Here is a 1,066,175-nt window from a genome sequence, read left to right on the forward strand (position 1 = left end):
CCTTTGCAATTATGTGATAGAGAATAATGTATGGTCAGCGTATATCACGTCAAATATATCATTCAAATATAAGAAGAAACTGGCCCAGTAACATGGGCCCTTTTCTGCTGGCACACGTCAGATTTTCTTAATGTCAAACGATTGTCTATTTATGTTGACGCATATAGTCTGTGGGTTAACTATGCGAGAGCAATATGCATGTTTTGTCGCGTAAAAAAAAAAAACAGGAATCTACATGCAGATATGCGTTTTAAGTAAATCGCTCTACTGATGATGCACACATACACATACGCACATACACATACGCAGCAAAAGGCTCGCGTACCAAACGGCCTCGTTGGTGGACAGAAATCGTTGTCCTATTGTCTACGCTGGCTGCAGTACTTAGTGCCTCGGGAAGGGATCGGAAAGGAAACCAGACGCCCTGCAGCCTTCAGCGCACATCGCGCGAAGTTCGAGGTGAGCTCCCTTTGCCAGTTCACCCAAGCAGCAGCTCAGTATCGATAATTTTTACGTAAATAAGAAAAAAAAACACATCTAAATAGCACAAATAGAACGACGGAGCCGGATCCTCCAAAGGCAATGTTGGCGACGGCTAGAAGTCCGGCTCTGTGTTCCTGCGCTTGTTCAGGTACCGGTACTCCCGTCCAATGTCGCCCTGCAGAAAAAAGAACGCAGATGAAAGCGTTATCTTCCTCTGGTGCAGCTGTAGTCTAGCTTCGTGGAATGAAATCGCGTCATCAATCTGCACATATTTAAAAGCGTGCGTTGATAAGTATAGTAAAGACGAAGAAAAGAAGAGTTTTATCAGAAAAAAGCAAGCCAGCCCTGCCACATGCCTATTGCTATGTCGTCGGCCATTCGCTCTCACTAACTCATTCACGCGAATCATGCCAAGTAGATCGATCACATTTGCTCTCTACAGGCTTTAATTATGTCGAGACGACGTGAAGGGGGGTCGCACGGATCGATTCTTTTGTAAAACTATGAGCAGTTCTAACGCCAGAGGTGAAGTAAGACTTGACAAGACAGCCGCTCGGTCCTGTTAAAGCTTTCTTCATCCCTGCCGTTAAAGCTGCTCATTCATTTACGATCTGTTACACCAACTGGCACAGCAGACTACTATAATGCGCGTCTTTCGCATTCGCATACCTTAGAACTTTTTTTATCAATTTCATCAAGTTCACGAGCTCTGTCTGCTGAAATAGCACAACAGAAGGTATTTATTTGGCAATCGAAGTCTTAGCTTCTGCTGGTGCACAGCCACTCAGTTTTATGTGTAAGCCAGTTGAAGTGTGGGCAGACTGCACGCAGCCAATGTGTACACTTTGCACAGGTACATCGTTCGAACTGGCGTCGTGCTGTCAGCATGTGCGTGCGCTCTTACCCGTCGACTGGCTTCCATCTCTGCGATACGCTCCTCTTCCGTGGGCACTCGGCGAAGCCAGTCGAACTCCAGTGGCAACTTGTACTGCTTATTCGAAATCACAATAATCACTGGTCGCGGCCGGGTCGCGAAGTCACCCTGGAATGTGAATAGGAGTTGTAGTTTTAATTACGTTTCTGGTTCACATCAGGAGCGTCGGCGTTAGCGAATGTGTGACGGAACAGTTCCTACGATTCGGCAGCGTTTGATTGCTATTCATTGTACTGCTTACTTGATTAAGTCGAGGTAAACCACACTGCCTTCCTCTTCACGTTACTCGACAACTCCAAGTCTCATCAGATATGTGTTTTATGCATACGTTGACTTGCGGAAATATTTGCTATTTGGCGCGCTTGCTTACTCGACGGGACATAGCGTTCTGTGGGGAGGCTGTGTAGTTATAGACAGCGCAGCACGTCACTGTGATTGTTCAGTGAAGTGCGCTGAACCGACATCGAAGGCAGCGAAGTTTTCTCTTGCTACACATTTGCTAGAAGACGAAAAAATAATGCCACTTCGTCGGTTTCAAAATCGGAAGCGCAAGCAACACAGTCGTCCCACCAGCAACTCACGCCGCTGAACTGCTCCTCAGGTTTAGGACATGCAAACGTGCAAGGTAACGCGCCCAAAAGAGGAAGACTTGTCAACTCACGGGGAAAATGAACCTCTTGACGGAGCGTGGAATGTAGGCCGGCGCCACGTAGAGGTCCCCGATGTTGACGTCTACGAGCGTGCCCTGTATCAGGAGAATGTCCTCGATGTCCGGACTCACGAGGAAGTCGTGCGCGCTTGCCAAGTCCGGGAGCAGGAACGAGCTCAACCGCATCTTGATCTTCTCCACGGGCCACGTCTGGCGAAATAGCCACCACTTCTCTCAGAAGCGCATAGAGACATTCACTGCGCACTCGCGTCATCGTAAGGATACCCCCCCTGCCAGTGTCGCTAACATATTTTTTTAGATGAAGTTGCCAGATATCAAGTCATTAGGCGATGAAGACGGTTATGATGATGACGATAATGATGATTACCTCCTCGGAACTCTTCGTTTTTTTTTTTTTTTGACGTTCATACGCGGAATTCAAGCGACAGTACAGCGGTAGCGCGCCACGATGACATAGACGTCTTCGTTCGTAGACGTCTTGCTTATTATTTAGAATATAACTACAAGAGGATTTAAATACCACCTGCTGTGGCAAGTCAACGGTTGAAATGCGAGAAGAGGAACACTATCACGTACAACTATTCCAATATGTTTCATTCCAATCTCCTGACGTAAAATTTGCGTAACCACCGACGCGAGCATCAGGTGGTGACCCGCAGAGTTGTCTAACAGACCAATGAAACGCTGTCCTCGTTTTTAGGTCACTTTTGTTTTCTTTAAAAACGAATAATATTGCCTACACTGAGCGGCTTGTCTTATCTAATTGGCTGACAAGAGGCGAGGAGCACGCTCAAGTGGAGAGGGATTCGATGGGGCCGAGCAGTGCACTGAAAATCGATAACCGGATGAAGAGGGTGGTGCCGGCGTAAGTAACTCCTTACGTAAGCTCTTTCATATATTTTAATTGTGCCTATACCTCCGCATTATTCTTAACTATAAGCTTGCGGTGATATCTGTGCTTGTGTTTCTATAACTCTAGTCGCAACAAATGTGAAGCATATGTTAGACAACTTTGCGACTACACTTCGACACTCCCACCCAAAAGGCATTAACATTTTGATGATGACTCATTCGCGGCATAAACGTTTCTCTTCGCCGCTAATTAGTACCGCTGAATTGAGGGTCTGTAACAAAAAAAGCCATATGAAGAGAAAACCACTGTCCTGTAGCCAGCGACGTTTTTCTGATATCTTGAGGGGGGATTCTGTAATTGAAGCCACAAGAACAAGCGGAATTCACGAAATTCACGAAGGCAACGGTTCCTTACTTTTTTTCGAGTACAGTGAGTGCGTGGCGGCTTTCTGGAGACGAGCTGTGGTACGGCAAAATGAGTACACTTTCTCACGTGGTCCGGCAGCTTATTTTTGTTACATAGAAGAATGGTGAGGCGAGCATTCAGCGTACTTATCTCTTACAGCTTACACCTTTATGCCCCTGACCAGCAGTAATCGCATCAACACATAAATTTAAGTTCGCTACACTTTCTTGCATGGTCTCCGACTCACCTGGTACTTGGCTTGAGTTTGTAAAATGAGCACGCCGAAAATGTTGGCGATATAGTACCATATCTGGTACAGGAAACTAGGAGACTTGGTGAATATCTGTATCGCCTCCACAACGCGGCTCCGGGGAATAATGTACGCCTGCAAAGAGAAAAAAAAAGAATACATAGATGTCAAGTGGAAAAAGGCACTGGGGAAACCTAAAAGATGAAGTTTATTCTATGGATGTTCTGACAGTGAAATTTACGAAAGAAGTAGATCACGAATATTTGAGGAGAGCGACTGCCATACTACGTTATACTGAATATTTTCTCATCCTGATTGCTTTCACTACTTAAAGTAGAAAGCTGGGTTAATTGCTCTGGGTATTTTGACATCATTACAGTGCTAAAGACGAATACACAACACGAAGACCAGACAGGCGCCGAATATTGAGTTATTTACTCAGACAGGCAGTAACGTTCTCCAACTGTGCTGGCAGCGCTAATAAAAAATGAAGACAAAATCCTCATTCATGCCACTTATGCCTTGCACAGTATATCCATTTTTGTTTTTCGAACTAGAGAGAGTGATAGACGGCATACTAACGAAGTTTCATTGTTTCTTTAGAACGGTAAGGGCTTCAAATATTAATTTTCTGTTTTCCGAAAGACACTTTCCGATTAAAGGCGCGCTCTCTAAAACTGATGCGCACTCTCCATCTCCTGCAATGATTTGCAAGATGACCCGAGCCCGCCAATGCCTGCACCTTAGAAAGCCATCAAAGACATGCGCGCTCAAATGCAGGCGAGCTTATATGAAGTCTCCGTAAAGCACCTGCACACGCTGCTCCCTCAAACGACTCCGAAGACATCGCCCAGTCTGACCAACGTAGCACTTCACCTACCGCACGACAGTGGCATACAACACACCATTCTTGTCTCTAAAAACGTGGCGAGGAAAAAATAAAAACGCGTGAAAGAAAGCATGTACTGCGATTCATCTCGTTACCACTCACATTGACGGGCGTCTCGGCGGATACTCGCGTCACGGTGGGCTCGTCACTGACCAGGCCGAGGGCTCCCAGCGTGACAGGGGCGCCCAGGTAGTCCTCGAAGTACTCGTCGCTAAAGAAGAACAGGGACGACGACGAGTTCGGAAGCGCACCGTCCTCACGGTACTCCACCTCGCCCTCGATCTGCGGCCACCGCGGCGACAGAAAACAGAATGGCAGATTATAGTATCGCGCCATAGTTTCGGGCCACGCCATAAAGTGGCAGACGTCCTGTGCATTATCATGACCTACGCAGTGAGAAAATTATGAAGCTTGGATTGCATTAATTTTGAGATGACGAAGTCGTCGAACGTCTTGGTGAGGGAAAACAACAATGGAAAGCGCTTCAACCTTGTGGTGTAGTCACTGTCGAGTATAGCGTTCGTCAAGTAATTAACTCTCAGCGAAAAGATGGCAACTCACTTTGACAATGCCCGAGTATGTAATGAGGACATGGCTCTCGCAGCCTTTGTCGACGATGACATCGCCAGCCCCGTAAGCCACTGGCCTGAGCTGCATCTGTAAAGAAAACGGAAAGTTTTGGTTACCTTCCCAGTGGGGCTTTGCGCGTCTTCGCGATTGGACTTCCAAGTAAAAGAAGGTTTGATAGCAGCCGAATATGTTTAGTTCTTGCTTTGCTTTTTGGCAAGAATATTTCGGACATATCTTTCATTCAACTTATTATGATGGCTATAGAAAAGCCGGACACTCCCCATTATCCTCGTTATCGTTGTGCTGCCTCTGCGGCTCCTGCGACCACTCCTGTCTCGCGTCTGGCTCATACATTATTCGCCTCTAAATTTTCCGATGTGACACGTCCTGTTACAGTCTTCTGTCTTCCCTAGTATTCTTCTGTCTCTTTTCGATACGTCTTTTAGTACGTTCTTCTACATGGTATGGCGTTCTGTATTTTTTCAAATTCCGGCATATTCTCGATTTAGCCATATTGTCAACTCTGATTTGACAACGGGGCTGTTTTGGCCTGTCTGATAGGGTCAAAACGCCGTCATTTCAGAACTAGGACAATGTAGCAGAACTTGACAGTGTGCAGAACATAGCACCCTTAATTAGAATTCTGCGAAGGCTATGTCTCGCACAAATCCACTCTTTTATCTACGCGCTAGAATATTCTCCCAGCGTGTCTTTGCTGTGAATCAAAGAGTTCTTTCCTAAGCCCCAAGTATTGCATCGACTACGTTGTTGTTCTGCCAGCTAACCAAAGTATACAAGTGCTTTATGAAGCACTGTTTCCCTGCCCCCGCAAGTTAGCAGCAACAGTTGTGCGCTGGCCTGTATGTTTTCAGAGTGTAATTTCATATTTAGATCAATTGAAGTCGTAGCGCTGGATTGAGAGGGACATGAAAGACGACAGGATAAGCTTTCTCATCTAGCGCACGTCCTGGCGTCTTTCATGTCCCTGTCAATCCAGTGCTATGACTTCAATTGATGCAACGAACCAACCAACACAAAAATCTGCATTCCTGGATTTCATAGTTACAGTCTTACAGTCAAGTTTCTTTTGGGCGGGCGTCGCAGTCAAGCCGTGATGAGCGGCGGACGCGATTCACTTACAGCGAGGAACTGCCGAACGCTGTCAGACCCGATCCAGGGAATGACGCGCAGCACGGCGATCGGCTTGTAGCTCGCCGGCAAGCTGTTGGGCGCGCAAATGATGCCCATCATCTTGTCCTTGAGCATCTGGTACAGCTCGCGGTGCTGCTCCTCGGTGAAGAAGCCGTCGCGCTGCATCTCGGCCACGTGCGCCGACACGTCGTTCAAGATGGTCTGGCCCGCCTGCCGACTCTTGAAGGCGACCGCGATGCCCGGGAACCGCGACTGGATCTCGACCAGGTTGCGCAGCACTATCAGCCGGTTGTTGGTGGCCCGGCTGCGTGTCTCGAGCGCCAGGTCGGACGACTGCACGTACTTCCACACGTTCTGCTGCACCTCTTCCTCGCCCGTGATGATGGCCAGCGAGGTCTCGTACGCCGCGTAGATTATCTTGTCCAAGTACCGGTGCAGCAAGTCCAGCAGCCAGTCCTGGACCACCTGGTTTCCCGGAAGACCAAATGATTTTTTTTTACCATGACGCCACAATTTATGATACTCCAGACACGGCAGCTAGCTAACTCGAATGTGTCGATAGAAGATCAAGGAGCGCAAGTATACTGCCATGGTGTTCTAGCAATATGTAAGAACAATTTAAATTTGCCAGCTTTTGATTCCGCCCAGCCTTACCTTTAATCGACATCTGATGTGCAAATTATTTCCATGTGCTCGCGTCCCAACGCTGTACCCCAGCCATTGAGTAACGTCGCTGTAGAGAGCTGTGGATCGACTTTAGCCATCTGGATTATTCAATACACTCTTAAATCAAATTATAAGGACGTTTTCCTATTCAATCTCAATTGGACAGCGGCCGTTGTGGCCAAAAATTGAAACAGTGACCATATGCTCAGCACAACAATGCCGTGGCCACTCGGCCATTGCAGCGTCTTTATGACTTCTCCAGTTCAACTCGAATGGGCGTGGCACCTCGATGTACTTGACGGCGTGGACCAGCCGCACAGACATCGCCAGGATGAAGATGGCCGTGGGGAGGGTCTGGTACTGGTACTGAGCGGCAACCAGGAAGTATATGGTGAACTGGATGACGAACACGAAGATGCACGTGGCCACCAGCACCAGGTCCAGTTTGTTGTAGTTGTCCAGCCGCACGAACCGGTGCCCGTAAGCCGTTATCTGCAAAGATCGCGTTTCCAAGCCTCAGCACAAATAAGATAAGCTTTCTCATCTGTCGCAAGTGTGAGAAGCAATGAAACAAAGATGTGAGACAGCCATGAACCCTGAGAACTTTGGCTTTATGCGGCTGTGTGAGCGCCTGAATAAATTATGAAAAGAAAAAAAATCTATGGGATAAATTCGGTGAAAAAAATTACATCGTGAAGCAAACAAAGCAACCATACTACTGCAGGAAAGATGTGGGAAAGGAGCCACGACCTAATAAACAATTCGAGGGTGCACTTAACACAATACTGCAATTTCTACGCTTCGTTAATTGAATGCAAACAGCTTAAAATGAAATAGTGGAATTTCACCGACCAAACGGTGCCAATATACTAGTATAAGCTGGAACCATTGCCACCTAGCCTTAATATAGGCATGTTTTGCAATTTGCAACCCTCTACCATGGCTCGAGAAAGAGTACCATTGGTGCTACGTGCAGCGACTGGACGCGGAAGCAATCGTGAAGCTTCAATAAACATCGAATAAATATAAAATATACAGCCGTATTACACTCTTGAGCCTACCGAGCCGGTCAACTCGGTTGCCCGAGATATATGGAGACGTACGTTTTATTTTTAGCGCTCATTATCTAATCTGATTTCCTTAGCGGGATCTTCGGGCAACCGTACACCCGCGGTCGACGAGGTACGAAATGGAGGACATACACACGTACCATGGTGGTGATCTCGGCGGCGAAGAGGATGATGTAGACGCCTTCGATAACCAGTATGGCGTCCGAGCGTGGCTTGGGCGGCAGCGGCGTGTTGAGCAGCATGCCCAGCAGGCACGTGAGGAAGGTGAGCGTGGTGCTGGTGATGACCAGTTCGTAGTACTTGTGCTCGAACATGTCGATGATGCGCTCCTGCAGGTTGCGCTCCAGTTGGCTCTGGAAGGACTCCGTGTCGTCCATGAGGTCCTCGCCGAAGCTGGACACCGACAGGCGCTCTTTCTGCGCGCGTGAAAACCGAAAAAGAAAATGTCAGCCACTTTCCCTGCGAACGAGAGCACTTAGCCCTTGCCATCGTCGTTTCTATTGCTACAGCCTGCACAAACGTTTTAAGAGGTATACTGACCGTCCATTTGATCCAATCGGGAATGTCGATGAGCGATTCGATGGTGTCCGCGCCCATGTAGCTGCAAGTTGTTTGCACCACAATATAGCTTACTGGCAGCAACAAGAGATGCACTGTCTTGCATAGTTTCAGCAGTCTGGATAGTTAGCCGAGTTAAGCGTGTACTTTGTTCCTATTTTTTGGCTCTTGTGATATAAATTGAAATTAATGTCAAAACAAACAATGGCTTAAAAGTAATATGAATGAATCGGCATGCTGCCCCTTGAGGAATGCAGGGGTGAACACTAGTGTAAAAAAAAAAAAACACTGTCTAGTTCAGTTGTAACTGGCTATAATTTGCATGCTACACAGGTCCGTGGTACTTGTGAATTTGCGCTTCACAGATGCCGCTGTGAAAGTTTCTCTTAGTCTTGCTGACGCAACTCCTTTCATAATATGGCTGCACAAGCTCAGCCCACTAATCACTCAGCTTTCGATTTTCGCTATTCTGAGCTTTCGCCAGGCGCCAGGTGACGTATGGTCTGCAGTCCTGGTGTCTGCATACTGTTTTGGCAATAAGGAGCTGTACATCGCAAAAGACAAAATATACACTGCGGGACAGTACCTATCTCGTTGCTTCTGCTTTCTTTCTGAGGAATATGCATTGGTTTTAGATAAAAGAAAAACCGCGCAAGGAAACGAGACAGAAAAAAAGCATAGCGCTTGCCTCTTTCTTGTCCCGTTTCTTGCGCTGTTCTTGTTGTAAAACGTTTTATTTATTTATTTATTTATTTATTTATTTATTTATTTATTTATTTATTTATTTATTTTATATATATTCAATAATTTATTCATTAATTAACTCATTCTGCACAGCGCCAATTGGCATGACAGTCAGGGGAAAATAACAATACAAATCCAGAAACACAATGCAGGTAGAGGAAAGCGACCTATGAAGTTGTACAATGTAAACACCTAGGATACCAATAAACATGATACGAACAAAATGTCATCACTCAAAATTAACATAAGTCACATACCTAACTGATATCTACAAGGATGTGGTAAGCACGTTGTTCGAGAACATATTTGGAACATCACCGGGCACCTCGTTCGATCCCGATATTGCACGTGGGAAGGTCATTCGAAACAACTTCGTTCTACAATTAACTTCTATAATTTTGTTCGCATGTTCTGTGCGGAAAAACACAATCTGGTTTTCACGAATTTTAGGTTGAAGCATGTTCTAGGGAAAATATGCTATGAAAACATTTGAGTCAATATTTTTCTGCATTCCTGTAAGGTCTCTCATTTTAAACTTACTTTAGTTTTTTATTGGCTGAATACGTCATATACCAACTAGCCCAACAGCAAACACCCCTGCCGTGTTGGTTTTTCTGTAGCTTTGTGGTGATAGCTTTCAGGAGACGCCAATTTTCTCATTTAAGTAACTTTCTTTACATATTGAGGGTCCTTAACGTAAACTTCTGTATGACCAACTACTGAGAGCTACATTCACTGCGTACTGTCTCTTCCAAGTGCACACTCACACTTTCTTGTCGAACGGGTACTGTAGGGCAGCCAGCAGCGTCATCATGGTGCTCTTCTGGATCATTCCTTCTCGGTACTGCCTCGAATAGCTCACCTGTGGAAAGACGCCAGCACGCGTAGCGCGCGGCTAAGCTCAAATTTCGTCGTCTACCTAAGATAGTAAACGATCCGCTCACCTGCTCGATTCTCAGCACATTTTCAACGGCGAAGTGCTCCGCCCTTGTCTGTGCTTCGCGTTGGCCATGCCTCCTTTTCCCGGCAATTTTGAACTGCGAATCAGTGACGAGGCGGTGTCCATCAGAGTCAGGAAAGCAAGATAACTGCACAATATACCAAGCCATGCACCAGCTCTCGTTCTTGGCAGACCAGCATTGCGCAATAGTTGTCTCTCATAGGAGTTTCGCTGAGTTTGATTAAGGTTCTATCGAACCGGGAGCTTTTTTTTTTCCCCTCTGTTAAGTAAAGATTCTATAAAATGAATACGAATGACGCAACTCGCAAGTTGAGGACCCATGTTCTGGTGTTTCATTTGCGCTTTGAGCATCTTATGCGTTGATCTCCACCAATACTAGTTTCTGGAGTGTAGAAGGACGGGACGGCGGCTGAAGAGCCGTGCTGTCGTCCGTACATTTACTCCAACAGAAGGGCGACAGAAGCGAGCCGAGCGGCAGCTGCGGCGACCAACGTGGCAGGCTTCCGGGACGACACGGCACGTGCCAAGCTTGCGCCTCGAGCACGCGCTGTGCATCTTTGTTCTTTTCTTCATTCGCAGCGCCCCTCTTGGCGGCGTCGGTGGGTTCTACAGGGCCCCCCGGCCAGATGCCACGGCAATAAAACAAGGCACAGGTGTCAAAAGGGTACGTGGGCAGTCCAAGTAGTGTGAGTCCGTTGACAGCGAAGGGGACTAGCAAACCCCTCTGGTGCACGAGGCTGCGAATGGCGCTGCGAACGAGTGTGAAGGCAGACGCCTCTGCATCAGTTCGCGCAGGCCGTGCGAAACAACTCGGGACTTGGCGCTGTCAGTGGTGGACACGAAAAGCCGCAAGCTCCATCGTCACGCCCTCCGAGATGCGTGAGCCATGATGGACGTACCTTGTTCGTGCGCTTGTCCGGTCTTGTCCGACCCCATGTTTTTTTCTGCCTTTGCAGTCGTCTAACGTGTGGTAATGGTCGATATTCTATTCGATATCGGATGGTCGTCTTACTCGCATACTCGCATTTGCGAATCAATTCGAAAATTTCACCAGACGAACGCCCTTATAGATTTCTATCATTTTGCCCATACTGAGTACGGATGACAAAGCGAAACACAGGGAACCGGCAGGACGCGTCGAGTCACCGTTCCGCCTGCTGCATTCTTTTGCGGCGACGCAGCCTATGACCATCTCTGTGAGTGTGACTGCTGTAGCTGTGCAACAATAAACTTCAGTAACACATATGTAAGAAATGTCGATTTATGGCTCTGATGTGCCTGAAAGAGCACTTCTTCCACCTCTTGGCAAAGCCTGCACTAGCGTCATGCGGACAAGTCGATAGCGCTCTGCAGCATTTCGGCATAAGGCAGGTTGTAGTTTTCTGTGCCGAACCGGTTCAGTGTTGCAAACAATTCAGACATTTTTTTATCCACACCGGAACTGAACCGTAATGAAATCGGAGTGCACTGAACCCAAACCCAAACCAAATACTCTTCTTTTTCAGTTCGGCATCCTGCTTTAAATGTTATTTATATCTTTCTATTCTGTTTGTTTCCTTTTAATGTTCGTTATTCATTCATTTCTTATCTTATTCGTATCGTATTTCACGCGAAATCATGTCGACTTTGGCTTCTCTAGCGTCTACACCTGACTGACCATTCCTTTTATTGACCAACAGGCCAGCTGGGCCAACCGAAAATATAGTTCTGCCTATGTCACGATTCATCTATACTATCTTTACTATATTGACGCTAATTACGTCCGTACCTTTAATTTTACCTACTCTGCCGCTAATACTCGCTTCTTGTGAGCACTTGTGAAGGCACCTTCCAGACACTACTTTCTTGCGCCAGCCCTGATTAGTCCATGCGAACTTGCTCCATTCTTCAAAAATGTGCCGTAAGGCGGCTTTGCCTAAGCGCTCTTTACGGGATAAAGTACATTTTGGTTATTTTTCGACTAGCTTGGCGCTAATTACGTCTCTGCCGTTCACCTTACCAGCTCTACGAATAATTCTAGCTTTTTGTCTCGCTTAGACCTACATTTTAGTAATTTGTCAGGTTCCTACGTTGTTCCAATCCGATCCCGTTTTGTTAACGATATTACATGCATAAATAGCCAGATTTCAGAAACGCCAAACCCGCATGAAGTCAGCGATTCAAGAAAAGCTAATGTGCATGTCATCATTACGTCATTCTTTGCTTCACCGTCCACTACCAGCCCGCTCACCCACGGTCTCTGTCCCGAGGCGAACGGATTCTCGATGATAGTGTGTCGTAGGACCCACTTCCAGTCGACCGGCCGGAAGTAAGAATCGGCCTCCTGAACTCGGCTGGACACCATCACGTGGTCCTTTAGGTACGTCACAGCGCTTGACATGGTGCGTTGCTCTATCTCGGACACTTCCAGCACTCCTGCGATTCGTACGCGTGATGCAGCCACGATGAGGAAAGAGAGGTCGCTACGTTGACAGTTGTAGCGGCACACGCTTGGCATCAACGGCGTCAGTTAGCAATAGCGTACCTACCATTTCCATACTACCGCGAAGCTGAAAAGCAGTTTGATAATGTTGCAGATACAGCTGCTTACAAGCGAACTTATTCGATGTTTACGACACGTGGCGCCTATCGTTCACACTGTACGTGGAACCAAGCGTAAGAAGGCACGGCTGACATATACTGCAATATACTCGTATATTTAAAAGCATCCGTGCTTGCCCTGGTTTGCCTCACATTTATTCTGCTTAATTATCTTGCGTAATCGGCAGCCGCAATTTAAGGACCAAATAATGAATTACTTTAAACTTTCTTCTTGCCCTTTAAACTAGCATCTCCGAACTCGAGTGTAAGCCTCAAATTGTACTGTGGAAATTTCCTACTAATATATACCAACAAAACATTTTGCAGATCCCACACACGTGTTGGATCCTGTGCGAAGCGGAGCTTTAGTGAAATGGTTAATTGAATGTCATTATTCTAGATGCGATGTGTATAGTTCTCTTTACTTTATTAGTACTTTACAATTAATATTGTTAAAGCGTCTGTCTTAAAAATTGTCTGTCCGTCTGTAAATGTCACACACACACACACACACACACGCACGCACACACGCACACACGCGCGCACGCACACACGCACACGCACACGCACACGCACACACACGCACGCACGCACGCACGCACACAAACACACACACACACACGCACACGCACACGCACGCACACGCACACGCACACGCACGCACACGCACACGCACACGCACACGCACGCACGCACGCACGCACACACGCACACACGTACATACATTTACATATAGTTCAGCTGACGGTGTTTTCAGTGCGGTGAACGCAGTTGTTTAAATCATACATCGGGGGCGTCAGACGTAATGCTCACGCATATTCTCGCATTTGCCGCCAAATCGCCATGGATGTTTTCATCATATGCAATACATTGCAAAATTTAAGTTTGCAGCACCCAGGTCCCACATTTATATCGCCTTAAATGTTTATGCTTATGCGCTGCATCTTTCACAAACAACGCCTAAATACAAACACGAAATCAGCAGCGTAAGACCTCGATGGAGCAAAGACGATCTACGATGTCCGTGGAAGAAAGAAGAATGGCGAGACGTGTGCGTAAAAGGTAAGTGATTTTCTAACCTTTGTACCACAGTGCCACATACCCCTTCTGGAGGATACGCTAAGCACGGGCACATAACCAAGTAGGAAAAAAAAAAGCCACAAACAATTTTTTAATCAAATAATCTGTTGAATATAATGCACAGTTTCATATGTAGTCAGTGTGCTTTAGAAATACCTGTGAGGCAACATTATACATACCGGCTTTACGTCGTGATGTATTGTTTTATTGTGTAGAACACACTGACCCGATCGGTCTTTTAGTGTGGCTCGTGTGCCTATTAGCCGCAGAAACCGAATACCCGCTTCACACCGCGGAGAAGTAGGCAAAAAAAGCTTCGCTTTAACATAGAGCTGGACACGGAGTCTGAGCTGTCGTCCACGGGCAGTATCGGTAACGATAAATTTAGAACGGTAACACTATGGACTACAGTGTTTTATAGATGGTAACAACGGTTCCGGTGGCAGCGCTTAGTGATGCTCCAGTGCTCTTGAGTCACACAAATTTTGTCGAAAAGGTATGAACTGCCGAAAAAACTTCTAAATTATGAATATGTCGCCGAGGCGGGCACATTTACACAAGCTTATGAGTAAAACAACCTCCCTGACTACAATCGGGTCTGGGCGCATCGGTAGAAAACAGCGCCTCAAGTTATCGCCACAGTGGTGCCCTTTCAGTCTAAATCACTGGCGCCACGGTATAATGGTAGCTGCAATACAACCACGTAGAGACGAAACTCTGATATCTAGAGAGCCAAAAAGCTCCATCCTAGTCTCGGCTCCTAGTTTGACTATACTAAACACGTCTCAATAACTAACATATCTTCGCAAATATTTCTTACCAAAAGTCCTAAATATGAACTCGAGGAAAGCGACGTTTATCAGCTGGCCCAGAAGTATGTCGCACACGATGTGGGGAAACGTCTGCAAAAAAAAAAGAAAGGAAGAAGAATAAGAAAAGAGACAGTACTACTTCTAAGGAAATTTCAGAAATGGGGTTTTACAGTTCAAAGCAACACATTGAGTCCTATGATGCTGTGGTTAAGGGGCATGATTGGTTTTGCCTATCCATAACGTTCAAAATTATTGCGGGCGCGATGAAAATTATTTCCAGCCTGAACTAAAATGTGTAGGGAAGCTGAAGCGCACGATCATTCTTGCTTTTCGTCTATTGCATTCCAGAATCCTGGGCACAACAGCAGGATGTCATAACCATTCCGCCCGACACGGCTTATCGAAATTACTGTTGTCTTTCTGGTCCTTTGTCGTCCGGCATCGCATTCTATTGTCCCCTGTCGCTTTCCCTCGGGACATAGCGAGATATAGCGAACTAGTGAGTTCATACATGTGCCTATGTATGTTGTATAACGGTCTCCGCTTGTGTAACATTGTTTTTTTTTCTTTGGGTGGACGTGTACAGTAACCCTGACTTGCCTCTTCCACTCATAGATGCAATAGGCCAACGCCGCATTCAAGTCGCTTGCCTTTCAATAGGCACGTACTGATGCCGCATCAGTTTGCGAGTCCAAAGCGCGTCGACCTTGTGCCTCTGCACGCGGGATGTAGATAATTGTCTGGACTGTACAACTTCACACTACCTCAGTACTGAACTCGCATACCACCCGAAATCAATCCGTTACTACCCTGATCAGCCTAAGTGATGATCGATGAAAAAGGATTAGCCGGAGATTACTTAGTCAAGCCGAACAAGAAACTTTCGCACATTGTTCATTTGAAATTGCAGAACACCCGCCTTCGTGTCCTTCAAATTAGCTTCTGCGCTCCTAAATGGCTGTGGCAGAATCCAAAAAACGCGCGACAGAAAATTCTACGGTTTAGGAACTTATCGTAAAAGCTCCAATAAAATTATCTAGCCACCTCTCAAATTTACTCAGAGCCATTGTGGTCTACGCTTTAGCATATGAACTTTAATGGTAGAAAGTAGATAAACCACGTCAGGCAGACATCTATGCATTCAAACATTTCTGCAGACCTTTGTGTCACATCGCTGTAGCTCAGATGACAGAACACAAAAAATTTTGCTGCAGGATTTAGTGCAAGCTCGTAAAGGCCGCTACAGGAAATGGACGAAAATAATCTAAAGGGGTCAATTTTTTTACAACAGGACACCTTTAGGCGCCCTCCAAAATAAAACTCGCAGCTAGCAAAATCGCGTCTGCGTAACGTACTCTCGAATGTACTGTACCCAGTTCTATCGAGTTCTTACCCCTCCGACGTATTCAACGTTGATGGTCGACTGATGGTGGTAAAGGAAGGTGACAACAGTGATGTTGAGCGGCCCCTTGAGCCCCATCCAGACCGTTACCGCAGCCTGGCGCCACGACACCGGGTAGCCGAACTGCTCGATGATCGGAAAGAGGGCTACCACTGAGAACAGCCGTGCCAGGATGCGCACAGCGTATGCCAGCGCCACCTGCGTAGTTGCAGTCGAGGTCAGATTCTCGCTGAGGAGTAAGTGCACAGTACCGATCCGTAGGTAATTATTACTGTGTGACACCGATTGCGATGGTTTGCTGCTAGTGAACCTGCTGCAGAAAATTCAGTGATCGTCTATGCTCCGTTCTCTGGTGGCCAGCGTCAACTTAAACCAAACAATAGGCGTAACAAGGACTGCGTCCACTGGTAGTGTAAGTGCAATGTGCAAAGATCGACCAAACGGAAAGCGACAAAGCTTGTGGGAGCAATCTCATATTTTATCAAAGGTGCTTTTTCTGTCCTCGCTATGGGACTTGAGGTGTAGCCGCATTCGGATTTTCGATAGACTTCTACAGATTTCAGTATAGACTTCTGGAAAAGTGTAAGTATACAGCCGACAAAATTTGCATCCGGAAGAGTATACTCTACCGCGGCGCATTGCAGGAGATACGTCATCGCCGTAAACGAAACGTCACAACTATAGGTGAGCACCGGGAGCACTAAAGCGACTTGCCTGCGAGAGGATGTTGCTGCGGGCGAAGATGAAGAGCAGCTCGCCGCCGTACAGCGAAGACATGAAGAGCGAGAGGAAGCCCGAGACGTCGTAGATGGCCGACCAGTACTTGTGCAGCAGGCCCTCGAGCTCGGTGCAGGCGACCAGGCGGTGCGAGGTGGTGATGAGCGTGAAGGCCACCACGCCGTCGACGCCCGAAGTACCCATGACCTCGAGCAGGCAGAAGGTCGCGTACGTCAGGCAGATGTGCAGGAATGTGTTGCTGCTCTGGCTCTGCGGCGCCAAGCGGAGCGACCAGATGGCCACGGCGCCCATAGCTACGCCGCCCAAGGCGCCCATCACGTGCGACACCAGCAGGTGGTTCAGCACGGTCGTCACGCCCTGGTTGTTCTGTATACGAAGACAACATGCCCCAGTCTTTCGTGGCGCAGTCTACGTCATATCAGGCACTGCGCGGGTATACTCGTATAGCTAGAACATGCGTGCGCACCACTGTCCGTTCTTACAAACTGGAAATACAATACAGAGGTGCTTGTGACTCGCCCAACTTCAGTGTCTCGGGCGTACATGGGAGGGCAACGTGGGCCACACATAAAAGCTTCGGGGGCCACATTTTTCGAGACCCCTAAGCTGGTTACGTGAGAAGAGCTGCCTGCCTGCTTCTGCTGCTATCGCAGTACAAAGAGAAACGCTTCTTTAAGATTTATTGCAGAATACAAAAAGCCTGAATACCCTAAAAACGTAAACTCTTGTAATTTATCATAACAAATATTTTTAGCAAGTCCTCGCAACCTCTAGCAACTTTTGCAAGGTAAGTGCACTATTTTGCTATCCCGTAAATCAAAAAAAGTCTACTATATAATAAGTGCTTTTTATACAACACATGGGCGTTTCAGTAAGGGAATTCTGAGAAACGCGCGGAATTAAGGCGGATTTGTAGGCCCAAAATTGTTCTGCCAGAGCGGTTCACATAAGAAAAAACGAAGTGGCAGAGGCTAGCAGGATATTCGCTCCTGTCGCGGTTCAGGAAGCGAGCGTGGTACTGATCCAACGTTACCGCGCCCAATACAGCGGCAGCGCTGTAAAATAATGCGAGAATGGACTCACGATGTCACCACCAAAAACGCAGTAGATAATTACCCCCCCCCCCCCCCCCCCCCGAGAACATCAGCGAAAGTCAGCGTGTGGGAGTATCGGTATTGCAACGAGAAGCTGAACAGATTGCTAACAGCATGTATAGCCCCCCCGCGCACTTGTCTAGTGCGCCGCAACGGTTCACTGCAGCCATATATGCTTCCACCATTCACTAGAGGTCGCTGGGTGGTACAACTTGGCGCCAGAGCACGCAGATTCTAGCTCCCTTGAACTGAACACATTATCGACTATAATCCTGAAAGCAGGAAGCTTCTCGAAACAATAATTGATGCGCAATTAACTAAAACGCCTTTTATAGAAACATCTTGCGCAGGTGACGTTAACGGCTCCTTTCGGTTTGCGACATCGTGTTGCGCCCCGCAGTGGGAGTTGCGAATTTCAGCGTTCCGTAGGCGCGCATTCATACGTGGGCCTCGACGGTGTCGAGGACAGACCAGACGAAGAGGTTGTTGACAATGGACTCAGCCTGCAACATGGTGGTCAGAATGGGGTAGCGGCCTTCCTCGAGCAGCTGGTCGGCAATGGGCAGCCGTTCGCAAGAGCAGAGCAGGATGCCAAACAGCAGGCAGTTGTTGATGCCCTTGGTGCCCAGGAAGGTGTACGCGTACAGCGCCGACACTACCGTGCTGATGCCCAGTGTTCCCACGGAGAACACGGTGATCTCCCGGTGACATCTGAACGCGGGTAGTGAACAGGTGGCGTATGCAGGGTGCCGACACTAAACAAAACCATGGCCGCGATAACGCAACGATTGTATTTGAATCCTTTTCCTTCTAAAGATTGCATAAATCTGTTGAAGGTCTTAAGCATACAGCTTTCTTTCGGAATGAACCGCGACTTTAGTACAACTGCCTGTCAGTTTTCAAGGGCCGTACACGAAAATAGCACTCTAACACAGGTAAAAGCCGCACGATGGTACCGATGGTACCGTGCGCTAACGTACGACAGTGCCACACGGTGGCGCGACAGTGAAAGCAGCGTTCTTGCGTTTCCCTCGTGACAGCTAGCGTTCTGAAATGCCTTCGTTGAGAGATTGCACCTCTGGTCGAAGACCGCGAGACGCTGTCGTTTCAGACGCTGTGCTTAGGCGGCCGAACAAGCAGCACAGAGTTCCGAGCTGCTCCTTAAAGAGGAGGCGCTTGAAGTACCGGTAGGCTCCCGCATAGAAGTAAGGCACGGTGGTAAGGGGAACGCCCTCCCCACAACACAATGCGGCATAGTGCCACAATTGCCCCCCTGCCAAAGCTTGCTAAACGGACTCCTGGATTGACCGGGCCGGTCTTTCATAAATTTTTTTGCGTAAGTAGAGCTCAGCGCTCTCTGTTTTTACTAGCACTCGTTTGATCCACCTAAAGCAAGCCCGCGACCTTCGTCTTATATATACAGCTGTAAGGTGCTTTGCACAGCCTCCATCGCGTAGCGTACCTGCGGAAGATGAAGTGGTTGATGCCCTGCGTGGCGTACACTGTTGCCGCAGGCACGAACACCATGAGCACGTGGAACTTAATGTTCCGCAGCCACATTGAGAGCGAGTCGAGGCTTCTCTCGTTCTCCGCGTCCTGGTACGAGAACCCGAAGCCCGCGATGAACATGAACACCGTGTACGGAAAGTGGATCCGGCGCTGCAGCTTCTTCAGAACCACTGCAGAAGAGCAGAAACGAAACGAAAAGCCTCGCAGGTACATACAAAAGGCAACCGTCCTCGCCTGCGCGAAGTAAACAAGAGGGTATGGCCGGTCTTCATTGCAGGCCCCATATTGTATGGCTGGTACGATGATAAGCTCCACGTCTTGTTGATTCTCAGTGGTTGCAGCTCAGCGGTCATGGTCACCGAGTAACGCGCAGCGTACTCACGAGCCTTAAAGATGGTAAACCTGCCTAATAACGACTTCTTTATTTTCTTGCGAGAAGCTATTAAGTACCAAGTGAGTTAAAGGCCTAAACATCTACAAATATATATGTCTACACCCGCGCAACTTTGTATCCTATATCCTATCTCTATCAAAAAAATAATAATAAAGGAAAGCCGGCGCCCTCGATAATACTGCATTTACCATCGCATCGTTGCTACATACCATGGTAATACATTTGAATCCCGCAGTTTCATTAAATCGAACAATCGTCGAAGTAACCATTCCTTCGCAGCTTCGATGCGAATGCTGGAAATGCAATCGGCAGAATTTACCATGCGTCGTGAAAGCAGACACTTGCGATGAATAAACTCGGGCAGCCATTCAACATATTTTGTTATCCGAAATAGTGAAGGATGTCTCGTCTTTGAAGCTTGAAATGCGACCAGCCAGATTTCCCAAGCCTTAATATAGTGGACAGTCTAGACTATCTTGATGCAAACGTGATTTTCGCTTAGAGATCGATGCCTGAAGCGCACCACCCACCTGCTGTGATGAGCACGGCGCAGATCACCAGATAATCGTAGGACTCGCCCCTTCTTTGCCTGCAAACAAAGGGCGAATGACATTTACAAGCCATCGCATATGCAACTTCTCCCAGAATTCCTAGCACCATCATATCAATCTAAGTCCCCTGCACAAGACTTCACTGCCCAGGGATGTATAGGCCTGTTACGCGTACCCTGCGTCAACCAGGCATATGCTTTGAAAATTTGCTGATGAATCTTTTCCTGGCCTCAACAGGCACGCCTTTTCTTTAGACAATCATTCAGTTGCTCTAGTGGGCCGCCAGTTATCTGTTTTATGCATTACAAGGCGTGTCCAGCTCTACGTGGTTCTGATTATCTCAACTAGAACACCAGCCACCCTTGTTTTCTCTGTCATGCATACTGCCGTCTATCTACAGTATAGTAACGTTGCGCGTATAATTTTTCCAATCCATTTCCTCACTGCGCCGTCTTCATCTTCATTTCAAGTTGCTGTATTATCCTGCCTACGGCAGGATAACAATCCACGTAGGCATGAACCTACCAGCTACGATGACTGATAGAACACAGAGGTTATAGTTATTACTGGTAGATTACTTGGATTATGTACTTATATGTTCAATGACGCATGTACGCCACAGTTTAGGAGCTTTGGCCCCAATCCAATTTTATCCTGCCATATTTGATTGTTACGATCATTCTTACGATCAAAAGGCCGACTACCAGAGTCATGAGGTCGTGTCCATAGTATGCCTAGAGTTAATGGACGATGCGCGAGCATGTCCATTTAAATGAGTGATTTGATACGCCGTGGACCCAGTGAGTGCATACATGGAAGTCTGTGAAAGAGTCTCCATAACATTCAAAAGATCACACATATCTGACAGCCTTTTTCGGAACGTCGATCTACTCATCCGCCTTATTTCAGTTCGCGCCAGGTTGTTGCATACCACTGAGCAAATCATCATCAAAGCACCCGCCACTCATTTCGGGAGCAATGTTTTCATTAACTTTGTTTACTCACGATACGCCACCGGCGACATCTACTTTGAACTTGACCTCTTCCTCACTGCTGTACTTTGTCGGGCGCGGCGTGGTGCTGGAAGGAGAGAAAGAAGAAAAAATAATTCGACATACTTAATTACATAAACGCCCAACAGCCAGGATTTCACGTTAAACGGTGCACTAGAGTTACGTGCCCACAGGGAGAAGCACACAGCGCCATAGCTACCGCTATGTCAGACATATTTCATCATGGCTCAGCGGCTCCAATCAATCAATCAATCAATCAATCAATCAATCAATCAATCAATCAATCAATCAATCAATCAATCAAAAAGTGAGCTTTATTTAAACAAGTCAAGGAATGTGTACAAAAATAGCTGGACCAATAGCCTATGTGGCTTGTAGCTGGTCCAGTACACAAAAGTATATATACAGGTCAACCAAATACAGATCTGCTCAATGAGTAAGAACATTATTTACATGAACAAGTACTTTTTTTTTAAGGAAGAGCTATTACGTTTGGTTAGACAAGAAGAAGCGTTTACATACAAGATCAAAATTTCCGGTTACTTTTATTTCCACAGGCACGGTGTTCCAACTTATAGCGCCAAAGAACTCTATTATACGTTCACCGTATATATTGCTGCAATAAGGAAGGTTTAAGTTAAAGTTAGTTGCTTGCCTGGTGTTTGCACGTGGGAAGTTATATATAGCCGCTTGAAGAGACACCAGGTAGATATATTGAGTAAAGTTAGATTAGCTGGGTCGGGCTTATAGGGGTCGGACAGGAGCCACGTAACCCACAAAAGACACTGATACTTAATGCGGTTCCCACAACAGCGTTAAGTTACGCACTCGTTTCTGCCTCTACTCAGGTGTGGTTGATTTATTGATAATGTAAGGTGGTTACGTTGCCTTTAAACCCGCAAAGGTTACCGGGAAAGCTTTCGGTGTTCTCGCCAGTTAAAACAACACATATATTAGGTAAACAGCGTGAAGTATTCGTAGGCTTAAGTGTGGCTCGAAATTTTAAAAATGAAAGTGATTCTAGTTTTCTTTCTCAATTAATCGACTTGCTTTTACGTTAATTAAATCTCAAAAGAATAGTTCGGTAGCATTAGCTGTCATGCTTAATGCCCAAACCAAAAAGCTGAGACAGGTCATCGAGACCCCACGTCACTTGCTCGGTGGTGCCAGTATCATTTGTGGTAGCGTTTGTGGTTGTTGTATGCAGCCTACGAAGGGATTCCCTCATCTCACAAACCCGTTCTCCCGTGACACAAGGCTTCGCCGCGTGGAAGGAACGGGCGCCTCGAGGTGCAAATGTACCTACATGTGTGAGTGCAGTGAGCTAGTTGTGGGCGATCGAATCACCCGCAAACTGCCACCCCGGATACCTTGCCGCAGCCATAATCAAGTTTCATGTGATACTGCTTTAACGCAACACCGTATTCTTGCATTCTCCACCTTAATTACAGCGCCAGCATCGCATCCAGCAACCTATTTTGGAAGCGGCAAAATAGCTCGCTCAAGATACGTCGGAAAACGTTTATCAGAAAGCCAATTCCAGTACCAAGCTGACACGCGCACTCAGGCGAGATGACTGGAGGCTTACCTGACAGTACTCATGGTGTCCGAAGGCCGATTCCGGCGGTGCGGTTGGCTTCGAATATTCCCGATAAGAACGCGCTGCGTGACCGTCCGAACCAACCGCGAGCCACGCGTACCACCCTCGTGGCTTCCTTCGCGTTTCTTCTTTATCTTCCAAAGTAATTAAGGGGCATACAAAGTGAGAAAAACAAGAAAGAGGGAGGGAGCCATATCCAGAAAAGTATGGTTTTTAGCTTTCTTATTAGGAACAAAATGAAAAAAAGAAGTGTAATTCTTCGTAACTAATAAAAGATTGCCAATTTACCGAACCAAATTGAATTAACTAGAACACTAGCTATTGCTCTAAGGCTGTCGCTTAAGCTACGACCAAGGACGGAAGCAAGAAATATAAATATTCTTATGTTCACACCTTAGTTGCTTTTGCGCCATAAAACCTTCAGTAACTTGTGTTCATGCACGGGTAATCGTCTTTGCCTTGTTGAAAAATGGTCTTCCGGCAGCGATGCCACATAACGCAAAAAAAACAGCGGCATTAAAGGGAGGGAATTGTTGTATTGATTCTGGATATGACAGAAGCTACGTGAAGGAAACTGCTAGAACCCTCGCGTTCCTGATTTTTCTCTCTCTACTTTGACTGAACCATGTGCCCATGACCCGCATGCAAACATTCGGAGGGTGCGTCCGAGTGTTTGCTAAGGCGGTCCTTCAAATTTTGAGAATAAATGGCACGGTGGCAACTCTTCGTGCAACAGTAATCATACGTGTTGTGTATACATATAGATACGTGAAACAACAAGATTAAAGGACCTCTGACACCAGAATCATCCACCGTGGTGACTTAGTGGCTATGGTGTTCCGCTGCTAAGGCCGCGGTCGCGGCGGCGGCATTTCGATGGGGGTCTGAGAGAGAGAGAAAATGACAAACGAGAGGCAAGGAGGTTAATCCTGACTGAGCCCGGTTGGCTACACTACATTGGGTGAAGGGAGAAGGGGAGGGAAAGATTGAGAGAAGAAGAGAAAGTCCTCTGTGGATATCGCCGAAGGTTGACAGTGCCATCCACGATTTTATTTCAGGGTCAGAAAGATTTCGACTTGACGTTTTGTTATGTTTCTACAAAATCCATCATATTAGCTGTATTTTTCTTTTCATTTTCTCCCACAATCTATTAAAATCTCAAGCAGAATCTATCTATTATTTCCCGTATACCTAATCACCTATTTTGTTTACAGTTATTTTGCAATGATTTTTTTATATTTTTTTATATAGAACTAGACGGTTCTAGACCAATCCCGCAGACTGTGTTTGGGCCACTGACGCCTAGGCTCTACATCTACATAGCCGACATAGTGGCGGTTCTCTCCATATCAGAGACGATCACTCAATCTGGTAGCTTTCAAAAATCGCAGCAGTGCTTTTCTGGCCTTTTGTAGCTATGATATGCGAGGCCATGGTCCCAATGTCTTATTAAAGGTGAGTGGTTTTCTATTCAACTGATCTAGAGCTGTGCAGAGGTCACGTCTTTCATATTAAAAAGATGGGAAGTAGCACAGTAGGTGCTCTATAGTCTCCTCGACAGCGTCTTCATTGCAATCGGTGTTATCAGCCATTCCAATAAAACATGTATATGCATTGGTTAATGCAGTGCCCAGTCCTAAGCGGCACAGCATTGTTTCCTCAATTCGCGGAAGCCCAGGTAACAGCCGCAGTCGCATAGATGGGTAGAGAGAATGCAATCAATGCTGTGAGAATCCAAGTGTATGTCCCTTCTCCAATGTCCCGAGTTGTTCACCGGACCCGCGACGAAGAGCTGACGAAACACACTATGGGCCTTCGGGTCGCAGAATATTACCCACCGATTATTTGGTTGGTGGTTAATATAATCAACGGCAACTCGGAGGTAAACTGGTCAGTGTTGTGACGTGTGAAATCTTGCCTCTGATGCTTATTGATCGTGATGGTGTAACCACTACGTCGGTGAACGTGGTCTGAGTGAAAGAACTATCCGTATAGTGTGCAAAGTAGAAAGTGTGCAAACAATCCAGAGTTACTTGTTTCAAGGCCAAATTAGGCAGGTCCACCTTATTTCTTATTCATGAAACAAAAACGCGCACTTCAGGTTGTTTTAAACACCACAAAGCTGACGGTGAACGTGCCGAGGGTGTGAATCCAGATAATAGGGGGGCACGAACAGTGCTGACTACGTTGGAGAATGACGCCTGTAGTCGTCATTCTGACAAGCAAGCAAGATAGCCTGACTGCATCCGTGCAATGTGGTGAATATGCGCTCTAAGCGTGTCGGTGGTAATGTAAGTCGTGATCGGATAGCCTAGAACCATTAGAACTGCTCCTGCTGTTGAGGCGCTCCACGGAAGGCCGAGGCAAACGTGCAGTGCCTGTGCTTGCACACTCTAAAGTGCTTGAAGATTTGACTTGCAAGTTTTAGAAAACACGGTAGAGCTGTAGCGTTGAATTCCTGTCCCGTATATTGGAAGCGCACGTTAAAGATACCCTGGCGGTCGAAATTACGCCCCAGTCCCCCACTACGGCGTTCCTCATAATTAAATGGTGATTTTGGCCCGTAAAACTTCAGAATTCAACACCTAAATATAAATCTTGATACGTTACTGTGGTTCAATTCTCCTGCATACATGGGTACATCTGATGGAGTATTAATGGCAAACGCTGCCTAGAAAATATTTTATTATGATTTTAATGTAAGCGGGAATGCGCATTTAACTCGGCAGCACCTCATGAATGACATCGTCATCATTATGACGTGTCTAATGACTGCTCGGGCTCTCTCTGACGTTTTGCAGGCTCCGCGAGTATTGTAGATGTCATATGCGTAGTCTGCCGCCTACAAAAGTACCATTGATGGCTACCTAGCAGGCGCCTTCGAAAGCATGCTCGTGAGCATGTCAGACAAGGCATTCGCAACAAGGATGGGCGAAATTCGCGGCTGCGACTTCCCCTTTGTTCGGGTGCCCGAGTGTTTATTTTGCTGGGACAGCTACAGGAAAGGCACGGGCTGACATGTGCACAATGTTACGGAGTTTGGGACAACCCAATCCACATATGTGCCAGGTGCCTCCCGCAGACAAGCGTAACGAAGCCCATTTGTGAAGTGGAGCTCGAGTTAAGAAACCGGGTCCAATAAAACTTGTTGTTGGGCGAGTTGGTTCATACTGCGAGTAAAAAAATGCACTGCGCTAAATTCTACACAAGGATGTAGTAAAGGACACGGACAAAAGCATTACCAGCGCCATAGCGCCTGTTCTTGTCCCTTACTACGCCCTTATGCTCTTTCACTCTCAGTCCCCCTCACCAGTGTAGGGTAGCAAACTGGACTCAGTCTGGTTAACCTGCCTTTCCTTCTTCCCTTCTCTCTCTCTCTCTCAATTTCGCGCAGTACATTTATTTTTTCGTTCTTAAGAAGCTGTTTCGTTTTATTGGCCGATACGGCATGGAGAAATAAATTCAACAAGAGGGGACACTCGTCAAAAACTGGCGACAGGAAACACGTGACGCCTAGTGTGAACTCCAGCCGTTAGTTGACGTGAGCATCGGAAAAAAATAATGTGAAATGAACTTACAGACAACGTTTTAATTTTTTTTTATGCTTTCCCGCTAAAACTAAAGAGTTTTGCGTATAAATGAAGTTATACTTCGCGACTTCTTTTCTTGCGTCACCTAGCAACAAGCTAGCGGCACGCCAGACGCACCATATGCATGCGTCATTCGCCAGACATGCCACCGAAGCGAGCGAGGCCGGCTGCGCATGTGAAGCTCGCCTGCTCGGCGACCCGTTTGTTATCGATGTAGCGCATTTTTGGGCTGCCGGCGTTCTCTTATGTTCCGTCTGCATTTCGACACGGCACCGCGGCACTAACGGACTACAGCAAGGTGAGGCATTTTGTTTGACAGTCTGCGACGCACTTCAGGCACATTCAGGCTTACTGAACAAAACTGAACCTATATAGTGATGCAGTTATAAAAAAAAACAGCTTCGCCGTCCAGGCCTAGCTAATTTGAGTTAATTGCTGGTACTGGGAGATGTTTGCTACGCTTTCTATGAGCCCAAGTATTATTATAACTTATTTCGGTAGTTTTTGGGCACGCTCGCCGCACCTGGCTTTGTGACGAAAAGCACCTCGGCCGTGTGACGCAGTTTTGCGTGTACTGAATCTTACCGGGACAAGTTTTGGCGCTTTCTCTGACCCCAGACATTATCGTAACTAATTTCGCTACTTCTTGGGGTACTTTTCAAGCGCAGTGGCCACGCTCGGTGCGGTGGCGCAGTTAGTGAAAAGCAGTTCGGCTGTGTGCCGCAGATAGTTTCGTGTGTACTGAATCTTACTGGGAGACGTTCGGGACGCATTCTCTGACCCCCAAAATTATTGTAGTTCATTTCGCAACTTTTGGGGATACTTTTGAGGCATGCTCGCCGCGCCTGGGGTTGTGAAGCTGTTAGCAAGAAAGCAAGCCGGCCATGGGGAGTTAGTTTTGCGTGTACTGAATTTTAGGGGGACGAGATTGTGATGATATTTATGGCCCTGCAACAACATATAGCTTATTTCGGTACTCACGCTTGTCGAAAACGCGACGAGCGATTGCCGAGAGTGATAACACGGGAGTGTGTTGCTTGCGCCGGCAGGATGCGTAAAAGATAACGCCGAGGAGCTCAAAACTTGACATTTCTGTCTTCTCAACGACTGAAAACAGGCTTTTCACCCACGAATCTGTCTTGAGTGCGACTAGAAGGCATTCTGCGAGCGTGTAACAGGGCCTGGCTGAGAGCCTGGGTTGTAGCCACCTCTGTGTACTTGGCGTACCATCGTGTCGACTGAGGCCAAGTTGTTTTGGAAACGCGCAGTCACCCGTGTATTTGTGCTCTTAAAGTGAAGGAAATAATGCCCGGGAAGGGATGGATGCTTGAAAATTGGATGCTTTCTTCAGATTTTATGGCATTGTTTGGGAGGAGTCTATTTGCTACGAAATATATGTAAAATTGAATTTTTCTGCAATGCCGCTCATTCACCACTTAACACGTTTCACCTCTACACGCAATATTCCTGTTAGGTCAATATACCAAAATGATACATGCTTGTAATTTACGCTTTTTCAGCTGATGGCATCCGGTGGAGCTTCGTACGGCAACGACTGCTGCTTACCTGGTGCCACAATTTTGAATGAATGCAGAAGCCCAGAACGAGCATTTATATAGAGCAAAATAAACATTCCATCATTTCAAAAGATGTCTTGCGTTTTCTTTATGAAATTGCACGTGACACAGATTCGGTGGAGGCTTGTAAGGATGTTCGCAATCATTCTTACTAAATAATAAAACGATTCCGCGTCAAGGCCGCACGTGGTTCAGCAGTACAAGCGAAAAAAAAAATGCCATGCAGATCAGCGGAGCCGGCGTGGCGTGTACCAACTGGCGTTTAAAATGCGCGCGCCCAAAACCGAAACCGGAACGTGTTGATGCCATCCGCTTGGTGTGCTACAGTCAGTTCGGCAGCTAGGCAATATGGGAGTGTCCTCTATTGCTGAAATTTATTTTTCTGTGGATACAGTGTCTCGATTATTCTTTCTTTTTAATTCTAGCCTTGCCGTATGACGTTTTCTGTAGCTCAATAATAGGCAAACTAGGTCTCATCATCATCAGCCTAGTTAAGCCCACTGCAGGGCAAAGGCCTCTCCCATACTTCTCCAACTACCCCGGTCATGTACTAATTGTGGCCATGTTGTCCCTGCAAACGTCTTAATGTCATCCGCCCACCTAACTTTATGCAGACATAAATATCAAACGACTCCGCACATCACGATGCTGGCACACGTTGTTGGGGTCTTGCTACCACTGAATACACGTGATATTGCCGAACGAACGCCGTGATAATCGCATCATGCAGAGCAATTGTGAAATTATTAATGGGAATGCGTACCATCGTCAACGACGTCGCCAAAAGAACAGGTGAATGCAAGCGCAAGCTAGCGCTGTGCCACCAATACAATTCTGCTGCGTAAGTTCACGAACTGCTCTTCTAGCTAGCGCGTTAAAGAACCGGCTGGTCCAAATTTCCGGAGTCCCCTGCTACGGCGTGCCTCATAATCAGATCGTGGTTCTGTCACGTAAAACCCCATAATTTAATTTTCTTTTGTTCAGGCTAGTGCTTTCTCAATTTGAATTTCTCTTAGTGACCTGTTTGCAAGCGTGCAAAGCAAGAGTATTACGAACTTTTCAGTATATTTTTCAATTTTACTGAAGAAAGAAGCCACACAATTTATTGAAAGGCGGAGCAGTGCCAGTCAAGGTAGCTGGGCGCTAGCGGTGATGCCGGGTTTTGTTCTTTCCGTCGTAAACACTGCGCTCCTACGCGGTGAAATATGTGAACAAAAAAAGTAAAATTATCATGAAATGATAGACGTGAAACACTGTGAAATGACAGATGTGAAATTATAGGTGTTTCACTTAGATGTGAAACAGACAAAGCACTCTGCGTGGCAAGTTTACTCAGGCAGTAGCAAGCTTTTATCCACCTCAGAAACATGACGCAAAATTGTCACCGAGAAACAACAGCAATACCGTTTGCAGCAGCAAGAAGCAATCATCGTCCTGAGCCACCTCCTTTCTAAAACACTTTTCAAGTAACCACAAAAATTGAAGATGTCCTCGCGCAAAAATAAATCAGCTGGTAAAGAAACACTTTCCTGTAATCATTACGATAAGCGTCAATTAACCCCTCTGCAAACGAGGGGAGACAAAACTCTCTTACCTTAATATCAGCAGTTCTGCGTGAAGCAAAAATCAACAGTTCAACATGGGCGAAGGCATACATAAAATATATCAACACACATGAACTGCTCGGCCGCCGGTTGGCTAATGGGCCGCGTAAAACCAGCAAAATCGGTGCTTGTAAGCCCCAGCACCTTTAACACGCCATGCGGCAAAGAAACGGCAAAAGGTGGAAGCGTCATATTGCATTCAGAAGCTAAGCGAAATGCCTTTACCCCATAAGCTGCACAGCGGACAAAAAGAAAGGTGGGTAAGTCTTATTTAACTTCGTCGCTTACAAGTGTAAACATCGTCAAATGCAACAAACAGCGAGATGTCAGAAAGTGTGCGAACAAGTAATGTCTCGCGGAACAGCGGTGACCTATTGCTGCCGTCATTGCCGCACATGAGGCCTCGCGGAGAATGAGAAGACCCATGTCGCCGGCAAGCTTTTGTAGGTACTCTCCAAAGTAAGTATTTGAAAACTTCAGCAACCAGCGGCCTCATAAACGGACAAAGAAGCCTAAAGTGGCACACAACATCTACAGCAATATGCACAATGCATCTTGAAGACATACCACAGGTAGAGTCCGTTAAATATCTCTCGATCACTTATCACGCGCCTCTCAACTGCGCTTGCGTACTGATTCTGGAGGCGGAATACATACACGTGTAGGTGTCATATGCATTTTGCGTTGGCTAAGCAATCGCCCTATTAGAAGTAACAGCCACTCAATCATATATCGCGTGTACTTTCATGCTATTTTGTAGTTTGGTCGCGTACTTTTCTCGGGTGCTCCATAATGTTTTTCTCTTGGAACGAACAGCTGTGCGTCTGTGCTTAGCCTAAGGCTTCCTTAAAGCTGTGGCAGATATTCTACAACTAGAATCGAGATTTCATTCTCTCTCACGCAGCAACCGCTTTTTGGCGCTACATACGTTTTTGAGTACGTACAAGTCACCTCTAAGACGTTCTGGAACTGTTTTCATTTCCCAACCAGCGTTATCGTTGACGCGCGTATTTGCGATAAGCTTGCGCAGGAGCCTGGTCGAGCTCAGAGTCTGGGGTTCTCGAGTTTTGGGACACTCTCACTACTTTCAGCGAAATCACTACGCACTGTCACCTGGGTAGGAGGACTTATCCTCCCCCTCAAAGCAAACTGGCTAGACCTCTGGCGTCCAGTTTACGCATGCTTCAGACTAAGTCCTGTTCAAACCTGGCCTTTTTTCATACGATCACTACAGAGGCTTTTAGCTCTACTTGCCCCGACTGTGGGGCTGTTAGCAATCTCGTGCACATGCTATGGCGATGCCCCTCGTTACAGGGACCCAATCGCATCACGGAAGAATGGAGCTCTGCCATCCAGAGCTCAGAACTTTCACGGCAAACTTGGGCTGTCCAGAGAGCCCACGATGTGGCGGTTAGGCTCGGCCTAAGGGTCCCCACGGAGGAGTGGCCCGCAGCTCTGCCCTAGGACAAAGCGTCTCAGGACCTTGTAAATAAAGTTCTTTGTCTGTCTGTCTGTCTCGTGATTACCGGCAGCCCTTATTCTATTTATAATCAATGCGATGTCATTTTTTCTGATGATGCAACATTGCTTCGACATCGATGTTTCGTCGTCATTGCCACATGTGCGCACTTGTACGCTACGTGAAGTAACAGCTGATAATTTTTAGTCAGTCTATCGGCAGAGCCTCCTCTTGATTTGATTTCTGGGTGTCTGACACACCGAGTGAAATGCTTTGCCTCGTATACGAATGTTTACGATCTTCAAAAAATAAAAATTCCCGTGAATTAACCCCGTGCGTACTTGTCTACCTTCGCTTTCCTCATTAATAGTGTAATTTATACATGCAAGGGATCCGTTCACTACCTAGTAAATAGTGCATTCGCACTTGCGTTGCCGTGTAAATGAGTATTATAGTAGTATAGCGCAAATACGTATCCAGCGTGACTGGCGAATGTTACCTTGGAGAGCACGGGAATAGAGCACGCTGCTATCTCGACGGAAGAATGAACTGTGAGAACGTAGGCTGCGATAACGGCCTCGCTGGCCAAGCTACTTGTCCAATATAAAACCCTATGCTACTTGTCGACGAAACAACGCCTGTTCCTGTGCCATTCCAGTAGCCGAGTCGGTAAAGTGCTCAGCTCGAACCCGTAAAGGCGGTGGTCCGAAGCATGGTGCCTGCATGTCTGAAAAAAAAAAAAAAGTCGAAGTTCCGAGGCTGCAACTGTCGTTGATTGAGGGCCGAGCTGGATGCGACGCGAAGACACATACCCGAGTACCGCGTCTGCCTCGCCAGTCGGCGGATTGCCCCGGGTGCCGATTACGATATTGGGACACAGGTCACTGAGTCCCGGTATGGTGGTAGGAACTCGGCCAGGAAAGTATCAATTTTACCCGGTAAAATAGGTTCTCCTGAAAGCGCTGGATCTTCGCATACACCCCTCCCCGCAAACGCACTGACGCCCACATACGCGATCAATAAACGAATAGCCAAAGAAAAATTTTCTCAGAAAATTGAAAAAACAGTAAGCCTTCGTGAGAAATTATTTTACAGAGAAAAAACGATATTTTCATGGGCTATAGGCTTACCATTTTTTCGAATTTCCGAGAAAATTATCTTTTGCCTCTTCGTATATTTATCGTGTTCATTGACGTCAGGGCGTGCGCGAGGAATAATATATGAGAAGATCCGGCGCTTTCGTTATAATTTCTTTTACAGGGCAAAATCGATATTTTCATAGGCTATAGGCTTACAGTTTTTTCGATTTTCCGAGAAAATTATTCTTTGCCTCTTCGTATATTTATTGTGTTCATCGACGTCAGGGCGTGCGCGGGGAATATTATATGCGAACATCCGGCGCTTTCGTGATATATTATTTTACAGGACAAAATCCATATTTTCATGGGCTATAGGCTTACCGTTTTTTCGATTTTCCGAGAAAATTATTCTTTGCCTCTTCGTATATTTATCGGGTGGATCGACGTCAGGGCGTGCGTGGAGAGTAATATATGTGAAGATCAGGCGCTTTCGTGAAATTTTATTTTACGGGGCAAAATCGATATTTTCATGGGCTATAGGCTTACCGTTTTTTCGATTTTCCGAGAAAATTATTCTTTGCCTCTTCGTATATTTATTGTGTTCATCGACGTCAGGGCGTGCGCGGGGAATATTATATGCGAACATCCGGCGCTTTCGTGATATTTTATTTTACAGGACAAAATCGATATTTTCATGGGCTATAGGCTTACCGTTTTTTCGATTTTCCGAGAAAAGTATCCTTTGCCTCTTCGTATATTTATCGCGTTTATCGACGTCAGGGCGTGCGCGGGGAGTAATATATGCGATGATCCGGCGCTTTCTTGAGAATTTATTTGAAGGGGCAAAATCGATATTTTCATGGGCTATAGGCTTACCGTTTTTTCGATTTTCCGAGAAAATTATTCTTTGCCTCTTCGTATATTTATCGGGTGGATCGACGTCAGGGCGTGCGTGGAGAGTAATATATGTGAAGCTCAGGTGCTTTCGTGAAATTTTATATTACGGGGCAAAATCGATATTTTCACGGGCTATACCGTTTTTTCGATTTTCCGAGAAAATTATTCTTTGCCTCTTCGTATATTTATCATGTTCATCGACATCAGGGCGTGCGCGGGGAATAATATATGTGAAGATCCGGCGCTTTCGTGATATTTGATTTTACCGGGCAAGATCGATATTTTCATGGGCTGTAGGCTTATCGTTTTTTCGATTTTCCGAGAAAATTATTCTTTGCCTCTTCATATATTTATGGCGTTGATCGACGTCAGGGTGTGCGTGGACAATACCATATGTGAAGATACGGCGCTTTCGTGAGATTTTATTTTACGGGGCAAAATCGATATTTTCATGGGCTATAGGCTTACCGTTTTTTCGATTTTCCGACAAAATTATTCTTTACCTCTTCGTATATTTATCGCGTTGATCGAGGTCAGGGTGTGCGTGGAGAATAATATATGCGACGATACGGCGCTTTCGTGAGATATTATTTTACGGGGCAAAATCGATATTTTTATGGGCTATATATAGGCTTACCGTTTTTTCGATTTTCCGAAAAAAATATTCTTTGCCTCTTCGTATATTTATTGTGTTCATCGACGTCAGGGCGCGCGCGGGGAATATTATATGCGAACATCCGGCGCTTTCGTGATATATAATTTTACAGGACAAAATCGATATTTTCAAGGGCTATAGGCTCACCGTTTTTTCGATTTTCCGAGAAAATTATTCTTTGCCTCTTCGTATATTTATTGTGTTCATCGACGTCAGGGCGTGCGCGGGGAATATTATATGCGAACATCCGGCGCTTTCGTGATATATTATTTTACAGGACAAAATCGATATTTTTATGGGCTATATATAGGCTTACCGTTTTTTCGATTTTCCAAGAAAATTATTCTTTGCCTCTTCGTATACTTATTGTGTTCATCGACGTCAGGGCGTGCGCGGGGAATATTATATGCGAACATCCGGCGCTTTCGTGATATATTATTTTACAGGACAAAATCCATATTTTCATGGGCTATAGGCTTACCGTTTTTTCGATTTTCCGAGAAAATTATTCTTTGCCTCTTCGTATATTTATCGGGTGGATCGACGTCAGGGCGTGCGTGGAGAGTAATATATGTGAAAATCAGGCGCTTTCGTGAAATTTTATTTTACGGGGCAAAATCGATATTTTCATGGGCTATAGGCTTACCGTTTTTTCGATTTTCCGAGAAAATTATTCTTTGCCTCTTCGTATATTTATTGTGTTCATCGACGTCAGGGCGTGCGCGGGGAATATTATATGCGAACATCCGGCGCTTTCATGATATTTTATTTTACAGGACAAAATCGATATTTTCATGGGCTATAGGCTTACCGTTTTTTCGATTTTCCGAGAAAAGTATCCTTTGCCTCTTCGTATATTTATCGCGTTTATCGACGTCAGGGCGTGCGCGGGGAGTAATATATGCGATGATCCGGCGCTTTCTTGAGAATTTATTTGAAGGGGCAAAATCGATATTTTCATGGGCTATAAGGCTTACCGTTTTTTCGATTTTCCGAGAAAATTATTCTTTGCCTCTTCGTATATTTATCGGGTGGATCGACGTCAGGGCGTGCGTGGAGAGTAATATATGTGAAGCTCAGGTGCTTTCGTGAAATTTTATTTTACGGGGCAAAATCGATATTTTCATGGGATATACCGTTTTTTCGATTTTCCGAGAAAATTATTCTTTGCCTCTTCGTATATTTATCATGTTCATCGACATCAGGGCGTGCGCGGGGAATAATATATGTGAAGATCCGGCGCTTTCGTGATATTTTATTTTACCGGGCAAGATCGATATTTTCATGGGCTGTAGGCTTATCGTTTTTTCGATTTTCCGAGAAAATTATTCTTTGCCTCTTCATATATTTATGGCGTTGATCGACGTCAGGGTGTGCGTGGACAATACCATATGTGAAGATACGGCGCTTTCGTGAGATTTTATTTCACGGGGCAAAATCGATATTTTCATGGGCTATAGGCTTACCGTTTTTTCGATTTTCCGACAAAATTATTCTTTACCTCTTCGTATATTTATCGCGTTGATCGAGGTCAGGGTGTGCGTGGAGAATAATATATGCGACGATACGGCGCTTTCGTGAGATTTTATTTTACGGGGCAAAATCGATATTTTTATGGGCTATATATAGGCTTACCGTTTTTTCGATTTTCCGAGAAAATTATTTTTTGCCTCTTCGTATATTTATTGTGTTCATCGACGTCAGGGCGCGCGCGGGGAATATTATATGCGAACATCCGGCGCTTTCGTGATATATAATTTTACAGGACAAAATCGATATTTTCAAGGGCTATAGGCTTACCGTTTTTTCGATTTTCCGAGAAAATTATTCTTTGCCTCTTCGTATATTTATTGTGTTCATCGACGTCAGGGCGTGCGCGGGGAATATTATATGCGAACATCCGGCGCTTTCGTGATATATTATTTTACAGGACAAAATCGATATTTTCATGGGCTATAGGCTTATCGTTTTTCGATTTTCCGAGAAAATTATTCTTTGCCTCTTCGTATATTTATCGCGTTTATCGACGTCAGGGCGTGCGCGGGGAGTAATATATGCGATGATTCGGCACTTTCGTGAGAATTTATTTGAAGGGGCAAAATCCATATTTTCATGGGCTATAGGCTTACCGTTTTTTCGATTTTCCGAGAAAATTATTCTTTGCCTCTTCGTATATTTATCGGGTGGATCGACGTCAGGGCGTGCGTGGAGAGTAATATATGTGAAGATCAGGCGCTTTCGTGAAATTTTATTTTACGGGGCAAAATCGATATTTTCATGGGCTATAGGCTTACCGTATTTTCGATGTTCCGAGAAAATTATTCTTTGCCTCTTCGTATATTTATCGGGTGGATCGACGTCAGGGCGTGCGTGGAGAATAATATATGCGACGATACGGCGCTTTCGTGAGATTTTATTTTACGGGGCAAAATCGATATTTTTATGGGCTATATATAGGCTTACCGTTTTTCGATTTTCCAAGAAAATTATTCTTTGCCTCTTCGTATACTTATTGTGTTCATCGACGTCAGGGCGTGCGCGGAGAATATTATATGCGAACATCCGGCGCTTTCGTGATATATTATTTTACAGGACAAAATCGATATTTTCATGGGCTATAGGCTTACCGTTTTTTCGATTTTCCGAGAAAATTATTCTTTGCCTCTTCGTATATTTATTGTGTTCATCGACGTCAGGGCGTGCGCGGGGAATATTATATGCGAACATCCGGCGCTTTCGTGATATATTATTTTACAGGACAAAATCCATATTTTCATGGGCTATAGGCTTACCGTTTTTTCGATTTTCCGGGAAAATTATTCTTTGCCTCTTCGTATATTTATCGGGTGGATCGACGTCAGGGCGTGCGTGGAGAGTAATATATGTGAAGATCAGGCGCTTTCGTGAAATTTTATTTTACGGGGCAAAATCGATATTTTCATGGGCTATAGGCTTACCGTTTTTTCGATTTTCCGAGAAAAGTATCCTTTGCCTCTTCGTATATTTATCGCGTTTATCGACGTCAGGGCGTGCGCGGGGAGTAATATATGCGATGATCCGGCGCTTTCTTGAGAATTTATTTGAAGGGGCAAAATCGATATTTTCATGGGCTATAGGCTTACCGTTTTTCGATTTTCCGAGAAAATTATTCTTTGCCTCTTCGTATATTTATCGCGTTTATCGACGTCAGGGCGTGCGCGGGCAGTAATATATGCGATGATCCGGCACTTTCGTGAGAATTTATTTGAAGGGGCAAAATCCATATTTTCATGGGCTACAGGCTTACCGTTTTTTCGATTTTCCGAGAAAATTATTCTTTGCCTCTTCGTATATTTATCGGGTGGATCGACGTCAGGGCGTGCGTGGAGAGTAATATATGTGAAGATCAGGCACTTTCGTGAAATTTTATTTTACGGGGCAAAATCGATATTTTCATGGGCTATAGGCTTACCGTATTTTAGATTTTCCGAGAAAATTATTCTTTGCCTCTTCGTATATTTATCGTGTTCATCGACGTCAGGGCGTGCGCGGGGAATAATATATGCGAACATCCGGCACTTTCGTGAGATTTTATTTTGCAGGACAAAATCGATATTTTCGTGGGCTATAGGCTTACCGTTTTTTCGATTTTCCGAGAAAATTATTCTTTGCCTCTTCGTATATTTATCGCGTTGATCGACGTCAGGGCGTGCGCGGGGAGTAATATATGCGATGATCCGGTGCTTTCGTGAGAATTTATTTGAAAGGGCAAAATCGATATTTTCATGGGCTATATATAGGCTTACCGTTTTTTCGATTTTCCGACAAAATTATTCTTTGCCTCCTCGTATATTTATCGGGTGGGTCGACGTCAGGGCGTGCGTGGAGAATAATATATGCGAAGATCCGGCGCTTACGTGAGAATTTATTTGAAAGGGCAAAATCGATATTTTCATGGGCTATATATAGGCTTACCGTTTTTTCGGTTTTCCGAGAAAATTATTCCTTGCCTCTTCGTATATTTATCGGGTTGATCGACGTCAGGGCGTGCGTGGAGAATAATATATGCGAAGATCCGGCGCTTTCGTGATATTTTATTTCACAGGGCAAAATCGATATTTTCATGGGCTATAGGCTTACCGTTTTTTCGATTTTCCTAGAAAATTATTCTTTGCCTCTTCGTATATTTATCGGTTTGATCGACGTCAGGGCGTGCGTGGAGAATAATATAAGCGAAGATCCGCCGCTTTCGTGAGATGTAATTTTACGGGGCAAAATCGACATTTCCATGGGCTATAGGCTTACCGTTTTTTCGGTTTTCCGAGAAAATTATTCCTTGCCTCTTCTTATATTTATCGGCTTGATCGACGTCAGGGCATGAGCGGGGAGTAATATAGGCGAAGATCCTGCGCTTTCGTTAGAATTTATTTTATTAGCATAGTCGATATTTTCATGGGCTATAAGCTTACCGTTTTTTCGATTTTCCGAGAAAATTATTCTTTGCCTCTTCGTATATTTATCGTGTTCATCGACGTCAGGGCGTGCGCGGGGAATAATATATGCGAAGATCCGGTGCTTTCATGAGATTTTATTTTACGGGGAAAAATCGATATTTTCATGGGCTATAGGCTTACCGTTTTTTCGATTTTCCGAGAAAATTATTCTTTGCCTCTTCGTATAATTATCGGGTGGATCGACGTCAGGGCGTGCGTGGAGAATAATATATGCGAAGATCCGGCGCTTTCGTGAGATTTTACTTTACGGGGAAAAATCGATATTTTCATGGGCTATAGATTTTCCGAAAAAAATATTCTTTGCCTCTTCGTATATTTATCGGGTTGATCGACGTCAGGGCGTGCGTGGAGAATAATATATGCGACGATACGGCGCTTTCGTGAGATTTTATTTTACGGGGCAAAATCGATATCTTTATGGGCTATATATAGGCTTACCGTTTTTTCGGTTTTCCGATAAAATTATTTTTTGCCTCTACGTATATTTATCGTGTTCATTGACATCAGGGCGTGCGCGGGGAATAATATATGCGAACATCCGGCGCTCTCGTGACATTTTATTTTACAGGACAAAATCGATATTTTCATGGGCTATAGGCTTACCGTTTTTTCGATTTTCCGAGAAAATTATTCTTTGCCTCTTCGTATATTTATCGCGTTTATCGACGTCAGGGCGTGCGCGGGCAGTAATATATGCGATGATCCGGCACTTTCGTGAGAATTTATTTGAAGGGGCAAAATCCATATTTTCATGGGCTACAGGCTTACCGTTTTTTCGATTTTCCGAGAAAATTATTCTTTGCCTCTTCGTATATTTATCGGGTGGATCGACGTCAGGGCGTGCGTGGAGAGTAATATATGTGAAGATCAGGCACTTTCGTGAAATTTTATTTTACGGGGCAAAATCGATATTTTCATGGGCTATAGGCTTACCGTATTTTCGATTTTCCGAGAAAATTATTCTTTGCCTCTTCGTATATTTATCGGGTGGATCGACGACAGGGCGTGCGTGGAGAATAATATATGCGATTACCCGCCGCTTTCGTGAGAATTTATTTTACGGGGCAAAATCGATATTTTCGTGGGCTATAGGCTTACTGTTTTTTCGATTTTCCGAGAAAATTATTTTTTGTCTCTTCGTATATTTATCGTGTTCATCGACGTCAGGGCGTGCGCGGGGAATAATATATGCGAACATCCGGCGCTTTCGTGAGATTTTATTTTGCAGGACAAAATCGATATTTTCATGGGCTATAGGCTTACCGTTTTTTTGATTTTCCGAGAAAATTATTCTTTGCTTCTTCGTATATTTATCGCGTTGATCGACGTCAGGGCGTGCGCGGGGAGTAATATATGCGATGATCCGGCGCTTTCGGGAGAATTTATTTGAAAGGGCAAAATCGATATTTTCATGGGCTACAGGCTTACCGTTTTTTCAATTTTCCTAGAAAATAATTCTTTGCCTCTTCGTATATTTATCGTGTTCATCGACGTCAGGGCGTGCGCGGGGAATGATATATGCGAACATCCGGCGCTTTCGTGAGAATTTATTTGAAGGGGCAAAATCGATATTTTCATGGGCTATAGGCTTACCGTTTTTTCGATTTTCCGAAAAAAATATTCTTTGCCTCCTCGTATATTTATCGGCTTGATCGACGTCAGGGCGTGCGCGGGGAATAATATATGCGAAGATCCGGCGCTTTAGTGAGAATTTATTTTACGGGGCAAAATCGATATTTCCATGGGCTATAGGCTTACCGTTTTTTCGATTTTCCGAGAAAATTATTTTTTGCCTCTTCGTATGTTTATCGTGTTCATCGACGTCAGGGCGTGCGCGGGGAATAATGTATGCGAACATCCGGCGCTTTCGTGAGATTTTATTTTGCAGGACAAATCGATATTTTCATGGGCTATAGGCTTACCGTATTTTCGATTTTCCGAGAAAATTATTCTTTGCCTCTTCGTATATTTATCGGGTGGGTCGACGTCAGGGCGTGCGTGGAGAATAATATATGCGAAGATCCGGCGCTTTCGTGATATTTTATTTCACCGGGCAAAATCGATATTTTCATGGGCTATAGGCTTACCGTTTTTTCGATTTTCCGAGAAAATTATTTTTTGCCTCTGGGTATATTTATCGTGTTCATCGACATCAGGGCGTGCGCGGGGAATAATATATGCGAACATCCGGCGCTTTAGTGAGATTTTATTTTACAGGACAAAATCGATATTTTCATGGGCTATAGGCTTACCGTTTTTTCGATTTTCTGAGAAAATTATTCTTTGCCCCTTCGTATATTTATCGGGTGGATCGACGTCAGGGCGTGCGTGGAGAATAATATATGCGAAGATCCGGCGCTTTCGTGAGATTTTATTTTACGGGGAAAATCGATATTTTCATGGGCTTACCCTTTTTTCAATTTTCCGAGAAAATTATTCTTTGCCTCTTCATATATTTATCGGGTGGATCGACGACAAGGCGTGCGTGGAGAATTATATATGCGAAGATCCGGCGCTTTCGTGAGATTTTATTTTACGGGGCAAAATCGATATTTCCATGGGCTATAGGCTTACCGTTTTTTCGATTTTCCGAGAAAATTATTCTTTGCCTCTTCGTATATTTATCGCGTTTATCGACGTCAGGGCGTGCGCGGGGAGTAATATATGCGATGATCCGGCACTTTCGTGAGAATTTATTTGAAGGGGCAAAATCCATATTTTTATGGGCTACAGGCTTACCGTTTTTTCGATTTTCCGAGAAAATTATTCTTTGCCTCTTCGTATATTTATCGGGTGGATCGACGTCAGGGCGTGCGTGGAGAGTAATATATGTGAAGATCAGGCACTTTCGTGAAATTTTATTTTACGGGGCAAAATCGATATTTTCATGGGCTATAGGCTTACCGTATTTTCGATTTTCCGAGAAAATTATTCTTTGCCTCTTCGTATATTTATCGGGTGGATCGACGACAGGGCGTGCGTGGAGAATAATATATGCGATTACCCGCCGCTTTCGTGAGAATTTATTTTACGGGGCAAAATCGATATTTTCGTGGGCTATAGGCTTACTGTTTTTTCGATTTTCCGAGAAAATAATTTTTTGTCTCTTCGTATATTTATCGTGTTCATCGACGTCAGGGCGTGCGCGGGGAATAATATATGCTGTACTGAAGGCACTGGGCAGTGGGCATGGTGCTGGTGTGCTGGTGCAAGAGAAGACGACGAGAAGTGCTTGCTTCCCCGTTACGATATAGCGCCGACCTGTTTACGCCTAGCGCCACAACCTATATCTAGTTACTCTTCTGCTAGGCGAACACCCCCATTGCATTTGGTGGAGCTGCTGGGTTTCTCTTCGACATCCTGGAACTCCGCAGCCGAACGCTACCACCAGCTGTTGCAATGGATGAACCGGGACCGTCCCAGGCTGCTGCTCCCGTGCCCCCCGCCATCGTCTGTTCTGGCGTCATCCGGCAGCGCGATCCGGCTATATTTAGCGGCACAGACGACCACGACGTGGAAGACTGGCTCGCCGAATATGACCGTGTAAGCGCCTATAATAAGTGGGACGACCGCGCCAAGCTCACAAATGTCATCTTTTACTTGACTGACGTGGCAAACCTATGGTTCCGCAATCATGAAGCCGATTTTACCACCTGGTCGGCTTTCACGGCAACTTTGGCAGAGGTCTTCGGCCGTCCCGCCGTTCGCCGGCTTCGCGCTGAGCAGCGCTTGCGTGGTCGAGTTCAACGCCAGGAGGAGACCTTCACTAGTTATATTGAAGACGTGCTCTCGCTATGCAAGCGCGTCAACTCATCTATGGACGAAGCTGATAAGATTAAGCACGTCATGAAAGGCATCGATGACCAAGCCTTCCAGATGCTCGTCGCGAAGAGTCCGCGGACGATTGCCGAGGTCGTACAGCTCTGTCAGCACTACGACGAGCTGCGCAAGCAGCGTGCATCAACGCGCGCTGCTCAGCAGGACACCACGGATCTATCTCCGTTGGATTTCGGCCGCGACGCTGCCGATATCTCTGCCTTAATGCCGGAGATAAAGCAGTTCATCCGTCAGGAAGTGGCACGCCAACTCTCTCTGGCGAACAGCACACCCGAGCCGTCGACAACCTTGGCTCCCTCGCTTCGCCACGTCATTCAGACCCAAGTTGCCGCGGCGCTGCCATCTGCCCCTCCTCCGCAGCCTGCAGCTGGACCGCTCACTTACGCTGACGTTGTTGCCCGGCCTTACGCTCCTCCGGCTCCTGATGCCTACCGGGCCACTGGCACCTTCCATGTGCCGCCGCCACCTTCACGCCCGATGGTCGTCCCTTACTCGGCCGCTGGAGCCCCTGTCGTCAACCCGTGGCGTACATCTGACAACCGGCCAATATGCTATTTCTGCCATTTTCCGGGCCACGTAGCACGATTCTGCCGCCGTCGCAGCCCCCGTTTACCTGCCAGTGGGGGCGCCTCAAGCTACAGGCCTGCTCGACTTCCGCGTCAGGACCCATCTAGCCTTCCTCCGGACTCATCTTACAGTCGCCTCCCTTTCGATGCACGCCGGTCACCTTCCCCACGTCGCCGATCCATTTCCCCGATGGTTCGCCGACCCAGCCCAGCCCGTGAGGAAAACTAACAGTCGCAGTTCCAGAGGCAAGAACTGCGTTTACGTCGAACATTTTAAGGCCTCATTCTAACCCGGTGAACGAAATTGAACTGTCCGTAGACGGCGTCACCGTACACGCACTTATCGACACCGGAGCCGCCGTTTCTATTATTAGTGAAAAGCTTTGCCGCAATTTGAACAAAGTGACCATTCCCCTTACCTCTCTTTCTCTGCGTACGGCAACCTCGCATCGCATTCAGCCTTCAGCGTCGTGCACAGCCCGGGTTGTCATCCAAAGCGTTATGTATGTTATAGAATTTGTCGTCCTACCTCGTTCCTCACACGACGTTATTCTTGGATGGAATTTCTTATCTGTCAATCAAGCTCTTATCGACTGCGCTCGTGCCGAACTTACGTTATCCGTGCCGTGCTGCGACCATGACGACCATTCTTCTCCTAAAGTTGTTGCCGCCTCTGACATCGATATCGCACCTTTCTCCGCCGCTCTGGTTCCTGTGTCATGTAACTCTGCTGCGAACTCATCTGTTCTGTTTACACCGTCGGGCACTTGTGCGCGCCGCCGGAACTTTCTACTTCCGTTTGCTGTCGTCACTTTTTGCGACGGTTCTGCTGCCCTTTACGTGTGCAATCCGTCCGCCTGCCCATCATCCCTACTCCGCGGCGAGTGCCTGGGTACCGCTGAAGCTTTCGATAGCGTTCTCCCGGCCACCATGTTTGGCGACACGGCATCACTTCCGATTTGTTCCGTCACTAATCCTGCCGCGACTGATGCCCCTGTAGACGTCTTCGCTCGCGCCGTCGACGCAGAACTCACACCTGCGCAGCAAACAGAAACCATCAAACTCCTCCAACGTTTTCGTTCCTCATTTGACATTGACCAACCATCCTTGGGTCGAGCGTCCGCAGTCGTTCACCGTATCGACACCGGTCAGCAAACACCATTGCGCCAGCGTCCCTATCGTGTGTCGGCTGCTGAACGCCGTATCATCGACCAGCACGTTGACGACATGCTGGAGCGTGGCATCATCCAGCCCTCTAACAGTCCCTGGGCATCTCCGGTTGTCCTCGTTAAAAAAAAAGATGGCTCCATTCGGTTCTGCGTCGACTATCGCCGCCTTAACCGAATAACGCGCAAAGATGTCTATCCTCTGCCGCGCATCGACGATGCCTTGGACTGTCTGCAGGGAGCGGAATTCTTTTCGTCGCTCGATTTGCGCTCCGGGTACTGGCAAGTGCCAATGGCAGAGGCCGATCGTCAAAAGACAGCCTTCGTAACGCCTGATGGGCTATATGAATTCACTGTCATGCCGTTCGGCCTCTGCAACGCGCCTGCCACTTTCGAGCGAATGATGGACACCATTCTTCGAGGGCTGAAGTGGAAAACGTGCCTCTGTTATTTAGATGATATTGTGGTTTTTTCCACCGACTTTGCGTCGCACCTCAACCGCCTCGAGCAGGTACTTGCGTGCCTCTCCACTGCAGGACTGCAACTAAATTTGAAGAAATGCCACTTCGGCGCTCGTACACTTACTATTCTCGGCCATGTAGTTTCAAAAGACGGTATCCTTCCGGACCCCACAAAACTTAGCGCCGTATCCGAGTTCCCTAAACCAACCACCATGAAAGAGCTTCGCAGCTTCATCGGCCTGTGCTCCTATTTCCGACGCTTCGTCCGTAACTTTGCCTCTATCATCGCCCCCTTGACGCAGCTTCTCACCGGCCGTTCTGACCTATCAGCCTGGTCCTCGGCGTGCGACGACGCATTCCAAGAACTACGACGCGTTCTCACCTCGCCTCCAGTACTGCGACACTTCGATCCCTCTGCTCCAACTGAGATCCATACGGACGCTAGTGGTGTCGGGCTCGGCGCTGTTCTTGCACAACGCAAGGATGGCTTCGAAGAGTACGTCGTCGCGTATGCCAGCCGCACCCTTACCAAAGCCGAGGCGAACTACTCAGTTACTGAGAAGGAATGTCTGGCCATCATTTGGGCTATCGGCAAATTTCGTCCTTATGTGTACGGGCGTCCATTTGACATCGTGACCGACCATCATGCACTATGCTGGTTATCTTCACTAAAAGATCCAACTGGTCGGCTTGCCCGTTGGGCATTGCGCCTACAAGAGTACGACATCCGCGTTGTTTATCGCTCAGGCCGAAAGCATTCAGACGCAGACGCTCTATCCCGGTCACCCCTGCCCTCTGGCCCTGTCCACTCGTCTATTTCTACCTGCGGTGCCTTCGCCCTCAACATTTCCGACATGCCATCAGAGCAGCGCAAAGACCCATGGATCTCTTCGCTTATTGACTTCCTGTCCAGCCAGTCGCCAGCACCGATCTCTCGGACGCTTCGTCGCCAAGCCACGCACTTCATCATTCGGGATAACCTGCTGTACCGCCGCAACTACAATTCCAGCGGCCGTAAGTGGTTGCTTGTTATACCCCGACACCTCCGCTCCGACATCTGCGCCACGTTCCACGACGACCCACAATGCGGCCACGCTGGTGTATTAAAGACATACTCTCGCCTGCAGCTTCGGTACTACTGGCGCGGTATGTACCGTTTCGTTCGCCAGTATGTCCGGTCATGCCACATATGCCAACGACGCAAGACGCCACCTCAACATGCCACCGGCCCCTTGCAACCTTTACCATGCCCCGCGCGAGCGTTCGACCGCGTCGGCATTGACCTATACGGTCCGCTTCCCAACACTCCAAGCGGCAACCGCTGGGTTATTGTTGCTATCGACCACCTCACGCGGTACGCTGAAACTTCAGCCCTAGTATCTGCCACAGCAAAAGACGTCGCCAGTTTTATCCTTCAAAATCTGATTTTACGCCATGGAGCACCTCGAGAATTACTGAGCGACCGCGGTCGCGTTTTCCTCTCTGACGTCCTTTCAGCATTGCTAAAGGAGTGTCGCATCATTCACCGCACTACCACAGCATATCATCCTCAAACTAATGGGATGACCGAACGTTTGAACCGCACCCTTGGTGACATGATGGCCATGTATGCTTCATCTGACCACTCGAATTGGGATCGCATTCTACCTTTCGTCACCTACGCTTACAATACCGCCACGCAAAGCACCACTGGGTTCTCCCCTTTCTTTCTCCTTTACGGACACGAACCTTCATGCACTATGGACACGATTCTACCTTACCGGCCAGATGCTTCGGAGTGTACGACTGTTTCTAGAGCGGCTGCTTACGCCGAAGAATGTCGCCAGCTCGCTCGTTCGTTCACATCCCAGGACCAGTGGCGCCAGAAGCTTCGCCACGATTCATCCACTACGGCTCCGTGCTTTGCGCCTGGCTCGCTGGTCTGGTTGTGGGTGCCCTCTACTCCTCCAGGCCTTTCCTCCAAGCTGCTCTCCAAGTACCACGGTCCTTATCGGGTACTGAAACAAACATCCGCAGTCAACTACCTCATCGAGCCACTCGAAACGCCTTCCGACCAGCGTCGTCGGGGCCAGGAAATTGTCCACGTCTCCCGGCTCAAGCAGTGCCATGACCCCCCTGTGTTCTCCTGTCCTTAAGTCGCCAGGATGGCTACTCTTTCGGTGGGGAGTGATTGTACTGAAGGCACTGGGCAGTGGGCATGGTGCTGGTGTGCTGGTGCAAGAGAAGACGACGAGAAGTGCTTGCTTCCCCGTTACGATATAGCGCCGACCTGTTTACGCCTAGCGCCACAACCTATATCTAGTTACTCTTCTGCTAGGCGAACACCCCCATTGCAATGCGAACATCCGGCGCTTTCGTGAGATTTTATTTTGCAGGACAAAATCGATATTTTCATGGGCTATAGGCTTACCGTTTTTTTGATTTTCCGAGAAAATTATTCTTTGCCTCTTCGTATATTTATCGCGTTGATCGACGTCAGGGCGTGCGCGGGGAGTAATATATGCGATGATCCGGCGCTTTCGTGAGAATTTATTTGAAAGGGCAAAATCGATATTTTCATGGGCTACAGGCTTACCGTTTTTTTCGATTTTCCTAGAAAATTATTCTTTGCCTCTTCGTATATTTATCGTGTTCATCGACGTCAGGGCGTGCGCGGGGAATGATATATGCGAACATCCGGCGCTTTCGTGAGAATTTATTTGAAGGGGCAAAATCGATATTTTCATGGGCTATAGGCTTACCGTTTTTTCGATTTTCCGAAAAAATTATTCTTTGCCTCCTCGTATATTTATCGGCTTGATCGACGTAAGGGCGTGCGCGGGGAATAATATATGCGAAGATCCGGCGCTTTAGTGAGAATTTATTTTACGGGGCAAAATCGATATTTCCATGGGCTAGCTTACCGTTTTTTCGATTTTCCGAGAAAATTATTTTTTGCCTCTTCGTATGTTTATCGTGTTCATCGACGTCAGGGCGTGCGCGAGGAATAATGTATGCGAACATCCGGCGCTTTCGTGAGATTTTATTTTGCAGGACAAATCGATATTTTCATGGGCTATAGGCTTACTGTATTTTCGATTTTCCGAGAAAATTATTCTTTGCCTCTTCGTATATTTATCGGGTGGGTCGACGTCAAGGCGTGCGCGGGGAGTAATATATGCGATGATCCGGCACTTTGGTGAGAATTTATTTGAAGGGGCAAAATCCATATTTTCATGGGCTACAGGCTTACCGTTTTTTCGATTTTCCGAGGAAATTATTCTTTCCCTCGTCGTATATTTATCGGGTGGATCGACGTCAGGGCGTGCGTGGAGAATAATATATGCGATTACCCGCCGCTTTCGTGAGAATTTATTTTACGGGGCAAAATCGATATTTTCGTGGGCTATAGGCTTACTGTTTTTTCGATTTTTAGAGAAAATTATTTTTTGTCTCTTCGTATATTTATCGTGTTCGTCGACGTCAGGGCGTGCGCGGGGAATAATATATGCGAACATCCGGCGCTTTCGTGAGATTTTATTTTGCAGGACAAAATCGATATTTTCATGGGCTATAGGCTTACCGTTTTTTTGATTTTCCGAGAAAATTATTCTTTGCCTCTTCGTATATTTATCGCGTTGATCGACGTCAGGGCGTGCGCGGGGAGTAATATATGCGATGATCCGGCGCTTTCGTGAGAATTTATTTGAAAGGGCAAAATCGATATTTTCATGGGCTACAGGCTTACCGTTTTTTCGATTTTCCTAGAAAATTATTCTTTGCCTCTTCGTATATTTATCGTGTTCATCGACGTCAGGGCGTGCGCGGGGAATGATATATGCGAACATCCGGCGCTTTCGTGAGAATTTATTTGAAGGGGCAAAATCGATATTTTCATGGGCTATAGGCTTACCGTTTTTTCGATTTTCTGAGAAAATTATTCTTTGCCCCTTCGTATATTTATCGGGTGGATCGACGTCAGGGCGTGCGTGGAGAATAATATATGCGAAGATCCGGCGCTTTCGTGAGATTTTATTTTACGGGGAAAATCGATATTTTCATGGGCTTACCGTTTTTTCAATTTTCCGAGAAAATTATTCTTTGCCTCTTCATATATTTATCGGGTGGATCGACGACAAGGCGTGCGTGGAGAATTATATATGCGAAGATCCGGCGCTTTCGTGAGATTTTATTTTACGGGGCAAAATCGATATTTCCATGGGCTATAGGCTTACCGTTTTTTCGATTTTCCGACATAATTATTCTTTGCCTCTTCGTATATTTATCGGGTGGATCGACGTCAGGGCGTGCGTGGAGAATAATATATGTGAAGATCCGGCGCTTTCGTGAAATTTTATTTTACGGGGAAAAATCGATATTTTCATGGGTTTACCGTTTTTTCAATTTTCCGAGAAAATTATTCTTTGCCTCTTCATATATTTATCGGGTGGATCGACGACAAGGCGTGCGTGCAGAATAATATATGCGAAGATCCGGCGCTTTCGTGAGATATTATTTTACGGGGCAAAATCGATATTTCCATGGGCTATAGGCTTACCGTTTTTTCGATTTTCCGACATAATTATTCTTTGCCTCTTCGTATATTTATCGGGTGGATCGACGTCAGGGCGTGCGTGGAGAATAATATATGTGAAGATCCGGCGCTTTCGTGAAATTTTATTTTACGGGGAAAAATCGATATTTTCATGGGCTATAGATTTTCCGAAAAAATTATTCTTTGCCTCTTCGTATATTTATCGGGTTGATCGACGTCAGGGCGTGCGTGGGGAATAATATATGCGATGACCCGCTGCTTTCGTGAGAATTTATTTTACGGGGCAAAATCGATATTTTCATGGGCTATTGGCTTACCGTTTTTTCGGTTTTCCGAGAAAATTATTTTTTGCCTCTATGTATATTTATCGTGTTCATTGACATCAGGGCGTGCGCGGGGAATAATATATGCGAACATCCGGCGCTCTCGTGACATTTTATTTTACAGGACAAAATCGATATTTTCATGGGCTATAGGCTTACCGTTTTTTCGATTTTCCGAGAAAATTATTCTTTGCCTCTTCGTATATTTATCGCGTTTATCGACGTCAGGGCGTGCGCGGGGAGTAATATATGCGATGATCCGGCACTTTCGTGAGAATTTATTTGAAGGGGCAAAATCCATATTTTTATGGGCTACAGGCTTACCGTTTTTTCGATTTTCCGAGAAAATTATTCTTTGCCTCTTCGTATATTTATCGGGTGGATCGACGTCAGGGCGTGCGTGGAGAGTAATATATGTGAAGATCAGGCACTTTCGTGAAATTTTATTTTACGGGGCAAAATCGATATTTTCATGGGCTATAGGCTTACCGTATTTTCGATTTTCCGAGAAAATTATTCTTTGCCTCTTCGTATATTTATCGGGTGGATCGACGACAGGGCGTGCGTGGAGAATAATATATGCGATTACCCGCCGCTTTCGTGAGAATTTATTTTACGGGGCAAAATCGATATTTTCGTGGGCTATAGGCTTACTGTTTTTTCGATTTTCCGAGAAAATTATTTTTTGTCTCTTCGTATATTTATCGTGTTCATCGACGTCAGGGCGTGCGCGGGGAATAATATATGCGAACATCCGGCGCTTTCGTGAGATTTTATTTTGCAGGACAAAATCGATATTTTCATGGGCTATAGGCTTACCGTTTTTTTGATTTTCCGAGAAAATTATTCTTTGCCTCTTCGTATATTTATCGCGTTGATCGACGTCAGGGCGTGCGCGGGGAGTAATATATGCGATGATCCGGCGCTTTCGTGAGAATTTATTTGAAAGGGCAAAATCGATATTTTCATGGGCTACAGGCTTACCGTTTTTTCGATTTTCCTAGAAAATTATTCTTTGCCTCTTCTTATATTTATCGTGTTCATCGACGTCAGGGCGTGCGCGGGGAATGATATATGCGAACATCCGGCGCTTTCGTGAGAATTTATTTGAAGGGGCAAAATCGATATTTTCATGGGCTATAGGCTTACCGTTTTTTCGATTTTCCGAAAAAATTATTCTTTGCCTCCTCGTATATTTATCGGCTTGATCGACGTCAGGGCGTGCGCGGGGAATAATATATGCGAAGATCCGGCGCTTTAGTGAGAATTTATTTTACGGGGCAAAATCGATATTTCCATGGGCTATAGGCTTACCGTTTTTTCGATTTTCCGAGAAAATTATTTTTTGCCTCTTCGTATGTTTCGTGTTCATCGACGTCAGGGCGTGCGCGGGGAATAATGTATGCGAACATCCGGCGCTTTCGTGAGATTTTATTTTGCAGGACAAATCGATATTTTCATGGGCTATAGGCTTACCGTATTTTCGATTTTCCGAGAAAATTATTCTTTGCCTCTTCGTATATTGATCGGGTGGGTCGACGTCAGGGCGTGCGTGGAGAATAATATATGCGAAGATCCGGCGCTTTCGTGATATTTTATTTCACCGGGCAAAATCGATATTTTCATGGGCTATAGGCTTACCGTTTTTTCGATTTTCCGAGAAAATTATTTTTTGCCTCTGCGTATATTTATCGTGTTCATCGACATCAGGGCATGCGCGGGGAATAATATATGCGAACATCCGGCGCTTTAGTGAGATTTTATTTTACAGGACAAAATCGATATTTTCATGGGCTATAGGCTTACCGTTTTTTCGATTTTTTGAGAAAATTATTCTTTGCCCCTTCGTATATTTATCGGGTGGATCGACGTCAGGGCGTGCGTGGAGAATAATATATGCGAAGATCCGGCGCTTTCGTGAGATTTTATTTTACGGGGAAAATCGATATTTTCATGGGCTTACCGTTTTTTCAATTTTCCGAGAAAATTATTCTTTGCCTCTTCATATATTTATCGGGTGGATCGACGACAAGGCGTGCGTGGAGAATTATATATGCGAAGATCCGGCGCTTTCGTGAGATTTTATTTTACGGGGCAAAATCGATATTTTCATGGGCTATTGGCTTACCGTTTTTTCGGTTTTCCGAGAAAATTATTTTTTGCCTCTATGTATATTTATCGTGTTCATTGACATCAGGGCGTGCGCGGGGAATAATATATGCGAACATCCGGCGCTCTCGTGACATTTTATTTTACAGGACAAAATCGATATTTTCATGGGCTATAGGCTTGCCGTTTTTTCGATTTTCCGAGAAAATTATTCTTTGCCTCTTCGTATATTTATCGCGTTTATCGACGTCAGGGCGTGCGCGGGGAGTAATATATGCGATGATCCGGCACTTTCGTGAGAATTTATTTGAAGGGGCAAAATCCATATTTTTATGGGCTACAGGCTTACCGTTTTTTCGATTTTCCGAGAAAATTATTCTTTGCCTCTTCGTATATTTATCGGGTGGATCGACGTCAGGGCGTGCGTGGAGAGTAATATATGTGAAGATCAGGCACTTTCGTGAAATTTTATTTTACGGGGCAAAATCGATATTTTCATGGGCTATAGGCTTACCGTATTTTCGATTTTCCGAGAAAATTATTCTTTGCCTCTTCGTATATTTATCGGGTGGATCGACGACAGGGCGTGCGTGGAGAATAATATATGCGATTACCCGCCGCTTTCGTGAGAATTTATTTTACGGGGCAAAATCGATATTTTCGTGGGATATATATAGGCTTACTGTTTTTTCGATTTTCCGAGAAAATTATTTTTTGTCTCTTCGTATATTTATCGTGTTCATCGACGTCAGGGCGTGCGCGGGGAATAATATATGCGAACATCCGGCGCTTTCGTGAGATTTTATTTTGCAGGACAAAATCGATATTTTCATGGGCTATAGGCTTACCGTTTTTTTGATTTTCCGAGAAAATTATTCTTTGCCTCTTCGTATATTTATCGCGTTGATCGACGTCAGGGCGTGCGCGGGGAGTAATATATGCGATGATCCGGCGCTTTCGTGAGAATTTATTTGAAAGGGCAAAATCGATATTTTCATGGGCTACAGGCTTACCGTTTTTTCGATTTTCCTAGAAAATTATTCTTTGCCTCTTCGTATATTTATCGTGTTCATCGACGTCAGGGCGTGCGCGGGGAATGATATATGCGAACATCCGGCGCTTTCGTGAGAATATATTTGAAGGGGCAAAATCGATATTTTCATGGGCTATAGGCTTACCGTTTTTTCGATTTTCCGAAAAAATTATTCTTTGCCTCCTCGTATATTTATCGGCTTGATCGACGTCAGGGCGTGCGCGGGGAATAATATATGCGAAGATCCGGCGCTTTAGTGAGAATTTATTTTACGGGGCAAAATCGATATTTCCATGGGCTATAGGCTTACCGTTTTTTCGATTTTCCGAGAAAATTATTTTTTGCCTCTTCGTATGTTTATCGTGTTCATCGGCGTCAGGGCGTGCGCGGGGAATAATGTATGCGAACATCCGGCGCTTTCGTGAGATTTTATTTTGCAGGACAAATCGATATTTTCATGGGCTATAGGCTTACTGTATTTTCGATTTTCCGAGAAAATTATTCTTTGCCTCTTCGTATATTTATCGGGTGGGTCGACGTCAGGGCGTGCGTGGAGAATAATATATGCGAAAATCCGGCGCTTTCGTGATATTTTATTTCACCGGGCAAAATCGATATTTTCATGGGCTATAGGCTTACCGTTTTTTCGATTTTCCGAGAAAATTATTTTTTGCCTCTGCGTATATTTATCGTGTTCATCGACATCAGGGCGTGCGCGGGGAATAATATATGCGAACATCCGGCGCTTTCGTGAGATTTTATTTTACAGGACAAAATCAATATTTTCATGGGCTATAGGCTTACCGTTTTTTCGATTTTCTGAGAAAATTATTTTTTGCCCCTTCGTATATTTATCGGGTGGATCGACGTCAGGGCGTGCGTGGAGAATAATATATGCGAAGATCCGGCGCTTTCGTGAGATTTTATTTTACGGGGAAAATCAATATTTTCATGGGCTTACCGTTTTTTCAATTTTCCGAGAAAATTATTCTTTGCCTCTTCATATATTTATCGGGTGGATCGACGACAAGGCGTGCGTGGAGAATTATATATGCGAAGATCCGGCGCTTTCGTGAGATTTTATTTTACGGGGCAAAATCGATATTTCCATGGGCTATAGGCTTACCGTTTTTTCGATTTTCCGACATAATTATTCTTTGCCTCTTCATATATTTATCGGGTGGATCGACGACAAGGCGTGCGTGGAGAATAATATATGCGAAGATCCGGCGCTTTCGTGAGATTTTATTTTACGGGGCAAAATCGATATTTCCATGGGCTATAGGCTTACCGTTTTTTCGATTTTCCGACATAATTATTCTTTGCCTCTTCGTATATTTATCGGGTGGATCGACGTCAGGGCGTGCGTGGAGAATAATATATGTGAAGATCCGGCGCTTTCGTGAAATCTTATTTTACGGGGAAAAATCGATATTTTCATGGGCTTACCGTTTTTTCAATTTTCCGAGAAAGTTATTCTTTGCCTCTTCATATATTTATCGGGTGGATCGACGACAAGGCGTGCGTGGAGAATAATATATCCAAAGATCCGGCGCTTTCGTGATATTTTATTTTACGGGGCAAAATCGATATTTTCATGGGCTATAGGCTTACCGTTTTTTCGATTTTCCGAGAAAATTATTCTTTGCCTCTTCGTATATTTATCGCGTTCATCGACGTCAGGGCGTGCGTGGAGAATAATATATGCGAAGACACGGCGCTTTCGTGAGATTTTATTTTACGGGGAAAATCGATATTTTCATGGACTATAGGCTTCCCGTTTTTTCGATTTTCCGACAAAATTATTCTTTGCCTCTTCGTATATTTATTGCGTTCATCGACGTCAGGGCATGCGTGGAGAATAATATATGCGAAGACACGGCGCTTTCGTGAGATTTTATTTTACGGGGAAAATCGATATTTTCATGGGCTATAGGCTTACCATTTTTTCGATTTTCCAAGAAAATTATTCTTTGCCTCTTCGTATATTTATCGCGTTGATCGACGTCAGGGCGTGCGCGGGGAGTAATATATGCGATGATCCGGCGCTTTCATGAGAATTTATTTGAAGGGGCAAAATCCATATTTTCATGGGCTATAGGCTTACCGTTTTTTCGATTTTCCGAGAAAATTATTCTTTGCCTCTTCGTATATTTATCGGGTGGATCGACGACAGGGCGTGCGTGGAGAATAATATATGCGAAGATCCGGCGCTTTCGTGATATTTTATTTTACAGGGCAAAATCGATGTTTTCATGGGCTATAGGCTATCCATTTTTTCGATTTTCCGAGAAAATTATTTTTTGCCTCTTCGTATATTTATCGTGTTCATCGACGTCAGGGCGTGCACGGCGAATAATATATGCGAAGATCCGGCGCTTTCGTTAGAATTTATTTTACGGGGCAAAATCCATATTTTCATGGGCTATAGGCTTACCGTTTTTTTCGATTTTCCGAGAAAATTATTCTTTGCCTCTTCGTATATTTATCGCGTTGATCGACGTGAGGGCGTGCGCGGGGAGTAATATATGCGAAGATCCGGCGCTTTCGTGAGAATTTACTTTACGGGGCAAAATCGATATTTTCATGGGCTATAGGCTTACCATTTTTTCGATTTTCCCTGAAAATTATTTTTTGCCTCTTCGTATATTTATCGTGTTCATCGACGTCAAGGCGTGCGCGGGGAATAAGATATGAGATGATCCGGCGCTTTCGTGAGAATTTATTTTAAGGGTCAAAATTGATTTTTTCATGGGCTATAAGCTTACCGTTTTTTCGATTTTCCGAGAAAATTAGTATTTGCCTCTTCGAATATTTATCGCGCTGGTCGACGTCAGGGAGTGCGCGGGGAGTAATATATCCGAAGATCATACAGTTTCGTGAGAATTTATTTTAAGGGTCAAAATCGATATTTTCATGGGCTACCGTTTTTTCATTTTCCAAGAAAATGATTCGTTGCCTCTTCGTGTGTTTATCGCGTTGATCGACGTCAAGGCATGCGCGAGGAGTAATATATGCGAAGATCCTACAGTTTCGTGAGAATTTATTTTAACAGCAAAATTGATATTTTCATGGGCTATAGGCTTACAGTGTTTCGGTATTCCGTGAAAATTATTCTTTACTTCCTCGTATATTTATCGCGTTAATCGACATCAGGGCGTGCGCGCGGAGTAATATATGTGATAATCCGGCGCATACATAAGAATTTATTTGATGGGGCAATATCAATATTTTCATGGGCTATATGCTTACCATTTCTTCCATTTTCCGCTAAAATTATTCTTTGCCTCTTCGTATATTTATCGCGTTGATCGACGTCAGGGCGTGATATGATTACTTTGATTACATTGTACAGCTGTCTACTAATGTGCTGTCGCGATCGGTGCTTCGCCTTTCGGGCAGAAGTGCAATTTTTGTGTGTCTGTTCTGGCTTATAAAGACTTCTCTCGGTAACTGCTGTCGTTTTGCTATTGCAGAGGCATAATTCACTAGGACAATGTTACCTAATGTTGTTCTTTTTGTGTATAGTCAAACACAAAATTTTACGGACCACGGTATCTCAAAAAATGTTTAGTTTCCGAGCAGCCTGTAACTGTAGTCAGTAGAATTGGACGTCAGAATGTTATTCAGATATGGTGGTAGAGGCTTTAAATGCGAAAACTAGGCTGCGTTGTCGGGCTGCGCAGATATTCAGCTTTTTCTCAGATTCCGTAAATTTTGTGGTCGAGTGTACCTTTGACATCACCCCCGAAAGTCCGCGTTGCACCAACGGAGCACCTATTTTTTTCTATTTTGCTTATTTTTAGTTATCTTTGTGCCGGAGCCTGAATAGAGCTGCAGAAAACCACGAAACTAGAGCCGTCTAAAAATCTAGCGTTCATTGTAAATGGATTTAGGATATGTGCGCCGTGATAAAATATAAGTAACTCTGGTAACCACAAGAGAAATGGTCACGATGAAAACCTTCCAAAAAATAACGCAATACAAAGGTTCTGAAGTTATCCGAAAGTATAATTTCTTCTGTTAGGGTAGCCTATAGGGCTGACTCACACGTCTCCTAACGTTATCCAATGTGGTACGCTACTGTGCTTCAATCCTCCAGCATGCTAATCACCATAAATACTTTCCAAGTCATCGTATATTCGTAATCGTTTTCACTTCTCTGGCCCTCAATTCCTCATTTTAACAGATAAAGAAGGCAGCGCAATGACATTACAGTCTCCTCTTACTGCCCAGCCCGGCAAGATCAGGCATACATCGCTTATCTCACATGATGTTGCCCAGGAATTCGGGCAAATAGATTGCTCTGCACTATTCGTACAGAGGCGCAAAGTCATAACGTAGAGGCCCTACGTCATACGGGCGAGGGAAAAGCTGTGCCCGCAATAGGCTTCGGCTTCACCCAGGCTGGAGAGCTTTGAAACGACCAGTTAATAATATGCTATTAGTTTCATGGTCGGCATGCACCATGGTTTCAGTGCCTATTTTGACACCTTGTTGCGTGCACCGAGATGATTGAATTGCGACAAAGAATCTGAGAAACAGTGAGTATACGTAGCAGTACACTACAATCAAACGCGTGCATAAAGTCGAACCACTACTGCGCCTCGCCACTTAAGGGGCGAAGGTTCCACTGTGATGCCGTGCTTTGTAGCCAAACGTAAGCTAACCTCTAGCGCTCGATACAATGGTCACGTGGTCATCACGCCAACGTCGCAAGAAGCAGACTAGTGTGCGCACGCCTATCCCCTTTAGTGGGTGCGAGCCATGACAGAGGTTTATCATCATCATCATAATCATCGTCGTCGTCGTCGTCGTCATCATCACCAAGAGGCTCGCGCTGGGGTCTTTGCCGTCTCGTTCAGATTCGTATAGGTTACGTGTCAGCTCTCCTCCGTTTGGTCCTGCTCAACTGCGCGTCTTAGGCTTGCCCCGTCGCTCTGGGACGGCCCCATATCTCACCCATCGGTATAAGTGCGTATAAATTCTTAGCACATGTTGTTCTCGTACGTTTTCACCTGAATCGCTGCCTTAATCGCTTTTCTTTTTCTTTTATTTTGCAATTTTGCTTTCCAGAACCAGCGACACCACGCCACTCGTTTCCGACACCACTAAGCAGCGATGAACATGAAAACAGAGGCCGATAACCGGACAGATGACAACCACAGAATATACCTGGCCCTCTTCGCCTTCCTCACCATCACGAGTAAGCCAGCGTACCGAAACCCTCCCGGAATAGACAGCAGCTGAAAGAAGCGCCTCAGTGAGCAATAAAAGAAAACTGACCCGATACTGCTCTAAAGTTTTGCAAAAAGCACATCTTAGCTGGTATCCCTTCACGCATTACCAGTGTGTCTTGACTCGTTGCCGTTGCCTCCATTCATAAGTGACACCAATAAAATCGCGATGACGACGGTTGGCTTGAGCGTAATTTCTGTAGCGCCTCTTGATGAAGTAATGGGATTTTATCTAGCGAGTGCTGTGCCGCTCGTCAGCTGAGGTAGCGGCTTCCAAGATCTTAGGGGGCCACACTAGGCTAATGTGCATCTCGAAAATTTTGACGTGCAGCCGACGTGAAGCCATTGTGACAGGTTTTAAAATTTTTTTTCAGAAAATTAGCGAATTGATGTGACATTGTTGTATTGTGCTCGTATCATTACAATAGCCCTGAAAATTATGTCCTAAAAAGGTACGATTCGATTGATTGTTTTAATTACATCCCAAGCGTTAGAAGTTTTGTGGGCGTCAGCTGACATGATTACGGTCATCCTCGAAATTCAAGCGCACGCCAGGACCTTTTGTCCTGTGTCTTTTGTCTGTCGTGTCTTAATTCAGACTTCTGTTCAGGCGAACCACTGTTTTCTGTCTTCAGTTGTAGGCCATTGACCAAGAGTTTCTTACCAGGAATTTAGTCGTCCTTCTCATATATTTCCCTGCAGACAACGGAAGAAAATTTTAGCTTTTCTTTTAAGATACGTGCTTTCTTTTCTCAAGTTTTTTGTGTAAGCCATTATTCACCTTTTTGGTGAGACAAACTGCAGAGGCGAATTCCATTCTCTATAATTGCGCAAAGAAGAGAAGCATTAGTGTCCTTTGAGCCAACATTATATCAACAATTTTCGCCTACCTTATCACTTGGCCCAAACTTGTACACGGAGGATCATACGAGAGGAAGCCACACCGCACATGTCTGTTCCTTGTTTCCTTCGTCTCTTTATGGAACTTCCAGTTCGGTGCTGTAACTCTCGTGCTACAAATACGTCACGTTGTGCGACGCCTCGTGCCAGCATGCGTGTACTTACGAATTGAAGTAAACGTGAGGCGCAGCTAATGTCTTAGGGAAAAAACTAGTCCGAGCGCGAGAAAGAATTTACAGCGCGCAAATTCCTTCGACGACCGTGTCGCGTTGCAGCGATGTTGAAGACCATCCAGCGACACATCCGCGTCCCGTACACGCTGGTGGTGTTCCTGGTGGTGACTGGCTTTACCACGCTGTTCGCGATGACCAGCAAGGTAGACTTCTTCTACGGGTCCATCGGCGTGCAAGCCATAACGGTCTTCATGCCGGCGTTCGTCGTGCGCACAACCCAGGGCATCAACAACTACATCTTTCGCCGCTGCCACATTGAGATCGTCATCTTCTCCCTAGGAACATTCGGTACGCCATCTGTCTCTATATCCATCGCTTCTCGGCTTTTTGGCTAAAGTCGAAGTGAATGCTCGGTGTCAGAAAAGTAAGGGGGACGTGCTCTTCAAGTTAGGCATGCACTCGGATGACTCTAGCGCCTTCGCACCTTCAGCATTGTCGACTAATATAATACAAAACGCCGGTGTGATTTGCTATTAAAGTTTAAGTGAGCACATTTTATATACGTGCCGTTCAGGAAAGGCAGCTGAGCTGAGTTCAGTTTGTTTCCAATAAGTCTCCCTTTTGTTCACGTGGCTCTGCCTAGACAGGACAGACTGAAAAAGACATTATGGGCTTTTACGTGCCAAAACCACTTTCTGATTATGAGGCACGCCGTAGTGGGGGACTTCGGGAATTTCGACCACCTGGGGTTCTTTAACGTGCACCTAAATCTAAGTACACGGGTGTTTTCACATTTCGCCCCCCATCGAAATGCGGCTGCCGTGGCCGCGATTCGATCCCACCACCTCGTGCTTAGCAGCCCAACACCACAGCCACTCAGCAACCACGGCGGGTATAGGACAGACTGGACAGTGCGCGAATGTAAGATTAAGGAGCACGAGTCAGGTGCACGGTGGCAATGGTCAGTCGCATATTGCCTTATGCTGTGGGGAATGCGGCTGCGCACCTGAGTTCAGCCAGGCTCATCTTGTCGCCAGGCTTTATAGTCAGACAACCCGGGAGATTATCGATTCATGGCACGTGCATAATGTAAAACTATCATGTATCAGTTTTTCTTTTATTGTGTTGCATCAGAAATAAATTTTTGTACATGAATAACGAACTTTCTTTTTAACCGCGAGTGAGTTATACTTGTCTAATGCGAATAAACTTGGAGTTGAGAATCGGCGATTGTGTTCGTAGGGTCATTCCGCGTTCGTGTTTTTTTCTGTGGCGCCGTTTCAAAGAAATTAACCCTTACCAACTCGCCCAGCTGCCAGTTTTACAACCAAACAAAAAGTTTTTTTTTTGTTTGTGCCGAACAAGTGAGCAGGACAGAATTGTAAAGGAACGAACTACAGAGGGACCAACCATGTTTGAGCCTAGGGCGAAGGCATGGGACGCGTAGAAGAGTCTGTTGCTGCGCCTGTTCGTACATACTTTTATAAACAATGAAACCCAGCCTTTAAAACGCAGACAGCAGGAGAGAAGTAGACATACACGTAGTAAATATCTGCAGTCTTCCTCATCATGTCAAAAACGGTAATATTTTGCTACATAACATGCATAAGTTCCTCACATCACGACCAAATACAAGCTCGTTGTAACATAAAGTTCTATCGGCACACCGGGAAACATAGTGTAAAATGGCCGTATAAGGATTTAGATCACTTGGCAAATAAATTATTTACAAAGTCTATATTTACTCCCCACGTGTCTAACTTGGCATAGTGATTTGCCTTAGCCTTGACAACATTTTTATAACTTTTATTTCGATGGCATTTGTACTTATACCAGGGCAGTTTGCTAAATTTTGCTCATGCAGAGAGCTCTGGAGGGCTTGAACTCGTAATATGTTGCCAGGTATATTTTGTCTTATGGGTTTGTCAGGCCTTAGTAGCCTTTTGCTCTTTCTCCCCTGGTTTCTGCAACAGAAACAAAAATAAACTTCGAGTGCGCAGTTGACCGAAACACTTTACGTACACATAACCCACAATGTGTCCTTTGTTTTAGCTCAATATATAAAGGTTGTACAAAAGAAGAAAGATGTATAAACAATGCATTCTATCGGTGCTTACATGTGGGGCAGAAATTTGGAGGCTGTCAAGGAAGCTCGAGGACAAGTTGAGGACTGCAAACAGCGATGGAATGTAAAATGTCGGGTGTAACGCTGAGACAGGAAGAGGGCGGTTTGGGATCAGAGAGCAAACGGGGATAGCCGATATCCTAATTGACATATAGAGAAAAAATGGAGCTGGGCAGGTCATGTAGCGCTTAGGATGGATAAGCGGCGAACCATTAGAGTTACAGAACGGGTGCCAAGAGGAGGGAAGCGCAGTCGAGGACGGCAGAAAACTAGGTGGGGTGATGAAATTATGTAATTTGCAGGCACAAGTTGGAATCCGCTGGCGCAGGACAAGGTTAATTGGAAATCGCAGGGAGAGGTCTTCGTCTTGCAGTAGACATAAAAGATGCTGATGACGATGATGATGATGATTAAATGTACCTTGTATTTAGTTCTCCGTCGACACGGGGAAACCGTCTACGAATCGCGTTCACAGTTTAAGGAGAAGGAAAAGACGATTGAAAATGAGCAGACGAAAGTTTTTTTGGTCATCCACAGGTCCTGGATGGCTTCCTCAGACCAGGATGCCATGGTCCCTGTCCAAAAATCTGTCCCCGTCCACCAGTCGGGCCTGGTCCTCAGGACTTGAGCTGATCAGCTGGTTCTCCCACTGTTGTACCGCATAAAACTAGAAAGAAAGAATGAGGGTTCAGTAATTATTTGCGATGTTTTAATTTGGCCAGAACACGAAATTTGCGCCACCTATTCCCGTCACTTCCGCTTAATTTGAGTTTGGTGTCTTGCACAGTTGTATTAGGACTCTGCGAAACATTGCGGATAGAAGCAGTATAACATTCTGGAATGCTTGAATAAATTATTTTACACAATGGTTATAATCAGCCTACGCAGATTAAATATTTATCTTTCGTCAATCACAAAATGCTTCCTACGTCAACGAAATATAAACAACGTTTCCCCGAGGAGGCAAGGAAAACCAACTGCACACCTCGTTTAATTCAGGGAAATTGGAAGAGAACGTGTGTGATATATACCTTTGAAACGTATAAATAAACCTACGCACTTAAAGCTTCCGTTACACTTCACGCAGAAAGTGGCCCCCATTTCTTTAAATACAGAATTTCCTCCGTTTGTGCTTGTTTCAGAGATAGAGTGTATAAGTGCGACTGTACGAGGACGTAGGAAGAAACAGATACACAGACACAGTGCTTCCCTTTCAACTATAGATTTTATTTTCGTACGCATCGATAAGTATATACCGTACGAGCGGAAACAAACGTAACAGCAAAAAAAGAACATTCAGTGGTGAATTTCGATTCACCACTGAATGTGACCAGTGGTGAGTGTGACCAGGTTCTTGATGAACGCCTGAAAAATGACACCGATGTCGTGAAAGTGTTCAGATTCGTTGACGATTTTCTAATCATATTGAATAACGAAACAGACAATTTTGACTCGCTGGTTTCAAAAACCGTAACCTCGTTCACTGAAGTATTGTCCCCTTTGTCGTTGACAGATGAAGTCCCCATAGGCAATTTCATAAGATTTTTAGACTTGGGATTGTACTTTTCTCCACAAATGACCTGCTGGAGCTATCAGGCGAGAGGCAATAAGCCAGTCCTACCATTTCATTCCACTCATTCAAAACTTGTAAAACGCGCAGTAGTAACATCGTGTTTCAATAATTCTCTGACGACGTCATGTGACCACAAAATGGAAGCCAGTTTCAGAGATCAGGCCAAGCGCCTGGCAGGTTCTGGTTACCCGATGCGTATGCTCACCTCTGTCGCAGAGGGCTTAAGCAGGAAGTGCAAAAGCGAGTCGAATAGAAACAGTGCCAATGCTATAGAGCAAAGAAAGTTGCGGTGGTACGATACACTCATTCCATTTCACATAATCTCAGAAGAATAGCGGCAAAATCGGGGTTGGACGTGGTTTTCTCTGCACCTGAGCGTCTACAGAAGCTATGCAAACAGGTTAACACAGAGAATAACAAAAGGAACGCATGTTCTACTCAACATCGCAAACAATTTGTAACCTCTACTCATAACGTTGTCTATGCCATTCCACTTTCATACAGAAGAACGTATGTTGGTCAAACCGGCAGATGCATCAATGAGAGATTAAAAGAGCATCGATATAACGTCACTAGAGTAATCTCGGGTCATTTGGGTATTCACTGCCGAGATTGTTCCTGCAAGCCCATATTTGAAAGTACTTCCATTATGTATAGGGCTCATAAAGGGTGACGAGGGAGATTGTGGAGGCCTACGAAATTGCAAAATTAGAGGAAAAGTGCTAAGCAAGTCTTTGGTATCGCTATCTAAAAAGGAAACACAATTCCTCGCTTTATCTTTGTGACCACTGCAGTACATGTTTTCCCCGTGCCTTGCACACGTGTACGGTTTATCGAAATTCACCACGTTTGCTTCCGCTCGTACGGTATATATTTATCGATGCGTGCGAAAATAAAATCTATAGTTGAAAGTGAAGCGCTGTGTCTGTGCATCTGTTTCTTCCTACATCCTCGTACAGTCGCGCTTATACACTCTACAATGGATTCTAACCAACTAGCCCGCCAACGTGTTTTAACGTTCCAGAGAAGCGAAGAAACTTTGCACGCGTTCCATATAATGCCTTTCAGCAGGCCGAAAACGAGTGTTCAGTTCTTTTCATTTACCCCTTGACTGACCTACACGCGTAAAAATTTTCTTTCACGTTACCTTCAACATTTCCCACGTTTCTGTAAAAAATAATTTTGGTGAGCAATTTCTTTTTATTCGCAATATTCTAAAAACAGATATGTAATGTTTTGAGGGATTAATCAAAATTAAATAAATTATGGGGTTTTACGTGCCAGAACCACGATCTGATTGTGAGGCACGGCGTAGCGGGGGCTACCGGGCTAGTTTTGACCACCTGGGTTTGTTTAACGGGCACTCAATGCACGGTACACGAGCGGTTTTGCATTTTTTTTCTCCATCAAAATGCGGCCACTGCGGCCGTGATTCGATCCCGCGATCTCTTGCTTAGCAGCGCAACGCCATAGCCGCTAAGCCGCCACGGCGGGATTTTTGTTGGCTTTTAGTCGCCCTAAAAATGTTCCATAAGGCAAAGCTCATAAGGAGGCAACTTGTAACGCGTTAACATAACAAGTTTGAATTCATAGATCAGAATCAATCTTAGTTTGCAAACAAACTCACTATTCTCTCTCGTATTGCTCACGACTACGCGCGAAAAATCGCGGCTGAAGTGCACCGCCCCTACCGTCTTGATAGGGCACCCTTTAAAAACAAGCATTTATTTTTTAATAAAGATGGCTCACATTAGTGCAGACAACTAAAGCTGCCCCTGCAGGACGCTAAATATAAGTTGTCGTGGCATCGTATTGAGTAGTGCAAGTAAGTTTATAAATGATAGGGCACGTTTTCTTTTGTCCTATTTCCTTTAATTTGCCTGCAATATAATTCTATGCCATGTGTGACGTAAGGGTCATTTTCGCTGTGTTTTCTGTCTTCTTAGGGTGTTAGTCTGACAACTGTCCAATTCCACCAGCTAGTCTGTTCTGATTGGCCCGCGGACCTGCTATGGCCGCTCTGATTGGCTCAAAACGCCGACACAGCGGAATTCAACACCGCTTCTGGAATATGTCAGTGTCCTCGATAATACCACCCTCGGTTGGTTCGACCCTGGAAAGTGCGGTATATAACACATCTCTCTACTTGTGGTCCGACTGTTGCAGAGCTACCCTGAGCACGTGAATATATTCTTTCATCCTCAGTAACGCTTATTTTTTTAATAATAATTGACAGCTGCCGTCCGAAGGCATCAATGTGCTCCAGTACGTAGTTAAAAGCAGCACTGCAAGCAATCTTTGACCCACACTCTTTAGTATACATTCCTCTCGCACGCATATTTAGGAACATACAAGCACACCCAAACAGCGCCGTAAACGGTTGTAATAGACTCTCAGTGGTCACAGTGTCATCAATAACATTGTTTCGTCCCACCCCACGTCATTTTCCAACGAAGTATCTTTCGTTGATATTTGTAAAAACTAAACTTTTGTCTGTCATAAGCTATTCGAATCGGGACATTCTGTGCAAAGACTTCGCGGAATAAAAAAATAATGCAAATCTGCAGCGAATGCCGCAATACACCACTTTGTGCAGGTATTACGCTGGCCTTGGCCACCATGTTTGTGATGCACAGGATCGCGGACAGCACGTGGTCATTCCACGAGTGCCTGCTCTTCGGCGTCTACATGTCCTGCATCGAGCGCCAGCCCATGAGTGACGCGCTCTTCGAAGAAGGTATCATGCATTTCCTCTGTCTGCAAGTGCTTCGAACTGATTGTTCACGCTTGCTTCTATAACCGGTTTAATGGCACAGATATGGCATATTGGTGATTTGGCTCCCTACGTTGTCTGTCACGTCACTGTCACGTTGGCATAAAAGAGACCTGATTTAATTAATGCTCTTGTGTCACCGGTCTTTCGACGAATAAAGTTGAGGTGGTACGTAACACAAACCAGTATCTATAATCGCTAAATAGGCAGGTTCAAAAGTCAAGATATGCCAAATGAGGCGAAACATCAGACTTTATGAGTATAATTCAATCGAGGTTTTCATTCATAAGGTTTTTATTCGAGCTCCCCCGACATAGACTAGCCATTATAGTCTGTCATTATCGTGCTTTTTTTTCTTGCTTTTTTTTATACGCATTGGATCAAACAGGGATAGCCGATATTCTAACTGACATGAAGAGAAAAAGATGGAACTGGGCAGGCCATGTAATGCCCAGGATTGATTGCCAGTAGACCATTAGACTTACAGAAGAGGTGCCCAGACAAAGGAATCGCAGTCGAGGGCTGCAAAGAACTAAATGGGATGATGAAATTAGGAAATTCGCAGGCACAAATTGGAATCAGTTGGCGCAGGACAGGGGTAATTGGAGTTCGCAGGGAGAGGCCTCTGTCCTACAGTGGACATAAAATGAGCTGCTGATGATGATGTCACTATTGCCTGTAATATTCGCAGGTCGGTACCCTGTAATCACCACAATGGTGCAGTCTGAGGCACTCTTTAACGCTGTCATGACATGGTGCATCTTCGGCTACTACCGCTTTCACGAAGGTGAGCTGCTTTCTTTTCAATATTGTCCATTTTACGCAACGTTGGCAGGTTATCCTAACTTCTTCGCGTATATTGCTATTAAAGCATACGGCGAGTTCCTTCCAGCCGCATCCGGGAGCGTTAGGGAACTTCAGGGATATGCATACTCATTTCAAGATGGTTGACAAAGCCATTTTTACTGCTTCTGAGGGGCTCGAATCGAATGACGAAGGGAGGAAGGCAATGACTACCTCAGTGTCTGCCATGACAAATGATGCAGTTAAGGTCGCTCCCTCAGCTTGCTGGAGTTCGACGAAGAAGGCCTCTCATACGAGATCCCCTTGCCCGCCGTTTACAGGGCAGGCTTTACCAAGACTATCAGCAAAGTTCCCTCTGCTTTGAACCATTATGCGTGGGGAGGTTCCTTCTCGCGAAACCCTCTGCGGGCAACGTTATGTTTGTGCGCCCCACAGAGTTCCCGGCAAAAATGTCATTGTTGTGCCACAGGTGGCGGCTTCGACCCGATGTTCCCGCTGCAAAACCAGGCCACGGCGATGTTATTGGGCTTCCTGATGGGCACGGCCACCGTCTGCCTGCTCGACGCCACGGCGGAGTTCAGCGGAGACTCGGCCATCATCGTGATCGTGTGCGGCACCTACTTCACCTACTTCTTCCTCGAGAACGTGCGCGGCTCCGGCGTCACCGGCGTCGTCGTTTACGCCATGGCCGTCAACTCGCACCGGTTCGTCGCCTGCACCGACCTGAGCCGCGCCCTCGAAGAGTGAGAAACCCGCGTTTTATTGAATAGCCATAGCCATTTCTTACGGATCACGAACGAGGCATTGCGCTATTCCGTCTGTACTAAAAAAAAAACTGCACGTGTCTGCTTCACATTAGTTTTAAACTCAAGACGTTTCGAGTGTAAGCCGAATGTCCTAACTACTGCAACCAGGGCGCTTCGACTGAAGTGGAGAAATAGTACGGGCATGTAATGCAGCTCGACGCATGCGCGGCGAGGCTATTAGAGGCGCCACTTTGAGCATGCTTCACCTAGAACTAATCCGGCGTTGCAGGCACTGGAACACTATGCACGAGAGTGAAAAGGCAGATTTCCTTGCCTGCAATCAGATTCCTTGTCTGATAAGTAATAAACTTGCAACACCATAGAAAGTGTCAATCATTTCGCGGTCTCCGTATATCGCGATATCATGCTAGCGCATTCTAACTGACATAAAAGCATTGCGCAACGCTTATGTGTACGTATTTTTCAGAGGAAATGTTCGTTTGCTCTAATTATCAATTACGTATCGTTCTCCTAGACAAAATTTTTTTAGTGCAGGTGTTCGAACTTTTGCGCTTACACGTTATCATTTTACCCAAGTGAGTTACAATGATAGCATATTACCGATGACTCTCTCTCTCTCTCTCTCTCTCTCTCTCTCTCTCTCTCTCTCTCTGTCGATTCCACTAACGCACCTCGACCAGACTCTCCTTTCTGACTTCACCGGGAAAAAAGTCTGCGCGCGTCCATAGAAAAACGGCCTCGTGACTCAGGTCGTGAAGCTTGTGCTTTTTACCTTCCTTGTGTTTGTTTTCTCTGCCCTTAATACCACGGTTACAAAGTCCTTAAAGTGGGCTACAGCGCCCCTGCCTCGTTCGAAGTATTCACTTCGGCTCAGATAGCGTTGTGTTACTGTTGCTTCGATGAGAATCAGCTTGCGGAGCCCCTTTCAAAGTCTGTGTCTCCGAGTTGTCGATGAGAGAGTTCAATTACGGAAATTCTTATGTATGGATCGTTTAGGGCCATTACTAAAGTGCAGTGTCGGCTACTGCCGAGGGGCGGCGCTGTCGACTATTTAGCTATAAAGCCCCTTGATCTTGGAAGGGGCTTTATTATAGCAGGAGTGAATAATGTCAGGTTGTTTCGACTTCTTTAGTGCGACGGTCGCTACTAACCTACTAACCGCTACGCGCTCCTGCAAGCGGCAGGCAGATCCGCTGACGACCACAGTGCATCGTGTTTTGGTGTCTGTTTCTAACTCAACCTACTTGCGTCGGGCTCCTGCTAACGAACTTTAAATCCGCTGTGGGAGAACCTAAAAAACAAAAAAAAATCAGTTTGAATAACTTGCTTCAGAGTATGAACAGTGCACCATTCTCACGCGTTGTTTTCTTCTTTCTTTTTTGGCACAATGCACACACACCTTGTGTAGGCCTAATACATTTCGTCTATATACTGCAGAAGATATACTCGAAGACATGGGCTCTTCTAATAATTATATGTCGGCAAATACCCCAACAAGCAGTACACCTGCCGCCCCCCACCCCGCCCCCGTAGATTTTCACTATGCGGTCGTTAGAGCTACAGTTACGGCCAACCTGTGATTATCGTTTTTGTCTCTTGGTTTGACAGGTATTGGCATATACTGTACGATGTGACGGGCACGCTGGCTTCTTGCGTGTCAGCTTCGTACACCGCTGTGCTCCTGATCCAGTACGCAGCCACGCTTGACTGGGAAGCGTTATGGACATGTTACGTTGTCAAGACAGCCATGAGGTAATCGCGCTTTCTTTTGTGTGTGGAGCATTGCAATTTAGTAGTCGCCAATCATTTACACCTAACGAAATTGCCCTCCGGCGTTATAATTTGCTTAAAAAGTTCAATGCCTAGCCACTGTTTCATGTCCTCGATTCAAATAAAGTCAGGCATATTAAGTTTCTCAGGAATTATTAAACGCATTGAAAACGTAAGCCTATGTGAGGGGTTCCTGGTTAACCAGTATTATAACTATAGGGCTAGTTAGTTTGACATGAGGAAAAGTTGAACAGCGAGAAATACAGACAGAAAAGACTATCTAAACACACACAGACACTGAATAGGGAATTTATTTTACCTACTTAATGTGCGGGATTCATGTACTCGCCTATACAATACCGCAAGCAAACTGAAAAAATAAAAATACAATACTGACAGAATGTTAATTAACTCACCTCCTTTATGCCGGAACCAAAAACTTAGATTATCTCGCTCACTTAAATAAACCGGCTATTAAGCTTTAGAGGGAGCAAGCTTATACAGCCATCTTTATAGTAGCTCTTAAGATGTTAATTGGTAAACTCAGACATACCCTTTCATAGCTCTTATTAGCCTGATCCAAACATCATTCCTGCTTATCACCCGACGTGGTACACTCAGAGGTATTGTGCCAAAAAAGAAAAAAGATTCCGGCAGCCGCAACCCCCCTTAAGCGCGTAGTGATGCGAAGCACTGTTGTATCGTTAGACGGAGCGTTCTCATGAATTCCGTTGGCTTTCTGAAGCAAAACTGCAACTTTTGCGTGTGTGCGAATTGGCGGTATGGGCAGCGGGAATGACACAGTGCTTGTTAGAGGTGAAGTGTTTTATTACATTCAAGTGTTAGAGATGATTATGCGCAGTATGTTCAATTATGGACAAATCTGCACTTTGAAAATAAGTTCAATGTCCGTTGGTTCACTGATTCCATTGATGTGTAGCGGTCACATTTGGCGATTCGTTTCCGTTCCAGTGCGCCAGCACGGCCCTCTGACGTCTGAGCCGCTTAGCGACGACGAGAGGCCTCGGTGCACTTGTGCTAACGTTCCACGAACTTGGCTGATGAGAAAAGCTACTTGCGGCGAGGCATTATGATGGGAAGCGCTCATGTAGAACAAAGCGGAGACTCTACGCAGCTTCCACAGCGTACTGTATAGAGATGGACGGAGCGAGCCCCTATTCATAAATTAAGAAGTACTGCCATCTCTTACGAGCGCGTAGGGCTAACGTCAATGTCACCAATTGCCACTTCTTGCAAAAAGCCCGGCCCACTTTCCTGAGAAGCCGAAAGCGAGTGCGTCATGCCATATGGGATTGCACACAGTTTCGCCGGCACTTCGGGCACTATCTTTGGGATCGACCCCCGTTCTTATACTGCACTAACTTTGATATCGGCTCACAAAAACGGTTAGACAGATGGCAGGAAAGGCCACGCTACACTCAACAAGAACGATTGGCAGTAAAAACGCCAACTCCTGTATATCCTCGGTTTTTCCGACAGGTGCCTGGCGGTGGTGCTGTTGTACCCCGTGATCGGGCACTTCGGCTACCAGGTGACCGTTCGCCAGGCCATGGTGCTCGCCTGGATGAGCGTCAAGGGAACGTTCCTGGGCTCCATCGCCACCGTGCAGCATCTGCGGCGCGAGAACGTCTACACGGAGAGCATCGCCAAGGTATACGTGTTGCGCAGAGAACGGTCATAGATGGCTCCATCCTTCACGTATTTCAAGCGGTATCGACTTTGTAGGGCTTTCTGTTCCTCCAACCTAGTCTACGTCGATAGACTGACATTGGTTCTCTTTATTCCTATTGCAGTCGTACCTGTACGCTATTGGTGACATGGCGCTCTCGCAGCTCATCAATGTCACCTTCCTCCCGGTGGTTCTCAGCGCATTGGGTGCGTATGCAAGAAGAAATACCTTCGGCACGGTGCACGTGTGGGTCTGTTAGCTGGTGACATATCAAGAAGTTGCGCGAACATGGGACGTCACCTAACGAACACAGAACGCAGCGTTGGAGCATTCAACAAAATGGTTGCAAAGGAAGCGAATCGCAGTGGCGGACTTCATGGAATAACAAGCGCTGTGAGAACATTTAGGAAACCTGCAAGCACAGGGGGGAGACAGCTGATGCAATCATCTAATGTACAGCGCAAGAACACACGGATGAAAACGAAGACGACCTAACCTAACCTAACCTCGCCTAACCTAACAGCGGCCGTCCTGACGTCTTCGTTTCCGTCCCTGTGTTCTTGAGCTGTACATGCGACAAAGCTTAACCGACTTGCCCAAATGTCAGTTCTCTGAATCTGATGCAATACAGGAAAATTTTAGTTCGCTGGGAGAGCGCTTCGTTCTGTTTAATTTGACCTAACCGTGAGGATGCTGTTGATGTTTGCGAAGATGATCCTTGGTGTCCGTTCCGAAGAACGCTCGTGGTGGTTTGTGTGTGCTCGCATGCAGGCGTGCTGGAGGTGTCGGACGTCGAGCTGCGCACCATGCGCGACGCGGTGGTGTATCTGAAGGAGGCGACCGACACAGCGCGCACGCTATACATGAAGGACGACTCGTTCCTGCTGGCCGACTGGCACTGGGTGACGCGCAGCACGCTCGTGCGGAACCCGCTCGAGGCCACGTTCCGCTTCCAGTCAGCCATGGTGAGCCACTGTCCTCTGTCTGCTCGTCGTCTTGCGGCAGCGAGAATGCGCAAAAACTGTTTGGTTAATTGGTTATACATATCCAAACCACAACAAGTTGCCTGTTACCCCCGATCGATAACCGGAGCTTCGCAGCTAAATTCGACCACTTGGATTTCTTAAGCCTGAAGCCAAGACCTTGTACAAAGTCGTATTTGCGATCCATCCACATCAGGATGCCATCGCAGCCGCCGAGAACCAAACCCAGGACTTCGTACTCAGAAGCAGGGCGCCAGTCACTATAGCGGCATCTTCGGGTGGTCGTTTCGGAGCTCTACAAAGAGACAATATTCTATTCGGTCCGGCCACATCCGCTTGGTCCTTTCAGGTTGCTTAAATCCGACTTGGAGCGCCCCGATATGCTCCCACCGTCGACGCCGGAGCAACTGCCAGATCCACCCGGTTTTCGGTCTCGTGAGCGCTATGCTGCTTCCGTCAGCGGGCTGTGTGCAAACTCGTCTCGGTCACTTACGTGGGTTTGTGGCTGTGCTCTAACTTCGCGCTGTCATGCTTAGTGCGCCTCACGTCGACAATGGCGAAGGAAGAACGTTTGCATTGGTTAGTGGCGCACTTTCAGTTATCTTTCGAGAGGCAAGCAGTGATAGCAGCTTCATCATAGTGCTGAGAACTTTCTGTACTGGCGTTGGACTGTCTTACACCACCATTTCTTTGCTTGGCTCGCACGCCGTGATGCTATGTGATGCGGCTGCGTCCAGTTGTGTGTCACCGGAAGCTATTCTCTAACCTCGTTTCCTTCCCTCTCATTGCTCCGGAAAGCGCGCCAGGCAATCCGGTTCGTATAGGACGGAGTCGACCACCCGAATTTACCATAGACACTGTGACAGGCATCCATAACCTCGCTTCTTTTCCTCTCATTGTTCCGGAAAGTGCACCAGGCAATCCGGTTCGTATAGCACCGGATCGACCACCCGAATTTACCATAGACACTGTGACAGACAGCAGCGAAAGATGCCGCCTTTGTACAGTACACCTATTGATTCTTCAAGCTGTGAAGTGCGCTCCTCGCTGGCTTCGCTTAGGCCCATCGCCCTTTCTTGAAATTAACGTTTATTTTAAGATTTTGTCATATAATGTAGCTGTTTGATTTTAGCCTGTGCATTTCAAGAAGTGCACCGTGATTTATTTACGTTCGAGAAACTTGACCGTTATCTTTACTGGCACCGGCGAAGCACCAAAACTACTGTTGCCACGCTCCATTTCTTGGGTTACGAAACGCAGCATTTGTACGGCTTCGTGGATACGTCGTAACATTGTTTCTTTTGTTTGCATGGCGTTGTGCCAGCGTACAGTAAAGCCGTGGTTAACGACATATTTATAATGCAGAGCACTGGCTGCGTCGTGCGCCTTCGAAAGGTTCCCAGGCACATCGACACCTTGGTTGTAGAAAACGTCCTGAGGATCGAGCAGGTGAGCGAGCGATTCCTCGCTATACAGGTGTCTAGATTACACCGGCGATTACCGTACCCAGTCGATCAGCGTGATCAAGCAGCTTCAGTGCGGTACATTTGTTTTTCCCAGCTCGCTGCAGAAAGACAAAACAATGTTATTTTCAAGTTAACAACCCCCCAACCCACTAGAATGTCACGTACTGATTGCGTAGGAGTTCATCTTGCTGAAGACTATTGCTCCACAAAATCCACACGACCTTTCAAAGGTATAGTCGAAAGCCTTCATAACGAAGTGCTTGGAGCCTCCGAATCGTTTGCTATACAGGTCACTTCGTTGTAAAGGTCGCGCACCGCACAGCTCACAATCGAACTGGGACAGAATTGTTCCTTCTTTATACATGCTATTTCGCTGTAGAGCACTCAAGTGGTAACCAGCGCTTGCGTTTGTTCTTCATTCCGCTAACCTCACGTTTGTCTTTCCGCCCTACAGTAGTCAGCGCTGCAATCACGCACCTGAACTTAAAACAAACTCACCCAAATATCCATTCTCATTCGCATTAGAAATGTAAGCTATTTACTTTGACACTTCGACACTTTATTTCCTGCAATTTCTGCGCACGCATTTCGACGCAATAATTGTTTGGCTAACAGCGCAAGTTCTTGTTGTCATCACTTCTTGACGCGAAAGCTCCTCATCTCTACGGCTGCTTGTATAGCTGCAGTCTATTACCCACCATGGTAATTGCGCACAATTCTGGGGTTAGTGAGAAATCCGTCCAGTTCGCGCTCTGAGCGTCAATGCCTAACTTCACTGCTTCATATCAATGACGCGTTGGGGCGACGGTAGATTGCACTCAACGTTACAATGCTTTCCTACTCTTTGCAGGTCAGCTACGCTCGACAGTACCGCCAGGGGATCATTCAGCGGAGGACCAAGCTGACCTTAATCGCTGCCCTTCAGTACCCATTCGACAAGAAAGTGTAAGTGTCGGATCGGCGAACATGGTTCTTTTGGACGTAGTGCATTTCACTGCCGTAAAGCAAAGCTCGGCTCCGTATGCTGTGCACCGTGGTCAAGGCTTCTCGTTAACGTCAATCCCATTTGTCGCTGCGAGGCGCATGTCTACTATGTTCTTAGGCAAAAGCGCCAGCCTTTTCGATTAATTGAATGAATTACTCATGACATACCTGACAGGCCAAAAGGAGCATTGCATAAGGGAGGAGATACAAATATTTAGTGACTACAAAACACAAAAATATACAAAGCTAGTGAGGAAGCAAGCAGACGAAGAAAGGAATTTTGTGATTAAAGCAGTATCACTGGGAAAAAAAGGCAAGCAAAACAAATCAAGGATAAACAGGTCTGTAACATATTCATGCAAGAATTGTGTCAGATGTTATAAAAACTAGAACCAGGTTAAAAAGCATCACATGTATCATCAGAAGTAGGAAATATTAAGCAGCTGTATTCTATATAGAAGGGACAGAAGCAACATTTGACGCTGTAAAATGAACGCGATATTACATGGTGTAAATTCTAGTCTTCTATACCATCCTGAAACTCTCTCACGTACGGTTTCAGGTACTTGGACATGGACATCATTGGGTCGATCCTGGCGATTCCAAGATGGGTCATCTGGCTGGTAATCTATCAATCCCTGTATTAGCTTTTCTCCGCGCCATGAAACGGGTAATTTAAGGAGACGGAACACTGCCAACGCATTGCGCAGAAAGAGAACGTGGGCATGGCACGCGAGAAGGGGCTCATCGAGGACACGTTCAGCGGCTCCGAGGTCATGCGACGGCCGCTGCGCGAGCGCGTGGTCGAGCTGTTCGAGCACGCGTACTACGAGGTGGTCGTCACCAGCTCGACGCTGGCGGTCGTCTTTGTGCTGTCTGGCCTCGTTCGCATCGTGACGCTGATGCCCCGGAGCAACGCCTTCATCGGCGCCATCACCATCGAGGCCCTGTACCTCGCTATGTTCACCGCCGAGGTCACCATCATGGTCAGTCGCGTCGGCCCGGCTAACCCGCAAATCGCATGTATAGTTTACTTATGTTGTTAAAGAAGCGGGGGATTAAACAAGGATGTCAGTGTGGCGTGGTGGCCGAAGTTGGCGGTAATAGGCAGCTCGATAGCCCGAGATGCAATAGAAACGTGAAAAGTGAAATGAAAAATTAAATGCATATGAAGTATTGCTCACTGGGATTTTGTTAGACGAGCATCCCGTAATGCGGAGACCTTTTCTTCATGTAAGTACGTTCTTTGTGCAGTAATATTCCACTTGGTAAACAGCGTGTATTGGCTTTAACTTTCGCATCTCTCTCTACCCTACGTCTCTCAGGTTTCACGTTCTCGCATTGCATTTTATCCGCAGGGATTAACATAGATTCAAAGGTAATACAAGCGACAATTAGGAGGAATGAGAACTCTGGTGGAAAATTCGGTTAAAGCTTCTTTCCAGCAACTGTGCGAAATGGGGGCAGGGGGAGGGGGGGCATAAACGCGTTGCGAGCCTAGGTCGCGTTCTTTGTTTTTTTTTTGTTTTTTTTTTATATAAGCGATAATCCTTCCTCGTTTTCGAGCAGAACCTAGATATGAACTTATCAAAAAACTGTCCGTGTCCAAAGGGGACAGCGTGAGAACTTTTACTTCCAATAAACACGTAAATACACCATTCTCAACAGCCATTTATTTTCGCGAGTACAACAATCTGCCACCAAACTAACAATTTCGAGCATTTAAGTCATAGTTTTACCTCAGAGGTGGGTTCCCTCTTGTATAGGCTTTTCTCGGACACTTCTCACGCCTGAAACACCGGATGGTAAAAGTCCGCTTGCCAGGACGAAATTCACCTATCGCAATCGTTTTAGCTCTAGCCACATGTGGTGATATAGTGTAGAGTCAGTCTCAGCCATCCGTAGTGCACAATGTCAGATCATCACATTAGCCAATCAACTCGCAACGTAAGCGTATAGAAGAATTCGGTGAATGGTTCCAGTCAGCTTCGAAAGCCACGGTCACGGTATTTGCGGGCTCCGTAAAATCGCGTCGAAGTGGGCTATCACTGTGATCTCGGCCCTCGGGCGACAAGAACTCGACCCGTTTTCGACGTCTTCATGTAACTGAAAGCATGTACCGCTGAGCACGGCCACCTTTCCATGAGTGCTGGCTCTTTTGGTGGCGCAAGTCACAAGCTGCGGAAAAGGTCACATATTTCTTTGGTTTCTGTGCGAGTAGAAATGACGGAGCCGTATCCGCAATGTTCTTTTAGTTAAGCTTGTAGTCCGCATACTTATTTTTGTTTACGATACTACCGCTCTCGGTTGAGAACGTAACAGGGGATTAGAAGCCGGCGTCGTGTGGTCACCGACGTCGCCGCGATCGTCACGCTATGAGGGCGATCACTAACATGGGTGGAGGGCATCCGAACAAAAGTCAATAAAAAAACATGTTACGGCGAAGTTGTTAGCCTCTAGTTGGTCGGAATCTTTCGTGTCCATCAGCAAAAAAAAAATTGAACCGAAAAAAAAGTACATATCTCCTTTGTAATAGGCATACAACACGCAACGCATGTATTCATTTCAATAAATAAAAGCACAAAACAAGCATTAAAACCGCATTGTGGATGATAAGGCACCTGTGAACAATGCTAGGGACGTTCCTTCTCCCCGCGTGTCTTTCCCGGTAAAGATTACAGTTGCATAAGCGACTCCGGTGAGAAAGGGGCAACAGCAGCATACGAATCAGGTGACGTCACCAAATTTTATATATAAAAGGGAAACCTACCTATCATTCCGTTCCTTGCAACACCGCTATGGGTAGACCACGCAAAGACTCCGAAGAGCAGCGTGAATACGATGAGCGTCGAAGAGTGCAAAATCTTAACGCTCAACAACGGTGTCTTGCTAAGACTGGGCAGAACAATAAAACGTTTCATATCCCGATCGACGACATTTGAGTGGTTTTCTAACAGCTTCACTGGCCAGCCACTTTCACAGGGTCGGAGTGACGAGTAAACTTTTTTTTCTTTCATAAATTTTGTGAACACTGGCTTAGTACTTCTGTTAAAATACTGAACTCTAAGCAGGGACAGTATAACGTAACGAATTTATTTCGATGCTATTCCTTTTCTCGATTCCATTATCCCGAGCGGCGCTCGGTCCACGTGCTATTGCCGGGATCGGCTGGCCATAAACGGTGGATAATAAAAATGAAAGTAAGCGAGGCAAAAAAAGCTTACATTAATAGCGGCCCTGATGCTACAAACGCAATGCCATTCACATATCCAACTTTAACTCTGACTTGACTTTCGTCAGACGTGTATAGTGTACAGTGCAACATGCGAACGAGATGCGGAAAGGAGGAGACAAGCAACGTGTCCCTCCTGACGAGGCTCACACCCCGGTCATGAACCGTACCAGTGGATTGGCAAGAACAACAGAAATATTGAATCTTCGTACCACGAATCAGCAGCGGTCGCTTAAGCATCGCTACGGGTGCGCCGGACGCGCAGATATCGGCGTACGGGCAGCGCATCATGAACATGGACAACTACAACCGGCTGGACTTGCTGCTCGTCGGCGTGTGCATGTTCATCTTCACGCTCCAGTGTGGCCTCTTCCTCGCGAACCAGAACGACCTGTCGAACAGCGGACTCATCATCTGCTTCACCATGGCCATCTCGCTGCGCTTCTTCCATGCCATCAAGTACGCGGAGGTGAGCACACGAAGCCGGCAGCATATCACAGCGCGCCATGCACGTCACGTGATCAGCAAAGTTGCACGCTTATAGGATGGAGTGGACGGACGCGAAACAGTCACAAATGTAGATCGCCGGGAGAGACTTTGGTCCTTCAGTGGACACGAGATAGGACGACCATGACGTATATGATGATGGCGCGTGGAGGTCAGCCTTGCTAATCTTGACACGTTGCGGCACTTCAGAGCTGCAATTCATTCATTCATTCATCCAGTCATTCATTCATCCATGCATCCACTCATCCATTTATTTATTTATTTATTTATTTATTTATTTATTTATTTATTTATTTATTTATTTATTTATTTATTTATCTTAACGTAGAAAAGCAACACGGAGGCATGGAGACATGCACCGTCCGCAGTGTTCGTAGGACGCGGCATTAATTTGCCCGGGATGATGTTGCTTAACATGTACCTAAATCTGCATGTGTACAAGTGTTTTACATTTTGCCGTTGTAACAGGGAAGCAAATCCACTGCCTCGTTTTCAACGACAGAACGGCTTAGACACTGTCCCACCGTGACGGGAAATTTAGAGCATGACTCGCGGGTCCCCAACTTGCCGAAGTGTCAACACTTGTTAGAGTGCTGTAAACACGAGTTTCTACTATAACGCTTTCCACTGCAAACCATATATGAGCCCGACTTTGTCATGAGTCTTTCCTGTCCGATTTTTTGGCCACAACTTGAACTTCGCAAAAATTGACACCTTCGGACGTCAAAAAGACGTAGACGCGTCACAATTCGCAAAGCTGTCCAAGCGCAAGCTTACCAAGCATCGTCACTCACGAACCTATAGCTACAACGCGTAAATGTCTGTTGAATGACTCTTCAGATGATTCTGTTAACCAAATTTGGTTCTATACGTCAGCTATAACACCGTCAAAACCATTTATTGGCACACGACAGACGCGCGCGTGTTAACGCATCCTTGCGCAACATTCTAGAATGGTACCATATTTGGTAGCATACTTGTGCGCCCATATCTGGTGTCTCGCTTCTCAGCATGAGCAATGCACAATGCATTTACTCATGTATGTACGCCGTTTTATTTGCTAAAACGCGTTTCTTCTCTCACGTTGGCCGAAGGTCTGTGCCACAACACACCCGCCTCTTACTGCTTGCATAACTTGTTGGCCGAGTTGCAGTTTCTTTCGCTCTCATTCCTTGCGCACAGCTTTTGTTGGAGCACATGGCCGAAATCGCGCACCGCTACCTGGACGCCAGGATCTACGATGCGTACGAGATCGGCCACGCCATCGTCACCGGCGAAGAAGAAGTGCAGCAGAGCGTCTGGAAGTTCGTCAACAACGAGAACATCACGACCGAGATCCGCGAACGCGCCACTCTGAACCGCCTGCTCGTACTGCGAAGGCTCGTCGAGATTCAGGTAAGATTCAAAGTCGTGACGCTAATGTCACGCCTTTGAGCATCGCGCTTAGCATTCCAATACAACGTGGACTTCAATAACGTAACGCGAATTTCTACTTCTCGCTAGAAGAGACAGGTTTGCAGGAGCAAAGAGAACTGTACAGTTGCTACTTTGAGGCAAGTCACGCTCCTTCAGAAAGAAAAAGATTTTGTCTGGTTTCTGAACCAAACTAGGAGAGCGCGGTAACTGATGTCTGTCAGTGCTGCAGGAACAATGGAAGTAACAGCAAAGCGGTGTGCAAGTGTGTCACGTGGTTGACGACAGTCCAATTCTGCGCTGCTACCGCGGTCGCGGCGTTTCCTGATTGCTTCGAAGGCACTCCGCCTGCAATTTGACAGGCGGTGTTATTTTGTTAACGCCTCTAACCACTCTAAACTCGTATAAGAGAGCGATTGCTTCGTTCGCCATTAGAGCCGCGTTAACAAAATCTGGTTGCCACATGGCGGAGAGAACAGCGTAAAAGTACAGTTAGACAGGCTACTTTCAGCGGCATTCTCGAGGTTTGTCATTTCGTCAGTTTGCGAAAAATTGAACCAAAAGTAAAAAAAATAAGCAGGACCATGAAATACCAGAAGGGCAAAGAAAAAAGAAATGAGCAGCAGTTAGCCCGTATGTGCACAAAGTTTCTCATGGGCTAAAAAGAAGGGCGTCGCGATATGTTGTCGAGGTAGCCCTATCAGCCCCTTGGAAGACTGGACGTATCTGCAGCAAGACGGACCAACGCCTTAGCGGGACATCAAATAAATACAGATGGTCATGCGCGGTAAAACATCAAAAGAAAAACAAACTTTTGAACTGCTGCGTTGGGGTCGTCTATCGAATAACCTTATCGTGTCGCCGCAGCTATATTGGGCAAACGGGGCTGACCACGAGAATGACGTGATGAATCACCACGAAAATCAAAGTGTGAATAAAAGCCTGCCGGCACGCGCCGTGCCGGCATGTCCGGCTATTTGCTTACATGCACAACTCTGTTAACGCTGAACAAACGATGTTACGAATATTGTCCACACAGAAGCCGAGTTGTACGTTCGCATTGTCACCCGTTGCCTATTTGCACAATCTCTGCAATGACCCTGTCTGTTTAACAAAAGTTCACAAAATATTATTAAACGGGACAGGGCGAGACACACAGGGCAAGCGCCGTGCTACGTAGGCCATAAAGGCACGTGCGTCGACGACCGTTCGAGGAAGTAACGTACTGCAGCTGCGCATCTAGCTGATCAATGCAAGTGGTGTCTGTGTTCCACAGCATTCATCGAGATTTCATACTTTGAATTGTTTTGTCCACATGCGCTAAAATAGCGTCCGCATTTTAATAGTCGAACACCTTCTATACCACAGCCATCGGTGACCGATACTAACTTTAGTGCCTGCTTGAATTATGCGATCCGTAACGATTCTTCTCGAATACTTGTGTCAATTGCTCACCTTGCGTTCCTGTGGTATGTGCTGTATTCCAGTCTCGCTTCCCTGGCATCATGGTGGCCTTTCGCAGTCGCCAGGCGAGCACCACCATCTTGGACGACGTCACCAGGAACGTAGAGGAGCACCAGGCTGAAGGGCTGCTGGACAGTGACTCTGCCTACGAGCTGCGCGCGGTTAGCCTATGCTACTATTCAAATGGGGCGCATACGACAACCATGATCAACTCATGACCGCAGCTTACCACTACACTTGAAACAAAAAAAACGCGTAGGCTCTATCAAGGACGCAGCCGCAGTGAGTGGTGTGAAACTTCTTGTGCGCGCTGCAGACGGTGCGTGAATACTAGGCTACAGAAATGGCGTTACGAAATGTACAACTTACATTTATTCGCATATTAGAAAGCTTCCATGTGTCCACCTTATGTTACAGCTCGTAGGCATCTTGCGGTCTAATTTTAGAATCGTGCTCGCTCCCTATTCGTAATGGGTCGGTTTGTTTTGCAGAGGGTGTTTGAGCACTACAGGGTAAAGCTATGAACCCCCTACTGGTGGTGACCGAGAGTGCCCTGCGCCTCTCGCACCTGCGGCAGTCGTAGATGGTTGGGACTCCTGCGCTTGCCTTTATCTTTTCTGCGATTGCACTTCCTGCGGAGACGGACACGCTACCCGGTGGCCCAACGGGGTTGGGTATCCCTCCGTATTGCTGCCCGAGCCTCTTCACGCCATTTCTGTGCCATACGTGTCGAAAGCAAGGGCTCGATAGCCGAGCAAGCGTGAAGTTTCTGCAACAAATCGGCACACTTGTGGGCAATGTAACTCCTGATGTGCAACGGTTTGAGTTTGATAGGTTATACTTACTATTGCAGAGCGATTCCTCTCAAATGCTACCACTCCTGCTACGATTAACAAAAGTACTGCCGAGCCATGTGCCTCTCAACGCTGCGTGCGAGACTAAATTTAGTCCCAGTTACGTCATGCATGGCGTGACAGCGGCGCCATCTGCGCATGTCACATGCATGATCCGAGTAATCGCTTCCTTTCCTCTACTCAACGATACCAAAGCAAGGCGCGTAAGTAGTATTGCTGCAATGATATGTGTGATATTAGGGTTACATGTTTTCGTTAGATGCGGTCCGAGCAAGCGGCGCTGCACTGACCGAAATGAAAGACGTTTCACGCCGAAAGACAGCGCGTACAATAATTCTCTCCTACCTGTACTAACATACGGCGCTGAAACTTGGGGAGGGGGGGGGGGGGTAACAAAGAAGCTTGGGAAGCTAAGCAGTGCGCAGCGACCGATTGAACGAATAAAGGCGGAACGTTCAAAAACTGCCCGGGCCGCCCACAGTAGAACGCCGCTCTCCCCGAAGCCTTGCACGCAACGGAAGGCGGCGCGCTTCCTCCCGCTTTCCTCCGTTGCCTGCGGGAGATTGAGCCGCGATCGCCAACTCACCCTCGCACGCTTTCATTCGCACATACAGCACGCGGCTCGCGGCGACGATTTTATCGCCCTTGGACTTTATACGGAACGTCATGATGAAGTCCACGCCGACGGCATAAATGCGCCTGGAGTGTCCATATAGTTGCTATCGTAATAAAAACGAAATCAGGAATTAAACATTTTTTGATAACTCAAAGGGAAGCTCTTTACTTTGCGAAGCCAATCAGGATTCCTTCGTGCGCGTGCTTATAACGCGAGGTACACCAAGGAAGAAGCATGTGCTTGCTGCGGTAAGGCATGTTAAGCGAAATGTGCACGGCTCTTATATGCGTCAGTTGCGTAATAGTTTAGCGCAGCTCCGCGGTGTAACACGAGTAGCAATCTCTGCACAATTCACTAGTTAGTAAATTTTCACATATTAGCATCTAAACGAGTCAGCTTAGGACACGTTTTGAAATTTACGAACTGCTGTCGGTGACTTCGCAAGGCACATCCACCTAGGGGTGGAGGCTGACACCAGTTTATAGAGTTGTTCCCGCAAACTGCGGGACGAAATACGTTGATGTTCCGGACAAAGTGGTTGTTCACTGTTGGCCAGCAAAACATTTTGCCGCAATTTTGACGGCGCTTATCTCAAAACTTTGTTAGTTTCGAACTTCACTGCAAGTGCACGTGCCTTGCGATATCTCCGGCTTCGATTCAACAATTGCTGGTTCTCCTAATGTGATTAGTTAAAAGGCTCATTATTAAAATTGGCAAGCCACCTAAATATTTACCCCGAGCATGCACTCTTGCGACTAACGTGCTCCTCTTCGAGTACAGTCTGCCCCGGACAGTTTAGGCAGTCTGCCACATCGTTGAATCCCCACTCTCACAGATGCTGAAGGCGCGTCGCATGCACATCATCGCCGGGCCCTGCAGCCTGCCGACAAGCTACAAGCCCATCGCCATGCTGCGCGTGATTCCCTGGATCGACTCGGACAGCGTGCGGCAGTTCCTCGCGGTGCGTGGTGTGGCGCTACGCACTGACTCTCGCTTGCTCTCGCTCGTTTCGGGCAGAGTTGGCCTTTGCAGCGAGTCTGAACTCTTCGGCTTCTGCCCGTATAGGAAACGTTTTCTTGCGGGTGGGAGGATGTCTGGTCACGTTGGATTTATGATTTGTGGTCGTAAATTCCGCGCTAACAGGTTGCCAATTAGCCCATCTTAAAACATGTGCGCCACCCTGACAACTCATTTGGTAAACTAAAAGTCACATTGCTTGAATCTGGATTTCGTTCAAATTACGATAGAGGAGCCCGAGAATCCTTTCTGATCTATTCGGTTGATACAGTCGCGTCTGGTCTGAATGAAAGTGTAAGAAAATTGAGTTGCCTGTCTTCATAGCAGGTCACGTCTTCCCCCGTTTCCCTTCTTTTTGTAGCACGTCACTGTTTTTCTTTTTTTTTTTTTCACTATCACGCCGGTATTTTTTCGTTATTGTTGTTATTATTTCAGATTTTTTGTTTTGCTTCCTAGCATAGCACTTATTTAGCCACGTGTTCTGTTAATACCTGACAATTAATTACCTTTCGAACTTCACTTTTTCTGCGTATCATCGCTTTGTATCTTCAAATGATGTTTGCAAACGCCATCGGTTTATACATGTATCAGCTATTCTTTACAACGATTGACACCCATTTTGTTCACCCATCTTCTTCGTTTTTCATGTAAACATATCTTCATCCTGTTGATATGCAGGTGTAGATGAACTGCACTTATGCCATACATTGTATTCTGATGGAGACCGGACCCCGGCCGAAACATCAATAAATCGCTTCATACACGCGTCTACGTCACTGTATATATTTGCCACTAACCAGAAACGCTTCTTTTCTGGCGTATATATATATATATATATATATATATATATATATATATATATATATATATATATATATATATCGTAGCGAAGGCTTCAAACGCTGGTCAATCACCGTAAACAGCGCTCGACACGGGGCTCGCCACTCGTGCTGGGACTCTGGCTGCTACTTGACCGCCGCGTTAGTCGCACGCAATCCGCAACCAATAAACCTCATCATATATATATATATATATATATATATATATATATATAGAAAAATTTGAATGAAGTATGCGTGTCAATTAAGGGTTAAATAAAAAGTTCTAAAATTCTGTTCTGGGAAGAATAAAAACGGCAGACCGCAGAGATTTCATATTTACAAGAGATATGGGCTACATTATAGGTGACGTGTACCGTTAGTTTGACATCTGTGCGTTAATTATGGGTTTCCAGAATAATTCCTCGATACTCGCCATCCAACTTTTATGCTTTATACGAGGAATGCGGTTCCTGTTCCTCTGTCTCCTCCATGAAATATGCGAGGCACGGTATTTATATTTCGTCAAATGGTAAGCATGTTTTAAGTGACCAACAATGAATGTTTCATCTGTATAGGCTAATTATAGCCTTTGTGGAAAGTCACTTTATTCAAGCACTCCGGAGTGTCAAACCACCCTTAACTGCAATGTCTCCTAGAAGAGTCATAAAACAACTGTACAAGACACCAACTTCAAACTCGGTGAAAATAAGGGAAATGTTAGTTTTATTGCACGGGTGATACTTTAACGTTTCTGACTTATTTAGAATTGTTGCGAATAATTACTGAACCCTAGATTTCTTTTTCTATTTGGTGCTTCCTGAGGCGTTTGTAGTTAGTTTCTCAGATGTCCGCAGTGAACTAAAATAAACACTTTGTGCATATTCGATGAAACTAAGGGCCGCGTTATGGCTGATGTGTAGGCAAAACTCAGACAGGGTGGGCGACTTGCGGGATTGGCTATAAATTATGTATACAAACACTTCGAAGCGCTGTGAATGTATTTTACGAGCGGTGCATAACCAAGCCCGTTGCCCTGACAGAACCACAATTGCCACGAAAACCAAATGTAATGATAGTGCCGGAAACGCTATAAAAAATCTGTGTACAAAGTTAAATGCGTCTGGAGGAAATACTGCCTTTGTAAAAAAAAATTCCTAATGAAGTGTTTGAAAGTGTCGTATGACCATCCTTAGATATATTTCCAAATGTCCCGAGAGAACTCCACGGTACACAGTTTATATTTGATGGAGATGAGGTTCATGCTAAATGTAATGTCAGCTGAAACCTTAAGGTTCTTGACCTGATAGAAAAAGTTCCAAATCATTACTGAACCCCGGTTTTCGCCTTTAGTTTCATGCGTTATACGAGGTTCGTAATACATTTCGCCGATGTCCTATGAGAACTGAAAAAAGCGCCTTGTTTTATTTGCTGCGAATGAGAGGCAGGTTACGGGTAATGTGCAGACGAAGTTCAAAGTGCGTGGAAAAATTATGGCTTAAATTAGGTGTGTTAAATACTAAATTAGGTATGCGAGCAGAGTAGAGTACAGTAGGTCACCAGCAGCCATGGAGGCATTGCACAATCAAAGAGTACAGAAAGCATGTGTCAATATCTTGGGAGATATTTGCGGTGATTGCGCAGCTACTTCTCCACAACAAAAATAGAAAATCGCCTGTCAAGAAAGGGGTTAGGCATGCAGACGAAATCTCTCCAATGCTATTCACTACATTCTTAGAAGTATTCAAGCCATTAGACAGGAGTGAGGATCAACAGCAAATATCTCAGCAACCTTCGGTTTGCAGATGACATTGTCCTGTTCAGCAACACTGGGAATAAACTGCAACAAACGACAGAGGACGTTAACAGAGAAAGTGTAAGAGTGGGGTTGCAGATTAATATCCTGGTAAAAGAACAAGAATTCATTATTCTGTGCAGGAGTACGTTTACTAAGGTGACCAAAGGAGACCCTGATCATGAGAAGGGAACCGAAAGAAGAATAAGAATGGGTTCAAGTGCGTACGGCAGGCATTACCGAATTCTGAATGGGAGCTTACCACTGTCTTTGAAAAGAAAAGTGTACAATCATTGCATTCTACCAGTGCTAACATATGGGGCAGAAATTTGTAAGTTGAGAAAGAAGCTCGAGAACAAATTAAGGGTCGCGCAAAGAGTGGGGGAACGAAGAATGTTAGGCGCAACGTTAGAGACAGGAAGACAGCGGTGTGGATTAGTGAGTAAACTGGGATAAGCGATATTCTATATGACATTAAGAGAAGAAAATTAGGTGGAGTGATGTAATTGGGGAATTTGCAGGCACAAGTTATAATCGGCGGCCGCAAGACAGGGGTCACTGGGAGGTCACTGGGAGGTCACTGGATTGGAGGTCACTGGGAGAAATTTTTGTCCTGCAGTGGACATAAAAACTAGGCTGCTGCTGATGACGTATGCGAGCAATAAGGAGCCTTATAGGTGTGTTTTACGATCAATGCAGGATTTACTCTCCTACCCTGGAGAAACTACCACAGCCGCCAAGATCGCATCCACTGAAAATTGGAGGAATATATTGGCCAATGTTCTGGGGAAGTAAAATATGTGTGGATAAATTACTGCCTTTGCGAAAATTTCTTAACAAGTGTTCGATAGCGTTATGTACGGGCAAGTTCTCAAACAGATCTGTCATATAGGGTCAACATTTTAATGTATCCAACTTTATTACAGGCGACTGAAGTTCTTATTGCAACTGCTTGATATAAACAACTTCGCTGGAAATAGGCTTGCAATTCTGCAAGGTGTCACAAGTCTAGCGTCTTTCTTTATATATGTATTAGCGGCGGTCAGTAAATGTTAACGTTGAAGGTCGTTTTCGCTATTAATACGGGTATTTTATTGAAATCGCCAATTTTTTATACGAGGCCCTGCCCTTCCTGCAGATTCAAATTCGCCCGGTCTCCTACCCGCCCGAAGCAGTCATCGTGGAGCGAGGGGACGAGAACCCGATCTTGCTGACTTACTCTGGAATCCTCAAGGTACGCTCGTCGTTGCCGTATACACTGAGGCCCCATTCGCGCCTCTATACCAACGAGGTTTAAAGAGACACTACAGGTAAACACAACTTCAGCGGCAATAGCATAACGCCTTTCTAAAATACCAAAACAGCCGCTCTTACGGTGGCAGGACGCCTTTAAGCCAGCACACAGACAATAACAAGACGGGTTGCGACGCTTCCCTGAAGCCGTACCACTCCACCATGACGTCATCAATTTGATGTCAGTTCGGACCCGGTTAATCTTTTTATCGGAAATGACCAGATCGTATATTGAAGGAGCCAAAAACTAAAATTAGAGTTCTTCGCCACAACAGCCCAAGAACGAGAAAATACATTGACATCCGTGAAGCGGTGCTGACCTAACGGCGGTGGAATTTCGGCGCGAAATTAGACAAAAATTCAATCCGTCCTTTATTTTCCCTTCCAGCAAGCGACTTCTCAGCGCCAAAGTAACAAAAATTTACCTCTTAAGGAATACTCTGTCCGTCTAGACTAATAAAGTATTTAGTGTCCCTCAGATGCAACGCGAAGGAGCGCTGCTCTTAGGTGCTTCACCCGTGCTCGCAGATCGAAGGCGAGTTCAGGAACCCCCGGGACGGCTCACTCCCGAACTCGGTGTCGCAGCTGTTCTTCTACAACGAGGGCTACTTCCTGGACTACGTGAGCGCGCCCGCCTGTCTCGGTGTGCTGGGACTGGTCACCGACGAACCCTCCATCACGCGTGTGGTCGCCGAAACGCAGATCAACGTGAGGAACAATACGAACGGCAATTTTTTTTAACTATGACTGCAAGAGTGCAGCATCACACTGTAGTTTCAATCAATCAATCAATCAATCAATCAATCAATCAATCAATCAATCAATCAATCTTCATTTTCATTCTGTCAATGATACAGAAAGAAGGACTGTGACAAGAAGCTGTTTTTCAGGACAGCTTGACTAGGGCACAGCCCCACGAAAAAATTTCGGAGCGGTTACAGCACTACAGTAAAATGAATGAAAAATTGAAACTTAACAGACAGACTAGTACTATAGGTCACACACTATGTAAAGCAAATGCTAAGGTAATACAGAAGTTAAGGCAGTTTTTACAGTCGTCAAAAAAATAAATACAGAACAGTTTCTTAGAAAAATGAATACCTGAAATGCTATCAAATTACAAATGTCTAGTATAAATACACTGGATGTACAGGAAAAAACAATATAGAATTCAATTTGTTACAAATAGTTACATACAACCAGATGAAACAATTCGATACGGTTATGGATTTGATAAACGAGACAAAGTTTGTAGTACAACCAGTGTTAAGTAGTAGAAATCTCAGAGCTGTACAACACTGTGTATAACTTGCGGATATCCTGATATGAACAATCAAACAAGTCAAAATTGTTAAGGTCATAGTGATTGAGAAGGGACGGCAGAGTGTATAATTGTATGTCTGGTGTATTTTAACTATTCCTGAATTGCAGAATAAAACATTAGTAGATGCCGCAAAAGGTGCATTGAAAATATGCCTAATACATTTTTTCTGAACCAAGTATATTTGATTTAGATTAGTGACCGTCGTTGTACCCCATACTAGTTGGCAATAATTTAAATGAGAGCTAAAGAGCGAGTGATAGAGTCGAAGCTTGATTCCTTTTGGAAGTAAGTATCGAAGCCGACCAATTACACCTGTCAGCTGAGCTAATTTTTGCAGAACATGTCTTACGTCGTAATCCCAACTCATATTCGCGGACAAAAATATGCCCAGACATTTAATATGGTCAACTATACCAATAGTGTGAGTACTCAGTACTATGTCTTCACGAGGTGGAATAATTTTATTTTTTGGTCGGAATATAACTTTTGTTTTATTTTCGTTAATACGCATAGCATTTGCTGCTGACCATCTCTCTAGCGTTTTCATTGTGTGATTACAAGTTCTGATAAGCTCATGAATATCATGCCCTGAAAAAAGTATGCTGGTATCATCAGCATATATTATGTATTTCGCCTCGCAATTAATATTTACAATGTCATTAAGATAGATAATAAATAATAGTGGGCCCAGAATACTGCCATGTGGCACTCCACAAAGCAAAGGTTTCACCCCAGAAATAGAGTCGCTTATCTGAACGACCTGCTGTCTGTTCGATAAGTAAGAGTCAATAAGCGTTAAGGCTTGTCCACGAATACCATAGCAATGCAATTTCTTAAACAATATTTTATGGTTTACTAAATCAAAGGCCCTTGAAAAATCAATAAAAATACCGAGAACGAGCGCCTTATTTTCAAATTGTTTAAGAATATGCTCTTTTTGCTCCAGGAGCGCCAGTTCAACTGATTTATTTTTTCGGAAACCAAATTGATTAGGTGTAAATAATATTTATCAATGAAACTTGAAAATCGAGTGTGCAGAATTTTTTCGAAGGCCTTTGAGAACACAGGCACCATAGACACGGGTCTATAATTGCCAAAGTTATTTCGGTCACCTTTTCTACAAAGCACGGTCACTTTTGCTATTTGCATATTTAAAGGAAAGACAGAGTTAGTTAAACAAACGTTAAAGATATCGGCTAAAATCGGCGCGATAACATAAGACACGTCTTTAACAGGACGTATTTGAATTCCGTGGATATCACAACTGGCGCTATTTTTTATACTTTTTATTGGTGATAAGGCTTCGTGGGCGGTGACAGGACGCAAGTACAATGATTGAGCGTTGTGAGCACTTACGTATTCGCACGCATCAGCCGGGGTACCGGTCGTTATCATACCAGTGAAAGAATTATTAAATGCGTCAGCCAAATCTGATCCATCCATATCAATACCGTCTACTTCTAGTTTTGAAACCAGGGCGGTACAGTGGCCGCGATGAAGGAGTGTGTTTAATCTAGACCACAGTACGTCAGAACGATTGCCAGGAACTTCAAGATATGTGAATTGATACTGAGTTCTCGCGGATCGCAAGCGTTTTGTAAGTTTGACTTGAAGGCCAGCCAGTCCTCCGGTAAATAAGTATGTAGGAACGTTTGGTAAAGTTTATCTCTTGTTTTGATTTCATGACGCATCTCAGGCGTTATCCATGGTTTTCGTGTTTTACATTTTAATCTGCGCTCTTTTAGCGGAAAATTCGAATGATATAATCGCTTGAAAATTGCAATAAACTTATCGTAAGCACTGTTTGCGTCAAGAGACTTTCTTATATCGCTCCAATCTGCCTGCAATAGACTGTTACGAAATGCACTGAGCGCCACAGGTGTAATTAACTGAAACTTAATTATTCGAGGCTTTGCTCTGCTTTGTGTCAATAGCTCCGCACATAAATATATTGGAAGATGGTCGCTGATACAACATGACAAAACACCTGACCTAATATTATTCTCAGACAAATTTGTAATAAAAAGATCTAGGACTGACTCGCATCCAAGTGCCACTCTCGTGGGTATGTTAATTGTGTTTATGAAACCATTAGACAGTATGATAGTATTAAAGTCACGGCTAATAGAGCTTGTAGAACTTACGTCAATATTAAAGTCTCCCCCAGCAATTAATGTATACTTATTTTCTGCCATACATGAAAGGAATTGATCATAAAAATCAAGAAACTTTGCAATATCGCCATTTGGTGGTCGATAACAAACTGAAAACACGTGATTGTTTGCACGTACACGAAGCCTTTCATAATCAGGGGTTGTCTGGGTAAAGTAATCCAATAGCTGACATTCAACGCTTTCGCAAACTAACAAAGCAGCACCCCCACCACGGCCGTGCATGCGATTTAAATAAAATGTCCTGTAATTGGACAGTCTAAAGACGTTGTATTCGTTAGTGCTCTAAGTTTCAGTCAGCATTATGGCAGAGTATTGGAATGAAAATTCAGTCAAAAACTCTTCTAGGCACGAGACTATTTCTAATCGACCTCACATTTAGGTGCACGCATCTGCATGAATTAGGAGGTAGCCGACATACAGTGTTGTTAAGGTCATTTGGCAGATAATAGTGGTGATTTTTCATTTAAGTTACTTTCACAAAGGAACATAACGGTGATTAGATTGTCTAGAGTCGGTTAAGGTCAGCATAGCTCCCAATGTGAACAGCACGTGCTCCTTTCGTCTTCCGCACTAGAACCTTACCGTGGCTGTACCAGACGTATTCGTAGCCTTTATCCTTAGCCATTTTCTTTGATTCTCGGAACAGTTCCCGGCAGTGCCGCGTCAGATTCTCTTGAATGAAAACCATCGGCTCGGACTGTTTCAGGTTACTTTTGTTCGTTAACCACGCATCCCTTGTTTGTTGCTGAACAAAGCGAACAATTATTCCTGGTATTGTCTCTGGTCTTGCTGGTAGCCTATGAACGGATACCACGTCAGATTCGACCACATGGGGAACATTAAGTTTGTCAGCGACTGTGTTTAGTGATGCAATCAGGTTTTCATGCGGCACTACACGAACCCCATGAATTTCCAAGTTCAGCCTTCTGCTTCTGTATTCTAGCTCATTTGTCTGTCGCTCAAGATCACTTTGTGCGGTTGCGCGAGTAGCATCTTTTGCCTCCAGTTCTGCTACCTTCTTTCTTAGCTCTTTAATTTCGTTGTCCTGGCAACTGATTGTTTTTTCAAGATCGTCAAATTTGTTTGACATGAACTGTAGACTGTGCTCCATCTTTTGAACCTTTTCTGTCAAAATCGGAAGACTTTCAAGCTTCTTATTAATGGAAGACAGAATTGCTTTCATATCTGAACCATCATGGTTGTTATTTTCTACGGAAGCTGATCCCGGACTAGGGCAGGGCGGACACCGCCAAGTTTCCTTCTGTGCAGCATTTTTACCTTTGAAAGATTTTTCTGTGATTCCTGCACACTTTCCTAAATGAAGTTTGTTCAGTTACCAAGGGCATGCGCTCCGGTATGTGTTTGTGCCGTCTACCGGGCTTGGAAGAAAGAGTTTGGTTTAGTTCGCGCGCAGGCGGAGAGCCGCTAGTCACTAATTTGGCAGAGAGTGTCAGCCGAATGCATTCGATTGATTGATTGATTGATTGATTGATTGATTGATTGATTGATTGATTGATTGATTGATTGATTGATTGATTGATTGATTGATTGATTGATTGATTGATTGATTGATTGATTGATTGATTGATTGATTGATTGATTGATTGATTGATTGAGTGAGTGAGTTCAATCACAGTATGCCTAAAGGGCAGAAGGGTTAGGGCAAAGATGGGAGAGAGGGAGAAGGGTAAGAACTAGAACTCATACAATAACATTCATGCGCTTGATAATAATGCTTGTCTGAGCTCGTGTCGTGCTCAATGTTTCCCCTTCCATTCTGTGCATCATTATTCTTTATGAAAACCTTTCCTTGCGACATTGATACATCCTTAGTACTCAGTACGAATACGTAAACAAAATGCAACACATGAGTAGCACAAAATAAGAGGCACTCTTTAATGTAACGTGCATTATAAAGTTTAAAAACGCTTACCATATAAACTACTTCATCTCATCATGGCATCATAGATACGCCGTTCACCTCTACCCATAGATTAAACTACAGAAACAAGTGGTTCGCATTATTAAATTCGCTCCACGGTTTTCACCTTCCTTTTCAACTTTTGTTGCTTTTAATATTTTGCCTTTGTCTAGCCTTTATTTCTATAATAAAGGCATTATAAAGTTTTTAACGATGACCTCACTTTAGACATTTTCCCCCAACATGCGCTCTCTAATCCCAATTCTACTCATCGTAACTTGATCTTGCCTAGTATCCGTACTAATTATGGTAGATCCACCTTGCTTTCTTCTTCAATAACATTTTGGAATAGTTTACACACTCGCATGAAATCTGTATCATGCTTGCATATGTTTAAGAAGAACCTGAAACAATTTCTGTTTTTGAAGTATAAATAATCTATCAACCAATGAGCGTTATTCATGCATTTATATATGTATTTTCCTTTTGTACCATATATGCTCTCTTTAGTTTGCTTTGCTTTCTTTTACTGTGTAGGTTTACTCGTTTTAGTTGCACAGGAGGTCCCGCCAATAGTTATTAAACCTTCCGACCTCCTTCTCTATATGCACAGCTATGCATCATTCCTAATGTACGTAATAAACTTGAATTGAATTGAACTGAATTGAACATGCTGTATATAAAGAATAGTAAAATCTGCAAGTGTCTCACAAGTTCAAAGAAAATGATCCCACTAAATAAAGGTGTATTGCGGCAACGAAACGAATATATATATATATATATATATATATATATATATATATATATATATATATATATATATATATATATATATATATATATATATATATATATATATATATCTTGTGTAGAGCTCGCTATTCTTTGTTACTAGAGACGATATACCTTAGGAAGATGCCAATAATTTCCTCTACTTGAACTGCGTGCTATTTTTACACATGAGCACGTATTGTTGGTAGATATGCAGTTCGTAGCACTACCATTGCGAAGCCGGCATATACACATTTAGGATATATATATATCCTAAATGTGTATATGCCGGCTTCGCAATGGTAGTGCTACGAACTGCATATCTACCAACAATACGTGCTCATGTGTAAAAATAGCACGCAGTTCAAGTAGAGGAAATTATTGGCATCTTCCTAAGGTATATCGTCTCTAGTAACAAAGAATAGCGAGCTCTACACAAGAGATATGGACGGTTAACGCTTACTTTATTAACCATCTAATTGAGTATTCCTGTATCAATGGCCAAGGTCGTGACTCCTACTCACGAACTATTGCGCACGAACTGCCAACTGCCATATGTGTAAATCCAAAGATATTCCTCGTATATACGTGGATGCAATGATATCTATAGCCTGATAATGGGTTTTCTATACCAGAATCTTCCAAATATGTTACTTTGAATCTTGAACAGTCATCACGGTGAAGTTCAGGCCTGCAGAAGAAGACACCGCGTGTGCATGTCTCAGAACGCAGCGTTCAGCAGCCGTAGATGTCGTTCTGTACCGGCATCACGAGGACTGCTTTGCGCTGTCGGAACAGGTGGATGTACTCTTCCTCGCCCTCATTATGCAGGCGTACGAGGTACCAAGGGAGCGCGTCATCGAGGCAATAGAGATCTTCACCAGGCCTCCAAGCTTCCTTTATCAGATTTGGTCTTACATCGCCAGGATCATTGCCTTCATGGTACTACAGAAGCAGCCGAAATACCAGGTCAGCAACAAAGTTCGGTTCACATTCGTTGACAAAAGCAGCATTTCTAGATGTCATCGAAAGGGCATAGTTAAACTCGCTTTAGTCGCATGATCTGCTGTCTAGCACAGCCGTAAAATATAAATAAGAAGTTGCAGAAGAAAGCGTACACATAGTGTCTCTGCGTGTGTGTATATATATATATATATATATATATATGCGCTCAGCGTTCCCCTGCGAGCAGCATATACAAGACGCTATTACAGGAAGCCTGCGCCATCACCGGGGCACTTTTGAAATCGTGCCCTTCACTGCGAAGTCATCAGTATGTCATCAGCAGCAACGAGTCTATAGCATATCCTCGGTATGCATATCCTCGGTACCGTTGCTGCAGATTGCGCAAGCAAGAACCGCGAGAGGATTTTTGTTTACAGCAGGTTCGGTGACAGTATAGTGGTACGTCTGTAGCGGTGTGCTCAAACATACAGGAACAAACGAAGTAACAAGCACGTCGCCCGCTCTAGTGATCACTGTTTCGCCTCGCGTCTCTCGCTTCTTCCCGACCCAGACGTGGCCCCTGGACAAAATCAGCCGGCGGCTGGAATCCTTCCTCCTGCCCGACCTGGAACGCTGCTCAAAATTCAACCTGACCGCCGAAATAGAGGATGCCATTCTGATACAGGGAACCGCCCTCGATCCCGAAACGCAAGATAGTTTCGTCGCCCCAATGTACCTGCCATCGCATTCTATGAAGATCACCTTCCCGGTAAACGTCGTTGCACCTACCACGTTGACATTTTTATTGAAAAACTACAATTAGCCGTAATGGTATCACCCAACGTGGAAAGCAGCGGAAGCTATTTCTAGTGCAGTATCAGGACTTCTGGGGCGCTGTGACGTAAATCTATTCTAAATGTTTCTATGCCATTTCTGCAATCAGCCCTCCACGATTCGTCAGAAACTATTTCGGGCCACCCCACTTCACTGGTCTTTCACGCGACGTCACGAAAACCGCGAGAATGCCCCGTCTGGCCGAACAAATGTAAAGTAGTTAGTTCCGATTCTACCCTATTTTCGCCATTCCTCCGCTATTGGTCGAAAGTTTTCGGGCTGAATCTACTTCATCTGTCTGTCACACGACGTCATAAAACCGCGAAAGCTCACCACTTACAAGTGGCGTGTACGCATTAAAGATGCGTTATTATGCCGAAAAAGAATTGTCTCCTTTTTTTTCTTTTTGGAATAGCCGAAGACTGCCCCGTTCCGAAAGGAATAGAGGATCGCCGCTCTTCAATAACTCGCACTGGCTGCTTGGAGTTGCCGGAGAGAAGGGATTTATTTGCGTATAATAATTTTTTCCATGACAGTGTAGCACTGCCGAGCCCTTTCGACACGTAGGCGACGTCTTTCTGCCAACATTGCTTCGCTGAGAACCCATTTCAGGCGGCAAATTTTATCCTTCCGTTGCATTCCGCCGCGATTTTCGACAAGTTACCGCAAGCTAAGTAAAAGGAAGATGGTCAGTCGCAGACGCCGGCACCAACCTCCTCGTACTGTTATCTACTTTCACTGCGGTATTTTGGTCCAACCAACATCCTCTCCCCTTCGGCGTGTTCTTCGCCTTTTGTCGTCCAATTAGGTAAGAAGAAGCTATCAAGAAAGGCAATGCTCTTCACTTTGAAAGCGAATAGTGGCTTCCTATGAACGAGCAGAGCGTTTGATAGGGCGGTTCAAACACCGCTGGGGGTCACTGCCTGATGCTTGTGTCGGTGGTTACGTAAACTTGACGTCAGGAGATTTGAATAAAAATGGTGGAATAGTTTTACGTTATAGCACCCGTGGTGGTTGTGCGATTGATTGATTGATTGATTGATTGATTGATTGATTGATTGATTGATTGATTGATTGATTGATTGATTGATTGATTGATTGATTGATTGATTGATTGATTGATTGATTGATTGATTGATTGATTGATTGATTGATTGATTGATCGATCGATCGATTTTGCCATCCTAAAGCAACACAGTGGCTCTGAAAAACGCCGTAAGTGGCGGCAGTCGGGTTCACTGTAACGACTTCGGGTTGTATAACATGCATTCAAAACTCGGTACACGAGCATTATTTTGTTCTTTTTCCGCATTGCGCCCTCTGGAAATTTCGCTTCAAATGGGTCAGCATATCAACAGCCACAACAATGGTTGAAGTTAGGAGCATGAAGTTTAGACGGATTCGTGTAACGTGCGTCATTCTCATGCCAGCCTAACCGCGGTCCTGCTGGCGGTACACACTCGGGAATCGTATTTCCATGCAGTAATCTATCTGGGGCAGCATACCGATGGCTGTGGCGTAAGGCAGAAAGCAAGCGTTATTACCCAGACAGGGTTGCCTTAACATAAATAATGATGCCCGATTATCGCTGTTGGACCTAACGTACTTTCGACATAAGATTCAGTGCTGCCTTACGAAATTATGGCGCCCTTGAAGCGCTCTGTAGCGGCCATTCAAAGGCACTAGTAGTATGAAGCAGCATAGGCTTTGCCCGTGATATCGACACGGTGCGGTCAATAACAGCGGAACGAAATCAAAGGAAAAGACTAGCATTGCGCCGGAAGTGGCTCCGGCCACGCTACTGCGCTATCTCAGCCACCGCGTTACAGTGCCGGAGTTACTATTATCGCACGATCTGAGAGCCACGAAATTTCGCGCGCCATGAACCACTTGCGAGCAAAATTAAAGGGCCCGTTCAACGACTCAATAAGCGGCGGCGGCGCCCTTGCTTTACGTAATGACGCGCCACCTGACCCCCGCAAGAACGGTTGGGCGGCCATTGCATCGCTCTCGTGGCGACCGCGTTGCCGGGGTTCAGGAAACGCTGCCGCGCGCACCCCCCAAGAAAAAAACGAAGCTTAACGGTCTTTTCCCTCAGAGCCACCAATAATACTCGACCCCAGCAGCAACCTGGGAGCCCATTTCCTGGGAGTGTGCGCCACTAGTGGATATCGGACACGCATGTGAGATGTGCCACCGCTTACGAGAGAAATCGATGCACTTGTTACCGCTCCCTGCGACCCGAACAGCATGCAGGAATGACACATAAAGACGGTGTCTCGATAATTTATTCCAGACAACCTTTCAAGGGTGCTTTGTCAGTGACAAACGTGCTTAGGCACCTCACACTCAGTATGTCTAACATGGATGGATTTGATATGAATGTTTCGATATGGTTCAATGTGCTTAATATAGATATAACGGTTAATTCTAACATGTTTTATATACGGTTCATAGTAATAGTGATACTATGGATATGCGGTTTAATATGGGTATTCAATATAGATAGTGGCCGAGGACACGGGAAGTTCAGAAAACTCCATTTGGTGGGACTAACTGCTTCTATTTTATTAAAGTCAATTCTACAGACTTTTTTTTTACTCTGGAATGTCCCTCCACTAGACACTCACCTCTGCTCAAGAAAATGCTTTAAGAAGACTTGTTGCGGAGAGGGAGGCAAGTTGGTTCGTGATCTGCTGTAAAATTAAAAGAGTGCACAAAAGACCGTACAAGTGGAACAGCACAAGCGCGCGTACTGTTCGGTAGTGTCATTTTTGCACTTCATATCAAAAAACTGGATGGCAGTGCCGCCCGTCGACTGAAGTGCTCACTGCGCGTTTGACCCTGACACCCCACGGCGACGCTTGGGCGAAAATGTTTTGTCCAGGCGCTCACGGGGCTTACACGAATGTACCCGACTGAGGACGCCTTTCTTCAGCAGCTCCTCCTCCTGAGAATTACCCGAGAAGTGCTCTTGAACGGCCTCGGAGATCCTAGGGGCAATAGCGCGCGATAACGGGGCCAATGGTTTTTGAAGCCCAGTGTATCCCTCTGCCGAGTGGCGGCAGTGCATCTCTCATTCCATATATGGGTATCTTAATATTTAAACGCACAAGAAAGTTATCAAGGACAAGCCTCTAATTCTGTCATTTACCGTCCGAAAACTGCACAGTGGGTTACGGGGGAGCCAGAGTGAAGGGCTCCTCGTTAATTTCGGCCATCTGGGATTCTATAACGGGCACCTACGTCAATGTACATGAGCATTTTTTACATTTCGCCCCCATAGAAATGCTGTCGCCGCAGCTGGAATTTGAACCCACGACCTCTCAGCAAAAAACTCTCATCAGCAAAACACCATGGCCACTGAGCCTCCACAGTGTGCAAAATGTTGTTCATAATTATAAAATTTTAATCATTTGGAAGGAAATCAAATCTAGATGAAGCTTCCTTGTGGCGAGTCGGGAGTGGTGACAGTTTGTGTGAGCCGTATAATTTATTGTTATAGCCGCGCTGACAACGGTGACAACGGTGCATCGACGTCCTAGAGGATGAATCGCCTTCCAACAGCTTAGTAGTTAACATCATCGTAATCGTCATTGACCTCACCACCATGTCGTCGTTATCGCAATCATCATCATCATTGCCATGTTATCCACATTATCATAATGATCATTATCATAATGATCGACGTCTAACCTTCTTGTTATTCCGTCTTTTTCTCCTCCTCCTCCTCCATCATCGACGTAGTCATTGTCAGCACGCCTCTCGCAATATTTATTGTTATCATTATTTATCATTATCATTATAATCAGTAATTATCATCAGTATTGTCACATTTCTAGACGGCGATACGTTTGGGACAGGCCCACAAAAGAGGCTAGAAACAGACATACAATACAGAAATACACCCAATACAGAAAAGTGGCAGTAACTCGCCAAGGCAGATAATGTCTTCGAAATATTCCTTCATTATTAAAATCTGCTGCGCGGTTATGGACGCGTTGCAAACTGCTGTGGCCACAGGACTTTACTAGTGTATGCGATGTGCGCTTGCATATTTGAGGAAAAGCGAACGATCCGTGAATTAACGCACACACCAGGGATTACATTATGGCATTTTTTTAAATATCTTACTAGCTATGATTCACCACTTGCGCTTCAGTTACTGGTGCTTCAGCCGCTTCAGTGGAGCCAGGCCCGCTCAACTGATTTCGCCAACTTCCGCAATAGGCTTCGCCAGTAAGACACGCCTATTTACGCACACGCACAAGACGCACGGGCGTTAGTTGGGCAACCTAACAAGGAATTCCATTTCATCCACCAGTTTTACCAAGATCGGCTGCGCCCGGTGATGTTGATAATCGCCAGCAAGGGCTACAAGCTTCCGCCGGAAGTCGACTGGCTCCAGACCAAAGCAGACGACGAGAGACAGAACGAATACGAGGAAAACTTGAAGGTGGCCGACGCTATAGTGGTAAGGCGGCGCACGCGCTCTTTCCGGTGGTTCCAACGTGACAGTGCCCCGTTTTCTCCAACTATCACCGTGTCTTTTCCTTTCCTGCTTTCAGGAACGAGCCGACGATCTAATGGAGAAGGTCACGTCGCACCGTCAAAGTATGGATTTATATTGACAGACGGCGCCAGAACCTGCGAAATGACGACGACTTTGATTAGCTGTAATGTAAAACGTCCTTAGTTGATGAGTGCCGAAGGGCGGCTTTTCGATATTTGGCAACGAGTTAGTGTATATGCGTGGCCGAAGGACAAAAAAGAGAATACTACGTCTGATAAACGCTGCTCTCGGCCTCTTTTTATATGAGCGCGCTAATACCACACAAATGCTGTAAATGTGTCCCCGGGAAGAAGCGTCGTGTGCCGTCGCCAGCAGCGACGTGAATCCAATTGGATGTCGCCCATTAGTCCCGCCGAACCAAGGTTCGAACGAATAATGGGAATATTTTCGAGTGTCTATAGGCTCGCTCCTTTATTAATGCAAACAAGCTCGGCGCGTAGATCGCGCGGTGGCAATCGTGTCTGCAAAGTACGAAACGGCCGCGTGGAGTGAAAACTCGAGCATAAGGCCGCGCGCCCTTCGTCTCCAGGTAGCCGCGCTTCTAGCGAGAGAGTCGAGGTCACAAATGCCGCTACGCAAAATGCACTGCCTGAAACAACAGCCGCTATGGCACGTGACTTTGGTTATTCGTCCAAGGTGGAACGCGCAACGCTGCCGCTGGAAATGCACCGCGCCGAAACGAAAAAAAATTTTGGAGGAGGCCTAAGCTTTGCCTTTAACGGTGGAACGCGATAGCATTCAAAGATCCCTGGCGAATTCGCACACTTCCCGGCAACCGCAGCTTTCTTGCGGGTGCGCGGAGGCGAGCGCCACCTGGATGGCTTTGTTACAAGAAACCGAGCGGGCCGCGCCGCTCTATGAATGGTAGAGACGCTGGAAAAGGGGTTTGTTTTCGAGTTTCCGCGTAACAGAGTTATGTTTTCTAGTATATTAAAATTACAGACCGACGCTATTATGTCTGTAAGTTGTGTTTAAGTCGTACTTTAACGATTTTTTCTGATGCATCTTACTTTGAGGAATTAAGTTATTTCAATAACGCCAATGCGCCACGCGGAGGGCCTGCGTGGTCGTGGTTCAGAATGATTTTGCGCGGAAGGACGTCTGACGCTGACGCCGCATATATTGCGACATGGTCCCCTTAACGTTGTCGCGTTCAAAGATGGGCTCGTTGCGTCGACAGCGTTACTCCGTCCAGGTAGGAAATAAACGCGGCTTACAGACGCTAGTCGACAAAAAAGGGGAGAGATTCCTGGCGGTAGGGTAACCGGATAGTTAAATTTCGTCTGTCTTCTCCAATAATGAGCCAATTTTAAATAATTTCGCTAATACGCTCCCTACGTACACGATAATAATTTTCAATGTTACAACTGGTGAGCAGTCGAAATAGGAGTGTTGCAGGAAAAAAAGGAGGTAAGTAATTATAGCAAGACAATCGTTACAGGCGTAGCTAATCGTATAATATAGTGATAGAGGTTTTAAAAACAAAAGTTAAAATCGAGATCAAATAAGCAAAAGGGCTGCATGGCGATAAATGCAAAACCTGAATAAATCAAACAGGCTAGGTGGACACTTGTTCGCGCTCTGTTTTATAGGCGATTCCAGTAGACATCATCCCCATGTAAAACTAAAATTTGCAATGGGCCCTCTTGAGGAGCCCTTCAAAGGATGCATTGAATTGTTTGTACATAAATGTTTAGTTAACTTGTGTGAAAAGCGTTCAACCGCGCTACATACGTAGTATTATTGTCCATGTGTACACACAAGAGCATAAAACGCACGTTTCTGAACATGCTTCGAAATACAGCGAAATAAAGATGCCGCGCAAACTTCTCAAACATCTAAGCGGGAGTCGTATCCAGGATATATTAATGTGAAAGCAGGCCGCGTGACCTAGCGATGGTACCAAAAATGGCTGACGGCGCAAAGAGTTTTTAAAAGCATGTCAAATGTGCTCAGGTTGACGCCAAATTTGTCAGGGAGGTTCCTGTAAACAAAGGTAAATAATGGCTTTGAAAAGAAAATTTGTTTTGTTTCAGTCTAGGTGGGAATCAAACCCGCGCCTCTGGGATGAGAGGCGAGCACGCTTCCCGGACGCCACGCCGGTTCCACGGTTCAGGCATTAAAAAATATAATAAGCACTAAGTTTTTGCGGTTAGGGAAAGAGAAGAACGCTTAATGAGACGAAAGGGAAAGAATTTGGCCACAAGAGACATAGAAAGAGAGGGAGAGAGACGCATTTATTTTCAAAGAAGAACTGAGAGACGGTCCTGATTCACAGTTCTGAAGCAGCATTGGGCAAGAAAAATGGGGTATTGAACGAGGAAAAAAAATTCATGATGGGGTAGGAAATGGAAGTAAATGAACGTGAATAGCGAGCACTAAAATTCTCAAATCCAGACCACTCCCGCGCAAGAATTTGACGATAGCCTTTAGTATGTCGTCCACAGGAGCCACTAGTCAGTAATGGCGACAGGAGCGTTGACCTGATCTACTCGTGGCAAATAAGACACAGGGAACAAGAATAGAAGATGAAGATTCTTTTTCTGCTTCCTCCACCTTATGTAGACACAACAGAACTTGTATCTACATCTCCCTTCGTCTTCGTTTCCAGCGCTCTGTTGTTCATTTGATATGAATCAATACCAACACGCCCACTTTTCCATCCTCTTCAGTATATCTCATCTACTACTCCATTTCCCGCGACAGAAATTATGTGGACCGAAATCGAACTCGCCGCAAGCGAGCAATGAATTAAATATAGAAAAGGGCTGGTGAAATTCAGATTGTTCTTGTAATTTGCTAACGTTAGTGGCGTCGTGGTCGCTGCCCGTGATGCACAACTGGTTGTGAGTGAGTGAAAGAACTTGATTTGGGTCAAAAGAAGACGCAGGGGAGACTCCACGTAGGGACCGAGCTTGACAGCCCGATCGCGGGCACTCTGGACGGCCAGGTTTTGGTCGTTTACACAGATCAATCCGGATTTTCTTGCTTTATTTCTTGTTTCCGCTGGGGCTCACATTAAAACCGATTTTTTTTTCTTGTGTGCACGAAAGACGATGAAGAAATTCGTCTCTTTGCTATGATATAAATGTTCCTTTCTATCACGGAAGTATAACAACCTGATTCTGTGCTAAAGAAGATGAGGACAAGTACGCACCGATTGTTTTAACCTTTCTATTTAATCTTAATCCTCCTCTATCATATTTCCACGGTTTATTTCTTCATCAATATATTATGATATTCAAATACCTTAAATACGAATAAAACAAACGAATTCAAGATCTGCAAGATACATTTCTATCACGGAAATATAACAACCTGATTCTGTGCTAAAGAAGATGAGGACAAGAACGCACCGATTGTTTTAACCTTTGTATTTAATCTTAATCCTTCTCTATCACATTTCCACGGTTTATTTCTTCATCAATGTATTACAAAATTCAAATACCTTAAATACGAATAAAACAAACGAATTCAAGATCTGCAAGATACATTTTACCTCAATCTCGTGTTGTGCTAAAGAAGATGAAGACAAGAACGCACTGATTATTTTAACGCTTCCACTTAATTTTAATCCTTCTCTATCATATTTCCACGATTTATTTATTTATGAATAAATTATAAAATTCAAATACCGTAAATACGAATAAAACAAACGAATTCAATATCTGCGAGGTACATTTTACCTCAATCCCCTGTTTTACCGTAGTTACTACTGTTAAGTTTTGTTTCATTCTTTCTACAAGGTTGGCTGTGCGCAGGGCGCATTATTTTATTTCACTTATGAACGGTCCCTTTCGTATTTTCAATAATATTTTGTCCTAATACCATTCCGCTTTTAGCCCATGCCCCACAGTGGTTTTGTGCCATATTATAAGGGATCATCATCAACAGCACCAGTATAGCAATCTCCCGATATCCAGGTTTGTAAACGTTTTGGTGTTCAAATAAACCAATTTTTATTAATCATATGTAAGAGACTATTGAGCTTTCCATCCTCTGATTTGCGACAGCTGCAGCTCCCATGGAATTCACGCCTTTCGCGACGATGCCACGTAAGTTCGTTAAGGTTTCGCTGCAGTGTCAGGGCACCACCAAGTATTTGCGTTTTTCAAGATGGCTTCACAGTAATCAACGTGATTTTTTTTTTTTTTTTTTTTTTTTGTAGCTGGCACATTTGGTAATTTGCTGTTTTCCTGTCACCACAGTTTTTCTCTATCTGTAGAATGGTCTTGGATCTTTCAATAAGGCATTATTTCCTTTTATCAAGTCAAATATACGAAAGTACTGTGCTTCGTAGCTACGTTTGCTTAGGCTATATTAGGTAAGATTAAAGCAGGTTATGTTGGACCAAGTTGACGCATCCGGAAGATTGCGATTCTAGGGGTACGGGGTACTGCCAGTTCCACATTTTTCCTCATCTTTACTTTAAATTATTATTTCAGGAGCATGAATCAAACTATCTTAAATTTGGTTGAAATTATTTCTTCTGTTAGGTTTCTAACTTATACTGTGCGGCGATTCTCCGTCGTGAACATGCGCCATGGGTGAACAGCGGTCAGCAGCACGCTGCGGGCCTTGTTTCTTCCCTATTACTTCATGAGCCTCTATCTAAACCTCAAAACGCGGTACCTCCCGGCTCAATGTTCTCAGTGCATGTACTAAGGAAAGTTAATCATAGCACTTTAAGGAATGACGAGAGCCCCCCCTCCCCCTTCTGGCGCCCTCCTTTCTTTTAAATATTTTTCGCACATCCTCATTCTCAAACGCAAATTTGCAGTCCACTGGGACAATGTTTAAAGCATAATTAATTCAATACGCGACAATAAACTAGGAGAAAGGATCCCGCGAAAGCACTACAGTAAAACGAAACTTAGTTCATTCTAACAAAAAGCTGCAATTCATTTGCCAGGGCACGTTTTAGATGAGCATCTAGAGGATACATACTTAGGAAAATGTCAAACATTAAACACGCGATCTGCCTATTCAACAGTGTAAATTAATGCAAACTTGACTGCTGCATACCGTTTTATGATGTGAGGTGCCCGCACATGGTATGCGCATGATATTGTACAATTATCGCTCCTACGAAGATCAGCTATCCACAAGGAAACTAGTAATGATCAAGCGGCTACATGTTCCACGGCAGACGTCAAGACACATTTATACTGATCAACCTTACAGAAGTTCTTCGGATTGGCTACACATATGTCTTTATGCTCCTCTCCGCCCCCCCCCCCCCCCTCCCTCATCAATACGACAACTGAATTCTTTAAACTCTATGTCAGAATAAAGTCGGGGCAGAAATGTGAAGAATCTATTATGCTGCACCGAGCTCCAATCACATGCGTACTGCAATTAGTTCTTTATGGAAGAGCACAAATCAAGGAAAAAGCAGCGCCCTAATATTTAACTAAGCACATTGATACACCTTCGAAGATAATGATCTGCGCAGAACCACAACAGTATTCTCACCATAACCGCATCGGTCGTGTTTCACCAGTCACGTTGCATTTTTGTTTCCCTTGTTATTTGGGGATTTTCAGTTACCTTCGCGAAGAATGATAGACGACAGAGACACCATGATAGTCTTAAAAACATGCAGTTCTTACAGAAACACCTCGGGAAAAACAACATCGAACGCACGCGATAAACGGCGGTGCCTCCTCGAAGAACACGAGAGGCATTCTTATTTCCGCAGCCCGCAACATCGCGCCGTGATTCGGGGTCGTACCGTCTCACGCACGGCGGTTGCGAACGCGAGCGACGCGAGAGCGTTTTACTGAGTAGCGTTCGCAGCGACCGCCATCGAGGACGTCGCGGGCGGTGTCTCTATACGGAGCGTCCAGACGCGCGGCGCATCGTCGGCGCCGCACGCAGTCCGAGCATGCACTTCCACCGCGTACGCGGTGGAAGGCGTCAGGTGCCGCAGCGTCAGCCGGGTGTCCGCAGTGATCTCCTCCCGGACGCTGTCGGCAGCGGCGGAAGAGCCCTGTTCGAGCACCGGTGCCCACGACACCAGGTAGCCTTCGCCGTCACCGCTGCCACTGACGTTGCCGGTGGGAGCAGAGTCAGGGATGCACGTGGGACCCGGGATCCACGACACCAGCGCCGAGCCATCGTCCAGGAACGTGAAGGTCACGTTAGGTGGCGCTGCGGACGGGACCGCCTCCTCTGCGGCTGGGACGGCCACAGCCGAGATGCATCGTATACGATCACGGAAGTCTCAGCTCTGAACGTATGACGCGGAGATGCGAGTTGTGAAATGTTCCTTGGCATGCAACTCATACTAATTGCGATAGTTATCACGAACACCTTCGAAGCACTCTGGTGTTCATGCTGGGTGCCGTCGCCCCGTCGTCGTTAATCGATAGGCTCGACTACGAAAGTAGGCGGCTGACATCACCGCAAGTGTTATATGGGCAGAGCTTTCTCCATCAGGGGTGTTGGAGCGTTGTGAATAGCCAAGAACAAGTGGTGCTCAGGTGATGTTGGGCGCGGAAACGTCACCAAAGTGTGTCAGTAAACGTGGCGGTAAATCACCTGGCGCCATCGTTAACACAGTGATTTAAAGACGGTCATTATTAAACATGCATGCGTATCAACGTGGACTCGTTACTATATTGTTAATACGTTTTTATGTTTAGAGAAATGAGCCACACTATACTGACTACATTATGTGTGGCAAGAGCTGATGTGACTCGGTGCTCACCAAGATAAGTGAGAAATTAGTTTTCTAACAAGTTTACGTTTTGTATCGTATTGCGACAGGCATGGTTCTTAAAGTGGTTTGACTGGTTGAAATGACCAGTGAAATCGTAACAAAAACTAACCGGTACTTTCTTGAGCGGGAATTGTCCAAGATTTGCGTAGAATTACGCGTATATAGCTGTCGGCGTGCTGCGACATGTGTTATGCATGGTAAGGATGTGTGGGGTGCTTTTCTGATGTAATATACATTATTAATGCAAAAGCATTAAATGGCTCATGACGCGGAAAATCTGGCGTTGGTAGTGTGACTAAACGATAGTCCAAAAAGGCTACGAACCCTTGACCTTTGGTGTTAATTAAGGCGAAATAGGGCAGTTAATTAAGATAAAGTTAATTATGAAAATCAAACCCACGATTGAGGCGGAGTTAATTAGGACACAGTTAATTAAGATAACGTTAGCTGAGTCACTTGAACCCACGACCGTTGGTGGGAGTCGTACGCACGACCTTTGGTGTTAAGGTGAAGTTAATTAGGGTACACCTAATTAATATAAGGTTCATTAGGGCACTCGAGCAGAGGACCTCTGGTGGGAGTCGAACGTGCGACCTATGGTGTTAATTAAGGCGAAGTTAATTAGGTACAGTGAATTAAGGTACACTTCATTAGCCCACTCGGACCCACGACTTTTGTTGGGAGGAGAGCCCTCGACCTTTGGTGGGATTCGAGCCCACGAGCATGCGGTGTGGCATAATGTCTAAGCATCACGCGGTCGTCGCAGTGCTTTCGCATTCATCCACGTAGAGACAACTAAGTGCACATTTACCTGTATTTTTTTATGCGTGAGGTTAACGAGCAGAGAGATGCAAATATTTAGATAGCCAAACATCTCCATTTCGCACCACACCGACCGACATATAATGGTACGCATAACTTCGACAGTTCCCGTGCAGGGACGTTCCGCTTAATTTATTACGCGATGCCTGGCGCGGCATACCAATGCGTTAATGCCATCAAAGGTAGCAACAGGGGGACGTCTGCGCATGCATGCGTAATTAATGTACGAACGGCGCATACTCTCATTTTGGCTCCCCTTTAGTCACCGTCCATCCTCACTGGTCGGGGTGCCTTGCCATGGCATCCCATATAGCTTGCTATCCCCCTTTTTGTATAGATTTAGGCATTTTTGTCCTAGGATTAACGCCTTCTTTCTGCGTATAACGTATGGGGAACGGCCGAAGTAGACGGGTTTGTATTGTGTTTTATGCCGGTGCGGCTGTTGTTATCGTGGGCTATGAGTCACTCGTCACTGTACTCAGGATGACAGCTATCAACCGCGCGCACAATGGGCTTAAACTGCGCATTCTCAGCCTGTATTGTGAAAGGCGTTTTGTGGCTTCACAAGACATTTTTCGGCCGAGTAACCCTATGATGCTACGCATCGAAATAAAGTAGACTTCGGCGACTTCTCTGGCGCTGAAATTGTTTACTGCGAAAGCAGCAAACTCTCACAGCTGATACCACCATCTTCTGGTGAACAACTTCCTTGCGATTAACGAAACTTCGCCCTTGCCTCCAACAATATTACTGGGTGTTGCCTCCAAAATACATGCACAAAAGCCACCAACCTCAAAGTATGTTTTAGTGATACATAAAATGCAGACTCAACATTATATGAGTTTTTCAAAAGTAAATTTTCGTGAGTGATATATAACCTATTTGTGACCCAAATGACTCACGAGGTTCATTCGCAGAGGTCATGTCTTGTTTATATCTGAAAGTTGCAGTTGTGATGCATTTCGCTGGAAACTGAAGCTCCGCATCTTACTTCTCCAATGGCCCAACAAGATATGTTGCGTATGAATGTTTAGTCTGGTATACTGCGCGAAGTGACTACGTCAATTTTCTCAATAACATATGTTGTCGAGATCTATTACCTCTTTCACGCGCTAATCAGTTCTGTCTTCTCAAGATTAAGTTTTACCACTATGCTTGCATATTTAGCGTTATCGCGAACCAGCATTAAAAAACAAACAGAATTTTTTTTAATTCTCGGTGGGTTTAATTTTGTTCACCAAATGTCGACTACACCCCTAATCTCCGAAACTATTGCAGCCACAGAAACAAGATCGACTATGTCACGTACTGTGCACTTAACAACCACCAGTCATTCAAGAAGTTCCGTGACACAAACCGTTATTTCTGAATAACAGCGAAACAAGAAATCCCGCTACATATTCACATACTGGCGCCACCGGCGGAAAACCAAACGTCTATTTTCGGGGCTTCTTTTTTTTTCTAACACATTTGGCCCATGAGAACCAGCTTTGCCAATCTGTTCTGTGTTAGTAAATTTGTCTTGCGGAAATTCACAATGCGGAGCAAGTCTCATAAGGTGAAATTGGCATTCACGCATGCAAAAGTAACACCAAGCTGCACAGAAAACCAACACAATCTTTAAATAGTTTTCCACTTGAATAAAATATCATCCCTATGTGAACCCAAAGCCCAGCGCTCTCTAGGGTGGCCGCCCTACTATTCGATCTAACCGGCAGGCTAGTAGGTTGAACAGCGGGGCCCAATCAATCGACACCTCGAAGCGCTAGGACACCGAATCTCGCAAATCAGTTCTGCTGATATCATTAAAGCGAAGGAAGTTTTATGAGAGAAAATGGGGTTTTGTATTGTTGTTTTGTGCTATCTACAGCTGGGTGACAATTTGCGTATCCTCCTGAGTGTTTATTTTCCTTACAAACGCTGGAAATGTTACAAATGTGTAGCTTCCAACTAGCTACTCTCTTAGCACTAGATACGGCACTTTTGAGTACGTCGGGCCCTTTCTTTCATTGCCCCCCCCCCCCCCCCAGCCCCATGCCAGCGTTATAATCCTGTCGTTCGTTCATTCTCTCCTCAATTGTTTCTTCTTTCCACTCAATATGAGTATGATGAATACATGGGCAATGGACGAATGGCATGAGTGATTTTGTGAACTACCTTTACTTTTGTGCTGTACTTATTTTGATGCACTCAAGTAGTTCATTGAACTCTCCTGAACTAGAGCAATGTGACACATCTAATAGTGTGCATTATACTGAGCACCTTTTTCACATTTAGTTTTTTTTATTCCCTGGGGACAATGAATCTTTCTTGTTATGTTGTATTGCACTGTTGACGCAATCTTTTTTTTTTTTTCTCCATGCTCATATAATCGTTTTTACAACATACTTCCTGTATTGGCCAGTACGAAAATTTCACAATATTCACAAATAAAATAAAATAAAATAGATGCATAATGTCTACTTTCCAACTAGCCCAGCGTTCAGCTTTAACTTTAGCGTGTACCACCGCATAGACTCGGTGTCGCAAAAGCCAGTCCTCACCGGTATTCCCGGTCCTGAAGCGTTTCCTGAGCACCAGCGCCATGCCCTCGTAGCGGAAGAATCGCAGGTCGTACGCCCGCCACGGTTCGAGTCCCTGCAGCCGGTGTTTGCGCGCACTGCTGTTGAGCAACACCTCGTGGGGGCACGTGTCCAGCTGCTCGGGCTCGCAGCAGGTGAGCAGCACCTCCTCGACCACGTCGTGACGCAGCGTCCACGTCAGCACGGCCCACGTCAGGCCACTGCTCACGTTGACGTTCATGCCTGCGTCACGGGCGATTCGCTCAACGCGATTCACACACATCGGCAGCCGCAATCTCTGCTGCGCAATAAGGATTCTTGTCTGGCAGAGAGGCCCCGAGAGCGTATTTCCTGCACTCTTGTGAATTTAAACTCCACGGGAACGATGACGAACAGGAGGTGAAACTAATAACTTTATTCAAATAACAATAGAGAATACGGGACGAAATTATAACTTTTGCTGGCCGAGATTCGTAGCTGTGGCGGATATCAGATATTGCGAGATATTCACGCATTACGACTTAATTGGGTAAAAGGTGCCAATTAATATTTTACTTAAATATCGCATGGAACACGTTAAAAATGCGGAATTGAAAAGTAGCACTAAGTTTCATTAGAACAAGATTTTAAGTGCCTGTCCGACAGCTTACATAGAAATCCACTGGCGTCACGCTTAGTTTCGAGACATCTACTGTACACCGATATGACTTGCGACCAATTTCGACAACTATCTAGAAAATGATGATAGTATCAGATTTACTGTCAAGCGTGCACGCTTTGAGCTTCTGACAGCCTTCGATTACCCAATTTCAGCTGTGCGCCAACTTTAATAATTGAGTAGTTAAATAAGGAAATTTGGGCAATTAACAAGCTTATAATACGGCGTCACAGGAGCCCATTCGATTGCATTCGAGCCCTTTTTTTTTTTTCGGTCGATCCAGATCCAGACTACTGCAATCCGTGCATTGTGATCAAGCTTCTCGATTGCGATTGTAGGCTTATATTTACACTACTATTTTTGCCGCACATTAGGCAAATTATCGTGTCTGGGCCCACTTAGCCACACCTTGAGCTCTAGAGCTGACCGAATTAGATCCAGACTGTCAGGCTGTCCAGCAGCGATCATTACCGATAGCGATGAAAAAACTTTGATCCTGATCAGGCTCGATCGCAATCTAAAGTGCTCGCGTGACACCGGTATTACGGCGAATTCCACAGTCGTCCATGAAACATTCAGTATATGCATACTTTAGTGGGTTACTGGAACATTGAATTATTACGACGTTATGGTTATTGGACTATTACGACAAGTCTGTTCTACTGTGAGCATGCCTTTCAGTCATGTTTTCTAAATTTTTAGACGGGATTATTACGTCTCGCTTTCTGCTAGTCGTCCGCATGACATCGTCCACCATTTCTTTGCAACATTTCCAACCTGCAACACTCCAAACAGGGCATGTTGATCTTATATGGCTTTCACAAATGAGTGTCAAGACGTGATATCTGAATTATCGTCGATCGTTTATCTTCATCTCCTACGCCATTTGTCCGCCATAAATGTTACGGAGCTTCCGAAAGCGCGCATCGCGTCGCAAGGGGCGCTTTCTTGCAGTAATGAAAAGCGCGAGGCGAAGCATGCTTTACAGAAATCTTTAGTAAAGAGCAGAAAGGCTCTACAACGGATCTTTTTCCAAACTGATGAGGCAGCTTTCTGACAAAACAGCCTGTGAACTTGCTGGTAGCTAGCACAGATAATTAACGAAGCCGTCGGATGCACGTTTAAATTTATTGCTGAGTTTTGCGAAATAGAGGGCGAAATAATTGCGGTATGGCCAAAAGGTTGTGAGGTGCTTTTTTTGCAATAATGCCTAGTTCGAGGTGAAGCACGCTTTACAAACCCGATTCGTAAAAAAGAGCATGGCAAATCCTGGGAACGGACCCTCTGGATATAAATGGAGGACTTCGCCGTTACAGGTGACTGCCTCAACTGTATTCTGCAGCCTGTAATCAGAAAAACTGGTCGCAACCGCATCCGCAACAGAATCCACCATAGCGGCGAAGGTGTGGTCGCCTTACTATGTCTCGTAAGATTTTAAAGGGTTCAATGAAGCGTCAAAAAAAAAAAAGAGGGGGGGGAAGTCGCGCACATTATTTATCTGACAAAAGGTTCCTCATCGTAGTCGAAAATAATGACGTGAAACCGCGACAAATATTTCATTGAGCTTTTTCTTAGTAAACGTGTGTGCGAATGTTCCTCCTGTCCGCGTGCTTTCTTACTCTATAAGTTCGCTAGCTGGCAAGCAGAAAAGAGTGCAAGGTTATTATATCCGCTAGAAAACAAAAAATTATTGCTTCAAACGAGCGCTGCCTAAATCTGCCCTCTCGTCCACCTAAGCCGGACCAGCGGATGTTCTTAATGCGTAGTATTCTTTGGCAAGGTACCCGGAGTCACTTTCTGCGCCGTTCCGTTTGTCCTTCCGTTTTGTGTCCAAGAAAACTTGTACCACCATCTATGCTTGAACAGGTGAATTTCTGTGAATACACAAACCTCTGTGCGCTTAACGCCAACTACTTGTCGGTGCACGATGCTCCCGATGCGATGTTTTATAAGCCGCCGTGAGAGTGATGGTTAATACATATAACTGCCTAAACTTAGTCAATCTGGCTTCAAACGGCTTGGTAACTTCGTAAACGTATCATTTCAAACAAAAGTACTGTTCTATAAATAATAAAGTAAAAACCATTAAAATCGTCCGAAAGCAGGATTCTAACACTAGATTTCTAGTACAGAAGCCATATATTGAAACCATCACTCCACGGACGCTTTTTTTTTTAATAATTACGCCACGGACGCATGAATCCCTCGCGCGCAAGTGAGTGCGTTGAGACCTTTGACGCGTTTCCATTTGGCCTTACTGAGTGCAGTTAGAACGCAGGCGAGAGCTTGCGCGGACAATGAACTAGTGGATAACGCGAGCAACCAGAGAAATGCATCTGCAACAACAGGGAGAAGCTTCTGAATAGGACGCATTGGAACGAAGGTGAGTGCGTCGGGAGGCAAACTATGGGAGAAGACTAACACTACAGCCACATTTCTTTCATTTGCCAAACACAAGATCAGTAGTAAAATTCAATTTGCTGGTCGTCAGAGCGTGGGCGGTGTTATTTGCAGTTGCTTATCTCTTAAATACGGCAGTCTTGGTTTCAAGGGTACAGTATATAGGCTTGACGAGTAATAATTACAAAGAATGCTACGCACTATAGTATGACAATTCCCGGGTAGAGAGTTTCTACCCTAATTTTTTTTCCCCGCTTTCTTCCGCACGCAGCCGTTGCGACAAAGTGCCACCGGTTTTTACTTCTGGCCACAAAAAAAAAACGAGATACAGCGAAATGCTAACAAACCTCTAACGGGTTTGTGCTTGCTTTTTCTTTCTTTTTATTCCCCCTGTCTTCCCGCATATTGAGCAGTTCCTTTACTTCTCTTCTTCACTGGTGACAGCTCGAAAGCCTCAAGGAACGCTTTGTCAAGGTGCTTCTTGGTATATTTTTCCAAGGACACTTACATGCCGCAATCCTTTTGTCCCTGACATATCCCCACACTTAAAAGCGTATGTGCATTAGTAAGCCGTGGTTCCCATAGCGACACAAATTTTCTGTGCCACCGTATGTCTCGTTTCTGAATGCACTTCAAGGTGTGAGCTTCCAAGACGTCTCATTGTGTCACATGTGTATCCCAAGCGCACCACTTCGGTTTTGCCTCCGTCACATTCTTTCCCTGACGCGACTTAGCATTCGGAGAGCTGTTTGTATTTTCACGCACATGTAGCCTTATCTTTCTTGTTGCGATGAACGTTATTTGATGATTTATCGATTTATCGCTCGGTGCAAAACCCACCGCTGTGTTAGAACGTTCGTTAATGTTGTCTCCTATTCTGTTGCGAAAGGGTCTTGCGAATCAGACTGCTCGCGCGACCCGAATAGTGCTGTACATTTTCGAATGTACGAGAGTTTCAGTGATTACTCTAGAATGTACCGCGCACACTTTGTTACGAACTTGACCCACGAGTTAGATTTCGGCGACCGACGACTGCGTTCGCCACAATCATTGCGCAATGAATGTTGCCTGTTTCGCAGGGCACACGTCCGCCCAACAAATAGTAAAATGGTTAACTCAAGCTTCTGGCCGAGTTTTATTGTTCACCGTCGCTGCAACACAACAGTATTCGAGAACAGTTTGCAATATCAGGAACAGGCCGAGTGTTGAGTCAACCAAACGACCGCAAGGAGGCGCCTTATATAATGGCGCATGTTTCTTACAAAATAAAAATTCTGGGAATGCAGTTTCTTGTTCTCCACCCTAACTGCACCTTGACCACTCGCTTCATTTGTTCAAGAAGCAGCACATATAGTATTTCTTTCTTCTTAAATAAAGCATCGCTCACATAATACGCGTCTCGAACCCTTTCGTTCTACGGCAGCACGTACCAAAATCCGCATTTGCAATTTGTAATAAGTCTCTGTTATCGCTGCACATCTCCTTTCACCAAAGACAGTGCTCGAAAATAAAAAAAAAGAATTTCCGATTCGCGAACATGCGCATATCGTCAGCACGCGACGGGAAAAAAATTATAATAAGCAGTGCAGAGGACGTAGCTGCTCACGGAATAGCCTGTTCGATGTTTATTTATATGCTATAAGAAATGAACTTGTCTTTCTATTATTGTCTTATACATGCCTAAACATGCGTACGTTAGCCCAGTTTCGTGAACGATGGCATTTCAGATCCTACGAATTTTCGATGCTACCAAAGTCAGTGTGGCATCATACTTCCTTAGAGTCATTGCGAATCGTCTTCCTTATTGTCATTTACAAAGCATTAGAGAAAAGTGTGTTCAAACAACATTTAAGAGGAAAGGAATCTGATGCTGTGCCAACTCACCGGAGGAGTAGGAGATTCCGTAGGCGACAGCCTCCTCTCCGGCCAGGAAACTGCCGGACCACAGGTTGTACGCGGCAACCTGTTATGTATCACGAGGCACTTAAACAAAACGCCGCGCGAAATTTACTATGAAGATTGAGCTGAGAAGATGTCAGATGTGACGTTTACGAATGCGCCACATCGCGCTCGTTGCGAAAGCAGCACAGCCAAAAGCGTGAAATACGGAATAAAAAACATATTCATACATTTAGCCGGGTTTCTTCCTTAAGAGCTCTTCAAAGATTTTACGCTGAGCCATGCTTTGTTCTTGATCATATTTCGTTGTTCAATAAAACACTATTAATTGCTTAGTTTTTCAAGAAACAGAAAGCGAGTTCGCGTTGTTCTATGCACCTCTTCGTATATATAAATTAAACCCTCCCCTCATCCCCCCCCCCCCCCAACATCACCCCATCGATCAATGAAAACGAATCCCCAAGATAATACTTAGCCGTGCTACGGAGGACGGAAGCGACCAGAAAGCGATATAGCCGCCATACTTCGAGCATCACTCTCTACGTGGAATGCAGGCGAAGGCAAATTCGCATTTTGTTTTTGTTTTCACAAACCAGGCAGGTAACTTTATCAGGTATTATATAAAAGATCTGGACCGTAGAATGTGATTTCTCTCCTAAACGTGACCAAGAACAAACCAGCTAGCGGTAACCGCAAAGTTTTGTTTGTTTCTTCTTTCCATTTTTTTTTTTCGTACGACCATATGTTTCTCAGACACATGTGCATACGTATAGAGCCACGTTTCCTTCGGTGTCGGTCCGTTAGTGTCACATGAAAGCGTTGAGACATTTATGCAGCTTTTATAAGTCCCTTTCTCCGACGTGAAGTATGTTCCCTTCAACCTCCGACAATTTATTGCTTTGACTCGAAGGTGGTTACAATAGTGACGCTTTGCTCGCGTGTATGCGTACCTGCACGGTGTACGTGTTCAGCTCCTCGACGTCGGCGATGACAAGCGAGCGCAGGTCCCTGGAGCCGAGGCGCAGCGACTCGCCGTCGCCGTAGAAGGTGTGCCACTTCACCAGGTACCCATCCACGGGACCCCGGCCCAGCTCGGGTGGGGACCAGCGCAGCTCCAGAGCCGACGAGTTCAGCGGAGACACCTGCACCTCCAGCGGAGCACTGGGACCTGTGGTGACCGCATCGGTTAGACACGGTTCCAAGCGAGCTACTGCACGTGACGTTATGAACAAACATCTTTCAACGCAAACAAGAGATACAAGGAGTCATTCACGCTACTCGATGTGCATCGTTTAGTTGCCTGTGCACTACGAATAATGGATTGGCAGAGAACTCCCCTCTTTCACTCTGTCTATCTTAAGAGGAAGCTCACGTCAAAATATTAGTAGGACGCTGACCAATAAAGCCTAGAGATTGCTTCAAGCCTAAATTTAATCCGTATACTGCCTAATATTGAAACATTGTGTCCACAACTCGGTAGAACTTTCTATCCTTTGGCGGCTAAATCCATCGCCATGTCCGAACGCGTTCTTGAGCTACGTCCTATTTTTGACTACAATGAAGTCGACATAATGCGCTAAATGAAACGCCAGGCGTCATTATACACCTCTTATTGCGTTACAGCTAGGATACTGTGTGCCTGCCGTACCAGTTGAAGAACGCACATGTGAACAGCTTATGAAGGCGGTAGTATAACATTCTATCGCAACATTTTCCACTCAACGCGATACATGCAAACTCACGTCCGGGCGGCGACCGGTAGACGGTGTAGAAAAGGAGCGCGTCGGACGGGTCGGTCACTTCGACGCTGGCCAGGGTCCATGGCTGGCCGTTGGCGATCTCCTTGCGACCGTCATGCACGAAGAACTTCTCGCAGCTGCCGGCCAGTACCCCATCGGTCTGGCAATGCTTGACCGTGCACACGCCGACCACGGTCCCATCCTGCTCGGTGCTGGTCCAAGACAGCAACACCGCAGTCCACATGGACACCACCAGCTGGAAGATGAGCCCTGCGATCGAGGAGGCCAGAGACGCGAACAAGAGATTGTGCAGAGCAGTGTGATCATATTCATCACTTAATTGTTTCTAAAAAGTCGTTGCGGAGTATTAATGCAGGGCGGAGCAAACCATCAATAAGGGTTGCCATCACATCAAAATAACGCAAAGTAGTAGTTAACTGTACAATGCATATAATGCGTAATATGACAGATTTATATAAGAGGTCCCACGGTGAGGAAGCACGTGTGATGGCATGGTGATTTCGGTTAAAGGTTAATGTATTAAATATCGGCTTCTCTTTTTCTGACTCACGTTCCTGAACCACTTGATCTGGCAACACACTTAGCAGTTCTAAAGCAGCAGTAAAAGAAAATTTCTTAAACTCAGCGCCATGTAATTGGTTAAAGCAAGGACCGCTTAAAAGGTGAAGGGAAAAAGTTTGGTGTAATAAAAATTGTATCGCAACGTGCAAGAAAAAGTGTCGAACAACTTATGAAGCAACATATGGGTTGACAGATTTTCTGACATAATGAAAGCTCCTGAGTCTGCGCAGTATTTTTCGTGTTTTCTAATATATCTTGTTATATATGTCAACTTTCTTTAGCCAAATACTGAAATTAGGCTTAAGGAGTCGTCAGTTTCGCATCATCGCTCTTTACCCTTGGGAGGCGTGAATACGGTGGCCTCCGCGTGCGGTCCTTCAAGCGGCGTGTCCTCGAGCACGTTCTTGGCGCGCACGCGGAACGTGTAGTTTGTCGAGGGCCGCACGTCATGCAGCAGCACGTGTCGCGTCTTTGCGGGCGTCTCGAGCGACTCGCACGACGAGGCTGTGCACCAGGACACGTCGTACGCCTGCAGCGGCCCTCGAGGCGCCTCGGGAGCCGTCCAGGAAAGGAGCGCTTTGCCTCCGCCCACTCGGTCCACGTGCAGGAGCATCGGCTCACTGGGCGCTGCGTCGTGAGGATCAGCTGTAAACCGTGGTTTAACCGCAGAGGAGGCGCCGAAACAATGCAGCGCTTTTGTTATTCGGCGCTAAAACGTTACATTATTAGCGGCACGTATCAGAGAACAGCAGAAAAGAAACTCGAAGGACGGTTACGATTGTGCAACGCGAATGTTTTAGCTTCAGCTGTGGTGCGGGCTAGACGTTTTTGCTTCCGATCTGAAGCTCGTCGAATGACTCGGGGGCCTGAAGCTAGGTCCTGCTTCCTCCGCGCCAGTTAAATGTAAAGTATGTTTTCTAGCGTTCTCGTTTAAACTACTTCGCTCTTCTCCGATGCACGAGTGCTTACCAGCTTTCTAAGCATAAACTGGCGCCGCCAGGCGCTCCAGCAGCGCCCCGAGCGCAGCACCCGAGACGGCACTCCTGTACACCATCGCTTTTACCCGAAGCGACGGCAAACGGCCGCACCGCCACGGACTCGCGAAACGAAAGGCGAGGCGTAACTTCAACGGGGCAAAACTTCCACGCTACTGCGGGCGCAATCGGTGTGTTCCGCCACTCGTGATGGGTAGAGTTACTGCGCGAAGTACGAGGGGCAACAACATCTGGCGGGGTAGCAGAGAACCAAGCTTTGCGTCACGTGACAGAACTGTGCACTCATTAACGGAAGCCTCCAATGGAATTTTTTTTTTATGGCGCCACTCTCACCTCCCAAACCTCTCTCGCTGCGGACGGCGCCAACGGCGCGAAGCGGAGCAACGAGCTCAAGAGAGCGAACGCTTAACAATAAACATCCTAACGTCTCCAGTGAGATTTGAACTCATCAGACCTGTACGTAAAGAAATACATATAATTCATTACTCGTATTCAGTTGCATATTTTGTAGTTTTGTAATTAATCGATTACTATCTTTAACTCAGCAACGCGAACTGCAATTCATTTATTTTTTCAGTAACTAATTACATGCAGGCCACTTTATTGACAAGATATTTCTAACAAGTGACAAAGCTTTGAGTCTTCGAATCTGGCGGGAGCTGCAATAGAATGCCCTCAGGAGTACCTTGCAGCAGCCTCGGCTGATGTGCACGTTCACACAGAAAAAGTATGGCGCTCAGTATTTCTTTTCTCATAGTGCTCCATCTAATGTTGGCCGACGAATTGAACCGGCGTTGCTATGGCTCGATAGCCATAGCCATGTCGAACGTTGTTGCCAAGAAATCGCCTACATACGCATTTTGCCTTTCTTTTTTCAGCTTTTCACCAAGAGTGCCTTCTCCAAGCATCACCAGCATCGAGGCGCTGCGCCGAGGTTGGCTACGCTTCGCAAAAGATCCATACGCCACCACAGTGGCATTGAATAATACATTGTTCGCAGGGTGTTAGTATTCATTACAACACCGTCCTTCCATCCAGCGTGCGCCTCGAGAGAGTTTTCAGTGTCGCTGATAATGTCTCCCCCCTCCCCCTCAAAAAAGGAAGGAAGATGACTGGCGAAAAATTTCCAAAGCAATTGTTGGTGAAGCTTAAAAACGTGTAAAGAGCTGCAGAAGATGCACTAAAAATGTCAGGCCAGCTAGTTATGGGTACTTTCTATATTTGTGTAATGTTAATACACGTCGGGAGAAAGGTAAAGTTGGAGAAAATAAATTAATTTATAGTATTTGCTCAATTAATTTTGTTTGCCAGTAAATGCTCACTATAATCAATTGCATTTTAATGAAGTAAAGGATTTCGACCACTTTTTTCGTAAGAGGTACAAGTATTAATATCGCGACTGCTGATTTACGAGACGAGTTCTTTACGACTTGGCTATGGCTTCCGACAAGAGTACAAGGCTAAAAGTTCCACCAATGCAGCACTTTCATTATTCGGGGCAAAAACGCTACAATATCATTTGCACGTGCCAGAGAACAGTAAAAAAATTCAGTGCCGCCAATCAGGTTTGAACTCACGACCCCTGGTTTACGAGACCAGTGCACTGCCGATTAGCTATAGCGGCCGACAGGAGCGGCGAGCCAAAAGTTGCACCAATGCAGCACTATCATTATTCGGGGCGAAAATTCAACATTATCCTCTGCAAGTTCAAGGCAACAGTACAATAAAATACAGTGCGGCCAGTGAGGTTTGAACGTACGTCTCCTGGGTTCACGAGACTAGCGCTCTACCACCGAGCTATAGCGACCTACTTGAGTGAGGCCGCAAGTTGCACCAATGCAGCACTTTCATTATTCGGGGTAAAAGCGCTACATTTTCCTCCGCACGTGCCAGAGAACAGTAAAAGAAATTCAGTGCCACTAGTGAGGTTCGAACTGACGACCCCTGGTTTACGAAACCTGTGCTCTAACACTGAAGCTATAGCGGCTTTTTTGGTATTGCCTTCTTGGTACATAACACAATGGAACACATACACAACACACACGTGACATTACAAGTAAAAGATGTGAGTGATGCACTGCCCAGCTCACACCAAACGACTAAAAGCGTTTCGGTTGAGCAAGGTCGTCGATTATTGGGAGCCACTCTGGCTGCTCGTTTTCGACATCTCTTATATAAGACATGCTTTCAACAATATACTCTCGTACAGAGAAAATAGTCTCATCTACATGCCTAACATGATCTTGGGTTGCAGCGCGAAGGGACACGGACACAGACTAGAAGTCCATGTCCCTTCGCGCTGCAACCCAAGATCATGTTACCATACCAACTCGCCCAACTTCCTATCCTTTTGCACTACATGCCTAAATTTCATTCGATTTTTCCGTATACCATGTAAGCTGATAAGCATAAACAGGTCCGTTTCCCCTATCTACCGATAGAAATCGTATGCCGTAAGGCGGTATCGAAAGCTGTTTTTTTTTTAGTTGGTTGCAAGACGTCCCAGTGAAATACAGCGTCTGTGCAATGAAGGAACATGTGGTCTATTGTCACCGGTTTTCGGCAGATTAGACAGTTTATGGACCACGGGACAAATATTCCTATCTCTTGAAACCATGACTTCACGGGCAGTGTGCCAGTGTGCAGCTGAACGAAGAATATTTTCATCGAGGGCCCCCACCGACATCTCTTTAACTCTCTTCAGGACATTCCTTCCCGATCCGACACAGTATATGGAACGGTACACTAGTACAGGCAACATAGTGTCAATGAGGTCTTTTTAAAGTTATTTCCTTCTAACAACAGCAAGATATTGCACATAAAAACGAATTTTCAAACATTGAAAAGCGCGCACAACCTCCCAAAGAAAGCCCCGCACCCATAAGTGTTTCACAGGGCTGGATCATACAACGTATTCAGGCAGTGCTTCTTTCAGCCAAATCTGCATTACCATACGCAGGAAAGCGTCTCTTTGTTCTCGGAGGAAAATAAATCTTGCCAAACGTTGCTTGAAAAACAAGTGAGCCAAACCAAGGCACCCCTTTCCTACAGACAGAAATAGATTTGTGTGACTTGTCCTCTCCCAACTCGACCCCCAAATGATTACTGCGAAAACTTGGTGCATTCCCTGGGCGCTGGTCCGTGACATGCACTGTGCCTGAAGCACATGCCATACCTTGGCCACAAGAAAAATATTACATAATGTGGCTCGAGAAAAAATTGAACGATCACGGCCAACCCGTTTGTGCGCACATTCACGTGCGTGCTCAGTTTCCGCCTCCCAATACTTTGCAGGTCCTCGATAGGGGCCTAGCGGTACTCCCAAGTATTTGATAGGTCACGTTGCCCACTGAACGTTCTTGAACATAACAGGCACATAATCCCAGTTGCCTTGCCAGAAGCCAAAACACTTTTCCCAGTTTATCACGCTTCCGGAGGCTTTGCAAAACCTAGCCGCGTCCTTCACCGCTTCAGTTACCTTATCTTCGCAAAAAATGACGATATCATCCGCATACCTTAAGTACCTTACCTTAAGTGGACAACATCGTGAAGCTGTGCACATTTTCGTTTGATATACTTTTCAGGCAGAAAGGCTCGAGATACAGTGCAAACAGTGGAGACAATGGGCACCCTTGCCTCACGGAAGAACGAACTGCGATACTTTCACTCAGTTGCTTATTAACAATAAGGTTTTCCGTACAACCAGCATATGCCATTTTGACACCTTCCAAGAGCACTCGGCCGACATTGACGTGTTCGAGGATACAAACCAGAATATGGTGGTTGACGCAGTCGAAGGCCTTTTCCATGTCAAGTTGCAACATGGCTACACGTTTATCAAATGCATCGCAGCATTCTAATATGCTCCGTGCTACGTGAACATTTGTCGTTATCGTACGTCCTTTAATCCCGCACGTTTGGTGCTGGCCTACGATAGCTTTCGTTACATTCTGCAATCTTCTGCCCAGAAACTCCATGAAAATCTTATAGTCCACATACGTGAGACTTATGGGCCGATACCCCCTGACTGACAATCTCTTAACTGGGTCATCACTCCTCGGAATCAGGACGATGCGAGTTCTTCGAAAGGACCGAGGCATCATCTGCTTTTCGTATGTTTCTTGAATTACGCTGGGTAGAAAATGCGCCACGTCCCACTTGAACGCTTTGTAAAACGCTGCGCCCAGCCCTTCCGGTCCAGGTGATTTGCCGGAGCTTAAGTTGTCGATTGAGCGCTCTACTTCCGCTGCACTAATCGATGCTTCGAGCGCAAGCTTGACTTCATCCTCTAAGATAGGCATCAGTGGCAAAAACTCCGCCGCGAGGCCTTCTTCTACACGTGACTCGTGACCCAGTAGTCCTTCTTAATAATCAACAAACACACGTTGAATAGTGTTAGAGTCACGAGCCATTTCGCCTTTGTGCTCTATCTTATCTCGTTCTTGACTGCATACCGCTTTTCGTCGCAGAGGGGCCGTTTCGTCGGCGTCTCGCCAGACCACAACCATTCTGCACGTGCGCGTATGACCGCACCTTTATATTTCTTTTTGTCCATTCGTTCTAATTTATATTTTTCTTTTATTTCTTTTGCATACTGGCCCGGCTGCGCAGTTTCCGAACTCAGCAACTAATTTAAGCGGCTTTGAAATTCTTTTTCGTCTGCCTTGCCGCTTTGACATAGCGCACGCGGTCTTTCTATAGCGTTCATTTTTATTTCTTCTTTAATATCTTCTCGGTTCCCAATGATGTCCCCCTGATCACCCGTTTGCAAACAGCCCACTTTTTCTTTCACTGTAAGCGCAAAACGTTCATCATCAAGAAGATTTACATTAAATTTCCCTAGTTCCCAGTTGAACTTTGACCTTTTGGTCTTCGTTCCTATTGTAAACATTACACGCAATGGTGACTGAACGCAACGTTTTTAACCAAGTAGTCACTGCACATTTGGACCACGCCTGCAGGCACATAAACTCCGTTAAGTGTTGCATGGCTCGCTTGTGTGTGTACTCGAAATGTGTAGCGAAATGCGTGTACTCCCGACGGGCTCCTGACGACAGAGCATTCCCGACGTCTTCCAAATTGTGTTTCAGGTCAATTGCATTCAAAAGCAACGAGCTTTAGCCTCCAATGGTCGTGTTAGTAACTCTGTCATCGGGCATGCGCACACAGCTGAAGTCACCCATAAAGATAATATGTCTAGGAGACTTCAAACACGGTTGCAGCATTTCGAAGAAAGCTTTGCGCACATTTTCCTTATTTGGAGCACACACGCACATTACGTGCCACCGTAAATCAAGACAGCCAAAATCACAAATGACAAAACGCCCGGTGTTGAAAACTGTAACAGATTCTTCAATACCACCGAAAGAATTCCGGATTAAAATGGTGTACCCTACCGATGTAACAACAGAATGACACACACTAACACACACTACCGGCTACTAAAGGGCTTAACCATACGGTTCGTCTGTGCTTCACTTGCCACCTTAGTCTCTTGCACTGCCACTACGTCCACATCGTTCTCGAGCAGGAGGCGACATAATTGATACTGACGCCACCTTACATTAAACGTGGTGAGTTTAAGTGCTGCTCCTGTGTTTACAGCCATGTGCGCGACAAATTAAAAAGACCGCACGGCTTCGCGCTTACCTTCAGCCGTAATACACTAAGAAGAGAAGTACAGCAATTGTTGCCTCAAGAGTTATCGAGTACATCCAAGAAGCGTCCGCTCTATCCGCAACACACTGACGCAGCCTCAGCGCGCTGCCCTTCGTAGTCCCATCGTGCACCTCTCGTCCTTTGCCAAGCCAGAAGGGAGTCATGGTTTCTACGTCGGCGTAGTCGCCGCTGGCTTTTTGTCCGGCGATATGTTGGGCTCGGAGCGAAACTACTTTGCTGGCGCACTACTCATCCTTGGTTTTACGACGTCCATTGCTTCTCCATTCTCTTTAGGTTTTCGATCTTCAGTAGTATTACCTTGACTTCATTTTTGTTCCGCTGCATCAACCTTCGGAGCTACAACAGCAGGTATCGACACAGTGGTCTGGTCTTCAGTCTGTGTCGTTGCCCCGCCCCCGCTAACGGCGTTAGGCGCTGGCTGCAGCATATTCTTTTCTACTGCTCTCGCTGCCTCCTCGGATTCATCCACATCCATGACAAGTTCGGAGTTGTCTTCTCTTCTCAAAGGGCATGTGATATTTACGTACATACATTTTGACGGACGGCAACTTGTCATGGCTGAAGCGACGACACTGACTGCAACCGGAAACTTTCCATTCACGTTGGACGTGTCCAGAATTATGGCACATTAGGCAAAGTGGGGATCTTCCAGGAACCACAACGAGGCCTTTTCTCCAGCAATAAGTAGCTATTGAGGAAGGTCATCCATTGTAACACCAGGCTTCAACTTCAAAGGCACAGAACGCGTTGACGAACCCCTGTTCATGACTCCCTGAGATCGCCAACCTTCCTTAGCGACTTCCTTCACTGTTCCGTACGGTGCAAGGGCTGTTCACACATCTTCATCCTGCACGTTGTACAATATCCAGTGGATCTTCAACCTCACGTGCTGGTCATCGGGATCAATACCAATGCACCGACGTTCTTTCACAGTCACTTTACGGGATGAAAGCATCTTCTTCATTCCTTCAGCACTCCAGAACGACATAGCTTAAATGTGGTCCATTTGGTATGCCCTCAAGGCGACAACATCGGGGAGCAATGCCGAACGAACCAGTGCGTCGCGAAATTCCTCGACCTCGTAGGACCTTGCTCTGATGTCAGCATGCCAAAACAGCGTATTTAAAGCGATTCGACCTGCTCGTAGCCGTGTAAAATTAACTTCATAATCCTGGTCACTCGAGCCAGCAAACTTGTTTCCACGGCCAAGCTGGGCCGCTGATAAAGCACCGTTGGAGCACATGATGTACACGTACGTCACGCTCGGTGGCCGGAAGTGGAATGACTGAGCTATAGCAGCCTACGTGAGCGGTGAGCCAAAAGTTGCGCCAATGCAACACTTTCATAATTCGGGGCCGAAATGCTACATTATCCTCTGCACGTGCCATGAAACAGTAAAAGAAATCCAGTGCCACCAGTGAAGTTTGAACTCACGATCCCTGGTTTACGAGACCAATTCTCTACCACTGAGCTATAGCGGCTTTTTTTTCTTTATTACCTTGTGATGAACATTGTACGAACGTAACAGCAAACAAAAATACATCGAATCCCTAGCCATTCGGCTTGTTGGTATGTTTTAAAATGGCTTAATTTTGCCTAATTCATCAAAAAAAGTAATCCACTCCGGAGGATCATTCAGTGCCTTATAAACATCTCTAATATATATGACAGCGTCAACGAAATAGTGTCTTGCCGATTGGGGATACAAATGCGCATGTCTGACGTCCATTCTTGTTCGCCAGATGCTGTGCATGCACATGACCATGAACCACTGGGTACTCCTTCTGGTTCAGCACAAGGTAAGTACCGAATTCCGAAAGGGCGCAAAGGCAGATCTTTCTTTAAAGTCATTTGAAGTACATCCCATAGGAACATCGCGTCATGGCAGTCAAGAAAAACATGTTCAATTGTTTCCGGTTTTCTACAAATTGGGCAGTTGTCAGACCATGGAACGAAAAGGCCTTTGCTGTGTAACCATGGCTTCACAGGTAGTGTGCCGGTATGCAGTTGGGAAAAGAAAGATTTCATTGAAGGTTTCACCGGCATTCGCTTAATACGCTTGAGGACGTCACGCTCAGGGCCCAGCTGGTACAACCCACGGTACACAGGAATCGGCAAAAAAACATCAAGCAGGTCTTTGTATAAACGCTTACGTGTCACACTCGTTAGGTACTCATAGGAGAATCTTGCCCTAAGAATCTGCACAGAAGATACAACTTCTCGTAGGTAGCCAGATAAGACAGCTGGCCTCAAACAATACGTTGATATTACGTAGTCTAGCAAGAAATCCTGTAACCGCACTTGGATTACAGTTCGAAGAAAAACGTCAGCCTGTTCACGCAAGAAAAAAAACCTCGTCACAGTCTACTTGAAAAATAAATGTGATAGTCCCGAGCCCTCGTTTCTAACTTTATGACAAAGGTTGCAACGGCTCATGCGCTCCCAAGTGAACCCCCAGATAAGAACTGCAAAGACCCCATGCAGTTTTTGTATATAAACTCTAGTAATTCCTATCACCTGCAGCACATAATACAACTTATCAATTAGAAACACATTACAAACAGCGGCTCTTGAAAACATTGAAAAATTATGTACCCCCCATTTTTCCCTTTGTAACTTAACTCTTCCTGCTTCATCTGCCCAATATTCCTTGCTATCCTTGTAGTGCTTCAGTGGAACTCCCAAATAGCTATCCGGAGTGGTGTTCCATTGTATGTTGCACAACGCGTCTGCAGCGTGTTCCCAGTTGCCATGCCAGAAGCCAAAACATTTTGACCAACTAATCACGATTCCTGTTGCTGTACAAAAATCCTTAGCCTCTCGTACAACTTCACGCACGCTTCTTTCATCTTCGCTAAAGGCTGCCATGTTGTCAGCGTAAGCAAGGACCTTACCTTCAGTATTGAAAGAAGTGTAGCCCCGAATAATCGGATTTGCAAGTACTTTTAAACAAAAGGGTTCGAGGTAAAAATCAAAAAGGAGAGATGATAAACAACAGCCTTGTTTACATCAGTTTGAACGCAAATACTTTCACTCAGTTTCTTATAAATCACAAGTTTCACTGTACATTTGTCATACACCATTTTCACGTCCTCTAGAACTAAAGATCCTATATTGACGTGGTTCAGCATAAGGAACAATATTTCGTGCACGACTCTGCCAAATGCCTTATTCAAATCTACTTGAAGCATAGCAACCCGATCCTGCATGGCATAGCAACATTCAAGAACAGTTCTTGCTACATGAATATTTGTAAGAATAGATCTTCCTTTAATTCCGCAGGTCTGATGCGGACCTACAAGAGACTTTGCAACACTTTGGAAACGGCGAGACAAAACTTTCATGAAGACCTTGTAATCAGTATTCGTTAAACTTATCGGTCGGTATGTTTCGACTGAAAGCAGTTTGACCGGGTCATTAGCTTTCGGAATGAGTATGACGTGGGATGTTCGAAAGGAAGGTGGTGTTAGTTTCTTTTCATAGCACTATTCAATAACACGGTGTAGAAATTCTGCCATTTCACTTTTGAAGAACTTGTATACAGCTGCCGCCTCGAGACCATCTGGGCCAGGTGATTTACCAGGACTGAGATCATCTATGGCCTGCTCAACTTCTGCGACTCTTATTAGCCTTTCAAGTGACTGTTTTGTCTCGTCATCAAGACTAGGCATGAGCGGCAGAAGAACACTTCGAAACCTTTCAGTATCGCATGCTTTATGACTAAAAAGATTTCTGTAATATTCAACAAAGACACGCTCTACATTTCACTCTCTCGAATAACGTTATCTTGAAAACTGATTTCACTAATTTCCTTCGATAATGCATGTCTCTTCTCATCGCTGAGCGCGCGCTTTGTGGGCGTCTCGCCCAACCATAGCCGCTCGCACCGCGCCCTTATCATTGCGCCGCGATACTTTTCTGTTTCTATGATCTCAAGCTTCGCCTTTACTTCTTTTATTTCTTTCGAGAACAACCCAGACTTATCATTCTCTGCGCTGACCATGTAATCTAACGCAATATGCTGCTCCTTTTCTTGCTGTTTTTCTTTCTGCCTTAAAATACTTGCTCTTTCCAAAGCGGCGATCTTGAAGTCGATCTTGAAATGTTCCCACACCAGTCTAAAATTACATGTTTGGTTCAGCTGCATACTGTTTATATATTCCTTTATCTTTGCAACAACAATTTCATCCTGTAGTAATTTGTTGAATTTCCACAACTGCCAGTTGAACTTTGACACTTTTTTTCTTTGCACCTAAAGTAATCATGACTAAGCAGTGATCACTAAAGCTCACATGCTGCGTATGGTACTGGGAACACAACGGTACAAATTCAGCAGGCACATAAATTCGATCCAATCTAGCATGAGACACATTCTGAAAGTAAGTGTATTTTGCTTGGTCTTCAACGTCAACACTAAGCCAATATCTTCGAGTTCATTCTCCTTAATCATTACGCGTAATACTTCTGCACTTTTATCTCTATGATTTTTGTTACTAGATCGATCTTCAGGTCGACATACGCAATTGAAGTCGCCAAGCAGTAATACACTCCTTTCGCTTTCTAGGCAAGGTCGCACAGTATTAAAAAAAATCTTGCCACTCATTGATTCTACTCGGTGCATAGACACAAACTGCACGCTAGGCAACTTCAACAAAAACAAAATCACAATATACTAGCCGGCCATTTTAACTACTAGACACAGATTCAATAACCCCATTGCTTTTTCAAATAAAGATAGCACAACCGCCGGACCTACCAACTGCATGACTCACGCATACGTACATTATATCTGCTACAGAAGACTTCAACCATTTTGTCAGTTCTTCACTCCCGATTTTGCTCTCTTGGACCACTAACAAGTCTATATCACTTTCTAAGAGAATGCGACTTAGTTGATATTGCCGTCTTCGTGCAGAAAAGCCTCTTGAATTAAATGTTGCGATACGCAAGGCATTTTTAAAGTTTACTGCCATATCAAGTTGGGATTATTTCCAATATTTTACTCACATTTTTACGTCAAACAGGGGCATGGGCTGACAAAGCTTCCATATATGTGGCCGTTCCAGGGCATTAACGCGAACTGGTACTCCGCTGACTGACCGGGGTTGTACAAGGAAAAAAAAAGAAAAAGCCGCCGCTAAGAAGGCGGCAGTTTTGAATTAGTCCGTCGGGCCGGCGCAAGGTTTGGCGTTGGCTTGAAAGGCTGCCGTCTGGACGTTGCAGCCTTTGTGGGAGATTCTCCGGTGCTTGTTCCATCACCTCTTGCAGAGGTGTCTCCAGTTTCCTCTCGGGTTCTCTTTGCAGGTCCGCTGCCTAACGCTGCCATATCGACATCTGCGGAAATTTCCTCTGTGGCTTTCGTGTTTTCAGGAAAAGAATTGCTGCTGTGGTGTTGGGTGTTGTTTGCGTCTTCTTTCGGTGTGTCCAGGCTCGCTACGGTAGCGATAGGCCCACGGTCTTCCTCGCTACTCGGCTCGTTGGCGTCTCCGCCTGGGGTGTGCAGAGGCACTGCTGCCTCAGTCTTTCCTTCCTCGCCATGTTCTCTGGTAGCTTCTTCAGCATCAACTGCGTCCATCATGTGCTCGGAAACCAAATACCTCCGGGCTCGGACTGCTACGCTGGCGAAAGAGCGCACGCACTCGGTCTCGTCGTGACCATAGCGACGACAGAGCCCGCAACGTGGAACACGACACTCCCGACGTATGTGGCCGATGCCGCGGCACCGGAGGCAGAGCAGAGCTCTGCCTAGAACGTGGACGAGTGCGACATTTTCAGAAACACGCAACTGATGGGGCAAATCTTGAATGGTGACGCCCACTTTCAGCTTTAGTGTTGCGGACCGCGTTGTTGATCCTTTATCAATGCAGCCTTTCACCTTCCATTTCTCTCTTGTGATTTCAGTCACCTTTACGAAGGCCGCCAGAGCCGTCAGCAAATCGTCGTCCGGCACACCATGGAGTATCCAGTAGAGCTTCAGGCGTACTCCTCTGTCGCAGGGGTCTATAACCATGCCGCGCTCATTATTAACATTAAAGGTGTCTGCATCCAGTGTCTTCTTCTTTCCTTCCTCGTCCTTGAACGTCACTATCCGCAGGTGATTCATTTGGTATGCCCCGAGGGCAACCACCTCCGGCAGCAATGAAAGACGGTCGAGTACGTCGCAGAAATGCTCGCAACGATACGGCCTTTCCCTTGGCAACCATGCAAAAAAACGGTATTATAAACAGAATCACCTGTGGGCAGATGCGGCAAAACAACCTGGTAATCTTCAGCCTGCTTGTCAGAAGACTTGGTTCCGCGGCCATTGGCCACTGTAACCGCTCAGAGGGAGCACATGCTTGCACGACCGTTCACTGTGGTGGCCGGAAGTGGAATGGCTGAGCTATAGCGGCCGACAATAGCAGCGGGCCAAAAGTTGCACCGATGCAACACTTCCATCATTCGGGGCAAACATTCTACATTATCCTCTGCACGTTCCAGGCAACAGTAAAAAAAATACACTGCCGCCAGTGAGGTTTGAACTCACGACCCCTGGTTTACAAGACCAGTGCTCTACCACTGAGCTATAGCGGCCGACGGGAGCGGCAGGCCAAAAGCTGCACCAATGCAGCACTTTCATTATTCGGGGCATAAGTAGTACATTATCCTCTGCACGTGCCTTGAGATGTAAAAGAAATTCAGTGCCGCCAGTGAGGCTTGAACTCACGACCCCTGGTTTACAAGACCAGTGCTCTACCACTGAGCTATAGCAGACGACGGGAGCGGCACGCCAAAAGCTGCACCAATGCAGCACTTTCATTATTCGGGGCATAAGAAGTACATTATCCTCTGCACGTGCCTTGAGATGTAAAAGAAATTCAGTGCCGCCAGTGAGGCTTGAACTCACGACCCCTGGTTTACAAGACCAGTGCTCTACCACTGAGCTATAGCGACCGACGGGAGCGGCAGGCCAAAAGCTGCACCAATGCAGCACTTTCATTATTCGGGGCATAAGTAGTACATTATCCTCTGCACGTGCCTTGAGATGTAAAAGAAATTCAGTGCCGCCAGTGAGGCTTGAACTCACGACCCCTGGTTTACAAGACCAGTGCTCTACCACAGAGCTATAGCGGCCGACGGGAGCGGCAGGCCAAAAGCTGCACCAATGCAGCACTTTCATTATTCGGGGCATAAGTAGTACATTATCCTCTGCACGTGCCTTGAGATGTAAAAGAAATTCAGTGCCGCCAGTGAGGCTTGAACTCACGACCCCTGGTTTACAGGACCAGTGCTCTACCGCTGAGCTATAGCTGCTTTTTTTTCTTTATTGCCAGTTCTCGACATTTTCACATACTCCTACATCTTATCAGCAACACAACCAAAAACAAACAAAATAAATAAAATATTCCACGCATCATGGAGAACAAGAAACATGCAGTAATACTGCGGCCAGCACGACTTGGCTGACCTTGTCTATAAAATTCCTTTAGGAATGTCAATGCTTCTATCCTGGTACTCAGGTACAACAACTTGCCCCTTTTGTACTTCAGTAAACCGGGACATGTGTTCACGGAAATGCAGGCGCACAGGCCGCGCGCCTGGGTCACAGTAGAAGCCTTCCATTCGGACTCGTCATAGACAGTAGAGGCCTGTGAGCATGATGAGGTCAAATGGGACCTTATTTAATGGCAGAAATCTGATGCCATGCGGATCTAACGGGAAATCTTTCTTTACGGTTCTTTGGAGGACTTCCCAAAAGAACAGCCCCTTCCAACAATGTAGGAAAACATGGTCAACTGTTTCTGGTTTTTTGCAAATCAGACAGTTGGAACACCACGGCATGTAAAACCCACGTTCTTCCAAAAACTTGAAGAAAAAGATTTAACTCCTGGCTGCACGTGCATTCTTTTTACGCGTTTTAAAATGTTACCTTGACTTCTACTGTATATGGCTCGGCACATCGGCACTCGAAAAATAACATCACACAGGTCACTGTACAATTTCTTTCTTTTTACACTGAACAGATAATCACTCGAAAACCGTACTGACAAAAAACGGACCCCAATACAGTACCAGGCATTATTTCACTGCTGATAACAAACTCTGGTAACGCATAACAACGTCTCACTTGACACACCGTTCTTAAGAACGGGTCTTTGACGTCACGAAAGAAAAAAAAATCTATTTACAAGCTGTAGCACGAAAAGGTGTGCCAAACCCAGGCCCCCCATCTTTCACTCCCCGAAACAGATTCGTCGGCTACAGCGTTCCCAGCTGGACGCCCAAATAAATACAGCAAGCACTCGATGCAACTTCTGCACATAGACTCGCGAACAATACAACACTTGCATAATATACCATAATTTACTAACCGAAAATAAATTCCAAACTGTCGCTCGGGTGAAAATTGAGAAGTGTGCACCTTTCCACCTCTCAGCCTTTGCCCATGTGTCTTTCACGTTTTTTAGCCATAAATCATCAGTTTTCTTATAATTTTCAAGGGGAACGCCGAGGTACTTTACTGGTGTTTCAACCCATTTCACGTTAGCAAATGTGCCGGACACGATGCCACAATAAGCTCAGGAAGAGCATTCTGCAGTCTCCATTTGAAGCACTGCTCGCAAAAAAGGGTCATGCTGGTCCCGCAAGAAAATAAACCTTGAGACAATCTGCCTCAGAAAAAGATGAGCTAAGCCAAGCCCTCCTGCTTTCAGTGAATGAAACAAGTTAAGGCGACATGTGCGCTCCCATGTTGAATTCCATACAGATGTTACAAGAATTCTGTGAAATTTCTGCGCACGAGTTCGTGACATAGCGAGCACCTGCAACACATACCGAATTCGCGCAACAAGGAACGTATTGCAAATCCTTGACCTGGTAAATAGGATAAATTTTGTTCACCCCATTTCGTAGTTTTCTGTCGCATTCTCTCAGCGTCTTCTCCAGTATTCTGAAGGCTCATCATACCAGTTTAAATGTGCTCCTAGATATTTTGTAGGAGAGACTGTCCACCGTAAATTTTCAAAGACATTGGGCTTCTCATCCCAGCTGCCATGCCAAAAACCAGTGCACTTCTCCCAGTTAACAGCGCTTCCAGACATTTTGCAATACGTTCACGCTTGTTTAACAGTTTCACGAACACTTTCTTTATCCCTACAAAAGACGGCGGAATCATCTGCATACGAGAGAATTTTTATTTCACTGGCCATTAAACGAAAACCCCGTATTTTCTCACAGCGTATAACTTTTAAGCAAAAAGGCTCCGAGTAAATTGAGAAAAGATGAGACGAAGCCGGACATCCTTGTTTTATGCTTCTACATTTATTAATGTTACCAGAGAGTTGTTTATTTACTAATAAGTTCGTGCTACACTCTTCGTTAGACAGTTTTAAACCTTCTAATATAATGTTTCCAACATTCACGTGCTCTAGAACAGAAAAGAGCACACTGTGCACAACACGGTCGAAGGCCTTCTCCATGTCTAGTTGCATCATAGCAATTTTTCCTTCCCAGGCATCGCAACACTCCAGAATACTTCTTGCCACATGTATGTTATTAAGTATCCACCGGCCTCTTATGCCACAAGTTTGGTGTGGGCCTACTATTGATGTCATCACTGATTGCAACCTTCTTGCTAACACCTTCACGAATATTTTATAACCTACATTGGATAAAGTTATGGGGCGATACGACCTTACTGAGAGAAGCTTTACAAGGTCATCGCATTTCGGGTTCAGCACGGTATGGGTTTTTTGGAAAGAAGGCGGCATGTATTTTACTTCGTGAACCTCGGCTAGAACACGGTGTAACATGGCTGCTAGTTCATGCTTAAATGCCTTGTAGAAAGCCGCGCCTAGGCCATCAGGCCAGGTTTCAGTTCATCAATTGCGGTTTCAATGTCATTCAACGTAATCGGTTCCTCGAGGACTGATTTGACGTCATCATCTAGTCTCGGCAATAAAGTATTCGCAATCAAAGCCAGCTTCCACCACTTCTTTGCAGCTTAACAACTCTCAGTAGTGTTCGAATAAGGCACGCTGTATTGTATCACTATCGCTACTAAGCACGTTGCCGTATTCGATTTCTTTTATTTCATTTTGGGATGCGTATCTTTTCTCTTCGCTCAAAGCGCGTCTTGTGGGCGTTTCCCCGAGCCACAAATGCTCTGAGTGCGCACGTATCACTGACCCCCTGTATCTCTTGACATCAATCATTTCAAACTCATTTTTTACGTTCTTTATCTCTGTTCACAACTCTCCTGGCTATGTGCATTTTATCGTCAACAATGTATTAAGCTTACTTCGCAACTCATTTTCTTTTTTCATTGTAGCGTAATACAGAGGCTCTTTCAATGGCTGTTATTTTGAATTCCTGGTTAAACTCTTCCCACATCGCTTTAAGCCCCCCAGATTCGCAAGCAAGCATTTCTCGTATACGTTCTTTTATAAACGCGGGAAAGGTTGCGTCGTCCAGAAGTTCAACGTTGAATTTCAATAGGTACCAATTGAAAGGCTGGTTTTCTTTTCTCTTACCGAGCGAGAACATTACCAGACTATGGTCACTGAAGGATACGTGCCTCACGTCATAGCTTCTGCACAACGCAACTAGTCTCGCTGATATATAAGCTCGATCTAACCTCGCGCGACTGCCCTGTTTGAAATGCGTAAACACAATCTGCTTTCCACTGCAAAACACCGCGCCAACATCTTCTAATTGCGCTCTCGGGTTGCTGCGAGCAAGAAAACTGCACTTTGATCGCGTGCACGCGAGCTGTTATTCCAGTCGTGAGAAAAACAAACACAATTGAAGTCTCCCAGCAAGATGATATGGCGCTCAGATTTTAAATATAAATCAAGTTTTCCAAAAAAGTCACGGCGTTCGCTTTCATTATTTGGGGCGTATATGCAAATAACCCGCCACTCAGAATCCCAGAGCGATAAGTCACACACGATCATTCGACCATCATCACAAACAAATACAGATTGCGGAACAATTTCTAAAGATTTCCGTAACAATACACGCCCACCGGAATGGCCGTCAGCATGGGAAACGCACGCACTGTACCGCGCTCTAAATGTTTCAACCATTCGGTCGGTCGGCTCGCTCTTCCCTTTCAATTTTTGTTTCTTATGAAGCGACTATGTCTAAATCATTTTCTTGCAATAACCGGCTGACCTGGTACTGCCGCCTTTTGGCCCCGAGGCCACATTTTGAAGCCGTTTTTTTTTTTCAAAGAAAGAAAAACCGGCACACCAGTTCATTAAACCCATAAATTGTGCTGCTTCTCAGAACGCGCTACATTCCTTTCCTAGGCAACAGCGGCCGAACTATACAAACGTACTCTGCAGCCCGTCCCTCACCTCGCATACAGGCATTGCTGGGCGACGCCCTCGTTATTACGGGGGCGCCTTCGATACCGTCGGACTGGAATCTGGCGGTATGTGAGGCTTGGGTTTTAAAGATGGGCGGCGGTATGAACTTTCTTTTCTGGGCGGCTCCTGTGCCTTCCGGCCGCCACCTTCGTCACCTTCGGAAACTTGCGCGTGTGGCCGTTTCGCAGGTCCATGTCTTCTTGGTCGCTACTGGGCGAGGGTTGACTGGTGTCAGAGACGTCTTTGACGGCGCACGTTGGCGTAGCGGTTTCCTGTCGTACAGATGCCACATCACTGTTGTCGCTTCCAACACTTTTCACAATTCCCTTCTCGGAGGTTTCAACAGCTGCCGACGTAGGTTTGCTGTCCTTGATTTCCGCAGCCTCCGCCGCGTCCGCCTCGTCCGCCTCGTCCATAATGTGCTCGGTGGGGTCCTCTCAGCTTTTTTGGCTTGCTACGCTTGCGTAAGTTTTAGCGCACTGGCTATCATCATGTCCGAATCGCCGACAGAGCTTACACCGTGAAACGCGGCAGTCTAGGCTAATGTGCCCTGTTCGCTGACACCGCAGGCAAAGCGGCGGTCTTCCCGGCACCACCACAAGGGCCCTAATGCCTGACACTCGTAGCTGGTGTGGCAGGTCGTCCAAAGTCGCGCCACCCTTCAGCTGCAGACCAACCGTCCGTGTCGAGGAACCCTTGTCGCCGAGTCCTGGTACACGCCACTGCTCTCTGTAAACGCCCGTCACTTTGCCGTACGGTGCAAGAGCAGAGCGCACGTCTTAATCTTGTATTTGGTAAAGCAGCCAATACAGGCTTAGGCGGACAGTATGGGTGGTGCTCGGATCTATCACGAGGCAGCGGTGATTCTTCACAGTCACGTCAGTTGCGGCGAGCAACTTCTTCATTCCTTCCGCACTCTTGAATGTAACCGTCCACACGTGGTTCATCTGAAACGCCCCCAAGGCAACTACCTCGGGGAGCAGTTCTAGACGATGCAATGCATCTCGGAAGTCGTCAGCACGAAATGGCCTGGCTTTAACGGTGCCGTGAAGAAAAACAGTATTTAAAACAGACGAACCTGATGGCAGTTGCGGCAAAATAACGTCATAGTCCGTAGAATCCCGTGCATCTGTCCAGTTACCGCAGCCCTGTTTGGCCGCATTCGCCGCTCCAAGGGAGCTCGACATTACACGACCGTACACTACGGTGGCCGGCAGTGGAATTTCTGAGCTATAGCGGCCGACGGGATCAGTGGGCCAAAAGTTGCACCAATGCAGCAATTTCATTATTCGGGGCAAAAATGATATATTATACTCTGCACGTGCTATGGCAAAATAAAATAAGTTCAGTGCCGCCAGTGAGGTTCGAACTCACGACTCCTGGTTTACAAGACCCGTGCTCTACCACTGAGCTGTAGCGGCAGACGGGAGCGCCGGGGCCAAAATTTGCACCAATGCAGCACTTTCATTATTCGGGGCACAAATGATATATTATACTCTGCACGTGCTATGGCACAATAAAATAAGTTCAGTGCCGCCAGTGAGGTTTGAACTCATGACCCCTGGTTTACAAAACCAGTGCTCTACGACAGACCTATAGCGGCCGACGGGATCGGCGGGCCAAAAGTTGCGCCAATGCAGCACTTTCATTATTCGGGGCAAAAATGATATATTATACTCTGCACGTGCTATGGCAAAATAAAATAAGTTCAGTGCTCCCAGCGAGGTTTGAACTTACGACCCCTGGTTTACGAGACCAATGCTCCACCACTGAGCTATAGCGGCCGACGGGATCGGCGGGCCAAAAGTTGAACCAATGCAGCACTTTCATTATTCGGGGCAAAAATGATATATTATACTCTGCACGTGCTATGGAAAAATAAAATAAGTTCAGTGCCGCCAGCGAGGTTTGAACTCAGGACCCCTGGTTTACAAGACCAGTCCTCTACCACTGAGCTATAGCGGCATTTTTTTTTTTCTTGATTGCCGTCTTGGGCGCATAATACATAGTAACATATGATAAAACACTTCTGCCACACTTGGGCTGACGCGAGTGGTGCTAAAATCTTTTCCATTGTACTATATCATCAAGTAGTGGTATCCACTTCGGTGGATCAGTCTGCGCCCTGAAACATTCTCGAAGATAACACTTTCGATGAAGTTTTCATGTGTGGAACTAGTATTTATGTCTGCATTTCGCACCTGCATTCGCGTTTTCTACAAACTGTGGAGGCCAAGAAGCATGATTAAATCGCAGGGCACTTCTTCACTTTGAACTGGTAAGTACCGGATGCCGTAAGGATTTAAAAAGAGTTCCTTTTTAATCGTCCTCTGAAGGACATCCCAATAAAAAATTGGATCCCAGCATTCTAGGAAAACATGTTCCACTGTCTCGGGCTTCCTGCATAACGGACAGTTTGTTGTCCATGGCACGAATAGCCCCTTATCATGCAGCCAGGTTTTAACAGGCAGCGTATCGGAATGCAGTTTAAAAAGAAGGTTTTGACCACAGGTGTAAAGGGCATGTTCTTAACTCTTTTAAAAATATCTTGCCCTGGGCCTCCAAAGTGTGGTGTCCGTTAAATGGGTACCGGCAACATCACGTCAACGAGCGCTTTGTACAGCTTTTTCTTATTAACATTGCATAGATATTCAGGGCTGAAACGTACTTCCAACATCTTGCACGAAAGAACAACCTCGCGCAAGTATCCTGTCACAGCACCACACATGTTATCACACGAGACTACCCATCCAGGGAGCAGTCTCTGTAGGCGAACTTGCATAACAGTTCTTAGAAAGGGATCACTTTGATCACGTAAAAACATAAATCGCGAGACCACTTGTCGCAAAAAAAGATGCGCCAGGCCAAGCCCTCCGCTTTCAACTAAAACAAACAAGTTAGTTCGGCTGGTTCTTTCCCAGGCGGACGCCCAAATAAAAAACAGCAAAAACAGGATGCATTTTTTGAATAGCTATTCGTGTCGCACACAGCACATTCATGACATACCAGAGCTTCGAAACCAAAAAGACATTGCAGATACAGGCGCGGGAAAACATTGATAGCCGTCGTCCTTGCCACGCCACCGCTTTCTCTTTCATTCTCAAAGTTTCTTCTTTCCAGTCCGAGCTGGGATCCCGATAACAATCCAGGGGCACTCCTAGATACCGCGTTGGCAAGGTGGACCATCGAAGCCGAGAAAAACAGCCCGGTGTTACGACCCATTTGCCATGCCAAAAACCGGAACTTTTTCCCCAATTGATCTGACTTCCAGTCTGAGCACAGAATTTTTCGACGACACTCGTGGCTTGACAGATGCTCTATCTGTCAGCGCAAAACACCGCTATATCATCAGCATACGCGAGTACTTTCACGTGTGATGACTGCAGTGTGTAACCTGAAATTTGGTCAGAGTTGATAATTTCCAGGCATAGTGGCTCTAAATACAATGGGAAAAGCAAGGGGGAAAGCGGGCATCCCGGTCTTACTGAAGAACGTACAGCAATTTTGTCAGTGATATCGCCATTAACTATAATGCGGGTCGTACAGTTCTTGTAGGCCATCTTTACGCCCTCTACAATAACGTCGCCTAGTTTGGAATGTTCCAGGATGGAAAAAAGAATTTCGTGGGAGACGCGGTCAAAGGCTTTCACCAAGTCGAGCTGCATCATTGCTATCTGACCGCCAACTGCATCAACACACTCGAATACGCTGCGTGCGACATGTATATTTGTGGCAATGCTACGGCCTTTAATTCTACACGTGTGGTGGGACCCTACCAATTTCGTGATCACAGACTGCAGTATTTTTGCTAGAACCTTCATAAATACTTTGTAGTCGACGTTGGTGAGACTAATCGGTCGATATGACCACACCAACAGTCGTTCTTCCGCATCATCAGTCTTCGGAATTAGAACGATCTGGGACGTATTGAAAGACAATGGAACCTGTTTGCGTTCGTAAGCCTCAGTTATCACATGGAGCAGGCACTGTGCAACAGAAAGATTAAAGGTTTTATAAAAGGCCGCACTTAGCCCATCTGGCCCAGGAGCTTTCCCAGATGGTAGGTCGTCTATTGCTTTTTCTATCTCCTGTAAAGTTATAGGCAGTTCAAGACATTCCTTAATTTCATTATCTACTGTTGGCACCAGCCTCAAAAAGTCTACATGAAAACCTTCTATGGTCTCGAGCTTATTGCTAAGAAGTTCTGTGAAATGTTCGGCTATAGCGCTCTGAATGTCTCTTGCATCTTCCGAAGTCCGGCCGTCATATCGGATGCTCCTAATTTCTTTCTGTCAAGCGTATCTTTTCTCGTCGGATAGCGCTCGTTTTGTCGGCGTTTCGCCAGCCCACAATTTTTCAGACCTTGCGCGTATGACGGCGGCTCTATAGCTGTCGTCAATTGTTTCGAGCTGGCATTTCACTTCCCGTATTTCTTTCGTGAAAGTTCCCGGCGCGCTACTTTGCATGCTCAGCATCCATTCAAGTTGCCCGTTCATTTCTTTTTCTTTCTCTTTATAACGACCCACGCTGCTCTTTCCTATTGCTTTCATTTTTACCCACTCTGAACCCCTCCCATTCAGTTGCAAAACTAGCTGGCTGCGCGTCTAGCAGTTTGTCTAGCTTGGTCTTGACTTGCATAATGAACCCTTCATCCTCCAAAAGCTCTGTGTTCAGTTTCCATAAGTGCCAGTTAAAGCGCGATTTCCTGCCCTTCATTCCTAAAGTCACACTCACGAGGCAATGATAACTGAAAGGCACAGGTTTAACGTCATAACTAGAGCATAGCGGCATAAGATCGACAGATACATACATCCTGTCAAGTCTCGCATGGCTCTCCGGCTGAAAGTGCGTGTATTCTGGGTGGGTCCCAGTGGAGAACACATTGCCAACATCCTCGAGACCATACTCATGGACAAAAGTGTTCAACACTTCAGAGCTCTTGTCTCTCAGCGGCCTACACTTCACTCTGTCAACTGCGGCGCACACACAGTTGAAGTCACCCAGTACAAGCAAAACCTTGCCGCCTTTCAACCATGGCTCAAGGGATTCAAAGAAAAATTTACGCTCACTATCTACATTGGGAGCATATACACAAACAATTCGCCACCATAAATTCGAAAAAATGAAATCAGCAATCAAAAGGCGACCACTTGGGCATGGAAATACAGACTTTACGTTCCCTCTTAACGTCTTACGGATGAATACAAGGCACCCACGTGACGTCCCAACAGAATGACAGACGCACACATGAAAGTTTGCTTGAAAGGAAGACACCATGCGGTCAGTGTGCTCTTGGCTCTCTATTTTCGGCTCTTGTACAGCAGCTATATCAATATCGTTATCCAAAAGAAGGCGATTAAGCTGGTATTGTGGCCTTCTTGTTCCCAGCCCTCTGACATTCAAGGTCGCAACTCGAAGTGGAGTAATAAGATTAAAAGCCATTTCTTAGAAGAAGAAACGCCTCTATCCGCATGGTGCCTACCTTCATGGTTGACGTAGCCTTCCTCACGACTGCCACAACCTCTTGACACCGGTCGACCAACACAACCGGCGCTGACACCGACCAAGACCCTGTGCTACTACGGAGGCAGTTTCCCCGCCTTCCGCGTGTCGGCCGGAAGGTTCGGCCGCGGTTTTAAAGTCGAGCGTCTCAATCGCCCTGCCTTCGGAGGGGGCTCATCGCCGCCACCGTCAGGCTGCAGCTTCACGTCGACGCTTTCTCCACGCGGACGTTTCCCAGCCATGGTGCTCGCCGCTTCCTGGTTCGTCTCCATGGTATCAATGCCGGGGGTCTCCACGCTGCTTTCTCTGGCGACCGCGGCTTTCGCCGCCTCATTCACCTTGTCAACGTCGTCCTGTTCAGGCTTATGCTGCGCCTGTACACTACCATCTCTTGCGCGGCAGGGCCCCGCCTTCTGCTTCACCAGAGTCGTGAACGATGGCTGAGTATCGCGCTGTGGTTGTCCACCTGCATGGGCTACTTCCTCAGCATTCGTCTCGTCCATCAGCATCTCAGACGAGTCCTCGCTGGTTCCCGGGCTTGCCAAGCTCGCTTAAGTGCGAGTACACTGGTCTTCTTCGTTCCCGTAGCGTCGGCAGATTCCGTAACGCGGGACTCGACATTCCTTGCGGATGTGGCCCGTACCATGACACCGAAGGCAAAGCGGGGGTCTGCCTGGTACCACGACAAGCGCCAACTCACCGCCAACGCTCAGCTGGGGTGGCGAGTCATCCAAATTGAGGGTGACAAGCCGGGTAGTTGAACCCTTCTCTGTCATACCTTGCACAAGCCAGCACTCTCGGCCTACTTCGGTAACTTTTCCATAGGGCGCAAAGGTGACACGCGCGTCCTCATAAGGCACATTGTGTAGAAGCCAGTGGAGCTTCAGTCGAACGTCCTGATTCGCCCGGTCAATCACCAGGCAGCGCCGGCTTTTCACACGCAGCTCCCCGATGCTCGAGATCTTCTTTACCACGTCCGCGTCCTTGAAAGTGATAGCCCAGACATGGCTCATGCGATACGCCCCCAGGGCGATAACATCCGGAAGAAGCGAATGCTGTGCCAATGCGTCACGGAAATCTTCAATCCGGTACGGTCGCGCCGTAATATCAGCGTGCAAAAAAACTGTATTTAAACCATAACGACCTGTTGGCAGACCTGGCAGAACAACCTGGTAGGTGTCCTCCTGTTCCATCGTCCTGTTTCCGCGGCCAGAAAAGGTCGCTGAAGCCGCTCCAACGGAGCCCGTCATCATACGTCCGTCACGCTCGGTGGCCGGAAGCAGAATCCCACTGAGCTATAGTTGCCCACGGAAGCGTCGAGCCAAAAGTTGCACCAATGCAGCACTTTCATTGTTTGGGGCAAAAATAGTACATTATCCACTGCACGTACCTTAACCAGTAAAAAAAAATTTAGTGCCGCCAGTGAGGTTTGAACTCACGACCCCTGGTTTACAAGACCAGTGCTCTACCACTGAGCTATAGCGGCCGACGAAAGCGCCGAGCCAAAAGTTGCACCAATGCAGCACTTTCATTGTTTGGCGCAAAAATTCAACATTATCCACTGCACGTGCCTTAAACAGTAAAAGAGATTCAGTGCCGCCAGTGAGGTTTGAACTCACGACCCCTGGTTTACGAGACCAGTGCTCTACCACTGAGCTATAGCGGCCAACGAAAGCGTCGAACCAAAAGTTTCACCAATGCAGCACTTTCATTGTTTGGGCGAAAATTGTACATTATCCATTGCACGTGCCTTAAACAGTAAAAGAAATTCAGTGCCGTCAGTGAGGTTTGAACTCACGACCCCTGGTTTACAAGACCAGTGCTCTACCACTGAGCTATAGCGGCCGACGAAAGCGTCGAACCAAAAGTTTTACCAATGCAGCACTTTCATTGTTTGGGGCGAAAAATGTACATTATCCATTGCACGTGCCTTAAACAGTAAAAGGAATTCAGTGCCGTCAGTGAGGTTTGAACTCACGACCCCTGGTTTACAAGACCAGTGCTCTACCACTGAGCTATAGCGGCCGACGAAAGCGTCGAGCCAAAAGTTTCACCAATGCAACACTTTCATTGTTTGGGGCGAAAATTGTACATTATCCATTGCACGTGCCTTAAACAGTAAAAGAAATTCAGTGCCGTCAGTGAGGTTTGAACTCACGACCCCTGGTTTACAAGACCAGTGCTCTACCACTGAGCTATAGCGGCCGACGAAAGCGTCGAACCAAAAGTTTCACCAATGCAGCACTTTCATTGTTTGGGGCGAAAATTGTACATTATCCATTGCACGTGCCTTAAACAGTAAAAGAAATTCAGTGCCGTCAGTGAGGTTTGAACTCACGACCCCTGGTTTACAAGACCAGTGCTCTACCACTGAGCTATAGCGGCCGACGAAAGCGTCGAACCAAAAGTTTCACCAATGCAGCACTTTCATTGTTTGGGCGAAAATTGTACATTATCCACTGCACGTGCCTTAAACAGTAACAGAAATTCAGTGCCGCCAGTGAGGTTTGAACTCACGACCCCTGGTTTACAAGACCAATGCTCTACCGCTGAGCTATAGCGGCTTTTTTTTTTTCTTTATTACCCGTTTGTCACTTCCAAACACAGAACTCATAAATACAATTTTACAAGTACAATAAAAGACGCGTGAGCCTTTTCATGGCTGGAGTGTGAAGCTAAAATGGCTTCACAGAAGCCAGCTTATCAAGCACAGCTATCCAATCCGGTGGTTTCCTCTGGATTTTGAGACCATCTCGTATGTACACACAGTTTTCAGTGAAATTTTGCCTGGCCGATCTTGCGTTGACATCCGCATTTCTGACCGCCATCCTCCTTTTCCACACACTATGCAAACACAATGACATGAACATGTCGCATGGCATTTCATCTGGGTCTTCACATGGCAAGAATCGGATACCAAAGGGTGTAACTGGCAAATCTTTCTGAAGCGTCCGTTTAAGGATGTCCCACAGGAAAACAGCATCGTGACAGTCCAAAAAGATGTGTTCTATCGTTTCCTCCTTTCGACATATCAGGCAGTGTAATCCCCATGGGACAAAGATACCTTTGCTTTGAAGCCACGGTTTTACTGCGAGCGTACCCATATGCAGTTGGAAAAAGAATGATTTAAATGACGCTCTTACTGGCATTTTTCGAATTCGTTTTGATACGTTTCGTTCTGGTCCTAGTTGATAGGTGGAGCGGTACAACTGTATTGGTAAAAAAACATCGATTAGATCTTTTTACAATCGTTTACGCGCCACTGCGCTCAAGTATTCTAATGAAAACCGTGGCTTCAGTACTGATATGCAGACACTATTTCGCGCCAAAAACTGGTCAGTGTTCCACGCGTATCTGCAATTTGATGACACAATATTATCCGGGATATGATTACACAGCCTCATGTGTATAACAGTACGCAAGAAAACATCGCTTTGGTCGCTTAGAAAGAAAAACCTTGGAACTATTTGTTTCAAAAATAAATGACACAGACCAAGCCCTCCGTGTCGCACCGAAACGAACAAGTTTGACCGACTGGTGCGTTCCCCGGTAGAATTCCATATATAGGTGGCAAACACTCTGTGTAATTTTTGGACGCAAGTTCTGCTGATACTGAACACTTGAAGTACATAAAACATTTTTGCAACAAAAAACACATTACAGACTGTGGCGCGGGAAAACAGAAAAGTTATGCCCTCCCCATTTTTCAGACTGATCCTTGAGCCTTTCTGTCTCTCCTGTCCAGTATTCTGCAGTATTTCCATAATGCTGAAGAAGAACCCCCAAGTATCTAGCAGGAATACTTGTCCATCTCATGTTTACATACGCCTCCGGCGCTTGCCCCCAATTTCCAGGCCAAATGCCCAGAGATTTATCCTAGCTAATGGCACTTCCGGTAGCACTACAGAATGATGTAGCTTCCTTAATAGCTTCTTTAATACTGTCCTTGTCTTTGCAGAAGATGGCTATGTCATCGGCATATGCCAGTATCTTTACTTCAGTAACATAATAGGAGTAACCATGCACCATTCTATTTATGCGAATTTTTAAACATAAGGGTTCCAAATAAAGTGCAAAAAGAAGAGACGAACACGCACACCCTTGTTTTATACCCGACAGTACTGGAATGTTTTCACTTAAGGTGCTGTTAATTATAACGTTTACTGCACACTCTTCTACACCATCTTGATGCCGTCAGTGATAACGCTACCTACATTACAATGTTCCAGTAATAACTGTAGTATGTCATGATTAACTCTATCAAATACTTTCTGAAGATCTAGTTGTATCACAGCTATGTTGTCTTGAGTAATGTCACAGCATTCTAGGATAGTTCTAGCGGTGTGTATATTTGTGTAGATTGTCCTTCCTTTGATGCCACATGTCTGGTTTTTTTCCCTTTCCTTTTTTTTTTTGTTGTCAGCAGGCGTGTCAGACGCCCTTGACACGCCGGCTAGCCCGCGTGTGTTGACAGACCGGGGTTGGGGGGGGGGGGGGGGGGGAGGGGTGGTGTACCCTGGCCTTGACCTTGTACACAGTGTTCCTTTACTCTCAATTCGACACGCTAACACATTTTCCCTCGTTTCCGCGTCCTCACGCCTCCCACCCTCTCCCCTTTAGAAAAACCCCACCTACATATACTGTGGCGAGGAGAGCATATGTCGCCTTGAAGAAGACAAGTCCACTTGTCGAAACGTTGGCTCCTGCTTTCACCTTGTTCACGTTTTCCTCATCGTCTTGAATTTCCATCTCCCGCATTCCCCGTCTTTTCTCTGGATGTCTGGTGAGGTAATACGAGGTGTGTGATAACGCTCTGCAATCTCTTGGCTAGCACCTTTGTAAATATTTTATAGTCTACATTCGTAAGACTTAGAGGTCAATAGGCCTCAACGGCCAACAGTTTCCTGGGATCATCCGATTTTGGAATGAGTACTACATGACATTTTCTAAAAGATAAACGTGCTCTTTCTTGCTCATAGCACTCATTTATCACGCGATGTAACGCTTGTGCCAGTTCTTCCTTGAAGCATTTGTAAATGGCAGCCCCTAGTCCGTCAGGCCCAGGTGCTTTGCCAGTGCTTAGTTCATCAATGGCCTGTTTTACTTCATTCAGACTAATTGGCCGTTCAAGCGTTTGTCTTACTTCATCGCCTAGCCTTGGCATGAGCGACAAAAATTCGTTTCCAAAAGCTTCTGTATCTTATTTTTGGGCTTAGCAGTTTTCGATAGCATTCAACAAACGCTTTCTCTGTCAGTTCCTTGTCACGCGTCACATCGTCTTTATATCTTATTTTTTTTATCTCTTTTTTTACTGCTTGCCTTTTTTCTTCCCCGAGTTCCCGCTTAGTAGGCGTTTCCCCTAGCCATAGACTTTCAGCCCCTGCTCTGACGATCGCTCCACGATATTTCTTTTCATCAATCACTTCAAGCTTACTTTTAAGGTCACGTAATTCCTTGCTAAAGTGTCCAGGGGTAGCACTCTCAACCGCAATCATATAATCTAACGTGCTCCTCAGTTCTTTCTCTTGCTGTTTTTCGATGCTGCGCAGCACCCAAGCTCGTTCAATTGCCGTAATCTTTACTTCATTTTTAAATTGCTCCCAAAGCGCTGTGAAATTAGTAGTTTCAACCGAACATATTTCCTCCATCTTTTCCTTTACTTTTTTAACAAAACTCATCATCCAACAGTGTATCGTTTAATTTCCACAAATTCCAACTAAACTTGGACACTTTTGTCTTGGTTCCTAGTGTCGCTATCACCAAGCAGTGATCGCTAAATGTGACGTGCTTTACTTTGTATGTAGTAATGTGCGGTATGACAACTGCAGGAACATATATGTGATCTAGCCTAGCGTGACTTACACCTTGGTAGTGTGTATACTGTACGTGCTCGTCGCCGTCAAAAATGCAACCAACGTCGTTTGGCTCAAGCTCGTTTACAAGCGCGTTTAACAGTGTCGCACTTCTATCGCGGTAAGTCGACCTGTTGGCTCTGTCTTGCGGCCTGCACACACAATTAAAGTCTACAAATAAAATTAAGTTTCTTTCGTACGTCATACAGGTTCTCTGGTTTTATATATATTCTACGCGTTCATTAATGTTATTCGGTGCATACACACAAATTGCACGCCAATTGAGGCCACATACGCTAAAGTCGATAACGAGTAGCCTGCCATCATCACGGGACTTTACAGATTGCGCTACAATATCGGTGCATTTTCGAACAAGTATCATGCAACCCGCTGAAGTGCCTCTGGCATGAGACACACATACATTATATCTATCCTTGAAAAGCTCGACCATTCTGTCCGTTTGCTCTTCGCTTTCTACTTTGGTTTCCTGCACTGCCATTATGTCAATGTCATTTTCCAACAAGAGACGGCTTAACTGGTACTGCCTCCTGCGGTATGCCAAACCCCTCACATTCAACGTAGCTACACAAAGGGAACTGTCAGATTAACAGCCATTTTTGGATTAGCAAACTGACGGAACGGTACTCACATCTGCACAGGTAGTGATAGCAAAAATCAGCACAGGTCACATTCTACTTGTCCGCTAGGTAACGTCTTATACTGAGGACAGGCTGGCTTAACACACTTCGCGCCCCGCTAAGTCGGCGACGATGTTGAAGTCGTCCGCCTATCAGGCGGTATCTTCGGCTTCGGTTTGAGGCCCAGTCGCCTCGTTATAGCGGTCTTCGACGACGGCTCGCCGCTGCTCGATGGTTCGGGTGATCCTTGAGATCCGTCAGTGGCCTCGCAAGGCCTCTTTGCAGCTGCTTTAGTGGCTGCTGTTTTTTCAATATCCTCAATGCCTTCCGTTTCGTCTTTCGCGGTCGTCTCTGATGCGCTTACTAAAAGCGCGTCCTTTCTCTCATTGACGTTTTGGTCATTGGTCGGCTTCCCAACCAGCACGCTCTTTACCTCGCCAGATTGGCTGCCGCCGGGCCCAGTGGAGTTTTCCGGAAGTGGAGACGCCTCAGATGGCGTGTTGTCTGCCGCCGGTTCTTCGGTCGTTGATCGAGATGCTGCATCGGCGTCAGCATGATCCATTATGTCTTCAGCCATCTCGTCGCCTTTAACTGGGCATGTTACCACTGCATAGGATCGCACGCAGTCTTGTTCGTCATGGCTGCGTGGTATGCGACACTCGCGCCTGATATGTCCAGTTACATTGCACCGGAGGCATAACGGGGGTCTTCCTGGTACATGTACGAGCGCTAAGTTTTCCGCGACGCGCACCTGATGAGGCAAGTCTTCAACTGTAATTCCAGGCTTTGGCAAGAGTGTCACCAAACGGGCGGTGGACCCTTTATCATTACATCTCTGTACTCGCCACTTTTCGCGGGTGATATCTGTAACCTTTCCGTAAGGGGCTAACGCTGCTCGAACTGCGCCGTCGTGAACGAAATGCAACAGCCAATAAAGCTTCAATCTGATGCCTTGGTTGCAGGGATCATAAACGACGCAGGGCTGGTCTTTCACGTTGAAAGCTTCTGCCGCAAGCATCTTTTTCTTCGAAGCTTCATCACGGAAGGTCACCGCCCATACATAATTCATTTGGAAGGCGCCAAGGGCCACCACTTCCGGCAGCAGTGCAAGACGCGCGAGCGAGTCTCTAAAGTGCTCTACCCGATACGGCCTGGTTTTAACGTCCGCATGCAAAAATACTGTGTACAAAACTGATGTACCTGAAGGCAGATGAGGCAGAATAACTTAATAATCCGGGTAAGGCTTATCCGTACACTTGGTGCCACGGCCGAGGGCCGCTGTAACCGCCCCTACGGAGCAAGGCATTCCGCGTCCGTTCTCCGCGGTGGCCGGAAGTGGAATCACTGAGCTATAGCGGCCGACGAAAGCGTCGAGCCAAAAGTTTCACCAATGCAGCACTTTCATTGTTTGGGGCGAAAATTGTACATTATCCACTGCACGTGCCTTAAACAGTAAAAGAAATTCAGTGCCGCCAGTGAGGTTTGAACTCACGACCCCTGGTTTACAAGACCAGTGCTCTACCACTGAGCTATAGCGGCCCACGGAAGCGTGGAGCCAAAAGTTCCACCAATGCAGCACTTTCATTGCTTGGCGCAAAAATTCTACATTATCCACTGCACGTGCCTTAAACAGTAAAAGAAATTTAGTGCCGCCAGTGAGGTTTGAACTCACGACCCCTGGTTTACAAGACCAGTGCTCTACCACTGAGCTATAGCGGCCCACGGAAGCGTGGAGCCAAAAGTTTCACCAATGCAGCACTTTCATTGCTTGGCGCAAAAATTCTACATTATCCACTGCACGTGCCTTAAACAGTAAAAGAAATTCAGTGCCGCCAGTGAGGTTTGAACTCACGCCCCCTGGTTTACAAGACCAGTGCTCTACTACTGAGCTATAGCGGCCCACGGAAGCGTGGAGCCAAAAGTTTCACCAATGCAGCACTTTCATTGTTTGGGGCGAAAATTGTACATTATCCACTGCACGTGCCTTAAACAGTAAAAGAAATTCAGCGCCGCCAGTGAGGTTTGAACTCACGACCCCTGGTTTACAAGACCAGTGCTCTACCACTGAGCTATAGCGGCTTTTTTTTTTTCCTTTATTGCCTGTTTTATAACAAATACACGATTCACAGCTATTCTCCGCTGCGATTACAAAACAAAAAAGACAGTTGAATGTGCGGGTGTACCTTGTCGTTTAATTTTGGTTTAAAAAGGCTGAATGTTTGCAAGCTGTTCAAATGCTGTTAACCACTCAGGTGGTTCGCTGAGCGCTTTAAACGCTTCACGAATGTACAATACATTTTCAGCAAAATATTCTTTGGCCGGTTTTGCGTCAACATCCTCATTACGCACCGCCATTCGTGTTTTCCACACGCTGTGCATGCAGAGTAACATCACCATATCACATGGCACGCCTTCTGTCTCTTCAAACGGTAAAAAACGGATTCCAAAAGGTGTTAAAGGAAATTCTTTTTTTAGTGTCCTTTGTAGAATGTCCCAAAGGAAGACTGAGTCCCTGCATTCCAGAAAAATATGCTCCATTGTCTCCGGTTTCTGACATATCTGGCAATTCACACTCCAGGGTACAAAGATCCCCTTCTCCTGCAGCCATGGCTTGACAGGAAGCGTGCCAGTGTGTAGCATGAAAAAAAAAGTTTTTGTTGTTGCTCTTACAGGCATTTTCTTAACTCTTTTTAAGACATTCTGCTCACGCCCCAGTGCATATACTGCACGGTATATTGGTACTGGACACATGATATTAACTAAATCTCGGTATAATCGCTTTCTTGCGACTGTGTTCAGGTATTCCAAAGAAAAGTGTACTTTTAGAAAACGGAAAGAGCTTATCACTTCAAACAAAAAACCTCGGACAACCACTTGACGTATGCCATACGACGTCACAACATATTCTGGCAGTGCGTCACCTAATCGCGTCTGGATAACGCACCGCAAAAAACAATCGCTTTCGTCGCGCAAGAACATGAAACGCGACACTACTTGTTTCAAAAATAAGTGCGACAAACCCAACCCTCCCTTCTGCACAGCGTGAAACAGATTCAGACGACTCGTGCGCTCCCATCCTGATCCCCACACGAACATAGCAAAAACCCTGTGCAACTTTTGTACACACACTCGGGATATACATAAAACTTGCAACATATAAAACACTTTAGCGACAAGAAATAAATTGCAGACAGTGGCTCTCGTGAATATTGACAGATTCTTGCCTCCCCACTTCGTTGTTTGTGCTTTAGCCCGCTCAGTTTGTTCAGTCCATTGCGTCGTGGTATCGCGATAGTATTCCAAAGGAACACCAAGATAACTGGTTGGCGTATCTGTGAACGGTACTGTTTCTAACACTGCAGGCCGGCTGTCCCATTCACCGTGCCAGAAGCCTAAGCTTTTTGGCCAGCTTATGGCACTCCCCGTTAGACTGCAAAACTTTCTTGCATCCTTGACTGCCTCCCGAATGCTCTCTTGGTCAATGCAAAAAAGTGCGATGTCATCTGCGTAAGCTAGTATTTTTACTTCCTGACTTAAAAGACGGTAGCCGCGAATGTTTTCGTTTTCTCGTACCTTCAAACAGAAAGGTTCAAGAAAAATCGCAAAAAGTAAGGGCGACAAAGGGCACCCCTGGCGCACACTGGATAATACTAGTATATTTTCGCTGAGTCTTTTATTGATTATAAGGTGAGCGGAACAGTTCTCATAAGCCATGGCTACTCCGTCCTGAATCACTTCGCCTACATTAATGTGTTTTAGCAGGGCAAAAAGTATGCTGTGAGCAACCCTGTCAAAAGCTTTTTCTAGGTCTAACTGAACCATTGCTACACATTCGAGGTTCGCATCACAGCATTCCAATATACTCCTAGCGATGTGAATATTCGACAATATTGTTCTATTCCTAATACCGCATGTTTGGTGTGGGCCTACTATGGATTTAATAACTGACTGCATCCTTTTTCCGAGCACCTTCATGTAGATTTTATAATCCGAATTCGTAAGACTTATGGGCCTGTATCCAGCGACAGATTTCAGCTTTACCGTATCGGTGGTTTTCGGTATAAGCACAACATGACTTTTTCTGAATGATGGCGGCAAGTGCTTAGTTTCATGAGCTTCTGATATTACACAGTGCAGTATCTCGCTTATTTCGGCCTTGAAAGTTTTATAGAAAGCTGCTCCTAGGCCGTCTGGTCCAGGCGCCTTTCCTTTACCCAAGTCTTCTATGGCTTCTGTAATTTCTTTCGCAGAAATCGGTCTCTCGAGTCCCTTTTTTATTTCGTCTTGTAATTTTGGCAGAAGTGTTAGAAAGGTGTTCACAAACTCTTCTGTTACGGGCACCTGCCTACCGAGCAACGCTCGGTAGTGTTCAACAAAAGCTTTTTCAATTACTTCTGGGTCTTTTGACATTGTGTTGTTAAAACAAATTTCTTTTATTATGTTTTTGGATGCGTAACCCTTTTCGTCACTGAGCGCGCGCTTAGTTGGCGCCTCTCCCAGCCACAGCCTCTCGGATCGTGCTCTTATCGCGGCTCCTTGGTAAATTTGAGCGTCCACCCTTTCAAGTTCGCGTTTAATTTCTCTAATCTGTTTCGAAAACAATCCCGGTATTGTGCACTCCGCGTTTAGAAAATAATCGAGCATGCTTTGCAGTTCTTTCTCTCTTTGTTTAGCTTTATGACGCATCACACAAGCCCTCTCGATCGCACTCATTTTCACTTCAATTTTAAACTGCTCCCGCAGCTCAGCCCAATTTGTTGTAGCATCTATTTGCATTACGTCCATTTTTCCTTTTACCGTTTTGACAAACCATTCATCACTTAAGATCGTTTCGTTCATTTTCCACAGTTCCCAGTTAAAGTGAGACCCTCTATGTTTCGTGCCCAATGTACACGTTACTAGGCTGTGATCACTGAAGCTCACGTGCTTTACTGCGTAGCTATTGACCGTTCGCGCAAGGTTTGCTGCTACGTACAAACGATCTAGTCGAGCATGACTCTGCCCTTGGAAATGAGTAAAAACAACACTGTTACCGCTTAATATGCTTCCAACGTCTACTAAATCATAGTCTGCCACGATTGCGCAGAGTTGATGCGCACTTGTATCCCGTATTATTTTACTGGGCACCCTATCTTCGGACATGCAAACACAATTGAAGTCACCAAGAAGAACAACATTTCTTTCACACGTCAGGTGTGACTCAACAAAGTTAAAAAAAAATTTCCTATCACTAATTTTGTTTGGAGCGTACACACAGACAACTCGCCAATCAATATTATTGAAAGAGAAATCACATAGGACCAATCGCCCATCTTGGGCCGACATTACACTCTGCGCAACAATATCTATTGAATTACGCAAAAATGAAAGACAGCCACCGGCCTTACCTACTCCATGACAAACACAAGTGTTGTAACGGGATTTAAAAACCTGAACCATTTTGTCCGTTTGCTCTTCGCTTTCAATTTTAGTTTCTTGAACAGCAAGAATATCTATGTCGTTTTCCAGCATCAGGCGACTTAATTGTGCTTGTCGCCGTCTAGCCGTTAGCCCTCGTACGTTAAGCGTGCCAATACGTATTGCTATTCCATGATTATTTGCCATTGAAAGAGAAGAGCAAGCACAAAATACAATACATTTCGGAGATCAAAGACCGCCAAACTTACAAAAAACAAAACCCTACACCATCATAGGCTCCGTCTCATACGGCGAAGGCATGACGTTACCAAATGCGCTACTCATCATTCACTTAACGGTTCCGCAGCACCTAGTCCTTACTGAGCCTTCTGCCGAACAGCACCCCGCTACCGCGGGGGAACTGTCGGCGTTGTCCGCTTATCTGGTGGGACAGTCGGCGTCTGTCGCCCGTCTGGTGGGACGGTCGGCGTCTGCCGACCACCTGGCGCATTGGTCGGCGTCTGGCGCCCCTCAGGTGGATGTTCTCGCGTCGGCCTCCTCTCGAGCGGAACGTTCGGCTTGGGCTTGAGTGTAGACCGCCGGAAAGAGGAAGCCTTCGTGGGTGGCCCTTCGCTGCTGTCACCGTCGTCTTGCTCAAGCCTGACATCTTGATCGGGTATTTCGCGAGGTCTCTTTGAGACGGCGCTGGCCTGGTCCATTTTCTCGCCGGATTCTTCGATGAAGGCAGCGCCAGAGTTGCCCTGTCGCAGAACGCCCTCGGCAGCCTCCGCGTCCCCCTCACTTTCACGCACCGTAGAATTTTCTGCAGACGGTTCACTTTGCACTTCATTCTTGGCCACTGCCTCGCTACTGCCCTTTCTGGGTTGGCACTTGACGCTTGCCATGACCACTGGCTTCTCTTCCGTGCCTCGTGGGTCTCCGCCCGCTCCAGCAGTCTCTTCCGCGTCCGCTTGATCCATCAAGTGCTCGTCTAACGCGTCGCTCCGACCAGACCCGGTCACGTTAGCGTAGCTTTTCACGCACTGGGTCTCGTCGTGGCCGAAACGACGACAGAGTCCACAGCGTGGCACACGGCACTCGCGCCGTATATGGCCGGTGCCGCGGCATCGGAGGCAGAGCGGAGCTCTGCCTGGAACAATCACGAGCGCATGGTCCTCTGATACTCGTAGCTGATGCGGGATGTCTTCCATGGTCATACCAGCCTTCAGCCGTAACGATACCAGACGCGTGTGAGAACCTTTGTCGCCGCACCCTGGTACTCACCACCGCTCCCTGGAAATTTCGGTCACCGTTCCGAACGGCGCCAAGGCTGCTCTGACGTCCTCGTCGGGAGTCGTGTGAAGCTGCCAGAACAGCTTCATTCTAATATCCTGGTTGCAAGGGTCAATGGCGACGCAGCGGTGTTCTTTGACACTGAAGGCCTTCGCTGACAGCAGCTTCTTTTTTCCGACTTCGTCCTTGAATGTTATAGCCCAGACATGGTTCATCTGGTAGGCCCCGAGGGCCACCACCTCCGGCAACAGCTTATGACGGTCAAGCGCATCGCGAAAATGTTCGACTCGATAGGGCCTGGCCTTCAAATCACCGTGCAAAAACACGGTATTACACACGGTCATACCTGATGGCAGATGCGGCAAAACAAGCTGGTAATCCTGTGAAGACGTTTCCGTAAGCCTGATACCGCGGCCCGGCTGGGCCGCATGAACCGCCCCTACGGAGCACAACATTCCGTGACCGTCCGCTGTGGTGGCCGGAAGTGGAATCCACTGAGCTATAGCGGCCCACGGAAGCGTGGAGCCAAAAGTTTCACCAATGCAGCACTTTCATTGCTTGGCGCAAAAATTCTACATTATCCACTGCACGTGCCTTAAACAGTAAAAGAAATTCAGTGCCGCCAGTGAGGTTTGAACTCACGACCCCTGGTTTACAAGACCAGTGCTCTACCACTGAGCTATAGCGGCCCACGGAAGCGTGGAGCCAAACGTTTCACCAATGCAGCACTTTCATTGCTTGGCGCAAAAATTTTACATTATCCACTGCACGTGCCTTAAACAGTAGAAGAAATTCAGTGCCGCCAGTGAGGTTTGAACTCACGACCCCTGGTTTACAAGACCAGTGCTCTACCACTGAGCTATAGCGGCCCACGGAATCGTGGAGCCAAAAGTTTCACCAATGCAGCACTTCCATTGCTTGGCGCAAAAATTCTACATTTTCCACTGCACGTGCCTTAAACAGTAAAAGAAATTCACTGCCGCCAGTGAGGTTTGAACTCACGACCCCTGGTTTACAAGACCAGTGCTCTACCACTGAGCTATAGCGGCCCACGGAAGCGTGGAGCCAAAAGTTTCACCAATGCAGCAATTTCATTGCTTGGCGCAAAAATTCTACATTATCCACTGCACGTGCCTTAGACAGTAATTGAAATTCACTGCCGCCAGTGAGGTTTGAACTCACGACCCCTGGTTTACAAGACCAGTGCTCTACCACTGAGCTATAGCGGCCGACGAAAGCGTCCAGCCAAAAGTTGCACCAATGCAGCACTTTCATTGTTTGGCGCAAAAAATTCTACATTATCCACTGCACGTGCCTTAAACAGTAAAAGAAATTCAGTGCCGCCAGTGAGGTTTGAACTCACGGCCCCTGGTTTTATTGAGAAAAGGCATGTACATACATAAAACCCACCTTGGTTTGCTTGACCAGTGTGGTTAGTCAAAAATGTTTAATTCGTGCCAACTCATCAAGTACCAAATCCAATCTGGTGGCTCGGTTAAAGTACGATATACCTCGCGCATGTAGGTTATGCTCTGTATAAAGTTTTGTCTGGCTGACTTTGCTTTGGGGTCTGCGTGCCTGACTCCCATTCTTGTGATCCAAAGGCTATGTGGCCCCAGTATCATGATCATGTCATAGGGGAAGCTGTTTTCATTCTGTACTGAGATATACCGAATTCCGTGTGGTGTTATCGGTAACTCTTTCTTCAGGGTTCGTTGCAAAACATCCCAAAAAAAAGACTGGATCCAAACGATCAATGAAAGTGTGTTCGATTGTTTCCGGTTTCTTGCACAAGAGGCAGTTTGTTGTCCACGGTAGAAATATTCTCTTTTCATCGAGCCATGTTTTTAATTTGAAAAAGAATGTTTTAACAGCTCCTCTAACAGTCATTTTTTTAACTCTTTTTAATACATCTTGCCCTGGGCCTGCAATGTTTGGCGATCTGTATAATGGTACTGGCATCATTACATCGATTAAATCTTTATATAGTTTCTTTCTCGTTACGAGGCTCAGGTACTCGAATGAGAAGCTTGTTTTAAGTATCCTAAATGACGTGACTTATTCCCTGAAGTAACATTTTACACCACAGTCGGTTGAAGCCGCACTAGACACAACAAATTCGGGCAATACATTCTTAAAGCGCATTTGCATCATCGCTCTCAAAAACGGGTCTCTCTGGTCCCGCAGGAACATAAAACGAGACACAATTTGTCCGATGAACAGATGAGAAAGGCCGAGGCCTCCGTCTTTCACTGGGCGAAACAGATTAGTGCGGCTGACTCTCTCCCAATTGGAGCCCCAAATAAAAACCGCAAATATTCGGTGCAGTTTCTGCAGGTGGACGCGTGACATTGACAAAAACTGCAACACATACCACACTTTGGCAATCAAAAAAAACATTGCACGCACTGGCCCTAGCAAACATCGATAATTCGCGGCCTAGCCACCCTCCAACTTTTTCCTTCACCCTTGGCGTCAGGTCATCCCAGTAATCTGCAGTTTGTTTATATTGCTCGAGAGGCACGCCTAAATACGTAGAAGGACTTCTTACCCACGTGATGGTCGCAAATTGTTCTGGTTTAAAGTCCCATATTCCGTGCCAGAAACCGACACTTTTTTCCCAATTTATCGCGGAACCTGTCTGTTTGCAGAAACCTTTGGTGACGCTTATGGCTTCATCTATGCTATTGCGGTCAGTGCAAAAGATTCCTACATCATCAGCGTAGGCAAGGATTTTCACATGATGCGTCTGAAGCATGAAGCCATGTACTTTTTCATTAATAGTAGGACTGAGGCAGAAGGGTTCAAGATAAAGAGCGAAAAGCAGCGATGACAACGCACATCCTTGTTTTATAGATGACCGGACGTCAATACTCTGGGTGAGGTTCTTGTTAACTATGATGTGCACAGTACAATCATTGTAAGCCATGTTTAAACCTTCTAATAACACTTTGCCAATATTGACATGTTCAAGCACAGAGAAAAGAACATCGTGTGCGACACGGTCAAAAGCCTTGGCGAGATCGAGTTGTAACATAGCAACTCGTTCCAAGATGGCATCCCAACATTCTAGAACGCTGCGGGCTACATGCACATTTGTACATATCGAACGACTTTTATTCCACATGTCTGGTGCGGTCCAACGAGAAGCATAATAGCGCTTTGCTAACGTTTAGATAAAATTTTGGTATAGATCTTATAGTCCACATTTGTAAGAGTTATTGGGCGATAGGCCCCTACTGATAACAGTTTAGTTGGATCATCTGTCTTCGGTATCAAAACAATAAGGGCAGCGCGGAAGGAAGGCGGTAACCGTTTTTCCTGATAGGCTTTGCTAATAACCTTATGCAGAATCGGGCTGATTTCTTCAATGAATATATTGTAAAAGGCTGCTCCTATTCCGTCGGGCCCAGGTTTTTTTCCTGGAGTTAATTATTTTATGGCACTTTTCACTTCCTCTATACATATTGGCTGTTCTAATCGCGTCTTACATTCTTCATCGAGCTTAGGCATTAGAATAATAACCTCGGTTCTCAGCCCAGTTTTATCGCCTCTTTTATTCGCAAATAATTCGCTGTAATGTTCGACAAATGCCTACTCAATTTTACTCCTGTCTGATGTCTGTTCGTTACGGTAGTTGATCTGTCGTATTTCGTTTTGAGCTGCGTATTTTCTTTCGTCACAAATCGCTCGCTTGTTGGGCGTCTCACCCAACCATATCTTTTCGGCTCGCGCCCTTATCACTACTGCTCTGTACTTTTCGGTTGCAATTACTTCTAGTTTGCTTTTCACTTCGCGAATCTTTTATATACATGCCGGGATTGCCGCTTTCCATACATATAAGAAAATCGAGTTGGCACTGGAGTTCTTTTTCATTACACTTTTGCTTTTGACTAATAATGGTTCCCCTTTCAATCGCAATAACCTTGACGTCGTTCTTAATGTTTTCCCACTCAGCTGCCCACTCATGTGGCTCTTTGGACGTCATTTGTTTAATTTTTTTTTTTGTTACACACTCCATAAATTTTTGATCTTGCAAAAGTTTCACGTTGAACTTCCACAAAGCCCAATTAAAACGGCTTTTTCTGAGGTTGCTTCCTAGTGTAGTCATGACAAGGCTATGGTCGCTGAAAGACATGTTTCACTTCATAGTGGCCACAATCTCTTGCAAGGTCAACTGTGACATAGATTCTATCCAGCCTAGCACAGCTTCCGCGCTGGTAATGGGTATAGATAGGGCTACTTCCTCTTAACAATAAATAACCGAGATCTTCTAAATAATATTCCTGGAGCAGTGAAACAAGCACTCGCGAACTTTTATCTCGTACAGGGGTGTTCTTGGCTCGATCTTCAGCCAAACATACACAATTGAAATCACCAAGCATAATTAAGTATTTATCACTCTTTAAAAATTGTTCTAAGTCTTCAAACAAAACAACACGCTCATGATCGATGTTTGGTGCATATATACAGATAACACGTCATTCCCTTGCGCAGTACGAAAAGTCAACAACAAGCAACCGTCCTGCCTCTGACGCAACTACTTTTTCACCTTCAATGCCCACATTGTTCCTTATATAAATTGCACAACCACCGGAGGTACCTATCGCATGGCTAACACAAACATTGAAGTGCCTTCGAAAAGTTCCCACCATTCGATCCGTTTGCTCCTCACTTTCTGTCTTTGTTTCTTGCACAGCTACTATGAATAAGTGTATAAGTTTTTCGTCCTTAATTTGTGAAGAGCACTCGGATCGGGCAGTGTTTACCCCAGAAGGCAAGGATGCAGTGGAGTCTTCACTCAGTTGTGGCAGTAGTGGGTCAGGATGAACTCGCTGCCCGTCGCCTGCTTCTTCAACCGAAGTTCGGTAGCTGGACAGGACAGCATCTTCTAGGCGGCGTCGCTTTTTCGGTCCCATCTTGCTCACTCACCAAGGGGAAGCGCGTCCCCGCCTTTATTCCGCTGGTTTATCCACCGGGCGTCTATCAGGAGGAATGTTCGGTTTCGGCTTTAACGACGTTCGTCTCGTGAACGCCGTTTTCACAGGCGGCCCCCCGCCACCTGCACCACCCAGATGGTCCGGTTCGCCGACACTGTCGCTATGCATGCGCTTTGCCGACGCCTCTACAACGCCTTCCATTGTTTGACACTGCACTGTCGGTGTTTCATTTGGCGACGTCACCATAGCTTCACTAGAAGATTTCCCTTGATGCCATTTTCCATTCATGTTGTTGTGCACGTCGTCACTATTTGCACCGGCCGGATTTTTTTCACACGTTTTTGCTTCACTAGCTGGCTCACGCTGTTGTACCGCTGCCGGAAGAGTTTCCACAGGTTTTTGTTCCTTTGTCACCGTGGCAGCTGCTTCTTCAGCTTCAGCCTCGTCCATGATATTATGCATTATGTCAGCGTCCTTTCTGCGGCCCGTTATATTTGCGTACGTGGGCATGCACTCGCTTTCGCCATGGCCGAAGCGTCGGCTCCGTGAGCATCGCGGGATCCGGCAGTCGCGGCGGATATGCCCTTTCCCTGGCAGCGCAAGCAAAGTGGCGCCTTGCCTGGAATAGCTACGAGAGCAGGCTCACCAGAGACACGTACTTGGTATGGAATATCTTCAGTCGTGACCCCGGCCTTCAGCTTGAGGTTCAGCACGCGCCTTGTCGTACCTTTTTCATAAATGCCAAGGACACGCCAGCGCTCCTTTGTCGTTTCCATAACCTCGCCGTATGGCTCAAAGGCCACACGTATGTCGTCGTTTGCCTCGTTATGGAGGACCCAGTGGATTTTCACTCGGACATCTTGGTTGTTCGGGTCTACTACAAGACATTTTCTGCCTTTATATTCCCCGTATACATATATATAGTCAACAACTTCTTCATGCATTCATGGCTCTTGAACGCAACAGCTCACACATGATTCATCTGAAATGCCCCTAAGGCGTCAACCTCAGGCAGCAGTTCCAAACGTCCAAGGGCATCCCGGTAGCCTTCAACTCTGTACGGCCTTGCTCGTAGGTCACCGTGCAAAAAAAAAGTGTATTCAAAACAATACGACCTTTTGGCAAATGAAGCAGGAGCACTTGGTAGTCCTGGCTGTCTTCCATGTCGTCCCTGTTTCCGCGGCTAAACTGGGCCGCTAACACCGCCCCGTTGGAGCACGTGAAAAACACGTCCGTAGGCTTTCGCGGCCGGAAGTGTAATCTACTGAGCTATAGCGGCCGACGGGAGCGGGCGGGGCCAAAAGTTGCACCAATGCAGCACTTTCATTGTTTGGGGCAAAAATGGTACTTTATTCACTGCACGTGCCTTAAGCAGTAAAAGAAATGAAGTGCCGCCAGTGAGGTTTGAACTCACGACCCCTGGTTTACGAGACCAGTGCTCTACCACTGAGCTATAGCGCCCGACGGGAGCGGGCGGGGCCAAAAGTTGCACCAATGCAGCACTTTCATTGTTTGGGGCAAAAATGACACTTTATTCACTGCACGTGCCTTAAGCAGTAAAAGAAATGAAGTGCCGCCAGTGAGGTTTGAACTCACGACCCCTGGTTTACGAGACCAGTGCTCTACCACTGAGCTATAGCGGCCGACGGGAGCGGGCGGGGCCAAAATTTACACCAATGCAGCACTTTCATTGTTTGGGGCAAAAATGGTACTTTATTCACTGCACATGCCTTAAGCAGTAAAAGAAATGAAGTGCCGCCAGTGAGGTTTGAACTCACGACCCCTGGTTTACGAGACCAGTGCTCTACCACTGAGCTATAGCGGCCGACGGGAGCGGACGGGGCCAAAAGTTGCACCAATGCAGCACTTTCATTGTTTGGGGCAAAAATGGCACTTTATTCACTGCACGTGCCTTAAGCAGTAAAAGAAATGAAGTGCCGCCAGTGAGGTTTGAACTCACGACCCCTGGTTTACGAGACCAGTGCTCTACCACTGAGCTATAGCGGCTTTTTTTTTTTTCTTTATTGCCAGTCCTCGACATATCACAACACAAATTTCTGTGGGTATTTCATCGCGCATGCGTTTATTTGCCGACGATTGTGTTTTATATCGGCAGATTAGGGACGCAAGTGATGGCGTTTCTTTGCAGGACGATTTGGATCGTATTACAAGGTGGTGCCAGAAGTGGCAAATGTCGTTGAACCCGAAAAAGTGTGTGCACATGCGTGTTTCCAAAAAAAAGAAACCAATTGAGACATCTTACAGCCTGAATATGTATGTCATTGCTACTGAACCGACATGCAAATATCTTGGTGTTGTTTTATCGCATGATTGCTCATGGAATGCTAATATTGATTATGTTGTTGGTAAAGCAGCAAGGGCTCTTAACTTTATCCAACGGAACCTAAGATGGGCACCCCAGAATTTAAAAAACACAGCCTACCTCACCTGTATTAGGCCGATTTTAGAGTACGCATGCCCTGTATGGGACCCGATGCAGGCCAGGTCTATAGATAAACTTGAAAAAATTCAGTATAGAGCTGCGCGGTTTGCTTTAGGGCGGTACAAGCGGACAGATAGCTGTACCGCTATGAAAACGGAATTGGGTTGGGAATCGCTTTCTTTACGCAGAAAAAAACTGCGGTTGAAGTTTTTCTTTTGTATTTTTCATGGTAACACTGGAATTGCTTATAATAACTACTTGTATCAACCCAATTACATATCCAGTAGAAATGATCACCGACACAAAGTGAAAGAGTACCGTGCAAGAACAACTATGTATTACAATTCCTTCTTTGTGATGACCATCAGAGATTGGAACCGGCTGCAAGAGACGCAAGTGTGCTGTATAGATGAAGAAGTGTTCTATTTAAGTCTGTAACCCCCCCTGCTGTAACGCCTTACTGGCAAAGCGGGGCACTCACTGAATAAAGAATAAAGAATAAATGATATAAACAAAGACCAAAGGAGCAAAAAGGGATGAATACACAGACGGAACAAAGAACAGTAATATTTACATTCGCTGCCGTCCGCTACTGTGGCACGACGTTGTCGGATTAAAATTCCTTTAGTGCTGTAAGGGGTTCAACCCTCGACAGCCACTCAGGAACAGGCTGTTGCAACTTGATCACTTCCACATACCGTTGCATGGATTCACAAAAGTACAGACGCGCCGGTCGGGCATCCGGGTCACAATGGTAACCCGCCATTCTTGCGTGCCATAAACAGTGGAGGCCCGTAAGCATGATCAGGTCGTACGGGAAACCTTCGTCGTCATATACTGGCAGAAACCTGATTCCGTGGGGATCTATAGGTAGCTCCTTTTTTAGAGTCCTTTGTAACACGTCCCAGAAAAAGACCCCTTCCCAACAGTGGATGAAAACGTGATCTATGCTTTCTGTTTTTTTACATATAAGGCAGTGGGTTCCCCATGACATGTAGAACCCACGTTGTTCAAGGAAGATTTTAACAGGTAGAGTACCGGTGTGTAATTTAAAAAAGAACGATTTAGTGGCTGGTTGAACTGGCATCTTCTTCACCCTTTTCAATACATCTAGGCCTGGGCCTCCACTGTACGGGGCTCTGTACATAGGTACCAGCAAAACACTGTCACATAAATCACGATATAACTTTTTCCGTTTTACACTCCACAAACATGCACTTGAAAAACGAACACGCAAAAAAGAAACACTCTGAACTATCTCCCGAAAGAAACCACGGACTGGTCCTGGCATTATTTCCGTACCTACAACGAATTCGGGAAGTGATCTTGACAGCCTCATTTGGATCACCGTGCGCAGAAATGGGTCGTTTGTATCTCGAAAGAAGGAGAATCTATTCACCAGTTGACGCAAGAAAAGGTGCGCCAACCCCAGACCACCATCCTTCACACGTCGGAAGAGATTATCTCGGCTGCATCACTCCCAGCTCGATGCCCACACGAATACAGCGAACACGCGGTGCAGTTTCTGCACATTAATACGAGAGCACTGTAGGACCTGCATTACGTACCAGATCTTTGACACGAGAAACATGTTGCACGCTGTAGCTCTCGCGAACATTGACAAGTGACAGGCGTTCCATCGGTCGGCTTTTTCTTTTAGTTCTTTTGTACGCTCCTTCCAGTACTCGCTACTGTCCTTGTAGGCATCAAGGGGTGCTCCAAGGTACTTAACTGGCGTCGTGACCCAGTTTACGTTCGAAAAGTGGTCTGGTGTAGACGCCCATCTTCCATGCCAAAACCCCAAACATTTCTGCCAGTTAACGTAGCTGTTAGTGACGTTACCAAACTTTTTGACGATATTAACAGTATTCAATACACTTTGTTTGTCTTTACAGCACACAGCCACATCGTCAGCGTATGCCAGTAGCTTCACTTCTGCTGATTGAAGACTAAACCCCTTAATACATTCATTTTCGATGATGGCCAGACATAGCGTTTCTATGTAGACACAAAACAGGAGTGGACTGAGTGGACAACCCTGGCGAACGGAGCGCTTCACGTTAATGGGGGCCCCCAACATCTGATTAATTATAAGTCTGGTATAGCAGCTCCGGTACGCCATGGTCACCCCTTCAGCGATTATGTGGCCAAAATTAACGTGTTCAAGGATGGTAAGCAATATGTTGTGAGAAACACAATCAAACGCCTTCTCCAAGTCTAGCTGGAGGATGGCTACTGCATCGCACATGGCGTCACAACACTCCAGCACACACTTCATTTTATGGATGTTAGTGAAAATGGTTCTTCCACGAATACCACACGTCTGTTGTGGGCCGACTACTTCCTGAATAACTGACTGGACCCGTCGTGCCAACACCTTCATCAATATTTTGTAGTCGCAGTTAGTAAGCGCTATGGGTCTGTAGGAGGAAAGTTGCTTGAGCTTTTCGGTCTCTTCTGTTTTCGGTATTAGTACTGTATGGGACTGGCCAAAGGATGGTGGAAGTATTTTCAGTTCATATGCTTCATTGAAAACTGCTGTTAAGATAGGAGCTAGGTGGCTTTTGAACGATTTGTACCAAGCGGCACAAAGACCGTCTGGACCTGGCGACTTCCCAGGATTCAGGTCTTCGATGGCTTTCATCACTTCATGTTCTGTTAATGGTCGTTCTAAGGTTTCTTTAACCTCACTCGACAGCTGTGGGATTCGTTGCAAAAATAATTTCTTGAAATCGTGCATGTTGACAGGCCTGAATGCAAAACGTTCTTTGTAATGCTCAAAGAAAGCACGCCCTATATCATTGTTATCCGTTAATACCACCCCTTCATATTCGATAGCCTCAATCTGCTTACGTCTCGAGTGCTTTTTTTCTAGCCCCAGTGCTCTTTTCGTTGGCGTTTCCCCGCATGATAGCCTTTCTGCTCTGGCTCGCACTAGCGCACCTCGGAAGCGATCTTCGTCGAATACCTCGAGCTTCTTCTTAACGGCGCGCATATCTTGTTGATAGGCGCCAGGTTGCATGCATTCAAGCTTCGCTAATTTTTCTAGCAATGTTGTTAAATCCTTTTCTCTGGCCTTTTGTTCATATCGCAGTACGCTACTTCTTTCGATTGCCTTCAATTTAATGCTTTGCTTCAGCAACTCCCATTCCTCACCAAATTTCGTAGAACTGTCTGCTCCAAAAGAATTCAGAGCAGCCACTACATTTTCGTTAAAAGTTTCATCATGTAACAGCTCTGCATTCAATTTCCACAGTTCCCAGGCGAACTTGTTTCGTTCTTTCTTCCTGCCCACCGTGCATTTTACCAGGCAGTGGTCAGAATATGATATGGCCGTAACTGTGTAGCACTGGCTTTTTCAACTAAATCATATGAAAAGATAGATACGGTCTAAGCGTGCGTGACTTATGCCCTGAAAGTGAGTGTAGCTTACGTGTCCGTGACCGCGAAAACATTCTACGATATCTTCTAATTCGAATTCGTGTGTAATCTGCGCCAGGATATCACTACTTTTGTCACAAACCACGCGACGCGTAGACCTATCCTCAGCTTTCAATACGCAGTTGAAGTCGCCTACACAGGCTATCATTTTTTGCACATGTAAATGATGCTTTAAACTCAAAGAAATTTGCCCTTTCTTGCACAGTATTAGGCGCATAAATGCAAAACACGCGCCATTGGACATTACAATAGCTGAAGTCACAAAAGACAAGTCGACCAGAAGTACAGGAAAAGTAACCATCTATAACAAGACCAGGGAGCTTCCTCACGAACAGCACACACCCTGCCGAAGTCCCTAAAGCGTGGCTCACTACCGTATAGTAGTTATACGTGAACCTTTGCACCATGCTCCCGGTCTCCTCCTCGCCGTCTACCTTGGTTTCTTGCACGGCTAAAACGTCGAGGTCGTGGTCCACTAGTAGTCTGTAAACCTGACTGTTTCCTTTTGGCGGCCAGACCTCGAACGTTTAGCGTGCCGAGGCTAAGCGACGGGTTGGTAGCCATTATTGGTGAAAACCTGAGGGGAGAAGGCCCGGAGCATGGTGCTCACCTTAACGTCTAGCTGACCGCTAGACGCCTCCGTGGCCATCCGGTGGCCGTCGCCCGGGTTCCTCTTTGGTCGGCTTCGGGGTAAGCCTACGGTCAGTCTCCAGGTTCGGCTTAGGCTTGAGGGTGGAGCGCCTTCCAGGTAGCGTCTTAGCGGGTGGTGCCTCGGAGTCACCGCCGGCCTTTCCGTCGACTTTCTCCTCGTGCTGCAGGGATCTCTTGACCGGTGCCGAGACGGATTCGACGCGGGCGCTAGCAGGGGTCGCGTTGTCGTCCGCCTCTGCCTGCGTTGCATCCGTAACTGGCTTGTGGCTCTCATTTTCTTGCGGGGCCGTCTTCACGCTCTCGACTGTAGCTGCTGGTTCTTTGGGGAGAGGGATATTCCTTCCTCCTTCGGCTTGCTTGGTCGTCGCGCCGGTTTCTGCCGCCACTTTGCAGTTTCCAGCTCCCGTGGCCGCTTCCTCCGCCTCGGTCACGTCCATTACATGGTCTAACGTCGACGGCTCGCTCTCCGCCGAACCCGCGGCTACTGCGTATGAACGCACACAGTCCGCGTCGTTGTGTCCAAAAAGCCTGCACCGCGAGCAACGGGGAACCTTGCATTCACGACGAACGTGGCCAGAGCCCCGGCAGCGCAGGCACTGCATGGGACGTCCTGGGGCTACCACCAGCGCAAGCTCGCCGGCGACGCGGATCTGGTGGGGCAGGTCGTCGACTTTCATTCCTGCCTTCAGCTGCAGCAGCACTGCTCGGGTCGTCGAGCCCTTGTCGGAAACGCCATCCACTCGCCAGCGCTCCCGGGTCACTTCCGTCACTTTGCCGAAGGAGGCCAGCGCGGTCTTGACGTCTTCGTCGTCCACCCCATGCAGAAGCCAGTGGATACGAAGCTTCACCTGTTGTTCCTTGGGGTCGATGACCAGGCAGCGACGCCCCTTCACCTGCAGCTCCTTCAGGGCCGCCAGCTTTTCGGCAGCCTCGGCTGTCTTCATCGTCACCGCCCATACATGGTTGATTTGGTATGCTCCAAGGGCGACGACGCCAGAGAGCATACCAACAGCTTGAAGCGCGTCTCGAAAATCTTCTACACGAAACGGGCGAACACGAGCGTCGCCGTGCAAAAAAACTGTGTTTAAAACAATACGTCCTGTAGGTAGCCGAGGCAAAATTATCTGGTAATCCTTATCTTCTTCCGTCGAAAGCCTGTTGCCGCGGCTAACAGCCGCATATGCCGCTCCATTGGAGCCCATGATCCCGCGATCCGTTCAGCTCGGGAGCCGGAAGCAGAATGGTGAGCTATAGCGGCCGACGGGAGCGGGCGGGGCCAAAAGTTGCACCAATGCAGCCCTTTCATTGTTTGGCGCAAAAATGGTACTTTATTCACTGCACGTGCCTTAAGCAGTAAAAGAAATGAAGTGCCGCCAGTGAGGTTTGAACTCACGACCCCTGGTTTACGAGACCAGTGCTCTACCACTGAGCTATAGCGGCTTTTTTTTTCTTTATTTCCGAAGTTCACATGAGGAACAATAAGTCACAAACAATAAAACACTTCAGCCACACTTTAGCTGAGGCGAGCAAAGTTAAAATTTCCTCAAACTCGCAAGGTCATCAAGAAGTATTACCCACTGAGGTGGGCCTTGCTGTGCCCGGATACATTCCCGAAGGTAAGCAGCGCTTTCAATAAAGTTTTCACGTGCACTGCGCGTATTAACATCTGCATGCCTTACTTGCATTCGTGTTTTCCACAAGTTGTGGAGGCCAAGAAGCATGAACAAATCATACGGCACATCTTCGTGATCAACCGGTAAAAACCTGATACCATAAGGGTCTAGTGGTAACTCTTTCTTTATAGTTCTCTGTAGGCCGTCCCAGTGGAATATCGCGTCCCAGCAGTCCAGAAAAACATGTTCGACTGTCTCTGGCCTCTTACATAACAGACAGTTCGTTGTCCAAGGAACAAAGATTCCCTTTTCTTGAAGCCACGTTTTGACAGGTAATGTATTAGAGTGTAGCTTGAACAAGAATGTTTTCGCGCCTGGCCTAACTGGCATCTTCTTCACTCGCTATAACATATTCTGCCCTGGGCCTCCACGGTAAGGCGCACGGTACAATGGCACCGGCAGCAAGATATCCACAAGATCTTTGTACAGCTTTTTCTTGGGAACACTGTACAAATAGTCTGGGGAAAAACGCACTTCTAACAACTTACAAGAAAGCACGACCTCGCGCAAAAATCCGGTTACAGCACCGCACATGTTTTCACCAGAGGACAATATATATTCTTGGGAGTAGCCTCTGCAATCGGACTTGTATAACCGTTCTTAAGAAGGTGTCATTTTGATCACGAAAGAAAAAAAGCGTGATACCACTTGACGCAAAAACAAATGAACCAGTCCAAGGCCTCCACTCTGCACTGAAAGAAACAGGTTCGTCCTCCTCGTTTTTTTCCCAGGTCGAAGTCCAAAGGAAGACGGCAAATATACGATGCAATTTTTGAATAGAGGTCCGCGAAGCACACAGCACATTCATGAGGTACCATATTTTTGAAATGAGAAAAACATTGCAGACAAAGGCACGTGAGAAGATTGACAGATTCCTTCCTTGCCACGCTCCCCCTTTCTCTCTCGCCCTTGACGTCTCTTCGTTCCAAAGTGGGCTGGGATCGCGATAACATTCTAGGGGCACACCAAGGTATCGCGTTCGCATGGGAGACCATTGCAGCCGTGAGAAAAATTGCGGTGTAATATCCCATTCCCCGTGCCAAAATCCAGAGCTTTTTTCCCAGTTTACTTGACATCCAGTCTGGTTACAAAACCTTTCCAGAATGTTTGTAACTTCACAAACACTTTCTCTGTTCGTGCAAAATACCGCTATGTCGTCCGCATACGCAAGAAGTTTCACCTGACCATATTGCAGCTTGAAACCTGTGACGTATTCACTGTTGAGAATGGCCAGACATAAAGGCTCTAGATACGCTGCAAAAAGCAGGGGAGAGAGCGGACAACCTTGCCTCACGGAAGAACGCACTGTGAGGCGCTCAGTAAGGTCACCATTAACTATAATGCGTGTCATACAATTTGCGTACGCCATTTTTACTCGTACTATTACACTACTCAGGTTAGCATGCTCCAGAATGGAGAAAAGAATGTCATGTGAAACGCGGTCGAACGCTTTAGCCAAGTCCAGCTGTATCATAGCTACCTGACTTCCAAGCGCGTCAACACATTCCAATACGGTTCTGGCCACATGTATATTTGTTGCAATGCTGCGACCTCTGATGCCACAGGTTTGGTGCGGCCCTACTAATTTGTCGATTACACTCTGAAGTCGTCTGGCTAGTACCTTCATGTACACCTTGTAGTCGACATTAGTGAGGCTGATAGGTCTGTAGGAACCCACTAACATTCGTTTCTCCGGATCATCAGACTTGGGAATAAGTACAATGTGTGACGTACCAAAGGACAATACAGTCGAACCCGACTATATCGAACCCGTTTACATCGAATTATTCTATATATCGAACAATTTCTGGTCACGGTATAGTTACAATGACTATATGTAGCAAAAATTACGCTTACATCGAACAAATATTGCAGTGACTCCCGATATATCGAACGTCAAGCGGCGGAAGAGTGCCCCCAGAAGTTGGCTTTCCCTCGCGGTAGCGGGGAAACCCGGCGGCGCGGCTCCATCCAACCGCTCTCCCTACAGTGACCGCGCTGCCTGGGGCTGTTCGGGCGAGCCGTCGACACTCCCCCTGCCGCGCATAGTGAAGTCTATTATCCTCCCTCTTTCTCTATCATCTTTCACTTCCCACTCCCTCTCCCCTGACGACGCTTCGCCGTGCTCCCTCACGGGTTGCAGAATCAAGCGTCCTTCCTTTCTTTAGATCACTATCTATCGACACTCCCCAGCAAAAAATGATCCTGGCCCGCCTACAGCGCTTGCTCAGACAGCCAATCAGAGGCTCTTGTGCGCTCTTCGTGCAAGATGGCGGAAGTGCGAGTTGTCTGGCTGCCTCGCTGGTTAATAGTGTTTGCCCCTTGTGGGCCTTCTCCCGCAGTGTTGCCGTGATGAAGCGGCAGAATTCGCCTTTCGTCGTGAAGATCGAAATCATAAATCGCGTCGAACGCGATATCCCCGCAGCGTGCAAGATTCCGAGGAGCACTCTCAGCACGATTAGGGCTAAAGTGGCCAGACTCGCAACCCGGTGCCCATGGCGCCCGACGCGTACGCACGGCCGTGTACGAGGCGTTCTTCATACGTGCCGGTTTCCGCGTGCTCGGTGATGACTGTAAATTCTGATGAATGCGTCGAAGCCGTTGCCGGTGTTGCCGAAGTTTGGAGCGAGCTGTCAAAATTTCCGGGACATTCGAATCAACAGTGGACGAGTTTGTGAGTGCAGATGATGGTGTCGCGACGACGGTAGATCCCGAAACGAAGACTACATCGCCGACATCGTACCGAGCACAAATGAAAGTAGGCACGTTGAGGAAAGCAACTACGATTCTTTGCCCACATCCTCCGAAGTGATTGGTGCACTCGCATTAGTCCGGTGCTTCTGCGCGAATGCGGAAGTTTGCGGCCTCAGCTGCTCGGACTCCTTAGACAACGTGGGGAAGTGCGTACGTCGCAGGCAGCGAAATTGCCCAAGCAGAAGAAAATGCAGGACTAATTTATGCGAAACTAAGCTAGTTTCGTCAATAAAGTGATTTTATAAATGGGATGTGCTTTTATGACATCCAATTATTTAGCAGGCTTATATCGAATTATGCTCTATATCGAACTGATAGACGTTTTTTTGCGAGTTCGATATAGCCGGGTTTGACTGTAGTACTTTTTTACGTTCATAGGCTTCCATTATCACTTGTAACAAGAACTGAATAATGTTTAAAGGTTTTATAAAAGGCAGCGTTCAGCCCATCTGGCCCCGGAGCTTTTCCAGACGGAAGATCATCTATTTCTTTCTCAATCTGTTCCGAAGTAATAGGCAATTGAAGACGCTCTCTTAAATCATTGTCGAGTGTTGGCATTAGTCGTAGGAAATCCCCTTCAAACCCTTGCGCATGCTCGCGCCTATTGCTAAAAAGTTCAGCAAAGTGTTCCGTAATAGCGCGCTGAATCTCACTAGGGTCGCTTGTAATGTGCCCCTCGTATCTTACTTGCCTGATTTCCTTCTGGCAAGCGTACCGCTTTTCATCTGATAGCGCCCGCTTTGTAGGCGCTTCGCCTGCCCACAAGTTATCGCTCCTTGAGCGTATTATTGCTGCTCCGTACCTGTCAGTGTCAATTGTTTCGATCTGACACTTCACGTCTTTTATTTCCTTACTAAAATTTCCTGGCCGATTGGTTTCCATGCTAACCAAGCACTCGAGTTGTTCGCGAAGTTCCTTTTCTTTTTCTTTCTGTTTATACCGAATTGCGCTACTTTTTTCTATAGCTTTAAGCTTCACTCGTTTTTTGAAACTTTCCCATTCAACGGCAAAGCAGACCGCTTGCTCAGCTAGTACACCATCGAAACCGCTTTTAATTTCCTTGACAAATCCTTCACCGTCTAAAATTTTCTCATTTAGTTTCCAAAGGTACCAATTAAAGCGTGATTTCCTTCCCTTCGTTCCAAAAGTCGCGCTCACAAGGCAATGATCGCTAAACGATACAGGTTTTACACCATAGGCTGTGCATAGTGGCACGAGATCAGCAGAAACATACAGCCTATCTAATCTTGCGTGACTGTCGCGTTGAAAGTGTGTGTAATCAAGCCGCGTTCCAGCCGAAAACACACTTCCAGCGTCCTCCAATAAATAATCGCGCATAAGTTCAATCAACCGTTCCGCGCTCTTGTGCCTCACTGGTCTACACTTCACTCGGTCAGTAGCAGCACAGACGCAGTTAAAGCCTTCCAATAGAAGCAGCACCTTGTCACAATTCAAGAACGGCTCAATGGAATAAAAAAAAACTTTACGTTCACTTTCAACATTGGGGGCATAAACAATACAACGCGCCAGTGTAAGCTTGAAAAAGAAAAATCAACAACCAAGAGGCGGCCACTTTCACATGCAAATACAGGCTCCACACTTATACCTAGTGTGTTGCGAATGAAGAGAAGGCATCCACCCGATGTCCCAACGGAGTGACACACACACACTTCAAAGTTGGCGCGGAAAGTGGGCACCATGCGGTCAGCATGTTCTTGCGACTCTATCTTTGATTCTTGCACAGCTATTAGGTCAAGGTCATTATCAATAAGCAGGCGATTAAGTTGACATTGCCGCCTTCGTGCTCCCAGCCCTCTAACATTCAAAGTTGCTACACGCAATGGCGCTCTTAGCTCAACTACCATACGTTTACGTAATAAAAAGGGGCGCGATCCGCATGGTGCCTACCGCTGTCGACCATGTGATTCTCCCGACTGATGTTCCGCAATGACGTTCGGGGGGTCTGTCTGGCCACCCAAAGGGTTGTCTGGTGTTTGTCTCGAAGCGGTCTGAGGCACTTCCTCGTCGCATCCTCAACTTTGCATGCGCGCAAACTCGAAATGTCAGGCAAAAACACTGTGTCGGTCGACACACAACCGACGCTGACATTCCACAGAACACAAAAAAAAATTACGGAGGCAGTTTACCCGCCTTCCGTGACTCGGCCAAAAGGTTTGGCCGCGGCTTCAACGACGAACGTCGACTTCCTGTCGTTTTCGGAGGCGGCTTCCCACTGCTACTACCACCAGGCTGCAGGTTCTCACCGGCGCTCTCTTCGTGGGACCGTTTTCCAACGGTTAGGGCAGCCGCTTCATCGTCGGCGTCCATGGCGTCGGCAATGCTAGGCTCCACGCAGTCCGGGGTTTTCAGCGAAACTTTCGTAGCGGCCACCGCACTGTGACCGCTGTCGCTTTCGGGGCCACGCTGCGCTAGCTGAGATGCCACCACTGCAGGAGGCGTCAACGTTGTCGTTCTCTTCTGCTTAACCAGAGGCGTAAACGAAGGCCCATCTTTCGTCCCCGTTCTCCCAGTTGTCCTCGCTGCCTCTTCTGCGTCCGCCTCATCCATCAAATGCTCCGAGACATCTTCACTGGTTCCAGGGCCGGCGATGCTCGCATAAGTACGAGGGCACTCACCGTCTTCGTGACCGAAACGTCGACAAGTTCCGCATCGCGGGACCTTACACTCCCGACGAATGTGTCCCGTACCTCGGCAGCGAAGACATAACGGAGGCCTTCCAGGCACAACGACGAGTGCCAACTCACCGCCAACGTTAAGCTGGTGCGGCAAGTCGTCCAGTTTAACGCCAGCTTTCAATTTCAGCGTGACCATCCTGCTCGTTGAGCCTTTCTCTGACACGCCGTGCACACGCCAGCGCTCCCGGGCCACCTCGGAGACCTTTCCGTACGGTGCAAGCGCGACACGCACGTCCTCGTCCGGCACGGTGTGAAGCAGCCAATGGAGCTTGAGACGTACGTCCTGGTTCGCCGGGTCAATAACCGAGCAGCGGCGTTCTTTGACGCGCAGCTCACCGACGCCTGCAATCTTCTTAACGGCATCCGCATCCTTCAGCGTGATGGCCCAGACATGGCTCATCCGATACGCCCCCAGGGCGATAACATCCGAGAGCAGCAATTGCCTAGCCAACGCGTCTCGAAAATCTTCCACCCGGTACGGGCGGGCCCTGATATCCGCGTGCAAAAAAACAGTATTTAAAACTAAACGCCCGGTTGGGAGACTTGGCAGAACAACCTGGTAGTCGGTTTCCTGTTCAATAGCCCTGTTACCGCGGCCAGAACTGGCCGCTGAAGCCGCTCCAACGGAGCCCGTCATCATACGTCCGTCACGCTTGGTGGCCGGAAGCAGAATCCACTGAGCTATAGCGGCCGACGGAAGCGTCGAGCCAAAAGTTGCACCAATGCAGCCCTTTCATTGTATGGGGCAAAAATTGTACATTATCCACTGCACGTGCCTTAAACAGTAGCAGAAATTCACTGCCGCCAGTGAGGTTTGAACTCACGACCCCTGGTTTACAAGACCAGTGCTCTACCACTGAGCTATAGCGGCCGATGGAAGCGTCGAGCCAAAAGTTGCACCAATGCAGCCCTTTCATTGTATGGGGCGAAAATTGTACATTATCCACAGCACGTGCCTTAAACAGTAGCAGATATTCACTGCCGCCAGTGAGGTTTGAGCTCACGACCCCTGGTTTACGAGACCAGTGCTCTACCACTGAGCTATAGCGCCCGACGGGAGCGTCGAGCCAAAAGTTGCACCAATGCAGCACTTGCATTGTTTGGGACAAAAATCTTACATTATCCACTGCACGTGCCTTAAACAGTAAAAGAAATTTACTGCCGCCTGTGAGGTTTGAACTCACGACCCCTGGTTTACAAGACCAGTGCTCTACCACTGAGCTATAGTGCCCGGCGGGAGCGTCGAGCCAAAAGTTGCACCAATGCAGCACTTGCATTGTTTGGGGCGAAAATTCTACATTATCCACTGCACGTGCCTTAAACAGTAAAAGAAATTTACTGCCGCCTGTGAGGTTTGAACTCACGACTTCTGGTTTAGAAGACCAGTGCTCTAGCACTGAGCTATAGCGGCTTTTTTTTTATTCGCTGATTGGTACATCACGTGCAAAGAACAACAGAACAAAACGCATTTACAGAAAAAATGACACTGAAAAATGTTTTGTTTGACGTGGGGATGATAATAATGACATGAGGTCATTCAGAACGGGTAGCCATTCCGGCTGTTCTTCGCCTGCGCAATATACATCCCTGGTGTGAGCTATACTTTCTATAAAGTATTCTCTGGCTGGGCGTGCGTTTACATCCGCATGCCTCACCGCCATACGCGTCTTCCAAATTGCATGCATACTCAACAACATAAACATATCATACGGCATGCCACTTTCACACTGAACCGGCAGAAAACGAATACCGTATGGTGTTATAGTGAGGTCTTTCTTTAAAGTTCGCTGAAGGATGTCCCAATGAAATACGGCATCCCAACACTCCAAAAAGATGTGATCAATACTTTCCGGCTTACGGCACCAGAGGCAATTAGTACTCCACGGAACAAATAGGCCCTTTTCCTCTAGCCATGGTTTCACGGGCAACGTACCAGTATGTAGCTGAAAAAAAAAAAAGGTCTTGGCTGATGGCCGTACTACCATTCTTTTGGTTCTTTTAAAGACATCTTTTCCGGGCCCGATTGCATACATGGTGCGATACAAGGGTTCTGGCATCATTACGTCGATAAGATCTTTATACAGCCGTTTTTTCTTAACTTCGCACAAGTACTGCAGAGAAAAACGAACCTTTAATATACTGAACGCCGATACTACTTCGCGCAGATAACCACGTATACCCATTCGCCCTGCACAAGAAGTCGATACAATGAATTCAGGTAAATAACAGCATAGACTAACTTGTAACATGGTGCGCAGGAACGGATGACTCTGATCTCGTAGAAAAGTAAACCTCGACACAATCTGTCTTAAAAACAAATGGGCCAATCCCAGCCCACCAGCTCTCACTGATCGAAAAAGATTTGTACGACTCGTGCGTTCCCATTGGGATCCCCAAACAAAAGTGGCAAAGATTCTGTGTATCTTCTGAATGTTTAGCCTATTCATGCACAGCACCTGAAGCACGTACCAAACTTTCGCTGCTAAAAAGATATTGCAGACTGTTGACCGGGCGAATATCGAGAAGTTTTTCCCTCCCCACTTATTTACTTTCTCTCTCAGCATTTCTGTTTCGTCCTTCCAATATTCATCTGGATCTTTATATCCCTCTAGTGGCACCCCGAGATACTTTGTGGGTACGTCCCTCCATTTCACATTTTCGAAAAAATCTGGCATTGCCTCCCAGGTGCCATGCCACAGACCTACACATTTATCCCAGTTTATTGCACTACCGGACCACTTGCAGTACTTGTCGACTACTCTCACAGCTTCGCTAATACTTTCTGTTTTCACAGAAAACAGCAATGTCATCAGCATAAGACAATAATTTGACCTCCGCCATCATAAGCTTAAAACCATGTACTTTGTTATTGTGAATTATGCTCAAACAAAAGGGCTCTAAGTAAATAGCAAACAATAAAGGAGAAATTGGACACCCCTGGCGAACGCTCCTGGCAATATGAATATTTTCAGTGACTTCTTTGTTAATGACAATATTAGCCTCACAATTTTTGTATGACATTTTCACACCTTCTAAGATAACATTCCCGACATTTACATGTTCCAGTACTGTAAAAAGTACGTCATGCACTACACGATCGAAAGCCTTTTCTAGGTCTAATTGTAACATCGCGATTTTCCTGTCCCATGCATCACAGCATTCTAGGATGCTCCTCGCTGTGTGAATGTTCGTTCCTATTGTTCTGCCCTTTATGCCGCACGTTTGGTGAGGTCCTACGATTAGTTGTATTACAGTCTGCAGTCTTTTGGCTAGCACCTTCATGAAGACCTTATAATCTACATTGGTGAGGCTTATAGGACGATAAGCACTCACCGATAAAACCTTCACTGGATCATCACTTTTGGGTATCAGTACAATATGCGACCTTCTAAAGGATGGTGGTGCATCTTTTATTTCGTACGCCTCAGCGAAGAGCCGCAAAAGAGCCTTCGAGAGGTCATGCTTAAACGCCTTATAAAAAGCAGCACCAAGTCCGTCTGGACCCGGCGTTTTCCCTTCACTTAGATCGTCTATTGCTCTTTCTATTTCGGTTAAGCCAATTGGCATTTCAAGGCGTACTTTGGTTTCGTTACCTAATGTAGGCATTGGTGTCAAAAATTCACCGTGTAAAGAGGCCTCACTTTTACCGCTGCATCCCAGCAATCCTTTGTAATATTCGACAAACGCTTGTTGGATCATCAATTTGTCCCTTGTAATCTCTTCACCGTACGTTATCTGCGTTATTTCCTTACGTGAAGCGTACCGCTTCTCCTCGCTCAAGGATCGTTTCGTCGGTGTTTCGCCGAGCCAGAGGTGTTCTGCGCGTGCGCGTATAACTGCGCCTCTGTATTTTTCTATATCCATTATTTCAAGCTGATTCCTTATTTTTCTTATTTCTTCATTGAAAGTGCCTGGCTGCGCGCTCTCGACTGTCAACAAGAATTCCAGCTGACACTGTAGTTCCCTTTCTTTTCTTTTTTCATTCTGGTATAAAATGGAAGATCTCTCGATAGCGCTAATTTTTACTTCTTCCTTAAACCGCTCCCATGCGTCAACAAATCTCCCCGACTCAAACAAGTGCAATTTTTCTATAAGTACTTTCACATTGTCTACAAAGACTTTATCGTTAAGTAATTTGTTATTGAGTTTCCACAACTTCCACGAAAAACTTGACCTACTTTTTTTTACGCCTATTGAAAACATCACGACACTGTGGTCAGTAAATGCTACCGGCTTAACCTCATAACTGTTGCAAAGTGGTACAAGCACGTCTGCCACGTACGCTCTGTCTAAACGGGAGTGGCAATCACGTTGGAAATGTGTATAGACAGTACCACTTCATTTTTGCAGTACATTTCCAACATCATCTAGTCCACACTCCTGCATAATCGTAGATAAAAACAAAGCACTTTGATCCCGAACTGGCAATCCCTTGCTCCTATCTTCCTTCAAGCATACACAGTTAAAATCACCGAGAAGAATCACTTTTCTTTCACATTTTAAATATGGTTCAACAGTTGCAAAATACCTGAGACGATCTTTAACGCTATTTGGTGCATATACGCAAATGACGCGCCATTTCTGAAACAAGAACAGAAAATCACAAAATACAATTCGGCCGTCTTCACTAGAATAAACATTTTCTTCCACAAGACCTAAAGAACTACGCAAAAGAATGGCACAGCCTCCAGAAGTGCCAAGGGAGTGACATACGCAAACGTTATACAAATACCTAAAAGGTTCGACCATGCGATTCGTTTGCTCCTGACTTTCAACCTTGGTCTCCTGAACAGCTATCAAGTCAAGGTCATACTCGCGGAAGAGACGACTGACCTGATATTACCTTCGTCTAGACCGTAGTCCACGAACGTTCAATGTGGCATCCCGTAACGCGGTTCTAGATTGCGAAGTCCGCACGCCAGTAGGAACAGATCGCATGGCTCCTACCTCACACATAGGCCTGGCGTCGCCGGTGCAAAACCTTGAAGGACTTGCGGGTATACACGCACACGGCGTGCACCCGCCACACACGTCACATGATGCTGAAGCCATTCTAGCCGTGTCCTTTTCCGTCTATGGTTTTAAGGCCCTTGGTTGAAGCACAACCCTCGTTGCTATGAGGGTGGCTTCCGCGGCGGTCGGGTGCCCGCTCCGATGTTGGGTGTGGGCTTAGTGCTGATTCGCCTGCCTGTGGCCACCTTCGTCGCCGGCTCACTCCCTGCCCCCTTGCCTAGTCGGCCGCCGTCAGGAGCGACCTCTTCAATCGGTCGCTTTGGAGTTGCGCCACTTACGTCTGCACTCACGACGTCCATGTCTTCTGGCTGGCTGTTTGACGCGGTGGTATTCTTTCCTTCGTCTCTGTTGTTTTCGTCCACTGGAGCATCGTTGACCGCTTTGGTTGGCTCGATAGAATGCCCGACCTCTTCCGCGCGTTCCACATTCTTTTCTTTCTCCGTAGACAATTTAGAAAGGGGCGTGTACACGGGCTCCCGCATTCTGCTGCTGGCTGCTTCCTCTGCGTCAACTTGGTCCATGATGTGCTCCGAGACACGGTCGGCTGTAACCGTACCTGCCACCTTAGCATATGCCTGAGTGCATTCGTTGTCTTCATGACCATAGCGCCTGCACTGACCGCACCGCGGTATTCGACAGTCACGTCTAATATGCCCCGTTCGGCGACACCGTAGGCACAGTGGCGCTCGGCCTGGCACAACCAGAAGTGTTGTCATGCCACCCACTCGAAGCTGATGTGGTAGGTCCTCGATAGTAACTCCGGTTTTCAGTTCCAGTGCCACGGTACGAGTCGAAGTTCCTTTGTCCGTGATACCATGGACGCGCCATCGCTCCTACGATACTTGTGTCACCTTCCCGTAGGCCGCAAACGCGGTGCGTACATCTTCATCCGGTACATAATGCAAAAGCCAATGTAGCTTTAGCCGAACATCTTGCTTATTTGGGTCGATAACGAGGCATCGCCTCTCCTTTATCTTGACGTCACCAACCGCGAGCATCTTCTTCATTCCTTCTGCTGTGCTGAAGGTCACCGCCCATACGTGGTTCATCTGGAAAGCCCCCAAAGCAAGCACCTCGGGCAGCATTCCCAGACGAACCATCGTGTCACGGACATCCTCCCCACGATAAGGTCTTGCCCTGATATCTCCGTGTAGAAAAACAGTATTCGTAATACACGCACCTTTAGGTAACTGTGGCAGAACGACTTCATATCCTTGGTTTTCTTCGGCAAAAAACCTGTTTCCACGACCCATATGGGCCGCTGCATCCGCTCCATCGGAGCTCATGGTGACACAACCTTTCGCTAGCGCGTCCGGAAGTGGAATCCTGAGCTATAGCGGCCGATGGAAGCGTCGAGCCAAAAGTTGCATCAATGCAGCACTTTCATTGTTTGGGGCAAAAATTGTACATTATCCACTGCACGTGCCTTAAACAGTAAAACAAGTTCACTGCCGCCAGTGAGGTTTGAACTCACGACCCCTGGTTTACAAGACCAGTGCTCTACCACTGAGCTATAGCGGCCGACGCAAGCGTCGAGCCAAAAGTTGCACCAATGCAGCACTTTCATTGTTTGGGGCAAAAATCGTACATTACCCACTGCACGTGCCTTTAACAATAAAAGAAATTCAGTGCAGCCAGTGAGGTTTGAACTCACGACCCCTGGTTTACGAGACCAGTGCTCTACCACTGAGCTATAGCGGCCGACGGAAGCGTCGAGCCAAAAGTTGCACCAATGCAGCACTTCCATTGTTTGGGGGGGAAATTGTACATTATCACTGCACGTGCCTTAAACAGTAAAAGAAATTCAGTGCCGCCAGTGAGGTTTGAACTCACGACCCCTGGTTTACGAGACCAGTGCTCTACCACTGAGCTATAGCGGCTTTTTTTTTTTTTCTTTATTTCCTCGTAACTGAAATGCCATGCGCAATACATTGTTAAAAAGAGAGTCAGCATAGCTTATGCCGACTCGCTGACATTAAAATCGCTTGAATTTAGCCAAGTCATCAAACAGCGGCATCCACTCGGGCGGTTCTTTCTGCACTTTGTACACTTCACGCATGTAAACGACACTTTCAATAAAGTGTTCTCGGACAGAACGGACATTGACATCAGCATGACATACCGACATTCTTGTGGACCATATACTATGGAGGCTCAGCAGCATAAGGTCATATGGAACATCGTTATGGCCTGTATCTAAGTATCTGATACCCCGTGGGGTTATTGGTAATGCTTTCTTTAATGTTCGTTGTAAGATGTCCCAATGAAAAAAGGGATCCCAACAATCAATGAATACGTGATCAACAGTCTCTGGTTTTTTACACATTATACAATTGGTGGTCCACGGCACAAATATTCCCTTGTCGGCTAGCCAAGTCTTTACGGGCAGGGTATTTGTGTGGAGTTTAAAGAAGAATGATTTTACCGATGGTTTCACGGGCATTCTTTTGACCCTTTTGAGGACATCATCGCCTGAACCTCCATAGTATGCCATCCTATACATTGGAACTGGCATTAATGAGTCTATCATATCATGATACAATTTCTTTCTTTTGACGGAACTTAAATATTCTAAAGAGAAACGAACACTAAGCATACGGAAAGATGACACGACTTCCGGAAGGAAACCTTTAACTGGACGAGATTCAACATTCGTACATGAAACAAGGAAGTCAGGTAAAAGATTACTTAATCGCACTTGTAACAAAATGGGTCAAAAATGGGTCACTCTGGTTCCGCAAGAACATAAACCGCGATACAATCTGGCGTACAAATAGGTGTGACAGGCCAAGACCACCGCTGCGGACTGATCTGAACAGATTAGAGCGGCTGCAGCGTTCCCAAGTTGAGTTCCATATGAACACAGCGAACACTCGATGCAGCTTCTGTACATTCACTCTCGACATGAATAGCGCTTGTAGTATATACCATATTTTAGCAACCAGAAAAATGTTGCACACAGTGGAGCGCGCGAACATGGACAGATTGCGCCTTTGCCATGCCAGCGCTTTTTCCTTCGCCGTCTGTGTTTGCTGTTCCCAGAACTGAGTACTGTCTTTGTAATGCTCAAGCGGCACGCCAAGATATTTCACAGGCATGGTTACCCACTGTATGTTTGCGAAAGAGCGCGGTGTGCTTTGCCACGCGCCATGCCAAAACCCGATGCTCTTGTCCCAGTTTATGGCACTACCTGTTTTTTCACAATAGCTTTTCGCCACAGTGACCACTTCGCTGACACTGTCATAGTCATCACAAAACAATGCAAGATCGTCTGCGTAGGAAAGCACTTTCACCTCACTCTGCTGTAATTTGAATCCTCTTATTTTTTCGTTCTCCCTAATGGCTAGGCAAAAGAGCTCCAGGTATAATGTGAAAAGCAATGACGAAATTGGGCACCCTTGTTTCAGAGATGAGCAAACATTGACGCTTCTCGTGAGACTCTTGTTGATAATCAACCGTGTGCTGCAGTCTGTGTAGACCATTTTCAAACCATCTATAATCACTGTTCCTATGTTGGTGTATTCTAAAATCTCGAAGAGAATATCATGAGACACACGGTCAAATGCCTTTTCCAGGTCCAGCTGCAACATTGCAACTTTACCCTCGAAAGCATCGACGCATTCTAGAACGCTCCTGGCGACGTGTACGTTGGTGGTTATTGTGCGCCCTTTAATCTCACACGTTTGGTGGGCTCCAACTAAAAGTTTAATTACGCTCTGTAGCCTTTTTGCCAGTATTTTCATAAGAATTTTATAATCAGTGTTTGCAAGGCTAATGGGACGGTACGATGCAACAGACAAGCGCTTTACTGGATCGTCAGATTTCGGTATCGGGACCATCTGAGCTGTTCGGAAAGACGCGGGTATTCGGTTGTTTTTGTAGGACTGCACTAAAAATTTCCTCATAATTATTGCTATTTCTGCTTTAAAAGTTTTGTAGAAAGCTGCGCTTAAACCATCCGGCCCAGGTGCCTTTCCTGAGCCTAGTTCTTCTATAGCAGCTTCAACTTCACGCACAGTTATAGACGCTTCGAGGCCTTTTTTTTAATGTTATCTTCCAATCTTGGCATTAAGTGTAGGAAGTGGCTTATGAAACCACCCAGATCAGTTTTCCTCTTGCTTAACAGGTCTGCATAGTGTTCAACAAAGGCGTGATCAATGATTCTGCGGTCAATTGTCACTTCGTCATTGTAGCTTATCTGCTTTATATCACTGCGGCGAGCGTAAACTTTCTCGTCACTAAGCGCGCGTTTATTCGGTGTTTCCCCTTGCCACAATCTTTCTGCACGGGATCTTATCATGGCTCCGCGATACTTCTCTGTGTCGATGATTTCTAACTGGCTTTTAACTTTTCCGATTTCCTCCATGACTTGGCCAGGTTCTGTGCTTTCTACATTAAGTAGAAAGTCGAGTTTACTCCTCGGGGCTTTTTCTTTCCGTTTTTCTTCATGTCTCAGTTTAGTTGCACTTTCTATAGCACTCATCTTCAATTCATTTTTAAAATCTTCCCACATGGTGACTACATATTTCTCTTCAGCTACAATCAATCGTCCGAGTTTTTCTTTAATGTCATTTACAAAACAGTCATCGTTGAGTAGCTTATCGTTAAATTTCCACAATTCCCACGAGAAATTTGTTTTTCGCTGCTCTTTTGTTCCTATTGTGAAGGCAACCAAACTGTGGTCACTAAAAGAGACTTGCTTGTTCTTGTACGTTTTACACAATGGTACCAGTTCCAGTGATGCATAAGCCCTATCCAGCCTAGCATGGCTAAGTCCTTGAAAATGAGTAAATCGCGGAACACTTTGATCGTACAACACATAGCCGACGTCTTCCAGGTTGTATTCACTGACAAGATTGTTCAATAGCAGTGCGCTACGATCATTCATAGGCAATTTTTTCACGCGATGCTCCGAAAAACAAACACAATTGAAATCGCCAAGTAAAACCAAAAGCTTATCGGTCTTTAAATAATCCTCAACTCGTTCGAAAACGGACTGTCTCTCGCTCTCTCTATTGGGGGCGTAAATACAAATAACTCGCCAGAAAATTTCACTCAAGGTAAAATCGACAACAACCAGGCGTCCCGTTTCACACACTGTAACTGCTTCCACACCTGCATTTAGGCTATTGCGCAAAAAAATAGCGCAGCCCCCCGATGTACCGGCCGCATGACAGACGCATACAATGTAACGCGGAACGAATGGTTGCACCATGCGATCCGTTTGCTCTTGACTCGCTATCTTGGTTTCCTGAACGGCAATTATGTCAAGATCGTTTTCCAGAAAGATACGACTCAATTGATATTGCCGCCGCCTCGTGCTTAGTCCTCGGACGTTTAGCGTGGCAATACGAATCGCGGTGTTAATTGCGGCCTCCATTATCAGCAAGAACAATCGGATCGCAAAGCGCTTACCTTGAGAGACCCCTTTACTATGCATAAAGTGGTGTCCTTTATTTAGTGCTTGGCTCCGCCAGTCGAACTGGCGGTATCACACGTAGTAGCCATAGCTAGGTTGCACTACCCAAAACGAAGCCGCTACGGGGGCGGCCCCATCTCGGGTCTCCACTCGACTTGGACGTTGGGCCTCGGCTTGAAAGGCGTACGTCGCAGCTGAGCCGCCTTTGTAGGTGGTTCGCTGCATGTCGTTGCTCCAGAGGTTCCGATTATGCCGATCGTTTCCTCGTGTGCCCGCTTCGCAGGCATGTTAGTGGTTGCTGACATGTCGACGTCAGTCGTAGCAGACGCCTCGGCGCACGTAGTGGCAGGCGGCGGCTTCGAGGAGGCGTCCCTCTGTTCTGTCGCGGAACTCTGGTTATCAGGCGCACCGTTTTCAGTCTTTTTCCGAATGTCAGCCTCGTCGTTGGTTTTCTTGTCTGAACACAAGTTTTTAGGGTGAAGAGACTGCTTCTGTGTGACCGCGTTGCCAACATTGTCGCTCTTAACCGGGGAAATATCTTCAACTTCAGCCTCATCCATGAGGTGTTCAGATAATTCTCTTCTCGCTGGTCCTGCGACGACGGCGTATGTCTTGACGCACTGAGAACATTCATGGCCGAAGCGTCTGCAGACCTCGCAGCGCGGAACTCGACAGTCCCGGCGAATATGACCGGTTGTATGGCACCGCAGGCAAAGAGGGGCGCGGCCCGGAATGACGGCAAAGACGAGCTCCCCTGCTATACGCAGCTGGTGCGGAATATCGTCGACTGTAGTACCCGCCTTAAGCTGCAGTGTCACCGACCGCGTCGTTGAGCCCTTGTCCAAAGTCGCTTGAACACGCCACCGTTCTTTCGCTGCGTCCGTAAGCGTTCCGTATGGGGCAAGCGCTTGTCCGATGTCTTCATCTGACACGTTTGGCAGCATCCAGTGTAACTTCATGCGCACGCCTTGGTTGGTGGGGTCAACGACAATACAGCGCCGTTCTTTAACAATCAGGCTTCGGATAGCAAGCAGTTTCCTAGTGGCTTCAGTCGTCTTCATCATGACCGCCCACACGTGATTCATCTGATACGCCCCCAAAGCAACTACTTCGGGGAGCAGTTCCAGACGAACCAGAGCGTCACGGAAATCCTCAACTTTGTACGGTCTTCCACGGACGTCCGCGTGTAAAAAAACAGTATTAAGGACGATTCGTCCGGTAGGCAAGTGCGGCAAAATCACCTGATAATCCTCGTCTTCAAAAACAGCATTCATGTTACCGCGACCGTTCGCGACTTTAACACCACTCTGTCGGAGCACATGATAACACGTCCGTTCACTGCGGTGCCCGAAAGTGGAATGAGTTATAGCGGCCCACGGAAGCGTCAAGCCAAAAGTTTCACCAATGCAGCACTTTCATTGTTTGGGGCGAAAATTGTACATTATCCACTGCCCGTGCCTTAAACAGTAAAAGCAATTCAGTGCCGCCAGTGAGGTTTGAACTCGCAACCCCTGGTTTACAAGACCAGTGCTCTACCACTGAGCTATAGCGGCCGACGGAAGCGTCGAGCCAAAAGCTGCACCAATGCAGCACTTTCATTGTTTGGGGGGAAAATTGTACATTATCCACTGCACGTGCCTTAAACAGTAAAACAAATTCAGTGCCGCCAGTGAGGTTTGAACTCACGACCCCTGGTTTACGAGACCAGTGCTCTACCACTGAGCTATAGCGGCCGACGGAAGCGTCGAGCCAAAAGTTGCACCAATGCAGCACTTTCATTGTTTGGGGCGAAAATTGTACATTATCCACTGCCCGTGCCTTAAACAGTAAAAGCAATTCAGTGCCGCCAGTGAGGTTTGAACTCGCGACCCCTGGTTTACAAGACCAGTGCTCTACCACTGAGCTATAGCGGCCGACGGAAGCGTCGAGCCAAAAGTTGCACCAATGCAGCACTTTCATTGTTTGGGGGGAAAATTGTACATTATCCGCTGCACGTGCCTTAAACAGTAAAACAAATTCAGTGCCGCCAGTGAGGTTTGAACTCACGACCCCTGGTTTACGAGACCAGTGCTCTACCACTGAGCTATAGCGGCCGACGGAAGCGTCGAGCCAATAGTTGCACCAATGCAGCACTTTCATTGTTTGGGGGGAAAATTGTACATTATCCGCTGCACGTGCCTTAAACAGTAAAACAAATTCAGTGCCGCCAGTGAGGTTTGAACTCACGACCCCTGGTTTACGAGACCAGTGCTCTACCACTGAGCTATAGCGGCCGACGGAAGCGTCGAGCCAATAGTTGCACCAATGCAGCACTTTCATTGTTTGGGGCAAAAATTGTACATTATCCACTGCACGTACCTTAAACAGTAAAAGAAATTCAGTGCCGCCAGTGAGGTTTGAACTCCCGACCCCTGGTTTACGAGACCAGTGCTCTACCACTGAGCTATAGCGGCCGACGGAAGCGTCGAGCCAAAAGTTGCACCAATGCAGCACTTTCATTGTTTGGGGGGAAAATTGTACATTAACCACTGCACGTGCCTTAAACAGTAAAACAAATTCAGTGCCGCCAGTGAGGTTTGAACTCACGACCCCTGTTTTACGAGACCAGTGCTCTACCACTGAGCTATAGCGGCCGACGGAAGCGTCGAGCCAATACTTGCACCAATGCAGCACTTTCATTGTTTGGGGCAAAAATTGTACATTATCCACTGCACGTGCCTTAAACAGTAAAACAAATTCAGTGCCGCCAGTGAGGTTTGAACTCACGACCCCTGGTTTACGAGACCAGTGCTCTACCACTGAGCTATAGCGGCCGACGGAAGCGTCGAGCCAAAAGTTGCACCAATGCAGCACTTTCATTGTTTGGGGCAAAAATTGTACATTATCCACTGCACGTACCTTAAACAGTAAAAGAAATTCAGTGCGGCCAGTGACGTTTGAAATCACGACCCCTGATTTACGAGACCAGTGCTCTACCACTGAGCTATAGCGACATTTTTTTTTTCTTTATTACCGGATTAGCACAGATACAGTGCATTCACCATACTAAGGTAAGAACAAAACAAAGTGTTACATAGTCATTACATATACTTCTCCAAATGCACGTGTTTTTTTTTTTTTTTTTTTTCAAAGAAGCTTTAAGGCCACCAGTGTATCCAGTACAGGTAACCAGTCTGGTAGTTCAGCCTGAGATTTATACACTTCTCTTATTTGAGAAACACTTTCAATAAAATATTGTCTGGCTGGTTTGGCGTCCACATCAGCATTTCGTACGGCCATTCGTGTTTTCCATATGCTGTGTAGGCTCAGCGTCATGATCATGTCATAGGGTACGTCGATTTCTTTTTCAACTGGGAGAAAGCGGATACCGTAGGGTGATATAGGGAGCTCTTTTTTCAGCGTTCTCTGCCAGACATCCCCGTGGAATATTGCATCCCTGCAGTCTAAGAAAATGTGTTCGATTGTCTCAGGCTTTGAACAAATGAGACAATTAACTGACCACGGTACGAACAGTCGTCTCTGCAACCATGGTTTAACTGGCAAGGTATTGGTATGGAGCTGAAAGAAGAACGTCTTAACTGAGGAGCGGACTGTCATTCTTTTAACACGTTTCAACCCGTCTCCTTCCGAGCCTACACAATACATGGCACGATATATGGGCACTGGCAACATAATATCAATCAGATCCTTGTATAAACGCTTTTTAGGTACATTACTTAGGTACTCCACTGAGAATCTCACTTTTAGCATTCGAAGAGACATAACGACCTCACGAAGAAAGCCGCGAACACTCCCTTTTTTGTGACATTTGATACAACATATTCAGGAATTACATCACTCATTCGTAATTGTAAAATTGTTCGCAGAAATCAGTTATTTTGGTCGCGCAAAAAAAATAAATCTTGACACAACTTGTTTGAGAAATAAATGACATAAACTTAGTCCGCTGCTACGGACTGATCGAAATAAATTAGTTCTGCTGCATCTTTCCCATGTTGAACGCCACACGAACACTGCAAAGACTGTGCAACTTCTGCACGTTGGTACGAGACATACAAAGCACTTGAAGAACATACCAGACTTTCGCGACTAAAAACACGTTGCAAACTGTAGCACGCGCGAAAACGGAGAAGTCCCGCCCACCCCATTTATCTGGTTGTTGTCTAACACGTTTGGTTTCCTCGTTCCAGTATTGCGTGGTATCGCGATAATGTTCTGAGGGCACTCCGAGATATTTGACAGGTGCCACAGTCCATTTCATGTTAGCGCAATAATCTGAGGTGTTTTCCCACGGCCCGTGCCAGAAGCCTAAACATTTGTTCCAATTTATCGTACTGCCCGTCAGCGAGCAAAAAAAGCTCTGCTTCTTTAACGGTCTCCTTAACGCTTTCCTTATCGCCACAGAAGACTGCTATGTCGTCAGCTTAGCACAGTATTTTAACTTCACTTGCGAGTAATTTGAAACCGCGTATTGTGTCATTATTAAGAATCTTTAAGCAGAAAGGTTCGAGAAAAATTTCAAACAATAATGATGATAATGGACACCCTTGCCTACACTGAGCTTTGAAACTTTCGCTGACACTTTTGTTTACAATTATACTAGCTGAACTGTGAGTGTATCACATTTTTACACCAGTCGCAATCACAAACCCAACATTAATATACTCCAAAAGACTAAAAAGAATTTGATGTGATACACGATCGAAAGCTTTTTCTAGATGATGCTGTAACACTGCTACCCGTTCTGAAAAGTCATCGCAGTATTCCAGTACACTTCTGGTAACATGAATGTTAGTAAATATCGAGCGTCCCCTGATCCCACATGTCTGGTGGGGTCCTACCAAAGCTGTGATCACGGTTTGTAATCTTTTTGCCAGTACTTTCATATATATTTTGTAATCTACATTGCTTAAGCTTATCGGTCGATAGAACGAGACCGATAGAAGTTTAACTGGGTCATCTGTCTTGGGTATTAATACAACGTGAGAACAGTTGAAAGATAGGGGCACTGCATTTTCATTATATGCTTCGGTTATTGCATGATGCAGGGCTTTTGCCAGATCCACTTTAAAAGCTTTGTAAAAACAACTGCTTAAACCATCCGGGCCTGGAGATTTGCCTACGCATAACTCAGCAATTGCATCTTCAAATTCTCGTACGGTAATATCTGCTTCAAGGCGGGTCTTCACGTCATCGTCTAACCTTGGCATTAAGTGAAGGTACTCATTTTCAAAGCCGGTTGCAATATGAATTTTATGACCTAACAGATTTTTGAAGTACTCTACAAAAGCAAGTTCAATTATCCGTTTCTCTTTTGTAATAACGCCCTCGTACTGTATTTCTTTTATTTCATTTTTGACGGCATAACTTTTCTCATCCGCTAGTGAGCGCTTGGTAGGCTTTTCTCCCAACCACAGTCTTTCGCCACGAGCGCGAACAATGGCTCCCTTATATCTTTCGATATCTACTGCTTCCAGTTTGTTTTTGACATCTTTAATTTCATTATTTAATGCCCCTGGTTGCGTGCTTTCTGCGTTCAGCAAATAGTCTAGCTGACTACGGAGCACATTTTCTTCGTTTCTTTCGCTGCGGCGTAGTGCGCATGCCCTCTCGATTGCAATGATCTTAATCTCTTGTTTGAACAGCTCCCATTAAGCGATGAAACCATTCGTTTTAGACAGTAGTCTTTGTATGCGTTCTTTTGCTTTGCTCACAAAGTTATCATTGTCCAGAAGCTTATCATTAAACTTCAAAAGTGTCCAACTGAATTACGACCCTTTGTGCTTTGCTCCTAAGGAAATCATAACCAAACTGTGATCACTGAATGAAACATGTTTTACGTTGTAATCTTGGCACAGCGGCACTATATTTGCAGATACGTATAATCTGTCCAAGCGTGCATGGCTTGTGCGTTGGAAGTGAGTGAACTGTGGCCGTTTTCCGCCAGCTGCAATATGACCAGTATCTTCTAGGCAGTGATCCTGAACTATCACGCTTAATTTCATGCTACTGTTATCGCGTACCGGTTCGTTCTTTATTCTATCGGCAGAAACACACACACAGTTAATATCGCCAAGCATTAGAATCATTATTTCAGAATTTAAAAAGGATCCAAGGCTTTCAAAAAAAGCTGAGCGCTTGGTTTCTCTGTTAGGCGCGTACAAACATATTGCCCGCCACTTAAAAGCAGAGAAAAGAAAATCACACACAACTAACCACCCAGTTTTACACACAGTCACGGTCTCTACTACATTTCCTAGGGAGCTGCGTAGTAACAAGGCACACTCTCCGGACGAGCCTACTGCGTGACACACACATACATAGCAGCGTCGAGTAAAAGGTTCTACCATGCGATCTGTTTGACCTTGGCTTTCGACTTTGGTTTCTTGAATTGCTACGATGTCGAGGTCATTTTCCAGTAAAAGACTGCTTACTTGGTACTGTCGACGCCTTGCAGAAAGGCCCCGCACGTTTAACGTGCATATGCTAAGCAGCGCGTCAAGTTTTACTGCCATTTATGAGAATGATCAAACAGGTCGCATGGCGCTCACCTTGTTCTGTGAGAGGCAGAAAATTTTGACTGGAAGCTTTTCTATCTTCAGTTGCCACAGGCAAACACACCATGAGTGCCTGAGAAAGAAGGAACTGGGGTTCCAGCGCCCTTAGCTTGTCCTCGCCCACTTTTAGCATGTGTAGCGTCGGAAACCGGAGGCTGACCCGGGCTTCACTGAACCGGGGGGCTACGTGCCCCGCGGAATATGACGGTCAAGTGGAACGTTGGGCTTTGGCTTGAAGCTTGTGCGGCGCCCTTGGGCCGCTTTAGCGGGTGACTCGCCGGCAGTGGGCTCGTTTGAGGCCGCTTTCGCTGCTGCTGTTTCCTCGCGTGTTCTCTTCCCTGCACCGGTCTTCGAATCCTTCATGTCGACATCTTCGGATTTCTCCAGACGCGTTGACTGGCTCTTGATGGGTTTTTTCCCTGAACTGTTGGACGCACTGGTTTTCGTCGCAGGAGGCTGCGCAGGTTGTGCAACTTGCTCACCGTTATCCTCTTTCTCTTTGTTTACGTTGGGCGAACGCGACGAAGGGGGCGTTTCCTCTTGTTTGGTTTCTCTGGTCTTGCTGGCGGCAACATCCTCAGCTTCCGATTCATCCATTTGTAGCTCTGCGTTGTCGTCCCATGCAGATCGGCTTGTAACCTTCGCATAAGTTTTCACGCACTCTTCCTCAGCGTGGCCAAAACGTCTGCACAGCGCGCACCGAGGAATACGACATTCGCGTCGTATGTGGCCAGTCCCTTTACACCGTAGGCAGAGTGGAGCTCTTCCAGCCACTACGACTAACGTCAGGTCACCTGCTACTCGTAGTTGATGTGGGATGTCTTCCTTCGTGTAGCCTGCGTTGAGCTGAAGACTGATAATACGCGTAGTAGAGCCTTTCTCCGATAACCCTTCCGTTCGCCATCGCTCTCTTGCGACTTCGGTGACTTTTCCGTGGGGTAAAAACGCGGTCCGTATGTCTTCGTCGTCCACATAATGAAGGACGCAATGCAGCCTTAGTCGAATATCTTGGTTGTTTGGATCTACGACGAGACAACGGCGCTCCTTCACGGTCACTTCAGTTGCAGAAAGCAACCTATTCTTAGCCTCCGTAGTCTTCAGCGTTACCGCCCACGCATGGTTCATTTGGTATGGCCCTAACGCTTCAACGTCAGGGAGCATTGCCAAAGCACCTAGTGCATCACGAATATCTTCGACACGGTAGGGTCTTCCACGAACATCCGCATGAAAAATACAGTGTTTAAAACAATACGACCATTTGGTAGAGCAGGTAAAATAATTTCATAATCCTGGTTGGCACTGGCTGCATTCCGGTTTCCACGGCTAGACATAGCCGCTGACACCGCCCCAGGGGAGCGAAACATTCCTCGACCGTTCACGGCGGTGGCCGGAAGTGGAATCCTGAGCTATAGCGGCCGACGGAAGCGTCGAGCCAAAAGTTGCACCAATGCAGCCCTTTCATTGTTTGGGGCAAAAATAATACATTATCCACTGCACGCGCCTTAAACAGTAAGATAAATTCACTGCCGCCAGTGAGGTTTGAACTCACGACCCCTGGTTTACAAGACCAGTGCTCTACCACTGAGCTATAGCGGCCGACGGAAGCGTCGAGCCAAAAGTTGCACCAATGCAGCACTTTCATTGTTTGGGGCAAAAATAGTACATTATCCACTGCACGCGCCTTAAACAGTAAGATAAATTCACTGCCGCCAGTGATGTTTGAACTCACGACCCCTGGTTTACGAGACCAGTGCTCTACCACTGAGCTATAGCGGCCGACGGAAGCGTCGAGCCAAAAGTTGCACCAATGCAGCACTTGCATTGTTTGGGGCAAAAATTGTACATTATCCACTACACGTGCCTTAAACAGTAAAACAAATTCACTGCCGCCAGTGAGGTTTGAACTCACGACCCCTGGTTTACAAGACCAGTACTCTACCACTGAGCTATAGCGGCCGACGGAAGCGTCGAGCCAAAAGTTGCACCAATGCAGCACTTGCATTGTTTGGGGCAAAAATTGTACATTATCCACTACACGTGCCTTAAACAGTAAAACAAATTCACTGCCGCCAGTGAGGTTTGAACTCACGACCCCTGGTTTACAAGACCAGTACTCTACCACTGAGCTATAGCGGCCGACGCAAGCGTCGAGCCAAAAGTTGCACCAATGCAGCACTTTCATTGTTTGGGGCAAAAATTGTACATTATCCACTGCACGTGCCTTAAACAGTAGCAGAAATTCACTGCCGCCATTGAGGTTTTAACTCACGACCCTTGGTTTACGACACCAGTGCTCTACCACTGAGCTATAGCGGCCGACGGAAGCGTCGAGCCAAAAGTTGCACCAATGCAGCACTTTCATTGTTTGGGGCAAAAATAGCACATTACTCACTGCACGCGCCTTAAACAGTAAGATAAATTCACTGCCGCCAGTGAGGTTTGAACTCACGACCCCTGGTTTACAAGACCAGTGCTCTACCACTGAGCTATAGCGGCCGACGGAAGCGTCGAGCCAAAAGTTGCACCAATGCAGCACTTTCATTGTTTGGGGCAAAAATAGTACATTACCCACTGCACGCGCCTTAAACAGTAAGATAAATTCACTGCCGCCAGTGAGGTTTGAACTCACGACCCCTGGTTTACAAGACCAGTGCTCTACCACTGAGCTATAGCGGCCGACGGAAGCGTCGAGCCAAAAGTTGCACCAATGCAGCACTTTCATTGTTTGGGGCAAAAATAGTACATTATCCACTGCACGCGCCTTAAACAGTAAGATAAATTCACTGCCGCCAGTGAGGTTTGAACTCACGACCCCTGGTTTACAAGACCAGTTAGTTAGTTAAATGGGGTTTAATGGCGCAAAAGCGCCTGAGGCTATGCTGCGCCAAACACGAGGTGTTTTAAAATCCAGTTTTTAAAGGAAAATACTTTGTTAATCTATATTTTATGTAAAAAGCCAGTGTCATCTAGAAATTTACGGATGTCACATACTGGTACTAGTGGATTATCATCTAAGATTAGAGCAGGGTGTAAAGGAATGTGTAGTTGATATAGCTTGTGCAAAAGTGCTCGTCTGTGTGTTTCAATATGCGTACATGTCAGTAATATGTGCATAACTGTTAGTGGTTCTTGACATTTCTCGCATGTTGGTGTGTCTTCTTTTGTAAATAAGTAATTGTGTGTGAGGTGTGTGTGCCCAATGCGTAGTCGGCATAAAACTACTTCGATGAACCGCTCCTGATGACAGCATGACTTCCACTCGCCAAGTATGGGTTTAGTGAAATGTAGCTTGTTGTCGGCACAACGGTCCCATTCGCGTTGCCATTTTGCCGTTAAGGCTTTTCTAATCGCACGGATGCTATCTTTGTATGGAAGTATTGTGTTTGTTATCTCTTTGTACGCTGCCATCGATGCACATCTGCCAGCTGCTTCGTTACCCGGTATACCAACATGACTTGGAATCCAGCAGAAAAGAATTGACCTCCCGTATTTGTAAAGCGCTAACATATTTAAAATGTCTCCTATCAGGGGTTCACACTCAGATTTGGGATGCAGAGCCTTTAGTGTGTTTAAAGAATCTGTGTATATGACTGCATTTTTGTGTTTATCAGTGACAATCTTTTTAACAACAACCCAGATAGCGTAAACTTCAGCCGTGAAAACAGAAGCGTGTTGTGGCAATCGAATACTTGTTTCCCAATTTTCCGCTACGGCTCGCACACCCACGTGATCTTTTGTTTTAGAGCCATCAGTGTAATATTGCATGTTATTTTGATATTTGTCCTGAAGTGCACGGAATTCTTCTTTAATGTGTTCGTGTGGGATGTCTTTTTTCTTTAAATGTGTTAACGTCCAATCACATAAGTGTGTGAAATCGTACCACGGGGCCAACCGTTGTGGTTTCTTGGCAACCTCGAGGACTTCGTGGGGAATGCCATAATCCCGACAGTATTGCTCATACCGCAGGACAAGTGGCCTAATCGTGTTCGGTTTATTTGTGTAGTGTAAGCGTGTGTTGCATTGTGTGAGGATGTTGTAGCATATGTGTTGGGGTGATGACTGAATTCTGAGTACGTAGGAAAAAGTGAGGAATGCTCTGCGCTGCTGTAAGGAAGGTTCATTACACTCGACGTATAAACTTGGAATAGGTGAAGTTCGGTAGGCACAACTTGCCAGTCGCAGTCCAAGGTTATGTACCGGATCAAGTCGTTGGATGTAGGACTGTCTGGCTGAGCCGTAAACCACGGAGCCGTAGTCTAAAAGGCTACGCACAAGAGACCGGTAAACACGTAAAAGGCACGTTCGGTCTGAACCCCACTGCTTATGAGACAAACTTTTAAGGATATTTAGAGCTTTATTTGCTTTAACCTTTAGCGCTTTTATGTGAGTTAGGAAATTAAGTCTGGTGTCAAAGGTTACTCCTAAAAACTTATGGTCTTGTTTCACCGGCAGTATGGTGTCGTTCAATTTTAGGACTGGATCGCTGTGTAGCCCTCGTTTCTGAGAGAACAAAACAGTAACTGTTTTCTGTGTGGAGAAACGGAAACCATTTTTGTTAGCCCATTGTGTTAGTTTATTTATTGTCATTTGAAGCTGCCTTTCACAGGCTGGCAAATTTGAAGCGCGGCAAGCCACTTGGAGATCGTCTACGTAAACGGAGTGCATAAGAGACGACGGTATAATCTTATTAACTGAATGCATTTTTACTATAAAGAGTGTCGTGCTGAGAACACAGCCTTGTGGAACACCATTTTCCTGTTTGAATGTATGTGATAGTACGGAGCCCAGACGTACCTGAAATGTTCTATTAGACATGAAATCAGCTAGGCAGTTCAGCATTTTACCCCGTATGCCGAGGTCAGCGAGGTCTCTTAAAATTCCATATCTCCATGTGGTATCATAGGCTTTTTCTAGATCGAAGAAAATTGCAAGACAGTGGTGTTTGTGTAGAAATGCACATCGAATTTCATGTTCTAGACGGACAAGATGGTCAGTGGTTGAACAACCCTTTTTATATCCACACTGATGGGGGTCAATAAGGTTTCTTGATTCTAAAATAAATGACAGCCTTATATTGATGATGCTTTCATATGATTTTGCGAAACAGCTTGTGAGGGCAATAGGTCTGTAGTTACTTGCGGATGTGGGGGATTTATCGGCTTTTAGAAATGGAACTACTATTGCCTTTTTCCATTCTTCCGGCATTATGCCAGATTCCCAGATTAAGTTAAAAAATTTAAGGAGAGCGTTTACAGATGCTTCAGATAAATGAGCCAGCATGGCGTAGTGAATATGGTCGTGACCTGGCGCTGTCTTTTTCCCTGCTGAAAGAACTCTGTTTATTTCTTGTTGTGTGAGGGGGGAATTGTACGGTTCATTTGATGCGCCAGTAGTGGGCAGCTTCTGTTTTTCAGCAGACTGTTTGTATTGTAAAAACTCCTTTGTATAATGCCCTGAACTGGATACATCGCGGAAATGTTCTCCAAGTATATCTGCCTGTTCTTGTATTGTTGTTTGTGTGCCTGGACTTGTAAGTAACGGTATTGTGTAAGATGAATACTGTCCCCTAAATTTCCTCACCTGGTCCCACATTCGTTTCGATGTTACCGTACTATTAATTGAAGAGGTGTATTTTTGCCAAGAAGATTTTTCAGCATTTCTTCGAATGAATCATGCTTTGGCTTTGGCTCGCTTGAAGTTTAACAGGTTGCTATAGGTGGGGTATCTCCGTAGGATTCCCCAGGCCTTATTTTGTTCTTTTTTAGCGTCGGTACACTCCTTCGTCCACCAGGGGTTTAGCTTTTTGTGCACTATACCCGATGACAGGGGTATCGCCTTTTCTGCCGCTGTGATTATGACTTCAGTGATTTTTTTATTAAGTTCATCAATACTAAGCTCTGGCGAAAAGACATTTTCCAGTTTCGCGTTCTCCATAAAAACCTGCCAGTCAGCGAGCTGTAATTTCCATCGGCGTGGTCTAGTTACTAAAGTTTGTGGTGATGGTAGGAGTTTGATGAGTGCGGGTAAGTGGTCGCTACCATATGACGTGTCGAGGGCTTCCCATTTAAAATCAGTAAAAAGAGAGGGTGAACAAAAAGCTAAATCTAAACAACTAAATGTGCGGGAAGTCGGTGAGAAATAAGTTGGCGCACCTGAGTTTAAAAGACAGATATCATTTGATAAAATAAAATCTTCAACGAGTTGTCCTCTTTGGTCAGTCTTGACGCTGCCCCAAAGAGTATCATGAGCATTAAAATCTCCTACCAGGACAAATGGCTCCGGCAACTGATCTTTAAAGTCTTTAATAGTAAAATGTGTGTGGGGTGGAATATATAGTGAGCAAATGGTGATGGTTTTGTAGGATAGAATGGTGACAGCTACGGCCTCTAAAGATGTATTTAATTGGACATTTCGGGTGGGAGTGCCGCCCTGCACGACTATAGCCACTCCTCCCGACAAACGGCTGGAACATTCGCGGTCCCTTCGGACAACGGTGAAGCCTCTAAGGAATTGATAGTGTTTAGGGCCTAAGTTTGTTTCTTGTAGGCAAAATGCGACTGGCGAAAACTTACTCGTTATGTCTTTAATGTCACCCAAATTGTGAGTAAGTCCTCTACAATTCCAATGTATGATAAAAGCCATAGTGGCACAAGTGAGAATGTTAATTTGTATATGTGTACTAAGCAACTGTACGTGACATTTATTATCGGAAATGTACTATTGGAATAACGGCCACCGTTCAGGTTACCGGTCCCTTTGTTCGCGTAGTTATTGTGATCTTGTCTTTCTTAGTGCGCTGCAAAGAGCGCTGATCAAAGAGCACAGGACCAGTGCTCTACCACTGAGCTATAGCGGCCGACGGAAGCGTCGAGCCAAAAGTTGCACCAATGCAGCACTTTCATTGTTTGGGGCAAAATAGTACATTACCCACTGCACGCGCCTTAAACAGTAAGATAAATTCACTGCCGCTAGTGAGGTTCGAACTCACGACCCCTGGTTTACAAGACCAGTGCTCTACCATTGAGCTATAGCGGCCGACGGAAGCGTCGAGCCAAAAGTTGCACCAATGCAGCACTTTCATTGTTTGGGGCAAAAATAGTACATTATCCACTGCACGTGCCTTAAACAGCAAAAGAAATTCACTGCCGCCAGTGAGGTTTGAACTCACGACCCCTGGTTTACGAGACCAGTGCTCTACCACTGAGCTATAGCGGCCGACGGAAGCGTCGAGCCAAAAGTTACAGCAATGCAGCACTTTCATTGTTTGGGGGGAAAATTGTACATTATCACTGCACGTGCCTTAAACAGTAAAAGAAATTCAGTGCCGCCAGTGAGGTTTGAACTCACGACCCCTGGTTTACGAGACCAGTGCTCTACCACTGAGCTATAGCGACCGACGGAAGCGTCAAGCCAAAAGTTGCACCAATGCAGCACTTTCATTGTTTGGGGCAAAAATAGTACATTATCCACTGCACGTGCCTTAAACAGTAAAAGAAATTCACTCCCGCCAGTGAGGTTTGAACTCACGACCCCTGGTTTACGAGACCAGTGCTCTACCACTGAGCTATAGCGGCCGACGGAAGCGTCGAGCCAATAGTTGCACCAATGCAGCACTTTCATTGTTTGGGGCGAAAAATGATATACTGTACACGTGCCTCGCAACAGTAAACTAAGCGCAGTGCCGCCAGTGAGGTTTGAACTCGCGACGCCTGGTTTACGAGACGAGTGCCCTACCAGTGAGGTATAATGGCTCTTCTTTTTTTCTTTATGGCCACAATAAACAGCACAAACACCGAATAAAAACATTCGGGAAGCCTGTCTCTAAGAATCGGCCTTATTCTGCGAACCCGTTAATATTCGCGCATGTTTAACAATGCTTCAACGCTAAGGAGCCATTCAGGCTCTGGGATTTGAAAGTGGTACACAGCTATAATTATGTTGATGCTTTCCTTGAAATACAGCCGTATTGGCTTCGTGTCTATCTCAGCGTTCCGAACTGCCATCCTAGATCACCAAATGCTATGCAGGCTCAAAAGCATAATGAGGTCGAATGGAATACCATCCTCATTTTCAAATGACAATGATCTTATGCGGAAAGCGTCCATAAGTAGTGCTTTCTTGATGGTACGTTGTAATATATCCCAGAAGAAAAAAGTTTCACAACAATCCAGAAATACATGATTGAAAGTTGCTGGCTTCCGACAAATCAAACAGTGAGTCCCTCAAGGCACAAAAATTCCCTTTTCATCCAGATAAGTCTTCACATCTAACGTGTGTGTGTGCAATTTGAAGAAAAAGGTTTAAGCCCACCTTGGTACATTTATACTTTTAGCTCGTTTAAGAACATTTATCCACGTTCCGGCACAAAAGTGTGATCTATACAGAGGAACGGGCGAGACCATATCACATAGATCCTTATCGTACGGTAGCCGGAGCTAGAATATCTGAGTTATGGCGGCCGACGTGAGCGGTGGGCCAAAGTTGCACCAATGCACCACTATCATTCTTGGGGGGGGGGGGGGAGGGGGGGAGGTGATGCTACATTATCCTCTGTGCGTGTTAGAGAACATCATGAAAAAAAAACTGAGTGCCGCCAGTGAGGTTTGACATCACTACTCCTGGTGTACGAGACCAGCGCTCTACCACAAAGCGTTGGCGAACAGTACCCCCTTTGCCCCTTGTTAGGTAACAAACTAAAGCTTCGTCATACTTCATCAATCACAATTTTACCGCTGCATTGTGCCTTGTAAACATATAAGCGGTCACGGCATGTGCTTAAGTTAACTGCTTAACTGCTTAACCTTGCTTACAACGCTGCACTCGATAAAGCGCAAGGTTGAAAACACTTCGAAGCCGCATTTTGAACCGCGAATATCCGATCATAACATGCAAATTGATTTGGCCGGCGCTCACTGTCCGGCCTGGTCCTGAAGCGAGCCTTGAAGAGCAGCGCCGAGCGCGTCCCGACGGCTACGTCGTAGGTGAGCCAAGCGCCCAGGTGCGTGATGACGACGCCGTCGGTGCCCGAGCTCTTGTTCTGACAGGCGCTCAGGCCGCCCACCCAGCAGCACCATGTGACCTCGTAGTGCTGCGGTTCATCTTCGCCGCGATCCTGAAGCGTCCACAGCACCAGCGCCCTCCTAGGCTCCATAAGGTCCACCGTGAACTTCCATCCTGCCAACAGGCACAGGAAATCGCGGTTACACCAAAACAAAGCGGATTCGCAATTTCTTTTTCTTTTTTCTTTTTTTTAGACTCTAATAGCTGTACAGCCTGATTCTCTTATTAAGACCCTTTTCTATCAAAATAATTGATGCAATACGTACTTTTGATCTGGCAATCTCGTCAAACCAAGGTCGTTACAAAGTTTCTTGTTACCTTTCTACGAGAACAAGCTCTGTGATGTAGCGTTTCTCTATGCTCATGTCCAGGAATTAGGGACACCGACTACGAGTGGCATCTGTCAGTGTCGGATTCTGTGCAATCACGTCAGTCAATGGGAAACGAGTCTCAGATGTGACTACAGAGCAAGGCTTCGTTATACACCCACGTCTGTTCACTTAAATAATATCTACGTCATGCTCTCACTGAGTGTAAATTTTGGCTTTAGTGCAGTAAGGTTTCTGACTTCAATTGAGACCATTTTACAGCGAAGCTGTATACCTCTACTGTCCAAGGAAGTTTTCATGTCGTTGGCGTGGTAAGCGAAAAACACCCCATACGTGGGCCGATCCCGGAGATAGTGAAATGCCGGGCCGACCCACGGTGGAGGTGAAGCAGGCGTTAAGCACTCCCCATACGTGGGCCGATCCTGAAGATTGTGCAATGCCAGCTACATAGTGCAACAGCCGTCTACGTCTTGGTGCTCTCACGGTCGTTTCGTTAACTCGGTATGTACCAAAAATGGCATAGTATGACAACAGTATATGACGAACATAAATGACCAGTCATGACATGAATATCATGACATGTGTGACATGTAGGTGATGAAACAGCCGCTTATGTCTTGGTGTTTTCATGGTGGTTTCGTTAACTTGGTATGCGCCAAAATTGGCATAGTATGAGAAACATAAATGATAGGTCATGACATGCGTATCATGTAGGTCATGAAACGGTCGCCTACGTAGGTCTTGGTATGTGCCAAAATTGGCATAGTATGACAAGAGTGTAGACGAAAATAAATGATAAATCATGACATGCGTGTCATGTAGGTCATGAAACAGCCGCCTACATCTTGGTGGTCTCATGGTCGCGTCGTTAAATTGGTAGGTTGCACACTGATTGCTCACATGCACACTGAAATGCACACTGATTTGCATAACATCGATTCCCAGAGCTCCCAGGTAGCACACAAAGTCTTGAAAACGTCGTATTAAGGGATTCAACGTCTGAAACGGATTTTTGACCAAAATCGACGCATCAAAGACGTTCCAAACAACATAGCTTAAGAACGAGGGATGAATACGTTTTGATAACGTTGGAAGCCAGACAGCTTAAAAACGAGGGGTGAATACGTTTTGCAAACGACTCAAAACGCCACCGCCACGCCACGGCGCGTCAGCCTCTTTAGCGGCTTCTACAATATTCAACAACCCATCAACGCGATCCAACCTTGCGCAAGGTGGCGATACCGTCGTCAAATCATGTGACCAAGGTGGCCACGTGATTCGTGATGCCGGGCAGCCCGGCGAGCCGGGCATAGTCGCGTCGTCATGGCGTCGTCGCGTCACCGCACTCGCATTGCGCTGTGGTGTGTTTGCGGCTGTTCTGAACGTGCTGCCGCTGCCCTTTGCTATGTAAGTGTTGCAGTGTTTTGCTGTCAAGAAAACGATATTATGTGATCAATTTGGGCTGTGCGATATGTTTGTGTGGTTTTAATTTGGAAATCACTAGTGTTTTCAACTGTTATGTGACCAAGGCGGCCACGTTATTCGTGAAGCCGGGCATAGTTGCGTTATCGCACTCGCATGGCACTATGGTCTGTTTGCGACTGTTCTGAATGTGCTGCCGCTGCCCTTTGTCATGTAAGTGTTGCAGTGCTTTGCTGTCAAGAAAACGACATTCTGTGATTAGTTTTGGTTGTGCGATCTGTTTGAGCCGGGCATAATAGCGTTATCGCACTTGCATTGCGCTGTGGTATGATAGTGGCTGTTCTGAATGTGCTGCCGCTGCCCTTTGTCATGTAAGTGTTGCAAGGTTTTGCCGTCAAGAAAACGACGTTCTGTGATTAGTTTGGGTTGTGCGATCTGTTTGTGTAGTTTAATTTGTTTTCAATTGGAGGGCGCGGAGTGGAGGGCACTAATCAGCTCTTCAAGTTCATTGTCATGTTATGTGAGGCGCCTTTTCACTGACGTTGTAATTAAGGCGTTAAGGGCAGTATAAGGACGAAAGTTAGAGGGACGAAATCGTGCCTGTGTGTCCCTAGCGTCGGGGTCGGCCGCTATGCGTGATCCTAACAAGAAGGCATTTTGCAGAATGCGAAGAAAGGCGGCAAAATTTCTGCCTGTGCGCACCTTGCCGATCTCCGCAATAGAGCCGTCATCGTGGTATTTTAGTCTCCCGTTTAGCAAGAGTGTTGCAGACAAGGGAACTGGTTCAAACAGGCTTTTTTTTATGATTCAGTACTAGTGCGGTATCCCAAAAGGTGAGGTCAAGTGCTCGCCCTATTTTCTTCCCTCGCGCTACAGCGCACTGACAGAATTTCGCGTGCACCATACCGTGCTTTTATCGTTTGCGCTTCAGGTTCTCGATTGTGTTTTCGCCCCCTTTACCCACGTGATGGTTATTTCATGGTATTACCGGGTACCACATGTGTCCATATATTGTGTCCAATATATGAAACGGCCAAATTCGATTTTATTTGACGCCTCAAATGGTAGTAATGTATTGAGTCCCTTGTAGCTTTGTGCTTGTTATCAATTTTGCTATTTGGCGAATGGATACAGCATGTACGCTGCATAACTCGCTTGTGGATACTGCATACGTGAGTCGAGTATGCCCTTGGTATAAAATAACTTGTATGCTTTAGGTAGTACGATTGTTTGCAGTTTGGGACATCTGTCGGAATGTACGCTGTGCGCCCTTCGCGCTTTACGGCGGCCTGCCGAGTTCGTGCGGGTGCCATGTGTGCGCATGGAGTTCGCGAAGCGCTCTCGCAGTTTTATATATATATATATATATATATATATATATATATATATATATATATATATATATATATATACACACACATGTGTTCTGTTCGCGCGCTTCGCACAACAGGGCATGTCGGAGTTCTTTGTCCTTGTGCAACACATTTTCCTAGCGTACGTCTGTGCATTATTTGATACCGGTTTCACACGGGGCTCTTTTAGCCGCTATCCAGTCCGTTACAAATCGAATTTCTCGGTCGTGATTGGCTCCTCTGCGCAAGCTACGAGAGTGAGCCAGTCGCATCGATAATTTCGATCCGGATCGGGCTTGATCGCGATCGAGAGTGGTCGTGTGACACCGGTTTTACACATGGCTCCCACATAGGGAACACTTTAAGTTCAATGCTACTGAGTGAAGAGCAAGTGCATATATATGCCAGTGGTGGTATGTGGGCAAGTCTTTCTGGTGAAGCCAATACTTGTGCATTCAAAACATTTCAATTACCAGCGTAGTGCATCAACGTGTCTACTTCGACAAAATGGAGCACCAGTGCAGATATCTGAGCATACCTGTCTAGGGCAGCAAGTGTGTCTACATTGAAACCACTACCAGCATGTGCGGCAGTTCTATTTCCAGCAGCGGGACTGCACAATAATCAGTAGGGTGCTCTCAAGCTGTTTATCTATGAAGCTCTGCCTGGACTGTGTGCCAAATATTTTTGGACGTGAAAGTGGGGGTGAATTGGTAAACATCAGTGGAACTGTGCCTGGACTTTGTGGCAAATGTTTTTGGATGTGAAAGTGTGAGTGAACTGGCAAAGAATTTGCTCGGGGCTACATGTGTTAAACCTTTTTCTCATTCAGAGTGCTTTTTTTTACTTTAGGAGACTGGAGATGTGCGCAAAGTGTGACATGTCAGTGTGCTAATTAATGTATTTGCTGGTTTGCAAATTATTCGTTGCAACTTTGTTTTTGCCAGAGAGGTACAACTTTGCCTCTTGTAAAGGGCTTTTTAGATAAAACACTTACTATTTATTATGACCATTGCTTCCTTTGTTACACAAATGCAGCTTCCAGTGCATTCCAGTTTATTTCCATGTTTATGTAAGTTTCTAATATGAGGCTTGCATATTCATTTCTCACGTTCTGGAGTGGCAAGATGCAGCATTACTGTCTCATCGTTCGCTGTACTACAGTAGTGTTCACTTGTTACACTGAATCCCCTCAAGTATTCTGTACTAATATCACTTTATTGCTTTTTTGTTGTATGGCTATTTTTTCTCGCCATTACCTTCTTTGATATATCCTAAAGGCAATATTTCCAATTTTGCATTGTTCCCATTTTTTTTATTTCTTTCACAGGATTGTTTTATGATGGTATACGGTGGTATTTCTTTTTGTGCTCTTTTCAAGCTTCTAGCTGATTGGTAACATTGCTTGGAGGCAGTTACCATCCAATTCATACTCTTGCATTTTTCAGTCTACTTCTTCCAGTCGCACCGATGTCACTTCTGCATAACTCTAGTCCATCTAATAGCACGTGCACTTTACTATGATAAATTAGACACTTTAGTACACTCCAGGTTTTTCTGTTCATTTTTGTTTGTGTACTTGGAATTTTATTTATGTGCTAGTGAATGTTCACTTTCGAGTTCATTACGGATCCTTTCTGCGACTTTTGTCATTGTTGATGTACTTTTACTTCTATTTGCATTTCTCACACAGTTTGTTCGAACCTTGCATAAGCATTACATTTTAATAAAGTGTTTTTGCTTTGTCACAATGTTCTCATTTCATGCACTCTTGGCATGAAGGGCTTGGTCTGGCCACCTGCCAAGACGTGGCCATTTGTTCTTTGCAGGATGTCATTCCCATTGTGGTTGTAAGCATTGTAGCTTACTAAAGGCAGTATTAAGGATTTATTATTCCTAACAGGCTCATTTTCGTGCGACTTGGTAGATGATGCGCCGGCCATGTGGGGAACAGTGCTTGGCACTGCGCCATGGCTCTTACAGTCAACACCGACGCTTCTACTCATCTGGGGCACGATTGGAGATCGTTGTTCGAAACGCCCGATCAGTTTCACCTCGCGCGATTGGCCTAGGCCGTGCCAACGGGTGCGGCTGACGACGTCTGCGCGGCATAGGCCAGTCGCGTGAGGCGAAACTAAATGCGTGTTTTGAACAACGATGTCTGATCGCGCCCGTCACCCGCGCAAATTAGCTTCAGATGATCGTAAACCTTTCAAGACCGCTTCTAGACCAGCTTTTTCATAACGTCCTAAAAACGTTTAGAAATTGGTTACGAATAGTTTTGGCAAAGGGATTACTTGTGTCTTTCCCAATCCTATTTCTAGACCAGCTTTTCGAATACGTCTTGCAGACCTGTTCTAGATCGTCTCAAGAAAGTAATTAAGCCGGACATTAGCAGAGATATACGACGTTTTCCCGCCGAAGTTCTCTCATTCGTGTCTTCTTTAACCCGTTTTTATCGTCTTGGATAAACGCTACGAAAACGTTACGTATCTCTTTTGTGCTACCTGGGAGAGCGTGGGATCTGCCGATATATATATATATATATATATATATATATAGAGAGAGAGAGAGAGAGAGAGAGAGATCCGAGAGGGGGACATTACTTGCGCGAGAAATCGAAATGTATAATCGACTAACCAAGAAAATTTCACTAATTTAGTTTTAAATTATTTTTACAGCATATCTTGCAATTAACGGTTTGTAACTGATGAGTTTGCAAGGAGTATTTACTTGGAACGAGTTCTGAGGATAACACCAGTTTCGAGATATTCTTTCCCGAAGTGCTCGACGAAATGAAATGGCGTTCCAGTTGTTTTAACGCGGTGGCGTTAAAGGCCCCGCTTCGCAGAAAATCCGCCGCCGGCGTCCCCGTGAGCGAAAATTCCCTTATATATTTAGGTATATGTATATGTCACGCCTTGCTATATGATATGCAGCATATGCGGGTTATATTTCGTACCCATTCTATCGCTGAAGTTGCTCATACCTTGTCTTAGATTCTTGACAGAGTTTTGATGGAATTGGGAATGACAGCCCACAAACAACTGTCGTGAAACAAAACAGCGACAGCGCATGCCTTTTGTGTTAAATCTTCTCAGATTAGAATATTAAAAGTGTGAAATGAATAACAGAAACCTGGAAATGGTGTAATATATATATATTTTTTGGCGCTGCTGAGCCGGATCGGCCATATAAGAGGCCGCGTTTCTACCAGAAAGCTCGCCTTCGTGCACAGCGTTCGCCGCCAACGTTTCCCGGTAAACATTGCGGTTACATAAGCTGCAGTTGCCGGGAAGCGTGAGAAGCAGACAGGGATCTTTGGATGCTATCTCGTTCGACACGTAAATGCGAAGCTTAAGCGTCCTCCAATTTTCTTGGCTTCGGTGCACGAAAATGCCCTTTGTTTAAAAAGGTAAGCGGGAAATGCGCATTTCCACCGCAAGTTTGACGGTGCATATAAACGGGTATCATCGTCAGAATTTATTCTAACTGGACATATGCATTTCCTACTCACCGGCTATGATTCATATATACTGCAATACGGGCCGTAAGGAAGTTAAAATTTCAATTTATAAAATCTTGGTAATACACAATTCTGCATTTTGATTTATTGCGCAAGTAATGTCCGCATTTTCGATCAATCCAGTTCGGGGATTAGAAGTGTGCTCTCTGCTAGAGGAATGCATTTACTTTTAATTCCTGCAGTATTATTAAAAGACAAGCATCTGGTATATATAATTCCCGAGGCCATTGAACAGGTTAATGTAGCTGCATTGCGGAATCAGTAAGCTTATCAAGAAAGGAACACGTGCACCAATCAAGAGACGGGAGATTACCTTTGCAATTTCTAGTAAAGAACACGCGCACCAATCGAAAAAGCGGTGAATACCTCCGAGACAGTTACGAGAGGAAGGCGGCGAAGTTGCCCGCGATTATCGTCTTTTCCTTCCGTCACCTTATATCGACGGGTCCTTGCATACATCGGTGTGCTAGCCCTCAACAAAACTCTCAATTGATAGCCAGCGACTCTGCGCTGTCTCGTTATTTCCTGCGTTTTGAGAGCGCTAGAAACACTGCTGCCACGGAGGGGGCATCGCGCTGGACATTTCGACCCCGAAAGTGATCGACCGAAAGTGATACACTTCGGCAACAGCCATGACCCTGTTGCTTGAATGAAGTATAACCTGAGACTTCATTTGCTGTTGCTAATAGGCTTGCACGGGACTTAAGGACTCGCCGTTTGGTTATTCTCCCTTTTAAACGAATCTTGTGTTTAGTGGCCGTGCCGCTCGCTTTCCGGCGAAATTATCGCGCCGAATTGTGATCAATGTTCTTGCGAGCCATGTTTCGGTGTTTGGGAGGCTGATAATGGAGGTTGTGTGCACGATGTTCTGGGCAGTTGTTCTGGACATTTCGTCCCCGAAAGTGGTCGACCGAAAGTGATACACGCGGTCGGACGCTGCGCTCACTGTCGAGCTCGCACGCGCATACCTTCTCGCTGCGCCGACAGGACCCTGGCGCACTCGGCGTCCCTGCTGTAGCCGCCGCCCGCGCAGCGTCGGCGCGCGCAGAACACGTACTCGGCGGCCGGCTCGAGCTCGGCGGCGCTGATGGCGGCGGGCGAGGCGCCGCTCTCGCGGCACCTCCAGCGCGCGCCGCCGTCGCAACCCTCGAAGTCGGCCGTGAAGCCGGCGCGCGACACGCTGCCGCTGCAGAGGCAGTAGACGGACGCCCGGTGCGCCTTCTTCCACAGCAGCTCGATCTGCGAGTGGCTCACGTTGATCAGGTACGGGCTGATGGTGTTGCCGCACGGCTCCTCCTCGTCGTCGTCGCCGAGCGCGCCGGCGGCGGTCTGCGAATTTCCCGAGTCGCGAAAACGCAGGCGAGGGGGCCTCACGACAAAGATTCGGCGCCGGTCCCCCCGAAGACAATCGGGGATAGTGTGTAGGGCCGATAGTTCCGCAGCCAACTAGCCGTGGAAGCCCAGTGAGATATGGCGTTCTGCTGTTTAGCCTACGGTCGCGGGTTCGATGCCCGGCGGCGGTGGCTGCATTTCGATGGCGGCGAAATGCAAAAAGAGAGAGGAAGAGAGAAAGAGACGCTCGTGTATTTTGATTTATGCGCAGGTTAAAGCGCCCTACGTGGTCAAAAAAAAATTAATTCGGAGCCCTCCACTGCGGCGACACTCAAAGCTGCTTCGTCGCTTTGGGAGATCAAGCCGCACGAACAAATCAATTCCATAGCCAACCATCGGGACCTCGTGATCAGCAGGGCGTCCTAGATATTGCGCCACCATGTTCGGGGGCGGGGTGAGAGGAGAGAAGGTAGAAGTTAACGACACCATGAACAGGTTTGAAAAGCAAGATTAGGCCATCGTCTTGCGTGCATGCGTACTGATATATGGTCTTCTGGCTGGTCAGTGCCAGCTTGTTTGGAGCACGTCGCTCGACAATATCATTAATGCCCACCACGCTGTCTCTAGAAGTCGATTTCTTAACATCTTGAAATTACCAGCGCTAAGCAAGAACGAATAACAATTAATCAATCAATTACTCAATCAAATGTCTATTATAGTGCCCAGGGACAGCTACGGAGTCTTCGAACTAGTGCACTTAAACAGCAATACTCAATCAATCAATGATTTATTTACAATGCCCAGCAAAATCATAAGGTCCGAGTGCTGGCGCATGCATACACTAAAAAAAAGAAGAAAAGAATGACAACAATTCCACTCTGCGAAGATGGAATGGCAGCGAAAGCTGACGACAGTCAAAGCTCTCAAACGAAAAGCAAAGTGCTTTCGCTGCCATTCCATCTTCACAGAGTGGAATGGTTGTCATTTGTTCGTTCAGCATCGCGGGAACGTTCTTCGTCGGTGGTCGTTTCGCACCGGCGCCATTTACATTCTCGTTGCTGTTCCCTCCGGCGCTCCTCGTACGCATGTTGTTCTTCGGGTGTACGAACTATGAGTGTCCGCCCCATCGATAACGCAGCTTTCTTTAGTGCCGATACCTCTCCTGCTTATGTACTGCGATAATCTTGACGTCACGCTATTTTTCACGGCGATCGTTCTCATCTGTTCCGTATTTTGACATCTGCGCCCCCGCACTGCAGCCGTATGTTATCACACACAAATAATAATAATAATAAATAATAATTTTTTATTTCTGCCTCAAAGATACATGGACAGAGGAGCTGCAGAAAAAGCTGTAAAAATACAGCTTGACAAAGCCGCAGCCCCCATCAAACAATGAACCTCATTGTGTACGAGTTTGTTAGAAATCGCTAAGTACGTTTCTGTTGCCGGACGCCGAGAAAATTACGGAAGGTTAGTCATATACAGCTTTCGCTGTAAAAAAAACAAGAACAATAAAAACAAACAAGAAATTCGGGGAAGATAAGTAAAATGATAAATAGAAAGAACAATTTTGAAGAGAAGAGTGCATAAAAGGCGCAATGTGAATATAAAAGAAAGAGAAGGAGAAAGTCAGTTGAGCAATGTGTGAAACTATGAAACAACAAAGCAAAGCTCGAAAAAGAATAGTGACAGCGAGTTATATATCGAGATCAAGAAAATAAGCGCTATAAAGACTCAGTATTCTTTAGACGGTTGAGTGTTGAGTGTTGGTGATGAGAGGCACGAACGTGGAAAGTTCTAAATGTGTCCTCTGGCGATCTTGCGCGGAATACAAAACATGATACAACTGAGGAGTTCGGGGCAGTTGAGGATATCGTGAAGGAGCTTGAAAAGAAATAATAGTAATAATAATAATAATAATAATAATAATAATAATAATAATAATAATAATAATAATAATAGGCAGATGTTTAATTTTGCCACTAAAAACCAAGTACGATTCCCACGCGTCGTTTCCTGTGTCTGTTAATGAGGACTGCTATCAGCGTCTAAGGGATCCTTCACTGTGGCCCTTCAGAGGTGAACTTCAGAGGTGAACTTTACGATACTATGATACTGAAGAATGTTCCGCGAGATGAAAAGAAGCGTCAGTGATGTGAGAGTTTTCTATCAGAATCTTCGTGGATTGCGCACAAAGGTGAACAAATTTTTCTCCAACGTCATTTCATCTTGTTTCTCCATCATTGCCTTAACAGAGACCTGGTTGTGCCCTGAAGTACCATCCAGTTCATACTTGCCGCCCACTTACCAAGTTTTCCGACGAGACCGCGAGCCTTCTTCACCGAAAGCAAAGGGCTGTGGGGTCCTGATTGCGATAAATCAATCATTCAGATCCGTTCGGCGCCCTGATTTAGAATGTGCAACGGAATGTGCCTGGGCGGTGATTTTGGTGCTGGTAGTAATAGGCTATTAGTGGGGAATTTCTATGTTGCGCCTGATATGAATATCAGGATGTACATGACTATTCTAGGCACTATTGAATTTGTTATATAGCCCATGATAATCATAAAATACTCATAATTGGTGATTTTAATACGCCTGGCATTTCCTGGCAAACTGGTGGAACTTCAACTAATTCTTTTTTACTTATCTGTCAAGTCATCAAACAATACGAAACAAGATATTTATCTGCTTAGTGGCGATCTTTTACACCTCTGCGCCAATTTAACAATATTCTGAACTCTTGTGGCAATATACCTGACCTATGCCTTAGTAACGCAGAAGCTGTGAATGTGTCCTGTGGTGACTTTCACCTGTTGTTAAGCCAGATAAATATCATTCCCCGCTTTGTATTTCATTACAATTCGCAATACCTAGTAGCAGGAGATTAAAGAATACAGCAACACCTCGGTATTTTAATTTTTCACGTGGAGATTACGTGGGTCTTTAGCACTATCTTAATAATGCGGACTGGTCTTCAGTAGTAGAACTAAGAAATGTTAATGACCAAGTCACGGCATTCACGAATATTATTCAGGATGGAATGAATAACTTTATACCACTAAAAGCTGCTAAACGCTCTAAACTTCCCCACTGGTTTTATGTTGAACTGAAAACAACTTTGAAGCGAAAAGACCGTGCTCACAGAAAGGCACAGCGTACAAATCAGGAACACTGGCATATAGATCTTAAAATGTACAGGGCCCTTTCTAAACGACTTTACAAGCGTGGTCATTCCATCTATATAGCACATGTGGAAGCTAGTACATCTAAAAATTCGAAGTCTTTTTGAAGACACGTTCGTGAAAAGTCATCAAAAAATACGAAACAAGATATCTTTCTGCTTAGTGGTGACGGCCAACCTGTCGCAGATCGCGGGTGCCTTCGTCCTACACTTCGGGTCTGTGTACGGTGAAGGGTACAGTGACGGGGTTAGCGAGTTTTCCAATCACCCTTCCCTGGATTCAAGTCTATCGGTCTCAGAGGAACTTGTCTTTAAGAGCATCAAACATTTAAAACCGTCTTTTTCGTGTGGTCCTGATGACATTCCACTTGCTTTGATTAAGACGTATGGGTCCTTGCTTGTTCCAGTGCTTACTTGTATTTTTAATCCTGCTTTAAAGACGAACACATTCCCAAATGCTTGGAAAACAGCGCGGGTCATTCCCGTCTTTAAGTCAGGGGTAAAAACTGTTGCGAGTAACTACAGGCCTATTTATCTCCTATATACAGCACTTAATTTTTCGAGCCAACTCTGCACTCAATAATTTCACCCTCTGTTAAAATACTAGTATTTCTCAGCAGCATGGATTCATATTGGGGCGCTCCACAACAAGCAACCTCGTTAGCTTAATGATGCATGCCTCTCAAGCATTGTATAAGAAAGGACAGCTGGATGTCATTTATTTTGACCTCACTAAGGCGTTTGATGTCGTATACCCCAAAATACTCCTTCAAAAGTTGAAACAACTTGATCTGCACCACTCTGTCAGAGCGCTGATAAGAAGCTACCTACGCGACCGGTAGTTGCTACTTTAGCGTAAATGGTCAGTCGTCAGAACTTTATGCGGTTACAAATGGAGTTCCTCAAGGGTCTGCCCTGGGCCCGCTTCTTTTCTCGCTGTTTATTGACGATGTTACGATTGTCATTCGAAACTCTTCAATTTTGTTATATGCTGATGATACGAAACAGAGGCAAAAATGTTAATGATTGCGCCACTCAATTCAGAAGAAAATTTCAAATATTGCGCCATGGTGCACTGAAAACAAGCTTGTCATAAATGCATCAAAAACTAAAGTTGTAAGCTTTACGCGGAAGACTAGCAGGACTTTATTTCCCTAAAGCTTTAAAGATGTTCTCCGCCAAAATCTTAGAGAACGAAGGACCTAGGAGCGTACTTCGATAGCTATCCGAGTTTCTCGCCCCACGCTCAACAGACGAGGCATCGTGCACTTCGCTCGACACGGTGTGTCGGGTGACGAGAGACTTCAAACAACCTGGGCCATTTGTAACTTTATATAAGAGCGTATGCCTTCCAATTCTTGAGTACATTTCCGTGGTTTGGGGTGGCATTTGTAGGTCAAACTGTGAACCTCTCAAAAACGTGCAAAAAGTTGACATTTATATTTAAACATCGATTCTGTCAAAAGCCTTTCATCTCCATAGAGCTAACACAGACACTCACGTTACCTACTCTCACCTGTAGAAGCAATAAATGGGATGTTTTTTCTTCACGAATTAATAAACGTAAAAACCTGCTGCTTGCACTTGCTTTCTAATGTGCGCTTTTACATTACGAAGAAAGGCACAAGGTAACAGCGCGCCTTTCAACCTTCAGATTTCTGTGACCCTCTATGTAGAGTGCAGACGACATATAACGCCCATTCAGAGTGCCTGGATATCTTCATGCCTAATTTTAATATTTTCCTGAAAGGAGTTGCAGAGGTATTTCAATACCCGAACAAAAATTCTCTTGTCTGTTGTGTGTTCCGTCATTCTGTAATCCTTTCTTCTGTTTCTCCACTTTTGCTTTATATTCTCTTCGTGTGCACATTTTATGCTGTTAAAATCTGCATTCGCGAAATGATTATTCCTTTTTTATGTGTGCGCGCGTGTGTAAGTGCGTGTGTGAGCTTGCATTTTTTTTCCTGTGCATTGTTTTGCCGAGTGCACCAGCGCCAAGACCCTCGAGGTTGTCCCTGGGTACTTTAATAAACACCATTGATTGATTGATTGATTGATTGATTGATTGATTGATTGATTGATTGATTGATTGATTGATTGATTGATTGATTGATTGATTGATTGATTGATTGATTGATTGATTGATTGATTGATTGATTGATCTTTCGGTGGAACAGCAGTCCTTTGCATTCGCGTGTCAGAATGCACACTTTTTTGGCTGTTGCAAGCAGGTGTGGAATGCCAGTGTCGTAGCTTTGATATAGCGCTCTCGAGCAGGTGTTCACGTGCGAATGCATAACTCCGATGCGTGTTATGGCGCCGCCCAGATGTTCCTAGCCAGGTGAAAAGACGCACTGGCACAATACAGTTTATAGAAAGGGGTGTATACGAAAGGTGTTTTAATTACCCCTCCTTCATCGAGCGGTTGCCGATTACATGCTCGTTCAAGTAGAGAATCGATTGCGTTGGTACGTCTATACCTTCTCAGATCGAAACCTCGTCGCAAGTCTTGGCTACGTCGCTTGACAAAATGAGGCAAGCTTACGCTCACACGCACTGCTGTGTGTATCTACTGTAGGTGCATTACGTGTACAGACGAAGGAGCTCCTGCGACTTTTTGCGGAACACTGGTCTTTACGACATCATTGGCTAGTCGAAAGACGTACGTCTCTTCTTTGTCGACTTATTCCCCCTTTTTCGGATATGTGGCGGCGATTGCGGATAGAAGTAAGTTTTGCAGTCACTCACCCAGAACACGTTACATGCTGACAACGAGATGATCACTGTTGCTATAAACATTTTGTTAGTCTTCTGAGCCTTAGCAACTTTGCTGTGTCTCGACAGTCTAAAGAAACATCTTCTTCTTCATCATCCATAAGACAGACTGCTACTGTGGTGCTCGAGATACATTTTATTGCGTTTCGTGGCTCATACCTGCACTCTGAGGTCAACAGTCAAGTGCATGAACAATAAATTTCACTTGCAAATTTGCGAGAAAGGATTAATCACGCATAGCATAGATTGAAAGGTGCGGAATAATAATAATAATAATAATAATAATAATAATAATAATATGTTCACTCAATCAATCAATCAATTATTTTCCGCGCCCAGGAATAACCCTAAGGCGCGAATGCTGGCGCACGCATACGTCAGAAACCAAAAACCAAAACCAAAAAAAAAAACACTCCAGGGTAATATAAATTTTAAGAAACAAAATGAATAAAAAGGAGAAACTGGGAAAAGAAGAGTGCACATACAACAATGCGCGAGGTAAATATAAAAGAAAAAGGAGGAGAAAGGCAGTTGAACAATGCCTGTAACTATCAAACAAGGCCCACTTATACTTATTTCATTTCACCCTAATTTATTTTTTTTAAATGCTAACAGTTCCTTCAACGCCCGATTCATGGCCGATCCCCCAGAGTGGGTTACGCCATTTCACTAGGAAACAAGAACAACAAGGCAAAGCTCGGAAAATAACGATGACAGCGAGTTATGAAAAATATCAAGATCACGAAAATAAGCGTTATAATGATTCAGTATTCTGTGGACGGTTGAGTGTTGGTGATGACAGGCAGGAACATAGAAAGGTCTCACCTTTCACCTTGTTCATCACCATCACCTTGTTCACAAAACGCACGCTTGCGAGCAGCACGATATTACTGCGTAACCGCTCCGTCACATGTTTTTTTTTTTTTCATATTTCGCGGGATTTCGTTGCAACCCGGAAAAAAGGACTACGTGAGGCGTATCGTAAAGGAAACAGCTCGATCGGTGGTTTCTGAAGGCGCGCTACAAATCTGCGTATCATACTTGGGGTCATCAGGCAATAATGACAAAATTGGTGAATTAAACTTAATTAATTAGTTAGTTATGGGGAAACCAAAAAATTGTCTGAGTCACTATACGCAATTGCGAATAGTATGCGTTCGGTTCAATTCGCTTACGACGCGCCTTTCATTTTTAAATTCTTGGCTCAAGTTATGTGGGACACCCTGTATATGCGGCCTTCCTCTTGTTGCCATTTGCAGATCTCAAGGCAAGGATCACGTTTATCTTCTCCTCATTAGAGAAACACATGGCTGGACTGGGACGAAACCAAACGCACCTTTAAAACTTTGCACTGACGTTGTCAATTCGCTTTTGTGGTGATAGGTTTTGTGGCAAAAAAAAAAAAAAAAAACAATAACCCGTGCACTTTATCCACGCTCAGACAACAGCTATCACAGCTTGTTTCCAACAAACACCAAACGCGGCTTGTTACTTAGGTCGGTGCGCGGCAGATAAGGCACCAGCTCGATCACGATGTTTCTCTTTATTTCCTTTATTTCGTTCTGGATAACTCAGAGGGAGCCCGGCTGTTTGAGGGCGCTGCTCTATGATCCGGGTGGGAGCGCAGTCACGTAGTATTCTCCATATTTCGCTAGGTTTATTTATCAGTAAAAAAAAAATTAGTACACAATTAGTACGTCTCTGCAAATACCACTGTTAGATGTCCCTTCGCTGTGCCTTCACATGCCTCATTGACACTTTGATAATTAGGATGGTACGTCTCGAGTTAGATAATTAATTACAATTACCTAATTAAGTTTCAGTAACGAAAAAATTACTGGCGGTTACTCCACTGTACTGGAAACTATATGCACTAGGTTTTCTTAGAGTAACGCATTGCTCCGTTTTTAAATCTTGGTGCATGATAGTTAATTGGTGCACCCTGTATTGGGACACCCTGTATGACCTTTGCATGCAACTATGTTTCCATCCCTAATAAATGTAAATTATTGGAAATGATCTTTTTTTTTTCATGAGCCGTTAGCATTGCTTACTGTAAAGAGAAGCAATACTGAGACACAATATTCACGTGCATTTCACACGCCATTGATAAAAGACTCTGCCGAAGGGGTCACTGAAGTCTATAGGTTTTTTCGTGGTCAAAAAAGCACGCAAAACAATTTGAAGCGCGGTGAACATACAACAACATATTCATTCTCTAGGCATAGGCTATTCATACCTTTAGCAATAATTTTTCATTGGCTACCTCCATCTCTTTCAAAAATATAATAAACTTTGCCCTGTGTGTACATTTAAATATATTGTGTATGTGCATGGTGTTTACAATGGAAATATAAAACAACGTTTAGGTGAGAAAATACGGATGAAGCGGTAGCCGCTAGTGTTTCTAATGCGCGTGCCCCCCCCCCCCTATTGTCAGGATTTGTAGAAATAAAGCGAAAGTAGTAATTAAAAGCCGTGCATGTCCGCGCTAGCAATGATGCAGTAAGCTATCAGCCCCAGTAAAATTTTAAGTGAAAAGGTGGGGGAAGTCAAAAGAAACATCAAATGATGTGGGTGACAAAACTCTGGTAATGGCACTCTAGGTGTGCTCGTGTGCGTATACGGGGTGGGGGGGACTCAGCTCCCCCCCCCCCCGGACAACTCCGGAGGGGGCTCGGGCCCCGAAGCACCCCCGTAGTCGGTGCCTATAAGCGCGATTACGTCGGCAGCGAAGTAATGGTAATGACAATAATCCAACAGTGCTAAAACAAAGTCCAGTGTCCGTGTTAGCAAAACGGTGATGATTTATGCTTAGAAAATTCGCTCGGTCGGACCCGATCTACAGGGTGTCCCAGCTAACTGTAGACAGAGTTTAAAAATATGCGAATGCCACGCAGCAGGACAGAACTAAGGTAATGTTATTCGCCGTCGCTTGTGAATACTCAAATTATTTTTTCATTCCGCCTAATTAGATAATTAGTCTTAATTAATCAAGTTGTGAGATGTTATAATTCGAAGAAAAGTGCCAATGAGGAAATTGTAGAGCGACATGGAAAGCTCTCGATGCCCCTTTCTGTTGCTCAATACGTACTACAAACAAATTTTTCCAGGCGTGAAAGAAGCCCGCAAATGCACGCAAAATTGCCGCGCGACTGGCCGCTCGAGACGCTTTGAGTGAGCAACCCACCCGAAGAACTGCCGCTTTGGAAGCAATAGAATTATTTGTCACCTAAAAATTATGTAATTCATGCTCAAAGTCTCGGAGCCGACTGTCAATATACATTATCACGCGTTCAACACTATATCAGAATCTTTAGCAGTGTTCGAGAGTGACCAACGCGGCATCTTTGACCGTGTACGAGCTGCATCCAACTTTCAAGCTCATATGAGCCTGCCATTTTGATCAGCCTGATCTGAAATCAGTCTGTTTAGAGCTCAGGATCGTTCACACATTAGGAAAAATTACAGCGCGAATATGTTAAACTATCATATTTTTCCAAAGTTTATGTTAAAGCAAATATGGCCTGATATTGTCTAACGCATAACTGACCTCGGCTAATTGGCGGGGGCCCCTGTCTCCTTCTGACGCGTACCCCAGCACAGCCAATCACAACTTCAGCAGCAGACGAAATGGTCATGTCCACTAGCTGGATACTTACAGAATACTCCTCTTGATCTCACGATGACTGTCGATGGTAATGCGTTTAGCATTGAACCAATATAGCAATATATATGCCGCTCTGCCACCGTCAAAACGCGTTATATAAGAGGCGTGTGCTGCAGCGGGACTCGCCTTTCACGCTTCCTGAAGAACAGGGGGCGCCATCGAACGGTGCCGCCGCGAAGCCTGCGCATGGTCTCCGAAATGCACGGCACGCCGGTGCGTGCAAACGCTGAGAAACGCGGCATGCGGCAGCCGGGCTCCCCTCTCGCGCTTCTTTCTGGACCCGTTGCGCCATCTAGAGACACTGCCGAGAAATCTGCGCGTGGAATCGGAGACGAGAAGCGTAGCGCGCCGGTGCGTGCGGAAGCTGAGAATTGTTCCCTCGCTTGCCCTAACACTCAGTGGCGAGCATACATAGTGAACCAAGTTGGCGAAAGGTTCACTGAAGGGCAGCACGTGCCCAGTGCGTTCATGGTGCAGCTCGTTGAAGCGTTGGCGTAAAAGACCTGTGACATGGGCTCGATTCCACCGAGCATCGGCGAAATTTAAAGGATATCTTTTCGATTGTTTTTGTCATTGTAGAGCGGCACGCACCTACCGACACATACCGAGTGACCCAACTTGGCTTCAGAGAGGCTCATTGAGGATCAGCACAGGCCGATTGTCACGTACCCAGAGCTCCAAGTCGGCGTCAAAGATGAGCCACGTCGGCGGGAAAGAAGTTCGCTGAAGAGCGGCATATATGTACACATTGTCACATACTCGTTGACTCAAGCTGGTTCAACGGTTGGTTTGGAACCCTGTTCTCTCAGCACAGCAGCCCGATGCTTAAACCGTTCGACCATGTGACACAGTGACCCAGGTTGGCTGGAAAACGGTAGCACACATAGATAGTTAGCCCCCGGAAAGTTCGTGACATCCGGATACGAATACGAAGAAATTTATTTAAAAAATCGTGAGACATATTCTAAGAATATTAACGCATTAAAAAGTGAAAACCAGCTGAGTGTGGAGAAAGAAATGATGGGAACAAAATGGAACCACAGAATGAACCATGGAGCTCTCTCTCTCTCTCTCTCTCTTCTAGCCGCCGTACGTGAATTAAGCGAGGAGTGTTAGGCTATCAGTGAAGAACTCGGCAACAGAAGACGACTGTGAAGTTGAGTGAACAAAGTGGAACTATAAAGCATGCATTGAGAGAGAAGCGTTGAGCGGCATGTAAGTGAAAAAGGAGACGCGAAGACTAGCATGCGTGCTTGGAATCGCCATAGCAAGTAGGATATTTCACATATGCACTAAGTTACATACATTTTGTTTAATGATTTATGAAGTTTAGTCATGATTAGCGCGTAGCGAAATATTGCGGTGAACTGTGGCAACTGTGGCGTGTGGCACCCAATCCAAGCCAAGCCGTTAGCTGGTCGGCAATATATCAGCCAGACAAGTTTGCGGTTGTATTAATCAGTTTAATGGTGTAACAAGCGAAAATTATGAAAAAGCAAAAGACGAATAACCTCAGCAAAAAATTTTACAAGGGAGCAGTTACTGGTCTGATCGGATTTACCGCGCTGACTGGCGCATATTTCGTTTATTTAACGTTCAGTTTCCTGAAGAACACTAGACTCCAAAGGAGACAGCGGGAGCTGGCCGTGCAAGACCAGCTTCTCGTGGACGGAGCGAAGGAATTGAGCAACTGAAAAGTACTTCTTCAGGTAAGTCTGCCTACAGCGGGCACTAAGTGTCGCCCGTATAATGACGCACTTCTGAAACAAACGAGTTTCTTTCGCAGTACAATGCAGTCGCTGCTTCGCGCGTTTGTCCAAGCTGCGGGCAGGCCCATCGTGCGGTCGCTACAAACGTCGTCGATTACTTGCCAGAAATGGAAAATCCTCAGACTAAACCACGTTGCTGTTGCAACACTCCAACTGGAGAAGCTCGCCAGTTTCTATCGGGACACCCTAGGGCTCAAGGTATGTATGTTACTTGTTACCCCGTGTTCACGTCGCTGATATTAAACCGCATACTCGCGATTGGTGAACTTTCGCTTAATTTCCTGCCATGACATTTTGCGAATCTGTGTGCGAGCGTGAGACTAGCGCATATTACATGGTCTTCGTGATGAATGACTCTTCTTTTCTTTTTTTTCCGAATGATTTCTTAAAGGTGGTTGAAACCTCGTAAAGCTGCAGATTGCAGCTTTTATTTCTCCATATCTTTCATGGAGAAAGGAAAGTTTATTTGATTGATTGAATTGCCAACTTAACCACTGCCGCAGGTCAGCGAACCGGTTCCCCAGAACGAGCACGGCGTCACTACGGTGTTCGTCGACGTCGGCAACACGAAGTTCGAACTCCTACTGCCCTTGGGTGACAAGAGCCCCATCGGCAACTTTCTGGAGAAGAACAAGGGGGGTGGCGCCCACCACGTTTGCTTGGAAGTCGACGACATCGAGGCAGCCGTGGCCGACCTGAAGCAGAAGGGCATCCGCACACTGGCCGAAAAGACGCGCATCGGAGCACACGGGAAGCCGGTCATGTTCTTGCACCCAAAGGATTGCGGGGGCGTCCTAGTAGAGCTGGAGCAGGCGTAGATGCCCTCCTTAGCTGGTTTGCACTTATTAAAGCTTTTCGTCCGAAAGTAGCCTTGCAGATACGATTTGTGATTATAGTATTTTAATAAGTGCCACTCTCACATGTGCTGTTCTTGAGGTAACTAAATGCCAATTATGGCTTCAAAGTGTTGAAAATGCCTTAACTGTGGCCGACTAGGCGCGTTTGGTGCCGCAGCTACCGTTCACGTATGCAAGACGAGTCATATACAACTGTACTATCTATCTTAGTGCTAAGATAGCGCATGCCGTATGTTTTGCATTTTAGCACAAGGATTTGCTGCTGTTGCACAAGCTCGCCCACTGGATATGGCTAAACAAATAACATGTTCTGAAACTAAAACCTTCATAGAAGGTTTTCATTCACCCATATGTATTCCAGCAATGTTTACTCACTTACAATGCATAACCAAGCGAAGAAAAGCAGTAACAGATGACAAATTGTTCCAAAGCAAGCGCAATTCTTGTAATCTGTCCTCAAGCTTTAGCGGCCCGCTGATGCTTTATACGTTTCATAAAATTGTACATGCAATAGCAAGTTCTCATAATTAAACATGCTTTTGTGTAACAATAATGCTACAACAGCTTTTTATGTGCTGTTTTAATAGAAAATGAATCATTGTGACACACTGAATGCTGCTTGCCAGGCGTGTCTTCAAGGTGTCCTGGCGAGAATGATGCCAATCCAAAGTCACAATATACCGGCATTCCCATGCATACCACAGTGTAGCAGCGCCAGATTTCCCTCTAGGTAATATAGTGAGAAACTATGCTTAATACATTTGAGCTGGCAGCTGTAGTAGAAGCAATGTCATTTTCTACTGCTCATCTGTTCCAGCAGTACGATACACTGTCGAGAGCTGTGATCATAGGGTGCCATAAGCAATGATAAAAGTCCTGTGGGTATCCACTGGAAAGGAATCTGTGGGGCATTTGTTATCATGGGTGAATAGCAGCAGGTTCTACCAAGCTCATTCACGTTTCTCTGCTGCATTTTATGTAACGGCTGCAACGAGAATGATGCATTCCCTTTATCACACCCGCAGTTACTTTCAGCCATCTCTTCTCAAGCCTTGATAGAACATCTTTTCGCCTTACCTTCCAATGAAAGATACCCATTCACCCTCCAGTAGAGGCTTTGTAAATAGTATCATAGGATGTTATGTGAATAGCCAATGAAAAAATACTGTAGTTGTGAACAGTGTAGAGACAAAGACAGGGAGAATATCATCAGACTTCATTTACGCAGTGCTTCGACTGGCGAATTGTATGTGGTATTTGTTTGTGACAGCTAAGTAGCCTTTCTAAAAATGCACCTCGTATTGCAGTAGCATAACTGTACACATTCCTGCGTGTTTCATCTGTTAATAGGACTGCAAACCGGGCTTGGTTGTATATGGCTCATGGTAGTAAGCTTAACTCTGCACTAACACAAGAGCGCTCTTGTCATCCCTTTCATCTCTTGCATTAGTGCCAACATTTTTTTCATCATCATCAGCCTAGCTACGCTCACTGCAGGGCAAAGGCCTCTCCCATACTTCTCCAACTACCCCGGTCATATACTAATTGCGGCCATGTTGTCCCTGCAAACTTCTTAAATCTGATCCGCCCACCAAATTTTCTGCTGTTCCCTGCTACGCTTCCCTTCCCTTGGAATCCAGTTCGTAACCCTTAATGACCATCGGTTATCTTCCCTTCTCATTACATGTCCTGGCCATGCCCACTTCTTTTTCTTGATTTCAACTAAGATGTCATTAACTCGCGTTTGTTCCCTCACCCAATCTGCTCTTATCCGTTAACGTCCCACCTATCATTCTTCTTTCCATAGCTCGTTGCATCGTCCTCAATTTAAGTAGAAACCTTTTCGCAAGCCTCCAGGTTTCTGCCCCGTACGAGAGTACTGGTAAGACACAGCTGTTATACACTTTTCTCTTGAGGGATAATGGCAACCTGCTGTTCATGATCTGAGAATGCCTGCCAAACGCACCCCAGCCCATTCTTATTCTTCTGATTATTTAAGAAATTTTTTTAGTCATGTTATTTTTGTCAGGTGTATGAAAATGACCAGCTAACAGCACTTTAACAGAGGTCAGCAGCATGCCACTCTTTCTGGTACTTGCCTGTTTGCTCTGTCTCTCTTCTGGTGACGCACAATAATCTTGCTCGGGATTAAGCAGTTGCTCAAAAAATTTTGTGATTACAATTAATTCTGTGCGTGGAATAAGATATTCTTTCAAGCTAAGTTAATGATAGAAAGAAATATGCAACTGTCCAGTATCATTGCTCATCCTTTTTGGAGAACACCATTTGCATTCATAAATACCAAAAGATCTATAGCAATGGTACATACAATCAGCAACGTGATATGCACAAGAAGTTTACAGAAATGAGCACAAGGCAACGAGGGTACAACATAAGTTGCAGGAGTATTTATTCCGCAGTTGATGGCTTATGGATACAAATCCAAATTTAGACTCTGACGCTGCTACCAGCCCACTTGGATTCACCTTACCCCAATGAAGTGAAAGGTTGTTTCAGAAGAATGCTTAAAACTGCTGGCAAGGTGCTCAGAATAACTGCTGGAAGCCAACTCAATTAAAATGTGCTTACCAATGAGCAGAAAAGGAAAAATGAATGCATCAGGTGAGGACATTCAGTCTGCCCGTATGAACGCATTGCACAGGACTGCCAAAAGAAAGAAAAACAATGTATACCCGTTCAAGAACACAATGCGTTTAGGGAGGCACCTTAAAGCAGTGAATTAAAGCAAGTTAGCATACTATTAAGAGCCATTCAATATTCCTTTCCCGGATTGCTTTTTTTTTTTTAACCCGCTTGCACATTGATATGAAGTAACAGTCACACTCAGGGTTACGAGAGTTTGTCTAAACCATTTCGAAACTGTATAGTGGTCAACTAACCCCGAAACCAGCTACTTAAAAGCTACCCCTGAAATGAAGACAGCATGCCCCCTTTCCAGGACTCTGCAACTCGCACGAAACCATAACACCCAGTGGCACAGCCTGCTGTAAAGGCAACAGGGCTCGTGCTTCCCGGCTGTCCACATGCATTCACCACCTCTTCTGTCCTTGGCCAGAGCTTCTAACTCCTGTGTGTGCCGTCATTTAATTCCATTAAGCGCCGGAGCAAATTAACCAATAGCAGTGCCAGGCTAGGCAGTGTGGACGTGCCCGACCTAAATGCATATTACGAGCAGTTCCGTTCCCTCATGTTGCTTACAGGCTTCAATAGTGCCACGCGTTTCAATGTAATCTTTTTTTTTTTATCTTTTATGAAATATATATAAATAACGGAGGTACCACAATGATGTAACGAATATGATAAAAAGAGTGACAGGCAGTGCGTGGCCTTTTACACTCCAGGATGACCTAAACTGATGATACGCCATGTTTCATTCCTAGCAATGTCATGAATCAACAACACATGCCAGAGGCACACTAAAAAACAAAAGCTGTACAAGAACAGTGTTTGTGTTTGTTCGTACCCAGGAACCGAGGAGGGTAAAGAATGGTAATCATTTCTTTCCTGCCACAAGGAAAATGCTTCACACTAACACTACAAAACTCCTGCCAGTATATGAAAGGAAAAAAAAAAATACTCTAAATTTTTGTTGTGTAGCAGACAACACCGATAACGCCATTTCTGAAACAGCAAAGTTATCTTATCCCTAAGAATAATCATTACTCATATACACATGTATACATATTTATACATATATATATATAACATACTGGCAACCTTTATGTCCACAAGCCATATGGTCCACATCACAAGGTGAAACAAATTTAAAAAAAAGTGTTCAACAATGATCAATTTGCCTGCGCAACAAAAGTCACTGCAGAAAGCAACAAAAAGCTTGCACTTCTGCATTTTAAACATCATTAAATACCTGTACACAGGATGATGCATGCCGAACAAACACCGTGAGGACTGATACCAAAAAATATGTTATCACCACAGCAAGTGTGAAACAATGAGAAAGCAGCATCAGCAGCGGGTACCTATGATACACAAGAGTTATAATACAACCACGCTACCTAACACTTGGAGAGGACAATGAGAAAGAGAGAGACTCCGTTACAAACAAAAAGCTGTACATGGCCAAGAAGGAATAAACACAAGAAAACAAATGCAGAAGCATGCTCAATCAGAGAAATGCTTCTGTTCGCTCACTAGCAATTTCTTCTCAAAAAGTCTTAGCGAAGTGTCACATCACGAAACAATCTTTTAAAAAAAGAAAAAGTAGAGACCACACATGCACGAGAAATTGAGCACAACAGCACACGGAGGGAGAGGCTGGCAGTAGCCACAGCTGCCAGCCTCTGGACGGGACTCCCAGACGACAGCGACATTGCCCCGCTAGGGAGAGCCGCCACGAGAACACGACAAGCACCCCCCACCCCACCCTTTGGAACAGGTACATGTGCGAGACCGCTCGAGGAGAACGCTTCTGCCCCAAACCAACCAGCGACGGCCTCGGCCCTGATCACATCTCGGAGAACCACCACTGTAGGCGGTGGCTCCCAGTATCCTATGCAGCAGTGACGGCGTCTCTCGACTGCCACCGGATGCAAGTAAAAGAGGGAAAACCCAACTGGCAGGGGCTTTTGTACTGCAGCTTCCACTGGCGCCATAGGGGGATGGCCAGAGAAGGTGGGAAAGAAGAAAACGTGTGTCCAATCCAGGCTGCTGCACTTGTTGGACCACCGTGGAGGAAAGAACACTTCAAGCAAACCCTCAGGCCCAGGCAAGCGACGGAGAGTCCCAGTTCACCGCTAGGACACAGACTCCTGCGCTAGCACCGAACGTTTGGGCAACACTGCTGCAGCTGCAGACCCCTGGGTGGGCACTTCGGGGGTGGTGGCAGGCGAAGAGGTGGCAAAGTCTGACGATGTCCCCAGGAGCCAGCCACCAGATGACGCTGAAATGGCCGCAGCATCTGCAGTCACAGCAGCGGCAGCCTGTTGCTGGGGCGTGAATGTAGGCTGTTCGAGCAGCGTAAAACCCTGCTCAGCAGAGGAAAGTAGTGCCACAGTTCTCAGTGCTTCGCCACCCATGAGTGCCTGAGTGAGCGAGTTGATGTCGCTTGTGCTCAGTGGCAAATCTGGGAAGGCATCCACCAAATCGGGCAAGTCAGGAACCTCTCCCTGTGCACCACCTGCTGCCGAAAGCTTGGCCAGGGATTCCCGTGCCATGTGCACATCCTTGGAGACAGCTGCCAGGGCCCTCTCCAACTCCTCCGTTTCCTCCTTGCTCGGCACATACTCGCCATTTTTCGCTTCTGCAATAAGAACACACTCATCTGAGGACTGCGCACAGTGTTTGACAGCAGTACTAGTACACAGTTGAACCAAAAAAAAGTTGTGCAGATCCAACTCACACTTTGGAATTTATGTGAAGCAGTTAATGAAATGTTACAAAGTTGCCCATTTAATTCCTGTGTCTTTGGCGTGAAAGGATGTGGTACACGCAATCCCTGATAACGTAACGATAACTTGGGACACTTGCTGCCAGGTGAGGAGCCACCTTGCCCGACGCATTACTAAGGTACACTTTTGTGGAGGATGTGCTGCGCCGGTAACATGCTGACATTGAAAATGTGTGGACTGTAGCAGGTCTACGCAATCGCACATTGAAAACACCATTCTTGACTACGCCTAGGAAGATTTTATGGCCCAGACAAACACTACTGCCTACAAGGCATAGCCTTGTTTTAAATAGATGGTTTTCCTTACTTGCTTCTTTTCTCCACTGGAGGTAAAAAATCTACATAATAATGAAATCATCACAAAATTTTCAGTTTGTTACATGCAAGTTTTGGGTACATTGAATAAACCTGATACACCAAGCTATTTGTAGTGTGCAAGCCTATTCATTATAACCGAGTTTGACTGTACAGCAAATGGTAAACTTGCAAATGAGTGTCCTGGTTCAACTTGCGACACGTGACAACTAAGGAAGCTGTTGGCGGAGATGATGGGCCACCAGTCTGCACAAGTAAAGAGTTCAAACGTTTCTACACCTTTAGCTACAAGTACTATAGGACAGGCCTTACGTGCAACTTTTAGGTTCACATTGTGTCTCATGCTCACTCTCTGGTTTCTTGGAATGCACAAGCCCAGCTCAGCACCTAACATTCACTTACAGCCGGCACAGTTTCTTGCAACAGTTTGAACCATGAGCAAGCTGGCTAGCTTACGGAACTGTTCATAAAACACTGGCAGTATTCTCTTCCACTTGTACAACCTATTGTGGTTACTCAACTACATACATAAACTACATAGCCCATTAGTTATTAAAGAAAATTGTAAGTGTACCGTTGTGAATGATGCCAAGAAACAAAGTCCATGCCTGTTACAACAGATCTGCATACAACATGCTTTCGGATATAACAGACTATTTTTCTCACTTAGTTTCATCTTCCTACATTATCAATGTAACCAATTCTGCCTTTTATAGAGCTGGCTATAACGAACAGACCTGGGTAGAACGCACATTGGCTGCAACAAACAAATGTTTGGGCGAATTTTGCTTATATAGTGTAACTACAACATACTGTGCATAAATACTGCAACGCACCTTGCTGCGGCAACGAATGTGTGCTACAGTGCGCTGCATGCAACTATTTCTGGCCGTTTGAGGCCTTGCAACAGCTTCCCTTCCCGCAGGCAACATACCGCGCGATGCCCTGCCAACTGAGTTTTTGTGTAGACCACGCAAGCGGACTGCTGTCGGCTGAGTGCTAATGAAGCGCGAAGGGTGCCGCTAGGCCTAACCGACTTCGAAGTGAAGCCGTAGCCTACGACACTTTAAAAATCAACCCCTGACAATTGTAAAATGCCTAGAGAATGCTTAATTTTTCATCACATCAGATCACACACAAAAAAATATGCTGCTATGGCGCGTTTGAGGTGTCTCGTACGCAGTGCAGCAATGGCCAGACATGGGCTCCAGAGTTGAGCTGGCCTCCTACCACGGCTCTCATTCGTGCTAGATTACTTGCCAGTGGGTGTCGCTTGTAGCGAAAGATAAAATTAAAACCTGTTTGTACAACTGGCCACTGTTTTGTGTGAGGAGCAAACCATAGCCGTTGCTTGTGTTATTGGTGGCAGCGATGCACTAAGGCTGGACAGCTGGCACGACAGCGAGGGCCAGCCTGCTCCTTGCCGTTGTGCTGGCTGTTAATCTTGCCACCGTGCAGGTGTACATACGCTCTAGTACGGGGAAGCTGCCATTTGTCAGCAACAGGCATTCGGAAACCAGCGGACAGGAAGACTCCACGCCATATTGTTGTACAATTGCTGCATGAACCCATTTATCTATACGTTATTTCAATTTCAACGATTTTATCGTTTTTCGTTAGCTTACAAGTTAGACTACGGTATGTGCAAAGTTTCACCATTTAACCCATTAATGACAAGACATATAAATTGCCCCCAAAAAATGTTGTTTTCAATCTAAATATGCAAAACACATCAGGAATAAGCATAATCAACAAAAAGAAATAATATTTCGCAGAAATTTTTTCAGCAATAGGGGGAAAACCCCAGACAGAAAACTGGAAAGGGCTTCACCCCAAGTCACCAGCTTCGTTTTGAATATAATATGACAGCTCTCATTATATGTTCTGGGGCAGTAACGAGCAATGTGGCCCAGCTCACTCACTCGAAACAGCGGACTCCGCCGCGCGCATTCCTGCAATTGAAAGCACTCTGCCCCGGTCGTCCTGCTCCGCCAGCCGCGCTGCCCTCAGGCCGTTCGGGACATGCGTCTTCCGCTGGGCGCGCGCTGCTGCGGATTGCTTGGCGTAATTGAGGGGGCGGATTGGGCCTTTGCCCCGCACTGGCCGCGCGCCGTGCGTACGCATGAGGATCCCAGGCGCGTTCGCTGATTCCCCAAGCTTGCCGGTTTTCAAAGCCCACCGCAAAAGTGGACTGCGCGGGCGATTGCTGTTGGCGTGAATGAAAAAGAGTTTCCGTCCACGCACAGCGCGGCTCTAGTGCCTCGCTTGCAGGCGGTGGAGGGCGGTAGGCACGCATGGCCAGCAGGTCGCCTTGTATACGTTTGGCCTCGGCGGCCATGTCCTCCAGATCACGGAACCGACTTCCACGCAGGTAGGCCGCAAAAGTTGGGTGAGCCTGCCTTATCACCCTCTCGACTCTCTCGTCGCTGGAGGCCATCGGCTCCGCCATCTGAAACAGCTCCTCCATCGCTCGCACATACTCGAGGAGCGATTCGTCCGGGGCCTGCATCCGCAACTCGAGCTCGCGCCGCATTCTACGATGGTAGTCAACAGGCAAAAATTCCTGGCGGAGAGCCGCCTTGAAATCTTCGAGCGTCGTTGCGCGGTTGCCGGAAAGCCTGTACCACTGTGCTGCTCACTCTGTAAGAGCAACGGGCACAACACGAGCCAGCATTTCGCGGTCATCAAGCCCCACAGTTGGGGGCCAAAATGTGGGCTCACTGTACGTCTCCGCGCACGGCGTGGCCAAGTGGCCCCCGAGAAGTGGAGCCTCACGACGCAGCACGACGGCGTACGGCGATAGACCCACCGCAGGTTCGAGCACCGAGCCGAAAGGCCTGGCCGGCTCTGGCCGTACGCATGGGCGCTCTCCCAGGAACACAAGGCGTTCAGGACAGCTAAGGCGTTTATTAATCGCAAATGGCCAACACGTACCAGTCTGCACCGAAACACACGGAGTACACTCGGCGCCCGCGGTTCCCGATGGCGAGGAAGGCGGGTTACGCGCCGCATCGAACAATGGTTTGCGCGCGCGGGCCGAAATGCGTTCGCAAACGCTACCTAGCGCTTCCCGTCACCGACAATGGTCCGCGACGGTTCGGACACGCAAAATGTGACGCACTGAGCACCTGCGACTACCGCAAGGGCGGAACGCAGAGCCACTCAGCAAGCCACACTTACGCAAGCTGACAAAGCATGTGAACGTCCCCAGGCCGGGGCGTTGGGTACACAAATAGCTGGTCGCTCACGTACCTTGCAGCTTGCCTCTCGTGACCGGCGCTCGTCCCTGTCGCAGCACTACTCCCCCGCGCACGGCGATCGTCCCCAGTCGGGGCTTCTTCCCTACGTCACGCCCCCACGACCCAATCGCAGGGCCGCGTAGCATGACGTCGCGGGACGCGGTCGCGGCGCCCGGGGAAAACGGCGCCCGGGGAAAACGGCGCCCGGGGAAAACGGCGCGCGGTCGAGGGGAGGCATTTGGGAGGGGTTTTCCTCGCAATGGCGAGTAAGTCCGGAGCCTTAGGCACAGCAACGACTGCGCCCCGGTAGACCGAAGGAACTCCCACAATGTGAACCATAAGTGTACATTTCATTTGCTTTACATCAGATGTACGATACCCCTGCAGCTGGATATCATGCATTGGTCGGTCTCCTCTGACCATGCTTTCACAAGACAGCGAGTCTCGTACAAAACTTCTTCCTCGTTCAGTGTTCCTGCTCTAAACCAACAAATGATGCTTGCTGCCTGTCATTCAGTGTTGGCCAAAGAAATTTAGCCAGAAACTTCGTACTTAGTACTGAAACTCGGCAAGAAAAGAATTCTTTTTTCGGTATGTTGCCTGTAGGCAACACTCGTCAAGGAAGCGTTAACAACATACCGCGACCCAAGTTTTGAACAGAACAGACTTCGGACATAACGGGCCTTTTTCACTAGATCATCGCAGTGCATTGTAATGAATGGCCACTGTATATGGTCAAGGCAACGTAACATCAATCAAGCTATGCAGTCGTGTAACACAAGAGCACTTCTTTGAATTCTATATAAACTTACTGTCACAAGATGTATCGCCTACACTTCCAGCATTGCAGCAGTACACAGTAACTCTCAAATGCGTCTGGCTAAACTGGCTGATTACACATCTGCATGAGCAACTCTGACTGGCTACTCGCAATAAGTGACTCTATTTGCTTCAAAATGAAACTATACCAAAATCAAGAGTTATGTAAGCGTTTAATAGCACAGTAAAACAACCATGTTACTCTTACGATCCCCACTACCCACAGCTTGGATGTCCCAGCCAAGCCATGCTGACTGGCTAGGTGCATGTGCAAGGAATGCAAAGTTTACTCGCTTGTGCAAAACTGGCAGGAATGGTAGTGGCAACACAAATACTGTTTCTTAAACAGTGTATAAGGGCACATGATTTACGATTAAAGACTATAAATCAGAGGTAAGGTGTTAGACAGCATACAAAGCATACCTGCAAAGAAGTCGCTGAAAGCATCATCAGAGATTTTGTTCAACACCTCCGTGAAGTCATGCTCCTCAAGAAGCTTCGTTGCCTGGTTGGCCAGTTCCGCTGCATCAAGTGGCAGCTCCAAAGATTTTTCTATTGTGTCTGCAATGGAGTTTCAAACTGTCACACACAGTATAAAGGCAAACACAAAACTTATGCAGTGCAAATTTGTAAATGGCAATGAGAAAGCTGACAATAAACCCCCACAAAAACTGGTAACGAAGCAATTTGTCAGTAACAATGCAGCCAGACACTGTGTTATGCGAAAAATGATGACAGTTAAAGTAAATTACCGGTAACTGCATCACCTCCATTGAGCACCAACGCTGTTGAAACATCTAGCACAATGAAAGCAGCAATACAAGGCAAGTTCAACATCGAGGCAGTGCCCGGCCACCATCAGTACACTGCGAAGTGGCTCGCTCATACCTGCTCTTCAAAGTCAAGAAAACGAATGTCAGCCTACCTTAGTGATGTCACATGAAGCAGTGACAGAACTATGCACATGACAATTACTAGCAATTATTTTTGCAGCCTATGTGTCGCAGTGCAGTACGCTATTGCAGAAAGCTTACCAGCAGCAATGTGACATCCACTGTCACTTGAATTTCTAATGCATTTCGATGCATGACACTCGTGCCTAAGAGCGCAACACCAATCAAGCTTTGGAGTCGTGTATAACACAAAGAGTGGTTCATGCAGGAGAATCGGCAAAACCTTCTGCCGAGTGTCTATGTCTCTATAACAGTGTATGTATCCTATCAACTACATAGCTCCGTTTTGTACAGGCCAACACAACTGGAAGCAGCAGCAAAGCCATACATTGTAAGCATATTATGGTGTGACACCTAATGTTTTCCCCACATGGCATTTGGCTTTCCCACATAGCACACACGGAGCAGAGCAAACCATAGTAATCCAGTAGCACAAGAGATGGCGCGAGTGTACCGATGCTATAACCACCTGATGGCGTGGATACTTGGGTGCAAGAGAAAGTAGCTTCCTTCTCATCAGCTTGGGGGACAGCGTCGCGCGCACACTTATGGCATACTCATTGGTGCACTCTACGCAGTTCTGCAATCTCCGAAGCCAGTTATTGCCAAACTCGGTTAAAAAAATTCCATAGATTTTCCTAGATGTTTGTAAAGTTCCCTTTACCAATATAGTTTCTGTAAGGATAAATTTTTGTTGTGCAAATAAACAGCAACTTTTGTAGGTTAAGTTTATCTCTAAGCTTATTTCAAAACATCTAAATAATGAAGTCACTGTACTCTGTGGGGTTCTCCTCCCGTACTCTTGGGACAAAGGAACGACAACACACTAGTCCAAACAATCACAAGGGCATTTATTGCACCTTTCATAGATCAATGCCTGCTAGCCGAGTTGCTATCCACAAAACATGCCGATGGGCGCGCGACAAATCTATAAGTCCGACTCACCGCGACCGGACAGCGAGCGAATATGTTCGCCCCATGCTGGATCCCAACGCCTGGTCGTTATCGCGTACGGTCATGCGAACGGTGGCGCGTTCGAAGGCAGCCACGCGAGACGGTCTCGCCGAAGCATGGCAATCACCAACCGCGGTACAGCATTTACAGCGGAACTTATGCAGGACGTTCTCCAGCTGACGCATTGCTCTCACCGCAAGAGCACTGCGTATCAACCTCAAACCAATGGATTAACTGAACATCTGAACAGAACGCTGGCTGATATGCTCTCATGTATGTCAACGTAGAGCATAAGACGTGGGACGAGCTTTTACCCTATGTGACCCTATGTGACTTTCGCCTATAACACTGCTGTACAGGAGACTACACAGTTTACGCCGTTCGAACTTGTATACGGGCGCCACGTCACGTCAACACTTGACGCCATGCTGCCTCTGGCTGATAATAGCCCGACCAGCGAACATGCGGAAGAGTTTGTACAAAGAGCCGAAGAGGCACGCCAGCTGGCTCGGCATCGTATCCGGAGCCAACAGCATACAGACACCTTTCGATACAACCAGGGTCGACGGGACGTCCATTACCATACCGGCGCCTGCGTGTGGGTCTGGACGCCCGTCCGTCGCTGTGGACTCTCGGAAAAGTTGATCTGCCGGTATTTTGGGCCCTACAAGGTTACGAGCCGCCTCAGTGACGTGACCTACTAAGTCGTCCCCTGCAGTTCTGACCCCAGTTTGCTCCGTCGTCATCCTCGCGCTGAAGTTGTTCATGTAGTGCGCATGAAATCATACTATGCGCGTACATGAACGCCGAGATGCACCTGAGGAGCTCCACTTCTTATGTCGCTGAAAGAACTTTGTGACGCGACCGAGACGGTCGCTTTTCACATGGGGAAATTGACACAAAGATGTGGGGCTCCCGCACCACAGAACGGGGCGCGCAAAAGTCGGCACCATGAAAGACGAAGTGCGTAAGCTGCACGTTCTTCTTCTGGCCCGCCATTAAAGAGAAACGTCTCTTTTGTAACACTCCGTCTCCAACCTACGTTACAACACGCACAGTGCTAATATCTACTTGACATTGCAATATCTCGAAGCAGTAAGTTGCAAAAGTACATGGTTACATTTCAGAGAATTGAGAAAAAATTAGTTGCAATGTTCCAATTTTGTTCCATAGTTTCAGTAATTGTACACACTGTTTGGCTAGATATCAGCCCTTTGCGATCTACAGAGAGCTAAACAAGCTACAGCATGATGCTTTTCGTGAAAATTTATTACATAAAGAAGTGCCCATAAAGATTACTATATTTTGGCATTGTGCATCACATAACTCTAAAACTATAACAGCTACACAAAAAGTAGTGCCATATTTGAAATCTGCACAGAAAACTCTATACATGACTGAATTTTGAAACCTCTAATACAAGTAATAAAAAAAAAAAGTTGCTTTGAGGAGCGTCTCCTCTTAAAATCAGTAATACTATAAGTGGGTTCGACTGTACTTCTTTCAGTCTAATTAAACCGTTTGATTGTTCCGCTCTGCATTTTTCCTGCAACCTGCTTATAACAATTATCGGTTATAACAATGATGTTTTCTTGACACTTCAATGCTGTTACAAGTGAGTTCAACTGTACTGAAAGCGTGCATAAACGTATGTTATATTTGAGCTCAAGATACAGTAAAACCTCGTTAAACTGTACCCTCTTAAACAGTAGTTTCATTTTAAAAGTAGTAAAGTCAAATCCCCAACTCAACGGCCGTTGAACATCATGCATTTTGTATTCGCATAAATTGTACAAGGTTAATGCGTATGTATCGGCTAACCCGCAGTGTTTGAACTTTTCGTAGTGCAATCACGGCGGTAGGTTGGCCAGGCAGAAGAATGAGCCTCAGAGATCAAAACGACCTCTAAGCGCAAACGCAGAGGGCGTTTGGAAGAGTAGAAGCCACATTGACATCAACATCATTTCGGCGCCGAGCCAGACAGTGTTGTGGCTGGAGAGTGGTGGCGTGTGTTGTGGCGTCATGCAAGCTGGGACATGCATCATACCGAAGCTCGGACAAACACCTGGGGCTCAGCATAAAAGAAAAATTGCACATTGTTCGTGCTATCAAACGTGGCACGAAGTCGAAGCTGGCACATGAGAGAGATCTACTGTTGACTACGGTGTGTGCCATTTGGAACGCAAAAGATGCTCGGTAGTGCTGCTGGGATCGCGAAAAGACGTCGGCTACAAGGTTCAACTTTCTAGGTTCAAGTTTTCGCCATCGTTGCCTCTGTTATTGCCGAAGTGTCACCTAACGACAGTGATGAGGATGACACGTAAAGCAACAGCATGGCCAATTCACGCCTGACAGTGGCAGAAGCTGCGTGTTACGTCAGCCTCACACAGGTACTACACTGTACTACACATCTAGAACAAATTCAGCGAGTGTCAACACAGTGTGCAACTTTGATGCTGGGAAAAGGTGCAGCAATAAAAACTGTTCATATTACTGAGGGTCAAAGTACATGACACAACTGTAATTGCACACAGATGCCATAGCGCGACTCACCTCTATAATTTGATTGCATTAAAACAAATTGTAGAACATTCAGTAAAGCAATGACCGAGGCTAGTTGGTGGACATGCATGGCACAAACGTATGTCCACATTTCGTCCTTTTATGTTTGTTCTATGCCCTTCCATCAGCGCAATACTAGGCGAAACGCAATCATGAAATTATAGAAAATTCAGCAATAGACACCTGTCCAAGTAAAAGGAAATGCAAAGAAATTATGATTAAAATACTGGCAAATGTCCAAATACTGGCATAAATGACCAAAATTAACAGTGCCCATAAAAAGAACTCTGCTAAGCAAGACAGCTCAAAACGCACCTGGTGAGAACTGGTTCTCGAGATCTGTTGCCAGGTCGGGCTCTATTCTCTCCACAAGTTCCTTTGCCACAGTCTCAGTGTTCATGCTGCTGGCAGCCACCACAGGCACATAGCCATAGCTTTCAACCATTGAGGTGGCAGCACCCAAAGCTCCCACAACTGCAGCAGCTAGAATGAGCAACAAAAGACACAAGCGATTGCCACTTGCTAAAGGCTCAATATATGTCCACTTCAGCCATATCTTACATAGAATGCACCTCAATTAATCAGAAGTGCTTAAGAAAAAATAACAACAATAATAATAAAAGTCAACTGTCATTGGAACCTAAGGTGTCTGAATGGGCAGAAACTAATGCATACCACAGATTTGCCATTCCTGATGTTCATATTATTCAATAGAAAACATGGTGCAGATTAGTTTCAACTTTGTGATCTTATTCCTACTCGCAAGAATTTTAAAAGTTGTTTCTGAAACAGGCGACTCATTTTCCTAGAGCCCCCCCACCATAGAAGGAGAAAGCACATTCAGGGTGTCTACCAAGTTGACATTTCCAAATTCCCTGAGTTTTCCAGGTTTTCCCTGAGTGCCATTGCAAATTTCCCGGAGTGATGCATAACTATGTTTTATGTCAAGACGGACTGAAACCATATCGCCTGATGCTGTCACTCTCTAGTAAGCACATGAAAAAAATAAAAACGTGACTTAATACAATTTGAATACTAAGGAGCAGTGTTTATGTTATTCAAAAAGAGAATAGAAGGCATGGGTTAGTAAAATGCACAGCAAATAAAGTGTCTTCGAAATAAATTGCAAATGGGGTCGGACATTATCAAATACGAATAAAAAGGAGATGCATATAGAAGCAAATATTTTCGAATATGAGCTATTTCTATCAACTGATAGCAACCTTAGTGGGATGAGGCCCGAACTCTGTCACAATTGAGATTCTCTCACAACAGCTCGTAAGTCAACCTCAACTGTCCTGACATACTTTCAGCCCGCGCACGACGCCCGAGTGTTGTGTTTCACTGCTTTAAAGAGTTTATTTTGGTTTAGAAGAGGGACACCTGCATCTCGGCATCAGCCAAAACTTTATTTTTTGAGCTCAAGCTCCTTCAAAACGGCAGCAGCAAGCTTCCATTCCCGTTTATTCCTCAATGCGTAGGTAATTTCTGTTCTTGTCTGCCTTCCGCCACTCGTTCGCCCCAAGGACCATTTGAAGCATCTTGGTCAGTTGCCCAGCCCACGACCGATTTTTCGAATTCCCTAGGGGCCGCGAAAACGTCCGAAAAATCGGCCAGTTGGAAAAAAATAAATCCGTGTCACTTACTGCCCTTAGGGGCTCAAACCGCCACAGGCACGTTCGAAAACGCTCTGAAGGCCTGTCGGTACACATATTAGGCATATCGGTGCTCGTACTGTGACAGGAAATACCGGGTGCCTGCGTGTATAATTAAGGAATACATACTGTGTTCCGTGGCCCCTTCCCACGCTTGTTATGCTTCACTGCAATACTTTTGCGTAAGCTTCACCAAGTAACATTTCTGTACAGACGCGAAGCTGACTTTCAGAAACCAGCATTATGCAACGCACCGTGTTTTCCAAGTTTCTAAGCCAATCGCGAGGACCACAAAGGCGGAGTCCGTGCCATTGCTGACAGCAGCTAATTCTTTCAATAAAAAACTCGGCACCCAACGGCAAGAAGCTTCATAGCGAACGTCGAAGCAGCTAGGCCTATAGCTTTGCCGCAGTGGTGGCAACGGCTGCCAGCGAATCTGCGTGCGAGAGTGCCGGTTCGAGGTGGCGAAGTAATCAAAACGGCAGTGGTGGTGTCTTTGATTATTGCCGCTTCGGACCTGCGGTCACGGCAAAACATCCGGAAATTCGAACGGCGAAGAGTTCCTGCGTCGGAAATTTCACACGTTGTTATACGTTGACTCTATGTGGCACGTGGCGGGGCCGCGAAGCCGTCCAAATTATCGGGAATCCGGAAAGTCGCTCGCTGACTGTACACTGACAACTCCCCCTGCCGACGACAGGCCATCAAAGACGATTCCTGTCTGTTACTCGATCCAGTATTACCGCGACTTTCGACCCTTTCAATAATATTGCCTCTAATTTTCCCTGATAGAGGCCCAAATTTCCTGAGTTTTCCCTGACTTTTTCCAGACTACTCAAAATCCCCGAGAATTCTCGGTTTTCCCGGTTGGTAGACACCCTGACATTCCTGCTCTTAAGCGGATCAATGTACCAAGGCAGCCAGCCCAAGAAATGCTACTTGGAGCCTTATTTTATGTAAAAAATTCCACTAATCTGAAGAGAGTTCACCTTAGAATGCTTTCAACATGTGGTCATGCAGAAAATGGAGTACATGTAGGATCGAAATTTGAGGCACAATCAGTGTTGTACCTTGAGAGTTGTGGTCTAGAAGTTTCACGAGAGCAAGCAGGTGATTTGTCATCGTGCCAAGCTGTCAAATCGGCGACCAGATGTGGTACGTGGGCAGACATAGATTTGGGACCTTACAGGCACAGTGTTCACCACTGACACAAACTTACCGAAAGGGCATACATGCAAGCACTAAAATGTATAACTAAAATCGGCTACTTGCCAACAAACTACAACTTACATATTCACTTAACTGACAGTATGATTTTTCTTCATGGCTGCCGCATATAAAGAGTGCCAGTTCAAATTATCTTTAGCTGCTTCACATAGTATGTGAATGCATAAGAATTATAAACATGCATATATGTTTATAATTTTCCTACTGCCAAGTTTCAAGAGAGAGAGAGAGAGAGAGACAGATTGCGCCACAGCTAACCACGCCCGCCCACACTCCAGATGCCACACCTGAAACTGTCTTGGTTTTGAGTCCAGGAGTGCTTTCCTGGATGTCGAATTGCGCCATGATGTGAACTTCTCTAATAGCAGTACACTTCGAGCCAATCTGAGGCCTTAGACACTCTCTGGGCCTACCAGAACTGCAATATGGCAGTATTCAATGATATCCAGAATAGTACAAACACAAGGCTATGGCTGTGTGGTTGCAAAGGAATGCGCACACTTAATTACTTCATTCAAGATTCGCATTTTGGAGCACGCTGGCACAGCTCGAAGGTTTGGCGCAGCACTTCCATCCCTGCACTGTCAGTCTGGTACTAAATTTGTACTGCACATATAGTGAGAAAAATGTAAGCTGCACTTACCAGGTGCCTCCAATGCCATGGTTGAGGAATGCGGTACAGTCACAGTGGTTTGCGCCACCATGTGTGAGTGATTCACCATGGCTGGTCGTACAACTGTTGGTGCACTGGTTACCAGGTGTGCTGTAGACGACGGGTGTGTCACAGCGGGCAGCATACTTGCTGCCGAAGCAGTCACCAGATGGCTTGCCGTGGTGGGGGTGGTGGCAGCCACTGTCAGTGGCGGATGGTGGACAGCCATCGCTCGGGTTGTCGCCAAGATGTGAGGGGCCGCCGCTGCTGCCATAGAAAGGTGGGCTGCCGTCACTGTTGACCTTGGCATGGGGTGGCTCGTCAAGATGGGCATTGTGTGGGTGGTAGAACCGGAAGAGGAGGAGGGTAGCGAGTGGTGCAGCATGACTGGAGACTTGGGCTCCGTCTTGATGCGCACAGTGGAGCACCCGGCTGCCACCATCTGCAGTAGGGGTTGCTGGGCACCCACACCACTGGGCGGTGTTGTTAGCGCAGATGCTTGAGCAGACGGTCCCGTTGGGGTCACCAAACTGCCTAGCAGGGCTGGTGAGGAGTCACTGCCACCGAGGAATGGGGGTGATCGCGAAGAGCATGGAGAGGAGGAAGACGAGGAGGATACGGGTGACTGGATGAGCACTTCGAGTGGCACACATGATGAAAATGATGATGATGATGGAGAGTGTGCCATCGGAGGTGGTGTTGTCATGCCTGGAGCTGCAGCTTTCTTCTTCTTGCCCCTCTTGGGTGGTCGTGTCAGCGCAGGAGGTTTAGATTTCTTGCGGGGCTTTTTGGGTTTGGGCTCAGCCGCCATTTTATTGTAGTTGTCCTGAAAAACACGGAAAGAGCAGGGGAACCCCAGCATTGTGAGAAAGCTTAAATGGCAAAATTACTGGTGTCTTAACATAGAATGAGCACAGAACTATTGGAATACACACAAGGCAACATCAGAGAATGCCACGCAAAGAGCCCAGAAAGAGCGATGTCTAGGGCTATGCAAAGTTCGAAGGTGAGAAAGCGCTTTGGCTGCCGGGACTGAAATGCAGGCGCTCTAAAATTAGCTCATAGGTGGCAAACATTTATATTATTTCAGACCTGCTTTCTGTGAAAGGGAAAAATCTAAAATTACTGTGGTCATTATGACAATTGTAAAGAAGCTTTAAAAATCGGGCATTTTAGAATAAAACTGTCAAAGTTAGCAGCCATTTGGTTACCATCATACAATGGCTCTATAGGAAATGAGGCAGCACTGTTGAAAAAGTATTAAAAAAATCCATCGGCAAGTATACTTACAAACTGCACCACAAATGAAAGAAAAAGAAGAAAGAATGGTGAATATGATGCCAGAAAAGAAGGTGCTTTTAGTATCCATCAGCTATGAGCAACACAGTGAACAACGTCCCCTGCTGGAGCACAATGACACCGAGTAAAATGGCAGCGTCCATGAAAGGATGAGGTGTACAACTCACTCTCTTTTTGGCATGTTCCGGACAGAGGGGCAGCTCGTGGCACATGTCAAACACTGGAACACAGCACTGCGTGTTGTCCGCAAATTTCGCAGTGCAGTGCTCAAACAGGAGCTGGTCCACATTGTACATTATGTCTAATGTAATGATGGTTAAGGAGGGTTTTTTTTTTTCTTTTTTTCACTTCGCTGGCATGTGTCCTACATTACCTTACATGCCTTACATACATTACGATAGTGTCTAGAACACTATAGCTTAATGAACTTGAGTAACGGGCACGAAGCTACCAGAGGATTAGATTCCAGAAACTTTCAATTCCAGTGATGATAGCGTGCCACTATTGTAGGTTGTTTCACAGCAATTTTTTCTGGCAAGAAATGCATCATTAGAATCTAGTAAATATGGTACGTTCTGGTGTCAGCACACCCATGCAGAAGGTGGCTGCCAGAGACCTCCTGGTGCTTCAGGCACACTCACATGCGGTTGCAAAAGTACAGCAATGATTATGTCACTGCCCATAGAGCTCCTGTTTGTGCAACATTGTGGCAAACATTCACAGGTTCACATAAAACAAGAAACAAGACCCACATCTGTCTGCCCCACTGTTTTCTGGGACACACTAGAAAGCAGCGACAGCAACATGTTGGCATTACTTCTGCATCAAGGATACGCTTTGTACAGTGCCTTGTGTAAGGAAGAGCGGGCATGGCGCAGACCACATTTTCATGCTTATAGCAGCAGGTACGCTTTTCAAGGGGCCCAGGCTTGGGCCTGAAAAGAGGCAGAAAAGAAAGACAAATCAAACAAATGCAAGCATGATCTTTTGGACATCCTTCATTAACAGCCTATTTTAGGTAAACAGCAGGATGACAGCCCCTCCCAGCAACCTTGATGGGTGAGATTGCTTTATCAGCTGACTCCATCTTACACCTGTGATTTCCCCGATTCCATAACACCACTTAGTTCAACATATTTAACTGTGCTTCCCTTCCCCCTTAGCACCCATTCTACAACTAACATATCACCTGTTATCTGCTTCAAACCTCACATTACTCAAATTATTTTGCCCAAATTTATTTCTTCCTGTTAATTTCATCTAGGCTATTGGCTATTCCTTTCCGCTAATCCAAACTGCTATCTTCCTGTCTCTCAAATGGCAACACGAGTCTTAGGAGGAAAAAATAATGAAAATAAAACCAAACTTTGTAAGATTGTCATTTTCAAAACCTGTAACTCATTTTACACGAATCTTAAAATTTCCTCGCTTCATGGATCAATATTTTCACCGAAAACTCAATTTACAATAACATCTCGTTAAATCGGATTTGACGGGACTGAAAGAAATGTCCAAATTAACTGAATGCATATTATCAAGGTTATCAAGAAAACAAACAAATGCTTCCTACGTGCACACTTTTACTTACTGAATGAATGAGCAAATACAGCTTCCATTGTGCTCAAAAGCAGTGTGGGCGCTGTAATTCTAGTCATCTCGTGACGTGATAATTTTGCGCCTTACTTTAGTACTTGTAGAATGGAACCACTGTACAGATATCCTCAACTGACATCCTAAAAATATCTCAAGAGAGAGAGTTTTAATGCCAACGTTGTGCCCTCGCAGTACTGTATTCCTGCCTGCACTAGGAATTGGGTACAGGGCCAGCGCACTCGCCTTGTTATGCTGTTGGTGGCACCATCACTCATGAGGAGCCGGGCAGCCGCATCAGGGCAGAGTTCTGCCGCGCGTGCCATGTGCCGTACGAGGGCATCCTGCTTCTCCAGAGCAGGCCGTGCTGCCGCTTGCCGCTTGCACAGAACCTCATAGCGCTTGCGCAGCTCTGCTCGCAGCCGGCTGATGCGAAGTGAGCGCACGCTCCGCACCGTGGAAGCATCGCTGCACATGTGAACACCCACTGTCAATCCTGCCACAACTAAAGGCGACGAAGAGGACACTGCATAGCACTGTCACCTTTTGCATGAAACCAAACACGCATACCTTTCTTGCTATTCTACGCCATGCTCTACACACTTTGTTAGCTTAAACCTTTAAACTCCAAATTAATTCTGGAAAAACATAGTATATTTCCCAAACTTTCTTTTTATGTAGTCGTAACTTTTTATGTCATTCTGATTCTGAAAATATGTTTACATGATTGGTTTCTGGTTAGAATGAACCAAAAAAAGAAAATTAGAAGCTGCTCTTGAGGGCAGCTTTCCCCATGCTGGCCATAATTCGTCTCGGGCAAAGAGAGCCGCACGTCGGGCTTAACAAGTGTGACTCTTCATTGGTGATACTGGTAAAATCACCCACGACAAGTACAGCTCGGGATGAGGAGTTAGAAGGTTAAGCAAAGACTTTACCCCTCGTAAGCTACGCTGACTTTCTCCAGCACATATTGTATGCTAAGCAAAATATCAGGTTTGAAATGCTGAGGTTTGAGGACGCCCTTAAAACAGGCCACCAAGAAATGAAAAAAAATGATAGAAACGTTGAACCTGAAAATTTCCCCTTTAGACGTGCCTTGAAACACTTCTTTAACATAGTAAGAAAACACCGCCGATCTGTCATAGAGGTTGCTGTGAACATGTGAGCCAAATATTACTGCACTGCATGCAGCAGGGTATTTACAATTTCGTGTCAAACACGGCAAACAATTGCCTGCTCTCACTTCTGCAATGTCATCGTGCAGCATCATCCACAAGCAGCTGGACCCACCAACACTATTGGCTGATTATATCATCTCGAGGACATTCTCAGTAATAAATAACTGCTAAATTTAAGTAAATTAAACATACATATGTCTGCGATCTCAAAAAGACAGAAAAATAACTTCATCTTTGCACACCCAATTGGGTGTAGCTGTGCCTGCTGTGCATGGCCTTCTAGATGACAGCAGTGTGCTGCATATCATAGTCTACTGTGGCCGCCACGAGGTGGCCGCAATGAGCCCTTTTGCCGCCGAGACACTCAAATGTGAAACGGGGCTTCGCCCCCTGTGTAGCTTCCATGGGCTAGTGGAGCCAAAAAGAAAAGGAAAGATGCCTATTGGTGCCAAACTCCATTAATACTTGGCGGATGGGAGACAACATCCTTTAATAGCAAGAGAATGATTTGTTAAAAAAGTGTTTCAAAGCTCCTTTAAGGAGTTGCATACTTCATCTGAATAAATCCTTGTCTACATTTCTGGCTATCAAGTTCATTTTTCCGTGTGACCCTTTCAGCGTTCTCTCCTTGCTGTGTGTACACCAAGAATGTGGCATGCGTACTTATCTGTTGCTCTAAAGGACTACCACATTTATACGATTGTAAGTCAACCTATCTTTTTTAATTTGAAAATCTGAAGTGGGGGGGGGGGGGGTCGAATTACAATCGAAACCAAAACATGGCACCGCCAAAAAAGCAAGACCAACGAGATATCAGGGGAGCTACAACGTAGCTACAATTTTATTTTTGCTCTATGGCCCTACCCATAGCTTTTCACTACCCTGGGCATTTGCTTGCTTTTCAGAGGGCTTTTCAACATTTTTGAGATTTTCACAGTGCACACAACACTCATGGGGGGGGGGGTCGATAGTTGATGGAAGTGCCGCTGTTCCATTCGCGACAGCACCCTCAGAACAGCGGCACTTGCAGGGAGTATCGATAGTTCATGGAAAAGCAGACACCGCTCGCCGGTGTCTCTTTCCCTGTAGCTCTTAGTTTGATGCATTCGACTTGAATGCCAGCTACGTGCTACTTCCATGCTTCCTCAGTTGTCATGAGTGCTCCAGGCCCACTAAACATTTGCCACTCGTCCACAGCAGCGTTCAAGAGGGCTGCCATCCTTTACGCCGAAGAAACAAATCACTGTGCAACGGGCCGCAAGTTCAATGTTTCTGAATGGGTGGTGCGATAGTGGCAACTGCAGCGAAGCAAAACTTTCACCTGTGGCGCCAAGTGAAGAATTTCCCACGGGCCGAAGTCTGAACGCTTTCCGGAGCTGTAGGCTAAGCTTGCAGCGTATGTCACTGAAATGCGTGATCGATCCCTGCCAGTGAAGTGCGACATGGTTATGAAACAAGCCCGGATCTTCACCTTTTAAGGATCTGCTCCGCCTTCAGTACGAGTGGCTGGCGGTAGAAGACCGCAAACTTACGCCAACCGCCATCAAAAGAGCCTCCCCGATGGCTGCGTGTGGTCGGGTGCATTCGGCGTGGGCTGCTGTTCCACAAGATGGCGTGGTGTGACCGTTTGCCATATGTGGAATTTCACTGGACGACAACTCGCTGTGGGACCGTAGCAGCGATGACGATGACAGCACTAGTGAGGACGATGGCACAAGTGAAGACGAGTAGTCCAGTGACCATGACAGCTACCAATAAATTTTCGTTATCGAATGCACCCTCGGGTATGCTTTTTCTTTTTTTTCCTGTCACGGATATGGGAGGGCGATATGGGAGGGTCGACTTACAATCGTGTAAGTATGGTAAATACATTTGTACAACGCTGCGTTTCTGCTGTATTGTGTGCATTCTGTACTTGCAACGTGTTGAAACTGCCAACGTGGGGTTTCACATGCTTGGCAAGCTGTTGAGCTGCTAGACACCAGCATCACGTACACTCTACAATGAGGCGAATGAATTATGATTAAATGTAGGGTCTAAGTTCGTAACGCCTAAGGGCAGTCAAATTAACCAGCAGGACTGAATGAACAATGAGTCCAACATCGTCATCATGTCTTATTCAGGTCCAATTCAGGATGAAAGCCTCTCGAAGAGATCTCAATTTACCAATAGTACAGTAAAAGCTCATTAATTAAAATTTTATGGGGACGCTCGCTGAATTTGAATTAAACGAAATTCAAAGTAACGGAGAGAGAGACCCAAAGTAACGGAAGTGATAAACAGAAGGCTCTATTCGACGATGGAAAAAGTGGGAGCACCTCTGGAAGCATCACCTTTTATTTATGAAAGAAATCTGTGGTCGTTTTCTGCTTTTTCTTTTATTTTTCTGGAAGTGACCACTGTAAGCTTATTTTCAAGAGCTCAACTTTGTCAGGAAGCAACTTCCTCATCCTCTTCAAAATTAAAGAGCAGCCGTGTGCAATTCACAATCCTTCCATCACTTGTGATAAAGGCCACAACGGTGCTTCCTGTTCGTCATTTGCATCACCTTCCTGCGCGGTCATTGCTGACTACTGTGATGACACCGCAGACCATAGCGCAGATGTAGACACTTGCACAGTCTGTGAAGTCCACGTCGTCCAACACTTGATGTGCAGATGTTAGATCTGTTAACAACAACACGCGAGCACGTGGCTGGAGATCCCATTCGTGCCTTCCACTGGCGTTCCGTGCATGCTTCTGATCAGGATGTGTAAGTGTGCTGGTAAATGCACAAATGGTATCTCCAGCCATGTGCTCGTGCTTTGTTATCAGGAGTCTGCACCAGAACAGGAATGTGATCGTCCACCTCAGGTCCACTAGTCCCTGGTATTTGCCACACAATGAAGACACAGCGGCATGCACACAGTGTTGGTCTGGTCGCCACGACAGAAGCATCCCCAACACACACAACAGGGCACTGACACGAGGACGATAAAAAATGGCACAGCTCGTCTCGCCTGCTCGACCTTTGCGAGTTGTTAGTTCCCCCGACCAGTCAGACAAGCCTCATCGGCCACATGCTCCATGGTTGATGTTGATGCAACTAATCATTTGCAAAAATAAACGTCAGGCCATGGCGGCTCCTTTAATATTTTTGGGGGGCATCAGTCCGAAGGAGATCCAGGGGAGCTGTCACAGGGACATGGATCAATGACGATGGTGAAAAGCATGTGATGCCACCTGTCACTTAGCTGGGAAGGTGACCACCAGTGGCAGCCAGTAGCCGGCCACAACAGCACGCAGCTTGAATTATCCGTGGCAGACCCGATTTACGTGCGAATTAATTAGCTTTATGAGAAGTTCTACGGAGCTTAGCCAGTGTGTTTCAGTTAGTTTGAATTATGCAAAGTTCTGAATTAATGGGCTTTCACTGTATTTCAGCCAACAGCATTGTATCCCTGCAAATTTCCCAACCTCATCACCTAATCCACTGGTTCCATTAAGAAAGAAGCTGAAGCACTTTTCAAAAAAAGTGTGCTGGTAACCACAGAGGCTCAGTGCTGGCAGAATGCACCGGTTGCATACTTTTCCTTTCGAGATATTGGCATGCTGTCAATCATGACTTGAGAATATCCAGAACGTGCATTTCAGCCAATTCTCATGATATGCCAATACTCCAGCCAAGACTCACCATACGAGTCTTCTGTGAGCACGTGGCCTAGATAAACTTAATCATGCACTATTTCAAGAGCTAATCATGATCTTTTGTTCTTCTACTAGGCTGTTGTTCATTTCATTTAATTTTCACAACTCTAAATTAACAACAACTGTATTAAGCATTTGTGTCTTTCCAAAGATGTATAAAAGTCACACTACCAGTAGTATTGAAGGAGGCCTGCATCCTTTTTTGAACATAGGAAATATACCGTATTTACTCGATTGTAAGTCGACCACTTTCGTAAAATTTGAAATCTGAAGTTGGGGGGTCGACTTACAATCGAAACCGAAACCTGGCACCGCCAAAAAAGCGAGACCAACGGGAGCTACAACATAGTCACAATATTATGTTCACTCTGTGACCCTACCCGTAGCTTTTCGCTATCCCGTGTGTTTGTTCGCTTTTCAGAAGGGTTTTTCGACAATTTTTAGTTTTACAGTGCACGCATGAGTGCACGCAACACTTATTGGGGGTGTCGATAGTTGATGGAATCGCCGCTGTTCCCATTCGCGGCGGCACCCTCAGAACGACGGCGCTTGCGGAAAGTATCAGTACAGTATTCTAGCCACTGTAGTATCGGTAGTTCAAGGAAGAGTAGACACCGCTCGCGAGTTTCTCTTTCCCTGTTGCACTTAGCTTTCTCTATAGTTTGACAAAAGGGCATTGGTTTGACGCGTTCCACTCGACTGCCGGCTACGTGCTACTTCTATGCTTCCTCAGTCGTCATGAGTGCTCCAGGCCCACTAATCATTCGGCACTCGTTCACAGCAGCGTTCAAGAGGACTGCCATCCTTTACGCCGAAGAAACATCACTGCGCAGCGGGACGCAAGTTCGATGCTGCTGAACGGGTGGTGCGAGAGTGGCGACTCCAGCGAAGCGAAATTTTCACCTGTGACGGCAAGTGAGGAATTTCCCACGTGCCGAAGTCTGGACGCTTTCCGGAGCTGTAGGCTAAGCTTGCAGTGTACGTCGCTGAAATGCGTGATCGGTCCCTGCCAGTGAAGTGCGACATGGTCATGAAACAAGCCCGGACCTTCGACTTTTAAGGACCTGCTCCACCGTGAGTATGAGTGGCTCGCGGCAGAAGACCGCGAAATAATGCCAACCGAACCTGTCAAAAGAGCCTCCCAGGCAGCTGCATGTGGTTTGGTGCATTCAGCGTGGGCTGCTGTTCCACAATATGTGGTGCTGTCGTTTGCCAAATGTGAAATTTTGCTGGACGACGACGCACTGTGGGACCGTAGCAACGATGACAATGGCAGCACTAGTGAAGACGAGTAGTCCAGTGACCATGTCAGCTACTAATAAATTTTTGTTATCGAATGCACCCTCGGGTACGCTCTCTCTCTCTCTCTCTATTTTTTTTTTTTTTTTCCAGTCACGCAATATAAGGGGGTTGACTTACATTCGAGTCGACTTACAATCGTGTAAATACGGTACACCTGCCGAGACATTAGACAGTGCTCTCTTGAACAGCTGAGCTGAACATTGTTCTCACATGAAACAATGTGAAGCATACTATTTAACTCATACTGCCTGTCCTTTCCTACAGCTAAGCGCAGAAAAATTGCAATTTAGTGTACAAATGAAAAATGAGGTTACGCCCTAGTGATATGTTTAGCAGCTTGGACAAGAAAATGCATAACAATTCTTGTTTAAATGAAAAATTATTGTTCTTTTTCGACTTTTATCAAAGTATTATGTCTGTAAACACAAACATGCAAGCTAGTTTTATGGAATTATATGACAATGCTTACTTGTCATTCTGTTTGGAAACAAAGAACTGAAAATGTACTCTGAAAAGCAGCACATACAACCAATAAAAGCAGGGTAGTGGCACGTAATGCTACATTTGATAACAATAAGATGCTTCATACATGGTGATGCTGCGATACATGGTGACACACTAAGAGTTCCCTTCAAAGCTCGGGCTAGCAGGAACACATGCTTGAAAACTTGTACCTGGACACTACCTCACCCACTCCTTGTCTACTTTTCAAAATTTGGTGGAAGCAGTCACTCTAGCACTCTCACAAATCATGTTGATGCAACCCTCTAGACTCTTTCACAATGTGGTACTTGAGCGGCAGCTAAAGCTGGCAACAACAGTACTGCGAGAAGTATCAATCATGTATCCCCACTGCACAGTGTGTCGTTCTACACTTGCCCAAACTTTTAGCCTGGTGATGAGTATATTACCTTGAGCCGCTACGTGTACAATGGTGTAAGCCAAAACAGCATAACTGCAAACTGCATAATTCGTAGAAACAAGGCCCAACCTTGGAAAAAATTGTGCTGCGAGGTATAACTTCCCAGAAATGCAGAAAAAGCCATGAGGGACACCATAGTGGACAAAGGGCTCCAGATTAAATGTGACCACATGGGTTTCTTCAACACTCATACAAACAACAGTACACAGGCGTTTTTGCATTACATGGGTTTCTTCAACATGCACCCAAACAACAGTACATAGGCGTTTGTGCATTCCATTCCTATTGAAACGTGGCTGCCAGAGCCAGGAACCAAACCTGCAACTTCATGCTAGCCACAGGGATGTCATAGCCACTGAGTCACCACCGTGATGAGTGACTTCAAAGTGAAACGTAGATTGCACCCTACTAGGAATACAGTAACCCCTCATTATAACGAAATTGCTTACTCTAAATACCGCTTTATTTGAAATTTCTTCCGGTCTTAACCCAAATGCATGCATTTTTAAGCTGCATCATTCGAAGCACACGAAGAGCTTGACCCACTTAGAACGAAGTGGCGAGTGGAGGCATCGGCGGCAGCGACCCTTTTGCGCATGCAGTGTCAAATTAATACTGCCGACGAATTATTCTCATGAAGGCACAGAACAGGCCACAAAAGTATCAAACGCATGACCGATGACCGCCTGGTAACGGGTACCAAGCAGGTGCAGAGTGCTCCCAGCTGTTTACTGCGGAGCAAACGGAATCCGTCCAATTCCATAAAGCAGGGCACCCGAACAATTAAAGGGGTTGAGACACCAAAATTTTGAGGCTATAAAAAGCCTGTTGTAGGCTGCTTCTGTATGCGAGGACACCCACAACAAGGTATTGGACACAGCAAACATTTGAAAATAATTTTAATTCAGCTCCGAAAAGTCATTAAAAGCTCCTTCTCGTGGTCGAGACTTACCGCTAGCGCGGCTGTTATGACATGACAGCGGAGGAATGAAAATATTGACGCCATAGCACACTAGCACAAAAACGTGACGTATGATGAGTAGCTATGGAATGCCAATTACAGAGCCTGCTGAACCGAGCGACCAAGCGTAGCCTCCACTATGACCAATCTACAGGCATATAGAAATCATTTCTTAATGCAAAGAAGGGGTAAGGCGTGCAGACACGGACACAAGGGGAGAGAAGTGGACAACACGAACACCGCATGGCGGCCCGTGAGTAGCAAACGGCGTTCAGCGAGTTGCCGTGCCGGTAACGTGGACAGGCCCTTACACATAGAGTGTAACACTAGCCGGCTGGCTCCGAAAGGGACCAAGATACGTGGCGTTCGTGTTGTCCACTTCTCTCCTCTTGTGTCCATTTCTGCACGTCTCACCCCTTCTTTGCATTATGTATCCTTACCAACTAGCTTTGCTTTCTGTCGTTCTAAAAATCCTTTCTCTATGCTACAGGCTTCTAGAACACTGTAACGGAGCTAGCCCTGGCCCCTGGCTAACCAAGACATGCACAGTACTGTAGCAGAGAGCAGTTGAGAGAGCACCTGCGAGTCGCATAGTTCGGCAGCTCGGAGCAGTCTCTCGTTCGCTTGGCGTTTCTCAATGTGTAAAGGCCCGTCGACGTTACCGGCACGGAAACTCGCCGCATGCAGTTTGCCATTCGCGGGCCGCTGTGCGACGGCGGCTTTGCTCATGAAAGGCGATATTTGCTTGGCGTAGAGAGGATGGGATTGGGACCCATTTGTGTGGCAGCCGTACGGCGATGCAGCCAATCAGCGATCAAGGAGTGGTCACTCCGGCACCGACGGTAGCATCCCCACCGCTGATCATTCAGCAGCACCGGTATCGTCGCTAGGCCTTTTCCGGTTCACTTCAAAGCTAAAGCTGATGACACTTCGAAATGAATGACTGTATCTCACAAGCCGCAATATTTTCTTACCGTTGTTGTCGCTCTTCGAAATAATTATAATAATCGCGACATGCACTTCGAGTTGCCAGTTGTTTACTTCTGCTGGCAGAGCACGCGTATGCGCGAGCAGACGACGCAGCATAGTTCTACGTCACTATTGCTTGTGTCCCACGTGACCTAGCCGTGTTGCGTTTCCTCTCCTACGACATCATAGCATAACCCGGAGCCAAGAAACCGAAACCAAAATCGCTCGGTATAATAATGCTACTATTAGATCATTTATCAGGTATATATGAATTCCACGGTGTGTACCGTGCTTCCTGAAGCAGTACGAACACTTGAATCAAAGAACGGATGAACGAAACTTCCATGTCTCCACCCCTTTAATCTCGGTCGCAATCATATCACTGGTGTCCCTGTGATAGAAGCCACACGAAAATAAACCTTTTCACTATGCTTTGCGATGCCAAAAAACCACGGCCTCTTAAATGCTGAAAAGTGGCCGAAAGACCACGGGCAGACTTACGCCGTAGCATTCCATGGTGTGCGCTCAATGAGCAAATTTTTACTGCTCTAAAGAGCACTTCTGGTGCTGAAACATGCCAAAATACACAAGTATGCCTCCAATTATAAGTACCATATTTGACGAGAGGAGCTACGTTAACAAATCGGGAAGGAGACATTGGCGAAGCCGGTCTAGAAATTTGCTCGCCACAATCGGCCTGCATCACAATAAAACAGCGCTCCTAGCTTCGTTGCACATTTTGACGGTGCAAATCGACCAATAACTTGTCGAAAACGCAAGAAAATCCTAGCATCGCCAGCGGCAAGTCAGGCTGTCAACATGGCCGGTCAACACAAGCTGGTGTTTTCCCGGCGATTTTCTTGAGCCGGTGATGCTCAATTCACGCCACCCGACTTTAGACAAACGGTCTAAATGCATGCAGGGTCATTGAATTTTGTTCCCAGACATTTGTCAATGGCGCAGACGTGACAGTGCGCGAACACTGACACTCGAACCGTAGAATCAGCACAGTGCCATCGACAACGGTGCACCGAAAACTCGTTTCGCAAACTTCATGGCTGCACATCTCTGGGAAAAATTCAGCATAGCGCTGTCTGGTTTATCAACTGTAGTGAAAAACAAGGAAGCTGTGCCAGATGGCTTTGAAGAGAGCTTCTCAACGAAGAGAAAGAGGAATCAGGATTCGAAATACGCCAAAGTGGAAGGTGCACTTCTACAGTGCCCGACGAACGCCAGGAATGCAAATCTCCACGTACATGGACCTGCACATACTGCAAAATACAAAGCTCTCGCACTCCAAATGGGTCATAAAGATTTCAAGTGCAGGAATGGCTGGCTTGAGCGGTTAAGAAGCGATGTTGCGTTGACCTTTCCATGGAAAGAATTTGGACTTTCAAAGGTCGTGAACTGCTTTGCGCACGCTGGCTTTTCCCGCGCCGTCGTCAGTGACCCTGACAATAACCAGCCTGACGATGACCGGACTTGCATCAATCTGTACGAGGCTGTTAAAAAAAAATTTAATTATGGGGTTTTACGTGCCAAAACCAATTTCCGATTATGAGGCACGCCGTAGTGGAGGACTCCGGAAATTTCGACCACCTGGGGTTCTTTAACATGCACCTAAATCTAAGTACACAGGTGTTTTCGCATTTCGCCCCCATCGAAATGCGGCCGCCGTGGCCGGGATTCGATCCCGCGACCTCGTGCTCAGCAGCCCAACACTGTACGAGGCTGTTCATAAGATTACTGGCCAAGAGGTAGAAGGCGAGACATTCGCATTGGTTGACGCTGCTGCTTCCGTGGTCGTTGCAGCAATGGATGCGGAGGTACTAATTGACACTGTTGGTGGCCCCGACGAGGATGAAGAGCCAGCGGACGAAGAGCCACATGAAGTGTCAACTATGGTGCAGACGCAGGAGTACATGTACCTATGCCTGCTGCGAAATAAGGTTGAATGCATGGACAGCAGCCACAGCCTCATGCAATGCTTGGTCAAATTAGAGCAGGGGTTGCTCACACCCGATAAGAACTTGAAACAACCAAAGCTCACTGCCTTTTTTGCACCTGAATAAAGTTTTGCTTCACTGAATACATTGTATTTTGACTTCCTCGCAATTGTGGCACCATTAAAGCTCGACTGCTTTAGCTTTTCTTGAGCGGTCACTTACATCTAAACCCGCTTACAACAAATTTTTTCGCCGTCCCGCTGACTTCGTTATAACGAGGGATTACTGTATTTATCAGGTGCTTTCAGAAAAAAGCAGCCCGCCATGTTGGGACGAAAGATTAAAATTGTATAGAAAGGATACTTTTTACAGATTTTCAATGCAGGAACATCATAAAAACGAACCTCCTGTTTCCGTGGTGCTGCTCACCACAGCTTCTGGCAACTTCTTGGTGCAGCTCGTACATTTCTTACATACTGTTTGTAGATTATTTTCAAATAAAATATTCACGTATGACATTTATGTCAGTCGCTACCATTAATTAGAATACCATATTGTCAGATTTAATGGTACCTTACAATGTGCCAAAGCTAAAGTTACCCTTCCCATCTCTGTATGAGGCAGCGTACTTTACCCTCTCTGTGGTCAATGGGAGAGGGCCAAGGCTACTTACTTCAATGTGTGCTTTACTGAAAAGGGGAAAAACAATAGGAAAGAAGCCAACCAGTGCACTCATGGGTCACACCCAAACACTCATAACGGGCAAGTTTCTTAGCTCAAAAAGTTATAAGAAAAGTCTGTACACAAGCTCTCTCGCTGCTTACCTGCAATCAAGATCCCAGTTCCATAAAGAAGGTGCTCGTTCACCAGCACCGTCTTCATCCTCACTCGAATCACTATCCGAGCTGCCCAGATCTGCAAAGCAGCAGGCATGCATTTCTGCAGTCACTGCCTCACTTGCCATTCCAATGCATCCCCAGGAGTTCAACCGGGCCAAGTCCACACGCAATGCCAAATCTCTCTCCAGAAATCTTTCTCGCAAAATTAAAAAGCTCATGCACACCGTTTTTCAACGTTAGATAGGTTACTGCACACAATAGCAGGGCTGTTGCCCTGGTTAGGTGCAGCTATACCGCTTCTTTCAGAGTGTCATAGCCCTGGAAGGTGAGAATAAGGGCGTACATTGTTATTTGAAAAAAAAAAAATTAAATTATGGGATTTTACGTGCCAAAACCACTTTTTGATTATGAGGCACGCCGTATTGGAGGACTCCTGAAATTTCGACCACCTGGGGTTCTTTAACGTGCATTGTTATTTGAAAAGCAAGTCATTACACATCCTCTAAAGGTCACATAATTTATTCTACCTAGCCAATTCTGATGCAGCTTACCTTTACAAGCAAAATTAGTTGTAATATCCTCTCACCTGCAGTCACTTTCTCTACTGCTATTTCGTATTGTTCTCAAGCGCCAGTACAGGTTAACTCTTAATATTGAAGGAAAAAGTTCATAGTGTTACTAAAGATCTTAATTTGTGAGTACATAAAGCACACTTTTCTAAAGGCACACTGTTTACTTATTTAAGCAAAGCCATAACAATAAATTGGCAGTTATGAGAGTTACATACAGTAAAAGCTCGTTAATTCACAACTCAATAATTCGAAATTTTGGATAATTCGAAGCAGCCACCGCGGTTCGTTCAACAATGTATTGAAAGCAATATGTAATGCATCCCGCTAATTCACACAGAAATCCGCACCGCCACCGGTAGTTTGAATTCCGCACCATCGTGGATGGGAAGAGTGCTAGTGCGCGAGAGCACATTGGCGACGCTGGCATCGCCACGCGGGCCGTCGCTTTGCTCTTTGCGGGCACAGCTTTGCACTTTCTATCTGCGGCCCTTTGTTTAGGCCCGACTGGAGAGAGATGCGTTTGCGCCAGGCCAGGCATGGCCAATGCCTCTGTTGCAGGTCGGTTCTCTCCCTCTTTCAAGACTAAGATAAAAACGCAAACGCCACACTGCGTTTTTCTTTTTTCGGTCTTGGAGGCTATGCTCTTTCTCTACGATGTGTACCACTAAAAAACGGAACCAGGTAATGTCTAAAAAATGGCGGCCACAACGTGTATCGGCGTCCGCAGTGCCAAAAAAGCATAACCTTTCAAATTCATGGCTATTATTCAAAGGAAATCGTCGCTTCAATATGTGTTTGGACGCCACCTTTACGTATAGTGGGACTCAGCAGCGTGCAGCCGGTGCAGCTACGAAAGTACAACCGAGACCAACGTTGCAGCAGGTTGTGCTGCATTTTGCAAGTGCAATTTAAAGCACAGCTCTTGTTCCTGCGGTGAGCGTCAGCGCCGCAAAGCCGCATTTATAGTCGTTTCCGGTGCCGGTCGCTGGTGGCCAGTCACGCTACGCCGCTTGCGCAGGGCAGCGCTAGCCAAAATGCCATCCCTTCTGGACGCGCGTGCCGTACCTGAGCACTACTCTTCGAAGCATGCACATAACGATACCCAACCCGCGCGCCACTTTGAACAGCTGCCTGCGATCATCGACGAAGCGGCGTGGGCACCTTTTTTCTCTGAGCCATGTATGGTGGGTCAGCGCGATGAACGCGCGGCCATATGGAGCAAGAGTTATCTCGACGTCGGGCGCGTCAGACCGCATTGGCCACGTCCGGTTATGTTGGCTGCAGCAGTGCTTCAAACTATAGACGTTATTGTTCTCACCATGACGTAGCGTGTGTGCATGCCCAAGCTACGCCAGACTATATATGCGCTTTAACCGAGCGATTCTTTTTCTGACTTTCGTTATTTTGAATTTTGTATAATTCAAATTTTCGTAGCATCACTACGGAATTCAAATTAACAAGCTTTTACTGTAACAACAAATTGGCTGTCAAACATGAATTTGAGGAAGAAACCCACCTGCACATATATACATTGCAACATTTTGAACTAGGCACAATGAAGTTCCCAAGGTACATACAAATTAAGAGCAACATTCTTAGGAAGAATCCAAGTGACTTGATCACAAGAGAAATGCGATAGCAGTTTTGTTACACCCCTCAGGCCCATACAGCACTTTTGCTTTGAGTCAACTAGTACTTGAAGCCTAGAAATGCACATAGTAAACTGCCACCTCTATTTTGTTGGCGTTTGTCAAGCATCGTAGTGTTGTATTTTTTACTTTTTTTATTGCAGCTCCAGGTGTCTTGTTGAAGGAAAGCAGGGCTTTTGTCACTTCAGTCACCCACCCTTACTTACATTGCCTTATAACTAAATTGTAAAGATGCCCTACGTGGCCTGGCGCCCGGTACAGCAGTCGCGAACAGTGTTGTCTCTATATCATTCATAAGGAGGCCACTCATGACCAAGATTTCAGGTAATATAGGTTTTCCTGACCCTATACAGCAAGATACAATCAGGTACTACATGAACTGTTTGCCAACTCTTCTACGGGCAGAAAATTTGTCACAGGCACACACAAACACACATGCACATGCAAAAAGAAAAAAAAAATTCACTTATGATCTAAGAGGAAAAAAGTGAAATACCGTATTTACATGATTGTAAGTCGACCACTTTTTTTTAATTTGAAAATCTGAAGTGGGGGGTCAATTTACAATCGAAACCAAAACATGGCGCTGCCAAAAAGGCGAGACCAACGGGAGCTACAACGTAGTGACAATCTTATGTTTGCTCTATGGCCCTACCCATAGGTTTTCGCTATCCCGCGTGTTTGTTCGCTTTTTGGAACGGTTTTTCTACATTTTTGACAGTTTTACAGTGCACACAACACTCATGAGGGGTATCGATAGTTGATGGAAGCGCTGTTGTTCCATTCGTGGCGGCACCATCAAAACAGCGGCGCTTGCGGGGAGTATCAGTAGTTCATGGAAGAGCAGACACCGCTCGCCGGTTTCTCTTTCCCTGTTGCGCTTAGCCTGGCTTAGCTTTCTCTATAGTTTGACGAAAGGCATTGGTTTGACACTTTCCACTCGACTGCCGGCTACGTGCTACTTCTATGCTTCCTCAGTCGTCACGAGTGCTCCAGGCCCACTAATCATTCGGCACTCGTTCACAGCGGCATTCAAGACGGCTGCCATACTTTACGCTGAAGAAACAAATCACTGCGCAGCGGTTCGCAAGTGCAATGTTTCTGAACTGGTGATGCGAGAGTGGCGACTGCAGCGAAGCGAAATTTTCACCTGTGACGGCAAGTGAGGAATTTCCCATGTGCTGAAGTCTGGACAAAATCCGGAGCTGTAGGCTAAGCTTGCATCGTTCGTCGCTGAAATGCGTGATCGGTCTCTGCCACTGAAGTGCAACATGGTCATGAAACAAGCCTGGATCTTCGCCTTTTAAGGACCTGCTCCGCCGTGAGTACAACAAGTGGCTGGCGGCAGAAGACCGTGAAATTACGCCAACCAGACCTGTAAAGAGCCTCCCTGACGGCTGCGTGTGGTTGGGTGCATTCGGCGTGGGCTGCTGTTCCACAAGATGTCGTGGTGCGGTCGTTTGCCAAATGTGAAATTTCGCTGGACGACGACGCGCTGTGGGTCCGTAGCAGCAATGACGATGGCAGCACTAGTGAAGACGAGTAGTCCAGTGACCATGTGAGCTACTAATAAATGTTCGTTATCGAATGCACCCTCGGGTATGTTCGTTTTTCTTTTCCCTGTCACGCGATATGGGGGGGGGGGGGTCGACTTACATTCGAGTCAACTTACAATCGTGTAAATACGGTACTTGCTCAAAATAATGACTATCAAAACTCAACCAAACCTCAACATCTCTTTAGCAAGGCATGAAATTATCCAACAGTAACAATATTTAGAGGTGAAGTTCCACATCAATCTTCGTAGGCTAAGGAAGCTAGACACAAGATACTACACAAAACTTTTTACGCTGCACACTTTTATGCATAAAATGCATAATAAAACATTATGAAACACTGTTACCTAATGACATCGTTAATTTTGCACCGATGAGTGATGACCTAATATTAAAATGTTAGAAGGTTTTATGCTAGCTCCTTTCAAACATGTGCTCATGTACAGTTTCAGTATTCACCATGTTCAACCTCCATTCGTTCCAACTTCAACACCGTAGCTTTTGTTTCCCTTACTTTATGGTGCCTATTGCGAGGTACTTAAAAGCACTCAAGCACAGTAGTGCTCCACAGTCATTTTCAGTGAGTTAAAAGACAATGAGATGCTCATACATAAAAAGGAAGCTGTATATATCTACCTAGTCAACGACATACCAAGTCTGCGAAGTATTTGAGGACAATAATAACTTCAGCAACAGCATCAATATTTCAGACAAGGTCCAGTACAGTTGTTCCAAATAATTTTGCATTTTTTTCGCTGCTGTTTTTTAGAAGACAAATAAAACCATCTTCAGCCTCACTTGTTGATTGAATTCGGCTTCGATAATGCCTACACACTCGGATAGCGCGTGCTGGGCAGGAGGCTTTAGCAAGCATAACGGGAGGCTTTAGCAAGTTTTTATCATTGTGTCAGTTTTTCTCCCATTGACGCAAGCCATACATACCAGTGTACAGGTATAGATATTTGGAACTAGGACACCGTATTGAGGGTGACGTGGTCGCTGAAGTTCGCAACCAGACGTTCCTGGGTGGCACAGGCAATGTGTGCGCAAGCAAATCCATATCTTTGGAGTGACACCTAATTAAATCATGCACAGAAAGCCTAATTTTTTAATTCTGCCACCTGATTTGACAAACTCTTGTCTCACTCAGAAAAATCATTTCACGACATTCAAGAAGGTGGTGATCTCAAAGTCGCTGTGGTCAGCATGCAAGGCGATTAGGAGAATGTACTGCTTCATCTCCAGGGTAAGACTGAAAGCCGATACTCTGAAATAAATGCACTAGGTAGGTGACAGAAGGATTGGCGAGGACAAAGCGCCTAGACACACAGAAGAAGAATGTTAATGTCCATGGCGATTCAAAGCCATGTCCTCAAATACCTCACCTGCCCGGTATACTGGGAAGAACAGAGGCACACTTCTCACCTGTGCCTCCTTGGGAGCCCACACCAGGGAGCTGGTGGATGCCACAGCCACTGACACCACCACCACCACCACTTCCACCACTTCCACCAGCAGCAGCAGCTGCAGCTTGTGCCTCCTCAGTCCCAGAATTTCTCTCCGCATTCCAGAAGCGTCGCAGATTGTGCAAAGCCGCAGCCGGAGTGGTGGCCAACGAAGTGGTCGCAGCTGTAGGGGCCACAGCCACAGGCACCACCTTGATGCGCCTGTCCCGCCCGGGCCTCTCTCGTGGCCGCACCAACACACCCGACTTGGCAATTTCGTGCCTGTCATGCCCAAAGGCTGCTCCGGAGAGCAGTGATGATGATGCTGACGATGCAGAGGACACCATTACCCGGTGATTGTGATTGTGACTAGAAGGGCTTGACACATGGCCGCCAGTGTCTTGCTGTGCTCGCTTGAGCTTGTCCAGCACTCGATTTTGCGCTATTTTGGCCTGCAGCCTGTTCATAGTCTTCGAAAGCTTGGCCGTGCCTCCAGAAGGGACACTGGTCCCAGTGCCACCGCTGCACACAGCTGCCGTGCCACCACTGCTGGCAGCAACGACCTTTGGCTTGACTTCCGCCAAGCCAAACACGGTGGTTCCCTTGGCAAAGGAGACAGATGACAATGGCTGGGAGACAACGGGCACCCGCTGGAGCTGCTGCGTTTGGTGGACGGGGACCTCCTTGGGCAGGAGCTTTGCCTGGGGCTGGATGCTCCTGTGGTTGTGCGACAGCTCATTTCCTTGCCGTCCAAGGCTGCCATTTTCAACTGTCCGCTGCGCTTCGGACACGGTGGGCAGGGGCGTGCCAGTGACAAGTGGGGCAGAGATGGGAATTTTCTGCGGCAATGTGGCAGCCGCTGCCGCCACACACGCAGAGGATGGGGCCTCAGAGAAGTCATACGGGTCGTGGGGAGCAGCCCCGGGTTGGGGCGACTGGTGATTCTCGCGCTTGAGCAGGGCCCGCAGCCGGTCGGCAAAGCGCAGCTTTCCTTCAGAAGGAAGCGACAGGGCGGCCCGACGTTGCCGCCGTTGCTCCTTGCGGCCTCCGACGTGTGACCCGTCCACCAGAGTTGCCGGGCTAGTGTACAGGCGGGCTGGCACAGGGGCTCCTAGTTTTCCATTCCTACAAAGATAATTCACAATTAGGGCTACAAGATGGCACATTTGGCTTTGTGGGACACACGTGTGCAGCAGCACAGCAAGCGCAATAAAACCTAATGTAACCTCAAAAATCAAAGCCCATAATGCGTCTCAGTTCATACACCCAATAACGCTCTACACTACACCAGTACCAAATCTTGAATATAGAGAGACAGAGAAGGAATACTAATAGCAAATCTCAATATGAAACTTGCCTGATGACACTACTTTGATACAACCAACTTAGCGCTACATGATGCACGACACTAGGCCACCATATTACTTTTCATCATAGCTCTCCAGTTACATCACAATTCAGTAACTGAAGCACACACATTTAGCACTGTACCGTTAGTAGAATGCAGTGCTCCATAACATTAACACATGAAAATGCACTTCACATGCCAGTGAACTGGAGACATAAAAATTGTTCTCCCTGCAGATTTCCTGGTCCACTGCAAGAAGACAATTATGGCATGCAGAGAGTGAAAGTGGCTTGAAACAACACAGCCTCACAGCCAGTATACCATAAAAGGCCACCACTAATGAAAAATTAATGCATCTGTAACGAAGCAGATGCACCTCTAGCTGTGTTGTCCGAGGCACGTTGAGGAAGAAGGCCTGTGCCATGATTGCATGAGAGGTCATGTTCCTGGCTTACACTACTGGGCATTCTAGCACGCGTCATTTTTGAGAATACACCTCTATTATACATTCATTCATTAATATTTGAATATGGCACAATTTTAAGCTATTTCACACATACACACCGTGGTATAAAATTAGTGAAACTTAACAACAAAATAAAAGGTGCGACGCTGACACCGTTGACTGTAGCATGGCCACAACATGACCTATTACGTCCAATGGCATTCTTGGAATGCCAGCTTGTACTTGCACTCAGGAAATGTGGTTGCTCACTTTCTGGTGCCAAATGAAACATGTCTTGAGGATTTCTTATTTCCTGGTATATAATTTTTCATTCCAGCCATCATAAGTCGCTTATCATAGAGACCAGACAAAATACACTGCTTGCTGCTTCAGATTATGCACCAGTTAACAAGTAGAAAACGTACAAGCACACAAATATTTTTCTATTTTCGCACTTGTTAAATGTAACTAAAGACAATGTTCAAGGCTTATGTAAATAGAATGAAAGAACGAAGGTTTTATTCAGTTGAATAAAATATACAGTGGAGCTGAATATTTCATCCGACATGGCAGATCCCTTAGCATACTTTACTGCAACACAGTGGTGAATCTGTGGGCTTTTGTCCAAGATCATTCACTGCACCAGCATCATTTTTAAAGCAAACAAATCATACTGACAAGAACATCTGCCAAATTTGCTTTGTATGAAAGAGTAAAGCAGCCTGCCACTTGCACAGTGGCCCGCTTAAACAAAAGTCATTATTCCACTTAAATGTCACAAGTAATTTTAGCCTACAGAGATTGCCCTCTGAGTAGTGCAACATTTCATTAACTTGTTGCGAACTTCACAGAAGCAGGTAAAAGTGTCTGTGACAAAGAGCAAAGCGGCCACTGACAAGCAGCTTTCATAACACCACAAGTGCAACTTACAATACCTAAATGACCAAGGTTAAAGGAAAAATTTAAACTTTTCTAGCATGTGGGATATGATGGCATCAGCACAAAAAAAATAATAATGAATACAACAGTTTCAAAATTTTATGCAGTGCAGGGCAATCTTATTGTACTGCAGTGGTCACACCCATGTTAATAATATGCATGCTCATTTAATGACATCTCTCTTCTTTTCTCCAGATACTGTGGAGAGCCCAGACACAGCTGCTACTGCGAAAATGAAAGCTGCAGTCTCTTTATTTTAAAGACATTTTAAAGGCTGGCATTTTGTTATGACAACAGGAATCCCACAAAGGATAATTCAACCTAGAGCACAAGAACACAAGACTGACCAGAGCAGACACACGCAGCACTTAACATAGATCATAGGATGACAGGTGAAAAACCGACTATGGCTTGACACGGCTAAGCTGGGTTTGTTGTCCTTTTCTTTCCCCACGCAAAAAATATGTTTTTCCAATTCAATAAAAAGTGCGCATTGCATACCTGTAAAACCTAGAAATGTGCATGTGGAATGTGGTGTACAAAGCTAAGCTGCAGTTCTTTGAGAATATCTACATGTTAAGCTTCTGACATGTTCACTCCTTTAACATCACTGCAGCCCTGTTCCTGTCGTGCTAACAAAATATAATTATCGGCTGCAAATTTCCGTCCATACCACCTCATTAAATATGCATAACAGGGCTGCTAAGAATTTTACACCATACGTCAAAGAAGTAAAGGCCAGCCTGCTGGTCTTAATGTCGCAATAATGCTATACAAAGTGGAAAACTTGAGGACCAAGAACCACACACGAACAACAGAAGCACGCCTTTTCTGTGTGACATCCTACACATCAAAATAAAGAGGATCGCAGGAAGACTGAGTCTTGAAGTGATAAGTGTTCAAACAATGGGATGTTGCTGAAGGCAACATTTTGACAAGTGAACTTGCCTTCGCCTGGAACACGGCAAGAGAGTTAGTTTTTCCGTAAACTGCCTACTGCTTATAGATTACTGGAGCCGTAGATGCCAGTAGCAATGCTGGTAGTGACATCTTGTGGCATTTTGACCAACTACAATGTGCAAATTTTTGTTTGTCGTGTCAGTGTTACCGAGGCAAAAATAGAAGTACTGCATGTTAACAATAATGTCACTACCAACGCTTTACACCAGCAGCGAAGTAGAATATTTAAGTTGCTGCAGTATTAGTTTTGTGTGCTCTCTGGTTAGACACTGCATTACCAGATATGACCAAACTCAAGCAGGCTAGGTGACTATTTTTCACAGCCCCATTTCAAAGGGGACACCAATAAATCATCATTACGGAATTACAGGGGAACCCTGTAATGATTACACCATTACAGGGTTCCCGTACATTACCCTGTACGGGAACCCTGTAAAACAACATTACATTTACAGACACGCTAAACCTCTCTGAAAACAATTTTACTTGTCGAAATGCTGGATCCAGAGACATCCCTTGTTTGACCACTCTTCATCACCCTAATACAGTGGGCTCATAACTACACCTTACCAGCTACCATAATTTCTTGCTGTAGCAAAGTTGGCTTTTACTTTTCTTTTTTGTATGGTGGATGCATATAATCAATTGGCATTTCGCCTGCTGACTTGAAATACAAATTGAAAAGTTTTATCTTATATGTTACAGAGAGAAACAAAATACTAATAATAAGAGCATCAAACTGTTTGCCTACACATGTAAGCAAAACATTTTGCCTAGCAGCATCAAAACATTTAACACAAAGGGACAGTAAAATTCCAAGACGAATTCCAGAAGTTGGCCTTCTCTGCAGTGTTCTGCTGTAGACACTCTTCGCCCTCTCGATGTTTTGACTGAGATGGTTTCCCGAGGGGAAAGCCCACTGGCTTTTTTAGAGGATGTTTTGCTTCGTACTGGGTACTACCTTTTACAAGTGCAAAAACTGGGTGTTTTAGTCGCTGTGACCCTCCGCATACATCCCCTGAAACAAGAGGCTCCCCATAACAATTAAATTAAAAATTAAATTATGGGGTTTTACGTGCTAAAATCTCAATCTGATTATGAGGCACGCCTGAGTGGGAACTCCAGAATAATTTGGACCACCTGGGGTTCTTTAATGTGTACCTAAATCTAAATAAACGAGCATTTTTGCCTTTCGTCCCCATCGGAATGCAGCCACCATGGCCTGGATTCAATGCCGCAACCTCTTGTTTGGCAACCCAACACCATAGCCACTAAGCAACCATGGCGGGTTCCCCACAACAATTAAGCTGTTTCCAATATTGTTTAATGGGTGTTCCAACTTTAGGGAATTGATAATTGTGAGCAGCACACAGAAGCCATGTGACAACTCACTTTAACTGCATATACAAAGGCAACTGTAGGCCTGTGAACAAGAGTGCCTGGTTAGAGTTGAACCTTACAGGGCAGCACCTTACAAAATTTTGTCAACCATTAATTGCATAACTGTCAATGTTACACTTTGTTAATTAATGCCGAGAATTTTTCATGAGAACTTCAGCTCTGTGTCCTGACCATTTGTGCCAAATTACGCAGAGTTTTGTTTCTCCACGAATAAACTTTAGTTACCCACCATGTCTCTGCACTGGGGGTCCCTGCATTAAAACAAATTTCGTGATGGTGTTTTACAAGTCAAAACCACGATTATGAGGCATGCAGTTGTGAACTCTGGATTAATTTTGACCCTTTGGTTTCTCTAATCCTTTGGTTTCCCTTATCGAAACGCGGCCACTGCAGCCGCAATCAAACCCGCAACCTCGAGCTCTCCGTGGCGCAATGCCACAGCGATTGAGCTACCATGGCGGGTGTGGGCCTCTGCATCACGAATGCCTCACAATACTTGCAGACACCTGGAGCTCCAAAAAGTTCAGGCAATTCACAAAGGACCGTACACACTTGCAAATGCTAATACAGGCATGAAAGATCTGCCAGCAATGTTTGCTACACCACCATTATATACCCTAAAATGGCAGCCCTCAGAGTGATTTCAGTTCGCTATATTATGTTATTTAACACTTCGTTTCAGTGACTTGTGCAATGAAAGGAAACAAGACAGCTGTTGCCTGACTATGTTCTAAACAGACTTCAGCATTGCCCTTTCACATGTGCAAAAAAAAGAAGCCCATTGATAATACAAACTAGAAATGTGCAGCATATCAACAACAACATGTGCAAAAAAAGAAGCCCATTGATAATATAAACTAGAAATGTGCAGCATATCAACAACAAATGAAGGCACCCAAAACACAAACCGAAACCTGTTACCCCTACAAAAGAGAGAAACTTATCACTGTGCAGCCTTTTCGTAATCGACGATGTGCAAAACAAGGTTATCTGCTGCAGGAAGGGACGGAGATTGCAGCCCAAGTCTTCCTGGTCAACGAGCATATCTTAAAATCTTATCAAAGTGGGCAGCATAGACACTGCATATCTTTCAGATATTATGTAACTGAAAAAAAAAAAAGGAAAGAAAAAGGTGGACAGCGAAATATTATAGGAAAATTAAATGAAAATTTGTGATTCACGCAAAACAAAAAGAACACCGCCTTTAGTGTGATACTACGACAGAACAACTCACCTTGATAAACACATGTTTCTGCAGCGCACACATTTCTTTGGGCACACACCCAAATAAAAGTTAACAGTTGCAAGAACATGATGACAGACGTAACGCAGAGTAAGGAAACAATCCAGTTGCATGCATTACCTGTTCTCAAACAAGAGTTGGGACTTGGCGCAAGATAAATCACTAAGTACAAAGCACACGCAGAACGATCACGACCAACACACGACATTGCTCATGTTATTTTAACAGTGTCAGCCGCACCAACACTGATGCAAACAAACAAACGTGACCAACAACGTCGTTTTCAAGCTTCTATTTGTTGATTTAACGACGCACTGCGGTGTAGTACCGATACCAAAAACAGACGAAACGTTGGTTTCGAATACTCTACTCTTTTTTTTTATTATTATTATTATTAACGGGAAAGCATCTGTACAGTACAAGTGTCGAAACACCACTCTCTAATGGGATATCTCGGTCCGCTCAAAGGCGGTGCTTCCGTGCGTCACCTCCGTCAATGAAGCCTACTACGCTCGCGGAAATTACAGCAACCGCCACGCAAAGGGAAAAAAAAAAACACCTCACGGTGACGAAAATGTCAGTCACGCTACAACACAGCCGCATCAAAGAGCGCACAGCAACAACTGTGCACAGCGTTCCCAATCGCGCGACTTTCCCCGACACCTGTCAAACGGGCGCAGCACACGGGCGCGCGTCACACCAGCACAGCAAAACGATCGAAAACATGATTTAATCGACTTACTGCTCTTCTGTGGCGAAGCCGTGACACTTGTTGTTGAGCTTCGTGGCGTTACCGCTACCGTGGGAGAATCCAAGTGTGTTTTCCTCGAAGATTTGCCGAATGCAGTACGTGTATCCATTCAACTGTCCCTGTTTGTATAATTTCGTACTGCGAACGAAAACGAAGCAACAATCACTGAATCACGCCAGACAGACCACAGCCGCGCATCACGAAGGCTAAATAACCTGAGCGAAAGATGCGGAATAGCGCATTAATCACTCGTGATTACACAGAATTGACACCAGTGTTTACATAGACCGACGAAGTGAGTGTTGGACTGCGGGCAGAACACGGGATTGTTTATAATGGTTCTCGCACCAAACACCAGCTATAACGAAAGCGAAAGCCCAGCACACACGCCTTCCCAACAAAACATGGCAAAACACTAGCGCTGATAACAATACGCTACAAAACCAGCCCGATTTACTGAACAGCAGTCGGCCAAATAGGACTAGGCCTAATCATTGCACATTCGCGTCCCTTCGGGAGCAGAATTAGGCTTATGCAAAAAAGTGTTTTATCTCGGTTAAGCGGTACAAGTTCACGCTACCGCTAGAAACAAAAATTTTCTCCAACTTGAGGGCTCAAGGATTCCGAATTTTTTCGTCGTCTCTTTTAAACGTAAGTGCAAATGATCACTAAAAAGAGTCACATTTGAAGGTCACTTTCTTAGGGCTAGCTTCACAAAGCATAAACATTGTCAAATGTATATTGGTTCGGGGAGCCGTAAAAATGCTGGAAGAAGTATTTACCCATTTTTGTTCATTATCAAGCTTCTCGCTATGACGTACGCTTCCTAATCGGAGCCAATTCTGAGAATATATCCAACATCCGTGTGTAAAATCATGGTATGAAGGGAAACCACAACAAATAATATGGCTGCCGTTGCGCTGACACAAGTTGATTCATCAGCTTCTCTGTCACCACCAAATTAGTAGTCAATCTGATTGTACAAACACCTCGAGCTATGTTTGCACTAAACTCTCGGCTTTACTTAAAATAATATTTTATACATACAATATCTTTTATTAGATTTAGCTCGTCATAAAAACGTTTTTTATGGCTTCCTGTGGATTTGTTCGACTAGTGCCTGTACTTATGCCGCTGTGTATCCATCCCATGTGCAACTGTGTGCGCTTTTACTGTTTGGTGCTTGTATATTCCGCATTTCATTAATACATTTATTAATAACACGGTAAAGTTGAGGTAAGAAGCAACGCATTGATACTTGGAGCTACTGTTTGTTGATGCGATTGAGTAAATACTGTTGTTTAGACGCGCGGAGGGGTGACATGGACTAGGAACGTCTGCTACGGCGTTGCACTTGAGCGTTCACCTTCACGATATTCTTTCAGATAAAATGTCGGGAGACAACGTTATGCCCAAGATTGACGTTCAAAAGGAGCTGAGTGGGTCCGCGCAGCTCAACTATATGAAGATTATAGAAAAGGAGAACATGGAACGGGTGCGGAGGTTGAAACGTATTCGCCACAGGAACCTGCTGACGGGATTTCTCCTCGCCGGCGGAGTATGCGGAATATGTATCCTTTGCTTGTGTGTTTATTCAATACGCTCATTGCTTTCAGTTTCAATTGTGCCCATTCCCAACATAAGCGTCAATACTGCCCCGCAATAAGTCCCTAACTACATCGGCCTATGCTGCGTCAGTTCCGCAGCAAAAAACTAAATTGCTACAAGTTGCATCACTGCCGTTAAGGTTACGCTTTCTTCTGACAGTGGGCAAAAGAGAACGAACACCAACATGGTCGACGTTATGTTTATAGGCGTTGATAGGGAATTAGTGCATTAGTGAAACTATGCATGCACGCAGAAACGCTTGTGTTCGACTCATCCCACGTGCGCACCCTTTTATTTTAGCGCTAATTTCCCCTGAACTGTTATGCAAGACCAACCAGGCCAACAGTAAGTCCTTCTTGCGTTTGTAGGCTTTCAAATTTTTGAGCAACGTTGGTGTTATGCAAGGCTAACCAAGTCAACACTTAGTCCTTACGTTTGTAGGCGTTCAAATTTTCGAGCAACATCCGTGTTTGGCTAGTTTGGTGTCTTTTGCGTGTTTGTGTGTGTGTGTGTGTGTGTGTGTGTGTGTGTGCGTGTGCGTGTGCGTGCGCGTGTGCGTGTGCGTGTGCGAACTTCAGTCAGGCTGTACGTGACGCACCTTGACATATCGTGCAGTTGCATATTCGGTGCTCGCTGTCAAGCAGGAAAGCTTTCTAGACAACTTTGAAGAACCCGCTCCGAAGTAGACAAGATGGTGCCAAGTGTTTATCCATGTACAAAGTTTGCTTGTTTCTTCATGCTTGGGATGTGTGGACCCTGTTAATTAGATGCTGTAATAAAGTACATTTAGTTCACACAACTGTAGGCTCAGGCTCGTTGGGCGAAATAGAAGACTACCAAGCACATCAGGGCTCATACCTGCTAAAGTTCTCTTCTGCTAGTGGATTTTGTAGTTGTGACTGCAGTCATCATTTCATTAGCTCATTGACCATTATTGCAAGTGAAGAGTACCGGTCACTTGGGAAAGACTGGGAATGCCCAGCATTCATTCCCAAGGACAGTTATAAGCACCGACAGCAATCAAAGAAAAATATGGTGCAGGCACAAGGCTTTAGCCACAGGGATGTGTTTGACACTATGAGTTCATTCAAGTATAACCCCCATGCAAGCAATCTTGCATGCGACAAGCGACACGATATAGATGGCTGTCGCGTTCGCTCATCGCCTTCAGCCATACCCCATGCGAGCGACAACATTGAGCGACGTCTCTCCGATGTAGCCGTTATGAGGGCAGCAAATTACCACCGAAAGTGTCGTGACGCATGTTTTATTAATTTAAGTTGATGTGTTTTACTGTAAGGAACAGCATAAAATATTTCTGAAAGTCTTGCAGTAGGTTCTTATCCTTGCATATATATCAAAATAGTCATTTGCTTGTTCTGTGCGACAACTGGTAGTACTTGACTGATCTATTATTGGGGACAGAACTGCCCAGGACGTGGCTCCAACGGCCAGAGCAGGGGAAAACTGCATTGCTGCGCTGTCTAATGATCATTCACCTGATTCACGATCAAGAATGAGCGCATACATGTCCTAGCTTGCCAGCAAGCATGTACTGGCTGGTACCTTCACACGAGTTGCTCTTTGCCCACGAACCTTGCGCGAGATGCCGCTATGATGGCATCGGTTCAAAGCGTCTGCTGCACGTGCTGCAGCACTGGTAACAAGGCACTTTTCGTGGAAAGCAAGTCATGCTCCTAGCCGATGCCTACATAGCGGCATCTCACGGAAGGTTTTTTGGCAAATAGCAACTCGCCTGAAGGAGCCAGCAAGTACACGCACACAAGCTAGGGTGCAAGCTTCATCTCGAACCAGACGAACCATTACTAGACGGTGCAGGAGATGCAGTTTTCTCCTGCTCCGGCCGTTGGAGCCGCGTCCTGTGCAGTGCTGTCCCCAATAGTACATCCAGTTCTAGCTTCGTGCCATTGGCTAGCCGCTCATAGCACTTCCTAGTGACGAGCAGTGAATTCTATATTTCCAGAACCAAGCGATCAAGCGACAAGAATGAGCGTTCTGTTTGCGCAACGGCCCGCTTAGTCGCTCAAAGCCGTTGCACACAAAATCGGTCTCATGGTCTTTGGGCTTCGAGGAACAAGACGTATATAATCCCAATTCTTAGCTTTTTTACTATTCCTGTTTTAATTTTTCTGCATTCCTTATACAGTTGTGCACCTCTAGAACGAACGCCTCTACAACGAAATGACCTGTACATATTTATTTATTTATTTAAAATACCTTACAGGCCCATTTAAGGGCATTGGGTAAGGGGGGGCACAAAGTAAGTGTTTCAACAGGAGTAAACAATATAAATATCAATAGAGGCAGTCACAAAATAAGTAAAGCAAAGTTCAAAAAGAATGTTTGTCTAGGCTAAGCTTTAGATAGCGTAAACACAGTAATATACTCATACGCACAAAAAATACAAAAATACAAGTGTGAAAAACAGAAAAGGAAAGCAGGTCAATAACATCCTTATACAATGCTTCTACAGGAAGCTTTGCAGTTTTTCGCGAAAGGCGTCATGATTTGTTAAGCACGCAATGTTATCAGGAAGACTGTTCCATACGGTTATCGCACGTGGCAGAGCTGATGCGTTAAATGACGGTGTATTGCCGAATATGCGCTTGAAACTATGGCTATTGTTAAGGCGCATGACGTACGCGCTGGTACTTCAAGCGGCAACACGTGAGGTCGATTACCATGAATGTATCTGGAAAAGGCAAAGAAGCCTTATCGTGCGACGAGTTTCAAGTGGCTGGAGCGAAATATCTGCTTTATTCTTAGTTACGCTGCAACTTCTGTCGTAGTTGCTTGTGATGAAGTGCGATGCTCTGTTTTGAATTGATTTTAGCATATCAACTAAATAATGTTGATGTGGTGACCATACTGATGACGCAAATTCTAACTGTGGGCGAACAAAAGTCTGATATGCTAATTTACGAACTGTAGCAGGGGATTTACGCAAGTTCCGTCGAAGATAACCCAGAGTTTTTGAAGCTTTTGCACAGATAGCTGTTGTGTGTGTACTCCAGGAAAGACGAGCTGTAAGTTCAATGCCAAGGTACTTGTAGCACGATGTCGGAGGTACGGCGGTGTTATTTAGGACGTAAGAAAAGCGAGAGTTTGAATGTTTTCGCAAGAAGGACATAACTTTACATTGGAATGATTATAATGGAATGATTCTGTCCCGGTGCTATTGTGAGCTGTGTGGTGCGCGACATTTACAACAAAGTGACCTGTATAACAAATGATTTCGGAGCCCTCAAGCACTTCGTTATAAAGGTGTTCAACTGCGAATTGTTCAATGATCCTTTTATATATGTATAATATGGCATTCATGTGGTCAGAATTCTCCGTTACACACTGGTCGTTGTTTCGCAGTTCTGCATTCATTCTTTCAATTACTATGTTCCATGTTGTGGAGGCTCATCATCAACATGCACTGTTACTGTTCCATAAAGATGAGTACCAACCAGCCCAATTTGCTGTGTTGCCAAGGCCAAGAAGCAGCAGAAGAGTATTGATGCCCTACATAATAATATCCTGCAAAGTGAAGGAAGCAACACAAACTAAAGTTCATACATTTATTTTCACACAGCCCACGCGAACTATATACACATAAAAGCTGTGTTGTGTTCTGGTACGTAGAAAAGAGACAGCGCTGACGCTTCACATTCTAAACACTCCAAAGTGGGTGGCTGGAATCACTGCATTCAGAGAAGCACTTAGCGAGAGTCCCAGCACTTTTCTTGTGTCCACAGGGTCTATAACACCATCGTCCCAGATCCTGCATCATGTGAGAAAAAGCTGTTACACACAGGGCACTGAAGCAAAACTGCCACAAAGAAAAACATTATTTTTGAGCAAACCAGAATGCTACGATTTGTTCTTTTGTATTTTCACTCGAATGAAACCAGAAAGAAAAGTTTGTGGTTCAGATTGGCCACCTTCTCTGGAGCTTTTAACCCTTTGAGTGTCAGGCGTTTTCAGAGCTGACACACCCCCAGCGTCTGACTTTTTTTTTCCCCTTGGATATTATAAAATGATACAAACAATTTATTTTTGGTTGCGCAAAAATGAAAAAAATGACACGGATGATAGCAAATGCTTTCTTGGTGTGGTCTTTACATTCCTATATGTCAAAAGGATCTTGACAGGACAGAAACATACCGGTACGTCAATGGAGCTGAAAGGGTTAATCTGTGCACTGCCTGTACTTGTGGCTCCACCACACTGCTTCATTTATAAATTCGGTACGGCTCGCTGTTATTTTAGGAGTGGCAGTACGCTTGGTGCAGTTTGCAACAGGCACGCTAATAATACACATGTGAGCGTATGAAATGGGCGACTATCAGATAGCTCTTTGGTAGCAGGAGAGACCCATATAAAATTGCTGATATGAGGAAATGCTTCCTAGCTGAGCAGTTGCTTTTGATTTCACTGGTGGGTAAACTGAAGCAGGTGTGATAAAGATGACGTACAGCTTCTGAGGAGTACTTTCATATTGTGATTTTTTTTTCAAGTACTTGCGACCTGAAAAGCTTATGCAGCTTTGGAGCACCGTCACGTTCTTGTAAAAATAAATGTATGCTGCTTCCCTGTAATTATTACTGTTTTATGTAAAGAAACACAAACCAGTTTGAAATTTTATTTTTATCACTCTGGAGCTGAACCGGAATGAAAAAAAAACTTCGCTCTGACGCTCTGGTTATGCAGCAGTTGACAAGCAGCAATGTTAAAGTGAACATCTCTCCCTCAGGCACAGCAGAAATAAGTATTCAGAGCTGCAATGTTAAGCAATCAGTTTTAATGACTCTACAGGCCATGTTAGCACCATTGTCTCACTCAATAAGGCATGGAAATTTGCTAAACTACAAGCACAGCTTCGAGAAGAAAGAAGGTTAAACCAAGGGGCCCGATTTTTTATTAATCATATCATGAGAAGCCAACAAACAGAGACACCAAGCAAAACATAGGGGACATTACTTGCACTTATTAATTGAATTAAAGAAATGATAAATTAATGACAATAAAAGTGGATGAAAAAACAACTTGCTGCAGGTGGGGAACGATCCCATGTCTTCTTTTCATCCACTTTCATTGCCATTAATTTTTCATTTCTTTAATTCAATTAGTAAGTGCAAGTAATGTCTCCTATGTTTTCCTTGGTGTCTTTGTTTGTTGGCTTCTCACAATATGATTAATAAAAAATCGGGCCCCTCAGCTTAACCCCCTTTCTTCTCGTTCTTACAGAACAAGGGTCTCGAATCTGGCAACATTGATGCCTTCAAGTAGCATGTGCGGGTTTATTGACCAGTTGCCTTCACGCAGAAAGATCACGTACTCGTGACGCCTGCAGCAGAAAGGATGTTCCACATCCACAGCCAAGGTCTGTGAGTGGTGGCACTGGCTAACACTCCCAAGGTTAGTTCTAGTAGCAACACATAAATACCCAAGAAAGTGGTTGGGGAAACCACACTGCAGTAGCTCAGTTGGTTAGAGAATTGCACACATAATGCAAAGACATAGAATTGTGCCCCACCTGCGGCAAGTTGTTTTTTCATCGACTTTCATTGCGATTATCATTTCTTTAATTCAACTAGTAAGTGCAAGTAATGTCCCCTATGTTTTCCTCGGTATCGTTGTTTGTTGGCTTCTCATGATACGAAGCACAGCTTGTACATTTCGTTTATGACAGCACTGCTATTGTCTCCAACACAACGCAGCTGCCATTGTAGCAAATATATGTAGGGACGCAGGAGATAGCTGACAAGTAAGCTATTACTCTAAAGATGAACCATGGTTTCAAACACATACTGTCAGGTTGGATATCGTTAATGCAAATTGCGGGTGTGTGCAGAAAACTAGAACAAAGGTGTGCACAGGAAAAAAGCGCACATTACTTTCTACAGCCATATATTGTTTGCACCAACAAAACATATGCACTACAGTAGACCATGCACTGCACAATAAATAGGCAATTTTTCGTTTGAAGTCTTCTTTATATTTGCTGCTTGACGTTATCTGTAGTGTGTTTACTCACATTACCCCGTTATGCCCAGGAATCAGAACTTTATATAGTCAATGTCCGATTTTTCTGACTCCTAAGGGACCGCAAAAACGTACGAAAAATCGGATGTTGACTTTATATTTATTTTATGCAATTTTCACCTTTGGGATTATTAAACAGTTTCATCGAAGCTACTACATTGCATGCATGAAAGCACAGCACAATTGAGTCATCAATGATGTGCCAAGCCTACCTGGCACTTGCGTAGTATGGGTTCCCTTCAGTTTCATACTTCTGAATTATGGGATCCTTGATGGCTTTCTCCTCTTCTTCTGTCCACTGAAAAGTGATGACAGTGCTATTAGCCTCATTAACTGTAGAAATAGGATATAGAGAACAATTTCACAAAGGTCATATACATACATACAATGAATAAATCACTGTAAATTTATGTCTCTTGGATTTAATATTTAAAAATGCTCCAAGATCAGTTCATTGATGAGAGCAAAGTCTTGCATGCCCCAATAGCATGACCATGCAATATGTTTCATTAAAGTCAACAAATCCTGCATCTTAAAAAGCATAAACTCTTTTTGACTAGAGTTAAGGGCTAACTGCAACTAAATTTTGGACAGTGTAAAGAGGCTAGTTTCAGATAGTGTAAATATAGAGCAGCCTCCATGAAAAATGTTACACATGAAAAGCTAGTGAATGCATCGTGAAAAGCTTGGAAAAAATACTTATTTTTGACGCAGAAAATTTATAAAATGGCACCATTTCCACTCGCCAGAAATAACGCCAAACCCGAAATAATGGCAACCAGCACAGCTTTTCAGCCTAACCTCAAAGGTTATATGAGATTAGGCAGTGCCCGTGGCGCACCCAAAGTCCCAGGGGCAAAGTGCTGCAATTTGCATCACATCCGCAAAACACCAGGTGCATGCTTTGTCTGCTTAGGAGATATTTAGAGGCTGCTAATAAGATGATTAGACAATTATGTTTAACAAATAAATGAATATTCATTAATTAATCATATGACATACTACAATTTACAAAACAATTACATTGGTGTTCAAAAAGAATGAGTCCAATTTCTATTTGCTTTTTATTCCTGGTGTTACTCTTAGTGGCAGCTATAGGTGTGCAGTTGCAATATCATGCCAGAAGGATTCGTTCAAGGTAAACTCAAGCATCGTCTCCCTCAGCTAAGCCAAGTTGCCATGTCTTTGAGAAACATTGCTCATTAACTAATTTATTCATTCATAAAAGATGTACACACTACCTGCCGAATTTTGTTTTTGTTTTTTTAATGAAAAATACTGTGCTTCAATGCTTACGCATATTGTACATAACATGGATGCTTGTTCCCGTTAATTTACAAGCCATGTTATGGAGGAGAACCAGGATCAGGAATACATATGATTATATTCTAATTACTTTGGCATTTCATGAGCGGTTTGAGCAGCGCCCCTGCCTATGTTTCTGCCAGGACCAACTTTTTTAAACATTGTTACGATGCTCTGCACAACTCTGAAGAAGATTACAGCTTAGGACTGAAGATGACGACGCTGCAGTGACTGGCTCGCTGTGTACTTGTCTGTGAATTGTGTACATCCTGTAAATAGATTTCCCGTTTTGCTTCTTCCTTCTGCAATATTTCTGATGGAGATGCTGGATACTGCTTGCACATGACAGAGCTCCAAAGTGGACGTAGCCTGGCTATCAGACGCATGCTGACCAACAGAGCCAATGCAGGGACAGACATCATGCCAACAGAAGCAACCACTATCACAACACCGACAGTCATCTTGTCCCAGCCCCACGACCCAGGGATGCTTTCCGGGACCAACAATCTTAACATCAATGACTGGCTCCAAATGTACAAGCGTGTCAGCACACGTAACAGGCGAGCCAGACCTGTATGCTGGAAAACATAATTTTCTACCTGAAAGGCACAGCATAGGTCCGGTTTTAGAACTGCGAGAAAGAATTAACATGCTGAGAGCAATGCAAGCAAAAGCATGTTGGCCATCAGTGGGCCAGAAAAAATTAATGTGGATCCCGCCTCCAGACGTCGACTAAATTGTGTGATGTACAGTCAACAGCAAAAGTTTACGGGATGCGGTTTCCTCTTCAAATGTGGATTCCTGCGCTGTTAAGGCATGACACTTCGTATTTAATGAATCACTGTGTCGGTGGCGAAGGCTACTACATGCCGGAACATTTCATTTGCGGCTGTGTGACCACACTTCGCAAGAATTCAGCTTCTTGGCAGATCCTGCGTCCCGTAAACTTTTGCGGTTGACTGTACATCCAGTACGTTCTCACCTTCTGCCACAGGGTCAACAAACAGACAAGGTGAACCACGTACTGAAGGGCAAAGCGAATGATCCGTTTAACCTTCTAGTGTACAAGAACTTTTCCATCCTTGCCAACATCATTAATGAATGCTTACACTTCAAAGAAGCAAAAGAACCATTGTATCGAGCGCCAGTTCAAACATCTTCTAAACACAGCTACTTCGTCATGCGAGGAATTTCACTGTGTGCATTGGCCGTTGACGTCCAGTAGCCTCGTGCGCATCATCCACTGAGAGATCGAAGCCACGTTGTCGGTAGGTTCCTAGACCTATTGTAACGATAGCCTGTCTGATTGATTCTGTCTTTCACGAAGAGTTGGCAAACCTTGGAATTCAGCCCGTCTGTTCCATCAACCGATCCTACACCTGCCTACTTTGCTATGCCAGTAGGTCATTTCGGCCTTCTCGTAACCCAGCGATATGACAAGCATCCAATGATCGGCCAACTTGTTTAAACTGCCAACACATTGGCTACATTTCCTGTCATTTACTGCAGTACCTGGACGTTGTCCCAATATCAATCCGTGTTTCAACCTTACCGTCGCTACTGTCGTTCACCAGGCAGTCACTCAACATCGGAAGATTCCACGGAGCCATACAACTTTACTGAAAAGTCACCTTTTCAGCCCTCAAGCTCATACTCTTCAGCCTCAATGTTCTTCAGAGTATTGCAACATAACGGTATGCAAATGCTTTAGTACTATATGGTACTAGGCATGTCCTTACAGGCTTCTTCTCTCTGGCTCTCTGATCCTTGGCAATGGTTGTCAACACACCGGCTGCCTGCTCACCACCCATCACAGAGATACGGGCATTTGGCCACATGTACAGGAATCGCGGCCTGGAACACAAGACACAAAGTTGTATGTACATATATGGCTAGAAACCATACTTGATATCATACTTTTCCAAAAGCACTAGAGAAAGAAAGATAAATAAATAGTACTTAAAAATGCACCTTTGAAACAGTACCTGAAGAATTTCCCAACTGCATTATAACCAAGTTAATAGAGATACAGCTGTAAAATTCACCTGCCAATAAAAATACATACAGTGGACTTCCATTAATTTGACTCTGGTTAATTCGTTTATTCAATGCTAAGCTAAAGTTCCCGCCAGTGCCCATGCTTTTCTATGGGCCCAAACTTTCGTTACTTCAATCCTAAAATTGGCCTTCATTGAATAATTCGGACTTGACCAGTGAGCATGCAAATGCGTGACCCCTATGGTGACTCCAATATTGCCTCCTTTAGTGGCAGTACGTCTCAGCGGACAGTGCATTCGTTAACACACGTGATATATTGTTGAAAATGCCTATCTTCAGCCTGACCTAGGAAGATTTTCAAGCAATAACATTAGCTCACAATGTCTGATCACGGTATTTACCCGATTCTCACATGTGCCTTTTTTTATTCCAAGGAAATTTGGTCGAATATTGCCTGAGTGGTCCCCATTCGAATATAAAACCAAAAGAGCATTCACGATGTTCGTGTGCTTTCCCGCATACAGCACCGAGGCTGACTTTAGGAAACCAGTCGACACTGTGCAACACGTATTAGATCGGCACCCACTTTTCTTGCTAAAAAGATAAGGTGCACGTTAGATTTATACTTTGTTTAGGAGCCTTAATGTCATTTGTATGTTAGTTTTCTCTACTACGGGCACATAGAAGAGGGCGCACTTGATTCAGGGATGTGTTAAAATCGGGCGAATAGTGCCAAATGAATCAGCGGTGTGTTTTGGTGTTTTTTGGCATCTTGTTTAATTCGACCCACCGGATAATCCGATCAATCTCATTGGTCTCGTCAGAGCCGAACTACCTAATGGAAATCGACTGACTGTACTCAGTGTTAAGACCTAAGATCTCAGGACTTGAGAAATTTCAGGTACAGTATCCCATGAAATGGGATACTGTATCTGTCCGTCCGTCCGTCCGTCCGTCCGCCTGCCCGTCGATCGATCAATAGTACTCTGTACTATCTATCTATCTAGCTAAACTATCAGCCAGCTTCACAGTGCTCGGCAAGTTTTTCTATCCACTTGGTAGTTAGGCAAAAATGAGAATTGCTTTTTTCACTGTCTGTGGCAAACTGGACTCACGAATAGGAGCGGCCACACATTCCGTAGTTTCCAGCACCGTAGGAACCGCCAATGAGCACTGTGAATTTAGGCACCGTTGCACAGGCTACCGCGGTGACCATTTTAGCACCATGCTTGGCGATGCCTCCAGCTTCAGCTTCCCGTCCAACCATGAAACCTGCAACATGGTAGGTACAACAGCGTCCGCAGTACTGAGTCCTAACGTTGCACATAGCAAGGTTATCAGACATCCCAACTCTGAGACAGCCAGATACAAATTGCTTATAACAACACTTGGCATGATCTATTAAAGCATCACAGGCACTGTAAAATGAAGATTTATGACCTGAAACATGGCAGCAATAGCAGGATACTGGCTCATCAACTTTGACATGTGTTGGCAAATCATGGCAGGTGCCAGAATACAGCGAAATTCACTTTTACAGCATCAGTAATTGTCTCATAAATACAACTGCAAAGCATAGTGTGTCAATGCGTAGGCACCGCGAAATTCTGCAATCCATTATTTTCGATCGTTTTTGACAACCTTCAGCTATGGGAATGAGAAAGTCGGCATCCGTCTGAAAGTACCACGATGCTATAACTGAGTTTCCTCACAGAAAACTAATTGGAGAAAAATTTGCCCTGTTCCAGAGATGTTCGCACTCTCATTTGACCAAAGAACCAGTATGATGTCTCACTGGAACAAGACACATTCACTGACACCGCATTGCTTTTTCAGCTTATCCTGTCAGTGAACTTTTAGAATTATTTTCTTCCTTTTCACACTCTTTACTCCAGGGTGTGCTTAGTCCCCTGGAAGTTCTACAAGGTACCATTGGGTACTAGTCAACAGCACATATCACAAGAACCACTAGTATCAATAGCAGAACAAGTTACTAACCAGTGTAAAAAAAATATAATGACATTTTGGGATCTGTACAGATATCTTGTTCAAAGTGAGCCAGTCATCAAAAATTCGCTTTTATCACATCTGGTTTGTTATATCAGCCTCACAAGAACCAGCTTCGGGAGACTTCATAGCTACACGCTCTTCATAAGACAAAGCGCAGTACAACTCAGACTCTATTTGTTTAATTACGGGTTACTCTACTTAGGAAACCTATGCACAGGAAAAACAATGCTGACAGGAAACGGACACAACTACAAGTTTGTTTTGTCATGTCGGTTTGCAATAGTCTAATCGGTGCATACTGAAAGTGACGTGCTTAAAAATGGTTGTCAAATAACACAGCCCCTAGTCATCATCGGCAAAAGAAATTATTTTTAGTCACCACTTTAACAAAGAAAAGTTTAAAATGTGGTTGCAGCATTTTCTGTCCAAATTCTAAGATGTGTGGCAGAAACAGACAGAAATGGCCTAATAATGCAAGGTTTCTTGTGTGCAAAAGCTAACAATAAAGCTCTCCTTTTCTACTGAGCAACACCGAACAAAAAAAAAAAAAAAGCCTTTGCTTACCTGTGATGTTCTGCAAGAAAATCAGGGGGATGTTTCGTTGGCAGCAAAGCTCTATAAAATGGGCAGCCTACAAAGTGAAAATTTTACATAAGCACAGTAAACATATTTCCTTCAGCACTCACTTTGTATACCATCAACATTATACAAATAAGTCTTTTTTTTAATTCTTTAATTATGGTCTTTACCATGCGATCACACAAAATGTGATTACCTTTCATGTTTATTATATGAAAGCAAGCTGGCTACTTGCCCAGAATTTCGGTTGTGAACCAGATTACACTTATTCAATGTCAATGAATTAAAGAATACAAGAGCCCACTGCAAATTTTCTGACAGCTGAACAACTTTTCATCAGCGATAAACAAACTCATACATTGAATCTATGAATAATAGCTAGCCAAATTTACTATTGTACCTCGTGTGTAATGCTACAGAAATATTTTAACATTAGTCTCTACATGGTGCATCTAATTCAATAGAAACTCTCTCTCTATTTATATATATATATATATATATATATATATATATATATATATATATTTTTTTTTTTTTTAATCAGGAAAAAGTTAACAGTACCAATGAAAATGGATCGTGTGGTGCATGGTAGTGTGAAGAGAACAGATTAGCTGGCAACAATTCCTGTTTTAGAATCTCAGTTACATATATTGGACCTACAATTCAAGCTTATACCTGAAACAGTTTTATTAGCCATCAAGCATATACATGCAAAAACTGTTTAACTAAATGTGGCCAGCTCATTCAGCTGACTTTTCTTCTTTATCACAAAAATTGTTTTAGAAATGGCTTTTTTTCTTGTTCATGTTCTTTTTTGTTGTTGTTTTCTTCAGTATATGTAATGCAGCTGAACAATAAATGGTTTAGTGTGTAGCCAACAATATGTCAATGTGTACTTTCTTGCTTTCCATATTTTACACCAGTTTTCTAACATAAAGCCATACCAACAAGCTCAAATTCAGATGTATTGCATTTCAGAAGCTCCATTTTCAGAAGAAAGCTCACTTGCTACGGATACTCGCACAATATTTTTATCTCTGCTTTCAACGATAATGTGGTGCTTCAGAGTTTCGGCAAATCACTTATGATGGACCCAAAATTGCAAGACAGCTTTAATAACTGGAGTCAAAATGAGTTTAATGTAGTCTTCAAACACCTTGCACAGGTTGGAACAATCTGAAAATATTATATCTTGTTTTAAAATAAAGTGTTACTATGTATAAACAATTCCTGTCGGCAAGCATTTCTGTAAATTTTAGGTCCCCTTCAAGCATGATTGAAAACTATTTCAATTACCATTACAGCTTATTAGGAAGAACCAACAAGAATATTAGCTACAATGGCTCAAGCTTTTGTGACTTACTTTTTGGGCTGACTCTGAAAACAGAACCCCGTTGTTTGCAATGATACCAACGGGGAATCCATATAGCCTTCCAAAGCCTACGAAATGAGACCATAAGTTTAGCAAGCAGAAAGGTGAACTCTACAGCAAAAAACTTGCAAAAGAAGAAAATCAGGTTCTACTTAGTCACCTGTAACAAGTGTCTCTCCATACAAAGCTTTGAATTCATCGAATTTGCTTCCGTCAACTATTCTTGCAATAACCTGTGAAATAATGGGTACAAGACAAAGTTGTTGCAAATAAAAAAAAAAAAACAAGGAGGGAGCACAAGAGACCTTTGAAAGCCAGGCAAGAGAAAATGTCCACGCTACTCTTCTTCTAAGCCTAAAGTTGATGGTTCACCAAAAAACAACATGCAGGCAACTAAGATATGCACACCTACTCTGTAAACATGTGCAGCAATTTTTTCTTGAGGGAAAGGAAGACTCCAAGTGAAACCTCCAGCATGACGGCTCATGAACCTGATGTGATAGTAATGCTATCACATAAAGTAAGCAGTTTACGGGTGGTACTCAAATGAAAACCTCAAGCAACATTTATCATGAAGCTAATGTACACAAAAGACATAAAGTTGCCTTGTTATTTTGCACCGTCACTCACATTGAACACAAATGCTCCGGTGCTTTGTTAATGCTTGAGCTTTTTTTTTTCTTTGTCTCCTTCTTTCCTTTTTTTTTCCTCTCCTCTTCAAGCGAGTTGTCATGGTGTCTGTTTTACAAAACAATTGCTAGCGCGCTTCTCTTTCTATCTCTGTTTTTATATGTTTACATGATTAATGAGAATACTACTGATCAACGTACACAGTTTATATAGTAATTGAAAAGTGCGCACAAATGGAGACATGACTGCGGGCAAGATGAAACACTCAAAATGCCAATAAAAGACCAATGCAGGTCACTGATTGATTCAGTCATAAGGTTTAACTCTTTCCCTACAATGGGGAAAATAGGTGTTTTTCGTAGGGTTCCCGAGAGTTTTTCTTTTCTTTTTTCTGAAGGAACTACTGCACTCAATATTTTACTTAATACTTAAACGAAAAGAAAAATAAATGCACTTTTCGAAAATAAAAGTTTTATTAACGAGACATATGTCATAAAAAAGTTATAAATTGCCAGAGTCAAGATTGTAGGATAAAAGTAAACGAAGTTTGTAAAGACGCGCTTGTACCTACTAAGAAAGAAATCTAATAAAAATTATAAGATATACAAAATGTATTCCCATCTAATAGGATCTATCTCTGAAAGAAATCAAAATTTTTCATTGAACTACAAAAATTTAAGTGCAAGCACTACAGCTTGGTGTGCCGGGCTGTGGCACTCGATGTTCCGGGCTGGCTTGTGTCGCCATCACTCTCAGAGTCAAAGTACGACAAAAAGGCAGCACCCTCAGACTCGTTACTGCTCGATCCATCAACAAAATCAGCCACAGATGCAGCGGCATTGTGACATCTTTGATCTTTCGAAGCGCATGTGCTGCTCCCAGAGGCGACCATTTCTGTCTTCTACTTTGACAATCGCGAAACTTCGAAGTGTGTTAAAAAATATAAGCCTGGCGGAGAAAAAGCGAACTGCTTAGAAAACAGAACTATAGTTCTCCTCCTTCATGTCCCATAGCACAGTGTGTCATGAGTGGCGTGGAAGGGCTCAAAAGCAGCATTTCAAACAATTATCAGTGGGCTAACGATGCCCAATGGGCACAACACGGAAAGTGTTAATGTACCAAAGCAACACTAGAGCTATGTAAAATGCCGTAGTGGGGTGCTGCAAATAAATTTTGACCACCTGTGGTCACCACCTGCACCAGTACCTGGCTGCCATGGCAGGGAATTGAATCTGCAACTTCATTGCCAGCGAAATACAGTCAAAGGTGGAAGAGCAATATACAAGAAGATGACACTAGAAAATTTGCGTGCACAGGATGGCTTTCATTGACTTAGGACAGGTGTATCTTTGTCTTGCAGTGGACATAATTAAGCTGATGTTTATTATGATTAACCACTGCTCAGACTCAAACACAGGGCCAATAACACTAACCAATGTACCCGTGTCAGCCAAACGGTAAAAAAGCTGAGCTTTTTTGAAAGAAAGAACCATAAATGCTTTTTTCTTTTTTTTTTTCCATTACTTTCATCGGAGACAAACGACAACAACTTCCAACCACTTTTACATAAACGTGGGGTCATCGCAGCATAGCACAGGCAACATGTGTAGAAATAGTACCTCTCGCACGTCATATGGTTTTTTGAGATTGTCGCCCACAATGCCATATATGTCATCCAGGTCTAAAGCTGGCTCCTCAACCTCTGCAGTCACCATCTGCAAACAAAGGACAAAGGAAAAAACAATAATTTACAACGACTGTGCCATGTTTGAACATTCTTTCAGCTAGTGATCAGCTACTATTAATTGGCAAAAAGGTTATCAGTCAATCTAGCTTAGCTCTTTGTAGTCATTTCGCCACATGGAGGAAAATGTACATCTCTGGTTTATAGAGCAGCGTACAGAGTCAACCAATACGTGGAATTCAATTCATGAACGTCATTGTAATGCAACACTTAAGCAAGGTTCAGTATTGATACACACAGTATTTACTTCAGAAAAACGATTCCTTTGTGCCGAAGGAGCAACACGGGACGACAGAAGGTGCTTAACATTCACAAGTTTTCCCAAGGGCCCCACTGTACCTTAATTCTAAGTTAGTTTTTTTTCGTAGAATGGTCACCTGAACTGGCTTTCTCCTGTTCAAGTTGCTGACAATCCGCCGTGTTATATGCAGGGCATGAAGCTCATCGTTGGCGTAGTGGTCTGCTACACCTGACAGCCTGAAAGCACATGGTGAAAATTAACATAAGTAGTACATTGGGAGGAATTAGGGTTCATTTTTTTCGGAGCCTCAAACATTAAAAAAAAAGAAGACAAGGTTTACAAAACAATAGCATATATTTTTTAAATTGTCTTGTAACTTCCCACATAACTTGGAAGCCAGGGGCCATATTATGTAATGATTCTTTTTGCCTTTCTTCATTGGCTAGCATGACACTAAGCCCTCACTATTTACAGTATTGGTGACTCAATGTAAAGAGTGGCATGGCATCATTAGAATCAAAGGAAACAAAATCCTTACATAAACGCCTCAGCAATCTTTCACATTATTTCAATATTAGATTACATAAAGGAACACATGACTGAAGCCACACACAGGCATCAACAACACAAGAAAGTGAGAACATTCAAATAATTTTAATTGAGAAATGTTAAGAAAAAAGACACAACAACATAACAGGCAATAGTATAGCCACATAACTCTAAACTATGCTTTGTTAGAAGAAAAACTGCTTGTTAGAAGGAAAAATCTTTGAGCAAACAGACTACAAACTTCTTAACGTGTAATTACTAGAATGAGAAAGCACTTGACATTGCTCCAAAAAGATGAGATCACCAATTTCACGCTTGAATATTAGGACAGCTCACCCGCCAAGTGACCAAGGCTCACAGGAAAGCCAACCTTTCTGCGTCCCAAAACGTGTGTGAATGGGCATTAGTGGTAAGACGTGCCGGTTAGCATGGAAGCAAGCAAGCAATGAAGAAAAATAGGGCAGAGAGTGCAGAGCTGCATCTAACTCAAGATCCTCTTTCCAAGAAGGTTTATCTAGTGATTTTATGTCCTGTGGCCCCAGCACTACCTCAATGCAAGTATGCATTTCCATATTTATGCAAGCAAAGCTGCCATGGCGGTCTCGTTCAAAGGTTGCTACTTGGGCCTGTTGGTGTGGCATTAGAATGTGTAATGTTGCACGTTAAAGACACCAACAGAAATGCTGTGTGTGTATCTTCATTCCTTGCTTCTGTCTGTCTTTTATGCGCAATGTTACATGCTATTGCTTGAACATATTATTGGTTATTGTATACTGTACCTTAAGTTCATGTAATCAGTACAGTGGTTCCTAAATAAGTGTATTTATTTACTCTGAATCAACAAAGATAGAAAAATCACAGTTGGTTCCAAGCACAAGCTTCCTCTTAATGCTAGTAAATATGCATTCTGAGTGCTATGTCATCAGCTTGTGTACATAGCAGCTGCTAGATGTACCTATGAGGGAGCTTTGGATTTTGCACATGCAAAGTAAGAGGACACAATCTGTTGGGCTTACAAAAGAATGCGATGAGGTACACAAAAGAACTCCAAAGTTGTACAAAATAATGCAAGCCAGACATGACGCTTTGTATATGTAAAGGTCTCCATGGGTACCCAAACTTTTTTGCATATGTACCCAAACCCATTTGCAATGTAAAATTTAAAACTACATATTATCTTGACTGTTTTTCAACTTTAGTAGCACAGACATGAATGCATCTCCTCTCCTTGTAATTAATTTTTCAACTAAGGTTGACATTCAATAATTCAGCACTGCTTTATTTGACCTGCCTTCTAATTTGACTGCATTCAAAAGTGTGGGAATGGGCTAGTTGGCATTCAGAAGTCCCATAAAGTACTTATGCACTTAAAGTACTATTTTTATTCAAACACTGCACTATTTGAACTAGCGTTGCTTGTCCCATTGGGCTGAACTGAAGTTAGCTTATTGTTTTTGTTTGGCGCCTCGGCTGCTCACACAGGAGAGGCCCACACACCAGCTTTGTCTTAGCATCTTTACCTCTAGGTCCGCTTGAAATAGTGACTACAGACAAGATACGGAACCCGGTAGTGGCTTCATGGATGAGATTTCTGAATGTTTATCATCAGAATGTTGAACTTGCTTTCACCATTGTGCATCGCTCTTTCTATGTCATCATCATCCCTCATCACACCTTTAATTCCCCGTCCCCCTGAGCAGAGTACAGGCAAGAGCGCGATAGCTCAGGCTGCCCTCTCTGTCTTCTTTCAAATATAAATTCTCTTTCTCCTAGTTTATTGCATGATTTTTTTGAATCAATGTTAGCTACGAATTGGTGAACTATTTTTCAATGGTCATACCCAAAAGTGAGCACTTGAATTTGTGTACAGAAAGCCCATGTTTGTAAAGTACTTTCAGCATCCAAAATTATGAGAACATCTGTAGTCACCGGCAATGGACATCAGCGCCACCCAGGTCTTCTGCACTAATCTCTTCCCCAGTTGCGGCTTTCACCTGAAACAAACAAGGTGGCCCTGTAAGATGCTGAAACCAAGCTCAACTGCTGGCACTGCCTAAATGGTGAAAATGTTTTTCTAAAGAGAAAAAATGCACATAAACGACTTAGCCCAGTATTCAGAAATTCATCTTAACTTGAAACCCATGCTTGTCTTGATCTAGATAACACCTGTATTGAACGTGCCCAAGACATTCATTGCATTTCCTTCGGCATGTTCACGACAGGTGTCGTTTAGATCAAGTCAAGCATCGGCTTCAAGTTAAGATGCATTTCTAAATATGGGGGTTAAAATTGTAGTGTCAGGAACAGGACAAGTAATGAAGCTTCTTAGAAAATAATATCCTTCTTTCAGCACAAAATCAGTCGGCAAAGTCATAAACATAAAAGTAGTGGTTGCGTGACAGTTTGCCTCTAAATCTATACAGTCAGCTGCAGCTACAGCTCCAACACAGCTCTAGAGGCTGATGAAATATTCTGTAAGGAACTTCTACAGTCCCATGCTCCACACTGGCACCAATGTGCTACAGGAGACAGAAAATGCAGCTGACGGCACTTTCCCGCCTAAAACTGGAAGCATTCAGCAGCCAACAAGAATATGCATAGCGATGGCCGTGTACGTCCTTTTTACGAACTGCTTTTGTGCACATGATAAACTACCATTGTTTAAAGGTTGTGGGAGTTCCTTCAGTCCACTGGGCGCAGTCGTTGCTGTGCCTCCAATTTAAGTCTCATTCACCAATGCAAGGCAACCCCTGAATGCGTGGGCGTTCATTTCTTGGTGTCTATCAACGCTCTGGCCTTCAGACATTCACGTGCTTTGACAGCTTGCATCAGTGCGGCTTGCTGAGTTGCTCTGCATTTCGCCCTTGCAGTGGTCGCAGGCGCTGACCATCGTTGACCAGAATCGGTGGCAGAAAGCACTAGGTAGTGTCTGTGAACACATCTCAGCCTGCGCGTACGAACCATTGTTCAACGCTGAGCATGCTCGGCGAGTTTAAGTGCAGCGCTGTATTTTATGGCATAGTGTTCTAGGCAATAAATAATTAACTGTCCTGGACATCTCGTGTTCGTGGAAGAGAGAGAGCACCATACACATGGAAAAAGCCGACTAGGCCTTGCAGCTTGATGCTTAAACCTGCAATTAGTCTATTCCTGCACTCTGCCGTGTTGCATAGTGAAGCCCCCTTTTGGGGCGATTTACCAATACCACATAGAGAGCTGTAGAATGAGCCCACAAGGGACACTAAATAGGAAGATTAAGTTAAGCGACACTTGTGAACTACATTTCTGAAAATCAAAATTATCCCAGACTAACCATCATCATAGTTGAACCAGAAAATATGCAAAAGTGAAGAACACACTTGAGGTTATTGCGCTAACTTTTCATGGTGTCGCACCATCTGGACAGGCTCTGCTCAGGGCTAGTTGATAATTTATTGATAAAGAAGTATTCCACCCCCGCCCCCCCCATTCTAAGAAAAACTTAATACTAAATCTGGCGAGTTTTGGGCACTTTTTCTGAACAAGAACAGACCGAAAATTAGATATACTTAAAGTCTGCGAGATTATACTAGCACACCACCACTGAAATTCAGGGGAAAAAATTTTAAGAAGGAAAACCTTGCCGTTCACTTTCTCTGCTATTAACCAACATTTCTTGCCAAATTAATGCAAATCAAGTGTTGAAGAAATGCTTTACCAGACTAAACTAACTTCATACTGTTATTTAGTGTCCCTTTAACACTTTGCATCTTTAGCTGTTGTGAGTTGCTGATGCAAGACGACGTCAAGCTACCAGATGCCTCTGTGCGGGCCCTCAATGACCAGGTGAATAGTGGAACCATCACCCAGGAAGCCATCACAGACGTAGTAACTTGCAGCAGAGGTGACAAAGAATTTTCAACCAAAGCAGAACCCCCAAGTACAGATTTGTTTCTAAGCCATAGATTCCAGTTCCCACAAATACATAAATACAGAATACAGTAAAAGCTTGACATAACGTATCTGAAGAGAGTGCCAAAAATACAGACGAATCTCACCGTAACGAAACTACGTCGAACAGGAAAATACCTTTGTTAGATCTGATATTTATCTAAGCAATACATGCTTATATCTCAAAGAAGCATCTTAATGTTACTTAATTATCACCAATAATTTGTTACATCTGTGTTCACTATATCGAGGTTCGATTGTATTTTGTTATAGCCATTACTTTGTCATAAATATTATCCGCCCCTACAGCCAACATTGCCCAGTGGCGATTTGACAAGGGCAAGACAGTTATCACCAGGTAAGCCAACACTGATGCTATAGCCTGCCATGGACGACGAAAGAAAAATAACTGATTGGTAAATGTTCATTCTGAACTAAGCATGGTTTGTTACATCAATTTTTAGGAAATTTTGGGTTTGTTAAAACAATATTTTAAATGCATGTTTATAAAGGAATTTCAAGGAGGGTTATGACTACTTAATCATATCCATTAGTTTGTTATAACCCAGTTCCTTATAACAAGATTCAACTGTAATCACATCACAAAGACCACACTGATTATAAGCGGCATGCACGTCAAAAGCTTCACTTGTACTTTGCCCATTACCACCTGCCTACTCTGTGACAGATGTTGTGTACGAATCCATGAGAAATATCACTGTAAAACATGAGGCATACCAATGGAGGCCCTGCTAGGAAGATGGTCCCTTGCTTTCGCACAATCACTGCTTCATCCGACATGGCAGGCACGTATGCCCCTCCAGCAGTGCAGCTTCCCATCACAACAGCAATCTATGTGGTAGAAGAAAATATATACGTACGCGTATATATATATATATATATATATATATATATAGCAAGCATTCAATACACTCGGCAACCAATGCTGTGAACCAACACACATTTTCTCCATTAAAAAGTGATTAAAGAAGAGAAAAATTCAATGTTCAAAAACAGACAGTGATGTTCCAAAGAAGACAGCACAGATCAGGGGCTCTGGAAGTGTATTTTGAGTGTGGGCAGAGGATTCCAGGCTGCAGTGTGTCCCTTCTGCAATGAAACCTGTAATGGTGCTCTCGTCCCCAGTGCCCCTCCTGTTTTGGAGCCTCTGGAGCACATGAACCCAGGTTCAGTAAAGGCGGAAGCAAAAAAAAAAAGAAGGCATCACAGCCAAAGGTTCTTGTGCCAGGTGTCGCAGAAGATTGCAACATGGTATTTGTTTAATTCTGCCTAGTGGACGGATATATTATCTCCAGATAATAGCAGCAACAAACTTTAATTTGGCAGGTCCTCACTTAAACTCTAGCTGGTGTGGGCATTTCTTAGGCACTTCTTTATCGTCTGCACACAATCGTCATCACATTGGGTTCTTTGTCTTCATCGCTTGTGGGGACTCATCTTGAGATTGATCTGTGCCTTGATTATGATCGGTCAGCCACGTTTTCGGGGCATATTAAACGTCGTGTTAACTAGTTAGCTAGTTACATGGTTACTAGTTAACTAGTTAGCTGCTCCGTCACATTGGACTTAAATCTTAAATAGGTAGTAAAACTGGGACCATTTGATGAAGTGTCATAATAAAGTCAAACTCAGATTGAAAGGGCGTCAATACATGCAGAAGCAAAAGCTACAGATGCATTTACAGTAGAACCTCATTCATAGGTGGTGAAAAAAAACGTGAGAAAAGACATACTAACCAGGAAAATGTACGATCCGAAGTAACAAAGAATCAACAGATTCAACTATTGTTGACATCTACGTAATGCAAAGTGTCGTGCGGATTGTTGCGGCACGAGACGAGACGCCGACATGTGTCGAGCTGGTGGTGCTCCAGCAGCCCGAGACGTGTTTTGTTGTTTTTCTATTGCATGGTGTTTTAAGAGAGCGACGAGAAACAGAAGCGAAATCGAGCTGGTGGGCGATGCCTGATGCCACTGAAGTGAAACGTGATGCCCACATCACACCGCCTGCAGCACGGAATGGCAGTGCAGTTGGATGATCGCCTGCCAAACGTGTACAGTACACTACCAACGGCACTACGCACCACGCGCTGTAAAACGGATGGGTGAAGATGCTTATCGCAATAGGTTTGGCGGCGATAGCTGTGAATGCAGCATGTAACGACCCGGGCGGAGATTTGCTGGTCCAGAAGTAAGAAATTGCACGCGCCGTCATTTTCACGTTAGAAGGTTTTCACGTGAAACGGGCAGCTATATACTGTTCTCAATCACGCGCCTCGTGCCTTTTCTTGTCCACATGAGATCTCGCGGCCGGGAAACATATTCAGCAGAGAACAGCAGCGCGTTTTGGTTATTGCCTATTAAAATCGTGCACCACGCTTCCAACCGCACCACGTGCTGTGAAACAGATAAGCGAAGATGCTTATCACAAGATGATTCGTGGTGATAGCCATGAATGTCGCATGCGACAACCTCGGAGAGGATTTGTTGGTAACGAAATGAGAAACTGAGTGCGCGCCGGCGTTTTTACGTGAGACTGGCAGGCAAGTATTGTGGTGAAGCAGCCGCGGCCGGCCGCTAAATACTATTCTCGATCGCACGTGCATCGCGCATTTTCTTATTTACATGGGATCTAGCAACAGGAAAACGTATCATACAATTACAGTTTGGCAACATACTGAACGTTGGCGCCGAAAATAGTGTTTTCCGTGAACGTATGAACCAGTAAACGATGAGCGTAACTCTATTGCATCATTTTTTGTTCTAGATTGTGAATGTCGGCACCAGTAAAACGCACGTAACGGGAATGTATCAATGAGGTTCTACTGTATATGTTAAGCCTCATAATGTGTGTTGTGCTTTTGCCATCACATCATGACATCACATAGCTATTATAATATCAAAAATAATGAATGCACAGAGGACTGAATCTAGGATCACATATTCCAAAGCGAAAGGTCAATGTTTGCATTTCATGGCTCGTTAGAAGTGGGCTCACATACCTTTAATATGACGGTTGCATTTCACGTAATAGTTCTGCGGAAACCCGCAAGGTGGAGAGAAGTAATTAAGTTAAAATGAGACATCCACCCAATCGTAGCAATTGCTACAATTGAGTGGATGTCTCATTTTACCTTAATTATTGATGGTTGCATTTGCATTCATGAACTAGCAAGTGCCAGGAGGCACACTACTCAGTATCGGCACAGCCACCAAATTGAGATGCATTAAGGTAATTTCTCTATCATGGCTATATAGGCCCTACCCTTGCTCAATATGATGCTCATGTAATAAGGCAATCGCCATAATCGGAACAGGCCATCCAGGTAAATGCTAACTCACTAAGAATGTAATATTGTAAAATGTAAAGAAGACATTGAATGTAACCAAAATTGGCCACTCATTATTATGCACAGGTGCAGTGCTGTCGCTAGGTTCAGGCAAGCTAGACACAACATAATCATAAAGTCATCACATGTTTACCACAAGATGCATAATGTATGACATGCTGCCACAGCTATCATGGAGCTCTACTGCAGATTGACACAAAACTGCAGAAGTTTTATGCTGTATTCTCAGTGCTATACCTCTGATATGTCTAACTTTCTCTATGCCTATAACAAAGGAATGTGCAGTACTAATGCTGTTTGTACAGATGACAAAGGAGGCAAGTAATCATTTCATTTGCTCTTCCACCATGCCAGTCTTTTCACGCCGTAGATTTTCTTGGCAACGTGGGAACAATCGCTGTGGCACCTAAGGGTGTGGGACCACCTCAAGCACAGTGTTTGACTAAGGTATTTCCCACATGAAGTAGTCTATGGGACAAACAAGATGTGTAAACAAAATCATATTTGCTGTCACTTTCAAGGCTATTGCTAACAGCAAAAAGAGCCGGCAAGCCAGTCAGTCAGGAACTTACAAATCCCAATACATTTTGCAGTGTCTAGTTTCATAATTTAGATGTGTGAGCACAGATTTTAAATAATGGCTATAGTATTAAGATGTAAAGTGCAGGTCACACAATCTTGAGAGCTGAAAAGACACGCTATTTAAGTTATAATGCTAATAACATACTGGCATTCTGCAAGATCACCACCACTTTCTCCTACAAACTATGTGGCACAACATCATGGGGGCCATACAGGTCATACTTGCCATAATCGCTTATTTTACAAAGCAACAGGCAAGTATTTATTTCGGTAATTTACAGATAAAAGTTACATGCAATAATTTAACCCCTACTTTGCTTTTGTGTCCTATTGAGAAAAAGTGTGATCAGCTGAGTTTCTGGCAATATGAAAGCACTACCATATTAAATTATGGCTTTGGCAGAATACATCACAGTGGCATAATTCTGCCACATTCACACGAACAATCTTTTCACAGGACTATAAATTTCTCATCACTTCACTTTTCATCAATAGTAAGCACTGAGAGCAATTGTGCATGACATAACTTACCAAATTTGATATCTATAAAACTGAAAAGTAGCAAGTTGAGCAGCCTGGCAAAATTGCATGTCGACAAACAGTGAACAGAACAAAGACAGAATAGGATGAAAGGAACAAAATGAACAAGCCGAACATTTATTGTCAACAAAACAAAGGGCCACGAAAGACTCCAAAAGCTTCACTTGAGATTTGGCTTCAAAGCATAGATATCCACAAGCCCTAACCTTGTGGATATCGATGCTTCGCTACTGCACATGCTTGTGTGCTATGTCACACTCATGACATAAAAACTAACAATGAATGTATTTCATCACTAAATTATTATTAACAATGTTTTAGTCAGTGTAAGTGTTCCAGGGGGCTGTAGATGCTAGTATATTGGACTTCTGATGCAAGGAAACATAGCGTTCATGAAATCAAAGTTTTAGGCTAAGAGTACAACTTTGTTATGTAAATATTCTAACTGTGTTGCAGCAAAAGCTTTCCGAGCGTACCTGAGGGATACCTTTGGCAGACATGTTGGCCTGGTTGTAGAAGGAGCGACCAAAGTGCATTATGTCTGGGAACACTTCAGCCTGTTTTGGTAGAAAGGCTCCACCAGAGTCGACTGCCCAGAAGCAGGAGAGAAGAATGGCACATCAGCTAGTTTGCGACAGAAGCAAGCCTAAAGCTCATGCTTTTTGCTTGAATCCCCTAAGGTAAAAAATACACAGTTAAACTTTGATATAATGAAGTGCTAAAATCTGCAATTTACTTTGTTATAAAGAAATTTTGTTTTGCTCTGTCTGTCTCTCGCTTCAATGCATCTCCAAAATTCGAGATTACGCAACCTCCAGCACTAAACGCACAATGCCACGCCATCTCAACTCACCTAGTTTTTGCAGACATGGCAGATTACCTCTAAAACAGGGCTCATGGGCTGCTTACGTATTCAGCTGTGCTGAGAGCCAAGTGCAGCCACAATCGCATTAGAAAAAGAGACATGTGGTAACCTGCCTCCCCCCATCCTCACTTGACCGTGTTAACGCGAGCTCGCTCCTCTCCCCACCTTTACCCTTGCTTGTGCAGGAAGACGACGTCCATCAATCCATCATACTTGTCAGCTCACGCAATTTGAGAGGTGCATTCACACACAGCCGTGTGTAATTCAATAATTTTACCATCTGCATCCTCGTAAGCTTTAATTTATTGTCTCGGTACTCCTTCATGGCAATAGTGAAATTTGTTTATACGGAAATCGTGTGTGAACACACTTTGTTATATTGAACTTCAAAATACATGGTGTTCTATGGACGAGAAGTTATAAAAAGTTAAATACTTTGTTATACAGAGAATTTCGTTATGTTGTAGTTCATTATGTTGACATCTAACTGCAATATGGTTGAGACAGACTGTTAGGTTGGCTAACTGTTGTGCTGGTTGGCTTTGCACAAGTTTAACGGTAAATTAGTGCCACAATATCACATACACAAGGAAGCAGATGAACACATGCAGAACATGTACTTACAAGAAAAGAGCCTAGAAAAAGTAACACAATTAATGCTCATTTTAGCTAAATAAATGAAAAATACACACGTGTGCGATCTCAAAAATACAGAAAGGCAATTGCATCTTTGCAATGCCAGTCTAAGCAGGTCAGTCGTGCTTGGTGCCTCTGATACGTGTGGCCTCCGAGATAAAAAGCGTACGTAGCCTGTGGTGGCCACCTAGTGTGGCCACCACAGGCCATTTCGTGTTCAACCTTTGGGCAAGACCAGTGGGGCATTGCACCCTTATGCTCCCTTGCACTCTCCTTGCATTCCAGCAGGCTAGTAGATATGAACGAAGACAGAAAGCCACTAACTGGTCCGGTAATTACATATAACTTTGCCCGTGCTTAAAGGATTCGAAAAACTTTTGCGGCAGAAGATTCGTGAGGCGACGTAATTTAATAGTAGTGTCATTTTTCAAATAGTTAGACAAATGTTTCAGGGCCTCTTTAGGAAAAATCGTCCTACTTCACTTTCATGTGATCTACACATAAGTTTAAATCATAAGAGCAAACCAGATATTGTGTACATTTAAAATACATCCTGCATCAGGTTTAATTTTTAATACCATTGACTATATCAATAGTTTATTTTAAACACACCACATTACTAAGCAGAACGATGTTCCTCATTCCCTGCTGTTCAGTCTAACTGTAATCACAGGGGTCAAGTTCACGCTTCCATCTTGCATCACAAAAAAAGTAAATAGTGAGCTTTAATACACACAATGCCAACAAAGCTCTAGCACTAAAATTCAGCCATAATGGCATTTAACAGCATAAGCTTTCTTGCTTGTATTATTCTCATATCAGCCATTATCAGATGCTAGCTTACCAAGGTATATACAAGGGAGGTTGTTTTGCTGAGCAATTTCCTGTGCCCGGAGCTGTTTCTTGACTGTCAGTGGGTAGTAGGTACCACCTTTCACAGTAGCATCGTTGCCAAGAATCATGCACTCTGTGCTGTTTTGCAAAAAGAAAGAACATTTTCATCACTGAGGTGCTAGCTGGTCACTTGTACAGTGGTGCAAATAGCTTGCAATGATTGGATTCAAAATGCTTCATGTACAGCACTGTATCAGGTTTGCCTCACCTAACTACCCCACTTGAATGAATATATTAGTTTAATCAAGACTGATGGGTGAAACTTCTAGAATTGTAAACACACTGGTCTTAATATGAGCAGAGGCTTAAATGGCAAGTCAGATAGGATGCAAGAATGAAAGATGCCTTCAAATTACTGCATTAGCTTCCTTTGATGTTATAACTTCAGGAAACACCTGCTCGGTATTACTTAACTGTTTACCAATAGCAAGTTATTACACACTGGATTCAAAAGCACACAAAGGCACAGCCTAACAACTTTTGGGAAGTTTCACTGCATAAAGATGGCTTAAATTCAGGAAAGTCGTAAATCTACTACATCAGCTTGATGTTATCATCAATTCCATAATATGGGAATGAAGCTTGAAAAGGAAAAGCTTGGTCCAAATTTTCTCTATTATAACCAACCCTTTTTTGCCAAAGAAATTTAGAGTTTTTAACCATTAAGTGACCAGCAAACTAAGCTGATTCAGCCAGGGGCCAGTCCAAAATAGCATCTAGCTGGGGAAGGGCTTTATAAAGCATAAGGAAAATGGAGGAAGGGGAGCAGGGGCCCTGACACTATCCCTCAGGATCAGTCAGTAGACTTGGCATTTGTATTTAGTTCGATTCTTAGCCATTTTCATGATTCAGCATTTGTCTGTAGTGTAGCCCCTATTAAGAGGCCCTGCAACATATTTTTAACACTAGGGTCACCAGATTACATTTTCATGAACATCTCAACGAAATGTTACTCCTTCACATGAGCACACAAATTGACTCAACTGAATGTCTGCCCTTTTCCTCCGCATTTCGATGCTTCAACAACTTTGTTTTTATTACTCTTACACAGCTGTAAACATGACATCCACGGGGTACCTTACTTTAAACATGATTAAGCAATGCCTCTGGAAGAAACAAATGCAGAGAAATCTAATTATTAGGAGGTCTTCCTGACAGTTTTCCTGTGGGACCGCCTCCCATACCACTTATACATTAAACAGTTCTCTGTCTTTATGCTATATTAGTAAACTTCAGCTAATATGGCAGTGCTGCCTTCTAGTGGTGGGAAATGACTCCAAAACACTAACACTAAGACCTACGAGATCAGGCAGCATGCAACAGAGGAAAGTGTGACATGATTGTGACATTAGCTGATGTCAAAGCTTTGCATCATGATGGGCAGAGCATTGTGGGTATTGTTTCCGTTGACAAGGCAGTAGCAGTTTTAAACAGTTTAAATGGCGAAACGGAGGGGAACACCACGAAGGCATGGCAGTAGCAGCATTTGATTGCCAATAACTACACTCATACAAGGCTCACTAAAAAGTTATATTGTTGGACAAGATTAGTTAGGAGATGCTCGTTAATGCCACACATACTGCACACCCTCCAAGAAAGGTCCCGAGCCCCTTTAGACGTCACTCCATTTCGAACAAACCAACTTTGTTGCCTGTAGAGCTTTCAAAGCTGTTCAATGTGAGCAAGTTTACAAAGTGGATTGGGATAACCCCTTCCATCTTGACGTACACATTTTTGTACTCAGGTGACCTTATTCTTGTTGAAGAAGTACTTTTTGCATTGACCTGAACTTCATTTCTGTTTATTGCTTACAGTATGCCAATCATGACATGCTATAAATAATAATGCACACTCTTGGGGGAAATATGACATTATTCCATAAGGAAAATAGCACATCCGGTTAATGGCCTTGCGAAAATACTCTCCCTCTCACTGTATTCTTTCATGCTAGAGTCATACAGCTGGTCAGCACTGAAAACGAATATTTTTAATGTCAAAAGTGGAATATTTAACAACTACACCCCTGCATGCGTAGTGCACATAGTACATGAGCAATATAAAAGGAGATACTTTTTTTTTTTTCTTAAAGCAACCATTACTTGTGAACTTGATATGTGAAGATATTATAAGCAACTTTCCTGCATAAGATTTAGCCTTGCAGAACACTTTTATTATGTCTGGCGCAGTTATTGAGCAGCTGCAACTTTTTTAATGCAAATTTCGGTGTCCCATAACTTATAACTCAAGCAGGCAATTACAGTCTTGTGTTAAAGTAACAAACGAATACCACATCTGATATCCTGAAACGTCGCCCCATTAACTTCAATAGGACTGTCTTCACTTGGTTAAAAAAAAATGTGATTCCAGTTTTGTACAACACATGGAGAAAGCAAATAACTCGATCTCTAGCAATGTGTATGTTAATTTATTTGTATTGAATAAGTGAATGGCTAGTTTAACACATTGCACATAAATTTTGTCTCTTCCTGAATAAAGTATATAAATATATCTTAGCATATGTGTAACTTACATACTTATTTCTGTATTATGAGCAAATAACATGCCAGCTTAAGCAAAGTTGGGTTGAGTACATTGTTTAATGATAATGATACATTTCGCTGGGCATGCAAGAAAATGCACTATCATAGAGCAGAAAGCCGGTACTTACCCACAGACCCTGCCAATGCCTGTGACAATGCCTGCAGCAGGAACATTGTCCTTCCCATAAACGTTGAAAGCTGCAAGCTGAGAAAGCTCCAAAAATGGGCTCCTGTATTGAACGATGAGACAAGAGAGGCCATACTTTAAAGGTTGGTAGCCAGTTTTTGTTCGAACTCATATCTAAGTGGCTTCAACTGAGAGCTACTCACCCAGGGTCAAGTAATGTATCTATTCGGTCTCGAACCATAAGTTTTCCTTTTGACGTGTGCCGCTGAACAGATTTTTCATCACCACCTTAAAAAAAGGGGGGATGAAAGGGGGGAAGAAAGGGCAGCAACAATAAGCACAGAAGATTTATTTTTTCTCTAAGGAAACTCTGAACAGCACTATACTTAAGACGAAATTTTTAACAAAATTTGCTGACTTTCTTTACATTTTTGTCGCACGCCGATATATACCGTTGGTCATAATTGCTCTCAATCCGCGAGTGAGACGTTGCTGACATTTCATATTAAACAAGGGTAAGAAATAGGAAGAAGCGGATGAAGAATAATAGAAAGAAATACAGGGAACGTTGTGGGTAAATGCGATAACATATTGAGGAGCGTTTTTTTTTTTTTTTTTTTTTTTTTTTTTTTTTTTTTTTACGCATACGCCGTCACTTGTCATAGTTCAACTTAGAGATGAGTTGAACATCTTAGTTAAGTATCTGCACGTTCACAAAGCAGACCAGGAAAAAAAAGGACCCATACCTTTCGTAATCTCCTCCACGGTGCCCTTTAATTTGTCAACCAGTGCTTTCATACGTCCATAATTTTCCTTTTAGAAAAAAGTAAGTTTACATCTTCATTACCAAGCGACTACACACAACAGCGGAAAGAAAAAAGTCCGTAATAAGAAATACGAGCGACAGTGGCAAGAGTGGTGTGAGATCCGGCGTGACCATACGTCAACACGCGATGTTGGCATGCTCGCTTACTTGAAACTCGGCCGAATTTTTATCTTGAGCGGTCCCGATCGTGCTGACAGCATCGAGGTGGTAGATTCTTCGTTCCTTTGGAATACGCTTTACGTGCGTTAAGACGCACCGGGCGCAGCGGTTTAAATACATATTGATACCGGTAACTTGAACGGATTACTTGAGATCCCCCTGAGCCCCGCAGCTAAGCGAAAGCAGCCGAGAAAAATTGATGTCGATGCCGGTGCGCCGACACGACGACAAGCGCAACTGTTTTTTTTTTTATGCATTTTTGCGTGATCAGTTTCTGCAATTGTCTGTTTACTTTAAAATATAAGTGGCATGTCACTAGAAGTCACGTATAAATCTACTTAGTTCGATAACGTATTGAGTATATCAAGTTTCCGTTTGCGGCTTTTTTTGTTACTGTGGTTTGCTCAGTTTGCTTTTCGTTAACTGGTGCAGCGTGGGCTTTGGTCTGTTGCGGGTTTGGTGTAGTGTGTGCTTTGCGTGTCGTGTACGAAGGATAAAAATGACGAAAGGCGAAGAAAATGTTCCTCTCGGGTACGTAATTTTCAACGTCCATCTATTTTGCGGTGAAATGTTAGTAATCTTTCGTGTGATTGCTTAGAGCTTGCGCGTGAACTTACACGCGTGTGCTGTGCTCGCCGGTCTTTGCTCTGTGTTGTAATCAAAGCGACGATTTTAATTAATTTAACTGAGAATGCGCTAGTTGAGTCACTGTTTTATTATCTCCCGTCCTGCCGTACTTTGTGGTAAGTAACACGACGTGTTCTTGACGTCCACTAAACCGGGTTATCGGTGCTGACGAACCATTCTCGTCAACTTTCAGTCCTGATGGCCAGCCGCTCTCGAAGAAGGCGCTGAAAAAGCAAGCCAAAGAGCAGGAAAAAGCTGCAAAGAAGTCGGCGAAGCAATCGTCAGAAAACGTGAGTGTGTTGCATCAGACGTATTGCGCGTGATCATCCCAAGAAGTGAAACAACTCATCATTCAAGTATTGTTCTTATTGACTTGCTCTTGTTATGAGGCCTCTAAAGCATCTGTCTCTAGGTATGAAAGTTCGATATTATCATTTTGTACTTTTGGTGCATAATTAAATCCTTCCTATACCCCAGGCAAATAAGCAGTCCGGTGACGCGGAAGATGACTACTCGGAGGGTTGTTACGGCAAGCTGCCAATGCTGCAGTCCGCGGAGAAGACATCACGTCAGTTGTCACGAGTTAAAGACCTTGCGCCTCCTTTGTCTGGCCAGTACGTGTGGGTACGGGGACGGCTTCATACGAGCAGATCTAAAGGTGAGACTGCAGAAACGCCGTGTACACACAAACACATGGGAAAACACTGACTTTGAGCGCATGCGCATTGTAAAAGTGAAATCTGCAGTTGTGAAACAAATGTTAATTAACACTTGGTAACTTTGCATGTTCATAATGGATGTTGTATGCAGACGCTAGAGCTCTTATTCATAGCGTCTAATACATTACAGCTTTCTTTTTCATTGGGATGATGTCAAGGCCACCCGTCTATCAACACCACATGAATTTTGGTAAAGAATTCGAAAGTGTTGCATTAGCAGCATAGTAGTTGGTACAAGAAGCCTCAAGAGATGGCGTCACCATCCTGCATGTGCTGGCCACGCGCCCCTTCTGAAACCTCCGCTCCCACCGTCCCATCACGGCAGCCCTCCTCCTCTATGAACTCTGAGCAGACGACATATCCTATCAAGTTGTGTCTGGCTCTCCTGCTGGTCGGTGCCGCCCCGTCTCAAAACACTCTACTCACTCTACCTCCATGTAACCACACCCATTCCTGTGTACTCCATGCTTAATAAACCCAGTTAACCTCCGTTAACAGAAGTCCAGTGTTCTATCGTCCACCATACGAGACATAACGAAACAGTAGTAGCACAGCATGTGCTGCGAACCCGTGTTTTGCACATCCTGGTGTAACAAATTTTCATGAGTACAGGACAAAGTGAACCTGGTGAACAACAAAAAGTAAGCATGTCCTTACCAAATTTTTCAATGGCTCCCAAGGTTACTTAAATGGGTAATGAAGTTGTAGCTGAAAACAAACAGCCTAACGCACATAAACATGGCTGGTGTACACGAAATTACAACTTTGTATGTGAAGGAAAATGTGTATACTTAAAGCTCCTTACAGATCCGTGAGGAGAAAGTTAGCCCTTTGCTGCTCAAACATTTCATAAAGAACCAGCTGGCACTGTGGTAAATTTGGTGGATTTTTATTGAGCAATATCTTATAGTCAGTATATAAGGATAGAGAAATACTGCTTCTCTAGACAGCATTTTAGAATTTTGTTCTACTATTTTTATTTAGTCAATTCTATTTATTAAGGGAACAGGGTATTTTTGTTGATGTATACATTACAACAATAAATGCTTTCATCTCTTACCAGACTTGTTATACTTCATTAGTAAAAAACAATAAAAGGTTACTCCAGGGAAGCATTCTTTCCCAAACTGAGCGAGCCAGGAGGCTAGCAAGTAGTAGGGTAAGCTTATTTCATACAGCAAGTGCCCCAGAAGCACAACATTGCCATGTTTAATCCACGAACCAGGATAGACTTCTTTTTTCAGCAGGAAAGCTTTGTCTTTTAAAAAAATCCATATGGCTTCTGTAATAAACTTTCAGCAGGATCACGGAACATGTGGCAAAATGGAAAGATGACACACCACTATCAATTGACTATCACAGACCCACTGGCTCAGATTTAGATGCTGTTTGTTTTTGTTGTTGTTGTTGTGTGTGCGTGTGTGTGTGTGTGTGTGTGTGTGTGTGTGTGTGTGTGTGTGTGTGTGTGTGTGTGTGTGTGTGTGTGTGTGTGTGTGTGTGTGTGTGTGTGTGTGTGTGTGTGTGTGTGTGTGTGTGTGTGTGTGTGTGTGTGTTTTCCTTGTAGCCCTGTTGGATGCAGACTCTCTCTTTCGTGAGCTTCCTTCATCTTGTGGGTTTTCACGGCAGTCACTTGATTATTTAATGATATTTCTCCCTGCTTTGAACGCCGTGTCACAACATGTCAGCACCAATGATGGTGTTTCCAATAGTATGTCTTCGTTATCACAGCAGTGTGGTAACTGTATTACATATATGTCATACTGGCCGGCTCAGATATTTGCAGTTATGACCATGTAGAACTTTCCATATGGTGCTTTGGTGACCATGTCAAACTATTTCTGTGCTTTTTGCTGTCTTTGACAGGGAAGCAGTGCTTTTTCGTGCTGCGGCAGCAACAGTACACTGTCCAATGCCTTGTGGCTGTGTCAGAAAAAGTGAGCAAAGCCATGGTCAAGTTCTGTGCTGTGTAAGTGAAGACTAATTGCATTAATCAGTGTAAATTCCTGCATGTAATATGATGGCTTGTTCTGAATATTGGCACAACAGAGTTGTTTCTCATGGTATGTATAGGTGCTAAATTTGTCGTGGGCTTTGTACATTGTTCTCTTCTTTTTTTTGACATATATGGCCAAACTCAAACACTCTTGTAGTTGTGTTGTATTCATGGCAATTGCCCCCTTTTTTTCCGTTTTAACGTACCATAGTTGTTTATCTTATTATATTTAGGTACACATTTGTTTTTGTTTGTATAGATATCATTGCACAGTTTTGTTGCTACTTAGGCCATACAGGGTGTTCCAACTATCGTACATTGAGTTTTAACCCCCTCTCATGCCGCAACTAATTCTGTTCATTGAAAATTTAGTATCACCACATTTCTTGCATCTTCAGAATCATGAAAAGTGTACTGCTTTGGAATAAATCAAGAATTTCCAATACTTCACTGAGTTTTGTCAAGTTTGCAGAATGTGGACTCCATGCGAGAATTGTCTCCAGGAACGTCAGATATTATATCTTACTTAATGCTTAGCGTACTTTAAGAGCACCAATGCAACCATAGCAACCAATGAAACATATGCTGGATGTAAAACATTATGAAAAACAATTAAAAAGGTGAACAAACTACATGAAGGCACACTGGTACCGAGAGCAAACACTCAATAGCTTGCATTCTCGCTGACACTGTTTGATGGCACTGCTATTCCGTGCATGCAGGTACGTAGTTGCATGGTATGTTTAATCTTTCCCGGGCTTTCTCTATTTGCCGGCAAAAGTAAACACGTGACGTGCACCTTACTGGAAACACCTCAATTTCACTTGTCTTATGATTTTCTACAACCGCCAAATTGACAGAACAGCGTTGAAACGTTAAGTAAGTTTTTTATTTAAGTAATTGGATGTCAAGGGACTATAAAATTACTGGAGCTTGCTTAAGAAGACGCTATACAACATGCCCTTAATCTGATTCATATAGAATGATGCATTTCTTTAAAAACTCGCTGCATGGTAGTTGGGACACGCTGTATATGGTAATAAGTTAATAACTGTTCTGAATGCGTATTTACCATGTGTTTTTGAATATTGTATCCACTACGTGTCGGTAATATATGTGCCCACCTGCTTTAATCCTATTCAATATTGGCAGCATCATGTGTAAATAAACTAATTATGTATGTGCAGGATTTTCACTACTGTCAACTATGCAGTGCTTCTGCTTCTATCATGTGCCACAGTTCTAGCACTAAAGGCATTGGTTGCACGCAGCCTAAGGATTCTATAAATAACTTGGACAGAAAAAGAATCAAAATCTAAATGTTCTTTGCAGGATACTAACTTTGTTGTGGTTAACTGAGCAGGTCACTGTTGAAATCATACAAAAGGAGGATAACAGCAGGATGGTTTACCCTTTATCCATGTGGTAAAGGGTTTCTCACTTAAATCGTCAATGCGACTACCATATGCATTACTTAATGCAGCTGTCTGTTCTGTACAGTCCTAAGTTTGCTATATTTCACAGTCATGCTTGCTTTTCCCTCATAGAGTCAACAAAGAGTCAATAGTGGATGTACATGGGCGTGTGCAAACATCTCCACAGAAAGTTGAAGGCTGCACACAACAGGACGTTGAGCTCCATGTTGAAGAGGTGAGGCTAGGAATTTCAAGTAGTGAGCGATCTTGAACAGTGTGAAAAGCAAACATTTACACTGTATGACGCACATCAGGCAAATGTTAGATTAATGTGGAAACATTACCTTTTATGTACGAATAACTACAGTGTATGTTACTAGAAGAAAATGCGGTGGTCAGGTTTGTTAATGTTACATTCAAGTATTTGAAAATACTAAATATAGTCTCCTTTCGAATACAGATAGTTCATGTGTAATATTGGATTTGTATTGAAAACTTCGAATATTTGCTCATCCCTAATATTTCTACAAATTGTGAGTGTATGCGCATCTTACATACAAAAAGCGCTGGAACAAATTCATGGAACAAGGACATGATGTGATGTGGTCGCCCACAATGTTATCTGTTTTCTTCATGCCGATTATATACCATGGCATCTAAGATCAACCCGCTCTACAAAAAGCTTTGTCAGTATTTAAAGGGTGTAGGAGTTGGAGCGGTCGTAGTCGTTTGGAGGACCTTGGGACGACAGGGCTAGGCGAGCAGGGTTTATTTTCATATTAACATTTTGAACAAGACATACATCGACAGTCTAGCGTGACTCCCATATGGAGCCCGCAAGACTAACATACAGCAAACAGCTTACGAGCACACAGCTCACGGGTACATTTCGAGCATGACAACGAGCACTCCAACTCCTACAACTGGTGGCAGCGGTGGGATTGGAACACGTGCAGCGGGCTGAAATAGCTGCAGGCCGATCCTAACAAGGGACACTAAAGGCAGATACTAAGTCGACTTGAACTGTTTAAATACCATCCAGAAACCTCACAACGCTGCTTTCGTGGCAAGAAAAGATTTTATTTACAAGAAAATTGCATCTGAAGGGTCCGAATACCATTTTTGAAATTTAAATCTCCCACCACCCAACCGAGTGAGTGGTGACGTTGCATACACTGTTTGATGCTGTCGGTGAGTAAAACAGCGCCCGACAGACGGCGGTACTGAGCCAAGACAGAGCAACAGAGCGGTGGATTCGCCACTGCAGCTGCTTTTTGGTCAAGTGGCGTAGACCGTTCAGGCAACCTGCAACATCACATGGAAGTTGAATTCTCTGCTACTTGCAGTTTGTACGAGTTTTGCGAGCCAGCAAAACCAGTGCAGCACTACACGACAATGAAACTACTGAAATGCAAAAGCGTGGGCAGTGCAGAGTCGAGCAAAAACGAAACCTTTCAACCACCCACGTCATTGTCAAGGGTAATTTCAACGAGTTCATTTTCTAAAAGCGAAATAGAACTGGACAAGTAGCATTTTATTTCATATTATAATACAATACAAAGATGTTTTTTACAACAAGTGATCGAGTAATAGTGACAAAATTTAACTGAGGAGTGCTTTTGTTATCGGGCAAGTGCTTGAAAGCCCCGGAGGAGTCTCTAATCATGTCCTGCATTTCACCGATTTCTCAAGCATTAAGACTCTGTTCACGATATTATTGGTGCCTTACAGATTCTCGAACACTAATCTATCACTTTAGCTTGACCTAATATTTGTCTTCATCATCATCATCAGCAGCCTGGTTACGCCCACTGCAGGGCAAAGGCCTCTCCCATACTTCTCCAACTACCCCAGTCATGTACTAATAATGGCCATGTCGTCCCTGCAAACTTCTTAATCTCATCTGCCCACCTAACCTTCTGCCATCCCCTGCTATGCCTCCCGTCCCTTGGAATCCAGTCCGTAACCCTTAATGACCATCGGTTATCTTCCCTCCTCATTACATGTCCTGCCCATGCCCATTTCTTTTTCTTGATTTCAGCTAAGATGTCATTAACTCGAGTTTGTTCCCTCACCCAATCTGCTCTTTTCTTATCCCTTAACGTTACGCCCATCATTCTTCTTTCCATAGCTCGTTGAGTCGTCCTCAACTTAAGTAGAACCCTTTTCGTAAGCCTCCAGGTTTCTGCCCCGTACGCGAGTACTGGTAAGACACAGCTGTTATACACTTTTCTTTTGAGGGATAACGGAAACCTGCTATTCATGATCTGAGAATGCCTGCCAAACGCACCCCAGCCCATTTTTATTCTTCTGATTATTTCAGTCTCATGATCCGGATCCGCGGTCACTACCTGCCCTACCTGCCCTAATATTTGTCTTAAGTGTCCCATTAACCTATTTCTCTCTTCTGTTCAAATCTTTGAGAAGTGAATATGTTGTATTGCTGCCATGCATTAAATGATGTCCTGTACATTCTTTTTCATGTTTCAGTTTTTTGTTGTCAGTTCTGCTGAGCCACGCCTCCCCCTTCAAGTAGAGGATGCTGCAAGGCCTGATGCTGAGGAGGCAAGCTAAAAACATTTTTGTTTTCAGTTTCTCAATGGAGTGCAGTTCACGTGTAGTAACAATACCACTCACAGCAATGAACATTTACAACAATATTCTGTTACATCATATTTTATGATGTACAAAATGAGCCCAGATACAATACATATATTGCTATGGAGTAGTACAATTCAGTAAAAAGAGGGCTAGTCCTGTCTGCAAAGTTGATGACAATATGAGCTCTCACAAGTTTGGTAAAAGCCTGCGAATATGTAGCCTTATATCAGCATTTCTTCGTACAAGATATGGCTATGAAAATAATTTTTTCAGGTTTTGTGACTATCATTGCAGAAATTGCATGGTAAAGTTCATTTCTAAACCCTTTCCTGTATATCCAGCAAGCCCTTGTTCCAGAGTGCTGTAATTTTTTGTGGTCTGTGTCCTTTTAATTTTGACAGAATAAGGAATAAAGGATGGTATTCCCTACTCCATAGGATAGTCCTTATTGTTATTTCTTAGAATAGTTCTTCAGTAGTTCCACTATTATGCGTGCAGTTGAACAAGACTTTCTACATACTGCTTTATTGTATTAGATTGTGCTGCAGCATAAATGTAGTTGTATTAGACATTTAGCAATGCAATATATTTTTCTGTGGGAAAGCACAAAAAATCTGCGTACAGACCATTGTGTGCTGAAGTTTGAAAGCAAGGGCTCTTTTGAACTGCTAAACTTAAAAATTTACTTTTTATGTTTTGCTATTATTATTATTATTATTATTATTATTATTATTATTATTATTATTATTATTATTATTATTAAGGTTTTGCACTCCATAGGTTACATGCACCAGTACACTGTACTGAGCTCTGTCTCACTTTCCAGGACCCAGAAGGCCTAAACATCAGAGTGAATCAGGACACTCGGCTGGACAATCGCGTCCTTGACCTGAGAACCCCAGCAAACCAGGCGATATACAGGCTGCAGGCTGGTGTCTGTGCCCTCTTCAGAGAGTCCCTGACCAGCCGTGGCTTTGTGGAGATACACACGCCTAAGATTATTTCAGGTAGGCTGGATGGTTTTGCTGTCCATCGTGCGGTCCATTGGAGAATGTCGACAAAAAGCTAGCAATACAGATACTTAAGCGATAAGTGTGCAAAAAGTGGTCTGCCCTTGCATCCACAGCGGATACTTGCCTACTGCTGTAACTGTGTCCGAGGACAAAGGCCACCAGAGAAAGATAGTGTTTAAAGTTGCCAAATTATGGGCAATAAGTGCCACAGCCCACTTATGCATCTTCTTCACGAAAAAGGACTGCATGCATTTATATTTAACAATAGCATGCCATATGACAAACCATTCAGTAAAAAAAAAGTGTAGTTAAATAACATTAACCCTGTTATTGGAAGGTGTACATATCTGGCAGGAAAGTGCTGGAGCTGAAGGTGGCGGAAAGGTCTAGCATCTCTGTGATTGCATCTCTGTGACTGTGCAAATCCATTCCATCTCCAAACTCAAGCTCTAGTCATATATCAGACTGCCCAAAGCATCATATTTACAGAGAATGGGGCTTTCATGAGCAAGATGAAGTGAACATAACTGGATTTGCGCTGCCAGCACTGCAGAAATATGAAGCCACTCCCAGTTTGTCATATGCCTCATTTAGGACGGGTGAACAGTAGTCAATCTAACAATAAAAGATAATGTATAGAACATAGCACATCAGTAAGGGAGAAAATGCAGTTTGGCCAATTTTATTTAATTTTTCTGCAAGGCTTGGCGATTTCCCTTGGCCTTCAAATTTTTCTGTGGGCACTGTTATGGGACTGCGGCACACTACCTGCTATATGTAGGAAATATATTAGTACCCAGTAGGACACGGCTTCCGAGATCCTGGCACAGCGCTACAGTCCTGCACCATGGCAGGATCTCGGAGATTATGTTGTTTGCTACATGATTGCTTTGTGGGTGCGGAAATCCTCTGCGTGTGTAATCTAGGCAAGTCAAAATATTCGGTATAAAAAAAATTGTTGGAAAATGGTGGCAAGCCACGTTTGCCACGTTAATGTGTAATTGGCATATCTGACCAGCAACCATTTTGCCTGCACAGTAGTGCCACACCTCTTGGCAAAACATTTGCCGAGGCTAAAGATGCTGCTTTCTGTATGGACTAAATGGTGAACACCACACATGCCATACCCCCCTTTTTTTTTGTGTAACACGCAAGTACAAGTTAGGCTCCTTCTCTGTCGCTGGTAAAAGTTTGAGAGAGCTGCAGTTTTTTTTTTTCTTTTTAATAAAATAAGGGTTGTAGTTCTCTGATAAACATCTCATTGGCTCAACTGTTTGTTGCAGCTGCAAGCGAAGGAGGTGCCAACGTCTTTGAGGTCTCCTACTTCAAGGGGAGTGCTTACTTGGCACAGTCGCCACAGCTGTACAAGCAAATGGCAATTGCAGCCGATTTTGATAAAGTCTACACTGTTGGAGCAGGTGAGTTGAAACTGTCATGAATGAACAATGTCAGTACTAATTGACTAGGGCACCTGCACAAGCTTAGGCTTACAAGCACAGCATAACCAACTTTTTCACTGTACATTTTTTTTTTTCAGCGGGCAAATGCTGATTTTTTTTCAAGCAGTCTAGATTTTTCGAACTGCTGCTTACTTGGAAGATGTGAAATCCTTTGTGTGTTGTTTTCTTTCATTATTTGCTGTTTACGTTATATGGCACAAGTCGGGAGCTGTGACAGTGTTGTAAAATAATACCACAGTCAGGCGGGCAAATTTAGCGACACTTCGAGCAAGTGCACTTTACCTCGCTGAGCGTCACTTTGGCAGCAGGATGCTAGATGACAAAACTAAGTTTCATTTGGGGTTGATGACAATTACAAGCTTGTGCAGCCATAGGACTTGATATGATTCTCAGCGTTTTGTGCTTTAGAAGCAGTTCCTGTTTTATTACGAAAACGAAAAAAGCTTTGCATAAAAAATAGAAACAACAACGCTATCACTTTTATTTGTTTTGAGCCAATACAAGCAAGGAACATATCCAGAATCCAGTCAGTCAAAATGACCAACTCCAAGGCCGATTTGACAGGTAACGAAGGTGAACATTTCAAGCTTGTTTTAGCTTCACTGATGTCGCAAGGATGCTCATAACATTTTAAATCACAAAAAAAGTGGTCTTACAATTATTGCTGACTCCACAATGAACTTTTTTTTTTCATTTATCCTACAAGCACTACTATCAAGGCTAGACTGCACGTTTCACCACAGTGAAATGAGTCCATCGAACACACACGCTGGCAAGTGCTGTCCGCAGCAAGTGTCGCTCAACCCTTCCATCTGACGGGTATAAGCCATAGTGCACTCCAGTAAAGTTATTTTATGTGCTATCCTAAGAAATGCAAGTTGTACAGGTCAGCCTAAAATGAAAGAAAGTGCGTAATTGTTATTCAGGTAAAGATTACCGTAGAAGTGTCCTGTTAGACTTTAACAGACTTGGATGGGCTAGTTGGTTGCTGGCTTGACGGAACATGGTTATAACGGCGCGTTTTGAGGACAGGACACAGAAAGAATGCACACAGGACAGTGTCCTGTCCTCAAAACGCGCCATTATGACCATGTTCCATTAAGTCCTGTTAGACCTCACATGATGTAGTTCTCCTGCTGTAAAAATTTGGCCCGCTTCATTTTCTCATTTACAATGCTGAAGCAAGGGCATGTAATAATTCAAGCCACGTGTTCCTTTTATGCTGGACCTGCTTGTAAATAATCACTTTAGCTACATCCTAATGTGAGACATTATACTGTCCCACCGAGGTCAAGTGGAAGCCTAGCGTTCTTTTATAATTCCCAACATAGCTGGTAAGAATAATTAGGAGTAGCGCAGAAGCCCCATCACAGAGCCCAGAAACACCTTTGGTTCTGTACACAATTGATCTCTGTAAGCTTTGACAAAGTCTGTACACTTAGGACATCAAGGTTGTCTTACCGACTTTACTATTATTGTTCTGTCTCTTCTCCTATGCTTGATTTCAGTGTTTAGGGCAGAAGACTCAAACACTCACCGCCACCTCTGTGAATTCGTGGGTTTGGATTTGGAAATGGCCTTCAACTATCACTACCATGAAGTGCTGGACGTCATAGGGCAAATGTTTGTCGACATCTTTAAGGGCCTTCGCGATAGGTGTGTGCTCTCATCCCCTATTGCTGTCACATAATCTTAAGTCCCAAAGCAGCCCTGTAGACTAGTAAGAATCAGCCATGGATTGGACTGCAAACAATCTTGCACTGTGTGCTGTTGCACGAGATGGAATGTACAGTACTGTCCATTAATGAAGAAAACGCCTAACTACTATCAATAAAGTCAATATAACAGGAACATTTCTTTTCCTTTTTAATCAGTAAAAAGTGGCTGATGTGATCCATCAAATGCACATTCATGCATAAAAAAGTTTGTCTGTGGGCCTTTATGCCATTTCTCAGCGATAACCAATGGCAGAATGAAAACTGTGTGTTCCCTTTAACAGTGAAGCCTACTGTACACTGGAGCTACAGGTACCTTTCAGATGTAGTATCAATTTCAAAATGCACACACTGCAGCTTGTACTCGAACATCCGTAACACTGAAATCTGTGCCCTACAACCTACATACATTCATTTTAATGCATTGTTATCTTGCATTTATGTTATGTTATCAAAGTTCACTGCGTGTCACTCACCATAAAAGTGGGGTGCAGCTTGAACGGACACCTAAAGAGCATCACTAGATCAGTTTTGACTGGTAAAGTATGCTTTCAAAATATTTCTCTTTTTTTTTGGCAGGAAAACAATTATTCATAAAGAAAGTGAAGGCCAAATAACCCTTCTGTGAATTCAGCTAATGGTTGTATAGCTGAAATCCTGGTTGCGATTAAGAGAGGAGTTGGGCAGGTCATGTGACACATAGACCTGGTAACCATTGATGAATAAGTTGACAGAATCGGTGCCAAACGGAAGGTAAACACAGCCAAGAATTTCAAGAGAGCCAAGTGGTGTGTTGATATTGAGAAACTTGCAAGTGTAGGATAGAGCTTGGTGAAAGACAAGGGGTATTTGGAAACCACTGGGAGAGGTCTGCATCCTGTGGTGGACATAAAATAGACTGTTGAAAACGAAACTGTTATTCTAGGCACTGATCAGTGACATGAGTGGCACTGGTTTTGCAGGCTGCACCCTGTCCTCATATTGGAGCTGACTTACCAGTTTCATATGAACTATATTTAAAGAAAAAACAATTGCCTCCAATTTAAATAAATATAATAATGCGTCCTTTAATTATTTGACTCCTTGCTTGACATGTCTAATGCAAGATGTGCTGCTGGTGAGAGTGCCAAAACAGTAGATTGTACATAGTACCTTCAACTTAGTCATACCAAGACTCAAGCAGAAAGATGACACCATGCAAAACTTAAAAGTCAAGTTCTAGCTTTGTAGATGGCATAACAGCAGTAGACTGCTGTTATGCCATATTGAATGCCAATAAGTGCGTGCTCACCAAGAAAATTACATGCTTTCTAATACCAGGTTTGCCGACGAAATCGCTGCAGTCAACCGGCAGTTTCCAGCTCCTCCATTCAAGTTTCTGGAGCCTAGGCAAGTCTTTTTACTTTGCTTCGATTTGTAAAAAGAACGCTCAAGATGCAAATTGCAGTGTTCATGCTATTTAAAATGTTGCTGTGAATAGTTACCACAGTACCATGAATACATCACTTTTCTTAAATATAAATACGAGCCTTATAAACAGGTTGCATTATCTTTCTTCTCCAATTTTGCATCTCAAAATTTACCAGACTTTCATTGTCCTCATGTCAGTACAGATCTGCATGCAGTTTAAAAAAAAAAAACAGATGTGGGTTTCTGAGGAAGCGAGAGTGTAAAGAAGAGCAAACAAGACAGCAGTGCAAAATTTGGAGGATGATTAAGCATCGCCTTTAGGAGTGGAATGCAATAGCATTAAAAGATCCCCGACTGCTTCTCACGCTTCCCGGCAACTGGAGCGTATGTAACCGTAATGCTTACTGGGAACCGGTGGCCACAAACGCTATGCACGAAGACGGGCTTTGTGGTAGAAATGCGGCCTCTTGCCACATTTACACTCGCCTCCGATGTGACGGAGGTGAGCGCTAGCTGGAGGTATTGCAAAGAACCGGGCGCGCCGTCCTGTGGCCCCAAGACACTCGCACGCCGGCGCGCGCAAATGGCAGACGCCACGGCTGCTCTGTGAATGGTAGAAATGCTGGAAAAGGGGTTTCTTTGAGTTTTCCCATAACAGAATTATGTTTACTCGTATTGTCAAAATACAATCCGAGAGCCATCATGTCTGTAGGTTGTATGTAAGTCATAGTTTAGTTTACAATTTTTCCATGCATTTTAGCTTGAGAAATTCAATTAGTTCAGTAAATTTCCTGCGTCACATGGAGGGCCTGGGTATGCGTGGTTCAAAAATGTTTTTGCCGAAACAACGCGGGACGCCGACGTGGGATGCAGACGCCAATTTTTCTGCGACACGGGCTCCTTAATGCTATCGCATTAAAATTTTGAACTGTTCAACCTGGTACATACCACAGTGCTTGCGTGCGTGACCTCATCACCTGCATAAGTGCAGCTGCCCCTGCATGCATGCATTTGGGCCCTTGGCGTGAGCCTGTTATGTTTATGTTGTTGTTGTGTTGTTGTTGTTATGTCCTGTTATATTTTAGCACCGCATGATGGGTGATGTCTCTAATGCCTGTTCACAAGAATGTGTGTTCACAAGAATGTCTTCCACCAAGCACAGCTCGTCCTTAGTGTTTTACTGGAAGCCCACTGCTACAGTTGCATTATGCATTGTTGGATCACATTACGGTCTTTTCTTTTTTTCCCCCAAGTCATCAAAATTTTCTCCTTTCGTTGCATTCCTGGTCACACGTATTCGTCCAGATATGGTGGTTCTTGCTGCTCTTCGTGGTAATGATACATTGATTTTCATAAGTGCCTCACATAACCACTGGTAAATCCAGAGGTGGTGGCAACCATCCCCTCCCCACAACCCTTGACATGCTCATACTTCTCTTGACAAACAATTTGGTCTTTCTATATACGAGTATGGTGCACTGACAAAATTGAGTATGAACTGAGGTGTACCCTCGTGAATGAGCACAGCTGCCCACCTTAAACCACGTTTATCCCTTCCGCGTCTGTTAGCTTCGATAGCCTCAATCAAATGACACATGTACCCCATATTTTTAATCTATAGATGATTACTCCCCTCTGTTTTGATGTAAGTGGCTGCAAATAAAAGTAAATGCTTCTTGCAATTGAGTGAAACATGTGGCATGACAACCAAAATAAATGTGACACCTGTCACAACAGCTTTGAGTGCAGTATGAGTGCTGTGAAATTAGTACCTTAGTGTGTCGTGTTTGTCATTCTGCTTGTTGCAACCTTGGTACTTAACAGAGTCGATTCTTTAGATTAAAAAAAAAAGAGAGAGAGACAACTCATTTCATCACACTCATTGGCATTGGGCTTCCTCCTACCACCCTCTTTTGGTGCTAAGAATCAATTGTGTAACCCAACTTCTTTATTCTAAGTGCATTTTCATTCATTCCCCTATCCCTGAAGCCTGCGGCTGGAATTTCCTGAGGCTGTTGCGATGCTTCGTGAAGCTGGAGTTGAAATGGATGATGAAGATGATTTGAGCACTCCAAATGAGAAGCTTCTGGGACGGCTGGTCAAGGCAAAGGTAGGTTCTGCTTAGTGTTTCATACGCATGCATTTCATTATAACTCATCCCTTAAAATAAGCCGTAGTAATTTCGTTTCTGCTGCTATGCTTGAAGCTGTGGTTTCATTTACTCTCTAAGGGGAGCAAACGTCAGAAAACAGGACAGGCCATACGCCAATTCCTGTCTGCCAATTCCTGTCCTAGTCATTTTTTTCTGCTTATCCCCCTTCGAGATGAATGACCAACTAGCTCAAAACAAGATTTTGCTTGTTGAATTATTGGCTACAGTGGTTGCATTTCAGTGTAAGTGGAATGCACAAACATTCATGTACTTGCATTTAGGCACATTATTTAAAAACTTGGCTGGCTGAGATTAATCCAGAACCACCCCTACTACAATATCTCTTATAAGCCCATATGCTTCTTCGGCACATTAAACCCCACAATTTGATTAGTTAGTTTCTCAGAAGACTGCTTGTGTGTCAATGCTTGTGTGTCAAGAGCCTCATTTACAGAGGATGAGTCAGCATTTAATCCAGTAGAGCCGCAAAGATGTTGGTATACTAAAGCACTGGGATAATGACACGGCACCGAGTACTATAGTGCTGTGCTGCAATGTGTGTGTAAGTGTTACTGGCAGTTGTTTTGATTGAGCAGCCACTGTTGCTGAAGAAGTTCCCCCATAAATAAAGGCATGCTAAAAATTAGCTCATCTCAGCACGGCACAGCATGGCAAGTGGAGTAGACTGATGAACATTGAGGAACTAAGCTGCTTGGTGCACGCAGTACTGTCACAAATGCACCGGAAAACATCGTCATTTGCATTCCTCCCAAACACCGTGGCTCAATATACTTCCATTCTTGCCTGGGATTTTGCTGAAATTTATGTCGACTCAAGGAGAGAATACAAATATGTTTTCATATGTTTACACAACCCATACCCAAGCCTGTGCGAATCGAGGTTTTCTCAGGTTCGTAGTGGCATGAGCGACCGTGCTTTGAAACCCACTGTCATTCTTTTGCACAGTGAACTATGCTGGCTCAACAGAGTGCATCATCATAATGACTTTCACTTATGCACATTAGAGATTTACTGGAAGTAAATGACCAAGAATTTTGAAATTTGCTTTTGCTGCTTCATTTTTAGCAGTGAAGTATGACATATTTCCAAACTGTCTGATGTATTTGCAGTATGACACTGATTTCTACATCCTGGACAAATACCCGCTCAAAGTGAGGCCATTCTACACCATGCCTGACCCTCATGAGCCGGTATGTTCTGTTGCTGCCACACCTGTTGCTTGTACAGCTATTTAAAAATTTTTGTAGACAAGATTTGCTACATGCAGTGTAGTGAATGTAGTGTACATACATGTTTTGGTGGAATTCCAAGCTGAATTTGTATTTTGCATGATTGGTAGCAGCAGTGGGGAGTGGGCCCTGTTGTAGTTTATTTATTTGTTTACTTAAAGATACCTTACAGGCCCCTAGAGGCATTTTGTAAGGGGGGGAGAGTACACTCAAAGATTATACAATAATTAGAATACATATGTGAATACATATACAAAAGATGCAGTGTAAGAAATGCGCTAACATGCAGTAATGTGGTGTTAAAAATTGTAAACGAGACAAACCGAGTGCTTTTGAACGCGAGAGGAAATTTCAAGAAGAAATTTTCACAAAGTAAAATATAACCAATAGAATTACAGAGCGAGCGGGACAATATTTGGCAATAATATAACAGTATTTAGGGGGTAGTAGCACAGTAATAACGGGAAACTCAAGAAAAAATAACACGTTAGGTTATGTAAAGCTTGAAAATTTCATTGTTAGAAGATGCCGGAATTTTTCCTGGTCACTCCCATAAGCCATGGTGTTAGGAAGATTGTTCCAAAGGCGAAGGGCTCTTGGAAGAGCGGAGTAGTTAAATGAATTAGTCTTTACATAGATGCGCATGAAATTGAACTGATTGTACAGCCGGTGTGACCTGTAATGAGGAGCTTCAAGAGGCAGGACTGATGGTGCTGTATTATTGACATATTTATGAAATAATGATAGCAGGGCTATATCACGACAATCATGCAAGGGCTGTAGTGAGAGGTCAAGTTTAATTTGTGTTATGCTTTTGTTATAGTCATAACAACGTGAAATAGAGCGCACAGCCCTATTCTGAATAGATATCTAGAATATATTAACATACTACTCCACACAATGTGCTACCCAATAACTTATGCCTGTTATTATTAAAATGTGGGCACAGTGGACTTTTTGATCTTTTATTTACTATATATTATTAAGGAATCTCTAAGCTGATGCTGTCCTGATCACACCACAAGTTTTCACACGTGGAAGCACTCTCACCTGTTGACTCTTATTATTTAAAATAGTTAGACTTGGTTAGAGTCGTTGCTGGCATGCTTATCCTGACAAGTCTCACTCTGATTCCAGAAAGTGTCAAACTCCTATGACATGTTCATGCGTGGGGAAGAGATTCTGTCTGGAGCCCAGCGAATTCACGATCCAGATTTCCTAACGGAAAGAGCCAAAGAACATGGAGTCGGTCAGTAGCCTCTTTCGCATGTTCTCTCGTTTTGCATATGTTTGAGTATGTGAGGACTTGCTGTGCAGTAGTCGCAAAGCAACATTTAATAGTAGCTGTCAGCCTTGCTGGTTTATCCTCTTCATATGCCGTGTGCACAGTTGTGCACGACAGTAGGCTGCATCAAAGCCAATAGCACTGATGAGAATAATGATGTGTTACAAACGTCCTGATGAAACTTCCGATTGGACATGCGCACTAAGCTGTTTTAGTAAATCAGGTTGGAAGGCGCTCAGCAGCAGTTCAGCTTCATTGTTTTTCGCTACGGTTTATGACCAGCATATATTTTAAATGGCTGGATAGGTGCTTTCTCAAGTATGCTGGATGTGAAATAGTTGTTCCCCGTAGAAGGTTCTTGCATGGAGTTCACATTCTGTAAACTTGAGAAATCTACCAGAAGAATTAAATATTCTTAATCTCGTCTGCAGGAGTGCACTTTTTATGATTTAGAAGGTGCAAGAAATGTGGTTAAACTAAACTTTCAATGGACATAATTTGAGCGTGAAGGGGTTATGGTAGGCTATTTAAATAGTCGGTGATGTTGTAGTTGCCAAATTCTCGCATGTGTGTTTTACACTGCATGCTGCTTGCTCACACTTCTCTGCTTCAAGAGGCCCTCATCTCTGTAGTACTCTGCAGTGAATCGGTCATTCTAAGAACGAAATGACAACTTTTACAATATCCTACTGTTGCAGATATTAGCAAAATCAAGGCCTACATAGACTCCTTCCGGTATGGCGCACCCCCACATGCAGGGGGTGGAATAGGTGAGCAACTGTTTGTTCATTCAGCAAATCATTTTTGCTATTATTGAAGATTAAACTCAATAGTGGTTAGCAAATTATTTATATCCCTTTAAAAGTTGCGTGAAAATAATTTTAAATTTGCATTTCATTGTTCTTGGTTGCGTCAGCTGCAGTGTTGGAAGTTATAGTTTACATTTTTGGTAACAGTGCAAGTGCATATCATTAACCTTTAATTGGAGCTGCACCTTCCATCTGCATCACACACTCGAGTATAAGATCCACTGTCATGCTTTGCAGGCCTGGAACGAGTTACAATGCTGTACTTGGGTCTGGACAACATCAGGAAAACATCAATGTTTCCACGCGACCCTAAGAGGCTGACCCCATGAAAGTGGAAGCGTTGCTCAAAAGGGCTTTGATTAAAGCCCACCTCACAGTTTCATGTCACTTTGTGTGTGTCATGTTTACAGAAGTAACAATCAGAGTTATGTTTCACTACAAAAGCAGATTAAAACCACAGTCACATGCACTCCATCTTTTCTTTATTGGGCTGTCTATAGGTTACAGTTTTCTGAGTACAGGAAATGGTCAACAACTCGCCTATAGTTTGATCAGGCCCTCACTGGCTTTTTAAGTACTGAGCTAACAACACTTTAAAAATAACTGAAACGCAGCAATCAACAGTGCATTATTGTACTGTAAGCAGAGCTCTCGCTGTTCATGCCGCCGAGCTCAAATGGGGCATGTGGAAGCCCCAACACTCGGGCATTTCGCAAAGAGGAATGCGTTGGCTCCTTTGACTTGTTAACCCGCAGTATGGGCAACCAATGTGCAAGCGGTTTAGCATACAAGAGCCACGAAGATTATCACACAACAGCTTCTCGTTTCAAGCCAATTTCAGGCAGTTACAAACTGGTAACTATGCGGGCTGCAGTTATTGACACACAGCACACTAAATTTCACAGACAGGCTTCTGCACATAGTTGAAACGTGGCCAGTATTGTGCTGTCATGCATGCTCAAAGCAGTTACAAGAGGGTTTGCATACATGCTACTCGTAGCAAGCTAGTAGCAAGCCTCGACTGGCACAAGCTGCGGCAAAGTACTCATGGCTTCCCAGTCATGTGGGGAAACCTACTAGCAGCAGAATTTTGAGTCTAGCTCAATGAGCAATTCCATTCGCTTAATTGAACAAACATTCTTCCTGGATGCCTGGCCACAAGTTTCCAACATTATCGCACAGTGCTGCCTAAAGGTATTCTGAACACATTGATCATCACATAAACACCAATACTCTTGGATTCTGGTCAATGATAGTACATGCCCTAATGGGTGCTGTTCCAACATGTAAGTGCACATACAAAATATATGTCTGTCTTGACTATTATCATAACTACAGCAAACACAACAGAGTGTAGTGGGCTATGAAGATTGAAACAGGCTATATATGTGCACAATACTTGAGGGCCTATGTTCACCGCCGTACCCAGCGCAATGGGCTTCAATGCTTATTACATTGCAGCACAATGAAGCCAGGGACATTGACAACACATTGCGCTGGCATGGCTACAATGGTTAAGAGCAAACAAACATGCACATGGAGGCATGTTGGCAAGTCGGTGCTTTCAAATACTGGGTGCAAACGGCTCTAGGTGTAACAGTCAACTACTCTATAGACTCTGCAACTAGAAACAAGCTCTTGTAACAGCAACATTGATTTTCCAAATACAACACCAACGCCAAGACCTTTCAGTTATGATGTACAACAGCCACCGCTCATACAGTAGAAATATAGCTACTATGCAAGTCGACTGACATCACTAATGCTCGCTCCTACCGTCTACGCCACTCTGGCTGATCAGAAGCTTAGTTGGCTAGCTACAAAAGCCACAACAAATTGTCGAAATCTCATAAGGTGCTCTCTGAATGACGAATGTATTTGGTGCTACACTTCTACAAAATGGATGTACAGGAAACCATGATATGTTTAGGAAGCGTAGCAGAGCAACACTGCTCAAAATCTGTCTGTACCCCTCACATACCCCATCATTTTTTTGACACCCCATTCATCACAAGATTGCGCATGTGACCTTCTCTCATAAAAGTTAGTAACTGCACAATTTCGTGCACTTAAAATAAAGAAAGATAAGATCCGATGTCAATGAAGCATTCTTGCAAGCCGGCACATATTTGAAGGTGCAGCTTTCTGCGGAAGTTACGAAAGAAAGGCACGTAAAACAACATCCAAGAAAGACAATTCTTTCCACACACAGAATATAAATACAAGCATTCCCAGGTCTTGACATCGCCTGCTCACAACCTACTCTCTCTTCACCTAAGATACCATTCTTGGCTCTTTCTTGAACTATATATATGAGCCAATAAACACATTAGCTGTACAAATATGTCAACTGAATGCGAATGCCAAGGGTCTCTACTCTCTGTACACTGCTGAGATGCTAAAAGTCGCAACAACACTCATAAACGACAACAGTTTTGATGAAGCACCTGCATCATCAGTCCAGGTGCTGCGAGTAACAGAGCCGCTAGGAAGCATCATCCGTGACCTGCCTTGGTCCTGGAAGAACCTTTCTGCTTCCCAGTTTTTTTTTCTTCTCCTTGATCATGTTCTCAAACTCCAACCTGAAACATGTGGGGTCACATTCACTATTAAGCAAAAACAAAATGTAATTTTTTGCCATCTTCACGTGCAGAAGTTGAGTCATAAAGGAGAACTTTCAAAGTTTCAGAAACTGTACATGTTTAGCACATGTTAAATGATGAGACTTGGCAAACACTGATGAGATATTTCATTTGACAGGACAGTTAGACTTGAAATGCTGGACCTGGCATCATCACGATGTCATGACACAGAAAAATTTGCTGGCATTGTATAGCAACAATGTCACGCATGACTAACGGTGGTCATAAAATAAAGATAGTCACGAGTGCTTCACATGTGCTCTCTGGCTGCCCTTGCAGCAATGACAGTCACAGAGCAAACCAATGCATCATGATGTCACATCACTTCCACCTCCTATGCATTGAAACTGAAAGTGGGTCGTAGAAATAAGCATTCTATTAAAATGGGTAGAGTGCTCTGGCACCTGCCAGTATTTTTCTAGGATTTGGAAGGTTTTACATTTTCATTTAATGTAAAAGAAATGTCAAGTTGTATGTAAATGTCATGTTGATACCCCTTTAAAAAAAAAGGTCAATCACCAACACACACAGCAGTCATTCCTAGGCACTTTATCCACTCTATAGTGGCCTATGTAAACCCGACAAGTCAAATTTCAGTGTAATTTCTTTATTTGCATTTTTTTTTTAAGTCCATGGCATCTTTAAGAATGCACTGTCTAATTGAAGCTATATATCTCTACCTCAGAAATATCTAAATGTAATTTCTACAGTTCCCGAAAACGGCACTTTTTTTTTACTGTGTTTTTTTTTACAAATGGGGCTGATCCTGTTTGCTTGTTCGTCACATTTTGGCCCAGGCAACCACATAATAATGTCCACGGAGGCATATCTCGGATCAAGCCATTTACACTGCGCCTTTCAAGCGGAGCAAGCATATAACATACTTGCACCAGGTGTTGTCAAATGCCGACAGTTTTCTGAAATGCTCATTTTTATTTGCCGTACTACAGCTCTGTTCATGATGTGATGCCTGCAATGTTTCTTGATCCATGTTGCCAGCACAAACTAAAGTAGGACACAAGAAGAAGATACAGATACAACGTACGTTTGTGCCAAGTAAAACGGGGCACAAATAGGGGTGACAGCACCGCATATGCTACCATCCCAGTGTATGTGGTGCGCATGTCTTGTCTTTGTGTCCCATTTTATTTTGCACTGGTAAAACAAATCAGGAATCCAGCAACCACCTATCCTGTCCAACAGCATTGTACTTCCAATTGCCCGCAATGTTAGTGCAGATCACTGCAGCACATCATTCCTTCGGTCCACTGGCATTTGCTTTGCAATGCAGGTGTTGCCCGCAAGCTTCACGAATACATGAAGCAAATTTGCAAAATTGCACGCAAGGGTTAAAGGCCACCTCACAGAGGGTACCGTCACCGGGTGTGTTCTTGCATGTCCTCCTTAAGCGGAAGCTTTATCTCGGGGCCCACTCTGATGTTTCCTAATCAAACATATAAAACATAGAAATGCTTTTGTGAGACAACCCTTAGACAGATTTGCATTAAATTTATTGTACTTGAGAGGGGAAGTTAGGTTTTAATGATTGTAGGAAGCAGAATTTTAATTTAAAGTCTGGAATCTTTTACTAAGCACGTAGTTTACAAATGTGTAACTGTGTACCAAAAACTAAATTAACCCTTTCGCTGTCACTGACGTACCGGTACGTCATCGCGCTTCCCCCCCACGGTGTCACTGACGTACCGGTACGTTCTCTATCGTGCGTTCAAAATTTCGCGCCTGAGCGCAAAAACAGGCGCTCCTGGATTGGATTGGCCACGCCATCTGTTGACTCTTTCTACAAGTTCGTATATTCGTTCCGACCTGTGTTAACCCATGTATTGAAGAGTACGGTGCGACTGCCACTCCCCACTTTCTGTTTGCTGAGTGGCGCGGTGGCTCCGCGTTCGCTGGATCATGCGTCGCGCGCGTGTGGTTATGGGTTCAAGGGTTGTTCTGTAATCTCCGCTGGTTTGAAGGTTTTTATTTTTCTTCTGTTGGTGTGCCTGCTACGGCGCGTCAAGTTCAGGCGCACGTGCCGTTGCCTCTCCAAAAGGGGTGACTCGATTGCTGCTTTCGCTCTCTCGCCGCACCCTCGCTTCCGACTTGCAGCAGTAAACGTAAAGCCCTTCGAACTTTTTTTAGCCTTTTTTCATCTCCGTCTGTCTTCTTGATCACGCAACGTCCCATTTCTCTCCGTTGCGCGGGCGACTGAAAGCGCATCCTCCCTGCGCGCGGTTACTTTCGGATGGCTCGGCGCGCGGGACCTTCGTCTGCTCATGGGAGCGGTGGCTGAATTCCGATTCAGAATACGAGCAGAGTTCGGATTCGGACTCGGACAAAGTCGCTTGAGACGAAGAGGGTTCCGCATCGTCAGATTCGGATGTTGAACAGATTTTATAGTCAGGCTGATGATGATGATGATGTTTACTAACAACAGCTGCAGAACACTGAAATGTGCATATTGCATTGACTATGTTATTTGTATACCAATCATAATCAAAAATTAATTGCTATGTTCATTCCCTGTTATGCTCGTTCCCTGAAACCAAGCCGACACTGGGGGTGCGTCACGGCCAGAAACGTCCGACAGCGAAAGGGTTAAATTATGGGGTTTTACGTGCCAAAACCACTTTCTGATTATGAGGCACGCCGTAGTGGAGGACTCCGGAAATTTCAACCACCTGGGGTTCTTTAACGTGCACCTAAATCTAAGTACACGGGTGTTTTCGCATTTCGCCCCCATCGAAATGCGGCCGCCGTGGCCGGGATTCGATCCCGCGACCTTGTGCTCAGCAGCCTAACACCATAGCCACTGAGCAACCACGGCGTGTCTGTGTACCAAAAAAAGACGCCAGATTTCCGTAAACTGCATCCATTAGAGCATTTAAAGTGGACACATTCGTTACATGAATTTCCAACTTACATAAATTTGTGACAATGTTCAAGAGGGTTTTGCAGACGTCCTACTCGCATATTAGTAGTATATTTTAGAGCGGTGCATAATACATCAATATTGTCCGCTTTAGATGTTTAGTTTACACAATTGTAATATCGTTTTTTATTGACAAGTTAAGAGTTCTAAAATTGATAGTTTGTATTTTGACATTTCTCACATTTCAACGGGTTTTTTTTCTTCGTTTTTTTTTTAAATCGACGGCCTGAATAAAAAAAATCTGCTTCCTATGTTCACTAGATTTGAACTCTTTATTTGAAATGTAACAAACCTCATTAACCTCAGTGCAGTGGTCACAGAGAAAAAAAAAAATTGCACTCCCATGTATTTAGATAGGAGCTCCTGAGCTAAAGCTTCCTCCTTACTATCTATGACGCTGCAGACTCAGCATGCATCATGTCAATTTTTTTATTCAAGCTGTATGCTTCAGAGTTCAGTGGAGCCTATTAGCATAATCCAGGATTTTCCAGTTTCCAGGTGGCACTGAAATTCTTAATAAGTTTTCCAGAAGTATCAGGGGGTTTCTCTCAAGACCACGAGCCAGTCTCTCGAACGTATTGAGACATTGGGGGCTTATGATTACACCGAGTCCAGGAAATCATATTCACAAGTAAGTTGTGTTTTTTTTTTACTCCAGAGTAAGAGAGATTTGATTTCCGCAGATCGAAAGAGATTTACATTTTTCACTTATTGATTTGGATAAACTTAGTCTACAACCAATCCCTCTCGCCTGCTGCTCCATTACTGAAGCACAAATTCAAGCAGTAAGCAGATCCAGACAACAGTAGAACTTTGTTCACATGTTTTGCACAAAAAATAAAAGATATTTTAATCGGGAAAACGTACAATCAAAAGTAACTAAAACATTTGGCATACTCGACTGTAGTTGGCACTTATGTAATGTGAATCGTAATGTGAACTGTTGGTTTTGCAACTTTGGCAAGCTTTCATTTGCACTTCTCGAATTCGGCCTGGGTCAACAGCTTCTTCTGGTGGGGCTCTTTGGCAAGAAGTTTTCACATGCTCACTTGGCGCGAATCGTTACGGCATGAGATACTGACTCACATAAAGCTGGTGAGGCCCTAGCAGCCTGTAACCTGCGTAACTGTTGTTCTATTGCGTAGTAGTGTTTTAAATCTCTGACGGGAAACCAAAACAAAATCGAGCTTGTTGACAGCACCAGAATATGATGATGCCAGAGCGAAACATGACACTCGCTTTGCGCCGCCTGCTGTGCAGAATGGCAGTGGGTTTGCATTATCGCCTATTAAACGCCTGCAATACGCTTCCAATGGCAATACGCCACATGCTCTGTGACAGAGATAGGGTGAAGATGCTTATCACAATACGGTTCACGGCGACAGGTGTGAATGCGGCCCATGACGGCCCATGAGGAGATTTCCTGGTACCGGAATGCCGGTGCAAGTGTGCACCGCCATTTTCACGTGACATGCGTGGGTAAGTACAGCAGGAAAGCTGCTGCTGCAGTGCGGGGCTCGTGCCTGCGAGCTGCCCACAGTTTGCGTGGGATCTACATGGATACGTGGTTTACATGGAATCTAGTGGCCAGAAAACATATACGATCGCAGTTTGGCGATGTACTGAATGTAAGTGCTGAAAGATTTTGTTTTCAGGGAACATATCAACCGGTAAAAGAAAGAAGCACAACTGTATTGGGGCACCTTTTTGTGTTCTCGATTGCGAATGCTGGCGCCGAGAAACTGCAAGAATGGGATCATATTGACAAGGTTCTACTTTATGTGCTGGCTGTACACGACAGCCACCACTTGGGTGCGGCACACAGCATTATGTCATTCTCTGGGAGATCTAAATTTGCAACATCCCAGCACAACCTGAGCGCCCGTTTGACGATTCAGGTAGCTCCTCCAGAATGACTAGTGAAGTTCACCATGAAAGAGTGCTAAAGCTAGACTGATTATGCTTGCTGATCCTGGTTTTCCAACTAAAGCTGGCGGCAAAGTTCACCTCCCTTTAGTAGGGTGTTACATTCAGTAGCCATTTTTTGAACAACCACTATGTTATGCAAGTGAATCAAACTGAAAAGAAAAGCTGGCGACACAAGAGCGACACTGACATAGACCAACGAGATACGTCAAATCATGCACAATGAACACAAAAGCATGTTAGGTTAGGCTAGTAGAAGCAAAAGCATTACCTCCATGAAGAGGAGTGAAGCTCTCCTATCCTTCAAGGACGCGCTCAGCGTCGAATCTTTTGAGTGTTAGGGACAAAAACAATGCAGTTAGTTTCAGCAATAAACAGGAAGCACTGGTCAAGCAAGATGTATTACTTCGCAAAGGGGAGCACCATATTTTGTCACCTTTATACAAGACCCCTTTGCAATGTGGTTGCTTCGCCTAATGCAAAGCTTGGCTATTGATTGCTGAATGCAAGGGTTAGGCCTCAAGATGAACACAGGCAGCACTACACGAGTCAATAAATGTGCTTTACTGTGCGCAGGCAATGACACACACTGCTAATGACTACAAAGAGTTAGCACAAACAAGTTTTAGCACAATCATAACAAGCACAGAACATCGTTAATTCCGTGCCCACAACATGAACAGAACATTTCAAAGACAAGACTGGAACATTTGTGATGACAAGACATTAACTAGCACTCTGATACAGGGTTGCCACCAGATTGGTTTCCAACTAGCATTGTTGGATTTTTGTGGGTAGTGTTGGTCGCAAATTTAACTTCCTGAACCCCTCAGCTGGCTTTCCGGTTTTCAAAAAGGAAGAGATTTAGCACTTATGTCAAAAATACATGTCATATAAAAACACTATCAAATAATATACATCTGTTATATAGAAACAGAATTAGGTAACGTAAATTGACCTAATTAAACTTCTGAGATTTTGAGAATAATTTTGTTAAACGCCTAGCAGTGACTCCATAATTTGTAGTGCCAGTTAATTGCCATGGACACGGCACATTTCAGATGTCCTTTTATGTATTTGTTGGTTCCAAGTTTACTGTGCTGTTAAATAAAATTATTTTCATAAAAGTCTGGGTTCCGTTGATACAGCTTACCCCAACTTAATCTTTCCTTTTCTTTTATCCAAATCTTTAGTATCTTCTGATAACGGCTGGTTCAGCATATTGATAGCTGCTTACAACACCTATCTGACACCCTGCCAAGTCTTCTTTCTTTGGGACAAAGGTAGCAACCCTATCTCCATTAGAACAGGCTGAGCTCTGTGTTGCAGAAGCTTTCTACACTAAATGAGCACTATCTATGCATGGGCAAGTTGAAAGACTGGCAAGTTGCAATCAAGAGCGAAGTCTCAATGTGACTACGGTATATGAGGTTGTCATGCAGTTAATACAAATATGGCATGCATGGGCCAGCCAAGTGATGCAACCTCACTTACTGCTTCACTTTGTCTGGTATGCACACGTGGTCAAGTGGCACCACCCAAGACAACTCTTCGAGGCTATATACAAAACGTAGCTTCCTGCTAAACTTTGAGCTGAAAGAAAGTATTAAAAAAATGAGGTGCCACAGTACTCTAGGCAAGCCAGTGTTAGCACTCTAAAACACACTCTTTCTCTCTAATGGTACTCAAGTCGCACTAATTAATCTCCTATCTGTGCCTTTCTTACTCATTTTGTTATTCCGCTGAATCATGACATGCACTCCTAAGCCCTTCCCTGAAAGAATCTTACTAGCGATTATCTTGCAGTCAACCCAAAGCACACCTAAAAAAATGAACACTGAAGACGGATAGTTTGACTATCACGAATTCACTGCCCGATATCATTGCATCTTGCAATGACTACAAATTTTGCAACGTGCTCACAAGCCATCTTACTAATGCAGAAAAGACTTGTGTGGAAAAGACCTGGTCACCTCATAACTGATTTTTCTTTTCCTTTCTTTTTAATGCTTTTATGTATTTCTCTATCTATTAATTGTTGCTCAATTCCAATCTGTGATACGTTCAGCTATTATGTTCTCTTAGCAATGTTAGAGCAATTTTTTTATGTATCTTAACGTATCTGCCTATTTAGCACCTTAAGTCGATCAGCCACTAGTACTGCTTTTGTGTGTGTGCATGCACGCATGCATCATGTGTCTTTCTTTTTTTCTTTCTTTCTTTTAGCAGATAACCAATATTATTCCTTGAACTGGATTGCTCAAAGAGGCAGACATCATTTGCATGAGAAATCAAAATGCAGGTTTCGCAAATTAAGTTTTTCAAGTATTGCTTTACGGCACATACTACTGATATTTACAATTGAAGCCGGCGAGATTTCAAGGCATGTCCTTTTGGAACAAATTCTGAGGATGACACCAGTTTTGAGATATAGCTGCATTAAACTCAGGGTAAAAATGCACTGATGTTCCACTTACTTTTTTAACACGCTACTTTATGCTTTTATACATAGAAGCCCAAGAAATACAGCTCGGACCACCTAAAATGTAACTGCTTATAGCGCAGGACAGGACCTGATCAGGTCTTCCCCGTCTCCAATCCTACCCTTCCACAGAACTCAATGTATATATGCGTACTGCTTATAGTGTAGCCGCACGAGACAAAATACTGGTTCTAATGCGGCTGCCGGAAAACCTTGTAGAGAAGTGAGTGACACAGCGGGGTAGGCTTCTCAACGGGGCGCACTAGCAGGGGAGGGGTGTGTGATGAGGGCAATGCAGAGGAGGAAGACGCACGGTGTGAATGAACAAGCAGCAGAAGAAAAAAATGTGCACCTGCCTCCACAGCAGTGTGCTGCAAAAGCATAATGCAAGCTGCGCACACACGGAGGTTGCCTAGGTGACAGAGCACCCTGCCGCTGCTACTAATGGCCTCTAAGGTCGAACCACCCATGCCACCTCATCTCAGAGGCATGCTCTGCTCCGACCGCTTGTCAGCGGCATGTGTTCCACCCTAAACTCCGTGCCAAACATGTCGTCACTCTTCTGACTTTTCAGTCTGTGCGAGTTTGTGTGCGGAGAGTGCATACTTTCCTCTTTCGCATATTTTGATGTGTTATTTTGTCTGCTTCGTGTGAAGACTGAGGCCAGTACTCAGACGTGTAAAATTTCAACATTCGCAAATTTAAAAGGCTGCAAACAACCCAATCACAATGTTTCAATTGTCAGGTATGCAGGGCTGCTTGGTCTACATGTCATGCACATGTGCAGGCTTTGTAAAATTGTTGCTTTCTTGGTAGTGTGCTACCGCTTATAGTGTGGATACTATTTGCCACTTTGGCAACTTATAAGCGATCTACACTGTAACTGGAATGCCGCATATTTCATTACGCACTTCCTTTGGGAATGAATGACTGGAAACTGGTATCATCCTAAGAATTCATTCCAAGTGGATATGCCTTGTGAATTCACCAGCTACAGTTTGCAAATTGCAATATGTGCCTTAGAATAATAAGAACTTAATTACCAAGAAATGTCAATTAGTCAATTACCCAATTCAATTTTCAATGTCCACCTCTTCAAATAATCCAGCTCACATCCAGCCTAAATAAATACCCAGTATTTATAACATGCTTGCAAACAGTATGACACGTGAGCCAGGTCAGTGGACACAAGTAAGAAGGAATGAGTGCCTGGACTGACCTGATGAAAGGCCTGGTCATAATGACAATAGTCTTGAGCCAGAACGTGGGGTGCACTAGATAAAGCCCTTTCAGATTTTTCCGCAACCTGCAAGAAATGGATAGTCACAGTTCATTGTCAACACAGCGCTGCAAAGAGTTTTTGACAAGCATGGAATAAAAGACTTTTTTTATTATTTAAATGCACTAACCTTGATAGAACATCAATGTTGCAGGGTTAAGAACTCGCAGAGCAAGCCCCTGGCAGAAAGCAAGTGCTAGCACTGCATTACAATATGCTGCAGTTTGTCTCAACTACATAATATACCCTACCTCTAGAAACGGACAAAATGCAAACAACAGAGCATCGTAGCACAGATACTGAGATACAGATTTAAGAAACTAAAATGAAAATTAGACACTAATAAAAAAATTATGTATTTCACGATATAAGGTAATGCGCAAAATGAGAACAAGGTAAAAGCGGGAGCCAATGTTTCGGCAAGTGGACTTGTCTTTTTCAAGGCGATATGTGCTTTCTTCAGCACAGTATATATAGGTAGGGTTCTTCTACTTGAAACCCTACCTATATATACTGTGCCTAGGAAAGCATATGTCACTTTGAAAAAGACAAGTCCACTTGTCAAAACATCGGCTCCTGCTTTTACCTTGTTCTCGTTTCGCACGTCATCTTGAATTTCTATCTCCCGCCTTTCCCGTGTTTTCCCCATGACATAAAGTAAGCATTTCCACCACAGACTGGCATAGCATAACATGAATTATGTTGTCTCGTAAAAGGGTCCTCAACCACTGAAAGCACAAGAATTTATCTTGCAGCAGCAGCAGCCTACAAGGCAATCTCTTAGCAAACATTCTCCAGCAAAAATCATGTACTTCGGATATGTTTCGTAAGTTTAAGTGTGAGCACTGTGTCTCTTATGTTAAGGCTTGTGTTGACTTTGGTATTACCTCAGTGCTATAGTATACGCTACAGAGGACTGGAGTTTGTATTTCATGATTATGTAATTACTAGTCAGTTACAAAGATAATTCATACAGGACTATAAGGAAGCAAGTAGTTTAGATGCCATTCACAATGGTCAGCACAAGAGTTGAGGAGTGGCAACTCCAGAATTGCAATGTTTCTGGAATCATTCCACATTTTAAAGCACCGGGAATGCCGATTCCAGAACGGAGTCGGAATGGAATGAGCACATAGTCACGGAGCGTTAAATGTTGATTTTGTGTGCGACCACAAAATCGGTAAAACAAGACTTGCCCAACTTATTACATTTCTAGAATTTTACTCAATACAGCTTTTTCAGTATCAACCTATTGGCAACTACCTCTGCTGCTGTAATTATAAACAACACGGTATACTATACATTCTACATTTCTGACGATTCAGAAGCTTTCCTACATTACAATGATGAAGTGCACTTAAAGACAACAACTTTTAGTTAGAGTTAACTCCTTAGTTTTAGGGAACATTTAGTTAAGGAGTTGTCAAGAATTATTCGATTTAGCAAGAGCATGCTTCAACTATGACAAAGGAATGCAAGGCTAAAAATGTCCATGTCCACAGTGATTTGGAAAGCATGCTGCATTTTTTCGCATACTGTCGAGTAACTAGAAAGAGTCATTCCAGGCGGTCAGATAGGTGCGCTAGAAAATTGTGTCTGTTCAATGCCAGTAAATGTGAAACAAAAAAAGGCAGCAGACATCAACGTTTCTTTTGACTGTGAACTCATTTAGTGCAAAAGCACCTTTCTCCATAAATACCACCATCTTAGTTTTGCTTGCCTGCTTTTTCCTGAAATAAATAGCACACGCCCACCACAGGGGATATGGTGCAGGATTATTTTCTACTTTGTTTTACTCAAATGAGCATAATTAGAGAGATTACAGGCTACATTGCCCTAAAGAGATAAGAGGCCATAAAGCGTGTTTGTTCTTATGTGAAAAAATAATATGTAACATCATTTGTTACATTAAGAGTCCACAAAAAATTAGTTTGTCGCTAGGCGCTCAAGCGCAGTAAACTTCCATTAATTGAACTCCAGTTAATTCGATTTTTTAGTTAATTCAATCCCGACTGAACATCTCAACTGGCACCCATGCATTTCTATGGGCACAACCTTGTGTTATTTCGATTGTAAAATTGGCCTTCGCCGGATAATTTGAACTTGACCAGTGAGCACGCACTCGCCTGACACCTATGGTGAAAACAGCAACCCTTTTAATGACAGCGTCTGTCTTGGTGGAGCTTAGGGAAAGTGAATGTGTTGAACATATGTTCTATCGAAAACGCCTATTTTCGGCCAGAATTTTCAAGCAACAACTGTAGTCCACAATGTCTGATTACAATATTTATCCAATTCTAACCTGAGCCATCCCCCCCCCCTTTTCTTTTTTTGCAGGGAAGTTGGGCAAGAAATTGGCTGTGCAGTGCAATGAACGAAACCAAAACTGCCTTTGCAGCACCATATTGTATATATGTAAATAGTTCGCCTTTACTCAATCCTCTTTCCCTATCCTTTTGCTCCCCTCACCCCCTGTCTACTCCTCCACTGCTGACCGCGGTTCAGGTGTCAGCAGACTGCACTAGACAGTTACTGCGGTCAGTAGCAATTTTCCTTCCCTTCCTTTTCCTTCATTTATCTATCTATCTATATATTTATCGTGTTTGATTTGGGGCATGTTCGAATGGGCAAATACTGCCAAATGAATCAGTGGTGTGTTTGGCGTTTTTTCAACATTTTGTTTAATTTGACCTGCCGGATAATTAAACCAATTTTGTAATTTCTGCGAGGGTTGAATTAACAGAAGTCGACTGTAGTAAACAATTGCATCTAAAGCATTCCATTTACTGGAGTTGTAGAAATGGAATGAACCAGCTCAGGCACTCCAGGAGTGGGAATGGTCGAACAATCACCATTCTGAGGAGTTCAAACGAGTGGAATTACGAGGATCTTCACTCTCTTCAATGGAGTGGGAATGAAAGGGAGGGCTCCACTCTGCAACTCTGGTCAGCAAATTCCTTTGACTTTACAGTCAGATCAGTGTAATTAAAGCCATCTCTGCACTCATTCACTTTCTATGTTCCATCTATGTCCACAGTGTTCGAGTAAATTACAAATTTAAGCTGAAAGCAGCAAACAAAGGAAATAAAGCAGGTGCTTGCCTTCTGTCAATCATCTGGTAGCAGCGCTTAAGCCACCCAAAGCTGGGCATCTTGCTGCGCTCAGTGGCCCCATGAAGGTAAATCAAGACGTAGCTCTCAACCACCAGTTGGTCTAACGTTGACAAAACGTATCTAGAACAGAGTGGTCACAACCAGTAATCTAACAATGCCATTCAGGACCAGTGACACACAGGAACACTGACACAAGGAAAAATTTACAGGTTTGGCTAAAGACAGGGCAGCTCAGTTTTACCCTAGAAAATACTGCATCACCTCAACCACAACAGCTTGCATACTATAGCACTGTCTGTCTTCTTCTTGGTATTTTCAATAGGGCTAGGTAATTTCAAGGATAAAGCTGCAACACGAGTATTGTATGCAAATTTAGTAGCAACTAACAAAGGCAGCCCAAAATATAATGTGTCATTCCAACCACTCCTAGTGTTTTTTTTTAGTTATATTCAACAAAAGCACTTCGAATAACTAAATTCTATAGCTGCAACAGCTTATGTTTATAACATATCAGCATGCATAACTTGAATGCACAGTCTTCATGCTCATGTTTCACATCCGTTAGTTGAAAGGGAAAGCTTGCCATCCAACTGAACTGTAACACAAAGTCACAATTGAATCCCATAGGAGTTTCTCAGAAAGAAAGCATTGCAGTTCAAAGAATTCGCACTGCTCCAGGGTTTGAACCAGGGATGAACACCTTTCCAGGGCAGTCACTCTTATCATCTGAGCTAACCAGGAGGCTAGCAGATCGCAGAGTGAGGCCGGATTAATCAACTTGAAGCAGAGGAACACTTAATGTGGCAAATAAGTTCTGCCGGAAGCTTGAAAGGTGAAGGAATGTTCGTGAACAGCAAAGACAATTTTTCGTAGCTTCGTGCTAGCTTCAATCTTTACTTTTCATAACATTGCCTCCACCTTGCATATTTCCACACAACCGATTTGTCATATCCAATGGTTTTATTTCAGAAGCGGAGTGCTAAGAAGAAATATTGGGCAAGCAACTAATTCTCATATTACAATTGCATTTGCACTCAAGAGAAATAAAGAAAACAACATCGAATTAGCAGTCCTTATGTCAGTGGATGTTCCAGATCTGTTAGAAACCATGACAGCATGCAGCAATAGTGAAAAGTTGTCCATGACTGATCAAGAAAGCCTTGATAAGCACTTACAAAAACAGATTATCCATGACATAGTCATAGTCTCTTCGGCACCGATCAGGCAGGTGGCATGCGCTGAACACAATGATGGCTTGACGATCCTCTGCAAAGTAGCCTGACAAAAACAATGAAACACAATGCCTGTACTATAAGTGGGCAGTGGATGAGACACAACTGCGTAACATACATCAGCAGGCCCAACGGGCACTGCCATGTTGAAGACTGGACTATGGCGGGCACCTGCCATGGCAGGCAAAACAAGCTTAATGCAATAGCTGCATGAGATTTCAACACACAGCTGGCATAGCGCAAAAGGTGAATGTATATGGTGCAACAATTATGTAAGGGTGTATAGAGTTACAAGCCTACCTTTATTTTTGCACTTTTGTCTAACGCTCACTACAGGCCTCCAATTAAGCAAACGGTGCAGTTGTCTTTATTGAAAAAGTAGGTGAAATCTGTCAACCATAAGAAAAAGTTCACATGACAATTACGATACTCCCTAATGCGACATTTGAGCGCAGCTCTATACGTGTTTCCATTTCACAATACATTGGCTGGCACGGACAATCTGTCTCATGCAGCACATTGCAAAAGGAGCGAAGTGCGGTGCAACTGCATCACTAATTGGGAGATAGCGAGAGACAGCACGTGGGTGACGCGTGGGCGCAATTCACAGCATCCACTGCAAACAGACCTCCACTAATACAGTGCTTTGTTTTCATATACAGTATCGTTCAACATGCTCGCCACATGCCATTGGTGAATAAACAATGCATGATACTCTGATACCATCTCATAGCCATTGTCACCACAGAGCTGCACTCAGATTTTCTTCTCACGCTTTCGCCATACCCTGCTCCTTCACTTTCCACCTCATGCTTTTACCGCAGCCTCCTCCTCCACTTTCCTCCTCGCGCTCTCCTCACTTTTCATTCCCCACTGCGCTCCACGTTCACTCTTTCATCGTTCGCTCTGCTCGTTTGCTCAGTTATGCCGATGCCGAGGCACTCCAACGCTCAACGCAGGAACGGGCGCTGAAGAGCTTCGCGCTAGAAAGTACTTTCCCTACAACCAATGCATGCACAGAAAGCCACAAGCAAAGCCGGTACACCTGGTACATGACCACCACTGTGAAGCCTCTAATTCAAAGCTGAGCAAGCGAACTATGGGGAAATCTTACTTTTTCAGGGCTTCTACATTATGAAAAGCCCTGCAGTCAGGTGTACAGCCCTTGTGACATGAGTCTGCAATTCACAAAAGGTGCTCTTCAGGGTAAAAAGATGATTATCAACAAAACGCCTTGCCATCTTAGCATCTGCTGCTATGCAGAAAGTGGTTTGCTCACTACCTCCCAGCAAGACTACCTCACACCCAGCAGACAGCAGGAAGAAATTGTTTCTGTGCTCCAGAAGCACACAGCTGGCTCTAACATTAATTGTGGCAGCGACGCACACCACATCTAAGGCATTGGCGCCGCAGTGCTTCACACAAGATGCATCCATACCTCCATGCGACAGCACCTTCTTGTAGGGCTCGATCACCCTCATGTCAATCTTGCGCTCAACACCCCCCACGTTGCAAGTCTTCCAGCTTCTCTCTTCTGCGTACTCTTCTCGAGCAGACATCTCAGGAATTGAGTCACTCAGGGTTGAGTCATCTCCTATTCAGGGCAGAAACCGTCAGTGTATGAAACACTGGATGCATCAAAGGAAGCTCAACAAAACAAAGCAATACTACGAGAATAGACAGAAGCCAACCTATGGAAATAGTAGAAGTTTTCAATATAGAACAATGTAAGAAGGATTGTCATCAACCCTTTGGTACATCTCTCAAAAACAAATAGGATATTTTCGGATCGGATAGCACTGTAATGGATGACAATAAAACTTGTCATTTCGTTACAAAAACAAAAAGCCCATTCTCAAATAAAGCATTTAGTTGCCAGTTAAAGCCCCATGTACACGCATGTCCCCTCTTCTGTTTCCATGCACTGCAAGTTCATAATTGAAAGCAAAAAAAAAGACTGCTACAGAAACCCTGGGAATTGTTTTCTAAGATGTAAGCATTTTTTGGCTCGGTCGTTACGTCACTTTTGCTTACTTGCCTTTCCTAACTTATGCACGTCCACCAATCACTTTTCCAGTGCCAAAGAAATGAAATTCGCGTACTGAGCATGGTGGAGATCAGTTGCCAGGAAGCTGCATGGTCTCTTCAAAGCGACTGTATCAACTGCGGTGAAACCACAACTGGTTTCACCGCAGCTGTGTTGCCCTTTTTTGAATTTTATTTTATATTTTCCATTTTTTGTTACGACCATGATGCGGTGACAGCGACATCACCAGTCTTTTCTTGTTTCTTTAATGCCACCAATCAGTTATTATTATTTTTATACTCAGCAGCCCCACAGCAGGCTTCTTTGCACACTCATCCGTAATGTGGGTAAGTAAGCTTTCAAGGTGGCCTGACGAGAACAGTTCTTTATCTGATCAGTTTTTATTTTTGCTTGGTTTCAATTGTTCCTTATCGCTTATAAAGCTACCAATAATCTACATTTACACTACTGTAATGACTAAATGTCAACTTCGCAAATTACGCGTTCTTGTGCAGACACCAAGGTATTACACTTTTCACATGACCGACAGATTTTGTTGAGGTACTCTCCAAAGAATGCTGCGAACGCAATAACATCTTCACTCCGTGGAACAACTTTTGACCATAAGCAAAAGGAAATGTATTTTTTTGTTTTTTTCTTATCAGTGCTTCTACACACATTTTGAACTGCACACACACACACACACAAACTGATTTGCACGCTGATCTGACTGATCTACATGCATACTGATCTCTAAACTCTGACTGCAGTACTTACAGCCTCCTTTAATAAATTTACCTTCACTCTGACCGATTTGCAGGGTCCAACATTCTAGGGCAACACTGGGAGTGCGAGAGACGTCAAGGGGGGGGGGCAGCGAGTGGAGGCAGCGAATTTGTTCAGACTACCTAAGATCTTGTCATCTGCACCTGAATCTAAGCACAAGGGCAACGGCGGATTCCCCATTGAATGCGGCGGTCATGGTAGGGAGCCGAACCTGTGACCTCGTGCTAAGCTAGTGTACACTTCCAAACAGTCCTTAACCGATTACCACTAAGGCCTAACCCGTACACAGTCTGCAAGACGTTTGTTTGTTTGTTTTTTCTCACTTTTCTCTAACACACACTAGCAGCACTCACTTCCAAGTACAGAGTCACCCAGTTCATCAGGAGTCTCGATATCTGGCGTTGCCAGGTCGTCCGCAGGTGAGAAGACATCTCCATCGCTCTTGTTGCTCATTGATGAGAGGCTTTTCTGGTCATCGTCAAGACCAATCTGGGCACGAAGAATGTCTGGGTTCACTTTAATCTTGCGCCTGCTCCTGTTAGCACCACTCAGGCTTGAGGGTCTCTCTGAAAGAAGGAACAGTGTACCCCTTGGTGAAGTGTTGCACCAGTGCAGTGTAGGTGGACTGTCAGATACAGTAAGACAGGAAAGACAAAGGCCGAAAACGCAGGCAAAGCAGTGACAGCTAGCAGGTCCGTACAATAACTGATTTTTTTTTTCTAAAATTTTTAAACTTATGTCCTGTGCTTAGATGATTTTTTTGTTGTTCTGTTTCTTTCTCTTTTAATTTCACAGCAAGATCATATTTTCTTGGTTTACATCATTCAATGAAAGGCTCAGCATCTCAGCTTGCCTGATTTCTCCAGACAAGAAATGAACAACTACCATTGTAAGCATACACTCACCAACGGAGGAGTGAGCTGCTGCAGATATATGGACTAGTTTCACCAGCTTTCAGAACTTAAGCGTCAGAACCAACCGAGTAAATAACAAAGCCAAGCATTTTATTGAATGGTGCGAACAAACAAATGCGATCGTGCTGAAAGAAAAAAATCTGAGCGGGAACAAAGCATGGTCAATGCAAAATCTTATTTCAAGTCATCAAAATAAAATGCAGGTCACTGTAGAGCAAATATCGGAAACACTATTTCACTGATCACCCACTGTTGCAGCTTGAATTGTCTTTATGAGAAGACATCCATGATTGATTTATTATCTACACTAAAAGACATAATTATAGACGGTAACAGAAAGGAAGTGGCCTTTATACCTGCGACTGCCTTGCAGTAATGTGGGCACCTGAACTACCTCGCAGTCAAGAGGAAAATCAAAGGGAGTGTTATAAAAAGAGTGTTATAAAAAGGACATGAATTCAAAGAGAAACTTGCAGGGTGTCTACCAAGTTCACATTTTCAAATTCCCCGAGTTTTTCAGGTTTTCCCTGAGTGGCTTTGCAAGATTTCCTGAGTGACACAGAACTTTGTTTTATGTCAAGGTGGGTTGACACCATGTTGCTCTATGGTGCCACTCTCTAGTAAGCATGCTAAAAAATAAAAAATTACTTAATCCAGTTTGAGTAGTAAGGAGCAGAGTTTATTTTATTAAAAAAGAAAACAGAAGGGAAGGGTTCGTAAAATACACAGCAAAATAAAATACATTCGAAAAAGGTAAAACCGATTGTCAAGAATTTCCAAATAAGAATAAAAAGGAGATACATCATCATTATCATCATCAGCCTGTTTTATGTCCACTGCAGAACGAAGGCCTCTCCCTGCGATGTCCAATTACTCCTGTCCTGCACCAACCAATTCCAACTAGCACCCGCGAATTTCCTAATTTCATCGCTCCACCGAGTCCTCCGTCGTCCTTGATTGCATTTCCCTTCTCTTGGTACCCATTCTGTAATCCTAATGGTCCAACTGTTATCTAAACAGCGCATTACATGACCTGCCCAGCTCAGTTTCTTTCTCTTGATGTCAATTAGAATATAGTCTATACCCGTTTACTCTCTGATCCAAACTGCTCTCTTTCTGTCTCTTAACGTTATGCCTACCAATCTTCGTTCCATTGCTCTTTGCGCGGTCCTTAACTTGTTCTCAAGCTTCTTTGTCAGTCTCCAAGTCTCTGCCCCATATGATTCTGCCTCATATATACATATAGAAGCAAATATTTTCGAACATGAGCTATTTCTATCATCTGATAGCAAGCTCATTGGTGTGAGACCCGAACTTTGTCACGAGTGAGATTCTCTCTAACAGCTGGTAACCACAACTGTCCTGACATACTCCCAGCCCGCGCACAACACCTCAGTGTTGCATTTCACTGCTTTAAAGAGTTTATTTTGCTTTGTATTAGGGACACCTGCATCTCGGCATCAGCCAACACTTTGTTTTTTGGACTCAAGCTCCTTCAAAGAAACGGCAGCACACTTCCTTTCCCGTTCATTCGTCAATGTGTAGGTCCTTTCTGTTCTCGTCCTCTTTCCACCGCGCATTCGCCCCGCGTACCATTTGAAGCATACTCATCAGTTGCACAGTCAACGTCCGATTTTTCGGCCTCCCTGCGAAAAAGTCCGAAAAATCAGGCTGTCAGAAAAAATTAATGCGTGTCTTTTATTGCCTTAAAGGGCTAAACTCGCCGCAGGCACATCAGAAAATGCTCTGAAGGCCTGCCAGTACACATATTAGGCATATCGGTGCTCGTACTGTGGTAGGAGATGGCAGGTGCACGCGTGTAATAGTGAAGGAATACATACTGTTTACCGCGACAATTGCCTCTTCCCACGCTTGTTATGCTTCACCGCAATACTTTCGCGTATGCTTCACCGCGTAACATTACTGTATTGAGGCGAAGCTGAGTCTCGGGAACCGGCATTATGCAACGCGCCGGGCTTTCCGAGCTTCGAAGCCAATCAAGAGGACCATAAAGGTGAATTCGGTGCCATTGCTGACAGCGGCAAATTCTTTCAATGAAAAACACGCCACAGAACGGTAAGAAGCTTAACAGCGAACGTCTAAGCAGCAAGGCCAAGCGTTGCTGCGGTGGTGGCTACGGCTGCCAGCGGATTTGCATGCGAGAGCGCCGGTTCCAGGCGGTAAGGTAATCAAAATGACAGCGGTGGTGGCTTTGATTAATTCCGTTTAGGACCTGCGGTTACGGCAAAGAAGTCCGGAAAATCGGACGGCAAAGGATTCTTGCACAAAATTTCAGACGTTCCTATATATATGCTCTATGGGGTATGTGCTGGTGCCGCGAAGCCGTCCGAATTATCGGGCGTCCGACAAGTCGGTCGTTGACTGTACACTGGCAACTCCTCAAGCCGATGACACGGCGTCAAAGACGATTCGTTACGATTCCTCTCTGTTACTTAAGCGAGCAACGACTTTTGTTCCCTTTCAATAATATTACAGCTAATTTTCTCTGATAGAAGCACAAATTCAGAGTTTTCCCTGAGTATTTCCAGACTATTAAACATTCCTGAGAATTCCTGGTTTTCCCGGCTGGTAGACACCCTGGCAAGGACCTGCCTCCACGACCAGAGGCATGTATGTATGCAGAAGCTGGTTCCTAACCTGTAGACTGATTGCAACACTGTCATTTATAATTTCATCATTTTCGCACTTACCACAGCTCTCACTTCGTGCAAACGACCTTTTCACACATATGAGAAGAGTAATGTGCCAGTATAAGCCAGGCTTGTTGTTTGCCTTTACTGTGTGCAAAAGGGCATTCTTTGCGTGACGTCAACTAGTGCAAAGGTTGCTTTTTAACACGTTACACAAGAGCATAGCATTTAGTTACCCAGATACTGCAAACTAAATCCAACACACATAGAGCGAGAAATTAACTCAAGGGTATGCGAAAGCAAAAGCCTTGACAAAGGTTTATCCATAGGAACCATGCACAACACCACAAGGCTGCAGATAAGCGGTAGTCGAACACCAGCCCTAGTTACAAGACGACCAGAAACTGCAAACTGGACTGTTGCACACAAACTAGTGCAGGCAGAGAAAAAGTAAAAGTGTTAGTAGCTGCGCAGCAAAGATAGCGTGTTAGTGATGGCCGATGTAAAGCGGTGTCCCACAAACCTGCAGGGGTACTGGAGTCATTTTCCTGTAGCCTTTCTTCTGAAACAAGCTCGGGTGGAGCATCAGCAGCAGTAGCAGTGGAAACACTGCTGTTCAAGGGTCGTTCTGCATGGGCCATTACAGGCAGTTCTGGATCTGAACGGGCAGTGTTCATCTTAACCTCTTGCTCCTGCTGGGAGAGGTCGGCTGGCAGCGATGACAAACTACGAGATGAGTCAGCCATAAATCTGCTTGCAATTCCAGTACCAGGAAGCATATGCAGTTTCTTTAGGACTGACTCCTCGACATCTATTCTTTTCAAAGAGTGAAAGGTCTCAGTCTCCAGAACGCCATGGCCATCACCATCGCCGCAGTGAGCTGTACCCTTCTTTTCAAGGCTTGCCGTCTTGTTCCCATTGCTGCAAAGGCTAGAGCTAATGTCGTCCTCCTCATAAGCAACCACTACGATGTCACTTGAGTCATCTGTGAATGGCTCTAAGTTAGGTACAATCACTTTCTTCTCCCGACTTTGATGACTGTTGCCATTCTTCAGGCTCTGGCTCCCTCCTGCCAATTCTACGACAGCCTCTAGGATGTTGTCGTCAATAAAGCTGGCGTACGAGACATAGTTGTTGACAATTTCATCCACTTCCTTCGGGGTCAACAGGTCCTGAAGCCGCCCAGTCAGAACGTAGCCATCCTTAATTTTCGTCTCGTCAAAGCACCTTCTGATCTTCACAACGAGTTCTTCGTCTGGTAGTTCTCCAGAGGCCTTCTCTTCAAAAAGAAAAGAGTTGCCGTTGTCCAAGGTAGGAGGCAAGTTGTGCAGATTAATGCGAGCCACGTCATCAGAATACAGTTCGATTGCAGGGTCTAACGAAGTCTTGCTCGCATTGGGTGTCGAGTGTTTGACTTGGGCATAGGAGTCATCATTCTGTGAGGAAAAACCAAAGCTGGGCAGTGATGTCGGTTCAGCCTCTTCATTCTCAGACTCAAACTCAGGGCTGGAGGATGAAATTGTGAGGGGCACTGACAAAGATGATTTTTCCAAATTGGGAACAGCCAGTCTGCCGCTTAGGAGACTGTCCTCGTAGTATTCTTCCAGCTCCGAAGCCAGGCTCAAAGGCTGGCTCAACTGAAGGTTGCTGACTTGAGCCAGTAATGGGGAAGACGAAGCTGTATCATCACAAAACAATGAACAGCATTACTCTCAGTGCTGGTACAAAAATAAATGCTTTGTGTCGTCATAACCTTCACTGCTCAAAACACAAGTGCTGCCAATCATTATTAACATAAAATTTCATATCTCGTGGGAATACAAGCGAAGACACGTGTCATAGGTAAAAAAATAATGCTCGAACATGTTAAACACAGATGCTCCAATTAAATACTGACACTCTGCATACTTCTTTTTTTTTTTACTTTTTCTTTTTAACATTTAACTTTCTAAAGATAAGCTGTTGAAATGACCCAAATTGTGAGTTGTGAAAGCAAATGTGATTTCCACAAAACATGTTTGGAAATTCTAGACCCAATGGATAGAGGTACGTGTGACAGAAGCTACGACAACTTGGTATGAGCGTCAACGGCAAAATATGAAATGAGGAAATGGGCCAGTACCTCTTCGAGTTTCAGAAACTGACATGTGGTCTCCCCGAGACAAAACTTCATCATCTGTTTCATCTTCACCGCAGGTTGAACCCTGCAATGCAAAAAAGACATTTCGTTACGAACAGCACAGCAAAATAATAGATGATGCCAGGTTTTTGCTATGAAAACGTATATCTTGCAAAGCAAATGTAAAAAGTTCGTAGCTGAAAAATTCATAATGGCAACACGATTTTGTGACTATCTAGTTGATCAGAATTATACGTAATTATTATTGCAAGATATGAAAGATTGAAGATTTTTATTGCTTCAATATTTTCAGCTGCCAAGTATGTACCATGGAAGAATTTATCTATTTCTTTTACCCTCGGGGGCTTTCGGCACTAGAGAGCGGAGTGAATTACAAAAGAAAGTGTGAGATTATTTGCTAATTATACAAGGTTGGCTGAGGGTCTGCATGGTTATCTTTAGCTCCATTATGACGTTATGCCACGTGGCAAACCAAGCGAAAAAAAAGAAGAGAGAGAAAATAAGTAGCATAAAAACAACTAACATTACTTCGCGCTAATGCTTTCTATTATACAATATTAGCTGATGCTTGGATAAAATTTTCATTATTATTAATAGATACCATATATAGGGAAGTTATAATTATATCAATAATTACTGATTAGCAGGATGAACATCCTAATTAACGCTGTGGTCTATGGAGGACACCACAGCAGAGGGCTACGGTTTAATTTTGATCAGTCTGGAGATTAATGCGTACTTAAATTCAAGTACGCAAGCATCTTGGTATACCACCCTCAACCAGAGGTTGGTCATTATGACTTCAGTGCTCCATATCAAAAGCTTTACATGTCACTCCCACTCTACAACCAATGAAGCATGCAATGCTACATGTCAGATGCAAGGATGATTATTTAAATGAGGACATTTTAAATTGCGACCGCAACAACTGCTCACCAACATCCTCGTCTCCTGCTTTCAATTATGCCTAGGTCAACGTGGAGAGCACAACTTCAAAACAAATTGTCGGAACTGCATTAGCAAACACCTTTTTGCCCACTTTACAGACAAAAGTTGTCAAATTCATATCACAACAACGGTTTTCACAAACTGCCCTGTTCACACACCAGGAGGCCCAGGTATCCTGCTGCAGACCATACTTTGAGACTCATGTGGAATTTTACAGTGGAGCTGTTAGACGCTTGCTGGCTTTCTCTTGACGTTCACAGCTAGCTGGGGGAGGGAGAGCTGAGGGAGAGCTGAGAGAGAGTGAAAGCAGAGTATAAAATAGTATCGCGCAGCGTAGCGATGCAGCGAGGGTGGGTGGAGCCTAGCGGGGGAGAAGGAGCGCTGCCTACATGGGCGAGGATCGTGGCCTGATGTGTGCCCTCTCCTGTGGCACACAAAGTGGGGGATCAGGCAAGGGAGGAGGGGCGTTCCGTTCTTCTCCAGCAGCTGCTAGGGTGCCTCGATGTCCTCTTCACCCGCTGCTCCGTACAGAGTGGAGACAACCGCGGCGTCTACTATGGCATTGGCCACGCAAATCGCGGACGCTGTAGTAGACGCCTTTGGCAGACGCCGTAGCGACACATTGCCGGTGCTCGTGTCTATTGTGTGCGGTATGGCACTACTTTACTGGCCTTCCCCCAGCTCCACTGGTCTCTAGTGTTTGCGATAGCACAGCCACACATAAAGTTTTGACTAAATGCGTCACAAAATTTTTATTACACATGTTAAACCAGATAAGTCTTGAGGCTAAACTTCCAAAACGAACTGAATTCTTTCTGAAATGTCACCAATTCATTCCCACTATGTACAAGATCGAGACAAAGTTCTGCATATTCTAAGGTACCACAGAGGTCAGACTTCGACCCTATTCTTTATGTAATCTATATTAGTCATGTGTCATATTTTGCACAAATGATTTAACTATTGCTCACTCTGACCTTAACACATTTATCTTTAGCATTGCAAGGCATACCTATAGACATAAAACAATGCAAAATTATATGTTTCCACCATCTAACACTTCAGCTTATCAGCTGTTTAACACAGCTCCTAAATGATCTGTAATTGGTGAATGTCTTCACAATGTATGCTGCCATCAACATTGCATTAAATTGGAATGCCCTTACAGCATGCAAGCTTAACACTAACCTCATGCATGGAAATATCTGTTGTAACTCGTGGAGATTGTTCCAGTCCCTGAAGTTAGTCATATTCTGTCTGACGCAATTATCCAAATTAACCTTCAGTACAGAGTGGCGTTAGTGTAAAACCCAGGCCATGCAAACCTGTCTCACTTATTTCAAATTGTTCAAAGCAGATCTGCCAGCTTCTTTGTTAGCTTGGATGGTAGACAACAGCGAAAAGGCAGTGGTCCCAAGTTCGATCGACAAATCAGGATGAATTTTCTCCAACTGCGACATTTCTTTTTCAAAGATACCAAAATCAGCACTTCTGTAGGTGTCACTATATCTTATGCTATAAAATAGGTACCACTAGGCATAAATAGGCACCACACAAGTATACTATGATAAAATAAATCCCACCAGATCCAAGTGTACAGCGATTTTGTCTTCAAGGAAATGCCTTCTGTCTAGCAGAATTTTTTTTGGCAACGTATTTGAATAGCCTCCTTTGCAAGCCCCTCCCCCCCCCCCCCCAAAAAAAGGAATTGTGAGCGTTTGGCTTCCATCATTTTATTAACGCAGAAAAATAGCCCATATCACCTTATTTTATAAGATTTATTACCATAACCTTTGTCTTAAGCAAGAGTTACTTTTCAATCCTTCATTCATATCTCGTTAATCTTTGTTATAAAGTGTTTGTTCCTCACTGTCATAGTAACCACCACTTTCATTCTTCATTCCTCAAACTTGTAATGATTGGAACCACTTGCCCACCTCCATTGTATCTATGGGGACAAGTGACCATGTAGACCAGTAAAGGCTCAGGCTCTCATGGGAGAGGAAAAACCGACACTCGATCTCTTGGCGTAGCATTTTTTTAATCCCTTTCGCAACGCTAGCTCGTGCCGGAGTGTGCCAGCCGCTCATGCCTCGTGTGGATGTGAGCGTCTATGCAATTCGCATGTGACGCCAATGCTGCTGCCGCTACAGAGGGCTCCCCCCCTAGAGAGGAGGAAAATTCAATGAAATTCAACAATGGAAAGTCCACGTGACACGGTGTGTCTTGGCATTAGTCTTGGGTACCACGTACAGAGGTGGCGTCGAAGGATGCAGCAGGGTTGCGTTGCACATTGGTGGGGCCGATGGCGCGGGTGCTTCAATGTAGGTGGGTTTGAGACGTTCCAGGGCAATTGTGTCTGAGCAGCCGTTGACATTTACGACAAAAATCGTCGGACGATGCTCGAGAACACAATATGGCCCAGAGTAGTGTGGCTGCAAAGCCTTCCGCACGGCACAGTCAAGCACGAAAACCTGGGTAGCAGAGGTGAGTGCGGGAGAAACGTACGGAGATCTTGTTTCTCGCGAACGTGTAGGCATGGGGCGTATCTGGCTGAAGAAAGCTTGCAGTTCGGCAACGTAGTCGGCAGGTGATGGCACAGGTGATTTGGTGGTGGCGACAAAAAAAAATCGCACGGAAGGCGTAGGTGAGTGCCGTAGCCTAGCTCAGCACAGCAGAAACCTAGGTCGCTCTTGAGGACAGCTCTGATGCCAAGTAAGACGAGAGGCAAATGTAGAACCCACTTCTCCAGCGATTCATGCACCATAAAGGAGGCTTTGAGATGCCGGTGAAAACGTTCAACTAGTCCATTGGATTGCGGGTGGTAAACAGTCATGCAAATACGTGTCGTTCCGAGTAGTTTGAGTAGTTCGTTGAAGAGTGCTGAGTCAAACTGCCGACTGCAATCGGTGACTAGTATTGTGGATGGGCAGCCGAACCGTACCATACATGTAGACACGAAAGCTGCTGCAACAGTGGGCGCTGAGATGTCAGATATAGGTGTAGCTTCTGGCCACCGTGTATAGCGGTCCATGCATGTCAGTATGTAGCAGTAACCTTTCAAAGGTGCGAGAGGGCTGACGAGGTCCAGGTGTATGGTGTCAAAACAAGCATCCCTTGGAAGAAAAGACTTGGCAGGCGAAATGGCGTGATGTTAGATCTTAGAGCGTTGACATGACAAACAGCAGCGAACCCAATCGCGAACTTGCGCGTTTAGCCGAGATCAAACGAAACGACTGGAAAGAAGCTGCTGTGGCGCGCGAATGTCAGGATGCGACAGGTCGGGCACAATTTCGAATAGACGTCTGCGAAGGGATGCCGGAATGTATGGTGTGTCGGTAGAAGTGTCGCAGACGACGGAAGTACCATCTGGGGTCACAACGACGTCTTCCAATTTCAGGGACGTTGACGAATTCTGGAGTGTACAAAGTTCGATGTCGTCACGCTGTTGACTGGCGAGTAAATCGACATCAATGATGAAAGGTTCCGACGTCAACGTGGAAATGGCATTGACCCGACTCAGAACGTTGGCTGGGATGTTGTCGGTGCCCTTGACGTGGCGGAACGTTGTGATAAACTTGGACATGTTGGAAAGGTGTCGACTCTCACAGGGCGAGTAACAGGACGCCGAACGGTTCATAGCATGCACAAGAGGCTTATGGTCAGTCAAGACAGTAAATGCACGGCCTTCTAGGAAATGGCGAAAATGTCTGATAGCCAGGTAAACGGCCAAGTAATTCACGGCCGGATACGCTGTAGCGGGACTGCGCGGGCTTCAGTTTCTTGGAAAAAAAAGACGAGTGGATGCCACGCATTGTCAGTGAATTGCTGCAGAACGGCACCAACGGCACTGTTTGAAGCGTCGGTCATGATGGCAGTGGGCGCATCTGGCTTTTGGTGTCTAAGCAGCATATCGTCGGCAAGGGCAGACTTGACTCTTGCGAAAGCATTGGTGGCCTCTTCAGTCCACTGAACCACTTGTTTACGTTTGTTTACCAGCAGAGCATCTAGCGGAGCCATATGTCGTGCGCGATAGGGAATGAATCGACGGCAGAAATTGATGAATCTGAGAAATTGGCGAAGCTTGGTGAGTGTGGTCGGTCGGGGAAGGTTTTCGATAACACGAATCTTGGACGGCAGTCATCGAATGCCGGTAGCGACGATGATATGACAGAGGAAATCGAGTTCAGGTTGACCGAGTTCGCTCTTGGCGGCGTTGATGACAATTCCTTTACTGGCAAGGCGTGAAAACCCGCAACCGCAAGTGGTGAAGATGTTCTTCTGCGGAAGAGCTTGCGATGAGAAGTTCGTCAATGTATGCAAAAACGAAAAGCAAGCCTCGGATGACAGAATCGATGAAACGCTGAAAGGATTGGCCCGCGTTCCGTAAGCCGAAAGGCATGTGGAGAAATTCAAAAAGACCGAAGGCTGTGGTGATGGCGGTCTTGGGAATGTCTTCTTCAGCAACTGGCAGTTGATGATAGGCGCAAACGAGATCAATCTTAGAGAAGATCGTCACACCGTTAAGTCCTGAATGTTCGGTAGAGGGTAGCAATTAGGAACTGTAACATTGTTTAGTGCCCGGTAATCGCTGCATGGGCGCGTCTCCCATCTTCTTAAGCACCATGTGAAGTGGTGATGCCCAATTACTGGAGGAAAGGTGGATGATGCCAAGTTGAAGCATATGTTCGAACTCCGCGCGAGCGAACTTGAGTTTTTCCTGGGACAAACACCGGGGTCGGAATTAGACTGGTGGGCCGGAGGTGACAATGCGATGGCACACATCATGTTGCACAGGTTGCGTCGAGTCTGGCTGGCCCGTCAAACTGGGAAACTCGCGTAGGAGCGCGGCGAAAGGTTCGTCCAACGTGACAGAAATAGGTGCAATCGGCGATGTGCCTGCTGATGGGACGCTGGGAATGAATAGCTGGGTCACGGAGCCGATGAAACGGCATCATTGGTTGCCAACAAGGAGTTCGTAGTTGTGCAAGAAGTCTGCTCCAATGACTGCACAACGGATGTCTGCAACCACGAAAATCCAGCGGAACGCTTGTTGAAGGCCAAGGTTTAGCATGATGGAGCGTGATGAGAAAACTGTTATCCTGGTGCCGTTGACGGCTTGCAAAAACGACACAGGCATCGCTTTTCGGTCGGAGTGGCGGGCGGGGAGAATGCTGATGCTAGCTCCTATGTCGACTAAGACTCATTGTCCCGTAACTCTGTCCGCCACATAGAAAAGATGACTTGCGAGTTGGGCCGGACCACTTGTCGCCGTTAGAGGTCGGCCGGCCTGTTTCCCTGCCAAGCGCAGAGACGCCGACAGTGACGAGTGTCGTTTCCAAAACGGCGGTGGTAGTAGCAACTGCCAGACATTGTAGTTGATGTTTCATTGCGGGTGTCCGTGCATCTTGATTTGCTGGAACTACAACTGCGCAGGCGACGAGATGACGTGTGGCGATGTTCCGCTCCACAGATGATACATTCTAGGCACTCACACAAGGAGTAGAGCGGAGATTGCACTGCTAAAAAGTAGGGAAGGGTTTGCAGGGCGGTTGTATTGTCACCCAGAGATGATGCCGTGGCTGCGATGGTTGGGGTGGCTACTTCCATGACTTTGTCGGCCAAAGCAGCAAGTCTGGTAAGGTCCATGGTAGATGCTGTCGCCAGGACCATCTGCACATTAGCCGGGAGTCTTTGCAAAAACAGTTCACGCAACAGCACGTCATCGATGGATCTTGCGTTGTTTCCGAACAGTTGCCTCATTCGGCAAAGAAGTTGACTAGGGCGTCAGTCACAGATTTCTTCAGTGGACAGAAGCTGCTGGATGCGAGAACGCCGTGAAGCTGCTGTGCGCTGTAGCAGGGCTGCCTTGAGATCGTCATAGGCGGCAGTAGACAATGGAGAGTTCAACATATCTGCTACTTCGTCAATGGCGGCTAGAATGGCATAATGAAAATTTGAGGCTTGAGAGCGGATACCAGCGATTTGAAATTGCAATTCGGCCTGAAGAAACCACGCCAGGGGATGCTGGTCCCAGTACTGTGGGAGGCAGACAGCGATGGCCAAACAGGAGGGCTCACCGCATTCCTCGAAAGGGTTCTGGCCTTGAGCTCTCATAGCATTGGTCTGGTCCATGGTAGGGAAGGGTTTGCTCGCAGGAGCTAGCATGTGGTCCACAGGAACCTATGGCACTATCACACCTGGGTCACCTAACTGTGGTGACGAGTGACCACTTAGACCAGTAAGGTCTCTGGCTCTTGCGGGAGAAGAAGAACCGACACTCGATCTCTTAGCGTAGCATTTTTCGAACCCTTTTCGGAACGCCAGCCCAGGCCGGAGCGTGCCAGCCGCTCGTGCCTCGTGTGGACGTGAGTGTCTACGTAATTCTCATGCGACACTGATGCTGCTGCTGCTACATATCTATTACGGATCCCAGTAATCTTAAAAATGCACTTGAACATGTTACCTGATATTTGTAATTGTTTATTTTTTAATTTTCCCACTCTCTTCTGTAACGCCCTATGGGCCTTGAAGGTATTCAAATAAATAAAAATATAAATAAATAAATAAATAAATAAATAAATAAATAAATAAATAAACAAAGTGGGGAGTGTGCTCACAGTTTTCCTCTGTGCAGACCTCAGGTGTGGGCTGTCAGGAAAGTCCACCGTCTGGGCTCGGTAGAGGAAGGCAGCTTGACTCGGTGCATCAGCATCGACTGCTGCATCGAAGCTTTCGTCATTCACCTTTTCTGTGCCTCTGCAAGAAACCCTGCTGTTTGTCAGCTACTAAACGAAGACTACTAAACCATGCAGGTAACAGTGTATTGCAACATGTAGGAAATTCAAGTGGGAAACCAACATTCTTAGTCCTTAACCCAGTTTGACTATCACCTTTTCCATAACATTTATTTTCAGCCCAACTCGGCACCGACCCAATTCAAGCATGTTCTACACTTACAGAGGCACCAAATCAAAACACCAGATCCTGTTAAAACTAGTACATAAGCTTTTGCAACATCATCTTCTAAAGGTTGTTCAAAATTAAGCTTTATGGTTTTCCTAAAGTTAGGCAATGGGAGGCACGCGAAGACCACCTTTGCAAATAAGTTATGTGGCCAGGGGGTCACAAAGTGAGATGATAAATATTGCTGTAAGCAGCCCACTAGACTAAAATTGAATAACTAACCCTTTGTTGACCGCAGTAAGTGGGTATGTTTGTATTGAAAAGTTAGAGGCAGTCGTGTTTGTAGACAGTATCAGTTGGAAGAATTCTTCTAGCGTGTCTACGCTCCGAGATATCCTGCTCCAAATTTTAATTGTCATTCGCATGATTAAACTTGCAAGAGAGTTAGGAATGGCGCAAAGCTCCTCCCTGATGTAACACGGCTGTTACATGCAGCATTTAGTCTGGCAACAGGGTGGGGCATCGGCAAAGATGATAACTGTCCCCCTTCCCCTCTCGGCCGGCGAAATATTATATTCAAGAACCTGGAACCACTGTTGTAACAGGCGACCGCGCAGCCTGTAACGATTGCGGCAGCTGCCATGCCAAGATAATGGTGTGAGCGAAGAAGCCAGAGTATAATGCTGACTAAAGACCATGCATAATGGCATGGTCCTTGCTTGGGCTACGCAAATAAAGTGACTGCTGATTTCCAAGTACTGCAAATTTTATTGAAATCAAGAGCAATAACTGCACGGCACACCGCACTGTCATATCTTGATTTTGCCAGCCGAGAGGGAAAGGGTCAGTTATCATCTTTGCCTATGCCTCCGCCCCGTTGTCAGACTAAACGCTGCATGCAACAGCAGCGTCACATCAGGGAGGAGCTTTGCACCAATCCTCACTCTCTTGCATGCATAACCATGCAAACAACAATTAAAATTTGGAGTCTGATATCTCGGAGCACAGAACACGCTAGAAGAATTCTTCCACGTGAAACTGTGTAGAAACACGACAGCCTCTAACTTTTCCACACCAACGTACACACTTACTGCAGTCAATAAAAATTAATGATTCAATTTTAGTTCATTGGGCTGCTGACAGCGATAATTATCACCTCACTTCGTGTCCCTGTGGCCACATAACTTATTTGCACGGGTGGTCCTCATGTGCCTCCCAATGCCTAATTTTAAGAAAACCATAAAACTTAATTTTGAACACCCAGTATACTATAGTTCAATGAAAAGCTTGCTATTTTAAATATTACATACCAAACTTCTTTCCTTAAGAGAATTTTGCACTGTAACTGGCATCCTGACTACTGCCCAGATGACAATTTTGATGTAAAATATTGCATGACATTTTTGCATAATTATGTATTATTACTGTTGTAATTGTTTCCAGATTAGGAATTTATGCATTAAATTAACTAACCTCAAACATGTGCTTCCGTAATCTGTAAAACATCAGGGTGAGCAGGTACATACAATAATTATGAAGAGATGTCGTCATAGCCTAAATATAGGACTTTCCAGAGTGTTACTTCAAGCTCCCATAAGCCAAGTTTGTGAATAGCAATTTCATATAGAACTGAATGTCGCATCAAAGGACTGCACCTTCAGCAAACAGCAAGCAATCTTTGCAAGCAGTCACCGATGAGTGAAAGTAATATGGTCTAACATTAGGCTCAATGTAGTAGTAGCGAGGATTCCAATTACTGAGCAAAACAACTATCACTACAGTGCATTGAACAAGCAGTAGTACTTTCCACTTTAGTTGTAGTGATGATGGCCAAAATACAAAGAGATAGCATGTAAGGAAACAGTGTCAAAGCAAACTGACAAGAGATAACATACAGGAATGACATTATTACCCATCTTTTGCAGTTTCAGACATGCTATTTGAAGAATCCGAAGGTGAGAAAGGGGGGTCCCGCAAGGCCGTGTCCTCAGGACTGCTTGCACTGAAATAATATTAAGGAACACCAAATGAACAAGTTCACTACATTTGACTGGTGCCCCGTACAAATGAGTAAGCACTAGGGCCAGTGCACTTATTTACTCTCTGAAACACGAATGGCGACTCCAAGATATAACCACCATACCGGAACTTTTTCTCTTAGATCCACAATAGTTTTTTCCTCCTCGTCATCAATTGGCACTACAGTAAAATGTCAATCGTACAAATTTCTGAGGATCTTGGAAAATATGTAAAATTTGTATGACCCATAAACAAACCCCCAATTAGAGCACCAAAGTGAAGCTAAGGGATTAATGATTGTGGTGCTGACTTTCAGTTGAAGAAGTCAGATGTTCTTAGACCCATTTGGAATGCATAAAACTTGGCACTCCTTTCTTCACCTATGTTTTCGCTATCTTTTGTCCACTCTCACATTACTTATGGCATAATGTGTTGGGGAAACACATATAATACTCATATTGCATCTCTCCAGACAGTTCAGAACCGAGCCATAAGAATAATTACTTACAGTCCACGCTTTTCTAATGTCACTTCCCTACTACACGAGAATAACATCCTCACCATTTCTGGACTTACTAAATACAACCTAGGTATTTTTTTCTACAGATCTGTAAATAATGAGCTACCATCGATCCCATTTTCACCGCCTAACCTGATGGTTCATAGTACCACCAGATTTGCGTTGAATAACAATTTTCTTCTACCAAGAATCCGCACTAACTATGGTAAACAGACTGTAGAATTCACTTCCATATCTATATGGAACACTCTTCCTCTCATAATGAAAAACGCAAGATCTTTATCACAATTTAAAAGAGAACTAAAAATGCATTTTTTGCCAGATTAACAACAAGGATTACTGTAGTCGGTCCTTGTTCACGTCTTTTTCTTCTTTTTTTTCTTTTGTTGTTGTAAATAAACTGTTGATATTTTATTCCCGCACAATTTTTCCTGCTACCATGAGATATGCTAAACCATGTTATTATTTGTAATCAATTCTGTATTTTGTTCTGTAACCATTCTTTTCTTATTGCTTGTATATTTCCTTATTATATGCTACTGTTGCTTTGAGATGTTAACTATAATAACTGTTTTTGTACAGGAGGTCCCGATACAGTCTTTGACTATGGGACCTCCTTCTGTATACTAAATACTTGTAATGTGACCAAACTTCTAATAATAATTAATAATAAAATTCTGATTCTGATTCACTGCATGTCGCAGGATGTTGAAGGCTTTTATCATCTTGGCTGCTGATGGTTTCTTGTCTTCGTGCACATCTGTACTTTCACTGTCACAGGGATGGAAGCGGCCAAGGTAGTTTTGGAGCAGCTCTAGGGGCAGCAAATTTAGCACACTTTGCAGAACACTATTAGGTCATGGAGAATCAGTTTTGCAGAAAGCCGCAAGGTGGAGGAATTAATAAAGGGACAATGGCCCAATCATAGAAATTGCTGCAAAGGAAACCCATACAAAGAAAAGCCTTGCAGTTGAAGGAAAATTTTGTCCTTGTCTGGGACTCGAGCCCAGGACCAATGCCTTTCCTGGGCAGCCGCTCTACCATCTGGACTAATCAGGTGGCTAGCATATGGCAGGGCGAAGTCAAATTTATCGACAACTTGAAGCAAAGGCAAGAGTTTGACATAATTTTTCTGTGGAAGCCCGCAAGGTGTAGGGAAGCAATTAATAAAGGGAAAATAAGGCATCCACCCAATCGTAGCAATTGCTTCAAAGGAAACCCATTTGAGGAACCTGTTTGGGCTTCCTTTGTAGCAGGTGTTGGTCCCGGTTTCGAGTCCCAGACCAGGACGAATTTTTCTTCAACTGCGAGGCTTTTCTTTCAAGGAACCCATATGGGTTTCCTTTGTAGCAATTGCAACGATTGGGTGGATGTCTAATTTTCCCTTCATTAATTACTTCCCTCCACCTTGCGGGTTTCCACAGAACTATTAAGTCAAGGTGGAGGAAAGTTCATTAAAGAAAAAAAAATTTCGTACACCCGACAAAGGAAACCCATTTGCATCCCTCTGAAATCACTATTAAGTTACATACCGGGCGTGCAAACTAAACGTGGCCAAGAAAAGAAAAACCAAGGGATTTACATAGACAGTACCCATTGTATTTTGTTGTTAATGCTAGTCAAGAGATTTCTTTTTTTTTTTTTTCACTGTGCACAAGCAACTAATATTTCAGTTTAATTAGCTAGCGTTAATTACCTCGCTTATTGGATAAGGGTATTGAATATAGCAAATTCTAGGTTACTTTAAATTCCGTTACCGCTCATGTTTCAACATCCTCCACAATTTTTTCATTGACATCTCGTTGGTAAGGTAAGTTTATAAAGTTAGCTAATTAGGTGCATTCATGCACAATGAACAAAAAATACTGACTGAGACAACCATGACCAACACCCATCAAGATACAGTTACCGCCTTTCGAGTAATGCCCTCAGTTATTTTTGTAATTCTTGGTGGCATTCAGTTGGCTAGCAGAGTACCACAGAATAAATGCAAAGTTACATTCTTGGTCATAGCATGCTTGCCAGTATTCCACATAACTTGGCAAGAAGAAAGAAAAAAGAAACAACTGACATTTATGAAAAAAATAAAGGGAAAAAAGTGTTGAGTGGCTTCGCGATTAGCGTCACTGACCAATATTTTGCACAAGCTCAATTATTAGGGCTGCCCTATAAAGTCAATGTAAAATGGCAACCAATATTTTGAATGCCAAACAATGGTTTCCTAGAATTTTCGGACTCAACCTGCACAAGTCGCGTCATGAGCACCTTTGTTGCAAACGCAATTTCTGTCATTTGCATATTCTCTGACCCCTTTACAACAGCCATTCGGCTGCCATGGCAGACTAAAACCAAAACTTTACATACTCGGCCTGCGTTTTGCGGCCGCAAAAGTCTGATTTTGTATGGTGTGGTTGCCAGAATATAGAGTACCCAGAGAGCAAATATCAGTGATGATTATGGCTGCCATTGCAGATTTACCAATAGAGCATACAAGCAAGCGTTAAAATGTATGACAACAGACCATACAACTTATTCATTCAGCTGAGAATGCGGCTTTCGTTCCCAATTGTGCCATAAAAAGAGTGCCAGTTCAAATCATCTTTAGTTCGCATAGTATGCAAACGCATCAGACTTATATAAAACATTTGTAACGCATTGTATAGCAAAACTGTTTTCGTTTTCCTTCGCCTAAGTTACAATGTGCCACCAAACACAGCCTCACTCCAAAGACGTTGACGCTGAAACAGATTACTATAGATTGGCCTCTAGGACTAAACACTAACCAACACATGGCTGTGCGATTGCCACTGAACATGGACATCCAGCAAAATTTAGCGACTTCATTTGAAGTTAGTGTTTTGGCACAAGTTGCCGCGGTGGTTTCGCGCACAATGACGCAATTGGTGCAGCATTTCCATCCCTGCTGTCATTATCAGGTTCCCACCCCAAAAATTCTTATCAGCAGTAACAGGGGGAGTATTTGAATCATACCAAAATGGATTGCATTGTATGTAACATGTTCTGGTCAAAACTTCTTTCAAAATTCATATCGCTTCAAAATTCTGAACAAATGTGATCTTGTCAAGATCCAAATGTATTCCTGGGCCTCACTGCACTCTTTAGTCTAGACAGAAGTAATTCTAAACTTCTTCCCTGACAGCTGCACTGTGAACATTATTTGACATTTCGACAACAGCCATGAAACCTTCAAGCATTTTAATATCAACATGATGTGGAAAATGCTGAAAAAAAAATAATGATCATCAAAAGAATTGTGGGTACGAAAAAGTTACGCAAAAGCTTCCTTCTCCGAGAAGAGTAAATTAAATTAATCTGATTATTTATTCAATAGCATTTCTTTAGTTCCCCCTTTCTTTTCTGTAACGTTCAGCCTCCTCAATGAAAGAGTTAAGTGAATTCCTGCCACCCCTCGTGCTGTAAACAGTCCTAGATGGTTCTTAGAGATCAACTGTTTGTGACGTGCTGACAGCTCGTGCTGTGTCAACATCAAGCACAACACAGCACAAAGTTCCAGCATATGTTTCACAATGCATTTATTCGATTACTTGTCACGCACATAAGTCATGTGGCACTGGGCCATGCTTACTTCTTTGTGGAATGCACACCTGCACTGGAATAAAAATGAAATTCACTCTACTTCTACATTTGACCAGCCTCGCTGAAGCATATGTTCCACACACAATTTATCGATAACTATCAATATGCACCAACAAGATCATCATCGAGCTGCTACTGCCTGCTGTCAGCAACAAGTAAAACAAAATGGGAGCTACAAGACCAACTGACAATAAAAGCTAGTCACAAACACTAGCAGCTATGTGCACTGCTTGAGGCCAACAGACGTATTCCAACACCAGCTGTGCTGCAATGCACTTGTAGCAGTATCCACTCACTGGCCTCCCTTCCTTTGACTACTATATGGAAGGCGGTGCTGCCCGATATTGAAATAATCGCTGCACATCAATAAAGGTCCTGGGTGATCCACGAGTTGCAATTTTGCAGCATCTATAGAAAGTCGCATTAGCGAAGGGGTTCATCGCAGACAACTATAGAAGATATTTCAGGGGTTGCCAAGAAGCAACATTGAAGCTAAAAGACTACTTCAATCAATCAGGCAGCAGTGTCCACACACCCTACTCGATGCAGAAGAAATGTTCCGAGCAGACTCGTGGTGAATCTGTACGTTTGTGAACGATAGAGTCAACCCTAAACACTATAGCTAGGCACTAATGCAACCATGACACAGCGTATGCTTCCATTACCAATATGATTGGAAACACCCCAAATTTGTGTTGAAGTGGCCACGGGGCTTGGCAACTAGGCTCAATGTAAAGCTACTTTGTACATATTGACACGTCTGCTTCAAATACATGTCACAAGTAGTAAATGCACTGCTTGAAAACAAATTCAGTGTTATTTCTGACTCTTCACAGGTACATATTTACATTCACTAGTGCCAACACGTCGTGCAACTCCTAGTAATACCTGAATGCGAAACCACGCATTGCCACGTAATACCAACTCAAAACCACGCAATGTACAGTGCTCACAGAACGAAACGCGACAGGGAGCATTTAGTAGAACCCTGCATATGTGCAAAGTACACAAGAGCGCCATGTCATCTTGGGTACTAGGCACAAACACACACAAGACACAAGGAAGGAGACGGGACAGAGCGCCATGTCATGTCGCTAGGATGCTGGTCACTAAAGGTGACATGGACTCCGATCTAAGTGTACGCACCAAAATTATGCCGATGTGACACGAACTGCAGTCGGTGAAAACAAAAGTATGAGCATTAGTTAGCTCTAAATTGAAGAGTTTATTTCCGTGAGCACTGTACATCGTTGATGTAGCCAACACATTGTGAAGCAGCAGTTGTATCACTTCACTTACGTTGTTGGTGCACAAGGTTGATTGTTTACGCTGAGAGATCCATTTGTCTGGGGGCAATGCTCATTCATCTTGGGCATGATGTTATCATCTGTGTAAAGGCAATGAGATAACAAGGATGTAATGTAATAGCCAATTTTAAAAAATTGCTTGCCGATTTTAGAACAGAGCAGATTTGCACTATGCGCTCCATATTGATGCATTGTCCCTGCTATAATGTTGCTGAAAGCATGGTCCTGTGATTGTAATGGTAACCCAGGTAATTGTTCTTGTAGTTGCCATGTTTTCTTGTGCCCACATGAAAAAAACATGCTAAATGTGTTCTGCTGCCCAATGGGAACATAAAGGGACAAAAACGAAAGAAAACAAAATGAGTCACAATGTAAAACTACACTGCCATATTTATTTGCACAGCATCGAATTTTAAAATTAGCCGTACTTGCTAAATAAAAAGCAGCTTCAATATTAAATCAGTATGAACAACAGGACACTAGGTAATACAGTGAATGCAAGATGGTTATAGGCTTGAAAAGTGAAAATCAGCAGCGGAAAAAGGTAAAACAGAAATAAGCGAAATTAGTATTTTTACAGCTTAGCCTTTGCTTGATGTGATCTTCTCAAAGTCAAAAGTGAAGTCTATGGCTACAATACGTTAAACCATCATTACTTCCTTAGTTAGGCCCTCACATTACAATAGCCAGTAATTATGCCGAAATTGAAAGAGATTCCAACCAGTTATATTGCTCTGAAAGGAAACTAAAGATAAACACTAAATGTTTAGACTCACAAAGCCTGTTTTAAAGCTCTGTTTTCATTAATTTCTTGGTAACAGGTTGATTACTAGAAGAAAAAAATCACAGTTCCATTTCTTGAATTCCGTACTGAAACTCCAGTAGTGGTATGTCAATGCGATGTCATAGATTTCAAGGTATCTTCTATTTGGGTGAATGTGGTAGTTCTCAAATTTTGGCCAGTTTAGTATTTATCACCTGTAGAACGTGATGTAGTCCACCTTGGCCAATAGAAAATTGAATACGCCTAAGCATGTGCCATCAAGATTCACGACGTCATGGTGGGCTGGTCCACGGGAACATCAAGAAGGCATCACCACCAATCTTTCATTTTTGCATCTTTTCTGGCTACCCATTCCACCTATGATGGTAAATGTGGTGTTCCTAGTATTGTACAGGTATTAATTACTAATACACCTCAACCATGTTTACTGTTACGTGTCCCTTTTGAGGTTAACTTGCTGACAAATACATTTACATCAGGTTGCAGCATGCTTTGGGATGAGAACATACTTTTTTATTATTTGTATAATTGAAAAAAAAAAGTTTTTTTTTGAAAAGTTGAAAGGTGTTGCCGATGGAAATGACACAACCAGTAAGTAAGAAAGCCAGGAGAGCATATATGTTGACAGGGCAAAAGAGAAGCAGAAAGCATTGCATCCCTACCACACAGTGCTATCGGCATCTTGGAAATCAACATTCCCTGCGGGACGAATTGTCACTAGCTGGACTGGATGGAAGTAAAGTTATTCACAGCCCCGATTGTGCTTCAACAGTGCTCCAAAATCAATAAGCTGAAAGCTGTACGGTCAGGCAGAGAAACGAGTACCTTACTCCTGAAGACAGTTCTCTGTTAGACAGGCAAGCATTTTCTTGAAACCTATACTCTTGACCATTACATCAACATTGAGGAGGTGGTGATGACAGCATTAGCATAACACTGATGCCCAACATTTGATAGAATGCTCTAATCTCAAGCTTGCAATGTCTTTAGACACTTTGATTTGCAGTGGCCTGTATCCTGATTTAATTTTTTTTAATGCATGCAAAAAAAAAATCAGCTGAAATGGTTACATAAATTGGCATTAGATGTGCAACACATGCATTAAAATCAATTGTGGCAACAGTTCAAATGATAAGACAAATCGTTAACAATTGTTAATTTGTTGTTGGCAACTACAGGTGCTTCGAACTCTCAAGTGCTTTAGGATAAGAAACCGAGTGAATTGGTATGCATTCACGATGTAGTTTGTGCAGCGCTCATACAAGTGGACAAAGGACGAAGAAGGTGCACACAGGACATGCGCTGACTCTCAACTGACTTTTTATTTTAGAAAACATGAAGAAAGAAAGCAATCTGTATATATCATGTGAAGAACCCTCCAGTGCGTTGCTGTCTTTTGGGCACGTTATCAAATTTGAAGTGCGTAAGCGACACCTATCTTACATTGCTGCATGTGCTGATCAAATATTGCATTAATGAGAGGCTGAGCGAGCACGAACGGTCGCTGGCCGAAACCAAGCCATCTCACCTAGCAGTTCATTGGCGAGAATATGGTTGTAGACCACATTTCAGCGACACCGTGGTCTTATCAAGGCACCCAGCATAGTCTGCACGTGAGGTAATTGAAGCCTTTCGCATTAGAAGAAAAAAGGGAAGGCTATGTCAGTTGATCATGAATTCGGCTATTGGACAAAGAATTTGAATATTTGATCAGCACGTGCGGCAGCATAAGATAGGTGCCGCTGACATGCTTCACCTTTGATAATGTGCCCGGAAGACAGCAACACACCGGAATGGGGGGGGGGGGGGAGTCTTCACATGTTATAAGATATACGGATTGCTTTCCTTCTTCATGTTTTCCAAAATAAAAAGTCAGTTCAGAATCGGCACATGTCCTGCGTGCGCCTTCCTCTCCCTTCGTCCAATTTTGAGCGCTGCACGAACTACCTCATGATCTTAAGTGCTGCAAGACAAGAAATTTTGCCTTTGGTAGCCACCAATGATAGTGTCAAGAAAATGGAGATGAAAAATATTACGCAGTTCTTCACATGGCCTGTGAAAGAAGGTACTGGTGCCACTGTTTGGTCCTAGGCCTATTTATTCAAACACTACACTTCTGCTTGGTTATGTATGTCAACACCTTGACAACCATTTGAAACATGCAAGGACCTGACATTGCCCATTGCCGACAGTTAGGTGCACACACTACGCTCCAAGTCTTTTTTATGCATCTAATTCATTGCGAGGCACTAATTGTTGCCACTTTGCTTTGACCAACATGTTCTTTGCAAACTCTACCATGACGGATCTCCACGGACTCTGAGCAGCTACACATTCTGGGTTTGTTGCGCTGCACGTCCCACTGCCCATACCGTGACATGACATTACAGCTTGCTACTGCATGCCTGCATTTTCCTTTCCATCCCTTCCTGCTCCAGATTTGGCACTCATCGGACCACCCCTATGGGTATGCTAAAAGAGTTACTCTGGAAAGTAGGGCCAGAGGGTAGGCCAGATGTCAAAACCAGTACACTGATTTGTACTGCAGACAAGAAGCTTTTCCACTTGTGCTGATGTCTCTGCAGTCACATTTTATAATATCTGTCACATGTACCCATTAGTTATCAGAATGCAATCACACAAGCTGAATGTCATGTTGTACATACTAACAGATAAATAAAGTCTATGGAAAAGTTGAGTAGTCATTGTCGAAACCAACACTCTTGTTTACAATTGACGAAAACATTTTTTACCGTCAGAGCGTGGGCAATATTTTAACTCACCCTCAGGTATACATGCAGCACAGTAATTATCATAATTACTTGATCCTATAAAACTTGTTGCTGCACTAGCTGGCTGATAAGCTTAGGAAAAAGATACTTCGCAAAATAGATGAGCACGAGAAGATAGTGACATGGACTCTCAAGCTTCTTGTGCTCGCCTGTTTTGTGGAGTATCTTGTTCCAAAGTTTTACGCTATTCTAACATCCACTTTTTTTTTTCGGAAAAAATTTACTCAGAAATAATGCACGGTCTAGATTCGAGTATGAAGCCAAAACTGCAATAGTGACAGGCTATTGCCATTGGCAATAAAATTTCTATAATTTACATATTACGGCTGCTGTAGGAGCTGTGGTAGCTTTGTGACCGCTCCTTAAGTTCATTAGGCTCAGCAATGTGTTCAAGAAATGCAATATCTCAAATGCCAAAGACAGATCTGAAGATTGGATGCTATGGACTGTTGACAGTGATAATCAGGCCTCCGACAGCAACAATGACTGAGGTTTTTTAGCGCACGAAAAGGGACGAGAGACAGACGCAGGACATGGACACATAGTAATGTGTCCGCGTCTTTCCTCTGTCTCTCGTCCCTTTTCGTGCGCTAAAAAACCTCAGTTATGGATTACCAACACGCCCTAACCTACACTCTTTCAAGCAACAATGAGGCATGCCCGGTCCATTGTAGCTTGGATGCAATAAATGTTCTTTTTTTTACTAAGTAAGAACAAATCACCATCGCACCTTTGCATATGCCAGTTATCAGTTTCCATAATTCACACAGCATTAACATCAAAGGACACATTACAACAGAGTAACTATAGAGGTGGGCAAATATTCCAAGTTTCAACTACAAATCAAATATTACACAAAGACTATTCATATTCATATTTGGAAATTAACTATTTGGCATTTTTGAATAATGCTATCTGCTGAACAAACTATTGCACATTATTAGAAGTGAAACAACAGAAGTTTTTGAAGCAACGCAGAAACAAAATGGTTAACGCCAACTTTGGTTTAGGTGTTGTAGCAAAAGTCCGTGCGATAACCTGCAATATTCACTTGTAGTCATTTAGTATCTTTGTGAGCTTAATCATGTAGCAGTTTTATCTTTTATGCTACAACCTTTTTTTTTTTGTGTGAGGGGCTCTTTAACATGTACACGGCACACAAGCCCTTGACCTGCTTTTTCTTTTCTTTTTTCACAACTTCCGATCTTTCTTGTGGCAATTATCTATTTAGCATTTCTGAAAACTAGTCGACAGCAGCCATTCAGTCTTGGAAAACTTGTTTGCAAAGAAACTATAAAGCTGTTGAGAGGCTATTCATGTTGTGTTTTTAACAATTAGTGATCTTGTGCTTCAGACTGGTCTGAATTGTCCCTGATAGTTACCTGTCTTTTCTTCACTAGTCAGTACAAGTGTGGTACTTAACTAAACAAAAAAAAATGTATTCCTGCTGTAAATATATTTGTCTGCATACGAACAACAATATTCAAGTGCCAAGAAAATTCTAGTTATAACCAATAATTGTTATAACAAGATTGCATGCAAAAAGCAGAGGGCAGAAACGCCTAAATATTTTAACTAAACAAAAAGAAGTACAGCTGAGCCCACTTATAGCATTATTGGTTTTAACAATACTCAGATGTAGCAATGTGCAGTTGATGCACTGTGAACTTTTGTTGTGTGTTCTACGGTAAAATAAATCGCTTAGTACAATGTTCCCATGCCGCATTATTGGCTATAACAATTCAGTCTGACTACTGGCTGCCTGTGCCAAAGATAAAATGAATTTGTGATGCAGGCAAAGCAGAAAAAAATTCAGTGGCGATTTAGTCGTAAATTCAAGAGAAATGCCATTAGCATTACGTCGAATCTTGTTTAGTTCCTGGATCCACGATTGAAACAGTGTTCACCAAATTACAAAGTATTTTATGGGGCTCACTTCAACACACGTCTTGCCTCTCCAAGGAGCGAAACACAACTGCATGTGTGTGTGTATATGTATATATGCGTGCGTACACATGTACACACACGCACACACATACCCATAACACGTGACCGGCTTCCCAACTTCACACACTGTGGGGTTGCGCGACCCTCGCGCCTCCCCTGATGTTTTTCCCGCATAGCGCGTCTCCTGTAGTGCGGCTTCGCCGCACACGCGGCGCCCGCGGCGTGGTACAAGCGCGGTGCGAGAGATGGCGCGACTGTCGCGGCGGGGTTACTCGGGCGCCGAAAGGGAAGGCGCTTGGGCTCTTTGGGTTCGGGAAGCGAGCGCGACGGACGTGCCGTGCCGCGGGTGGAGCGACCCGCTCTTTCCCGGCGGGTCGGCGCGCGGCGGAGGACGTCTCCCGCGAGCGCGCGGCGACCGATGCATCTGCGAGACCGCCTCGCGTGGCCGCCTTGGAACGCGCCACGATTCGCGTGACTATACACGCGAACGACCAGGCGTTGGGATCCAGCATGGAGCGAACATATTCGCTCGCGAGGACGCGGTGAGTCTGACTTCTAGATTTGTCGCGCGCCTATCGGCATGTTTTGGGGATATGAACTCGGCTAGCAGGCATTGATCCATGAAAGGTGCAATAAATGCCCTTGTGACTGTTTGTACTACTGTGTTGTCGTTCCTTTGTCCCAAGAGTACGGAGGAGAACCACCCGTATCTCCCACATCTGGCTGCCCAACGTGGACCTCTTGGGACATCGGACGATAGAGTTAAACAGTTTTGCTTCGTTCGAGAGCTTTGTTTGAACCGAAGCGTAGGCCTAGCGTGGATTTTGATCGCTAGCGTCGGCGGCGTGCTTTCTTGAGAGAGGCGACGGTGGCGGTAGTGTGTTTGGACTTGTCAACATGCTAAGCCTTTTCGCAAGTGTTTTTTTTTAATGACATTCGTCAGTACGAGAGCCACGTGGTCTGCATCCTGGGAGAGCGAGGCTGAGTGCCCGCGGAGCAGTGGCAAGCCTGAAGCGAGTGAGTACGGAAGCCTCGTGGGTGGTCCGAATTTCTTATGTAAATAGCTTCTTCTATCTCTTTGACTCGGATGAAGTCGCGGCTCTGGGAGCCGGGTGGCCGCGGGCCACGGGTGCCACGACGGGCTGACTGGTATTGCGGCCTGGCACCGGGCGCTCCGACACCGTCTGGGACGGTGGGCGCCGTCAACTCGGATGCTGTGTGCACCGAGCGGAGTAGGACCACCTCACAGAGCTAACGTCTCCTCGCGGCTGCCTGTTTTGCGCTCATTTTGAGTGTTGTTTTTGGATGCCGGTTGTTGTCAGGGTAGCGACGCTTTAGGCCTAAGGCTTTACGAAGCTGCCTGTCGCACGTGGAGGGACACAACCTGGTGGACCGTGGCGTTGAGGTGTTGCAAGTTGCTTCCCTCATTCTAGTTAGCCTCGCACGAATTGAAATTACTCGTTCGACTCAAGAAAGCGAGCTTCGTTCACGTGAACTTAGCATCTGAGTAGCTGCCCGATCTTTTGCTAGCCGAGTTGAACATCGTACCACGTGGGCGATGCGCATGCAGAATTCCTCTCCCTTGCACTACTTTAGTGTTTGCCGAGTGTTTTGAGTGTACGCAGCGTGATTGGAGTCACCCCTGGCTGGCTGTCACCTGCACATCGTCTGCGCGGCTGCCCCGGACTACGATCGAGTCACCCCGGGCGATGGTGATGCTGTGGCCAGTTCGGCGCAGCGACTTCGGCGGCCTCCTGCATCCAGCTCACAACCCTCGGCGGCGGACAAAGGAGCCAGCGGTCACCAACAGCTACGGCGGCTCTTGCCAGCAGGGCGCGTCGGCGCGAGCGACGCTTGCTCGTACCGACTACTGCGTCGTCGTCTCCGGAGTCCTGGCCTGGAATGATGCCGTCGAGTCTGCAAAGCTGCTGCTGTGACCGGCGGACGCCAGCGGTGTACCCCAAGGACAGTCGGCTCGCATGTTATGGACAGCGTGCGGACATTTCCTCAGCGCGGCCACTGTTGCATGTACTATCTTGTTCGCGAAGCACGGGTTAATGTTAGACCGTGTGACATGTTTCGCCGGAATAAGAAGTGATTTAAGGTTGGGGGGATGTGGGGTTGCGCGACCCTCGCGCCTCCCCTGATGTTTTTCCCGCATAGCGCGTCTCCTGTAGTGCGGCTTCGCCGCACACGCGGCGCCCGCGGCGTGGTACAAGCGCGGTGCGAGAGATGGCGCGACTGTCGCGGCGGGGTTACTCGGGCGCCGAAAGGGAAGGCGCTTGGGCTCTTTGGGTTCGGGAAGCGAGCGCGACGGACGTGCCGTGCCGCGGGTGGAGCGACCCGCTCTTTCCCGGCGGGTCGGCGCGCGGCGGAGGACGTCTCCCGCGAGCGCGCGGCGACCGATGCATCTGCGAGACCGCCTCGCGTGGCCGCCTTGGAACGCGCCACGATTCGCGTGACTATACACGCGAACGACCAGGCGTTGGGATCCAGCATGGAGCGAACATATTCGCTCGCGAGGACGCGGTGAGTCTGACTTCTAGATTTGTCGCGCGCCTATCGGCATGTTTTGGGGATATGAACTCGGCTAGCAGGCATTGATCCATGAAAGGTGCAATAAATGCCCTTGTGACTGTTTGTACTACTGTGTTGTCGTTCCTTTGTCCCAAGAGTACGGAGGAGAACCACCCGTATCTCCCACAACACATACACTTTTTTCCACTTTGACACTACTAATGCTAACGCATTAGAGAAATTCACGCCACCGCACTCACTTGCACACCGCACACCTCTTAACACCCGCCTTTGTACTGCACAAAATGCATGGTATGCCTTCGTTGCAACTCCTTGTGCATTTCCAGCCTCGGCGAGCCCCTGTTACATCTTCCTTTCACCCCTCTGATACACGAGTCAACTGCGCCGATGTCAGAGGGGTGAAAGGAACATGGGAGAGAAGCCAAATCAGCAACCAAATGTGATGCTTTCCTCTTATTCCATTTTATATTCCAGTTCACATTACTTACTTCACGTGTTAATGAAAAGTAGCACTTTAACTTATACTATTAGTACACACTGAAGCAAGCAAATGAGGCTGTGCAAAGCAAATAAAAACATGACGTGCAAGAGGTTCACTTCTGCTTTATTTTGCATGAAATGTGTACTTTCAGTGCTTCGGTATGGTTTTCTGAAACATAAGGAACACAGTGCTCATTCCAGTAGTGTTGTTTCTGCGTTTTATCAATGCCTCACAAAGCTAGCATTACTATACTAAAGTGCTATCTATGGCTGCAATAGAATTCTTAGTAATTTTGTTTTTGAAACTGCACCAAGCTTTCATTTCATTATCCCATTCATGCTGTGGAAACTACAGCATGATGCTTACACCTTAGCTCTACCACAGATAATTAGAACTGCCTCTGTGCCTGTTATCAGTCTTGCAGTGAACAGAAGTGTGGAAAAAGGTACACATTTCGTAGATGATAAAACATGATATGGTTATGCTCAATGGAGTAAACTTTCCTCTAAACCTAAAACTAGTCCCTGCATAGTGTAATGTTTGTGAATAGCATCGCAGCAGCATAGGGTGGCTGATAACTACTGCAGGGAAAACGTTCTTCAAGGTTGTTTGTCTGCCTCGTCGAACAATACACAATGAACTGAATGGACGACGTGATGGGAGCCAAATGGTGAAGAGCCTTGATAGTAATGGTCTCGGTGATAGTGGAGACGGCACTGTGGAACAGAGCAAGAAATTTGTTTTCCTTTGTTTTACACTGGAAAACACAGGGGGCTGACTGTCATATGCTTGAGAACAGCAAGTGGTGCATTTGTTATAACAAGAAAAAAGAAAGAAAATCAACTGGCGATGCAATGAAGTACACCTCACACATTCAGTGCCGCTGGTTTCTTATCAGCATGTTGCATTTATTGACTCAAGGCACTGTCATGAGCCATGGATGACACACAGGTAGGCAGGAGAAACACTACAGACATCAGAAACAGGAACTCTCGATTGGGCAGATTTGTGCCCATTAAGCAAGGAGATAACACAACTGTGTGTGATACTGAAACTTTAGCTGGCTTAGCTAGGTGGAATGATGCAGCTTAAGGCCTGCCCCTTTCTATAGGACATCATTGCACATTGTAAACCGACTGGCAATGGTTACGATGATTTAAGAACAGACTACATGCTTCATGCGCATTCTAATGAGAAAATGTGTTTCTATGCTGGAATAATCATGCAAAAGAAACTGATACTGTGAATGTTCCTCATGCAGCAGGTAGAAACATGACAGCTTGCCAAATGCAAAAAACGAAGTGAAGCACATCATAAACAATGAATGCGTGTGAAATATACATCTACCACACAGCCACAGCTTCCTGTGTTGTAGTTGTAGAGCATTTCCCTGTTCATAACACTATGAAGCAAGCTATGTGCTCTATTTAGCTTATGGGAATCATATGGATCTACAGCAGACTTCTTTAACTAAGAGATGTTGCAGTGTATCCAAGCAAATGAGCTTGTTGCAGTTGCTATCACCGAAAAAATAAAGCTACCCCCAGTTTCACCTTATTGACTGGTGGAATTAATTGCATACCTGCACAAATGCAAATGTGCACTTAACTACACAACCTAACCACACCTTTTGAAAGAGGTTGGGATGCTACACCATAAAGCATCAGAGCAAAGCCCCTACACCACCGCATAGAACAAATTCTTTGTCACTCGATAGTTGTCAATACTACTGGCAACTTATGCTGCTGACATGAAAGCCTGCTTGATGATAAGATAAGCTGGACACGACCATCCCGTCCGAGGATCCGATCACTTCATGGTGGGCAATGGTGGCCACCTGCGCCACAACACACCCAAGTTCATGCAAGTGCACATAACAGCAGCCTAATGCGCTTCCACAGTTCTATGTGTTTTTTTTTTTTTTTTCAGGCCATAAAACAAAATACTAGAAAGAAAAAAATTAGTGGCGATGTTGTGGTAACTTGGAAAGAAATTAGTTAACATTGCGTCACACCTCTTTGAGGTCCCAGATCCATGATTTAAACAACATTCACCATGTTGCAAAGTGTTGTTCAGGAGCTCATTTGACTCGCATTTTGCCTCTTCGAGAAGCGACGTGCAACTGACACTGGTCTGGAGCAGGCCACCTTCAGTGATTGCATTATATATATACATATATAGGGAGTCCCAAGCTGTTCAACAAAAAAGAAGAAGAAAACACAGCACAAAATAAAATTTTGAGACCTAGCCATTGGTCATTAGACCTATGACGACTAAACACTAGGGCTTACAATTGTATGTGGCATCATGTTCCTTCTTTTATCTACTTTTTCATTGAACAGCTTGGCTAAGGTTAGCTGGGACACACAACATATCTTTATACACACACACATACATGCCCGCATGCACACTCATCTAAGCTCTCCCATCCCTTCTCTACCTCTACGATATGACCGGCTTCCCACACTTCACACACATACGCTATATTCCACTTTGACACTCCTAACGCTAACACATTAAAACAAACACTTTCACTTTAAGTGTAGATTACGATTATGACACTAGTGCCTGCAGAATTCACACAATAAGCTCTTTAACATCCAGTCTCTCTTGACATCCCATCTACAAAACACATTCTCTCTCTAAATGTTATCTGTCTGCACTACATTTTCTTTTCTTAGCAACACATCATGGATAGAGACCTGAAGCATTTTTTATGCAGTTTCAAAGTGTCTCGAGCTTGAGAGTTTGCCACTGCCATCATCATTCTTCCTCAAGATTATTTCTAACGCATTTTGCTCAACTGAGGTGCAATGCGCACTGATATTCACCGATGTGCATGCATGGCATCGGGGCACCAAACGCAATTGCTTCTGCAATGGAAATTTTTTTTTTTCAAGTTGGGGGTGCCGCCCTTACATGGTGCGGCGATTACACGAGTGGATATGGTAGATGCACCAGATAATTAATTACATTCACTCATTTGTGAGATAGGCATCCTTCGGGAACTGTTTTTCAAAATGCTGAGACAGAAGGCACAGGTGTAGTGGGATTTGGCGAGCTAAGGTTGTGCTGAATTCTTAGGTTGTCACCGAATGCAGCACATCTGGTTGGGTGTTTGCAAATTTGTTAACATGCCATTTAGTAAAACAGCACACAGCAATGGGGCAGAAGGTGCAAATGCCTGACAGCACCAGCTAACACACCAGTGTGCACGGTATGAAAGGTGTTTCACACAGCATCACTTGTATAAGACAGTGGAAGTGACATCCAAACTATCTGTCCATTTAACACTCCTTCTGAAGTCAGTCTTTTATACGTTTGGTCAACCATGGCCTTTGGCTCTTCCACTTTGTATCCCGTAATGCAACTCCTTAACCTTCAGCTTTTTGGCACATGTGTTCCATTCAAACCTTCTGACTTCTCTTGTTTATCCTCATCGTTAACGCACAACTGCCTCATTCACTATACAGCAGTATGCACCACAATGGGTGCCATGAAAGCCACTGCAGTTCTCAACGCTTACATTTTGTCAATTTCGTGGCAGCGCAGTTGGTCGGAGCATCAGATCTTCAGGGAACGGTATCAGGTTCACAACTGACTGCGGTGCTTCCTTTTCTTAAAGCTTTTGCAGACATGCGAGTGGCAGTCAAATAGTTCCCAGAAAGGTGGTTCAGTGTGCTAATGTTACGACCTATGGGGACGCTTACCTAATCACGTTCGAAGTAGCACCTTTGCACGCAAACACACTTACTCCATTGTTCCTTCCATTGTTGAAAGCAGCAGTAGAAGGAATCTGTCGGAGCTTAGCGGTCGCATTCGCTCTGATGTCCTCCATGGTTGCACAACGTATCTCCTCGAGGCTAATTTTCAGAGTAGGGAACAACCAAAAGTCACTTGGAGTGAGATCAGGAGAGTACGATGGTTGAGAGATGACCAGAATGTTACTTTCGGCAAGGAATTGCTGCACAAGTGATGCATGGCTTGGCACATTATCGTGATGCAGACACCACTTGCCTTGGCACTTGTCCCGTCGTGTCCTTCAAACCGCATCGAGCACCCTCTGCAAAACTTGCTCGTAGAAATGGCCAGTAGCAGACTGTCCAGGCAGTATGAACTCATGGTGCACTAAACCGTCAATGTCAAAGAATGAAATGAGCACCACTTTGACTTTGAATCTGGTGATGCACGATTTTTTTGGGTGTGGGAGATGCCGGTGTGTGCCACTCCGATGACTGCTGTTTCGTCACTGGGTCGTAGGCTAACACCCAAGACTCATCATTAATGACGATCTGTTGGAGAAAAGTCGGGTCCTGCATCCTTGCCTCAAACAGCTCGCCAGTAATTGTCATGTGACATTCCATCTAATACATGTTCAGCTGCCCCGGAAAAAACTTCGCACCGACGCGTCTCATCTTCAAATCATTGCGTAAAATGGCATGAATTGATCCGCACGAGGTACCCACTTCTTGCTTTAACTCCTCAATTATCATTCTTCAATCACGGCAAACCAATTGTTCCACTTTGGCAATCATCATTAAGTCGTTTCGGGACATCAACGGTCTCCCGCTGTGCTCGTCATCCTCTAACGTCTCCTGCCCTTTCTTAAACCGTGCAAACCAGTCGTAAACTTCATTTTCTTTTTTAGTGCATTATCAGCGTACACTTGGTGCAGGGCCAATAGCGTCTCTAAAATTGATTTCCCCAATTTGCGTATGAACTTTATGTTCGCACGCTGTTCAAACTGCAACATTGCACCGACCGGCCATCCCTCACGTCCACGTCACACAGCGCAGTAACATGGCTGCGCACTAAACCTGTCCAGACCTGCTTCACCCAAGCACAAACATACCCAGCCCCCTACCCAAGCATGTGCAAGCTATCTCATCGCTCGTTCAGTGTCGGTGAAGCAATTCCGGGAACTTTTTGATTGCTCCTCGTATTTTATTGTAGCCACTGCAACATAATGCAACGATGGCCATAATTTTGTAGCAATACCTTTTTTGATGGTACTCTTCTTTGAACTTCTGGCCAGAGCAATGCTCCATCCCCATTATCGATGAGATCAGCTGACTATGGCAAGAGTGGCATAGAATCAGACGGAAGGCATCGCTACAGAATTGTGGCCCAGGGAGCTACCATGGTGATGGCAACATCATGCAGTGGTGCCACAAATGCAGGTGAAGTGCCCAACAGCAGCTATCACTGCAAAACCTTTGTCTCAGGAAAAGAACACGTAAAATTAAGACAGAATAAGTCAGAAACAGCCAAACTTCATCCCAGTTTCTGTAGACGTTATCGAAACAAAAGGCGCGTACATCAACTCAGCCACTCTACATGCTACACATGCAACTTAGGAGCCTTCCATTATGAATTAAAGTTTCCCACACATTCTGGAACAAGAAGTGCTGAGCTGCGACTCACCGAGAGTGCTTAGGAACTTTCTGACAACTGGAAGGATGACTTTTCTTGAGGCTTGAGTGTTGCCTTGGACAAATGTGATGAGGTGGTCTGTAGACATGTGTGAAACCTGGAGATCCAGTGAAGGGTCTCCCACTGCCAAAAGTGTTGACGTCAGCTGTGGCATGCAAGAAATAAGTATGAAATTAACTTGAGCAAGCATCCTTCACACAAAATGCAGCTGAGGTCAATGGAACAAGGAACAATGAAGTATGGAATCAGCTATGAGCATTAGAATAAATGGGGCACACCACAAAACATAGCTTATTTTCATTAATATAACCACACATTCACTCTAAACACCCATCGTCTACCCACGCTCCCTTACAGAAAGGTTGACATAGCATCAAGAAGAAAAAGTATGCAATTTTATAAACACTCCTCCTGTTATAAACCCTCCTCTTGTAGGGTTTTGCCACTTTACCAAAGTTGTGGCCAAATCTCAAATATTGCAGTGTCATAAACCAGCTCAATTGAGCAAAATAACCATCTGTTATGGCATAGCGGCAGTGGCAGTAGCAGCAGCTCAAAAAACTGCTTGGAGGACTATATACATCGAGCAAGAGCACAAGTGAGCAACAAATTAAAGGAATGTGATGATAGCAGCAACTTTCTTTATCTCGATCATAAATAATGACATTGCACTATGTAATATGCAGGTTTTCTATAAGCAAGCTTTAATTGTTGCTCTAATTCCTATCTTTCATATGCATTGTGAATGCCTCTACAGCAAAGGCCATTAAAACAAATTTGCCTGTGCGAGGAAGGAATTCAAAAGTCCATGATGGCTACTTGTTGCTTTACAAAAAAAATGCATGCAATGTAACAGCACCCCTACTGAGCCGCAGTGCTCATGGGAGCAACAGTCATGGCCACATTAAGGACCAAACATATTCACAAGCAGTAATAACAACCTCATAGCAAAAAAAAAAGCCGAAAAAAAGAAAGGGGGGGGGGAGAGGGGCTGATCTAAATCCACTTTTAGTACCGCCGAATTTTCAGCATTTGCCATCCACTTTATGTTTAAAAAGAGATTGTGAGTATACTCCATTAGTTGCTTCAAGTCTCAAAGCATCATTCAGCTCTCATGAAAGCCACAGTCATAATAGCAGCTACCTATTTTACATGATGAGACATAATGAGGAGTCCATTATGGCATTTCTTTAAAGTGCTGTGGACATATGAGTAACATACTGGCACTTATGATGCAAGGTAAATGAACTGTAATATAAAAAAAGGCTGTGAAATGACCCTTTAGCAACTGAATAATAGAACAATTAAATAAGCTTTCACCAAATATAGAAAACAATTCAGTCAATTCTCACCTTCTTTTTATGTATTCATGACCAAGCAAACAACTAACAGTACAGTGTGACAAGCTTGCACATAAGTTTCGTGCAAAGCATTAACAGCTGTAGATGCGAGTCCTTGATAATTAAAAGACAGACAAATGGCAAATGAACACTGCACATGCAGTGCATGTCTTGTAAGGAGACCAACAGTCAAAATGCATGCTTGTATGCACGGACCTTCAGTAAAGAACAATGTCTGCTACAAAATGTTACTTGGGTGACCAAGACGAGGCAGGTTACCTGCTGCTTGAGCATAATGTCTGAAGAGAAGACTGCCAGCTGCCTCTGAACCGAATTGCTTTTCTCTTCTACAGCTACGGTGAGGATGATGAGGGCACTGTAGCCGTGCGTCTTGCAGAACTTGCCCAGCTCAGCCTCCATTGTGTTCTCCTGACAGATGCTCTGGAGGGAGAGAGATGAAAGGAAAGGATAAACAAGAAGGTTAACCGGAGGATATCTACAGTTGGCTATGCTGTACTAAAGAAGGGGAGAAAGGGTGAAAAGATCAAAGCAAAAAAAATGGGGGGGGGGTCAAGAAGGAACTATCTAAAGCTAGAGAGAGAGAATAAACATTTAATTGGCAAAACAGCCCTCAGTCCAGGGCTCCATTGCCATGCGCGACTTAGCGAGCCCGCTGGATCAGTCGTTGCTGTTCCTGCCGGCTTGCGCTGAGACTCCCAAGAGGAAAGGTTAGTGCATGTGTGCATGCACAAAGTCTACCAAATCACCACACTATCACGCACAGTGTCAGTGTCACATACAGAGACATACAAGATCACATGCTGTAGGAACAAGGGAATCAGATGATACAAAATTAAGATATGTGCACCTGCTGCTCATAAATGGAAAAATGTGTGTGAGAGAGAGAGAGAGAGATGGTACCATAGAAGGTATGTTATTTTATAAATAAAGGTGTTTGGGCCATGCCAAGGCAAGTATGTTCAAAACCGAAAAATATATGCTCACAGGCTAGTGTAGGGGGTATGCACAAAGTACATTTGACACTGCAACACGCTGGCACCTTGACAAAATAGATTTCTTGATAGTGAAAAACAAGCACTACAAACCAGCACAGTTCAACGTAATACATAGTCTCACCTGTCTCCCTCGCAGAAATTTACAACACACCTAATAGAGATGTACACATAAAAAACCATAAAGAACACAAAAAGCTCATCAAATCAAAACAAATCAAACAAATCAAATCAAATCAAACAAGTGGACAGCACACATTGTCTGTCTGTTGCCACATCAGCATTGCAGTAACATCTCTGAACTTACCCAGACTAGGGATCAGATTGTCTGTGAACTCCATCAATCAATCCATCAATCGTTTACATCAATAGTTTTCATTAGGCTTAATGCCCTACACTTAAGCTGTTAGCTCATAGCAACAAGTCCTCATACATCAATTTATTGGTTACAGTGAAGTGAACGCAAAGCTCAGACTTGTCTTCTTTTTTTAAATGGGTGAGCTACAGCTACTATGAAACAACAAGGAATGCAAGATCAGATTTGTGAGTCAGAGCAAACAATTTTTGGTTTGCTTGATATTCAGATGCAATGTTCTGAACATTTGAACTGCTGAGCATGAAAGAGTACAGCATTGTGTGTTCTTGCACCATATCCCCTTCAGTCACGAATTATGTTCGAGTGTCAACAAATGTGTAAAATTTACATAATTTTATGCCAAGGTGCTGGAGGCTCCATAGAAAGCAAGTCAAGGTGGGACGAGAATGACTGTGCATTTTACAGAAAGCCACCATACTTACATGGTAATCATATATTCATTTATTGTACAGTCAGTAATGCTACGTTTCTTCATTAAAAATATTGAATCACCCGCTCGAATTACATGCACAAATTAATTATTTGGCACAAGCATTGCAACAAGGGAAAAATATCTTTCGAAATTATACCAAAACGCCCCACGTCAAACATCCCGTCAAAGATGGCAGTGCCTGCACCAAAGCAGTCATTTAAAGCGATAAATTTCTCTAAAAAATGAAGTGGGTGTACTTTAGGAAAGCAGAACATTCAATTTACTCAATGCTTAATGTTCGCTGTCTATTCCTTGCAACCACTGCACATTAATGGCAAAAATAAGCCCAGTCGATAAACGCGTATGCCGTGACTTAAGGGGATATCTAACTAATCTGACCTATGCAAGGTCTCTAATATCAATGCCCTGCGCAGTGATCCAAGGGGCTGTGACCATCTGCTTGGCTTGGGGTGGTTTCGTTCACATGGCATCACTGATAATGATGGCTCACTGTACCAGGCTGCACAAAGAAATCTAAAAAAAGACAACCTCTACACACATACAAGGCTATGCTTCCATGATATTGTTATAGTACGGTTGAGCTGTTAAGAGAATGGTTCCAGCATTAGCCGTCACGGCAAAGATAACATGGCACACATTCACTGGCAGCTAAGCACAGGAGCTACTGCGGCTTAGGTAGACAGCAAATAAGTGAATTTGCTACAAGCTGTAAATTGAAACTATGACTTCCCCACATGGGTTATAACAAGGCTTCACTACTTTCACAATATGCACATCACATACCTTTAATTCTCCAGGTACCGACGATATCGCTATGCGTTTTGCCGATGAGCAGACAGCCTTGAGGTCCTTGCGAAGGAGCTCATCCAAACACAAGCCTGCAAACATTTTAAGTCACACACTTTGTAACACCGAGGCTTTCACAGAGTAGCTAAGCACAGTGGCAAATGCCCTAAGTGACTATGCAAGATTAATTTAGGACATTACTTGGCATATCGCGAAACATGCTTCACTTTATTTTTCAGTTCCAACAGTTTCAGGTGCAACGAAATTTTTCTGTGTTGTTTATTTCACTGAAGAACCAAAAAATCTGTGTATATTATTACCACACATTGAAATGCACCATTCTAGAAAGCTGGAATGCTTTTCTTTCAAGCTGGCATTGGCGTCAATGACTGTCTTGTGCTGTCATACTGTCTTGTATTGTGCTTGAAATGGATGTCAAATTAATGTGAAAAAGAACATGTCCCCAGACATTGACCACCTGAAGGCTCCATTCGATATGCTAGCATCTGCTGTCAATTCTCTCACTCACAGTTGTGCACCACTGCCAGGCAACGATATAACCTAGCAACATGAACTCCTTATGAAATGCACACCCTTGTCACTTAATGCTCTCTAGCAGCTTCTCTCAATTGTGCCTCCCTAGAAGCCACAAAGGTCACATGACAACACTCCAGCACTTTCCCTCACTATTCTCTCTCTCACCCATGGCTTTGCACCAATATTTTTTTTTTTACCGCACTTTCTTAAGCCACGACCAGGCCATCAGTATATCACTAAGTGGTTTTCAACAGTAGCAACTGTAGCGAGATAGCATCTATAGAGGGGCATGGAGGTGAAGCAGAGGTAGCTCTAGCTGGTTCACAAGATGCCCATACAATCCAGAATTTGCACACATGCGAGGACTTATGCAGTCAAACCTCAATATAATGAAGTCATACTTGCAGTGAAAAACATTTACTTACAAGTTTGGTTAGGTTGAGGTTTGAAAATTTCAGCATTAGAAGTTATTTCAAAGGTTCCCAGAGCACTTCCAGTGGATAGTATCCTGTCAGTAAGCGCTATAACAAATTATCAAAAGAAGGTTTGGCCATAATTGTGCGATTATGAGTGCCGGTGCATGTGTTACAGATTGCTCCGAGAGCAATGCATCGGCATGACTCGCAACATCTAAGATTTGAATGCGACTCTTCGTGTGGTGCCGGAAATCTTGGGATGTCATGGTTGACCGCGCTTAGTGCCCACAGCCATCATCAGGTGGTGCATACAAATTATTTAAAAAAGTGTAAAAAGCATATGGAGATTCGTGCTCCCCAAGAAAAATAAGGTTGCAGTTTCGCCGGAAAGGCAAAGCATTGATAGCGATAGTGAAAAGCAGTGAAGAGACTGCACGAAGTACGGCTTGTAGTTTTACTGGCCATGTAAACGGCACTAAACATTCGCTTACTATAATTAAATTTACAAGCATTGTTTCATGTGCACACAGGCAAACATGAACACATCTCACTCGATGACATGAAGCTGTCGCAATGCTGTCGTGACAAACAGCGTCAGCAACAGGAAGCAAGCGCTTAGTGCTGCCTGTTGCTTCACCGCATCTCATAAACTTGAGATTGCATGGCCTGTAATACTAGGTGCACAGGAACACAGTGTGCATCAAAGCACCAGCCATCTCAGCTTGCCCACGATCTTTGCACCGGCCGCAAATTGTCTCCAAGGTCCGGTGCGTGGCCTACATAAGCACTCAGCCATGCGCGGCCATGGCCAGGGTAGAGGTGGAGCCACGCACTCACCTGCCCCCTCCCACTTAAGATGCCCTAGCGCACACTTCACTCCAAGCTGCCCCATGGCATCTGCAAATTCTTTAATAACACAACACTCCTATGTGTGCATCCTATGCACTCCTCTGCACTCCTATGCACTCCTATGTGCACTCCTATGTGTGCATGCTTTGAAGAGCCCAATTGTACCGTCTGCATGACAGCGTTTTTGCCACTCAGGCTTTTCACATGAAAGGATGCGTGCAAATAAATACTTGTGCCTTGGCTCACAATTTCAGTGTTTTACTACAGTGACTAACTATAGAGGCGCCAAGTACTACATGCTTGAAATGGCTGATAACTTCGTTGAATTGAAACAGTGTCATAAAATTACTTTGTTGAATGTTAAATCGCAAAAAACAGGAACATGCTTTTCAATAGAACTAAGATCGGTAAATGAAAACAGTTGATTACATAGCAGATTTTGTTACATCAAAGTTTGACTATCATATGGTCTATCAGTCCATCATAGCACATAAAAAGAGAGCTTTCGATAAGGGGGACGCAAGAATTGGAGCCCCCTAGCGCTTGGGGCCCCAACACCTGCATCTTCCTAATCTAGAACTCTAACGTCTATCATACAGGCCTTGTAGACCTCTGAAGCAACACAGGTGTAGCCTTCTGCACCAACTACCTATGAGAGCACTGACCCAGAAAATTTTTTTCATACTGCATTTTAATCTGTCAAACATCTAGTGCAGCCCTTGCCTCTCCATAAAATAACCTTGTGCAAAACTTCACGACACGTGCCAATTCCATAAAAGAAGATAGTCAAGCTTGTTCTCAAACTACCGTCAACATGTAGAGGTGAGTGCATTAGTGAGAATGGAAATGTGGCACCCGACTGCACCACCGCACTCCATTTCCACTCGTAGTAGAAGGCCTTCCTTTGTTTAAACACCTCAAGACTAAGATAAGCTTGAAGGACACAGCAGCACAAAAGCTAAAACAGGATAGTTCATTTAATTCATTGTTTCAAACTGACACAAGTTAAGAACGCAAACTACTACACAAATTTTGTCTGCAGGTAGGACTTCATGGAAATTCAAAGCACACTGCAGAGAAGCTACACAGAAAAGCAAGCTTTGCATTGTAGGGAAGCCACTACTAAACACCAAGAATTCAAGATTTCTTCAGCATCAAGCAATGTTCAGAACTCATTTTTGTACCTTGCACTACTGTTGCATAACCGCTGCAAGTGGTAATCTAACCTGCAACCAAACGTTCAGCAGGGCAACGTCCCCACCTCTAAGCAACCGTGGCAAGTTGACGTACAAGTCCGGCCGTCTGGATAGTGTGCAGAGATACCCACTGGCAGAAGAGAATAAGGGCCACATATACCCAGCAACTCACCGTCAACATTGGACTTTGCCCTGCAAAGCGGCTTGAAGACTTCCTCTTTGCTCAGCTCGGGAAGCAACACCTGCAATTTGGACACCATTTCCAAGTCCTTGGCTGTTGTTTTCCGTGCAGACTCTGAGAGGCACACCGTGTCCAGAAGGATTGTGCCTAAAACACAACCCAAGCCCACTTAATGCAATGCCACATAAACAACCTTCGGTACTAGGCAAATCATGCAACCACTGAGCAAATGACATAGTTTTCGTATTATTTAGGCATTCCCGCTCAGGTGAAAATATCTCACAAGTTAAATGTTTTAACATGCAATTCGCGACTTAAACAGTAAGGTATTTGTGTTTTTTCTCATTTCTGGTTGTCTGAAATGGTAATTTATATTATTCTGCAGAAAGAAGCACTGGCATGTACTATCAAGCTCAATATGAGTTGCAACAATATATAAACCCGCCACCTTTTCTTTCACTAAGAAAAACGACAAGTGGCATTTTTCTTGTAAATGGGGTGCTACCAGCAATTAAAATGGCATTTAGTTCCACAATTTCCTTTATCGAAACTGACATACTGTCCCGGAGCTTCTTAACTGCAACTCACATCGAGAGTGATAGTATATCTTAAAGCAAAAACGTACAAAAGGCAGCACTGCTGCTAAAGTGGCCAAGTACAGTGTAATGCTTACCATAAAGCAAGAGAGCAACTTGAGGGCTGAGGAGCTCTGGCTTAGAGTGCAAAACTTTCTCAGCTACCAGAGTGCAGCATGATCCAACCATTTCAACAGTCTTGTCGCACCTATGAGTCAACGTGGATGAATATAAAAATTTGCAAATTTAACAAACAGAAACAGAGATACATGGCACACACCCTTCTGTAGTGCTAAACAAGTAAGCATGGTCACATTCACTGGAGCAGTATACACTTTTCCAAAAAGGTTTGAAGGGTTTCTCTGACATTTTTCAGTCTTTCAATGGTCCTTTTAGGTTAGCATCTGTTTTCTTTTACACATGCTAGACAATCTTGTTTTCCAATAGCTGCAGAAAAGGTGGTGCTTCTCAGATCAACCGATTAAGCATCAGCATGAATTCCAATACGGCACAAACACCTAGAATTTTGAACATTAAATGCAGAATAAAATGGATAAGAAACCAGCGGAAACACACGAGAGACCGGATAAAGAAGACAACGGAACTAGTTGGGCAATCCCATACCCCGGCTGTGTCCGCACATTGCTGTTCGCACGGCTGAGTGCATACGTTGTTTGCGCAAGCGAAATGTGGCCTGCTGGCAGGTATATTTCGTTATTCAAGATTCCAGCTAGTCACATCATCTTCATCAGATCTCTTGAGTGTTTCTACTGGACAGAATCTTTAAAACCCCTTGTGGCAGACATCACAATTCTAGTCCTCAAGCTAGATTACTCAAAGAGGTGGACATTATTTGCATGATAAATTGAAATGCATAACCAACTAAATAACAAAATTTCACTAATTCGGTTTGAACTAATTACTTTTTAGCACATATTGCAATTTACACATTGTAGCCACCAAGTTCGCAAGGCATATCCACGTGGAATGAATTCTCAGGATGGCACCAGTCTTCAATATACCTATTCATTCATAAAGTGCGTGACGAAGTAAATTTGCATTCCAGTTATTTTTGCACTTCAATGTGTAAAACAGCATTTTGTAGAAAAAGTAAGTGGGACAGCGCAATCTTCCTGCAAGTTTGACAGTGAATATCTCGAAAGCAGTGCCATCCTCAGAATTCATTCCAAATAGATAAGCCTTGCAATGTTACTGGCTACAACTCAAATTGCTATATGTGCCATAAAGGAGTGAGATAATATTTAATTAGTAACATTTGTTAATTAGTCAATTATGTATTACAATTTATGCTGCAAGTAATGTCTGCATCTTCAAGCAATCCAGTTTAATTATTAGAATTTTGCTATATGCCACAGGAAATTTCAAGCACAATTAAGCACAAATTACTAATGCCAACAAAGTCTGTATCTCAGCTACAGATAAAAAATACTTTTTATCATGCTAAGCAGTCTTACGTAGCAAAAGCTTTCAGGTGTGTTCACACCGACATCCTTCCAAAGCACCATTTTAATTCATTTGCCAGGAAAGGTCAATTATTAATCAAGAATATGAAAGCTAAGTTTCCCTATCTTTAATTGCACCCATAAACCTCAGTGCTCATATGCTGATGTACCACGGATTTTGAAGTATTTTCTCGCAATTGGGCCACTCTGGCACATGAGAAGTTGCTGAAACGTTTTAGTTGAGCGTTTGGTTCTTTTAAATTCCAAATGCGATCCTTATTTATTGACAGGCCCACACAGAGACTGTAAAAATCAATGACATCAAGGGGTGCTGATGTGGGAACACCAGGAAGACATCATTACCTGTCTTTCGCTCCAGCATCTTTTCTGGCTTAAGAATCCTTCTCTGAGGCAAAGAGTGGCCATTTTTCCACTGCTGAAGCGTAATTTAGTAATAAAGTTTTTCATATATCGCCTTAGTGACTGACCCTTCAAGGAAATGAGTAAAATGACAGATACAAACCTGTGAGATGTTTCCAATCTGTGGTGGTCAATGATCTCCTGGACTGCTGCCTGCAAGTCAGCATCTTCTTTGGGCAAAAGATTGTGATCCACTAGAGTCAGTGACAACTTTGACTGAGAGTGAAGTTTCTGTGAACAAAAAAGAAAGAAAAGGGGGATAGAATAAGACTATATTAAATAATCTTCTTTCCCCAGCAAGTCTTCATTCAACAGATTTTTCACAAACGGTTTACTTAAACACTTCACAAGTGTAGCTTTTCAGAAATTATTAAGACACAGTGCAAAGGACCACCTCCTCTTTTGCTAGGCTGTAAAAGTATAAGATGGAATTCCAAGCAAAACAGATACTTCAAGGTATTCATGCTGAAGATCGAGTGCAGGGCATTTATGTAGCGCTGTCACTGTTTTAATTGTCAGCTGGAGCAGATGTTTAGAAGTGCACATATGAGTAAAAAAGAAGTTTATTGCTCCTCGGAATAAAAATCTTTACTTCATACTGAAATTTCTTCGTATCAAAAGTAAACTATATAATCTATAAGGAGTGCTAAAAATTATTTAAAAAAAAAGAAAATTGTAAAAAACAGGCTGCACAATTGAAAACTGATTATATGCTCGTTGCATATCCATCACAAGGAATGCAAGATCGTGGACCTATATATATAATCTAAAAAATTATCCTCCTTTCACCGTTATTCTTTCCCAATTTTTCTTTTCTTTTGGGGGGGGGGGGTATTTTCGTCTGCTTCTTTATTACCATTTCTACCCCTAAACTATGTTCCTGTCTGGAACTCAACTTATACTAACCAACACATTTAAAGCCACTATCACTTTCACTTGAGTTCGCTTTCTCGATTCAACGCGTGGGACCCGTATACCTGCTGAACTACACTGAACTTGCTAGGAGCCGCAAAGCACCACTGAAAAGATTTAGCTCAGTTGTTTGCGACACCTGGCAGAAAGCCAGCCACGCGGAATGCGCGCAGATATCATTTTATGGCGTGAATATGGCACAACGGGAACAGGCGAACACGAACGACGTCCGCCTCGCAGTGGGCGTGACGACCGGCATTACCTTCAAGTCGATTTCGTCCCGGCAGACCAGGGTGTCGAGAGAAATGTCCACTTGTTCGAAGAAATACGTGATCTCCGTCCGTAGCGTGACGTCCTTCCTCGCAATGTTAAGTACGGGCACGACGAGTAACGTCGCGACCGGCTGAAGCTGAAAGTAAAAACAGGTTTCGTTATGCAGTACACGATATGCGCTACGCTAAACACACCGGAAGAACCACGCGCAGCACACGGCGGACCGTGTTCTAATCGAGTTATTTGCAGAGTATTTAAAAGCAAACACTTCTTACTTCATGTAGCAGGTACGCAGTGACGATAGCAGACACGGCGGAATCCAAATCGCAGGCTTCGTTTCCGAGGACGACATGCACTTTAGTGAAAGTGTCGAGCTTTTCCTGGAGAGATTACGAAAGTGAATGTTAGTTCGTGACCCATGAAACACGCATAGACGTTTCGCCGCTAAAGCTCGGCGCAATACTAAAATTTAGCCTGACTAGCGACAGCAGGTTTTTAGTGCAAAAACAGCGAAGAGGCCGTGGGTAGCTCATGCCTGCCGATCAAACTGGGGCATCGCAAGAGAAGCGGACAGCCGGAGAACCAACTGCGCACATTGAATCGACAAAATATTGGCCCAGTCCGCGCTCAGCTATATACGTCAAACAAAATATTTGGGCCAACGCGCCTAGAGAGCGGGACAATTAATACGCGGACGGCATGAAGTTAAATGTGCAAATCAGCCGCGAAACGTAAATACAGCTGATCAAGGAAACGCCACCTGCTATCAAGCTAACTTACCAAGTTACGCTTGCTCTCCAAGAGGAACCGATCCATACTGTGGGTCGTAAATGTCAAACTGTATCTAACCAAAGGGGGTAAAAAGCAAAAGAGAACCTTAACATGAGCCTAACATCCGCATCATCATTGCGAAAAGGTGAAGAGTCAACTCGCGGCCATTTCCGAATGGAGCAATGCAGCGCGCAACATCGGCCGCGCTAAATACAACCGCTAGTTGTAACGCTGCGCCGCAGCCCGTTGGTAACATAACCACAAACTGATATTCATAATTTAAGCCAAACAGGCATAAAATGTTAGCCAGTTTTCTAAATGGTGATGTACTTTGCGCTCAATAAGTACTGAAGTTCTCTAAAAGTGCAGAAGGTTGGGAACTATTTCTTTACGCCACAGCACAGGGTATCGGTAGTCGCTTTGAATAGAAGCGCGGCAACCAGCTGCACCGTTGAAAGCGCGCGCTGGGCCGCTGCCAATACTCCAGAAGAGCTCAAATTTGACGCAAAAGTCCGCTGTTTCTAAGACGTACCTTTCAATTCTCAGGAATAAAACAATCGCAGTCATGATCCGTAGAAATCGTGGTCAGCCGGGCAGCGTTTTCTAGTAACACGGTTCTAATCTACTATACGTTGCACGCATTATATGCTAGTGCACTCGTACAACGGCTCCTTTTTTAAAACCATTTTAGCAATTACCTTTGAAAGATAGCTTAGCAATTAACAAAGGAATCGCATGCCATGTTCCAAGTGCGACGTTTGTTATGTCCACGTTTTTACAGACCATACACTAGCACTTATGCCTTCGCACTACTGCTTTAACGTTTAACTGCTTCAGGCCACCTTATTATAGGCTGTGTACAGACCGAATCGAAAGGAAGGTCACACAAATGTCAGTTTTACGGCACGTTTATTGACAAGGTAATGCAACAATGTGAATGACAAGAATACAATGGGAATGCATGGCTGCAAGATGTCCCAGGTCCATGGTGTCAGCCTATTCTGTCTTGACTTTCAAGGAGGACGATGCTGTTTCCCCTAACAACCTGCAAAAATTGCACAATGCAGGCCACTTGTTAGAATCAAAGCCAAAACTCTGCGCAAGTGGAATACTTACCACCATACCAATGTTGTGCTTCTCTCCTCCCTTTGTTTCCTCAACAGTCTCATCGAGGACGAGGTTCATGAACGGATCAAAACCACGCAGGATTCCGGTGACGACACGGCTGCCATTGAGCCTCACTACATGTGAAAAATGAACAATGTCCTTGACACCAAATTCATTTACTTGATAAAAATACTATGCTAGTTCACGAATTTATTATAGACAGTTTCTGAAGAACATAATGTCTGTCTGTTCTTTATAACACAACAAACAGCGGCAGAATGCGACTAAGACGGGACAAACAGACGACAGGGGCACTGACTTCGTAAATGAGTAACCCCACCACTCACACATGGCCAAGATCCCCCCCTTATGAATGTAAGCATTTCTTCACATGGGTGCTTTTTACTTCTTCAGAGGTTTTTTGCCTATATCTTTCACCAACACACCATAAACTTTAGGTGGAGGTCAGCACCTACATCGTCCGCTTGCCTTGCTCTCATTCTTGGACAGTTTACCATATCGTGTCGTCATATCAACAAGTCTGGTTAACAACCATTCTGAAAACATTAGTTTAGCAAGGTAAAAGGGCAGAAGGACTTCCACACCTAGTGGTAGGCTGCAATGGCACAAAGCAAAATAAAGGAAAAATAATTTAATCAAGGGGCTCGAAGTCCTAAACGATCAATCTGGTTATAAGAGCCAGCCGAATAAATTTTACCGCCCTTGGAGTTCTCCCACGTGCACACACAAAATTGAACACAAGTATTTTTGCATTCTGCCAGACTCGAATGTGGCCGCTGCAGCTTACATCAGCAAAGAGTTGCGACCTAATTGTATTAAACACTGACACAGCACAGCTCTTAAAGGTATCAAGACTACAATAAATACAAAGATAAAAATTCTGGTAGAACCTATTTCAACATGAATGTAGACGTTAATATGATTAGCATTGAAGAAATGGAGTGACACACCGTATTGCCAACGCCGAAACATGTCATGCACGAGGCATATATGCCACCGGGCTCCTCTCGCACACTTTCCACTAGACATGCTACGCTATCAAGCGGCAGCGCCGCAAGGTCGGCATGTGGCGTGTGTGAATGCAGACAAGATTGTCTGAATATATACTACACAGGTTCAATTCCATGCAGCACTGGATAAATTTCAAAGGACTTTTTTGTCACTGAACAGCAGCACATGCCCAGTCATCCACATTGGTTCAAATCCATTCCCTCAGCCCAACGCTCTATCCACTAGACCATGGACCACCCAGTGACAAAAGTTAGCAGGAAACCGATTAGAGACACCGATACAGATAGCTACCAGAACATGCATGAAGCATCCTAAGAACGCTAATCGCATTAACAGAAAACAACTGAAGTTTGGAACCTGTGCTTCCACTGTAGGTGAGAAATAGAGGTCTTGAGGTCAATTTGAACAGTGGCTTACACATCCCAAATGCATGTTTTACTTATAGTTACCACATGGCTCATGTACAAATCATAAGTTTTCGCTTGTCCACACACATACTACCCTTTACGGAATAGTGTGTTACGGGAGCAAAATGTGAGCAGCCAGGTTGGCGACGTAGACTTTAACCAGAGAAGACACAGAGCTATTATTGCAGTAACCAACTATTTGGCTAAAGCATCGGCAGCCATGTGATCTCGACGTTCAATTCCTATCCTCCACTGATGAGAACACCCATGCATACAAGAAAATTTCTAATGCATTATAGCTTGTTGGACAAAGCGTCACAAGCTGTCGCTACCAGTGTTGTTACTGCTAAAGCACCTCCAACCACATGCAATTTGGTCGGCAGAAATTTGTATGGAGGGGGCTTACTGCCATCCACACTTCCGGTAACCCACTACCCTATAAAGGATAATACACATGTGGACAAATGAAAGCTCTCTAAACTGTCTTGAATATTTGCCAATCACGTAAGGATAATAGCAAGAGGGCACTTACAAAAGTAAGAGCCATAATTGACATGGAGTTCACTAGTCAACTGGTTTGGTGGTCAAAGATAATTTGGGAGTTGCAGAACAATTTGAAGACAATTGCCAAAGAGAAAAGGCGAAATAATATACAGGCCAAGAAGCCAGAAGAATCAGCTACTTCAATTCCTGGCAGTTTACTGGACTGGAAAAAGTAGGCAGCCAAGTTGCACGAAATGCCTATAAAGCAAGACACATCATTACAATGAGTATCCGGTTTATGCTTGATTTGTACATCAATTATCCTGTTTGGAGTCCTGATTAGCCAATTTCTCATACAAAAACATTTATGTGGTTTAGTTGGCAATGTTTCCAATTTCTCTTTCTTTGTTTTCACGTCCATGGCATTGTATTATCAGAGACTATCTTTTGTAGAGGGCAATAGGCGCACTCTCAGAGCCAATAATGGTGGGCTCAGTTGCTGGTCGGCGAAAACATATGCGCAGAGGGGCCGTCATGCATGCATCTCTGTCAAGGTAATCGACCATGCAGCCTTTCTGTGATGTCGTCCAGGCATCCACTCACACAGACGCCCCAAGCGGCAGTGAACAAGTACTGTTGGCATCACCTGGTGGCATGCCTATTTATACAGGTGTCACCATGATTAAACAGGGTTTGTACAAGGGGTTCTTCGACTGTTCACTTCTCTTTCCTTCCATGTTGTCGGCCGACGGCCTGCGGCGCGATCCCCCTTGTTCTACAGCGGCACCTCCTCCGCCGCCCGGGCTGCTGTCGACGACATAACAATTGGCAACGAGGTGAAAGGGTCTTCTACTGCTGCGGGCACTACTTCCAAATCTTACCACTGCTTGACACTGCTGCTTCGAATTATACTCCTGCGATGGACACCAGGGACTTTGCTGCTACTGAGACACATACCTGCACTACCTTTACTACTGCTGCTGCAACGCGTCCAAGTTGCTGCCCGTGCTGTTTATGAAGAACATCCTGCTATATACTACTGTGAAGACTTACACTACGGGCTTCAGACACTACTACGGAAACGTGTCCATACTTACTGAGAACACTTCTTCGGACTTAGAACGGCTCACACACTACGCGGACACTAACCCTACTTTGAACGTGTCTGCTGAGACACTACTGCTGATACCCGGGCTTGTCCTTTCTGCTACTGCTTCGGACCATGGGTGCTGAACGCTGCAGGGCATTTCATCAATGCTGACGTGAACTTCAACACTGCCAAGGCAGACCGCTCCAACTACCGAGACCTAGGACATTGCAATCTTACCTGCACTCCAGAGTATTCCTACTCAAATGACGACCCTGTTCGACCTAGAAGCATGCTTTGTGGGATTCCACCGCCACCTCTTCTGCAGACGCCGGGTCCGCCCCCCATAACATGGGCAAAATGGTGTCGCATTTTCCAAGTCTATGTGGAACTGGCCGGAGACACTACTCCCGATTTCAAAAAGAGGATTCTTCCGACCGCCCTGGGGGTTGAAGGCCTGCACACATATTTCGAGCTTGAGAAGGCCCAGATGCAGGCGCGGAAGACTAAAAACTAATCGATAGAGTGGAGTCCGCGGACGTGTACAAGGAGATGCTAAAGATGCTGGAGCAACGCTTCGTAATAATATTCAGTGAATCATCAGCAAGGAAGGAGGAGCAGAGTGGTCAGAACTTGGGGCAATTTACAACCACGCAGGTGAATTCAATTGGATACCGCTGCCGAGTAGAACCAAGATAACGGTCGATGGCACGAGCGGCATCCCTGGCTGGAACCCGGTAGGAGCCAATATAGCGAGCGCCTGGCCCAACCATCAATCACCTGCTACAGCTGCGGGTTTAGGTATCACCTCGAAAATTCCCCGACCTGCCCAGCTCAAGACGCAGTTTGTTTCAACTGTGGAAAATGGTGGCACAGAATCCGTGTGCCGCTCCACTGCACTGGCATCAAGAAACAACATCATCAGAACGCAAGACACCAACGCTCGAGAGACGCCTACAGTCCTCAGCGTCTCGTGTACAGGGGCCCCACAAGTGCCGAGCATCCTGAGGAGACGCATTCGGGTGCCCACTCGACCACGCCTAGTCCTCCGACACCGTCTCTTCTGAGCCTAGCTCCTATGAGGCCTACCCCAATGCCTACGTCCATGAAACATACTTTTTCAATGCCTACTTCTCCGAAGAATACTTCTATGTATACACCTCCGTTACTTGCTTCGAGGCACATTCCCCAACCATGTTCTCTCGAGAGGGGAGAAGAGGCGACGCAGTTCACTTCGCTGCCGGACTTGTCAGGCAACAGATCAACCGTGCCAGATGTGGCGCCTGTGGACTTGTACTGTGCCAGACGTCTATGGATGCCATGCGGTCGCGTACGACACAGCCTTCCGAGACAACGGGCTCATGCGCTCACATCCCATGCTACTGCCGATGGACGCCGGTCCACAGTGTCCACATTATTACGTGAATCACAGGACGCTGCTACTACTTGTTCACCGCTTCGAGCGTCAGCTAGAACTCGATGAACAAGTGGGGCCTGGGGTTTTCGACTTGCGAATGCATGAACACTTGCGGTTTGTGCAGAGGACTTGGATGGATGGGCAAAAAGATGCCGGAAGGCTTCGAATCTGTTTGGGCACCACATTACTTGATCATACTGTGTACTTTTTATTTGTGTGCTGTGTACTTTCTCTGTAGTGTATACATGGTTGCCGTGTTGTGTGCTGCTACCATTTACACTTATGTTCTTTTCAAGAGAGGGATGATGTGATGTCGTCCATGCATTCACCGACAGGGACGCCCCAAGCAGCAGTGAACAAGCACTGTTGGCGTCACCTGGTGGCATGCCTATTTATACAGGTGCCACCGTGATTAAACGGTAGATGGTACGAGGGGTTCTTCAACTGTTCACTTGTCTTTCCTTCCACGCTGTCGGCCGACAGCCTTCGGCGCGATCCCCCAGTTTTTCTACGGCGGCACCTCCGCCGCCGCCCGGGCCGCCGTCGAGGACATAACGCTTTCTACAACTTAAAGCTGCGCAGTAAGAATTACTCAACCCAAACACATCATCATCATTTTAAGAAAACGTGGAAAATTAGTAATCAAAAACCCCATTTGATTTTGATCTCAATAATGCAATTTGTTCGCACCGACTGGAATCTTGTGCCAAACAACGTTAATTTATGCATTAATGTAAGGCAACAAATGAGGTTACGGTGTGGCAAACCATTCGCACAGTGGGATGTCACAAGACGCATGCCTGTGTAGTGAAAGAACGCACGCTTTACAAGACACGACAAAGTTAACTTACATGACAGCTTCTTGTCCATGTACCTGAAATGAAAAAGAAAGTTAGCATAGAAAATTACATCAAAACTCACGCATAAACTAGACAATATATGAATAGCCTAGGTCAAATTAGCAGAACAGTAAGCGCGTATCGTTGAACGCTATCTGTTGCTGCCGGCGTTCCACGGACACATTTAGCCGTCGGTGCAGTTATATATGACAGTTGTAACTTACTTCTTCAGCTCTGGAGGATGCGCCTTGCTCATTTTGGTTTACTGTGTCAGGAATGACTACACGAAAACGTTTGCAGCCGGCGAATTTAACAACCACGCAGCTTTTTAATCACGTTGACAACGCAAGGCGAGCGTTGACCCACGGTGACTAGCATAAAACCTCGGTGTCGCCGTGTTTATCCGACCATAATTTATCTAATTCATCTCGATTAATTTTTATCCACCATTTACGAAGGCTTTCTAATTTTGAAGTATACTTCACTTATGTCATGCAATTTTTATCTCAACTTTTTTCTGTGACTTGACTTTGATATCTACATGTAAGCCTTATTCAGCCAATCCGAATCTACATGCGTGATGCGTCGCATTGTTTTGGGTTTTGGTTTGTCGGTTGTTTGGCGGCAGGTACGGTTTTCTCTGCGGTTGCGGATGATGTCCATACCTGGCGACGTCGATCGTTAAGGTTATCTAAACACATTGTTTTCAGACAAAACTGACGCAATGGACACTCAAGAAATCACAAAAGATGTTTGGTCAATCGTTGAGCAGCACATAATGTTTCATGAGGTATGTTTGGCATTACCTAGCGAATTAGCGTCCTTGTCGCTCGTACTCCGTACTAATTAAAATGAAATTATTACAGGCCGGTGAATCCATAAACCGAGAGAAGTTTGATGCTATTGTCAACTTGCTGCAACAAAAACAACTAGCTTCTGTCCTGACACCTTGGTTCTTATACGAGTACGAGAAGCAACTACGACGAGACGTCATCCCGAGGTTCTGGTCCAGCTTCAAATCCGCGGCCAAATCGAACCTAAAGGACACCAGAGTCAGTGTACACTCTACATTGTATGCAGCACTCAAGTTTCGCTGGTAATTCTATCTCTGTTCTGACATGGATACGACTGCCCATTCTTCTAGGTCGCTTTTAGAAGAGCCGTCACCGAATTGCATACAACGATAGAAAAGTGCCAGTCAAGTGCCCGGTTCATCGCCTCCACGCAAGTGAGTCAGGGTGGCAGTGACACGACAGAAGCCAACATAGTTCCTCGAAACTCTATCTTAGACTTGGTGTACGACAGTCTGCAAGCAGCGTTGAAGATGTCTGTGCCATCCGAATTCAACCAAGTCTTGCTGAAGTTTTACTCCGCTGCATTCCGAGCATTTCATCGTGTAGCAGGTAATGGTTGTACAAACGTAGCATTGTTCTGTCTTGTGTTAATTTTCGTTGGGCTTGTAAAGGTGAAGTTCCTGTACAATGGTGCAGTTCCCTCAATAGCGATTTTGTTAGAACACCAAGTGATCCAAATACCCTAAAGGTTTCATGCCACGAAGAGATTGATGGTCCAGTATTGTTTATATGCTCATCTATGTATTTCAATCAGTACCTTATTTTGAATAGGCAAACGATCAAAGGAAGGCAGTGAGTAGCCAGTGGGTGCAAGAAGCCCTGTGCCCAGTGGCGTAGCAACAGGGGGGGGGGGGGGGCGTGGGCCCCGGGTGCAAGGGTCCAGGGGGGGGGGGGGGGGTTATATATGTCTGAAGACACCCCTCTTTCCGCCGGCTACACCCGGGAAGGGGGGTGACAGAAGACCTATGGGCCCCAGGTGCCATACGACATAGCTACGCCACTGCCATGGACTCTTACCATGCCTTTACTATCCAGAATGATCGAAACGTGTTTGTCGAAACTGGCTTAGTGTGCATCTTCTTTGAACATTGCCCATGTAAAGTTAGTAGAGATGTGTGAATATATACTCGAAATTTTAAATATAAATCAAATAGTCTTTCCTACTTTATAAGAGAATTCATTGTTCGGAATTGCCAAATATTAATTTCTGTTTGAATATGAAAGCTAACAACACTTATCAAAGTCTTTGCACAGAAGTACCGATCCAATGGAGACAGTTTCGAATGAGTGTGCTGCAGGAGAGCCGTAGTTGTTGAGTAGAGGCTCCACTTTCTGGGAGTGAACGCACAGTATAGATAACTACAGCTCAATAACTTTAAGTCATTCAATGAAAATGCCTCTCTTTTAGATGGCCAATTGATCGCTTATTTTGACTTAAACAAAGCAATTTATTATTTAGCCAGTCTCGGCATGCCTGCGTTCCATAACATGGTTAAAATAATGTGCAGCAATATAGTCACACTTATCTTCATCAACGAACACAACACTTTGCGGGGATCTAGTGATGTGCTACTATGTCAGTGCTGTCATTGCCGTGTTGCACCAGATAACTTAAAGTCGTTTGTCATTTACATGTCCAGTTGTGAACATTGTTACACGCTCATAATAAATAATGTAAATAAAACTTTTTTACCTAGCTGACCCCACATGAGCTTGTATTTCACTTTTTTTCGAAATTAGAAAATGCTCAATTTAGTTAGAAAATTTAACTATTTGAACACTGCTAGAAGCAATATTGCACTTGGTAATGGTTGTGACTGCCAGATGTCAGTTAACTGCACAAAGTAATAACGTAAAGGTTTGCACATTTAGATGTGCCAGCATAAAGCTTCTGTTCATAGCTGGTTCATGGTTCAAAGCACAATTCACCGCAGATGCCTGTCTAGACCACTTTTTGACAGGGCATGTACAACATTTGCAGATATTAAAGCAAAACTCTGACCAACTCCAACTCACTTTTGTGTTTACAGATAAGATCTAAAAACATTTGGGATTACTTGTTAACCCCTTAACGGGTAACTCTAGCATTTTTTTAACCATATTAGGATATTGTCATTTTAAAATGGCATTGGCAATCCTGTCACGAGTAGGGTGGTTCAATTTGCTAAGAAATTCAGCAATAATCTTAAATAACCAATAAGCGAGATACCAAAACTGAAACTGGTAGCTGCTTTGTGTGGTGTCACAATGAGTTGATGATGTCAGATCCTACGCTACCATAATGTAAACACATAGAATGCATGCTAAACACGCAATACACATGGCGCTAACATCAAGGCAGCGAAGCTGAGGATGTCTCCTGATGACACAGGGACCTTTTACAGATGTTTCCAACTAGACAGCAGCAATTTCAACGACGATTTCAGCGACAGTGGCAGTGTAGTATCTGACATCACAAACACGGGGTGGCCAGTAAAAAGTCAAGTCGGGAACACGTGACCAATCTTTAAAATTAATTTTCAGGAAAACTAAATTACTTTCAGCCATATTATTTGGCACAGGTAATCAGAGTGTAAAAGAGAATGTATATTCAAAATTTTATTAAGATGAGTGGACATCGAAACAATGCCGGAGTTGCCCTTAAGGCCTTTTTATTTTTTAGTTTATCGTAATGGCTTTTCTTTTCTCACGTGATATACTAATATACAGAAACATGTCTTACAATAGTGTGGAAAATAAATTCAATAAAGTGATGATGATAGAATGTTCACCGACATCTACATTATGAAGTGGGCTTGTTGCAAGCCAAGAAGTGGCAATTGCTCATGAAGAGCTAAGGTCATCAAGATTCCACAAGGGGCTAAAATAAAATTTGATCATAGCTGCCACACTTTTACAAATAAAACATTTGAATACCACTTTTCTTCACAGGGGAAGATGATGGAAATGATCAATTTGAATGCACTGGATGCGAGCTGGACACTGAAAACTGTGAATGCTCACTGCTTCTTGATGACTTTGAGAACATTAACAGGAAATTGTGAGTAAATTCATAAATGCAGGCTCCTAAAACCGCACACATTGGTGCTTAGCATCGGGCTATGCTATTACCTTAAGCTCCTGCCTGCATATCTCTTGTTTTCGTTCCTAGGCACGATCTTCGCTTGCTAGATGCTGTCGTTCGAGATGCTGTTTCAACAGTTGCATACAAGTACATTGAAAAGCACATACAAAGCACCTGCAGGGGCAACTTCGAGAGCCGATTCTTGGATAACCTGGAGAAGGTACTGAAGGCATTCACAAATAGAGTGCGTTTTCACATTCCATTGAAACGATTCAGGCATGTGGTGTTATTGTGGTATTGCTTTCCTGCTTCTACAGACATTTTCATAAGTCAAACGTGCTTTCATGATGATCAGCATGCATGAAAACTAATAAAAGATCATAAAAACATAAGACAGCTGCTGTCTAACAGCTGAGCATTTATTGGAAAGGCGGGGACGACAAGAGACGGACACACATCTGTATTTGCATTAAACAGTAAAGCAATGGTAGCAGTAAAGAAGGGAGAGCGAGAGTCATAATTGAAAGCACCAAAATCCTAAAAAGCCGTGATCTGCAAGATCAGCTGTTATTCAAAAGTGTTATTCTTTCGCCCGTGCAACCAATGGCTGACTCGCACATGTCTTCATATTTTGCATTGTGATATGCTTGTGCCAGTTCCTGGGTGCACTGTTGTTTTTTGTTCTCCAAAAACTGCTCAGTTGCTTAGCTGTATCAATGAAAATTCTGCAATAGGCAGTTTTCCTGTTGTATGTATTTGAGCTTCAGCTTTTTTTTTTTTTAGGATGCAGATTTTTTTTTACCATTGCAATGTATAATTTTTTGCTATAGTGGCTCACCACAACTGTCATGGAGTGGTTCCGATTGCTTTACAAATACGAAACTGGGCCAGAGACAGATGCAGCACTTAGGTCTTTAGAGGTATGCTCCACTTTTTCTTTCATGCTTTGTGCAGCGACATATTTTGCTACATGAGTCATGCAGTCTAACCAGCCTTTTTCGTACAGGACCACTTGCGGTATTTCCTGTATGACACTTATGTCATGGCACGTGTAGACCAGCTCTTCAATATTATCATAGAGTTTCCTGAATCACAAGCTGCCCTGGAAGACCTCAAGGACTGCCTTGAAAGAACGAACCTAAAGTCGAAGGTCATTCACTCTTTAAAGAGCTCCATGGAAAAGCGGCTCTTGCATCCAGGTATGTCTTTGTGCAAAGCAGCTCTTGTGGCTGCTTTCAAATCTTAAGTGCTGTAAGTGCATATATAAAACAGTAAATCGAGCTGTGAATCTCTGCAGTGGCTTTCCACAAGGACATCACAGCCGTAGTTAGGCAAGAGTACTGATTGTTAATTCTGGAAGGAGTTTATATACCATTTACATTCATATGTTCATTCATAAACCTCCTACGAAAGTTCAAATTGCCTTCGATTCTAAACATCTAGAAACATAATTTATTCATGTTATAATACCATGGAATTTTTTCATTTAATTGAACACAACTGCCTTGCTGTGCACGATGTACTTGATGCATAATGTCCAACACATTCATTTTGACAGTCTCAAAACCTGTTTTCAGGAGTGGAAACAACTCAAATATTGACTGCATATATATCAGCAATCAAGGCATTGCGAGTTCTTGACCCAACAGGATACATATTGCAACTTGTCTGTGAGCCCGTGTGCAAATACTTGAGGTGAGGTGCCCTGCCTAGACTTCTTTTCTTAATTGCGGTTTGCATCTTCCCACAATAAGAACTGAGCTTATTGGCCTGGATACCTTTTATAAAGTGGCAGAACTAGTACTGTTAGTTCTGGGTACACCCTGCATTACAAAAATGAATTATAGCCTTGTGGTTAAATGTATGAAAGGTGTTGCAAGTAGTACACATTTTCTTAGAAAAAGATTGTACTATTCTTGCAAAGAGCATTTCTTTCGAAAAAAAAAATGTTTTTATTAAGTCACCTTTGTGGGTGCCTTGTTCACAATGTGAAATATTGCAACATGACTAATTCAGGGCTAAAAGAAAGAAAGACTGGCTGTCTTTTCTCTTCAGTGGATTACACCTAAACAACAGTCTCTGTAACCTCTAATGTTTGTCCCTCTTATTTATCAGTTATGCCAAACTGTACTTAAAAAGACTTCTGATGTGACACTCACTAAGAAGTAGGCAACCTTTCTCTTATTGGTTCCCTTCCTCTTTCTTTTTCTTTCTTGTGCTTGTTGTAGTGCACAAGAGATTCAAGACCTCTCATTTTCTGATTATTTAGGATTATGGTGTCTAAAGGAATGCTGACATAAAAATTGCCCCTTGTCTTTTTTGGGGGGGGCAGGGGGAGGAGGGGGAATAAGTAAGACTCCCTTTAAACCAAAGAAAAAAACTGGTAAGTGTCAGAACATTCTAAATTAATTATTATAATAGCACTTGTTTTGACAAACCAGTCTTGGTAACCGCGAAGTGGATGCATCAGATGCATCATGAGTGACATTGCAATACAGTGGCCCACTTTGTTCTTGCAATTGCTGCAGCTGCCTTGCACAAGTGCAGCTAAATAAAATGCCCGCCGTGGGAGTCTCTCTCTCTCTCTCTCTCTCTCTCTCTCTCTCTCTCTCTCTCTCTCTCTCTCTCTCTCTCTCTCTCTCTCTCTCTCTCTCTCTCTCTCTCTCTCTCTCTCTCTCTCTCTCTCTCTCTCTCTCTCTCTCTCTCTCTCTCTCTCTCTCTCTCTCTCTCTCTCTCTCTCTCTCTCTCTATCTATCTATCTCTCTCTCTCTCTCTATCTATCTATCTCTCTCTCTCTCTATCTATCTCTCTCTCTCTATCTATCTATCTATCTATCTATCTATCTATCTATCTATCTCCTCATCCTTCTTCTTTTTTTGCTTTTCTCTCTTTTTTTAAGCACCGACGAGCATACCTAACCTTACCTAACACAAGAGAGAAAATTGTCTGTCTCATGACATCACAATGTAATCTGAACGATGCCAAGTCAACTGTTTCGAGGCCTACCTTTGTATCGAATTAAAATATCTTACTGGCACTTCCCAACCATTGTACTTGCTAGGTGCAACCTTTTAACATGCAAACATGCAAGGACTGTGTGGTAGAGTCTACTACTACTTCAAAAATGTGTGTCACTACTTCTTTAAGTTATATGATTCAAAATGTAACAGTGTGACTTCTTGAATGAGGACAACACCAAGGAATGCAGACAAGGTCGAGCACTGATTTACAGCACCTGTCCTTGTCTGTGATTTTTTGGTTTTGTCCTTGTTCAAGAAGTTGCACTGTTACACTTTGAGTCATGCGTCCTATGGTCTTGCTTATAAGATTACCACTTTTCCTTCTGGGCAGGACACGTGAAGACACGGTAAGGTCTATAGTCTCGAACTTGACAGATGACAGCTGTGCAGAACTTGAAGGGGAGCTTGTCAAGTTCACACCGATTGCTGTTGAAGACAGCTTCATGAGCGATGATGATGACGAAGACTGGCAGAACTGGCGGCCCGCTCCACTTGGCAATGAGCAGGGTATGGATTATTTTGATGTGTACGGCTTAAAAAAGAACATAGATTACACACAGAACATCTAAGCACATATTAAAATGAAGTGGCTGCTCTATATATGTGGAGAGTATACAGCATACACATAGGTTAGTAGTGCACAACAAAATTAAATGTAGTAGGGTTAGTTTGACGGGGTGGAAAGGAACCTTGTTAAAGGGACACTAAAGCGAAACAATAAATCAGTTTAGACTAATGAAGCATTGTTTGAGAACCCTGCAGGCAGTCATTTCAAAAGAATAGTTTATTAGATGAGAAAATGAAGGTCCAAGTATCAGTATTTGAATTTCGTGCCGAAACCCCAACACCGATACGTCAGCGTTACGTCAGGGATTCCAAAGTATGTTATTGCATTTGGGCCGCGTTGGCTGAATAAAGGTTCCCGAAACTTGCCATGTTTAATATTTGGTTGCTTTAGAACACAATGTAGTCAATCTGTACCGCTATATATAATTAGTAGGCCCTAGAAGATGCCATCAAAATCCAAGACGTCACAGCCTCCAGGTGCGGGAACTTAAGTAGGCGTCACCACCCGTATTTCATTCTTGCCCTTTTTCTGGCTTACCAAACATCTTATCGTTGTAAGAGTGGTGTTTTCGGTGTTGTAGAACGATAATTTACTGATGCAGAAGAAATCATCTTTCACTTTAGTGTCCCTTTAAGTTCAAGTATGTGAGTGATTTCTACTTTAGGTCGCTGTTCAATATAATCACCATAGTAATGCTGGCGCTTAATGCAGGCTAACATTGTGCACACATGTACTGCTTCCCAGATTTTTAATAATATCTTGCAAGCATCAACCGTACTGCATGTCAGGGCCTTATAACGGAGTGAATTGGCAAGATTGGTGATAGTATGCACGTGCACACAAAACATACTCCAGTGCAAACGTCTTTAGCTATGCTGTTCACTTCAAGAGGACACTCGCCCTGCCATGGTTATCTGTGCAGCCTTGTTTACAAAAAAATCAGTGTGAAATGGGAAATGTATGCAAGATGCATGTTCCACAATGCGTTTTTCATTTTTCTTTTGTATTAGTGGAATCGTGTGTGTGCCATCACATTAATATAGAAAAAAAAATAGCAAAGGGATTTTATCAGCACACATGCAATATTGTTTGGTGAACGATGGAGTCTTACGGATAACAAAAGCAGGGTGTATGTGCTCCCGAAGTGAACAGCACCACAGACGATGCTCACACTGGTGTGTGCGTTGTGACTTGCACATACTATTGTCACTCTTGCCACTTCTCACCATTATAAGGTGCTCACATTCTGTGAGGTCTCTAGTGAATTGTAAACACTCTCATGGTGCTCTCACTGCTTATGCGCTTGCATGCTTCTCACCATTATATAAGGTGCTGACATTCTGTGTGGTCAATGCTCGTGCGAAAAAGCCAGAAGCTGTACAGAGCTTTATATACACATGTCCCAACATGCATACCTATGCGCCAAATTGCTGGATATAATATAGCCACTTGTTTTCTGAAAGCAGATATTACTGAACATTGTCATCTGAACAAGCTGAGATAAAATGTTAATGCAAAGCCTTTTAGTCCTCGTAAGTAGTGAGGGCGCTACAAGAGTTTTTACAATTCACTAGAGAAATTGAGAGGCACTGGGACATAAGTCTATGCACTTGAGATTTCAAGATTCACTTCCTAGCATTACTGTGTGTGATGATCTCAGTAAACTCTTAAGAAATGTCCTCTGGAACAGGGCTGTACAGTTTATTCCCTTCACTGCATGATGTGTGTTAAATATCACTGTTGTTCTTGCTAAGAAGAGTGGCTCTTGGAAGGTTAATCTCATCCATCAAATGTATTTAGTATTCTTTCATATCAGTCAGATGTTACCAGTAAAACTTCTTCTTGGGTGAGTTGTTTTATGTGCATTGTTATGCGTATCGGTGTTAGGTATAAATGTTACCAGTGTGAGATATGCAACTCCAAGCATTTGTGTTGCTATATTTACTCTCTCTCTCTCTGTGCGTGTGTGCATGTGTGTTTCTGCAGCAGAAGCTTGAATTAAGCAATATCATTCTTCATGGCGGGATTTGCAATGCAAAGTACCAAAGTGCGGAAAGAAAACAACTAAGGGAAATTGAAAGAAGGACAAACACAGGCACTGCAATCATGCCATGAACTCAGGCCAACTGACCCAAATCGCTATTCTTACCCAATATCTTTGTGCAAACAATGTTGTAGCCGTGTTGTATGAAAGTGTGCATAAAATTTTTTAATGTACCGTGTCATAGTGTCAGCCTACCTTGCACGTATACAGGTAGTGCTGAAACATAGCCTTACATCTTCATTTAATTATATCCTACTGTTCCTGAATGTCAAGCTGCGTTCTGTCCTTGTGCGCATAAAAGGAACAGAGACACATTGCTCATGTGATCGGTTACAGAATCTATATTGTTCAAGTGCACATATTGTTCATGGCATGAACTCATGAAGAGGTGCTTTAACTAATGCCACAAGCCTGTGGCAAATTAGGTGGAGGTTGAACAATCTTTTGAGTGCTTTCTCCAGCTGCTTTATTATTTGCACTTTCTCACTCTAGCTACCAAACTCGGAAACTTTTTTTTCTATCTCCTTTTGTTGCTACCTGAAAGACTCATAAGAATTGCCCTTTGTACTCTTCTGCTGTTTTCACAGCAGTGCAGGTGTCAAAAGGTGCACGCACCTCCGATATAGTCAGTATGTTGGTGAACATCTACGGAAGCAAGAAGCTGTTTGCATCGGAATATCAGGTCAGTTTGCTGAATTTGTACACCACAAAGAAACAATATTATGTAACAAGTGGCGTGCTTAGAGATTAAATGCACAGGTATTTGTCAGACTTTCTCATCCTTAACTTTTTTTGACTTTTAAGTGTCAGATACACTGCCTAATTTCCCCTTAACTACTCTTTGATTGTTAGAAATACTGACATTCTGTTCTCCCCTTTTCTAGTTTCAGATGTTTTCAGAGTAAATTTGACATTCACTTGAGACACAGGCAAGAAACAAACAAGCTGGTTTCTTCATTAGTTAATGAAAAATAAATCCACACAGTAATTCTTACCTTGCCATCTGAATTAATCAAGATGGCATGTTGTAAAAACTGCATAGCATTGCAAATCGAAATCTCAACATTTTCAGGTTTTACTCCATATATAGTTTTCTTTGTTCCATTTTCTCTTGTCGTCTTGTTTTGTTCTACAGGTGCTGCTAGCCAACCGCCTGCTGTCCGGCACCTGCGCCGACACGGAGCGTGAGGTGCGTTACCTGGAGTGCCTCAAGCTACGCTTTGGCGAGGCCCAGCTGCATGCTTGTGAAGTGATGCTGAGGGACTTGGCCGACTCTCGCCGCCTCAACGCCCACCTAGCTTCTGGTGATATCCCCGACTATACCGAAGGGGTGGGTACTTGGTCTGCCTTGATACGTGGCTGCCGGCAGCCACGGTGGCTTGTGCTTAGTGGCTCTGTACTCTTAGCATTGTTTCATTTCGGGTGCTTGCCTTTTATGGTGTTCATGGATTTGGCTACACAGATCAAACATCTGACAGGATGTTTGATCCTTTTAAGTACTTGCATATAATGGAGGTAAACGTCTGAGTGCACATCAAGTTGTCAAACACGCTGTGCACTAGGCTAGTCTTGATCTGGAATTGGCTAACTTTCTTGTTGCTTCTCTTTTAACACTGCCTGGGAAATGTGCCCCAGAATACCTTGCGCAGTGTGATAGCAGACAAACCGAAATACGAAGAAAACGAAGAAAATAAGTGGGCATGCTCAAGAGAATGCTACTGTCGCAGGCTATTGATAGGGTTTCTTTAGTCTCTTTGACAGGCACCCAAGTCCAAATGCACATTTGCATTTGAGGAGTGCCGTTGATGCAAGTTTCAGTGACTGTCTTTCATTGTCTGTAGTAACCAGGAATTGGTTATAAATGCGATTGTCATAAATCATCATGACTTTGCTTTGAGATTTTTGCTATCACCTAGGTCATGTCAGTGCAGCAACATTTCGCCATACTTTACGCACATTTCGTTATTTGACAACTGTGCAGATCTAATGCATCTTCTCTGTCCCTCCTACAGGAGGTCGACGTGTCAGCCATCGTGGTCTCAGCCCAATTCTGGCCAACTTTCAAGGATGAGAAGCTGGTGTTGCCGCCACCTGTGCAGGCATCACTTGACCGCTACACTCGTGCCTTTGAGACAATCAAGGGCAACCGTACCTTGCAGTGGCGCCCAAACCTGGGTCAGGTCGTCCTCGAAATCGACACTGGCACCCGCACCCTGCAGCTCACTGTGTCGCCCATGCATGCCACACTCATCTACCACTTCCAGGAGAAGCGTGAGAATTGCTTTCAAATCTTTAGCCCCTCAAGCACCTTTGCATGGTCCAAACACGCAACAATAATGAAAAATAGTACCTGGGATTTCTTGGGTGTGCTGCAGGCCTTGCAATCTCAGAAATCTCATCATTGTGCTACATAAAATGCATTGCAGACACTTGCACATGATTGTCCTATGTGCATCAGTCAGCGCCTTGGAACAATCACCAGTGACATTTCAGGCCACTGATTCAGAACTTCACAAATTTATTTCCAGCAATTTGCTGGGAGTCCCTCAGACATTTCACCTGATGGCTTGAAACAGTATGAGAGCAAACTGCTTGAAAGTGCCTGAAGCCACTTTCATGACAGCAAAGCAGTCAGTGGGTAGGAATGGAAATAGAGATTGACACCTGTACCATATCTTTTATGTAGTTTGCATTTGAAGTCTTGCAAAGTGGGACACCCTGTATAGCCAGGGTGACCCGATATAAAAAGCATGTTGTGCAAGGACAGATGGTGGCACATCAGAAGCACATTGCTGACAATGTATGTGTAGACCCACCACTGATATTGAATCCTCTGGCAAGAACATAAAGAAGCCTTTTGGCAAATAATTGTCACCAGTGCTGTCCTCCTCCTCTTCTCAGTGTTTGGGGTACAGATGGAGCATGATCAATTCACGTGCAATTGGTTTTGCTGCTCATAGGTTTTCTGCAGTACAGCTATGTTTGTACTGAGGTTTCTTTCCTTCTTTTCCTTTTCTTAATAACAAAAAATATGAACATTGAACTAATTGGTAGTAGCAATGCTTGTACTGATGCATCTGTGATGTTTCACTCCCTCCTATCTCAGAATGTTTGACTACTTCTCACTGCCCCTCAAAGAGCAAGCAGCTATAGGCACTGCTGCCTATATACTGTTTGCTTCCAAGTAAGCATGTACCATCTTTTTGTGCACGTAACCCACACTAAATATGTTTTAAATTTAACAGAAATGTTGGGGCGTGGGTTATGCACGCAAATTTCACCTTGAGGTGTAGCTTCACGGCAGTGCGCACCATGCTACCGTGAAGCCACACCTCAAGGCAAGGCTTTTTGCCATTCAAGGTCATTATCTCCTAGGGAACCCCACCGTCTCCCCATCCCTGTGTGTTGCAGCTCCCTTCTCCCCTGTTTTGATCGGCCTCTCAAGTGTGGGAAACATTCAAGCGTGCTTTTCCATGTCGAGATTATTTCCCTCATCCCCAAAAAGTCTGTTATGCTTGGCCTGGACTTCGACCTCTCAAGAGTAGGAAACATTCAGGGTATGCTTTCCTATGTTGAGATAATTGCTCTCTTCTCCGAAAAGGTGTCACCCCTCTACGCCCTGAGCAGACACAAAGGGGAGGACCCAAAGGAGAAGACACAAATGGGAAGAGGTCGTTGACTTCACAACCTGACAAGGGCAACTTGTGGAAGTGTCAGTGCCTAAGTTTCCCAAAGGGACACCGACTACCACAAGACCACGAGGGATTATTTAAGGCCGCTCCCCCCTGTTTGGCAGAACTGCTCGAGACTCAGATAAAGTCGCAACCATGTACCAATGAAGTAAATACATTCTTTTCTACTTTTTTTCATTGTCATGATGCCCGCCTTCATCGCCGTCTCTTCATTCTTGCAGTGAAGACCCACCTCACCCGGTCTACCTTGTATGACCCCTCCTTCACAGTTGCCCATTCACCTCCTCTTTACCAGTTGTCATATTGTGTTTAGTAGCTAGCGAATAGTATACGGCGGCACCAGCAAACTGGAACTTGGATCACAACGAGGTGCGCTCAGCAGCCATTCTTTAAGCTGGGCCCACACAACGGACATGATCGTGGACGAATCAGTCACGTGACGTGTGATGTGAATCGGACCACTTCGCACCTCGCGTTCACAAGACGAAAGATGAAAGCGTGGACAGACCAGCCTTTGAATGGGTGATGGCAATGGAGCAAACGTGATGGAGCTGACAATTTTAATGGTGGCTGGCTCCTCACTGTATCACAAAGCACTTTGCATGGACCAAGGGAATGCCTTGGGAACAGGTGACGTATGGTCACGTGATACGCAATTTGCAAGCTGAAATAACAATTTGCTCACCCGTGTGAATACAGCTTTACAGCGCAGCAGAAGCTGAAGATTATCAGCATCACCGTAGAGTGAGGAAACAGCCATTGGTCAAAAGATACCACATGGATGAGTCATGCATATGCTAATGTTGACTGTTCTTGCAAGGATTTGCGCAGTGTTGTGTATGGTTATTTCTGTGTGTTCTACACACATATTTTTTTCTTTCTTTCTGTGATGTTGTAATTGGGGGTTTGGGCTATATGTGGAGAAATACGGTAATACTGCATTCTGTTGCCAAATGCAAGTGTCTTCTTTGAAGATTTGTCATGTATGACATGTTTATTTGAAACAAATTGATCACTTTTCTGGTCTCTTCTTCTTTTTGCACTCTCTTTTGGTATGCTTGACTCGTCAGTTTCGAGTGCTGTAAAGTTCCCTCGTGACATGCTTTATATTCTGTTGGTCAGTACTGGGCGCTCAGAACACATTCATTTGGTTCACTTAGAGCACTGGTTTAACTCGGAGTGCTCAGAAGTGCTTTTACCTTCGTCCTGGGAGTGTGACCAACATCAGCTGGAGTTTGATGTAATAGTTCTGCCAAAACCCGCAAGGTGGAGAGAACTAATTAATCAATTGGGTGGATGTCTCATTTTCCCTTTGTTAATCAGCTGGAGTCCCGGTCACATGTCTGCTGCAGCTTTCATCATTGGCACAGCGCCTGCTGCAGACCACAGCGAGCACTGTAGGGCCATGCACGCGCCATGGTTGTCTACCATGTTTGTTTAGAACAGAAGGAGCACTGACATGTTCCCAGTTACGGCCTCTTAGTGGCTGAATGTTTAGCTTGAGCACCCTTTCTTTTGTGCAGGCTCTGTATTGTTGGAGTCAGAGTCGGGGTGCGGCAGGAATTGTTAAACACACAATTAGATAGCGTTACTTTACTGCGGCAACTCCATCCTTGCGAAATGCATTGCTTGGCTTGCAGCACGGTGGACGTTGGACGAGCTGAGCGCTGTGACTCAGGCGTCATCAACACTCGTGCGCCGCAAACTGGCCCTGTGGCAGGGGCAGGGAATCCTGTGGGAGGAGTCGCCCGGCGTGTTCACTCTGGGAAGCCATGGAGGCTCGACTGGGAGTGGCAGCATCCCACCTCAGCCCTTGGAGTTGGATGAGGATGAAGAGGAGACTCCTTCAGCCATGGCATCCACTCAAGACCAGAAGGAGAGCGACCTCCAGGTATGGTCACTCCTTCACTGCATGATAATACTAGTAGTATGGGAAAAGCAATGCAGACATGGTGTGGTAATGTGTCGTAGTTTCCCCTGCCTAAAAAAAAAAAAGCTGCAAACAAAACTTGTTTTTCCTCTTCTTCTTTCTCCCCCCCCCCTTTTTTTTTAATACGCGCTTGGCGAGAGACATGAGCCCATGCTTTCAAAAGTTGTTCATAAATACTGTCCATGATTGGCTGTCGCCACAGTGGTCATTTTGTTATCATACCTGTCATGTTTATGAGTGGCAGGTGCCTGGACGCTGGCCAATGGAGAAATTCTGTTTCATAAGAGACATCTTGTGAGCAGGTGCTCCTGAACACAGTAAAACCCCTCTAATATGATTTCCATGAGACCACAAGAAAAAAAGCTTAATACACAGGAAATGTATTATGCAAACATGCTGTTAAAATCATGGGAATGCGCTGCTAAATAAACAAAGACGCTATGCACGGCTCACCTCTAAAACATTTTGAGTCATTTACTGGTAACATGGACTCTATGGGGACCACCTAGGAGCCCGAAATATCGAGTTCAGTAGAGTATGAGTAACATATTTCAAAAACGGCCGAAAGAGTTGTACCGTATTTTCAGATTGTCACTTTCAAGGATTGTCCTTTCGCAAGATTTTGCATGACTAGCGTTAGATGCATAGATGTCTATGAGTGACGGCATTCTTGGCTCATTGCCAAACACGCAGTCTTATCACAGTGCCACGGTCGCTGCCACCCGTCAACGTGTCTGGTGCTACGAAACCAAAATCTTCTAAAGTGATCTTCCAAGAATACAGCTCAAGTTTGTCAATACGTTGCTGCGCACAGATACGTTTGCCTGCATGGTCAGTCCATATTGCTACGGATAGACAAAAGTACCGTAAACGCATGCACTGAATCTTCTACCCCTGGCAAAATAACAAAATTCTGCCAACCTGCGATGGTCAAATGACCACAGGTTTCTTTGCAACAGTCACTATCCAGTTCCTCACTTAATCACTGTCCTCGTCAGTGTAGACAAAGAGTCGAGTTGGCACCATTTGACACTGCTTGAAGAAGTTGCCAGGGACCATGCCACTCTTTAACACATAAACGAGTAAACACTCGGTGTGCATGAACTCGCACGAAAAATGCAGCCAATGCAGCCTTTCAACACTTAGCGGCTTGGCTTATCTTGTAGTTTGGGCGCAGTCGGCGAGTGCTGGATTGACTAGGTTTTGCTAGTTCGTTTTTGAGGAGGCACTGATAATATGGCCGATGACTATGCCAGCAACGCATTAAAAACAAAATATAGCTATTTTTGCTCGACTTTGTGGCCGAATTAGCGAGCGGTTGTAAAGAGGGAGTCCGAATATGGAACAGTGCAACGTAAGCTGTTCGACATTTCAAAATTTTCAGCCAAGGCCATGGCACGTTCAAAAGTACACATGATGGTCAAATGTGCGCTGCTATTGTGTCTAGCGTGGTTTACATTTGCCTTTCAGATGTTTTTAGGTTAAGGTGGTGCACCTGATGTTTCCTTGTAATTACATGCCCAAGTGGCAACTTATCATGCAGTAGCGTCCTGGGAACAACAGCGTATCAAAGAAGTCTATTACACATAGGTGTCTATGAGTCCTTTGCTGGGACCGAGCTGTAGCGGCGTTATACCTGCGAAAAAGTATGAACAAGGAACACATCAGCGGGGTTATGCTGTATTAGAACTTTGGATAAGATTTGGCCGAAGCATGCCACTGTTTTGCGCAGTAAAAACAAGAAATGAGGAATCCAAATTACACCAAACTCTGAGCATGTACTATCACCATTATGAAAAGTTGTTTAATTTCATTTCTTTCAATCACTTTAGTAGCATCTTCAAGTTCCTAGTGAGATGGCAAGCCTTCTGGGTCTCAACCAATTATGTGCTTACACTGATCCTCCCTCCCTTTATTAAGGCATAATTCACAGAACCATAACTTTGCAAGTTTGCAGGCCCACATTGCTGCGGGCTCTGAAAAAACCATTCATGTTTTAAAGGAATTGCAGAAATTTGATTTTATTCTGTGGTAGGCTACGTGTGCAAAGCATCTTTGATTTTTTTATTTTCACATGAAATAATTTTTCGTATAATTTTTGTAAACTGGCTCTTACTGATATTCACAGTAGAGTATGATACAAAAATCAGTTCAGTTCAGACCAGTTAGACGCTTTGTGGTGGCTGGCTTGGCAAGCTTTTATGGATTTATTTTTTTCATTTGTGTGCATTTAAAAAAAGTTTGCTTGCTGTTGATAACATTTTTTTTTTTTCAACCTGTCAAAAATAATGTTGGATTAGTCCTTAAAAGGCCCCTTACCAGGTTGGGCCATTTTTAACAGACAAGCGCACTGTATACAATGCAGGCTCATGATCATGTCTGCAAAGTATTACACGGCTGAGCACTGTGAAAACAGCTGAAATTTCAAACCAAACACCTTGGGCCCTTCTTGAGGGAGCCCCGCACCCAGCCGGAGAGTCGAGGTCAGACGCACAATTGTGCCTATGCAGTTCGCTTTGCTGAAACATCACTCACCTTTACACGTGACTTCGAAAATCATTCAAGGCTACAGCGGTTAGTTGTTTGATCTGTTACTTCACTAGACGACTAATGTTTAGAGAAATAATAAATCCTACAAACTGAATGTCTGCGAGTCTTTGTCCTACTCTGCAAAGAAGCAAAGACATACTTCTGTTTTCTCTGCTTGTTCCCACGTCATGCAGTTGCACATGCATAGAATGAAATTATCTTCAAATGCGCGCTCACTGAGGGATCCTTTTTTGTGTAGTGTTGACGCAGCCAGACATCAACACAGGTGTTCTCATTCACAGTGCACACAATCGTGCACAGGGCGAAACAAGCGAAATGCAACTGCTTGTGTGCAAGACCATCACAGAAGTGTGCCGCGCGGCAAGAACACAGTAGCAAAAAAAGAAGAAAAGAAGAAGACGGCAAGGCCCATGACATATACATGACTTGATCCTCCGGCTCCGATGTGGGCGAATACCGGGAAGGAATTTCGCTTGCAGAGGCGAGACGGGGCAAGTGGAGAGAGTGTATATCTTGCAGTGAAGCTCGCCTCCTGAAATGAAGGGTTTGCAACACACTAAATATTTGTACGTCTGCTTTTCATGCACCAGTTAGAAAAATTGTTGCGGTATAACTGCTGAGGGGCCCTTTAAAAATGCTTTGGCAAGGCCTTGAAAGTTTTTACCTCATTAACTGTTGAAAACCTTGCTTCTTGTGCTCAACTGGGAGTTCAACGGAATATAATCTGATTAGGTAAAATCATTGTTACTAATGAAGAAGGTCACTGACCATAGCAAAAAGAAATTGTCTTGAGATTCGTATGGATCCTATGTTACAATCCGTACTGTTGTGTTCTGCGTCACGAGAGACCATTAATTCACTATTTATGTTTCTACAGATCTACTGGTCCTACATAGTAGGCATGCTGACAAACCTGGAAGCACTGACGTTGGAACGCATTCACACAATGCTCAAGATGTTTGCCATGCAGACCCCCTCAACAGCGGAGCTGACTGCACAAGAGCTGCGACATTTTCTTGATGGTCAAGTCTCCAAACAGAAGCTGCTCTATTCCGGTGGACACTATAGGCTGCCAAAATCGGATAGTCAATAAAAAATAAAGTAAGAAATAAAGTGTCTAGTTCTGTTATTCGTTATGTCAATAGGGCATATTGTTGTGTTCCCATCTTGTCTTTTAGAGATAAGGCTTTTCACACGGGCATCCTCAGTTATTATTGAAGGCTGGCTGCCTTGAATTTATTGGTTGCGATCAAAGCACGAAACATGAGCAAGTATAGGCACTGTGCAAGTTCAAGCTGGCACAGTGAACAGTGCCACCAGAGATGCAAATTTGGTCTGTCGCATGTGAAGCACGTGACACTACGACAATGAGATGCTGGATGCATAGTTCATGAGCACCATCTGCCATGGTCGTAAAACTTTATAGATTCGAAGTGTAGTCCAGGATGCAAAGTAAACAAAATTGACAAACATGTCTCAGAACTGTGGCTTCCTTTTCTAGCACCTCCGGTGATGGCAACATGCGACTGTCTTGTTGCTTTCAGCAGGTCTTGCAGGCTTGTCACCATTTTTGTCATTTAATTACTATTTGGGCTGTGATTCTTGACGTATGATGCTTTGCACTATCTTTTAATGATTTTTAATTTATGATTGTATTGCACTCAGTGTTACATTGACGAACATAAGGAACAAAACACGGACGAATGTGGACGTACGTCCACATTTTGTTCCTTATGTTCATCCATTAAATCTGTCAGTGTAACATGTGGGCTTCTCACCTGTGCTCTTGGGACAAAGGCCTGCTAATGCCTGCTAGCCGAGTTGCTACCCACAAAACATGTCGATGGGCGTGCGACAAATCGCGGAAGTCCGACTCACCGTGACCGGATAACGAGCGAATATGTTCGCCCCATGCTGGACACCAACGCCTGGTCGTTCGCGCGTACGGTCACGCGAACGGTGGCGCGTTCGAGCGATCGTGTTCGTCCATTCCGGGGAAGGCCTCGCGAAACGGTCTGGAAGAAGCATGGATCGGCGCACGCGCAGAACGTCCGCGCCGCTTGCCGATTCCGAGCCAAAGAGGAAGAGTCTTCTCCTTTCCGCGCCCAAGTAACCCCGCTGTTAGGTGGCGTTAGCAGAGCCACACTCGCGCCATCTCTCGCAATGCGCTTCAACCACACCGACTGCCGCGGGCAGTATAGTAACTCTATGGCCGCTGGCACCAAGTAACGCGGCGAAGCCGGATTACAGGAGACGGGAGCTATGCGGGAAAACAACATATCAGGGGGCGCGTAAGAGTCGCGCATCCCCACAAGCACTAAGCGCAATACAATCATGAACGTCCACCAACTAGCCCCATTCATCGCTTTACTAAATTTTATGTTGTTATCAGCCATTGCACCGAGTGGCCAACTTCTGTTATAATGGTGGCACTGCTTGATGGCAATGCCAATCATGAAAACTTACATGAATGGAAAGTCAAATCACTGATTCGAAAAAGGTTCCTGAGGCACATTTATCATTTCATGGAATGCATGGGCGCCTATGCAAACTAGATGGGGAGGCAACATGCACTGTCCAGAATTCCATTCGGTGTCACCAACTCCCATCATGGAAGTTGTGAACTCGAACACCGAAACTCTAGCTTGGATAATTGTTTCTATCTGGCAAAGATGCATCACTACATTTTGTGGGGTCTCAAATGCTATTGGTAACAAAGGACAAAACACCATATTGCAAACACAAAAAAGGCATTTCTTCCTTCTATAGGAGAATACATGGAGGAAGGAAAAAGTTAGGAGAGCTCGAGAATTACGTCACGCAGCCAGCCTTGGCAAGCAAACGCTCCTTGAAGCCAGACCCATTGCTCAGTGGTGGCCCAACACGTGACTTCTTGCGTTCAGATCACGGAGCAAGAATCGAGATTTGCCGAGGTGTTTGGTTCCCACTAGCTATGGCAGTAGTTTTATTCGGTGCACCCTTGTTCAGCTGCGTAAACCGTGGCTCTGCCTGCACAGTGGGAACACTAAAACCAACAGCGCACTTTGATGTGCGATCACGGGTTGGGCCGACAGGTTTGACTTCAATCGCATTGTGCAATGCTCCTTCCTCCGTGTAAGAATGCCAGCTGGCTGATTTATGTACAAGAAAGTAGTTCTTTGATGAGACACTAAAGAATCAAGGAAGTTCAACACGCCAGGCGAGGATAGCGAGCGAATGTTAGCCCATAGCTGGTGCCGTGCTCCAAAGCCAAAAAGGAAGCGTTTCCGTAAAGCGTCCCGCAAAGATAATCGACGAGAGCACCGGTGTCCCACAGCCAAAGAGGCGAAAACAAGTTCCTTGTTGCACCCGTGCTTCCATGCCAGCAGGTGGCGCTTGCATTAGAACGCTGGCGCCATCTCTCGCGATAGCTGTGTAACCATAGAATATATAAGGAACCAACTTGCGTAACTACGACACCTACAGTACGTCTCGGGTCATAGCGTGTGCCAATCGGGGAAGACGAGCATGAGTCGAGCGTGCCGTCAATTTTTACAGCTGTATCTTAGTTATGTCCTCTGAATAATGGGTGCGAGCTCCACCACTGGAAAAGCTAGCGCCACCGTCGGCGTGACGTGGCATGAGTGATCACGTGGACACAGCGGCCGCGTCGGCTGCTTCGGAAGCGCCGAAACAAGCTGAAAACGAAAGTTTAAATGTCCCACATGCGCCGCGGTTCTGATTAAGTGGTGAGGCTTTACCGCCTTGGGTGTCTGCTTGACAGCATATGAAAGTACTATAATAGGTAATGGCTGCCTTTGGAGGCATGCAGCATGGTAGGCTACTGCTAGGCGGCGCAGTGCCGGACGTACGCAACGGAGCCCGATGTCAGCCTTATTCACACGTAACCGCAGGGCAAGGATCTGCCTGAAGCTTGGCTGGCGAAACTTAGAACCGGCAGACTGCCATCGGCTAAACTCGGGTATGCAGCAAGCACAGACGCAAGGAAGCTTTCTGCTACGGCGCCGGGACTGTGCGATGTTCGGTGAGTAGCAGAAAATGCGCACTGAGACGCTCGCCTGCGTCCGCTGCCCAGCTAATGTCATGACGGTTTGGTCTATGAAGTTGTTGATGCTAGATACTGGCAAGTTCACTGGAACGGAAAGGGAGCGGTAAGACGCCCATTAAAAAAGAACGCACGACATATGGTCATGTTTGTGTTATGAATTAGTGCACTGGATCAGTGGCGTAGCTAGGTCGTCTGGCACCCGGGGCAAATAGAGCTTCTGTCACCCCCCCCCCCAAGTGTAGACGAGGAAGGCGAGGACATCAACAATTTCCGGGTGTCATTAGACGTATATGACACCCCCCCCCCCTCCCCACTGACCCCTTGCACCCCCCCACCCCCCCGTTGCTACGCGACTGCACTGGATTACGAAAAACAAGCAGAGGGAAATCGCACGCTGAGAAGACCGACAAACATACAGTGTGACGCAACTTGAGAAATAACATTGAAATGTCCAAGAATTTAGAAGACAAAAAAAGATTGAATCGTCGCGACGGCACATCACAGTCGCCGTAGCTAGGCGTCGAAGTCTCTACAACATAATTATTTTTGTATAGTTCTGATATGGTCCACGCAACAATGATTGCTAGTGTACTGTCAAATGCTCATATGCTGCGGCCTAAAGCTCATGGCACGGTGCGAAAGCGCGCTCACAGCGAAAGCAAAACATTGTGCGCGGACATGCAAGCAGACGCGCAGTCGGTCGCTGCGAACCCGTGCGGTCGCTGGATTGACTCTCCATTCTGTTATGCCCCATTTGGTTGTACAGACTGCCCACTATAAGAACATATTTCACATAGTTTACTCTCAGCGTTTGGCTACCTTTCACGCAAGAAGTGGGTTCGGGAGACTCCATCGCGGCGGCCGCGCGCAGTGGCGTTCACTGTACGTATTCGGTAAAGAGATAGCGCCTGTAAACGATTCTGTGCTTTCAATATGCCCAAGATTATTATATCGACAGTCAAAAACTTCCTTCGTTTTGAGAGTACCTACATAAATGTCCAGGAGGGCTGCCGCGTGGTGTTTTTATTGAGCGCCGTAAGCGAAACTAGTGAGGAGCGCGCCGCGTGATCCCTCATACTACGCAAGAGAGGCGCTTCCGACAGATGGCGACTCCGTAAGTCCTCCCCACCAATATTGCTACGGACCAGTATTTACGATAACGGAGAAGCCAGTGGTGTGAAGACGACAACAACGATTGAAGGCTAGTGGGGACTGTTAACAATTGCCTTTTGGCCGATTGTGCAGCGTATTCATTTTTCAAATGTACTTCTATATAGCTCCTAGTCTGCGTCATCGCGCGTAGCATATTTGGTGGAGGTGCGGAACACATCCACAGCGTCTTTATACATCAGACGTTCTCGTCCACTGAGCTACAATGGCAGTGGCCATGGCGTTATAGTTTCGATTTCGCCGCACGCTTCTTGTAATGTTCCCTGTAAGCTCACCCAGTATAGCCAATTGCGTGGGTTATTTTCGTAGGATTTGCCTTCTTCTCTTTGGCATTAACTTGAAGTAATGTTATTGCATCATGGCCTGCATGTCTATTCTTCACGCCGGCCTCTAATTTTGTCTTGATGGAGAAATAGAAAACTTATCTCACTATAAACCTGGTAGAGCATGCATGCGCCGCAGAAAGCAAACAGCCACACATGATCGAAAGCATTACCATAATCTGCAGTCATAGAGCAGTGATCGTAAATGGCGCTATAGGTGCGCATACACAGGTAAAAGTTGCCATCTTTTTTTCGCTCTTGGATAGGCGTATTATTCACACGGGTCATACAAGTGTTTACGATTTAAGAAAGTTCTCGATTTAGCAAAATAACGACTCCGTTAAATCAAAGTTTACCCTGATATCTCCGTGCTAACGCTGAACTTACGATAGCGGAACTCTCGGCATTTGTTCGGTGGCAAAGAGTGTTCCTCGCATATGATTATTGGTAACAGCAACCTACCTGCTATTTTATAACGTCAATCCGATATGTTAGCTTAATATTCTAGTTTAGGTCCCTCACAAGCAGCGTGCTCTTTCAACGTGATTTTCGTTATGGATTTCACTCAGAACAAGTACAGCCACATGGCTCATATGTGAATGTTATACATATGACGCTGAACCAATTATCACCTGATCGCGTTATGAAACTAACAAATGCGATCAGCTGCCATTCAGCTTCAGTAGTATGTAGTACGGATAAATTCGAAAATCACCTAAAGCATGCGCGAAAATGGAGCTAAGAATCTCGATGTGCAGTGCAGATCAACGCGAACTGCGAAATCGAAACAGGAACTGGCATACCGAAACCGAAAGCAATGTTTAGTTTTGAATAAGGACACTAGCGGCGCGACATGCGCGGCCTCTTTTTCCTATTGGTCCGAAAGAGCGAAGGCGTCCCCAACTCGGTTGCCATAACAGCGCTGTAAAAATTCAACATGGACCCACCATATTCGGCCGGAGAGAGTGCTCGGGAGAGTTGTTTGGGTCTGTGGTGTACGGCTTGTCAAACGCACGCCTCGCCTAGCGACGATGTGATGCCGCCGAAGAGGATCGCCGTCGTCTGACAGTGCGCGGCAGCAAGGTTCGCTTCGCAGACTCTGTGGCTTCGAGGAGAGCTGGGCATCTCCTATGAGTGTTTTCTCGGATCTGATCCTGTGCGGGGCATAACGCGATGGCTGGGCAGCATCGGAAGCAACGTGGTTTACGATGGTTCGCGCTCGCCGTGTCCTACGTGCTCATCAGCGTCTTCAGCACCGTCAAAGGTCAGTTCATGGACGTTGCAAAAAATGCCCCCCTCCACTGTCGTCTGCTTTTTAAACGAGCACGTGAAAAAACTGTCGTGGACAGTGTAAACAAACGGGTGCGGGACTTCGCTTCGATAGGCGAGCGTCACTCTACTGCTCGTCCGTGCTCTTAAAATAGGCTTAGTTACCATCATCTGTCGGCTGATTTCAGTGCGGTTAGCATCTCTACGCCCATAATTCTCGATCCATCAGCATACGTACAGTTGTTTACGTTAAAGAGACCACTTTGTGTACCGCCGTTAGAGGGATAGCGGTATCTGTACCGCTTCTCCTCGACTGACTCATCCGGAGGAGCATCCTTTCAGTCCGGAGGAGAGAATGAGGAAACGTGCGTTGATACGCGCCGGTGGTCGCGCACGTTGCTTTGTGCACCTCAGCGTCGCGTTAGCGCTTTAATTACGCAATAAAATGATACGTTACTCGATGATTTTGGTCAGAGTGCGCTGTGTCTTGTTTCATTGTTTGAATGGGAGCGGCTCCCACTGCCGCTAGATCGATCCCGCTGCAGTACGTGCTTGCCGAATGCTTGACAGGTGAAGCTATAAAGTGTACCATGTTTCTGTAGCGTTAGCTACACCACACTGCAAGACAATTATGCGCACCTCATGCGCAACCTAAGACACTCTATTTGAAAATAGTTTCTTATTTTCACCTTACATGTACGCATTTACATTTACGTTCACATAAATACACGGTGCGCGTGCTTATTCGTTGTGTTTGCGGAGAACACCGTTCATAGTTCATGTGTCAGGCTTGTCATGTCAATCGCTGGAACGCGCTGTGCCGAACAGAATTATAGATGTCGCTAAACAGTACATTTTAGGCGCGGACACCGGTGCGGTGAACGGGTAAACAGGTAATTCATGCTTATCACATTTCGCGCTCATTCTCATATAATAGTTGGTTGGAAAATCGAACGACTGACTCCATCACTCATCTGACTGCGTTGTCTTCGCAATATGTGCCTAAACCACTACGCATTAATGTTCGAACGCGCAGAAACATAAAAAAATAAGAAAACAGTGACTGAAGTCAAGTTTACTCCTTACGGATCAAAGTAGAAAAGAAATAGATGACCAAAAAATTAGTGAACCTGCATGCCGTGTAGTTTCGGTTTTTTTCTTTCTTTGCCAAAGTGTCAGTTCATTGTGCGAGTACGTCATTTGAACAAAAATATAAGAGGCAATAATGATTGATCGGTTAGGGTCTTGCGTCCCAAAAACAACACTGGGGCTCCGAGGCACACCGTAGTGGAATATTATTTTGCCCACCTGAGGTTCTTCACGGCGTGCCTAAATGTCGGCACACGAGCTTTTTTGCATTCCGCCCCCGTCGAAATCCCGCCTCCGCGCCTGGGAGTCGAACCAACGACCTCAGCACTGAAACGTCCAAGCCACTGAGCGAACGCTGCCGCCGTGGAGAAATAACAACATGCATCAGCATGTTGTTATTTCATGCATTAAAAAAATCCACTGTCATTAAATTTCCATTGTTATTTCTTTTATTTCTTCTCTCATTGAGCTCAATTGACATAGAATGTTTTTCTTTGTTGATTCTCGGAAGTGTTACAGCTCTCGCTTGTCTGCGCGTCCACATAGGTCCAGGCCATGGTCCAGGCAGCCTTTTCGCGGAAGCAGGAAAAAAAAAAAAAGAGACGAAACGGAAAAAAAAGGAAGGGATATCTCTCCTTGCTTCCGAAGGACTTCACAGGTCCCCCTATCTATTACTGCCAGCGCGACTTCCGAGGGGCGTACATGTGCCCTTCATCTCGACGTCTCTGTTTACCCGCATTTCTTTTTCCTTTTCTTCTTCTTACTCCCGTACCGGGTTTCTTTCTTTTACTTTCCCCTTCGTCGCTCGCGGTGCATTTACCTCGTGATCGATCATCCCGAGGCGGCGGTTCGCGACAGCGCTCGGACGCCGACGCTAGGAATGGCAGGGGGGAACCCGGGGCCCGCGCGTGTGTACAGCGCTGAAGCCAGCGCCTGCTATACTACGTACATGGCTGTCGCGCAGTTCGGGAGTCAGCCGGCGGAACCAGAGGCTTGCGATAAGCGTCCGGGAGCACAATAGAAGCCCACTGCGCGCCACACGTGCCCGTTGCCTCCTCGTCGTTATTTTCTCCCTGCCCGATGTTGTTTTGCTGCGCAGGGACGCGCGCGCGCGATCGCCAGTATATCCAGCGTCGTTAATTAGCCTCCTCTCAATCTCTCGGTCGCGTATCTATAGCAGCAGCGCCCGCTTAGGTCAGCGCGGACTCGCCTCGTGTCTGACCTTGTTTCTGGATCAGTTTATCGAGAGAAAGAGAGAGGATTTGCTTGAAGGAAGTCGGAGAGGTTGGCCTGAACTGCTAATTCTGCACAGGATGGAGGGGTAGCGGGACCGTATAGGTGTGACGAGGGCTATGATATGGCATAAAATGGAGAGCATAGCGGCAGCGATGGGGGCAAAAATGCTCATTTTCCAATGAATTCAGAAATGTCATTCAGAAAAGTCATCCAAGGAGCGACGCGGTTCCAGTTCTTGGCTGGGGTCACTGATTCAAATGAAACTTCATACAAGGGCGTCAAGGAGAGACTGGAGTGTGAGCTTCTGGTTATCAAATGAAGGAAAACACGAAGCTATAGAGGGACACTAAAGATACATGTAGAGTTAAACTTTATTAGTACATTACGGGCCTCGCCAGTAGGCCTGTCTTAACGCGATGGGAGGTTTGGTAGGCCAGAAAAGACGCAATAACGTAAGACCGGTGGCGACATATTGCTTCGAAGTTCCCGCGTCGGCTCGTCGTGACGTCATTGATTTCGTCAGTGGCTACTCGGGTATAGTTGATAGTCTAACGGCAAATAAAGAGCACGTTCAGTTCTAAAGGACTCGGTATTCTTTGAAATCCATGACAATGACGTACGGCGCCGATGTTTCGGCGAGAATTTTCAAGAACGAACGAACTTTTTTGCCTTTGTTTTCTCCACTAATAATCAACCGTTTGCCACTAATTTGGCTATATAGAAATAACTTTGAATAAGTATTTCACCAGTCTAAAGTGGGATATCGGATGAATTAAATTCATCCTAATGAATGAATTAAATTCATCCGCTGGCATCGTATGCCAGCGGCCAACGTAAAAGCGAGGACTGGCTCGCGACGATATACTTACAATATCTGACACTATTATAACTCCCCGCGACTTCAGCGGCAGCGTCTGGTAGAGATCGTGTGCACTGATTATTCAAGAGCTACATTTCATTCGAAAATGAACGAAAACTGATGCTAGCAACTTTCGTAGACTTTCCATGCACTAGAAGGACCGAATACCTCGAAAATATCAGGGAGTTTGGCGGCATCAAGCTGGCGACGCCGGTGTCACGGCTTTTTTCGCTCCGATGCCGACAGCAGCCTGCTGGCATAAGCGATGACGCAGTTCGCTCCATGCTGACGGTGGACCATACGACAGCGCCTAACCCGTAACCATTCGCGTCAGTGCGGACTTCGGTGCGAGCTGATGGGTCGAAGTGGGCCAAAATGGGAAGTGTCGTGAGGAGTGTGTTTAACCCGAAGAAAACCGTGGCTTGTGCAGGACCCCAGGTAATAGGGGCGTCTTGTTTAGGAAGATCTGGGAGCGGTTTCGCAAATTCTTCACGAGCCGGCGAAAATATATGAGCAGAGCCCCGCAAAGCTGCGAACATCTTTGGCAGACTTGGGCACAGGGAAGTCTTTCACGGCAAGAATTTTTTCTGGGTCAGGTTGTACGCCGGCAGCGTCCACAATATGGCCAAGGATGGTATAATGCGGCGACTGCCAAAATGACACTTCGATGAATTAAACTGAAGTCCGGCACGGCGGAACACGCCAAGCGCCGCTGAGAGGCCTTTGTCATAGCCTATTGTGCCAGTAAACCGCTTTCTTTTTTCCTTGAGCCAAAAGAGGGTGAGTGGAGGACATTGCAAACGTTTTTATTGAAAGCAAAATAAATAAATAAACATAGCGTCCGGGTTAGGCCCTCAGGGGCAGCATGTGGCGCGTAGAGTCCACGGTATACAGCAGTTCTGGATTGAGTGGGCTCCTCTTCGGGTGTGATAGTGTCAGATGTGGGCTTCGAGTCCTGCTATTTTAACATATTTCAGCACAGATTTTGAACACTTTCTTTTTTCCTATACTCCGCCAGCCCCTCCAAGTCGACCACTGGTCCAGCGAGGTTGACGTCAGGCAACGTAAAACCTCGTTGCGTTCTGTAGCAGTTTCAGGGCAGTCCCTGAGCACCGAATGCGGATAAAGCTCCGCAAGTGGCATGTCCACAAGTCTGGCCAAGTTTTGGCATTTAAATTCATTGCCCGCTTTGCCCGGAGCAGCTTGTTCCACAGGCGATGCCTGTGCACCCGCTTTCGCCAAAGACCGCACATTTTCGAGGTTTCTGTCACTTCGCTCGTTGATTACCGGCACGTGGGCTTCATAGCCACGCCACGTTGCTATGTATACCTTGGCACAGGGATCATGCGTCGTTACAGACAAAAATTTCCCAGTTGACGCGAATGCATATACAAATCACAGCATTGCGAGAAGTATAGGGTGTGCCGCTCAAGCTAGTATAGGGGAACTAATAAGTGTTGTACAACGAGTAGGACATGTATACATATGTGGCACCAGTGGCGTAGCTAGGTCGTCTGGCACCCGGGGCCCATAGGTCTTCTGTCACCCCCCCCCCCCGGGTGTAGCCGGCGGAAAGAGGGGTGTCTTGAGACGTATATGACACCCCCCCTCCATAGGCCCCTTGCACCCGGGGCCCACGGCCCCCCGGCCCCCCCTATTGCTACGCCACTGTGTGGCACAGGGGCTTCTTATTTTGTTCCTCCTTTTGTCCGTGTTGTTTTGCTTATACCGTCAGGTCACAATGCGGCCTGCCCGTAATCAAGGAGAGTGGCGTGCAGTACGACCTGCGGCGTTCAGCTTGTAGCTCTTAGAAGCCCCCGAGCCCGAGGGGGGGGGGGGGGGTAGGGAATTGGGTCCGGCGCGTATATATAGGCGTTGTACATTGATCGGTCGGTGATGTCGAGGAGTAAAACAGCGGCGATCGTGACATTCGTGTTACGAGTTTACTATAGCTTACGGGTTTACTGTAGCTTCTGACCCTTCTTTACTGGAATCCTGGCGAGCTTCTATAGACGTTATTGGATCTTGCTGTTGAGTGCGGGAATTGGCCGACGGATTAGAAACAGATAAAATAACAGTGAAAGTTCATCGATGGCCGGCAGCAAATCGAACGCTGCAGCCCGTGGCAAAAAGAGCGTCTCTCCCTTTCCGGTAGTTCTCTGGCTGGAAATGAGGTGACCCCGACGGACTGAAGGGGTTATAAGCAGATGATGATTATGATGAGGAAAACGTTTTATTGACAGGAAAAGGGGAGGGGAGTTAGGAGAAGGGTGGTCGGAATTCCGGAATAAAGCAGGAGACACACGGTACGATTCCGCGTCCGATCCGACGTGCGGCGCCGCATGCTCCGGCGTGCGGCATACGACGATTCGGGGCACACGGTGCGTGCATCCGAAAGATTGAGCGGCGTGTAAGCTCCGCCCAGATCCAGCCCCCCAGCTTGACTTCATAGCCACGTCGAGAAACGCAATATAAACAACTCTGCACAGCACTGCTTCGCTTTAAGCGAACACTGTCAATAAAATTATGACCCTGCGAGTGACAAAACACTTCACGACGGCGCGTTGTCCACTGACGACTCCGCTAACAGCCAGCGATAGGGCCGGTAGGCCTAGCTAGGCCGACGCCGCGGCCGACGGCGCTTACGTTCCAACCCGAGCTCGTCGAAGAGCGCTTATGTTTGCCAAAACAATTAACACAGTACACTTAGGTCGCCCGTGATTAAATACAATTGGTTTACTCGACGCAGTCGTTGCGAAGGGCAAACGTGCAAGTGAAGCGAGCAGCCTCGCTCAGACGGTCGGTGTGTGATGTCTGCCCGCGAAATGCCCTCGCCTCGCGGCTCCCGATCGCGCCAGTAGCTTAGTGCTAGCGTACTAGGCGCTGCTTTGCATAACAGGCACACATTCGAGATAAGTTTACTGAACTGGTAACTATTTCGTGTCGGAAACAAACTGCAGCAGGCAAGGAAAAAAAAAAAAAACACTGCGAGAAACCGGCCAGCCAGCGCCGCCTCCGTGCAGGGAACGTCAGAGAACGTCACATGCCAGCCGCGCTGTCATTGGCTGCGGCCAGACGACGTTGCGGCTGTCGGACGCGTCGGACGATGAAAATCTGCCCGGTTTGTCGTACGCCGGACGTCCGATCCGGCGCTTCGGCACGGCAAAACACCTCGATTCCGGCTGCCGTTCCGGCGCATCGGACGCCGGATCGGACACCGAATCGGACCGTGTGTCTCCCGCTTAAGCATCCGACCATGCTTCTCCTACGTTTTCAACATCATCATCATCTGCTTATAACCCCTTTAGTCAGTCATGGTCGCGTCATTTCCAGCCAATCGTAGGGCCCGTGCACGAGGCGTCACGTTCGGCCAACGGGGACACTCCTTGGGCTCTATTCTCCGATCATCCGTCCGGTGTTGCCTCCTCGCCTGGTCGGCCTTGAACGACCTTCCAGTGCTGCAAAGCAGCTTTCCTCGGGACTAAGGTCAACTATCTCGAACTGTACCGGCCTCCGTGTACACTTTCGGAAGGCGTCACACAGGTGGGGTGACAAAAGCTCCACGCGCGACACACGAGGGCGGGGATAGCCAGCCTGTCTGGCGTGTCCGGTAGCATGGTGGTCGCGTACTGGAATGCGACGGCGAGTGGTTGCGCTCGGCGAACTTGACCGATGCTAATTAATGGTCCGTATCTAAGAAGGTACATGCGCTGAAAAGAATGGCAGTTTTAAACTCGACTCGGGCTTTGGTGAGCCACGAGTGCTGTATATAGGAGTCGCGCCTACAGCTACATTGCCGGCCGTGCACGATTTACGCCCTTTAGCCACTGCGCACGGAAGCAGTACGCCCAGGAAGACTTACCAGACCTTGCACGCCTACTGCGCCCCAATCGCGTTTGTATTAGCATTCCCGTGCGGCTTCGTATACTGCAACGGAACCTGGCATCCGTCACTCTCGGGATGCCCGACTTGTCGCCGCTGTATAAATAAGCAGGCTCTTTCTCGGCGCATGTATGTATATTCAGAGGCTCCCAGAAAGAAATAGGAGAAGGAGGGAGGGGGCGTACACGCATTCACCAAGCACGAGCAGGCCATACTGATACTATATGTAAGTTCACGCTCGTGCACGCATGCGGTGCCCCGTACTTGTACGTAACGATGTGTAGGCGGAGGGCCGGATACGACCTGCTCGGCGCGTCCCCTCGACCCGCGACCGTCTCTGCTCACGGCCCGAGTGCATTACGCTCCGCGACGTGTTCCAGCCGTTCCGATGAAAGCGGAGAGCGTCATTAAACGCGCGGAAATGAAGGAGCGCGAGACCGTGGGAATGAATGTCTGGCCTGCGTCACCCGCGGTCCTGGCGTTTCCTGTGCGCCCGGGATCGAGGCCGACGTCCTGAAAAACCACCCTGCGGTCCTGACTGCAGTGCCGAAGGAAGTGTTCCTCTGCCAGCTACAGCTACTTTTGGAGGTTCAAGGTTAGGTCGATGACGCGGTTAAAAAGCAAAAAAAAGTAATAATAATAATAATAATAATAATAATAATACAAGTGAAAATCGGAAGCAGAAGACCAGTGCGAGCGAAACTGCTGCGCGACAAACGTGTACGCCTCAACTGCCTGATGTAAGAGCTTTCGTACGTATCTCCCAAGTGAGAAGCACGGGCGGCAGTGAAGCGGGGTCTTTTCGAAGAGCAATATCCGGGTGCCTGCGTGAGGACATTTTGAAAAAAAAAAAAAATGTACTGGCGTGGGTGTTCTTAAAGTAGCAAAGTCCATCGGATTACTATACGAGAAAACTTTAGCTCCGGGGCCAACTCCGATTTTTGTCGTTGCACCCGTGATTGGAGCAGGTCAGCGCACCTGTGCAGAGTCGTATATCGCGAGATTGATCATAATGGGTATACTCATGATGTAATGCATTTAGAGTTACGGGATGCCTGTATCAATGGAATGAAAACACCGTCGACGGCGATGAATAGATTACGAAACCTTCATGCGTTTAAACACTTTAAGAAATAAGAACGTGTCGTGTTATACACAATTGCGTTTCAACAAAAAGTCTAACTGAAAGCAACAGGTAGCCATAAGAAACGCAATATATTGTCATGCTACAACTTGTAAATAGCAAATACATTTTCATTTATCTTTATCTCTACCCGTAACAATATACTATATAACGTCTTGGATAAGGCGGGCTTTGTAGGTGCGCGCAGGGCAGCGCTATGATTTGAGATCGCTCGACAGATTTTTGTCCTTTAACGTACGGAGGGATTCGGTTCGTGATATAGCAATGACGGCGACGACTGCCCCCGCGGATAGGGAAGCTCAGTGGCGGGGGCAAGTGGCCGCTCCCCTCTGGACTCTGCCTCCACGGCGCCGCCACGCTCTTTTGACGCCTCTGGGCGCAACGCACTTTCGCTCGCTTTTCAACTCCTCGGGCCCCGGAACCGCTCGCAGGATTCCCGCGGACGCCGCGCGTGTCCTTATCCCTCACTCTACGTCTCTCACAGCAGGAACTCTCGGAAGTGTAGCCTATCCTCGCCTTCGCCCAGCACGTAGCATACTGCGCCCGCGCGCATGATTTATGTCGAACGGCTGCCGCGGCGAGCCCCGAGCACATCAGTCTGGCGGGCCGCGAATCAGCATGCAAAGCCGAAGCACCGCAGGCCGTCGGCGGCTCCACCCGCGCGCAAGCAAGCTCGCGACGTCCGATCGCTGCCCCCGAGAGCTGCGGCGCGCTACAAACAGCACGCGCTGCGCTCCGGATTCCGGTTTTCTTTCAACGCGGCCGCGCGCGCGCACGCATACCGCACGCGGCGCTTCGTTTTCGACATTGTTGCGCGGCCGCCGTGACCCGCTCGGCGCGATTAGTATGCGGTACGCACGGGTCGAGACTTCGCCGTGCGTTAGTGCAGATAAAAGCAGGGGGGCAAGGGCGGGACAGCCCGTGTAGCGCGCCTAATAGCCGTCTCTCGTGTGTAGCAGCGGCGGCGGCGGTGGCGGCAAGTAAACACGATCCATTTCGGGCCCGTTTTGCAGGCTCGTATGGCTTTCTAAAGTGGCCACGAGGACGAGGTACCGAGATTGAAGAAAAGAAAAAGAAGCGACGCTGCTGTGTGTATGCTCTGGAGATCAACGATGCGGTGAACCCTAATTCCTGCGTGTCGCCGAAGAGGATAGCAAGCCTGTTTCTTTTCGCAACTCTATACCCCTGCGATACCGCACGCAGTTCCTAGTGTATAGGTTTGTTCCCGTAGGTTCGCGTAAGTGGGTAGAAGAGGCGCCCGGCGCGCGGCCGAATTTTGGTTGATAGCCGGTCCCTATCGCAGCTGACTCTCAGGCTCTCTTTTAGTTGTGCCTCTGGAGGGAGAAATAGGCGAGTTGGACGGTGGAGAAACGCGGACGGTTTACAAGCGCAATAAAATTTGGAGTCGTTTTCTTTCCCGAAGTTCTATATCTTTCAAGGATACGAAAAGATATGTACACTCGAATACCTACACACGTTTTCCTTTTCTTTAACCAAGTGAACATATGTCGCGGCAGGCGGATACCAGTGAGAGAATTTGTGCCGGCTGACTGTTACTGAACTGTTTAAGGTCTATAGGTGCTTTGGTTCACTCAGTAATCACGACACTTGGCGCGATTAAGTAAGTGCTGTCGGGTCCATGTTTTCTGTCGTTGGTACACTGTCGTACAGCAGTTCAGTTACCTCATGATGTCGTGGGTCTGAATCGAAACGGTGCTTGCGCAAGTAACATTGGATCACCTTCGAAATAAGGTTCATCACAAACTTAAAAGAGGGGGCACCAGCGAAACACAAAAGGACGCGTGCACAAGGAAAAGGCGTCAGACACGGACGGGCGCTGGTACCCCATTTTCTGTGTGCCAACCTTCCAGTATACCGCACACACGTGACCAGAAAGTCGTGGCAGAACGCGCTTCCAAGCCACGCTGCGTTCCAGCGGCGGTCTTCTGCAGTCCGGAAGCCTCAGCTGTTTGCTTTTCGGCCGTTTACACGAACACGACGCGATCGCGGTTCGAGTCAGAAGTCAAGGTGACTCATCCGACCCGACCGTGTTTTTCATGAATCTTGCCAAGCAGGTTGGACGACTCAAAACCACCAGTTGCAGGCGCGTGGACCGAAAAATCGTTTCGACGCTCACTCGGAGCCACCTGCTAGCCTTTTTACCTGAACCCGACGACCGGCTTTCGGCCCGACGAGCCGACTCGACTCGACTTCATCGCGTTCGTGTAAACGTATAGGCATACTGTGTGCGCAGACCCCGCATATACACTCGTGCCGTCTCGTTTCCGGGTCCCTTCCCCTGAGCCGCGAAGTACTCGTCCTGCATTGGCGCTGTCCCGCCAACGAGGGAAGCGCTGTATCATGGCTGTATGGTGCCGAAAGCGAAGTCATCCTTTGATCTCCTTTCGATTATTTCTTTCCTGCGATAATGAAAAGCAGAGTGGCTGCCACGCTGTCTGAAGAACCTCACTTGAAGAGGCTGCGCACGGCGACAGGTTAGAAAGTAGTAGACGAAGAAGAAATGGTGAAGAATGCGGTTCGCTCGCGCTCTCTGTCTTGCTCATGTTTCGCGGCGGGACATCCTTCTCGCTAACGAGAGAGAGAGAGAGATACAGAGAGAGAGAGAGAGAGAGAGAGAGAGAATAAACATTGCATTTCGCGTGTTCGGGCCTGAGCACGAAAGGGCCGCCTGCATTCGTGCGAGTTGCTCGCTGTCGTCTTGGCACGATGGCGCGTACCAACTGCGGCCAAAATGAAGAGACGTGTCAGCAGACTGACGTGAAAAGGAACATAATTAATAATAATAAAAAAAGGAACTAAGCTTTGTAAAGGAATGAGGTCTGGAGAAGCTTACTCCACAGGCCTGGCTCTTGCTCGAGGCAACGCGTAACGAAACAAGAGTTTGTATTTCTTCGAGTCCGCTCGTTACAGCGTTCCGGCGCAGATTCGGTGGAGAGCGCAGTGGTCGTGTTTGCTGGAGGGGGCAAACTACGAGCAATTCTAATTGAGCAAATTACCCACGGCAGACACTCCAGTGCTGAAATACTGCGAGTGCTACTGTCTAAGCTCGCCACTCCAGCCGTGGCTTTAGGCGACGGGGCGCTTTCCAAGAAGGCATGAAGAAGCGAGCCATCGCAACTATTGTACGAACCATTCATGGGAAGGCTGTCGTCGACTCACACGTTTGATCTTTCACGTAAATGGTCTTATAGAGATATGTTCCTGGAGCTCTTGCCTGATCGAAGCTATATGAGCTAGCTGAAGATGAGCCGTATGATTTGTGAAGTTTACTTACGTCGCAATGGTGGAGGCAAGCGCGGGCTACAGGCACATTAAACAAATGTACCGCTTGATTTGCGTGCAATTGCCGATCGCATGTCGTGATGCGCGAGCGCCGCGGGCTCTGAGAATCAAAACTGCGCCTTCTGAAGAACTATGAAGAACATGACGTCAGTGGCACCTGGTGGCACTCCATGCAGGCTCACGGATTCTGACGTAACGGGTGCGCGGGTGAGCAAAAATACTGCTTGCTCGCACCGCTCTGATCGTTGGGAAAGATAGCGCATCATTCGCACTGTAAGGCCGGAAAACGGTGTAAGACAGGCACGATCTGTCAAATGAAACGATCTATCGAACGAAAGCTTAGTCCGCGGCGCGGTTGATTCGTGAGAAGACGACGACACCGATGGTGCGGCCTAAGCCGCCCGGCCGACGTTTGACGATGAGTCCCGGAGGCACGGCCAAGACGCCCGGTAAGCGGTCGTGCTCAATGCACCCGCGTGTGCGTTTCAAGCGGCTCCCCTTCTACGAAGTCCTGGCCAAACTTATGCTACCAACGCGCCTCGCGACCAGCGGAAGCACAGACTGGCAGAAAGTGAGTCTTCATTTTCAGTTCAGATCGGAGGACTTGACGGACATTCGCTCGTCGGTGACATATAAAACGGCATCGATTCCGGAGTTCAAAGTGCAAGTGCACCTTCGGTTCTGTTTGCTGAACACGAGACACGAGCAGGACGACAGCTACCCTTCCGATCTGGCCTTAAAGGTCAACGGTCGGCTCGTTTCAGTGCCAGCGCCGATTCCCTCCAAGGTCTCCGACGGGGCGACCGAATGGATACGTCTGCCCATCGACATCGTCACCTCCTGTTTTCTGTCTTCTTCTGTGAGAAACCAGGTTTCTGTGACCTGGCGGCCCGTACGCGACCGTGAGTACGTCGCTGGTGTGTTCCTGGTCAGGAAGCTGTCGGTAGCGACGATTCTTAGCGGGCTGCAGCAGCAAAGCACGCAGAGGGCATCCCTCACGAGAGCGATGATCAAGAAAAAGATGCAGCGCCGGGCGAATTGCGACGATGTCGCGGTGACGAGCTTTCGCGTTCCGCTCACGTGCCCGCTGAGCCGGGCGCGAATGAGCGTCCCGTGCCGCGGTCGTGCGTGCAAGCACCTGGAGTGCTTCGACGCCTCCAACTACCTGCAGATCAACGAGAGGAGGCCCGCGTGGACGTGCCCCCTGTGTGGTCAGCAGGCAGCATTCTCGTCGCTGCTCGTCGACCAGCTGTTCGTTCGTATCGTTGCGGAGGCGCCCGGCGACTGCGACAGCGTCGTTTTCCGCGAGGACGGGTCCTGGGCTCCGTCGGCGTCCCGGAAGGAGGTTTGTGACGTCGACGATGACGCCGCCACTACCGCGACACCGTCCCCGTCGAGTGCTCGGAGTTCAACACCACCTTCGCGGTCCTCGCCTACCGAGCATTGCAAGCGGCCCAAGATGGAGGTTGTTGACTTGACCGAGCTCAGCAGCAGTGACGGGGAGGAGGAGGAGGTGAGCAGTGCTCCGTGGCGTCAACTCTAGCGGCGCGCCTGTATATATATATATATATATGGCACCAGAACACTTGCCCTGGACCTATATAGCGATACGTTCCCGGTACCGCTGCATTCCGCCTCCTCCCTTGCATCACCTGTGGCGAGGTGACGTCACCGCAGGGATTTATTTATCAAGTTTAAGGAGCGGCGATGGCCACGGCGGGATATAGGCGCTTCCCAGTGCCACATTCCAAGTGCGTGAAGCCGTAACACGAATGGAAGCATCAGTACCCCTCAGTTTCCCAGTATCCCTGATCATGTGGATGCAGCGCGTTGATTCGCTTTTATGGCACCGTTTAAACGACTTGCACAGACCTTGGCGCGCCTTGCTAACGTGCGCGATTGAGTGCAGCCGCGTTTTCAGTGCTGCGTTGAAAGTGTCCATCGGTATAATGATCCGTTGTCGTGGCGGGCATTTATATAAATGGGGCGTTCCGGATTTTATTGCTCTCGTACGTGTTGTAACGGTAAGAGCAGACAGGTAGAATAAATCGAGCTGTTCGCTTGTGAATGGATTCTAGTGTTTTGTTATGGTTTACTTGAAAAGGGCCAGTATAGCGGTGGGCACAGGCGTACTTAAAGGGAAGCTGAAACACTTTTCGAAAAAAATGAGTTCTCTGCGGCATTCTACAGTTTTGAGTCCCCTGAACACGAATATCTGGTTCAAAAATGGCGGAAACAAACGCAAGCGGCTGTTTTTCCAAGAAAACGCGCACCAGCGCCTCAGGGCATCGCGCGAACGCCGCTGTTGGCCGTGATTGGTCGGGGCCGCTGTGACGTCGTTGGCGGTAGTCGCCGGTCGGCGCCGCCGCATGTCTCCGTTTCAGAGCGTAGCACCATTCCTTTCTCTCTGGTAGCACGCGGTTCTGCTGTTCTGGCTTCATAGCTGAGTTGCAAGATGGAACGTTCTCGCTGTCTCCGACAGCTTGTATTGTCCCCATACGTGTTTGAACCCACAGCCGATACGGAAAAGGATGGCGGCAACAGAGTCAACGACGATATTGAGTGTGCCAACAGCGAGAGCGATGTGTGCACCTTCTCGCGCGCTCGAAATCTTAGCTGGTACGCATGTTTTTTTTTTTTTTTCATGTAGCTGCACGTTGCAATGACGGGAGAAAAAATGCGCTAAAGTGTCACTGGGAACATGCTGCTGGAAGAATGCCGAAGCACTAACTTCTCATTAGATTTACACGGGTGCAATTCCGCGATGTCAAGCACCTTGCCGCTGCTTGTCTAAAGTCCCGTGGTTTTTTCAGCGTTGATACACGATCGCGAACATAAGTGCCGCGTTTCAAAGCGCGCACATGCAGTGCTGTGAGGTACAGTCATGGAAGTTGCTTATCATACACATCCAGAGATGACCAGAGGTATTATATGTGCAATATTCATACTATGGTTCGACGACTTTGCGAGTGTGGCTCGATCAAGAATCGGTATGCGTGCTCCATGCTAGTGTTGACATAAAGATATTAGGCAGTTTTAGCACCGCCGTGTGGTAAACACGATAACTGAACCGTACGTCGAATGTCACTAGGCAAGCCTACACTCCATTTGATACCTCAGGTGCATCGCTGTGGAAGCTACGCTCGAAGTCCTGTCACCAAAATTTATTACTGCGCGCGTTTCCGTCTATGCTTCGCAGCGTGCCAGCGGCGTTTGCTCGCGCGAGCATGCACGTGAAGCTGCCGCGACGGGCTGCAATTAAAAAATACCGAAAAGAATTTTTTTTTAAAAGGACGTGTTAGCAGCCGTATAAGTACACGGATGGTTTCTATGGGTAAATTCTTTTTTTTTTTTCATTCCGAACTGAGCTTATATATGGAAAGCTTTCTGAAAAATCGGGTCAAGAAACACCGAACTTTTTCTAAGTGCGAACGCAGTCACTGCAAGAAGTATCTCAAGCCTCCATAGCGTTGCACCTGATGTATGAAACGGAGTATAGCAACGCTAGCAACAACGCGTTTTCGCATTTGTCGTAAGGCTATCCGGCTACGCTAAAACTGTGTTACCAGACGTTAATAGCTGCAAATATTCGTATTTCTCCAGTGCATCAATGTGGGCCTAATCACGCTTTCATTAAACTAGGTGCAGCTGCATGTGCGTATGTGCGTATTGATGGAAGATGAAGAGAACTGCTTGTGCTGCCAGGAGGTGCAAGAGATTAGGAAAAAACAGAAGCGCACGCAGTGCGTAACAAGTTCAAGACAATTCAGGACTGTGTGCCTCACTCAGCAGGGCAGTACTGGAAGTGGCACTTGCCCAGAAAGGAGTCGAACCGGCTGGACAAGGCAAGAAGTTTACACACAGGTGTGAAAATGATATGGCCAATGGAAAAAGAGTGATGCAAAAGCAAGTTTTTTTTTTTTTTACAGGCAGTTGAGGTATGCAGCATACCGCCAGTTTGTCTGGCTAGTATGGAAAAAGTTGGGAAAGAAGAACCGTCGAATTCTGCCAAGCTGTGTACTTGAAGCTGTTCGGGCTTCAGTCGCGCCGATTTAATTGGAATACCGATTGCCCGCATCGTTGTCAAGCTCCGATGATAGTCACTGTCGCGGAAATGGTCCGAGCACAGCAAAGTTGATTTCGTCGGCACGAACTTATCTCTCCTCACCGCACGTACCCACTGCGCTGCAAGCTTCTTTTCCTTTGGGAATTTGTGAAACACCACATCGTCTCGCCCGCCTGTGTTCGCGCAGCCGAATGCTGCACAGAACGAGGGCATGTTGGTCGCCCTTGGCTGTAGGCACTCACGCAGCACAGAAGGAAAGAACAGTTTACGAAAATCGCAAAACAAACGTGAGCGGCGGCGGCAGATCTCTCGTAGCGTCGTTCAGTAAAGCGCAGGACGGAAAGACGCATGCCAGCACATGGCAGCACGCCGGTCCGCAGCTCGGTTGGCTCGGTCTCCGCCCATGACGTCACTCTCGCCGGTTCTCTCCTCTGCCAACGTCCTCACCCGGCGCTCCGGGAAGCGATGGGGGCGTGTCCGCGCGGGTGATTTAGAAAGCGATTTCCGCCCGTTATATTAACAAAACGAAAAAAAAAAAATTCAGAACCGTAAATTATTAGGTCTGTTCTTCCCAATCCCAGCAATTCATAGAAATTGAAAACCGTTTCAGCTTCCCTTTAAGTTTGGGACGTAGAATGGTTTTATGGACAATTTCACAGAAAGGGTGGACGAAAGGTTACGACGTAGCCAAGTGCACGGCTAGCAGAATTTGTGCGCTTGGTACGAAGCGACCAATTAAGATCATGATAGATGTCTACACAAAGCATATAAGAATCTGCATGAGTTATACTGGTGTTAATGCTGTGTGTTGGGGGAAGATACGATGGTGGTGGAAAATAATTATATTTTACTTACGTTCGGCATCACAAACCTGGTTTCGCACCATTCCATCTTAAGAGAGTAGAAGCGTCGGCATCGGATACTTCCAGAGTGTTGTTAATAATGTAATATAACAACTTTTCTACAGCCGCTTCCTGTTTGTCTCGTCACGACACAGAATGTGGGAGCAGTACTCTGCGTCGTTTTGACACTCATTCTGGCTCACTCGATCAGTTGCCTCGTTTACTGCTACGCATTGTGAGAGCCGATGTAGCAGCATAACGGACGGCCGAGCGAGCCGGAGCGATTGTCAAAACGCCCCTATGTCCAGCTCCAACATGACGACATAGCGTGTCGATCGTGACGTCACGAACGTATCCTCCTGGAAAACTAAACCGAAACTGGCTGTAGAAAAGCCATTCAATTATTCACGGCGTCCTGAGGCTTGTGGCTATCTTTGCCAGGGTTTAGACCAGTTCAGACTAAAGCTTTAGGACTTGCATTTAACGCAAAAAAAAAGAAAAAACAAGTGCAACACCAGTTGAATAGGCGAAAATTTCATTTAGGGCCCTGTGCGTTTCGTTCCGTTGTAGAAGGGGTTCTGAAACGGCCGATCCTTTTTTCTTTTTTTTTTGTGGCAGCTTACATGCTGCGTGGCAATACTTATCGGCGTTTAAAGCCCGCGAAGTATGAAGTAAAACCGCGTGACTGCGCTCGCGCGCTATCGTATTGCAGCGCCTCTCAACCTTGCTTCGAGCCTATCGCTTATCAGGGAGGACGGCGTTTCTCTTCCGTGTGCCACCGCCAAAAAAGATGCTGACGCACTGTGAAGCCGATGCCACGGTCCCCGCGCACGGTTCTTTCCCACGAAGCGAGGTTGAGAGCTCTGCAATACGATAGCGCATGAGCTGTCACGTGCTTTTATTTCATATTTCGCGGGCTTTCTTTAAACGCCGAAAAAAAAGAAAAGGAAAGATCACCAAGCAGCATGTACGTCAGCACAAGAAAATTGGATCGGTCGTTTCTGAATCCCCTCTACAACGCAACGAAACTCACATAGCCCTAAAGTGAATATTAAAAATATTGCATAATTCATCTTAATCGACTAATTAAGCGGAATGTAAAAATACAGTTTCATTCAGCTGCGACTAACCACTTTTCCCTTTTTTTTTAAATTCTTGGTTCAAGTTACGTGAAACGCCTTGTATATATGTATGGGCGTAGTAGCGAAACTCCCACGGAAGCCCACAATCCTGCAATTTCGGCTTGTTGAGGCACGGCAGCGCCATCTCTATCTTGTGGGACAAACTTCTCGGAGGGCAAAAATCAACGCCTTCCGTTCGAGTATACCCTTCTAGAACACCATAGTTCGAGGCTTGTGATGCGAAGTCGCCTGTACTGCGCTAGCTCACATCACATTGCATTACACATCTTACACAGAGCGCACAACAGCACAAATGAAGCGTAATTGAGCACATTCGCCGCAACATTGCGTCACAATGCAACACGAATGCGTTTACTGACCCATCTGCATTTGTATATAGCCCTCATTCTATAATGACTAGCATTACACCGGTGATAATTGAGAGTTTCGCATGGATCATCTCTCAGCGCACCTAGCGGAATCGGCGAAACGCACCAGCCTCCAAGATGGTCGCGCACGCTGCCGAATCTCGGAGGCTCCCAATTTCAGTTTCGCTTCTTGTTTTTTTTTTGTTTTTTTTGTGACCCATACCTTTGCTTAAATCGCGTGATTTCATGCAGGCGCTTGTGCCGCAGTTTATATGTTATGACGACGAGCGCGCAAATGTGTTTCACTCATGTTAGTTTCATTTAAATTCATATTTGCTGTTTCAAGCTGCAACTTAGCGCCACAATCATGCCAACTATTGAGGAAGTAGAACTTTATTGCTTATGATATTGTACGTCTAGTAACTCACGCCAAAAGGTGTATTGTAAATAAATGTGCCGTGTTCCTTAAATATAAATGAACTTGCTGCACAGTCAAGAACACGAAAATAGCAGACAACAATTTATTGTAAGAGGCAGATACATGAAAACGGGAAGAAACAACGAAATGCAAGTAATACGGGTGTCACATGGCGCACTTTTAAACGCGATCAAGCCCAATCCGATTTGAATTTCTCACTCACGATTGGTTCTTTTGCGCAAGCTGCGCGATGGCGCCAATATCCGTCGCGAATTTCAATCCGGATCGGACTTGTTCGCGATCGCAAGTGGTCGTGTGACACCGGTATAATGGAGAATAGTTGAAAATGAATGGCGTGATGGCAATAACTTTGCACAAGCAAAACACATAGAAGACGTGTTGCAACTATCCAGATAATGAAAAAGAAAACTGCAAATACACGACAGCAATTAATTTACTTAAAATCGGATTGTTTTCGAAGGAAAAAAAAATATGACGTGTTTCTTGTACTTCTACGAAGGAACGTGAATTAGGGCAGCAAATTTATGTGAATGGTAGCGTTCCGAAATAAAATGGCTGCAAAAATAATTGAGCACGCACCAACATCTTCATCCCGAATGTGTAAGCCAGTGTGTCCGTCATTAAAGAGCTGCAATTAAGCACTTTGTGTTGGGGGTCTTCACCTGCTGTCTTCGAAGCCTTGCAATCGTCTTCTGATACTTGGAATTTTGCCCTTGAGTATGCGTGATGTCCTTTGGCTGTGCAGTGTATATTGAGGAAATGGTGGAGATTCCTGCAATACGTAGAATGACAGACAGAAGGTAAGCAATACTGGAGGCTTCAAAGCTATTGAATGTAGACGCTACGTTCCTTCGTATTAGCAATATTGGAGCCTGCAAAGCTTTAAAATGGAGATGCTGCGTTCGCTCATGCAATGCGCATTTTATTTTATTTTTTGTTAAGGAAGCACTGTTACAAAGGCTAAGGAACAAGTAACTTTCTACGGAAACGACTCCATACACAATTAAAACATGAGAACACGTATTTTCAGCCCAATGCAGAATAGCTAACAACGCTCGAGCGCATGTAGCTTGCTACAGAGGTTGGGAGAGAGCGCATTATTGCCATACTGCAAATATTGGACGTGTTCCGCTTAGAAATAACTACATTTCTTTTGCAGAAGTAGAGCACCATACTTTTTCAGCAGTCGCCGCGCGTATCGTAAAGCTCTCTGCCCCGAACGGCATGTGTTCATAGGCCACATTTCTTAACGGACCATTTTCTTTTATTTTATAACTTCGACATTGTAACGAACGTGCATCGCAGCTCGGACGCTGCCGCATCATTGTTTTCGCTAGCATCACCGCTCATTGCTGCGCATAAAAAAAGAGCACGAAATGAAAGTCAGCGTAGCAAATGGGCAGCAGCTATTCATGGCTGCAAGGCCGCCGTCACTCGTTCATGCGGCGGCTAACAGTGACATAACGAAATGCGAAGAGAATAAGTCGTTAACAACGCGCGAAAGAATTTGCTGTGACCTTACCATGAAACGGCGACGAAGCAGTCGCTGGCAGAAGAACCCAACAACGATACTCAGGTGCATTTTACAGAAAGAGCCCGGCGGAGCGCTCTACCAAGGCTTCGCACATGTTGGGTCGTGCCCAGTGGTCGTGCCGCCTGTCAAGCTGCTAGCCGTAGCCGCAGCCACATTTTTCTTGATAGGCTCTGCCACCTAGCGGAATCGGCGAAGCTGCATAGCTCGGCCTATGGCTCGGCAGCGAAACGGCTCGAGTGTCCGCTCTTGTCGTGTACTATGTTACTCTATGGTAAACTCTTTTCGCGACGACGTCACGGGCGCGATATTCAGCGAACGAAAGACCACGCGTGCGCGCCACTCTGATCGGCTACAGAAAGCGCGTCATTCACAGCGAAGCAGGGAAACCGGCGAACTGCGCTAGAGCCACGCGACGAGAACAAACCGATTATTGTCTGGCCACCAGGGCGCCGCGTTCGCGCAATCCAACTGCGAGCGCGGCCGCGATCCGGCGCAAAAGACGACGACGTTGCGGCCGTGTAGCCGCCGCGTGTCACCTACTCCGAGAATCTCCAACTGCGACCGGTCACGATGAGTCCCAGACGCTCGGAGAAGAGGCGCATCAGGCGGGCGTACTCGCGCGGACATGCGGTGTACTCGGGCGAGCAGTTCAAGAGGCTGCCGTTCTACGAAATCCTGGCCATACTCCTTCAGCCAACGCGCCTCAAGACCAACGGTAGAGGCAGCACGCACAACACGAGTCTGCCGTTCCAGTTCCTGCCTCATCACGTGAATGACATTTTAAAGTCGCTGACGCGGAACACGGCATCAATGTGGACAGAATTCGGGGCAGAAGTGCACCTTCGGTTCTGTTTGTTCGATAGGTACGAACAGCAGGACGACAGCTACCCTTACGATCTGAGACTGGAGGTCAACAATCAGCCGCTTGCCCTTCCAGAGTCGATTCCCGTCCATTCCTCCGGAGGGCTGAGCGGACGAATACGCCTGCCGATCAACATCCTCCCTGCCTGTTATCTGGATGCTTCGGTGAAAAACAAGGTTTCGGTGTCCTGGCGGCCCGAACTAGACCGTGAGTACGTCGCCGGTTTGTTCCTCGTTCGGAAGAAGTCGGTAGCGACGATTCTGCACGAGCTGCGGCAGAGAAGGATGCAGAGTGCAACCCTGACGAAAGCGTTGGTCAAGAAGAAGGTGCAGCGCCAGGCAAGCTGCGACGATATCGCGGTAACCAGTCTTCACATTTCACTCACGTGCCCCCTGAGCAAGAAGCGAATGAGCGTTCCATGTCGCGCAGAGGAATGCAAGCACCTTCAGTGCTTCGACGCGCCCAGCTACCTGCAGGTCAACGAGACACGGCCCACCTGGACGTGTCCCGTGTGTGGCAAGCGGGCCCCCTTCTCGTCGCTGGTCGTTGACCAGCTGTTCGTTCGCATCGTTGCGGAGGCGCCCGGCAACTGCGACAGCGTCGTTTTCCGCGAGGACGGGTCCTGGGCTCCGTCGGCGTCGCAGGAGGAGCTTTCTGACCGCGGAAATAGCGCCGCCGCAACGCCGTCCTCGTCGACTGCTTCGCGTTCAAAACGACATTCGGCGTCCCTGTCTAGTGACCAGGTTGGGCGGGCCAGCAAGCGGCGTAAGGAGAAGGTTGTTGACCTTACCGTGGATGTTATTGACCTCACTGAGCACAGCAACAGTGAGGAGGCGGACGGTGGCTGTGCTGGCGTGTGCCTTCGCCCAGAACATGCAAGCGCTGGGCATGGCCCTGGTGAGACGCTCAGTACTAGTCCACCCACTCTGCTTCCACCCCCTCCGCCCCCACCTCGTATCATCTCTGATGATGTTTATTCAGCGCCGGACTTTGGGGAAGCCACAAACGGTGCCGGCATCAAATTTGATCTGCGCAGAATCATATTGTGAAGGGCGTAGCATATGTGTTCATCGTCGGCCTTCTGCTCTGGTGATGTGGGCGCTACGCGTTACTCAGACTCGTTCCTTTGGCGTTGTTTCCAGGTGCCGCACCAGCATTGGCGCGCCTCTTGAGATGCATTGGCTCGTATAATTGTCTCTGTACTTAAAGTGCCCATGGATGTTGACCCGTTTTCGTGTGCGGTATATTTTTTTTAATTAATGTGAACGGTGCATCCCGTGTGCCCTATATAGTAGTTGCAAGCGTGGTTCCATTCTTTGTATCATTTTTTTCCCCCCATAGTTTCGTCGGCTGTGGATAGTCGTCTTTCGCGTCGATAAAATCGAATTCTGATAGCAAAATGAATCCGGATTATTTATCAGTTCGTTCTAGCATCGAGCACATCGAGAAGAGTGTGCTCAGTGCTACATCTCCATCACCCTCTCCCCTCGAGTTTGGTTTGAAATGGGGCAACTGACCGTTTATTTAACAGATTGGCTGCGTGTGCCGGCGTACATGCTTTTGTAATCGTCCGTTGCCGAAAGATAAATCATCATTTTGCTGCCTCTTCTGCGTCATCGGTGTCGAACTGCCTTCTGGAAATACTAACAAGCCAGATTCCGACTGCCAGTCGCGGCTTATTTCAAAGCTGATTGGCAGGCAGCACTGGCGTGTTAACGTGGTCACGCTTGATCTTTAGTCACGAGTGTGCACTGACGTCTACAGTGTCCGCACATTACGCGAAGAGCTCTCGGTCACGTATTTAATCCTAGTAATGCTTAAACATTCTTTGGCGAGCTCCCATGCAGCCCTGTCACGCGAAAAGTGTAATGCCTTGCGTCCACACACATACACACACTCACACACACAAAAAGCGTAATCTGCAAAATTAAGACATTTAATCGTTGTGATGGTGTAAATGTATATGATTGGTAGCTTTTAAGCGGTAAGGAACAATTTAAAGAAAAAATCGGAAAGAATACTCAGAGATACACAGGACTTCTTAGAAAATGCATAGGGAAGCTTATAGTAGGGGTGGGCAAACTGAAATGTGGGAGTGGGTCAACTTGTAATTTGCGGGTGGGCCAACCCAAAATTTGACTGGGGGTCAACTCGAAATTTGGACGTGGACAAAAATTGGGGGTGGGCCAACTTGAAGTTTGGGTTTGGGCCAACTTGAGATTTCGAGGTGGCCCAATGTCCCATTGAACGCTGCTGAGCGTCCTTTAGAGTTCCGAAGACTTCGCGGGCAAGCGGGCGCGTTGAGAGCTGGGCGCATTTTCATTGGGCCTCTCTGCCGCGCAGTCAGAGCACAGGCGAGAGCTTTGCGTGGACAAGGAAGGCGCGCATAACACAGGCTTGCGACAGCGAGGGTGGCATGGCGTCGCAGCGATCCACTCGCCGCACGGCCTGCTGCGGCATATGGTGTCAATCAAGCTTCCTTCCTTTCTTTAGATCACTATCATCATCTTTCGACCGCTCTGCTCCGTTGAGGCGCGTTCGTGCCTGGCGTTGCGGCTGAATTGATGTACGACTGCACTGAAGGGCCGGATGCGGCCAGAAAATCTGCCGATTCTCTACTAGATCCGGCTTCTATTTGGACCCAATATATTAAACTTATTTTTAATTGCTAGGTAGGGGAGTGCTTGAGGCCTGCTTCACCTCCGCCGCTGGTCAGCCCGGTATTACAATATATCTCCGGGATAAGCCCACGATTTTTGCACAGGCACAACAAGAATGCACGGAAGCCTAGCCATAAACAGCGTCGCTGCAGTAAAACGGAAGTCACAGCCGAGTCAAACAACGCTTTCGCATTAGTACACGATTCTTGGAATTTCTGAAGCTTTTTCAAATGTTTCCATCAATGACGTACGTATAACGGATGCGTAATTTTCATCGACTGGTGTTCTGCAGCGCGAGAATATAACCGCGCTTCAATCGTATGCCCGTAATTGGTGTCGCTGCCCATTCGTTTGCAACCGCATTTCAGCCTCGCAAGAGGCGCCATAAACTGGCACCACATGCGACCTCACGGATGCTGACGTCACAGGCACGCTATTCAGCGAAGAAAGACTACGCGTGCGCGCCACACTGATCAGCTATAAACCATTTTTTCATGGGCGCCACCATGATGATGATGATGATCGTAGTGGCCCTCCCCGTTGGAATGGGTGGTCACACTCACTGTGGCTTGGCCGAAAAGTTTAAAGATAGAAATAGATAGGGATTGCTACACAGTGACGCCATCTATGGGCAGTCGGCATGCTGGCTTGGGCGAGCGCTCCGTTTTGCATGGGAGGCATACGATCGGCGGTAGTTTCTGGCGTTTGTTATCGCGCTCGTGTGGTCTATTTAGTATAACGTGGCGCCTTCTACGTGGTAAACGGTTCTGTGACACGTACTCAAGTGGTTAAAGTCGGTATGGCCGGACTGTCTGCTGGCGTACGTTGAGGCGAACGGACCACGCAGCGCGATGTGTGCGCTCATGTTTGAGCGTATACAATCAGCCTCGGAGATCACTTGTGCATTTCTGAATGTTCCATTCACTAATGTGACCGTATTGCAGTATTCTCCTCTAGTTCTAATCTGTGGTTTGGGAGCAATGAAACATACGCGACGATGGTAACAGCGTGGGTACCGTTCTGCTACGATAGGAGCTGTGCTGTTACACTTTGACAAGCGTTCAAACGGTTAGTTGCAGATTATATTGTGTGACTACTTGGTTCGGTGGATGAGGTTGCCACCCATCAATAAGATAGTTTCGGTTAGTAATAACAGCACACCTTACAGTGTGAATTAAGCTTGTCCATCAAAGCGACCGTTTACGAACTGCGCGAGCGTCCTAAGCAGTGGTAGGTGCGGGATTACAGATATATATCTTCTACAGATATCTTCTATATAGGGCATGGTCCAACCAGACGGCATAAACGTTTACAGATCTATAAACATTGTGCGGCGTGACTATGCGAGGTCGTATTACGGCGTTAGCCCGTTTTCTTCTTTTTTGAGAAAAAGGATGATAATCGATCTTTTTATTCGGTTGCGTTCGTTCCGTTCTCTATGAGGCACTCACACGTATTGCGGAAATTTTGTCCTCAAAAATAGCCATCGTATACTTTTTACGCGATCCCTCTCATATATTATGGCTTTACAGAGCAAAAAGTTAATACCGAAGGACATAGCTATATATGTATCATGCTGGTTCACCAACCGCAATGATCGCTGTGTTGAGCAGCGCCATCGGCCTCGCGCTGGAGGTTAGCGTAGAGATATAATTTCAAGCCTACTAGACTTAAAATGCGTGATAACGATGCCGGTGTATCACAAATATTTGATAGTGCCTGCCGCTCAGATGTTTCGGGGTTGCCTTAGGTTGGCCGTGCACGAGTATGCGTTCTTATGTTTTATTCCCTGCGCCAAGCGATCAGATAGTGAGCAGATTTACCATTTCATGCTGGTAATGCTGAGACACCGGTTCTCTTCGTTTAATTAAAACTTATATACGCAAAATAGTTCACAACACATACAGACACCGCGGCTGATGATTCGCGTCACATGTTTGCGCCCCCAAAGAGATATTTCCGCTTGCTGTAGTTACCGATGCACCGAAAGGCTTCCCTGACGCCCTTATATGAACGGAAATTGCGTAAATTTCACAAAGTACCGTCTAAAACGTGTCGAAATCGTTCTGCAGCACGCGACAGCAATACTTTCAAGCAACGCCACGCCTGATCGCACAAGCCAGAGAGGAGGAAAGGCTCGCCGCGGGTTGTTTCCTCCTCGCCCAATGAAAAGGTAAAGCGCGTCATTGACAGCGAGGCAGGGAAACCGGCGAACTGCGCTAGAGCCGCGCGACGAGAAGAAACCGACTGTCTGGCCACCAGAGCAACCAGAGCGCCGCGTTAGCCCAATCCAACTGCGAGCGCGGCCGCGGTAGGGTGGCCCTAGCCGCGGTCCGGCGCAAGAGACGGCGACATTGCGGCTTTGTAGCCGCCCAGGTGTCAACGACTCCAAGGATCAACGGCGACCACTCACGATGAATCCCAAGGGCTCGGCCAAGAAGACGGGCCGCAAGCGGCCGCTGGATCCGTATTTGTACTTCAAGAGGCAGCCGTTCTACGAAGTCCTGGGCGCACTCTTCCCGCCAAGGTGCCTCAAGAACGGTTGGCGCGCCAAAACGCAGAGGTATCTGCACTTCCGATTCCTGCCGCAGCATGTGTCTGCTATTTTGAGGTCCTTGACGTGTAAACCGGCATCAAGGGCAGAATTCGGGGTACAAGTGCACCTTCGGTTCCGTTTGTTCCATAAGCACGAACAGGACGACAACTACCCTTACGATTTGAGCGTGGCGGTCAACGACCAGCCGTTTCCAGTGCCAGCGTCAATTCCCGTCTTTTCCTCCGGCTGGCTGACCGGACGAATATGCCTGCCGATCAACATCCTTCCTGCCTGTTCTCTGGATCCTTCGGTAGAAAACAAGGTTTCGGTGTCCTGGTGGTCCGAACACGGCCCTCAGTACGTCGCCGGTGTGTTCCTCGTCCGGAAGAAGCCGGTAGCGACGATTCTTGACGAGCTGCGCCAGAGAAGCATGCAGAAAGCGACTCTGACGAGAGCGTTGGTCGAGAAGATGGTGCAGCGCGAGACAAACTGCGACGACGTCACGGTAACGAGCGTGGACGTTTCACTCACGTGCCCCCTCAGTCAGAAGCGAATGGAAATTCCGTGTCGCGCAATAGAATGCACGCACCTGCAGTGCTTCGACGCGACCAGCTACCTGGAGGCAAATGAGACACGACCCACGTGGACGTGTCCCGTGTGTGGCAAGTGGGCCGACCTCTCGTCGTTGGTCGTCGACGAGCTGTTTGTCACCATCGTTGCGGAGGCGCCCGCTGACTGCGACACCGTTGTTTTCCACCATGACGGGTCCTGGACTCCGTGGGCGGCGCAGGAGGAGCTTTCTGACCGCGGCGATAGCGCCAGCACTTCCGCCAACGGGCAGCATACGGTTATTGACCTTACCGTGGAGTTTATTGACCTCACCGAGGACAGCGACGGTGACCAGGCGGAGGGTGGCTATGCTGGCGTGTGCCTTCTTCCAGAACATGCAAGCACTGGGTATGGCCCTGGTGAGACGCTCAGTACTAGTCCACCCCCTCTGCCCCCACCCCCTTTGCCCCCTCTGCCCCCACCTCCTCTGCCCCCATTTCGTATCATCGGTGATGACGTTTATTCAGCGCCGGACTTTGGGGAAGCCGCGAACGGTGCCGGCATCAAATTTGATCTGCGCAGAATCATATTGTGAAGGGCGTAGCATATGTGTTCCTCGGTGGCCTTCTGCTCTGGTGATGTGGGCGCTACGCGTTACTCTGACTCGTTCCTTTGGCGATGTTTCCAGGTGCTGCACCAATATTGGCGCGCCTCTTGAGATGCATTGGCTCGTATAATTGGCTCTGTATTTAAAGTGCCCATGGATCTTGACCCGTTTTCATGTGCGGAATCTTTTTTAATTAATATTAATTTCAATGGGGCATCCCGTGTGCCGTACATAATATTTCCGAGTGCTGTACCGTTCTTTGCATCATTTTCCCCCTCATAGTTTCGACGGCTGTGGATAGTCGTCTTTCGCGTCGATAAAATCGAATTCTGATAGCAAATTAAATCCGGATTATTTATCAGCTCGTTCTAGTATCGCGCGTAGCGAGAAATGTGCAAAGTGCTGCATCTCTACCCCCCTCTCCCCTAGACTTTGGCTTGAAATGGGGCAACTGACTTTCTTATTTAACAGAATGGCTATACGTGTGCCGGCGTTCGTGCTTTTGTGTCGTCCGTTGCCGAAAGATAAATCATCGTTTTGCTGCCTCTTCTGCCTCACTGGTGTCGAACTTCCTTCTGGAAATACTAGCGAGCCATGCACCTTTCACTTGCCACTGACGCACAGGCGGATTCACGGTTGACCAATGTTGACCATTGGTCGCGGATGCGCATTGGAGACCATGGTGTCCGCACATGACACGAAGAGCTCTCGGTCACGTATTCGATTCTATTTGTGTAGCACGTAAGAGTGTACCGTGTGTTTGCCGATTGTTCGCGCTATCTATAGATACTGGCGAATCAGTTCTGCGGAATCCTTCAAGGTGGAGGGAGTATATCGTGAAAGGGAAAATTCCTATTCACATGGAATGCGGCGCACATGGTAGAGCGACCGCCTCGGAAAGGTGTTGCTGCCGGGTTCGAACCCCGGACCGGGACGAATTTTTCCTCAACTGCGAAGCTTTCTTTCTGAAAGAGAGGCGCAGGGGTTGTTGCCTTTGTAGCTCCGTGCCTCATTCGGTTGGATGACAATTTTAGAGCGCAGCTCTGAGGCGCTCGTTCCTGGGTATAGAGCGCTGGCGTAACCGCAAACACGCTCGTGCCACACTGCTCGAACGTTCGTCGTCGTCGTCTGCTACCACAATTGGCTCCGATGCCGCTCCATCATGCCAACGTTCCCATACTGCCCCTCCAATTCTGCGAAGGCGCTGACGGTACTGGTTACTGCCAGCCGGTGCGGCGATTTCGGTCTCAAATTGTTTGCCCCAACATATCGCGAAATGAAAACACGTATCGAGCTGCGCTCAAATTTCGCATTACCTAGTATCGTAATCGTCGGACACTTCTTTTTCCCCCTTTCCTATGAGGTTGCGTGTCGTGAGCCGGTATCGGTCTGGTTAGCGATCCATTAACGAGAATGGATTAGTCGAAATTTTTGAAACGTGCCAGTTTTTGCTACTCGAGTTTACGCGTTACAAATTTCGCACTTTTTCGCTGTAGAAGCAGTGTGTTATCGTATGATGTAATAACCATATGGCGGCGTTCATTTTGCTGGGTTGCGGGAGGAATGCGAAAAACGCTCGTGGGCCGCGCATCGTGTGCACGTTAAAGAACCCCAGGCGTTCAAAATTAATTCAAAATTTACCGCGGCAGTGCGGCCCCATGTAGTCTTATCAATGCGCTGTCGTCGGCGTCACGCGGCGCATCGCATCGTGCGATGTCGAAACACCGCATTGCCAAAATTGATCGTATCATCCGATATACGGCGCCTCTATCTCTGCTATGTTATATAGAGCCCCTTGATCGGCGGCCCTCCTGGCTGGTCGGCGCAAAACGTCATATACGTCGCATATACCGAGAATTCCTGTGGCAGTTACCGCCGGTAACCGTATATAATGGCCACGCGAACCGTGGCAACATGGCAGCGCCCCCACAGCGCCTACCACCCACTTCGATCCGAATCCGCCCTTGTTGCTGGCTCTCCGCCCTGTCAGCAAGAAACAAACGGCAGAATCTGTATGGCAAAGCAGCTGCTGTGTGGCCCTTAATTGCGGCGTTACATATGGGTGCCCGTCTCGAAGGCGAATTGTCTCCCTCTTTCACAAAGAGCACATAGCACTATACCGTTTTGTGCGCATCAAAATTAGCGCAGCACATGTAGCGATTCCTTATACGCTAGATGGTATTCCGTTTTGTCAGTCACCCTTCACGACCTTAGGATCTTGCAGTGATAACGTGTCGGCCAAGCGCCACGCGGCCCACTGACGAAAAGCGAAAAAAAGGAAAGAATTGCGATCGTTTAATATTAACCCAGCCTAGATAGCGTGCTTGTCCGGCAGAGCTTGAAGTTCTAGCTGAGTGTCGCGATGATTTAACGCGACAAACTGGCACCGGACTGAAGAGACATCGCGGACGTTGAACACGTGATGTCGCGGCTGACTTTACTTGCTGTCGTCTGGCGGCTTTTGTAGACCCTTGTTACTCGGGCGGTCTCAACCATGGTTAAACTGGTTAAACAGCCCGGTTACTCACTGAGACGGTCATTCCTGTTCACGGATGACGGCTGCGATGAGTATAGGGCCCGTAGAGCTTGTTTTGAGTTCCTCTTCAATTCCAACACAGCGCTAAAAATGTCGCCCCCGCGTCCAAAATTAATGCTTATACTTTGTGACACGCAATGAGAACTGCATGCCTACACAAGTCGTCAGGCGTTTTACAGTAAGCGGCTTGCGTCTCTGAGCAGAATGAAGTAGCACGCGCATAATTTTCTGACCGGCGCAGGTTTCCTTTGTAGAGTCGCGCACACAGTTCGTCGGGCACGCAGGCTAGCGCCTCGCTTATAATTGCCCACGTTGTCCAACGTTATCCGAACTCGTGTCTTTCTTTTTTTTGTGTGGTTTCTTGCCGTCATATCGGCGTATATAGCATTCGGAATACTCGAGCGTCGAGCGACCAAATGATCTTCTCAAATGATTATCATGGCCTCCGTATCCGCATTGCGTCTCTTTACAGATGCTTTTGGGAGACCAGCAAGGAGCTTCCTACACTGCAATTTGTTGCCGTACCGTCCGTTTCTTATTTGCGAAACGACTGTTACTCCGAACCGACGTTGCCAAGCTCGGTTTTGCCGTCAGCCGTGGTCAGCAGCCTATAACCGCCGTTTCGATCGCCTGCTGTGTAATTGCGCCAACCGCGTTTAGCGACAACCGCGGTTAGGGCCACCCGCATTAACACGAGGAGCTAGAAGGAACCACGTACGTCTCTCCGTGAAACAGGAAGTGCGTCGTCCACTGCCCGCCGCCAATCCACCCCTAATTCTCTTCATAAATTGGTCGCGTGCCAACTAGCTGCCGAGCGCGCGCGTATACTTTTGGCTCTCGCTCCATAATACCCCAGTCAGAACAACAAATTTAGTGCCACTTCGGGAGGGTCGTGCTATAGACTTCGAAACGAATTACCATCGGAGATTGATGATATATAGTGTCTATCTATGAAGCCATAGGGTGAAGTGCACTCTCTTGAAGTGTCACTAAATTTGCCCATACGTTTTTGGTGATCGCGATCCGTATCCACTGCGCCGCACTGCACAGCGCTGCCGACGTGGGAGGGTGCAGCGGGGGAGTCAGCGCCCGGGCTCCGCCGGGACAGCCTGGCGACCGGCACTGTCACCGCTGCCGTGTGTGTGCGACCTTTCACGCGCAGCCGTGGTGATGTAGGAGTGGGTGGCGGCCGCCGCATGCCGGGCCGCTGGGCGGAGGGCCCGGAATCGAGCGACCAGCCGGCTGCCAGAGATTGATGAAAATAGACAAGATCGCGAAGATGCGAGACAGCCCGAGTCACGGGGAAAATCAAGAAGGTGAAAGAAAAAAAATAAAAGGAACTCCTTTCGCCGCCGCCGCTGCTGCTTCGCCGAGGTTCGGGACCAGACGGAAAGAGGGGAGGCCGGCGGCTCTCTGGATACACGAGTCCGGCTGGTTGAAAAGTGGCGCTCAGCGCCGTCTCCTGTTACCCAGGGGGCGGGAGGCGGTGGGTAGGCGGCTGCGGGTTGCTGGAAAGATGGCGGCCTAGGGACGAACGCGCAGTCTCTACCGCCGAGTGGTGGTGTTGCATTTCGCCGTGCGGATGGCTGGCAGCGTCTATCACCTGGTCTCTCTCTCTCTCTCTCTCTCTCTCTCTCTCTGCGCGTTCCCCCGACGCGTTCGTTATCTTCTCGACCCTCTCCTGTACATGACCGGCTTGTCTTCCCCGTGCAACAACACTGTCGACTCCAAACGAGCTGTGGAGTTCCTTCGGAGCTTCGCCGCAGACGACTCGAGCCCCGAGGAAAAGGAGCTGCACTGCTGTTGAAGCACTGGACGTGGCCTGCCCCGCGTTCCTTCGAAGAACCACTCCGCAGCGGCAGACTTCTCAAAGAGAAGCTGCGCCCGGAGGCGCTTTTCTTGCTTTGCGGGTGGGAGGAGGAGGAGGCGGCGGTGCTTTTCTTTCTGCTTGGCCGGTGCACTGCGCTTGCTGGAGTTTACTGCCCTCAGGGGGACGTGGGCTACTGGTCGCGACGGGCACGGCTGAACAGACCGAGGAAGCCAGGGCTCGGGTTCATTTGTTCTGTACAAAGCTCCCTTTACTGCTCGGTCCGTTCTTTTTTTTTTCTTTTTTTTTCCAGTCGCGTGCGAATGTTCTCGCGCTATTTATGACGTGCTTTTCAGGATGGTTAGCTGCTGCCAATCGCGGAGAATTCGTAATTATATCGTCGTGCGGGCGAAATTGGCCGAAGCTATATATTCTCAGGCGTTACCGAAAAACCGTTATCGCTAGCCAGAATTGCCCAGAGAGTTCTCAATTACGGAGAGTGTCATCGCGGCCGAGACCTATTTCAGCAACCCCGTGGAAACCGAGCTCGCTTTGGTCCTCATTCCGCACGAGACAAAACACAGGAGCGGCTACAGCTTGTTCCGCCTGTACAGTGCAGCGCCCAGAAACGATGACTTCAGCGGGCCACTGGAACCTGGGAGAAGGGATGGCCTCTTTTTCGTTTTGGATGGCTAATCTGTCTTCGAGGCGTGTTCTTTCTTTCTTTTTTCTTTTCTAATCTTTGTTTACTGTCCGTTCTGCGTTTTCGGTTTGTCATGGTATGTCGTTTTTCTTCTCGGTTTGGTTCGCCGTTGGTACGTCTCGGGCGCGTTTTCTCCGGCGTGTCTGTATACAAGAACAGGAGAGGACCCCGCCTCCATGGGAGGAAGGGAGGCAGGCAGGGGGGGTGGAGGAGTCCTTAGCTTCTTGTGGTCGGCCGCGAGGCCCGATCCATTCGTCAACGTCGCGTTCAGCGTCGCCTAGGTTCCACTCCGAGACGAGCTCGCTCCCCGCGGGTTTGCCTCGGTCGCGTGCGTTTTTCCCGAGCTGCCCGCTAGCTGAAGCGCCGGGCAAGCAGAACCGCAGGATTGACTCCGAAGCGCCAACTCAGCCTGCGAGCTCTCGTCCCGAGGGTCGCCCTCCATGTGCGCGCGCCTTCTGCCGCCTCGGGCCGCGCCGGAGTTCTTGTGCGGAATTGTTTCGCGCAATTTGTTCAGTAGTCCAGAACCTTTCTCCACTGCGCACGATTCGCGGCTTACTTCGGCACTGAAAGTCGCGTTAGTGCGCGTAATCCTTCCTTAGGTTAATGCGTCTTCGCTATAGGACCATGCGCTGGTCGCTGTCGTATACCGGCGACGTAGTTCCTGGCTTGGGAAAATTAGGTCGCTGAGCTATATTTGTGTAAAAAGAAAACACGTGGTTACCCTCTCTATCTATCTATCTATCTATCTATCTATCTATCTATCTATCTATCTATCTATCTATCTATCTATCTATCTATCTATCTATCTATCTATCTATCTATCTATCTATCTATCTATCTATCTATCTATCTATCTATCTATCTATCTATCTATCTATCTATCTATCTATCTATCTATCTATCTATCTATCTATCTATCTATCTATCTATCTATCTATCTATCTATCTATCTATCTATCTATCTATCTATCTATCTATCTATCTATCTATCTATCTATCTATCTATCTATCTATCTATCTATCTATCTATCTATCTATCTATCTATCTATCTATCTATCTATCTATCTATCTATCTATCTATCTATCTATCTATCTATCTATCTATCTATCTATCTATCTATCTATCTATCTATCTATCTATCTATCTATCTATCTATCTATCTATCTATCTATCTATCTATCTATCTATCTATCTATCTATCTATCTATCTATCTATCTATCTATCTATCTATCTATCTATCTATCTATCTATCTATCTATCTATCTATCTATCTATCTATCTATCTATCTATCTATCTATCTATCTATCTATCTATCTATCTCTCTCTCTCTCTCTCTCTCTATCTCTCTCTCTCTCTCTCTCTCTCTCTCTCTCTCTCTCTTGCCACGCTAGTTTAACGCTAGCAGAGATCAATGCGAAAGGGCAGGCAGTACCTACCGTAAGATGCAAAGCACATCTTTGTATTAGATAGCGTTCGTCTAGCTTCGCACTTTTGGTCCGTCGTCGAGGTGCCCTTGCTCCTGTCTATTTGGCATTTCTGCTGCCGTCGCGGCAGTCCATCCTCTCCGTTTTATTTCTTGCTTTTAGTCATACCAGTTCTCTTGAGATTTTCGTCTATACCGAGACCCTATAATGTCAGTGTGCCTTTGTCTCCTATGCGCCTGCCCTCTCGGCTTCCTCCACCTCTGGTTTCTAGTCTCTGTATACGGGAAGCTTAATTTAGTCGCCGCATTTGTTACGCCTTGTCAACGCGTATTTGATCATAGTCGACGACGCGTATACAGACACTTCTAGCTATACTCAACTTTCGTCGTCGCCTGAGTATAGGCAGCGCGTTCTCCTGGACGCTTGACAGCAGCAGCAGCAGTGGTGGTGGTGGTGGTGGTTCGGTCATTGTCGTGTTCAATGTGCAGGTGGCTGTAGCGGGGTAGAAGCATATATGTCGGCGTTTGCCTCTCCTAGATATCATTGAAGGCACCTGCCATGCTATAGCAACAAAGGATTCTTTCAATACAATGCTGTCTTGACAGAAAGGAAGAGTCTATTGCATTGCTCGGACCTCTTTTTAATTATTTTTGCCCCCTCTTGGTTATTTGGATGCGTACTAAAGAAAAGGGTGACAGAAAAGAAAGGGCGCAGCACTGTCGTCGTGTTTCGTCACTCCTTGTAGGGAACACTCGAGCTTCAAGAAATCCCGCAACGCGCAGTCTGCTTCGCGCTTCTGCATGTGGCTACTTCTTCTATCCCGTCTTCGGGCGCGTATATCGTCATCATTTGAGCAGGTCAGCTCTGAACAGCTCGTGGCAGCCATGGCGTCAATCTCGCTTATTTACGCAGACCTGCGCAAATATTCGCTCGTAGGCGGCATGGCCGAGAGAAGGGCTTGAACACAGTCCCGAACATCTCATCGGTCCGATCCTGCCCGCTCTGATTCCCCCTCGGAAACGTTTCAATGCGGGCGGACTGTCCCGACGTCCGTACCCCGCTTCTCCATTGTGCCCGCGTCAAAGCCTCGAGCCCATTTCTATGTTACGCAAAATAGCTCGGCTGCGGACTGCAGGGAGACCCTTTCAGGATGGCGCGGCGGTGACGCCTTTATCGCGACAGCGGCTGGCGCTCCCCCATCGCCGCCGCTGTTGGGGCTGCTCCACTTATCGGCGCTCCGCAGCGGCCAGCGGCGTCCAGCAATCAGAGGCGCTCCAACAAACGTGGATGCGCGTTGCGCCTTCTGTAGGGTTCCAAAATTGCGGGGTGGGGAAGGAGAAGTCAAAGCCTCGGCGAAGAGGAGGGAGCCCGGCATCGCTGCACTGCGAACCAGAACTAAGTAAAGGACAGAGCCGAGGCGCACGCGTATAGCGTATAGCAACGTGAGGCAGGGCCCCGCGTCTCTCCCCCGTTCTGCAAAGGCCTCTGAAGCCATTTTCGCTCAATCGTAGAACCGCCCCCCAGTTTCGCCCGCCCGCCCGGCTGCTCGCCCCGTTCTCTGTCGTGCCCGGCGCGATCTTTTCTCCTGTGACCGCGGAAAGGAAGCTGCCAACGACGGCTGACGCGTGTGGTGGTGGCGGGACTACTAGGGTTTGGGGCGACCATTGTGTTGTGCGCACCGCCACCCCCCTGCCCTCCCCGCTCTTTTATGTTATCCTCTCCTGAGTAATAATTCTGTGCAGCTGAGTTGGTGTTCACTTGAGCGCAGGTTTTCACTTCACACTCCGCAACTTCCCGTGCGAACGCTCGAGCATATATTTACCAGAGTTATACGCACCCCACTGAGGTATGTTACAGCACGTCGAGAGGAAGCGTCACTACTGCATCGATAGGCTCTGTTTACACACCAGCGTGGCTGTTTAAGAGGGGTCCTGCCGATTCTCCGCTCTGTCCTATACTTTCAACGAGACAGGAGTCATCGCACACTTCCTGTGATCATCCACAAGCTGCCGTGATGAAAGGGACGCTCTACTTGAAAACCTACAGAAGAAATGCCTTCCACGTGCGTGCCAGGAGCACCTTATGTTTACAGGAGTATTCGTTATAGGATTATAGACCGCAAGGAAGCTTCACGTCTTCTTGCATTCCTAAGATACACTGGTTTGTGGAACGTTTTGATCACCCTGCCATATATTTTTCATAGTACATGTGTGTAGTTTGCCGCTGAGACCGGTTTCTCTCTCGGGACATGAGGATATAGAAAGCCACAATGTTATTACTAACACTTGCGAGGTATGTGCATGGTCCAGTTAGAGCTGGTACGGCAGCCGCATTCCCGCTTGCGTGCTTGTCGACACACTGTACTCGAGGTCCCAGGAACGGAAGCATATCTCGTGCACGTACGCTATTCAGAAGTGTCAAAGCCCAGCACGAACAAAAACGGCAACATCTTTACACTACACAACGCCAGACAGAGAAACCATCATCGTCCCACTCTTGAGAGGAGGAGGATAGTGACGTTCTGCCTCTGTGTGAAATTTACGATCGATTTCAGAGCAGAAAGGGAAGAAAAAAGAAAAGTGGGGCGTCCAGTACGTACTACGCATAAATCAGCGCACGCACCGCCACCAGATGACTTTCAGTTGTCTGGCCGTGACACGGCCGGAGCAGCGGGCGCATGCACTGCTTCGCGCACGTTTTCGTATAGTTTGCTCAAAGTGACCTCTTGGCCCGACTGCCATACCAGTCCGTTCCTGCGCACTGCCCAGAACTGTTGCGACGCTTAGTGCGGGACGGCGTGCACTAGTTTCGAGATGATTGCCGAGTGCTTGCGAGGGGATGGTGGTCGGCTGTCGAGCGACGTCGGGCGAGCATCCCGCCCGCTTTTTTACTCTACACACAGCCCACCTCCCTTGAACGATGATGGACGTGCCCACGAAGTTTTGGTCGCGCCTTTAACGTAACCGCCCCCCCCCCCCCCCTTCCTTCACCACCTCTCCCGAGGCACACCCCTCGTTTACTTTCTCGTCATTTTCCTGGCCTGCCCGTTGACCGCTGAAGTGTGGTTAAGTGTTCGGTAACTACTTGTGCGTGACGTCTGTGAGCAGCAAATTGGTAGACGTGCGCGGCCGAACAGTGAAACAGGCTGAAAGGAAAATTAGTTGCCCTTTGCTTGGTCGTTTTCCCGTGTGCAGTTCAGATTGGTTGTTCGCGAGGAAGAGGTCGGGACGCGGGGAAGAGTGAGCGAAGGGCGAGGATGAGTTTGATTCACGCAGGAAGGCTCCCTGCACTTAACTGAAGGGAGGAAGGAGAACGTGCGGTCAGATATGTGCAACCTCTGTCAAAAACATGCGGCCCACTCAGCACGCGTGAGAGCCAACTCCGAATCGTGTAGTGCGTGCCAGAGGCCACGAAGGCGATAGACTTGCTGCCACCGAGGCGCAGATATCCATCAAAGGCGGTACTAGCTTGGCATACCAATCAGACAATAATGTCCCAAAAGCGACGCGCGCTTTATACAAAAGAAGAAAAGAAAGAAATGATAAACAAATTCCACTGGAGTTGTCTAAGTATATGCGTAAGCATTGTGCCACTTTCTCCTCTCGACGCAGCCCGGTGTGATTATCAATGTTACCGAACTTGATCTGACCAGTATAAACCCTTGTAAACTCTTATCGGTTGTTATCAACCTATTCGCATTCTATCCGACCGACCCTTATCAACCCTCATAGGTCGTTATCAACCTTATCACAATCGATCCTATCATTATCAACCCTTATCTGTCCTTATCAACCTTAACAGAATTGCTCCCACCATTATAAACCCTTATCGGTCTTTAACCACCTTATCCATCCGCGTCGAACCATTATCAACCGTGTTAAAGGGACCCTGAAACGCTTTTGACGATTTTCTACAAACGTACTGAGTCGTTAGAGTAGGTCCTTCTGATCATTAATTGACACATCTAAGTGCTCTGCGTAAAGCGTGTAATTTATTATAAGGTTTTAAAAATGCACATCGCTGCCGATCGCAGCGCACTGCTCGGCGGAATTTTAAGCCGCCCCTACCCATATGACCGAAATAACCCATATGACGTCAGTGGGGCGAGCTATCCGATTGGCTGACCAGGGCGCGTGATCGATAATTTTTCCAACTTTATGGTAAACAAATGATCTTCGTAATAGTTGGAATGTTAGTTAATTTGTTTTTATAAAGAGAAAGTAGCAGAAAGAGAATGCACAAGAACAATTTTTCAGTACACTTAAGCGCTTCCGGCACACAGCAAGTGTCGTCTGCTTGTGTTACAACGTACTCCATTTTGACGAGAGCTCCGCGGTCAGAGTTGGTCTCAGTCTTTTCGCGAGCACTATGATTCGACTTTGTTGCCTTGTGGACTGCAAACGTAGCGACTGGCAATATGTCAAGCTGCGACATCGTGTCCCTCTGCAGGGCAGCGTACGAGCGAACTGGCTGCTGCGCATCGGACGCATCGGACTGCCGCTATCCGATCGGCGCCAGGATTTGCGCGTTTGTGGCCGTCACTTTACACAGGAAGATTACTAACGCACTAGCGTTTCGCGAGTCCCGTATTAGGCAAACGTAAGCGCAAGGGGACAGGGTCTGGCCGCTTGACTGTGCCGTAACGGGATGAGCCGAGATGAGCAGAAGGGCAAATGTGAATGGATGGATGGATGGATGTTATGAGCGTCACCTTTGGAACGGGGCGGTGGCTTGCGCCACCAAGCTCTTACTACTATGCTGCCTAATATCCTACCTATGTTCACCAATGAAAAAAAAAAAAAAAAAAAAACCCCACTATGAACTACCACGTCCAAATTTTCTGATACCCTATTGCGAACTGTGCTTTTGAACGTCTCCGTCTTTTGTCGTTTCCCTACTTTTCTTCCACCAATCCTCCAATCGCCTCTTACTGATGTCTATTGCGGACCTGTTTGCTTTACCACTGCTCCCGCTGAACCCAAGGGCTTCAAGGAGGCCAGTGGTGCCTAAATCGACCGCTGGGTAGACGTCCTCACATTCTAATAAAATATGTTCCGTCGTTTCCCTAGCTTTACCGCAGCAAGCACATGTTTCTTCTTCATTCTTATATCTCGCTTTATAGGTGCGTGTTCTAAGGCATCCCGATCTCGCTTCGAAAAGTAATGAGCTTCCCTTTGAGTTATCATAAATGGTTTCTTTCCTAATTTCGTTTTTTTCCCCTTAAGTAGTTACTCATGGCAGGTTTCTTTTCCATTGCTGCCACCCATGAGATTAATTCAGCCTCTCTGACTTTCCGCTTGACCTTCTTTGTTGCTGTGTTGCCCACCCCACAGGCCGCATACTTGCTGGTAAGCTTCCTAGTTCTTTTCCTCCACTGTGAATCAATGTTTTGCCTGTACAGATACCTGAACACTCTCCCAGCCCATACTTTCCTCCATATTCCTCAGCCGTTCTTCGTACTCAATTTTACTGCGGGCTTCCCTCACTTCAAAACTAGTCCAGCCCATATCCCCTTGCACAGCTTCATTTGTAGTCTTCCCGTGAGCGCCCAATGCGAGGCGACCCACTGACCTTTGGTTCCCGTCGAGTCCTGACTGTACCCCTGATTTAAAGCAAACAACCGCATTTCCAAAAGTAAGTCCTGGAACCATTACCCCTTTCCACATACCTCGGAGGACCTCGTACCTATTGTATCCCCATAGCGCTCTTTGCTTCATTATGGCTGCATTTCTCTTCCCCTTGACTGTTATGGTTTTTTCCTGTGTTTCCATATATCCGTTGCCTTCGTTTATCCATATACCAAGGTATTTATATTCTGTTACCCGAGGTATTTCTTGGCCCTGTATCTCCACTGTCTGTTCACTGTTTTCATTGAATACAATAACACCTGATTTTCTAACACTAAATTTCAAACCTAACTTGTTGCCTTCCTGTCCACAGATATTAGCCAGACGTTGCAAATCACTTTGCTTGTTTGCGAGCAACACAATGTCGTCCGCATAAAATGGTCTGCACGGTGCAGCCACCTGGTGGCATAGAGCTCAACCATACACAGTAGCAGCAACGAAGCGTATTCTTTTTTGCTGCTGGTGCGTATTTTTCGCAGGAATGTAATCATCAACACATTGTTTTTATAAATGTTTCAAATGTTTTACACTTGGTTAGAGCAATATTAGCGCTGTGTTTGGCTGGTTAAGTGCTGCGCCAACAAGTGTCTGGACCGTGCAGACCGATCAGGCCGCTCACGTACGTCTGCGCCAAAGTTCCTTCATCAGCTTGAGTTTATGCCTCCAGTCATTTGCCGATATGATCAGCTTGCCTGTGGCTAACGGAATACCAGACACGTTCGGCGCTACGACAGAATGCTCGCAACGCACGCTGCTTCGATAGCTCTCGCTTGGGGTCGACAGCCAAGCGGCTAGCGGAGAGGTTTCGCGCGGGCGGGGGCGGGCTTCAAAACAACCGGAAGTGGACGATTTGACGTCGCATCGTGACGCAGGACCAGTGAAGGCGGAGCTTAGCCCCGCTCGCTCGGCGAACGAGTTGAGGAGGAAAAGCATGACTGGGGAGGAGGGTAACTTCTAATCGCTTGTAGCTCCATTAATACGTAACGCTTCACTTAAATTGTGGTGCGAATGTTCTACTTAAGCTGTACCCTACGCGTCTACAAAATTTGTCCGAACCGTTTCAGGGGCCCTTTAAGAGACATATAACACCTCATCACACCTTATGATCTTTATGAACTAATCGACTGCTTATCTGTCTTATGTCATGCGCGCTTATCTGCGCATGAGCCCTCAGAGATCAGTGGCATTTTCGGTCGGTGAAGGAACGCCCCAACGGAAGGCGCATCCCACGGCCACCGAAACGCATCGGGGATGTGGCGCGTTTAGCATTAAATTTTGGCCAAACCGGAATTTTCCTGATGTTTACAAGGCTCTAAGTCGCTTTGCATGTGATAGTAAAGATGGATTTTATTCCATCATCATGAAATCTTTCAACAAAGCCTTCATAGAAATTATTCTCCTTTGACATTTGTTTTGTACCGCCGGTACGACATATTCAGACATATTCACCTCCTGCAAGCGGGTGTTTAGCCCGGTGGCAATAAAGAAAAATAAATGGTCTCCAATCCCCGCTGTGAGTGTTGTTGGACAGCGAAGCTGTAAACGACAACTAGAACGATTACCCATTGCGACGTAGGTTGAAATCATTCATGCGGTGACATTCACATGCACTTTACCTAATTATTAGCTTAAGACGTTTCGACGGCCTGCGACTTGGCTTGCGCCGCTACTTCGTGCGCCTACAAACAGTGGACCAGAGAGAAGAGAAATTGGCCTCGCCTCGTATGCAGACTACACTTGAGGAGTCCTCACTATACGTGGCCTTCCCATAGTTCTGCCACAACACAAATTATTTGCTAGGCGGGTTCATCTTTTACATACGAAAGTGTAGTTACGTCACTCCCTGCTTCGTATGCTACAGTCAAGCTGTCGTCGCCGCGGCAGCTTGTGCTACAGTAATATATAACGGGAAACGTATGGTACCAGGGAGTCCAACAATAACCTTTACCGGGGAGCCCTACGTGCTTCGCATTGCATATACATGCAGGAGCGCCTTATCATCAATTATGTGGCTCGGATGCTTGTTTTGAGCTCGTTCTTTATTGAAACGTATGCCGTTCTGTATGTTGTACGCGTGATTCCAAAGAAAGTATGCACTGTTCGCTTCACTTTGCCGAGTACTTGTAGCCTTTGCCTTGCGGGGGTATGATCCACAGATGATTATAGTTTTCTGTCGACGTTACGCCAGGGAGAAATCTCACCATCCCAGCCACAGGCAGCTTCGGTGTAAAATAAACGTGTTTAGCCCAGTGGGTGAGACACTCGGCTTCTATATATATATATATATATATATATATATATATATATATATATATATATATATATATATATATATATATATATATATATATATGTATATCAACAGCGCGGCAGTCACTTAGGATGAGTAATCGAGTTCTGATCTTGTGCGTACCTGAGCAAAGCGTCCAATCGCCGCCAGTTCCACAGTTTGATTCTGCGGCATGCCGCACATGCGAAAAAGTAATAATAATAATAAACCTGCGATATTTCAGCCGTATAGGTCGAAAGAACGCCACCGATTTGAATCTCGGCAGATGAGACGAGCGTTCCGAGTGAGTTTGCAGAGGCGACGTCCCCGCCGCGGCGGGCTGATTCCGGCGCGTTCCTCTCACTGCGTACAAGCCGCGCGCGCGCGTGCGCTTAGCTTGCGCCCCTTTTTTCCTAATTAAGCGGCGGCGTCTCCTTTGGCTCCTCTCCAGACTCGCGTGTGCGGTGCCGCTTGTCGCGCGCAGAGCGGGGCACCACCGGATGTGCGAGCGACGGAGGCGCGTCTTCCGCGGGGCACCGGAGGCGTCCAAGCGCGCGGACCTCTTCCACTCCCGCCCGCTCGACGCGGAGTCGTCGTATCCGTGGTCGCATCTCGCTCTCCTCGTTGGAAGTTGCCGCCGCGTGCTTGGTTCAGCGCAGGCGGCAGTGTTCTACGGGCGCGTACCAAGACAGTGCGAGCGCCCTTTGCGTTTAGAGTATACACCACAGTGTTGCCGACGCTGCGCAGTTATTTAGACGGCTTTGACGTATTACGCGCATATTACAACGTCTATGTCCTTAACCTGATAGAAGTGAAGCAAGCGGGATTGTAATAGCAGTTCTAGCCTTTTTTACAACCCACTCGACTACACACGTGAGTTTTGGAGTTGCCGCAACGTTGGAGCTGTGTGTATATGCAGTTCCTTCTCTTCGTCATCACTACTTATCTCTGCTTTTCGTTTGCAGTGTAGAGTAGCTGGTCAGAGCAAGCTGTAACTTAGACCGACCGACGTTTCTGTCTTTCTCGAAATAAATTTCTCTCTCTCTCTCTCTCTCTGGATATTTGCGTTCATAGTGAAAGCGCAGTATACAGTGTCAGCAGGTTGTGAAGCCGTGTTTTTGCCTTGTATGACAGCTTCTGCGTACGCAGTACCTGCTGCGCCGGTTACCGCCAAAGCAATATCTACGAACGCCAGCTGCGCGTAAACTTCCTTTGTTCCTATCTAGGCACACAGTCTACCTTTGACGCAAGAACTTTTCACAACTAAATGTCGAAACGTTCTTTTGCGGGCGGGGGAAAGTATCGGCAGGGTGGACGACACTTTCAAGAGACACGTCGCGAACGCCCTCCGAATGTGCCTGTGAGAACGGTTAAACATGCTACGAGTAGGCGAAAAGCACCGTCCGACATAATTAGATCAGACCACACGGTCTATTTACCGTATTTGCCGGCGGGCGCGCGCATTAGCGTTAGGTCGCTCATGAATATCGATGAAATGACATTAGCTCCTGTGTCGAACCATTGTGCAACAGACTGTAGATGCATGCACTCATGCATGTCGTGTCATCTAAACCTCCCGGCGTACACAATATGCGCTGCACATATTTAATGAGAGGCGCTGTAAAGTAGACTGGATCGAAGGCATGTAGTTTCTTTCTTCTTTTTTTTTTTCAGCACTGAGTTACCGCCCTGATAAACAACGTGGCCTGGCTATGTTCACTTCAAACAAGCCTTTCATCATAGCTTAGGTGTTTTAAGGTGACGCTTCGCGCGGAGGTATGCATTTTTGATGGTGGCCTCTCGCAACTACGAAACCCGCGCGCCGTATTCCTACTCTCTTAACAACCAGCGATCCTGGATGCGCCCATATTTGAAGGCAGGAGCCAACTGTATGGCGGCTATAGAACGGCAAATGCCCACTGCTTCATCGGGAAGACCTTTGGGCAGCGCCACGTTTTCTCTTGATTTCGGAAATTTAATGACATATGCGCTTTTTGCGTAGTTTCGGATTAGCTTTTCTGGAGTGTTATTATCATTCCCTAAATAATCTTTCGCCAGTCATCAGCGCGGAGTTTTCTTCCTTTCTTCTCAGCCTGTACGTATGTTTTATTTTAAATGTTTTAACGAAATGACGTAAAATTCCGCAAGTGCGCTTCTCTGCACGTGTTGTATGAGACAGTCAATCAAGGTGGCGAACCTCGCGCCTCAGGCCAGAGAAAAAAAATCACAGCTGATCGCATAGACAGGTTCGCACCGTTTTAGACGCACTCCCTTCGTCGATTCTGACACTGGGTACGCAGCGCTACCGAAGGATAGAGCGTGAAGTCCACCAACTCCACTGGGCCGATCGAGGTGTATGGGGAAGCCTGCTTGCAGAACTTCGCTTGCGGTGTTGGTGCTTTCTAGCATTTAGTCTTCTTTTGTTAGAGCTATCTTTCCGTTTCTGCAAACGACTTTCTCAAGGAACTAAGCCAACGCACTACCCATTGTAAGCGTTCTCGGGCGACAACTTTCTTGAGCTCTTGATCGACACGTGTTGCCCAATGACGGTATAGTGGTTCTCTCCTGATTTGTCAGTGTAGCGGTTGCTGGTGCGTGGAAGTGCCTGTTCTCTGAAACCACCCCAGCACCGAGAGCAACAACAGTGCCGCATACGGCAATATGGCAGAGCTATAGCCGCGAGGGTTTCAGCCCGATAAATTTAGCGACAGGCATTCTATGCACGTAACGACGAGCCGCAAGTGCTCGCGATACAGTCAATTGTTCACCGACCGCACGTTCTGTGTATCAAGCCTGACTGCACATTTTGGAAAACTGTAGGGCGTGCGACTAGTTTGGTGCATCCTTAAATTCACAAGACCAGCCCACCGCAGTCGTCGCTTTGTCGCTACGAGCAGGCAACTTTTAGAAACTGCACTGTTGGCTGGGAGAAGATGGAAAGGGGGGGGGGCTCTGTCACACGATGCCACGCGCTTACCGCGCGCCGGTCGCGCGGCCGTAAAAATGTCACCGCCGCTGTTCTCCCTATAGGCTCGTGACCTGCGTGTCGTGTACATGCGCGGTTTATAGTGTACGTAATCACGCAAACGCTAGCGTTCCTAGACGCGACGTCAGTTCGTGCGGCCGAGCACAAGGGGCGAGCGCTGTGTCTCCGATCATGCGTTGCGCCGCACGCAGGTTGCGAGCGTGGCTGTCTGCCACGACCTGCCTTCCACCCCCCACCCCCCTCAATTTTTTTTTAAAGGCCCCCGCAGTTGCACGCTCAGCTCGCATTTTGTGTGCGCGAGCGAGCGCTCGCTCGCACAACAACGGCTCTGTGCGCAAACTGAAACTTACACACAGTCGCACAAAGTGCGACTCCTGTGCCCGCGGTCGTGCGGCGAAGCCGACTTCCGCTTCCTCGGGTTCGCTCTCGGCGGCGGTGCCATCGAACCTGGTCCGTGAAGTAAGGAAAGGGACTGGTGCGTTGTTTGTGTGGCGCTGCGCGCGATCGCGGAAGGCCCGGATGAGGAGCGAGCCGTTGTCGTCGCGGTTTTTTTTTTTTTTTTCGTCGCCGTCGTCGTTCACAGTCAGTCGCACGCGCCACGTGCGCGCGTGTGTTTGTGCGCGCGCATGATCAGGGAGATTTCGCTCGCGTTACGTGTGTGCTGACGCGCCGCTGGCATCTCGGTGCGTGCGGTGAGGCGGAAAATACACGAGCTCCGTTGAACGGAGACGCGCGTGAGTGTGTGTGTGTGTGTGGTGTGTGTGTGTGTGTGTGTGTGTGGTGTGTGTGTGTGTGTGTGTGTGTGTGTGTGTGTGTGTGTGTGTGTGTGTGTGTGTGTGTGTGTGTGTGTGTGTGTGTGTGTGTGTGTGTGTGTGTGCCAGCATCGTCTGAGGCGTTCTACCTTATTTTTTTTTTCCGCACCCACCTTGTTTGCTCGCGGTGGCTCCTTTCGGGCGCCGCCGGAAGTCATCTGTCTTTTCTTGGCTTTTTTTTTTTTGGTCCGTTTCTCGTAACTTTGCCTTTGGATCTGTGTGTGTGTGTGTTTGCTCGTCTTCGTGGCGGTGTGTGTGCGCGTGTACACCCCTTTCGGGCAGCGCCATATTTGGACGCGAAGCAGGCAGTCAATCGAGGGTGAAGGAGGCGCGAGTGCTCGGCGTCGTCGCCTCTTCGACTGGCCGCCTTATTTAGAGGCTAGCCTCAGCGTGCGACAGCGCCAGGAATCGCTTGTAAGCGGAGCAACGTCGGTGCCGACGGTCCTGCCCCCCCTTTGCGACCCGAGTTATGCGACACCCGCCAGTGTTGACGCTTTCTGTAGGGACTGCCTCGTGTTGGGTTTAGAGCAACACTCTTAGACCCCCTTTCTCTTATTCTTTTTTTATTATTATCTGCTAATTTGCTTTTACGTTCTTTTTGTTTTCCTTTGGAGAAAATATGCAAGGAAAGCTTTCCAGCAGGGAAACAACATTTGTATTAGAAAAACACTGCAGATAGAGAGAGAGAGAGATCAGAAGATTGAACAAGGTACGCCTTGTTGTCCTTTTCCATATTCCGTTTCGTTGTTCTTTTTATGGGGTTTTACGTGCCAAAACCACTTTCTGAATATGAGGCACGCCGTAGTGGAGGACTCCGGAAATTTCGACCACCTGGGGTTCTTTAACGTGCACCTAAATCTAAGTACACGGGTGTTTTCGCATTTTGCCCCCATCGAAATGCGGCCGCCGTGGCCGGGATTCGATCCCGCGACCCAACAGCTCAGCAACCCAACACCATAACCACTGAGCAACCACGGCGGGTCATGTTCCGTTAATTGCGCTGTTTTATCCATCGTGAATCCTAGTAGTCCTAGCTCAAATTTTACGCGCGTGGCGGCTTTGTGGATATGGTGTTGCGCTGCTAAGCACAAGGTCGCGGGTTCGCTATCCGACCGCGATGGAGGTGAAATCCAAGAACGCTCGTGTACCGTCCATTGGGTGCACGATAAAGTAATCCAGGTGGTCAAAAATTAATGCGGAGACCCCCTCCCCCACTACGGCGTGATATACATAATCAGATCGTGGCTCTGGCGCATAAAGACCCCAGAATTTATTCATTTAAGTTATCTTTTATTGCTAAACAAGCTTGCACTGGCAAATGAAGTTTGAAATATACCGGGTGTATTCAGCGAACACTTCCAAAACTTTTTTTAAAGAGTTGTCTGTGGCTGGTAGCACAATTATAGTCCATGAGCTGGCTTACTCGAAGAAGCGGACATTACTTGCGCAAAAGATTGAAATGAATAAACGAATAATTAGTAAGAACACTAATTAAGTTTTTAACTAATTGCCTTACAGCACGTATCGGTATTTACAAATTCTAGCCAGGGCGTTCGCAAGGTGATAGATCCACTCGGAAAGAATACTCAGGATGACACCGGTTTAGAGATGTTTGATTCCCGACCTTCGCGGATAATTGAACTGTCGTTCCAGTTACTTTAGTGCTTCAATACGTAAGCGACGTTTTGTTAAGAACGTAAGTGGAACCATAGTGCATTTTTACCGCAAGTTTGACGGCGCATAGTTCGTAAACGGTGTCACCCACACAATTCTTTTCAAATGGATATGCCTTGCAGTCTCACTCGCTAGAATTTGTAAATTGAAATATCTGCCATAAGGTAATTAGTTAGGACTTAATTATGGAATGTTTGTTAATTAGTCAATTCTGCATTTCAATTATTTATGCGAGTAATGTCTTCCTTTTCGAGTAGACTAGCTCATGGACTAAAATCGTGCTACCTGTCACAGGCAATTTAAAAAAAAAAGGAAAGTGCTCGCCGAAATACCCTGTATATACGCTTTAAAAACTGGTTACACCGTTTTGGGGCCTTATTTTCGTCCCAGATCAGTAAAATTCATCTCGCTTGCGTTTCCTTTTTCTTGAAAGCTCTTCGCCCGCTATATCTTTCCTGTCAAGAATGCTGTGTCATACCGGCTGCCTAGCGTTAAAAGAAAGGAAGTGCACCCAACATAGTTGCACGGTTATTGTTGTCTGACGGTCCAGATACACCCCAAAGGGTGTGTATTTGTTCTTAGAGTGTACGCTTTGCCAAGGGTTATCACTTCCGTGCTCTAAGAACCCCAAGGTGTACAGCGAGTAATGGGGTGAGGGCATTATATTAATAATGGTGCGGCATATCACTGTACAGCTTCTTGATGTAAATATTATCCACGAGTAAAGTGGGACATTCGCACGTAGTAAGAATGCCGTCTGGTTCTTCTGTGGCCGGTCGCGTGTTAGCGATTTCGCTCCACATCGATGTATGCTACTTACTAGTGAGCATTCACAACGTGTAATTATATATTGCTGCAAATATGAATTTGAAGCAGCACACACACGAGACGCACCGGGCTCGAAACGAGCCTTTAATGTCAGTCGCTGGGAAGCTAAAGCGAAAAAAAAAATAATACGCAGATGAACAATAACATTAACCGGCATTGCAATTGCTACTACTCTTCGTCATTGTAATAGTCATTAGGCGAAGTTAAAAAAAAAGAACAAAAATTCCGCTCGCCCGAGCAGGGGCTCGAACCCTGGACCGTTAGGTTAAAAGCCTAACGCTCTACCGACTGAGCTACCCGGGCAGCCGATTGTGCTGTTCCTTGAAGAACGACTGATGCAAGTGGCCCCACCGCGATGGCATCTGCGCTCTGCCGTTCGTTCCGTCACACCGCGAGCGCCCGCCCGCAGCTGTCGTTCAGGGTCGACGCGCATGCCTCCCCATTTTGTATCTTCATCGCACTTCACGCGTTTTGTGCCTGCTATCTCGACTGTGATTTTGTATGCTGCTGTTCGTGCTTGCTCCTATAGCTTCGTTCCTTCGCGTTGAACGGTGATTCCCGCGAGCCTTATCAGTATTCGCCAGCGGCCTCTTGATATGTAGGTACGTCCACCCCCTCGTTCGACGAGTTTTCTGCGAGCAAGACATTCGTGTCGTCTCGCAGGGTGGTGGCGAAGTCTCTGCCGACGTCGCGTCGTCCTTTAAAACGTTGATTTGCTCGTTTAGCGGCCTTGGCTATGGTGTTGGGCTGCTGAGCACGAGGTCGCGGGATCGAATCCCGGCCACGGCGGCCGCATTTCGATGGGGGCGAAATGCGAAAACACCCGTGTACTTAGATTTAGGTGCACGTTAAAGAACCCCAGGCGGTCGAAATTTCCGGAGTCCTCCACTACGGCGTGCCTCATAATCAGAAAGTGGTTTTGGCACGTAAAACCCCATAATGTATGTCGTTTAGCGGCCAACCTTGACTGTCTGCCCATAGTAGATCGCTACGAACGAGTGGCGAGCGGCGCTGACATTGAAGATCAGCAGACTCACTTTCTGTCCCATGAAGCGCAAGGTAAATATACCTGGTAGCGAAGCTTCCATATATAGGAGCCCATACGTTCAAAACATGGTGGTTCATCGGCGGTTCATGTGGCTTAGCGCCATCTGTATGTGGAGGGAACACTTCCGGAGGGGGAAAAAAATAATGTGACGCCGTATCCGTTAAAAACAGAAGTGACGTCATTTTATTTTCGAAGGCGCGAAATTTGTTTTGTTGGCCTGCCTTTAAAGTTATATATTCAAATGCCCCATACCATTCGACTTGATGGGCGTTTTGAGCTTTCAGCGAGGAAAGCGATGCAGGGAAAAGCCAGCCGTACGGTTGTCGAAATCGCACCCCTGCACAGAAGATACTTTCTTTGGAGGACGACGACAGTTTTGGGTGTAGAGTGCTGATCCTATCGTCGGATGCCAATCCCGTTGTTGCGTACTCCAGGGTAGCGTATCGTACTGCTGCCGAGTTGTAGCGACGCCTCCCTACCGAAGCGCGACCGACGTTACTATTGGGTAGCGTGGCGTTGTCAGCGGGCTGCAGGCATCCGGTAGACCATGGCGACCAAGCAAGGACGAGACGAATTCTAGTGCGAAACTTGGTTTATTCAACAATTGGTGAAAGATGAAGAGAAGAGAATGAAGTGTCAAAAAGGTACATTTCGGAGCCCCTTAAATAGGCTCTCTACAATCTTGGGATGAATCGTTCTTCCGTCGACGTCACATGACAGGCACAGAGTCTGATTCGCGGAAAGAGGGCCCCGCCTCCGTTTATACCAAGCCTCCGGTTATACCAAGCCTCCGGGAATTGTAGACGCTTGTCCTTCTCTTTTGCGCGTTGCTAGTTCGTGGAAATTCTCCTGTAGAGTATGACAGTTCGAGGAAAGGGTCCCTCTAAAGTCGCACACAAAAGAGGCCTGTAAACACTGCGGGGCTTCCGCCAGACCGGAAGACACTGGAGATGACCATGGCGAATTAGGAAGTCGCACTTCGTTTCGACGAGGCATGGTGGGCGAAAATCCTTTTTGCACGGTGTGCTAGATGCCCTAGATTCCAACCGTAACACCGTCGGCCAGCGCAGTCGCATGAAAACAGCTACACAAATATCTGGCGGTCGTAACTCACTACTTTTGACTGAACAGGTTAAGAAGCGATGAAGCTACCCGCGTCAACAAATTCAGACAAACTTCGACAAGCAAAAAAGCACAACTTGTGAGAGGGGCGTATTTCGACAGGTGAACTTTACGAGCGCGCCTTTCTGCACATTTCAAGTAGTGGCGTCAACGCCCCCTGTAACGATGGGCGCTGAAAAAAAAAAATGTATTTATGAATAATAATAAAATTATATAAACTTGTATTTTCTTAAATCGTCACGAATATATAAAACTGACGAGGAATTTTATTTTAGTTTAATGAATCTGTGTGTCGCTTGAATTAAAAAACGCTTTTTTCTTTCCCAGTGCTTGTTCAAACATTGTCCTCCAAACATCGTCGCGCTTCAATCGCTGCTCCCATAACCACCCTTGCTGATGTCGATAACAGTTTGTACTGAACCGCTTTTCGCCCGAAGCTTCGCGACCTCTTTGGATTGACCTTGCGAAGCGTGTTTCGGATACTTGGGGTCTCGCTGCGAAAAGGCGCGATCGCGAGGAAACGGATTACTTTATAGGGAAAAGAAATGAGCGCTACAAAGACGCGGACTAAGATAAGAACATGGACGACGGACAGGCGCTATTCTTTCCTTCAAGTATATATATGTTAAACCAACTCGCCCACATCAAGTTTCTGCTGCACTTTATATGGCCACGCTCACCGGTATGTACGTGTGCGCGACACTGCTGACAATCGCTTTGTTTTGTTGACGAAGGGGGCCCTTACAGCGTACCGTTGCGTCTAAGTTCGCTCATTGAAACTTCCAGTTAAGTAACCAGGTGTAAGAGAAGTTCAGCTTCGCTTCTTCCCGTTCGCACTTCACTTGGCGGAAAGCTCGGTCGTGGACGCTGTAAATGGTGCTTTGTTTGTGCCGCGTGTTGAGTTCTGAAGTTTTCTAGTATTACAAACGTCGCTCGGTACAGCGCGCCAGGGTTCATATATACTGTACGACTCGGATTCGTGTGCGAGCTTCTTTTAATGAGACGACTGTGAGCCACCGCGGCGATCGGGACCCGGATGAGCGCATGGTATGAAAAGACAGTCTCTCTCGAGCGTGATACACATCGGGCTTATAAGCCGAGCGCGCTCGTCCCCGTTGAAGTATGTATACACGTAGTTATGCCTTCACGGTGGGGGCTGTACGCGCGCGCTCCTCGCGACTTCTTCCGTGGTGCTCTATCGCAGTTGTGCAGGGCACACGGGCGCACTATACAAGGCGCTCGCGAGACGGAAGGTGTATACGTGCACGTATATACGCGCGCCTGTAATTACAGCGCTTGCATACGCGGTGAACCAGTTCTCGGCCTATTGCATGCGCGCGCTCGAGACAACGGCGAGCTCCGCCTCCGATACGATCACCACCGCTGACTGACTGCATGTGAGCCTCTTGTGTGTGCGGCGCGCTCTGTTCCCGTCATATACACATGTATACACTATAGGACGAAGGACGCGGCGCATCGGGGGCTTCGTCGGCTGTGTGCATGTGCCTTATATACATGGGCAGCTAGCGGCGGTCTCGGTTGCGAAGCGTGGCGTTTTAGATGCGCGTCTCGCGTCGTATAGATGCGCCGCTGTTCCCAGCGGTAAAAGAGGAGGAGGGGGACACGCCCACCAAGAAAGACCATTGTGCGAGGCAGTGGCGCGAGCCCCGACGAAGGAGCGCGAGCAACGTGTACCAGTCGTATTCATGACTGCCCGCCCTCCGTTGATAACGGCGCGCGTCGATGACTGTGTGATAGAGCGGCGTATATACGCGATGAATCGCTCTCGTATACAGAGGTTGCAGCCGCTCCGTCTTGTGAAGCCGTGCCCCCCGCGCTGGGTTGCGCATTCCAGCGTGTGTTTCGATATCAAGAATTGTGCGAGCGTATACGTCCGTTTGCTTATGTGGACCACGCAGCGAGCGAAGGAGCGAAAGAAAAGTGATCGTCGTAATGCTAAGAGACAGGTAGATAGTGGTGTTGATTATAGATTTATTAAAACGGGGGTAGCCGATAATCTGTGGTTGATACCAAGAGGAAGCAATGAAGCTGGGCATGCCATGTAATGCGTGGTGCAGATAAGACGTGGTCCGTTTGAGTTCCCGAATGGGTGCCAGCACGAGGGAATCGCAGTCGTGGGTGGCAGAGAACGAAGTCGTGTGGCGGAATGGTAGAAATTTGCAGCCGTAGGCCATATGGAGTCGGGTGACTCAGTACAAGGGTGAATTTGGTATTGCTGTAAGTTGTCTTCGTCCTGCATGCAGTGGGCGTAAAAAAATCAGCTAATGATTATGATGATGATGATGATATGATGATGATGATGCCCTTTTGATTTCGGCAGAATAAACTCCTTGAATTGAATGAATCGCTTTGCGCGACTATAAAGCACCTTTAATAAACACAGAGTGAATGCCCTTCGAGTGCTTCAGTCATACGAAATGATAGACAATGAAGCCACATGAAAGATACGAAAAGTTAGTTGTTATGTTTACAAGAAAGTATAAATGATGAGATTAAGGTAAATAAAAACGGTCGCTAACATAACTTGCCGCAGGTGAGGACCGAACCATCTCCGCACGCGGAGATGGATGGGGCAGAGGGCTTTTTTTGCGTTGCTCTGCATTGTACTGCTATTTTTCTGAATGCTTTGTTTTGCCAATTCATGGCTGAAGATTGTGGCTAAATAAATAAATAAATAAATAAATAAATAAATACTAGTGTATACTTGAGGTGCTACTTGATCGTCTCTCTGAAACGAACGTTTTTCTTTTCTTTGCAGGTAAGCGGCGTCCGCCTATGCTTCTGGAACTGCGTTATGTACTACGCGCGTCGCCGCTTTCCGCGGCAGAGGCGAGCGGCCTGCCGAATGCAAAGAAGCGCCTCGATACACGGCTGCCGTCGACTCTTCGGTATGTGCGCAACCTTCATGCGGAAAAAAAAAAGAAATAGTTTCAGCGCGTATGAGCGAATTCTCTGTTATACTGCTCGTAAAGGACTTACAGATTCAGCGAGAAAATACGTAAGGCCTGTGGAAATTCGGAAAGTGGAAGGTTCCTCACCTTGTCGAGGAAACTCGTATGCCGATATGGATATGCCGATGTTCAATAATACCATATGGGGATCCTCTATAACAACCCGCATGTTTTCATATAGGATGTGTGACACCCTATTGTAAAAAAAAAAGGGAAAAATAAAAAGAAAAGCATATGCACCGTAATTCACATATACAATATACGAACCATATGAAAATCTCATTTAAAAAAAAACAACTTTGTATCTCCATGCGGGCTTTGTTCACGTATACGGGCTTGACATGCGCCTCATGTAATATACGGGAACATACAGATTTTTGTATGGATCTCCTATGTGTTTGTAGGCGCTTATTGGATGTGGGAAATAGCGGTTTTCTTTTTCGATGGGGCAGTCATGAGCATTCCTCCTTCAGAGGAGTCCGTATAGATTTAATTTGTAGCACCATGGTATGCTTTCGGGTGGATGACTGTTTTCCATTTCATCAGACCGACGACTCGCGTTTGACCTGAACACGTTACGAGCTGTAAGTAGGGCAGGGCAGTGGGCAGGCATTTTTTGCCTTCGACATGCATGATTGCAAAATGCCGTTCATTTGCCATCCTCTGTGTAACTCCGTTTCTCGCGTCAAGCAGTTCTTTGTGGTGGGGATGAAATGCGGCAAAGTTTTGAAATGACGTTATTCGTTGATTCATAATCCATTACTTCATTTAAGAAACTTTTTAAAAACATACAACAAATTGTCTCGGGTGGCATGGTAAAAGAAAGGGTAGTGGCTCACAGTACCACGCCACCCTCAGAAGGACGCAGCATCAGAGGGACGCAGTAGCAGACACAGTTAAAACAACCATTATTATGCGAGAGGTATTGGCAAACAGTGAGCAGTGACAAGATATAAGTGCCATCTCAAAGAAACACTAGAAAAGCAACAAAAACAGAACGTGCGGATAAGCGATTCAAGTTACTCTGCTACAGTATGGTTTCTTAGGCTTCACATAGTACACTGCAAGAAAAAGTGCTGATATATAATACCCCCTAAATATAAGGATCAAATCAAAAAGGACAAAAAAAGAAATCTGAGGTGAAACAATAGCAAATTTTAGCTAAAGTTAACTGAGAACGTAAATATAACTCTTTCGTAACTTTATTTTTATATTGCTTTATTCATGTATTGAATTTCGATTCTCTGAAAAAGAATAACGTTGATTTGTTTAACGATATAGGAATCTGAGAAATACGTAACTATCTCAATTCCGTAATTGTTTTCTCTAGCGCAACGTGGTAATTAAACTTCTCCTCAACGATTATCTAGTACTCTCGACTACGTGACATCACAAGAACTTGTACCGTAAGCGCTGGAAAGCCTTATTCCCTCTCTCTTATGCGTTGCCTCACGGGTGGACTCGGGCGAGGGTGGCCCTTATACGTCTGGGCACTTTGGTCAGAGCAAATGCTCCGGTGGTGGGAAGACACATCACCAGATGCATTTGCTTAATTCACCCCATAGCGTTGCAGTTCTGGAGATAGCCTGATACTTCAGGCGGGAAGCCTCTGCCGATTCGCGCGGAGAGTGGAGCTTTCAACGTTTAGCCAAGGCTCTGTAAATCGTCTGTCTCTGCTCACTTGCGATTCTCCGTTTCTTGTGGCAACGGATAAGGTCGAGAACGTACGCACCAACGTCCTCATAAAGGATGAGACTCTATTCTTAGCAATGAGTCTCGCGAGAGAGAGAGAGAGAGAGAGAGAGAGAGAGAGAGAGAGAGAGAGAGAGAGAGAGAGACCAAAACGAAGAAGAGCTAGAGTGATTTTAAAAACATAATCAAGAAAGGGAGAGAATAAACTTTTATGTAAAACAAAATCACGAACATTGCAGGTACCGTTGATGGTGAAACACACCTTAATGGATCGTCTAGTTGCGTAAAGGGCACCGATTTCCTCAGGAAGCTGGTTTAGACATTCCCTTCCTTACGTTTCGTTCCGTTCCTTGCGAAAGCGTGTTGGGTGTAAACCAACCGACTCGCCCGACCCGCCACTTTGAACGTCACGGAGGAGACGTATTAGCCTCCTAGGCCCAACCCCAAGGCTGCTACACACTGTCACTCCCTGTTGCACCGCTCATTCCTTTTCCTGCAGCATCAGCGTCTGCCGGCCTTTCTCGCGCATGCATGACGCAACAGCGTCTCGAGAAAGGCACCAGAACCGGCGAAAAAGAACCCCCGAGTACAAGCTGCTCCTCCTCGTTCTCTTTCTTCTCGTCCAGAGACTTGTTAAGAGTCCCCGCTGGGTGGCTCAGACCCATCGCGAAATCGTCGTTGTCGTCGTCCTTGTACATATAGTATCCTTCCAGCCACCGCAGAGTCCGAGTTCTTTTTTCTTTTTTCTTTCTCGCTCGAGGGACTCGTCTTCTCTCTGCTACTTATGTAAACAGCCCTTGAGCATTCGAGATTCGCTGCCATGACTCCGGCTCAAAGGAGTCAAGATAGGAAGCGCCCGAGGGGGCTGGTCTTCTTCTGCGCATTTATCCCTTTTACCACCCGTCTTTTTTCTTTCTTTCTTTTTTCTTTTTCTCAAATCTCTTCTGTTTCTGCTGGTCCGGCCCTCTGCTTTTGGCGGGTCCATATGTTGTTCGTATGAGGCGCAGTATAGTGCTCTCTCTCTCTCTCTCTCTTTTCTTTTTCTTCGTCTTATACTATCACTTTTACTGCCTCACCCTTTTACTGGTTTATATGAAAGTTTCTATTGGTTCGGTTGTTTTCTATAGAAATAGTATGTATGTGGCACACGTTTAAAAGGAAGATTTTGTATGTTTCTTATTGCTGAAAGAAAGAAAATAAAGTTAGAGAAACTTGCGGATACAATTGTGTGCACCCTATATATTATATCGCACCCGGCGGAACCCTTCTCTTCGTGTCGTCCAGTTGACGGCACCCTTATCGCTCCCACGCAACGACGCGTCCTGCGTGCTGCTTGAATCCCCAGCCTTTCTTGGTTTGTTTAAGTTAACTCGGGTCCTTGCAAAACGGACCCAGTTCTTCCGTTGACGTCCGTCGCCTTCGGCCTCCTGTGTTTCCATCCCCTTAGCTATCTCCGTTGAATGCCTTTTTTTTTTTTTCGTCGCTGTATGGTGCACTTAAGACAGTCTCCATTCTAGCCGGACAGATAAGAGGTGGTTTGACGCTCAAGCTGACTTCGTTGTCGTTTCTTTTTTTTCCCTACTTCTCCCGCCGTCTTGCATCATAACTTTCTTACACCAATGGTAGAGGAAAACTGCAGCAAGCCTCAAAGGGGAGCCTGAATAAATCTTTGTCGAGCTTGCAACACCCAAGAGAGCCTGCTTGCACTGCTCTTGTCTCTCGCTGCCGCGGTGAGATGGAAGTCTTAACTGAAGTCTAGAAGGCAAAAAAAAAAAAAAAAAGAAGGAAAGAAAAGCCTGAGATGGTACAGGGATGGCGACAGAGAGCGGTGCGCAGTGCGGGATAGAAACATGGCGGTTCTCTGCGTTCCCGGTTCAGTCGTCCGTTCGGCGGCCTCTCATTTCGGCGCTCGACTGGCGCGTGAATATGGCGCCGGGTGGAAGCGCCAGTGCTGCCCCCTTTACTGCTTTCTGCTCGTGTCTTAACAATACCGTGCAACACTGTGAAGGCTACCGATGAACATGCGACTGTTCGCGATGCTGTGGGGCGTTGTGTCGAGCCCTAAATTGGCCAGGTGACGCGGCGCCCGCCTGCAATCGTCTGGTGCCTGACGGAGTAGGACACGATGCACGACAGAAAAAGACTGGCTGCGCGAGTGTCGCGCTCTGCTGACGCAGGCTGCTCAGACTGCTTGGAGTTGGAAAGCTGCTTCTCCCCCCACCTCAAGAAAGAATGGGGGGAGGTAGGGAAGGTAGGGATGGTTAATAATTGTACCGAGAACCAGGTACACATGCAGAGCAGCAAGGATAAGAGCATATATGCAGTAAAGTATCTTAAGTTCTCTTTTATTGTAATCCCTTGTGTCTTATTGCCCTGCGAATGTTTTCACGTGCCTCAACTTGGCCATGGCTTCTTGTGTGGCGGTGAATGAACCAGTGCAAAGTAAGCCACCCCTTCACGTTTCTTTGTCGCATTTATCCTGCCTTTTACGGTGTGCACCGACTAGCCAGGTGCTCCATGCATTTTATTTCTTTCATGATATACGCTGAAGTTGGCTTTCTTGATGTGGTTATTGATGACACAGATCGATCCCTCTATCCGCTTTGAGATAGTTCAGCAGTGACCGAATCCACGTTTGCCCGTGAAGCCATTTCATTGCAGTGGTCTGTAGTGACTATCACGAGGTACTTCTATGAGCTCGGGTTCGTAAATTTACTCCTCTATTAGCTGACGCTAAATGTACATTACGCAACGCTGCACGCTTTTAACTGAGATAGAACGTGTAAATGTAAGGCCGGAAGGGCTTCTCCATTAGGTTCTCTGGAACAGAGCTGCGCCCACATACTATATATGGGCTGCAGCTTCTCGGAGAAAGCACAAGAGAAGCAAGAAGCGAGGTTCTTCTTTCACCCTAGAAAACGTCTTGCAACTTGTGCCCCTTCGGCTCGTGGACAGTTAGCGCTGGTAGCCCGTCCCTTATTTCGCCTTTTCTTTCTTTCTTTATTTTTTTCGCTATGCGCGAGCGCATGCAGTGAACAAGGCGGGAGGAGCACGTGGTGACTCTCGCATTCTCGACAGCGCGGTCCACGCCGAGTGCGCGCTAAGGGGAGCGTACAGAAAAATGTGCTCGCGACTTGTGCTGCGCGGATTCTGCCGAGCGTGTGATTCGGGAGCCGAAGGGATCGCGCTCCCTAGAAGGATGGGACGGAAGGAGGAAGGGGAAAGCCGAGGAGGAATCGCGTAAGGGATGTGCCGCAACGTTACCTCTTGCGGATCGACGGCGGGTTTCACCAAAGTCGCGAGCCTGCAGTATAGCGTGTTTCTCTGTCTGACGTGCGTTTCGAGGGTATACCGCCGCGCGTATATACGCGGTGTGAATAGTATTACGAACGGGTCGCGGGCGGCGGGAAATGGCTCGGGAGAAAAAAGCCGCGAAGCCGCGGTTGCAAGACGGGAATACAAAAGCGAGAGGTAGGGAATAAAAGCGAGAAAGGGACGAATATGGTGGGGAGAATGTGGGAGGTTGCGGCAGTGAAGGGATAGCGGGCCCGTGGTGCCGAATCTAGCGTATAGCATCGTGTGCTTGAAAGTTTTGTTCACGTTTTTACTTGTTTGTTTCTTGCCCTTTACACCCGTTCGCCTCTTCGCGGCTCTACACAACTGCGGAGAGAATTGCGCGAGCGATGCCTTCGGAAGTGTGGGAAACCTGGAAATTTCTTTCAGGTGGCGACCGTGGCGCGTGCCGGCTCGTTCGCGAGCGAAGCTTCGCGCTGATTTGAAAACGTCGTTATATTACGCGTTTCTGAAGCGCTCCCGCGCGCGCTTTGCATGCCCTTCGAGAGTTCTGCAACACTTTCGTATGGGCGCATTTCAGCGTATAGCCAAAGTGGGTTGCTATATAACGCGTCGAGGGGGTCCTGGCGCCGCTTTTTGTTCGAAGCGGACGGAATTTATTGCGTCATCCGCCGTTCGGGAAACTTCAGTAACGACGCTCACACTACGTGCGCAGCTTGCCGCTGCGTACGTTTAGGGAGTCGTAAATGAGGGAAGTGATTTCGTTATGACAGTGGAAACCGGCCTATACATAGGCTAAAGGCATACGCCCATGGTCTGCGCGTGAGGATACGTTAAGAAATATAATTGTCTGTTTATTTCACTTTTTCTTACGTGTGAGATGTGAGAAATTGCGTGCTGATGTCATCGTTATAACTCGCGCATTTGGTCCATGGTACATTCATGTTCCATCCGTTGTACAGGCTCAATCAGCGCGTCTTGAGCACTAAAAGGGCGCCCTCTGGGGTCCGCCGTGGCGCCGTTTAATAAAGTGACTTCTATACCGTGCTTTTTTACAAGGATGGAGAGAGCGTTCCAGCTTAGGACGAGCGACACTCTGCGCGCGGGGCTGCGCACTCTCAGTAAGAGGCATTTTACGAGAGGGCATGCAGCAGTCCGTGTAAACGCCGGAGCTGCTCTTTCCGCAGCGAGCTCTTCTCGTGCTCCATGGAAAGCTCACAACTTTCAAGCTCGTGACCTGAAATGTTTTGCCCAAGGTTTACCGTGCAGCTGACATTAATTTCCATTAACTGTATGTGCGAGCTGTGCGATCCGGTGTAGTACTATAGTAATGGCACATTCGACTGGCCGCTGCAGATTTATCTGACAGTGCTATGGAAGCCGTGAACGGCAGCTAGCTTTAGACCTGTATACAAGCAACGGTCTAGTAGCAACGATCCTGCCCTATTATCGCCATTGGAGCATGATTATGCCTGAAGAGTAGAGTCTAGTTTATTTCAATTTCAATTTCAATTATATTTTCCCATCTTACAATACAGACGGGGGGGGGGTGCAGAAGAAAGCTACACCAGGGCAACTTGACGAGTCTACAAACCTAATGTTCAGCCTTACGCAACCTTTGCAATGCTACCAAAGTGCTCTCAAATGACCGCTCGAATATGACATAAACATTCGGGATGCCTGCACTGGCCCGTCGGTACAGTACGCCGGCCGAAGAAAGTCTTTTGGAGTTGGAAGAGTGGCGTAAGGAGGGAGCGCGCGCTGCGTTGGCGTGACTGGTGGTCGTTGGTAAAGGACGGCCCGTGAGACGAACGAGATCGACGAGACGCGCGGCAGACCCCTTCCCCCGAGGAGCGTCGGCCAACCGAAAATCATGGTCGAGGCATAGTCGAGGCGAGATGCGCTGCGAGTTTGTTGTTTCGGGCGCACAGGGACAGGGCGTGCGAGCGCCACTCCCGCAGCCCCCGCGAAAGCGGCAGCATGCGGCTCAAGAAGCACCGGCTTCGGCGGCGGTCGTATACAGCGGCGCGCGCGCCGAAGCAATTGAATTTGGCCGTCGGGGAGGTGGGGTGGGGAAGAACGCCAGCTAGAAATCAGCGAAGACCGTCTCTAAATTAAATTTCCCCTCTCTCTCTTTCTCTCTCTTCGCGAAAGAAGGAAAAAAAGCGGTGCTCCGCAGACCGCCGGCACGCACGCGTCCGCATTCTTTCTTTTTCGCTCCTATATTATGCTATCTCCCGCGCTTGTGCGCGGGGTCTGCGCGGAAGCGTGAAAAAGGAAGACCGTATTTTGTTTTTTGTCGGACTTTTTTAAGAATTTTGTTTTTCCTTTTTTCCTTGCTTCTCTCTGAATCTCGACGAGAGGCGCGGCGGGATTTTTCTTAGAGCGTTACTTACATCGCGGGCCCTTTCTCCCACGTGTCTCTCTGATACAGCCCCGACGCACTGTTCCTTTCTCGAGCGTTCCTGCGCAGCGGCGGCAACACTGCCGTCGCTGAAAGCCCTCTTCTCTCTTCGTAACTTCGTCTTCGCCGCACGGCTCACGCTGTAGCGCGCGCGCTGGGACAAATCGAGGGGGGGGGCAGGAGTGAGTACCCCCACGTATGGTTGCGCCGCTTTTTCTTGCGAGATACCCTTTTGCGCTGCGCGCCCGTCAACTGCAAACGCACTTTGCCGGCCTGAGAGGAGACGTACGTAGGAGGTCTCTGGCTGGCAACTTTCGCTGTAGAGCACGGGGTTATTTTTTCTGGAGTTGTTGCGACCTGCAGCTGGAGCCGAGCGGGCCAGGTTGTATTGATGACGCCTCCCAGTGTCACACATCGACGCACATGAAGACGGAACTGATAAGAACCAGGGCCCGTATTAATAGAGTTATTCTATATTTTTTTTTTGTTCCCATAAGAGCGGATATGTCAGCCAATCTTGATGTTGGACGTATCACCGTAGCGAAGGCAGCCGGCCAATAATGACAAACTGCACTTATGAAGGGAACTTTTTCTGAGTGGTCGGTCACCTGCGATAATGTTACGTTCACTGGACGGTCTTTGTTCACAAATTGAACTAGCGTAAGTGCTTTTTTGTTATCATGGGACCTGGAGCTGAATTGGCAAAGCTCTTCGTTCGTAAGTGTTGTCTGCCATCGGCCACCCGCCTTACGGGGGTGACGGTGGACATTAGTGCAGATATTTAATTGCAGTTTGCGAGATGATATCTATAGTTAATTGTTCAGATCCGGCGATAGACAGAACGTTGTTCTGTTCGCTGAAGTTCGGGCTTTGCAGAGAAGTGTGTCCTGAGGGGAAAAGGAAAGGTCGACGCTAACTTCCGCAGCCCTTGCGGGAGCACGGCTCAACGAAAACGTATAGAGGAAAGATGGCAATAGAATGTGGAGGAAGGGAACGCTGGCATCGTGGAAGAGCTTCTGCGCGCATCGCGGATTGAGCCGTTTTATCCGCGCTGCATTAGGCGCAGTCCGAGCGACGGCGAAATCCGGAAGTGGTGTGTTAATTAAATTCCCTCGTCTGGAGAGCCGCCACCCTCATTCTGCGCGCAAATGAATTGCACCGGCAAGAAGGATCACTGCCCCGACAGGCGAGTGTGCCCCTGCCGCCCCCCTCCCCCTTCGGCCCCTTCTGGTTTGGTCCCCATATCGGCTTTTCCCTTTCAGAGCTCGCAGTCATCGCTGCCGCTTTGAAGATGGCTCCGAGGGGAATTATATGGAGAGCCGAAACGAGAAGAGTATTCCCTGCTGTGTGCTGGCGTTCACCGTCAAACTGGCCGTGCGCGAGCGGGCGTGCCGTGAAGCGATAGGACAGTGCGAGCGCATGGGCTGAGGTCCTCCTTCTTTGTTTCTTATTGCTGCGTTGTCATTGAGTCAGTCCGTCCACTGCGGTGACGATGGGAATCGGAACAGACACACCGTTGCCTCCTATACGCGTATATTGTACACGCAGTACGGGAGGCGCGCCTTAGGCGCTGTTCGAACCCCCGTCAACAGGCACCGGCGAGCCCGGTTCAGCGCACTGCCGCCTCGGTGGCTTGGCGGCTGTGCGCACGTTCTGCTGCTGCCTCTGCTCGAGGTCGAGAGTTCGGCTTCCCGGCCACGCGGTGGTTGTGTCGAAACGCCGTGACGCCTGCGTGACGACGTGTCGCGGACGCTGCGGTAACGCGGATGCTCGAATGTATGATCCGGAGCTCTCTGCTACAGAGTATCTCATTAGGATCGGAATAGTCTTAATATAGCAATGACAATTAATCAATCAATTACTAATCAATTATTTGACTGACTAATTGATTAATCACTCGCTCAGTCAATCAATAAGGCGGTGTTCGAGTCAGGCCGAAGGGCGAAACTTTTGCTGCAGGACTTGGCCCGCCATGACGTTTCGCTGTTTTAATTAAAAAATTTTTTTTGTGAGGGAAAAGAAGCACCGCATGTTGTCACCTCGCTCATACATCGTGGAACAGCAGTGTCCTGTACATCTCGCCGCATATTTGCGACCGTAAATCCCCTCCCCCCCCCCCCCCCCCATCCCCTACCAAAAAAAGTCTTACGATATATAACTATCCGTAAGAGCAGATGCCACATAATGTGCGTATGATTACGAAGGCGCCGCAGGCGAATGGCATGCAGCAATTACGAGCGGTACGGTTTCCGAATTCGGCCCGCGATGTGGCACCATGCATGCAATGCGCCAACGAGCTACGAGCTTTGGGCCATTTGAAACTCGCCGCAGGGCGCTCAGTTCTCGCCGGACGTGTTTTAACGACGATCTTTTCAAACGACCGCTTGACTGACCGTGTTTACGGCCGACCGATGTCGCCAAGCGCTCGCTCGCCTTTGGGCTTGCGAGGCGAGCGCGCATTTTGGATTGGAGACCCGGGCGCATCCTCTGTCCGTGTCGCTTCTCGAGTGCTGACCATTATTGGACGTGTCGCTCTGTAAAAGAGGCTCGCCGCTGGCTGGTGGCGGCAGAAAGCGCAGAACGGTCCTCGAAGGCCATTCCGGCAAAGAAACCACTCCACGATCCTTGTTTTCGATACGTTTTCGACTGAAAAGGCGTGCATAGCGAAAAATAAGAAAATAGCAAATGCGACCGGACGCTTTTCCTCTCCGGCGTTTCCGGAAGGCGAATCTTTCTCGAACCATAACCGAACGGACGGCACCGCTTAGGCGAAAAAGCTCGCCATATACATGCCGGCGAAGAAACGAAATCCCGCGCTAGCGCAGCGCGCGTAACGGGTCAGCGGCGACGCGTCTAACAGTGCGTCGCGGGGGGATAAAAGCTAAAACGGGAACGTTTTTACGCCAAACGACGTCGTTTTTACAGCCGACGGCCATGGAGGGACTGCGACGTCAGCCCCCCCCCCCCCCCCCCCCGCTCCTTCCGGCCCTCTCGCTTCCCCTCCCACTCTCTTCCTTGTGCAGTTTCACAACCAACGCAGGGTGGCTATTGGTCGCTGCTGTGGACACACACACACGTACGCACAAGCGCTCGATCGGCTTGCCGCGCTCTTTGCGCTCCGACCAGCGGCATCTGCGCGCATATATAGACGACCCGCCGAAGAGCGCAGGGCGTTGCGTTTGCACTGCGCGGGGTTGCACGCCGCCCGAATAACGTATATGTACAAGTAACATCGGCGACGGCCTGCCGCTGCTGCTGCGGCGGCACTCTGCCGTTTTTATCGCCCGTATATACGACGCCGCCGAACAGCGTGCGCGACTCTCGCGGTGCTTTGCCACGCCCGCTGTGCGCGCCGTGTTCGAAGGCCGTAATGTGAAAACGAGAGGCGAAGGATGAGAACAAAGGGAAATAAAAACGACAGCGGTGAAACAGTTGTAACAAGAGAGATGCTTCCGCGGAGTGGCCGGCGTAGTCTGTGCGTGTGCGTGTGTGTGTGTTCTGCGTACGCAACGGCAGTGACACCCGCTGTGTGCGACCCAGCGAAGGGAGAGCTTTCTTTCACATCACGCGTGGAGCCGAGAGTTCCGTTTCCGTTTAATGTTTTATGTGGTTTTTGGCACCGTCGTTCTAAAGTGTCCCTTCCTTGGCCCTATAACGTCGCGTACCCTTCCCATATATACTGCACGCTTTCTCTTTTCCAGTATTCTGTCCCACTTGATTTATAAATGAGCCACTCGTATATATATATAACGGCCGACGGAATGCTTCCTTCCAAAAAGTGCGCGCGCCTTGGGCTGCTCGGAGATTGCACGAGCCGGCCTCTCCGATCTCTCAAAATGTGTCTCGACTGGATCGAGGCCCGGTTTATAGAGAAGGAAATGCGTTTTTACGGTCGTTTCACATGTGTACGGAGCGCCGTAAAAGACGCGCCAGTGCCCGTTTGAGATGGAAGAGATGGGACGCTTCACGGGGCAAGTTCGGGGCGGGGGGGGGGGGGGGGGGGAGGGGTCCGAGAGTATGTATATGGTGCAACATGCACTGCACGAACTGCTGGAAAAGTGCGCGAAATATACTGGTTGTCCCAGTGTGGAGAAACTGTGCCGGCACTAAACGAGTTTCCCCCTTGTCAAGTGTACGCCGAAAAGCTTTATAACACGTTACGCTCGGAAGTGCCATCAACGAAAATGGTGCTTCCTAAAGTATATAAAGCGGTTCAGATAGGTGCAAAATGTAACACCTCTGTCACTCTATCTTTGTTGAAGTACATAAGATGGAAGATTTCTGCCACTCTTCCTTGCTGAAAGTTACGTTGTACATGTTTAGCAAAGGATGGGGCTTCCCAAGTGGTCTGTGCTTGCAAGCATCCGGTTTTCTTTGCGCCTATGACGAAAGTTGCGCAGCTGCGGAAACGACTGAGCACGAACTGGACTTCTCGCATCTATCGTGACGTCACTATGAATACGCGCTTTGTGCTCTGCTCCTTTGGTCTCCCAACGGCAGTTATAGCGCTGGTTCCTGGTTCCCTGTGTAACACGACTTTCGCTAGCGAACTCCTCCTTTGTAGAACGACTCTCGTCGTACTTCTTGTTCCTAGAGTTTGGCAATTAGTACATCTCTTTGGCGTTGCGTTATCATTTTTCCGAGTGTTTCCGGCTTCAAGTTGCGCACAGACACCGCCACCTTCCGTTCCATTCGGCTGGAACCTAAGACCTGCGCGTACAATCTTTTAGTTTCTTCTTCCGTACGATATGAGTAAGCGCGTTGTTGCGGTCTCTGTCCCACGTGCGTGTTTGTGTCCCCTTGTCGAGCGAGCGTGCGCTCGGATGTGTCTTCTCCGTGGGCCGCGCACAGCTGTCGGGAGACAGTCCCGCTGCAGTCTGTCGGGGAGATCGACGGCGCGTGACCGCGGTGTGGGGAGGGAGCGCACCAACAGGCGCACGAAAGTTTAGCACCGTGGTGTCTAGAAGAGAAAGAGCCTGTGTGTGTGTGTGTGTGTGTGTGTGTGTGTGTGTGTGTGTGTGTGTGTGTGTGTGTGTGATGGAGCCCGAATCGGGGCCTACCTTCGAGAGATGGAGGATGCCAAGTTCAAGAGCGCGCGAACACTGTGCCCCACCTCTCTTCCTTCTAGGCCCGCACCCTTTCCCTTCTCTCGCGCTTTACGCGTGCACTAAAGGATGTCTAATTTTAAGAGGAGTGCAGGCCATGGATGCAGCAGCGGCGTCGCATTCGGCGTCTTCCTGCCTTCCGCGACGCCCTCGCTCCTAATGCGAAAGGAATGGCACCGCTCTGTACGTCCCACGCGCACACACCCGTCGTGGTGCGTGCGTGCGTGTGTGTGTGTGTTGGCGGCGTTCTTGCGGCAACGCTTTTGAAGCGGCCGCGCTGCGCGCATCGCGAGCTCATTTCTGCCGCGCTGGGCGATCTTCCCGCCGATGCCGCTGCTTTCTAGGGAAGGCGATGTGCCCGTAACGGTCGTCGACGTTCTGTGGCGCGCGCGATTGCGATCGAAGTTTCGGGGCGGCCGTATAAACATTCGGCGTGTCTTGCCCTTCACCTTCGCGCGTTAGGTGCGTGTGTGTGTGTGTGTGTGTGTGTGTGTGTGTGTGTCTTCTTGGAACGCGACGATGAGACGCCTGTCTCTCCTTATCTTCTGTCACATTGTCCGCCTTCCCTCCCACCCTTACCGCATGTTCCCGTCTCAGGCTTCTTTTCCCTCTGCTGGCCCCCCTCCGGGAGATTGACCTGACGGGAGAGGCAGATGGTTTCTCCAAAAGTTGCAGCAGGCCTCCCTTGTCTTCTCAGATTGGGTTTTTCGCAGCGGCGGCAGGCGAGATAGGAGAGACTTGCCCGGGGGGGAGCATTGTTGCGCCCCCCTGTTCAAGCGATCCCATGTTATTTCTCCGTCTGGCCCGTTCGTCTGTTTTTCTCCCTTGTCTCAGGGTGTCTGACAGAGCGTCGTCTGTCGTTGGATCTTTTTTTTTTTTGCGAGACCTTTGTTTAGTTGGAGATACAGGCGATAGGCCGTTCGTTTATTGTTTTTGGCTGAGGGGAACAATTAAAGATTTCGAGGTCGTCGTCCCACATATGGGCTTTTATTGCCTCCTTCCATAAACAATTTTTTCGCTTGGAGACTCTTTCGGCGATTCTCTTTGTCTGTGCCAATTAATTAAGGCTGAAACGTTGCCATAAAGTTTGTAAACCTTTGACGTATGTCACGCGCACTTTGCCTTCAAGCTGCGCAGCTGCGCATATGAAATAGCGCTTTGTTTAGAGCGACGCCTTCTGTTCACTGCTTTCCTGTTCATTGCTCAGAGCGACGCTTTCGTTACTATGACAACAGAAAGAAATGGCTCAGCTCAGACGCTGGGTCCCTTTGTGCCTTCTGTTTCAGTTGGAGCGACAACTTCATTCAACACGCATCAACGACGTTCGTCGTAGGCTGGGTCTGAATGAAATTGACGCGCACGTCCCTGTCCCGTCTCGACACATCCACGTTGGAGCTATACTTTTCAAAAGGAAATGAATTACGGTTAGCAGCCGCGCGTCCTCTGTGGCTCCGATATTGAGTTCGACTGGAACTGCATGCGCAAGCGAAAAACAACTTCGACGAAGTTACGTGTATAGTCCCGAAAAGAAAACATACACACACACGTACACACACGCGCGCACTTTAGCATCTCAAGGTGAAGGCCAACATGACGGACGCCTCCTTGTCAAATAGCACTGATTGTTTAGGTGTCATCCGCATTACAGGGCGGGCAGATCACGCAAGCCTCTGTAGCTTCCACTAGGGAATAATTCATGCTCATTATGTCAGTTGTTTGTTTGCGCCTGTCTGTGCGCGTGTCGCGCACTGCGTTATAATCAATAGATAGCGGGCACGTGTATTGTACGACCCATTTTCTCCTTTTGTTTTCCCGTATTTCCTCATTTGTGTATCATATTCTCCACATCGCAATCTCATATGCCTCTCGAGCTCTTCTATAGCGGTTATTGTCCTTTATATTTATACCATGATCTATAGCTCGCACTACACCGGTGCCTCGTTTACTGCTCTTGGCTTTCTCATATGCAATCTCATTGGCAATCTCATATGCCTCTCGAGCTCTTCTATAGCAGTTATTGTCCTTTATATTTATACCATGATCTATAGCTAGCACTACACCGGTGCCTCGTTTACTGCTCTTGGCTTTCTTTGTGCTCGATTTACTGTGCTTCAGGCGTTTACTATTATATTATTTCACTTAGTTACTGCAGTATTGAAATGATGCCGTCACGACATCAATACGATCAATTTCGTTCGTTTACTGTAATTTCAACAGAAGGCGCAATGTCTCCCGAAATGCGAAGCACCGACTGCGATAGCAAATTAGTAGATAGCTATACGAAGTAATTGTAGTAGTTTTATTGGCCGTATAAAATTGTAAACATTCGCTTACTAACTAAATTAACAACGAAATAATGTGTAAGCACAACTGAACGAGGACGTACAAAGAAACAGACACGCAGAGACAGCGCTGTCTCAGTGTGTGTGTTCCTACGTCCTCGTTCATTCTCGCTTACACATTCTATCATGGATTCAAACCAACTGGCCCGCCAACGTGTTTTAACTAAATTAGCAAGCGCGGTGCCACGCGCGCGCAGGTAAACATGAACACATCTCGCTCAATGAGCGCGGAAACTCGCTGTCAGAACGCTGGAGTGAGGAATCGCGGCAGCAGCAGCGGCCGAAGTGACCTTCGTGTGTCTCTCGCTTCAACGCGAACGAGACGTCGAAAGCGCATCGTATACAAAGCTACTGGCACTACGCGCACTCTGCAAACATCGCAAATCGCTTTGAAGATTAGGCCCGCGCGGGCGCGCACTTTGGCCACGTCGCAGATCGCTTTCAAGATACGGCGCCCGCACGGTCGCGCCGTAAGCAGCAGCCGCCGCCGCAGAACGTCCCCCTCCCTCGCCTCACCCCCGTGCCTCGCGCGCGGCAGGGGAGGGCGCGCTTCCGGCGCGCCTTCCTCGCTCGCACACGCGAGATTGAGCCGCGTTCGCCGGCTCACTCTCGCACACTTTCACTCGCACATACAGCATGTATATACGGCGCGCGGCTTTATCGCTCTTGGGCTTTATACGGAACCTCACGGCGACGGCAGAAATGCGCCTGGAGTGTCCATATAATCGCTATCGCAATAAAAATAAAACAATAAACAAATCTGGGATTCTTTGAGAATGGTGTTTCTTAATTTCGCTCACGCACACGAAAGAGCGTCACTCAATTATCTCACTTTTATTCACTATGGTGAAGTAATGCGATCACTTATCAGCGTTCCCGCAGCGCTACTGTTACTGCTGTGGTCAGTCGACCCCGCGCTTCGCTTGCGTTCTTTCTCAGTGGCTCTCTTATGCACAGCTGGTCGCCTTCGATGTGAGCGCCGAGTAATACGCAGGCACTCCCCGCGTGCCGACCGTGCGTTCCTCGAGCGTTCTTCGGGCAAAAAGCGCATCGCGAGGGGCCGTCCGCGTGGAAGACAAAGGTGCTCCACTGTTCACTGCGAAGGGGACTGAGCATCCCGCGGCCTAATGCTAATTTACGCTCACGCGCGCGGCGTGGCTGCACGCTTCACCGTCGGCCGGGGACTTTCGCTGTTGTATAGAAGGCCCGTTTAGGAAAGAACGCGCGCTGCACCCTGTGCACGACGAAGCGCTCCAATCTCGTGTTCTCCGGAAATGGCGGAGCCAGTTTTGGGCGTCGACAATCTGCGTGCGGGCGAACGCATTCCAATGTTCGTAACCTTGAACTGTCTGGTGAAGCTGCATTGCGGCTGTATTAATCCGAAAGCTACGCAGCATAAGGCGGGACCTGTACGCTCGTTGCTGAGTTTTGGGCATGCGCCGCGCGTGCGCCGTATGGAAGATGCACTCTGTGTACTTCTTGCGTTATATGCAAGCAATGGCGCCTCTCGCGAGTCTTTTTCGTTGATGTCATGTATGTAGTTTGTCGCATTAAAGAATAGTCAGTATAGAGTCGTAGCACTATAGTGTATGCGCGAACCGATGTGAGCGAAATCGATGTGAGCAGAACCGACGTGAGCAAACTACAGCAAAATCTCTAGCCATAGTTGAGGGTTTCTTCGCGAGCCGTGACGAGGTGGTGGTGATGATGATTATGATGATGATGATGATGATGATGACGATGATCCCTTGTTGAATGGGGTAGTTCCGTCGCATGAGCATACGTCGTTCTCTTTCGGTGGCTCTGGACGTGCCATTTTGCTTCTGTTCCTAAGACAGCACCCCCAAAGGAATGCGCGGCAGCCTTATATAACGAAGAGCATATTTTTATTACGCGCGCGGGACTCTGTTCGTGGCGGAATATGACGTTCGGTTGGCGCTCGCAGCCAGTGAGAAAGATAGCGAGAAAATGCCGGGGGTTATAGAAGACGCCCGTGCCTTGTTTGTCTTGGCGCGCGGCTCTCGCCTTTCCTCCGGAGGCGCTTCCCCGGCGTCTCGGCGTCGCCCGCGCGGTTCTGGCACGCGCACCAGTGAGGGTCCGCCCATTAGTCACGCTTTTAATCTCGCGTAATCTGGCGTTGTGCCCCTTCGGCGGCGGAAAGCGAGTTCCGATGCCCGAGAGGGGAAAAAAAAAAGGAATGATGACTCCGCCGCCGCCGCGGTTTGTCTCGTACTGTGATGTGCAGCCCTGTATCCTGCACAACAACTTGATATCTCTGCTTGGATTTGGCCGTTTTTCGTGCATAGCAAAGATTCCGAAGATATAGAGGTTCATGAGGCGCTACGCGTATAGCAATTCAGCAAAACATGCAGACTTGCTGCACTGACACACGAAACAGGGGATCCACGAAGAGGAGTGCATCTCTCATATTTGCCAACGTGCACGTGTAATGGCCTCGTGTTCGGCGGCACAAAGAACTGTGCACGTGGTCTGCATGGCAGGCGCATTATGTGGATTATGTAACGGCGTTTGCATTCGACGAACAGGCTGGCTGGTCTATTTCATCATATATCGCTTCTGCGACTGACGTTATAGAAGGAACGTGAACATGGGAGCCATCTTTCTGCTTACTTATATTGCGGAATCATACTTCGAAGGTCGAATCCTATATCTTCGGAATTCTTGTTGGTTATAGAGATGTGGTGAATGGCACAAGACCCATTGTAAACATTTCCCGCCAACGTGAATGTTTCTTGAACTTCCTCGCCCTCCATCGTTGCACACGCGATTCACGTTATGGTTATACACACAGTGCAGTTCTTTACCGGCAGCAGTGTAGCGTCGTATTAACTTTTCTTTTTTCTCCAGCTTCCTGTAAACATGTTTTCTACGGGAAATACGTCAGCACACCAGACGCAATTACGTTCAAGAAATATTGCAAGGCACTCAAGCGCAGCGATAGGCCTCACAGGTGATTCGATGCAGGACCCAACTGAATTTATAGCGTTTCGTTTTACAAGGCAACGACGCCGTGGGCTTGCAAGAGAGAGCGACAAGTCTTCGAGAGGGTGTGGCTAACGCACGTGTTCTACCGCGACTGCGGGATGTGCTGGATCCACTACATGGCCGTTTTCAGACATCCGCTCGGGGGCGTGTGCGACCTGGTAAACCGGCTCACTACTACACTCACATGTGCACATAACACAGCCCCGTGCACTGCGTTTCACCGCTGAGAGGCGCTGCTGCCGAGAGCAGCCGATGCGGAGGCGTGCGAAACGTCGGCGGCCACTGTCCCGCCGCGTGTGTGCGTGGCTCAGCCATCGATCACCCAGCTGCAGCGCTGGGCGTTTTCGGGTGAGCCACGCAAGCCGCCGATAGACGCGCATACGCCCAGTTTTTATCGGGCCCGCTGTGGCTCTCAGCGGGGCGACGGGCAGTGCAATCTTTTCTCCGCAAGTGTGTGCGGAGAAGCCGCAGTCTCGGCGAGCGTAGCCTTTCTTTCCTTTGCCAAGCGGATTTCCCCCAGTGCGGACGCCAACGTTGAGGTTGAGGCGAAGGAGAGACACGTACTTATGAACGCTTAATTGTGTGTGCGTGCGTGTCCGTGCAAATCGTTAACTTCTCTCCTACTCATCTTTCAGTTACCTTTCCGCCCTTCCCATGCAGTGTGCAGGGTAGCCAACCGCGCTTTGCCTGGTTAACCGACCAGCTTTTCCATTATCCTTTCTGTCTCCCTCTCCGAACCTTCCTTTTCGGTGTCGTTGTAGAGAGTCGGCTTTCTCGAGGAGCGTATGACGTCGGAATCACACGTATGCTACAAGCCCCTGATCTGCTGTCTTATCCGCTGTGCACGAAAGCCCTGCAGAGAGGAGGTGGAAACAACTTTATTTTAGCCCTGCAGATCTAGACCGTTGAACTTCTCTTGTGCTGAATTTGCAGAGATCCCTAGAGGCAAGACATTTGTGGGTGCGACCTGACGCTGCCACGACTTAAACACTCTTACACCAAGGGGCTTCGTTTCTTTCAAGATGGTGCGCTTCGTATACGTGATCCGTACGATGGCATCCGTACGGCTTCTTTATCATTATTAGCGCGCAGGTGATGCTTTTGCCTAAGTGTGATTTCTCGCTACTTATAGGCTGAGCAAGGCCTTGCAGATAAGCATGGAAATCCGCGATAATTACGTGTACGCAATTACTAGTTGATTTGCAAGTTCAGCGTTTACCTTCCTTGTCGCGCTATCTGTCTTATTCTAGAGACGAATCTTATCTTCCCGGCGCTCCTTTCTTTCTTTCTTTTGTTGGGCTTCTTTCGCGCACCGGTCTTATATCTAAGCCTAGCTCTCACTGCGAATACTCTTCAGTTGCTGTTAGCGTGTTTAGCTGAAAGAATCGGAAACTTAGTTTGTCACTACAGTTGCCGGCTCTTATAGCTTCTTTCTCTTGAGTGCGGCAGCAGCCGCCTTTATCTTTCTTCCTTTTATCCTCGTCAGCTGTTTCTTTTTTCCGCATTGTGGCCAGAGCGTTGATGGAACACGACAAAGTAAGCAGTTTGTCAAGAGCTTACTATACACCGTCGTTGGTATGTCAGAAAATTAGGAGGCAGGGGGAGCTGCGCGCGCGTGTGTGTTGCTATTCTATCGGCTCTTTCTGGCTGCAGCGCTTAATTAGTATTCCTTATGGCCGAGTTCCAGTCAACAAACGTCGAGCTGGGTTACACTGTATATAGCGAAACAACAGCCAAACGGAGAAGGGTATATAGCGCGAGAGATTAAAACGAAAAGCGGTATATGGTCCATACAAACCGCGCGCTCTCTCAGACGGCGACATTCCTGCGCCTTCGCGCGCCATCATGCGTAAATCTCTCGAGAGAAGCGTTGCTGACGCCTTTCGTTGAGCTCCGTCTCCTAGCACGCTCTGTGTATACGATGTGTGCGACGCAACCTGACGACTTGAGGCCAGGAGGAGCTGTTATAAGCTGTCCGTATATGACCGAAAAAGTTAACGACTGCAGCTGTAGGCAGGTCTGTGAACCTCTCGCACTCGCAAATACGAATGCAAGCGAAAAATTAGAAAAGCTACGCAACGAAGCTGGATTGCCAGGTGGTGCCTGTCGTCCAGAGCGATATGTTATTTATCTTTAGCCCATACACTGTTCGTCGAGGTGGCCATAAATTAGCGTATGTCGTTGTTGCGGTGGGCCAGGTTGTGCGCTGGCCGCCGCTAGACGTCGACGGGCCATCCAGCGGCAATATGACGTCCCCAGTGAGGCCACGCGTAGTGTGTGTGCTTCAAGGTCCCGTGCACTCGCCCCACCCCGCAGACGCGCACCAGTCATCCCTTAGCCCGCTAAATAAAGCGGCCGTAAACGAAGTTACGACGGAGACTATCTGGCCTCCAACCGGAGTGATCCCGCCGGTATGTGGCTGTTATACGGCTTCCCCGCCCTCTCGAAAAGGGCGCCGGCGGCTCTGCGACTGTCGTCTCGCTCCCGTGCGCCCCCCCCCGAGTTTCATGATGACAAATAGAGGCACCGAGGGACGTGGAGAAAGCTGTTGTCACCGCGGCTGCCCGGTGGCTCGGCCGCACCATGCTTTCCTCGAGCTCGCGTCGACGCTTCCAACATGTCACGACGACGGACGTATAGCAGCGTTGGTGGAACGTTATGTGGCCGCTGCCAGAGTCCTGGCTGACTGAGCTTCCGTTCGCGGAGACCCGTTCCAGTAAAATACCCGACTAATGATTCGCCCGTGCATTGTGACAAAGTGTGTAACGACGAACAAATTGTTTATTCGGCCGTATTCTTCCAGTATACGGTTAAAGAACTTCTGGACCGTTAGCTGGATATGCTATATAGCAAGAGCCAGCTGGCATAGTTACAAGCGCAGAACATTGTGGAAACATGGAATATGTGTGCGTGAGTCGTAATGCATGCCTATATTTGGTAGCTAGGCCCTTCTTGTTTAATTTCATTTCGCCTGGCTAGTCTATACTTCTCCGCAGAAACGTCTCCGTTCGCAGAATATCTCCTTAGTGGCGGTACATGAAAACCTCATCGTGTTGACCGTGCAATCATCCGCGGCGTACATTTCGGTAACCGTACCTTCAGCATCATGCTGGGGACCAAGGGTGCTTTATCCCCATTGAGCTGTACGTGTACGCTTTCGAGGTCCCTTTGAGGCGACAAATTTGGTCGAGTGGGTTACAGTCGGTCTTTGTCTCGCCATATTCCGTGCCTGCCCACGGCAAGAAGGCGGGGCGCCGTTTGATCACGTTTCATGCGGCTTCCATTGCAACGGCGTATCCACTGCCAGTCCCGCGACGCGCAGAGCTTCGCATCGATTCCGTGGGAACGGCTGCGTGCGGCGGCCGCGACGAGTTTGTGTATACGCGTGGGCGTATATACACGCGGCGTAACGGTACACGGCACGCTGATGCATCCGCGAGGAGGAGGTGAACGTAAACGTTTATCTTAAAGCGTGCCTGTCATTCGCCGTCTCTGATCTGCAGCCCGCTGGGAGCCGTGTGGGGGGCCCCGTTTTGTTTGAGGTGCGCCACATCCACGATAACGATATACTGGAGCTCGAAAAGGCCTCTGTCGCCAGAAAGGCGCGCGACGTGCTTTGCTTCCTTCTTGCCTCTTTCTCTCCTCTCTCTTTTTGTTTCATTGAGTGAGGAAGGGCTTGAAGAATCGGGAAAGATGACAAGCTTACACGGTAACTTTCATCATGAGGAATATGCTTGTCTGGTACATGTTATAATTGGAGAATTCTCGGTGGGTCCCCCCTTCAAAATGGGTGCTTAGGGCTCGGCAGGCGTTGGTTAGCGATATTTATGCTTTGCATCCCGTGCATCAAAAGCTTTAAAGTCCATTGCCGCGCGCGAAAGCTGCCACTTCAGAACTGCATGTATAATCATTAATTAGTGTGTACCACAGCTGGCACTTTTGAAAGTATACATGCAAATAGATGCAATATACCGCATACATCAGACCGTGGACTTGAACGACGGCAGTTCTTACATTTGTAGCCTCTTAGGCGCAGTTAGTATCGCAGAAAGCTTGCTGCAATCTTCTGTAGTCTCTTAATTGGCTGCCCTCGCGATGCGACTAAGCCTTTGACGTACAGACGGTACATTCTTATTCCACAATGTCAGAGCGTACCATTTTGTGGCTGTTATACGCGTGTAAGAGTCAGCGATATTGCTGTGATGCTACCATTGCCACTTGGTGCTGATGACCGATGCTTTGGTGGCAGTTTTGCATACGTGTTTCAACAATGAAGCAAGAAGGTTGCCCGCGTTCACGCCGGAGAGCAGCTGTTCACTTCTCTGTTTGAGAACTCGTATTATTATTATTATTATTATTTGTTTTGAAAACGTACATACTCTAGATTGGAAATGGAAAGCGAGGAGCAGGCTGGCAACTGCCAATGGACGGCGCACACCGTCAGTCTGCTCCTCAGAAAGGAGGAGAAAAAAAACATAGAAGTGGAAGATAGGAAGTAGGGGAGGAAAGAGGAAAGAAAGAGCAAGATGACAAATCTAAAAAAAAATAAAGCAGGACACACACAGTGCAGGTCAAACACAGTAGGGCCGTTGACTGCAGGTCACGTTACTAAAGAACATTAAAATAAAATAAAAAGTGTCTGAGGTCTTGTCATTTGAAAGCAGAGATAAGCTTGCCGAAAAAGACGAAAAAGCGTTCTTGCCTCCCCAACTAAATTTTCCACGCAGAGTAACACGTAGGCTTTACGTTACGCCAGGAAGCGTCTCTGCCGTTCTTTAAAGAGTCTTCTCTGATCTTTCTCCGTTATGCGTTAAGCTGTCTGCAACAACGCTCAACCTTCCACCGTGCGTTTTGACTACCTGATCTGCTCTCTGTATTCTATCTTTTTTTTCCCACAGAATATGGTCGCCGATGTTATTTTCCTTTCCTCTCCGTCGGCGTCCGCGGTGTGTCTAGCATTCCTTTAGTGGAAGGAATTAATCATCGCCGTTCTTCGGTCCTCTCAAGTTCTCGTGCGAGTGCGTCCAAACAGCATGTTTCACCCGAGCTCAAATGCTCCCACAAGAGGACCAGCGAAATCGACTTCGCTCCCCAACCGTACGCAGCTCGCGGCCCCTCTGCGTCTTGCGTGTGCTTTGCCTCCGGGCACGCGGGTCGTGCAGGCGTGCACACTCCGCTTCCGCCGACCGAGCGCGCGCGTGACGCCTGCTGCCGCACGCTTCGGCACGCACGAACGCAAGCGCGCGCACGACAGGACAAAACGGGTGGCGTTTGTCTCTGACGCTGAACAGGCAGGCAGGCAGGCAACGTCGCCGATGCCTCCCGCCACTTTCTTTGAACCCAGCGGGCGCGACAGAGCCGTATAGATTCGGCGTCGCACGCCCCGCCGGTTCCTTTCTTCTTGTTCGCAGCTCCGTCGACTTTCTTTTTTTTCGACTCGCTGCGCGAGCGCGCCGGCGGCGAGCACAGCGGACTTCGTTGTCGTCGATGTCCCTGTCGCCGTGCCGTTCCTGTCGGGGCGCCGCTGGCGGGGCGAAGAGAAACACCGACGATCCGGTCCGGCGCCCCGATTCTGGTCGTGACAAGCTGCGCTCCCTTCCGCGCCGCTGTCGCTTCGCGTGCTGTGCGCTCGGCGTCTCCGGCTGACAGGAGATCGCGCTTCGCGCCCGTGTTGACGGAGCATAATAAAGACCAAAGCGAACGGCAATGAAGGAGCGCGAACCCACTCGAAGGTGTCGCGTGCGCGATTTCCTGGAAAGAAAACACCGTGGGGTGAATGACGCGCGCTGTTTCCGAAGGCGCGAAGGAGATTTGCGAGTGCGGCGCCGCCGCCGACGCCGCGCTCTTGTGGCTTTCGGTGTTCTTTGTCGCCGTCTTGGCACGTGTCCGCGGGGAGTGAGGAATGCGGAGCGCACGCCGTGCTTGCGCGCTCCCTATCCTATACATGTGTTCGATCGTGTTTCGAGCACAGTGTGGGCTTGCGCACCATGTGAGACGGTGTTCCCAGCTATGCACGCTTAATGTAACGCGAGGTGGCCTCTACGCATACCTTGAGTGCTGTTTTCACTGACGCTTATCTATTGATATAGCCTACAGAATAGGCGTTATCTTCGCTAACCTCGCTCGCGCGCAAGTTTTGCGCTTCGGAACGCATTGGGAATGCTGCGTGACTTGCACTATACCGATGATTCAGTGCGCTCTATTGTGGGAGACGACGCCAGGTACGCGTAGAAAGCTCATAACCGTGAATGTACAGATCTTCAGTCCACTGCGGATACTGAGCCGTGCTTCAGGTGCAGGGAACGTAGTCAAGTACAGCACTCTCAGTGGTAGATACGTTATACCGTATTCCCGCGGGTTAGTGAAAAAAGCGAAATACCCCGTTCGAAAAAGAAGATACGTTCAGTGCAATGCATAGATTTGTAAGAGCCGGCAGAAAGACATTCAGCGACGTTCGCGAGCCGGCGCGGCCATAGGAAAAAACGAGACTGGCACTAATGAAGAAAGTTCCGCACGAGCGCTTTCACCAGAAAGAAACGCGAAGGGTGCCTGCTTTAGAAAACCTTTCGAACGAAATTCGCCTGGAGGGGCCACGTGTGAGCGCTCAAAAAAGCAGCTCCTGTCACTCGTTTGAATGATGATGGACGACGTGGCGATCAAGGAGCGTGATAAAGCGGGCGCCCGAGGAAGAACGCGACGGCGCGCTGCCGCAAAAAAAGATTACGCGGTACAGATTAGCGAGGTTCACGGCGGGCGAAGCGATGTAAAAAGAGTTGTGCACTGTAAGAGCGTGTACAGCCGCTAGACTGGAAACACGAAGAAGCGGTTATGTCTGCCAGGTCTTTTTGATTCCTGTCGGCAAAAGAAAACAAGATATGAATACGTACGCTTCGACGAAACCGACCGAAGCCTACCATTTCGCTTTAACGTTCACATGACCATTGATTAAGCGAATATCAAGCGATAGGGCGTGGCTTTCAAAACTTGCCTCAGACAGGTCAGCCATTCGCATATCTATTGCCGTTGCCAAGTCTAACAGAATACCCAAAGCAGCAAGAAGGCTTTTGTCGATGGAGAAGTCGATCCCTGAGTTATGCTGTAAGTTCGGTGGACTTTTTTTGGTGAGGACGGTGGTCCGCTGAAGGTGAAGGGATTGGTGCCGAGCGAAAGGAAGACAGTAAGAAGAGGCGAAAGCTTCACGAGCAGCTAACGCAAAGGCATCGTCGAAGGTAGAGGGTTAACATAGAGAATTAAAAGGAAAAGGAATAATAATGTCCGAAAGGCATTGACAGTGATAGCAAGGTTCAGCGCTGCTGCAAACCTGCTCGGACGGTGTCCTAACTACACGCGGGTGCGACGTGTTGACACGATGCAGCATGCAAGGTATACCTCATGCTGGGTAGAAGGAACAGCGACGACTCGGCAGCTACCAGGCGTCTCACAAGGCTGGCGTGATGAAGAGCACACAGCCAGTGGGGTTGGAGGCGTCGTGCCTCCATGGTTGCGCCAGATGTGACCGACGGGAAGTTGACGGCGACTTAGCGAGCGCCCAGCGAAATATTCGATGACGTTAGCGTGGCTTTAGCTTGACGTTTGCTAGCTGTCCGTTGCATTCAGACCATTACATACGCACAGCAGCTCACCAGCGATGCTGTGGGCTTATGGTGTGCCGGCGCACGACGCCCATGCCAACACGCTCCTCACATGCCCCACCTTCCCTCATCCCCCCATCACCTGCCGTGGCGGTGTCTTACTGGGAGACTCTTCTGACCTGCACTTTCGCTCAAGACCAGTGCCGGATCATTCATTTCATTTATTTTCATTTCATTTATTCACCTTAAAGACCCCACTAGGGGGTATTACATAAGGGGTGGGTGTACATAAAAAATATAACACTCAAATTTGTGACAACAGGTACTCAGTCACATTGGTAGAAAAAGATGATGGACAGGTTAGAACGACGATATTGCGAGGAAGGCCGTTCCAGTCTTTGGCTGCACGAGGAACTGCAATAAGAAGGATTGCGCTTCAAGGGCTCTCCATCGCTTTGTAAGGGTGCCCCCTCATAGTAAGGGAGCACCCAAGTGTCATGTAGGGGCAGAACGCTGCCCTATAGCTGGCTCCGCCACAGAGCCGCTGCTCGTCGTTTTTGCAGCCAAATGAACTGCTCGTCTCAGGAAACCCTCTAATCTACAACTTGCCTCCTCCTCCCCCCCCAAAAAAAATAAACAAGAAGAAAGAAAGAAAACGAAACTACTACATAGGCAGGCGGAATGCTAGAATTCTGTGCTATCAAATCAAAAAGAGTCCGTAAATTGTGCGAGCTATAGGTACAGCAGCACGCATGTGAACATATTGAAGTGCGCAAGCAGAGCCTCTTGTTTTTAAGCGACATGACTCGTTAGTCGAAAAGCACGCACCGTTCGCTGAGTGAATTGGGTTGCGTTAACGTACGCGTAATACCCAGGTATGTCTCGGCTAGCGCCTCCCTATACAAGAAGACTTGACCGATCGAGGGAAGAAGAGGGACATCAACTGCTGAAATCCATCATTAGCAGTGGAAAAGAGGGACATCTACTTTGCCGACTGGCACAGTATCTATAGCTATAGGTAAGTATAGGGTTAAATGGCCAAAACTGGAGAGGTTAGAAGCAGTATGCCCCCCGGATGCTAAATTGCACTTTTATAGCGTGCAAAGAAAGCCTGGATCAGGATGAAAACCGCCGTTCTTTCACCCACGCCGTCCGTAATGATGCGGGCGAGGTCGGTTGATTACAGATATTTTACTGACAAAAAGCTTTGCGTGTTTGCCTCTGCTATTTTCCTGTCTATATCTTTGTTCATGTCCAGATGCATGGATATGCGTGAGGGTGTGTGTTTATTTCGCACGTCTGCGATGGGCTCGACCATGTCCGAGAGGAGCCGCATTCGACTCCTTGCTCGAAAGAACGAACGTCGGTCTGTCCAAAACAGCTTCTCTTCTTGCCTTCCGAAATCCATCGGGCGCTGAGGGGTGCGCACCCGTTTGGTGCTGAGCCGTTCCGTCTCGTGCCTTTCAGCCGCGGCCTGGCAGTGGAGCCCAGCCGGCCCTCGCCGCGTCCTCCTCGCTCGCTCACTCACAGCGCGGCGGCCCATCTCGGCACGCACGCAATATATGACGGGGCGTTAGGGCATTGCGCCCGGAGGCTGCCGCAACGGCGGCGTCGTGTTTGTCTTTGGCGCAGGGACAGACAGGGACGGGCCGTTTGCTTAGCTGCTGACCCCCCCTTTCCTCTCTCCCGTGTTCAGCGCCCCCTTAGGCGCTGGTGCGCGAATCCCGGCCCCTCCGGGGTCTCTGTCCGTGCAGAGCGGCAGCTGTGCGCCCTCCAAAATATCCTCTTCCGTTGGACGGCCGCGGAGAACTGCTCCGGCGCCTCTGCAACCCCCCCCCCCCCTCCCCCCGTTTCCCATACGCGCGCGCATACACCACACGTCGCCGTCGTAGGTCGGCGCGCTCGCGTTGCGCTCACCGCCGCTCTCTCCGTGGTGTACGGTAACCGCGCTGCGCGCGTCTCGGCTGGGTGCTCGCGGTGCCTCTTGCCGTTCGTGTTCCCTCTCGTTCCTTTACCCCCTTGACGGGCCGGGTTCGTTGCCCATAGTTGACGTCGCGAGTTAGGGCAGTGTACATGAAATTAACCGAACGCTGTTGCTGGGCTAGCTAGCTTCGGCGAGTTCGAGAGGAGGAGCGGGGTTATCGGAAGAGGAAAACCGCGGTAACCTTTCTCACACGGTGCTGGACACTCCGACCGTGTTATCGGGTGAGTGGTGTAGGAAAAAAAAATAAAGGAGACTAGAGCGACACGGGCATGATGACCGCGTGGCGAAAAAGTTTCACCAACTTTGTAGAGATTTCTCGCGTTCTTTTGATAGTTTCCTAGTGGAAGCGCTTGTGTTCTCTCGTACTTCCCCAATCTCTACGCTTAGAAGTTGTTGAGCCTAGCCGGTCATATCCGTGAACGACTTCAGCGAATTAAGCCGAAAGGACGGAGGCCACCAAGTTGGAGCAGGACATTACGGCAGCGAGGTACTAGTTAACTCCTCGGTTTTACCGCGAGCCTTTCGCCCATGGAACGACGTTATTGGGATGACAGCCGTTGATGTTGGCTATGAACAAATTTCGCGTATATTAATGATGCACTTTCTTGAATAATAATATACTGCGTTTTGCTGTCTGTGTATAATAACTTCCTTTGTAGCGGTTGTTGGTTTCCAAGACACGGAGCCATGGCCCTGCTTTCAGTGTTATTTTGTCGTTCAATAATAATGGTTCATATTATTTGAATTCTGGCGTTTTAGGTGGGCGGATGAGATTATGAAATTTGCAGGGACGACATGGCCACAATTAGTACATGACCGGGGTAGTTGGAGAAGTATGGGAGAGGCCTTTGCCCTGCAGTGGGCGTAACCAGGCTGATCATGATGATGATATTTTACGTGCCAGAACCGCTATTTGATTATTAGACACGCCCTAGTGGGGGACTCCGGATTGATTTTGACCACCAGGGGATCTTTAACGTGCTCCCAATGCACGGGACACGGGAATTGTTAATTCTTTTTTTTTATCTTAGCTTGTGAAGGTATGCGGTACACTTACATGTTTTCGTATTTCCTTTTCTGTTATGGTCCCTCATACAGTTGTTTCTTGCACAAAATGCAATGCTTGCTCTGTTATAGCGTTGCTTTGCAACGTTCGGTTATTCAAATTGCTAGCCTCTGAGTGTTATATAGTGTACATAACGTTTGTACGGGTTTGCATTATTGTTAGTGTCAGCGTTCAATAACAACATTCGTGGACCTTAAAAGGCATGTGTTCTTAAAATACTGTAGAACCCCTCCCCACTTTCTCTTTAATTTCTTTTTTTTTTTCCTCGCGCAGTGGCTCTCGGGGCACGTAAGATATGTAGATTTTTAAAGAAAAATAAGAAATGACTACTGGCTGATGTTTGCACAGGTTACCTGTATACGTAGCATTTTCCTTTCCCTGTTCGAACACTTATTGTTTGCGTGTTTATAAAAAAAATATTCTCGTTATTTTCGGTGGGCGAATACATGCGCGTACACTCGTGACCGAATAACGCATGGGAGCGAGCTGCGTTGTTTTGACAGCGCAAACAAGGAGAAACGTGATCGACGCGTCGGCATCATTAGCGCCACCGTGGCGTTTGCGTGAACTTCGTCGTGTCCTCGGCTGAAAATGAGCGCCCTTCGTCGCCGCATATGCCGCGTCAGTGTCCTGGGACTCCGCGATAATGATTGATGATAGCGGTGACTCCACCCGCCTCCGGCAAATTTTAACGCTTCCCGAAGGCGTCGCCGGCTCGTTTCGGCGACAGCGAACATCTCGTATATGTGAGTCGTCGCAGACAGGCCTTTATGCGACCGAGTATATGAGGTGCCTAACCCTCGCTTTGCAACGCTCGTGGAGGCCATGTTTTACACATTTACGTACACTGTTTTGGTGGGTAGTTTTTGGGCGCTTAGTGCACGAAGCGGGCGACGAAAAGGAGCCACTGATGCAATGTTTCACGAGGGCTTACGCAACCAACAAGATTTCCGTTTGTGGAAGTTGCTTTGGATTTGTTCGGTTTATATTAGGAAAGGAAGCTTTCTTGCGGCGCTATAGCCGTATGCATTCGGGGGGCACAGGGGCCCCGGCCTTCCTATGATGCGTGTTTAGAAATTGCTCCTGGACTCTTGATGTTCACTTCGGGTTGACGTGTGGGCCGCCTGAACATTGTCTGCCGATCATCACACAAATACTTCAAATGGAAATAAAAATAAATGGATTTAGTCGCCTCTTACGGGGACGGCTACTCCTTTGCACGTAATAGCAAAAAATAAGAGAGAGAGAGAGAGAGAGAGAGAGAGAGAGAGAGAGAGAGAGAGAGAGAGAGAGAGAGAGAGAGAGAGAGAGAGAGCACCTTATTTGCACCCGTCAGGGAGTACGGGTGATCGGGGTGAAACGCAGCTCCCCCTCTCCCCGTCTGCCTCCCCCCTAGACGTCGGCCGGAATTAGTTGGCTTCCGGTGGCGGCCTGGGCTTGTTCACCGATGACTTGTTTTGGGGCTTGTTCTTCCTGGTTACGGAGGGAGGATTCCCATGACTCTTTGTTTCCATGTAGACCGTTTAGAGCTGGGCAAGCCCAGAGCATGTGATTAAGGGTCGCTATGCCTTCACAGTTTTTGCATTTGGAACAGTGCACCTCAGGATGCCATTTGTGTGGGATATACGGGTTTGGGAAGGTACCCGTCTGCATTTTTCGCCAGATTACTTCTTCCTTCTTTGTGAGAGACCTATGGGGGCGTAGGGGGGGGGGGAGGGGGGGTTCTCCTGCCTAGTCTATAGTGTTCTAGAATTTCTCTGTATGTGGTTAGGTCTCACTTTTTGAACAGGGAGTAGTCTGCCTGCGCTGGGACCCGGTGTGTGAGTCCTCGGGCGACCTCGTTGGCGATCTCGCTCCCTGTGAGTCCACTATGGGCATGCGCCCATCCTCCAAAATTAAGGGGTAGTGTACACCGATGCGGCAGAGTACCCAGAAGGGCACTACGCTGCAGCAGTAGTGAGCGACAAAGGCGAGCTAATCTCGAGCTGTAGCGTGATACACTCTTCACCAGAGGAGGCAGAGATGGCGGCGATTGCCCTGGCAATCACAAACCCATCAACCAGAACAATTATCACCGATTCTAAAACTGCAATCAAAGCCTATGACACCGGCAAGGTGTCCAAAGAGGCCGGCAAAATTCTGCAGGTAGGCAAGGAGAACGTACCCAACGACCTCATTAGAAAAAATAAGAAAAATAGCTGTTTTAGAGCACAGTGTAAACGTCACTGGTTCGGAAAATCTATAGCGCAGCTATATAAGAGAGTAAATGAAGTCTACATGTCCTGTACTCACTGAAACATGCGTAGACAAAAGGTGACGACAAGTTAGTACGCACACCGTAAGTAATCCCTGCATATACGCGTGTACTGAGTGTCGAACGCGTGCACGTATTCTCTTTGGACCTGCTCCGTATATCGGTCGTCGTATTGCGACATCGGCCATCGTATACGACATCATACATCATTGGTTGACTTATGGGCACACACTTTCTCCGCATCACACTTGGATGTATTTGACTGCTCTGAAGTTGCCTTGTGCCGAGCGGTTGAAAGCACCAGAGAGAGAGAGAGAGAGAGAGAGCAAGGAATAAACTTTATAACTATGTATATATTCAGGGACGCAAGCGCAGAGCGGAATGATGAAAGAAATATGCAGTTACTTTGTGAGTTCACAGATTTGAAGCCGCGGCACGTTGAAAAAGATGACGAATACCCATGCAATGATTGCGTGAGAGCCCGCGTTGCTGGCTGACACTGCAGTGCGCTTGAGTTGTTGCTGAGAATACATCTCTCTATATTTGGTGGAGGTGCAGGCTTTAGATCCCAACACCTGTTGCACTTCCGTGCGCTTTCCATGAATAGTCCTGAGACAGTGCTGCTCTGCTTTGGGACAAACGAAACAGGCCAATGGGTGAAACTTTGCGGCAGCTCTTCAGGGATTAGGCAGTGGCTAACGTTAGTGGCGTTATTCCTTTGGGCCGACCAAACCCCTCTCAAAGTTTCTGTATACTTTCCAGAATCATCCCTTCTTCATGTTGCCACGGCGTCGCGAACAAAGGCCAGAATTCAGAAAATACTCCTTGCGCTAGAATTGTTCGTAAGAGAAAATTTCAGCCAATCCCCAATGCTGAACGTATTATGAGAGAAGGGGACCCGCCAATGGCAAAAAATACTTACGAACGGAAAGCTTTGTGAATTCGGCCCGGTTCTATAGCCTAGCCCATTGCCCTGCCTAAAGCTTAGCGTAACAACAGTAACTTGTCTTACTTTTCAGTGTATTTGCACTTTTTTTTTCATTCGTCAGTGCTTCTGAGTTTGTTTTTTGAGATACTATCTCAAGGGTTACGAAAACGTACACCGCGTCCTCGTGCATTAGAATTGAGCACTTTCGTTCGAGCCTTGAACTGCACTTAAGGTGCGCGATAATTAATAGCGGGGGTTGTGAAGCGTTATTGTTCAGGGCGTTGCGCCACTGCCTATGTGGGTCACGAGAGCTGCGCGAGCGTTTATTAATTGGCGCTTGTGTATTATCTTCTGATGAACAGTGAGTGGCCTCTCTCGTCTAGGACGACATAGAGCATGCGCAAATATCGACAGCGTTTATCTCTCACTTCTTAACATATTGCTAGAAGGACTCCTGGAAAATTAGGTTTCGTTTTGGCTATTATCCTTGTTTTCTTTTATGTGTGCACACGTGTGTCTTTCGGTACTGTTCTCTCTGAACGCGTGGAATGAGGACTCGGCAAAAAAAAAAAAAAAAACGGCACTGCCACCTCATAATTGCTCTGTGTCGGCGACACTTTAGTACTGCTCGTCTGTATTATAAGCTTGAAACACTATAAGATAAATTAATAAGGGCGTAAATCAGTCTATAATGCACACCCTCGCACTAAGGAAAGAGAAAATCAGAAGGCAGGGAGGTTAACCAGAATAACGTCCGGTTGGCTAACCTGCACCGGGGGAATGGGAAAGGGGAGAACAAAGACGACATGGAGAGAGAGGAGGGAAGGAAAGAAGGAAATTAGCGGTGAGTTCGCTGACGCGTGTGGGCTAATAGTAGTTGCGCTAATAGTCACAGACGTTCACACAAGCCCGCCGTCCTCAAGAAGCACAAAAGCGCCTTCACCGCTTTATGGGCCGACGAGCGATGGGGGCTGTGTTCCAGCAGCACCTGCACAGAAAGCTGGCAAAAAAAAAAAAAAGGTGTAAGGGTGTGAGTTATAGATTTATTTACACCCTTATTCACTTTTAACGGCGTAAATTATGTTACGGTGTACACGCGAACACGTCCGGTTCGAGAGCCCGCGCTCTGTTCACTTCGCTCGCGCAGCCCTTTCGCCGCACGAGAGACAAGAGCGCGCAGCGTGTACATACGTGGGCGTTTCGAGTCGCGAGCCGCGCTTTCGCCATATGCAACCCGGTTGTGACGAGGCATTGCCGCAGTTCGCCCTCCTGGCAGCTCTCGGTCAGCAGCTTACGCGGTCGTGCTCGCGTTAAGTGCCGTCAAGCCGCGTGTCAGCGCCAACTCGCGTCAATGGCGTACATACACACGAGATCTGCTCGCCGCATACAAGGGCCCACCACTTGCCAATATACGTCCTCTTCGCGGGGTTGTTTGCCCCGTTGCCTATTATGGGAGTCGCGTGATATTCGCGAGACGATGACCCCAAAAAAACGCCTCGTTTTTTTTTTATATACGTCTGCTATCTCGAATGCGCGACGCCTACCTGTACTTCAAGGGTGCGTAAGGTATACAGATGTCACGAGGTCCTTCGCGCTGCCGGATGACGTTTTGTTGCTGCGGCAAGTGAGGTGCAAAGGGCGGTGCACCGTGAAGTAGCGAATGAGTGACCGATGGCCGACGAGAGTAAATATGTGAATGCCGAGAGAAACCCTGGCATGGGCTAGAAGCCGAGCCTTCGCGTGAGACGAGGTGGGCTTGCGCTTTTGAGGATGTGCCTCGTGACCTCGATGTCGCAGGATGCGATCCTTTCGTCCGCGTTGGCTTCCAGCTCATCTATCTGCTTTTCGTTGTTTTTTTTCATTTAAGGGCATCCAACTGTTACTGCTGGCAAATGGTTACGTTACGACACTCTAAGTGTTAGGCCTCTGAAGATATGGGATAACGGTTATTGGTAGAGGCTTTTAACAGAAACGATACAGACAGGAAGTATACGAATGAGTGGATTCGTGGGCAAGAATGACAAGGGCATAACATAGGTGAAAAGAAAAAAAAATAACGCTTATATTGGCGCCAGAAAAGAAAATGAAATGCAAAAGTGCGAGACAAAAATGCTTGAAAGCACTTGACGGCAGCATACATGTATGATACAGTATGGTAATCCCACAGAAATGCTTCGGAATGGTTATCTGGGGTCCGAAGATTTGGTGACTTGAAGAGACCGTAAAGGGAGCAAAAATATTATTTCTGTGTACTAGTAAATTATCGTTCTATATGTGTAATAAAAATAAAGCCGTTCCTACCGGCACAAGGTGTTTGTTAGCTAAAAAAAAAAAAAAAAAACGCGGCAACGGAAGGCGTACGTGTGGCGACGCCGCGTTGAAGTTTCCGAGCCCGACCTCCGTGGCGTCATGGATTTTGCCAACGTCTGCTATTGCCTATAGTTAATCTTTATCGGTAAAGCCGAAATACATTATGCACAAAAGAGCCAAAGACTGAGCTTTGCAAGTTTTGAGAAAGAACGTTCACTGGGCCAGAACGAACCAAACACGAGAAAAAACACTCTGAAATCCGTGACGTCACACTGATTTACCTTCGCTGGGGTTCCCGCACGAAATTCGAAGTGAAGTTTGACCTGTATTATCTTTTCTAATAGTCAGTCCATTACCGCGAAATAAGCGAAAAAGACATCGTTTTAAAAACTACCTTATCAATCTAAACTGTTTTAGCGTTTACTTTAATGTCCCATTAACATTTTACAATTAATTAAAGTCGCTGCGTTAGGGGTTACGAAGTTTGATTTCGTAATGACGCTCAAATAAACCTGAACCAGAGGCCGTTCGCGTAATGTGTATGTGGCGTCGCCTTGCACCTTAATACTGTACTGCTACATTATTAAGCAGGGCTGAACTGGTCGTTGGTTAAGCGTCGTGGAGTTACTAACCCAACCCTGTCAGCGCTGAGTGCGCGCGTGATTCTCCCGTGGCAGAGGTGAAGGGGGGGGGGGGGGGGGGTGCTTGACCTCGTGACGAGGAACGAGCGTCTCCAGACGGCGCGCGCGCACGCTAGACTGACGCTTCGTGGCAGAGTCGTGCGGCGTGTCCATTCGAGACGGGAATATGAAAAGCAGCCGTCAAAAGAGCGCGTTATGTTCATTTCTTTTTTCTTTCCATACTATCTTTCTTCTTCTTTTTTTAAGTTCCTCTTGCGTTTCCTGCTTATCTCCATTGCTGCAGCCGGGGCGCCTAAGCGGAGAGACAGTTACCCCAACTCTCTCCTCGCCGTTCGCGATGCGTGCTGCCGCTGCTGCTCTGAGTGTGTTGTATCTTCGGGTTCTCGAAATGCAGCCGTTTTGCATGTCACTTCGTTAAGCTGATGTCGGCTGTCGTTAAGGGGACCGCGAACTGCCGTACTGGAACGAAATATCCCGGTTTTATCGCCTGACCGCCAGCTTTAGCGAGCGCGTTACATGGTGGAAGGGCAAGCTCGCTCCTCCTCCTTTCTTTCTTTCTTTCTTTCTTTCTTTCTTGTGGCAGAGCAGGTTTGGAACGGCAAGATTTCTTGCTCCGTGAAGAATTGTGCATAAGAGAACGTACAAGAGACGCGCAAGACGCGTATTATTTTCTTGTGTGGACCGTGCATATCAGTCTAAGAAACACGCGAATTGCTGGCAGGCCGTTCCGCGGTAGTGTAACGTGTTAGCGTAGTATTCGCTTGTGATGTTCTTCTTACGATAGTTTTGCGATGTTCTTTTTCGTTAAACGTGGATGTTATGAGTGCGCAATATGCTAACAACGGGGTGCCCAACTGATAGATGTAGAACTCAGAACAAATTTAGAATTTGTTCTTAGCGTACACCTGCAGGCTATTACGTACACGCAACAGAGTCGTCACGCAACGTAAATGACAGCGCTTTGCCGCCACCTCGACATTTTTTTTTTCGTTTTTACTACGCGTGGTATCTTCTTTGTTGTTCTTGGATTAATCACGTTATAGGAAATGAAGATTACTGTACATGACCGTCCACTGTCATTGCAAACACCTCTTCGGTATTCAAAAGTGCTCGTAGCAGGTTAAATTTGAGACGGAAGGCTGCGGAATAATGTTCTAATAATCTTAGATCTATCTGGGGTAACCGTATAATGTCAGCCGCCTTTATGTCACGAGTTTGCCATATGCAGCCACATTCGTTTGCAAAATAGTCGGTGACAACCTAATATTTATTTATTTGGTCTGCGATACATCACTGCCATCATGCCGGAGACGAAAGGCGACGCCTGACTACGCCGCTAGCTCAGTGATATACGTATGATTCATTTTGCTCGATTCCCTTTCTTTTCTGTCGCGCATCGTTCGCGAGCGGCCGATCCCTGTGATGGCGTGGGAGGAGCACCGCTCGTACCAGCCATAGAGTTTTATACAATGATTCTAGGGAACTCTATGGTAGCAACGACAAATCGCGAAAAGGAATAGCATCGGAATAGAATTGTTGCACCATCCCGGCCGAGAGTGCAATGACAAATTCATTACGGCCCAACTCAATCGGAATTTGTACACGTGCGCCAGCCGAATTCCAATTTACGTTCGATCGCTTCTGTGACGTCGCAGCAGACACTAACCTCTTTTCAACACGGCCGTCCGTCGGGAACTATATCTTTTGGAGTGCGAATTCGCAGAGGGCAGATGCAATGCGGTTTGGTGGGCGGAGCATGTAGTGAGCTTTTATTATTATTATTATTATTATTATTATTATTATTATTTGTTTCGAACATGTATAGACACTTAACAGGAAAGGGAAAGCGAGGAGCAGGCTGGCAACTGCCACCGGAAGGGGCACAACGCCTGCCTACTCTTCAGAAAGGAGGTGACAGCAACACAGAAACGAAAGATAGGAAGGAGGAAAGAGGAAAGCAAGCGCAACAGGACAAATCTAAAGTACTTACCCAGTATCATGCACGAAACGTTTCACGTACGAGTGGGTGGCCGCGTACGCGCGTATATTCATTACGAGCGCTGTAGGCTGCTCCAGACGCGAGTTGGCAACGGGTAGCTCGGCGACTGCAACCAGTAGCGTCTCAGCGCGCCCGCTGAGCTCTGCCACCTTCCCGTCGCTTGAAAGGCGCGGGCGTTGCGATGAAAAATGCTCGCGTAGAATACGCGCAGCTGCGCGCGTGTGCGCCGTGGAACTAAACGCGAGATTAATAACCGCGTATTCGCTCGTAATCGCCGCGTCCTATCATGGCGACGAGCCGTGGGAACAAGAAAACGAATGTTTAGGAGTGGATTGATTAGACTCGGCGTATCCGCGAAACGTTGACAGACGCCTGTGACGTCGGTATACTTCTCCTTCTTTCCTTTTTTTTTGTTTCCGCTCCTAGCTAATTTATTGTGTCATATATCTTCCGTCATAGCCTTTGTTCTTGTTTCGCTTCTAGCTAATTTATACTGTCATCCATCTCGCGCGCCGACTTTTCGTTCCGCTGGGTAGCTCATTAATCGCCGTCAGATCTGTCTGCTCGTACACTGCACTACGGCGTCTTTGCACGTGCTCATAAAGTGGAGACAAGATCGCACTTGCGGCCGGAGAGAAGTGAGCATCAGTTTGTAGAGCATTTACATGCAGCAGAGCTTGCGTTCAAGATAAACGTGAGCGGGCACGTGGCGATGATCGCCGCAATCTGCAAAAGCGGACGACGCTGAAGCTTAAGCCCCGTAATACTGCTTACACTAACGGCTTATACTATGCCGTCTGAAACGATATACGGAGGTTTTCGCCACACATGGCTGCTCACCCATGCGTAGCTCCGCCGGCTCAGACTTGAAAGCTCGCCTCTATGCTACATCTCAGGAGAGAGAGAGACAAAGAAAGGGGGAGGGTGTAGCAGGATCGCGCTCTGGCGACAATAAATGCGCAGTAATAATGTTGTTCCATCTGCATATAGTCTACTCAGCAGATGATGTATATAAAGCACTTTGCAACCGCCATAGCATGCAGCGGGCCCCCACCGCGTGTTGCTTTCGGCATACTCCTGCGTTTGTGAGCGAATGGAAAAAAAAAGAAATGCTTCCTAGCAGATGGGACTGAGCTGGAGAATACTCGCCCTTAGACAGCGTCGTTTCTTTCTTTGTTTGTTTGTTTGTTTGTTTGTTTGTTTGTTTAACGTACCATTCGGGTCCGAATACGCTACAGAAAGGAGCGGGATATAATATACACGAAATGGGCAGTAAACAGCGAAAAAATGTCACAAGGCATCTTCCAAGACGATCTTGAATTTTTCGTTTCAGTGATGGTAGTATAATAAAGATGGGACGTTCTATTTCACGCTGGTTCTTGGCAGTAAAGTGCATGTCAGGATAAGTGCGACAAGTTTGCAGACATACTTTGTGGCGGTGCGTGGTGACTTCGAGATTATCTGTGGTAGATGGAAAAAGATTGTCATTTAAAGCAGGACTGTAAGGACAAATCTTAAGAAATAGAGTGAGACGGGAAGATTTGCGGCGTAGTAAGAGTTCAGCTATAGATGTAAGATTCTTTTCTTAGGCGGGACACTAGATTGATAATAGTTTGATAGGACGAAAAGAGCGGCTCGATTCTGAACGCTTTCGAGGTCTCGGAAGAAGATGGTCTGACAAGGGTCCCGAATTTCGCATACGTACTCTAGCTTAGAATGAACGAGAGTTTTGTACGGAGTTGTCACAAGCAAAGATGCTGAAAAGTTTCGATGTAGGTAGCCGAGCATGCGGTTGGCGTTGTTATAAGCACGTATTCAATGTGCAAATCCCGCGCGAACACCGTAAAGGTCTTCCGCTAAGTCGGGCGTCCATGCACCTGGACTACCTCACGGCAGGAGATGGCCGTCGACACGCCTTGTTATATCGGGTGGCCTTTCTCGTAAGGGTGGCCCAGCAGTGTAAGGACGCTTAGTTTTGGCGATATGGGGAGAACCGGCATATTCAGCTTGACAGAAAAGGCCCGTGTTAAGTAGCACTAGCTGAATCGATGCGTCTCCCGAGCTCGTTGCTCGCGGTGTGTCTGCCACGGGCGCTTCTGCAGCTTCCGCGTTCGACCAAGGTTTGCGCGTGTATACATATTCACGCATCTCGTACATGAGCGTCCGCAAAGTATAACAGTGCAAGTGCGCGTTCGCTCCGGTCTGATTAGATGACGAAGGCCGTACAGGTACTACGTCACTGTGTACTGCGCGGGCCGGCTTCCCCGAGACGGAGTGCGGAGCGAGCGAGTACATCTTTCTACGCGCGCGGAGACGAGGAGGAGACCCGCCTGCGGTGTGTGTGTGCATTTCTCTATAAAGAGCGCGGAGAAAACACGTACGGCCCGGGTTGAGGGACGAGCTCATCTTCGTCGCCTCGCGCATCCCCGTGAGGCGCGGATGGCGGAGCCGCGCTTTGCCCCCGCTCGGCGGCGATTCATCACCCGGTGCGGGACGATTCTTCAACGTCGGCCCCCGTTAAGGTTGCCCCCCCCCCCTTTTTTTTTTTCTTTCCGCGCCGCGACTTGGACCGTGTGTCGCGTGGACCCCGCGTCGATGATGAAGCCACCGTGCGACGCGCGCACATGTGGTGCACCGTGTGTGTGTGTGTGTGTGTGTGTGTGTGTGTGTGTGTGTGTGTGTGTGTGATGTCGCCCGCGTCAGCGCATGCGCAGCTGGCCTTTTCACTTGCGGGCACGCGCACTGCTGCTGTCCTCCCGTTTTTCTCTTGCCCGTTCGCTGGGTCGAGGCTCTCCGTATACTTCCGAGTCGACAGGCGTTCGCACCGAGGGTGTGTCGCGACCTTCGAAAACGTTGGCGCCTGTTCTGCGTGGGAGCCCTGTCAGCTATCTCCAGCGCGGTAAATTGAAATTTGCTGTCCTTTCTTCAAGCTTCACCTATCAGGGCAACCTACCCAATAATAATAAATAGAAAAAAAAAATAAAGAGTAAGAACAGTTTCTGCGTCTGCTCCATGTACGAGACAGTATATACACAGTTATACAGTGGAGTGACTGACGGCCGCCGGACGGCTGATGCCTTCTCTTGGTTGGCGGTGAGTGCTTTTAACCAGAAAGGAAACAAGCAAAGAGTGTTGCCTAGCCACATGTCTTCCCACGCCTTATGGAACACGTTCTTGTTGACGCAACCAGTGTCCCGTTGCCTGCATTCGTACGATGGATCACGGTCTCGCATCATTTCATAAACAAGGAGAAGAGGCCCTCTGCGTTTAGCGGAGTGTTTTCAAACTGCAAATTTTACTTCCCGTATAGCACTGCCGTCATGCAATAATGTTGTATCGTGTGTCGTCAACACTGAAAAAAATGCCCCCTTTCTTGCTGAATGCCCTTGAGACCACTGCATACGTAAGTCGCATCACTGGACGATATGCGCATGCGTACGGGCGACGTAGCGGTGCTGTGACGTACGTTTGACATCAGGCACAATTTGCCAAGCGTAAACAGCCTTTGCGAGCTAATGTAATGTGCTTATCGTTAACTTATTGACGCTGCCATCTCTTCCACCAATCATCTCCAAATTCTTGGTCTTTCTTTCTGTCACGTCAGTCACGAATTTATTCCTATGGGCAGCAGTGACATACATACTTTCTTCTCAGTTTTTTTCCCCCCTGTCACTATAGCATTTAACTGCGCTTGCTCGCACAAGCTCGTGTGGAAAACGCTGTGCACGATTGGTTTTATTCGTCGCATATGGAGTGACGCGCACAGCCACCCTTCTTGACCCCTTGCCCATACCGTGCATCCTGTGGAAGAGGCTGGCAGGAGCACACTGTATTATTAAGCAGCTGTTCGTTCCCAGCACTATATAGAGCGGGGCTCACCAGACAACCGAGATCGACGTCGCTTCTTCCCGGCTGACGTCTCAGCGAAACTGACTCATCCCACCCGGATCTGATCTGAGGTCATCCGCAGTGATCGAACTGGCGGGCAGGGAACGACCTCGCGATGCGCCAGCGCGCTCGTCGGCGTGCGTTCCTTGCCAGTCCACGCGGTAGCTTGGCTGCGCACGCGATGGAAGGCGTGCTTCGCGCGCTCAGCCGGGGCTCCGATGCGGCCCCCTCGCTCCTGCCCAGGATTCCCTGGCCGGCTGCCACTCTGCTCCGGCGATGCGCGTCCCACTGGGGCGTGCTAATAGCCTGCCGCCGCGCGCGATGTCGGATGCAGCGCCCGTCCGACAGCGGCGATCAGGGTGTGTGGGCGGCTGGCGTTCGGGGTGTAAAGCCCTGTGCGTGCGCGTGGAGATGGGTATAGCAGTGCTGCCGCCCGAGGTGCGATGTGGCGCAGCAGCAGCAGCTTGTCGGCTGCCTGCATCCGCCTCCTCCGTCGGCAGCAACGCCTCTGACTTGGACAGAGACAAATGCGCCGAGGGCCTGTGGCGGGCGCGGGCATGCTTTCCGTGGATGCGCCATGGTGCTGGGCCGCTGCCTCCGCTGCTAATGCCTTCGATCGACTGCCGACGCCCGTCTCGTGTTGGGCTCGATGTTGGCCGTTGTTGTTTCGCCGGGAAGACGCCGATGAGGAAGCCCCAGCCCGCCTTCACCCCTTTGTTTTGTCCTCGTTACTTTCTTCTCTCGGCCACCGTGCGCCAACCCTTGTTTGGCGGTAGCGTTGCAGGGAGGGTCGCCCCGGAAAGAAAAAATGACGACGCCCCGTTGCTTGCTACATCCTTGCGCGAGGTTTTATCGGCGTGTATGCTGTGTGCTTGCTCTTCTTCATCGCATAGTCTGCGCGTTGCAAGGAAGGGCGCCGATGCCCGTGCGCACGCTTTCAAGTATGCGCGATAGAGTCGTATAAACGTCGACACGGGGTCAGCATCGGTCGCTTCCAGAAGCGCGTGGGGATGCGAAATACGTTGCGCGCGAGTGGAAGTGGCGTAGTGTTTGGAAGTGCTTTTGCGACCGCGATTCGGCGGTGAAACATCCCGTGAAAGAGCTTCGACTTCTGGGCATGACATGTTAGTGTTACGGCCATGCATGCAGCTGTGTCATACGTTGAGACTCGAGGCCCCGTCGGACGGACGGCGTGCTGTTGCTCTGTTGTCCCTGGACGTGCAACCGCTGTCCGTAACTGCCTCAGTTCAGCTGATCGCGCTTGACAGCCAATCGTTATAAGGCGAGAATCAATCGCTACAAAAGTGTCCCGTCGAACATGTGGCTTACAAAATGAGCAAATCTTGAGCTGAGAGGTTCTGCCGTACGTACATGCGCGGAGACGTTAAATAGTAGGCAAAATGTGATAGATATTGGATAAAAATGGCGGAGAGCTTGAACTTTATCCCCTTGACCGTGGTATAAAGGTTATAAACAGTGATCAGGTGCCTCAGAAAGGCTGGCCAACGTTTCGAAAGGAGGACCTGTCTTCGTCAAAGGCCTGTATATCTTTGCTGTCGCATCTCCCGGGGGCAGCTAATGCCTTTGACTCTACCACCTGAGCTAACCAGTAGAATTTCTATTCATGTTAATAACAGATATACATTGACGCTTCCGTACGTGGGTGTTCCGAAACATGTTTGCTCGCTGTTTAAGATCGGCCATTCCCACCGCTCCATGTCTCGCTTAAGCCCCGCTTCCAACCCTTCTCTTTCTTAACGAAGTGATTCATGAGGATGTTGACTTTACGCATCTGTTATGGTACTCGCGGACACGGCGGTCGATAGAGCGTCGCGTTCGCTTTGTGCCATCGCTGATACATGCGCGGAATAAGACCTCCGCGGCTGCATCTCTGTCAGCCCATAGCGACCCCGCGTATATGGCATTCCAGCCTCGCCGCACACGGCCCTGCAGTGCACCGCGACGGTGCTCTATACACGTTACTGCCTCGCATTTTTCAGGCGCGGAGTGACATGTCAGCCAGAGAGCACACACGGGGAGTCGCCGCGTCCTGTGTACACACACGCGCGCAGGGGGGTCGCGAGCGGCCTCGAGTGCCGAAGTAAGGGCGCCCAACAGGTGCATACCTCCCCTCTGTAGCGAGCGAGCTCGTACGTCTTGATGCGGCACACCGCGCGTCGGCAGAATATATATATCGCGCACCCGATATGCGCCGGTACAAGGGCGGGGGCCGTCGCATCGACGCCGCCGCCATAGATCACCTCGCGGTGGCGAACGAAGGTGCCTCTCTTTCTTGCGGGAGTTCCCAGGCCACTGGCACCACGCATGGCGCGCTTCCCGCGTGCCCGCTCAATGCGTTGCCCCATCCTCGTTGTTCGGAAGCGATGACCCTCGTTGCATCATCCGTGACGTGTTATATTATATGTTTCTGTTTGGAAAAGGGACGTTAGCAGACCGCGTTGAAACATGCCAGGTACTGGAGCCCATATGTGCTACAGCGGCACGTCATTATAGGTTCGACACGTCCGCGTAACTGGCTGTCACTTCAGCAGCGCATATTTTGGCGAACATCGATACGTCGCAGCATGATCTGCGAGCGAGATTTTGCTGACGCCATGTTGTATGTCTGTTATACGTATACGAGTAACCAAACTGCTCAGGCAACGATGCGTGTCTCTCGCCATAAATCGGGAGCTGTTGGTTGAGTTAATTGGTTGGCCATTGTTGTTATATAGAGACAGCGCACTTGTTGGGACATGCACGAACATCTATATCGCACGTACAGGTGCGCTGAACTGCGACTCCCGCCGTAGTGTTGTTATTTACGCGTGCCTCCTGTTGTGTGCGATATGATCGATATCAATCAATCGTCCGCGGAGCGTTTACTGTTCACGCACACCCTGTGAGTACTTGAAAGCCGCGAAGGTTCAGAAGTTGGAAACCCGACAGACCGCAATGCATGCTCGAGTCTTGCTATAGCGCAAGCGTTGTGCGCTCGTATGTATACTGCAGCGAGAGAGCTTGCTTTCGCGAGTTCCCATTCGTCACCACGTATGGGGCTGCCACTTCGAGAAATTTGGACAGCCCGTGTAGTGAACGCACAGCCGATTCCGGCGTGAATAATTTGCCTTGATACGGAAAGGTTGACTGGATGCTTCGTGAATGCGGTCTCGATTTGTCACTTTCAGTAAGTGCGTCTACTTTACACTGTTACCGCAGCCGTCCTATATGTTTTAGTTGAATTCACAAGCATTTCTTTTTCTTCCGTGTGCTGCATGTGACGGGTCCACAGCCAAGGTGTATCGTAATGCAACACAGCCGCGGGACCAGTTGGACTGTGGAGTACTGTAGTACTCCACAGTCTAGAAACACAAGAACAGAATATATTCTTTTTTTTTTTTGCGACTAAACACATATTTACGATGACCATCGGCGCCCCGGCTCATTCTTATGTCCAACAGCGCATGTCATCCCTACTTCTTTCGTATCTCTTCATTTGTCTCCGTTACGTCGTGCTGCAGGTGTAACTTCGAATCAGCCCCGGATTATCGATGCAACTGCGCACTAAGGACGCGTAAGAGCACCTTCCCACCCCTCCTTTCTTTTTTTTTATGTCTCTCTTTTGTCGAGCAACGTTAACATCCGCAGCTGTCTGTCAGCATGCTTTATCACTTGTAATCACCGTACCTAAACGAATGTTGAAAGCTACGTGTCAGCATTCGGTTATATGCCGTACGGAATGCAGCCTCTTTGGCACGCGCGAAATGAACGCCTGCGCGGTCTCTAGTCACTACTTCACCGGAGTCGGAACCATTGCTTTAACGAGTGAGGACAGAAGGAGACCGCGATGACTCCGAAGTGCAACTGTATCCACCGGTCGGCGCATCCCGTCTCCTTCCGGCGCGCACCAGGCGGCCACTCACTCTTCTACGAACGGCGACGTCGCTTCGCCGCCCGCGCAGTTCGCGCATGAAGAGATCGGTCGCCCAGATCGGGGCCTCCGATAAGGGCGCCCCATCTGCCAACCTGTTCCTCGGGGTCGCGAGGAGGCGGCGGCGGCAGGGGGGCGGAGACGCGCGGCCCAGGACGCTAATTTCGCCAGGCCGCCCGCGGACCGACCAGGGGGCGACGCGCTGCCTAAACAAACGGTTCGGCGTTCCCCTTTCTTCACCGCGCTGGTCGCGAGTTCGGTGCAACGAACGCGAATGCAGTCGCGTTGCTGTGTGCCGTCTCGCTAACTCCGTGCAGTACACCTAAGCCTACGGGTCTTTGTGTCAGCCAATCAGCAACGAGAGCATGCTGCGTATTAAAGAAGGAAGGACTCGCCCATTGTGTTCTACTAATCCCTTAGATAGCGCCGCGTAGAGGGCGATCAAAGGGAGACAATGTGGGAGCTGCTCTTGTGGCTCTATTTCTCTGGTTGGCTCACGCCACCGGTGGCATTCCGCGGCACTGCATGAAATTGGTGACATAGAAAAACCAGGGAAAGGTATGCTTGGAAGCCGGCCGCGTGTTTGCTTCGCGCCGTTAACGTCCGCCATCTTTCATATGTTCGTGGTTATAGGACGACGGCACCATGAAAGAAGCGAACACCGCGTGCTTTGCATGGTTCTCGTTTCACTCCGCTTTTTTCTGCGGTTCCTCGGTGAATATACTTTAACTGGCATACTTTCCAACCTAACTTTTCTTTCCCCCTAAAGGAGCAAGGCTAACGGAGTTTGATGGCCACCAAGAGAAAGCTTGCTCTTACGGGAACGATTATATTGGCTAAATCGTTGTTTAGTATACCAAGAATATGTCTAGAGACTTCGGCAGCGCTGTCTGCTATTCCTTGCTTTTCGTCCTTTCTGTCTCTCTGTCTCCCTTTTTTTGTGTGGCTTGCGGGGCTTCTTCAGCAGGCGTAAGGCATGTTGGCTCGTTCCCAAGCATGTTGGCTTCCGGAAAGCCGAAAGCGTTTGGCAGCATCCGGGGCTAAGCTCTGCTAGCTCGTTTGCTTCGCTTTCGAGGAATTTCCTGCCGACGGCGCCGGTCTGTCAGCGGGTCCCTTAAAGGAGTCGCGGAAAAGAACGGTTCCTTTCAGGCAACCACAGTGGGGGCTGCCTTTGCGCGCCCGCTCACGCGTCCAAAAACGGTGCATCGGTGAGAGTTCGAGTTCCGCCGTGATTAAAGTTTGTGTAAGCATTTCTGTGTGGTTGGTGTAATCCGAGCTATATAGAGCAGCGGGCATTTTTACGGCGGCGACGTTTCCGTCGGGATGAGACCACAGTAAAGATAGACGACAACGTTTGGCCGCTGAAGTTTGGATGAAAGCCATCTCTAAAATGCGCGAAAGCCGTAATCAGGCGACGCAGAAGAGAAAAAAAAAAAGCTATGGAAACGCGTCTATGCGTCTGTAATTGTAGAAACATGCGACAGCGTGAAGGAGTTGAGAATCCCGTATAATAGTTATCGTAGTGTACGTTACTTGAAGAGTTCGTGTTTCGCAGTGGATGCAGGACCTTGAATACTGCCGTCATGTAGTGCCAGTCACTGTTTACATGTGCAGTTACGTTCGCGATGGATAGTAGTGTTACTACTCTGATCGTACGTAGGGGACACATGCATGGGAAGTGCTGGGCAATGGCGATACGGCGGATGTGTGCGGGCGTCCGCCGCTGCCCTCGAACCACTCTTCGAAGCTATACTTTGCGTGTCCCGCACCGGAACGGAGCTATTACGACGGAACGAAATGAAAAGCTTGCTTGCGCAGCGCGTTACACGGACTCCGTTTCCAATCTGTGTCTCTCATCTGAAACGTTTGGCGAAGAACCGTAGCTAGTTGGACGAATCGGGGGAGTTGTGTTTGTGTCGTATTGTCTGTTTCGTTCGCGTTTTAAGTAAAGCCGTAAAACATGTCGGCCAGGACGTGTGTATATATATATATATATATATATATATATATATTGTGACGCGGAATAAATTGTGACGGAATTGTGACGCGGAATTGTGACGCCTGTCAGATAAAAGGCGACGTGACGTAGCTTGGACGCATCGTCCCGACGGTTAGCCGAACTCACTCGGTCATAGTCGTCCAGCCAATCCTCGACGTCTTCACCGCGAAGTCCAGCAAACAGATGGGGATCACGCTGGTGCCCACTGACAACCCAATACGGAGAGGCTGGGGTAGTCGAGGCCGAGATGGTGGAAGTAGAAGTGCCTGTTGGCTCGTCCTGCGACATGTTGGCGGACAGCTGGCACAATCGTCGACCCGATCGAAGCTCCAGGAGGTTGAGCGGGGAGTCAGAGGACGGGGGACCGAAGAGCGCACTCCACCACTTGTGACGCAGCAGTAATCACGGCTTTTATTCCGCGTCACAATATATATATATATGTGTGTTTCTGGCTCCAGCAAACGTTCCGGGCTCCTGCAGCTGGTAAAGAAAGAAAGAAAGAAAAAGAAGCCTTCGGGATCGGCTTCTGTTACACTGTAGAGGGTATTGCCCCTGGGGCGCGGATTCGGACACCATCTGTTAACGTGTAGCCGTCACTCGCACTCTGGGGCTTCATTGGGAATCAAAGGAAGCGCCCACTGCTGCGGATCAGTGCTGATACGGAATTCTGCTGCTGCGAATGAACTCGATTCCTCGATTCCCGGCAGCTGGCCGTGGCCTCGCTTTAGCAGAGCCGGAATGGTGAACGCCTGTGTGAATTGTACGTCTATACATGCATGGGTCAAAGATTTACAGGTGGCTGCGGAACGAAACCGGAACTGCCCACAATGGGAAACGGCGCTTTGCTGACCCGGTTGCTGCGTCATGTTGCTAGATATGAGGAATCAGTGTCAGAAAGCCGAGTACAGTGACGAAGGCGACGGGACAATCAACGGTGGCCATGTCGTTTTGTCCTGTCGCGTTCATTTCTGACTTCGTCTTTCTTTTGTTAATTTATTCTTCACCTCCACTGCGGCTTCGCTACAGAAACCTCACCGTAGCATTGAGGATGTGAAATAATAATAATAATAATAATAATAATAATAATAATAATAATAATAATAATAATAATAGCAGTAGTATTGATGTAGTTGTGCGCAGTGAATCCTCCGCCTGCTCTTCTTCATGTGTTCTCTTCTCCTCCTTTTACAGGTAAGGACACCAGCGGTTGCCAAAGGGGTTCTCTTCACTCTCCGCTGCTACTAGACGACCGTGGTGCAACTTTCACTGGTATTGTCCAGTTGCGAGGTCTTTAGTCGTGCTCTCGTCTTCCGTAAAAGAAAAAAAAAAAGAATTTTCTTTCTTTGGCCTGTAATTGGGGAGCGACAAATTCCCTGATTAAGAGGGTTGCCTTCGAGCGACAGCCGTCATACGATATTCACCGAAAACTGAGACTAGTGGAGGTATAATCTAAAATGCTTCCCCAAGTGTCTCTGTCTTGATTTATTTGCGACCGTTTAGTGATATAACAATAATGAAAGAAAGCAACGTTATCTTATAACTGCGGCCTCTCAGTGGCTGCACTGACCGTTACGTAGCGCTAGATGTCCAAGTTTAAACTACAGGGGCGTGAGGCAGGAAAGTTCGCCCTTTACGTAGCGATCGGTGTTTTCCAATGGTTAGCTCTCTACACTGCATCAAATGTAGAAGAAACTGTGATGTCCTCGGGTGTCGTCGCACATGGACGTACGTATACGCTTAACTAGCGGCAGTCTGAAAGGCGTCGACAACTGAGAACAGTTAAAAGCTTTTTTTGTGTGTGTGTCGAGTACCGTCGGAAGGCGGAAGCCAAACTGAGCGCCGAGGGAAGAACCCGTGTTGTTCTTGTGCCCCGCAGGAAAGAGGGTCACCCGCTCTGGAGCTCGTTCCCCGAAACCGGTCTGCAGCTCTGTCGCGTCGGTGTTGTGACGGGTCAGACGGTCGCGTCGGGGATGAGAAGGGTCCGAGCGGAACAGGACACAAGATAAACCAATATTGTATCTATTCACTTAAATATACTGTCGATTCCATCGGTGATTATAACAGGAAGGCCATGTAGTGCGTAGGTAAGCTTAACGCATAACGTGTCGATGTTTACGAATGAGATTATACAAGACAGATGGACAATAAGCATAGGTAAACATTATGGTAAGCAGAAATAACAGAAGATAATACATGGTATTAAAACTAAGATCAAACAAAATGGTAATAGACCTTAGGGCTAAAATTAGGTTCACTAGTGCAAGTTAGGGTTATGTATACAATGGCTTGCAGAGGAAAAATAATAACGCAGGTAGGTCATAATTGTGAGGCATGTAATTCTTTCTCGACTTATAATAAGAATATAGGTATTGTTTGGCTGTGGATAATGGAAGAATCTAGCTTCTTCCCTTCACCTGTCATTAAGGTAAAAAAGGAATACTTATGAGTTTCAGTATGTGCGAGTTCCTTTATTGTTAAAGAATGTTTATGGCGGGTAGGTCGTGTCTGTGTTGTAGATACATATTTGGGACTGTCTATCCTTAATTTGTTGTATACTAGTTGGTACACGATCTTCAGTCGCGCAAGCTTGGTTCGATTTTGTGAAGTGAGAAAGCCGGCTTGTTTCAGCGATTCTGTGGGTGAGTCTCTTATTCTAGATTTGTTGTAAATTTATCTTAGTGTATTTCCTTGAACAGCTTCTAGTTTATTAATGAGTTGTTTGGTGAAGGGAAAACCAAACAACATTGGCATATTCAAAGACAGATCTGACAAGTGTGTTATATGCTAGTAGCTTAGAGGCGTGGGGTGGGAGCCTACTCTGAAACGTCCGCTTAAAAGGAGCAAATTGTTCCGTGCGGTTGAGGCAACGTAGTTAACATGTGGAGCCACGGGGTCTTGGGAGTTGATATCGCTTAATGTTAATATCACGGAATCGGCAGTGTAGTTACGCTGCACTGTCCAGAAATCCCAAGCAAAAAACTCTCGGTGGAACATGGTTATAAGGGCGCGTCTGAAGACGGGACAAAAGAATGCACGGAGGACAATCGTTGACATTCGTTCTGTGTCCGGTCCTCACACGCGTTGTTTTTCGTGGTGCATGATATCGTGCTGCCAACGTTGTAAGCGTCAACAAGCAGCGACTGTGACAAAAAAAAAAAAGGACTTATCACTGTTTCGCCATAAGGACTAAGCACTGAATGCGATAACAACATGTTAGATTATTACACGAAGTATGAGACTTGTAGCTGTAGTGGCAGTATGAAGTAAACGTAAGCTTGTTAATTAAAAACACGAGCTATTGTGCCGGGGGTCCTCTGTTTGAATCAGTCATGGGTGAATTTCACTTATGTTTACTATTTAAAACCAACGTCTTCCTTAGCGACTTTACCACCACTTTTCCGTATCGGATGGGCTTCAAACCTCTTTCCTGGACCGTTCCCAGAGATAGTGCACAACCGCGCCAATAAAATTGCATCATATTTAGGCGAGCTGTGTTATCGTTTCGCACTTTTATTATTTGTCTGAGAAGAGTTAAAATAAAAGGCATGCGCTGTGAGTGTTTTGTCTTATGATATTTTTTTTGTGGGCTGCCAGTCTCAAACTTCTGAGGAACAATTTTGTCAAGAAAGTAAAACCTGGTATGATCAACTTTAGTGATAGAATGGTGTGGCAATATAACCCGCATATACCACATGTCATACAGCATGGTATGTCATATAGCATATATATAACTTAAATATACAGGGAACCTCACGGCGACGCCTACAGAGACGACGACGGTAGACATTTGTTCGGAATGACCATATTAATGATATCGCAATGCAAAAAAATAATAATAAAGAAGGTACGTGTTACAACAGCCCAGTCGTCATTAGGCGCGCAATTGCTGTTGTAAAAGAGAGGTAGTGAATTTCACTTGAGGAAGGCTTTGCCGCAAGAGGCGGAGAGATCTCGCCAGGGCAGTTTTCAAGCAGCAGAATGCGTCCCCTCGTTCGCCCAGTGCCCAGTGTCTGCCGTCTGGAATTCACAATTACTCGCTCTCGACGAAGTGTGGTGCACGGGCCCGCTGATAGGTGTCCTTGGAGGCTGTCAGCTGCGCGTATATAAAACGAGATCACGCGTGATGTGGCTTCTGTGCTCGCCAGTGACGAGGCCGGGTGGGCCAGGCCATACGAGTTTCATAAAAGCTCCACGGGCCAGACCGACGATCTGAGAAGCCATAGCCCCTGCACCGCTTGTGGCCGCCGCCGCATCTCTTCTCGGGTGTCCTCGCGGGCGACTCGCGGGCATGAAAAATGCGATGCCCCTGCTGCCCGAAGAGGGGAAGGAGAGAAAGGGAGCGACGAGGCTCAGCTCGCGCTCACTTTTATCGGCTGTCCGGCGCTTGACGAAAGACAGCCTCCGCCGCAACCACGGCTCGAAGGGGGGGGGGGGATGCCAGACGCAACCGAGCCGGAAGAATTTCGACCCCTCCCCTCCCTTGCTCGCCCAGTCCTCTTGCTTAGCCGACTGGAAGGTGACGGCACATATAACAGGGGCCGGTTCTCACGCGCCCAGCGAGAAAAGATCTATGGCCGCTTGCTGAAAGAGGAGGAGGGAAGCCCCAGCCCTCCTTTCCCCCCTTCGCCGACTGGCGCTGCAGACAGGCGAAGCGAGCTGGCGCTCCGTGCGCCTGCCTGCCGTGCCGGCTGCACGTGCCACAGCGCGTCACGCACGCACGGCCGACCGCTGCGGTCGGCGACCAGCGGGAGTGTATGTGCATGCCGGCAGTTCATGAAAGCCCGCCGTCTATTTAAGTGTCTACAGTTAACCGCCGCGATCAGGGGGCGTCGGGGCTGATGAGCTTCATTACGTTCGACGAGGCTTTTCGAAAGTTTGGCCCGCTTCGATTTTCGCTCAGTGTGCGCGAAAATTAGACCCGTGGCTGCTGGACATTTTGTTTTGCGCGAACCGAGCTTTCGCATCGTGCGCATTGTGTGTTACCATGGTGCACATGTCGCTGATGCGTGCGACTGGATTTGATGCTAGCGGCATCTTGGCAAGGACAGGTTCCCCCAAATTAGGTTAAAGTTTGGTTACGAAAGTTTTCCGTTTGTACTCAATCGCGTTCTTATGTACCTATTCTGCTGCATTTATTGGTTACCGAGTCCCATGTATTGATTAATGTCGCAAAACTCGCAAGTATATCCTTCAGATTAATAGTATAACTGGCATTGTGACTGGGATAATAACAATGACTGGCAATGTTCTACTGCATCGCGTCGTGTTACATTCGAACAGCTGGAGCCAACGATGAATCTTTCCCATGGATGTCATGCACTAGGCTAGTAAATGCTATTTTGCGGCACAGCATCCGTCCCGGCTACGTTGGCGCCAGTGAATATGTCATTTATTTCTTCAAGGGGCATTTCGTTGCGTATATATATATATATATATATATAGTGCTTATTTGAACCAGTGTTTTTTTTTTCGATCGCTTCTGTTGACAACATGACTAAACTGTTAAAAGAAAAGAAAGAAAAAAAAAACCCGAGACGATGCTAACTGTGCAGTTCTTTCGCTTGAACTGTAGCGACAGGTAGAAAAAAAATTGATAAATGACACAAAGAACTTGACAAAGTAGCCGCCGTTCTTTTTCGTGAGGCGATCGCATTATTGTTTGAGAGATGGACTTGACTCGAAAAAAAAAAGATGTGCTAGAAGAACGATTCAGCAGAATAGAAAAACTGATAGCCCCTGTGATAAAAAAAGGAAAATTGAGAAAGCGAACAGCGGGTGTCTTCGCAAACTTAAGAGGTCACCGTAAGTATGAAACCTTGATGTGGCCTCTGCGATGTCAGGCACGACTGAACGAACGTCAGTTCAAAAGCTTCGCCGACCGCGCTCTTCCGAGTGTCATCGTTCTGTTTGTTTGCCGAGTGGGACAGCCGTCCATTTGAGGGAATGAAAAACAAACAAAGGGAAAATAAAAGAAACTACGCGACGTGTGCAAATGCCAAAGCAGACCGACACCGCCTGCAGCGAAGGTCACTGAGTCCACTGAAACTCTCGCTGAACGATGAGGGGTTGCCGGCGCCCGAGGTATCGTCTCACGAAGGTGGAAGGGCGCCTCCTGGACAGCTGGGGGCTCCCGAGGGTTGTGCGCATCTGAAAAGCACACGTACGCTCTAGCAGGGTATCTGTGCTACGTTTGTGGCCGTTTGCACTCATATTGTCGGATATAGTGCGTTGACGAACCGAGGGAAACAACGCACTATAAGGAAAACGTACACTGTCGCAGTTCTAGCTGCGTAGCTGGTCGTGCGAATAGTTAGAAAAAAAAACAGCAGAATAATTGTCCTTTCCATAAACCAGCCAATAGAAAGGAGCACATATTTGTGTGCGCGTGACGTCACAGTAATTCTGCCGCGCTTACGTAAATGTACGACGTAAATTTGCGTGAGACCAATCCTATTAACGTCGTATTCTCCAGTCATGTGATCATACCGAGACATTTCTCTTGTGACAGGTATGTCGACAGAGTAACTTGATTTTACAAAGAGCCACGTATGCTTGTGCCGAAAATTTTGGTCGTTCACGTACTTATCGTGCCGTCGGTAACGATCCCTAAATTCACGATGTTGTACGTGGGTTTATCTTTCACATATTATTGGATTTCACTGTGCTGTACAAATGCCTGACGATCACTTGTACATGTCTGACAACCTTCAGGCTTCCCTGACATTTCACCGCCCCTCCGGCCATGTTTTCGACGCACCTCGTTCGTCACACCATCGCGCTTTGCTTCTGGACGCTGCGTCACCATAATCAGCAGTTGGCAGGCATCGCCATAGGCCTGTATGGCGGCGTACACACTGTCGCTAGGCTGTAGACTCCTTTAGTGCATGGATCATATCATGAGAAGCCAACAAACAAAGACACCAAAGAAAACAGGGGAAATTACTTGTACTTACTAAGTGAATTAAAGAAATGATAAATTAATGGCAATGAAAGTGTATGAAAAAACAACTTGCCGCAGGTGGGGAACGATCCCACGTCTTCGCATTACGCGTGCGATACTCTAAGCAATTGAGCTGCCGCGGCGCGGTTTCCCCATGCACTTTCTTGCGAAGAAAGTGCAATCTTAACGACTTATTGCGAAGACCTGGGTTCGTTCCCTACCTGCGGCAAGTTGTTTTTTCATCCACTTTCATTGCCATTAATTTATCAGTTCTTTAGTTCAATTAGTGTAAGTACAAGTAATTTCCCCTATGTTTTCCTTGGTGTCTTTGTTCCTTGGCTTCTCATGATATGATTAATACAAATCGGGCCCTTCGGTTAACCCCCTTCCTTCTCGTTCCTTAGTGCATGGAGGCATTCGCAGCCCTAAGCTCGTGTTCTCGGTCGAACGCTCTTCGGAGACATCACTTTGAACGCTTTAGATTAGCTAACTAAGCCAGAGCAAGCGTACTTCGCGAAAGGCATGACACACTTACCAACGTTACTTTCACGTCTAATGCTACTTGATGGATGCTGTCGCTGAGGTGGCTTGCCCGTTGCTCTTTTAGGGTGCCTCGCTGGATGTTATACGTCGCGCGAAAGTGACGACACCGAAAATGGTCGCCTCGAGAATATGGCTACTTATGGTGCAATCAGTTCCCTTTACCCCCTTCCCCAGCACAGGGTAGCCAGCCGGTATTTACACTCGCTAACCTCCCTGTCTTTCCTTCCCTTTTGTCTCTCTCTTGAGTGCAAATCTCAAAATGTGGGATGCCCAGTTTTTGCATGCAGTTGGGAAATGATTAATTATTATGTATCTATTATTTAACGGCGCCTTTCTCTCAACTAGACAACGCTCGGTTACAGGCACACGCAAATAGTTTAACAGGGCTTGCTGCTGGGCTAGTTGGTTCATCGTATAAAGTAAAATCAAGAGAGAGCGAAAATGGAAACAGACGAGATGGAACACTCCAAGCGCTTGTGGTGTTCTGTCTTGTCCGTGTCCTTTTTCACGTTCATTTAGTTTTAATTTTACAAAGAAATAGTATTTCTCACATGCTATCCTTTGAGTGCACTTTGTGGAAGTGGGCTTCTCCCCGTAAACACTATGATTGTGGAAAAGCCAGAGTTAAAGGCGCCTGTAATTTACGTACAGACTCGTCCAAAACCGCCTCGACGTTCGTCTTGTCGCCGGAGGTCGCAGCTTGGAGCATTTGGCATCAGCGCACTTCCTGAAAACTCACCATCCTTAAGAGCGTCTCTTTTCAAACCTGTGCTCGCTGGATGCGACCAGCAAAATAAACTTGGACAGCCGCTTCACTGGTGCGCTCGCATGTGGTTTGAAACGTTGTCAATCTTTATTAATGCGAAAGCATTATATGTCCCACGAGGCAGAAAATCCGGCGTGATTAAGCGATAGTACCAAAAATAATCATCATCAGTGACGTCGTCAGCGTCTTGTATGACGTCAGTAATAATACAGAAGATAGTAAATGGTATAACAACGTTAATTATTAGGAATTATGGGGAAAACATGTGAACTAAAATGAATTAAAGTGAGAACAAGTTAGAATAAGGTGACTTAAGGTGGAGTAAAGGGACTTAAGGTGATGTAAAGTGAATGAAGGTGAACTAAATTGGACTAAGGGGGATTAATGTTGGTACAAGTTAAAACAAGGTGGATTAAGGTTGATACAAATTAGAGCAAGGTGGACTAAAATGGACTAAGGTGCAATTAAGTGGGTTAAGGTGGATTAACGTTTGCACAAATTAGAGCAACGTGGATTAAGACACACAAACAATTAATTGTTGAATGAATACTGCGTGATAACATTAGGTGCAATATGAGAATATGCCAGCAAATAAATAAATCAGCTTTTTCAAACGCGCAGAGCAGTCAGTTGAATCAATAAATAAAAAGAAAGTTCATAGGAACAAAATGGCACGTTTCGCAGTTTCTGCGATTAGGCTTAATGCTCCTGTTGCAGTATATGCAAGACGTTACCAATTTAGTGCATTCGAATGTTTTGGTGCGCAGATAACATTTCTGATTCGGGCTGTGAAGTTTCTCTGCCCGCAGCGCGCTCTTGTGTGCAATCTCTGTAGGGAGCTCACGTGTTTTATTTCTGCCTAAGAATTTAAGAGTTACATTAACAAGAATTAAGTGCGCGCGGGTCAGAACAATGTGTCTTATTTTATTTCGTTTTCGTAGAACAACGTTTCCAATTGGCAAATGGGGCTCTCGCTTTGCTGGTATAGACTCCTTCCCGCAGTACTTCGCCGTTCGCGGTTGTCGGTTCTCGTTTTTGTTGTGTCCTCTTACAGTGCCTCCTTTTGTATAGCGAGTGGCACATAGCTGTTGCATGAACGGCGTTCTTCACGCTTCCGCTTTCCCTCTTGTAAATCGCTCGTCCCTCGCTGAATACTCTGTTCAGCTATCCTACACCTCGGGGTCGTCCGCCCTCCGATTTCGTCTGCCTGGTTTCTTCTTATGGCGCCGGTAAATTTGTACTTACTCCAGTGCGTACCGCAGTGGCACTGTTCTAATTCCTATATATATATATATATATATATTGTGACGCAGCAGTTATCACGGCGTTTATTCCGCGTCAAAAGATTAGGCGAACCGACCACGCCCACAGCACGGAGCACACACGAGAGCCAGCCCCACAAGCGATGATGAAGAAGAACCCCATATGAACCCCATATGATGATGATCATGTACAGATGACAAAGAATAGCTTATAAATTCCCACAATATATATATATACATATATATATATATATATATATATATATATATATATATATATATATATATATATATATATATATATATATATATTGTGACGAAGAAGATCGGCAGGCTGAAAAGCCCCATTGCCATCGCGTGGCTCGTACCCTGTTCGCTCGCTGGCTGCGCCCTACCTGCTGTTGCCGCGTTGGTCGCTGCTTCTCTACGACCTATATATATATAGGTCTCTCTCTCTCTCTCTCTCTCTCTCTCTCTATATATATATATATATATCCCTTGTGTCGATGGCGTTCAAACACTCCTGTGTGGCACTTACTGGACACGCACCGCCCCGAGTCTCATAATTCTGTCATTATTCTAATCACTACCGTAATAGTCGTCAAGCTTTTCGGTGTCTGCTGCAGAAGACCAGCCTCTCTTGGCGACCTCCGCTTTTGTCTGTCTTGCGTCATTTAATCCCACCCCCCGCCTGCATTTTCAAATTTGCAAGTTTCCTAACTTCATCACATTGCCTGTGTAATCCTGTGCCGTATGCTGCAGTAGTTTTGCTCCCACCGGACACATCTCGTTACTTTATTACACCGCAGGTGATCCGCTCTATACGTATTACGCGATCTGTCCCATGCACCCTGCTTCGTTTTTAACTCTGCTGGAATTTAATCTGCCCGCGTCAGGTCAATAATCCATGCTGTCGTCGTTTCGTTTACCGTTCCGTCGATTCGTTTCACGGTCCTAGGATTATTCTAAAGTTTATTTTTTATCCTAGGCGTTTCGGCCCATAGGTTTTAAGTGTAGAAAAAACCCAAGGCAGTGCATATTTTTCTCCTTAGATTATTGGTAAGCTCTGTTGTTTCAATTAGTTATAAATTCAATTGGGAGCACAACGAAACGCAAACGTGGGTGCAAAACGTCTTCCTAGCCTTTCCCGCTTCACCTTGGAGCATTTATGACTCCAAGAGCCTACTAATTTGAAACGGTGATCTCACCTCTGCAAAGCAAAACTAGCCCTGCATTGTGTATAAGAAGTGCAAACCTCAGCTCCATTGGCGTAGCCAGCAATATTTTTTGGGGGAGAGGACACCCACTTACCGTGTATGGGAGGGGGAAGGTAGAACTGCGCAGGCGGCATCCTGATAGGCAGAAATTTCGCGGGGGGGTGGGGAAGTATGTGGGGGAGCACGTGCCCAGCTTGCACCCCCTCCCCCTCCGGCCACGTCCTGGTCAGCTCGGCGGGCCGCAGACGGAACTCCATGAAGGGCGTGGTGCTGAGACCCAGTAGTCACATATAGCCACGTCCGCGCCTGACTTAATTCGACTGGTAGTCATTCGGGATTTCGGTCACGGTGACTGGAGTGAAGCGAATTGATCGGATCGGCACGGGGTTGTGAGATAGCGGGCCCGATAAAGAAAGCTGCGCTGAGCGGACTGCCTGCGTTCACACGCTTCGCGGCGCGGCTTCTCGCTCTCGCTGCTGACCAGCCGCGAGGATAAATCGCCCGCCAGCTGCCTCGCGGGGTGCGAGGCAGACGACGAGAGTGCTGGCACGATGGACGACGGGGTCCCCGCGGCAAGAGAAACTGCCGTCGCCGCGCGCCCAAAGTATCGAGATCCCGACGTATATGGGAGACGTAAATTGAAGCGCGCGCGCTACGCGTCCACACGAAGCCACCAGCGGATAGGATTCGGCAAGCGCTGGGCGAAACGAAAGCGCGCAGCTACTAGCACACGCGTATACCATTTGGCCCCTTCGTCGTCCGTATAGTACGCGAGCGTGCCCGTATCTTCTCGACAGGGCATCCCAAGTCCGAAACACATAAACCGCACTGTCGCCCCCTTCCAGCAGCGCTTTATAAACTCGGGGAACGTCGATGGTATGGAAGAGAACGAGGGAGCAGAGGGGCGAACGAGGGGGGGGGGGGGATACGAAATTTGAGAGCTAGCGGTGGGCGCTTTTAAGATAAGTCGGGCCCGTTTTTATCTGCCGAAGTGTCGTCGTCGTCTCCGCGCTATTGCCGGGGGGCGTCGAGCTCAGGGAGGCCGCGCTGCTGCGGTGGCATAAAAGAGAGGGCATCGAAAGCGTGTACCCAAGCGCGAGAGTGTACGCATATATGGCCAGCGCAAGAAAAGAAGAGGAAGGAAGCGGCAAACAACAACAGACAGCGGCTGCATATGACCGCATATACTATACAGTATACGCGCACCACTGGGCACATTGGAATGGCGGGATGGACCGGCCCGGGAATAAATAAATAAGGGAAGGCGCGGGCGTCGCGAGTTGCCTTGCGCCTGCGCGCTCCCGAGTACGAGTGCCATTCAGCGTGCCGCCATCCTCGGGCACCGCTGGCGATCGCGGCGTCCGATAAGACAAAACGAAGGAGCCCGGTGCGTTCGGTGGAGTGAGCGGAGAGCCCTATATTGCGTGTGTGTGTGAGAGCGGGGGACGACGATGACGTTCGAGAGGAGTACTGGAGGGGGATGTCGAGCGGAGAAGCTAGCCTGCTTTCGCAGAGAAGGCGCGAGATGCTCTGCTGCTGCCATGGCCTCTTCTCGACTCTGCGCGCAGATAAGAGGGGAAAGCCGACGGCCGCGGTGCTGTCGGCGGCATGCATCCGAACTTCTCTATATAAGTGGCCACTCGCTCGACCCCCTTCCCGCAGATGCGGCCCTGCCGTGCCCTTTTCTCTTCTTGTGGCGAGGACGGTCGGGCGCCGGCGCTTTTGCTTGTCGAGTGGCTCGGCGCTCGGCGAACGCACAATTTACATGCATGCATGCGTTTTCGGACTAGTTTGAACGTCAGATTGCAAACGCATTCGCATACGGGCGCGATACCGTGGTGCAGTCTGCATGGTCAGTGCACTGGCGACGAGAGTGCATATCGTACTTGGTTCCGGGCGTTCATATGCCGGTTTATGTTTCGCCAATGCTAATTTTGAAACATATTCGTTCTCAGCTGCGGGCACAAGTGCGCTTTCTGAATATGTCAGCGAACAGATTCAGAATGAGAGAGAGAGAGAGAAAACATTTATTCGAACCATCGAGGTGGTTGCTCTTGATGTCGAGAATGAAAAGCACCTTGGTCATTCAACGCACCAACTTGATGACAGCGCAGTTCTGCTCCAGGTTGGTCTATATTATTTCGAGACGTCGACTCTTGGTCTGGACACGTCTGCGCGCGTTTATTTTTAGTGGTGAGCGGGCCGATACCGGATACAGTGCAGTCGATCGAAGTGCGAGCGGGCTGGTGCACTGTACAGAGTTTCAGTTCACCTGTGACGGTTTTGCCATTGGCTGTTGTATAAGTGTAACTGGCTTTCGCGTGTACGAAAGAAGCAACGAAAGCTGTGCGCCTGACAACGAGCGCAAGAAGATTGCGCGCGTGTACACATTGCTGCGTAGCGTGCGGGAGCGTTTGCAGAGACCCGAGTGCCCCAAGATGCCGAGCGCAGTGGAGGCATCATGCGGGACTCATTTTGTCACGGCGCGCAGGCGTGCGAGCCTATATTCCGACAGACCTCACTCGCCCCACCGACAAGGGCACCGTGCTCAATCATCCTCTCGCAGACAAATCGTTTTTCCATGGAGCACCGCCGATTGCTTTCCCCTTCGTTCCAAATTAACCGCGAGGTATATATCGCCGGAATCGTTCCCGACGTGGCGCGGTTGTTTGCGCCGATGCCGTTTCTCGTTGATTGTAGAAATACAAAAAAGAAATAAAGAAAAGAAAAGGAAATGAGATGAAGGAAGGAAGGAAGGGATGGAAATGACCCGGCATGAGGGAACGCGCATTTGGAAACGCCGCAGGGTGCGTCAGTTGTCATCGGTGCGATGTCTTCGGATCTCCTTTCCTTTCGCCCTACGCAAACACGCACATCTACTCAACAATTTGCCGAGTACTTGGGTCTGACGTGTTTCGGAAGCGCCACTGCTTGTTTAAGGAGATGTTGCAAACGGTTACGACGAGGCTCCAATTAGGACCGATATTTCTTCGACAGATGAATTATTTCAGGAGCTTCCTTCGCTGCAATCACATATGACGTCCTCTCGTCCGACTTCTTTTTTTGATCAGCTTCACGAGCTTCCGATCAAAGCATTGATGTGAGGCACGCAAAAAAAAAGAGGAAGAAAGAAAGAAGAACAGGACACGTCACTGCGGAGCGCCAACAAGGAAGTTTGTAATGACGTGTGAAACAATGAAGACGACCACGAAGAAAACAAAACAAGAACAAAGGCTCGTGGTGACGGAGGGCCTCGTGTTGCGAACCGACCCTTCCGATTCCTGGCCCATCCCCCGCAGTGGGTACGTGCCACTTGTCTCGTGAGCCGCCGTGTATATATATATATATGCATATACATGGCGGCAGTTCCCGGCAGCCTGGGGATATTCTGATTGCGAAATTCTGGCGTCCCAGCTCGTACATATGCGTGTACATAGCCTTCAGCCGAGAAATGAGCCATCAACGAGTTCGCTCGCACCCGTCAGCGGCATCATGCGCTCGCCTAAAGAGAACCAGAAACCCTTTCTTCCGCGAGCCGTGCAGGCCGCGGGCCAGATTACGCAGTCCGAAAGCGGAGCCGTGCTTTCTTTAGAAGCGCCTGTTCCCTCACCTCCTTTCCTTTCTTTCTCGATTCTCTCTTTGCGGCGGTCTTCCCTTGGTGCTGCTGTTTATGTTGTGGCGCGCACCAGTAAATGCCCCTTTTGTGCAGAGCGCGGCCCGGGGAGGACGGGGGCGCCTGCTTCGTTACACGCACGGCGCCTCTGACTGACGCCGAAAGGACTGGCCGTCAGCGGGGAGGCGTCACTTGTCGAGATGCATCCGAGATATGGTCCAGAAATGGCGTGAAGGAGCCGGCCGTGTAAGAGACTGGGCACGCGCACGGCCACATAACGCGCAGCCTTTTGAAAGTCGTTGATTTCTTACGTGATGTGTAGTAATAATAATAATAACGACAACACTCGGCGTCGACCTTACGACAACCCTCGGCGTCGACCTTACGCTCCAAAGCTGCAGTGTACGGCACCTTTCAAAATATTTAGATTACTTGGGAAGCTTCGGCTCGCCAAGACTGCTTCTTTTTGGCTTGGCGCGGCCATGTTTTATAGGGTTAGAATCTTGCTCGGGTTGCGATAAATTTAGGCAGGCAGCGTCAGTGTAATCAGAGTACAAAAAGCTTTAGTTTTAGATCTGGATTACAAGCGTTCGTCTGTAGCTTACTCCGGATTCCTCTTTACGGCCTTGTGCGTCAGTCTTCCTATTTGGCCTAGCCGGCAGCGTTGCCAGACTTATTGAACGGGTACCCTCACCGCCGCTTTAGGCGGCGGAGGCGCGCGATAACACCACCATGAGTCGTTATCACCACAGATGTCGTTTTCTAACGGCTCCCTCTCAACCCCTTGACTCATACAGCAGACCTATTGTATAGCAGTGGGAATTCCGTGCTTATCGTTAGGACGCGTCTTGCACCAACCCACCGCCTGTTTCCATGGCCGTTTATCGGGTTTTCGCGAAGCTCAGGCGCGCCCGCGATGCTGCGGGTCGCAGTAAAACTAGCGCAAATTAGCCCGAAATTGCGCAATCACTGAGAACAACTTTTGTTTAAAGGGATTCTGATCCTGTGCAGACACGCGCTGCAGCAAGAGAACAATGGTCACAATAAACCTATAAAGTCAGATAGAGTCAACTTTCGCAACTATGGTAATTTAAATTCCAGTTCCTCGTCGCGAATGGGTCAGGCTTCACCAGTGCGAGACATTCATGTTGGGGCTGATTAAAAATGGCTTGATCCGAGGAGCCAGACGATGTGCCCCCTTCCTTCTTTGGTATAGCAACATTCATTTGGCGAATCAAAAGAACTGCATGCGTGGAGTAGAAGGATCTTTCTTACTAATGCGAGCATTCATTTTCTCTATAGTGTGCACGGTATCAGTGAGGCTCGGTGTGTCTCAACGCCGCAACGGAGCGAAACCGCGCATCGAAAGTGTAGGTTGAAGCTGGCCCGGAAAAAGAGAGATAAAAAAAGGGGGAGGGGAGAGTATACGAGGGGAAAGGGGCACGTGCTTCAGTTTGCGCAACTGCACGGCGGCTGTATTGTATGTCTGCGCGTGCGTGGTTGTAGAGGGAAGAAGGGCGTGGGGCAGGTGAGTATATACTTTCAGCGAGTGATTTATCACGCGGCTAATTGTGTTTCCACTCATCTTCACCAGGCACTATACGATCGTCGTTGCTTGCGGGTCTTCTATAGAGCGGAGCAAAGCGATGGGGATTGATGGGGAAACGGAGCGGCTGTCGGGGGTAGAGAAGGGGGGAGGGGGGCAGCAAGTTTTTGAGAACTCTTTTTTTTTCCCCCGTCGTCAGCTCGCCGGTGGGTTCCTGCTGCGGCCGTCCGGTCCGCCCCTTCGCGGTCCGTCCTCGTGCACCGTCCGGCGGCCGCGGCGATCATCTTGCGGTCACCCGCTGGCGTCCTTCGCTGAGCGCACATTATAATTTATAATGAAGAGCGCGCGGACAATGCACCGGAGCGCGCATATCTTGGCTCGTCCAGCGCCGCCGCCGCCTCTCCGGTCGGGAAGAGAAGTTCCCGCGGCGTAGACACACCCGGCGGTGGTATTAGTTGCGTGCAGCGAGCGCGATGCAGCTTCGATCCGCGCGCTGCTGCGCCTGCGGCAGGGATGGAGTGCGCCGGTGTGTCCCAACGCCTGACGTCGTCGAGGCGACTCGCGAGATAGGGAAGAGCGTTTGGACGCCGCCTGGGCTCTCGGGCGCGATATGTAATCGCGTGTTTAGTGGGAGCTGCTCTTCCTTCGTTGATTCGGTGGGACAGCTCGTCAACTGGTGTACAGCTATCTGGTTCTGGGACGATTCAATTACAGGGCGTACCGTCAAGCTCGGCTGAACAGCCGTTCATATGACAGGTCGGTTGCCGAGCTGCTTTACTGTCTGAATTTTTATTGCCTGGATTACAATCCTGACAGCTTTCGTAGTCAATGAATGCCATCGAGATTAAAAAGAAAGGGAGTGAAATCACATCTTATGTAGTTCCGAAACACGTCAAGTAGTGCTAATAATAATAATAATAATAATAATAATAATAATAATAATAATAATAATAATAATAATAATAATAATAATAATGTTTTTCCGGCGAGACTCAACATGCCGCCTCCCATGCAAGCTATAACTCCGACCTACGACTCACGGAGCTTCTACTGTCCCACAACGGAAGGTTCTCACTAGTCCAAGGTTTCCGTCTACTCGCTTCCTCTCTCGTCTTGCGAGGTGACGTTTGCTTCGAAAGCTTCCTGACAATAGGGACAACATGATCTCACGAAGCAGCCCGCGCGCACCTTGGCACACTTCCTCATTCATTCAGTGCTGCACGGAAGATGCTTTCGTACGGACACAGTATAATGACGCTGCACGCGTCCCGTGGCGGCGGCGTCCAGGCACATACCGCGACGTACGCTAAGGCCTGCCGTCCGTCCGTCCGTTGAGCTGGGTGCAAACACCCCGCGTGCACTCATACTTGGGAGTGCGCGGTGGGTGTGGGCAGGAGTGCGCGTGTGTGTGTCCGCGCGCGCGGAGCATTTAGGGGCCATAAAGGTTGGGCATCACGGCCAGCTGACGCCTCGGGCGAGCTTAATGGAGCGTCCCCCTCCGCGCCGGCAGCGCGGTCCGCTCGCGCACGCGCTGGACGCGGCCGCGTGCAGTCGGCATTGGAGGCGTCGCTGCGTTATTTATCGCCCGGGCCAGGAAGAGGCGCTTATCGCGCGCGTTACTCGCGCGCGCGCGCGCGCTTTGGTCGAAAGCGAGAGCCAAGGGTCGACTGATCGCTGTAACCTTTGCGAAAGAGTTTTCGCGCCGAGAAAAGCCGCCATTCGAGCCTGCGATACTGAAGGGGACGACGCGGGCTTTCCGAACAGGAAAGTTTTTTCTCGCCCCCCCCCCCCCCCCCCCGCACTCGTTTTGTTAGAAGAAACAAGGAAATGTTTTGAAACTTTTGTTTGTGAGTTTATTTCTTGCCTGCGCGTATGGCCCGGCCATGGCGCTGCGAATGCATTGCGCAATGTGGTACACTGTGTGAGGGCTCAAAACGCAGGGGAAAAAAATGTTTCTTTGAACAGCGTGGAAGCACGATCGTCGTAATTGGGCTGCGCGCGCCGCCCGATTTTGGAGGCAATGGTGGATGCGCCGGACTTTGTATACAGCAGATCTTGCACATGATGGCACTGGCAGCTTTGTTTACCCATGTGCACTGTATTTCCATTGTAGTTTCAGCCGGCACTTAAAGCGGCTGTGCCAGCAAATTGTCAGCGCCACATTGACGAGTTCCAAGTATGACACGACAGCCCCACATTGGCGCATTACCGTTGCATATTTACTGACCTTCGTACAAATTCAGTCAATGTACGTATAGCTGTGCGTAAACGGGAAAAGGAAGAGGGGCGGGCAGTATACATCAAGATTTCCGAGCCTTTAAGTTGGTCCCCTAGGCAACAATGCACATGGTTGTCTGAAAAAAATGGAAAGTATGCATTGCGCGCCCCCGCAAGAGTAGAAGAGCAACGAAGCACAAAGGAATAAACCACGAAAGACGGCTGGGCTGCCCTCAGGACCGCATAATCACCTACCCTCAGGACCGCATAATCACCTATACAGACGTATGCTGTATACGTTCGTATACAGCATGTATAGAACGGCGTAATCGTTGTGTCTGTCTCCTCTGTCGTCCTGCGCGCCCTTTTGCCCTTCACCTCAATTTGTAATCGTTTAGGCGGCACAATCGTAACAGTAACATGTATTTGATATTGATGATGCATCGTTTTTTTTTTTCGTGTGGTCTTGCAGAACTCTTTATTTTATGCTTAATGTGACTGTCTGCGGAATGCCTGTGAACACTAGAATACTTTTCTTTTCTGCAGTCTATAAAGGGTATGAAGAACACGATCTACATTAATTTATCGCGGTTTACTTATTATTATTATTATTATTTATTTTGAATGGCAAGTGGCTGGTCCCAGGCTTGGCTGTGAATGTGCTTCGTTCGTTTAGCTAACAATTTAATGCTGAGGAGAAGCCGGCGACACATTCTGTTTCTTGCAACATTTGCAATCAATCAATCAATCAATCAATCAATCAATCAATCAATCAATCAATCAATCAATCAATCAATCAATCAATCAATCAATCAATCAATGTTAACCTGTCTTGTTGAATCACCGGGTCACTTCGGCTCGGTCGGTGTCTGCGCAATAGCACCGATCCTCGTAATCTTATCACGCACCTTGCTGTATATATCGAGTTACACGTTCGCACCAAGGCGGCTCCAATTGGCTCAATCTCTTGTTTCCAGTTCGTACAAGCGACTGGCACAACCCGTCACTACCCGCAGCCCTTAGCTTTCGCCAATCTGCGTTTCTACCTTCAAGCGAAAGGAGAGAAACTGCTCGCAGTTACGACGAAGAGGATGGAAGATTGGGCGAGTTGGCATGTATCCATGGAAAATAAGCAACAGCGCACAGAAAACTAAGAAAAAAGAAAGAAGACGTGGACACACAGCCCATGCGGTGACTTTCAACTAGAAAATTTGTTGTCTGCCGAAGACTTCCCCCGCTGCTTCCAGCTGTTATGCAGTGCCACACTTGTTAGGCTTGCGCGGCGAAGCGGACTACCGCGGGATTGTTGAGATCTCGCGTGTATAAGAGTGCCATATCGTGGCGAGCATTCAATTTTTTTTTTCATTTATTCATTCCCGATCCCAGAGCTGCGAATTGTTCGGCGTCATCGGTTTAGCGTTTTTGTGTGCCGCCACTTTGGGTTACCGCTGTGGTTAGCCAGTTCCCCTTTGAGAGGGCGGTAACGAACCTTGCCCTCCTGCGCTGCGTCGTTCGGGTTATATCGCAACACTATATACTGTATACGTCGCAGTATTTGCGCTGCAGTCAGCCGTGTGCGCTCTCAAGACTCACTCCGTCCTGAGATATATCTAATATAGCACTTTCGCCAATACATAGCGCGGATGCGTTATCCTTCCCCCTCACTACAAAAGGCGAGCGTTTTCTTCTTTTCCTTGGCTCTGCGGATGGAAACAGCGCATCGCGAATTCTCTACCGTGCCGGCGGTAAACGAGAAAATCAGTTTTCTTTATGCCCGCCGTCTCTCTCTCTCTCTCGTTTCTTTCTCTTCTTTTCTCTTTTTCTTTTCTTTTTACTTCAAGTCAGTGCCATCAAGGGAGCAAGCAAGCTGGAGTGCGATTTCTCGCGCGCTTTCAATTTCCGCGGCCGCTCTTCGGGACCGCGCGTATAGTACGCACGGGCGCCCGCAAAATCGATAGCGCTCGCTGGGACAAAAAGCAGCACGTGCCGCCCCCTCTGCACCGGGAGTCGCGTTGTGCAGTTGCATCGATCACACTCGCAGCACTTGATGCTGACCTGGAGGGCACCGGGGGGCATTGTGTAGCTGTACCTTTATACTGACGTCACGGCTTTCTACAACGAATTCATGAGGAAAGGTGGAGGGAGCGGACGAGCTTTTAAAGGGGGGATCAGTAAGGACTAATGATAAGTTTAGCTGTATTATAGAAATTACGATGCTGAAACAGCAAAACGACCGTTATTACCCCGAGAAGAGGCTTGACAAACCGTAAAGGACTCGCAAGCGATAGACGGGTGGCGACACCACCGTGCAGTTTCCACAATCACTTTCCGTGCCGTCATGGATCTTGTTGACGTATGCTGGGCCCTACCTAATCGTTTCACAGTGAAAAAGAAAAAGAACTTTGTTGCATTCTAATGGAATCTAGGACTGAACCTGGCAGTTTTCGAGAACTTCTGCACCAGGACAGCCCCCAAGTACTAGAAAGTACGCTTCGTAATCCGTTACCACACACACTCAACGAAGAACCGCTATCATCTATATCGCTCTAAAACAGCCAGAAAACGAAACGAAGACGAAAAACAGCGCCGCATGGTGTGTTGTGTTCTTTTATTCGCGCATGATGACGCTATGTTGGTGACGCAGAGAACAAACCGACACTAGCAAAGATCTCGACGAGTTCGCGACTCGCTAACCCCTCCCGCTCTCCTCTCCTTCCGAGTTCAGATCCCATCCCGGCGAACTCGCTTGCGCCCTGCCCTTCGCGCTCACCGCGGCAAGCTGTCTTTGCTGCAGCGTCCCAGTGCTGAGAGGAAAAGTCCGCCGCGCGGCGCTTCGTGCCCTCCGGTTAGAAACGTGACTCGTCAAAGCGGATTTCACTCGCCGGTGACGCACCGGCGCTGTTCTCCGCGTCTGGCTGCGAGCCTTGCCGGCTTATTTCTCGCTCGCCTATGGGTGTGCGCAAAATACGCTGAGAGGCTTTTGTCCCCCAGAGGCTTTTTGTTCCGGCGGATGCTTTTGCGTCCCCTGGGCTTGGCGATCTTGTGTCGGCCTCAGGCTGCGGATTTCGAAGCGTGTGGAGAATATGTGACCAAGGCGCTCAAGGCATTTCTCTCTCCCCCTTGTGTTGTTCCCGAATTCGCTTGCGTGCATAATGTGTGTGCGAATCCTATCTATCTATCTATCTATCTATCTATCTATCTATCTATCTATCTATCTATCTATCTATCTATCTATCTATCTATCTATCTATCTATCTATCTATCTATCTATCTATCTATCTATCTATCTATCTATCTATCTATCTATCTATCTATCTATCTATCTATCTATCTATCTATCTATCTATCTATCTATCTATCTATCTATCTATCTATCTATCTATCTATCTATCTATCTATCTATCTATCTATCTATCTATCTATCTATCTATCTATCTATCTATCTATCTATCTATCTATCTATCTATCTATCTATCTATCTATCTATCTATCTATCTATCTATCTATCTATCTATCTATCTATCTATCTATCTATCTATCTATCTATCTATCTATCTATCTATCTATCTATCTATCTATCTATCTATCTATCTATCTATCTATCTATCTATCTATCTATCTATCTATCTATCTATCTATCTATCTATCTATCTATCTATCTATCTATCTATCTATCTATCTATCTATCTATCTATCTATCTATCTATCTATCTATCTATCTATCTATCTATCTATCTATCTATCTATCTATCTATCTATCTATCTATCTATCTATCTATCTATCTATCTATCTATCTATCTATCTATCTATCTATCTATCTATCTATCTATCTATCTATCTATCTATCTATCTATCTATCTATCTATCTATCTATCTATCTATCTATCTATCTATCTATCTATCTATCTATCTATCTATCTATCTATCTATCTATCTATCTATCTATCTATCTATCTATCTATCTATCTATCTATCTATCTATCTATCTATCTATCTATCTATCTATCTATCTATCTATCTATCTATCTATCTATCTATCTATGCGCGCATGCGTGCGTGCGTGCGTGCGTGTGTGTGTTCGGAGGGCCTCACTGCGGCGTGCTTCATAATGATACAGTGGCGTTCGCACGTGAAACCCCAGAATTTAACTTGAATGTTTAATGCGAAAGCAATATATGTCCCATGAGGCAGAAAAGCCGGTGCTGTCCGCAACGAGTGGCAGGAAAAATCATCATCAGCGTGGATTAAGGTGGAATAATGTTTATACAAATTAGAGCAAGGTGAATTAAGGTGGATTAAAGTGGATTAAGGTAGAATTTTAACTTAAGGTGATAACTTAAGAGAAACCATAATGCTTTCGCTTTCAAATCACGTAAGGCTACTTAAGTGACGGATTTTTATTCTCTCTCACGCATACTTGACTTGCCAGGTTAGTGTTCATGAAAAATCGACTGTTGGTGCACCGTGCGAAATTTAGTATTTACCGTGATCAACGCGTCAAGCATAGAGTTTAAACGCCGTGAGTGAGAACAGCACAGAGATATTGCGCTAGAAAACTATACTTTATCTTGCACCGCTATCCTGTTTGAAAGCGACAGGCTGAGCGGAAGATACATGCGCCTGAAAGAAGAAAAAGAGAAATGAGAAGAGAATTTTCCGTGAATAATGTATTCCCCGGAGGAGGGTGGAAGCCCAGTAAATGCACTTCGACCAGAGCCACACGTCAAGTACCGCGTGTGCACCCGGGGGGTCGCAGAATTTTTTTTGATTCTGCGGTATGTACACACACTAATGGACTGGCCGTGTTCTCATTGCGTCACGTGAAGCGTCTTCAAGTAATACTTATTCTCTTTGTCGTTTCTGTGCTGTGAAGCCGCAGTGGGGCGACATTAGTTTGCATTCGCGCCTTGTGCAATGCGCCGGCATGTTACCAGAGTCATTTTCGAGAGGAGTGTCGTCATCCTGGGCAGAGCAGTGATTCCATCTATTTCTAGTCAACGCTGTTCACTGCATCGCATTGGGGGAACCCATTCATCTGACTGTCTCAGAATTGTGTTGGTCTCCCCCTTTCACTTGGCCGGCATTCAAATTTGGCGGCAGATTCTTCTCTTTAGTTTTGACACCTCGTAAGAATTTGAGATGTCACGTTGTGTCGGGCAGCGACTTTCCCGGCAAGAGGGTGAATGCGACTGTGCAATAAATACGATACGTTCCTTCATAGCCGTCTTTTGGCTGTTCAGCTGCCTTTTTTTTTGGGGGGGGGGGAATAAATTGGGTGAATATCACGCTATATTCTCATGTTTTCCGTCATCTTGAAGGGTCCATGATTAATGTCTGAGTCATCACTAACTATTGCGGCCACGCAATTGGAGTTCGAAACCAGATAACGAAGTATCAACGTCTCCTAAGCATGTAGTGCCGAATTATCATTTAATTGATTTATGGACTGCATATTTGACTGATATGTTTTTGTCCTCACCCAGTGCGAAAAATCTCTGCAGAAGCTGAAGGAGGGAATTGCGCTTGCGCATTGTATCATACTATACCGTACATATGCATGCTGTATTAGTATGTATAGCTATCGAACGGTATAGTTGTTTGTCGTGTGAAAGCCCGTGCACGTTAAAGGGCAACTCCGGCGATTTTTCGACGTCCACTGTCCTCAATAAAATTTTCAATATTCGTCCTCTTTCGCACTCCGATTATCTGTGCCATACGATATGGCTGCAGGTCATTTAGTTTTCCTGAAAATGAATTTTAAAGATTGGTTGTGCGTTCCCGATTTATGCCCACGAACGTATGACTTTTTACTGACCACCCTGTGTTTGTGACGTCATAGACTACACCGCCTCTTCGCTCAGAAATGACGAAGCTAGCTCCTTTTCCTACGAGATGACGGCCGACAATCACCGTTTCGACAGACGTGATAACCGGTAACTGATAACTGATAGCCGCAGCACAATGCGTTGAGCTTGGGCACGTCAGCTACCTTGCGCGGCGGCGGCCGATCAACAGCAAATGGCGATACTTCAGCACTCATATCGTAGCGGAAATCGCTGCTTTCAAGACCGAAAGAGCTGGAAAGATTGTCATAGCAAATCAGTGGATATCTGCACGAAGTAAGGATAGTAGTTTAATGGCCGTATAAGCTTGTAAACATTCGCTTACTAGCTAAATTAACAGTGATAGAATGTATAAGTGTGACTGCACGAGGACGTAGGTAGAGTCACACAGAGACAACGCTGTCTTTGTGTGTGTGCTTCTTTCTACGTCCTTGTTCAGTCGCGCTTACACGTTCTATCATGGGTTCAAACCAACTAGCCCGTTAACGTGTTTTAACTAAATTAACTAGCACGGTGTCACACGCGCACAGGTAAACATGAACACATCTCGCTCGATGACAGCAGAAGCTGTCTGTCAAAACGCTGGAGTGAGGAATCGCAGCAGTAGCAGCGATCGAAGTGACCTTCGTGCATATCTCGCTTCAACACGAACGAAACGTCGAAAGCACATCATATACAAAGCTACCGCCATTACGCGTACTCTGCAAACATCGAAAATCGCTTTGAAGATTAGGCCTGCGCGGGCGCGCACGTTGGCCACGTCGCAGATCGCTTTCAAGACACATGAGCGCCGGCAACGCGTCCCTACGGTGTCCGCCAGAGGCCTCTGCTACGGCGTCCGCGATTTGCGCGGCCAACGCCGTAGTAGACGCCGCGGTTATCTCCGCTCTGTACGGAGCGGCGGGCAAAGAGGACATCGAGGAACGCCCCTCCTCCCTCGCCTGACCTAGCCTGACCGCCTGACCCCCCTGCCTCGCGCGCGGAAGGCAGCACGCATTCAGGCCGCGTTCCTCGCTCGCGCACGCGTAATTGAACCGCGTTCGCTGGCTCACCCTCACACGCTTTCACTCGCACATACAGCATACGGCGCGCGGCGATGGTTTTATCGCCTTTGAGCTTTATACGGAACCCCACGGCGACGGCGACGGCAGAAATGCACCTGGAGTGTCCATATAATTGCTACCACAATAACAACGTCGCAGTTGCATTTTAAGTAGTAATCGGGACCTGTTCCCGTTTGGCAAGATGACCGCATACAAGTTTCTCTCTAGGCATATGAAATACAGTGTTGACCAGTGCGTGTTTAGGAGTGACCGAACAGGAAATGTCGCATGAGGCAGCGTTTCGTCAGGGGACACATTTTGCTTCAGTCTCTGGCGAACACAAGTCGCCTTGCCGAAACGTTGGCTTTAGCGACATTTTCCTTGTCCGACCAGTGTTATTCACTTCACACCTCCATCTTCCTGTGAACTTGTCTCTTGTTTAGTGTTCAGCAGGGGACGTTTAGCAAGCTCCACAAATGATATATGTGTTTTAACGACCACCGAGCGTGCACCCGTGACATCGATGTGGGTCTGGCAGTGCTGTGAAGGCTCTTCTTGGTGCTCTATAGAGAAGCCTCTGTAAGAACGATCGAGAATACGCTGGTCTTACACAGCTTTCCAAGCATTCGCTCAACTTTCTCGGTCATGCCTCACTCTTATCTATAGACTTCCTCTTCTTTTTCATTAATTCCGGCGTTTTTTCCTCTTCTCCTCTTGGAAAGTGTTTTTAACGCGAGCAAACTTGTACAAGTGGAAGATGTGTAGACACCACAGTGCGCTGACTTCAACTGTTTGTCTCTCTCTCTTTAAATCGCGACGTGGTGCGTACACTTTCACCTCCTTCCTGTCTCTTTATGCCAGAACGCTTTCCGAGCATACATTTACCAACTTGCGCAACAAGCAGCTGTACTATATACGGTTCTTTTGCATTTGTCCCTGCAGCTTTCAGAGTATAGAGTTGCCGACTTCGTCGTACAGCGAGAGGCCACCGCAGCGCGCAGTGAGCCCCTCGTTCGTGAAGGCAGGGTGCAGCTTCTCTCGATCGATGCTGGCGCGAGTTCTCGAAAAGCGCGCGCTGGTTCACATCGGGCTCATGGCGTGGGGCGTTGGACCCGCGGCGCCACGCCAGGAGTGCGACGCCTTGCCGCCCGCGGCGACGTCGAGTCCTCCCCTCTCGTCGTGCTTTTCGGCTCCGGACGTTGCGTTCTTAACGAAACGTCGCTGGGCGCACCAAAAAGAAAGGAGTAACATGGCTTTACATGGGCTCCTGTGTTCCTGGTAGGTACCTCGAGAGTAACACTGACCAAAATAGCGTAACTAGGCGAAAACTCTCGTTGCTTATCAAGCAACTTATGAACGTGGCAAACTTACCAATATATTGTAGTTTAATTTCCGAAGTAATACCGCCAGTGTGGTTTGTTGTGTGTGCCATTATATACGTCGTTGCCTATATCAGGAGTAGTAGCAGTCATCGGCTGTTTATTTTACATAAAATGAAGGAAAGTAGGCAAATAGTTGCTATTTGCACTGTAGATGCCTAGCTACATCTGCTGGTACCCGAATGGCGGTCAGCAGTGGAGCTGGGAATTGAAAGGACAGGGGGGGGGGGGGGGTGGAGGCAGAAAGGAGATATAGAAGGAAGAATGTGGGTTTCCGAACAAAGCTTTCCAGGTCCCAGAGTAACCTATCTATCTCCGTATCGATGCCGTAAACACTAGACGTCCAACCCGGAGTTATTTTCTAAGCATGAACAACGTTAGAGGAGGCTACGGGCATGAGAATAATAAAAGAAAAAGCTCATTGAGCATCACAGACGACCCGGAACACCGCTCAGGCGGGTAGTGTTATGCTTGTGCCTTGGGATTTGCCTGACGGTAGGCCAGTGCTGTGGTGTGTCGACCGTGGAGGCAGCATTCGTCCCCGCATGGTGCCCGCTTCGGGCACACGACGACTACGTGCACGACGGAAGCGGCCGCCGGCTCACGGACTGCTATTCGGCCCCTCCTCGTGCCGGCCGCAATGCAGCCCCCCCCCCCCCCCCCTCCCTTCTTCGTGCGGCGGCGCCCAGGGGCAACCCTTTTACCGACCACCCAAGGAGGACTATGTTTCGACCCCGTGCCTTGCAATTGGTTCCCTTTGTCAAATGCCGGGCCATTGAACTTGTCCGGCGCACCATTCCGACCGACCGCCAGATTGGCCTGACGACGCAGCGCGGTGCCCGGAGGCGCCGGCCACTGAAAGCGGCGTTGGGACCACGGAGGCGTCCCGGACCCTCTCTCTCGACCTTGTTCGTCCTTAGGGATTGTCTGGGGAATCTGGGGACCGAGGGGTGTTATTTAAGCAGCTTGCAGCTGCTATGTTGGTCTCTCCTGATAACCACGCCTACTTGTGAACATTGTATAAATGATTCTTCGCCGAGAAAGCTCTCCTCGTCTCTGACTCTGCGTGAACTGGGGTCAAGACCTCCTGCCAGCCACGCATACATCGGCACATACAACAGTAGTGATGAGTTCAGAAGCACTCGGTTGTGTTCAAATAGGTAAGTTGCATATTCTCCAACTGACATAGAGGCCGCCATTAGGAGCTTCAAGACTCGGGCGCAGAGAGACACTCTGTCCGCACACCCATCGCACGTGGATGCAAGCTTTTGAACGAAATGCGTCGTCGCTTTGCCGGATTGGGTCACAATTTTTGGGAATCCCTATACGCTCCTTCACAGTGGCATCAGTCGTGTGCTGCAGTGTCACGTGTGGGTGCAGCCGTAACGTTTGTGCCTGAAGTTGACGGGACCGGGAAGGAGAGGGGGCTGTTGGAATCGTACCGCTGGCACGAGTTGTTGGGGTCTCGGTGCTGACGCCCGTTATTGCCAATGGGTCGCAAGCCCCAAGGGTAGCGTTGGCCTGGCGGCCTGGGGCACTGGAAGCATCCGAAGGTCCCGGCAAAGCAAGAGAAGACTGGTAACAGAACAACTTGTTTATTCTAACATAGCAAAAGAGCGGCCGGTCAGTTCGACCGAAGTGGAGAGACGGGAGAGCACGTAACTCAACAGTACAAATCGGAGCCTCTCTCCTGGCGTCCGGGGCCAGCTGCTCTTATACCCTCGGCGTCGCGGTCCAAAAGAGAAGGTCACGGGATGAAGGTCACGGGATGAAGGTCACGGGACGGCGGAGCATGACCCCACGACGGCGCGAACTGTCGAGCCGAGAGACCTGCTGAACCGAGTGTAGTGACGCATCGCCAACCCTCACCCACACGACGGCGCGAACAGTTGAGCCGAGAGACGTCCAGGCTCCTCATTCGGGGAACTCCGCTCCCCGGCTGCCGCGCTTTGACAAGCGAGGGCACACACACACACACGCACACACGAAGACACGTGGCACTGAAACACGCCTGGACACGCTTGGCGGGTAGGCGTTGCGGCGGCGTCGGACGGGCCAAAATGTCCGCCGCTTTGAACAAAGCCCCGGCGTCCGTTGCATCCGCGCCGGCATTACCGCGCGTTGTAGGCGAAACGTAACAGACCGCCCCGCCGGGGGAAGGAGATCCCGAAGGTCAGGGGACTGCATCCGCTGTCCGGAGGGATGTCGCTCGATGATGCTCATAACCGAAGTTGGGCGTCCTTGGGCGTTTCTTGAGCGCAGCGCACAGAGAAGGCCTCGTTCTCACGTTCAGGTGCACACAGGACACTGCAAAGTGACTTCGGGAGAGTTGACATTTTTGTTCTCGTTTCCGGCAAGCGTTAGAACCACGCCAAAAGTCAACCGCTCAGTCAGCAAGCACGGCACAACCCTCACTAAGCCCTGCCAGGCTCTTTCCCCTTTTATACTGCTGCCTAGTTCCTTACAGTAGTTTAGCAGCACTCAGAACGCGTCCACAAATCGGAAAAATTGCACTAGAAAGCACATCATCACTTTGAAACACTACACAAAAGCAATAAGTTAAAAATCCTGCCTCAGGAAGAAAAACATCAGTAACAAGCAATTTTGAGGCTGATTCCCACGTTAGGGGCTTCGACTTAAGCCATCGGCGTTACCGTTGAGACTCCCCTTTTTGTAACGCACCTCAAAGGAATATTGTTGCAAAGCGAGGCTCCAGCGCAGGAGGCGGCCATTTTTGGGAGAGATGGTCTGCAGCCATTGGAGAGGGCAGTGATCCGTTTCAATGATAAACCTCGAGCCGGCTAGGTAACATGACAATTTCTGAACGGCCCACACGATACACGCACACTCTTTCTCGGTGGCGCTATACGCCTGCTCACGACTGGTCAGCTTACGACTAGCATACAGGACGGGGTGTTCTACTTCTCCATTTTCCCGTTGGCACAGTACAACGCCCATGCCTCGCTCACTAGCATCACACTGAACAACGAACCCTTTTGTGTAGTCGGGCGATCGTAGCACAGGCTGGCTTGTTAGGGCGCTCTTTAGGGCGCTAAAAGCTCTTTCCTTCGTCTCATCCCAGACGACTGTTTGCGGCTCTGTCTTTCTTAGAGCATCCGTCAAGGGAGCCGCGATATCAGAGTACCTGGGGATGTACCTCTGATAGTAGCCGGCGACACCTAAGAACGACCGAATATCGGTCTTCGTGCGCGGTTGCGGGAAGTCTCGCACAGCGGCCACCTTTATTTCAGAGGGGCGGCGACGACCCCGACCAATCACGTGTCCGAGGTAGACAACCTCGGCCTGTGCTAACTGGCACTTGGGAGCCTTGACTGTCAAGCCCGCATCGCGCAGGCGGGTTAGCACTGCCCGCAAGTGGGCCATATGCTCAGGCCAGGATGCGGAGAATATCGCTACGTCGTCTAGATACGGTAAAGCGAATTCTTGCTGTCCCCGCAACACTTTATCCATGAGGCTTGAAAAGCAGTATGGCGCGTTCTTCAAACCAAAACTCAAAACTTTAGGACGGAATGTCCCCATTGGTGAAATGAACGCCGCATACCTACTAGCCTCTTCTGTAAGTGGAATCTGCCAATAACCCCTGACAAGATCTAGGGTGGAAATAAACTGAGCGCTACTCACTCTCTCAAGGCGCTCCTCGATGTTAGGGATCGGATAAATTTGATCCTTAGTGATGGAATTAAGCTTGCGGTAGTCGACGCAAGGACGAGGTTCCTTGCCCGGTACCTCAACTAAAATCAAAGGGGAGGTATAATCACTCTCACCCGCTTCAATAACACCGAGCTGTAGCATTTTCTTTACCTCAGCCTCCATAATATCGCTCTGGCGGGGTGACACCCGGTACGCCTTGGATCGTACTGGCTCTGGGGAGGTAAGTTCTATGTCATGAGTAAGGACAGAAGTCCTACCAGGCCTCTCAGAGAACAGACCTTGAAACTCTTGTAAGAGCTGGTGTAGTTCTGTTTTCTGCTCAGGCGACAGCGATGCTTTACTTATTAAGTCACTAATGACTTGATCGGTGTCTTTCCTGTTCGTCACTGAGCCTAGTCCCGGAAGCTCGACCGGAAGCTCTTCTAACTTTCCCGCATCGGGAATTTCCTCTCCAGTATCTGGTGCCTTTAACGCTACAGGCTCAATTTTATCCCGTTCGGGCGTGCTCTGAATACCAGCTTGCTGCGCCTCTGACCCTTTTTCATCGTTCAACAACGTCGGCCCCGCAACTACCGCCTTTGCAGCGAGCTCCCGAACCTTCGATCTGGTTAAGGCCTGAACGCTAGCCTCACCAAACAAAAGCCCCTTCTCGCGCAGGAGGTGATCGGACCTGTTCGAAAATAGGTACGGGTACTGGGGGGGCAGCATAGATGACACTGCGGCCTCCGTCTCAAGTGCTCCGAAAGGTCCTTCAATAAGCACTTTTGCTACCGGCAGACACACGCTATGAGCTTCCACTGCTTGCTTGATCCATGCGCACTCGCCCGTGAACATATCGGGTTCTACGTAAGAGGGATGAACTACATCCATCGTAGCTGCGGTATCGCGAAGCACTCGGCACTCTTTCCTGTTCACGAGGAGGTCTCGCATGTAAGGCTCGAGAAGCTTGATGTTCTCGTCAGTGCTGCCTAATGAAAAAAACACGACTTTTGGTTTTGTTTCTGGGCACTGCGCCGAAAAGTGTCCCGGCTTCTGGCACGTATAACACACGCGCACTTGCCTCATCTCGAACCGCTTTCTGCGTTCGGCTTCGGCTGCCGCCGTCTCCTTACGTTCGGTCGGACACTGCGCCGAAAAGTGACCCGGCTTCTGGCACGTATAACAAACGCGCGCTTGCCTCATCTCGAACCGCTTTCTGCGTTCGGCTTCGGTTGCCGCCGTCTCCGTACGTTCGGTCGGACTGCTTTCACTCGCATCCGCACTACGTGTGTCCCCCTTTGCTCTCATGGGCGTGAACTTTGGCCTCTCAAACTTGGAGCCAAATTCACCCTTTTGACCGTCCTTAGCTCCACGAGCCCGACGCGTCACAAACTCCTCGGCTAACTCAGCGGCTCTAGCCACCGTACTAACGTCTGGCCTATCCAAGACCCAGTACCGCACGTTCTCAGGTAACCGACTATAAAACTGTTCTAGCCCGAAACACTGCAGAACTTTCTCGTGGTCACCAAACGCTTTCTCTTCTTTGAGCCACTCCTGCATGTTTGACATAAGCCTGTACGCAAACTCTGTATATGACTCACTTCTGCCTTTCTCATTTTCCCGAAACTTCCGACGGAACGCCTCCGCTGACAGCCGGTACTTTTTTAGCAGACTCGATTTCACTTTGTCGAAATCCTCTGCCTCCTCTCTCTCCAAGCGAGCGACTACGTCGGCCGCCTCGCCGGGTAGCAAAGTGAGCAAGCGCTGTGGCCACGTTTCCCGAGAGAACCCCTGCTTCTCGCACGTTCGCTCAAAGTTAACCAGGAACAAACCAATGTCCTCTCCAAGCTTAAACGGCCGCATCAGGTCAGTCATTTTGAACAATACTCGTTCTCCTGCACCGTGTGCCTGACTTCCATTACGAGCGCGTTCCATCTCTAACTCGAGACGCTTCATTTCCAAAGCGTGTTGACGGTCGCGCTCTCTTTCTTTCTCTTGTTGCTCTCGTTCTATCTGTTCTTTACGTTCCTGCTCCTGTCTTTTTGCCGTCTCCCTCTCCTCAATGGTCTCAAGGCATTCCGACAGCTCGTCATCCTCAGCTTCTAACTCAAGAATAGCCCTTAGCAGTTCTGGTTTTCTGAGTTTGTCTGAGACATCCAGACCCAACTCTCTTGCAAGCTCCAGCAATTTCGGTTTGCGCAACGACTTCAAATCCATGGCTGCTCTGAATGCTGCTTTCTCTACTGCCTACTATTGTCTTGCCGCAAACTAACCCGGCAGCAACGACAACCACAATTACCAGCTCTGTTTCTAACACTAACAAAAGCCTGGCAAAACTCAGAAGAAGAAAGTCCCGCACTCACCAAACCTCGCAGCCAAGACTTCAGCGCAGTCGTTCCGCTGCAGGCAACCAGTCATCACACAGGGCTCGTTGCACTGCTCCCGGATGGTCGTTGTGCTGCTCAGCATACAGTCAACCGCATCTCTTCGCTGCTGGCCTCCGTTGTCGCGATCTCACCGCTGGCAACCAGATGTTGGAATCGTACCGCTGGCACGAGTTGTTGGGGTCTCGGTGCTGACGCCCGTTATTGCCAATGGGTCGCAAGCCCCAAGGGTAGCGTTGGCCTGGCGGCCTGGGGCACTGGAAGCATCCGAAGGTCCCGGCAAAGCAAGAAAAGACTGGTAACAGAACAACTTGTTTGTTCTAACATAGCAAAAGAGCGGCCGGTCAGTTCGACCGAAGTGGAGAGACGGGAGAGCACGTAACTCAACAGTACAAATCGGAGCCTCTCTCCTGGCGTCCGGGGCCAGCTGCTCTTATACCCTCGGCGTCGCGGTCCAAAAGAGAAGGTCACGGGATGAAGGTCACGGGATGAAGGTCACGGGACGGCGGAGCATGACCCCACGACGGCGCGAACTGTCGAGCCGAGAGACCTGCTGAACCGAGTGTAGTGACGCATCGCCAACCCTCACCCACACGACGGCGCGAACAGTTGAGCCGAGAGACGTCCAGGCTCCTCATTCGGGGAACTCCGCTCCCCGGCTGCCGCGCTTTGACAAGCGAGGGCACACACACACACACGCACACACGAAGACACGTGGCACTGAAACACGCCTGGACACGCTTGGCGGGTAGGCGTTGCGGCGGCGTCGGACGGGCCAAAATGTCCGCCGCTTTGAACAAAGCCCCGGCGTCCGTTGCATCCGCGCCGGCATTACCGCGCGTTGTAGGCGAAACGTAACAGGGCCCGTTCGTTTCACGTCGCAGTGGCACAACTCGTATATCGCGCGTTGCACGGAACTATAACCGTGACCATGCCGATGCCGCGCGCGGAATCTCTCGCGCGTCGCGTTCTTTCCGGGTCCCGCCCGACATGGCACGGGCACGTTTTCTGAAGTTGAACCGCACTGATTCCTCCCCCGTATCCTACCACGTTTCGTTATTTATTTTGCTTCCTAAAAAAAAAAAAAAAAATCGGGTACGTCGTCAAGATGCGGGTGCTTCTTCGTGCCACTCAACTCCGCGTTGCAAGCATGCCCGTGATGCTTGGCGGCGGTGGCGCTCTTCAGGCGACGGGTTTCGCGGGGAAGCCTTCTAATCAGGGGAGCGCGCCGGTGATGGCCCGTTTTCCCTTCGCCCTCGCAGTTATCTTGAGTGCGTCTTAATGGTCCCGAGCGTCGCGCGCGACGAGGCCTCGTCGCTGCCGGCGCCTTTCTGCCCGCGGCATTTCGGGCGAACATCAGTGCGCGCGCGTGCACAAACAAGCACGTGCCACGTTCTCTCTTTCTTTCTTTTTCTTTTTTTTTTTTTCACTAAGGATTCAAAATTCTCGCTCTGATTATCCAGCCGCCCGTGTAGGCACTGCTCGCGGCTTTGTATACTTGGCGTCACTGCGCGGTCTCGTTTGCTCGGGAAAACATCGCGGAACTTGTTACATCTATGACCGCACATGTTCAACGGCGAGTGGAGTCGTTTTTTATAGCGCTAGCAGGCGCGTGAACCTGAGCGCCAAAGCTGCACGACGAAAGGTGACTCAGCAGGTGAATTTTAGGCATCACTAATGGGTGAGCTCAACTAGCGAAAGTTGGAACTGAACTGTGGGGGATTTATTGTCCCGAAAGTGCACAGCGGGTTATTAGAGACGTCGTATTTAAGCGCCGCGGGGGTTAAATTCGACCACCTGGGGTTATTTATACCGTGCGCGTAAAGCTAAGTGCACCACCTTTTTTTTCTTTTTCATTTCGCCACCGCCGAAATGCGATCGCCGTGGCAATGAATCGAACCCGCGACCTAGTGCTAGCTCAGCAAGGAGGACGCCACTGCGCCACCGCGGCCCGGGTGTCTGGGAAAACATTCTGTAACTTGTTACATCTGCGACTGCACGTGTTCAATAACGCACAAAAACTTCAAAAGAAAAAAACAGAGAAAGGCTACCACTAGAGAGATCTCTGGCGCTGCGATCGCAGCACTACCATGGGGAATTGGCGGTTATATTTCATGGATTCGTCTAATCTTCGTGCTTGTGGCTGGCAAACTTTCTTGCGACGTTATATTTCCGAATTTCCGAGCGCTCGTATTTTTCTTTTCTAAACACTGCTATAGGCAATTGGTCTATGCTCACTGGCTTAATCGCTTCGAATATTTGCGCTTATAACGCAATATTTTGTCGAAAATAATGAATTTCGCAATGTCACAAAGCCGTCACACGAAGCCAGAAGGACGAAGTTTAAGCACAATCACGAGTATATGCGTGCCCGTCATTTCCCATGCCGGCTGAACTGCCGTTCTTGCAGTTTGCGGTTACCGGTTACCGGTTACCGGTTTGCGGCTCTGTTCTCTACCGAATAACGAAAACGCTACCTAAATGTCCTCCCTGCAGTGAATATAACGCCTTCAAGGGTATCATTCATTTATTAAAACGAATAGTTTTCTAGAAGCGTTCGGCTATTCGCTTACATGGACAATAATTGTCGGTGTTACCTACACAATCTTCTTTCTTTCTTATTTCGTCTTTGTTTCTTTTCTTCTCTTTCATTGTGGAGGGTGGGGGGTAGAGGGGACTGTGGTTCAACGATCAGACTTCATTAGCGCAAGCTGCCACGTGCTCTGAACGCCAAAGCACGACTAAATGTGAGTTAGTGGGTAAATTTAGGCTCGCCATAGAGGGACGCCAACCAGTGAGAGTAACTTTGACGAGACCGTGAACCGCGGTGCGCAACTCCGAAGTTACAGAATAGTCAAAATTCATGCCGATTCATCGGTTTTGTTGAGCGCAGTTGAGTTCTTGCTTTAATTTCTGGAGTTCGTTAAATGTGAGCAGATATATAATTAAACCCTGACATAGCGAGGTCGGCGGACGCTGATATAGCTACTTCATTAACTCAACCCCCCCCCCCCCCCCCGATTTAACGAGACAGACTTAAAGGCAGAAATGCGAAAAAAATTATTATGAAGCAAATATATTTTCTGTTCTCTTTCTCTCTCTTCCTTTCTTTTTCTTTTTTTTCCCTCGGCGCATTTCAGGAGCAGTTAGCGTGTGCTTATGCTATATACCGAAATTTCCCAATATGCCTTTAGCTGGCATTAACCAGCGCCTCGTGTAGTCTGCTTTCCTTCTCATACGTTCTCATTTTCCTATAGCTTTATTCAGTCGTTTTTGGCATACGCGCATCGGTAGGCGTAGCGCAACTGTCGTCATTCGTAAATTGACCGATCGACAACTCTCGCCCTTCTGAAGTCGCGTATGGCCCTGACGGCGGGTCCACGAGTCGGCAAAAATTTGGAAAGGCGCCACAAAGAAAGCGCGGGAGAGTTTACTTCTTTTTGTCCTTCTCCCCTTCAACTATATCTGTTTCTCTCCTTTTCTTATTTCCTTCTTTTTATTTATTTATTTATAATGTGAATTTGAAATGTGTTTAATATGACAATGGGGCTCTAAGGGGCAAAGTGTTCATACTTGTGGACATCTTACTTGTGTACTTTTTACTATTTTCTTGGTTTCACGATGCATTCGTACGGTTTCTGTAATCACTCTTGCGTTTTCAGTGTTCTTCGTCGCGATATTCGCGTGTTATCGGTCTCTGTGCTCGCTGCGCCTCAAAGCTCATACATTGAACGTCGATGTTCAGAGTCTCGCCTTTGTGCTAGTGTACGGTATTATTATGTAGTGGGCTGCCCGAAGGGGTTGGGGGGTGGCAGGGGGTGTGGGAGGGGGGGAGGTTGCACTTCTGTCTTCGTCGCCAAAGGCTCGATGGGTGCAACGAGTGTACTCGTGCGAGCATGGCCCCACCGTGGGTGTTATTAGATTTAAGCGATCGATGCTCTGGCATCCATGTCTGCGATGCCGTTTGCCGGCCTCGGCTGTGAGTGATGAGTGACAGCTTACCAGAACGAAAAAGAGAGACAGTGAGGTAGAGGGGAAAAAGGAAGAAAGGAAGGAACACGGGCTCGCAGCGCCTTATTTGTGCGGTCATCTGCGGGACGCGATGACTGGTGCACGCATCAATCAGTTTGATTCGGTTGTGCTTTGAAAGAGGATACGCTCCAGTGGATGAGCGGATGGACCTCTCAGTTTTGGAAGAGGACGTCTGTATTCGAGCAGCTTGGACTCAGCGGTGCGTGACATCTCTCGGTTTTTGCAGTTCGAGTAACGGAGACGTATATATATATATATATATATATATATATATATATATATATATATATATATATATATATATATATATATATATATATATATATATATATATATTTGCTGCTGTAGGGCGCACATTATTGTTGTCCTTCGAAACAAAGTTGAAGAGCGTGCGTCGCAAAGAAACGTTTTGACTGGGTGATAGCGGGTCGAATTCGCAAAGATTTCCTATCGTAAGTGGATTTTGCCACTGGTCGGTTGCGTTCGCTAACAATGATCAAGATCGGTTGGAATTTTCTCTTACGAAGAGTTCTTGCGTAAGAGCTTCTTTTGTGAGTGCGGGGCCTTGTACGGCGAGAATCTTCCACACGTAGTATTTCGTACTGTCAGTGGGTAGATATATCGGACGATGTTCTCGATTTTCGGCTTGTCACAATTTGATGTCATTGGACGCATGCCATAGATAACGAATTACATGCTTGTCCGGGATTATATATAGCTATTGAAGTATAAGGTATGAGGCCGGACAAGTAGGTGTTACATCTTGTTAAACAGCACGAAACGAGGCGAAGAACGTTGTAGGTATGGTACAGGTAAAGTTGGAAGGACTTACTGCTGGGCTATGTTTGCCTTGCATAATTATTCAGGTGCACTAAAGTTAAAAAAAAATATGAATACGAAATAATAACGGCCTTTTGGTAAAGCATGGCTATTACATAAGTTCGTGGCTGTCAGAAATTTCGGGTTGGAGTTCGCGAACGTTTTCGTTGAGTTGTTCGTAAAATTATGTTTGTAATTTGTCGGCGTCCTTTATTAATCTGTGTTCCGCACCGGAAATTTTGTATTTCTTCGCTGTACGATGGCAACATGCATGCACGAGCAATACTGCGTCATGCTGTCGTAAATAGCCGACGCCTGCTCTTTGAAAGCGTTTTGAGTGTAGGAATCGCTTGCGAATGCGTCATATGAGAAGCCAACAAACACTGACACCAAGGACAACGTAGGGGAAGTTACTTGTGCATAATAAATGAAATGCAGAAACGATAAATTAATGGAAGTGAAAGTGGATGAAAAAAACAACTTGCCGCAAGTGGGGAACGATCCCACAACCTTCGCATGCGAAGGTAGTGGGATTTTTTCTGTCAGTGTTTGTTTTTCATGATATGACTAATAAAAATCGGGCCCCTCGGTTAAACCCCTTTCTGCTCGTTTATTGCGAATGCGTAAGTCACCCCAAGGCATGCACGGCCGAAGAGCTGGTGGGCTTGGCGAAATACCTTGTCGAATGACACTGACGATTTCACGTTCTTGCATTTGTGAGCGCATTTTATGCAAGCACGTCATGTACGTCATTGTTTACTAAAAGCATTGTTCTCATTTATTAACAGAATACGGTGCAGCTAAAAGTCCCCGTTGCCCTAATTTTCTGACGTATGCAAGCGTTCCTCATTCTCCGTCGTTCGAATGCCCGTCACTGATGACGGCGATAAGCTTGGTGATGAGACCACCGTGATGGCCTCTCGTGGACGGCACTGACATGAAATAGGTCTTGTGTATGTATACGGGTCCAGATGTTTTTACCGTGAACAGTTTTGTGAGAGGTTTACGTCTCGGTTATGGTGAAGCCCGATTTATACCTTGCGCAACTAAAGATCTGCGCAATGGAGTGGCAGACAGGGGACGAAGACGGACAACCGCGAATGCATCAGGCAAGGCACAGCATAGAAAGAAAGAAAGAAAGAAAGAAAGAAAGAAAGAAAGAAAACTGACGTAAGTAAGTGAAGTATGTAAAGTACACTGTAAAGGCCAGCAGTCACATTAATGGTCATGTTTTTATCACCTTTCTTAAGCCATCGGTGTCATTCCGACAAGCCGGTAACGAGGGAAGAGACCCACGAATATCGCATAAAAAAAAAAATGAAGAGAAAACTTGCTCGTACTAATAACGCTATTCGATTGGCTACCAAATACCAAGTACGTCGGGATGTACTATAGGACTTACAGAATGACGTCATTTTGACGGTCAAATCAAAGGAGCTGTCTAGATATTTCCCGTCATTTGCTCTAATTTCTTTTTTTTTTTTTTACAGTGTAAATAAGTATAGCCGTTCGCAAGCACAGCTAGGTCACAAAGCGCATTATATTTTTCGCATCTTGCTTTACAGCGAACAAAACACAACTGCTCACAAAGCGACCTGCAGGAGCACATCAACACTTGCGTCGCCGCACTGGGTCTCGGAGACAACAGCGATAACACGACGTATATAGCGGCGAAGGCAGCGCAAACCAAGAGGAGAAACGGAATAAAGGAACAAAGGGGAGGGGGGGGGGGCGGCGAACGTGTGAGAGATATAACGTCGGAATGATTAATTCACCCGCGGTTCGCGCGCTGCCGGCGATATATGTGCGCGACCGGCTGCAGAGAGCAGTCTCGGGAGTGCACGCAAACACAACACACACCCCCGGGCGATGTCGGAGCCCTTTTGTGGCCGGCGGCCACGGTCTCGGGGACCGCGGTGGGCCGTGCTGTGTACCACCGCCAGCCCTCTCTCTCCCTCCCCCTCTCTCTCTGTAGGGTTTTCTTCCCCGTTCCCAGCATTTTGTGAATAATGAGCGGCCTGGGCAGCGTGCCTTCATAGCAGCGGCGAGCCGAGAGAGTTAACTGTGCCTCTCTCCAGCTTCGCCTCATCTTCGCGCATCATCGCGAGAACCCCGGAGAGATGGGGACGCCGAGACGGTGCGCGACGCGACCACTCTCAGTCCCGCCGTACCATTGAATCGCGTGGTGATGGAATCGCTTGGGCAGTTTTATTTGTGAATTCGCAGTTCTTCTTCTTCTTTCTCTTCTTCTTCTTCTTCTTCTTCTTCTTCTTCTTATTATTATTATTATTATTATTATATCCGCGCGTGGTAGTTGACCTGCGCTAAGTGACAGGCACGAATGATTATTCTTCCTCTTGAAGGTGTGCGCGGAAGTTTCTTTCGAATTCGCCACTCCGACGCTGAACGAAACGGGGCTGTTACCGATAGCGATGGCTGTTCGAAATGTCTGCGGTGGAGCTCGCCGGAGGCTGGAGATTGTCTTCGAATAACGTGCTATGTACCGCCCCACTGTTGGCCGCATGCGGGTCGCATGTTATGACGTCGACGGCAGCGGAAGTTGCGGCTCTTCAAGGTGCCGTTGATTATGCGATTTAGCAGCCGCCAAATCGATGGGCAATATTTTGTCGTTCCAAGGCCGCGCTACAAACGCTACAGTTTGCCTAGCGTCATGGCACTCACGAGCAGATTGTATATGAAATTAGACTTTCGAGAAATCTTTCGAGAATCGGCCATGATAATATACTTAAGTGGCTGACGAGCCACTGCGGAATTGCCGGCAAGGAGGGCAGAATAAACTGCAGGCTCGGCTCCATCTTTTTTACTTTATATAGTGCATACCAATACCGTTGTGGAGAACCGACGCAGCGCAGCAATTTTACTCTAGGGTGCTGTTTTTGGAGCGAGTTGGAATTCCATATACTGGTATGGGTTGGGCTTTGTAAACAAGGACACAGGAAGGCACGCGGATACACAAACGGAAACACTCCCGTTTGTGTATCCGTGTACCTTACTTTGTCCGCGTTTATAAATTGCAGCCCATACCAATTTTGCTCACTTGTGCGTAGCATTACACTTCCGCATTGGAATTCGCCCGCATTTACCAACTCCATAGATTATATTCAGTCGACCTTGGCATGCTACTTCAACTGCCACCCGAATCGTCTTGTCGTGAATCAACTTTAGGGTCCCGCCTATGGTTGGGCGTTGCATTAACGAACGCTTATTCATTCCTCACCAGAATGGCCATAGCAGCTACTAGGCGCGTTTGTATTTAGCTATAGTCTTGCGACGCGGGCTTGCTGGTATGGCATCTTGGAGTACTATTGTAGCGCGTACAAGTGAGGACGCAAGAAGGCACACGAAATACACATACGCGGAGCTTGTATTTTGGGTCGTCCGACTGCTGCAGAATGTAATGGCTCGAGTATTTTTTCCCCCCCTAGTGTGCTGTTTGTGGACTAGCACCTCGGGGCTGACACGTGAGACAAGCGGTTTCCTGCAAACTGACGTCTTGTTTCGGCAAGATTTTCAACTAGAAGGCTTCAAGAGATGAGCTACGCCAAATGACTCGAACCCGCCATTCTCTTTGACGGTCTCAGCGCGAGAACAGTGTGTCTGTGCAGTGCGCGCAAGAGAGTCCCGCGAAAAAAAAAAAATTCACCACATCGCCTCGACACGGCTCGGCGGAAGGAACACGATTACTTCGTCGCCGAACTTCGCGAGGAGTGATGAGAGGGCGGCCGGTCGCGCGCCCCAAAGAACGCGTGGTGGCTCGCAGATGGAATCGACCTGTATACACACTGCATTCTCCGCAATATATACTCTCCTTTCTGTGCTACAACAGCGAGACGCACGGCAGTGGTCTCTGGGAAGATTTACGCTCCGGGCCAGTCAGAGCCAGTCTTGCTGGCGGGTGATTTCCGTGACCATTTGTCGGGCATAGCATGCTGCCGCCCGCTGCTCCCGAGGAGCGGAGGAGGAGGAGGTCGCGGTGCTGTCACGGTCGGTCGACGCTCCCCCGATGCCGCCGTCATCATCGCCTTTTCGCGGCGGATGCTGCTGCACCGCTTTCTGCTTGCCACCCCTGCGGCGAAGGTCGTTAAACGCGCAGCGATGGCGGGAGGCGGCGAGGAAGTGTTACGAACTGTTCCTATAAACGCGGCCGCCGACGCATCGACTCTTTCAGCGCCTTGGGCGCCCTTCCCATTGTGTTGCCCCGTTGTTTTCGTCTTCTTTTCCGGTCGACGCTCGCCGGACACTCGCTGTGCAGAGGCCCAGCACCCTCCCATCCTCTGTATCTTTCTATTTTCCTGTTTCCCCTTCTATCTCTAGCCTGGTTTGCGACGAGGCGATAATGACAGAACGGCGACCGGGCGTCCGTTTTCTTCATTTTTCTCCAATCTCTTTCTGTTGCCATTCTTTCAAAACACTTTCACTTTCGATCGCTCCTTATCTGTCAATCTCGTTCGAGCTTCCCGGCGCTTTTAATTCGATTTAGTACTTTCATTTTGGTCGGCACGCGTCTTCCTTCCTTTTGTGTCCTCGGGCACCCCCGTTCGGTCGCGGTTCCGTTAGCGTCATTCGAGCGGCGCGGTATTAATGTGACCCCCCCCCCTTTCCCTTTTCGGTCTTTCTTCCCCCGGTATGCCGCCCTTGCCCACTTTCTCTCGTTTCCCGCGCGTCGGTGTGCCTTTCGAACCTCCGGATTCATAAATTCATAAGCCCATTTCTCTCGATCTGTAATCCCCCTTACCCTTTCGTCTATGCCTTTCGTCCTCCTTTCTCCGGCAATGCGTCCGCGCAATACTTCGGCACTTCCATTTGAACTCTTCCGCCCCGCCTCCCTTTGAAGGCGCCGGCGCAGAATGGCAGCACATAAAAGGGGCTGCCCGGGATTAATCGTCCGCGCGACGCGCCGCTTTCGCCGCCACCAAGGAGGCTTGGGCCATTTCCTCCTTCTTTCGTTAGCATTCCTTCTCCCCAACTCCTTTCTTTCTCGCTTTTGTTAACCCACCCCATTCCTTCCCTTTTCTGCCCTCTTTGTTCCTTCTGCGGGCGCGGTGTCCGCCTTTGTGCTGCAGCGCTCTCTATTTCTGCTCTTCACACTCTTACTTATCTAATGCACCCCCCCCCCCTCTTTTTTTTTACGCGTTTTTTTCATTTCAGGCTTCGTTGATGTTGCGGTCGCTGTGTCTCGACCGCCGTGCGTGCTTTCTTGGAGGCCAGCGGTGTTTTGCCGTCAACACCTCTGATCGCCCGTGGCCTTTCCGTTATTTACGGTCATCCGAGGAAACGATCTTGCCCCGGCAGCGTCCTAATCTGGCGCATCGTCTTTCCGGTTTTTCGAGAAAGCCTGTTTGTTCTTTCCCTCTCTCTCTGTCTCCTTGTCTGTTCTTCTTTTTTTTTCCGCATTGTCTTCAGCGCCCGCGATACTCTTCCCTTCATAAAATACCAATAATAATAGTAATAATCGAGGAGCCACTGCTCCGTCCTTTCACTTATCTTTCTGCAACCGTTTGGAGCGTGCCAACAAGAATGTAGGCACGGGAGCGCTGCAGCCTTCCGGTGGCGTTATAGTGACGCTGTGTATAAACCCCATGGCACTGTGCATTACCTCCGCGTGCCTTTACACATCCTGTGACGCAGACTTGGCACGACTGGAGCGTCATCGTACAGTGGGAGCAAGCAAAAATAATAAAAAAAGGAGAAACTATATTGGAGTTATGTTGCAGCGCCTCACTCGCTCTTTCCTATAGGCCGATATTTCAACCACGCCTTCGCAAGTCCGCCGTGTGGGCCCGGGCGTGTTAAGCGCTACAAACGCGAGCATAACCAACCATGAAGGCCCTCGAAGTTCTGGCGGGAGATAAGTTAATTCGACCGGTCTCAGAGACTAAAATTGATCAATGTAGTCTCGCAACGATGTGCGCGCGCTACGCGTAATACGCGGGACTAAATCGATTAATCACCATGGTAGCGCTGTAAGCATGTACGCCCAGAAAGTGCGTCGACTAGCCTTTTTTATTTATTTTTTTTGCGTGAACCCTGCAGTTCTACAACATTTGGCTCGACCGGCGTATATGCTGCAAAGTGCTCACGCGCTGATGATGAAACTCTCAAGAGACATCCCTCGAGCTCGTTTCACGTGCCTTGAAAGAAGAGCAACAGCTTGTGAATGGTTAACGTGAATCGACTTGAATGATCAAGCGCTGGCTATAATAAGTACACTCGTCAGAATGGTCGAGGCGTAATTCTCCGACTACTCGCGAAATACACTCGCGTTCATCGTCTCGCGAGCGAATCTTTCATTCTCACCGCTACGTATACCCCCCTGATATGAACAGCGCCGCGCATTTTAAAGATGATCGCAGAAGCGCCGCTGTACCCGCATATTCGGTTGTCATCGTTTCGTTCAGAAGACAAATCGATATTGGTATGCTTAGCTGCGTTGCGTCGATATACCTTCAAGTTTCACAAGTAAGCATCCTACGCACCGTGGATTTGCCCGGACTGTCGATAACGTTACCGCACTCTCGAGATTGATGTAGCAGCTGCCACGCGTCCCACATTTCCCTTTGTTCCACGAAAGGCTTTGTAAACACGGAAGCGCGCTCCGCAAACGTCGCTCCTCTGCAAGCGAAATGCGCGAACAAGTACGGCACATCATTCTGCGGGCGCCCGCTAGTGTAAGCGCGGCCGCCTCGAGGCAGCGCCGCAGAGCGGAGAAGAAGGGAAGCCGATCAACGACTGGCACTGCGTGCTGCTGGTCGCTACAAGCGAGTCGACGCACGGCTGCGCGAAGGTAAAACAAACGGTGTGCGGAGAGCGTGTGCGCAGCTGCGTTTCCGACGTCCGGGGATAAAAGCGACAGGATGCCGGCTGCCCCGAGAAGAGAGACGCGTTCTTCCTCAAATGGCCCGGCTTTGGGAATAGCCGCGGGCGCCTCCGTACGGGATGAGAGGAGAGGAGAGAGAGAGAATATGTGCTGGCTGCCCGCAACTCTCTCTCTCTCTCTCTCTCTCTCTCTCTCTCTCTCCATAACTGATTTCGGCTTTTCGAGCCGTCAGTTCCGGGCACACTGTGTAGGACCCGGTGCACGGAAGAGAAAATCTCATCGTAGCGCCAGTAGCAACAGCGCGCAAGGGTGTGTGTTCGATGGAGAAAGAGAAGAAAAAAACGGGGAGGGGGGGGGGGAGGGGGATTCGGTTTGCTGTCACTTCGCTGCATACACACACACTGGCCGTGCCCAGAGCTATACTGCCGTCGTGCGCGAAGTCGGAAGCTGGCTTTCTTCGTTGGAGCGTTTCACCCTTTCCGCACATTTCGTTCTTTTTCTTGACATGTGATTTCTTCTTCATTCCGGGGAGAAATCGCTTCGAGCTAAGAAGCGAAGACTCGGATTTCTTCTCGACGACTGCGATTAAATCACGAAGCGGAGGACGTGCCGGGGAAGAGAAAAACGCGCGCCTACCGATTCGTCATCTTTTTTCTCCGCCTTGTTTTCGTTCTCTTTCTTTTTTATTTTGTTTTTGTGCCGAATTCCTTCGATTCGATCCGGTATCTGGCGCGAAAAACACGGACCTTGCTGAGCCGTTCGCAGACTTCTTTCTCTTTTATTTTTCCTGAAGAAGAGCTTGAATCAGAATTTAGCGGACCCTTATGCTCGTTTGGGATGCGTCGGCGGACTGAAAGAAAGGGCTTGTATACTGTGATAAGTGTGCCGTTTATTACGACCTTGTTAAGTTCTTTTCTTCTTTTTTTACACAACGCGATGGTCATTTCCATTGCAGCATATATCAGCCTTTATCGACAGCTCATTTCGTGGAAAGGCGCACTGCTGAGGGTACATGCCGAAAGATACATTGTATATACTGGCTAACATCTGGTAGAAAATGGTGCTGCCAGTTGGATCTCTTCTTTTTCTACCTTCATTCCTCTGGCTTCCTTTCTACATAGACGCGTTTTGCCTAATGCCTGAAGAATGACTTGGCTGCGTTGGTATGGTCGAGCGTCTCTTCCTCTTTATTCCTCTCTCTCTAATCGCCACTGTACTTCGTCTTGATGGCATGGTGCGGCTTTCGGAAGGTTGTACCCAACGTCAGCGAATCAAAGGCCACGTTCTCGGTAATTGAGTCATTTTGCCTTCTGTTATTAGCTTCAGTGGGCGTCACGGCGTCCTTTCTGACTCGCTCAGACAAGCACATGTTACGTAATTTGGCAACAATTCCGCAGCGTCGAAAGCAACGCCCCTTTTCGAATCCTATATAGATAGATGTTATCTAGTTGCTTTGTTGTATATACCTCTGTCCTCTCTGCTAGGCTCTCCACCCAAATCAATCAATCAATCAATCAATCAATCAATCAATCAATCAATCAATCAATCAATCAATCAATCAATCAATCAATCAATCAATCAATAAAGTACGCGATCAATCAATCAAGCGCGCGATTGCCTTCGGAAGCTCCTGATGCCGCAACGTACGTTGTAGACGAGTATTCACCTATTGAGGAGGTTAGCTTAAATAATTTTGGAGTGTCTTGGGCCTTGTGAAAGTGCACCTCAAATATTATCTTTTTGATAATGTGAGCGAATTGACCTTTGTTACCACTGACTCCTCTCAGATACGAGGGCTGCGTGCGACCCGCGGAAATTCGCCCGCCATTTGTAGCGCGCCTTGAATGCTCCTTGGGCAGCATTCGCAAATATTTTCATTCTTAAGTGCGGTTTGCCATTGGCTGGCTGGATTCCCTAATAATGTGTCCGGCACAAGGGTTGGCTTGAATTCGCTCTCGCGAACAATTCTAGGGTAAGAGCTTTTTGTGAACGCGGGACACTTATATTTTCGTATGCCTTTACACAATGCCTATGAGGCTTTGATAACATTTGCATTCCTTGCGAACAGGCCACAACGGCAACTGCCAATGCTTTTAAAATGAGTTCGGCCGGCGGGGAGCTGTGCAGCGCGATGACTGAGGCGAGTTTGTGACGCTTGGCTTAAATCACAGGATCCGAATTCGCAAAGCTTTTCGCTCGTAAGTGATCTTTGCTTCTTGTGAATACGGGCCCAGAATTTTACAAGACAGAAATTCCTGACTTCCTAAAAAATGAATAGGCATTCCGACTTTCCACAGGGACTTTTACGTACGAATCGCTAAGGGTTTCGAAGACCTTACTATATACGCGTATAGCTGCCTGCTTGTGACAAAGGTTCGCGTCGCCCCACAACCCGTAGCTCGGTGAGCTACGCCTCTCCCATTGTATACCGCGCTGTTGTGTCTGCGTGTGGGCGAGCGCTCGAAATAGAAAGCGAGTGGCGACCTCTACCTCCTGTCTGTAACCCTGACCCAGGGCGCACGCTGCACATCTGATTGCCCTTCACAGAGGCATTGTTTGGAACAATTTGTTGTACACAAGCGGTTCCTTGTCTTCCGCAACTATCCCTGCCGAACGAATTTCGAAGGGCGTACCGCAAATACCTGTGCTCACATTGGGCCACGGGTTGGGGGACCCCAGCTATGTGACTAATGAGTTAATGGGACTTTCCACCGGGCGAACAGGATCGCTCAGAACTGCTCTAAATGGGCTCCCGCGAAGGGCCCGTGCCTGTGCCTGTGGCATTGCAGAGCCCGCCCGGCAACGCGAGCTCTCCTAAGCGAGAATACCTTGAGGCGAGTTCATAGTTGGCTAACTACAAGTAGAATCGCGTTTTTCTTTCTTTTTTTTTTGTATATTTATCGGCGACGAATGCCGGTCAGCCTGGGTCCGCGTTTAGCGTGCGCTGACTAATCCATAGAAAGTGAAGCAAACTGCACCACTGAACGCGTCGCTAATACAACCCCGAAACGCTCGATTACAAGCACCGCAATTTGCAAGTGCGTCGGCTCCAATGTCGCTCAGATGAGGAGTTCATGCTTTTCGGAGGACGATGTACGCTACCTTATCGTTGAATTTGGTACCGTATAAATAAATAAAGAGAAAGAAGGCAAATGAGAGTAATAACGATGACGAAAACAGGGGACGAAGCGAGCCGCCTATACGCTTGTGCATTGAAAGGTCTATGAACCTGCACACAATCAGCAGTATAGTACTGACGACTTCTTTTGCAAAACGCGACTGTTTCTCTCGTATGTGATTCCGCATTCACAGTTCTTTTACCCCACGGCGGAAAGCGTTCACTCTGCTTGAGTCCGTGCACAGTGAACGTACTGCTGTATTATTTAGTACGCGAGTAGCTTTAGAGAATGGAGCTATATCTCGAGCAAGCAGTTACTCTTTAAAGGGCAGCTACGGCGTTTTTTTAAACGATGTTAAGGTATTCTCATATTCAAATGTCATTGACAGTTCTGTCACTGGTAGGGTGGTTCAGTTTGCCTAGAAACTCATCAGCAATTTTACATGACCTATAAACGAGCTATCGAAATGGGTCGTTTCTTCGTGCGACGTCACGATGAGTCAATGACGTCAGATTTTACACCACCGTGACGTAAACGCGCAGTTCACGTGTTGCTAACGCCAAAAAAGCGCATTTGACGGTCTCTTGTGACGACTCGGGGAGCTTTTCCGCTTCTTTCGAATTTGGAAGCACGACTTCAGCGACGGTATATGAGCGCTGAAGGATCGCCGTTTTCTTTTGACCCGCCGCCGCCGCGCGAGGCGGCTGACGGGCCCAGCTCAACGCATTGTGCTGTGGCAAGAGGAAGAGAAGCACCGGTTATGACGTCTGTCAAGACGATGATTGTCAGCCGTCACCTCGCGGAAAAAGGAGCCAGCTTCGTCGCTCCTGGGCGAAGTGGTGGTGTAGCCTCTGACGTCACGAAAAATAGGGTAGTCAGTAAAAAAAGTCATACGTTCGTGGGCACGAGTCGGGTACGTGCAACCAATCTTTAAGATTGATATTCCAGAGAAAAAAAAAATTACTTGCGGCCATATCCTTTGGCACAGATAATCAGAGTGCGAAAGAGAATTATGTTTAAAATTTTATGACGGTCAGTGGACATCGATAAACCGCTGGAGTTACCCTTCAAGTGGGTTTCCGCGGACGCTTTGTTCCACTTGGGGAGGAGTCGTTTCCCTTAACACTTAGGTCCTGCTTGGACATGTGGGTTGGCATTCACAAAAAGCTATCATGCTATAATTGTTCGTAAGAGCTAATTCAAGCAATCGTAATACTAAACATATTATTAACGAATGTGGCCGACCAATGATAAAGAGTACCACGAACGAGAAGTTTAGTGAATTCGGCCCCTAGTTGCCGGCCAATAGGCGCGAATAGTTATCAGGACTGAATTAGGCGCGCTCATGAAAAAAAAAAAAAATGCTGCTCATTTTTTGTCACCATGCAGTAGCCTAGTGGATACAGATAGGCAGATGATGGTGTTGAAAGAAATTAGCAGCATTTTTTGTTTACAGTTACTTCCAGCTAAGGGGTGCGCGGTATTCATTCATTCATTCATTCATTCATTCATTCATTATAGCCCATGTAAATGAATGGTTACACGGATGGGATAAACGCTCTATACAGAAGTGCCTCGACAACCAGTCTCGTGCGGGTTGAATGATTTTTCGATGATTTTCATTTCGTTTAAAGACAAAGAGAATAGAAAGTCAGCAACGGTCCTTCTCGCGAAAGTCATCTTTTTTTTTTCGGTAGCACCCAAGTTAAACGGGAGCATGTTTACGCTGAGGCTACGTATTTCGCGACCGCCAACTGCCAGAAACGAATCTGTTCCTCGAAGTAGCCGGATACCGCTACACGGTCGTTTCCCCGCGCTCAGCACCGTGCCGTATAGAGAAAAGCACAGCCTGTGTATCGGACATTTTCTTTTCCCGCTCCGTGCGATATCGATTCGGGGCCTTTGTCTTTGAACAAAAACAACGTCGGCAACAAAGAAAAACGCTCTCGGTGAAGTAAGTACAGAGAGAAAGGAAGGCGAACCGTAGGAGGGGGAAGTTTCGTATCTGCCTAGCCGTTCCAGGAGGTGCCCGTTCCATACGGACTGACGTATATACGATTGGAGCTGGACGTATTTCGGTGGCCCCGTTCGCTGCTTCTTCTGTCTCTTTCTCTGCGCCATTCCGACAGTTTCCGATTTCTCGGTGGAGTCAGACGAAACGAGGCTTCTTTCCTTCGGAGGCCATTTTTTTTCTTCTTCTCATTTTCTCGCTGTCGGTGTTACGTGCTGGTTTGTGTGTGTTACACTTCCGCCGAACTCGTTTCTCGAACGCAATGACAGCCAACATGAAGGCCTGCAGTGATTGAATTCGATGGATCCGATAAGCAGCCTGTGCCAACGACTTGCGCGACGGGTTTCTGCTGTGTGTTGCTGAAGCTCTATACATTCTTCGGCGCGTGCCCGATCTCCTTTCTCGCAGTGTGCTATATATAGGGAGTTGGAGCGCACGTATCCCCTTGGCGCCTACGTTCCGTGATCCCGTGTTTCCCTTTCGTTCGGCCTAATCTCTCCGCCTGCGCCTCGTGACTTGGCTGCACAATTCGCGAGAACTGATTTGTCCCGGTGTTATAGGTATCTGGAAGGATCGAGCGCGTAGGAGGCACAAGAAAAAGTACGCTGCTCTATAATGCCGACACATTGAGGAAACGCTCTATCGCTGTAACACGCAGCACAAGTGCCGGGAATATACGTACGACATACCGACTCGTTTCTGCCACTATATGTAAGCCGTGCACAAGTATTATTCAAGTTTACTTTTGCGAGGGACGTCTTGGTCGAAGTAATCCTACAGCAAGGCAGCCATGTGTTCAAGGGGAACGTTGCAGGCTATATAGCCCTTGGCCTAGGGGCAAGGCAAGACTGCTTTGAAAATTCCTATTGCATATATCCGCTATTTTAGATTTCATTATTTATTTCTACTTTGCTACAGTTTCTGTTTAATGTTATCTTTACCGAAAACTAAAAGCAGACTAACGATCTTACTAAAATTGGAAAATGCTCACAATCGGATTAATACGTGGTAGTCAGTGCCGTTAATTTGCGCGCTCTGTATTCAGCTCAAAGAAGTCATGAACTAACTGTATGATGACATCGCAGGCGAAATCGCACCGGTCTTTCGCTACTCCGAAAAATCCTGTTCTGTCCACTAGCGAAACGGAGAACACTCGGGACGGTGGTCGCGACCGTGATCGTCACGGAATACTTGTTAGCTCCTCTGCTTTTACGGAGCGTGTGGCGAAGTCGCGGCAGCAAAGCCCTGGCCAGCAGGCTCCAGCCGCAGTTGGACTGTTCCTCTTTTTCTATTCGCGGTGCTGCTGCGGCTGCCTTACTTAGTGCGGCTACTCGCGCACTACACTTAGTGCGCGTAGTTCTCGAGGTGCACCGGCTGTGACCACTTACATACGGCCTATACGCATCCTCCTGCATGCGTTCAAGGTTTTCTCTCTCCCTCTTTGCGTTCCCATTCCCTTTAGCCCCGGTGTAGGGCAGCAAACCGGACACCCGTTTCGTTGACCTCCCTGCCTTTCCTATTCTTGATCTCTCTCTCTCTCTCTCTCTCTCTCGACAGCAGCACCCGCAAGCTTCAGCACTGTGCGCATCACATTGCGAGCGCTGTTTTATTCGCGTCATCTTTCGTACCGTTCTTCTTTATCTTTTCGTTTTTCCCCACATCTGTTCATCCCTTTATCTCATTCTGTACCATTACAGGAATGCGAAACTTATCTCGTTTTGTTTTTCTTCTTTATCCTCGAACTGACCGTGTGTGTGATGCTGCGCATTACACTGCCAGTCGTCTTCTCCGCCGTCGCCAGCGTACTGCAATCTCCTCAGCACCGCGTCGGGGGCGTTCCTCGCGTCTCGCGTCGTGCCAGATTAAGCGGCCTGTTAATCATGCTCGCCCTATCGATTCCCATTTCGCGTTCCTCGTCGTGCTTCCGCGCGCGCCTCTCGCCCCCCGGGGCGACGGCTTGGAGGCGCACGCGTGGTCCTCGTCGGATGCGGCAGCGGCGGCGGTCGCTCCTTTGCTTATCGCCGTCCTCTACTTTACGGCTCGTCAGCCTCATGGGATGGGCGGAGTCCTACGGAGAAGCCAGGCAGGCAGGCAGGCGAGCGGGACACTCCGGCGGGCGTCTGGCCTCGCCGCTTGCGACACTGCGCGCATTCCGCCGCCCTTTATCACGTTCCTCCGGGGGCACGCGCCCGGTCGACGCTCATTATCGACAGACGATGCCCTCCTCTCCTCCCCTCATCTCCTCCTTTCCACTCCATCCCTTTATCCTCCCCACTCACTTGCCGATCAAAGGGTCTCGTCAGTTCTGCGCAGCACGTTCTGCGCAGGCCGTCGTCCTCTGCGCGCTTTTAAAACTTTCAGCGTCACTGACGTACCGGTATGTTTCCGCGTTTATGTCCCGCCACGTTCCTTTTGACATTCTTTTTTGTCAGACAGGAATGGGTGAGGACCGCACCAAGACAGCATTTGCTATTGGCCGTATCATGTTGTTTTCCAGTTCTGTGCAACCAAAAAATAAACCGTTGTGTTCGTTTCATAATATCCTAGGGAAAAAAAAAACACAAATCCGACACTGGGGGTTCGTCATCTCCGAAAAAACCCGACTTTGAGAGGGTTAATAGCAAAGTACAGTGTTGGCCTAATTGGTGCATACGTGTATGTAGCGCAAGAGGTAAGCGGAAGTAAGAAAAAAAAAAACGAAAAGAAGACAAACTTTTTGTTCGTCTCTTCTTTTCTTTTTTCGGCTTACCTTGTGCTTCAGAAACACTGACGGCACTGTTACTGTATACAGTTTCTCAAAATGTAACAACTGGCAAAGTTCTCGATTATTCTGCCTAATTGAGCACAGGCAGTTTGCGGTGAGGACGGCGTTCATGCTATGCTTCAACTGTTCAACAATGGTTGCGCAGTTGTTGCTTCGATCCTCGCCATTTTTCCGTGCTTTAGTCCTTCGGGAAAAAGCAGTGCAGTAAACTCGTAACGTTGCCGTATCATCTTCCCCCCTGAAAGCTTTGTTGTTTGTCTGCAGCGCTCACAATAGCAGCTATACAGTGATGATTAACTGCCTTGTTATGTCCTCTAGGCAGTGTCCTGGTCAATTTATGATATTTTAAAGACATATTACGTAAAAACAAAGCAACAAAAGAATATTTTCCGACTTCCGTTTTCACATTGAAAAAGTCTAAATCAGTGCTATGACGGCGCACCATGTAAAATGAAATTTTTTGTCTGTTTCGTTACGAATGACAAAAACGGCCACTTGATCGTCCGTACAAAAAATATCCGTAGAAAACAAACATTTTGATTCTGACGACAGCGAGCTATAGCTTTACATAAATTGCGCAGTTCAAGCGAGGAAACTTCGTTTTCGGAGTTCAAAAGGAATTTCGCGGGGCAGGGAACGAGCAAATCTGTCAGTTTGTCTTCATTACCTTGTACGCATTCGTAGTGCGCGTGGTAAGACGAGTTTTACTTTCCTCATTTCACGCGGTAATCTAAAAAAAAAAGGAAGGATCCTGGTGCCTATCATGTGTCTTCATCTTACCTTCGTTTTTTTTATGTGTATCGTGCGACGGAGAGCACCTCGTTGCGTGAACTATACGTAAGCAGGGAAACTTATTAATTGCCCTCAGTTTACTTCGCTTTGGGTTGACCGCTTTGTCTTCGTTACTGCGCGTCATTAATATGCGTTTCAGCTCGCGTGCGCCGCGCAGGCAGAGGCATACTCGTCTCTTTCAGCGGTATGGTGACAGTACTTGTACATATATTAACTTGCGGATTAGTGCGATGACGACCACAAACCGAATTAGATTCTTTGCCAGCTAAGGTGGTGACGTATGCGCGCTATGTTCATGGATGCACATGTAGTTGTGAACTAAACAGGGGGAAAATATTTAAGTTCTGCCAACAGACCAAAAGAAGCTTCCAGCCCATGCATTGCTCTCTGTTCGTTCAATGTGGTCGCTAAGTCTCTGCAGTAATTCCTAAAGGCATGCAATTCACGAACAATTAAGCCACGAAGTTGCAGCCTGTCTGTGTATGTGTGTGTATTTAAGTGTATGCGCGTCTGAGCCGTCAGTTCCACTTACTGAAGACGTGTCACCCGCATCTCGGCCGAAATGGATCCATTTGCAGAGCAGTATATGTGCAGTTCGCGCATTCCTACATTAGCCCAGGACTCGCGGATGTGAATGGCTCATCTGACAGCTGCACCTGTCCAGTCGTCTACTCCTCTTTGCCGTCCTGTGTCGTGCCATTTGTGCCAAGCTGAGCCTGTTCCAACTATAGGCCAACAACAACTCCTGTACTCGTCTGACAGACTATTCATTCACGCTCTCAGTTCACGTCTCCAGTATACTCGCCATTCTATTCATTACCCCTTCATCTTACCCCGGCGCACAATGGTATAGCACGCTAGAGAAATCAACCTCAGCCTGCCAGGCCGGCTTCTCTGACATATCAAAATCAAGCATATATATATATCTCTCTCTGGAGTCAATTGCCAGCCCCAGTAAGTTTTATTCTTATTTATTTATTTAGAACGTGAAAGGGTAGCAACATTTGCGTCGCTTTGGTGCAGGACGGTGACGCGTCGAGATACTATAACGCTTTGCGGGCCTGGAACCGAATGGGTTGCGTGATATGGTCGGCTAGTTTACTGTAACTACTCTCTGTGATATATATATATATATATATATATATATATATATATATATATATATATATATATATATATATATATAAATTAAATTATGGGGTTTTACGTCCCAAAACCACTTTCTGATTATGAGGCACGCCGTAGTGGAGGACTCCGGAAATTTCGACCACCTGGGGTTCTTTGACGTGCACCTAAATCTAAGTACACGGATGTTATCGCATTTCGCCCCCATCGAAATGCGGCCGCCGTGGCTGGGATTCGATCCCGCGACCTCGTGCGCAGCAGCCTAGCACCATAGCCACTGAGCATATATATATATATATATATTATAGCTTGAGAGGGCTGCGTGCGCCAGCAGTGGCAGTACCGCGGTGTTTGACCGGTTGTTGGGATGAGGAGAGGGAATCCTTTGTTTGGAAGCATTAATTTATAGCATGTATCCAACGGAGTGTTGGAAAGTTTGAATACAGGCGGTATTTTGTTGCAACAAAGGCGGAAGCACACGGGCAGAAAAAGATATACACACGTGCAGCGAAGAAAAAAAAAACGCGTCTGTGAATTTCATGTTTGATCGTAAAACGACACCGTCGACCAAGCTTTCAGACAGTGCGTTTTGTAGTGTGCTACAAAGCGTATCTGGTTAGTTAACGCCACAAGTGGTGTCCTCTTGCCGTCCCGTGACAATCGCCGGAATAGCCCCCCCCCCCCTCCCCTAGAAAAAGAAAAGAAGCAGCGGACCTTTTTTTGTCTCTAGAAAACGAAACCGGAGCCCCACCGATAGACCGCGGTCGCGCGCGCTCTGCTGGTACAACGCTGTCGTCGCAGCGCGACAGAACGCGCTTTCGCGCGGCAAGAAGAGCACATGCCTCATTAAACGTGTCTCCCGTAACGAGAGCCCGCGATGCCCAGGCGCATGCTGAATCCGCACAGTTTGACGGGATCGAGCGTGTGAACGCGCTGGAAGCGAACTCTTGTTTCGACGCGCGGTCGGAATTCGACGTGTCAGATATATAAAGCGCCATAGTTTGTCGGTGGTGCGGTGCCCTCCGTAATCCCCAAATCGCACACGTGGCACAGAACGCACACGCCGCAGTCTCCGCGTGCACTAGCTCGAAACGACCCGTTCGTTCATCCGCGTTTTTCTTCCTCTCTCCGTAGCTTCGATCCGAAGCACACAGCGCGACTGGCCGCTTATTTGCGGATTACGCGACGGCGTGCCTCGCGTCTTTTCCTTCTCGCTTGTTATACTTATTGCTTTCGTGGGGCACGAGGCCGTTTTCGAAAACCGCTTGGCTCACCTCAAACGAGGTGAGCGCGAGCGCCGTTCATTAGTAGGTATAATACGTGCGCGCGCAGGGGCCATGCAATGTATGCGTGACGACTGTACCGCCGACGGCACGCTATAATCCCGTATCCGGTGCTCCCAAGGGTCGGCTTGCAGACTCGACTCTGCGGCACTATAGAGCCCACCTACGCGTATATAGTACACATAGAAATACACGTTCCCGAAGCGTTATGTACCTGAAGGCACTGGATCGCCGCACGGGGCCGACGCCCGACATTGTGCAACGGCCGTCCCTCGATCCCGCGGCGATGTCGCGACGTGCCCGCGGAACCGAGCTGGAAGTTAATTATTGACCCGGCGTCTAATTATTTCCCCGCGGCCCGCGATCGCGCGAGCCAATCAACGAGTGATCCCGCGCTGCTCGCTGCAGGTGCGACGAGGCACTTGCGCGCCCTGTACAGCTGATGGCTTCGAAGACTACAGGGGTTAACGCTCGCGCGAGCTTGGCAGCGTTTTTATGTAGCGCTCTATATAGCTGCTTACGTGGCCGACAGCCGCAGTGGAGCAGTGATCGAAGCGTAGTATCCTATCATATACGCGGCCAACGTCGCATCTCGTATGGGACCCGCCGCGTGGTGGCGTATTAGCTTCGGCGTTGCGCTGCTATACGACCGTGGTTGCGGGATCGAATCCCAACCGCGGCAGCCACATTTCGATGGGGCTGAAATGGAAAAAAAAAAAAAAAGAACGCCAGTGTACCGTGCATTGGGTGCACGGTAAAGAACCCCAGTTGGTCAAAAATTAACCCGGATTATGCGGATCTATAGTGCCTCATAATCATATATCGGGGTTTTGGTGGCCCAGTATCCTAATGCCCCAGGATTTAATTAATTTAATCTCGTGTAGCGTTTCAGTTCCTCTCTGTTCCCGACAGCCGCTCCTGAAGTGCGCGGGGGCCCCGAGCGCACAATAATGCGATAGGGGGCATAGGTTTATGCGAGTGTGGTTCTGAAAATGTGGCTATTTTTGTAGGTTCAGCTAAAGAAAATATGATTTGTTTGTTCTGTGTATTCTGTATGGACGATAGAATACTATCCGAAATTTTTTATAATTTTCGATACAGCCTCCTAAGAAAGACAAGCGACTTATACTATAACAGGCCGGAAACAGCCTCACAAAAAAGGAGAATTAAGGGAGAAAAAAAAAACGCAAAATTAAGTGAGCTTGCGGAGCGCAGGTGCTTATGTGGCTCCCGGTATAACTTCGCTAAATTATATTCCGGTGGCGTTGCTGTTCGGAACGCGCGCTGTTTTGGTTTAGGGCTCGTTACTTATATGCTCTACTGATTAGTAGCCGTTATCCCGAGCTGTCCTGGGAAGTAAGGCAGCTGGCAAAACAGCGTCCCAGTACATGCACTCGGACCAGACGTCGACAGGCATTCGTATATCGCCGATGTCCTTCGGGTGGGTTTGTCGGGACAGCGCGGACGTCTGCTCGCTGGTCGATAAGGGGGCATGACGAGCGTGACGAAGGCAGTTACGGATAAAGACCAACAAAAAGAAAAGAAAGAAAGAAAGGAAGAAAGAAAGAAAGAAAGAAAGAAAGAAAGAAAGAAAGAAAGAAAGAAAGGACAGGAACGACGTGAGGAAGCGAGATAGAAGTGCCGGGATAGCAACGAGAGACGCGAGCCGGTGTTCTTGACGTGGAGAGACAGAGAGCGTCGCGTGCCCCGAGACACGATCGAATTGCAGCGGCCCCGGCAGCATGCGTCAACAGCAGCAGCTGAGAAGAGGTTATGCGCGTGCATAGGGGCATGCTCGTTTCCCTGCGATTGCGAGATGTTGGGTCCGGTGTGGCCTGGCCGTGCTTCTTGCTATATGCGGCTGCCACTGGACTCCGGACGAGCCTCTTCCTCGTCTCGTGATAACGAGCTCGCGTGGACCTTCGCGACAAGTGACGGACGCGCGCTGGCTCGGTGCGGGCGCAGATGTTTCGTCTCCGAACGGGATGGAGAAAAACAAAAAAAAAAAAAGAAAGAAAATCGAGGCCGGCGACTGATGGCGGTGCCTGTTAGGCGCTGTCCCGTGTTTCCATATGCAGCTGCTAATCGCAATTTCGCTCGTGCGGTCGTGGTCTGGTGGACCTCACCGTTGTTCTCGCTGTTGACGCGCGGGCGTCGCGTGATATGCGGGGCAATTAAAACGTAGCGAGTGACAAATGGACCGTCGAGCTTTCTCGCTGACGTCCCGCCGCAATATTCCCGCCCGTATAGAAACTTTTCATGTCCTTGAATGCTTGCCCTTATTATGTATATAGCCTGAGGCACAAATTACGTGCTCTTGTTTGGTTTCCTTTTTTTTTTCACTCCCGCAAGCATGCACACGCACACACTTACGTACGCATGCGTACTCTTATCAAAGCAGTATGGCAGGGAACACACAAATTGCCATATCCAGAGAGCGTCGTGGCTGTACACACACGTCCCGCGGCGCATAAAGCATTCAATGAGAATAAATTTTCGGCTGGAAAGCTACTTGCTATATTGTTCAATTTTTGAACGCTTGCCCTCATTTTGCACAGCGCGAGAAGCAATTATCAGGCGTTATCTTGTTGTTTTCTTTTCACTTTCCTTTCTTTCTTCCTTTAACCCCCTTCGCTTTGCGTAGAGTAGCAAACCGGACGAGCGTCCAGTTGACCTCCCCTACTGCAGCTCACGAGTGTACATACATACATACATACATACATACATACATACATACATACATACATACATACATACATACATACATACATACATACATACATACATACATACACATACATACATACATACATACATACATACATACATACATACATACATACATACATACATACATACATACATACATACATAATGCGTATGTTACGTACAGGCGCCGACAAAAGTGGTATACTCCACTCAGACCACGCAGCGGGAGCCGGAGCAGCGGCACACTGCATCGCGACGCCATCTACAGGCGGCATCTGGGATCGAGACAGCCAATGGGTGCCCTTTATTATCGGCAGACATGATCCCAGATGCTGCCTGTAGATGGCGTTGCGATGCAGTTTGCCGTAGGGTCCCTCGAGCGCGCGCATCGAGGCACCCTCGTTTGCCGTTGCTCCGGCTCCCGCTGCGTGGACTGCGTGGAGTATACCACTTTTGTCGGCGCCTGTACATATGCGTGCGGGGCGGAGAGGACGGTATTTCAAGGCCCCTCTCAGGCGAGCCTCTAAAACTTTATGCTGGACTACGTGCGCTGTTGTGTGGCGCTAAAACCTGTCAGTTTATTTTTCTTTCTTCTTTACTTTTTCATTTGAGTAAATTCATAAAGGCTTCTCTTCTATCTCGTCAACCTGCCCATGCGGTCGCGTACCCTACCGGGTGGCGTTCCTTAAAAGCCGAGCCTCCTTCTTGAAGTGCTCAGGTGTATACGGATAGCGTGAGCCGATCCCATCGTGATCGAGGCCCTTTCGCCACCGCCAGCTGCGCCAGTGGCCGTGGATCGATAGCAGTTCCGGCTGCTGCCAATTTGGGTCACCGAACACCCGCTGCCGAGAGCCTTCGAAGCTTGCGTTCGCGTAAACGTAAAAGAAGAAAAAGGAAAATAAAGTGCCGACGCGCGCGCTTCCTGCCCTCTCGGATATATACGACAGGTCGCACACGTACGCAGACAAAGGCGACGCAGGTATTCGCGACGAGGAGATCTGCTGACGACCCACTCTGTTGTTTCCGCTCTCCAACTGCACGATGATTTAACTGTGACCTCGCTCACGGAAAAAACTGCTTTGATGGTCTGCAGTAAGTCTGTAGATGGTCGACCATGAAGCACGTGGATGGTCCATGTATAGGCAGCCTGATCGATATTGTTGTAGAAGCTATAATGCATACAGATTTCCAGCAGCCAGAATGTTTAGAATTTTGGGATGATAAGAAGCTAACGGAAATGGATTCATTCACGGCTGAGATCTGTTTGTAGAGAAATTGTACACTTTCAGTTGACTAACAGATAAGCATTTAAGAGGGCACAACGGCCTGCTCTCAACACATGTACGATTTACAAACTGTTTATATCACCTTTTGTAAGGACTGTGTGTTATGAGCTGTGCACTGAATGGTACGTTCCAATGCAAGTCGTAATTCAAACGTATAAGACTGATGTGCCGTATTCACTGTTTCGTATCGGGTATTCACTGGTTAGCCGAAGACTGAACAGTGTGAAAGTAAGCGATCGCGTACCTGCTCTCAACACATGTACGATTTACAAACTGTTTATATCACCTTTTGTAAGGACTGTGTGTTATGCGCTGTGCACTGAATGGTACGTTCCAATGCAAGTCGTAATTCAAACGCTAAGACTGATGTGCCGTATTCACTGTTTCGTATCGGGTATTCACTGGTTAGCCGAAGACTGAACAGTGTGAAAGTAAGCGATCGCGTACCTGCTCTCAACACATGTACGATTTACAAACTGTTTATATCACCTTTTGTAAGGACTGTGTGTTATGCGCTGTGCACTGAATGGTACGTTCCAATGCAAGTCGTAATTCAAACGCTAAGACTGATGTGCCGTATTCACTGTTTCGTATCGGGTATTCACTGGTTAGCCGAAGACTGAACAGTGTGAAAGTAAGCGATCGCGTACCTGCTCTCAACACATGTACGATTTACAAACTGTTTATATCACCTTTTGTAAGGACTGTGTGTTATGCGCTGTGCACTGAATGGTACGTTCCAATGCAAGTCGTAATTCAAACGCTAAGACTGATGTGCCGTATTCACTGTTTCGTATCGGGTATTCACTGGTTAGCCGAAGACTGAACAGTGTGAAAGTAAGCGATCGCGTACCTGCTCTCAACACATGTACGATTTACAAACTGTTTATATCACCTTTTGTAAGGACTGTGTGTTATGCGCTGTGCACTGAATGGTACGTTCCAATGCAAGTCGTAATTCAAACGTATAAGACTGATGTGCCGTATTCACTGTTTCGTATCGGGTATTCACTGGTTAGCCGAAGACTGAACAGTGTGAAAGTAAGCGATCGCGTACCTGCTCTCAACACATGTACGATTTACAAACTGTTTATATCACCTTTTGTAAGGACTGTGTGTTATGCGCTGTGCACTGAATGGTACGTTCCAATGCAAGTCGTAATTCAAACGCTAAGACTGATGTGCCGTATTCACTGTTTCGTATCGGGTATTCACTGGTTAGCCGAAGACTGAACAGTGTGAAAGTAAGCGATCGCGTACCACATGTAGAAATCAGAAAGAGAGAAAAGGAGTCACAGTTTCTTTTTCTTTGTTCCTGGACCACCAGAAGCGAGTGCTCGCGCGTTTTTCCTATGCTACGATAAATAACGTATATGGTTGCGGCAGCTGTGCTGCAGGCTATAGGTGTTTCTTAGCGGCAGAAACCGCCGCGTATATATATATATATATATATATATATATATATATACTTCCTCTGAAGAATGCTCGCTGATACACGTTATTGTATCGCGGTCCGCGCGTGCCTCCTAGTAGCCAGCGTAATAAGCCAGAATTCAGTTGCGGCCTGTTTGCTTCCCAAGCCGAAAAGCGCGCCGTAGATAAATGACGAATGGCAGGCGGCGGTTAGGCGGTGGTTAGGCGGTGGTTAGGCTTAGCTTGGGGAATGCGCGCTAGCGTTCCCCAAGCTAAGATAACCACAAATTTACCCCCAACAATGGTTCGACGCCATTGGTGTTCGTTGAACTCCCCGCGCGGCCCCTTATTAAGCCTCCGGTCGTATATGCGTCTGAGAGATCACATATACCGTGTGTATATATATATATAATATACTTCGATAGTTCAACGTTGGGGGTGAGTGACCTGGTGACGTTGACAGCTTTATTCAGAAAGTAAACTTCGAGTTTCCTTCTTTTGTTTCCTCTCGTTTGTCTTTATAAAGATGATGTGAGACGCGATTTGAAAGGATCAGAATTTATGGACCAGTGTATGCCTTTCTTTTTTTGCCCCCTCTTCCAACTTCGGGCACTGGGTCTTCAAAAGGGAAACAAAGATGGCGCCTCACTCGCCATCAGCGATGCGTGTTTGTCGTCCATAAAACAGCATCGCGGTTTCCTCGCTTTGCGACGACAAACGAGATTGATTTACCGGTAGTAAAAACCTTCCTGGGAAAGATTTACGCTAGCCGCAACCGACGCCAACCCTTTTACTTTTACACACGCTGTGTGACGGTATGGGAACTTCAGCAGATTTGGCGTTGGATAATAAATTCCGCTGCCAGAAAAGAAAAGAAAGGGTCTTTTTCACTTAAGACTGGCGGGAAATGCCAGCTTTAACGAAAACTGGATGTCTAAGTATATGCTGTGATGAATAGAAGCATAGAGTGGCATTCAATGCGTTAACAACCGGCTTAACAACTCCTATGCTATAATTTGTTTCACATGTGAGTGGAAGATGAATAGTGAAATTGGGCTGTTCTTTCTTTAGGCGGGACCATTAAGATCATATAAGCCGGGAAAGCGTATTAGCCGGTAATGTCTATGAACGGGAAAACGAGTGCACCAGCTCCCTGGTCTTTATATCTAGGTTAACGTCCTTTTACCGAGATAGTTAAGAGATGTGGGAGGGAATTCTGTCGAGTACGCGTAAGGGGGCGATAATGCAACAGAGCTGGCATTACCGGGACAATGCAGCCGCTCGTAATAGCTCGGAAATTGCGAGACCAAGGAACCTGTTAGCCGTGTTCTGTACTAATAGAGCACTCAGAGGCCGTCTTTATACTTAGTTACAGCACCAGCGAGTCTGTGTTACGACGGCACTGTTTCGCGAAATTGCTGACGAGGCGCAGATTTCGCACTTTGTGACCTGCGCAAGAGAGCGTGTTAATTAGCTTCGGACTACCGATTCAAGGTCACGCGATCTCTTCAAATAAGAGCTCTTATTCACGGCTACGTGAACCTTATTGCAGTCGAAAGCAAATAATATAGAGAAACGAAAGAAAGAAGAGGAACGCATCAGGTCTGTTCACACTCCTGTATACACGTCTGAGAGGTGGTCAGAATCACCAACCCGGATCACTTTGCACCACGGTATTGCGGCGTCTCACTCCATCACCACCGCGGCGTAACATGGTGAGACTTATGAACCAAATCGTCCGGCACTGCCTCCGGAAGTATTGCCTGCTCAAAATCGAGTTTACTGCGCTGAGGGCATGTTTTATCTTTTATGGAGGTAACCTCCGTAATGTCGCTATATATACAGCGTGCAGCAAATTAAGATATCTAAAGATATCGTGTCTACAGTGGTTGCAGAATTTTTGCGACGCCGTTATATTGGCGGCCATTCCTCATAAGCAGGGGTCGTTATCGACTCGCCAAACGTCACAACTATCTTGCATCGTCCCCCTACCCCCCTCATCCTAGGTTTGGTTACGACTTTGGATGATACAACGCATCCACACAGCAACTCATTTAATACTTAATTTGAAAATCGTGTGCTTTCTGTTGTGCGAGTCATTACTTTTCCTTCTTTTTGTTCCCCTTTATTTCGGGGCGAACGATGCATATCTGAAATCTCAGCTTAAATCTAGCCTTGATTACCGCAACAATGAATCCCGTGATGTAATTCCACGAGCGAAACCTCCTTCCTCGGTTCTTAATGCGCAGGCAGGCTTTGTCCCTGACGCGCCTTTTTTGTGCGTCGTTCTGTTGCATCGCACGTTCTCCAGAAATCTTTCGGCAGCACACGGGTCCGCGATTCAGCAGCTGCAATGCTAATATTTAAATTCTTACTCGACCGTGTACGGGAAAGTGCTTAATTACTCGAAAGCCGCGCGCATGGTTCATGTTAGCGCGGCTTAGATGGTGCGGCCTTTTTTAAAAATTCTTCTTTTGCCTCCCTGATTTGAATATTTAAACGAACTAACTGCTTTAAAAGAATTACGGATGCAAATCCTCCCGCGCGTCTGGCGAGCTTATATATGTTTCTCGGGTGAGATTATGCTGAGGCATTCGCAAGATACACGATGAGATATATGGCGTAACAGTTTTGTGTGGGGGGGGGAGGAGGGGGGGGGTGTCGATGGGTGCATGCGTGCGTGCGTGCTTGCGTTCACTTGAACGATCTTGTGAAGTGTTGGGTTTTACGGCAAAGATGATGTGCCTGGACGAATGATTTGCTTTTGCCACTTTGGTCTTGCAGCACATTTAGACAAGTCTACATTCTCTACTTATACAAGGTGTCCCAGCTAACTTTAGCCAGAGTTAAAAAATATTCGAATGCCACGTAGCTGGACAGAACCAAGGTAATGTTGTTTTCCGTCGCTTCGAGATATATATACTCAGATTATCTTATTCTCATTCCGTCTAATTAGATAATTAGCCTTAGTTGAATAATCAGCTTCTCGAATATTATAATCAGATGAAAAGCGTCAATGAGAAAACTGTAGAGCGACACAAAAAACTATCGATACAACTTGCTCAATACGTGCTACATAAGAGTGTTTTTCCGAGCGTCAAATAAGCCGCGAATAAACGCAAAATGCCTCGAGCGGCCAGTCGCGCGGCAATTTTCTCGCTGTCACTTTTCATCTGATTATAATATTTGATAAGTTGTTTAATTAATTAAGACTAATTATCTAATTAGGTGGTGTGAAAATAAAGTAATCTTGAGTATATCCAAGCGGCGGCAAACACCATTACCTTGGTTCCGTCCATGCTACGCGGCTATTCGCATGTTTTTAAACTCTGGATAAAGTTAGCTGGGACACAGTATTCGGCGCTGAGCCGCGTTCTGCGTGACGGTGCGGGAATCCCAAAGTAACAACTCGATCGCGAAAGTGTTGTTGTGCAGGTGTGATTTGGCGCACGTTTTGAGTTCTTAAGTATCGCTCTCCGGCGAGCGGGCGCATGCATACGGCGGTTGACGATTCCTATTTGTTGTTCCACGCGTCGCGTTCTTCGACTGCGCCTCTCTTTCAAGCCACACGGATATCTCGCGAGGGGAGTCAGTCCCCCTTGACGAACGACCCTTTCGAGCGAGTTTTTTTTCTTCTTTTTTTTTCTCCCACTGCAGCAGGCAGTTTTATACACTTGGCCTCGTTGTCGCGCGGCGAAGCTCCTCTACAGCCAGGCCGCTCTGCCCTTTGGTGACAGCGATGAGAACGGAGTGACTGCGCTCGCCGGCGCAGATACCCCGTGGCGCGATGCTCTCGCGTGCGCTGCCGTCGCGGTGTGTCCTCTTATTCAACCACTCCGCTGCCGCGCGCGTTCGTGCTAGCGCTAACGATGACGGATGGCGCGAATTTGCGGCTGCGCAGTCGACCCCCCCCCCCCCCCCCCCCCCCCACCTCTGTTTTAACCGGGCAACGCGAGGCGAGAGCGCTGCGATGTGATGTAGCGCGCAATCGTTTGTCAGCCGCAACGACCACAACTGCGAGTAATGCGGCATCGGGGTATGGGTGGTGGCGACCTTTTCCTCTCCATCCATGGCCGCGCACGGGCCTGTTCTCTGTCTTGCTTGCTTTCTTTATTTATTTTTTTTACTTTGTTCCGTTGTAGATTAGGTAGGGGAGAACGTCAGCACAGCTATGCTAACGGCCGGGAAGAAATTGACCCATCAAGAGTGCAGATTCGTTGATATCGTCGCGGATGGAGACTGATTTTCGTTTTGTGCGCATTGGCGCGGCCTCCCGTCGCGACAACTTGCACCGGATGCAGATAGACGCCGTCTGCGTGTGAGTTAGGGCTATAGTTTGCAATGCATAGTTATTAGCATACGTAAAGTGTGGAGAATGACATAAACAGCGCGAACGCACAAGCGTGATCCCGTATAGCCTTGTGGTTATATATAGCGCTCAGGCTTGGCTTTGCGCGCGGTCCTTGTCTTTTCTGTGCTGAAAGGGGTAATCGCCGTCGATCGGCGTTTGCGGATTGCTTGATGGCTTAAGTCTGCTTAATGTCTTCCATGGCGACGCAGCTTTCACGTGTATATGCGCGCGCGCAAGTCTTTCCAACGCACGGCTTTTCGTCCTGTTCATTCTACATCATTTGCAGCACTTGGACTGTCGGCGAACTAATTTCACGTCCGCAATTGCCGTGAGTTACGATATTATTCTAGGTAGATTGCAAGATGATCATCTTGAACGGCCGGGCCTTGTTCACATTACGGAAGAGAAATGTATATATACATATAGTACAGCGATTTCGGTGCACTCCACTTTTTCTTTTTTCAATTCCACTCAGTTGTGCGTTCCTGTTTGCGAAAAAGTGTTCCTTTCTTAAATTATTTTGATGCCGCGGCTAATCGCTTTCGATGCACCATCAAGCGCACCAGCGCATAGGCACAAGCCTCAATACCGAGAGGCTTCATCGCAATTTGGGAGCGCGCGAGCTTATTTCACGCCCGGATCAACGCGGCTCTGCAACACCGCGCCGATCACGCGAGAAGCTCACGCCACGGCTCGGCTGTGAAATAACGCCGCTGCATGAATCGTGCATCGTTCGTAAAAGAAGACGCAAGAAGTTATAGAACGCTAGCTGCCCTCTAATCGCTATATACTCGTGAGTTGCGACTCTCTACCTTTTTCCCTCCTATCTCCTTCACTCCCACATCCTTCCCACTGCTGGCGCTGAGCCGTGCTCCCGCAAGGGTTGCAGAAGATAGTGCCCTCCTTTCCTCCTTTCCCTACAAGAACCACTTCTCAAAGGGCTGATGAGGTATTGGGAAGCGATTTGTATATTTATCCGTTGAAGGGCGAAAAGCAGTCGTTTACGCGGTCTGTCGCTCCCGTCTCATTAATCACGACATCATCGGCGCGTTCTCGTCGCAGCAGAGCTGCGGGCGGTTAAGGGGGAAATAGAATTTCTTGGCGGCCGTCGTAACGTGGCGTGCATTGCGTGAGCGCCGCCTTCTTCGTGCCTTTCGTAAGCGGTTCTCTTCGGCTTACGTCTTTAGTAATCGCGTCGTCTCGCGGTCATAAACGCCTCTCGCTGTTTACGAGGCTGGGTTGCAGTCCTCGCCCTGGGTGCGCGGTGGACATTCAAATGAATTGAGAAAATACGAGAGGAGGACGCCTAGGGTTGCAAGGCCAGCTTCCAGGGTAGTGGCGGTCCGGACCGTATTTATAGTAGATTCCCAGTTTACGGTTTCACTCGTAAATTCCTCGGCGCCTCGGCGTCCGAGCCGCGAACGCGTAGCTCGTGTCGGCCTCGCTTTGTATATTCCACGCGTAAAGTGAACATCCCCAGGGGATCTCCAAAGGCGATTCTCCTCCTCCTCCTCCTCCTCCTCCTGCTCGAGATGAAGGCGGCGTCGTGGACGCTGTCGTACATAACTCAGTGCCGACAGGCGTGCCGTATTGCCTCTCGCACATCGACCATCCAGACGCACCGCATTCCATCTACTGCGCCCCACCATCTTTGCGTCTCCGAGATCCCTGTCCTTCGCTGCACTGATATCGCGCCTGTCTGCTTTGTTTCCCGCCACGCCTTCTCTTCTACTTCCTTACGGAGACATGATTTGGGGCATTCCCAGCTGCTGTGGTGACGTGACGATCGCCATATTGCCGCTGTCGTTTCTCGAGTTTTGTTACGTCTTTGCTAGTCCAGCGGCCTATGTGATCGCTTGTGACTGCGGGTGACGAAATGAAGAGCTTCTGCTCGTTCGCATATTACCTCTCTTTTCTCGCCTTTTACTCGGGTTTTCGTTCCCTTTTTCTCCTTCCACAGTGTAGGGTAGTCAACCGTGCTCTGTCGTGGTTTACGCCCCTTACTTCCCCTGGTTGCCCCTGGTTCTTCTAGTCGTCTCTCTCTCATCAACAGAAACAGCTTTCGTTGACAGGTTGTTAGCGCTTGTCACTGCGCTTATTTAATTTGTGTAATGAATGAATGAGAGAGAGAGAGAGAGATCAAGGAAAGGAAAGGTATTAACTAGGTGGACGTCCGGTTGGCTACCATGCACAGGGGGAAAGGGGATGGTGGATTGGAAGAAAGAAGACGGCAAAAGGAAAGAGAGTTCACGCGCACAATATACTATAGACTCAGGGTGTCCATAAGCGTTTTCTCGGGTCTGTCGATTACAGGAAAGTCATCAGAGCGAGCGTAGCTTTCTCGGTTGTTTATGCATGTGAAACCGTGTACCCGGGACTTTTGCCTCTGTAATGGGTCGACCGTGCAATTGAATAAATGTCGGTATGCGCTGACGCAGATGACGTGACCGCTTGCAAAGTGGCCGTGTCGACGTGTACGCGGTCATATGCTTCCCCAATTTGCTTAGCTGCAGAATAATTACAAGAGAAAGACATAATCTATAGGACGGCAGGGAGGTTACCAGTTCTGGTTGGCTACTCCACTGGGGGGAGAAGGTAAGCATAGCATTCTCACGTTCTGTCACCTAATCCCGCGGACCTCCGGAAGTGGAGCTGGGCAGATAAAACGTTCTGCGCGGAATTCCTTCGGGAGCCTTCGCTGGCAGAAGGTGAACAAGGCGCGTATGGACTTGGAAGGCGCACGTTAGCGAAGCATACGCGCTTCATTAATCTACATATTTACTAATCTTTCCAGTGCATTTTTCCCTCCGAATCTGAGGTAACGGACATATTATTACAAACATATCAACGTCGTAACCAACTACACGACCAATTAAAGCTTCTTTGACATAGTAGAATATCTTGGGGACACACGCATGGATAACGCGTACAAACATGCAAGTGTAAGGTGTACTTTGTCAGTGAACGCAAGAACTATAAAGCGTAAAGTTTATTAACAAAGAGTGTATATACCTATAGGAGGGAGGGTGGGGGCGGAGAGGCGCATAAACTGACGGACCTTTGCCGCGATGCTCAAAAGTACCGTGCTGAAGAACTCGAGTTGTGCAGACGTGACTGCGGATGTGAACTCTGGCCTATAGCAGTCGTTCTATACGATCTCGCAGCCTCGCTCCTTCGAGAGGAGCGCGTCCTCGAGAACGGAAGACTGCAGCCTTTGCCCGGCCGCAGTGATTGCCGCCTCCGAAGACTGCGCCCAAATTTTCCTTTACTCTCTCGGGGAAGAGGCGCTTCGATAAAGTCGGGTCATTCATCACTTCATTGCCTTCTGTATATAGCGCTCAGAAAACTTATAATCGAGGGGCTTAACCGTTCTTTTATTCGTTCTGCTTGAATATACTAAGCACTGCCATCAGAGCATATATTTAATACGTTCTCCCGTGCTCTTACCGCTCTTGCGTCCATCTTTTTTTTTTTTCCTTCTTTAGTATTAACCATACAGAGGGGAAATTACGGCGGGCAACGTAAAGCACAGCTGCCTGTACAGGCACTAAATCCCCCGCTGTATGAAGCCCTCATCCCGGAAGGACTTCTCTCGATAGCCCCTCAAGCTCCACGCTTAGCTAAACGCGCTTCTCGGAACGGGCCGGCCGGGCTTAACGTTTTCTTCTTCAAGCGCGATTTTTGCTTTCCTGGCCGGCGTTCTGAGCTCGGGGGCTTATCAGTTTCTCCTTGATGGACACGTCCTTCTCTTGGAGTGTAATACGGCGCTTATTATTATTGCTATCAGCGTATACGTTGCCGCTGAGTCCTGCTGCTTAAATGCATGCAGAAGCAACGCGCGCTGGTCTTGTTTCAGCTCGTTCCCACGCTCGAAGGCCCGTCGGCTTGGGCGGGATTAAGCGTGCTCCGCGCGATTACAGCAGCGTGGCACCGCTGCTGCCTCTGTACATAAAAAAAAAAAAAAAAAAAAAATGGGGGGGGGGGGGTAGAAAAAGAAATAAAACGATATCCGCTCCAGCTGCGCTTTCTTTTTTTTTTATGCGCGCTTTTCTTCTGCCCGGTATTCGGCCATCAAGCGCGCACACATTCCTATACGAAATCGAAACAGCGTGCATTTATGATGTGTCGTACGCGAAAGCGAATGAGTGCCGTTTTGCCGAAAGGAAAATAAAAAGTCTATTTCTGAGGCACTGCAATCGTGCAATGCCTCCTTTTGACACCACTCGCGTATTTCGCCGCGTCCGAGCGCAATCAGCACGTCGCACTGCGTGCCAATCGTGCAATGGTATTACCCGGACCGCCGGCACTGCACTATATCGATATGTCGTCTGTCTCGCCTCCCTCCTGTTTCTAGCCATCAGTTACGCTGTATACACTGGGTTGGATCATTCTCGCCGATACTGAGCACGACTAACGCTACATGATGGACTAGGTCTATAGAAGTGCCTGGAAAAATTCACAGGCGGAGGGCTACCTTCCATACTGAATGCCCCCTAACCACTTGGCCCCTTTGGTAATTAATAACGTTTTAATTCATTCATTCATTCATTCATTCATTCATTCATTTTTGTCTGTGCATCCATGCTGATGTTGTCACATCACCTTCGCTGTTGCCGCGTGGGAAATTGACGAGCAGGTCAAAGGCCGGCGGATGTCGCATGCCTTGCGCTCGTTGGTGCCATGTTGGTGGCGTCGCCTCGCGATCTGGGCTGGTACTCTTCTTCCGGTATGGTGAGCCCTTGGGTAGGCCTCTTGCCCACATTAAGCGGTGTTGGATCAGTCAGCCACTTCTCAACTATGTGGAATCTCCTAGCTTGTGTCTTCAGGTTGGAGCGATAGATTGATGTGCATGTTTATACCTGGGCAATCCCAGGTGTGTTCGTTACTGCATTGAGGTACCTCCACCCCCCCCCCCCCCCCGCCCTCCCGCGTCGTGTGTGCGTTTGGGAAAGCCATCTTTTCCGGTTGTGTATAGTGGAGGACGTTTTGTGTGGGCAAACAGTATGTCTATAGGCTTGGCGCTAAAACACGTTATAGCATCGAGGGTTATGTCACCGAAGGACAATATATCAGACGAGCTCGTAAAGGTGCCGTAAAGAAAGGGAGCGCCCGCATTTCATATCGAAGAGATGGCGTAATGCTCGGGCTCATCACTTAACGGGTTTCGTCACTGCCTCGACGCGCAATACGAGGCGTGAGACGGCGCGCAAGCGCGCGTCAGCGCTCCAAGTGCGCGCGATAGCGCCGCACTTCTCGGCGTTCGAGGCGAGCCCGTACGTCGGCGCGCGCACACGAAGTGGTCGCCTCTCCATCTCCCATTACCTCGGGCCCGAATTGATTGCTTATTAAAACGCCGCGCTGTAAGGGCGCGGTTCCGACCGCCTCGGCCCTGACGGCGCAGCGTCGGCAGACCGGTAATTAAATAGAATGGCGCGGCCTCCCCGAAAAACAAAAAAAATGTCATAAAAGACAAGCCAGCGTCAGCTCCACGCTGACGCTTTTATTGCTTCAGCGTCATAGACGCGTGTGCGCCCGCGAGGACCTCTCACGGCGCCTAATTGTCGCCGCGGCCCAGAGTACGCTCAGTGTATGTGGGAGAGAGAAACCTTCTCGCACGCACTGCGCGATTTACACCCACGAGAAGCTAGCTATACGCGTCTCTGCTCGTGTATCGACGAGGTATGTGCGGAGGGGGTTGGGTTGTCGCACCGCTGTTCAAGCTTTTGACGCACCGATATTTTAGCTTTTGCCGCGCGTCAGCGCACGTCTTCTCTGTCGAGCGGACCGATACAACGAGAGAAGCCGACGAGATTTACGAGCATTATTAACGGTGCCAGTGCAGCGTATAACCGGTCTCACCGCATATCACTTTGCCTGCTCGCGTTTCTCCCGTGTTTTTTTTTCCTCCGGCGCCATCGTTTCACCTCGATGTCGTCGGCGCGTCATCTGGGGCTTGGAAGGTGGAAGGGCCACCTGACAATGAACCCAGTGCCAGGGTTCATTATTCGGTGCTTGTTCCTTTCACTGCGCGTCTCTGCACGCGCTGATATGCAAGACTTGCGGGCTCTTATGCTTTGTTTGATTGTTTGTTGCAGACTTACCTTTTTTTTTTTTTGCGACAGCAGTTGCAGGATTGAAACTGGGTTTGCTTTGTCCGCCCCCCTATACGTTCAGATGTGCTGGGGCGTTCCTTGTTGTGCCGTCGTTGTCATCCTTTCGGCGTCGTCGTTCTGCTGTCGTAGTCATTATCGACACTGCACGCAGTTCGGAGAGTTTTCACAGGGTTATAGGTGTGACCTACAAAGCGCTTATTCGGGCTAGTCGGTAATCTGTAACTTGTAAAATTTTGAAACACGCAACAGGCACGACCGCTAAGTTCGAACTAAAGTTTAATGCCAGACACTTTGAATAAATAAACCTACAGATGAACACAGACAAAAAAAAAAAAAGCAGCTAATCACATTGTAGAGCTATATAGGACGTGTGCATTAGCAACAAATATTGAGCTTTTACCAGCTGCCATAGTGGTAGGCTAGCGCTTGTTTCTGTCGTTTTGTTTGTTTCAGTGTTGTCCTAGAATACTGCGCTAAAGCTACATACATAGCTGCTTTTGTAGAGTAAATTAGTTCGTAGCCGCATGAATCGTTATTCCAGCTAATTTCTTTCTTTTATTTATTATAGGCTCCTCTCTACTAACCCTCTTCTGAGCCAGCTCATTGGTCTTCTTTTGCATACGTACAAATGCCCAGCGCGCGATATACGTGAATCTACTCGCTGTGTCTGTTATGTGCACATGCGAGCTTTATTACCTCGTACGATGCATAAGTTTGCGCATCAGTAAGAGAAGCTCAGCGATCCTCGATGTGTATTTTACATCCTTCATGCTACGGCCGGGTGTATCACTGACGTCAGGTTGCCCAATCTAACGCGTCGGCTTTTCTTCCGCGTGCCCGTCACGGTGGTTAAGTGGACGATATATAAAGGGACTCACTGAGGTCGCATGCTTGAGTCCTGGTCTTGGCGGCCGCATTCAGCGGGGCGCGCAATGCGGAAATGCTCGTTTGCTCGGATTTTCTCTGGCACGTGAAGGATTTCACAGGGTGTTTAACACAGACCCCGAAGCCTCCACTTCACGGCGCCCCTTATACAGCTCTGTAGCTTTCTCACTCTTGCGTAAAACCACATCAATTAATGTTACCCTGATAGAGAGAGAGAGAGAGAGAGGAAAGGCGGGGAGGTTAACCACTCTCGCGTCCGGTTTGCTACCCTGCACTGGGGGAAGGGATATAGGGATGGAGAGAGAGAGAGAGAGACCACAGTTTCTCGCGAGGGTCAAGGAAAAGGACTTGTGTAAGCTGGTACAGGCGTTTGTGCTCAGTAGAATAGTGTATATGCGACACCTTATATGAAGATGGACGCGACGGAGAAAGGCAAGGTGGAGGCTATGATTAGGCAGGCGTATAAAGCGGCCCTTAGGTTGCCTAACAATACGTCTGCCGAAAGGCTGCTGGGATTAGGGATGCACAACACCCTGGAAGAACTGTGAGAGACACACTTGGTGATGCAACTCAGTAGGCTTTCCAAAACGAGAGTAGGGAGGGATATATTGGAGAGTATCGGCATTGGAGTTGATCCTCCAGCCGGGGCATGAAAATTCACGTGAAGCGAGAAATACACAAGGGCTTGTACATAAAACCCTTGCCAGAGCTTTACATGCTAAGTACGGGAAGTACAACGGGGCAGTCTACGTAGACGTCGCCGATTATGAGAACAAGGACGCATTTGCAGTTGCGGTGGTGGACGGGCGGAGACGCTTAGTCACCTCTGGATCAGTCAAAACCCGCTCCTCAGAAACTGGAGAGGAGGCGGCGATAGCGCTAGCTATAGGTAATACTAAAGCTGACCTGATTTTCAGCGACTCTAAAACAGCCACGCGAAATTTGGCGAGGGGCAGAATCTCTGTCACAGCGGCAGGAGTGCTAAATCGGGCCACGGGGCGAGGGACTAAGGAGGTGGAAATTGTCTGGGTACCAGCACACTCTGGGAACCCTGGGAACGAGGCGGCTCACATGAATGCTCGAGGTTTCGTCCCAGAGCTGGACCCAGGTGAGCTGGACGTTCCGGGGAGGTCCACGAGAGATGGGCTGGTGTCCTTTCACGACATTACTAATCATTACAAAATTGAGCGGAGAATTTACCCGCCCCCGGACAAGATATTGGTGAAGGCGCAGGAAAGCGTCTGGCGAAGATTCCAGACGAGATCTTTCTATAACCCATACGTGTTAAATAAAATCTACCCGGACGTTCCGCCGGAATGAAAATGGTGCCAGGAACTGGCCACCTATGACCACATATTATGGAGCTGTAGCATAGCGCCGCCACCGGCGGATATTATGCGTGATCCTTCTCTCGAGCAGTGGGAAGCCGTGTTGGCCAGCTCAGACCCGGTCGTCTAGGCCAGGGCCGTGGAGTGGGCCACCCAGGTCGCCGTCAGCCATGAGCTGATGGCCATCTAGCACGGAATCGTCCGCACATGCGTTCTGACAAAAATAAAGTTTTTCCATCCATCCATCGCACTTTCAAAGGTTCGCACCAAGTCTACGCACGGTCGCCAAGACCTGTCGACTTGAGGTAGTGCAACAAAGCTTTCGTGGCTTTCTGTGCCATCAACGCGTACGGCCATGGTCCAAGGATTGCGCATACGTAGAACCCCCTCGCCATTCCACATCTATACAAAATGCTATATACTATAAGCGGTGTCCATTGCCGAGAGTATACACTTACGCGGGTAATATTTGCCCATTTCTCGCCCCATTTCTATAGTATACCGTTCAGCTTTGCTCAGCCTGACGGGGCCAATAAATTGCAGAATCGGTCCGAAATGCCTGAGGGTATATTTTCCAGCGGAGCAGAAGTCCCACGAGGGGTACGGCGGGGCTCTGCAGATATGGGGATCGAGTCTCTTTGCTTAGAGGGTTGCATGAGTAGGGGATAGAAACGCGAGAGAGAGAGAGAGAGACTAAAATTGTGTTTGAGAACGAACTCGTAGTCAGTTATATATATGAGCTACGGCTACTTTATGTCTGTGAGCGCGTATAGCGAGCCCTTGAAGCGTTTACGCCGTGGGCACACCGGTGAGTCGGGAGAGTGCGCGGATGGCCCCGCGGCGAGGCTTGCGGGCTGCACGAATGCGCTCGGATCGAAGCTCGCCCGTTGTTGCACGGCCCCTTGCCGGCTCGAGCGGCGAGTAAATTGCTTCCTCGGGTCGGCCGACGCCGGTGCGCGGTTCATCGGCGATTCATTGCCGTATATATGGCAGCCCGCAGGATGCATCGTGCGAGTGCGCGAATGATCGCCGATGCGTGTTTGTGGAGAGCAAACAACCCGAGTCCGGTTGAGGGAGCCATTGCATGGGAATTTGTAGAGGACAGCTCATTTATAAGGAGAGGATGCTGATACCCTCCTCGCTTTTGTGTTAGCGTTCCTAGCCGCGCATTGCATTGCGAAGTGACTAATTAGTGTAAGCATTAATAATCGAAAGATGAAGTTGAGAGTATGACGGAAGCCCGTCTGGTCGGGATGATGCATACTTAAAAGGAAGAGGTCTGGACACCGACCAAAAATGGTTTAAAATAGTTATTTACGTTTCGGCTCCCCCACGGGAGCCTTGTTCACCATGAAAGAAGCGGCAGAGCTGGCGCCCCTTTTTATGTGCGTCTCAAAACATGATTAAAACATGATGTTTGATCATTAAAACATGATGACATGGCATACATGCCGCCCATGTATGCTAGGTCCCTTAATCATGTTTTGAGACGCACATAAAAAGGGGCGCCAGCTCTGCCGCTTCTGTCATTGTGAACAAGGCTGCCGTGGGGTAGTCGAAACGTAAATAACTATTTTAAACCATTTTTGGTCGGTGTCCAGACCTCTTCCTTTTAAGTATAATCGAAAGAACATTTATGTGCGAATGTACATCACGGGAGGCATTCGGATGACGAAGCCTGTGCGTGCGCAGTAGATACTTCTATGGACAGTACCTTTCGAAAAAGTAACGCAGATGTTAATGTTATGGGGGATGACGGTTGGATTGTGCCTGCAGCCCTAAGGATATATGGGGCCGCTATTCATAGCGAATACACGCGATGTCAAGTATAGTTAAACCTCGTGGATAAGTCGAAGCATATATACTTTAAAATGCTTCTTCATTCATTTCATTCCATGTGATCGTTTCCTTTCTTTCTTTTTTTTGCGGATATCTACATGGCAGATTTTATTTTTCGTTCTTTCCTTCTTTCTTTTTGTCAAAGCTTCCTGTATTGCCTGAAAAAATATCTTCACGAATTTATATATTTTACTCGTTTCCATGTCGCGTTGATCATTAAACGCTGAATTGTCATCCTTGTGTTTGGTAAGACGCAGTATCCACTTCCTCAACACGTATTATGTGAGCACACGATATATGGCTCATTTCAAGGCGCATATAGAACGGCGATTGAGGTCGCAGTTCGCGCGCGAAGAAACAGCAGCGACCACCACAATTAGGCACTAATTAGCGTAAGTATCGCTTACTACGAAGAGAAGCCTGGAAACACCGTGAACAAGAAATAGGGGGCAAGGCGACGCATACATACATACATACATACATACATACATACATACATACATACATACATACATACATACATACATACATACATACACACACACACATACATACATACATACATACATACACACACATACATACATACATACATATGTATGTATGTATGTATGTATGTATGTATGTATGTATGTATGTATGTATGTGAAAGCCATGAACCCTATCGCCGCTCCCGCATCGCAGTATGCATATGTATCCGGTCTAGGCTGTATAACCGCCAGTTATTCTCGGTCTCGAATGGGCGGCGCCAATGCACCTGCTTGCGCTGCGGATTCGTCGAGCCTTTTCATCTTTCACTGCCCCGTATTCATATATAGAAGTCCCACGGTGGGAATTGAGGCGTTCCGCGCGCCGTTCCTTTCTCTCAGCGTTATACAGCTTGCGTCCTGGACGCAAAGTTACAGAGCTTCTTCAAGGCTATACACGCACGCACCCGCGCGCACGTCCCACGCAGCGCTTTGCCTCAGCGCCGAGTGAAAGTAGCCATCGACGTTGATTCCCCGAGAGGATCGGCGGGGCTGCCGCGCGCGAGCCCTATATATATTTTTTCGAATGCGTACACTTACACAGAGCCTTGCCTCTGTTTACCTGGCCCGGCGGCACCTCTCTTGCCCCCGAGGATTTCGCAGCTATAGGCGTTCGAAGTTATTGTCGCCACGCGTGTGCGTGTGTGTGTGTTTGTGTTTGTATTTGTAGCCTTCTTTGCCTGTTCGACCCGAGGCCTGAGCCGACCGGATAAAACGTTCGGCGAAGTTCGTTTAAGCGCTGTTCGCGCGCGCCGCTTCTTTTAACTTTCGTCCGCGAGGACTGGAGCGCGAACGAAACTGGGTTCGCTCTGAAATAGGCGGTTCGCTCGTCGCTTGTAGAGTCTGCCGCCGTACGTTGCGCGCGGGCCGTAGTGGTTATTTGGGCCGACGTGTGTTTTCGAAGCGCGGGTCGTCGTTGCGGTCGTTGGTTATGTAGGCCGCTGGCCCTGCTGTGTCGGTGAGGTCCCCCGCAGTCTGAATGCGCAGCTTCTTCGATGTTTGTTTTTCAGCAGCATAGCACATTGCGCTGCTTGTACAACTAAGTTACACTGAATCGATCACGCTGTAAGGAGATCGAAAGGGAAAGGCGAGTTTGGCACGTTCTCCTGCGGCTTCGTTCTCAGAACGTACGCTCCTGTACACACACACAGAGAGAAAGAGAGAGAGAGATCTTTAAAGAATCCTGGAGAGGTAAGCGTGGCGCCACGCCTAGTTTGCTATTCCAGATGGAAATGATTAGAAATAACACGCGCGGCGCACGTCACATTAGGCGCGCAACGTACTCGAAACACACCACAACATCCAAAGTACAAACCAATTAAAGTATCTCCTTGAAACCGGCATCTCTCAGGCTATAAATGCCTTCAACGCTCTAATCCATGAGCCATGTATGCACGTGTCTTAGCTCAAATCATTACAGTAATTGACGTTGCTTTAGCAGGGACATTAGAGCTGTCTCTTCTCATATGAATAGGCTGCAAGAGCAGATGAAGCGGGCTATATGGTACGTGTTCCCGTACGTTGCACTCAAGAGGAGAAAGTATTTTTGTATCGGCGACAGTTGGACGAATAAAGTACGTGGACACGACCGATCGCACCTGTCAAGGCTACACAGCATGCGGAAACATAGTTTTCTCTTGTTGCTTTTCCTTTTACGCGGCTGTTTTCTTATAGCAGCCTTCAGCGCGGGCCCTGTGTCAGCGCGTTATGTGATATTAAAGGAACTGGCGGAGAGTATCGCCGGATTAAGGCGCTATCACCGTCGCTTTCTTTGCAGGATCATGCAGCTTCGTACCGCATCCAACTTTATATACTGATGATTGATCGGTTCTAACATTCCGAAACAACATTGGGGCTACGATAGACACCGAAGTGTAGAGCGCTAACTTTGACCACGTGCCGTGTTTTTACGTGCGTCCAAAGCACGGTACAATTTAGAGAGTTCTTGCGTTCCGCGCCCATTCGAATGTGGCCATCGCGTCCATGACTCGAGTGCGCGATCTCGTGTTCAACAGCAGGACACCAAAGCCACCGAGCAACCGTGGCGGGCATAATTAACCTCCGACTATGTTTACTTCTTTCTCGCATATTTGTCTTTTATTTTATTCGCTTGGGTTTCCCGCGCGGCATAACGTCAAGAACGTAATTAAATATAAGCGCAGTATTCTCGTTTCGTGCAGATAGTGCAGGTCCGTGAGCCATCGTTCGTAGCCTTCGTGTTGGTCACTTTTCAACTTGACATCCCAACCTAGAGCACGTCCAAAGTAGGTGGCTGGTATCGGCTGCAGACGCAGGAGTGTAGCAGTTCGGACACTTGACATCTGGTCTTCACGTTGTTGACTCGTGGCCGAAAAGCTCTGAAAGTGAACGCAGAGGAAGCGTGCGAAAGTGCGGGACACTTGGCTCGCCGACGCGAACATTCCGCACAGCGCCTGCGCTGCAGGTGCACGAGGGCGACGATTTACTTTCGCGCCGAGGAGAGGAGGCCCACCGGGCGGGCCGAGCTCGAGGGCGAAAATTAGGCCGGCTCCCCGCGGTGTCCGAGACATAGAATCGGAGCCGCGCTCCACCCGCCGCCCGGCCGGCTTGGTCGTCCCCACCGGCCGCGGCGGCCTCTTCTCGCCCACGCTTCGTCGTCCGTTTGGATCAGCGGCAGGTAGCGCGGACAGCCCCCAGTGCGATGTGCAACCCCCCCTCCCTCCCCCTCCCCACCACCACCAGACAGGACACGCTGAGGGGCACGCAACGGTGATGCGCGACCCGCACTCCCGCTGCGCGCGCCGCTGCCGCGTCGGCACATTCAGGGCGCGCCTGCTGCCCGCCGCGGGACTTGGACGTCCCACCTCCCACGGCGACGGGACGCGGTCGGCTCGTCCGTAAGGTGTTTATGTATGAGATTAAAACGTGCGCTTGGCGTGCGACTTTATACGTGCGTGAACGTTCATATGCGGCTGTTACGCGCGCCAAGTTGACCCTCCTCCGCATTCCTCCTTGTCTTTTCTTCCGTTTCGCGACGTCCTGCATGGAATGCATGTGGTAACTGCGCACATCTAGAGGTCAACTGTAGCAGTATGCATGCTCGAGGAGTAGGTGTAGATAGGCCTGGAAGCGTAGAGGCAATCCAAATGCTATGTAAAGCATTGCCAGCAAACGATCGGCACAGTGAAGATTACTACAGGCAGCACACTAAACATTACTGCGGAAGAACAGAGAGGAAATTAAATTAAAAAAAGAAATAAACATGTTTACTACAGAAAGCTCATGTTTGACAGAAATTACACAATCGTTTATTTAGAATAATGCACTCTTTCTTTCTTTTTCTGCTTGCGTTAAAAGGCGCAGTTTTTCTTGATGTTAACGAAATCGGCCATGAATTTTGTAATAAATACTGCGAGCGAAATTATTTTTGTTTGTTTCATTGCTATCCTCAATTTAAAAGTTGTGTGACGCTTCACACCCGCGCAACTATAGACAGACAGATCTCACATGAGCAAGCCAATTTTCTTACTTTTCTGAAAAAGTAGTACAACTGCTTACCGGGCCAATCAGTGCCACTCTGATCATGTCCACTCAGTGCCAATCAGTGCCACTCTGAACACACACACACACACACACACACACACACACACACACACACACACACACACACACACACACACACACACACACACACACACACACACACACACACACACACACACACACACACACACACACGCACGCACACACGCACACGCACACGCACACGCACACACGCACGCACGCACGCACGCACATATATATATTGTAAGAATTTATGCGGACTTCATCTTCATCTGTACAAAGTCATCATCAATCATCGGCTTGTGTTCGTTTTTGTATCGGCGCCATTTTTCCTTGTTGGAATAAAGCGTCGTCTCGACCGTGGTATTTCAAGTGGTGGAGGCGCTTTAAGATCCCTTCGACCTCAATCCCCTTCAATATCTCTCCTGGAGCTACGTTCGGGACGCCGCTTACGCCAAGAGGCCGCCATGTCGCAAGACCAGACCGCAGCGTCCACCATCTCGGTTCAAGTGCCAGCCACCCCCAATCCCAGCCCTGCCAACAACCGGTATCGCGATCCAGAAATCTTCTCTGGCTTGCCTGGTGAGGACGTTGAAGATTGGCTCGACAACTACGATCGTGTCAGCGAATACAACAATTGGAACGAGACATCGAGGTTAAACAACGTGCCATTTTACGTCTCTCAAGTAGCCAAGACATGGTTCCTGAATCATGAGAGAGACTTCCGTGATTGGTCGTCTTTCAGGGAGCAGCTACGGCGGATTTTCGGCACACCCACGGTTCGTTCGGAAGTTGCGAAAAAGAGGCTGTCTGAGCGCGTCCAGCATTATGGTGAGTCGTATACCTCGTACATTGAGGACATCCTCGCGCTTTGCCGCCGTGTCGACAGTGCCATGCCAGAACCTGATCGCGTGCGACACCTTCTTAAGGGTATAGGATCTACTGCTTTCAACGCACTCGCCGCTCAAAACCCTTCGACGGTGTCGGACGTCGTCTCCGTCTGTCAGCGCCTCGACGCCCTGCAATCAATCCGCTTGCAACCGGACTTTTCCGACAACCCCCTGGCAAACAGTATTGAGCTCCGGTCTATCATTCGAGCCATTATTCGTGAAGAATTGCAAGCGCATGGCTCACCCCCTTGCAGCAGCGCTCACGTCCAACCTGCTTCTACTGACCTGCGCGGTATTATTAAGGAGGTATTGGCCTCCCTTCAGAACGCCCAGCATACCAACGCTTCTCCTTGCCCACAACCGGCTTCTTACGCCCAGGTTGCTGCACTGCCAGCCGCGCCGTCTCCAATCACACCACCTGCGCCTGTTCACGATCACCTGGCACCTTTAGTCACCCGACCTCCGAACCCACCTTACTACTCTGCCTGTCGTCTCGACCGTGGTATTTCAATATATATATATATTGTTATCATCATTGCTAGCTTTGGCAACCGCGGCCACATTGATTGGAGAACCACGTGCGGCGAAGCGGCACCTGCGCACCACTTGTCTTGGCCGCTCGATATGCAGTAGGATTCCTTCCTAACCCTCGCCATCACACGCGCCTCGGGCAGGCACGTACCCGCATTCACTGAGCAGTACTTGGTACACACATCTGTATCGCCAGTGTTCTATAACTGCAGTAATTTAAACGTGAAGTTACGAACAATCGAAAGGCCATGGAGCCCGTGAGCTGGTTATGCAGTCTTGTTGAGCTGCTTCCCACGGCTGTCGCGTAAGATTTCTTCCGTGAAAAGCGGGCCGAAGAAAGTTGGTCCAACGTAAGGGGCATACATACGACCAGCAGTCGCCCTCCGCCGTCTCTCGCTAAGTCGTGTAGTAAATTTGTTTGCATTCTGTTAGAGAGGCCCCGCAGACGTCAGTTCCGTATCGCAGGAACCGCGCGCAGGCTGACTACATACGGCTCAAGGTCGCTTTCGCAGAAGCCTCGAAGGCGGACACCGCGTTGCGCGCAGAGGAAGGGCGTGATGGCGTGATTTGCGAGCGGCGCTTCCCTTTCTAACTCTGGCCGACAAACGATGCACGCGGGGATAGGCGCATGTTTCCCGCGGCCCACATCGGGACGATTTGTGTGCACTCACGGCGGGTCTTGGCGCAGAGACACTTATCCACTCACAGAGTCTGGCGCCTCTTTTCGCAGTGGCGAAGCGCGCGTCGCTCGGACGCCGCATGCAGAGACGGGTACTACAGTGTGGCAGTGGGAAACGATTCGTGCTAGCCCGCAGTGAATCGGCGTCGTGATCCCCCCCCCCCTTCTCCTCTCTATGTGCCTAATGGCCTTCCGGCCTCTGAAGCTCCAAACGCTTCGTTGCGTCTCTGCACCGTGCGCGCCGGACGAGGGTCATTCGTTACACCGGTCCGCCTCGCTGGACAACCGCTGATTACGGGAGCGCCTCGGAGGTGCAAAGTGGGGCCGCCACGCCGTGCTTCGGCTCCCGGGCCAGCCCGGCGGCGCGAGCCCACCGTGTCTTTTATTACTATTTCTTTCTTTGATACGATAGGCCGCAGTCGCATTTTTCTTATTTTTTTCGCCGCCCCTCCACACCGACTTTCATTTGTCGTCCGGCGGCATGCGGGTGGTTTCGTGCCATTTGCACTGAACCGCTTGGCCTGTGCCCTCTTGCTCCTGAACGCCGTACATATTATCCCAGCAGGCAACTACTGTGTGCTTTCTGCGCACTTGGGGAGACTTGAAAGGATGTGCTTGGTTCGCTGTTCGTTAGTTATATATGTATATATTTTTTTCTGCTTCTGACTTGAGGAACGCACCAAACCTACATTCATCGTGGATGACAGCTGCTGTTTGGTTCAAGTTCTCGTTTTAATTCGCGTGCCGAAACAGGTCTGTCGACAGTTCGTTTGTTTCATTCTTGCGTTATAAATTGTCGGGCCGCTTCCCGCCAATATAGGTGGGACGGACAAAGTTCTCAGGTGTACTGCTGGATACACTGCGTCCTCGTAGTAATATTAGGCCTCGCGCATTCGGTGAGAAACCTGCTCGCAGTGTTGAAAACATACGTCAAAAGCCGACAGCCTATACAATGTTTCATTCCGAGCTGTAAAAAGAGAAAAGGAAATGCATTGTTATTGAGGTGCGAACCTCATTACAACGAAACCATATATATAATAAGACAATCGATATAACGAAGTAAGGGAAGTTCCGCTTGAAATTTCTATAGAGATTGGCATTGTAGTACATGCAATAATGGATATAATGAAGTAATGGATATAACTAAGTAATCCTGCCTCCCCCTTCAACTTTGTTGTAACGAGGTTTTACTGTATTGCTGTATTCAGTAAGTTTTCTGTTGAGATGCAATTCAATGTTGAGCATGATTTTTTTGCGAGGTACACTGCATGAGACCAAGCAACGAACGCAAAAAAAGAAAAGCCACACGGAGCGCTTTGTGTGCCTCAGCTATATACATGTATTCGTCTCACGAGCTGTGACTCTCATGCACAGCGCACTTTAGTCACATGTGGCACTTGCACCGCAAAACGCCCCATCGTCATCATGGCTCATCTGTCATTCTCTCGTTAAAAGAGATAACTGCATAAAGCCTGTCTAGCGTAAGAGTCGAACGTCTTGAAAATAATTACTGCCTTCTCGCAACGGCCACTACGTCCTGCAATATCGTGCAATATCCACTTTCTATCATACATACTTTCAGCTATACCGACACCCACCGCGGCATATGCTCGTTCGCACCTCTCTTGTGAGGGTGAATCCTTTCTCTTTTTTATCTTTTTTTTTAAAGCCAATATTTCGTCTCTTCGCTGAATGAACGCGAATATTGCTGGGTTCGTGTTGATCTTCGGTGAAATTCTTTTGAGTTTCATTGTTTTTGAAACGGACTTTGTAGGCTTGTGAACTACTTGTCCCGTAGTGCCCATAGTGAGACGACATAAACATTCCACGCTTTAGATCGCCGCATGCAGCTATAGCGCTTTGTTACCGCGTGACTGCGTTTTCATTGACGTCGTATCTCACAAGGGGTATCCGCACGGCATGACAGTGGCATATATTCTCTGCCTGTTCGCTTTAATGCGTAATCTGTACTCGCGTCGGCGCGTGAACAAGGACAGTCCGCGAGCTCGTTAGCCAGGAGAGTTTGGCCGCCGTGGACGTGTGTAAAATATTGCAGCCGCGATTTCCGCGTAGTCGCACCCGTACGCTCGCACCTTACGCTGCGAAAGGTCGTGCATACCTACCTGCCTAACAAGGCACCGAAGGCTGGTTAGGGTATAACGATTCTTCCGAGCCATTGTACCTTTATTTTTTTTCCGTCGTGGCGCAGTCCTGATTGCCTCGCGTCTCGCTCTTTATCGCGGGCAGCGGCCAATATAGACGCGGGACGGAATTACGGGAATAAATTATTAGTTACGCAAAGAGAGAGAGAGAACGCTCGCATTACCTCGTCCCAAGTGCTGCGCGCAACGCATGTCGGTCACCGTAATGGCGAAAATGTCCCTATGCAAGTACACACGTGCCCGCCGGCCGGACTTTCGGCCGGCCTAACCTAGCGCGCTGTGAGGTCCGCGGCCGCCGGACCTGATTAGGCGGCATTGAACGGGGCCGTTCGAACTATTAGGCCGCGGAATGCGCTTCGCGTTCGACTCCGCGGCGATCTTCAAGCCGCGGTATAAAGCAAGGAGCGTGCGATGGGCGCAGCCCTGGGTGCCCATTGCAGCTCCTAATGGAACTGGGCTTCTCGCGTATATGCCCGTCGGGCGCATTCCCTACATCACGCGCGCGCGTGCTCCCATTACTGCGCCGGGCCATATCGCCGGTGCCGATCGCAGCCTTTCGGCGAGGACCGAGCTGTATACTGCACGCGGGCACGGCTTCTCCCTGCACGCCGCGTGTATATTGCGTTCGGGCCGCCGTCGCCGCGTGCCTATAATATACCGCCCGCATCGCGAGCGTGTCGATAAGTGCACGTGTAATGGCCGCGTGGGGGCAGCGCGCGCAACCGATGATTTCGCCATCCGTCTTCCGTGCACATCTTCGCGCCGCCGGGGTGTCGTCACCTGAACGTGACCAATCGGTGAGAGCTGCCCAGGCTCCGCGCTTGCGCGCACGGCATTATATACGCTTTTGCGGCGTGTGAATCGTAGGGGTCTGTCTCTGCTTTCCCGACGCCGGCGCTCCGTGTTGCCGCTTCCGCGCGTTCTGTCTGCCAAGTGTATGCGTGCTTACATTTGCGCGCTTCGATCGGCCCGTTTTTACAGCGAAGATGTATACTTCTACCGTCCAAGGAAATTTTCATGTCGTTGTAAGCAAACAACTCCCCATACGTGGGCCGATCCCGGAGACAGGGCAATGCCGGGCCGACCCGCGGCGGAGGTGCAGTTCGCCATTATGGGCCCACATACACAGCTTTGCTGGTCATCCTTCTTCGAAAAGTGGAAGGGCGCTGGTATATTTTGTATGCCTATACAGTAAACCAACCTAGCATGCGCACTTTACACAATTAAATGTAGAAATTATCCTTTCTGCGAGGCAGTTCTCCTAGCTAACGGCGGCGTAGTGACTCAGCCTGTACAGCTATAGCACTTCGCCTTCATGTGAACCGTGACCACTGGCGCCATCAGTTGGCCAAATCCGCAATGCAGAGAAGCGTACCTGCGAATTAAGAGAAATATTCATTAGAAAAGCTTAGCAACTTGCCTTTTTTACCAGCCTGTATGCCTCTAGTACTATCGCCGTCAAATGAAACGCGAACAGCGGAGCGCGTGGCCGAAGCATAACTGAAGGTGTCACCAGGTATCAGTCATCACCATTGACAAGCGCGCAGTTTGACCACACTGTGCGATACTGCTCCCCTTATACACTGCGATATTTTCGCCTCTGTTCTGGTTCTCCTTAATTTGAAAGCGAGAAAAGCGGAAAGAAAAATCGGAGAACAACAGCTAAAATATCGTTATATGGGGCGAGTATTATCGCACAGTGCGGCGAAACCGGATGTGGTATATCGGCGTCAAATGAAACACGCCCAGAGCGCTGCTCGTGGTACAGTTAGCGCCGTCTAACAGTCGATTATTAAAGATAGATTCACTCATCCAGTTTGCCTGCGAGGTGCGACGATGCTCGCCCTATACAGCGATATTTTCTCTTCTGTTTACTTCGATCTTTTCTTTCTCGCTGCCACATTAAAGTGAACCAAAATAGAAAGAAAAAACGTCGCTGTATAGCATTATCATCGCCCAGTGCGGTTAAATCGGATGTAAGCGGCTGTCAGTGGCAAAGACTGGCCGACGGCGCGCACTATACCTTCAGTTATACTTCGGCCACGCCCTCTGCTTTCGCGTTTCATTTGGCAACGACAGTCTGAAAGATCTAAACTAAAAGCAAATCCAGATTAAAAGCAAACACTGTGAACTAACACAAACATGGAGTGCAACAGCAGGCCAGTTCGGCGTTACGATCGCCTTGTCTTTCTTAGTGCACGCACTACCTTCCTTGTGTGGCTCTTGCTCTTCTGTTCATAACTGCAGGGTGGTTTCGTCTTGCTCACGTGCAGCGTCAAAAAAAAAAAAAAAAAAAGCGCTGCTGGCATTGGGGTGCAAGAACAACACTGTTGGGCTCCACGCACATGTTCCAATTATGCTTCGACATTTATGTTCTTTTAATAATAGCGGTCGGTCTTTCATGCTGATTGTCTGCCCTGAAAGAAATAGATGAAAGAAAAGTAAACGTATGCATTGAAGAACGCGCGGGTGTCGGCACCCGCTGATTGGTCTTTGGTTAACCTACCTCCCCAGCAGACGCGTATAAAAGCTTTCCGGTGTGTTTTGTGCATGAGCGCGTAGGCGCTGTTGAGGCGTCACCGTTAGCTTCAGGCGACGTATAGTGTGCTCGGGCTCATTTATTGTGGTTCACGGTCTTTTATGTATTTATTTCAAAAATACTCCTAAATGCCCTCAAAGAGGGCATTGCATAGCGGTGTTGGGCTAATAGAATACTTGAGTATTACAACAATTACAAAACATATTATAGTGAAATCGTAACACAAGTGTAAACAGTGTGGATTAATTGATCATAATAAAATATAACTTTACGAAGAAGAGCATATGCTACAAACCCGCCGCGGTGGTTTAGCGGCTATGGTGTTGCGCGGCTAATCACGAGGTCGCGTGATCAAATCCCGGCCGCGGCGGCCGCACTTCGATGGGGGCGAAATGCAAGAACGCCCATGTTTCGTGTGTTGGGAGCACGTTAAAGACCCCCTGGTGGTCAAAATTAATCCGTAGTCTCCCCCACTACGGCGTGCCTCATAATCAAATCGCGGTTTTGGCAGGTAAAACCCCAGAGTTCAAAATCATACTGCAAGCGTAACACAAGATACGTTAAAAGAAATTATGCAATACATGTGCACTGAATTCAAGTTACGATACGTTGAAAATTAGTACAGAGCATACATGTTATTAAGGATTACAAAACGTAATAACCAGAAGAATATCCTTTTCTTCTTTTAGCCACATCGCAGTGCCCCAGCAGGGAGTGGGATACGCTGCCAGAACACCGGCCGTGATTTTGATAATCACCATCAGAGCACGATGCTAAGAAAAAAGAAAAGATATGGGAGAGGTGGTGTTGAATTCGATGAACGTGTTTTTTTTTTTTTTTTTTTTCTTGAGAAGTATGGCCGTTCGCCCTTCACCTATATATTCCCTGCCACGATTCTCTACCTATTCTGTATTTGCTCTGTCGAACCTCTCTAGCGCGCGAAATGCTTTGTGAATTCGAACCCAGGGCCGGTGTAATGTAAGGATTCCTTTCGGTCGATTTTATTGCTTTACTATCGTCCACCGTTCACGGCTGCCGAATCCCGGTGACTACGTAAGCGGGGCACCGCTCGAATCGCTGTTCAAACGCGAAAACGAATAGTATTGGAATAGAATCGTTTCCCCACTTTCAAGCAGGCTGAAAACACCATCGTAACCTAACCACCATAAAAAGTTATGGCCGTGGCGCGGTCATGTCGTGCACAATTTTTTTTTGTGCACAATTTGCTGTTGCAGTATCGCACATGAAGCCTTTTAAATAAACGAAGATAAAATAAAACTAATGTTACCTTTCGCTCCGTCGACTTCATTTCACCCTGTCCGGCACACGACGTAATTTAATTCTCTCGATCGGTCAAGTGGGTGACGCAGAATAAATGCCGGCGGTTTACGTGACGTGAACCCGCAGGGCGGCAACCCTCAATCGCGACGTGCTTGCGTCTGTGGTCAGCTGTGACCCGGCAAACGCTGTGTCGCAAACACGGGCCGGTGCGCTTGCCGTCTCGATCCTCGCCACTGCCAAAGAAGGGGGTGGGGAGACGCGTGGGCGCAGTGGCACGTGGAGTGTGCACTCGATGGATCGCCTTTGCGGATCGTTGGCGTTGCGGAACCTCGCCCGAGCGGGTCGCACACTTGCCGGGCCTTTCGTCAGCTTCATTGCCAGTGCGGTGGCGTCTGTCGGCGGGGTTGACTGTATATTCCCCTCACATTGCCGCACCTATATCCGACGCCTGTTGTGTGGTATGCTCTTGCTCTATCGTGGCTGCTTTTTGCGCTTGTGTACTGGTTTCCACTCGTCGGACAATCTTCTGTCGTGGTAACAGAGGCGGCAGCATGGTTTGTTGTGTACACTGCGTACAAGGTGATCCGTTCACAGTTGGCAGCTTGGACGGCGGCGTGAGTGATGGGTTATGGCCGGCCCGACGCCTCGCCTATTTAATTGCAGGCAGCATCGCGCAGCGCAGGGAGCAAAAGAAAACCGTAAATAATTTCGTAAAAAAAAGCGGGATAACGCAGGATAAATCGCTTATTGTGTACGACAATGTGCTATTAGCAATTGGTTTGCCTTTACTGACGAACATGTGATATATTGGTGCAGTTTTACTGTTCTGGATGGCAAAGCTCATCGATGGATGAAGTGTTCGCATATGAGTGTCCTCAGCTGGATACAGAGCTGCGTGGACGTAAATATTTCTTTTCTATGTTTCTGGACGATCACGGTGGGGCTTCACATTGGTCAGCACCTAGCGGCGAGTGCGCCCGATACTCGATGGATATTTCCTCCTTACTTCCACCTTACTCTATCCTGCTTACTTCACAGATTACCAAAGTGTTTGTGCCGTACGACCTAACGGCGAAAATACGACGAAAATTTCACGACATATTCGTTGTGGAGTTCCCTACGGACTTCTGCGTCTCACTGAGACAATATTAAAACATGCTTTCGCTGTTCCAAAATTCACACGGTAGTATATCGTGCATCCTAATTTGCCCTCCGAGAAGCCTCTTCGCCAAAGCGTGCTTCCCCACAATAATAGGCTTCTGACGGAGAAGCTTGCTTTACAAGTACAAGCGATGGTTTGTGTGCATACTCGTGATGTGTGTGTGTGTTTGGGTTGTGGTAAATGAAGGTCGTAAGAATGGCATGTGGCACTTGTAGAACATAGTTTACAGCTTAGCATAATGTTGGATGTTGATACTCATTCCCCTTGGTGGTTAAATCTAGATGGTAATTTGCTTACACGGAAAGAAGAAAACACTATTCGCCGCCCAATTATTATTTGCTGCGTAGTATTCGGACGCTTTATTGAATCTCTCTCTACATTTCCTACTGTGTGGATACAATGAAGTCTCGCCTTAACGCACGACAAGGCATTAAGCTTCACTCCAAGCCACTTAGACCTGCACGAATTGAACAAGACCGAAGGACCCCCGTTACCCTAAAGCGACTCGTCACCCGTTTATATCGTTCCTGCAGTGTGTCATCCCATTATTAGATTTGTACCCTTTATTTGTTCGTGCATCCTTCCGCCGCTTTCTTTGCCACGTTTTGCTGTGTAGATAGAAAGGCGTCGAAAAGTAGGCCGCGTAATTCGGGGGAAAAAACCGTTTCCTTTCCCGTGGCTGTAACCTTCTCTTGCGTAGCGTCGATGGCGCCTAGGGGACCTCAAGATTGGTTTCGATTGAGAATCGACGTAGGCCCTTCCTCGCTTTCCCCTCTTTCTTACCACTGCCATGCGAGCTTGCTCTCGTAGAGAACGTTTTCTTAGATCTCCAGGCTAATTTCTGTCCAATTTCTACAATCAGTCCGGACGGCAAGCGGTCATTGTCACGGACTTCCCTCAGTGTCTTTTCTGTGAAGCATTGTTCTTTTCTCTCCAGCCATCTGGCCCGGGGCCACGGCGTTGACTTCATTGTCACGCCCGGTGATCAATCTGGGCGAAGCCTCTGGCGGCCAGTCCCAAATAGGGTGCGATGTTCGTCAAGAGTAACGAAGACTCTCTTTTTCCGTCACTCTTTCATCCTCCTTCCGTAGTCTTCAACATTTGGGCAAGTTCTCATTCTCTCCGTGTGCGCGCGCAAGCCCCCCCTCTCTCTCTCTCTCTCTCTCTCTCTCTCTCTCTGTATGTGTGTGTTCGTGTTTCGGAGTGCACGTCACCGCGTTGCTGCCTCTCTTTGTCTTGAAAGTGTGTGCCTCTTTTGCTTCTTCTGTCAGCACCTGCCTCCTCTTTCCACTTCGAAGTTCGCTTTTCCGGCACCTTTCCCGGCGCGAGCCGTCCCCAAGGCCCTTAATAAGTACCGGCCGGTGCCTCCCCTTGCTTTATTTAATGTCATACTTATATTTATTTCAGTACATACCATTGTAGGGGCGACGCCTTCCTGAAGAGCCGAGATTCTTTCTTTACGTGGCGCTGCCGGTATATACTTTCTCCGGTGTGAAAAGAACAAGGGGAACTTTTCTCTCTCGGGCCTCGAGGCGCATCGCTTCGTCCCCGGCATCGGCGCCGGTTTCCCTCCCCGAGGGGCTGGCCTAATTGGCTCTCAGTGTCTCCCGGTCTTCCTTTGTTCCTCCTCGCAGAACAACTGTGAAGTGATGTGTGCGCACGTGCGTCTGTACATGCGGGCGCACGCTCTCCCTCTTCGCTGGGCTCCCGCGCCTCTGAGCCGAAAGCTAGGGAATTTCCTCCTCAGCGCAGCCGCCTCTTTCTTTTCATTAAGCGCGGCGCACAGGCGACAGAAAGACGGATTCAGCTAGGTGCAGCAGCGGTCGCTGAGAATTTCCGAGAGAAACGCGGAGGGAGCCGCGGGCACATTTTGCTCTCCTGCCTTATAGGGTCGTGATGGTTCCTAATTCAAGCAGCAGAATGAGCACTTCTCTCAGGAGCTACCGAGCAAAATTGAAAAAAAGAAAGAAAGGCAAAGAGCGATGGGTCTGAAGAGATTTCTCGAAACAGAAATCCCTCTTCTTCGTGCGTCTCCTGCGCTCTGGCACCTTTCTGACGCTTTGGCGTGATCTCGCGCGTCGAGCTCGTCGTTCCAGTCGGGTACGAGAGAGCCTCCGCTTCGGCGCCTGCGTTCTCTCTCGGAGGTGATGCTTGCAGGAGGTGTGGAAGGGGGACGCGGTGTTTAGCGCCGCGGAGCGCCGCATTTATATATACCGTCCCGTTTCCTGTCCGGGACTGACAGGAGTCTAAACCCCGCTCGTAGTCGCCCTCTCTTGAGTGTTGTTTACTCCTGGATTCCTCTCTCTCTCTCTCTCTCTCTTGCTGCTTCCTCTTTCCCAGCTGAACCATATACCTATAGAGAGTCTGTGGTCGCCTCTTGTATATGGAGCATTTGCTCCGGGGCTGCCGGTTCGTTGATCCCCGCCGCGGCTTGGCGTGCTGCCGCAGGGCGACGCGCTTGATAAGCCTCAACTGATGCAGCGGGCGAGTTCGCTCCCTGAGAGATGGGAAGAAATCGCAAACGAGCGCCACCTCCACACGTCTGACAGCGGCGGCGGCGGCGGAAGTGCAAGGCGTCTGTGTGGCGTCGTGTGTTCGCAAAACAGTGCGGGCCTCTTTCGAGAGAGCAGACGAGGCTTTGGACGCGGGGAGGTTGTTGAGGGAAATCGGTTTGTTTTGGCAGGAAAAACCTTATTTTTGGACTCGCGCGTCTAGTCTGCGGAACGCGAAAGTGTACCCTGCAGGGTTCCGGCCCCCGACTCGGTGTCTGTCTGTTGTTGGTCCTGGTTTTTCCCGCGTGCGGATGGGTCCGGACAGCTGCAGAAGGACGCGAGCGCCGATGTGCGCATGCTGTTTGCGTAGGACTGGGTGTTATCACGAGTACTTTGTTCATTTTATTTTTATTTTTTTTTAAGGAAGGCACGGAAGTGAAGATAACGAGACGTTCGCGAAGCGTGTGGGTCTATATTGTATATATAAGTGTCTCGTCAGTGAAAGAAAAGCAAACACATCACGCGCCGTCTGCGCGGAAACGACGACGTCTGTTTCTTTGGTGACTGATACGGGCACCTGTCGCGGACAATCATTAAATCGTGTTAGAAATGGGGAGCACAGGATCATTGCCTTCGCTAAACGAAGCTTATAGCTTTCCCAAGAAATACAGTAGACGACACGTATTGTGGCGCATTCAGCGGACGGTTATACGCAGATCCTCATAGCGTCTTCTAACCTTGGGCCTCCTGTTTTGAGAACTCGTTACTAGGGGGTTATATATATGGGGACGGAAGCTGCTTGCGTATGCAACCGCTTGCATCTCCTAATTTAAAACTCTCTAATGAAGGTCACTTCCTTGTGTTTGCTGACGTGTTCAACGGCTGGGCGCATGTATTTTCACTGCAAGCAAATGTAGCACTTTCCTATGCACAGACAGCACGGTATACAACACTTTATTCACACTTCATAGCCAACGTGCCGATTGCCATTAGAGTAAAAGCCGCCTCTCGTCTCATGCACCTTCTGCTTTAAACCGTGAAGCTTGTTTCTTGTTTCCATGTCGTTGTACACAAGCATGGTGAATGAGTTGGTTCTTCACGCCCTTTGAATATGTTTTCTCTTGTTTTTGTTGTCTTGCAGGTAAGCACTGGCTACCGTAGGAACTTCACTCATGCTTCACTGCCACTACGCGTCCACGTGATGGGAAATAGACTGGTACTGTATCATTACAGCGAATTTCATGTGGGTCCTCTTCACCAGTTGAAAAGCGAGTGCTTTGTTTGTAAATAGTGAATGTCTACATAACATTCTGAAAGTAGACGTTGGTCTCAAGGGTGCCGCTATCTTATAATTTGTTTTCTTTGGCTAGGACTAGCGGCTTCTTTCTCGATATTTGCTCGGAAATATTCATATGCAGTAGTCATTATTTATGCATACTATCGGTCCGACTCGGGACCCAGTTAGCAGTGGTAGGATTCATGCGAAACATACAAACGACTCACAATTGATATGGCAACACTAGTGATAGTACGCTGTAATAATACGCCGTGTCCCCACCGCATTCGCCGAATTTTCATTCTTGACGCACAACAGGCATATCATTCATTTAAGAAAACGGGTATAAATACACTGGCAGCGCAGCTATAGTGAAGTTGAAATCTTTTCCAGCATGGGAAAGTCTTTCAGCGAAAGTCGCTTCGATACATGCGACCCCAGCGGACAATTTCACTCCGCCTCGCAGCTTCTGAACCAGCCTTTAGGGATATATTGTTGCGCCAGTGGAGCTATGAACACGCAGAAGACTATTTACAAGGTGTATTTACTAAACTAGTTGCAACGCTTACCACTCAAGCTGATAGCTGATAGCAAGAGTCCGTTGATGATCCTCTTTGTCGGCGCGACTGTGTTCTGGCCTTTTCAATTGACGCACATATAAATATCGCTGCTTCGGGGGCTATCAAAGCCATGATACAGCGCCTACCGGGATTATCGCCTTCTTACCTGCCGACGTTGCAGCTCGCTATACATAGTGACGTCACCGCGTGTTTGCTAGCAAGAAGGGGTGCGCAGGATTTCTTTACGGATTACGTGAGTGGTGCTAGCTATGTACGTTGACCTCAGCGAGCTCCAGCTCCGTCCTTTAAGCAGCCGCAATGGATAGCGTGCGCGAGGTGTTCGTCGGGTGTCCACCGGCGTTCTCGGCTGTTTGCCGACAGACCGGAAACGGGCGGACAGCAAAGCTTCCGCGTCAACAGCACGACGAGCTCGTAATGAAGCCCGCCAAGCACGCGAGCACCGTCGCGTGTGCCTGTACACAGATAGCCCCGGATCGCTTTGTGGTGTGACCCTCTTGCGGCCGCCGCCGCCGCTAATGTGGCGAAGGCACGTTCGTGTACAATTTACGCGGGTCGATCCCGCGCTTATCGCCGTCTCTGGCTGTCGCCGCGCGAGATGCGTCGTGCTCGCGTGAGCGACCCTGCGCGTGTCGGGGAGGAAGTCGTGTGCCGTCGCGCGGTGCCGTTATCGTGCTCCGCGGCGTTGTCCGCGTGCGTGCACGTTCCGTGCGCGTGATTATGTCCAACGCGTGCCGAGGGAACTGTTCCTGCATGTCTTTTTTTCTTTTTGGCATCGTCGCGCACGAGCTTGGAAACGAGTGTCCGCGATGTGTACGCGTATTATACCTGTTGACGCGTTGTTGGCGTCATTTTCTTTTTTTTCTTAACTTATAGTCGGCTCGTTGTATCGCTACACCCAAAAGCTACCGCGTTTACGCGTCTGTAAGCCGATCTCGTTTTGCGACGTTACGCATTGAAAAGAGCTGTTAATTTTGTAGAAGTTGCTCTATAGCAGGACTTTCTTTAGTTCTGTACTTGGTTCGCGGTAGTCTGTGGGAATGTAAGGTGGGCTCTGATACGGGCCGATACGTGATGCCTACCTGCCCTGATACGTGCCCCCTCCCGATCCTGTGCGCAATTTACATTTGCCATACGTCTCCTTTCCACAATATGTGTATCATTTACGTCTCCTTATGGCAGGATAGTCTGGTAGACTACTCTTTGGTTAATCTCCCTGCTTTTATCTCTATGCCAAAGTTACGAATGTAACTGACAATTAATCACGTTGGCAGCGAAATTACTTTCATCCGGGCTACGTTGACACTTCACGAGTGCTTTCGTAAAACTTTTAAAGCAGCATCATCGGCACATTTGTTTTCGTATTGCTTAAGACGTGCATCTGGCGTGACAAGTTTCGCTTGTCAGAGGCGTCGCGACAATGACAGTCTACGTACCTTCACTTCGGCCGTACCGAGCTTGCGCCAAAAAAATGACAAGAGAGAGAACTAGAGAAAATACATCAGGAGGCGCGCGATGTCTGCGGGAGGAGCGCAATTCTGAACACAGGCGAAGTCGATAGGGAATCGAATAACCTTTACCGCAAAGGACATTCGCTCCGAAACGGGTGCCGCCGCGGTTTCGGCAAAGAAGGACACAAACAGCGCAGATCTATAGACTGCCAAAGAGGAAAGATGTTTCGTGCGGTTTTTTAGAACTGGTGCGCAAATGCGTTTTTCACGTCCCCGCGCGCCCGGCGGCGGTGGCGGGGGTGTTCAGACCGAGCGCAGTGTAAGCTCTGCAGCTGGTCCCTTTTTCGGCCCGACATCCGACCCGCATCGATTGGCGGCCAGGCTGACGCTGGGGGGCACCGATTCATAATGAAGTGTGCGCCGCGCCGAGAGACCGATTCGTTTCGTTCGCCGCGCCTCTCTTTCTGTCGCTTTGTCCGCGGGAGCAGGCTGTGGTCCACGCTGTGTGTGCATGTATGTGTGTGTGTGTAAGAGCCAGCTCGCGTGTCTTCGTTGTGTGTGTGTGTGCGTGTGTGTTACTCGTTGTCGCGTGGGCCGCGGCGCGTCGTGTCGAACTGGGCCACGCCGCCGGCACTTCTCCATGTCCGGCGCGTGGTTACATCGATTCATCGACTCGCGCGGCGGGGCAGTCGCGATCGGTTCCCGCGCCGCTGTTACGCAAATAGCACGCGAAGAAAGACGGATGTCGAAGTACATGGAAGTTATTATGGGGGTGCGGCGCATGCGTAAGCGGCTGCCGTATACGTCGCTCTAATGTCTGCTGGTGCGCAGATTAGTGTAGAAAACTCGGGGCACACTGTGTACCGTACGTCTTTAACTCCTGAAGTGTATTGGTTGGTTGGTGGCCACGTTTAGCTCATGTTTGTCAAGAAGAGCGCCAGACGCAAGCATCACCATGCACGCGGTATACGGCTGGTATAATGTGAACGTTCCTTTCGTCCGATTTTATTCCTTTGTCATCATCCACGGTTCAGGACCGGTCGACCTCAGTGATAACGTGGGCGGTGAGATACTCTCACCACTGACAAAGCGTGAGAAAGAATGGCATTGCAATAGAATGGTCACAATTATTCCGGCCCTGGCGAAGCGCATCTCGTGGGTGACCGACTCTCGATCGATAGTCTCTTTAACCAGAGTATACTTCTGCTGCTTACCCGCAGCATGAGCTCTCTTGTGAAATGAACGGCGCTTATTTGTTTATTTTGTTTTGTTTCGTCTTGAATCGAACACGCGACGTTTTCAATTATTAATGTAGATAGCCAGCTACTGGGTCACTTGTGTGCGCTGACGCGCGATGGGCTAACTCGTACACGCGCTTTCGTTAGTGCTAATCCTCGTGACGTTTGCAATGTGGGTCGTGTGGAGAATAATGTATAGTTTCAGCAGGTATTAGTAATAATTCGAACGCATGGCTCACTTAGCACATCGCGCGATAGGCACGAATTCTCGTGCTCTTTGCGTTCTTTGTTTTGTTGAAATCGAACTATGCTGGAAGGTAATGAGCTAAAATAGTCCCACCTTATTAAGTCTGGCTAATGCTTGTCCCATAAGCGCAAGGCCATTTCGCTCTCCTAATTGCACCCAATCGCGCTCTCCTATGGTTTTAGAATTAGCGGCCGCAAGCGATTTGCGTTTGCTACGAAACTTAGCACACCCTAAAAATAGCCTTGGTGTCATCCAAAACTTTCTCGGCGTCCCGTCAGCTAACTTTGTGCGCTCGATTTCTAAACTCCGCGCCATTTCAACTTCCGGATCGCTCAGTTTCCGTGGCCATTTCTGTTAAATAGTGTACGGCTGTATAACCAAACGAGTATATATAGCTACAATATTTTCGACCTCGGGAACGGAACTGGCCGCGCCTCTCGTTTATTGCGTTAACGTGACGCTCAGTGTAGAATGTATCAGTGCCTGGCCTCCGCACCTATATATACATACCGATCGTAACGTGCGCCCGCCAGCTGCCCTGCAATTATGGCACATCCGAACGCCGTTCATCATGGTAACGAAATCCAGTGTCAAGAGGTATAGCGAAGGCGCGTGAACGGGGCAGGCTCGCGCGGTCTCGGTACTCCGGTCACGTTGGCTCCATTAGTGCGCCTCGGAGCCGCGCCGCTCTGGCAGTGCGCGGGCGATAGCGCAAATCTCTACGGCAGCCCTGTATGTATGCTTGGGGCCTTGCTCAGGGCTTATCCACCTATAGTGAGCAGACAGCGTTCCGTGTCGATCTGCCGAGTTTCCCACAGTGCCCGAGATGATGCGCGCTCGTGAGGGTCGTGACAGGCATCTATGCCGCGGAAGTGTATCGGCGGTGTTATATGTGCGGCAGCTGGCTGCAGGCAGGAAGGATGACTGCCGTGGCTTGCCTGCTGTATATAGGAATGTGCGACCTGCTTTTGTGATCGTGCGAAAGGCGCCATCAAATTGGACGAGAAGCGGCGCGCCACGCTAGCTGTTCGTGGGATCGTCCGCGTGGGAACGAATCGCATGCTGCCCGCGGCCAGCGTTTCGCGGTTGACGTTCCCGTGATTGAAAGATGTCTAATTCCTAAAGCGCCTATTAGGTATCTATAAAATCTTTCTTCTTATTATTATTTCATCGCGTGCAAGATTAGTGCATGGTTAACGGTATAGTTCTTCCTCACAGTTAATGCTCGGTCCTATAACCATTCAGGCACTAACCCGACTGTTAAGCGCGGCCGCTAACTAAGCTTTCATTTTTGTTTCGGGAGACCGGTTCGATCGGCCGACCTGGCTCCGTTCCGAGTGGAACGACATCCGCCTGCCCGGTGGCGAATGCGCACCTGGTTCGTGCTGCTTTTTCCTGCGCACGTAACGGTGTGTCTGTGTGCAACTTATTCCGAGGGTCCATTTTACGAGGCGGCGCTGGCTGTGGTGGTCGATTGCGACCGGACGGGCGCGCGCGCGCACGTTTATTGCGACGCCGGCGCGTTATTATGCGCCTGGCGTGCGCTCTCGCAACTTTCGCGTATACCGCGTGTACCCGCTGTCGAATGTATAAATACCGGCTCGAAACCAAGCGCGCACGTCCCAGAATGACTTCGGCTCTTTACGGTCATCGGACTCGCACAGCCCGGCATGCTTCCGCGCGGGGGCCTCCTCTGGCTAAGCCGTATTCGCTTTGGGATAAGCTTGGACCTCGCATTCGGAACCAGCTCGTTTCTCATCGCAGGGGGCAAGCGCGGTTCATTGCCGACCGGTTGCCGATTCCGCATCACCGTGCGCGTGTCATTTTGTTCGTATTCTTTTGCCTTCCCGTATGCAGGGGCTTCTCTGGCCAGAGGGCGAAGGGAAGGCTTGGTGGCGGTCGTTGAACGACCCCCGTATGATTCAGGAGCCTGCGTGGCGCCAGCCGCATCACTGCGCGCGTCGTGACTGCCCCCCGGCTAAACACGTTCGTGTACGGCGGGGTCGGGTAATAGGCGGTACGGGGGGGGTCTCGGCATATGGCGGGCCGCCGCACGTGGTCGCGCATGCATGCGTGAGCACGGCCTCGGCACGCGCACTCCCGTATATACCCGCAGGCACGATGCAAATGCGTCGTCTGGCCGTCTGGGCCGACTTCCCTGCATGGTGTGCGCTACAGGGTCGCATAATTACGTGGAAATTGGATAAAAGAAACCGTCGCATATATGCTTACGAGATCTCGTTCAAGATCATCTGACAAAGGTGTTCAGTTTCTTTTCTAAAGTAGATTTTTTTTTTTCCTTGCCGACGCAAGTTGTGTGCATCGCCGTATGTTGTGTAGCATTTATTTACCCGCTTCACCAGAGCTTCGGATAACGTAGGTCCCAGCGTGCGCGTTGTATCGGCATAATGTTTAGTACGATATTTCTCGGGCCCACGTTGATAGCCAGAGTACAATATCACTGCTGCTCTGTTGACGTATCACGCAGGACCTGCGCAGTTCTTCCACCAGAAGTGCGCTCAATCTGTGAATTGTTCTGGAGGTCTCTGCAGTGAGCCGTTTCGTCGCGTTTCCATCCGTGTACATATTATTATGTGCAACTACAGTCGAGACGCGTTATGTAGCGCGCATGCTTGTGGTCATATGTAGCGCATTTCAGTTAAAGGGAAGCTGAAAGGTTTTCCAGAAAAAATGAGTGAACATCTGTACATAATGGTTTTCAACCCTCCGAATTCGAATATCGTATCGAAATTGAGCGAAAGAAAGCCCAAATATATTTTATTTCGACGAAAAGTGCAGCAGCGGACACGCCCAGCTCGCGCGTCTCGTTTCCGTCTGTGATTGGTCGGGCGCCTCGTGACGTCAACACTAGTAACCGACCGCTGCCGCTACACATGAAGCGCGGTGCCAGGTAGTTTGGTGCTGTTTTTCTGAGACGGTAATGGAAAATTTAGAGAGACTGCGTTTTTCTGAGGAGTTCGGCGTTACTCCCTACATGTACGAGCCGATTGCGAAGAGCCGGCCTCTCGAAGAAGCAAACGATGCTGGTGCGAGCAGTGCTTTCGACGCGAACGAAAGCAAAGTCTTAGGATCTCCTCGTGTTGGAAATGCTCTTTGGTGAGTATGTTTTTTGCAAAGCGATCTAGTGATCTCGCCGATCTTTCGCCGATCTAGTGAGCTCGTTTCCGGTCAAACAACTGTAGTGTTGTGTTCCTGCATGCCTCCTCGTGGAACGTAAGCGGGGATGCGATCGTCGGCATTCGTGCGCTGTCTAAAGCTGTCGTCAATCTACAAAGACGGTTTAAACGCGTGAAAAGCTTCCCGGTTCATGCAGTACGTGTAGTGACCTTCATCTGTTGACTACCACGTTGACTACCACTCACGGTGATTACCACTCACGTTGACTACCACGCACGTTGACTACCACTCTACATACACGCAGACGCACCAACAAAGGAATGCAGGGTCGATCGAAGCAGATTACGATGGCACGCACGCAGAAACAAGCGCGGTCAGGCACGGTCGCGGACGTTGCGAAGGAACGAAACACTAGAGTTGACGTCACAACGCCGCGGTTTCCGGTCTCCGCTCGCATCGTCAGCGTCAGCAGCAGCGCGCGGCATTCGACGGGGGGCGGAGCTACAGCGCAATTTCAACCGACGATTACGTCGCTCCTAATTGAAAAAAAAGACCCCAAATTTTACCTACATGGTTTATAAGGTTCCCGCATCCGTATATGAGCGTCTTATTGAATTCGACAGACTCTTCAGCTTCCCTTTAATTGAGTTCCGAGACGCTGCTAAAGAAACTGCGTTGCTCGACGACAGTCACACGAGAACAGGAGGTGCACTAGAACTGAAGCATGCACACGCAGTGGCCTGCACAATGTTGCTTCGTGCATGTATTTCACGGAATAGCGTGGCACTGTTTCAGCATGCGTCCTTTTCCACTCTGCTCACGCGCTCACTTTTGTAATATATGTCTTCGGTCTGCACCGTCGGCGTATGGGCTGTCTGCGTGAGTAATCAAAACTAGACAGATTAACGTGAAGACGGACCCCCGAAATGGTCAACAGTCGCGTGACCGAACAAGGTACGTCTCTTGAGGCAACGCTTCGACAACCGGGGGACCGACTCGCCTTCGTCAAGGGCGCGGGCGCATGTTACACACAAAATGCGCTAACGAGGCCTTTTGTATCTAAGACGCGCATGCGCGTCTGGCGAAGACAAGCTTCCCGTGTCGAAACGTTGGCTCCAGAGACATATCTTGTTCGGCTACTGTTGATCGTCAACGTCGATTAGCGTATCGTGCCTTTCTTTCATATACGCGTAGAGTACATGAATGGAGAACAAAGCGAGCTCTTCTTTTTCTTATCTTTTTTTTCTTGCTGAGAACGTGTATACAACACAACGCACTCGACACCAGCGGCCGTTAGCAACGGACTCTGCAAAACGGCCACATGAACGTCGTTATAACCGTGTACTCTCTCCAAGAGGATGGCCGGCAAGCTGCAAAATACAAATAAATTGGGGAGAAAAAAAATTTCGTAAAAAAAATATTTACCTCTACATTCTTTCTGATATACCTGTATGCTCAGTTAATTGGCGCCGAGTACCTTCCCAGGGCCCCCTAATTCGAATTGCCCGGTCACGGGATGGTTCATTTCTCTTTCCTGGATTATACGCCGTTGCGCGGGGCGACGTCACTTACCGACGATCTCGCAATGCGGGTTCCCAACGTTCGGCCCGGTCCGTTTCTGTCTGGATCGGCCCCAACGCGTTCTCGCTCAGGTCTGCGCCCCGCCGCGTCGCGTTCATCCCGTTCCCGACAGCTGGTCGGCAAGGCCTTGTGTGTGTGTGGAGCCGCACACGTGAGCGAGCCCCACCTCAATCGTTCCTCCCTCTGTACTGCGCCTCTCGTTTATTGCCGTCTCACGTGAGTTGAATTTCGCGTGTAACCTACCGCGCGCGCATTTAACGCGAGTATATTGGCCCGGAGCCCTTTCCGACCTGTCCGTCTCGCCGTTTCCCGAATTTGTTTCGTTGTATACACGTCTTCGTTCACTGCATCACGTGCTTCGGATGCGTCGTGCCCTCACATCTCTTCTGCCGGCGTCGCATTTTGTTTATGCAGTCCCTCGTGCCGTTCGTTTGCCCGCGTGCAATGCACACCATGCACGTGCTCGTTTGCATTAGTGCTTTTTTTCATCTTGCGCGCGGGATATGAGCGAGCACGTACACAGGCCACGTACGCGTACTCAAGCACAACAGGGAAATAAAAATTAAAAAAAAAAACGGGATCGACTCAGTCGCCCATCCCCCTCCATCCCGCGATGTCGGGCGCTGCTATACACGTCAGCGAGCGTCGTGTTCGTCTCGCGTGCGCTGCGGCAGATGATGATTCAGAGTGGGAGCGCCCGCCGTGCCTCTGCCGCGGCCTGTCAGTAAATGAGCGGGGCGGTGCGAGTCCATCGCCGGAGCCGGGATTGGGGAGAAAGCGATCGCCGGCGGCGCGCGCGGGTGGTTAGCTATAAGCTATATAACTGCCTGCGCTGGAGACGTCATTACGCGCGCGCGCCCGACGACAGCCGCTGTACACGGGGGCACTGCTTCGGGGGAGTTTCATGCAGCAAGTCTCCGTGGAAACAAGCGTGTGTACATTTGGGAACAGGACTGCATACGCCGACGTATGAAAATTACCCTCTATTACGCCACGATCCAGCTATACTTCATATCCAAGATGAGTGCTCGGAGTTATCAAAAAAGCTTCGCACATATTAGTATATGCGGTGTATACTCGCTGCCCAGGCGTCGCGGCACTCCGGTACGAGTCTGTCGACCGTTGGCAGTTCCGTCTCGCGGTGTCTACCGGCGTTGTCGGCGCATGCGCTACAAGAGTAGGGCTTCGCATGTTGTCCGAGTTTGCTTTCATATTACCTATACCGTTAGTAACTTACTATAACCACTGTTTGTAGAACGCGAACGGCGCGCTCCCAAGGAATAGAACACTTGCGATGTATCTGTAGAGTGAATTTAATGCATCAGCGCTATCAGACCAGAGTTCATCCGGTATATCACAGCTGTTTCTGCCGACATGTGTCAGCTCAAGTAAGCGCTCGCTCGAATAGCGCTACAAACGGAGCTAGCTGTGTATGTCGGTTTGCACCGCGCAGTACACAACACATATAGGTTAACAAGTATACATCTGTTTTTTATATTGGTGTTCTGGAGCGTTGGGGCTGCTGAAGGAAATGCCACAAATTGGTGCGCGCTTGCCAGGAGGTTGTGCCGCGATGCATGCAAGTTTGCCTTGTGCTCAGTGCTTATTCTTACATCGCCGAGTTGCGAAATGTTATTACTCCTATTTTTAGAGGCAAAGTGTTTAAGACCTGCTATGCACGTCGGTTACCGTACTTTGGTTTCAGTCGCGTCATGCCGTTTTGTGGTTGACACTGTATGATAGAGACCGGTAAGCTCTCGTGACGTGTACCTCGTCGCGTATATTGTGTCGGCCTGTGTCAGTTCATCCGATTGTTGCAGTAGACCGGTCGGCGTGACAGCTTTACAGCCGCAGTACAATTAGGTCGCGGATGGCACAATAACAAAAATCTACGAGGCGGTATATGAATGTGCCCTAACGGCTGCGCGACGTTCGTCGAGATGAAAATATTGTAAAATATTTGTTGGTGACGGTTGGCGCCTTAGAGCGAGCCAACAAGCACAGGCGCTACTCATTCTCATCACTGACGTGTACAAAAATTTGCTTCAAAGCTCGATTCAAATCAGAGATGGATAAGCACCCTCTTTTCAAAAGTTAGCGCTGCTACTTAGTTCATACTGATCTTACTGCAACTAGCTTAGGGCTCCACTGTGACTCGGCTCTTCCCTAACATTCCCTCCGTGTTAGCTCCCAAAGTTTCGTCATCAAGAAAGGCGGCCAGTGTCGAGACCCCCCGGCAATAAATTATCCCCGCTTAGCTTTCTGCATTCCAGTGCACAGAACTGCGGGACGAACCCAACTCTGCGGCCGCAGGCTGTCATTGCGAGAGAGAGAGGAGAGAGCGAGATTGGGTGGAGAGGAGGAAATGAAACGGGGCATCGTTTTCTCCTCGTTCTGCAGTACCGGCGTGCGTGTTTGTGCTGCTTATTAAAAAGTTATTTGGTCTGCCGTCATGGTGAGTGGTTCATCGCCCAGATTAGCGCTGGGGGCGACCTACCCCCTCCCCCCCTCCCCCCAGCCCCGTATAGTGAGGGCGCTGGTATCGAGACCAGCGTTCGTGTTTGATTGAGCGTTCCGCCTCGCGTCTCCGCGAAATTGAGAGAGGAAGGGATTCGCGCCGGCTCTTCTGTTCACAGCGCGGCATCTTCGTGGTCCCGAGCCTATCTCTCTCTGTGTACATACTTACACGCACGTGTCCTCACCCGCCGCGGTATATACCCCGGGGCAGATTACTCATCGCGTCTCGGTAATTGATGCCCCGAGAACGATTTTTTCCGGCGTCGTTTCTTTCGAAATGAAGCCTCTGGACTTTCTTTTATGTCGAGTCTCGCCGATGGAGCGCGCCGTGTCTTTTCCGTAAGATCTATATTTCGTGCTTCCGTTTCTGTGGTGCTCTAGCAATAGCTTGGAAGTACTATAAAAAGACAGAAGCAAAAAACAAAAGCGAAAAATGCACCGGGCCGCGTGTGTGTTCCTGCGGGAAGATAGGGAGGAGGTATATTGTCGATTGAATTGTTTTGCGATGAGCGCACAAATGCGAAGCGGGGCAAGTGAATAATTCTTGAAAGAAGGTTATCTCTAATTTTATCAATGACTAGGGCTTTTGATCTATTCTGATATCTTCGTTTTTTTTTTCCCCTCGAGAACGTGAGGGGGAGGCTTGTCTGTAAATACCGCGCTGTATCTCCGCTGTGCACTTCGCGCGTCAGCTGTAGCAGACATGCAGATAACGTCGATGTCTTTGCTTCGCACACGACGAAAAAAAAAATGCACTGCCGTAACAAAACGCGTTTCTTGATGAAAACCTTCTCCTGCAATTGGGGACTTCCTTCTCGCTTGTCAATCTCTCTACTGGCCAACGCAATTTTCGGCGTTAGCCAGGTTGTCCTGCAGCCAACGGGCGCCTGCATAAACTGAAATAACGCCCGTGCATTAGAGAAGTTTTTCGGTTTTCAATACGACACCTGATCGTAACCGAAGAGTCTGCTTCCGAAGGTTACAGACACGTTTAAGACACGCAGAAGTGTGTGTATACGGTCGGCGACATCTCCAAATGTGGTTCGGGTTAGTTTTGGACAGACTGGCAGCGGTGGGCATTTTGCCAGGACGACCAACTTGAAGACAACCACAAGGATCTTCGCCCCTTAAAACGGTGGAAGTCTTTCGCTCGATGAGATCGCAAACGTAGTTCTTAGAAGTCGGATACATGTTTGCAGTTGACAAATCGCGGTCATGCAGGATGTATTCTTTCCTTTCTGCGCCTTGCTCGTCTTGTCCGCCGCTTAATTTCATTCGCTCTCAGAGCCAAAGCGGGCGTTATGCGGGATGACCATTTTTAAGTTTCACGGAATTCTTTAAAAATCGTCTGCGGCAGATAGCATAATTATTGTCCTTGAGCTGATTTATCCGGAGAGGCGGACGTTACTAGCACGAGGAATCAAAACAAATTTACAACTAATTACAACAAATAATCACTTATCAATTTCTTAATTACTTTATATATTGGCCCATATTGCATCTTAAGAATTGTTGCGCCTGTGAGTTTGCAAGACGTATCCACTTGAGATGAATTTCCAGGAGGACACTAGTTTCACGATATTATTTTGCAAAGTGTGAGACGAAGTACATGGGTGTTCCAGTTACTTTTGCGCTTCAATGCATAAAAAAGCATTTCGTTAAAAACATAAGGGGGCCAACAGAGCATCCTTGTGGAGAGTTTGATGACGCATATCACGAAACTGATGTCATTGTGGAAATTCATTCCAAGTGGATGCGTTTTGCGAACTCCCCTGCGCAACAATTCGTAAAATGCAGTATGTGCGTTAAAGTAATTCGTCATGAAGTTAATTATTGAATTCTTATTGATTAGTTTAATATGTGTTTAGATTTCTGTGCTTGAGCTGGATTAATCCAGCTCAAGGGCTATAATTATGTCATCTGTCACTGGCACGTTGTTATTAAAATTGCGTGACACTCAAAAATGATGACCCCGTATGACGCAGGGGCACCGCAGAAGTCGACATTCTCTCCTGCGTACATATATTATTTCGGGACGCGGCAGGGTAGCGTGGCGGCTGCTAAATCCTCGCCGCGGCCTCGGCGACAAAGAGCTTGTCGACGGGAGAACGTGACCGGCCGTTCGCCACATTTTTGGTTCCGTCGCAGGCGTGGTCAGCCGACGGCTGCAACGTATACACTAACGAAGAAAAAGAAAATGCCAATAATAATAACAATAAATAATAAGAAAAATGGAGAAGGTGGCGTACGCCATGGCGTACATAGGTATGCCGTGTAAGCGCGCGCCGAAACGTGGCAAAGCGGAAGACGTGTACACAGTGACAAAAAACGTCGAAGCGGGGATGGCGACCGGCGTACATACACGGAGAGCGTGCGAGGAGGATTCGAGAGAGGCCTCGCAGTTTTCTAAATTGCCGCGCCGACAAGAAACGATCGCCCAACAGAGACGCGCGCGTGTGTTTTGCGCGTTCTGCATAGCGCGTCGGGTTAACCGAGGGCCGCCGCCCCCCTGCCAGGCGAGCCCCCCGTCCTCGTCCAGCGTCGTCGTTAGCTGCGGGCGGTGCTGCTTCGTGCCGCTAACGGGGCTGCTGCGTGCGTGTGCTCCTATGTGTGTGTATGTGTGTGCGTGTGTGTGTGTATACATTCCTACGATTTTCTTTTCGTTTTTTTTTTGTTTTGTGCTTAACCGCGTTTAATGCAGCGGTGAAGGCGGGACCCCCACCGCTCGCGACCGCCGCTGCAACTGATAGCGTCGTCGGGCGGCGTGTATTTGAGGGGCGCGACACGACAGGAATCGCGGCCGTGCCAGCCCGAGTTGACGGAGAAAGCGAAAGCTGAAATGGTTGTACGAGGAGTAAGGCTATACGGGGTGGGGAGCGGGAGGTATGGGGAGAGAGGGGGACTTGATTGGGGAGGACGCGAGGAGACTCCGTCGCCCGGCGTCACGTCGCTGCGTTAATGATGCCAGCGGGCAACCGGCCCGCCTGCGACGTCGTCGGGCGTGGAGCCCTTTCGCCTCGATTTCTTTTGTCGGCGGAGGCGGGAGCGAGGGGAGGAAGGAATTCCTCGCGGCGAGGAGAAGCTTTGGCACGTCTCTCTTGCGGAAGAACGTTGACGAGCGCAAGCCCGTGATCTGAACTGCTTTGGTTGCTACACTGTGAACGCTGCTTGTATGCGTTAGCCCGTGTGTACTCTTATTCCATGCAACGAGCACTGGAATAAGTCGATAGCGGGACGTTGGAAGGTAAGGAGAGAGGCTTTGGGACATACTTGTCAGGACCGCAGGGCGCATAACAAGCGCATCACGCGCAACTGCCGTGACGAGAAAAATCCAACTTACGGCTTTCTTTTCTCTGAAACGGCTGGCGTCGTGGTACGAAAGCCTCCGTATGAAGAAGCCGTTGGACTCGCGTAATCTACGGTAAATTGGAACGGTGATTTCGGCAAACGGCGGAGAGTCCACGGGCTCAATCGCATCCATACGTTCTGTCGCGGAAGCTTCAGAAACAACGCCGCAGATCCGACGATAACGGCCTCGAGCTCGAAGACGGTTGCCGTATCAAGGAACTAAGTGTACCGCTTTTGTTTTCATCTTGCATCCGCGAGGTTGGGCACCGTTTCTCCCTTCCCTACGTATTTCCTTTCTTTTTTTTTTGTGTGTGTGTGTGTTCGCGTTTTTTTTTTTTTTAAGCCGGGTAGCTCGAAGTGCCAAGTCCACTGCATGCTTCTGCCGATCGATAGTCTTGGAACAGTCGCGCCTAAACCGGCAGTCTGGTTGAAATAAAGTGAAGAAAACCATTTAGCCCGAGGCGCCTTTCTTCGAGCCCTCCCACCATTGTCTTCTACGCGGAGGTGGATAGGGAAGCATTGGCACGGTAAATCGGATTACGCTGTTTCTCTTTTATACGGCGCTGCCATAGATACAGCGCTGCAGCTTCGCGCTCGGTGCTTCGGCGATATGTACTATAATAGCCGGGTGGCTCGAACAGAAATAAAGAAGCAACGTACTACACTTTTCTAGTATCCTTCGCGTAGTCCGAAAATGGCTGACTTTGTCCTATAGGTTACGTGCCGCCTGCGTGCATGTATGTATAGGACCTCCGGATGCGCGCCGACAGCTTTCAAGCCAAACACGTTTTACTCTTCACTCTCTTGATTCAACGAACTCGATGCGGCCCGCGTGCGTCGAGTGGCCTCGGGGAACACGCACGTGCACTGCATGCCTGCGCTAAGAGCAGCGTTTGCGCGCTGTCTTCGCTGACCGCACGAGTGCGGGATAAAGCATCTCGGATCGCGCGCTGTACAGCGTCTTGGCCGATGCCCTCCAGACGCACAGCGTGCGGCGAGTGCCCTCCTGGAACGCGTGTGTTCTTGTTTCTCCGGGTTGTTCTTGCTGGTCTTTGCTTGCTTGCCCGCTGATTTTCGCTGGTGTTGCAGTTTCTCCCGACAAGTACGTTGAACTTTGTACACAGAGTGACCGACCTGTTATATCTCGAGGGGATTGCGTCTGCAGGAAGAAAGAACCAGAGGAATCGCTGCGAACGCGCGTAACGACCTCGTTTTGTATGCTTTCCCGCGCGTCCGTCTGCAGGTATCGAGAAGGGCGTTTCCTTGCGTAACCTTGCAGTTAACTTGCGTTGGTATGCCTCCTAGTCGCCTTTACGTAAGCGAAGGGTTAAAAGGGACCCTGAAGAGAGGATATAAGCCGAGCCGTACTAGGTAGTTTAACTTTCTACAATACCACAGAAGGTCGCTCTTACAATGAGAGGAGGCCTAATGGTGCAAAAAAAAAAAATAATAATGAGACTCACTATAACGACATATGCAGTTGGCGACACGAATCGGCTTTATGTGACTTCGTGCATTTCGACGGCGCCTGCTGGAGCAAAGGTAATTTTTTTTCTAGCAGTTTATTAGAGATATATAAACGATTACAGCTACCAGTCTAGTGTCTAGTTACAGCTACCAGTCTAGTGATTACATCATAAACGATTACAGCTACCAGTCTAGTGTAACACAAATAAAACTTAAGCTTTCATTAGAATCGTTGAACACTCGTCGAGACATTGCCCTTTTATCACTGTTCCACAAATTCCTTCACTCTCGATCACCCGCATGCTTGAAACGACCCTACTCCACGTCACATAGGCTTCATAATCATTTCAGCTATGCCTGCCTTTACGGTTCTACAAAAGCATTCAATTACTCTGCCCTTCCTCGTGCTATCAGAATATGGAATTCGCTCCTGGACAGCATTGCATGCCAGTCCAACCACGACTCATTCCGTGATGCCTTGACTGAATGTATGACTAAAGAAATGTGAAGTTTTACGTTTGTCGCACAATGCTTTCTATACTTGCACTATCTTTTAAAGCTTATTGTCGCATTATTACCGTTATGTCGCTATGTTTACCGTTCCGTTGGAATGTCGCGTCCGTAACTTTCCTGTCATTTCTTTTCATTATTACTGCTTAACACTTTCATGTTAATTACACGACTTCACTGAAAACAATCTGTGTGATTTATTCCATGTTATTATATGATGTTTCCTTCTTTTCCCTAGTGAATCGTGCACTAAATAATCCTTTTTTCATCTTGGTTACACTTGCGGTTATAGGTTATAAACAGATACGGTTTATAGATGTCTTGTATTCTATGTATTTTCTTTGTACTGCCCCCCTTACTCAATGCCTCACTTTGAGGCCTGTAAGGTATTATTAAATAAAATAAAATAAAATATATTTCTAGAAAAGACTAGAGACTGCACTCGGCGAGTTCCGCGCATCTTTACTGTGCCCGAACGGCCCGAATTCGAGAAAATACTTTGAAATCCGTGACGTCACACCGACATATCGACGCTGTGGCTTCGGTGCGAGATTGAAGGAATGGAAGATTGACCTTCGTTTATTCATCTAGAAATTAACATATCACTTGGAAATTATCGAAAACAGGGCTCTGATAGAATAATGTATTACTGTAAGTTAATTTAGTGTTTCTCTTCAGCCTCCCTGTAATTACATTACGCTTAATTGTTTAGCGTCAAACTCGCCAAAAGATTCGTCAAACTCGACAAAAGATATATCAAACGTGAAATGTGGTCACCATCACATGAGTAAATAACGATCCGCATTGCGTATGAAGTTTAGCCTGCTCGTTGCAGTTCAGCAGATGCGAAGCTCAAGAGGCGTTTTTGGCAATTGTTCCTTGCTTGTCGTCGCCGAATCGCCAGTATGTATTTGTTCCATAAGTCTTTTTTCAGCTCACTTCGTATTCCGCCATACGCCGGCCCTCCGACACGCATTTCACTCCGCACTGGTCATCCCCTGAAAGTTGCCCGTCCACGTGCTCATACTACAATGTTTGTTGCATCATTATTTCCTCGCTGAGCCATAGACTGGAATGGCTTTCCACACGACGTCACTGCAATCACTTGACTATCTACATTTTCTGATTGTATAACTGCCTGATTTAACCAATAATTTTTTTGTATATGCGATAACTCATACCTGTACGCACCCCTTATGTAATACCCCCATATTGGGGGTCTTATTATGACGTGAGATCATTATGTGATGTAAAAAACACGGCTTGGCGACACATCCCAGTTCAGATTGTTGGCCGCTACTCCGGCGCAGTCGTGCGACTGTGTCGTGCACATGTTGAGGTACAGGCAATTGCAATGACGGATATACTTAATCATCGCAAAATAAACAACGTTAGCCTACGCTATGTATTGCTCGCAGAAAGCGCTGAATCTATAAAAAAAAAAAAACTCCAACGCCGGCCCGCAGTGGTGGAGAACAGAGATCAACCGACCACATACAACGAAATTGCGCAGCACTTCTATCTCGGCAGGAGAGACTTTCCCCTTCCACACAAGAAGTTAAACAGAGCGCAGGCATTGACCCTCAGATTATTGCGAACAGGCTCATATCCCAACCCGGCTTTATTCCACAAAATTTATCCCGACACCTATGCTACTAGTTCTTGCAGGCACTGCAATGACATCGCTAGCCTAGACCATATGCTCTGGCGTTGCCCCTCGTTACGAGGCACAGAACAAATCAATGAAGACAAGTGGCTCTCCGTTATCAAGAGCCCCGATGCCGGGGCGCAACTATGGGCTGTCCAGAGGGCCCACGATGCGGCGGTCGGGCAAGGCCTGACTGTCCCAACGTGGGAGCGGCCCGCAGCGCGCTGAGTCGCGTACCTCAGGACCTTATTAAAGTTTTGCATCCATCCAACTGCGATTTTTTTTCGAGGAGCATCGGTCTGTTCGACGAAGTTGCCGAAGATTGGCGGTGTCCGCCGTCTACTAAGCGCGCCTTTTTCCCCCCACAGGTTTTGTACTTGGAATCAGAGATGGGTGCGAAAGGACGATCTTTTTTTTTTTTTGTATGTGTGTGTGATCTTATCGATGTTGATTGAACTATTCATCAGTTTTAAATTTCAGGTCAGGGCTCTGTGAGAGAGGGGTGCTGTGAAAGCAGAAAGCTTGGAATTAATTTTGGCCACATGGGACACTTCAATGGCCTTCCGTATCCAAGTACAGGAACGTCTCCGCATGTCTCTCCTACATGCGAATGCCGCGGCCAGGAGTCGAACCTATGACATCGTCCTCAGCACGTGCTGCAGCAACAGCATGGAAAGCCGCACCGACCGCGGTTAGTACACTTGTCGTCGTGTGCTCCCGTGCCGGCTGTACGTTAACTTGCGACAGTTTCGCTGCAAATATTAACAGCGCACTCACTAGCTCATTTAATTGCTTTGGAACGGTAACAATTAGGTAATAAAGAAATAATTAAATGACACCGTCACCATAGGACAGCTTCCATAGTTTTCACTATACCCTCGGTCATCGGTAAATTGTATTTCGAGCAAAGAGACAATTTGAGATAAAGAACGTACTCCTTTGTTGCATGTGCGTGTAACTGCCTCTACGCATGCACACAGAGAGAGGGGATCGCGTGTCATAAATCATAAGAAGAGCCGCTCCGAGAGAAGACAGCCTCGCAGGCGGAAACGGAACGCCGGGGACGATTCACCGGGGACCCTGTGTACGATAGCGGCGGCGCTTTTTCACTTTGCGCACGCGCGCGTTTTTCGCTGACGCATAATTATTTCGCGAAATATTTATGCGCTCGAGCCGGCCCGTCATTTTTCACGCCCGACTTAAGAATTCATGTGACCCCTCCGTGTGTCGCGCGCGGCTGTACGGGGAAGCGAGAGCGAGGCATGCGTTCCGCCGGGGGTATCGCGAGCTGCGTTGGCTTCGCAACGTTCCTGCAGCTCGGAGGGAACAACGGAAACGGTATAGGCGAGAACGTTCGGGTGCGACGTACACGACGAACGCGGCGTTGTGTGATGGGAGAGTTGGTATGTTGCAGCCACGGAAAGCGAGAGAGAAAGATTACAGAAGAGCTGGGGCGCTACTATACGTGAAGCTATTCTGATCTGTTTCTATTACATTTCTTCCACTATAGTCCTCAACGACTGGCAGAAAATTTTCGGGCCACCGCCACTTCGCGTGTCTGTCACGCGAGGTCACAAAAGCTGAGAGCACCCCCCCCTCCCCCCGTATGATGTGACGTGGCACACATGTTATGCATGATTAGGCCGTACAACAACAACACGAAAAAATGCATCATATTTCCTACGCCTCTTTCCTTATGAGCCCTGCACTATTGGTCAAAATATTCCGCCTGCGCCCACTTCCCTAATCTGCCACGCGTTGCAAAAAATAAAAAATAAATAAATAAAAGATGAGAAATGGCGAGAACTCGTCACGACAAAGTTACGTGTACGCGCTAAGGATGCATTGAAATGCTGAAAGAAACTGATTTGTTTATTTATTTTTTCGGTATAGCCGGAGACTGCCCCGTTCGCAAAGAAACAAAAGACGGCTGCCTACCCATCGCTCTGGCACTGGCTTCTCGGAGCTGCCTGTGAGAATTATTTGTTTTGAACACATATACACATATACACAGGTATCAGGAAAGGGAAAGCGAGGAGCAGGCTGGCAACTGCCACCGGAAGGGGCACAACGCCTGCCTACTCCTCTGAAGGGAGGTGACAGCAACACAGAAATGGAAGATAGGAAGGAGGGGAGGAAAGAGATGAGAATGGATTTGTCTGCTTATCCCAACAATTTTGGGGTGGCAGTATAACGTAGCCGAGCTTTATCTGTACGAACACGACATTGCTCTGCCAACTTTCCCTCGCGGGAAATCCGTTTTAGGCGGTATTTTTAACCTTCCGTTTCACGCAGCCGCCATTTTCGATCAGCCTCCGCAAGCTAAGCAAGGAGAAGCGGACCAATCGCGGACGCCGGCGCCGCGCTCCTCATCCGGTTGTCTACTTTCGCTGCGCTAGTTCGAACCCATCAAAACCCTCTCCACTTGCGCCTGCTCCTCACCTCTTGTCAGGCAATCAGATAAGAGAAATAAAACCTGTCAAGTAGGCAATGCTATTTCCTTTAAAAGCAAACGAAAGGGACCTCCTATAAACTAGGATATCGTTTGATTGTGCGATTCAAAGAACGCTGCGGGTAACCGCCCGATGTTTGCATCGGCGGTTACGTAAATTTTACTTCAGGAATCTTGGATAAAGTAAGGACGGAATAGTTTTAAGTTATGCGGCCCCTGGGTGGGCCAATCATACACACGTTCGGTTTATTGCGTACGGTTTGCACTAGTGAAATGAGATAAAGGGATGGAAAGACGAGAAACCAAATTCAAGAAACGAAGTCAACTAATTCGTTGACGAATTCCGCTCGCGCCTGGTGACGGATGGGATCGGCTGTTTCCTGTCGATTACATAGGAAGCTATATATATGCACCCGCGGCCTTGCTTTCGCGTTATGTAACGTCAATTAAGAGTAAACAAAGCTCATACTAAAAATGACAAGACAGGTAAGCTCTATTAGCCTTAAAGATCCAAGTCCGGGTCGGCAGGTAGGGGGAGAAGGAAGCGTAGCGGTCTATTTCTTATCCATATACCCACGAAGTGAATGTGAGCCCGAAAGGGCCCGCATGGGGTAGGGTTAGGAGTCCGCCAAGCAGCTCTCAAGGGTCGCGGATCTGTGAAGGTGCACGAGTTACGAAACTCGATCATTGACATGTGTTCTTCGCTACCACTAAATCGATGTCAGTGGAAGGCAACGTACCAGAGGGTTATTTTGCCACTGCGGCTACAATATATAATCCACGTGACCTTCGGGACTCAGCTAGTTGGTCTGTGGATAGCGTGGGGAACAGTGCACGGTGTGGACTCCATTAGTCATGGGATGTCCACTAGGTGCATTCTTACAGAATACCTCCCCTGATGTATTCTTCATCCATTCGGCTAGCAATTCGTGGGCTTTTTCTTTCTTTCTTTCTTTCTTTCTTTCTTTCTTTCTTTCTTTCTTTCTTTCTTTCTTTCTCTGAGAACGTTCAAATGTAGCAATTATTGCGCTTCATAGTGCTTGCTTGAGTGCGGCGAAACCGCGTTCCTCTAGACGGCGCTATTGTAAACATGCGAGTCTTCGCATACAGGGTCGCGCTGCTTCAAGGTGGTCCCGGAGATCCGCTCTGGCCTGCTATTAAGCCGAATTTCACTTCGCATGCCTTTCTTTCTTCGTTTATTACTTTCTTTTTTCTGATGAAGAAGAAGATGGCGCTCTGCGACTAGCTGACCTCAGAGCTCTCAACCTTTCGTTTCGAGGTCCCTGAACTTGGCTTGGCCGCTTGCGTACGCCTTGTCAAGAAGATCGTTTGATTATCTGCCTATAATTTTTTTTATATCGCTTCGCAGAGTACGCGTTGGCATGCGCGCGTTCCTGCGGCCGCCGACGATCGGAACCGCTCGTGTCAGTTTCGCCGTGTAAACAAGCAGGCGACAAAGTAAAGAGTAGGGCGAGCTCGAAGGGGCCCTCGGGCTCCAGCGCAAGGGCTAATAAAACATCGAGGAGAGAGTGAAGACGGTGCCCCTAGCTCCATTACATCCTCTAGCTCTCTCAACTGGAGGGCCCAATACATCCCGTTCCTTCCTTATACGTTTTCTTTTTTTTTCCCTGCTGTCCCTTCGAGCAGTGAGCGCGGACAGCGGAAAGAGGCGTCTTGGGGCACCGTTGGCGCTATCTATATATAACCTTGCAGTGCACTTGTTGTTATCGCCCGCAGTGCCAGCGCCGCAGGCGTTTTCGCGCACTTAGGTAGCGTGGCACTGGCGCAATAGATAGCCCCCCACCTTCTCTCGGTGGTGCTGGGGATACAAGGGTGGAGCTGCACTGCAAACAACGGGGCCATGTGTCACGTCACCTCGGCAGTTCCCCTTTTGCGCCGTCTGCCGGCGGGGATATTGCGAACGATGCTGTCAGCCCGGTTTCTATTGCGCCAGCGTAGTTCTAGGAGGTTCGCGCCTCTGATGGGAGCACATTCTTCACGGTGGCAGCGGACGCGGGTGGCTCGGCGCCTCTGTACGCGGTCCTTGCAACATGACCCCCTACGCGCCACGCACGTAGACAGTTTCATTTCAGCAGCCTTATTCTTTGGCCACTTCTTCTCTCACCTATATACTTACACTGTATAGGTGCGCAGTAGCTGCTCGAAGTCTTCGCAGCTACTGCGCACCGGGGATTGCCGCGCCAGCAAAGCCCGTGTGACCGTGAATGTCTCTCAACCCTCCGAATACGACCCGGCGCTGCGATTCTTGACGTAACTGCAGCTTGCTTTGCCGTGCAGAAATAGCCAGAGATCGCGCGCCACGCACCCGCCACGGTGGCTTACCGTCTATGACGTTCTGTTGCTGAGCGCAGGGTCGCGGCCGGTCGATACCCGGCATTGGCGGCCACATTGCATAACGCTTATATATTTTGATCTAGGTGCGCGTTAAGGAATTCCCGGGTCCGTATTCACAAAAATTGTGACAGAACCTATCTCTCGATGAGTGTCGACGGTAGTGCGATTAGCAACGAAGTAGCGACTCGTGGTGTTGCCGCGACTGAGACGCATACCACGCATGAGGCGTGTATGCAACCGGGCGCCGCCGCGAAGCCCGCGCCTGGATATTGTGAGAATATGCATTGAGATAAGTTTGTCTGAATACATATGACGCGGGTACGATTCCGCCCAAGCACCGGAAAAATTTTAAATTATGTTGTTTTTGCCATTGAATAGCGGCACATAGTAAGTGGCAAATATAGTTACCCAAATGGGTGTCAGAGAGGTTCTTCGAAGAGTGACAGATATCCAATGGCACATACCAAGTTGGCATCAGATGTGGGGTCATTGAATATAGGCGCTTATCAAGAGAGGGAGAACACTTTATTAAATGTCCTTGCTGGGGTCCACGGGGCGGGGGGGGGGGGGGGGAGGACTGGCGTGGGCTGGGAGACTAGCCCCACCGGAGTTCCTCTGCCTCAGGCGGCGGCCAGACCTCGAGACTTGGCGACGTCGTCGGGCAACCGGACTGCCCATAGTCGGTTTTCCGGGCATGCGCATACCTGGTGGCACATACACCGTGACATTACTTGGCGACAAAGAGGTTCATTCAAGAGCGGCGCATACCCAGTGGCACGTACCCAGTAGCTCAAGTTGGCGTGAAACTGGCCAACTGATGAGTGGCACATATCCAACGTCACATAGCCAGTGACCCAAAATGGTCTGGCGGTTGGTTTCGAACCTCGTTCCTTGAGCACGACAGACCGATGCTTACAGGTATACCCATTCAAACACACTTTCCAGTGACCTAAGTTGTCGATAAAACGGTTAGTTAGTTAGTTAGTTAGTTAGTTAGTTAGTTAGTTAGTTAGTTAGTTAGTTAGTTAGTTAGTTAGTTAGTTAGTTAGTTAGTTAGTTAGTTAGTTTGATAGATAGATAGATAGATAGATAGATAGATAGATAGATAGATAGATAGATAGATAGATAGATAGATAGATAGATAGATAGATAGATAGATAGATAGATAGATAGCCCCTGAAAATTGGGTGAAGTACCCTAAGAATGCTAATTGCAACAAACACTTTTTACGCTAGAACAGTTCGTAAGAACAAATTCCATCGAATCCTGATGCTGGACATACTGTTAACAAGGAATAGTTATAGTTACAAGGAGCACTTGCGAACAAAAAGCTTTGTGAATGCTGCCCCAAGTCGGTGGACTAAAATCAATGCGGAGCACTCCACTATACGGCGCCGTCTCTCATAGCAATACTTTGGCTATGAGAGACGCGCGTCTCTCATAGCCAAAGTATTGCTCGTTAAGACGAAGGATAATCATTAGTCATCGCACGCCTCACAAATATCTGTGTCTTCTTGACGCTTCCGTCTGTTATTCCTGTGGCGGCAAAATTATATTCTATAGGATTGTCTCCTTTAGAGAGCTAGTCATTCTTTCGTACTCTGATTGGCGGAAAGCACCTATCTCAGAGGGCACATACTTATACGGATAGACAACGTTGCGACGCGCAACGCCCACTCCAGTTACCCCTGTGACTGCATCGGACTGACTTTCAGGGGGCCGCGATTTATCTAGGCATCATCTGTACGATTGCGCTTACTCCCGTTAACCACATCGACGCTGCTTCAGGCAGCCGTGTGTGCGCGCATCCTCGCTGCGGGCCCCGCAGCAATCACATTACTTCGCCAGACGCGAACGGGAGCTCCATTAAGGACGCCGAGCCGAATACAGCCCCCACGCCCACCTTTTCCGGCGATCCTTCTGCGGATGCTGTACCCACGGGTATGTATACGCAACGTTGGCAATAGTACCTGCACTTACCCAGAGAGAAACGTTCGAAGCCCGTCCAAGACGGTTGTGTAAAGTAAGTACTGCGGCCAGAGGATGAACGAACCGGTTTCATCGAGCGTGGAAGTCTGTTTTCTATCCGATTGCGATGGCGTGTGCGAAGACGATCGGACCGCTCTCGGGCGCCCGTCGGCCGTGTTACAGCGCTGTGAATCATCCGTTCGCACACTGTTCGGTATATATTTGCACGACTACTTCATTTCCGCTATCTCTAAGCTGGGCATCAACACATGACGTTCTGTGATGTAAAATGGGTGGGGGGGGGGTAATTTAGCCATTTCTGGGAGAAACCCTTGTCCTGTAGTGCATTAAACGCGAGTTCGCTACAACCATTGTGTTGTGCTGATAGTGGAATGCAAAACCACGAAGTCGATGCCTGAGAAGTTTTAAAGTTGCGGGAGCGCGTACTAATTAAAGTTTATGGCGGACAAAGAAGGTTTAATGAGATGAAAAATTCACCGACGATTGCAATACTCCCCAATGATAAATTTGAGCGCAGCTCTATACGTGTTTTCATTTCGCGATGTATTAGCTGGCGCGGACAAACTGTCCTGTGCGGCACACTGAAAACGAATGAAAGTGTGGCGAGACTGCCTCGCTAATCGGGAGATCGCGAGTTGCAGCGCGTGGGTGAAGCTTGGGCGCGATTTGGAGCAGCCGCCGCAGACAGACCTCCGCTCATGCTCTGCTTTGTTTCCATATATGGTATCGGTGGACGCGCTCGCCGCATGCGATCTCGTAGCGACCGTCGCCGCAGAGCCCTTCTTGCGTGGCACTACGCTTTTCTTGTCACGTTTTCGCCATACCCTCCTCCTCCGCTTTCCTCCTCGCGCTGTCTTCGCTATCGCCGTCTTTCATAACCCGCTGCGCTCCGCGTTCGCTCTTTCATCTTTCGCTGTGTTAGTTCGCTCGGTTACGCCTATGTCGACGCGAAACGCAGGAACGGGCGCGTAAGAGCTGCACTCTAAAACGATGAGGTTGTCAGGTGGAGCGTACCTCTGACCTGCTATGCTTCATAGCAATCAATGACAAACATGGAAGCATCAAATCCCAGCCGATTACCCAGACGGGCTTCGCTGCAGGAAGAGCTGCGGCGGGTGTACACGTCGCTCCTCGCGCCTTCTCGCGCACCAGCCTTCGCTTGCGCTCGGTCGCAGTCTCTGCACACGCCTCCTTCCGTGGACGAGAAGCTGTGGCCGCCGGAGTGCCCGCACAATGCAGGATAATGATGGTGCCCATACATAGGCGCGCTCGCAAGGGCCTCCCTCCATTCGTCGGCTGCGGACCTCGTTCGGAACGGCGCCGCTTCGAGCCGAAAAAAACAGAAGAAAACGAGAGATAAGGGCGAGGAAAGGCATGAATGGGGCGCGCGGGATGATGGAGGCCCAGACAGCCCCGCGGAAACGCGCGTCGTCTCGTGAGTGTGCTCGCCTGCGCTGCCTGTGCGGTCAGATGCAATCTCTTAAGGGATCGATTGGTCCGCACGCCTTCCATCGGGGCGCGTGGCGTACGAACGATGCTCGCGGGAGGGAAATTCGATCGTTTGTCTCGCAAATTGCGTTTCCGGCGCGCCTTGTACGCTGCATAAGCACCGCGGTGAAACCGGCCCCGCGGGAGTTGATTTTATGCAGGAGCCGGGCGGGGCGGCTGGGCCTTACATATAAGGAATGCCGAGCGCCGAACAAGTTAGCCGTTTCGCGTACAAGTTTCGCGTACAGCTCGGAGCCGGGCCGCCAGCTAACAACACCCATGTCAGCCAGTCCGAGGAAGGAGACGGGAACTCTGTTCATTGTTCTCAATCTTTTTCTTGCCTCTGCTTCTCGCTCGCACTCATTTGCGGGCCCTGGCTGGGGCTGCGAGGTGCCAGTGGGACGTGTTACGCGAGCGCGCGCGCTCGCATGTACAAGAGGGTTGTCTCGCGGGAGATGCGACTTCGGAGCGCAAGAGGGCAATACCTTGAGTGCTCCTCTGCATCGACCGTCCCCATTTCCTTAATACTTGTTCCAGTGCGCTTCGTTTGCCCGTTGGTGCATTGGGTACATTCGTGTTTCTTGATTTCCCTGCGAAAACGGACATAACGTGCGCGAACCATTCACATTTGTGCCGTATGCTGTATCTGTGCCGTATAGGGATGATGCATGCAGAATGATGAACCGACGTTCATTTTGAGATTGCAAGCGGGCCGGTTGGTGTATTAGATGGTGTATTCGTTCCCTTATTCAAGCTCACCTTCATTTTTTCTTTTTTTTTTTTTCATTTGTGACACTCTAAGAACGCGGCGTGGGCATTTCTTTGCTGATTTTCCTTTCAATGTGCGTAATGTCCATTTTTGTCTTATTGGTCTGTGAAGACGCTCTGGACGTTATTCTGCTATGAAACATCCTGATGGGATGGGGTGTGCTTCAGCGTGTCATAAGATGGACTAAGTGAAATTACTGTCTCTACATTTACGCAAGAAAGCCAGGTCATATGGCTAACCCTTTACGTTTTCGTTCGACCAGTCTATACGTGGACGATGCTGGCAGGAAAGAAACGGGCCATTTTTTATAAAACAGGTATTGCCTAATGTTGTTTCAACCAGCGCGGGACAATAATAGGTTGGTCGCTTTGTCAAGCACTGTTTCGTTAAGCACCTGTCCCGCCTTTCCCTTCCTCTTATGCATAAAGTTCCTAGACAAACATGTTCTTGCTTATGCTGCCTCTTCCGCGCCCTCTACCCGCATGAACGCAATACGTGCTGCAGGCACCTAACACCTCTTGAACACAACAACCGCCACCCGCAGCAGCAGCTGTCAGACGCCGCTTCAAGATGTATGGACCAATCCCCGAAGTGAATGTGAAACCTGGTCGATCCGCTGTGATTTTCATGTCCTAATTAAGACGCTTAGTACCGTATTATGGTGCTGTTAATGTGAAATGTTTAGTAACGCTTTGGAATGCGTTGCGATAGTGTATACCTTTTCTTTTTGTCTGGATATATATATATATATATATATATATATATATATATATATATATATATATATATATATATTGTACTAACAGAACTTCTCACTGCGTACTGCATCTGTTTCCCATTACCTGTATAGCTCCACACCCCGATCATCCCGTGAACGTCGACATTGGCCTCTGCCGAAAAATCGTCGGCGATTTCCTGTCGCTCGGCTCACATCCTCGTCGTCTGCGCACCGTTCGGCGCGCATATATCGCCGTCGCCATTATCGCCGCAGCCACCGTCATTCGTTCGTGCATGCAGCGAGCACCCCGCGCAGAGAAGACTAGGAGACCTAAGTTCGAGTAGAAAGCATGAGCAGCTGGGCGTAAGAACATCGGGGCACGAGAAAAGAAAAAAAAAAAAATCCGACAGGCTTCCTCGCAGCACACTGCATATGAACGTAAACGCACGCACAGACACGATTTTCGTGTCCTGCCCGTCTGCATCGCAGCTGGCCGGGTCGCGAAAGGGTTGGGATGCGGTGAGAGACGGTGGCGCAGGAGGTTGGAGCAGAGGAGGAGGAGGGGTGTTTGCGGATGCTCCGCACGCGTGCGGAGCGTGTGTGCGTGTGCGTGTAGTGTAATACATGGTCGCGTCTATAAACATGCAGCGCCGCTGGTGGTGCGGCCAACAGCGGCATCGTTACGGGCATGTGCGTGCCGTGGCGACCTTGCCGCCCCCGAGGGGTCCTGTGCGTGATGTTCAGCGCTCGTGTGTGCTCAAGGAGAATGGGGGAAGGGAAAGAGCGTGTAGTAGTAGTGCTTTCGTTGGTTGTCCGCGGCGAGGTGAGCACGGCCGCCGCGACTAATGGATTACGCGCTAATGACGGCGCGGTTTCTTTCCCGCACTGCGCCCTCGGGTCCAAAGATTGAGGGCGGCTTGGGTACGCCGCGACGGTGACTTTCGCGCCTTCCCGGCAAAGTTTGTGCGTCTGGGTGCGGGTGTACACGCCTCGCTGACCCCAGTTCGGCGTCGTTTGCTCGGCCGCGCGCGACTCGCAGATGGTTGGCGTTTCTTGCGCTTCGAGTCTTTTTGCTCCTCATTTCGTTGTCCTTGCTGTAGAAATATTTTTAGACGTTCTTCTTCTTTTTTTTTTTTTTTTTTTGAACCTAGCCTTGACACTGTTAGTGACGACTTGCACAAGCGGATTAACTTTTTGTGACCTATGAGGAGTATCGGAATGAAACTGAAACATATATAGAAGAGTCTCGGTGACGATATCTTCATTAGAAATGGGTATATATATATATATATATATATATATATATATATATATATATATATATATATATATATATATATTGTCACACACAACGCCACAAAAGACTTCGGTCGACGCTATAGACCTTTTATAAATCACTGTCCTGGCACCTTCGTCGTTGTCTTCTGCGAGCCACACAACATATATATATATATATATATATATATATATATATATATATCTACACACGCGCGCGCGCGCATCGAAAGAGCTATCGCTGATCCCACTTAAGTTTGTGTCAGCATGCAAGATGCGAACTTTTTTGCAGCCCTTTGCTGACACGGATGTTTTTATATGCGCCTCTGTTATCAGTCGATGATTGCTGCTACGCTATTTTAAGCTGATTCTTGCATCTCTCCGGGGCTTCGCTTGACTTCATTCAGTGATAAAATCAAAGCGCGGGTTTGTTCGCATTCTGAAGCCACCGATTCAGAAACACCTGAAAGTTGCAGCTGTCCGCGCAAGGTGGAACGGAACGCGTTTCAGCTTTCAGCTGATCATGAACCGCGAACAGTTTTCATCTGTCTCGATGGCATTTTCTTCTTTTCCTTTTTCGCCCGCTGCTTGGTTTGTGCGCGGTACTGCAGCGGCGAACCGGGACGCGTTCTGTGCATGATGCGTATAAAGCTCGCGCATACATTTGCGCGTGAAAGAAGGACTTACTGCGCGACGCCAATCTGTCCAAGTAAAGGTCGCGCATAGATCGTCGCTTGTGCAGAAAAAGGTGCTGTATATAGTACAATCAATACTTCCCGCTGTCACTTTGAGTGGTGCTGCTCTTGCAGGAATCTTTCTCCGCGGGGCGTCCGCGAAATTTCGAAGCAACAAAGCAAATAGAAGCCGCGACAAACAAAACAGAGTAAACGCCAAAACGAAAAGGGTTGAAAGCTTCGTTACACCTGAGCAAATAACGAACCGCATGCATGCGCGCCACGTCCTTATTCTTTATTTACCCTACATATGTTTTCGTCGCGCTTTTGCGAACCGTGGTTAGTTTGCTCTTGCATTCTGCATGTGCTTGTTTCGCGTTGCCTTTACGACAGTTGTGCCTTCATTTTCCGTTTTTTCATCCCAGCCATTGTCATAAAGTGTCCACAAAATGTCGTCATGTCAACCTTGTGTATTTTGTATGCTGACTTATGGTGTGGTAGCGCACGTGGGCGCATTTCTCCACTGAAGTCGTTGTTATCATCATCATCGTCGTCGTCGTCGTCACCTGCCATGCGAACGTTCGCTAATAGTGATTGCCACTTGCCTCTCAGCCGCTTCTGTAGCCATGAGGAGACACTTGTGTTCACTACAAAACCGAGGGCGATATCATTTTAGTCTGCACATCGTTCCAGCCGAAAACATCTTGGCTGATGGAGTGATGCTTCTTTCCTCTCCTTACTACATGCCATTCTCCGCAAATGTCCATACTTCATTCGTTTGTGTTCTTATTGTTGAAGCCGCCGTTTTGTTTTCCCGCGAGACCACTGCTTTCAGATAAACAGCGCGTGTATACCGCGTGGTACAATGTGCGGCCCTTGTTCCCTCAGTGCTATCTCACTTCACCGTCCTTCCATTGTGCGTCTACGAGCGCTTCCTGTCGCAGGACAAAGGCGCGTCATAAATGTGCAGCAGTGACAGCGCGGACTGGCCCTCGCACGGTGCCGCTTATCTCCCCCAACGATCGCAGGAAGTCGTGTCTCGCGGCGATCCCGCAAGACGTGGGGCGGTGCGCTGCGTTGGCCCCGAAAGCGAAATGGTTTTTTAAAAATTTTGGATTGGCGGTCGGTGAGGACGGTGGGGAAGGGGCAAGTTGTGGTGGCGGGTGATGGAGCGGGGGAGGGGGGTACGATGTCGTGGGGGGCGTGGGAACTGGGTGTTCCCTTCAGCTGATTCAGCTGGGCCGTTCTCCCGGCGGCGCGAGCTTCGACCGGTCCGTGGCGCGACCCTGGGTTCCGCGTCCGACTTTTACAAATATGCGGCGAGCACGGGGCGCGAGCCGGAAGCGGCTATCTGCGATCTGGAGGTGCGATAAGGAACTCTGCGGCGCGTCGGGTCAGACGGAAGCAACGTCACCGCGGTTAGAATGAATGGCGCTGATTGTAAAGGCCACCGTGTTTCCTCCCAGCAGTTTCCTTCACGCATGCACTGCGTTTTTTTTTTCTTTTGTTGGTCGATGGGTAACGCCGATAAGCGAGAATTTGTGGAGCGGCGAATGGGATCTATACTGCTGCGCCATCACGTGCGCTGCACGCGCCATCGCGGATGTGGGAATGTCACGTACAGCAGAGCGCGCAGTTGCTTATTGTTCAAGTAGCGTTGTAATTTCTTAGAAAAAAAAATTGGTGCAGACAAATCGCAGTGTTTGTTGCAGATACGGAGGCAGACTTCCGCAGACTCTCTTCGGCAGAGGTGACCTAAATACGGATTGTGATCACTTTACAGTGACCCCCGAATGCGACGTCGAGACTTCCAGAGTTTAAGGCTTGCCGTGCTTGGCCATATAGTCGAGAACTCTTTAGCTTGGCATACCCTCTTCAGTCGCCAACCTTCTTTGCAAAATTAGCTGTATGTGCTAAACTATATAATCTATCGGGCGTTGTTCTCACTTGTTCTTTTTTGTTCATTTCCGGAAAAGAAAAACGCTTTGTTTCTTTCGGATCGTTGCCTTCGTTGTGTTCAAGGTTTAATAAACGATTCTGTACATGTTTGAGAAAAACAAGAAAGCTACAGTGAGGCCTTATTGTATAGTATCCCTTTGGCTGTATTTGGCTAATTTTTGGATGACGCCCTGTGGCCGTGGCAAACCGTTCCGACTTGCGCAGCACCTGATAAGACGAGCATGGAGCTATAACATTAAACTCATCCTCTCCAATAAGCTGAAGGCGAACACTCCCGGTAATTCTATGCAGTGCCAAGAAGCATGAAGTGTTGAACAAGAACTTCGGGATTCCTTATATGCGTATCGCAACCAGCTGTGTGGAAAGAGCCTGAGCGGAGTTCGTAGATTTTTCGGATAAGTGCAAATAATACTAAATTTCACACGCGGATGTTTTTCGAATATTATCACGTTTATCCCAGCCGCTCATCCATATAACTATGGGAACCTACAGCGCTTTTAATGCCGCTATCTCCACTCTCTCGTCCCATTTTTGTCTTGCTTCTGTGCCGACCATGTCAGCAGTGCAGAGTGAACCGCCTACGAATTCCTGAGCCTTCGTCGACCGAAACAACAGTTTCATCGCAACACTACATTGCCCCCATTTGGGACGAGCTTTTCTCGAGCTACCAAATCGTCGCCGTTTCGGAAAGGAAGTCCCAACGTATCGCCGCAATAAGATGGCGCCGAATGTGTCTTTTGCGATCGACACTCCATTAAAGACCGGAGGGAAAGCTCTATTGCGAACTGGCTCTCTACCGCTCAGCTTCGCCAACATTACGAAGGTCCGCGGAGTCGTCGCTTTGTTGCCCAATTCCTCTCCGCGGACGCGATACTAACGGGCCGTCCGGTGCGAGCGTTCGGAACGGCGCCGCCATCACATCGAGCGGATCAGGGCGCGGGCGTGCGTGGCGCTCTGGATGGCGGGCGATAAATTATACGAGCAGACTGCAGACGCGGGTGAAAATACAGGGCATAAGAGCGAGCGTCCTTGACCCTCATCTCCCCCACAGTGTGCACCACCTGCACTCCCCCTCCCTCCCTAACGCCCCACCTCCTTCCTCTCTAACCTCTCCTCTGACACCGATCCGGGGATTGCGTGTCGTGCCTCCTCTTAGACTGCTGCAGGTGGCCCGTCGCCTCCCTCCCCAGAATATTTATTTCGTCTGCCGCTCCGGTGTGGATACGGCAGCAGTGGCGGCGGTTTGGCCGCACGAAGGCGCTGCGGTTCCGAGTCATGCCTTCTGCTCTGCTCCACGCACCACCCCCCCCCCCCCCCCCCCCTCTGTCTCATTTTGTCTGAAAGAAGCCGGCGGAGAAGCTGAGTTCGCGCAATCAAAATGCTTGTCTTTGTACCTTTTCAATATCTTTCCTGTTTTTCTTTCTCACTCCCCCCAACCCCAGCACACACGCTTTTTATCCCATTTTCTTCCTGAGATTCGCGCCTGAGAGATTCGGTGAAGAACGAAAAGGTAAAGGGGTGAAAATAGCGACGGCAACAAAAAAAAATGTGCCCTAGCTGCCTTTGACTCCTGCTCTCGGTGCTGTCATTAGCAGAGCTGTAGCATTTCTTACGTTCGCTTCCCTTTTTGCTGCAGAGACCTTCGCGCTGCCAATACGTCGCCCTCAACTCACTTTCTCCCTCTCTTTTTTTTTCCCCGGCTTCTTTGATTGTTCTCCTAAAACTGTCGGGACCGTCACCGCCGCGAAGCGTTCGCGACTCGTTATTTTTTTTCGAGTGTAAGTGTGTGCTTGCTGCTTCCAGCGGTATTTGCGCAGTGCTCAGCGGTAATTTCCCACTCGAGCTGGCACCCGTTGAGCGGAAGAAAATTACAGGTTCTGCCACCGGCACACAACCCTTGTCGCCGCACTGCTCGCCCGCTTGCTCGGACCTGTCGGTGTGCGGGCGCGGTGGAGGCATTATTTCTCCTTATTCGTTGCTTGAGATATTGTGCGTCTGCCGTCGGCCTCACTACCTCCTTGAGTGCACTGTACGTTCGGTGCCCCGGCAGTCTTCAATAGACGCTTATAGTTTCTCCCGAAAAACTGTCGTGGGGCGAGTTTGAAGGGTGAACACAAAAAAAAAAAAAGATCAAGTTCAGCGAACAGTGAAATCGTGGTTGAAATTTCTCGACAGTGCTCGCGAGAGAAAGAGAATTGCCGCTCCTTTTGATGTGCAACTTTTCTTTCTTTTTTTTCATATCGGTGACTGCAAAGCGGAAAGGAAGATTAATAAATCTATGTTCTCTTTCGGCCTTACAGCGAGTGACAGGCGGTGAAAGTTGGGAGTTTCGAAAAGGCCACGTCGGGCTTGTCCTTTCGCCCTATCGCAAACATCGTAGATTGGATTTCGAGAAGTCATTTCCGTCGGGCGCCTTTTATTCGGTCGTAATGACTTCCAGACATTCTTATTCCGCACGTTAGATTCTATCGGTCGCACAAGAGCACGTCCCGTGCTTCACTTTCGTAGCACGCTTTTCAAAGTGCTACGGGCAACGTTGTTCGTTGTCGGCGCCGTTTTCCGGGTGCATGAATAATGGCTGTCCGTTTTAAAGTTGTCTAAGTAATACAAGGGGGGAAAGAAAGATCCGTGTTGGAAAATGTTAGGCGTGCAGACGCGGATGCAAGAGGAGGAAGAACGGAACAACACGAAGGAAAGGTTCTGCCGACCGCACACTGTAACTGTAGCTCTGCGCTGACGCCTGTGCTACGCTCGGTTGAAGGGGTATAAAGGTTAGAGAGGCTAATGGATTTTGGGGGAAAAAAACGTGCATGGTCGTAAAGTTAAAAGAATAGAATGCAGTAGACAATAGTTTCGGTATTTTACAAGCACTGGGCGCGCGGGGGGGGGGGGGGGGAGGGGGGGGGGGAGTACGAGTCTACAGGACTGCGCGTTGCCGTGTTCCGTGATTAGTCACCCGTTATTATTTCCGCGTCTTCTCTTTGGCTCTCTTTATTTGCGAAAATGCGTTCATTCGTATATCGGCAATTGCTAGTACCCGGGCGCGACTCGCAGCGTTCGAGCCACTCCGTCAGGGTCTCTAGAGACACCTGCTTTCTGGGACCTACAACGCTGTAGAAGTTGAGGCTTCGATGATTGCGAGACAAATGCGAACATGTATATAGGTTCTCGCGACGAAAGAGCCGTCCATGATTTAATGATAGATACAATATGGAGGCGCCCTGCATTAAGCAGCCCGTAGCATCTCGTCCGGTAGTGTGATGCGTTGTCCTTACGTGTGGAGGGGAGCTGGCACTGGTGTTAGACAATATATTTTTTTATGTTGGTAATCAGGCCTCATCTCTAATGAAAAGAGAAAAAAAATGAACAAGTGGTAAGCGGAATGCAGTTTCTTTCCCCTGTATCTCTGTTATAACGTGAAAAATCCTGAATAATCGAACGGCGGCGCCGCTTACAATGTGTCTGTACGTGAATTCAGTCTCCTTGAAAGCTGGCTTCACACAAACGCCCACACGCACACACACGTGTGACGAAGCGCACTTGCTGTGAAAGCGACATTCGATTTCGCGCCTCTTCAAGCTTAGCGCCAGTCACGCGTCCAGCGTTATGCATCATCCCACGGGCAGATGGGCCTGCTTTGCCTCCTGTCCGCATGGGCGTCGCCGGAGGCGGCGATTTGTCGTGGGCGGCGGGGGACGGTTGGGTGCGAGATGAGCGATCGCTCGGACATTGCGAGGCAGAACCACGCCCGGTGCGCGAGCAGCTATAGCGTCACGCACGCGGTCCGAGCGGGACGGATTCGCCGCGTTCCTTTTTCTTTCTATTTCCCCTGTCTGTTCCCGCTGAAAGGACGACGTGCAAAGTACATAAGGAAATGAACGCAATATACTGGCCGGGTTATTGCTGCGATATAATTACCCACAGCTCGACACCCGTATGTAGTAGCGCTGACTTGCACGCGTTCGTCCACTTCCTTTTATTTCACTCTTTTTTCGCTGCCAAGGGAACAAAAGTGAAGTAATGAATCCACGAATTAGCTAAATATTATCTTGCTGTGAGTTCAGGCGCAACTTACGCAGAGTATGTCTAGGATCAAACGCTTTCCGCTCGGACGTCCGACTGTCTTGCGATGTATTTCGTTCGGTTCGGGCTCAGTTCGCTAAGCATTAGATAATTAATTAGAAGTTCAGCCCTGATGAATCACTCTTTATGCAGTTCCTTGCTCGAAAAATATTTTCCTACTGCCTTAAACGGAAAGCCAGCACTGCTGTTTTCCTCCAGAACTCGTGAGCAGGCAAGTCGTATTAACTCAAGTTGAAACGCAGAAATATGCCCTGTGTTTCAGCGAAGACTTTTGAACAATTATAAAATGCTAAGTGCAAGATGGTTAGCAGTTGGGTCAGCTTTTATCAGCAGTAAGGCTATAGCTTCAATTCTGCATTTACAATTGTCCAGTCAAGTTGCTAATTTATATAGTATAGCGTACCTAAGTAGCTTGAAATATTAGTCGGAAATTGCTTCAGGAAGGCAGATATCATCCGCCATATTATTCTACCCCTAAACCGGTCTTTCCTCTTTTTTTTTTTCTAGCCCGCTTGTTTTCCAAGTTTTGCTTCCAAATCGCAACCCGCTTTAAAGAGTTGATTATGGATCTACAATAAATTAGCTAACAAATTGGCGCTTAACATACCTATTCTTAAGCCCGCCACTCCGAATGACGTGTTTATAAAGAAAAAGATAATTCGTGCAATCTCAGTCACTCAACGATTTATAATCACTTAATGTCTTCGCTGAAACGCGGTGTACGCGCGTAATTTGTTAACAGAAGAATGATCTTGCCCGCGCTTTCAGTTTAGTGGCGTAGGAAGCATAACTCTGAATTTATAGTGCTTCGCACTCGTTCAGTTTCGGTGCTGCCGAGTCTCTCAGGAACGCTTCTTTTCCGATGTGTAAGTGAGTTTCGCGTATTTCGTAAATGCGCGCTTCTCTCCGATGTAACGTGTGTGCCCATTTCCGCTGCCTTGTTTTATTGCGCAGCGCTCTGAGCGGCTATATGCGCGCGGAGAACCAGGCAGTTGAATGGGCCAGGAATTAATCGTCCCGGCTGCGTATACTGGCTCGGCGTTCCAGCGTAGGGTATTAACGTGTTCCTTTTTTGCTTTTTTTTTTTTGCTCTACGGTTTCAGAGTTTGTATTATGCGATCACATGTATGCGCCCACAATTTATTCGCGGACTCACGCGCTGGAACGACTTCCTCATTAGCGTCTGTTTGCCAGAACCAACAAACACCAACAACAAATCTCCGTGGTGTTCGCAACGGTTCCAGACAGGCGACTGGCAATTCCGGAGGTTGTTCCGTACGGCTGCTTTTCTCATTCGCAACGCGCTGCCTTTGGCAAATGTGCGGCCAGTAACAACAGCTGTCAAAGCAAGCAAGCAAGAAAGAAAGAAAGAAAGAGAAAAAGAAAGAAAGCCTGCTCCTTCTTTTTTTACTTCCTCGTTTTCTTAGCTTTCTTTCCGTTTTCTTACGTTTTCTACGCACATCCAGTCGTACACGTGCTTTTCGAACACTCTCAGGGCCCTTTTCGTTCGTAGCCAACAGGAGAAACACGGAGGCTCCTGCACGGCGAGCTCTTCCGCTGCCTGTCTTCCGAGTGAAGTTGGGAGGAGAGGGAGAAAACGCATTCCTGAGCCACGACGGCCTCTCTGGCGCGTAGCCCCTGCGCTAACTTCCGGCGTGTAGGCGCCTCGTGAAGTTGTTTCGCTCGGTTCCTCCCCCATCCTTTGCACTCCTGCCGTCACGGGTGCACCCCCGCTAAGCGCCAGTGCGTTGCGGGCAGCGCACTTTTCTCTTTCGCTGCCGTTACGCCCATTCCGCCGCTTTATAACTTGGAGTTTCGTTTATTCTTTAAACGTTGCAGCGTGTAAAAAGGCACGCGCAGGGAAAAAAAAGAACTTGCGTGTCTTGTGTTATACTTGAAGTGGGTAGCGAGGTAGCGTAGCTTATTGGTGAACTTGCAGTGTGCGTACCGAGAAAGAGAGAAAGAAATGAGAGGGGAAAGCAGCGCGGTCCATGAAATTAGCCTGTCGTACTCTACAAGTTTGGCGATTAATATTCGCTTCCCAACTACACGCTCACTTTCACATTTTCTTTCTTTCTTTCTTTCTTTCTTTCTTTCTTTCTTTCTTTCTTTCTTTCTTTCTTTCTTTCTCGTGTCTCATTCTCTCGCTGCAGGAACGCCTCGCCGGTTCTTGCAGACGGCACACTATACTAGAGCGGCGTTTTTCATTTGCAGGTGTGATCAAGTTACTTGTGTCGGTCTTTCTTTGTGCTAAGGTGTACTTGAAGCAGTCAAGTGAGCGCAACGTCTTCCTTCGCGGGGGATGCCTTCAAATTCTGCTGCTTCCGAGAAATTTTGTAAAGCAAATTGGTTCTTATGAATATTATTGATGTGGAAGTAATTCGCGAGAAGAACCGAGAGAAATGGGGAGGCTCGGCTTAGTGAAATAACGACCGAAGAAGTCAACGCTCGCTGAAGCCGTGGAAGGCACGGCTGTTCTTGAAGCTTTTTGTTTTTGAAAGAGCTTTGACTTTGGTGTTTCTTTTAAAAGAAGAAGAAGAAATTTCCAGCTTTTGTTCTCGTCATTATCATCCAGATATTTCCCAGACATTATCCAGGTTTAATAGAGGTGTAATGTGTGCTACTGTTTATACCTAACTGTGGAGTCGAAGACTAGAGGCGCGTCACTCAGACCGGTCTCTCCAGCTTTATTTTTCTCCCCCATCCCCCCCCCCCCAATTAAATTTACTCTCACATACTGTTGCGTTTTATAACCATCTCGACTGGGGGTCTATGGGTGTCTGCGCGAATCGCAACAAATGCACGATTGAAACGTACTGCTTGACGCGCGACATAGCATGTACTGTAGGAATAATAGATTGGCTGGCAATGTTTTCACCTGTAGTTAACTGGCGGCGCTGCGTTGCCCGCCCGCCGCCACCTCGTCCATTTTACGCCGTGGGACGACTACGCTGTCACAACGGCCCAAAAGCTGCTTCGGAGTATCGTTCACTTGAATCGATTAACCTTATGGAACACATCTTGGGCATAGATTGTAGCGGGGCCATTGCACAGCGAGAAATGAACGCGCCGACGCTGTGTGGCGCCGCGCCGGAAAATACGCGAGAAAAGACGGTACGTGGTTGCCGCTTTATTGTTGTTTCAAACGTTGACTAAGCAAAAAAAGAAGAAAAAGAGGGGGGGGGGGGGAACCAGAGGCCCCTTGCCAAATGCACCAGGCCTCTTTGCCGCTTTGTTTTCGCGTACTAACAAAACTAAATGCCCTTCGCTGCAGGATGTCCTCGCGCTTGGCTTATGCGTCACCTCCTTGTCTCATAATCAAATCGTGGTTTTGGCATGTAATACCCCAGAATTCAATTCAATGAAACACTTCACCTGAAAGCGAAAGTATCGACAAAATGTAAGAGTAGGATGAGGATGAGTATTCTGGCTGTAGATGAATCGGCGTGACTTGCAAGACGTGCCAGCGACTGCTCACCGGAACACCGCCTTTCAGGAAAGATTGAAGAAATTCAAAAGATGTAGTTACGTCGTTCGTTCATCTCGTCGTCAGTCAGAGGACCAGTGTAAATTGGGTGAACAAGACGAAACGCACTGCGAGGCGGGACAAGACACAAGCCTGCAACCTGTGAGCCATCCCGCGCGCACGATGCCGTAATACTTTCAGAATACTGCCCTCGGCTCATTCCTGTGCGGCTTCTAGCTCATTAATTTTTGCTCACCCTTTCTGTTGCCCATTAAGAGAGCGCATACATCCCTCCGTTGTATAGCACACTGCACTATATAGCCAGCGGGTCATATCGACGAAATTGAGAGGCGCGCGCGCTAAACAAGAACGTTTTGCGAACTGTTCTGCGTGAGCCGCATTGAGTGGATGCGCCCGGCAGTGCCCTATATATGTGTACTCATACGAGAAGCTTACGATATTCGCTACACGGAAAGTTATCACGCATGCGTCCTTGTCCCGAGTCATTTAACGACTTCTCGCGACCCGAGTACATAGTTGCTGACCGCGAGGCTCCCTATCCCGCGCACGATACGCGGTCGCTTTGCGAAAGCGGCCAGTGCAATGCAGGGCATGCCGAAGTTCTCCTCCACACGTTGCCACCGCTTGTTGCCATTTGAATCACGTGCACAGGTACGCTGTGGCCGTAATGGACGCCGGTAATGGTTTCCCTGCGTCAGTGCTACGTTAATATACCGCACGGCGGCACACGATGATTTACAGTCCGCGCGGATATTGAGATTTTCGTCCGAGGGACCCGACCGCATGCCGGTGCACAAAAGACTTCCGAGCAACGCAGCAGCGCGCGCTCTAGTTCCACGGCCTCGCCGCGCATGCGGTAGCGTGCACTTCACCACTGCCTGGTGCCTTTCTGCGCCACTTGGAGCGAACGCGGCGGAGGTGCGTTGGTTTGTTGTTTCATTCCGCGGCGTTGAACACGGTGTTCACATGGCGCGCGCATATGCTAATGGCTCGCTTCCCGCCGGCCGGAACGATAAGGCGCGCCATTGTGTGGCGTGAAATATTGAGCCCGCCACGAGCCAGGCACCGCCGCTCGCGCCGTTATTATTATTCATAGGTTTCATCCTTGTTTTTTTGTTTCCTGCTTGGTGACCGCGTCCGGTCCCTTGGTGCCACTTTTGTGAGCGCCACGTACGCGCGTTGTTATGCGCTGGAAGTGTAAGAAGAAAACGCTATGTCTCGCGGCCGGTCGACGCTCTTCGCGTGGTTTCCTCTGCAGCATGTTGTATATATAATGTCGAAACAAGTGTCCGCAGCGATGGTTCGCCGCCGTGCCTGCATCATTGTACGGCCTGGCTGTGTTACCGCTTGCATATCTAAGCGCTGTCTCGAGTGCCGCTGGCAGCGGAAGCCTCACTTTAATGGGGTACGAAGTGCGAAGTTATCCGACTATGTAAACAATTAAGTTTCACGCAAGCATATATTTTAACACTGCGCCGTCTGAAGACTTTATCCACTCGTATACTACGGTGTTATAACTTTGGATTCACACGCCCATGACATCGCAGTTACATGTGAGCTCGCAACGCATGCATGGGCTGCTTAATTTCGCAAAGGGACGCCCCTCTGAGTGTGGCCGCTATGGCGCCGCCCCTCAATCTATACCTTGTTTTTTTTTTCTTGTCTTTTTCGTTTTGTTTGTGCAGGAAGAACAAGTGGTGGAAGAATGTCCTTGGTCTTTGTGTGTGACGTTTCCAATAGGCGATATCATTTCCGTCGCATCGAAATTGCTTCGGAATTGGGCATTGCCTGCAGAGCCCCAGCATCTGCTAGGTTTCTTCGGAAAAGCTGCTCCATTTCAAATGCTTTCGTTTATAACACTTGCGAATGCTCATATTCCTTTCTTTCTTTCTTTCTTTCTTTCTTTCTTTCTTTCTTTCTTTCTTTCTTTCTTTTAACTTTGGTCGCCGCTTCCAACCTGACTGTTATCAAGTCGATTTCGCCTTGTACGTTGCTTACTCGACGAGTTCGAGATTCCAAGCCCGCCGGTATACGCGCAGGCGTTCCTATAGAGCACTCTGACGTCTTTGCCGCCAGTCTCAGTCTTCCCACGTGGAGGCCGGGTCCTCGTCTAAAACTAAGGTTGTTGCTTGTTGCTCGGGCTAGCTGGTACGTTATAACTGTCTTAAACGGCGCGACACACGACAGCGCTCTCCCATGTTTGCTTCTCGCCCTGTCCCTTGTGCGCTGTTTTCAGACTGGTATTCTCGTCTAGCTTACTCCAGCGCGCTGTGTCACACGCATCGACACTCCACAGCCTCCATACTACACGCACGCTACTACGCCCAGGACCCTCTATGTATAGGCGCGTGTTTCTCTCCGTTTCAGCCAGCTCTTCCGCGTGCATGCGGGGTTCTACCACGGTATGCTGAATAAACTTTCCCCGACCCGCCCTCCACCTTCCTTGCGCTTTCGTTGACCTTCCGTATTCATCCACCGTATCGGCCGCGTGGCTAACACGGGCCATCTCCTTGTCGGTACCTGGTGCAGTTTGTCAATGCTGTGTTGAATACCTGTACCAGCGAGGCCCTGGAGTGAGAATCACCACCGATTACATCCTTGATTTTAAATCTCTCTCTCTCTCCAGTCGTTTTTATTATCACAATCATTGTCGTCATCATTGTTACTGTTTCGTGCTATTGCGCTGTCATAATCAGCTGTGGGGGGTGGTGAGGGGGGAGGGGCGTAAAGGGTCGTTTTACTCGCTGCTGCTGCTGCTGCAGCGCCCCCCTACGAAGGCTGCCCGCGGCATCCCGGCAGGCTGCCGATCGGTCTTCATGAAGAACAGCGTGCACTGCGGAAATGGATGGGCCATCGCCGAGGCCCCGGCGAGATTAAAAAGACGCGTACACTCGCGCCGCGGCTTCCCCTTCTTCGGTGCTGACGGGCGAGCGAGCGAGGCCGGCTGTGCATGGATCGGCTCGAAAAGCGGAGGCGTTGACCGACGGCTCTGGCGCGCGCAACGACCCGTCGGCGCGGAAGGCCGCCTCCTTTTGAAGCTGGGGAATCGGACCAGCGTGGTTGACACGGCTTCGTCGTCGGCCGCCAGGGTATCTCTGTACCTTTGTGCGTCGAACTTTGTAGGCACGTTTCGAAGGGACGCTAAAGAGAAAAATAAGTTGAGCTGCGCAAGTAAATTGCCATTCTACAATGCCGTAAAAACTACTCTTACCGAGAGGAGAGACTTGGTCAGCCAGAAGCGGCGGAGGCTGGTGGCGACGCCGCGTTGCAGTTTTCGTACTAAAAGCTCCTCGTGACGTCACGGATTTGGACTTGCGTCTGCTCGTGCGTGGTTACATTCTGCTCGGTGAAGGCGCGCTACATTGCATTCTAAAGGAGCCAAAGGTTGAACTTGACAGTTTTAGAAAACTTTTGCTGATCTGCGACGACTCCGAATACAAAACACACACACTCCAAAAAATAAAAAATACTTTGGTATCCATGACGTCACACTGACGTCCTCAGCTATGCTTTTGGCGATAAATTGAGAAAAAAGAAAGATTAGCATTGAATGTCATTTTCTCTTTGAGTAACCAATCTGTTATCGCAGAATTAACAAACATAACAATGGAGTGTTTATTTCATCACGAATCGAGTCGATATCATGCCGCCCGATTTCATGCTGCCCGTCTTTTGTTACTCTAGAAGCTTTAAAAGAACGTTCTGCGCTTACCACTTTCATCTTGTTAGACGCAAGATTGAATTATTTGGTCCGCCATCGTTCAGCAAAGAACATGACTAGCCTTTATGCTTGCGAGGTTCATTCCAACAACAACAACAACAACAACAACAACAACTGGAACACCTCCGTTCTATGCATGCCTCCTGACGAATAAGCCAGGTGCTGCAGAGACGTGGGCTGGTGTTGCTGCCTTTCGGCAAATAAATTGCTGCTCCACCAAAAAATAAAGGAAGAAAGAGGAAACCTCGCAAGCAATATTGAGTGCATTATTGAACGATGCGAACCAAAATATGCAATCATGTTGGGAAGTTTGAGTGAAAACAAAGAATCAGTAGACTTTTTTCTTTATCGTAAGTAAAAAGACACAAGCTCTCTTTGGTACCTGGAACGAGGAAGCTTGTAAAATGAATGGTTGCTGTCGCTTGCGGATGGGGCAAAGATTGGCCACCGAATGGCCGACTCGTCGGCTGTCACAAAATAAAGCTAACTTGCTGATATTAAAAATGGTACGAAACTCGGCTTCTTCTGTGCTGGCTATAACCTAACCGCGCAGCGCACTAGCTTCACTGTTTGTGAAATAGGATTTTTTCCATCTACCTTCTCTGGCACGTCGACTTAAAATTTCTCGGCCGAGCTATTTCCGTAGATTTCTGTCTTGTGTCCTTACCTACGCGATCAACGGATTCTTCTCTATGTTGTGCTGTTTGTACCACGTTCATAAGTGTTTCTATTTTTATTTTTTTAGACGTGGCTCTGAAAACATGTCGGAAGCTCTTTCTCAGATCCAGGGAACAAGTTCAAAGGGATGATGGAGAGCCTTTGTGAAACAAAAAAGCAGTAGAAAACAGTATGAGCACGTGTTTGTTGCGTAGCAATGTGGTTTGGCCATTTTTCACGGGAGCTGTGAACACTGTTCGAAACTTAGCTGGAATGAATGGAACAGTGTCTTGGTCTATCTTCAGACCTTGCTTTCAGCATTGGGACGGCTCATCTATACTTTCCTATTCTTGCGATTTCGTTTTAATCCCGTGTGCGCATAATCTTTTTTTCTCTATTCTTTTCATCTGATGGAATTTTGATGTACCACTAAATTTTTTTCGTGCGTGGTTATTTTCTCGAAACTGACGCAATCAGGTTGACCAAACATTCATGATTCATGAGTAAACTTCACCACAAACGTTAGGGGCCCATCTTTGTGGCCCACCTTAGGCACACGTTTGAGCATATAAAGTAACCCCTCGCCATAACGAAATCGTTTTATTCGAACTATCGCTTTATTCGAAGTTCTACATGATCCTGGTCGCAGGATCATGATTATTCGACATGCAGTGGCGTCAGACTCCACTTAGTACCCGCTGTGGTTGCTTAGTGGCTATTGTGTTGGGCTGCTAAGCATGAGGTTGTGGGAACAAATCCCGGCCAAGGCGGCCGTATTTCGATGGGGGCGAAATGCGAAAACACCCCTGTACTTAGATTTAGGTGCACGTTAAAGAACCCAACGTGGTCCAAATTATTCCGCAGTGACCCATAACGGCTTGCCTCATAATCAGATCGTGGTTCTGGCACGCAAAACCCCATAATTTAATTTAACTCCACTTAGTACGAATCGCGAAGCTAGAAATTCGCATGGGATCGCTCGGTATGTAGCATACACTGTAACTTTTTGCCCATTTCTTAATGCAAACATGGAGAAACAAATAGTGCTGTGAAGGCCACTTTGCCACTTGGTGGCCAGTCCTTGAAACTTACGATATCAGGTAATGAAAAGTTGGAGGACGCTTAAGCTTCGCCCTTTAGAGTGGAACGCGATAGCATTCAAAGATCCCTGACTGCTTCTCACGCTTCCCGGCAACTGAAGCTTGTGTAACCGTAATGTTTTTCTGAAAACGCTGACGGCAAACGCTATGCACGAAGGCGAGCTTTCTCGTTCTTTTTTTGTTCCTCCTCCCCCACGGCGAGCGCCGCCGCTGCAGCGGATGCGCGGAGGCGAGCGCCATCTGGATGGTGTCGCAATGAACCGAGTGGAGTGCGTCGCTCCTACTAAGACAGACCTGAAACGGCAGCTGGAAAAGGGATTTGTGAGTTTTTGCCTAACAGAATTATGGTTTCTTGTACATTCAAATTACAATCCGATGCTATCATGTCTGTAGGTTGTGCGCAACTCGTACTTTGCGAGTATTTTACTTTGAGAAATTCAGTTAGTTCAGTAGCGCCCATGCGCCACGCGGAAGGCCAGCGTGGATCAGGATGCATGGTTCGGCATAATCTTCTCATACGGACATCGCCGCCGGCGCCGATGCCGGATTTTTCTGCGACACGGAGCCCTTAACGATATCGCGTTAATACTGACAGATGAGGCAGGGGCTGACGAGCGTCAGAATGATTTATGGTATTGTTCGTGTCGCAGATATTGAGTGCGACTTTGTTTCAGTGCACGATTTGAAAGCATCCACGCTGTCGTTGTGCTTGTACCGCACCACTGTGACTACTTGAGAGCCTCTCCGCTTCTATCGAAATACCGTTTATAACGATTTTCCGTATTTCCCGGTGAATTCAGTATAACGTGAATTTACCGTACTAGGCGAGTCTGCAGGACATTGTCTCGTGCCAGTCAGTGTATTCACTTTGCATGGGTGTCTGCTAGCATTGCCAAAGAGGACGAGTCCAATGACATGGAATATTTAATTTCCGAGAACTCGTTTATTCTCCTTTTCTGTGGGGTGCCTCTCGGACCAGCGGTTCTATTTTCTCTCAGGTGCGGAGCGGAACAGCTAGGCCGCACCCCTATGGCGGTTTCGTTTGAGTCGAGCTAGCATAAATAACAGATACAGGGTGACCGGCTGCCCTTATTTATTTAGGCTAATGCCCCGTATACGCGTACCTTCCGCCGCTCCTGCCGGCTGGCGCTCGCTCCGCTCTTTTCTTGGCCCGCGTCGTCTTATAGCTCGTAAGCGGAACGAAGATTTAATGTCCCGCCCCGGGTCGCTGTAGATGGCAGGCGGCGAGTGAGCAACGCGAGGAGGAACGCACGACCCCGGGGCACGGAGAAAACGCGAAGTAGCGCCGAGTTTGTATAATACATGTTCTTATTAAGGAGCGGCGGCTGAGATTGGGACGCCGTTGTTCACGAATACTGTATCTACGTAGTGCGCTCGACGCGCTACTTTTACATTGTCTGCAACGCGCGCCTGCGTCTTGTCAGCTCGCCTGTCGTCCTATATGAGCTCCACTGGAAGTTAGAGGAAGTGTTTCTTCAGAGCCCGTATTCGCGTGTTTGCGTGTTTGCAGTGAGCATACCTGCCAACTGTCACGAATTTTCTGTAAATATTGCGAATAATTTTGGTTCGTTTTGCGATTTTACGAAAGTTGCGTCAGGTTTCACTAAAGATAATGTATCTTTACGTATTGTTTTGCTCGTTGGTCTCAAACTGCCGTTGATAGGCTTCCGATAGTGAAAGAACGCCGGTTGAGTATTCGCTTTGAGCAAGCTTATACAGACAAGTTCGTGAAGCATGCTGGCGAAATCGGCAACAACAAAGTCAGCGAAAAAGTCATCGCGATCTGAAAACAGTCTCTTGCTCGTCAGACTTTGCTGTTCCAAGTTTTCTTCTACTTGTTTAATGCGTCTAAAGACAAACCATGGTTGATAAAGTGCGGGTATGTATCCCACAAAAGCTATGTGTCGAGGGCAAAGCTGAACTGCCGGAACTTACCTACGTTCAACGCCAGGAATTGATGCGCTGCAGACCGGACGGGAGATTCGGAACACCCCACTGACTTCATCAACCACACCTTTTTATCGCCGGCTGTCCCATATCCGCAAGGTTACTCTTGCTTTAGAGCGTTTCCTCATCAGCCGTTGTTCGGGTGCCTGCCACTCATGATCGCGATAGGAGAGATAGCGACATGACCGTCAACACGATGGCCAGTCGAGGAGGGCACTTATACGCAACAGAAGTTTTGTGTACACAGGCCCGCATCCTCAGCTATACCTTAATGATACTGCGCGCAACAGTTGTGACTGCCGCATGCTGTTTGACCTGCTATATGCAGCGATCGCATTCGGTGGCATCTCAAAAGCATAACGGCATATATGGCTACTACGGGGACACACGTAGCGGGAAAGTGTAAACAACAGTGATGGCTAACAACGCTGGCATTCTTAAAGAGAAACGAGGGGAGTGGGGAGGGGCTCCTAAACGCCCCCACTTTTGCGTAAGATCTTGGGTATCTTTAACGAATGCACGTCTGCTATCTGGTGTCTTCATCCTTGTTCACCGGTTCCCGCTCTAGCGTCTGAATCCAGATGAAGGGAGCGAACGAGAGGGCGGGCGGTAATCGCGTAAGCACGGCAGCTCTCGCGCTTCCGCCCCTGTCGCTGTGAACGGTGCGCGGAAACGTGCGCAAGCACTGCTCCCCGAGCAGCCCGGTGCCGCCGCCTGCTCCGTCGGGGCAGGCCAGATCGCTTTCACGGCGCGCTCCGGGAATTCATTTACATGCTGAGTAGACGACGTCGCGCGTGGGTCTCGTGGCGGCGGCCTCAAAGGGAGCCGGCGCACCGTCACTCTCCCTCTTACGCTCTTCCCCTCCCCCTCTTCCTGCCTATAAAGGAAGCCGCCGACTTGCGCGCAGGCCCATTTCCCTTTCTCGCAAGAGTTGCGTGCAGGTCTCGCACGCGCGTACCGTCGGCGATGAGTAGCGACAGGCGTGCGTCTCTGTCAGAGTGCTTGAGAGGGAGGTGCTGTTTTTCTGGCCACTAATGAGTAGTCTGCGTGAAGAATCAGTGCAACCCGGGGGCTCGATGTTAACTACACAGAGAACCCTACAGTCACAGGCAAGCATACGGGCTTTGGGATTCTCGCCAGCGTCGGGTTGCCCTTTACTCCAGTTTAATCCGTCTTCATTAATTTGGTTTAACACAAGTAGGAGTAAAACTACATCATCACCAGTTTGTTGCACCTTAAAGTAACGTACACACTTGAGGTGGGCTGTCTGGTTGCTTTAATGTATAGAAACCTCAGCTAAGTTTGGAAGTGTGTTTAATGGCGTCACCGTACCGTGCTGCGCAGTGGTGCGGAAGAACACGTGCCTTGACTCGTAATGAGGGCCTTATAATGAAGCCGTGAGATCTCGTGTGAGATAACGGCGCACGTCTGTGCGGAATGGGCGCGCCTGCATCGTAGACGATGCGCGGGCTTGACGTATCTCGCGGTGGAAAGATTGCGCAAGAACGTTCCTTCACGCTCTTACATGCACAGTGTATACTACGGCCTACAGACGTGATCCGGCGAGGGCCGAGCTATTCGGCGGTGCACAGAACTTTGGCGTGTGGACGGATATTTATAGGAGTGTTTGTACGGTGCCGCGTTCTCGCTCTCATCCTGAAGTACGTTTCCTCTCTCTCTCTGCTTATACAAGCGAGCACGGAACCCTTACGAGGTATTAATGCCAGTTAAGGGGGGCATGCGCGGGTCGTTGGAGCAGCGCATTTCACTGAATATAGTCGAGTGCGCGGCAGGTCGGAGCCGCCTGCAAAATAGATCAACGTGCCCGTGCCCTTCCTGTTCCAATACGTTTGCTCGATCCGGATTCTGGCTTAAGCACACGTCATTTCAGCCAGCGACGCTAGTCCCTGGCGAGCCCCTCGCTTCTGTTCTTACGTGTGCGCCGTTGGCGCGTTCATACTGCGAGTTTTCTCACGGTCCCATCGCATATTCACCGGCGCGCTTTCTGCTCGTCGTTTCTGTGCACTTTGTTTTGCGGTCTCCTTGTATCGGTTTCGATCCCGTGCGCGTTTATTTGGTTTGGATTGTTTTTTGCATGCCCTGTTTCGGTCGGTATTACGGGCACCTGGTGTTTTGAAAACGCTGAGCATGCGCTTATATATAGCGTGCTGAAGGTAGACATGTCGAACTTGCCGGCAGCTGTGACCGAGCATCAGTAATTATGCACAGACTTTTCTCAGAACACTGTACCACCGTTCTCCGGCAGCTGGCTTACCTGCGCTGCGGAGTTTGTCGGCGAGTCCAAGCCACGCCCTTCCCTGCGCACGCTGCTAAGCGGATTTAACGCCATTCATTTTTTTTTCTTTCTTAAACGCCGATATTGTAATATACCTGTAACCAGTTCGTACGTGTACGCGTCGGTGCAGACGCGCATCCACTGATCGTAGCGTGGAAACCGCGCTGCTACACCGGCACGAAGCGCGTCACTGGAACGAGAACATTTCCTTTTCTTTTATGTGCGTCGTACTCGTCCACGAAAAAAAAAAAAAAAAAAGGATCGAAGTTCTAAGATATCTCTCTCGGCTCGTTGGGTAAATTCTTCATGAAACGGGACAGACGCCAGCCAATTATGGTCGAGGAATGTATTCATACCTTGACGTTAACGCGGCTACCATGTGGAGACCGGAACGTCAAGTTCTTGATAACTTTTAAAACGTTGGGTCGGCGTCTCGCCCGTTTTCATCATATGTACTCGCCTGCAAAACGTACTTGCAAACACGCACGTGCGCACGCCGTCGTTCCACTTATTTTTTAACAGAGTGCTGTTTTATGCGTTGAAGCACGATAATTACATGGACGCCGATGTATTTCGTCCCACAATTTGAGAATGAATCTATCGAAACTAGTGTCATCCTTGGAATTCGTTCTAAGTCGATATGACTTGCGGACTAACCGGCTGCACAGCTCCCAAGTTGCACTATGTGCCGGAAGTCTAAGGTAATTGAATGGAATGGAATGGAAAACTTTATTGACTCTTTTAAGGTTTTAGCGGGTCGAGGCCGAAGTCTTCATTCTTGAAGCTTGGGTCCTCTTCAGCCATGGATGGGCCCCTAGTCCAGGGCTCCACTGATCCGGGCCGCCTCGCACGCGTGCGCTGTTAGAGCTCTTTGAGCCTCTAGCTCGCGGCTGGTGAGCCAGCTCTCCCATTGCTCCGCACTTGGTGTTTTGTGTTTGTGGAATGCCTGGTTTCTTGTACACTCCCATGTAATGTGGTATAATGTTGGTTTAGCTCCACACCACGGACAGGTTGCGCTATACTGCGTGGGGAACATCCTACTTAGTATGTGTAAGTTTGGGAAGGAGCCCGTTTGCAGTCTACGCCATCCTGTTTTCCAGTTATTCTCGTGCAAGCACAATTAGTTGAAATGCAAATTAAACAATTATCGGGATTTGGCTAATTAGGTGTTTACCTTAGACAAAGCATTAACAAAGTCTAAGGTAAACACTTAATTAGCCAAATCCCGATAATTGTTTAATTTGCATTTCAATTAATTGTGCTAGCACGAGAATAACTGGAAAACCAATTGCAGTTTAGGATTTGTAGCCGAACTCTGACGAAGGCCGTGCCTCAGCCGAAACGTTAGCAACATGCATTTTTCGTATGTGTGCTCCTTCTTTCTAAAATACGTGCATACGGGGCCTACAGAACATTCCATTTGAAATTATAATGTGTGTGTGTGTGTGTGTGTGTGTGTGTGTGTGTGTGTGTGTGTGTGTGTGTGTGTGCGCGTGTGTGTGTGTGTGTGTGTGTGTGTGTGTGTGTGTGTGTGTGTGTGTGTGTGTGTGTGTGTGTGTGTGTGTGTGTGTGCGTGCGTGCGTGCGTGCGTGCGTGCGTGCGTTCCCTCTGTTATTAATTCGAGCCACTTAACGATTACGGACGACGTGATGTTACTCGAGGCCATGTTCTCTTGACGCTGCCTGCCGCTCTGTCGGCACGTCGTTCTCGAACGAGCCTTCACTTTTAAACTCACGCGAAGGCGGCCACCTTCGGGGAAAAGGTCGTTGCGGGCGTCTACATATGCAGGTTAATGGCTCCGGCGTCGCTGCGGCTGGCGCAGTTTCTCCGCCGCTCGCCTTGCCGGGTCGCCGCTCGCCGGTTCGACCCCGATTGCGACGTAGACGGCACGCATAACGGCTGCACGATGTGGAGCCTGCTGCTATAGCTGTACCGAGAATAGCCCCGCGCATGTGTTTGCTCCCCAAACGCGCGGGCGGCGTCCGATCCACGGCCTTTCGTTGCGACCCTCCATTGCCAGTATGCACCCCCCCCCCTTCTTTTCCCGCTATCCATATCGGCGCAATTTAGTCCCGAAATGGCAACGAAAAGAGTGCCGCTTTTAGGTTTGGGAGGAGCAATTGAGCGCATTCCACATTCGGGGTGTTCCGGGTCAACTTCATTAAGGCGCTCAATAAGCGCGCCTGGATCGTCGCAGAGGCAGGCTGATCTTCTTCTTCTTCTTCTTATTATTATTATTATTATATTATTATTATTATTATTATTATTATTATTATTATTATTATTATTATTATTATTATTATTATTATTATTCAATTTAGAAAGCTTGCGATCTTTCTAGACGGCAGGCGGTTTCAACATGAGCCTTCTTTTCAAGCGCGTCCTTTTGTCTGCGTTTGTCCAACCATCTGCAGAGCAGCTGTAAATTTCGTTAATTGGAACACTAAAGTTGGACTCTAAACCAGCCTAAACTGGCATAATTGTTTTTACAATACTATTTTCTTTCAATTTGTGAGAAAAGGTCATTCCTGACGAAAATTCAAACGGAACCTCACGGCAATGTCGGTGACGACAGCGCAAATTTGCCTTGAGTGTCCATATGATTTCTATCGCAAAACAATAATAATAAATAAAAGAAACCTTCGCATACTTATGCCACCCTGAGCGACTCATACTTCAAAGACAGCGACGCTGCTTAATCGAGTTTGTAAATCCTTCAGAAGTACTATAGGGGTCTGTTTTGCCACTACCCAAGGTTTCTACCCAAGGCTTCGGAACTACCTAAGGCTTTCTAAACGCTTCGCTGTATCCGCCGTTATTCCGTCGCTGTACCCGATCCTTTTAAGATGCTTCACTATATCAGAGTTTAGTGCTTCTGTATGTATACAGTCTACCTTATATCCGACGCATGTCCCTCCATGCTGCGCTGGCTCTATACCGACGCCGGCGTCTGGTTGCGTTTTCCAACGGCCTTGTAGGGCTGCGTTGCTGGCTAGGGATACGATGCTCTAGGGCTACGTTGCTGGCTGACGGTGGTGATTCGTCACCTGCACGCCTTCCGCTTCACGGGGCTCCCTCGCAGGATGAGTTGCTGTTTAGAATTAATTTATTCAGACAAGTGGCGATGCGTACATTGCGATTCGCTGTGACGGCACAATACTACTGCTTCGTTCTCCCTTTAATTTTTTTCCCGCTCCCACTTCTCCCCAGTGTAGGGTAGCGAACCGGGTGCAGCCTTATTAACCTTCTCGCTTTTCCTTTTCATCATTCTCTCTCTCTCTCTGACTGCATCAGAGGGGAAGTTTATTGCATCTCGTATCGTGTTTACAACCTATATACATATTCTCGATTATTTCGGGCGTTTCATGAATGTTATACAAACATTCTTCGATTGATATGCGAGGCCGACAACGCCGTCAGCTTTCATCGCCGCAGCTGTACGAAGTCCTACCTGGCCTATCCAACGTGGAGACGGCAAAACGCGACGTGAGAAACAAAAATTGCGAATTATTGGCTAAAATTGAACCGCGCGTAGAAGTTGTCTGCTCGAACGATATATGTACGTAGGGTAGCTTTGTAGCTTTTATTTTATAACGGTTGGTAATTACGACGCTTTTCAAAGCAAATTCGGGGCTGCGACGCAGGTTGCGTCTATGACTGTTCTTTGATTGACACCGATCCACGCCACCCTCAGCGACGGCTTTCACCACCGCACGAGAACCGTTGAGGAGCTGCCCTTAACAGCTTCGTTGTAAGCCGTGTAAGTACCCATTTTTAAGGGACTCTGAATTGGCCCTAATACGAAACCAGTCGTGTGAGGCACCCCATAGCGTCATAGTTCAACATTCTGCGGCAACTCCTTGGTGCTGAAGGCAGGGGCCGAGAGGCCGTGCTTGGTATAAGGAGTGCTCACACACACGCTCTCGGCTCTTAAGCGCGCGCGTGTGTGTGTGTGTGAAGGCTCCCTATAGGGCATAGTATTCGGAGCTTAAGACGTGCACTTTCTCGAAATATATATGTGCTCGCACTTGCGGTGCGTTGAGTGCATTCTGCGAAAGCCCGAGTAAGACTTTGAACCCGCTGACCGCGAATAGCGGGCGAGGAGGCGTCGAAGAACTGCCGGAAACGCAGGTGTTGGCGACAGTGCTGTTGTGCAAGAGCGTGAGAAACGCCCGCCGCTGCCGCTTTTCGTCACCTTCATAAATCATATGGAAGGGGGGGGGGGGGAGGGCAAGGGAGGAGAAATGAGAAATAACTTCGATATACGCGAGGCTGGTTCTGCTCCTGGCGGGCCTTCTATCGCCTCCCCTTGTTTTCTCACTCATTTCCCTTTTTTTATTTCTTCGTTATTTATTTCGGTAGCATTTTGTCCGCGCGAGGAAGAGCTCCACGCCACGGTGGCTATCTGTACGCTCGTTCGGAAATAAATGGCGCGCGGCTCGATGGAGGCGTGCGGCACAAGGCAGAGCGTATACGGGAGAAAGAACGAAAAATTAAGACGTCTCGAAGAAAGGAGGTAGTAAACGTCGAAAGTTGGGAAAGAGGAGAGTGAGGTGGCGAAAGAGAGGAGCTGAGAAGAGAAGCAGCACGCACGCGGTATCCGCGAGAGATGCCGGGAAGCCTCCCTCTCAGGTCGACGGACGGGAGAAGAGAGCTGCGTCAGGGGGGATTGTGGCGCTTCCCGCGTTGCGCCGCCTCGGCTTTTCCCAGTCGTTATGTGACAAGACGGGAGACTTGCGGCCGCCAGCTTTTGAACGCCGCGAATGTGGATACCCCGCCGTAGAAACCCGCGGTTGTCGTATACAACGCGTCTGCGAGTATCCCGAGTCTTGGCCGAACACTCACGTGACAAATGGAGACACGTCAGTTCCAGCTGGTCGCAAACTGCACGCGTGACAGCCGAGTGGCAGTAGTCGTTGCCAGGACTGGAATCGACGCAACTTAGTTAAGAAAAACAGTGGAGGAACAAAAAAGAGCACTTGTGTTTTTTGATAGCTTCGGTTGAAATAAAAAAAAATCAGGCTAATACTAAATGTTCGGGAATGACGGCCACTATAACTTTTTTGAATACCATAAATCGTATATGAATAGGTAACGTCTGTATATTTATAGCGCCCATCTGATTTTTCACGCGTTGTTTCTGTTTTTTTTTTTTTTTTTTTTTTTTTTTTTTTTACGTAGAGAGTGTAGCTTCGTCAGCCGCCTCATCTGCAAGAATGTCAACTTATGCACGTATTTTCGAACTTTCTTGTGTTTACGGAACTGTGTGTCTCTTGGTGTTCTTTTACTTTTTACAGTGAAGCTGCTAACTTCTAGATGGTCGGGGTATATTGTGGCGAGCTCACCCTCCCCCCCCCCCCCCCCCAAAAGAAAGAAAGAAACAAATAGCAGCTGGAAGGCTTTGTGTTTGAGTTTCCGCGTAACAGAATTATGTTTTCTTGTATATTCGAATTACAATCCGATGCTATCATGTGTGCAGATTGTGTGTAAGTCGTGCCTTACGAACTTTCCGACGCATTTTACTTTGAGGAATCCAACTTCTTCAATAACGCACTTGCGCTAGGCGGAGGGCTTAAATAATGAAGATATATATGCTGTGCTAACAGACCGCCACGTAGCGGTCGCTACCACTCAGACAGACCTCAAACGGCAGCTGGAGAAGGGCTTTGTCTTTCAGTTTTAGCGGGAGAGATTAGTGTTTTCTCGTATATTCGAATAACATTCCCAAGCTATCATTGTTAGATACGGGACCTTTTCCTGAGCCTCCTTCGAGTTCACCAGACCACATCGAATCGCGCCACACCTAAGTAAGGAGCGCAGAAGCACATCTACCACGTTCCCGAGGCGCCTCACGTCCACACAAGTTGGCGTCCCCCACTTCGTGCGCCGCAGGTGGAGCTATTCACTGCTTGACACTTCCCAAAAGTGTAGCGGGAGCCTGGCACGGTTCCAGGTAACGTGGGTCCCAAGGCAAGACGGCTGTAATGCACCGTGAAGCCCTTGCAGCAATCCCCCCATCCGCCTTTGTGAACGCAGTTGCAAGCCAGGAAGGCAATACCGCAGAGAGAAGTAAGCCCTCGGACGATTGGGGCCCAAGGACGATTGGGGCGCCGGGTGTGACACAATCGCACGAGCGCCTACCATTGGCCGAAAATGACGCCATCTGAGCGGGCTCGCCGATTGGCCGAACGTGACGTGACTTCGAGACACCAAAAGGGTTAAAAGCCAGAGACCGGGAGCAGCAAGAGAGCATTCCTTCATTCATCTCTTTCGAGCTTCTTGCCACGGGCCGCAGCGTCCGAGTTGCTGCCGGCCCGTAATGACTTTATGACTGTTAATTTCTTTGTACTCTCACTGTAAATAATGTAAATAAACCTCCAGTTTTCAACTCAAAGTCCTCCTCAACTTCGGCCAGCTCCCGCACTCAACGGCGAGGTCCAAAAATCTGGGGGACAGCAATTGGGATTGTCCTCCAGATCCAACATCATGTCTGCAGCTTGTGTGTAAGCCGTACTTACGCATTTTCTTGCGCAATTTACTTTTACACATTGATATACTTCAATAGGGCACTTGCGCTTGACGGACGGCCTAAAAGAATGAGGATGCACGCTGCACTTTTGCACACAGGCGTGCGTGACGTACGTCGCTTGAGGTGGTGGTGGTGCTCACGTAACGTCGTTTAACGTCCGCACCAGCTTCGCTATATACATCCACTTTCACAGTGTGGAATGGAGGCGGATCTTTTTTTCTGTGGCTGTCTTTACTTTTGTGCAGAACTTCGCAGATATTTGTCACACTTGACTGTCTCGATGTTTTCGTGCTTTTAGCTTTTCTTGGCTTGCGAACAGGAGTAGCCGGCGCCGTTGAAGGCGCCAACCTCACCTTCAATTACATATCAATAAAAAGATATAAAGAGAAGGAACTACAGGAAAAGCCTCATAGCCACTGTGCTCCACAAGGTTTCATGCACGAGCCTCCTTCTTTGACCGCCCGCCCTGCTGTTTACGTCTTCAAAAACATTGTTGGAGCTCTGTTGTGAAAACAGATGTTGCAGTAGCGGCTAATGAAGATATAGAGCAGCGTACACCCTTACAGTTATCGTGACTGCTTGATGGCGCGTATGCAATGCCGATTATCTGTGCGTGCAGATAGTACCGGTCGGCGAGGGTAACGTTAGCCGGGATTAAACTGTGCTCAAACTTTCTTATAGATGAAAACAAGGGCAACATTTGGGCCACGCGGTGACAGCTGGCTATGCCGACGGCAGCATTATTTTGTATAGTGACGGGGCTGAAACTGGTTCGAGGCCAACTGGAAATCGGAAATGAAGCTGTTCTTTCAACTACGCTCTGTTTCTTTACTATGCATTCGCGAATTGGCTACAGCAAGTGGGTCTAATGAATGAGTCAGCGCGCCAGTGAACTGTAAAATACGCTTATCTCGACGCACTCGGAGCGACATTATGTTCCCATCGCGTCTCTTTCGGGCAGCCGTCAGTTAAAGCAAAGTGCGCGGGAACTGGAAAAAAAATGCATTACGTGTCCGTCATTGGGGACCCATCGGCTTGTGCGTAATCCAATTCTCGCGGCTCGTGGGAGTTCGCCTCCTCCTCGCATCCCGCCGATCCTTTCGATGTAGATTCGTTTCCCGGCTGGGTGCTGCTGCTCTGCAGTTATATACGACAATGCGTGTGCACGCGCGGACATATTGGAAGCGAGCGGGGAAAAATAAACTGCTACGAGATATGACCAGTTTCCGCGCTTGAACACGGGGACCTGCGCGTACAAACAAGCGCGACAACAGTCCTTTCCATCCACTTCCAAGGATGCATGCACACAGAAGCACGTGAATCATCCCTTTCTCCGCTTCCTTTCTATCTTATAGTTGTTCCCATCTTTTCTATATGCTTTTAAAGCGCGTTTAGTTAGGCACAATAGTTACGCCGCTCCGGCACTGCTATTCCCCTGCACGTCGCCGCTGGGAGTTAAAAAAAAAGTTCTCGCTGCAGTGGTTCGTGCTTCGTTCCCCTCTTCCGCCCTGTCTGGCGCGTTGGGCTCTCCTTTGTTATCGCTCCCTTCCTTTTATCCCGTTTATCTCTGAAATCGCGATGCCGGGCTTCCGCCCTAAATCAAAAGCGTTGAAAGGAGAGAACGGGAGGGAGAGCGCTAACTCTCTGTTGTGTAATAAAGCGAGCGGTAAACGTAAAAATGAGCTATCGGTAAGAGGGAAACGAAATACAAATTGCCATTGAAAGGCGGGACGCTAATATTTACCATCTCTCTATACGCGAGAAAAAGAAATGAACGTGCACTAATGCTACGCCACTTCCTCTATGTCATTTTTTTTTTCTTGCTCGGGAGTACGAAAGTCAGCAGCCTGCGTATCGGCAACGAATGCAGGCATGATTAGCCACTATCATAAAAATTTCGTAAGTGTACTCTTCCTCCCATTTTAATGACGCATAATGGGAAGAAAAAAGTGCAGGTAATAGAGCGTGATGACACGTGACACCCGTTGCTCACGAAAACCGGTGACATATGTCACGTCAGTTCACGGAACAGTATATTAGAGGCCCTACACCGTGGATCCCAGGAAACCCGACATGTTGCTTTCTATCAGTGTTGCGTGTGGGCGTTTATTCCGTGAATCAGCATGCCTTGAATCAACATATACCCGCCGTGGTTTCTTAGTGACTATGGCGCTGGGCTGCTAAGCACGAGGTCGCGGGATCGAATCCCGGCCACGGCGGCCGCATTTCGATGGGACCGAAATGCGAAAACAACGGTGTACTTATATTTAGGTGCACGTTAAAGAACCCCAGGTGGTCCAAATTTCCGGCGTCCCCCACTACGGCGTGCCTCATAATCAGAAAGTGGGTTTGGCACGTGAAACCGTGTAATTTAATTTTAATTAACATATATAACTTGCCTACATTCTTTCAACTAAGATTTCGTTTGTTTTCGTGACCAAAACACACACACACACACACACACACACACACACGCACGCACGCACACACGCACGCACGCACACACGCACGCACGCACGCACGCACGCACGCACGCACGCACACACACACACACACACACACACACACACACACACACACACACACACACGTCTCGGTGGCGCGGTATAACACGGTGACGGCGCCACGTAGCCGCCAGTCTCCGGCTTCCCGCGGTGACGGCAACGAAGTGTCTGGAGAAGCTGGATTGAGATAACTGTGGCCGATGTGCAGGGATTCTGCGTGAGTTATTCCTCTGCGTGTCGTACAGAACGCGCTCGACGGCGCGGGCGATATGTGGGCTGCCGTCATATCACGACTAAATCAGAGGTGATGAATATGAAGTCTATTCCAAGACGGGTGGTAGCGTTAAGGGTGGGGTGGATGTGGGGAGGGGACTTGGCGATGTCTGTCAAGCCTTATTTGTTGTTTGTTCTTTTTTTTTTCGGGGGGGGGGGGAGGCTTTTCGGCGTGCGTCGCCCGAAGTAGAAAAACCGAAATGACTCGCTTATAGAGGCAACCGGCGTAGAAATGTGCTGTAACATTTTATTTGCTGTACACAGGCTGAGCAAAAAAAAGAAAGAAAGAAAGAAATAATGAAGCACGTCTGCGAAATGCGTGAATCGACTTCAGCCTCGCTGTTGAAGATAAGGAGTGTTGCATATTATTGTGCTTTCTTCTTTTTTGCCGACGAAAATAGGGGGGGGGGGGGGGGGGGGGAGTAGAAAAAGAAACGAAAGTGAAAGATGAGTTCGTCCTGATACGGCGAAGAAGGGGATGGAACACGGCGAATGCATTGTGAATGAGCACAAAACTAGAGCACTAAGCGCTGAACGAAAAAAAAGTAAACAAAAAATAGGAGAAAGGGGAGCCTGTAGCGATTGAATAGATTTTGAACAATAGGGAATAAGGCATCGAGATTGGGAATGCGCCCTCGGAATTGCTGGCAGGCGAAGCGAATGCACGGGTGGACTGTCAGCTTCCCGGTGAATGCAACGGGGGGGGGGGGGGGGGGAGGGGGGGGTACAACAGAGGAAACAGTAGACTGACGGTACAGAAAAAAAAAAGAAAACTGGTTTCGCAAAATGTGCCATCTTCAATGCTGCCATTATACGTCGGTAGAGCGAGAAGAAATTGTTGAATTTTCAGCATCGCAGTTCGCGGAACGTAAACAGTGTCTCTCTGCTTACCAGGTTGTCACGTGGAAAATGTGAAACGATGTCAGTTAATTACGTGTTTTTTTTTTTTTTGTCATTGTTAGTAGACTCTGGCGAGAAAAACGCACTTTCGTGCATTCTAGTAGCGCGATAGACTGGACAAGGTAGACACACCACTTTCCTACGCTGTTTGTAGTCCTGTCAGCCCCGTTGGCCGAAGTTAAATTGTATCTCGAACTAGCTGAGAAAGGAGGAATTTGTGTTTGCGTTCTTTGCGAAGCATGGAACTGTTGTCGACCCGAGTGAATCCATGGGCTGTTAAACAATTTCTCCGTATGCGAGTATTCGTGCTCGGGAAGGAAAAAAAAAAGAAAAGAACGCGCAGTGTGACTTCAAGCGGGCGTCAAATTTTTCAGCAGCGACCGCGTGAGCCAACCGGAAATGTACTTCCACAAATAATGTGAAGAACTCCCTTCAAAGTTAGAGCCCGCTCTTTGGAGAGCGGCTGCACCGCGAGACTTTCCTGATGTACGGCGAAGCCAACTTGCACGAAGACGCGGGTGCGCGTTTTTGAACACGCGTGTAGCACCGTGACTCGTTGTCTGGTGTTTGCAGCGCCGCATCATTACAAATGCAGAGGGCCCGCTCTCGTGGCTCGCTTCGCAGCCTGCCCGCCGGTGGCTTCCTTCGGTTAGTCAGCTCTGTGGCCTTCCGTCGTTCGTTTAGTTTTCGCCCCCGTCTTGGTTTCGCCGGCTCGGAGCGACGCGCCATTGCGCTAACGAGCGCCAAGCCCTCGAGTCTCTCGCTTCTCTCCATCCTCGCGCCGTGTTTCTTTGCAGCGAGCATCCGCCACTTGCCGTGCGTGCGCGTTGCGCTGGCGCGTTCTCCTGGCGCTCTCATTCGTCAGCGTAACTGTATACATCTGCACGCGAAGACTTTGGAGCAGCTAGCCCGGCAGCTCAGTGACCCGCCTTCTTGCGTACACACCCGAAACGGTCGTTCCGCGCTCCTCTCTGGCTTTTACTGCGCGTTCCGGGAAGAAAAAAAACAAGAGAACAAGCCGATACCAATTACTCGCTCGGTAATTAGTTCGGCCACGCTAACGAGGACTTAGTTTTTCCCCAAATTTACGAGCCCCGTTGAAGAGAAACTAAGGCGCGCAGAATGCATTTGGAAATGATACACCGAGATTGCCACACACTGCTGACGGCTCAGCGTTTTTTCGAAGGACGGAGAAATAAAAGGTATACGAAAGTGGAAACAATTTTGCCGTGCGCTTTTCCCCCACGACCAGCAGTTTCTGCGTTTATCGCCGTATACGTTATTTTAATGCATGCCTAGGCTACTTCTAAACGAAGTTCGGGGGCTGCAGAGTACCTTCACTGCTGATTCCGCCGCTGCCACGCGCGCAACGCGAGGATTACGCAGTGTTTTCCAAGCCGGACGACTGAGCTTTTTTTCCGGGACTCCTGGGAGATTGGCCACACCATCATCGCCGTGGAAAGATACGCGAGCTATGTCTCGCCTAGTGCACGTAGATTATGTGAACCCTTGCTTCTTCACTACCATCATTGTCACAATTACCATCATCATCATCCATCTCGTTTGTAGCCTAACCGACATCTTTGGTCCACTTGCTGCGTCTTATATGCTGGGTGCACAGGTGAAAGGCGTGAATTAGAGCCCCTGAAAGACGAGCCCGCTTACTTCAGTCGCGTTCGTTCTTTCTTTCGCTTCTTCACTCAGACTCTCTCTTTTTCCTGGTTTTAATTGTTATCGTGATACAGTAGTAGCCTATTCTTCTTCTCTCGTGTGGTAAGCTCGCCTGATTGCTTCCAAAGCACGTATAGCTTGTGTTCGCGTTTATTTAGCGGGCCAAGAAATGAGCAGTGCCTAGACGTGGCCGTATGGAGATCAATTAAACATTTCGCTTTTAGCGCGACTCGGCGTTTTTTTTAATTCCACGCAATACAATGAGAATAGCATTATAGCCCTTCATTTTGGCCTCCTGTAAGGGCTGTTCCAACCCTTCCTTTTTCTGTATCTTTTTTTCGGGTCTGTTGTGCTTATAAGGTAGTCCAGGTCGAGGCATTCCTTATTTGTTTCTCTTTCTATCTCTTTCTCTATTTTAATCCTCAACACTCTCTCTCTCTCTTTTCGCCTGCCCGTTCTGTCAGACGTATCTCCAGCTGTGTACATGCATTAAGGCCCTGCGTTTTGTTTATGCATGCGTTGCCGCGTAAATTGAGAGCGACAAAGTATCTCCCGCGAAGAAACAAGGTCAGATTTCATCAGAGTTCGTTGTTGCCGCATGTATAAGCCCTCTTAAAAATTCAGAGTACGCAGTGCAAGACGGTATAAAGATCCGCGGCGGCTGTTTAAATTCGTTAAGGCGGTAATCAAGATTGATGCTGCCCTCGTTGTCCCGGAGTTGGGGGGAATCAATTAGCCAGCATTGCTTCACCGTTTGTAATGAGCCACTGCTGCTTAACGAAGCGATGAAACTCTCGTTTACTGCCCTTCTTTATGTTCTTCCTTTCCGCAAAGACACTTTAAATTAGTTTAGCCCCGTTCGCGTAATGCGTTGCCATGTGTTGCGCTTTGTGGGCTTGTTGTCTCTGGGTTCCGAGCTATAGAAATGAACTTTGCCGGCGCTCTGATGCGCTCGCCGAGACCACCGATAAAACACTTGTGAGCCCTAAATGCATGAATATATTTTATTCAAAACGGAATGGCTCTGTGGCCTATGCTGGGGTGCAGGAAGATGGATGGTGTATAGAGAAGAGCGGCGGGGGTGATGCCATCGCCGCCGCCGAAGACGGGATCGACGCTCCGATCGCGTCAACGCCCCCAGCAGCAATAAATTGTTTGCAAAGCAACTAACGCCATCGGATCGTGACGTAAATTTGCGAAGATATTGTTACTTATTTTTTTCCCCAGGCTTTTAAGCATGCACTGTACTGCATATTCCCAAGATCGCTGAGCTTTATTTCGATGCTAAATTGCCAGAATTTTCATTCGCACTTCCTACGGCCTCTAATAAGTTCCCTCTAATAAACTCCTAGCAAACGCTTTTGAAGGCTGCTAAACACCGTCCCCGCAACAATTGGTGGCAGCCTTAACAGCTGCAAGTCAAACGAAATAAGGGCACTGGAAGTGTTTGCGTTAAATTATGGGGTTTTACGTGCCAAAACCACTTTCTGATTATGAGGCACGCCGTAGTGGAGGACTCCGGAAATTTCGACCGCCTGGGGTTCTTTAACGTCCACCTAAATCTAAGTACACGGGTGTTTTGGCATTTCGCCCCCATCGAAATGCGGCCGCCGTGGCCGGGATTCGATCCGGCGACCTCGTGCTCAGCAGCCCAACACCATAGCCACTGAGCAACCACGGCGGGTGGAAGTGTTTGCGTTATTGACGGTGAAATTGTTCCGCGAGGGGAAACTTGCTTTGCACCATTCGCAAGGGGATCCGATTTTTTTTCTTTTTTATTTAACCAAAGCTTTCTTTGCTTCTTCTCCCGACTTTCCCGGCGCTGCGGTGATGGCCTTGCCGCGCGTGCAGCTGGGTTTCTTGCAACACCACGAGATGGCGCTCGCCTCCGCGCATCCCGGCCGGCGCTTCTGCTACGATGAGATGTGCCGTGTGAGGCAGTGATAATGCTCAACCCTCTCAGAGATTATGAACAATGACGCACAACAACGCCTTAAGCAAACACGACTTTCTGTTTTGTGTACTACGCAAACAAACAGCAGTGGTGCACGCAAGGTAACGTTTAACATCAACTCACCACTCTCGTATTGGACTAAACGCAGAATCAATCACACATTCTCCGCCAACATCAACGCTAATTATCGTCAATCAAAGCAAACACCATACGAAGCTTCGCCTACATCAATTCCTACAGTGCGCGGGACCCGCATACATTTTTCTGTACTGCTTCATGGGTGTCTGATTTGCGCTCTTTTTTTTTTTCTTTAATAGGAAATAACTATGTGGCATCCTATCGTGAAAGATGTTATGTTGGAATAAAGAAAACATAAATTTGTGTTCCAAACTGTGTATTGACCCTAGACGCCGTGCAGTAAACCAGTATAACAAGTTAAACAAATCGCCTCCGTTGCAAATCCATTCTCAAGTCACTAACTTTCTCTGTGTATGGCTACTTGAGGAGAAGGAGGAAGGGAATATTGGAAGAGGATCACCGCGTTTGTTTTCTCAAGCGATGGTGGACACATCAGCCACGGTGTGCGGGAAAGGAGGCAGGAAAAAGGGAGAGTAGAGACAAGAGAGAATTGGAGGAAGAGTAAAGTTCCAACTCATGGCCAGCACTCCGCCCGAGTATATGTCTACAGAGTCCCCAGACACACGATATCTCTGCCAGAGGAGAGAGTAGCTAGAAAGAAGACTCTATTTGCGAGCATTTAAATAAAAAGAAATAAAAAATAGATGCCGCGTGGGCTGGGAGCATGTTGGGCAAACACGGCAAGACACATGGCTTTATCCACTCAGTTGCGGCGCGCCGTTTCCTGACCTCAGTCAGGTTCACAACTCCATATGGGCGCTTGTCTTTGAAGATGTGTGCGTGTGCGTTTGTGTGTATACCCACCGCTCTCTGCAATTCTCGCGGACATCTCGCTGCCTCTCCCGTTCTCGGAGGCAAGAAAAAAAGAAAAACAAAACAAGAAAACCTCACTGCGGTGACGAGCCGAGTCGTGCGCTTTCCCCCTTATGACTGTTTTCCCACGTGACCACGCGGCCAAGTGGCGACGTGGCGTTGGCCTGGCCCGCGGGACTTTCGCGTGTGTCGTACTGCGCAGGAAATGAGCAATTCCCTGCTGCCGCGCGAGATTAACGCCGTATATACGGGGAGGCCGCAGCCTGCACTCTCGGCCTCTTCCGTGAACTTTCTTCTGCGTGCCGTTGCAGTCACGCGCCCAGCGGCTATGGGATTCGGTGCAGCGGTGACTGAACGCATGCCAGGAGAAAAAAAGGTGTAGCGCGTATCCGATCATAGCGTTTGCCTGTCGCCCAAGCGAGTACACGCTGCTTTTTGTCGTCGCTGCCAGCTTGGGAGACCCTATATACGTATATAGCTTCGTTTACACGAAGTCGATACGAACGGGTCAAGTCGCAAGTCGACCCCCCGACTCGACAGCTTTTAGACGCATCTTGCCAAACGTGTTGAGCGAGTCAACCCACGCCCTTGAAGGCGGGTCCACTGAACTCGACTCAGCGCTCGCGCTTGTCCCGACTCGCAGGCGGTTAGGTGAACCCGGTGACCTGAGCCTTCGTTACATGAACTTTCGTCGTGTTCACGTTAGCGTAGCTCCTGAAGGCGCGAGTGATACCTTGCTGGAGGACTCTGGAGAGAGAGAAAGAGAGAGAGAGAGAACATTTATTTGTAATGAGATGGGGTGACTTCCTCGTAGGGTGGAGCCCTTAGTTCAGGGCCCCATTGGCTCTGATGAAATATTGCTTGCATAATCGTTTGCTCTGACTGGTTGCGCCAGCAATTTGGACTGTACTGCACCGATCTATGTGAGCAGAGTGTGTGCGCTGAGGCACAAGGTAGCGACATAAAGGTAATGATAATATCAAGCGAAGACGGAAGAGCAGTGCCGTAAGCTAGGAGTGTGGGCGGAATGGCACGCGACATCACGGGAGACACAATGTAACACTCGTTTGTCTCTCGGTCGTGCCTTTTTCTTTTCTCAGGGAGTCTGTTTGATCCCGTCCGCGCACAGATTGGAGCTGCGCGGCGGAAGGAAACATTATCGCCATCCGCCCTTACGAGACACTGGCCGGCTTCTTTCCGCTTCCGATTACCGCGCGGCCGATGGGCCGGAGCCTTGTTGTCATGGTGCGTGTGCGTATAGAGGAGAACGGAATAAGGAAAGAAAATGCTCACGCAATCACCGTTCCCTTTTCTTCGTAGTCGCTTTCTTTCTTTATATATATACATGTGAGCATTTGGTGAAATAAATGCATCTAGAGAATCGAAGCTGCGACAAACACCAGACATATAATGTCAGCCGCTTTTCTTTCTTTTTTTTTCTTGTTCCTTTGTTTCCATATGCCATACCGTTAGCTTCTAGGAGCGGTCCACGAAGGCTCCGAAAATCTTGTGGCCACAGCTGAAATATGCTCCTTGGATGTCTCGTCTCTTATATCACCGTGTATGACGCGCGCTGTGGCGCGGCATCCGTGGTTCGCGCTCTGTCGGCCGCCTCCGTTCAACAGTCGTCAACTTTGTTGAGCTAGACTACGCACGCGGTGACGTGGAAACCGCGCTCGCGCAACGAGGACGTCATCCATCATTCCTATAACAACCGAGTGCACACGTCGACATCCCGCGACGTCATCTCCTTCCGACCCAGCTGTAGATGACGGCCGTAACGATGGCCGGGGTCGCGCCCTCGTCCGAACGGCGAGGACGTTTCTGCGTAAGCGCAGATGACCCCGCATCGTTCGTCGTGTTGGAGCTTCACTCTCGAATGTACCGAGTCCTATTCACACTCGACCCGTGTGCGGCGCGTTCGCACTCCGTTTGTATTGATAAGACGCACACTCGATTCGGGAGGGGAAAAAATATATGAGTATTGAAAAATAACAATAATAAAAAAGAGGGCCGACCTGTGGGGGGCCGTCGAGCACCGCATGTGCTGATGCGGTTCCTGAACGGCTTCGTGGGGAGCGCTGTCCGTCTCCGCAAACACTTCTTCCCTCCAACCCCTCCACTGTGTTTGGTCTCATTAACGCGCCCCGCTTCCATCGCTGCGAAGAATGCTGAGTCTTTCCCGTCGCTACAAATGCGTGCAGCGTCGGCAAGCTTGAGACGAGACACGCACGACAAACGTCTCGTATGTCTCGGCGCTCTTCTAATCCAGCACGTGGAGGTTTGCCCAACGCGAGGCGCCACAGCGATCTCGGTTGCGCCCCCGCTATACGCGAAGACTCGTAAATTGAAAAAAAAAAAAAAAAAATACACAGTGAGGTGGGCCAACTGTGGTTGAACTACCTATGAATTTAATCAGCGACTCAAGACTGTATGCAGCGAACTCGCATTTCCCTTTATCGGAAAACTATTGCGGTATTCGGTCGCCGCCCGTTCGGGTTGGCGAAGACAGATTTGTATTCTGCCGCGTGATACGACTAAGCTCGGAAAAGTGCGTTTCAGGAGGTGTTGTATAATGGCACTTGAGAGACGCGCCTTTAAGAAAGAAATGAAACGAAGTGCATTGCACTGTTGAGTGGATACTTAGAAATTCTACTTTGTGGGGTACCTTCTACGAAAGTCGTTCATTTATGCGCAAAATTTGATTTCCATGTATGGTACCGCCCATATACGTATAATCCAGTCTTTGTCCCGCGACTTTGAATTCGAAATTATGTCTCGAAAAGCGGCACCGCCGCATGCGTGCACATGTGTGCGGCTTGGCCACGGCGCACGGACTAGACGCCTACAATCTATTTTTCATGCGCGGCAATTTCAGTTCTTGGCTTGTGTGATTACAGTTATTCCCTAAGCAGGTACACTTCGGGCAGCGCTTACTTCCAGCTCACCGCCAATGTAGGTGCCGTTTGCTCGTGTACAGAATTCATTCCCTTGCCAACGCTCTATGGTGACTGACATTCAAACCATTTTCCTTCAGCACTGTGTCTGCTGCCAATCTACTTATCTCTTGAGGTTACCCCATACTTTCGCATCTTCTGTCTCGTGAAGATATAACAACGCAATTAGCATATCCTCGAGTGCTTGAGTAAGTTGTGGCTCCATGCGAATGAAGCTGGTTGTTAATTAATAAGTATCATTCTCACGAGCGGGGTGCACATTGCAGGTATATATAGCCCGCGGTTACCTGTAATTGTGACTTTTTTTCACCCTCTCTTCCCTGCATCTATCCATCATAATTAGAATAGGGGCAGATGGCATCCACTGTCACGGAAATTGGTGTGCGCTGTGCAACTCTTCAGAATTGCATCCGACAAGCGCTCATATTGAGCGAGATGTCATTCAACGGCCGGGCTGTTCTCGCGCAAACATTGCGCCCCCCGGAGCAAAATCCTTAATCCCATTCTGCCGGTAAGATTCATGCTTTCCTCCCCCTACCTTCTCCTTCTTCTTCTTCTTTTTTTTTAACGTAAATAACAGCGAGGGCGAGCTATAAGACTGCGGCTTGAATCGATGTTTGCTGGCGCTTCGCTTTCGTTTGCCTTGCGATGAAAAGGAGGCCGGGGCTCGTGTATCTGCTCAGCGTTGCCCTGCACGAAACTCTAGGCCGCGTCGCCTACCTGCTCACCGCGTGTTTGCGCTCAGACCCGCGTTGGAATGGCGGGACCCTCCGCGTCGAAGCGTGCGTGGCCCATCCTCTCTGTCTTTGGAGAAGACTCGGAAGAGCTGTGGCGCGTCAGAGAGCGTCGTTGAGGATCGTCGAACAGGCATGTGGACAGTTGCGTGCAGTGCATAATGGACCTGAAGCCCTGACGAGGTCTGACATTTGACCTTATTGTTTCTGTGACGTTTGTATAACTAATAGAGAGTTTACAATTGGATGCCCAAGTGTCGGGGGAGGCAAACCGCCGGGCGTGCAAAATAGCGCAAAGGGTCTGCTTTAATTTGTCCACCCCAGTGCTTGGGTACCGTAATATTAAACCCCCTATTATGAGGAACACACGGGACACTGTCTGACTGAAAGATTAAGGAAGGGAACACTACAGTAGTGTCAAGAAACGCCGTGATGGTTGGCTGGAGCGCTAGATTAATCGTAGCACGTGTAGATGCGAACCGTTCTTTTGAAAGGTCGTTTGTTGCATCGAGACACAAGGACGAATTTACAACGTTATTAATTCAGTGAGCAATGATTTCAAGGTTTGATTCTGAGGGCGTAAGCGCTCCGTCCTTCCCCCGGTCAGCAAAGGAATCGCCATTTATATATGCGTCCTTGTGCGCCTAGCGTGTATGTTTTCTGGAGTGAACGCATGTTTCAGTCCGGAGCTATCTCCCCGTATGATAGTTATGGTGGGAACTGTGCGCCGTTCAATATATTGTTATGAGTCACCTTCCCTGCTTACGAAATTGTTTTATAGCAGACGAGAAAGAGGACGAGCTGTGCCCCCTCGGACCATAATCTTTGTTGTTGTGGCGCAATAAATATTGTCTATAAAGCCTTCTTGACATCTCCCCGTAACATCTTCGATGAAGGTGCCGGGTACGGCTCGTCCTCTTTCTCGTCTGCTATACAACGATTTCTTATTCATCCACAGCAACCTTTTCTTCAATAAACCAATTATTTGAAGTTAACTATCGTTCTGCTTCCTGCCCGTTCGACCTATTCGTTTTTTTTTTTCGCCGTAAACCTATGACGATCTCAAACCTGGCTTTTTTTTAATCAGCCGCGAGTCTCTATAGTTATCCGAGTATCTGCATTCAAGACACGCGTATTTCGCTTCGTACATATCCGCTGATAACTTGAGGTTGTTTGCTCAAATTTAGCGACATAATAATCAGTTAGTCGGTTTTTGCAACGTCACGCCCCGCAGTGATCTCATGCTGGTATATTGCGTGCGTGATACTACGTGTTACAACTTTATTTCCTTCGTGTGACTTCGGTTATTAGAAAAAAAAAAAAAATCCCGAAGCTTTCTTTTATTTCAACTATCGTGGAACTCCATGATTAAGTGATCCTTTTCGTTCTCCTCTACTACTATCACTAAAGCGCTTTCATTTCGCAAGTGTCATTTTGTAATTTGAACTTAAAAGAAATAACACGGACAAGGAGGACAAGACAGGCTCTAAATTTGACGCATTTCCTGTCGTTCTTGCTCGTGTTGTTTTGTGCGCCAGTCTTAAGCTCGAATCATGTAGCGACTAGCCCAGCAGCACGTTTTAGTTATTTTATATCCCCAGACTTTCTTCTTTCCCTCCCCCTTTCATTTTTGCATTCATTTATCCAAACAAACTTCCTGTTTGATTATATACATTTTTTTCTTTTTTGGCTTTTCACTACCTCCTTGTTATGTTTGTGTTGTACCAGGCGGGATTTGCTCACCCCAGAATAGAAGCCGTCTACGCTAGAGCTTGCCACACATGTTGGGGCGGGCACGTGACAGTGTAACGGTGCCTGCCCGCCTCCATATGTTACGAGCGGGCGCAAGCTAGTGCACACACCCCTTTCCCTTCTTCCCGAACACACTTTCATTTTTTTTTTCTCTTTAAACCCTCGCGCAACTATAGTTTCCACGCCAGCATGCGTCGAAACACGCAAGGCACCTCGGTGACTGGGTCGGAATCGAATTCGCTCACGGATAGAGGAGTTCCCGCTGAGTGTCTGTCGCTGCATACAACTACGAGCTACAGGAGAGCACCGCAGTGCTGCAGGGCCAATCCGGGGCGGCAGCTGGAAAGCCGCTGCTCGTGGCCCCCGCTCCCCTCTGCTCGCAGAGTCCGCCGAGAAAGCCAAACGTTGTGCGGCGCATCCGAAATGCTCAGCTTAGGGGGTCCCATCTTTCCTTGCTGTTCCACGCCCCGCCTGCATTCTCAACGCCAGAGCTAGTTTGCCGTCGGGGAGTTTCTTTGTTCTCCCTCTTCTTGCGAAGCAGGTGCGTCCTTGTTCAGCGACGGCCGCGCGGCCGCGGCAGTGTTTGTCTTCTTCGAGCCCCACGACTCGCGTGCATCGAGAAAGCCGCGCTCTGGCCCCGGGAGAAATTAAAAGAGGAGGGAAAACCGCGGGAGGAGGACCACCGTGGACTGCATGATTCTGTGCACCATACGGTGTAGGATCAGGCTGTCCGGCCACACCGCGTAACATCGTCGTGTACATCCTCTCATCCCTGCCAAGGAGAAATATAACGCTCCTTTCCAGCCTTCCCCCCTCTCCCTCATCTATCTATCTATCTATCTCTCTCTGCTTGGGACTCTTCTTTCCTGGAAACACTCGCTCGGCAGATCACTGCTATACGGGGAACGGGAAGAGCTCGTAAAGAGGAAGCGGCTTCGGTTTCACTCTGTGGACGTCCGCGTCTTCGCTGTTGTCTCTTCCTGCCTCTCGTGCGCTTCGGCGCTGTCTCGCTGCTCAGAAGCAGTCGCCGCCTCATTGTTGTTTGTGTACGCTTGTTTACTCGCGGCGTCTTGCGGCCGCGCCGCCGCCGACTCGCCGCAACCGAATGCTGGGACTTCCTTGCGTGCGTGGCACCAGTCGTAAGGGGGCGGGAACTCCACTGTCGCCCGCGCGCTGCCGGAGAAATATAAGCGCCGAGAGAAAAGGGCTGCTGCCGTTGTTGTTACTACTGCTACCAGTACCACCGCGCTTCCCTTTATTAGGAGCCCCTATATCACACTCGGAGGATACTCCGCCGCCGCGGCTGGCTGTGCGCGCACTTCCCCTTGCTCGCAAGAAAGGGGCGACCCGGCTTCGAATGCCTCCCCGCCGTGTCCGGGATCGAGCTCTCATTGCATCCCGCCGTTCTTGGTCCTTCCGTCCCCCTCGACGAGCGCTGGGTCCCCGGTTCCTCCAAGTGTGATTGAAGGTTAGCCATCCGCGGGGATTAGGCGGGCGATGCCGCGTCCTTTTGTTCGCCGCCGCTGTCGGTCACTGATGTGTGTGTCCGTGTTATTGCTCTCTCGTCCCCTAAACAGTCATCGAGCGGTGGTGGACAGTGGCGTTGACGAGTTGTCCCGCTGAGACGACAAAGAAGACAACGCGTGTAAACGGATAACTCCCCGATCCGTCACCGAAGGTCGCGGCCTATTATCTTCGCGGTCTTTATACGTACCGGGAGGCCCCGTGCCATAGAGTGAAGCGTGCCGCCGCCGGGTTCGTCTGTAAGGCGCCTTCTCCCGCAATGGCCGTGAAACGATTCATTCGCCGTGCATTGTAGTGTGCTCTTCCGGGGGCCGTCCTCTTTTGTGGTGCAGTTATCGACTTCTTGGGTGGCCATGCCAGTGGTTGCGCACTTGTTGTTCTTTGCTGCGGACTGGGTCCATTGTGAAGGCCCGTCGAGTCGTGCTCGAAATTTTATTGGCGCCGGCGGGCGGCTTTTGACGAAGCCAACCGGTGCCCCCCGGGCTCACAGCGTGCGCTAGAGTGCGGCTGTTATCCTGTTTCGACTCGCCTGTTGTGTGCGGGGCTGGAGACCGATTCAGCCGCTGGTCCCTGCGTGTACGTGATCTCTTTCGACAATTGAAACCAATCGCAGGAAGCATTTTATTCGTCTCAGAGTAGAGTTAAGCTATATTAGCCGCATTCTTTGTGACCCCGTATACATAGACGTGTTCGAGTTAACCGTCGGGTTTGGACGTGTGAAAGCTGAACTCTGAATTATGACGGGCTCCGTTGTGGAGGACTTCGGATTAAATCCGACCACCTGGGGTTCCTTGATGCGTATGATTACGCGATGACCTTTATTTTCTATTTTTATATTCCTATCATTTTCGAAATTTTCGGTGCCGTTGGAATACGGGCGCGCAGAGGCCAGGATTCAAGCCCGTGATCTCACGCATGCGCCCCTGTCAGCAAAAGGCCCCTCCAAGTGTGTCGAACGCGATAGATGCAGGCATAAAATTTTCATTGGCGTTCTCAGTTCGCCTTGTATTTTCGGTACTGCCTCATCCTTTCCCAATAAACCTGTATCCGGTCAGTGCCATATACCGCCTCGGTACTGGATATGTCAGGTTGCCAGGTTCAGTTAGGCATCTGTCATATAAGGACTCGCAAACAAATGTGTGTCCAGAAGTCATAAGTAACAATTTATTCGAATGGCTGTTAGAATTTGTTTACTCCTACCACGCGCAACATACCCAGTGCTAAATGACAGATGTTAGAAATTGTCACGGAAACTGACAGAAATTGTTATCACGGAAACGGCACAGGTCGAACTCGTTGTTCGTTCGTAAGAATTGTCGTTCAGTCACGTTTAAACGCGCTGGATCGTGCGAATTGTTCCTGTGGATTACGAACGAATTCGGGACTATTGGCTCACGATTACACTTCTTTGTTAACTAGGCGGGTCTCCTGCTCATCTGTAGATGGGAAGAAAGCCGGAAAAAAGACATGGCCCGTTGAGAACCGTTTTGCCGGGAAATCAAATCTTAGCCGGTATTCAAAACTGTGTAGAACTGGAGGACCATATTCCCATTGCATGTTACTCCATGCGTACTACATGAGTACACGGGACACTCGAACACGACATACACAGGCGCGCACATGTGGCAATTAGCTAGAGTGGTCCAGTCGAATAACTCAGAAAGAGACTAAAGGATGTCCACATATAACCGTGCTTAGGTCATCACACTCGTAAACCAAATATAACACAACTAGCCCGCCAATCGTGCTTCCAGTAAGCAGAGGAGGTGGACAGGCAATAAGTTGCAATAGGTTGTTATCACCTATACCGCGCTACAGTGGCGCATACATCATGTCACTATGTCCCACGATCAAAAGAAAACCGCTTGATGTGATCGTCCTGTGACAGCGGAATAAACTGAGTTCTCTACTAGGAACGACGAAGAGGTATTTTTTCTACAAAATGGTTCTTTAGACTTGGAACATATTGCTGGTTCCTGCAAGGTTACTGAACTATGTGGGGCACGATGAAGGCTTGTATCGTTACGTACGGTGTAGTTAAAAGACATGAAGAAACTGCGACTTGGATCGTTGTGCGGGATGTCATGAGTGAGGTCTTCCATTTAACGCCACACGTACGGAGCAAGAATGGCTATACACAGAATGACGAATGAGTTACGTGGCATACAGAAAACTGTAATGTGTGAACCGCAGCGACCAGGCTCGCAAGACATGTGGAATTTAAAGCTCAACACTCTAGCACGTAGAACACAGTTTAGAGATTCATACATCTGCCTATTTCCCCGTTGTATATTTTACCATTCTTCAATGAGAAGTTTAACGCGCTTGTGTCCTTAAGTGTTTCGCGTGCTGCGCAAGGCCTGTATGATCACACGATGGCATGGAAAAAAATGAAGGGAGGGAAGAGCTATGGAAGATCACTCGCGACAAAAGTATACAGGAACGAGCGCATAGGTTGCGAAATAGCGTGCCTTAATTTCCCAGAGTTGCTCTGAAATAGCAGCCCCCCTGTAAGCCGATCTCTCCGCTTCCGCATGGCGTCGCGTGTGTACATGTCAGGACCTGTCACCCTGTTTCCACTCGAGGGAGGCGAAGTTCGCACTGCGTAAACTAAGCGACCAATGCGCATGCACAGTCGCTTGGTTGTTGACATGCTGGCCTGTGTTGGCCGGTGCATACAAATGTGATTTTCCTCAACATAAATCTTCAGTTGTGATCAGCGCCAGTGTCGTGTTCTTCTTTTCCTTCGTCCTCGTCTGTTTTGCGCTGTTAATTTCTGAAACACGTACATGGTGTATGCATCGTAACTGCTGTGGCGTGCCACAGTTGTGACGTATACAGTCACGACCAAAAGTTTGAAATCCGTGGGTGTTGCGAAAAAAGAAAATATCTCAGGCCCACGGCGTCCTGAACCAAGGACGCCGCCCACCTCGGGCGACTCCACCGTCAGCTCATTTTTACAAATAAAGTTTATTCCTGCTCCTCAGCCCATGCAGCCGGAAATCAAGTCGTGTAACACACCGTGTTCGACCAGTACAATGTACGTTTCAATTCCACGCTGCATGGCCGCTACAATATGTTTAGACATTCCTGCTGATACTGTAGTCTCCGAAATTTCGCTCTCTACGATAGGCTGAGAATCCAACAGCCCTTTACTAAGCGCACGTAGCAGCTTTACAGTAAGACAGCAGTACGCGCGCTCGTACTAGTGTAGTTTGTCCGGTGATGAACTTTTATTTGGGCAAGGCGTGGCGTATAAGCGCGTGATCTTCCGTATCGGCGCATCCTGCAAGAAATGGTAGCGAGATGAGCGTTGTCTCACGTTGCCCTAGTGTTCCGAGAAACGACAACAGGCCTCGGGAGTTGGTGACAACGACAACAGGATTGATTTGTTGACCCCACCGCGCGCGCGCGCGAGTCGCATTTCGCGTCCTTCGCTGGTCGATGAACTCCGCGCGCGCATCCTTCGTGGTCTCGTACCGCCGCCGCGGAAAAAGGTCTCGATGGGGAAGGCCTTGGCGATGCCCGGCCGTACGTCTTCGTATCCCGTAGCGTTTTCTTTTCGGCATCGGGTCGAGAGCGGGCCCGTCTCCGTCGTCCTTAAAGAAGACGCATGGCTCTGACCCGAATCCGCGCTTGCCGGCACGCTTGCCTGCCACGTACGCCACGGCGGAGCCATTGCGCTTGTCGATGGCGCTGTTTCAAACGCTCGATCGAACGAGTACACTGCGTATTGATCCCGCAGGAGGTGTGCTGTGTCCGTAGCCGGGCCAAGCGTTTCTCGTGTGAAGAAACGCTGCTCCGGATAGCACGAAACAACGCTTGCTGTTGATACCCGCGCCGTGCTGCCTGTTCTGTGGCGTTGAGTAAGCTGTCATTTAATGCGAATTGCGTGCTTACTGAATGTTGCGGCACAAATTTTCATTACACCAGGTCAATATCTCTTTCTTTCAACGTGACGCGGTTTCAAAGCAAAAAACACGTGTGCAAGCTTCGTCGAAGCTGGCTTCGCCACAATAACAGTAAACGTGTGGAGAAGCCCTCTTTAAGTTTTCGTCGTCGTGTTGCAGATTAGTAACTGCGTAGGTTCTCTATCTATCTATCTATCTATCTATCTATCTATCTATCTATCTATCTATCTATCTATCTATCTATCTATCTCTATTTCTCTCTCTCTCTCATATGTATGTATGTATATATATATATATATATATATATATATATATATATATATATATATATATATATATGTGTGTGTGTGTGTGTGTGTGTGTGTGTGTGTGTGTGTGTGTGTGTGTTATTTCTAGTTGCGGTGCGCTCATTGTCAATAGCGAGGCTTCATCATATTGGTACCGAATAGATTACTTGAGGTGATGAGGTGCGACAGATACGGAATAAACAATTTTGTTGTTGTCGTCGTTGAGAATTTTAATGAGAGAGGGGAAGGGAAGAACAGGGTTGCACGGAGATTGAGTCGCAGGCTTTCCAGTGGCCAAGCACATGGTATAATGTATCGCTGTGTTCACAGAGCGTAGGTTGCCTTCACGACTCGCGAGGACACCGTGAACACTTTTCATTGCCCTTTCACGTGCCGGTGGGATTTAATCACCACCCGCCCGGCCGTTGCGCGCATCACAGCGCTCGCCACGAACGACGCCGTCGAGGCCAGCGCGTGCGTGCGGCGCGCATTTCATCCGCACGACGCGCGCGCCTTTACGGGGCCACGCCCACCTCATCAAGGCGCGCCGCCGCCTTGCCCGCACTCCGCGTGCAGTGCACCCAGGTGCATCTACCGCCTCACCTGGTTCGGCTCCACGCCGGCCAAGCTTCACGCCAATCTCCCGATCTCACTCTCGCGAGCTGCCTAGATTGAAAGTTAAACGTCATCGCAGACGTTATGGCGCGTACGTGGCCTACGGCAGCGTGCCGAGAGACGGCCAGGAGGAGGACTCGCGCACCGAAGGCAGGATATTCGCTCACGGCGGTCTTGACGCTTCGTGCTGCGCGGCGCAACGCAGCCGGATGTACGCGTCACGTGGCGTATACGATGTAGCATCTGCGCTAAGCGCTGGTCACGTGAGAGTGTGCACTGCGGCGTGAAAGGCCTCAAAGTCCGCGTGTGGGGCGCTAGCCAGGGTTTTGACAGCCTTTGCACCGAGGTGGCTTTGTCTGTGACTAGCCGGAAACTTGGAACCGTGCACAGCAGCTTCGCGCCTTTCTCGGGTGAACACGTGATGGAGCATAGCGCTGTCATACGTAGCCCATCGCGGGCACACGCGCGCCTCTTGACGCGAATGACGCGCCGGGGTCACGCGCCGCTTGTGTTGGACACACCTGCTCCCTGCCGCCGATTGGTGCGTGGATGCCGTCTGCGCAGCGCGTGTTTTTCGAAGCAGTGCACGCGCTTTGCCCTACTTGCACGCGGGGCGCGCTTGTACCGTGCACCATCCGTTAGTCACGGCCTTGTCCGATTTTCTCGCCTCGCTGGCAAGCGGGCGTGCAGTGCAATCGTCGCTGCGCCCATTACACCACTGGCGCGTCAGTGCGTGTGGGGCTCTCCGCAGCGTATCGCGCACATTCATGAAGCACACGCGCTCACACTGTCGCTTCGCAGGGCGTCAATTTAATACGCAGAGGGCCCCACGTGGCCGGACCTGACGGGCCGCCTCTTTTGTGTCTGCACTCGCGAAGGTGGTTATAATAACCACTACTTCAGCTCTTCCATTGAATATTTGCTATGCAGTGTAAAAAAAGAAAAAGAAAGGAGGTGATAGCGTGAACAATAAAAATGTGATATACATGAACTTGTTGTCTGCTACAATGATTGTTCATTACTACTACTACTACTACTACTACTACTACTACTACTACTACTACTACTACTACTACTACTACTACTACTCTGGGGTTCTGTCAATTAAAATTAATGCTATGACTGTGTATGTCACACACATGCTATATTTTCCTGGCTGTATTCTGTGCACTATACGAGTATGAAATTTCAATTCCATGGGGTGTTTAAATTTAACTTTGAATTTCCTTATCATGTGGGAGCAGTGGTGTGAAGTAGTAGCCTGTGGTACAACGAAATTGTGTTGTTGCTTACAGGTGTGGGAGTAAGCTTTGCTGAATTTCGATTCCTGGAGGAGCCCTCGGACACCGTCGTCTCCAAGGATGGCCCTGCACTGCTCAACTGTTCCGCGGCAGGTGACCCAAAGCCCTCAGTTTCCTGGAAACGTGAGGGCACGCTGCTACACCTCATCAACGACCCTAGAAGGTGTGTTCTCGTAAAAATGCTTGTGTTCTCTCTGAAAAGCAGTGTTGACTTTCTCTGCCATTGAAAAAAAGTATAATGCACGAGCACAAATGCCTGCATGAAGCTAGTTCACAGAAAATAAGTGTAGAGAATGAGAAAATATTTTAAAGGTAATATTAAAGGGGCTGGACTGTAAGTAGAGTAGGTACAAGACTGCAAATTTTCACTTCCTTCAGATTACCGAGTTATCACATGTCGCCAACCTTTGTTTCATTTGCCACTCTCAGCGATGTGTACACAAGAATGAGCTAATCTTGTTGTCTTAAAAGTAAATTTTATTATGTTACAAATTGAATCACTGAAGTGTTACAACCAAACGAACTTCACCAATGGTCGCTATTCTATGTGACATACATGGTAGAAAAAAGTAAATAAATAAAGAGAATACCAGAAAAGGGGGGGGAGCAAATCCAGACGAGATAAAAAGAATGGAAAGTGCAGAAAGCAACTCATTTAATTGACAAGAAATGCACATATCAAAACACTTTAGTAAGCTGTCCTGAACTCCATGTTCTCCCACACACTCACATAGCCTTGCAACCTTCTTCCCTCTTGTTGCTGCAGGTCCATTCTGTCCAATGGCTCCCTGCACTTTAGGAGTGTTCACCACACGAGAGCTGAACGTCCTGACGAAGGAGTCTACCAGTGTGTCGCTACCATAGCTGATGTTGGCACCATGCTCAGCAGGTCAGCCAAGCTCCAAGTGGCTGGTAAGACTACTCATCTTTGAGCATTCAGTTTTCGAACTCCTATGCAGCAGAAACAAACATCCTTGGCATGTGAATTTTCTCGGGATCAGTTCTTATGACTTAAGTAATGTATATGTGTGCACTGGCACAGGAGTTAGAAACCTGCCTTGCAATTCTATCCCTTGTCATATATGTACTGATGCAGTGTGATTGGCACCTGTAACCATTTATAGTTTTATTTAAAAGAAATTTTGAACATGCAGCATATGTTGTCTCTCAACATTTTCCCTCAACATGAGAAGAAATGCCCAAGACTTGGCGTTTTTTTAAATTTATACTTTAGCAGTGACAGCTCACCAGAGTGAAGTCAGACATTGTAGCATTGCTCAGAGCCTCATGGTAACTTCCAGTCTTGAAATTCTGCATGTTACATGGCCTTTGCATCAATTCTGAAAATAACTCTCCATTTATGTACCACCACTATTGAAACTACTGAAGCAATGACGCTTACAAAAAATTAGGTACAAGGCAACAGGATTATTGGTATTTGCTACTCCCTAGTCGTGCTGTTATTGCATTAGCCCCAGCTTGCTTCCTCTGTCAGCTCTGAGCTCCACTGTCTTGCAGATGTTGCTGCAGTGCTGTGGAGAATCATGTTGAAAGCAGCAGGAAGCACCTGCTTTCTGCTAGTTGCCTCAAGCATTAAGTAGTGGCAGGCGGGATAAGATAGGATCCACATGACCAACGGATTCTCATTTAAATATATTGAGCTGGCTATAGGATAGGATCCACGTGACCAATGGGTTCTCATTTAAAAATATTGAGCCGCAATTCTTTGCTTGGTTGAAAAGTGTGTGCCTGGCTATCATCTGCTAGTAAGTGAACAGACTTATTGCCTCTGTTGTGGTAAAAATTGGTCATCCATTTTCCACTTCATGAAACTTCCTCTACCTTTGTTGCACTCTGTTGGCAACAAAGCCACATCCTGAGAGATGCCCACTATCAGTCTTACTTCAGCTATGCCTGTCCTTGTTGTAGGACACAGTTAAAAAACAGAAGCTTAGGCAAGTATGTATTTGTTCATTGTGAAAAAATAGCATGCTGTCAACAAGCTTTTCCTCTGTCTCAGTGCAGCATGGTGCATTTTAATGTGACAGCTTTCTTAGGTACTTCTTCAGGTTTTCGTGGTTGGTGTGTCGCGATCTAAGGTGGCAGAGGGTAATGAGAGCGAAGAGAAGGAGAGTAAAGAGTGAAGAAGGAAGCACATGCAGAGAGGAGGATGGCAAAGGGAGGCATGTGATTCATTGGCACAGGCAATGATGTCACACACATATGAAGAGGAGAGAGGTTAAGAGGGTGAGCACTAGGCTGCGGCCTGTCCACATGGGTAATATAGCATGAAAAATGCAGCAGGGTAACGGGAACGTTATTGCTGACTGTGATGGTCATCTTTAGTGGCTTCTGCCAGAATATATATATATATTTCAATTTCATTTGCTTCGTCACCTAAAAACTCTTCTGTGTGCCATGTGACATGAATTTCTTGTCAAAGTTCCCAAGCCATTTTGCATGTGAGAGGAAATGGCAGCAGGACACGAGGTGAGTTAGAGTTGTATTTGCAGTGCTTGCATGCTTTAGAGAGAATGCATTAATCCTGACAATTCACAGCTTTAGAGTGCCAGGGTTGTCACAAGAACTTCACCAAACGGCTCTGCAGCAGCTTTGACCTTACATGCCGTGGCCTGAGAAATTGTCACAAAGAGTGTATATGTAGCGTATTCAAAACATCTTTCACATTCACTCACTCTGCACATCTGTTGCAGCTTTGCCGCGGTTTGATGAGCAGCCACGAGACCTCCGGCTGTTCCCAGGCCAGACAGCATACTTTCCATGTTCAGCATTCGCCCTGCCCCCAGCAGATGTGATCTGGTTGAAGGACCAGCAGGCACTACAGCTGGACCCTGCACGCATGCTGGTGCTGCCCAGCGGTGCCCTGGAGCTTGACGCTGTGCAGACAACCGATGAAGGAGCGTACCAGTGCAGTGCCCACAACGCTGACCGCAACCGTGTCTCCTCTGCTGGAAACCTCTTTGTCAGCCTCTCCTATGGTATAACTACAGATACTGTTTATCCTAACCCTTATTCTAAAGCTGTCTTTTCTGCAAGACAGCTTGCCAGGCTAGTGGTAGCGCCATCGGTTATTCAATCAGTGTACATGAATACCGTTTCTGTGTTTTATGAGATGGAAGATGATGCAATCCCTTTGATGAAACCACATGCCTAAGCCAAGTGCTAGCTTGCCCAGTTTGCATTTGATTCAGTTGAATGAAAATTGGTTTTGCCAGTAGCTGGGAATGTGAAATGAGGCAAAGTTCCACTCACACATTTGGAGACGGGTATATATTGTAAGTTGGCTGCGTAGCAAAGCTCATCTCCAACTAGAAGGTGTTCTCATCAGATGCCACTCTCACATTTATATTGAACAAGGATAGGTGAAATTTATCATGGCACATACATAAACCTATAGACCGATGACCCCTGCATTAATGTGTACGCTCCCTGTCACTGCTGGTTCTGTTGATGGCTGATATCTAGGGCATCTCATCAGACAGTTGAAAGAGTTTTTATTTTGCAGCCTAGCTTCTCTAAAAAAAAGAATATTCACAGCAGTGATGCTATGGCCGTGCCTTCTTTCTGCATACATAGAAAATAGCAAACAAAGCTACCACTGATCTTTCGCTAGAACTTTCTTCTTGCACAAAAAGGGCAGCAAAGCAATTCTTTTCGAGACCTTTTGGTCTCAATCTAGCTTTGCTGAGCAGTTGACTTACAAAACTTTGCGAAATATTTTGTTAATTATGGGGTGTGACATACAGTGTTCAAGACCAGTTTCTTTCAGTGGCCACAGTTCTTCCTAAATATGTGTAAAATAGAGATTGTAGAGAAATAAGAAGGCATCGATCTGTGCAACACAATCTTTTTCTCATGCTGGAAAATTTGCTTGTTCTTTTTGCCACTGCCTGCTGGGCTTGCACAGCACAAACCAAATGTATGGCCTCTGTCAATAACATACAATGTGCTTGTGTGGATGACTGTCAACTCGAAGCTGTGTAGTCTCCTCTTAAGCCTTCAGTGTTGCAACACTCATGGGTGTGAAAAGCCTTGTCCTTAGTCTCAAGGGCTTTTGGGTGTGTTAGGAGATCAATGGATGGCTTAATGGGGGCTCTGAACATATGCAGAGCAGAGTGGGAAGTACATTTTACAAAGGCTCTATGGGTATATTCAACCGTAACATGTAACCCCTGGCTTAAGCTGTCACACAAACTTCTTAATCAAATACAATCAAGCAAACTATCAAACAGAGATAGCACTGTAAGGCTGCGCTACTCTTGGCACTGTGCTGTAGGTTTTAGCTTGCTTATACCAGTGCAACAGTTGAAGTTGACTTGGCATTTGCTCTTTGTTCATGCACAGACGATGCAAACAAGATATCAGCACCGACCTTTGTGGCGGCACCAAAGAGTACTGTTGCTGTGAAGGGGTCAAACGTCACCCTTGACTGTGCAGCTAATGGAAACCCACGACCAAATCTGACCTGGTTGAAAGATGGTGTCACCATTGACATGTCGTAAGGACTTCTTTGTCTCTCTCTGCCCCTGCTTTCTTATATTTCAGGCCAATTTACTTTGAAACACAGCCAGCAGTATGTACAATATGGCAGCACTTATGTCAATATTATGTACCATATGTTGTGCGATCCAAAAACTTGAATAGGGTGAGGCAAAGCTCTTTAACTTCAAAATGGTGGCAAAGCTTCTTTTTTTTTTTTTCCTAAGCTGTTACTTTAGCTGTCATATTTGTGCTTATCATACAGTTTTCTACTGGAGTTGTTGATGTTAAGTGCATAACTTTCTATGGATTGGAGTGGCTATCTTGATTTTGACATTGTTGGTTCTCTTGAATTGCAGACTTCTGGACAGTAGGTTCAGAAAAGTAGGCGTGGGAAGCTTACAGATTGAGAGCATCCAGGAAGCCGATGAAGGCACATACATGTGCCGGGCTGAGAACCACGAGGATTCAGTTGACGCTAGTGCCGCCGTGGAAGTTCAAGGTACAGTGCATTTCCTTTCAATATTTTTTTCCTGCACTACTGTTACAAATTGCACTGCTAATGCTTAAAGAAACCCTCCTGTGCCTTGTTTAATGTGGGTATTATTATACTTGATAGCAGTTCTTAAGCTAACAGTTACATGTACAAGTTTCAAAAGGGCTTCTTCCAGCTTGGTTTTAAAGGCACTGTCCCTTCTTATGTAGTCAGTACAAAAATAAAACGCATCCCACCATGATCACTGCAAAGGTGTGCGTGAAGCTTTGTGAGAATCTGCCTGGTCACCAGTGTTGGCCTTTTCTAATACTTTTCATACTCTAGCGACTGTGAGGGCATCCATATTTTGCAAACAGGCCAGCATTGGCAACTGCAGCAGCACCATACTTTACGGCTAGTGCCTCCATGGTGACATGGCTGCTACACTTTTTTGGAACAGAGAGCGTAGACAGTGTAGTCATCATCTGTCCCTACTTGAGTGTCTCCACCGTGTTGTCTCAGTGGCTATGGTAGCCTGCTGCTAAGCGTGAGGTCATGGGTTCGATACTTGGCAACTGCAACCACATTTCGGTAGTGGCAGGATTCAAAGACCCCCATGCACCATATGTTTTGGGTGCATGTTAAACCGTTCCAGGTGGTCAAAAATGAATCCACAGAACTTCACGTGTGGATCCCTTATAGCCCACTGTGCAGCTTCGAAATATTTTATGCCCCAATGCAATTTTTTTATATCGGAATTGTCAGCAGTATTAATGAATACCATTTGGTTTATCCTGTCTTTTTCTCTTGACCTGCAGCAGTACATTTTCAATACTATATAGTTGCAGCATAGTCTGTTAAAATACTGCAAAAAGATGAGCCCAGGCAATGATTATATATAGTGAGGCCCATATTATTAGACAGGCATGTCAACAGTACACTTTGTTGGATACCTTTAGGTGCTGCTAGCTCTACCATTGGCGAGTTTCCTCTGTGAGACGGTCCCATGTTTTTATAAACAATTACTGAGGGGGCAGTTTTGGGCTTGACCCTATGGGTGCCGGGCAGTTTGGGCGTTTGTATGGCTGTTACGTAAAAACCACACGAATTTGTGTCATATGCAATCTTTCAGTTCCTCCGAGGTTCACCAAAAAGCCGAAGAATAAAGTCGCCTATGGAAAAGAGGACATAGAGTTCGAATGTGAGGTGTACGGAAAGCCAGATCCAGTAGTGCAATGGTACCACAATGGCGAGGCAATCATTCAGAGCGAGTACTTCCAAATTGTCAATGGCAACAGCCTCAGGATATTGGGATTGGTTGATGCTGACAAAGGCATCTACCAGTGCTTTGGCTCCAACCCTGCTGGCAACATACAGACTGCTGTCCAACTAATTGTTTTGGACCCTGGTGAGTTCTCAAGCACATTTTATGCACGAAATACTTGGTATTCACCATCGCCAGATATAGTGATGTGAAATGTCACTGAATGTATAATCTGGGCACCAGAGATCTGGCTATAGATCTCGTAAAAATGCTGAAGACAACATTTGAGGGCCTTGTCTCTGTCTGTTGGAATATGGAAAAAAAAAAGACTGTAATGATGGCTTTGCTGAAAATTCCACAAAATAATTCTACACAAAATTTTTGTTACGTATATTCTGATGCCTGCAGTGATGCAGAACCTTTGTAAAGCAGTGTATACCTCAAAGGCCATGTATATATTAATGTAAAGGACATGAATGTGCTCATAAAAGTGGCATGAAAATGAGCTTCCTTTTCTGAATCAAATCCAGAATTCCTGATTTAATCATCAATCCTCTGCCCAATTTTATTGTTATAGAACATTTTCTCATAGACCCCGTTTACCTTAACAGTAAGTAAGTATACATAACTGAGCAAGCATAAAAAGAAATAATTTCTGCACTCAAATATACTAGAACATTATATTGACAGAACACACTGGCTTACTTTGTTGGCATATATAGAATAGAAGCTTTCTATCTTCTTGTCAAGCTGAATTTTGACAAAAATGCATGAAATGCTATTGTGCTTTCTTCAAAAAGAAAAGCTGTCTCGCTGGTAGCTGCCATTGTGTCTTTAGAAATGAGCTCACAATGTTTGTTTTGTTTTTGCCCCCACCTTTGCTACATTCTGTGCTGAACCATTTCTCTGCTGACTAAAACCTTTCACTTTCTTGTTACCTCAAATCTGTCTGCTCTCTTATGCTTGCTCTATTGCTGCTCTCTTATGCTTACTTCAAAAAAAAAAAAAATTTTCTTTCTATATTTCGCTTTCTATTTTCTGCTCTTTATCTATGATATGGAATTTGACATCAATCAAAACTCAATACTTTAAATCTTCAAATTCCCAATCTGTCATCACTCACATCGTGTTTGTTGCTTCAACTCCATTATTGCATATGCATGAAAAAAAAAAATGCATCAACATTTCTTCTTGGCCTTCTGCTTACGCTTGCTAACTCAGAATCTTCTCGCCCTGCTACACATGCCACTTTCACTACCCCCTTGCTGGAAACCTCAGGCAATCTGCAAAGGAGTAAAGACGTCCCATCTGCACCACGGGAAGTGACTGCACGCCTTGTGTCGACACGCTTTGCGACACTCTCGTGGAGCGTCCCTGAAAGAGTGGAAGGGCACATCCTGGCATACTCGGTTTACTACAGAGAGGAAGGCTCCACACGGTTAGTGTCAACTGTGACTGACAGCTAGAGCCGTAAATTTGTGCAGTTTGCGACAGACTAGCTAAGGTCATTGTCACCACCACAGTGTACCAGCTCCAATATGCAGGAGTTGTGATCAGTGAGTTTTGTCCATGGCAACATTAAAGCTTGGCCTCACAGTTGGCAAGTGCTTCCAAACACCAAGTTGGTTCTCCCATTGCTGGAGAATGCCATTAAGGGGAGCAATGGCTTTTGCACTTGTGTGAAATACTGCATTTTCTTCAACATATAATCTCTCAACAATACGTGGCAACCTCAGTGGCACTCACTTTGAACACCCATGTTTAGGCTTGGGTGTCTTATGAACTTGTTCTTACACTTCTAGACAGCATCTTGGAATAAGACAAGCTTCCCAGTCACTCAGACCCAAGCTAAGCTCTGTACACAACTTTTTTCCACAGCTTGTCCATCATTGATGCAAATTACTCAGAAATGCTCTTTGTAGTGTGCAGTTACTAGTCAGTCATTTAAGTCTTGTCTTTAAGTAAAAGTTAATAATTGAAGTATGTACTGTTGCTGTACACTGGAGTTTTATTTCAATTGTTTTGTTTAGCAGACAGTGCCACACCATGAGCACTATATATTGGCACTGTGATTTTTGTGAAGCCAAACTTTGCATTGAACCACAAATGATTCATGGGCTTAATACATCTAGAGCACCTACTCATTTGTGCCATTTTTCAGAGAACGTGTCCTCAACACCACAAGGCAGAGTCTAGAGGAGATCATCATTCAGGGATTGCAACCATCCACCAAGTATTATTTCCGCGTGGTTGCCTACAATGAACACGGACCAGGCGAGAGCTCGCCAGAGCTAGAGGTGGAAACAAACCCTGAAGGTAAGCTACTGGCAAACTAGATTCTGTTAAGGCAACCGTGGCTTTCGTTGAAGGGATCAAGCATTCTTAATGTTTGTGCTGTATGTGATGTTTTCGGGGCCTGTCAAGACACCAGTGCCCACTGAGTCTTGAAAGCCTGTGGTGTTGGATGACTTATCAGTTAGGTATCCCCACAAATAGTAAAAAGAGCCTTTTTTTGTTTTTGTTGTCATTGTGTTTTTTATTTGTGTACAGGAAATGTAACTTGTCATCTTTATTTTAGTGCACAAAAAAGGAGCAAAACATGTCAGACTCTTTGTAACAGCTCGCTAAAATATGGGTAACATTGAGTGGGTCACCCTGGCAACCATTGTTGCCCCAGGAAAGGTTTGTTTGGAGCACTGAAATGGTGTGTTCTTGCACCCAGAAACAATAATTTCTAAATGATTTTGTTTCTGAAACATTACACTCGCTTAGAAGTGAAAAGATGTTCTGCATGCTCAAAACATCACACTGCAGTGCAGAAAATTCATGCTTTTAAACCACTGCCACAGCTTCTATTTAAGAAGAAAACCATTTCATGAACTGAAAATTAAGCACAGCCATTAAGGTTGTGGCAAAGACAACTTACAGATTATGTTTTCCCGTTTATATTTTGTAAATGGAATAGACAGATCAAAACAGAAGGCCGCCTGCCATGGTGGCTTCTTGACTAGGGTGTTCTGCTGCTGAGGATAAGGTTGTGAGTTCAATTCCTGTCCACCACGGTATGGTTACTTTCTGACAGGGGCAGATGATTGAAATCAATCTAGAGCTCCCCACCAAATCTCTTATAGCCCACATGTGGCTTCAAGATGTTAAATTTCATTAATGAATCAGTTAAAACAGGTCAGCAAGCTAATGAATGAGCACAAAAAATTAAATTCTATTTTGGATTAGTGATCAGTCATCTGAAGTCCACTGCTTGAGAAGATAGTACTCACAAATTGTACCATAAGACTGTGCAACATTTAAATTCCGGTCAATATGCATAAAGCATGAGAGACATGTTTAAAAGCAGTTTATGCTTCTGTTTTCCTGTTGCGTTTCAGTGAGCATTCCTGGGCCACCGCGCAGCTTGAAAGCCGTTCCAGTCTCGCCCACGGCTATACGTGTCTACTGGGAGGCACCAGAGAGCCGTAAGGAAGTTGTTCAACACTACCAGCTCTCTTATCAGGAGACTGGTACCACGGAGGACGAGGAGAAGCGGGTCACCACCACGGACACATGGTACCACCTGAGGAACCTGAAGAAGTACACAGAGTACAACATTTGGATCACAGCAGTTAACCAGAATGGCTCGGGCATCAGCTCCGAGGAGACACTAGCACGAACCTTCTCAGATGGTGAGTTTAGGCGACGGTGGTGAAACTAATGAGGCTGAACCTAGACTTACTACTACATGCCTTTTTTTTTCTTGGCAATCTTGCACAGGTGCGTACCTGTGTATCTACAAACTAAGCGAGTGGCATTCATTTAGGTCAAATGTTTATGGCTTGAGTTACTTTTTATGATTGAAGTTACGTATACATATAGGGAAGTTATTTTGTTTCAAGATCTAAAAAGAAAGTCATCTATGGCATATAGCTGGATATTTCCCTTTGTAGCTGGGTTTTGTGGACCCACAGGCAAGACGTTTCAAACTGGCTGTAATTAATTTTGAACAAATCGGCAATTATTTACTAAATTGTCCCATCTTAAAAGCGAGGTGGTGAAAATTTAAATATAAATGGCCAACTCTCCAAAGTTTGCATACTGCTAGGCATAATTTTTAGTTCATGATGCTCTTCTTGCATATACAGCACTTCGTGTATCCCATTTGCTTGTCAGTGACCCTATTTAATCACATATTTCAAGTTTAATACTGTAATGCTGGCATGTAGTGCTGTATCCTAGAACACCAGAGCTGATAGTGACTTATTAGCCAGATCAGCTAAAAGGAAGTAAGAACAACCATAGTTAGCAGATGTGTCAATTGGATGAAGGTAGCTGGCTTTGTGCTTTGGACATGTGCTTTTGATGGCAGCTTTAGGGACAGCTGCTTTGGAGCACTAGTAATTATCAGCATCTTTCAGACTGTTTGTCTAGAAGGAGAATTAACTTTGACTCTGCCATAGAAAACATATATGTATTGAATTCAGCAGTTAAAACCTAATTAGTGAAATTTCTATGTGTTCATCCTGTTGTTGAAGTTGGCCTTTTATTTTGTTTACTTGCCTGTGTAACCTATTGTGTGTACTTGTATGTAAAGTCTAGTTGCAAATGCCTAATCAAGCTGAATGTCATAGGATTATTTTTTTTACAAATCTGCTCAGTGAAAAAAATATCATGTGTTGGTTATGTAACAAACAGTTGCTTATCAACAATTGCTGCAATAAATGTGCATTAATGAAAGCCGCACCTGTGTCTGATTTACTAACCATAACTATAAGAAAAAGTTTATATGAATTAAGTGAAGTTTTTGCTCTGTTCACAGTGAAGTATGGTCGGTGTTCTTTTTCCTGCGAAAAAAGAAAAAAAAGGAATTGTTATTCATATTGAAGTCAACAGTGCTGAAAAGCCAACTTTAATGGACACAGTGAGGTTGAAATATCAAAATATTTCCTTATGTCCAAGAAGTTAGTTTTTGTAGAAAATATATCTGCTTGGCAATCATGCTAAGCCTTTTGCAACACACTTGTGTTTTTCAGCACCATCTGACATACCACAAAATGTAACACTTGAAGCGGCCAGCTCCACCGTGAGTAGCTTTTAATCTCATTGAAGCTTTTGTCTGTTCTGTGGTATACAGCTTTCAGCTACCTTCGACGGAAAATGCAGTGTGAGCTTGATGGAACCAGCACTACAGGCCCTCATTGACACCTGCACCATACAGAACAGATTATATAACCATGCTATGCATTGTTGCTTAGAGTCACGGCAGTGTTTAAACTAAAAGCATTTAAAAACTTCTGTGACAGCCTTTTTGTTGCAAAGATCATCATTAGAGCTCAGTTTATGCCACAATTTTTTGTATGTGCTGGGCCCATAGCCTTCTGTGGCTCCAGTGTAAACTGGCTATAATGACAAAGACTACCAACTGTAAAAAGTAATCTGCAAGCTATAGCAATGCAACATACAACTAAAGCAAGTTTAACAGTGTGATGCATTTATGCGCTGCATGCTTTGTTCAAAGGGTAAAGCTTAAGGGTAGAGAGCCCCTCCCCCTCATTGGAAAAGTCATCCAAGAGCTTAAGTTCTTTGAGAAATTCTTGGATCTTGAAGAAAGAGCTTAGCTTTAATATAGAAAAAGAAAAAGAGGTTGACTCATAACAGGTTGCTAAGCGTGCTTTCTTAACTGCGTACATTGTAAGTGCCTGTATTTTCATTCTGTCTTCTCGTCACAGAGCATTATAATTAGGTGGGAACCTCCACCAAAGGAGTCCCAGAATGGCATTATAACAGGCTACAAGATAAGATACAAGCTGAAAGGCAGCCGAAGGGGAGATACCATTACCACTGATGGAAACAGGAGGCTGTACGCCCTGTCTGGTGAGTATGCACATCTTTCTGTACGACTGGTTTTCCCATATGTTGTCCATGGGTCCCCAATGGCCCTCTAGAAAGTACAAAGAAAGTGCGCGGAGATCTCTGCAATGTTGCACATTGTTATAGTTCATGTTCCAGTTAAAACTTCCAGTGCTCCACACTGCTGAAAAATGTTAAGTGGAACATGATTGCATTTCACCACAGATTCTGAGGACATATTTCTTGAAACTGGTGCTAAGCAAAGAATCTCTGCTGAACGGACATTAGTACTTCATTACTGCTGAACTTCAATCCCACAATTGAGACATCTTCCAAAGAGATTAATTACAAAGTGAATTAATGAAAATTTTCTCTTAGTTTCTGTTCAAGAAATCCAGTTAATGTGACAGCATTGCGATATCTACCACAGGAGATAGTTAATAAGTTTGTTTTCATGATTTATTTATCTTGTGCTGTAAAATAAGGAGCAGTGGGGCTGTGGCTATGGGAGAGGGAACGACGACGAGAGAGAAAAACCTTGTTTCGGTGCTCGATCGGCTGTACTACCTCTCACTGCTCTATCGTTCCAGTCCCGAATGCTTACTGCCCAGAGTGCTTTCCAACAATTTGTTTAAATATACTTTACAGGCCTCTAGAGGCATCGTGTAAAGGGGGAGAGTACATTCAAGGATTATAATAATTAGAATATATATGTGAATACAATACAAAAAATACAGCTTAAGAAATGCGCTAAAATACAGTAATGTGGTGTTACAATATGTACAATGAGCAAACCGAATGCTTTAGAATGTGACGGGTCATTCAACAATAAAATTACATGCAGTAAAAGATAATCAATAGAATTACAGAGCAAGCGGGGCATAATTAGGCTATAGCAAAACAGTCTTTAACGGATAGTTGTGCATTAATAATGGGAAAGGTCTGAGGGACAAAAATAATATGTTAGGTTATGTAGAGTTTGAAAAATGCGTTGTTAGAAGAAGCCAGAAATTTTCTTGGTCGCTCTGATAAGCTATGGCATTGCGACAGTCATTCCAAAGGCAAATGGCTCTTGGAATAGCGGAGTAGTTAAATGAATTAGTCTTTCCATAGATGCGCATGAAATTGTACCGACTGTACAACCTCTGTGATTTGTAATGAGGAGTTTCAAGAGGCAGAACTGATGGCGCTGTAATTATGGATGTATTTATGAAATAATGATAGCAGGGCTAGATCATGACAATCATGCAAGGGTTGTAGTGAGAGCGTAAACTTTTATTTCAAATCAACAAGATTTGAGTCCGGCGTCTTTTTAGTGGGTCTGGGCACCCGCCGCGGACGCGGTTCCGAGACCTTGTCTCGAAGCGGCTTCCTCGGCTCGCTGGACGGCCCAGAGTTGTGCTGTCAGGTCAGAGCTGAGCAGTGCGGTCATCCAGCGTGACCGGAGGCTGGCGGTGGAAGAGACGGAGGGGTCGGCACTGCCCGACTTGTTTGTTAGGTCCCGACACTCCCATAACATGTGATTTAGTGTGGCAACCTCGCCACACGATGTGCATCTGTTTGTAGTGTACATGTCTGGATACATGGCGTGCATGAGTCTGGGGTTTCTGTAAGAGTCTGTTTGTAATTGTCTGAAGTGTACTGCTTGCGTCCTGTCTAACGTAGCGTGATGGAATGGGTATATGCGTCTTTGTAATTGGTAGTGTGCCGTGATGTCGTGAAAACTGGTCATACGATCCTCCGATGCCCAGACGTTTGCAGTACCCCGCGGGTTCTCTTCCTCCGATGCTGCTCGGTGAGTCAGGCCTCGAGCAACGCCGTGAGCCGCTTCGTTGGGGGTGCTCATTCCAGTGTGTGCCGGGATCCATAGCAAATGCCTTCGGTGATCAGCGTCGGCCTCTCCCTGGTGTATGGGATGTCGCTGGAGTATCTGATACGCCTCTTGCGAGATGCGCCCATTTGCAAAATTGCGAATTGCCGTTTGCGAGTCGCAGATCACGTATGTAGCTTTGGTTTGTGTGAGGGCCAGTGCTATGGCCGCTTCCTCTGCCGCTTCGGCATGTGCCGTGTTCACGGTGACGCTCATGAGGTGGTTGCCTCGGTGGCTAGTAACTGCCGCCATGAAACTCTTCCTGTCTCGATAGCGGGCTGCGTCGGTGAAGACCGCCTCCTTGTCGTTAGAGTAACTTTTGTTCATGTGTTTTGCCCTGGCTTTACGCCTCCCCGTGTGGTGTTGGAGGTGCATGTTGCGAGGCAATGGGGGTACGTATAGTTGCTCGCGTATGGGTCTTGGAATGTCTACTTTGACGCCGTGTTGCGAGTGGTATGTGATGCCGAGATTTTCAAGGACGTGTCTGCCCGGGCGCGTCTTGGATAGGCGTTCAAGTTGGGACACTTGTTGCGCCTCCACGAGTTCTTCGAGCGTATTGTGTAGGCCTAGTTCTAAAAGCTTGGTGGTGCTAACTCCAGGCGCAAGTCCCAACGCACATTTGTACGCCTTGCGTATGAGCGCGTTGAGCTTGTTTTTTTCCGCAACCGTCCAGTTGTGAAACGCTGCCGTGTACCTTATCTGAGAAATGACGAAGGCTTGTATGAGTCGGATGACGCTGCCTTCGCGCATGCCCGCGTGTTTGTTGGTGATGCGTCGAATGAGCTGCATCGTGCTGGTGGCCTTTGCCGTTATCTTGCGAAGTGCTTCGCCATTGCCACCCTTATGCTCTATCATCATTCCTAGTACCCGGATTTTCTCTACTATCGGGATGGGTAGGCCGTTTGATGCCGTTAATTGGATCTTTTGCTTTTCCAGGGGGGTGTAACATTTAGGTGGGCGCCCCTTTCTGACTGGTCTATATAGCAGCAGTTCGGATTTTTCGGCCGAGCAGGCGAGTCCCGTGCCCACGAGGTAGTTTTCTACGCATTGGATGGCCTGTTGTAAACGTTGCTCGATCGCTCCGTCGCTGCCCGTTGTCGTCCAGATCGTAATATCATCCGCGTATAGAGTGTGATGCAGTCCTTCGATTTGAAACAATCGGTCGGGCAACCCCAGCAGGACGAGGTTGAAGAGCATTGGCGGTGTAGTGAGAGGTTGAGTTTAATTTGTGTTATGCTTTTGTTATAGTCATAACAACCTGAAATAAAACACGCAGCCCTATTCTGGATAGATTCTAGTTTTTCAATCGGATATTTCTGGTGGGGAGGCCAGACGGATGCGGTGTATTCAGGCTGTGGTCGAACAAACGTTAGGTAAGCTAGTTTACGAATGCCTTCAGTAGAGTTATGTAACTTGCATCGTACGTACTAAAATGGTTTCGAAGATTTGGCGCATATGTATGCAGTGTGCGTTGACCATGAAAGAGTCGAAGTTAGGTTAACACCAAGATATTTATATTGAGTATCAAGCAAAATAGTCATGTTATTTATGTGATAAAAAGACGTAGAATTAGTATGTTTACCATTAAAAGAGATAATTTTGCACTTAGAAACGTTAAAAATGTCGAAAAGATTGATTAAGCAGCATATATCGATGTTGTTTCTGTCAAGCGGTCTAGGATATCCAGGTTTTACAACGTCTGTTTTTGCTGAGCAGTTACAGTTATAAACTTAGTTCAATAAAAATTCTGCTCCCAGCAGTCACTAGAAACTGACTTTTATTCTTAAATGCAGCAGATTTTACGCATATCAACTCAGCATAGGCCAAGTGAGATCATTTCTGTAGTTCCCATGAATATTGGTAGGGTGGGTGAGCCAAAGCATTTTAATTAAAAATGGTGTCGGCACCCTTACTAGGTGGCATTCTACCCAAGCTTTGCAATTCCTCATAGACTGCGACTGATGTACAAAATATGTTTATTTGTATTTTCAGCAGTTTAGTTAATGCAATATTGATACTGCGTGCAAGGACAACAGAGTAGCAGTGTCGCTACTAACAGCAGAAGCAAGCAACAACCACCTAACACAATCTTGTAACTTTTGCCTACTTTAGCATTATTTTAGCAGGAAACAGAAAACTTCCTGGTTGTAACTTTTGGAAATTGTTTCTTGTGTAACTATATAATTCATTCATTTTCTTTTGTACTGCCAGCTGTTAGATGTTTATTAGCCATCATTGGTGTGGTATCCTGGGTGTTAGCTTCTGGTTTCGGTTTTGGGTCAGTAACGTCAGGGCGCCACTCAGCGCCAAACGCTGTAAGTTGCCTCCTGCTTCCCCTCGGAGAAATAAAAGAGCATTCTTTGTCTGGTCCCCCACTGGAGCAGTCCGGCTCTTTCTTGCGGCGCTGCGCGCCCCGGCCGTTACACCTCATGCCGTAAACCCTCCGTCCGGCCGCCCCGTCGAAGCTACAACAATTGGCCCTGCGGTTTCTTGCGACATTGCAGTTGTTTCAACCATATGAAGCCAACAGATAATGAAGCCAAGGAAATCAAAGGGGAAGTTATTTGTGGTTCTTAATTGGAATGTAGTAACGACAAGCTAAAGGATATTAGTAGTGCAATGCATGCATAACATGGATGTTGTGATTTCGGCTCCCATCGGCAGCAAGCTGCTTTTTCTGCCACTTTCATTTCCCTTTAGCTTATCATGACTACACTTCAATTAAGAACCACAAATAAATTCCTCTATGCTTTCCATTGCTATATTTTCTGTTGTTTTCATGTGGTTATAACTAACAAAAATTGGGTGCCTTGGTTCCCCCTTTTTCATTTGTTAGATTCACGCACATGAGGTGGAACAGTTCATTTTTATGTTTGACCCAGGCCCTCAGTAGAAAGTTTAACTGCTAAATTCTGACTTTTCTTGTTTCTTTCATTTTATTTCCCTGGCTTTTCTTTCCTCCTTCTCAGGACTGGAGAAAGGCGCCCAGTACAGTGTGAAAATTGCGGCCCTATCTGTGAATGGTACAGGGCCAGCTACGGATTGGATGACAGCGGAGACATATCAAAATGATCTTGATGGTAAGTCTTGCAAGCAGTAAGAGGCCACTTAACGCTGTGGCCTAAATGCACTCTAAAATCTGATTCCAGTGGCCTTATTGCCATGCTATGCCACCTCAAGCTAAAAGAATGTCTAGTGGTCAAAGGATTAAGATGGACACTCTCAATTTAAGACAAGCTTTACAAAGCTCTGTTGGTACCATTGAGAGCTAGGACCAGGTTTAATATTTCACTGAATTGAATGTACAATACAATACCTGAAATTTGTTCAAATAAGGTGGAGTTGTACTGGATTGATTGGAAGGCTGATGGAATGCTTCATCTCTTGGATCATTAATAATCTCTTTTGAGGAATGTAAAGGGAAATTGAAGTGCATAGCTATGTTGTATACATAACTGCATTGCTTGCAGAAACATGGAAACACCTCTATCAAAATAAGGGCTCTGTTCTTGCAGCAGGGTATTGTCTGTTACAATCGACGATAATGATTAGCACATCAAGTAGACTTTCTATGCCTTCCCTTGTATGGACTATGATATACTATCAAGGTTTGTCTAGTTCATGCATGATCCCAGCTCCTCATAAGCCCAGTTACCTATGCAGCCGATAGTTTTTTTCAGCTACGCCAGCACAGTGCCCAGCATGAAACTGTAGTTTAGGCATATGAGTTCATGCTTTCTCTTTTATTTATTTCTTACTAGTATTTTGTATTTTCTTTTAGTGGAGAACACATTAATCTCAATCTACTATAAATTATTTATTATAACCATTTTGTGCCAGTGAACAATCTTGATTGATCTGGGCTATCGGTGACTAAACCCAGGTTGTCTGATGTAAAGAATTGCAAATTGCAGTTGAGCCAGGGAAGCAAATAGTTACGCTGCTGCAGTTCTGTGAAACTCGGAAATTAGACGCAGGCAGTCATTTCAGTTAGCCTGAAGGCTATCTATGATGCCCTCTTCTAATTAATAAAGCAAGCCATAAAATGAAGTTTTCTTGCTTGTGCAAGTTAACATGCCAAACATAGTGACAAGATGGAAGTTTGTAAGCACACTGACCCAGCCTGCTGCTGCTTAATATCTTTCTTGCAGAGTCCCGAGTACCCGATCAGCCAAGTGGACTGCGAGCGAAGCCAACATCGACAAGCATCTTTGTTAGTTGGGCACCTCCTCGAAATCAGGATATCATGATCCGTGGCTACACCATTGGCTGGGGCATAGGCCTGCCCGATGTCTATACCAAGGTGCTCAATGGGAAGCAACGCTACTACACCATCGAAAACTTGCGTGAGTTCCTTTTTTTTTTCATGAGCTCATTGAGAAGACGTTGCATTTCAGCCTGCAACATTTGCACCATCAAGCTAGAGCAGCACAATGTGGTTGCTTTGCATTTGTTGTTTTTTGGTGCATTTGTGTACTTAACTCCACCATTGTTAATTAAGATCAGGCAAGTGGTTTTGATGTGCAATGCTATCTCACAATAAGAAATACTCTCGGAATTTGAATAAATGCGCCTAACTCTTATTCTTCCATGTTTTCAGAACCTTCCAATGAATATGTCATCAGCGTAAGAGCATTCAACCAGATTGGTGATGGCCAGCCTATATATGAAACTGTCAAGACACTCATTGAATCAAGTAAGTAGCATAGTAGTATAGCATGAAATTTTGGTATTCTTTTTTTGTCTACACATATCTTGTTATTTTATTATCTTTTGCCTTGTATGTTAGTCTAAATAGCTGAGTGCTTTGCTGTTCTCATGCATTAGTTGATGCCAGCTCAGCATGAACACTGAAGTGCCTACACCTTTCATTAAAAGTATGTGGCACACTCTGCATCTTGACTCCGTAGCAGATTGGTGGGCCTCATATTGCACCCTAAGCACACTGAAGCTTTCAGCGGCGAAGATGAGGGTCATTCTTACTTTCCTGAGATTTGGGTGCATTTGGATTCAATTGGTGGCTCACTGTGTCGGTTTTTGATGAAGATGTGCCGTTTACGTTCAAACCTTATGGCCCTGCAGGATCTGCAGGATTTGATACACAGCCTGGTATCCAGATTTTATGCCAACGATGCACTATTATGTAGTTTTACTGTCAGCAGTCACAAACTGCTAGGAAATTCAATGTTTTTTCAGATCCTGCGAGAAGCTTTTGGTGCCAACTGTACATGTATAATGTGTTCATTTCTGGCTCTTATCTCAATTGTGTGAATACAATTTTAACCTTACTCCGAAAGAAAATGTTGCTGGCTTCATTGTTAATGAGGCAGGAAAACAGTGGCAAAGATAGAAGTGCAGCACTCACTTACTCACTTACAATGTTTTTTTTTTTTCGTATTGTGAGTATTCTTTCTAAAGTTTTGTTCTTTCGATCGATCAATGTAGCAACTACCTTAGTATTTATTCCATTTCGTTACTGCCCTGGCACAAGGCATGAGTTCTTTTGCTTGCTTTGTGTTATCTCATCTCTTGATGCCATCTTTCTGTGTTCCCTTCCAGCCCCAGAGCCTCTGGTTCCAATGTTGCCACCTGTAGGCCTAAAGGCTATTGTGCTTTCGCCTAACACGGTTGTGCTGTTCTGGAGTGACAGCACACTTGCCAGCAGCCAGGTGATCACGGACAACCGATTTTACACTGTGCGCTACAAGGGCCATGGACAGCCCAAGTACCGCTACTTCAACTCCACTAACCTCAACTGCATGATTGACGACCTGCGGCCGAACACACTTTACGAATTCGCTGTAAAGGTCGTCAAGGGTCGCCGGGAAAGTGCCTATAGTATGGACGTCCTCAATACTACGCAGGAAGCAGGTAAGCCTAAATAATCCTCTAATACTGTAAAAAGCCGCATATACTACGAACCCGCATATAGTACGAGGTGAAATTTCTGGGACGCGAGATGGAAAAGAAAGGTTTTATCTGCATATAATACAAGTTAGGAAAACTCGAGCAAAACATTTGTTTAGATTGCACTTTGCACTTCAACGACTGTCTCCCTCAGCTGCACTCTCTTCGAATAGTTCTTTGTCGAACATATCTTCCCAGAGGTACTCATCCTCCATGCCATCAAGTGTGTTCGAGATGCCGCACTTCTTGAATGTGTTACGCACAAGGTACTCTGGTATGCTGGTCCATGCGTCCACAATCCACTTGCATAGCGCGGCTGGCGAAGCCCGCTTCAGCCGCCCGGTTGGCATCACTGCAGGCTCACCTGAGCGCATCCAATCTGCGTAACACCGCTTGACCACGTCCTTGAATGGCTTGTTCACGTAAACATCTAAAGGCTGCAGCTGACACGTCATCCCACCCGGGATAACGATGAGTTCAGTGCCGGATTCATGCAACAGCCTCTTCAGTGAGTCGGCCAAATGGCAACGAAATGCGTCCAGCACGAGGATGCATGGGAACGACAACAGTGCGCTGGGCCGCCTACACCAGATGGACTTTATCCAGTTGAGCACAAGATTCTCGTTCATCCAGCCTTTCTCATGGCATCTCATGACCACATTTTTTGGCAGCTCCTCACCTTTAGGCACTGTCTTGCACTTGGAAGACGACATAGGGCGGAAGCTTGCATCCGTCTGCCGCGCACAACAACATGACGGTAACTCGCATTTTCATTTTGCCAATGGACTGGATATAAACTTGTTCAGAGCCCTTTTCCTGCACGGTGAGGGGCAATGGCATGTCCAGATAAACGGGCATTTGGTCAGCATTGTCGATTTGCCCTAGCTGGGAGTTCTTGGGCTTGCACAGCAAAATAATGTGGGGCTGGAAAGCCACAATCAGCTCTTCGAACGATTTGGGCAGCTTTTGCGAAATCGAAGTTCAGTGGCTTAAAAGAAAAACTAGCATGGCACATGTAGCGATAAATCCAGTCCTTGCTCGCTTTGAAGACGGAGCTCGGTAGCCCTTTTTCTCTTTCAAGCTCCTTAGCTTGTGCCTGCATAAGCTCCATGCTCACAGCTAGATGCGTGGCTCGCTGTTGGCATACGAACTCCATCAGGGCGATTTCAATTTCCAGGAATGTCCCACTCTTCGGTCCGCAAAAACTTCTTCTCATTCCACTGCACGCAAAAAGGGCTTCCTTCTGTCGACGCCATCCGTGAATGTTTCCCTTGTTGACGCCAAACTGCCTCCTGGTTGCACTGTTGTCGATGTCCTGTGCGGCTAAAGTAACCTTTCTCTTGAAAGCAGCCGAGTACTGTTTTCATGGTCTGGACATATTGGTCCTTCAATGCAGAATAAAAAAGATGCACTTTTCGAAGCGTGGTTTGTATGTGTGCTGCCAAGGTGCACACTCAACAATAAAAAAACGATGCTGTAGTCACGCAGCATTAACGAAACCAAGCCGTATCCACGCAGCAATAAGGAAGCAATAATGAAGTCAAGCCATAGCCACACAGCAATAACGAAACCAAAACTTCTAGCCTGAATTTCTGACTGAAATTTTCGTTCGGATCCGCATATAGTACGAGGCGAAAATTTGGGCTGCTAAAAATAGGAAAATAAACCTTGTATTATATGCGGGATTTTACGGTACGTACTGGTGTAGTTTTTTATCAGTAAACAAGCACTTTCGCTGGTAGCCAAAACTCCGCATATATAGAACACGAATGTAATGAAACATTGAAAATAACACAGTTATATCTAAAGTTTGGTTGTCCACGCTTTATTTCAATGAGTATTCTGCTGCTGTAATGAAACTGAATATGGCAAGATCCAGGACAATGTCAGTCACAGTAAAGCAAATGTCTTTTTGCTGGCTGCTCAAAATGTGTGTTCTGGTAGCAAAACGTCTAACACTCACCAAATACATCTTAAAATGGTACATTCTGGATGCATGTGAAACTTTTGGCCAAGGTGAGATACAGGACCACCATAGAATTTGCTACATACTGCCAATCAAAGCAACACTATGCGTCGACATTTTATCTGCCTCTTCTTTCAACTCAACTAGTGGGATAACTTGATTAATTCTGTCATTTCTGTCAAGGTCGAATTCATGGAAGTTGACTGTATGCGTACTGCTTGGTCACTTTAGCTATGAGTGGCATGGTACTCGTTGGTGCCACACCTAGGTCAGCAGCTGCATTTTGTAGTGTTGATTGTCGGGGTACATAGCAATCTGGATATGAAACACAAGCATATTTTTACTTCCATTCTTACTACTATATGAATGTTCTCTCATGACCCATTTTCCACCGCATTCTTATGTTCCTAGGGAGCCAAAATTTGGATTGACTGATATACTCGACTCGTTTTACGTACCTGGTCTGAATATGCATTGAAAGCAGCCACCCAGTAAAAATATTTAGACGTGCATGATTTCACTGGAATTTGTAATTATCTGTACTTCATTTCAACAATTAGGTGCAGTACAGCAAAAACTGTGGGTCGTGTCAGCCAGCCAGCAAGGAGAACCAGAAGAAAGACTCCATTGTTTGCCTCTGATTGCCGTTGCACATTGCCAACTGTACGGAAGTTTCATGAGATGATTTAATGGCACACAGTGGGCAAGCCCTCCTATCTTCCCTGGAATGAGCAGCTGACTCTTGTTGCTGATTGGCTGACACGAGTCCTAGCCTTTGTGGCACTATGCAGAGTTGGTGAGACGTTGAGATAAGTTTGAGTTGTCACAAGTCTTACTGCATTTCAGCCTACTGATGCAACCACGCTTTTTTGCATGCTGGTACAAGAGCGTGAAAGTAGCAATGCCAGCCGCATACAGAGCAGCGTTGTGTTGCTATTTTCAGCACCTTCAAGTCCACCCCGAGACCTCACTGTCGTTCCAAGCGAGGACTCCGCAACAACCGTAAACCTTCATTGGCAGCCTCCAAAGCAGCAGAATGGCATGGTTACAGGTACGAGCATGTTATCCAGCAGCTGCTGTTACTGGTGACATTGTGTCACTTGTATGACTGGTACTGCGTGTACGACAGCGTGTGCTCTCTGTTGCGACAGCAAAACATAAATGCTAAACTCAGTCTTCACTTAGTCTCACCTCTTTCTGAGGACAAAATATTGGTGATGTTTTGTCATCATTATTGAGATCAGCCATCTGTTCTGACGCCGCCAGGCCTAACAAGAAAACACCACTGTTTCTGCAAAAGTGCTTTGATTTCTATATTTCCAAATGGTTCCACAGCATTTTGGATCGGTCATCTGTTCACCACGTGGAATGCTCTACTAGAGGTCGCATTGAGGGCATGCGTATAGCGTGGCTGCAGCCATTTTGCATGCATGTACATAAACAACCAAAATGCTATACTAGAACTGTCTAGTGCATAAAATGAAAAACCATAATATGGAGCAGACTTCCTAGACTTGACAGTCCTCATAGATTGTTGATCTTTAAAATTCCAGTTGCGTTCTGGGCCACCCTGGCTACATTCTGAGGGAGAGACAGTCAGTATGCAAAAATGGTCATGTATTTCGATTAAGGCGCATGGTAGAGAATTTCAGCTGGTCTTAATTGATCTGGAGCCCCTTTCTATGGCATCCCTCATTGCCCATTGTGCAGCTTTGGGATGTTAAACCCCACGACGTTTTTCTTTCTTTCTTTTTTTTTTTTTTACTTTCGGCACTTACACAGGGCCTTTTGTATTCTGTTTCTTTCCCGGGCAGGTTACTTTATCCTGTACACAGCGGACAACACGCAGAAAGACAGAGACTGGGTCGTGGAAGCTGTAGTTGGAGACCGCATGACTGCTGTGATCAAGGGCCTCACCACAGACACCACCTATCACTTCAAGATCCAGGCCCGCAACAACAAGGGCTACGGGCCACTCTCATCTGAGGTGGTCTACCACACAGGCAAGAGTATGTTGCACTACCCTCTCCATGGGTGCTGCTCCTGCGAGACTTGTTTTCCGCTGTCACGCAATGCCTGTAGCAACGCGCTTTGTTTCTTTGCATGGCCGGAAGTGCTCAACATTGAGTTGCGAATTGTGCCATGAAACGTGCCCTTTTATTTGACTGTTTTATGGTGAAGACACGTGGCAGTAGTTGCACTATCTTTGATGGTCGTAATCTTTGCCGTTGCAGTTAAAGTCAGTCGCAGTGGTCATGAGCAGTCATAAAGCCAATTTCTTTTTATTACCACATAACGTGAATGTAAAACTGCGTAGGTTGTATAAAACACACGGAAGGAAACTATTGCGCTCTTTGTGCCAGTTACAAACCTGTTTGTTATGGTCGATATATGTGGCCATTAACATTCACAAAACTATTTTCCTTTGTCTCTACGTATCCTGACATTAGAAATGTTGATGTTGTATGCTTAAGATATGCATTTTCCTTGCTTGAATTACCAAACCTGAAATTTTACTGGAGACATTTGTCTGTTTAGAGACGCTAGATAGCTTGTAAGAAGTGTAACCTTGTCACCATTTGCCTTCGCTTAGAATTAATTGGCAGCAGCACACACAACTTTGTGCCACTGAAAACAAAATTATTGTGCTCAATTCACCATTTAACCTCTTTGTCGTTAAGCATGAGGCCTGTCTTTTTTATATCTGTCTTCATCACATTCTTTAAGGAACAACTATGTTAGCGTGATATTATTGTAGCCTTCTTTACACTTGTGCCTGTAAGATAGGACGGCAAATAATTCTTATCGAATGTGCATTTTTATTTTTATTTTATATTTTCTGTAACTGGAGGGCATGAAAGTCACGCAACACATCTTTGCTAGGAAGAAAAAATTTGAACTTTGCAAATGCTGCATTCAAGAGGATGAAAAGTCATTATAATGGCTACATTTAATTGCAAGTACAAAATATTATAAAGTAGCATCTTCTGCTCGAACAGTTAAAGTGTAAGCCTGACTAATGCATATTTGAAGTGCCAAATCTCTGCACCATTTACATTTAGAGCATTAGTTTCAGAAATTTCATTTGCCTGCGCAGCTACAGCCAACTTGGAATTGCAAGACATTTCAAGTATTTCTCTTAGTTTCTCTCACCAATTAGCATTAAACACTGGAAAGTGGTGGCAGGTATCATGTACATTTCTTGTTGACATGTTTAGTGTGTTTTCTTTTAAGCAGCTTCACTGGATATTCATCAGGCTATGGAACTAAATGTTGCACTCAGAGGAACTAATTTAAGGCTATACTTCATTTTTTTGCATATATTCGTAATGGGTAGACTCGGATCATTATTGTGTGGTATTGACAAAACGAATGACATGCCTTAGCTGTGGAGAGCAATACATTTTGTTCAACTCAAAGTAGCATTTCTTTTTCATAGTGACTCACATCAAGATAGCATACATGTCGATATTATGTCAGCGATCCATTGGTATGCCAATGTCAGTTAACTTTTCGACTCTGCCTCTCCATTTCTTACTCTGGTTGCTGTGATATTGCTCCCTCATTTCTCCTAAATGTCGTGAAAGCTTTAAAAGAGCTGCAAAATGTCTATGGTGGAACCTATGGTTCAAACACGGTACCTTTCTTTACTAATTATTCAATATAAAATATTTCTTTCGTAAGTTAGTTTTTTCTCACATCAGAGTTGATCACCTATGGCAAGAGCTACCTGAAAGTGTCAAGTTCAAATGGCATTCGCCAGCACGTTATAGTTTTTCATCACAAAATGTGATGCTTTTGACTGCTTATGACTAAGTTAATATACATTTCATGGTGCTTCAAATGGAGACTTGTGATGTAAACTAAATAGTGTGTGATATGAGCTAGAGAACCAAAGCTAAGCATTTTGCACATGTCTAAGTTGTGTTTCTATCACTAATAATTTTTGAATAAAATCTCAAGTGTACTGCACTTTAGAATGAAAATATGTTTCTTCTCCATTCCACATAACCTGAAGTGAAGCATGTTTTTCTCAGTGCCTTCTGCTTTGTTTTCTTTGGTTTCTTGTTCTTTTGCATGCTAAGAGTATGCATGGGTGTCAGCGTGCGTGCGTGTGTTTGTGCTGCTTTTTTGTTGCTATGTTTGTTTTAATTTTATGGATTGTTTGTTCTGTTGGCAATATTTAGGTTTAGAGCTTGCTTCTGGACCAACCATCAACGGTAAGTGAATGTCCAAAATGCATGGCATGAACGTTGGCTGAGACATGTTTGTTACTTTGTTTTTGCTTTTATTTACTTAAAAAAATAATTTCATCTGAATCACACACATGCTACCGTATGTACATTGTGCATGTCAAGCTGTGGTATTGTGGCATGCACATGTGTAGGCGCATACTGTATATACATAGTGATGCGGCTTTAAGCACCCAATCATCCTAATGACCTCGGTCTTTTGGCAACTTTACATTGGGAAATGTAATTTTCGATGAATCGAAAATATATTTGAGTATATACTTAAAGTAACATCAAAATTAGAATTAAGCCAAAATTGATACAAAAAGTTGATTAGTATTAAAATGGAATCAAGCAGTCTTCAACAAATGGATTTCAACCGTGCTCATGAAAATAAAGCACCTAACTTTTCTACCTTGTGGCCAGATATATGTAGGGCAATCAGAGTGACTAGCTTTTAGTGTGCATAGGGAAATAGAAAAGAAGAAAGCATCTGACAGTTCACTACCATGGGTGCGACCGTGGTCTATCTCTCATCACTTATCTCTTGATCAGTGTTATTGCCAGATCTATTGCCTATTCTTTCAAGGACAAGGCGTGCAATTAATTGCCAGTGATAACAAAAGCCTCCTTGATTGAAGCAGCTGAAAGCAATCCAGCCACTATTCATTATTTGGCTTCAGTGCAAAATCAAAGTCACCAATTTCGATGACAAGCATGCGGATGCTGAATGGCATGGGCAAAAAGCCGCAGAAAGATTGACATAAGCTTATAACCTGGCTGCAACAATTGTTGAAGAAATGGTTTGCATGCTCTTTCCAGTGCTACTAATTATGGAACACTGGAATTGGCTAAAATGTAGCGTTAACATATCTGCAGCTGTTAGCAGACCCTCAGCTGCAAGTCACCTTGTTAGTTTGAAGAGATTTGTGGTTAGAAAAAGAAGAGGTGCTTAAGTTTGCATGGATATGGTAGTTTATTAGTAGCAAAGCTTGTAAAGCTTTGCTATTTGTAGTTATTGTTACCACAAAGATTTTATAGATGCTACTAGGTTTGGTGCATCGGTAATTTGTCCAATATAGTGAAGATGACTTTAGTGTTGACTTTATGTCTCCATGTAGGTGGTGGGATCTCGAACAACGTTCTCTACATTGCAATAGCATCAGGCTTCACAATCATCCTACTTATCCTTATTGTAATCTGCTACATGATGTGCCGACGACGGCAGGGCTACATCGGTCCAGTGAATAGTAAGACGTAAGTATCTTTATGCTTTAAACTAAACTTTCTTTGTACATCTGTGCCTTTTGGTACGAGGCAAAGACAGTAGAGACGATAGCTAACACTGATAGCTTCTTACATGTGAACAAAGATGACAGTGAAATATTTAAATTTTATAAGCGTAGGATAGAAATTCTTGTTAAAGAGGTACCAGAAAAAAAATAATTTAGATTCTTGATGGAATTGTTGGTCGTACAGTAACTGAAAATGGAAACACTATGGTCTAAACGGAAAAAAAGCATGTGTTAACAGTGCTGTTATTTACACAATGTCTATGTTAGCTAACTCTGGTGTGCTCAACTTGCATTGATTTGACATTCGTTATTTTGATGATGCTCGCAGATTTCAAAAGGCTCCCATGCATTTTCAGCTCACTATCAAGTGAAAAACTGAATAATTCATGCTACTTTTTACCCACCATATTAGTCTCGAATTAACAAATACTGGCTGCAAAGCTAATTACCAACACACAGTCTGGATGATCTATGCTTCAGTGATCTGTTGGCTTTACTGAATATGCAGCCTTATGTAAGTGCTGTATATAAAGTAGCTGCCTGTGTCTTCTGTCCACAAGAGTGGCATGGATAATAAACGTATGTATGTGCCTGAATTACAGGCACAGAAAATTAAATGACATTATTTTACAAGCCTTTGTGGAAGAAGTTCTAGTTAAGACAACTCTTCTATTTAGTAATTATCCAAAACTTTGGTACCTCTAGGCACAAGTCATACTTTATGCATGCATTTTATTCTGAACAAGGGGATTTCACTGTAGTAAGTAGTCTACATTCTCAAGCTTTTGTATGGTGTAGTTCTGCTTCAATCTCAAATAAGCACGTAGTAGATTTAGATACATCTTGCATACAGTATAGATACCGTATGGCTACTATCTTGTCCTGTACGATCATAGACCAATGGCAACCAATTTGGACTGAATTTGGAGGGAAACTGGAGCAGCCTTAGAGAAAATACTGGTTAATTTTGCTGTGGCTGTGAAAGATATAGAGAACAAACTTTAGCTCATCTACTCACAAGAAGTGTGCAGCACTCTGAACATAAATGCAAAAGAACTAATTTTAACAGATCTTATTTTTAATTTATGTGTTACAGATAGGTGTGTTAAGATGTGCAAAGCCACACAGTATGGTGGCTCTTCCTGTTCAGCAGTCCTTGCTGCGTGATGCATTAACTGTCTAACTGTGCTGAAGCTTTGCTCATCTTAAGTGACCTAAGTAAAAACAAGATGCACTGGCCTTACCCCCGCTAACCTATTCTGTGGTTTAGTCAGATATGTAAAATTGCTCAATTTTACCTCATTTTACAAACTGCAATGAATAAATGGAGAATGGAAGCTGTTAGAGTGATTGATATGGACTACACTATGCAGTTTTGTGTGCCTCTTGCAATGTAGGTCAGTGCGTGCACTTCTCATGGCGCCCCATCTTTCTCCCAATGGGACATGCACACAGGTATGCGAGTGCAAAGGGTGTAGCCGCCAAGGGGGGCAAGGGAGCGACCAAGGACCTGAAGCCACCCGACCTGTGGATCCACCATGATCAGATGGAACTCAAGGCCATGGACAAGAGCAGCAACCCAGAGGCAGCCATGACAGCCACCCCCATCTCGCGCAACTCCCAGGAGATCTCCGAGGAGCACATTGGTACACTCGACAAGAAGAAGAATTCTGGTGGTGGCTACATGGGTGTGTCCCCCTCCCTTCACTACACTGCTTGGTCACGTAGCCCTTCTGAAAGACCTTTTTTTTTAGCTTCAGAGAGTTTGTTAGGCCAGCTGGGTGTACTGTGAGAGGGGCTGCTATTATTACATCCAGGAGAAGGAGAAAAGAAAAAGAGGAGGCAGGAATGATGACAGGAAAAGCATGTGGTTGGCTACCCTATGCTGGAGAAGGCAAATAGAAAGGTGGTATATATATATAGAGAGAGATAGATAGTGAGGGGGGAGGGTTGGAGAGACTGGAGGTACAAGATTGCCTTGCTATTGGATGGCAGTTACATTTGTTGGCATTTCCTTAATCCTGTGTACACAGACTGTTCAGCAACAATGAGCAATTAAGCATTCAGGATGGGAAGCTGCAAGCCTTGTCACCTAATTGCACTTTTGCAGCAGTTTAGCATGGGCAGAGTTAGACATTGCAGCTTATACCAAAAGCCATGCACTCCGCTGTTTGCATTTCATTCCGCCATGACAGCGCATGTGCCGTCCAATCCGTTAGCTGCTAGCACATTATTTGCCGATAACAAGAAAGTTTACACAGCACAATGGTAATGTGCAAAATATATACAAATAATATTGTCGTGGCTCAACACTGCTAGATATTTTAACTGCCTATCTAGATAACGCAGGCAAGAATGCACCTTCTGGCATGATTGACAGATAGAAATGTGAAAGTAGTGACAGCTTAATACAACAAATGGGCACTCAGACAGCTGCGACTTTGTTGTTTACACTGTTTGTTACCACTTTATAGCACTGGGTCTTTCAAGTGTGTATGTTGTGCATGCGTGAGCTGTTCTGCATGGTCTATTTAATATTTATCTGTTTCGCATGCCTCTTATGTGCATGTGCACATGGTCATGCACAAACCTGTACTTTCTAAACCTATACTTGCTACTTTTGAAGGCCCAAGCATGGAAGTGCCCTTTTTCTGATATGCAGTGCTTTGTTGCTGCTAGATAAAAACTGCATAAGTGACTTTAGTTCATAACTCAAGTATTTGCATATTTGTCAGGCACAAAGTGAATGACAAGTGACCTGCACATAGCCACATGCTCATTGCTTACTGACATGCAGAAAAAAATGCTAACATACCTGGAGTGTAGCAGTAGCAGGTTTTCATGCATGAACTTGTTTGACACAATGACAGTTGTCACCTAGATATAGGCTTGTTCACAGTTATGGTATGAGCTGCGGAATGCAACAATGTTGGACTTAATGCTTCGTACTGTGTGGAAGCTTGGAGCGATGAAGCCTGAAACTATCACACATGTTTAGGACATAGATCTTGCTTCAGAGAACTCACATAGTCGTTTTGAGGTCTCCTGGATTGTAGCTGCACTTTCTGCCCTAGTTCATAACAGTGCCATGCATAAGTTCACATGATGTTCCATGAGTTCACTTCATGCACTCATGCTGTGCATTCGTGTCATGTGTTCAACACCCACAACAGTGCCGATGAATTTATGAACTGGTTCCTGCATGGCATGAAATTACATACTGCAGTTTGGTAGGTTCTTCGCAATCAAATCCAGAACACAGGTGCTGCACTCTCTGAGCTAGTGCAGGAAATGCTGCCGAATAAGGAGACTTATTATTTTTACGCATGTATGCATTAATACTTCATACGTTTTAGTTGTGAACTTCCTTTTTTGTGCACAATAAAATAAAGGCTTAAATTGTGTTGCTATATGTGCAGTCAAAATGAATGGACTTTCTATGTGGCCATCTTAAATGCCTTTTTGCTGATGACTTGATTGCTTTTTGCCAAATGATAAGCTTAATGTAATGTGGCTATGCTTGTTTCATACTTCTGTGAGTTCCTTAATTTAGCTCATCTGTTGAGATTATGTCTCGTTGTAAGCTAAGCGTGATAAATAAGGGTGATTCTAAAGGTGATAACTATAAATTTGACATTTATGATTCACGGTACACTGAGCTTTCATGTTTACTTGTAAGCCTACAATGCTGTAGAAATAAGGTGCTGGCAAAGGATTTTCATGGTAACATTGGCTGAAACATGATGTCTGAGAAATATCAAGGTGCCTCTGCTGCCCTTTATAAAGATGCCACAATTTTGGTCTAGTTCCAAAAGCAAGTACCATAGTTTCGGCACAGGACATGATTCGCACAGGTTCTTGCACTCTTAAGGCTGAATTGCAAATATTCATGTATGCATGACATACTGCCTCGAGAGCGTGCATTTATGTTGAGACACTGTTTCTCAGTGCACCCACTATGTTTTCATTTTCTCTCTCTCTCTCTCATTCCGTTCTGTTCAGTTTGTTCACTGTTTGCTTCACCTTCGTCTCTCACGTGATGAACGTTGATGCATGGTCGTTGTCCGTGCCCCTTTTTGGTTTCTTCCCCTATTGTTTTCCCACTCCTGCACAGACCAGTTAAGCAGCGACGATAGTGGCAAAACTGATAAGCCACTGTTGCCGAGATCATCACGCACTAAGCCCATGATGTTACCGCTTGACTCTCGGAAGTCGCTGCCTGATTCTAGTAAAGCATGTGAGTATCAACCCTGACCCACCTTCGTTTTGTGTGCACCTAGCCCTCCCCCCCTTCCCCCCCCCCCCATCCTTGAACATGTCCCCGAATGAATTCACACTGTGTTGGAAGTTTCCTGTGTCCTAATGAAAAAAGAATCAAATTTCTGTAACAGTTTAATTTCATACAAAAGTTGTACCCAACTTGTGCAGAAGCAAGCAAAATTCAACCTGTGATTATTTGTGGCACCTCTGTATTCTTGGGAATTCTAGATGTGTAGTTTGGATATAACTCAAAAGATGAAAGCGACTTGAATCTGCCAAACGTCACTCAAATAATTTAATATTTTGTTCTCTAGAAGACACCTCAGTGCAGCTAGCAAAAAAAAAAAAAAAAAAATGGATAATAGCCTATCTGACTAGGTAGCAGTCTTGTGCTTATATCTTAGGCTTTTCATTCATCACATAAAGTTCCCAAATTCTTTTAGCATAAAGTGCCGTGTGTCTGACCCAAAAATTTTGTGACAGGGGCTCTACGGACAGAACTCAATGCTTAAGAGTGAAGTCATAAAAAGTGTTTTCTTCTTGAAAATATGAGGCCAATAATTCTAGATGTTGCAGATCACTCTCTCAGCTTTAGACAGCATTTCTATAAAGTCGGTGCCCATTTCGAATTTATTACAAGTTTATAATTCGTGCACCTATTTGAATGAAACCAGCCCATAACAGATGAGAGGAACAAAGAATCTTTCTGCTATGGAGACAATAGCAGAGAATGAGTGACAGTGGTGCCATTTCCAGTACATACCACTCCTGATGTTCTGCTATGGGCTTTATATATAAATGTGCTTAGTTGGCCACCTAGATGAAATTTCACAGTACAAATTCGGCACTGTATGTCTTGCTTGCTCTTTTGGTGATGCATGATAAAGTAATTGGCTTTATCAAACCAAGCGGTACACCTAGGATCAACTAGAAGCACAAGTGTAAGGGGTTCCAATGAGTGTTTCCCCTGCAGTTTTTGCAGTGCTTGTAGGTGGCAGACATATTTGACCGGGGCTGCAGGACCTGGTGGAATGAAGCAGTAGCATAGTGCTCAGCTTGTTTATCGTACATGCTTGTCACCAGTGTTCTCCTGTCATGGCCTTGTTGTCAGGTGAACTGTCACCAGCCCTGTCACCAACCCATGATCTCTACATGGGTCATGCCGACAAGTGGCAACTGAGATTGAGATCAAGTGCGCTTGCTCTAAATGTGCTTTCGAAAGTAAAAGAATCTGGTCTATATTGACAGTGGCCATACCTAAGCATTTCCGCAAACTCATGAACAACAGTTGGGCCTTTGTATAACATTAAGAGATTAAAAGGTATCCATCTTTGCTGTGCAAAATAATTATAAATGCTTGTGTTATTAGTTATTAGAAACTTGAAATGGGCACTCACTTTTTTTTTTGGACACCCTGTGTATGTATGCAAACTTGTTAAATCGAATTTTGAAGACGGATTCAACCTAAATTTACACTTCAGTTTAAAGTTGAATTGAATATAACATTAAAATTTAAATTGAACTTGAATTTTTCACCCCTGGTTTCCAGTGCAGAGGAAACTTTCTTTTTTAATACTGTGCCTCTATGAACATTGTAGCTTGCCCCCATTTTACTGAAATGCACACATTTGTCATGAACATATTGCAGCCATGGGACCAGCTGCTGTTTCCAATGGCAGCATGAACACCGGTTTAGAAGGCAGCTCCATTAACATGGGCCGTCCCATCTACCCAAGGACACAGTACAACATACCCCGAGCTCATGTGACCATCGATGCAATGCATCCAGGTATGCTTCAGTACTTGACACCTCCAGGCACCAAAACAAATTGCAATTCAACCCAAAGTATGAAGCACACTAATGCCATCAGCTAGAGCATTACAGTCAAGCTTGATTATAGCAAACATGGGTACAATGTATTATGCTCTGTATTGAACACACTGATGGCAACAGGTAGATCATTACAGTCAAACCTCATTATAGCAAAAATGAGTACAATGTATTATGCTCTGTATTGAACTTGCAAGACTTCATGCAGAATAAATCTCTCAAGACAAAATGGACATTCAAGGTATTGAAATCCAGGCACTGCAGCCTCTGCCAGGGTGTGAGAGTTTCTGCAAAGGCTTTCTCCCTTCTTAATTTTTTTCTTTTCCATTATGCAGCTGAGCATGTTTTGATAACATGTTCGGACATAACCGGGTAAGGTGCAATACAACACATAACCCAATAGATAACTGAATCTCATTTGGTTGCTGCATTACATGAACATGTGCTGCTGAGGCATTCAGGTTGCCATCGGGAATTTCAGAAGCATTTTTGCACAGCTGTATTCTACATGTGTATAATGAACTTATCATAAAATGTTCATTACATTTGTATTTGGATTTTTAACACATGAAAGTGTTTGTTATAATTGGGCCTGGCTTCACTATGCACGGTATGACTTGCAGTGTAGCACAATTTTCACAGCACATTTAACTGGCATGTGAACAATCTGTGCATCACTGTCTTGTCTCAAGTCAACCTTTGTGTGTATATTTATAGGATCGCGGCTATTGCCACTTCGACATTTGTACCTCGCACAATACTGTTTCGCTTCAGTTCTTTCGCACCTACATTTTTTGTCCTGCCATTTTCGTTTAATTTCTTTCTGATCAGTGTTGGTTTATGACTGCCTTAGTGGTCTATCGTAGTGCACTCAACAACTGGCACTTTGTGACAACAAGCACCTTCCTGCTTGTCACCGTTTTGTTTGAGTTGTGCTTCGATTTAATGAGCCCAATTTCGTTTAAGTATAGTTTTGTTCTTTAAGTAACAAAATATAAAAAAGGCATGGCAAACACTAAACACACATGGCAGTGTTTTTTTTTATACAGTCTTCCTTTTGTGGTGTTCGATGGCTTTATTTGCTGAGGTCAATGATGGCGGTGTGGAGAGGAGGGTGTGGGTGATGAGGAGGAAGGGTGGGAAGAGAGGTAATAATGCTCGATATTAGTTGGCATAATCGATGACATCATCAAGCCACCACTGTTTATTAGAGATGGGACAAGCATGGGTTATGGCTTGATCTACCAGCACTTCTACTGCACTGTATCAGCCATAGCAATGGAGTGAACACGAAATCCTGAGTTACACTGATTTTCACAGTGCAAGAGACCTGAATGTTATCTCTCTCTTCCTCTCTTTTGAGCAGGTCACGAAGGTCCAAGTCCCCAGAAGGCAGGCCTCATGGGCTGCGGGAACCCCACCTACGAGCCTGTCTTGAACCCGGGCATGAGCCACGCTAGTAGCTCGGTCATGGGGACGGGCCAGATGCCGGCCTACAGCAATGCCTTGGTGGGGCCAGGGGGCGGGCCTCTGCTCTCGCTAAGCTCAGCTCCTCCCCTTGGCCCACCCCCCTCGGGGCCGCCACCCTCTGCAGTCGCCGAGACGACGGGAACACTGACCAAGCGGGTGCATGCGGGGAATCCCCTCAAGAGCTTCAGCGTGCCTGCACCACCCCCTCAAAGTGCGCCATCTACACCCCAGCCAAAGCATATGGGTGAGCTGCAGTGAATTAAAGCAATTGTGAGCTGAGATGTCATTTTATTGAGTGAGCAGATGAGAAAAGTTATATTAAGAGCACAGTCAATGTGGCCCGAGCAGTGTGCCTGAAGGTGTTAGCCATTAGGAAGCAGTTACATGAATTTGGTTGTGAATTTTGCACCACCTGTTATAGTTGCTGTGCTGTGCTAAGAACCACTGTTGGCACTCAAGACAGCATCTTTACACAATAAACAAATAACACTTGGAGGCTGTCACAAAATTTAATAGTAGGCATGAGAATTTGTATTAAACCCAGCACACTGACACCTTAATTATTAAATACACTATTGTTAACTTCATTAACTGTACTCACATTGAGTACCATTTTGAGAGGCCACTGTAGATTTTACTAAAGGTGATGTGAGGCCCAAAATCTGAATTGCATATCCAGTGGTAGGAATGCTGCTCTAATTGCTCCAATCTGCTGCTACGTTACGTTTTATCTGTTACATCCATGCTACAAATGAGAGAAATTGCTCCAAAGCTGCTCCAAGACGAGCCATACTGCACGATCTTGGAGAGCATGCATGGTGAAGAAGAGTTGTGGAGAATGTCAGGTGGCAGTCGCCACCACCTCATGCAGAGAGTGCCTTCGCATTTCCTGCAGTTCATAACGCTAAATGAGCTAAGGGGTTCCAAGGGTCACTGAGCTAATTCAATCGAGTGCGTGCTCACACATGTTTGCAGTTTGTCATTAGGAAAATCTGTGCACCATATTCAAGGGTTGCGTATAGCTTTAGGATGAAGTTCTGTTGGGCCTAGCTGTGTGCGCTCAGCCCATTCCACATTGTTAGCGCGTCCTGTATTTGTACTTCGCATTGGTGGGAGAGGTGTTCCTTAATGGAGGTTGAACGCTCAGCATGCTGAAACTTAATTACCCCCTTTCATGTTATTAGTGGCTCCTTTGCTGGGTCGCATTTATGTCTGTATGCTCGTAATGTAGCGTATTTTTAGCTCAGCCATTTCACTAGCTAGACGATTTCAGGCCCAAATTAAGATTGCTCGAATGGCCATCCAGCATACCACATGACTGTTGCCTCGAGTTTTTTGTACCTTTGTATGGCTTGCTTTGCTGCTGGGGATGCACAGCTTTTTATGTTTCTAGCGTGCACATCAGCTCAGTGTGTCTGCGGTATGGTCGTACTTTGTTCGTTAGACATTGTGTACGTGGTTTATCTTTTGAGAGAATACGTGCAGGGATGTGTGCTGGTACTCTGCAACCATTTTTGACGTGCATGAATAGTGTCCGGCCGATAATCATTCAGGATCATAATTGCCGACTTCTACAAAATCTGCTCCAAAATGCTCTTGGCCATTCTCACCACTGCACAAGACTCATGCTTTGTGCACGTACATTTTTTTGTATAGTGTTTGCATTGGTGTTGTTGTATAATGTAAACGATTTCAGTATGTATTTGTATCGGCTGTTCTGAGGTTTTGCTACACTAGCTGTCTTGCCAATGGATCAAGCACCATGTGCTTAGGTTGGCCAGAAGATTGCAATTGTACAAATATGCTAATTGTAAATTTGTCATTTTTTCTCGCACCCCTAATCAAAAGTAAGTGGTACAACTAGCATGTGACCAAATCTTTCCTAGCTTTGTAGCTGGGGTCCCATTGCTTTCTTATCACTTTGGAACTCTGAGGTGTAAAAACAGAGAGTTCTTGTTCTCCTGAGCTTTGGACTACTCGGAATACAACAGCAGGCCTGCTACAAGGCTGGCAATTTTGTTTCGTCAAATATTGAGTGGGCTGTGCTTCAAGCTTCAAGCTTGAAGCTTCAAAGCTTCAAGTGCGGGTCGGCCAGCAAAATTTACTTATGCTGCAGAGCCAATGTGTGTTTGCTAAAGTGTGCAAAGATTGCACGGTATAGGCACCCTAGTGGAACAAAGCATGCAGTGTGCCAGCCAGACCACCAGTGTCAGCATGGCCACCCTTGCTGGCATCTCTTCCACCAATGTGGTCCATGTGATAGCTTTGATATTCATATACTCTCTACTGCAACCATCACTGGTTCCTAGCCAAGATGAGAGAGGGGTGATAGTTGAGAGACCCGCTGCTTAAGAAACTGTGGTTCATTGGCGTCCTGGTTTTCCAACACATGACAAGTTGTGAAATAACTCCAAGTCTCCTTTGCTATGTATAGAGTGAGAAAATGCTGTTAACTGCTTAGCCTTGACGTCGCACATTATGCCACCAGCAACAGGCCACGCAATTTTTCGCTACTCTTTTCCACACCTTAACCTGTAGCCTTTTTTCACTTTTCACTGGTGCAGTAGTACGGCCGCAGCAAGTAACTGGCAGCCCGCACAAGAAAGCCTCTGTAGCCACGTCCACATCATCTGGGGGGCCTTCGAGCAAGCAGAGCCCTGGCCGACAGTCGGCACTCAAGTCCCGCGTGGTAGCCTCACCACGTAGCATCAACAGGGATGCATCGTCTTCCACCTCCGCTGCTCACACGCCCAAGAAGGAGGAAGACTTGGCTGTATGTCTGACATTTCTTTTATGCTGCTGTGAAGGGAGTTATTTTGCATAACTGTTTGTTTTACCATAGCCACTCAAAATATGTTGTTTGGCTGCCCAGTAAATAGCAGAGGGCCGATAGGTACGTGCAGGAAGCCTTCAGACAAATTACAAAACATGCTTGCAATAGCCATAAAGAAGAAAAGTGGTCATTCATGGAATGGTCTTCCTGCACGGACATGGCAGCTTCTTTCAACAGTGGCCTCGCTAGTAATGTTCGTGGAATAATATATGTGGGTATTGCAAATTAGCACCATAAATGTCATAATTGTTAGAAATAGCATGCTATTTTCATGATAGTGGCAAAATAGTTTTGCAGGCTTAGGTGAACTGATTATAGTTGGCAATATCAACATGCAGTGATAAACAATAGCATAGCAGTGATGCAATAATGGTAAAGAGATTAATGCTTTACGTGAGATAGGAGGAGTGCTCCGTTATTTGGTTTTGCACGAAAGAAGGTGCCAAGCCTATCAAAATTTTTGTTACAATGAAGGCGTGGTTATGAACACAATTATGACATACTGGTTATGAATACCTGTTCATGGTGCAATAGGAAATCCCACAATAGAGTTACTTCTGTAGTTTTGTAAACATTAAATTTCATCCTTTAGATGAACTCTTTAGCTTTATACCTGCTAGTAAGCATGCCTGAGAATTGAGCTATTTTACAGTGAAGCTGTTATTGTGACTTGATTTACTCGAAGAACAAACATAAATGCAAACATGTAGGAGTAAACATAATTTGCATAAGCACAGATGGTTTATGCAAATGTGCACCTATCTGAAGTACCAAACATTACAGTAGGCTGAAAATTGAAGGTATTGCCTGTCTCTCCTTCTCAGTTTTCGTAACCTGTTGTGCTGTATTAGTGCACTGGGAAACACTCATGACTCCGATGACTGACAAAGTCTTGTTCTTATTCTTTTCCAGTCACCCTTCAACAATGAAGAACTCACTCAAGAAATGGCAAACCTTGAGGGCCTGATGAAAGACCTCAACGCAATAACAGCATCAGAGTTTGAGTGCTAATTAAGCCACTGTCTATGGTCAAGTGACTCCTAGTGGTGTGTACATCAAGGACTTAAAAACAGTGTACTTTACGAGCAGACTGTGTTCAGCCACCAAGCTTCCCGAGGAAGGCAGCAGCATCATCATCTGTGGCATAGAAGACGGAGTCCACAGTGTGCCATACAAGGGAGCATCTCAAAACTCACCATCAGCCACCTCGCACGGGCTGTCCTCGAACACTGCCCCTTCATCACTCATTTTGTGTTTCCTCGTTTTTTTGTTTTTTCTTTAATGGTTGGCACAGATGACTGGAACTTCAGGACTTGACACCGACCTGCTCCGTTGCTCGGGCCGAGTTTGCACAACACTGTACATAGTACTGTCGAGTACTACACATTTTTATATGGCTGCAGTGCACCACTTTGATGGCCCTGCTGTGTGCCTGCAGACTTATGCGTGCACCGACTCACCTTGACTGAAAGCGTCATGTTCCCGGAACTGTTTGAGTCTCACTCTGCCCAGTGTTCAAGCACCAATCAGTCAAATGCTGGTTGCCTAGGGGTAGTACTCCCCTTTTCTTTCTTGCACTCAATATATACATACATATATATATATATAATTTCTTTGTGCCAAAGGCCAGCCACTAGCCTTTAAAGGGGTACAGACATCAAGATTCCAGCTCTCATCTCTTCTTCTTGTGAGAATAGAAGCCCTACTACTATTCATTGTGATGAATGTCAGATTCTGAAACATCTGAGAACCTTTCATCTTTAATCTTGTCGTACCAAATGCATTAAGTCTCTTGAAGGCAAGCACTTGTGTGATGTTGCGTCTAAGCATCATGGCTTGCATGGTGTCACCACAGGCCTGAAAGTGTTACTTTAGTTCACATAGATTCACGATATCAGTGAACTAGCAAATTTGCCAGTTTATTTCCCACTGTTCTTATAGCGTGCAAATCTGTGCATTCTGTGTGGATTGCAACAGGAGACCATGCATGCCACACAGCCTTTTTGCAGCTGTCATGAGTGGTTCGAAAATGGCAGAAAAGAAAATTGCATCGTGCAAAAAAAATAAGAAGCTATTCAATAATTGCACAATTGTACATCATTGTAATTCATAGTGAGTGACCCCGTGAATGCCGTTTCGGGACACTATTTCAGGATGAAGAAAAGATTTATTGAATATTTCAAAGAGAAGAAAAGTTCAGTCATAATTTTGGTGTCTCTACTCCCATAGGCAAAACTTGTGCCCAAGCGTGTTTGTGTGCTTCTTGTTTTTTTTATATATATATATTATTATTATTACATAGCAGTATTTGTTCTCACAGCAGAAGAAAATGCAAGTTCAGACATCTCATTTACATAGCAGGGTATACTTGTGTTGTTTTGTTACTGGTGGTACATTATGTTCTGCTTGACCATTGTAGAAAATTTTGTCGTTGATGTGGGTACATCTTACACCTCTACAAGCTACGCAAGTGCTATAAGATGGTCATGAAGGCCTGCATATGCTATATCAAATAGGAAGGAAGAAAGCTGCTTAGAATTGTGGGAGGTAGGCACAGTAATGTAATGTTATACCAGCTTTTGTTGAAAGGTATTTAAAAATATTGTCTCTTGTAAATATAGTTTTCATGATATTTCAGTTGACAATACATGCAAATGCAATTTGCTCTTGCTACTACAGCGCACAGCTTCTTCACCACTTCCGATGCAGGCACTCATTGTAAACAATTTCAAAAACCAGTCAGGTTAACTTTTTTTTTTTTTTTGTCACAGCATTTGACATGATTACTTACATGTTCTTGAGTATGTCTAATCTTTGATACTGCTTGGTTTTATAGATATTGTTAACCTGCCCGCATACAGTTAACACAATCAGTGCCACTTCCACAAAACAGTGAGCAAGAACATGATTAGCACTATAGTTACAAGCTTTACCGCCGCATTTGCTTTCACATCCGGAAAGCTCTGCGCTTAGCTTTGGCATTTCACAATTGTATACCAGAAAGTGTAAGGTTAATCTGGTGATGAGAGCTCCATCCCCAAATGTGAGATGATTCAGCCATTGTGCATACACAAATTAACATCACTGAAACATAAAGCTTACTGATGCACTTTAGAATTTCTGGAAATATGCATGCAGACTAGCTCTGTATTTTAAACAAGTAAGGGAACAGTAATTTTAACAAGTGTGTTTTCTCACAAACAATTTTGTCCTGTTTCAATGTCACTGGTTCAGGTACAGCTTCTATTCAAAGCCTATTTCAGCCACAAGCAAAGTCATAAGTGTGTGTTGTTTTTCGTGCAGGAGCTAGTAGCAGAAACTGCTGCAATAAACACACATTCTTTCTGTTATAGCGCAGTGCACATTATGCATCAGAGTTTCAAAAAGCTGATTTGGGCAAGATAGTTGCTACAGATATTGAAACAGAATGTGACGCAAATGACACTGTCACATAGAAGGGCCTCATGCTGGCTACCATCTTTTATGCTTTCATGTCCTGTGCGATGCTTCTTCTTTTTTTTAAGCTCAGTAAAAGAATTTTGTACTGGTCGACCTGCAGCAAGTTCTTTCTATCCCAGAGATGAGGACATGCATATGCTTGCTTATTTAGCTCAGGATCACATGTCTCATTAGTATATCTGAAGAAGTTTAATTTGTTTACCGCAATAATGTCAGACCTTACATATGATTCACCCAAAAAATCAATGTTTTTCACTCGAGCAAAGATCGCTCCGAATTTACCAGTAGGAATAACTGTGAGGTCCTTGTGTTTAGCATGCAACATTGGCTCAGATTCTATGCATTTGATGCATTTGAATTCCAAAGTGACTAGATTAAAAACTAGAGTTGTACTTTGATGCTCATTACTTGCATCGAGAACTCAAAAAGCTTAAATACAATATGGGTATATGGGCCGTTCACAAACTTTTGCACTGATGTGCTACTTTATGGCAGTGTGGGATGCATTGCTGTGAAGCTGCAACATGCTTCAGCAGAGAGTACCAGTTGCAACTGTAATTACTGAGCATACAAAATTGCTTACATAGCTTTGCTTTGCATTGATAAATGTAGAAAAAGTGTGGAAGTACTATATGTATGGACATCTTTTATTCCCTTTTGTGAGGCCTTTCATCGGTGGTGCGAATTCCGTATGGGCCAGGGGATAGGTTATAAGACATAGATATGCAGTATATTACAGTAAGGAAAATAAAGTGTGAGTGTGTGCTGATTAAGCATTTAAGCCATTCTGTGCAGCCAATTTGCCTTTTTTATGTTTTTTGTTTTTGTTTTTCAACATAATAATCAAACAGGCCCAATAGTTTGACTCTTTATGCAAGAGGTTCTCTTTTACTGATGTCCTAAATTTTTTTAAATATTTGTACTACATCTGTATGATGCAAGTATGTGTGGAAGTTGCTACTATATATACTAGTTCAGTTTTAAATCTCTTGTAGGGATTACTACAAAAGTGGGGTCGTGTTTGTGTGTGGTGTACAGAATTTAAAATAATGAATGAATTGTTACGACTGTCCCGTTTTTCACTACTATCAAAGAGTCAGTATCAGTCACAATTTGTTAAATTTTCATGCCTTTTATACCTGCATGCTAATCATGCTTCTTTGATTCCTCTCCTAGTATGCAGCACGCTTCAGTATGTTGGTGATGATCACAAGTTTGTAAACATGCAGCTCAAAGCCAGGAAGTTGTTAATAATGTAAGGATGGTTTGCCACTTAATTCCCGGTCACACTTTTTTGCTTTTGTATATATGTAAGCGTTACATGTATGATTTATAGATCTGCTTTAGTCTGTTTGCTGTGCGATTTATAGATAGTGAATGCAATGAGGTGCTTACTGTTTTTTTTAACAATTTACAATGTTTGTGATTTCTGTAAACAAATATTTCTTTATGTACAATTTGTCGAGATATATGAAATATATCACATACTGTCCTGCAGATTCACCCATGTTGGTCATGCAACCTTGCCTAGCTGCTCGTGATCCCTATCATAAAAGGGCTCTTGAGAAAAAATACTCAAGCTAGGCTGACAGAACAGTCCAGCTTCACTTCATCATTTTAAAAGTGTAGTTATTTAGCACTTTACTAGTCCTAATTCACTAGATATATCAGAATACAACTTATAGAGAAATGCAGAATTCGAAAAAAGAAAAAGAGGAATTATGGTAATTCAAATTTGAAGGAACATTAGGGCTCAACATGGTAACACTTACAGGCTTTTTCCATGAAGTTCATGTAAGGAATTTGAATGGACAGCATAAATCAGTTAAAAGTAAATAAAATTTGTGATAAATAGGAGCATTCGTGTTGCCAGCGCTTCGGCAAATACAAAAATATAAATAAATAAAAAGAAACTCAGATTAAAACTTTAGGATATAACAGTAATAAGCCACCCTTTTCCAGCAAACAAATGCTACAAGCTCTTCAAAGGTTTAATGCACTGCTACCACAGCCTGGATCGCTGTTTGTTGACTTCCTGCAGCTAAAGTTCTTTCATGCATTATTGCTTTCGCTATATAGCAAATTCAGTCACTTTCTTTCCAAGTTGATATTTTGAAAGGTGTGAGAAGCAGCACAAGAATCGTCAACACACACTAGAAAGACCCGACATGAGGGCTTGCTAACAACAACCATTACTACAAACACAACTGTCACTAATAACTGTTTCTCAAACCTACTAAGATGAACCAATCAGACCAAACTCACCCTTTAAATTCAATCAGACATTCCTCTCTATTCGATAATCATGAAACATGCCTAATAATAAAAGAAATGGACAAGGCGGAATGCGTGCAATGCTGTCAGTATTTTTTTGCTCTTCTATTGTAAAAGTCAAAAGTTAAGACTGCTCTAGGAAGAATATGGTGGACAGCAGTGCTGAGAAGGTTGATATAGTTGTTACCTGGCTTTTAAAAAAAAAAACTTATCTAGGTAGTGCTGGCATATAGACAGGATTATATGGACAGTCATACTGACTCATTTTACTCCTTGTCTTACACACACACATGCACACACATTTATTTTATTAGCAATACTGCCTGTGCTGAGCATCTGTCATTTGAGATACAGGATATTCCATACATTTCAGTAAGTCCATTCAGCTTTGTTACCTTGCAAATTGTGGCTGTTATGTCTACAAACAGTTTCACATCACAAGAGCACAAGGCCTTGTGCTTTGCATCGAGGCAAGCTTTGTGCCCATAACATCTAACCAAGCTCAACAATATGTGAAGGCTCAACTTTCAGGAATAAAGCCAGGTAAGTGGTTTTTATGATGGCTTCTCACTTTTCCTGGAAGTACTACTTTCTGTTAATTTAAAGCGCTAAGATTAGACTTTGTAACCACATTGATTTGAGTTGTAATTATAAGGTGCTTAAATGAATGTGTCTAGCTGACAACATAGTTATTACAGCTATGAATAATTCCTAGCAATAAACAAAAACTGAAACCTGAGAACACAATTCATGATGATGACCTCACAAAATGATACTTTGTTTACAGGCAGTTATATATGCACTATAAGTAGTTGGTGTCTGTATTTTATATGCCCAATAATGCAAACATTCCAGCATATTTATATATCATATTTTATTAGTTTACCCAACATATAGCTACAATTGAAGGATAGTGCTATTGGCTGCTCACTTCCTTTATTTGTTTAATAATATTTATGCAGTAATCATCTTTCAGTTTTTAACACTCAAACATTAAGAGAAAATTTAAGTAATTTTTTTTTTACCAACATTCAGTTTAACTGAAAACGTGTTCGGCTTTGTAAACCCCGTATCATAGCTTGCAAGTAAGGCTTTATCAGCAATGAAAGAACTGCTTATGGGCCTCGTTCAAAATTGTGTTTTTATACTGGAAATCAGAGACCACGTAGGAGTTTGTGCATACTGCAGCGAATTTGTGAGCTCTGCTTGATAATTGTATACTGAATTGAAAAGTGATAATGCAACTGGCTTTAGCGGTCTACGCACGCAAGAGCACGCACAGCATACTATATGGCATTGATACCTTCAGTAAACAGCGTGCGCACAATTTACTGGTGAAAATGAAATTGCGCTAGATCATTGGCAAATTTTGCACCATTAAATCCCCTCAAATACTCGTGCGTTCTTTGAAGGCTTCCCGGACGTGTATTTCCAACTGCTTGTAGGTACAGCTGGGCGCGGCACTTGCGGAGACGACGGACGTTTGCGCGCATGCGCGAGTAAGAGCGGGTGCGAGAGGAAATGTGGGGAGTTTTGCTCCTTGAAAATACGACTCTGCCTAGGTACTACGGAGGAGTTTCTTGGCGCGCGCTGCATGCGCTTGTCCCTAGGCGTGCTGGCAGAAGTCGCGGGGCGCTGTAGCGCTGAACTTACCACCGCAAGTTGGCGGCTCGAGGCGATAATATTTATTCGATCATGTTTTTACTAATGAAAACAACGTGTCATTATTTCGCATTATTGGCGGTGCTTCCAGGACACCAAAGCGGCAACGGGGACATAAGATCGGGAGTATAAGATCGGCTGCCCGCTGTCGCGGACAGCTAATTTTTTATGCGAACACCCCCTGGCACGCTTCGGCCTCTGCGGCCCCAACCCACGGGTCGCCCTGGTTCCATCTTTGATCTCCCCGCTACCGCTTGGGTGCCCCGCGCAGATCCTGCGCCGCCTCCGTTTGCCGGTTACATGCATGCCCTCCTGGAGCAGTGCTTGTAAAAAATCCGATCTATCGCCGCGACGAAAAAAGCGACCCGCGACTTATACAACACCAGTCAGAACATTGTCTCTTCAGACACAGCGATCACCAAGCGGCGTCCGCGCCCACTGCCTCACCGCGCGGGCAGCCAGCGGCGGTGCGTATAAACCAACCGCACTCCGCAATGCCGGCATGTCTAGGGGACAAACGAATACAATAAACCTCCTCCGTAGTGCCTAGGCTGAGTCATATATTCAAGGAGCAAAAGCCCCCAGATTTTCTCTCTCGCGCCCGCTCTTCCTCGCGCCTGCGCAGAAACGTCGAGCTCCGTCAAAAGTGCTACGCCCCGCCGTACCTACTAGCAATTCTAAAAACGCTTTCCGGATGCTACCGACACGCAAGCTCTCTGCGATGTCGCCCATATGTGGCCCACTCGCTGTCCAGTAATCCCAGGCCATGGCACGCTCGAAATGCCTTGTCAAACGATCGACGCTCGGCAGAGAGCCTTCAAGATCGGAGTAGCAGCCAGTAGCAGCAGCAGCGTGTAGTAACAGCACAGAAAACAATCTACTTTATAATAGCTGTAAAAACCACTCAAAGCAAACGGCCCCAAACACGCGGCGTTTCTGTGGTTTCTGTGACAACGTAACGGACGTTTGTTTGTCGTTTTTGTCATAGAATAAAGAACAAACTTTTTTTTTTTTTGTCGTGCGACGCCAGCGACATCTCCGGAAGTACCGGAAGCCGGAAGTGCGACCAACGGCGGAGCGGCGCGCCGCGCGAGCGACGCACGCGTTTGTGAGCGAGCGTGCGGTCTGCAACTCTGCAAGGCGACAGCGTAATTCTGTATCGTTGGTTGAAGGTTGAAGACACACGTGTACTCTGGTGGAAATGATGTGTAGACGTCAGGTTGCGGTATCTTGAAAAGGTAAGCATTGTGTGAAAGTCGTACTGACTCGAGAGTACGTGCGTCCAGCGGTGTGTATCGCTGCCAGCGCAGGAGACAATACGCGATGGAGGAACAGATAGCAAAGGCTCTGATTGAAACAGTTAACTTTGCTGCTGTAAAGCACAGGAAACAGCGCAGGAAAGACGAAGATGCAACACCTTACATCAACCATCCTATCGGTGAGTAGTTGCACTGTGTAGTTTATTTCGTATTCACAGACAAGTTTCAGGTAGTGATTTACCCCCACCCCTTGCTTCCCATGCAGGTGTTGCCAGAATCCTTACTCACGAAGCAAACGTCTACGATATCCCAACGTTGCAGGTACGTGAGCAGGCGGTCATTCGTGAATTAGCGGTTGTCGCTTGTTAGTCAGCTTTCTAGGTGAAAGAATTGTTCTTCCAGTTGAGTGTAAGCAAACAGCATGTCTATCTGCGTTTATGGTTGTTACACGCAGGCTATTACTGATATTGCAGCTGTTACCTTTAATGGAGCTCGTGACTGCTCCGTGTATTAAGTTTTAAAGTAGGTGACCTTTTGTCTAAACAATAGGCATTAATGTAGCGTACGTGACGTAGCAAGTGGATTGCACTTACTGTGCCTTCATCAGGGGCTTTAATTGCACTATTGCTCTTTTCACATTATCATAGAAGTGTGCACTAAACAGTTATATGAATTTGCCTTGTACGTGTACGTGTTGCATTAAAGAAGTGGCGCTTGCTTTATTTCCTTTCATATTTTTTTTTTTTTTGTAATTCCACCTCTATGGCAGGCATAGCGATTCCGGCACCTATGCCGGATTGTTTGAAGGGCCAGACATTATTTGCGTGCCCATGTTTGTAATAATAAAAAAAATTGTCGCTATTGAATTACTCACATAAGAGCACACTTACAGATGCACAAGTCGGTCAATCCCCAGCTGCAGTTCCAAGCTATCCATTTTCAAATTGTGTGCCAGTTGCATTCATGTTCCATACAATTTCCTTTCTTATACACTTCGGAATTTTGGGGATGGATATCTTGAGGCTGGTATTAGCTAAAGAATGGTGCTCCTATATGTGAATGTGCCTTATCAGCTTGAGTACTGTATTTGCAACATGTGCCAGGAAGCAGTCAATTAAAAAGCTAATTGGTAAAATTTCATTTACTAATCAGTCACATATCTTTTGTGCAGGCACTGTCCACATAATCAAGTAATCCAGCTGAAGTGGCACAATTGTGCGACTTGCAATGGGTTTAAAAAGTGAATCTAATTGCATTTAGTTTGATGCCACAGTAAAGATTTTGCTCACGTGCCCTAACCTGTCACCTTCAAAGTGTTCTCATGGTTTGCTTATTTTACGCTTAAAATCTGAATCACTGATTTGTGCATTTCAAATCAGAGTCCTTTAATAATCACATATCTTACCCTGGGGCTACAGTTCTGTGTACCTATGAAAACTTTAGTTTCACTTTTGTTCTTTGCTATAGTGAGTGCTTTTCATTTTCAATAATAAAAAGAACTATGCCCAACTGTTGAAGGTTATTGCAGCCATGACAGCTGATTAAGTGTATCAGCAACAATTCGTTAATGCTTGAATCTTCAATATAGTACACATTGTGAAATCCTTGCACGTTTCTTTGCCCGCCCGCCTTACCAGGCTGCAATTTTACACGACACGGTTGAAGACACAGATACTACATTTGAGGAGATTGAGCGAAACTTTGGCAGCAAAGTGCGCTCCATCGTAGAAGAAGTGACAGATGACAAGAGCCTGCCAAAGCAAGTGCGGAAGCAGCTGCAGATCGAGCATGCATCAGGTTGCAGTCGAGAGGCAAAACTTGTGAAGCTGGCCGACAAACTGTACAACCTGCGGGACCTCCAGCGATGCACACCAGTAGGCTGGAGCCGCAGCCGAGTGCAGGAATATTTCGGGTGGGCAGAGAAAGTAGTGCATGGACTCCGTGGGACCAACAAACCAATGGAGGATGCTTTGGATGAAGTGCTGAAGGCAAAGGGCGCATTTTGAATTCCTTTTTGGTGACCTTCTATGTTTTTTTGTTAAAAGTGAAAACTTCTGGTACATCATATGAATGCAGCTAGCTGGGTTTTTGTGGTGATGCAAACGGAATGAGAATGTTAATTTCAGAGAAGACAGATTGCTTTTATTTCTTTCTTGCAGGAAGCATAATAATAACTGTCATAATAATCTTTATAGTCTGTTCTTCTATTTATCTTTTTCCCGTTGTCAGAATGAGTCCCGTTATATTTCTAGATTGCACCGAGTCAACCGTTGCATCCTCTGGTATTCAGCACTGCCTCACTGCTTTCTTTCTATGGTATCCAGGTGTCACTTTGAATCTGGGTCCTTGGGCAGCAATCAAACAAAAATTTTTCTATGAGCAGATTTTTATCCATGTAAAAGGAAGCACTATGGTCTACCACACCCACTCCGTAACCACACCTCAGCAACAATTATTACAGTGTATTAATCAGATGTTTGTATACCTTGGGATACTTTTCCTGAAAGTGCAATGCAGGGGATTGAACATTTGCCTACTGTATAACTGCAGTAAAAAATGATTTATTAAAGTAGCAGAGGCATAAAAATCTGCTCCTTTCTTGCTAATTAACAGGGTTGTGTTTGGCACTTACTAATTAAGCAGGTTTACCATTGCATGCCGAGCGCGGTTGGAGTGAACGACTGTGTGCCCGCAGCTTCCATTGTTCAGTACTGATGTTTCAGTGGAGCATGTGCTTGCATTCTCTCAGTAAAGACTTTTTTTCTTTGATCATGACTTGTGCAGCATTTATTTTTGCATGAGCTAACGCTTTCTGTATATCTTGTGCCATCCAGAAATCTAACAAGACACACTACCATGATTTCTCAAGTACCGCCATTGTAGTAAATTGGGTCAAGCTTCACTGCCATACCAGGGTACACAGATGGTTACATCACTGGCTCTGTTATCCAAGTGGGGGAGGCTAAACTGCACCACACAGTGCAGTTTCACACATTTTTTTCTGGTGCCTCCAGCTGCTGCCAATGTCGTCTTAGTCTTCCCCACTGCTTGGGAATGTACCTAGGTGCACACAATTTTTATTTTATTTCATAGAAAATTCTGTTATAATGCTGTAATGACCCTGAGGGTATGCTAAATAAATAGTGACAGCTTGTGTATACGTCATATACATTACCATTTATATAGAGCCCATTGGTTTTAATGAGTTTGAATAGGCTTAGGTCCATTTGAAAGCTTCAAAAATGGTTATAGCATTATTAACAATGTATGGGTTAGCTTCTACATCTGTTAAATTTATTTAGCAGTTTTTGTGTCTAGTGCTGTTGACCTATTCCTTATGTCATAGTCTGTAATTCACTTTTGAATTGGCTGTCATTTTAAATAGCAGTACTGAAGCTTCCCGATGGTTTCACCTACCAAATGAAAGGGTGTGTCCAGCTTCAAGCTGGTTACTTCTGTTGAGATCTGTGCAGGGAAGATCTCGGGAGATGCAAGTGAGTATAGTGTTCTCACTGCTTTGAGGCAGTTATTTAACGTGACAGTTTGAACTTGTGGAGTCAGCATTTAATGAACTACAAGACTGCTTTACACAGTGTAGCAGATAAGCTAGGAAGCCAAAGTAACATCCGTTAGCCTGCCAAATAAATTTGAGAAGCTAAATTAAAAGCTGAATTGTTACAATATCAGTTTCATGATGCATATTGCTGAACTTGCTTATAGTGTCAAATAAGAACCATCTTTCAAATTCTCGCCCACAAGTAGCATAAATTTCATTTGTGTCTCAAATTTATCTGTAAATTTCACATTGAGGTGGTCCACGTAAAAATTTAAAATGCGTGCTTCGTAGGAGGACACCTAGCAAGATGTTCTGGAATGTTTAATTGGAGTAATTTTTGTTTTAGGTAAGAAATATTTTTTAAAGAGGTTTGGTCTCTACTCCATGAAGCACCATTGACTAGCAGTGCACCTTCACTGCAATACACAGCTTAATGTAGCGGGAAACCTTTCATGCTCGTGGCATTTTTCTCAGCAGAGTGTTGCAGGAGTTCCTGAGACTGCCATGCCTCAAAGATAGTTTTTGGCTGATGCGTATGGCATAGAATGACCCAAATATGAATTTCAGTTAAAGGACACCAGCATACCTTGGCTAATTTCTACATGTCACATTATACCCTTTGCAAGTTTTGGACCTTGCTTTCCCATTGTGTAAATGCCCAAAAGATGGTTACCAAAAAATAGAAGAAATGATGGTTACTCTGCAACTGGTCCTTTGTGCATTCTTTCACATCATATATAACATGAAAGCCAGGATAATGCATGAGGTGCAGAGCAACATTGTTTCAACTATGTGTTGTCAACCACATTAAAAAAATTGCGCAATGCAGGAAAGCCAGCCGACACCTTTCACAATAGTCTCATCTTGCATTAGGCAACAAACAAGCATGGATTTTTCTTTTGCTACAGCTGTCGGTGGCTTGAGACTCTAATTCATGGTATAATCATGAGGGCTGGCTTTTGCTTCCAAAGCTCTTCAAGGACTCTTCGAATGATGATTAGGCCAACACAAAGTTGCTACTGATTGGTTTAATGCACTCTGGGTGGCTGCATTAGGAGTAGATGTGGCATGGTGGCTGAAAGTTGGGCAGCCAAGGGAGGCATTACTGAAGTTAGCATATGAGCCATTTGAGTAAACAGACCTTCAAGATGCTGCAGTTAATGGTATACAGGTGCATCACAGAAAAAAATTCTTCACACTGTCTACAGTTTGAAAAACAGAACGCTCGAAATGGAGTAAATCACTATGGAGGAAAATTTATTCATCTACTTAAGGCGCCGTTGCGTAGCAATGTACTGAAAAACTGTCATGGAAAAGGTATCTCGTTCTTATTCCCTGTTAGGCTGAAAAAGTCAGTCACTGTGGAAGAAAAGTTCCAAGGCACTGTTTAATAAGCTGCTTGTCTGTATAAACTGTAAAATGCATGCGGTAACAATCCACACTGTGTGTACTCGTATTCTTAGGGCCCACAGCACTAGTTGCTGTGGCCACCCTAAAATAGTCTGGGAATGTGACTCCGTTGTTGTGCAGCTTCCATGGAATGGTCGTAATGCTGAAGCTATTTATGGTGCTCCTTTTCGAATTCTTTAGCAAATTCCAAAAATGGTGCGAGTGCTTCCACGCTCATGGCATTAAAAACTGATGCACGAATGCCACCAACCGATCTGGAATGAAAAATGGATGCAACAGAAATAAGAAACATTGCGAAGTATAATGCACACAGATTAGGTGCATGGTGCCACACTTACATGCAGGTGCATAAAACGCGGACCCAAATGGCCAAGTTAATTGTCTCAAACTATTCTCTGCACCCGAAAAGACGAGATGCACTGCTGCACAGAACAGATACAAAATCTACAATTTGATGAATATAACTTTGCAGTGAATGCTGAGGGTGACTGTTAGTTGTACAAACATAATTGAAGCAGGCCGACGAATGCTGGCACACTGTCAATGGCTGCCCAGTTGCTCTGAAATGCGTGAGTCGATGGTCCACTGCAGTAGCATTACCTTCCCACACATTCCGTCTGCATCATCGCTGCAGCAAGGACAAGTTTTACCATGCAGTGAGCCATTGCCTCCTGCTTTTTTGTAGCATGCCTGACCAGCTGCTCCGCCATGTGGGTGCCAGTGTTGCACTGAGGCGGTGCCATGTTACCGAATGTTTTGTAAGCCTGTTGCTAGAGCATGCGCTGCTGTTTCTTCTTTGCTTCGCATGACATGCAATGAAAAAGAGGTGATGCGACCCCTAATTGTGCCCTATACACTGCGACTTACTATTGGGAAAGTGGTGCCCTCTAAGTACCCTCTGCTTTTAGCATCACTGGTGCAAGCATTGAAGAAATGAATATGGCTGTGGTTGAACTCACTCTTTCTCATCCACATACAAATGGCAGGCAGTAAAAGAATGCTGCTGTCATCCCAACTGCATTCTATAAGCTGTGACCAACATCTGAGGAAATAGCGCACCTCCTATCAGTTGTAAGCTCCTGGTTTTAGAGCAACTTAGTGGGCATTGTAAAAACGAAGAAAGCTACGACTGAGTTTTAAGGCCGAATTTGCGTGCACCCCAGGTGCAAACAGGCTTGCGCCTGGACAATGCAAGGTGCAGAGCTTGGCTTTGCTTCCCGTTTACAGCCTCACTGTGGCCTTTTCTCCTGCAATTTCAGGTGTTTCCTGCAGACTTCAACATCAAAAGGCATAGCCACTCAACGATGCTGGTGAACACAATTAGGACATTTTTTAAGTTCTTCAAGCATTAGCACATAGGGCAGATACAACAAAGAAGCTAGCGTACACAAATAAAAAGAATTTATGCATATCGGACATACATGTTGGAACATATGTGAAGCGGTTATACGTAATTAAATCCTATACAACTAATGGCAGTGCATACAAGTGTGTTTACTTTCATCCTGTGCAGCGTGCAACCTCATGCAATGTTTATGTTTATGTACTACGCTGATCACATGCAATGCCAAAATGAAAAAAGCTAATCAGGCAGATGCACAGTGTGAGATGTCTGTGCATTGATGTCAAGTGTGCACAGAGAAGTATGATACATGTCTTGCTATGCTTAAGGAATCTGTATTTGTGTCACACTGGCACATACCCATTCTGGAGGATTGGCTAAAAGTAGGCACATACTGAATCGATAAACCAATGGAAATAAGGTGAGTCAAAGAATCTATTGAATATAATGAGTCATTCCAATAAGAGGTCAGTGTGCTCAAGAGACATCTGTTACATTACTTTTTCAAGTTTTATGCAGAAATTATTTTTTTTCTTAAGCAGAACAGGTGTGTTTACTGCACTACTATTGTCAGTCAGTGTACAAGAGTTATATAAGCCCGTTCACTGGTTATAGCACTCAGTGCACGTATAACCTTCACATATATATATCAAACGCATCCTTCAAGATACTAATCGACCCAGCAGACAGCAGCCACGTCAAACCCGAGAAAGTAGGCAAAGAAGTCTGCTTTAAAACAAGCCTCTAAGCCCAGCGTGCATAATGCGTACAAAGCAGTTATACAAGCAATACATGACATAACTGCACAGAAATCAATAAACAAGCTTAGTTTGGAAACCTGAGCAGAAGAACCATTGCAGCACCGTCACCTGCTGTGGCCTTCCTGACAAAATAGTGCAGGAAAAAAAAAAAAAAAATGGGGGAAACAGCGGACTTCAGCTCTGAACTAGTTTCTGCAACAGTAGCATTGCCCCACAGTTAAGACTGCCTATATTCGATTGCCCGCTTTTTCCTAAAAAAATCTGAGGACACCTAAGCACTTCCCATGAGTTGTGAATGCGAAAGCATTACTGTCCAATTGAACGCTGCTGAGCGGTTCTCGAGTTATGAACTCCTCGCGGGCAATCGAGCATGTTAGAATGCAGACGAGAGCTTGCGTGGACAAGGAACGTGCGGATAACACAGGCTTTCAAGAACAAGGGTGATTTGGCGTTGTGGTGATGCCCCTTCGCACGGCGCGCAGCAGCAGGTGTTTCCTTTCGCCCGCTCTGCTTTGTTGAGGCATGCTCGTGCCGTGATGCTGCAGCCAACGGGAATTTAGATGCTGTTTCACTGCCACAGATGCCTGACGCCTGCTTTTTCGCTCAATAAGCCATTTGATGCTTTTGCATCAGTAATTGCATTCACCCATTACGGGGAACTGGACAACAACCCGATGTAGCAGATTAAATATTGCTAGACAGGCCAGACATGTATTGGAGAACTAGTATCTTTCAAATTAAGTGAGCTTCTTCCAGGAACTGCCAACAAGGGAAATGCTGCTTTTACAAATCCATGTTTTCTACGAGTTTACGTATGATTGGTGTTGGCAAAGCTGCTATACTAGCATGGTGATAATTGCCACACTAATCCGAGCCCATCATTTGTAGCTTGTCTCCAATGCAGATGTGCAAGTTGTGATCAAAGCAACACTATGTCGCGTATGACATCTTGGGCAACTTCCCTAAAAATATGTAGAAAAACTGCGATCACTCCTTGAACAAATTGATACCTTTACAGTCAACATCAAATTTTTGGGACTCCTTAGGGACCGTGAAAATGTCTGAAGAAATAACTACATGCAGAAAATGTACAATTTTATAGGTATTTCTCAGATGGAGAGAGTCAATGACAGAGTAGCAGACACTCTGCCAATGCATCATTGAGATGGCTCTGAAAAAAGCCGGGGCTATCTTCCAACTGGGGTCTTCAAGAACGCTGCTTTTTACTGTCCTGGTGGTTTGAAAAATTTATTGATTTGCTTCTGTACTGCGCTCCACTTGCATGTGATAATGCTTGCTTGCATTGATTTGCTTCTGCGCTCCACTTGCATGTGATAATGCTTGCTTGCATTTGGCTAGGGTCACTACTGTACACTGATGGCAATGTCATCAGTGCTCGTGGCAACTGAAAGCTAGTCAGCAGCACAGGCACTGGCTCTTCAGTTTTGCAGTTGTCCGAATCCTTGACCTTGACGATCACTTGATGGACAATTTTATCGTCTGTGAATACTGCATAGACGTTGAGCTCGTTGTCAGTGAAACATTTAAATGTTATCTCAGTGGAAATCACAACACCGGCGGCACGCAGGTCGATCACAAAGTCCATGGAAGGGGACTGTCAGGCACCTTGCCATTATCATCCGATGGGATCGCCGTCTCAGTATCCAGTGTGAAGCCCGCATGGCAAAACAGTTGCGAAGTGTGTCTTGTCACTGCCTTCCGCAAGTCCGAAAGCATGCCAAGAGAAGACTGAGATCGACATTGTAACTTTTGCCACTTCCAAGATTTTTTAGGAAATTTGGAATCGTCTGCTTGAATATGCCGAACTTGCTCACATAGGCTTGAGACTGGCTTCTTTCAATTTGCTCGATGATGGCAGCTTTCTTCTTTGTCGTCGACCTAGGGTAGTGCTTTCTGTGTCTGCTGATGGCTTCAAAGTCATCCACAAAGATGATGAAGGTAGTCAGTGCAACAGGCGAAAGCGGCGAATCCTTTCAATGAAAAGCACGGCATCGAACAGCATGTGGCCAAACAGAAATCGCCATGGCGGCTATGGCTGCCAGTGGAGTCGACGTGCGAGTGTGCTGGTTTGAGGCTGCGAGATAACGAAATAGTGGTGGCGGATGGCTTCAATTAATGCCAATCCAGACCTGTGGTCATGGCAAAACGTAAGATAAATCAGGTAGTGAAAGGTTTCTGCGTCCAAAATTTCAGATGTCCTTGTACATTGGCTCTAGTATGGAGTACACGGTGGTGCTGCGAAGACGTCCAAACTATTGGGAATATAAAAAAAGTTGATTGTTGACTGTATTTTGGAATTTTTTTGCTGTGGTCCTAAATATGGGTAGCCAGACAGATGCATTCAAGTGCAAGAATTCAGAGGGTTTTACAACTTTACAACTACTGCTATGTAACCTGTCATTCGAGTAGAACAACAAGGACTTGCAGCTGACAAGTGTGCTGTGTGCTTGCACATGCAGTGTCGGCATAGTAGCAGACCTCGATGTGCCCATATGGAGCACAAATACCCAACAGGCTCCTGCACTTAAGTTGAGGAACACTAGATGCAGACGTGAGAAGGCACGCACAAAAATGCCCTAGCACAACCTTACCTGTGTCCCTTCAGTTGAATCATGTTTCTTTTGGCGGCTTCTTTGAGGAAAAGTTTTTCAAGCTCATCGTCGCCTTGTGCTCCTCCGATACGAAATGGAATGTTAACACGGCTTCGATGTGCACGATCCACGTTGCACCTGTAGCATAAATGGGAACAAGCACTGTCAAGCACCTCTTGGATTCAGCCCAAGACAATACTTTAGTGGCTGCAAGACAGGCAGCCTGTAACAAAGTCTTGTAAAGTACTTGTGCCATAATGACACACTAAACAGGACAGAGGTTAACAGGAAGATGGAGACAATGTAATCAACAGTGGTTGAGCAAGGAATGTCTCGGGCGCTAGCTTGAGACATCTTTTGTTCAATAACTGTTAATTACCACAGATGCACTAGAGATATGAGTATCCGTACCAAGTCATAACTGTTGTGGGCTGCCGTGATAGTAAAATGTCAAGTCTGGCACTGTTTACCTGGCTGTGCTTGCATTACGAAGACTCGCACAATGCTATCAAAATTATTTCATCTTCTGTAACATGCAAATCTGCCCAGTGCTTTATGGCCTTCAGTATGATCGCTGTCACAGAAGCATGCGGCACCACATGGAGGTACTATGGATCATGACATGGTCAAAGTATACCACACTGTGTCATCCTACCCAATGTGTTATTCATGTAGAGGTGTGTATGAGAGAAATGTGTGCACGCATTCATATTCTTTCAGGAATTTAAGTTTGCTTAGTAATGGTGCTCGGCAAAAGACCGCGAGACAGGTCAGAACCAGCTGAGATAGTGTAGCCTATTTGCAGTAACAACTGAAGCTGCATTTGAACCAACATGCACATGTGATAATGTAGTGCTTTGTAGCAAAAGTCAAAAGTGTAGCATGTGAAAGGAATTTTACTAGTGAATACACGAATGTAGTACAAATGTAGCATTGACTCACTCGAGCAAACTGCTCGAGTGAGTCAATGACAAGTGCCATCTCCTTTCTGGTGGCTTTGCAAAGCATTAAAACACAGCCGAGTACATGCCATCTGCATTTTTTGTTGTGGCTCTGAGGTTGCAAGGAGACGTCGCGAAAGAGAAAGTAAAGATTTCCTTGAAATACAAGACTTACACATAAAAGCCATTAGACTGGTCAAAAAGTTCGTAAATGAGCCTGGACTTCTCTGCTGATCGCTTTGCCATGCCTCCTACACCGCCATTCTGCTTGACCCACTTGAGGACCAGGCCCAGGATGTAGATGCTGCTCAGCAATCAAAAGCAACTTTTGTCATGCTCAAACTCCTACACTCACTCATATCATCACAGAACACATTTTTAAAAATTACAGTTTCATCTGTAATGCGAGGCAGTGACTTATGCTTGCTTATTCTGAAAAATGTATTACTCCCTATCGGTCCATGGCCCTACAAACAGCCACCAGATGGCAAAAGAAGCTCTGTACGCAAAATTCAATCTAATAGCCGATACTGCTATGCTATGCTAATAAACTGTAATTTATTCATCATGTTATCAAAGCACAAAGGTGCAATAGGAATGCTAAAAGTATAATATTTGTTCATGTATCTATAAATGCAGCTCTTTCAATACACTTGCCAAACTGCTAACCTGAATTCCAAACCACAAGCTTGCTCCAGGAGTACTTTTTATGAGAAACAACAACACCAAGTACTGACGCTGGATCAAGAATCTGAATTAATGAACACTAATGGCACATTGTCTGGTTCCTACTGTGCTTCGACTCTGTTTGCAGTGACGCAAAGCCTTCTTGAGACCAGCCACAGAAAACCTGCTCAAGCCGAATGTTCAGATGCTCACAGAGCAATCAGTGGGATCACTTGACTGGAGTTCTGTTGGATCTAGGTTGCACTCCCAACTCAAAGGCGAGAGTGCCTCTGACCATTCTGAGCTAGAGAATGGCACTTTGAATGAAACAGCTGAATGTAAAGCATGCTGCCAGAGCACTCTAGAGTACTTCAAGGCAATCAGTCAGATGTATCATTCCTAGTGTGTGCAAATTAAACAAATGAAACACATGCGGAAAGCTTGAACAGTTCTTTAGAGTAATAACATGTAAAATCGTAGAGTTTAATTAATTTAGGACTAATATAACATGAATATGCCATTTTGCAGTGCCACGTATTCATTTGCCAATGATTCAAATTATGTCAACCTTACACATAGTAGCAAAAGAGGAAAGAAAGAAAACTATAGTTAGTGTATAGAAATGTGGTCACCTTAATTGTATGAGATGCGATATTACTGTCTTTCATTTAGCCTACAAGCTCCACAAAACGCTTAAAACTTGTAAGAGAATGTCTCAATGTGCTGCTCGATTTGAGCTATTATGTTATTACATGTAGAGCAAGGCGCTTATACTCACGCATATGTGGGAGGTGTGTTGTATAACGACTTGTTCTCAGCATTGATCTTGTAACTGAGCACACTCGGGCAGTGGGCCGATGGTGGGGTGATCAGGTCTTCTCGGATAATGACAACTGTGACGCCAGCCATGCCAAGGTTTTTTTGGGCGCCAGCAAAGATGATGCCATACTAAGAGGCAAACCATCCAGACATTCAGTCAAAACTGAAGCAAACGTACACTCAAAGTAGGCCCAGTTCTATGAAATGTAGTCCTAGTAAATGCACCGTCACACCCATAATTTCCGCAAGCTCAAGGGCATGGGTTACGTTACAACACCGAGTTTCGCTTATTTTTGTTCTGTTCAAGTTTGTCTCTGTGCACTTCAGGAACAGAGATGGCAAATGTATATTAACCGCTTCAGAACCAAAGCATTTACCGCCGCATGTGTAGTAACACAAGGTAGCGGAATGGCCTTGCATTCCCCTCAATGCCATTTTGTCAGTAGTATTACATGTTAAAGGGACACTAAAGAAATACAGTAAATCAGTTTAGCCCGATAATTTATTCTTTGAAAACTATTGTTCTTAATTTCTCTGTAATAGGTTGATTACTAGAAGGTAAAAGTTTCCTTTATAGAATGTTGTGTCGAAACCGCCAACACCAGTACGTCAGTGTGACGTCACGGACTTCAAAGCATTTTTTTTTTTAATTTGGGCCTCATCGGCTAAGTAAAAGTTTACGAAACTTGCCATATTCACTGTTTGGCTCCTTCAGAACACAATGCAGTCAATATACTGATAAAGAATTAACTAGGCCCTAGCAGACACCGTCAATATCTAAGATGCCACGGTGAACTAGCCTGGGAAATTCAAGGCGGCGTTGCCACTTCTGTTTCCTTTCTGCACCTCTTCTGGCTTGCAAAGCTTCCTCTCACAGTAAGAGTTGCGTTTTTGATATTGTAGCAGGGTAGTTTACTAATATAGAAGAAATAATTTCTTTTCTTTAGTTTCCCTTTAATGATGCAAGCTACTAAAAAAAGCCCTTTAATTGTACATTTATTCTTCCACAGAAATAATTAAATTTCATTACTGATTAGCGACAAAAAACACCGATAACTTGAGTTTGCTTGTTTGTTCAGGAATTTGCAGCATTATGCATTCACCTGTTCATCAGCTAAGCCATTTTACTGGATACATTTCACACAGCCTTCTATTTGCCCTCTCTACTCCATTCCAGGAAGATCTATCATCACTTTTAAGTTAAATAATTGCAAGGTGGCACATGCTGGAATCATATGCCCTCTCTCCCAGTATTCAAGCTAAAGAAGCGTTTCTCTGCTAATTTCAGCATTACATTCATGGCAGCTGGCAATGTAAATAAGTCGACTGAACATACCAGCTGCAGGTTTAACAAGCTGAAATCTTAGAAATTCGTTCTAGGCAGGCATCGCATCACGTTAAAGCCATACACACCTTTGACACGTCAACAGGTTTTGTTAAGATGTTGGAAGACATGTCGCACACCAAGGGCACAGATCCACTCTCGGGGACAAAGTTGAACTCGACGCCTGTTGATGTATGGAGAGAAAAAAGTCTCAGTAACCTGCAACTTCCTTTTATTTTTATGTATTTTTTTCCTCCAATGGGACTGACAGCCGACCAGAACGCCGGAATAACTTGTGGCACAGACTAAAAAGAAAAATCCTTTAAATGTGACCACACCGGAATCTGCATGCTGAGAAACTGACAGAAAACAATGTATGCTCAATAGTCACATGTCTTTGGCACCCAATGCACCAGCTCCTTTTTCACTGGTGAACCATAGCCTCATCAGACTTGAAGACAGCTCAGGGACATAATTGCTTTTTATGTTGGTTATTACTGGCTGGGATATATTACAAATGTAAAAAATAAATTTTTTTGTTTAGGTGTCATGGTTAGGCAATGAAGACAGCATCTCCGTGTACGTGGCAAAAGTAACAACACTGTCATGTCTCATAACATAAAACTGAAGGTGTAACATTGTGCAGTAGGTTGTCATGTTGATTACTGCATCCTGGATTTTCACGAAAGCTGACAGCAAGAATATGATTAAACCACTCTCGTACAGTTCTGCATGTATCCAATATCCGAAATGAATAAACATTTACGCAATCACTTTAGCGTTCATTTTTAAAAGGACTGAATGCTATGTGCATTAACCCTTCCACTGCCACTTCAGAGTATGCTTGTGTTGTGTTTTCAGTGCACCTGCTTCCTTCTCTCCAGAAGCAACTTGTGCAAAAAGGAACACTGTGCACCTGTTGTGCCATTTTGGAGAGGTCATCTAAGCACACAAAGCTTGTTAAATTTCTGACTGCAGGTAGAGTGTTGCATTTATCCGAACATAAAGTGGTTTTTAACAGAATCCTTAGCCTCAAAGTCATCCCCTGCCTTGTATGCAAGGCTGATTGATATATTCAGTCACAGTTTTAATATGGCAGCAGCAGCAGCACTACATTTCCGGCAATGCAGATTTTAAATGGCAGCACAAATTGTACCAACTAATTTTGGGAGATGAAGCATTACCTTATTTTTGCACGTATAGTCTGCACCGAGAATTTGAAAAATTCTACAGTAAAAACGCGGTGCGAATTTTGCCGTATAGTGTGGCTTCACGGCATTGCAGCATGCACTGCCATAAAGCCACATCTCAAGGGGAAGTTCTCACCAATCCAGTTTCGTTATCTCCTGGGAAACCCCACCCTCTCACCACCTCCTTATGTACAAGCCCACTTCCCCCCCCCCCCCCCCCTATTTCATGGTCACCATTTTGTCTTTTGGGTGTGGCAGTATTCAATATTTTCAAGCAATCTCCACCGCACCTGAATAATCTATAGGCTACTGTATATTGCCTTATATTAGTGTGCATACTTAACCTTTAAAGGGGCACTGAACCACTTTTTATCGAAATGGAGAAAGGCATTTGAAGTGAAAATAGGCTATTTCAGAAATACTTTGCCGCAAAAAGTACTTCAATGCGTTGAGCAGAAGCGGAGTTATTGGCTATTAAACACGGCCTGCACTGTGTCATGTCTTGTGCCTTTAGTGCCTACAACGTGCTAAACATAAGCCAAACGCGGTTGTCCTCAGCGACCCGCAGTACACTTAGCCAGTGAACTCATGGCGGCACCTCATGGCAGTCGCGGTATCTACGCCATGTAGCCAACCGCAGCTTGATGTCAGCTATCAGCCAATAGCAGCCTTCCAAGGGAATGACGAAATGGTGCATCCGATGATGAAATAGTGCGTTAGAAGAAAGTGAGGACAGGGTTTTCTGTTAAAGAGCATTTGAGAGAAACACGATTTTGCGATCCGCTTGCAAGCTTCACACACCGCATACAACAGCAAAACTTGGCTGAGATGTTTGCAGCAGCGTATGCTACCTGCGGACTATGTTATTTCACCAAGCCCAAGGGGTGGTTCAGGGCCCCTTTAAGAACGAGATATATAAATGGCCAGAAGAAAATGTTTATTTTCTATCTAAATGTGCAAAACACACCAAGAATAAGCAAATATATTTTGGAGAAATTTTTTTCAGCAATAGGGGGAGAACCCCAGGCAGGAAACTGCAAGTGCGCTTCACCCCAAGCCACCTAAGGCTTCATTTGGAATTTGTACAGGCAGCTCTCATCATATGGGAACCATAGGTGCACATTTCATTTGCTTTACATCACGTGTGTGACACCACTGCGGCCAGATATTTGACATTGTTCTGTCTCCTCGGACAGCGCTTTGAAAATGAAGCAAGTCGCATGCCAAACTTTTTCTTCATCCCGTGTTTCTTCTCCAAACTAACAAATGATGCTTTCTGCCTGCAATTCAGTGTTGGTCAAGGACATTTAGCCAGAAACTTGATACTCAATATTTAAACTTGGCAAGAAAATTTTTTTTGGTATGTTGCTTGTAGGCAAACACTTGTCAGTAAATGTTTCAGATCTTTCTCTTTGGTCCCCCAACCGCACCTTTGCCTCATAATCAGATAAATATGGTAAATATCTCAATGCTCTGTCTTGCTGCTTGGTGAACCTGCATGGTGAAGCCATGGTGCACCAGTGTGGCAAGCCTGGAGGAAGGAATAAGATTTATATCCTCCACGATGGCATTTTGACACAGAGATTCATGAACTATTGATGAATTCTCAAGTAGAAAAAAACAGTGCTGGAGAACCAGTTTCTGTAGCATAAACTGCTTGCTGAACCAACATGGGGAAAAAAAAAGAATAAACCTGGCCTTTACAGAGGGTAGGAAGAACAGCCTTGGCCATAGCCAGTGTGGCAACTCCATCTGTCTGGAATATTGTCTGTCTAGACAAAGGAATTTGTTAAATGCTCACAAATACTAAAATGGGAAAATGCAACAACAAAAGACCAGATCCTATGTAGCATGAAATGTGCGCTCAACCAATATCTGCAAGAAGCCCTGCAAAGCGGGGGAGCAGTCAAGAGAGAAAAAAGAAAACAAAATAAAAAAACAAAGACCCCTGGCAGTCAAAACCTTAATGTAAAGGAGTCTCACGAGAATAGGGTCACTTTTTTCCTTTGTCAGCACAAAGTCCTCCATTCTTCAGCATAAGTCACAGGCTTTGCAGGCATCAGTAGTTCTTATGAACATGCACTCTTGTCAGTGTACAGTGCCTTTTTGGCACAGCAGCAGTCTTGTCATCAAGGGGATGCAGATTCAACAACCAACACAACCAGTGCAGGAGGATTTTGAGTTTCACTTGCTTACTGATAAGTGGCTGAAGATAAGGGTTTGATTTCTGGTTTGACCACTACATCAATGCACCTTACCACCACACAAGCAGTCATAGCTTGGTTCTTGATAAGGCAGAGATACTGTGAAATTGGCAAGGCTGTACAAGATTGCTGAAATTCAGCGAGAACAATTACGAAGTTTGAATTTTAGGGAGGCGGTTGGTTCCCTACATGTTTTACGACAGTTAGGTGGACGGCAATATTTCCTTTTGTTAAAGGTTATAATCTTCCACCCTGTGGAGAGAGAGAGAGAGAGAAAGCAAGGAGAGGAAAGACGAGGAGGTCAAACAGATGAGCATTATGTTTGCACAGACAGACTATGAGAGCTCTAGCAAATTACAGTTAATGCTACTTTATAACGATTTCTTGCTTAAAACTTTCCTTAAGTTTAGTTGGTTACTTCATTTGATGTTTCTAGAATCCTTATTGCAGTCACTGTTTGGATGTGTGCACACATAGTGCAGGTTATACAGAATCGCCAAATACACAAACAGCTCTGTATTTCACCAGCTACAGAAGAAACAAGAATGTTCTAAAACTGCAGGCATAACCATAACGCAGCCAGGAGACTAGTACTTACAAAGTAACCAAATAGAGACTGATACAGCTGCTGACAAGAAAAGAAAGGTCAGCCATGTTCATGTGTCGTTTTCACTGTTAATGTGCTTAAACTGCATTAAATGCCCCATATTTATGCATTACACAATACGTCTTTGTGCAGCCAGGCTCACAGTGCAAAAAAAAAAAAAAAACAAAGCAAAGTGTCTATGAAGTTTGAAAGAAAGAATAAGCACTCCTATTCTCCACTCCAGTGTAAGATGCATACCCACCATGAATGGTCTCGTTGTCACAGTAGTAGAGGTAGGCTGCATCTGGGCTGCATTTCCACTCACTCTGTGGCGGAATGCCTGCACAAAGCAAGAAATCACGTCTCAACACACGTGTGCATGCCCCCTGCACAAGGACAACAAAAGGGAGGAGAAGGGGTGTAATTAAATACTTATTTTTCTATAGCAAGCTGGATGTCATCACTCCAGTTCACTTTAAGTATGTTCCAGCACACAGTTGATGACTGCCAGCTGAAATATAAATGTTAAGTCAAGCAGTTGCGTAGCCAGGAATATTTTTCGGGTGAAGGAACACACTTGAATGAGGGAGGGGGCAGGCTGTTGTTGTCACATGTCATTTTATGCCAGGCAACCCTGGTACACAAATTTCACATGTCCGGTATCATGACCTCCATGACATGACCTCCTCCTCCAGAATTACACTGGTCAACCTAAGCCAAAATTTTATAGCTCCATGGCTGAGAGGAAGTGTATGTATCATCATCATCATCACCATCATCAGTCTGGTTACGCACACTGCAGGACAAAGGCCTCTCCTATACTTCTCCAACTACCCCGGTCATGTACTAATTAGGGCCATGTTGTCCCTGCAAACTTCTTAATTTCATCCGCCCACCTAACTTTCTGCCGCCCCCTGCTACGCTTCCCTTCCCTTGGAATCCAGTCCGTAACCCTTAATGACCATCGGTTATCTTCCCTACTCATTACATGTCCTGCCCATGCCCATTTCTTTTTCTTGATTTCAACTATGATGCCATTAACTTGCGTTTGTTCCCTCATCCAATCTGCTCTTTTCTTATCCCTTAACGTTACACCTATCATTCTTCTTTCTATAGCTTGTGTCGTCGTCAACTTAAGTAGAACCCTTTTCTTAAGCCTCCAGGTTTCTGCCCCATACGTGAGCACTGGTAAGACACAGCTGTTCCATACTTTTCTCTTGAGGGATAATGACAACCTGCTGTTCATGATCTGAGAGTGCCTGCCAAACGCACCCTAGCCCATTTGTATTCTTCTGATTATTTCAGTCTCATGATGTGGATCCGCAGTCACTACCTGTCCTAAGTAGATGTGTTCCCTTACCACTTCCAATGCCTCGCTACCTATCGTAAACTGCTGTTCTCTTCCGAGACTGTTAAACATTACTTTAGTTTTGTGCAGATTTATTTTTAGACCCACCCTTCTGCTTTGCCTCTCCAGGTCAGTGAGCATGCATTGCAGTTGGTCCCCTGAGTTACTAAGCAAGGCAATATCATCAGCGAATCGCAAGTTACTAAGGTATTCTCTATTAACTCTTATCCCCAATTCTTCCCAATCGAGGTCTCTGAATACCTCCTGTAAACACGCTGTGAATAGCATCAGAGAGATCGTATCTCCCTGCCTGACGCCTTTCTTTATTGGGATTTTGTTGCTTTCTTTATGGAGGACTACAGTGGCTGTGGAACTGCTATAGACATCTTTCAGTATTTTTACATACGGCTCATCTACACCCTGATTCCGTAATGCCTCCATGACTGCTGAGGTTTCGACTGAATCAAACACTTTCTCGTAATCAACGAAAGCTATATATAAGGGTCGGTTATATTCTGCACATTTCTCTATCACCTGATTGATAGAGTGAATATGGTCTATTGCTGAGAAGCCTTTACGGAATCCAGCCTGGTCCTTTGGTTGACAGAAGTCTAAGGTGTTCCTGATTCTATTTGCAATTACCTTAGTAAATATTTTGTAGGCAACAAACAGTAAGCTGATCGGGCTATAATTTTTCAAGTCTTTGGTGTCCCCTTTCTTATGGATTAGGATTATGTTAGCGTTCTTCCAAGATTCCGGTACGCTCGAAGTCATGAGGCATTGCATATACAGGGTGGCCTGTTTTTCTAGAACAATCTGCCCACCATCCTTCAACAAATCTGCTGTTACCTGATCCTCCCCAGCGGCCTTCCCCCTTTGTATAGCTCCTAAGGCCTTCTTTACTTCTTCCGGCATTACTTGTGGTATTTCAGATTCCTCTAGACTATTCTCTCTTCCATTATCGTCGTGGGTGCCACTGGTACTGTATAAATCTTTATAGAACTCCTCAGCCACTTGAATGATCTCATCCATATTAGTAATTATATTGCCGGCTTTGTCTCTTAACGCATACATCTGATTCTTGCCTATTCCTAGTTTCTTCTTCACTGCTTTTAGGCTTTCTCCGTTCTTGAGAGCATGTTCAATTCTATCCTTATTACACTTCCTTATGTCAGCTGTCTTACGCTTGTTGATTAACTTGGATAGTTCTGCCAGTTCTATTCTTAGCTGTAGGGTTAGAGGCTTTCATACATTGGCGTTTTTTGATCAGATCTTTCGTCTCCTGCGATAGCTTACTGGCATCCTGTCTAACGGAGTTACCACCAATTTCTATTGCACATTCCTCAATGATGCCCATAAGATTGTCGTTCATATCTTCAACACTACGGTCCTCTTCCTGCCTTAAGGCCGAATACCTGTTCTGTAGCTTGATCCGGAATTCCTCTATTTTCCCGCATACCGCTAACTCATTGATCGGCTTCTTATGTACCAGTTTCTTCCGTTCCCTCCTCAACTCTAGGCTAATTCGAGTTCTTACCATCCTATGGTCACTGCAGCGCACCTTGCCGAGCACATCCACATCTTCTATGATGCCAGGGATAGCGCAGAGTATGAAGTCTATTTCATTTCTAGTCTCGCCATTCGGGCTCCTCCACGTCCACTTTCGGCTATCCCGCTTGCGGAAGAAGGTATTTATTATCCGCATATTATTCTGTTCTGCAAACTCTACTAATAACTCTCCCCTGCTATTCCTAGAGCCTATGCCATATTCCCCCACTGACTTTTCTCCATCCTGCTTCTTGCCTACTCTGGCATTGAAGTCGCCCATCAGTATAGTGTATTTTTTTTTTACTTTACCCATCGCCGATTCCACGTCTTCATAGAAGCTTTCGACTTCCTGGTCATCATGACTGGATGTAGGGGCCTAGACCTGTACGACCTTGAATTTGTACCTCTTGTTAAGTTTCACAAGACCTGTCACCCTCTCGTTAATGCTATAGAGTTCCTGTATGTTACCAGCTATATCCTTATTAATCAGGAATCCGACTCCTAGCTCTCGTCTCTCCGCTAAGCCCCGGTAGCACAGGACATGCCCGCTTTTCAGCACTGTATATGCTTCTTTTGTCCTCCTAACTTCACTGAGCCCTATTATATCCCATTTACTGCCCTCTAATTCCTCCAATAGCACTGTTAGACTTGCCTCACGAGATAGCATTCTAGCGTTAAACGTTGCCAGGTTCAGATTCCAATGGCGGCCTGTCCGGAACCAGGGATTCTTAACACCCTCTGCTGCGTCGCAGGTCTGATCGCTGCAGTGGTCAGTTGCTTCGCAGCTGCTGGGGACTGAGGGCCGGTGTTTGATTGTTGTGTTCATATAGGAGGTAGTGGCCAAGTACTGCACCAGAGTGGCCAATCCTGCTCTGGTGAGGGAGTGCGTTACCAGTTCTGGTCACCGGGATCAGGCCACACTCCAGGCCTGTTTATGCAATTTTATCAACACGCAGATTTATTTCTTTTAATCTGGTGGAAAATTGCGCAGCACTGGGATTCGAACCACGGTCCTCTTGCACGCGAGGCGGATGTTCTACCTCTACGCCACCGCTGCACACTCTATTGCACTCTCTAGTGTATGTATAGTTCTGAATTACAAGTAGATTATCAAAAGACAAAGCTTTCACAGGACTCCAGCCTCAGGCTTTTCGTGTTCACACACTGTTTATTAGTGCTAAGCCATCTCTCACAGCTAAATTCCAAGCATCTCATTTTGAATCGGCCTGTTGAATGCGCCATCTTGCACTCAATTAGCCAAGAATGTGTTCCGACCCATGTTGCAAAAACAACTTTACCATTAGACCCTGTAAAGTCAGTGATGAGGTGCACAAGAAAAATATAAATAGGCATAAATGGCCTGACAACGAGGTTACCTTCCACCTTTCTGAACAAGCGTAATGAGGACAGCGCTCAAGACAAGGGCATGGAAATAAAGACACACATGGCACAGACTTCCCAACAATGTTTATTGGTGATGCCGAGACCATATATATATGTGCTAATGAAAAGGAAACAATCAAAAGTGTCTTATCAAACAAGAGGAAAGAAATACCACTTCGAAGCCACAGGTTAAAAATTCACAAGGCACATGCAAACACTTTAGAATTGATTCAGATATGTTATCTCACCTGATGACCAAAAACTAACACACACACTGTCAAGCTTCTTAATGTAGTCGGCTTCTACAATTTCATGTGTCAGTTAGTTTCTCATTTTGCATTGCCATTTTCTGAGATTACGTACCTGAATCAGTTCTGAAGTGTTTTCATGTACCTTGTGCATTGTTAACACGTGGCCTTTGAAGTGGTATTTCCTTCCTCATGGGTCATGAAATGCTTTTGACTCTGTTTCCTTTTCTTTCTGTGGACGCCTCTATATATAATTTTTGCATCACCAATAAACATTGTTGGAATTAAGCGCTGCATGTCTTTCTTTCTGTGTCCCCATCTTCTGTGCTGTTTTCCTTTTGCCATGAGTAACCAACTGGCTGAAGCTTCCACACTTGTTTCTAAAGGCAATAAAAACAATTCATAAATTAAAATGAACTTCAGTGACATTTTTATTCTACTCACCAACGTGTTTGTCAACCTTTGGAAGGACTTTGTTGACCTGGATATGAGCTTCAGCCTCCTTGGCTGCTTTGGCTGACCAAGTGCCTGTGACGACATAGTCAGCCTTTTGCTCTTTGCCTCGTGGACACAGGTTGAGTGGGATGGCACTGAACTGGCCAGTGCCTCCACCTTGCATGAAGATTACTTTGTAGTTTGAAGGAATGCCCCTGCATAGAGCATGACCGTGTTTCATATAGATACTTACATTCATACACATCTTTATTTCTGCAGCTCAACATCAGGCACATGTCACCTAAAGTGTTCAGTGATAAACTGCAGAAGCACTGAAGGTCGGGTAAGTTGGTACTGGATCATTTCTTGAAAAGCGTGAAAGAATGGCATGGACAGGAAGGTGGCACAGGGCAGTGCTGATCAATTTGACATGTTTTTTTAAAGAAAACGATATAAAGTGGGTAAAAATTTTTTTTCATAGTCAGTGCCGTCTTCTGTAACTTTTGTGCTTGTCCTGTTCTTTCGCACTGTTCTAGAGACGCTCAAGAATACCCAAGGATGTGGCTACAGTAGTGGTACCATGTAGCTGACATTCTTCTGTTGCAATAAACCATCATGTCTCCCTTTAAGGATGCCAATGGCTACTTCAAAATGCCAAATTTGAGGGCAAAGGCCACAATCGCTGGATCTTTTTCATAAATATTAGGTGGAATGGGCAAACATTCAGAGTTTTGAATACGATTAGTTAGTAATATTCAATTTATATCCGAAAAGTAACTATTTGGTATATTCAAATGTCCAAAATTGACCAAATATCTCTAAACCATCAGAACTGTCCATTAAAGTTTGGCTAGTGTTCTCCGTAAACTAAACAAAGTGTTGTAAATTATCAGATGTGAAACAATAAAAGTTTTTGAAACAATACAGAAACAAAATGGGGCAATGCAAGAGCACTGACTTTTGGACAAGTTGGTTATGCATAGCAGATCATGGTCAAGCACACTCAAACAAGGGCAGAGTATGTACGCGCCTGACCGTGATCTGGAAATGCAAGCTCTGTTAACAGTTTGTGGTGGAAGCCTACATGGCAACCTATGATTTTGGTTGTAGACAGTGATCGAGTGTTTTTGGCACTCAAGTCTTGTAGCCATTTTATCTTTTACGCTACAACCAGTGACGTTTTCCTTGCAGTGGGCCCATTTTCATGTCCCTACTACACATGTCCGTCTGTAAACACATCCCCCCTCCCTCCCACCTTCTGATCTCTTTGTGACAACTGTATATATGTGATGTTTTTAAAAGACTAGTCATACAGTAGTCATTTAATCTTATAAGGCATGTTTGAAACCATTTGTTGAGAGGCTATTCGTGCAGTCTTTTAGTGACAATTAATGATCTCATCTTTGCAACCGATCCTTGGTTCCTGATAGACTTGTCTTTTTGTGCAGTAATCAGTATAGACATAGTACCTTATTATATTGAAATAAGCTTTGCCTCTGTAAATATATTTGTCTGCGTTTGACTATTCAATTTGATATTCAATACTTACTATTCATATTCAGAAATGTTGATATTCCCCTGCCCATCTCTAAATAAAATCCAATAAAGATGCTGTACACTAAAGCTTTCAACATTTCAACAGCTTAAGTGTACAGCGTCTTCATGGAACTACCACCACATTTCATAAATCTTTCATCACAATAAAGCATTGGAACAAAGTGTGACAATCAATAGTTAATGAGCACGATGGCTTCAAATTTAAGCAGTTACTAACAGCCTATTTTCAAACCTATCACCTTGCTCACACCTGTGTCACGTCTTTTCTTTTTTTTCTACCTTTAACATCCATACCACTTTTGTTATCATGAATACTCTCTATTTCTGTTTTTGCCTTCCCCCCTCCTCCTGAGCGTATGTAATGCCCCGAAAGGGACCTTTAAGGGTTAGTAAATGATGATGATGACAAGTTGAGGTAACAGTGGATTGTATTGCGCTTGTCAATTTTGACCTAGACCAGCTTCAGCAATGCAAGCAGTTTGGCAAGTTGACGTGGCCACAAACTGAGTGCCAGTTTCACGTTTTATTGATAGCTTTATAGCAAAAGCTACATCGTCATGCCAAATGGCCAGTGGTTGTGAGGAACATCAAATTGCTACTGCTATCTTTTTGATCACACTGAGGAGGTTCTTAAAAAAGAGAAAAGTCAGCTAAACACACAAATGCGCAGTGTGCTGAAAATATGGCATGCAACAGGATCATGAAAAGGTGATCAGAACAAGCTTGTCTTAAGAGAAGCCTAAGTTAAATGGTAACAAGTAATCAAGTGACTGTCTTAGTAATGTGAAACCAGATGAAGAAATAAGCCAAGCAGCAGTAGTGGAGACCGGTGTTTAACAGCAAAGACCGTGGAAATGTCTTTTGCTGTGTCCATGCTTTCCTGTACAAGGCTTGATGCAGCAAACGGCTAGGAGCACTAGAATGTCCGTGGCGAAGCAGAAAGTGTAGGCAATGCACTTTTATCACTGATAACGATGAGGTGCGTCACATGAAGATAACTGTAAAGAGGAAGTTTCCTAGAGATAGTCTAGCAGTCACCTGTCTATTTGTAAAAGATAAAAAGAGTCCAGAAGGTCTTACATCAGATCTCTTAGGTCGGCTTCGGCAGTCTCCACAATTTCTGCAAACTCAGCTGACCGGTGACTCAGTTCTGTAAAATGATGCCACCTCCATAACTACGATGCTCACATAAATTTCAACATTAAACTCAAGACAACTGCACAAATATAATGAAGCAATACAGTTTAGCTTGTCAATTAAGCTAAGAGAAGATCCTCTAATATTTCGTGAAATGCTGAAGTCAATCTGAAATATTAAAATGGTGGAAATTAATTGTTCTAAAAATAAGAATATAAAAAATAAAGAAACGCTACAGCAACGGAGCTGAAAACAATACAGAACTTGTTATACTTGCAAGTACCACGTGTACACAGACAAAACTTTCACTGAAAGCACATGATGCATTTAAATACACTGAAAACAAACCGCGCACGTTTAAGTAAATACAATCTTCAACTGACCCATAACGCTGGCTCCACATCCTTTATAATTCAGCATCTCTTTCTGCGCCACTTGAAGTACCTGTCAAAGAGATTGACGGGCTTTTTAAAAAAAGCCAACAGCAAACTCGCATGCGCCGTCATCAGTAGCAACGAAGCTTGCTGCACACACAGATATGCAGGGCTGTTAAAAGTCCTCACTTCCAGCGGTACGGCTGAAGGTCCTGCCGAGAAGTTGAGCTTGCGGTCTGCCATCTTCTGGTGCGATCGCAGGGAGGTCGACGTATCCACGTCGCGTGCGCTCTGTTCTACGGTCCGTTTGTGCCGGTATGCCGGATGGGGGGCGAGCTCCGTGCAGACTCGCGATGCGTGTGTCGACGGTCGTGCGACGCGCCACTACCGCAAGAAAGATCCGAGATAACGGGTTCGCTATTTGTACGCACGACAGACTGGATGAGCCCGGCCCAGTCGAGATGGGCAATCAACGACCAAGCACGCAGTTCCCGGGTAGGAGAGGGAGGGGCATTTGGCAAGGGGGCGTGCGGAGAGAGCAACAGGTCTCTCCGTCCGGCGCCGGCGCGTCAGCTTTCGCCTCGCCGGACTCCGGGACACGCGGCAATGAGTGACCTCGAGCTGGCGCATGGTCCACGTGAGGGCTTGGAGGAAGCAACTGCGGCAGAGATGTGGCACATGGCGCTGAATAAAAGCGTTGTGCAATGCAGAACGGACGATGAGACACGCTGAAAATATAAGCACGTAGTCAGAGCTGGCGCTCTCCACCGAGACGTAGAGGGAAAAAAAGTGTCAATAGAAGAAAGAATTTGCCACGCGGAAAGTCGCACAGAAAATTTTAAAATCTGTCTTAAACAAAATGACGCAAAAACAAGCGGAGAATTCCGGATGACAGATGCAGCAAGTGGGCGAATCCAAACTCTGGGCGCCGCCATATTTAAAAGGCGCGGCGCACGCCCGTGCAACACGCAATCAGTAATTAATACAAATGCTGTCCTTTAGCACTAGAACTGACATTTTATTTATTATGGAAATATTAAGTGACTGCATTGTGTTAACTAACAAATCAAACCAATACAAGTTGAAGAAACATTGTGGTAATACTGTTGAGCCATCTGTGATCAAGAAAGAGAAGCATTTGTTGAAAAACATTAACAAGTAAAGCACACGATCGCCGCTATCGTCGCTGCTGGGCTGCTACCCTTTTGTCGGCGGCTGCTGCTTTTCGTTGCGGAAGCATCTGCTTGCAGCAAGGTCACCTCCCAGACTGCCGCGCCGGCTTCAACGTTTGAGACAAGACCTGATAAGCGGCATTTGACCATCGTCCGATAACACTTCCCTGATGTGAGTGTGCTCTGACTTTTCTTTCACTTGACGCGGCCAGACGCCGTGAGCGCTGGCTAAGGAAACTGGTCGGTTTATTTCACGCGCGAAAGAAAAGAAAAAGAGAAAACACCGTCATTCGATAGAGGGGTAGTTCCCATCGAATTAAGTTTTCGCACCTACGATGTCTTAAATGCTGAAATATATTGGTCTCTTTACCGCTCTTGTTACAAGGCCCGATTACCAGCACCGCCTCGTCTCCTTCAAGTGTTTGACAAGGTCGCCATTCTACATCTGGCATTACCATCGGGAATTCCGTGCCGGTACATCCGAGGGTACCCGCTTTGTTCTAAAACGTGTTTTCTAAACATCGCGACAGAGTTACGCTTTTACTAAACTGCCTCTGGATCCGTCACGTAGTTAAGATCGATCATGTTCTCTCGAACATGTTAATGGACCTGCTCACAGCTCTGCGATGTTTCATAACGACGCTGTCTGCTTGGCAACATCTTATTTACATAAGTCGTTTTCTTGGGGCGCTTATAACGGAGTAGGACCCAGATATTGCCGTTAAACCTAAAAAAAAAAAACAAATCTAATCGATATTCCCGTGATGAAACATTGCCGCATTCAATTTCACAGCTCAATGAATGGACGAATGCGGGCGCGTAGTTGCAGGATTTATTTTGTGCCGGTGCCTGAGAGCATTTTCATACATTTGCATTATATAAACTAAGTGAACCTCGGCAACGGTCATCTTCCGGCGCTCATGATCGTTCTGAGGGAGGATGTTATGGTGTGTTATAGATGTCATCCCGTGTATGTATGTGTGCGGCTGACACAATTTCTCGGATCGTTACATTTTGTGCCCGGGCATTTGAAAAACGGTCTTCATTCAACGGTCTCTAATTGTAGCATTGCTATGATAACCACGTGCGATTAAGTTCGGACTCCGGACAGGCAAAATCGGCAGAATTTCTTACTATGATAAAGGTGTTCTTTCAAGACATCCGCATTCAAGATCAACAATTGGGGGCTTTTGTCATGAATCGCGCGCGCTTCCTTCCCTGTATGCAACAGCACTCAGCACTGTAGTTCTGCTAACATTGCGGAACAATTAGATCTGTACGTTGACGTTAGGCATAAAGCGGTAACAAGATTGAGGGAGAGCGGCATGCAGGCATCCCTGCCAGTCGCCACGCCCCCTTGTCTGTGCTACCGTTCCTTGCGCAATTGCGCGCGCCTGAATTACTTTGCAACGTATTTACGAGGTACATCTTGCGACAGGTTCCTGTTTTTCTCACCGGCATTGCTATTTCGAAATCGGCCATTATTGAGACGAGGACTTCGAATTCTTCGTCGGCGTTACAGTACAGTTTTTCTCTTACGGCATGCATTTTGGTAGTTGAATAGTTGAAGCCTAACTTATAGCTGCCTCTACTAATGAATGTTTACCGCTTATTTCTCTAGGTATACTCATTTTTTTATGGCATGCGTCTGCTTTACCATTCTGCGTGTGAAGTTTGAATAGAAACAGACTAACGTTTGGGCTTAGTTGTAGGAGGGGGGACGTGTCTGATCTCACAAAATTGGGCAATTTTTTTTCTTGAACATTTTCTTTAAGTACAAGCCGCTGTTTCGGACTAAAACACTGCAACGTCATTCGAAGCACCAGCGCAAGCTTCCAAGGTCATTTCGATTGAATTCGCTCCCAGCGATAGTATTTATGGCATCGCGCGTACTGTGGCTCTTCAGCGGTAGCCTCGTTGTCAGCCAGTTCCTTGCACTAGCCTTTGTCTGTTCGTTTTGATCCAGAGGTTCGCTGCCCCTTGCGTAGTGCTGCTCTGCCAGGGCGAGGTGCCAGCAGGAAAACATAGAAGTGTAGGAAGCGCAGGGACTTGGCGACGGTGGCCTTGGCTGCATTTTTGTGTGTTCCTGCAGCGGCCACGAATTTGGAATTTGCCAGCGGGGGCTTCTCAGCCGAGAGCGTTTGTTTTGGCGCTTCCCCCACCGCCGTCTGACAGGCTCGCTTTGTATAACAAACCAAAAACAGCTATATCTTCTGGCCTATCGCTTAGGGCGCCTGTGGAGCGAGTTCAGGGCGCGTTGCCCTCACTGTTTCTTACACCGTAATTGGTGCGAATTTCTAGCAGCTAAATACGCTGTTATCGGTGCTCTTTGTACGCTACTGCACGCCCTAAGGTGTCATTTACTGGAGTTTTACACCCCCGTAAATTTGACAGCTTTTCATTTTCTTTTCGTGGTTTACGGGAAGCTGCGAGGTGCTAAGTAGCTTCTGTGACTATTCGCTGTTTTTTTTTGTTTCTTTTACTGGACGTTTAAGCTCGCGTGGTAGGTCTGCTTGTGTGGGCTACGCTATTCTGCTAGGTATTGTTTTTCTTTATTGTCGGGTGCCACGATATACCGCATATAATACGACCAAGGGACACTTAATTATTTCTTCCTTCGATAGCAAAAAAAAAAAAAAAAAAACGAATACCCCTAACAAGTTAGTCGCTGAATAAATACCGAGAAGTAAATTTCACTGCCGAGATCCGTAACAAAACGTGTCACGCGCTGGAGTTTAAGGCCACGTAAAGGACACTGGGTGTGAAGTGATGGAAGCTGTAGAGTATAACGCATTCCTTTGTGGCATTTTCTAGCGCGCCGCTGCTGAAAGCCCGAAGCGTCGTCGCGGACTGCTCAAAGCGGTCGATGAGATGCCGGCGCCTGGCGCATGTGGAATATGCACGCCTTCGCATGTGCTACTTGGCACAGTGCCACAGTACAGGCGCAAGAGTGGCACAGCTAGTTATCTACTGCGCCGCGTTTCGGGCGCCATATATGGGAAGATAAGCTGCACACACTCAAGGAAGAGAACGGTGTGGTTCAGAGCAAACATGGATAGCCGATATTCTAATTGATATTCAGGGAAAGAAATAAAGCTGGGCAGGTCATGTAACGCGTAGGTTAGGTAACCGGTGGACCATTAGGGTTACAGCTAGAATGGGTGCGAAGAGATGGGAAGCGCAGTCGAGGACGGCAGAAGACTAGGTGGGGTGATTAAATTAAGAAATTCGCAGGTTCTAACTGGAATCTGGTTGGCGCAGGAGAGGGGTAATTGGAAATCGCAGGGAGAAGCCTTCGTCCAGCAGTGGACATAAAATAGGGTGATGATGATCACTCAAGATGACGAAAAGTCGCAGGAATATTGCGTCATTTCCTGCGAAAAGTCGCAGGAATATTGACGTCGCCACTTGTAGCTATATATGACACTCTAGCCGGTTTAACGAAAAATGCTAGTATTAAACTGGCCTATTAAGATTACCAGCAGATAAAACGTAAATCATTTACGGCGGCTGCGAAACTGAATCCTGCATGAAGGCACGGTTAAAGGTACTGTATTAGCGTAATAGCTCTAATCGTTGACAGGCTAAACATTCAGTTGCAATGAACCGCTGTCCAACTAAAAATATGTATAAACGCGCTAGCCAACTAAGCTCGCCTATTTTCTTAAGGTCACGGTGAAGGTGAACTATCTTTAAGACGGCGGCGTCTCTTGGGAACAGTGTTTTGGGCGAAACTTCTAATTATCACCGAAAAGGGGGGAACTCTTGCATTCAATTGGTGGCTCAGTTTGGCAGTGTAGCGTTATAGCGATATTTTGTGGCACTGTGTTTAAGCAATGTTTCACTGTACGTGCGTGCAATGCACAGGACCTGTTATCGCAATAATATATGATGACGTTCAGTCACACTATATAAACAGATTTGCGATATTTATCGATAATAGCAGCAGACAGCTATACCACTGTTCAAACCCTTATACGATAGGCGCAATACCCGCTGCTGCGGTTTACTGACTACCCTTGCCAACGTTTATAGAAATTGCATAGCTTTTCAAAATGACTGCAGAAACTACGCAGGAATTCTTTAGAATGCCATAAAAAATTCTTGCGAGGTACCATCATTAGTGTACAGTCATTGCTTTCTGCCGGTGGTAACATATGGGGCAGAAACTTTGACGTCAACGAAAAAGCTGGAGAAAAAGTTCCACGAGCAATGGAACTAAAACGTTATAACGTTTAGAGACAGGAAGACAGTGGTGTGGAATAGGGAGCAAACGGGAATAGCCGATATTCTAGTTGACTCTTCGTTATGAAGTATGCAGTAAACACAAACTAGGCCAAACTTCTGAAGTTCTTCTGAAAGGTAACACGCAATTTAGCGCTACACCTCTTCAGCGTTTGTATATTGCACTCGGCAGAGACACTTGACTGCGTGCGTGTGTGAATGCGAAAGCATTATAGCAGTGGCGTAGCCAGAAATTTATTTCGGGGAGTGTGGGGTCAATCAGCAATCCATTTACAAGCAAGGCTCCGCCGACAACTACCACTCCTTCCCCTCTTATATAAATTGTGGGGTTCTCACCCGTGCTCTTGCAAACAGTCACAAGGGCATTTATTGCACCTTTCATAGACTAATGCTTGCTAGCCGAGTTGCTATCCACAAAACATGCCGGTGGGCGCGCGACAAATCACGGAAGTCCGACTGGCCGCGACTGCATAGCGAGTGAATATGTTAGCCCCATGCTGGACACGAACGTCTGGTCGTTCGCGCGAACGGTGGCGCGTTCGAACGATCGTGTTCGTCCATTCCGGGGTAGGCCTCGCGAGACGGTCTTGCAGAAGCTTGGATCGGCGCACGCGCAGAACGTCCGCGCCGCTTGCCGATCCCGAGGCAAAGAGGAAGAGCCTTCTCCTTTTTGCGCCTAAGTAACCCCGCCGTTAGGTGGCGGTAGCAGAGCCACACTCGCGCCATCTCTCGTACTACCGGGCAAGCATATCGACCGCCGCCGTAAAGCCACGCGGCGAAGCCGGATTACAGAGGACGGGAGCTATGCGGAAAAACACATAAGGGGACGCGTGTGAGTCGCGCATCCCCACAATACACAACACACACACACACACACATGGAGGTTATATACTACGCCGACACTCTTAGCACTCCCTGGACAATAATGCTTTAACAACGAGATGCACGTTTTGCAGGCACTTCGCATCAAATTATGCTGTCATCTTTATGCTATTAAAAAAAAATATTAAAACAATTTCTTTTACGAATTGATGCATTTGTATAATGTACAGGCTCGTCCACTCTTAGGGTGAACACGGCTCACCGTGGCCGCGCTCCGCGGGGCGCCAGTGCGTCCGGCGCGGCGGCGCATCGAAGCGAAGCGGCGCAGGCGCACACGGACCTCGGGGAGGCGCTTCGCGTCGTCTGCTACAGCGCTGGAGCGCGCCGCTCTGGCTTTGCTGTAAAGTACACTTCGCTAGACCCCGGTGACTGAGCGACCGAGGCGGCGTTGCGCGAAGGCGCACTTCACTAACTGGAGCATCTTCTAGCTGGTTCGGTCAACAGCTTGTGAACAGCCTGCTTAATCAATATACATTAACAGAAACAAACTTATCACCACATAAATCACTTAGCATGTTTTTAATAAGTGATGGGGGTAAAAATAGTCATTTCTTCGCGCTCTTTATTAGGCTGGGGCCATCTTATTTTACTCTCACAACACTTGGTGTAGTGCATAGCGAGAAACCTATTAGGCGCGCTCCTCTTCGTTGCAGTCATCATGTGATGAGCCTAGCGTGCGATTTCGCGCATGTCTTGATGCTAGAACGAATTTGCTCAATTGACCTAAGAAGGCGATCGAAACCCGCAATAAATTCCACAGAAAGTTAGAGAGCGATTGTTCAATCACGCATCATCATGTTTGCCATCGATTTTACCATTAAGGAGGGCAATAATATTACTTCGACAGCAATCAAGAAGAGACATCCGCTACTTCGCGACTTTCTTATTGACGCGTTAATGTCGCTGGTAGGGGTGCATGGAACGCTTTACGCGATGTAGGAAAGGGCTCTCCCCGGTATAGCAACTGATTTGGCGGCAATTTTACTCCCCCTTTTCATCTTTCTACATCATATAAAAAAAAAATTCATTTTTGTTGTCACAGATTGGTTAAAATCGTCGAAGCGGTGCCGGTCCTTTGACGGCTACCTGATGCGAGAAGCCGCATTCTTATTTAGAGGAATCGTCGGTCAATTATTTGATTACATTGATTAGGTGGAGTGAAACATGTGGCGCCGTCGATTTTTCGGTTGTTTGTTTTTTTCTCCTTGGAGTCGATGCACGCCGCATGCAAATGCCCTTTCTGTCCGTTTTGAATAGGTAATTGAAGTGGAAAATCTATAATCTACATGTCTGTTTTCTAGCTTTTTCGTCTGCCGGCAGCATGCCGGTGGTCGGCCAACGGGCTCGACATTTGTAGAAGCCAAGCCCGGCCCAAGCCAGATTGCTATGTTCGGGCCAGTCTACTTTTTAACTGACTCTAGGCGTCAGCCGGATCTACCGCCGAGCCCCCCCCCCCCCCCCTTCTTTTTTTTTGCTTAGGTCATGCTACTCCATTTTAGCTTAATATGGTGATGCGGTGCAGCCAACGGCTGCTCAAGTGAGTGACTGGCCGCTCACGAGTTAAACATTCTGGGATGACTCGTCAAATCGAAAGACACCAGAGGTGTTTCCATTAGACGCATTTCTGTCGACTTGCATGATGAATTGCATTTTCTTCGGTTGCTGGTTGCCGTGGCACTTCGGCGATAAAAACGCTGTAACAGTGCAGGATACTATTTCCCCAGTGCACTTTCGGAAACTAGCCATGTCGCGGGTACCGGAAAAAGAAAGACGACGCATTGTAGATCTATGCCTACAAAACTATTCTCAACGTGTTATATCGTAGATGACAAAAAGGCCACTGAAAACTGTGAATCGAATCGTCCAGGCTTACAAGAAGGATGGAAGAATTGCGGATGCTCCCCGTAAAGCCCGGCAAACAGTGACCACTGAAGCTGAATACATGACCATTGTTGCGGCGGCTGCTGCAAACCCGACGTCCATCGCTCGGGAAATTAAGAACAGCCTCTGGCTGGGTGACGTCTCTGACACGACTATCAAGCTATCAAGCGTCGCCTCTACGCCCCAGCCTAATAAAGAGCGCGAAGAAATGACTGTATTTTTACCCCCATCACTTATTAAAAACATGCTAAGTGATTTATGTGGTGATAAGTTTGTTTCTGTTAATGTATATTGATTAAGCAGGCTGTTCACAAGCTGTTGACCGAACCAGCTAGAAGATGCTCCAGTTAGTGAAGTGCGCCTTCGCGCAACGCCGCCTCGGTCGCTCAGTCACCGGGGTCTAGCGAAGTGTACTTTACAGCAAAGCCAGAGCGGCGCGCTCCAGCGCTGTAGCAGACGACGCGAAGCGCCTCCCCGAGGTCCGTGTGCGCCTGCGCCGCTTCGCTTCGATGCGCCGCCGCGCCGGACGCACTGGCGCCCCGCGGAGCGCGGCCACGGTGAGCCGTACATATGTCGATGACCTAGCTGCTACATGACTTGGCAAAATGAACACCGCTAAAAACGAGGCCAAACAAAAACAAGACAGCGCACTGTCGTGTCTTCTTGTTTTCCCAGACTTGATGCCGCCCAGGTAACAGCGGAGATAACCGTCGTTTTTTCAGTCAGACCTCTTAGTGAGTGGTACGGCTACCTACGAGAGAGGGCGGGCATCATCATCATCATCAGCCTATTTTATGTCCACTGCAGGACGAAGGCCTCTCCCTGCGATATCGAATTACCCCTGTCCTGCGCCAACCGATTCCACCTAGCACCCACAAATTTCCTAATTTTGTGGCACCCCCTAGTCTTCTGCCGTCCTCTACTGCGCTTCCCTTAGTACCCATTCTGTCACCCTAATGGTCCAACGGTTATCTAATCTGTGCATTACATGACCTGCCCAGCGCAATTTTTTTCTTTTAATGTCTATTATAATGTCGTCTGTACCCGTTTGCTCTCTGATCCAAACCACTCTCTTTCTGTCTCTTAACGTTATGCCTAGCAATCTTCGTTTCATCGCTCTTTGCACGGTCCTTAACTGGTTCTCAAGCTTCTTTGTCAGTCTCCAAGTCCATGCCCCATATGTCAGCACTGGTAAAATGCACTGATTGTACACCTTCCTTTTCATTGATAATGGTAAGCTTCCAGTCAGGAGCTCACGACGTCTGCCGTATATATATGCGATCCAACTCATTTTTATTCTTCTGTGAATTTCCTTCTCATGGTCGCGGTTCCCTGTGATTACTTGACCTAGGTAAACGTACTCCTTCAGACTCTAGAGGCTGAGGGCGGGCACTATTTTGCAAGTTTTCTATCACTCAATTGCGCTTTCGGCCTTGCATGTGGGCATGCTGTATTATCCCAGATTTAAACATAAAGGAACGAAGCTTTGCTCTGAAACGTCGATAGTACCATATGATGCAGGTTTCACCCACTTTTGGTGACCTGCTGGCTGACTTGTTTGAAGAGATGTTTGGAAGTAACTTGCGACCATGGTGTTGTAGTCATCACGCGACGCATATTATTAGTTGGTCACCCTCGGGAACTGATAAGGCAGACAGCCTCGAAGAAGGGCTGCTTCCTGTTTAGAAGCCTTTGTGAAAATTACGGCATCCGTTGTTCGCAGTAAAATAAGGGCCGGTAGCTCCGAGAGATTTGTAAGCGTCGTGTCTATTGACACAATTTCCGATACGTTTAGTTGGGATGGGCTCTCCGCAGCAAGCAGCACGTGCTAGGACGGGGTAGGTGACCCTCAGCTAGGCGACTGGCCATGGCTGTCTGGCGTTGAGCGACCGGGCAGTGAGGAGACGCTCTCCCTATGTCCATAATTAGCCGCCGACTTCGTTCTTAACGCCTTTTATGCATGCTTTCCCCCACCCCACGCACACTCTCCTCGTATCCATCACTCCGCTGCCCTTCTTAACATTCTTTTCCGTTAGTCATCGTCACACTCGTCAACGTTCACCGGTTTGTTGACGCTAAAATTCCTATATTTCTGTTTCTGAGTTGACTTCGAGGCCATTCTACTACCTGCCCTTCCAGCTGTTTGTTGTGGCGGTTTCTTAACTTCCCTGGCCTAGCACCTCCGTCTTTGATAAATTCTGCCAGGTGCAAATCAGCGTTCTTTTAAAGCGAAACTTCTTTTTTCTTCGAAATATTGCCCGTGTTGGGGTGGTTCAGAGCGTGTATATACATGGAAGGAGCGTGGCAGAGAGGAAAGACGCAAGAAACTTGTTCTGACCTTTGCACCACGTCAATGGGCACAATGCCCTCTGGAGCTCCCTGGGCGTCGATCGCAACATTACTCTTGACAGCTGTAATTTTCCGTGACCTCCCACACAATCACTTCAGAAATTGCAGCACAGCATTTTAGTACACTGTACATTCTACTGTACACCCCCCCCCCCCCCTCAGAAAAAAAAAAAAAAAAACCCAGCGAAGCTGTGTAGCGTCGAATGCGCGCCGTCGGGCGAAAATCGCAGACTTGACGCCGTAAAAACGCTCCACGTATCCCGGCCTTTAATGGCGAACTGCACCTCCGCCGCGAGTCGGCCCGGCACTGCACTATCTACGGTTTTTTTTTTTTTTTACACGCGAACACGATAGTGGGGAAAGTAGCCCTTAACGGGTTCGCTGTAAAAGAGCACACGCACGATACAGGGAATGATAAAAATTCTTGGCATTTATAGAAGTATTCACCCTTTTCGCGGCGATCACGTGGTGGCGCGTCCATTGCTTACCCCAACTGCCTCCGTTGCCTTCGCGTTTGCAATGGGTGTGTATGACGCCGGTGCGGCTTAGCAAATCTCTGTTTCGGCAGACATCGTAGACAGTGACTGGGCGGACGACATGAAGCTTTCGCCACAGCTTCAGAGAACATGCAAAAGCGCTTTGAAAGCTATGCCCAAACGGCGCGAACAACGTATATAGTGCTTGTTTTAAAAGCGAGGCTACATTTGTATTCTAAGCCATCAAAACTTTTCGCTCATGAGTCGGGATTTTGTGTTTTTCTATTCGTTCTTTATTTGGCAAATATTTTGAAGCAGCGGTTTGTCACATTTCTGACTCAGTAAATTTCCTTGGTGCGGTCACTATCTGATTATTTCTGCCTAATCGCTCGCGGGTGTGCTCTGTTCCGATAGATTTGTTGCTGTGCGCAAGGCTTGAAACGTAGCCGTTTGGGACATTGTAATACCTTGTAGCGAAAGCTGTATTATCGCTAGTAACTCGCTTACTCTTGTGGACCGTCGCGAAACATTCAGCTTCGACCAATCGTGCGCTATCGGAGCAGTCTGTCATTTATTGTGCGTATATATTCAAGTGTGCGCCCATTCACTTATTGACACGTTGGCGATAGAGTGGGCGTAACATTCCGTGCCAATTGGGGTAGATGTTTGTAGATATTGTGCGCGAAACATACACTCTTAGGCAAAGTTACACCCTTTGGCTTGCCCCTTCTGCCACACAACAATAATCGTTATCTGCCTTGATGCGTTTCCTTTCTTTAACGCTGCGAGCCCGGAACTTTCCAGTAACGAACGGCACGCGCGTTATCAGAAGGGGCACTCCAAAGGGTGTAAACTGCTCTATGCTGATAACGCGCGTGCCGTTCATTACTGGAAAGTACCGGGCTCGCAGCGTTAAAGAAAGGAAACGCATCAAGGCAGATAACGATTATTGTTGTGTGGCAGAAGGGACAAGCCAAAGGGTGTAACTTTGCCTAAGAGTGTAGAAGCGGCGTTACTCCCTTTGTCATTGTTTAACGAGCGGCACTCACTCTTGCCGACGTTCCGGGGCTGACGCACAACGCTGGCGGATGAGCAAATTTCTGTATCCTCGAAGAAAGCCGTACATCTCGAAGTGCCGGTAACACGTACGGACAGTTGCAGCAACGGTCCGCGAACTTGGCTACGCAGATTCATTCCATTCCTTCATATGCCAGTCACTGTCTTTGCAGCCAACTATTGCACACGTCTTCAATACATAAGAGTCAATCCGGCATGATTGTCGCACAGTAGCGAAAACACAGTTGCGTTTTCGACAGCTGATCACACAGAAGCAAGGTGGAAGCAGGTAAAGGTTTTGTATTCGTGCGCTGTCGCTGAGGCGACGTGCTGCAGCCGCCGAAAGCGCCATCTCGTTTATCTAGAACAAACTGCTCCGCGAAAGAAGCAACAAACACCCAGAGGTACGCCTGATATTGTATATTTAATATCAGAGCTGAGGGCTATTGTGTCGGCAATCTGTCTATTAACAGAGACATGTATTCTTGACGCGCATCTGTAGACACTTTCGTTGTGGTATCACCCTATCGTGCACGTGCTCTTTGTTTCATGTGTACCGTATCTATATTTAGCGGCTTGTATGCGCGGTTGAGTAAACAGCAGGAGTTATCGCTTGTTTTTAGTGCCCTTCTCTGTTTGAATTCTGGGGTTTTCCGTGCCAAAACCACGATTTGATTATGAGGCACGCCGTAGCGGGGGACCCCGCGGATTAATTGTTGACCCCCTGGGGATCTTTAACGTTCCACCAGTACACGGGACACGGACGTTTTCTTTTTTTCTATTTTTTTTTTCATTTCGCCCCCATCGAAATGCGGTCGCCGCGGCAGGGATTTGATTCCGCGACCTCGTGCCTAACGGCGCAACACAGCCAAGCCACCGCGACCCATGTTGTGATTGTTTATTTCGCGCTATACTTTACGTTACAAGGAAGGGTTACACGTCTCGCAATTGTCGTGGATATGCTGCTTCCGAACAATTTGTATAGTATAGTAGCAGCAGTACAGTGATATGGGCGCATCACATTGCTTCAGCGGGGGTAATGCTTCTTGCAGCAGACCGAGAGGTTGAATAATCCACTCGTTGACGCAGTCGCGAATGCGGTCCCCTTCGTGTGCACTTCCAAGGCTGGCGAGTGGCGGTCGAGGCCCCCCGGGCAATTGTCGCGATAGCGGAAATTGCCGACGATATAGGCGCTCGCACGCATCCTCGAGCGCGAGCATGCGCTGAAAGCGCCAAGTTGCTGTCTGTGCGGGCTCAGCACCCGCGGCGCTTTGCCAAACGCGAATGTTCGCAAAACACGCTCACTATACGGTTTGTGCAACAAATAGCCGTATTTTGGTGTAAAAGAATGTAGTCTACCCGCCGTGGTTGCTTATAGTGGCTTTGGCGTTGCACTGCTGAGCACGAGGTCGCGCGATCGAATCCCGGTCGCGGCGGCCGCATTTCGAAGGGGGCGAAATCCAAGAACGCCCGTGTACCGCATGCATTGGGAATTGGGTGCACCTTAAAGAAAAATAGCCGCTGCTGGTAGAGGTGCGCGGGCTCGATCCCCGGCCGCAGCGATTCCGATGACTGCTTGCTTTTGATGAACCCTGCATGCTTCTGGTGCTCCCTCCGCTACGGCGACATTCATGCTCAAGCCGTGGTTTGCGACGTTAAAATACAATCAACTGTCATTCAGCCTGCGATGTTATCAGAATTTACGCTTTTCCAAATTGTGCTTTTCGATCGGCGTCATAAAAGAGGGTGAATCGAACGGGCTTTTCGTTAGTCCTTATCGCGCTTATGTGCACCGTGCCACCGACCGTTCGGTTTGCAGGAATGTGTGGCACATTCTTATCTCTGCTTCCTTATCCCGAGAATAGCATCGGACTCTGCGACCTTGCTCTGTGCACTCGACAAATATATGCTGCATACGCTGCAATATCTAGATACACCACTTCCCCCTTTGTCGGTGCGTACGTGATACGATCGGAGCGTACGCCGGCGCCTCCGCAGCCATAAAAAGTGGCTCGACGGAAACGCTCACATTTGAGCCATGCTCGCCATCCGTAGGAGTCGCTGTGAAGGTATGCACAGGCCTGTATTTGCTTGTCCGTGCTCTTGCTTCACCGTGATGCTTGCTAATCACTATAGTGTGCAGGATAGGAAACGTAACTGTTATGGTTTTATGGTTGTAAACGTTACACGTGTGCGTAAAAAATGACCTTTTGCGTAATCCCTTCTTTCCCACGTGACGTCAAATGTGGCACGAAAACGGTGCGTCTACAAATATATATCGATTGGCAGTCGTCTTCATGTTTTCGCACGCATCTCAGAAGCTCACTTTAGGTTGTGAGTTTCTTCCTTTCTTTCTTTCTTTCTTTCCTTCTTTCTTCCTTTCCTTTCTTTCTTTTTTTTTCTTTCTTTTTGAGGTATCAGCGGAGCGCAGCGGTGTTTCACACAGTGCTCGCGCTCCTCGAAAAGGGTGTGTCGCGTAAACGTCTTTCTAGGTTGTAATAACCAATCATTACACCTTTCGTAACGTAAGATTTTTCGTGGCTGTATAATTTCCCCCAGTATAATGAATAACTTGCAGCGCACGTTATCGAGACCAACTGAGACGCACGCATGCCGCGCTGTCTTTCAACTGTGAGCACCGTATATGTGTTTGTGTCTCACTGTCTCGTTATCGTGCGATGGAAGTAATCCATCATGAACCGTTTAAGCCGATAGTTTATCCCTGTTGAAAAAAAAGACGATCTGGCCGTTCACCGAATGTTACCAGACAAGCGAAGTCAACAGCAGAAACACTTTGCGACCAAATTAGCATTTTGTTTCGAACGCGGAACTCGCAAACACACAATCACCAATTTTATATCACGGTAACAACGTTAATATGACGCACACTATAGACAGCAGCAGCTGGCAGATGACGAGTGCTACAAGTTGCTACTCATTTAGTGGGCACCGTAACAGCTCGCCGGTACACTCGTATTTATTATCCATATTACATTCGAGGGCACTGATCGAAACTGCAAACGTCTGTGTTTTGCACAAATACGCGGCCATCTGCGGAATCTATATGTGCACGCTTGTGTGCGCTAGTGAGCAACGTATAACTGTTAATTCAGCATCTCGATTAAAGAAACAAAAATATGGCAGAAATATTTCTGCGACGACGTCATTACATACTGTTACTATATATGTCAAACACCCTTGTACGCCTTTTCAGGCGTAACCTGCGAAATGTGGGGAATTTTATGCGGCCCCGAAAGCCTTGAAGGGTGCACTATAGGCGTTATCTGTATATAAAAACCGCCCAAAATAAGGACGCGCCAAGGGCGTTTTGTACGACATTTTACCATTAAGGGTATAAATATAAAGCGTGTGGAAATTCTTCTGCAACACTCCGCCAACCGTAAACTCCTAAAAAAGCTTGCGCTTTTTGGGGCGAATCTTGTCCTACACACTTTTAAAACAGTTAATTGCGCCCTTTAGGGTGTGTATTTGCCTCACAATAATAATGTTTTGCCTGCATTTCCTTTAACGCTGTGAGCCCGGTACTTCCAGTTCACGGACAGCATGCCAGTCGTGACATAGTAGTATTCTCGACCGGAAAGTAGCGAGCTCAGCGTTTTCAAGAAAGGAAACGCACACTTTAAAGAAAGTTTACACCCTGTGGGGTGTAGATCTGCCACACAACGATAATCATCTGCCTTGCTTGCGTTTCCTTTCTTGAAAACGCCGCGCCCGCTACTTTCCTGTCCGCAACGCTATCTCATGCTGATAACGCGCACGCCGTTCGTTACTGGGAGGTACCGGGCTCGCGGCGTTAAAGATAGAAAAAGTGGACGAGACAGATGACGCTTATAGATGTGTGGCACGATACGACTCAAAGGGTGTAAACTTAGAGTGCAAGCAAGGCAGATGTCAATTATCGTTGTGGGGTAAATATACACCCCAAATGGTGCAACTGTTTCAAAAGTGTACTGTAACGCGACTTGCACAGCTCTGTGCGGTTTTCATGACGACGTTCTCGGACGTCAATGCGTGTGCAGCCTTACGCAGCCATTTGTGAGTCGCATACGGTATTGGATACGGCCGATCGGCCCGCACACAGCGAAAATTTCTAGCCGAATCCCTAAAGGACAAAAAAGAAATGCGGGGGTGGGGATGTGCTATGCATTGTGGTTTCAGCTACCGGCAGACCTGAACAACTCGCGGAGCACGTCGGCCCATCGAAACAGCGTACTCGGGCATGCATGAAGAACAGAAAGGCTTCCGTTCGGGTAACACCGAACGGTGTAAGGCTGAAGCGTCGCCACTATACCCTCTTCCTGTTTTGACTTGTTCGAAGGCGTGAAGCCCTGCGCTTTGAGCGCGGAAAGCAGCCGTTGCGGTTCAGCATTGAAGCGAGCTGGCCAGAACGTTCGGTCTTTACGGCGTCGCATTAAATAAATAAAAAAAAAGCTATGCTATGCTTTTCTGTAGTTCCTGTATATTTATCAAAATAAAGTTGTTCCCGTGTCACTATGCTCCTTCATTGCTAATGGACGAAGCTGCAGCCACGTAATTTCCCAGTGATTTCGCTGCAGCGTGCATTTGTAAGGTTAATTAGCGCGCTGACTGTTACGCGAGTGACGGAATTTGTGACACACACCGTGAAGGGCGCTTGCTCGGATATTGAAGCAGACGGCCGTGGTATAAGGTTGCATACATATCAGAACTCCAATGTGGGGATAGAATGAGGTTACTGGCCAGCGCGGTTACATGACTCTGCTTCAGATCGCACGCTAAATATAGCCAAGGTGACCGCGGAGACGCTAGAGCGAAATTAAAAAGGAAAAATGTAATTCATACGGTCGGGCCGTGTCCTCGGTCTACTAACTTGCGGGGATCGTTTCGGGGGCAATCAATGCACAATTCGCACTGCTCACAACTCGCACTGCTCGTCTGTTTTTCCATCGACGTCTGCTGGGCTTTCGAATTCGATTCCCCGGCTCGGGTTGCCCTCCGACGTCACGTCAACTGCCTCCCGGCAAGTTTCACATGCGCGCTGCAAGTGTGTGACCCCCACCGTGCACGTGCTGCGGGCTCGTGGCGGGCACGTTATTTTTTTTTTTTTTTTTTCCGCCAAGCTTCGGGCGCGTTGACAACAGATCGCGCATTCCAGGCAGTGCGCGACTCCCACGCGCCCGTCACGCGCTCGCCGTGCTCTGCATGTCCAAGCCCCGCGCGCAGGTTCTCGGCGGCCGCTGCTGCTGCTTTATCTCTTGGCATCCGGTGAAACATCGGGGCGTGGTGGACCGTCTCGTCAATAGCCCGCCTATCGCGCACCGCGCCTCTCTCAGCGGTTTCGGCGAGCCGCGCACGCTTGCTTCGTGCCTGGCCCGTGTCGTCATCGCGGCCTTTTGAATCGCCGATCGTCGCAGCTCCTTTTGGGCACGCTGTGAGTAGTGAGAGAGATCTGTCGGGCTGGGCGTTGGTTTGCCCGCTTGCGCATTCGCGAGCACGGCGCAGGTAGCCCGTTCCGCGATCTGCTGTGTTGATTTCGAACCCGACTGCCCGTTTTGCAGATCGCATGGCAGAACCGACCATGGCGCAAGTGGAGGCCCCGAAGCCGCACCAGGTGTACGCCGTCCACGCCAACACACTGCTCGAGCATCTCAGCAGCCTGGACGTGAACCAGCCGGCGTCGTTCGTCCGACTGACCGGAATCATCTGCACCATCGGTGAGCGCGCGTATTTGCATTTCGCGACCGCCGAGCTGGCCGAGCTTCAGTTGCCGCTGCTTCGAAGCGATGTTAGGCCACGCCCACGCGTTACTGCAGGGAAACTTCATTTAGTTTACTATATATACGGTTTTCGATTTCCGACGTTCTATTGAACGTAGCACAGTTGAAGAAGAAAAAAAATGTAGAGGTAAAGTTGTGGTCGGCGCTCGAATTCCGCTAACGCTGCAGTGTTCGCGATTTGGGCGGTCTCGAGCCACTTACATGTTCCTGCAAATGTCTCTTCACCTACCGGCATTTCTGTAATGCGAGAGAGTTCGCAACCTGACGCTTTCAAAGGTTGTCTTTTCGCTGCATTTTCAGTAATGTGTTTGAGCCAAGCTGCTCTGCTGGAACGCATTTTGGAACAGAAGATGCTTTCAGTGGTTGCAGTGATGTACACTTGCCAGGTTGCTGCAACGACATCAATGTGAACTTTTCTGTGTCTGCCTCTTCCTCACCATAACCTCTTGTGACATTAGTTGAAAATTGTTTCATTGCATTTCTTGCATCTTCAGGATCATGAAAAACTTAAGCGGCAAAACAGATTAAGAATTTTCATTCTTCAGCGAGTTTTGTCAAGTTTACAGAATATAGACGCTAGCAAGGACTCTACAAGAACATCAGATATTCGAATGTCAACTATTTTAGGTCTAGCATGCTTGGAAAGCACCTATCCAGCTACTTCAAAAATATACGGGATCCATGACATTGCTACATAATGTACTGACAGCGGTGACATCGTAATTGTACCCGAAATGCTCCATGTGGTTTGACTGTCAGTAATTTGTCCATATCTTTGCAGGTCCCTTTGTACAGTATTGCACAATTGCTTTGAATCCTTTTCAAGATTAACTTGGAAGCGATTGCATAAAATATTTGTCCCTGATATGAAGTCAGGTGCTTGTAGAACTCTATGGAAGTGGTTTAATGTTCTTGCTCTGTCGTTGAGAAAATTCACAACAATTTGATATAGACTCCTATGTCGTAAGAATGCTAAAAGCACCCATAAAGAGCATCTTGAATACTGTGAAGTAATAAAAAAAAATTGATTCGTCATCAGCATGCTGACCAACTAGGTACTGTTACATCTTTATCTCTGTGTTTTGGCAAAAACAAAAGTGGTTTTACTATTACAAATGTTAGGAAGGCAGTTAACGTTGTCCATGTAGTCAGCCAAAAAAGTTTATGGGACACAGGTTAAGTAGCTATGAGTGTAGGTCACAAGTGCTGCTACATGCTAAGACTGATTTCGGAGCTACGTCTCCAGACATTGCAGTTCTTTTTTCAAAAATTGCATGCGCATACCATAAACTTTTGTGGCCAACTGTACATGGAGATGTTACTTTTAGCACCAACTATGGTACATGAACAAATAGGTTCTTCACGTTCGACATACCAGTAGGCAATGAAGTCTCAAAATGCAATTGGGTCCTTGAGCTTTCTGTGGGTCTTGGAAGGATATGCAACTTGGCTATAAAACATTGTTATAATGAGGTGAAGATGACACATATTGGTCAGGCAACACAAAATAAAAATGACAATAAATCTCTGAATGTTTATGGCATCACTTGCTGATCCCATTGAGGAAGCTTTAGGTCAAAGCCCATCTCAGATTTCCCTATTCAAATACATGTAAAACACACAAATGCTTTTAAGAAAATCACTTGACTGATTTGAATGAGATTTGTTGCATTTGAGGGAAAAGGCTGAATTCTTGTTACTCCAGGAAGCAGAATTTTTTAATACCTAAGATTTAATGCAAACTTCCTAAAATGGCCAGTTACAAAATGAAAATAGAAGCACTCATTTTCATCAAAAGCTAGTGACACGTTCTGCGTGGTTGTAACTCTGAACCAAGAACATATATATGTAAACTGCATCAGTTAGACAATCTAAAGCCGATTTGGTATGTGAATGTACAGTTTACGTCCAATTGTTACAATGTTTACGAGGGTTTTGCAAAAGTTCTACTTGCACATTACATAGTAGTATATTTCAGTGTGGTTTATAATGAACCAATTTTGTCTGTTTTGGATGTATTAGGTGCAGGTTATAAATTGTGGTATTTTTCATTGCCAAATAGAGTTGTAAACGTTTGATTGTTAATTTCTTTTTTAATTTTCCAATCTTGGAGAACTTTCCTAAAAAAAATTGATGGTTTAAATAAAAAATCCGCTTCCTACAGTCGCTATATTTTAACTTCCTTTTCAGTGCAACAAACATCAGAATCTGTGCAGTAATTGCCGAGAAAAACAATCAGTTCCCATGTATTTCTGTAGTAGCTCCCGAGCTAAAGCTTCCTCTTAAGATTAGTTTCCTTTTATTTTGGCGCTCACCAATACAGTAGTTATGGAGATGTACATTGAGCGATAGTCATGAATTCTATGTGTCACAACAGCATTTTTACATTCAGAAAATGCATCATGTAGCATTTTCATGGCTTCCATCATATGAACTGGAAAATTTCTGTGCTGAAAGAAGCTAGTGTGCACACATACTCTTACACATGAGTGTTACCTTATGCTTGGTTCTCAAGCATGAATGCAGATGCCTGTGCATTATCAGGCGTTACGGCATAGTTGCACATCATATAGTTATATGTTGCATTACAACATTGAGTGGGTGTAAAAAGCAGAACTAAATGAGATGCAATGAAATCGTTAGCACCAACAAAAAATAAGTCGTGAAGAGAGCAGACAGTGTATGTGTGGTAGCTTCTTAATGATAAAAAAATTAAGCAGACCCAATCCACATGTTGAAATCTGTGAATTGAAGCTTTTGTGAAGCCATTAGTAAAATTCTATAGTCGCCCATTTCATTCCTGTGTCTTTGGCATAAAGGAGACTGGCGCGGGCACGTGCTCTCATGTACTCGTGCTACATAATGTGACAAATCTTGTGTCGTAATGTGACAAATAGGATTGTTTCTTCCTTTCCTTGTATTTTAAATGTACCAGCTGCTTCTTGGCCGCTCCACCATTGTGGGTCATAGTATGGAAATCATGATCTCAAAGATCTAGTTGGCATTGGCAAAATGTGTACCTCCTGCTTACTGTCTGATCCCTCGCTGGGCGCATATTCCATCCACCTGCCTCTTGGCCAATCCTCTGGTATGGGTATGTGTCATTGTATGGAAATTATGATCACGATTAACATGCAGACGCATTTCTTGGCCGATATTCCATTGTGGGTACATGCCATAGTACAAAAATCATAATCAACACGCAGTGGTCATCTTAAACCTAGTTGGTATTGGCACTATATGTACTTTCTGCTTCTTGGTTGAGGAGATGTGCCATTGCATGGAAATCGTCATAATCAACACTCCGACATGCTTCTTGTCCAATCCCCTGTTGTGGGCATGTTCCATAGTATGGAACATCATAATCAACACATGGACAGGTTTCTTGGCCCTTTCCTCGTTCAGAGTATGTGCCACAATATGGGAATCGTAATCAACACGTGGTGATCATCGCAGAGAGCTTGTTCATGTTGGCTTGAGAGGAGTGTACGTGCAGTTGTGGCCTATTGGTTAGAGCACTGAGTTGCTGCTTTGGGGGGCCGAAGTTCGAATATAAGTGATATAAGTGTTTAAGTGAATTCGAATCTACTCTGCAAGAACCCAACCAGCAACCGACCAAACCAGGTGAAACCATGGAATGGTAGGCAAAGAAAGCTTTGCTTTAAAAGGACAGGATGGTCAAAAAGTATTGTGTGTGGTTACCTACACACACACACACACACACACACAAAAATGAAAAACAGTGTGGGTTGCAAATAAACTTACTTAGGTAGGTGTGATGGTATAGCTTATGAAAAAGGGCAAGGTGAGGGATCTTTCAGAAAGCTGCTAATTATGAAAGGGCTAAGTTAGTTTTCATGGCTGTTACACTTGCTCCTGGATTACGGCTGGAAATAATAAAGCTGTGTTTTAACTTGGCACTGGTTCGGTGTCAAGTGCTCAAATTTTCAATATGGGCTGACGGAAATGGTTTCCGGTTCTCCCCACAGAAAACAGTGGCCATCCTTTTCTCGCCCAAACGTGGCCTACAGACAGATCCTAGACTATACCTGAACGAAGCGGAATTGCCGGTAAAAAGTGAACACAAATTTCTGGGCATAACTTTTGACAGAAAACTGACCTTCCTGCCACACATAAAGAACCTGAAGAAGACGGAAACTTCCCAATCATTAAACATATTGAAGGTGCTTTCACATAAACGCTGGGGGGCTGATAGGACCTGCCTTTTACACATCTACTGCAGTATAGTTCGCTCTTGCCTCGATTATGGGTGCATAGTATACAACTCAGCTCGACCGTCCTACCTGAAGCAATTAGATCCAGTTCATAACTCAGGTCTGCGCCTTGCAAGTGGGGCATACAGGACATCACCCATAAACAGCCTATATGTCGAATGTAACGAACCAGCCCTCGCAGATAGAAGAGCCATGCTCACATGTGCATACGTCCTAAAAACCCGTTCCCTACCAAAACATCTCTGCTACTCCATAGTTACGAAGTGCCCGTCTAAGCAGCTTTTTAACAACAAACCGAATGCGATAAGACCTCTTATTCTCCTATTTGAAGAAATTTGCCAGGAATTAGGTATTCTAGACACACTGCCTGATGTAGCCCAGAGACCCGAACCACTGCCACCTTGGCACACCTTTCCCTGTGTAGGTGACTACACACTGACACAATTTCATAAAAAGCAAACTCCACGTGAACATATAATACAAGAATTTTTGGCGCTAGACGAAAAGTACAAAGAACACACAGCATTTTATACTGACGGCTCTAAAACATCACTTTACGTCGGAAGTGCTGTAGTGCAAGATAAATGGGAAAAGGTAGTCAAGTTGCCTCAGTGCGCGTCAATTTTTTCAGCCGAATGTCATGCCATTTCGGTGGCTGTATCAAAAATAGTCGAGATGAACATTCAAAAGAGCATTATCTACACGGACTCGCTGAGTGCAATCACAGCAATGAAAGCCAGAAACGTAAGGGAACCTTTAATAGGAAATATAATCCATAACATAACTGCTCAAACACAAGGACAGGAAATTAAGCTTTGTTGGATACCAGGCCATCATGGAATTAGAGGCAACGAGAGAGCGGACGCGTGCGCCGCTCAAGCCTGCCATAAGGATGTCAGTACTGTAAATATACCCTATGCAGATTGCATGAAGTTAGTAAAAAACAAGCTTAAAGAGAAATGGCAGGGTACATGGAATAGCGAAGAAAATAACAAACTACATTTAGTAAAACCTATTCTAGGAGAATGGAGATCATGCAGACATCAGGAACGTTTTATAGAAGTAATTTTATGCCGCCTGCGCATCGGACACACACACTTAACACACAACTTTCTACTGACAGAACAAGACAAACCCTTATGTCAGAAATGTGGAGATGAACTCGCTGTAAATCACATTTTATTCTCGTGCACACAACTCGAACGGCTAAGGAAAAAATATTTTACTGAATTTTACAATGAACGCATTCCCTTCCATCCCAGTCTACTTTTAGGAGATAAACCACTTGTAGGAACATCATCTGTTTTTAGTTTTTTGAAAGACTCAGCGATCCTAAACGAAATATATCACAGAACTACTAATTCTAAAAATTCTTACCCAGCTTTTCCATGCATCTTATGATGCACCTCACCCACTTTCTCAGTCCTGAGAAGAAGGCTGAGGTCTTCATTTGATTTGTTGGGCTCCTCAGAGTCCTTGTCCGGACAAGGACCTTCGCTGAGGATACCCAATTTTTGAAATATATTATACCATGTGTTTGGCGCATGATAGCCTGAGTTGCTTATGCGCCATAAAACACAATACAATACAACACAAATTTTGCTTAAAGAGACCGACAGCAATTTTTATTGACGCTGTTGTTTTTAGTTCAATGGAGAGCATACCGGTCAGTGTCCAATCCTGCAGTGGTAACACAAAAAGCATTGTGGAACATTTTTTTATCTGACTTTTTCGGTTTGCAGTCGCGATAGTGTTTGAAGTCGTGTGCTGAAAACATGCTGGAAACATTGTTAGGCGAGTGTGAAAGCAATTATACGCCATCAGTAGTGGGAAGTAGACAAGTGTGACCCTAGCTGCAAAAAATCAATGCATTTAAAGCTAAGTTTTCTTTGCCTCTTCCTTTGACGTTTTCACTGCTGTGGCTGCTGTTGCTGCTGTCACTGTCTTGCATGCTGCAGGGGGGAGGTGGTTCAGAGTGTGCATATACCCGGCAGGAGTGTGACACAAAAAAAGGCAATGCGAGAAGCTTGTTTGGACCTTTCCATCGCATTGCCACAATGCCCTCTGCAGCGCCGTAGACGTCTGAGCATATACCCAATGCGAAAGCATTGCAGAAACTGCAGCACTTGTAGCTTTGTACTAACGTGCAACAGCCCAAAGGGGAGGTAAGTAGAATGGTAGGGAGGAGATAGGTATAGGAGGCAGAAAATGGGGTAGAACACATGCAGTTTCGAAACGAGTGAAGTGCTACTCTTCACTCGCAGCTCGCATACATGGGGGAAGGGCGGGAGCGGGAAGAGCGGCATAAGAAGCCAAGAAAGCACTACTACTGGACACGACAGCAGTTGAGGAAAAATTGAATAAATTTAATTCGAAGGTACAGTATGGTATGCTTCTGTCGCGATACAGTGTGCCTTGTGAAGAAATGACAATGCTAACTTGCTCAGAGGTTATGAACAATGGCACATAAAAGTGCCTCAAGCAAACACTTCTTATCATGTGTTCTGTCTACTGCATAGACAAACAGCAATGGTGCATACAAGGTAACATTTAACATCCACTCACCGATGATTATCGTCAATCAAAGCAAACAGCACAGAAAGCTTTGCTTACATAGATTCCCACAGTTTGTTGGATCTGCATGATTTCTTTGTTCATTTAGCTGATCTTCATGCGAGGGCATTTTGTATCTTTCAGGGAAACCACAGAAGTCAATGTACTCACTCGCAAACTCGCACACGTACAAAAGCACTCATGTGTGCCATCATGCAATGAGGGTTGCTACAGCTCTTCACGGTTCTGCAGTTTCACTCATTGCCATGTAGGCTGCGTCATTTGTCAGTGTGAACTTTTTAGATGCACAGAATAAATCTCTGACACCTTTATAATACAAAGGCTGCAATCTTATGCAATACATATGGTGCACTTAATAGCAACCAACTTGCATACGGTAATCTGCAGCTGTGTGGTCAACAGCTGGCTCTAGTACCAAGGCTTTACTGGAAATTGGCACAACATACGGTTTTTCATAACTTTCTGTGCCAATTTCAAATGCAATGAAATCAAAATTTATTTTCCATTTGCACAAAAATAAAATGAAGGCGGTTGAGTGAAAAGCCACGACAAATGGCTGCAGAAGTTCTCAACAACATTGGAAATGGCACAGGGCAAGAAAACATGAAATTTGTACACAGAAGCAAGATCATAAAGCATCTATACAACAGATAGAAGCAGCAAATACTAGAAGGAAATTGCAGAAGTTAATTACAACCAGAAAAATATATGTAAGCCAGAATCTGTGATCTCTGTTGTCCACAAGGAAAAAAGAACCCAATTTAAACCACGAACAACTTGGTCGATTGTATCACCATAAATTATGACCTTTTAATTTTCATCAAAATTTCATGACTTGTTCTGGATATTTTTTGGTCCACCCTCAGCTGAACGCAGCTTATTAGAACTCCAGGTCATTTTGGCAACCGGATGAGTGAGATTGTGGTGGCATTCCAACATCAGTCGTTCTGTGCAGGTCCTGCATCAAGAGATGTGAAGATGTTGGTGAACATGATGAAGGCTGGCATGAACGTTGCCAGGTTGAACTTCTCACACGGTACTCATGAGGTACGAATGGCTTTTTTTTTTTTTTTTTTGCAAAATCTACAAAAATGCCATGTGTGCTATGCTTCCAGCCTATCACTGCTATTTCGCACATACTGCTATAATGTTGTGATAAGTGCATGCAGCTTCTGATGTTGGACGACGAAGGGGTGACCATATGTTAGTGTCAACCTTTCTTTATTGGCTACTGTAGGTTGAGCCACGCAGTTGCACGCTAGTTAAATCTTTTCAGTAATCATAATCAAAAAGGAATGAGCCACCTATTCATCAGCACTGTTGTCACTACAATTTTGTGCAGTAAGAGGGCATATTGCCATGCACACATGGTTTTGTTTCTTGGTGACTATTCCTGATTGGGTCATTACTGCTGTCAAGTTATAGATTGGTGCAAGGTAAGCCTACTGTATCTAAAAATATTCAATGTTATTGCTAATTGTTGAACAAAAGTCTTCTCTAATGAGATTTCACATATGATGCAAGTAACATATGGGGGGTTCTCTTCCGTGCTCTTGGGACAAAGGAACGACAACACAGTAGTGCAAACAATCACAAGGGCATTTATTGCACCTTTCATAGATCAATGCCTGCTAGCCGAGTTGTTATCCACAAAACATGCCGGTGGGCGCGCGACAAATCTAGAAGTCCGACTCACTGCGACCGGATAGCGAGCGAATATGTTCGCTCCATGCTGGATCCCAACGCCTGGTCGTTCGCGTGTACGGTCACGCAAACGGTGGCACGTTCGAAGGCGGTCACACGAGACTGTCTCGCAGAAGCATGCATCGGCGCACGCGCGGCACGGCACGTCCGCACTGCTTGCTGTCCCGAACCAAAGAGGGAGTGCCTTGTCTTACCCGCACCCAAGTAACCCCGAGGCAGCGCAACACTCACGCCATCTCTCGCACTGCGCTTGTACCGCTCCGACCGCCGTGGGCGCCAGGCCACGCGGCGAAGCCGCACTGCAGATGGGGGGGGGGCTATGCGGGAAAACAAGATATCAGGGGACGCGTGAGAGTCGCGCATCCCCACACGTATCACATTTTTTAATGTGTGCAAGCACCGGCTGTTACTCTAGAATGTATGGTGACACATGTATAAATGCAGGACAGACTTGAGCCACGAGTTCAGATTCGAACGAATTCGAAATATTGTTGTAACGAAAAACTTGCAGTTATAAGCCAGTGGACAAACCTAGGAATGAAAATGACATACCTTGGCAGTAGACACGTGTGCAGACAAGCATACCCTCAAATAAAAATGTTTCACTCAATTCAAAGCTGCTTTATTTGAAGAAATTGGTGATTTTATTCTGGCACGTGCAGCACACCCAACAGATTAGGAATGCGTCTACATCTTCCACTTTGCGCATTACCTCACCGGGCATGTCATTACACCGAGCGATGAAAGTGCGGACTTTGTTCATGTGCACTAAAACATCAATGCTAGACACAATCTCATCTTCTGCGTTTGGTGACCCACAGCCGCCTTCCTTCGGGTTATCATCATGGCTGGAGACGTCGTGAACGCAGTTAAGCTCATCGGTTGTCAGGTCCGTCGCCGTTAGTGCTGTGCTGTCGCTCTTCACGTAGTAGTCGAAGGAAGAGACGGCAGGCAGCAGTTCCACAACCTCGGTCCGCAGGTCTCCTGGGCTGTTGTCGGTCACCTCCAGGTTATCTTCAAGCTGCATAGGTGCTTTGACAAGCCCTGCTTTTCACCAGCAGTTGCTAATGGTGGATGCCTTCAAGTTTCGCCAATCTCCTGTGAGCATTTCTACTGCCTGATGAATATTGATTGCTGTCGACTGCTTTAGGTGGAGGTTTATAACCAACCGCTGCACAAGGTGCTTACGAAATTCTTTCACACTCTTTATAATGCCTTGCTCTAGGGGTTGCAGCAAGCACTTGTTGTTTGGCGACAGAAACTCCAAGCGAACGTGTGTCAAGCAAACATTCACAATGTGAGCAGAGCAGTTGTCGACAACCAGAATTCTTCGGTCATCCCTCTTCATTTGGTCGTTGAGTTTGATGAGCCACTTGAAAAAGAGTTCTCTGGTCATCCAGGCTCGTTTGTTGGCACGGTAGTCGTACGGTAACGACATGACGTTTTTCATGCAGCGAGGCTTCGCGTACTTGCCGATGACAAGCGGTTTAATTTTCTTTGTGCCTGTTGCATTTCAGCAGAGCAGGACTATCATGCAAAGATGCGACTTCTTCCCTCCTTTGCACTGCTGCCCTTTGAATTGCATCATCCGGTCTGGTAGGAGCTGATAAAAACATGCGGTCTCATCCGCATTGAACATATCTTCTTTAGAGTACGATTCAGCCACCTCTAGAAAACGATAATTGTGCCAGGAATCAGTGTTTTCTCTGTCAGCAGCCTTTTCCTCACCCGAGTCTACCTGCCAAGTTATTCCGTTCCTTTGACGCAAACAAAAAAGCAACAAAGCAACCCGTACTGGCGTCAGACCCAGTTATTTCAAGTGCATTGGCGAATTCACTGGCTTTTTCTTGGAGCATTTGGTCACCAGACATGGGAAAATTTTGCAGTCTAGCATCTTTGAACCATGTGAGAAGAGCTTGGTCCACATTTTGAAAGTTTCCCAGTCACAGCTGTTTTCTCGTAGGAGCGAGTTGCGATTCCCGGCGAAGCTTGACAATCTTGTCTTCGTCTTTCAAAATGGTTGCGATGGTCGATGGGGCAGTGCCATGCCACGGCTCCTAGATAAAAAATAGAAAGGTGCGGCCTGCCGCGTCAGGCAGCCTGCAATGGGAGTGGATGTCTCAGCCGCAGTTGAATTCTTGGCCGCTTGGCTTGGCCTTGGGCTCTAGCTGCTGGGGATGGGACGCGTCGGTTTCCACGGGCGACGGCGTTGGAAGCGCATTCCTCACGCATTTGCTATGCCGATCTCGGACAACAGTCCCGGACTGGTGGCGCGGCGGCGGATAATGGCGTTTTCGATGCACGCTGTGGGCCGTGCCTTTTCTTCTTATTCAATGGCCGTGGCCATGCTGTCTGCACACGTCGATTTGCTTTTTTCCTGCATTGATTTCCTGCTATATGTCCAATTTGTCCTGCAGCGAAAACTGCTTTTGCTTCTTCTTGGCGCTATCGCTAGCTGCATTCATCGTTCGATCTCGCGTGAACATCGCCAAACCTTTGTCGCGAAGTTCTTGAAGTTTGTGGTGAAGCCGTTGGCACTCGACATTGTGATGATAGCTACTACACTCGCAGTTTAACGCGAGAGTTGCGGCGCTGTTACTTTTAGCGGAATTTGGAATACTGATGTTCTTCAGTTATAAAGGGGAAAATAAAATATGTGCGTTATTCTGAAATATGCGCTGTATTGAAATTCGTAGTTCTGAAATATTTTTACGTTGAAGATATAGGAATTCTGGTGGGGATTCTTAAAATATTCGTAAATTTGAGAAATTCATTAATGTGGGGTTCGTAGTAACGGGATTTGACATCATGCTCCGTCTGAAATGACAACTGGACTTTAGCTTTTTGTCACAATATTTTGCAAATTGTGGCGTCTGGACAAATAAAACTTCAACTGGAGATATCGTTGAGACTAGGCTCCAATGCTCCTCGCAATTCAATAAAAAGACGCAAAATTTGTGCTTTGATCGACTCTGCAAGATAATGTTTAAATGACAGCAGCAGCGGAGACACAGAAGCTTCTTTCTCAGATTTTCAATTGTCCGATCCAGCGTGTATGCTGTTTCAACAATGTATGAAATGTAGATGCTCATGAGTGCACATTATTTTTATAATGGTTTTTATAATTGACTAAATATCAAGTGCAACTTCATTTCCCCCTCAGTGGGTTGCTTTAATTTGTCAGCACTTCAACAGCATATGTACAAATTATTATGAGCAATCATTTCCGTCGTGTGGGGGTTTTCACTCGCAACAGCACACAGTCAATTCCAGGGTGACTTTGGCCGGACTTTGACTAGTTGAGTATTATTTCTTAAATTTTGAATACCACCTGAGAAAGTGCATTTATTTGGTACTGTACAGCAGTACTATGCAGCACTCCACATTATTGTACAGCACTCTACAGGAACTGAATAGAGCACATGGATGATCCAGCGCAAGTAGAACACAAACTAGACCCCCCTGCTTGCCCAGAAAAGCTTATTGAATGCAATAATCATGTATGAGGAGGCTTCTGCATGCTCTCTGTCCTGAGAAACATTCCTTCTCAAGCCTAAAGAATGTAGTAAAAAACAAAGCAGGTGCCTGCTTCAACAAGTAAAAACACTCAGTGTACAGTAGGAACTTATCCATTTTCACATTTGCGACGCTACTGTTTTCCTGCATAGCATGGGAATCGCTAAGGTTAGTACTGACCCCAACAAATTTTCATAGTAATTTTTCTGCATGATCTCACTTAAAAAAGTTGGGAATTAAAAACTAGGTGCATATTTTGTATATTTCATTTTTGTTTACTTTCAGTACTTACACTAATATTAGCAAATGAGCACATTCATTCATTTTCCTTGAAGTGGCGTTTTGAAGTTTTGTCAAAGCAATTATTACTGTCATATATCCATTCAAAACATCAGTGACCGGGCTATAATTTTATGTATCGGAATATATTTTGTGACTACTATGTCGTGAAATAAAATAAAACATAAAAGCGCCCAAAATTAGAACATTTATAATGGTAACAGTTAATAGTGCTACTCCTGCATTTGCAGGTTTATTGATATCTTTGAGGAGGCATCAATTCGTTGGGTTTCATATTAAATTGCATGGGGTAGTTGCACTTTGAAAGTGCGATTATGCCTCTGCAGTCGTGCCCATTTTTTGTCACTGAGCTTGAACATGTACAAAGCTAACTTGTGATGCCCACGATTTTAGACTCGTTTAGTGCCCATTGAATTCGTTGTGTTGAAAAATTTCTTTTCCTTTTGTCACCAGTACCACGAGGGCACCATCAAGAATATTCGTGAAGCAGAGCGTATGCTGAATGAAGAAATCAAGCCGGATTCCCGCCACACTGCAATTGCCCTGGACACCAAGGGCCCAGAGATTCGCACAGGCCTTCTGCTCGGCGTAAGCTGCACCTCTTACTTTCTCGTCATGACCCCAGGTTACAGCTTTTTGACTCGTGGTAAAATATGCTTGTGGTAAATAATGGAACGGAGGCTGTATTTTGCAACAGTCCATTTCATTTTCCATTTTTGCCTTTGGTCGTTGGTTCAGTGCTGACATGCGACCAATTTTACCACTGCACAAAGAACAAAAAAGAAAAGGTGGGCGAAATAGAATGGGTATTCTAATGTACTGATGCATTTCATGCAGCCTCAAGACCTGCATTGTGCAACAATCCATTTTTCAATTTTTTCCCCCTAACCCGCTGGGGTAGCCTGTGGCAATGGTGTTTCACTGCTGAGCTCGAGATCGTGGGTTGAAGTTAATCCAGAGCCCTCGATTACGATGTACCTCTTAACTCGCTGTGCGGTTTTAGGACGTTAAAAATCCACAATTTAATTTTGCAGCGAAGCTGTATATGGCTACCCTCCGGCGGTGGTCGATGTCTGTCTGTCCACTCGTTGCGTCAACATGAAAAAATTTGTCTTCAGTTTCTCACGAATGCTCTGTAGCTCTCAATCTAATGTAGGCATCTTGGCAAAAAATCATACTGAAATTGGTCGTTAAGATGACTCTACCATTAGGCCAAGTTTCAATAACTTGTTGCATTTCACAGTGAAGTTGTAAACGTTACAGAATTCCCGCCTGCTGTCAATACATAGTAGTCTACGGAGGGAGTATGGTTACAGAAAATGGCTGTAACTCTTGTTTAATCTAAACTATCCCGAAACAAATTGTGACAATTAGCCACTAAGATGACTCTAACATTACGCCGAGTTTCATTAATTGCGTAGTTCACAGTAAAGTTGTAAATATTTTTTAATTCCCGTCTGCCATGTGGTGGTACTTGCACACGTCACTAATTTATAAAAGAATAGGATAAATCGCTCCAGAGTCAAAAGATGTATTCGTTGTCTGTGTCCTACAACGCCAACAACATCAACGACAACATAGATCCGACGATTCAAGTAAAACACACCACAGCTTTGCTGCTCGTCCTTCACAGAGTGGAAGGGCTTATAAATTTTTTATTTGCAAAGTTATTAATGCTTCTGAGCTGCAGCAGCACCTTCAATGGAGGTTTACTTCGCAGGTTGACCCGGTGTTGTCTAGGCATGACAGCTGGAATGCTGGTTGTGTCGGCGGTGCCATGATCCTCGCGTTTAGTCTTGGGCTAGTACGCCAAACGTAACACAGTTAACTTGAATGCAGCAAATGCTAGAGGAACCCAACCTTGTGTCTGCGCAACGCAGACTTGAAATTTCCATCCTGGTTCCTGGACCGAATACCGTTTTGACACGATTATAGCGCACCCTTGAATCTAATGCACACCCATTTCCACTAGCTTCTTCCCATTTTTTTTTTTAGTTTCATACAATGTGAAGTTCAACATTGTTTAATTATTGTATATGTTGCCATTCTTGTTCTTCATGTTTTTGAAATAGCTGTTTATGTTATATTTGAATTTTTGAAGATGTATGCACTGCTCTTTTTGTATTGATTTGCTTTGTTCTTGTACCAATTATTTTTGCATCTTGCAGTCCTTTTCGCTGTCTCTGCCTTGTAGCAGCTATCTGAGCCAGTGTCAAGCTGTTTATATGGGTTTTAGCTTGGGTAGCCAGCCGGAACTATCTGGTAAAGTGAATTGAAATGAAATAGGTGCACCTGAATGCAAGATGCACCCGTATGTAACATGCTTCTACTTAAAGATATAGCATGCCCCCATGTTTGCAATTAGAGAAAAAAACATTTGTAATTTAACTTCACAGCAAGGAATATTTTTCGAAAAATGAGCTTCAATAATGAGTGCCATGTCGTCACCACCATTTGTGCTTCATTGACCATAGATGTCAAGCACACAAGGCAGTATTCCGAGCGACCACTTTTAGAGATCCTGCTATCGCATTCGCGAGATTTTACATGACTGTATTGGCCTTGTCAAAATATGCAGCCGAAAGCGTTCCTGGAACTCTGAGCAGACAGCGAGCTTGGTACAGCACCAGAAACGCTGGTCATACATGCTGGTGCATCTGTTGCGGATTCGCGTGAAATCTTGAAAAATGTGATTGCATCAAAAGTGATAGTGGTTGAGCTCAAAACGAACCCACAACAATTTAAGAAAACTTGCTCTGCCACCGTCTTGTGATGGTGAGGACACTGCATCTGACAGCTCTGACGGCAGGCTGCTGCAAACACCGCGAGCACTGTTTTGGTTTCATATCCAATTTGGACCTAGTTTCTTTGAAAAAAGGTGCGCATTAGATTCGTGCAAGTACGGTACCAGTGGCCGTATTCTGGATGAGTTTTGTGGATATCCATTTCACTAAATACTCATTGGCTAAATCAGCAGCCACAATTTCCGTTGCTTCATTGAGGCGTTGTACAGAAGAGTGATTGAGAGCGTGGCTCCAGGACACATTTTCTCTGGCCTAGTCAAGTTCTGTCGTTTGTCTAAAATTTTCCCCAGCTAGCAGTCAGGTGAATGGCAGTTTTTTGTTACGTAGAGTGGTTAGTGTATTGGGTGCAAATAGAAAGGTTTGTAGTATACATTAAACGTGTCACCTGTGGAGAGGTGACATGCCTTCTTAATTCACATGGCACATTAACATATAACACATGTGTTGCCTATAAAGTAAACTTCCGTTAGTTTGACTCTGGTTAATTCAATCTTTCAGTTAATCGTGATTCCAACCAAAGATCCTGGCCAACACTCATGCATTTTTATGGGACCAAACTTTTGTTATTTTGTCCTAAAACTGGCCTTCGCAGATGAATTCGAACTTTGCTGGTTACCATACATGCGGCCTGACCCCGATGGTGGACCACACTGGTGACAATAGTGACAGCACCCGTCTTCCTTTCTTTCCTTCCTTTTTCTTTCTTTCTTTCAAGTTTAATGCATACTGTGAACCCTTTCTATGGTCCAAGCAAGAGGGGCCCCTTTGTTGTACAACAGATAAGAACAAAAGACAACCAAACATTCAAAAGAAATGCAGAAAGTGAATAAGCGTACACTCTGACAGTATATTTAACAGCTGCAAAAGTGACACTCCAGTTCATGCAAAAAATCATTAGCATCAGATACTTGCAGGTAATTCACTCCACTCTGATAGTTTTAGACAGTGCCTAGGGTACAGGGAATGTGTTGAACACATGTCATCTATCGTGGGGGAAAAAAAAAAACTATTTTCGGTCTGCTCTGGGAAGATTTTCAAGCAGCAGCCATATCTCACAATGTCCGATTACGGTATTTATACGATTCTAATGCGCACCTTTCTTTTTCTTCAAGAAAATGGGAGCGTAAGTTGCCTGTCCGGTGCAGTCGGATATGAAACCAAAACTGCCTTCTCAGCATTCGTGCTCTTTGCTACTTGACATAGTTGTAGTGCGGGCAAAGCTAACTATAGGAAACCGGCTGCCATTGTGCAAACATATTTTTCTTGCTAAAAGATAGGGTGCACGCTAAATTTCTTTCTTTAGGAGCTTTAATGGAATTTCTGCACAAGTTTTCTGCTTTGAACATGCAGAATGGGGGCGAACTTTTGATTCTGGAGCATGTTGGACTCTGGCAAACACTGCTGAATGAATTGATGGTGTGGACGTTTTTAGGCACCTTGCTTAATTCGACAAATTTTGTCGGTTCTGTCAGGGTCGAATTAATGAAAGTCGACTGTATTATGCTTGGCTGCTTAAATATGCTCGAAGCCAGTCCATAAGTGCATCATTATATCCTAAATAAAATGTATTTAATAGTCGCACCTTGAAAGTGTAATTATTCTTTGCTTGTGACATGTGAGTAAGAAATTTTGCATTTATTTTGCTGTTCTGCTCAACTTTGTTTTATAATAGTTTAAAAGCTAAAGCTATATATTTTCAGCATTGGAAGACAGTTACAATTCCTGAAGTCTATTGTTTTTTCTGTTGCAACATAATTCAAGTAATTGATATTGATAGTGGCCTGTCCTTGGCACTTTGCAGGGTCCATCTGCAGAAATTGAACTGAAAAAGGGTGAAACCATCACACTCACTACGGACTCTTCTTTTTATGAGAAGTGTGATGAGAACACACTCTATGTGGACTATGAAAACATCACTAAGGTACTGAGCGAGGGAAGCAAGATCTTCATTGATGATGGCCTCATCTCTCTCACTGTCAAGGAGATTGGTAAGTGGACTTTGGTCATTGCTTGCCATTGAGGTTTTAATCAACCATTCACATACATACTGATACCTGCCAACTTTTCTGATTTTACCGTAACATAAGCTTGGTTTAGAATGTGTTTACGATTGTCATGTTGGTACCGCTAATTTTACAATTGTTTATTTGCATATAATTCAAGACAGAACTGATTTAAAAAAAGTACAAGTACAGTCACTGTCCGAATTTTCACAATGACTTTTCCGACCCATAAAATTATACGAACACACCTGCAGCAGTGACGCCAACCTATAGAACCAATATACAAACAGCTACTAAAGCTATGTGAATTTTGTGTGTGGTGCAGATTATCCTTGCTGTGACTGTAGAGCAGTGTCTACTCAGTGTTCCTGCAGTACAAGGTAGACTAAAGTTTTATAAACAATGAACATGTCATGTAATCAAACAACTTTGTGCATATTATTTCATCGAATTTCATTTTTGTGGTTTCAGCTGTAGTATTTTTTTTTATATTCTTGGTTAGCTGGTCTGCATACTGCTGATGCAGTGTATGTCTGCTAGATTTGTGTGTGTGATAAGATAATATGGGCCCAGGATCCTTCATCAGTCAGGTGCTTTGTACGGACAATGTTGACTATACTCCACAGACGCGATAATTTACTCACTCAACAGACAACAGAGCAATGATAATCGTCTGTACCTCCTAACGTGCCTCAGCACACGTCGACCGTCCTACTTGCTGTTGTCATCATCATTGCCATGGCGGTTGTCGTCGTGGGTGCTCCGCAAGGCAGTCGGGAAGTCCAGCACCTCTCGAGGTGGCTTGTATCGACCGTGACGTGGAAACAGTAGAAGCGTACAGCAGGTCGGTAGAGCAAGCTGCTGCAGTACAAGTCAGTGGCTTGCTAGCCACTGTTGTCGCAGGCAGCGGGCACATCAGATCACTTGGTCCACAGGCAGGTGCCTCCTTGGTCCCAGGCCGCAAACATTACTGGCCATGAGGCCTTCAAATCAAATGCAACGCCAGGCTGCTACGACAGCAGGCCGCCGGTCGCCGGGTGAGCAGCAAACGCAGAGCGGGACATCGGCCTCATTAGGTCTGTGTCGCCGCAGGACACTTGGTCGAAGGTGGCTGCGACTCGAACCGCCGTTTAACGAGCTGCCGTCCAAGTCGTTCCATGCTCCGTTATTTCGAGCCACACCAATCTCTTGCTTTCGTGGCCACGCGTATCTTCTTTGTTGTCACGGCCACACAATCCACATCATCACACTGAGCATCCGCTACATTTTCTCATGATAGTGCCCTGCTTGTATTCCTGTATTTCTGTGGCTTTGCACATGCATATATGGTCAAATTGAGTGGACAGATGCAACAACTGATGAGTGTTGTCGTCTGCTCCAGGCGTGCCATGGTCAAGCACACCCAATATTCTGTGATGTGTTTGCTGGGTTTCATGTTCTGACCATTATTTTCACTGAACCCTCAATCTATTTCTTGACCTTGTCTATGTGTAAGTTGACCAGAAAAGCCTTTGCACATTGGAGCGAAGCAGGCCATTTTTCTAATGTCAACATTTGTGCAAGCATCTGCATTACTTGGAAAATTTAGAAACAAGCTCACAGATTTAGATGTGCTGTAGTTATTGCTGTTGCCATTGGTCAGCAGCTGGAAGTGTCACTTACTGCTTATGCACAAACAGTTACAAAAAGAAAAAGAATGCTTATGCTTCTTTTAGATGGTGACAAGCTGGTCTGCAACATCGAGAATGGAGGAACCCTCGGAAGCAAGAAAGGGGTGAACTTGCCTGGAGCCTTGGTTGATCTTCCTGCGGTGTCAGAGAAGGACAAGGCTGACCTGGAGTTCGGTGTGGAACAAGGGGTAAGGCTTTGTTCGCACATTGAAAGACTGGCACAGATTGAGGTGTTCAAATGTTTCAAGCCCTCTACCATTTTAAAAGAGCACTAAAGGTGAACATAGGATATGTCCAGAAACCTCTGATAAAGTTATGTGAAAAGGTGACTTAATTGGGGCTTTAGGGAGTTGCACAATACCGTATTTACTCGCATAATAAATGCACCTCCTACCTTTTCAATCAAAAAGTGCACTTTTCCTTGCGTAATAGTTGCATCCCGAACTTGCTGCCTTGGAAATAGGAGATGCACGGTACGATTCGGCTTGTGATACGGTGTCCGATGTTCCGGAGTGACAGCCAGAGTAGCTCCAGAGCTACTGCACGGCAAATGTCTCGGATCAGAGGCCTGGCGTGCAACAAAAGTAGGAGATGCACAGTATGATTCGGTGTCCAATAGAGCGCCCAATGCACTGGAACCGCAGCCAGACTCGAGGCGTTTTACCATGCCGTCTTGCCGGACCGGTCGCCCGGCGCATGACAAAAGTGGGAGGCACGTGGTAAAATTCGCCATTCGTTGCGGAGCCTGACGGGCTGAATTAGAGGCATTCTGCCAGGCTATTGCACCGGATCAAACAACTGACCTGTGCAGGTGTCCGATCCGGTACTACAGCCAGGCAAGACATCTAGAATGCAGCTGCTGTTCCGGAGCATCCGATACCGTATCGGATGCCAAACTGTACCATTTGTCTCCTACTTTTTATATATAGGTGGCCAAATTGCTCAAAGTTCTATCATGCATAATAAGTGCAGCCCCCAACTTCGCACAACCTTTTTCGGAATAAAGCGTTTTCATTATGCAAATAAATATGGTACTTCTGAAATTTTAATTTTCATGAACTAGGCGAATTGTGTAGGTATCCTAAGCTGGTGTTGGCAAACTAGGAGGTGGGTGTGGAGTCCTATCTTAGCCTTTGAGCACAGCTTGAAAAACTGTACAAAGCATGCAAAGACTTTAGTTTCTGTTCAAGGTGTGAAGCTAAGCCAGCTAGTTTAGAGTCAAGCTGACAGAAGGCAATAGAATATGAGGAGGTCAGTGTATGTTCCCCAACCTGATAACCATTGCTTCAAGAGCCTAAAGAACAGAAAAGAAGGGATCGGGTGCTTGCTCTAAGCAGTCAAAATGCACTCCCTGTACAATACTTTTCACATGCACGAAGCCATGGCTTTTACATGTAGTCGCCAAATTTGCATGAATGATTTTGCCCTGGTCTTCGAGAGCCTGGAAACCAGGACTAGGATACATATTTGGTATTTCAGACTTTAAAAAGCTAAATAAAATTATTTTCATTCACACTTCTTGAGGTGCATCTTTCAATTTCCACATGATTTCTCAAAAGCTTGCTGCACAGTTATTTCTTCTTTGCTTTACAAACACTGTTAAGCTACAATTTTGTATCGCAGCGGGTGATGAGACTAGTATGTCTTGACATAAAGTGCTAAATCGTAAAAGCACTGGAAATTAGCACAATTCCAGTGTTAAGGCAAGACTTAAGCATGAAACGCCTCTTGGTCCCATTGTGCATATCAAAGGGGTAATAGACAATCCTGAGAAAGTCATTTTGAACACAATAAGGATGCAAATAAAAGGCAATAAAATGCATATATGTGCACCATGCAGTAAAAGGCTTTCTTTCCAGCTGCTGCTTGCGCTCAGAACCACATGTATGTCTTTATGCAGACAGAAAAGGCAGTTGAAAACTTAATATGCACAAGCAGAGAAGTTGAAAGATATGTGAACAAAACAACTCGTGCACCAATCTCTATGGCAGTCTCTCCCTTTTCTGTCATAAGGACTGGTATAGAGACGGCCCTTGTCTCAGTGGCCTAGCCTACTATGGCATACAGGAAACTACCTGTTTCCTGCATAGCCACGACGTCGAACAGGCACGTTTGTGTGCACACATATGGAAGAAGTAACACAGTCCAAGATGCCAGTGTTGAAGTAAAGAAGCATTTATTGCTTATGCCTAGGTCAAGCTGTATCTGTTTATTTTTACTCTTCCAAGCAAACTCAATTGACATGGTAGAACACCTTCAGAACCACTGTTAATTAATAGCACATAGTGCTTCCCTTACACATAACTGCTGAGTGGGGAAAGGTGCATAGATGGGAAGCTTAAGTTTTTTTGCAAGCGCTTTCTCTCTTGAATGTTTGTGTGTTCAAGGTGGTATGGTGTAAGTGCTTACAACTTCATCTGTGTAATGTTTAAGCATGGCTAAGTGCTTACGCATGGTAAGTGTCCATGACTACTTCCTGTTAAATCTGGTAATGCGTAGATACCCCTGATAAGCTGTAGGTCTAAGCATGCAACTTCCCTGAAGCTGAGTGCATTGTATGCTTGGAAAGTCTGCAACATAACCTGAATGTCTTACGAGTTATAACAGTGCAGATAAAGCAGTGTGTGCTTTCTCCATGTCTCTCTCATGCTGTAATAACATTGCATGAATATTACCTTGCCCAGCTTTTAGTACTTTTTTTTTTGCTGAGCATTAAGTAAAAAATAAAATTTTTCAGGTGGACATGATTTTTGCTTCGTTCATCAGAAATGCTAATGGTGTAAAGGAAATCAGAAAAGTCCTTGGTGAAAAAGGAAAGGACATCAAGATCATGTGCAAGATTGAGAATGACGAAGGTGTTCGCAAGTGAGTAAACTATTCAACTTTTGGAATGCAACAGTGCATATAAACGCACACGGCTCATCAAAACTCATTCTGGACATCTTGTCATGCAGGATTGATGAAATCCTTGATGCAACTGATGGCATTATGGTGGCCCGGGGCGACCTCGGAATAGAAATTCCAGCTGAGAAGGTGTTTCTGGCTCAAAAAATGATGATTGCCAAGTGCCAGATGATTGGCAAGCCGGTCATTTGTGCTACTCAGGTACGTCCCTCCTTCCAGGTTTCCTTTTTGACCATGCAGTTTGCCATACAGCACATTACGGTTAAATAAATGCGGGCAGTCCTTATTTGTGAAGAAGCCACAAAAGCGGCCTGTGGAACTTATCATCCATAATCAACTGTTCATAGTCTGTGGGCCACTCTGTCGGTATCCCGGCATTTCTCTCTCCTGGCCTCAACACAGCCACAGCAGATGTTGAGCGTCCGCTGCCGACGCGAATGCAGAACACTTCGGGCACTTCACAGGGTATTGAGTCATAGGGACTGCCCCTGCTACAGACTGAGTAAGGGCAGCTTGAAGTCTGAGGACTTTCTCCACTTGAGTTAGTGTCTGGAAGGGAGCAGACACACGGGGCAATTAGAGCTCATGTGTCTGCTGCCAAGAAATAAGTCTTCTTAACGAACTGCAGCTTTATTTCCTGGTTTTACTTATCTATTTTGTTGTTGCAGAATAAATTAAATTTTTTGCAGATTACTGTAACATTTATCTTGGAATACAGGTAGTTGCAGCTCTGCGAAAGGCCATAAGCAGCAGTGGCCTTCACTGTAGGAAGTATGTCCTGTTACTGACATCCACAGCGAAGTCCTGGACCATCGTCGAAAATCTCTTCATTTAGACTAGTACTTCCAAAGTTAGTGAGTTAGTACTGACACAGTTTATTCCTAGAACCCCCGCATTTCTTGTGGGACACTTTTAGCAGGGTACGCAACACATTCATTTTTGTGCTGCAAGTTTCCGTGGTCATCGGCTGAGATGTGTTCATGTTTGCTTGTGCGTGCTGACACCATGCTTGTTAATTTAGTTAGTATGCCTATGTTTACAAGTTTATACGGCCGATAAATCTACTATCTTTAATTCGTATAGCTGTCTACGAATTTGCTATCGCAATCAATGTGTCGCCTTTCGGGTGAAACTTACTTTTTTTTAAGTTTACTCATACCACTCCTTCAGCTTCTTTGCACCATATATATGATAAGTATTATCTGCATGCTTAAGCTACAGATATGGAATTGCTTTGGTGGGCCACATATACATGGGCAGAACTCTTGACTGGTGCTGATATGGTTGCAAGAGAAAGACACTGGGTATGTCAGTGATTTGTGTATCAGTAGCCTAAATTTTAGTAAAAAGCTTACATGTCAACTGTGATGCCCCACAAGTATTCATTCAGGTGAAAAACTTAATTGAACTGAAACTAGAACTTCCATATATATTTTTTGTTCCTTTATCACAATCCACATAAATCGGGGCATACAAGTTTTTCTGGAGTGTGCTATGATACAAATTGCAGGGTTAAGGCCCCACATCTTCATTGCTCAGTACTGCTATCAAGTTTGCTGCAAGGTTGCACAGTGACATGTGCTTTGTTGGGGGCCTCTCCTGCAGATGTTGGAGAGCATGACACACAAGCCGCGCCCGACACGTGCCGAAGCATCCGACGTGGCCAATGCAGTTCTTGATGGAGCCGATTGCGTGATGCTGTCCGGCGAGACTGCCAAAGGAGAGTACCCACTGGAAACGGTGTCAATGATGGACAAGATCTGCTGTGAGGCAGAGTCCGCATTCTACCAGAAGGATGTCTTCATCCATCTGTCGCACATCGCACCCTGCCCCACGGACGGCACGCACACTATTGCCATTGCTGCTGTCAGTGCTTCCATCAAGTGCCTTGCTTCTGCAATCATTGTCATCACCACCACTGGCAGGCGAGTGACAGCCCCTTCCCACACAGTCTGGCATCGGGCTGCGTTAGCAGTGGTTGCTAGGAGCAAGGTCGGCAAGGAGGAGCATAAGCTGAGCTAGTTCGTACGGGTACATGTTGAAAATATACAATGTGGTTAGCAGACGAAGGTGAAGAAAAACTCACATTTACACAACTGTTGATGTGTCAAGACCGTGCTGCTAGCTCTTCATATCACACCTTTAAAGACAGCTTTAAAGAGAAACTAAAGAGCAACAATTGGTTTTAGTTAAAAATATGTCAGGTCTATTTTTGTTAATATTAAGATAATAAGTTATAAAAAATTGAACATTAGGGAAAATGTGTTCCTTTACATGAAATTTCCTCCAACTTGTGGACTTCTGCAGAACTGATTTGCTAGAACATTGAAATTTAAATTCTTTGAATATTGCGCCGGAACTCCAGCATTAATACGTTGTTGTGACATCACAGATCTCAAGGTATCTTTTTTATATTTGGGCTGTTGTGGCTCAGTGAAAGTTCTTTACTTGCCAAGCTCAGTCATTGGCACTTTCAGAATATAATCTTTACCAATACCAATATAAGAAAAACTAGGCCCGAATAGATGGCATAAAAATTCATGACATCAGCTGGGTGCAGAAACTGGGTGTTGCCATCCATTTTTCACTTGTGCATTTTTACCGAATTACCAAGCCTGTTCTCACATTAAGGGTGGCTTTTTTCACATTGTAGATAGGTAATTTTAAACAAGCTCAAATATTAATTTTAGTGTCCCTTTAAAGTAATCAATACCATCTTGGAAGTTTTCAGGACTTTCTGGCAACCTTTGTAGGGGTGTGTTATTGTGACTCGCAGGAAACATAAAAGAATTCCGCATAGTTACACAAAGGTATGCATGAAAATTTGAATGGGCATTGCAGAATCTACTGAAAAAAAACCTCGGGAGGTTCGCTTCTTCTTGCGATAGCTGCAGCATTGGACAGCAATGTACGGAAGTAGACTTGGCTTACAAAGTATTAAAAACAAAAATAACAAGTCCTTCAGCAGAGCTTGCTCTGTGAATTGTGCATAGGTGTTGAGTTGTGCTTGCTTTTACAATGTCAGCTGTGAAAAGTACATGTGCAGTGTTGCCATGTCTGTTCTTGGTGTGTGTGCAGGGGCAATATGCAGAGAATGCACCCAGGGAAGCCAGAAGACTCAGCGAGGCTGTTTAAAAAAACAAAATTCTAAAGTCTATAGCTAACTGAGTTGCTAGGAACCTTCCATTGCACTTGGACATCCCCATGGGCAGGCACTGATTGGTTGAGACAAGAAAAAAAATCAGGTTATTGGCATGATCTAATAAATGAGCTTAACAGCTGTCTGTTCCTGTGATGTCATGGAGCTAAGTGATGAAGGGTAGCGGGTAATGTGTGGTGAAGCGAGCTGAAAGGGACATTGTATGTTTTTAGGCCTTTTTAAAACTATATTCAGTTCATGTACCATTGTCATGTCATTATTACCATATGTCTGGAACTCTGGCCAGATCTGGCCCTTGCACCAACAAAAGCCATTTATCATAGGTATTGTAGGTTTAGGCAAGTGCAGTTCCCTCTCAGCTATTCACTATATTATCCAATGACTAAAAATATTATCTTAGCATGCTTGGGAAACGTATAAAAACCCTTAAAGAGGAGTGTGAAAATAAGCTGGATTGTATGTATAGAACATGAATTGTTGCTACAACTGTTCTAGAACGTAGAACTGCTGCTGTCTGGCTTGAGCCAGACAGCAGCAGTGTGGTGAAGCTTTATTGAAATAACCATGCCAACTCTTCATCATGTCACCTCCAGTTGAATGCACTTAAACAATATTCTTGTTCAGAGAAAATTCCATTGTGATAACTGGGTTGCACAAACAAGGCAGAGGGGGGGCAAACATTGAAGCATTTTAATAAGACACAGAAGTAGCCTGGAACCCATTTATAGCATTACTGGTTTTGACAATACTGTAATGTGACGATGAATAACTGCTGCAATGTGAACCTTTGTGTGTGTGTGTGTGTGTGTTTGTGTGCATGCGTGCATGCATGCGTGTTATGGAAAAATAAACCGCTTAGTACAACATTCTCATGCCATGTTACTGGCTATATCAATTCTGGCTACTGTGTGTCTGCGCCGAAAATAAAAGGAATGTGAAATCCAAGAAAAAAACTAAGCAAGCAGCATTAGCACGCCCTTTTTTGCACCGTGCCCCCCCCTCACGGCACGCTTTCGTAACTCACCCCCTTTCCTGTCTCCCCTTCATGCCTCCTGCCTTCATAAGAGGGTGGAAGGGAGAGGCATGTACAGCCAGTGATGCGATGCAACAAGGATGTGCCATGATGGGCGCGCGGCACGAAGGCAAGTGTAACAAGCCACTTGCTTGACCCCCCCCCCCCCCGACCCCACACACAGACCTTCCTTTCGGCGGACATGCTTAGTTGCCAGATAGAATTGTTATAACAGCTAAAGCAGCATGTACGTGGTTTATTTTACCATAGAACACATACAAAAGTTGATGGTTCATTGGCTGCTCATTGTTATATCTGATATATTGTTAAAAACGGACATCATTATAAGTGGGTTCAACTGTACTTTGAGAGCACATAGGCAGGGTTAGGTAAATAATATTTTACGAATACGGAATGATTACATTGCATTAAAAAGTGAGCAAAAAAAAATTTTAACCTTCAAATGCTGGAATTCCTGGATAATAATGACCCCCTAGTTTGCATTAATACTGTGCAAGCCATGACCAGCATAGTTAGCTTTATGCTTTAGGCATGAAATTCAAAGAGTTGGCCGTCCATTTTTTACTGGTGATAACCAGTCTGCTGAAGGAGTACTCTACCAATCAAAGCTTAATAGTGCTTCTCATTCAGTAGTCCTTTAATTGAAGTAGGTCCAGAAAGTGGAAAGCAAAAAAACATTTTGGCACCATCCTTGTTTGTCTGATATTTTTTGTCTTGACATCACCTCATTGTATGACTACCACTGTTCATGTTGTTCGTTCTTCACGGGGCATGGTTGGTGGAATCTGGACAGTGCTTGATATGATTGTGTCTGTGTGTGATGTGCAGGACTGCACATCTGATGGCAAAGTACCGGCCTCGTTGCCCCATCCTGGCAATCTCTAGAGTGGAGCAGACCATTCGTCAGGCTCATCTGTACAGGGGTATTCTACCATTGCTTTACACGGGTGAGTGCGATTGCAGTGTATGTACTTGCATAAGGACGTGCTGACTGGTGCATTGTGCGTGGCTCTGTAGTAGCATGTGAAAAACATTTTACTCATTGCAACCATGTCACTATTTATTTGGCTGCTCTGATCTATCATGCGTGAACTGCTGTACTAATATGTAAAGAATTATGGGAAAAGTTCACGCAAGCTCTGAGAATTGTCTATTGCGATGTGGCTGTGTTTGATGGTAAATATTACTGCTCAGGGTGTCGGTGCCATAAAAAGCACCATAAACACCATATAATTTTGTTATCTTTCTCGACATATTGCCAGTCACTAGATTAATTTTGTTTATTTCGTTCAGTTTCTTCATCTAAGCATGGAAGAGGTTGCTAAAGGATGATTATGTAAACCCAAAGTTGGTGGAAAGGTTTCAATGTAATGAAATAACCAAGCTTGAGGGGAAAATTTGCTTTGTTGCACTTGGTGGCACTAGTGCGTAATAATTTCCAGAGCTTGCCATTCAGTGCGATGACAACGTCTCATAATTCTAGGACAGTTCATTTGGCATTTGTTCAGCACTTGTATGGCAGGCATTGGAGTGAAGTGTAATGTGTGCAGCATTGTCTGCACCTGTCAAAGTGAACTTGAGCTGTGTACACACTCTGTACTGTAAGCAAACCTTCTGCTTAGTAATTGTTTGAATGCCTCTCAGTTGATTCTGAACACATTGCGTAACTGGCTGCTGAGGTGCAGAAGTGACTGTGAGGCTCCCTAGCTCACCGAGCTTAAACAGTGGTCAAGATAAATTACTGCATACATGCAGTGCGGAATGTTTGACTACGCAATCGGTTTCAACCAGACTGTCGCATGAACAGTTCATTTGGTGCTAGGCCAACCAAGAGCCACATGCTATTCAGTACTCTAAGCAAGTGGCACAGACAACATAGCCACTAAATTTGAGATGTCATAAGCAGGTCTGAGGACAGGGGTAATTAGAGATAGCTGGGAGAGACTTTCATCCTTTCAGTGGACATAAATATAGACTGATGATGATGAAACACGTCTGAAACATGAACAAGATCACGTTAATTCGGATTTCACGAGACCAAAAAAAAAATTCCAAATTAACCAAATGTTGAAATACCGAGGATAATAAGAAACCAACAAACAAATGCTTGCTGTGTCAACATGCTTTTATTTACTGAATGAATCGGCAAATCCTGTTTCTCTTTTGCCTTTATCTGAGACCCACTTTTCACTATTGCGCACTCATCCCGATCTTTTTTTTTCCACCAGTGAGCTGGTTGCCAACATGTCTCTCCATTGCGATGTAGTCATTGCTGTTCATCCTCGACAGCTTTGCACTGACTGACTGAGTCAAAATGAAACTACTGCTTGCCGTAACCACCGTGGCCACTATCGATGTGATCATGGATGGCGACTTCGCTGCTCCGAAGGCACATGGCCGACAAACGCACAGAGTCAAAATGAGACTGCGGTCGCTGTTGGCACGATCATGTATGGAAACTACAGTTTCGAAGGCACGCGGCTGATGCACGCACCGAGCCAAAACGAAACTACTGTTCGCCACAACCAGTACACATAGTCAAAACGAAACTAGAGCCGTTTGCTGCAACAACTGCAAACGAAACTGCGGTCGATACCGACTCGATCGTAGAGAGCAACTATGCAGTTTTGAAGGCAAGCAGCTGATGCATGCACTTAGTCAGAATGTAACTACTCGTCTCTACAAACGCCGTGGACGAAATCGTGGTGATCAGCAATGCAATCATACATAGATGCAGTTATGAAGGCACACAGCTGACGAGCAAGTCAGAATGACTGTTTGCCGCAAACACTGTGGATGAAACCATGGTGGATATCAACACGATCATGGATGGTGACTACCACAGTGTTATGTGCGGCATTAAACGCAAGAATATAGGCTTTAAAGGCACAAATATGAATAAAGTGTTCTGGCATTGCTGTCATTCATGTATGATTTCCCCTGATCACTAGGGTGATGCGGACTTCGCTGCTTTGTTTGCATTGCATATTAACGGCCCTCCGAGTTTGCCTAGGGTTGTCCCAATTAACCAATGCGAGGCCAAATATGTCCGAATTAACGTGTTTGATGGCATTAAGTAATATATATGCCTGCCAGGACTAGAGGATGCGCCTGAATTAACATATTTCTTGAATTAATGAGGTTTCACTGCAGTTGTCTACTTGTCTGTGTTGGAGTATGCAGTAGTATCAGGGCAAAATTAAAGTATTCGTGTGTAGTGCAAAGAACCTTGCCCCCACAATATTTCTGGACAAGTTACTGACCAGCTTTTGAAAAGTGTTACAGGGAAAACCTAGGAAGCAGTATTTTCATTCACTCTGCATTCAGATGTACCAAATGCCACAACTTTTTTCGGTGCAGGTGAACGCAGCGCCGACTGGCCGAGTGATGTTGACGCCCGCATTGAGTACGCCCTTGAGATAGGCAAGCTGCGTGGTTTCCTGCGCAAGGATGATGCCGTGATCGTTGTGACCGGTTGGCGCAAGGGCGCTGGAGCCACCAACACCCTGCGTGTTGTGTACGTCGTCTAAGGCAGCCCCCACCACCAGCCAGTGCAATGCACATCCCGCGTGCGATATCGCGGAGTCTCTTGCAGTTGCCTGATGGGAGGTGTGAAGCTGCCGGCGGGCGCGTTTTGCTCGTCCTGCACAGGAATGACGGGGAGAGGGCTCTTTGCGATTGGCCTGGCATGGATTCCGTGTTCCCGTAGTCTTTCACTCAAGCTTCGTACTTTGACCTGGCGTTATTTGTCGTTGAAGATCGTTGAAATCCCTCCTCCCCCCTCCATTATCTGTTCACATCCTTCGTTTAGTGTGTACTTTACATTACCTACTGTTGTTTCTGACCCAGTTGCATGGACTTTTCATGCAGATGTGCGAGAGGAAGTGGCCACATTAGTGGCTAAAAAAAAGGGTCCCAGTAAAAGAAAGGTTCTAAAACAAGGTCTCAAAAGAAACTGAACTCCTCTAGTCTGCAACACGTTAGCTGCCGACTTGCGCTTTTGTGAAGAATGGCAGCTGCTGCTGCAGTAACTCCACCAAAGAAACATACAAGCGGCTTACAAATTTTAGCAATTGCATTGGTGACTGTGCAGCACTGCTGTCGTGCAGTACCCTCTAGTGATAGATGTGAGGTGCGCAATCCATGTCAAAGCCATTCGCGAAGGGCTCCCTTCTCCATCATCCCTGTGCACGATTAACGGCAGTGGTGCCACACATGGCCCGAGGGCAATTGCAGGATCGCGCTCGGTTTTGCCACACTCCGAGACATGGCCACCAGCACTAAGGCACATCTAGAGCATGGGTGCTTGCTATTAAGGATTTTCAGAGTTGCACGGTATTTTTTTGCCTGCCACTGGTTACAAGAGTTCAGCAGCAAGTGAAGTGTGGAAGCATGACTGAACAAGGACGTAGAAAGAAACAGATACACAGACACCAACTAGCCCGCCAACGTGTTTTAACGAAGTGAAATGGGCAGGAAATGAGATGCGATATGAGTGTTTCACTGCGAGCTGCATAGACTGGTGTCGCAACTGTTGAAGTCAATTAGGAAAAGTCGGGATTTAAGTGACTTTCAGAAAGCAGGGTGATGTGAACTGATCACTGACTAGGCGCAAGAGATTTAAACACTATATGATGCACTGAAGATTGATGTGATCAATCTTACATTGCGCACAGAATCTTGTGGCCCCAATTACTAAACTTAACACGGTGGCTCCCTACAGTGAACAAAGCCATTGATGCAGCTTGGCTGATCTTATGTATTTGTATGTTTGTCAGATATTGAAGCATGGGAAAAGGTTACAGAAAAATGGGGATAGGTTGTTTGTAAATGTGCGCTACAATTTTCTTCCTGTGAGTGACGGGCTGTTGGTCACAGCCATCTGCCACGTAATCCTACAACAGGATGTACAAATGCTGGTGGCATGTTGCGAGGTAAGGCAGTTACTGAACAATTGGACTGGGTAATCGGAATGAATTACCACCTCTGTGAGAAATTGCTATCTTCGACGTAATCAAGTCTCATGTTGATAACTGCAGCTGCTGGCAACTGGTTTGAAAGTGTGCTGTGATCCCTGTGTTGTGAAAATGTATACGCTATGTAGGGAGGTGTCAGTGTGATCAGCTAATTAAAAGAATCTCTTTTGCCTTCCATTTGCCGTTTCTTTTTAATGCTGGTGCTTTTACATCGCAGCTTTGTACAACTTTCTGTAGTACATCTGTGATAATTCACTGGCAGCTGCTTTGCATCTTATCTAGTCTATCCAAATCTGCAAGCTTTAAAAGTGATGCACTTGTGTTTTTGCTGTGTTTTTCTATTACTGTTATGTCACATCAGTGCTGTTGCCCCTGCAACATTAATGTTTCTTGTACTGCCTAATAAAAATCTTTGCTTTCATCACTGTAGTTATAATTAAATTGTAAGCTTCACATGTTAAATGCACAATGGCATTAATGTGCATTTTCTCAAATTACAGGTATGTCCCTGAAAACAGACTTTACGAGGGTATTGAGGGAGAAAATATGGGGTGATCCAGATCCAGCTCTGCCTGCTTCCAGACCTGCATGCTCGACAAAATCTAAAAAAAAATCTCAAATAAATGCAAAAGTATTTATTGCCACATTCCCTGCTTGGCATGCTTGCTTGCTTACTGAACCCAGATTTCCATATTCTTGCATTCTCAAAGGGGATGCGCTGGCAGTACGACACCTCTGCACTCTCCAAATCCAACACGGTGACCTTGTCCTTGGCAATAACCTGCATGAAAAAATGGCTGTTTTGCATGCTGTGTAAATGGAACAGGAATTAATACTGTGCAGCGAGGAATTGTTGAAGCACAGGAGAAGCCTCTAGCATGCGCTCACTTCTACTTCAAAGAGCTTGAAACGAGGGCCGTATTCTTGACTGATCACTTTACACGACCGAGTAGCACTGGTTGCACCCAGTGGCTTGGCCAATAGGATTCCAAATGCGGTCAATCCAGAATACAGCCTTGGCAAGTTGCAAAACTGGAAGAAAGTGACTACTCTCCTTTCGTGTGCTTGACATGAAAACATTGCTGCATTACTCTTACTCACTAGTAACTTTTCAAATGCACTAATCTCGATGTCTGCTATTTTCTCAAAGATGGATGAACAATCTGTCCTTGCAAGGTGTGTCTACTATCATGCCCTGTGTAACCTACAATAGCTTATTTCTGCAACTTATTTCTGCAATAGCTTAATCTGCAACTGCAACTAAGGTGCAGTCTCAGACCATTTGGGTATCCCGCGACATCCCACGGAGGTTATTCTCTGTTACTTGCAGTTTGTGCAAGTTTTGCAAGCTGGCAAAACCAGCACAGCACTACATAACAATACTACCGAAACGTCATTTAGAGTGGGTGGCGCGGAGTAGAGCAACAACGAAACCTTTCGACCACCCACATCATTGTCGGGGGTAATTCCAATGAGTTTTTTTCTCAAAATGAACTAGAACTGGACAAGTAGCAGTTTATTTTGTCTTTAATACAATACAAGGATGTTTTTTGCAACGAGTGGTTGAGTACTAGTGACGGAATTTAACTGAAGTGCTTTCGTCATTTCAAGTCCCAAGGGATTCTCTGATTGTGTTATGCATTTGCCTCAATTTATTGATTATTAAGGCTCTGTTCGCAATGATATTCATGAGCACTAATCTATCACTTTAGCTTGACTTAATATCTGCCTTTAGTGTCCCTTTAAACTGCGTCAATAAATATACTTTGTTGATGTCGGCTGTCAGCCAACAGCAGCTGTCTATTGAAATTGGGGTTTTACGTGCCATAACCATGATCTGATTATGAGGCACTACATAGTGGGGGGCTCCAAATTAATTTTGACCACCCACTGCATGGTACACGGGCGTTGTTGCATTTTGCACCCATTGAAGTGCCCCTATTGAAATGCATTGTGCTGTAACCTTTGGTTTTGACCACCTGGGTACCACCCACTGCATGGTACATGGGGGTCGTTGCATTTTGCACCCACTGAAATGCCCCTGTTGAAATGCATTGTGTTGCAACCTTGTGCTTGGCAGCGCAATGCCACTAAGCAACCCTGGCAAGTAGCAGCTGACCACGAGAAACTTGCATATGACCACATATGTAAGCCGCTGGCAGCTTTGAAGTGGGCAACGGAAATACCTCATTTGAAAAAAAAAAAAAAAAAGAGTGCGAGAAATATGTGACTTTGCACTCTGCTTGCGAGCTCCATGCGCTGTACACGACTGCAAAATTTGGCTGAGATGTTCACACTAGTGTATGCTATCCACAAACTGCATTTTTTTTCATCAAGACCGACGTGTAGTTCAGGACCCCTTTAAAAGTTCCCCTGATATTGTTGGTTCAATATGCAGGACTTTACTACATGTTTGCTCATCAAATACTAGAAGCATACCTACCAAATTTTACGATTTTATTGTAAAATGACCAATTTTTAGTGCGTGTTTACAATTGTCGTAGTGACAGGAATATTTAACAATTTCTCATTTACGTATAGTTTAGGGCAAGAACAACTTCAAAAGAAAGACAAATGCATTGGCTGAGTGATTCTTTATGGCCCAATTTTTCTGACGCATTGATTTTATGGACGTATAACATGCAGCAGTGACATCATTTGATATAACCAATGCTTATTGCAACCGAATCTTCGACAGCTGGTATATGAATATTCCATTAAAAATTTAGTAAACATCTCTGCTTGTCTGAGGCAGAGATCATTTTTGTTGCGACTAATGTAGAGCAATGTGCCTATTTCCAGCATGCTGTAAACATGCTGAACAGTAAACATGCTGAATAAACAAATGATCTTTAGTAATTTTAAATTAATTTTAGTTTTTGTTTTCCATTGTAGTGTTTTTTGAATTCTAAGTTTGGCAGGTCTGTGGAAGTCTCACAGTTAAGTGATGCAATTGTGAACTTCCACATAGACATGTTGTACTTGGCTCTGCTGCTCTCTCAACTGACTGTTAAAAAACGTACATGACACAGAGTGAATGTATTGGTTTGTTATGCTTACCGCTCAGGATAACTTCATCGTCATCTTTTAAAAATGTCCTTGTTTCTCCATTGTTCAGGGGAATAGGCTTCGTTCCCTTCCAGCACAGCTCGAGCATCGAACCGTAAGAGTCCTCAGTCTGAAATCGGAGCAGCAGCAAAGCATGCAACTCATACTGCTTAAGAGCATTTATAGGGCCGTCACTTCATTTCGTGTGCTGTATCTAGCCAACGGTGAAACGAACAAGTATAAAATTGGCACTTGTGCACATCTTTTAAGCAGTGCGCCCAGAAGCAACAGTGCCCAAAAATTCGACCGCAAAGATGCGGTGAAGGAGTCTCAAAAGATTCACCTCAAATATTAATTGACACTGCAGTAGCACTCACATACTCCAGATCATTCCTTTTTCTTTCATTTCTCACTGGCTGCACTTTTGGTATTAAATACCATGACAGCATACATACACCGAAAGTTTGAAGAGTCTAGTGGGGTAACGTGTACTATAATGCTATATTTTGTGTTCTGTGCTGCTTCAAGCACCTTATGCAAGCAGCATTCCTGAGATTGCAGCCACTTGCGCAAATAGTAGTAAATTTCATGAGCAATTGAACTGCTTGTGAAGGCTGAAGGGGGAGGAGCAACAAAGAAGTAATGGAACAGCTGCTTGCCCACCACTGAAATGCCTGCTTCCATTTCGAATACCACTGCCAAGTGTAATGGTTGACGCGCTAATGTAAGTAACTCGGGCATATTGTAGGACTGGCTGGTGCAAAGATAGGAAATTTAATGCGAGTGCATAAACAAGAAAATAGGGGTCAGTAGACTTTCATGCCTCGTTGGCAATCGGCAACTCCATTTACAAGCAAACATTGCACAACTTGCAATCCAGGCATCAATAAAGGCACCAGTATCCTCACTCTCTGCACCATTGCCGCACCGAAAGCAAAAGCCGTGTACAAGAAGGTTATAATTTACAAATGCAGTGTAAGTTCATTCTCATTACCATTGTTGTCACTTGTGCAGATTTTTTTCCACGCCACCAATCTTGCTATGACACCAGGAGGTGTAATGCTCCGAGCATGTCCAATACAAAGTTTCCTATGCACAGCCCTATGCACAGGCTGCAAAAGTGAAGGACAACTGCATATTTACCGGTCCACTAATGGTTCCAGTGCCCAGCAAGTCTCCAGGTTTCAGGTTGCAACCACTTACGGTGTGGTGAGCCAGTTGCTGTTTCATAGTCCAGTACATGTGCTGCAATGACAGAATTCTTAGTTAATTGTTTATCACAACAGCAACATGCATTACGGTACTATCTTATGCCTAAATAAGTCTGTGCTGCTATTAGCTATGCATAAAGAGTCCCACAATGCAGAATGACAGAATGCGGCATAGTTTAATGTACCCAAGTAAGTATAAGAATATGAGAGCCACCGTAGTCAAGAGCTCCAAATAAATTTTGACCACCTGGGGTTCTTTAATGTGCAACTAAAGCATGGTGCGAGAAGGTCATTGCATTTTGCCCCCATAAGAAGGTGGCTGCTGTGGCTGAGAATTTAATCTGTGGCCTCGTGCTTAGCAGCACAACAGCAAGTTGTGCCGCCGTGGCATGTGCAATATAGTATGAGGATATGATGTCTGTTTACTGCGTGGTATGAAACTTGATGTCTCAACTCCTTAGGATATTTAACACTTTAATTTACTTAAGAAATCCATATTTTGCTCCAACCAATTCAGCATATGGTGGTGACTGCTGGCAGCCCTTGTAGATTAGATATGTTGTTGACAGTAATTCATTAAGCATTCTGTTTGTCATTTCATCTTCCTGCTTAACAGATTAAAAAAGCAACAGCCCAAGTTCTAAAATATATCCATATTTCCCATTTAGAAACAAAGAATAAGAAAGAAGATTGCAATGTCATAACTATTACAGTTAAACCTTGATCTAATGAAGTCGGTAAAATCGGCAATTTCCTTCGTTATACTGAAATTTCTTTGTATTAAAATTCGACCTTTTATGCAAACAAGTACAGTCGCCGATCTATTTTTCTTACACGGAAAGGGGCCACAGAATTTTCTAAATTATCAGGCAATCGAAAAAAGCAAATTTGATGGAGAACTCGATTCATTTTGGCAAATTTGGGAGCCAGCGTAAAATGATACGGTTTCATGCCACGTACGTCGACAATACCTTCTCGGCGCTACAAATTAAGCGAAGCCAGCCACGCTTTCATGTGCACTCCACCTCCGCAGCTGATAGCGTTGCCCATCCCGGGAAAAATTAAATTATGGGGTTTAACGTGCCAAAACCACTTTCTGATTATGAGGCACGCCGTAGTGGGGGACTCCGGAAATTTCGACCAGCTGGGGTTCTTTAACGTGCACCTAAATCTAAGTACACGGGTGTTTTCGCATTTCGCCCCCATCGAAATGCGGCCGCCGTGGCCGGGATTCGATCCCGCGACCTCGTGCTCAGCAGCCTAACACCATAGCCACTGAGCAACCACGGCGGGTCATACCGGGAAAGGCGCCGGCAGCGGGGAGCGAATGCTTCGTCTGCCTCTCGCTCCAACGGGCCACCAAAACTCGAGGGTACGCAACCACCAATAAGGATGCGCGGGAAAACAACTGACATGATGCCACGCTGTCTCTTCACGCCCAATTTTTGTACATACGGCAAATAAAGCACCGTGCATGGCTGCGTATGCACCTATAACTACGCTTAACCATCTGCTTCTGCGAAAGTTTCCATTTATTGTCTCGGTGGTAGTGAAATCTCATTTTATTGAAATTACACACAAACACTTCGTTATATTGAGGTTCTAAATACATGGTGTTCTATGGTGTTCTATGGACAGAAGGTTATGAAAAGTTAAGTACTTCGTTACATCGAGGTTTAACCTATAAGCGGCAGTGCCTGCCACTTTACTTCAAACGTGTGCCTCAAGGCCCGTTAATTTTGCTTCTGCCAGACTCTTGCTGGGTTCTTTGTTTTTTTGCAGCATCGGCTTTTAAAAGCACTGCCAGTGGAAGCTTGTGCTGTCCTCTCCTGTCTATCTTCACAAGTTTGTTGTTGCGTGCCACATGTGTACGTGGTAGCATCGAGTGCTAAAAGCTCATCCGTGCTAATAGGCGAGGAGCCTGTGGGCAATTGTCAATCAATTGCCACAGGCAGATAACAAGACATTAATGCGAAACGTTGCAGGAACAAAATAGGCTTTGCATAGGCACTGAAGGAAGGCACAGCAGAGTGTGTGGTAAAATCCAAACGGTTGTAATTATCTATCAAGTTGCAATGAAGCTTGGTACGGCAGCCAGGCACCGCAGCCACTCGTATGAAGCTGTCCTAAAGTTTCTAACGATATTCATGTAAACTTCAGCAGACTTGAACAATCTCGGAAGACTTATCATCAGCTAAAGAGAGCATCTGGAAATCCCTGCAGGCCTCTTGGGTTTTCGCTCTCATCCGTCGCTGTTCTTAATATAATTAGTGAAAAGAATAAGGGGAACCTAGGAGCTCGATTTCAGTATCAAACATTGTTCTCCAAGTCAAGCCAGTTCCTCTTGTCTCACCATTTCGTGGGTCAACGCGCAGACAACTAATGCCATTTGCAGTCAAGGATGGGAAGTAGCAGACACGTCAGTTGGTGGCCACTGACGGGACCACGAGGATTGAGTGTGAGCAGTGCCAATGCGTGGCCTTGAATCTTGAATAGCCCCATGAAATTATTGAATTATGGGGTTTTACTGCCAAAACCACTTTCTGATTATGAGGCACGCTATAGTGGAGGACTCCGGAAATTTCGACCTCCTGGGGTTCTTCAACGTGCACCTAAATATAAGTACACAGGTGTTTCCACATTTCTGCCCCATCGAAATGTGGCCGCCGTGGCCAGGATTCGATCCCGCGACTTCATGCTCAGCAGCCTAACACCATAGCCACTGAGAAACCACGGCAGGTAGCCCCATGAAATGAGTGTCAACTTTCGCTCTTGCGGAACCTTATTCCGGTGTTGTGTGCTATTTCCGATGAGCTTAGATGTGTCTGAATGTTTAGGTGCGGTAGCGAAGAACATGGCAAGGAAAACGTTTGTTTGCTCGCTGAACGTCTTTAACAGTAGACAATAGGAAAAGGGCTCCATGAACTTGACATATGAGGGCGTCTCACGCTGTAATGATTTGCACAAGGCTTCGCATGACATAGATGTTAACTACAGTTGAGTCTGCCAAATTTTTGTTAGTTACAGCTATATGAAGTTAACAGACAATGAAGCCAGAGAAAGCATAGAGGAAGTTAACTGGTATGTTTAAGTGAAATGCAGAAATGATAAAGAAAATCAAAGTGAAAAAGGAAAAGGAAAAGAAAACTTGCTGTAAGCAAGAGCCAGACCTGCATCTTCCGCATTAAACTTGCCGTGCTTTACCATTAAGCTACCGCGGTGGCCATCCTCCTGTTAGCTGTCTTGGATATCACCCTATGTGTACAAAGTTAGACCTGGGAGCGTTGGCCCGTGCCACTCATGGCCATGGCAGTAGATGTGGAGCACCCTTTTCAGCAAAGGTGCCACATAGTAAATGAACCCTCATATGCTACCTCGTGACATCAAGGCTGCCATGTCGAGGCCCTCATCATGCAATGAACGAGAAGAAAACGGGGATTGTAAAGGCTCGATTTTTAGTTAGGGAGAACCACATGAAGGGAACAGCCAATGAAGCCAGGCAAACTCTATGTTTGCATATATATGCTAAAGATCCTTTCCTCTTTACATAATTTTTTTCTGCTTTTGGACTACACAAACCATCTCTTCTTTATTTCAATCTGTTTTTTATCTGGCTGTAAAACTTTGAATGGCTTCTGACACACTCTGTTGGTTGAAATGTCACCTATGCTTCTGACTTGTGAGCTCGCATTTTTCCAATACATGTTGCAATATACATATAGGTTCTTGGACAGACTTAAAGAAGAAAGCAGAAAAAAAATTTGGTGGATCCCATGCGTTGTGGAAATCGATGTAAGTGAAGCTTTCTGTGCTGTTTATGTTGAGTTCTTCAGCATTTAGTGCAATACGAGAGTGGCAAGTTGATGTTAAACGTTACTTAGCATGCACCACTTATGTTTGTTTGTCTACGTAGTACACAGAACACACTGTGAGATATGTTTGCATAAGGCGTTGTTGTGCGTCATTGTTCATAGTCTGAGAGAAGGTTAGCGCTGTCATTGCCGTGCATGGCACATCTTATACTGGCAGAACTGTTAAACATTTTAAAAAATGGGGCTTTATGTGCCAAACCCTCAATCTGATTACGAGGCACAGGGTAGTGGGCCCTCCAAATTAATTTTGAACACCTGGAATTCTTTAACAGGCACTTAAATCAAAGTACACGAGCGATTTTGCATTTTGTCCCAGTTCAAATACAGCCGCCGCAGTTGGGACCAAACCTGTGACCTCGAGCAAAGCCAAAGTCGCAAGGCTACCACGGCGAGTACAGAAGTGTTCATTTGATGGGTGGCTGCTTCTGTAGTGACCTCTAGACACTGCAATGCTTTAATGCAGTTTTGCATCTGCACAACCTGCGGCTGTTGTCCACATGACAAATGCACACTTTTTTTCACAAATAGCAGAAACATAAAGTATACCATACCTTGAATTTAAGTTATCCAATTTGTGTGCAACTGCTGCCGTGTTTTGTGGTAGAGATTCCTCGCTTTCTCATTGCCTTTTCCCTCTCTTGCACTCCCCCCACGTATACAAACCGCCACATACTTTACAACACATATGCCCTTTCCCTTTTCCCCAACGCTAAGAATCTTATCCCCCCTTCCCCTTACGAGCGAAGAGTTGCAAGGCTGTTAGTAACTCGTTTTGTGACTGCGTCAGTTCTACCCATTCACTGCCTCCTCTTGCTACCTCCTCTCGACCATTCTACCTCCCGTCTGTACCATTGCACGTTAGTACAGAGATAAGCGCTGCAGCTCCTGCAGTGCTTTTGTGGGTGGCTCACAGATAATTACAACAGTTTAGAGGGTACTGTTGCAACACCCACGGAGCTCTGACGGCATTGTGGCAATGCGATGGAAAGGTCCGAACAAGTCCCTCCTATCGTCTTTCCTGTAGCTCCTGCTCCTGCAGTGCTTTTGCGGGTGGCTCACAGATAATTACAACAGTTTAGAGGGTACTGTTGCAACACCCACGGAGCTCTGACGGCATTGTGGCAATGCGATGGAAAGGTCCGAACAAGTCCCTCCTATCGTCCTCTCTGCCGCACTCCTGCCAGGTACATACACGCTCTGAACCACCCCCTAAAATATTGCAATAAGTGGGCTAGTTGGTTTCATGTTTGAGATCCGATTGAAGCCAAGCACCGTCCTGTCTGCCTCTCTATTTTTGTCCCCGTTTTATGTGCACTTCAATGAAATCTCAGACATGAGGAGTACCCCCCAAAGTGGTGTGCCAGACAGCAGCAGCAGCAGTGCAAAAATCAAAGGAAGAGGCAAATGCTTTAAAATAATGCGCATGCAAAAGCTTTACAAGCAAAATGAAGCATTTTTACACCAGGCAGGACATTACATGACTTAGAGAACTATTCCGCATCCAGTCTTGATGGACATTGGGCACTGTTATTGTTAAACCTATTTTAACTAACCTGAGCTATTATGCTGTTGTAGGTGCTTCAGTACATGAAATGATTGCCACAGAGTTCATTACATGGTAAGTAACTCACTTTGTTTGACAGTGTTTGTTTTTCATTGGCACGAAGGAGCTTGCCAAGTTCAGAAGACATTAAGAAGCGATTGAGAAGCCATTCAGTGTCAAGACTGCAACACAGGCATTAATTTTGCAATACCACCTTGGATAATCAAGTTGAAGTGACTTACCTTGAAGTTGGACTTGCACAGAGTAGTTACTGCTGCAGCATCTTTTGCTGTTGAGAAAAAATAAAGGTATTTAAAAAGTCAGTTGTCGGCTTTTGTACATATTCCAAGCATTTTTATATATTCATGCCCTACTACCCTCTCCTCACATCACTCCTTTTCTTCTCTAATTTTCTCCATGCAGAATAAAAAGCTAGAGGAGTTTTCTTGCTTTACTTCAAGCTGACCTCGAAGTCTTTCCTTAAATAAATATCCTTTTTCTTTTTCTCAGTGTGCCTGGGCAAGTTTAAGAACATATAGCAGTGAACAAGAGCCGTATTGTGTCTGGTTATCATAACATCACTGAGCCCAGCCCTTCAGCAAAATGAGGCTGTGGTTACGTCATACAAATGTTTGTGACAACAGCAGTTAGCTCAAAACTGGGTTTGCTGCCTTTCTGTCGATCCATTTCATTAGCCACAATATTGTCATCATGCTACCGTTGTCATCGTGTTGTCATGGTGGTGTTACCATGACAAGTCCACACCCTCGCTTTATGCCGAAGGAAAACTAGTTAAACTTCACCCAACTCGCCACTGGGGATTAGACTCTTGCCGCTGCAGCAAGGTACAGTTGGGAGCCAGAGGCACTTACCACTGAGTAGTGGCACAGCCAGAAATATTTTTTTTGGGTGTGGGGAGGGGGGGACATGCACTTGCACCGGGAAGGATGAGGGGGTGCGGGGAATGTGTCCGGTGTGCCAACCCCAGGCTACCCCACTGCCACTGAGCTATTGTGCAACTTGCATGCTTGGCAGTTTGTGTGGGGTTTGTTGTGCACACATTATAAATCTGTAGAGTGGTGGCACTCACATATTCACTTCGGATGCAACAACAAATGAAATGCTCATGCAACATAGGTGGTGTACTACTATGCAGCAGTTCACAGTGCAGCTTTCAGTGCAGTAGTCATTCTGAGTGTTCAGCTCACCTGTGTTTGACTCTTCACTGCTCATGTCTGATGTCAACTAGTGAACTGTCATAATGCCAGCACAGTTATCATCATTATTGTTTCAGTGACATGTTGGTGTCATTATGGTGTCATTGCATGCAGTTGGTGGAGTTAACACAATAGTGGAGAAGTTTCAGTAGTGGAAGAAACTGCTGTCACAGTAAGCGAGCTCAGAGCTGGAGAAATCAGTGAAGCTTCGTTTTCCCCCATTAAAGCATGAAATGCTTTTAGCTCCCATTGTTGGCGACCTTCAAGTGACCTTGAGTTAGAGCTAGAGCTAGAGCTGTTATCCGGGCACTCAAACGAAAACATCCGGGCAAGTTGTGAGAACAAGACCATCCGGGCAACCAGTCAAGACCGCATTACATATGCTAGTTACTTCTCAAACAAGTTACACGAGATATTGCTTCCGCATTCTTCCAAATGTTTGTTCACAATATTACTGAAGCTGGAACTTTCATTACGCTGAAGTTTTACTTGTCATTTCCAATAGCGACGCCCAAAAGGCAGATACAGGGCACTGTACACTTGATTTTAATCTTTTAGCGCCAAGACAGAGTTGCCTGTGATATTTTCAACGCCAGCGGTCCGTGAGGTCCATGGCACTTTCGGTGTACCAGACGTGCACTACACCCAGACATGCACTACACCCATTTTAAGGTTGTGGCTAGTATCATCTACAACCAATCTGCTTTGCCGGTAGCCATTTCATGCTTATATCTACTCTCAATTCCAGGAGAGCAGTATTTTTCGTAAATATGATAAACTGCGTGCCAATGGTATGCAGGTTCATACTGCAAATTGTTGATATCCTAGCTTTTGTAAAGTTAATGAACAACATTATGATGCCAATTCTTCGTTTGCTCAATAGATCAACCTCACAGCTAAATGCGCTATGCCACTAGTGCCTGCAAAGGAGGTCAGTAGCAGTTGTCCTCGGCAAATGTCTAGTATGGCTCGAAGCGTATAGATTTACAGTGTCTGTTTGACGTTTCCTTCCCATGATCTTATTCTCCATATGATCTTTGATCATACTGACTTAACTGGTACTTTGATTAAGCAGGGAGGTGAGGATAAGGAGATGAGAATGTTGCACTGGAGGGCAAGGTTGAGGAGTTGTACGTGAACCAAAATGCCACTCCGCACCCCTTACAAAGCAACGAGAGACTAGAATGTAATTCATTGGCATAATCCAAAAAGCAGCTGACCTTAGCATCCAACTTGTGGTTGCCTAACTAGAGCAAAAAATTGAGGATTAACCCAGCATCATGATGCTGACAGGAGATATGTGCGAGCACTCTTAGCCTGGTGTAATCATTTCATTGTATAATAATAAGTAGTGACAGCCTACTGTGCAAAGTCATGGTGATGATGCTAGTCAATTTACTAGCCACTAATCACATCAGTCAACAAAGATATTGCATGCTATTTTTTTCTCTTATTTCAGCCATTCAAGAAAGTACCTTACAGGTGGTTAGACATGGTCCAGGCACAGTGCTCGTGAACAATGTTTGCTCAGTGTTGACGACGAGGCTGCCTTGCTGGTTCATTTAACCCAACTTCAGACAGGACAGTTCACAGGTTAAAAAACGTCCGCTCACGTTTAATGTCCACTTGGAGATTGATGTCAAAGTTGTAGTCATCTGAATGAGTCAGGTAGGGCATCGGAGCTGGGTCTTGAGACACATTTGCGCAGCGGAATGGCTCAAGAGCTTCCATAGTAACGACCCAAGGACTGATGGTTGTGCCCAGGTTCTTGGCCGTGAATGGGCCCAGTGGCACATATTCCCACTTCTGCAGGTCGCGTGCTGCACACAGTGAATTAAAAGCAGAATGTGTGAATCTAACTTACACATGTTGCAAGATTGCTGAATGTAAGCGTGCACAAATACCATGCTTATTAAAAAAGCGTGCGATACGGCTGATTGTTAAACCATAACACATCTGTATGTGCAGGATAGAATGGACATATGTTGGAAGAGGACTGGCCGGCTGCTAATGTGCAATTCCAAGCTTGTTGAGGTACTGGCATCGGACTTACAAGATCCAGTTGTTACCAGAAGTCACGCATACAATATTTTTTCTTTCACCCTGTACAGGACAGCTGGCTGAAGGATTCTAGCTCAGATAGCTCTTCTCTTCCCTTTCCTGTAAGTAAGCATTCCCTCTCCTTCCCTCTCAAATTGTACTGTAGGGATGAGGGGGGGGGGAGGTCCTCACATAAGATTTCACAATATGTACTTATCTATATGAAACCGATCATAATTTACAGATACAGACTATGCTTAACCAATCTAAGAACTTGAATGTCCACTTTGAAATGTGACTGTACAAGTTCCCTTGTTGAAGTATGGCTACTACCACAGAAGTATGCTGAAGTTGAAGTATGGCTACAGCTTTAGGAATGTCACACCTCAAAAATTTTCTTAGCAACATAACGTGTGTGACTAGCACTGGGTATGTAAGCATCTATAGGCAAAAACATTCCTGGGACAGCACTGAAACAGCATGCTCAGTACTGTGTCAAGAATGCTGTCGGTTGCAGACAGCAATGTGTCTGGCACTGGTCGCGAAAATCTAGCGAAAGTGAAAGTATCCTTGAGAGTGATTGTGCGAGAATATGAACCCAAGTGAAATGCTTTTAACTTTCCTGTAACTTAGTTACCGCAAACAGTGACGTGCTGCAACTAGGAAGTTAAATGAACAATGTTGCTTCTTTTTATGCTAATACCAGTAGCACAATTCACAGTGTTATATTTTTTACTCAGGTATGGTATTCCATGCATGTGTCTTTAACGAGGATTGAAACTGAATTGGCTTCTTTTTTTTCTCCACATAGCCTTGTTCACTGTAAAGGGGCTTAACAAGCTTCCAGTGAATCAACTGTTTCTGAAAGTGTGTCAACTGCAGCTTGCTCACCTTTTACCTTAATGCTAGCGAAATTTACAATAGCAAAACAATTACCATATAAGGTTATTGACAACTAATACCCTGTTAGTTTAAAAGATATTATAGGGAGAACTGGCAACCAATCCCCAGTTCAATAATATATTCAGATATTCAATGGGACCCACTGACCCCAATAGGTCCGTCAAATGTATGGCACTAAACTTGTGAATATACTCAATATGCACAAACATGCATGCAATGGCAATTCACTTCAATATATTGCTTCGCTATGTGCAATATCTCACACAAGCTAATATCTATTCACATATAAGCAAAAATTTGGGTTACCAAGTAGTGCCAGTTCAAGACAAAGATGTAAAGTTCTACGGCAAATTTTTAGCTTCATAGAAAATCTAAATGCTCTCTGCTGATCATACCAAACTACAAAAATCTCTTATTTGCGGACTTAAATTAAAATTATTCTATTATTATTAACTGTTTTGTTTCACAGGCACTACTCAAACAGTGACTTCCATTTGAAACCTACTGGGGCCAACTGGCATTTAGTTCAAATTCCAATACAAATTACAACACAAATATGCATGACCTTAGTCTTTTACTACAATTTACGAGGCCGGAAGGCTTTATCTGTGCAGTCCTAATTGACGGTGGGCCTAAGACATATTTTTATTAATCTATCAGCAAGCACCATCACACTGTATAGGCACCAATACAAAAATGAAAACTAAGACATCTTTGAGCAGAAACAGTACGAACAATTGAGACACACATTATGAGTGCCGACTATCAGCTGGTGGTTCATCAGATGAACAAGAATATGAACAATAAGAAAGTGGGAAGCAAGGGCGATAATCAACATCACAAAAACATCTGTAGGGCTGAAAGTTTATCAGGCACAAGATTGGGCAAGAACTACGGTCAGACGGCAACTAACACAAGCTGCATGTATTACACAGGCAAACTGAAGGCACTTACAAACAAAAAGCAAGACAGCAAATTATTCAATAAAACCACCAGTTGATAGTCAACGAGTGTTTTGCGTGTCTCGGCCCTCGTTTATCGTGCTGTTTCCACTACAAGGTGCAATACCAACAAGCCCAGTGTTGCACTCTTTTGCAACTAATAAAAAATTATGCTAGAACATAAACTCTTATACATATTTGCATTTTTGCTAGGTAAGAAATTTACACTTATTAAATATTACCACTCCAGTCATTCATGAGCACCATTCCGAAGATGTGTTCGTGAGCCTGCTGCACTGGGACTGGATCACCCAGCTTATTAGCTGGACCAACGAAGAATGCCATCTCCAACTCAAAGTCCATCAACCGACATGGTCCAAACATAGGAGGCTTGGCTATATAAAAAAGAAAGAAAAATAATCTGTGAAATGCCACAAATTCCATACAATCCATACAATACAATCCATTCCATATAATGCCACGAATTCCATACAATACTTGAAGCATGCATTTGGAAGACATTGAAAGGGCCAGTGCTGCCTATAGAGCACACTGTAGAGAAATTATGGGAAGGACTGTAGTGGTGCTGCTCCTGTATGTACTGCTGTCTAAAGGACAGAACATATGCCATGGGTGAATTTCTTCTTAGCTCCATAGGCATGATTTGTAGTATTTCTTCAACAGTCTTTAGATAGTCACAAGGAGGTGTGGGGGGCCACGCTGCACATCAGCTGGTGAATGTTGACATTTTTGCCACCTTCTGCCCTACTTGAAACAGGAAGACGAATCGCTGTCTTGCATCAATATCCCTTTAGACACAGCATTCTGAATTACTTTTGTTACTATCATATGGACTTGACTGTATTTAGAATACTAGTTAAGGCCAGTGCCATGAAACGCGTGTGATTCAGTAAATCTAATCCCAACATTCAAGGGGGAGGAATGGAAGCATGTGATATAATACGTAATATATTAAGGCAGAATTTTTAGCCACTCATAGAACACAAAGTCAAACTTGAACTCGCAGCCTCCAATTTGTCATGTTCCTCCTGAACTTGCTTATCTTAATTGGAAAAGTGGCCAGCCACTAACATGAAAAACTTCCTGTATTTTACAAGGCTGTGGGCACTAATGGGCATTGATGAATGGCTGATAGAACTGTATCGAGATACGACACATTTCGCGCAAGCTCTACATGATCACATGTGATGCTTACTGTCATCAGGCTTTGTCTGTCCATTGGGACGACGAATTGGAGTTCCTGAGACGACAACCGAAGAGGCTCGACCATGGTACCCAACAGGCAAGTACTTCCTGCAAAACAGTCAGCCTTAATTCAGTGCCACACATGTGTTATACTGCCACAACTTAAAGACGGGCTTTCATGGACTTTTAGTATTCAAGCGTTCTTTCTTACCAGTTCGGCAACAGGGGATTGTCTTTGCCACGGAACATTATGCCAACATTTGTGGCATGCTGCTTCGATGAATAAAAGTCTGTGTAGTCCCCTGGTGAACAAAATGTACAAACAATAATGAGGGTACAGTTTGCCCTAAGCGTCCAACATGCCATGCAGCTTACCAATTTGTGCCGGTAAGTGCATTGTTGCTTGTGACATTGGGACCAGTGCCCTTGGGAAAAATAGAATTAACTGCAGTTCAGTATGCATATTTTTTTTTTTGCAATTTGAAATGTCGGTCATAACTCATCGCAACATGGACATGCAGAGAGGCAGAGCAGTTTAATTCTGAAGGTAATGAAAATAGCTTCTTGTTGTTTGCTACCGTCACTCTTGTGCAATACGAAATGAGAATGCAGAAGCCTTCTAAGCAAAGAAGATGAGCAGGATATTTTTTTTGCAAACGGTATCTAGGTAAATGCTGACATGCTTTTTATGCAATAGGTGGAGCATGAGGTACAGTGAGGGAAAAACAAATAAAAATTGGAAGAAGGGGAGCTGTGTTATTTTTAATAAAGACAAGGCATTTGAGCTGTTTTTACCATCTGATTACCTGCAGCAAATTTTTCTCTTTCTATTTCAGTTCGCTAACTGTCATAGATTCAGGTTTTTCATGAGCTTGGTTCTACCTAAGTCGAGCGCATATAAACTGGTTGAGTGCTTTTTCGAAACCTCAGGTGGACATGTTGGCATCTTTGTTCAGTCTTAATTTTTCATTCAAGGCAATTCTTCTGCCTTTACTTTTGAGGCAGTTGTGTTCGGTGTGTCATGTAGAGGCAGTTGCCAACCTGTCACTGACCCCTTTGTTTTTGTGCTGCAAATAATAGTAATAATAAAACAACAACAATACAAGAAGAAGGAACTTTTGGTTTAGAAAGGCAATGCATGGTAGTGAGACAATCAGTTCTGCGTAGTTAACCATTCATTTTTCTACAAACAGCAATACTTACTTGGCTTTCAGAGCAATGTCATCTTTCAAAACTGGCTCATTCTTGGATAGCAACTTCTGGATCACCTGTCGGGCTTCCACCCACGCTGGTCTGCCCAAAGCCATGAACTCATTTAGAGTTTTCTATGGAAAAGCACAGTAAAATTAACCTTTGCCTTAGAGCAATGTATCTTTACAAGCATTGTTACATACCTGTTCAAACACATGCTGCGATTGTTTCAAGTGGGGCCCAGTGAAGAAGTGCTTCACCACGGTCAAATCAAGGATGTAATCTCCGATAGCTACACCAGGACGAGGCGTTTTCTGCAAGATATTAATTGGTAAGTTGCAACGTCCTAAAGCAACTCACATTTGCCATAGTTGGGAGATCCGGTACAGCTTCAATTACCTAGAGTTTTTAAAGTGCAGCCAAGGCACAATATATAAAAGCTTTTGCATTTTGCTTCCATTTAATGCAGTCACCGTGCCTGGGAACAGAACCTGGGACCCTGTGCTCAGTAGCTGAACGATGTTAGGTTAAACAAACTTGTTCATTTTAGATAGCTGACATTGTGCGCTCTAAGAAGTGACACAAGCATGCAAACTGCGCAGTAACCATAATCTTGTTGATCAGCAACCAGCTGTGTAAGAAATAACAATTCTCTATTTAAAGTGGCATTGAATGGTAGAAAAGAGCAGATTGGGTGAGGGAACAAATGCCAGTTAATGACATCTTAGTTGAAATTAAGAAAAAGAAATGGGCATGGGCAGGACATGTAATGAGGAGGGAAGATAACCGATGGTCTTTAAGGGTTACGGACTGGATTCCAAGGGTAGGGAAGCGTAGCAGGGGACGGCAGAAAGTTAGGTGGGCGGATGAGATTAAGAAGTTTGCAGAGACAACATGGCCACAATTAGTACATGACCGGGGTATTTGGAGAAATATGGGAGAGGCCTTTGCCCTGCAGTGGGCGTAACCAGGATGATGATGATGACGATGATGATGATGATTAATAGTATGTAAGCACATGTGTTTCATAGATCCTCAAAGTGCATGAAGATGGATACAAATTATAGCTTGGAACCTTGTATGCATGTGCTCCAAGCACCTCATCAGCAATCATAAAATGACAGATTTCAATTACGCACATCGGGAATAAATGCATAGTCCTGTTCAAAGTGCTGGTTGTCTTGTTTGTGACATGTAATCTATTGACAGCCAATCAGACAAAGTGCATTGCTTAAATAAAACATTTGTGCCCCTGACTTCTGACATGTGATACAAAGGACACTAAACCCCACTTGCCTACAGCATATTAAATAAGTAAATAAAAAAAAGCAAATCAAGCTCTTGGATTCTAGTGGAGTTAAGCTTTATAGTGGCTCAATTTTAAGCATACCACTAGAGAGCTTTAGAGATCATTGAACAAACTGGTACATTATTACTGCTACCTTCTGTGAAAACACACCAAAATGGTGCCAAGTGACAGTGTGTTACACACATCACCACAGACATATTCCTCCAAGTGTTTCACAGCCTATGCACAACAGTTCCCATACTGCCGTGCTGTTCAGCTGTTTGGCGTTTCCAACCTTCAGCCAGCCAGTATAGTCTCACTAGCATGACGTGCTGCGCTGCGCACATACTTTTCATACAAAGCACACCAAAGAACCTTCGCTAGAAGAACTGGGCCTATCGGTGTGGTGACATATTTCTAACCATTGAAACCAATGCAGATGTAAGAGAGAATGGGCACACAATACCTATTTCCTTTCTGTGCTCCCAGGTATAGGAAGGAGCAGTCTTCCTTACCTGGCAGCCTCTTTTTTTTTTCAAGAGCACAGGCCGCCATAGTTTTCCTGTATTACATGGGCAACAGAGCTTGATTGATGGCCCCCTGTTAAACTGGCCTCCAGGTGCAGCATGCCTCCTCTTGAATTTTCAGCAGCTGCCTTATTACTTTTTCAGTATCAGTGTGGCAGCAGTTGCGCCCGCATGACCTCACAAGGATATTTCAGTCCAGGATCTGACAAAAAGCCCAGCCTGAACGCTGCTGAATGAGCTGGTTAACTTGGCGGTGCGAAAGGCTGGATCCCCTTACCCCTTTCCTATTCGTCTGCCCTAGGCCTCTAGCTAGCTCTGTGCATATAATATGCGTGCACACTGGCACCATTGGCGTGCCTACAAACTCCAGAGGTTTCAGAAGTAATTCCACTTGCACAGCACTTGCTAGTAGCACAATCACAGCAGAGCCTTTAGGGCTGCCACATAGTCGGTTTTTTTCCTGATGGTGCCAGGTGTCAGTTTGTCCACGGCTTCGGCACATCACTTGCCAGTTTTCTGGTTCTCCCTAAATCAGCACATATTATAAGCTGCATTGCAAGCCCTCTGCTGGGCATTCATACATAGCAGACAACTGAATACATTCTTAATTCCTGGCCGACTGATTCCCACTTAAACATTTCACCGTAGTGCTATCCAAAATTGCAAAACAGAACCATCGATCCCCCTATCTGCGATACAGGTGCAGTGATTTCTTAAAGGTTATAAAATAAAACAAGCAGCTCTTTAAAGCAGCTAAATCATAAGCCAGATATATTATATTCAATAGTGACAACTAGATTAAGAGCAATAAATATTTATGTGCATATTAGCAATGCATATTATCATGCATGTTGCAGTCATCCAGACTGCAGTGCTTGGTTGGTTGTTATATACCATGTCTTATGAATAATTTGCATTTACAATAACAGCATAATGATTTTAGAAAAGTACTGAAATTCATATAAAGGCTTTCAACAAATCTCAATCATGCAAAGTATTACTTTGCATATTGTCATTATGTATTTCTGCATGAAGTACTTTTCACAAACACATGCCCTCCCATTCTTCTCTTGGTGTCAGCTTCTCCTTGTTTCTTTCTTAGAAAAGATGCCAACTCTAACAGCCTTTGATGGCAGATCTGCAGCCTTTGCATGTATTGGTAAATGTGCAATATTATTGAAATTTGAACCCTGAAAGATGATGTGAGTGAATCAGGAATATATACAATGCATTTAGTTGTGTTTTCTTTGTATATGTAGTATTTCCCTTTGCCTTCACAGCACAGTGTTGTCATGCTCCTCTTTTTACACAGAGCCCACAGGAAATATCTTCACTTGCAGTATTTTGAAGTTCAAGAGTAGCAACATCTGTCTGAGCAGAACGTGCGATACACGGCCGTCACATAACTGCATCAATGCTTTTTCTTCTTTTTTAGTGAGTCACAAGCCTGCCTAGAAGTGGTAATGTTTGCCCAACGGCCCCAAGCTTCAATTTAAAAGAGCAGTTGTCTGCACCTGGTGGTACGAGCTAACACAGACACATATAGTATCACTCTAAACGGGGTTATAATTCTTAAGTTTTCCGGAATTTTTAAAAATCACCTGTGGCATATAGCATAATTGTATTTGAGCAGGAATGTTTGAAGAGGCAGACATAACATGAGAAACCGAAGCACATATTCGACTAATTAACTAGAGTTCACTAATTTACTTGTCAATTAATTACTCTACAACACGTATTGCAACTTACAAATAGTAGGTGGTGAGTTTGCAAGATGTGTCCACTTGAATCTCCAGGATGACACCAATTTTTAGATATCTCCCGAAGTGTTGCACGAAAGACATGGCCGTTCCAGTTACTTTTGTGCTTCAATGCATGAAAGAGCGTTTGGTTAAAAAAAGTCAGTGGAACAACAGGGCATTCTTACGGCAAGTTTGATAGTGCATATCTCCAAACTGATGTCATTCTGGAAATTACTTCCAAGTGAATAAGTCTTTCGAACTCATTGGCTACATTTCGTAAATTGCAATATGTGTGATAAAGTAATTAAGGAGTTTTAGTGAATTTCTTTAATTAGTTGAATATGTGTTTCGATTTCTCGTACAAGCAGTGTCCGCCTCCCTGAATAATCCAGCTCAAGGACTTTAATTATATTGTGTGCAACAGGCGATTTTTTAAATGACCGGAAAACTTCAAAATGATCACTCCGTATGCAAGTAAACCACATTTGAACGCCAAGTGATGTAACTACTGAAGTCAGAGGCGTGCTTCATGTCGTGTGCTGTGATGCCCATATGTGGTTTTACGCACGCTGCGCTTTCGCATGGATCACCTACCATTTACTTTATCAGACGGTCACTGCAGCTGGACTTTATTTGACGGTGAAGTTTAAATAACGCGCCTTCTCTCGTTCACGTGAGAGAGCCACCGGTAAAACGACAGCGCATGCGCAACTTGTGTTCATGCAGTATTTCGAAGCGTGCTGCTGTAAATCTTCGTTTATATCTTTGTTATATGTTCGCCTTTGTTATAAATTCCACCTGACCTCTCGTGCCCACAGACAGTGGGCGCCGTAATCGCGTGTTTCTTCCGCGGCACGCCCAACTCGGCTCAACTCTCCGCACAGCGTCCTGCGCAACGCCCGTGAAGTAAAAACTGCAGATTTGGAGACTATCATGCTGACCACGAAAAGCCGTCGGGTGCTGGCGCGGGAGCAGCCATGCAACTTCAAGTGTGACGGCGATGCCGTCGCCGGTCGGAATATCGCGCTTTGCCAATGAATATGCGTTCTTGGGACAACGTATACATACGTTTGTCGGCGTAGAGAAGACCCCGTACGGTAGGTTGGCGTACGAAAAGTCGCAGTTTTCAGGAACAGGCACAAAAGACATGTTTAAGCGTTTGAACGAAGCAGTCGGTTCAACCGCCACAAGCAGAGTTGTCGAGTCGTTTGCTAGAGGCAAGTGGCGTGCGTCCGGAGCAAATATGCGAGAGGAGAGCGAGGGGGGGGGGGGGGGGGGAGCTCGTTTCAGCTGCTGTCTGCTCTTCCTCTCCTTATCGCATGTTTGACCCGAGGCGCTAGAACTGGTCTCGGGCATCAAGTAACTACAGTCAAGGCCACGTCGTCGTCGCGTTCACTCTCTCTGCAGGACATCTTTTGACCCAACAGCGATTAGTCCGCGACGTGGCCTTTTCCGGCTGCCTATCGCCATGTGCTGCTTACTTTGCTTACAAATCGTAGCCGTATATTTTTTTGGATGCTTATTCTAATTTAGTAGCTTAAACGATTGGAACGATAGCTGGCGTTGAAATATCTTGCGTGAAAGCGCGAGGTTTAACGGCTAGACAGGAACAAAAAGAGACGAGCACGAGTGGAACTCGATTGCATTCAAAGACCCCTGACTGCTTCTCACGCTTATTTCGGGCAACTACATCTTATGTAACCGTAATGTTTACTGGGAAACGCTGGCGGCGAAATCTATGCACGAAGGCGAGCTTTCTGGTAGAAACGCGACCTCTTGCATGGGCCGATCTTCCGTTATTGTTTCGCACTTTTGATATTTCAGTCTGAGAATACTTAACATGAAAGGCATGCGCTGTAGGTGTTTTGTTTCATGACATTTGTTTGTGGGCTACCATTCTCAAAATTCCGAGGAATAACTTTGTAAAGAACGTAATTAAGACGTCTTAATTACGTTCTTTAGTTGCTTGTACAATAAACTTTAGTGCCGTGTAAAATATGCGTGGTGCGGAATGATTTCGCGAAAAGACGCGGGGCCCTCAATGCTATCGAGTTAATAACCTAACAATTCGCGTTGCTATGGACACGTCCGAGATTTCGGTGAAAATAAACCTCCAGGCAGGGAGCTTCGCATTACTGAACGTTTCTTTTTTCCATTGCTTTTTATGTAACAAATATAAGCGCTGATATAGAGCACGCGCAGGTAATGGAAATGCTACTATCTATATTAATGGAAATTAAGATGGCCAATGGAAAGTGACCCTGTGGAACCTTTAACAGCCGAACTCTGTTGAGTGAAGCTAGCTTAGCAGGACTCTTTGAGGAATTATCAGACGTTGTTTGGGATATTATCGGCCTTAGTGAGATTAGAAGAACTGTTGAGGCTCATACAGTGCTGACTAACGGCCGTGTCCTCTGCTACAGAAATCTCCCAGATAAGAACCAATACGGGGTAGGATTCATAATCCATAAGGACATAGCGGGCAACAGGCAACATTGACGAATTCTACAGCATTAATGAGAAGGTAGCAGCAGTCGTAATCAAACTTAATAAGATGTATAGATTAAAGGTAGTACAAGCCTATGCTCAAAGATCCAGTCAAGATGATGATGAAGTAGATCAGTTTTATGATGATGTTGAATTATCGATGAGAAAAGTGCAAACTCGGTATACAGTAGTAATGGGTGACTTCAATGCAGAAATGAGGAAAAAGCAGGTGGGTGAACAGGCAATTGGCAACTCTCAGTGGCTATGGTGTTAGGCTGCTGAACACGAGGTCGCGGGATCGAATCCCGGCCGCGGCGGCCGCATTTCGATGGAGGCGAAGTGAGAAAACACCCGTGTACTTAGATTTAGGTGCACGTTAAAGAACCCCAGCTGGCCGAAATTTCCGGAGTCCTCCACTACGGCGTGCCTCATAATCTGAAAGTTGTTTTGGCACGTAAAACCCCATAATTCTTTTTTAGACAATTGGCAACTACGGCGTCGATTCTAGAAATGCTAGAGGAGAGATGCTGGTAGACTTCGTAGAAGGGAATATGCTGAGAATAATGAGCACCTTTTTCAGGAAACGTAGCAACAGAAAGTTAATATGGAAAAGCCTTAATGGTGAAACAAGAAATGAAATTGATGTCATACTTTCTGCCGATCCTAGCATAGTGCAGGATGTAGAAATTAATAAATACAAAATCAGACATCCACCCGTTCGTAGCAATTGCTACAAAGGAAACCCTACGGGTTCCTAGAAAGAAAAGCCTCGCAGTTGAAAAATTCGTCCTGCTCCGGGGCTCGAACCCGGGACTACCGCCTTTCCGGTGCAGCCGCTCTACCATCTGAGTTAACCAGGCAGCTAGCAGATGGCAGGGCGAAGTCGAATTTGTCAACAACTCGACGCAAAGGCAAGAGTTTGACGGAAACCCGCAAGGTGGAGAGAAGCAATTAATGTAGAATGTAATGGATGTAATGGATGTAATGTAGTAATGGAGTGATGTAGAGTGTAATGGATGTAGAAGTGATAAGTAGAGTAAAGTGCACTGATCATATATGGTAGTGAGGGCTAAGATTTCGCCTCAGTTTGAACAGAGAAAGAGCAAAATTGTTTAAGAAGAAACAGGACAACTTAGAGGCAGTAAGGGTACAAGCAGACAAATTTAGGCTGGTACTTGCAAACAAATGTGCAGCCTTATAACAGAGAGATGATGATTATGATATAGAGGCAATAAATGAAACCGTAACGAGGCTGGCTTCAGAGGCAGCAATTGAAGTGAGAGGCAAGTCACCAAGGCAACCTGTAGGCAAGCTCTCCCAAGTAAGAAAGGACCTAATAAAGAAACGACAAAGAATGAAAGTGTGCAACTCAAGAGATAAGATAGAATTCGCGGAACTGTCAAAACCGATCAACAAGGCGACAATAAGTGATATTCGAAATTATAATGTGAGAAAGACTGAAGAAGCCGTAAAAAATGGACGGAGCATGAAATCAGTGAGAAGCAAACTTGGCATAGGACAAACCAAGATGTATGCACTGAAAGATAAGCATGGCAATATCATGAGCAATCTCGAAGATATAGTAAAAGCAGCGGAAAAATTCTATGCTGTCCTGTACAGTAAAGTACCCAGAGGAGCCACGATACCTCCATTCGAAGCAGTAATGAACAGATTGCAGAGACTCCTTCTATCACTAGCGATGAGGTTAGAAGGGCCTTGCAAGACATGAAACGGGAAAAAAAGGCAGGGGATGATGGAATAACAGTCGATTTAATCAAAGATTGGGGAGACATAATGCTTGAAAAACTGGCGGCTCTCTATACGAAATATCTATCGACTTCAAGGGTCCCAGAGAACTGGAAGAATGCAAATATTATACTAATCCACAAAAATGGTGACATTAAAGAACTAAAAAAATTATAGGCCCATTAGCTTACTCCAAGTATTATGTAAGATATTTACCAAAATAATCTCCAATAGAATAAGGGCAACACTGGACTTTATTCAACCAAGGGAACAGGCTGACTTCAGGAAGGGATACTCTACAATGGATCACATCCACGTCATTAATCAGTTTATCGAGAAATCCGCAGAGTACAATAAGCCTCTCTATATGGCTTTCGGAGATTACGAAAAAGCATTTGATTCAGTAGAGATATCAGCAGTCATAAAGGCATTGCGTGATCAACGAGTGCAGACCGCTTACGTAAATACCCTGGAAAATATCTACAGAGATTCCACAGCCACCTTTATTCTACACAAGAAAAGTAGGAAGATACCTATAAAGAAAGGGATCAGACAAGGAGACACATTCTCTCCAATGCTATTGACTGCGTGCTTGGAAGAAGTATTCAAGCAATTAAACTCGGAAGGTTTAGGAGTAAGGATCGACGACGAATACCTCAGCAACCTTTGGTTTGCCGATGACATTGTTCTATTCAGCAACACTGTGGACGAGTTACAACAAATGATTGAGGACCTTAACAGGCAGAGTGTAAGAGTGGGGTCGAATGTTAATATACAGAAGACAAAGATAATGATGAATAACCGGGCAAGGGAACATGAGTTCAAGATCGCAAGTCAACCTCTAGAGTCTGTGGAGGGGTACGTTTACCTAGGTCAAATAATCACAGGGAACCCGGGCCATGAGAAGGAAATTCACAGAAGAATACAAAGGGTTGGATCGCATACGGCAGACATTGTGAGCTCCTGACTGGAAGCTTACCGTTATCATTGAAAAGCAAAGTATACAATCAGTGCGTTTTACCGGTGCTGACATACGGCGCAGAGACTTGGAGGCTGACAAAGAAGCTTGAGAACAAGTTAGGGACTGCGTAAAGAGTGATGGAACGAAGAATGCTAGGCATAACTTTGAGAGACAGAAAGCGAGCGGTTTGGATCAGAGAGCAAACGGGCATAGACGATATTCTAATAGACATTAAGAGAAATAAATGGCCCTGGGCAGGTAATGTAGTGCGCAGATTAGATAACCGTTGGACCATTAGGGTGACAGAATGGGTACCAAGAGAAGGGGGGAAGCGCAGTAGAGGACGGCAGAAGACTAGGTGGTGCGACGAAATTAGGAAATTTGCGGGTGCTAGTTGGAATCGGTTGGCGCAGGACAGGGGTAATTGGAGATTGCAGGGAGGGGCCTTCGTCCTGCACTGGACATAAAATAGGCTGCTCATGATGATGATATTAATAGTAGAAATAATGCTCTTTTATGTCTACGAGCTGACAGAAAAAAACATATTTCTGCTTATGCAGAAAGGATATGAGGTACAAAACAATACTTTAAATATTATGCGAATGATGGAATGTGGATTTGTATAATAAGGAAGCAAATGAATTTGTAATAGTTTCGGAAGAGATTCATTTACTGACAAGGTTCGAAGCAAATTTTAATGAAAGAAATAGAATGTGTCGTTTGAACTTCATGATTAAAGCAATGATAAGTCAGCAAAGCAGCCGAGGGTCCAAATATGTGAATTTTGACTTTGCCTGCTTGTATGCTACCATGATGAATGACATCATTATTCACTAATTCTTACGTGCAACATACGGAGCCTCACTGATCGAACAGAGAACTGTTCACAAAGCGGAGTAGTGCTAGCGTGCAATTCGTACGATGAAACTCGTTATTGCACAGTTTTATACTCGAAAAAAAAAGCGTATTATCGAAGGAAACCCAGCGCTCACTGATACCTCTGCGAACTATATCTAGAAGAAGTGAACGTATACCAGTTGCCCCACATAGGGGAATACCCTTCTTGTGCTTTTCCAGTTTGTTCTCGTCTGTATCAGGCTATTTGCTCCTGTTTATGGCGAAACGCGCCAATAATATTTGGGTCAAAGCTCTCACCTGCCTCTGTGGTCCGAATTCACAGATTGCCAGGCGAAAAGGTTCCGGTACTGCCTCTCCCCACCCCGCTTTAAGAAAGTTAGCGCTGCCTTTCGACCACCAAAATATAATGCAGAAATTCAAGACAAAACACATCGGAGGGTGATTGTCGAGTCAATCGATAGCGTTTTGACAGACCTGATATGCTGCCGGAGACAATTATTAGTTAGCTCTATTGGAATATGCTATAAGGCTGGGTGCTGTGACATTGCACGGCCTTGGGGATAGGCCTGCGTCACAAACCACGTTAAAACCACTGCGCAAGCCACGTCGGGTATAGGTAGTAGGATCGGCCGACAAAGTTACCATATTTAATTACATTGTCTTCGGGATTGGCTCAACTGCCTCCGGGATAGGCCAGTGTTGCAAACCACATTAAAACACTGTCGAGGGCACACATCGTGCATTGGTATCATGATATCGGCCCGCAATGTCACTGTATTTATTTACTTGTCTCTGTGATCGGCCCAAGTTTGACAGCGCTGCCTTGAATAGGCCAGCGCCACAAACCACATTAAAACCCTGGTGAAGGAACATGTGCACTGGTATCAAGATCGGCCCACAAAGCCACCCTATGTGATTACAATGTTTCTGTCTTCGGCCCAACTTTGAATGTACGGCCTCTTGGATAGGCTAGCGTTGCAAATGACATTAAAACACTTGGTTAGTTAATCCGGAGTCCCTCACTACGACGGGCCTCATAACCAAATCGTGGTTTTGGCACGTAAAATCTCAGAATTAATTAATTAAAACACTTGCGAGGGCACACGTCGTGCAATGGCCGCAGGGTCGACTCAACTTTGCACTGCCTCCGGGTTCGCCCAGTCTACTCGGACAGACCGACGTCTCAGGAAAGCTGGGGGAATAGCCAAAGAAAGTGTCGCTTAATAAAATCCGAGGACACCTAAGCACTTCTTTTGGGTTGTGAATGCGAAAGCGTTAATGTCCTATTGAACGCCGCTGAGCGGCCCTTCGAATTTTGCGCTGCAAGTAATGCACCATAGCAGTACATGCTACCTGAACCAGCAAGCAGCCGCAGGTTGCGGGGCAAACGCAGCATGGCACCGACGTTCTGCGCGACGAGAGATTGAGGAAGCGCGTCACACGAATGCCTTGCCGACGACAACCCGTCTCGCCCCGCGGCGTCGCGTCGCCGTATCCGCTCAGTGGAGGCGCGCTGGTGACGTGGCGTCGCTGCAATGCCCTCTCTCCTCACGCAACACATAGCGCGCTAGCGCTGCAGCAGGTGTTCTGATTCGCCCGTTCTGCACTGTCGAGGCGCGCTCGGTACGTGGCGTCGCAGCCAATGGGAATTTAGGTGCCGTTTCAGTACTATAGATGCCGCCGGTTTTTTCGCTCAATGGACCATTTGATGTTCTCGCATAAAAAAATGCTGCACGGCGCATATTTCCAGAGGCTGTCCAACGCGCTCTGCGCTCTAATCAACAATTCTCGAGTTTTTCGTCATGAGGAGTTAAGTGTGATCACCGTGCAAGGAATGAATGTCACGTGATACATCCCTACAAATAAGTTACGTGCATCTATTCAGTGGTTTATTGCATTCCTCTATCAGGTGGCAGAGCTGCACAAATCAAGACGAGCGCGAGCTAAAACCAACTTCTCTGAGAGCCATACGGGCCGCAGTTTTATGAGAAACAAACGTAGCATGCTTTGCTTGCAGGAAGGCATCATATCTTTGGTGCCATCGCACTCGTTGCTGTCTTCAGGTCCTCGGTATGCCTGTCATAGAACGCAGAACGCGGCTCTTTTTCGCAGTCATAAAACAACGCCTGCTAAACATGTAGATGCTGACATACAGAGAACAGTTTGACGCGCCCAGTTTCCATGTTTGTTCTCATCGAGGTACTTTGTAAAATCGAAGGAAGGGCTGCTCCCGGTGCATGCCTTTAAGCTGCGGCAAGCACTGCAGGTGGATAAACTCTAGCTGCGCTATCGCAGTCTTCTGGCGTCATTGAGAAATGGTCGCGAAACCGACGGCAGATCTGTTACTCATCATGGAGTGACTTGAGGCGCTGTTAGAACTGTGCTGGAAGGCTGTCAACATGCTCTGAAGATGTGGTGTTGCGCTGGCTCCATCTACACCCGCGAGAGCGCTTATCTTCAGATAGAAATGCGTCATCTACACTGCCATTGAAGAAAAATATTTGCAGCTTCGCTCGAATGGCGAAGCATTGAAAGCAATTCTCAATTGGTTTAGCGTTGCCTTGAAGGCATCTCAGAACGCTGACGTCACCAGGAGCGTCGCTAACGGAGCTGCAGGCGGCGCACCTCGGTGGTGCACGGGGCAAGACCGAAGGAAAACCTGCGGCCTTTGTCAGGCGCCCAAGGAAAGGATTAGATAGATCAAGCTCGACGTTTTGCTGTCAGTTCCATTCAAACCGACGCATGCAGCACGGCGTGCACGGTATGCACACAGCTGCTCAGCAGGAACACTAATGTACGTGTGCACAAGGCTCGTGCCAGCAGCAGGAGCCCGAACCATGCATGCACCAGAGGCATCATCAGAGCCGCCAACGGAGTTGACGTACGTCAACTCCGTTGCTTTTGCAGCCAAGCACAGTGCGCATCTCTGGATGCATGCCTTCTAGCTCGCCACACGCAGTTCGCGCATGCGCGTCAATACTGCGCACCCTTAAAAGTGAACAATGGTGCAGAACTGTCCATAACCATCACCCTTACATTCAAAAAGCATGTAAGAGTGTGGGTTATAGGAAGTTTTACACCCTTGTTCACTTTTAAGAGCGTAAATAAAAATGTAAGGGTGTGATTTATAGATCGATTTACACCCTCGTTCATCTTTAAGGGTGTAAATGATCATGATTTAACACTGTGCGCTGCCATACGTGCGGGCATATATCTGTGAATGTTGAGAATTAAGGCTAGAATACCAAGCTAAAGCACCTATTCGGAAGTCGTACGTTCTGTTGAAACGTACAGCGGAGAAATTAACGCGTGTTCAATTCAATAAATTGACGCTGGGTCAACAATGCGGTGTTGGCGTTGGTGCTAGACGGTTGCGTTCGGTGGCAGTGCATCGTTATTATCTGTTCCTCACATTCCTATATCTTTTTGGTTTAATGTGCTTAGCGCCGGGCGCACTGTTTATTGCGTGTGTCGTGCCTGGCGCCAAAATTGTCCCTTTTTTGTAACCTTATATTTATGGCCATGCGCTGATTCCAGCATCAGCACACTATATGGGAAACTCAATTTGGCCGTGGTCCACTAAATATCCACCAGCGGGCCACAAGCGGCCCAGCGGTCGTATGTATGTGCATTGCTATTGCGTTATGTATACAGCACGCACTAAGATGTACGCTGAATGTGAACGAAGACGCTAACGGTAATAAGAAGCAATGGGAAAATAATAACAATGAACAATAATAACAATAACAAAATAACAGTAACAAAATCTGACAGAAGAATAGCATTGAACGTACACCAACTAACCCAATTCATCGCTCTGTTATACGTGTATATGTTGCACCTGTCACCTGTGCTACTACAGGTGCCTGTGGTCCAAACCGGTGGTTGTTTGAATGTGCACTTAGGGGAACATCTTACAGAACTTTCTTTGCCTACCCTATACACGTTGCATAGGATGAATTAGCCTTGATATTAATCATTAAAAAAAAAATCCTGGATGGCCGTGTCTGACCGATCGCTGGTTGCGATGACCTGCGCTTGAGGGTGCGCGCCGCGACAATTAACTGCATGATATCAAAAATATATTTTATGTTCTTCCGAGTGACTTCGATATTTCTTCGGGCAATGGCGGTTTTTCTTCCATACATTTTAATGCTAGCTTTCGGAAGGACCAATACAGTATCTCTGCTTGATACGCTTGATTCGTCAGTTCTACGCTGTTTGCTGCCGTGAAACTTGGCTATCACCCATGGAGTGACGGGGACCTATATGGATTCCTTCGCTATTCCAGTGTCATCGTACCGATGATGCTCATGGTGGTTCGTTCAGCCATCTTTTTTCTGAACAATATTCTTTATAAAAGGTGTGATGACTATAAATTTGAATGTCGCGAAATGCGAATCGGTCTTTTTAGCTCTTGACTCCTCAGCCTTCTGTCAGAATTAACGAAGTGCTATCCTCGCCGCTATCTATCGCTCCCCTTCTTGTGATCCTCCCGACTTGTGTAACGCCGTTACTCACTTACATGGCAAACTTACAGAAGTGTTGATCACGGGCGAGGCCATCTTTAATTTACTTGATGCCTCCAGCTACACTATACCTTGAATATGTGACCTTTTCTTATATCTGTGGTTTTCTATCTCTATTATTTGTACCAACACGCTGTACTGGTCATGGATCGTATACTCATTAATTGATAACGTCAGCTTGAATTTCGATGGCACCCTTCACACAGGCGTGATAGAAACCGATGTCATCGATATTTTTAGGAGACTTGCATAAGGCTGACGACCCTGTGCTGCAGTCGGACTGGCTTTGGGCTGTCATCGCAGGGCGTAAACACGGGTAGGTTCAATGCGATCAAGGCAGAAAGTTGGGCTAGTTGGTGTGTCATCATTATTCAAAAAACTAGCGCAAAATAACAGGGACACAGACAGAGAAGATGACAGGACGAGCGCTAACTGGCGCTCGTCCTGTCATCTTCTCTGTCTGTGTCCCTGTTATTTCGCGCTAGTTTTTTGAATAATAAAGTAGGTTCAATATTAGCCTGTCGCCATGCCCCATCGCGTCCTTGTATGTTTTGTGCCATTTCAACATTGCTTCACTGCAATTCGACATGCCAACCTGCAGATGCGTGCCATTATATATTCAAGCAGCGTGTACATTTCCGGCCGTAAGGTGCACACGTGCGCAAAATACTCGACAGTCAGTCAGTATGCTTAAAACAATGCGTACACAGCGCACATATGGATATGGTTGCCCGTTTTCCGCTCCCACGAGCTGTACAGCTGCGGCACCGTCTTAATGAGCTGCATCACTCGCCGGCGACGGCAACCATGTTTTTTGAGCCAAAGATGAGATGGCAGGCAACGATGGCCGCGAAACGCTGATCCGAGCGTATGGCCCTGTCTTCTAGCGTTAGCGAGGCCGTGCTAGATGACCGCGCGGGATTGCTATGCACCGGTGCACACAACATGCCGCACTTCTTCGTTTCCTTCGCAATAAATATAACTTGCATAAAGAAAAAAAGTCGACCGCTCAACGAAAACTTGAAAGTGCGCTGTAAAATGTACTGTAACACATTAGCTTTGTCTTTAACAAAAGAAAAACGAAATTACTATGAACACGAACTTCAACTCTATGAAAATGGCATGAAAAGAAGCTGGTGGCTCCTCCGCGAATTATTAAATTCTTCAAAGTCACGCAGCAACGGGTTGTCCGTTCGTCTTAACACCATCGTCACTACACATAGGGATGTATAGTCAGTGCTTTTAACGACCACTTTTCTTACAGATTCACCGTCTCTCCCCTTCCTGTTTTACAGCTCCATTTTCACGTAGTTCCCGATCGTATTTTCTTATTTTCCTTGCTTGTACCTTCGAGGTTTTGTCAGTTATTTCAGGATTAAAAGTTAGCGGACTTGGATTAGACAATGTTCATTCTAAACGCACTAAACCAGTAAGCTCCTTTCTTGCCCCCGTCCTAACCCGCATTTTACCCGCGGCTTCGAAGCTGGTGTCCTTCCCCCAAAATTTAAAGGGACCTATTTTTAAAAAAGGCTACCCACTGAATATCGCACATTATAGGCTCATATCTCAGCTTCCACTCCTCGATAAATTCTTCGAAACATTAATCGAACTAAGGCGACCTAACTGCGTCAGTAAGATTAATATACTCTCTTCATGTCAGTTTGGATTTAGAGCAGGTCTTTCTACCGGTACAGCGACTCAGTGCCATAATTGACGGACCCGGTGCTAGCGGCTCGATCATCAGCTACTGGTCTGGACCGGTATTGCGGTACACATGATCAAACTCCTCGGCAAGGCAGCAGTCAGCATATATATAGTGACTCAAGCTTATTAGACAGCTTCGGTCACTGCATGGGTATGCGAAAGGTATTAGATACGGGCGTACAGACAACCGTAAAGAAAATTAGGTGAACCTCCCAAACAATGCTAATCGCATTATAAGGAAAAGACGGGACAATGGGCCATTCCGACTGCGTCGAATAGGAATTCGGGACATTTACTCAAAAGTCGGGACTGTTCTAGTCAATTCGGGTAGCAAACCGGACGTCTGGTTACCATCCCTGCCTTTACTTGTCTCTCTCACTCTCTCTTTATAATCAAACTGTTGTTTGATGTCTTCCCTCAGAAACTTTCGAACATTACCAATTCCTCTGTCAGGTTTATTTGGACTCCGGACTCACTAAACTTTACAAGATTGTGCTGTGAATTAAAATTAAGGAATTTGGATATGTTCTAGATTACATCAGGCCAGTGGCGTAGCCAGAAATTTCGTTCGGGGGGGGGGGGCTCACGTTTGAAGCTTGGCCTCCTCCTCAAGAAGAAGCTTTAGCTCAGGTGCTCCTATCTAAATACATGTAGAAGGTGGACTCGTTTTTCTCGGCAACCACTGCACCAAATTTCACGAGGTTTGTTGCATTTAAAATAAAAACTTAAATTATACTGACTTCTGGTTTGAAATTTTTCATTTAGGTTGCCAATTCTTTATTAAATATTGGCAAAAAATCGCAAATTTTCAGAACACGAAACTGTCACGTTTAATACGCTGTAACTCAACAATGAAAAATATTATCACACTGATGTGCATCGCATCTCATAGTACGTCTACAGCGGACAAAATGAATCTAAAAAAAATTAATATTATCGAAATACGGATTTCGCAGAACCCTTGTGCACCGTGTAACCGATTCACGTAAGATACAAATTGACATACAAAATTTGTCTGCTTTGACTCTTATAATAGATGCCGTTGGAAAAACCGTGATATCTGTTCTTGATGCAGAGCTATTAGTTTGTAAACGTCGTGCTCCTATTTCTTTTTTCGTGCTTTCGAATTTTTCAAAATATTTTAAACAAAATTCAGGCCCTAAATCGAAATTCCGCTTCCAACAGATACTATATTTTAACTTTCTCTCTCAAATCCAACAAATTATCATTGAAATCGATCCAGGGGTTATCTCAGAAAAGTGTTTCTGCGTTTTACATGTATTTGAATAGGCCGCGTCGGAGTTGGGCCCGAGCTTAAACTTCCTCCTAAACAATTTGTCGAGGGATCAAATACGTGAATAATAGCTGCATTTTCATTGCCAAAGATGCTGCAAACGAATTCTTGAACGTTACGCCCTGTCAAAACAAGTAATTTATGCATTTTTTCATGAAACGATATACTCGTATGTGCCAAAAATTGTGCCCAAGAACTGATATCAATGATTTCATGTTTTCCTCTATTTAATAAGTAAAGAAAATATCACACGATCTTTAGAACTATATCAGTTCGAAACCAACAAAGCAGTGCATGCCATTGATATGAAAAATGTAATGGCCATGAAATGAACAAGTTGAGGACAAATATGGTAATGAAACTCTGTCATTAAAGAACCTTGTTTACATCTTTGTACATATCCAACGGCCAGTGAAAAATCTCAGTGATGCTGTCATTTATTCCAATGTATTACGTAGAAGCAGCTCTCGCCGGTCGTGTATCGTGAGTAATTGCACCGAAATTATTGTCCCAACAGAGAGCACGTATATAAAGCCGTTCTGCAAAATTTACGAGGGCGAGTCAAATGAAAGTAAGCCAATGCGAATTAATGACAAACGGGGTATTTTATTTAAAAGTAGTCTCCATGAGCTTTTAGACATTTGTCCCACTGACTAACGTGTCGCGTGATTCCCGTCTCATAAAACTGCTTGGGTTGCTGCTTCAAAAAATCTGTAACTGACTCTTTCGACGAATCTGGTTCCATTGAGCTGTTTTTTTTTTTCATTTGTATCAAAATGTGGCAGTCGCAAGGCGACAGGTCTGGGCTGTATGGCGGATGTTGCAGCGTTTCCCACTTGAACTTTGCCAGTTTTATCTTAACCACATCAACGACGTGGGGACTGGCATTGTCGTGGCACAATTAAAAATTAAGTTATGGGGCTTTACGTGCCAAAACCACTTTCTGATTATGAGGCATGTCGTAGTGGAGGACTCCGGAAATTTTGACCACCTGGGGTTCTTTAACGTGCCCCTCAATCTAAGTACACGGGTCTTTTCGCATTTCGCCCCCATCAAAATGCGGCCGCCGCGGCGGGGATTCGATTCCGCGACCTCGTGCTCAGCAGCCCAACACCATAGCCAAGTCGTGGCCATTGCAAGATGACCCCATTCGTCAATTTTCCACGTCGTTTGTTCTTGATTGCGACACGCAGCTGATCCGGCGTTTCACAATATCGGAAACGATTTATAGTCTCTCCGGCTTTAGCAAATTCTATCAGTAATGGCACCTGACGCTCTAAAAAAAAGTCAACAACACTTTTCCGGCGGGAATGACGGTCTTTGCTTTCTTTGGGGGTGGTGAATTCGAATGTTTTCATTGTAAGCTTTGCAGTCGTGTTTCAGGCTCGTAGCAGTGGCACCATGGTTCTTCCCCGATCACAATTGCAGACAAGAAGTCGTCACCCTCATTGTGATACCGGATCAGATGAGTCAAGGCAGCGCAGGACCTTCTTCTGGCGGTCGTTCAAAATCTTGGGTATCCACTGCGCACACAAGAGCCGATAACCGAGATGTTCATGAATTATGGTGGGAACCGAACCGTGACTGATGTTCACACGCTCTGCCAGTTCATCGATGCTTATCCTCCGTTCTTGTCTCATCAGCGCGTCAACCTTTGTAATGTTGTTGGGGGTGATTGCACGATGGCTTTGGCCCGGTCTTGGATCGTCTTTGCAACTTTCGCGTCCTTCTTTCAACCGTTGCTCCAACGCTTCACAGTGGCCAATGAAGTGCAGTGTTCAACGCACACGACAGCCATACGGCGACTAATTTATGTTTGGGAAGCACCTTCAGCTGTCAAAAACCTCACGGCACCACGCTGCTCAACTTCTGAAGCGTCCGTACGTCATGCAACCATGTTTAACACAGTGTATGAGAGCATTAAAGAACATTTACCCTCACACCTGCGTGTCACTTTTGTAAATGAAAGATACCTGTGTGCCACGCGCATGCCTCGCAGATGATGAATCGAAACATTATTGCGCGGGATGGGTAGGCTCACTTTCATTTCACTCGCCCTCGTTCCTTAGAAATGCGAAGATACAATGGAATACGCAAATTAAAGGGCAAGAAAGTGTCACTGGAAAGAAAGTTCACTGCACGCATACACAAAACCTCGCAAGAAGATACTTAAATATACGTTTAAGTCTCCTGTAAATCTACATATCTAAGAAAAAGTCACTATATAATGCGTCAAACAAGGCAGATAAACATGTTGCCCAATCATAGATTCACAGAATCCTAGATCCCGCCCCCATTCCGTCCACTCACCCCGATGTATCGCACGCGACGGATGGCAGCGCGCTTGCTCCCCGCTTTTCTCGTTTGCACACACAAGACTGAGCCACCATCGCGACTCACCCAGTCCACCCTCCCACCTACTCTTTCACTCGCACATACAGCACGCGGCGCGCGGTCAAGACGTTATCGCCCTTAGACTTCATACGAAACATGAGGGCGACGGCGACAGCAGGAATGCGTCTGGAGCGTTCATATAATTCTATCGCAATAATATAATAATAGTATCCGGCAACTTAAGCGTGCCGTGGCCGATTACTTTCCGCAAAAGAAGTAACACACTGTCACCATGCGACAATTCGCTGCGCCGCAACAATGTATTCTTTCTTTCCTTTTGTGGGGCGGGGGCACCGAAATGAAAAAAAAAAAAAAAACGCGAAGGCGAGTATGTTTGCCACAATCCAATGCCTACTTTGGGCACCTAATGTGGCTACCCAATGAATGTCGAAGAAAATGTGAGATGCTTGGTCCACCGAGAACCATACACATACTGCTAGATATCCTAGACCGGCAAGACAAGACTTTCCGGAGAGGTTGCACTCAAGCGAACGCGGTGCAATAAGTCGAGCCTTCACAGTGATGGCAGTGAGCGACCATTGTTTCTTTTTCTCGTCTGTTAGCCAGAAGGCGTCCAAAACTCTGCCAGGCGAAAATACACTCGTCCAGAGAAAACCGAACGCGCACCGAAGTGCGCCGCGCGGTGGTCGGGGCAGCACGAAAAAACCACGTGCGCTCTGGCTGGCTCTGGCAGCCCGCGGGTAGGGTAGCAAGAATAAAAAAAATTTAAGAGGCTCAATGTGTTTTCACGAATAAAAGTCAAAGTAGAAAAAATAAATAAGAACGTAGTTACCCTGGTTGGCTTTAGTGTCTTGACATGGATGCTTTGGCGTAGGTGAAAAAAAAAATTTGATATTTTTTTATGCGACATGACGGCACAAATGAACCACCACAACGCTTCGTCTCATCGGATTTCGCTGGTGTGTTTTGTCAACTTGTCTGATAGTGTGTTGACTTGGCTTGTCTCGTTGCATGTTCCGATCTAAGACTTTAGAAAAGTCAATGCACCTTTGGCGTCAAATGTTTATAACAACATTAAACCCACAGACTTCCGCAGTTGAATATCTGAAGCACAACTTTGGAAATGTCAATGCACGTTTCGCAACAAAAGTCTGTGAGAACTTTATGCCCACAAAGTTTCGAAATTGAAATCCACGCGCTCCGTAAATTCCGCGGCGAGCCCTCCCGCCATCAAAAAGCCCTTGAAAATTTGTGTTCGGATGGGGCTGACTGCGTTATGTGGCTCCCGGCGCATGGGCGTTGCCGCGAAATCCAGCCCGAGTTCGCTATGTTCGCGATGAAATGTCGTTTCGAGCGTGAAAAATATATTCTAGACAAAATCCAGAATTACTTCCAGCGCCTGGAGTTGCTTTGGTCGACGGTGCATGGACAGCCCGAAAAAATTTCGGAGGGGGCTGAAGCCCCATAAGCCCCCCATCCCTGGCTATGCCCCTGCATCAAGCCGATATCATTAATATCAAATCTCGCTAAATTAGTTCAAAATTTTTTTTTGCGACCGTCTATCAAATTTTACTGCTGCAAAATATATATTCTCGATCTGAGACGGATTAGTTTCCGCCAGGAATGCTCGCCTTGGACTGCCCACGTATACTTGGAAGGCAGCATTATACTGCCTACAGCCAGTCAGGGGAAGTATCACCCTTAACCACCTTGGATATTACAAAAGCGGCTAAGGTTGATACGACTGCTGTGTCCGTGATTGTCTTGTTGCATGGGCTTAGGAGTTCCTTAAGGGTAGGGAATTCTTTTGTTTTCATGGCGGTGTCACTTGTAGCAGGTACTTGCATACAGGAAGTATGCCACATGGTTTCGCTTCATCACCACTGCTGCTTTATATTTTACTGTTTTCGATAGCTGTCCGCAGTGACTCTACGGTATATATATGTGTAGGCTGTACACGTTTATATATAGGTGTGTAGGTGTACGTTGCCGATTGTTGAATTGCGCAAAATACGACGTTCAATGCGCCGACTTCGCCTATGAGCTCGGCGATCAAATACAGCGTTAAATACACCGACTTCGCGTGGACTGAAGCCGTGGCCCAGTGGGTAGGACGGGAAGTGCATTGTTCAATCCGAACTGCCGGAAAACCTACCGGTTTATAGGAAGAACGCAATCAGACCCCCCCCCCCCCCCCCCCCCTCGTTCAGGCGTGTTTGGCTTTCCCAGGGTGCGTTGCTTGAGAGAGGTTCGCGCAGACGGCTGTGCTTGCTGTGCAGCACAAAGACGAACAAATGAAAACGCCACCCAAATCTTCAAAAAGAAAAAGGGTCTGGCGGTCTCATGCCGCCAGCTTCCTATCATGCATGGGTGTCCTTCCAAGCCTCTGGAACTCCCTCAGTGGCCAATCACGAAGCCGGAGGCACGCTTGAAACTATAAGTACATATTTTAACGGTAGCCGGCGGCAGCGTGCGTCTTCATGCCTCCCTCAGCAGCAATGAATGCTCGACCACTTAAACAAAGTTGTGGTGCTATACAAAAGGCAGCCAGATACCTTCGAAAAAGCGCTGGTTCGGCGCATACATCACTCCGCGTGCCAGCGGCCTTGCTGACGCTGATCTACGCGATGAATAAACGGAAACGCGCTGGTTGGCTATCCACTGAAATAAAAAGCTAAGCCTTAGTTCCAACGTCGATCGGCGCAGCCGAATCCAATCACTTCTCTGAAAAGCGCTGGTTCAGCGCGTATATATAGCACTCCCGCTGCTAATTAATGCACGTGATGACGCCAATTTATGCGATGAATGATCGGACACGTGCATATTGGCTTTCCACGAAAAAGAAACGAAGCGTAAGCATACATAGCGCGTTAGTATAAATATTTTGGCGCAGCCAGATCCAATCACTTCTCTGAAAAGCGCTGGTTCAGCGCATGTATCACTCCCGCTGCTAATACACGTGCTTAGGCCAGTTTGCGCATTGAATGAACGCATATGCGCATATTGGTTTCTCATGAAAAAAAGGACATATCTGAGGACTCCTAAGAACTTTTTCTGAGTTGTGAATGCGAAAGCATTACTGCAAAATTGAACGACGCTGAGCGGTCCTTCGAGTTTTGCGCTGCGAATAATGTTTTCGAGTTTTGCTGTGGAGTACGTTACCGGTATTCGCGATTAAATTGGTGCGGGTTTATTGTTTTATACAGTTTCTACGTTAGCGTATTGTCTGTAGACCGTAATCACTTGGACGATATTGCTCCGAAATCAAGGACGCCACGTGCCACCGACGACATCCTGTACGACGAGAGACCGAGGAAGCAGCAGCGGCCACAACGGGACATCGACGCCACGCACGGCTGCCTCGCGACGCCGCACCTGTTCCGTCGAGGTGCGCTGGAGCATGCAGCGGCATCGGGGCTGATGCCTTCTCCCCTCACGCAACTACTGGCGCGCGAGCGTTGCAGCAGGTGTTCCGTTTCGCCCACTCTGCTTCGTTGAGGCCCGATTTACACACAACCTACAGACGTGATAGCTCTCGAATTGTGATTTGGATGTACGAGAAAGCATATTACGCGAAAACTCAAAGAAACCGCTTTTCCAGCGTTTCTACCATATACAAGCCGGCAACGGCACCCGCCATTTGCGCGCAACGACACCCGAGTGTCTTGGGGGCCACGGAGCGGCGCACCCGGTTCCTTGCAATATCTCCAGATGGCGCTCGCCTCCGCCGCATTTGGGGCCCACACAAGAGCCCGCGTATTTACCAGAAAGCCCGCCTTCGTACATAGCGTTCGCGGCCAGCGTTTCCCGGTAAACATTACGGTTACATACGATCCAGTTACATACGCTACCTGCACTTAAGAAGAAGGTGGTGCTTTTTGGAACAAGTAACGTGTTCGAATTTAGTTGGGGAATTGACGATCTCTTCTTCAAGAGCGTACTCGGTAACAGTGGAAACTTGTTCGGCGCATACATTATTCTCCTTTGCTAATGCAAGTGTTGTAGCCTATTTACGTCATGACCAAGGGGATTCCGGAAATTGGCTTGTTCAGGGAACAAAGGTAAGCTCAGGAAAACGTCGGTGCAGCCAGGTCCACTCACTCCTCTCCAAGGTGCTGGTTCGGCGCATAAATTACTCTCCTTTGTTATGCAAGTGTGTAGCCTATATTTACGCCATGAATAAACGGATTGCGTAAATTGGCTTTTTCAGGGAGGTGAGCACAGTAAAAAATCGGAGCAGACAGGTCCACTCATTTCTCTCGAAAGCGCTGGTTCTGCGCATAGATTACTCTCCCTTGCTAATACATGTATTGTAGCCTATTTACGCCACGAATAAACGTATTGCGAAAATTTGCATTTTTCAGGCAAAAAAATCACAGTGCCCTTCAACTCTGTGAAGAACACGTGCTGTTCACAGCTTCCCCCACCATTACACAGCTTCCCCCACCAGGGAAGCTGTGTAATGTGGGTCCCTTAATAGCGAACTGCACCTCTTCCGAGGGTCGGCCCGTCATTGCACTATCTTCGAGGTCGGCCCACGTATGAGGAGTGCTTAACGCCGGCTTCACCTCCGCCGCTGGTCGGCCCGGCATTCCACTATCTTCGGGATCGGCCCACGTATGGGGATTGCTTAACGCCAGCTTCACCTCCGCCGCGGGTCGGGCCGGTATCGGACTATCTTCGGGATCGGCCCACGTATGGGGAGTGCTTAACGCCTGCTTCACCTCCGCCGCTGGTCGGCCCGGCGTTGCACTATCTTCGGGATCGGCCCACGTATGGGGAGTGCTTAACGCCTGCTTCACCTATAGCTCCGCCGCGGGTCGGGCCAGTATTCTACTATATTCGGTATCGGCCCATGTATGGCGAGTTTTTTTTTTTTTTTTTGCTTACCACACGGACACGGAAATTTCCTTGCACGGTAGAGGTACACAGCTTCGCTGTAAAAAGTAAGCCTATTTTTGTGTAATCATCGCCGCATGAGTGATAGCGGTGGCGCGACTATCGCGACAGTTGGCTGTATAAAACTACGTCATTCGGCCAACGAGCGGCATTCTACTACGAGTAATCATGGAATAAACCACGTTCGGCTATCCGTGCATGTTCCCCTTCGCCTGATGCTCCCCGACGAAACACGACATTGTTGACGAGGATGGAATGCTGACCAGTTCTGCGGCAAGCCGACATGGCAACAGAAGGTCCGCCAGCGGCGGGTGCAGTGATGCAAATCGTTAGTCGACTGTGACACATCGAGCCCTTTGACGAATCTACGAGTGACTGGCCGTCGTATGAGGAACGCTTGACACCGTTTCTACTGGTCAACCGTATCCCCGAAGGCGACAAAGTACACGCTTTTTTGAGTCTCATAGGCCTAAAGAAGTATAGCCTCCTCAAGTAGTTGACCGCACCGTAATTGCCGTTAGCTAAAGGTTTCGAGGTTTTAATGAAACTTCTTGGGGACCACTTTTCACCGAAGCCGTCGGTAATCTGCGAGCGCTCAAATTTTCGCAGAATGGTGCAACTCGAGACTGAATTGATTTCGGAGTATTTTGCGCAGTTGCGGAAAATGGCGCAGACATGCGAATTTGATAAGTCGTTTTGCATCTGTTAGCATGAAAGGAATTGTTTCGCCTTGTCTGTATCCGATAAAAATTTCGATGCACGTACAAGACGTGCCCTTAGAAATGAAGCTGGATATACGGGGGCTACTGTTTCCGTCGTGTCATTGCATGAATTTTGTCAGTTGTTTTTCCACAATCAAGGTCATGTCAATGACGCTCAAGTTGCGGATGTCTGAGGGAGAGATCGTCCAGCTGTCGGAGTTGCTCACGTTGCCGCACAGTACGGACAGCAGAAGGCCCAGCTGCCTCTTCACGTCACCAGAGAAAAGGGACCCCCTTTGCTAGGCCGGCAATGGTTGCAAACCATTCGACTAGACTGGAGCCGTGTCTACGAACTCGACGCCATTACCAGGTTAGATGGTTCTGCATGTTCCAGACTGCGTCTCCTTCTAGGCAGGTACCAGAGCTTGTTTAAGGACGAACTGGGAACAAATGCAGAAGAAAGAGCGGAGTTGTCAGTTGTAGCGTGCCGAAATTCATGAAGGCAAGAAGTGTGCCCTTTCCGTGGCAACCTGCAGTCGAGGCTGAGCTTAAGAAGTTAGAATACATGAGTCATTTCACCAGTCGTGACAAGTGACTATATTTGCCACACTGGTTGTACCAGTACTAAAGAAGGGTGGTGGCATAAGGCTATACGGCGATTACAAGACCATCCTCAATCCTTGTCTTGAAGCTGACCGGTATCCACTTCCGAGAGCCGACAAGTTTACAACGCTCGCAGGGGGCCAAGAATTTTCTAAGATTGACCTCGTCGAGCCTGTCAGCAGGTGGTAATGTCGAAGTCGTCAAGAACATACCTGACACTAAACACTCATAAAGGACTTTTTCCGTAAATAGGCTGCCGTTAGGGGTTTCTTTGGCACCTTCCATTTTTCAAAGAATAATTGGACACAATGTTGAAAGCCCTGAAAGGCGTCAGCTGCTATTTGGATGACATTCTCATCACTGGCAGGACGTCGGACGAGCATTTTGCAAAACTCGAAGCGGTCCTAAAGCGCCTGTCTGAGCGCGGGGTTCGAGTAAAGAAATAAACGTGTTCGTTTTTCCTAAAATAGCTGCGGTATCTGGGTCATGCTATCAGCGCAACAGGTGTCAGCACAGCGCCAGAAAAAATACAAGCGCTGAAGAAAGCTTCCGCAACCACATGCAAGTAGCAGCTCCAGTCCTCTCTGAGCATCGTGAATTACTATACTTTAAATGTTGCACCCTCTGGGGTGTATATTTGCCACACAATAATAATCGTCATCTGTCTTGCTTGTTTCCTTTCTTGAAAACGCTGCGCTCGCTGCTTTCGTGTCGAGAATGCACTATCAAGCTTATATCGGGCATGCCGTTCGTGACTTGGAATTATCGGGCGAGACACGAAATGCGGGCAAGACAGAGGACGATTATCGTTCTGTGGCAAATATACACCCCAAAGAGTGCAATTGTTTTTAGAGTGATACGAGAAGTTTATCCCTCGATTGCCTACTCTGGCGAGTCCTCTTTACAAACTGCTGCGTCGCAACCAGCCATGGCTCTGGGATGAATCGTGTCAAGTGGCGTTCGAGGAAATCAAGAATGCGTTGAAGTCATCCTCGATCCTGCCACTTTACGAGCCCGGTAAACCTTTGCAAGTGGCATGTGACGCTTCCCAGTACGGCCTGGATGCAGTACTGCCTCATGTCGCTGAAGATGGAAGTTCTCGCCCTGTGGCTTATGCGTCGCACACATTAACTGACTCTGAAGAAAATTACAGTCAGCTAGAAAGGGAAGCGCTTGCCATTATTTTTGCTATCAAAAGGTTTCATTTCTACATCTGTGGAAGGTGTTTCACGTTGATAACGGATCAGAAGCCATTACAAACAATCCTGGGGTAAAAACAGGCACACCACCAATTGCGGCAGCATGCTTGCAGCGATGGGCTGTCACGTTGTCCGCTTACAAGTACTCGCTCGTGTACAAAAAGTCAAGTGACAATGCAGAAGCACATTTTTTTTCAAGGTTCCTCTCCAGGGTCATAAAGAAATACCAAGGCGAGGAATCATTTTATGCGTTGCGCCTGGAATCGATGCTTGTGTCCGCCAAAGAGATTGCGCGCGCCACAACACGTGATCCGGTGCCAAGTTCTCCAGCTTGAAAGCATATATACGCTGGTCATTGCACTTGCGAGATGCGAGCATAAAACAACCTTTCGACAGACGCTTGCAGATCAGCGCGCATCAAGGCTGCCTCATGTATGGCATGAGGGTTGTTATCCCGTCCCCCTTCGAGAGTCCGTGCTCGACGAACTGCACCTATAGGTCATCCCGGAATCGTATGGAGCAAGGAACTGTCTCGCAGCTACGTTTGGTGCTCTTCAATTGACGAAAATTCGGAGACAAAGGTACGAAGTTGCCAAGAGCGCCAGGAACACCGAAATGGTCCGTGTAAGGCACCTCTGCCTCCGTGGGCATGGCCGACCGCACCGTAGAGGCGAATTCACCTGGACTTCGCGGTTCCTTTCCGAGGAAACATGTCTTTAGAGAGTGGTAGATGGCCACTCGAAGTGACCGCAAGTGTTCGTTATGCAAAGCACAACGTCAGAACGTACTGCCGCTTGCTTACGTGAACTTTTCTGCAGATTCGGGATACCGGAGACGGTGGTGTCCGACAATGGACCACAATTGGTGTCCGAAGAGTTCAAGGCAAATGTGCGGGACGTTGGACCCAGACATGTCGTGAGCGTCCCTTATCACCCAAGCACAAATGTTCTGGCAGAACGTTTTGTGTAAACGTTGAAGCCTGCTCTGCGCAAGTCACCTCCCGGTGAGTCTGTCGAAGAAACGCATCACAACCTTATATTGCCGTATCGAAATGCGCCCCATTCTACGACGGGAGAAGCCCCAGCTACCTGTTCATGGGTAGAAGATCGCGCACTAGGCTGGATGCAATCAAGCCTACAGTGGAGGCGAAGGTCATGCACAATCAATGAAATGCGGAAACACCCGTGTCTTTAGATTTAGGTGCACGTTAAAGAGCCCCAGGTGGTCCAAGTTTCCCGGCTCCCCCACTACGGCATGCCTCATGATCTGATCGTGGTTTTGGTACGTAGAACCCCATAATTTAGACACCATTGCAGCCTGGGCAAGTTTGGTGTGACATTCCTTTTTCAACAGCGCAAAGGACGAAAGACGAGACGATGCTCATACACAGCGCTGAGTATGTGCACTCGTCTCTTCCTTGTCCTTTGCGCTGTTGAAAAAAGAATGTCACAACAACTTGCCCACGCTTCAACATTGTCTGCATTCATTTCTAGTACAATGGGTCCTTTTCCGTGTTTCAATGTCAATGTTCATGCGATTTAGTTTCGATGAGGTTCGCCGCGCCCGCAAGCTTTCCATCTGTCTTAGAGTGAAAGTTTTGCCACCGAAGATTTTGGTGTTCTTCGCAGGAAGCCGTCCATTGACGAACCACGTCATTAGTGTTTGCAAGAACTTGCGATGGGAGTGGTGCAGGCAAGCCAGCCTCTAGAGACAATGGCTCTTCCTGAGAGCTCACAGCAGCTCATCTTCAGCGCACGGTCAGCGCTTTGTATGTGGACTCGTCGCGTCTTAATCCTTTGCGCTGTTTTAATTTAATTTAATGCACAATCAGTTCAGTCAAATGCAACAGCGGAAGAGTAAGAGAAATAGTTCTTGCGTTAATGACAGTGTTCTAGTTCGCAATTACAGAGGCTCGCCAAAGTGGGTTCGGGGAACCGTTCTGAAGAAGACGGGACCATAATCACGGTGGCGACATCCCGAGGCAAATTCGTCTGGCGTCGGCACCTGTACCAGCTGCTACCTAACGCAGGCCCAATGGTGACGCCGAGGCCATCCGACCCAGACTACAAGGTTTCCCCTTAAAACGAGACGGATGACCAGCCAGCGTCAGAAGAGCCGGTGACCGTGCAGTCTTCTCAGGTCCCTCCGGCGCCCGCTCCTCCATCTGAGACGTCGGCCCCCGAAAGGCGCTACCCGTGAAGACAACGAAGTCCACCCGAGTGATACGAAGCTCGTTTTTAACTATTGTATAAGGATACAATTTCACCCTCTAAATAAAAAGAGGAGGAGTATTGTGTAATGATCGCCGTGATAGCGGTGGACAGCTGGCTGTATAAAACTGCGCCATTCGGCCAACGAGCCGCATTCTACAACGAGCAGTCGTCGAATAAAGCACGTTCGGCAATCCACGCATTTCTCCATTCGCCTGCTGTTGCCCGACGAAACTCGACTCGTATAGCCCAGTAAGATGTAGGAGCTACCAGGTCTACTCATTTCTCTCGAAAGTGCTGGATCGGCGAATACATCACTCTCATTACCTAATGCAAGTTCTTTCGCAAGAGGGGAATCTTCGCATATGCCACTACCCACGCACGCGCTGACGCCACTTTCAGCGATCAATAAACACCTACGCACAGATTAATTTTCATGAAAGAAATGAAGAAACGGTTATAGCGCATGAAAATATCGTCTCAGCCGAGTAAATTATGATGTCTCGAAACTGCTGGATCTTCGTGTATATAACTCCCCATGCACGCGCTGATGCTCTTTTATGCGATAAATAAACACCTAGGCACAGAATATTCTTTTCGGAAAAATGAAAGAACGGTAAGCCTATAGCCCATGAAAACATCGATTTTGCCCCGTAAAATAAATTCTTACGAAAGCGCCGGATCTTCGCATATATTACTCCCCGCGCACGCCCTGACGTCGATCAACGCGATAAATACACGAAGAGGCGAAGAATAATTTTCTCGGGAAATCGAAAAAACGGTAAGCCTATAGCCCATGAAAATATCGATTTTGCCCCGAAAAATAAATTTTCACGAAAGCGCCGGATCTTCGCATATATTACTCCCCGCGCACGCCCTGACGTCGATCAACGCGATAAATACACGAAGAGGCAAAGAATCATTTTCTCGGAAAATCGAAAAAACGGTAAGCCTATAGCCCATGAAAACATCGATTTTGCCCTGTAAAATAAATTCTTACGAAAGCGCCGGATCTTCGCATATATTACTCCCCGCGCACGCCCTGACGTCGATCAACGCGATAAATACACGAAGAGGCGAAAAATAATTTTCTCGGAAAATTGAAAAAACGGTAAGCCTATATAGCCCACGAAAATATCGATTTTGCCCCGTAAAATAAATTCTCAGGAAAGCGAAGGATCTTCGCATATATTACTCCCCGCGCACTCCCTGACGTCGATTAACGCGATAAATACACGAAGAGGCGAAGAATAATTTTCTCCGGAAAATCGAGAATTACTCCCCGCGCACGCCCTGACGTCGATCAACGCGATAAATACACGAAGAGGCGAAGAATAATTTTCTCGGAAAATCGAAAAAACGGTAAGCCTATAGCCCATGAAAATATCGATTTTGCCCCGAAAAATAAATTTTCACGAAAGCGCCGGATCTTCGCATATATTACTCCCCGCGCACGCCCTGACGTCGATCAACGCGATAAATACACGAAGAGGCAAAGAATCATTTTCTCGGAAAATCGAAAAAACGGTAAGCCTATAGCCCATGAAAACATCGATTTTGCCCTGTAAAATAAATTCTTACGAAAGCGCCGGATCTTCGCATATATTACTCCCCGCGCACGCCCTGACGTCGATCAACGCGATAAATACACGAAGAGGCGAAAAATAATTTTCTCGGAAAATATAGCCCATGAAAATATCGATTTTGCCCCGAAAAATAAATTCTCACGAAAGCGCCGGATCTTCGCATATATTACTCCCCGCGCACGCCCTGACGTGGATCAACGCGATAAATACACGAAGAGGCAAAGAATCATTTTCTCGGAAAATCGAAAAAACGGTAAGCCTATAGCCCATGAAAATATCGATTTTGCCCCGTAAAATAATTTCTTACGAAAGCGCCGGATCTTCGCATATATTACTCCCCGCGCACGCCCTGACGTCGATCAACGCGATAAATATACGAAGAGGCGAAAAATAATTTTCTCGGAAAATTGAAAAAACGGTAAGCCTATAGCCCATGAAAATATCGATTTTGCCCCGTAAAATAAATTCTCAGGAAAGCGAAGGATCTTCGCATATATTACTCCCCGCGCACTCCCTGACGTCGATTAACGCGATAAATACACGAAGAGGCGAAGAATAATTTTCTCCGGAAAATCGAGAAAACGGTAAGCCTATAGCCCATGAAAATATCGATTTTGCCCCGAAAAATAAATTCTCACGAAAGCGCCTGATCTTCGCATATAATAGTCCCCGCGCACGCCCTGACGTCGATCAACGCGATAAATATACGAAGAGGCGAAAAATAATTTTCTCGGAAAATCGAAAAAACGGTAAGCCTATAGCCCATGAAAATATCGATTTTGCCCCGAAAAATACATTCTCACGAAAGCGCCGGATCTTCGCATATATTACTCCCCGCGCACGTCCTGACGTCGATCAACGCGATAAATATACGAAGAGGCGAAAAATAATTTTCTCGGAAAATATAGCCCATGAAAATATCGATTTTGCCCCGAAAAATAAATTCTCACGAAAGCGCCGGATCTTCGCATATATTACTCCCCGCGCACGCCCTGACGTGGATCAACGCGATAAATACACGAAGAGGCAAAGAATCATTTTCTCGGAAAATCGAGAAAACGGTAAGCCTATAGCCCATGAAAATATCGATTTTGCCCCGAAAAATAAATTCTCACGAAAGCGCCTGATCTTCGCATATAATACTCCCCGCGCACGCCCTGACGTCGATCAACGCGATAAATATACGAAGAGGCGAAAAATAATTTTCTCGGAAAATCGAAAAAACGGTAAGCCTATAGCCCATGAAAACATCGATTTTGCCCTGTAAAATAAATTCTTACGAAAGCGCCGGATCTTCGCATATATTACTCCCCGCGCACGCCCTGACGTCGATCAACGCGATAAATACACGAAGAGGCGAAAAATAATTTTCTCGGAAAATATAGCCCATGAAAATATCGATTTTGCCCCGAAAAATAAATTCTCACGAAAGCGCCGGATCTTCGCATATATTACTCCCCGCGCACGCCCAGACGTCGATCAACGCGATAAATACACGAAGAGGCGAAAAATAATTTTCTCGGAAAATATAGCCCATGAAAATATCGATTTTGCCCCGAAAAATAAATTCTCACGAAAGCGCCGGATCTTCGCATATATTACTCCCCGCGCACGCCCTGACGTCGATCAACGCGATAAATACACGAAGAGGCGAAAAATAATTTTCTCGGAAAATATAGCCCATGAAAATATCGATTTTGCCCCGTAAAATAATTTCTTACGAAAGCGCCGGATCTTCGCATATATTACTCCCCGCGCACGCCCTGACGTCGATCAACGCGATAAATATACGAAGAGGCGAAAAATAATTTTCTCGGAAAATTGAAAAAACGGTAAGCCTATAGCCCATGAAAATATCGATTTTGCCCCGTAAAATAAATTCTCAGGAAAGCGAAGGATCTTCGCATATATTACTCCCCGCGCACTCCCTGACGTCGATTAACGCGATAAATACACGAAGAGGCGAAGAATAATTTTCTCCGGAAAATCGAGAAAATGGTAAGCCTATAGCCCATGAAAATATCGATTTTGCCCCGAAAAATAAATTCTCACGAAAGCGCCTGATCTTCGCATATAATACTCCCCGCGCACGCCCTGACGTCGATCAACGCGATAAATATACGAAGAGGCGAAAAATAATTTTCTCGGAAAATCGAAAAAACGGTAAGCCTATAGCCCATGAAAATATCGATTTTGCCCCGAAAAATACATTCTCACGAAAGCGCCGGATCTTCGCATATATTACTCCCCGCGCACGCCCTGACGTCGATTAACGCGATAAATATACGAAGAGGCGAAAAATAATTTTCTCGGAAAATCGAAAAAACGGTAAGCCTATAGCCCATGAAAACATCGATTTTGCCCCGAAAAATAAATTCTCACGAAAGCGCCTGATCTTCGCATATATTACTCCCCGAGCACTCCCTGACGTCGATTAACGCGATAAATACACGAAGAGGCGAAGAATAATTTTCTCCGGAAAATCGAGAAAACGGTAAGCCTATAGCCCATGAAAATATCGATTTTGCCCCGAAAAATACATTCTCACGAAAGCGCCGGATCTTCGCATATATTACTCCCCGCGCACGCCCTGACGTCGATCAACGCGATAAATATACGAAGAGGCGAAAAATAATTTTCTCGGAAAATCGAAAAAACGGTAAGCCTATAGCCCATGAAAATATCGATTTTGCCCCGAAAAATACATTCTCACGAAAGCGCCGGATCTTCGCATATATTACTCCCCGCGCACGCCCTGACGTGGATCAACGCGATAAATACACGAAGAGGCAAAGAATCATTTTCTCGGAAAATCGAAAAAACGGTAAGCCTATAGCCCAGGAAAATATCGATTTTGCCCTGTAAAATAAGTTTTTACGAAAGCGCCGGATCTTCGCATATATTACTCCCCGCGCACGCCCTGACGTCGATCAACGCGATAAATATACGAAGAGGCGAAAAATAATTTTCTCGGAAAATTGAAAAAACGGTAAGCCTATAGCCCATGAAAACATCGATTTTGCCCCGAAAAATAAATTCTCACGAAAGCGCCTGATCTTCGCATATATTACTCCCCGAGCACTCCCTGACGTCGATTAACGCGATAAATACACGAAGAGGCGAAGAATAATTTTCTCCGGAAAATCGAGAAAACTGTAAGCCTATAGCCCATGAAAATATCGATTTTGCCCCGAAAAATACATTCTCACGAAAGCGCCGGATCTTCGCATATATTACTCCCCGCGCACGCCCTGACGTGGATCAACGCGATAAATACACGAAGAGGCGAAGAATAATTTTCTCCGGAAAATCGAGAAAACGGTAAGCCTATAGCCCATGAAAATATCGATTGTGCCCCGAAAAATACATTCTCACGAAAGCGCCGGATCTTCGCATATATTACTCCCCGCGCACGCCCTGACGTCGATCAACGCGATAAATATACGAAGAGGCGAAAAATAATTTTCTCGGAAAATCGAAAAAACGGTAAGCCTATATCCCATGAAAATATCGATTTTGCCCCGAAAAATACATTCTCACGAAAGCGCCGGATCTTCGCATATATTACTCCCCGCGCACGCCCTGACGTGGATCAACGCGATAAATACACGAAGAGGCGAAGAATCATTTTCTCGGAAAATCGAGAAAACGGTAAGCCTATAGCCCATGAAAATATCGATTGTGCCCCGAAAAATACATTCTCACGAAAGCGCCGGATCTTCGCATATATTACTCCCCGCGCACGCCCTGACGTCGATCAACGCGATAAATATACGAAGAGGCGAAAAATAATTTTCTCGGAAAATTGAAAAAACGGTAAGCTTATAGCCCATGAAAACATCGATTTTGCCCCGTAAAATAAATTCTTACGAAAGCGCCGGATCTTCGCATATATTACTCCCCGCGCACGCCCTGACGTCGATTAACGCGATAAATATACGAAGAGGCGAAAAATAATTTTCTCCGGAAAATCGAGAAAACGGTAAGCCTATAGCCCATGAAAATATCGATTTTGCCCTGTAAAATAAATTCTCAGGAAAGCGAAGGATCTTCGCATATATTACTCCCCGCGCACTCCCTGACGTCGATTAACGCGATAAATACACGAAGAGGCGAAGAATAATTTTCTCCGGAAAATCGAGAAAACGGTAAGCCTATAGCCCATGAAAATATCGATTTTGCCCCGAAAAATACATTCTCACGAAAGCGCCGGATCTTCGCATATATTACTCCCCGCGCACGCCCTGACGTCGATCAACGCGATAAATATACGAAGAGGCGAAAAATAATTTTCTCGGAAAATCGAAAAAACGGTAAGCCTATAGCCCATGAAAATATCGATTTTGCCCCGAAAAATACATTCTCACGAAAGCGCCGGATCTTCGCATATATTACTCCCCGCGCACGCCCTGACGTGGATCAACGCGATAAATACACGAAGAGGCAAAGAATCATTTTCTCGGAAAATTGAAAAAACGGTAAGCCTATAGCCCATGAAAACATCGATTTTGCCCCGAAAAATAAATTCTCACGAAAGCGCCTGATCTTCGCATATATTACTCCCCGAGCACTCCCTGACGTCGATTAACGCGATAAATACACGAAGAGGCGAAGAATAATTTTCTCCGGAAAATCGAGAAAACGGTAAGCCTATAGCCCATGAAAATATCGATTTTGCCCCGAAAAATAAATTCTCACGAAAGCGCCTGATCTTCGCATATAATACTCCCCGCGCACGCCCTGACGTCGATCAACGCGATAAATCTACGAAGAGGCGAAAAATAATTTTCTCGGAAAATCGAAAAAACGGTAAGCCTATCCCATGAAAATATCGATTTTGCCCCGAAAAATACATTCTCACGAAAGCGCCGGATCTTCGCATATATTACTCCCCGCGCACGCCCTGACGTGGATCAACGCGATAAATACACGAAGAGGCGAAGAATAATTTTCTCCGGAAAATCGAAAAAACGGTAAGCCTATAGCCCATGAAAATATCGATTTTGCCCCGAAAAATACATTCTCACGAAAGCGCCGGATCTTCGCATATATTACTCCCCGCGCACGCCCTGACGTGGATCAACGCGATAAATACACGAAGAGGCGAAGAATAATTTTCTCCGGAAAATCGAGAAAACGGTAAGCCTATAGCCCATGAAAATATCGATTTTGCCCCGAAAAATAAATTCTCACGAAAGCGCCTGATCTTCGCATATAATACTCCCCGCGCACGCCCTGACGTCGATCAACGCGATAAATATACGAAGAGGCAAAAAATAATTTTCTCGGAAAATCGAAAAAACGGTAAGCCTATAGCCCATGAAAATATCGATTTTGCCCAGAAAAATACATTCTCACGAAAGCGCCGGATCTTCGCATATATTACTCCCCGCGCACGCCCTGACGTCGATCAACGCGATAAATACACGAAGAGGCAAAGAATCATTTTCTCGGAAAATCGAAAAAACGGTAAGCCTATAGCCCATGAAAATATCGATTTTGCCCCGAAAAATACATTCTCACGAAAGCGCCGGATCTTCGCATATATTACTCCCCGCGCACGCCCTGACGTGGATCAACGCGATAAATACACGAAGAGGCGAAGAATAATTTTCTCCGGAAAATCGAGAAAACGGTAAGCCTATAGCCCATGAAAATATCGATTTTGCCCCGTAAAATAAGTTCTCACGAAAGCGCCTGATCTTCGCATATAATACTCCCCGCGCACGCCCTGACGTCGATCAACGCGATAAATATACGAAGAGGCGAAGAATAATTTTCTCCGGAAAATCGAGAAAACGGTAAGCCTATAGCCCATGAAAATATCGATTTTGCCCCGAAAAATAAATTCTCACGAAAGCGCCGGATCTTCGCATATATTACTCCCAGCGCACGCCCTGACGTGGATCAACGCGATAAATACACGAAGAGGCGAAGAATAATTTTCTCCGGAAAATCGAAAAAACGGTAAGCCTATAGCCCATGAAAATATCGATTTTGCCCCGAAAAATACATTCTCACGAAAGCGCCGGATCTTCGCATATATTACTCCCCGCGCACGCCCTGACGTGGATCAACGCGATAAATACACGAAGAGGCGAAGAATAATTTTCTCCGGAAAATCGAAAAAACGGTAAGCCTATAGCCCATGAAAATATCGATTTTGCCCCGAAAAATAAATTCTCACGAAAGCGCCGGATCTTCGCATATATTACTCCCCGCGCACGCCCTGACGTCGATCAACGCGATAAATATACGAAGAGGCGAAAAATAATTTTCTCGGAAAATTGAAAAAACGGTAAGCCTATAGCCCACGAAAATATCGATTTTGCCCCGTAAAATAAATTCTCAGGAAAGCGTAGGATCTTCGCATATATTACTCCCCACGCACGCGCTGACGTGGATCAACGCGATAAATACACGAAGAGGCAAAGAATCATTTTCTCGGAAAATCGAAAAAACGGTAAGCCTGTATAGCCCATGAAAATATCGATTTTGCCCCGAAAAATAAATTCTCACGAAAGCGCCGGATCTTCGCATATATTACTCCCCGCGCACGCCCTGACGTCGATCAACGCGATAAATATACGAAGAGGCGAAAAATAATTTTCTCGGAAAATCGAAAAAACGGTAAGCCTATATAGCCCATGAAAACATCGATTTTGCCCCGTAAAATAAATTCTTACGAAAGCGCCGGATCTTCGCATATATTACTCCCCGCGCACGCCCTGACGTCGATCAACGCGATAAATACACGAAGAGGCAAAGAATCATTTTCTCGGAAAATCGAAAAAACGGTAAGCCTATAGCCCATGAAAATATCGATTTTGCCCCGAAAAATACATTCTCACGAAAGCGCCGGATCTTCGCATATATTACTCCCCGCGCACGCCCTGACGTGGATCAACGCGATAAATACACGAAGAGGCGAAGAATAATTTTCTCCGGAAAATCGAGAAAACGGTAAGCCTATAGCCCATGAAAATATCGATTGTGCCCCGAAAAATACATTCTCACGAAAGCGCCGGATCTTCGCATATATTACTCCCCGCGCACGCCCTGACGTCGATCAACGCGATAAATATACGAAGAGGCGAAAAATAATTTTCTCGGAAAATCGAAAAAACGGTAAGCCTATAGCCCATGAAAATATCGATTTTGCCCCGAAAAATACATTCTCACGAAAGCGCCGGATCTTCGCATATATTACTCCCCGCGCACGCCCTGACGTGGATCAACGCGATAAATACACGAAGAGGCAAAGAATCATTTTCTCGGAAAATCGAAAAAACGGTAAGCCTATAGCCCATGAAAATATCGATTTTGCCCCGTAAAATAAATTCTTACGAAAGCACCGGATCTTCGCATATATTACTCCCCGCGCACGCCCTGACGTCGATCAACGCGATAAATATACGAAGAGGCGAAAAATAATTTTCTCGGAAAATTGAAAAAACGGTAAGCCTATAGCCCATGAAAACATCGATTTTGCCCCGTAAAATAAATTCTTACGAAAGCGCCGGATCTTCGCATATATTACTCCCCGCGCACGCCCTGACGTCGATTAACGCGATAAATATACGAAGAGGCGAAAAATAATTTTCTCGGAAAATCGAAAAAACAGTAAGCCTATAGCCCATGAAAACATCGATTTTGCCCCGTAAAATAAATTCTTACGAAAGCGCCGGATCTTCGCATATATTACTCCCCGCGCACGCCCTGACGTCGATCAACGCGATAAATATACGAAGAGGCGAAAAATAATTTTCTCGGAAAATTGAAAAAACAGTAAGCCTATTATAGCCCATGAAAATATCGATTTTGCCCTGTAAAATAAATTCTCAGGAAAGCGAAGGATCTTCGCATATATTACTCCCCGCGCACTCCCTGACGTCGATTAACGCGATAAATACACGAAGAGGCGAAGAATAATTTTCTCCGGAAAATCGAGAAAACGGTAAGCCTATAGCCCATGAAAATATCGATTTTGCCCCGAAAAATACATTCTCACGAAAGCGCCGGATCTTCGCATATATTACTCCCCGCGCACGCCCTGACGTGGATCAACGCGATAAATACACGAAGAGGCAAAGAATCATTTTCTCGGAAAATCGAAAAAACGGTAAGCCTATAGCCCATGAAAATATCGATTTTGCCCCGTAAAATAAGTTCTTACGAAAGCGCCGGATCTTCGCATATATTACTCCCCGCGCACGCCCTGACGTCGATCAACGCGATAAATATACGAAGAGGCGAAAAATAATTTTCTCGGAAAATTGAAAAAACGGTAAGCCTATAGCCCATGAAAACATCGATTTTGCCCCGAAAAATAAATTCTCACGAAAGCGCCTGATCTTCGCATATATTACTCCCCGCGCACTCCCTGACGTCGATTAATGCGATAAATACACGAAGAGGCGAAGAATAATTTTCTCGGAAAATTGAAAAAACGGTAAGCCTATAGCCCACGAAAATATCGATTTTGCCCCGTAAAATAAATTCTCAGGAAAGCGTAGGATCTTCGCATATATTACTCCCCACGCACGCGCTGACGTGGATCAACGCGATAAATACACGAAGAGGCAAAGAATCATTTTCTCGGAAAATCGAAAAAACGGTAAGCCTATATAGCCCATGAAAATATCGATTTTGCCCCGAAAAATAAATTCTCACGAAAGCGCCGGATCTTCGCATATATTACTCCCCGCGCACGCCCTGACGTCGATCAACGCGATAAATATACGAAGAGGCGAAAAATAATTTTCTCGGAAAATCGAAAAAACGGTAAGCCTATATAGCCCATGAAAACATCGATTTTGCCCCGTAAAATAAATTCTTACGAAAGCGCCGGATCTTCGCATATATTACTCCCCGCGCACGCCCTGACGTCGATCAACGCGATAAATACACGAAGAGGCAAAGAATCATTTTCTCGGAAAATCGAAAAAACGGTAAGCCTATAGCCCATGAAAATATCGATTTTGCCCCGAAAAATACATTCTCACGAAAGCGCCGGATCTTCGCATATATTACTCCCCGCGCACGCCCTGACGTGGATCAACGCGATAAATACACGAAGAGGCGAAGAATAATTTTCTCCGGAAAATCGAGAAAACGGTAAGCCTATAGCCCATGAAAATATCGATTGTGCCCCGAAAAATACATTCTCACGAAAGCGCCGGATCTTCGCATATATTACTCCCCGCGCACGCCCTGACGTCGATCAACGCGATAAATATACGAAGAGGCGAAAAATAATTTTCTCGGAAAATCGAAAAAACGGTAAGCCTATAGCCCATGAAAATATCGATTTTGCCCCGAAAAATACATTCTCACGAAAGCGCCGGATCTTCGCATATATTACTCCCCGCGCACGCCCTGACGTGGATCAACGCGATAAATACACGAAGAGGCAAAGAATCATTTTCTCGGAAAATCGAAAAAACGGTAAGCCTATAGCCCATGAAAATATCGATTTTGCCCCGTAAAATAAATTCTTACGAAAGCACCGGATCTTCGCATATATTACTCCCCGCGCACGCCCTGACGTCGATCAACGCGATAAATATACGAAGAGGCGAAAAATAATTTTCTCGGAAAATTGAAAAAACGGTAAGCCTATAGCCCATGAAAACATCGATTTTGCCCCGTAAAATAAATTCTTACGAAAGCGCCGGATCTTCGCATATATTACTCCCCGCGCACGCCCTGACGTCGATTAACGCGATAAATATACGAAGAGGCGAAAAATAATTTTCTCGGAAAATCGAAAAAACAGTAAGCCTATAGCCCATGAAAACATCGATTTTGCCCCGTAAAATAAATTCTTACGAAAGCGCCGGATCTTCGCATATATTACTCCCCGCGCACGCCCTGACGTCGATCAACGCGATAAATATACGAAGAGGCGAAAAATAATTTTCTCGGAAAATTGAAAAAACAGTAAGCCTATTATAGCCCATGAAAATATCGATTTTGCCCTGTAAAATAAATTCTCAGGAAAGCGAAGGATCTTCGCATATATTACTCCCCGCGCACTCCCTGACGTCGATTAACGCGATAAATACACGAAGAGGCGAAGAATAATTTTCTCCGGAAAATCGAGAAAACGGTAAGCCTATAGCCCATGAAAATATCGATTTTGCCCCGAAAAATACATTCTCACGAAAGCGCCGGATCTTCGCATATATTACTCCCCGCGCACGCCCTGACGTGGATCAACGCGATAAATACACGAAGAGGCAAAGAATCATTTTCTCGGAAAATCGAAAAAACGGTAAGCCTATAGCCCATGAAAATATCGATTTTGCCCCGTAAAATAAGTTCTTACGAAAGCGCCGGATCTTCGCATATATTACTCCCCGCGCACGCCCTGACGTCGATCAACGCGATAAATATACGAAGAGGCGAAAAATAATTTTCTCGGAAAATTGAAAAAACGGTAAGCCTATAGCCCATGAAAACATCGATTTTGCCCCGAAAAATAAATTCTCACGAAAGCGCCTGATCTTCGCATATATTACTCCCCGCGCACTCCCTGACGTCGATTAATGCGATAAATACACGAAGAGGCGAAGAATAATTTTCTCCGGAAAATCGAGAAAACGGTAAGCCTATAGCCCATGAAAATATCGATTTTGCCCCGAAAAATAAATTCTCACGAAAGCGCCTGATCTTCGCATATAATACTCCCCGCGCACGCCCTGACGTCGATCAACGCGATAAATACACGAAGAGGCGAAGAATAATTTTCTCCGGAAAATCGAAAAAACGGTAAGCCTATAGCCCATGAAAATATCGATTTTGCCCCGAAAAATACATTCTCACGAAAGCGCCGGATCTTCGCATATATTACTCCCCGCGCACGCCCTGACGTGGATCAACGCGATAAATACACGAAGAGGCGAAGAATAATTTTCTCCGGAAAATCGAGAAAACGGTAAGCCTATAGCCCATGAAAATATCCATTTTGCCCCGAAAAATAAATTCTCACGAAAGCGCCTGATCTTCGCATATAATACTCCCCGCGCACGCCCTGACGTCGATCAACGCGATAAATATACGAAGAGGCAAAAAATAATTTTCTCGGAAAATCGAAAAAACGGTAAGCCTATAGCCCATGAAAATATCGATTTTGCCCCGAAAAATACATTCTCACGAAAGCGCCGGATCTTCGCATATATTACTCCCCGCGCACGCCCTGACGTCGATCAACGCGATAAATACACGAAGAGGCAAAGAATCATTTTCTCGGAAAATCGAAAAAACGGTAAGCCTATAGCCCATGAAAATATCGATTTTGCCCCGAAAAATACATTCTCACGAAAGCGCCGGATCTTCGTATATATTACTCCCCGCGCACGCCCTGACGTGAATCAACGCGATAAATACACGAAGAGGCGAAGAATAATTTTCTCCGGAAAATCGAAAAAACGGTAAGCCTATAGCCCATGAAAATATCGATTTTGCCCCGAAAAATACATTCTCACGAAAGCGCCGGATCTTCGCATATATTACTCCCCGCGCACGCCCTGACGTGGATCAACGCGATAAATACACGAAGAGGCGAAGAATAATTTTCTCCGGAAAATCGAGAAAACGGTAAGCCTATAGCCCATGAAAATATCGATTTTGCCCCGAAAAATAAATTCTCACGAAAGCGCCTGATCTTCGCATATAATACTCCCCGCGCACGCCCTGACGTCGATCAACGCGATAAATCTACGAAGAGGCGAAAAATAATTTTCTCGGAAAATCGAAAAAACGGTAAGCCTATCCCATGAAAATATCGATTTTGCCCCGAAAAATACATTCTCACGAAAGCGCCGGATCTTCGCATATATTACTCCCCGCGCACGCCCTGACGTGGATCAACGCGATAAATACACGAAGAGGCGAAGAATAATTTTCTCCGGAAAATCGAAAAAACGGTAAGCCTATAGCCCATGAAAATATCGATTTTGCCCCGAAAAATACATTCTCACGAAAGCGCCGGATCTTCGCATATATTACTCCCCGCGCACGCCCTGACGTGGATCAACGCGATAAATACACGAAGAGGCGAAGAATAATTTTCTCTGGAAAATCGAGAAAACGGTAAGCCTATAGCCCATGAAAATATCGATTTTGCCCCGAAAAATAAATTCTCACGAAAGCGCCTGATCTTCGCATATAATACTCCCCGCGCACGCCCTGACGTCGATCAACGCGATAAATATACGAAGAGGCAAAAAATAATTTTCTCGGAAAATCGAAAAAACGGTAAGCCTATAGCCCATGAAAATATCGATTTTGCCCAGAAAAATACATTCTCATGAAAGCGCCGGATCTTCGCATATATTACTCCCCGCGCACGCCCTGACGTCGATCAACGCGATAAATACACGAAGAGGCAAAGAATCATTTTCTCGGAAAATCGAAAAAACGGTAAGCCTATAGCCCATGAAAATATCGATTTTGCCCCGAAAAATACATTCTCACGAAAGCGCCGGATCTTCGCATATATTACTCCCCGCGCACGCCCTGACGTGGATCAACGCGATAAATACACGAAGAGGCAAAGAATCATTTTCTCGGAAAATCGAAAAAACGGTAAGCCTATATAGCCCATGAAAATATCGATTTTGCCCCGAAAAATAAATTCTCACGAAAGCGCCGGATCTTCGCATATATTACTCCCCGCGCACGCCCTGACGTCGATCAACGCGATAAATATACGAAGAGGCGAAAAATAGTTTTCTCGGAAAATCGAAAAAACGGTAAGCCTATAGCCCATGAAAACATCGATTTTGCCCCGTAAAATAAATTCTTACGAAAGCGCCGGATCTTCGCATATATTACTCCCCGCGCACGCCCTGACGTCGATCAACGCGATAAATACACGAAGAGGCAAAGAATCATTTTCTCGGAAAATCGAAAAAACGGTAAGCCTATAGCCCATGAAAATATCGATTTTGCCCCGAAAAATACATTCTCACGAAAGCGCCGGATCTTCGCATATATTACTCCCCGCGCACGCCCTGACGTGGATCAACGCGATAAATACACGAAGAGGCGAAGAATAATTTTCTCCGGAAAATCGAGAAAACGGTAAGCCTATAGCCCATGAAAATATCGATTGTGCCCCGAAAAATACATTCTCACGAAAGCGCCGGATCTTCGCATATATTACTCCCCGCGCACGCCCTGACGTCGATCAACGCGATAAATATACGAAGAGGCGAAAAATAATTTTCTCGGAAAATCGAAAAAACGGTAAGCCTATAGCCCATGAAAATATCGATTTTGCCCCGAAAAATACATTCTCACGAAAGCGCCGGATCTTCGCATATATTACTCCCCGCGCACGCCCTGACGTGGATCAACGCGATAAATACACGAAGAGGCAAAGAATCATTTTCTCGGAAAATCGAAAAAACGGTAAGCCTATAGCCCATGAAAATATCGATTTTGCCCCGTAAAATAAATTCTTACGAAAGCACCGGATCTTCGCATATATTACTCCCCGCGCACGCCCTGACGTCGATCAACGCGATAAATATACGAAGAGGCGAAAAATAATTTTCTCGGAAAATTGAAAAAACGGTAAGCCTATAGCCCATGAAAACATCGATTTTGCCCCGTAAAATAAATTCTTACGAAAGCGCCGGATCTTCGCATATATTACTCCCCGCGCACGCCCTGACGTCGATTAACGCGATAAATATACGAAGAGGCGAAAAATAATTTTCTCGGAAAATCGAAAAAACAGTAAGCCTATAGCCCATGAAAACATCGATTTTGCCCCGTAAAATAAATTATTACGAAAGCGCCGGATCTTCGCATATATTACTCCCCGCGCACGCCCTGACGTCGATCAACGCGATAAATATACGAAGAGGCGAAAAATAATTTTCTCGGAAAATTGAAAAAACAGTAAGCCTATTATAGCCCATGAAAATATCGATTTTGCCCTGTAAAATAAATTCTCAGGAAAGCGAAGGATCTTCGCATATATTACTCCCCGCGCACTCCCTGACGTCGATTAACGCGATAAATACACGAAGAGGCGAAGAATAATTTTCTCCGGAAAATCGAGAAAACGGTAAGCCTATAGCCCATGAAAATATCGATTTTGCCCCGAAAAATACATTCTCACGAAAGCGCCGGATCTTCGCATATATTACTCCCCGCGCACGCCCTGACGTGGATCAACGCGATAAATACACGAAGAGGCAAAGAATCATTTTCTCGGAAAATCGAAAAAACGGTAAGCCTATAGCCCATGAAAATATCGATTTTGCCCCGTAAAATAAGTTCTTACGAAAGCGCCGGATCTTCGCATATATTACTCCCCGCGCACGCCCTGACGTCGATCAACGCGATAAATATACGAAGAGGCGAAAAATAATTTTCTCGGAAAATTGAAAAAACGGTAAGCCTATAGCCCATGAAAACATCGATTTTGCCCCGAAAAATAAATTCTCACGAAAGCGCCTGATCTTCGCATATATTACTCCCCGCGCACTCCCTGACGTCGATTAATGCGATAAATACACGAAGAGGCGAAGAATAATTTTCTCCGGAAAATCGAGAAAACGGTAAGCCTATAGCCCATGAAAATATCGATTTTGCCCCGAAAAATAAATTCTCACGAAAGCGCCTGATCTTCGCATATAATACTCCCCGCGCACGCCCTGACGTCGATCAACGCGATAAATACACGAAGAGGCGAAGAATAATTTTCTCCGGAAAATCGAAAAAACGGTAAGCCTATAGCCCATGAAAATATCGATTTTGCCCCGAAAAATACATTCTCACGAAAGCGCCGGATCTTCGCATATATTACTCCCCGCGCACGCCCTGACGTGGATCAACGCGATAAATACACGAAGAGGCGAAGAATAATTTTCTCCGGAAAATCGAGAAAACGGTAAGCCTATAGCCCATGAAAATATCGATTTTGCCCCGAAAAATAAATTCTCACGAAAGCGCCTGATCTTCGCATATAATACTCCCCGCGCACGCCCTGACGTCGATCAACGCGATAAATATACGAAGAGGCAAAAAATAATTTTCTCGGAAAATCGAAAAAACGGTAAGCCTATAGCCCATGAAAATATCGATTTTGCCCCGAAAAATACATTCTCACGAAAGCGCCGGATCTTCGCATATATTACTCCCCGCGCACGCCCTGACGTCGATCAACGCGATAAATACACGAAGAGGCAAAGAATCATTTTCTCGGAAAATCGAAAAAACGGTAAGCCTATAGCCCATGAAAATATCGATTTTGCCCCGAAAAATACATTCTCACGAAAGCGCCGGATCTTCGTATATATTACTCCCCGCGCACGCCCTGACGTGAATCAACGCGATAAATACACGAAGAGGCGAAGAATAATTTTCTCCGGAAAATCGAAAAAACGGTAAGCCTATAGCCCATGAAAATATCGATTTTGCCCCGAAAAATACATTCTCACGAAAGCGCCGGATCTTCGCATATATTACTCCCCGCGCACGCCCTGACGTGGATCAACGCGATAAATACACGAAGAGGCGAAGAATAATTTTCTCCGGAAAATCGAGAAAACGGTAAGCCTATAGCCCATGAAAATATCGATTTTGCCCCGAAAAATAAATTCTCACGAAAGCGCCTGATCTTCGCATATAATACTCCCCGCGCACGCCCTGACGTCGATCAACGCGATAAATATACGAAGAGGCAAAAAATAATTTTCTCGGAAAATCGAAAAAACGGTAAGCCTATTATAGCCCATGAAAATATCGATTTTGCCCCGAAAAATACATTCTCACGAAAGCGCCGGATCTTCGCATATATTACTCCCCGCGCACGCCCTGACGTGGATCAACGCGATAAATACACGAAGAGGCGAAGAATAATTTTCTCCGGAAAATCGAGAAAACGGTAAGCCTATAGCCCATGAAAATATCGATTTTGCCCCGTAAAATAAATTCTCACGAAAGCGCCTGATCTTCGCATATAATACTCCCCGCGCACGCCCTGACGTCGATCAACGCGATAAATATACGAAGAGGCGAAGAATAATTTTCTCCGGAAAATCGAGAAAACGGTAAGCCTATAGCCCATGAAAATATCGATTTTGCCCCGAAAAATAAATTCTCACGAAAGCGCCGGATCTTCGCATATATTACTCCCCGCGCACGCCCTGACGTGGATCAACGCGATAAATACACGAAGAGGCGAAGAATAATTTTCTCCGGAAAATCGAAAAAACGGTAAGCCTATAGCCCATGAAAATATCGATTTTGCCCCGAAAAATACATTCTCACGAAAGCGCCGGATCTTCGCATATATTACTCCCCGCGCACGCCCTGACGTGGATCAACGCGATAAATACACGAAGAGGCGAAGAATAATTTTCTCCGGAAAATCGAAAAAACGGTAAGCCTATAGCCCGTGAAAATATCGATTTTGCCCCGAAAAATAAATTCTCACGAAAGCGCCGGATCTTCGCATATATTACTCCCCGCGCACGCCCTGACGTGGATCAACGCGATAAATACACGAAGAGGCAAAGAATCATTTTCTCGGAAAATCGAAAAAACGGTAAGCCTATAGCCCATGAAAATATCGATTTTGCCCCGTAAAATAAATTCTTACGAAAGCGCCGGAACTTCGCATATATTACTCCCCGCGCACGCCCTGACGTCGATCAACGCGATAAATATACGAAGAGGCGAAAAATAATTTTCTCGGAAAATTGAAAAAACGGTAAGCCTATAGCCCATGAAAATATCGATTTTGCCCCGTAAAATAAATTCTCATGAAAGCGCCGGATCTTCGCATATATTACTCCCCGCGCACGCCCTGACGTCGATCAACGCGATAAATACACGAAGAGGCAAAGAATCATTTTCTCGGAAAATCGAAAAAACGGTAAGCCTATAGCCCATGAAAATATCGATTTTGCCCCGAAAAATACATTCTCACGAAAGCGCCGGATCTTCGCATATATTACTCCCCGCGCACGCCCTGACGTGGATCAACGCGATAAATACACGAAGAGGCAAAGAATCATTTTCTCGGAAAATCGAAAAAACGGTAAGCCTATATAGCCCATGAAAATATCGATTTTGCCCCGAAAAATAAATTCTCACGAAAGCGCCGGATCTTCGCATATATTACTCCCCGCGCACGCCCTGACGTCGATCAACGCGATAAATATACGAAGAGGCGAAAAATAGTTTTCTCGGAAAATCGAAAAAACGGTAAGCCTATAGCCCATGAAAACATCGATTTTGCCCCGTAAAATAAATTCTTACGAAAGCGCCGGATCTTCGCATATATTACTCCCCGCGCACGCCCTGACGTCGATCAACGCGATAAATACACGAAGAGGCAAAGAATCATTTTCTCGGAAAATCGAAAAAACGGTAAGCCTATAGCCCATGAAAATATCGATTTTGCCCCGAAAAATACATTCTCACGAAAGCGCCGGATCTTCGCATATATTACTCCCCGCGCACGCCCTGACGTGGATCAACGCGATAAATACACGAAGAGGCGAAGAATAATTTTCTCCGGAAAATCGAGAAAACGGTAAGCCTATAGCCCATGAAAATATCGATTGTGCCCCGAAAAATACATTCTCACGAAAGCGCCGGATCTTCGCATATATTACTCCCCGCGCACGCCCTGACGTCGATCAACGCGATAAATATACGAAGAGGCGAAAAATAATTTTCTCGGAAAATCGAAAAAACGGTAAGCCTATAGCCCATGAAAATATCGATTTTGCCCCGAAAAATACATTCTCACGAAAGCGCCGGATCTTCGCATATATTACTCCCCGCGCACGCCCTGACGTGGATCAACGCGATAAATACACGAAGAGGCAAAGAATCATTTTCTCGGAAAATCGAAAAAACGGTAAGCCTATAGCCCATGAAAATATCGATTTTGCCCCGTAAAATAAATTCTTACGAAAGCACCGGATCTTCGCATATATTACTCCCCGCGCACGCCCTGACGTCGATCAACGCGATAAATATACGAAGAGGCGAAAAATAATTTTCTCGGAAAATTGAAAAAACGGTAAGCCTATAGCCCATGAAAACATCGATTTTGCCCCGTAAAATAAATTCTTACGAAAGCGCCGGATCTTCGCATATATTACTCCCCGCGCACGCCCTGACGTCGATTAACGCGATAAATATACGAAGAGGCGAAAAATAATTTTCTCGGAAAATCGAAAAAACAGTAAGCCTATAGCCCATGAAAACATCGATTTTGCCCCGTAAAATAAATTATTACGAAAGCGCCGGATCTTCGCATATATTACTCCCCGCGCACGCCCTGACGTCGATCAACGCGATAAATATACGAAGAGGCGAAAAATAATTTTCTCGGAAAATTGAAAAAACAGTAAGCCTATTATAGCCCATGAAAATATCGATTTTGCCCTGTAAAATAAATTCTCAGGAAAGCGAAGGATCTTCGCATATATTACTCCCCGCGCACTCCCTGACGTCGATTAACGCGATAAATACACGAAGAGGCGAAGAATAATTTTCTCCGGAAAATCGAGAAAACGGTAAGCCTATAGCCCATGAAAATATCGATTTTGCCCCGAAAAATACATTCTCACGAAAGCGCCGGATCTTCGCATATATTACTCCCCGCGCACGCCCTGACGTGGATCAACGCGATAAATACACGAAGAGGCAAAGAATCATTTTCTCGGAAAATCGAAAAAACGGTAAGCCTATAGCCCATGAAAATATCGATTTTGCCCCGTAAAATAAGTTCTTACGAAAGCGCCGGATCTTCGCATATATTACTCCCCGCGCACGCCCTGACGTCGATCAACGCGATAAATATACGAAGAGGCGAAAAATAATTTTCTCGGAAAATTGAAAAAACGGTAAGCCTATAGCCCATGAAAACATCGATTTTGCCCCGAAAAATAAATTCTCACGAAAGCGCCTGATCTTCGCATATATTACTCCCCGCGCACTCCCTGACGTCGATTAATGCGATAAATACACGAAGAGGCGAAGAATAATTTTCTCCGGAAAATCGAGAAAACGGTAAGCCTATAGCCCATGAAAATATCGATTTTGCCCCGAAAAATAAATTCTCACGAAAGCGCCTGATCTTCGCATATAATACTCCCCGCGCACGCCCTGACGTCGATCAACGCGATAAATACACGAAGAGGCGAAGAATAATTTTCTCCGGAAAATCGAAAAAACGGTAAGCCTATAGCCCATGAAAATATCGATTTTGCCCCGAAAAATACATTCTCACGAAAGCGCCGGATCTTCGCATATATTACTCCCCGCGCACGCCCTGACGTGGATCAACGCGATAAATACACGAAGAGGCGAAGAATAATTTTCTCCGGAAAATCGAGAAAACGGTAAGCCTATAGCCCATGAAAATATCGATTTTGCCCCGAAAAATAAATTCTCACGAAAGCGCCTGATCTTCGCATATAATACTCCCCGCGCACGCCCTGACGTCGATCAACGCGATAAATATACGAAGAGGCAAAAAATAATTTTCTCGGAAAATCGAAAAAACGGTAAGCCTATAGCCCATGAAAATATCGATTTTGCCCCGAAAAATACATTCTCACGAAAGCGCCGGATCTTCGCATATATTACTCCCCGCGCACGCCCTGACGTCGATCAACGCGATAAATACACGAAGAGGCAAAGAATCATTTTCTCGGAAAATCGAAAAAACGGTAAGCCTATAGCCCATGAAAATATCGATTTTGCCCCGAAAAATACATTCTCACGAAAGCGCCGGATCTTCGTATATATTACTCCCCGCGCACGCCCTGACGTGAATCAACGCGATAAATACACGAAGAGGCGAAGAATAATTTTCTCCGGAAAATCGAAAAAACGGTAAGCCTATAGCCCATGAAAATATCGATTTTGCCCCGAAAAATACATTCTCACGAAAGCGCCGGATCTTCGCATATATTACTCCCCGCGCACGCCCTGACGTGGATCAACGCGATAAATACACGAAGAGGCGAAGAATAATTTTCTCCGGAAAATCGAGAAAACGGTAAGCCTATAGCCCATGAAAATATCGATTTTGCCCCGAAAAATAAATTCTCACGAAAGCGCCTGATCTTCGCATATAATACTCCCCGCGCACGCCCTGACGTCGATCAACGCGATAAATATACGAAGAGGCAAAAAATAATTTTCTCGGAAAATCGAAAAAACGGTAAGCCTATTATAGCCCATGAAAATATCGATTTTGCCCCGAAAAATACATTCTCACGAAAGCGCCGGATCTTCGCATATATTACTCCCCGCGCACGCCCTGACGTGGATCAACGCGATAAATACACGAAGAGGCGAAGAATAATTTTCTCCGGAAAATCGAGAAAACGGTAAGCCTATAGCCCATGAAAATATCGATTTTGCCCCGTAAAATAAATTCTCACGAAAGCGCCTGATCTTCGCATATAATACTCCCCGCGCACGCCCTGACGTCGATCAACGCGATAAATATACGAAGAGGCGAAGAATAATTTTCTCCGGAAAATCGAGAAAACGGTAAGCCTATAGCCCATGAAAATATCGATTTTGCCCCGAAAAATAAATTCTCACGAAAGCGCCGGATCTTCGCATATATTACTCCCCGCGCACGCCCTGACGTGGATCAACGCGATAAATACACGAAGAGGCGAAGAATAATTTTCTCCGGAAAATCGAAAAAACGGTAAGCCTATAGCCCATGAAAATATCGATTTTGCCCCGAAAAATACATTCTCACGAAAGCGCCGGATCTTCGCATATATTACTCCCCGCGCACGCCCTGACGTGGATCAACGCGATAAATACACGAAGAGGCGAAGAATAATTTTCTCCGGAAAATCGAAAAAACGGTAAGCCTATAGCCCGTGAAAATATCGATTTTGCCCCGAAAAATAAATTCTCACGAAAGCGCCGGATCTTCGCATATATTACTCCCCGCGCACGCCCTGACGTGGATCAACGCGATAAATACACGAAGAGGCAAAGAATCATTTTCTCGGAAAATCGAAAAAACGGTAAGCCTATAGCCCATGAAAATATCGATTTTGCCCCGTAAAATAAATTCTTACGAAAGCGCCGGAACTTCGCATATATTACTCCCCGCGCACGCCCTGACGTCGATCAACGCGATAAATATACGAAGAGGCGAAAAATAATTTTCTCGGAAAATTGAAAAAACGGTAAGCCTATAGCCCATGAAAATATCGATTTTGCCCCGTAAAATAAATTCTCAGGAAAGCGAAGGATCTTCGCATATATTACTCCCCGCGCACTCCCTGACGTCGATTAACGCGATAAATATACGAAGAGGCGAAAAATAATTTTCTCGGAAAATTGAAAAAACGGTAAGCCTATAGCCCACGAAAATATCGATTTTGCCCCGTAAAATAAATTCTCAGGAAAGCGAAGGATCTTCGCATATATTACTCCCCACGCACTCCCTGACGTCGATTAACGCGATAAATACACGAAGAGGCGAAGAATAATTTTCTCCGGAAAATCGAGAAAACGGTAAGCCTATAGCCCACGAAAATATCGATTTTGCCCCGTAAAATAAATTCTCAGGAAAGCGTAGGATCTTCGCATACATTACTCCCCACGCACTCCCTGACGTCGATTAACGCGATAAATACACGAAGAGGCGAAGAATAATTTTCTCCGGAAAATCGAGAAAACGGTAAGAGTATAGCCCATGAAAATATCGATTTTGCCCCGAAAAATAAATTCTCACGAAAGAGCCTGATCTTCGCATATAATACTCCCCGCGCACGCCCTGACGTCGATCAACGCGATAAATACACGAAGAGGCAAAGAATCATTTTCTCGGAAAATCGAAGAAACGGTAAGCCTATAGCCCATGAAAATATCGATTTTGCCCCGAAAAATACATTCTCACGAAAGCGCCGGATCTTCGCATATATTACTCCCCGCGCACGCCCTGACGTGGATCAACGCGATAAATACACGAAGAGGCGAAGAATAATTTTCTCCGGAAAATCGAGAAAACGGTAAGCCTATAGCCCATGAAAATATCGATTTTGCCCCGAAAAATAAATTCTCACGAAAGCGCCTGATCTTCGCATATAATACTCCCCGCGCACGCCCTGACGTCGATCACCGCGATAAATATACGAAGAGGCGAAAAACAATTTTCTCGGAAAATCGAAAAAACGGTAAGCCTATAGCCCATGAAAATATCGATTTTGCCCCGAAAAATACATTCTCACGAAAGCGCCGGATCTTCGCATATATTACTCCCCGCGCACGCCCTGACGTGGATCAACGCGATAAATACACGAAGAGACGAAAAATAATTTTCTCGGAAAATTGAATAAACGGTAAGCTATAATATAGCCCATGAAAATATCGATTTTGCCCGGTAAAATAAATTCTCAGGAAAGCGTAGGATCTTCGCATATATTACTCCCCACGCACTCCCTGACGTCGATTAACGCGATAAATACACGAAGAGGCGAAGAATAATTTTCTCCGGAAAATCGAAAAAACGGTAAGCCTATAGCCCACGAAAATATCGATTTTGCCCCGTAAAATAAATTCTCAGGAAAGCGTAGGATCTTCGCATATATTACTCCCCACGCACTCCCTGACGTCGATTAACGCGATAAATACACGAAGAGGCGAAGAATAATTTTCTCCGGAAAATCGAGAAAACGGTAAGCCTATAGCCCATGAAAATATCGATTTTGCCCCGAAAAATAAATTCTCACGAAAGCGCCTGATCTTCGCATATAATACTCCCCGCGCACGCCCTGACGTCGATCAACGCGATAAATACACGAAGAGGCAAAGAATCATTTTCTCGGAAAATCGAAGAAACGGTAAGCCTATAGCCCATGAAAATATCGATTTTGCCCCGAAAAATACATTCTCACGAAAGCGCCGGATCTTCGCATATATTACTCCCCGCGCACCCCCTGACGTGGATCAACGCGATAAATACACGAAGAGGCGAAGAATAATTTTCTCCGGAAAATCGAGAAAACGGTAAGCCTATAGTCCATGAAAATATCGATTTTGCCCCGAAAAATAAATTCTCACGAAAGCGCCTGATCTTCGCATATAATACTCCCCGCGCACGCCCTGACGTCGATCACCGCGATAAATATACGAAGAGGCGAAAAACAATTTTCTCGGAAAATCGAAAAAACGGTAAGCCTATAGCCCATGAAAATATCGATTTTGCCCCGAAAAATACATTCTCACGAAAGCGCCGGATCTTCGCATATATTACTCCCCGCGCACGCCCTGACGTGGATAAACGCGATAAATACACGAAGAGGCAAAGAATCATTTTCTCGGAAAATCGAAAAAACGGTAAGCCTATAATAGCCCATGAAAATATCGATTTTGCCCCGAAAAATACATTCTCACGAAAGCGCCGGATCTTCGCATATATTACTCCCCGCGCACGCCCTGACGTCGATCAACGCGATAAATATACGAAGAGGCGAAAAATAATTTTCTCGGAAAATTGAAAAAATGGTAAGCCTATAGCCCACGAAAATATCGATTTTGCCCCGTAAAATAAATTCTCAGGAAAGCGTAGGATCTTCGCATATATTACTCCCCACGCACTCCCTGACGTCGATTAACGCGATAAATACACGAAGAGGCGAAGAATAATTTTCTCCGGAAAATCGAAAAAACTGTAAGCCTATAGCCCACGAAAATATCGATTTTGCCCCGTAAAATAAATTCTCAGGAAAGCGTAGGATCTTCGCATATATTACTCCCCACGCACTCCCTGACGTCGATTAACGCGATAAATACACGAAGAGGCGAAGAATAATTTTCTCCGGAAAATCGAGAAAACGGTAAGCCTATAGCCCATGAAAATATCGATTTTGCCCCGAAAAATAAATTCTCACGAAAGCGCCTGATCTTCGCATATAATACTCCCCGTGCACGCCCTGACGTCGATCAACGCGATAAATATACGAAGAGGCGAAAAATAATTTTCTCGGAAAATTGAATAAACGGTAAGCTATAATATAGCCCATGAAAATATCGATTTTGCCCGGTAAAATAAATTCTCAGGAAAGCGTAGGATCTTCGCATATATTACTCCCCACGCACTCCCTGACGTCGATTAACGCGATAAATACACGAAGAGGCGAAGAATAATTTTCTCCGGAAAATCGAGAAAACGGTAAGCCTATAGCCCATGAAAATATCGATTTTGCCCCGAAAAATACATTCTCACGAAAGCGCCGGATCTTCGCATATATTACTCCCCGCGCACGCCCTGACGTGGATCAACGCGATAAATACACGAAGAGGCAAAGAATCATTTTCTCGGAAAATCGAAAAAACGGTAAGCCTATAGCCCAGGAAAATATCGATTTTGCCCCGTAAAATAAATTCTTACGAAAGCGCCGGATCTTCGCATATATTACTCCCCACGCACACCCTGACGTCGATTAACGCGATAAATACACGAAGAGGCAAAGAATAATTTTCTCGGAAAATCGAAAAAACAGTAAGCCCATGAAAATATCGATTTTGCCCCATAAAATAAATTCTTGCGAAAACGTAGGAATTTCGCATATATTACTTGCCGCGCACGCCTGACGTCAATTAACGCGATAAATGCACGAAGAGGCAAAGAATAGTTTTCTCGGAAAATCGAATAAACGGTAAGCCTATAGCCCATGAAAATATCAATTTTGCCCCGTAAAATAAATTCTTACGAAAGCGCCGGATCTTCGCATATATTACTTCCCGCGCACGCCCTGACGTCGATCAACGCGATAAATATACGAAGAGGCGAAAAATAATTTTCTCGGAAAATCGAATAAACGGTAAGCCTATAGCCCATGAAAATATCGATTTTCCCCGTAAAATAAATTCTCAGGTAAGCGTAGGATCTTCGCATATATTACTACCCGCGCACGCCCTGACGTCGATCAACGCGATAAATATACGAAGATGCGAAAAATAATTTTCTCGGAAAATCGAAAAAACGGTAAGCCTATAATAGCCCATGAAAATATCGATTTTCCCCGTAAAATAAATTCTCACGAAAGCTCCGGACCTCCGCATATATTACTCCCCGCGCACCCCCTCACGTCGATTAACGCGATAAATACACGAAGAGGCAAAGAATAATTTTCTCGGAAAATCGAAAAAACGGTAAGCCTATAGCCCATGAAAATATCGATTTTGCCCCGAAAAATAAATTCTCACGAAAGCGCCGGATCTTCGCATATATTACTCCCCGCGCACGCCCTGACGTCGATCAACGCGATAAATATACGAAGAGGGGAAAAATAATTTTCTCGGAAAATCGAAAAAACGGTAAGCCTATAGCCCATGAAAATATCGATTTTGCCCCGTAAAATAAATTCTTACGAAAGCGCCGGATCTTCGCATATATTACTCCCCGCGCACGCCCTGACGTCGATTAACGCGATAAATACACGAACAGGCGAAAAATAATTTTCTCGGAAAATCGAAAAGACGGTAAGCCTATAGCCCATGAAAATATCGATTTTGCCCCGAAAAATAAATTCTCACGAAAGCGCCGGATCTTCGCATATATTACTCCCCGCGCACGCCCTGACGTCGATCAACGCGATAAATATACGAAGAGGGGAAAAATAATTTTCTCGGAAAATCGAAAAAACGGTAAGCCTATAGCCCATGAAAATATCGATTTTGCCCCGTAAAATAAATTCTTACGAAAGCGCCGGATCTTCGCATATATTACTCCCCGCGCACGCCCTGACGTCGATCAACGCGATATATATACGAAGAGGCGAAAAATAATTTTCTCGGAAAATCGAAAAAACGGTAAGCCTATAGCCCATGAAAATATCGATTTTCCCCGTAAAATAAATTCTCAGGTAAGCGTAGGATCTTCGCATATATTACTCCCCGCGCACGCCCTGACGTCGATTAACGCGATAAATACACGAAGAGGCGAAGAATAATTTTCTCCGGAAAATCGAAAAAAGGGTAAGCCTAAAGCCCATGAAAATATTGATTTTGCCCCGTAAAATAAATTCTCACGAAAGTGCCGGAACTTCGCATATATTACTCCCCGCGCACGCCCTGACGTCGATCAACGCGATAAATATACGAAGAGGCGAAAAATAATTTTCTCGGAAAATCGAAAAAACGGTATATAGCCCATGAAAATATCGATTTTCCCCGTAAAATAAATTCTCACGAAAGCGCCGGATCTTCGCATATATTACTCCCCGCGCACGCCCTGACGCCGATCAACGCGATAAATGCGCGAAGAGGCGAAGAATAATTTTCTCCGGAAAATTGAAAAAACGGTAAGCCTATAGGCCATTAAAATATCGATTTTGCCCCGTAAAATAAATTCTCACGAAAGCGTAGGATCTTCGCATATATTATTCCGCGCGCACGCCCTGACGTCGATTAACGCGATAAATGCACGAAGAGGCAAAGAATAATTTTCTCAGAAAATCAAATAAACGGTAAGCGTATAGCCCATGAAAATATCGATTTTGCCCCATAAAATAAGTTCTTACGATAGGGCCGGATCTTCGCATATATTACTCCCCGCGCACGCCCTGACGTCGATCAACGCGATAAATATACGTAGAGGGGAAAAATAATTTTCTCAGAAAATCGAATAAACGGTAAGCCTATAGCCCATGAAAATATCGATTTTGCCCCCAAAAATAATTTCTTACGAAAGCGCCGGATCTTCGCATATATTACTCCCCGCGCACGCCCTGACGTCGATTAACGCGATAAATACACGAAGAGGCAAAGAATAATTTTCTCGGAAAATCGTAAAAATGGTAAGCCTATATAGCCCATGAAAATATCGATATTGCGAGTAAAATAAATTCTCACGAAAGCGTAAGATCTTCGCATATATTATTCCCCGCGCACGCCCTTACGTCGATTAACGCGATAAATACACGAAGAGGCAAAGAATAATCTTCTCGGAAAATCGAGAAAACGGTACGCCTATAGCCCATGAAAATATCGATTTTGCCCCGTAGAATAAATTCTCACGAATGCGTAGGATCTTCGCATATATTATTCCCCGCGCACGCCCTGACGTCGATGAACGCCATAAATGCACGAAGAGGCAAAGAATAATTTTCTCAGAAAATCGAATAAACGGTAAGCCTATAACCCATGAAAATATCGATTTTGCCCCATAAAATAAATTCTTACGAAAGCGCCGGATCTTCGCATATATTACTCCCCGCGCACGCCCTCACGTCGATCAACGCGATAAATATACGAAGAGGCGAAGAATAATTTTCTCGGAAAATCGAAAAAACGGTAAGCATATAGCCCTTGAAAATATCGTTTTTGCCCCGTAAAATAAATTCTCGCGAAAGCGTAGGATCTTCGCATATATTGCTCCCCGCGCACGCCCTGACCTGGATCAATGCGATAAATGTACGAAGAGGCGAAGAATAATTTTGTTGGAAATCGACAAAAGGGTAAGCCTGTAGCCCATGAAAATATCGTCTCAGCCGAGTAAATTAAGTTGTCTCTAACGTGCTGGATCTTCGTGTATGTCACTCCCCACGCATGCGCTGATGTTCTTTTACGCGACAAATATACATCTAGGCACAGATAAATGTTATCGAAAAAATGAAAACACGGTAAGCTTTTGCCCATGAAAAAATCGTCTGAGCCGAGTAAATTAAGTTGTCTCGAAAGTGCTGGATAATCGTGTATATCGCTCCCCACGGACGCGGTGATGTTTCTTACGCGATAAATATACACTAGGGACAGATTAATTTTCTCGAAAAATGAAAAAAGAAACGATAAGCCCATGAAAATATCGTCTCAGCCGTGTAAATTAGGTTGTCTCGAACGTGCCGGATATTCGTGTATATCACTCCCCACGCACGAGCTGATGCTCTTTTGTGCAATAAATGTACGCCTAGGCGCAGATCAATTTTCTCGAAAAAATGCAAGAACGGTAAGCTTATAGCCCATGAAAATATCGTCTCAGCCGAGTAAATTAAGTTGTCTCGAAAGTGCTGGACATTCGTGTATATCACTCTCGACGCACGCGCTGATGCTCTTTTACGCGATAAATAAGCACCTAGGCACAGAATAACTTTCTCGAAAAAATGAAAAAACGGTAAGCCTATAGCACATGAAAATATCATCTCGGCCGAGTAAACTATGTTGTCTCGAAAGTGCTGGTTCTTCCTGTATATCACTCGCCACGCACGCGCTGATGCTCTTTTACGCGATAAATAAACGCCTATAGGCAAAGATTATTCTTCGATCGCAATTTCGTTCACATCGAAGGCAGCTGTCTCGTCTCGTTTCTGCGACATGGTTCCGTAACCAGGATTGCGGCTACTCCTCTTTCCGAGTGGCCACGGAAAATAAGGACGATGGACTGGCCACAGAAGACAAAGGACCGCAGGATGACGGTCTTTTTAGGGTTCTGTATCCTAGCGCCGTTTTTTTCTCTTCAGAATGTCGATGCTCAACCAAATAGCTCAATTTCGCAGTACTGTATGTAGCAGCTTTCACGACTTGCATCTCACTGTCCGCCCATATCATTATCGAAGTGACGGCAACGTTCACGAATGTTCCTTCGAAGCAGGCGCTTTTTGCGAACTTGCGATAACACGATAAGAGCAGTAACAGTGATAGGTCGGTGAATGCAGTCGCTCTCCAGAGGGCGGATGTTTGGCCACGATAGCACGTGAGGACAAGTTCTTCGGTTCGATTTCCGCCCGCGCCGGGAGAATTTCGATAGGAATCAAATGCAACAATGTTTGTGCACTTTGCTTCAGGCAAAAAGAAAAGAAAAAAAAGGAAAGCATTTAGCCACACTTAATTTGCCGTTTAAGTCAGCGTCGTGTCGTTGTCATGGCGACGTCATGGTGCAACGGTTGCAGTGGCTATCGTCGTGGCCACGCCATATTTGTCGTTGCGCCATTGTTCTGGCAGTGATCGGACCAGCCACTGGTTTTTCAAGCGGCTACAGTTTTTAAATGAAGTATTTGGCCTCGCTAGTTGGCTGTTTAGACCTAGAAAATGAGGGACCGCTTATATGCTCCCCCGCTGCCATTGGCGGGAAGTTGGCAAAGGCGAGTGAACTTGACGGTGTCCGCCAGCATAGCGTCGCGCTGCTGCAACAGGCGTCGCTTGTTTCCGTTGTCACGTGTTAGCTGATTGCTATGTCAGCCCACTTGTTATTTTAGGGCCAGTGTACACGCTCGCACGCGTGTAATACTGACACCGCAATAGTATACCACAGAGCCGTCATAGCGAAATGGAGTTTTTGTCTGTTCTTATTTTATTCAATGTCGTAATGGGCTACAATTTTATAATGACTTCTCCACTGGGCTGTTTCTCTCATTGCACCCACAGTTATTTAAAACAAGATATGCTCACAGGAAACTTGAGGTTACAAACCATTAACTGTGGTAGAACGAGGAATGTCGCTGACGTCAACGTTTCGACAAGGGAACTTGTCTTCGTTTGGGTAGGAACTTGGCTTCAGCGTCATTCCTTGTTATACCACAGTTATTTCTTCCACAATTATGAAACTTGAATTCCCTGCAAGCGCTTGAATTTTCTTTATCTTTAGGCTCAAGTTTTCATCTCGAAATTCTCTGCACGCTGAGTACTGTCAGTCGGCATATATGTCGGGGAAGGGGGGGGGGGGGTAGAAGGGAGGGGAGGACCCCTCTCTCTGAAGCCGCCGGTAAGCAGTTTTGCTCAACTGAAACCGACGATGCCTGATCGGACTGATTAATCGGGGTATAAAGACTGTACCTCGGACAAAACCAATCTAAGGGCAAGGTAAACCTATAGAGAGCGCTAGACACGTTTGGCTACTGGTATGATGAGTATAGGTGAGACCAAAGTGGGAGCGCAGTATTTGCTCTGAAACCTCATGCGTGTGATGTCCATTCGATTAACTTGCACTTCTTAAGCTATGTCGAGGGCCGCTGTACTTCGCTTGAGCGTTGCCATTCGTTTCATATGTCCAAGCTCCCTGCATCTCCTGGTTCAAGAGAACGATATGTAGTGCAAGTCTTAAATGGGTGCTGTGGGGCTCTGCCTGCGTGAGCACATAACTGTCACTGAATTGGCCTGGGGCACCAATCCCCTATCTAGAATGTATAGAAGGTATACCATTGAAAGAAAGAGACGTGCATGGGGACCAACCCTCAGGAAAGACAAGTAGGACGTGGATATACACAAACTCAAGGCCAGAGAACTCGTTCACAGCCCGAATATGTAGACCTGCATTGCTTAATAAACCAGGAAGGGCACAGATGGCTCGCTCAGCTTATATAAAGTGAGACTAAGGGCCCATGAAGACAGCCTCTGTCAATGTCTCATTGCCATTACTATATGCATATGAGTGGCGGGTATTGGCAACGTCACGCAGACGAGAATAATTAAAAGATGGCGTTTGCATAGTGGAAAGCTGAGAAAGTGAGCACAGAAACTGCGGTTCGGCGAGGACACCTATAGCATCGGGGCAATGCTTCGCATGGTTGATAAAACGGTAGTCATTTATTAGAACGTTATATTAGCATCTTCTTTATCTTTCTTATTTAATTATACAAGAAAAACTGGCACCAGTAGAGTTTTATCTTGGCGCCTGCACCACAATGTCTACACTATCGCGTGAACTCGTAATGGTTTGTGCCCGCACTTCGACGACAACGTTCCGTTCACTTCGTCTCGCTGGATTAGTCGACGCTTCTCCACTCGCGTCCAAATTGCACTCGGACCACAAACAATGACAGTAGAACAGGACGCGACATGGCCCTTCCGTCGTGATAGGTGATGTCTCAAACGTGACGACCACCACGCGTTTCCGGCTGCGCAATCACTTCCGGTGCATCCAGCAAGCAAAGGCATAGCCTTCGAGATCTGTTTTAATCCCTCAGAGGCGACCGTCACTGGCGCGTGGATTTGGGCACCACCTGTAGTCACGTATCCCGAACACACTGCCTTGCTCTCAGCTGACGGAGACGGCAAAGTGGCCGGCGGCGAGTGCTGCAGCAATGACGACCAAGATGGCCGCTCCGGCTGGTGGCGCGGCGGCCCCGTCGCAGAATTGCTTGGTGGTGAGCGCGGTCACGTCCTTGCTAAGCAGGGACGGCGGCTCGCCACATTTGACGCCGCTGATGTTCGCCCGCCGGATCCAGGACAGGAACTCGCCCTTGCCCAAGTCGCAGTCACACTGCATCTCTGCGCATAAATATATACATCGCACGTGACGCGAGCATCGCATTGTTTCTCTTTCCTTTCGAATGTTTTCGTTAAGTGTCCTTTACGCCTTTTAACGCGCATGTGTTCTTGCCTGGCTTCAGCAAATATATGGACCATATGCACACGTCACGATAACGCTTCGACGGCGTAAGAAAAATATTTCAAAGGAGCTGGCGCGAACGTGTAACATTTGGTGTGTGGAGCAACGGAACCTTCGTAAATATATATATATATATATATATATATATATATATATATATATATATATATATATATATATATATATATATATATATATATATATATATATTGACATTGTAGTGTTGATCAATATTGCTGTTATATGACAATTTGGTGCAAACAGTGATCCAGCACCAATAAGTGGTGTATGTTTTGAAAGTACCGAACGATACACCTGGGCAGGACACATGATGTAACGGAAACGCGTCGCGAGGATTAAGCACCTATTTCATTTTCTGTCCAATCGTTGTCCATCTGTTACACTCGTCCATCAATTCTCCCAACGCATCGTTCTGCTCCTCTCGTCCCATATCGAGGCATACTCCTCGGGCCTGCGCTCATTTCTATCACGTGGTATTGTTTCCAACGCGCACGAAGGCGCATCGGTGCACTCCTGGCGGCAGCTCCGTGTGTCGTTTCTACTCCCCTGCAGCTTTTATGGGCATGGTTTAAGCTTAAGAGGAAGCTTTAGCTCGGGTGCTCCTATCTAAATACATGTGAAAGGAGAATTTGTTTTTCTCGGCAACCAGTGCACGAAATTTGACGAGGTTTGTTGCATTTAAAAGAAAAATTTAAAATATAGTGACTGTTGGTTTGGAATTTTTTATTTAGGTAGTCAGTTTTTTTATAAATTTGGCAAAAGTCGAGAACTTTCAGAAAACGAAACTATCAACTTTACAACTCCGTAACTCAGCAATGAAAATGATATCACAATTCTGTGAATTACACCTAATAGTAGATCTAAAGCGGTCAAAATTGATGTTAGAAGTCACTCTCAAAAAATTTAGTAATATGAAAATACAGCATTTGCAGACCTCTTGTACACCCAACGTAACGAATTCGCGTAAACTAGAAATTGACATATCTTATTTGTACTCTTTGAATGATCTAACGGATGCCGTTTACAGAACCGCGATATCTGTTCTTGATGCAGAGCTAATAATTTGTAAACTTCGCGCTTCTATTTCTTTTCAAGCTTTCAAATTTCTGAACATTTTCTTTAGATATTCAGGCCCTAAATCGAAGTTCCGCTTCCAGCAGTCACTAGAATTTAACTTTCTCTCTCAAATGCAACAAAGTTCATTAAAATCGGTCCAGAGGTTATCTCTGAAATTTTTTCTTTTTGCGTTTTACATGCACTAGATTAGGCCGCGTCGGAGTTGGGCCCGAGCAAAAGCTTCCCCTCAATATGCATGCAGAAGGCAGAGTCGGCTGTACGCACTGTTCATGACCAGACGGCGGAGGTGCTTGAGGTTGGACTGGAGCACGAGCGCCTCCTGGTCGGTGACCACCTCGATGCGGTTCTCGAAGAGGTCCAGCTCGCGCAGGTAGGGCAACTTGCTCACGGCGCCCGGCACCTGAGTCAGGTGGTTGTGGCGCAGCCAAAGCCGGCTCAGGTTGAGCTTGACGAAAGCGTTCTCGCGCACCGACACCAGGTGTGCGCTGTTCACGGCCAGCTCGTCTAACAGGGGCAGCGAGTCGAACATGTTCGCCTCCAGCTGCGCAGAAGACGTGCAGACGGCTCGCAAATACACGCCGCGAGCAGTGCGTCTTTCTGCGCACCGGGCAACGTTTGAGAGATTATGAATGCACTGGCGCTGAGCACGAGCCAGCTTTAGCACAAAATTTTCTACAAGAATTACTAGATTAAATTCTGGCGTTAGTGTTTACGGGAGATGGCAGTATGGTGGTCCAGCCAGCATGAAAATGATCGAATGATGGTTGGCACATGGATTTGCTTAAACTTATCCTTGTGGCTTGGAACAGCTTTGTGACTTTGCATGAGATCGTTTTCATGGCGCAGAGATCAAATGGGGATAGCCGATGTTCTAGTTAGTACGAGAGAAAAAAATGGGCCTGGGCAGACCACGTAATGTGTAGGGCAGATAACCGGTGGATGAGAGTTACAGAATGGGTGCCAACACAAGGGAAGCGAAGTCGAGAACGGCAGAAAATTGAGTGGGGCGATGAACTACGGAAATTTGCCGTCGCAGGTTGGAATCAGGTAGCGCAAGACAGGAGTAATTGGAGCTTGCTGAGAGATGCCTTCGTCCTGCAGTGGACATAAAAAAATAGGCTGCAGCTGCTATAAATGATGATGATGAGATCGTTTTGAACAACATATCGTGTTCCTTAGAGTGTACTTTACAATATGTATGCACTATGTTCTACATATATATATCACTGTTATGCCGATCCACGTGTTCTAAGTTGTGCATTTTTAGATATTCGGTGTTAAATTATGGGGTTTTAGTGCCAAAACCACTTTCTGATTATGAGGCACGCCGTAGTGGAGGACTCCGGAAATTTCGACCACCTGGGGTTCTTTAACGTGCACCTAAATCTAAGTACACGGGTGTTTTCGCATTTCGCCCCCATCGAAATGCGGCCGCCGTGGCCGGGATCCGATCCCGCGACCTCGTGCTCAGCAGCCCAACACCATAGCCACTGAGCAACCACGGCGGGTAAAAAAAAAGATATTCGGTGTTAAAACGGGTCCCATAAGAAACCGAAAAGCAGGTTTCCCTAAAATGCCAAAGTTTCGTCCGAAAGGTGAGGCATCGATTGTGATAGCAAATTAGTGGACAGCTATACGATATAAGGATAGTAGTTTTATTGGCCGTGTAAACTTGCGAACACACACACACACACACACACACACACACACACACACACACACACACACACACACACACACACACACACACACACACACACACACACACACACACACACACACACACACACACACACACACACACACACACACACACACACACACACACACACACACACACACACACACACACACACACACACACACACACACACACACACACGCACACACACACGCACACACACACACACGCACGCACGCACACACACATACGCGCGCACACACACACACACACACACACACATTGACGCGTGTACTTATCTTTATCGGGCGACCACGTTTCGCCGCCTAACAAATGTAATCGCACAGCGCTGGATGCGCCTGCATGTATCCGAATTTTCTGGAAAGTTATCGATGCTTCCATCCGGCTGTCTGTTGTCGCCGAACCTTGTGTTATCTGATTTCATCGCGTGACGCGAATGGTATAGAACTTTGTGGAAGGCACGCGGGTCCGAAGGATTAGTCTGGAACATTCGATGAATGCTGTATAAAAGCCGACGCGCTTGACCCGCTGATCAGATTTCCGACGATCGCCGACCTTGTTCGCCGCTATCGTTGTGCTATAAGTGTAGCCTGTTCTTGTGGGCACAGGTTCGCCCAATAAAAGTTAGTTTTTGCCTTTCACAGTATCGCTACTGTGTTCTTAACTTCACCACCACGTGACAATATATATATATATATTAAGTCAATCAACAAGCATATCACGCGCGCCCACGAAAACATGAACACATCTCACTCGATGGCCGCGGAAACTCGCTGTCGAAACGCTGGAGTGAGGAAGCGCGACACTTTCACTCGCACAAATTATACGAATCGGTTACGATTTTTTCGCTCTTGGACTTCATTCGGAACCTCGAGGCAACGCCTACGGCGACGGCAGAAATGCGCCTGAAGTGTCCATATAGTTGCTATCGCAACAAAATCGTTTCCACCGCGGCGCGAACTTTATTTTATAGCGACAGCAATTATATGGACTCTCCAGGCGCATTTCTGCCGTCGCCGTCGGCGTTGCCGTGAGGTTCCGTATAAAGTCTAAGTGCGACAAAATCGTCGCCGCGCGCTGTGTGCTGCATGTGCCATTGAAAGCGTGCGAGGGTGAGCCGGCGATCACGTCTCAATTTCGCGCACGCAAGCGAGGAAAGCGGGGAGGAAGCGCTCCGTCTTCCGTCGCGCGCAAGGATCCGCCGAGACGGTATAGGGAAGGGGCGCGCGTCCTACACCGGGCGACCCGGGCGGCCGCGCCCGCCCGCACGGGCCGCTTATGTTGAAAGCCATCTGCGATAGGGACAGAGTCCGCCGCGCGCTTTGTTTTCGCGGCTTAGTTCGCGTTGATGCGAGACGTAGTACGAAGGTCAATTCGGTCACTGCTGCTGCAGCGCTTCCTCACTTCAGCGTTTTGACAGCGAGTTTCCGCGGTCATCGAATGAAATGTGTTCATGCTTGCTTACGCGAGCGTGACGCCATGCTTGTTATTTAGTTAGTATGCCTATGTTTACAAGTTTACACGGCCGATAAAGCTACTGTCCTTGCGTCGTATAGATAGCTGTTCATTATTTTGCTATCGCAATCGATGATTCGCCTTTCGTGCGAAACTACAACATTTAGGGAAACGTGCTTTTCTCCTTAGGAGGGGCTGTTCCGACATCGAATATGTAAAACTGCGCAACCTTGAACGTGCGGGTCGGTAAATTGAGTGATTTATGTATAACATCGCGGTGCATACGCATTCTATGTATAAGGTCGTTGTCCTTTATGTAACGCATTTTCGACACGATGGTAACCCTGAATGCGTCCATATTTTGTTGTTTACAAACAATGATCCGGGTTTCACCTGCTAAAATTACTGGCTAAATGTTACGGACGAGAAGCTGGAAGTCCGATAGTTACCCAAAGTATAGCAACGCACCTGCCACCGTTTTTGCAGTGCAGGAAACCAGAGTTTAAAAATATCAGATTTGCCGTATAGTTGCATTGCATGCAAAGATCTCTCTCTCTCTCTCTCTCTCTCTCTCTCTATATATATATATATATATATATATATATATATATATATATATATATATATATATATATATATATATATATATATATATACACAATGACATCAACAGATGCTGAAGAGACGAGGAGGGCCACGAGAGAATTGGGGAGGAACGACGGGTTGTGTCGACAAACACACGGAGTTGAGACCCATGTTCTCAAATTCCTGTCGGACAACGGCCTGTGTCATCGCAACCGTGGTTGCTGGTGGATCGGGAGGCATCGCAGAGATGGCGAAGAGACGGCCTCGAGCTCGCGGAGAGCGATACGGCTTACGTTGTCACATGTGGTTGAGGTTTTCACGCGCCTTACATATTTAACAACACCAGGACGGCGCTTTTGCCGCCGGCGGTAGTATTACGATACCATCGACAGATGCCGAGGAGACGAGCCGAATTGAGAAAGACGATCAAGTGTCTGAGCACTTGGCACGAGCGAGTGTGTTTATCTTGCGCTCTGGCTGCAGGGGAAATACAGCGTAAATAGAGTACTTTCTCTGTGCTTTTCCACACGTGAAAATGTACGACTAAAGTCCGGCTGCGAAGGCCATATTTAGATGGGGGCGAAATGCAAAAACGCCCCTGTTCCGTGCATTAAGGGCTCGTTAAAGTTAGAGATTGGCGGAACGAACAGCCCAGATAGCGCTCAGATTTTTCCTTAGCATACTTGCCATTCGCTCGTAATGGCTTTGTCGTCAGCTGCCTCGTCATCAAGCTTTTCTTGGTACACAGGCACGAAACACTATTTTCATTTGTGAACAAGTAAAATAAACTCATTTTATAGGAGGGCGAATCAGCAAGTCTTTGCCCCTATTTTTTAAAAAGCCAAATTACGGCTGTAAATGCGAAGTCAACATACGCCATCCCCAGCGGTGACCCTTTCTTGGAACGACCCGGCGTTATCTGCCGGTAGCTCCTCGGCACGGCCCTGTTAGTTGTTGCAATGGGACAAATGTCTGCACCGGTGTGGCGACTATGTGGAAAAATAGTGCAAGGTACGTAGAATAGTAGGCCGTATTTGTAATTACCTGCATGCACCTTATTTTGGCTAAAGAAAGAAAACAGGGGCAAAAAGCTTTCTGATCCGTCCTCGTAAAATGAGTCCAGTACAGAACCCATTTATTTCTTGGCAGGACTGAAAGCCGTCGGATACATGTCGGTGACCGCAACAACACCGCTGCCCGCAAGCCATAGAGCTATAGGCAGACCAGTCCACCGATTAGTCATTGCATACGCGTTCGCCACAGTGCTCGGCGTTTTCATCTCCCACGCTATCGCTCCTGTTGGCTGCCACTCAGCCTCCTTCCTTTGCCTGCGGATGGCACGAGATGGAAGCATCGCGGCAGTTTCGCGGTCACAATAAATAAGCATTACAACAGCAACAACAACATGTGGCGCGGATCGGAATGGTCTGTGTATACCTGCTGGATGGTCTCGTTCTCGAGCTGCAGGCTACGCAGCTTCGCCATGGGCCGTATGATGTCGCCCACATAGACTTGGCCAATACGTGTGTTGTCGAGCGTGAGCCGCTCCACATGCTCGTTGATGAACTGCGGGAACGCCTTCTTCAACTCCTCCAGGTCAGAGTCCCGGATCTGCACCGAGAGACACGTAGACTTTATCGCACAGGCGGCTCATTTTCCGAGTCGTCGTCGCTGGTAACAAATCAGGTGCTTCTGTGAGGTTGTGAGATTTCCAAAACGCACTGCACGTGCTGCACGAGGAAGGAGCCAGATGGGTGGAGGTGTTCTGGTGGAGTGGTCCAGCTCACCAACGGCAAGGGAAAGGGGGAGGGGGCGAACAAAGGGTGTAGGAAATTCCGCATAATTAGATATTTAGTCTTAATAAATTAATCAACTTCTCAAGTATTAAAATAAATTGAAAAGTTACAGTGAGAAAATACTGGCCGCTCGAGGCAGTTTGCATGTATTCGCGGGCTTAATTCACGCTCGGAAATACACTTTTAGGTAGCACGTATTTAGCAACATAAAGCTGTATCGGCAGTTTTTCATGTCGCTCTACAATATTCTCATTGACACTTTTCGTCTAATTGTAATATTTGAGAAGTTGATTAACTAATTAGGACTAATTCTGTAATTATGTAGAATTAAAAAAATAACCTGAGTATATCCAAGCGACGGCAAACAACATCGCCTTTGTTCTGTTCAGTTACGTGGCATTCGCATACTTTTAAAGTTTGACTAAAGTTACGTGGGACACCCTGTATGCGATACGGATCTCCGGACTAAGGAGCCCTCATATCGGCAAGTCTATGCGCCGATATGAGGGCTCTGAAGGCTCCTTGCTCCAAACATCATAGAGACGGCAATACAGTGCACGGCAAGAAATCGCCGAAAGATGTAAAACTTCCACAAATTTTGAAAACAAGAAAAAAGAAACAAGATCTTTCGGAAATTTTGGATAGACTGAAAAAGTATGCTAACTTTTCTTAGCACACCAAAGTAAAAATAAGAGCACACGCGGATTCATGCAAGGAAATGTTTACTTTTTTAAACTTATAGGGAGACTTTGACATTTTATAACAAATGAAGTCATTTTTTTATTCGCGCGGAGATTCTTGGTAGCTTTAGGAATTCTTATCTACCAACCATGAATGGTACGCTTTTTTGCTCTGTTATGGAAGGGATCGAAGTCTGCACATTTCTGGAAGTTTCTTTTTTTTTTTCGAATCGCCGATGCTGGCCAATTACATGCTGCGGATTCGCCATGACAAACGCCATACATATTAGACGTGTGGGCGCTTTTAGGCGTGCGGAACGGTAGTAAAGGAGCAACCATAATTTAGACTCTCTTCCTGCGACTCACTTGACCCCAGTCAACAATGGTAACTTGTCTTCAAAATCGTTTTATTCATTCTGTGAGATAAGGTGAGGTAAATAACTGAAATAAGGACCAAACCTTTTTATGTGTGTTTGTGTGTCTGTGTGCGCGCGTGTGATTTCTATTTCGAAACTTCAGAACCATCACTTAAGTTCGACGTCAAGAATTTCAATTTTCGTTCTCGTATTTTAGCCGTTTTGCAACCAGTTAAGTAAGCAAAACCTGTTAGGTGGATACTTATTCAATAAGGCAGTGCAATAATGCAGTAATGCATTATTGCAATAATGCAATAATGCAGTTTATTCTATAATGCAGTGTATAGGCTGTACTTCTTAGTTAACGAAAAGCAGTTAACCATAGATCCATTTAAATGCTGTCGAAATCTACGACGCCTTGACAAGCCAGTGCGGGGAACTTCATGGCAGCAGTGCAACTCTGTTTTCGTTTTTACGCGTTTCACACCTTTCCTCTCACGGTGAAAGGGGGCTTCTTTTCCGTTTGTAGGGCGTAATGTACTCATACTGCTTTACACTTTTATTTAGTGTACGATTAAGAGTTAAAATTGTCCGACTGAAATAAACTCTACATGTATTTATTTGGCGGAAGAAACACCTCGTTCTTGCTGTAGAAGTGCACCAGTTCGAGTTGTGCAGTTAGACAGCTTACCACCTTGGAATATAACAGCATAAAAGCTTGCATAGAAATTGCAACTCAAAGAAAAGAAATTCCAAGGGTATTTTCTTTGTCAGAACGAGTAGAACGAGGTAGACAGCCTAGTCAAACTGTTCGCTTATATAGAAAGCTATTGGCGGATTATAATTTCTCAAAATGCAAATCGTTTCCCCTGGACCGACCTCTCTCCCGATTCTGTGCGCCTGCACCCTGGAGGAAGAGCGCGAGCGAGTCAAACTGCAGCCAAAACGAGAGCGCTGAAGGCGAAGGTACCTCACAAAGCCCACCCTTTGCCCAAGCGGTTTCCTCGGGACGCGCAAGTGCTGATGCCCAAAGCCAGGACAGGCACAGCCCTCAACCAAGACGTCCTGGCTAAGTGGCTCGCGCTAGTCGCTTCAAGGAAGGAGTGCGTTCATCAGAGTGTAGGCAACGCCTGGACAGCGAGGGAGAGAAAGAGACAGAGCCCAATGCGATGTCGTCGCCAGTGACGTGAATTACGTGTGACATAGGTGCTCGTCCGACAGTCAGGCGCCTATAGTGGGACGGTCCCGGTCTGGCTATAGTAACAGAAAAAAAAGAAACGAAAGGGACGCGGCATTACTTCACTGGAGCCATGGGCCCCGCCAACCCCTCAAGCCGACGCCCGGCGAGCTATCGACTCTTTATGGGAGTTCGTGCGCGAGGCCAGCTTGACCAGCAGGTCATGAGCGTGTTGTTCCTTTTAGATTTCTTTTTTTATTTTGTTTATTTTATGATCCCCATCATTGACCCTCGCCCCTGAACAGGGCAGTGAACCATCCATTTCACTATATAGTTAATTCTCTCTCTAATGTGAAACAACGAACTTTTATTTTCCAATTAACCCAGCGTTTACATTATAGCAGAACAAATACATCAAGCTTCGAGCTGGGTGGCTCGCTCTTCTTTAAGAGGTGCACGGCAGGCGCACTGCGTTTTCGTGGGTGGAAATTCGCGGGTGCAGCGCATTCAACCTTGCTTCGAGCCTATCGCTTATCAGGGACGACGGCGTTTTCTTTTCCGTGTACCGCCGTCAAAGATGCTGATGCACCGTGGAGCCGACGCCTAGAGCCGCGGTCGCTCACTTCGATACGGTCCGCACGCCCTGTTCTTTCGCTCGAAGCACGGTTGAGGTTCGCTGCGATACGATAGCGCATGTGCGCAGTCACGTGAATATATTTCATATTTATCGGGCTTTATTTAAACGCCGAAAAAGATCCCCATGCGGCATGTACGTCGCCACAAAAAATTGGATCGGTCGTTTCTGAATCCCCTCTACAATGTGACGAAACGCATTTGGCTTTCAAGTTAATATTTAGAAAATGCATAATTAATATTTGTTAATTAACAAATTAAGCGGAATATAAGAAAGATACTCTGAGGAGCGCCGCATGAAGGCAGCCATATGTCGTTGGTTTCATTCAGCTGCGGTGAACCCCTTTTTAGAAATCGTTGGTTCAAGTTACGTGGAACTCCCTGTATAACAAAAGAACGAAATGACGAAATGAGTTACGGCTGTCCAGCAAGGAGCTTAGCATAAAGGGACACTAAGATTGGAACATAAAATTAAGATGTATTAGTTGATTACACTTCTGCAATAGTAAAGGGGCCACTCTTAACGTGAGAGGAAGAAGCATGGCAAGCCACAGAAGGACGAGAGGCAGCTGGCGACGCTAGGCTAAGGTCCCGAACCTGCCCGCCATGACGTCCTAGAATTGGACTCTGTCCACTCGTGTTAATTTAGAGAACTGTTTATCGGGAAATGAGCATTGCATTGCATTCTAAAGGAAACGGATACTGAACCTAGAAAATTTCGAGATATTTTCAGGCGCCAAAACTGCCCGAATAGGAGAAAATGCATTGAAATCCGAGACGCCACATTGACGTACGGCCACTAAGGTTTAGGTGCGAAACTAACAAAAATGTTTTTTTAAAGAAAGAGGGAAGTTTGGAAAGTACTAATGCACCTTTCTCCGGCGAAATAAAAAGGACACTGGGGTTTTTAAAGATATGGTTTACCAGATTAATGTGTTAACTTTTGGTATTCCCTTAGTAAAACTAAGCAAATTAATTAAGCTGGCTGCTTGGGTTTTGAGCCAATGGTTGTGTATAACGGTACGAAACTAGATGGACGGGACAAATAACAACAAGCATCTACTTTCAACCGGCGTTGTTTACTGGTTGCGCGGTGGCGCGTACAAACCCAACTAGCCTCGAACAGTTTCATTTTTTTTCCTTTTTCTTTTATGGTGGCTCGGCGTCAGAGATGCCAGTGAGAAATTGGTTCCACGAAGCAGTAGCGAAAACAGTGGGGGTAGGGGCGAGGGGGGGGGGTTCGAATGCACTGACGTGTCCTACCTGAATCTCGTACAGGGGTATCTTGGCCTCGGCCACCCTCTCCAGGTCGCTGAGCAGCGGGCTGGCGTGGATGTTGGCCCACCGCAGCGTGAGCCTCCCGTTATACTCGTCGCACTGGCACTCCTCGGACAGCATGGTCAGCTCGTTGCACAGCGTCGCCCCCACGGGCTCCGGGCAGCAGCAGCAGCACATGATCAACAGCAGCCAGGCGCCGGCAGACGCCACCCACAGGCGCCACGAACTTCGGTGCTGCTGCAGCTTTGTTTTTTTCGAAGGAAGCCCCACCCATTTTTGAATCACGAAGTTCTGCACGTAGGCTCGTTTCGGCAATAACTACAGGGTGTTTCAGCGAATACTTTCTTTGAAAAATACTTTCTTTCTTACATCTTTAAAGGTTGCCTGTGGCAGATATCAGAATTATAGTTCATGAGCTGGTCTACTCGAAGCGGCGGACAATACTGGCACACAAAGTTGAGAAACAAAATCAACAAATTTTTAAAAATCACTAATTAAGTGTTTAACTAATTACATTATGGCCTATATTGCAATTTACAAATTATAGCCGTGGAGTTCGCAAGGCGGATCCACTTGGAACGAATTTTCAAGATGACATCTGCTTTGAGATATAAATTCCCGAACTTCGTGGAGAAATGCGTTGGCGTTCCAGTTAATTTGTTAACAAAACGTCGCTTCATGCACTGAAGCACACAAGCAACTGGAACGCCTATGCATGTCTCCGCAAAGTTCGGGAATTTATATCTCGAAACTGGTGTCGTCCTCAGAATTCGTTCGAAGTGGATCCGCCTTGCGAAGTCCACTGCTAGAATATGTAAATTGCAATATGGGCCCTAATGTAATTAGTTAAAAAGTTAATTAGAGAATTTTTTGTTAGTTAGTCAATTTTACAGTTTAATTGTTTGTGCAAATAGTGTCCGCTGCTTCGAGTAGACCGGATCATAAACTTGAATTCAGCTTTCTGCCACAGGCAACCTTTAAAAAATTTTTGAGAATGTTCGCCGAAACACCCTGTATTATGCGCAATGTCGACTGTACTGCGTAAAAGAAGTGCAATAGACGCGGGATTTGAGGAACTGTTAAAAATTTTTCTGAGCTAGGGAACGCAGCCTGAAATTTGGATTAGCTGCCCGAATAGCAGTGTACGTCACCAACACAGTGCCGCACTGTTTTACTGGCTGGGAAAAAAAATCTGGTGTTAAGTAAGGCTTTTTCGCGGAACCCGCTCCTCGCTCACTTTTGACGCCCCGACTGTGCAAGAAAAGGAAACAGGCACAGTTTCGTGAGTGCATGCACTTCCCCGCGCATGTAATTATAGGCCACCGCAAGATGTCGCTTGGTATAGTCTGCAGCCTTCAGCTGTATAGATTACGCTTAACTTATCCGGTCTTTCGAGTTCGTCTGCTGGTGTAACCAAGCTCCAAAATACGTTTGCGTGTTGACACCAACTTGACCACACAAACAAACGTTTTACTAGGTCGCGAACCTTGCACTAGAAGGACAAACCAGGCCAGAACTGGTGTTCCCTATTCTCTTTCCCGGAGTCCCTTCCTCGCCGCGCGGTGGCTTAGCGGCTATGGCGTCTCGCTGCTGAGCTCAAACTCACGGGTTGGGTGCCGGCTGCAACGGCCGCATTTAGATAAGGGCGAAATGCAAAAACGCCAGTGTGCTTAGATTTAGATGCACGTTAAAGAACCCCAGGTGGTCAAAATTAACCCTGAGTCTCCCCCCTACGGCGGGACTCGTAACCAGCTCATGGTTTTATCAATCAATCAATCAATCAATCAATCAATCAATCAATCAATCAATCAATCAATCAATCAATCAATCAATCAATCAATCAATCAATCAATCAATCAATCAATCAATCAATCAATCAAGTTCATTTAACGTGCCAAGGAACAACCCTAAGTTCTGAGTACTGGCGCACGCATACATTAAAATACAACAACAACAACAACAACAACAACAACAACAACAACAACAATAATAATGTCTATTTCTGTAAAACTTTTTCCCCGTTGCTTGCTCACAGTTCCCGACTCTGAGCGACTCTCGGCTTCAGCAGCGCTGGAAGCATAAGGTTGGCCAATCATTAACTATATTATATACCGGGTGTCCCACGAAACTTGATCCAAACTTTAAAAATATTGAAATGTCGAGTAGCTGGACCAAAGTAATGTTGTTTGCCGCCGCTTGGAGATTCTCAGATTACTTTTTTTCAATTCCGTCTAGTTACATAATTAGTCTTGATTAATTAATCAACTTTTCAAACATTGTAATCGGATGAAAAGTGTCAATGAGAAAATTGTAGAGCAAGATGAAAAACTGCAGATACAGCTTTCTGCTGCTCTATGCGTGCTACATAAAAGCATTTTTCCAAGCATGAGAAGCGCTCGAATACACGCAAAATTGTTAATAAAAAACCGCTACAGACACAGCACGGAGGGAGACGACAACATAGGGCGGTTGTCGTCCGTTCTGTGTTGTCCGCCTGTGTCCGCTCTGTGTTGTTGTCTCTCTCCCTCCTGTGTCTGTAGCAGTTTTTTATTCAGTGTCTCACCAACTGGCCTACAACTTTACCTTGCTAAACCACGCAAAATTGACGCGCGACTGGCCGCTCGAGGCAGTTTTCGCGGACGTCTTTTATGCTTAGAAAACACTTTTATGTAGCATGTATTGAGCAACGGAAAGCTGTATCGGGAGTTTGTCATGTTGTTCTGCAATTTTCTCATTGATACTTTTAGTCTAATTATAATATTGGAGAAGTTGATTAATTGATTAAGACCAATTATGTAATTAGGCGGAATGCAAAAAAAAATAATCTGAGTATCTCCAAGCGACGACAAACAACACTATCTTGGTTCTGTCCAGCTACACGACATTTGCATATTTTTAATGTTTGGCTCAAGTTGCTTGGGACACCCGATATATAGGTAGCGCAAGAAAGGGGTAATTGGAGATATGGAGTGGACATAAAAAATAGGCTGCTGCTGCAGCTGATGATGATGCTGGTAGCTGTGACGTTAGCGTCTGATAATAGGGCGTTATTAAATTTATTGCTTTAGAAAACATGCTTACAGGCTGTGCCAATTTCACACACCCGATTTCCTATATAAATGTTGTATTAGAAACACATGCTCACATGGGATACAAGGTTATATGTGCTGCACGCTCTGCTGCGAATGTTTGTTGTTAATAAATGTGCCAATAAACTCTCACACTTCGAAACATTGAAAAAAAAATCGCTTTAATCCTAGGTTTGCCAGCGGCAACTAGTGTTGCCATCAGCATAGCATACGTCTGTTGGGACCGTATGACAGTCCTTGTATGGGCTCGTGGAATTGTGGCTTCTGACGGCAAGACATACTAGGACACTTCGACGCTTTCCAATAGAAAGTCTACATTCACTGTGCTTTCCTTCGCGCTGAAAGGAAATGCGTTCAAGCTGACATCCTTGTGGAAAACAAAGGATTAAAGCCGCAGACGGCCGCATTAACTTCAACTGTCATTCATTCGTGCCGAAGACGTCATCAGAATAGAATCGCCTCCCTGCCTCCATCGCCACCAACCTGAATCAATCTGCGTTCGAATTCTACCTCTGCGTGCCCCCCCCCCCCCCCTCCCACCAGTAATGTACACCACTTCTCTCCCAAACGCCCAAACTGCATCGAAAATATCTTAACAAAATAAATAAATAAATAAACATTAGAACGTGTGAAAGCTGCTAGCTAACCATTGAGACGCAGGTATACGTGCATACATATGTATAAGCAGGTGGCAGCAATGCGGCATGTGCCCTGTCTAAATACTAGTCCTGCTTTGTTGTTTCTCTGGCAAAGTGCAAGATGGCAGCCAAACAAACCAGCATGAGGGCAAATCATGCGCTCGATGCAGTGGAAAAGAAGCAAACCCACAGGCTCAATCACGGTGATACAATGTCCCAGTATATTTTCTAGCGCTTGTAAGTGGTAACCGTAACTGTCTCAACTGGCAACGACGCTCAAATCTACCTGAACGAGGAAAGGAGAACGATGTCATGGCCATCGATTACCGTGGCGATGAATACGTATGACGTTGTTTCTCTTCGAGGCACTCGGTGTGCCACATCTCATTAGAACAGCTCAAGTGGGCTTCTCCGGTCGAAAAGTGACAATGTGGAGAAGCCAGCTTTGACGAGCGCTCTTGGTCGCATCCGTGAAGGTCTTCAAAAGCGCATCGAATTTTGCGATTACGAGCTATCACTCGTAAAATTATGCGCCAGTCCATAACCATTATCGGAAATTACACGACTACACTATATAACGAAGAACAATGGAAGTAGATGAAAACGTCTTGTTTTTTCCATTGTGCGCCTCTGCTGTGTGGTGAATGAAGCATTTGAAGTATTCAAGAATTGACACTCCCACTAGGGCAGTAGCAGAGCGTGCTGCGCAGATTTGCATACAGCGGTATCCGTGAAGAAGCACCGTTCGTCTATGCGCTAGACAAGAAAGAGTGAGGTAATAGTCGATCAGAGCCATTAGTGATGCAGCAGCTGAAACAGCTATAGATGAAAAAAGAAAGTAAAGGAAAATCAGACATGAAACCACTCCGCTCACACGGAAGTGTAGTTTGTGTGTATAGCAGACAATTGTCCATAAAGTCTGCATGCAGACTTTGTTGCACGATTTGCGGACAGCTTATGGACAGTCCATGTGCTTTACATAGATAGTCTGGAGCTTGTATGTTCATCTAGAATAATAGTAGGTGCATAGAGCGTCTAACGCGGTTCATAAATTTGAGCTTTGATGTAACTGTTGTCATAAGAACATCTAACGCTGTCTAAGCAAACAGGGAAAAAAATATTATACGAAGGCAAGTTTGCCCACAGAATGTCTAAAAACTCTATATTGTCTCCATACAACTATTAGGCATGAAATGATTGAGTTTTCGCCTCGACATGCACTGAATTAGAGTAGCGAATCCACAAAGTAGCGAAAGTCAACCTGAATTTAATTAGAATCCAAACCAAATTCAGCTAACTCCAGCGTTCGCCATACGGTGAACAAAAACGAGGCTTTGCTCAACGGCATCACCGGGCCTCGAATATAGGTGGCTCTAGAATACCTGTAGGTGCAGCAGTGAGTTGGCCGAGCTAAACACAGTTTTTCTTTCCTTCTGATTATTTTTGTTGCACGAACTGTCGCTCGAAAGAGCTACGCGCTTGGCAGTTTCACCGGTTGCGGTTTACACGCGATGTCATCTCTTACCGGCGGATGTCCAACATATACTCACCAGCTGAATGCACGCAGTGTCAGCGAACTTCTCAACAAGGCACCCGACAGGGACAACGGATGTGTATAACCTTGTTGCAGCCCGTACAGAGAGGTCGTCTACCGAAAATAAATAAAAATCTGGGAATCGAAAACAGAGAGCAGGTGCGGCATGCCTGCAACGTCGACTGTAAGGTCAACAACAGCGCAGCGTCGTGGTTGGGCGCCTGCATCTGTTCACACGCCCGATAGTTTCCAGTAATGCCCCGACACGAAAATCCCATCTTCGAAAGACTACACAGCTTCGAGAATAATAAAAAGAAGGAATTGGCCAGAACTTATCCATACGATGACTATCCAAGTACGCAAACAGTCGAAACATGTCATGTATGAGGCGTCTACTGCAACCGAGCTCCTCTCTGGACACGCTGCGCCATCAAGAAGCACCGTCGCAAAGGGCTCTGCATGTCCTCCGAGATCGCGTGGTGTATTTGTGGCGCAGCGTGCAAAATCGTCATGCTGCTTTGTTTGAGAAACCCGTGTGACGGGGGTCCGATTCCGCCAAGCACCAGAGAGATTTTAAACAATTTTAGACTGCGCTATCTTCGGAATCGCCCCCCGAAAATGATTAGCTGGGTTGGACAGCCGAAAAGAATGAAGAGCGCCAGGCTAATGATAATGAGTTGGCAATAGAGCAATGAATTATGGGAGGTAGATGAGACGCGGTTTTAAAGTGGCCTAAAACACTCGCAGTAAAGTATGTAAAATGTTTATGCAATGAAATTGTGACAAATACTAGCGAGGCGTACTAGGAACATGACAGATACATTGCAGATGGAGTAACATATGAGACTAAATATGACATAATGACCAAATCAGGGATATGCGACTAAATGTATGAGATAATATATGATACTAAAATGTATCAGTGACAAAAGTTTGCAAGAAGCACTACTGCCTTAACATAGCCCTTGAACACAAGGATGTGTAGGCACGTGCTATACAAAACGATACGATCATAGCAGCACCCTCTGGTGAAAGGATGCGCTTTGAATTTCTTGGCCTGATAACATGTAAGGCAACATATTTAAAAAACCTAAAGCTGCTTTGGTGTCAAAAAACGGTTCTGCACCAAGACACGTTGCCGCATGGAGATCTATGCTGCCGTTGTGCCAAAGGAAAGCGTTCCTTTCTCTCAGCTTCTGCTATTCAACACTCCAGCAGAACGTGAAGAATGGTAAGCGTTTCACCACATCGGCGGCACATTGGGGGTTCACCACCAGTCAGCAAGTAATTGTGTGTGCCGTGTATGTTGCCTATTCAGAGACGACAAAGAAGGACATCACTTCGTCGTGACTCTGTTGTTGATGGCCAATAGCCCAACTATGGTTTTAGTACGTGGAAATTATTACGGGTTCAAGTATCTGATAAAAGTTGCCAGTAGTTCCTGAATTTTTCGCGAATGAAAGGCTTCAAATCTACGGCAAGAGCAGCTACGGAAGAGTTACGTAATTTTGTTGCTATGAATGTGGCGATTTCATCTGCAAGCACATTACCATCGACGCCTCTGTGACCGGGCACCCAGATTATGATGACATGCTGTTTAGCCATATATGTCATGCACAGTACAGAATAAAGCTAATTGAGCAGAGAATTTTTACGTTATACGTCTGACAATGGCCAAGAATGCCATCTGCAAGAAAGGGATCAGGTAAACGTTCGGAAAGCCACAAGAGTTCCAGCTTGACATCCGTTGTTTACGGGTCTATGACCCCAAATGACGGAACTTTAGCCAGTAATTATTCAGAATTTGCAAGCTTGGCCTCCATCCAATACAATTTCAACAGAGGCTGAGCACGAGGTAGCAGGTTCGATGCCCAACCGCGGTGGCTATACTATGACGAAGGCAGAATGTAAAATGTTCGTGTACTAAGGAAGGAAAAAGTGGAGAAGGAAGGCAGAGAGGTTAACCAGTTTAGCCTAACCGGTTTGCTGCCCTACACATGGGAGCGGTATGGGGCGTATGAAAGATGGGGAGAAGAGATAGAGAGCACATAACACGGCACACACGTCGTTGGTTACAGTCTGTCACTCTTGCGCGGTACGTGACATCACTGTCACAGCCGCTTGTCCAAGCCCGTCTCCTTCATAAACCGAAGTAGTCCCTTCGTCGCCTTCAGCTGCGTTGTCTTCTGTCGGCGATATGTGAAAATGGTTGCAACTGACAATGGTCTATAGTCAAGGTGCGCTAGAACGGACGCCATGGACTGTCTCTGAACATTATATTCAGGACAGTCGCACAGAATGTGTTCCAGCGTCTCCTCGCAAAGACAGGCATTGCAGAGAGCGTTGTCGGCCATTCCAATGCGAAACGAGTAAGATTTCGTGAAGGCCACCCCTAGCCATAAGCGATAAAGCAGGGTGGCCTCACTTCGGCGGAGTCCAGTTGGCATACAAAGATGCATCAAGGAGGGCAGGTCGTGTTGACGATTGCTCCGGTTGGTCTGGCTGCTTGGTGTGCACCATAGAGAGAGCGTGATCTCCCGTGCAAGCACTTGAAGTCTGCTGGCTGCGTCGGACCGTGAAAGTGGTATGGCCTGTTCCTGTGTGTCTTCAAGAGCTGTCCGAGCGGCTTTATCGGCGTCTTCATTTCCTATGACGCCGCAGTGACTTGGCAGCCACTGAAACGTCACGTGATGTCCTTTCTCATGTGATGTATGGAGTATGCATCTAATATCGAGCACGAGCTGTTCGAATGGCCCGCGACGCAGAGCTGATAGCACAGATTGTAGGTCCGCCTTTGAGTCACTGAAAATTGACCATTGTCGAGGTGGTTCCCGATTCGAAACAAAGTGCAGCGCGAAGAGCAGCTAGTTCCGCAGATGTAGATGTCGTTGGGTGGTCAGTCCTAAAGCTGATGGTAATACCTCTTGCTGGGACGACCACAGCACGGGACGAACACTGGATGTTTGTGGAACCATCAGTATAAATATGTGCACTGTCCGCGTACATCTCGTGCAGGAGAAGCAGAGACAGTTGTTTCAGCACAGGCGACGACAGCTCAGACTTTTTCCCGATTCCTGGTACGCTGAGATGGACTGTGGGGCTGACAAAGCACCAAGGGGGTATCGATGGTTTAGATGCAGCGGTGAAGCCCGAGGGAAGTTTGTCGTTGTACTTGACGATAGTTTTAGAGAATGATGGTTGGTGCCTGTCTGAAGGTAGTGTTGCAAGGTGGTGATAGGGGGCACGTGCAAAATGTCTGATGTGCGTTCTCAGGGCTTCCACCGTGATGTGAGTTTGCATTGGATGGTCCCGAGCAATCGTAATAGTTGCCTCAGTTGACGTGCATCTGGGCAAACCAAGACAAACTCTGAGTGCTTGAGCTTGTGTTGCCTGCAGAACACGAATATTTGTCTTGCAGGTGTTGTTCAGTACAGGTAGACTGTATCTTAAAAAACCGAGAAGGAGAGCTCTGTAGAGTCTCAGCATTGCGTCTACTGACATCCCCCACGTCTTTCCTGTCAAGTATTTAAACAACTGGGAGGTTGCTGTCAGGCGTCGTTTCATGTAGGCCACGTGCGGGTTCCAACAGAGGTCTCGGTCGATAATTACGCCAAGAAATCTGTGGGTTCTGGCATAGGAAATGGTCCGCCCATTGATTGAGATGACATAAGGCGTCATTGGTTTGCGAGTAAATGCCACTAGGGGGCATTTTTCTGGTGATATGCTGAGACCTTGTTCACACAAGTAGGCTCGCTGTCAAAGTAGCCGCTCTTTGAAGCCGTGCACGTATCTGAGGACGTGTGACTGCCGAAGTCCAGACACAGATGTCGTCTGCGTATACTGAAATTTCGGTGGTAGTTGGCAAGTGTTCAGCAAGCCCAATAAGAGCGAGGTTGAATAGCGTCGGGCTGAGAGCACCGCCTTGAGGAACGCCCCTGCTGGTATAGCATCGCGTAGTTGGGCCATCGTCAGTTAACACATAGAATGATCTTGCAGATAGGTAACTTGCAACCCACAAAAATACTCGACCACCTAGGCCAACCATCACAAGAGCGTCGAGAATAGCCTCATGTAATACATTATCGTATGCCCCTTTCATATCTAAGAATAAAGCTGCGGATAAACCTTTACGGGACCTTTCGTGCTGGACATATGAAACGAGATCAACTACATTGTCGATGGAAGAGCGGTCACGTCGGAAACCAGCCATGGAATTCGGATAAATCTTGTAGTGTTCAAGGTACCATTCCAGGCGGCCAAGGATAATCCGTTCCATTATCTTTCCTACACAGCTGGCCAACGCTATTGGGCGGTAAGAGGTGAGCTCTAGCGGGGATTTGCCCTGCTTCAAGATTGGCACCAGGCGGCTCACTTTCCATTCGTCAGGAACATTTCCCTCCTGCCATGAGGTGTTGTGGAGACTCAATAATGCTATCCGTGCGGATTCTCCGAGATAGCACAAGGCTCGGTATGATATACCATCTGGACCCGGAGATGATGAGCCCCTGCAGAGAGCTAGTGCCGCCTCGAGCTCCTCCATTGTAAAAGGAAGGTCCATGCGGCAATCACGGGAATGGGGGACGTCATCTCGGGCTGGAGGATCTGGACGTGTCGCTTGGTCTGCCATCCGCGCACAAAAGTCTTCTGCGACATGGATGTCTTGCCGCCCTTGGAAAAGCGCGAGCGCCTTGAATGGAAAACGCTGTTCCGGAAGGCAACACAGACCTTGCACGGTTTTCCAAATGTGAGACAGCGGCTTCCGCGTGCACCTTTAGAGAATCCCGAGTGGACAAAACGAATATGCTGCTTTTTTTGTGGCAAGCGCTAAACACGCTGACGCTGTCTAAAAAATGAAAAACCTGGCACTACTGCCGCTCATTTCGTTTCATCTCTAACCAGCCATACTACTGGCCGTCGTAGTCATGCAGTGTGACACAAAATGACTATTTAGCTAATGTTGCAGTATGGTGCAGCAGCGCATTAAGGTCATAATGCGCCACAGCCAGCTAGATTTGAAAAGAATAAACACTATTTTTCCATCCAGCGATGTCCAGGAAGACCATGTATTTGCAGGCGCACAATGCTTTGGTGATTAGTTAATCGTTCATGGACGCCAGATCAGCCAATAATTTATGAAATATTGAATACTGAAGTAATAATCCCTAATTTTCCACACTCAAAATTATTCTGTCTTGGTAGAGACTCGGGGTCACAAAGTTTTAATTCGACTATGTTTTCATTACACCTACATAAATGTGGATACAGCAGACACGATACTTTGACGTGTCACTTTCGTGTGACAATGGAAACGCAAGAACTTAACGGCTCGTACGTTTTCTCGACCTGACTACAATGGACTTCTCAGTGTGTTGGCTAACGAACTGTAGCCAAGCCAACGCGCACTGACCACGCCATCTTCATGCAATCTTACTTGTCACTCATGTGGCGTTGTAAACACGTGGAATAGTGTCGTAACGCAGCTGCAAATTTACTGAATGGCTTCCAAAAGAGTTTTTCTTTACATAAACAAAAATAATATTAAATGCTGAATACCGTTCCCATCTACGACCCCCAACTCCCGCCCCACTTTGGCGTCCGACGAATCTGGTCACATTACATTAAGTGCCCAATTTAAGTGCGAACGCGCCCGCGAATAAAGGCGTTAAGGCACAAGACCGTAATTTTCACCGTTTTTAGAAATAAGCTTAAGAGGAAGCTTTAGCTCATGCCCAACTCCGACGCGGCCTATTCAAGTACATGTAAAAACGCAAAAATGTTTTTCTGAGATAACCCCTGGACCGATTTTAATGAAATTTGTTGCTTTTGAGAGAGAAAGTTAAATTCTAGTGACTGTTGGAAGCGGAATTTTGATTTAGGGCTTGAATTTTGTTAAAGAGATTTACAAAATTTCAGAAGTTTGACAAAAATAGAAGCACGAAGTTTACAAACTAATAGCTCTGCATCAAGAACAGATATCGCAGTTCTGTAAACGGCATCCATTAGATCATTCAAAGCGGACAAATTTCATATGTCATTTTACATCTTACGTGAGTTTGTTACGTTGTTTACGAGGGTTCTGCAAAAGTTGTAATTACATATTAATAAATTTTTTGAGATTCATGTATAAGATGTCAAATTTGTCCGCTTTAGATGTGCTATTAGGTACAATTCACAGAATTACGATATCACCTATTCTTGCTGAGTTACAGAGTTGTAAACTTGATAGTTTCGTTTTCTGAAAATTTGGGATTTTCGCCAATTTTTAATAAAAAATTGACGGCCTAAATCGAAAATGCGAAACCAACAGTCACTAGATGTTAAGTTTTTCTTTTAAATGCAACAAACCCCGTCAAATTTGGTGCTGTGGTTGCCGAGAAAAACGAATTCTCTTTTTACATGTATTTAGATAGGAGCACCCGAGCTAAAGCTTCCTCTTAAGTCTCACACCAGCAAACGATTTGTGGGCGTAAGCTGAACATGTGACATCTTCTGGAGTACAGTCTACTTGAATTAGGCAACGCTGTACGCCTTAAAGGGCGTGTTGATTTGAACTCTTGTAAGTTATAACTGCCGTTGCCTGTTTCTTTTCATTTTGTATTTGTATTCATTACTGCATATGTTGAGTTTTGCAAGAAGCGATGCCATCTGTAAAGGTTTGCCTTTACTACGACATTCTGCAAGGTAATAGAGGTAAAGAAAGTTTACGAGAAGATTGCGGACAGCGTACTTGCAAAAGTGGTAAACGTTTACATTCGGGTAATGAATTTCTTCTACTTCAAACAGAATAAAATTTTGTTTCAACCGTAACGCGAAAGAGTGACTTGATAGCTGGCGACGTATAATGCGCAGTAAGCTTTAGACTGTTTCTTGTGGTGTTCGTTGGAGTGAAAATTTGCCGGCGCGACCAAGCAATCTCCATTCGAGAAGCATAACAAGTGCGAGTCGTATTCGTTTGTGGTAGTTGTGCCTCTCGGCTGTGAAATGGAAGGACTCGGATTTTCTTCCTCCTCTTACCTGCCCGGATTTAGTCACTGGTTTCTCCTAAAGCAACCCTTTGCTGCTTCCAGCAAACCCTTCCAATCCATTCCAATCAATTTCAGCTACCAGTTACTGCTGAATTCAGTCGGCTTTTCTGCTATTTATATTTGTTATCCGCCATTAATATGCCTTGATCACGTTATCCTTTACGAAAACAAGACGACGTAAGCGCCGTTGAGTAAACTTTACAAGAAGGACACTTATCAATACGAACAGACACGCTGAATCATTGTCATTGCATGTATAAGAAGGAAATTTAGTTTAGGACCGCCGCCGCAACTGGGAAGGCGACGTGCTAAAATACAAAGAAGGCTCGGACGCCAGCCCTATATTCAGCACACCAGAGCACAGATGTCGAGCGGGCGTTAGCCAGCCATGGCAGCTGCTGGCTCGATCGCGCTCTCCAGTTTGAGTGTACTCCACCGCTGAAGCATCGGTCCACTAGCTCGTTTCTCTTTTTCTGTTTTCCGAAAGAATCATTTGTGCCCCGAATTAAATAAATGAAAGAAGAAGAAAAAAGGAAGGGCAGAGTGGCTAAGAGATATGATCCTGTATTGTCATTCCATTGGCCTTAAGTTCAAATCCATGCGGCACAATGGGAGTGTTCCTGTCTTTCTTTTGTTTTTAATTTTCTTGCAGGTAATTTTGAAATTCCAATGACGAGCTGTGGCGGACGCCAGCGGGCGTTTTTGCGCCCACTGGCGTCCGCCGCCGCTCGTCGTTCAATAGCTGTTCGAGTGAGCTATTGAGTGAGTGAGTGAATATTGAGCAGCAGAAAGCTGTATCAGGAGTTTTTCACATTGGTCTACAATTTTCTCATTGTTATTCTTCATCTAATCATAATATTGGAGGCGTTGATTAATTAAGATTACTTATGTAATTAAGCGGAATGCAAACAATATTTTCAGTATCTCCAAGCGACAGAAAATAACATTACCTTGGTTCTGCCCAGCTACGCGGCATTTGCATATTTTTAAATCTTGGCGCGTGATAGTTGGGACACCCTATGTATACCCGCATAATAGGTCATTTCACGCGACTGATGAATGATTGAATGAAGTACTACAGAAGAACTTCAGTTTGGCCTAGTTGGTGTTTACTGGATATCATACTGACCGCAAATAAAGACGGGGACAGCGGAAGAGAACACAAAAACGACAAGGTCGGTCCGTGTCGTTTTTGTGTTCTCTTCCGCTGTCCCAGTCTTTATTTGTGGTCAATATGGCATGAATGAAGTACTAGCAGAGTAACGTATTACGCAAACCATTAAGCAAAAATATACTGCTTAAGATTGGGACCGCGCTTTAGTGACGTTAGAGATTTAAAAGAAAAGAAATAATAGTTTCAGCGGGAACAGCGTTGGCACGGTTCTTCCGCTTTGGTAGATGCATGTAGACATAGCGTATCATGAGATCGATAAGGAAGAAAAGAGAGGAAACGAGAAAGATACCTCCGCTACCGAAATTGGAAAACCTGCCGTCTTGAAAGACGGTTCGAGTACAGCACACAGTAGGTATTCGTGGCGCCTGCTCGCGCCCTCAACCATACATGCTGTTACGTTTCGCCTACGACGCGCGGTATAGCCGGCGCGGATGCAACGGACGCCGGGGCTTCGTTCAAAGCGGCGGACATTTTGGCCCGTTCGACGCCGCCGCAACGCCTCCCCGCCAAGCGCGTCCAGGCGTGTTTCAATGCCACGTGTCTTCGTGTGTGCGTGTGTGTGTGTGTGCATGTTGGTGCCCACGCTTGTCAAAGCGCGGCAGCCGGGGAGGGGAGCTCCCCAAGTGTGAAGCGAGGAGGTCTGACCGGCGCCCGCCCGGCGGATGCGTCACTACACTCGTCCCAACGTGTCTCTCAGCGTGTCCGTGCCCCGCAGTCACGTGGCCTCTCCCCGAGACGTTCCCTCTTGCCCTCAACTCCGAGAGTATAAGAGCAGCTGCCCCCGGACGCCGAGAGAGAGGCTCCGATTTCTTCCGTTGAGTTACGTGCTCTCCCGTCTCTCCACTTCGGTCGACCTGACCGCCCGCTCTTTTGCGATGCTAGAATAAACAAGTTGTTCTGTTACCAGTCGACTCATGCTTTGCCGGGACCTTCGGATGCTTCCAGTTGTGCCCCAGGCCAACGCTACCCTTGGGGCTTGCGACCCATTTGCAACAACTCGTGCTAGCGGTGCGATTGCAATAACGGGAGTCTGCGCTGAGATTCCAACAATGCTGGCGGCGTTGTTCTGCGCGTTGTCCTATGATCACATCGGAAACTATCGGAAGACGTCGACACTCTGCCCTTTTCTGTTTCTTCGGCAAGTCGCAAAATGTGGCAAATGTATACGCACGTGAATTAAACGTTCTGTGACAGAGACTGAATTCTTAAGTACGCATATCTGGCCTTCGCATGCATCCTAATACAGTACACTTAACAATAACATTTATCATCACCATATGCGAAGATTACTAAGTGCGTATTCAAGGTTGCGCTGACGGTTGCAAGTGGCTGCGTCGGAACTTCCCCGGCAGGAGTCAAGATCGACAAGAGTCAACAGCACATTAAAAGATAAGCTATCGGCGGTGAGGCTAGATATACTTGTCTCGCACCTCGCGAGGTCAGTCAGAGGCATTGGAGGCCACGACGACGATCGCATTTTGTCGATAGGCGCATATATCTGTGTAGCGCGGAAGCGATACCTGCGTAAAATGTATACGTAGTTGGCACACATACAGTTCTCGAGTTCCACAGTTTCGCACATTCATAACGCAGTTCGGGACTTATTGCGATCGCAAATGAAGCTAAGGATGTACTTGGTAGGAAAATAAAAAGACAGCATCAAGACGTCAAAGAAAAAAGAAAGGAGAAAACTTTGCTTCTTCTCACATTACAAACGTACTACGGTGGACGTCCGATTGACTGCTCAACCGGGTCGTATAAAAAGCGAGTACCGTTTCCGCAAGTGTGGAAAGGTCCAAACAAACCGCACTTGACACAGGAAATCGAGGCGTTGCTATTCTGAGTGCGGCCAGTGAAATAAGAAGTGGGAAATGGTTGATGGTGCAGCTGTCACCTTGAGTGGACAGGGAAATGACAGGAAAGCGATCACCGGCTTAATATCCCCCTCACCCGGCCTGGCCCATGCACCAAATACGTCCGATGTCGCTATGATTGTACGATGTGTTGCGTCGGAGTGGACTTGTGCCGGCCAAAATATTGACGGCTGACCCCACCTCCTACAGAAACTCATGAGCGCGTATAGGAAGATTGCAGACTATATTAGCGTTCGATCCGTGAGTCCAGCGTGAAGCTCAGTGCTCATGTCAGAAGGTGTTGGCACACTGTTCTCGGACGTGTTGACATTGCGCTTCGACAAAGAGGCCCAAACGCGAGACAGCGTCGCTTGGCAGCCCACTGCAACCAACTAGCCCGCCAACGTGTTTTAACCACTGCAACGGATACACGCCCACTCAAAACGCGTAGAGCAGCCAGACAACGGTCGGCCATGGAATGACCGACGGCACTGACAGAGGAATGAGCATTGACTGGACTCACCTTTTCCATAGCGGGGTGTTTCGGTGGGGCTGTGCGGACTGAAGTCGGCTGTGTACGATTGTTTGTCGCCTATGAGCTGCACGGCGATATCGATAAGCGGTGCGCTTTATTCCTGCAGAAGCACGGCCGGAACGTCGCTCAATCAGTCGAGGACCCGCCTATCTTGCGCGGCAGCTGCCGCCCCTTATCTGGGGCCGTTCTTGTATTCATTGCTTACAGATTTGGGGGACGCGCACGGCCGAACACAATCGAAACGCAAGCCCGGCAAGATCGGCAGCTCTTCCCGGCACTGCGCGCGGGTGTGACTACACGGCAAACGCTTAGCGGAAACCGAACGAAGGAATCTCCATGGCAGCGTCGTTCGAAATCTCCAGCTCGTAAGGGCTGCCAACTTTATGAATGCCCTTAGATCGTAAATTGCAGATAAGCCCACTACAGGAGCGCTTATGCAACGAGTACCACTCGCCCACTGCAGCCGCAGGTGAAAGATTTGGACGCTCCAAGACATATGACTGTCTTGTCTGCATGTGAAACCTTCGATTCGGAGAAAAAAAAAGGACGCTGAAGCAATTGTAGAAGTTCCTCACAACCTGATTTCCTCGAAGACGGTTATATATCGTGAGGGAAACCTTTGCAATCGTTTCGACAACACGACCGCCATTCGTATAGCCGTTCGAAAGAGACCAACTGGCAGGACAACCGGACAACTTCCAAGGATACATAGCGAATCGATGGCATGCACCACGGAAAAGAGTTACAAACGTCGCCGCACCCTCCCGTAAGCTCCAACTCTATAAGCAAGTGATCGGAAGCAGCGCATCTAAAAGATAGACCACGCGTACGCTGCATTCTGGAAAACCGTTACGGAGAAGTCAAAGCGTAAAATATTGAAGCTTGGATCTTGAGCATTTGAGGATACGCTTAAATTTAGCATAGTTTGGTGAGCTCGTAGTTTAAAACGCACGAGCAAATTACTACCTGATGGTGTCTTACGTATCGCTTGAAGATATATACACCTGGGCAGAGGCGTACGCGTAGCTAGGGGGCGGGGTCACAACATGAACTTGCGGCTTCTGAGGGGGCCTGTTGGGAAATCTCGCATGTAGCGGCAATTTCAATGACTACAGGCTTGAAGGTCAGTATGCAGATCTTGAAACACTAAACGAGGCGGTGAACGAATGCAAACTTTGTAAACACTGAGTTTTTTTCACCACACATTTTGAGCTGTAATGGTTTTCTTTTTCTCTCTCGCTGAACGCGAACAGAACTTCAAAGTATAGTGCATGTACTGTCAGAGTCTCCTGTATATCTGTCCTGCAACGGGGAAACGACGGCAAACATTCCAAGAAGACGCATATAGCGTAAAGAAACAATACTCCTAGCAGGGCAAGGTAATTATGGCTTCTTATCACATTTCCTTCACTTCCCAATTGCACTGATATCTGGGCAACTACTCCAGGTGCTCTTTAGAGAAGCCTTTCGCGGTGACATGGTTTGCTACGTGCACAACGAGGCACATTGCCCACAGGAAGCATGTGGCCTGTTTTTGCATCCAGCGGACCCTTCACCACGGATTCTTTGAACTACAGCTGTAGGTCAAAGCTATAATTATCCTAGGATAATTATAGAATTAATAACATCAAGATGTCAAAAGAAAAAAAAAATTTGCCTCTTCCCACTTTACAAACGTTCTTCGGGCTACATCCGATTGACTGCTCAACTTAACCGGGTCGTAAAAAGCGCGCACTGTTTCGGCAAGTGTGGAAAGGCGCGAACAAGCCGCACTCGCAGTGGCGTAGCAATAGGGGGGGCCGGGTGGCCGTGGGCCCCGGGTGCAAGGGGCCCGTGGAGGGGGGGGGGGGTGTCATATACGTATGAAGACACCCCTCTTTCCGCCGGCCACACCCGAGGGAGGGGTGACAGAAGACCTATGGGCCCCGGGTGCCAGACGACCTAGCCACGCCACTGCGCACTCGACATAGGAAATCGAGGCGTTGCTATTCTGAGTGCGGCCAGTGGAGTAAGAAGTAGAAAATAGTGGATGGTGCAACTGCAATAACTTTGAATGGACAGGGCAATGATAGGAAAGCGACAATCGATTATCTCGATTTTTGTTTTGCCAAGTATTCAAGGGGATACTTGGGATACTTCCCCTGTAGTGAAATGGCCGTGATACTCGCCCATCTGTCAACTGTTTTCATGCTTGTTTCGTGCATGTTTTCATCCGACACTACTGCCGCATGTGATTCCAACCTAGAGGCCCATAATCACAGCGCCATTTAATGAATAAGACATTGCGCCGGGCATCGATACCAACTCTGTATACGATGCGAAATGCACAGAACTTCAGGGGAATATGGAAGCGTAGTTGTGGGCTGCAGATGATTAAAAGGAGTGGGCAATACGATTGCAGTGAACATGAAAATCTCTTACTTCCCATTGATGAAAACAGTTGCTGTGTTATCCCAGAAATGAAAAATTTGCATTTATATAGCCACACAGATAATTGTGCAAAATTACACGAGACGACATTTCATACTGATTAAAACCATATACATACCACGTGACCTTCCATCAACGTGCTCGCCTCAGTTACCGTCAAATATACCCGTGCACGTCAAAAATTTTGTTTTTTCCTACCAATAGGAGTTTCGCGCTTTGAAATGTTTTATTGCGTTAGCAATTATCGGGACACTCCTGGCGAATTCTCGCCGTCGTCGTAGCCTCAATGGTCCGTATAAAGCCCAAGTACGATAAGATCCCATCGGGCTTCGCGCGCGGTATGCTGTGGGAGCGAGGGAAATCGTGCGGCGGTGAGCCGAGAAGGAATGAATGAATAAATTCTGGGGTTTTACGAGCCAAAACCAAGATTAGATCATGAGACGCGCCGTAATGGAGGACTCCTGAATAAGTTTGACCACCAGGGGATCTTTAACGTGCCATCTATGCACTGGACACGGACGTTTTCGCATTTCGCCCCCGTGGAAACGCGGCCGCCGCGGTCGGGATTTGATCCCGCGACCTCTTGTTTAGCAGCGCAACACCACAGCCGCTAAGCCACTGTGGCGGGCTGCCGATAAGTACGATGGCTTGACGCCCGTCCCCTGCGCCTAATGTTGAAGGTCTCATGTGAACAAGCGCGCGCTGGGGGAGGGGGGCCAGGTGAGCGGGGTCTTTTCCTCTATAGTCCGGCCGTGGCTGCACTTGGTGTCCGCGCGGTTGACGCGAACGGGGCGTCCTATCCTGGAAGTAATCTGTGGCGGGTGCAAAGCTGGAAAGCGGAGCTCACTGGTGGCTTCATGCGCGCCGTCTTACCGCGCGCCTAGTGTTGGAAGTTGCGTAATCTCGCCTCTCGGAGGCGCGTTGCAGCGAGAGGCAGCAAGAAGCCTTCCGCTCCCAACTGCCTGCTCTCTTGATCGCGCCAGCGTTGTGAACGCGTGTTCGCGGTCATCGAATGAGATCTGCTTTGCTTGTGCCTGCGTAACGCCAAGCTTAATTTGTTATTTTAATTACAGTACGTGAATGTTTACTGCAATTTATACGAACGATTAAGCTACGAGCCATACTTCGTGCAGTTGCCTAATACTTTGCTATTGCTACAATGCTTCGCTTTTCGGGCGATACGGCGACATTTTCTTTTTCTTTCGTGAAGTTTATACGGATGTTTTCTGTTGAAAAGTGGCGCTGCCACCTTAACTACACGGACAACTTGGTTCATACTTTTGAACTACTGTTAAAAAGCACGGAGTCAAAGACAAGGAACATAAAGAGGCAGTGCGACCAGCCTTGAAATAAAAAAAAAACAAAGGTACAATTTGTGTCAGATTTTTAGCTACAAGGGTTATTTTCTTTGTCGTGAAACGATGCTTGAGGAAGATCCACACGTGCACGCATATATTATAACCATCGTCATATCAACCAGTCATAATACCCGTTAGAGTTGAAATCTTTCTCGACAGGAGTCCTTTACCAGCCTGAATCGATATTGACAGTACGTCGGACGCGTTCGCCAGTCGACGACATAGGATTGGTGGGGGCATGCTCGCTTCTAATTTGATTGTCTGCAAGTCTGTCTTGTGCTGTCTACTTGTGCGAGCGTCACCTATGTGCTTCAGTGCTTTTGCGCAGTAGCTGTACCGGCGTGTTGAAAAGGCGGCGCGGGTTCTCACATTGTCCGCTGCAAAAGACGCGCGCGCGAACCGTGGCAACACCGCCCAGTGCATTTTGCTATTGAAGAGTGAAAGGTACAGCGTGCAAGAATCTCCACGCATGCAAAGTGTGTTGCGCACAGGTGCTTCGCGCAGTTATAAGCACACATCTAACAGTTCACTCTTTCTGCAGCTGAGCGCATCCATTAGACAAATGAGCGACTACACGAGGACCAGTTTTCTGCACCAGTCGGCTTGAAGACAAAATCAATTAACGCTGCATGCCGACGACCAGTCACATCGCTGGTCGTCGTCGTTGTATATTATTAGCGTGATTTTTACAAGCTCTTCTATGGCTTCGCGACAAGAAAGAAAAGGACATATAGTTCACCCCTCCTTTAAGAAATGGCGTCATGCACGGATGTCTGGCGGAGGATCGAACTGTACCAAGCCACGCCCGAACGTTCGGCGTAACAATTGCGTTCAGCTCATCGCATATGAAATTTTATTCATCATACCTACAGCCGCCCTATAGGGCGGCTGTGGGTCATGGGTAATAACCGATGGCTCGTGAACGCTACGTCATTGTGCGACAAAAAGAAACCAGCGAGCACAAATATAAGAACTTCATGAACATGTAGCGTCGTTCATGTTCTTTGCTGCACTTAGCGCGTTTTAATGTGATAAGCATTCTTAGGATACTTCGCACACTTTCCTGTATCTACGCATCTACATATATGCCTGTCTATAATCATTTTCCCACCAACTTGGGTCACTAGGTAGCAGAGCACTGCACGGGCCTGGGCTGACCCGAAAGCCCGAGCCCGGCCCGGCCGAAGCGTCTTTCATCGGGCCCGGGCCTGACCTGGGCTTGAAGGCCCGGGCCCAGGGCGACTCGGGCCCATTCATTAAATAGCCGTGGAGTTGGACCTTCGAGCACACGCGAACGTTATGCATTGCATGGTCCAAGCTGAAGTGACACGCGAAAAGAGCTGGTTCTTAGTATACCTTAACAAAGAAAGAAACAACAAACAACAAGAACAAATGAAGTTCAAATTTTTCCCCACAAGAACAAACATTGTTTCCGCGTAATTAAGGAAAAAGAAATTATGCAAGAAACCTCTTTTCAAACCATTACCCTGTTATCGCTTTTGTGATTGCACGATTACCAATCTCGATACTATTATATTATTTTAGCGCTAACGCAAGAGGTGTCTCTTGCTACTTGTGCATTTATTTTACCCTGTATGCTCGTGAATTCGATTGTTTGTGTGAATTCGTGAATTCGCATGCTCAATGTCCTCATACGACCGAATCGCACGAACAAGGTAAATGCATGCGCACCAGTGTAACAATACCAGCTCGGGCAATAGACCGCATTACTGATGTTCCCACGGGAGAAACAAATGTTACAGTTTTTTATTGCTTATACGCTGTAGCTGATTACACCCCGAGAAGGTGAGGCTGACATATACGGCGAGTACAATCTGCAAGTAGCGAGCTCAATTTCAGTGCAGCTGGGTACGTACTCCAAGAGAGGAAGACCTGCTTGAAGACGGAGAGCCTGGACAACCTGCTGCCTGCTTTTGCACAAGAACATGTAGATTTTTGCCTTTCGCTAGCTTTCGCACAGACCTATTGTCGTAGCACCGTTTTGGGTGCAGTATTTTAAAGCGAAGCTTGTATTGGCTCATGTTTCGGTGGCGTTGTGGTCACGCAAAAAAAACCCAGTTGCTCCCAGAGCAGAGCAGCTGTGGGAAAGGGCAGTTTGATGAGTTGACAGCTGCGCCGGCGCCGGAGCGTGAGTAATTAGCAAGGATCCCAGCTGCATAGGCGCGCGCTCGCACCACACGCGCAGCCAATCAGAGCCGTTTTGTTTCCGCCGGGGACGGAAAGGGCATGAAAGGGTTTCGCGCACGCTGCGCTGGCTTCGTTTCCGTTCAGTTCATTCTCGGAAAACGGATGGGACGGCCATGTGTTGTGCGTTCCCCCGGGGAATTGGCAGCCTTCGACGAGCGGCGGCGAGAACTCACCCGTGAAAGTGCTCGCCGTCGGCGCGCCGATCCAGCTGTTAGAGCCGCCCAAGCCCAGGCAATCCGACAGCAACGAGAAGATTCCGAGCTGAGGAAGCGGGAGGCCGAAGAAATCCGGCACAGTTACCTCTGGGATGCTTAGCTGTGACGAAGGTCAGGTGCACGCAGGACAAGCTTCGCTTATCCCCATTTACCGGTACGGGAAGGGTCGGTCATATCTGTATCATTGCGTGTTAATTTAGGCGCATTTTCTATCTTTATTCTATCAAAAAAAGGAACAACCTTTTATCTGGGATAGCCTGAAGCATGGTGTGCGACAGCTTGAATATATAATTTATATTGTACGTTGTGCTGAAGTTTTCGTGTCGAAGTTAGAATACGAATGATTTACATTTCATCTGCTTGATGTTCACCATATATACCTTAAGCTTTTTTATCTTGCTGCAACAACTAATAATCAAGAGCCTCTTTTAAGAATTGGTGTTATGAGCATTGTTTCCAACGTGACGCCGAGACTCGCGGCTGCGGCGGAATGCTACGACTACGAAAACCAAACCTGGCCCGTCCAGCAGGTCTCGGCGGCTCTCGAAAGACAAAGGCCGAGCGAAACCGACGGAACGTTGCCCCTCAGGGAGTAACACCGGGAGTAACACGCGCTGGAGTTGAGTAGAGACCACCCGCTGAGAAGACGTCCGGGCCCGCGTGACGGCGCCATTTAGACATGGGGTCGTTCTGCAGGCGACTACATGAAGTTGTCTCTCTCTCTCTCCAACGTGATGCATCGACAAGAGCATTAAAGAGATTGCCCTGGGTTTGCTTCTATCCGCTTTTTCATGTTAGTTTTATTCTAACGTTATTTTTTTCATGATGTTTTATTGTGGTTATACTTTTATTCTAATGACTTTTCATGTGTCACATAAAAGCAAACGTTTCATTTATATTCTGGCGTATTACGTGCCAAAACCACGATATGATTACGATGCAAGCAGTAGCGGAGGACTCCCGATTAATTTAGACCACCTGGAGTTCCTTAACGTGCACCTAAATCTAAGTACGCGTCTTTTTCGCATTTCGCCCCATATAAATGCGACCGCCGTGGCCGGGAATCAAACCCGCGTCCTGGAGCTTAGCAGCACAATAGCTTCACCGCTAATCTACCGTCCCTAGTAAAGCAAAATTTCAATGCATGTACACACCGGATTTCCCGTCTGATCGCCCGCTAAAGGACAAGGCACCAATGATAATGACCATCGTCAACAAATTTCCTCCAGCGTGCCCGGGCCGGGCCAGGTCATGCACACGGGGGCCCTAGCTTAGCTTAGTAATAAACGCCCGGGCCCGGGCTGGGCTAGGTCACGTACGCCTGGGCCCGGGCTTGGTATCACGAGCCCAGGCTTTGCCCGGGCTTCGTAAAGCGCGCCCGGGCCAGGCCCGGGTCGAAAAATCAGGCCCGTGCAGTGCTCTGGGTAGTCCAAGGTCTAATGGGTAGAGCAGCGGGCACCTGTGCCGAGGGAACCGGATTCGGAACCAACCGATGGACTGGGTCTCCGGGTATGTGACATTGGGTATGTGACATTGGGTATGTGCCAGGGGCGCAGTCAGGAAAGAGCAGGTGATACACAGGGCCCATGCCTACTCCGTCCTTTCTCTTGGAAATTGCTGTGTAGCCTGCCCCACACCTCCGTCCCCGGTCAAATGCATGACCCCCTCCTCCCCCCTTCGAGGAGGAGTAGGCAAACTTTATCTTCGTGAAATCTTAGAATTTTGTGAATTACTCGGTTATTTCTTCTTCCAGGCGGTGTGAGGTGGTCATCAGCCTTTGACTTTCGGCGATCTCCAAAGACCATGTTGATGATCCACAGCTGGACTGCGGGATCCGTGCTGGATACCGCTACCGCCGAGTCCGAAGTGTTTTAAGTAGAAGTTCCACCCTAGGCTTTAAATTTAAAATTAAATTATGGAGTTTTATGAGCCAAAACCACTTTCTGATTATGAGGCACACCGTAGTGGAGGACTCCGGAAATTTTGACCAGCTGGGGTTCTTTAACGTGCACCTAAATCTAAGTACACAGGTGTTTTTGTATTTCACCCCCATTTAAATGCGGCCGCCGTGGCCGGGATTCGATCCTGCGACGTCGTGCTAAGCAGCCCAACACCATAGCCACTGAGCAACCACGGCGGGTCAACCTAGGATTTAGCCCAGAGGAGTTGCTCAATATATGTGTCAGGTCCGCCTTATGGGCGTCGCAGTCTTTGCATGTAGGTGAGAAGCAGCCCGGATATACATATTTGTGAGTACTTGCAAGGGTTGGCAAATGAGCCAGTCTGCAACTGTCTCCAGGTAACGTGTTGTAGCTTATCCAGTGATTTATGTGGAGGGGGTATTTTTGTCTACCTTCACGGTAGTGTATAGCAATTTTAATGAACATCACCATGCGATCCCTCGCTGAACGCAAGTCGAGGCCTTGCACCACCTGGTTGACGAAACCTCGGGCATAATTGTGGGCAGCTTCATTTCCTGGGTGCGAGGAATGTGCGGGGACCCAGATGATTAGAATTTGTAGGGCAGGCTTGTGGATTTTGCCACTGCCAACGTTTCTAACTGCAGTTTTAGAATCGCTAAAAATTATTTTCGCAGTGGTGCCACTTATAGCCAAAGGTATAGCTGCCTTTTCTGCTTCCTCTGCATGCACGCAACTGTTGCTGCAGAGTGGGCCTTCCCGTGATTGTTAACTATGCCTATAGAAAAAGCATCTCGACTTGGGTATTCCACAACGTCGACTTGGACTGTACTCTTCAGGCCCGAGTAGTGTTTATGTAGAGCTTTCGCTCATGCTTTCCTGCTCTCCCTGTGTTCAGGATGCATGTTTTTTGCTATTGGGTCTATTATTAAATTTATGCGGTATATTAGTGGAAATTTACATATGGAGGTTTGTGCGGATCCATATCAGATCCTCAGATCAACCAGTATGTCTTGCTACTTCAATTTTGGATAGCCTCTGCAAATGGACTAATTTTTGTGCCTCGGCCAGCTCCTCTGGGGTATTGTGGATTCCCGATTCTAGGAGCTTCTTATTAGCCGTGTACCTGGGGAGGTAAAGGGCTGATTTGTATGATTGTTTAATTAGGCAGTCGATTTCCTTCTTTTCAGCAGGGTAGGGGTACAGGTAAGGAAGGGAATACACTATCCGGCTCAGGACGAAGGCTTGGACAAGTTGTCCGAGATCCACTTCCTTCATGCCTTTATTTTTGCTACTCGCTTAATTAGCCTGTTCATTAGGCTAACGCACCCTATAATTTAGTTCAGGGTGACTGCGTTCTTTCAATAGATGAAGCGCCAATAGTAACGGCACACAGGAAGGAATACAGACAGGACAAGGCACCTTGTCACGTCTGTATTCCTTCCTGTGTGCCCTCACTATTGGCACTTCATCTACTGAAAGCTACGCACCAACTAGCCACACAATGTGTTTTACTGACTGCGTTCTTTCCATTGTTTTGTACATGCATCCCCAGGGTTCTAAGGGTTTGCACTTGTACGTGTGTGCCATCTACCATCACTTTGATGTCCAGGTGAGGCGTTTTTGCTTGTGGTTAAGCCCTTATAATCCGAAGTTCTGACTTTGAGGGTAGCATGAGAGACCTATTTGATTCGCATGATATGACACTTGGTCTGCTCCTGCTTGCAGTATTTCCTCTATCTCACTATCGCTTCTGGTGTTAGCCCAGAGGGTGATATCGTCCACGTATAATGAGTGTCTTAAACCAGGGATTGTGCTAAGTGCAATAGCTAGTGGTACAAGACATGTTAAACAGGAAAGGGGATAGTACTGATCCCTGTGGAGTTCCTTTGCTGCCAAGTTGCAATGTGGAACATGCGACGGAGCCTAGCTGGAGTTCAGCAGTCCTGGCAGCGAGGAAGGCTTTGATATAGTTGTAAGTTTTGTGCCCAACATTGAGTTCCTCCAAAGCAAGCATGATTGCTTCATGCTTAATGGTGTCAAAGGCTTTTGTTAGATCTAAGGCTAGGACAGCTCTAGTTCTTTTCCTGTGAATAGCGTGTAAAACCTCTTCCGAGGGTCTTAGCATAATGTCTTCTGTTAGATTTGCTCTAAAGCCTATCATGGTGTGCAGGAAGTAATTCCTGTCATTCATGTAGCTCTGCAGCCTGCTTAGAATTACGTGCTCTAGCACTTTGCCTAAGCAGGAGGCGAGAGATATGGGCCTCAGGTTCTGAAAGTCAAGCTTCTTTCTCGGTTTTGGGATGAAGACAATGTTTGCATGCTTCCAGGATGAGAGGTGTTCCCCTCTTTTCCAACATTCATTAAAGTATTTAGTAATGGCTTCGATCCAGGCATCGTCTAAGTTTCTTAGTGATTTCTTGGTAACCCTGTCCGAGCCTGGAGCTGAGGAGGTCCCGAGTGTTTAAAGCGCAGCTCGCACTTCCGACTCTTGGATCTCCTCATTTAGTTTGTGGTTTGCGGTTCCCGAGTAGCTTGGCAGAGACTTTGTTAGATGTGTCTACGTATCTCTGTCCGACTTTCTCAAAGAGTTCTTTATCTGAGAGTTCTTGGTTCTGTACTAGTCTAATGATGTTTTTACTGTGCACGATTTTGCTGTTCTCCGGATCCAGCAGGTATCCAAAAAGGTGCCAAGTATCTTTGAGGCAAAGTTTGCACTCATTTGGTCGCAGACTTAGCCCCATTGTTGCCTGGTAAGCTGTTGTGCATAATCTTCTCCCTCTTTGGATAGCTTTGCAATATTAATGCGCAATGGCCGACTGGATTTCCACGTTTGCCACCTTCTCTGAAGACTATTGTATGCTTCCCACATATGTAGCAGCCAACTGTTCATAGACTGTAGTGTCTCTGATGATGGGATTGGTTTGGTTACTGTTTTAGCATCATTGATGAGATCTTTGACTCATTCCTCTAGGTTGCTTCTCTGTGCTTTGATCATGAGTTGTCTGAATTTGTCCCCGTCCGTAATTTGGACTGGTTTCCTACCTCTACCTCCAAAGTTTTTGGCAGTTATGGTAGCTGCCACTATATAGTGGTCGCTACCTAGATTAGTCATGGTTTTGTGCCATATCACTTGTCCTGTATACTTTGTGAGTGTCGGGTCCAGAGATGTGCTAACCTGTGTGCTCCTGGCAATACTAGTAGGGGTGATTTGTCTGTGCGTAGCGTAAGGCGCGCATCCTGGATGTAATTCTAGAGGTGCGTGCCTTTCTTATTATTGGCTCTGTATACCCAGGCCATGTTCTGTGCATTAAAGTCTCGCACTACGACTAGTGGATTCTGTTGAGAAATTTTGTGTGTCCTACATATTGCTTTGATAATGGTATGGTGTCCTCCCTTTGGTTTGCTGTATACATTGTTTGAATGTGACGGGTACATCTACAATTTGTGGAATTAGTTCTACTAGGAGACAGTTCAAGTCAGACCTTTCTCAGTCATGTTTTATGGCCGTTGGACTTCTTTGGATTAATGTGGCAATTTGGTAGTTTTTTGAAATTTTGTTTTCGCAAGTTTTATGTTTTCGCAGTTTAACATTACCAAGTCCTTCCTGCAAGGCAATAATGTCGGGGACTTTTTCTTTACGGTTTTGTATGTGGAACTGCAGGTTACTTCGCATTTTTCTTAAGCTTCTACAGTTCCATCGCCAAACTGTTAGGTCATTATGCAGTCCCGCCATTTTGAAGTACATGGGGGGTTTGTGGACGCTGCCTGGCTCCTGAAGTCGTTGCACCCTGCTCAAAGGTGGATGTAAAGTTAGCAAAGGCTGTTTCTTGTTTGCTTTGTCTGGCTTCAAGTGCTTCGATTATGCTGCCAATTTGTGCGGCAAATTGTGAAGAATTTTGCTCCAGCATGGATTTAAGTTCATCCAAGGGGTCTTATTCTGTCGGTAGGGGGTCGCATTTTTGTGAGGGGTTGCGTTGTGGCGAGGATTATCGCGAAGAGGCTGTGGATGCAGTAGGTGTGTTTAACTACTGTTTTCATGGAAGAGTGTTGAATTATAGAGCTATTAGTTAGCCCTCTCCCTGTTCTCAGTTTGTCAATTTCTTCCTGTAATAGAGCGACTACGGAGATTAGGTGTGCATTTTGTCTTGCTAGGTGTTGTATTCTTTCCTCAACTGCTTTGGGCCGGGAGGTAGGTGGACCCATGATTACCTGTTTTGACCGGTCTTTGGAGATGCTTCTGGCCAAGGGCGGGAAGGACCTTGACCTGCTTCGACTTCTCGCTCCAGGCCCGCGTGTGGCTGATCTGGACCGGCTTTTTGAGGTATGTCCATCATTCTTCTTATTTGGTGGTGCAGGTAGGGTAGCCGATTTCTTTTGTTTTTTGTAGAGAACGTTGCATCTTTTAGTCCCAGTGACATGATCTCCCTTGCAGACGATACATTTCAGTGTGCAATCTGGTATTTCTTTCTTCGGATGGCTTTGTCTGCATCAGTAGCAGAGCTCTTGCTTCTCCCGTGGGCACATATCCGCTCGTTGTCATGGTTTCCGGCAGTTGAAACATGCTTCAAGCTTCGGCTTGAAGGTGTAGCATCTCACGACACCACCGAAGAGGTCGATGCTCTCTGGCATTCTTGTGGTGTTGACGAAGATGATCAGGATAGACTTAGTCTGACTGAATTTTCTAGCTCCAGCAATTTCCAAGTCCTTGCCTTTGTTATGCTGTTGTAGGTCCCGTAAAATTTCGTCGTTGCTGTGGCTTGAGTATGTAACAGATAGCCCGTATAGACTCATTTGGGGGTGCAATGTAGGCATTCAATTCTAAGGTCTCGTCCTGGAGTCCCCCGAAAAAAAAAAAAAAAAAAAAAAAAAAAAAAAAGAACTGGCTGCGCCACTCTTCAGTGAATTTCTTTCATGCGAACTTCTGTCGTTGTGCGTCAGCCGCTCTTCAAAGACCAAAAAGAAAACTTTACAATTTATCCGCTGCTAGGTGGAATGGAACTCGCGCCATAAATATTCCATTAATATCGTGGTATAAATATTGTCACACGCATCACACGCAGAATTTGAGGTGGTGCCGCTAGATGGCACAGCGTGTCCAGAGGCAATATACCGGGGGAAGGCATCAATCGGTCAGAAGTCGAGATAATCAAGAGACGTTTAGTCTTGGCGGGAAAAAAGCAAGCAAGAGATTGACATTGACACGACCGGATCTGTTAAAGACATAGGTAGTGGCAAAAGATAGAGAAGTTTTGAGGCATAGTACAAAGATTAAGGACATGTATACAAAAATTCTAGAATGAAAAACGTGTATAGCATACCTGATCAACTCCAGCAGACTAGGTGATGGTTTGTCACCGCCCTGTTTAAAAGGGGTTGCCAATAAATCACCATAATCACCGAATAAGGTCAGTGGAAGATGGTCGAAGTTCCAGAAACTTATACATATAGGGAAGAGCGAGAGGAGCCTGGCTGTAGACATGTCTCATATCTAACGCGTTTCGGCAGTGGCAATACGGTGTTTGCTATACATGTATTCCTTTTACAGGCATATAACCGGGAGAACTAGGGGTGCACTTATCCCCCCCCCCCCCCCCCACACACACACACACACACACACACACACACACACACGCACGCACGCACTTATGGTATATATATAGTCGTCCATGCAAATGTATATTAATAAATGTGTGTGCGTACCTTTCGTCACGATGACCTCCAATCAAAACAATAAGAGTGTTCGTACCTTTGTTCAATATTCTGTGCCACTTTGTCGTGTGCTGAACAGCTACACTGGTCATCCACCTGAGTGGAATGACTCATGAATTTTTTATTATATACTTATATGCACTGTAGCAGACGACACGCGGTCGGCTGCACTGAAAGAAGTTACGGTCTGCGCAGTGCGAGCAGCCTGCGGGCCTTGCCTGTACTGCCACTGGGCCGTTCCTTCCAAAATGTTTCACGTTCCGCCGTTTGCATCCTCGCAAGTTTCGAGTGGCCGTCTGACCATCTTTGAAAACACAAAAGCAGCGCTGTTACCTATTTCATAATGGTGGTGGGATGGGCCCAAATAAAGTATATAATTTACCGGTCCCTAATGGCTGACTATGTGCGGTTGATAATCAGATCTGGTAACTACAAATACATTTTCAGCTTGTTTAAATGCAATGGTAATCCGCAATTCTCATGTAGCTAGGTTTAATGCGTTAGCATTCTTAGGGCACTTCACGCACTTTCTGGAATCTACCTATGTATGTATCTAACCGTTGTCCCGCCTGCCTAGGTCACCGAGCAGTCCGTGGTCGAATGATTAGCACATCTGGCTGCTGTGCCGAGGTAACAGGGTTCGAAGCCAACTATTGGACCAACTTGGGTCACCGAGTATGTGGCGATGTGTACATACGTGCCGCTCTTCAATGAACTTCTTTCATGCCAACATGGCTCAGTGTAGATGCGGGAATCGGTAGGTACCGCTGCTCGAAGAAACTCTGACGCCGACTTGGAGCACTGGGTATATGCCAGCCGGTCTGTGCTAGTCTTCAGTGAACCTCTTTGATGCCATTTTGGGTCACCGGGTACATCTTCAACGAATGAAATGTGAAAGTGCCACTCTACAATGACGAGAAAGACCTCTTAAATTTATCCGAGTTGAGCGGAATCTAACCGTATTCGCAAGGATTCCTCAAAGACAGCAACCAGACACACATGCAGGCTGCGCCACAAGTGCACTGTGTATGTGCCGCTTTTCAATGAACGCCTTTCACGCCAACGCTTTAGCGCACTGCGCCATGAATGCACTGGTAATGTGCCGCTTTTCAAGGAACCTCTCGCCAACTTGGGTCACTGGGTGTGTGGCAAACGAGGTAACAATTTTTATCGTTCGCAGGCACCGACGCACCATGATTCTAGTCTCGGAGGCCCCACGCAGACTTCTCGGCATCGCCGCTAGATGGCGCACCACGTCCAGAAAGAAGTGCGACTCCATTGCAATAACCCTTCGCACATAACTCATTTTGATGGTGGCAATATGTTGTGTCGCTATATTAAATGCTAACGCATTACCGTCGACAGTCATCCTGAGATTGGTTCCGATGCAATATTCTTTTCCTTCAAACACTTAAAAAGAGCCTAAATAATTTACTCGAATCACGTCACTACAGATCAATTATAAGCCTGGGCAGACACCATTTGCAAGAAAAAACAAATAAATCCATTCAATCATTGAACTAATTACAAAGTCATCATTTTAAACTTTACAGCATGTTTGTATGGGAAAGTTGAAGGGAGCCGTCATAAATGTCTAGTTACGGGTTTCAACATTTCAATATGGCCATGTAGATCGGAATAACTGTCATCAAATTATTCCTTCAATGTACTCGATTACGCACAAGGCCCCGCAAAGCGCGGTGCTCTGTCAAACACCTCTGTGACGTAAAAGTGTTGGATAAAATGAAGCTGACGTCACACTTAGATTTTCCTTCGAGCTGATTCCAATTGGCGCTCTGCGAAACTCCGATTCGGAGGCAGAAGGGGCAAGGTGGATCGGTTTGCCATGTGCATAATCGTGTAAAACGAACAAATAATTTGACGCCAGTTATTTCGGTCTAAGCGGCCATTTTGAAATGTAGAACCCTGTAACTAGACTTTTACGACCCATTCCCTTCAACTTTCCGATGTAAACGTGTACTGTAAAGTTTAATTAATGGGTGCACTTTGTGAATGTATTGCTTTAGTTTGTCTTGCAAATGATATCCGCCTGGGCAGATAATTAATCTATACGACAATGAATTATATATATATATATATATATATATATATATATATATATATATATATATATATATGGAGAGTAAGGGGGCTTGCGGCGAGGGGAGACACGGATAAGTTTTTGTTCTTGGGAATACTACCACAGAGGAAGGGAAAAAGAAGACTAACAGAAAGTGTCACGAATATAAATAGTCATAAATATCAAAAGGAAATGCTTATGGGAAAGGGGCCCTCGCCGCGCTATAGGTAATTTCTAGCCGCCGAGTGCGTGGAGAGTATGGGTATGGTGTATTATAAGTGTATAAGGAAAGCAAAGTGCAGAGCAGCTAGTGGCGAGGGCCTGATGAGGGTTTTGCTACAAAAGCTGCCACAAACCAAGCAATGCCTTGAAAGGTCCAGCAACATCAGAGGACATCCATGAGCCAATGCACAGACAGACTTCAACGGGAGGGAGGGGCAGTGTCACAGGAAGTTGGCTTGCTGAGACTAGCTGCCCTGCATTATAACTCAGCCTTTTTCCTTCCTCCGTGCATACTATGATCTTTCATACCCCCCCCCCCCCCGCCCCACTGCCCCACAAAGTAATCGAACGAAGAGATAAACTAGGGCTCTGAAGCAAGTTCGCATTTTCCCGAAGATTGCACAGTATAAACATGCGCTACAATGCAGGTAATACATCACAACCCTGTTGATATGTGCACAAGAATTGCTTGCCAGGTGGTTTTATACATACTGCAAGCCCACTTCACTTTTGTTAACGAAATAAAGGATACCCTTATTAACAATAATTTAATTTCCATCTTGCAGGATAAAGCTCTGGCTGTTGAAACCAGCGTTAATGTGGTGTAATATGCAGCTAGAAAGTAGAGTATGGTTTTAGTTATGCGTTTCAAAAGGTTTTGGTGACGACAATAGCTGAACATGCACCATTCTCAAAGAAAACCATTCATACAGGCTACTTGAAATGCAGCAAAACAGCACTGCTGACCTTGACATGCGGTGACGATGGTGAACCAATGGCAAGAGCCAGGCATGTCGGCTCTCGCTACTGGAGTTCCCATAGACATACTGATGACATTTATTGTTGCACAACTCAATGAGAAGCACAACAGACAGAAAATGATGGCGATGCATACACTCGGTGTCCTTGCTTTATTTAACTATGTACAAAATGAAAGCAGCTGCGGAAGCGTATGGTAAACACAACTCGCTGTGATGCAAGGCAAGAGAGAGAATGGCGTGGGGGCCAAGATTTGAAGAGTAAGAGCAGGTTGCCCGCAGTGCCGCATGGTATGTGGAGGAGGAAGGAGCAGTGAATCCCTCAAGAGTTATTTTCTTTACGGGACACGAAGAAGTCGTTAGTATGTACAACTATACTCTTGACGCCTGTGACCTTGGAGCGCTTGAAAAGCCAGGGAGGAGGAGGAAGCTGGGGAGGAGGCTGGTCATTGCAAAGTGGGTTGCAGTTTCTGTGGAAGACTAGAGACGTGTCTGAAAACAGAGAAAATGTTACACCTGCATGAGCTTTGCCCGCACTGCATGCACACATCTTACTGTTTGGTCCAATTAATTAATCCCAAACTACCCAAATCACCAAAAAAGAAAAGAGAAAGGGCACTAATGAAAAGAAACATGGAACAGGCCACAACAGGAAAAACATGCATCCTGTGTGTGAAGTGCTCAGGCAAAAAATTATTCCGTTTTCACACCGAATCTCCTGTCAAGCATACTGGGGGCCGCACGACAGTTGCCTCGGTAACACCAAGGAGAAGGAATAAAACATGCATTACCTCGTGTTGCGATGTGTACCTCAGCCCGATGGTGCTGGGATACTTTAAAGAAACAGAAGAAATGATCTAACCTACTAACACAGTTTGGTTTAAAATGCAGGAAAGGTGAAATGGTCGACAACAATTGACACTCTGTTGCACGACTGAATGCAGTTTTGTTCATGCATCAAATTCCAGCTCATTTGGTGATTATTCCCTGGTACAAAATACAAAAGTTTATTGATTAGCTCAAACTTGCATGGAATGTAGCTGTCTAAAAATAAAACAGAACTGTTTGGGATCAAATCAGCATAAATTTGTAACCCACTCCACATAAAATGGAAGGTTAGGAAAACCCAAAGCCAGCTTCATCATGCAAGTGGCAGGGGGGAAAAAGCAGCTGTTAACGCAGCTGCATTCTGTAAATCAGTGGCTGGTAGTAGATGCAGCATTCAGACAGGAAAAACTGAAAACTGTCAACCAAAGGCACCGAGACACACTACTGCTCTCTACGTGACTCACCCAATCTAGACCTGGAGATTGCAGTTATGAGGAGGAGAAAAAAGCACAGGTTTGCGAGTCAGCCAACGTGACGAACTCGGTGGGCATCTAATACAAGTACAGCAGCAGCATGATCATTTACTTTTTGCACTGCTTTGCAGGAAAATCAGAAAAGTCTCTGCTACTGCGCGTGTTCACCGGACATTTAACGAAATCATGCATGACAAATTGCATGGTTATCATGAGTTCATTTGAAATAAAGCTGACTTAAAAGTGTCACTCAACCAGCACACATGCTATGCCAATGCACTTCCATTGTTTACAGCTAACTTGCCAAATTCTGCATAGTAAACAATACAGCACATGAAAATTTGCCTGACAGCTTAATGCAAGCACGATTTGGCTAGAAACGAGAGTAGGAAAGAAATGGAAATACACATTTAATATATGCCTCTGTTCTTAAATAGAGAGAGACAGAAATGGCAACAACCAAAGGCAACACTTGTGAGTGACACGTGTAGAGAAGATTCGTGCACAGTTAACTTAACATCAACTATGCATGCCACAAAAGTGAAAAAAAAGAAGACACCTTTTATTTTACAACGGGAAGATTGCAATTGCAACATTACTATTTCATGCACTTTTCAAAGGCTCCTGCAACTTGCACGGCACATTGCACTGATTAAAAGACTAAAAATGGGTAGACACACTAGCACCTTTGTTCCACTTAGTTTGCAAACAACAGCCTCAAGGGTACGTATGTTAGACATCACGTGGGGGAGACAACGGCTGAGAAGGCTTGAAGTGCACATTTGTGAAACTAAACATCTCCGCTAAGGTAAAGCTGAGCTGGCACTTTTCTGTGACACACACGGAGAGGATGCCTAGGCCTCTATCACTATACACACAAACTGGACAATAAGTAGAGGCGGACAACATTCATGGCACAGTGAAGTGATAGCCTACACGGTGACAGCAGTCTCTGTACACGGATCACATGGTGCAAACAACTGGGGACGACACTAGGTAGTATAATACATGCTCTCTCTCTCCCCCCCCCTCCCCATGCCTATAGATAACAGCAGTATTGCGTTGCAATGCTGAAGGCATTTTCAAGACGACAACAATAACATAAAGCCAACGGTTCATACAAATCATCAATCTGTGGCTACTGATGCTTCACTACTACATTCACTTTTGCTCCTTCACCATTGCTTCAACACTGCCCACCACTGTTCATGTTGTGTCTTACTACTTCCAACCATAAGAATGTTGTGATTAAAGGGAAAGTTAGTTATACAGCAGAAGTGTTTTCATAGTGAAAATTTTTGTTCCAATCGAATACATACGAATATGAAAAATATGGGCCTGTAATGCCAAATCAACTTGTATATATTTTCACACTTCTGATAGTAAAAAAAGAAAGTTAAGAAATATAGAGAAGGGATAGTCAACCTTATTTCTTTCAACATAGTCAATGCTATTGAAAGTCTGTTCAACTAAGCAGCTTGCAAGTGAGCAAATGGTGAAAGTCTTGTCATGGGAAAATGAAGTGGCCAGTGAACCATATTCATGGACCTTTTTCGACAGCAGGCAGGCTTATATGATCATAGTGATAACCCCACACATTCAGCCATAGTCAAATATTCTAAGAAATAAAATTTCTCATTCTCAAACTGAACACTCCGATACAAAACATAACTATTCCGAATGGTATTTGAAATTCAGAAGATTCTTACACCCCTAATAGAATGCTACAGCAAGCACAACTGTGCAAAACAAAAAGAATGCACAGCTTCTTGGTATCTAGTGTAGCCCACAACAGAGGCCAGCTAGCTGCACAAGACAACTCGTGACAAAACCCCATAGCGCAAAAAAGACAGACTTCAGAAGGAAGCAAAAAGGACTATAGCTTTGTTGTCCTGTTACTTTCTTTCTTGATTTTATGTCTCTTTTGCAGAGCACAGTTTCATCACGCTAACTTAACAAACCATCCTAAGCCTGCCTTTCCTTACACGACAACTCTGCAAATCATCTAAGGTGGACTGAAGCAGCAGTGCTACACAGAATGACTGTGGCCACGAACATAAAGACAAAGGACAGCGAATCAACTGAGGTGAACTTCCAGTGTGGCAGACAAAAAACACTCAATTATAAGCATATGCAATTAAAAAAACAACAAAAAAGTGGAAACAGGTCAATCACTGAAGAAAATAGAGACTACACATGTATCGTATACATTGTCAGACAAACTATACAGCAAAACAACCTCGTTGTCAAGGGCCAAGAGAGTACAGTCAGCGGTTGCACAAGCTTTTCATTCATATTTTTTCATCACGTGACCATGAGTAGAACTTCAGGCAGGCTGCCGATGCATGGCTGATTGTGATGTGACACACGCTGTTAGTTGATCAAGATGCTGTGGCGATTAGTGGTTTGTTCGTAGAGACTTCGACGGAATCAACAGAGACAAGCAGACAAAAAGCTAATAATAATAAAAAAACGAAATAAAGGGGGCGAATGAATGTAACAGTAAGCACTGATGCATCGAAAAAGTATCCAGCATCGTCAGGTTGGGTAGGGAGGGCGCACGAGGCCGGGGGCGTAAACGACACGAAACACGCACACACATGCAGGCCGATGGTGGTTCCTCTTGATGCCACCAACACTATAGCACACAGAGAACAGTCGTTCACAAGGCGGGCCTTTTTTGTTTGTTTTTCTCTTCGCTCAATCCTCGTTAATGGGATTAAGGAGGTCGTGGCGTACAGAGGCAGTGCTGGCCACTGGCTGCAACGAGAGAAAATGGCCGGTGAGAGATGCGACGCCCCGACTTCCGCCGTTCCGGTGGCCATGCAACATGCTGGACATGAACAAGCCGGTAAGGTGGAGCTAGGATCCCTCTGTCACTACAAACAGGCAGGCAGACTTTCAAGGGCAGAAAGGGCCTTACATGCCCAATTCTCAATGGCCCGTGGCATTCGATTTGGCGCAGGCACAATGCAGGCAAAGTGGAAACACTGCCGTGGCCAAGTACACCCGCCGACCCATTAGGGGAGTCATCAATGATGACTCTCCTAATGATGATTTGTCATCCATTAGGGGAATCATAAGGAGGCTCATAAAATGGGAGTCATAAAAGAGGTCCCACCAACCAGAAATGGGAGACACCACTGCTGCTTCTTGCAGTTCATGAATTTGCACTGCTCCAACCAATATAGCAACCTTGATTGAGTGAACCAAAAGTAATCGTTTTTTTGTCTCTTCAAATTGTGCCTGCCGTGCGGTGCTTTAATAGGCACTGAAAAATGAATTCCAAAAGGACAACCTCCAAATGGCATCTGCTGAAGATGTACTGCCCTCACTGTCCGGGAGAACAATAAATCTTCACAGCAGCAGGTGCTCTGGGATTTGACTCAGGACTGCCTTTGTATCACACCCAAATGTAGTACAGCAAGGTCCAAAGCTACCACTTTATTGCTCGTTTAGTCTTGTTTCTCTGCTTCATTCAAGCAGGCAAAAGGGCAGGCATATTATCCAGGACAACATATTCATGCATACATCAAAACACAATGCTTATGATTCCAACACGAGCTGAAACATGCAGGCAATTATAGCATTCTCACAGCTTATTTATATTCAATTGATAAATTTCCATGCACTGTAATATAAACAGCAGTCCATGACAAATGTCTCAAAACATGCACATGCTTTAGTACCAATTGCACAGTATGATAAGGAATGAGGCATTGAAATGTACAGTAAAAAAGCAGAAACACAAAAGTCTATTAAAAGCCCATTGTTAAATATATCTTAATGATGATCAACCATAGTGACAAATGATATATAAAAAAAAGTCAAGAAGCATATTTCACGCCTTTAACACAATTTAACCTGCAAGAAATTAGGCACAGTAAAACGAGAAACAAAAGAAATGATGCACAACAAAAATGCTCTATATATGTCTCACTTTGTTCATCTCTCATCCTTACTGCGCTCTAAGTTTCTTACAAGAATGAAATACTACGATATAGCCCACGTTTCCATTCTATCGCAATATCGTTTAACCAGCCCACCTCCTGAATATATTGCCACTGTTTATGAACTCTGGGAACTTGTATTAACACCTTAATATTTTTCGTGTACAACCTGCAGAAAAAAATAAAGTTCCGACAACTAAAGAATGGCTTGTTAACTCTATAATGTCCAGGCCATGCCAATGCCACAAGAAAAGTTCCCTACTTGCTCTCCAATGGCTGTCCAAGAATAAAGAAAAATAAATGCATTAGCAAAACAAAGAAATTACATACTGTTAAAAATTTTTGCCATATCAATATGCCTTGCTGTAAGATATACCTGGTACTATACAAGTTATAAACAGGGATAAGGTTCCTCAGAATGGCTCGCCAACATTTCGATTGGAGGACCTATCTTCGTCAAATGCAAAGATAGGTAAAGATTTGCCTTTGACGAAGACAGGTCCTCCATTCAAAATGTTGGCCAGCCTTTCTGAGGCACCTTATCCCTGTTTACAACCTTTATACTATGCGTGCTGGTACATCTGTCAGCCCCTCTTTTTGATGCCCCATCTATGTCTGTCTCCCTTTCTGTCCAATCTTTTGCGCAGATTCCATTCTAAACCCCATGTACCAACTATCCCAACAGCAAGATTTCTTATCATTACCCAATGGGCAGTTCATGCAATTCTGCATATGTGGGCATATCACTGACAGAATGCTGAAAATGTTGGCAAGAGTTGCTACTGTGCTGTGCCATGCGCTTCTTGGTCTCTTCACACCATTCCTGCAGTGACCTTGTTAATAACAGCTGGGAAAGCGGTCATAACTGATAAAATGGGTGTTTCTTGACCGACACAGCAATAAATAGAGACTGAAAGAAACGGGAAATAGTTTGTATATAAGGCTTGACACGGTGGACATTACAGAATTAAAGCATCCCACATAGGTAAACGTGCAAAAAAGAAAAAGAAAGGAAAAGGTATTCCAAAATTATATACACAGTTAGACGGACAATAACACAGCCAGCCAAGAAGGCGGGAAGACAGACAAGGACCAAACAATCTTACAATTACCTCGATGTGCTAGAAACTACCTTTTCAATGTTGAGACACTAGCTGGAATACGTCGTTAAGCCACGTGAACCCCTATACAGACAGCCCAATATATATTCTCATGGAGTGCACAGGGTTTGGATGTTTTGACAGCATGGAAGTTCCTGATCAACAAAACCATCGTTCAGCGTGTTCTAATAAGAGCCATCGGTGATTAGTTTGGGCTATTCATTGAAAGTGCTGAGACTAAGGGCAAGTTCAAACTATGCTCTTAAATTCTGTGCTTCTTCACTGGTGCTGCCCATTTCGTGCGACTACCTGCACAAGTTAACAATTGCTGTGCACTTCTTTCAAGCTACAATAGAAAGTGCCCTCAGCTATAGTGACCACAGCATACAATCTTGCCGAAGATGTCAGTGATTCTCAGCAGAGTGAGCTGATCATTTTATTAGCTGCACCCTCGCGCACTGTTGTAGACAGATTGGAGGTTTAACTATGGCACTCGGTATGACCTGTGACATGGAAGCGCACAGTCAAACACATTCTGAGCTTGGATGACAGCGCTGACTAGCTTTCCAACTTCACATAACTGATAATTTAGAGAAAAATTATGTTACAAGGTCAAGAAATTAGGCAAATGGCCATGTCAAGATGGCAATTTTAACATTTCAAGTTCACTGTGCAACCACTGCTTGCAACAGGCTTGTTGAATACATGTAGTAAAATAATGCACTAGGCGAGTTTCAACCTATATTTATAATGTACAGCATGAAAAAGGATGTGAAGAAGAATTTTTCAAAAAATCCGCTCTCGTAAGACGTTTATCCGTGCACCTGTGAGATTGCAGAAGCTTTTCATATTCGAAAGCATGCACAATTGTGTGTGAGCCAGCCATCCACCAGCCAAACAAAAGATGCACTTGCTTGTCTTGATTATGCATAACTATACCGCTTCTCATGCGCCTTTTTACAGTAGAATCTCGGCGAACAGAAATGGCTTGAAACGGAATTGCCACCTAAACAGAACAACAGCCTATTGGTCGGCTGGGTGTGCATTTAGGCAATAGAAAGAAAAAAATAAAAGGTCGGTTATACAGAAGCACATTTTTTTCCAACTCCAGGTAAGCGGAACTAAATATATTACTGAAAATGAAGCTGAGCAGCCAATCTTAATGGCATCGCGACCGGCATCACTTCATGCCTTTCTTTGTTTTAGTTTTCTCAACAGTTTTCTATGTTATCGCCTAGGTGGCTTTTTCTGGTCCCATGGTTAGTGTGGCTCTACTGTGATTGTGGCTTGATGTGGTTTCTTTGTGTTGGCAATGTCCGTGAGCTGTGATTTTGCATAGTACCGTATTTACTCTCATAATGATCACACTTTTCTGTAAAAAAAAAAAAAAAAAATTGGCGCAAATTCAGGGGTGCGATCATTACGCAGGTTCAATTTCCCGCGAGAAGAAAAAAAAAATTTTTTTTCATTCCGTGTTTGCAGCAGGATGACAACAGGTCAACAAATAGGCGGCTGCCGCTGTGTGTAATGCGGGACACACACACACACACACACACACAAAAAAAAAAAACCCCGACCGGCAGAGCAAGCCGAACGCGCTGAATGCTATTTCCTTTTCTTCTCGTGAGTACATTACGTGCATTGAAACAGTTTCTTCCGTATCAGTAATGAATAATATCGTTAATATCGGCAATTCTGTGGCAATAATGTAGCCAAATCCACTTTGAGGGGACAGAAATAGATGGGTGCGCTTAGCTGCCAGTGACATAGAAACACATGGCCGGCATGCTGCAGAAACTGCGGCATCTGTCTTCACTACTATCCTAATACGGCACGTTTCCGCTAAGGGTGGGCAAATATCTTAGGTGTGTGTTACAAGCGTTGGCGTTTGAATAGGGTACACTTCTAACGTATCAATGTAAACGTGGTTACTATTGTTGCCGCTCGAGATTTGTTGCGTGCCCACGAATGCAGATAAGAAGAATCAAAAGGCGCCTTTTTTGTTGTTGTAGACCACAACCATTACAGAGCCTACACATAATAAAGGCATGTTTGGTTGTACCCCTTTTTGTCATGGAAGTGGGGAAAGTGATGAAAGTAATGAAATGGGACATCTACTTAAGAATGTTTGGTGCGTGCAGACCGCTTGGTTTGTCCTGAAGAGTCGTTCGCGTAGCATTCGACAGATGATAAGTGCAATCATTATTAGCTAGACTTGACACGTGACATATCGCTGCGGCAAGCTTGGGGTGCGATCATTACGTGAGTGCGATCATTATGCGAGTAAATACAGTATTTCTGATGGTAGCACAGAAATGGCTGCACAATGTACTCATGCTGGAGACGAAGATCGAAGTTATTAATGACTTCGAGAGTGGTTGCTTCACTAATACGTCATTATTTTTTCTACAAGACTCTTTCTTTTTGTAATAACGTCTTGTGCAGCGGCTACGAGCAAGTAGCAATTTTTAGAGAAGAAGCTTTCTCATTACATCTGCTAAAAAAATTACAGCCAATAATGAACCTCGATTTAACAAAATTTGCTACGTAATGAAGTACTTTAATTTCCCAATTTTAGTTGCATTGAAAACCGTGTATTTATCTTTAGCAATTTAACGAAGTATTCAGCCATTTCAATCATGTAATTGGAGCCAGTATGGCTAATAAATCTAGCAAGAAATTATGTTGGCTGAGGCAAAACTTATTTCAAGCATCCTCCTGCATTAAAAGCTTGAGCGGCAAAACCACCGTCAAAGCGTGTGCACTGGGACGCTGTAGGCAGGATATACCACTGCACCATTTGTCGCATCCTCCTGCATGAGAGCTCACATGACACGAGAGCCGATAACTCCTTCTGCGCAAGAGCGATAGGGAGGGGGCAGGAATGCACACCTATCTGCCTTCTTCCTCGTATGCGTCTGTGCGCGGGTCACATGCCGTATTGATCTTGGAGGTAATCTTTCTGCGGCAAGCCAAAGTGTATGGTGCCTTCATGTGCATTTTGTTGTTCTCCCGTGTCTAGTGTTGGCGGTTGCGCAATCTCAAGTTTCGGAGACACAGCACGAAGCATTTATCGCATTGTGATTGCGACGCGTCATTGAGCGAGATCTGTTAATGTTTTCCTGAATGCGTGCGACACTGATAAAACTACGAACCTGACTTCGTGTACCTCTTAGTCTCTTTGCTATCACCATCAATGCTCCACCTTTCTGGTGAAACTCACCTTTTCTTTTCTTCTTTTTTTTTTCTCATAACCAATATTTATATCTTTTTACACTTTTGTTTTCAATTTGTGGGCACCGGCTGTGGGCACTAAGCACGGTCAGCCAAGGTATTCAAGATTTACGACACCACATGACTCAACACACGTAAATCTCAGACGCTGTGAGCCACGTCGATGCATTGCTCTCGGTGCAATTTGCACTGCACGAGCAGGCACTCATAACTGCGCTACTATAACCCAACCTGCTTGCGATTTGTTTATAAATGCTTACTAAGAAGATACTATCAACCTGAAATTCTCTGGGAATTTGTGAAGTTATTTTTAATGCTGGAACTTTAGAACCTCGAATTAACAAAATTTGCAATTTAACGATGTTTTTCGCTGCAAGTACAAGTTCATTATATCGAGGTTTGACGGTATCTACTGTTGACAGTAAAGTACGTACCCCTTTCAAGAGAGCATCTGGTGTGCCCTTGAGCTCAATCTCTTGATAAATGCAACTCGTGATAAGCAGATCTACCTGGTCCCTTGAGATTCCATTTAACAAGAGTCCATTGTACTTTTAATTATCATTTTGGTTGTTTAAATTTGTTTCACAATGTATATTGCTTGAAAAAAATATTTTTCAGTAAACCTTCAATTGCAAAACAGCATTCATGTTGCTGCTCCTGCTTCTCCTTGCCTGTGTTTCCCTTTTCATTTACTAGATAATGAATCCTTGCACGTACTTCATAAAACAAACTCAAGAATGCCTTGCAAATTTTGCTCAGCTCTTTAATCCATTTGTTCCTATCCCCATTGCCCTTTGGCTTGATCAGAGCATGTCAGAGAAGTGTGCTAATCGCTGTGTTTTGCATGTGTAATGAAAGAGCGAAATTTTCTACCATTACATGTAATTGGCTGTGCTGAGCAATAGCGCAATTCATGGTTAAAGAATGCTCTTGTGTACCTTGCATGCTGCAGGTCATAGTGAGTGTCATAGTACAATCCTCCAGAGTGCAGACAACTATACTTGCATTAAAGCAGCTGCAAAATAGAGTGCCATCAGTGCTTTTGTGAACCATCTGTGCTCCAAGACGTTATGTTGGTAAATAATGTTATTTATACCCTTTTTTTATTTTTCATCACAAGATAATTTTTTAAGACTGAGCTGCTGGCAAGTGTGGAAGCTGTGTGGTTATTCCGGACCGTCCTAAGGCAAATGAGCATTTCAGTGATGAGGTGCTAATTGCTTTTCTACTTCGCTACTATTCAAAATACCTCCAATTGGTTATACAGTATAGAATGGCCATTCTATCCTAATAACTTTAGCATACACAGAGATGCAAAATTTTGAAAATACATGGCACCATAAGCTCATCAGATGCTTAACACAGAAACTTTCATGGAGATACAAACTGTATGTGCAGGTTTAATAACAAAGTTTACTGTATATGTTACATCGCCATTAAGTCTACTCAATAGCAACGACTGCATACTTCTTCAACAATGCCACAAGAAAAGCCATTCCCTTGCTTCACTCTTCTAAAAAAAGTTGAACCTCACCCTTTGTGTTTTTCCTCAAAACAACAAATCTTGCTAATCAACCTCCTGGCACTACATAGCTTACACAAGTGTCAAAGTAGACAAGCCAGACAATTAGTTTATAAATATTACAACAATCAGAAAGAACAGACTGTACATCAAAGGAACACTTGCAGAAAGAATAGTAAATGCAGAACCAAGGTGAACCCAGTAGAATCAACAAAGTGACAAACAAAGTTGACAAAAGACAGACATTGATACAGGAGGTTAATACAAAGGAAAACAAGGAACAAAAACAAAGGACAGTGGCAGTTCAGTGAGCTGTGGTTGTATCTCTACATTGATCTTAAGGTCAGGACACTGTGGCAATGAATGATGGCCGGGTACCATAACTGCACAATAACATGAGATATTGTTGCACAGGCACCTTGTGTAGCACAGGAAACCATGCTCCGAATGTAGTGCAAGATTTTTACAATGAATTTGCCGGTGTTTCTATAGTATTGCCCAACTTGCAGCATTGAAAAGTAAAACAGCCAAGCATTAGTTCTATGACATGGTCTTTGCTGCATTCAGCGCTGGTTAAGTAAACTTTTTCTTGCTCTGCCCACACTGCCACTTGCACCTCACTTTCTTTACTGAAAGTAAAGAAATGTAGTACAGCAGCCATCGGTGTGCCATGGTCCAAAAGGTGCAAACAAGCAGTAAAAAGAGCTGATGTTCACTGCCTATGATGTGCTGTTCCTGAATGTTGCACAGACCTCTCGGAATTTTTTTTCCCTTTATCCTTCAGTATGTCAAGCTCATCAACCACACAATGAAGCTGTGCTAAAAAGGTAGCCTCTATCTTGATTGACTGCACTATTAGGGTTTAACCTCCCAAAGCAACACAGGAACTATAAGAGACATTGTAGTGGCAGTCTCCGGATTAACATTCTACCACTTATCGATGGACATCTAATGTACGATACCAGCACATTTTCACATTCTGTCCACACCAAAATGGGGTTGTGTTGATTGGGAATCAAACCTGCAAGCTTGTGTTCAGTAGTGAACTTGTTATAACCTTTGAGTCATCACAATGGGACTGTCTATGCTGCAAGTATTGCACACATGCAAAGTGCACTTGTATGCTAAGCCGGAGCAGAGAGGAGCAGGAAGGATACGATAGCACACTGCAGTCCTAAGGCCCAGTTGTGCAGTTCACAACTAGGATACACACCCAGTGTCTACAGAGCCTAATGTATTGGCTGATCACTTAAGCTGTAGTGGCTCTTCAAGGGTTCCTGAACCACCCCTTGGGCTTGGTGAAATAACACAGTCTGCGGGTAGCATAGGCTGCCATGAACATCTCAGCCAAGTTTTGCTTCTGGATGTGGTGCTTGGAGCTCACAAGTGTATTGTGAAGTAACCTTTCTCTCAAACACTCTCTTTTAAACAGAAGCCCGCTTCCTTACTCTTTTTACTCTTTGAGGGTCAATGACGTAAATATACGGCGCCACGAACAAGCCCAAAATGGTTGATGCTGTATATTTACAGAGCCGTTTATACGTTTAAAAAGCGCGCCTATTTCCTAACTTTTTCGTTTCTGGCATGTGCTGCCACTATGTGGGAATACAGGGAATCTTTTTTTTTTGCACCTCCCTCTCTCGGTTTTCATTGCATGGTTTGTTTTAGAGCTAGTTTGCTACGGCGTGTCTATATACTACCGCTCGCGTGTTGGTGCGCAGCCGGGCGGGCAGCTGTTTGGGTTTTGCTCCAAGGGCGGTTTCGGCTTCTTGCGCTCACAAAACTGATGTCTATCTCGTTACTAATCGCTCAAAGGGTGACTGCCTGTTTCTCGCTTGTTTAGTGCTCACAGTGGTGTGCATAGGAAGGATGCCGCTGTGCATGCGTTTCCTTTCCTTTCTTTCTTTTTTGGAGACGCGCGAAAACTAATTGCCTCTGGTTGGCGATAAGATAAAGATTAGCAGAAGTCTGTCACACGTTTTGCTTTTTTGACGGGCACACAAGCACAGTTTTCTTGAGTGCGCTCACCTATGCAGTTCGATTACACTATGGACGTAAATATTTAAGTAAGAGCAGGAACATTTGAGAGTTGCGAAATATTCTCATGTGCGCATTTTCTAAGCCTTGAACTATGTGTATAACAATGCATCAAAATTTTGATTCTTATTAGTTTATTTCCTTTTTTTATTGTTATTCATGAATAAACAGTACATATATACCAACACAATATATTTTTTCTCACTTTACGGTCCCCTTAGAAAAATTACGGTAATCTTTTTTCGAAATAGGTCCCTCAGAAGAATTGGAATCTGTAATAAAAAAAATCTACCCAGTGCGGTTGCATATGGCAAAAAAATAGACCGTCAAAGGGTTAAGGAAGCAGGCTTACGCTTTATTTCGTAACAAAGTGTACTCCCATACGCGAATGCTATTGGTATCTGCGGTCAGCTACATAGCATAGATACCGTGGCTGCCGCGGGATGCTGCCACGAGTTCACTGGCTAAACGCGCTGCGGCTCGCTGACGACAACCGTGCTTAGCTTATGTTAAGCATGTTTTAGGGGCCAAAATTGGAAGTTGTGCCATCTACATTAACATCCAAAATGAAATTTGAATTGCGCGCTCTGGTGACAATTAGAAGGGGGAGAGTTCTGGGCACGCCACACTGTGCTATAGCCTTCGCAGTGCAAGGCATTGAAGAAAGAATGGGAGCACAGCGGAGGCCGTGTTTGATTGCCGACAACCCTGCTTCTGCTGAATGCATTCAAGTACTTTCTGTGGAAAAATATTTCTGAAACACCCTGTTTTCATTTCAAATGCTTTTCTTCACTTTGATAAAAAGCGATTCAGGGCCCCTTTCATGTGCCTACCAGTTAGTGCATAAAACAATCACTTTTTGTCGCATAAAGGCCAACTGCACCACCTCGACTTATGGTGTGGCTGACATAGGCGACATCATGCCGCAAAGGACCTTCCGCCTTTTCAGAAAACGCCCAGACCGGTCGACGAATGATTACGACTTTAATGCGGGTGTGGCAATGCCTAAATGAATAAGCATAGAAAATGCATGAAGGCATGGTGGCAGCCTCAGTAAAGGACATAACCATCAATGAATGGGCAGCATGACTTATTGCTGCCAACTGTATCATGATAAGCCTCTTCAACTAACTGCTCGGCAGCACATGCGGTGTAGTGTGTAGCGCAGCTGTAAGTGTACTGCACGCTTTTAATAGACGACAACCCAAACAAGCTGCCATTCTATGCCACCTCTTTGTGCAGAAGTGCTTCAAGTGTGTGAAACTTGCAGAAAAGAGCGCAGCTCGCTATCCCTGCATTGACTCAACGTGCCGCATCCATGCATTTGTTGAGGAGCGGCATGGTCAAGAAGAAACCACACTGCCGAGACGCTGCCACGAAATGCAAATGTGGGTCTGCCGCCAAACATGCATGCATACGGCACGGCAAATGTCCCAAAAAGTGACGGCAATGCACTGCGCACAAATCCCTCTGGATGATTGGCACTATGTGGTATCTGGTACCGCATCTCACTGAAACATTGCCAGTTTTCACTCAGTAGCAGATTGCTGTACAAACGCGGACACATGCACCGGGAAAAGGTGAATGAGTCGTCCATTCTGCCACCACGTCTGCCACGCTGTGTTGCCAGATAAAGCTTTCGAAATGCTTCTTGGTATCGCCACTGTGGTACATCGCCTTTGTGCTGTCACGTGGTTGTGCGAGAGAGTCAGAATTTTTCCCGAGCTTTGGAAAAGAAGAAATAAAAAATACCTAGTAGCGCATACTTTAGGCAACATTTACTGTGGCATTGCATAGGCAACCAATGTTAGGTTTTGCAAACACAGTTCCCCCAGCACAGAAGCCCAATGCTCAAACCATTAGGCCATGGATGCATGCCAATAAAGACAGAATAAAGCACCATTACGAATTTCCCTTGCACAAGCCACTGATTTAAAAGACTTGGAACACTAGCCGCGTCATATAGGAACAATTTTGCTTATAAAAAGTGAGCACCTGCATCCGCTAGCTGATGCTGACGAGACAAGTTACGGAACGCGTTTTGCAGCCCATATTCACTGCATGTCTCTCACTGTACTGCGGTGCTGTAGCATGTTTCTACAAGGTTGAGCACATCGTAACTTGTGATTCGTGTTTTAATGCTAAACAAATGTTCTGTTTTCTCTGAAAGGTCCACCATGGTGGCTGAGAGATGCGTTCGTCGCTGAAATCTACAGTGTGTCTCTAGGCGTAGTGCGCTATCTTACCTTGCCGGCTCATGAAAGCTTCGCTTTTATAGATTCCTGTGGTGTGTAGGATCTGAATAATTTCTTGCTTTCTGGTTGGTGAAAAGCACTCTGCCTTCCCATGCCCTTTTCCCCAATCCCACAGTATGTTCATGCAACAATGGTATCTGCACACTTCATTTATCTTTTGCAAAAGAGGCAAGCTGAAGACACTTTAGCCACCACAGCTCACTGCAATGCACGGACACAAACAATATACACATGTAGGAACAACACAGAAGTGGGAGGGTATCCCTGCACTACAAGGCAACAAACACACACAGAAGGATGCAAAAACCAAGATGCTGCAAACTTTGTTTTCAACATGTAAATAGGAGAAGGAAGTATACATTTGAAAAAAAAGAAGAAAAGAAAACAGCACACAGAAACAAGGTGACATGTAACGAAAAGCAAGTTAAGGTGAAAAGAAAAAAGCAGAAGAAAGAAACAATTTTCAAACAGGTGCTAAATGTGCATAGATGACTTCATCTAAGCATTCTGTGTCAAGCATAATGCAATGATTTCTGCTGGTTAAAGGCAGTGCTATGGCGTGCAGTTTGCGATATTCTATAAAATGCAATGAGTGACAATAAATTTTATATAAGAGGTTAACTTAGTTTATGCTAGTATGCTTTGTGTCAAAGTGCAGAAAAAAAAAATTTTACTGAAGCCACTTGTATGCCTTGCTCATTAAGCAATAAGTGAAACTGTTACGTAAAGGGGGTAAACACCGTATAATATAGTAATAGCAGTAGTAGTAATAAAAGGAAACTGTTGTAGGAAGCCTAATATGACCATATTCCTAAAGTTACCTCAGCCGTGGAAACCAACGAAAGCTTTATATACATATTCCTACATATTTTCTACCAAGCATGGCACCTGGTGCCAGTGCGCTCATTCTTTATCATGTGATAAGTGCACATTTGTTATGGCTCTAATGTTACCACAGGTATCTGTTTTAATTGGTAGCTGCATAGAGCACGCTTTGTCCAGGATTACTGCACAGTATTGTGTGGCAGAATTCGTTGAAAATATTGAAGCTTTTAAATAAGTAAACCTGCAGTGTCAGGTCTGATAATTTTTTGTGCTCCATTTATAAATGTGCTGTGTAGAAAGCAGCTGTTCGAGCAGCAAAATCTGAAATATCACGCATTAATGGCATCAGAAAACTGTTTTTGGTCTGTAAATGAAGCTACAATAAACGTTTAAGTGCAGGCGAAAAAAAAAAAGGAACACCAAGCATGTGGTGTGTGCGCGGAGTGAAGAAGTAAAGCCTGCACTACCAACCGAAGTGGCCGCACGGCCAACATGTGCAAAGGCAGCGAAAGCCTGGCAATGCTCAAGGTTTTTGCTTTTGTACTGGCCTGAGTGCATCAGTCACACTGACGTTTCCATGACAACGAGTGGTCCACCCTGTGGCTATAGCAAGTGAAGGAGACAATAGAGACAATCAACCGTGGCGTCCACCGGAAACAGTGTCTAATCAACACAAGCTATACAATTGGCATTGCGTGAGGCAAGTTGCTTGAACAAAAGCTTTGATGCAGGAAATATCCGTGTTGCTTTTATAGGGATGCGGTTATACAGATGTGGTCCAAGATTTTTAATACACAACATAGTAGTGCCAACAATGACTGCAGCTCTGCCGAGAAATTCCATTAGGCAAATGCTGCTTTTCCAACTGCTTCATGCATGTATGATTGAGAAGGGCCAAAACATCCGAACACAAGCACAGTGAATGCAGTGTGACTTTGTGCCAAAAGTGACGTGAGGGTAATTGGACGTGGTGGTGATCATGTAGTATCACCCAACAATCACAGCCCAGCAAAGTATTCTCCAACCACAAAGTGCCACTTAAAGCCGAGGAGTACACCTAGTGTGACTTTAAATCCACACCAAGCTATTGTTCTGAGCTCACCAAATCAGTCCTTCTCTTCAATTTTATTTGATGCAATGTTTAATGTGTTACATGCAGGAACAACCTTGGGTAGAGGTCCTTCACGGTCACTCTTCCGTAAGTGCATGGCATTCCCACTCACCTCCTCTCCCTTCGCAGTGGTTTCATTCATATTGCATTGAATGTGAATATGTGTTGAGTGAAACAAAATAAATGGATTGATTCAGCAGTGTGGGGAGATGACTCAACAAGCTCAGTTTTTGCCAGCATGGTCGTGGCATGGCCAATGGTCACTACAAAAGTTTGCGGTTTGTGTCTTGGATCACCACCTCTCGATTTTGAGATGTCACTTTCAGCATGAAGCCATTGCTGCGTTAGTGGGCACCATTAAGTGCTCGCATTAACAACAATTCAATTATAGTCTACGCTCGTTACAACGGACCCGCGTACAACAGACTTTCGGATATAACGGACCATATTTCAGCCTTAGTTTGTTCTACCTACTTTATTAATGCAACGAAGTTTGCTTTTAACGGACCGTGCTACAACAGACTACTGGCTACAGCGGATGAAATTAGCGGCAATTTTTTTTCAAAATCGGGCGTATAAAACATACTTTTGCCGTGTCGACATGGGCTGACAACTGACTTGCGAGGGTTGGCTGATGATCGCGGTTCCATATCGAGCATGCCAGGGAGGAAGGCGGGGTGGGAACACGCCACCTTCGAGGCGAGAGAGAGGGTTCTACTCCGGCGGCTGCTGCTTACGGCGTGGCAGCCATATCTTGAAAGCGATCTGCAATGTGGAGGAAGTGCTTGCCCACGCGGGCCCCGTATCTTGAAAGCGATCTGTGATGTGGACGAAGTGTGCCCAGTGCCGGTAGCTTCATATGTGCTGTGCTTTTGACGTTTAGTTCGCGTTCAAGCGAGAGACAGCGCGAAGGTCAATTCGCTCGCTGCTGCTGTTGCGCTTATCTTGCTTAATTTGCTATCACAACCGATGCTTTGCCTTTCGAGCAAAACTGCGACTTCTTTTTTTCTTTTCTTTTTTTTTTTTTTTTTCACTCTTCGCAACAGAGTTGTTAGACATCACGACGAAAGTTTCAGAAGTGAGGCGTTTCGGATATTAAGGACTTCGGATAAAACAGACGTCTTTTGTCGGATTGTCAAGGTCCGTGGTAACGAAAGTCGATTGTATTTCTTGCAGGCCCGATGTGTATGCGACTTCATCTGACTCTGGGCTGTGAAGTGAGCAGTATTAATGTATACTGCCTGCGTTGCATTGCATTCATTCAGAATTGAAGTTAGTTTCTTCAAAAGGGAACAGTACAAAGTGCTTATATGCTTCAGCCCATTGTAAGGATGCTAGCGTTAACGATGTGAGGCGTGGGGTGCATCCTAAAAGTTGAGCTCATATGAAGGCTGTAAGGTTTCACCGTAAAGGTGAGTTACTACTGCCCCAAGCAAACTCAGTATTATGCAAATCCAAGTAGTGTCAAATCAGAAAATGTAAACTAAGCAGCATTTTCTTAGCTACACTAGGATACACACATTGTTAGGTGTACCTACAACTGCAACTTACTTCAAGCAACTTGCCTAGTGAAAAGACTAGTTACATCACAGAGCACATGCAGTTAAAAAGTTGAGACAGTGCTAATGACAGAGGTGGAACAGACTGCTCAGAGAGACATGACTATATTGGAAGAAGGCTGCAGTGGCTAAACTACATTTCATGTCACGTGCAGTTTAGCTTGTATGTTTAGTCAAGCTTTAGATAAAAAAAATTGAGCACACAGAACAGACATTCAAGCAGGAAAAAAGAAAGATGAAAGGAGACATCTGTGTGGTTTAAACTCTGGATCTGAGTGGTTCCAGAGTGGATCCATGCTCTCGATCTGAGTGTAGCGCTTGCAGCTTTTTAAAAAGATGCTAAAAAAAAAATGTTAAGAGGACCTTGACACATATATCAAAAGCAATTCAATAGTATCAAAGTACACCTAGCTGCAATAAAAATTTTGAATGGGAAAATTTACTGCTGACTGAAATACTAATGCCAACAATTTTCATGAATGAAACAAAAATGACAGTGTCCTTATAGTATTGCCCGACTTGCAACAATGGATAGTAAAACGGCCAAGCATTACAATATTACATGGTTGCCGAGCGGCAGGTAGTACTTAAGCACCACTTTTCCTATACTGTATATATATATATCTCTTGAAAGCTGCATAGCATCAATTTTGAAACACAAAAGCACGGCAGAAAGCCTACAATAGCCAGGGGTCAGACATCAACAAACAAAAGCCTTATATAGCAAAGGGAAAATGAGACATTCACCCAAACATAGCAAATTGCTACAAAGGAAACCCATATGGGTTCCTTGAAAGAAAAAGCCTCGCAGCTGAAGAAGAATTCGTTTTGGTCTGGGACTTAAACCTGGGTTCATTGCCTTTCCATGGCAGGGCGAAGTCGAATTTGTCAGCAACTCGAAGCAAAGGCAAGACTTTGACGCAATAGCTCTGCGGAAACCCGCAAGGTGGAGAGAACTAATTAATAAAGAGAAAATCAGACATCCACCCGTTCGTAGCAATAGCTACAAAGGAAGCCCATATGGGACCCTCGAAAGAAAAGCCTCGCAGTTGAAGAAAAATTTCTCCTGGTCCTGGACTTGAACCTGGGACCACCGCCTTTCTGGGGCAGCTGTTCCACGATCTGAGCTAACCAGACAGCAGCAGATGGCAGGGTGAATTAATTATTAAATTATTAATTACTTCTCTCCAACTTCCGGCTTTCCACAGAACTATTACGTCAAAAGCCTTATATATTTCATTCTTAAGTGTCCTTGCAGATGTCTTTTCGCACATGCCGTACTAGTACAGTATAACAAGTTACAGACAGGACACAGTTTTGCAGAATGGCTATCACCTTCTAGTTAAACAAAGAAATGAGTGCAAGAGATACAGTCATGAGTGTTTCTGCAAAGGTGTTGAGATTTAGTCCGTTGGTTAAGAATAGAATTTTGTCCATAGCATAAGAACAGCTAACGATTAAAACTAAAGCCAGAGACAATGTTAATGCTGGCTTCTGGTGCTGACCATAAACAAGGTAAAATGCTTGTCTGACATAAATTACACAATAATAAGCCCTTCTGCTAGGAAAAGGAATATGAACGGGCAATGATACACATTAATCAGTTTTGTGAAAGCTTGACAGCACTGTGGACATGACGTAGCTGAAGTAAGCAACAGCTAAGCAGCAAATGGTGGCGGTACAGAAAAATCGAAAGGCAAAAGTAAGTAGCCTCCATCTTGTACTCACATGCCACTGTTCAAGATAGAAGCGAAAACACTTCTTAGTTCTGTTGACATGGTGAAAATTTAAACCCTCCATATTATGCATTGCAAGCTTGCCACATTTTCATGGGGAATATGCAAAAGACACCTATTATGACCCTAAATCAGCAGTTGAGCGCACTTAAGAAACAGACCTGACAATGACGCCCCTCAGGGTGCAAGAACTTTTTAAAAACTTTCTAACTTTCATTACAAAGTTATTGAAAAAAAAAAAGAAGCCTTCACAGAACCAGGGCTGGCACTATGTAGAAAATAGATTTTTGCTATTTCGCTGTGAGTCATGCCAGCAGGCACGGTGAGCAATAAATGAAACATGACTCGTCTCAGCATGCAGCCTCTAGCAGATTGTGTGAAACGTGATGGCTTCCCAGAAACCTTTTAGCTCAAGGACAGTCCAAAGGATGCATTTGCTACTTACAATTTTTGACCTGACCCTGTTTCACTATTCCATGACACAGAACGCACAGTGGACCAATGCACTTGCATTGTAGTGTTCTATTTGTTGTTGCCTTTACACATTAACAGCTTGCAAATAAGATGCCGTACTGCACCTATACACAGACTGCACAAGGCTAGAATGTACATTCAAGCTTTAGATGAAAGGCGTAAAACTTTTAAACTCTATGGCAGCAGAACATATAGCTTCCGAAACTGGCTTTGCCAGGGGCGTGAGCCCAGTTTGGCCATTGCATCACGTGAAACATTATGTGACCAAGTTTTGCTACCACCTAATGCAGTGAAATATGCACAGTTGCAAACGTACCAAGCTTTCTTACTCCGGATCGACGCTTGCACAACAAAAGGCACAGAAAAAATATCGCGCAGCAGACACAAGGCACAATGCTCAACCCCGTTCTTCATGCTGCAATACTGATGTTGCAAGGCAAATCCCCACTACACACAGCGAGCTGAAATGCACAAAGTCGACACTCATCGGTTGAAACTGGAAAACTTCACAATGTACCGTCAAGGCAGGTCACATAGATGACTTCACTTCATGCTAAACGTTCATGGCTGTTGCATTTTAAAACTTGTAGCTATTTTTGTCAACACTGAAAATCGCAAAGCTAATGTCAACTTTCCCTTCTCTGCTGACTTACAAGTTAGCATAGCTTTAGTATTCCAAGATTATCTTAGGTGCAGAGTCACTCATTCACATTATGAGTGCAGTGTTAAGATATTTTTTTTTTCTTCCCTAAAAGGCTCCTGAAATGCTATGGGTAAATAATCAGTATTCTTCATTCTGATCCCAGTGGTCTTGGGCATGAAAAAGTTAGTAATATGAGAGTGAGTACAAAATTCCCACACTTCAATTGTCTTCAGACTTGTGCTTGCCACACACTTTCTTATATGTGCTTCATAGTTTGAGGCCATCAACAGCGTGGTTTTGAAAATGCTACATCAGTTCAACTTCACCTGCAGCTAGAAAAATGAAGGTTGCCACACAAGATTTGCATGAAAGAAGAGCACAAAATGAGGAATCTGTTTTTCTGGTCCGACTCAAGTTACCAGTGCTGGGGCTTATTAAAAACTTTGTGCGCAGTGTGCAGAAATTGTTTTGTTGCAAGCAACTGCATTCGAATTCATATGCAATTTCAAACAAGTCTGCACAAGTGTCAGCAGTTATGACGGAGCTGGATAAACATCCACGACAGGCAAAAATGTTGAATGTGCATGCAACCTTTTGGATTCTGCTAGATAACAGGTAGACAAAGAAGTATGCCGAAAAGCAGAATGTGACCATAAAGAAATCGTCTATTTCTGTTTTGTGAAATGTTGCTAAAGTAAATTCTACTATAAGAGTGCGTATAATTTTTTTGACTCCCTAATATATTCATTCCCGATAAACATTAAGGGGACCTAGTTTTCGGGCTGAGATTACACTGCATTCACAAAAGCTGAGCAGTCCATCATCTCGGACGCAAAAACAGTGCTCATTTTTCAAAGAGCCATACAGCATGACACAGCAAGATGCAGCCACTTCCTCCAGCAGTGATACGTGAAAAAAAGCACCAACTAATAATAGTTACTCACCGTTTCGCTGTCGTGTAGCCCTTGTGAGTCACCGAGCGAAGGCTGTGACCCCTTATTCATCCAGTTCTTAAGGGGTGTCGTTGGGCAAGCTGCGAGATAAAAATAAGTTTGTTTCACTAGCCCCTGCCCAGAAGAGTTTATCAGGGTGGTTTATCAAGGTGTTCAATGTGATGAAGGATGCAATCACAGCCTGTGCATTCGGAAACACACTATCACCTCTAAAGAAAAAAGAAAAAGAAAAAGAAAAAAAGAAGTCTACCAGCTCAATTATGGTCACAACTACAAGTAAAAGGTCACCTCAATTTTCTTTCTTACTCTGAGGCTGCATAGGGGAGTTCCACAATAGTTTTCGTGCAGTGGCACGCGCAACAGCATCCAATATTAGCCAGAGTACAGCCAGCAACAAACCCTGCTTTAAAGCCCCCAAGGTAGCCGTATCAGCATGGCGTTGGTAGAGCCAGCACAGCATACAGAAACGTATTGGATATAGCGGAGAGTATAGGCATACTAAATTTGTATACAATAGAGTGTTTCTAAAAACTCGAGTATAAGCTGAATTGCACCAGGTACAGTGGAGCGTTTGCAGTCTTGGGTAGATTTCGGGCACTGGCAAACCAGACCCCCAGATTTCTGAAGGGTGTGAGAATTCTCTTGTACAGCTTCGCTGCTTTCAATGTACGAGTGGCTTAAATCTGTGCACATACCTGTGCACATACACGAAGTATTTGTTTTGTTTGTTATTTGGGGTATATTATTCTGATAACCTGTACAGTCAAATATAACACACCATTTTACAGCCTCTCTGAACAGCAGTCTACAGCTACTCGTACAGTAGTCAACAACATATGGGTGGTGAGCTTGACAATGGGCGTGAAGAATGGCTCAGGTACCCACCAATGTCTCCGCTGGAACTGGACTCCGTAAACGAAGGCGTTCCTTCCGTGTGTGTCGGGGTAGAGCCTTCAACACTGTGGGGGGGAGTCCACGTCAGGTTGCGCACGGCAGATGGCCCCAGGGAACTCACGCTGCCACACCACACAACACCAGGTGTTACATGCAGCTGGCACCCTACACTCTGTTTCATAATTAGCAGGCAACGGTGCAAAGGCTATGCAAATAGCACGGTCATACAAATCTTACTTTGCGCATATTATAGTGCAGTTGTTCTTGACCAGCTACTTTTTCAATAGAGCAACTACTTAATACACAAATACAACTTGTGGATATAAGGCTACATAAAATAACATGTTATTTCTGAATCTCTGTGCTTCCAGTAAGCGACATACTACAGTCAAACCTCTATAATTCGAACTCAAAGGGGCCCGAGAATTTGTTCGAATTAAAGCAAGCTCATTGAATGGAGGACTTGCATGCAGCGCTATGTTACGCGGCGTATTGTACACTGAACTAAAATGAGTGATGAGTTCTGGAAGTCACGGGGAAGGCGGGAGATGGAAATTCAAGACGATGTGAAAAACGAGAACAAGGTAAAAACGGAAGCCACCGTTTCGACAAGTGGACTTGTCTTCTTCAGGGCGATATATTTTGCATGGCAGCGCCATGCACGCTGCCGTGATGAAGCCAGGCATCTAAGCACAATTTTCTCTGCTGTTAAGCCTCACTTCAAGGCAAAATTTCCATATAACCTGCACTGTCACTTTACTGTTAAATTTAAACGTTTTTGGAGCGGGTTATACATGCCAAAATACGGTACTTGCAATGGTAGATGGGAGTAGCAGCCGTCATGCGGTCATGCTGTCAAGTTGGAAGTCCCATCATGCGATTTAGTGTGCTGCTGAGAGGACAGTTGGCGGTACAGTATGTTCGAATGAACTGCTGCAACTTACTATGCATTCAAATTACCAGGCGTTTTCGCACGTTGAAATGCACATAATTTTGACAGGACCACTGCATCAGTTCAAATTTACCCGAAGTTGAAATGAATAAGATTATACTGCACTATGTTTTTGGCCGTGAGTGCAAGTGGGTCTTCATTTAACTTTAACATTCACAAAATACAATTCTAAACAAGCAATCAAATCACATATGCAAAGCATCGGGTCGCTCAGCATTTTTTGGGTTCGTTGCGTGGTTGACAGCTTTGGACTTTGACTTTGATAAAGTTTGCATTGGGGGAAAGCTTTACATTCAACCATCCTTTTTTTGAGGAAAGGTGCTCCGATTTTGTTAAAACCGATTTTTACAATGATGACTGTACTTTCTCAGATTCTGGTAATCAAAAATGTGGAAAAACATCACATGGTGAAAGATTGATGCACTTATTTCAGCAGCTTCAGCTGGACTAGGGTACCAAATTATAAATAACTAACAAACTAATTTCTTTATAGCCTGTTGCTGGGCAAGTTGGTTACAGTTCACTTTATATATTAATACACTGAAAAGTCACAACATGTAGAAGAGATGCCTGTCCTGTTCTAGGTGTAGTCCATGTATTGAGCTATTTCGTGTGAAGTAAACTTGTTTACTGCCAGCTGCATTTCAATGAGTGAGAAAGTCATAATCCTCTAGATACAGCAGAAAATGTCCTAAGATGACAAATACTGCAAGCCAGAGGCTATGCTTATCTAGTCCGACTGATATACGTCAAACTTCATTAACTTTGTAGGAAGCGATCTCACTCTTCTTAGTGACTTTACCTATCAAACTAAAATACCAACTTCACAATCTTCTATACTCTGTTCCGTACAAAGCAGGCAGTACTGTAGAGGCTACACAAGAAATGTGGTGATAGAGTATAACTTTGTGTACTTTGTAGTGCAGTTAGTTTTGGCCTGTGACACTTTTTGTAGAATAACTACTTCACATATTACAACTACAAGTTGTGGAAATAATGTAACGCTAAAGCGTGTTTTATATGCGCATTTTTGTAGGGTGACACACTATGCTTTGGTCCCAATCGCAAGCAGTGTGCTGGGGCTGTTGGTAGGTGGAATGAGTCACTTCATTGGTTTTGCGGTAAATTAGTTCAGATATGCAATGCCTTCTATGCAATAATTACATAATATTTTGCAACTTAAAAGTATGAGACAATGTTATACTGGATTACATGATGCATACCTATATATTTCTTTCATATATGACATACTATTTTTGGTCACAATTACCAGCAGCGAGAGAAGTCTCTCTAACCTTCACAGTGTTGCCTTCTACATATGGAAACATAGGACTGTATTTATTCAATTCTAACGTGCACTTTCTTTCTGAAAAAGGTAACATAAAAAATTAGATGTGCGTTAGATTCAAGTACGAAACCAAAACTGCAACAGTGACAAGCTATCATCATAGCCATTAAAAAAACTTCTGCCATCCAATCCGCACGGTGCTGCAAGTGGTGTTATTCTCATAGAGGAAAGAAAGAAGACCAGGAGAGAGCATCATGCAACAATTTCAAAGCTTAGTCACTATTCCAGACACTGTCAAAATCTGCCAGGTTGTCAAATTCGCCATATTGTCATTTCTGATTGGCTCAGGGGACAGCTATGCCTTCCCTGATCGGCTCAAAATTGCGGGCTCATCACTATCGAGGGCACGTTACAATCGAGTCAACATGGCATAGGGGCACCACAAGGCTAAGCCTCAAGGGGAGGAGACCAAGTACCTGACTGTTTCCGAGGCTCGAATGGTGACAACAGTGGCAGGCGAACGTAGCACAACCGACTTTGACACATGTTCGGAGTTGGATTTGCTCCGCTCTGTGCCAGCGGGGTGCGAAGAAAAGCTCAGTGCTTCTTTCATCATGGCTGCCGTGTCTCCATCGCTGAACTTGAACACAGAGTTCTTCTCAGACGCTGGCAAGTCCGAGCCTGCCAAGAATGAATGGGAGTGGGAAGGAAATGGGGGCAAGGCGAAATTCCATATTACCGCAGTCTTCAGCAACACCTTTAACACAACTTTTCGAGTGGCGCAACAGTGGCAGAATAGAACAATACATTATCACACGCACGCAATTCATAAGCTTGTATGTAGTGCTACAGGCATTGTGAGATAGCAAGTGGAGTGATTAAGCAAGCTGTTCCTTGTCACCCGAGTTCTTCCTTTAGTTCTGTGGTCCTCCCCTGTAGCATTATGTATGCAACGCACCTTCAGCCTATGCTGCACAAGGAAGACTAATTTGATGATAACAGCGGAGCACCCATTTGAGTGCTCGCACATTGTAGCGACCTTTTTAGGAGCAACATTTCTACTCGTGTGTGGTTAAACTCAGTATGACTTGCAACAGTGGTGTACTTTGAGAAGCCAACGCCACTAGATGTCTTTTACACAAATTTTGTGTGCCTTCATAAAGATCACAGACACAATGCCACATTCATGCTTCTGAATGCGGTGCATGCCGGCTGAGAAATTAAAGGTGAAAAATTTGGTGGATCAAACATTTTGTTGAAATAAGTGTTAAACAACGCCTCCTTTGGTTCTTGGGCAAATGGTAAAGCAGATGTTATGCAAGCATAACGTTAATGACAGAAATGTTTGTGCAAACTGACATAAATCAAACGTAAATTTATGCATATGTAATGCTAATGATACAATCGCAAAGCAATGCTTATTCAAATACAATGTGATCATGCCAATGTAACAATGAAGCAAATGTTGTTATGCCCAGTGTAACGTGCCTAGTTGCAGATATTCAGTGGCCGAAGTTGTTTTCTACTTGGCAAGAACGCCCCAGAAAGAGGGAGGATGAGGCAAAGAAAGCTTCATTTTAAGAAGGCCTTCTTGTATACACACTGTTATGTGCCTTTGAGATCTGAGAACAGCATTCACATTCCGGTTTTGGCACTAGCAATAGCCTCCACCTGATGCACCATATTTTATACCCAACTCGTCTGTGAAACACTTGGATGCACTTATACAAAAGAAGAAATGACTTCTGAGATGTGTGAGAGTTAAGAGGTCAGTAGAAAACAATATGGAATCAGAGTTATTCTGCTTTGATCAGATGTGCTTGCTACAATTGAGTCAATTAGTTCAACAATGAAAGGGGAGCAATGGACAGTGTATTTTTTGCAGTGTAGAAAACAGCTTTATTTAAGACTTGCAAGGTAATCTTACAAATAAAACAGAGGTTACATTGAGAACTGTCTAGATAAACATAACATTCAAACAACAAAACTCATAATCTCCTACTTCAATTTGATTCATAACGTGGTAAAAAAAAGAATTACTCATACTGTGAGTAAATACTTACATCAATATGGACATTTGATAGTTAGGTTCAGATAAAACTTGCTAGTCCACACTGTTTGAGATATGAGGCATAAAGATCATGACATGGTCTGAAATAAATGCGTTGTGACTCTTACAATTGTACCTATACATGTAAGGACACTTCTGCATGAGGGCAAGAAACCTACATGGCTCAAATGCTTAGTGCTAACAAGTCTTCGTGCCATCAACAATCACAGGACGCTGCAGCGTGAAACGACAGGTGAACTATACACAAAAGAAAAGCACAAGGTTTCAATAACCGAAAATTCAGACTGCTCAAATATTTTTACACATATGTCAAACTTCATAAATGCACATTGAAATTATGATACGACAGGCAACGACGCAAGCGAATAAGAATGATTGCTCTTCAGAAGCTCAGGTGATTGCCAATGCCACAGATCAACACATTACTTGGCATCGTTCACAATTGAAACTGACCATGATCTACACTGTAAATGATATGGATCTGCTGACAACATAATGCAGTGCAAATGGCCCTGTCCTTTCTTCTTGCCTTACGGCAACTTGTGCCAAACAAGACAGCGTGTGTTACAGGCTGCTCTGGAGGCAACTGACGGCAGACTGTTAGACAAGCTCTGTCTAGAAACTGACCTATCACTTTGTGCATCTCATCGCAAGTGGCCACCTACAAATGAGAATCACATTTACAAAGGCAACTCTGCCGCATGTAAATAGATGGCATACCCATGTAAACATGTGTGGCACGTAATTGACAATACAGTAAAACCTCGTTAGTTCAATGCATGTAGGAAAAGAAAAAAAATATTCAAATTAAGCAGATATCTGAATTGTACAAAAAAGAAAGCGTTGGAGAAAAAAGGCTCGAAACTTTTGTTATGCAGGCACACATAAGCATCGTCTATCTGCTAAATGGTTATGTTAAGCAGTTGGTATTGTGAGGATGCTTGGTTTGGTAGCCTACAGCACCCAGAATTATGTTCCTGATCTGGACAGCACACATTCTTTTTTGGAAAGGCCACCAGTGCACTTGGCCAAGCTGAACGTTGCGTGCTGTGCACAGCATGAGGAGCGCACTTTGGTATTTACATTTTTCTTACAGATATTGGTCACACAATGGTTATTATTCTGGCCACTGTTTCAGTGTGGGCCACTGTATGACTTAAGTATCTCCTTTCACAGCACCGGAAGCTTTTGTTGAGAAACACTGAGACACTCCTTGAGCATTACACTTCGAAGCGGCAGCCTAAAATTTTCCCCGTCAGCTCAGATCAGCTCTTGTTGAAAACTGACAGGCCCTACAGATTTTCCCATTCTTAGCTGTTACGATTTAAAAACATGCATGTAAGTCAGGATTTTTTCTCTGCTCATCTAGCCCTAGCGGTGCCCTATTAGTGGAGCCACCCTCACTATTACCATGATATTAAAAAATAAAGCCAGGGTATGCTGCTCCGACGCTTGAACTGAAACCTAGCGCAGACAGACATCAGTATCGATCAGGTGTCAAATTAAATCAAGTTAAATCAAGTTAAATATGCATGAGGAATGACGAGATTGCACAAATTATACGAGCTATCTGTACTATTGAATAACTCAATATCGAACTATGGAGGTTTTACCGTATGTCCCGAAGACAAAATTAGGCACACCGCTCTACTTTCAGTTGGCATCTATTGAAAACATTTTTTTGTTGATGCAGTGCACACTACTAATAATAACATGCCTTCATTATAGCTAGAATATTTAACAGCCTTAAGTAGCAACAAGTTACAAAAGGAAAATGCTACAATGCTCCATAGGCATTTATAAATGCACAAAAATTTCACAACACTAGAAAGACAATTGCTACATATGCGTGCCAACATACAGCCGCCAAGCACAGACAATGAGAATGCATAAACAACACGCACAGGGATTGAACATTTAAATGGCATAGTGTTTTAAGACAAAGTGGCCTTGCAAATAAAATAGTTAACTCCTTACAACCATTCTAAATTACAATTCTAAGACTGCAGCCTCAGTAAAGACAACAAAAGTAGTCGTAAGTATTAACACAGGTGGTAGTTGTCACTATGTATTAGAGACAAGTAAGACAAATTTCAAGTAAGGACTTCTCTGCCACCTGGTCTGATAACTTTTACACAGGGGTGTCAATCCTATCTGCTAAATGTATCCCTTTGAGCTTGCAACCCACTGTTCAACAGTGCACAATTAATTGTACCTACCCAATAAGTGCTGGCGTTACTGCATTTTTACACATAGGATATGAACAGATATGAACATCTAAAAGAAAGATAAATAGACAAGAGCTTATTGTCAGAGCTAAAAAACAGATACGCACACAAATACTCACAATATACGGTAATGACCACATAGTGTTACTAAGAAATACTGCCGATACTGTGAAAATTATTTGAACATCAAGCAGCAAGTTTTGTTGGTCTGCCTCTCGGCAGATAGATATAGCGCTAAAGTCAGAGTCTTAAATCAGGCAACATACACTGCTATACAATACACAAATAAAAGCTATGCTTGGCTACTGCACAAGGAGAGTGGCTTACACACTGCAATGTTTGCATAAAAATATGCCACGACATTTCCATTCCATTAGCAAGTTGATCCATCTATTAACAGCATTTGCTGCTAACTGTGCCAACAACAGGCAACAATAGGCACACACACGCACGTCGCCACAGGAGGTAAGAAGAAAAGTTAAAAATTGAGTCCATAGGAGGAGTATCATGAGGTGCAGTTTTCCCCCTGCGAGCAACAAGTGGGGGCCCAAGCTCTCGTTCAAACTGCAGACACGGCAGTAGGGACGGCGGTAGCAACGGCAACAGCAATGGTCCTTGTGGTGGCTTGGCGCTGCCCACTGTGGCTTGTTGGGGCCCACACTGCTAAGGCTGCTGCTGCTGCCTCCATTCATCAAGCATGGTCGGGCTGCTTCTCTTGCGAGCTTCACGCGTGCCACAATTGATGCACAACCATGAAGGGCCAGAACGCTTCCCGACCACACAAGAGCACGCAACAATGCACTTGAACATATAGTGGTGCCAATACAGTACATGGGGCACCTTTGGAAATAAAGACAGAACACTGACGGAGTTGGTATTCTAGAAAATGTTTGGCACCTGTGAACAAATGAAAATGTCTGTTCTTAAAGAACTCTAACTTGAGGAGTGCTCTGTTTTTATTTGCTAAGATTTTGCCCAATGAGACAAGATTCCATCAGACTTTCAATATCAAGGAGTGCCTTTGCCTTTGCCAAAGCAACAAACTTGGGCTACAAGCAGTGTTCCTCAACTTGTGCTCTCTTTACAAAAAAGCGAATGTGTGGTATTTGTAGTTTCTGGGTCAGTCGCAGTTGTAGGTACATTAAATGCTGCAATGCTGAAGTTCTGTTCAGGGTCCAACAGCTGCTGCCCACTTCACTGAGGCTTTATGAAAGCTCGGCACCATGGTTCACAGCATAGTAATGACAAACAAAACAACCACAAAAGAATTATGCATCACTGTGTTAGCTTCAATTAGCGTTACAACAAACAGAGTTGCTTCTTGATCACACTGCAAAGGCTGTCATTTACAAAACTCTGGCTATTGATAGATACCTTGATCTCTGCTTGGCGATGTGTCTGCTTCCGTTTCTTCCTTGATGACATCCTGTTCGTTGGCTGAAACCTGACGTGTTCTCCCAGGAGCTCCTTTCCTCTTTGAAGGAGAGTGCTTCAGTGCTGTGTGAAGAATGTGAGAGAAGAATGCGGGTATCATAAGTGAGAACACATGAATAAATAGAAGGCCTTTGCTAGTAAAAAGGAGAAGAAGCATGTAAAGAAAGAAAGGAAAAAGGAAAAGCTGGTTAATTGAAGAATAGAGGTCCCAAGTGGAACCAATAGGAAGAGAAGCAGCGCAAACTTTCGTGCAGGCTTCTACACACTAGCAATGATTTTCCACAAAGCTTCGGATAAACCTCTGCCCCAGAGAAAGGGCCAAAAAACTAGAAAACGGAGCTCACAAGACGTGGTGGCTACGCAACTTCTTGGTCCACCAGCATGTAAAAGCAAAATAAGTCTTTTGAGACAAAACTCATCTACACACACTTGAAAAGTTAGCTTCAAGCATAACTGCACAATCAATTATAGAAGACCACAGTGATCTACACAGCTGTCAACAACAGGTTTCCCAAGTCCCCATGCTCAGTACAACAGATCTCCTGCATGCAATAGAACGCAGATGACACTAGAAAAGAAAAGGGGCGTGTATCGAACGTAGTTTGCACACTTTGTTGTTGAGACTAGGTGAAATCAAAACTGAGACTTCCTACAACAGCCTGCTTTGAAAAGCAAAATTAGGCTAAGCACTGAAATCCGCTTATGCCTGCCATCATTACAATATTTGCCACAGTTCAGTGCTACCCATCTGTTTATCACTTCGTTTCAATGATAGCTAGCTTTTTGTCTGCTTCAACCAGCATTAAAGAGGCCCTACGGTGCAAATTATGCTTGTTTTTGTTCTGCATTTGTTTACTGTAGGACCTAATGTTCTTCAGCGGCAGTGAAAGCACCAAGATCAGGGCATTTAATATATTACCAGAGACAAGCTTATGTGCTGACAGCAACATCCCACACCAACGATTTTAGCAGCAGACGTGAGGTAGAAGGCATGTGAAACGTACGTCTTATGTCCTTCATTCCGATTGGTTGCGCATTAAGATCATACTACACAAGTCCACACAGTGCATATAGTCAAAACTTCATAAACAAAAGCATGTTTTACACTTTTCATAGTTACAAAGAGGCCTCAGGTCTATGCACTATTTATAAATAAAAAGGTTAAACTGACACCACAGGTGCATGGCCCAATGGCTTACACAAAGCATGCCCTTCACCTCATGTGGTGTTGGGCTCGTAGGTAATTTAGGCTCTTCCAAAAATGTGCCATTATGTGGGACGATACACAGCACCTTGCTTCTTTGGCAAATCTTACGGTTGAATTCTGTCAGATGAAAGATGCTCTAAGAGAGTTTTAGTCTGGCCTCAACCTTGGAGACACAGATGTGTAGAGCAGCACTGGCTATGCCATCTCGTGACACTGACATTGACCAGAGCTCACAGAACTATAACTGTAAAGAATGTGTTCTACCCATTTGCTGGTGCAAAGGCAATGGCAACAGCAATCATTATCACACATTAGATTTATTTCCTTTTTCCCCCTTTCTGTGAACAACGATGGAACACTACTGTTTGTTGAGTGTTGTGGTGAAGGCGTCACAAGAAGTCACTAGCGGCACTGTGCTAACTTGCACGATGGACGTGGCTATTGTCACTATAGCAATGTCATCAGCCAAAAAGTATGGATGTGGGTTGTGATAGAACGGCCATAGCGAGATGACGGCTTCAGCTATCTTAACGTAAGGCGATTTGATTGGCAGTAGCACCGAGTCCTCGCTAGAAGAGCGAAATGCGAAAGGGTATGCGTCCTTTCCTTTCATTTTTTTTTTTGTCTGAGTCAATCGTTAAAAATTTATTTTGTGTTCACCTCAGGACCATACAAGGAACTCGTTGGGACACAACATGCTGATAAAATAACATCACAGGGTCCCTTTTGAGACATAGAAAATTTGTAAAATTTTCTAGCAGCAACTAGCAGTAACAAGTCCTAGAAATTTTCTAGCAGTAACAAGTTGACCGAAGGGGCACTTCGGTCGACTTGTTAAATAAGGAGACGGCTTTATTGGATGGTTAAGATTTGGATGAGGTGGCGCCACTGTGCATGGGTTAAATAGATGGGTGTTTCCTGAAAATCAAGTTGTTGAAGCTTGCGCACTGTGGTGTCGTCTCCCTTCTGTCCTTGTCCGCTGGTGCTAAATATGCTTTCCAAGTCGTAAAATAAGGTTCCCAATTATTTTCACAATGGAAAGCATGTTTATTGGCATTCAATAATACCTGTTTGGAAAGCTTAGACTCTCCCCTATTTTTTGAATTGCGGAACTCTCCCGCTGCGCCGTAAAGGTAGCTGAAACCTCTTCTTTTAGCTCCTCTCTGGTTCTGAAATGCATCTCACCCAGGTGTTTCTTCAATTCAGGGAAGAGATGGTAGGCCATTGGGGCTATGTCTGGGCTGTAGCGCGGATGTGTGACAGTATCCCATCCCAATTTGTTGATGAGATCGTTTGTTACATGGGCAATGTGTCGATGAGCGCTGTCCTCATGGAAACACACTCCCTTCGTGAGCATGCCTCTCCTGTTTTGAATTGAGTGGTGAAGGCTCTGCAAAATCTCGAAGTAGCGGTCCACATTGATTGTTGTACCGACAGGCGTGACTTTGCACAACAATAAACCCTTCCTGTCCCCAAAGACGCTTGCCATCACTTTGCCGGCAGACAGTGTTTGTTTGAACTTCCCCGGCTTCGGTGACTCTGGATGTTTCCATTGACGGGATTGTTGTTTCGTTTCCAGTGTCATGTAGTAGACCCAAGTCTCGTCCCCATTGACAACAGAGTCCGAGAATTCCTCGCCATCGGTTTCGTAGGCCTGAAGAAATTCGTGGGCTGCTTCAACATGTTGCCGTTTGTAGTCTTCCATAAGCATTCTTGGGACCCATCTTGGCATAGTCTAAATGGTCTGTCAAAATTTTGTCAATGCAGGTCTTGCTGACATAAGGGATCACCTCGCAGAGCTCCTGAACCATCACCCTTAGATCTTTCAGCATTGTTTCTTCCACTTACGCAATTGTTTTATCCAAAACCAATGGCAGTCCATAACGCTGTTCATCATGGATGTCTGTACGTCTGTCTTTGAATTCTCTGCATCATTTGCACAAGTGTTGTACGCTCATACACTTTTCTCCGTAGACTTCACATAGTTGGGAACGAATGTCTACTGGCGCAGTGTTCTTTGCATTAAAAAAACAAAAAAAAAAACAAATCAGAAAGTGTAATAATTCGTACCTGGTGGGAGAAGCGAGTGGGAGCTCCATCTCTAACAGCTGCCAAGCCAAGACTGAGCATCGCAGACAGCTCTCTGGGGCTGGGACTGGGAGAGGGGGAACCAAGCTACACGCCAATGTGGCTGGATCCCGCGTAACAGCGTTCCTCGCAAATGCAGCTTCTTGGGAACCTTATTTTACAGACAACCCTCGTATTAGGGGCCTCAACACACCTTCGTCAGTATGTTTGTCAGGAAGCAAGTGCCACTTACAGCATGCCAGCAATTGGTAAAAGCCATGAACTAAAATTGTTTAAGCACTCTTTTCTAGTACAGTAAGACCTCGTTAAACTGTGCCTGCTTTAACAGTAGTTTCGTTTTAAAAGTCACATCCCCGACTCTGCAGCCATTGAACATAATGTGTTTTGTATTCGCATAAACCGTACCAGCTTATTGCGTACGTATCGGTTAACACATAGTGTTTTCACTTTTCGTTGAGCAAACACAGCAATGTGTCATCTCCATCGGGCGGCCCGGCAGAACAACAGGCTTCAGAGATCGGAACAACTGCCTCCAAGCACCCTGTGCATTCCTGTGTGAAGCCACATCAACATCGTTTCGGCGGCATGCCAGAGAGCGTTGTGGCGTCGCACAAGCGAGGACTCACGTCATGCTGAAGCTCAGATAAAAAAGACGCCGGATGCTCAGCATAGAAGAAATTGTGCTATCAAACGTGACATGAAGAAGTCGGCGCTGGCACGCGACAGGGACCTGCTGTTGACTACAGTGTGTAGCATTTGGAATGCGAAGAAGTTTCTCGGCAGCCTTGCTGTGACCGCGAAGAGATGTCGGCTACGTGGTTCGACTTTTCGCCATCGTTGCCTCTGTTGTTGCCAAAGTGTCGGCTAGCAATAGTGATGAGGACGACACGGAAAGCGACAGCATGGGCGATTCAGGCCTGACAGTGGCAGAGGCTGCACGTTACGTCAGCCTCATGAATGCAATCGTCGCGATGAGAACAGCACCCTGCAATATAAAAGGCGCCCTGCAACTTCTGCAGCGCTACCGCGCGTGCATGGAGAATACGTAACGCCAACGAGGGAATCTGCCATGCGAGTGTTTGCCGAGAAGAAGGGGGACTGGCTGAAAAGCTGCCTCGCAGCTTCAGTAAATTTGAGGCCGCTGTTGTCACTGCTAGGCCGCCGTGGCATCAAACAAAAACAATACTTTTGTCGCGCATAAGTGAATAAATACTGCATGTTCTTTCCCGTTTCATCGCACTCTCTCTGAGTTCCGTTTTCGACAGGTAAGTGGTCGATCTCATGCTATTTTGGTTAAACAGTACTACCGTTTATTATGTACTTTTTCCGAGCGCCGGCCAACTACGGTTTAATGAGGTTTCACTGTACAAAATAAAGATGGCAAGCCACATGAAATGCTGACAATGAGAATGAATGACATGGAGGAGTAACAATGCAGTGCTTCCAAGTCAGAAGTATCCCCTTCTGACAACAGTAGAAACAGAGGTCAAAAACTGGTGCCCCAACCACGCCATGTCAGATATTCAAGCCGATGTGCTGCCAGTGGCGCTGCATGCCAACAGCTGCTTGCTTCCCATCACTTGACCCGCTACACTACATCATTCTACTTGGTGATCTCACTTTTGTGTGATCTTGCCTCGTCAAGGGACAAAAATAGTTTAGCATTGTTTTGCTAGATGCCTTTGACTTTCAGCCCTTTTAAGCCTAATGTGTTAACTGCAATGGGGTTCCCATGTTTAACTACAGTATTCTGCAGTTTTGGTTCGTCCTTTTCGTTTCTCTTTTTTTTGGAACCTCTTTTCACTTGAAAGCGGCAAATCTGGTAAAATAATCGGCATTAACAAGAGACTGTTGCGTTCATAGCTTGAGTTCTTCATTGCATTGTTACAGGATAGTGTTGCAATCACACGACACTGCATATCTAAAGGGGCCCTGAACCACTTCTCTAACTAGGTGAAGAAACCCATTCTGCAGATAGCATACGCAACTGTCAACACACAGCCAAATTTTTGCACTTGTGTGCGGTGCGTGGGGCTCACAAGTGAAGTGCGTCATTACCTTTTCCCAAAGACCCTCTTTTCAACAGAACCTTTCTCCTCACACTTTTCGGGGCTGCTATATTCCGTCATATAGCATATTCCCATACACGGCTGCTTTTGGCCAATAGCTGACATCAATCAAGAAACGTCAGTCGACTATCGTATGATCACTCGGCTGTGCTCACCCATGTAGGAAAATTTGGCCAGGCTGCTTATCGGGGTGTTGTAGCTGTCGCTAATTTAGATTAGCCTGGAACACACAATCAGCCTCAAACTACGTGAAACTTAAGCCCAGACAACACGTACGCTATACCTGCTGTACCTTGAGATGAATGTGGGGGTTAGTATCTACAAGAGGCGTGCATCAGTGTGCACTCGCTCCTGGCCACTCCTGACTAGATGTGCTTCGAAATGACTTTCGCATTGAATGCTCCAAAGTGCGCAATCTGGATTCACCTACTATCCATGCAGGACAAAGCCGGTCCACATACCGTAGCACGGCCAGGCTGAAGCACACGAGCGTGCACTCTAGCCCTGCTGCGCAGTAACAGCTGCGTGTAGCCGCACATAGCTGCATCTATTGCGCAGCGTAAGTATCGTGGCCACCGTAGGGTGTCGTGATGAACCCACTCACTGTAAAGCTGTAAGGTCGTAGGCGGGGGATTGTCACTTCATTGCCACTGGTGCTCCTCCATTCCGAAGGAGCAGAGGGCATTGAGAATGAATGAGAAAGGTAAATACCGTGCTCAAAGTATTCACTCTTGAATTAGGTCTTTTTTAAAAATTATTTCGGTAATATATTCCTCGGAGATACCATACTTGTTCAAAAGCGTTTTTGAGGCTTCAAAGGAATGTGCTCCAGGCCTCCTTAAAATGTGAAATATCCAGATTCGGTGCAAACAAGCTTGATTTTAAAGTCATCCTCACTTTTGTGCCCTTCAGAAATAACCCCACTTCCTCTTCCTTGCACCATCATAACTTCACTTCACAATAAAGTGTGACTAACACTCGTGAACTCAGGCGCACAAAAAATTTATGCAGATCTGCGATAACTTTCAACAAACTGTACATCGGATAGCAAATAAGACCTGCTTCTCATGTTTTTTTTCTACAGCAATTTCACTTCTCTCTGATCACTTATTTATAAAAACCATAGGAGTGACGGCATGGTGTAGTTTAGGTGCCTTTCTGCTGCGGTATAGTTTATGTGTCATCTTACATGCAGCATAGTCGTATCTGTGAAAAGCACAACCCAAAAGGACAGGCATGAGCCTACGAGATCTTTGGCATAGAGCAACGTGCTGCATTGGGGGTTTCAGAGGTAATGTCACAAGCTCACTACCTCAATTTGCATGACACCTTACAAGCTGGGGGATTAACTTCATGTTAAAATGTTCACATTGCATGTGGCAGAGCCACGGTTGAATCTTGGCCGAGGAGGGATCTCCTACTGTGTGTGACTGATATGTGGATAGTGTTGTCCTCATGCTAAAGGAAACTAATGCAGCATAAAAATAATTCTCTGAAAAAGGCAGGATGATTTGACATTTGTTTATGAATGTCAGCTGCACTACTGGACCATGGCAATCAATCCCTGCTCTTTTTCCAATGCCTTTTGAGTAACTAAATGCCAAGACCCCTGTTTATGATGTTTAGTCAGCACCAGTTTCTTACATATACGATTAGTTTAGTGTGCAAAAGGTAACTGCAATGCCCCAGAAATTTAAAATTAATGGCTTCACGAAAACAGTACATAGAACTGAGGCTCTTGAAGTTGAAAATGGTTCTAGTTAATGCCAAAGAATGAGCACTTTTCTGGTATATAATACTATGCCTTTGGATATGCAGCATGCAAAGATCAAGTGCCACATTCTTTAATTACTGTTGAATACTTACAGAAGTAATAGCCTTCAATAGGAGCCCTCAATATTCAATTGCTGTAAGGTTGCGCATCCACTGCTATTATGTAAATGAGGTACTACCAGAACAGAAAACAGAAACCAGTCTGCCACTGTCAAATTACTGCACATTTAACAAGTCACTAAATTATAAATAGCTGCCCTATGACATGCAGCCACTCCACTCCACACAGAAGCCAATGTGGCAGTGGTTCAATGAAGCCCCCTTTTCAGCACCTAAATACACCAAACATTGACCAACAGGGCAATGGTTAAGTGCTGCCATTATTTTGGCAACAAACCAGCCAAGCACACGAAAAAAAAAAAAAAAAGAAGATAGAGTAAAGGAGCCTGTTATCATAGATAGGAAACTACACAGACACAAAGTAAAGCTATTAATGAAAGCTCAAAGCAGAAAGCATTGCAAGCACTGCTAATACCAAGCAGTTCTATGCAGGCAAGTGATGGCTACTGCGAAAGCAATTGGCACCGAAAACATAACCTGCGTGCCCTTGCATACAAGGCTCAAGGCAGGATGCAAAGCTCACATCCCGAGACGAGATAGAGAAACCTAGTAGGCCAGACAAAAGAGATTGGCGTTGACAAGAGAGAGCAAGAGCGAAGTGCAAATTGCTAGTGCTAGAACAAGACCTTGCTCGGCTGAGCTTGGCAAGGTGGTACTAACTAATCAGTTCCTGACACAGGCAAAGCCCCAGCAGCAAGCAAAGGCGTAAGCATAAGAAAAGGGAACAGGGAAAAGGGGTGTAAGTAAAAAAATCTGGTGAAGCCTACCTAAGACACTAGACACCAGGGCTCTAAATTTGCGATGAGGGCCCTTGATTTCAGGGAGATCCACTAGTTTCGAGGATTTCGGGGAAAAGAAACAGGAGGCAATGTGGAGGAGGAGGAGGAAGAGGAAAAAGCCAAGTGGGAGAACGAGTGTGAGGCGGATGCAAGATGAGAGAGAGAGAGACAGAGAGAGAGGGGAAAGAAAAAAAAAAGGATTTCAATTTAAGATGGTCGCAAAGCAGTGACAGTGACAACAACGAGTATACAAACACTGTGACCACAGGTCACCACATTGACGACACAGCATTGCACGTAAGGACAACTGAAAAAGCACACACTTCTTGCAGCAGGCCTATCCGCCTGCTGCTATCTGAGGCTAAATGGTGCAACTGTAAGCAAGGACTGATGGCACAGGCTTACAAAGCTTTTGTGCAAGTTAGCTTAGACCTCATGAGAAAGATAGTGGTGAATTGCGTATTTCTCAAAACAGTTTATTTCACACAGCCCATGCCAACTTGCATTTTGTGTGCACTGCTCGCAGCTAATTTCCTGTCTTCCTTAGCTGAATTGTGCTGCATGTATCATTCAATCTCAGAGTGCACTCAAATGGCTAGTCAGTAAACATATTAGCTGTTTTCCTGCAAGTGCACAACAAAGGACATGAAACTAAATTTTTCTGTCTTGCATTAAGCATGTGAGTAGGTGGCACAATTTTAATAGCTGCACTCGCAATTTATGACACGAACTAAAATTTTGGCAGTTACCAAGTATCACCGACTGTGAAGAACAAAGAAGCTTTGCTGTACCATTTGCTTCAACTTTTCAATTATGTTGTTTTTACTGGAGGGCTTCTTTGTCAGCTTACCATACAATGGATCAGTCAGCTTATGTGACAAAGGTACACACAGAAGCTAGACACCCAAGGTTTTAAAAAAAAAGAAAGGGTACATGTATCTGTGCAAGTAGGAATAGATGCAATAACTTTGAGACTTGTTGTGGATTTTTTATGAAGAAGACACAACAGGTGCAAGTTACATGATTCTTATTAGCACCTTTGCACTTATTAGCATATTATACAAATTATGGAAGTGTTCACAAAACGGTGTGATATTCACAAAGACTGAACAACCAATTCAATATCCTTCTACTTGACCAGCTTCAAATTAAATAGCTGCTATACAAAATTTCCAATATTAATTTTCTTCTTTTTGTAGTTTTCCAATGATTTAAGTGTATTTGCATGGGGGTCATCCAACAAGCCACTCTGTAACAAACAGGTGTTATTTCACTGTCGAATAGTAAATCGGAGGACTAGAAATATAAACTTATCCAGCATGACTCACCATATTCAGAAGCTGTTGGAAAATCATTTAAAAAAAAAACTTAATTTTTATTTGACTTATTATTGATCAGATTCCTAAGATAGCTATTTGCATACGCCTGGTTCTCAACAACCGAACAAACTAGTTATCAAATTAAAGTTACACAGCAAGTATGCTACCATGGCAAATTATATTTATGTCAATGTTTTGTATTTAACAACGACAAAACAACTGCTCGTCCAGAAGGTGATTCTCACCAGAACTTTCCAAGTGCACATGCCAGCTTGTGTAGTATAGGCAAATCTTGCCACAACATTAGCTGAGTTTCATAAATTATTTGTGTGTGTTAGCTGCACAGATACATGTATGCATTCACTTTGTATGTAGGTTCTGCGAGGTTGCAGGGAGACATTTATTATGACATTCATGAAGGAGACACTTCAGTAACAAAAAAAAAAAAAAAAACAATGCGTCAAATTAAGATTGCTGCACCAGTGCTCCCTCATTATGCAGGAAATGGGCAAGGTGTCATTAACACCAGCAGAGTAGTATATGACGAATCTACTGACACCTAAACTCTGATGGGTTTAAATAATTAAATACCAAAGATGTAAGGCCCTAAATTCCAGCACCTATGCAAGTTGAACCGTTATTTAGGACATCACAACTTTACTAAATACTTCCAGTTCAAATGTTACTTTAGTGTGCTTTAAGGTGAAAACTCTATGACCACTGTAACAATGGCAACTTTTACCTCAAATGAGTAAAGACTAAGTTTTATAAAATGTATCCTTTAGTGTTTTCCCAAAACATGCTTATGAGTGATGTTTTAATGTAATGGTGGCAGCATAGCTGTTTATAGTATGATTACTGGAGGGAAGCTTGTAGCTCCCATTGTTCATTCACTGAAGGAGTTGTGGTTAGTACATAGCTTTTTTCTATGGTTTGGCATGGATTCACTGAGAAAGCACATTTACATTTTATTTATTGTTATTTGCTCCTCAACTGTGTTCGGGAACAGTCAAGTAATGCTTTAAATACAATATTACTTCCTTCCATTGAATAATTTCTAGTGAATCAATAAACCAAGAGAGTTCAGAGCATGTGTGCTGTCAAATCTAGACATAGTTTGTTAAAAACACGCATCATGCATACAGTTGAACCCACTTATAACAATATTTAAGTGCCTTGAAAATTCCAATGTTAAAACCGATATTTGTTATAACCAGGTTGCATAGAAAAAAAGCGGGATGGCTGAGCTGTTCTGAGAAAACTATAATGGCGGGGAGCCCAGTGCCCCTCCTTAACACCTTCCTCCATCAGGCTGCTGATCGTGTTGACTCGTGTAACTGTTTAGCTCTGCTCCCTGCGTGCTCCGATCGCTTGTAAGAAGCCACGGCTGTCGGTGTGCAAGAATAGCACTGCTGTAACAACTGCAAAGATGGGTCACAGTGGGCAAGTGACATGCGAGCTCCACCGAGGCATCGCTTTGGTAGCCCCAAAAGGGACCTTTTAAATAATGCGAGAAGGTTGCCACGGCAGCCTCTCAGCTCGAGAAATCCAGAAGAAATGCTGGGGTGAGAGCCCCACAAGCATCTAACCACATGCTTTTTACTGGCTTGCACGAGAAAACCCTATGTCTGTCAGCCTTGCTTGCTTTTTCGACATACCGTATTTACTCGCATAATGCTCGCACTCGCGTAATGCTCGCACCCCCCACATTGGCTATCAAAAATTGGAAAAAATTTTTTCCTCGCATAATCATCGCACCTCCAAAATTACTGCCGCGAGCCGTCTGCTTGTCGTAGCGATCGCCATGGTTGGGCGCGCGTGCTACTAGGCGGCGGTACTGTGCTATCATCCACTGCCACCGCCGCTACCGCTCATCCACTCACCACCGCTACGCCATTTTGCGAAGGTGTCTCCAGCTCTCCGGTGTCTCGTAGGCCTCGTTTGCCTTGTTCACGTGTTGCACCGTGCTCTTTGTGCCCCTTCACCATGGGACGCTACGCAAGCTACACAGCTGCTTTTAAGCTAAAAGCTATTGAGTATGCGTTGGAACATGGCAACCGCGCCGCCAGCAGACACTTCGGCGTCAACGAGTTTTGCGTCCGGTATTGGAGAGGGCAGCACGACGAACTCAAGACGACTGGTAAGACGCAGAAACCATCGGAAGATGAAGAAACCATCGATTCCAGTGTCGACACGGACTCTGATGAAGAGTACAATTGCCTGCAGGACGTACGCAACGCGAGTAGTGACGGGGAGGTTGCGCGCGGCAAATAAAGTGCTTTAGCAGCTTGAGCTTACGTTCACCTTGTACTTTCATAACGAAGGTAAGTTACGCTTGAAAGTAATGTTTTCGTTATATTTACAATTGCGGACCTGACAATCCTGATCTTGTACCCATTCATCTTTGCATTTAACACTCCGAAACATTTGCTTGAAAATTTTCCCCGCATAATTATCGCACCCCCAAACTTCGAGTTGATTTTCAGGGAAAAAAAGTGCGAGGATTACGCGAGTAAATACGGTACTTCTCCAAGGCACCCAGGTGCTACACATGGTGCAGCGGAAGGTTCCCTGTGACGATGAAGTCCCGGAGGGACTCAATCGTCAGCAGGGCCTCCTGCGAGGACAACATTGAGGCAGCCTGCCCTACCACGTCATTGCTGCTGCCGACGTTGTCACTGTCACTGCCGCTATCCCATGCTAGCATGTCCACAATGATCGCCTCATCAGTTAGAAGTTCTGACATTTATAATGTGTTGTCAGCATGTAGAAATTATTTGAGTACTGAAGCAACCTCGTCCACTGCAGACCAAAGTTCAGACATCACTTCGTCGGTGGGAGCTTTGCAGGCCTTGTATAAGTCACTGCTGCCTTGGACAAAGCACGCTTTCCTAAAGCAGTTCTGCACTGTAGAAGCGCTTACTTTGGGCCATGCGCCAAAGAGAAAAAAGATAAACTGCACAGCCATCAATAGAATGATCTTCCAGTTTGGTTGCTCCCTGCTTGTCTGCATGGCTATGTCAATCAACAAGACTAACTTGTCCAGGACATGGCAACGATAAATGACCTTAAAATTGGCGATCACGCTGGCGTCCATGGGCTGCAAGCCTACCGTCGCATTTGGCGGCAGGAAGAAAACTTTCACGCTTGAGAGCTTAGGCATGGAGCGGTGGGCACTACAATTACCTAGGATTAGTGCCACCTTCCTCTTAGATCACTCAATACGTTGATCGAACTCCAAGAGCCACTCCCGAAAAAGTTCTCCCGTCAATCATGCCTTGCAGTTGTGACAATAGTGCACTGGTATTCTGGCAGCACCGCGGAAGCAGGGGGGATTACTTATCGCTCCTGCTGATGTTGACGCACAAAAACACAGCAAGGCACAGCTTGATGTCTTTGCTGCCCTTAAATGCGTCTTCTTTGAGTGCATGCACTTTGGACGGCAGCATCTGGAAGGACAGTCCTGTTTTGTCGCTATTACAAATATGGGTGTCAATGTAGCTGTCGAGGATGCGGGGGAGTCTTCTCCGCCCACTTATGCTTCGCCTCCACCTCAAGCAAAGCTCCCTCGCTGGTGATGGCTTTTTAAACGATGCTGTGCCTCTCTTTGGATTGCTATACCCAGCCGCCATCTGGCTAGAAGTCCAGAGTGTTGGTGAGTAGGGCAAACTGCTTTGCCTTTGTGGCCAGAATTGGCCCGCTAATGGGCAAATTCATGGCATGGGCACCGAGAAACCACTCGTAAAGGGCCTCTTCCACCTCCTTATAGGCACTTTGTCGAGCATGTTTATGCCTATTGTCTACCAGGCAGTTTTCTTCGTCAAACTTTTCCTTGCGACAGTCCGTGCTTCTTCACCAAGTCATATACTTTTTACCGTCTTTGCAGTCCTTCACGAAACTGCACTTCATTTCCAAATCTATAGCAGAGCGCTACCTTTTCACCAGCAACTTTGTGCATTGCCGATGATCAGTGAGCAAATCAGCCATTTTCTGTTTCGGCAGTGAGTCCAACGAGGCAGAGAAACCAAGTAGCCAGGAACGACTTCGATGCCACCAACTAAGACGATCACGAGCATTTAATCTGTGCAGAATGAGGGGCCAGCAAGCAATCTGGGAGCAGTGCTACCAGCGCAGTTGGTGCAGTCAATTCATGTTCGGAGGGGTGGAAGGGTGACGGGAAAGAGGCTCGTGAGGCTGGTGACGCGGAGAAGGCTGGAAAACAGGTTCTATTGTATGAGCACTCAGTGGCTGTTAGGGTGGCGGGTGAGGGTGCAGCAGCTCAAATTTCTCTTTTTCTTTTCTTTTCAAGGATTTTGCATTACATTAACTTTCAGCACAGACACCCTGCAGTCAGACTTCATCGTTATAACCGATAATGTGGCATGGGGGCATGGTAGTAAGCGGGTTATTTCACCGTAGAAAACAAAAGTTGATGGTGCCGCAGCTTCTCACTGTTATAACCGATACGTATTGTTAAAACCAGTATTGTCATGAGTGGGTTTGACTGTAGTACCTTTTACAATTACTCTTGTTTGCAATGCTCTGTAGACTACTTAATGCTAGAAATCAGAGGTTAAATGAAGTTTATTAATATCCATGTACTGCCAACCATTCCTATGCTAAATGAAAGGCCATACTGGTCATGTATGTCAGCCACTTATGTCGCAGTCCCATCTAGTATTTTTGGCATAAAATTCTACCGGTACTCAACTTTCTTTTGCTCACAAAAATAAATTTCCCTGTGATGCTGAGTCAACAGCGCTTAACTTTAATGGTATTGTAAGCCTCACTGCCTGATGGGGGCAACCACACACTTTTGTATGGGCAGCTGATGTACCATTAAACGAGGGCAGCGCATTACTCTTGCCCCGGTTCCTGCATAGCTGCACTTGGGCACGCTCAAGCGGTGGCCATGATGGCAAATGCCTGGAAGGGAAGGAGCTGCTAGAAATTCTAGAACCATTTAACATTAAGAGAAACACAATGACAAGTATCAAAAACTTTTGATGGAACCTGACAGTGCCCTTTGGAAAAATCAAATGCTAAGTTCAGCTAGGGCGTGCTAGGCAGTTTCTGAATCTCAGAGTTCAACATGCTGAAGCTGATTCTCTTAAGTAGAGGCCCTTGAAATTCCTTACGCAATGTTTTTTTGGGGGGAAAAGAAAAAGGAACAAACCAAGCTTGTATCCACTAAGAATTTTTCATTGCATCTATGACTGAGCATGGTTGCCCAAGTCAGTGGGTTTCAGCAGCAAATCATGGTTTTGTGAAATAATGAAAATAATGACTGCAGATAGTTATCAGGGTAACAGAACTTAAACCAATGAAAGTGTAAAACTACAGAATGTGCTTTTCAACACCTTATATGAAAAAGTAAGCAGGAAAGAAGAACAAAAATGTGGAGAAGAATTTAGATACATAGAACAGCAAAAGATGTGGTTAATCAAACAAAGGGCATACTCATTGCAGCTACGTTTTATTTTTTAATAGGTAACACATTTAATGTGCCTAGAAGAGGGAGACTGGAACTTAAATCAGAATCATAAGTGCTTGTCTTTGCTAAAAGCTTTAGCAAACAGAAGAAAAGTCGTTGGTGCCCATTAGGGCAGTCACATTGTCAAAAGCCTAAAGAAAAAAAATAAGTACACTGTTACACGGGGTAAAAAAAATGCCAATAGTTTTTAGGCATTCACCAAGTCACCACCATGGCCACCGCATGCGAGTGCATGGTGCAGTTAAGCACAGAGTGCAACAAGATTGGCATTTTCCCACACCACTCAGAAGGGGGGCAGCACACACCATACATCCACAGTGGGCACGATGGGGAAAAGAGACATACATTTTGGGAGGACAAATACATGACGGGACAAAAAAAAAAGGGGGGGGGACAAAAAAAGGTGGTAGTGTGGCTGGCTAGTAGGTAACGCACAACATCTGCATCTTTGCTTCTGGCCCACTCTTGTTGCGTGCGGTCACAATTACGCTCGGTTGCATCGGAGAGAACACACTACAAGAATGACAGTTCCAGCAGTTGATACCAGTGGTACACGTCCCTTAAGAAATAGTGAATATGTTAATGAACAACAAGTTTGATGTCAACATGCAAGAATGTGGAGTGGATGAAGCCGGTTTGATTAAAAAATGATGACAATTCTTAATGCTTAGGACTTGTGAGAATGAGGAAGCTTGCAATGTTAGACCAAGCAGCACTCTCAGTTGTGTGTTGTAGCAAGTATGTTAGTTAAAAGAAAGCAAAGAGTTACACAGAGTAACAGCAGAGTCTAAACACAATGCAGTTAGAATGATGTACATAATCTGCCACTACCACAGCATAAACTGCTTTTATGGTGCTCTTATTTGGAGCTTAGAGCTAGCGAGTTTCTAAGTGAAAACTGTAAACAAAGTGACACTCTAATGTGCAATTTTCTTTGCAATGCTTTCTTTCAATGCTTATTTCAGCCTAGAATAACGCTACAAATGCTGTAGACCTAAATGTGAAAAGTGCGTAAAAACCACATGACCTGATCTAACCACTCATACCAACAGCCCACTCCCAACGAGTTTCCAGTATTCCAACAGGCCTCATCAGGCAGTGCAGCTATCTTTATGATGTATTATCTGACAGATAAAAATAGTTTTAACGCCTCAAATCTTTACTGTGTCCTATAAGTGATTACAGTTTTGACAGTTTGGGTGAGTTTAAAGCATGCCACAGTTCTTAGGATAAGCCAGGTCACGCATAAGCCTTAACCAGAATGCAAGTTTCATAACAGTTCACAATGTTATAACTTTTCATTGCCACTGTGTGCCTCAGCCGTCTCGTTACCTGCAACCTATTCGTCAAGAGGACTTCACTCTTGAAGCCCACCAGAGCCCAATTTATGCGTGCAGGTGTGTAAACAAAAAAAAAAAAAAAAAAAAAAAAATCAGTTTATCAGCAAGAAAGATGTCAGTGCCTGATTTGCGACAACCTGAAAGCCTAATATCGTTAATTTACAACTAAGTTGTTGGGTCATTGAGCATAGTGGTCAAAGGAAACAGACTATTGCCTGTAGCTAAAAAAAAGAAAAAAGAAAGAAATCCCATGAGGTAGCCCACAAATGATGAAGGACAAATTAAGTGACATAAAGGCTGGGCATCTTTCAGAATGCAGGGACAAAAGAGCCAACATGAACTGTCCAGAAATATAGACTCAAAGGTGGCAAAGCTTAATTTATTGACGATGTAGTTTTCTAGTCAACAAATCTTGGCACTAAGTTCACCCTTCCTAATTAACTAGGCTTACTAGTGGCGACTGGATGACGAGTTGGGAGACAATGAACTATGAGTGAGGAATAGGCATGCATCAAAATATAACGCTACTTATATAAAAAGTTTGGCAAACTATCCGCAACTGTCACGCCAGTTGTCAAGACCTATTTCAATACCAATACATTTCAGCAATTTCTACATTCTGAAATTTACATTGGTGGGTCATTTCTTGACATTTTAGCAAAAAGTAAAAAAATAACGCCAAAAAAAGAAGCATAGGTTACTTTTTATGGGTGGGCCACCTGAAGATTTTACTCAATTACAGCACCGTTTAATTGCACCCCACCTTTTCTGTTAATATTTGAAAGTACTCATGGCGATTTTAGGCTCGAACTTTTATCTGATACCTCTTACTGCATTTTTTTTTTGCATTATGTAAACAAATACACAATGCACTGTTGTCAGTGTACTGTACACTGTCAAGATGTTGAAGACCACACAATTAAAATTAACAAGGAGGCTACACAGCATGTAGTTGTTAGTCAAATACAATGGACGCATGAAATGTGGCTAAATACATGCCGAGAGAGCAACCAGTACTGGCAGTTCCTACTATTAACCAATAGGCTTGCACCATTACCAAACAAACAACAACAACTGCCTTTCTTGGAATTTTACTGCAGCAATTCCAATGCAAATTTTGCTTACAAGTAAGCGTCCCACTGCTGAAGGCATTTGTAGCTAACCTGCAACTAAAGCAGCTGGAAATCATAATCACAAACAGTCAGCTTGCAGAATGTATTTGTGTAAACTGGCTAATCATAATCTTGCTAAATTGCCTGCTAAAGCAATTTCAAGGAGTATGCACAAATTTCAGGCAAATCACTAGTATCTAGATGAGTAATTTTCTGCTTTTTGACAACATGTTCATGTTGCTAGCAGACTAACATTTTCACACAAAAGTTTCAAAGGTGGCAGTACTAATACGAAAAGAGCATGTTCGGATGCCCTACAGCGGTACAGTGAGTTTTGATGCACAAAGCAACCTCACTGCAAAGGTGAAGGCTGTCTTCACAAGACACCATATCAATTAACTGAAACATATCAGCATGGGCAATTGGACCATGTCCATAAGTTTACACAGCGTCACTTATAGAAGGAACAAGATTACACAAGATATTCTTCCAAGGCCCACTACAACTGCTCCACAAAGTACTTAGTTGCTCTTAGCATGTAATCATCCTGATTACTTTGTTCTTTCACAGGAGATGGCATCAACTGTTTGAATGCAAGCACTGCCATCACAATACAGTATTACCACTGTTTGTGCGCTCATATGTATACCACTTAAGAGTTACAAAGCTTGAGGACTGGCTGTTGCATGGAGCAGTCTTGTGCTCTTTTACAGCAGATACTGTAAAGGTTTCCCTCAGATAACATGTCCGTAGGCCCTGCCACATATCTAGCCACACAAAGCAACCTTCGCAAGTTGACTTGGACACTTGCCGACTGCCTTCTTCAAGAGACAAAAGTGACAGGGCACTAAATCAGCGATAAGTAATAGTAGTGCAGGTTTCAGCCTAATGCTGCAGTTACTGTAAAGTTTGGTTCAATGTTTCCATATTGGAGTAAAAGTGATACAAAACAGGCAATAATGGAAGACTCCTAGTAAACTGGACACAAAAGCAACCTTACTGGAAGTAACATACATGCCCATATTGTAAGCAATGCAACTATAGTGATCTAGAAGGCTACACTAAGTATACACCATGCCCACATATTAAGGCCAGAAAGAAAGGAAAGAGACAACTGATGTACTCCAGTGCCTTCGTTAGCAGCAAAAGCAGTCTCTGCTCCGAGCTGCAGATCAGGTTATAGCAACAAAGTACTAGTTATAGTGAGAAGCAATAAGCTAATAATAATGAACTATAATAAGAAGTCATTGCAAAAGTCAACAGGGCAATAGCCATCATATCTAATCATGGCAGCAAAGGTCTGTTTTAGTGGCCCTTATTTTTTTTTCTATTTTTTGTTATGCCTGTTTCTTGCCTAGGTTCATGTTATTGATTTACTACTGCTTCTTTTCTTTTTTATTCTCTTCACCAGTGCTTTTTCTGGTTGCAAGTGCTGCTATTCTTGTTTTTCCTGATGCTTTGTTTCTTCCTGTTGCTCTTTTTTAAGTGAATTATGCCTTTCTTCTGATTCACTTTTCCAGTGCCTGTGTATTTTTTCTATGTTACTCTGTCACTCCTGCAATAGCTTCTGTAGCTGCAGTTTGCAAACATACTGCAAACATTTCATGGAAACATACCATGCATGTAAGCATATATGCAAAATTACACAGAGTGACTTTTTGGTTATAGCAAATGCATGGCTTGAGATTAATTGCCGCGGACAAACTCGAACCATCTTCGGGAAGTGGCAATATATGCTTGTTGCAAAGGGCATCCCATTGCAGCTGAATAAGTAAACGTCAAGTTTTGCTAAATGCAAAGCAAATGCTTAGGTTTTCCACTGAAGCCTTTTCTTTTGGCAAAAGACTGCACCGATGCAGATGGCAAAAAATTATGCAAACCCAAATCCCTGAGGCGCAGAAAGAATGGAGGAGTAAAGAGGTGTAATAAGTTGTCAGATAAATTGGGCTTGTACACGTCACTGTGGGTAACTAACTGCCCAGTTCCAAGACAGCCATGCTAGCCATTACGATAGTACTACTGTGAAAGATGAACTGAATGTCAGCCCTCCTGCCGAAATGTTAGCCAACTGTTGTAAAATGCTCTACATCAAACGAGATGACATTATGACATGCCTGATCTCCAACACTTGTTGACAAGTAGTATTTGCAGAAATGATGCACCGCTGACATTTCTGACAGCACTGTGGCAGTTCTGCAGTTCATCACAACAACTGATCAAGAAAGCATCAAAAGGGCACTGAAAATGGTAGCGGCCTCCTGGAAGTCAATTTCATGCCTATATAGCAAAACAAGCTGTCAGTTTAGGAAGCCCTATGTAAAGATGGCACTAGTACTTATGAGAGCCAGTACACATAAACTATTAACAGTTTGTTTAACTCCATTCCACTGTAAGCATCCTGAACAGGGGCAGAACCATCTTTTATTCCAAAACAATCCTACATTTGTCTGTACTAGCATAAAATGGCACAACAGTCTTCTTAGTGGATATTGGATGCTCCATCAATTTAGAACTACATTACTTTTTTTTTAACGTCATCTTTGTGGACCTCTGAGACCTTCCTGTAGTTATACAGTAAAACCTCGCTAAACCGTAGTTGGCCAGAGCTCAGAAAAAGTACGTACTAAACTGCAGTAGTGCTTAACCGAAATTGTGTGAGATCACCCACTTATCTGTCAAAAACGGAACTATGAGAGAGTGCGATGAAAGGGCAGAAAACATGCAGCATTTATTCAATTCAAAAGTCTGTTATTTTCGTTTGATGCCATGGCGGGCTAGCAGCGACGACGGCGGCCTCAAACTCACTTCGGTTAATTCCAATGGTAGATCCACATCAAGTTTGCTCTGTATGGAGCAATCCTATTCCAATGGCAGAATGAGAGTGTGAGTAGTGTGTTTCAATGGCAGATTGGGACCAGCCACCGATTCCGGATTGCTCTGTGGAGCAAAAATATTAGCTCTGCTGAAATCGGCAGATTTGACTGGATGTCTGCTTGACGTTTTCCTCCACCCGCCTCTGCTTTCCTGTCACGGTCACCTGTTTCCAGATGCGGGCAGCTATGGAAAACACAGAAAACATGAACGCTATGTCCCGCCGTGCGTTTTTGTTCCTGCTCCTGGATAATGACAGGAGCAGGAACACTTGAACTTTAACGACTCGGACACTATCAGTTCCCAAGTCCAGTGATGATTCTTCCTACATGGAACAAAACCGCGTGGAATGCCAGGATGATCCAGATGATGGGGGTGATGGTGATGAGGCCTACCCAATTCACCTCTACTCCAGCTCCCTCTCACTTGATTTCCCTGTAATAAGTGACCCTGCGGGATCGCACACATTCCATTCAGAGATTTGACAAGAGCTATCTCAGCTGGAACGACGCACTCCTTTCGTGATCTGGCTGAGTGCTCGCGATCTGCCATTGGAATTCAAGATTAAACTACGAGTCAGCTTTTCCTCCAGCCCCCCCTCTTCTCGGCAAACACCCACATGAGGCTGACGTAACGTGCAGCATCTGCCACTGTCGGGCCTGAATCGCCCGTACTTTCACCTTCCGTGTCGTCTTCATTCCTGTCATTAGGCGACACTTCGGCAGAGGCAACGATGGCGAAAAGTCGAACCTCGAAAAGTTGAACCTCGTAGCCAATGTATTTTCGCGGTCGCAGCAGCACTACCAAGGAACTTCTTCGCATTCTAAATGCCACACACTGTAGTGAATGGTGGATCCCTCTTGCATACCAGCGCCAACTTGTTCATGCCACGATCGGTAGCACAAACAATATCCAATTTTTCCTCTATTCTGAGCACCAGGTTTTTGTCATAGCCTGCACGACGCCACAACATGGCCCACAATGCTCTCCGACTGGCACGGTGCCGAAATGATGTTGATGTTGATGTGGCTTCGCCCTACCAAGCGCCCTCTGCGTGTGTGCTTGGAGGACGTTCTGATCTCCGAGGCTCGTTGTTCTGCCGGGCTGACATACCGCCATGATTTCGCGACACAAAGTGGAAATACTACGTGTTAACCGATACGTACACAATAAGCTGGTACGGTTTATGCAGATACAAAATGTATTATGTTCAATGGCCGCTGAGTTGGTGATTTGACTTGACTACTTTTAACACAAAACTAATGTTTAAGTGGGTACAGTTTAACGAGGTTTTACTGTAATTGCATTATCAGATGCGCTTTGAATGGTTTCACTGAACATCCTTCCCAAGCATTTCAAGCAGGTGTGCTGACAGCGGCAGAGGAGAATCTTAACTTAGTTTGAAAATGTTTTCAAAAGAACAGTAGACATAACTTAATAGCTATAAACTGCATACATATATAAGCTACTTTGTCCTCAAACTTTGTGACGGTTGTGGTAAAACAAGTGCCAGTGCTTGTTGCCCTCAAAGAGTGCACCATACCACTAATAGTGCCCGCAATGTACGAGCCAAGTTCTGAAAGAACACTTGAACTTTAACGGACATCTCACACAAGGACTGTTGTTCGGCTCTGTACAGAACACCTGCCCCTGAATGTTAGCTCCTTGAACTAAATCCTTGGGATGCGATATCCACACGAAAGAAGGCACTGGAGGACCTTTAAGCATAAATGCAATGTTGCCTCTTCCAATGCCTTTACTCCAAACAGCAAGCGATGCTGTGCAACCTGCTTTGACGCATAAACTGCCTTTCAGTTCACCTCACCAAACTAGAAACAGGAGCAGGTTCCATAAGGAAAACAACAGGGGCAAGGGTCAGCAAGTGCAGAGAAGAGGACAAAGAGTGCAATGCGTGATGCGTCTGCAAGGAGCAAAATGCATGAGAGAGTGGCAAAGTGCAGATAACGGCACGCCATTCAGATTCCCTTCCGGACCCTACTCCGAGAAGCTAGAATGTTGCCGAGATTCCATTCTGTAGTGCAAAGCTTCACACCAATTACATTGTGAAACATACCAGCCGGGAGGCAGTTGACAGCACAAAGACCCACCTATAACGCATGGCAGAGTTGTCAGCATTTATAATACCACTTGCTGCACAACCCTAACAAAGCGTGTAGAATATCAAGACAAGCTTGTTGGCAATTCAAGGCTGTTTCTTTATGGTGCAGATGGCACGCAAGCAAGGAAAGTTTGCTGTATTTTTACTTTCTTGTCAAGCAGCCTGTGTTGTTCAAAATGAGTTATGCTGAATGAAAAGTATGAAAACAGATGGCTCAAGAAAGGAGGCATTAGCATTTTCTCTGTCACAGAGTGGGCTAAAAAATGACATGTAACATGCAGCATGTGCAAATGACACAGCAAAACACCTATTAAAAATTAAAACAACCACGCACTAAGTTCAGCAGCAGTAGTCTGTTCATGTAGCTGATTTTTTTCTTTTTCTTTAAGTAGCAATGCCTTCTGACCCCTACGTTAGCCCGTGCAAGTACTATATGACCGTAATTTTCCTTGTTGAAAGCTGGAAGCAGAGTAAACTTGGGTAAGTCAAATTGTCAGGTAAACAGACATACTTTCAATTATTCGAAGTGGAATAAAGTATGACTTAAAAACATATACGACCAGAACTGCAAGATGCAGACATACACATTAGTACTACTTAGTTGCATTTGAGGCAACCAGGATGATGATGATGTGTTGCAGTGACACTCACTGGCGTAACAAGTAGTTTGAATATGAAAAACAGGCCTGTCTTAACTATTCCTGCTTTGTGTACACAGGGCTGAGTTCCTCTGCTCTGTGAGGTAAAAAAAAAAGCATGTTTAATTACACACATTTACCCAACTTGTTTACATTCAGGCTACCTCGAAAATGTGTTTAAAACAGGTCAAGTCGGCTAAAAAAAAAAGAAAAAAAAAGAAAAAGAAAGGGACAAAAAAACTTTGTTTGAAGGACAAGAACTCAGAGTTATCTAATTTTGAATTACGGTGAGTCCAGCTACCTAAAGGGATACTTTGATTGAACATGCAAGGCAAAACATGGCAGGAACTGCTTTTGCCACCTTTATGAAGCTCTGCACTGCAGAAAGGAATGATCAGCTGTGCGCAATGCTAGTCGTAGCAGGATAGGCAGTGAGAGTGCAACAGAGAAGACCTTCAGTAGTGAAGGAGAGATGAGAGTGCGGAGGAGAAATTGACGATGACTGCATGACCTCTGGGGTGATGCCGCTACTCACGAGAGGGAATCTTCTTGAAGACCCTTTTGGCCATGAAGTCCTGAAACCGTTGCGCATAGAAGCTGGGCCTGTGCACTGAAACAGAGTCCTGCGCAGGCAAAGAAAGAATGACGAAGCAAATTGGCAGGTGTGGCATTTGAAGGCACAGCTGGTTCATGGGGCAACAATGCCACTCTGAAGGTTTTCTATTTATGAGTACATTTTAATTAAATTTATAACAGGTATGGATTTTAACATGCTTTTGTCCCCAGTTTGATTAGGGTTTTATTTGGGAACAGAAACGTGCAGTAGCTCCAGGACTAAAGGCAAACAAAAATGCCTGACAAGGTCCTGCACCTCTGCGATATTCAGCATGGAGTAATAACACAGAAGAGAACAGATTACATCATTTACATACATGACAACCAATAACATCCTCATAGGTAAAACCCACAAAGCAATACTCCAAACAATATGTTCACATGAATGCTTATATGCATGCTGGTAAGAAGCTCGAATCTCTTTTTAAAACACATACACTTAATTTTGCACCAAGTGATAAAGTATACACAAGCGTTCCAGTGCCATAGCATGTTCTAGTTCAAGGAGCAATAAACTGCTGATAGGAGCAACATGCCCCATTTTTTAAACTTCAGGATGTTGGTTTTGATTAAACTTGACAATGCCTAAGGGTATGACTTTACTGGACTAAAATAGTACACAGACAGCGAAATCACAATAATTTGAAAGCTCTTGAATTGACAGATACTAATGTGGAACTGCTTGATTGGCCGCGGGCAAAGTCGCATTTTTGGAATAGGAAAAAACTCCCACGAATTCTAAACTCCAAAGCTACACAACAGATACATAGACTGAAGTTTCTCACTTCCATGAACTGCCTTCCGGAAAAGCCAGAGCAGAAGGCCAAGGTTCAATGCATTGCTAGCAGCCGCAACATTGAATACTGTAAAAGAGAGCGTTTTAGCTTTGCATGCTACTACAGTAGACAAGTTGCTAAATCAAATGTTGTAGCACACCGGCATCCTATGCCGCACTTCAGTGGAAAAGTAAATTATAATGAGGCACTGAAGAATTGGGCTTTCGATAGAGTTCCACATGGCAATGCATGATGAATGCTAGATGCTGTGGTGCCATCTGGTGGCTAGAAATAGACATAGTGGGGCTTTATTTATTGACAGTTCTGCCACCTTTGCAAGGCAATGGTTCTCACCCCGTCATGAAACATGGACTTCCAGGTGTGCTCAAGCTTTTTCTTGAGCCGGTAGCTTTGCAAAATGTCGATGACTCCAATGAACAAGAGAAGTCGCTCTCCTTTGGAGTTCCTCGCTGGGATGCCACCGGTTCTGTAAGCAGGTAAGAAGAAGGTGAGCAAGTAACCAGACAACATGTAAAGCAAACATACATGTTAGGGTAGCCCTGACGAGTTAGAACAGTCACAGGCTAAAATTTCAGTGAAACTAGCTTTGAACGAAATATCCTTGCAGCAAGAATAACTGAATAACAAAAACAGCAACTATGGGAAAAGCTTGCTCTTGGGAAAAAAAGGCAATCAACAAGTTATTAAACCTTTGGTGATGCAGGGCTCCCATGTTGATGAAGTGCCTTGCACAGAGCACAAATTGAATGCAAAGTGAACTTACGGAACATCCTCGTCATGATCAATGGGCTCTACATCAGCTTGGATTGATTCCATGGCGGTGGAGAAGTTCGCCAGCCGTTGCCGGTTTACGGACTTACTCCGCGTCAGCCCAGATCCTGCAATCACAGTTATGCAGAGAAATTTTGTCAACAATATGTTGTTTGTACATGCTAGAACTTGCTCCTCAGGACACTTATGACTTTCTCTGCTGCTAGCCAACTTACTCGCCCTCTTTCCACATGGGTGCACTCACACACACTTTGAGCAAGAGAACCGAACCTGTGAAGCCCTAACATGAAAGGCACACTAAATGCAAACATTCAGTTAAGCTACACAAATGGAATACCATGTAGGTCAGCCTTACCACAAGCCAAAGCTTGGTGTGCCAAAGAAAAGGAGAAAACGAAAGACACTTTCCTCGTGAAATGTGTTTTTTAGAGAGCCTGCTTTGAGCTAGATAATATTGTATGAATTAAGAAATGTTACGTCATGTTGTAAGCTATGCTTTGTATCAATTTGAGAGCTTTCAGTGAATTTGCCTGCGCAAAACAACCCTACTGCACTAATATACTGTGAAATCCTCAACTGCACCATGACATCACAGACTCTGGATTGCACCATAAAATTTGGAAGAGTTCTGCCTTAATTTTTTCTGCTAATACAGTCAATCCTGAACATATCGAACTCAAAGGGGATCGCAGAATAGTTTGGTATATCGAGCATTCGAAATAAAAATATGTCTACCCGAAGCTTATCTGAGATCTCCACATGTCTCGGACAGTTTCCCAAGACCGTGAAAAGGCTTCTTCAAGGCCGCTTTGAATGCACAAAAACTGACCTATTTTTTTTCTCACTAATGTTGCAAATCGCTCCGCACTGAGGAATGGTCTTCACAATGCTAACCCTAAAACCTTGTGTCGTCGCCTGGACTCCACTGGAAGTTTGGGCTGAATTCATTTTCGCAGCTCACAGAATACTAAAATGCCGTTTTTGGAAAGCCTTTGTCTACAAGAAGACAAACCCAGTAGCGAAGCATCTCAGTTTGGCATCCCATGCTCAGAGCTACTGAGACTGAAGGTTGGACGTCATCTACGCTTCCTCTTGAAATGCATATTAGACCAGGCAGCCTTTTGCATTCTTGAAGCATAATGGCGATCTGGTCTTGGTGATAACAAACAACTGCAGTTATAATGAGCCATCCATATGCGCAGTAAGGAAAACTCATTAGTGCCCTGCTAATTTTTCCTCCATGGCAGGTACTGCCCATAGGATTATCTCTTGTTTGACAGCACCTACAAAACAGTGCAGTTTCAAGTTCACCAGCAATAAATGTGTTTGATGACACGAGAAGTGATTATCTGCTAGGAGAAGCACACTTGCAGGGGCACGGCGCAGCGCAGCGTTCAATATATCGCTTGTGGCAGTGAATCGGAGTTCGATGTACTGTAGTACATTGTTATACTTTTGCATGGGAATTTTAAGGGGATTTTACAACTGTTCGATATAGACAATAATTCAACATATCCGAGTTTGACGTATTCGAGATCGACTGTCTTTACATTTTTTTTCCCTGAAGAATGGAAATAAATTTTGTACTAAATATTCCAACTGCCCATAGTACTGGTCTCCTTTGTGTGATTTTGTTGATGCAGAGTAATAAAGTACAAATCATGCATTTCGCTATAATTCCACATGGACTATTTTTTTAATTCCACTCTCAAGTGCAACAGTGTTGGTAAAGTAGTAGAAGGAGCTATATAGTTACCAATGCAAATGTGACGCCAAGCTAGCCTACAAAAAGCTATGAACTTCAAGGGTGCATAAATTTGTTTAAACATGAAATTCAGTCACACACAGCAAGTAAGTTTACCCAAGAGGTGGGTAAATCATGATACTTTGAACTAAGTCTATGTCCTTTCTCATCTGCCTTAAGAAAATCTGGAAGCACCTGGAAATGGCCTCACCTGTTGGTTTAAAGCTGGAGTCTTCTTCTGAGCCAGCTGAATTGAGTTTCACTTCATCCTTTGCACCCTGAGGCTGCTGCTCCTACATGCAAGACGCTCATCAAGGTAATGCACAATCATTTTGAACCTACAACTACAGTTGAACACGTACGTATGAAGTGCAAAGCCCCTTAATATGGCACAAAGCGCAGCATTGCACCCTATTATTGTCATTTGTGAAGAGTGATTCCATGAGGTTTGCTCACAGACTGCTAAATACTAAAACCTGTCACAATTTGCAACTAAAAATGCACAACCCCTTCGAACCCACGCCTATCGTGGAACGTGAACGGACGAAGCATTAAAACCAATGGACATTGCACACTATTATATTACTTTGCAAAAGAGTGAGTCTGTCAGGTCTCCATACAAAATGCAAACTACTAGATACAACCTGTCACAATATACATTAACATTCTGCATTTTAGTGCTTGCCTACAAGATTTTGCACAATGACCACACTACCATACAAGCATGTTCACCTGATTTACGTCAACTGTGATCCTTCCCATACTAATAAACATCAGGACCAACGTATTTTCATTTTCATGCGTTGCTGCAAAATGTAAAAATATTTTGCCACATAACATCACGTCATCTGTATCATTCCATTTCTGCTAAGAGCAAATTATACATCACTTATTTTTAAAAAATAATGCCTGCAATCAATAGAAAATTGCTTGCACCATGTTGGATACTTCGCTTTAGTTTAGTTGATCTAAATATTGTTGTGCAGTTTCTCAAAAGTCTTGTGTGTTAACACAGACCCCTGTAGCAACCCACGAGATAGTTCAGGGGTCATATGTGTATATAACTATAGCATAATGTATCGATACCAAAATAAAGAGAACTTGTTTGTTTTAAGAGAATAAAAAAAAAAAAAACTGCATCTTGTTGTGACCAGGGAGCCTTATGTATATTACGGACCCTTTAGCAGCAAAAACAAAGCCAGTACAGCAGACTTCCATTAATTCGACTACGGATAATTCAATTTTCCGGTTAATCTGATCTAGACCGAAAATCCTGGCCGGTGCCCGTGCATTTGTATGGGCCTAAACTTTCGTTATTTCGACTCTAAAGTTGGTCTTCACCGGATAATTCGAGCTTTACCAGTTGGCATGCATGCATGTCACCCTTATGGTGACCCCAATAGCGACCCCTTTAGTGGCAGCATCTGTCCCGGCAGAGCTTAAGGGACAGTGAATGCGTTGAAGAAACGGCAAATCTCCCGTCAGAAACGACTATTTTCGGCCTGCCCTAGGAAGATCTTCAAGCAATAACGGTAGCTCACAATGTCTGATTACAGCATTTAGTATCACATTCTAAGGTGCAGCTTTTTTTTTTTCTTCCCACAAAACTGAGCGAAAAAGCACGTTTGCTGTGTTTGTATGGTTTTATGGTGGCGAAGCCAACTTCAGAGAAATGGCCGCCACTGTGCAACACATATTAGACCCTTGCCCACTATTCTTGCTAAAAAATGAGCTCCGCGTTAATTTTTACTTTGTTTAGGATGTTTAATTTTATCTCTATGTTAGTTTTCTGCTTTGGACACACAGAAAGTTGGCACACGTTTGATTCGGGAGCTTGTTGGAATCTGGCGAAATACTGCAAGATGACTAGAGTACGTTTTGATGTTTTTCCGCATCTTGCTTAATTTGACCCGCTGGATAATTCGATCAGTTTTGCTGGCCCCGTCAGGGTTGAATTAACGGAAGTGAACTGTAGTACAAGTGATAACAGCAGTTATAAGGAACATGCCGCATGGCCCTACAGTGTAATGGCGCCACAGAGCGCTATAGGCCCCTGATTACAACATGCCTCTGTACCTTAGAAAAACAAAGCCGGAAGTTAATACAAAGAATGAAGTGTTGGCATTTAAGGGCTAATTTTTCATGTTTGACATGATCTGCCTTAGTAACGTTGTTAGAACACAAAAATACATCTACAAATATTGTGGGAAATTGAATTCAATAAGAGTGATCATGATCGAATGTGTACCACCATCTACATTGTGGGAAGGGCTTGTCATAAGCCAAAAAGTGATAATCACTCCTAATAATCACACATAAACCACATACACCCGACGGCATACAGAGCATGTGCAATGAAGACAACGCTATTTCCTTATGTATGTAATGAATTTACATTTACTTGCAGGCATTATAAAACTCTCTATTGATCATTGAAGAGCAGGAGGCTATGTGACAATAGCAATCACATGCGCACACGTTTGTGACATTCAAACATGCTGGAGGATCTACTGGATGATCTTACTGGACAAAGCACACAATGGATTTGAAAAGGCATTTTAGTTCGTAAGTCGGCTGAAAAGAAACAGCACGTGAGCATTATGGCCAAACCCAAGGCTCCTTGCTGTCACTTCCAGTCACTCTAACATTGCATTTAAGTTCCGACAGATTCGTGTGAATTTCGTTGTTGCGAAACGAGACAGCACAGTCAGGGAATGCACTGCACAATGAAACATTGTTGCCTAAATTGCATAGGTCTACTTTAGTGAACCTGCTTGAGAGGCTATAGAACCGTGCTGCTGACACTCAAAGTGCGCCCCGTGCGCTGCCGATACCTTGAGGGATACAATCACTTTTGCGAGATTTGGCGTAGCCGAGCACAGGATGAGTCAGCACCAATGAACAACAGCCTTCAGGATGAAGATTGGCCCTATTGGGCCATATTTTCAGTTGATTGCTTTCATGCATACAATCATTACAGTGGAGATTTCGTGTAACTTTGCACCGAGTGCATTGGAGAGTACGAGTGACAGCGTTGATGTGATCACTTTAGCGAGATTTCGCATAACTCACCAGATGCGTCAGTGTCTGAGGGCAAATGTGTAGAGACGATCACCTTCGCAAGATTTTGAATGTGCCAGCCTCTCTATTCTTCCAGTACCTGTTGTCACCTGCGGATGCAGACGTGTCCTGTGCCAAGCTATGTGAAATGTGGCGAAAGTGATTGTATCCGTGAAAGCGAACGACCGAGAATACTACCCAGTCAGACAAACCTATGTTTGGTGATGCCTGCTGGGTGGATCTCAACTATGAATGGAGGCATGGCAGCCCACATCAGTGAGACACAGATTTCTTGGTTTTTGCTAAACTGCTAAACACTGTTTGCTCCCACAGATTATGCAGTGCACATTGTATGCAAAAGAATGTCATCATATGTCAGTAGAGGTTGACAGCGATGCAACTGTGCCAGCCACGTCATTTCGAACAGGTGATCAGAAAACATGATGGCGGCCATGATGTACTTGCAGCACTAGTCATCGCTTCCTACGCTGCGCTGTTTGTGTAAACAATAATGGTGGCAGCCTTCTAAGCATGCTGTGATGGTATTTTATGCAATTTAAGTGGAAAGAAAATGCACTTGAACACTTTTTGTACTCTGTTAGCATCACACGGATTCTGTCAAATTTCATTGATGCGGGATTGCAGTTTAGTGACGTTTTGTTGTCAAAAGATATGAACTGCATTGAATTTTATTGGCGTTTACCAGGGATAGGAAAATATTTTGTTGTGGCAAGAGTTTCGTCGTCCCGGGTTTTTGTTATCACCGAGTTCAACTGTACATATTTTCTTTACTCATTTGGCTCACTTTCAGGTTATGAATTCTGGCAGAAGAAAAAATTTCACAAGCTCCCAGGGGTAAGTATCCTAATTTTACTAAGGCCAAAAGGCACACGGGCTGGAACAGTGGTCGAGAAATAAGGAATAAAGTTGCTATTTACGTAAGTCGCTTCATTTGTTTGCACAATCCATCTAATGCTGCACAAGTAAAACATAACCTCCACATTCGGGAACTCAGTTCTAGGAACACGGAAAGAACTCACTGTTCGTTCCCTTGCCGCCTGGTCGATGTTGTGAATGCCTACGAGGAGGCTGTAGTCCATTATTTTGAAGCTCTCCAAAACCTGCGCAATTGATCAAGAACAAGTAACATGCTTGACACAATCTTGAGTTTAAGGGTGCCACGAGACCAACTCATTATTTCACATGATACTATGCATATTTTAATCAGCCAGTTCATTTCCTTTGTCATGGCAAACATCAGTCACAGAGGTTAATAATTGAAACCCCACAAAGGTAAGAAAGATTATCCAGCTACTTATCTAGTGGGAAATTAACTGTTAGTGACCATAGCACTGCAACTATAAGATCCATAAAGGACAAGTGAGATCAATGTTAAAAGAAAGGATGAACCAACGTATATTTGAAGATTATATCTTCAGCTGATGTATAATTGATAAACAAAAAAATTTGATCAGAAGCACCAGAGTATGTATTAAAGAAAGGCAGGAAAAAAAAAAAAAGAAAGGAAGGCTGCATGCAAAGTGGGCACCCGAACGCCTTTAAGTACTGCTTACCTGCTCGTAATACAGACTGGCTACTTCTGTGACAGGCTTTGTCACAGGCTTAATGGATTAACATAGCATCAATTCTGCTGAAAGAATGCAGCCTTCAATATGTGCAAGCACAAAAACTATTGAGAGCTTGCAAAACACAGCTACCAATTGTGGGGATGCTCAATTTTCGTGAGTCCTCCCCATACTTGCCACTTTGCCTGCTTGATAACAGCACGACAGCACGAAACTGGACGGTCACAATTATGGCAACTGCGATTGCAGGCAGCTTGCATTCTGATATTGGTGCCACCACATAATCCAGGTAGTGCGAGTGTGTGCGGACCTACACTGCATATGGCTTGTGTCCAAGCAGACCTTGGGGCATGATTGGGTATGTACTCTTATTAACAGTTATGAATACAAAAGTCAATTTTATAGCATAGTCTGTACGAGGAACTCCTGGTTTTTTGTTTGCAAGGTGCCATTTTATTTACAAGGGTAACACATGCTATTTATGGGAGCACCAACTAGCGTTGCTGTTACGCTTTGCCAGCTCTGTGCAACGTACGAATGGCCACAGGAGTGGCCAAGAGTAACCAGCAGTAACTAGAGCCACTTCACTACCATTCCAGTCAAACTGTCTACAACAAAAACGGCTGGAAGCTGAACATTTTTTTTAACAAAAGTAGTGAAAGCTGATATCTTGGTGTAACACCTTCAAGAATGCTGCTTTTTTCTTCTCCAAGAAAACAAGAGATTTGGAATGGGCCAATGAAAGCTTCTCTCAATAATACACAGAAAACTGACCTGTTCACTCAAGAGACAGAACAGTTCTTCTGAATCAAAGCAAAAAGACTATGTCTTTACACTGTGTGTTACTACATGTGCTGACTCAACACAGGGTCAGTAGAATATGACACTGCCAAGTCTTTTGCCTCTAGTACTCATTTAAAACAGCACAATATTACTTCTGACCTTCCTCCAGAAGCTTCATATAAAGTCCTCTGGTATAAACAACCACGACGGTTGTTTGACAACACTGCTGACTACCTGGCAATGAACTAGTCCATTGAACCTCACAATGTCACTTTCACCTCGGGACTTTTGGTTTCACTTATTCATCTTGCAAGGGCCAGCCAGCCTCAATATAGTGATCTCTATGGTGGAAGAGCTCGAAAGCTAGGTTAGAGAGTTCAACTCTTATGCAATAATGTACATGGCCCACTGCACTTGCTGGATTTGACACTTAACTGTTCACACTACATTTCCCTGCAGTGACAATGGCATACCTGCCAACCTGTCAACATTAAAATTTGTAAAAATCCTGCGAACTTGGCAAAAGGAATAAGGGAGGAATACACTTGAACCTCATTATAATGAAATGGGACATAACGGAATAATGGATATAATGAAGTAACTGAAATTCCCCTTGAAATCCCCATAAAGATCCACGTATTTAAAACCTTCTTTTAACGAAGTGAAATTGTCCTGCCGATGGATATAATGAACTAGATTTGTCTCCAAAATAAAGAAATACTCAACCGTTGTGTGCTGAATACATCGCTTAACACGGTGTTCAGCACTCATTCACTGCGGCTGTTGAAAACTCCCATGTCGCCGCATCAAATACGTCGTCGAGCAACACTGGTCTTTCTCACCACCCCGCGTAGATAAGCACAAGAAACAGCACACTATCGCGCTTCTCCACTGACCTCTCTCTTGCGCATGCCTGGCTATGCGAGCCACACCATGCTGCATGGCTGTGTGAAAGATAGGTACACTCGCTTCTACTGTGCAGTGTAGCTGGGCGTTACCTCCAAGATCTCCCTGGTGTGATCTCAGAGGTCACGCAGAATCCCACGCGCCATGCTGTGTGGCTAAGTGCAGCAGTGCAAAGGATTAGTGCATTTACTTCTCCCTATCTCTAGTGTGCACCGCACAGGCAAATGCAGCTGGACATTGCCTCCGAGATCACCCCGGCACAATTTAGGGGTCACGCCCAAGCCGTGCATTTACTTCTCTCTGCAGTGCACCATGCGGGCTGGCAGCTGGGTGGAGCCTCCTAGATCGCATTGCCACCGGTGCAGTCTCAGAGGTTATGAGCCAGCCAAGCCAAGTTTGCTTGCTTCCTTGATCACACAGTGGAGCGCTCTGTTGTGTGCCAACCGCTGCTCGACCGCAACGAACCAAGTGGAGAGCGGACACGAAAGACTATCACAATGGTACAGAAGGCAGCTGTCTAAAGGCTGTCACGTCAGGTGCCGAGAAGTTGCGTGTTGCGAACGGAGATTCTTTTGTTGGTTCACTCAAATTTATCGCATGCGTGGCTGTGTAGCAGTTCCGCGGGCTGCAATGCCATCTTCCTATTTCCATGTTTACAACTGCACACACCATCGGGCATAAATTGCAGTAATGACAATAATGGATATACTGAAGCAACAGATATAACATAATTTCGGCACCCCTTTCAACTTCGTTATAACGAGGTTCGAGTGTATTACGCATTCTTGCCCTGAGCATGCACTTTTTGTGCAATATATACATACTTTATTAATGATTGTTTACCTTTAAACAAATCACACAAGCAGCAGCAGCAAGCTTACAACAGTGTACTGACAAGCAACACGTTCTTAGATCACAATGACTATTTTGCTGCTGCCGATTTTGCCTGCATATGTGAACATATATGAATAGACTTGCTTGAAGCAAGTGTACTCTGGTTTATACGGTGCCTTGCACTGGTATAAGAGGGCAGTGCAGGCACCACCACAATTTTTTTTGCATGCATTTTCTGCAATCATGCACTGCCCCATCCTTATGAGCTTTAAAGAACACACTTTTGCAAACAGAATTCACTTTTCAGAGAAACTTGATGCAACAGTAGCAATATTGTACAACAAGCACAAATTCGTAAACTTCACAAAAAAATTCAGGAGAGTTGGAAGGTATGCAAGTGAATTATGCACTGTCTGAATGACTGGTTGCCAGGGCCAAGATTATAACAACTTTTCCATCATTGAGTGCTAGCGAAAAAGGTGCACCATGTTCAGCAAGATAGGGAAGTCTCAATGTGCTATTTGCCTGAGACAGTTCCTTCATCAGGTAGACTTTGTGCCTACTAAAGGCCAAGGGCAACCAAAGCTCACTCTGGCTAATTGGTTATAGGCGAGTTGTATATAATTCGAAGCAAGTGTTCAAAGCTGCTGGACTGGTTCTAGTTGTCAAAATTTTTTGCACCTTTTAAACAGCAGCCTAGCGGATGACGCGAACACCTTGTGGTTAGTGGACATCATGAAGATTTCAAAGAACGGCCTCTGGGATATTCAATGAGCAACAGGTGCTGGTCGATCACGAAGGTAAAGCCCAGGTGCCATAGTATTTCTCAATTTTCTGGGTTCTGTGTCATTTCTGGAGAGCGGTAATTGTGGCGGTCCTCTTTTTTTAATTCGCTATTTCTGCTAGGCTGTTATGATGCATTCCTTCATACTTCAAGAGTAATATTTTGCATAAGGGCTGCTCTAAACTACACTGTCCAAAACTGAACTCTTTACAAGGCCCAAAACTTCACTGCAGCTGGCTCGTTAAACAGCCATTAAAACAAACACGTCTACATAACGAATAGCACAGCCATACCCGGCAGTCCCTCTGGATAGTCTTGATAAGAGCGTTATATGTGTCAGCCTCTAGCAGGATGCCGTCAGGATGGTGCTCGAGAAAGTCGAGGTCCTTGAAGGTCGGAGAGCGCTTGCTGCGCTCGTGCTTGTTCGCTTTGCGCTTGTAGGTGGAGCCCTTGAGGTCGTACTTCTGGTGCATGGGCACCACCGAGGGTAGCAAGTTGTTCATCAGCACAACACGCACGTTCTTGCCCCCGCACTGGTAGCAGTAGAGGCCATAGAACTTGGGAAGCAGTGTTCGTGGGTTCTGGTTCAAGTTCTGGAAAATGCACACAAGAGGAGCATTTTTTCCCCTCAGTCTTTCTAAGAAACCACATCACATGAACTCTTGACACAGCATGAGCCTGATAAGGCAAGAACAGGGAACCTCTGAAATTCAACAACGAGGCTTTATCTTGCAATTCGTGCAGCAGTAGCGGAAAAAACGAAAGCAGGGGCAACAGAAGAGGAAGCAAACAGGACAAGTGCCGACGCCCTTTCTGTTCTCTTTTTTCGGTGAGCACTGTACAAATCAGAACCTGAATCCAATTTGCTCAGATTTATTGCGATAGCAATCATATGGACCTTCTAAGCGAATTTTCGCTGCTGGCGTTGCCACTGGGCTTTGCTCACACATATTTAGGTATATGTACGCTATATGCTTATCCATGTCGTATATGCAGGCTATATTGCTCCACTATTGACAATCACTAAAGTTGCTCATGCCAGGTCTTAAGTTCTTAGCTAAATTATTCCTTAGAATTTTGAGAATTGCTGCCCACAATTAAATGCCATAAAACATGAAATCCACAGCACATACCTTTTATCTTAAATATTCTCGAGTATTAAATATCAAAAATGCACAACAATATCAGTTCTCGAACCTGAAAGTGATGTAATTTTAGTATGCAGCTCTTTATGGGCAGAGTAGTGGTGCCTATGTGATGTCATTACAGGCCCTACATGGTGTTTTAAAAACTTTTAAAGGCTCCAGAAGTTTTGGCGCACCCACATGTGCCGTTGCCGCATTAGTCGGACCCACGTATAGGTGTAACACAATCTGAGAAGTTCAAGCACAACACTAAACTTTGCTATTGCAGTCAGTGCTTTTTCATCCGGACAATGTAAGCTTTGCTTTAGCAAAGTTGTTCGAATAGGAGCAGTGTAACATACACTCTACTGCGAATGATCAACAGTGGTTCAACAAGCGAAGCTTGGAGCCAACCTTTCGACAATGGGACTTTTATTCATCAGGCGAACAAGGAATGCCTCCAGAGTCAATGCTTCCACAAGTGGACCTTGTGTTCTTCACAGCTTGAAGAAGACAGATCCCCTTGTTGAAACGCTGGCTCCAGGCTGAGGCTTTACTAGTTCGACCACTTTCGATTACTTCCAAGTGTCTATGTTCCTGTGTACCTCTGTCTTGTTTGCACCGTGAAGCCAGCTTGCAAGATTATACTGGTGTGCTAATTGTTTACAATGGCGTAAGTGCCTCAGGCCACACTGGAGAACTTTTGGTGATGCCAAAAGTGCCCGAATGCACATTAAAAAAATTTTTTTTTGGAGAATTATTGGTTGGATACTACACAAGTAGGTAGCTTCATAGCTACAGAGAGCCCATCAGTACACTTAAAGGTGACCTGAAACCCTTCTAATCTAAGCAGAGAATGGCCTCACTATGAAAGTACATCGTCCCACAAATCTCATGGCGCAAACATTGCTCCGGTCTTTAAGTGGAGCTATCACATTGACACCTGGCTTTCTCTTTCTTTTCGTCTCCGCTAGTACGCTGGAAGCTACACACTGAAGAAGCCAAGAGGGCAAAGCCCCAGATAAAATGTCTAGGTGTCGTGGTGGCCCATAGGCTTGTCAGAGCATCCTGTGGTGGCCGTGGTAGACTAAACTAGGCAGCGTGCCGCTGCCATCTCGGAGGCCAAGCGCAGCACACGCAGCTAAGCACAGTGCAAAGAGGAAATTAATTTCTGTGTTTTTGAGATTGCAGACTCAAATTTAGTGATTATGTATTACTGAGAATGTCCTTGCGATCATGGAATAAGCCATTAGCATTGGTTGGCCAAATGCTTTCGACCAGCTTTCGATGACGACATTGCGGATGCAGGAACAAACATCTGTTCACTGCTTTGGCACAAAATTGTCAATGCCCTGCTGCATGCAGTGCGATAATGTTTAACTCACATGTTCACAGGAGTTGCTTTAGCAGATCGGCAACGTTTCTTTACTATGTTCGAAAAGTGTTTCAGGGCCCTCTTAAGATCATTAACTTCTAAAGCTCTTATTAGGTCCATCACGTCTTCTGCCATAACATTATATTGTATACAGTTATTACTAAGAGTACAGGAAAAGTATGAAAACAAAACTAAATGGACTATGAAAACACATCCTTTTTAAAGCTGGGATTATTAAAGGGGCACAAGCAAATTCATTACACTGTACTGAATACATTATACTATTCAAATATTTTAAACATAGCAGGTGGAAAGAATGATGCATTAGGAAAATAGAGGTACATTAAAGCCAGCAATAACTATAAAAAATATAGAGAAAAATGGCTTGTAGAAGGAATTTCTGGCAATTCTTGCAAGCATTTGTATAACATCAACACACATACGAAAAAAAAAGAGAGAAAAGGAGGAATTTTATTTCATTTCATTTATCTCCACCTTAAAGGCCCAAGGGCATTACATAAGTACAGGAGTACATGACACGGCTATTAAAACTGATTAATTTTCCCGGAATAGTTCGCGGTCAGTGCTGTGGTATCGAGCACATTGTTCCAGAGGGTTATTGCTTGCGGAAAGAATGAGGTTAGCATTGATGAAGTGAGGCTGTTAAGTCGTGCTATGGCGTTGCTGTGGCTGATAAGGGAGGAGGTTCGGTGGCATACAAGTACAATTTTTTGTTTGCCAATTGCATCTTTGGTGCCTCTTATTTGATCTTGTGTAACTAAAATAAAAATTTCGCTGACACACAGAGTGATAATTGCATTGTAACTATAGTTTATGTATCGTAATGCAGGCTATTCATTCCTAAAATTATGCCTGGCTGACATGAAAGCACCAAGTGCATAGGCTGGCCAATAAATTCTGCTCATATAACTTAATTTCTTTTTCTACTAAATTTCACTTTTAATTTGGTTATTATTAAAACGTAATCGAAGTCTTCAAGTGTGAATGTGGATTTGGCTAGTCAGTAATTATGGATTAGCATGCCATGCAGGTGTTCCCCTCTGCGTTAGCCCATAACGTCATGGCACACAGGATATAAATGTGCCCACTGTGAGGCCGCCTCCGCTTTATTTTCTCTTCCTTTCTCTTACTTCTTTAAAATTTATACCACATTTCCGGTCAGGACACTGCACAGCACTCATTCACTGCAAAGGACAAACCACCACCGCCATCATCATCATTGCTGTTGCCTTTTTCCAGGGGCAACTGCTACACCGCTGTCTTTTTGTAAACAACAATGGCGGCGGCTAAGGAAGCACGCTGTGGCGGTCACGCTCAATTTAAGGTCACAACTAATGCATTCGAGCAGCCTTTGGGCCCTGTTAGCATTATGTGAGTGGATAACATGTGGACTGCCGTTTCAGAAAATTTCGTTAATGTGGGATTGCCGTCAAAAAATTTTCGCTGTCACAAGATATGAAATGAATCGAATATTATAGGCATTTGCCGGGGATCCAAAAATATTTTGTTGCAGCGAGAATTTAGTTGCCTCGGGATTTCAGCATTGCAGGTTTTGACAGCATAATGAAGTCATTTTGCCTCCTTCTTCAACTTCGTGTGTATATACCGTATCTACTCGAATCTAAAGCGCACTTCTTTCCTGACAAAATGGGTCCAAAAATTGTGTGCATGTTAGAATCGAGTACGACCCTAAATCTGTGTTACCATATTGCTGTCGGAATTTCAAAATGGCTGCCTTGTACGCACTTTGAACCTAGCTGCCGTAGCTTCCTCCGTGTGCTAAAGTACATATGCTTAGGTTAGTCCACCATCCGTCTTCCCGTTTTCTGTGTTTGCTCTATCAGCATGGAAGGGCCGACTGTGAAGACAGGCCGAGTGTTAATCACGATGCCACAATTAAAAGGAAAGTGATCATGTGTGCGGAGATTGGCGGAAATCGGACCGCATCACGGGCATTCGCAGTTGCTGAAACTTGGTGCGGGACTCTCGCAAACAGGAGAGGCATTCTACTCTGGTGGCTGCTGTGCAGGCACGGCTGCGCGGCCCCTATCGTGAAAGCGATCTGCGATATGGAGACAGTCTACGTATCAAGGCACATCGCGCCGTGTTCTCGTCACTTAGTTCACGTTGAAGCGAGAGGCCGCACAAAGGTCAATTTGCTCGCTTCTGCTACCGCAAGTTCTCAGTCCAGCATTCTCATAAAAAGTTTCCGCAGTCATTGAGTGAGATGTGTTCACGTTTGCTTGTGTGCGCGTGACACCATGCTTGTTAATTTAGTTAGGAAGCGAATGTTTAAAAGTTTATACGGCCAATAAAACTACTATCCTTACTTTTCGTATAGCTGCCTACTAATTTGCTAGCGCAATCAATGCTTTGCCTTTTGGGCTAAACTGCAACTTTCTTATTAATCGCAACTTCAGTGCATTGGGAGTACATCTTTGTTTTTCCAAATGAGAGAAAGTTGTATTTCTGTATGAAATAATGAGGTACGTGGTACTGTAAAGGACTTTTATTTTTTTAGGTCATAGCAAATGGTGCACGTTACAGTCGAGGGCACATTACAATCGAGTATACAGTAAAAAGCTTGTTAATTCACAACTCGTTGATTTGAAATTTTGGATAATTCAAAGCACGTATTGAAACCAATAAGTAACACATCCAGCTAATTCCCACCGAATTCTGCACCGCCACCGATAATTTGAACTCCGCGCCATTGTGGATGGGGAGGAAAGCTAGTGCACAGAAGCATGTTGGCAACATTGGCATAGCCGTGCAGCTTTGCTCTCTCCATCTGTCGTTCCTTTATTACAAGACTACGGGTGAAACTCCCAAATACTGAGAGGAAAGTATCACTGGGATACGTGTTTGGACGCCACCTAAACATATACCATGTATCTACTCGCATAATGATCGCACTTTTTTGTAAGAAAAATTGCCACAAATTCAGGGGTGCGATCATTACACGGGTTAAATTTCCTGCGAAAAGAGAATTTATTTTTTTTTCATCCGGCATTTGCTGCGGGATGACAACAGGTAAACAAACAGGCGGCTGCTGCTGTAACAGTGTGGGACACCAAAACAAATATGGTGGCTGGCGGAGAAAGCCAAACACGATTTTTTTTTCCTTTTTGCGAGTACATTATGCACATTGAAACAGTTTCTTCCATATCAGTAATGAATAATATTGTTAACATCGACAAGTCTGTAGCAATAACATAGCCATGTCCACTTTGAGGGGACAGAAATAGAGATGGGTGTGCTTAGCTGCCTGTGACATAGAAACACATGGCAGGTATGCTGCAGAAACTGCCGCATTTTCTTCACTACTATCCTAATATGGCATGTTTCCGCTACGGGTGGGCGAATATCTTAGCTGTGTTACAAGCGTCCGCGTATGAATAGGGTAGACTTCTAATGTAGACTTCAGTGTAAACGTGGCTACTATCGTTGCCGCTCGCGATTTGTTGCGTGCCCATGAGTGCAGATGAGAAGAATCGAAAGGCGCATTTTTTGTTGTTGTTGTTGACCGCAACCATTATAAAGCCTACAAATAATAGCCAAGGCAAGTTTGGTTGTAGCTTTTTTTTTTCATGGAAGTGTGGAAAGTGATGAAAGGAATAAAATGGGGCATCTGCTTAAGAATGTTTGGTGCGTGCAGACCGCTTGGTGTGTCTTGAGTTGTTCGCGTAGCATTCGACAGCATTCAACAGATGGTAAGCGCGATCATCATTAGCTAGACTTGGCACACGACATATAGCTGCAGCAAGTTCGGGGTGTGATCATTACATGAGAAAGAAAAAATCGGATTTTGATGGCAAAATTCAGGGGTGCAATCATTACGCGAGTGCGATCATTATGCAAGTAAATACGGTAGTGGAACTCAGCAGCAAGCAGCCAGTGCAGCTACAAAAGCACTATGGGGACCAACGTCACAGCAGGTTGTGGTGCGTTTCGTGAGTGCATCTTAGAGCGCAGCTCTTGTTCCTACTGCGAGCGCATGTGGTGCAATGGTGCGTTTATAGTCATACGCTTCTGGTGCACATCGCTTGCGACCAGTCACGTTATGCCACTTGCACTGCGCCAGCCAAAACGCTGTCCCCTCCAGACTTCAATGCGCACGCTGTCGGTTGCTCTCTTCGGAGCATGCGCAGAATGATCACCAAACAGCGTGCTGCTTTAAATGGCTGTCTGTGTACGTCGACAAAGTGGCTAGGCCACCTTTACTCTCCGTGCCATGCATTGTGGGTCGGCGTAGTTGGCGCCATGAACGCGCGGATTAGGCAAGAGCCATCTCGATGTAGGGTTATGTTGGCAGCACGAGTGCTTTGAAGTATAGAAGTTGTTCTTGTCAACGTGACGTAGTTTGTGCGGATGCGCGCTCACCCTATGTCAAACTGCATACGCCCCTTCAACTGATCAATTTTTTTCGTTGACTTTCATTAGTTCAAATTTTGCGTACTGTATTTACTTAAATCTAGGCCAGCCCCGATTCTAAGCCGACCCCTGAATGTCCAAAGCCAGGAGAAAAAGAAAATTATATTGAATGTAAGCTGAACAAAACAATGAGGACAGCGTTCACAAAATGAAAACAGCATTTATTTAATACGAACACGCCGAGCTCACTCTATGTCACCATCGCTGCTAGCCTCCTACGCTTGCGGATGTGCGCATGCGTAGACAGTGCGGCATGGCTCCTACACGTCGAAACGTGGCGAGATCTTGGTGAACAGACCTCCTCTCTGTTATCATGTGCTTATCTTCCTTATGGCTGTCATCTACTCGTTGCAGCACAAGCAAAAAGCGTCTCCCATTGCCCCCTCTAATGACGGACGTTTTTCTCATTGATGCTGAAGTCCCGTCCAACTTTAACGTGTTACGATGATTCTGCGGCTAGCACAACTTTTCATTTGTGGCATCGCCTGTTTGGTGCCACTACAATAACACAACGCCGTACGCCAATACGACACAGGTGAAAATGGCAACATCGCTCGTGTACTTCAGTTGGCTACTGGAGTGGCTAGTAGTGGCTGTGATACTGACTTTTCTAGATGGCGCTAATTATGCACCATATTTTAAGATCCTCGAATCTAAGCCGACCCTCGGGTTTGGTATATCATTATTAGAAAAAAAGAAACTATCGGCCTAGATTTGAATAAATATGGTAATTGAAAGTTTTGTAGCATCCCCATGAAATTCGAATTAACAAGCTTTTACTGTATTGCATTTGATATGAGGGAAATGGGGGCACGGTCGCTCACTCATTCGTTCGGGCCATTCGCTTTCAGTGACAATAATTGTCAATGGGTTATGCACAATTCTTCTTCCTTCTTAACGCAAGGCAGACTTCCGGGTGAGATGATTGATTCCTGGCATTCTGGGTGAGTGATTCCTGGCAATCCCAAGTTTGCACTGCTGCTGGATACTGGTGCACTGCAGGCAGTACATGCATGACTACGAAGTGGTATGAATTTTGCATTGTCTCTTCTGGCGGGGAAAGTAGGTCCTCCGAGTGGGAAGGCATGTGGACTTTGGTGTGCACTTTCGGCTGTTTTATTGCAATAGCAATTGCGAGGACATTCGAGGTGTCATCACCATGCTGTTAAGTTATTGATGGAGTAGTGTGGCCTGTGTGTGGAAAGGCGAAAAGTCTCTGGGGGTGTGCAGTGTGTTTGATTGCAAAAAAATTCACAGATGATTACGATACTCCCTAACGCAAAATTTGAGCGCAGCTCTATTGGCCCCGAGATCGTGCGGAGTTGCCACCTGGCAGACACTGGCTGAAGCTCGATAGTGTTGATGGTGAGTCACATCGTCTGCTAGCCGCTACTTGTTTACATGTGCATTTGTGGTGCACATATCCTTCAAATTCTGTTTGTTCCGTGGTCATAGCGCAGTCATAAATGGTGGTATGCATTTTTTTCTGACAATGTAGAAACTCATTTGGCTACATGCTGTAGTCTTTGCGCTGCAATAATATCGGTGACCACATGTGTCGAGCGCACAATGTGTGATCGTTGTGCCCTCTGTTCGTCACAGTAATTAAAATGCAATACAAACATTGTGATTCAAGCATTTCACAAAGAGCATTTGCTGTAGTTTTAACCAAACGAAGTGGTAGCTGCGATACCCGAACGCAGCACTTTAGTGATACCCTATAGCGATGTGTTGATTATTTCGCAATCTTTATGATACCACAAAATATCAACGAGGTTGCGTGAGATCACTCAGCAGTAGGAAATCTCAAGGGCTCATATCATGCTGCAGGATACAATTGATCTTACGCATATAATTGCATGACTGTGATTGTGGTTAGCGGTTATGCAACCATTGTTATATCTGTTTCTGAGGGGCTCTTTTATTATGTGGATATGCCACTACACAGAAATAATTTTGCCTCACAAGCCAATTTTCACACTTTGGTACTTTTACTTTCTTCTACAAAAGACAAGGAGAAAGAAAGTATTGCAAAAGTATCATGTGTAACATTGCAGTCATTAGACATAGGACGTCGTGAAGCTGAGTTGCTGGCGGCTAACTTTAGCATTATGTCGTTAGCTTGATGGGACGTAGCAGGCATTATTTCACAAAAAATGAAAACATGCAATATGTTTGGCTTCTAACATAAAATTATTTGCATCATTCTTGCGAATGTAAAGGTACATGAATAGTGCCCTTGCACCATTCTCATGCTTCAATGTAATCATGCAAGACACCCTTGTGATAAAATGCTGTTCTTGCTGCTACCACGAAGAAAAAACGCATGTGAAACAACACAGCAATCTCACCACTGCGCTGTCACTCATAGTTCCGTACCTTGTTTTACTTAAATTAGCAACTATCTTGTATTTGACAGACAACTGAAAAAGTAAAAGGTACTTATGTATACGTTCAAGTGGCGAAGCAGAGTTGCAATAACAAGCTGCTTTTACTTCACTGTACAGGGATACACACATTTTTATAACCAGTGCAACAACTGAAGATACCGTATTTACACGATTGTAAGTCGACCCCTTTTTTTAAATTTGAAAGCCTGAAGTTGGGGGGTCGACTTACAATCGAAACCGAAACATGGCCCCGCCAAAAAACGCGATACCAACGGGAGCTACAACGTAGTTAGAATTTTATGTTTGCTCTATGGCCCTACCCGTATCTTTTCGCTATCCCGCGTGTTTGTTCACTTTCGGAAGAGTTTTTCAACATTTTTGAGAGTTTTACAGTGCATGCAACTCATGGCTGGGGGGGGGTCGATAGTTGATGGAAGCGCCGCTGTTCCCATTTGCGGCGGCACCCTCAGAACGGCGGCGCTTGCGGGGAGTATCGGTAGTTCATGGAAGAGCAGACACCGCTCGCTGGTTTCTCTTTCTCTGTTTGAAGGCATTGGTATTGGCATGGTATTGGTTTGACGCGTTCCACTTGACTGCCGGCTACGTGCTACTTCTATGCTTTCCCAGTCGTCATGAGTGCTGCAGGCCTACTAATCGTTCGGCACTCGTTCACAGCAGCGTTCAAGAGGGCTGCCATCCTTTACGCCGAAGAAGCAAATCACTGCACAGCGGGCCACAATTTCGATGTTTCTAAACGGGTGGTGCGAGAGTGGCGACTGCAGCGAAGCGAAATTTTCACCTGTGACGACAAGTGAGAAATTTCCCACGTGCCAAAGTCTGGAAGCTTTCCGGAGCTGTAGGCTAAGCTTGCGGCGTACGTCGCTGAAATGCGTGATCGGTCCCTGCCAGTGAAGTGCGACGTGGTCATGAAACAAGCCCGGACCTTCGCCTTAATTTTAAGATTCTGCTCCGCCGTGAGTACAACGAGTGGCTGGCGGCAGAAGACTGCGAAAATACGCCAGCCGGACTTGTCAAAAGAGCCTCCCTGACGGCTGCGTATGGTTGGGTGCATTTGGCGTGGGCTGCTGTTCTGCAAGATGTCCTGGTGCGGTCGTTTGCCAAATTTGAAATTTCGCTGGACCACGACGCGCTGTGGGACCGCAGCACTAGTGAAGACGAGTAGTCCAGTGACCATGTCAGCTACTAATAAATTTTCGTTATCGAATGCGCCCTCGGGTATGCTCTTTTTTTTTTTTTCGGTCACGCGATATGGGGGGGTCGACTTACATTCGAGTCGACTTACAATCGTGTAAATACGGTAGTTGAGAACCGCAAGAGCAGTGCCAACAGAATAGGATGTATGCAACCTGAACACCAACAAAAAGCACCATGCATATACTGGGACTGAAACTGTGTTTTTCGCTCCTTTCATGTATAGTAGGAATATTCTGTGCGTTCCTTGCAGAAATATACCATTAAAGGGCAACCTATCATCAGTTCATTGCAGTCAGCGCATTTTATTACCAAAGAATTGGCCCAAATCACTCACTGCGAAGTGCCGCCATGTACAGTTCAATGCATGCTGCCGACTGCCCATCTACACTAACGTGGTGATGGTGCTGCCACCTCCAGCCCGATCACGCGGCCAATATGTGTTTTCATTTCACGATATATTGGATGGTGTGGACAATCTGTGTCATGTGGCACATTGCAAGCAGTGTGAGGTGTGGCTCGACTACCCCGTCAATTGCGACATCGCGAGAGGCAGCACATGGGTGAAGTGTGGACGTGATTCACAGCAGCCACCGCAGAGAGACCTCCACTCATGCAGCGCTTTGTTTCCATATATGGTATAGGTGGTGTTATTGGTGGATAGACGATGCCCGGTACTCTGGCGCCATCTCATAGCCATCATCATCACAGCGCCCGTCTTGTGCGGCACTATGCTTTTCTTCTCATGCTTTCGCTGAAACCCACTCCTCCGCTTTAGGCCACACAGTTCTGCTACATCCTCCCCTCTTCTTTCATCCTCGCGCTTTCTTTGCTATAACAGCCCTTCATCGCCTGCTGTGCTCCGCATTTCCACTTTAATTCTTTGCTATGCTCGTTCACTCGGTTACAAGGGATCTGGACGCAGGTGCTTGCCGCAGGAACGTCCGTCTAAGAGCTACACTCTAAACCGAGAAAGCCAAGTGGGTGCGCTCTCGTGCTCCACTCAATCTCCTCTGCAGCGAAGCTAGAGCAACATTTTGCCTCCCACTGCTGGCATGAGCAATGTACGCACAAACGCTAGCATCTCAGCTGGGTAGGTGTGTGCATGACAGAATGTGGTGAATACATTTCAAGCTACAAGGGCGGACATCTCTTTTTCTTCGGTTTCATCTCATGCACCATTCAGATGTGACACCTGCGACTCCAGTGGCGGTGCTTTTCATCACGTCAGCATTGCAAGATGCCTAATAGCTGCCAAAGCATAGTTTCTGCTGCGCCGCGGCAGTTGCCTTGCGGGCTGTGTTGCCGCCAGCATGGCACCCCAGCGCATTCACAGAACATTCGCCTAGGAGCTTCAGCGCAACACTAAATCTTGCTATTGCTTTTAATGCATGGACGAAACCACCCACTTTTCTTGCGACACACATCAGTTTAATTCTTTTACAGACAGGATAGTAACTGTATAATCAACACAGCACTCTTGCCTCTTTGCAATGCCTAGACATGGAGAGTATAAAATTTTGAGGTTCAGTTTCAACGCACTCACCATGTAGTAACCTGGAAGCAGGTTCTGCAAAAACTCGGCTTCCTTGTGCTGGACTGTTTTCACGATGAACTCATCGTCATTGGTGAGGTAAAATACACTCCCGCTGGCACCAGGGTTTGTTAGCTCCCTCATGGGTTCGTGGCACAAAGACATCTGAAATCAGCCACAAAACGAGGGGTTGCAATTCATATTGTTACGTAGGAAGACGCAGACGAAAAGCTATGTACAAATATATTTACAAGGAAAATACGCTGCGCTTGGCCAAGAGGCAACAGCCCGCGCTAGCTTCTAATCGTCGTCGTCGTCTTCACACTGCTGGCCTTTCGTGATCGCGCATATTGTGCCGTAGCACTACCCCCGGCTGCAAAAGCGCCGTCCCGGAGCGACTAAAGATCGGACTCGGAAGCAGTGTAGTAGGCCTTGAGCCTACTGACGTGTACGACATCACTAGATGCCACAGGAGAGGACGAGGTTGAGGCCACAGGAGCAATTTCGTAAGTCACAGGCGTCACCTGGCGCAGCACGCGGTAGGGCCCTGTGTATCGCGAAAGGAGCTTCTCTGAAAGGCCGACGTGACGAGAGGGCGACCACAGGAGCACGAGCGCACCAGGTGAAAACTGTACGTCACGATGGCGGGCGTTGTACTGACACTGCTGAGTGGTCTGTGAGGCCGTCAGTCGAGCACGGGCAAGCTGGCGTGCATGGTCAGCGAGGGCGATGGCGTCGCGCGCATACTCGCTTGTTGAGACCGCAGCAGGAGGAAGTGCCGTGTCTAGGGGCAAGGTAGGTTCGCGACCGTACAGTAGATAAAAGGGAGAAAATCCGGCGGTGTCGTGCCGGGAAGAATTGTACGCAAATGTTACGTAAGGAAGGGCAATGTCCCAGTCGTGGTGGTCCTTGGAAACGTACTTGGCCAGCATATCGGTAAGAGTACGGTTTAACCGCTCTGTCAGGCCATTGGTTTGAGGATGGTATGAAGTAGTCAGTTTGTGTTGAATGGAGCAGGAACGCACAATGTCAGCGATAACTTTCGAGAGGAAGTTTCGACCACGGTCAGTAAGCAGCTGTCGCGGGGCGCCATGAAGCAAGATAATGTCACGCAAGAGAAAGTCCGCGACGTCAGTGGCGCAGCTGGTAGGGAGAGCCCGAGTGATAGCGTATCGGGTGGCGTAATCAGTCGCGACGGCTACCCATTTGTTCCCAGAAGATGACGTGGGAAAGGGACCGAGCAGGTCTAATCCAACACGAAAGAACGGTTCCACAGGGACGGTGATCGGCTGGAGATGACCGGCAGGTAGCACCTGAGGTGTCTTCCGACGCTGGCAGGGATCACAGGCAGCAACATAGCGTCGAACGGAGCGAGCGAGACCAGGCCAATAGAAGCGGCGGCGGACGCGGTCGTACGTGCGGGTTACCCCAAGATGTCCTGAAGTGGGTGCGTCATGCATCTCAAAGAGCACAGTCTGTCGTAGCTGTTTTGGCACGACAAGAAGAAGGTCAGAGCCGTCAGGGAGGAAGTTCCTTCGATACAGAATGCCACCCTGGAGGAAATATCGGCGAACGGATGCGTCGGTAGGTGTAGAGCGCAGACGCTCGATAAGTGCTCGCAGCGATAGGTCTCGGTACTGCTCATCGGCGATGTTACCGAAGGCAGAGACAGAGAAAATGCCGTTGGCGCTACTACTGTCGGCGTCGTCAGGCTCGTCGACCGGGTAGCGAGACAGGCAGTCAGCGTCTTTGTGCAGTCGGCCAGATTTATAGGTGACAGTATACGAATATTCTTGGAGGCGTAAGGCCCAGCGACCAAGTCTTCCTGTAGGATCTTTCAGTGAGCATAACCAGCAAAGCGCGTGATGGTCTGTGACAACGGAAAAGGATCGGCCATATAAGTATGGGCGGAATTTCGCAACCGCCCAAACTAGGGCCAGACACTCACGCTCAGTGATGGAATAGTTGCGCTCCGCGGGTGACAGGAGCCTGCTGGCGTAAGCGATAACACGGTCGTGGCCACGCTGGCGTTGTGCCAGTACTGCTCCAATTCCGTGACCGCTGGCATCAGTACGGACTTCGGTAGGCGCAGAAGGATCGAAATGGGCCAAAACGGGAGGCGTTGTGAGAATGTCGATTAGATGAGAGAATGCAGAGGCCTCGTTATCGCCCCACTGGAAAGGAGCGTCTTTTTTCAAAAGGTCGGTTAGTGGTCGTGCTATGGCGGCGAAATTTCTCACGAAACGGCGGAAGTACGAACAAAGGCCGATGAAGCTGCGCACATCCTTGACACACTTCGGAACAGGGAAGTGCGTAACAGCATGGATCTTGCCTGGGTCCGGTTGCACTCCGTTCGCGTCAACGAGATGTCCAAGGACGGTAATCTGGCGACGGCCGAATTGGCACTTCGATGCGTTGAGTTGCAGACCGGCTCGCCGAAAAACGTCCAGGACTGCTGAGAGGCGCTCGAGGTGCGTAGCGAACGTTGGGGAGAATACGATGACGTCGTCCAAGTAGCACAGGCACGTGGACCATTTGAAACCGTGAAGAAGGGAGTCCATCATGCGTTCAAAAGTGGCAGGGGCGTTACATAGACCAAACGGCATCACTTTGAATTGATAAAGACCGTCGGGTGTGACAAAAGCAGTCTTCTCGCGGTCGAGATCGTCCACGGCAATCTGCCAGTAGCCGGAGCGAAGGTCAATAGAAGAGAAATAGCGAGCACCGTGGAGGCAGTCAAGGGCGTCATCAATCCGAGGTAGGGGATACACGTCCTTTTTGGTAACCCTGTTAAGGTGCCGATAATCCACGCAAAAGCGCCATGAGCCATCCTTCTTTTTGACCAGTACTACAGGTGACGCCCATGGACTATATGATGGTTCAATAATGTTCTTGGCAAGCATTTTGCGAACTTCTGCGTGAATAACTTGACGCTCAGCTGGTGACACTCGATACGGGCGGCGATGAATAGGAGGGGCATCGCCGGTATTAATGCGATGTTTGACAGCTGTAGTTTGGGCTAAAGGACGATCGTTAAAGTCAAAAATATCGTGGTAGGAAAACAGAACGCGGTAGAGTTCACGAGCGTGCTCGGAGGGCAAGTCGGGGGCAATCATTTTCCGTAAGTCAGCGATGGTACAATTTGCCGACTGCGATGGTAGAGGAGTATCGGATGAAGTGTCGTCTACTGCAATGGATGCTACTGAGTGATCCTCGAATGAACAAAGCTGGGCCAAAGACATCCCACGTGGCAGCACTTGTGTCGTCAAGCCAAAGTTGACCACTGGCAGGCAGACGCAATTCGCCGTAATAGATAAAACTGTATGGGGTACTGTGATCCCATGTGTAAGGAGGACGTCTTGCATAGGAGCCGCGATGTAGTGACCGTCGGGGACTGGTGGGGATGACACTAGGTCAACGTAGGTCAGTGCCGAAGGTGGCAAGCGAACGAAGTCGGCGGAACTGAGGCGACTGGGGTGTGGTTCAGCAGGATCCAGAACAGGCAGGTCAAGGCGGAGAGTACTGGCGAAACAATCGATGAGAGCAGAATGTGCGGAAAGGAAGTCTAAGCCGAGGATGATGTCGTGGGGACAGTGGGCGATGACTGTGAATAGCACGATTGTTGAGCGATCGGCGAAGGAGACGCGGGCGGTACACATACCAATTACGGGGGCTGTTCCGCCATCGGCGACACGGACAACAGGCGTCGTGGCGGGCGTGATAATTTTCTTGAGCCGGTTACGAAGGTCAGCGCTCATTACGGACAAATGCGCCCCAGTGTCTATGAGAGCAGACACAGAAACACCGTCGACTTGCACGTCAAGAAGGTTCAGATGAGTGGGCAAAGTCAGTAGAGGATTTGGCGGCGTAGGGAGCAATGCAGCGTCACCTCGAGGCGCTGCATCGTCTAGTTTTCCGGCTGGGAGCGGCGTCCGAAGGGAGTCGGCGAATAGGAGCGACGGGGCTGGGGAGAGCGAGATTGTCGTCGTTGGGGCGAAGGCGAACGAGAATAGGGGCGGTTCGTTGCAGGAGAATCAGTGGCGGCATTATCGGAGCGTGCGGCATAGGGACGAGAAGGGCCACCTGAGGGGCGAGAGTAGGCAGTATAAGCAGGCCGGCTCGGGGAACTCCAGCGACTACGACAGTGCCGAGAAATGTGCCCGATTCGATGGCAGTGGAAACAAATAGGCTTGTCGTCAGCAGTGCGCCATTCAGATGGGTTGCGGAAACGTGGTGGGTAAGAAGATGCGGGACGGGGCGAAATCGAAGAAGCCGGGCGGGTAGTAGGGCGATGGGCCGAGCAGATGGTGTGAAGACCCATGTTTTCAAACTCCTGGCGGACAACTGCCTGGATCAGTGAGACCGTGACTGCAGATGTGTTGGTGGGACTGGAGTCGAAGGCAGCCGGATAGGCGGCCTCGATCTCACGCCGGACGATCCTGGTAACATCGGCAGTGTTGTTGGGACGAGGAGCGTCGGCACAGGAAGATGTCGCTGGGGTGTTGGGCAGACGGGCAAACTGCTGGTCAATACGTCGGCTTTTGGCGAGTTCCAGGCGGCGGCACTCTCTTATAACAGCATCCACCGTCGCTACGTTGTTGCAAACGAGCAAGTGGAAGGCGTCATCGGCAATGCCTTTGAGGATGTGGGAAACCTTGTCTGACTCAGTCATGTGGGTGTCAACTTTGCGGCACAGAGCCAAGACGTCCTGAATGTACGTGACATAGGGCTCTGTTGACGTCTGCACACGGCCGGAAAGCGCCTTCTGCGCGGCAAGTTGTTGACCGTAGGGGTTGCCGAACAAGTCTCGAAGCTGTGTCTTAAGTGAATCCCAACTGGTGAGCTCATCTTCGGGCGTGCGATACCAAACTCGAGGTGTGCCACCGAGGTAAAAGACTACGTTGGCGAGCATAATAGTAGGGTCCCACCGGTTATTGCGGCTGACGTGTTCATACAGGCTGATCCAGTCATCGACGTCTTCCCCATCTTGGCCCGAGAATACGCCAGGATCACGGGGAGCGGGGAGAGTGATGTAGGTCGTCGAAGTGGCAGCAGGTGTCGGAGCCGGCGGAGTCGGGTTGTCGTCGCCGGGAGCCATGAAGGAAGGCTCGACGTACCGTCCACTGCGAAGCTCCGTGACGAGGTACAGGGAACGTCCACCTCCACCAGATATGTTACGTAGGAAGACGCAGACGAAAAGCTATGTACAAATATATTTACAAGGAAAATACGCTGCGCTTGGCCAAGAGGCAACAGCCCGCGCTAGCTTCTAATCGTCGTCGTCGTCTTCACACTGCTGGCCTTTCGTGATCGCGCATATTGTGCCGTAGCAATATTAATGTACAGTAATACCTCAATAAATATAAACTATGGCTGAAAACGCTTTATTTCAATGAGTATTACTGCTATAAGGTAAAAAAAAAAATGGAACATCAGATATGACATTATTGATTACTGTACACTAAAGTCAATATCTGTTAGCTTGGCAGATCAAGGTATCTATTCAGGTAGCCAAAATAACAACTACGCAGCAAGAGCGACTTGAGAGGAAAAATTCTGGATGCTCATGGTGCGGCCAACAGCAAGCAAGCCATGCGTCAATCTCATGTGATCGTAATGACAGCATGGTTCCATGTTAATGAAGATATTTTGAAGCATTGTTCATGTGCCACACATAGGTATGACAGCCGCCCCTGGGCAATCAAGATCGACAGGAGACCTTCTGCTGGCTCACTTGTGGCATCACGCACACATTTCTAACGCATATACTCAATCATAAATTGCATTTTTCTGGTAATCACGTATCCACACATCTACTTATCTGGATATCATAAAGATATTTTCCTGTCAGATGAGAGCTCGTAATAATGACATCTTATTGTATATATTGCAGGAAAAGTAGCAGGCAATCAGGTGAAACGTTTATTTAGTAACAGCATTTTAGAATGTTAGCAGAAAGTGAAAAGCAACACGAGTGTGCAGAAAGCAAGTTTGGCAATTTTGGCGGCACTTCTAATGTCGAAGTGTGGAAGTGCTTATATCAGTGATTCATCTTTGACAATTTCTTTAGCCTCCACAGCCATATAATAACCCATTCTAAGATAGGGTATCATGCAATTTCTTTCTTAAGTAACTAAGTCCAAATGACCATGGAAGAGCCGGAGCACAGCTTCTAACAGAGCACAATTTGAACAAACATGGCCCCCTACAGTAACAGTAATAATTAAATAGTTGAATCCGTAATGATTAATAGCTGCACAAATCAAGTACCGCACGCCACACACCGTTAAGTCACAGCAACAGCTTTCTAAATATGTAACTTTCAAAATATGTACAGTCAAACCCACTGATAATGATACCAGTTTTAACAGTGTATCGGTTATAACAATGAAAAGGTGCTGCACCATCAACTTTTGCATGTTCTCTATGGGGAAATAACCCGCTTACTACAATGTCCCCATGCTGCATTGTAGGTTATAACGATGAAGTCTGGCTGCTGGGTGTCTGTGCCGAAAGGCAATGGAATGCGAAATCCTTGAAAAGAAAAAAGAAAAAGTCAAATGCCAGCCACTGTACGATCGCCCGCCACCTTATCCTTACTTTTCGTATAGCTCTCTACTAATTTGCTTTCTTAATCAATGCTTCGCCTTTCAGGCAAAACTGCCAATTCTTTATTTATCTAAACTTTAGTGCATTGGGAGTAAATCACCCAGGAAGCAGTTAAACGAGTCAACACAATAAAAAACTGGATGGAGGAAGGTGGTGGGGAGAACTGGCTTCCCCGCCATTATAGCTTTCTCAGAACAACTACGCCATCCCCCATTTTGATTCTTTAAAAATGCAATCTGGTTACAACAATTATCGGTTATAACAATGAAATTTTCGTGGCACTTGAATATTGTGTAAGTGGGTTCGACTATTTACAACAGTTCTTGGTTTTCCTGCACCTTGGGGACACTGAACCTGCATTTCGTAGCAGTGATATCTTCAACAGTGTTGACTAACCTTCGCTTTTAAAGTACTGAAACATACAGTCAAAGGTTCATAAAGTGCACAACTGTGGAAGTTACAAGAAATAATGGGTGCCATGACCTTCATGTCCAGCCCTAAGTGCCCTGTGTCCAGCACAAAAATATACTTTAGAAATGACAGGATGAAAATTATAGTGCAACCTGTACACGTGCAGCACGTACTATACTGTACAATTTGGACTTTGCGATATAGCAGCTATAATTTTTTTTTTTCCAGCTTGTCTATTTCCAAGGCCGCAGATGCCTAGGGCTGGAGCCAATGTGCGCGAGAGACTGAAGTGGAGAGACTACTTACCAAAAAATCTTCAGTTTTAATGCTAAACAGGTCCCTAAAGTATCGAAAGGCGACCGGAGCGTACGCCTTGAATTTGAAGTCGCTATAGTGATGTGCTGGCGTGAGATTGCTGCCCTCCCTAGAAAATGACCAAAGAATAAAGGGACGATGAAAACAATGTCTTAAAAACATTTGCGTTGGTACAAACTAAATGCAGTTTGAGTGCAACCACGATATATCTGTCTGAAAAGATATCACACTTTTTTCTATAGAATGGAATGAACTCAAAAACTTCTGGTCTGGCGTTCGCTGGAATTCTGTATGGTAAGATGCCACTTTTAGGAATGTGACATTGTAGTCGCTGAACCTGCGAATGTGAAATTGCAGTAGCTGATGCTTTACTTAGTTACAATTTCTACTTCTTAGTAGCAGTTAGTTGTAATGAATAAGAATAAATAATATGCCAATGCACAGGCCCAATAATTCCTTCATTACTGAATTTTTATGCATTTCTGGTGTCTGAAGATTTTAAATGTAATATAGCTGATAGTACTGTAACAAAATATGGGTACAAGAATCCTATAGGGAATGCTAGTTACTGCTATCCATGTGCAGATTTTCACATTATGCGGTGAATTCCACTTGTCAACTTGCAGCGTGCTACCGTTGTTCGGCCATTCAGGCATCCTCATCTGATTGATCAGATGAAAAATCAGAATTTCCTCATAGTTAAATCTATGTGAAACTTCAGATCCTGCACCACTTCTAATGCAGCAATGAAACATTCAAACTGCCATCATGAAGTAAGGATGCATTCTCATCAGTGGTGCACAGAAATATGTTACAAACTGGCTACTTGGATTTTCTATAACAGAGAAGCAAGAAGTATGCGGTGAAGCATCTTCAGTTAAAGGTACACTAAAGAAGAACACTAAGCCAGTTTAGACTGATAAAGTACACTTTTAAAATTCTATACTAGTTAATTTCACGGTACGAGGTTGATTACTAGAAGAGAAAATAAAGGCCAAGCTTGAATGTTTTGAAACTTGAGCCAGAATGTTAGCATCAATGTATCAGTAAAACGTCACGAATTTCAAAGTATTTTCAACACATTTCGGGCAGTTGTGGCACGGTAAATGTTTTCAAAACTTGCCAAGTTTAGCATGTGGCTCTTTTAGAATACAATGAAGTCTATGTTTGCTGATAAAAAATTATCTGAGGCTGAGCAGACCCTGTTAAATTTCACGATGTCATGGAGAGCTGGTATGGAAGCTTCAAGGTGGCATCACCACTTGTATTTCGTTTTTGCGTCTTGTCTAGCTTATGAAGTGGCTTCTTTTGATATTGTAGAACCATAATTTCCTACAACAACTCAACATATTTTTCTATTAACTGTCTGTTTAAAGGTACTCCACTCCAAGAGCAGTCATAACAGCTAAGAAATGAGCTGGCCAATCCACAGGCCATTGCATCAGTGGCAAACAGACATCCAGTTTTAGGCAAAATTTGTACGCACAAATTGCACCCAAACCACAGAAAATTTAGAAAAACATCAAATTGTTTATGAAGTTGTGAGTGGTGAAATCAAGGTAGTTCAGAGAATGGGGAACCTAGACAATAATATGAAGCATGGAGGAACAAACAAAAAGCTTACCCAGGAAAGAAGATTGACTCTACCATGGCAAAGTCCTGCATCAATAAATCACGCTCTGGTTTCGATGCCAAACTGCCAACGGCATAGCCGATGCCTAGTTGAATTGAACCTATAATTTGTGATGTTTGGATCTGCAGAAGAACGGGAGAGAAAAACACACACATAGAGGTCACAGATTTTGTCAACATTACATTGTTATCTAGAGCTTTTTAATATGAAGAGAGTAATATATAAAGAACGTTAATTTATACTCCTGTTCTGAACATAATGATGTTTTGAACAATATGAGAACAAGAGAAAGAAAGATGCAAACACTGAATGGTAACTAGCGACTCTATGCCCGCAACATCAACATTAACCAACAAAAAACACAATGTTTACTATTAAGGGGCCAAGTATAAAAGCAAGAACAGCACAAAAAGCCAGTGTCATAGCCTAAGCTATTTCTGTCTTGCATCAAGAATGAAAATATAGTGTACTTTCATTAGAGCAACAATCCTGAAAGAAGAAAGCCTAAAATCTCATATTAAAGCAAGGACAACCACAAAAACACACTTGCACATACACACGTGCTTACTTTTGTAAAAGCTTAAGAGGTACAAAGCCCTTGTGTTACCTAAAACATCCATTATCAATGACACATTTGAGCTGAATTACCTTGACATCAGTTAAGTCAACCACGAGGGGTATTCTGTGTGTTCATCTAGTGGCCATGTCTATTTCCTATGTTGCTGAAGTTCTGATTGGCTGGGCTGGGGTATGTGCGAGGAGACAAGTGCCCACTGCCAATCAGCACTTCAGCAGCAGACAAAATAGACATGTCCACTAGATGGACACTTACAGACTACCTCCCATATTAAAAAAAATCTGAAAGGCACAACCATTTAAGTTACCTAATTAAATGTGAACACTGGAAGCAATTATATAACTCCCCCTTTGAGCTGTTCAGTGAATTAACTGCACACCGGATATGAAATTATCATGTTGGAAAATTTGAGTGCTTACCAATAAACCCTCTGGGCGTTCAAATGAATGCGCTGCCACATTTTTACAATGCCACATGACACTATTGACTAAGTGTGGAAGCACTGCTAAAATTGATGAATCAACTATGAAAGTGGAGCAGAGCAGCTTTGAGGAATCAGCTTTGAGGAGAACCAGTACAAAAAGAAATTGTGCAGAAGGAAGAATAAAGAAGATGAAAAAAGAAAGGGAAGTCACCAACGATGATATGTGCTGAGGAAAAACACCATGCCCAGTATGGAACACAAGCGGTACGTACGACCCTCAAGATACATGTATTCGGTATGTTAGGATCTTCAGGAACTGATACTATCTGTTTGCAATGATGCCATAGATACAGACAAGGACCCTGAAGACAGAAGGAAAGAAAGAAAGGAAGAAAGAAAGAAAGAAAGAAAGAAAAGATGTCGCATGCTGGAGTGCAGCTGGGCAGTGTTGTCGTGACATCCGACTATTGATCGTGAGCAAAGTATGAACTGCTGTACTAAGCATTAAAAATAGCAACGCCGAACCTCTCTACTGCTACGCATATTGCCAATGGGGCATTTTTTGAATAGTGACACATGGCACACAACTCTTGATTCCAGACAATCTTGTTTTTGTAAATTCTCACTCTATAACATTCAACGTTAACAGCTCTATTAGGGCCTTAAAGAGTGGGAATCAATCCTTCTCTATACATTAGCACTATCATCAAACACTGCACCTGCACAAATGTCTGTCCACAAATACCACATTTCTATTCTGTGGAAGTCTGAACAGACAAAATCTGTTCTTGATAAAAGTGCACAAGAACATTGGAAACAACACTAATTTTGATTATTTGACTGCCCTCTTTATTCAAGCGTGTTCATAAGTGCCAAAATACATTCCACCTTGTGAAACACTTCTCTTAAAATTAAAGCTTTCAATAAATTTATATATCCACTATCCTGCCTACGTCGTCGGTAACACTGAATAATGGCTATTGGCTGCAGCATGCTATACAAAAAACATACGCAGCAAACAAAACTGCAAAAGAACTACAAAAAATGTAGGCGATTCCTGGCAAATGCAGACTTAATAGGGACAGTGGAGATAACTTCAAGCCCTTACAACTACAAAATTTCAAATTCAAGTGACACGACAGCAGAAAAATAAATACTGAGCTCTTAAGACTTAAAACACTTGTAAAACATTAACATAGTGACAACTATCATATCACTATGCTTCTGAATTTTGGCAAGCATAGTAAAACAAGTGCTACATTTCAGTACTACACAAGCACATCAATAAACACGCTGGTATACTCACTGCTTACGAGGGTCTTTCATTCATGACAGGCATTATTCATATTTCTCCTTAGAAATTCTTCAAGCCCTGCAAGTCTCGAATTACGTTCTTTCCTTTGTTCCGAATATTAGAATAATACTAGCACCGTAAAGCAGCCCAAATCAAGGCAACAAACTTCTCAGGCAGCAAGCCTTGCTGTAACAAAGTTTCTGTAGAAACATGCTACAGTTTGCGATGCGTAATCTTGCAGAAGCAACGCAAAACATGTGTGAAAGAGAAATAAGGTCCAGCACATTTTAAAACAAGATGCCATATTACTGTGCTCTGACAAAACAAGCTCCTGCATTGTATGCTACCCTTTCACAACATTTACCAGGAAATAACCTCAGACAAAGTCATAAAGGTCGAGACTAAAAAAAAGAAGCAAGTGGCCTCAAGCTAGCTGTTTTGTGACCTATTCAAAGCAGCAAGAGCAGGTGACCTTTAGCAGTAACTCACTATACAAAGGATTAAACCAACAGCTCCTTGTGAAAGCTGCTCTCTTAAGGAACAAAAGTGAAAACAGGTTGACACCCACTCAGCAATGGTTCAAGCATAGGAAACACATGTGCACATCACATGTGATCTTCCTTATGTAGTCAACTTCCAATTGCTTTTCAGCCCAGGGCATTTAAATTGGTTTGCTTCCCGCACAAGTGCTACAGCCCCCTGTTTCTTAGAGGTACTACTGCAGGCTACCACATTAAAGCAATCGTTTGAATTAGGGGTATGCGAAAAGTTATTTTTGAAGCCAAATCGAATATGAATTGGATAAAGCCAAAAGCAAACCGAGTCAAACATTTAATACCCTTCAAATTGCTTGCAAATAATGAATAGCCCTTATTACAATTAATATATAAAACAAGCTCCACATCCCAGTATTCTTAAAGTTAGCCAGTTTGTCATTACACAGTATGTTATGAAGTGTTGCTTATTAAAAACACAAATGGAGCATCAGGAGCAAACAAGTAGTTTCTTCGTATGCACAGCAATCTTTTGTGTTTTATGTCTATACTATACCGGCGGGGATGAAAATTTACCATTGCTCCAATTTTATGTTCATTTGGGAGCAGTTGACGCTTTGAGATATTCAGAAAGTACTCGAAGAATATTTGCATTTACACATAGAAACTATTCGACTTGAAGACCAAATTGAGTAGGACACTATTTGATTCATTATTTGAAAGTTTTGTGCATTCGCACACACCTAATTTGAATTAGAGTGTCAGCTGGTTTCATCATGTGCTGCTACTATTCTAAGTATGCTGCTCAAATGCCAGGAATGCTGGCTGTGACTCAGTTTTCGTGCCACATGAACACAGTATTCTCGTCGTTTACAACGAGACGATGCACTTTCAAGTGTTCAAGGACTGCAGAACCCATCAAGTGTATGACTACAAGTGCCCCCAAAGCAGCTTTGTAGCGAAATGCCTGTGCTGAAGTTTGCTTCAGTTCTGAAAAGCAACAGCTTATGTCAAAAGAGAGGAGCACGTACCTTTTTGTAAGTGATCTGGCCCTCCTCGTCGACCCGCCGGTGGCCAATTTTCTTCTCCTTGTCCAGCTTGCTTTTGTAGGCTGAACTGCCAGGCGTCTGGGGCTGCACAGTCGTGGGCGTCTTGTTGTCTGGCTGCTGGTATTGCTGTGCTGCGGTAACCTGCATAAGAGGAGGTGGTCTAAACACAAGCATTGAAATCCCTGCAAAGATTGTGACACCATGTGACACCAATTTGTTACCACATGCACTACATGTGGAAGCCGAAACTATGTTTTTCTTGGAAAGTGCAGGGTCCTCGTATGGACTGATATCTTAGAGAACTGTGAATGCTATAACTGGTTCTTAGGCCCTGCTCCCTCTCTCCTTTTCTCGAATATAGCAACCCTACTCAATGTGGCTGGACAGGTGCTTTCCAAATATGCTAGATATGAAGCAAGTTGATGTTCTTATATCCGACGTTCCAATAGGGAATTCTCACAGGGAGTTGTAAACTTGACAAAGCTCACTCAAAAATAAAAAAAAAACATGCATTTGTTCTGCAGCTGTACACATTTAGTGATTCTGAAATGCAAGAAATGTGGCAAACCTAATTTCCAGCGGACTGAATTAATTGGCATCTGAAGGCGATACAGTTATAACAACCACTTCCTAATACGACTTTGCACATAATTATTTCTTTCCTGTGATTAATCAGGAGGACAAGGCCACACTAGTATGGAGCCAGTTGCTAAGCAACCGTGCAGCACCAAAGTTACGTTAGGTAGGGTTAGGTGAACACCTGAGCCTAGATCATGCCCAATGCTGAATTAAGTAGGGTGCACCTATTTCTTCTTTTATCACTACACCACAGTTTCAATGTATCTTGATTTTATACACAGCTACTTCAACTACAGCATTGTGCCTTGGGGAAATATATATTGGTGTAATTTATGTTTAAAACATGTACAAAATCAAGTGTTTCCCATCATTTTTAGATTCTTGCAATTTCGATACTCTGATTCAATGTAACAATATCTTTATCTATTTCATAATAATAGTATAAATGCACAAGTACATAAACCAACATTCGAGCTCATTGATTGCTTCTATTAAGTGGAAGCTTTCAGCTTGTATGCTCCATAGTTCGTCACACATGTGTGATTCTGAGCTCTCTACATGCACCTACAGGACCACTCTGAACAATGTTTCTTGCATTAGAAAAAGGAAAAAAACAAAACAAAAACAAATTCTAGCGAATGTTTGCAGTACCTCCTTTTAGGCTCAGAAATATTTTATAAGAGTAGGCAGAATAAGAAAACTTTAAACAAATGACAGCATCAAGTTTAGGAACTCATTAAAAAAAAGAAAGAAACGGTTACTAATGAAACTTTGGCAAACTGCTGTGAATTGAGCATTCAAAGTGGGCAAAACTTAATAAAGTGTCAACTCCAGTAAATACTTCTATTTTGACAATAAAGCTTTTACAAAACTTGGTTATGCAAACAATTTCATGTGAACTGCAAGATAATACTGACACTGAATTGGCATAAAAGACTACTAAGTTTCAATTGCTCTGATATTACATTAAGGGATACAATTGTATTTAGCCTTTTAACTGGCAAGATACGAAAGACTTGGTGTAGAATTTTCTATTCCTTTATTTTTTCTTGATAATGCAAAAATACATACCAAATGAACTATGAACATGTTTCTCTAAGAACTAAGCAAGGTGCAGGAGGTCAACAATATTGTTGAGCTGCCAGTAAAGGTAAATATGTGGTCCAAAACTACTGTTTGGTACTTTCTGATACCAGCTGCGCACCATTTATTTAGTTATAATATTAACAAAAAAAAAAAGGGAAAAAGTTGTTTGTACTTTTCCAATGCAGAAACAGACCCCACTGTGAACATTTTAACATCTTAAACCAGAAGCACCTGTCTGCTAGGGCAACAGTGGCCTTCCTGCTACGTACCTTTCGGAGAGGAAATGAACGATTACTTTACTGCCGTGGCAGACAATCTGCCACAACCTTTTTTACGCACTTCACTTAGCAATTCTGAGTTATTTTCATGTAGAAAATTTTTCTTTCTTTTATGTTCTGTGTTTTATCATATAGAGGTAGCCTTTCTCCTTTGTCGTACTGCAAGCCTTGGCGTCAGTTACAAAAATCAATACAAACTTTAGTTCTTCAGTGTCATCGAAGTGCAAATTTACTTAGCCTAAACAAATTATTATTACTTGATGGCATAGGTCAGGCAACAATGCCAGCCAAAGGACATCTGTGATGCCTGCTGACTGCTTTTGACACTTTAAGACCTACATTTTGATTGGCTGCTTTATTGCCCCTTGAAGCTCTAAGTGGCTTGGAAAGTGTGAAATTTTCCTGCTGCAATGCCCTCTTGATATGCTACAAAATAATATTTTGTTCCCGGCCAGGTAGGATGAACATAACTGGGGTAACTAGAAGCTAACAAACCAAATTCGCATGGGAATGTGTATGTCTGCTGCTTGTGACAATTTTTTAATTTGCCCAAAATATTAATGGAAATGCGCGCTTGACACTCTATATAACCTCTAAATGTAATATTAACTAAACAACTCCACTCAGGAACTTCTAAAGGCTGTGAAATGCAGTAATTCTAGTGCACAGCATGAAAAGCATGTCTCAACCCTCAAGTGGCAGCTTGACCATTTTATGGATTGTCATCATGCACCCTTTACAGGATATCTAATAGCAAAAACACTTGGACGTCTATATGCTTTCTTGAGATGTGTTGCTATGCAGATAAAAATTACAAGCTTGCTTAAACAAAGGAAACAGTTTTTGTAGAGTCAAGAATATGACCACCACGCACTATAGGTGGAGACTTGACAAAGCTTAGAGTTTTGTCATCAAAAGATTTGCTGGTGCTCACAGTCAACATTTCTGATCAGATCACTGTTGTACATGTAACTAAATAGACACAAATTTAAAGGCACAGACTAATATTTGGAACTGTATTGTTTCTACCGACGTTGTCATCACGTCAACAATATTGTTCAGCTGCCCATTAAAGGATTAATACAAATTTGAACTGCAAATTTCTTGTGACAGTTCATTTCTGTTTCTGATATGCCCCCATGCATGTCATTACAAAATAAGTTTCATGATGTCATAGTTAATTATTTTCCTAAGCTTGCTATTCGGTGGCCAAACAAGTGTTAAGGTGATATTAAAAGAAGCAGAGGTTTCATCTCTATTCAAATGTCTCAGAAATATGACAATGCTGTGATTTATATGCAGAAATGTTTCATTCAGGTGTATCCCCATAGTGCCTGTCAAGCTGAAGCTCCGTGATGCCATGGCTAACATGTAGGGGAAGGGGGAGGGGGGGCTAGTCTGAGAGCGTTCATTGCCTGCCTATTTTAGTGCGCACCGAATGGATAGAGCTTGAGAGCTGGCGGTGACGAATGAAGCCTGCCCTACTGGCTTCGAGCTCTCTCTAATCAGCGTGCTTAAGTGGAAAGTCAATTCAGCGAAAACTTACAGAATGAGCCCCCGACCCCCTCTGAGCTATCATTTGTCTGTGTCAGCTTTATGATGATGAATACTTTCAAGTAAGCCCATATAGACTGCCAAGGTCAGTACTGGACTACAGACAAAAACCCTACCATTGTAAAAGGCATATGCACAAACTCAGTTTTGAACAAAGATTCCTGCAACTAAAATACTAACTGCTTGTATCAAACTGCCATTAGATCAGGTCTTTTAGTCCCTGCTAGAGTGTTTGGGACAAAAATGTATGAATAGATAATAAATTTGCCCACAATCAGTCTTAGTCAGTTTCTGTTAGTTAGTGCAGAATCCTAGCCTCTACCAGCGAAAGTAAAGTATAATGCCTCTATAACAAAGTGCTTGGGGCCTCCAAAATCATTCGTTATACAAGTCACTTCGTTGTAAAGATTGCCAGCACACTGCGCAGCTTATAACAGAGCTGAGACAGACTTATTCCTTTGTTATACAGGTCATTTCATTGAGGTGCTTGTCGTAGAGATGTTCAACTGTAAAACTATACTGATTGCTGGAACTGCAGCGCGCACAGAAGATGAAGGGCACAGACAGAGCGAACAAACAAGCTTACGATGAATCAACAAAAATTCACCCAGCTTTCAGTTCTAAAGCAAAGTGAAACAGTATGTCTGTACACTGTTCATAGAATGCCTTAATCGCACTTCTGCATTCACTGCAAATCATACTGATGCCAATGACAACAAAGATGTACTAAACAACATTTAGGAGCTGCCTAGGAGAACCACCACTGTCAGGACGAAGTCATATCTCAGAGATCTCCCAATACTACAACACTGCGTCAACTAGACCGACCATGTAACCACACCATCTGATCATCTGTTGCCTTCAACTGCATTTCCCTTCCCTCGGTGCTCCTCCTATAACTAACTGTAACAGACCACGAGTTATGCTACCCAGCTTCCCTTATCCCTCAACTAGACTATAATCTACGAGTGCTGCAAGACTACTGCATTGCCCAATGTTTACTTATCATCTTCCTTTCCAGTGCTTGATGCATGGAACTAAAGCTGGAAATATACATTTGTAGTTACTAATTGCATCTGTCACTGTTTCATGCAGTGACTGAGGCACTTATTTTACAGTTCTTCCTTTGATAGGAAAGAGAACAAGGGTCAACGTAAGCACTGCTCTATTGGGAGATAATGTATTCCAAAGTCACAGTACACTGCCAGTGCCTTTTTGCTTAAGGTTCATGATGTCAGACTACATAAAAAAAGAAGAAAGAGCTTGAAGAATATGTATAAGCTAGTGCTCTAGCAACTGAAATTTCTCTAAGAAAGGAGGAAATTGCCCTCAAGGTTGAGACAGCTGCCATCTGCTTGAAGAGTACCTTATCTGCAACTGTAAAAATATGTTGTATGGTGCAGAAAATGTATAGTTATTTAACTACCTTCTATATTCTGCACAAGTGGAATAGAAAGTGCATTTGCAACAGTGACCTGTTTTAACTAGTATTAAAAAATCTTTTTACAAAACTCACAAAAGCACAAAAACTGGAAATAACTTTGCTACAGTAAAAAAGAAGCCACAACAGAAACACGCATGAAATGATACCACCACCTGTGCACAACTGACAAAGCTGTCAGAGAAAGAATGTGCGTCTAAATTCCTGGATGAAGTTAGAAAGGTCGAAATGAAGCAAGCTATCCGACAACTTGATTTCACCATAGTAAAAACACAACCACACACAATTATTTGATGGAGGTAGGAACCTGTTATAATGCATGACAACAGACAATTCATAAGAACCCTCCGAGGACTCTCTCTTTATGGTACACACCACGAAGACTATATAAAGAATAGTGAACATGGAACACCAAGCCTGTCTACTCAAACCTCCTTGGCTTTGCGAATTAATTTATTGCCTAGGCCCTGAGGTCATGTCTAGATTCATTTTGTCATTTTGTGTGTTTTTCTTTTATTCTAAATGGGACCCAGGCAGTTGCAGGGTGCTTGCAATGCACTCACATGCAGTGCATGAAACTACATCAGACAATGTACAGGCACTGTGCTGTCAAAGATGCGTAATTCAAAGTATGGAGTCCAAAAGCTGCATAGCAGGCCATGTGAGATAGCATAAGGAGAGGCTCTAGACTAATTTTGACCCCTGGTGTACTTCATCGCGCAGCTCAATAAATGTATACAAATGTTTTCACTTTCTACACCCATCGGACTGTGGCCATCATGGCTGGGAAATGAACAATATTGTGTGCAGCAGCAGAAATGTCATAGCCTCTGAGCTAATGCATCAGGTATAGATGCACTGTTTAAAATTATGGTAGCTGCAGCAAATTCACCTCCTTGAAGGCCAGTCTGAAGCAGTGACATGGCTCGCTACACTTGCTTACTGGCACTCTGAATAGTTCTAATAAAAAAGTTTTAAGTGATAGAATTTTGTCTCCCAAGTCTGTTCAAGAGGTGCCCCATTTCCTCAATTGCAAACAGAATGTGCTTTCAATTAAATTCTCCCTTGAGTGGTATCTGAGTTGAATATTTGTGCACGTCATGCACTTCAGAAGCTGCCCTTGATGCTGCAACATGGCTCGCCCCACCTACTCAACGGTTCTCTGTAGTGCAGACAAAAAAAAAGAAAGTGGTAGAATCTTGTCTCCAGGTCCGGTCTAGAGGTGTCCTGTTTCCTCAAATGGAATACAGAATGTCCTTTTAATTATATTCTTCCTCAAACAGCATCCAAGTTGAATATTTGTGAATATCATGCATTTCAGAAGCCATCTTTCTATCAAACTTCTGAAATTGATATTAAGCTGAATATTTTCACCTTTAAAAGATGTTCACGTAAACTTTATTGTTGCGTTAATGTGCTCTTGCATGTAGTATGTGCAATCAGCTGACTAACCTCACGGTTATGTCCCTTGTGTACACTTCTTGTATGCAGTAATGTGCACCATAGTTACAAATCTCTTGTACGTTAGTGAAAGTATGAACACGAAATGACTCAAGAGCACTCAGTAATCTTAGCAGCCTTTAGCTCTAGCCTAATTTTGTAGTGAAAACAAAAGGCTTTTATAAAAGCTTTCATGAATGTATATAGTGCTCATTATAAATTGTGTAGAAGATGAAACATGAATGGTTGGGTCCGTTTTTATCTCATTACTCAAGACTGTCCACTCCTTTGGTTTGTTCCAAGTACTACGCACATGCATGGGGTGGAGAATGTGCTACAAATTAGTGCTATGCAGATACTATTTGGAACCTCATTTTGTGGATGTTGACAAAATGATTTGCTCACAGAAAACATGTTTGCATATGAAACTTGTTTCTAAACATCCTGACGATGTGGTGGTAGCAGACACATATCACTATCTGCAATTCTGGGTTAAAATTTTACAGCAATTTCTTCCCCCTGTCTTTCAGAGCAGCAATAGTGCCCTAAGGAGCACTGATATATAATGACATTGTGAGTTGATGGAGCTTATACATGCTACTACATAAATGAGTCGGAATTTTACACATATCAGCTGTATTAGCTCCGTAACAATGTGTAGTCTCTGTCATTTCTGTTCAGAATGATAGAATGCTGTGCTAAATGAAGAATCATATATTCGAGGGCAAATTTAATGTTTCCGCGACAGTGATAGAGCTCAAGGAATGCCATACGAATCAGCAAACGACGTATACTTGAGTACCACATCTTGAATTTAGAGACTGCAGTGACATTGCACCTTATTTTCCTTACAGTGCTGCACTGTAGACAGCAGTAGTGAAGGCTGTACATATTTATCAATAGACAAGTGCACCTTGTGCATAGAAAAGGGCATGATTTACATTACGATTTGTTAGGCATGCTTGAAGAAGACATAAGTTACGTCCACTATTTTTGAATACTGGTTGCAAGTGACAATTACAGGCTGTCAAATGAATGAGGGCTGTTGCTGTGCTAGGTGCATTGCTTTGGACTAGCAACGCTGCATCAATGTTGGATAATGTGCAGCAGTTAAAGATGATGGCAGTGCCACACACCAACACACAATTTATTCTGAGTGAAGAATGTATTTATGTGGCTATGAATTGTAAATAAAATGTGAAATATAATTTGAAGACGATGACATGAAGTGTCTGAGTATAATAAACACATAAAAAACATTATGTATTCTCCTTCTGAGTGTACAGTTTTCAACAATTAAAACCCGATACCTGGAACACGTGGCTCCCGGTGCTTGTGCCACTGCTTAGCACTGGGGACATCAAGCTAAATAATCATGGTATTAGATCAAAGTGAGAGACTGTGATGCATTGTGACTGCAATCGGTCTACCAGCATTCACCCAGAGCTCTCTGGTGATGCAAAAAGCACAGGCCATCATGCTGTTAGAATACCGTGTTTCAATTGCTGAGCACTGTAACTGGTTCTTTATTATGTGTTGCCAGTGCAGCTTCTCTCTACGCTGCAGAGCATTATCAGTCAATTTCAAGCAACAAAGTCTGGTTTAGCCATAATTATATTGGATGCTACTAATAAAAACGGATGTCTTTCAATTCATAGAGTAGCTTTAAAATGTATCCTGTGGCAGCAAACATTTGTCCTGAAATAAATGTCAAGATCTCTATGCCAATATGGATGACTCAACAAAAGAATGCCGTTGGTGAGCGTCATCATTGTACTAGGTGCTGCTGAGAGCACTGAAGAATGAAATACTTTGCATGCTGGCAAGAAGTCGACGACTTTAACGTTACTAATTGTGCTATATGCACACGGTTTGGGAAATCTCATTTTTATAGGCCATCCTGTGGAAAAAAAAAGCAAGCAGCATAATAATAATAAAAAAAAAAGATTTCGGAGGCCACAGGTACAGTACACTTTGAAAGCTACACTGCCACTGAAAGGAGAGGCACCACAAGTATGGGTATGCCTACAACTCCTGTATACTCACATCAATTGGAGGTGGCTTGGGCTTTGGTGCCCGCTCTGTGACTGCAAAGAGAGGAAAGTAACAGCATAAGTGAAGGAAGGATATGGAATGAAGTACTTTAACTGGTAAAGTCACAACTTCAACAGCAGGCAAGTTGCAGCTCTTTCTAAAGTGGCTTATCTGTTCATTACCCAACATTGCATGCAAGGGGTGCCTTGAAACATACCTGGCGTCACCATCCTCCAAGATATACTATAACTGTGAGAAAATGGCTGAAACGACAAGCGTAAGCTAAAGCAATCCTTTTACGTTATGAACGTCTGTTTCAATGCGGAATAAACGTACGCGACTAAAGCAATTATTTTACGTTATGAACGTATGTTTCAACGCGGAATAAATGTACGCGACGCTGTGTACTATTGACATAGCAGAACGATTTCGTTTCACGGAGCCCTCGCAATCGCAAAGCTTGAGAATTCTGTGCTCTGATAAATATGTCTCGGCTGCACGAATTGGATATCGCAACAATTGTGTCCTCCGGCATCCTCAATTGCACCAGTTATCGGCAAAGTCTATCGCAAATGCGACACAGTCGGCCCAGCCTCTTTAGTGTCAAAGCACTTGGCCTACGGAATGCGGCTGCACTGCGAAGCGCATGAAGGAAGGATAAAGTTCCACAGGTGCACTGATTCCCAGAAAGACGAAGTCCAATCACGTGCATTATTTATTTCCAGCCTGCTCTCCGAAACGGGGCTTGATCGGCAGAGGGAGAGGGTTTCAAAAACAAGAAGCAATTATTTACGCACTCGAAGCGAAGTATTTTGACACGTCCGTGCCTAGCAATCGCATAGGCTTACGGGACTTTTGGTGCTTAAGCGATCTGTCCCGTGTTTCGCCAACAGAAACCGCGCTCCCCGGCATTACGAATAGGGAGGTGTCAGCAACAAGGGAAGTTGCATCTGATCGGCAGGTCAGACGATAGGATCCCCGCCGTGCTTGCATCAGAGCCGCGACCGTGCCCGTGACTTCGAATGCCCTATTTAACCAGTCGCGGAATGCGGCTCTGCAGGAAGCTTTGAAACCCGCGTCTGGTGAGCGGCTACAACCTGCGGCCTACTAAAGCACTGGGTGTCATAGGCGTGAGGGGAGGGGGGTCACGAATGATTCAAGCCGGCGAGTTACGAGCGCCAACAGCAATCAGTCCCATGCAGAGCCCGCAGGGACAGCTCTCCAATAGGAGGAAGGCGTTTCCGGATTCTCGACAGGCGTCCGGGCGCCAGCGAGACGCGATCGTGAGCGATGGGCGTGACAGCACGGGGACACGTACCGGTGATCTCCCGTTCTTCCAGCGCGTTCGTGCTATACACAACCACCGAATCGGTGTCCGGCGCAGCAGCCGGAGGCAGAGGAGTCTCGGAGGCCATCTTGATTTTTCTGTCAATTCCAGCCGCGGCCGGGAGATATCGCTCGCCGGGGATGAATCACTTCAGGATCCGCATTGTGCGTCCGCGCTGCACGACAGCACGCCGTCGCACGAGTCACATCCGAAGCAATCACACACGGCTCAGGTGTTATCGGGCATCTGGCTGGCGTTCTTCGTCGCACATAAACAAGCAGAACAGTACATGCACACACACACACACTTAATAGGCCTAACTGCCGAGCTTTCTGCGGTTGTTCGATGCGACGGTGCTGCCATCTCTGAACCGCACTCGCCGTCTGGAGGCGCCACCGGTACCGAACGCTCGAATGCGCGTATTGCACGCGTATTGCGCGTATCGGCGGTCGCGCTTTGCGCTTCAGTATCCCTGTGCGCATTCTGTTCTGGCGCTACAAATCAACGCGCTTCCCTACCTCGCCGGAATTTCTCTACTGAAAGCGTTCGTCGCCTCCAGACACACGTGAGCCACTTATTTCGATCGCACTGACGCGTCAGACAGTCGAGCACGGGATGGTACCAACAGGCTTTGCAAACGCGTTGCGGCGCGTTTTTTAAGCTGCGTGCTTGGCTTTCATTGACCTCAATGCCTCAACTTGATGTTTTCTCACCGTCGAAATCAGCAGTTATGTCGTCCTTGTGGTGGAAAGACCGTCAACGTGAAGTGCATAGCGAGTCAACATTGACAATTTTTTTTTCAGCAATTGATTGTCTGCATTAGTCAAATTCCACTAGTCCATTGCTTTTCTGAAGGATTTCTGGCTGCTCATTACTATACGCTATCCGACAGCAGACACTACGGGGACATTATACTTTGTTTGGTCTCACTGAAGCAATAAATGTTAATACACTGTGATATGTAGCTTTACTTGTCTCTTCACAACGGCGTATTGTGCAGCGATACTTACAACTCCCCAGATGACGCGAAACGTCCCATCGACGTCCCTGAAAGATCCACACGACCCACACTTAAATGAAAATATCCAGTAGACCTCGCAGCTACGTCATGGCTAGTCGGCAAGGTCCGGAAAACGTGTCATGGTGGACATGAACTGGCATGTGCAATCAGCGCGCGAAATATTTTCTACGAACTTATACCAGGACATGGCCTGTCAGGCGGCTGTGTGTCTGCTTCCCAGACAGGCGTTCTCTATAAATTTACATAAAATTTAGCTCCGGCTACTAGTGACGTCCCAGGACATCGCACCCGGACTTTTTCCGGCCATCGCATATGAATATAGTCGACCTCCCATAGGTTCGGTCTTTTAGCTTCCTAGAAACAGAAACATGTTTTCTGAGATGTTCAAATTATAACACACAGCTATAACGTCTCTATCTCATGCGTATACCGCACATCCCGTATTTTCTGATAGCATTGAAACTGAAAACTGCATTTAGTTACATATCCCACCTGGGCCATTCAGAAGGTCTTGAACAAGGGAACTGCCCAGTGCAGTTCCATTCTTCTATGCGGAAGCAATATATCTGTTCTTGGCACGTGGCTGACATTTCATGCTGGACGTTGTACATGTTATACATGTGACAATTAGCTTATGTTCAACTATGCTTTTCTGTGGGTCTATGTTATATGTTAGTGAGTGAGGACTCGGACACTACTTTGAGAATTTGCCGTGTATACAATCCTCCTTTTCTCGTATACGTTATCGTCCTGGTGGAATTGTGCCGTTATTGTGACTCAATGTTCGTATCATCTCTTGTTTAAATAAACTTTTTCTAAACACATGTACAGGGTGTCCCAACTGTCATGCACCGAGATTTAAAAAAATATGCAAACGCGACGTAGCTGGACAGAACCAAGGTAATGTTGTTTGCCGTCGCATGGAGATACTCAGAGTACTTTTTGCACTCCGCCTAATTGCATAATTAGTCTTAATTAATTAATCATATTCTCATATGTTATAATTAGATTAAAGATGTCAATGAGAGAATTGTAGAGCAACATGGAAAACTCCCGATACAGCTTTCTGTTGCTCAGTACGTGCTGCGTAAGAGTGTTTTTCCGAGCGTGAAAGAAGCCCGCGAAGAAACGCAAAATTGCCGCGCGATCGTGGCCGCTCGAGGAACTTTGCGTCTGTAGCGACGTCTGTAAGACCTGCAGTCGGCTGCTTTCTATTTTTTTTTTCCAGGGTGGTCTCGGAGAAACCCATGGCACGCCGTCTGTTTTAGCGGGGATATCCACTGGACGTCGTAATGTCCCGAGTCAGATGACCTGCGAACGTTCCTAGACTATATGTGGCTCATCGGTACTCCGTCACTGGCGGGATTGTACCGTTGGAATACCGCCTAGACGTCGGCGACTAATGCAGGAAAGCCAGCTAGGATCTCGTGGCATTATTAACCATTTCTTTCCTGCATTTCGAGTTTCTTAGCACAGTCATACTTTGAAACTGCAGAATTGTTATTAATCATGTAATTAGCATAAATGAAGAAGCGCTAAAAGGGAAGAGGCGGTGGGCTCGCGTGTAACCTAAAAGATTGACTTGGTCATGTTTAACGTTTCCGTAAGCATCCGCACACTAAAAATCACACACAGGAGTTATACAGGGCATATGTCACTGGAAGAATTGAGAGTTAGGAAATGGCGATAACATTTGGCGTATAATCACGTTTTATTCTTATTCTTATCCCCGTCATAATATTACAGCATAAAAAAACCGGCTTATGCCACTGTTGCGGGCTTGCAGCGGCAATGAGAGTGTCTTGCATTCAGAAGCTACAAAACACAGTTTAAGCAGTAATACTGTTTAAAAAAAAATTAAATTATGGGGTTTTACGTGCCAAAACGACTTTCTGATTATGAGGCACGCCGTAGTGGAGGACTCCGGAAATTTCGACCACCTGGGGTTCTTTAACGTGCACCTAAATCTAAGTACACGGGTGTTTTCGCATTTCACCCCCATCGAAATGCGGCCGCCGTGGCCGGGATACGATCCCGCGCCCTTGTGCTCAGCAGCCCAACACCCTAGCCACTGAGCAACCACGGCGGGTTGTAATACTGTTTAAAGAACCTGTTTAATGTTTTATTATAAGAAACAGTAATACTGTTTTCTTGTCTCACGATAAGCATATGCAAGAGAAAAAAAAAAGAAGGGGAGTGTTGTCAGGAAATTGTCAAGTGTTCTGTGCGACTTTCTCACCTAATGTTTTTTTTTTCTTTTTTCTAACTTTGTGTATACGGAGTTCGAAGAATGGCAAAATATCACAAGTGAGACAAAATAACGAGAAAAAAAATATCTACCGCATGCTGGCACTGTGCAGGACCTAAGCTTTGTAGAAGTTAGCACTGCGCCGTATCAGTGCACGATGCTTTGGCTTCTATTATTCTCGCCCACAGACTACATCATAAAGAGCTGGTTGCAACAATGCCCGCCTACTGTTGTTATTCCAATAAGCGTAGCTAGCAGTCTTTCAAACATAAAAAATTATTTTCTGCTGTGTCGGGCGCGGCAGAAGTGATACATTCACCTGTGAAGGGGAAAGGGGCTATCTGCTTGCCCATCCGTGACCTTTATGGCGAAATGTGCACGGTACCGTATATTGCGAGGACATATATTGGAGGCAGGAGGCATGACAGTACGTATTACTTATAACCAACGCGCAATAGAAACGAGGGCGAAGAACAAATAATTAAAGGTGCGCAGGCTTGCACAGCTTGCGGTTGTTGGCAGGACGTCATTGATCTTCTAGCTTCGACTTGCTTTTGTGCATTACCAGAACTCGCGCTGCAAGGTGCAGAACTCGTCAGATGCAGCACACGATTGAAAAAGCCTACCGTATTTATTTATTTATTTATTTATTTATTTATTTATTTATTTATTTATTTATTTCACATATATTCAAGACCAGCAGGAGTTACAGAAAGGTGTCGGGGTAAAAAACAAACACAGAATGCATTAACGATATGTGTACAGCATTATTGATGTTGTTTGTGTCAGTGATGAGCGCGACTGAAAAAGTGATGGCAGTCCACGCTTGTCACATGGATGGAAAAGCCACTGTTAAGTGCTTGTACGGCAGACTGACACCCCAACTTTCAGGCTGCGGTCAATGCAGGACGTAATATACAAGAAATGGAGGGGACAGACAGGGTTTCTTTTAAAAGGGGGTTGAAATAAACTTTATGAGAAAAGGCGGGCACGAGAACATTTGCGGCGTGAAGAAAGATGAGGTAAGTTAAGAATTTGTTTCATGCAGGTAACACCATAGCATAGTGAGAATAGTTCGACAAAACGAAGCGTGCTGCACGGTTTCGTACACTTTCCTAAGCGAGAAATGGCAGAGACTGGGACGTATCCCAAATGGCTGAAGCGTATACTGCAATTTTGGGTGAACCAGTGCTTTGTAAAGAGTTAATTTTGGAGAGGAAGTGGCGCAGCTAAAATTACGGTGTAAGTATTCAAGCATGCGGTCATGCATTATTAGTTACGTAGTCAAAATATCCGTACCAAGAGCGGTTATTTGTTATGTGAAGACCAATATGCTCGTAGGAGGTGACTTCCGACACAGGAACACCATTAATAAAGTAATATGCATGCATGGTAGTCAGTCGAGGGGGGGGGGGGGGAGGGGGCTCCTCCCCCCAAATTTTTTCGTGATGTCATGTGCCGCCGACCAAAACAACCCCCGGCGCCGGAAATCGGGCTGGATTTCGCGGCAACGCTCATGCACCGGGAGTCACATATCGTACAGCAAGGAGCCGCATTCGAACATGACGAGCGGGCTCATCGCGGCATCTCGCGGAGGCCGCGGAATCTACGGAGTGCACGGATTTCAGTTCTGAAACTTTATGGGTATAACGTTCTCATCACCACGTCGCTGCCATCGCCACCTCACCTGCCTTCGTGGAAGAAGTAACAAGTGTTCTATCTGTAAAATAACATAGTGGGCAACCTCCTGTATTTTCGTACCACTCATCCCTTATGTAATACCCCGCAAGGGGTCTTTAAGGTAATAAAATGAAATGAAATAAACTTTTGATGCGAGAGGTGCATTGGCATTTCCAAAATCGTGCTTCAGATTTTCAATTCCGGAACTTTGCGGGTTTAATGTTGTCATAACCATTTGACGCCAAATGTGCACTGACTTTTCTAAAGTCGTACATCGGACCATACAACGAGACAAGCCAAATCAACACGCTATCAGATAAGTTGACAAAGCACGCAGCGAAGTCCGATGAGCCGAAGCGTTGTGGTGGTTCATTTGTGCCGTCATGTCACAGGAAAGAATATAAACATCCTTTTTCACCTGCGCCAAAGCATTCAGGTCGAGACAGTAAAACCAGCAAAGGTAACTACGATCTTATTTATTTTTATACTTTGACTTTTACACGCGAGGACTCATTGAGCCTCTTCAATTTTTTTTTTCTCGCTACCCGCGGACTGCCGGAACCAGCCAGAGCGCATGCGTTTTTCTCGTGTTGCCCCGACCACCGCGCGGCGCACTTCGAGGCGCGTTCGTTTTTTTCTAGCCGAGTGGATTTTCATCTGGCAGAGCTTTGGACGCTTTCTGGCTAGCAGACGAGAAAAAGAAACATTGCATTGTCACTCGCCGCCATCACTGCGGGGACTCGACGGACTGCAACGCGTTCGCTTGAGCGCAACCTCTCCGGAAAATTTTGTCTCGCCGGTGTAAGACACCGAGCAGTATGCGTATATTCTCTGTGCACCAAGCGTCTCACGTTTTCTTCGACATTCCTTCGGTAGCCACATCAGGTGCCCAAAGTAGGCATTCCAGTGTGGCCAACATGCTTTCCTTGCGTTTTTTTTTCATTTCCGTGCCTCCGCCCCACAAAAGAAAAAAAGGCATTGTTGCGGCACAGCAAATTCTCCCATGGTGAAAGTTCGATTTTGTTACTTCTTCTTTTGCGGAAAGTAATGGGCCATGGGACACTTCCTCTGCCGGATACTATTATTATATTATTGCGATAGAAGTTATATGGACACTCCAGGCGCGTTCTTGCCGTCGCCGTCACCCTCATGTTCCGTATAAAATCCAAGGGCGATAACATCGTGACCGTGCACCGCATGCTGTATGTGCGAGTGGAAGAGTATGGGGAGGGGGGGGGGGGTGGCATGGGGGAGCCGACGATGGTGGCTCAGTCTTGTGTGCGCAAGGGCGCCGCCTCCTGTCGCGCGCGATACATCGGGGGGAGGGGAGGGAGGGGAGGCTGTGATCTGTGAATTTGTGGTTGCGCAACATGTTTATTTCCCTGGTTTGAAGCATTATATTCAGCGACTTTTTCTTAATTTAGTAGATTTACTAAAGACTTATACGTATATTTAGATATCTTGTTGCGAAGTTTTGGGTATACGTGCAGTGAACTTTGTTTCCAGTGACACTTTCTTGCCCTTTATGGAGCTGTATCTTCGAATTTGTATATTGCTTTCTATCTTCACATTTCTAATGTACGAGGGCGAGTCAAATGAAAGTGAGCCAACCCACCCCGCGCAATAATGGTTCGGTTCATTATGTTCAAAGCATGCGCGTAGCACAGAGGCATCTCTCATTTACAACAGTGACACGCAGGTGTGAGGATGAAGACTCTTTAATGCTCTCATACAGCGGGTTGAACATGGTTGCGTGACATAATAGACATAGACACTCCAAAAGTTGAACAACGTGGTGCCGTAAGGTTTTTGGCAGCTGAAGATGTTTCCCAAAAAGAAATTAGTCGCCGTATGGTTGCCGCGTGCGTTGAACATTGCATTTCATTGGCCACTGTGAAGCGTTGGAGGAAACGGTTCACAGAAGGACGTGAAAGTTGCTAAGGCGATCCAAGACCGGGCCAAAGCCACCGTGCAATCATCCCCAGCACAATTGCAAAGGCTGATTAGACAATAACGGAGGATAAACATCGATGAATTGGCAGGGCATGTGAACATCAGTCACGGTTCGGGTCACACCATAATTCACAAACATCTCAGTTTTCAGCTCTTGTGTGCGCAGTGGATTCAAACCACCGCCAGAAGACCGAGAGGTTCGGCGCTGCCTTGACTCATTTAATCCCGCATCACAATGAGAGTGACGACTTTTTGTCTGCAGTTGTGACCGGGGACGAATCATGGTGCCGCTTCTACGAGCCTGAAACACGACGACATAGCTTACGGTGGAAACATTTGAATTCACCATCCGCCAGGAAAGCAAAGACAGTCACTTCTGCCGGAAAGGTGTTGACTTCTTTTTTTTCGATCGTCAGGGGCCATTATTGATCGAATTTGCTAAACCTGGAGAGACTATCAATCACTTCCGATATTGTGAAACGTCGGATCGGCTGCGTGTCGCAATTAAAAACAAACGACGTGGAAAATTGAGGAATGGGGTCATGTTGCTCCACGACAATGCCCGTCCACACGTCGATGATGTGCTACAAGACTGGCAATATTCAAGTGCGAAACGCTGCAACATCCACCATACCGCCTAGACCTGTCGCTCTGCAACTTCCACATTTTGGAGCATTTGAAAAAAAGCAGCTCAAGGGAATCAGATTGGTGTCGGACGATGACGTGAAAAAGTCAGTTACAGACTGTTTGAAACAGCAACCCAAGGAGTTTTGTCAGACGGGAATCACGCGACTCGTTAGTCAGTGAGACAAATGTTTAAATGCTCATGGAGACTACTTTGAATAAAGTACCCCGTTTGTCATATATTCGCATTGGCCCACTTTCATTTGACCCACCCTCGTAGATTTTACAGAACTCCTGCTTTTTATATGTCCTCTCTGTTTCGACTATAGTTTCGGTGCAATTAATCACAATACACGACCGGTGACAGCTGCTCCTGCGCAATACATTGTAACAGAGGATAGCATCCATGAGATTTTTCCCTGGTCGTTGTATATGTGCAAAAATGTAAAGAAGGTTCTTGAATGACAGAGAGAGAGAAATGCAAATGAGAGAAAGGCAGGGAGGTTAACAAAGTGTTTTTAAAATATTTGTCCTTAACTTGCTAATTTCATGGCCTTTACATTTTTCGTATGAGCGGCATGCACTGCTTTGCCAGTTTCAAACTGATACATTTATAAAGCTCGTGTGATACTTTTTTTACTTACTAAATAGACAGAAAACATGTAAGTATTGATATCAGTTATTTCGGGCCCAATTTTTGAGACATGCTAGTATGTTCTTTTATGAAAAAATTCATATTTTACTTGTCTTGATAGTGCGTGGAGTTCAAAAGTTCGTTTGCAGCATCTTTGTGGCAATGGCAATGCAGTTATTATTAATGTATTTCACCCCTCGACAAATTCTACAATGAGGAGGCCGAACTGCAACTAGAGCACCCCCCCCACTCCCCCACCCCGAACGAAATTTCTGGCTACGCCACTGATGGTAGTCTTAGAACAACAAAATATATGCACAGCCTTACGTTTACTTTAGTTAAGTTGCATGCACAAATTAGAACAGTAAGTTACGCGGTTAATGTCATCCTGGAGTTCTTGGAACCAGAAGGACTAGTAATTTTACTATAGAGCACACAATCGCCCATGAAGGGCTTAATTGATGAAGAAAGAACACAGTTGGGAATATCATAAATGTACCTTAAGAAGGAGACTTAGAACGCAGCCTTGCGGCAACCCAGGTGATGCATTATAGAAAGTCTAGAATTACAGCTGTTCGGGCTTAGAAACTGATTCCGATTAAAGATAAAAAATTATTCAGTCAAGCATTTTTACATCTTGGTTTTGCTCAGCCAGCTTAAGCACAGGTAAATCGTAAGACCCATAGTCGAAGGCTATGGCGAAATCAAAAAAATACACTGTCGACGTAGGCACCCAGATCATAATGGGCATAAAGATATTTAGTGAATGATAAGAGCTATGTCTCACATAAAAGAACTTGCGAAAACCATGTTAACAAAGGCTACAAATGGAGTAAAACTCTGAAAACTCTGCCAAGTGCGAATATATGATGCGCTCTAGAATTTTATGCAGAATGCTTGTTAATGATCGAATAGGTCCATATAGTTGCTGGGTAAGGGTGTATTACCTGAGTTATGTATTGAAATCACCTTTCTCACGCACTGCATAAACGTAAAAAATTAATGAAAGTAGTAAAAACGATCAAAGGACGAAAACTGTAAGATTAAATGTTGCAGTGTTACTAGTTCTGATGAAAGCCTGGTGACCTGTAAAAATAATAATAAGAAAACAAGAGAAAAGAAAAAGCCTTTGCGAATTCGAATAAAAGCTGTCTGCAGACTCTTTCTTTTCTTTCTTTCTTTCTTTCTTTCTTTCTTTCTTTCTTTCTTTCTTTCTTTCTTTCTTTCTTTCTTTCAAACGCCAGTGCATTGAAGACATGGCGATATTTACGTTATTACAAAATATTCACTATGCGTTTCCCGCCTGTGAGGCTCCTTTTTTTTGTTTTGTTTTAATGTGTGAGCATTCCTTGGCGAGAACCCCAGCAAAATGTGTATGTCACGCGAAAAGCGTAATGCCTTATATGTGTACAAACATGCGTAATTTGCGAAGGCATTTAATCGTTATAGTAGTGTAAATGTAGATGTTTGGTAGCTTTATAAGCTATAGGGAACAAATGAAACAAAAAAGATGATCAAGAGAATATTTATATGATCAGATTTATGCATACCCATAGGGATCGATACATAGGGCCCCATAGAAAATGCATGGGGAAGCCAAATGTAGGGGTGGGCAAACTTGAAATTTAGGGGTGAGTCTACCGAAATTTGGGGGTGGGTCAACTTGAAGGTTGGATGTAGGCCAACTTCTTTAATTTGCTTTCTTTGTTACGACCTTGACGTGGCGACGGCGACGTAACCATTTTTTTTTCAGGAATGTAATGTGGCTCACGCAGGCCTGCCACGCTGCGGTCCATGGTTCGAGTCCCGATCAGAATTGTTTTTTAAGCACTACTGGTCATTTACTATTACACTTATAACGATTGCATGTGTTAACCTGACCAATTATGCATTTATGTTGCAGATATAAGGCGTCACGGGACGGACAAATTTTGTTGGGGCACTCGCCAAGGAATGCTTCCGCATCAAAAGACTGATTCCATCGAGCATGGCCTCCAATAACTGGCGGAGTGCGCAACCTTGGAGGCCATTGTTGAACAGTTCGTGGCAGTTCTCCCGTGACACGAGTATAGTTCGACTGTATGCTTTAATTTTGGCGCCCTGGAAGCCCACTTCGCCACTGTTATATCATTTATGCAGTGAAAGCCACCTCTACATCGATGGCTCCTGAGTACTGGAATAATGTTCGGCGTTTTCTGCGTTTAGAAAGAACTACGGAAATATCTGAGAATAGAAAAAGAAGGTGCAAAAATTTCTGTGATAAATGTCATAAAATATCATTAACTACGCCGCTATTATTTCGTGCTCTCACAGCCAACGTCATGTGAGTAAAATTGAAGCCATCCAAAAGAAATGTGTCCGCTTTATCTGTCGTCGATATGACTGATAATTTTCGCCTTCTTCTGCTCTTTCTGGCCACATTTACTGCAACCCCTTTTAGTTTTGAAGGGTTTGGCAAGAAGCAGAGACGGCCTAACTCAGGGAGAGACCATGAGCCTGGGCCACGCATTCGTAATTAACCGCATCACACACGCCTTTCCGTATTAACCTTTGACGAATCAAGGATAATACAGGCGAACACAATAATCAGAAAAGCCTTCAAAGCCGCCCTTGGTCTTGCCGAATGCGCTAGCACAGAGAGATTCGAGAGACTGGGTCTGCACAATACTTTTGACGAGTACGCAGTCGCGACGTTATATGCATAGAAAGAACGACTTTGTACTTCAACTCAGGGCAGGGAAGTATTGGTCAGGTTAGGCTTTACACTGGGACCCCAGTAGAGTGTAAAGGAAACGGCACAGATAGACCGCAGCGTTCGATCGCACGTCGCGGGGGCCCAGTTCCCAAAAACATGCACCCCAAGTACCATATCCCGGACGACGCATAGCAAGGGTAAAGACTCTTCAGAAACGTTTTGGCATGGGACCGGGAGTGCATTATACGGATGCATGTCAAACCAGCTCAAACACCTTCACCATAGTTTCTACGTGACAGAACAACATAACAACGGCATCCTTCAAAACCACCTCAGTGTGCGTGGCAGAGGTTGCAGCCATCGCTTTGGCCATCCAGGACGCCGAGCACCAAACCAATTCGGCTGTCATATTATCCGACTCACAAGTGGCTTGCCGCCTCTTTCTAAATGGAACGGCACCCCAATCAATGATCAAAATTTTAGGCAATCAACTAGAAGGGCACCGCACGAGGTGTGGTGTCCGGCACACGATATGGTGTCCGGCACACGAGGAAACGCAGGAAACGCGAGGGCAGACCGTATTGCTCGATGATTAAACGTCCCAGCAACGGTATGGCCCAGCGACGACCTTACACCGAATTCTCGTGACAGCAAAGGCAGGAGCGGAAACGTTTTGGACATCCTCACTCCAATTTAAACAGCCAACAGGACAGGGACTGGCGTCGTGTTCAGGCGAATACATACCCAGCCTGCACCACCTACACAGAACACAACCCACGAGGTTCACTGACGAGTGCCCGTGGTGCACAGACACATCCACATTAAAACACATCGCATGGGAGTGCCCCAATAGGTCTCCGCATAGGCAGCCCCATAACACACAAAAATTCACTAATGGGAAATAGGCAGTGAGAGGCATGGCTTACGGAACAAGGACGGGAGATCCGATTGGCTCTTCTTGACCAAGACCAGCGAGCCGAGCCGCTCGTGCCAGTGGGGCTTTGGAATAGGGCTCCAACTATCGTGCCTCATTTTATTTATTTGCATTAAAGTTTTTACTCACTCACTCTTCTGCTCTTTCTTCTTTAAACTTGACTTCTTTATCGACGTGTCGCGTTATGGAAGGTTTCAAGTTCCTTCACTGCATCACTGCATCATTAACGGATCGTGTCGCCTATCAGTGCTGGAATTAGTTGCCTGTGGCTATATTCCTTCTCTTCGTATAGAAAAGTTATTTGCAGAACTGTCGATTATATAGTTGCATGTTTCCGTTTTGCTTCTTTTACAGTATATTGTGACTGTCGCCTGCTTAGCATCAGTTATTAGGTGCACTTCTGTTATAGCATCTTGTTCTGTATCATGTGCCCACTCCTGCAATAGCCCTCTAAAGCTGCAGTATGAATGATTGAATGAATAAATAAATAAATAAATAAATAAATAAATAAATAAATAAATAAATAGGCTCCGTGGCCAAAGCACGACGGCCGGCTTTCTCTTTCTTTCTCTCTTCTCCCTCTCACTGATGCAAATGATCACGCACGCAAACGCACCTTTTGTAACTTCGTTGTAAATGCCATCTAATTGTATGTTCTTTCGTTTTTTCTTTTAATTTTTGTTTTCAGCTTACTCGAAAATTTATGCCTGTTTTGGTTTGAGGCTTCGGATAATTGCTGTCGATGGACAGTCACTGTACAGGCGAGCAGAGAAGTGGACGAAGTGTAAGGACCGTGGTGACAGTGTTAAAAAATGTTTTCGCATATTTAATTCAAAACGTATTCACACGACCACGTCACACAACATCCACTGAGTGCCTTGGATACTGTCGCGTGAGAACGTGCCCCATGAACTTCGATGTTTAAACACCGGGCTGTCACGTCTCTTTATTGTAACGTCAAGTCCCTTCCTCATTCTCGTGGAAATTGCTTTTACAGAATACCGTTCATCACAAGAACACAGATAAAACTTTATTGAAGAACATTCCCGGCCCAGACCTATAGTGATTGGGCGGAAGACGACTGATGAGGCAGTGGATATGTCAAGCATTGTAAGTTGTTTACCCCCTCTCTCCCTCCTCCATTCCCTTACTTTTGTTATGCCCCACTGGAGCGTTTAAAGCAAAAATAAAGTGATGACGACGATTATGTGAGCGTTGTCGCAGAGAGGCAACGTCGAGATATCGTCTGCTAGTCTGTCAAGTTGTTGACCTCGGTTTCCACGATCCTGCCGTCGAAGGTCACGAGGTCCCCGGTCGGGTAAGTCATCGGTCGAGGTCTGGGTAAACGTTGCTCAGTGGATCTGGGCCTGTGAACAGGACTTCGGAGTGAGTGCAAATTCTGCAATAATAGTCAAGCAGGAACGCCGCGTACAGTGCAGAAAAACGTCAAAACCTCCTCGTGTCATTGGTACCCGATTAATTAGGTACCTTGCCATCATTTTGCTTCAAAATGAACTCGGAAGCAATTAAGTGAAATATTCATGCCGAATAAAAATGCAGATGCACGCGGAATTGTTTTGTCAAGCAAACTGGCCCTCGCCTAAGGCTCAAAAGGAAATAAAACATAATGACGTTTAGAGACCGTTACGGCTCCCTCGTTCACAATGAACCCGTAGCGGTCTCGAAACGTCTTTATATGTTTTATTTCCTTTTGAACCTTAGGCGAGGGCCACTTTATTTGACAATGTATCACCTTCGCCAGACGAGTTTTCGCCGAACTTTGGACTACGCGGAATCGTATGGACGTCATTGCCGTTAGATTTTGTGAAATTTGACATCAGCTCGACTTGGACCACTGTGTCGGCCCATACGATACCTCTAAAATGCAATGCCGCGAGTTCGTACGAGAAACCGAAATGCTGCACCAGGCAAGCCACGCGTACCCCTTTATAAAAAAAAGTGCCGTATTCTTTCACATTCTGTGTAAATAAGATAATGCATGTGTACAGTACCCGCCCGCCTCACATGGTGCTGTGGATCACAAAGCAACGCAGGGAAGCCTATTGCAAAGTGACCTACGCACAGTCGTATGATAGTGCAATGTTCGGAATTTGAAATCAAGCTCTTCGGAATGCGGTGTGTTTAGTTATGCAAATAAAAGGTTGCCAACGAATCATTTTCTCTGCAGTGAAGGTTTAAAAGGCCGCACGACTCGCAAGTACGTAGACATTTTTTTCAAAAGTGTTCTCTCTTAGAACGACCATGTTGGCAATATATAGTACCGAAAGCTGAGTTGCTATAATTTACATACGAAAGTTATTACAACGTTGATATCTGCCTTTAGTTTCTTTTTTGTCAGTTTGAACGTTGCTGCTGTGTGTGCCAGTGTTCCAGATGCTATACGTGTTTCAGGTGAGGTATAGGTTTACTTGTTGCAGAGAAGTCCGATTCCCTGTGGAAGTTATTGATATTTTACGTATGACCAACGCTAAATGAATTACAGGCTGCGAACGCACGCCAATACGCTAAATGTAGTGTACATCAGCATAGCGAAAAGAAAAGTGCTTGTAATTCTTAGGCAAGCAGCATTGTGGATCTGTCTCTCTTATTTTTCATTTTTATGGAGTTGCAATCGGTAAATATTTGGCAGCGAATATGTTTGGTGTTTAGAGCGGCGGGCACTTTTGTACGAGCAACGCTGTAAACTGAATTTTTTCCCGATATTTAGCGTCTCCTATAGTGGCCCTTTCCGGCAAATAAATAAACAGACGCGCATTAATGAAAATTTGAGGGGAGGGTGACATTTTACGAACACAACGAGGTCTAGGACAAAGCGAAGTACCGCAGCCATCACGTGCAGCTCTGTCATTCATTCCGTAGAGTGTCATACAATAATTGTCGGAAGCTGTACGAGTCATCCCAATCAGTGCAGAATAAAAGCTGTCGTGAAGGAGGAAACTCCTAACCGCAACCGACACAGAAGAACCTGAGAGGAGCCACAGTGCCAAGAAGGCAAGAGGACGCGGCCCTCGATTGCACAGATCGCGCCGGAAGCAACTGGTCGAAGTCGCCGTTGATGATTGCAGCCACAAAAAGAACCACGAGCACCCGTGCCCCATCGCGAACGGCTCCGCGGCGCGACGTGACCCGGCTGCAAGAGCGGCGATATCGCGCGGAGTGCATTGTGCACCGCACGTACGACGCGCCGCAATTTTCGCTCTCACGCTTTCGTGGCCACGCGGGGGCGAACATTGGTCACATGTCGCTCTTTCATCTTTCCCGAGTCGACAGCTCGTTCGTGCACTACGTAGAGAGCGCTACTTTCCACATCGCTTCCTGTGTAAAGTATAGCACTTTAAATAACTGTGTGACACTGATCGGCCTTCAGAATCGGCTCACAAAGCGTGAAACCTGCACAATGTTTTTTTAGAGTGCAGTTTTTAGGCGCCCGTTCCTGCGGCGAGCGTCGGCGGCGTAGCCGAGCGAACGAGCAGAGCGAAAGATGAGAGCGAACGCGGCACGCAGCGACGAATGAAAGAAGCGGGGAGAGCGAAGAGGCGCGAGGAGGAAAGCGGAGAGGAGGGTGCAGCGGAACCACGGCGCGGAAAGCGGAAGCGGGCATGGCGAAAGCGTGAGAAGAAAAGTATATCTATAGTATGGCGACGTATAATACTATATGATCATGAAATAAATAATAAATAATGAAATAATATAGTGAAAGTATAATATAGTATGGCGACCATGGCTACGACATGGCACTAGAGTAGCGCCCGTCGCCTGGGTGGTTTGTCGTCGGCGGCTAGCTGCTGCTGTGAGTCGCGCCCAAGCGTCACCCACGCGCTGGCTCTTGCGATCTCCAGATTAGAGAGGCAACCGCACCACACTTCGCCCTGTTCGCAACCTGCCGCACGAGACATTGTCCGGGCCAGCCAATATATCGGGAAATGAGAACACGTATTAAGTTGCGCGCAAATTTCGCATTAGGGAGTATCGTAATCGTCGGCGAACTTTTTTTTTTTTTCAAACGAAACGGTTGCTGCTGTATGCACAAGAATGCCGGGGAGCGGGGTCTTCAAATTGGACTCTTTCTCGGCGCACCAAGAGCAATTGAAGGCGCATCTAGCAACGGATGATCGGTCTTTCCCAGCATTTTTGAAATTTGTACCAAAGTAGTGTGCAGCAGCGTGTTTTGTCTACGTTAACTGTTATATCCTCCTGAGAGCAATTAAACACCATATTCCACATTGAATTTAATTCTTCTCAAAATGATTTCGCAATCGATTGCATAATATATTCATCACGGATGTGAAATCATATGCCTGTGGAACTGAATGAAATTGGTTTAACCATATTATTCCCGTCAGCTTTCGTGAAAATTGACATTAAATTGGTATAAATTGTTTCGTCATCATAGGCGGCGAAAAGCACTCGTTAAGCGCCTTTAGAATAGCCCTAGTTGACATGAAGATACGGGGTATACTATAGATCAAACATGACATAAACTCATTGGCGATGTTCAGTCTTAGTGTTTCGGCAAAGAAAAGTGGGTTTCGCCATAGCGTACGTGTGCAGACGTTGATGTAGTCCTCGTGAATGGAGTTGCCGCTTTTGGCATCTGACCATTGTGGTCACATTTAAAAACAGGTTTCTTATGTTCGTAATGTACCAACAAGTGAGCAAGAAAATCCAACTTGACAAATGATTTTGTTCCTGGAGAATTTACGAATTTCTTGTTAAAACAGTACTCACGTTAAGGTTTACAGTTGTATAGAATGTAAAGAATACCAAAGGGGTCACTAAACTTGGAAAAACGAAGATGGGGTTGGCGGTCATAGTGCGCTGGTGACAGTGACACGTTTAAATTGTTTCCGTTTATGTACCATGTTATCAGAAGAGAAATTATGGTGCACGATACACTACAGCAACACTAAGGCTTTTTGTGAGAATTGTGTTCCGATGGAAAGCTATATCTGCGCAGCCACAGCGATCATTTAAGCCGATTTACGCTAAATTTAAATCAAGGTTTCCTCATCCCGGCCTTCCTAAGGTGGAATTAAAATAGACAGTGGCGCATATTTCTCTCGGTAGTTTTCTAAGAAACTGTGACGTCGCCAGGTTCACGTAAACCATCTCGCACAGCGTTACGTTTTAAAGCACACTGTGCAACGCGATTGATTCACGATACATTACGCAACGTTGTATCAATCAATCAATCAATCAATCAATCAATCAATCAATCAATCAATCAATCAATCAATCAATCAATCAATCAATCAATCAATCAATCAATCAGTAAGGTCAATATTTATCGAACGGATTGAAAACTGTCCTTGTGCCGCGTCCTGTTTCCATTGTATCAGCACACGAATCCAACGGCGGGCACAAAGTATAAGGAAACAACGTAGTCGACTTCCTCGAAAAATCTGAAGCAGGCAGCATGAAAGGAATAGTCCTCATACAAACTACAGCACTCGCGAACAAAGGAGGGAAGGGGAACCAGGATTGCTCCTCCGGGCTGTCGTCAAAAAATCAAGAGGGAGAAAGAAAGCAACAACCCTTCTGCGCTGTTCCCTTCACTGACTTTAGGCGTCTGCTGATTGCGCAAAAAAAAAAAGAAAAAAAAAGAAAAGGAAAGTCGAAGAAAAAACCGTTGGATGAGGCTCCGATGCTTTCTATTAAATTCCGTCCACATTTATTTTTATAATATTTCTTTTTATCGGGAAGAAAGGAGGTGATACACGGCTGTTGCGACTTCCGGACGAGCCCAACTTCCCAGTTGCCGCCGGCGCAGCAGGCGCTTACGCCCGCATTTGCCCCAGCCTTCTCATTGTTTTTTTCGTTTTTCATTTCTTTAGGGCATTCATCATTTGACTCGTTTTGATGAGAGACATTGAGGTAGTTGACGAAAACTTGACCGCGGGGCTTTTTGGACACTGTCAGATTCAGCCATGTTGTCCAATCCAGCCACGTTGGCGTATTGCGCCAAAAAGAGACGGCGTAGCCGCTCTGTGAGCCAGTCAAAGCGGACCAGACGGCGAATTCGACAATATGACTTAATATTACAGTGTCCAGAATTGCCTCCCAAAACAGCACCACGGATACATTTCAGAATTAATTATTTGATTACCTCTACTAATGAAATTATCTCATCAAAGAAATGGCCCTCAGTTCCCAGCGGCTGCGGAGAAACTGACCAAGGCGGCGGTCAGACTTGCAACGCAGCAGAGTGTGCTAGAAATACCTGGGTCTGGACAGGTCGCCAATGGAAACTGACCCTTGCGACGTTTAACACCCGAACCCTCTCGAGTGAGGCTAGCTTAGCAGGACTCTTCGAAGAACTATCAGACATTGTTTGGGATATTATCGGCCTTAGTGAGATTAGAAGTACTGGTGAAGCTTACACATTGCTGAATAACGGCCGTGTCCTCTGCCATAGAGGTCTCCCGGATAAGAAGCAATACGGGGTAGGATTCCTAATCCATAAAGACGTAGCGGGCAACATAGACGAATTCTACAGCATCAATGCGAGGTTAGCAGTAGTCGTAATCAAACTCAATAAATGGTATAGATTAAAGGTAGTACAAACCTACGCTCCAACGTCCAGTCACGACGATGAGGAAGTAGATCAGTTTCATGAAGATGTTGAATTAGCGATGAGAAAAGTGCAAACGCGATATACAGTAGTAATGGGGGACTTCAATGCAAAAGTGAGGAAAAAGCAGGCGGATGAACAGGCAACTGGCAACTACGGTGTCGATTCTAGAAACGCCAGAGGTGAGATGCTGGTAGAATTCGCAGAAAGGAATAAGCTGAGAATAATGAACACTTTCTTCAGGAAACGTAGCAACAGGAAATGGACCTGGAAAAGCCCTAATGGTGAAACTAGAAATGAAATTGATTTCATACTTTCTACCGATCCCAGCATAGTGCAGGATGTAGAAGTAATAGGTAGGGTAAAGTGTACTGATCATAGGTCAGTGAGGGCAAGAATTCACCTCAATTTGAACAGAGAAAGAGTAAAACTGGTCAAGAAAAAACAGGTCAACTTAGAGGCAGTAAGGGTAGAAGCAGAAAAATTTAAGCTGGTACTTGCAAACAAATATGCAGCCTTAGAACGGAGAGATGATGATGACGACATAGAGGTAATGAATGAAACCGTAACAAGGCTGGCTTCAGAGGCAGCAATTGAAGTGGGAGGCAAGGCACCAAGGCAACCATTAGGCAAGCTCTCCCAAGTAACAAAGGATCTAATAAAGAAACGCAAAAAATGAAAGTGTCCAACTCAAGAGATAAGACAGAATTCACGGAACTGTCAAAACTGATCAACAAGGCGAAAATAAGTGATATTCGAAACTATAACTTAAGAAAGACTGAAGAAGCCGTAAAAAATGGACGCAGCCTGAAATCGGTGAGCAGTCATAGAGGCATTGCGTAATCAAGGAGTACAGACCGCTTACGTAAATACCGTGGAAGATATCTACAGAGATTCCACAGCCACCTTAATTATACACAAGAAAAGTAGAAAGATACCTATAAAGAAAGGGGTCAGACAAGGAGACAATCTCTCCAATGCTATTCACTGCGTGCTTAGAAGTATTCAAGCTATTAAACTGGGAAGGTTTAGGAGTAAGGATCGACGGTGAATACCTCAGCAACCTTCGGTTTGCCGATGACATTGTTCTATTCAGCAACACTGCGGACGAGTTACAACAAATGATTGAGGACCTTAACAGGGAGAGCGTAAGAGTGGGGCTGAATATTAATATGCAGAAGACAAACATAATGATAAATAACCTCGCAAGGGAACAAGAGTTTAAGATCGTAAGTCAGCCTCTAGAGTCTGTGGAGGAGTACGTTTACCTAGGTCAACTAATCACAGGGAACCCGGGCCATGAGAAGGAAATTCACAGAAGAATAAAAATGGTTTGGATCGCATACGGGTGAGCTCCTGACTGGGAGCTTACCATTATCATTGAAAAGGAAAGTATACAATCAGTGCATTTTACGGGTGCTGACATACGGCGTAGAGACTTGGAGGCTGACAAAGAAGCTTGAGAACAAGTTAAGGACCGCGCAAAGAGCGATGGAACGAAGAATGCTAGGCATATGTTCAAGAGACAGAAAGAGAGCGGTTTGGATCGGAGTGCAAACGGGTATAGACGGTATTCTAATAGGCATTAATAGAACAACATGGCGCTGGGCAGGTCATGTAATGCGCAGAGTACATAACCGTTGGACGATTAGGGTGACATAATGGGTACCAAGAAAAGGGAAGCGCAGTAGAGGACGGCAGAAGACTAGATGGAGCGACGAAATTAGGAAATTTGCGGCTACTAGTTGGAATCGGTTGGCGCAGGACAGGGGTAATTGGAGATCGCAGGGAGAGGCCTTCGTCCTGCAGTGGACATTAAAGGCTGATGATGATGATGATGAGTGGAAATTAATGTAAATATAATAAACGACAATTTCTGAAGACATAAGAGCTAGTTATTTTTCACACTTCGGACAAATTTTTCTGGGCTTCTTTTTAAGAATATGAACGCGGTACTGCAGCTGCTTATTTCAGAGTTGGGCCCGGTCAGGCGTGTAACGTCGTTTTAATTTAAGCGTCAGTACACTCCTGAAGGCCTGGTGGTAATTGTAAACGCTCAGTTTGAGCTATAACAGGGCTGGAAAAACAAACAAACAAAAAAGAAACCTTGCGTATCTGAAGCTGTGTATTGCGCACTGTTGGGGAAATAAATGTTCTTTTTTACTAGTACGGCGTCTTCAAGAGTGGAGGCACACAAACGAGCTCACACGCACGGATGCACGAAAACAAACAAACAAACAAACAAACAAACAAACAGACAGACAGACAGACAGACAGACAGACAGACAGACAGACAGACAGACAGACAGACAGACAGACAGACAGACAGACAGACAGACAGACAGACAGACAGACAGACAGACAGACAGACAGACAGACAGACAGACAGACAGACAAAACAAACAAACAAACAAACAAACAAACAAACAAACAAACAAACAAACAAACAAACAAACAAACAAACGAACAAACAAGCAAACAAACAAACAAACAAACAAACAAACAAACAAACAAACAAGCAAGCAAGCAAGCAAGCAAAAGAGTGCCAACGTGAGCTGGTTGACGCACGTTGCAGCTAAATACAGTAACAGCGCATAGGAAAAATGGAAGGAATGGACAAGAGCGCAATGTCTCCACTATGCTCTTCAGGCACCGTTAAATAAGTGAAGAGTACTGAGGAATTATTGGAACCAGTGTTCACGCGAAATATATACGTTTTTTTTGCTTCGACAGGAAAGTCCCACACGAGTGAGCGAGCCCTTTCGTGCCCCGCTACTCTTCAAAGAAATGGCGTTTCTTTCACGTGTGCGATAGACCCCTGTGTCATTGCCCTTCTTTTTAATTTATTGCATTTTACATGCTTGTCTCCTAATCTCTCATTCGCCTTTGCATATTGTGCTGTGAGCAAGAAAATTTGGTTGACAGTCAGCGTTTCGTCCATTCATTCCTTTTGTCCTGTCCCATGCGCTGTTACTTCATTTAGCTAAAACAAATTTTCCGCGATCATGCAAAGGCGACCGCGCCCTTCTACGTATCCGGGTAAATGGCAGCGAAGCAGTCAGGTCGGTTCAATTTCCAGGCCTTTTGTCTGACGAACGAAAACACTAGGGGGGGGGGGGGGCCATACGCCTCCACAAATTGTAGGCAGCCACAGTGTTCCGAAAGCACATAAACTGCGCTTCGAAACAAACACGAATGCTGCGCATAAAAATTTGCTGCCTCTGTGGTTGAAGAGATCTACTTCTTGGGAGACCAAGTCCCGATTTGGGGGCTCGGGCTTAGAATACTCTGAAGTCTGTGGACATCTGTCTTGAAGACTTCCTCGTCGTCGCATTTATACCAATTCCACGTGCAAGGGATGTGCGCAGTGCTTGTCAGAATGGGCAATCGTCCGCTAACAGGACAGAGTTTACAGGCCAGTAGACCCAAAGGAAGCCAGTGCAGAAGGATACATCTGAGCTGCTCAAATTTCTTGTCTTTTGTCGTGAATAATATCATCTTAAGATGGCGCTACGTGCTACCGCTGGATATGGTGTATGCGGTTTATTTGGTTTGGTCCTCTTTCTTTCTCGCGCTTCACGCAATCTTCCTCTTTTCATCCCCTTTCCTCCGTGCATAAGGTAGCCATACATGGCTATTTCTGCTTAACCTCTCTGCCTTTCTATACATCCACGCTCTCTCTCTCCCGCTTTCCTCTGAATCCACAACATCCGATAATCAGGCTCCATATATATCCAGCGCCCAGGGGAGGTCGTTTTGGGTATCACTTGCAATCGCACTTCACTTTAAAGGTCCTGTAGAACTGATTGTATCGATTTACTGAGGATTTACGTCACTCAGGCAGACCTCTCCACCTTTCTGCCATCAAATATTCTCTCTCTCCGCTGAGGATTACATCGGCAGAGCGGTGAGAAGAAATGGTTTCCTCATAATAGACTGCAATAAGCGCGCCGCCTTTGATGAGAAACTGTGGGCGAGATAGTCGGAGCGACGCCTTGACGGCCACTGCGAGGCTATCGACCGTCTGTAGCCGCAGATTCGAGGGACCGCCGGGGGCAACCGCCAGCTTCGGCCGCCTATTTCATTGAGGAGCCCCATTTTAAATTCCTTTGTGCCCAGCACCGCTCGAGCCGACCGCGTTTAAGCTCCACGCCCCGCTCCCACCTCGATGCTCTACCTCGCTGTAGCTTCGAGATGTAATCAATGCCACCCCCGTCGCAACTGTTGAAGTGGAATTCTTCGCCGTTTTAGACGGACACTGAAAGGTTTATTTGCCTCAATTCACGGCAACGGCTCTCGGAACCCTTTCTGAGCCCGCTGAACACACTTTCGCAACGTCCTAAAAAAAAAAAAAGAAAGAAAAAGGGGATTTAGTCAAAAACCTTGTCATATAAAGTATTTGATTCTATGGAAAGTGGAATGCTGTAGAGACCTCCCCGTAATAGAAGTGTTTGTTCTCTTTTCCTAAAAAAAGAAAAGAAAGATGTTGAAAGAAATGTCCGTTCTCTCGTTAATCTTCAGTGCATTGTTGTTTGCCTTCATACTTGCTTTATTTCGCTGCTCACAACTTTAAAAGCGTTTTACGTGTTCCATTTTAGCTACTGTTGCTAATGTCGAGTGCTGTTTAAGGAAGACACGGAATAAATACATCTTGTTCATAACGAACTGCCTGCATGTGTCGCTCTTATTGCTGTACCGTTTGCAGTAGAATGGGCCGACATAAGGGGACCACTGTTTACGTTGCCCTAGGAGGCTATTTGCTTCGGACAATTTCTTTGAGACATCATTTTGAGACTGTTTGCACGTTGATAATGTAGAAAAACAAATTTCACGTGCGACAATCTTACAACGCACAGAAACGAAACAAACGAAAAAAAAAGAATCGATGCCCTTTGTAAACCATGCATCTATTGAAACAGGCTTTCAGTGTACTGCGCTTTATAAAAGAGGATTGACGTGCTCTCGTACTGAACATCATTCAGAAAGTGTCCACCACTTTAACGTCAGGGTAAATGAGTGCATTGTAAAAAAAAAGAAATGATTAAGCTTGGTATAGTGTTTACAGAATTTGTGCGCCAGTCAATGTATAGGCCAAAGAAATTATCGCACACATTTGAGTCACGTGAATGCGTGAGCATGCGCCACAAGTCAAATTATGACAAACTTAAATTGCATAACTCTCGCCGTAAGGAAAGAGCAAGGTACTTCGCGGTAAGTGTTCAAACCTGTGATACCCGAACACAGTTCCACATCAAGAAACATTTGTGCTTGCTTGCGTTTATTTTTGGTCACGGAGAGTGAATTTGTACCAAAAATAATGAAATATTGTTCCAGCTATCACCTGATTAGTACAGTAATTAAATGATTACTGCCTGATTTGCTGAAATATCCACAACTGAGAATTCGCTCCAGCATATAAAAAAATATCAGTTTCGCCATAAGGGTGAAGCAATGAATGCGATAGCAACATGTTACGATATTACATGAAGCGTAAGTCTTGTAGCTGTAGCGGCAGTACGAATTGAAGTAAACGTAAGCTGACTAAGCAAAAAACGAGTAGTTGTGCTAGAGGTGCTCTGTTATAATCTAGCCATCAGACAATTTCATTTATGTTTATTAATTAAAGCCAACGTATTTCTTAGCGACTTTACCACCACTATTCCGTGCCGGTTATACAGCGAAAACTTCATAGCAGACTTAGACGCGAAAGCCCGATTGCCGCCACTTCTTCGTGACTCTATCTCAGTCACTCCAATACCTTGCAACACGCATGCAACATACCACAAAGACTGAAGACAAGCAAGAGTTAGAGCGCTCAGCAAGAAATACTCAAAGGACCCCAACACGAGATACACAGATGCGGCAAAATACCCAGGTACAAGAGCATGCGCAATTACTGTGACCAACAACCAAGGTAATGAGCTAGTCGCTACCACCATACCGGCCAGAAATCCAGAAACGGCGGAGGAAGTGGCCATCGTCCTCGGCATCGCCACATGCAAAGACACAGCAATCATCTTGAGCGACTCGCAAACGGCATGTAGAAACCTACGAAAAGGCCGAATTTCTGCCGCATCAGTGAAGATTCTAAAAGAAATAACAAGACGCCTATCCGAAACCTACGTTGCATGGACCCCAGGCCACGAACATCTGGCAGGAAACGAAGCAGCACACGCTGTCGCCCGAGAGCATACCAGCCGGGATTTCCTGCCCCACGGTCTCCGGAACGCGACGAGTGTAGAGGACATAACCATCAACTTCGCCGCAATATTGCAACATTACCGACTGGAAAGAAGAGAATATCCTCTACCACATCCAAAATTAAGCAAGGAAGAAGCCACCGCCCTCCGCAGACTACAAACGAATACGTATGTCCATGGAATTATCATGCACCGGATGCACCCCACTAAATTCTCATACCTATGCCGATATTGTGATGTACCAGACATCCTCCTACACATGGTGTTGGTGTGCCCACACCGCGAGAAAAACAGTCAGGATGATGCCTCAGAACCGCTACAAGTGATCGAAGAAACGTGGGAGGCAATGTTAAAGGCACAGAACCTGGAAGATCAGCGACGTCTGGTGGACCAGACCCGGGCTGCGGCATTAGCCAACGGCTTTCTGGACTAAGAGAGCCGCCCACCTAGGGTGAAGGAAGAACACTTGCTTGCTGTTTCTCACAATAAACGTTCATTCTTCCTCCTCCTCAAAGCTCTTTCCTGGGCCGATCCCGTTGCTAGTGCACAGCCGCGCCAATAAAATTACACCATTTTCAGATATGAGCTCTGCTATTGTTTCGCACTTTTACTATTGAAGTATGAGAATATTTAAATTAACATGCATGCACTGTAGGGGTCTTGTTTCACGACATTTGTTCGTGGACTGCTATTCTCGAAATTCTGAGGAATGATTTTGTCAGGAATGTAAGTCCTGGTACAAGCAACTTTACTGATAGAATGGCGTGGCAGTATTACCCGCATATACCGCATGTCATGTAGCAAGGCTTGGCACATAACATACATATACCTAAATATATATCTCCTCTGGTCTCTCCACCACCGATTTAGCAAATCATACTAACACTACTCTAGCTTTAATTCAATAACGCTCCACATAAAACCACCTAAAACTAAATTTCAGTAAAACTAAAGCAGTGATTTTTTCACCGGCGTCACAAAGATATTCCCCTGTGCCCTCTATTTTTCAATGACCGGTCGGTTGAATATGGTCAGTCCTTCAAAACTCTTGGCGTCTATTTGTTCTGCAACTATGTCACGGGATGCACACGTTGACTTCTTGGTTGGCAAGCTTTGACGCACTATTGGTTTCTTGCAGCGGAATTGTGCAAGGTTCGCGGCATCTGTTAATCTACTTCTATATAACTCATTGTTCCCTTCTATGCCTAATTATGGTGCTCCTGTATGGGGCACAACTACATATGTTAATATTACGAAGCCATTGCTATTACAAAGGCGAATTATTAGATTCCTCTCCAAAATGTCTTATTTGTCTCACACAGGCAAATTATTTGCTAATTACACAGAGTTAAAGTTCCTTCGGTTTATGAACTTAGGCTTCCTCGCTGCTATATGACGTGTGTGAAGAGAAAAGACACTGCATTGCAAATTCTCGCCTATCTTAAGAGAAACGCGGTCACCTAGGACACTCGTAATCCGGAACTGTGTCGTGTAACACGCTCCTCCAAAAATATGCAATATAAATGATTCTATAGCGGTTACCTTCGCTGTTAAATAACTTCCAGCAACAAAATGGCGTGGACCTCGCAAACATATCATTGCAAAAAGTTCGCGACATGTTTTTGTAACAAATCTCTTATCTTTCCTTGGTTCTTACTGAACTTTGCCATTCTTTTCTTTCACCCTTTCGACTCTTGCACTGTTTCATATGTTAACGCATCACATTATCGCGTTATCAATTTCTGTAGAATTTCTTTCAGTCCGATAAAATTGCTCGTTAGACATAAAGGTTGTCTGTTAGTTCTATGGTTCAAATATTTCAACCATCTTTGCAATATCTTCCCTATGTATTCTGTTTGTTCTGCGAACCACCCGTTCCTGTCATTTGGACGGAGCAGCCACTTCAAGCTACTCGCAGTAGTAACTTTTTGTGACTGCTCCTTTCCTTCACAGAAAGATAAAGAAAGCATTGAATATGGAACCTCACGGCGACGGCGACGGCAGAAATTCGCTTGATGTGTCCATATAATTGTTATCTCAACAAAACGATACAATAGCAAATGCTTTGTTTTCTTAATTCCAGGGACTCCTAGCTAAATAATGAAAGCGGAACAACCACTTTTCTTGACAAACACTGCAAGCAATTCGAAGAGGTTTGTGGCATCTAAAATAAAAAATAAAATGAAGTAACTGAGTGACTGCAGTAATCAGACATTTTATTTGGGTTGTCGATCTCTTTAATAATTGTTTATAATTGCAGAACTCCAAAAATCGGGACAATCACGTTGACACATATCTAATTCGGCATTGAAAAAAAAATGAGATCGCAGTTCTGTAAACTGAACTTAATTATAGTACATATAAAGCGGACATATTTTATACATTATACACCCTTCTTGATTATACCTCTCATTTGTGAGTATAAGTTTTGCAAGATCTTCGGGAATATTGTAAAAAATTCACGCAAACTGTAAATCTATATCTATCCAACTTGTCCGATTCAGATGCTCTAATCGGTGCAGTTTACGAAACTGCGATATCTGTTTTTGGTACGGAGTTAACTTTTAATTTTAGTGCTTCTATGTTTTTTCACACTTATAGATTGCCGGCAATGTTTTAAGACATTTCCATGCACTAAACGAAAATCCGCTTATACATGGACTAGAATTTAACTTTTTCTCTCAAATGCGACAAATAGAATTCAAATCGGTCAAGCGGTTTTCTCACTAAAGTATTTCTGCGTTTTACATGTATTTTAATAGGCAGCATCGGAGTTGGCCTCGAGCTAAAGCTTCCTCTTAAATTAGATATGTGCGGTATCAAACTGAGCGTGGTGCATACGGTATATATGTTGGCAGTTACCGAGTTAAGGGTCGATACCTTTCTAGCGGTGTTGGAGGCCGAAGCACCAAAAGACGGCAAGAACCTGCTTCATCGCTTAGCCAAGTGGGCAGCAACCACGTCACGTTTCATGGTCAAATAAAGGGGGGGGGGGGGGAGAGGGGGGACAAGAAAGAGAACTGGCATTCCAGCGAGGAAGAAACGGTGCTTTGATAAAGTAAACGCTTCCACGAGAACTTATTGAGCGTGCTTAAACGAGGCAAAGTAAAACGAGATGAACAAAACAAAGGAGAGGAGAGTGGAGGAGAAAACTTGAAAGGTAGCAGAGGTTTCTCGGCTATCTCTCGGTGCTCTCTCGGTGCTATAGCCTTGAGGCTTTCCCGGTTTGCGGTTAGTTAAGACGCCTTCGTTATCAGGAAGCTGCAGGAATGGCACTTCTGGTTGCGTTCGCCTGTTTTGCTGATGCGTGTTACGCACGCCAGTTAAGAAAACAGTGGCGTTTAATGAAGTGCAGCGCGGGAAGACAAGGACGCCGGCAGTGAAGCGGGCGTATTTTAGTGTGTTTTCACTGGATTGACAAAAAAAAAAAAAAGAAGGCAAAACTTGCGACAGCCGAGACAGAAAACAGCTTTCAAACCTGTCTGACGCGATCTGGAGGTCCCTTGACTGTGTTCAATGTCAGATCTTCATCTCCCTTGTGGTGTGTGCAGGAGCCTCAAATACGCCTCCACATACCATACATTATAAAGAAGGCACACATGTCGTCAACAGACTTAAATCAGCTTACTCTATCGCTTTTACACGATGTGTATGCGGACCGCGTTCACATTTACAGGGACGGTTCCGTCACGTCTACCAATTCAGCAGCCGCTATCGTTGTTCTGACCCGTCTGATCACAGCCAAATTTCGAACGTCGGATGTGACGATGTTTACAGGATCACAAATTGCAGCTCTTCGTGCTGCTGTCGAATATATCGAAAAAAAAAATCACCGCGTAAATGGGCAGCGTTGTGTCCATTTTTAGGTTCTGTGACACTATGCAAACGGACAGTGGTCTGGGATTCTAAAGCAGCCCTTCAAAGCCTGCAGGTGGCACTGCGTCATGAAAATTGTGAAGAGATGAGTTCGACCGTAATAGAAATCTACGATCGTGGTGTTGGAAAAAGACACATGATATTATTTTCCAGTGCCTATCTGGTCACTGCGGCCTTTTCGGCAACCACATTGCTGATGAATCTGATAGATCAGCCCACGATAACACCCAGACAACAATCATACCACTATCAAAAACAGATACTGCCAGGGAACTTCAACGAATTATCACGATGGCACTTTGGAAGACGCCGGAGTATCGTAACCACCGTTATACTTGATCCATCACTCCAGCTGCGATTGCCACCACACCTCTACCGGTGTGACAGTGCACTACTCTGCCGGCTACGATTGGGTGTAACTTTCCCAAAATCATACTCCTTGCTCATTGGAATGGCTGACTCTCTTATATGAGACCACTGTAACTTTGAGGAGACCATTAAGCACATACTATGCCATCGCACCCTCTTGGACGATTCATGTCCCCCTCTTCGAAGCGCACTCAGCCAGCTGAACGGTCGATCCTCTACAGATACAAAGATTCTGGGTGATTTCTGGCCCCGTCCATTATCAACCGAGAAAGCCTACGAGTGCTCTTACGACTTTTCTAAAGTCAAATGAACCTGAAAAGTTGCCTGTATACACCTTACGCTGACTATGGCAAGAGTCCACTATCTGTCTCTTCGTCTTCTCCTTTCTATCTTTAATCCATCATCTCCTCTCCCCCATGGAGGGGTAGCAAACCGGACGTCCGTCTGGATAATCTCGCTGCCTTTCCTTGTTTCTCTCTCTCTTAGTATAGTTCAGTGCTCTTTAAACCAAATAGCACCGTTATCAGAGAACTGGGTTTCGCGCTTGATATTAAGTACCATCCTTGTTGCGAAAGTATTTCCAAAGAGTCGCCAACGTGCGACCCCGAGAGAATGGTGTCCAAAAGCCATCCTAACGAAAGCGAACTCATGAGTTCATCTTGCAAACAGTGTCACTGTAACATAACGAACGACAACGAGCACACTGACTATGTCACATATAGGACGTCCCAGCTAAAGCTAACCAAGCCGGTAAACGACTAAAAAGAAATTTAGATACAGTGAGAAATACGACCTGTGGTGTCCAGTCGTCAGATCTGTGACAAGCGAACACCGTAGGCTTTATAATTATATCTTGCAATATTTTGTTTTCTCCGATGAACAGCTTGGCTAACGTTGGCTGGGACACACGGTATACATACATTGTTTAAAGCCAGTTTTAACCCCACACACTCGTTAGTTTTCTCGCAGCGCTTACAGCCTCGAAATGAGTCCTGGCAAGGTGTTACTGAAGCTGACATAATTTCTCACAACGCGCCTAATCTAACCTAACGGTTGTAACTTAGCGCATGCATCACACTTATTCAGTTAGATTTATTACTTCAAGTACTCTTCGAGGCGGTATTATTTGTCACCCTGTATTGAGGTCAACGGACCCAGAAATGTTTTTTCCCATGCCATCTTGCTTCGCGTTTCGCGAACTGGTTGGCATATGCTTTCCTGGCAAATCATTATGTGATCATTTTAGAAGGCACTAGTTTTATTACCTAAACGAAGCTTAATGCAGATAATACATTGAAAAAGCTATTGACTATAAAGAAAAGCACGACATGGACAAAGACTTCTGCGTCGTGTACGGGGTAAGAGCTTGTCGAACAAGACGCGGGTAATCGCTAAGGTTCGTGTTGTTATTGAAAGCTGGAGACACAATGAAGACATTTATCATTTGCCTCTTCAATTTATTTGCCTTTCAAGTACTGAAATAGCAATTTTTATTCTTCATTTTCAGTTCAAAGCCGAGTACGAACAGGTAGACTGATAGGGCCCAAGCGAAAGCTTCTGAAAGCGTCCCAGCCGCTCCTGGTTAAGCTTCTAGCACGCCATCAACAGCTGCAGCTGGAAAAAGTTTTTCCGCTAATCTCGACGGCACTAACCCAAGCGGCTGGCGCTAATGACTACCCCGTGTGTCTGCGCTTCTTATCGGCTCAGCTTTGACTCGGCTCGAACGGCCAAGTCGAGTGCTTTCCCGGCCTTTGAATCAGTACGCCTCGAAACCGGTCTCGCAGAAGCAGCGACAGCGGTCGGCGCTAATTGGGCAAGTCGACGCCTCGAACTTTTCGCTGTCCTCCCGAGTTCGTTCGTGTTTCACCACGCACCGCGGTATAGACAAAGCGGCGGACCAACTGTACCCAGCACCGTAAAAAAGGGTTCGCGCGCCCAACTAGGAAGTGTGTTCACGACGTCGTGTTTACGCCGCCCACCCGCTCGGATCGTTAATTAACGCACGTTGATGGACCGCTCGGGCGAGGCGTATACTTTGTCGTGTTGGTGAATGACGCGCTCGGAATCCGTGCCGTCTATAGCGCAAGGTTTTAGGTGGGTTTGTGTTTAGGCGCCAGTTGTGCCTTAAACAATCAGCTACCTGGAGCTTCACTTCACCTACTCGACCTTCACTTTTAAAAGAACGCGTTACTGGGTTAGTTGGTTTAACAGGTTTAACAAGCGCGCGAGCACCTTAGACAAGACTAAATAGGGCAGACACCACATGACGGGTGATACAACTCGCTACTAAAGTTTATAGAGAGCAGACAGCATATATATTGCGAAGCAACTTCCTTGCTTCTTTATATTTGTGATGTCTGCTCTGAATAAACTTTAGCGGCGAATTATAGCACCTGTTGCGTGTCTGCCTTCTTTTGCCTTTTATAAAGTGTGCACGTGTTAAGCCTGCAAGAACCTCTTCACTGTTACAAAGCGTGAACATTTCAAATGGAGTTGCGGAACAACAACAACAACAACAACAACAACAACAACAAACTCCGGGAAGCGACTTCTTTTTATTTATGTCTGAATGATAGACGTTTTGTAATTCCGTTGAAGTTCATTATCCACTGCAATTTCTTTTAGCGAAAATAAGTTGCACTGTAAGTTATGCTATGAATAGGCACTTTGAAAACGATTTGAAGGCTAAGCAGCCTGTTCTAAATGCTCGCTAGAACCCTCATAACGGGCCTCCCTTTAAAGCGTACCTATAGCTTCCACTAACCAAATCTACGACATCACGGCGATATAGTTCGTGAATTTCAAGGAGGCGTGGCCATCTGCCTTTCGCTTCTGCACCTTTCCGACTTACCGAGTTTCCAATTACGGCACAGAGTGACCGTTTCGGTTTTGAGAGAGCGCTATTTACCAATACGGGCGAACTTACTACTCCTCTTTAGGGTCCCTTCCAGTTATCTCAAGGACAACGCTGTGACCAATATCAGAACGTTCTTTTTTCACCGTTTATGCGCTATCGCAATTATTAGACGAGAAATGAATCAATAAGAGGTCAAGCCACGCATAGAAGGGAAGATATGTATATATATATATATATATATTAATAACTCGCAGTGGGAGGTGCAGAAGGAGGTATATAAGGGGCGTGACGTACTCCGTAAGCGACGCTGCGCCGTAAAAGTTAGCAGGGCGAATTCACCGTGGGGGTACCTTAAGGGCAGTTTCACTGCACTGTTCTCTAGTAGCACATAAAACGATGTGCAGGGAGATTTCAAGGTGTGCCATAGCGCGTTTGTAGGGCAAGCATATGCCTTCAGGTACGATAGTCCGCACTTCTGTCCAGCGCGCTTGCTCGAGCGTACGGCTACAGAGCAGAGCAATAACGCAGCAGCTACCAAGTTCGAGGTATCATTTTACCTCCGCCTCCTTGCGGCTTCCAGTATCACATGTACTGTCCTTTATCTTTTTTTAAGTGGCTAGCAGATCACAGATATAAATTTCTTCTCGTCGCAGCGCACCTACGAAGCGTTCTAGGCAGAAGTGCGTACGGTTGTACGTTAAGGCGAGCAGACGCCGTGGCTTCATATCGCTTCACGGGGGCTTACGCTGCTGGGAAACCAACAGCTAACTTCATCACGCAACTCGTTGGAACTCTCACGGAGGCCTTCTAACATGGTCGCATTCACTTGAATGAAAGCGAACAGACTATTTATGATTGTAAGAAGACAGCACAAAGCGTTAAACAACGCCAACGCTCCACTTCGGCGGGCCCAATTAGTTCAGGGCCGGCAGAAGTCCCCTAAGTAACTCTAACATTGTAGTGAGTATACGTAAAGTCTTTTCTCTCTTATTTCTCCTTTTATTCCCTTTACCCCTTTCCCCAGCACAGGGTAGCCAAATAAATAAGTAGCCGGTATTTACGCTGGCTAACCTCGCTGTCTTTCCTTCCCTTTTTGTCTCTCTCTATAGCGAAGGGCATTTGGTTTTCACTTGAAGTTAGTCATCGATAATTTTCGAGCTGATATCTTGTGTGCACTATTTTAATCCTGTTAGACCTTTTATCGAAAGTGTGCACACGCTGCCGCCCGAGCTTTTCTCCCCCAGGGTCCCTCCTCCTCCCTTCCCGAAGAGTCGGACTTCCCAGTGCCATTAATAACTCATGCAGACGCATTACAGCATTTGCGCTTATCGCGACGAAAATACCCGGGCCCGAACTAAGGGATTAGATAAATCAGAAGAATGTCATTTACGAAGATTACAAACCATGTCATTTAATAACCCAGTCAAGCTACATGCTATTGAGCCACAATCCTTTTCGGCCGAGTGTAAATTCTGCGGGCGGAAAGCAGATTTGTACCATATGGTATGGGCCTGCCAGGCTAATAGTGCCTTATAAATTGTACAACAGCCAACGTGGGAAGGATAGGAGGCAGCCCTGTTCAGCTCAACCCTCGAGGACCAGCGAACCCTCGTGGAAAGAGCTAGGGCGGCGGCCTTAGCCAACGGAATTCCGGAATAAGAATCCGACCACCCTTCTCCTAACTCCCCTCCCCTTTTCCTTCAAATAAAACGTTTTTATCATCATCATCGAACCAGACAGCTGCGGTGAGACGACTAACAATTTACGCCCAAATTCCTACTTGCTGGAGCAATTTAGTAGGGAACACCCAAATTGTTTTCAAGAAGCCGCAGTGATTAAGCACCCGCGTCCCGCGCGAAGATATTTAATGAAACAAACACCCTTATGGGGAAAAGCTTCTTGTAATGCATTAACCTGTCAGGTTCGAATCCACACATCAAGATTACAGCATTTTCTCGATTCTAACGCGCACTTTTCCCCCCCGGAAATATTAATTAATATATACCGAGCGCGTTGGAATCGAGTAATAAACCTAAGCTATAATCGGTGGTGTCCAAATCCAACCTCCGGTCTCGAATCTCACCTTCTAATCCCGAACACCCAGATTTGCCTTCCTTCGGCTGCGGAAGTTTGTCATCATAGGACACCGCCCACAGCTGGTGTTCACATCACACTACCGGCAACGTTGGAGTTAAAAAAAACTTTTTTTTTTTACAACGATCAAGGGTATTGCATTTTTTTTGAAGCATGAAAATCGGGATGCGCGTTGCAAGCGCTGCATTTTTCTTTCCTGGCCACGAAGAATTAATCCGGCGTGCCTCTTACAACCGAGGGTGCGTTGAAATCGAGCAAATACGGCAGTCATTGTTTGCAAACAAATTTGGTGTTTTCTCTCTCGCGCTGCTCGCGACCGTACGCAAATGCTTTGGAATCAAACAGCACACTGTTGGGCGACCACGCAAAACACGTGTGATCTCGAGCAGTTGTGTCGGGCTCGACATATATGAAGTACAAAAAAAATAAAGTTTACCACCACCACCAAGTAAGAATTTTTTTTTTAATTTTACGAATAAGCAGAAGCCCGTGGGGCAAAAGCGGGCCCTTCTTGCAGAAGCAAGGAAGAAAGCGATAGCCCCCAACCTTCACCCGCCGCTCAGCACCCTGTATTACGTCGACGACGGTTTCGCGGGCGACCCCGTACCCCTCGTACCAGGAACTGCTTTTTGGAATCGATGAGGAGCGCACCGTTCGAAGCGTGAGATGATCGACAATGGGGTCACGCGTGCGGACACTTCGCGCCGCTCTCGATATCGTCGGTTGGCGGCAAGGCGAGACCATAAAAAAGGAGATTGGTAACAGCACGGAAAAGGAGAGAAAATTAGCCTGAAAATAGATAGAAGCGGTAACGGGAAGGTCTGGAGCACCCCGGAGAGGAGGGCGTGATTGAAGGTTCGCCGATATCCGACTCGACCGGCCGGTTTTCAAACCCCAGCGCACCGAAGAAATAACTCTGTGCAGGCCTCAGCCGCGCTTAGGTTTCGCTGTGGGCCACGTATACGATTTTGTTCGTTTTATAGTTCATTTTACATGTCTTTTGCCGGGGAAAAGGGGAGGGGAGGGGGAGGCTTACTTCAAACGGGAATTAGGCGGATCGAAAGTTCGAGTTTTCGGTACAACTGGTCGGGCATTGATGTAAGGTAAAGAGAAAATTGCGGAGAAGAGCTCTTGCGAAGAGGAATCGCTCTTGGAGAAACGTGCACAGCGTGTGGATAGGGGCTCCTGGAGCACGTAAATAGCCATCGAGAGGAGAAAAAAAAATTAAGCGGAAAATACAGGATGACTGTTATACCGCGGTCACCCGCCGTGGTTGCTCAGTGGCTATGGTATTGGGCTGCTGAGCACGAGGTCGCGGGATCAAATCCCGGCCACGGCGGCCGCATTTCGATGGGGCCGAAATGCGAAAACACCCGTGTACTTAGATTTAGGTGCGCGTTAAAGAACCCCAGGTGTTCGAAATTTCCCGAGTCCTCCACTACGGCGTGCCTTAATCAGAAAGTGGTTTTGGCACGTAAAACTCGATAATTAAATTTTTTATTATACCGTGGTCATCCGCGGTATTGGTCAGAAACGAGGAAACAAATATGCCTGCGAGACTTTTACGACCTTGCAAAATTGCAAGCCATGTTACAGCAAAGCAGCTCAGTCTGAGATAGCGACCTGTGAAATGGTTTCAATGGCTGCGACATTTTGAGGCTGCGCGAATTAGATTCTTGCTCGCGGTGGCTCTGTTACGAAGAGGGTGGATTGCTGAACCACTCGTGCATATTGATTTGGGTACGCGATAAAGAATTGCTGAAATGATGAAAACCAATACGCCCCAGCGTATCTCATGTGCCGTACGTGTGTCGCTTTGGAATGTTAAACCTACAATATATTTCAAGAACATTATTATGAGGTAAAGTAGGGACGAGCACAAACACGAAGCGTTTTTCCTGCAAATAAGTGTTCCCGGTTTGTTTGTTTGTTTGTTTGTTTGTTTGCCCTCTGTAACTGGCTCATGTCCACTGGGGTATTGACCAAGATGTGGGTGGAATTAAAAGGCGATTAGTAATTCCGTGAAAACAACATATATAAGTGGGAAATAAACAATAGAATAGAAAATAAGAAAAAAGTATGAATATAAATTTAACTAAGAAATCGTTTTGAAACAACAATAAGCTCTTCAACGGCTGAGCTGGACCCTTGTGACATTGCCCAAGAGAGGAGGCTCCGAGAGAAAGAAATTCAGGAATTACTAAATTCATGCGAACTTTTCTGAATGTTGCTTCTAAAGTGCTTTTCGTTGCATGTGTTGATCACCTACAGAATAAGAAAAAAAAAAGGTCAATTTTGTCATATTCACCGCAGAACGGACACAGTAGGTGGGAAACCAGACCAGCCCTGTGTTGATAAAATATTAAAGAAGGAATTCGACACCGTAACCGAGAGAAAGTTACTTCAGTTTTGCCAGTTCGAAAGAAATTTCTGCGCCAAGAGAATAGGAAGTATCAATACCGTGCAAATTTAGTTATAGCTGGGTTTAAAAAGTCAATCATGATAGCATCTGACCTGAATCTAGCTGTGGTAATGCAAGTTGACCCTGTAAGTACTTAGAAAATTGGGCCACTGAGGGCCACTTTGGCCAGACTATCTGCCATTTCATTAAAGAATAATCGCTTATGCCCTGATACCCAAGCAAGTCTTATTAATTTTAATTGGGCAGGCACAAGAGAAAGGAATGTATGCAAGATGTGAGATTCACTGTTGTCAGTGAGTGATGAACATAATGGTAACGAATCTGTTACTACGACTACTGATGAAGGTGGTGGACCTAGTTTTTTCAGGGATAATACCGCCAGTCAAAAATAATGGTATGTAATCAGGAATTATGAGGGAGAAAGACCAGTCGAGAGCAGGGGAGAAAATGCCAATAACCTACTTTTCTACACATTTTGATGCATCTGTAGGAATGATAGTATCTATAGCTAGACTCGTTAAATGATCCTGTAGGAAAGATGTTCAGCATTACGTGGATAGATATCATAAAAAGAAGGTATCTCTAGTGATTCTCGCGTACCGCCAATAATTAACATATCACTAATGCTTAATTCAAAGTTTCAACTAGGTTCTGTACGAAGACTACCTGTGGTATATGAATTATCGGCCAAGGAAAAAAAAAAAAACCACGCCAGCTTGGAAATAAATATGGTTTTCAAACTTCTGATTGGTGCTTCGTACATTTTTAAGGATGTCTAAACTGTTAGCAAACGAAATCTGCACAAGAGAGATGCAAACCACACTTCCTGGTGCAGCACGTTATTAGCGGCAAATTTTGGTTCGGAATCTCTATATCTGATGCGAATAACGCTATGTCACCAGCGTATACATACGTATATACATACTATAGACATGGAATGGAACTGAGTAAAATATGCAACAATATAAGCGACGTAACAACTCCTCGAGGAACACCGCGTGACTGCTTTTATGTACTAGACGTGGAACCTCGCAAAGAACAGTAAAATTCGATTCCGTGTAAAAATTCACCCATCCATGCCACAAGATAATTTGGGAATTCCAGATTTCTTAGTGTGTCTAGTAAAATTTTATGTTCTACACTACTGTAAGCTTTTGGAGTATCTGGAGTAACAAGAGCAGCAGTGTGCCTTTGGCACCGTACTAATTTTATTCGACTTCCCACATCCCCATGGACATGCCACATTGGATATGCCCTGGGGCGGCATGCACGGACATTTAATAACGAAAATAATAACGAATCTAAGAACGCGTTTCCCTAGACAACGTCTAGTCCGCGCTGGAACGCGTTTTCAAATCGTTATTATTTTCGTTAATAAATGTTTGTGCAAGCCGCCCCTTGTCTGAATCTAATTTGGCATAGGCTAAGCATTTCTTTCTTTAACATATTCCACCAAGACGGGCATTCAATATATATATTTTTCAATTTTACCATATTTGAGGTTTTGGCTATTGACAAATATCAATTTTGTATCCATCACCCTTATCTTTAAGAATTGAAATTATTTTAGCTATTTCCAAGCATATGTAATCCACAGAAACATTACAGAGGGATTCACGAGAATTGAAAGCTCATCAGGCGACTCCCTAAATAATATTTTTAACACGCTAGAGGGCACACCGTTGGAACCGGGAGCTGAATCAGTTGTCGTTCCACAACGTTAGCCAATTCTTTCCTAGAAATCTCTATAAAATCGTTCGACAGCATTCGGATAACGGAGCGATTTGTTAAAAGAGAAGAAAATAAAAGTTCAAATTCCTTCTAAATTTCTACTAATTAGTACGTTATTTCCTCAGAAGTTAAAACGAAAGCGTCAACATTACATGGTCGCGGCATCGCTTTTCAACTACGAAGGAAATGGAATAATTTTCGTTTAATAATGAACTTAACTTATAATAATGAAAAACGTTTTACATTCCTCTTTTGCCTCTGGCAACTGTCCGCTTAAGTACACCTCCATAAAATTTGTAATCGCTCCAATATTTGGAACATTCATCAACTAGTAGCTTTTTCCATGCGGCTTTTCTTTTCCTATGAGCTCGAGCGCATTCAACCGCGGCTTTTCGCGCACTACACTCATCAGACAGACACGCGAGAACAAGTCGTAAGCGCTTTTTGAACGTATTCTAATTAATAGAGAATTTTTTTCCTGCTCACGTTTTGAGATTTTAGAGCGTGGGACTTCAAAAAATATCGGGAAGTGAACACTTCTAGTAGGACCATCAAGAGTCGACCAAGACGATACGTAGAGACTTGAGCTACAAAATGTAAGGTCTGCAGTAGAGTGTGGTCGACGGCGCACAAAAGTAACCGAGCTGGAATTTACACACGAAACGTTGTTAGTATCCAACGACCAATTCCATAATCTGGTGCCTCAAGAATCAGTCCTCAAGCCCCACGATACATGGTGCAAATTGATATCTGCAACAACTATTATGTCACCTGGACAAATCGTCAACGTGCTATGAGGGTGATGATGATGATGAATGTGGTGTTTTGTGGCGCAAGGGCCAAATGTGGCCAAAGACTGCCAGGTCGGTGCTAATGAGTTCGCAGTAGAGCTATGAATAACGAAGGGTAGATGTTACGTGGCTGTAAAGGGGCCTAAAAACAGTCGCTCTAAAGTGCATAAAACCTATACGAGATAAAATTATGCCAATGTTTAATGGGCTGTACAATGGACACGAAAGATACATTGTGATATAATGATGATATAGTGAAATATCTAATAGATAAACTTTTGCAATAAGCACTACGGCCTTCACAGAAGCCTTGAGAGGCAAGGGCCTGGAGGCATGTGCTATACAAGATTACCATCACAGCGCCATCCTCTAGAAGGAGGATGTGCTACATATTTATGGGGCTAAAAACTTGCAAGTCAACATGGTTCAAGAAACCCAGAACTGCTTTGTTGTCAAAGAACGGTTTTGCACCAAGAAACATTGTAGGATGGAGAGGGGTGTGCTGGTGATATACAAGAGGAAAATATCTCTTTCTTTCAGCTTCGGCTTCTCGGCACTCCAGGAGGACGTGAAGAACGGTCAGCCTCTCACCACATCTACCGCAGGTTGGAGGCTCCTTTCCAGTCAGTAAAAAACTGTGGGTGCCATAGGTGTGTCCTATCCTGAGTCGACAGAATAGGACATCAGTTCTTCGTGTTTTCGTTTTCGGGGGCGAGAAACCTGACTTTGGCTTAATCAAGTGAAGCTTAGTCTTGGTTTCCATGTCCCACAAGCGCTGCCAGTGGCTTCGCAGTTTCTTTCGTAAGAAAGGCTTCAGATCTGTGAAAGAGCCAGCAGCCGTAGGAATAATAGCTTGTGAGGTGAGTGATGTGGCCATTTAGTCAGCTAATACATTACCCTCGATGCCTCTATGGCCAGGTGCCCAGCATATAATGACATGCTGGTTAGATATATACACTCCACACAGAATGGAATAGAGCTCAGTAAGTACCGGGTTTTTTGTTTATAGAGTGGCTTCAAGGTTTTTACGACAAATAAGGAGTCTGTAAATGTAATTGTTTTTTGAAGATTTCATTTTCTTATATGCTTCACAGCCAGCAATAGTGCATGGGCGTCAGCCATATATATACTTGTTTCAGGGTGCAGTACACCGGATTCTGAGAAGGATGGACCAATGGCTGCGTAAGACACCCCGGAATGTGACTTCGAAGCGTCTGTGTAAAACTCTGTGCACGAGTACTTGTACTGGAGTTCTAAGAAATGCATTTTAATATGTGTCTCTTGCTCATGCTTAGTGATATCTACAAAGGATGTGTCACACTCTATCAGCTGCCACTGCCATGGCGGTAACAGTTTCGCTGGAGCCACAAGACAATGTTCAATCACCGGAACACCCATTTCCTCACTAAAGTTCGTTGCACGCAAAGAGAACGGCCTTCTCGCTGCAGGTCGGTTATTGGAAGAGTATGGCAGCGGTCATATCGTTTATGCATGAATAAGAGGGATGTTCGTGGTTTGAATTTATTTTAAGGAAATAAATAAAACTGCTATATGATCTCTGAAAAAGGAGTGACCATACATTTGCTTCTGCATAAAGGCTTTGTACGGGGCTTGTCCTGAAGGCTCCGGTCGCGAGGCGGATTCCTAGATGATGGACAGGATTCAACATCATTAAAGCACTTGGTGTAGCGGACTGATATACTATAGCGCTGTAGCCAAGACGTGAGCCGACAAGACACCTATACAGGTTTAAAAGACATTTCCTGTCACTGCCCTATGTTGTACTTGATAGAAGTTTCAATAAGTTCATTGTTTTAAGGCACTTAGCCTTCAAGTATTTATTATGCGGGATGAATGTGAGTTTCGAGTCCAATATGATGACGAGAAACTTGTGCTCGGCATTTACAGGTAATCTGCTACCAGAGAGCTCAATAGCAGGACGTGGTACTATACCTCTCTTATTCGTGAAAAGAACGCATGTACTTTTCTGTCGGCTCAACCTGAAACCGTTTTCTTCAGCCCATTTCGCCACTTTATTTAAAGTATGCTGGACATAGGGCGTTCGCAGATAGCTAAGTTGCATGTATTAAATCCAATCTGCACATCATCCACATATACAGAGTATGACATTGTTCGTGGGATAGCCATGCGTAAAGAATTCATTTCTACAATAAACAGTGTGCAGCTTAGCACACCACCTTGCGGAACACCAGTTTCCTGGGTGAAAGACCTCGAGAAGGCTTGGCCCACCCTTACACGAAATTTGCGGTGAGAAAGGTAACTTTTGATGGTACTGAACGTACAGCCGCGGATACCCATAGCAGAAAGGTCTCGGATAATACCAAAGCGCCATGTGGTGTCATATGCTTTCTCCAAATCAAGAAATACGGAGAGAAGAAACTGTTTGTTTATGAAGGCGTCCCTTATATTTGCCTCAATGCGGACAAGGTGGTCTGCGGTCGGCCTGTCTTTTCTGAAACCACACTGGTAAGGATCTAGTAGTCGTTGTTCTGAAGGAGATAGTTTAGCTGTCGGTTTATAATCTTTTCAAAGAGCTTGCAGAGATATGTCTGTAACTACTAAGTATAAGGATGGGTCCTTACCTTGCTTGAGTGTGGGTTTTATTATAGCTTCTTTCCAAGAAGATTGGACGCACCCAGCGGCCCACATGACATTAAAAAGTGAGCGAAGTGTTTTTTTGTGCTTCAGGGTGGAGGTACTTGCTCATTTCATATATGATACGGTCACCACCTGGTGCTGAGCTGTTACAACAAGCAAGAGAAGTTTTAAACTCAGCTAAACTGAACGGGCGATTGTACTCTCCATTTTGGGGACAGCCCCATTGGAGACAGCCCAGACTCCATTGTACTCCATTTACTCTCCACTTTGTACTCCATTTGTACTCTCCATTTTAGAGACAGCCATGAAGGGGCTGCCGCTCTGCGCGTTCTCTGAACCTCAGGAATGATCGTGTGTAATGAGATGCACTGGACATACATTCAAAGTGCTATGAGGGCGCACGCATCTTGTACGCCAAGAGGAAAGTATGCATCAGTAATGCTAATGGGCTTGCATACAGGTAGGTTTATTTGTATTTCTAGAATTTTGCAGTCGGGAGCTGCAAATTGCAACAAAATTTTAGCCTTATTATCAATTTTAATTGAAACGAGTATTCTTAAACCGCCACCTCTAGTACGATGGTGTAGGCAAAATTATCTATATTTAAAATTTAAATTTTCTATTGTTTATAACCATGTTTCTTGTAAGATGATGGCGTCAGAAATAAGCTGAGAAATAAAGCAGGTTTTTTTTTTAATTATGGGGTTTTACGTGCCAAAACCACTTTCTGATTATGAGGCACGCCGTAGTGGAGGGCTCCGGAAATTTCGACCACCTGGGGTTCTTTAACGTGCCCCTAAATCTAAGTACACGGGTGTTTTCGCATTTCGCCCCTATCGAAATGCGGCCGCCGTGGCCGGGATTCGATCCCGCGACCTCGTGCTCAGCAGCCTAACACCATAGCCACTGAGCAACCACGGCGGGTGATAAAGCAGGTTAAGTCTACTGAAGCTGAAAAGATACAACAGCAGTTCCACTGAAACACGATCAACAAACCTTTGTCGAATAATGTGGTTCAGTCGAAACGGCCTTCTTTAGAGTACTTTCCTTAAACTTGAAGTTCCCGAACTCTGCGTAACTTTCTTCCCATTCCTCGTGCCCCCAGCTAATTGCCTGATCATGCTAAGCCGATAGACAGCGGCCGTGTCGTTGGACGCGCGCGACTGCTTGCAATTAGCACAACAATTAACAATTGCGAGCTTAAAGAGCTACTTTAGATGATCAATTTCTACGCATCGAGTGTCTCCCGTAATATAGCTAGAACTCCAGTAGCGCTAAAAAGGACAGGGACAGACATAGAAACGACAAGACACTGTGCTATGTGTCCGGCTCTGTCTTTTTGGCGCCATACTGGGTGCCCCTCGTAACCCGAGTCAAACTTTAAAACTGTGCAAATGCCACGGAACTGTACCGAACCAAGGTAATGTTGTTTGCAGTCTCTTGGAGGTACTCAGATTATATTTTGCAGTCCACCTAACTAACTAATGAGTCTAAATAATTAATCAGTTTCTTAATAATTATAATTAGATGAAAAGCGTCAATGAGAGAATTGTTGAGCAATACGAGAAACTCCCGATACAGCTTTCTGTTGCTGAATATGTGCTACATAAAAGTGTTTTTTCGAGTGTGGAAGAAGCCCGCGAATACACGCAAAGTGCTTCGAGCGGCCAGTCACGTGGCAATGTTACGTCTATTCGTGGGCTTCTATATAGCATACTACATCTGTGTTTAAATACGCGCCATAGACAGCAAAGTAGATAGCCAAGCGGATAGCGGCCATCTTAATTCGCTTTCCAGTTCTGCCGAAGACGACAAAGAAGACAGCTTTGCAAAGACTGCACCGAAGTCAAAAGCGATGCAGGCTACCTTGCTGTCCAAGCAAGATGACGGCTGAGCAGGAATCTTGGAAACTTGACGGAAAGGTCGCTTGCGCCGAAAAAAAAAAACGCAGTCACGCTTTCCTATTCGGCTAATGTAAGTAAGCTACGTTGTGTTTGTGATAGGTTCTCACGAGCAAACAGTTAAAATACAGAGATAATGTGTGCTTTTTTAGTTTTTGTTTTATTATAGAGACAGTTTCAGGCACTTTCCATTACTTGGGCTCGAAGCTCTCTCCTTAATTTGCCTACGAAGAGTATCTCCGATGCTGACCAGAATTGGAACACACTCTATGTCTCAGAAGAACTGAAGGTGAGTTGAGTTGGTACTTATTCATATGCAGGTTACGTAATAAACATGCACACGGACTAGGGAACGTATGGACGATGCAGTTAAGGGGCCCTCGTGTCCCCTTCATTTATTGTCATTTCAATTATTAAAAAAGAAAAACAGACATCGTACTGCATATACGTACCAGCCCTTTGCGGTCAGCTACCCTTGTTCGAGTGTAGTTTCATCATCAGCCTATTTTTATGTCAACAGTTGGGCCTGCAAATTTTCTAATTTAAACACATCTCGTGATCATCTGTCGTCATCGACTGTGCTCCTGTACCATTGGCACCCATTCTGTAACTCTAATAGACCACAGGTTATCTGTCTTACACAATACATATGGCCTGCCTAGTTCCATTTTTCCCTCCTGATGTCAACTAGAATATCGGCTATCCCCGTCTCATCTGATCTACACCGCTGCCTT

At 45.9% G+C, this 1,066,175-nt stretch overlaps 24 protein-coding genes, 1 long non-coding RNA gene and 54 other non-coding genes across 105 annotated transcripts; 12 read left to right on the plus strand and 67 right to left on the minus strand.

Moving 5' to 3' along the window:
* Nucleotides 1–3,488: 3,488 nt before the first annotated feature.
* LOC129384772 (sperm-specific sodium:proton exchanger-like) lies at nt 3,489–7,406 on the minus strand. The gene is made up of 5 exons (XM_055070368.2): nt 7,158–7,406; nt 6,195–6,671; nt 5,046–5,141; nt 4,587–4,766; nt 3,489–3,730 (listed from the first exon to the last, which is right to left on the minus strand). Exons 1-5 carry the CDS (start codon nt 7,194–7,196, stop codon nt 3,563–3,565), a joined length of 960 nt encoding a protein of 319 aa, XP_054926343.1. The 5' UTR covers nt 7,197–7,406; the 3' UTR covers nt 3,489–3,562.
* Nucleotides 7,407–11,528: 4,122 nt separating this feature from the next.
* LOC126532029 (sperm-specific sodium:proton exchanger-like) lies at nt 11,529–22,980 on the minus strand. Its single transcript, XM_055070493.2, has 10 exons — nt 22,967–22,980; nt 21,371–21,445; nt 20,345–20,403; nt 19,374–19,590; nt 18,355–18,622; nt 16,794–17,183; nt 16,071–16,277; nt 14,686–14,767; nt 12,440–12,620; nt 11,529–11,646 (listed from the first exon to the last, which is right to left on the minus strand). Exons 1-10 carry the CDS (start codon nt 22,978–22,980, stop codon nt 11,529–11,531), a joined length of 1,611 nt encoding a protein of 536 aa, XP_054926468.2.
* A 35,795-nt stretch (nt 22,981–58,775) lies between these two features.
* Nucleotides 58,776–99,215, plus strand: LOC140218560 (sperm-specific sodium:proton exchanger-like). The gene is made up of 22 exons (XM_072288344.1): nt 58,776–59,019; nt 64,966–65,106; nt 65,834–65,929; nt 66,416–66,689; nt 68,322–68,465; nt 69,984–70,155; nt 70,298–70,379; nt 70,945–71,138; nt 72,522–72,605; nt 73,473–73,567; nt 74,169–74,229; nt 74,317–74,592; nt 77,104–77,307; nt 78,528–78,740; nt 80,246–80,383; nt 82,528–82,653; nt 86,461–86,556; nt 87,144–87,323; nt 93,637–93,774; nt 94,322–94,519; nt 98,909–99,058; nt 99,153–99,215. The coding sequence occupies exons 1-22, from the start codon at nt 58,776–58,778 to the stop codon at nt 99,213–99,215; spliced, it is 3,369 nt and encodes a 1,122-aa protein (XP_072144445.1).
* A 5,528-nt stretch (nt 99,216–104,743) lies between these two features.
* Nucleotides 104,744–109,505, minus strand: LOC126530949 (uncharacterized). The gene is made up of 2 exons (XM_055070494.2): nt 109,247–109,505; nt 104,744–105,337 (listed from the first exon to the last, which is right to left on the minus strand). Exons 1-2 carry the CDS (start codon nt 109,503–109,505, stop codon nt 104,937–104,939), a joined length of 660 nt encoding a protein of 219 aa, XP_054926469.2. The 3' UTR covers nt 104,744–104,936.
* A 15,120-nt stretch (nt 109,506–124,625) lies between these two features.
* Nucleotides 124,626–124,697, minus strand: TRNAT-CGU (transfer RNA threonine (anticodon CGU)). The gene has a single exon. It is a non-coding gene; the product is annotated as a tRNA-Thr (tRNA).
* Nucleotides 124,698–129,717: 5,020 nt separating this feature from the next.
* On the minus strand, nt 129,718–129,789 carry TRNAT-UGU (transfer RNA threonine (anticodon UGU)). The gene has a single exon. It is a non-coding gene; the product is annotated as a tRNA-Thr (tRNA).
* Nucleotides 129,790–129,897: 108 nt separating this feature from the next.
* TRNAT-UGU (transfer RNA threonine (anticodon UGU)) lies at nt 129,898–129,970 on the minus strand. The gene has a single exon. It is a non-coding gene; the product is annotated as a tRNA-Thr (tRNA).
* A 107-nt stretch (nt 129,971–130,077) lies between these two features.
* Nucleotides 130,078–130,149, minus strand: TRNAT-UGU (transfer RNA threonine (anticodon UGU)). Its single transcript has one exon. It is a non-coding gene; the product is annotated as a tRNA-Thr (tRNA).
* A 108-nt stretch (nt 130,150–130,257) lies between these two features.
* TRNAT-UGU (transfer RNA threonine (anticodon UGU)) lies at nt 130,258–130,329 on the minus strand. The gene has a single exon. It is a non-coding gene; the product is annotated as a tRNA-Thr (tRNA).
* Nucleotides 130,330–130,437: 108 nt separating this feature from the next.
* TRNAT-UGU (transfer RNA threonine (anticodon UGU)) lies at nt 130,438–130,509 on the minus strand. Its single transcript has one exon. It is a non-coding gene; the product is annotated as a tRNA-Thr (tRNA).
* Nucleotides 130,510–135,916: 5,407 nt separating this feature from the next.
* Nucleotides 135,917–135,988, minus strand: TRNAT-UGU (transfer RNA threonine (anticodon UGU)). The gene has a single exon. It is a non-coding gene; the product is annotated as a tRNA-Thr (tRNA).
* Nucleotides 135,989–136,460: 472 nt separating this feature from the next.
* TRNAT-UGU (transfer RNA threonine (anticodon UGU)) lies at nt 136,461–136,532 on the minus strand. Its single transcript has one exon. It is a non-coding gene; the product is annotated as a tRNA-Thr (tRNA).
* Nucleotides 136,533–141,483: 4,951 nt separating this feature from the next.
* On the minus strand, nt 141,484–141,555 carry TRNAT-UGU (transfer RNA threonine (anticodon UGU)). The gene has a single exon. It is a non-coding gene; the product is annotated as a tRNA-Thr (tRNA).
* A 108-nt stretch (nt 141,556–141,663) lies between these two features.
* TRNAT-CGU (transfer RNA threonine (anticodon CGU)) lies at nt 141,664–141,735 on the minus strand. Its single transcript has one exon. It is a non-coding gene; the product is annotated as a tRNA-Thr (tRNA).
* Nucleotides 141,736–141,842: 107 nt separating this feature from the next.
* Nucleotides 141,843–141,914, minus strand: TRNAT-UGU (transfer RNA threonine (anticodon UGU)). Its single transcript has one exon. It is a non-coding gene; the product is annotated as a tRNA-Thr (tRNA).
* A 108-nt stretch (nt 141,915–142,022) lies between these two features.
* Nucleotides 142,023–142,094, minus strand: TRNAT-UGU (transfer RNA threonine (anticodon UGU)). The gene has a single exon. It is a non-coding gene; the product is annotated as a tRNA-Thr (tRNA).
* Nucleotides 142,095–142,202: 108 nt separating this feature from the next.
* TRNAT-UGU (transfer RNA threonine (anticodon UGU)) lies at nt 142,203–142,274 on the minus strand. The gene has a single exon. It is a non-coding gene; the product is annotated as a tRNA-Thr (tRNA).
* A 108-nt stretch (nt 142,275–142,382) lies between these two features.
* Nucleotides 142,383–142,454, minus strand: TRNAT-UGU (transfer RNA threonine (anticodon UGU)). The gene has a single exon. It is a non-coding gene; the product is annotated as a tRNA-Thr (tRNA).
* Nucleotides 142,455–142,561: 107 nt separating this feature from the next.
* TRNAT-UGU (transfer RNA threonine (anticodon UGU)) lies at nt 142,562–142,633 on the minus strand. The gene has a single exon. It is a non-coding gene; the product is annotated as a tRNA-Thr (tRNA).
* Nucleotides 142,634–148,026: 5,393 nt separating this feature from the next.
* TRNAT-UGU (transfer RNA threonine (anticodon UGU)) lies at nt 148,027–148,098 on the minus strand. The gene has a single exon. It is a non-coding gene; the product is annotated as a tRNA-Thr (tRNA).
* A 108-nt stretch (nt 148,099–148,206) lies between these two features.
* On the minus strand, nt 148,207–148,278 carry TRNAT-UGU (transfer RNA threonine (anticodon UGU)). Its single transcript has one exon. It is a non-coding gene; the product is annotated as a tRNA-Thr (tRNA).
* Nucleotides 148,279–148,386: 108 nt separating this feature from the next.
* On the minus strand, nt 148,387–148,458 carry TRNAT-UGU (transfer RNA threonine (anticodon UGU)). The gene has a single exon. It is a non-coding gene; the product is annotated as a tRNA-Thr (tRNA).
* Nucleotides 148,459–148,566: 108 nt separating this feature from the next.
* On the minus strand, nt 148,567–148,638 carry TRNAT-UGU (transfer RNA threonine (anticodon UGU)). Its single transcript has one exon. It is a non-coding gene; the product is annotated as a tRNA-Thr (tRNA).
* Nucleotides 148,639–153,866: 5,228 nt separating this feature from the next.
* TRNAT-UGU (transfer RNA threonine (anticodon UGU)) lies at nt 153,867–153,938 on the minus strand. The gene has a single exon. It is a non-coding gene; the product is annotated as a tRNA-Thr (tRNA).
* A 108-nt stretch (nt 153,939–154,046) lies between these two features.
* Nucleotides 154,047–154,118, minus strand: TRNAT-UGU (transfer RNA threonine (anticodon UGU)). Its single transcript has one exon. It is a non-coding gene; the product is annotated as a tRNA-Thr (tRNA).
* A 108-nt stretch (nt 154,119–154,226) lies between these two features.
* On the minus strand, nt 154,227–154,298 carry TRNAT-UGU (transfer RNA threonine (anticodon UGU)). Its single transcript has one exon. It is a non-coding gene; the product is annotated as a tRNA-Thr (tRNA).
* Nucleotides 154,299–154,406: 108 nt separating this feature from the next.
* TRNAT-UGU (transfer RNA threonine (anticodon UGU)) lies at nt 154,407–154,478 on the minus strand. The gene has a single exon. It is a non-coding gene; the product is annotated as a tRNA-Thr (tRNA).
* A 5,100-nt stretch (nt 154,479–159,578) lies between these two features.
* On the minus strand, nt 159,579–159,650 carry TRNAT-CGU (transfer RNA threonine (anticodon CGU)). Its single transcript has one exon. It is a non-coding gene; the product is annotated as a tRNA-Thr (tRNA).
* A 110-nt stretch (nt 159,651–159,760) lies between these two features.
* Nucleotides 159,761–159,832, minus strand: TRNAT-CGU (transfer RNA threonine (anticodon CGU)). The gene has a single exon. It is a non-coding gene; the product is annotated as a tRNA-Thr (tRNA).
* A 110-nt stretch (nt 159,833–159,942) lies between these two features.
* Nucleotides 159,943–160,014, minus strand: TRNAT-CGU (transfer RNA threonine (anticodon CGU)). Its single transcript has one exon. It is a non-coding gene; the product is annotated as a tRNA-Thr (tRNA).
* A 110-nt stretch (nt 160,015–160,124) lies between these two features.
* Nucleotides 160,125–160,196, minus strand: TRNAT-CGU (transfer RNA threonine (anticodon CGU)). The gene has a single exon. It is a non-coding gene; the product is annotated as a tRNA-Thr (tRNA).
* A 5,896-nt stretch (nt 160,197–166,092) lies between these two features.
* On the minus strand, nt 166,093–166,164 carry TRNAT-CGU (transfer RNA threonine (anticodon CGU)). The gene has a single exon. It is a non-coding gene; the product is annotated as a tRNA-Thr (tRNA).
* Nucleotides 166,165–172,646: 6,482 nt separating this feature from the next.
* On the minus strand, nt 172,647–172,718 carry TRNAT-UGU (transfer RNA threonine (anticodon CGU)). The gene has a single exon. It is a non-coding gene; the product is annotated as a tRNA-Thr (tRNA).
* Nucleotides 172,719–172,826: 108 nt separating this feature from the next.
* On the minus strand, nt 172,827–172,898 carry TRNAT-CGU (transfer RNA threonine (anticodon CGU)). Its single transcript has one exon. It is a non-coding gene; the product is annotated as a tRNA-Thr (tRNA).
* Nucleotides 172,899–173,006: 108 nt separating this feature from the next.
* TRNAT-UGU (transfer RNA threonine (anticodon UGU)) lies at nt 173,007–173,082 on the minus strand. The gene has a single exon. It is a non-coding gene; the product is annotated as a tRNA-Thr (tRNA).
* A 31-nt stretch (nt 173,083–173,113) lies between these two features.
* LOC140218368 (uncharacterized) lies at nt 173,114–174,623 on the minus strand. The gene has a single exon (XM_072288095.1). It carries the CDS (start codon nt 174,520–174,522, stop codon nt 173,317–173,319), a length of 1,206 nt encoding a protein of 401 aa, XP_072144196.1. The 5' UTR covers nt 174,523–174,623; the 3' UTR covers nt 173,114–173,316.
* Nucleotides 173,187–173,258, minus strand: TRNAR-UCU (transfer RNA arginine (anticodon UCU)). The gene has a single exon. It is a non-coding gene; the product is annotated as a tRNA-Arg (tRNA).
* Nucleotides 174,624–178,309: 3,686 nt separating the features above from the next.
* On the minus strand, nt 178,310–178,381 carry TRNAT-UGU (transfer RNA threonine (anticodon UGU)). The gene has a single exon. It is a non-coding gene; the product is annotated as a tRNA-Thr (tRNA).
* A 108-nt stretch (nt 178,382–178,489) lies between these two features.
* TRNAT-CGU (transfer RNA threonine (anticodon CGU)) lies at nt 178,490–178,561 on the minus strand. Its single transcript has one exon. It is a non-coding gene; the product is annotated as a tRNA-Thr (tRNA).
* Nucleotides 178,562–178,668: 107 nt separating this feature from the next.
* On the minus strand, nt 178,669–178,740 carry TRNAT-CGU (transfer RNA threonine (anticodon CGU)). The gene has a single exon. It is a non-coding gene; the product is annotated as a tRNA-Thr (tRNA).
* Nucleotides 178,741–183,760: 5,020 nt separating this feature from the next.
* On the minus strand, nt 183,761–183,832 carry TRNAT-UGU (transfer RNA threonine (anticodon CGU)). The gene has a single exon. It is a non-coding gene; the product is annotated as a tRNA-Thr (tRNA).
* Nucleotides 183,833–183,940: 108 nt separating this feature from the next.
* On the minus strand, nt 183,941–184,012 carry TRNAT-CGU (transfer RNA threonine (anticodon CGU)). The gene has a single exon. It is a non-coding gene; the product is annotated as a tRNA-Thr (tRNA).
* Nucleotides 184,013–184,120: 108 nt separating this feature from the next.
* Nucleotides 184,121–184,192, minus strand: TRNAT-UGU (transfer RNA threonine (anticodon UGU)). The gene has a single exon. It is a non-coding gene; the product is annotated as a tRNA-Thr (tRNA).
* A 108-nt stretch (nt 184,193–184,300) lies between these two features.
* On the minus strand, nt 184,301–184,372 carry TRNAT-CGU (transfer RNA threonine (anticodon CGU)). The gene has a single exon. It is a non-coding gene; the product is annotated as a tRNA-Thr (tRNA).
* Nucleotides 184,373–184,480: 108 nt separating this feature from the next.
* Nucleotides 184,481–184,552, minus strand: TRNAT-CGU (transfer RNA threonine (anticodon CGU)). Its single transcript has one exon. It is a non-coding gene; the product is annotated as a tRNA-Thr (tRNA).
* Nucleotides 184,553–184,660: 108 nt separating this feature from the next.
* On the minus strand, nt 184,661–184,732 carry TRNAT-CGU (transfer RNA threonine (anticodon CGU)). The gene has a single exon. It is a non-coding gene; the product is annotated as a tRNA-Thr (tRNA).
* A 108-nt stretch (nt 184,733–184,840) lies between these two features.
* TRNAT-CGU (transfer RNA threonine (anticodon CGU)) lies at nt 184,841–184,912 on the minus strand. Its single transcript has one exon. It is a non-coding gene; the product is annotated as a tRNA-Thr (tRNA).
* Nucleotides 184,913–185,020: 108 nt separating this feature from the next.
* Nucleotides 185,021–185,092, minus strand: TRNAT-CGU (transfer RNA threonine (anticodon CGU)). The gene has a single exon. It is a non-coding gene; the product is annotated as a tRNA-Thr (tRNA).
* A 5,268-nt stretch (nt 185,093–190,360) lies between these two features.
* TRNAT-UGU (transfer RNA threonine (anticodon CGU)) lies at nt 190,361–190,432 on the minus strand. Its single transcript has one exon. It is a non-coding gene; the product is annotated as a tRNA-Thr (tRNA).
* A 108-nt stretch (nt 190,433–190,540) lies between these two features.
* TRNAT-CGU (transfer RNA threonine (anticodon CGU)) lies at nt 190,541–190,612 on the minus strand. Its single transcript has one exon. It is a non-coding gene; the product is annotated as a tRNA-Thr (tRNA).
* A 108-nt stretch (nt 190,613–190,720) lies between these two features.
* TRNAT-UGU (transfer RNA threonine (anticodon CGU)) lies at nt 190,721–190,792 on the minus strand. Its single transcript has one exon. It is a non-coding gene; the product is annotated as a tRNA-Thr (tRNA).
* A 108-nt stretch (nt 190,793–190,900) lies between these two features.
* On the minus strand, nt 190,901–190,972 carry TRNAT-UGU (transfer RNA threonine (anticodon UGU)). Its single transcript has one exon. It is a non-coding gene; the product is annotated as a tRNA-Thr (tRNA).
* Nucleotides 190,973–191,260: 288 nt separating this feature from the next.
* Nucleotides 191,261–191,332, minus strand: TRNAT-UGU (transfer RNA threonine (anticodon UGU)). The gene has a single exon. It is a non-coding gene; the product is annotated as a tRNA-Thr (tRNA).
* A 108-nt stretch (nt 191,333–191,440) lies between these two features.
* TRNAT-UGU (transfer RNA threonine (anticodon CGU)) lies at nt 191,441–191,512 on the minus strand. Its single transcript has one exon. It is a non-coding gene; the product is annotated as a tRNA-Thr (tRNA).
* Nucleotides 191,513–195,799: 4,287 nt separating this feature from the next.
* On the minus strand, nt 195,800–195,871 carry TRNAT-UGU (transfer RNA threonine (anticodon UGU)). Its single transcript has one exon. It is a non-coding gene; the product is annotated as a tRNA-Thr (tRNA).
* A 108-nt stretch (nt 195,872–195,979) lies between these two features.
* Nucleotides 195,980–196,051, minus strand: TRNAT-CGU (transfer RNA threonine (anticodon CGU)). The gene has a single exon. It is a non-coding gene; the product is annotated as a tRNA-Thr (tRNA).
* Nucleotides 196,052–196,158: 107 nt separating this feature from the next.
* TRNAT-CGU (transfer RNA threonine (anticodon CGU)) lies at nt 196,159–196,230 on the minus strand. Its single transcript has one exon. It is a non-coding gene; the product is annotated as a tRNA-Thr (tRNA).
* A 108-nt stretch (nt 196,231–196,338) lies between these two features.
* TRNAT-CGU (transfer RNA threonine (anticodon CGU)) lies at nt 196,339–196,410 on the minus strand. Its single transcript has one exon. It is a non-coding gene; the product is annotated as a tRNA-Thr (tRNA).
* A 20,477-nt stretch (nt 196,411–216,887) lies between these two features.
* On the plus strand, nt 216,888–218,126 carry LOC126530950 (methylmalonyl-CoA epimerase, mitochondrial-like). Its single transcript, XM_050178279.3, has 3 exons — nt 216,888–217,198; nt 217,276–217,456; nt 217,762–218,126. The coding sequence occupies exons 2-3, from the start codon at nt 217,280–217,282 to the stop codon at nt 218,074–218,076; spliced, it is 492 nt and encodes a 163-aa protein (XP_050034236.1). The 5' UTR covers nt 216,888–217,198; nt 217,276–217,279; the 3' UTR covers nt 218,077–218,126.
* A 2,375-nt stretch (nt 218,127–220,501) lies between these two features.
* Nucleotides 220,502–238,173, minus strand: LOC126530946 (uncharacterized). Of its 3 annotated transcripts, XM_050178275.3 has the most exons (6): nt 238,053–238,173; nt 237,386–237,519; nt 235,911–236,745; nt 232,701–232,868; nt 228,340–228,477; nt 220,502–223,396 (listed from the first exon to the last, which is right to left on the minus strand). In XM_050178275.3, the coding sequence occupies exons 1-6, from the start codon at nt 238,087–238,089 to the stop codon at nt 222,891–222,893; spliced, it is 1,818 nt and encodes a 605-aa protein (XP_050034232.3). In that variant the 5' UTR covers nt 238,090–238,173; the 3' UTR covers nt 220,502–222,890. The 3 variants fall into 3 exon arrangements, with proteins under 3 accessions (XP_050034232.3, XP_054926856.2, XP_072144343.1); XM_055070881.2 differs by lacking the exon at nt 237,386–237,519 and having other exon boundaries at nt 238,036–238,173; XM_072288242.1 differs by lacking the exon at nt 238,053–238,173 and having other exon boundaries at nt 237,386–238,046.
* A 763-nt stretch (nt 238,174–238,936) lies between these two features.
* LOC140218498 (uncharacterized) lies at nt 238,937–263,836 on the minus strand. Its single transcript, XM_072288244.1, has 5 exons — nt 263,704–263,836; nt 262,913–263,059; nt 255,815–256,959; nt 250,598–250,688; nt 238,937–239,276 (listed from the first exon to the last, which is right to left on the minus strand). Exons 1-5 carry the CDS (start codon nt 263,715–263,717, stop codon nt 238,952–238,954), a joined length of 1,722 nt encoding a protein of 573 aa, XP_072144345.1. The 5' UTR covers nt 263,718–263,836; the 3' UTR covers nt 238,937–238,951.
* A 205-nt stretch (nt 263,837–264,041) lies between these two features.
* Nucleotides 264,042–265,328, plus strand: Ccdc56 (Coiled-coil domain containing 56). The gene is made up of 3 exons (XM_050178281.3): nt 264,042–264,157; nt 264,307–264,492; nt 265,145–265,328. The coding sequence occupies exons 2-3, from the start codon at nt 264,312–264,314 to the stop codon at nt 265,213–265,215; spliced, it is 252 nt and encodes an 83-aa protein (XP_050034238.2). The 5' UTR covers nt 264,042–264,157; nt 264,307–264,311; the 3' UTR covers nt 265,216–265,328.
* Nucleotides 265,329–268,102: 2,774 nt separating this feature from the next.
* Mccc2 (methylcrotonyl-CoA carboxylase subunit 2) lies at nt 268,103–295,729 on the minus strand. Its single transcript, XM_050178292.3, has 17 exons — nt 295,469–295,729; nt 295,242–295,308; nt 294,699–294,783; nt 294,497–294,598; nt 291,779–291,906; nt 289,910–290,022; nt 285,680–285,793; nt 282,941–283,005; nt 280,599–280,698; nt 280,097–280,192; nt 278,008–278,080; nt 277,839–277,915; nt 276,461–276,527; nt 275,002–275,158; nt 273,628–273,742; nt 270,796–270,881; nt 268,103–268,319 (listed from the first exon to the last, which is right to left on the minus strand). The coding sequence occupies exons 1-17, from the start codon at nt 295,598–295,600 to the stop codon at nt 268,202–268,204; spliced, it is 1,695 nt and encodes a 564-aa protein (XP_050034249.2). The 5' UTR covers nt 295,601–295,729; the 3' UTR covers nt 268,103–268,201.
* A 144-nt stretch (nt 295,730–295,873) lies between these two features.
* AspRS (aspartyl-tRNA synthetase) lies at nt 295,874–314,311 on the plus strand. Its single transcript, XM_050178294.3, has 15 exons — nt 295,874–296,011; nt 296,301–296,397; nt 296,585–296,765; nt 298,690–298,792; nt 300,367–300,469; nt 302,725–302,799; nt 303,662–303,842; nt 305,132–305,266; nt 306,817–306,964; nt 308,344–308,412; nt 310,423–310,543; nt 311,716–311,796; nt 312,973–313,084; nt 313,819–313,890; nt 314,167–314,311. The coding sequence occupies exons 1-15, from the start codon at nt 295,980–295,982 to the stop codon at nt 314,256–314,258; spliced, it is 1,602 nt and encodes a 533-aa protein (XP_050034251.1). The 5' UTR covers nt 295,874–295,979; the 3' UTR covers nt 314,259–314,311.
* An 83-nt stretch (nt 314,312–314,394) lies between these two features.
* LOC126530954 (uncharacterized) lies at nt 314,395–379,100 on the minus strand. 4 transcript variants are annotated; one of them, XM_050178288.3, is made up of 22 exons: nt 378,899–379,100; nt 378,394–378,498; nt 378,108–378,254; nt 377,037–377,164; nt 375,149–375,258; nt 374,467–374,622; nt 371,294–371,388; nt 368,968–369,129; nt 367,340–367,493; nt 353,366–353,453; nt 347,822–347,911; nt 345,624–345,774; nt 338,038–338,119; nt 336,439–337,593; nt 332,704–332,916; nt 330,977–331,132; nt 329,482–329,584; nt 328,295–328,426; nt 325,134–325,220; nt 322,927–323,025; nt 321,704–321,759; nt 316,421–316,511 (listed from the first exon to the last, which is right to left on the minus strand). In XM_050178288.3, exons 1-21 carry the CDS (start codon nt 378,932–378,934, stop codon nt 321,729–321,731), a joined length of 3,480 nt encoding a protein of 1,159 aa, XP_050034245.2. In that variant the 5' UTR covers nt 378,935–379,100; the 3' UTR covers nt 316,421–316,511; nt 321,704–321,728. The 4 variants fall into 4 exon arrangements, with proteins under 4 accessions (XP_050034243.2, XP_050034244.2, XP_050034246.2 ...); XM_050178286.3 differs by lacking the exon at nt 321,704–321,759 and having other exon boundaries at nt 314,395–316,511; XM_050178287.3 differs by lacking the exon at nt 321,704–321,759 and having other exon boundaries at nt 314,395–316,511; nt 345,624–345,762; nt 378,899–379,099.
* Nucleotides 379,101–379,781: 681 nt separating this feature from the next.
* SNRPG (small nuclear ribonucleoprotein G) lies at nt 379,782–385,637 on the minus strand. The gene is made up of 4 exons (XM_050178305.3): nt 385,486–385,637; nt 385,274–385,296; nt 380,006–380,130; nt 379,782–379,934 (listed from the first exon to the last, which is right to left on the minus strand). Exons 1-4 carry the CDS (start codon nt 385,515–385,517, stop codon nt 379,881–379,883), a joined length of 234 nt encoding a protein of 77 aa, XP_050034262.1. The 5' UTR covers nt 385,518–385,637; the 3' UTR covers nt 379,782–379,880.
* A 194-nt stretch (nt 385,638–385,831) lies between these two features.
* Nucleotides 385,832–404,096, plus strand: mr (anaphase promoting complex subunit morula). Of its 2 annotated transcripts, none has more exons than XM_050178290.3 (14): nt 385,832–386,051; nt 386,128–386,313; nt 386,406–386,664; nt 389,047–389,155; nt 389,267–389,399; nt 390,010–390,099; nt 390,186–390,378; nt 390,757–390,874; nt 392,531–392,706; nt 395,399–395,493; nt 395,947–396,141; nt 396,824–397,082; nt 400,144–400,394; nt 403,861–404,096. In XM_050178290.3, the coding sequence occupies exons 1-14, from the start codon at nt 385,986–385,988 to the stop codon at nt 404,074–404,076; spliced, it is 2,346 nt and encodes a 781-aa protein (XP_050034247.2). In that variant the 5' UTR covers nt 385,832–385,985; the 3' UTR covers nt 404,077–404,096. The 2 variants fall into 2 exon arrangements, with proteins under 2 accessions (XP_050034247.2, XP_050034248.2); XM_050178291.3 differs by having other exon boundaries at nt 395,402–395,493.
* Nucleotides 404,097–409,447: 5,351 nt separating this feature from the next.
* Nucleotides 409,448–720,608, plus strand: fra (neogenin protein frazzled). 5 transcript variants are annotated; one of them, XM_072288246.1, is made up of 26 exons: nt 409,448–409,788; nt 677,903–678,071; nt 678,675–678,820; nt 680,623–680,907; nt 682,274–682,427; nt 682,768–682,910; nt 684,016–684,291; nt 685,369–685,585; nt 686,309–686,463; nt 687,534–687,827; nt 689,172–689,221; nt 689,868–690,012; nt 694,828–694,938; nt 696,010–696,204; nt 696,459–696,554; nt 697,418–697,729; nt 700,675–700,782; nt 701,546–701,740; nt 703,919–703,951; nt 705,085–705,220; nt 706,714–706,946; nt 709,373–709,495; nt 711,167–711,307; nt 712,716–713,063; nt 715,384–715,592; nt 716,565–720,608. In XM_072288246.1, exons 1-26 carry the CDS (start codon nt 409,698–409,700, stop codon nt 716,661–716,663), a joined length of 4,464 nt encoding a protein of 1,487 aa, XP_072144347.1. In that variant the 5' UTR covers nt 409,448–409,697; the 3' UTR covers nt 716,664–720,608. The 5 variants fall into 5 exon arrangements, with proteins under 5 accessions (XP_072144347.1, XP_054926860.2, XP_072144349.1 ...); XM_055070885.2 differs by having other exon boundaries at nt 715,387–715,592; XM_072288248.1 differs by having other exon boundaries at nt 685,426–685,585.
* Nucleotides 421,521–423,378, plus strand: LOC126530963 (E3 SUMO-protein ligase PIAS2-like). The gene has a single exon (XM_050178300.3). It carries the CDS (start codon nt 421,689–421,691, stop codon nt 422,847–422,849), a length of 1,161 nt encoding a protein of 386 aa, XP_050034257.2. The 5' UTR covers nt 421,521–421,688; the 3' UTR covers nt 422,850–423,378.
* On the plus strand, nt 429,926–432,142 carry LOC126530962 (E3 SUMO-protein ligase PIAS1-like). The gene has a single exon (XM_055070883.2). The coding sequence runs from the start codon at nt 430,247–430,249 to the stop codon at nt 431,585–431,587; it is 1,341 nt and encodes a 446-aa protein (XP_054926858.2). The 5' UTR covers nt 429,926–430,246; the 3' UTR covers nt 431,588–432,142.
* Nucleotides 435,401–437,437, plus strand: LOC129385040 (E3 SUMO-protein ligase PIAS3-like). Its single transcript, XM_055070884.2, has one exon. The coding sequence runs from the start codon at nt 435,613–435,615 to the stop codon at nt 436,876–436,878; it is 1,266 nt and encodes a 421-aa protein (XP_054926859.2). The 5' UTR covers nt 435,401–435,612; the 3' UTR covers nt 436,879–437,437.
* TRNAK-UUU (transfer RNA lysine (anticodon UUU)) lies at nt 457,791–457,863 on the minus strand. The gene has a single exon. It is a non-coding gene; the product is annotated as a tRNA-Lys (tRNA).
* Nucleotides 720,609–724,101: 3,493 nt separating the features above from the next.
* LOC126530961 (pyruvate kinase PKM-like) lies at nt 724,102–799,110 on the plus strand. Of its 5 annotated transcripts, none has more exons than XM_055070887.2 (12): nt 724,102–724,285; nt 767,367–767,522; nt 775,350–775,441; nt 780,368–780,502; nt 784,520–784,706; nt 786,437–786,579; nt 789,129–789,256; nt 789,346–789,496; nt 790,901–791,220; nt 794,317–794,435; nt 796,849–797,005; nt 798,965–799,110. In XM_055070887.2, exons 2-12 carry the CDS (start codon nt 767,372–767,374, stop codon nt 799,017–799,019), a joined length of 1,638 nt encoding a protein of 545 aa, XP_054926862.2. In that variant the 5' UTR covers nt 724,102–724,285; nt 767,367–767,371; the 3' UTR covers nt 799,020–799,110. The 5 variants fall into 5 exon arrangements, with proteins under 5 accessions (XP_054926862.2, XP_050034253.3, XP_050034255.3 ...); XM_050178296.3 differs by lacking the exon at nt 724,102–724,285 and adding an exon at nt 750,933–751,091; XM_050178298.3 differs by lacking the exon at nt 724,102–724,285 and adding an exon at nt 763,780–763,877.
* Mesh1 (Metazoan SpoT homolog-1) lies at nt 724,284–730,745 on the plus strand. Of its 4 annotated transcripts, none has more exons than XR_011894777.1 (5): nt 724,284–724,485; nt 724,572–724,627; nt 725,944–726,294; nt 727,692–727,800; nt 730,532–730,688. XR_011894777.1 is itself a non-coding variant. In XM_055070888.2 (5 exons), exons 1-5 carry the CDS (start codon nt 724,371–724,373, stop codon nt 730,564–730,566), a joined length of 675 nt encoding a protein of 224 aa, XP_054926863.2. In that variant the 5' UTR covers nt 724,284–724,370; the 3' UTR covers nt 730,567–730,745. The 4 variants fall into 4 exon arrangements, 2 of the variants coding, with proteins under 2 accessions (XP_054926863.2, XP_050034260.3); XR_011894778.1 differs by having other exon boundaries at nt 727,695–727,800; XM_055070888.2 differs by lacking the exon at nt 727,692–727,800 and adding an exon at nt 727,141–727,258 and having other exon boundaries at nt 730,532–730,745.
* LOC126530964 (phosphoserine aminotransferase) lies at nt 729,094–750,385 on the minus strand. 2 transcript variants are annotated; one of them, XM_050178301.3, is made up of 10 exons: nt 749,937–750,385; nt 749,757–749,817; nt 749,317–749,386; nt 746,689–746,894; nt 741,980–742,057; nt 737,827–737,921; nt 736,373–736,542; nt 735,104–735,232; nt 733,988–734,125; nt 729,094–729,526 (listed from the first exon to the last, which is right to left on the minus strand). In XM_050178301.3, exons 1-10 carry the CDS (start codon nt 749,988–749,990, stop codon nt 729,421–729,423), a joined length of 1,107 nt encoding a protein of 368 aa, XP_050034258.1. In that variant the 5' UTR covers nt 749,991–750,385; the 3' UTR covers nt 729,094–729,420. The 2 variants fall into 2 exon arrangements, with proteins under 2 accessions (XP_050034258.1, XP_050034259.1); XM_050178302.3 differs by lacking the exon at nt 749,937–750,385 and adding an exon at nt 749,906–749,936.
* Faa (fumarylacetoacetate hydrolase) lies at nt 799,085–820,449 on the minus strand. The gene is made up of 12 exons (XM_050178295.3): nt 820,262–820,449; nt 815,840–815,950; nt 815,649–815,770; nt 814,821–814,870; nt 814,657–814,747; nt 814,456–814,553; nt 813,482–813,634; nt 810,969–811,175; nt 808,381–808,427; nt 802,656–802,757; nt 801,525–801,642; nt 799,085–799,245 (listed from the first exon to the last, which is right to left on the minus strand). Exons 1-12 carry the CDS (start codon nt 820,340–820,342, stop codon nt 799,169–799,171), a joined length of 1,257 nt encoding a protein of 418 aa, XP_050034252.2. The 5' UTR covers nt 820,343–820,449; the 3' UTR covers nt 799,085–799,168.
* A 56,403-nt stretch (nt 820,450–876,852) lies between these two features.
* Nucleotides 876,853–904,568, minus strand: LOC126530969 (uncharacterized). Its single transcript, XM_050178306.3, has 5 exons — nt 904,276–904,568; nt 888,425–888,682; nt 883,957–884,130; nt 879,042–879,318; nt 876,853–877,558 (listed from the first exon to the last, which is right to left on the minus strand). Exons 1-5 carry the CDS (start codon nt 904,282–904,284, stop codon nt 877,326–877,328), a joined length of 951 nt encoding a protein of 316 aa, XP_050034263.2. The 5' UTR covers nt 904,285–904,568; the 3' UTR covers nt 876,853–877,325.
* Nucleotides 904,569–921,325: 16,757 nt separating this feature from the next.
* On the minus strand, nt 921,326–1,022,510 carry PIP5K59B (Phosphatidylinositol 4-phosphate 5-kinase 59B). 9 transcript variants are annotated; one of them, XR_008612576.2, is made up of 19 exons: nt 1,022,192–1,022,508; nt 1,020,886–1,020,926; nt 1,012,444–1,012,602; nt 1,008,615–1,008,745; nt 1,006,982–1,007,099; nt 999,668–999,820; nt 987,859–988,158; nt 983,713–983,793; nt 979,824–979,905; nt 977,861–977,975; nt 977,431–977,563; nt 976,221–976,308; nt 960,781–960,843; nt 952,697–952,819; nt 947,500–947,704; nt 944,775–944,905; nt 943,881–943,969; nt 937,885–938,016; nt 921,326–921,681 (listed from the first exon to the last, which is right to left on the minus strand). XR_008612576.2 is itself a non-coding variant. In XM_050178309.3 (19 exons), the coding sequence occupies exons 1-18, from the start codon at nt 1,022,286–1,022,288 to the stop codon at nt 937,975–937,977; spliced, it is 2,151 nt and encodes a 716-aa protein (XP_050034266.1). In that variant the 5' UTR covers nt 1,022,289–1,022,507; the 3' UTR covers nt 923,032–925,250; nt 937,962–937,974. The 9 variants fall into 9 exon arrangements, 7 of the variants coding, with proteins under 7 accessions (XP_050034267.1, XP_050034266.1, XP_050034268.1 ...); XR_007599557.3 differs by lacking the exon at nt 921,326–921,681 and adding an exon at nt 923,032–925,250 and having other exon boundaries at nt 1,022,192–1,022,507; XM_050178309.3 differs by lacking the exon at nt 921,326–921,681 and adding an exon at nt 923,032–925,250 and having other exon boundaries at nt 937,962–938,016; nt 1,022,192–1,022,507.
* A 113-nt stretch (nt 1,022,511–1,022,623) lies between these two features.
* LOC126530972 (uncharacterized) lies at nt 1,022,624–1,062,198 on the plus strand. The gene is made up of 3 exons (XR_011894779.1): nt 1,022,624–1,022,765; nt 1,061,462–1,061,526; nt 1,062,061–1,062,198. It is a non-coding gene; the product is annotated as an uncharacterized lncRNA (long non-coding RNA).
* Nucleotides 1,062,199–1,066,175: the final 3,977 nt, after the last annotated feature.

Source organism: Dermacentor andersoni, chromosome 5 (genome assembly GCF_023375885.2).
Source record: "Dermacentor andersoni chromosome 5, qqDerAnde1_hic_scaffold, whole genome shotgun sequence".
NCBI classification, from domain to species: domain Eukaryota; kingdom Metazoa; phylum Arthropoda; class Arachnida; order Ixodida; family Ixodidae; genus Dermacentor; species Dermacentor andersoni.

Bases quoted from the DNA above. Each gene is read 5' to 3' on its own strand.
- LOC129384772 (XM_055070368.2), bottom strand. From the start codon at position 7,196: ATGTCTGTGCGGCTGGTCCACGCCGTCAAGTACATCGAG. The intron at 6,672-7,157 runs GTGCCACGCCCA...CCGGGAAACCAG, and splicing joins ACGCCGTCAAGTACATCGAG to GTGGTCCAGGACTGGCTGCT. The intron at 3,731-4,586 runs GTGAGTGGTAAC...TTCTCTTTGCAG, and splicing joins CCGCCGAGACGCCCGTCAAT to GCGTACATTATTCCCCGGAG.
- LOC126532029 (XM_055070493.2), bottom strand. The intron at 14,768-16,070 runs GTAAGAACTCGA...TTTTTTTTGCAG, and splicing joins ACGTTGAATACGTCGGAGGG to ACGTTTCCCCACATCGTGTG. The intron at 11,647-12,439 runs GTGGGTGAGCGG...ATTACGGTTCAG, and splicing joins TTCGCCTCGGGACAGAGACC to TTCCGGTGTGGATAAAAAAA.
- LOC140218560 (XM_072288344.1), top strand. From the start codon at position 58,776: ATGTTGAAGACCATCCAGCGACACATCCGCGTCCCGTACACGCTGGTG. The intron at 73,568-74,168 runs GTAAGTGTCGGA...GTACGGTTTCAG, and splicing joins TACCCATTCGACAAGAAAGT to GTACTTGGACATGGACATCA. The intron at 99,059-99,152 runs GTAAGGCGGCGC...TCCTGCTTTCAG, and splicing joins AGGTGGCCGACGCTATAGTG to GAACGAGCCGACGATCTAAT.
- LOC126530949 (XM_055070494.2), bottom strand. From the start codon at position 109,505: ATGAACGTCAACGTGAGCAGTGGCCTGACGTGGGCCGTGCTGACGTGG. The intron at 105,338-109,246 runs GTGAGGACTGGC...TGGCCGTCCCAG, and splicing joins CTTCAGGACCGGGAATACCG to CCGCAGAGGAGGCGGTCCCG.
- LOC140218368 (XM_072288095.1), bottom strand. From the start codon at position 174,522: ATGCCAGATTTTTTCGAAAATGTGAAATGGAGGGACGTACCCACAAAG.
- LOC126530950 (XM_050178279.3), top strand. From the start codon at position 217,280: ATGCAGTCGCTGCTTCGCGCGTTTGTCCAAGCTGCGGGCAGGCCCATC. The intron at 217,457-217,761 runs GTATGTATGTTA...CCACTGCCGCAG, and splicing joins GGGACACCCTAGGGCTCAAG to GTCAGCGAACCGGTTCCCCA.
- LOC126530946 (XM_050178275.3), bottom strand. From the start codon at position 238,089: ATGCCCGCTCTTCCTTACACAAGGCACTGTACAAAGC. The intron at 236,746-237,385 runs GTGAGTTGTACA...CGTGTTTTTCAG, and splicing joins CGGAACATGCCAAAAAGAGA to GACAACTACAATAAAATGGC. The intron at 228,478-232,700 runs GTGCGTTTTGAG...ACTCCATTGCAG, and splicing joins CGAGAACCAGTTCTCACCAG to ACACAATAGAAAAATCTTTG.
- LOC140218498 (XM_072288244.1), bottom strand. The intron at 250,689-255,814 runs GTGAGAAGTGTG...GCTGCTTTGCAG, and splicing joins GGGCTCCCAAGGAGGCACAG to ATCTGGGCAGCTCGGATAGT. The intron at 239,277-250,597 runs GTAAGCAGCGAG...TCACATGTGCAG, and splicing joins AACTGGGATCTTGATTGCAG to CGATGCTTCCACGGTGCGGA.
- Ccdc56 (XM_050178281.3), top strand. From the start codon at position 264,312: ATGTCGGGAGACAACGTTATGCCCAAGATTGACGTTCAAAAGGAGCTG. The intron at 264,493-265,144 runs GTATCCTTTGCT...CATATCGTGCAG, and splicing joins CGGCGGAGTATGCGGAATAT to TTGCATATTCGGTGCTCGCT.
- Mccc2 (XM_050178292.3), bottom strand. From the start codon at position 295,600: ATGTATTTAAACCGCTGCGCCCGGTGCGTCTTAACGCACGTAAAGCGT. The intron at 276,528-277,838 runs GTAAGTCACAAA...TTCACTTTGTAG, and splicing joins TTTCAGAGTCAGCCCAAAAA to GCTGCCCATTTTATAGAGCT. The intron at 275,159-276,460 runs GTAAGCAAAGGC...ACCATGTTGCAG, and splicing joins TTTCTTGCAGAACATCACAG to GTTTCATGGTTGGACGGGAA.
- AspRS (XM_050178294.3), top strand. From the start codon at position 295,980: ATGACGAAAGGCGAAGAAAATGTTCCTCTCGG. The intron at 296,398-296,584 runs GTGAGTGTGTTG...CCTATACCCCAG, and splicing joins CGAAGCAATCGTCAGAAAAC to GCAAATAAGCAGTCCGGTGA. The intron at 311,797-312,972 runs GTATGTTCTGTT...CTCTGATTCCAG, and splicing joins TGCCTGACCCTCATGAGCCG to AAAGTGTCAAACTCCTATGA.
- LOC126530954 (XM_050178286.3), bottom strand. From the start codon at position 378,934: ATGGATCGGTTCCTCTTGGAGAGCAAGCGTAACTTG. The intron at 371,389-374,466 runs GTGAGTTGCTGG...AAATGTTTGCAG, and splicing joins GGCAAAGTCCAATGTTGACG to GCTTGTGTTTGGATGAGCTC. The intron at 337,594-338,037 runs GTACTGGCCCAT...GTGATGATACAG, and splicing joins AGTTTCTGAAACTCGAAGAG to CTTCGTCTTCCCCATTACTG.
- SNRPG (XM_050178305.3), bottom strand. From the start codon at position 385,517: ATGAGCAAGGCGCATCCTCCAGAGCTGAAGAA. The intron at 385,297-385,485 runs GTAAGTTACAAC...TTTTCATTTCAG, and splicing joins CATCCTCCAGAGCTGAAGAA to GTACATGGACAAGAAGCTGT. The intron at 379,935-380,005 runs GTAAGTATTCCA...CAATTTTTGCAG, and splicing joins AGCACAACATTGGTATGGTG to GTTGTTAGGGGAAACAGCAT.
- mr (XM_050178290.3), top strand. From the start codon at position 385,986: ATGGACACTCAAGAAATCACAAAAGATGTTTGGTCAATCGTTGAGCAG. The intron at 389,400-390,009 runs GTACTGAAGGCA...TTTTTGCTATAG, and splicing joins TCTTGGATAACCTGGAGAAG to TGGCTCACCACAACTGTCAT. The intron at 396,142-396,823 runs GTGGGTACTTGG...TCCCTCCTACAG, and splicing joins TCCCCGACTATACCGAAGGG to GAGGTCGACGTGTCAGCCAT.
- fra (XM_072288246.1), top strand. From the start codon at position 409,698: ATGGCTGGGCAGCATCGGAAGCAACGTGGTTTACGATGGTTCGCGCTC. The intron at 694,939-696,009 runs GTAAGTCTTGCA...TCTTTCTTGCAG, and splicing joins ATATCAAAATGATCTTGATG to AGTCCCGAGTACCCGATCAG. The intron at 701,741-703,918 runs GTATGTTGCACT...GGCAATATTTAG, and splicing joins GGTCTACCACACAGGCAAGA to GTTTAGAGCTTGCTTCTGGA.
- LOC126530963 (XM_050178300.3), top strand. From the start codon at position 421,689: ATGGTGCGGCCTAAGCCGCCCGGCCGACGTTTGACGATGAGTCCCGGA.
- LOC126530962 (XM_055070883.2), top strand. From the start codon at position 430,247: ATGAGTCCCAGACGCTCGGAGAAGAGGCGCATCAGGCGGGCGTACTCG.
- LOC129385040 (XM_055070884.2), top strand. From the start codon at position 435,613: ATGAATCCCAAGGGCTCGGCCAAGAAGACGGGCCGCAAGCGGCCGCTG.
- Mesh1 (XM_055070888.2), top strand. From the start codon at position 724,371: ATGGAGGAACAGATAGCAAAGGCTCTGATTGAAACAGTTAACTTTGCT. The intron at 724,486-724,571 runs GTGAGTAGTTGC...CTTCCCATGCAG, and splicing joins TTACATCAACCATCCTATCG to GTGTTGCCAGAATCCTTACT. The intron at 726,295-727,140 runs GCAAAGGGCGCA...TGTGCCATCCAG, and splicing joins CTTTGGATGAAGTGCTGAAG to AAATCTAACAAGACACACTA.
- LOC126530964 (XM_050178301.3), bottom strand. From the start codon at position 749,990: ATGGCAGACCGCAAGCTCAACTTCTCGGCAGGACCTTCAGCCGTACCG. The intron at 749,387-749,756 runs GTCAGTTGAAGA...ATCATTTTACAG, and splicing joins ATGTGGAGCCAGCGTTATGG to AACTGAGTCACCGGTCAGCT. The intron at 735,233-736,372 runs GTGAGTATAAGC...ATTGCTGAGCAG, and splicing joins AACACACCTCCCACATATGC to CATCTACATCCTGGGCCTGG.
- LOC126530961 (XM_050178298.3), top strand. From the start codon at position 763,847: ATGCTCGCCATCCGTAGGAGTCGCTGTGAAG. The intron at 784,707-786,436 runs GTAAGTGGACTT...TGCTTCTTTTAG, and splicing joins TCTCACTGTCAAGGAGATTG to ATGGTGACAAGCTGGTCTGC. The intron at 786,580-789,128 runs GTAAGGCTTTGT...AAAATTTTTCAG, and splicing joins AGTTCGGTGTGGAACAAGGG to GTGGACATGATTTTTGCTTC.
- Faa (XM_050178295.3), bottom strand. From the start codon at position 820,342: ATGTCTTTTGTGCCTGTTCCTGAAAACTGCGACTTTTCGTACGCCAAC. The intron at 814,554-814,656 runs GTAAGAAAGAAC...ACTGTTTTGCAG, and splicing joins AATCCCCTGTTGCCGAACTG to GAAGTACTTGCCTGTTGGGT. The intron at 813,635-814,455 runs GTAAGCATCACA...TTTTTTATATAG, and splicing joins ACAGACAAAGCCTGATGACA to CCAAGCCTCCTATGTTTGGA.
- LOC126530969 (XM_050178306.3), bottom strand. The intron at 884,131-888,424 runs GTAGGACACGTC...CTCTCGGTGCAG, and splicing joins TACCCCTGTACGAGATTCAG to ATCCGGGACTCTGACCTGGA. The intron at 879,319-883,956 runs GTATACACAGAC...TCTTCTGCGCAG, and splicing joins AGAACGAGACCATCCAGCAG to CTGGAGGCGAACATGTTCGA.
- PIP5K59B (XM_050178307.3), bottom strand. From the start codon at position 1,022,288: ATGGCCTCCGAGACTCCTCTGCCTCCGGCTGCTGCGCCGGACACCGAT. The intron at 944,906-947,499 runs GTACTTGGTCTC...GTGGTGTGGCAG, and splicing joins CGAGCCTCGGAAACAGTCAG to CGTGAGTTCCCTGGGGCCAT. The intron at 925,251-943,880 runs GTGAGTAACTAT...CTCTCGTTGCAG, and splicing joins GGCTACACGACAGCGAAACG to CCAGTGGCCAGCACTGCCTC.